The sequence below is a fragment of the Rhinatrema bivittatum genome, chromosome 3, assembly GCF_901001135.1.
Source record: "Rhinatrema bivittatum chromosome 3, aRhiBiv1.1, whole genome shotgun sequence".
NCBI lineage: Eukaryota > Metazoa > Chordata > Amphibia > Gymnophiona > Rhinatrematidae > Rhinatrema > Rhinatrema bivittatum.
Genome location: NC_042617.1, coordinates 189,321,969 through 190,475,401, shown reverse-complemented (window position 1 = coordinate 190,475,401; position 1,153,433 = coordinate 189,321,969). Strand labels below are relative to the sequence as shown.

Below are 1,153,433 nucleotides of genomic sequence, written 5' to 3'. Positions count from 1 at the left end.
CTTCCAAATTATCAGTAGAGAGACCTTCTGTTCCTCTGTATGCTTAGTAGATGGTTAAAAACACATTTTCCCAAGAGAGGCATCTTTTTATTTGGAAGTTTTGAATGATTTATAAAAAAATACCTCTTAAGAGTAGTGAGTGGAGCTTCTAACACAAACTTGGAAAAATTGTCAAATTTAGCAATCTATGACCTAGATTAATCAAATTGCTATAAATAAGCAAAAATAGCACTCGTGAGAAAAAAGGGGCGAGGTTAGGATAAGGTCATGGCTATAGCTAAATAACACATGTGACAACATTTTATCACCCGTGGCGAAATGTAATCACATGTGGCAAAATGTCAACACACGCGATGCAACGGTAGTGCATGCAGCGCTTCATCTTTGTGTCCCGCGTTGCATCATCGCGCAGCATGTTAGTTTTGCAGGTTATATATACAGCCTTCCTGCAGCTGAGGCTTTGAGGGGGTGTGAGGCATGTTTTAGAGGAGAGGAGGGTAAGTTGTTGTGGTGGTCATAGGAGTTTATAATAGCGAGTTCTGAGTGCATTGTCTTGTGCTTTTCTGTGCTTCCTTTTGTGAACCGTAACCTTTTATCTGTGCATGTGTGTGTGTGTGGGTGAAAGTTTGCGTTTGTGAAATTTGACCATTTGTCTTTTTTCTGTGAAGGAGTGGAGGAGGTGCTGTGTGGAGGAGGTGGTGAGTAAAGGAGTAGAGTAGGTGGTGAGTGGAGGAGGTGGTGAGTGGTGGAGATGGTGTGTGGAGGTGTGAAGGAGGTGGAGAGAATGGAGTGTGAGAGGCATGAGAAGAGGCAGGGAGGAGGGAGAAGAGGATGCAGGAGGATGAGGGCAGGAGTGTTAGGGGAAGGAGAAGTAGGAGTCGGAGTAGGGACAGCAGCAGAGAGAGGCAGCATGGAAGGGATAGGATGAGGCAGATGGGGGAAGGGGATAGGCAGGTAAGCATGGAGGGAGGAGTAAGCCAGGCTAGAGATAGGCAGAGGGTAAGGGAGTTTGCAAGGCAGGGCTTGGGGGGGGGGGGGCATTGGGGAGAAAGGGAGGAAGGAAGGGGAGAATTGAGTAGGATGAGGACAGGAAGGCCACCTCTCTGGAAGGGGAAATGGCACCCCCATCTGGCAGCCAGGCAGCAGGATGCCTTCGTCTCTGTGCCATTAAGTTCAGTGTCATGGAGAACAAAATGGTAATAGCAAGAGTCTGGGAAAACTATGCTATGCTGTTTGGCAATTGGGCAGCTAAAACATCAAATGCTGCCAAGGCCCAGATCTGGAGAAGCCTAGCCCAGAGCATCACCAGACATAATGGCATCCAAAGAAACGGGGAGCAGGTCGCTCATCGGTATCAAGATATAAAGGCGCAGCTTAAAGCCAAGGTGGCGGCCCAAAACAAGCACTGACGAATGATGGGAGGAGGAGCCCCTTGTCCCATAGTCATCACTGAAATGGAGAATCACCTAATCGAAAGGCTGGGACCGGATGTATTCGAGGGAATGGATGGGCAGCTGGACACCACAAGAGCTGCAGCCAGTAAGTTCATCTCACCTATGAAAGGACAGGCAGCAACAGGTGTACACATCATTTGGCATCAGATACTCACAATGCAAGAAGCAAAGTGCACCTCTGATGCCAAAGGAAAAAAGGGTACTTACTCCCATTGATACTTATGTGTTATGCTTTGTTTCCACAGCTCTCCCCCAACAACATACCGGTCCTAGCCAGGATGCCCCAGGAAAAAGCCAGGATGCCCCAGGGACCAGCCAGCAAGGGCCATGGGCCAGCCAGCCACCACCAGCTTATGAAAAGCCTTTTTTCACGGATGCAGAAATGCAGGTCAGTGCTGAGGAGGAGGAAGAGGAGGAGCAGCAGTAGCAGGAGCAGCCACAAGCAGCTGGGGCATTTGTTATGCTGGAACCTCTGGGTTCACTGAGCCAAGTAAATGTGTCCCTCAACCTATCCCGGTTAATGGAGGAGCATAGCTTGGAGTGGGTGCCTTCAGGATCAGGTGAAGGTAGAGCCAGCACACCACAGGGTCATCTAGAGCCACCACTAGTCAGCCACGAGGAGGAGGCCACAAGCCCACTAATGCCAATTTTGCAACCACAAAGCTCAGCACCACCAACACAGCCACCACCACCAGCACCTGTACCATCAGCATCCCCCCACCTGAACAGTCCAAACAGGAATAGCTAAACCAGCTGCAAAGGAGGCAAGTAGAACACAAGAAACACATACGGGCAGAGTTATTGGAGCCAAGGAGGACTGTAAACAGACAAAACCAGATTCTGCAACAGCAAACTGCAGCCTAAACCCACAATGTTACTACACTGACAGGAGCTATACACACCCTTACCATTGTGCTGACACAGATTTTTCAAAGGATGCCAGAGCCTCCATCTGAGTCCTCAGTGCCATCAATAGAATTGACACCACAGAGCAGTCCCCATGGTGGTAGATGGCCAAGGGCTAGGTCCCCCAAACTCAAGCCCCCACCAACAGGCTGGCCATGTCATGGCAAGGGGCCATGAAGTACATAGCCACGTGCCTCTAAGATCATACAACCACACGTATACGACAAGCCTGGCCTGGGTATGGCACAGAGTTCCTGTGCCAGCTAGATGGAAGAAGCTTGCTGGGTCCGTCCTCACTACAGAGTTCCTGTGCCGGCTAGATAGAAGAAGCCTGCTGGGCCTGTCCTCATTACAGAGTTCCTGTGCTGGCATGAAGAAGGTAGTTTCAACTGTGCTTCTTTTAGGTCTTACAGACTAACTGTACAGCCCTCCTCCATGCTCTACCTGTATTCCATCTTCCTTAAAGCGTTATCCTGTGTTTTTGCAGCTCCTGCATCTTCTCATCATGTCTCATCTCCTGCTCTGGATGCTGATATCTCCTCTCACCTCAACTCCTACTGATGCTTCTGTCTCCATGCTGCTGCATTTTCACCTGGGCCTCTTTTCTCCATGCTGCTGTGTCTTCACCTGGACCTCCTGTCTCAATGCTGCTGCTGCTGCACTCTTCTGTCCTGGGCCAGCTGCCTTTACTTGAACTTTGCAGCTATGGTCCTTAGGCTGTTTCCTTTGAGTGCAATCTTTCAGCATGGACTGTCTGGGGCCTTTGGCTTCAGAGCACATAGTAGTGCTGAATATAGCTGTTACGTTACAGCACTACTATAGCTTTAGGGGTGTCTCTTCCTCTTTCTATGTTCGTGGTAGTAATCATGATTGTGCATAAAGGATAACATGCAATGCCTGTATATGTCATGATGCCATTTCAATGTATTAATGTACAGATGTACACAGAATGTGTTGTTCAGGAAATGTTCAATGTTTTTTTAACTATTTGCTATCTAGTCCTTGCACAATGTGATTACCTAAGACATTATCTTTTAAAAATGTGCATTCGTTTATGACGAATTAGGCAATTTCAAAGAAATTGCCTAATTCGTCGTGGTTTGGGGGCCCCTCCCCCTGAAACAGATTTTCCCCGAACTCCGAGAAAAATTTGTTTTTTGGGTTTGTACAGGGGGAAGGGGCACATTTTATTTTTTTAAATAAAAAACCACCCCAAGCATTAAAATTTAGTTTAATACAGCCCTCCCCCCACCATCCCGATCCCTCCCCAAGACTTACTAACATACCTGGTGGTCCAGCGGGGTCCCATGAGCAATTTGTCCCTCTGTGCCCGGCATGCCAGCGGGCCTGCCTCGCTCAAAATGGCGCCGATAGCCTGTGACCTACTATGTCACAGGGGCTACCGGTGCCATTGGTCAGTCCCTGTCACATGGCCATCGGCACCATCTTGTGTTCCTACCATGTGACAGGAGCTGACCAATGGCACCGATAGCCCCTATGACATAGTATGGGCAAAGGCTATCTGCGCCATTTTTATTACTGGCAGCCGACAATGAGATCGCTCCCGGACCCCCGCTGGACCCCCAGGGACGTTTGGCAAGTCTTGGGGGGGTCAGGAAGGGAAGGGGAAGTGATAGGTGAGGCCTATTAGGCAGGAAGGAACCCGGAGGCAGAAGTGTGACCGCCGACCAGCTGACCTGCCTGCCCGAATCATCATCGGAAGGATCCAGTTTATTTTAAACTCTCCCTCTCTTCCCTATCTCCCTGCCTCTCTTTTCCCTACTTTCCCCTGCCCTAGCTGACTCACCTAATTGCTGTTTTCTCTCCTGTGTTTCTCTCGCTGCTAGATGCTGTCCCACGACGCCCTGAGGTAATCGGAATACCAGCTGCGCTCCTCCCCCTTGGTTGACGCTGCTGACGTCATCGACGTCAAAAAGCGCGCCAAGAGGGGGGATTTAAATTGCAGGAAGGAACCTGGAGGCAGAAGTGCAACCGCCAACCAGCTGACCCGCCTGCCTGAATCGTCATTGGAAGGCTCCTGTTTATTTTAAACTCTCCTTCCTTCCCTATCTCCCTGTCTCTCTTTTCCCTTCTCTCCCCTGCCCTAGCTGACTCACTTAATTGCTGTTTTCTCTCTCTCCTGTGTTTCTCTCACTGCTAGATGCTGTCCCAAGATGCCCCGAGGAAATCGGAAGACCAGCTGCGCTCCTCCCCCTTGGCTGACGCTGCTGATGTCATCGACATCAAAAAGAGCACCAAGAGGGGGATTTAAATTGCAGGATGGAACCCGGAGGCATCGCGTACTGGCATCACACACTGAAGGGGTGCAGCAAAGGGGCATGCCCCTTTGTATGCCGCTTTGTACACCCTAGAGAAACTGAGAACTGAGAACAATCATTACACGACAAAACCTACCAAATTGGAACATGGAAAAGGAAGGAGAAGTACCAACTAAACAACTAATCACTGTCTGCCTAAACAAAGGTAAATATGAAAAAAACTATTCAAAAAACAGAACTAGATATATAACAAAAGAATCAAAGAAAACATCCAAAAATAACTTTATACAGATAAAAAGGACCACTAAGCAAGAAACCTGTGAGGGACTCAGTTGGACCATTAGATGACCGAAGGGTTAAAGGGGCTCTTAGGGAAGATAAGGCCATTGCAGAAAGACTAAATTAATTCTTTGCTTCAGTGTTTACTAATGAGGATGTTGGGGAGATACCAGTTCTGGAGATGGTTTTCAGGGGTGATGGGTCAGACGAACTGAACAAAATCACTGTGAACCTGGAATATGTAGTAGGCCAGATTGATAAACTAAAGAGTAGCAAATCACCTGGACTGGATGCTATGCATCCTAGGGTACTGAAGGAACTAAAAAATGAAATTTCTGATCTATTAGTTAAAATTTGTAACCTATCATTAAAATCATCCATTGTACCTGAAGACTGGAGGGTGGCCAATGTAACCCCAATATTTAAAAAAGGCTCCAGGGGCGATCCGGGTAACTATAGACCAGTGAGCCTGAATTCAGTGCCAGGAAATATAGTGGAAACTATTCTCAAAATCAAAATCGTAGAGCATATAGAAAGACATGGTTTAATGGAACAAAAGGGAAGTCTTGCCTAACAAATCTGCTTCATTTTTTTGAAGGGGTTAATAAACATGTGGATAAAGGTGAACCGGTAGATGTAGTGTATTTGGATTTTCAGAAGGCATTTGACAAAGTCCCTCATGAGAGGCTTCTACGAAAACTAAAAGGTCATGGGATAGGAGGCGATGTCCTTTCGTGGATTACAAACTGGTTAAAAGACAGGAAACAGAGAGTAGGATTAAATGGTCAATTTTCTCAGTGGAAAATGGTAAACAGTGGAGTGCCTCAGGGATCTGTACTTGGACCGGTGCTTTTCAATATATATATATAAATGATATGGAAAGGAATATGATGAGTGAGGTTATCAAACTTGCGGATGATACAAAATTATTCAGAGTAGTTAAATCACAAGCAGACTGTGATACATTACAGGAGGACCTTGCAAGACTGGAAGATTGGGCATCCAAATGGCAGATAAAATTTAATGTGGACAAGTGCAAGGTGTTGCATATAGGGAAAAATAACCCTTGTTGTAGTTACACGATGTTAGGTTCCATATTAGGAGGTACCACCCAGGAAAAAGATCTAAGTATCATAGTGAATAATACTTTAAAATCGTCAGCTCAGTCTGCTGCAGAGTTCAAAAAAGCAAACAGAATGTTAGGAATTATTAGGAAGGGAATGGTTAATACAACGGAAAATGTCATAATGCCTGTATAATCGCTCCATGGTGAGACTGCACCTTGAATACTGTGTACAATTCTGGTCGCCGCATCTCAAAAAAGATATAGTTGTGATGGAGAAGGTACAGAGAAGGGCAACCAAAATGATAAAGGGGATGGAACAGTTCCCCTATGAGGAAAGGCTTAAGAGGTTAGGGCTGTTCAGCTTGGAGAAGAGACGGCTGAGGGGGGATATGATAGAGGTCTTTAAGATCATGAGAGGTCTTGAACGAGTAGATGTGACTCGGTTATTTTCACTTTTGAATAATAGAAGGACTAGGGGGCATTCCATGAAGTTAGCAAGTAGCACATTTAAGACTAATTGGAGAAAATTATTTTTCAATCAATGCACAATAAAGCTCTGGAATTTGTTGCCAGAGGATATGGTTAGTGCAATTAGTGTAGCTGGGTTCAAAAAAGGTTTGGATAAGTTCTTGGAGAAGTCCATTAACTGCTATCAATCAAATTGACTTAGAGAATAGCCACTGCTATTAATTGCATCAGTAGCATGGGATCTTCTTAGTGTTTGGGTAATTGCAGGTTCTTGTGGCCTGGTTTGGCCTCTGTTGGAAACAGGATGCTGGGCTTGATGGACCCTTGGTCTAACCCAGCATGGCAATTTCTTATGTTCTTATGTTCTTAACTCAAAAAACCCTGCCATAAACAACCTATTAATGTTAACTTTCCTCTTAGTAAATGCACAATCAGTAGCAAAAAAATTCCCAATCATCATGGATTTACTATATGACAATAAACCAAACTTTGTTGCAATAACTGAATCATGGTTAAAAAAAATCGGACGTAGTTCTAAAAAATCAAATAGCACATAGGAATTATGAGGTGCTTTCAGTCCCTAGAATAAATAAGTGTGGAGGCGGGCTCTTACTAATTATTGAGAAAGCTTTCAAATACAAACTAATCCCAATAACACCACTTCCAAATCATGAAATTGCCATTTTTAATACTAACAGCATACAAATATGCCTAATCTACTATCCACCTAGCCTACTAGAGTTAAATATCTCACCACTAAATGAGTTTCTTACAATACACTTAAACATCTCTAAACCTAGCATAGTGCTAGGAGACTAATCTACACATGGACGTCCAACCCTTATCAAATACATGCCAGATACTAATCAACACCATGACAGCATAAGGATTCTCATTAATAACTGACAAATCAACACACAAAGCTGGATACTCTCTTGATCTCACTTTCATCAATCACAACTGTTTAGAACATATTGCAACTGATTACACACAAATTCCATGGTCAGACCACTTCCTTATTCATTCCAACATCAAATTCCTCAAACCAGAAATCAAACAAAATCATAAACCTATAAAATTTAAGTACCGGCCACCTTTTAATACTGAAAAACTAAAAGACAAACTAGAGGAAAAACTAACAGATATTGACTACAAAGACTGCAAATCTGTTATGGAAACATGGTTAGACTCAACCAAAAAAATAGCTGATGAAATAAACCCCATCAAATCAATACATAACAAAGAAACAAATCAAAATAATCCCTGGCATAACGAAAAAGTAAAAGATACAAAAGAACTCTCAGGAAATTAGAAAAAAGGTGGAGAAAACACAAAACAACAGAAACCCTAACTAAATACAGAAAACATCAAGCCTTTTACAAACAACTAATCCTTAATGTTAAGAAAAAATACTACAGCAATAAAATAGAAAAATTTGCTAACACCCTAGAACCTTATTCTCTATACAATCAAATCTCACCAATGACAAACAAGATTCACCACAAAGTCTATCAGAATCAAAATGCAAAGAAATAGCCAAATTATTCAGTGACAAAATTGCAAACTTAAGAACCAAACTTCCAAACACCACCAAACAAGAAATTAAAATGCAAAAAAGAGACGTTAGCCAATGGTCTTCATTTATCGAAATATCAGAGCTGGAAGTAGAATCCATGCTAAAAAACCTAAACCCGGCCCCACACAATATTGACTCAATACCAACACTTGACATAAAAAAAACAGCCAACACAGTTTCCCCAACATTAGCTAAGATCATAAACCTATCCCTAGATGAAGGAACAATGCCAGATATACTAAAAGGAGGAATTATAAAACCAATCATAAAGAAAAAAAACAGTGACCCCCTGATCCTGAGTAACTACCACCCAGTCTCAAATCTTCCTTTAATAGCCAAATTAATAGAAAAAACTGTACAGAAACAGCTGACGGAACACCTAGACAATAATAACATACTGTATCCGTCACAACATGGATTTTACAAACACTACAGCACTGAGACACTACTCTCTAACAGATAACATTCTGAGAGGTTTTGATAGTGGTAAACATTAGGGATGTGAATCGTTTTTTGACGATTTAAAATATCGTCCGATATATTTTAAATCGTCAAAAAATCGTTAGGGCCACGATACAATACCAATTCCCCCGATTTATCGTTAAAAAATCGTAAATCGGGGGAAGGGGGAGGGCAGGAAAACCGGCACACTAAAACCCCCTAAAACCCACCCCCGACCCTTTAAATTAAATCCCCCACCCTCCCGAACCCCCCCCCCATGCTTTAAATTACCTGGGGATCCGGCAGTGGTCCAGAAAGGCGGCGGTCCGGAACGGCCCCCTCAATAGAATCGTGTTGTCTTCAGCCGGCGCCATTTTTCAAAATGGCCACCGCAAAATGGCGGCGGCCATAGACAAAAACGATTCGACGGAGGAGGTCGTTCCGGACCCCTGCTGGACTTTTGGCAAGTCTTGTGGGGGTCAGGAGGCCCCCCCCGCTGAACGACCTCCTGCACTCGATCTCCTGCCGGCGCCATTTTCCGTATGAAAACGATTCGCGGCAAGAAATCGCTCCCGGAACCCCGCTGGACTCCCAGGAAACTTTTGGCCAGCTTGGGGGGGCCTCCTGACCCCCACAAGACTTGCCAAAAGTCCAGCGGGGGTCCGGAACGACCTCCTCCGTCGAATCGTTTTTGTCTATGGCCGCCGCCATTTTGCGGCGGCCATTTTGAAAAATGGCGCCGGCTGAAGACAACACGATTCTATTGAGGGGACCGTTCCAGACCGCCGCCGTTCTGGACCACCGCCGGATCCCCAGGTAATTTAAAGCATTTTGGGGGGGGGGGTTCGGGAGGGTGGGGGATTTAATTTAAAGGGTCGGGGTGGGTTTTAGGGGGGTTTAGTGTGCCAGCTCACGATTTTAATGATTTTTCACGATAGTTTACACACCCAAACGGCAACAATACGATTCCCTCCCCCTCCCAGCCGAAATCGATCGTTAAGACGATCGAGGACACGATTCACATCTCTAGTAAACATTACATTCTATTAATGCTAGATTTATCATCAGCCTTCAACAAGGTAAACCTTAAAATACTACTAAAAAGACTAGAAGAAATTGGATTACACAGCAAAACAATAAACTGGTTCAATTCATATCTAAACAATAGGTTTTTCCAAGTTAAAATAAACAAAGTATTATCAGAAAAATTAAATCTCGAAACAGGAGTACCACAGAGATCAGTTCTATCTGCAACCCTCTTTAACATATACATGCTGTCCTTATGCCATCTGCTAGCAGGGCTGGGAATCATACATTACATTTATGCAGACGATATTCAACTAATTCTTCCAATCGATGACACAATAGAGAAAACATTAAACCTAGCTAACATGTACCTAGACATTATTAAGCAACTACTAAACTGAATGGAACTGGTGATTAACATTGAAAAAACAGAATTTCTACACTTAGAGCAGAAAAATATCGAAATCATTCAAACTCCAATAATACTCAAAAACAACCAGAAAATTGAACTAGCTGAAAAGGTACGGAACCTTGGAATAATAATGGACCCAGAAATCAATCTAAAACAGCACATATCTCTGAAAGTAAAAGAAGGCTAGGCAAAACTCATGATCCTCAGAAGGCTAAAACCACTACTAACACCAGATCATTTCAGAACAGTACTTCAGGCACTAGTCTTTTCCAGCACAGACTACTGCAATTAACTCTTACTAGGACTCCCAAATACAACATTAAGACCACTTCAAATACTACAAAACACAGCAGCCAGAATACTAACTAGAAAAAGAAGGAGGGACCATATAACTGAAACTCTAGTGGAATTACATTGGCTACCCATAGAACACAGAATAAAATACAAAGCCTTATGTACCATACATAAACTAATACATGATGAAAAAGCGGACTGGCTAAACACAGCATTATGAGTACATGTCCCACACAGAAACCTTCGATCTGCAAACAAAGCACTCTTAAGTCTTATCTATTCCTTCAGTTAGTTTATCCTTAACACGCAAATGTGCTTTCTCAGTAGCCGGACCTACTTTATGGAACTCCCTTCCAGACAATATGCGTTTGACATCAAATTGTAGAGAATTTAAAAAACTGCTAAAAACGTACCTATTCACGCGTGCATATAACTTACAATAATGTTTCTACATAATGTACTATATTCCCATCAACAAACATTGCAATGTATTTAATTCTTGTATGTTTTGTGTATGGTGTATTGTTTTTAATTATTTATTTATTTATTTATTTTTAATTTTTATATACCGGAATTCCTGTATACAATACAAATCAATCCGGTTTACAATAAACAATAAGTTACCCTGGTTGGGACGTTCCACCCTGGGCTTATTACAAGGAACATTGAAAAATAACCATAATAATTAACATTTGACATTAAACAGAACGTGTGTTCAACTTTTTACAAAGAACTTTAGTAGCGACAATCGGGCTACCAAACATTATACAAGAATACAGTTATATATTATATGATTTATGTTTGTTAAGATCGAATTGCGAATAAGAAGGTGTAAAATTAAGTGACTATGATGTTAGTGATACGCTGCAATGAAAGGATCTGAAAGTCAGGAGGAGGTGCTTAGTTACACTCAGGTAATTGGAAAGCTTGCCTGAAGAGCCAGGTTTTTAACCTTTTTTTGAACTCTGGTAGACTGGGTTCGAGGCATAGGTCTGGTGGGAGAGCATTCCATTGATGTGGTCCCGCAGATGAGAGTGCTCTTTTTCTTAGTGTTGATTTAACTGGAGCTGCGACTAATGTGCCTTTGTAGGCATTTCTGATGGGTCTGGAGGATAAATGTGGCCGAAGTGGAGTTAGTAGTGATTAGGGATGTGAATCGTTTTAGGACGATTAAAATTATCGTCCGATAATTTTAATATCGTCTTAAACCGTTATGGAACACAATACAATACAGATTCTAACGATTTATCGTTATAAATCGTTAGAATCGTGAGCCGGCACACTAAAACCCCCTAAAACCCACCCCCGACCCTTTAAATTAAATCCCCCACCCTCCCGAACCCCCCCCAAATAACTTAAATAACCTGCGGGTCCAGCGGCGGTCCGGAACGGCAGCGGTCCGGAACGGGCTCCTGCTCCTGCATCTTGTCGTCTTCGGCCGGCGCCATTTTCCAAAATGGCGCCGAAAAATGGCGGCGGCCATAGACGAAAAAGATTGGACGGCAGGAGGTCCTTCCGGACCCCCGCTGGACTTTTGGCAAGTCTCGTGGGGGTCAGGAGGCCCCCCACAAGCTGGCCAAAAGTTCCTGGAGGTCCAGCGGGGGTCAGGGAGCGATTTCCCGCCGCGAATCGTTTTCGTACGGAAAATGGCGCCGGCAGATCGACTGCAGGAGGTCGTTCAGCGAGGGTTCCGCCTCGCTGAACGACCTCCTGCAGTCGATCTCCTGCCGGCGCCATTTTCCGTACGAAAACGATTCGCGGCGGGAAATCGCTCCCTGACCCCCGCTGGACCTCCAGGAACTTTTGGCCAGCTTGTGGGGGGCCTCCTGACCCCCACGAGACTTGCCAAAAGTCCAGCGGGGGTCCGGAAGGACCTCCTGCCGTCCAATCTTTTTCGTCTATGGCCGCCGCCATTTTTCGGCGCCATTTTGGAAAATGGCGCCGGCCGAAGACAACAAGATGCAGGAGCAGGAGCCCGTTCCGGACCGCTGCCGTTCCGGACCGCCGCTGGACCCGCAGGTTATTTAAGTTATTTGGGGGTGGGGGATTTAATTTAAAGGGTCGGGGGTGGGTTTTAGGGGGTTTTAATGTGCCGGTTTTTCGATTTTTCGATTTTTTAACGATTTTTAACGATTTTTCACGATATTTTACCCCCCCAAACGGCAACAATACGATTCCCTCCCCCTCCCAGCCGAAATCGATCGTTAAGACGATCGAGGACACGATTCACATCCCTAGTAGTGATATAGGAGCGACATTATGGATTGCTTTATGAATAATGGTTAAGGTTTTATATAGGATTCTCTGTTTGATGGGTAGCCAGTGGAGACTGCTCAAGATGGGGGTGATATGGTCTCTTCTATTCGTGTTAGTTATGATTCTTGCTGCGGCATTTTGTACCATCTGTAGGGGTCTGATGCTATTGGAGGGGAGGCCAAGTAGGATTGAGTTGCAGTAATCGAGTTTAGAAAAAATAATGGATTGTAGGACGAGGCGAAAGTCATTGAAGTGAAGGAGTGGTTTTAGCTTTTTTAGGACTTGAAGTTTAAAGAAGCAGTCCTTGGTGGTTGTGGTTATGAATTTTTTTAGGTTAAGTTGGTTGTCAAACCATGCTCCTAGATTCCTGACGTCTGCAGAGAGATTCTTGTTTGAAGATGTGGATTGTGCAAGGCTAGGTGTAGATTGTGCCATGTTAGTTGTGTGGGTGTTTGGGTTATGTGAAATAAGAAGCATCTCTGTTTTGCTGGAGTTTAGGATCAGGTTCAGGTTGGAAAGTAGTTGTTTAATTGGTTGTAGACAGTTTTCCCAGAAGGTGAAGGCCTTTTGGATTGATTCTGTGATGGGGATGAGGATCTGGATGTCATCCGCATAGAGGTAATAAGTAAGCTTGAGTTGTGAAAGCAGATGGCAGAGGGGGAGGAGGTAAATGTTGAACAGGGTGGGAGAGAGGGATGAACCTTGTGGTACGCCTTGGTCTGATAGGATGGGGTCAGATTCCTTGTTGTTAATTCTGACCTTGTAAAACCTGTTTGATAGGAATGACTTGAACCAACTTAGGGCTGTGCCTTTTATTCCTATGTTTGATAGTTGGTCTAGGAGTTGTGAGTGATTTACCGTGTCGAACGCTGAGGATAAGTCTAACAGAACCAGTAAGAATGACTGTTTTTTCTCAAGGTTCAAAAGTATTGTGTCCGTGAGAGAAAGCAACAGGGACTCTGTGCTTAGTGATTTATGAAAACCGTATTGTGCAGGGGAAAGAATGTTGTGTTCCTCGAGATAATCGAAAAGTTGTTTATTTACAGCTTTTTCCATCAATTTGGAGATCAGTGGCAGGTTTGCAATGGGTCTGAAGTTAGATGGGTCCGTGGGTGAAGCAGTTGGTTTTTTCAGTAGTGGTTTGAGGATTGCTAGTTTTAGCTGGTTAGGAACTGTGCCTAGGGCTAAGGAGGTATTAATGATATCCGCAATGGGTTTTGCAACTGTGCTTCGGATGGCAGTGATCAAATTAGTAGGAAGTGGGTCTGAGGGATGTGCAGATGGTTTAATTTTTTTGAGTAAGTTTTCGATCTCCATGGCGGATGTGGGTTCGAATGACTCTAGTCTAGCATTCTGGGTGAGTTGATATGTGCTTGGAGGTGTTGGTAGAGTGTGATGGGTTGTAAGAGGGCGAGTAAGGTTGGAGATTTTTGTCTTAAAGTAGGTGGCTAATTCGTTGGCCTTGCTGAGTGCTTGTTGGTCTGGAATGGATGGGGGCGTTGGTTTGGTGAGGGATGCTACATAAGAGAATAAAGCTTTAGAGTCAAAGATGAAATTATGAATTCTTTTTGCGTAGAAGTCCTTTTTTGTTTTGTGAATGGCGTTTCTGTAGGTGTTAAGTGTAGCTTTGTAGTCCAGTCTAGAGGTGGGTGAGGGATTGTTTCTCCAGCTTTGTTCTTTGTTACGTAGTTTTTGTTTTAGGGCTTTGAGATCTGGGGTGAACCACGGTTTTCTGTTGTCTCTTGCTGGTTGGATTACTTTTGAGGAGGTTGGGCAGAGTTGATCTGCTATTTTGTTTGTGAGTTTGATCCATGAGGTGGTGGCTGTGTTGGCGTCTGAGAGGTCTAATTGTTTGAGATCTTTGGAGCATTGTTCGTTGAGTATGTCAAGTGGGCATGGTTTCCTGAAATGAATGGTGGTTTTGGAGATGTTTGGAGGAGTTGTGTTTTTCATTTTGAGGGTTGTATCGATGATCTGGTGATCTGACCAGGGGACTGGTGTGCAGGTGGGATTGGTATGGATGGAAAAGCTGTCGTTGATAAATATGAGGTCTAATGTATGACCTGCTTTGTGTGTGGGCCCGCTGATTATTTGTGAGAAACCAAGGTGACTAAGGGAGGTAAGGAAGGTTTCACAGTTAGAGGATTGAGGGATGGAGTCTACGTGGATGTTGAAGTCTCCCAGTATGATGGTTGGCTTGTCTGAATTGCAGTGTTTGGCTATCATTTCTATTAAAGGGGAGGGGTTAGCCTCTAGAGTTCCTGGTGTGGCGTAGATGAGGAATATTTGTAGATGTTGAGATTTGAATATGGAGCATTCCAGTTTTGAGGTGGAGTATGATTGTTGTAGGGTTATGCCCAGTTGTTTTTTTGCAGAAAGTAGAGTTCCTCCTCCTTTTTGTTTTCCCGGTCTACGTATTGAGAAGAGGTCGAAGTATTGAGTAGGTAGTTGATTTGTTAATGTTATGTCCGTGGGTTTTAACCAAGTTTCTGTTATTGCACATATGTCAGGGTTGTTGTCAATGAGGTAATCATTGAGTAGATGCATTTTTTTGGAGAGTGACTGTGCATTAAATAAGGTTAAAGTGAATAATGAGAGGCCTAGAAGTTGTGTTATGGGAGATGTCATGATGGAGATGAGTCTTTGTTGTCTGGGTATCTGAATGGGGTCTGGTAGATTATTGTTTCTGGGTTTTCTCTTGATTGTGGGGATATGGAGGCAGTGCATTTTTGTATGTTGATTAGCTGGTGTAATGACGTGGGGTAGGCCTGTAACAGGGTACGTTCTGGGTGTGAGGTCTTATCCTTGGAGAAGGGAGGTCTCTCTGGCTGCACTCGGGCTGCACGAAGGGGCTCACAAAGGGGCAGGCCCCTTTGTCGTGCTCCTTCGGCGCACGGCGCGCGGCGCCTGGCTGAAGACTTTTTAAATCCCCTCTGGGCTGGCTCCTATTGGAGGGCGGGCGGGGCTTCCAATCGTGGCGTTCTCGGCGCGTTTTTTGAATTTGGGCAGCTGTTTTGTAATCTGCCTTGCTGCTAAAGAAGCCGTGCTGTCGGCGCAGAGACTGCCTGGTGGGGAGTGTGTTTATTTCCTTACCTTCCCCCGGCGGGGCTCGGCGCCGAACGCGCAGGCTTTCCCCGATGGCAGCAGCAGCGTGGAATGTTTTATTTTTGTAAACCGCCTAGACGGATAGAATTCTACCCCACTGTGCGGTATATAAAACTTTAAAATAAATAAATAAATAAAATAAGACAGCGAGACTAACCCAAGTGAGATAAAGGGCTTTATCTTTAGCAGGCCCTTCACTATGGAACACAATGCCCCTAGAGATCAGATTACAAAGAGATTTCAAAACCTTTACAAAAAAGTTTAAAACATGGCTTTTTAAACAAGCTTTTTCCAAAGAGAATGGAGAATAGAAAATACACAGGAATAGGCAGAAGAGCGCCAGCACAGAGCACTATTCTCAAAATGAGCATGATAGTACTAATAACTCTATTTCACAACTAACATGGTAATAAAACACAGAGACTGTGAATTTTTACCTGTGATTAGTACCGTACTGGTACACATGATCAGGACCTACATCACTAATCAAGCGATTGTCTTTTCTGATATATTGTAACCGAATCTATTTGGCACCTGTTAGAATGTTCTAGTGTATGCATTCACCTACTTTAATTTATGTGCCTACATGTAAACCGTTGTGATGGTATATAACTTAGCGACGGAATAGAAAAGATTTTAAATAAATAAATAAAAACAAAGTGTCTTTCTATAAGGTTTTGCTGAATCTGGCTGCCATTCAGCGTGCCCTCCTGGGCTCCTGTAGGGAGACATGGGAGATCCTGGGGGAGAACAGGACATATGGCCTTGGTATTCCATGGCATATAGCCAGATTATGGAATATACAACAGAGCAACACAGTCTTTGCAACTTTGGGTGGGGCATACATTAAAGCTCCACCTGTCTTTCCAAACAGCAAAAATGACTTTTCAGAAGTCCAAAGGTGCATTCTATGACAAAGCGGGTAGCACATAAAGCCTCATTGTAACTCATCTCTGCTGGCGTGTTGGGAATGGCAATGGGGGTGAGAAGCCAGGGCCTTCAACCATACTCTGAATCTCCTACACTAATGACAGAACAAACATGAATCATAGCATTGTCACTTGCAGATGTGACTGCCAAACCACACCATCCAGTAAGAGTGTATAAGATAGCCTGTACCTTTGCTGAGCCTTAAAGGGTGATTGGCATGCTCTAAATGCCTTTCAAAATATTGTTGGCCACTATATGTGCTGGTTAGCTGTAGGTTAAAGAAGTTCATCTCTTCATGAGTAGTAAATCTGATGTGCCTCCCAACCCAATGAAGGCTACTGGTGTGTAGCTAGCTGCCAACGTTGCACAGATACATAAGAGGTGACACACCTGTGTTAGCAGCAAAAGTCGTACCTCATGCTGTGCATGCAAATGCAGCAGCTGTGCATTTTGTCCTCCATAGAAACCCATTAGTAAGCTTACACACAGGGAATATGACAACCCACCAACATGCACAAGATAATGATTGTGGAACTGGTGCATCAGAATGTACAGAACAATGTGCGACAATCTTCCAGATGCATCAGTAATGGCCCAGACATAGTGATGCTGTGCCGGCAGTGTGGATGGGTGCAGTTAGAGATTAACCAGTGACATTGTAAAACCTTTCAAAGGTAAGATAGGAATGGGGTCTTTTGGATAATGTAGACTTGCTAAGTGATTAGTGCTTCCTCAGTCAGCAACCTTTACGTCACATGCATTGTTTTCCCTGACTCATGTTGTCAGCCTGCAAAGCATGGGAACAAAAAGGCATGGCCTGAGCCAATGTCACCATACGTGAATACAAGGTACTTGACAGGCCACCGATCGTATCTTCCTCCACATCCATCCCCCATTTTGGTGTCATTATGCACATACACATAGGCAGACATGTAACTTAGAAAGAAAAGTGTGTCTTACCTACAAAGCCAGCCATCACCACAGAGGCCAGCCTCAAAATTGTTAAAGAGGCCTGATTGCCGAGTACCTGGCCACCATGTCCAGGATGCGCATTCCAGTGTCACAGACCACTTGGACGTTGATGGAGTGGAAGCGCTTTCTGTTGCGGTATGTCTCCTTCCTCTGATGGGGTAGAACGATGGCCACGTGAGTGCAGTCGATAGCTCTGACAACATTTGGAAAGTGTGCGAAGGCATAGAAACCTCTCTTCAAGTCCATCAACTCCTGATTGTTGTGAGGAAATTTGATGTAGCGATTAATGTGGTCAGTGACTGTTTTGATGACCTGGTCGAGACAGTGTGAGAAAGTGGTTTGGGACATCCTCCCATGATCCCTACTGTGGTTTGGAAGGAGCTGCTTGCCGTGAAATGGAGGGGGGCCAAGAGTTTGGTGAGGCTAAGTGACAGCATGGGACCTTTGGGTGACTGGATCCAGATCTCCTTGGAGGTCTTCATATAATTCCTGGATTGCTTGAAAGATGAGTTGATGCCTGCTAACCACAAAGTCCTCTGGCATGCCCAGCAAGGAGGTGTGTGGTGGAAATCTACGCTCCCTTTATTTCCAGCACTATGCCAGTCGCTCAAGCAGCTCCAGAGCTGGCAGTACCACAGTCTCCGCCTGCAGTGCTGGTACTTCAAAGAAATGTCTTGGAAGTGGCCTTGTCTGTTATTCATGTTGTTCTTCTTCAATGTGTTCTCATCTGTGGCATGCCTGGTGTGGCATCATGTATGCCTCTATAAGTACCCTTGACATAAATGAAATGGCTTTAGTAGAGTTGACCTGGTAAAAACAGGCATTTTTATTTGTCCAGGAAGGCATGATAGGTGTGTGTGATATGTTTGGAGTTTTTTTGCACATGATATGTGCTGTGATGATACTGCACTGCGTGATACCGGGTGCAATAATTATTTTCTTGCCCATAACACCAAGAAAAAAGGTGTAGTTATTTGCCGCGATAAAAATCCACGATAATGTGCAAAGGGATCGCAGGAAACGCTAACCAACCCTATTTTAAATTTATCCCACCCACACTCCACTCACTTTAATATTAATGAGAAATTTGCATACACAATTTGCGATACTCTCTTTATAACAGCCTATCGCAAATTGATGAATGACCCTGTTAGATTGTTTGAATTTAAGCATTTCTAATCTATGACCATTCATAAGTTACTTAATTGTAGTGTATCCCCTTAGATCAAGTCAATATTGCAGATTTACAATCCTCTCTGTGCCTTGTAAACTTCACAATGAGGATTTCTATACATTCTCTCTATCTACTTGGCCCATTTTTCTGAGACCAAGGAAAAAGTGCATTCTGTTGTAGGCCCCATCTTCTGGAACACTTCCTGTGTAATTACATACCTCAGCTTGTATACAGTCTTTTATAAAGCAATTAAAAACATGGTTTTTTTGTCATTAGATGCTCATTGGAAACTACACCGGATATTCATAGAATTTTCTAATGTCTTCAACTGGCTTAGTAATGAAGATCTGTGTAGAAGGAGCAGTTAAATTCTGTTTTTATGTTATTATTAATTATTGCTGTTTTTGTTGTTCTCTGTGATTTGTATTGGTTTAAAATCTTTTACATAAATAATAAATATGATGCATAATCATCACATTCTGAGTAACCATTGCTTACACTGTAGTAATCATCTCAGAATTTTTTTCCAGATCCCTCACTCTTTGATCAAGTTCTTCCATAGCTTTCTTTTACGAAGTCTGGAGCTTCAGCTGTTATGTCTCAGGAACATTATGAAATTGATCCTTCTAGTTTAACTAGCACCAGTACTTTTTTTTCTGGAAAAAAAAGCATCTGTACTAACATGCAGGGCCCCCCTTGGGTGAAGGGGGATCCCAGGGTACAACTACCCTGACCTTTGCCCCTTAAATTAGCCCTGCCCATACAACTGGCCACAGAGCCTATGAAATGACAGCACTGAAAATATTAAACTGGTCTTTAGAATACCAACACTACACCGAAGCAATGCTTGCACTCTCAATAATCGACATCCATACAAGTGCAAGAAATGAGTGAGTTCCTGGTATAGTTTTTCACTTATAAAGATTTTTATTGCGGCTAGGAACTCACTCATTTCTTGCACTTTAGAATACCAACACATCTTTTAATAGGAAAACAGAATAAACCAGATAGCAGTAGATTCCTATAGAGAACCTACCCACTAGCAGAGTGGAGGTGTAACGTAGTTATTAGAGCAGTGGCCTATGAACCAGGACATAAGAACATAAGAAATTGCCATGCTGGGTCAGACCAAGGGTCCATCAAGCCCAGCATCCTGTTTCCAACAGAGGCCAAAACCAGGCCACAAGAACCTGGCAATTACCCAAACAGTAAGAAGATCCCATGCTACTGATGCAATTAATAGCAGTGGCTATTCCCTAAGTAAAATTGATTAATAGCCATTAATGGACTTCTCCTCCAAGAACTTATCCAAACCTTTTTTGAACCCAGCTACACTAACTGCACTAAACACATCCTCTGGCAACAAATTCCAGAGCTTTATTGTGCGTTGAGTGAAAAATAATTTTCTCCGATTAGTCATAAATGTGCTACTTGCTAACTTTATGGAATGCCCCATGGTCCTATTATTCGAAAGTGAAAATAACGGAGTCACATCTACTCGTTCAAGACCTCTCATGATCTTAAAGACCTCTATCATATCCCCCCTCAGCCGTCTCTTCACCAAGCTGAACAGCCCTAATCTCTTCAGCTTTTCTTCATAAGGAAGCTGTTCCATCCCCTTTATCATTTTGGTTGCCCTTCTTTGTACCTTCTCCATCGCAACTATATCTTTTTTGAGATGCGGCAACCAGAATTGTACACAGTATTCAAGGTGTGGTCTCACCATGGAGCTATATAGAGGCATTATGACATTTTCCATTCTATTAACCATTCCCTTCCTAATAATTCCTAACATTCTATTTGCTTTTTTGACTGCTGCAGCACACTGAGCTGACGATTTTAAAGTATTATCCACTATGATGCCTAGATCTTTTTCCTGGGTGGTAGCTCCTAATATGGAACCTAACATCGTGTAACTACAGCAACGGTTATTTTTCCCTATATGCAACACCTTGCACTTGTCCACATTAAATTTCATCTGCCATTTGAATGCCCAATCTTCAAGTCTTGCAAGGTCCTGCTGCAACGTATCACAGTCTGCTTGTGATTTAACTACTCTGAATAATTTTGTATCATCTGCAAATTTGATAACCTCACTCGTCGTATTCCTTTCCAGATCATTTATATATATATTGAAAAGCACCGGTCCAAGTACAGATCCCTGAGGCACTCCACTGTTTACCCTTTTCCACTGAGAAAATTGACCATTTAATCCTACTCTCTGTTTCCTGTCTTTTAACCAGCTTGTAATCCACGAAAGGGCATCGCCTCCTATTCCATGACTTTTTAGTTTTCGTAGAAGCCTCTCATGAGGGACTTTGTCAAACGCCTTCTGAAAATCCAAATACACTACATCTACTGGTTCACCTTTATCCACATGTTTATTAACACCTTCAAAAAAATGAAGCAGATTTGTTGGGTAAATGCATGTTGACTATGTTCCATTAAATCATGTCTTTCTATATGCTTTACAATTTTGTTCTTGAGAATAGTTTCCACTATTTTTCCCGGCACTGAAGTCAGGCTCTCTGGTCTATAGTTACCCTCTCTCTCTCTCCAGCCTGCCCGGAAACATCGTTACCCGCGATAAACCTTTACCGGCCTCTAGCGCACAACGTACCGCAAAGGGTTGTAGCTATTGGCCGCGTTAGGAGCCGCGCTAACACTGCGGCTGTTTCGCCGCACATGATAACTCTTTCCTACTTTACATATGCTCCGCCCCAACTCCGCCCCCTGAATACAAAATTAAAAATTTGCATTCGCAAATCGCGTTAACGGCTGTTAGCGCGATTTGCGGAATTATCTCCTGCGGTAACTCCTTGGAAAATGACCCCCTTAGATTGTAAGCCCTCTGGGGATAATGAAATACCTACAGTACCTGAATGTAAACTGTGTTGTGAAAAGTGGAATATAATAAAATCTAAATAAATAAGCAGACTACCTTACTATGGAGACGGATGGACCCTCACCAAATACAAAATGTGACCACAAATTATAAACAGGATTGTGCAGACAAAAACTGAACTGCTAACCCTAATAATGCATGCAATGCAACACCAGGGAAAGAGAAACAGAAATTCATTTCCTCCTATATTGTTCAAAGATTTCAGAGATGCTGCACATTCCCATTCCCAAAGCTGACATATTTGAATCACAAAATTAAAAGGCCTTTTTCTTACCTTGTTGTTTATTTAAAATTATTTATATATCACTTTTTGTCTGGTCATTATGGACCCCTAACATAACACAACAATGACGGGGACTTGGCAGCCCCAACATAAGACCTCCCCCCCCAATACACAAAAGAACAAATGGTGGCTCTTTTTCCCCAGGGGTTCAGCATCAGTCCTTTTCTCTTCCCCGCTTTCTACTGCGCTCTCTAGCACTGGATCATTGCTCGTCTTCAGGGGCAGCACTCTAGCTCTTTTTCAGGGCAGCTGCAGAGAACCTTCAGGTCAATGAGAGGAGACAACTCACGGCAACAGCAGGGATAGCGTGCAGTTACAGCTCCACGCCTGTGTCCCTCTCATTCTGCAAGGGCTGGGTGATTGGCTGCTGCAGCATGTATCTCCTGCATTCTCTTGTGGGTCCACGGGAATTGGCTGGTAATGCTGGCATTCTTCTGTGAGCATGCAGAAGAGATGTTTGTGAAGAGACCACAGGGCAATTCAAGCAAATGGCAGAAAAGATACCAGCACTCAGTACCAGTATATATCGCATAAAAGAAAGCACCTGACTTGCACAGTCTAAATGGCTTCACCTGTGATGACTGACAGTCTCACTAAAGTTGCATCCAACTTCAATGGAGGGGGATACCACCAAGGCTACTGCCTTCCATTTCCAGGCCTGTTTGCAGCTGTACCTCCCTAGATTTGGAGGATTGCTGGGCGGTGGTGCATGATGGTTGTATATGCTGTATTTGTACCACTTGAAATCTATCTGTTGAGACATCCCCCCTATCAACAGCGACAGTTGCAGTACTTCAGCTGATTCAGGTCCACTTTGCACAGCTGCATTCTTCAACCCCAAGGGCCACAAGGTCATCTCTGGCATTCCACATGGGTCTTCCACTGGAGACTCCTGACACATGAGAAAATTCAATTGAAGGCTGTTTCTCTGATACAGGCATTGGAGATTCAAGGGAATAACTCCTCATCTTGTGCAGGTAAAAAATAAAATACTGTAGATAAAAGGAAGGAAAACCAGCATAAGAGCACACACAATGCGTCTGATCACGGAGCAGCCATCTTGATTCTCCTATATGTATTGTTCTGAAAAAAAAATCTTATTTCAAATTTGGGGGAAAAGTTTAATAGTTTAAGTTTTGACCCCAGATTGCTGATATGTGTGCTGCTCATTTTATGCAGGGAAGAAAACAAGAAGGCAGTACTTCTAATTTTACATTCTTCTCATGTCATTTAAATACACAACAGTTTGCATTCTTTTCACAATATTTGTGCAATCTTTATAACTTGCTATTTTGGTGAAAGATTAAGAGACTGTTTTGTTTTATGATATTTATATTCTATTTTTTATCTGTAGTTTTCCTGTGTGTATTTACTTAAACTAAATCAAGATCTCTACAGTTTAATTCTTTGTCTTTCACAGAAACATGACAGCAGAAAAATACCATACGGCTTATCTAGTCTGTTCATCCACACCAACTGCTCAGCTCCACAATCCCTACCACTCTTGTTTGGGTATCGAGATTTGTACATAAGAACCAATGTAGATGCCTCCTAAAATAAGGCAATTTTGTTTTTATTTTTTTAAAATATATTTTTGTTTTGTTTCTAATGTGCATTCTTCCTTCCCTACTCCCCTTGCTTGCATTCAAGTACATCCATTTTTTTTTTTTATGGATGTCTTTTTCTAAATAAAATATAAATACAGATGAAACAAACTTTGATGCCATCTGTATTTACAAACAGAAAACTGGGAACTAAACTACATTTCCATGCTTTGAAGAAGGCAGCTGTGTTTGAATAACTTTGTTTTGAACTCAAAGAAAATAAAAACTAATATTATTATTTAGGATAAAGCACAAAGAAAAGAGTCAGATTGATTGTGAAATTTAAAAACAACCAATGTGAAAAATGTTAACAAAAAACTGGTGGACAAGTATACATATTTTTGAAAGTCCAAGAAGAAAAAGCATTAACAGGAAGTAATTTAGGAACACTTGATTGGCTCTATGGTCTTTATCTGCCTGTCATATTCTAGGTTTCTAAACATATTAATTTTTGTTGTATGGAAGCATTCTTTTTCTGTTGACAAGCAGGCTGAAATAGGCAAGACATGTGGGTGATGTCATTTGATGGCACCAAAAGGACTTGTAGAGCTGTAGAGTTGTTAGATCTACTGAGCATGCGCAAGAATTCCCATACGGGTGTTGCTTCGTGAGATTCCTCAGTCATTTTTTGCCCAAGTACAAGCACAGGCATGGATTATATCTCTCCAGATATTTTTTCTCTAAACTCTTCAGATTTTGATTTTTTACTTCGCTGTTTACCTTTAGTTGCCGCACTGGCTCTGCAGTACCCACAACAGTTCTTTTCAGTGCTAGAAAATATATATATATATTTGATTCTCTTGCCTCCTCAACATATCTGGCAAAAAGAAATTTCCCATCAATGGTTTCAAAATTTGTATCTGCAGAAGGTAATGTCCCTCACGGATGGCCACAAGCTGTTTTATCAATGCCTAGGGCTGAACCATGATCAGACAAAATGCTATGCCTGTAAATGCATGTCCCCGTTCTCCCAGGGCTAGTAAATCAAGGAGTTGCATACATCTACAGAATCACAGCAAATCCTTTTTCCCATAGTGTAGCTTTGTCTGCCTTGGTGAGTAAGGAATTGAACAGGAGCTCCTCCAAAACTCCCCCATCAGCACAGGCCAAAGCCACAGAGTTAAGTAGAACAAGCAGCCCTGCATCGAAGACCAAGGGCCTTCACTCTCTGAATCCATCACAGCCATCATCAAAGAAGCATAAGTCCTCAAAGCGGGGTGTATTGGCAATATCGACGCACATAGCATCAGCATTGTTGATGCAGCAGGCATTAGCATCATCAGTACAAAGCGTGTTGGTGCACTTGATGTACAATGCATCAATGCATTTGTCACGTGATGCATTGGGACTTTCAATACCGGTGTACCGGTACATTAGATAGATGGTGCTCTGGTGCATTTGACGCACCACTCACCGGTACACTCATTGTATGATTTATTGAAGCCCTTGGTGCGTGAGGCCTGTGCTTTGTCGGTGCATCCCAGTTCATCAATGAACCATGCTCACAGTGTAATACACAATCCATTGATGCATAGGCAAGAGCACATGGAACCATCCTGATGCACCCAATGCACGCATCGAACAAACATTCTAGTTTCATGTTGACATCGTTGACATAGCTCAAGGGAGGCCCCTCAAAGTACTCAAAGAAGCATTCCATGGCAGCTACCAGGCATTTGACTCCATCAACCCACCAGACTTCTCTACTGCTGCAGTTGATGCATTGAGCCTTGGAGCAGATTCGTCATGCTGCTTTACCTACACAACTGTATGCCGGTCACCCTAGAACAAGTACAGAAGGGAATCTGTTACTACTGCTCCTTCCAATTCGAAGATCCCTCAATCCTTCACAATTACTGGTAGAGGGCTTCCATCTGGAGACACTGGATCTGGTATGCTTCATAATACTGCTCACCTCCAAAAGACTTTATTTATTTATTACAAAATTTATAAACTGGCTATCTAAAATTCTAGGCAGCTAACAGTTTTACATTCACAGTTAAATCATAAAAACATTAAGTAAATACAATAAATAACTTAGCTAAAAAAGTAAAGCAATACAAAAGTAAAAAATGAAACCAATTAAAATAATAAAATCATAAAACTATCAATAGTGAGCTGCAGTGGGAGGCAAGATGGCCACCAAGTGAAGCCGGAGTGAACGCCGAAGGGAGAGGCTTTTACCTTTCAATCCTTTTTCTTGCAAAATGCCTCATACCAAAAGAAAGGGGATACTTAGAGAGGTGAAAGAAGAATTGCCTTCCTTAGACCCCCGACAGCCTCAAATTGAAGGGTTCTTTCCAGGTGCCACTACATCCTCACCGGAATGCTTGGTCACTGGGAGTGCAACGTTGGAGCGTGAGCAGTCTCCCCTGACCTGTGACACCACCTTAAGCCCGGAGAGCTGAGAAGGTCAGCTCACCTGGGAAAGATCGTGTTACCTTCTGGAACCCCGGTGTTAGATCTGAGTGAAGGAGACATTGAAATCTGGGAGGAGAGCCGACAAGAGACCTGTGGGCTTGGAGAAGTGGGTGGACCAAGCCCAAAAAGAGTAATGGAAATCTTGACTCCGGAGTCCTCGCTGTGAGCTAGGAGGAAGGAGAGGTCATCGATACCAGAAGGTAAAAGAATTGTAAGCATTGAGGAGGAAGCGGGAGACGGCCATGTGAAAGCCTTAACTGCGGGTTTTACCATATCTACCCCGGAGAAAATAACACTAGAAGGGATTTGGGCAATCTTAAAGTCTATTGAATTGTCCATTAATACTTTGTCTGCAGTAAATATAGAAACCAGGAATCAAGCTATTTTGACAATAACCTTATTTCAAATTATGGAAAAAAGGTTATGTTAATATAAGAACATAAGAAATGCTATGCTGAGTCAAACCACCAGTCCGGGTCACAAGTATCCATCAGATCCCCAGTAATTGATCTATTTCTTGTATCTCGCTCCCAGGGATACGTGCTAGCTTTCCCAAGTCTATCTGGCTAATAATTGAACCCCTTTTGAACTCCACTACGTTAGTTGCCTTGACTACATCCTTCAGCAACAGATTCCAGAGTTTAATTGTGCACTGAGTGAAAAAATACTTCCTATGATTTGCTAGTTTTATAGCATGTCCCCTAGTCCTAGAGTAGTTTGAAAGGTTAAAGGAACATTCCATATTTACCCATTCTACCCCACTCATGATTTTATAAATTTCAATCATATCCCCTCTCAGTCATCTCTTTTCCAAGCTAAAGAGCCCTAATCTGTATAGCCTTTATTCATAAGGGAGCTTTTTCATCCCCTTTATCATTTTCATTGCCCTTCTCTGTATCTTATCTATGTCTGCTATATCTTTTTTTGAGATGGGGCAACCAGAACTGCACACAATACTTAAGGGTTTAGTTGCACTATGGATCTATACAAGGACATTATGATATTCTCAGTTTTATTATTTATTCCTTTCCAAACAATTCTTAACATTCTATTTGCATTTTTGACTGCTGCTGTACACTGAGCCAAAGATTTCAAGATATTGTCCACAAGGACTCCGAGGTCCTTTTCCTGGGAAGCGACTCCTAACATGGAACCCAGCATTGTGTACTTGTAGTTGCAATTATTTTTTCCTACCTGCATTACTTTGCACTTCTCAACATTAAATTGCTACTCACTTCTCTGCCAGCATTTATACAGACTGGGTAGCCAGTCCCTGCAGCTTGGAAGGATGTGCTGGGAACTGCTTGGATTACCCCTCCCTCACTCTCTACATTGTAACCAAGGACAAACAGGGAATAGATTTCCTGACATGCAAATTAAAAAGCTGCTTAACATGCAATGTCTATGCATGTGTTACATTCCTAAGAGGAAAGTCTGCTGCAGATGCTGTCACTCAAAATGTTGAGTTTGGCTTCTGCTTGGGACCATGATTTTCTTGTACAGTCCCACAGGTCTGAAATAAATTGGCACAATCAGTGCACCTGTCATCAGAGCTCTTACCTTTTCAAAGGCTTTGAAAATATGTTGGTTTCACACTGATTAGAGGGGACATTTTTTGTAAAGGCTTTTAAGGAATTGGTATTAAATTACAGTTATTGTTGTTGTTTTTAATGTATGTTTTGCTTATTGGGCATTGAATGAAATGTTTATATTTTTTATTGTAACCCACCATGAGCAACTTCATGAGGAAGCGATAAATACCAAAGCAAATAAATAAATAGAAAGTTGTATGTATAGGCCTTTATATTGACCAGCTCACCCTTATCTACATGCTTATTTAGAAAGAATTCTAATAGATTAGGAAGGCATGACTTTCCTTTGCTAAATCCAAGCTTGCCCTTTCTCATTAAGCCATGTTTATGCAATGCCCAGTATGCTTCCACCTTTTTGCCTGGTGCCAACGTCATGCTCACTCATCTGTTATTTTCTGAATCTCCTCAGAGCACTTTTAAAAAAATGTTTACTAATTAAATGATTGTCAAGTATATGTACTTGACCAAGAAATAATAAGCTAACCAGTGTGATAAATAAGTCCTAAAGAAAACAACAACAAAAGAAATCTAAAATGCATTTCACATTGTACAGTTAGCAGCATGCTCTCAAAATAGTGGGAAGCAAGTGAAACAACAATACCCTTATTCTAAAGAAAAGAGCAGAAGAAAATTTGAACCAGAGGCTGGTGACAAACTCACGGAAATCACTGTCGCTGATAAAAACAAAATTATACGAAGATCCCATTGTTTATATTATGAGGTCAATTTTCAAAGTTGTGCAGGCAGATGCAAAGTCTGTGGGGACTTTTATCTGGGAATTTTCCCCCAGTTCTCAGAGAGTATTTACATGCTTAAAATTGGGTTTTACACATGCAGATGCACTAAATCATTTAATTAGGCCTTTGAAAATTGCCTCAATATATGCCATTCAATTGTTCATAGGTTTTACACATGTAAGTGCACTTTACGCGTGCAAATGGCTTTTAAAATTGTTACAATAGTATGTTACATTGACACATGTATCTCTTTTTAAAATTGTCTCCTATATGAGCACATTTTCCATTTGAAAAGTGCCCTGGGAAATTTTTCCCACAAAAGTGTGCACCTGCTTGTTCTGTGGGAACTTTTTCCAGAGAAAATGCCTCACATGGTTTTGAAAATACAAAATTATCTGTTGTCGCCTTCCCTGGCCTATACCCCTGCTCGGGAATGCCTCCATGAATATGAAGGTGGGCAATTTCGAAATCATTCTTTTTCCCAGGTAAATAGCCATTTACACAGGCAAATGTTTTTTGAAAACTGCCCCCTCCCCCACCAACAAATAAGAGGGAACATAATCTATGTAAAGAAAAACTGTAAGCATAACCCACAGGATGATGTGTTTAAGAATTTCTCTAACTGTGATGGATCAAAAAATACAAAAAGAAAAAAATACATCATGAAATTTTACAATGCATTTAGCAGGAAATTTTAGAACGAAATTAGCATCCATAAGAAGAACCCTAGGCCTCATCGCCAATAGAGCCTTATGCATAGTCTGGATGAACCTACAAATGTCGGGGAAAATTCTGAGTTTCTGATTATAAAACAGAGTGCCTGTCCCTGTCAAGCTGCAGAACAAACGCTGCCAGTAAAGCAGCTCTTGAAACATTTGCCTCCTGTGATTGCTTGAGGGCAGCATTGAGATTTAAACTATCCACTCAGACTACAAGGTTCCACATTATCTCTTCTTCTAAGAGAAGATGGATAGTAGGCTCTTGCCCTGGAGGTATTGATTCAGGAGGGAATTTAAAAATTTCAGTCAAATATTTTTTTTTTCTATTTATTAAATTTTTATCATTGTTTACAATGAAATATTTAAGCATTTAAAGCAAATTCAATCAGAAAAAGGAACCAAAATATTACCACATATGTAATAATTTAGTCCACATCCAGAGGTGGGATAGAGAACAATTGCTGTGCTGGAGGTGGACCCGGAGAGTGCCTGCCGCCAGAGCACAGGAGGAGACAGAGGCTTGCAGGAGCTTCACCAATAGCAACCTGGGTTCCCTCAGGTTGAGCCCTTGATTACCCGGGCCTCCTGGTCTTAGGTGGGCCTCACAGGATCTCCTAGAGAGGAAGCACAGTGAAGTGCCCACCACGAACAAGGGTGTGCGGTCGATGTTCAGAACATAGGGGGTCATTTTCCAAGGAGTTACCGCAAAACAGCTGCAGTGTTAACATGGCCAATAGCTACACCTCTTTCATTTGCAGTATGTTGTGCACTAGAGGCCAGTAAAGGTTTATCACAGGGGAGAGAGAGAGAGAGAGAGAGAGAGAGAGAGAGAGAGAGAGAGAGAGAGAGAGAGAGAGAGAGAGAGAGAGAGAGAGAGAGAGACTTGCTATAGTGTCCCTTCCCTAGACAGGTATTTGTATCCCTATGAGAGGCCCACCTAGTAACTCGAGGTGGGGATTAGGTATTAGTGTAGGGGGTTGGGGGCCACTTTCACATTCAACATGAGACGTACGAACAGAACAGTGGTCTCTTGTGAAGATTTGATGGCCTTCGGAGTGAGGAAACTCACTCCAAGATGAGATTTGGGCAATGTTCTCTCCACCTAGCTTGTCTCTCTCTCTCTCTCTCATATACTGAAACAGGCTGTCCGGAAACATCGTGAACCGCGATATATTCTTGCAATGTAGCCCAAATTGGGTTAAGAGCGTGTTGCATAGCTGTTATCGCAATTTGCAATACAAATGCTTATTAGCATAAGGTAACACCCCTTTTTGGTATTGCATGCGATACCGTGCGATATTGGAAAATGAGGCCCATAGTGTCCAAAGGTCACAGGAGGCCAGAACAGGGAGTCTGAGTGTATAGCTAGGATCAAGGCCAGAGTATCAGTCTAGAATGGTCAGCCAAAGCAGGGGTTAGTACCTGTGGTTAATCTGGAGGTAGTCTGGTCAGGCAGAGGTCAAGTTCCAGGCAGCGATCAAGAGTAGTCAGAAGTCAGGCAGAGGTCGGTTCCAGGCAGCGATCAAGAGTAGTCAGTAGTCAGGCAGAGGTCGGTTCCAGGCAGTGATCAGGAGTAGTCGGAGAACAGGCAGAGTTCAGATCCAGGCAGCAATCAGAATAGTCAGGAGCAAGCAAAGGTCAGTACCGTGAGATTAGTCTGAAGGGTACTACCAGGGATGGAGAGACGAAGGAACAGGAGATGCTGGAATAGGAGATGCTGGAACAGGAGACACAGGAGAAGCTGGGACAGGAGATGCTGGAACAAGAGACACTGGAACAGGAGACACTGGAAGGCAAACTAGACACACTGGAGTATATGACCTGATTGCCAAGGCGAGGAAGTGGTATCTGACCATTACCTTAATAATTCCATCAATCAGGGTGCGCCGTGGAGCTGGGACCCACCCTTGGTGCTTTAAGAGGCTGGACGGTCCGTGAGTGCGTGCCTAGGGGCGGGGCCAATGCCACGGAGGTTGCTGAGCCCCGCCTTGAGGCATGGTGGGAGGTGGAAGGCCCGGTGGTCGCCACTGTGAGACGCCGAGGCCAAGCTGAGCTCTGTGCCACCAGTCCCTGGTTTTATTGGGTCTTCTGGGCTCCTCCCGATGATGTCAGCTCCTCGACGAGACAGGGCACGCCCCTCTCTCTCTCTTCCTCGGTGTCTTGGTGGCCTGCAGCAAAAACTCACTGGCAGCTTTCAGTAAGTCTTTCTGGGATCCTCACTGCTTACAGGGCTCTCTTTCCTCCCTGCCCTGTGCGGCACTGGTCTCTGGTTTTATCAAGTCTTCCGGGCTTCTCCCGATGACGTCAGCTCCTCGATGAGACAGGACACGCCCCTCTCCCTCTCTCCCTCTGCGTCTCGGTGTCCTGCAGCAAAAACTCACTGGCAGCTTTCAGTAAGTCTTTCTGGGATCCTCACTGCTTACAGGGTTCTCTTTCCTCCCTGCCCTGTGTGCTGCCGGTCCCTGGTTTTATTAGGTCTTCTGGGCTCCTCCCGAAGTCGTCAACTCCTTGACGAGACAAGACATGCCCCTCTCTCTCTCCCTTGGCATCACGGTGTCCTGCGGCAAAAACTCACTGGCAGCTTTCAGTAAGTCTTTCTGGGGTCCTCACTGCTTACAGGGTTCTTTTTCCTCCCTGCTCAGTGCACTGCCGGTCCTTGGTTTTATCGGGTCTTCTGGGCTCCTCCCAATGACGTCAGCTCCTCGATGAGACAGGACACGCTCCTCTCTCTCTCTCCCTCGGTGTCTCGGTGGCCTGCAGCAAAAACTCACTGGCAGCTTTCAGTAAGTCTTTCTGGGGTCCTCGCTGCTTACAGGGCTCTCTTTCCTCCCTCAGTCAAATGTTTTTTAAGCATATCTTGAGGTGCAACCAACAAAGTACGAGGAAAACGCACAAATCAAATGATAGTTTCTGGCGCATTTCTCCAATATCTCAATTTTAATTTTGCAGATTACAGGTTTTGTTTATTAGACCATCTTTGATCTCCTGCAGGGCTTTGATTTTTTTTCTCCCAGTCCTTTGTACAATTCTTATGCTCCCCAATGTTAAATCTTGCACTTTACAGGGTGAATTTTCCAAATGTTTCACTGCATAAAAATGTAAGTTCTGCATGTAAGTAGCATGTATGCGCAAAGGAGTAATTTTCAAAAGCCAGATGAATGCGTGTATATAAAAAAGAAGGGGCAGTTTGGGGGTCTGAAACAAGGTTCGGTAGTTCACATATATGTTAGGATTTTGTAAGTAGTATACACGCAGCCATTACCAAATTTATATGCAAGCTTTTATACCTGCTAATTGAGTTGTGGAAATGAAAATACTCTTGACTTTTGTCTGCGGTGTTTGGATGGGTGGTGGAGGTGAACTGGTGGAAGGGTCAGCAACCTGGTGCTAAAATGTATGTGCACAAGCATTTTCATAAATTGAGTATATGCATATCTCATAAAATACGCCCAGTTGTTGCAATTCTTTTGAGCATAAAATATGTGCATGTACTTTTATAAAATAAATATAGAAAGTATCAGGCTCCCTGTATTAAAACAACGTGCACATACTGAAATATACAGATGTACTTTTGGGCTGAGATGTGAGATGTTTTATAACCAATGCAGCTCCCGCCATACAGTTTATAAAATACAGACATACTTATACAAGTATATGCTAACTGAATGCACGCCATTGAAAATTACCCTCTAAATTTAGCAAGGGCCTTCTGAGAACAACACAACAGGTTTACAGTCTGAGATAGAGCAACTTCCATGCTTATCAACATGCACCAAATCTCCTGGAAGGTCACATTTGTTTGGGGGGTGGGGTGCCACTGGAGTTGGAGAGAGAGAGACAATTTTACAGATGAGACAAATTTTAACATCTCCATAGGTCTTTCTCCTTCAGAGGAACCAACCATTTGCTGCAAACTTGTCTCCTGATGAATGATTCCGACTGCTTCCAGTTTCTGCGGTCAGGCTATAAGCACACTGACTGCTGCACTGCTCAAATCCTGCAGCATAATGGCTATGACCTCTGTCTCTAGTAATGTGCCCAAGGGAGAAGCTGCAAAACCCACATCTGTCAGTGGGGTTAGGGGATCAATCCTCAGAGCTATAAAAGGCCTTAGGGAGTGCAAAGCCTGTCACTGCTGCTACCTCTTCTGACTGCGGCTCACTCATCTCAGACAGGCCAGATACCTCCACCTGCATAACAAAAGAATCCAGCAGGCCATTAGCCTGAGCTGTGTCTTCAGGTGGGTGAGCCCGAGTATGTGGCTTACTCTTCTGTAGGGTTGGCTAGACCCTCCTACAGAGAAACAGAAGGAAATTTCCAGCAGAGTGGGTCTAATCCCAAAAGGTTGGGTTAGTAGTCAGAGGTTTTCATGGGTAATGATTCAGATGGATTGAACCAAATCACGGTGAACCTAGAAGATATGGTAGGCCTGATTGACAAACTGAAGAGTAGTAAATCACCTAGACCAGATGGTATACACCCCAGAGTTCTGAAGGAACTAAAAAATGAAATTTCAGACTTATTAGTAAAAATTTGTAACCTATCATTAAAATCATACATTGTACCTGAAGACTGGAGGATAGCTAATGTAACCCCAATATTTAAAAAGGGCTCCAGGGGCAATCCAGGAAACTACAGACCGGTTAGCCTGACTTCAGTGCCAGGAACAATAGTGGAAAGTGTTCTAAACATCAAAATCACAGAACATATATAAAGACACGTTTTAATGGAACAAAGTCAGCATGGCTTTACCCAGGGCAAGTCTTGCCTCTCAAATCTGCTTCACTTTTTTGAAGGAGTTAATAAACATGTGGATAAAGGTGAACCGATAGATGTAGTATACTTGGATTTTCAGAAGGCGTTTGTCAAAGTTCCTCATGAAAGGCTTCTAGAAAAAGTAAAAAGTCATGGGATCGTTGGCAAAGTCCTTTCATGGATAACAAACTGGATAAAAGACAGGAAACAGAGAGTAGGATTAAATGGACATTTTTCTCAGTGGAAGGGAGTGGGCAGTGGAGTGCCTCAGGGATCTGTATTGGGACCCTTACGTTTCAATATATTTATAAATGATTTGGAAAGAAATATGACAAGTGAGGTAATCAAATTTGCAGATGATGCAAAATTGTTCAGAGCAGTTAAATCACAAGCAGATTGTGATAAATTGTAGGAAGACCTTGTGAGACTGGAAAATTGGGCATCAAAATGGCAGATGAAATTTAATGTGGATAAGTGCAAGGTGATGCATATAGGGAAAAATAATCAATGCTATAGTTACACAATGTTAGGTTCCATATTAGGTGCTCCCACCCAAGAAAGAGATCTAGGCGTCATAGTGGATAACACATTGAAATTGTCGGTTCCGTGTGCTGCAGCAGTCAAAAAAGCAAACAGAATGTTAGGAATTATTAGAAAGGGAATGGTGAATAAAACAGAAAATGTCATAATGCCTCTGTATCGCTCCATGGTGAGACCCCACCTTGAATACTGTGTACAATTCTGGTCGCCACATCTCAAAAAAGTTATAATTGCGATGGAGAAGGTACAGAGAAGGGCGACCAAAATGATATGGGGAATGGAACAGCTCCCCTATGAGGAAAGTCTAAAGAGGTTAGGACTTTTCAGCTTGGAGAAGAGACGGCTGAGGGGGAATTTGATAGAAGTGTTTAAAATCATGAGAGGTCTAGATGTGAATCGGTTATTTACTCTTTCAGATAATAGAAAGACTAGGGGGCATTCCACGAAGTTAGAATGTGACACATTTAAAACTAATCGGAGAAAGTTCTTTTTCTCTCAATGCACAATTAAACTCTGGAATTTGTTGCCAGGGGATGTGGTAAGTGCAGTTAGTGTAGCTGTGTTTCAAAAAGGATTGGATAAGTTCTTGGAGGAGAAGTCCATTACTTGCTGTTAATTAAGTTGACTTGGAAAATAGCCACTGCTATTACTAGCATCAGTAACATGGGATAGACTTAGTTTTTGGGTACTTGCCAGGTTCTTATGGCCTGGATTGGCCACTGTTGGAAACAGCATGCTGGGCTTGATGGACTCTTGGTCTGACCCAGTATGGCATGTTCTTATGTTCTTATGACTCAATGAGTCACTAGGGCAGGGGTGGCCAACTTCGGACCTCAAGAGCCACAAACAGGCCAGGTTTTCAGACTATCCACAATGAATATGCATGGGATAGTCATCATACAATGGAGGCAGTGCATGCAGATCTATCTCATGCATGTTCATTATAGATATCCTGAAATCCTGGCCTGTTTGTGGCTTTCGAGGACTAGAATTGGCCACCCCTGCACTAGGGGGAGTTGGAGATAGCTACCTCTCTTATGCTCCCTAGATGACAAGGGGACTGTGTTCTTCAGGATTCCAAGGAAGGAAAGAACATATGCCTTCCTCCTCAGTCAGGAGAAGAGTGGTCTCACCTGTTTTTAGGAGAAGAGAAGGGTCCCAGCCTTTACTATTCTACTCAGCTTGTTTCTGAAGCTGATTTTTGTATTTCTGAACTGTCTTTCTGCACTTTGTACTACATGAACTGCTTATTTTACCTTCAGCAAAACTAATTTTGTTTTGGAACACAACAGTTGGAGTGTGGATTGATTTTTGAAGTGAATGAGTGAAATCCTCTGGGTCTTAACAGTTTAGCCTGCTCCTCCGTTAGCAGAATTTGGTTTCCAGACATTGCACTGAGCTGGAACGTGCTCATTAGCCGCTGAAGTGTGGGCCCTTGTGAAAAGGGAGGGTTACACTTACCCTTCATTATGCTATCTCTATGGGGTAGGATGGAGCTGCAAGCCTCAGAGCAGATCCAATGTGCACAGAGCTCCCAACAGTGTATCTAATCAGTGTTGGCACCCAAGCATTTTTTTAAAACATTGTTTTTACATTGGCTACCTTCCAGTCCACAGGTACCATGACAAATTATAGTAATAAGTTAGAGTACCAGTAGCAGGTCTGTAATTTGATATTTGAACAGTGGACAAGGTAGCTTTTTTTTTACAAAAATCTTCTATCAAAGCAGTAATCGGAAAAGCTATTGTAGACTAAAGGCAGTTGCCTGTGTCTGATATGCTGGCCTTCTGCCTGTAAAATGTATTCCTGTATTTTTAAAGCAGAAAGTAATGCAGTCTGATAGCCATGCTGAAAGAGGGTTTGGTTTCAGGACGATCTTGACTGGATTAAATGAGTTGAATAGATAAGAAGTGTTCCTGTGAGCTTTCTTTCTTTCTAAGTAGAAAAGCAATGCTCTCCTACAGTCTGAGGTATGAAGCTTTTGTCCTGCTTCCAAAGCATGAGGTTTTCGAAAAAAACAAAAAAAACTGGAAGGATAATTTCCTGATGAATGTGGAATTGGGTAAAAACTTTCGGCAGGAATTTAGGGTGAGGTCCAAGCACTAGCCTATTCTTGATTATTTCTGCTAATGGAAGTTGCATTACTAGCGCTTGAAGTTCACTTAGGGGTCGATTTTAAGACCCGTGTGTGCGCGTATCCATGTACACGCGGTTCCTGGCACGTGCACATGGACGCGGTGATTTTAACACATACACGCGCATGTTATAAAATCGGCTATACACGCGTACATGTGTGCATGATTTTATATTGACGTGCACATATGGCAACTTGAGTGCGTATGTGGGGGGAATTTTATTAGCCATGGGCACCAACGCAATTACTTGTTTCCCCAGTTTGGCCCAGTAAAGGAGAGGACTTCCTAAACCCTTAGCTAACTTACCTTCCTTTTACCCTTTAGCCCCAAGCCTTAAAATCCTGCTGACTAGCCTAGTTTTTTTAGTTACACAACTTACACGCCATCCATAGCAGAAGCAAATTTACACAGTAGGGGATCCCAGCGCATGTTTGTACTCGTAAACATTTACACGCAGACTACATGGCACAGTTCTGGCTTGCTCGTGTCCCACCCATGCCCCCCTCCCCCACCCCAGACCACGCTCATGCTCCGCCCATTTTGGTGAAAAAAAATGTGCATGCATGACCCGAGAGATGCGCGCATACTGGCACGGGTTGTAAAATCCGCGTGGCCCACACCAGGCCAAGTCACGCATGTATCTCCCAGCTCTGCTGCGTGTAGGGCTTTTAAAATTGACCAGTTTCTGAATTTCTTCAATAGGACTTAATTTCCATTTTTGAAAGGATGCATTTTTGGCTTTAATAGTCTCTTTCACAGCACCATTTCAAAATGTTGGCAGTCTATTGGTCTTCTTTCAACTTTTTTGAATCATTGTATTTGGGGTTTCAAGAAGGTATTTTTAAACAATCAGTTCACCTCAAGTAGACTTTTAATCCCACAATTACTCCTATTAGTTTCTAATTTTCTCATTTTGCATGGTCTCCTTTCTAAATTCAGTGCTACTGCAGTAGTTTTATATTATTCTCCCAGCAGTGATAGGTCACTTCTCAGTCTACCCAGTTGTCCCTGCCCATTGTCATCACAGTCCCTGTTTAATTTCTTGCTATCTCCCTCCATTATCCTTAATGATATCTTCTGTATATGAAATCAAGCATCCTGAAAGTTTTTCAGTGCTATCCTCAGAAACTGACTCTTGGTTGTCTGAAGGGACCTCTGTATTTTTGTTCAGGCAAAACCCAGGCAGGGATATGAACCATGGTCAGTCATGGGATTTTAGGACAGGAGTCCTAATCCTCAGGCCAGCTGGAGATCAGAAGCAAGAAGAAATAGCAGAGAAGACTGCTTCAGGTAGCTCACAAGGTCACATTCCTAGATATAAAGGAAACATAATGGTAGAAACAGGCCATACCTCCTATCTAGCCTGCACATCCATACAAACTTCTCAGCAGCTCTACTATTCTTATCTCTCCCCCAAAGATCCCCTGTGATTGTTCCATGCTTTCTTGAATTCAGATACTGCCCTCCTCTCCACCACCTCCACTGGGAGATTGTTCTATGTATCCACCATTTTTAAAGAAATATTTCCTTAGAATATTCCTAAGCAGGGCATAGCTATGGGTGGGCCTCTTGGATCTGTACCCCCTTAGATTTGGCATAGGTTTCCTACTCTTAGTAGCAGGGTCATGTCACATCAAAGTTAGCCCTCAAAGGTGTAGCAGTTAGAGGCCAATGTGCTTTTAAGGAGGCTAACTTGAACAGGAAAACCACACTGCCCTTGGGCTAGTCCTATAAACATTTGAGGCCATCAACATTTTTCTGTTTACTTTTGGCAGGTAATTATTCCCCTTCTCAGCACCTTGAAAGTTCAGGAATGCCTGATCTGAGTGGAAACCTATTTACATAGTAGCATAGTAAATGATAGAAGAAAAAGACCCAAGTAGAACATCCAGTTTGCCCAGCAACCTTTATTTATTTATATATTTAATGATTTACTTATTTGTTTATTTTTTAATTTATTTTTATTATGTTTAGTATAGTAACTGTTGCTCTGTGCAATGCAACCAATGCATGTTATCCCTTCATTTCCATCTTTACTCCTAGGGATCCTCTGGGTTTATGCCAAGCTCTTTTGAATTCCATTACAATTCTATTATTAACTATCTCTACCAGGAGGGCATTCCATGCATCCACCACCCTTTCCATGAAGAAATATTTACTGATGTTGTTCCTGAGTCTACCCCCTTGGTGTTTCATATTAGGAACCCTAGTTTTACAGCTTTTCTTCCATTGGAAAAGGCTCGATTCCCATGCATCATTGATACTCTTCAAGTATTTGAATATTTGCATCATATCCCACCTGTCCCTTCTCTCCTTCAGGACATGCATCTTAAAAAGAGTAGAGAAATGATCAAAGCAGTCCAAAGTAAGGCAACCATAATGATACGAATGATAGGAAGAACCTAAGGGGTACATTTTAAAACATTGCGTGAGCGTGTCCATGTACGCACACTACCTGTCCCTTCTCTCTGAAAATTGGCCCGGCGCACGTAAAATCTGGGGGTTTACACACGTGGCCGGACCTTACGCGCGCCGGGCCAATTTTCAAAGGGCCCAGCCACGCACGTAAACCCCCAGGACACGTGCAAGTCCCGGGGTAAGTGAAAGGGGAGGTCCGAGGATGGGGTGGGGTGGGGCTAGAGGCACTCGGCACAGCTTCCATTTGCCGCTGTGCTGGGGGATTGCATTCCAGCACCATGCTCCTGCTCAGAAGCAGGAGCAAAAGGTAGGATAAAGAATTTGGGGGGATTTAGGATAGGGATAGGGATAGGGGGAGGGTAGGATAGGGGAAGAGGAAGGGAGGTTAGGCTAGGGGGTTGGGAAGTTCCCTCCCAGTCCGCTCCTTAATTGGAGCGGACTGGGAGGGAACTGGGGAAGGCCCCAATGCATCGCTGTGCAAATTTGCAAAATTATTCCCCCCTTTGCGCATGCATGTTACAAAATCACGCATCCATGTGTGCGCACCAGGTAGAGTGCGTACATGGACACGCTCACGCAATGTTTTAAAATGTACCCCTTAGGTTCTTCCTATCATTCGTATCATTTTGGTTGCCTTACTTTGGACTGCTTCAATCATTTCTCTACTGTTTTTAAGATACAGTCTCCAGAACTGAACACAGTACTCAAGATGAGGTCTCACCAGTGACAGGGGCAATATCATCTCCTTTTTCCTGCTGGTTATGGTTCTTTCGATTCAGCCCAGCATTCTTCTGGTCTTAGCCATCGCCTTATCACATTGCTTTGCCGCTTTCAGATCTTCCAATACTATTAACCCAAGGTCTCTTTCCCGGTCTGTGCACTTCAGTCTCTTGCCCCCCATCACTTATAGCTATTTTGGATTTCTGCCCTCCAGATGTATGACTTTGAACTTTTTGGAATTGAATTCCAGCTGCCAAACCTTTCACCATTCCTCAAGCTTTCTTAGATCACTTTTCATTCTCTCCACTCTTTTAGAAATGTCTACTCTGTTGCAGATCTTAGTGTCATCCGCAAAAAGACAAACTTTTCCTTCTAACTCTTCCTCCATCGCTCACAAAGATATTGAACTAAACCAGCTCTAGAACTGATCCTTGAGGTATTATCACTTTTCTCTCCTCAGAATAGGCTCCATTTACCACTGCTCTCTGTTGTCTGTCAGTCAACCAGTTTGTAATCCATTCTTCCACTTTGGAACCCATTCCCACGCTTCTCATTTTGTTCATGAGCCATCTATGTGGGACAGTATCAAAAGTGTAAATCACCTTTATGTGAATTCTCTCCCAATTTAAGATGTTTTACAGCTGATTGGAATGAGTGTTACATGTAAGAACCCTGATGACATACATAAAGAGACTCATGCAAAAATCCCCTCCCTATTATGTATCTAAAAATGTACATATATATAAAATAAAATTATAATAATATATAACCCAATCAATACTACTCCTTCTGGTTAGGAGAGGAAGCAGAGCTTAACATAAAGGATAGAGGCAATGTCTAGATTACTAGTTATCCTTAAATATATATTTTTATTTTCACAGCTCTTCAAAGATATCACTTTCTTTACTCATATTTACATTACTTCTGTTGTGCTGGAGGTGGATTCATGGGCTGAGGTGGGGTTGACGCAACCCGTAGGCAAGGCCTACAAGTCCCCACTGTCAGCAGGTGGAGTGAGCTGAAGCTAGAGGCCACTGGAGCTTCATCTATACCAGCCCACTTTCCCCTTGAGTTGAGCCTTTGGATTCTGGGGCCGGCACGACTTAGGTGGGCCTCGAGGTAGAACAACAAAGGCGAACAGTTCAGCTCAGAGACAGCAGCCAGCAGGCGGTGTAGTGTTATCCTGGACTGGTCTCAGTACAGAAACTCAAGCACCAAGGAACGAGGATTGACTGAAGGTGCTTGAGCAGAGAAAGGCCGAAGCCTTGAGAGTCCAAGTCCAGAGGATAGGGACAGAGGCATCACTATCAAACTCAACTGAGAGCTGGTGGGAAAGGAAAGGTGTAGCAAGTAATCGGAGAACTCTGGACACAAAGAGTCTATGGCGTAGTCATTCGTAGCAATGGACAGGGAACAGAGAAGGCAGGCATGGTCAGGCATAGCAGTGGTCAAGGCACGGAGAAGGCAGGCAAGGTCGGATGTAGCAGAGGTCAGGCTTGGAGAAGGCAGGCAAGGTCGGACGTAGCAGAGGTCGGCACCAGGTGATCAGTCAAATACAGACGAGACGAACGTAGACACAGGAATCTGGAAGACACTCAGGAACACAGAACGAGGAAGCATGGAGGCAACATGTACTCAAAACCACACAGGGAACCGAGGAGACCTGTTGCAAAAGCAAAGCTTTAGTCCTAGGCTTGAGCTTTTATATGCTGAAGGATCTGATGTCAGCATCTGGGTCCGCGGCCAGGTTCCCGCCACGGGCCCTTTAAAGGTTTTACTGATGCGTGCGCCTAGGGAGGGGCGCAGCGCTACTGGCGGCATATATCTGTGAACCACGCGTAGAGGACTGACGGATGGACGCATCCTGGCTGGAAGTCCTAGGATGTGGAGCAGGGCCGGAGGCGCTGGCCGGAGCCATAGGTCGGAACCGGCGGCCCACTGCCACAAGCGATGGGGAGCTGGAGCCTGGAAGTTGCTTGGAAAGGTGAGAGGGCCGCACCGCGGGGCTGCCGCGGGCGGCGAGCATAACACTTCTGCTACAAATTACTTTCAGATAAGTATCAGTAACCCTTTTCTTAAACCTTTTGTTAATCTTTTCCTATTACTCATATAATATAAACCTTTGAACGGATACTTTGTGTTAATTTGGATCTTGGTTCTTTTCTTTTAGGTATGTTCAACAATGTTTTCCTGGAGTCTTTTCTTTTATACTGATGTTTCACTCTGAAGGTAAGTATTCATTGTTTTCTCTCTTTATAATTTGAATCAATAAACAAGCTTGTTTATATAACCACTTAACTGTTTTATTGTTCTTCTATGTTTTCTTAAAGTCCTTTTTTCTTCTTTTAGGATTTGCAGCTAGAGTACATTTAATCTTCTTCTTTTTGTTCTTCAGACTTTACCTACTACCTAACTATAACAAAATAAAAAAAAGAAATTATCTACCTAATCGCGTTTAGTTCTTCCACCAGCTAAATGCATGCATGTAACCTAGGTGTACATGTTGCATCTAATTGTTTCTGTTTTCTAACTATATATAAAAAAAACAAATAATCATATTCAGCCTAGCTAGGCAAGTTTTTATTCTTTTTGCATTATATTGTGAGTAGTATTAAAGAGACTGTTTTCATAAACTCATATGTTCTTTTATAAGTGCTCTATTTTATTAGCAGGAATCTGTTGAATGTGTGCTAAAGAGGTACTTCTCACTAATATAGCTTATGTCTGTATGATTTACATTTTCTTCTTGTTTCTTCAGCAATTTCTCTTGAAATCCTCAAAGGATTTTTAATTAATTTTTTTAACAGTTCACGCACTCTTGCCTTTTTCCAGTTTGACGGCATATAATCACACTTCAATAACAATTTTTTTCTTATTCACAGTGTCGCTAATAAAAACTGCTTTCAATTTCACGTGGAACAGCTATTTTTTAAATTTATCTAAATTATTACTTATATCTGTTTACTCACATGCTCATTCTTCTAAAAGTTGCCAAATTACAACTTCTTATATTTATCTAAACAGAATGGATCAATGAACATAAGGAGCTCTCATGCAGCACTTCCTTCCTCAATGAGTTCTGCTCAGGTTCTGTGTGGTTACTGTAACTGTCACTGGGTTTCTAGAGATCTTTAGATTAATGCATAGTGATATCACAAGCACTATTTTATTTTTTTTAAATAAGCACTGATATCTCTTCACCCTTTTACTTGATGTATTTTCTTTCTACATTTCATTAATATAGAATTTCTTATAATTCTTTTCCTTATTGTCTTTATTTTCAATTGTGCTACACTTTTAAATTCATTTTATTACTTTTGTTATGGTACTGCCTGCGAGCCGCGGGCATGGGCAGTCCTCCACCTACCTTTCAGCTCAACGCGGCCACTGCCAACATCGTCCCTCGGCAGGCCGAGCCACGTCATTCTTGACTCCCCCTGGTCCTAGCATCGCTGCTGGGAGTCTCCACTTTGCGGCACGTTGCTGCTCCTGCTGCCTGCTTCATTCTTCGTGGCAAGGCTGCCGCCGCCGATGCCGCTGTCTGGGCCTACCACGCGGCAGGAATGCCGACGATGCAGTCTTTCTTCTTCCTGCTTCAGTATAAGCGTGGGCGCGTGCCTCTCTCTGGTATTTAAAAGGCCAGTAGCGGGAAAAGCCCCGTGGCCCCAACGAATGATGTCATCAACCTGTGCCACTTCAGCCCTATAAAAGGGCCTTGCTGCCATTCCTCAGGGCGTTCGGATTGGGTTTGCACAGTGTCTGTGATCTTCCTTCCGTTCCAGGTCTTCCGTGGTCTCCTGTGCCTTGATGGATCTTCGTTCCATGTTCTTCGTGTTCCTGAACTTCGTCTCCTTGATGTCCCTGGTCTTGTCCCTTGTCAGAGCTCCCTCATCGCCTGTCTTCTGTTCCTGATGTTCCAGATGTTCCATGTCCAGATGTCCTGATGTCCTGTGTCCTGTGTCCTGAGGTGCCATGTTTCTTGTTCCTGATGTCTGATGTTCCTGTCTTGACTCCGTCCATCTCATCTTCAGCTCTTTGTCCAGTTCCCAGGTGCCTCATCTGTCTACCTCTCTTGGCGTGCCATGTCGTGGTCCGTGACCAGCCCATAGGATGGCTGTGTAGGGCACCTCATGGTACAAGGCCTTCTTCTTGTCTGCAGTGCAAGCCTCTGGGAGACTTCTGTTTTTAAAGCCTTGTTCCTGAGTATCTTGTTCCCGGTCTATGGAGTTCCCTTGTGCCTGCATCCGTCCAAGCCTAAGAGTCTGCCAGAACCTGCTCCACTCCAGCGTGGTCTGCAACGAGCCACAGGCAGCTATGTAGGGCGTGCCCCGGTGCAGGCCTCTACTGAATATTCACCATGTTCCAGTCTCAAGTTCCACATCTTCACCTGGAGTCTGCTTCGCATTCAGCGTGGTCCGCGACCAGTCATGGGTGGCTGTGTAGGGCGCGCTGCGATGCAGTTCTCACCCAATACTTTTGCCTGCCTCTGAATCCTTGCCTGAAACTTCTGAGCAACTTGAATCCTTGTCCAAGTGTTCTGAATATCTTGAATCCTTGTCCAAGTCTTCTGAACATCCTGAGTCTTTATCCGAGAATCCAAGCCTTGTCTGCGTTTCCTGAGTCTCCAAGTCTTCGTCTGAATCCTCCGAGTATTCCGAGCCTTTGTCTGAATCCTCCGAGTATTCCAAGCCTTCGTCCGTGTCTTCATGTTCCTACCCTCAGCCTCTGTCTGGCCTCACGCACTTGTCGTTCCCAAGCGGCGGGTCCGAAAGGGCTTTCGAGTGGCTGGAGGGCTACTCGAGATCAGCATTGCATTTCTGGATCTCATTGGTGCGTGTAGGTCCAGTGGAGGGCTGAGCCTGCCTTGTTCCTGTTCCAGATAATCCTCGCCTTGTCTTCTCTCCAGCCTCACTCCTACTTAATCTATGCTAGTACCAGCTCACCTCTCATGGTGTGTCTTGGGGCTCCTCCCTGAGCCGTGCCACGGCCGAAGAGCTCACTTCCTACTTTAGATGGGACTGGACCTCCGAGCTCCTAACATGGCCACAAAAAAAAACCAAAAAAAACAGCTCCACAAAAACTTTGACTTTTAAAAATACTACTACACAGTAGAATGTGATTCGGCTGAACCTTTTGTTTCGGCCTTCGTTATTGGCCTCCCATAGGAAATTTTGTTTCCTGCGGTTCGGGCCGATATTTTTTCAGCTGTCCCAATCTGAAAAAAGAACCCCACCCCAACTCGTCAATCCCCCCCCCTCCTGACCCCCCCCCCCCCAAAAAATAATCTTGCCTAAAGTCCCTGGTGGTCCAGCAGGGTTCTCAGGAGTGATCTCCCCCTCTCAGGCCATCGGCTGCCAGTAAACAAAATGGCGCCAGTGGCCCTTTGCCCTTACCATGTGACAGGGGCTATCGGTGCCATTGGCTGGCCTCTGTCATATGGTAGGAGCAATGGCCGGCTGGCGTCATCTTAAAAAATGGCACGGGCCATCCATTGCTCCTACCATGTGACAGGGGCTGGCCAATGGCACCGATAGCCCCGTCACATGGTAAGGGCAAAGGGCCATCGGCTCCATTTGGTTAATGGCAGCCGACAGCCTGAGAGGGGGAGATCGCTCCTGGGACCCCTGCTGGACCACCAGGGACTTTAGGCAAGTTTTGGGGGGGGGTTGAGAGGGTGGGGGATTGTAATGAATTAAATCTGAAGGGTTGGGGTGGGTTTCGGTTGGTTTGTTTTGTGCCCTTTCTCCCCCCCCCCCCCGAAAACAATAAGAAAACCACACGAAATTTCATGAGTTTTCCTATCGTTTCGAGGGCCCCCCGAACCACGATAAAATAGGAAATATCATCTATATTTCCTATTTCATCGCAAACAAATGCACATCCATACTACACAGACCTAATCATCTGTAACTAGGGAAACCAATCTGATGTCACACCTAGCTATCACAATAGAATTCTGGTGTTAGGATTCGTGGGTTTTGTGGACCCTTGGCCCAAGGTGAGGGTTGATGCAACCTGCGGGGAGGAGCCCCACAGGTCTTCACCGTCAGGAGGTGAGGTCAGCTGCAGCAGGGGACACGGTAGTAGTGGTAGCGAGATAGAACATCCTGCGTTGCTACTATCTGATTGCAGGGGCTTAAAGAGAGAGTACTGTGAGGTGTCCCGACAAGTGGGGCAAGAGACACAGTTCGAAGGGGACACACAGTACTCAGGCAGAACTGGAGATGCAAGCACCAGAGCAGGAGTCTCCAACAGAGAAGCACTAGGCAGGCCCCTGAGGAGCAGGGGGCGCGAGACAAGAACGTCTGGAGAAATGCAGCAGAGACTGTCCCGAGGGGCGGGACAGCATAATGAGAGAGATAATGAAGGCTGACTCGAGGAGCTGGGAAGCCCGAGTCGAATCTCCGAAGTAGTGACGTATGCTGCCCCGAGGAACGGGGCTGTGCACGGTGGAATCTCTGGTAGAGAAACGTAGGCACTGCCCTGAGGAGCAGGGAGGTGCAGAGTACAGTCACTGGCGTAGAACGTAGGCACTGCCCCGAGGAGCGTGACAGCACAGAGTACAGTCACTGGCATAGGCACTGCCCCGAGGAGTGAGGAAGCGCGGAGTCGAGTCTCCAAAGCAGTAAGGTAGTTCGTGGGGAACCCAGAGGAGTGGGGAAGCCAGCAGACAGGACCTCTGGAAGGCGCAAGGGCTACCCTGAGGAGTGGGGAAGCCTGGAGACAAGGTTTCCAAATGGAGCGCGAGCAGGCTCCTGAGGAGCGGGAACCCGAGCCAGAGACCAGAGCCTCAGGTAGATCCAAGACAGGAACCACGGGTCCAAGGAGACAGGAGCAAGCACCAGTAGGCGAAGTAACTTGTTGCCAAATCGATCAGCATAGGCCAGGGACGCCCCTGAGGTTCCCACCATTGGACCTGGAGAGGAGAGCAGGGCAACGCATGACGTGAGTTGAATCGGTCGCGGCCGTCTGCGACTGACGGCCATAACATTTGGTAATCACCATAGCAATTCCAGTTCTGTTTTTTGTTTACTGGACTCTACCAGTGACTATAGGGGTGATTGGAATGACTCAGCTATTTAACTATATTTTATTCTTTTTATATTACTAGCAGAAAAATATGTTCTGTTAACTAGACTAATATTTCTTATGTTTTACTATTTTTCCCTTTTCATTCCAACCTCTTATCTGCCATAAATTACTCCTAAACCTACTTTTAATTTTAATTCAAATTTAGAATATTCTTTAATATTCTTCAAGTTCCTATTAGCCTTATTAAAATTATTTCTTTTAACTAATATAGATTTTTTTTAATTCTAAACCCTTTTAGTGTACTTCTTATTAACTATTTCCTATCTATACTTTTTTATAAACTCTATATAACTCTACCCTTTAAAAAGTATCTATCAAATCTTTAAACTATCAGCTGAATATTATTTTTATTTATTTTTAATATTTTCTACTTTTGCTTACTTTTATTCCTTTTTGAGATTTCTCCCCTAGGATAACCAGTACTCCGATGATGTCTTTGATGACTTCAGCAATGCAGTCTCAATGGTCTCTAATGTACTCCAGCAGCCATTGCTCCAAATGTCCGCTTAACTTTTTTTTTTTTTCTTCTTGTCTCCCCTAACAATGATGCCAACCTGCAAAAGAGAGAAAGCCACCGGCAGCGACAGCTGATTCTCCCTGCTCATTTCTTTTCTCAGCCTGATGTCTTTCTTTCTTTTTTTTCATAAAAATCCATGGCTCTTAGCAGTCACCACGGTCCCAACACCATCAGTGACAGCGACACTTGAAGGACACTCTGATGGTACTCCCTTCAACCTGGACTCCCTCTAGCCTTCGGGAATCACGGCTTCACTATCCCTATCAGGACTGTCTTCACTCTTGCAGAGCCATTATCGCAATCACTCAACAACCACAGGTCAGATGAGCATCCCATCGGTAACGCTCACCTAGCTCAACCTGAACAGTGATGGCCCTCTCCCCTGCAATGTTGGCATAATCGTGACACAACTCCTTTCATCCTTTTTCCTTTTATTAAAAAAAAAACTCAAAGCAGCGGCTTCCTGTGGTGAAACGGTCTCTCTCTCACCTCAGCGGCAGTTGTTTTCTGACCCAGCACTGCAAACAGACTCTTTCCACGACGGCAACAGGCATGATCAGCGCAAGCACGGCGCTTCTTTCTGACGGGGTCTCCCTCTCTAACAGTTCAATCCCCGCCAATCAAAATGGCGCAGGCCATCCAATGGACGGCCGGCGCCATCTTTACAAATGGCCCCGGCCGTCCAGTGCTCCTACCATGTGACAGGGGCCGGCCAATGGCACGGTTACCCTGTCACATGGTAAGGGCAAAGGGCCATCGGCGCCATTTTTATTAGTGGCAGCCGACGTCCTGAGAGCGGGAGATCGCTCCCAGGGCCCACTGGACCACCAGGTAATTTTAAAACATTTTTGGGGGGTCGGGAGGGTGGTGGAGGCTAAGGGAGCGGTTTTAAAGGGTCGGGGTAGGTTTTTAGGTTGTGTCCTAACTCCTGTTAGTGTGCACTAACCCGATTAACGAATTTTTCACGATAAATTGGTGGAATTTCTATTGTATCGCTCTAACGATTAATGATGATTTAAAAAAATATCGGATGATATTTTAAATCATCAAAAAATGATTCACATCCCTAGTGTTTGGCATTTGGCCCCAACTAATTAAATCTTGAAAAAGAGCTTGTAAGCTTCCTACTAGTAACAGCTTGAGGGTCTTATAAAAATGCGCTGTCAAGCCATCTGGCCCTGGTGATTTGAAATACTTAAGTTCTGATATTACTTCTCAATTTCCGAGGTCTGCAAAAGCTGATTAAGGCTCCCTAGTTGCTGTTTATTTAACCATGGTAACTTTATCTGTGCTAGGAATTTCCTACCTGCTTGCTTCCTTCCCAATCCTGTTTCCGCTGTATATAAATGTTTGTAAAAGGTTTTAAAAATCTTGCATATTTGTTTTGGAATATAAACTGAACCCCCCTTTGCCCTTTATTAAATTTGCTAAAAGTCATCCTCCTTTGTTACCATGTACAAATATTTTATGTTTTAAAGAGAAAAGACTGTGTGAATCCTATCCTATAGAACTTTCTGAATGTCTAATAACCTTTGCTCTGCCTCCCAGAAATTCTTTTTATCATATCTTTTTTTCCCTTCTGTAATTGCCTAGTGAGATCCATTATTTCTAAGTCTAACTCTTTCTTTTTCTTCCCCCCCTCATAACTACTTTGGACCTTTCTCTGTATAGAATTGGGTTTGTTTTAAGCTACAGAATACCGAATAATGTCACATTATGCTTGCTTACATCTTTATTAACATTTTTAAATTACATATCCAAAAATCCCCACCCAAGGTTATTAAAATGTGTTAACACAGAAAGTCCACAAATCTACTAAAAATGCTAACACAAAACCCAAACCTAACACAAAAGAAACCCGACTGGGACCCTAGTTTCAACGGCCCATTGCTGAGGGGAAAAACACTCACATACATGTTCCCCTATCCCTACCCTGCCTTATAAAAAAGATATTGCTGACTCATTTATGACTTTTTTCACAAACATTACACAATAGAAATAGAATGAATAGGCTGATTCACGCTAGTTTAGTTACACTGAATTCATGTATTTGTACTTGTGATGATTTAAGAAAAATCAATAGGACAATCAGAACTAGAATGCTAGGATAGCAATGGGGCAAAGCCAGGAGTACAAAAACATGTTTTGTCAACCTGGGGTGAGTTGGCAACCCAATATCCCCACCTTCTCGCACAATACAGTCCCTTCACTGGTCCTCAAACCTACCATTCCTTCCAATCGCCAGTGGTTATTACTAACTCCACCTTCAGCCCCAGTAGAGAATTAGGAGCCATCTGCACTTGCTTTCTAGCAACTGTCCTCCTACGCTCCCTGCTCTAGCTCTAGCCTTCTAGAGGGGAAAGAATCAACCCAGGCCACCAGCTTTCAGCTGGGCTGCCTGTTTCCAATCCTGCAGCAGCTGTTATCAATCTTACCAGGCCCGGCCAAATCATTCTGCCTTGTACTCCTCTCCTTTGGAAGGGGCCTGAGGCCACAAGGCAAATTGACCCATACATACAACTGCTGTCTCTTGCAGACTGGGAGGGTGGGTGGTGGGGAATCCAGGCTCAGGAAACTCTGTGGTTGCTCTTTTGTGACCCAGGGAAATCAGCATGGGCGGGGTTCTCTCTGGTTGGATGGGGCCACAACTATTGTTCCTGCAGGCCCCAGATGGATTGGATTGGTCTGCCATGCCCTGTACTCTGTCTCCTCTCCTCCTGCCTATGACTGCTCTCTCCTGTGGGGGAGAGGTGGGGAAATGCAATATAGATCATTGCTTTGGGGGGCAGTGCTGTTTCTTCTGATGTGGCTCTGCGTTGTGAGAGGAAGGGAAATCAGCTTGTTGTGCTCTTCTCTGTTTGAGCTTACCAACCAACTTGCTGCTCATTGCTCCTGTAGAGCCCAGTCTGCATGCTGCAGCTGGATCGGCAGCTGTCCATGGCATCTGCCGTACAATGCGTGTCTTTGGTTTGGATTGGCTGGCATGAATGTGGCTGCATGCAGCAAAATCAACTTCTTCAGAAGGCGACAGCGGCAGGTGCGCAGGGACAGGGAAATAGTTAGTGCGTCTCCTCTTCTAGGCTCTTCCTCTTGCCAACAGGGCTACTGTAGGGCCAGATAGAAAAGTGGACCAGACTCCTTCCCTGCCCCTGCGTACCTGCCGTTGCCGCCTTCTGAAGACGCTGATTTTGCAGCTCACAGACGTGATCCAGCTTGGAATGGCCTTACCTGATTAAAGGTCCCCTGGGTGCCCTGGGCTGTTGGGTAGGAGAGAAAGAGTGGGGTAGTCATGGCAAGTCTGGAGGCCGATGAGTCAGCAGAAAACTGGTACTTAGTACATTATCTGGTTTTCTGGTCTGCTGGCCACCTGTGTCCCTTTTAAAAAACTGCCCAGGCCAGCCAAATATTAGCTGGAATAGCTGGTTGGTTCCCTAATTGGCACCACTATTGTTAGTTTCAGTAGAGGAGACAAAAACTGCACCCACATACAGACTAAATTTCTCTCTTACCAGTTAGATTTGGTTCTCCTAGAACAGGTTTGGGGGCACGTTGTTAGGACCATGTAGCAAAGCTTGTCCAAGCTGTACCTGCTGTGTGGATAAATTCAAGACTATTTTTCTCCACTGCTGTGTATCTGGCATTGTTCATTCAAAAACAAATTCACTTGGGAAAAAATGGTTTAAAATTTAAATATTAAAAAAACAAACCAAAAAACATTTTTTAACTCAGCTGAGACTGACAACAACATCATTTGACTTCTACCTCCATGAAAAAGGGCAAAAAGCAAGAATGATTTTTTTCATGCTTATCTTGTCTCCTTCTTCTACTGCAACAATAATCAAATTTAATGTAATTCATACTATTTCAATATAATGTGTATGCTGTTCAGTATAGCATGCTATTCCACTATGTAGCAGGCTAGCAGCATTGCTGCAGAGATCTCATTATTGCTCAGTACAATCTTATATTCCTTCTTCTGCTTTAGGCATTTCATTTCTTATTTTATGCTGATTGTTACACTAGAGGGATAACTGCTTAGTGATTGACACATTGTTAGGGTCTGGCCGAGTGTAGGAAAGCTAAGTACAGTACAGAACACATTTCCCACAAAAGCGTTATATGTACAACACAAACAGTACTTTAAAATAGTCCGAGCTGCACAACAGCTTCAGTCCATGAATAAAGGCAAGGTCAGAAAACTCAGCCGAGTAATCGGTTCAAGTGAGGGAAGCAGGGCAGCGAGACTGGCTGCAGGACCAAGGCAGGGATGACAGAGTTCCAAGGCAAACTTAGGAGGCAGAGGAACAGAGGCTTGGGAAAACAGGAACAGAGCAAGAAGGCTGTCCGACAAGAACTGGCCAAACAGCAAGGGCTTCATTAGCATTTGGCACATGGGATCCCGTACCTCTAGTCCAAAGCTCCATGCCCCGAGTCTCAGCCATGGCACCAGTTAAAGTTTTTTGTTTTTTTTTTATTCTCCAATTTATGCTGTGCTGCTTTGGGAATCAAAGCTGCTTGTGCACCGCTGGGTCCCTGCTTCCTGCCAGTGGAAGATAAGAGGCTGCTCTGAGCAGGAGCCATGCAGCTGAAGGAAGCTTTTGCTATCAGTCGGGTCCAGTTGGGAAACGAGCCTGCTGCTCTGGCTGCATCCGTGCAGGGTCCAGGAATGAAACTGCTGCTGTGGGCTGGGCTATGCAGCTGAAGGAGGCTTATGTATTGGTCGGGTCATGCAGAGAATTAGGTTGTTGCTATTGGCCAGGCTGCTTGGCCAAAGCAGACCGCTGCTTTAGCTGGGCCAGTGCGGCTGAAGAAAGAAGGCTGCTATTGCTTGCACCATTGAAAAAAAAAGAGTATGTTGCTGCCTACATCCTGAACATTTTGGGGAGAGAGTAAGTGTGTGTGTGTGTGTGTGTGAGCATGTGAGTGAGAGCATATATGTGTGTGTGTGTGTGACAGCATGTGAGTGAGAGCGTGTATGTGTGTGAGCAAATGTGTGTGTGTGTATGTATGTATAAGAGAGAAAGAGTATATGTGTATGTGTGAGCATCTGAAAAAGTGTGTGTTTGTGTGTGTAAAGAGAGAGATGCTAAAGGCCTAAGGAGGTGGTTGCTTCTGCCTGTTTGGAGAAGAGAGCGAGAGTAAGCATGTGTATTTAAGAGAGCATATGTGTGTGTGTATGAGAGAGAGACACCACAGTATATGAGAGAGCATGTCTGTGCATGTGTTTGAGAAAGAGATTGTGTGTGTGAAAGAGTTTGTATGTGTGAGCATGTGAGAGTGTGTGTATGTGTGTGTGGGTGTGAGTGAGAGAGAGATGCCTGCTTGGGCCCAAGGACAGGGCTGCTTCTGTCTGCATATACATGGAAGAGAGAAAGAGGGAGGGAGAGAGAGAGCAAGCATGTGTATAAAGGAGAGCATGTAAATATGTGTGTGTGAGAGAGAGAGAGAGAGAGAAGGCATGTGTGTGTGTATGTGTAAACATGTGAGAAAGTGTGAGAGAGAGAGTAAAAGTGTGTTTGAGAAAGTAACATGTGAGAGAAAAGGCATGTCTGAGTGAGAGAGAGAGTGTGAGCATATGAAAGAGCATGTGTCTGAGTGAGCATGTGAGAGTGGGTACATGTGTATGTATTAGAGCATGTGACAAAAAGGTGTATGCATATATGTGTGTGTGAAAGGTGCTGCACAGACCCAAGGAAGAGTATACATTCAGGGAAGAGAAAAAGTGAGCATGTGTGATGTGAGAACATGAGTGAAAGAGCATATGTATGTGAACATGTGTGAGTAAGGGAGTGTGTTGTATAAGAGACAGAGAGAGAAGAAATTTTGTGAGCCCCTCACATACACACACACACACACACACATACAAATCCACACCAATATATGGGAACTAGAAATCAGAAGTTTTCAAGTGTGGAGACTGGGGGATTTTCTAATTATTATTCTAATAATTTTCTAATTATTGAGTGTTATTCGATGCATCTGCTGTTTTGAAATATTTTATTGGTGTTTGGGAAATTCATAAACATTTTTATGAGTTTTAAATTATTAGATATTCTTGGGAAACAGAAACAATATGGCTGCTTGACTGAGATGCTGACTTCTGCCGCTCCTATCCCACTGCTTTTTCTTTCTATTATTGCCTTCCTATGGCTCCTAAACACAAAAGAAAGGTAAGGGTCTACGCCCTGAGACCCCTTACCTTGAAGGAGAGCATATCATCATCTAGTTTGCGTCTCCTGCTCCTGGATTGCGCAGTGGAGATCCTGGTATGAGAGTCAATTGGGGAGCATTGATCTCTCCTAGGAACGAAGTTTCTCTCAGCCCCTTCCTGCAAGCTTCTCTGCTGGATCCTGGATGTGATTCCTCTCTGACGACCACTGAGGTGCAGAATGATGACAGTCTGCTGCCGGTGAAGGAGGGGGATGTCCAAGGCCGCGCATCTGCACTCCATCTGGGGGACGGCAAGACATGATTCCATCATTGGTTATTTCCATGTCTGTTTCTTCGGAGAATCTTGGGGCAGCTATGTTTTCTGCAGCTTCCGATCTTGGCTCTTTCTTGTCTCAACCAAGGATTGAATATTTTCCTCTTCCTAAGAAGCCAGCAGAGGTAACTTTGGATTTCCTATGGGAACTGATGTCCCAATTTGGCCAGGCCCTGGCTATATCTACTCATAAATTGGATACTTTTCTGGGGAAACTAGACCTCTTGGTGAGCTTGCATGATTTTAAGTTGGGTGACCATGAAAGTAAATTTTATTTACTGCAACAAGATTTGACAAAGATGACTACTATTCAGGCTTAATTAGTCCAAGAATGGAACATTATTTCTAGAAAGGTTGAGTTCCTAGAAAATTCTTCACGTTGTTTGAATCTCCGTTTTTTGAAATTTCCTAAAGTAATGGGTGAACTTCCAATTATGACTTTGCAGAGATATTTTATGGACATCTTGAAGATTTCACTTGTGTCACTCATCAGTGGCGGCAGGTTCGGGCTTCTGCTCTGCAGGGCGGCGTGGCAGACTATGTTGGCGGCAGCATGTGCCGACTTTCAGCGCGCCCAAGTTCTGCCCTCTCTGTGACGGGTCGGTGGAAAGACCAGAAGTTCCCACATCTGCACAGGAACTTCTGAGATTTAAACCCCTGAGCCCAGCACAGCATTGGCTCAGCTACAGGCTTGCTTGTACTGGTGCTCCCTCTGCGTTTCCTCTATTTCTTTGCTGATTGTGACCTTGGACTGCCTTGGATATTCTCTGCCTGCAACCTGCATGAACTCCGGATTGGATTTTGACCCTGTTGCCTGCTGCCTGCCCTGACTTGGACTGTATTCTGCTTTTCCTGCCTACTGCCGGCCTTGACCCCAGATTGGATTTTGACCTTATTGCCTGCTGCCTATTACGACCTCGGATTGGATTTGGACTGTGTTTGCCTGCTGCCTGTCGCAAGCTCGGATTGGATTTGGACTGGGTTTGCCTGCTGCCTGTCACGACCCCGATTGAGTTTGGACTTTGTTTACTTGCTACCTGTCATGACCCCGGATTGGCTTTGGACTTTCTCTGCCAGTTGTCAGCTGCTACCATGAGTTAAGGTAAGACTGTCGTCTACTAAGGGATTCACTAAACACACTTCATAACAGTTAGCTGAGGCCATGAATCCCATAGATCTGACAGCGCTACAAGCCATTTCCGGATTGGCTACACGAATCCAGCAGCAACAAGGGGCTTTGGATCAAGTCACTGGAGTTTTAGAAAGATTGGCTGCTCGAATGGATGCACTTTCCATTACCACCTCAGCACTTCCGACACCGTCTTACCCGATATGATTACCTTCACCACCTTGCTTCAACGGAGATCCTCAGCAGTGTCGAGGATTTATTAATCAGTGTCAAATGCATTTCTCGCTCCAGTCTTCATCATTTCCCATAGATAAAACTAAAGTCACCTTTCTATTATCCCTCTTAGAAGGACCCTTTTGGGAGAGAGATGATCCTCTTCTTAATAACTTGGAACATTTTCTAAAAGACTTTCGTCTGATTTTTGGTGAGTGGGCATTCAGCTTCGGAGACGGCAGATCTACTGCAGATTCGTCAAGGTTCCCAGTCTGTTGGGGAGTGTGCCATTCAATTCCGTACTCTGGCCGCTGAGCTTCGCTGGGGTGAGGACAGTCTGACTGCTATATTTTGACAAGGACTCTCTGAGACCATCAAGGATGAGTTGGCAGGCCGAGAGACTCCAGAAAACCTTGAGGAACTAATACGTCTAGCAGTTTGACTAGATCTACATTTCCAGGAAAGGGCTCATGAATGCACCACTCAAAGATGAACTTTTCGCTTGGCTCCTGACTTCCAACATCCTCTCACGATTCCAAAAGTGCCAGAACCACAAGCACTATCTGAGGAACCTATGCAGATCGACCATTGCCGATTAACACCAGAAGAGAGACAATGCCGAAGATTACTTAATCTTTGTCTCTATTGTGCAGGAGCAGGGCATTTTGTGAATAAGTGCCCGAATAAAGTGGGAAACACCCGGTCCTAGGGTTGGTGGGAGAGGCCTCCCTGGGTCCAGCCATGCCCTCTCCTCAAATTCTGATACCAGTATCTATAGTAAGCAAGGGGGTCACTATTCATCTCAGGCCTTTTTGGACTCCGGGGCCATAGGAAATTTTATTGAGGAGGATCTAGTACATTGATACCATATTCCCACAGTACCCTTGGAGAATCCACTTATTGTATTTTCAGTCTCGGGACAGCCATTGGGAGATAAGATCTCCCTGATTACTCTGCCCATTAAGATGATAACTGGTCTGTTACATCAAGAAACTACTCAATTAAATGTGCTTCCCTCTTCCGTGAACCAGGTAATACTCGGCTTACCCTGGCTAAGAAAATATCAACCCCAGATTGATTGGGGAACATTACAATTGGCCAGTTGGAGTACGGACTGTCGTCGGAACTGTTTCTTGAAAATTGTTCCAACCAGCTCCACTATTTCATGTTCCACTCTCATTCCATCCAGGTTACCATCCCAGTATACTAAATTCATTGACGTCTTCAGTAAGCAACAAGTTGAAATATTACCCCCACAACGTTCCTATGACTGCGAAATAGAATTACTCCCTGGTAAGATTCTTCCCAGAGGAAGGGTTTATGCTTTATCTGAACCAGAGTCTGAAGCCATGAATCAATACATTCAAGAAAATCCAACCAGAAGGTTAATTAGACCGTCATCTTCTCCTGCAGGCGTGGAATTTTTTTTTGTCAAGAAGAAGGACGGGGCTCTACGACCATGTATTCATATCAGAGGAATGAATGCCATTACTAAGAAAAATTGATACCTCACTTGGAACTTTTTGATCCACTGAAAGGAGCTCAAATTTTCACTAAATTAGATCTTAGGGGACCTACAATTTAATCCTCAAACAAGAAGGTGACAAGTGGAAGACCACTTTTAACACTCACGATGGACATTATAAATATCGAGTAATGCATTTGGGTTTATGTAATGCCCCAGCAGTGTTTCAAAACATGATCAATGAGAGTTTTCGGGACCTGTTATATTCTCATGTTATTGTATATCTTGATATCCAAATATAAAGAAGGAGCAATACTGCACTCCACAATTCGTAAACAAAATCCACTAAGGAGTGCAAGAAGACTCTAGGTCCAATAATTTCATTTTCAACATTGTTTATTTATAGTTTTAAAGTTCCAAGGAGCCACTCCTATTTTAAAGTAATGCACAAATAAATGACTGCTTCAGGGTCCCCCTTTGACACGGACCCCGTGTTTCGCCCGAAGGCTGCGTCGGGAGGGACAGTCTGTAATTTCAACAAAAGCTAAAAGAGAACGAGACATCAGTATTAAAAGTAATGGACCAATTTAAGGGGGACCCTGAAGCAGTCATTTATTTGTGCATTACTTTAAAATAGGAGTGGCTCCTTGGAACTTTAAAACTATAAATAAACAATGTTGAAAATGAAATTATTGGACCTAGAGTCTTCTTGCACTCCTTAGTGGATTTTGTTTACGAATTGTATATCTTGATGACATCCTAATTTTTTCCAGAACCGAGCAGCAACATCAGATCCATGTTAGACAAGTTCTTCAATGCCTCCGAGATAACAAGTTATATGCTAAATTAGAGAAATGTCTTTTTCATCAAAAAGAATTTGCCTTTCTTGGATATATTGGGGTAGATTTTTAAAGTTATGCGTGGGCGTAGATTTGTTCGTGCAACCCGGCGCGAACAAATCTACACCTAATTTTATAACATGCGCGCACTGCCATGCGCATGTTATAAAATCCAGGGTCGGCGCACGCAGGGGGATGCACAATTGTGCAACCTATGCTTGCCGAGCCGAGCAGCCTGCCTTCATTCCCTCAGAGGCCGCTCCGAAATCAGAGCGGCCTCGGAGGGAACTTTTTTTCCGGCCCCCCCACCTTCCCCTCCCTTCCCCTACCTAACCCACCCAGCCCTAACTAAATCCCCCTATCTTTGTTCAGAAATGCGCTAGCCCGGGGGCTGGTTCGGAGACCTCGGCAATGCCCCTGGAACGCACCCGGGCCAGCACCACACCCACGGCCCTGGCCCCTGAATGCCCACGAATGCTGCGCTGCCCCCAACATGCCCCCGAGCAAATCCCCGGGACTTACACGCTTCCCGGGGCCTGCACACAAGTCCCCTGTGCACATAAATACGGCTGGATTTACGAGTGCAGGGTGTGTCTCAAGATGGACTTTGTATGGATCCTGAGAAGCTTAAAGCTATTGTGGAGTGGCCTCAACCAATCGGGCTTAAGTCCTTGCAATGGTTTTTAGGCTTCTCCAACTATTACCGCCAATTTATTTCTGGATATTCTACACTGGTGGCTCCCTTGACTGCCTTAACTAGGAAGGGAGTGCCTACTCAGGATTGGCCTACTGAAGCCCTTCACACATTTCAACATTTAAAAGAAGAAGAATGTATAAAGGATCCTTGTCTGCAACGTTCTGATCCCACCAAGCCATTTTTTCAAGAAGTGGATGCTTCGGCTCTAGGCGTTGGAGTTATTTTGTTACAACCATCTGACTCAGGGAAACTCTGCACTTGTGCCTATTTTTCTAAGAAGTTTTCTCCTGCAGAAAAGAATTATGCTATTGGAGAACGAAAGTTATTAGCTATCAAGGCTGCACTTGAAGAGTGGCGTCATCTGTTAGAAGGGGCTAAATATACCATTAACATCTACACTGATCATAAAACCTGACTTACATATCACAGGCCCAAACTTTTTTTTAGTCGATTTAACTTCAAGGTTTACTTTGGCCTGCTGAGAAAAATTTGCGAGCTGATGCTCTCACTCAGAGCTTTGCACCTGACGATTCCCCTGAGCCTCCCTGTCATATCATCGATCCAGCTCAAATAATGTTGGCAGCTACCTTTACCATTCCACTTGGTGGTGCCAAAGCGCTTAAGACAAAGCGTTTTATGATGGGCTCATGATTCTCATTTTGCTGGACATCCTGGTATTTGCAGGACTAAGAATCTTATTTCCCACTTTTATTGGTGGCCACAATGGAAGTCAGACGTTAAGAGTTATGTGGAATCTTGTCCTACATGTGCCGCTCAAAATGTTCCTCAACAACAACCATCTGGACTCTTACACCCACTCTCCATTCCAGATAAACCATGGACCCACATAGCCACCGATTTTATCACCGAACTTCCTCTTTCCGAGGGAAATACGGTCATTTGGGTCAGGGTTGATTGATTCTCTAAAATGGCTCATTTCATACCCGCTCCAGGACTGCCATCTGCTACAGAATTAGCTTGACTTTTCCTACAACATATTTTTAGAAGTCATGGTTTGCTCTCTAGTATTGTCTCTGACAGAGGAGTTCAATTTATGGCTCGTTAATAGAAAAATGTCTGTAAAAAGCTTCAAATAGAACTAAACTTGTCTTCAGCCTATCACTCTCAATCGAATGGTTTGACTGAACGCACCAATCAGTCCCTCAAGACTTTCTTACATTGCTACGTGAACCAACAACAGGATGATTGGGCATCTCTGTTACCATGGGCTGAGATTTGTCACAATTATCATGTAACTCAGACTTCAGGATCGTCACCCTTCTTTCTAGTTTTTGGGAGACATCCTCGAGAGACATCCTTGGGGGAAGTCTGGAGATGTAGAGATTTTATTAACCAGTGTTGCATGCACTTTTCCCTGCAACCTAGCCATTTCCCACAGCTTATGGCAAGACCACCTATATCTTGTCATATCTGGACGGAAGAGCATTGACTTGGACTTATTTGCTGTGGGAGCGTGAGGATCCTATTCTACATGACCTTGAAGGATTCCGATGGCCTTGCCTGGTATACCACTGCAGGATCTTCATTGGTTCACCTGAAGCAAGGTACTAAACCTTTAGCTGACTTCGCTATCGAATTCAAGATACTGGCATCTGAATTACATTGGGACCCTAAATGCCTGAGGACCCTCTTCTTTAAAGGACTGAACTCTCGTCTGAAAGATGAGCTCACTGCTTGTGAAATACCTGAGACATTGGCTGAACTAGTGAAGTTGGCAACAAGAATTGATCGCCGACTTCGTGACAAAGTTCAAGAGACTAAGACTCCCAGAAGACCCTTTCAGGGTGAAGCTCGAGTTAAATCTACACCCAGGCCTGTTCCCTCGATCTAGTTGCTGGCAAAGAAGAAGCAATGCAATTAGGCTGCAGCCATCTGACATCAAAAGAGAGAAGAACACGGAAGAAACTGGGGCTGTGCATATATTGTGGACACGCTGGCCATGCTGTTCAAACATGCCCTATATGCCGGGAAACTGGCAGATCTAAGTCCTGCGGGAGGACTCTTCTTAGGTCTTACTGCACTTTCTCTTCCTGTATCCTTCATCTGCGGACCCTTAGAGTATCAGACTCTTGCCCTAGTGGACTCAGGGGCAGGAGGCAATTTCATTCTACAACTATTAATGGAGCACTAGCGGATTCCCACTACCACTTTGATGTCTCCGCTACTCCTATCTTCAATTTATGGAGAGCCCTTACCGGGCGAAGTAACCCAGATTACTGAACCAGTATGACTATGGACCTGTGCTCTCCATTCTGAAACTATCTCCTTTGTTTTAGAGAAGGCCATGCACCCTATAGTACTGGGATTACCGTGGCTGCAGCAGCATATGCCTCAATTCAATTGAGCTACACTGGAACTTTCACGTTGGGGTCCAGACTGCCATGGGAAATGCCTGATGGAGGGTGCTCCTATAACCTGCATGCCAACTACCCCAGTGATGCCAGGGTTGCCGCCTTAATATGCATCGTTTCAAGATGTCTTTTCTAAAGAAGCTGCAGACGTACTACCGCCTCACGGATCCTATGACTGCGCTATTAATCTAAAGCCTAACACTGAACCACCCAAGGGATGGGTTTACCCTCTCTCCATAGAAGAGAATAAAGCCATGTCCGAATATATTCAGGATAACCTCCAAAAAGGTTTCATAAGACCCTCCAAGTCTCCTGCTGGAGCAGACTTCTTCTTTGTGGGGAAGAAGGATGGAACGTTGCGTCCATGTATAGATTATAGAGGTCTCAACGAGATAACTGTGAAAGATTGTTACCCATTACTACTCATCTCAGAGCTATTTGACAGACTACAGGGAGCCAAGATATTCTCCAAGCTTGATCTTAAGGGAGCCTACAACTTACTTCGCATTTGCTCTGGCGATGAATGGAAGACGGCCTTCAATACCCGAGATGGTCACTTTGAATATTTAGTGATGACCTTTGGCCTGTGCAACGCCCCGGCTGTCTTCCGAAATTTAATGAATGACATTTTCCGGGACTCATCTATAAATGTGTCGTTATATACTTAGATGACATTTTGATATTCTCCCAAGACATGACCACTCATCTGGGGAATGTCAAAAGAGTGCTGCAAAGACTCCATGAGAATCATCTATACACCAAGTTGTCTAAGTGCGAATTTCACAAGGAATCAGTGCCTTTCTTGGGCTACATTGTTTCCAACCAAGGTTTCCAGATGGACCCACAGAAGATGGAGAGCATTAAGAATTGGGCACAACCCACTGGTCTAAAGGCTCTCAGACGTTTCTTAGGTTTCACCAACTATTCAGAACTTTCATCAAGAACTATTCCTCACTCACTGTTCCACTTACAGCTATGACGAAGTAAGGTGCCAATGTTGCTAATTGGTCTACGGAGGCAATAACTGCATTCCAGAAACTAAAAGACGCCTTATCGAGCAAGCCGTGTCTCTGGCTCCCGGATCCCACTAAGCCCTTCATCGTAGAGGTCGATGCATCAGACATCGGCGTAGGGGCCCTGCTAAGCAAGGCCACTGAATCCAAGGCCTTACACCCATGCTCATTCTTCTCCCGTCGCTTCTCACCAGCAGAGAAAAATTACAGAATAGGAGATAAAGAGCTCCTGGCTATAAAGATGGCATTCGAGGAGTGGTGCCCTTGGCTCAAAGGAGCTCAACATCAGGTCACAGTTTTTACAGACCATAAGAATCTGCAGTACCTCCACCACGCACAGCGTCTAAACCATAGGCAAGCAAGATGGTCTCTGTTTTTCAACAGATTCAACTTTGTTCTGAAATACCACCCTGGAGATAAGAACGTAAGAGCAGATGCCCTATCTCACTCATTCCTCTCCGAGGACATCCCAGAGGACCCACAACATATCATCGACCTGAAAAGAGTTATTTTGCCAGCTACTCACTCAGTACCTGCAGGTAAAACCATCGTACCCAAGAACCTCAGAAAAAAGCTGCTGGCATGGGCTCACGACTCCAAACTGGCTGGACACCCTGGTCAACGCAGAACTCTTTCTAAACTGCAAAAGATTTACTGGTGGCCCACCATGAAGGAAGACACATTCTCCTACGTTGCTTCCTGTGCTAATTGTGCCACACAGAAGATGCCACCCGGTCATCCTTGGGGCCTACTTCATCCCTTGCCAGTACCAGATGATCCATGGATACACATTGCTACAGACTTTGTGGTAGACTTACAACTCTCAGGAGGAAACAACACGATTTGGGTAACTGTAGATCGGTTCTCAAAGATGGCTCACTTCATGGCTCTCCCTGGCTTACCCACAGCCATGGAGCTTGCTAAGCTCTTCATAACTCACATCTTCCGCCTACATGGCATGCCTAAGCACATAGTCTCCGATCGAGGAGCCCAATTCACAGCTAAGTTCTGGAAGGCATTGTGCAAGAAGTTTTATATTTCTCTCGACTTCACCTCAGCATACCATTCACAGTCTAACAGGCAAACAGAGAAAATGAATAGGACACTCAAGCAGTTTATTCGTGCCTACGTGAACACTCGCCAGAATGATTGGGCTAAACTATTGCCCTGGACTGAATTCGCCATCAACTCTCATCCAGCAACATCCACTGGATCAACACCATTCAAAGTGGTTTACGGACGACTACCATTTCCACCACTGCCACTTCCACTGTCTGTGTCATCCCCGGCAGCTCAATCTATTGCCAAAGATATTCAACAACTTTGGACTCAGACCAAAGAGATGCTTCTTAAAGCAGGACTACGAGCTAAGAAAGGATACGATGCTCATCACTGAAAGGCTCCAGATTTCCAGCCTGATGACAAAGTCTGGCTATCCACTAAGCACTTAAGACTTAAACTATTTCAGCTCGCTTCACTCCACACTTCGTTGGACCCTTTCCCATTCTCCGACAATTAGGCAATCTCACTTATAGTCTGAAGCTACCACCAACATTGAAGATTCATAATGCATTCCACGCCTCACTATTGAAGCCATTGATCCTTAGAGTGTTCTCTAACAAGACACCTGAACCTACACCAATAGATGCAGAAGAAGACATTGAATACAAGGTAGACGCTATCCTTGATGTAAGAAAAAGAAGCAGAGTATGGGAATACCTCCTGTCATGGGAAGGTTATGGACCTGAAGATAACTCTTGGACACCTTTGGCTAATATACTGGATAGAGATGCTTCAAGACTTCCTCAGAATGCATCCTCAGAAACCAAGATCAGGTAGGAAGCCTGGAGGGTGCCCATTGAAGGGGGGTACTGTTGCATCCATCGGTGCTAGACGGCTTTGCCCCGTTTCCTCATCTTGTTCATAGCTCCTCCCACTTACCTTGGGAAAATGGCTACCGCCACGTCTACAAGCCGCCATCTCCGGCGTCCCTGGAATGGCTATGGTGCTGTCTCTCGCCATGCTTCTCCCAAGGACCTACTAGGGTGCGCGCACGCACACCACCCACATCTTTATTCCAGCATTGGCGCGAACCTCGGGGGCATCCCCCTCTACTGACATCACGCCATCCGGGTATATAGCCTGTACTGTTTTGCTAGCTCATTGAGTTAGCAAGGATTGGTCTCAGCCGGTCTAAGCTACTCTGCCGCTTCCGTTTTACCGCTGGAAGCTCTCTCTCTCTGCCCTTTGGGGTAATTGCTAACCTGGGTACCCGCTTCTTGGGGGCCCTCTGCTTTATTTCTGGTGCCTTACATGGATCAGGTACTCGCTCCTCAAGGGCCTGCTCTCCCTGCCTTGGTGCCTGTACCATCTACTTCAACCTGGTGGAATCGCATACTACAGCAGCCATCTAGTGAGTAATCTAACTCTCAGTCTATCTCATCCACAGTGCTGCCTTGCTGGGAAACCTACACCGGAATCCCCCCTACACTAACGGGGGTGAGAAGGGTCCCCTCTGCCGAGGGTCTTCAGACTGCTTCATCCAGACTACCTCACTACTGCCACCTCTGGTGGCATACTTCAAGCTGTATAATAAAAGAACTAATTCTGTGTTTGTGCATCCTGTGGCTCCTCCCCATGGGCGTGGTCATCTGCCACAGTACCCAAGAATCCACCCAAACACCGCTTAACCATAACACTCCTAGAGAGAAAGTTCAAGGGAGTGCCCACCACGAACAAGGGTGCACAATTGATGTCTAAACAGGGAAGTCCAGAGGTCGCAGGAGGCCAGAAGAAAGTGTCTGAGAGTATAGCGAGGATCAAGGCCAGAGTATCAGTCCAGAATGGTCAGCCAAAGCAAGGTCGGTAACAGTGGTCACTCCAGGCGTAGTCAGGTCAGGCAAAGGTCAAGTTCCAGGCGGTGATCAAGAGTAGTCGGATTTCAGGCAGAGGTCAGGTCAGGCAGTAATCAAGAGTAGTCAGAGAACAGGAAAAGGTCAATACTGTGAGATCAGTCCAAAGGGTACTACCAGAAATGGAGAGACGAAGGAACAGAAGACACTGGAACAGGAGACACAGGAGACGCAGGAACAGGAGACAAAGACATTGGAACGCAGGAAGGCAAACTAGAGACACCGGAGTGTATGACCCGATTGCCAAGGCACCATTCAGGGGAACGGGCCTGACCTTTTATGCAAGGGAGTTGTGATGTCATCGGAGGGTGCCGGGTTAGAGTTTCCGACGTTGGTGCCTTTAAGTATGACAACATCGGCCGCGCGCACACCTAGGGGCAGGGCCGAGGAGCAGGAGGACACGGAGCCCCTGCGGGAGCTCTGCTGTGAGGCCGGCGTAAGAGACGGTGAGCGGGGGAGCCGGGGATGCCGCACACTTGCTGCAGCGGTAGAGGGAGTGAGCCCGGAGCTGGTAGATGGACGGGAGAGGTGAGCAGGACTGGCTGCGGAGTGGATGCAGCCGGGAAGCACAACACCTGTTGAGTCATCTAGTTATAAGATTACAAGATTATAGATCAAAATCATAGAGCATATAGAAAGACATGTTTTAATGGAACACAGTCAACATGGATTTACCCAAGGGAAGTCTTGCCTAAAAAATCTGCTTCATTTTTTGAAGGGGTTAATAAACATGTGGATAAAGGTGAACTGGTAGATGAAGTGTATTTGGATTTTCAGAAGGCGTTTGACAAAGAAACTCATGAGAGCCTTCTAAGAAAACTAAAAAGTCATGGGATAGGAGGCGATGTCCTTTCGTGGATTACAAACTGGTTAAAAGATAGGAAACAGAGAGTAGGATTAAATGGTCAATTTTCTCAGTGGAAAAGGGTAAACAGTGGAGTGCCTCAGGGATCTGTACTAGGACTGGTGCTTTTCAATATATTTATAAATGATCTGGAAAGGAATACAACGAGTGAGGTTATCAAATTTATGATACAAAATTATTCAGAGTAGTTAAATCACAAGCAGATTGTGATACATTACAGTAGGACCTTGCAAGACTGGAAGATTGGGCATCCAAATGGCAGAAGAAATTTAATGTGGACAAGTGCAAGGTGTTGCACTTATGGAAAAATAACCCTTGCTGTAGTTACACGATGTTAGGTTCCATATTAGGAGCTACTACCCAGGAAAAAGATCTAGGCATCATAGTGGATAATACTTTGAAATCGTCTGCTCAGTGTGCTGCAGCAGTCAAAAAAGCAAACAGATTGTTAGGAATTATTAGGAAGGGAATGGTTAATAAAATGGAAAATGTCATAATGCCTCTGTATCGCTCCATGGTGAGACCACACCTTGAATACTGTGTACAATTCTGGTCGCTGCATCTCAAAAAAGATATAGTTGCGATGGAGAAGGTACAGAGAACGGCAACCAAAATGATAAAGGGGACAGAACAACTCCCCTATGAGGAAAGTCTGAAGAGGTTAGGACTGTTCAGCTTGGAGAAGAGACAGCTGAGGGGGGATATGATAGAGGTGTTTAAAATCATGAGAGTGCTCACTGCCAGTGAGCACGTAACCGTTTTATGCTACTCCTGTTAGTGAGTGCAGTTTGCATAAAGAAGACTGAAATTCATTTTCTAAAAAAAAAAAAAAAAATCATGAGAGGTCTTGAACGAGGAGATGTGAATCAGTTATTTAGGGGGCATTCCACGAAGTTAGCAAGTAGCACCTTTAAGACTAATCAGAGAAAATTCTTTTTCACTCAATGCACAATTAAGCTCTGGAATGTGTTGCCAGAGGATGTGGTTAGTGCAGTTAGTGTAGCTGGGTTTAAAAAAGGTTTGGATAAGTTCTTGGAGAAGTCCATTAACTGCTATTAATCAAGTTGTCTTAGAGAATGGCCTCTGCTATTACAGGCATTAGTAGAATGGAATCTTCTTGGTGTTTGGGTTCTTGCCAGGTTCTTGCGGCTTGGTTTGGCCTCTGTTGGAAACAGGATGCTGGGTTTGATGGACCCTTGGTCTGACCCAGCATGGCAATTTCTTATTTTCTTATATATCATGCCACTCTACTGGTTTCTTTTGTTACTGAAGGGGATTTAAGTAAGTTAATGTCTTTATATTTTCATAATCTTAATTCTAATTTCCTTGGGCAGCCCATTCATATTTTTCTTGATCTTTCAAATACTACTCAGGAGCGGAGAAGAGGTTTTCTTGTCTTGAGACAGGAGGTACTGGATATAGGTGCTACATTTATACTTGCTACCACTGTAATGTTACGCTTGGGCTGTGTTCTGGTGTAGTGAACACCACCCAGAAGGGTGGCTCCAGGTGGAGAGAGACAGGGAAGGCTGGAAACAGTGTCTGGGTCCAGGCTGGGTCAGGGCAGGCGGCAAGTAGCAGTGTCAAAGTCCAGGCTGGGTCAGGGCAGGCGGCAGATAACAGTGTCAGAGTCCAGGCTGGGTCAGGGTACCTAGTAGTAAGGCAAAGAGCCCGAAGGCCACACACACACGTACGGCAGAGCAGAGAGCCCGAGGGCCACACACACAGCAGGGCAGAGGGCCTGTAGGCCACACACACACACACACACACGGCAGGGCAGAGGGCCCGTAGGCTACACATGGACACAGGGCAGAGGGCCAGAAGACCGCACACACACACACACGGCAAGGCAGAGGGCCCGTAGGCCACACATAGACACACGGCAAGGGAGAGAGCCCGTAGGTCACATACGGACACAGGGCAGAGGGCCAGAAGGCCACACACACACACACGGCAGAGCAGAGGGCCCGTAGGCCATGCAGGGTAGAGGGCCCGAAGGTCTCACACACACACACAGGGCAGAGCAGAGGGCCCGTAGGCCACACAGGGTAGAGGGCCCGAAGGCCTCACACACACACACGGCAGAGCAGAGGGCCTGTAGGCCACACAGGGTAAGACAAGGCAAAGCAGGGTAGAAGGCCTGAAGGCACACACAGTGCAAGGCAAGGCAAAGCAAAGCAAGGTAGAAGGCCCAAAGGCACACACAAGGCAAGGCAAGGTAGAAGGTCCGAAGGCCACGCAAGGCAAAGCAAAGCAAAGCAGAAGGCCCAAAGGCCGCGCAAGGCAAGGCTAGGCAAAGCAAGGTCCAAGGACCACAAGCACAGCAAGCAAGGAAGGCTAGAGCAGGGAGCCCAGGCGAGCTCGATGCCGAAGCACCGAGGGAACTGTCAGGCAGGGTTATAAAGGGAAGCCCAGAACATAGAGTGAACAAGGGAGATGGACTGGGCCTGTCAGGAGAGCCAGCTCTAGAGGGACGCCTGGTGGTGAGGCGGTTGCACAGCAGCCATAGCCGTAACATGTAAATGTTGTGTTACTTATCATTCCACTAATTATATCTTCTTTTCTCTTCAACAGCTTAGATCTTTTATTGACACAAGGAAAGTTTTAACATCTTCTCCAGTGCAGGAGCATAATTCAATGCTATGGCTTTTTCTTTATAGTTACCTTATAATCTCCTTATTTTTCTTTGCTTCCCTTCTTTTTTTCTTATTTCATAATGGGTAACAATATATCTGGTGATTATATCTTGTTTCTGCATATTATTTCTTTATTATTTCCATTTAAAACTCTGTATTGTATTAGTGCTTTGATTTATAAATGCAAATAAATAAATATATATAAAAATTATTAGATAGTCTTTTTGTCAGCTGTTTTGAAATATTTTTTTTAATACTATGGTTTTACTATTTTGATGTTTTATATTTCTTGATTTTCTTGTTTGATAATGTTTCTGGTTTTCTATTGTTGCACTGCATATAGAGTCAGGCTTGTTGCAGTTTCCAGTCCATTTTATTCTTTACATATTTCTATTTATACTTTATGGTCTCTTTATTCTGTATTTGGTGAAGGTTTGACTGTGTTCTGCATGTGTGACTGAGGTGAGGCATTCTGCTAGCGTGTAGTTTCTTTATAGGGATCTATAAAAGCTTGTCTTGTTCTGTTTTCTTAAAAGGAGGTATATTGTTATTTTAGGGGCTGGTGTAATATTGGTAGTGATACCTTTTCATAGGTAGGTTTGTTTCCTTCTGAGTGCTGGCAATTAATGCTGTTTTGGTATGGTTTACTATATTGTAATTGCAATTCACTTTTTCTCAGAGGATTCATTGTTAATTTCTTTTCAGCATAAGACAGTACAATTTTAAAATGTCTTGAATACTGTAATCCAAAGACAGCATGTAAGTAGCTGTGTGCTGTACTATGCTTGAATCCCTCCAGCAGCTGTAAGACAAGATCATTGAAGGATATGGATGATTGATGCACTCTTATTAGTTTTAAATGTATTAGCTAGTAACTTCATAGTGTGTCCCCTAGTCTTTGCAATTTTCGAAAAAGTAAACAACTAGTTAATGTTTATGCGTTCCATTTCACTCATTATTTTATAGACCTCTATCATATCTCCCTTCAGCCGTCTCTTCTCCAAGCTGAAGGGTCCCAACCTCTTTAGCCTTTCTTCATAGAGAAATTGTTCCACTGGGAACAATTAGTAATGCACCCATAATACACATATATGCGTACAATAGAATTGAAATATGTGCAGATTATGCTTTGGCATTTCACGTTGATTCATGAGTGCTTCAGTCATCACTGATAGCCCTGTTGGTTCTATTGATCCATTGATAGATTGTTCATTGCCACTGTCCTTGGGATCTAAATAGGGTTAAGAGAGAGGATGCAAATTCAGGGGCAGCAGCAAATTTATGCTAATTTATGCAAATAATGGGAGGGTCAGGTACTGCTCCCCCCCCCATATCCAGATTCTCATGTCCATTCCTGGTCTATAGAAAAGTTAGGAGCCCTGGTGGGGAGAAAAAAGAGCTATGGACTTATGCCCCGGATCTGCAAAGCCAATGAGAATTGGCAAGGGTACAGCCATCCTAGTGCAGCATAGTGATTAGTGAGCATGAAAGAACTCATAATAACACAGTGAATGTTGGCAGATAAAGAACAAAAGGAACATTCTAGTCTGGTCATTTCATTTTGTGGACTTGGGAAAATATCCATCTGAATTTTCACATGCAACCTAGGACCAGCACTTAGATACTTGTACTGATGTATAACTAAGAACTTAACTATTCCCTTTGCACAAAAACTGCCTATTTACTGTAACCGCAATATGATCCCTTACCATAATGGACTTTGCCCAAACTGCTCCTTTACCTCTGACCACTTGTACCCTTGCATGCCCACTTTACAATACTTTGTACCTCCCTTCTAATTTCAACTATGTAAACCATTGTGATGGCAATTCCTGAATGATGGTATATAAAACTCGACAAATAAATAAATAAAATAAAAGTAACCCAAATTATGGCTACAAAATGCAAGGTTCCACATTAGGAGTTACCACTCAGGAAAAGGATCTAGGTATCATCATTGAAAATTTGAATCTTCTGCTCAGGGTACAGCATCAGCCAAGCAATCAAATTGAATGCTAGGGATTATTAAGAAAGGAATGGAGAATAAAACAGAGAATATCATACTGCCTCTATAATCACTCCATGATGCAACCTCATCTTGAGTATTGTGGTCACCACATCTCAAAAATGATATAAGAGAATTAGAGAAGGTACATAGAAGGGCAACTAGAATGATAAAGGGGATGGAATAATTCTCCTATGAAAAAAGGCTAAAGAGGTTAGGATTCTTCAGCTTGAAAAAGAAATGGCTGAAGGAGATATGATAGAGCTCTATAAAATGATGAGTAGAGTGAAGGGGGTAAACACAAATTGGTTGTTAAACTTTCAGAAAGTATAAAGACTAGAGGACACAATGAAGTTACTAGGTATTACATTTAAAACAAATAGAAGAAAATATTTTTCTCAATGCATAATTAAGATCTGGAGTTCATTACCAGAGGATGTGGTGAAAGCTATTAGTGTAGCTGCATTTAAAAAAGATTTGCACAAGTTTCTGTAGGAAAAGTCCATTAACCACTATTAAGGTAGAGTTGCAGAAATCCACTGCTTATTCTTGGAATAGGCAGCTTGGAATCTATCTACCCCTTGGGATCCTGCTAGGTAGTTGTAATCTGGATTGGCCACAATTAGAAAGAGGATACTGGGCTTGATGGACCTTTGGTTGACCCAGTATGGCAGGTCTTATGTTCTTATGTTCCCTCTCCTCACATCTTTTAACTGATCTTCCCACCCTTTTCCTACCACTCCATATTCTCCCAAAATCTGTTACAGTGATGGCATCCACCATCTCTGATAGTTGGCCCCTACCATGTAAAAATCTAGCCTCCTCATGCTCATTAAAGATTGCTTTTATCCATGCTCCCTCCATGTAGGTCCTCCACTCTTCCAGGAGACCCAATTCAATTATTCTACTGATGTACTTGAATGACTTCTAGGAAGCACAAGGAATTCCCAGTGCTAATACTGGGTTGAAAATGTTGCTTAGAGGCTGGGTCCCATCACTGAGATCCCAACCCAGGCTTAGACCTGATGCCGGGACCTGACCCGAGGCAGGGTCCCATTGCCAAAGCTTTGGCCCAATGCCAGGTCCTGTTGCTGAGGCTGGGTATCTTCATTGAGCCCCAGACCTAGGCCTGATACTGGGACCCATGCCTAGGCTGGGGCCTATTGCTGAGACTCAAACCTAGGCCCAATGCTAGGCCTAGGGCTGACTCTGGGGCCCAACCTGGGGCCTTGTATTATTGCCAAGGCCCAGGCCTAGACTTGGGTCTAACACTGGGGTCTGGCCCAAGGTCATGTCCTGTTGCCAAGGCCAGGTCCTATTGCCAAGGCCCAGAGGTCCAGCACCTACCATGTCTCTTGACATCTACTTTCTTGTTGGATCACTGAAAGATTATGCTGTCTGCTGGAAGGATGATCCATAGTCACACTACTGAAGCTACTTTCTCCTGAGTGGATGACTCCATATTGATGTACGGCTATACATTTCAAAGACTGTGCATCAAAATGTACAATCCACTCGGTAGGATGTCACCACTGTGGTATCATTGCAATGCGTCCTTACAGCAGATAGGAACATGAGAACATAAGAAGTTGCCATACTGGGTCAGACCAAGGGTCCATTAATCCCAGCATCCTGTTTCAGTCAGTGGCCAATCCAGTATACAAGTACCTGGCAAGTACCCAAACAGTAGATCCCATGCTACTAATGCCGGTAATAAGCAGTGGTATATTCCCAAAGTCAACTTTACTAATAGAAATTTATGGACTTCTCCTCCAGGAAATTGTCCAAAACATTTTTAAACCCAGCTAACCTAATTGCTTTAACCACATCCTCTGGCAATGAATTCCAGAGTCTAATTGTGCATTGAGGGAAAAGCATCTTGTGTAGAATTAGGCTTGGGCATCAGCTAAGGGGAAAAAAGACTCAGGCTGGACCCCAGCATCATGCCCAGACTTGGCAATGGGATCTTGTATTAAGCCTAGGTCTAGGCATAGGCCTGGGCCTTGGTAATAGGAGCCAGCCTCATGGGAAAGTCCTGGCATCAGACATGGGCTTAGACCTGGAGCTCAGCGACATGACCTAGCCTGAGGCTGGGTCACAGCATTGGGCCTCGGATTAGGCCTAGGCATTAGCCATTAGACCTGGCCTTGGGCCAGGCCACAGCTTCAGGCCTGATTAGATATGGGTCTTGGCATTTGGTTTAGGCCTGACCGAGGCATAGACCTTGGTGATTGGATCCAGCCTTGGCCCATGCTCTGGCATTAGGCCTGGGTCTCAGCAATGGGATACATCCTTGGGCTGGTCTTCATCATTAGGCTTAGGGTGTAGTGATGAGACCTGACCTCAGGGTGTACTCTGGACTTGGACCTGGGCCAAGCCCCAGTGTCAGGCCTAGACCTTGGTGATGGGACTTGGCCTCTGACCAGACCTGTGTCGGGCCTGGGCTTTGGTGACCTGGCCTGAGACTGCCCTGACACGCCTAGGCCTTGGCAATGCACGCCTAGGCCTGACACGGCTAGGCCTTGGCAATGCGATCTGGCCTTGAGCCATGCCCCAGCATTGAGCCTGGACCTAGTTTCTGGCCTCATTGATGGGACCTGACCTTGGACCCAGCTCAGTGATAAAGCAGGCCCTGCATCAGGCCTGGGCCTAAGCCAGGCCTTGGTGATGGGACCCATCTCCATCCTGCTTTATTTTTTACTGTAAATTCAATGCGGCATATTGTTTGCAACCCTCATTGACTTCAAAGTAAAACAAAACATAAATGGGAGAAATTAAAATTTGTTTTCATTTGAAATAAACCTAAAGATTAAAGAATCACTGTGACTTACAAAATGAATGAATGAACTGGAGTAGAGATGTGTATCGTGTGATCGATCATCTTAACGATCGATTTCGGCTGGGGGGGAGGGAATTGAATCGTCGCGGTTTTGTGTTTTTAAATATCATGTAAATCGTAAATCGGGGGAGGGCGGGAAAACTGGCACACTAAAACATCCCTAAAACCCACCCGACCCTTTAAAATAAATCCCCCACCCTCCCGAACCCCCCCAAAATGTCTTAAATTACATGGGGTCCAGTGGGGGGGTCCCGTTGTGATCTTCCACTCTCGGGCGTAGGGCGAATTGATAGAAAATGGCGCCGGTGCTACCTTTGCCCTGTCATATGACAGGGCAAAGGTAGCGCCGGCGCCATTTTGGTTCCTGTTCCCTGACGTCACGAGCGTAGGAGATCGCTCCCGGACCCCCGCTGGACCCCCAGGGACTTTTGGCCAGCTTGGGGGGGCCTCCTGACCCCCACAAGACTTGCCAAAAGTCCAGCGGGGGTCCGGGAACGACCTCCTGCACTCGAATCGTGTTGCCGTACGGCCGGCACCACTTTGCTGTACGGCAATATGGCCGGCGCCATTTTAAGCAAAATGGCGCCGGCCATATTGCCGTACAGCAAAATGGCGCCAGCCGTACGGCAACACGATTCGAGTGCAGGAGGTCGTTCCCGGACCCCCGATTTTCGATTTTTGACGATAAATCAGGGGAATTCCTATTAAATATCGCCTCTAACGATTTTTGACGATTTAAAATATATCGGACAATATTTTAAATCGTCAAAAAAAGATTCACATCCCTATCCAATACTGCACTCTTTACACCATGGGCTTTCAGACTTAGAAGCACTTCGACCTGGAGTTTATCCAGGCTAGCTCCTTTATGGCTCAACCCTTCTTTAAAAATTGGGGGACGGTCCCTTAACTGGCCTATTTGGCAACTTGCAGGTCTATGGCATCTTTCCTTTATTATACAAGATGGCATTTTACAATATTTTATGCCCTTACGGGAACGATTCCGTCTACCCAGTTACCAGTTCTACGCCTGGCTACAACTACGTAATGCCTTGCAACTTCCCACCACACAGAATCTAATCTCGAAGGAGACACCTTATGTCCTCTCAATGTATCAAGAACTATCAGTGCAGGGACACCTGGCTTCTCATTTATTTAAGCTAATTATATCGCTATCCCTCCACAAATCTATAGACTCACTACACTCCATCTGGGCCTCTGACCTTTATGAGTCCCCTTCTAAAAATCAATGGATCTATGTCTGGTCAGTCTCGGTTCATGTCTCCCTATCTTCTAGTTTAACACAGACCTCATTTTTCACCATGCATAGAGCCCTTTGGACTCCATGGAAGTTACACCGAGCTAGATTACTCCCAACTCATGCCTGTTGGTCCTGCTCCGCTGACAAGGCCAAGTTACAACATCTGCTTTTTTACTGTCCTCCTGTACAGCTCTTTTGGTGCCAAGTCTGGTCCACAATCTCCACCATTCTATGCCTTACTCAACCCATTTCTTACTCCTTGGTCATCCTTAAAGGAGCTAGCCCTTCTGTGGATCTCCCTAACCCCCAACATAAACTATTATATGTTTTGTTGACCGGTGCACAACAGGCTCTTGCCTAGTTTCCTTTGTATTTTCTTTATCTCACCCAATATACTTAAAACAGTATCGCATTTAACTGTTCTTTTAAGTTCAAGTTTGTCTGACTTTTGTACATCACTGCTGATCATCACATATGTTGTTCTACTGAAACAGTTGTAACCGCTGTTATTCTTTTTCCTATCTCAATAAAAAGATTTAAACACACACAAAAAAAACCAAAACGCAGCAGTGCCACTGCTTCTGTCTTTCTGGCATTGTGAGTGAGACCCCTGCAACAGAGAAGAACAGAAACAGTCCTTTACCAGTGCAAGGCAAGATGTTTTAAAGATATTTTTTAACTCTCAGGAAGCTTCTCAAAAACAGAATCTTCTCTGCCAACTACTAGAAAGGAAATGGAAAATTTGCTGCATATGCTCAGACTTTTCAGTGAGAGGACATCAGTGTCACTTGATCAGATGACAGCTATAGACTAGATAAAAAGATACTGCACCGTGATTTGTCTTCTGTTTGATCTCCTTGCCAACTTGTCCTACCTCAGCTCTGATAAGGCTGTAATATTACATAGGCAAAAGTTAGATGCTTTAGTTATCATTTGTTTTTTTTTTACTCAGCAGTACATAGCCATACACTTCAATGCAGCATATTTAATATGAAACAAAAGAATGGGACAAACATTTTTGTTTTTTTCTTGAGAACCCTCCATTTATTTCGGAAAGGGCCATGAATGAAACAAAAATAGGATCATATGTTATGTTTTACCTATTCATTTCAAAGAAATGCATATCCCTACTCATGAAATATAAATTAGGCAAAAGAACCAAATGTTGCGCCCGTCGGTCGCAGAGGGCTGGGACCTTTGCTGCTCACCTCCTTTCTTCCTACAGCTCTGAATCTGGGGAGGAAGGCTGCTTCCGCTTCCACACACCAACCCTCATGGCATTCCTGGGATGGCATGGTCACTCCCGGCAGCTATCTTACATCCGGGGTGACCTAGGGCACGTGCGCGCCCGCAACCTTCTTAAACACTTTATGGCAGAAACTTCGGGGGCATCCCCACAGGATGACATCATCCACCTACAATACTTAAGCTCAGCTGACTTTCCAAGCTACGAGTTAGCAAGGATTCCTATCCTGCTTAATTCCGGCATTCTGGGACTTTGCTTCGCTGTTCCTGTCTGGGTGATCTCGGTACCCAGGCTTATCCGCTCCTTGGAGAGCCATCTCTACCTGCCTCACTTCCTACCAGTGAGTCTCTTCACAGTTCCTCGGACGACCCTTCACCACTCCTGTTCCTGGTCTCCTCAGTGTCTACTCTACAACTTGCTACCTCATTTCTGAGTGAGTACTGGACCTGCTCTTCACCTTCCTCTGCCTTCATTGTGTGGATTCTCGGGATCTCCCATGCTGCAGACCACTACCGGAGATCGCCTGCACAAAGCTTCATCAAGAGAAGGTATTTCCCGGGTTACCCCATGCTGCGGGCCACTACTGGATCTATACTGCCTTGTGCAACTTCCAGCTTCAGCCTCCGGCTTACCCCACACTGCGGACCACTACCGGAAACAACCTGCACAAGTCTCTTGCAGAGGAAGTATTCCTCGGGTTACCCCGCGCTGTGGATCACTACCAAAGAGACTAGTTTGGACTGAGTCTATTAACCAGCTCCTCGGGTTATTCTTGCTGTATAATAAAGCTATTGCCTCTGGTGTCCATCACTGCTGAGAACCCGCCTGTTGTGGTGAGTCCCCACAGGGCTTCTCCCTGTGGGTGGAGTCAGCTCTTGCCATGACCCAAGGGCCCACTATCTAGTTCAACACACAGAACGTAACACCAAAATGTGTATGTTTATGTATGTGTGTTCCCTAAATTTATAAAAAACAAGATGGAAGTACCAACATTTGTGTATGTGTGTGCAATACAGTGTGTGTTTGTGTCTGCTTGTTCATTTGTGTGTCTCTCCCAAACATTTACATGTAACTTCCATGTTACATACATAACTTTCAGTTGATAGGAAAGCTATGCACATTTTCTGCATATGTACAACTGAAAAATGACTATCAAACATGGTCAGGGCCATCAGTCATTCAACAATATAAGTACTATGGATGTGCAATCATTTTTGCTGAATTGGAAAATTTCAAATAAATAGTCCAACTCAGCATGGGTAGGAGGACCTGAATCCCGAGATGGATTTTCCCCGAACTTTGGGGAAAATTCATTGTTTGGGTTAGCACGGGAGGGAGGGGCACATTTATTTTAAAAAAACAAACCAAACCTACCCCAACCTTTAATATTTAGTTAATTACAACCCCCCCACCCTCCCGGCCCCCCACCAAAACTTGCCTAAAGTCCCTGGTGGTCCAGCGGGGGTCCCGGGAGCGATCTCCCGCTCTCGGGCCGTCGGTTACCAATAAACAAAATGGTGCCAGTAGCCCTTTGCTAATACCATGTGACAGGGGCTACCGGTGCCATTGGTCGGCCCCTGTCACATGGTAGGAGCAAGGGCAGCCGTCACCATCTTAGAAAATGGCACGGGCCATTCATTGCTCCTTCCATGTGACAGGGGCTGACCAATGGCACCGATAGCCCCTGTCACATGGTAAGGGCAAAGGGCCACCGACGCCATTTTGTTTACTGGCAGCCGATGACCCGAGAGTGGGAGATCGCTCCCGGGACCCCCGCTGGACCACCAAGGACTTTAGGCAAGTTTTGGGGGAGGTTGTATTTAACTAAATTTGAAGGGTTGGGGGGGGGGGGTTCGGCGAAAATTGTAGAGAAAAAAAATGACTTGCTGGAAAAAGACGTTTTCCATAGGTTGCCCAACCCGTAGCCTAACCCATCATAAGAAAATGATGCACATCCCTAATAAGTACTGCAAAGATTGCCTAAAAATGGGAACAAAGTTCACTAAATATGCAATGTATTTCTTTCCCCTGTTTCAATTTTTTATTGAAACAGATATTCAGGAGAAAACAATTGTTTATTTAATATAGTAATAACTCTAGTTTCAAAAGAGCTTGTCTTTCAACACACAGTAGAATGCTAGAAACTCCTTTGCTTCAGAGCTTTTTTTTAATAATCTGAAAAATAATTGTGTCATAAACAACACCAGTAACTGCATATCTTATTTATTACTTGCCATTACTTGATATGGCATGATGTAATGAGTGCACCAAAAAAATTCAATTCCCTGTACTAAGGAGCTAATTAGCAACATAATAAATTAGAGCACATAGGTAGCTTTGCAGTTGCTGGCTTGAGAGCATGCTTAATGTCAAGAACTGTATCACTTGTTGTTCCCAGAGCACAAGGCTTCTTTATTGCGTGCACTCATGACCGTGTGTTCGGATGTTGCACCATGCCCTTAGCAAAGTAGTTTTAACAATTTCAATACATTGCAGGTGGCAATCAAGATGGGATCAGTCAAGCAGGCTGTGAAATGTTGCAGCTACCGTGGCTTGTACTTGAAATCCACCTTGTATGGCAGCATCAGCACCACCTGCTCCTTTACACCAGTTGGAATTCATGTGCCAAAACAAAATATTTAAAAAGCACTGGCAAATAAAATCCTGAGGGCTGGAGCTAGTTAAGATAGGATTTTCATTGCCATCCCTTTCCTCTTCTTTAGGTGTTATCAATTGAGTTTGGAGGGTCCAAAACTCAATGCACAGGGATACTGCTTACAGAGATATAACTTTTGGGGGGAAAAAAACCACAAAAAAACTATTTCTTCTCATTTGTATAATTTTTGTAACATAAGAACATAAGATCATAAGAACTTGCCATGCTGGGTCAGACCAAGGGTCCATCAAGCCCAGCATCCTGTTTCCAACAGAGGCCAAACCAGGCCACAAGAACCTGGCAATTACCCAAACACTAAGAGGATCCCATGCTACTGATGCAATTAATAGCAGTGGCTATTTCCTAAGTAAACTTGATTAATAGCTGTTAATGGACTTCTCTTCCAAGAACTTATTCAAACCTTTTTTGAACCCAGCTACACGAACTGCACTAACCACATCCTCTGGCAACAAATTCCAGAGTTTTATTGTGCGTTGAGTGAAAAAGAATTTTCTCCGATTAGTCTTAAAATGGATTGCTGTTTTTTTCCTGGAATTTCGCCCATTGTGCTGCTTTATTTTGACCCATTTTCATCATTTCCCAAAATCACATTTGTCTCCATTTCAAGAATCATCCCTGCTGTCTACCCAGTGCATTAATAATAGGTAGGGATGTGCAGAAGGAAAAAATTAGTTTTGTTTTGTATTTTTGTTTCGTGCAGACCCAAATTCATTTCATTAGTTTCATAGGGAAAAAAAACGCAATTCGTTTATTAGTTTCATTCATTTCTGTTTGGCATTAAAGTCATTGGGGGTAGTATTTGCAGCCTATTCTTGGCTGCAGAATTGGGGTTTTCTTATCAATTCAGATGAAACATCTGTGGAGCAATCATCAGAATGAGAAAAGAGCTCCAAGGTACTTAGACTGTGGCAAAGTGGCACCAAAATGACATGAAAATCCTAAGGCACTGTAAAGGGGCAAAGGGGTACCAGGAGTGGCAAGAGTGCTTTAACAGAGGTGCAAAGCAGCAGCGAGAGTGTCAAAAACACATCACAGCATCAAAAGAGAGCACCGATAACAGTTGCATGAACCCTCAGAGGCAGCACGAGAGGCAAAGTGGCAAGACAAGTGGCATCAACATCCTACAGCACAATGAAGGGGGAACATAGAAAGCAGAAAGAGTGTCAGAAAAAAACACAAGGCGCTGATAAAGGGACAAGCAGCAAAGAAAGACTAGCACCAACACACTGAGGAACCATCATAGTGGCAAGAACACCTCAAGGAGTAGAGTGAGTCGTCTGGTGTATGGCAGCAAGGCAGAGTGGCACAAAGTTGATAGGGGCAAGACAGGCTGGCAGAGCAGAGGTAGTTTGGTCCCTGAGGTTGTGATAGGGGCAAGACAGGCTGGCAGAGCTGAGGTAGTCAGGTCCCTGTGGTTTTGATAGGGGCAAGACAGGCTGGCAGAGCTGAGGTAGTCAGATCGCAGTGGTTTTGATAGGGGCAAGACAGGCTAGCAGAGCTGAGGTGGGGGGGGGGGGCGCTATTCACGGAGTGGGTAGAGATCGGCAGGGGCTGCGAGGGATCGTTGCGGGCCGAGAAGAAAATCTGGGGGATGGAAAGGGATGAGCAGGGGGTGGGGACACATGCGTACGTACGCCCGAGAAAATGGATTAGCGCCGGGTTTACATGCTCGCGCTGGATCGGCCAGGCTACGGAGCAGGACCGGATGGGGCAAGCGCGGGCTAAGCGCAAGACTCCAGCACAGGCGGCGTGCTTTACAGTATATTCCCGAACTCTCTCGCATCCGCTCGCTGACCCGTGGGGTGGTGGCCGGTGACCGCTCCGTATGCCTCCTTCCTCCTGCTGCCCTCGCCTCCCCGCCCGGGTGCTGCCTGGACCCTGCAGGAGGAGAGGTGAAAATCATAAGGGGGGAATGACAGAGGCCTACAAAATCACCAAAGGACTCACATGGGTAAATGTAAATTGCTTGAGGGACTGGAGGCCGCTCCGCGAGCAAGCGGCTCCTTTAAAAAAAAAACAACAAATCAGGGAAATCAAAAGGCTTCTAAGAAAGCACTGCAAACCAAATGAATGAAACTGATATGATAAGTTTCATTCGTGGGGGATCACCATGCGTGTCGCGGACCCCCCAAATCAAATGAATAGGAACGTATTTGTTGCAGATAACACATTTGTTGAAAACGAATACACATCCCCAATAATAGGCTCACTTTGATTAATAATTGTTGAAGAGTTTGCAATTTTTGCCAGTCACTTTCCATGTCAGGGGCAAGGTCCAGGGACTGGAACCCTGGTGACATATTTATATTTGTGGGAAGGAGCCATGTTGGGACACTGAACCCTTTAAAATGATGGTGGTCCTGTGCGTTTACAAGACCCCTGCCATGTTCATCTGTCTTGAGGATTTTTTTCAGGGAGGGGCAAAATATTGCAGAACCATTCCCTCTCCCCCCTCCCCATGATATCAAGTCCCTCCCACGATAAAATATTGCAGCTTAGTGAATCCAGGCCTAAGTTAGCCAATTAAGTCCTCCCTCCATATCCCTCTCACCACTTATCTGGTTAGCTACTTAGCTGGATAAGTATTTATCTAGCTAAGTGGCAGTTGCTGAATGGGACTGAATATTCAGATGCTACCATTTAGCCAGATAAATCTATACTTATTCGGCTAAATTGCACTGAATATCAGCCTCATAAGCTTATAGGAGATAGTAGCCAAATCACTAGTCCTGCATTTGCCCTCAACAATAAGCATCTGCAGTTTTAATATCCTTTAGATATGAGGAGAACAAAGAGGAGAATTTGTATGTGTTGGATCTCTTTGACAAATAACTTAGATCATACAAATTATAGCTAAAGATAACAGCACAGAAGACAAATGACTTAGCCTTAAAGTTTAATTCATATTTTATTACATAATCAATAATAATTTAAAGATGGAGCACTACTTTCATATTATTTTTATCAAGGATTCAAACAGATGGGGCTGGCATGCTGTACAGGCTGGAGGGGAAGAAAGAAAAGTGTGCAGCAAGAAACAAGGAATAACATAATTGTAAAAAAAAAAAAACAGTAAAGTGAGCTTTGTTCACAGATTGTAAAAGGATGTTAGATGCCATGTTGTGATTTTAGCCATTGGTTATGAAAAAGCAAGATGCAGTACCAATGTACAGTAGCCAAATGTATCTTTGAAAGGGGATAGTGGCCGTTAGGATTCGTGGGTTTCGTGGACCCTTGGTCCGAGGTGAGGGTTGATACCACCTGCGGGGAGGAACCCCACAGGTCCTCACCGACGGGAGGCGAGGTCAGCTGCAGCAAGAGATACAGTAGTGTGTAGAGAAACAGAACGCGTCACAGCCAGTGATCACAGGAGCTAGTAGAGAGAGTACTGTGGGGGATCCCGAGGAGCGGGGTAAGAGACACAGTTCGGAGGGAACCCACAGTATATAGGCAGAACTGGAGATGCAAGTACCAGAGCAGGAAGCTCTGAGAGAGAATCGCTAGGCAGGCCCCGAGGAGCGGGGAGTGTGAGACAGGAACTTCTGGAGGTACGCAGCAGAGGAAGTCCCGAGGGGCAGGACTGCGTAGTGAAGGAGGTTCTGGTGTGATGACGTAGGCTGTCCCATGGAATGGGGAAAGCCCAAGTCGGAAATCTGAAGTAGAGAAATGGAGGCACTACCCCGAGGAGTGAGGAAGCGCAGGCACAGTCACTGGTGTAGACACTGCCCCGAGGAACGAGGAAGCGCAGAGTCGAGTCTCTAAAGCAGTAAGGCAGTTCCGAGGGACAACCCCAAGGAGCAGGGAGGCCGGCAGGCAGGACCTCTGGAAGGTGCAGGGCTAGCCCAAGGAGCAGGCAAAGCCTGGAGACGAGGTCTCCAACTAGAGCGCAAGCAGGCCCCCGAGGAGTGAGTACCCGAGCCAGAGTCCTGTGTTGCAGGTAGATCCGATACAGGAACCACAGGTCCGAGGAGACAGGAGCACGTACAAGTAGCGAAGGAACCCATTGCCAAGTCAGCTAGCAAGGGGCGAAGGCGGTGCTTAAGAATCCCAACCTTGTGATGTTATCAGTTGGGGATGCCCTTGAGGTTCCCGCCATTGGGCCTTCAAAGGGAGGTCCGGTGGCGCGCGCGTGCCTAAGAAGGCCCGGAGTCAGCATGGGTGGTGGCAGCATCCCGACCACCATGAGGGGCCCTGAGGACCTGGAGGAATACGGCGGCAGCAGCTAGCCCCAGCTGTGAACATGCCCGGAGAGGAGAGCAGGGCAGCACATGACGTGAGCTGAATCGGTGGCATTGCAGAATAGTTGTTAGTAAAAGTTTGTCTTTTCGCGGATTGCATCAAGATCTACAATTCAGAGGACACACCTGACGGAGTTGATTTAATAAAAAGTGATTTAAGAAGAATTTAGGACTGGCCAAGTGCTTGGCAATTGTTTCAATTTTTTAAAAGTGTACATTCTAAAACATTTTAAAAGTGTACATTTTGGAGTGCAGAAATGATGGGGGCAGTGATTGACGAGATACTGATATACACCAAGCAGGAGAAAATCTCAAGGTGACCATTTTTGATGAGCTCAAATTAACAAAACAGTGTAACAAGCAATGGCCACAGCCAGGGAAATGCTAGGATGCATGAGGACAGGCACAACCAGTAGAAAAGAGGCAACGATAATGCCTTTGACTAGATCATTGGTGAGACTTGTTCTGCAGAATAGGCTTTAGCTCATTCTGACATGAAACAGGCTCAGGGGTTCTTGTCCACTGTAGAGGAGAATAATCTCCAGGGCTTTCATTTGGGGGGAAACATACACACGACTAATGCCTGTTGATATAAAAATTAAACATACACTGGATTGTTGTTCCCAAAAAACTTCTCCTTCAACTTAAATATTTACAACAGAGTATATAATTCATCTGCTCCTTTTTCGTAGAGGGCAGGTTTTTTTTGCCCTGAAGATACTACATAAGTAAGAAAATCCTTTCCTTTCTCCAACATAATCTCCACTGACTTCCAATCCTATCTGTTAAATTTCAATAAATTGTCTTCTGCCCACCTCAGGGGCCTCCTGACCCCACCAAGCTGGCCAAAAGTTCCGGTTGGGTCCAACGGGGGTCCCGGAGCGGAGGCGCGAAGAAACACGTGACGTCGGCTGCTCAAGAGTGCCCCCTTGCTGCATTTTCTTTTCACTAGGAGATGGTCAAAGTAGGAGTGTGGAGATTGCAGCAGTGCACATGATTTTTTTTTGTCACTGTCTTAACTGAGTGTCTGAGATAGTACAGCTGTGAGGGTAGCACAATGACAGACTGAAGAGAAGAGTCTTACTAGGCTGCCAGTCTTTTTTGTTTTGTTTAACTAATGGTTTGTTTCTGTATGGAAAAGGAGTCAGTCAGCACTGAGTGCACACAGCAGAGCACCCATATACTGTCTAAGTGTGTGTGTGTGATACATAGTTCTCCACATAGTAGAGAGGTACTATATCAATAAATTCCTTTATGAAATCCAAACCCCCAATAGGCAGTACACTTCAAATTCCATCATGTCATTGAGAGGAAAAGGAAGAGGAGGGAATGACAGCCTTGACATGGATAGAGGATTTGCTGAAGAGACAGTCCAGCAACTATAGAAAATGTAGTCCTGCCCCTAAATTGGAAAAATACTTTTTTAAACCACAGAATGGCAGGAGAGAAAGGCAGATCAAGGCAGATGCAATTAAAATTTGGAGAGCATGTGCCACCTGCTGCCTGTTCCTTTCTTACTTGTTCTGGACTAGAGGGAAAACATTAGTGAGCTATCTAAGCATGACATTAGCAAGGCAGGAACAGCAGAAGTGCAATCCCCAAAACCAGAAGCAAGCTCCTCTATGATTACAGCTTCTGAGGCAATGGAGGCAGCATTTTCATCAACTGATTCTGAGGAAGATATTTTCTGAATCAGAACTTGAAGAGCTAGTAGCTAAAGAAAATGTGGGTGGATTAGTCAATAGCATCTTAGTATCCAGTGCAGTGACGGTAGAGATAGATGATACTGATGGTATTGAGAGCAATACCCAGGAAGAGCAGGCAGAGCAAGTAGAGATCGTGAGTTATGCCCCTATCATTTTTCCTCAGGCTCCACCCTCAACCTCAACTCCAGTGCCAGCATTATCCCCTAATGATATACAGAAGATATTGTGGAAGACATCCCTGATCTGGAAGTACTTTAGAATGAGGAAGGACCTGTGTTTTCTTCAGTGTATTTACTGCAATAAGAACATTAGTTAAGGAAAGCAAATGGGGCATCTGACAAATGTTGGTATGCAGCTTCATTTTCAGAAGCAGCAATGGCTAGCATTGACAACAGGGGAGGATGGCAGTACTAGCCTGGGGATCCTGTCTGCCTGTAAAAGTAAAAGCCAGAGGAAAGGAGTTGAAAAGGGGAAGACTTTTTCCCAAGTTGATCCCATGGCCCCTTCCAGCAGAGAGGTGGCAGGCCTGTCATGCACCTAAAGTGGCAACCCATCATAGAGGAAATGGGATGGTGTTCCGTATCACTGTCCTGGGTCAAGAGGCAGGCAGCATCGAAAGTAGTAATGAAGAGCATCAGGGAAATGATTGCCTTGGATGATCAACTTCTGCAGGTAGCAGAAAACATGGGCTATATGCATCTGCCCCATGTGTTAGTCTCAATTACAAAATCCCCTCCAGAACTAATAGGCAGATTATCCCCACCCTGTACAACCAGTGCTGTATTCACATGAAGGCACAGCTGGCTAAAGCAGAAAGGAGTAACATACATTTTTCCAGCAATATCTGGACTAGTATGAATGCTACACATGATTACCTTTCCCTGATGGCACACTAGTGGGACTTGGCTGAGGCAGGGGCAGGCAGTAGCTCTATCAGGGACTGAACATTAGGTTGTAGGTGGGCTGTGCTGCACACCCAGGTGATGGATAGCTGCCATACCTTGTTCAATATTGTATTAGCTATAAGAAAGATGCTGCAGGGTTGGTACATAGACTGGAGAGGCAGGAGTCTTCAGGCAGTTTTCTTTGTGATAGTCAGTGGGAGGAAAATGCTAAAGGCAATAGAAGATGGGGGCTTGCTGTGTATCTGTTACTTTGCACATTTGCTACACCTGGCAGTGAGGAATTCCATTGGGCTGGGGTTCATGGACCATAGGAATCTATTCCTCAAGGACATGATCGTGACGTGCAGGAAAATAGCAGGGCATTTCAATCAAAACTGGAGGGTGGGCAACTTCTCTACAACAAGCAGGAAGAATTTGGATTGCCTCATAAGCAACTGATTCAAGATGTTGCCACGTGCTGGAACTCTGTTGCATTCATGCCTGCTCTCCGATCTCACTCTACCCTCTCTACTTGTGTGGTGACTCCCTCTGGGTCTGAGAAACAGCTGTTGCCATGGCGTCCTCTTGCCACGTCTCTCTGGAGCCTCTGGGCTGGCCTGAGGTTGCGGATCTGCCATGTTTCCTGATGATGTAAGGGTGTGCGCGCGCGCTCCAGACTTTGTACCAGCAAGGGCGCGAACCTCGGGGGTATCTCCCCGTAGTGACGTCATCCATTTCCACCGTAAAAGGTCTTTGTTTGCTAACCTCTAATGAGTTAGCAAAGAACTTCAACAGGACTTGCTTCGGTAGTCCATGATACTTGCAACAACGATCCGAGTCAGCTAGGGGAATCCTTCTCCACTGCTCGGTCTTTTCAAATGTACCAGGAGTACCCGCGCCACGGGGGTTCCGCTCTCTCTTTATTTATTTATTTTATTTAACATTTTTCTATACCGGCCTTCAAGGTTGAATACCCTATCAGGTCGGTTTACATCGAACAGGGGTAAATCAGTATAACATAACGTAACATAAGGAACAACTTTTTTTATAATTAGCGGAGACAAAGCAGAGAAGCCAAAAGTTACATAATAACAAGGACCTTGAACTTGGAAGCTGGTTCAGCTGGAAAAAGAGAAGCCTTGACGGGATCTGGTACTCGCTCCTCGAGGGCCTACGTCTCTGAATACTCAGAAGACTCCTCATTGCCTCGAAGCGATCGCAGACGTGAACACAGTGAATTCTATTGTGGATAGGAATCGGTACTCACTCCATGAGGGCCTACATTCCTATAGCTCTGAAGACTCTCTTCCGTCTAAGATGTTATCGCAGGTAACAGAGATTGAGAGTTCTATTGGCAAGATTGCAGATAGGAACCGATACTCGCTCCATGAGGGCCCATGTTCCTAGAATCCTTTACAGACTCTCTTCTACTCTAGAAGCCATTCCATATACAGCTATTGTGATTTCTTGTTACAGACTTTGTTAGGAACCAGTGCTCGCCTACAGCTCCTGTTCCTAAATATACTGAAGACTCTCTGTGGCATAGAGACCATTGCAGACATCTACTATTGTGAGTGTACCATCTTGTATCCAGTATACCCTGAGATTAATTCCAGTATCAGAAGGACTTCAGCCCTGCTAGACACATCGACTCACTACTGCCACCACTGGTGGTTCAACTTCCAGTCTAATAAAGATCTCTCTGTGTGGTGTCTATACTCCAGCCTAGTCAGTGGTTCCTCTCAGGATCCCCTCCTGGGGGTGCTGTCATCTGCCATTGGCCCAGGGAGTCACCAATTCTATTACAAGTGGTATTCCACAGACCGCCACTCTGTAGGAGCCAACCAGATATACTACTTTAGGGGTGATGCTGCTACTATGCCCACCTGCAATGCCCCAGATATACTACCTTATGGGTGATCTGCTATTATGCCCACTAGGGATGTGCTTCATTTTTTTCTGCCGGGTTGCATGATGGGTCATTTTTTTTTCTCGGCAATTTTCACAGAAAAAAAAACCCCCACCCCAACCCTTCAAATTTAGTTAATTACAACCCCCCACCCTGCTGATCCCCGAAAAAACTTGCCTAAAATCCCTGGTGGTCCAGAGGGGATCCCAGGAGCAATCTCCCACTCTTGGGCCATCGGCTGCCAGTAAAGAAAATGGTGCCGGTGTCCCTTTGCCCTTACCATGTGACAGGAGCTACCGGTGCCATTGGTCGGCCCCTGTCACATGGAAGGAGCAATGGATGGCCCGTGCCATTTTCTAAGATGGCGCCATTGTGCCCCTCCTCCCACACTAACCTGAACAACGAATTTTCCCCAAAGTTCGGGGAAAATCCATCTTGGGATTCGGGTCCTCCAACCCATGCTGAATTGAACTATTTCTTTGAAATTTTCCAATTTGGAAAAAATGATTGCACATCCCTAATGACCACCCACCATGCCCCTTATATACCACCTAAGGAGTGATATTGTCACTCTGCCTATTTGCAATGCCCAGAAATACCACCTTAGGGGTGATGCTTCCATTATGCTTATGTGCCATGCCCTGAAGTACCTCCTTAGAGGACATGTTATTACTATGCTTACTTGCCATACCTATGATGCACCAGCATGGAAACTTTGGTGCATCCATTCTGTTTGCTGTTTTGATTTTACCCTTAGTCTAGTTTTCCTATCCTACTTCTTTCTTTGTTATTCTGGGGTATTTTGTCCCCAGATTAAAAAAAAAAAACATGAAAAAAGAAAAATCTCCTCCCACCCCACCTCTTTTCTGGTTTGCTGTCTTGCTGGTTAGGCATATATAAGTCTTTGTACTCTTTGTGGTGGGTTATACCCTATGCCTTGGAGCTTTAGACACTTTTGACCTGTTTGCAATGGACCTCACTCTATGCCTTGGAATTTTAGATACCTTTGTGTGATTTGTGATGGACCACTCTGTGCTTTGATTTTATAAATCTTTGTGCTGTTTACGATGGACCATGCTTTATACCTTGGGGAATTTGATGAATTTGTTCAGTTTGTGATTTCCTGCACTGTATGCCTTGGGGATATTAATACATTTGTACTGTGTGCAATTGACCACACTTTATATCTTGGGGGTTTTGATGCCTTTATATTGTTTGTAATGGACTGCATTCTATATCTTAGATGATTTCACTATTTTGTGCTGTTTACAATTCCCCACATTATGTCTTGGGAACCAGCACTCACAGGCATGTATTAGCTCTACCATTATCACAGTTATCCAAGCTCTACCATTATCACAGTTATCCAAGAAACAGATGAAACCATACCTGATTTAATTGAGCCATTCACTGTACTGGCCATATGTATTTAACACATGCATATCTTCATGGCTCAAGCCTTAATGTTTGACAGAATCATACAATATTGGTAGGATCAACCAGGTAACCATGCCTCCAGCTGTCTTCAAGCTTTTTTTCAAATCTCCTTCCCTTTCAGTACTTGCTGACCCTTAGTCTTGTTCTGACCATCCATTGCTTTGCACATTTGCTACACCACTCCTTTGGCTTTTAATATTATTCTTCCTCCTGCCTTGGCCCTCAAGGTACAATTTGGGTGTTTTCAGCTACTCTTGCTGTTTTGCTCTGTTCCTACTATTTCAGTTTTTAATCACTAGCACCACTGCTGCTGCTGCCACTCAAGCAAATCTTGATACCTTAAAGTGCTTTCTCCTCTGCTCTAGCTGTCTTTGAGCTTCTTTCCAAATCCCCTTCCCCTACAGTACTTGCTGACTCTTAACCTTACTATGGCCATCCAGTGCTTTACACAGACCTTATCCACCTAGTTATTCTTAACTGTTTCATACTCTCTTGGAATTCCCTTCAAACTCCATTCCCTTATGGTTCTTATGATTATTGGCCTCATTCAATATTTAGTCTTCCATGGATTATACCATAGCAAAAGACAAGAGCTGCAGAACTGCAGCACCCAGAACCAGGACCATGCACTTCTATGATTACTGAGGTAATGGAGGCCGTATTTGCAAAAACTGATTTAGAAGAAGAATCATGTCCTGGATTCCCTGAATTACAGGATATTAAGCAGCTAGTGGCCAAAAACCATTTGATGCCTCTATTTGGTAGCATCTTAACCTACATCGAAGACCAGCTCTAAGTCTAAAAAGCCAACTATTTTACCTAATGATGCCTTACAGAAATGACATCAGGCCTCCTCCTGGGCTTTCCTCTGGCTTCTAGAGATGTGAATCGTGTCCTCGATCGTCTTAACGATCGATTTCGGCTGGGAGGGGGAGGGAATCGTATTGTTGCCGTTTGGGTGTGTAAACTATCGTGAAAAATCGTTAAAATCGTGAGCCGGCACACTAAACCCCCCTAAAACCCACCCCGACCCTTTAAATTAAATCCCCCACCCTCCCGAACCCCCCCCAAATGCTTTAAATTACCTGGGGATCCGGCGGTGGTCCAGAACGGCGGCGGTCCGGAATGGTCCCCTCAATAGAATCGTGTTGTCTTCAGCCGGCGCCATTTTTCAAAATGGCCGCCGCAAAATGGCGGCGGCCATAGACAAAAACGATTCGACGGAGGAGGTCGTTCCGGACCCCCACTGGACTTTGGCAAGTCTTGTGTGGGTCAGGAGGCCCCCCCAAGCTGGCCAAAAGTTTCCTGGGAGTCCAGCGGGGTTCCGGGAGCGATTTCTTGCCGCGAATCGTTTTCGTACGGAAAATGGCACCGACCATACGCGTATGGCCGGCGCCATTTTCCGTACGGAAAATGGCGCCGGCAGGAGATCGACTGCAGGAGGTCGTTCAGCGGGGGTTCCGGACCGCCGCTGAACGACCTCCTGCACTCGATCTCCTGCCGGCGCCATTTTCCGTACGAAAACGATTCGCGGCAAGAAATCGCTCCCGGAACCCCGCTGGACTCCCAGGAAACTTTTGGCCAGCTTGGGGGGGCCTCCTGACCCCCACAAGACTTGCCAAAAGTCCAGCGGGGGTCCGGAACGACCTCCTCCGTCGAATCGTTTTTGTCTATGGCCGCCGCCATTTTGCGGGTTTTAGGGGGTTTTAGTGTGCCGGTTTCCTGCCCTCCCCCTTCCCCCGATTTACGATTTTTTAACGATAAATCGGGGGAATTGGTATTGTATCGTGGCCCTAACGATTTTTTGACGATTTAAAATATATCGGACGATATTTTAAATCGTCAAAAAACGATTCACATCCCTACTGGCTTCTCCCTGCCTAGAGATTTCTACCAATTTGGTTGGATCCCTTTATACCTAATTGAAGCCTTGGAGTGTTCTTGCCACTTTGGGTGGCAGCTTTCCACTTCTCATGAAGCTTTTGGGTCTTCATGCTACTGTTTCAGCTGCTTTGAACCTATACAGCTGTTTTCTTCCTCCTTCAGATTTGGTCATCGCATCTCAAGAAAGATAAAGTTACACTGGAAAAAGTACAGAGAAGTGTGACCAAAATGATAAAGGGGAGAGAACAACTGCCTTATAAGGAAAGGCTAAAGATGTTAGGACTGTTCAAGCTAGAGAACAAATGGTTGAATAGGGATATGATAGAAGTCTATAAAATCATGAGTGGAATAGAACAGATAAATATATATCAGTTATTTACATTTTCAAAAAATACAAAAACTAGGAGACATTCCATGAAGTTACTAACACATTCAAAACAAATTGGAAAACTTTTTTTTCACTCAATGCACAATTAAGCTTTGGAATTCATTGCTAGAGGATGTGATTAAGGCAGTTGGCATAGTTGGGTTTTAAAAAAGTTTGGCATGTTCCTGATGGAGAAGCTAATAAACTGTTATTAACAAAATAGACTTAGGGAATAGCTATCACTTATCACTGCGTGATAGCAGCATAGGATCTATTTACTATTAGGGATCTTACCAGGTATTTGTGACCTGGATTGGCCACTATTAGAAATAGGTTACTAGGCTTGATGGATCTGCAGTCTGACCAGGTGTGGTAATTCTTATGTTCTTATTCTATGTTATTTTCATGGTGCCTTGTGCTGTTCATGCGACACTTGGGTACCACTTTGCTCCTCTTTTGCAGTCTTAGAGGGTTCGTGCCACTGTTGTTGGTGCCCTTTGTCCCACTAATGCAGCTTTGGGGTGATTTGGCCCCTCTTGCTGCTGTTTTGCCTTTAAAGACTCCTGCCACTGCTGATACTGCCACTGCTGATACTGTTTGCCCCATTGTGGATCCTTGGGTTCTTCATGCCACTATTTATGCCTTTTTGACATAGTTTTACTGTGTTGGCATGCTGTAACTCTTTTGTTGATATCTTCTCACTGTTTCTTTAGAAATAAGAGAAAACCAATTTGGGAGCCAGAATAGTTTGCATTGCTTCTTCTATTGACTATAATGGTAAACAAATGAATGAATAAAATGAATAAATGAAGTTTATTTGAAGAGAAACAAATGAATAACTATGGCCTATGAAATGAATGAACAAACTGAATTTAATTTTTTTGACTTTGCACATCTCTAGTACGATTAGGAAACACACACACACTAGGGATGTGAATCGTTTTCCATATCGTCTTAACGATAGAAATCGTGTGGCAGGGCAAGAAAATCGTCTTAGGCACGATTTTTTAGTTAAAAAAATCGTTAAAAATCGTTTTTTCCGATTAGTGCGCACTAACTCGAGTTAGTGCGCACTAACGGGAGTTAGTGCGCACTAACTGGGAGTTAGTGCGCACTAACTGAAAATGATACAATTTGACACTTTTCAGGTCAGTTAAGGTCAGTTTAGGAATGAATATGTATTCCTATTGGCTGCCCTCTTATTTATTCATGTTACCAAGTTTCCAACTGACAGTATATGGGGGATGGGAAATGGAAACAGTTGGTAGCTTGACAAAACAAGTAATGTGATCAGTCAATGTGACTAGAACTTGTGCCCTAACCCTGATACCAGGGGTATTGTGATCTTCCTGCACACAGTGCCCTATCCCTATTAATACCAGGAGTGTTGTGATCTTCCTGCACACAGTGCCCTATCCCTAATACCAGGGGTGTTGTGATCTTCCTGCACACAGTGCCCTATTCCTGATACTGGGGGTGTTGTGATCTTCCTGCACACAGTGCCCTATTCCTGATACCGGGGGTGTTGTGATCTTCTTGCACACATCCCGATATCAGGGATAGGGCACTGCGTGCAGGAAGATCACAACACTCCTGGTATTAATAGGGATAGGGCACTGCATGCAGGAAGATCACAACACTCCTGGTATTAATAGGGATAGGGCACTGCATGCAGGAAGATCACAACACCCCTGGTATCAGGGATAGGGCACTGTGTGCAGGAAGATCACAATACCCCGGAGGAGTGAGGGTCAGGCAGCTCCCCCCTGTCTGTGAAGCCAGCCTCTCACTAGTAATGCAGGGAGGGAGCTGTCTCAGACTTCACCATCCCCCCCCCCCCCCCCCCCTTACCCACACACCATTCACTAGCTGGGACATGGGGGAAGTCAGGAGTGAGGGTCAGGCAGCTCCCCCCTGTCTGTGAAGCCAGCCTCTCACTAGTAATGCAGGGAGGGAGCTGTCTCAGACTTCACCATCCACCCCCCCCCCCCTCACCCACACACCATTCACTAGCTGGGACATGGGGGAATTCAGGAGTGAGGGACAGGCAGCTCCCCCCTGTCTGTGAAGCCAGCCTCTCACTAGTAATGCAGGGAGGGAGCTGTCTCAGACTTCACCATCCTCCCCCCCCCCCTCACCCACACACCATTCACTAGCTGGGACATGGGGGAAGTCAGGAGTGAGGGTCAGGCAGCTCCCCCCTGTCTGTGAAGCCAGCCTCTCACTAGTAATGCAGGGAGGGAGCTGTCTCAGACTTCACCATCCTCCCCCCCCCCCTCACCCACACACCATTCACTAGCTGGGACATGGGGGAAGTCAGGAGTGAGGGTCAGGCAGCTCCCCCCTGTCTGCGAAGCCAGCCTCTCACTAGTAATGCAGGGAGGGAGCTGTCTCAGACTTCACCATCCTCCCCCCCCCCTCACCCACACACCATTCACTAGCTGGGACATGGTCGAAGTCAGGAGTGAGGGTCAGGCAGCTCCCCCCTGTCTGTGAAGCCAGCCTCTCACTAGTAATGCAGGGAGGGAGCTGTCTCAGACTTCACCATCCACCCCCCCCCCCTCACCCACACACCATTCACTAGCTGGGACATGGGGAAAGTCAGGAGTGAGGGACAGGCAGCTCCCCCCTGTCTGTGAAGCCAGCCTCTCACTAGTAATGCAGGGAGGGAGCTGTCTCAGACTTCACCATCCTCCCCCCCCCCCCCCTCACCCACACACCATTCACTAGCTGGGACATGGGGGAAGTCAGGAGTGAGGGTCAGGCAGCTCCCCCCTGTCTGCGAAGCCAGCCTCTCACTAGTAATGCAGGGAGGGAGCTGTCTCAGACTTCACCATCCTCCCCCCCCCCCTCACCCACACACCATTCACTAGCTGGGACATGGGGGAAGTCAGGAGTGAGGGTCAGGCAGCTCCCCCCTGTCTGTGAAGCCAGCCTCTCACTAGTAATGCAGGGAGGGAGCTGTCTCAGACTTCACCATCCTCCCCCCCCCCCCTTACCCACACACCATTCACTAGCTGGGACATGGGGGAAGTCAGGAGTGAGGGTCAGGCAGCTCCCCCCTGTCTGTGAAGCCAGCCTCTCACTAGTAATGCAGGGAGGGAGCTGTCTCAGACTTCACCATCCTCCCCCCCCCCCCCTCACCCACACACCATTCACTAGCTGGGACATGGGGGAAGTCAGGAGTGAGGGTCAGGCAGCTCCCCCCTGTCTGTGAAGCCAGCCTCTCACTAGTAATGCAGGGAGGGAGCTGTCTCAGACTTCACCATCCTCCCCCCCCCCTCACCCACACACCATTCACTAGCTGGGACATGGGGGAAGTCAGGAGTGAGGGTCAGGCAGCTCCCCCCTGTCTGTGAAGCCAGCCTCTCACTAGTAATGCAGGGAGGGAGCTGTCTCAGACTTCACCATCCTCCCCCCCCCCCTCACCCACACACCATTCACTAGCTGGGACATGGGGGAAGTCAGGAGTGAGGGTCAGGCAGCTCCCCCCTGTCTGTGAAGCCAGCCTCTCACTAGTAATGCAGGGAGGGAGCTGTCTCAGACTTCACCATCCTCCCCCCCCCCTCACCCACACACCATTCACTAGCTGGGACATGGGGGAAGTCAGGAGTGAGGGTCAGGCAGCTCCCCCCTGTCTGTGAAGCCAGCCTCTCACTAGTAATGCAGGGAGGGAGCTGTCTCAGACTTCACCATCCTCCCCCCCCCCCTCACCCACACACCATTCACTAGCTGGGACATGGGGGAAGTCAGGAGTGAGGGTCAGGCAGCTCCCCCCTGTCTGCGAAGCCAGCCTCTCACTAGTAATGCAGGGAGGGAGCTGTCTCAGACTTCACCATCCTCCCCCCCCCCTCACCCACACACCATTCACTAGCTGGGACATGGGGGAAGTCAGGAGTGAGGGTCAGGCAGCTCCCCCCTGTCTGTGAAGCCAGCCTCTCACTAGTAATGCAGGGAGGGAGCTGTCTCAGACTTCACCATCCTCCCCCCCCCCCTCACCCACACACCATTCACTAGCTGGGACATGGGGGAAGTCAGGAGTGAGGGTCAGGCAGCTCCCCCCTGTCTGTGAAGCCAGCCTCTCACTAGTAATGCAGGGAGGGAGCTGTCTCAGACTGGTATCAGGGTTAGGGCACTGTGTGCAGGAAGATCACAACACTCCTGGTATTAATAGGGATAGGGCACTGTAAGAGATGACTGTAGTAGATTGAATAAAGATCTGATGTTTCTGCTCTCCTCACACCAAACAAAAACAACACACAAGCAGAGAAGCCCTTCTTACAAAGCTGAGCTAGTGAGTTAAGTAGGAGGAAAAGTAAACATACTGGTGCCAGTGTGGCTACTTAAAAAATACACTTACCAACAATCAATTACATATATTTGAACTGTGTACAGTTCCAGCCAGGACCACCTTTCTAAAATGCACAGTGATTGGCAAATTCAACATGCACTAGCATGTCAGGTGCCTGCTAACAAAAATAATAAACAAACAAGTTCTAGTCACGTGAGTGCTGATCATTACATTACTTTTTTTGTCAAGCTTCCAACTGTTTCCATTTCACATCCCCCCAACCATATTGGTAACATCAATAGATAAGAGCACAGCCAGCCAATAGGAATACATACATACATATTCATTCCTAAGTGACCTTTACTGACCTGGGAAGTGTGAACACTTTGTTTCATTTTCTGTTGGTGTTCGTTAGTTTCCAGTTCCATTTCCCATCCCCCCAACCATCACCTCAGTGGTAACCTTGGTAATATCAATAGATAAGAGGGCAGCCAGCCAATAGGAACACATATTCATTCCTAACTGACCTTCAGTGACCTGGAAAGTGTTTATTTGTATCATTTTCAGTTAGTGCGCACTAAATCGAGTTAGTGCGCACTAACGGGGAGTTAGTGCGCACTAACTCGAGTTAGTGCGCACTAACACGATTTAACGATTTTTAACGATAAATCGTTAGAATTTCTATTGTATCGTGTTCTATAACGATTTAAGATGATATAAACATTATCGGACGATAATTTTAATCGTTGAAAAACGATTCACATCCCTAACACACACACACACACACACACACACACAGGCAGACAGAATGATACATAGAGGCAGATATTGAGTGACACTTAGCCAGATAAGTGGCCACCACTTAGCAGCTTAACTACTTCTCCAGCTAAACAGCCAGCTAAGTGGCAGGCATGGTGAGGATGTTCAGGGAAAGTGCTGAGTTAGCTGGATAACTTATCTGGCTAACTCTGGTAGGGCATAGACCTTTCCTAAAGTTAGCTGTCTAGATTTATCTGGCTAACTTTAGGATAGCATGTATATTATTCAGTGGTTCTCCCATGCTGAATATACAGACAAACTTATATACAGGATAAGTTATATATCTGAATATATAGGTCCATATTCGGCACAGTGGCTGAATATGGACCTCTCAGAAGCATATTAACAGCAAATGTCAGCAGAAAAAGACCCATGTGGTCCATCCAGTCTGCCAAGCAATTTTTTGTTTATTTTTTCCTATTATTAGGATAATTGTTGCTATGTGCATGTTACGCCAGTCAACTCTAAATGTCTACTTCCGAATTTATGCAGATGATATTCAGTTACTCGTCCCTTATAAAAATTCCTGGTCAGAAACCTTCTCTGTAATATCTTTGGTTCTTTCCACTATTAATACCTGGCTAGACCATAACCATTTAAAATTGAACCCCTCAAAAACTACCATTACTCATCTTTCTTCTATTTCCAATTCCACCATAGGCCCTCCTTCCCACTTAAATTTTAAGGGCATTTCTATTCCTATTAGTACTTCCACTATCAGCTTAGGTATTACAATTAATTCAGATCTTTCTATGGTCGATCACATTGCAAATATTACAAAAATATCCTTCTATAAATTACACCTATTGAAAAGAATCCGACCCTTTCTTTTTCTTAAAGATTATCGAACTGTCCTGCAGTCTTTGATTTTCTCGGGTATGGATTATTGTAATGCCCTACTTTTAGGTTTATCGGACTCTGCTTTATATCCTTTGCAACTAATTCAAAACTCTGCTGCTCGGCTGCTTGTTGGTACCTCACGTCGAAGCCATATCACTCCTGTTTTATCATCTCTCCATTGGTTGCCAATCAAATTCCGAATTCAGTTTAAAGTACTATCTATTATTCACTCGCTCATCTATAATACTTCATCTACCTGGTTATGTACTAATCTTCGCATATATAAACCCCCGAGACAACTCAGATCCCTTTCCAAAAACCTTTTAGATGTACCTACAGTCAAACTGGCTAAATACGATATAACTAGAAAAAGGGCTTTTTCTGTAGCCGGCCCTGTTTTATGGAATTCTCTTCCAGACTCTCTCCGCCTCATTTCCACAAAACAACAATTTAAAAAATCATTAAAAACTTATCTATTTCAGAAAGCTTACAGTTTATTCTCCAACTTGCAAAATTAACATTCATTCACATCTCCTTCACACATTATTTTATTTTAATAGTTTTAGTCATAAGATACAATATCATAGATTCAATCTACTTATTGTCTAATGATGCAGGGCATACATGTTTAGTGAATTATTTATTTAATGATAATTTTAATTTGTTTTTATTTTAGTTTATTATGTATGTTCAGTTGGATACCACTTTTTATTTCCATTTTTTCAGTTATTATGTATGTTTGGTTGTAAACCATTTTGATTAATTCTCTGAATTGTAAAGGCGGTATATAAACATTTTTAAATAAATAAATAAATAAATATGGGTTACACATGCAAACCTTGATCAAGAAGTATAAAGAATCCAAAAAAGAGGAACCCAGAGAAGAATACCTGGTTAAATTGAGGAGGCAAAGAAAGAAATCAGGAATGCAAAAAGTCAAAAAGTCAAATGGAAGGAAGGATTGCTAATCAGGTAAAAGGAGGAGACAACATATTTTTCAGATATTTCAAAGAAAGGAGGAAGGCCCAAAGTGATATAGTAAAATTAAAAGATGACAAAAAGTAACGCGTGGAGAGAGTTCGGAGTTCACTAAAGAAGACCCTGGAGAAGAATTGTTGCTGGCTGATAAGAATGTAGATGGGGGTGGAGAAGACAAAATTCTGTTTACAAAGGAGATTGTATGGGAAGAGCTAGGAAAACTGAAAGTGGACTAGGCTATGCAACCAGATGAGATATATCCCAGGATATTGAGGAAGTTCAGAGATGTGGTAGTGGTCCACTGAAAGACCTGTTCAATAGATCCATGGAAACGGGAGTGATGCCGCAGGATTGGAGAAGAGCAGTGGTGGTCCTGTTTCACAAGAGTGGGAGTAGAAAGGAGGTTGGAAACTACAGGCCAGTTAGCCTCACCTTAGTGGTAGGAAAACCAATGGAGACTCTGTTGAAGGAAAGGATAGTGAACTTTCTACAATTCGTTGGATTGCTCTATCCAAGGCTGCATGAATTCACCAGTGGAAGGTCCTGTCAGACAAATCTACTTGATTTTTTGATTGGGTGACTAGAGAATTGGATCGAGAAAGAACACTTGATGTGATTTACGTGGATTTCATCAAAGCTTTTGATATGGTCCAGCATAGCAGACTCATGAAAAAAATGAGAAGCTTTGGAGTGGGAGCCAAGAAAGTGACGTGGATTGCAAACTGGTTGACTGACAGGAGACAGCGTGTAATGGTAAAAGGAACGTACTGTCATGGTCCCTGTTTCCCTTGATAAGACTATAAAAATAATCAAATCAGAGAGTCCATCTCACAGCGGTCAAATCACTTCCCTTTATTCTATATATGTGTACACAGAGGCTTGCTGCCACAAAAGTTCAAGAAGCAATGCCTACCTTTGTACTTACAAATCATCTTATCTTTAAATACTCTTTCACACTTCTGCTTTTTTACATATAGGGCAAGGCATTGAGAATTATTTTATAAAATGATAGTTTCTATACTCTCTAATTCATTATTTAATTTGCTTTATATAGCTCTAGAAAAAAAGGAACTGTGTCAGTGCACTGATTGGCTGTCAAAAAGAAGAACTGCTGTACTTTGATCTTTAATATTCATTAATCACAGGTGCAGCTAAACTTATGCAATCCTAACGGTCTTTTAAGAAGTAAACAACTACTGGTTCTAACTGTTATACTCATACTTATTTCTATGTGCTTCCTTCATAGCCCTCTATCTCATGTCCAGCCTTTAGCATTTTCTGCATTATTTAATTATATAGAAGAAAGTGGAACAAAGCCTTATTTCTAACTGTGTAGTCCTGGCCACGTCAGCCTCAATGCATCAATGCAATTGGAATCTAGTTCCAACATTACTCTGAAGAAAGAATGGTATTAAGTGGAATGCCACAAGGATCAGTTTTGGGGCCGGTTCTCTTCAATATCTTTGTCATGGGTATTGCAGAGGAGATATAAGATAAAGTTTGTCTATTTACGGATGATACTAAGGTCTGCAACACAGTGGACATGCCTGAAAGAGTAGAGAGAATGAAAAGAGATTTAAGAGAGCTTGGAGATTGGTTGAGGATTTGGCAGCTGGAATTCAATACCAAGAAGTGCAGAGTCATGCATTTGGGGAGCGGTAATCTAAAAGAGCTGTGTGTGACTAGGTTGAAAGAATAATGTGCATGGACTGGGAGAGGGACCTTGAGGTGATGGTGACTGGCGATCTGAAGGTGGCAAAGCAATATGACAAGGCGATAGCTAAAGCCAGAAGAATGCTGAAATGCATAGATAGAGGAATAACCAGTAAGAAAAAGGAGTTGGTGATGCCCTTGTACAGTTCCTTGAGAATGCCTCACCTGGAGTACTCTGATCAGTAATGAAGCCTGTATCTCAAAAAGGATAGAGACAGGATGGAAGTAGTCCAAAGAAGGTTTACCAAAATGGTGAGGGGTCTGTATCAGAAGACTTATGAGGAGAGGCTGAAAGTTCTAAATATGTGCACCATGAAAGAGTGGCGGTGCAGGGGAGATATAATACAGACCTTCCGAAACCTCAAAGGTTTTAATGATGCATGAACTTCAAACCTTTTCCGTAAGAAAGGAAACAATAGAACTAGGGTTCACAAAATGAAACTCCAAGGGGGAAGACTCAAAAACTCTGGGATGAATCACGGTGTCAGTCCTGGGTTTGGGCTCCATCCTGCCTAGGCCGAGGCCCAGGCGTCGGGATCCAGCCTCCCAGTGGGTTGCAGTGGCAGGTCTGGGCCCAGGCTCCGGCCTAGGCCCAGGTGTCTTGACACAGCCTCTGTGCCAGGTCATGGCAGCGGGCTTGGGTCCAGGCTCCAGCCTAGACCCTGGCTGGAGCTTGGGACCCAGCCTCCAGGCTGGGTAGTGGTGTCAAGCCTGGGTTCAGGCACTGGCCTATATTGAGGTCCCAACATCAGGACCAAGCCTCAGGGTGTGGTTGTCGCATTGTGCCTGGGTCCAGGCCGAGGTCCTGGTATCAGGACCTGGACTCTGGGCCAGGTCATGGCGTCAGAACTGGGTCAGGGCTCCGGCCTTACTTCGGACCTGAATGCAGCTGAGGCATCAACCTTACCTAGGCTGAGGTCACGGTGACATACAGCACCCTTCTGCCTAGGCAAGGCCAAGGCTTTGGCCTGGACCTATGCCTCGCTGGCAGATCTCCACTGGATCAGGTAAGTGGGGGCTGGGGGGGGGGGGGGGCATTCTGACCCTGGAATTTGTGTGGGCAGGGGGTCCTAGGAGGTTTCTTTTCATTTTTTGGCCTTCTTTGTTTTTGTTTATTGTCTGCTTTTTTCTCATGAATGAAATGAATCAATCTACAAACTGAAATTCATGGGAACAAAACTTCCCAAAACCATTCCAAAAATGAAAACACATTTTTTTCTCTGCACATCCCTAAAAGTTAGTGCCCTTAGCAGAAGGAATGGGGGATTATTAACATTAACCAATTAGTCTTGATGCTTTTGACACAACTGCAATGCCACTCTCAGCTTTGATGGTGGGGAAGGATGAAGTAGTTTGGGATGTTGACAACAGCCAAAGCTGGTCCCCAAGTTTTATGATCTGAGTCCTGATACACTGGCATTAGGGAGAAAGCATGGGACTGCTTCTATGGCCAAGTCCAAAAGCAAAGCATGTTCAGGCAGCATTGCCTGAATTATCAGGAAGGCTCTCATTGCGTAAAAAATGTTGCTAGCAATAGTTTGTTAATGGTTTAGACAGTTGCTTATTTTGATTGTAAATATTACTATCCTTAACATATGGCATGTGGGTAATCTGCCTAGAGCAGCACTTACTACTCTTAACAGACTTACCACCCTTAACATAGGGGTAATCTGTATGGTGGAGCAGTTACTACACTTAACAGACACCATAAGAATCTTACTGGGCAGACTGGATGGGCCATTTGGTCTTTTTCTGCTGTCAATGCTATATTACTATATTGGTCTGTCCATCTCATTCTATATATTTTGTATATAAATTTCCCTAACAAAATTAAGTGTAATACAGGTACCAGCTGTTAAAATTCCAGTGTTTCAACAGTTTGCTCAAATAAACAATTGTGCATTATAATACATAGTTATAAATTCTGTAATAACATATAATTGTCTGTTTAAACAAACTACATGAATACTTTTCCAACATAACAATTTTTAACAACAGGTACTTTCCAGACAAAGTATTAAGCTCCACATATGTTTTTATTCTGATGCATAATTTTCTATTTGAAGAAATGCTTAGAAGTCAATTTTCAAATCAGACTAAATAAGGACTTAGTTGGCTAGTTCAAAGCCTTTGAAAATGGACTGAGCTGTAGGGAAGAAGACTAAGAAATAAACTCACAGGGCTAGATATTCAAAACATAGCCGGTTATCTAAGTTTGCCTGATAGGCTTATCTGGTAGGGATGTGCATTCATTTTCAATGAATGTGCAATCCGCAACGTATAAGTCCCTGCTTGTTTAATTCGTGGGTTTGCGAAATGCATTGCGATCCCCATGAATAAAACATTTTATATTACATTCATTCTTTTGGTTCGCAGTGATTTCTTAGCGGCCGTTTGAAATAGGAGAAGGCCATGTGGGAGTATCCATAGCAAAAACCAGCCCTTTCCTGTGAGTCATAAGTGACCTCACAGCCCTGTCATAGAGTGGGTCAGACAGGTTGGCAAGGAGACGAGAATGAAAACTATCAGAGCTAAGCATTTTACTAATGCAGCCAATCGCCGCTCTCACTCAGTGTTCTGTGATGCTGTTACTGATGACACTGTATTATTTATACCTTAAGCACGTGGCGTGCCACGCTCTTTCTTTTCGAGTGTTGTCCAGGGAGATGGCTTTACTCAGAGCTACTCTGAGTGTCTCAAATTTGTATTCAATTGCTAGCCACTTTGATAGAATTTTCCTTTGAAAAAGATATTTGTTCGTTTTTGCTGCAGTGCGAGCCAGGCTTTTTTTGATCGCACTTTTTTTTTATTGAACTCAGACTGTCTCTCTGTCTCTCCCACAGAGACAAGCTACTGCAGTGGCATTTTGCTGCTTATCTTACTCCCCTGGGGTATGTTGCTGCAGGCATAGGCAGGGTGTGGGTGGGAGATAGTGTGAGTTGGTATTTTCAAACAAGAAGCAGCATCACTAGGAATTGTGCTTGCTCAGGCTTGCACTCAAGTCTTTTCTAGGGTGTTACATTTTATTGTGCACACAGAGCAGTCTCAGTTGTAGTGTACATCAAGGCAATGCACTGCATCTGTCGGCAGTTTTCCAGACTCACATATATTGGTACAGCAGTGCTCTTTTAAGCCAAATCCCCAGTAGGCCTCTTTTGGAGTTAAAGGTTTGTTGTGTGCACATACAGCAGTCTCATTTGTAGTGTACATCAAGGCATTGCACCGTGCATCTGTGGGCAGTTTTCCAGACTCACATATATTGGTACAGTAGTGCTCTTTTTTTTTTTTTAATTCTTTATCATTTTAACCAATAAATTTACAAGAATACAATCTTGATTGGAAAAGTAAGTAGTACAGAAAAAGAAATGAGAAAATACATTTATAAGTATTAGAAATTCTCCTAATCCTCCTACATTACAGTCCACAATAATATAGGATCCAATTTAAATATTTCTTAAGGTGTTAATTTCCCACATTACTACCAGAAGTAAAAGTTTAAAAAAAAAAAAAGGCATTCTAATTCTTACATTCTAGGGTTCACACTGGATCATGGTATTAGTTGGCTTTCTAGCAGTTTATCAGACCAAATCTGTTTTATCACTTAAAAAAGATCATCAATTGAGAAGGAGAAAAGAATATAAATGAATTACCCTTGTAATTAATATGGCATTTACAAGAGTGTTTGAGGAATAAAGTTGCTCCTATTTGGAGTACCTTCACCTTTAAAAGTAAAAACTGTCTCCTTCTCCTCTGAGTTTGCTTAGAGAAGTCTGGGTAATCGCTTACATTTAGTGTCAGAAATTTCTCCAATCGATGCTTAAAGAATAGCCTAACCCAGTCTCTGACTCAAAAACAAAAGTGGTCAGTAAAGTGGCCCCCTGCACTAATTCACTATCTGATATTTCTAATATCATAGATACATTTAAATTAGAAGATAATACATCCATTGCCTGTGCCCCTTCTTTCATTGATTCTTGTTTTTTATATGCTGGAATATATTAGGCCTTAACTTTATTCCAGAATTCCTGACTCAGGAATTTTAAAAATCTCCAGCATATATCTCTTAAACATTTCTTTAGGTGGTACCGTGTTTCCCAGAAAATAAGACATCCCCCGAAAATAAGACCTAGTAGAGGTTTTGCAAAATTGCTAAATATAAGACCTCCCCCGAAAGTAAGCCATCCCTTGTAAATGGGTGGATTGACCTATCGGGGGATCAGGCTTCCCCCGGTGGGCCGGTCAATCCTGTGACGTGATTTTTTTTTATTTTTTTTTAAATAAAGTTTCCAAAGTATTAGGGGGCGACGCGAGCAGTGGTATCCCGAGGGGAGCCAATGCCCCCGGGCGCAAGGAGGCTCATGCGGCCGTTGAGCAGCAACATGCAGATCGGCAGGCAGTGGTGGAGATCACGTCACCACGGCCAGAAGAAAAAGATCGCATTGAAATGCGCTGATGCTCCTCCTCCTTCCTGCCTGTGCGGCCCCGGAAGTAAACGTTGCCGGGGCCGCGTGGGCAGAAGGAGGAAAAGCATCAGCGCGTGCAGAAGAGGAGGAGCCACCGCGGGCCGCTGCGAATCCCAAGTCACAGCGGCCCAAGAAGAGGAAGAGGCCCGGTAGCAGGGCCGGAGAAGAGGAAGAGGCCCGGTAGCAGGGCTGCCGTGGCCCGAGAAGTTCAGGGCCACTGCAGAGCCCATCCTGCGGCGACCCGCGAAGAGGAGGCCCAGAGGTGAGAGAGAGGCTGACGGTCTGTAGAGGGTGTGTGCGTGCGTGTATGAGATGAGTTGAGAGATTGTGTGTGGGAGTGAGGATCTGAATGTTTGCAGAGGCAGCATGTGAGAGCCTCTGTGTGTGTGAGAGAGACAGCGTGTGACGGTGAGAGCCTATGCTTGAGCAAGACAGCATGTGGGAGTGAGAGAGAGCCTGTGTGTGTGAGAGTCAGACAGCATGTGCCAGTGAGAGACTGTGTGTATGAATGATTGTATGAGAGACAGCATGTGACAGTGAGAGCCTGTGTGTGTGTGTGTGTGTGTGTGTGTGTGAATCAGACAGCATGTGCCAGTGAGACTGTGTGTATGAATAATTGTATGAGAGACAGCATGTGACAGTGAAAGCCTGTGTGTGTGTGTGAGAGAGAAATGCATGTGAGAATGAGAACCTGACTGTGTTTAAGGGAAGAAGATGGAGAGGAAAGAAATATGGAAGAAAAAAGGACAATATAAAAGGAATTGGCAAAAAAATAAGAAAGGGAAGGTGGAAAAAAAAAGCCTGTGACCAACCGGTTAGAAAACTAAGATCAGCCAGCAAAGGTAAAAAAAAAAAAATTACTTTTTAGTGATTGGCACATGTAATCTTTGGGAATGTGCAAGAATAGCACTTTCTCTATGCGGATCTCACAATGTACGAGATCAGCATGGAGAAAGTGGAAGCCCACGGGGCCTGCACAGAGGAGGCAGCAGAATGGGCTTTAGTGTCAGTAGCAGCAATTGGCACCTCCTCAATAGCTATGTGGCAGCAGTGACAGTGGCAGCAAGATTACTGACATCTGGGGATGGTGGCAGTCCCAGTCGGGGGACCCCTTCCAAGCAGTGTGCAGAGGTTCAAAAGCAGCAGAGTCAGCCCAAGCTGACTACCATGAATGCTGCACACTCTTACCTCTCTGACAGCACACTGGTGGGACATGGCTGAGGCAGGGGCAGCCAGCAGCTCTATTAGACATCCCCTGAAAATAAGGCCTAGTGCATCTTTGGTAGCAAAAATTAATATAAGACACTGTCTTATTTTCGGGGAAACAGGGTACATGAGGCAATTTTGGAAAATTAATAAAGCGAAGATTTCTCTTCCTATTTATATTTTCTAAATTTTCCATTTTAGTTTATAATAATTGTTTTTCTTTTACAACTGTATCCTGCACTAATTTCCAATTGTCCAGATCTTTTCTAATTTTATCCAGATCTTTTCATTCTTTATCCTTTATTTTCTCTATGCTAGACACTCTATCTTGAATAACATTAACTTTTTCTACTATAGGATTAACCTGAATTGCAATAGAATTTTGCAAGCAAACGATTGTATCCATTATTACATCAAGACTGACAATAATAGGTTTAACTATTTGTGGAACTGATATTTTAGATAGGTAGATATTTTCTTCCGTCTTTATTTGACTCGGCTGATCTCCAACATACAACAACTTCGATGCTTTAGCCAGTACTGCTCTTTTAAGCCAAATCCCCAGTAGACCTCTTTTGGAGTTAAAAGTTTGTTGTGTGCACATACAGAGGTCTCTGTTGTAGTGTACATCAAAGCATTGCACCATGCATCTGTGGGCAGTTTTCCAGACTCACATATATTGGTACAGAAATGTTCATTCATCAATAAAGAAATAATTCTTTTAATTGAAATCCCTAGTAGGCAGTGACATTAAATCCACGATGTCAGGGAAAGATAGACGAGTGATTGGGACTGGCAGACGAGGCACTTAAAAAGGCAGTGCCAGTCCCCCATTAAAGTTAAAAAGGAGCAGTTCCAATCTAAAATATCTGGAGGGGCAGGCAATTCCATCCGGAAAAAACTGAAATTTAAAGATGATGCACTGCCACCAAATGTTTCTTACCCTGTAGTTTTGTAGGTGAGGGAAAGGGAGGCTGAGTCTTACAAGACAAAAGGGCGAGACCCAAAAGCAGCAGTGCAACAGCAGACTTGACTTAGCACTGAAAATGAAGCACAGGCACTGTTTGCTTCTGATTCCGATGAAGAATCATCTTGTGTGGGATTCTCATAATCAGAAATGGAAAAAGTAATAGCTGAAGAAGGTTTAGGATGATTAGTTAGTTCTGTCTTAGCCTCCACTTCAGTCCTGCAGGGGAGAAATGAAACTGATGATGAGGAGGAGGAAGAGCAGTTAGTGCAGGCACAGAGTGTGACTGATGCCCCTGGCATTGCTTCTCGGGGTGCACCCACTACTTCAACTCCAGTGCCAGCATCCACCCCGAAGGCTATAGAAAAGGGATCATGAAATAAATCTGTGATCTGGAGCCCCTTTAAAGTGACAGAGGACCCACATTTTGCTCAGTGTAAATACTGTACCAGGGCTATTAGCAGAGGCAAGCAAATGGGACTTCTAATTAATTTTGGCATGATGCATCATATGCAGAAGCAAACCCAACAGTACTGCCATCTGGGGATGGTTGCAGTACCAGTCAGGGGACCCCTTTTTCCAGGCAGCGTAAAGTAGTTGAAAAGGAGAAGAGTCACCCTACACCCTCAGCCCCTTCTAGCAGTCAGGTGGCAGGCCAGCAGCCCTCTGCCATGTGTCAGAAGCAACAACCCATCATGGAGGAAATGGGGTGGTGTTCGGTAATGCTATTCCAGGGAAGGAGGCAGGCAGCCTCAAATGTTGTAACCAGGAGCATCAGGGAAATGATTGCCCTCGATGACCAGCCCTTGCAAGTAGAGAATGTGGGTTTCAAGCATTTGCTGAAGGTCTTAGTTCCAAATTACAAAGTCCCCTCCAGAACCACATTTAGCAGAAATGTCCTCCCCAGCCTGTACAACCAGTGTCGTATTCGCATCCAAGCGCTGCTAGCTAAGGCACAGGGGAGTGTGCATTTCACCTGCGATATCTGGACTCCCTGACAGCACACTGGTGGGACCTGGCTGAGGCAGGGGCAGGCAGCAGCTCTATTAATGAACAAGTATCAGGGTGGAGGTGGGCTTTACTGCACACTCACCTGAGGGACGAGGCCCATACCTCAGACAGATGCTGGCAGGCTGGCAGCTACACCAGCGAGACAGGAATCTTCAGGCAGGGTTCTTTGTCACTGACAATGGTGCAAACATGGTAAAGGCAATATGTGACGGGCACTTTCAGAACATCCGATGTTTTCCACACACACTGCACCTGGTAGTGAAGTCAGCTCTGGGGCTGGAGTCCAATCACCAAGAGAATGAATACCTGCATACGTTAATACACAAGTGCAGGAACAAAGCAGCGCACTTCCACAGAAGTGTGAAGGCGGGGCAGGTTCTCGACAAAAGCAGACTGATTTGGAGATGCCTCATTCAAGACACTGGCACCCGGTGGAATTCCACCTATATGATGCGGTAGAGGTTAGTGGAGCAGCAGACACCCCTTCATGAACTTTCTGCATCAATGGACACAGGTGTACAGAGTCTCCTATGGCATCATGATTGGTTAGTCATGAGTCAGCTGGTAAAAATCCTGCAGCCCTTCGAGGATGCCATGGAGGAGCTGAGTTCCAGAAGTGCCACCTTGGCTGACATCATCCCTATAGTTAATTTTCTGGAGGAACATTTGGAGGGCTTTAAACAGGAAGAAGGAATGACAGCAGAGGTGCTGCATTGTCTGGACTTTTTGCAGAAGCAGGTGTAAGAGAGATTAAGACCTTTAACAAAAGACCACACATACATGCTTGCCACAGTCTGTGATCCCCGTGTGAAAGGGAAACTGGCCCTACTGTCCTATTGTCTCACATTTGTGAAGGACCTGCTGTTAGTAAAAGTCCGTGAACTGGAGCGCCATAGGCAGAGACAGATTAGGCATGAAGCAGAGGAGGAAACAGCGGGCACTTCAGAGAGTACTGCTATCCCAAGCAGGAGCAGCACTCTGTCAGCGACACTTCAGTACGCCAAAGCCATGTTGCTCATAAACAAGCATCTGTTCTGGAATGGGCTAGAGCGAAAGCAGCTGGCAAGCAAAGGAGACACCAGTACAAATGTCAGTGACACGGTATATTACAGAGCCCATAGAGGACATGCAGACAGATCCACTGGCATATTGGGCACTAGGGATGTGAATTGTTTTTCTGATGACTGAAAATATCATACGATATTTTCAAACTCATCAAATATCAGGGGGTCCCCGAAAGCAATAGGAAAACCCCACAAAATTTTCGTGGGGTTCTCTTATCATTTTGGGGGGGGGGGGGGGAAGAAAGGGCACACAAAAACAACCCCCAAACCCATCCCAACCCTTTAAATTTAATTATTTAGAATCCCCCACCCTTCCAACTCCCCAAAATTTTTCTAAAGTACCTGGTGGTCCAGCAGGGGTCCCGGAAACAATCTCCCGCTCTTGGGCTGTTGGGTGCCACTAATCATAATGGTGCCGATGGCCCTTTGCCCTTACCATGTGACAGGGGCTATCGGTGCCATTGACCGGCCCCTGGCACATGGTAGGAGCAATGGATGGCCCGTACCATTTTTTAAGATGGTGCCGACTGTCCGAGAGCGGGAGATCGCTCTCGGGATCCCCGCTGGACCACCAGGTACTTTAGAAAAGTTTTGGGGGGGTCAGGATGGTGGGGTATTTTAAATAATTAAATTTAAAGTGTTGGGGTGGGGTTTTTTTTTTGGCTCGAGACAGCCGAAAAAAACCGCTCAGAACCGCGGGAACGAAGATTTCCCGCTGTGATTTTACGAACCTGATTCCGGAAACGAGTCTGGTACCGATTCACATCCCTATTGGGCACACAAGTCCACTGTCTGGCCATTAGAGATGTGAATCGTGTGATCGATCGTCTTAACGATCGATTTCGGCTGGGGGGGGAGGGAATCTTATCGTCGCGGTTTTATTATTTAAAATATCGTGTAAATCGTAAATCGGGGGAGGGTGGAAAAACCGGCACAGTAAAATATCCTTAAAACCCACCCCGACCCTTTAAAATAAATCCTCCACCCTCCCGAAGCCCCCCAAAATGCCTTAAATTACCTGGGGTCCAGAGGGAGGGTCCCGATGTGATCTTTTACTCTCGGGCCTCCACTGCGTTGTAGAAATGGTGCCGGCGCTACCTTTGCCCTGTCATATGACAGCAGGGAAAAGGTAGCGCCGGCGCCATTTTGGTTTTTTGTCCCCCGACGTCAGGAGCGTAGGAGATCGCTCCCAGACCCCCGCTGGACCCCCAGGGACTTTTGGACAGCTTGGGGGGGCCTCCTGACCCCCACAAGACTTGCCAAAAGTCCAGTGGGGGTCCGGGAACGACCTCCTAAACTCGAATCGTTTTGCCATACAGCAAAATGGCGCCGGCCATACGCGTATGTTAGTGGAACAGTGGGTTAGTGGAACAGAAAGGACGAATCGGGCAAGAATAAAGTATTAGACGTTGAGAGGGTGAGATGGCACTTTACAGTGCCTTAGGCTATTCATGCCTCTTTGGTGCCACTTTGCCACAGTCTAAGTACCTTGGAGCTCTTTTCTCGTTTTGATGATTGCTCCCCAGAAGTTTCATCAGAATTGATAAGAAAACCCCAATTCTGCAGCCAAAAATAGGCTACAAATACTACCCCCATTGACTTTAATGGCAAATGAAAACCAAATAAAAATAATCAATGAATTGGTTTTTCCCACTATGAAACTAATGCAATGAATTTAGGTCCTGGAAAAATGAAAAATGAATCAAAACAAAATTTTTCCTTCTGCACATCCCTATTATTTGGCTCACTTACAGTAAAATCTGCTCTCCCGGCACGCGCACAGGCCATTCTCCTGTGCAAGCAATTCTCTATTCAAATGAGGCCCGGCGGTAAAAACAGGCAAAAGGAGGCACTAGGGATACTAGCACGTCCCTGGCGCCTCCTTTTGGACCGGAGCGGCGGCTGTCAGCGGGTTTGACAGCCGATGCTCAATTTTGCCGGCATCAGTTCTCGAGCCCGCTGACAGCCATGGGCTCAGAAACCAGACACCGGCAAAATTCAGCGTCCGGTTTTCGACCCAACAGCCACGGGCCGACTTCACATTTTTTATTTTTATTTTTTACTTTTGGAAACTTTCGGGATCTCCGACTTAATATCGTCATGATATTAAGTCGGATGGTGCACAGAAAAGCAGTTTTTACTGCTTTTCTGTGCACTTTCCCGGTGCCCGAAGAAATTAGCACCTACTTTTGGGTAGGCGCTACAGGGATTGGTGCCACAGGGATCGGTGTTGGGACCGGTCCTGTTGAATATCTTTATGAGAGACATTGCGGATGGGATAGAAGGTAAGTCTTGTCTTTTTGCGGATGACACTAAGATCTGTAACAATCTCCAAAGGGACAGAGACAGGATGGAGACAGTACAGAGAAGGGCGACCAAAAAGGTGGAGGGTCTTCATCAAATGACTTATGAGGGGAGATTGAAGAATCTAAATCTGTACACCCTGGGGGAAAGTAGGAGCAGGGGTGATATGATACAGACTTTCAGATACTTGAAAGATTTTAATGATCCAAAGACAAGGACAAACCTTTTCCGTTGCAAAAAAATCAGCAGTACCAGGGGTCACGATTTAAAACTCCAGGGAGGAAGACTCAGAACCAATGTCAGGAAGTATTTCTTCACGGAGAGGGTGGTGGATGCCTGGAACAGCCTTCTGGAGGAAGTGGTGAAGACCAAAACTGTGAAGGATTTCAAAGAGACTTGAGATAAACACTGTGGATCCATAAAGTATAGAGGATGTGAATGAAGTGAAGAGGCATGGGGGCAGCTTGCGGGAATGACAGCTACTACCTGGAGATTAATATCCTAATTAAATAAACATACACACGGTTAATGCGACTCCAACATTGCTCTATGCTTCAACGGCAAGAGGAAATGGGGAAAAAAAAGGATTTGCATCCACAAAAAAAGCAGGGGAGTAGCTTGCTTGATACGGCAGTTACTACCCAAACCAAATTAGCCTGACACTTCACTTTTTATGATATCCAGCATAGTTCTCTACTTCAATGGCAGGGGAATGATGAAAAGATCTCTGCTTCAACGGCAGGGGGAATGATGAAAAGATGATTTATATTCAGACAACAACCAACAAGGACTGAGTTGCACAGGCTGGATAAACATGCGTGGGAGTAGCTTGCTATGACAGCGGTTACTACCCCTAAGCAATTAGATACTTCACTTAGCTGCAGCTCCAGCACTGACACTTCACTTAGATGCAGCTCCAGCACTGCTAACTACATCAATGGCGGGGGTGGAAGGGAAATAGATTGGTGGAAGGGGTGGAAGGGGTGGCGGGGTGGAAAGGAAATAGAACAAAAAGTCACTTACAAGGGACAAGAGAAAAAGATAATTATGGGAAAAAAATAAAAAAGTGAAAGCTTGCTGGGCAGACTGGATGGACCGTTTGGTTTTCTTCTACCATCATTTCTATGTTTCTATGTTTCTATACGTGCCTGCACAGATAAAGAACCACATCAGCTGAAAAAAAAAGAAAAAGAGAGAAACTTTTTTCCTGGGGCCCAACTGCAGATGCAGTTGTTGAATACAGCAGGCTAAAGGGACTAGCTCCTCCTGCAGAGATCAGTAGGAACTGGAAAGGCTAGGGTGTTTTTCCTTTCCCTGAAGCAAGGAGAGATATTTTTGTTTTTTGTGCTTTTGAACAGGGAAAGGGCCATCTGAAAAGAGAAGCCTCTATAGTAAGCTAAGCCAGAATGACGTAATTACTCCAGGCCCTCACAGATGGGCAACAAAAGTTACAAACTGTTGTACAGAACCAGTATTTCTAGCAGTAAGTGCTAGAGGAGCAGTTTACACAATTAGCACAAACTATACAAGCTACTACAGTACGACCTATGCTACTATCTTCCTTAGTATTTAAGGTGACTCCAGGGGAAAATCTAGACTACTTCTAATCAAAGTTGAATAGCCTGCTCTGCTGGAAGGATGTCCAGAGTCCTCATGGACCATGTACTTAGGAAACCTACTGACAGGCACCAGCCAGACTGCCTTCCAATCTGCACACCCTGATGGAAGGGCCTGCTACACAGAGGTTCAAGCTGCCATATTTGAGAGAGCTGGATACACCTCAGAAGCATACTGGCAACAGTTTTGATTAGGGAAGTCTTCAGCCTAGAAAGAATCCACAAAGCCTTCTCTATTGGCTAAAAGATATAGGCTGTAGATGGCTACAGTCTGAAGGAAAGACAGGCATGGAAGTAGCCAAAAATGATTCTACTGGAGTAGTTTTTGAATAGCTTGGATTGATGTATATGAACAGTGGGTATGCCAGCACCCAAAGATCATCCTAGAGACAGCTTTGAAAATTTTCCATCAAGCATAGTAAATGCCAGAGCACCCCCAGGTTGCCTGAGAGACCACTATCATTGGGACCAAGATCCCACAGTCAAGATTTTCTCACCATCTCAATCCCTTTTGCAGATCACAGTTATCTTAGACAATTACGCCTTATTTTATGATTTGATTTCTCAGAGACTTTACAACTTTATCAGTGTTATTATTCGAATCTGTTTTCCATGTTTCCCAAGTTCTATAACCTTGTTATATGTACCGCCTCTTGGCATAATTTTTATGTTTCAATGTAAACCGATGTGATCTGTATTTTAATACAGGAACACCGGTATATAAAAATCTAAAAATAAATAAATAAATAAATAAATAAATAAAAGCAAGACACCAGTCAAGTGATTCAGCTCCACTGCTCTGCTTCAGCTGTGGAGAAAGAGATCACTTTGCCTGCAACTGTCCTCAGTCAAGATGTGAACCTATAGATGGATCTAGGAGGACCCCTCATTCTTGCACCTTTATGGACAACCCCTGCTCAGGGTTCTCTACTTTTGTGATTCCAGTGGAACTGGATGGCTCTCCAATGCAAGCCCTAGTAGACTTGGGAAGCATAAAGACTCATCTGGAGGCAGCCTGTCAAGAGAGTACAAAATGACTATAAGAAAAGAGTGACATTTCATTTGCCTGTATACATGGTGACTAGCAACAAAACCTGACCAGCTAGGTCTTGCTGACAACCCTAGCTGGACAAGCCAGCATAGAAGTGGCAATAATTCCCAGACTCCCATCTGTCATTGTACTGGGATGCGATTATCCAGAGTTTGAGACTGGCTGAGGCCATCTTATAGCTAATGTGACTAGCTCAACTACAGTGAGGTGTGTTTCTCTGATGCCTTCCCATTAAAAGATCTGGACTTATAAGTCAAGGAATCTAAAGATGCTCAAACCATGATGGCAATGCTGGGTAAAAAGTGCTGTGGTTTCCAGCATTTAGTAGTGGCCATAGAGAAAGTCCCTGGGGTAGAGGCCTTTCTCCAAGCACTCCATGATTGCTTAGCTGTTCCTCCAGAGGGGAATGGGGGAGCAACCTGCATAGTTTTAGGAATACTCAGGAGAAGATGAGTCACTTAAACTTAGGATAAGCAGGAAGCTAGTCCCTGGATTCAAGGGCAGATGAAGTCAAGTATTGAGTAGCCAAAAGAAATTGAGAAGGTGATTCACTCCCCCAGGAGGTAACCCCGGTAGGAACAGGTACTCAGCCTGGGAAGGTCAAGTTGAAGGGGAGGGTATTTAAAGGGTTGTATATCAGAATCCCCATAAAAGACCAGGACCAGACACAGCCAAAAAGGGAATCCTGGGCCCAGAGCATTTCCCTCAGCAAGAGATTTAGTGAGCAGGCCCATGAGAAGCCTTGGGCAAGAAGAAGAAGCAGAGAATATGCTAAAACAGTCTACGTGTAACTGCAACTGTTTGATTTAAGCACTGCTGAGTTAAGCAGGTGTTTTTCTGCTTTTGCTTTTGTGTAAATAATAAAGATTTTTGTGGCCAAAGTCCAGACTGCTCTGTCCTCTGGCAAGCCAAGGACTGCTCCACGGTGTTACCACCATAAGAGGATGTAAGCAGAGTCATGTCTCAGAGGTGGCTTTTGGAGAAAAGGAGGCAGAGGAACTCAACGGAGTCATGCCTCGAGGTTGCATTTGTATAAAGGTAAAGAAGTCTAATAAACACCTGCTGAAGCACCCACAGGGGTCTGTGCTTGTACCTCTTCAGTTTAATATCCATATCTCAGATATTTCCCAAACTACATGTAAAAATTCATTTATGGCATGCTGTAGCTGTCAGTGACAGGCCTCAATGGTTACAGTTTGAAATGGCATGCTGTAGCTCTGTGGGGCCTCATTGTTTATGGTTAGAAAATGGCAAGCCATAGCTGTAAGTGACAGGCCTCAGTGGTTAGGGTTGGAACATGGCATGCTGTATCTTTAAGTGACAGGCCTCAGAAGTAATGGTTGAAATATGGCATGCCGTTGTCGGAAGTGACAGGTCTCAGTGATTAGGATTTTAAAATGGCATGCCCTAGCTGTAAGTGACAGGGCTTAATGGTAATAGTTAGAACATGTCATGCTGTAGCTGTAAGTGACAGGCCTCAGTGGTTAGAGTTTAAAAATGGCATGTGCCATAGCTGTAAGTGACAGGTCTCAGTTGTTAGGGTTTGAAAATGGCATGTCATAGCTCTAAGTGACAAGCCTCAGTTAGGGTTGGATTAAGAAAGGCCGATAAAAAATAAATTATTCTTAAGAGGTGGTATTTGGAGAAGTGGCAGATGATCTCAGTGGAGTCAAGCCCCACTGGTGTTTGGTAAACACCAGCAATGAGGCCTGATTCTACTCACCTCCCCTGATTGCTTTGCCTCAACAACTGTTTGGAGCAAAGCAGGCAGGGATTTTAGTAGAATCATGCTTCGGTGGTTGCATTTGGGGCAAAAGAGACAGACAAACTTAACAGAGCCATGGCTCGGTGATGTTTTTTGGGGAAATGGAAGCAGAGGAACTCAGCAGAGTCATGCCTCAGTGGTAATACAAGCATGTAGATGAACTCGGTGGAGTCATGACCAGGCATTTGTACTGTGATCGCCTCAGCAACCTTCCTTGCACACTTCAGAGTGAGTACCATCTGCTATTCAGCTCTACTGACCTGCTCTACTCTCAACACTCTCCTGTGATTCTTGGCATACCCAAAGCTGCGGGCCACTACCAGATCGATACAGGAAGTTCCATCAAAGGAGGGATTCTCCGGCATACCCCGCTCCATGGACGACTACCGGGGATATTATCATTGAGCTACCAATTCCACTGAACTGTGTCTCTCTCTTCCCACTTGGTGGGTTTCTCTACATTCCAGTACAGTAAAGTCTCTTGCTGTTTTGTTTATCTCAGCTAAGGCCACACCTATCGTGGTGAGTCCCCACAGGGCTCCTCCCTGTGGGTGGAGTCAGCTCTCACCCCGATCCAGGGTCTACAAACATATCAGATTATAATGTAAGTGTTACAGGGGGCTGTCCTCTGAAAATAAAACCTTTTCCGCCAATACTTTGGTTACTGTCAGTGTTAGATATTAAAGGATTCTTAATTGGCTTAGGCAGTTTTATGCTAACCCTAAAACCTTTATTAAAGTCAATGAGGGCTACTCTGATTTTTTATCAGTGGACAGAGGCACACATCAAGGTTGTCCTTTATCCCCTCTTCTTTTCACAATTTTTTTAGAGCCATTCGCCTCCAAGATATGTGTCAATCCCGACATTTCAGGCATTACGATGGAGCTTTTTCATCTAAATTATCTTTATTTGTGGACAAAGGTCTTTTTACACTTACCAATCTACTAGAGTCCCTGCCAGCTACGGTGCGGGAGATGGAATACTTTAGCTCTGTCTCTGGCTTTTGAATCAACTGGGATAATTCGGAGGTCCTGAACATTACAGTCCCAGAGATAGGGGTAGGGATTTTCAAGGGGAAATTCCCATTTAAATGGGCCAGTCACAAGATTAAATATCTAGGGGTTTTTTTATAGGCTATAAAGATCTTTTTTAAGTTAAATTTCCCCCCCCCCCCGTGCTCATGGCCCGGATATATAAAGATCTCGAAGAGTGAGATCGTTATCATATCTCTTGGCTGGGCAGGATAGCGACCATCAAAATGAATGTGTTGCCACACATCAGCTGTTCCAGACATTACCTGTTGGAATACCAATCGCTATGATGAAGGCTTGGCAGATGAGACTGATGAGGTTTATTTGGAAGGGTAAATCTCCCAGAGTAGCCAAGTGGGTATTATTTCTATCTAAACTGAGGGGTGAATTGGAGGTCCCTAATTTGACATGGTATTACATGGCCTCCCAGCTATGGGACAGAGTGGATTGGTACCGGTTGGTATTCAGCATGGAGATCACTCAACTGCTATCCCAACTATCACTATGCCTCAACCAAAGCAAGACCGAAATCCTACGCATCTCCAATGACTTCATCTCAGCCCCCACCAACTTCTTCACCTATACCAATGCAGAGGCACATCTCACACCATCTACAAGAAACCTAGGAGTAACTATAGACGACGAACTCAAACCCAAGCATCACATCTCTAACATTATCAAAGATGGATTCTTTAAACTGCAAACCCTAAAAAAGCTCAAACCCCTACTACACACACAAGATTTTCGGACAGTACTACAATCGATAATATTTGCTAAGTTGGATTACTGCAATGCCCTACTCCTTGGACTACCTGAAACCACAATCGACCTCTTCAAGTACTGCAAAACGCAGCTGCCAGGTCCATCACTAACTTAAAAAAATGCAACCACATCACACCCACACTAAAAGAACTCCACTGGCTGCCCATCGCCCAAAGGATACAATATAAAACCCTCACCCTCATACACAAAAAAATTAACAATGAGATGAACTGGCTAAACACCGCCATCCGCCCATACTCCCCCCATAGAAACCTCAGATCCACTGACACTGGCCTACTCATCGTTCCCAGCTCTAAAAATGCACACTTCTCCTCCACCCGAAAACGAGCCATATCTGTTGCCAGCCCCACCCTCTGGAACTCCCTCCCACCCCTTCTCAGGAACAAACCCTCCACCCAAGCATTCAAAAAACAACTCAAAACCTGGCTCGTCAGAAAAGCCTTCCCCCCTGATACATAACCCTTCTTGAATCCAACCGATCTCCTTTTTGATACCTTCCCACGTCTTAATTATTATGGTTTTTAACTAAAATGTTTCCTCTCGAGCCACATCCTAAACATTAATATCATTATCCCATGTATTTCTCATGAATGTATGATTTTTACCGACAATGTTCCTCACGATCTCCACCCTAAACATTATCATCTATTTATCATGTATCCTTCAAGTTACTGTGTTTTTAAGTTTTGTTATTCTTTTTTACTAATCAGTTATCAAATATCCCACCCTCAACCATTATGTAAGTTACCATGTTACAAGGTAAGTTAACTAGTTACCAAGTAAATTACCTAGTTACCATGTAAGTTACCATATTACAATGTAAGTTACCTAGTTACAATGTAAAATAAGCAGTTCCTGCCTTATTGGTTTCTTGTTTCATGTGAACCGATGTGATATCTCGATCGAATGTCGGTATATAAAAACAGTTAAATAAATAAATAAATAAATAGATTGTAATATTGGGGAATGTTTCCATTTCTTGCTTGATCTAGCAACCTAAAAGGCATGGAGACTCCTTCATGAGGTGTCTTCTTCCTTATCTTTAAAGATTTGGACTAGGTGGTGGTCCTTCTTTGTGGGGTCCAGGGACTATCATTACAGTATTCATTATTTTACAATGATCACTTTAAGCCAGGCTTGTCAGATTCAGCATTTAGATCATGGGAATTCCATGGTATCTCACATTGGGAACATATCTGGGGCTTTTCTAGATTCACTAAATTTTTGGATATACAATTTAAGTATGACCTCCCTGATACTGCAGTATTCCCTTATTTGCAGCTTTGTCATTTTGTGCTACAATCTAACCTGGGGATTCATCTGGCTCATGGTGTCTCCTATTTTGAATCATTACGTAAAAATGCAGATAAGAGTTTCAGGGGTTTTGTCTAAACTTTATTTGCTACTAAACTGGGGTTTATTGGTTAAACCCTCCCATATTAGAGCTTGGGATACTGATTTGGGATATGACTTATCTAAGGATACATAGCAGGTGATTTTTCAAGCTACAGGACATGGTTTGATTTCAGCCAATATTTTGGAAAATGGATACAAGGTCCACTTCCGATGGTATATGACACCTGAGTGTTTCCATAAGATTAACTCTTCCTTTCCTAAGGTGTGTTGGAAGGGTTGCTCTGGGCTGGGATCCTTTTTTCATTTATGGTGGGATTGCAAATTTCTTCAAGCTTTTTGGGAGGAGGTGATTAAATGGATAAGGGGTCTCTTTGATTCCGTTATAATTGTGCTCCATCAACATGCTTGACTTAATATTCCCATTTTTCAAGGGGATACTCCTATGAGATTGCTAGTATGTCAAATTTGTGTTGCAGCTAGATGTGAAATCGCCAAATGCTGGCAAGATATTGGGATCCCACATTTAGCTGATGATACAAAAAGGCTGGAACAAGTATATTGCATGAACAAGATTACTGCTGCCAAAACCAAATGTATGCACAAGTTTAACAGGTCTGTTCTCCCTATATCTGTTGGCGAACATCTATGGTGGAAACTTAATAACTAATTTTACATTTCTTCTTATGTTAGCTGGGATCTAGGCATTATTCTTTGGGAAATTTTCTTGTAGATGTGCTTATTGACCCATATCAGCAGGGTAGGAGGGTGGGAAGGGTAGTTGATGTGCTGTAGTTTTTCAGGTTCAGTATGTATCAGCAAATTACCAGATTTGTAGTAATCCCAAGCAGGGAGGGGTTGTAGAAGGGGTTTCTGCTGTTTATTTTTCTTAAAATCTACTTGATTTTGGAAGGTTGGCTATTAGGCAAGTTTGTTTGTATAGACATGTGTTTTGCTATATCAGAGTGGAATGAATGACATGTTATTAATGTCTAGTTTTGGAACTCTATTGCTTGTGATCCTGGTATGTGAACCTTAATAAAATTTCAATGAAAAAAAAAGATATTAAAGGATGAATGCTACAGTAATTATTGAAATATCAAGTGTACATTATAGGATAATGCAATACCATTCTGCAGACTTGCATTCATCTATAATTAAGAAATTGACAATCCAACTGATGAAAACATTGAATTTGTCACTGATTTTCTAACCAGTGAATGACTGACTACTTTTCAGTTCATGACAAGTACAAAGGTAGATGAGATAGTATCTACAGACATCAGTGGGAGCACCAGCCAAACAGCCCAATGACATGGACAAACAAGTTTGAATAAAGCATAGGAAGAGGAAAAAAGAGGTCACAGAAGGGAGAGCCATGGGAGAGATAGTTCAATCTCCACCCCATCTCCCCACCAGTGATGGATTTAGAATGTTGGTGCCCCTGTTGGTGCTGTTGGCCCTCTCACTCCCTTCCTCTCCCACCTCGATGTTGGATAATAGGGCGCATAAAGCCTAAGGCAAAGGCACCGACCCCTAGTTTCCTGTGGCAGCTGAGGGGTAGATTCCAAGGCAAAAATGAAAATATTCTGAAGAAAATTGGAAAACATTTCCATCTTTTATATTACATTATAAAAATAAAGATGTTTTACACTATAATAATTATTATTATTTATTTTATTTTTATTGAGTGAAGAAAAGTGATCTGAAGTGTCAGTAGAGGGAGAAAACCTCTGGTTGGGGAGGAAGATCAGGAATGGGATGAAGAGACAGGGGGAGGACTGTGAGAAGAAAATAGAACTAGGGATGGGAAAATGGCAAATGAAGGATGAGGGACGGGAGTAGAAAGGATTGGGGAATGAGTTCCAGAATCTGGGGAAAAGGGAGAGGTAGGAAAGAAGGGAGTTCTAGGATCTGGGGGAAAGAATCCAAATCCTTCTTCCCTTGATCTTGAATTGCTCTGGGAGGGGAGGAAAGGAGGGCGGTGACCCTACCATGCTCTGGTCCTGCTCCTCCTTTGCATCCTCTCTCTAATATCCTACCCAATATGACATATACTTGCACTTGACACCAATTTATTTTCTCTTTCACACACAAATGCAATCTCCTCTGACAGACAGACTGTTATGATTCCTGCCCGGGGAGTTTCCTCAGTGAGCAGGCCTCTCACCTCCGTCCTGTGCTGCTTCCTCGATGTGGCTGGACGCCGCCGATGTCAGGCCTTCATCGCAGCAGGAACTGCGGACTCTGCTTGCCTCTTGCGGCCCGAAGGTCGCCCATCAGACTCCTCTTCACCGCAGTAGGAGCTGCGGACTTCAGTGCCTTCTTCGCAGCGGAGCCACCGACATCCTTGCCGTCCCGCAGCCCGGAGGGGGCCTTCATCCTGGTGTCTTCCTGTGGCTGGAGCTGCTCTCCTCTGCTTGTTTTGGTGGCAGGGCGCTGCTATTCTTGCGTCGGGGCCTGCCTGCGCAGAGGCCCAGTTTCTCCTGCACTTCAGCATCCTTAGCAGCAGCATGGCCGCTCTCCAAGGTCCTGCCTCCAATCCTAAGGGGCGGGCCCGCATTACTTTTACCTTCTTAAAGGGGCAGCGTAGGTGGGGTCCTCCTGGCCCCACCAGAAATCAGCTCCACCTGGTTTCCTGTCTCAGCCCTATAAAAGGGCTTCTCCAGCACTTCTGCCTTGCCTTGCATTGGAGTTTCCCGCTCCTGGAAGTCTCATCTTCCAGCGCTCTGTCGGGTCTTCGTTTCTTGTTCTTCATTGGAACTCCATGTCCTGTCTCGCCTGAGTCTTCGTTGCTTCCTGAGTTTTTGTGGTTTCCTGATGTTCCATGTCTTCATGTTTCGAGGTTCCCAGTCCAGGCTTCCTGATGTTCCACTTCCTGATGTTCCAGACTCCTGACGTTCCTCTTCCTGATGTTCCGAGGTTCCATTCCTCCGCTTGTTCCGAGTCCTCTTGACCCTCCAGTTCCTTTGGTTCTCCAGATGACACCTTGTTGGGGTAAATCCGTCTCATTAGTTCCTGTTCTCGTCATTGGAGTTTCGCCTTCCTACGCTTGTCCCGCTCTCCGCGTGGTCCATGACCAGCCTCTTTAGGTTGTGTAGGGCACGCATTGGGACAGGGTGGTACTTTACCAGCCCATTGGGTCCGCCCGTGTTGGTGGGCTGTGTAGGGCACCCTGAGAGACAGTGCCAATGTCTGAACCTTCCAAGATTCTCGTCTCGTCCAGAGTCTTCCAAGTTCCTCGCCTCATCCAGAGTTTTCCAAGCTCCTTGTCCACATCCAGAGTCTTCTCGTCCACGTCTTGAGTCTTCTGTATCACAAGGCCTCCATCTGCCCTCATCCTCAGTCCGGCCTGCTGCTTATTGCCGATACTTAACAGCAGATCCGAAAGGGCTGGGAACAGTCGGAGGACTGTTCAATAACCAACATTGCATTGCTGGTCTTCCAGAAGCATGCAGACCCAGCAGAGGGTCAGACTTTGTCTTCACCCATGCTTGGACACGTCTTGCCAACCCTCAGTGCTGTCTTGGAGTCTTCTGGGGTCGTGCCGAGGCCCAAGGGCACACAATCCCCTCAAATGGGATTGCTCTCCTAGCGGTCCCAAACATAACACAGACATATGTCCACCAGCCAATCTCTCTCTCTCAGCTCCCAGCCTTTCTTCCCACTCTCCAATGATATCTACTCAGCCCCTCCTAGTCTCCCTAAAATGATCCCCTTTGCTGTTTCTTCTGCAGGCTTTCCTTGCATGCTGCCTGGAGGGATGAGAATGGATGAGGAAGCAGAGGGCTGTTCTCTGCTGAGTGAGATTCAGCACAAATGAAAGGCAGAAAATCTTCAGCCAACCTATTACTGCCCAGATTTCTGTTGCCCTAGGCACAGGTCTGCATGCCTATTAACAAATCCAGGCCCTCCTGCCTCCCCAGTGTAGCAGCCAGTTCCAAGGCTTAGAAAACAGGAACAAGAAGAATGAGAGATACAATGAGGAATGAAAGAACTATCTTTCTTCCCCTGGAGAGAGTGGACAAAGAGATGACCTGAGAAAGAGAGAGAGAGAATTTAGAAGGAAAGCAAGAGAGAGATAAGACCTGGCAAGTTCAGTGGTGGGAGAAGTGCACTGAGAGACCAAATGAGAGTGCCAAAAGACATAGTTGAAGGGCTACCTATCACATGTGCTGGCAGTGGTAGGATTTGTGATGTCGTAAAAGGCCAGTTCATATAAGAGTGACCAAAAGCTGGTCCATGCTTGAGGCACTAAATATACAAAGTGCCAAGGAAAAATTTACAAAAGTTTCTAAGAACATTTTATTGATTACATAAAGAATGAATACATTTCAAAAACATATAATATGTGTACACATACAGACATACATATTTAAAAACACAAATATCCAACTATAAGCCACAGTTTCACCAGAACACAAGCTGGCTTCTTCAGAGAACACAAACAGCAGAAATTAAAACAGCAACTAAAGTACACAAATAATAAAGGCTATATAGATACTATGTATAGTGTTCTAATAATGGTTGCTCACAGTTTGTAAAGGTTGGCTATGCAAATTTCAAAATGGAACAAATATTTCTTGGAAAAAGATCATACGGTTAAAGATCTTATAAAATTGTTTGAAAGAGCATAAATCTGCAAAATATTGAAAACATAGATAAAACCATTAACACACATATGATAATTTTTATATATATCATTAGATATGCTCACCGTAACACACTTAAACAACGACTAACAATCGCCGATATCACCAAAAATGCCAAAGAGAGCAACCTAAAAAGAGATAGTGATAAATAAAACTGACAAATTAAATAAACCTAAAACAATAATAATAAAAAAATAAAGCAAAATTTACCATAACCAAATAAAGTCCCAACGCCGGAACACTGGTACAAACCGACAGCCAAAAAATGCTGCGTATGTGTCTACCATTTCTGGAGGGATTTAAATGCAATAACCAATAGTGATGTCAATCTCAACAACCTGCTGTATTTTAAATAAACCAATAGCATCGTAATATGCTTGGTTGAAATTAGTTTGTTGAAATAAATAATCATTAATGTAGACTTTATGAAAAAGGAAAGTCTTTAGGTCCTTCTTGAAAGTTTTGATATTAGTTTGAGTTCTCAAATAAGGTGGTAAGGAGTTCCATTTTTTAGGACAGGCAATGGAGAAAGCTCTATTTCTTGTTGTTGAAAGATGAGCATCTTTGATGGGTGGAATTATTAGATGAGAAGTGTTGTTTGATCAAAGATTCCTGTTGTTATTCTGTGGAGTGATTTTTTAGCTTGTTTGTTTGTGGTGATCGGAGTGTATTAATTTGTGTATAATTGTCAAAATCTTATAATCAATTCGTGATTTAATAGGGAGCCAGTGTAGTGAAGATAATATTGGGGTAATGTGATCATTCTTTTTTTTTCCCAGTTAAAATTCTTGCTGCAGAGTTCTGAAGAATCTGTTAAGGCTTGATGTTGATATATGGAAGGCCAATCATAAGGGAATTACAGTAGTCAATGGTGGAGAAGATAATTAGTTGTAAAACTGTTCTGAAATCTACTAAATTTAGAAAAGGTTTTATCCGCCTTAGAATTAGGAGTTTGTGATAACCTTCTTTGATTTTGGTGGTAATGTGGTTATTGTAAGATAGGTTATTGTAAATTATTACTCCAAGGTTTCTGGCATGATTGACAGGGGATATTGGCTTAATTTGATTGTTAGTTGCGAATAATGGTGGTGGTAATACAATGGGGTTTTTGTTCATTATAAGTATTTCAGTTTTATCAATGTTGATTATGAGTTTTAATTTTGTAAGGAGTTGTTTGATTCAAGTAGTAAAGAAGTGTCTTTATATGTTTCAACAATGGAGTTTTTTATGGGAATTAAAAGTTGTATGTCATCCGCAAAAAGGTAGTGGGTGATTTGCAGATCATTTAATAGCTGGCAAATTGGTAAAAGGTATATGTTAAATAAAGTCGCAGATAACACTGAACCTTGAGGAACTCCAGTATTGAGGATAATATTTTTAGAGATGTTGTTATTAAATGAAACTTGGTAAGTTCTGTTGGAGAGATAAGATGAAAACCATTGTAGTGTAGTCTCAGCTAAACCAATTTCAGATAGTTGTTCTAGAAGAATTTGATGATTTACTGTATCAAATGCTGCAGAGAGGTCAAGGAGTACTAGTAGATATTGCTTTCCATTATCAAATCCTCTTAAACTAGTATCATTTAGAGTGAGAAGGAGAGTCTCAGTATTGAGGTTTTTTCTGAAACCATATTGGTTTGGGGATAGGAAGTTGTTAGTTTCCAGGTAATCATCGAGTTGAGAGTGAACAACTGTTTCTATGATTTTGGCAATAAAGGGTAGATTAGAAATAGGGTGATAATTTGATAGGTTATTTGGATCGATGTTATTCTTTTTTAATATGGGTTTGATAATTGCAGATTTGAGACAATTAGGATCATTTCCTTCAGTAAGTGATAAATTGAAGATCTTGGTGATTAAATTTGTTATAATAGGTTCAATAGTCTTGAGGCTTGTAATGTGGATGCTATCCAGAGGGTGGTTGGCAGGATTCATTTTCTTGATGATAGACTGGATCTGGATGGTGGAGGAGGTGTCAAAATGGGTCCATTTTGATTTTATTTTTGTGTTCAGACATATGGATTGGTGTTATTGATGAATTTGGATTGAATTAGGTTTAATATTTTATTACTAAAGAAATCAACAAAATCATCACTACTGTAGGGAGTACAAGTAGGTTTATGGGTAGTCTTTGTGAGGTATTGAACTATTGAGAAGAGCATTCTGGGATTATGATGAAATTTATTGATTTTTTTTTAGAAATATTCTTTTTTTGCGTTGTTGATGGAATATTTATATTGTGCTAGATGTGTTCAATATCTATTTAAAGTGACTGAGTTTTTGTTTCATTTCCATTCTCTTTCTTCTTTTCTAAGTATTCGTTTAGATGTTCTAATGGTATCATTATACCATGGATTGTTGTGCCTTGATGGTTTTATTGATTTGGATATGATTGGATTGATGTTATCAGCTACGTTTTTGGTGATCATTAACCAAGATGTTATGGCTTCATCAGAATTTGATAAATTAATATTAGTAAGTTTCATTTGGAGGATTTCTTGGAGGAGTTCAGTGTTGAATTGGGGGCGATAGGTAATTTTATTTTGTTGGATTTCAGGAGGATTAAGGATGGAGTTAGAAGTTAGGGATGTTTGGATTAGGTGATGATCAGACCAAGGTATTTCAGTAATGTTGGTTGAGATATTATGCCAGTCGTTATTATTGATGAAAATGAGGTCAATGGTATGACCTGCTTTGTTGGTTGGAGTATCAATTATTTATTTATTTATTTATTTATTTATTTCTTTTATATACCGACGTTCGATCGAGATATCACATCGGTTTCCAGATAACTCAAAGAATAGGGTAGTAACAGCCCTATTTTACATTATAACATTGTAATAAAAATAATAAATTGTAACATTGTAATAAATATAACAAATTATACAAATTATAACAGGAATAACAGGATTACGTTGAACATTTGATGTAGTATATAACATATGTACATAAATGACTTGTTGATGAGGATATATTAAGGTTAGGTTGGCAGGGAGGGTTGAAGGGGGGAATGGGGGGATAGGAGGGGGGAAGGTGGTGCAAGGGAGGGAAGATGGTGATGCGAGATGCTTGTGTAGGGGGGCGTGGTGTGTTGCAGTTGAATTTGGGTAGGTTACGTGTCAGGTGGGAATGCTTTTAGGAACAGCCATGTTTTGAGGTGTTTTTTGAAGACTTGCAATGAAGGTTCATTTCTGAGACAGGTGGGGAGGGAGTTCCATAAGGAGGGGCCCGCAATTGTTATGGCTCGTTTGCGGGTGACGTTGAGGTGTGCAGATTTGAGATTGGGTACGGCTAGGAGGCCAGTGTTGGTGGATCTGAGAGTTCTTTGAGTAGGGTAAGGTTGTATTCCGTTGTTTAGCCAGTTCATGTTGTTGTTGTTTATTTTTTTGTGCATGAGGGTGAGGGTTTTATACTGGATTCTTTGGGTAATGGGTAGCCAGTGGAGTTCTTTGAGAGTGGGTGTGATGTGTGAGGATGTTTTGTTGTTAGTGATGATTCTGGCGGCAGCGTTCTGTAGCACTTGGAGGGGTTTGATGTGAATTTCTGGTAGGCCAAGGAGGAGGGAGTTGCAGTAATCAAGTTTTGCGAAGATAATTGATTGAAGGACTGTTCGGAAATCGTGCTCTTGGAGAAGGGGTTTGAGTTTTTTTAGAGTCTGGAGTTTGAAGAATCCATCCTTGATTGTATTGGAGATGTGTCGTTTAAAGTTGAGATGGCTGTCGATTGTTACGCCTAGGTTTCTTGTGGACGGCGTGGGTGAGATTTGGGGCACTCCCGGGTTGGTTGAGCTTCCTGGGTGGTCGGAGGGGGTGCACTTGAGTGGAAGAGAGGGTCGGTCATCGTGGATGTGAATGATTTCTGTTTTGGCTTGGTTGAGGCATAGAGATAATTGAGATAGCAAGTGGGATAGATTTGAGCTGAGTTTGTTCCATTTTTCCATGGTTAGTTGAATGGACTTGTTTATGGGGAGTAATATTTGTATGTCGTCTGCATAGATGAAGTAGGTGAGGTTTGCCTCTGAAAGGTATTTGCATAGTGGGATGAGGTAAATGTTAAATAGGGTTGAGGATAGGGAAGAACATTGAGGGACTCCATGAGTGAGGGGCACTGAGAGGATTCAGATGAGTTTGTCTTGACGATGTAGGATCTGTTTGAGAGGTAGGAGTTGAACCATTTGATTGTGGTGTCTTGGAGACCAATTTCTTTAAGTCTAGTGAGGAGAGTTTGTGATTGATGGTGTCAAAGGCGGCGGATATATCAAGAAGTATCAGGAGGAAAGATTTGCCTTTGTCGCGTCCTCTAAGGATGGTATCAGTGAGAGAGAGGAGGAGGGTTTCAGTGCTGAAGAATTTTCTGAAACCATGTTGTGCGGGCTGTAGAACATTATAGGTTTCAAGGTGTTCTGTGAGTTGATTGTTGACTGTTTTTTCGATGATTTTTGCTAGGAATGGGAGGTTGGAGACTGGTCTGTAATTTGCTGGGTCGGATTTGTCGAGTTGAGGTTTTTTGATGATTGGTTTGATGATGGCGTTTTTGAGTTTTTCTGGGAAGATTCCTTGTTCTAGGGATAAGTTGATGATGTAGGTTATTGGTTTGACAATAATCTCTCTGATGAGTTTTAGGGTTTTGATGGGGATGGGGTCTAGAGGGTGTGATGCAGGGTTGGTTTTTCTGATGATAGGTTCGATTTCTGTGGAAGCAACGGGTGTGAATTGTGACCATGTGTGGATGGGAGGGGGGATGTCAACTGGGTCGTTGTAGTTTTGGGGAATTTTGGCGATGATGTTGTTAACTTTGTCCTTGAAGAATTGTGCTAGTTTTTCACTTGAGATGTTGCTGGAGTTTGGCTTATTGTCATTTTGGATGGGGTTGGTTAGGTCTTTGACATAGGCGAAGAGGGTCCTCGGGTTATATTGGTAATCATGAATTCTTGATGTGTAGAAATTGCGCTTTGCTGTGTTGAGGTCTGTTGTATAGTTATGTAGTAGTGTTCTGAATTTGTCTTTCAGGTTTGAGGTGGGGGTTCGTCTCCATTGTTTTTCAGTTTGTCTCAGTGTTTGCTTTGAGGTTTTCAGTTCTGGGGTGTACCATGGAGCTCTTTGCTTTGTAGATTGCTTGATTTCCTTCCTTATCGTGGGACATAATGTGTTGGCTATGTCTGTGTTGATGGTTATCCAGGAGTTTGTGGCTGAGTTGGCATCATTTAAGTTGATTGTTTTTAGTGCCTCAGGTAGCACTTCGGCGATGTCTTCACTGGAGCATGGTTTGGTGAATTCGATGATTCGGTTGTTTGTTTGTATTGGGTTGGATTGGATTTGAAGCTTGGCTTGGATGAGGCTGTGGTCGGACCATGGGGTGGGGGTTGTAGAGGGTGGTCCAGTTGCAGATATTTTGTTGTTTATGAATATTAAGTCCAGGGTATGGCCCGATTTTTGAGTGGGCGTGTTGATGATTTGGGTGAATCCAATGGCAGACATGGTGGAAAGGAGTAGTTCGCTTGTGGGGGAGGGAGGGTGGGTGTCGATATGGAGATTGAAGTCTCCTAGTATGATGGCTGGCTCTTGTAAGTTTATGTGGGTTGTGATGGATTCAATCAGGGGGGAAAGGTTATGTTGTAGGCAACCAGGTGGGGCATATAGGAGGAGTATTTGGAGATGTTTTGATTTGAATAGGTTGGTCTCGATAGGAGGTGGTAAGTTAAGGGAGTGGGAAGAGAATTTAAGTTTTTTGTGTGCTAGGAATAGTAGGCCACCTCCCTTTCTTTTGCTTCTGGGAATGGAGAAAATATTTGTTTAAGTGTAGTGAAGCAAGTGCATCAATGATGGTTTGGCAAGTTTTTGAAAGGTTGATTGATTCAAAGTGCAAGTTGAAATCTCCCAGGATGATGATTGGTTTGTTAAGCGAAATATTATTTATAATATATTCAATTATTGGTGAACAATTTTTGTCTAGAGATCCTGGAGGGGCAATAGACAAGGCAGATTTGAAGTTTAGTGGAATCAAAGAGTGATATTTCAAATGGTGTAGTTATGTTAGTTGGATGAAGAGTTAGCTAAAGATCTTTTTTGGATATTAACATTACCTTTTTTCCTTTTTCTAGGAATTGAGAATATGTTGTAATCTTGATTGTTTAATTGATTGATGAGTACCATGTCAGTGTTTTTAAGCCAGGTTTCTGTTATTGCAATGAAATCTAGTTTATAATCATTAATCAAGTCATTGAATAGAGGCATTTTTTAAACCATAGAGCGTGCGTTGACTAGTATAAATTAGGGATGTGAATCGTGTGCCCAATCGTTTTAATGATCGATTTTGGCTGGGGGGGGGGGGGGGGGGGGGGAAATCTGATCGGCATGGGTTTTTTTTGTAAAAAAATCGGTTTTTCGGTTAACTCCCGTTAGTGCGCACTCCAACTATGGAGTGTAAAGGTATGACTGTGAATAATATGAAAAAATGCTAGCATGCACTAACCAATTTTGTGTCTTCGTCATCATATTACATATCCAAAATATGAATGATACCTGAAAAATGATGAATATGGAAATAAATATGTGTAGGAGGACAGCTAAAAGTGAGAATATAATCAACAACAAAAAAATGATGAACAAAAAACTAATAATAATACAAAGTGTATCAGTGAATGAAATTTCGGCTTACTAATTATCAATTGAAGACGGTAATGCACACCCCCATACTCAATATAATAAAGTCTGTACAGAAAATAAATAAATAAATAAGAATAGTGCTTATAAATGAAAAACTGCTATAGTAAAATATCAAAAGACAATTAAATTTAGTAAGGGTAATATTATAAAAATTATAAATTTATTTGCCTATAACTACTAACTCGAAGGTGGCAATGTAGAAAACATAATACATAAAGAAACTGAGAACTAGTGAAAAATTAATAAAAAATGTATCGGTCAGTGAATGGTCGGAACAGCTTTACTGCTGATAATGATAGCGGGCACCCCAAACATTATACAGTATTGTCTGTACAGAAAATTAATTTACTTTGGTATTTAAAAACCGCTACAATTAAATTTCAAACAAATCTTGAAAAAATAGTCACTTAATGAATTATATGCCTATGCCCACTAGCACGCAAAGTGGCAATATAAAACGAAGGTGCTAACCATTATAATGGTCTCAACAAATGATGAAGCTAAAAAAATCGGGTACCAACGTACCTTGATAAATGATTAACCTACCAATAACTTATGTGACAAAAATTACTCACCCAAAGTTATGCTGCAAAAACTGCTCTGTAAATGATAGAATAAGTCTCTCTCGATTGCAAAAACGGAATAGTGCTGGCACCGGCTTTCCCTATTTGAAGGAAGTGAAAATCGCGCCAAAATAGCTGTCAATCAATGGAAGGAGCATGGCAAAGCAAAACTCTAGTGTAGCAAATAAATAAAGCTATTCAAACAAAAAAAGAAAGGGGAGCAAGAAATAGAAACCGTTTTCTTTGCAACAATTGCTGCGGTATGCATTGGCTAGCCAATTGGGAATAATTGACGATCCAATATAAACAAATATTAGTGTACAAAATGTTTAATAGTATTACTAAACCAAACATATATAAATGAAAATAATGAATAAGCTGCCTTGTATATGAATTAACGGAGATATATATTGCGACATTGCATCGGACTTACAAGCTACCGGCTCATTTCGATTGTTTTTCTTCTCAAGTGATATGTGTAATTCAGTGTCCATGTAATCTCATGTACATAGGTCAAACTAAGGCTTGGATTTTCTACAATAGCAGGCCTTAGTGAATTGTGCAGTACCGGGGGCGGGGGGTGGGCCTGCGAAAACCGGCAGAGATCGCACCACCGCGGGTCTATCGCTGTCGGCTTTTGCAAACCAATAGCGCCACCATGAAAGGTGGCGCTATTGGGTGTATTACTGGCGGCGATAAGGGGCCTTACCTTTTCGCCGTCAGCGATCTCTTCGCCGCGTCTGCCCCGGTGCCACCCCGACTCCTCCCCTTCTGGTGCCGACTCTGCCCCGATCTAGCTATTGCGTGCGAAAGCTATAGAAAATGACCCCCTAAGTGGTGTATATGTATTAGGATGCTCGAACATATGAGTTGCATCCTGCTTGTAGCCCTTTGGCAACTCTTGGCGCACCATGTGGAAGATCTTACATTTTTTGTAATTTATCAGGTTAAACTTCAGCATGGGGGGCAGAAGGAGCAGAAGTTAATTTATGAATGGAATACTACTGTGCCTAAAGGCTTAAACCTGGACATCGAATAGAATTCTTTTCTGTGAAAGTTTTAGACATGTGTTGATAGCGTATTTGTGATGCTATTGGTTTGTTTAAAATATGTCAGATTGTTGAGATTGACAACATCACTATTGGTTATTGCATTTAAATCCCTCCGGGAACGTTAGACGCATGTGAGCATTTTTTGGCTGTTGGTTTGTGCCGGTTTTCTGGCATTGGGACTTTATTTGGTTATGGTAAGTTTTGCTTTATTTTTTATTATTATTATTTTAGGTTTATTTAATTTTTCAGGTTTATCTATCATATCTCTTTTTAGGTTGCTCTCTTTGGCATTTTTGATGTGATATTGGCAACTGTGAATTGTTTAAGCATGTTACGGTAAGCACATCTAGATGTCTTAGAGTTTGATATATATAAAAATTGTCATATGTGTGTTAATGGTTTTATCTCATGTTTCAATATTTTGCAGATGTATGCACTTTGAATCAATTTTATAAGACCTTTGACTGTATGGTCTTTTTCCAAGTAATATTTGTTCCATCATGAAATTTGCATAGCCGACCTTTACAAGCTGACGCTGTGAGCAACCATTATTAGAGCTATATACGTAGGCTCTATGTAGCCTGTATTCTGTGTGTAAATGTTAGTTGCTGGTTTTATTTGATTTTGTTTGTGTCCCTGAAGAAGCCAGCCTGTGTTCTAGAGAAATGGCATTTGTGTTTTTAATATTCATGTCTGTATGTATACACATCATATGTTTTTTAAATTTATTCATTCCTTATGTATTCAATAAAATGTTCTTATAAACTTTAGTAAATTTTCTCTTGGCACTTTGAATACTTATCATTGTTGTTCAGTGCCTTGCCATTGTACCATGCTTGAGGTGCCCCATAACTAGGGGTGAGAGAGATGGAACTGAATTAGGATACTTGGAAAGAGAGAGAGAGAAAAAAAAAGACCCAGGGAAAAAATATTCCAGATATTTTTCTCTTTTCATTGCCCTGGATGTCCATACTTGGCATGAGGATTTTGTTTTGCTTATATGGGGCAGCCCAGAATAGCACTAGAAGCCGTCTTGATGTAGATTGCAAAGCAGCAACATCTCCAGCAGCAGGCACAACAGCAGCAGCAATTTTTACTTCGGTTAATACAGCAGCAGTAACAGGCCTGGTTATATTTGGAGAATCAGCAAAGGGCAATACAATAGCTGTTAAAACAACTGTTCCCAGCTGGGGTGGTGGAAACCGATGGAGGAGTAGGGCAGGAGGGTAAAGCAATCCAGGCTTACAATAAAGGGATATTATTGAAGGTGGGAACAGATGAGACCCCCAAAGGCTTCTTGGTAGCATGTAAATATGTGGCTGCAGAGGCAGAATGTAGGGATGTGCAGACCAAAAGTTTAAGTTCATAAGTCCATAAGTCGAAAGGGGGGGTCATTTGCGGTCAATATGGACATATGGAGAATTCCATAAGTTGAGTCTATGTCCATATGTGCAAATAAAAATTTAAACCCCTCACCCTCCTTAATCCCCCCCCCCCAAGACTTACCAAAACTCCCTGGTGGTCGAGCGGGGAGTCAGGACGCCATTTCTGAACTCCTTTGCGAGGAGCACGTGACGTCGGCGTCACGTCGGAGTGACGCGGCGTCACGTGATTCCCCCCGCGTTCGCTCCAGGACCCTCGTTGCACCCAAAAGGAACTTTTGGCCAGCTTGGGGGGGTGAGGCCCCCCCAAGCTGGCCAAAAGTTCCTTTTGGGTGCAAGGAGGGTCCCGGGCGAACGCGGGGGGAAACACGTGACGTCGGCGTCACGTCGGAGTGACGCGGCGTCAAGTGATTCCGGGACCCTCCGGGACCCTCCGGGACCCTCGTTTGACCCAAAAGGCCTCCTGACCCCCCCAAGCTGGCCAAAAGTTCCTTTTGGGTCAAACGAGGGTCCCGGAGCGAACGCGGGGGGAATCACGTGACGCCGCGTCACTCCGACGTGACGCCGACGTCACGTGCTCCTCGCAAAGGAGTTCAGAAATGGCGTCCTGACTCCCCGCACGACCACCAGGGAATTTTTGGTAAGTCTTGGGGGGGGGGATTAAGGAGGGTGAGGGGTTTAAATTTTTATTTAGGATCAACAATCGCGATTTCCAACGTATTCAACATAGCTATGTTGAATAAGTTGGAAATCCGATCGTTTTCGCCTCATCACTTTTTTAAGTTAAAAAAAAAAAAAGTTGCGTTTTACATTTAAGTTCAAAACGAATGCACACCCCTAGCAGAATGACTATACTGTCAATGGGCAGTTGGCCTAGCTCCCTTGTACAAGCTGCATACTGGTCCCTTTTGCTGGGGCAGTCTGAGACTATCAAATATAGAAAAAGCAATTTTAGACTAATTGGGAACTATCCCTGAGTCTTAGTGCTGATGATACTGGTTGGACTATGTACTTCCACTCAGGGGTACAGCCAAGAGCCTAGGACAAAAATTTAAGGTTACCTGTTCATGCAGGTTGTGATCTGATGAACACTCAGGAGTAGAAGTAAATTAATTAGTGATTTTTGAACAATTTCTGGACGTATTGCCACCAAAGCCCCAGGAATGGATAGGATTCCAGTTGGTAACCAACTAGTTATTGTCCAAATAGTTCTTAAACACAAAGCTAGCCACCTCTTACCAGGGTCCCATTGCAAAGGGCAGACCCTATCCCATGAAAGCAGGGCTGAGCTGGAAAGAATCAACAAGAGAGGAAAACTTTAAAAGATCTGTGTGCACACCCATATACACATGTATGTAACTACACAGAGATCTACCTCTGTATTTTATAACCTTCATATATCATAAATGCACGGGTAATAAAATACACGTAAATCTACCCTGCAATGTTGGTACACATGTAAAAGATATGTGCTAATATATATTCAAGTTAGCCGGATAAGTTTCAATTTATCCAGCTAATTTGCAGTTTTGCTGCTACTTAGCTAGATAAGTCTTAAACGTGCTACTTATCCATCTGGAGTGGATGAGTAGCCTAGTAGTTAGAGGCAAAGTCTATAAACCAGGGAAGCCAGGGTTCAAATTCCTCAAACACTCCTTATGAGCTGGGATAAGTCACTTTACCCTCCCTTCCCTAAAGTACAAAACTTAGATTGTGAACTCTCTGGGGACAGTGAAATACCTATAGTACCTGTTTGTAATCCACTTTGAAGTGGCTGAAAAGCAATATATTAAAAAATCTAAATTAAATAATTTAGATAGCCAGGGAAGTCTCAAATGGAGATACTTAATTGGATATTTTACTTAATTTTTATCCAGCTAAGTGTTACACACCTGCTCTGCATGTATATTATTACTTCTTACTTTAAAAATATACATGGGGAGATTTTACACATGGGATTTACATGCATTTATTCCCCGTAAGTCAGGTTTTACACTTGTAAATCGGCAGATTTTCCAACATGCATGTGTTAGTGAAAATACCAGTTTTACCAATTTGTCTACCAGTTTGCCTAGTCCATCTGTAGGTCATCCAGACCCTCCTGGCTCTTCAGTCTGAACTCCCTCTAGTTCATGCAGACTGCCCACCCAGTCAGTATTTCACATTAAAGACATTTGCTATCACGCCAGATAAAGAGAAAGTGTAAATACACATGAGTAAGCTGCCAAATCTACATGCATAAATTTCTTATAAAATAGCATCTTACGCACCTAGATGTTGGCTCTGTCCTTGGACCGCCCCTTTTTTACATTGTAAATGTACTCATGAATCCTTATGTGTATGTTTAAGGTCTATAAACTAGCATATGCGTAAATATATGCTATTTCTGCACATATATTCTAATTTTTACATGCAAACTTTTGAAAATTCACCTGTTATTGCACATAGGGTTGTCACCTGGCTAGCCTAGCTGGCTTTCTTGAAGGGAGGCCAGCAGCTGGCAGACCAAAAAACTGTTCAATGTAAGTACTAGTGTTCTGCCAGGATGCCCTGCTCCCTCTCTCCTGCCTAGCAGATTTTTAACTTGAAATTGTAAACTGTTCCAAGCCCAATCACTGCAAGGGCTGGAGCAGAATCAACTGAAGATGGCATGTGGGGATGGGAGGGAGTCTGCATATGTTCTTCTTTCAAGCTCGCCTCTCAGCAGGATGAGGCAGGGTCAAAGCAGGGCCTGGAAGGAGAGGGCATGGACAAACTATCTCCCATCCCCACATGCCATCAGCAAAGGACTGTAAGGAGGCAGGATCGCTTCCTTTTTTCTTTTTTTTTTTTTAAATTAACATTTTATTGTTATTCAAAGATTGGCAAAGGAACATTACCTTAATAAATTAACTGCTATTAAGAACAAGCAAGTGGGTAAACTTGAGAAATTGTGGCAGCCTTATTCCCAGTGGTTAGCAAAATCATGAACTCAATGTTTGTATTAGAGTTTATAGGTGCTCCTGGAAACTACAGTACATGGGGGTGGGGGTTGGAACTATATATAAAGTTGTGGTTCTCTCATAATTTGGACTTTGTGATCTCATAAGGCTTTGTGTTATCTACCTAAGTGGCCACCTACACGGGTTGGATGGTCTTGTGATCTTCTTGGTCCTATTTTCACTGTTCATTCACTTCCTTTTTTCTCCTGGTTATGCTTCTCCCTATGGATCTCAGCATCTCTTTAGCTCTAGCCACTGCCTTGTCACACGGGCTCACTCTCTATGTTTGGGGGGCTCTGGATGATATGTATATCATGGGACTCTGGGAGATATGGTTCATGTGCTTAAGGGGAGACATTATTGGTGATTCAATTATTAGAAATGTAGATAGCAGGGTGGCTGGTGGACGTGAGGACCGCCTGGTAACTTGCCTGCCTGGTGCGAAGGTGGCAGACTTCACGCGTCACCTAGATAGAATTATAGACAGTGCTGGGGAGGAGCCAGCTGTCGTGGTGCATGTGGGCACCAACGACATAGGAAAATGTGGGAGGGAGGTTCTGGAAGCCAAATTTAGGATTTTAGGTAGGAAGCTGAAATCCAGAACCTCCAGGGTGGCATTCTCTGAAATGCTCCCTGTTCCACGTGCAGGTCCCCAGAGGCAGGCAGAGCTCCAGAGTTTCAATGCGTGAATGAGATGATGGTGCAGGGAAGAGTGATTCAGCTTTGTAAGGATCTGGGGAAACTGGAGGGTGACTAATTTAACCCCAATATTTAAAAAGGGCTCCAGGGGTGATCCGGGAAACTACAGACCAGTTAGCCTGACTTCAGTGCCAGGAAAAATAGTGGAAAGTGTTCTAAATATCAAAATACAGAACATATAGAAAGACATGGTTTAATGGAACAAAGTCAGCATGGCTTTACCCACAGCAAGTCTTGCCTCACAAATCTGCATCACTTTCTTGAATGAGATAATAAATATGTAGATAAAGGTGATTCAGTAGATGTAGTGTATTTGGATTTTCAGAAGGCGTTTGACAAAGTTCCTCATGAGAGGCTTCTAGGAAAAGTAAAATGTCATGGGATAGGTTGCAATGTCCTTTCATGGATTACAAACTGGCTAAAAGACAGGAAACAGGGAGTAGGATTAAATGGACAATTTTCTCAGTGGAAGGGAGTGGGCAGTGGAGTGCCTCAGGGATCTGTATTGGGACCCGTACTTTTCAATATATTTATAAATGATCTGGAAAGAAATATGAGGAGTGAGGTAATTAAATTTGCAGATGATACAAAATTGTTCAGAGTAGTTAAATCACAAGCAGATTGTGGTAAATTGCAGGAAGACCTTGTGAGACTGGAAAATTGGGCACCAAAATGGCAGATGAAATTTAATGTGGATAAGTGCAAGGTGATGCATATAGGGAAAAATAACCCATGCTATAGTTACACAATGTTAGGGTCCATATTAGGAGCTACCAACCAAGAAAGAGATCTAGGCATCATAGTGGATAACACATTGAAATCATCGGTTCAGTGTGCTGTGGAAGACAAAAAAAGAAAACAGAATGTTGGCAATTATTAGAAAGGGAATGGTGAATAAAACGGAAAATGACATAATGCCTCTGTTTCGCTCCATGGTGAGACCACACCTTGAATACTGTGTACAATTCTGGTCACCGCATCTCAAAAAAGATATAGTTGCGATGGTGAAGGTATAGAGAAAGGCGACCAAAATGATAAAGGGAATGGAACAGCTCCCCCATGAGGAAAGACTAAAGAGGTTAGGACTTTTTAGCTTGGAGAAGAGATGGCTGAGGGGGGATATGATAGAGGTGTTTAAAATCATGAGAGGTCTAGAACGGGTTAATGTGAATTAGTTATTTACTCTTTCAGATAATAGAAAGACTAGGGGGCACGCCATGAAGTTAGCATGTGGCACATTTAAAACTAATCGGAGAAAATTGTTTTTCACTCAACACACAATGAAACTCTGGAATTTGTTGCCAGAGGATGTGATTAGTGCAGTTATTATAGCTGTGTTTAAAAAAGGATTGGATAAGTTCTTGGAGGAGAAGTCCATTATCTGCTATTAATTAAGTTGACTTAGAAAATAGCCACTGCTATTACTAGCAACAGTAACATTATTATGGTTTGTTAGTATGTGGACCTTGGACCGAGGTGCGAGGTGTCACCGCCCACAGGGAGGAGCCCTGTGAGCCTCACTGTTGGGAGGCGTGGTCCCAGCAGACATCAGAGACAGCTGTGGAATAGTGTATTAGATAGATAGAAGAACACAGCCCGCGGAGAGGGAGTGCAGGAGAAGTGGTGATGTCAGAGTAGAGGGGTATACCGAGAGAGAATACCTCAGAGAAGGAGATCTGGTTGTGGCCCGCAGGGCAGGGTATGCCGAGGAAGTTTCTTCGTAGTGATGATAGGTCGTGGCCTGCAGCGCAGGTACACTGAAGGAGTCTCTCAGTAGTGACAATATGGTAGCGACCTGTAACATAGGAAATACCCAGGTAGTCTCTCCGTAGTGATGGTATGGTAGTGGTCTGCAGCGCAGGGTACACCGAGGGAATTCCCCACAGAGATGGAGGTGTGAGGCACCGGAACGCAGAGATCGGTATTGGCCTGCAGCGCAGGGTATACCGGAGTAGCTCCTACTAGAGAGAATATGGTAGTGGCCCGAGGAGCAGGGTACACTGGATAGGATCCCACAAGAGTTGGTAGAGTAGATCCGTGGAGTTAGGTACTCACTGAAGGATAGTTTCAGGAAGGATCCCAAGGAGCGGGACAGGCAGCAGTCCAAGGCAGAAGGCCAGAGACAAGGAAGGGCCCCCAAGGAGCGGGTACCTGAGGAATCTCACGCCGAATGCAGGAACAGGAAGTCCATGAGCGAAAGCAGATTCAGCAAGAAGGGAACTCCTTGCTAACTCAACAGGTAGGGCCAGTCAGGTTTACAGCAGAGCTAAGACGTCATCAGGAGGGGACTTCAGTGAAAGAAAGTATTCGAGGAGGTGACATGAAGAAGAGTTTAAATTTCTGGGAACAAAATTGGATATTACTCCCCTGGGACTAAATGAAGAAATCAAATGGGCATCATTAATCTGATAAAACTACAAGGGGAATTCCCCACAGGTATCACAGTAAATAGCTGAATGAATCTAACTTAAGGTACGTTATTGGTCAAAAACGTGTTGACATATTTGAAATATCTCTCTATTGGTATAATACAAATCTGCTGACTAGTTTAAAAGGACAACAGTTAGCAGAGGAGGAAAAACAAAAAACACCATTCGCATCAAGTGAGAAGACTCGACAGCAAGGAGAAGAGATGAAAGAGTGACTCCCCTGATGAATAAAATCTTCTTTTCAAAACATGGCCATGTTGGGAGAAACCGAAAGCTAAGTGAATCGGGGACTTTTGAAGTGATTAAGAAACAGTAGTGGCATATGCCAAGCTGGTGCAGATTGCATTTAGATCTAAGTATTAACAGAGCTTTAAGCCGGGTTTCAAATTTCACTTGACACAAAAATTCACATAAGAAAAATCTAAAAAAGTTATTGAGGTTGGGAAGGAGGCAGGTTCATGATTACAATCAAAAATATTCTGTGTGCAAGGCCTCAGAGGCATGCAACAGATGGTGTATGAAACCTATCTCAATCCATATTTATAATTTATACTTAGTGGGGTGTTGTGGAGTTTTAGTATTCATTCATTTAGTATTCATTCAACTACACTCGGTTAGAAGAACTTGACACAACCTCATCCGCAGAGATCCAAGGAATACTAAGGAAAATGAAACCATCTTCTCATCCCTCGGATCACATCCCAGCCAAACTACTACTAGCAATTCCAGAATCCATCTCCAAAACCCTGGCAGACATCATAAATTGCTCCCTCACACAAGGATTCTACCCGGACAACCTCAAACTTGCCTCACTCAGACCCCTTCTCAAAAAACCAAATCTCGACCCAAACGATCCTAACAATTTTAGACCGATAGCTAACCTCCCATTCATAGCCAAGATAATGGAAAAATTGGTAAACTCACGACTCTCAAACCACATTGAAGACAACAACCTTCTATTTCCATCACAATACGGATTCCGTAAAACCTTAAGCACGGAAGCCCTCCTCATCTCTATGACTGACCACATCATCCTAGGATTAGACAAAGGACAAGCCTTCCTTCTGATACTACTCGACCTCTCGTCTGCATTTGACACGGTCAATCACTCCCTTCTCGTCAACCAATTATCAGCCATAGGTATCTCAGGCACTGCCCTATCATGGTTCAGAACCTTCCTCAGCAACAGAGGTTATAAGGTTAAGATTCATAATAAAGAATCCTCCATACACCCCGCATCAGTAGGAGTCCCTCAGGGCTCATCCCTGTCTCCTACCTTATTTAACATTTATCTATTACCCTTATGTAAACTTCTTACTGACCTCAATCTCAAACATTTTCTCTACGCTGACGATATCCAGGTCCTGATCCCCATCAAAGAGTCGCTCGCAAAAACACTGTTGCACTGGGAAGCATGCCTCCAAAATATCAAACAACTTCTTACAAGTCTCAACCTGATACTAAATTCATCAAAAACAGAACTTCTACTCATCACACCAGAAAACAGCTCCATCTCATACACCCATCCAACCGTACCAAACACCACACAAGTGAGAGATCTAGGAGTTCAAATTGACAATCACCTAAACCTGAAAGCTAACATCAACAAAACCACCAGAGACTGCTTTTATAAGCTCCAAGTGCTGAAAAGAATACGACCCCTCTTCCACACACATGATTTCAGAACAATCCTACAATCAATCATTTTCGCAAAGCTGGACTATTGTAACACCATCATGCTTGGTCTCCCTTCATCACACACCAAACCATTACAAATGGTCCAAAACGCCTCCGCCCGTATACTCACCAATACCAGGAGAAGAGAACACATAACACCTATCTTGATGGACCTCCATTGGCTGCCCATCCATTTCAGAATAATCTACAAGGCCATTCTCACCATTTTCAAAAACATCCATCAATTAGCCCCAATTGATCTTCATATCCCCCTCCGATTACACCATTCCACAAGACCGACAAGAGACGCTTACAAAGGATCACTTCAAGTACCTCCAGCCAAGACTACCAGACACATCACGCTCAGAGATCGGGCATTCTCCACAGCCGGTCCAACATTATGGAACTCTATTCCCCCGGATCTTAGAATGGAACCCAACATCTCAACATTCAAGAAAAGACTCAAGACGTGGCTGTTCACGCAGGCCTTTCCTAACTCCAATTCCATCTAACTTCCTTCTTTCAACACGCTCCGCTAGCATTAGCGTTAATAGCCACCTCTTACAATGTTATTTATACTTATATATAACTATCTGACTTTCATTTCCCTTCTCATTCCAAGTTATTGTTTTCCTTGTTATTTGTAACTGCTTTTCTGCACTATTGTTTAAATGGTAAAGTTTATTATAATTACACCCCTGTTTCTTGTGAACCAGCATGATGGGACCACCGTCTTGAATGTTGGTATATAAAAAAGTTAAATAAATAAATAAATAATAGTAGTTTATACATATTTTGCCTCACTACGGGCGGAGACAAGGGCTATCGGTGCCATTGGCCAGCCTCTGTCACATGGTAGGAGCAATGGATGGCCAGCGCCATCTTACAAAATGGCGCGGGCCATCCATTGCTCCTACCATGTGACAGGGGCCGAGCAATGGCACCGGTAGCCCCTGTCACATGGTAAGGGCAAAGGGCTACTGGCACCATTTTGATTACTGGCAGCCAATGGCCTGTGAGGGGGAGATCACTCCCGGGACCCCCGCTGGACCACCAGGGACTTTCGACAAGTCTTGGGGGGGGGGGGGTCCGGAGGGTGGGGGGTTGTAGTTAATTAAATTTGGGGTTGGGGTGGGTTTGGGTTTTTTTTTTTAATGTGCCCTTTCTCCCCCCCAAATAATGATAGGAAAACCACACAATATTTCATGGGTTTTCCTTTCATTTTGTCAACCCTCGAAGTGCAACAAAATAGGAAATATCTTTATTTCTTATTTCGTTGCAAACGAATTGCACATCCCTAATTTTTACACGCACTATGAATATACTGAAAACATCAGGTTGCAAAAAAATATTCAAGGATATCAGGTCCATTAATATGAAAGAAATACTCAACTAAGGGAAAACTAACCAGATGACCTGGTCTTGGTCCTTCTTCCAATTATCCAGAATTCCTGGTCCAATGGCGTGAGCCATAAAAGATGGTGCAAGATAACAGGTCTCAGACTGGGTGCCAGCGAAAGAAGCAAATCTACCATGTGAATGCACTTAGATCCTGAAAGAAGAGAAAGACTTTACTCTCGGCTCCTAATGAAGATAAAGTAGTGGTGGGCCCCTTGAGAGTGGCAAAGCAATGGGGATCAGAGAGGGGCTGACCAAGAACCAGAGGATGTAAATCAGGCAGTGAGTGAGACAGTTCTTAGTTTTTATTTCAGTGCAACCAGGAAGGCCCTTACTGATTGCCCATACCATACAGACACCTCCTGCAGAGAAGGTGCAGCAGTGATTCTGCTGAGTCTCAGACTCACCCCAGACCCTGCTGAATTTGAAAAGCAAAAAAGATCCTATTGTAGCAGGCACAGCAGGTGCAGATAAAGAGAGGATATATTTAGGGAAAAAGATGCTAGACAAGGTAAATGACAAATGAGCTGTACATCTTTTTGATAGTGAGGGTGATACTGCTGAATCTGATCATGGTGTTGACAATTCACATGTTGGGAAATTACAAATCAAGGTCATTAATGTAGTAGAGGACAAGAGAGGAGAAAATTTACAAGTAATGCCAGAGCAAAAAAAAGAGAAAACATTGCTCTGATTACTGGTGATTTTTCAACTCTTACCCAGTAACCTCAATGGATGCTTATATGATAGGGCTTTTGCAGCAGTGATTAAAAATGGGAAGCAAATCACTGCAATAACCCTGTATGACATTTTAATAGCATTCATTCTCCGTGGAGGATAGTGTTGCAAAAAAAAAAAAATAGTAATTGACTACACCTTCGTCACCATATGATAAGCAGGGCCTTTGATGGTTTATATTTGGAAAGCGTACTCTGTTCTTCATTTGCTCATCATGACAAATATTGTGGTAGCACTGACTGCAGTGATGAAGGCATGAAGCAGCAGTACTAGAGATAAAGAGGTTTCTTTGTAATATTCCTGTCCTCTTGTGCACGAGTGTCCTTGCTGTTGTGGAGCTAGCATCTTCTTCCTTTCATTCTTATATCTAGGCCATAGCTCCTTCTATCCTAAACAGAGATGTGTGTGTGTGGGGGGGGGACAGATTGCATAGGGATTTACTTCAGCAAATAGATATTTACTTAGGTAGATTGCCCTGATGGAAAATCCCCCACCCTCATAGTGGCTAGAAGTATATGTGGGCCTACACGTCACCTGTGCTTTTAGCCAAATTAAATGGAGGCAATCCAGGGATTTGTCTGGGGTCAGGTCAAGGGAATAAACAATGCACATAATTTTGGTTTTCACATATTCAGAGACTGTGTTTTACTCTTGACTGACTGCCCATGCAAACAACAAGAGCAAAAGTTACACCAGCAATTTACACGAGCATACCTCGCAGGGAAACTACCTGAATAGTTTTTCTTTGAAATTTTGTTACAGGGCAGATGTAAATTTTGTTACAGGGCAGATGTAAATGAAAGCACTTCTGTATCTTGCAATGATGTGGGAGATTCAAACTGGCACCCATAGAATTTACAGCCAGAGCAGATTGCTCTGGCTGTAAATTGGCCTCCTCAGAGCAGCTAAACATAAGTGCAGGATTTCACAGCATATGTACAATCCATTTAGCTGGGTGAGAAAGAAGCATTCCCGGGAATGTGTTTAGGTTGGGGTTGTAAAACAGCCTGCCTACATTTAGAATTTCAAACGTCCATGTGCTGTTTTACCCCCAGTCAGCCTCCCACACAAACAGCAGGCACAAACGTATGAAGGCCCATTTCACTTACTTACCTTTAGCTTGTAAGCAATTTCAAAAGAGAAACTACCTGGGCAGATTCCCTTTGAAAAATTGGTACAATGTGTGCATGTGCTAAAAAGTGCGCATGCATCTTGCAACAATATAGGCTATCCAAAATTGCACCATTAAGCTCTCTTTTCAAATTTGCTACCTGTTTCAGCTATACTACATCTGTTTTGCTAATGTAAATAGAATAGTTTTGTAGGTGGGGAAGGAAGAGGAGGTATAGATTGATGATTTGCCAAATCTTTTATTAGAGGTACAGTATTTTCCGGCGTATAAGACGACTGGGCGTATAAGACGACCCCCAACTTTTTCAGTTAAAATATAGAGTTTGGGATATACTCGCCGTATAAGACTACCCCTCTTCCAACGCATTCCAACATTTACAGCAGGAGGGAGTGACTCAAGGAGCGAAGGCGCGCTGCCCGATTGGCCGGTGCTGGGCAAAAGGGGCTTGCCGAAGCAAGGCCCTTTTGCCCAGCACTGGCCAATCAGGGAGCGAGGGAGCGGAGAATGAACTTTTTTTACAGCGTCCGGTGGGGGGGAGGGAGTGACTCGAGCGAAGGCACGCTGCCTTCCCTTGCAGAGCAGAACGAAACAAGGAGGGGTGGGGTGAGATGATCTGAAGCTGCTTGCTCCGTCCTCGTAGCACAGAGCTCAGCGCTCCACAAATGGCGCCCTACCCAGCGAGCTTTACACCGTCCTATACACCGGCAAATATTCGCCCTTTAAGACTACATCTGGCGTATAAGACGACCCCCGACTTTTGAGAAGATTTTCAGGGGTTAAAAAGTCGTCTTATACGCCGGAAAATACGGTAATCTTTGATAAATCAGGCTCAGACTGAGAAGAAAGGAGCTTAAGAACATAAGGACATAAGAAATGCCATGCTGGGTCAGAACAAGGGTCCATCAAGCCCAGCATCCTGTTTCCAACAGAGGCCAAACCAGGCCACAAGGACCTGGCAAGTACCCAAACACCAAGAAGATGCCATGCTACTGATGCCGGTAATAGCAGAGGCTATTCCCTAAGCCAACTTGATTAATATCAGTTAATGGGCTTCTCCTCCAAGAACTTATCCAAACCTTTTTTGAACCCAGTTATACTAACTGCACTAACCACATCCTCTGGTAACAAATTCCAGAGCTTAATTGTGCATTGAGTGAAAGAATTTTCTCTGATTAGTCTTAAATGTGCTACTTGCTCACTTCATGGAGTGCCCCCTAGTCCTTCTATTATCCGAAAGTGTAAATAACCAAATCACATCTACTCATTCAAGACCTCTCAGCTGTCTCTTCTCAAAGCTGAACAGCCCTAACCTCTTTAGCCTTTCCTCATAGGGGAGCTGTTCCATCCCCATTATCATTGTGGTTGCTCTTCTCTGCACCTTTTCCATTGCAACTATATCTTTTTTGAGATGCGGCAACCAGAATTGTACACAGTATTCAAGGTGCGGTCTCACCATGGAGTGATACAGAGGCATTAGGACATTTTCCATTTTGTTAACCATTCCCTTATAACATTCTCTTAGCTTTTTTATGATAAATCTGTTTTTATTTTTTTAAAAACATACAATAATGAACATTACAATATATATATCTGATTACATACAGCATATTTTTGTAAAACTCTTATGTTCATTTTTCTCTTCCTAGTCCATTTAACTCCCATCCCTTCTCTCAAAACCCAAAACCACCCCTACATTCTATTCTTCCCTCCAAAACCCAAAACCACCCCTCCATTATATTCCTCCCTCCCTCCCTCCCTGCACCAATGGAGTTCTTAAATAAAAATACATTAAAGATCTTAACAAATCCTTAATAAAGTATATTAAAAATCATCTGTTAAATATCTATACGATTAAGGAAAATACTTTTTGAGTCATGTGGTAATGTTAGTATAAAGGGTAGCCAAATTGCATTTATTGCTCTTCTAGTTCTAATTGGCAGAGTGGTATTGGTCAGAGTTTCCATGGTTAATAGATTTATTATAGAAGAATGCCAATATATTATAGAAGGATTTTCTGATGTTATCCAATTTGTCAATATAGCTTTACAAGCCAACAAAAAAACCTTTATAATCCAAAGAATCGAGCTCTTATTTCCTTTGAAAAATTTTGGAATAATTCCAAAAAGTGCCACTAAAGATGAAAAAGGAATTTTAAATCCCACAACCATATTAGCAAAACGGTAAACTTTCTTCCAAAAAATTTGAATTATTGGACAACTCCATAAAGAGTGACCCAAGTGCGCTGAAGCTCCTCCACATTTGATACATATATCTGAATTAGAAAAACCTGCTCTGTATGCTTGATGTTGAGATATGTGCATTCTATAGATGATTTTATATCGAGTCTCACGTAGAAGCATATTGCATGTAATTTTTCGTGTCATGACAAAAGCAGCCTTAAGCGCTGCAATAGATAATGACTGTTTACGTTCCGACTGCCATTTAAGTTGTACTTCTTCCAAAGACCAACTCTTTAATGAGTCCTCCAAATGTTTGTATAAATATGAAATGGAACGTTTCTGAGGATCATCTATATCAAAACAACTTGCAAGAAATTGCCACTTGGGATCCGTGAAAGTTGGTGAGCCTATTGATATCACATATTGACTAGCCTGAAGATATTGGAAATAATCAATAGGTCGGAGTTTATAAAGAATACGGAGTTCTGAAAAATTAAAAATAGATCCATTTATATTAAATATCTGTCCAACGCATCTGAATCTAGAACGATCCCAAAAACGGTAACGTGAAGTAGATGAATTTTTGGATAGCATTGGATTACCATAAAATGGAAGAAAAGGAGATATTTTGTCAGATAATGAATTCTTATTTAATAACCATTTCCAAGTTTTTCATAATGGTTGCAGTAGGAGATCTGATTTAATTGTGCTTGACAAGGAAGCATAAGGAACATGTAGAGCATAACGAAGTGATATCGGAGTAAGTAGTTGTGCTTCCAGGCAAATATCAGAAAAATACTGTGTGTTCATCAACCAATCTCCTATATGTCGCAAATTAATTGCATGGTTATAAAATTTCAAATCAGATAAACTCATTCCATCCATGGATAATGGTTTCATAAGATTAGATAATTTAATTCTTGGTTTTTTTCCTCTCCATATGAACTTAGTGACTACTCTCTGGTATTTAGCAATTGTCATTTGGGTGAGAAGTAGAGGTAGAACACTAAGTACATATATCCAGCGTGGTAATATTGTCATTTTTAATAGATGTATTCGTCCAAAAAGAGATAGTGGAAGTGAAATCCATGAACTTAGAAAAAGATCAGTTTTTTGTTGTAATGGTGATATATTCAAATCATATAAATTAGTAAGACACTTTGGAATCCATATACCTAAGTATTTGATTTTATCTACTGCCAATTTTAAAGGGAATTCTCCAATCCAAGGTATAGTAGTATTCGGTCCAATTACTATAGCTTCCGATTTGTCCAAATTTAAGCTAAAACCTGCATAAAGACCATATTCTGCTATAACTTGAAGAGCAACTGGAAGAGAATTTGTGGGGTTAGACAGATGTAGTAAAAGATCATCAGCAAATGCTGATAGTTTAAATACTATTGAACCCATTTTAATTCCTTTTATATTATGGTTTTCTTCCAGAATACGTAATAAGGGATCCAAGGATAAAATAAACAGGAAGGGAGATAATGGACAACCCTGTCTAGTGCCTCGAGATAATGTAAAATCTGATGATAATTCCCCATTTACCCAAATATTAGCTTGAGGGTTACTATATAAAGTTTTGAGAAAGGAGATAAAAGGACCCTGAAAACCATAGTGATGTAAGGTTTCAAATAAAAAGACCCAGTTCACTCGATCAAAAGCCTTCTCAGCATCAAAACTAACCAGAAGGGAATTTAAATGTAACTTTTCTGAGTAGGCTATAGATGCTAAAACTCTTCGTACATTTATAACTGCTTGTCTGCCTCTGACAAACCCCACTTGCGAAGGAGAAATAAGTTTAGCAATAAAAGTTGCAAGTCTGTCTGCCATTACCTTAGCCATTAATTTAAGATCACAGTTAAGGGGTGTCATTAGGTAGAGAGAACTGGGGGGAAGGGGAGTTTCTTGGGGGTACATTTTTTTTCTGCCATTTAGATGGGGGCAAGGTTTTAAAGGGGGATCTACATTTGCTACCAGACCCAGAGATTGGGGAGGGGGGAAGAGAAGGGAAAGACAGATTAGGACACTTGCTGCTTTTGAGTGTTGCAGGTTGGGATGGGCTTATAATGTATATTATCATGAATTATAATGTGTGTATGTTACTGCTGCTGGTGGTAGCGTATGTGTGTTACTGTTGCAATAATAGCAAACTGTTGTGCCCATTGGTCGCAGATGGTGGTGACCACTAATGTTCACCTCTTTTGTTTCTGCATTATCATCCTTTGGACAAATGGCGGCCTCCCAACCACTGCCGACCGGTCTGGAGTTCCCGGGAAGGCATGGGCACTGCCTACTGCCATCTTGTTCCAGGAATCACTTAGGCGCACGTGCATGGGCAACTCTTGTACACGTCATGGTGGGAACCTCGGGGGCATCCCCTCTGGATAACATCAATCACCTCCGGTACTTAAGCTAGCTGGCCCTTCAATTCAAAGAGTTAGCAAGGAGTTCTCTCTTGCTGAATTCCGCTCCTTGAACTTCCTGTTCCAGTTTCTACGTTGGTGTGAGACACTCTGTGTACCCGCTCCTCGGGGGTCCTATCTCGTCTCAGGTTATCCGCTCCTCTGAGGACCCTCGCCTTGGACTGCTATTGGTTCCGATCCCCAGAACCTCTCCTGGAACTACCTCCTGTGAGTACTTAATTCTATGGACTTCTACTGTCTAAGCCTCGTTCTGGGATTCGCTGCGGTGTACCCCGTGCCTCGGGCTACTACTGCTTCTTCCCTGAAGGAACCACTCCTGTACACCCTGCCTACAGGTTATTGCTGCACCTCGGATAGCTTTTCTCATTTCCATCTCTGAGGCTCATCCCCGGTGTACCCTGCTCCGCGGGCCACTACCGGATCGTCGTACCTGAGACATCATCATTGGGTATAGTACCCCCTGCTCTGAACTTTACTTTTCTGCACCTCCCACTCCGCAGGTCGTGCCTTTCTTTGCTATCAATAAAGTATTTCACAGCTGTGTCTGACATTGCTGAGACTGCGCCTACCGGCGGAGAGGCTCACAGGGCTCCTCCCTGTGGGCGGAGACACCTCTCACCTCAGCCCAGGGGTCCACACTAGTAGCAAACATAACACAAACATGGTATTAACTTGGGTTAATGCCCTTTAATAAATCCCTACTCATTCTGGCAAACTAACATACACTAAAATACTGTTTAGTAAATAGACCACTCAAAATGGTGTTTTGTCTCATTGATGAAAATATTTTAACAATCAGCTTTCATTTTAATGTATTATGTAGTTACAAATACTTGTATGTGCTCATTACTGGGGAAATCATAATAATCTTTAAGAAAAGGTCATTTCATTGTTTTTTCTTTGTCTTATAGTAGTCATAGTAGTCTAAACTAATGTTAGTGGGGCAATATTTTTGGCCTGTAGTTTCCTTCTCTCCTTTATTCTTCTAACTCAGTTGGAACCAGGGCTGGGAACTAGTGACATGCACCTTTATTCGCAAGTACTTGGGGTGTTTTATCACAATTTTATACTTCTATCACTCCTTTTTAAACCAGCTATCATGGTTATGCTCCTTGGCCAGGAGTCACACACCATGTGTACATGGCAGCGTACAATTGTGGTCCTAGTCTGCTGCTAGATCTCGTTGCTGAGTGATAGATGAGGCTTTTTTTCTCCCCAGGGTCTGTAAAAATTACCTCTGTAGAATCTCCATCTCTGGTTGGCCAGGCAAGCAGAGACCTGCTCCAGTGACCAAACTTTGATTTCTCAGCATTGGCAGCACACACCACTGCTACTGAGTCAGTGGGCTGGCATGGGCAAAATGGAATTGCAGAGACTTTAGAACATTTTTCATCTTAATAATTGAAAGGATAGGAGGTAAATAAGGATAAAAAAATTTATCTTTTTGTAATATAGAAGTTTCAGCTTGAAGTAATCTTCTATTTTTATCTTTTGCTCTAAAGTTCTGATTAAGGTGTATTTTCTGCACTCTCCTTGTCTATAAAAATTATATAACGTCTGCTTGTAATGGAAAAAAAAAATTGTGTTCAGTCATCAAAAGCATGATTTCTCCCAGAACACAGGAAGGGAATCTTCAGCTGTTAATGTACCTACTCTTACTTCACCCCCTGTTACTAATATCTTAAAACTCATACAGAAAAGAAAAAGAAGGAGCTTCCCTCTCAGAGACTCTTAGAAAGAGATTGGGTAGCCTGGATTTACAACTAGGTTCTCACATAAAGAGCTCTTCTTAAAAAAAAAAAACCCAGGTACTTTTGCATTGCACTAGTGATCATACATTTTATTGTCCGGTGAAACTGGTCATTTTGCTCAGTCAAAGTGTGCTTTTGTTCATGCATTGTGGATTCATGAAAACCAGAGTCTGTACTGAAGATGGATAATAAACAGACGGTCTTAACAATTCTGTATATCACATCTACAGAAAGCCAATATCAAGACAGTTTTCCCCATCCCAAATAGTTACCAGCTGTTCAGAAAACTAGGCCAACCTTCTTGATAGAATCAGTTTGCCTTGTTTTCAGGGTCATGAAGAAAATGGAAGTGGGACATCTAGTTCTATATTAGGAAATGCTTTTACTTTGCAATGATAAAAATCAGGACAGACAATTAAAATTCTGTCATTTTCTATACATCTGGGGATTGTAAGCAAGGGTATGACAGAGGAAGGCATGTATTCTCAAACTGAACTAGTTAGCAAATTATTTAAATTAGGAAGCTAAAATTTAAACTTAGAAATGATCGTGCAACTTCCCCTTTCGCAGGGGGTCACCTTCAGGCACAGCAGGGGTGGGCTATATCTGTCTGCAGCTCTAGGACCCAGGGGTCCTTCCACTGGGGAATAGCTAAGGCTATAGAGCCCAAGGGGAGACTCGCAAACCAAAAACAGATGTTGTTTGGGACACTTTATATGCATATCAAAATACATATCAAATTACAGAAAAATAAGAGACTACATGGGTTCTTAATATGGTAGATGTTTATAAATAAGGGCCATATTTACCAAGGCTATCGCAGGAACATTTAACATTTAACATTCTTTGAACAGATTGAAGAAATCTTTTTGTGTAGTAGATCAATTCCTGAAAGATGTGTTTTTTCAATTGTAAAGAAATACTAGTACAAATATTGGTGATTATTGTAAACCATGCACTTGAAACAGGCATACAACCAGATTCCTTATAAAAGACTAAGGTCCAACTTGTAATCAAACTATGCCTGTTCAATGATGCTCCAGTTATAGGCCAATATCAAATTTACCGACCTTAACTAAGATCATTAAAAGTTCAGTGCACCACCAACTAGGCACATTCTTGGAGCAAAATACCACAATATGTACTCACCAATGTGTTATTACAATCAGGCATAGTACAGAAATATCTAACCCCCATGCCCTTTCGGCATAATACGGTGACCCCCCCCCCCTTCCGCTACAATAGCTGAGGTGTGATATTGAAAATGGGGTTTCAGATGTTATTAGAGGAGTCACCATATGAAGGAAATCAAGAAGAGGAGGGTAGAAATGGAATTCTCTTTCCAACTGAGTCTCCCTTAAAATAGGAAAAATGGTCCAAAACACACCCAGCACGTCCCTCACGGGTAGAGGGGGAAGGCAGAACCCCAGATTACAAATGCAAAATTTAAACATAACCAGACTGAAAACCTTAAAGCATTCAAGATACTTCAAAATGGATTCATTTTACTTGCAAGCAAGAATTATCAATAAATAATATCTTAACAACAGAACAGGATAACAGATGTTTATATACATGCTAACTTATAAGAACTATTTTCTTATTCTTCTTAATTCCAGGAACTAACAGAACCAATCCTGAATATAAACCAACTATCAGATAAGTCCTCTATTAGTCCCCCTTCTTTAACAGTAGACAATTAAAGATGGAGCTTTAAACCAATAAGGGGTAGATTTTAAAAGAAGTGCACGCGCGCGGCCCACATGGGCGCGCGCACATGTACACCCAATCTTATAACATGCGTGCGCATGTTATAAAATCCAGGGTTGGCGCGCACAAGGGGGTGAACAATTGTGCACCTTGCGCGCGCTGAGCCAGCTGTGAGCCGCGCTGCCTTCCCCTGTTACCTACCCCCTACCCCACCTTCCCTTCCCCTACCTCCCTCGCCCTTTCCCCCCTACTTTTGATGACTTCTTTTTTTTATTTCAAAACTTACTTCAGCCCTGGGGCTGAAGTTGCGCGCACTGGCCGACTGCCGGCACGCGATCTCTGACACAGTGGCAAATGGCCACTGTGTCAGAGGCCTCTGGCCCCGCCTCCGCCCTTCCCCCACCCCGCCCCGGACTGCCCACGCCCCGCCCCATCCCTGCCCCTTTTTGCAAGCTGCTGTGTCAGAGGCCTCTGGCCCCATCCCTGGACCGCCTCACCCACGCCCCAGCCCCGGGCTGCCCCTTTTGTAAAGCCCCGGGACTTACAAGCATCCCGGGGCTTTACATGCGTTGCCGGGCCTTTTTAAAATTGGCCCGGCACGCTTAAGGCTGGTTACGCACGTAACCCTTTAAAAGTCCGGCCCTAAGTATAAACTCTTTTATAAACTCTTTTTTTTCTGATGTTGTTACTGGAACCAGGTGATGAATGATACTTTGAAAAGATTACTAGAAGACGTCTCTGGTAAGTATAAATTAGTCACTATTTGCATCTCTCTTTCTCTTGTTGTCTCTTTTTATTTTTTTCTGTCAGTGAGTGTCCTTTCTTTTTCTTTAAAACTCTCTGAAGGTATAAATGGCTGTTGGTCTAGCTAGACTTTCTGGTGGCCAAAGTGCCAGTGTACACTTCTCTGTGTACTTATGTGAATAATTTGAGTGCAACAAGCTGGTGTTAGGGTGCACTGGTTCTTTATCCTCTCACCAAGTCTGGGGTTCGATCATAGGGGGCATTGTTTGCGTTCACTGCTTGATTTGCTGAGTGGAACTGGTAGATTCTGTCTCCGGAACTCTTTTCACCAAAATGTGCTGATATTTTCCTATGCTGTACTTTAAATAAATGAAAAACAGGATTCCTGACTACTCTAACACGATAAAGTCTTCCGATCAGGGAAACTAAAGTGTATACTAAGTATTGTCTGGCTTAGTGTCAATACTAGCTATGGCTTCAAAAAATAATTGATAATTAAGTATTCCTATTTCTATTAAGTCAAAGAGGAAGGTTTTGGCATGTATTTTCTGACCCAAACACACAGAAGATTTCCTCTCACTCTGTATGTGTAAACTGTCTCAGTTTAAGGTTGTCACTAGAGTCTTAAAGTTGTAACCCATACAGATAAATCAAGTGCAACTTTGGATTGTGATGAGACCTTTATGTCCAGTCACTGCAAATTATCCTGCATTTTTTCCTTCTCCAGACATACAAGTTTTTAATCTAGAACACCTTTGATCCTCTTATACTGAAGCTGAATAAAAGACAGGGATCCCTATTTTCTTCTCTATGTTTTCTGTTTCTGTTTACTGTTGTGGTATTAATAAAGTCACTTTCACATAAATCCTCCTTTCTTGAATTTAAACTATCAGGTTTACTTAATTTGAACAATTTTTAGTACACATCCCAGCTTTAAGATTAGGAGTGCTTATTTAAAGAAGAGGTGAACTCTTCTGTTGCCTTCTCATACAGTTCATTTATTTTATCTGGGATTTTATTCACCAAATCAGTGGAAAAAACTGCATTGACATTGTCAACATACATGAAAGCAACACAACAAGAACTCTTTCATCTGAAACTAACTCTAAACACACAAAAAACTGAAATTGTGTGATTAAGGAGAAACTCTACTATAGTCAAACTGCCACCTCTAGACCTTGGTACATTTAACATCATACCCTCAGATCAAGTATGGGATTTAAGAATACAGATCGATGAGAACTTGACAATGAAAAAGCACATAAGCAAATTAATTAAATCAGGATACTCCAAGCTGAGAATATTGCATCAGTTGAAGCCTTTACTAACCTCACAAGAATTCTGCACTGTATTACAAACACTAATATTTTCAAACATAGACTACTGAAACTCCCTTTTACTAGGCCTACCTTCAGGCCTATTAAAACCTCTACAGTTAATACAAAATGCCTCAGCAAGACTTCTATTGGGGTAAAGAAATTTGAACACATCACCCCTCACTGATTATATTTCACTGGCTGCCAGTACAATTAAGAATTCATTATAAAATATTAACAATCATTTTTAATATCATCAATGACACAAACCCCTACTTAATAGGAGTGATAATTCAATCATACACACCTCAGCGTACACTAAGATCACAAAACAAATGACTATTAACTGTGCCTACAATGCGGAGTACACACCTAACACAAATTGAGCAAATGTTTTCCACAGTGGGTCCCAAGTTTTGGAATTCACTACCAAAGACATTACATTTGATAATAGAAAGAAAAAGTTTCAAGCATGAACTAAAGACATGGCTCTTCAAAAATGTATATGATTTATCTTAAATTATCAATATGCAGATAACTTCACAATAAAAAATGTAGGAAAATTGGTTCTTACCTGCTAATTTTAGTTCCTGTAGTACCACGGATCAGTCTGGGTTAAGCCTCCTGTCCAGCAGATGGAGATAGAGAAAAAAGTAAAGGGTATCCTATATTAGGACAGTGCTCACCCTGCATCCCTTCAGTATAAACGTTATCAAAGCAAGAAAGGTAAAGTTAACCAGAAGAAGATCAAGCAAGTAACAACCAACATGGAATTGGAACTATCAACACATGAAAAAATCGCTCTTACATATATATCCAGTTGAGAAAGACTTCCGGTGCCTTGAAACTCTGATAAGGAGTAACTGGATTGAAAATGCTGTGAAGAACCAAACAAACAAAAGAAAAAAACCTTCGCGCGAACAAATCAAAAAGAAACCACAGCCTGGACGGGAGTCTGGACTGATCCGTGGTACTACAGGAATGAAAATTAGCATGTAAGAACCAATTTTCCTTTCCCTGTTCGTACCCGGATCAGTCAAACAGTGGGATGTACCAAAGCTTCCCTAAAGAGGGTGGGACCAAGACAAACCGCTCGAAGCACTTGCCTGCCAAAGGAGCCAAACACTGGCGCCTGGATGTTGAGGCGATAATGATGAGCAAAAGTATGCAGAGACTTCCAAGTAGTCACCCTGCAGATTTCCTGAGGACAGACCGAATGACTCTCTGCCCAAGAAGTAGATTGTGCGCGCAGAGAATGGGCCTTCAAGCCTTCTGGAACTGACAGTCCATGAGAGATATAAGTTGATGCAATTGCCTCCTTCAGCCAGCGAGCAGTGGTAACCTTAGAGGCCTTGTTACCTCTATTTGGGCTGCTCCATAGGACAAAGAGATGAGAAACTCGTTAGTAACCTGTAAGTATTGGAGCAGAACTCTCTTTACATCCAGATGCCTGAGGTCACCCCCAAGCGTGCGAGCAATGTCTTCAGGAGAAAAGGCAGGAAGCTCCACTGACTGATGTGAAAGGAAGACACGACCTTTGGAAGAAAGGATGGCACGTTTTGAGGCAAACACCTGAGTCAGAAAAGCAGAGAAAGGGCTCCCGACAAGACAAGGCTTGGAGCTCGGACACCTTCCTGGCCGAGCAAATAGAGACCAAAAATACTGTCTTAAGAGTGAGGTCTTTCAGCGTGGCCCACCGGAGGGGTTCAAAAGGCGCATCGCAAAGGGCTCGAAGCAACAAATTGAGGCTCCAGGACGAACAAGTAGGCCGGACAGGCGGGTTTAAATGTTTGGCTCCTATAAGAAAGCGAATGACATCCGGATGGGATGCCACTGCGTAACCATCGAGATGCCCAAGGAGGGAACCGAGGGCCAAAACCTGCACCCGCAGAGAATTGAAAGACAAACCTTTAGAGAGACCAGACTTCAGGAAGGAAAGGATCTGAGACACCGGAGCACAGCGCCTCTGGACTCTGGACTCAGCACATGCATTCTCAAATACTCTCCATACCCAGACGTAAGCGAGAGAGGTAGAGGTCTTCCGTGCCCGCAAGAGGGTGGAGATAACTTCCTCATTATATCCTTTCTTTCTCAGGCGCTGCCGCTCAAAAGCCAGGCCGCTAGACAAAAGCGATCCGCCTGCTCTAAAAATACTGGTCCTTGGCGGAGCAGGTTGGGGAGGTGGCCGAGGCAAAGAGGACGTCTGTTGCGAGGTTCACCAGGTCCGCGAACCATGGTCTCAGAGGCCATTCCAGCGCTACGAGAATGACCAGCCCCTGGTGGAGTTCTATTCTTCTGAGTACCTTTTCCACCAGAAGCCAGGGTGGGAACACGTAGAGAAGAATGTCGTGAGGCCAGGGAAGAACCAAGGCATCCACCCCTTCCAAGCAGTGCTCTGGTCTGCGGCTGAAGAATCTGGGAGCCTTTGCGTTGTTCAGAGTAGCCATCAGGTCGAGGTGAGGAACTCCCCACTTGGGCACCAGAAGATTCATCGCCTCGTCGGACAACTCCCACTCTTCGGGGTCTAGATGTTGTCGGCTGAGGAAGTCCACTTATACATTCTCCTTCCCCACAATGTGGGAAGCTGCGAGACGACTCAGGTGTCTCTCCGCCCAGGAGAGCAGTTTGCTGGCCTCCAGACCCACCAGATGACTCCTGGTGCCACCCTGGCAATGGGAGAGGAGGAGGGGGGTCAGAAGCCAGGGGGTCAGAATTGGCATCTGGGGGGCCCACGGAGCTTAAATGAGGGGGGGGGGGGGGGAGTGAGAAAAAATGGGGTCCCTGCCCCCGTCATGCTCAGAATCTTCAGCGAGGTTTGGAGCCAAAATGGCTGCCGTTCCTGTGGTTTGCAGCATGTCTGCCAGGCCTGGAATGACCAGCTGATCTCTCTGGCACAGAGGAGCCTTCCCCTCCACTAAAGCATCGAGAACACACTCCCTCACGGGAGAGCCGTGAGACAGGCTCTCCACACGCGAGGCAAAAGGCCAATCGAGGCATAGAGGAGAGAGGGGGATGGGCAGATCTGCCACACGTGAGACGGCAAGAATCGCCGGTGCCTGGCTGAGAGCAGGGAAGAGAAGTTCAGCTACCCACTCTTTCTGCCGATGGAAGGTTTTTGTTTTAAACTTGTTGGTAAAGTTGAAGAAGCAGAGGAATGAACTTCTCTGCAGCAGACTCGAGGTATGCTTCATCTCTGGGTCTGCGCGAGGGAGGGACTGGACCACCAGTTTCACCCCAAGCCAGGCAGGTCACCGGGGAGGGTGCTAGGCTGAGGATCTCAAGGGGCAAAGCCCCCCTAAGCACCCAGTAAGAGTGAGGGGCAAATACTGTTAGTGTTAGTTCAGTTAGTATAGCTGGGTTCAAAAAAGGTTTGGATAAGTTCTTGGAGGAGAAGTCCATTAACGGCTATTAATTAAATTTACTTAGGGAATAGCCACTGCTATTAATTGCATCAGTGGCATGGGATCTTCTTAGTGTTTGGGTAATTGCCAAGTTCTTGTGGCCTGGTTTGGCCTCTGTTGGAAACAGGATGCTGGGCTTGATGGACCCTTGGTCTGACCCAGCATGGCAATTTCTTCTTCTTCTTACTGTTGCTCCCTACCAAAAATGAAAACTACGATTTTTTTTGTTTGAAAACTGAAAATAGAAATTAAGTACTTGCTTGATCCAAATAAGACAGAAAGAGGGAGAAATTTGACTTTCCCAAACAATTTAGCTGTCTAGAGGGGAGCCGCACGGTCTACCATCTGCATCTGCTGGAGATAGAGAAATACTGAAGGGATGCAGGGTGAGCACTGTCCTAATATAGGATACCCTTTAGTTTTTTTCTCTGTCTCAATCTGCTGGACAGGAGGCTTAACCCACTGTCTGGACTGATCCGGGTACGTTCAGGGAAACAGATATTATCAGTAGAATGAGCAAAAGTAATAAGCAATGTAAAGTGTATTATGACAACTTACTGACTAAAATGAGGTTATTAAAGTGGAACTTATGCATAACAAACTGCTGTCCAAGCCTTGAATTAACATGTATGTGATGTTGTGTGACCTAGAACATGTATTTGCTGTTGTGTAGACCAAGATTATGAACAGTGACATAGAATATAAATATTGCTTTTGTAAACTGTTGTGATCTTCTTTTCGAACAACCGTAAATAAAATGCCTAAATAAATAAAAAAATAAAATGTTATTGAGGTAATGACAATATCCCAGAAGAATATTCCTTCCAGGAAGTTAAAAGGTATTTTAGTCCCAAATAATGTTTATGGGATAAGGTACCACTGTAACTCATAGGTAAGAGACCAATGTTTTTCAAAAGTGATACCTCTCACACTTCCAAAAGTCTTTAGCCTTTCACACTTTTTCCTAACAAATGCCACGAAAACATTCTGCGGCCTTGGCTAAAATTTGTGTTTATCTGATCCTGTCCTGTCTCTTGCCTGGGCAAACTTCTTTAAATTTGCATTTAACCACTGCAAGTTTCACACACACTCAATCTTATATGTGCTTATACCTTCCCTCAGTGTCATTTTTTCCAGCAAAAATGGCACTTAACCAGACTCTGTGAAAGTGTAACTGCTTTCAGCTCCTTCTCTGACCTGTGCCCTTCCTCTCTCCAAAAGGTGGGGGCTGCTTTTGCAAAAATGAAAGTGAAATCTCAGCAGCTCTGCTCCTCCCTCTTAGCTGAAGGGAGGGGGGAAAGAGCTCTTGCAGCTGCCTGCACATCCTCCCCCTGCTGTAACATATTTAGAGAGAAATGAAAAAAGCACGCCACGTCCCAGCAATGCCTTTTCTTGCAGGCCCAGGACTCAGGTCAGTAAAAAAAAAAAAGCTTTACCACCTTACTTTCATATTGTAATCTCTGGTTACACATCGTTAATCTCGGTTTTAGAATTTCTTCCTCACTAGGTTGATACCAAAAAGGTGGTGATAGCGTTGTTTTTAGAAATCTCTCCAGCCTTCGATACAGTGAATCATGAGCTGTTGCTTTTCCAACTTGCTGAGCTAGGGATTGGTGGGCAAAGGCTCTCCTGGTCCTTTAAGAAGGTATACTCTCTGCCACACTATATATATATTTATCTCCTTTATGCAGAATATTGGATCAGATTGTACCATTTTGTAAGATTTATGCTAATGACATACAATTAATTTTTTCCCTTGGAAGTAGATTTAAAAGCCATGGTACAGAAAGTTGTTGATTGTTTAGAGAATATACAAACTTGGATGACCACTAGACTGAGGCTATGTTCATTTCCAAAACATTGGATGCTGATTCTTGCCTTGGAATAATATTTGATGGTATGCTGATCCTTTTTGCAGATAAAATATAATAATTGCTTTTTTTCGATGGAATCAGTTTTGACATATGTAGCACATCTAAACAAATTTTAAACTCAGTTTTTTATAATCTAGGGCTTTTATAACATTGCTAATTTTAGAACTATTGTAGAAGCATTTCTATGGACAACAGTTGACTACCATAATGCCCTCTCAATCAGTCTGCCTAAATATTGGTTACGGGAAATGCAGCAGCCCGCATGCTTTTGCAAGGTAAATTAAGAGACCATGTGACACCTTTACTACAAAAACTGCATTGCATATCGGTAAAGCAGAGAATTTTGCGGGGCTCTGCACTTTTCTTCTGCTCCTTTAAGCTTCTAGTTTAATTGAAACCAGGGATAGGATCTGGTGCCATAAGAACATAAGAACAAAAGAACATAAGAAATGCCATACTGGGTCAGACCAAGGGTCCATCAAGCCCAGTATCCTCTTTCCAACAGCGGCCAATCCAAATAACAAGTACCTGGCAAGTACCCAAACATTAAATAGATCCCAAGCTACTATTGCTAATTAATTACCATAACAGCAGTTTATGGATTTTTTTATCTAGGACCTTATCCAAACCTTTTTAAACCCAGTTACACTAACTGCTGTAACCACATTATCTGGCAGTGAATTCCAGAGCTTAACTATGCATTGAGTGAAAAAGAATTTTCTTCACTTTGTTTTAAATGATCCTCTTGCTAACTTCATGGAGTGCCCCCTGGTCCTTCTATTATCTGAGAGAGTAAATAACTGATTTACATTAACTTGTTCAAGTCCTTTCATGATTTTGTATACTCATATCATATCCCTCCTCAATTGACTCTTCTCCAAACTGAATAGCCTTAACTCCTTTAGCCTTTCCTCATAGGGCAGCCATTCCATGCCCCTTTATCATTTTGATCGCCTTTCTCTGCACTTTCTCCAGTGCAGCTATATCATTTTTGAGATGTGGTGGCCAGAATTGCTCACAGTATTCAAGGTGTGGTCTCACCATGGAGAGATACAGAGGCATTATGACATCCTCCATTTTATTTTCCATTCCTTTCCTAATAATTCCTAACATTCTGTTTGCTTTTTTGATTACCAAGCACACTGAGCCTACAATTTCAATGTATTATCCACTATGAAGCCTAGATCTCTTTCCTGGGTGATGACTCCCAAGATAGAACCTAACACTGTATAACTACATCAAGGGTTATTTTTCCCTATATGGATCACTTTGCACTTGTCCAAGCTAAATTTTCATCTGCCATTTGGAAATCCGATCTTCCAGTCTCACAAGGTCCTCCTGCAATTCATCACAATCCACTTGAGATTTAACTACTCTGCATAATTTTGTGCCATCCACAAATTTGATCTCCTCATTTATCATATCTCTTTCCAGATCATTTGTAAATATATTAAAAAGCACTGGTCCAAGTACAGATCCCCCAGGCACTCCACTGTTTACCTTTTTCCACTGTAAAAACTGAAATGTAATCCTATTCTCTGTTTCCTGTCTTTTAACCAGCTTGCAAACCACAAAAGGATATTGCCTCCTATCTCATGACTTTTTAGTTTTCTTAGAAGCCTCTCATGCGGGACTTTGTTGAACATCTTCTGAAAATCCAAATACACCACATCTACCAGTTCACCTTTGTCCACATGTTTATTCACTCCATCAAAGAAATGTAGGAGATTTGTGAGGCAAGACTTCCCTTGGGTAAATCCATGTTGGCAATGGCTGTGTCCCATCAAACCATGTCTATCTAAATGTTTTGTGATTTTATTCTTGAGAACAGTTTCCACGATTTTTCCCGGCACTGAAGTCAGGCTCACTGGTCTATAGTTTCCCAGACTACCCCTGGAGCCTTTTTTAAATAATGAGGTCACATTAGCCATCTTCCAATCTTAAGGTACATCGGATGATTTTAATGATAGGTTTCAATTTAATTGAAATAGGTCTGGTAAAGATTTCATGTTCTTCCAGTATCTTTGACACTTCTCAATTTGTTATCTTTTACAGTGGGTGTCTTTCTTCTTTTCCATTTCAGATGCCTTTTCAGGAGTGTCCTTTATTTCCAGGTCTTATTCTACCAGAACCCTCTGTAATCCATCTGCTCCTGGTCCTTCAGGCCCTTTATGAGAGTGGAGTTAAATCTCCTGAATTCTAGATAAGAAGGGAGATGACTTTAATTCTGGCCCTCCTGGAGTTGGAAGACTTCCCCCCTCAGTGCAAAAAGCTGAATTCTGATAGGGCAAACCCAAAGCCTATAGAAGGCTTGTCTGCGAACCAAAGTTCCACAGTTATTACACTGCATAATGCCCACGATATGTATCCCTTTATTTCATTATAAATTATTTTTTAAAGTTTATCTAACATATCCGTTTCAAAAGGCCCACATTTCATTTCTCAAATTAAGCACATGTATCTCTTAGAGTAAATGCTTAAATATGTTTCTGACCTTTCTCCTTTAAAAAGTCTGCATGAGAAAACCAGGAACTGCAGTGGGTATGTGTGGGGCAAGGATGTGGAGCTATATATTTTTCTTTTCCCTATTTTCCTTCTCTCTATATCTAGAGCACAGCCTAGCTCATGGCCTGGGATTTAATACAGAGAATTAGATTTTACGATTCAAACTGCCACTGGAACAAGACCAGTAGCAAACAAGCAGGTTTTCGCTCTTTTTTTCTTTGTTTTCCCCCTCTCCACAACTTGAGCACTGCCTTGTACAGAGGCAGAAGTAAACTATAGCTGATGGACTACTTCTAGCCCTCAGGACCCTTTCTTCCAGCCTATTCCTCTGGGGTCTCCTCTAGAGTACTCCTGGCCTAGCAATATCAGCACAGGGTCTCACCACTGCCGCTGCAGATGCCTCCTGGTTTGTCTGTGGCAGCTTGGCACTTTTGGATTCATCTTTCCGGCTGTCCTTTCCACTGCAATCTGAACTCACTGCTGGTGATTCCTTCCCGCAGTCACAACCTAGAACAGCTGATTGTCTGGGGTGCCAGCTACCATGACACTGTTCTCTCTCTCCTCTCAGCCACCTGAAACAGCTGATCCGGTGACCTGCTCCTCGGCCACACTAAATGCCGCAGGTCTCTGCTTTCCCCCTCCTATTAATAGATTCCACGTTGAAAATTTTAAAGGACCACATACAGGTTAAAAAATAATACATGAATAACTGAAGTGTGGGTATTGGGATGGGGGGGAGGGGGGAGGGGGGAGGTGCATGACTTATTTTTTGACAGTTGCCCTTGAAGGTATCCCTCCATTCTTCAGCTCCATTTTTTTCCTAATGGGAATTCCACCCCCAGCCCTGGGTCCAGGCAACAGCCACTAATGTAGGCCTCAGGTAAAAGAAAAAAAGTGCCTAAGGCTGGCCTAAGCACATGGCCTGAGTTTTATTGCCGGGAATAACAAACTTTTCAAAAAAAAAACCTCTTGGAACAAGCACCCAGAGACCCCTAACAAACAAGCAGGTTTTTTGTTTCTCTCTCTTTCTTCTCTGAGGCTTTCATCTGAAATAAAACCAGCTATTAATCACAGATATCGGCTATGACTTGCTTTAAGTGAATTATTGTTGTTATTAAAAGGTCACCTTAAAGGACTACTTTAAATGCATCAGCTCTTTCTTACAGGTTTCATAAGTTAATTAGGAATGCAGCCAATCAAACTGCAGGATTTTATTGTACCACTTAATACTGATTGAGCAGCATGCAGACTTTAATGAAATACTTGACTGAAAGTAAAAAAAAAAAAAAATGAAATTAGAATGTCATACCCCAAGGAGTTTTAGGGGAATAAAATCTATTCTCTCAAATAGGTTTAGTAGGCAGTTGTTTAATAAACTATTTAATTATCATGAAGCAATTCAGTAGACCAGGCATTTACTGCAAACATTCCAATTGAAAGACTCACCTGATTAGCCAAGCGGCACAATAACATTTCTAAGAGGATCAGAGTTCAACTTATGACATGAATGTCGCCGCTGCACTGAAAACTTCTCCCCAAACTCGTGAATGGGAATGAAAGATTGTGGGCTATAAGAACGAAGTTTTGTGAAAGCAAAGATTTTAGGAGGGGAGAGAGGGACAAGCTAGGGTAAGACAACATAATTGGACAAGCTAGGGACAAGCTAGGGTGAGACAACATAATTGCAGATTCAGGAAAAAAATGAGGAATTCTTTCATCAGAGGACACATTGGCAAGTATAATATTCTTCTTTTTTTTTTTGGTAATGAATGCTTTGGATTTGGGCAGAGAAAAATGCATTCTGGTAACAGATCTATTAATTTATGCCATTATAGTAGAGCTGCCAAGAGTCCCAGTTTCTGGAAAGAAATATTTTTCTTTGGCCCAAACGAGTTTTTGAATATGTTCCTCAATGCATTGTGGTATTTTCAGTCCTGTTTCTTCTGTTTTGAAAGCAGCACCACAGGTACAAAAACGTATCAGGATGTGGTGTCGGCACGCTTTGCTAGGGCTGCTGTCTCACCCAGCTCAACTCACACAGGCTGAGCTAGTCCTGCCTTTGTCCCATTGGATGTATGGACATTCAGCCCTACCTTTTTTTTTTTTTTTAGGGAAATCAGAACTGCATGCAATGGGGTACACACAGAACTCAATTACCAAGTCTGGGCTGACCTGGCTGAGCCGACAACACTACTTCTTAAGCAGGCTGGCTCTGCCAGTTTCTCAGTAGCAGCAGGACACTGCTTAAGGTCATATAAAAGCCAATGGCCAGGAACTAATGAGAGACAAGCAAATGATCAGAACTTTGGGTACCTAGGGGTGAATCTAAAAAGGTGTCACTCAAACAACATTTTAGAAATCTGAACTTAGCCCTACTCTGTGACGGGCAAGTTCCCGGATGCGAGTTGTGCCATAGTTTACTTATAATTGCTGTAAGCAAGAACCAAAATGCTGTCACTGGAGCATTCTTAAGAATAATGAGATTGATCAGTTACAGAGCAGACCCTAGTCACTGCACTGCCTGGTTCTCATGATTATCCAGCGATATCAGGCTATGGCAATATTATTAGCAGTATCCATTCAACTTCACAGTGTTCCTAAGCATCCACTTTAAAAACACATCTTTCAAATGAGCTCCTTCACACGAGAGGATAGTGTTCTGTTCTCAAATGCCTTTGTGGATTATTGTAGCTCTAACTTGTGAAATATTTTTCTGTGGTCTGCAGTTGGTTATCATCATTATGATTTCAGAAAAAGCTGCAGGGAATAGGTGATTGCTATCTGGTGGTATATTAGAATATTTAAATGAAAAAAAGGCAAATATTAAATAGCTACACTTCCAACGCAGCAAAGTACACTAAAAATGAGCATCCTTTCTTTTCCTTCCCCATGAGTGAGGAATTTTTACTTCACCTGTTGAGGTGAAGTAAAGTTTTAGCTTCTATTTACTTCTATGAGAAGCAAAAAGAAGTTAAAATCAGCCGTGCACAGGCTTGGATTCCCCAAGATAAGGACACCATGGATATGGTTCCCTAATATTGGGGCCCACAGACCCAGGAGTCCCTGACCCAGGCATCCTTGAGACCCAGGGCCCTGAGTCCAGGATCTCCCACACCATATAACCCCACCCCATCATGGAACCTAACCCTCTAAGCCTATCCATCTACTAACAACCCCCCCTCCCCCCCCCCAAACACCCTCACTTTGATTCCCCTATTCCCTGAGCCAACCCAACTCCAACTATAACTTAGCCCAACTAATCCCCCCCACTAAGGTGCCCCCCCCCAATTTAGGAAGGCTATAAGACTCTTCTACATTGACCTGTCCTGGAGCAGGGCTCCTTCTTGGTCCCTGCCAGCCATTTTTAAAATGGTACCAGTCCAGCTGAAGCCAGAAAAACAATGCGCTTTCTTTTTGACATATCAGGGTGGAGAATTTTCAGACAAGGCAATTTACAAGGATACAACACTTTTAACCTCTGTAAATCACTCAAACATTGGCCTGTTTTCCCCTTGCCTAATCCTCTTTTTGAAAAACCGGGACCACAATTCCAGAGTTGCATTGGAAGAATGACCACAACAGGATCAGCCTGCCTTTATTTGACAAGGAGCTCTAGAGCTATTCAGTTTTGGTGGTGCTATCATTTTTAACATCTGAGATTGAAGTAGGAGATTTATTTCCCACGTCTTTTTTCCAATAGTTTTTCTTGTCTCACGGTCACTTTGAGAGCTTTATTTGCTTTGTCTTAAGCTGTTGTCAGCTGTATCTTCATGCATCTATACGTAAATCCAGGGCCAGTTGTACATAACATTTTCCCCATAGACACAAAGGTCTGGATTTATTAAACATTTTCTCCCATTTTGTGTCTAAGGAAGGAGAAAAAAAACACAACTTTACTGAATCAGGCCCAAAATAGTACATCTAACCCAGAGTATGTGTATTTGATAAATACAACCACTCAGCTACAGCACCTGATGACTTATTACAGGCGATTCTTGGATTCCTTCATAATCTCTTTGTCAAAGTCCATATGTCAGTAGGTGGTGGTGGTGGTGGGGAAATATATTGGGGAGTTTCATAATTGCAATTAAAGGAATTCAGTGTAAGGAAAGCAGCATATTGCTAACCATCAAATTTACAAGGACTGGTCTGGATTTGGGTGAGTGGGCTTTGCTGGAAACTTGGCAACAGAGCGCAACTAATCATACTAACAAACTGCGGAAGTCATAGTAAATTAAAATGCCGTAAGATGTCTTTTACCCCTTTCTGCATCAACACCCTCTCTGCCCCAAACATCCCAGCCTGGACACATTTCTTTATACACTGTTTCACTGAACATTTTGCTACCATTCTGTACTTCATAGTAAAATCCTAAGGGGTTGACTCATTATTTTTTAATGTCATGAATGCAGCCTTGTAGAAAAAAAAGACAACTGTAGTGGGCTAATCTGCTTTCACAGAGTTGGGCCTTAAAGAGTATTTTGTCTTGCTAACCCTTTCCTAGTATTGGAATCCTTGTTACAGATTAGTAACTTTCACAACCTGCTGCTCCTTAAATTGAGAAATGTAAACTTTAAATCGAGTTTGAAATGCAGCATCACATCATCTAGAAGCAGTGGTTTGCAACCCAGTCTTTAGGACACACTCAGGCATTCTGGATTTTAGGATACAGACAATGAATATGCATAGGGTCCTTCGTTTTCAGTTTTTATTTTAGTTTTCCTGGCAATTTGTCAGTATTTATTTTAGCAAAAATGAGAGAAAATCAGTGGGGAAAAAGAGGACTCAGTTTCTTCCATTGATGTTTTTTTCCATTTTTGTTTGCTATAATAAACCCTGAGAAATTACCACACAAATAAAATTAAAAACTGAAAATGAAGGTCCCTCAATATGCACAACTCAGATTTATTCCACACTGGTCGTTAATGAAAAAGCCTGTGATCTTAATACAGGCTTTTTCATTAAGCTACATGAATAAATAACTCTCTGCAGACACAAATCAGAAAATACTCTCTTTTATTGGGGGAGGGGGTTAGGATCATAAACATCTTAAACCACATTTGCTTTCCTCTTCATCTGCCCTCCTTTGACTCATTTTCAGTCTTTGCCTGCGCCAGATTTAAATGAGCCAGCAGTGGATATAATAATGTTACAGTAAAAGGCAATTAACGACTGGAGATTCTACAAATTCAGTGACATTTATACCAGACAATGCCAATGTTTTCTTCACTCTGCTATAACTACTACCAACTCTTTTTCCTATAGTGCTAGTAGATGTGCACAGCACTGTATAGGTAAGATTTGTAAGCAAACAAGATTTATTAATAAGAATGCTTGTAGATTTCCCTCCAAAAGTTATATTTTTTTTATTGTTAATCTCACAATACACAATTTCTCAAATCTTGGGAACCATATATTTTTTTATAGCCAACATATCTTGCATGTTTTAATTAAGAAATTATAGGGGTTTTTTTTTAAAATCATAAAACGACATACTTATTTCAGTGATTCAACCAAAAAAGGAAATCAAGGCACCCTGAGTTGTCATGGAATAGTAAGGAGAGGGGTGCTGCACACATATATATACACACACTCTCTAACATAATGGTTCTCAACCTATTTTTTTGTCAGGACAGACAGGTGATGCTCATGTGAGATGAGTGACACACTGAACTCATAACCGTCACAGGTCAAAACTGAAACATATATTATGCAAAGTATGCATTCACAGGAACCCACTGACCCCCCTCCCCCCAAGTGCAGAGCAGTACGAGAATATTTCATCATGCAATTCATAAGAACATACGATTTGCCATATTGGATCAGACTGAAGGTCCATCAAACGCAGTATCTTGTTTCCAAAGTAGCAAATCTAGGTCACAAGTACCTGGCAGGATCCCAGAGGGTAGATATAGTCCATGTTGCTTATCACAAGGATAAGCAGTGATTTCTGCAACTACACCTTAATAATGAATTATGGATTTTAATGACAGTTTACAAATTACCAAGAGTAGGTCCACAATTTCATTTTTCAGTTCTTTCAGCACTGGGATGTATACCATCTGGTCCAGGTAGTTTTCTACTCTTTAGTTTGTTAATTTGATCCTCTATTACAATTTCCAGGCAAACTGAGATTTTTTTCAGTTCCTCTGAATCATCACATTTAAATATCATTTTTCTTACATCTTCCTTAGCAAAGCAAAAAATTAATGTACTCTCTCTGCTATGGCCTTGTCATCCCTAAGTGCCCCTTTTATTCCTTGATCATATGATCCAACTGACTTTCTCACAGGTTTTTTACTTCAAATGTATGTGAAAACAGTTTAATTATGAGTTTATGCTTCCATGGCAAGCTTCTTTTCAAATTAGCTCTTTGCCTTCCTTATTAATGCTTTGCAACAAAGTTGCCAGTGCTTATGCTGTTGTCTGTTTTCTTTATTTGGATCCTGTTTCAATTTCTTGAAAGATGTTCTTTTAGTTATCATAGCCTTTCTCACCTCACCTTTTAACCATGCTGGTAATCATTTAGCCTTCTATCTTATCAAATGCATGGAATACATCTGGACTGGGCTTCCAAGATGGTATTTTTAAACAAGGTCCATGTCTGATGTAAACTTTACCTTTCTGACTGCTCTTTTCAGTTTTTTCCTAACCATTTTCCTCATTTTATCATAATCACTCTTTTGAAAGTTAAATGTTGTCGCAGTAGATTTCTTTAGTATCCTCCCTCCATTTAGTCAAATTTGATCATGTTATGATTACTATTCTGTTAGTATCCTTCAAAAATATATCATTCCAAACCATGCACTTCTGAGCCACTGCTAGCTTTCCTCCATCATTTCGTATAAAAGCTGAACTATCTCCTTTTTATAGGGATAGGGGGCTACTGGTGCCATTGGTCAGCCCCTATCACATGGTAGGAGCAATGGATGGCTGGTGCCACCCCTGTCAGATGGTAGGAGCACAAGATGGCGCCGATGGCCATGTGACAGGGGCTGACCAATGGCACCGTTAGCCCCTATGACATAGTACGTCAAAGGCTATCAGCACCATTTTAAATACCAGCAGCCGAGGGTGTGAGTGCAGGAGATGGCTCCCGGACCCCCCGTTGGACCACCAGGGAGTTTTTGTAAGTCTTGGGGGGGGGGTCAGGAGGGTGGGGGGTTTGTTTAAATTGGCTCCTTTAGATGGCCGAATAATTCGGCGATTATTTGTTGTATTCGTGGGGAATTGTGATACATTTCGCTTCCCCACAAATACAACAAATATGGCCCTATACATTGCAGGTTCCCAATTCGTAGGGAACGAATGCATACCCCTACTCTGGACCTCTTCATGCATCTGGGTCCTGCACATGGAATGTGGAGTATTTTTGAGAATTCTAATCTGAAGGTTCTGGATTTCAACCTTCTGCCTAAAATCCTAAATTTGGCTTCCAGAACCTTCCTCCTGCGCTTTCCTATGTTGTCCCAACACAGCGGGTTCCTCCCCAGCACTATCTAAAATCCTATCTATGTGACACGAAGATCCACCACTTTCACACCAGGCAGTGATCCTCATGTCCACCAGCCACCCAGCTGTCTACATTCCTAATAATCACATCACCAACTACAACCATCATCCTAAACCTTCATTCCTGGGCACATGCCCCTGGAGACATATTCTTGGTGTGAGAGGATACTATTTTAGCTTGAGGGCAGGTCCTGTCTACCAGATTGCTTCCTGCTTCACCCAGGTGATGCTATCCTGGTGACCTTTCTCCTCCAAGGCAGCTGTGATGAGATAGCACTGTTCAGACAAGCAAGAACAGGTAAAATGTCAACAACACTTGGATGAGAAGAATACTTGCTAGGGTTAGAGGAAGCCCCACACCTGGAAAGTAAAACAAATGAGACAGTTGGCTACCACCTCCTAGAGTGACTCATTTTTTTTTCACTGATTTTTTTCTCATTTTTGTTTGCGATAAGAAACACTGAGAAATTGCCACAAAATAAAATAAAAACTGAAGGTCCCTCAATATGCACAACTGAAATTTATTCCACGCTGGTAGTTACACAGATCTTATTACACTTTTCATTAAGCTACATGAATAAATAACTCTGCAGAAAGGAATAACCAGTGGGGTCGAAGGAACTAATCTCCAGTGAGTGAGAGAGGAAGGACTACTGAAGTCTCCAGGGAAAGAGGAACAGTGAATGAGGGAGGGTGGGGACAGGAAGAGGAGGAGATGGAACTCCTTCCTGCAGAGAATCACTATGAAGAGGATTTAACCCAAACACTGAAGCAAGAATGTATAGAGGAGCCAATGGAAACTGAAGAGTGAAGCAAAGAGGAGAATCTTGGTCAAAAAAGGGAGAAAAGAAGCCTACAATAAGGTATAGCACATTGTTTGTGTGGATAGCTGTGAGTGATCTGTCTGTGAAAGACTAAAGAGAGGGAAAAGGTTGTAATGTCAGTCAAGCACTACCACAAAAGGGTGGATGCAAACAACCCATATCCAATTAGGAGTGGGTTATTTGTTGCATTGTTGTACTTGGGCTAAGTGAGCCTTGAACTAAAAAGAGAGAAAACTGTTTGGACAAAAGACTGCTTAACTGATTTCTTTTCTTTCAACTGTGCTCTGCTAAGTGAGCCTGGAAGCTAAAAGAGAGGAATATTGAGTTTATTTTTATTTTTTTCCTTTTCTCAGTTTATTGGTTCCATGCTTGAGCTAAGCCAACCTGAAATTAAAAGAGAAAGGAAAGCTGATTGCTGTGATTAGAGGCTGCTAAGTATTTTGTTCCGTTTTTTTTTTTCCTACTGTGCCCTGCTACCGATGAACTGAGAAACCACAGATTTAGAAAGAAAAGAGACACTGATTGATAACCCTGAATACTACTCTCAGAGGAGCAAGAAGATTCCAGAGGAGAGAGCGAGAGAAGTGATTTACACTCAGATCCCAGAAAACCCTCATCAGAGAGTGAAGGACACGACAGCAACATGGGAGCTGCCAGATTGGAGGTGGCACTGCTCTACTATGTTCCTGAAGGTCTCCTCTATATACCTCTCTGTCTCCCTTAGCTAATCCAGGTATTCCCACTCCAACCTTCAGAGATCAGGCTCATTCTCTGAAGGCTAGAAACTATTGGCACTATGGGGCTGATTTTCAAAGCCTTACGCAGATGGGGGGGGGGGGGGGGGGGGGAATTACGTGGCCGGGCCTATTTTATAAAGGCCTGGCGACGCGCGTAAAGCCCCAGGACACATCTAAGTTGGTTGGCCCAGGGGGTGGGGCGGTCCAGGGTCGGGGCGGGAATGGGGCCAGAGGCCTCCTGCACAGCGTCCATTTGCCGCTGTGTTGGAGGATCGCGTGCCGGCAGGCTGCCGGCGCGCCTAACCTGCGCCTGCCTCCAGGCAGACGCAAAAGGTGAAACAACAATTTGGGTGGGATTAGATTAGGGGGCAGAAAGACTAGAGGAAGGGGTGGGAAGGTCAAGCTAGGGGGTAGGGAATGGGGGAAGCCCGCGGGTACCTCTGCGCGAATGTTATAAAATTGGTCATACATATATGCACGCCGGGTAGCGTGTGCACATGTACGCCCGCATGTATTTTTGAAAACCTACCCCTTAGTGCACAAATGCAACCTTTCGCCATCTGGGAGATAATCATACATGTGGCACTCGCTGAAAAAGACTGGATAGCCTCCATGTTGTTGCTGGACCACTATTTGCATCTTCATTTTATTGATTTGTTATTGACTTTCTAAGCGAGTAGGGATGTGAAGCTAATCTAAAGTACTTTTCATCTATTGATTTATTTATATATTTGTCAGTGACCCTTAAAACACTATAATTAATGTACTTAAAATTAGTTACTTACCTGCCTTATCGACTCTTGTTTGAATTAAATTCCTTCTGTATCAAATCATTAGTAAATTTCTAGTATGGAGTTTTGATGTGTACACGTTCTGGTCCTCTTCTGCTGCAAGGGGTGCAGGGTCTCTGGAGGCTGGGGCTGTGGAGTCCGAAGCCTGAATAGCAAGTAGGGACCTCTGGAGTCCTCGCCTGGGGGCTGCTGGGTAAGGTATGCAGATGAGCCTTCCGGTCCTCTTCTGCTGCAATTGAAAAAAAAGATATTCTGAGTCTGGTGTCATCTCAGTAGTAGCAACAGAAAATCCCTCTGCTACCAGGCAGGAAACAAAACCCCAACTCACCACATGTGTAGCAAACTTGCAATTCTACCTTCCCACTAAACCACTGAGTATGCTCCAGGGGATTATATTGAAAATGCGGTATATAAACAATTTCAAATAAACAAATAAATAAATAAACATACCCTAGATGCCATACCCCCAAAAAGGTGAAGTTACATAAATGGGAGGAATTCTAAAATACAACCCCTCCTGCCACCATTATGCCTAGATAGAAAATCACTGGGAAATATTAATGACTGGTAGGGGTATGCAGAGATAAAAAATGTATTTTTGCTTTTCGGTTCATTTTTGGGAGGTTTTTTCCCCATGAATTTCGGTTTGTGGAATGTTTGATTAGTCTCATTCATATAAAAATAAAAATCAAACATTTATAAAACAAAAACAACCCAAAAAAAGAAAACAGGTCCTCCCAAGGCCTCCCATCTGGTCCCCACCACCCATTCCTTCCACACAGGAAAATGCCAAGGCTAGGAACCTCCCAGCCCCCACTTTCCAGGTCTAATGGGGATCCACCGGCGAGGCCCAGGCCGAAGCCTAGGCCTTGTATAGGCTGAGGTTGCGGTAGGTTTCTTCAAACTCAGCTTTGGCCTATGCAAGGCCAACGCTTTGGCCTAGGCTGGAGAAGAGGCCCGGATGGCACCATTTTGATGTACGGCATTGTGGGAAACCACATTAGTTTTTTGCATGGTTTAGGATATTAATGAACTGATTAGAATGCATTTCACACTATTAAGCTTATTATAATAAGTACAGTGCCTGCAGCAGAATAACATGAAGTATTTTAAATGAGGTCCTAAGTTTCATATTTTTCATGTTTGTCTGTCTTGAATAGATTGAAAATTGTACAGAGCAGGGTCTGTCTCTTATGTGTAATTGTACATCACTGTGCATGTCTAGTAGGGATGTGATTCGGCCGAACCTTTTGTTTTGGGCCTTCATTATCAGCCAGCCATGGGAAATTTAGTTTTCCCGCAGTTTGGGCCAATTTTTTTTCGGCCACCCGATTTTCGGGGTTAGTGCGCACTAATGGGGAAAATCTGCTTCGTTTTTCTGGGTGGCCGAACCAGGACAAATGCACATCCCTAATGTCTAGCACTATAGAAATATGAATTAGTAGTAGCAGTAGTAGTAAATATACTACTCCTATAATGTTACTTTGGAATGCAATATTTTTGGTTTTGTTGTAGACTGCTTTGGGTGGGCTATGTCTGGTACTGAAAGACAGTCTGGAAGAGGTCAATATTCAAAACTGTTTAGCTGATTAACTCAGAAGTTATCCATCTAAATGGCAAATTTTGGGATATTCAGCCACATATCCAGCTAAATTATAGCCAGATAAATCATTATTTAGCTATAATTTAGCCAGATAAAAAAGATAATTTCAGTTACAACTGGATAATTTAGCTGGATAACTTTAGACCTGCTGCAGAACAGGTCTTAACTTCTCTGGCCTTGTGTGACCAGATAACCTACCACTTAACTGGATATCATCAAAAGACATCTGGTTAAGTGGCAATCCTGTAAAAACAAAACCCTGCTTGATTCCCACCCCCACCACTACAAATAAAACTCCAGGCTGGCCAGGACCCCCCTCTCAATGACGGCATTTCGGCAAACAGTTGCCTGTATCAAGGGTACACAAAGCAGTGCTCTAAAATACAAAACAGGGAAAATATTCTCTAAAACTCATTCAGAAACAGAGGGCATTATAAAAGAACAGAAAGCATTATAAAAGAACATACCTCACAAGGTCTCAAAGCAAATACAAAATGGTAGTAGCAAAATACCAGTGTTAAATGCCAACGTCTCTGCATCATGCATCTGCATCATGCATCAAGGGAAAAACACTCTAATCTACTTATTTGTTCAAACTAGAAGAAAAAACTGTACAGAGCTGGTAAATTCATCTTTGCTCACACTGTAACAACAAATCAAAATGACCTCCATGGATACTCAAACTGGACTTCTCAAGCACAGCAAACTAGAGATCCTCCAAACTCTGTTCTGCTACCATACAATGCTCTACCAAAGGAACATGCAAGTAATCATGGGATAAATAGAGGGGATCTCTGAAGGAGTAATGAGAACTGGAAAGGATTAGATAAATTGGATGGATGGATAGACTAGATGGGCCATTGAGGACATGGACACAAATGCACTGTCATATTGGGTACACAAGACCACCATCTGGTCAGCCCTAGCCAAAGTGACTCAGCACTATCTTTCCTACCCACCAACAAGCATGCCCAGTGAAGTATCTTCTCAATGACAGAGGACAGGGGACATTGTAAGTCCTCGTCACTCAAAGCTGGCACCTCAGTTAATGGAAAAGCTGGTATTTTTGAAAGTCAGTTTGCCTTTGTTTGGGTTTCCAGATTTTCTGTGCAAGTGGCAAGATGAATGAAAATACCTTGAAGGCCTTGTGGCTACTCTGCCTATCTGCCATATCCCAAATGTAACATCTTTGGGGTCCTTCTGTTACCGCTCTGCTGGCCTGCCATACTCTGTATACCACCTTGGGGATATTGCTGCTGCCACCACTCTACTTTCTTGCCATGCCCCCCTTTACCACCCCAAGGGTTAATGCTCTGCCTGTCTGCCTGCCAATCTCCTTACACCACCAAAAGGGTATTATTATAACGGCTCTGCCTGCCTGCCATACCTCATACACCAAGACTGGAAGAGTGGGCATCCAAATGGCAGATGAAATTTAATGTGGACAAGTGCACAGTGTTGCAAATGCATATAGGGAAAAATAAACCTTGCTGTAGTTACACAATGTTAGGTTCCATATTAGAAGCTACCACCCAGGAAAAAGATCAAGGCATCATAGTGGATAATACTTTGAAATCGTCAGCTCAGTGTGCTGCAGCAGTCAAAAAAGCAAACAGAATGTTAGGAATTATTAGGAAGGGAATGGTTAATAAAATGTAAAATGTCATAATGCCTCTATATTGCTCCATGGTGAGACCGCACCTTGAATACTGTGTACAGTTCTGGTCACCGCATCTCAAAAAAGATATAATTGCGATGGAGAAGGTACAGAGAAGAGCAACCAAAATGATAAAGGGGATGGAACAGCTCCGCTATGAGGAAAGGCTGAAGAGGTTAGGGCTGTTCAGCTTGGAGAAGAGACAGCTGAAGGGGGATATGATATAGGTCTTTAAGATCATGAGAGGTCTTGAACGAGTAGATGTAACTAGGTTAATTACACTTTCGAATAATAGAAGGACTAGGGGCACTCCATAAAGTTAGCAAGTAGCACATTTAAGACTAATCGGAGAAAATTCTTTTTCACTCAATGCCAATAAAACTCTGGAATTAGTTGCCAGAGGATGTGGTTAGTGCAGTTAGTGTAGCTGGGTTCAAAAAAGGTTTGGATAAGTTCTTGGAGAAGAAGTCCATTAACTGCTATTAATCAAGTTTACTTAGGGAATAGCCACTGCTATTAATTGCATCAGTAGCATGGGATCTTCCTAGTTTTTGGGTAATTGCCAGGTTCTTGTGGCCTGGATTGGCTTCTGTTGGAAACAGGATGCTGGGCTTGATGGACCCTTGGTCTGACCCAGCATGGCATTTTCTTATGTTCTTATGTTCTTATTTCAAAACAGCAGATATATTACACTAAGCAATAATTAAAATAAATAAATATACCCAGGGAGTGTTTTTTATTTTCAATTGACCTGAGATTGTCATGGAGTAATGGAGAGGCTCCCATTCACACACACACACTCACAACCCAGGCAGGCTCCCATTCACTCACATATACACACATACACACGCACACCACAGGCAAGCTCCCATTTACATACACAAATTCAGGCAGTCTTCCTGATTCACACAAACACACACAACACAGGCATGCTTCCTCTTTTACACATACACACACAGAGTCATGCGTCCTCTTTTATACACACACACACATACACACACACATATAGAGATAAGCTGTTCCATGGCAGTCAGCAGCCTCTTCTCTTTTCAGTTGCTTGTGGATTGGGCTCCGCCAGCAGTCATGCAACCTCTGCTGTTCTGCCAACAATAGGTTGGGCTCCTCCAGTGGTGCCGTGGCCTCTTCTTTTTTTGAGCCGCCAGCTGGTTGGGTTTTGCCGGCAGTCCCATGGCTTCTCCCGCTGCCACTGCTCTCCCTGTGTATGCCACTCTATGGAAATGCACGATATGCACACTTGGTTGCCCCAGACCTTTAATCAATCTGGGCAAACAGAGTGTTTCTGATGGTATGGGCAACCACAAATCCTCAACAGGAAATGCTTGTTATTGCTGTGTAAAACTTATACCTCCTGACATGGGCCCATGTTTTGCTGCTTCAGGGAAACTATAAAACAAAAAGCACCTTTAGAAGCCAAATTCAAAAGTTATTAACACAATTACAAAGAAACAAATCTTTACCTGAACATAAACCTAAAAAAGACACCAAATAGGACTGCAAAATCTCAGACATCAACACTTCAATCTAACAGTCAAACAACAAAAAAATAACCAGAGACCAAAAAACAAAAAAAAGTATTACATTACCTTGAAGATACTTTTATAAAAATCTACAGAGATTCAGATGGCTTAGCCAACTCCAGATATTCACAGATGCCAACTGGCTAACTACTGAATCAAATATCTTTTTATATCAGGTCAGAACCCTGTTCACCAATCATAGAAATGCATCAAAACTGGAAGGGCTACCCACCAATCAAAACCACCTTAGGTAATGACTAACAACCAACAATTCCCAACAATATTCAAAAAATGTTCAAAAAATAATTCTTGCTTACACCCCTCCCCCAATCATATTTCAAATTTCAACCATTTGGAAAAACAGAATCCAAAGTATAAATCAATTATTGCTCCATCTTTAAAAGATGGAAGTTGAAATCACAACCACAAAGGTGGGGAACATCATATATAAAGGAAAAATAAAAAAAATCTACGGCAATTACTGTGTCTTAATTCAATGCATGACAATAGGAGCCTCTCTAGAACAGTTATTAATATTACTGCAGTGTTCAGTAAATTGCACCTTTAGTGTGAAAACAGTCCTGCCTACACACATTAAGTCACATGAGCATAAAACAACATAGATGACCCCTCTTGATAAACAAGTATTGGTGATCTCAGTACATATCTAGGTGAGGAAACAGGGAGGTTCATTTTCAAAAGCATTTAGATAGCTATCTCAGATGTTAGCTGGCTAAATTAATATTTGGGCACTAATCTGGCTAAATTCTAGCCGGTTAATAAGATAACAGGCTAGAATTTAGCCTGCTAAATTAGGGGCATTCCAGGGGCACAACTGAGAGGAGCTGAGTTAGCCGGCTGACTCAGATATTCAGAGTTAGCTGGATGACATAGCCAGCTAATAGGATCATGCATCAAAATGCGTTGTGTTAACGACATAGCGCATGTGAAAAGTATAGTATTGTGTGATGCAAATTTCTGAGGTGGATGGGATTGGGAGAAGAGTTTGGGTGGGTTTTAGTTAAATTAGGGGCCATACCATGCTGTGTGATTACATAGTTTTAATACTGGAAATAACTATAACTGTTTTCTGTAGTGTTAACCTGTGTGATATATCTGAAATGGCCATAATGCAATGTGTGATTAACTTTTGGAATGGAGAGAGAGACTGAAAGAGAGAGATTAGCCACAAGGCCTTTATAGTAGTTAAGTATTTATATCTCTATAGGTGGGCTACCTGATAGATCGAGGTGAGGTGTTAATAGTGGTATAGGGATTAGAGGCCTGTTTCACATGTAGAGTGAGATATACGAAGTTCGAACATCACAATACACCTTGGTGAAGATTAGATGTCATTTGGAGTGTGGAAACTCTCACAAAGATGAAAATTTGTACTATGTTCTCTCACCTTAGCTTGATGGTACCCTGTTATAGAGTCCAGCAAGTTAGAGTGAGAGAACATAGTAGAAATTTCATCTTTGTGAGACTTTCCTCACTCCAAATGATGTCTAATCTTCACCAAGGTGTACTATGCTGTTCGTACGTCTCACTCTACATGCGAAACATGCCCCTAAACTACCACTAACACCTCACCTCGACCTATCAAGTGGCCCTCCTATAGAGATATAAATACTTAACTACTATGACAGCTTTGTAGATAGTTTCTCTTTCTCTCTCTCTCTCTCTTTTTCTCTCTGTCAGATTCATGTGGTCAATTTTCATAATACATGCATTATCAAAATTTTTTGATAGGGTATGTCTGGTCGAGCCAAAAAGCTGTCCTAAAGTTAGGTGGCTGTAGTTAGCCAAATAAACTTTATAGTCAGCTTTTTAATATATTTATAAATGATCTGGAAAGGGGTACAACGAATGAAGTGATCAAATTTGCTGATGACACAAAATTATGCAGAGTCGTTAAATCTCAAGAGGATTGTGATAAATTGCAGGAGGACCTTACAAGACTGGAAGATTGGACTTATAAATGGCAGATGAAGTTTAATGTGGACAAGTGCAAAGTGATGCATATAGGGAAAAATAACCCTTGCTGTATTTACACAATATTAGGTTCTATCTTAGGAGTTACCACCCAGAAACGAGATCTGGGTGTCATAGTGGATAATACATTGAAATCGTCAGCCCAGTGTGCTATGGCGATCAAAAAAGCAAACAGAATGTAAGGAATTATTAGGAAGGGAATGGAAAATAAAATAGAGGATGTCATAATGCCTCTGTATTACTCCATGGTGTGACCATACCTTGAATACTGTGTGCAATTCTGGTTACCACATCTCAAAAAGGATATAGCTGCAGTGGAGAAAGTGCAGAGAAGGGCAACCAAAATGTTATGGGACATGGAATGGCTGCCCTATGAGGAAAGGCTAAAGAAGTTAGGTCTGTTCAGTTTGGTGAAGAAATGACTGAGGGAGGATATGATAGAATTCTAAAAAATCATGAAAGGACTTGAACAAGTCAATGTAAATTGGTTATTTACTCTCTCAGATAATAGAAGGACCAGGGGGCACTCCATGAAGTTAGCAAGAAGCTCATTTAAAACAAATAGAAAAAAATTATTTTTCACTCAGCGCATAGTTAAACTCTGGAATTTATTGCCAGGGGATATGGTTTCAGCAGTTACTGTTACTGGGTTTAGAAAAGGTTTGGATAAGTTCCTAGAGGTCAAATCCATAAACTGCTATTATGGTAATTAATAAGCAATAGTAGCTTGTGATCTATCTAAGGTTTAAATACTTGCCAGATACTTGTGACTTGGATTAGCCACTGTTGGAAATAGGATACTGGGCTTAATGGATCCTTGGTCTGACCCAGTATGGCATTTCTTATGTTATGGTCTTATGTTCTTATATTCTATAGTGTGGTTTCACTATTGAATATACCTCCAAATTTAGGGCTAGATTTTCCTATGTCGCAGGGCTCCTGAATTGCGTGCTAATGGGGGACGGGGGGGGGGCGGGCCTGCGAAAGCCGGCAGCGATTGCACCTCTGCGATGCGATCTCTGCCAGCTTTCGCACCCAATAGTGCCATCATAAAAGGTGGTGCTATTGGGCGCGAAATAGGCAGCGAAAGGGGTTCTTACCTTTTTGCTGTCTGCAACGCCTGCCCTGACTGCTCCTGTTCCAGTCCTGTTCCTCGCCGCCCCCATTTAGTGATCGCACGCGAAAAGGGACTTTTAACGTGTGATCGCTTTGGAAAATAACCCCCTTAGCTGGATAAGTTTTATCCGTCTAACTTTGGCCTGGATTTATCAAAATACACTAAATATTGCATGTGAGAGAGAGAGAGAGACTAGCCATAATGCCCTAACACTAGATAGGTATTTATATCTCTATGGGCGGCCCACCTAGTAACTCAAAGTGAGGTTTAGGTATTAGTGTAGGGGTTAGAGGCCATGTTGACATTCAATGTGAGACGTACGAACAGAACAGTGCTCTCTTGTGAAGATTTGATGTTACCCAGGTAGAGAGTCCATCAAGCTAGGTTGAGAGAACGTTGCACAAATATCATCTTTGAGTGAGTTTCCTCAAACCGCAGTAATGTGTTATAATCATTAGTCTTCCTATATATGTGTATAGAGGTTTCAAATTTCCCTAGAGAAAAAGAAACCCACAATTCTAAATAGGCAACTTATGACAAATGAGCAATATAAGAAAGCTGGAGGTTTAGTTTGTATGTATTCAAATAATAAAAAAGACCAAAAAAATCAACCTGCGAACCCCACCATATAAGAAAAGCATATAATAGAGCCAAACCACCACTCTCAACCAAAAAGTTGCATAAAGGATTTGGGATTCAACATTAGTCACATACAGGCACGCAATATCGGGGGCCATAGTGGCCTCCCATTGCTGTCTCTCTAACCTGCTAATAAAAATTCTGTTGAATATTTGAAATATTAAAAAATGTTTTGTTAAGGACAAATTGGCCAACTCTTTCAGAAAACTGGTGAGAACATGAAAGTGCAATAACCTTTTATCCAATGTCTCAAATTGAGGAATATTTGAATATAGTGATTTGATATCCATAGTAATCAGAGTGATTTCTTCTGAAATTACAGGTAACTAATCAAGAATTTTGATAAAATGAGATGAGTCTCAAATGTAGGATTTAGCTAGGGGGACAAAGTGCTGTAAAACATAGTCAACAAAAATCGATAAGAGTTTCTAAAACTGAACTGACTCCTGTCACAGCTGGTTGCCCAGAAGGATCTACCACTGACTTACGGATCTTAAGTAAAATGTAAAATATAGATGCCACTGGATGAGGCTCAAGAAGAAAAACATCTTATTTGTAATATACTTTTTTCCAAACCATAGAAAACCAACTCAGCTATAAGTTTAATTAAACCTTTGCTAGGGTCAGATGACAATTTCAAATAATAGGTAATTTCCAATAACTGATGATGAGCCTCTCCAACATATTTCTGATGATCCAAGACCACCACACAGTTTCTCTTATTGACCAGTTTTATGACAATACTTGGATTGGATGATAAAGACCAGACTGTGAACCGCTCAGATTTAGTGGTTTACATACTGTGACCAACTCAATGTACATTTAAAAGAACCCAAATTGCCCATAACAATGCAGTCATATGCCACAAATAAAGGATCAAAACCAAGGGCAGGGCAAGATGGTGACACTTAGCATGGCTATGTAAAGATGATCCTTTTCCTTTCCCTGTTTACCTTTATTCTGTTTTCCTTCTGAAATGCCTGCTAAGAGAAAAGGAAAATTGAGAGTTTTTCCCTTGATTCCCTCTACTTTGGACAATTAGAAACTCATCACCTCCTTTATGGCCATTGGAGCTACTGTTTTGGGGGAGAGGAAGTCTCCATTGTGAGCGGAGTTGAAGGAGCAGCGAGTTCACCAGGGGAAAAGATTTCCCTCAGCCTCCTCCATGTGCGTCCATTACCCGCTGAGAGAGAATCCCAGTATCACAAGTTGACCCTACTGGCCACTACTGGATGACTTCACATCCACGATGGAGGCAAATGGAGCTCATACTAGCACACCATTGGAGCAGAGTAGCTCTATAATATCCAAAGAGACAGAGGGCTCTTTGTCTATTGCATCATCAACAGATGGTATTGTGATAAAGTTTTCTTCGTTTGCTGGTTTCCCGATCTGTGCCTTCTTATTTGAATGAGTCACTCCTCTCTCCACCGAAGCCAGCTGTGGTAACTCTGGAGGCATTATGAGAGCTGACAGCATGTCTTGGCTTTTCCATTTAGGAGTGTTCAGCCAAAGTTTACTCTCTTGCCTCTAGTTTAGAGCCTGCAGTCAATAGACAATATATGAAGAATTGATTTCTGGGATCTAAATCAAAATCCAGTCTATAGAGGTAGACATTAAGGACAATAAATCTTTTGATGCAGTTATTGCTAAAGACTGAATATCTTTTTCCCATTGGTGATAAATGTAACATCTGGACTAAAGACTGAATATCTTTTTCCCATTGTGGGTAAATGTAACATCTGGACTTGCAAGAGACATAAAGTTCCTGGATGTAATAAATGACTGCTGCATGGAGCAATTGGTTAAGGAACTAACAAGAGGGAGCTAGTTTAGATTTAATTCTTAGTGGAATGCAGGATTTGGTGAGAGAGGTAATGGTGGTGGGGCCACTTGGCAATACTGATCATAACATGATCAAATTTAAACTAATAACTGGAAGGGGGACAATAAGTAAATCTACAGCTCTAACACTAAATTTTCAAAAGGGAAACTTTGTTAAAATGAGGAAAATAGAAAAAAACTGAAAGGTGCAGCTCAAAGGTTAAAAGGGTTCAACAGGCATGGGTATTGTTTAAAAATACACTCCTAGACATGCAGCCCAGGTGTATTGCACGCATTAAGAAAGGTGGAAGGAAGGCAAAACGATTACCAGCATGGTTAAAAGGTGAGGTGAAACAGGCTATTTAAGCCAAAAAAAAATCCTTCAAAAATTGGAAGAAGGATCCATCTGAAGAAAATAGGAAAAGGCATAAGCATTGTCAAGCTAAGTGTAAAACATTGATAAGACAGGCGAAGAGAGAATTCGAAATGAAGTTGGCCATAGAGGCAAAAACTCATAATAAAAACTTTTTAAAATCTTTCCAAAGCAAGAAACCTGTGAGGGAGTCGGTTGGACCATTAGATGACCAAGGGGTTAAAGGGGCTCTAAGGGAAGATGAGGCCATTGCAGAAAGACTAAATGAATTCTTTGCTTCCGTATTTACTAAAGAGGATGCTGGGGAGATACCAGTTCCAGAGATGGTTTTCAAGGGTGATGAGTGAGACAAACTGAACCATATCACTGTGAACCTGGAAGATGTAGTAGGCCAGATTGACAAACTAAAGAGTAGCAAGTCACTTGGACCGGATGGTATGCATCCTAGGGTACTGAAGGAACTAAAAAATGAAATTTCTGTTGCGATCCTGCCCACGAGGAGCGCGGGCAGGCTCTTACCTTCTCACAGCCAGTCGGGCTGCTGACGCTGCTGCTTGTCTTTCCCTGAATCAGCTGGGCCGTCCCCGCAGCTGTTGCCATGCGGCCGGCTCCTCTGCTCCTGTTTCTGCCTTCCCCCGATGTGCTGCTGCGATCCTGGGACATTCAGCCAGAGGGAGGCCGTCCCTCCCAGTGCCTGCTTCAGCCCGGGTCCTCCCGGCAGGGAGCCGTCCCTGCCGGTGCCTGCAGCCTCTCCAGCTCCCTGCAGCCAGCACTTCTCTCTTCAGCCTTGCAGCGTGGAGCAGTGCCTGCAGCCTGCTACAGCCCCCTGCTTCCCCTGCAGCCAGCCTTACCTCTCTCTGCTTCTTCCTGCTTCAGTCCTTGTGGCTGGGAGCTGCTCCAGCGACCTGCCTTCACCCAGCTCCAGTCCAGGGCTGCTCCGCGGCTTCCCTGGGCCTTCCACGTGGCTGAGGACGCCACCAGCTTCCAGCTCTTCTCTCCAGCTCCCTAGGGCGCGGGCGCGCGCCTCTCGTCTGTTCTTCAAGGGCCAGCCAGGTGTGGCCCCTGCTGGCTCCTCCCTGGGCGTTGTCCACCTCAGCTCTACAAAGGGATTCAACGTTCAGTCTGTCTTTGCCTTTGCAAGGAGTTGGTCACTCCTGAGATCCTCGTTCCAGGAGCTGCCTTGAGTTCCAGCCTTCTGCAAGGTCCAGTGTTTCATGTTTCCAGTTGTTCCAGTCCTTGTGTTTCCAGTTGTTCCAGTCCTGATGTCTTCAGTTGTTCCAGTCCTGTCGTTCGCCTGTTCCTGTTCCTGTTCCTGCCTTGAGGTCTGATTCCTAATCCGGTATCCATGGTCCAGCCCAGATATTACAAGCCTTGCACCTTGATCCTGAAACTCGCCTGAAAGCTAAGTACCTTGCTCTTGAATCTCTTGAAAGCTAGCACCTTGATCCTGTGTCCTCCAATGTCCTGGTACCTCGCGGCAAGCCACGCCGTGGTCTGTGACCAGCCCTCGGGGCGGGCTGATTAGGGCCATCTGTGATGCAAGTCATATACCTCGTTTCTAAGTCTCTGAGAAGTCCTTGTTCCTGACCCTGTTACCTGCCTTGGCTGCCGGTGTGCAGCAATCCTGCCTTGGCTGCCGGTGTGCAGCAAACCTGCTTCTTCCCTGTTGCCTTGATGTCAGTGCCTGATCCAGTTTCTAATCCAGTCCTAGATGTTCTGCCCTTCGTCTTCGTCTGGCTCCTGAGCCTTCTGGCCTGTTGGGTCCTGGAGTGGCCAACAGGTGGGATTCGTCCCTGTGCTTTGGAGCTTCCCTTCCTGCCAGCCGACGGGGCTTCAGATGTCAGTATCCCAGCATCGGAGTTCGCTTCGCCTGGATCTCTCCAGCATTCTCCTGTTCTCAGCGTGGTCTGTGACCTGCCCTCCAAGGCAGTGTTGGTGATGCGTGGGACAGGGTGGCCCTTGACTCAGTCCCAGGAGTGGTCTGAGCGGGGTGCCCTGAGGGACAGTGCCCATGTCTTCCTTCAGCCCTTGTTCCTGAGTCTACATCTGCACCTTCAGTACCTCGTTTCTGAACCTACCTCTGCATCTTCAGTACCTCGCCTTGAATCTACCTCTGCACCTTCAGTACCTCGTTTCTGAACCTACCTCAGTATCTTCAGTACCTCGCCTTTGAATCTACCTCTGCATCTTCAGTACTTCGCCTCTGAATCTACCTCTGCACCTTCAGTACCTTGCTTCTGAGTCTACGTTAGCACGCCCAGTATCTTGTCTCTGAGTCTTCATCTGCACTTCCAGTACCTTGCTTCTGAGTCTACGTCAGCATGTCCAGTACCTTGCTTCTGAGTCTACGTCAGCACGCCCAGTATCTTGTCTCTGAGTCTTCGTCTGCACTCCCAGTACACTGCTTCTGAGTCTACGTCTGCACTTCCAGTACCCTGCTTCTGAGTCTCGTCTGAATCTATGTTACAGTCTTCGCTGTCCTGGCCTCCATCCGGCCTGCCGCTTCGTGCCGTACCCTGCGGCAGGTCCGAAAGGGCTGGGAACGGTCGGAGGACTGTTCACAAGACCAACATTGCGTTGTTGGGTCTTCCGAAGTGTGCAGGTCCGGAGGAGGGCCTATCGCCTGGTCATCACTCCAGTCTTGCTTCCGTCCAACCCATGCTCGGGCATGCCACGCCTCCCGTGGCCCTCTTCGGAATCCTCTGGGGTCGAGCCGCGGCCCAAGGACACACATCTCTCAGGAAGTGGGATCACTCTCCTAGCGCTCCACAACAATTTCTGATCTATTAGATAAAATTTGTAACCTATCATTAAAATCATCCATTGTACCTGAGGACTAGAGAGTGGCCAATGTAACCCAATATTTAAAAAGGGCTACAGGGGCAATCTGGGAAACTATAGACCAATGATCCTGACTTCAATGCCAGGAAAAATAGTGGAAACTATTCTAAAGATCAAAATCATAGAGCATATAGAAAGACATGGTTTAATGGAACACAATCAATATGAATTTACCCAAGGGAAGTCTTGCCTAACAAATGTGCTTCTTTTTTATTTATTTATTTATTTATTTAAAAACGTTTCTATACCGTCGCTAAGTCATGTACCATCGCAACGGTTTACAAAATAGGCACAAAATAAGGTATATATAGGTAGTTTATCGTACATTCTAACAAGTGCCAATTAAGAACGGTTACAATAACATTAATAAAATCAAATTTTGGGTAGTGGTGGATTAGTCCGGGAAAGTTATTGAGATACTTTTATTTCGATTTACTTCTTAACTGTGTTATGTATTTATCATATCGAGATGTCATTTATTCTTAGCTGCGCTTTCCTGTATTGAAGGGGTCAATAAACATGTGGATAAAGGTGAACTGGTAGATGTAGTGTATTTGGATTTTCAGAAGGCATTTAACAAAGTCCCTCATGAGAGGCTTCTAAGAAAACTAAAATGTCATGGGATAGGACGTGATGTCCTTTCGTGGATTACAAACTGGTTAAAAGACAAGAAACAGAGTAGGATTAAATGGTCAATTTTTTCAGTGGAAAAGGGTAAACAGTGGAGTGCCTCATGAATCTATACTTGGACTGGTACTTTTCAATATATTTATAAATGATCTGGAAAGGAATACGACAAGTGAGGTTATCAAATTTGCGGATGATACAAAATTATTCAGAGTACTTAAATCACAAATGGATTGTGATATATTACAGGAGGACCTTGCGAGACTGGAAGATTGCTTATCCAAATGACAGATGAAATTTAATGTAGATAAGTGCAATGTGTTGCATAAAGGGAAAAATAACCCTTGCTGTAGTTACACTATGTTAGGTTCCATATTAGGAGCCACCACCCAAGAAAAAGATCTAGTCATCATAGTGGATAGTACTTTGAAAATGTTGGCTCAGTGTGCTGCAGCAGTCAAAAAAGCAAACAGAACTGCCATGGCAGAGGAAACATCCCTCAGCCCGGGGGTACCTAGAACTCCTAGCCCGCCGCAAGGACCTCCTAAAAGATCAGAGGGAGTATCTGGGAGTCCAGCTGACCCAGTTACCCCGCTGACTCTGCCGACCCAGAGAGACGGCGGTGACTCACAGGCCAACTCGGAGAGCCCAGAGCAGGGCTCCAAGGGTAGAGGAGCAGAGGATCAGTTGGAAAGGAGAACAGAAGCAGCAACAGGAGACTCCCTGGAGGTAGGAGTGATAATTCCAGATATAAGTGAGATGATGATGAATGTGTCTGGAAAAATTACTTTAACCGAGGTGTGGAAGTTACTCTTAGGCATGGACAAAACTATTAAATCTATATCTACAATGCTAAAAGAACAGGCTAATAAAGTACAAAATGTTGAAAACAAGACAAGTCATATGGAACAAGAAATTGAGAAAATTAAGGAGATTCAAGTTAACTTGATCAAGTCTGAAAATATACAATCAAATTAAATGGAAGTATTAGAGAATATAATTAGAAGACCAAATTTGAGATTTGTGAATTTTCCTAAATCTCGAATTATACCACCTAAAGAAATGCTTAAAAATTATTTTCTAAAGATTTTGAAGTTCCAAGAGACTGATATTCCATCTGTTTCAAGAGTATTTTATATACCATCGCCTAAAGAACAGAAGGGAAAAGAAAAAAAGGACAATGAGTTACAAGCAACAGGGGAAATATCGTCTTTGAATTTAACAGAGTTATTGGAAAAATCTACTGAAACCCCTATTACATCTAGAGCAACTCTAGTAGTGACGTTGTATTGAGACTTTTTTTTTCGTAATCTGGATCAACAATTTCATGGTCAGCAAGTTCGAGTTTTTCCTGACATTGTGAGAACAACTCAGGAAAAGAGAAAAAAATTTCTTCTAATGAGAAATGAAGTGGTAACTAGAGGGGCAAAGCTTAATTTACGTTTTCCCTGCAAATGCATACTTCTTTTTCAGAATAGTAAATATATCTTCACAGAACCATCACATCTACGGGAATATCTGGACACTCACTCTTAAGTTTTGTCTCCAGGAGAGGCTAGGTTATATAAAAATATGAAGATAGAAACGGGAGTATTATGTCAATGCTGATTTATGATATTGACTTTTCTTGCAATTTCTGCTTCTTAATATCTTGGATCTTCCCCTTTTGCCTATGATATTTGAAAGGGTAAAAGTATATTTAATTTCATGCATTTGTAGAATATCAGCAGTATAGCTATAATTTTGTTATCTTTCTTTTCCCCTTTCTGTATTTTCTGGAGACATTGAATAAATGTAAACATTGTTGAAAATTTAATAAAAAAAAAAGCAAACAGAATGCTAGGAATTATTAGAAAGGGAATGGTTAATAAAACGGAAAATATCATAATGCCTCTGTATCATTCCATGGTGAGACTGCACCTTGAATACTGTATACAATTCTGGTCACCGCATTTCAAAAAAGATATAGTTGCGATGGAGAAGATAAAGAGAAGAGCAACCAAAATGATAAAGGGAATGGAACAGCTCCCCTATGAGGAAAGGCTGAAGAGGTTAGGGCTGTTTAGCTTAGAGAAGAGACGGCTGAGGGGGGATATGATAGAGGTCTTTAAGAAACATAAGAAACATAAGAAAATGCCATACTGGGTCAGACCAAGGGTCCATCAAGCCCAGCATCCTGTTTCCAACAGTGGCCAATCCAGGCCATAAGAACCTGGCAAGCACCCAAAAACTAAGTCTATTCCATGTAACCATTGCTAATGGCAGTGGCTATTCTCTAAGTGAACTTAATAGCAGGTAATGGACTTCTCCTCCAAGAACTTATCCAATCCTTTTTTAAACACAGCTATACTAACTGCACGAACCACATTCTCTGGCAACAAATTCCAGAGTTTAATTGTGCGTTGAGTAAAAAAGAACTTTCTCCGATTAGTTTTAAATGTGCCCCATGCTAACTTCATGGAGTGTCCCCTAGTCTTTCTACTATCCGAAAGAGTAAATAACCGATTCACATCTACCCGTTCTAGACCTCTCATGATTTTAAACACCTCTATCATATCCCCCCTCAGTCGTCTCTTCTCCAAGCTGAAAAGTCCTAACCTCTTTAGTCTTTCCTCATAGGGGAGTTGTTCCATTCCCCTTATCATTTTGGTAGCCCTTCTCTGTACCTTCTCCATCGCAATTATATCTTTTTTGAGATGTGGCGACCAGAATTGTACACAGTATTCAAGGTGCGGTCTCACCATGGAGCGATACAGAGGCATTATGACATTTTCCCTTTTATTCATCATTCCTTTTCTAATAATTCCCAACATTCTGTTTGCTTTTTTGACTGCCGCAGCACACTGAACCGACGATTTCAATGTGTTATCCACTATGACGCCTAGATCTCTTTCTTGGGTTGTAGCACCTAATATGGAACCCAACATCGTGTAATTATAGCATGGGTTATTTTTCCCTATATGCATCACCTTGCACTTATCCACATTAAATTTCATCTGCCATTTGGATGCCCAATTTTCCAGTCTCACAAGGTCTTCCTGCAATTTATCACAATCTGCTTGTGATTTAACTACTCTGAACAATTTTGTGTCATCTGCAAATTTGATTATCTCACTCGTCGTATTTCTTTCCAGATCATTTATAAATATATTGAACAGTAAGGGTCCCAATTCAGATCCCTGAGGCACTCCACTGTCCACTCCCTTCCACTGAGAAAATTGCCCATTTAATCCTACTCTCTGTTTCCTGTCTTTTAGCCAGTTTGCAATCCACGAAAGGACATCACCACCTATCCCATGACTTTTTACTTTTCCTAGAAGCCTCTCATGAGGAACTTTGTCAAACGCCTTCTGAAAATCCAAGTATACTACATCTACCGGTTCACCTTTATCCACATGTTTATTAACTCCTTCAAAAAAGTGAAGCAGATTTGTGAGGCAAGACTTGCCCTGGGTAAAGCCATGCTGACTTTGTTCCATTAAACCATGTCTTTCTATATGTTCTGTGATTTTGATGTTTAGAACACTTTCCACTATTTTTCCTGGCACTGAAGTCAGGCTAACTGGTCTATAGTTTCCCGGATCGCCCCTGGAGCCCTTTTTAAATATTGGGGTTACATTTGCTATCCTCCAGTCTTCAGGTACAATGGATGATTTTAATGATAAGTTACAAATTTTTACTAATAGGTCTGAAATTTCATTTTTTAGTTCCTTCAGAACTCTGGGGTGTATACCATCCGGTCCAGGTGATTTACTACTCTTCAGTTTGTCAATCAGGCCTACCACATCTTCTAGGTTCACCGTGATTTGATTCAGTCCATCTGAATCATTACCTATGAAAACCTTCTCCATTACGGGTACCTCCCCAACATCCTCTTCAGTAAACACCGAAGCAAAGAAATCATTTAATCTTTCCGCGATGGCCTTATCTTCTCTAAGTGCCCCTTTAACCCCTCGATCATCTAACGGTTCATGAGAGGTCTTGAATGAGTAGATGTGAATCAGTTATTTACACTTTCGGATAATAGAAGGACCAGGGGACATTCCATGAAGTTAGCAAGTAGCACATTTAAGACTAATCAGAGAAAATTCTTTTTACTCAACACACAGTTAAGCTCTGGAATTTGTTGCCAGAGGATGTGGTTAGTGCAGTTAGTATAGCTGGGTTCAAAAAAGGTTGGGATAAGTTCTTGGAGGAGAAGGCTATTAACTGCTATTAATCAAGTTTACTTAGGTAATAGACACTGCTATTAATTGTATCAGTAGCATGGGATCTTCTTGGTATTTGGGTACTTGTGGCCTGGTTTGGCCTCTGTTGGAAACAGGATGCTGGGCTTGATGGACCCTTGGTCTGACCCAGCATGGCAATTTCTTATGTTCTTTTGTTCTTATTGAAGCTTTAGAAAACTGGAATAGATGGTTCAATCTGGGGTTTGTTAGTTTCTTCAAGATTTTGAGGGAGCTTCCAATTTTCACATTGAGGATATACTTTCGAGAAATTCTATCTATTCCTGATGACTAAATCCATTTTATCAATAAAACTTTTTTTCTTCCAACTTCTATTCGATCCATTCTTCCAAGTCCTGGTCAATAACTGGAAGGGGGACAAAAAATAAATCTACAATAAGTAAATTTGACTGCGTTGCTAGAAAATTCTGTATTGAAAATCATTGATCATGGAACATTATTAGTATCTTTTGTTGTTGAGCAGCATATCGGGAAAATTATTAATTCCCTCTTCCATGGTCAGGTGGTTAGGATTTTCCCTATTTCCCACTCTACACAAGTTAGGGATGGGGCTTTCATCACTTGAAGCAAGAAAATTAGCACTTGGTGTATCTTTTACCTTGTGTTATTCGTGTAAATGTAACGTAAAACTCCTTAATGTTGTTTTATTTTCTTTGTCCCTGAAAAATGAAGGGCTTATTTAGAGGCCAAGACATTACCTGCCAGCACCTAACAACCCAGTAGTATGCACATATATATTATATAGTAGCTCTTTAGTGTTAAAACCTTGTTTCTTATTTGTTTAATTTCATGTTTTTCTCTTTTGTTTTTCACTCCTTTTGTGAGATTTTGTATACCAAGGTGAGGTACTTGCATATTGTTATTGTTTTTTCCTCTTTTTTTATATACTTATGATATTTGCATATATTTAAGATCCATTGTTTCAATTGTATAGGTACTTTGTCTTGTATAAATGGAAAATTTATAAATAAAAAGAAAAAAAAAAGGTCTACAGGCATCCAAGTTTCAAGCCACCACTGAACACTGAAATTTACTCTCAGAAAACAGTAAAGTTTCAACAGTCTTCATAAAACGATGAAGACAAACCCATAATACAAACAAATCATACTGAGGAGTCAGTACAAAAGATAAACCTTTCTTAAAAATACTGATTTCAAAAGATGACAATCACTGATTAGATAAGTTTAAAACCACCCGTGATTGTCCTTTATCTATTAAACTAAACCATGAGGATTGATTTGAAATTAAATCTGACTGCACAAACGCACCAGACTACATGAACGGAATGGACCAATATTGTGATATTCCGATCTGCTGTGTTTGTGCAATGGCTCTCCTAAAAATCTTGAAGAAACAGATCGAGATTGTATATCATCACTGGATTAATTCTTTGAAGAAGAATCAAAAAACAATGTTTTTTTTAGCCAGGAAATGGCAAGACCGAGCTTGTCACAAACCACTAACATAATCACTTTCATCACACTTAAATTTCTTTAATTTCATCAGTTTAAGGTCCTGGTGAATAGATTCAATGGACTGAATCAATGCAGCTAATTTAACATCAAATTCCTCATGAACCATACTATTCTTCAAAGCTGACAACTGATGGTCATACGTACACTTTATGTATTTTTATAGACTTTTCTTCCAGGAACTTGTCCAAATGTCTTTTAAACTCCTCTATGCTAGTTGCCTCAATCACACCCTCTGGCAATAGATTGCACAATTTATAGGCTGAGTGAAAAAGTATACGATTTGTTTTAAATCTGCTGGTTGTTAGTTTCATGGAGTGTTCTTTTGTTTTAGTATTATTTGAAAGGATAAAATAACTGTCCTTTATTTACCTGTTCCATCCAACTCATGATTTTTTAAACTTCTGTCATGTCCCCTCTGGGCTGTCTCTTCTCCAACCTGAATCCGGTTAAGGTAAAAAAAAAAACCAAACACCTCTGGAGCCAGCAGGCCTGATCCCCCAGCCCACTATTATCCAAAATAATTAAAAAGCATCTCATAGCAAATCATCTGATACCCGCCATCTCTCCATCCCCCAAAAGAATTAAAAGAAGCTGCAAGGCCCCCCATATGAAAAATTTCAGACCAGTTCTGAGTCCCCTCCTATCCCTCATCCCACCCTTCCCTTCCCTTCTCTTCCCATCCCACCTATAACTCTTATCTCTACCCTCATCTCCACCTTCTTTCTCACCCCAAACTCCCTCAAATCCTAAAAGCTACTGAGAGTGTGGTACATTTGTACTGCTCCCAGCAGTGTCCAGCATTGCCCTAACAGCAAAGCTGGTAGTGTTCAGCCCAATGTTACTGCCAGGGTCTTAAAATGCAAGCTCTGGTTCTAATATACATCATCATCATCATTATCGTCAATTTTTATTTCTCAATCACTCTACCATCAATTACGCTAAATGTGATTTACAACTGAGGTTTCATAAAAGTCACCTCAGTCAATAAACATAGAGATCCATATTCAGCTCTATGGCTGGTCTAACTTATCCAATTAACTTAATTAGATAAGTAGTTCCACCTTGATCCTCCCACTAACTGCACACTTTTTATTCAGCAAAAACATAGGCCTAGATTTTCTTAAGACACCGCAGCGTCGTGAATCACGCAGTACAGGAGGGCGGGCCTGCGGTGCGATCGCTGCCAGCTTTCACACCCAATAGTGCCATCATAAAAGGCGGTGCTATTGAGCATGAAATAGGCGAAATAGGCAGCAAAAAGGCTCCTTACCTTTTCGCCGTCCATGCTGTCTTCAGGGCGTCCTCCCCGGTGCTGCCCCAACGCCTCCTGTTCCGGTCTTGACGCTGCCCCTTTTTAGTGATCGCATGCAAAAAGGGGTGTGCGAAGAGTCCCTTTTCGCGTGCCATCGCTTTGAAAAATGGCCCCCGTAGCCAGATCAGTAACTAATCTGGCTATCAAATGCCAAATGCATTTTGAATATGCTGCCCCATATTTTCAGACCCAAGAACTGTTACTTGTTTTCCCTTCATTCACAGTCCTCCGTGTCTTGCATTTTAAAGACAGATATTGACTAGCTTTGATTTAATCTTACAGGACTGAGCCCACATCTGATTAATAGGTTTTAGATCATCTGTACAGTCAATCCTGTCTCGGTCATCTGATGTTTGCTCTCTGTAGACGCAAACAACATGACCTTTACTGGAAATATCTCCTGCTGGAAGATATATGATCATTTTTTGTTTTAAGTGTTCCCCAATCAGATACACTTCATCTCCCCTCCAATCCCTTATTTTATTTATAAACTTCTAATATTCCACCTTTCCCTAGGCGGATAGATGGAATATCAATCAAGGTGGATTACAATAAAAATTATAATTAGGGCTTCTGATTTTCATTTCAAATTAAAAAAAAAAAGAGAAAGCATTTTGATGGGGAAATTGGGGTTTTTTTTGTTATAACTGAAAAGAAAATCAGAAAATAGACCTATCTTTCAGGTGCTTTGATGATGTCTACTGGCTGCTGCGAGCCAAGAAGAGGCACATGAGCAGCGACTGGATGATGTAATTGGAGTGGGCCAGTGGAGAGCCCAAGCCCTGCCAGTACAAGAAAAGGTAAAGTGGTGTTGTCACAGAAGGAGCGAGCTGGCAGGGATCCCAGGTCCAGCCTGCTAAAGGAGGAGCAGGTAAGAGGTATGCAAAGGGAAGGTAAGAGGAGAGGAGGTGGGAATGAAAGGAAGATGTGAAAGAGTCATTCAATGGGATGAAAGGAGAGCAATGGGGAGAGACCCCCTACAGTCACACACACATTCTGCCATGCCCATACCCTTCAGCCACATATACTACCCTTACTCTTACCTCACATCTCCCTCACCCACACACCCTAGCCCAAGAATAAGCATCTCTAGTACTACTGAATGCCTCAACCAGGTTTAGTTGTCAGGATATCCACCATGAATATGATTGAATATATTTGCATATAATGGAGGCTATGCATTCAAATATCTCATGCATATTCATGGTGGACATCCTGAAAACCAGAACTGAAAACTCCAGGACTGAAGTTATCTACCCCTGCCCTAGCCACTTTCACATATCATGCAACACAACATCTAACAAACAGAAGATACATTTCTTTATGCCTTATTAAATTTAATCCTTCTAAAAGTGCATCAAAAATTTTAATTTGTATCATGCAAAAAACATAGATAAACACCTATTTTTAGTACTCATGAAATGCACCTATATACACCTGGAAAATAAACCACTAAGCAATTTATAAACTCTTTGGTTCAGGAGCTTTAATTATAATTAAAAAAGCAATCACAATTACAGTTGCATCACACATTTGAATCAAAACATTGGAGCATTAAACATGGCAAGAGAGCAGATATGTAGATCTGGTCAAAGATATGAGGGAGGTTGTAGTAATCATCTAGTCATTTAGGTTGTAGTAGTATATATAGTAGATCATAACAAAGATCCATAAACTGACTTTGAGCACAACTTATAACTCCCTTAATATTTCACACAGAATATCAGTTTTGCATCTTATTCTTTTTTATTAGGGACTAGACCTAACAAAAACTATAGAGCAGTCATAAAGGAAAGAGACAACACAAATTGGGGTAGATTTTCAAAGGGGTACGCGCGTACCCCCCGAAAACCTACCCCAAACCCCCCTGCGCACACCGAGCCTATTTTGCATAGGCTCGGCGGCGAGCACAAGCCCCGGGACGCGCGTAAGTCCCGGGGCTTGCATGGAGGGGCGTGCCGCGAGTGACACGGTGTTTCGGGGACGGGCCCCGGGGGCGTGGCGCCAGCCCGGGGGCGTGGTCAAGGCCTCCGGACCAGCCCCCGGGTCGGGTGATGGTGCGCCAGCAGCCTGCTGGCGCATGCAGATTTACGCCTGCTTTCCGCAGGCGTAAATCTGCCAACAAAGGTAGGGGGGGAGTTTAGATAGGGCCGGGGGGGTGGGTTAGGTAGGGGAAGGGAGGGGAAGGTGAGGGGAGGCGGAAGGAAAGTTCCTTCCGAGGCCGCTCTGATTTCGGAGCGGCCTCGGAGGGAACAGGCAGTGCGCGCTGGGCTCGGCGCGCGCAGGTTGCACAAATGTGCACCCCCTTGCGCACGCCGATCCCGGATTTTATAAGATACGCGCGGCTACGCGCGTATCTTATAAAACCCAGCACACTTTTGTTCATGCCTGGTGCATGAACAAAAGTACGCCCCTGCATACATTTATAAAATCTACCCCATTATATCCTATAAGAAGACCTGGAGATCAGAAAAAGGTAGCAAATGTTGGGCCAGATTTTCAAAGAGTTACGCGCGTAACCGCTCCTGCGCACACCGAGACTATTTTGCATAGTCCCGGCAATGCGCACAAGCCCCGGGATGCACGTATGTCCTGGGGCTTTGTGAAAGGGGCGGGGGCAGGGCCTCTGGCACAGGCGCAACTTATTAAACAAAGGTTGGGGGGGTTAGATAGGGCTGGGGGGAGGATTAGGCAGGGGAAGGGAGGGGAAGGTGAGGGGGGGCGGAAGGAAAGTTCCCTCCAAGGCCGCTCCAATTTCGGAGCGGCCTCGGAGGGAACGGGAAAAGCCATCGGGGTTCCCCTATGACTCGGCACATGTAAGGTGCACTAGTGTGCAACCCCTTGTGTGCGCTGACCCTGGATTTTATAACAAGGGCGCGGCTGCGCGCGCATGTTATAAAATTGGGCATACATTTGTGCGCACTGGGTAGCGCGCACAAATGTACCCCGCATGTGTAGGTTTTAAAATCGGCCCGATATGAGCATTGAGGTTTTATCACTCAGTCCAGACTCCTATGTGTGCACATTCTAGCCTGGATTAGATGGATCAAATATCTAATACTGTAGACAGGTGCAGATCTACCAACCAAACAAGAAAAATTCTATTATTTTATCACTGATCCCATTCTTTAATCACTACTTCTTGGGGTTAATTTCTTATGAAATTAAAAAGTCATGGGATGAGGGAAGTTTTTCTATTGTGAACTGAGAATAGGTCTAAATGGTAAATTTTCCCAGTGGAGAATGGTGAATAGTGGAGTGCCCATGGATCTGTTCTGGGTCCGCTGCTTTTTAATATATTTATAAAAGACCTGAAAATGGGAACGAGTAAGGCAATCAAATTTGTCCATGACACCAAATTATTCAAAGTTGTTAAATCACTTGAGAACTTTGAGAAATTGCAAGAAGATCTTGCAAAACTGGGAGACTGGGCATGCAAATGGGAAATAAAATTTAATGTGGACAAGTGCAAAGTGATGCACTTAGGGAAAAGTAACCCAAATTATAGCCACAAAATGCAAGGTTCCACATTAGGAGTCACCACTCAGGAAAAAGATCTAGGTGTCATCACTGAAAATATGTTGATACCTTCTGCTCAGTGTGCAGCAGTAGCAGCAAAGAGAGCAAATAGAATGTTAGGGAGTATTAGGAAAGGAATAGAGAATAAAACATAGAATATCATAATGCCTTTGTATTGCTCCATGGTGCGACCTTATCTTGAATATTGTGTGCAATTCTGATTACCACATCGCAAAAAGGATATAGCAGAATTAGAAAAGGTACAGAGAAGAGCAACCAAAATGATAAAGGGGATAGAATGAGTCCCCTATGAGGAAAGGCTAAAGAGTGCTCTTTAGCTTGGATTGAAGTCGATAAAATAATGAATGAAGTGGAACAAGTAAAATTAATCAGTTGCTTACTCTTTCACAAAGTACAAAGACTAGGGGACACACAATGAAGTTATTAGGTGATGCACTTAAAACTAATAAGAGAAAATATTTTTTCCTCAATGCATACTTAAGCTCTGTAATTTGTTGCCAGAGGATGTGGTGAAAGATGCGTTTAAAAAAGGTTTGGACAAGTTCCTGGAGGAAAAGTCCATAAACCATTATTAAACTGGAGTTGCAAAAATCTTCTTATTCCTGGGATATGCAGCATGGTATCTATCTACCCCTTGGGATCCCGCCAGGTACATGTGACCTAGATTGGCCACTGTTGGAAACAGGATACTGGACTTGATGGACCTTTGGTCTGACCCAGCATGGCATTGGCAAGTCTTATGTTTTTATGAGTTATTTGCACTTCATTTCCCCAAGGATCACAGACTTACAGTATATTCTTATGCGTATTTGTCTTCTTGTGACATGTGACATTTAACAAGATAGATTTCAGTTCCAATTTATTTGAGATCAGAGCAATTGTTTTGAACCTGCTTGTTTTCTTATCAGCTCAGTTTTGATATAATAGAGATCCATTTACTACTCAGCATTAAAGCTAATGTGTGTTGAAATCATGCATTTAATTTGTTTAATATTACCACTGTGCACTAAAGCCTTAACATGGGCAGTAAACCCTTGCAAGCAAATGCATTAAAATAGTATATTTATGCTATTTTTACCGTGACCACATATGCAAATTATTATATTAACAAGATATTATTTCATTAGCTATTACCCTATGTTCCAAGGTGCGATAAATTGCTGCATTGCTACGGTAAATTTCACTTTACCTCAGGAGGTGTACACCAGACTTCACTTAACATGGGGAGGCAGTGTTCTGGACCTCCCCTACCACTGAAAGAAAAATGAACTGCCATAGTGGTAGGAGGGTAGGAGTAGGAGGAATAGCCCTCCATAGTGGTAGGAGGGTAGGAGTAGGAGGAATAGCCCTCCATAGTGGTAGGAGGGTAGGGTAGGAGGAATAGCCTAGTGGTTAGGGCAGTGGACTATGAACCAGGAGACCAAGGTTCAAGTCCCGCTGTCACTCCTTGTGACCTTGGGCAAGTCACTTTACCCTACATTGCCTCAGGTACAAAAACTTAATAGATAGTAAGCCCTCTGGGGATAGAGAAATACCTACAGTACCTGAATGTAAACTGGTGTGATATCTCAATTGAGATGAATGTCAATATATAAAATTAATAAATAAATAGTGGCCTTTATGTCAACGCCAGAGCCTGTACCAACACCTCCATTCTGTCCCCATTCTCAAAATATACCCTGGTTCTGGATCTGGGGTCCCCTAATGCTTCCCCCCTGCACTCTTTACCTCCTCGCTTCCAGTAGAAGAATTCTATCCTAACTTTTGCCAGCTTCAACACCATCTGCAAAAAATCATGCTGGTTGGTTCTGCTGTGCATTATAACCCTTGTGAGGTGGATTATAATTCACATTGGCGTTCACTCATCCTATTAAGCAGATGAAGATAGAGTTGGCAAAATGCAGGAAAGGATCCTCTTATCAGCAAAGGTGGGCGGAGAAATGTGATGGGCAGTTTCGGGGATTATTGGTTTGCTTCAGGGTGGGGGTGGGGGAGCACTTTGAGATGAAGGGTGGAGGGATAAGAGAGCACTTTGAGATGAAGGGAAGGAGGGGTGGGGTGCTTTAGAGGTGGGGAGGTGGAGGGGGTGGATCTGGCTTTGACATCAGAGGATTGGTAGGGACTGTATTTGATATTGGGGGCATTCTGGTGGTGGGGGCTTTTCCCCATGCTGTCTTATTATTCACTTTGGGCTAAGTTAATACCGGCAAAATGTCATCAAGCAATGATTTGTTGAATGTGGCAGCACTAAAATGGCCGTAGTCGCTTTAACCCAGACAGTTTAGTGCTCTGATTTCTGCATTTCTTTAGCTTGATACCAAGGGGTTTATCTCAGATGCTAAAATCAGCAAATAACTTCTGTTACCTGCTGATTTTAATGCATTTTAGTGCATAGACCCCTTAATGTTGGTTTTATACAATCCCCTTCATATTTAATTATTACAAATAGCTTATATTTTATATGCCACTATTGCTAACACAAGCAAAAGCTCCATCCATCAGTCTGAGAAATCTCACTGCCTGGAGACATGCCATCAAATAAAACACAATGTTGCTTTCCTTTAATATGATTTACAATCTTCAGAAAGGCACTTGCAACCTAGCTTTTAATAAAGCCTCTTAAAAAGCTCTTTGCTGCAACAAAACTGTCAGCTTCTTCAGCCATGACCTCCAAAATTAGTTGTACTTGCCATTAGCAATAGCTTGTAGAGAAAGAAAGAAAGCCACACAAAAAGCATAGCCTGAAAACAAGTTTCTTTGCATGTGAAATGTTCGTAATATATGTAATAATGCATCTTTTTGTTTGCTGCTACCCAGATATAGCATTTTCGCATTTCGCAGGTGATGTTCCAGTATTAATGAGCCCAAATGACAAATAATATGTCCTTGCTTTTTTTCACGTTTCTTCCAACATTTTATTCGCCCCCCCCCCCCCCCGCAGTAAAGGAAATGAATTGATTATTCATGCCTTCTTCTGATGCATCTCTAGCTTACTGTGTGAGACTGTTCAGTCTGCTGTTTAAGCCCATGTCGGTACACTAGAAGCATTGACACATGAGGAGTGAGAGAAAGCAACATGCCTCTTAAACAACGTGGGAGTTTGCAAGACCCCTCACATAGCAGGTTCCATTAGCGGTATCCAGTTGTCAGCACACCATTTCATACGTCAACTCTTTCTCAAAATGGAAACTGTTCTAATGTCCATCCAGGCAGTATGGATTCCATGGTCTCCTTGCATCCACAAAAATCGAGGTCAACAAACAAAAATGTAGGTGCTATCTTTTTACATTTTTACATTTTTACATTTGTTGCTAACTTTGAATTTCTATACTCCCTCTATCAGGTCAACACAAAATGTACTATTGAGGATGTTTACAGTTTGGAAACAAATATACCTCCATTGAAATGCAATATGTAGTTTACAAATTTATTGTTAGTCCAATAAGAAGGCATTGCCTACAACCTTTCTGTTGACCCTTAGTTCTATAGACTTAGCTAGGTATCAGTGATTTCATAGATGGGTGATTTAGATCCAACCATGACCTGTTAATGTTAGAAACATCCCTTCTGCACTGTGGGATATGATTGATGGATGACTGCTCTCGAGCTGCAGAACCTAATGGACATGTCTATGCTGAGGCAGGGAGTTCTTATCAAAATGAACTAGTCCAGGACCTAGTTTGATGGCCAAATCTTATTGTTAAATAAGTGGGGACTTTAATTGGACTGGACAATAAGCCACCTTGAAAATAGGGAAAATCTTATAAAGTTTCCAAAGAAGGTTCAAATGATGAAACTTTCCCTGGGCTAGGATCAGGGCTTCCCAAACCTGTTCTGGGAACCCCACAGCTGGTCAGATTTTCAGCATGAGATACATGTGTGTATACCGAGTCTCTAGTGTATGCACATTTATCTCATGCATATTCATTGTGGATATCCTGAAAACCCGGCTGGCTGTGGATTCTCCAGGACAGGTTTGAAAAGCCCTGGCTAAGACTATTCAAAGGCAGAAAAATATATTTAAAAGACTATATTTAAACTGTTCTTTCCATTGCTGGAACTGTGGCAGAAATGTTTCAAGCAAAGGTCCCAGATGAATAGCTGAGAAGGAAACAGCTTAACAATTCAATATAGAGCAAAGTTTCCTAAACCAGTTCTGGGACCCTTTAATCAGTTGGGTTTTCAAGGTATCCATGTGAAGAGGTACACAGGAGAAAACCCTAGATCAACTTAAAGGACCAGCTCCAGAAAACTGTCCTGGTCCACCTTAAACCTAATACAGTAGGAAATCCTGGTCCTGGTCAGAAGCCCTTGGGAAACAGGCCCAGGAAGGAACAGGAGGCCTAGGGGAGAAAAAGAGGCCTAGAGAAAGGGAACACTGCTGAACTGTAATACTACATTTGTGATATCGAACTGTGAAGAATAGCAGAGCTGCTTTTGTTTGTTTTCGTATCACTAATAAAGAAGTTTATGTACAATTTCTGCCAGAGTCCAGCCTGAAAGTGTCCTTTGGCTACGGCCATTCACAGTGCCACACATGGTGCCAATTTGGGGATTTCTGTGCTAAAGCCTTGCACACACAAAGAAACTAAGCCAAAAGAAGAAAAAAAAAGAGCACTATTTTTTTCTTCCGTTACTTTTTCCTTTATTGTGCCATGCTGCAGCGGCAGCTGAAAGTCTAATTTACAAACAGGCTAAGAAGGATAGCTTTGCCAGGAGTCAGGGACTTATAATTCTAGTGAGTCAGTGCCAAACAGGCAAGTTTTGTTTTATTTTTTCTGCACAGAAAAAGGGAGTTGTGTTTGAGTGTTCCAGATTAGAGTTGCCAACTTTTCCACAGACCAAGACTAGACACTTAGGACCAGGGGTGGGTGGGAGGAGAAGGGAGGAGGAGGTACCCTTCGTTTGCATAAATTTTAGAGCCTGCCAGTGAACTGCCTAAACGGTGTATCCTTCTATGCATTAAAATGCAATAATGAGCTGACAGTTCATCTTCTAGCCTCTCAGGGCAAAGAAGGCCCCCCCCCCCCTGTCACTCAGCTGCTTCCCATTTCTTATCTCGTGCATTATTAGTAATTGGTGAAGGGGCACAAATTTTCCCCTCTATTTCTTTCTCATACATGTACACATTCATTCTCTCACACACATGATCTCAGTGGGTCAGAAGCTTGCTGGGCAGTAAGGGGGGAAAAGAGAGGGGAGTCTGGGCTATCATGAGGGACAGACTACTGGCCGGGAGGCTAGGCCGCGGGAGCACTAATGCATCTCATCAGGGGGCTGGGATACAGGCATGGGCAGAGAGGGGGGAGGGGGTCACTGCAGCATGCTATATGTTTTTGTTTAACACCAGATAAATTCCAAATTGCTAAGGGACAAGTGGTGGGTCCAGAGTGAGACCCGAGAGAGGAAGGTAGAGCCTACAGAGTAACTTCCCAGACAACTGCAGCTGTTGGCTGGACTGAGTGTGACATCTTGTGACCCATTCTCTCCCTTCATACACCCCCCCCCCCCTCTGTATCTCAACCTTTTCATGCTCCACACCATGGGGCGGATTTTCAGAGCCCTGCTCGCCTAAATCCGCCTAAATCTGCCCGGATTTAGGCGAGCAGGGCCCTGCGCGCCGGTGCGCCTATGTTCAATAGGCCTACCGGCGCGCGCAGACCCCGGGACTCGCGTAAGTCCCGGGGTTTTCCGAGGGGGGCGTGTCGGGGAAGGGCCCGAGCCACGCGGCGTTTAGGGGGCGTGTCGGCAGCGTTTTGGGGGCAGTCCGGGGGCGTGGCCGCACCCTCCGGACCCACCCCCAGGTTGCGTCCCGGCGCGCTAGCGGCCCGCTGGCGCGCGGGGATTTACGCCTCCCGGAGGGAGGCGTAAATCCCCCGACAAAGGTAAGGAGGGGGTTTAGACAGGGCCGGGCGGGTGGGTTAGGTAGAGGAAGGGAGGGGAAGGTGAGGGGAGGGCGTTAGAGGATTCCCTCCGAGGCCGCTCCGATTTCGGAGCGGCCTCGGAGGGAACGGGGGTAGGCTGCGCGGCTCGGCACGCGGCGGCTATACAGAATCGATAGCCTTGCGCGCGCCGATCCTGGATTTTAGCGGATACGCGCGGCTACGCGCGTATCTACTAAAATACCGCGTACTTTTGCTGGCGCCTGATGCGCCAGCAAAAGTACGCCTATTCGCGCGGTCTGAAAATCTACCCCCATGTGTCTATCTCTCCTTTCCTCCTTTTTTGTCTCTGTCCCCTCTGTGTCTCACTCCTTTCCCTACCCTGTACCTTCATCTGTCTGTTTCTCCTCCTTTTTCTCTGTGTCTGTTTCTGTTTTGGCAGGCTCACTGCAGCCCTTCTCTTGGTTCCTGGCTCAGCACGTTGTGAGGGAGGGGGTGGGACCAAGAGGTCCATTGCTACAGAGCTTGGTGGAGCCACTGGGAACTGAGTGTGGCCTTCTCATCCTATGCCATCCAATCTCAGCATACAGTGAGAGAGGAGACAGGATCCAGAGAATCATTGCTGTGGAGATCTGCATAGCTACAGGGAGCTGAGGTTTGGGCTGTGCCCAACCTCCTATCCTTATGCCATTCAATCACAGCATGGAAAAGGAGACAGGAGCCAGGGATTTCTCTTCCTCTAAGAGGCAGTGGGAGAGAAGAGGAGCCACCTGCAAAACCAGACTTTTACTGTTTGGTCAGTACTTCTGATTGGACGCTGCACAGAATGCCTGAAAACATGGCTGTTTGGTCCAAACTTGGACAGTTGGTAAGCCTATTCCAGCCCTTCAGCTAAATTTTGTGGTACAGAATCAGTGGGCTAGTATGAAATGAGCCATTTAGGCCCTCACTGAAGAGCAGCAGAAATCTCGGGGGTCATCTGTACCCTGAAAGAACAAGATGACATTGCTGAGCAACCAGCATATGGTATTGACCCAGTTGGCACAAGCAATGCAAACCAAAATGATGCAGGCATGACCTCCATCTTTTGTTCTGTTTAAGATGAAGGCAGGGAAAGACCCAGATGTATTCTTAACATTTTTTTAAAGAACTGACCACTGGTGGATTGACCAGAAGTCAGCTGAACCATGTACCTAGCAAAGCTACTCCCCAGCAAGAGTCAAGTGGCCTTTCAAGCGGCCAGTCCCGATGGGAGAGGTAACTATTCCACGGTCAAAACCGCCATCTTGGAAAGAGTGTGTTGTACGGTGGAGACTTACTGGCAGCAGTTCCAAAGGAATACTCTACAGCCTGGGGAATCCCCAGCCTCTTTTATTGGCTAAAAGATAACAGATGGAAATGGCTCAGCCAGAGGTAAAGACAGGCCTTGAGACAGCCAATCAGATCATTCTGGAGCAGTTCTTGGATGAGACGAATCAACTAAGCAGAATTGGGTGTGTTGACACCCAGAGTTCACCCAGAAAGAAGAGTTAGAAGTAGATGTCTTCCATCAGTTCAGCTGAGGCCAGAAGAAGTACAGAGACTGGAAAGACAACCTGCACAGACTTTCTATTGTGGCAGTGAGAGTACCAGATAAGAACATAAGAAATGCCATACTGGGTCAGACCTAGCTTAATGTTACCCAGGTAGAGAGTCCATCAAGCAAGGTTGAGAGAATATTGTACAAATCTCATCTTTGTGTGAGTTTCCTCACTCTGAAGGTCATCAAATCTTCACAAGAGTATACTTTTCTGTTCGCACGTCTCACTCTGAATGTCAAAGGGGCACCTAACCCCTACACTACTACTTAAACCTCACCTTGAGTTACTAGGTGGGCCTCATATAGAGGTAGAAATACCTAAGTACTATAAGGGCCTTCTAGCTAGGTGCTCTCTCTTTCTCTCTCTCTCTCTCCCCCCCTCCCCCCCAATAGTTGTAGGTAGGAATTAAAACAATTGTGGTACTTACCGCAAAGTAATACCTATGTGAAGTGCACTTTGCAATAAATAGGCTATTACCATAAAACACACCCCTTTTTCTATCACATGCGATATTTACTGCATTTTGATAAAACTAGGCCTAAATGTTTTCTGATTTTATTCTTTATAACAGTTTTCACGATTTTTCCCTGCACTGAATTCAGGCTCATCAGTTTATAGTTTCCTGGATCATCCCTGGATCCCTTTTTAAATATAGGGTAACATTGGCCATCTTCCAGTCTTCAGGTACATCAGATAATTTTAATAATAGGTTACAAATTTTACTAATAGGTCTAAAATTTAATTTTTTTAGTTCTTTCAGAACCCTAGAGTGTATACCATCCAGTCCAGTGATTTACTACTCTTAAGTTTGCCAATCAGGCCTACCACATCTTCCAGGTTCACTGTGATTTGGTTCAGTTGATCTGAATCATCACCCATGAAAACCTTCTCCGGAATGGATATCTCTCCAATATCCTCTTCAGTAAACACTGAAGCAAAGAAATCATTTAATCTTTCAATGATGGCCTTATCTTCTCTAATTGCCCCTTTAACCCCTTGATCATCCAACAGTCCAACCGACTCCCTTGTAGGCTTTCTGCTTTGGACAAATTTTTAAAAGTTTTAATTGTGAGTTTTTGCCTCTATGATCAACTTTTTTTCAAATACTCTCTTAGCCTGTCTTATTAATGTCATACATTTATCCTGCCAATGCTTATGCTTTATCCTATTTTCTTCTGATGGATCCTTCTTCCAATTCTTGAATGAAGAGCTTTTGGCTAAAATAGCCTCTTTCACCTCACCTTTTAAGCATGCCGGTAATCATTTTGCCTTCTTTCCACCTTTCTTAATACATGGAATATATCTGATCTGTGCTTGTAGGATGGTATTTTTTAACAATGTCCACACCTGTTGCCCACATTTTACCTTTGTAGCTGTACCTTTCAGTTTTTTTCTAACTATTTTTCTCATTTTATCAAACTTTCACTTTTGAATGTTTAGCACTAGAGCCATGGATTTACATACTGTCCCTTTTCCAGTCATTAATACAAATTTGATCATATTATGATCACTATTGCCAAGCAGCTCCACCACCATTACTTCTCTCACCAAATCCTGCACTCCACTGAGAATTAGATCTAATATTGATCCTTCTCTCATCAGTTCCTGAACCAGTTGCTCCATAAAACTGTCTTTTATTCCATCCAGGAAGTTTATCTCTCCAGCATGCCCTGAGGTTTTACTTACCTAGTCAATATTGGACCCGAAGTATGATAACGCCATCTTCACGGATAAAAACATCCTCCTGAACAGTTTGATCTTTAAAGCGCGGCAGCACTACCGGCAAGTAAGGGAAGTACCGTCTCACATCTATTTTATAATATATAAAAAAATAAAAAAAATACAAAGGAAAACTCATTGGTTAATAATAAAAATAGGACTTGAATGGACCGATGATTAAATGTGACCCGATGCGGTTTAGATTCAGGCTTACTGCCTACAAACCGTGGGTGTTATGATGGTCCCACAGATATAAATAAATAATTGCACAAGAAAAGAAAAAGATTGTAATTTGCAACGTATTGGTTTTGAGATAGTGTGGTTCGTTGCACTTCGATAATTAACTGTTTATACTATAGTGGTAATTGAAATCTCCCATTATTACTGCACGACCAGTTTGGTTAGCATCCCTAATTTATGTCTACATTCCTAATAATCGAATCACCAACTATGATGGCTGACCTAAACCTTTCCTTCTGGGCAGTAGCCCTGGGAGACACATCCTTGGTGTGAGAGGACAATGTATTATCCAGAGAGAAGGTCCTTGCTACAGGATCATTTTCTGCTGCACCAGGTTGTTGCTTTCCAACCAGGAGGCCTTCCTCCTCTAAGGCACGTCATGGCTGCCATACTGGAGTTGGGATTTGGCTACTATGTTATTGAAGGTGTCATCTATATACCTCTGTGTCTACCTTGTTCCTCCAGGTCTGCCACTCTAGCTTCCAGAGATTGGAATCATTCTCTGAGAGACAGGAGGTCTTTGCTCTGAGGGCATGTTTACAACATCTCACTGGCAGGTAAAAAGATCATGACACTATTTCTACTTTTGAGGTAAAAAGATCATACATGTGACACTTGATGCAAAAGACTGGAGTGCCCTCATCTTGCTAGTGGACTGCTGCCTTCATCTTAATTTTGTTCAGTTTGTAGTTAAGTTTAGGTTGCTATGTCAATAGGAATGCATACAATTAGGGTTCTTTAAATGTATTAGTGTGTTCACTATTTATCTGGTAGTGGCGCATAGGGGGATGATTTAACTCTTGATAAGGCCTGGGGCAATCCTGAGTTTACGTTAAAAGACTGATTTTTTTTTTAATGTGAAAGTGTCACCTGCCTATAAATCAAAGGATGAGCTGGGGTGGGTGGGAGGGAGAGAAAGACAAACACACAAACTCCTAGATTTTGCCTGCATTCTGACTAGCTGTTTAATATTGCAAACATACAGGAGAAAAAACTGCATTCCAAAAAATCATCCACACGGCAAAAGGAGATGCAAAACAAGTACATAATCCAAAAGTGAAATAATATTTCTCAAGAAATCTTCTTTATTGCTTTGTCAGTGAAAAGCGGCTACTCCAAGAAACTCATCAAAGTGTAGAACAGTCGTCAACCAGGTTCCCCAACACGGACCTGTGTTTTGCCCAAAGCTGCATCGGGAGGGACTAGCAAAGTGTATATTTTCAACCACTGTGCATAAAATAGAAATTTTTCATGCGAGAAAGAATTACGGCATAGGAGACAAAGAACTCCTGGCCATCAAACTAGCCTTTGAAGAATGGCGCCAGGGGTTGGAGGGCACCCAACATCCCGTGATCGTTTATATGGATCACAAGAATCTAGAATGCCTGTGTCGTGCCCAGCGCCTCAACCCTCGACAAGCTCGGTGGTCCCTCTTTTTCAGCTGCTTCAACTTTCTCCTCCGCTACAGGCCAGCTTCCAAGAACATCCGGGCGGATGCCCTCTCTCGCACAGCGGAGAAGGACAACACCCCTAATCCACCTCAATATATCCCCAACCCGGCCAAAGTCCTTCTTGCGGCTTCTGAGCTGGCTCCCACAGACAAGACGGTGGTTCCCACTAGCGGGCGTAGGAAGGTCTTATTGTGGGCCCACGATTCACTGACCGCAGGTCATCCAGGAGTAACCCGGACCTTGGAATTATTGACCAATTTCTACTGGTGGCCTCAGGTCAAGAGGGATGTCCGTCTCTATGTCAGTTCTTGCCCTACCTGTGCCTGACAGAAGCCATTGCCTGGCCATCCCTGGGGTCTTCTTCAGCTGCTGCCCATTCCCACCGAACCCTGGACCGATCTGTCCACAGATTTCATTGTGGATCTACCTACCTTGGACGGGAAGACCATGTCTGGGTCACGGTTGATAGATTCTCAAAGATGGCCCATTTTGTGCCCCTCTCTAAGTTACCTACAGCACCAGAACTTGCAAGCCTCTTCGCTCAATATATCTTCTGCCTGCATGGGCTTCCTTTGCACATTGCCTCGGACCGAGGCCCCCAGTTCACGGCAAAATATTGGAGAGCCCTCTGCAGGAAATTCGGGGTTCGACTAGAGCTTACGACGACCTTTCACCCCCAAGATAACGGCCAAGCCGAGCGCATTAATCGAACTTTAAAGGCCTTCCTCCTTGCCTTTGTGGGGGACCTCCAGGAAGACTGGGTAACACTATTGCCCTGGGCAGAGTTCTCTTACAACTGCCACAGACACTCTAACACCAACTTGTCTCCCTTCCAGGTGGTCTATGGGAAGACCCTTAGACCTCCCTTGCCCCTGCCTTTGACGGTACCGTCTCCTGCAGCGCAACTTACAGCATGACAGTTGCGCGACCTTTGGGGTTCCACCCAAGAGAAACTCCACTTAGCGGTGGCTAAGGCGAAGAAGTATGCTGACAGGCTACGGCATCCGGTGCCTGTTTTTCTTAAGAACATAAGAACATGCCATGCTGGGTCAGACCAAGGGTCCATCAAGCCCAGCATCCTGTTTCCAACAGAGGCCAAAACCAGGCCACAAGAACCTGGCAATTACCCAAACACTAAGAAGATCCCATACTACTGATGCAATTAATAGCAGTGGCTATTCCTTAAGTAAAATTGATTAATAGCCATTAATGGACTTCTCCTCCAAGAACTTATCCAAACCTTTTTTGAACCCAGCTACACTAACTGCGCTAACCACATCCTCTGGCAACAAATTCCAGAGCTTTATTATGCTTTGAGTGAAAAAGAATTTTCTCCGATTAGTCTTAAATGTGCTACTTGCTAACTTCATGGAATGCCCCCTAGTCCTTCTATTATTCGAAAGTGAAAATAACCGAGTCACATCTACTCGTTCATGACCTCTCATGATCTTAAAGACCTCTATCATATCCCCCCTCAGCCGTCTCTTCTCCAAGCTGAACAGCCCTAACCTCTTCAGCCTTTCCTCATAGGGAAGCTGTTCCATCCCCTTTATCATTTTGGTTGCCCTTCTCTGTACCTTCTCCATCGCAACTATATCTTTTTTGAGATGCGGCGAGCAGAATTGTACACAGTTTTCAAGGTGTGGTCTCACCATGGAGCGATATAGAGGCATTATGACATTTTCTGTTCTATTAACCATTCCCTTCCTAATAATTCCTAACATTCTATTTGCTTTTTTGCCTGCTGCAGCACACTGAACTGACGATTTTATAGTATTATCCACTATGATGCCTAGATCTTTTTCCTGGGTGGTAGCTCCTAATATGGAACCTAACATCGTGTAACTACAGCAACGGTTATTTTTCCCTATATGCAACACCTTGCACTTGTCCACATTAAATTTCATCTGCCATTTGGATGCCCAATCTTCAAGTCTTGCTAGGTCCTCCTGCAATGTATCACAGTCTGCTTGTGATTTAACTACTCTGAATAATTTTGTATCATCTGCAAATTTGATAACCTCACTCGTTGTATTCCTTTCCAGATCATTTATATATATATTGAAAAGCACCGGTCCAAGTACAGATCCCTGAGGCACTCCACTGTTTACCCTTTTCCACTGAGAAAATTGACCATTTAATCCTACTCTCTGTTTCCTGTCTTTTAAGCAGCTTGTAATCCACGAAAGGACATCACCTCCTATCCCATGACTTTTTAGTTTTCGTAGAAGCCTCTCATGAGGGACTTTGTCAAACGCCTTCTGAAAATCCAAATACACTACATCTACCGGTTCACCTTTATCCACATGTTTATTAACCCTTTCAAAAAATGAAGCAATTTGTTAGGCAAGACTTCCCTTGGGTAAATCCATGTTGACTATGTTCCATTAAATCATGTCTTTCTATATGCTTTACAATTTTGTTCTTGAGAATAGTTTCCACTACTTTTCCCGGCACTGAAGTCAGGCTCACTGGTCTATAGTTACCCGGATCGCCCCTGGAGCCTTTTTTAAATATTGGGGATAAAGTGTGGTTGAGTACCAGAAACATCCAATTGCGGACTCCTTCCATGCACCTGGCCCCAGATATATTGGCCCGTTTGCTGTGGCCAAGCGAGTGGGTGCGGTATGCTACCGGCTATGAATACCGTCCACCCTGAGGATTCACAATGTCTTCCATGTGTCACTCCTCAAGCCGGTGGTTCTAACTAAATTTCACGATACATCTCCCACACCCGCCAACATGTCTGCTGACCAGGATGTCATCTATCAGGTGAAGGACATACTGGACGTACGGTTCCACCATCGCAGATGGGAGTACCTTCTCTCCTGGAAGGGTTTCGGCCCCGAGAAGAATTTATGGGAGCCGTCCTCTCACATCCTGGACAAGAACATGCTTCGCCAGTTCCACTTGGATCATCCAGCAAAGCCCAAGCCCCTCGGAAGGGGGCGTAGGAGGGGGGTACTGTTATGGTACCGGGCCGTGCCCCGGTCCCTCCACTCACCTTGGGGCCGGCCCGGCCCGCTATTGCTATGTCCTGGCTGGCAGGCCCGTTGAGGCCTCTCCCGCGGCGCTCCCTCCTCGAGGGAGACGCCGCCGATCCATCGCGGCTGGCCCCACCCCCTAGGCGCGCACACGCGCAGGGGCTACAGATTTAAAGGGGCCAGCGTGGGAAGACTCAGGACAGCCTCTTAGATGATGTCAGATGCTGCATGTGTATATAGGCCCTGAAGCCAAACCTTACCTTGCCTTGCAACGAGGTTCACTCCATGGAGGTTCGAGTTGCTGTTCCTGTATCCTCTTCCCCGGCTTCTTACTTGACTTCTGATTCCTGGCTTCTGATCTTGGCTCATCCACCAACTCCTGATCCAGCTTCCATCCTTTGGCTTTGACTTCGGCATCTTATTCCTAGCTTCTGACCTTGGTTTGTCCACCGTCTTCTGATCCAGCTTCCGTCTCGTGGCTTCTGTCTTCGACTTCCGACTTCTCAGCGTCCACCGGCACTCGTGCCACTCCCTCCAGGAGGTCTTGCCTAAGTCCCAGCGGCTCGGGTCCTCACGGGATCCTCTGCAGGCTTCCAAGGGTGAAGCTCCAGCTGATCTCCTGGCCTCAGCTTCCCTCTCCGGGACGCCCCTTCAGATCCTCGGTCGCAGAGGAACGCGCCTAAGTCCAAGAAGTCCGGGTCCTCACAGGCTCATCCCGGGGGAACCTTGGGCTTCCAGTGGTGAAGATTCTTCGAGTCCTTTCTCCTGTGCTGCCTCCCGGCCTTGATATCCACTGTGGGCCTTCCCACAGAACATCACCATCCATCCCAGCCGGCTCAAGGGTCCACGAAGCTAACATAAACATTGAAACATGATGATAGAAGAAGACCATATGACCTATCTAATCTGTCCAATTTATCTAGCCTTACAATTCCCATTATTCCCTCAGAGACCCCCTGCATTTATTCCATGCTTTCTTGAATTCAGATGCTATTTTTGTCTTTATCACCTCCATTGAAAGCTCATCCATGCATCTATTACTCTCTCAGTAAAGAAATATTTCATAAGATTACTCTTGGGTTTACCCCATTTCACCCTTATCCCACTTGTTCTAGAGCCTCCTTTCCATTGAAAGAGGCTACCCTTCTGTGCATGGAAACCTTTTATATATTTAAATATCTCTATCATATCTTCCTTATCTTGCCTTTCGTCTAGAGTATACATGTTTAGATCTTCCCATATGCTTCAGAATGAAGACCACTGATCATTTTAGTAGGTACCCTCTGTACTGACTCCACCTTTTGAAAGTTCAGTCTTCAGAATTATACACAGTATTCCAAATGAGATCTTACCATGGACCTAAACAGGGGCAATATCATCTCCCTTTTTCTGTTGACCATTTCTCTCCCTATGCAGCCAAGTATATTTCTGGCTTTTGTGGTCATTATATCTACCTGTTTGACCACCTTAAGATCATCAGATACAATCAGCCCCAGACCTCACTCTTCTTTCAAGTTTAAAAGAATTTCACCTCCAATATTGTTCCTGTCCCTTGTGTTTTTGCGTCTTAAATATATTACTCTGCATTTTTCAGCTTTTAATCTTAACTGCCTGTCTCTACACCATTCTTTGAGCTTCACTAGATCCCTTCTCATGTTTTCCACACATTCCTGGCTGTGCATACTGTTGCAGATATTGGTATCACTGGCAAAAAGGCAAACCTTTCCGACAATCTCTCTGCTATGTTGCTCACAAAAATGTTGAAAGAACCTATCCCAGGACTGATTCCTGAGGCACATCACTAGTAATACCCCCATCCTCAGAGGATACTCCGTTTACCACTACCCCTTGTCACCTCCCACTCAACCAGTTTTTAACCCAGTCACTCTTGGTTCCATACCTAACATGCTCAATTGATTTATAAGTCTCCTGTGTGGAACCGTGTCAAAGCAATGGACTGCCGGCACCATCTTGTGATCCTACCATGTGACAGAGGCCAACCAATGGCATCGGTAGCCCCTGTGACATAGTAAGGGCAAAGGCTATCGGTGCCATTTTGAATACCGGCAGCCGATGGCTCGAGTGCAGGAGAATGCTCCAGGACCCTCGCTGGACCACCAAGGAATTTTGGCAAGTCTTGGGGGGGTCAGGAGCATGGGGGGTTGTAGTTAATTAAATGTAAAGGGTTGGGATGGAGGTTTTTTTTAACTTTAATGGGAAATGAATACCATACGTAACTAATGGACAAATCAGGGTCCCCCGAAAACAGAAGCAACGGATTTGGGTCTCGACGAATACGAATACCGAATCGAACGTATCCGTCCCTGCTGCACATCCCTACTATCCTCTGTTTTAGCAGTGATTCCATTAATTGCTTACCACAGAGGTCAGACTGGCTGGCCCGTAGTTCCCAGCCATCTCCTTACTTCCACTTTTATGAATAGGAACCATATCCGTCCATCCCCAGTCCTCTGGAGCTACTTCTGACTCTAAAGAAGCATTGAAAAGGTCTGCCAATGGAGCTGCCAAGACTTCTCTAAGTTCCCTTAGTACCCTCAGATCTATCCCTTCTGACTGCATTGCCTTATTCACTTTAAATTTAGTTAGCTTCTCACGAACACACCTTTCTGAAAAATGATCAAGGTTTACTTCATGTTGAGTCTTGTGTTGATTTAATGTAGGCCTGCTACTGGTACTTCCACAATGAACATTGATCAGAAATATTTATTAAGCAGTTTTACTTTTTCCTCATCATCCTCTGCATATTCCTCCCCTTCACCTCTGATTCTCACTATGCTACTTTGCGCTTCCTTCTATCATTAATATATCTAAAAAAAATGTGTCCCTCTGTATTTGCTACTTTTTCTTCCATTTAAATGTGTGCATGTCTGACTACTTTCCCAGCTACTCTTAGCTTTTACAGATATTGTTGCCTGTCTTCCTCTTTTTGCAATCTCTTGTAGTTTATGAATGCTAACTTTTCTCCCTTACGTTTTCAGCTACTTCTTTTCAAAACCAGAGCAGTCTCTTTCTCCTCTTTTCTTTATTTATAAAAAAAGGTTAGTTGCTCTTAAAATATCTACTTTCAGTTTTGTCCACTGTCCCTTTACTTCCCCTAGATTTTCTCATCCAGCTAATGACTCCCCCATCCATTTTAACAAAGTTAGTTTATCTGAAGACTAGGATCCTTGCAACTGAATGAACCTTCATCTCCTGCACTTTAATATTCAACCACACCATCCAGTGACCATTTGATCCCAGATGCTCATCCATGCAATATCAGATATACTGTCCTCAGTGGTATGCACCAGGTCCAATATCGCTCTCTCTCTCTCATGTGAGCTCCTTTACCAGTTAACAGAACAGTTCTTCTTGCATAGAATCCAGAATCTCCCTGCCTCTAGAAGACACCACAGCTGGGATGTTCCAATCAACATACAGCAGATTGAAAGCCCCTAGCAATCGCACCTCCCCTTTCATAGAAATTTAGTGAATATCCTTCATTAAATCTCTATCCATTTCTTCTGTCTGTGATGGAGGTCTGTATATTCAACCACTGTAAATAGATGTTCCATTGTATCTTTCCAGATTAACTCAGTGCCTCCTTCTTACTTTGTAAGCCCTGCAGGTCTGTTGTTTTAATATTATTTTTTAGATACAGTGCCACACTATCTCCCTTCCTTCCTACCTGGTCCTTCCTAATATAATAAATTATGAGAGGAAAAAGACCTCCCTATTCTATTAATACAAACAGTTTTATAGCATCACTGGAAACTTGTATAGTTTTTGTTTTATCTATATTAACAAATGAGTTCTGGCTTTGATATTATTTTAGCATGACTGTAGCAGTCTTTATGACTTGAACACTGGTAATTTGTGCATAGCTTTACAACCAGTTTTTACAGCATCAGCTGTGGTCTACCCAGATAAGCTTTTGACTCAATGGTACTACTAAACATTATTGTCAGCCTTTTGAACTTTTGACATAGTGTGCTTTTTTGAATTATTTAAGCATATTTTGCTACCTTGAAGCTACAAAACTGTTTGTATTGATTGAATAGGGAGGTTATTTTGGATCAGCGATTGAGACCTTGGTGTTTTCTGAGATCTTTTTTCCTTCTATAATGTAACATATCAGGTGTTTAATACATTGATGGGACTTTTCTTCATGCAGTTTATATTTAATTTCACTATCTCTTGTTTCTTTGATAGGTATATTACTGCAGTGAATACACTTAGCAAAAAGAGGTTCATTGCTTACTTTGAAATGTCTCCATACCAAGAATGTCTTACACAATCTCTTCTCTGCATCTTAGGGGCTGATGCTAGCACTAGAGTTAAGGTTGAAAGTGGACCATAAGGAAAACGATCAGAAGCATCACTCATGCTATCTACCTGCTCTGCCTGCTGTTCCTAAGGTGCTCTCAACACCTTCTGTATCATTTCTCTCCCTCATCACCTCACTAAAAGCTAAAATGTTGCTGACTAGATCTCCCAAATTTTCTTCAGCTATTAGCTCTTCAATGGCATCTGGGATTCTGATTTAGGGAATCCCAAACAAGATTCTTCCTCAGAATCAGTTGTTTAAATATTGTCTCCATTACCTCAGAAGCAATAATCATGGAGGCATCTACTGCTGACTTTGGGTATTACATTCTGCTGCCTCTGTCCTTGTCCCTGTCCTGCTAACACCAGCCCCTGATGGATCTTTTACTTTTTGCCCTGCTTCAAAAGAAGAGGGAGAGAAACAGGTGATAGTGGCATATTCTCTGCTAATTTCATTTTCAACTGGCTTCAGCTTGCTTCCACTCTGGTCTTTTTTTTTTAGCTAAAAAAGTCTCCTTTAAATTTAGGGACAGATCTCCCTTTTTTTCTCACTGCTACTAATATTGCTTGAACTTCTTACAGACTGGGTTACTCTGCAGCAATATGTTATCCCCTACACCTGCCATTCTTTTCTCCTGCATTTTCCCACTGTGGCATAAAGAAATCTGAAGTGCGTACTGGGGGTTTTGATATTACAATAGAATTTATTGATACTGTATCAGTACTCACAGTAGCACTCTAGTACTGAATGAGTGTCACACACAATCAGTTTTCACAGTGAGTTCACGTCACTGCTTATCAAGCACTGCTAATTTGCTAACAGCTTGCTAGTGCCACAAAGTCTTTGTCTGTCTAGGGCTATCCCTCACAGTTTGTGCAAAAATGTCTCTCACTTACACTATATATGTGTGTGTATGTATGTGTACTGCTGACTGACTCCTTTTGAACACACAAAAAAACTATGGGCTGGATTTTCAAAGGTTATGCACATAAATACGGAGGATTTACACACATAACTGGCCTTACAAGCGCCGGGGCTATTTTCAAGGCTGTGCTTCTCTTTATTTCAGCCTGTCTGCAGATAAACTGAGTATGCTGCATCAGACATACACAAAATTCAGTCTTCACTGGCACTGGCACTGCTTCATTCTCCACTCCTATCCTACTCTGCCTCAAGTGAACATAGAAAGCAGTGCTACTGCCTCTGTCTGTCACATTGATTGAGAGACCACTGACTGCAGTGGAGATCAGAAAAAGACATTTGTCAATACCATTGCCTACTTTTTAAGCTTTTCTTTAACTCTCAGATTTCTGAAAAGAGATCCTTCTCTGCAAAATCCAACAGAGCAAATGGAGTTTCTTTGCACATGCTCAGACCTTAAAGTGAGAGGATATCAGAATCACTTGATCCAGATGGCAGCTATAGGCTAGACAAAAAGATGTTTCACTGTAATTTGTCCTTTGTCTTGTCTCCTTATCAACTCTTCTTATCTTGGCTCTGATGAGGCTACTATGTCTCTGTTAGGCACCCCGGCTCACAGGGAATTGGGCTGGGTCCCTTCACCTGTGCGGGCAGGAAGTCTGCTCCAGCGTCCTCCTCCATCGGTGCGTCCCAGCATGGTTTGCCACTGTTGCAGCCTGCTCACAGCACTCCCAATGCCACTGATGCCAGAGTGATCACTGGGCTAGATTTAAAGGGCCAATGGCAGGAAAGTTCCTCACAGCCCAGGATGATGACGTCAGGCAAGGCTGGTATAAATACCCTGCCTTGCCATTTCCTCCTCGCCTCAGCAACAGGTCCAGCTCCTGGTGAGTGGTCTATGAAGTTCTGTCCTAGATGGTTCTGCTCAAAGTTGCCTGGACTCTTCACCATGCCGGGTTTTAGCCTTGTCTTCTGTGCCTTGTCCTTATCTCATCTGACTCCCTGATGTGTCTTCATCAGCTCCACTGTCTTCAGCATCCATGTTCCAGTCCCTAACCATCTCTGCCTCCTGTCCAGCCTGCCGCCTTTGCCGTTACCCATCGGCAGGTCCGAAAGGGCTAGGAATGGTCGGAGGACCATTCAGAGACCAAACATTGCGTTGTTGGTCTCACTGAGGTATGCAGGTCGGCAGGGCTTGGTTTTGCTCTGTTCCCAGATGAGGTATGTCTCGTCACAAGCCCCCTAGCACTCCCTTTCATTGCAGCGCAACAGGTGGGGTATAAATTACAGTTGTGAACATGTTTGGTAGAATTTTTCAGATATGTAGCATTTTTTTTTTTAATTTAATTTTTATTGCATTTTAAGTTATTTACACAACATATCATTGTGATACATAACAATTATACAACAACTTTAGAGATCGACTGCAGAAGGTCGTTCAGCGAGGGTTCCGGACCCCCGCTGAACGACCTCCTGCAGTCGATCTCTTGCCGGCGCCATTTTCCGTATGGAAAACGATTTGCGGCAGGAGATCGCTCCCGGACCCCCGCTGGACCCCCAGGAACTTTTGGCCAGCTTGGGGGGGGCCTCCTGACCCCCACAAGACTTGCCAAAAGTCCAGCGGGGGTCCGGAACGACCTCCAGCGTCGAATCGTTTTGGTCTATGGCCACCGCCATTTTGCGGCGGTCATTTTGCAAAATGGCGCCGGCTGAAGACTACACGATTTAGTGTGCCGGTTTTCCTGCTCTCCCCCTTCCCCCGATTTAGCTACGGACCGCCGCTACGGAGGTAATTTAAGGCTACGGAGGTATTTAAGCTACGGACCGCCGCTACGGACCCCCAGGTAATTTAAGGCATTTGGGGGGGGGGGGGGTCGGGGGGGGGGGGGATTTAATTTAAAGGGTCGGGGTGGGTTTTAGGGGGTTTTAGTGTGCCGTGTTTTAGTGTGCCGCTGGACCCCCAGGTAATTTAAGGCATTTGGGGGGGGGGGGTTCGGGAGGGTGGGGGATTTAATTTAAAGGGTCGGGGGTGGGTTTTAGGGTGTTTTAGTGTGCCGGTTTTCCTGCCCTCCCCCTTCCCCCGATTTACGATTTTTTGACGATAAATCGGGGGAATTGGTATTGTATCGTGGCCCTAACGATTTTTGACGATTTAAAATATATCGGACGATATTTTAAATCGTCAAAAAACAATTCACATCCCTATTAATAAAGCTGCGACCAATTTTACCCCACATCTGGTCTCTATGGTACTTTGGAATTTATGAGTGTGTGCTGCTGTTGCTCCCACCCCCTTTTTAGCGACAAATGGTCATGGCTGCCCGAGTTTTCTTAAAATGCTACATATCTTACAAATTCTGCCAGGGGTATGTAAATTTATGAGCACAACTGTACGTGTGGACTATGTTCAGCTTTTTCTTCCTGTTTCTTCCTCACTCAACAATACCCTCACTGTTTAGCTGGCTGTCTTGCAATAAATAGGGATGTGCAGAGCAAAATTTTATGTTCATATTTTTTATGTCCGAAAGGGGGTCCCACTTGCGGCCAATATGGACATAAAAAAAATCCAATGAGTTGGGTATATGTACATATGTGCAAAAAAAAAATTTAAACCCCCTCACCCTCCTTAATCCCCCCCCCAGACTTACCACAACTCCCTGGTGATCGAGCGAGGAGTGAGGACGTCATTTCTGCAATCCTTGGCGAGAAGCATGTGACGTCGGTGGCACGTCGAGTGACGCGGCGTCACGTGATTCCCGGCGAGTTCGCGCCGGACGGCTCGTTCGGCCCAAAAAGAACTTTTGGCCAGCTTGGGGGGGCCTCCTGACCCCCTCAAGCTGGCCAAAAGTTCTTTTTGGGCCGAACGAGCCGTCCGGCGCAAACTTGCCGGGAATCACGTGGCGCCGCGTCACTCAGACGCGGCGTCACGTGATTCCCGGCAAGTTCGCGCCGGACGGCTCGTTCGGCCCAAAAAGAACTTTTGGCCAGCTTGGGGGGGCCTCCTGACCCCCCCAAGCTGGCCAAAAGTTCTTTTTGGGCCGAACGAGCCGTCCGGCGCGAACGAGCCGGGAATCACGTGACGCCGACGTCACGTGATTCCCGGCAAGTTCGCGCCGGACGGCTCGTTCGGCCCAAAAACAACTTTTGGCCAGCTTGGGGGGGCCTCCTGACCCCCTCAAGCTGGCCAAAAGTTCTTTTGGGCCGAACGAGCCGTCCGGCGTGAACTTGCCGGGAATCACGTGACGTCGCGTCTGAGTGACGCGGCGCCACGTGATTCCCGGCTCGTTCACGCCGGACGGCTCGTTCGGCCCAAAAAGAACTTTTGGCCAGCTTGGGGGGGCCTCCTGACCCCCCCAAGCTGGCCAAAAGTTCTTTTTGGGCCGAACGAGCCGTCCGGCGCGAACGAGCCGGGAATCACGTGACGCCGGCGTCACTCGACGTGCCGCCGACGTCACATGCTTCTCGCCAAGGATTGCAGAAATGGCGTCCTCACTCCTTGCTCCATCACCAGGGAGTTGTGGTAAGTCGGGGGGGGGGGGGGGTTAAGGAGGGGGAGGGGGTTTATATTTTTATTTTGGCTCAACAATCGCGATTTCCCACATATCGAACATATCTATGTTCGATATGTGGGAAATCCGATCGTTTATGTCGAATCAATTTTTTAAGTAAAAAAAAAATATGAGTTGCGTTTTACTAATGCGGTCAATCCGAATGCACACCCCTAGCAATAAACTTGCTGAATCATGGTAAGACTGAGATTATTTTGTTTGTTCGCTTTTCTCCTGCATATCTTCATGAGTTAGTGATAGCTTCTGTGGACTTTTGTAATGCCTTGTATTTAGATTTGCTTCAAACTAGCTTAAGGGCTCTTCAGTTAGTCCAGAGCTCTGCAGTCTGCATCGTTACTAGAACCCACATTTGAAAGCACATTATTCCAGTGTTGGCAGGACTCCAATGGCTTGCAGAGGTGTGGAGAGTGAAGTTTAACATTTTAATGATTGTTTTTAAAGCTATTAAAGGCCTTGTCTCTAGATGTTTTAAAAAATACATTGCCCTTCTCATACCTTAAGATCTTTCTTCTGCATCCTCATTGAGGTACTGTCCATAAAGCAGTCGAGACTAGAGGAGCCCAGGGAACAAATCTTTGGGGGTCAGAGGCCCATTATGGTGGAACTCTACCAGAAGAGCTTAAAACTGAAACTATTATGACAAAGTTTCATAAATTACTCAAGACATATCTTTTTGCTCATATTTTTTTAAATCTTAATGAAGACTCAATTGATGCCTTCTTTGTATGGTTGCGCTTAGCCAGGTTCAGGCACTTAACTTTCTTAATGTTTATAGTGGGGTAGATTTTATAAATCTGCGCCCGCGTGTACTTTTGTTCACGCACCAGGTGCAGAGTACGCGGGATTTTAATAGATATGCGTGTATCCGCACGTATCCATTAAAATCTGGGGTCGGCGTGCGCAAGGCTGCCCAAAATTGGCAGCCTGCATGCGCCGAGCTGCGCAGCCTGCCTCCATTCCCTTCCATCCCCCCCCCTGCACCTTCCCCTCCCTTCCCCCACCTAACCCACCCCCCCGGCCCTATCTAAACCCCCTCTACCTTTGTTGTACAAGTTACACCTGCCCGAAGCAGACGTAACTTGCGCGCGCCGGGCCAGCCACCGGCGCGCGATTCCCAGGCCCCAGAGCCGTTTCAGAGGCCTCGGCCACGCTCCAAAATGCCCCCGGGCCGGAACCACGCCCACGGCCCGCCCCCAAATGACACGCTGCGGCGACACGCCCCCTCCCAGGAAAGCCCCGGGACTTACGCGCGTCCTGGGGCTTGCACGCACCGCCAAGCCTACTCAACATAGGCTCGGCGTGCGCAGGGGGTACTTCGGCCAGGTTTTCAGGGGGTACGCGCGTATCTTATGCGCGTACCCCTTTGAAAATCTGGCCCATTGTCTTTTGTGATCTGGTGAGGAGGATGGGCTGAGTTGCGAGAGATAAGTGCTGTTTACATGTTTGGGTGTAGCGGCAATCAAAATTTTGAATGTATTTATTTTTGTGCTGTTTATGTGTCTTAAGTTGGTTGTAGCTGACTGTAATTATGTATTATTTTATTAGTTATATGTTTTATGAATTTGATATATGTTTTATTGTGACCCGCCTAGAAATGGCAATAGGCAGGAAATAAATCTTTTAAATAAATGAATAAATAAATAACCACATCAACAGATATTTTGCTTCACCCAAGGAGAAAGCAACCACATTCTGAAGCCAATACTGGAAAACTGCAGTGTGCTGTTTGGGAGAGACTCCACAAGAAAATCCCTGGCAGGAAAGGAACACCTTTGGAAAATAATAGCATCAGATATCAAAAGCCTTAAGGTCACCTCCAGGACAATAAAATACATACAACTTTGATATCAGAACAATAAAAGGGACATCTGAGAAAGAAGTACAAAGATCCATGGCCGTGGATGATGCTTCTTTTCTCTCCTCTGCTGTTGCTATTCCTCCTTCTATCTCAGAGTCTCTCTGACCTCCTGCTCTGTCTCTTATTTATCTCTCCTTTTTCACCCGCACCTCTTTCTGCTCATCTCCTTTCTCTCTTTTGTTCTATCCTCTATTCCATTCTTCAACCAACTCCTCCTGTTTCTGCAGCCATATCTCCTGCATCTTGAAACCCCCAATGGTTTGAGGTTGGTCCTAAATTTTAGGCTTTGGCGAATACATATTAAATAGTGCATGGAGGAGAACATGCCACGCTACTTATAGCACATTAACTAAAACCTAATTTGCATATGATGTTCCTTAATTCACATGCACATGCATGATAATTTTAGCTCATACATATTGTCTTCTGAGATCAATTGAGCATGCATGCTAGGACTTTGCTGTAGCTCCCCTGCACTAGTAGAAGAACCCTATCCACTTTAGCCAAGTTGCTCTTATCCATCTTCCTTTATTCCACCCTGCCACAGGGGTGGCATTTGTAAAAACATTTCCTTTTTAAGGTTCACAGTAGTTTCATACTTCTCCCTTTATGCTTTTCATTTAGAAAATGACTATCTGAACAGTGTATGTTCCTTGACTGTATTCAGGGCTGGTGAAGGGTATTAAGAACCCTAGGCGAATCTTCTGCCTTGCACCTGCCCCCCTCCCCCCTGTCGCCCCGCCCTGCCGGCTCGAGTCAAACTAGTATGACTGCAGCCGGTAGTCGGGTCGGGTGAGGATGGACGAGTCGCTCGTCGGTTGGCAGCAAGAGAGAAGAGACAGCTGCTGCCGTGACGGCGATAGTGGCAGCTCAGCAGCTGCCAGCAGGATATTTGAGTGACCAACGCTCAGCTCAGCTCAGTAGCTACTGGCAGGATATTTCAGTGACCGACACTGAAATATCCTGCCGGCAGGTGGTGAGTTGTCACTACTGCCGCGGCGGCAGTGCCTGTCTCTTCTCTCTTTCTGCTGCGGCTGCTGCCCCTGGGACCCTGGCACTCTTGCCCTCTGCCTAGTTCATCTAGTGCTTCCGCTGGCCCTGACTGTATTTAGATGTTACCATATTTATGGTAAGTTGTTTTATTCTTTCCATCCCTTGCAAACCCTGAACATATAATATGATTAAGGATTCTGATTTTAGATACTTATAAATTGTAAATTTAGGTGTTTATTTTCCATCTAATTAGGGATTCTTTGTCGATACCAAAAATCAATTTTTATCGATGTTTTCGCAGGACAGCTACTATTGGGTATCTTTTCTGATTGAATCAAATACATACATTTGTATAGCCGAGGGATCATTAGCATGGAAAAGGCACAAAAGCAAAGCTGAGGATCTAGGGTAGGCAAAAGAGGTGAGAGAGTTCTAGGGGAGGTAGTGTTTTTCTGGTGATTATCTAAAAAACATCTATTTTATTTTGATGCATTGGGGTGTTTTATAGGGGGTTTATCAGTTAAAACCTAAAATCAGAAGCCCTAAATATGACTGACAATTTCTGCTAAGTGAAGGCAACTCCCCTTCTTTCCAAGTAAGGCATTTCTTTGAATACTTTACATAGAAATACGTTTTCAATATCCCTGTAGTTATACTTCCCTCATCACTGTCCAGAATGCCTATCAAGTTTCTTTAATCTTTTCTGTTCTTAATGTCAGTGGAACAATGATTCAATGACAGTTACCTATCCACTATCTTCATACCTCACCTGTCTGTAACGGTCTAGAAAAGAAAACACTAGACGCGATTTATCTCTATGGTGATAGATATTCACTGATATCTGCTAAAATAAGTTAGCTAGACAAGACTTATCCAGTTAACTTGAAAAGGATATTCAGCAGCACAGCTTTGCTGCTGAATATCCCCATAAAAATCACTAGTTAGCCGGATAAGTCTCATCTGGCTAATTTTAGACCTGCTATTGAGCAGTTTGAATATTGCTATTTATCAAGCTAAGGGCGTCATTTATCAAAGGCTTTTCGTATGCGATAGAATGCAAATTAGGAGGAGGGAAGGAGTTGGGGCGGGGAGCGGCGGAGTTGGCGGTGTATTTGCTGCCGGCAATCATGTTACTAACATTATTATTCGCACCGAATAGCGCCACCTTCCACGGTGGCGCTATTCGGTGCGAAAGCCGGCAGCCGGCGCACCGCACAGGCCCGCCCCCTGACCCCGTTTTCACAGGATTCATCATTCTGTGAGGAATGATGAATCCAGACCTAAGTTAACCAGATAAATAGCTCCTACCCAAAGTAGATAAGTACTTATTCAGTTAAGTACTTATCTGGCTAAGTGCAGACTGCTGAATAGATCTGGATGTTCAGCTGCCACCACTTAGCCGGATAAGTCATTACTTATCCAGGGAGGAGGAATAGCCTAGTGGTTAGAGCAGTGGGCTATGAACCAGCTGTCACTCCTTGTGACCTTGGGTAAGTCACCTTACCCCCTATTGCCTCAGGTACAAACTTAGATTGTAAGCTCTCTGGGGATAGAGAAATACCTACAGTACCTGAATGTAAAGCAATGTGATATCTCAATTGAGATCAAATGTTGGTATATTAAATAAAAAAAAATAAAGTGGCAAAGAATATCATCCACATGCTTTTTTAAAATTTAATTCACATCTTTTCAGGTAAGTAGATATTTTAATCGTAGTCTTTAAATACATTGAAGGGGTTTAGGATAAGGATGGTGCTCAATTGCTTTCCTTCTCCATGGAAAAAAAAAAAATCAAGAAGCAGTGGACTTAATTTACAGCAGGGGAGATTTAGGTTTATTTGGATTTAGCTCATGCCTTTTTATTGGTAGTGGAAAGCAAGGTACACTCAGGTATAGTAGGTATTTCCCTGTCCCCGGGGTGTTTACAATCTAACATGCCGATTTACTACAGGTTTTCTCCCATTTTCTGTCCATGGGGAAAAATGCTTAGTAAATAGGGCCCTTAGATTGTACCTGAGGCAATAAAGCTGAAATGACTTGCCTAAGGTCAGAAGGATCATCAGTGGGATTTGAGACCTGGCTTCCCTGATTCTCAGTCAGCTGCTCTAATTATTAGGTTACTCCTTCATGTTATGAAAAGCTTTCATACTTTGAGGGTAGTCAAACACCGAAGCATGTTACCTAAGGGAGTTGTGAAATCACATTCATTGGGTTTTTGTTTTTAAAACAGGTTAGAAAACTCTTGCCTGAGATGATATAGGTATAGAGAATCCTACCTGGAGGTGGGTGGTAGACTAGATAATCTTTTGGGTATTTGACAAGATTCAAAAAATTAGTCTGGAGTTCTCAACCAGGTCACCTTTACCTGCCTCTCCCCCACTTTTTCCTTTACCATTCCCCTAGCCTCCACCATTCTCTCCTTTCCTGAAGTCCCCGTAGAGGAAATTCAGGGGACTTCAGGAAAACTCTTCCTCCAAACTCACTACTTCCTCCAAACTCACTACTTATTCCTTTGACCCTGTCCCCACCCAGTTCCTCAGTTCCATCCCCACTGAGGTCACCCCTTCCATCTGTCACATCTTCAATCTATCAGTCTCCACTACTATTGTTCCTGCTGCCTTCAAAGGCGCTGTAATTATACCACTCCTTAAAAAAACCCTCATTGGATCTTACCTGTCCTACTAATTATCATTCCCTCCCTTCTCTCTTTTGCCTCCAAACTACTTAACATGCTGTTCACTGCCACTGTCCGACTTTCTTACGTCTCAAGCCATTCTTGATCCACTCCAGTCTGGTTTTCTCACTCTATATTCAACTGAAACAGCACTTGACAAACTTTCCAATTATGGCTAAAGCCGAAGTTTTTTACTCTGTCCTTACTCTCCTTGATCTGTCTTCTGCTTTTAACACTGTTGGCCACCACCAACTCCTTGATACTCTGTCTTCTCTTGGATTTTGGGACTGTCCTGTCTTGGCTCTCTTCTTACCTCTCCACACTTTTTAACGTTTCCTCTGATGGTTTATTCTCTATTGACATTCTACTATCAATTTATGTGCCTCAAAGTTCTGCCCTGGGCCTCTTCTCTTCACACTATATGTTAATTCCCTTGGCTTTCAATATCTTTTTTATACTGATGATGCCCAGAACTACCTTTCTACACAAGAAGTTTCACCAGAAATCCAGTCCCGGATATTGGTCTGCTCGTCTGACATTGCTGCCAGGATGTCCTGCTGCCACCTTAAACTCAACATGGCCAAGACAGAGTTCCTTATCTTTTCTCCCAAGCCCAGCTCTCCTCTTCCTCCTTTCTCTATTTCTGTGGCTAACCCAGTCATAGTCCTGGCCCTCTCAGCCTGTAACCTAGAAATAATCTTCATTTCCTCTCTTTCCTTCTCTATGCATATCCAAATATATTGTTTCTTTCTCTATGATATTGCCAAAATCTGTTCCATCCTTTCTAAACACACTGCCAGAACTCTTAACTACTCTCTTATCTCCTTCTACTTAGATTATTGCAATCTGCTCCTCACAGGTCTACCGACAAGCCAACTCTCTCCACTGCAGTCTGTCCTAAATTCAGCTGTATGACTTATCTTTCACCAAAGTCGCTACACTCACATAACCCCTCTTTTGAATTCACTGCATTGGCTCCCCTATCTGCTCCCACATACAGCATACAGTTTCTCTTTTTCACCTACAAATCCCTTCACTCTGCAGTACCTCACTACCTCTCCTCTCTTATCTCTTTCTATACCACTCCTCGTTTACTCCGCTCATCGTACACTTCTATCTATGCCCTTCTCCTCTCGCCAATTCTCAACTCTGTTCTTTACACCTGACTGCGCTGTGTGCTTAGAATAGTTTTCCTAAACTCATGCCTCATGCTCTCTCTCTCACCTTGTTGAAATCCCATCTAAAGACCTACCTTTTTGAAGCTGCTTTTAAATCATAGGTCTGATTGTTTGCTTTTAGCCTCATTAACTAACTTTCTTTTCTTTTCTAACCATTATTTTGCTTTATGAAATGACCCAAGTCTTTTGTCTTGTATGTTTGCCTTATTAGATTGTAAGTTCTATTGAGAAGGGAGGGACTGTCTTTTTTGTGCGTTTGTACAGCGCTAAGTTTGTCGTGTAGTGCTATACAAATGTTTAGTAGTAGTGTAGGACCCTTCCAGCCCTATGATTCTAAGATATTTTGCATTTTTACATGAGATTTGAAAACCCTTTCCAATTTGTTAAGAAAACAAATTCCATATATCCAGTCCAGATGGCTGCATGCCATATACTGTACGAAAAACCTAAAGGAAAGAAATATCCAAAGAACCAACTTATGCTGCTAAACTGAAATAGTTTTATAAATATATGTTCATTTGTAACATGAAAGCAAATACTTTCTGCCACTGTCTTGTGTAAACAAAAGGAAAGCCATTTATAATAAATAGAAAATATTTATTATACAGAATTAAGATCATTTTGACAAAAGGCAATTGTAATCAAGCATTTAACAAGCCAGAATAATGAGGTCTTACAAGAAGCACAGTAATTTGTGTAATTACCGTACATACACTGAGGTGAGTCCCTGTCCTTTAGGTATGCTGTCCTCTACTGCACATAGATGTATGTTTCCAGTTTTTAATGATTGCAATCTAATTGCTAATACACCATATTTAATTTCAAGTCAACGCCTCCTCCTGGTATTAATAAAATAATATGCTTAGTGCTCAAGGTATTGATCAGGCAGGTTGAAAACCTGTGGAATCTTGAAAGGGTAGGTTGAAAAGATATTAGGCTTCTGACATAAGCACAACCAAATCAGTGAACAAAACTGAGTGAGCTATGCTTATGAGATACTAGTGGTAATCGACTGAAGCAAAAGGGAGAAAATGTGTCTTATTATGGAAATGCCAGTTATATATCAGATGTCATCATTTGTCTTGTTTTGCGCTGGTGTCCTTGCATGTACACATTCCAATCTCATCAACGATGCAATGCTTTGCACCTTATTGGAGGGAGGAACTGGAACTGTTGCAGTTTTAGTATTATATTTAAAAATGAAAAATGATTTCATGGTTGCAAATTATGCTTTGAAACCTCTACAAAACCCAATCTCATGCATACTTTTACCTGCAGTAGAAAGAGACATTCTGGTGGCAGAGATGTAGTGCAGAAATCTACAAAGACACACCTGCTCAGCAGCCTATGTAACTGTGCACTTAGATCTGTGGATGCACCAGGGACCCCTACAGATTTTCACAGCATGTATAGAAGTCCGCTTTGAAAACTGAGGCTAAAATCTGTGTGGGCTGTTTCAAAATTACCCTGTTTAGGTTGATCAAAATAGCAGCTTGGAGTATGGATTTGGTAAGGAGTGCAGCTGAAGTATAAGGTCTTGGATCTTATGTTATAGCATATTTGATGCTCTAAACTTGTTGAAGGATATTTTGTGGTGGTGGTGGTGGTAATGTGCTTACAATGTTTGCAGGAAAAAGGGAGGCATAAAAGCATCATAATTAATAACAATCTACAACTCGTTAGCACTAAATGCTTCTAGTGATAATGCAAAAAATATCACAGCAATGCTAAAATCTCTGCTGACAGGGAAGAGGTGGTATTTAGGATATTAAAGATTATACTATAAAATCACAAGTAGAAAAGGAAGTAGAAATCACCAGACATAAAAAAAATCAAGAATAGGAAATGAGGTATAGGTAAAATGCAAAACAAGTTAAGAAAAGATTATAGACAGACTGAAGGATAGCCAGTCAAGTTGACATGGTCTCTTATAAGACCTTCATACGTTGGACCTCACATTAAACACTGGAGAACAATTCTAGTCTTAAACATGAAATTTTACCATTTAGTGTAACTACAAATGGTATAAATACATTTTTTCCAGCCTTCACTCTGGTTTTAATATTATGTGCAATATTTCTAAAAAGTAATACCTGCTTACAGTCACAATACATTTCAAACACTGAATGTAACAAACTCTGCAGAACTTCATTGTCAGTAACATATTTTCACATTGTAGAATTTCTGCAAAGGAAATCTCTTTATTAGAAGGGCAAGAAAGACATCTGTTGTATCTTTAAATTTGCACACCTTACAAACATGATTGAACGATAAAATATCAATAGCATATTTGTAAGACAAATCTTCAGTGGCAGATGACATTATATTTCACATACACTGTTCAAACATACGCACACATTAAAAAAAAAAACCAAACAAGTCTCACTTTTGTTTCTACAGTAAATTCTGTGAAATTAACATTCTAGAATTGCCCTTTCTTTTAAGATATGCTTACTGTTCTATATATATATGAATACAACTATTTTTTTAAAGGTTGTTTGTTTCCAGTGGTAGCAGCAAGAAACTGTGTATGGTACCTTACAGGAGAAATATATATTAATATTATTAGAAAAGGCAGAGTTCTAGTAGCCGTGTTCTTATTGGAGAATACCAAAGTCTCTGTGTCATATTATTATTGAATGAACAGAAAAGGTGGAGTACATGAGACCACATTGTTCCCTTCTTCTGACGTCATGAAGACGAGACCTACCTGCTCTTGAAATCTCATGTACTACAACATCTATTTTGTTGGTCCTTTAAAAAGCAATTATAAACCCTTGGCACTTTTACACTATAGTCTTTGTGATGACAGTGCAATAATTGTGTTTAGAATTTTCTGCTTTCCTCCCCCTCCCAGAAATAATAAGTAAGAGGTAATAATGATCTGGCATGAGAAAGAAGCCAGTTATGTAGACCAATTGTCAGAGAGCCAAACAGAATGGTTACATGATATATATATAACTTTTCTTTTCGCATTTAATGGTGGCTTGTGTCTATACCTGATTCCATTTTCTGTATTGCACACATGCACCCATACGCAAACTAAGCACGCATAATACTCCCCACAGATTGCAATGTTCTTAATCTGCTTCCTTTGGCTCAGGACTCAGTTCCATTTAACCGGTGGCATCAGTTCACTTGATGACATTTTTTTCATAGTTATTTTCATAGCTTCCCAAGATTTTTTTCTGTTGTTTTTTTGTGTTGATTTTATATATAATATTCTGTTTAAAGAATGTTTATATTTTTTCTGTTGTTTTCTTGTATTGATTTTATATATAATATTCTGTTTAAAGAATGTTTATAATATGCAGTTATGTGCTTTGTTCAGATTTTCTTTTGATTTGGTGTACCAATAAAATGAAAATGACAAGAATGTGAACCCTCAGAAAGATGGGTGTTAACTTGTTAACACAGGATACATCTTGCCTTCCATATGTTTTTCCCTTTTTTGTATTTCCAGGCTTTCCAGTTTAAAATGGTCTGGGTCCATCATCAAACATCTTATGATTCTTGGCAACCTGCATTTTACAGGGTAGATGAACTTTGCTTATAGTCCCTCAGAATGACCGAGGCATAGGTAGCGCTTGGAGGTGTGCAGAGCATTGACTCTGACACTGGAGAACTTGGCACAGAACTTCCTGAAGCAATTGAATCTCGGAAAGGAGAGGGTGGGGTCAGGGCTGGTGAGTCCTCTAGAGTCAATTTGCTTGTTACCATCTCCTCCTCTGGATTTTCAGTGCTATCATACATATAATCTTGGATGAGGTTAAATTTCTCACTTTCTGCCTCCTCTGCTGAAGAGATTGGCTCCTCATTAAAAGCAGTCAGTTGGAGAGGAAGCATTTGTTGATGGAGCAGTGGAGGCTGGTATGAGGGCCTTACTCCATTCCCTGGCCCAGACATAGTGATTACTGAACTGAAGTCTGGGATACCAGTTGTCAGTCGATTGACCACACCATGCAACTGATCCATGATTGACCGCTGGGGTGGGAGGTTTTTGGGAAACTGGTCAGAAAAGTAGGCCTGGGCTTCTTCTATGGCCTGAGGTGGAGGAGTTGCAGTCACTCGCCTGTGCACCACCATGGAAGGGCTGGTGGCCTGCTTGAAACGCACTGGCTCACTCTCCTCCTCTTCCACCACATTGTACAAAGTCTTGGTGCTGCTGATGTCAGAAAAGGTCAAGCTCTTGCCTTGGCCCTGGTAGCTTTTGGTTAGGGGTTTGATAACTGCTGTTTGATTGGATCCTACTTCCTTGTGCTTCACGTGCAATGACAGTCTGTGCCACATATGTTGTCCCTTCTGTACTTGTCTTCCACCTGGTTCAGACCATGATACAGACTTTCCATTAGAACTATGAATAAAATAAAGATGGATTTATTTGAATATACAGCATGCATTATCATTTCTGTTCAAAGAAACATAAAATATGATGGCAAATAACCATTGCAAGACCCATCTAGAATGTCCTTTCTCCCGTCCTACTGTAGTGTCATAGATCCTAGATCAGATATGGCCAATTTCAGTCCTTGAGAGTCACAAACAGATCTGGTTTCAGGATACCTACAATGAATATGCATGATATAGATTTGCATGCACATTTTCCATTACATGCAAATCTATCTCATGCATATTCATGCTGGATATCCTGAAAAAACAGGCCTGTTTGTGGATCTTGAGGGCTGAATTTGGTTATCCTTGCCCTAGATGATCTTTGCTTCACCAGTACTTCCCTACTAATAATGATCCTTGGTATATGTCCAATATTTATTTTTTAATTCTGTTAATTGTCCTACCTGTCACCTTCATTAGGAGACTGTTCCATACATCCACTGCATCCACCACATTTTCTGTGAAGAAATATGTGTGTTACTCCTGAGTCTACTCTCTTTCCTATCATGACTACTTTGTCCTAGATCTTCCTTTCCACTGAAAATACTGTAACACTTTTATTCAAAATGCAATGCCATTGCCACTATCATTTACAAATACTATATCTCTATCTATAAGGGCTAATGAATATACTGTAGCTTTTTGATTAATAATGCAACTTTTCAAATTATTTCCTAATAACATTGCAAATCACTTGATATTTGAGTAGCAGAGAAAAGCGTCCAAAGCAAAAACTACCAGACCATGTAGCATCAGTATAATAATAATAAGCTGTAGAAACATGATGTAAAGCCATGTTGAGGAAGGCAAAATTGTTTACCTCCATACTAAAAACTCCAGTTGTAATCTTGGCTTGAAGTTTAGGTTTCCTCATTTTACCTTGAAGCAAGGCAGCTTTGCTTACTTTCCATCCGATTAAATATATAAGAACGGAGAAATGTTGTGTGTTAGACACTAATGCACATTCCACTGAACAACTTAATTAGTTTTATTAAAAGTGATTTTGGGCTGGATTTTCAAAGCAACTAACATGCATAAAACCCTGCTTTATGTGTGTAAAAGGCATTTTGAAAATCAATCAGGAACCAATGTGCGTAAAAGTACACCTATAACCTGGTTTGGCATGTATTTTTACACGCAGTGAGGAAAGGCATTCCAGGGGCATGAGGGATGGGCAGAATTGCGATTTTCATTCATCCTCTTTGAGTTTGAAAAGTATTGCATATAGATTACCCTGCACGAGATGTCCTGCTTGAAGACCAAGGCACTTTGTGTTAGATAATTTGTATGCTCGCTTAGTTAATTATCTGAAAACATTCATAGCAAACACATGCATGTAAATTATCTGTAAAAAGAATTGGGAAAAGTCTGAATGTACAGTGTATAGTTTTATAATAAAAATGCAGAAGTCCATACTGAGTGAGGTAGCAAATGGGAAATAACCTGGGTAAAGTTACTCAAGGATGCTTAGCAAAGATATTTAGCAAAACTTGCCTTGTCCACTGCTGAATATACCCTGCTTAGCAGTGTGGTTTTCCCAACCAGACTTAGGGCTAGATTTTCCTATGTCGCAGGGCTCCCTGAATCGTGCGCTAATGGGGGGGGCGGGGGAGCGAAGCAGGGGGTGGGCCTGCGAAAGCCGGCAGCGATCGCTGTGACCTCTGCGGTGCGATCGCTGCCAGCTTTCGCACCCAATAGCGCCATTACAAAAAGTGGTGCTATTGGGCGCAAAATAGGCAGCGAAAAGGGTTCTTACCTTTTCGCTGTCCGTGATGTCCTCGCGACGTCTGCCCTGGTGCCTCCCCGACCCCTCCTGTTCCAGTCTTGATGCCGCCCCCATTTAGTGATCGCACGTGAAAAGTCCCTTTTCGCGTGCATCACTTTGGAAAATAACCCCCTTAGCTCCCTAAACAATCCAGATGGTGCTGCATATTTTATTTATTTATTTATTTAACAGCTTTTAATATACCGGTGTTCGTGCGGGCACATCGCGCCGGTTTACAGTAAAACTTGTGAAAGGAGGAAAGTTACAAAAAACAGGGCGCGGGTGTGGGAGCAGGCTAGAAAATAAGGGGCGGGTGTGGGGGGGAGAGGAAAGGGGAGGAAGGGATAGCAGCTGTGAAAGTAGAGGAATGTAGCCATAGATATGGTGGAGGTATTTACAGGAGGAGGTAGTTACAGCAGAAGGGCTGCAGAGGTGTGATAACTAAGAGAGGGTTATACATAGTAACTTACTTATTATAATAATATATATTATAATAATAATAATAATTATTATTATTATATATTATTATTATTAAATAATAATATATAATAATTATATATATATATAATATATATAATAATAATATAATATTAGCACTACCCTGATTAATTTAGGCCACACCCTGGAATACGCTCAGCCTTCTTTCTTTTTACCTAGCTAAATTTTATCAAGAAACAAAGTTACACAGGTAAAATTTTGCTAGGGTGAAAACTAAGCACGTTAAATGAAAATTGTTTCATCCCTTATGATTCTTTATGATTTACATTTTTATTATAATTGGTTCTCTAACTTGAACATTTTGTGATTGTTACATGCATAACAATTCATCATGTCCAAAATGCTGATTACATAATTATCTCTTCTTCAGATTTTTACATTATGTGATCTATGCTATGCCACATGAAAATCAGCTGGTAACATGGGTTAACACGCTGGTTTTAACATGGACATCAGTGCCTGGTTTAATGCCCGATTTAGCGTAGGGAATATAGCCTTCAGTACATCGGGCATTAACAAGTACATCAGCTGGTTTCTATTGTGGCCAGAAATGCATATGCCCTACTGGCTAATACCATCCCCAATGTGTCTCTAACACTCACCTCCCAGGTCAGCAAAGATGGTTCCCCGAGGATCTATCCCTTCTATCTACTTCTTGAATCATCCAAGAAGTGTCCATCCTGTCTCCCACCCCCTTGAATTTTTGTCTGGGATTGGGAGGTAGGCCTGTCCCCCTCCAGTCCCAAAAACCTTACCCCCACCTATTCCATCCAAAGATCCTCCAGTGAAAATGAGAATAGGATAGGAGACAGCTTCAGTAAGTAAAATGGCACCAGCAGACCTGAGGTGTTCCTTTGCCCTGTATGGTATGCATGGGACAAAGGTGTGTGTGTATCAGATGAGGACAACCAGAATCATTTTGGTCTTCATCGTCAGTGAAGCAAGAGGGAATTGTTGTTTTTTCAGCCTTCATCTTTATTGGAGGATCTTTGATTGGTGTAGACAAGCGGGTGATTGGTCTTTGGGAAGTCTCCTTGGCTGACTGGTGAGTTAGCTCATGCCAACCAATGGGTTAGCACATATCATATAGCTTACCATCCTTTGTGGTAGTGCATATTAATTATTAGTGTGCTGCTTAGCATGCATTTGCATACTAATCAGTTCATGTTAATAATTTTTGTATGTCTGCATTAAATCTCCATTAAATGCAACCTAAACTGTGTCATATAACCACAAAGGTTTAATGTGCGCAAATATGTTTAGTATGCATTAAATGCTTGCATTAGCATTAACGCACTTAACTACATGAAAAGTTTGAATTAGCTACATCACAAACAGTGATAAAATGAAGAAATACATTAAAAGGTGAGTTTTAAAAGCCCTATGCGTGCCAAAGCAGGAGATACAAGTGTGTCTTGGGCAGTGCGCACCACTCGGATTTTAAGAAATGCCCAAGCACGCGCGTGTCTCCCAGTATGCGCACAAATCCAAAAGTTAAAAAGGGGCGGGCACTGGCATGCGCATAGACTGGGCAGAGCATGGGCAGGACATTCAGGGAAGGTCACTTGGAATCATGCGCACGTATTTACATGCACAAGCGGTGCGCCAGGGTCCACTACTGCGTAACTTTACTTCAGCTATGGATGGAGTGTAAGTTTTAAAATAAAAAAATCAGGGCTAGTCAGTGGGGTTTGCAGGGTAGGGGCTACTAGGGTAAAAGGGAAGCTATCTAGCTAGGGGGGGGTGAGGAAGTCCTATCCTTTACTAGAGAGAACTGGGAACAAACTGGGGAAATGGTGCATATGTCTAGTAAAGTCTCCCCACTTATGCGGTAGAGGCGGCATTTGCACGCACATGTACACATCCATATAAAATTGTGCACGTCTGCACGCACTGCTGATTTTATAACATACCAGTATATGTGCATATGGTATAAAATGGCCGCTTCCATGGTGCGAGCCGTCATACGCCCATGCACGTGCACCGGCATGGCTGTTTAAAAGTTACTGCCCCCGCTGTATAAAACTGTCCATTTTACTTTGATACTCATACGTAATGGAGTCCTGGTTCCACACCGTTTTAATAAGAAAAATGTGACTTAAATTAATGCAACATATAGGGAAACCCCTCCCCCAGATAATCAGGAAACAATATTCCTCTTATACTGAAATGAATAGTAGTTTCCAATATTCAATTGTTTTTTCTCTCTGTCAAAATAATGTTAATGAGATTGTAAATATTAAAAGAGATATTTAGCAACAGGTGCAATATACTGCAACGCCAGTCTAAAATTCTGCAAAATTAAAATTTGCTGCATTATGCACATGGATCAGATGGTAGTTATTAATGTTTCTTTGCTCTACTTATATCACTACAAATGAACTTGCTGGGCCATAGAGTCTTTTTTTCTCCAGAAAATTTAGCAAATAGTTTTATTTACCCATAGTTGTCAAGCATTTTCACAGTTCCTTTATTCAATACAGTGGAACTTGTCTAATCCAAATTCAATGTTTTAATTAAGAACAAATGACTGCTCCCTTCAATCCCTTTTGTATGTGCTGCTGTTTCCTTATTGAGCATTCCTTTATTTGCATGAACCATTAGTAACCTTGGTATCTAATTTTCACTGTACCCATGTCAACCAAACTGGAAATCAGGGGCTATCTTCTTATACGGTTTAGTATTTACTCAGTGGTATCCACAGAAACAAGATGCAATATTGAAACTTCAGTGCTTATCAGGATAATGTATATATTTGTCCATAAAATTCAAGGATTTCTGGTTATGATAACTTGCTTAATAGAACAGAAAATGTGTCAAAAAATATTGTGACAACTTTTTTTTTTTAGTGATCATGAGTTGCTATTGTAAGCTGTCATTTTTATGTCCTTTTAAAATGATCTACATTAGGTTACTTTCTTCTGCAGTACAAATTCAGATTCTTTTGGGTAGAAGACTGAGTTGAAAAGCTGGTGCATATCTAATAATCTGTTCTTTCCTTTTATGCAACATTTAGATTTAAATACAACATACATGAGCTGTAATTAAGGTTGTAAATGGCTCCATCTACAGAGATGCCCACAAATATCTCTTTTTTTTTTTTATCCACACCTGTAAGCCCTCCAATACCAATATATTTATTTCTGCTTGAGGTTGGTGCAAGTACAGGCCAGAGCATTGCTGCAGTCTCAAAGCTCCCATTACTTCCTATGAGAGCAATTTTCATAATTTTAAAACTCTTTTTCTGGCTGCAGAGAAGAAGGAAACACAGCTGCAACAACCAGTTTCTTTTACTCTATCACATAACAGCTTTAATAACTTTTGTACCAAATTTACATTATTTTAATATTCTGGATAGAGCTTTCTATGCAAAAGTCACTGTTAAAAAGGCACTATCGCTTTTGTTTCTGGCAGGAATTAAGCTGCTTGTCTTTTACATTTAATCTATAAAATACATAACATCAATCTTATCCTAATCATCATTTATTTGTCACAGTTTTCCAAGAGTTTAAAGCATATTACAGTAGGATAGGTTACAGATGCATTGTGAACATACCCATGGATAATATAATGCTATACATAATACATTGATGCATGATTGGATCATGGTATAGGTATCCCTGTCTGTAAATAGTACAGTAGTATGCAGGCTATAAATGAGGACTTGATGGAGTTCAGGATTGTTAGCTGGGGCAGAATGCTGCTTCAAAGAGCCAGATTTTCACCAGCTTTCTGAAGGATAGAAAGTCCAATGCAAGTCCAGTGTGGATTGGTAGAATATTCCAGAAGGTTGGGGTTGATCCTGCAATTGTTTTCGTCATGGTGTTGGTAAAGAACATTGATTTTTAGTACCACTAGTTGAGGTTGAGACAGTGAGCAGAAGAGAGCAAGATGGTATATAAGGAGTGAGACATCTGCTGAGGTAGGTTGGGGCCTGGCCTTTGAGGGATGTTGATATGATAGGAAATTGGAAGCCAGTGAAGGGTTCTCAGAATTGGTCTTCTCTACTTTCCCTGATTTCATATCTTTATTCCCTTTCCCTCGCACATTGTCACATCTCACACATGCACTGAAGACAGGATTTCCATGCATACACATCAATAATATTATACCAATGTCTCATGCACTGTTAAAGAATACTAGATAATTAAAGGAACCCCTGCATCCTCAGTCTTACAGTTAATACAAAAATCACTATCTAAATATACAACCATCCCACAAAAGGCTTTCTCAGGCAAATATACCTATAGCCATAAGTAGTACTAAAACATACATTCCAAGCTCAACAACAGTTTCACATTGAATCATACTGCTGTCTCAGTCTTAATGAAGACTACCAGCTACACTCACTGATTTGTTTATGCGTAAACTACAATGGACTTTTATGGGGGTAATTTTCAAAGTCATTTACTTTTGTAAAACCCAGTTTTATGCACATAAATGGCTGTTATAAAATTGTCCTGGGGCCGTGCATGCAAAAATGCTCATGTAACCCCGACCGCATGTGCACTGTTACACGCACTGAGGAGAGGCATTCCAGGGAGGGTGGGGGTGCATGGAGCTGGGAGCAAAGTTTGCCCTTACATGCATACTACTTAATTTTAAAAAGTATTCTCATAAATGTACCCACACAAGTTCTGCTCACCAAAGAGGAGGAGTAACGTTATGCACGTGAACACGTAAAGTCTACCTGAGTAGACTTTACTGCTAAGCAGGCTGCTTGAAAATTACCCTCTCTATGGATAGTTTTCAAAGATATTTCCACATGCAAATAGTGATTTACGGACTCCCTCGGTATAGCTACAGGTCTGTACTTTGCTCCACAGTGCAAATAGCACTTTCAGCCACATTGAGAGCAGGTGTTCTTGGGGTTGTGTCTAGTTTGGAGAAGGAAAATAATGCAAGTAGATTGCATTTTTCAACTCTACATGCATTATATCCCAAAGCAAATATATCCAGACAAAAAGCAAGTGCGAAGGCCTTTGGGTACTTTATGCCCATTACAAGTTTCAAAGTGAAAGCATGCATGTGCTTTCATTTGGAAAACTTACGCAAAGCCCATGGATGGGTAATACCCCCAGCCCATGCCCCAATGCGGAGAGTTTGCAAAGTGCCCCGTGCAAAACTAAACAAAACACAGCTGACACAAGAAGGTATTGCAGAATCATTTTATTATTCTCTGCAGGGGCAATGTAGAAGGGCTTTGACGTATCATCTGTCCACCTGTTTCTGAGTGGCACAGTGTGAGGCATGACTTCTGTTCTATTGCTTCATCTCTTCTCAGCATATGGATTTCACTGTATAGGTGAGAAAGGAAAAAATATAATTACTACAGAAAAAAAATCCCAGTAAACCTTCATAACAGTGGTTACAACATTGACATTGGCTACATCAAAACTTATAATGCAATCAGGTACGAATAGAATAAGAGGCAGAGAATGCCATAGGATAAGATTATTATATCTTTAGGAATTGAAAACATAATATTCTATTAACTCTTTCACTTGAAACATCAGAAATATAAAGTCCACAGAAAGCCACCCTTCTTACAAAAAATGCTACTACACAACAACTACAGAAAGGTAATAATGTGGGTAAAAACAAACAAACTATAAAAAAGAGAGCATATGACCACAATCCAGGTGACAAAACAAAGGAACATTCATTCTCATAACAAAAGTAGCACAGAGAAAACTTTAGCACTTATCTTCTCACACACGCCAGTCAAAAAAGACCTACAAAATGAAAACGAGGCTGCCTCCACATACCCACACAGGGATACAAGCAGTTGAGAAAGGGTTTTTAAAAAGTACAAAGAGGAAGGAATAGACATTTCACATTCATCCATCCTGACAAAAATCAATCAAGGAAAAATCCTTCAAGCTAAAATTTACAGAAAGAGTCAAACTGGATTTTATTCAGATTATACCATTTAAATGAACATATGAGGAGTCTTCCTAAAGGTGAGGCACATGCTAAGGCATGCAGCTCAATATAAAACCAATGCCATTAATCTTTGATCAGAATATTAGAAATCAGACTCAGAAAAATACCTGTAAATATAGTAAAATAGACTTTTTGAAAAAAAAAAAAAAGTTCTCAAAGTGCTATTAGCCTCTCAAAATAAAGTAAAAAGTACAAACCCTACCATGGACATATTTGGCCCAAAAAGTCACCTATTTCATGAAGAAACTAACAGTGTCCTTGCTTACATGATGCCATCTCAGTTGAGTCACAGCAAAAGAAACATTGTTCTCAAACAAATATAAATGTTTGTTAAAGCAGGAAAAACACCGAATCGGGTTGTGTCATTATACATATATTGCCTACAGATCAATTTTCCTAATCCCAAAGCAAAGTATGCGGCAACTGGTCATGGTTGTATCGCAGAAAAGAAGTGAGAATGATTTAGGATAGGTAAAAGACTGCAGGGAATTTGAGTAAAGCAGAACCACCTGGGAAGAGCAGAGCGAGGTGGATGCGTTTGTGAGCAAACACAAATAAGGACTCACCATGTCGATGCTCTACACCCCCGATTTCCCTTCCAAGAGCAAGATTTGTAATAGAGCACTCCATGATGAGCTCCCCAATTATTGTAAGACATAACCACAATGCAGAGGGAATTCTGTTATCTGAGACATGGTGCTGAATTCTGGCCACCTTGATATCACCCGTGACTTTGTATCCCCCTTGCTTGTATTTCAACTCATTTACCTATCTGATGGCCAATCTACTAATGCTGCTAGATCTCTGGAATTATTTCCAGAGCTACTATTTATGAGTGCTATTAGTAGCCCAGGCTTATTAAAAAAAAACCTGCTATTATACTGAACATGGTAATACAGGAATGAGTGAAACTAGCTTGTTTTTATGTCTGTGCTAAGAAAGAACTAAAAGTGAGGGCAGTGACTTTAAGCTGTATTCACAGACAGACAGACAGACTCCTAGGACATATGCATTTTGAGCATGGTAGAGGAAGAATGATCATTATCATGAGGAACTGTTTTTGAACAGATACCTAAAATAGACAAAACTTATCCAAGCAAATGAAATGAAACATAATATATTTTGTTAAAGAGAAAGTAGAGATCCCTCATTTTGACACACAAATGAAGTATTTGTGGGTTCGGAGGGTCCCTTGTAGTGAAAGTTTCTATTTGTATGTGTGAGAAGCTAACACCCTGCCCCCCCCCCCCCGCCCCCCCAAAAAACCTCTTCACTTTAATAGAGATGGAAAGCAGGACAAACGGTAGTGATCGGTATAATCAGGGATTCTTTATTGGTGTTAGCCCGACTCTGGGTGAGTTTCGCTCTCACAGGAGCTGCCTTAGGGGCATAACAATGTGAGAACTTCACAGCATATCAATTGGAATTGTGGTAAATTGACACAAAGTAGAAACAGTAGGGGTGTGCATTCATTTTGAACTTAAATGTAAAACGCAACTTTTTTTTTAACTTAAAAAAGTGATGAGGCGTAAACGATCGGATTTCCAACTTATTCAATATAGCTATGTTGAATACGTTGGAAATCGCGATTGTTGATCTAAATAAAAATTTAAACCCCTCACCCTCCTTAATCCCCCCCCCCCCAAGACTTACCAAAACTCCCCAAGCTGGCCAAAAGTGCCTTTTGGGCCCAACGAGGAGTCCGGGAGCGGACCCGCGGGGAATCACGTGACGCCGTGTCACTCCGACGTGGCGCCGACGTCATGTGATTCCCCTCGGGTTCGCTCCCGGACCCCTCGTTGGGCCCAAAAGGAACTTTTGGCCAGCTTGGGGGGGCCTCCTGACCCCCCCAAAGGAGTTCAGAAATGGCATCCTGACTCCCCGCTGGACCACCAGGGAGTTTTGGTAAGTCTTGGGGGGGGGGGGGGGGGATTAAGGCGGGTGAGGGGTTTAAATTTTTATTTGCACATATGGACATAGACTCAACTTATGGAATTCTCCATATGTCCATATTGACCGCAAATGACCCCCCCTTTCGACTTATGGACTTATGAACTTAAACTTTTGGTCTGCACATCCCTAAGAAACAGTATCTTGCCAGTTAGAATGCAGTTGGAGTTTTTTTTTAAAACAACGAATACCACTCCTATTAAGATGTATTTCTTTGTCACGTAGTAAGAGGAAAAGAGATTAGTGATATGGCAAGATACTGTTTCTACTTTGTGTCAACTTACCATCTCTATTAAAGTGAAGGGTTGTTTTTTTTTTTGGTTTTTTTTTTGGGGGGGGGGGGTGTTAGCTTCTCATACATACAGATAGAAAGAAATAAAGAATCCCTGATTATACCGATCACTACCGTTTGTCCTGCTTTCCAGCATTATTGATCAGCTTCCGATTTGTTTCTTGGGTCCTACCCTTTAATAGAGATATGCATTAATTTTAAACAAAATTGTCTAATTTGTCATGATTCGGGAACACCGAAATACAAAAGGAATTTTTATGAAATTTTGGAAAATTCGTATTTCGTGTTAGTGCACACTAACAAGATTTAATGTGCACTAACTAGGTTATAGGCTTTGGGCCGAATTTGAAAAAGGTTACATGCATAAATCTGGAGGATTTACGTGTGTAACCAGTCTTACGTACGCTGGGCCTATTTTAAAAAGGCCCGGCGACATGTAAAGTTCCAGGACGCATGTAAGTCTCAGGGGTTTACTAAAGGGGTGGTCCGGGGGTGGGGCCAGAGGCCTGCAACACAGCAGCCATTGCCGCTGTGTCGAAGAATTGCATGCTGGCAGCCTACCCGGAGGCAAGCACAAAAGGTAAAATATAAATTTTGGGGGGGTGGGAAGGTCAGGTTAGGGGGAATGGGGAAAGGCAGCGCAGCTAGGCGCACACAAGGTGCACAATTGTGCAACCCTTGCATGCGCCGACCCTGATTTTATAACTTGTGTGTGCCTGCAAGTTATAAAATCAGGTGTACATGTGCAAGCACTGGGTAGCGTGCACACATGTATGCCTGCAGGCAGATTTCCAAAGCCCTATGCACGTAAATCCAAGAAGAGTTATGCGCGTAGTGGGGTTTCGCGCGCCGGGCCTATTTTCAAAAGGCCTGGCAGCACGCGTAAAGCCCCGGAACACGTGTAAGTCCCGGGGCTTGAAAAAAGGGGTGGGCAATGGGTCCGAGCCTCCAGGCACAGTGGCCATTTGCTGCTGTGCCTGAGATTGCGGGCCGGCCATTGGTCGGCGTGAGCAACCTACGCCTGCCCGGAGGCAGGCACAACTTATTAAATAAAGGTTGGGGGGGGGGGGTTTAGGTAGGGCTGGGGGCCAGAAGGAAAGTTCCCTCCAAGGACGCTCCAATTTTGGAGCGGCCTTGGAGGGAACGGGGAAAGCCAGCAGGTCTCTCCAAGGGCTCAGCGTGTGCAAGGTGCACTATTGTGCATCCTCTTGCATGTGCCGACCCTGGATTTTATAACGCGCGCATGTTATAAAAACGGGCATATATTTGTGCACGTCAGGTTGCGCGCACAAATGTACGCCCGCACTTAGGTCTTAAAATACGGCCCTTAGTGCGCACTACCTGGTTTTCTAATTTCGGAGTTAGTGCACCCTAATAGGACTTAGGGAGCACTAACTGCTTGTTAGCATGCACTAACTAATGTTAGTGTGCACTAACAAAAAATGTTACCAATAAATTAAAAAAGTATCAATTGGGGAGTAGTTCATTAGCTAGAAGAATGGTTCTGCAGTCCCACTGATGTCTCCTTATTGTCTCTTTAGAAGAAAACAGCCAATGGGAATGAAGAATCAAACCTTTTAGCTAACGAACTGCCCCTCAATTGACACTTTTGAACTTATTATTAACATTTTTTGTTAGTGGGCACTAATTTTATTTAGTGTGCACTAACAACCAGTTAGTGCTCCCTAAGTCCTATTAGGGCACACTAACTCCAGAATTAGAAAACTAGGTAGTGCATACTAACATGGAGTTAGTGTGCACTAAAGGCCAGATTTTAATACGTACACGCGGGCATACATTTGTGCGTGCAACCTGGTGCGCACAAATGTACGCCTGATTTTATAACATGCGCGCGCAGCCCCATGTATGTTATAAAATCCAGGGTCAGCATGCACAAGGGGTGCACCTTGTGCTTGCCGAGCCCTTGGGGAGCCCTGCTGGCTTTCCCCGTTCCCTCCAAGGCTGCTCCGAAATCGGAGTGGCCTCTGAGGGAACTTTCCTTCTGCTCCCCCCACCTTCCCCTCCCTTCCCCTACCTAACCCGACCCCTAGCCCTACCTAAAACCACCTCTAACCTTTATTTTATAAGTTGTGCCTGCATGCGCCTGTGTGCTTAAATATTTATGTGCTAATTTGAAGTTGAAATCCAGAAAATCCATGCCCCGCCCAGACCATGCCCCACCGCTTTTTGGGACCTTTTCATTTGTCACAGTGGGAGATATGTGTAACTTTACTTCTGCTATGGAGGATATGTAAGTAATAAAATAAAGATAAATAGATAGATTGGAGTGGGTTTAAGGTTTAGGGCTAACAGGGGATAAGGGAGGCTTTTAAACTGGGGGGTGTTTGGAAGTCCTATCCTTTACCTGGGTGAACTGGGAAACTGGTGATGGCATCAGCATATGTGTTTTAAAATCTCTCCACTTACATGGTAGAAGCATTTGTGCACATAGGCACATGTCTGTTTAAAATTGGACGACATGTGTGCCCTTTATTTATTTATTTATTTATTTAAAGTCTCTTCTATACCGATAGCCGTTCGCACATCGCATCGGTTTACAAAAAACAGGAAATTTTGGGCGGAGCCGTTACATATAACCGATATATAACATATAACCTTTCATGGTTATTTTATAACATGCATGCATATATACCTGTATGTTATAAAATGACCGTATCACTGGGAGGGGGCCGATGAATGCGCGCACATGGTAGCCTGTGCACCTGTTTAAAAGTTATTGTCCCTCTGTATGACAGCATTTGGAACATGCCCGCCATCTCCTTTGCAAATGTGCATGATGTCATCAGGGCAGGATATGGGATGCTGATTCAGAAAGCGGAAAGGTGGAACATTTTGCAAAGCAATTTTCACTGGCATGATGGGTTTTACCCGTGTAATTTGGCTGTCTATAAAAGACCACCATAAATACTGTTAAAAGTTTGAATGTTGTTCTAAGACGTGTGTACTAGTAGCCAAATGGAGAAGAGGTATTCTTAGGGTTGCATTTATGTTGAGGGAAGTAAAGAACACATGTAGATTGCATTTTAAAGTCTATGGCATGAATTTCCAAAGGAGTTATATGCGTAAAATTAGCATATATCGTAGTAATTTTCAAAAGCCCCCTGTCATGCATAAATCCTTTTGAAAATTACCTCCTAAGCGTGCACTTTTCAAGTACAATTCTACCTGCAGAGAAAGCAGGTGCAAGTGATTATGCATGCTTTGTACCCATGGCAATTTTCAAAGAGAAAATACATGCACACTTTCACTTGAAATACAAAGCCTGCAAATAAAAAAGTACATGCAAGCAATGTCCCGATGCATACAGTTTGAAAATTGCCCCAATAACAGAAGTCAGTGAAATGAGGCTAATAATATATTCTACAGATGAGAACAGTGCAGGGCTTAAGGATAATCCTAGTAAATGTGCATGAAATAGATTTTCATACAGTTAAGGAAGTCTGCATGCAAATGTGTGCCATGCATATTGATTAGGGATATCCTGAAAATCTGACAAGTTAAGGGCCCTCAAGAACTGAAGGTATCCACCCCTGGCTTAAAGATTGAGTAAATTCCACGTGCACAACATGGATAAGATATGTAGCACACCTTCAGTCCTATGTTAGAACTAGAAACACAATTGTGTTTTATTTGTACAATGCCTCAAATATTCCTGTGGGTGATTATTTGCACACCTCCAAATCTGGCAGATTTAAGCCCATAGTGGTCATTCATTATTCAAAAGATATATGTGGTTACATTTGACTTTTTTCCACATAAATCTAATGGGTTAAAACTTCCCCACACCTTATCTGGCTAAAATAGGTCTACACAAAATCGCTGTGTGCAGAGATTTAGCCAGAGATAAAAGGGGTCAGGTGAGGGCATGCCCAGAGTGGGATTTTCAAACTTAGCCTGTCAGCACGATATTCAGCACTAAGGGGGTCATTTTTCAAAGCAATTGCACGCGAAAAGTCTTTTTTCACGTGCGATCACTAAAAAGGGGCAGCGTCAAGACCGAACAGGAGGAGTCAGGGCGGCACCGGGGTGGATGCTGCAGAGACAGCGTGGATGGCGAAAAGGTAAGGAGCCTTTTCACTTCCAATTTCTTGCCCAATAGCATCACTTTTTACGATGGCGCAATTGGGTTAGGAATCTAATTAAAGTTTTGCTGCAGTGCAAGTATTATTTCAGGTTTATTTATTTATTTTTTTCCAATTTTCCAGATTGAAAACATCGGGACAGTTTTTATTCATTGCTGATTTTACGGGTGGGATAGGGTGATTATATGCTTGACATTATATTTGCATTTTTATTTTGTGTATGGAAGGAGGGATCCTATGACTAATATACCGAAAGGGATATTGTGTTTTTGGACTGCTGCATATGTTGATTTATTGTAATCTACTCCAGGGTCTGAAGAAAAAGCGGATGATCAAATGTAATGGATAAATAAATATAGAACATATTTTACAATGCAGCAAAAGATTGGTAGATCCCCTGACCCTCCCTTTTCATATCTTCTATGCAACTAAAAATACACAATATGTTGTTAATCACAGGAGTTAACATGTGAGCTGTTTATCTCAGCGAAATCCAACTCAGTTGCTATTAAACTGATGAATGTGTCTTAACTCTGGAAAGCTTTTCTAAAAATATTTTGTGTTTCATCCAGTCAAATGGTATCACCTGCAATGTATCAGAGAATGCAATATGTTAATACAACAGCTATTTAGCACATTAGCCTATGCAGCTTGTAATTAGCATAACATAATGCTGGCTCTAAATATAAGTGCCGTCACATAAGGTGTAATTAAGCAATAGCCCCCATTGTTGAGTGCTCTGCTGAGCCTTCAGTTCAAGGCCCATAACTCAGATCACAGGCAATTATCTTGAGTTAGAGCTCAGAAGTAAAGAAAAAAGTGCCCTATATTTAATTTACAATAGAAACAGAAGATGTTGGCATTTGGGCCTGCCTACTGTGCTGCCACAGATCCGACTCGAGCTGTGTTCTTCTCCTTCTCTTCCCCTGTCACATAGCATCTGTCCCAAGCAGGGGACAATCAAGGCAATCTGCTGCCCGCGGCAAAGGATGAGATGGTGCCCTCCTGTCCCCTCCAAAATACAGCATAGGTCAAATCATTGAGAAGGCCAATGAGGGGAGAGGTGGTCCGCTTGAAGTCTGGCCCTTTTGTTAATTTGAAATGCTACAGAAGGGAGAAAGCAGGGATCAGACTTCCTAGAGGCGTGGCAGATAGTGATAGGAATGGAAACTTTAAAAGCGAGCAAACACGCATCCATATTCGTGCATATGTGGATGCGAAGACACATGCACTAGAATTTTATATCGTCTGTGCAAGTGCCTAACGTGCATTTGTGGGCTCCTAATTTTAAGACATTACCCAAGGAAACGATATTTGCATATTTTCCTTAGGACTGACCAGCTTTTAAATGCACGTGAGCACATTTCATAACATGCACATATAAAGCAAATTACCAGTTTTACCAATTAGTCCACCAGTTTGCACAGTCTCTCTCTAGGTCATCCAGTCCTTTCTCGTTCTTCAGTCTGCACTCCCCCCAGTTTACCCAGACACTTTACCCAATCAGTTTTTAGCTATGATGAGATTTTTTTCTGACTTACACCTGATAAAGAGCAGAAGTAAATACGCGAAGGTAACAGACTGAAGCGTATTGTGTTCGCAGGTTATAAAATCGGGATTTATGCACATAAATGTTAGCCCTGCCCGGGAATGCCCCTCGCCCGCCACAACTCTGCCCGTATTTTACATGAGTAAAGTTATTCAAGTACTGGTATTTAAAGCATGTATGTGCAAGGTTTATAAAATAGCAGTAGCACAAATAAGCTGCTTGTGCACACATCTGCAATTTTATATGTGCGCATTGCTTTTAAAATTCACATTAATATTTCTAGGAAGCTGACATCCCTGCCACACTCTTCCAGGAACCCTACACCTGCCTCCCACATTTCCCTAGTATTTGGCCCCTGGAGATGGGTGAATGATGGGGGGTCATGTGTGGTGGACTCCAGATCGGTGCAATGATATTAGGAGCCTAAACAAACTTTACTGCCTTGCATCCTCTTCCTCCCAACCCTCACCACACACAATTAAAAAACTTTTGCATTTATTATAACCCCTCTTAAGTTGTTGTCCATAATATAAAGGTCACTACTGCCTCAGGGCCAATATTATCATCCCAAACATTTCATTCTTAGTGCCATGTGCATATGTTGACCACTGGGACTCTGGGGGTTCAACCGGTGGAGAGGTGGACAAATCTCCAGAGCTTAAGGTCTACAAGGGAATCACTACATAATCTTTCCAATCTCACATGCTCCACTGGATCTTCTCACAATGGCACTCACACCTGTAGTTCACAGCAGTCTATCGTGAACTCAGAAGAAGCAGGCAGGATGCTTGAAGGGGTGTTCAAATAAAAAGATTTCTGTAACTTACAACTGGATCCAAAAGTAATTTTCTTATCTTATCTTATCTAATAAAATAGCAAATCACAAAAATATAAAATAAAAATCTTTTGATACAGATGGAATGAAATTTAAAGTGCATTAGTCTCTCTCTCTTTCTCTCTATCCAGCTCTGAGTCAATGTCCCTTCCTGATGACAGGAAAGTAGAAAAATCTCTTTTCCAAAACGTGGCTAGGAAAGTGATGGTAAAAAGTCTTCCTTCCATCCAAAATAAAGAAATGCTTCTCACAAAACTGTTCTTACTTCTTGGCAACTACAATCCACACCTTAACTGGATGCCAGGCAAAGTAGCACCCTATCCCGATCCCTCAGGAAGAGCTGATGGTCCCTCCTGAGCTAGGAGTAGGTCAAGAAAACATCCCAACTCTCTCAAAAATCAAAACTCTTTCTTCACTTATTTGCTTGCCCAAGGCAGTACCCTCCAGATCCATGAGGGCTTTAACAAGTCCATTGTCTTTTTATCCCAAATCTGCAGGCTATTGGACCTACTGAGATCCACCAGAAAAAAATACTCCTTCTCCTCCAAAACTGAAACTACAACCAACCACACATTGCACATACTCAACCCAGGTTATATAGGGAGAGCTTGACCAATTTTAGCATCCTAGATGGAAAAAAATATTAGGGTTGATCCAAAAAGTGCCAAGAACTCTCCCTATAGATGGAAAAGGGAAAAATTAGTAGTAAGGGAACGAAGTACACACTACATATAGAAAAAATCTTTGCTTTAGAAATTTCTAACCTTATATTGGAGGTAATTTTACACATTCTTTAAAAAAAAATGTTGGAAGTTGATGTTAATTTACATCCATACAAAAACTCCAGAGGATGTGGTTGGTGCAGTTAGTGTAGCTGGGTTCAAAAAAGGTTTGGATAAGTTCCTGGAGGAGAAGTCCATTAACTGCTATTAATCACATTTACTTAGGGAATAGCCACTAGAGATGTGAATCGTGTGATCGATCGTCTTAACGATCAATTTCGGCTGGGGGGGGGGGGGGGAGGGAATCTTATCGTCGCGGTTTTGTTTTTTAAAATATCGTGCAAATCGTAAATCGGGGGAGGGCGGGAAAACCGGCACACTAAAACATCCCTAAAACCCACCCCGACCCTTTAAAATAAATCCCCCACCCTCCCGAACCTCCCCAAAATGCCTTAAGTTACCTGGGGTCCAGAGGGAGGGTCCCGGTGTGATCTTTTACTCTCGGACCTCCGGTGCGTTGTAGAAATGGCGCCGGCGCTACGTTTGACCTGTCATATGACAGCAGGGCAAAGGTAGCGCCGGCGCCATTTTGTTTTTTGTCCCCCGACGTCAGGAGCGTAGGAGATCGCTCCCGGACCCCCGCTGGACCCCCAGGGACTTTTGGCCAGCTTGGGGGGGCCTCCTGACCCCCACAAGACTTGCCAAAAGTCCAGCGGGGGTCCGGGAATGACCTCCTAAACTCGAATTGTTTTGCCGTACAGCAAAATGGCGCCGACCGTACGGCATGGTCGGCGCCATTTTGCTGTACGGCAAAACGATTCGAGTTTAGGAGGTCGTTCCCGGACCCCCGCTGGACTTTTGGCAAGTCTTGTGGGGGTCAGGAAGCCCCCCCAAGCTGGCCAAAAGTCCCTGGGGGTCCAGCGGGGGTCCGGGAGCGATCTCCTGGACGCGTGACATCGGGAGCTAGGAATCAAAATGGCGCCAGCGCTACCTTTGCCCTGTCACATGATAAGGGCAAAGGGCCACTGGCGCCATTTCTCTTCACAGCAGCCGTGGGCAGATAGCGGGACATCGCGCCAGGACCCCAGGTCATTTAAAACATTTTGGGGGGGTTCGGGAGGGTGGGGGTTTGTTTTAAAGGTTCGGGGTGGGTGTTAGGGTTTTTTTGGTGTGCCGGTTTTCCCACCCCCTATTTAACGATACAATACAAATGCCCCTGACGATAAATGGTGGGCATTTGTTTTGTATCGTGCACTCTAACGATTTTGGACGATTTTAAAATTATCTGATGATAATTTTAATCGTTCAAAAACGATTCACATCCCTAATAGCCACTGCTATTAATTACATCAGTGGCATAGGATCTTCTTCATGTTTGGGTAATTGCCAGGTTCTTGTGGCCTGGTTTGGCCTCTGTTGGAAACAGGATGCTGGGCTTGATGGACCCTTGGTCTGACCCAGCATGGCAATTTCTTATGTTCTAAACTCCAGAGGAAGAAATTTGTAATAAAATCTTTTAAAGATATATCTGAAACAGGAAGCATGTGAGGGAGTCTGTTGGACCATTAGATAATTGAGGGCTTAAAGGGGGCCTTAGGGAAGATAATTAATTTTAGGGATGTGAATCGTTTTTTGACGATTTAAAATATCGTCCGATATATTTTAAATCGTCAAAAATCGTTAGGGCCACGATACAATACCAATTCCCCCGATTTATCGTCAAAAAAATTGTAAATCGGGGGAAGGGGGAGGGCAGGAAAACCGGCACACTAAAAACCCCTAAAACCCACCCCCGACCCTTTAAATTAAATCCCCCACCCCCCCAAATGCCTTAAATTACCCTGGGGTCCAGCGGCGGTCCATAGCTAAATCGGGGGAAGGGGGAGGGCAGGAAAACCGGCACACTAAATTCCCCTAAAACCCACCCCCGACCCTTTAAATTAAATCGGGGCAAGGGGGAGGGCAGGAAAACCGGCACACTAAATCCCCCTAAAACCCACCCCCGACCCTTTAAATTAAATCCCCCCCCAAATGCCTTAAAGTACCCTGGGGTCCAGCGGCGGTCCGAAATGGGCTCCTGCTGTTGAAGCGTGTTGTCTGCAGCCGGCGCCATTTTGCAAAATGGCCGCCGCAAAATGGCGGTGGCCATAGACCAACACGATTCGACCGCAGGAGGTCGCTTCCGGACCCCCGCTGGACTTTTGGCAAGTCTTGTGGGGGTCAGGAGGCCCCCCCAAGCTGGCCAAAAGTCTCTGGGGGTCCAGCGGGCGTCCGGGAGCGATCTCCTGCCACGAATCATTTTCCGTACGGAAAATGGCGCCGGCAGGAGATCGACTGCAGGAGGTCGTTCAGCGGAGGTCCGGAACCCTCGCTGAACGACCTCCTGCAGTGGATCTCCTGCCGGCGCCATTTTCCGTACGGAAAATGGCGCCGGCCATACGCGTATGGCTGGCGCCATTATCCGTACGGAAAACGATTCGCGGCAGGAGATCGCTCCCGGACACCCGCTGGACCCCCAGAGACTTTTGGCCAGCTTGGGGGGGCCTCCTGACCCCCACAAGACTTGCCAAAAGTCCAGCGGGGGTCCAGAAGCGACCTCCTGCGGTCGAATCGTGTTGGTCTATGGCCGCCGCCATTTTGCGGCGGCCATTTTGCAAAATGGTGCCGGCTGAAGACAACACGCTTCAACAGCAGGAGCCCGTTTCGGACCGCCGCTGGACCCCAGGGTACTTTAAGGCATTTGGGGGGGTTCGGGGGGAGGGGGGAGGGGGGGATTTAATTTAAAGGGTCGGGGGTGGGTTTTAGGGGGATTTAGTGTGCCGGTTTTCCTGCCCTCCCCTTCCCCCGATTTAGCTATGGACCGCCGCTGGATCCCAGGGTAATTTAAGGCATTTGGGGGTGGGGGATTTAATTTAAAGGGTCGGGGGTGGGTTTTAGGGGGTTTTAGTGTGCCGGTTCATGATTTTAATGATTTTCACGATATTCTAAACACCCAAACGGCAACGATACGATTCCCTCCCCCTCCCAGCCGAAATCGATCGTTAAGACGATCGAGGACACGATTCACATCTCTAATTAATTTAGTTTTTCTACAATGGTCTTATTTGTTTAGGTGTTTACAAATGAAGATGTTGGGGAGATACTCATTCCAGAGATGGATTTCAAGGGTGAAGATTCAAATGAACTGAAAAAATCCCGATGAACCTGGAAGATGTAGTAGGCCAGATTACAAACTGAAGAGTGTCAAATCGCCCGGACGAGATGACATACACCTCAGGATTTTGAAACAACTCGAAAAATGACATTTCAGATCTATTACTAGTAGTTTGTAACCTACTATTAAAATCATCCTTTGTACCTGAAAACTGGAAGGTGGCCAATTTATCTATGATATTTAAAAAATGCTCTGGGATAAACCAGGGAAACTATAGACCAGTGAGCCTGACTTCAGTGCTGGGAAAAATCTAAAGAGCAAAATCACAGAACATATAGATAGACATGGTTTAATGTTGACATCCCCCACTCTGCCCCCGATCACAGCCCCAACTCCTGCCTCTAGGGGCATGGACCACATGCCACCACTCCCCTGCCCCCCCAAATTTAAATAAAATAACCCCTCCACTCTTCCGACCCTATCAAGACTCATGGGAACCCCTGGTGGTCCAGCGGGGGCCCGGGAGTGATCTGCCACCCCTGGGCTGTCAGCTGCCACTAACCAAAATGGTGCGGGTGGCCTTTAGCCCCTACCATGTGACAGGGGCTATCAGTGCCATTGGCCATCCATTGCCCTACCACATGATATGGGCCAGCCAATGACACCGGTAGCTTCTGTCACATGGCAAGCACTAAAGGCCACCAGCACCATTTTGGTTAGTGGCAGCCAATGGCCTGAGAGTGGCAGATCTCTCCGGGCCCCCCCGCTGGACCAACAGGGGTTCCCATGAGTTTTGACTGGGTTGGGAGGGTGGCGCAAATGGGGGGGAAGGCAGGATGAGGTGGGACTGGGCAGAATTTGGAACAGGCACTTTTTGCTGCTTCAAAACTTTGCTGCCTCACCCTGACTCATTGACTCGCAAGCGATGGTGGCGCCCCCTAATGGTCAGTGTTCTAGGACCAGGCCTAGCTCACCTAGTGATTCCGCCAGCCCTGGCTGCATCTCAAAAAAGATATTGATGCACTGCAGAAGTTATAGAGAAGGGTGACCAATATGAAAAAGAGGATGTAACGGCTCCCCTATGAGGAAAGGCTAAAGAGGTTAGGGCTATTCAGCTTGGATAAGAGACGACTGAGGGGGGATATGTTGGTGGTCTATAAAATCATGAGGGGACTAAAACAGTTAAATGTGAATGGATTGTTTATTCTTTCAGATAATAAAGGACTAAGTTGCTCTCCATGAAGTTATCAAGTAGTACATTTAAAACAAATTGGAGAAAATTATTTTTCACTCAGCATACAATTAAGTTCTGGAATTCATTGCCAAAGGATGTGGTTAAGGCAATTAGCTTAGTTGGGTTTAAAAAAAATTTGGAGAAATATCTGGAAGAGAATTCCATAAATTGCTATTAGTCAAGTTGATTTAGTGAATAGCCACTGCTTATTACCAGCATTAGTAGCATGGGATATATGCAATGTTTGGTTACTTGCCAGGTACTTGTATCCTGGATTGGTCACTGTTAGAAACAGGATGCTGGGCTTGATGGACCCGCAGTCTGACCCAATATAGCAGCTTATGTTCTTATGCAGTATGATTTTTGAATGACATACAATGTAAATCAAACATTTCTACATACACATTTTAAAAGGGATTTACATGGGTATCTATCACTTCATGGGGGCCAAATAATAAGCCATGCTATGCCATCTGTGTGTTTTTACTTCAATTTTTGAGTGGAGTTTTTGATACTAACCTTACTCAGGTATGTAATATAGTGCCGAAAAAAACCCACATCAAGAAACACATGGATGGTTTAGTGTGGGGACATACAAATGCCATGTAAACAAGGAAATTAGATATTACTAGATAATATAGAGAGCCGCATTGGCAGGAAGATTTATTCACACCAGTTTTTTTAATCGTTTTTTAAAATGTCTGTTTCAGGGCAGGAGTAAAATTTAAAGCATATATCTGGTGGCCATTTTACTCCATTGCTGGCAAATCTGTGGCTGTGTGTAGGTGCTTCTATGTTGTAATGATGGATTATGTACACTTTTTTTTTTTTTTAATGCTTTGGTACATTTTGCAGGTCAGAAAGAATAAGAGCAGCAGAAACATTACAGTGAAGAAGAGAGAGGGAACAGGCTGAGAGAAGACAGTTTATAGATGAAGAGGAGAAGAGGTCCCGAGAGGAGCAAGCTGTCCTAGCTCAAGCCATTGACAGAAGGGCATGCAAGCAGTGGATAATATTCTGCCTGAGGACAGCACTATTGGGATTTCCGGAGACAGATGTGTTGCATACCTATAGATTGAGCTCCAGGGCAATTCTTCCTCTTTATGAAGAGATCAAGGATGATTATAGATCCTCTAACAGAGCATGGAAGTACTTGAACCTTGTATTTTCTTGCCCCGAGAGTGGGAGATTGCTCCCGGGACCCCCACTGGACCACCAGGGAATTTTGGCAAGTTTTTTTGGGGGGGGGGGTCAGGAGGGGGGGGGGGTTGCAATTAATTAAATTTGAAGGATTGGTGTGGTTTTGGGTTTTTTTTTAAATGTGCCCTTTCTCCCCCCCCCCCAAAAAACGATAAGAAAACCACACAAAATTTCATAGGTTTTCTTATCGTTTCGTCGCCCCCCGAACCACGACAAAATAGGAAATATTGTCTCGATTTCCTATTTTGTCGCAAACAAATGCACATGCCTAGTTCATAAGGATGGTACATTTTAAATTGGTGTGTGGGTGCACATGTGTGCACGTTTATTGGCCTGTGCCAGGGATGCTGCTATTTTAAAACATACGCATGTAAATGCGTGCAAGTTATAAAATCGCCTGACTGCGCACATGTGCTCAATTGTAAATGGGCATGTGCTTGTGCGTACAAATCCTGCTTCTACCACGTAAGTGGGGGGAATTTTAAAATACATGTGCACCAACATCATTGCCAATTTTCCCAGTTCACCCAGTTAAGGAATAGGACTTCCAACACCCCTACTTTAATAGCCTTTCTTCCCTCCTGTTAACCATGACCTTTAAAACCTCTCTGATCTGTGTAGATTTTTTTGTTTTATAAGTTACACGTCATCCATAGCAAAAGTAAAGTTAGGCGGCAATTTTAAGGTTAAATCCAGGAATGCTCATGCCACATCCAACCACTCTCACGCCCCACCCTTTTTTGGAAACTTTTTATTTGTATGTGCAGCGGGAGAAATGTATGAATCCAGGTGGCTTTTAAAATCTGCTCAGCATGCTCCAGCTCAACATATTCGTGCATCCCCAAATTTTAGATCGTATTGGGCTTTTAAAATTCACCTTTCAGAATCCATAGCAGCTTATGGAGTGGCAGAAGATGAAGTGCACTTTCTATGATATAGTTGGCATGCCGAATGTAATGGCTACAACTGATTGCACCCATGATGTTCTTCACACACACACATACAGGAGAGGAATGGCATACCATAGCAGGAAGCATTTCCACTCTCAGAACATACAAATTTCTGCAATGAGCAGAGGAAGATCCTCAGTGATGTCTCCAAGTTTGCTGAAAGCAGCCATGACTTCTTCATCCTCCCAATGTCGGCGCTGGCACAATTTCACTGAAGAGAAATATGGCGAAGGCTGGTTCCTTGGTAAGTTTGAAATGCAAATCAAAACAAAACGCATACTTAAAAAGTTGCAATATAAGGCCTCTGGGATGGGCACCAAAACTGGATTAGTGCATAATTTGAGGTATATGGTTCCACAAGTGCATAATATTCGGCTATAGAACGAGGCGGGTGTCAAAAGATCCAAAGGTTTAGCTAAAAAGTTTCAATATGAGCTCTCCTGGGTGGGTACCAAAGGCAGAGTAATATGCACTTTTTTGGTACATGGTGCCAAAGCAAATACTGTACTAATCTGCTACGCCAAAGGCTGGAAATTTGCTGAACAGTACTACACTTTGTTAATCAATAGTACTTACATTCCTTTTTTTTTTTTTTTTTATAGGAGATACTGTTACGGTTGCAAAGCATGGCTACTCACGTGCTTGACTGCGGCACATACAGCTGCAGAAATCTGTTACAATGAGGCACATGCAAAAGTTAGAGTGGTTACGCGAACAAATCTACGCTTGCGCGTATTTTTTAAGATCTGGCCCTTGGTGTTTTGAAAATCAGTTTCCACTGCCTTAACCACACTGGAGGTGCGCGTCAGAATTCGCTGGAGAAAGTCATGGATATTGTATTGGTGTGCTGCATGCTGTACAGTATCAACATCCAGCATGACATAAAACAAGATCCTTATTAATCAAAAAAACGGCCAATATGATGTAAATATTTTACCAAATGAACATCACATATAAATGGAAACATCTATTCTTCTTATTGTGAATGGAGACCTCATATACAATGTCGAGTGTTATTGTATTGTAACTCGACTATCAATTGTGTGGTTATTTAATGTAATCACCACTACAATAAAGTCACGGTGCCCGAGCATTTACAGGGGTAGATTTTATAAATGTACGCAAGCGCGTACTTTTATTCGCACACCAGGCACGAACAAAAGTACGCTGGATTTTATAAGATACGCGCATAGCCGCGCGTATCTTATAAAATCCGGGGTCGGCGCGCGCAACGGGGTGCACATTTGTGGAACTTGCGCGCGCTGAGCCCGGCACGCGCTGCCTGTTCCCTCCAAGACCGCTCCGAAATCAGAGCGGCCTCGGAGGGAACTTTCTTTCCACCCCCCCGCACCTTCCCCTCCCTTTCCCTATCTAACCCACCCCCCCGGCCCTATCTAAACCCTCCCCCCTACCTTTGTTGGCAGATTTACACCTGCTGAAAGCAGGTGTAAATCTGCGTGCGCCAATGGGCTGCTGGCGCGCCATCACCCAACCCGGGGGCTGGTCCGAAGGCCTCGACCATGCCCCCGGGCCGGTGCCACGCCCCCAGTCCCGCCCTGAACCGCCCCCTGACATGCCCCCGGACACGCCCCCTCCCCGCCCCTTTTACGAAGCCCCGAGACTTGCGCACGCCGGCGGCCTATGCAAATTAGGCGCTCGTAAATCCGGCCGGATTTACGTGCGCAGGGCTTTTAAAATCCGGCCCACATTGTATAATCATTGGTCTTCATACACAGACTTGTTGAATTTTTTTTCACTTTTTTTTTAAGACTTAACTTTTTATTGAAAATTGATCAGTGACAAAAGGAAGACACTTATTTCTTTTTGGTCTTTTCTCAGCAATTAAACACTCAAGGAATGGCCCAAGTGTCCTGCCCGACACGGCTCATGTTTTGTTGCTTCATCAGGGGCCTTGACTGCTTATTATAATTTTCTATAATGAAAGAGAAATTGCAATGCTCACTACATATATAAAAATACTAGAGATGAGCTTTGTTTTCTGGCTCGGGTTGGGTTTCGGTTCGGGCACTTCGTGGGAAAACTCGTTTTACCACAGATCATTTTTTGCCAAAAATGAAACTGGAACCCGAACCCGGAACCAGAAAAACGAATTTAAAAACAAAAAAAACACGAATCGGGAAAAGAAACACAAATCGGGGAAAAAAACCCCACCCCAACCCTTAAATTTTACTTTTTTACACCCCCCCCCACCATCCCGATCCATCCCCAAGACTTACAGGGGCTGACCAATGGCACTGGTAGCCCCTGTGACATCGTAAGGGTAAGGCTATCGGCGCCATTTTGAGTCATAGCAGGCCCGACAGCATGGAGGGAGAGATCACTTGCGGGACCCCGCTGGACCACCAGGGACTTTCAGTAAGTCTTGGGGAGGGATCGGGATGGTGGGGGGGGGGGGGGGGGTGTAAGAAAGTAAAATGTAAGGGTTGGGGTGGGGTTTTTTGGGTTTTTTTTTTAAATAAATAAAGTGCCCCTCCCCCTGCACTAACCCGAAAAATGAATTTTCCCTGAAGCTCAGGTCCCCCCGAACCACAACGAATTAGGCAATTTCGTAGAAATTGCCTAATTCACAATAAATGAATGCACATCTCTAAAAAATACTATAATTGTCAATCCTTCTAACATATGTTTAAATTCGCTCCAATATTTCTTGTCACCCATCTCAGTCGTGCTTCAGCATTTCCAACTGAGATCCTCCATTTTGTTTTACCGGGTTTTTAAACTTACTAAAGACTACTAGTAAGTTTAAAAACTCGGTAAAACAAAATGGAGGATCTCAGTTGAAAATGCTGAAGCATGATTGAGACGGGTGACAAGAAAAATTGGAGCGTATGTAAGCATATGTTAGAACAGGGGTGGGCAATTCCAGTCCTCGAGGGCCACAAACCTGTCGAGGTTTTAAGAGATCCTAATGAATATGCATGACATAGATGACAACTGAGGCAGAGTGCATGCAAATCTCTCTCATGCATATTCATTAGGGATATCCTGAAAACCAGACTGGTTTGTGGCCCTCGAGGACCGGAACTGCCCACCCCTGTGTAGAAGGATTGTTGATTATAGTATTCTTATATGAAAGTGAGCATTGCAATTTCTCTTTCATTATAGAAAGTTATAATATGCAGTCAACACCCCTGATGAAGCAACGAAACAGGAGCCATGTCGTGCAGGACACTCGGGCCACTCCTTGAACGTTTAATCGCTCAGAAAAGACCAAAAAGAAATGATAAGTGTCTTCCTTTTGTCACTGGTCAATTTTCGATAAAAAGTTAAAAGTGTTAAAAAAGTGAAAAAATTTTAAACAAGTCTGTGTATGGAGACCAATGATTATACAATGTAAAATGCAGTCTTGTACTGTGACTTTCTTATAGTGGTGATTACATTAAATAACCACACAATTGATAGCCGAGAGTAACAATACAACAACACTCGACATTATATATGAGGTCTCCATTCACAATAAGAAGAATAGATGTTTCCATTTATGTGTGATGTTCGTTTGGTAAAATAAAAAAATAAATCAAGATCCGGCACCAGAGCCAAAAAGCTCGCACCTGACACAGATGGAAGCAGCATAGCAAGGTGGAATGAAGTCTTTCACAAAGTCACTGCAGACTACTTTGGAGGTATGTTTTTTTTTTAATTTTATATTTTCAATTTTTGAAATTTACCAGGAAACAATCATCCTTACAGAAAAACAATGTCTCAAAGAAGAAGAAAAAAAATATTACAATTATCACTTAATTCTCATCATGCATATTATTAGACATTTAAATTATAAGAAAAAGATAATATAGCTATTAGGGGGTTGAAGGAACATTATTTTCATCAGTAAACAATATCTTACATCTATAATAATGATAACACGCCGATTTTGCTACATCCATATTTTCATAGCTCAAACTGGGCCTGTTGAGGGATCAGCGAGAGGATGCCCAGACAAGAACTCTTTTAATTGATCAGGCCCTTGAAATATATAGTTCATATTTTGATATCTGATGCATGTCTTGCATGGGTACTTCAAGGTATATCTTGCTCCCAATTTTTGAACATCAGGCCGCAAAAGTAAAAATCCTTTCTGCATGTCTGTGTTACTTTTATCACATCTGGAAATATCCAAACTGGGCTTCCATAAAAAGAGGCATGCCTATTTCGAAAAAATAGACACATTACATAATTGCGTTCAGTAAGAAATGTGAAAGACACCAACATGGGTTTCTTTTGATTGATTTCTTGTTCAGTGGACATTTCTAATATTTCAGTAAGATCCAATGATGGAATTTGTTCTTCTATCTGAGTACTTTGTTGTAAGTAAAATGCTTTTGTTACCACTGGTAGAGCCGAGGCAGGAATTTTCAAATTTTTCTTCATATATAATTTAAATAATTCCAGTGGGGAAATGGATTTAATTACTGGAAAATTCAGTATACATAAATTGTGGGCCCTTAGAGCATTCTCAATTGTTTCCAATCTTTTTGATGTAATTCAATCTGACTCAATTTATTTTGCTTAGCTTCTGCTAAGACCATTTTTCTTTCGAGATCTTGTACTTTATCAGAAAAGTTAATTATCAAGTTGTTATTTCTAACAGCCTGATTTTGAATTTCCACAGTCACTTTAGATAAACTTTTAATGGAGCCTTCTGTAGCGCTCAGCATTGTCCATATCCCTTCCAAAGATATTACATCAGGTCTGGCTGTTAAGGGACTCATGGAAAGAGCTCTGAGCAGTTCCACTCCCTCATTCTCAGCAGTTTCCCTGCTCATCCCCCTACCTTGTAGCACTGACAATCCGACTGCTTCTTGAACCAGTGGTGTAGATGCACCCATAGGGATTTCCATCTCTCCAGGATGTCCTTCCTCCCTCCGATGTTCCTCTCTACCTTCTCCCGGAGTCTCAACATGCTCATCTACGAAGTCGCCATTCCTGGCCAACACCATGGCCGCTCCAGTCTGCTCTGAGGCAGGGCAAGGTAGTATGGTGCTTCCGGGGTGAGTGGGCTTATACGGTGATCCGAGGCTCAGAGTTGTATCCAGGGTCAAGGGGGAAGGCACATGCTCCTTAGCCGTTCCCCCAGCGACTGAGCTATCTGGTTTTAAGGGTGTAGTGGGTGTAACTGCCGCGAAGAAACAGGGGATTGCTGGCTGTCGGGAGTCAGCTATGGGTGAGCTAGAAATCTCACCTCTTAGCTACCCCTTTCACTTTGTATGAAGCATAATTTTAAAAAGTATGAGAGATTCAGAAGAAAAATGGACAGCGATTCCTCCGGCGTCTTTAGCAGGACTATGCCTCGGCGGCCATCTTGCCCCCATTTGGAGGTATGTTTTTACACATAATGGGGGTGGGATGGAGTGATTGGGTGGAATGGGATTCAGACTCAACATTTTTCTTTTCTCAGATTGCTGACAACTCCTGAGGTGATGAATGCCAGAGGAATGTATCATTTTCCAAAATGTTCAAATTGTAAACATGCCTCCAACGACCAACACCACCCAACTCCTAACAACTGCCAGCACATGGCCCCCTTGCAGAAGAATAAAAGGCCCTTGCAGCCTTTTATTCTGCTGCAAGGGGGAGTGACCCATAGAATTTGATGGATATCTATGCACACCAATTACAACTCAGTTTGACCCAGGTCACTTTAAACAGCCAATAAGAAATGCTGCAGCATGTTTTTACATTAGTGCTGAATTTACCACCTGTCCTGCAGTTTCCTGCATTGGGGATTTAGCATGCATTTTTACACATTTTTTTGCTAACTTGGATTTTTAGCACTGGTTTCATTTGCATACCATTATTTTATTACATCCCGTGGGGCCGTGGGTTTTTACTGCTAATGCTTTCAAAAACTGTCGCAAAAAATAGTGCTGATATTGGCACAGGTTATATTAAATCAGCCCCAATGTTGTCTAGTGCAGTCACTTTTTGATTGGTCTGAATGCCCTGTAAATGCTTCCATGCAGTTTTATTTTCAAAGAACCAAACACCTTGTGTTGCAAAAATATAGTCAGTGAATACAGTTAAAAAGTCTTGTTACACAAAATATTTTGCACTCTGGAATATTAGCTTGCATTTCTACAGTTCACTCACATGTAGAAATGTGCATTGGAGGTGGATTGCAGTTGTAACCTCCTGGCGAGATACTACTGAATGTTTGTTTCTATAGCAACATTTTTAGGGCAAACTGCAGGAATGAACAGCTTTGAACTGGCATTGTCTAATCCCCCATAGCCCAATTCTGAAAGCTGAGTTTTGGGCTTTGTAAGACCTCCTACCTCCTATCAATTTAATTACTAGAGTCAGGTTATCCTTGTTCAAACCCACACATCTCTGCCTGCCATCTGCAGATTACAGAGGAGCCTAGTTGGGGCCACAGCTGTCACATACATTCATCTCAAAGTGGTGCCAACAAAGAGCAGTTTGGCTGCCTTTATTATCCTTACAATTGTTTATAAGTGCTGTGATTTTTCTCTGCCTAAGGTAGCACAGGGCTGGCCCTGATGTCCTAGAAATTCCCAGCACCAGTCCCCAGCGACAGCTCTGATGATATAGGTTCTAACTCTGTGGGCAGAGGGAGTGCTTGAGTACCTCCCAGTTTTGAGCACACTCCATGTCCAGGGAGAGATCATTTGTTATATGTTTAGCACCCCCAATTGTTCTGAAAAAGTTGGCTCCCGTGTCTGGTGATACAATGTATACTGGCTTTAAACCAAAAACAGAAAGTTGATTATGTTGTAAATAAATACAACATGAAATCGCCTCTGTTAAAAATTGAAAGGCTGATAAATGGCCTATCTGTAAGGGAGTAATTCCCTAAATAATTCAGGGAATTTAAATTGAAGTTACAGGCGTTTATGTCAGCGAAAAACACTGCACGGATCATCAAAAGCTTTGCAGAGCACTTGTACAGTTAAAACTTGGTTGATGTATCAAAAATCCAAGCAAGTGCACAGTTTATTATATTTCCTCTTTCAGGCACTTTAAAGCAGATTATATTATATTCAGGTACAGAAGGTATTTCCCTATCCGCAGAGGGGTCACAATCTACATTTTAGATGATGCAATGGGGGAGAGGAGGGTAATGTGACATGCCCAAGGTCACAGGATTTGAACCCTGGTTTCTCTGGTTCACAGCATGCTGCTGTAACCACTAGACGTTGACTTCCCAAACCTAACCTGGGGACTCCAAAGCCAGTCTGGTTTTCTAGATATCTATAATGAATATGCATGAGATAAATTTGCATAGACTGAGTCTCCATGATATGCACCTTTATGTCATGCATATTCATGGTGATATCCTCAAAACGTGGCTGGCTTTGGGATCCCCAGGACAGGTTTGGAAAGCCCTGCACTAGGCCAAGGGTGAGCAACTCCAATCCTGGAGTGCCACAAACAGGTCTGGTTTTTCAGGATATCCATCATGAATATGCATGAAATATATTCGCATACCATGAAGGCAAGTGCATGCAAATCTACCTCATGCATATTCATGGTGGATATCCTGAAAATCAGGCCTGTTTGTGGCAATCTAGGCCCAGAGTTGCCTTTCCCTACACTAACTCCTCCATCATGAGGCAATTTACATTCGCAAAAACATTATTCTCTATTCACTAAAAAGTGCGCAATCAAGCATGACTCAAAACACAGGCATTTATATGCCTGTGTTTTTGCACCACATTGGGAGCTTTCATTAGAGAAGGAAAACCATATTCTCCAGCTGTCCTTGTGATCCAGTTACTGCTACAGCTTCCAAAATCCGGTTGCTGCCACCTCTTTTTCTTCATGCTGCGGAGGTATTCTGGATCCCAGCAAGGAAGAGTTGCTTGAGGAGGCAGAGTGTCTGCTCTGACCCTTACACCAGAACAGGAATCTCTGCAGATTTGTCTGGAAAATATCCAGTAAAAGAAGATGTGCGTTTGCGGACTGTCCAACAAGTGGCAAGAAAACACTAATCCAAAAAACCAGACTCTCTCTCACTTTAGCAGGACATAATGGGCTTATCAACAAGGTGTGTGAACCTTACCTTTCCCACACACAAAAATAGATTTAAAGACATGTAAGTCTTACCAGAATTACCAGGAAAAGCCCCGAGGGCAAGTACTTCTCATTTAATATTGGTCCGGGTGGACCAGCTCTAGGAAGCTGAATGAACATTGGCTGGGGTTCACAGAGGGGCTGGCTGGTTAGGGGCTGATGCAATAATCTTCGCGGAAAGCGGGTGCTGACTTTTCAGCGCCCGCTTTCTTAATGCACGCATGGTGCCCGCAAGGGGGGCGCCTTGCAATATGTAAATTAGGGGTTCACGCGAGGAAGCAGGCGCTAGGGTCGCTTGCGCGACCTTAGCACTTCCTTGCTAACGCGACCCGCCGCAGCTGCCAGTTATGAAGACCGATGCCGGTAAACTCGGCCTCGGGTCTTCATAACTCGGCGGTCTGCTGAGTTATTTTATTTACTTTAAAAAAAGAAGTACAGAAAAGCAGTTTTTTCTGCCTTTCTGTACTTCTTTTCAATGTGCTCAGCTATTAACGCCTGCTCCAGGCACGCGTTAATATCTGAGCGATAAATGTGCGTCTGAGACGCACATTTATTTTTTTGCATTTGGAGTGAATGTGTAATAGCTTTATTCACATGTATTTGCATGTGATGACTGCTAACTCATTCACTCCATGTCAGAAGCGCGTTAAATAGGCGCTAATCCCCCTATGGCATTAGGGGTGGATTAGCGCCTATTTAACCCACATCTGACAGCAGGTTAAACAGTGCACTCAGCTGAGCCCACTGTATTGCATCGGCCCCTTAATCAGGCAATGACAATGATCACATGATGCCTGCATGCAAGATCAGCACATTACCAGCATTTAAAGGGCCCATTTTTTTGTTTGCCATTAAACTCAATGCAACCTAATTTGGAGTTTTCTCAGTTTGCATGGAACTTGTGGGAAGAAATCATCAGAAGGGGGAAAGAACTTCAAGCTACCTACAGTGTATGAATAGCCTAAGGCTTCATAAAGAGTCAAAGGGGTACCAGCATTGGCAGGAGTTGTCCAAGGCATCATCAGAGGAGCAAACAAGAACACCCAAAGGCTCTTCAAGGGTGCACCAGTGACAGTGACATGAACCCTTGAAGACATCATGAGAGACAAACTAGCACCAAAAGTGGTATCAGCATCCTAAGATACCATAAAGGGGAGCAAAGCAGAAAAGGTGGCAGTAAAACCCCCAAGGTACTGATAAAGGGGAAAAGGAGCACAAAATAGTAGCATCAAGATAACAAAACAACATGAGAGGTGCAAAGCTGCGTGTGTCCCCCCCCCCCCAGATTTGCAAGAACAACTCAAAGTATAAAGTCTGGGATACAACATAAGAACATAAGAATATGCTATACTGGGTCAGACCAAGGGTCCATCAAGCCCAGCATCCTGTTTCCAACAGTGGCCAATCCAGGCCATAAGAACCTGGCAAGTACCCAAAAACTAAGTCTATTCCATGTTACCATTGCTAGTAATAGCAGTGGCTATTTTCTAAGTCAACTTAATTAATAGCAGGTAATGGACTTCTTGTCCAAGAACTTATCCAAACCTTTTTTAAACACAGCTATACTAACTGCACTAACCACATCCTCTGGCAACAAATTCCAGAGTTTAATTGTGCGTTGAGTGAAAAAGAACTTTCTCCGATTAGTTTTAAATGTGCCACATGCTAACTTCATGGAGTGCCCCCTAGTCTTTCTATTATCCGAAAGAGTAAAAACTCGATTCACATCTACCCGTTCTAGACCTCACATGATTTTAAACACCTCTATCATATCCCCCCTCAGCCGTCTCTTCTCCAAGCTGAAAAGTTCTAACCTCTTTAGTCTTTCCTCATAGGGGAGCTGTTCCATTCCTTTTATCATTTTGGTAGCCCTTCTCTGTACCTTCTCCATTGCAATTATATCTTTTTTGAGATGCAGCAACCAGAATTGTACACAATATTCAAGGTGTGGTCTCACCATGGAGCGACACAGAGGCATTATGACATTTTTCATTTTATTCACCATTCCCTTTCTAATAATTCCCAACATTCGGTTTGCTTTTTTGACTGCCACAGCACACTGAACCGACGATTTCAATGTGTTACCACTATGTTATCCACTATGACATAGGCATAGTGGCAGAAAGAACTCCAACCCCCAAACTGTAGCATGAGGAATATAGCAGCAAGGCAGAGTGGCATAGGAGATGCCAGTCATTCTGTTGAATCAATATCAAAATGCTATCACCTCTTTAATATGAAAAAATATGTTTTAATTTTTTGATATTAGACCTCACTAATGATTAACTGCATTTCTTATAACATTCATGTATATATTTGTGTGACAAAAAAGGAAAAATATTTTTTTAGGATGGAGTGGAACGTTTCATATTTTCTTATGTTTCCAATACCAATCATGGAAATTCAACTTTTAATCAACGTTCCATCACCAGCCATTTTATATTTCTATTTTATGCATGCCAGAAATTATCAAAACCTAAAAAATATATCCACTTGTTCATTTGTTCACTGTTAAAAATAATAACACCATCTGATGAATAGTCTTCAAAAATTCATATGCTGCTTTTATTATATTCCCTGTTTGAATTTGGTCTAGCTGCTGTGTAGAATTTTGATTTTCTTGTGAAGGGCTTACTGAAGGAAAATGTTATCACATGCAGAAAATGTAGATGGTTTCTTATGAGCGTGGTTTAGTTTTTCTAGTACGTAATGATGGTTGCTTTATTTTGAAACCTTTTCCCATATTCCTTAGCTAAATTCTTGCTGTTCCAATTCCTGATCTTCTGGCTTTGCATGAGTTTTCTATTGCAAATATCACATTCAGGATTTCAAAATTGTTTCTCTTAAGAATCTTTTTTTTTCTTGTGCTTTTTCTTCATTCTAATTGAGTGCTTTTTTTGGACAAATCACCGCAGTATAAACAACTATCAAACACGGTGAGAAAACCAGGCTGGGATTATGGAAGGGTAGGAGAAAAAGAAGAGCTATAGAACAGGTATTATGGTAGTAGAAATCTGTATGCAAATGGCAACAAGTCTCCTATGGTGGAATAAGTGGCATGGCAGGAAAGCATGTGGCAGAAAGTCCCCTTTGGTGCAATACAGGGCATGGCAGGTAGGCATGTAGCAAGTCCCCTATGGTGGTATTATGGGTATTCCAAAATTAAATTGAGTAGAGTAAGGTCCCACACTCCATAAAAAATCAAAATAGCCAATGGAGTGAGGAGCAAATGAGAGTCCTTACATAATTCTGATGATTTATGGTATTTTATTCCAAAGGCAACTCCTCTTGTTTAAACACAATCCATTGACAATGTTTTCAAAAGTCTCAACACGGACCCTGTGTTTCGCCCAAATGCTGTGTCGGGAGGGACAATGGCATAAATTCCAAATGCTGAAATTAAAAGGCAACAACTGTTATAGAATAAGGACCAAACAAAAAAATGGGGATACCATAATTAGAAATCACGATAATCACATACCTTTAAATATGCAAAGTGTCAATATAGGAGGAGTGCAAACATGTCACCCCAATCCTTAAACATTTAAAGGTGCTGGAAAAAAGGCACCAAAAGTTAAGCCAATCTGCGGACAAAGAAGGATGTAATAGATAGCCAATCAGACCGGAGCTGCCATCTTGAAAGAAAGTGGACCTGAATGAGAACTATCATACAGACAGAAAATTACCACCACATCTACTGGCTCACCTTTATCTACATGTTTATTCACCCCTAAAAAAAATGTAGACAGGTGAGGCAAGACTCTTGTGCAAATCCATGCTGGCTTTGTCCAAATATGTCTATATGTTCTTTGATTTTATTCTTTATAATAGTTTCCATGTTTTTTTCTGCCACTGAAGTCAGGTTTATCAGTCTATAATTTCCCACATCACCTCTGGAGCCCATTTTAAATATCAGAATTACATTGGCTACCTTCCAGTCTTCAGGTAAAACAGATGATTTTAATGAACCCTGGGGTATATACCATCTGGTCCAGGTGACTTACTACTCTCCAGTTTGTCAATCTGGCCCACTACATCTTCCAGCTTCATTATGATTTGGTTCAGTTCATCTGAAATGTCACCCTTGAAAACAGTCTCTGGAATGGGTATCTCCCCAACATCCTCTTCCATAAACAAAGGAAAGAATGTATTTAGTCTTTCTGTAATGGCCTTATCTTCCTTAAGTGCCCCTTTAACCCCTTAATCATCTAACAATCCAACCGACTGGCTTGATGGCTTCCTGCTTTGGATATATTTACAAAGCTTTTATTATTATGAGTTTTTGCCTCTATGGCCAACTTCTTTTTAAATTCTTTTTTAGCAAGTCTTATCAATGACTTGACAATGCTTATGTTTTTCCTATTTTTTTTCTTTTTGAAGATAGATCTTTTGGCTAAAATAGCCTTTTTCACCTCACATTTTTACCATAGTGGCAATTGTTTGGCCTTCCTTCCATCTTTTTTGATGTGTGGAATACATCTGGACTGTGCTTCTAAAATGGCATTCTTTAACAATGTCTACAACCTATTATACAAGCTTAACCTTTGTAGCTGCACCTTTCAGTTTCTTTCTATTTTTCTCATTTTATCAAAGTTTCCCTTTTGAAAGTTTAGTGCTAGAGCCGTGGATCTACTTATTGTCACCCCTACCAGTCAGTAATTCAAATTTGATCATGTTATGATCACTATTGCCAAGCAGCTCCATCACCATTACTTCTCTCACCAAATCCTGCACACCACTAAGAATTAGATCTAAAATAGCTCTCTCTTTCATAGGTTCCTGAACCAACTGCTCCATAAAAATGTCATTTATTCCATCCAGGACCTTTATCTCTCTAGTATGCCCTGATGTTACATTTATCCAGTCAATATTGGGGAAATTGAAATTTTCCAATTTGTTAGCTTCCCTAGTTTCTCTTAGCATTTCATTGTCCATCTCATCATTTTGGCCAGATGAATGGTAGTATATTCCTATTGCTATACTCTTCCCTGACACACATGGGATTTCTACCCATAAAGATTCTATTGTGCATTTAGGAGTGGATTTTATAATTTTGCGCGAGCGCGAACAAAAGTACGCTGGATTTTATAAGATACGCGTGTAGCCACGCGTATCTTATAAAATCCGGGGTCGGCGCACGCAAGGGGGTGCACATTTGTGCAACCTGCGCGCGCCGAGCCCAGCGCGCGCTGCCTGTTCCCTCCGAGGCCGCTCCGATTTCAGATTTCGGAGCAGCCTTGGAGGGAACTTTCCTTCACCCTCCCCCCACCTAACCCACCCCCCCCGGCCCTATCTAAACCACCCCCTTTCCTTTGTTGGCAGATTTACGCCTGCTGAAAGCAGACGTAAATCTGCACGCGCCAGCGGGCTGCTGGTGCGCCATCACCTGACCCGGGGGCTGGTCCAGAGGCCTCGACCACGCCCCCGGGCCGGCGCCACACCCCCGGGCCCGCCCCCGAAACGCCACGTCATTCCCGGTACGTCCCCGACACGCCCCTTTTATGAAGCCCCGGGACTTACGCGCTTCCTGGGGCTCTGCGCATGCCGGCGGCCTATGCAAAATAGGCGCGCCGGCGCGCAGGGCATTTAAAATCCGGCCGTTAGTCTCTTGCAGGATCCTTATCTTGCTGGACTCTATGCCATACCAGACATAAAGCACACACACCCACCAACCTTGTTGATCCTCCCTATGATTGTGGTTTCATTTGTACTCTGGTATGGCACTATCCCATTGGTTGTCATCCTTCCACCATGTCTCTGATATGTTAAGTCTATCTCAACATTCACTGTTGTATATTCTAACTCTCCCATCTTCTTAGACTTCTGGCATTGCATATAGATTTTCAAAGTTCTTGGGTTTTTTTGTATTAACAGCCTGCTTTTCAGTTCACAAAGATAATTTAGAATTGTATAGCTCAGTTGATTCTTTACTTATAGGCTCAAGGAATACTTTAGCTTTTATTGGAACCTCTCTGTTGGGATGCCCTAATTTTCCTGCTTCATTGGTATCCTTCGAAGATGCCTCCTTCCAAAACATGTGCTGCTGAGCAACTGTCAGCTATCCCCCTTTGCTCTAATTTAAAAGCTGCTCTATCTCCTTTTTAAAGGTTAGTGCCAGCAGCTTGGTTAGTGCTATCATGCTTCTCCTTGCCCAAAAGGTTCACCATTTCCTTACAAAACTGAATCTCTCTTCTCGCAACATCATCTCATTCACGCGTTGAGACTCGAGCTCTGCCTGCCTCTGGGGAATTGCGCATGGAACAGGAAGTATTTCAGAGAAAGCTACCCTAGAGGTTCTGGATTTTAGCTTTCTAAGAGCTTACACTTGGTTTCTAGAATCTCCCTTCCACATTTTCCTATGTTGGTGCCCACATGTACCATGACAGCTGGCTCCTCCCCAGCAATGTCTAAAATCTTATCTAGATGATGTGTGAGGTCCATCGGAACATGCTAGAGAGATAAAGATCTGGGATGGAATAAATGACAGTTTTATGGAGCAATTGGTTCAGGAACAGACGAGAGAGGGAGCAATTTTAGATCTAATTCTCAGTGGAGCACAGGATTTGGTGAGATGTAATGGTGGTGGGGCCGTTTGGCAATAGTGATAATAATATGATCAAATTTGAATTAATGACTGGAAGGGGGATGGTAAGCAAATCCACGGCTCTAGTGCTAAACTTTCAAAAGGGAAACTTTGATAAAATGAGAAAAATAGAAAAAAAACTGAAAGGAGCAGCTACAAAGGTAAAGTGCAAGAGATGCGGACATTGTTAAAAAATGCCATCCTTGAAGCACAGTCCAAATGTATTCCACATATTAAGAAAGGTGGAAGGAAGGCAAAACGATTACCAGCATGGTCAAAAGGGGAGGTGAAAGAAGCTATTTTAGCCAAAAGATCTTCATTCAAAAATTGAAAGAAGGATCCAACAGAAGAAAATAGGTTAAAGCATAAGGTTTGGCAAGTTAAATGAAAGACATTGATAAGACAGTCTAAGAGAGAATTTGAAAAGAAGTTGGCTGTAGAGGCAAACACTTTTAAAAATATATCCAAATCAGAAAGCCTACGATGGAGTCAATTGGACAGTTAGATGATCGAGGAGTTAAAGGGGCGCTTAGAGAAGATAAGGCCATCGCTGAAAGATTAAACAATTTCTTTGAGTTGGTGTTTATTGAAAAGGATGTTGGGGAGATACCCGTTCTGGAGAAGGTTTTCATGGGTAATGATTCAGATGGACTGAACCAAATCACGGTGAACCTAGAAGATTTGGTAGGCCTGATTGAAAACTGAAGAGCAGTAAGTCACCTGGACTGGATGTATACACCCCAGGGTTCTGAAGGAACTAAAAAATGAAATTTCAGACCTATTAGTAAAAATATGTAACCTATCATTAAAATCATCCATTGTGCCTGAAGCTGGAGCGTGGCTAATGTAACCCCAATATTTAAAAAGGGCTCCAGGGGTGATCCGGGAAACTACAAACCAAACCAGTTAGCCTGACTTCAGTGCCAGGAAAAATAGTGGAAAGTGTTCTAATAAATATCAAAATCACAGAACATATAGAAAGACATGGTTTAATGGAACAAAGTCAGCATGGCTTTACCCAATGCAAGTCTTGCCTCACAAACCTGCTTCACTTTTTTAAAGGAGTTAATAAACATGTAGATAAAGATGAACCGGTAGATGTATTATACTTGGATTTTCAGAAGGCATTTGACAAAGTTCCTCATGAGAGGCTTCTAGGAAAAGTAAAAAGTCATGGGATAGGTGGTGATGTCCTTTCGTGGATTACAAACTGGCTAAAAGACAGGAAACAGAGAGTAGGATTACATGGACAATTTTCTCAGTGGAGGGAAGAGGGCACTGGAGTACCTCAGGGATCTGTACTTGGACCGGTGCTTTTCAATATATTTATAAATGATCTGGAAAGGAATATGACGAGTGAGGTAATCAAATTTGCAGATGACACAAAATTATTCAGAGTAGTTAAATCGCAAGCGGATTGTGATAAATTGCAGGAAGACCTTGTGAGACTAGAAAATTGGGCATCAAAATAAATGGCTGATAAAATTTAATGTGAATAAGTGCAAGGTGATGCATACAGGGTAAAATAACCCATGCTATAGTTACACAATGTTGGGTAGTAGCTTCTAATATGAAACCTAAGAAAGAGATCTAGGCATCATAAATGATAACACATTGAAATTGTCTGTTCTGTGTGCTGCGGCAGTCAAAAAGGCAAACAGAATGTTGGGAATTATTAGAAAGGGAATAGTGAATAAAATGAAAAATGTCATAATGCCTCTGTATTGCTCCATGGTGAGACCGCACCTTGAATACTGTGTATAGTTCTGGTTGCCGCATCTCAAAAAAGATATAGTTGTGATGGAGAAGGTACAGAGAAGGGTGACCAAAATGATAAAGGGGATGGAACAGCTCCCCTATTAGGAAAGACTAAAGAGGTTAGGACCGTTCAGCTTGGAGAAGAGACGGCTGAGGGGGAATATGATAGAGGTGTTTAAAATCATGAGATGTCTAGAACAGGTAAAAGTGAATTGGTTATTTACTCTTTCGGATAATAGAAGGAATAGGGTGCACTCCATGATGTTAGCATGTAGCACATTAAAACCAATCTGAGAAAGTTCTTTTTCACTCAACGCACAATTAAACTCTGGAATTTGTTGCCAGGGGATGTGGTTACTGCAGTTAGTGTAGCTGGGTTAAAAAAAGGATTGGATAAGTTCTTGAAGGAAATGTCTATTATGTGCTATTAATTAAGTTGACTTAGAAAATAGCCACTGCTATTATTAGCAACAGTAGCATGGGAAAGACTTAGTTTTTGGGTACTTGCCTGGTTCTTGTGGCCTGGATTGGCCACTGTTGGAAACAGGATGCTGGGCTTGATGGACCCTTGGTCTGACTCAGTATGGCATGTTTTTATTTTCTTATGTCTACCACCTTCACACCAGGCATGCATGCTACCAGGTGATCCTCATGTCTACCAGCCACCCAACAATCTACATTACTAATAATCGAATCACCAACTGTGATGGCTGACCTAACTCTTCCCTCCTGAGCAGTAGTCCTGAGAGACACATCTTCAATGTGAGAAGACATTGCATCACCTGGAGAGTAGGTCTTTGCTACAGGATCACTTTCTGATGCACCAGGAAGTGATCATATAGCAGGAGAAAGTGATCCTCCCAAAAAATATCTACAGAGGAAATGCACAGTACAACTCATGTTCAGTCTTCAAAGATCACTGGATCCAGAGAGCAGCGATAGGCTGGATCATTGTGATTTATCTATGTACTGTGGTCTCCTTGACAATAGTTCACAGCGTCATATATGTCTCACTGATAAGGGCTGTCTGTTAACTTGTTATATAGTTACAATTACTAATTGACACCTATTCTGCATTGATTTCTATGACCCATAGAAATGAATGAGAAACTAAACAAATTGGATAAATAGGATTTGTTTAATTCATGGGACCCTCTCCATTCATTTCAGGGATGCACAAAAGAAACAAATGGGGTTTCATTCATATGGGAATGACCATTTGTTTTAAACAAATGTGCATCCCTAGAAACGTTGGCCTATGCCTTGCCAGCTGTTCCTGTCTCTCCTCAGCTTGGTAAGGTAGTAGTAGCTTGTTTTCTGACTGTAATAAGCAGTAGTTTTGCATGTGTATGAATGCTGGGATTTTTCTTATTGATTCCTATGGAGATGAGGCAAATAGGTGCTTTAGAGAGTATGCAAATGACTGGTGTGGAGACCGAGGCGTGAACAGGTATTTTTGTCTTCTCTTTCAATTGTGCTAACATGGTGGTCCAAGTATGCTGAGGGTATTTTTTCCTGCCAATTTCATACAGACCTAGCATCACTCAAATGACTTTGTATATCAGAAAAGAAATCATCAAGTCCATGCATAGGGAAATGAGGAACCTAGTACATTTTAAGAGTAATTTGAAAAGTAATTCAATGGGAAAACAGTGCTTTATAGGTGGAAATGGGCTTTGAGAAAAATTACCCACTCTGTGGGTAAAAGAATCTGTATAGGGTGCACCACACATACACTTTTACCCTGCAGTAGAAGTAGGTGCTCCTGGGGGTGGGCTTTGTAATTATGTGTACACTTTTAATTTTTCAAAGCTGAGATATGGGTGCTAGCTATGTAGGTAATTTTATAAGTAGAAATACATGCAGACTTTCACTTATAAAATTAGTGCACAGTCCACAGCTAATAAATAGCCACAGACTGCACACTTATGTGGCCAGTCTTAAAATTACTACCTTTGTAGTTTGGATCAAGGTGAAATGTTTCATTCTATCATTAATTTTGCCCTAGTCACCCCTATTCAGCCTTCTGTGAATACGACTTATTTTTTATTCACTGGATGCCCTGAATAGCTATTCTCCTCACCATCCTTTCTGACTCACAAATGGTTGAATCACCCCCTATAGCATTTCCTTATGTTTATACTTCTTCTTCCCAGATGCTTGTATTAACTGCAGGTCAAAATCTACTGACAGCTTTGAGATAGTAAGAATGTTCAGCATAACCTTTTCTTGCTGTATCCTGCTTTTTTTTTTTTATGGTAGGGCCTGAACAGTATCAGTATAGTGCCTTTCACAGCTTTTTTTTTTTTTTTTTAAGAAACAATTTTTTTATGGGATCCCTCAATCACACTAACATACGGTGATTTCTATTTAGTACCAAATTACAGGTATATAAAATAGTTTAGGTGTACTTTCTTAGGGGTAATTTTCAAAGACACCTCCGTTTAATGCACGTAAGTGGCTGTTTGAAAACATCCTTGGTGGGGATGAATATAAAAGTATGCACAGAACATGTTTTTTTGTGCATGTTTTTCTGCGCATTCTAAATAGGAATTCTGAGTGGGCCAAATTAGCTAAGCTTGGTATTTCTGCATATGCTTTCCATTCTCTAAAGTATACATGTAAATTCTCATGTCCCTGCTCTGAAAATAGCCCTGGTCAGTATGAGCTTAAAAGTGCTGCAAAACATTTTAATTATGTGTGAGCACTGCATGATTTTATTGTAACTGCTGCAGCAATGCATTCTGAGCAAATAAACCCTGAGCATTTACAGCTGTCATTAGTACAAATAGTGCTACTGCAGATGCCTTATCCAAACAGTACTGTAGCAAGTCAGAAGTCCATATTCAAATGTTTCTATGGCTAAGTTTGGCACTTAGCTGAACAAACCTATGATTTAAAAATCCAAGCGCAGTGACCACCACTGATTTATCTGGGTAGGTTTTTAGCTGGATAACTACCTAGCTAAATTGGAGGTGATCCAGAGCAAGGCTAACATCCAGATAATGCTGATATTCATTGTTTTCTGGTTTGGCTGGATGTAATGTACACCAGTCTTAAAATTATCTGAATAAATGTATCCAAGTAAATTGGTTTTTGTTTTCAGTACAAGTTTTATTCTGTAACAGTACATGTCACAAGTTACAAAACTTCAGAACAGAATGAGCACAGCACATTGTAACCTACACATAATGGGCCAGATTTTAAAACTTATGTTCGAGCATAGATTTGTGCGTGCAACCCAGCGTGCACAAATCTACACCCAATTTTATAACATGCGCGTGCAGCCGCACCCATGTTATAAAATCCGGGGTCGGCGTGTGCAACGGGGTACGCACTTGTGCACCTTGCACGCGCCGAGCCCTAGGGGAGCCCCGATGGCTTTCCCTGTTCCCTCCGAGGCCGCTCCAAAATCGGAGTGGCCTTGGAGGGAACTTTCCTTCCGCCCCCCCCCCTTCCCCTACCTAACCCGCACCCCAGCCCTATCTAAACCGCCCTCACCTTTGTTCGTGAAATTGCGCCTGCCTCCGGGCAGGCGTAGGTTGCGCACACCGGCGATGGCCGGTCCGCGATCCCGGGCACAGCGGCAAATGGCCACTGTGCCTGGAGGCTCCAGCCCTGCCCCCGGACCAACCCGCCCACACCCCGCCTCCTTTTTCAAGCCGCGGGACATATGCGCTTCCCGGGGCTTGTGCGTTTCACCGAGCCTATGCAAAATAGGCTTGGCGCATGCAGGAGCAGATTTTCGGGGTTACGCGCATAATATACACATGTAACCCTTTGAAAATCCGCCCCAATAAGTCCGCTTAACAGTTGCAGCTATATATCTCTGAAAGCATCTTGAACTATTAAACTGTCATGTGCATATTACATAGTCTTTATAAAAGGGAAAACAAATATATAATCACCCCAGCTCCCCCCCATCCCCAACAGCCATCATTGCTACTACAGAAACACATCCCAGCATACACACACTTCCTCATACATTTATACACCCTCCCCTTACAACCAGAGTCCAAGAAGTAATACTCTATCTGCACAGCTCACCTAAATAACTCACCCATTCTACCAGGCCACAGAATATCCCAGTTCCATAAAACGTTTCTGTAGGTAATCATTCAATGTATGAAAAACGTTTTCCCACATTTTCACATACTCCATATGTATATTTTGTATCCATTCTTTCTACTTGTATTAAACTTGCCATCCTGTTTCTGCAAATACGTAGGCTGGGATGCTTATCTCCTACCATTCTATCAAAAGACACTGGGCTAGATTTTAAAACCTAAGCGCGGGCATAGATTTGTACGTGCAACCCGGCGAGCACAAATCTATGCCCAATTTTATAAAATGCGCACGCAGCCGCACGCATGCTATAAAATCCAGGGTCGGCACGCACAAGAGGATGCACAATTGTGCAACTTGTGTGCGCCGAGCCGTGCAGCCTTCCTCCGTTCCCTCCCTTCCCCTACCTAACCTGTGCCCCAGCCCTACCTAAACCCCCCCTTACCTTTAATTTTTAAGTTGCGCCTGCCTCCGGGCAGGCGTAGGTTGTGCACATCAGTGACAGCAGGCCCGTGAATCCCGGGCAAAGCGGCAAATGGCCGCTGTGCCTGGAGGCTCCGGCCCCGCCCACTCCCCACCCATTTTTTCAAGCCCCGGGACATACACGCGTCACCGAGCCTATGAAAAACCTCCCAGAAGTGTTTTCCCTTGAATAGGAAGAGGAACCTCAATGCACTTTCCAATTTCCTGCAAAACTTCTTCCAAAAAAAAAAAAAAATCAGCCTGAATAATCGACCTCTCAGAATTCTTTATATTACTTTTTGTAATGCTATCTAAAAGTTACTGGCCATAGACTCAGAAATGTTTTCTACTGGTTTCCTTTGGACAACTTTTGTAACAAGAAGAATGTTATCTTCTTGTAGACTGAACAAAAGTCTGCCATGACACAAATTTTACATTTTAGAATGTTCTAGATTCTAGTTTTAAAAGTCAAGATCTGACATCTATGAGTTTCTGCATTACATACATAGAAAAGTGTAATATAGGCTAGTTTGTATTCAGAAAGAAACAGACAATACTTCTCAGCTGACTCTCATTGAATGAGTAGAAACCCTTGAGGAAGACAATTGCTTTCTGTACTATTTCATTCACTTCCAAGCATTTCTATGGCATTAGCATATCTACTGTAAAGTTATTAATCAGATTCATAGCTGGTTATCAAATAGTTATAGAAAATTAATTATGAGAATATAAGAACATAAGTGATGTCATGCTGGATCAGACCAAAATTCATAAATCCTAGCATCCTGTCTTGAACACTGGCCACTCCAGGTCACAAAAACCTAGCAGAAACCAAAAAGTAGATTCTTGTCGCTGATTCTTAGGGATAAGCAGTGGCTTTCCAAAATCTGTCAATGGTTTATAGACTTTTTCTCTAGGAATTTGTCCAAATCCCTTTTAAACCCAGCTATGCTAGATACCTTCATGATGTCCTTTGGCAAAAAATTGTACACATTGATTGTGTGTTGAGTGGAAAAATACTTTCTCCAATTTGTTTTGAATTTGCTACCTCTTAGTTTCATTGCGTGTCCATTAGTCTTAATACCAGTGGTGAGAGGTGACATTTGAAGTAGAGGATTCTGTAAATGCCCTTCCCGGCATATTAATCACAGTCCTTTCCTCTCCACCCCTCGCCCCATCATTTTATCTGCTCCCTCATGCCCATCCCAAAGAGTGAGATTGAAAGCTAAAGAGTGAGATTTTTCTGTCAGTATGTTTGTGGCATAAATCTAGAAAGATTTGAGTATTGTGCTACCGTAAAAATGAAAGGAGCAACTCAAAAGTAATTTCATTTTAATTTTTTAATCCCACATGAACAATCCTAGGTCCTTTACTCCTCTCTTCCCAATATCATCCTAGGTCTTTCCCTTCCCCCAGCTCCATCATATGCTCTTTCCTCCCTTCTCCTCCTTGCCATAGTTGGTACTTTCCTAATGTAAACCTTTTCAGTAGGTGTCTTGTATATAAGGGTTTTCAGTAACCTGGAGCCAATTACTCTTCCTCTCTCTGTCTACAGATCCCAGGTGCCGGGGTCCCTTCCAGCAGGGAAGAGGACAAACCTTCAAGGCTCATTGGGGGAGGGGGGGGGGGAACAGTCTCGCCATCTCTTTCTCTCACAGATGCACTTTTAATTGTGAAGTCCTCGCATTAAGGTCGCCTTTAGTTCTTAAAGAAAAAGACATTGGACATGTCTGTAGAGGAGTTCCAACAAAAATATCTTCAAACTGATCAGCAACAAATCTCAAATTGATCTTCTCAAAAATTCAAATGTGCCTTTTGTCACAGTCCTGCACCTCTGAATGAGTGCCCTTCAGATTGCAAGCACTAGGAAAAAGACCCAAATTGCTCAGTGATAGACAGTGGGGCTCCTATTAGAGGACTAGGATCTCCTCTCTCTTCTTTGGCATTAAAGTGGACCTTTGGGTTAGAAAAGTCTAAAAAAATACAGCATAAATTAAAGTCCTCACTCTTTGTCACAGGCAGGAATGGTGGCCAAAGTTTCTTGCAACAAAACTGGAAAAAAAAATGCAACTCACTTTTCTGATGGTGAGTGTCCCTCCTTGTGGCGCAAGCAGGAAAAACACAGCTCTTTACTAGAGATGTGAATCGTGTGATCGATCGTCTTAACAATCGATTTCGGCTGGGAGGGGGAGGGAATCGGATCGTCGCAGTTTGGGTTTTTTAAATGTCGTGTAAATCATGTAAATCGAAAACCAGCACACTAAAACATCCCTAAAATCCACCCCGACCCTTTAAAATAAATCCCCCACCCTCCCGAACCCCCCCAAAATGCCTTAAATTACCTGGGGTCCAGAGGAAGGGTCCCGGTGTGATCTTTCACTCTCGGACCTCCGTGCGTTGTAGAAATGGCGCCGGCGCTACCTTTGACCTGTCATATGACAGGGCAAAGGTAGCGCCGGCGCCATTTTGTTTTTTTGTCCACCGATGGCAGGAGCGTAGGAGATCACTCCCGGACCCCCAGGGACTTTTGGCCAGCTTGGGGGGGCCTCCTGACCCCCACAAGACTTGCCAAAAGTCCAGCGGGGGTCCAGAACGATCTCCTACCGCGAATCGTTTTTCCGTACGGAAAATGGCGCTGGCCAACGCCATATGGCCGGCGCCATTTTCCATATGGAAAAATGATTCGACTGCAGGAGGTCGTTCCAGACCCCCGCTGGACCCCCAGGGACTTTTGGCCAGCTTGGGGGGCCTCCTGACCCGCACAAGACTTGCCAAAAGTCCAGCGGGGGTCCGGAATGACCTCCTGCAGTTGAATCGTGTTGCTGTATGGCCGGCGCCATTTTGCGGCGCCATTTTCCGTACGGAAAAACGATTCGCGGTAGGAGATCGTTCCGGACCCCCGCTGGACTTTTGGCAAGTCTTGTGGGGGTCAGGAGGCCCCCCCAAGCTGGCCAAAAGTCCCTGGGGGTCTGGGAGTGATCTCCTACGCTCCTGCTGTCGGGGGACAAAAAAAACAAAATGGCGCCGGCGCTACCTTTGACCTGTCATATGACAGGTCAAAGGTAGCGCCGGCGCCATTTCTACAACGCACGGAGGTCTGAGAGTGAAAGATCACACCGGGACCCTTCCTCTGGACCCCAGGTAATTTAAGGCATTTTGGGGGGGTTCGGGAGGGTGGGGGATTTATTTTAAAGGGTCGGGGTGGGTTTTAGGGTTGTTTTAGTGTGCCAGTTTTCCCGCCCTTCCCCTCCCCCTTTCCCCGATTTATGATTTTTTGACGATAAATCGGGGGAATTGTTATTGTATCGCGGCTCTAACAATTTTTGATGATTTAAAATATATCGGACGATATTTTAAATCGTCAAAAAACGATTCACATCCCTACTCTTTACCCTTCTCCAGACAGCAGGAAAAAATCCTCCCAGAGGCAGGACCAGGTTCTATACAAATCACAAAAAATAGACTCTCCAAAACTCTTCTCCAACTCCTGAGACAACCCCTGCCAGAACGGTTGGTTACCAGGCCAGGATATCTGCCTCTCCCCCCATTATCAGGCTGTGGGGCCCTGACGATGGGACTTACTCCAACATTCTCCTCCTTCATAAAACTCAATCAAGCCGTGCCTCACTGTAAAGGCGGGATGCCTGGCCTTGGCGTGGTATGATGGAGTCTGAGGACAAGTTAGTGGGTCCTGGGTAGGAGGATTGGAGTTATATGGCTCCTGTAGCTTTAAGAGGATAGAACACCTCAGACATTAGCATGCTCTGGTTCTAGCAGATTCCCCCTAGAAAAGGTGTTGTGGGACTTGTGCAGGAGCATGGAACCTAAAGGCTAACATAAGTCTACAGGGTATTGGAGACCTTCTTATAAACAAAAAGGCCTGGTCCTGCCTAACTAGACACTGGGCATGGACCTGTGATATAGCTTCCTTGTTCCCTTCAGTCCCTTCTTATTGCATCATTCTAGGCAGGTTTCCAGGAACTTCAAAAAATCTACAGATTTCCCAAAACATAAATCATACTGGTCACCTTTTATATGAGTCTATCACATAACTTTTCCTTTAACTCCTACTAGTTGACACCATAGCATTTAGGACTAGTTTCCATTATTTATTATTTAATTTAGAATTTTTTTATATACCGACGACCGTTTGCACATCGCATCGGTTTACAAGAAACTTGAAACTTTTCTGCAAAGCCTTTACAGGGAACAATAACTATGTATACAAGAAATAACAAACTAATAAAAATAACAGTAACAAATTACAAGGTTCAATGGTAATTTTACTGTATTGGTAATTATACCAGCAGTATCATAAATGTATTTAAATACTCAGCTTCTATTTGTTATAATACACAACTTTAGCCCTAATTAATCTCTGCACCAGCCATTAGACTTGCAATCAAAGGTCTTGCTTAGCTTCTAGGCCCTTGGTCTCACAGTACAAATCACACAATAAGAACATATGTAAACCTAGCATTTAAAATGCTTTTGAAATGGAATTGCTACAGCTACCCAGCCCAGATTAGCCTTCCTTAATACATACCCTGGGTTTAATTGTTTAGCTTCTGCACGAACACAGTTGCATTTTACACAGCATAACTGAGCTTCAATACAGACACAGCTTACTCGATTAATAAATTCAAGCATAACTTAGCTCAACAGTTGAAAAATTCATCTGGCTCAGGCTCCTCATTCTCTAAGAATTGCTCCATGGCAGACAGACTAGATTAGGCTAGGCTGCACTCCTTCCCTCCCCCATAATCGCGTGGGGTTGGCTCTTCCCTGAGCAGCTGTTCACTGGTGACATCATCCTCCAGACTGATCCTGGGAAATGTAGTTCCCTAGGAGAGGCTATCTTAACTTCTGACTAATCTGCTCTTGAAGAAATCCTACCTCAGAGCTTTATATTCTCTTTTGTGCAGAGACTCAATATAGAAATCATCACACACACTAATTTCTTTCTCTGCCTAATTTTATACAGGCTGGCTGACCAATTCAAGCAAGCCTTGTCAAGGATGGTCTGTCAACTTCTCTCTTCCAAAATCCTAACCCATGACTTGAGCTAGGGACAAACAACAGATAATGGGGACCTAGAGGGCCCCTACACTAACAACATATTTTACATGAAAAAGGACATTCAAAGTACAATCTTCTGAGGTAAAAATATTATTTGCACTGCTGTGCTGCCAACCAGAAAACACTGGCTGGAGTGGACTCTAAGGTCACGCTACCAGTAAGCCCTGGGAAATAGTACTAGTGAGGTTAGAAAGACAGATAATTAGGGGAGGAACCATTCATTAGCAGTCCCTCCACTTAAAGGTGCTGGGATGGACATCCCACTCAGAGATTTTATAGCAGAGCTCCGCCAAGAGCTCTAGGGCAGTTTAAGTACCTGATTCACTAAAGGGTAATTTTAAAAGCCCTGCGCGCGTGAAAACCAGGAGATATGCATTAGGCTGGGACCCGCGCACACCATGGGGATTTTCAAATGCTCGCAGCCACAGGTGTATCTCCTGATACACGCAGAAGAACGGGTGTCTGGGCAGGCCAGGCACCATTAAGCACTGTCCTGCCGAAGCGTGCGCTGGCAGCCGACCAGCCTGCGCAACCTGCTACTGCTCCAGAGAGCAGGTAAGTTATAAAACAAACAAAAAAAAAAGGTTAGGGGGATTTTAGGGGTTGGGGTTAGTAGGGGAAAAGGAAGGCAGGTTAGGTAGGGGGTTTGGAGCGGACTGGGAGGGACCTGGGATTAGGGCCTATTGTGTTGTAAAATTTCCCTCCTTTACACACGCGAGTCAGCACATGCGTGCAAGTAGCAGATTTAATAATATGCATGCATCAGCGTGCACATGCTCTAAAATTGGCGCCTCCATGTGCACATGCCGGAAACCATGCACAACTGGACACCCCTGCGTGTGGTTCTTAAAATTTACCTTTAAGGGTTTTTCCCACAGACACAAATGGGAGAAAAGCTTTAATGAATCTGGCCCTAAGTTTGCAGTTTAGGAGGAAAGTTGGAGATTTTGGCCTTAGTTATATTTTTGGCCTACCTGGAGGCCTTGGCTCCCTCCTGCCTGAGACCCATCAGAACAGGTCAAGGGCTCCACTGCTGTGCTCTTCTCCCAAGGTGCAGAGTGGTTGCCCCGGGAATATTTGGCTTTTGGACTTTTATGTGGTAAGAGCCTTGCTGGATACCAGGACTCAGGGAATGGGGAACTTTGAGTTTTGGATGCCCAGGAATTGAGGAAGACTGCCCTCAACGTGGTGACCCAGTGCAAGGGGTAAGTTAGGTGTTGTTTCTTTTTTGGAAAAATTGTTTTGAAGATCTGGGAGGAAGTGGTTTTCTACCCCTATTCCTACCCATCCATGGACCTGTGAGGCTGCAATTTCATCCAGAATCCTCAATGAGTGAAAGAAAAAAAAACCTGCTAATTGTGAGTAAGAACTTAATTATAATTTGGAGGACACCCATCCAGAGTCTTCAAGTCCCTTGGGAGAGAGAGAATTTGCTCTCTGTGCAGCTGCAGGTTTTTGGCCAGTTTTGAAGGGGTTTTTCCCAGCCATCAAAAGGCTGCCCTGCCCACTGGGACTACCACCCTCAAAACCCAGAAGGCTGGACAGTAGGGATGTGCATTCGTTTCATTCGTTTAATTCGTTTCATACGTTTCCCATTACATGTCAATTAGATGTGCATTCATTTCATATGTTTCATATGATGCTTATATGAAACGGATGAAACGAATGCACATCCCTACTGGACAGTGCCCTTGCCTATTCAAAAGACTCCTTCACAGATGGAGGACAGAGAATTGTAAAAAGAGCCAGGAAGTCTGTGGTACTGCAAACATATTTATTGTGCCATTATTCACTCAGGGGCGGATTTTCAGAGCCCTGCTCGCCTAAATCCGCCCAAAACCAGGCGGATTTAGGCGAGCAGGGCCCTGCGCGCCGGTGAGCCTATTTTACATAGGCCTACCGGCGCGCGCAGAGCCCCAGGACTCGCGTAAGTCCCGGGGTTCTCTGAGGGGGGCGTGTCGGGGGCGGGCCCGGTTGGCGCGGCATTTCGGGGGCGTGTCGGCAGCGTTTTGGGGGCGGGTACGGGGGCGTGGCTACGGCCCAGGGCGGTCCGGGGGCGTGGCCGCGCCCTCCGTACCCGCCCCCAGGTCACGGCCCGGCGCGCAGGAGGCCCGCTCGGCCGCGGGGATTTACTTCTCCCTCCGGGAGGCGTAAATCCCCTGAGAAAGGTAAGGGGGGGGTGTAGACAGGGCCGGGCGGGTGGGTTAGGTAGAGGAAGGGAGGGGAAGGTGAGGGGAGGGCGTTAGAGGATTCCCTCCAAGGCCGCTCCGATTTCGGAGTGGCCTTGGAGGGAACGGGGGTAGGCTGCGCGGCTCGGCGCGCGCCAGCTATACAAAATCGATAGCCTTGCGTCCGCCGATCCAGGTTTAGCAGATACGTGCGGCTCCGCGCGTATCTACTAAAATCCAGCGTACTTTTGTTTGCGCCTGGAGCGCAAACAAAAGTAGGCCTATTCGCGGAGTCTGAAAATCCGCCCCTCAGTGTTTATTATGTAAATAAAGACTAATTTTGGACACTCATCCAGTGATTCCAACATGTTTATTTGGGCACTCAGCACACAGTAAATAGAGATTACCCCTCTCCAAGGGATACCTATAAGGATATTAGCCATCCCTAAACTGGGACCCGAAAGGAACCTTCCCCCCAAGCCAAAGGTTGCATACTCTGGGGAAAAGGGGCAAAGAAAGGAGCTAGAACTTACAAATGAGTTTATGGTCCCCCCCCCCCCAACCCCCTCTTGCAGGACATGTATATCAGGGAGGGGATACAACTGCAAAAAAAATAAAAATAAAAAGACATTTGGAAACCATATAGTATAAGGCCTATTGTAATACATGTTGGGTATGAGCTTGGACCTCAGAAAGCCATGAATAAACTGAATTACAATTACAATATAGTAAAACTCTAATACCAAAACTGCAGCATTAACTACCAGCACTCAAACAGTATCAAAATGTCCTATGAAAAGGCAACATTGCAGATATTATACAAGGCAGTAATACATCAACATACCTCCTAATTGGAAAACAGTACAAGCCAGGCTGCTATTGATCCCAACCCAGAAAGCAGAACACCTCATGTCGATCACATATGAGGAGCATAGAGAGACCTTCATCAAATACAGAATAAATAGAACATAAAGTATAAACAGAAACATGCAGAGAGAAACTGAAACAGAAACTGCAAGAAGCCAGACTGTATGCAGTAGAACACTGTAAAAACAGAATCATCAACCTTCCTCATAAAACATCAATTATTATAAAAAGAATATATGTTTCAAGACTGTTGACAAATAAAACATCTAATAATTAAAAGCTCATAAAAGATTTTTCAAAAAACTTTCCATACCTCAGTAAAATATTTAAAAACAGCAGACACATCAAATAACACCCAGTAATCAAAACTAATAAGGACATAAAAAAATCCCCCTATTCTCCATGCTTGTGAAATTTTGATTTCCAGTCTCCCTGAGATTGTCAGAATGACTGGGAAGAGAAAGAGTTTAAAAACTTCTCTCTCTCTCTCTGTTTCACACATACATACATGCTCACATTCACATACACACATGTGCACGGGCAGTTTCTCTCACACACATACATGCACACTCATTCACAAACACACACACACACACACATATATAAATGTTCTCTCTCTCTCACACCAGGGTTGCTGTCACAGTATCATGCCTTCACTCCTTTTTTTCTTCAGCAGCAAGTGGCCAGACCAGGGACTTTCTCTCTTTCATGCCAGAGCTGCTCTCACTCCTTTTTTTCTTCATCTGCCAGCAAGATAGGGTCTGATGCCAGCCCTGCTGGGAGTGCTCTGTGCTCTCACTCCTTTGCTTTTTGGCCAAGAATGGCTGGGCTGGGGCCTTTCTCTCTGCTGCCAGGACAAAGAAATGGAAACTTTTTAAGCCATGGGTGGCCATGCCAGGGCCTTTCTCTCTTTCTCTTCTGCCAGACTTGCTCTGAGGAAGGATCACAGGAGAGCACAGTGGCAAGACACGGTAGAAACAGCCATTTCCTTGTTCCTCCTTGTTTGTCGGCCCTGCAACCTGTTTAAAACCTGCCAGGCTTGTACTTTATCTATGCTGATCTCGTGCATTGTGAGATCAGCATGGAGGAGCTGCCAGCCCCATGAGTTTGAATAGGCTGCTGGGCCAGCACACAAAGAGGAACAATGGAATCAGGCTCCCATTTCTTTACTCTCCTGAGTCCAGGTCATGCACTTACTGAAGTGTGGCATATGCACCTTAGAAGGAATATTGATTATTGGCTCCTGCTGAAAAGAAATAAAGCGCAAACCAAAATATAATCCAATCAATTAGTCAATAAATAAATTAGAGCAGGGGATTCAATGATTCGGCACCACTCCTTAGTAGTATTTGAAAGGATAAAAAAAAAATTCCCCTGTTTACATGTTCCAACCCACTCATGATTTTATAAATTTGCATTCGTTTGAAACAAATGTGTAAAATGCAACAAATGAAACAATTATCATTCCCTTTTGGAACCCTGAAATGAATGGGGTCTGTCCACGAATTTAAATCTGCCGAGGTTCTAACCCCTGGAATGCCTCTCACCTATGCATTTAAAAGTCCAGGCATACAGTTTATATGGAATAATTTTACACGCATATTGGTCATACAGTTTTCAAAAGAGCCATTTCCTGTATTCAGCAAGTGCGCTTATCTGAACATACTTGCTGAATATAAAACCCTAGTTGATAGGACAAAAAAAAAACGTTTATTTTTGTTGGGCATTCAGTCTTCTCTTAATTGCCCCCAAGAGTTGCTTAGTTTTTTGGCACAAGGTCATTTTTTCTGATGCCATTGCCCATACTGATATTAAATGTGAAGCATTTGCCAATATTTTCCAGCAGTACCATCTGTGCTCAGTATGGTCCCACTTTTGAGCTTGATGCACACTGTAACTTATGCAGTATAGCGCCAAATTTCAAAAGCATTGCTCACGCTATAAAAGTCCTATATATGTGAGTATGTGGGCCACGCGTGAGCAATTTGGATTTTGAAAACTGCTAATTATGTGCATATATGCACGTCGTGAGCTATAAATAGGGACATAAGAACATAAGAAATTGCCATGCTGGGTCAGACCAAGGGTCCACCAAGCCCAGCATCCTGTTTCCAACAGAGGCCAAACCAGGCCACAAGAACCTGGTTTGGCCCAAACACTAAGAAGATCCCATGCTACTGATGCAATTAATAGCAGTGGCTATTCCCTAAGTAAACTTGATTAATAGCCGTTAATGGACTTCTCCTCCAAGAACTTATCCAAACCTTTTTTGAACCCAGCTACACTAACTGCACTAACCACATCCTCTGGCAACAAATTCCAGAGCTTTATTGTGCATTGAGTGGAAAATAATTTTCTCTGATTAGTCTTAAATGTGCTACTTGCTAACTTCATGGAATGACCCCTAGTCCTTCTATTATTCGAAAGTGTAAATAACCGATTCACATCTACTCATTCAAGACCTCTCATGATCTTAAAGACCTCTATCATATCCCCCCTCAGCCGTCTCTTCTCCAAGCTGAACAGCCCTAACCTCTTCAGCCTTTCCTCATAGGGGAGCTGTTCCATCCCCTTTATCATTTTGGTTGCCCTTCTCTGTACCTTCTCTATCACAGCTATATCTTTTTTGAGATGCAGCGACCAGAATTGTACACAGTGTTCAAGGTGCGGTCTCACCATGGAGCGATGGAGAGGCATTATGATATTTTCCGTTTTTTTGACCATTCCCTTCCTAATAATTCCTAACATTGTTTTCTTTTTTGACTGCTGCAGCATACTGAGCTGACAGTTTTAAAGTATTATCCACTATGATGCCTAGATCTTTTTCCTGGGTGGTAGCTCCTAATATGGAACCTAACATCGTGTAACTATAGCAATGGTTATTTTTCCCTATATGCAACACCTTGCACTTGTCCACATTAAATTTCATCTGCCATTTGGATGCCCAATCTTCCAGTCTTGCAAGGTCCTCCTGTAATGTATCACAATCCGCTTGTGATTTAACTACTCTGAATAATTTTGTATCATCCACAAATTTGGTAACCTCACTCGTCGTATTCCTTTCCAGATCATTTATATATATATTGAAAGCACCAGTCCAAGTACAGATCCCTGAGGCACTCCACTATTTACCCTTTTCCACTGAGAAAATTGACCATTTAATCCTACTCTCTGTTTCCTGTCTTTTACCAGTTTGTAATCCACGAAAGGACATCGCCTCCTATCCCATGACTTTTTAGTTTTCTTAGAAGCCTCTCATGAGGGACTTTGTCAAACAGCTTCTGAAAATCCAAATACACTACATCTACCAGTTCACCTTTATCCACATGTTTATTAACCCCTTCAAAAAAATGAAGCAGATTTGTTAGGCAAGACTTCCCTTGGGTAAATCCATTTTGACTGTGCTCCATTATACCATGTCTTTCTATATGCTCTACGATTTTGAGCTTGAGAATAATTTCCGCTATTTTTCCCAGCATTGAAGTCAGGCTCACTGGTCTATAGTTACCCGGATTGCCCCTGGAGCCCTTTTTAAATATCAGGGTTACATTAGCCATCCTCCAGTCTTCAGGTACAATGGATGATTTTAATGATAGGTTACAAATTTTAACTAATAGATCAGAAATTTCATTTTTTAGTTCCTTCAGTACCCTAGGATGCATACCATCCGGTCCAGGTGATTTGCTACTCTTTAGTTTGTCAATCTGGCCTACTACATTTTCCAGGTTCACAGTGATTTCGTTCAGTTCATCTGACTCATCACCCCTGAAAACCATCTCCGGAACTGGTATCTCCCCAACATCCTCATTAGTAAACATGGAAGCAAAGAATTAATTTAGTCTTTCTGCAATGGCCTTATCTTCTCTAAGAGCCCCTTTAACCCCTCTGTCATCTAATGGTCCAACCGACTCCCTCACAGGTTTCTTGCTTTGGATATATTTTAAAAAGGTTTTATTATGAGTTTTTGTCTCTATGGCCAACTTCATTTCAAATTCTCTCTTCGCTTGTCTTATCAATGTTTTACAGAAAAGGGCCAGGGCGTGGGTGTTCCAGGACATGGCCAACAGATAGGGGCATACATCCGTATTTTAAAACCGGAAGCCACAGTGCTTGGCGGCTTGTTAGCCTGTATATTTACTGCAGCTCTTGATGAGGAGTAAATCTGCAGAAATTGTGTTTTAAGCCTAACACGATAGGGTAAGGGGTCCACTTCAATTGGGGGGAGTGCAGGATGAAGAACCAGAACGGAGTGGATGATCTTAAGACTGACTGGGTAAACTGGTAGACTAATAGGAAAAACTGGGAATGTCCTTCACACAAGCATGTTTTAAAATCAGCTTACCTACTTCCGTTAAAGCTGAAAAAGTCCTAAGGAAGATACATGAAATATGTTTGCATGAGTAATCGTTTAAAATTAGAAGCACAATTCCTACACAATAGGGTAGATTTTAAAAGGAGCACGCGCGGCCTACATGTGTGCGTGCTACCCGGCGCGCGCAGATAGACGCCCGATTTTATAACTTGCGTGGGCAGGCATGCGCAAGTTATAAAATCAGGGGTCGGTGCGCGCAAGGGGGTGCACAATTGTGCACCTTGAGTGCACCAAGCCACACTGCTTTCCCCCGTTCCCTTCCCCCTAACCTGACCTCCCCACCCCTTCCCCTAACCTTTTCCTCCCCTAGCCCTACTCTAACCCCCACCAAAACTTTTATCTTACCTTTTGCACCTGCCTCTGGGCAGGCGCAAGTTGCGCGCACCGGCATCCTGCTGGCATGCAATCCTCCAACACAGCAGCAATGGCAGCTCTGTTGGAGGCCTCTGGTCCCGCCCCCACCCCGCCCCTTTTTGAAAGCCCCAGAACTTACACACGTCCTGGGGCTTTACACGTATCACCGGGCCTTTTTAAAATGGGCCTGGTGCGCATAACCCTTTTAAAATCCGGCCCAATAGGTTTATTTTAAATCATACACACGCAAGTGCATGCATGATTTAAAATTCCAACATATGTCCACCTGTGCACCCATACGTGTTTATGGGCACACACACACTTGTTTTCAATTTAGTCTGCATCGATTTTCAAAGCGGACATAAGTCCCCTGTGAAAATTATCCCCATCAAATCTGCCCTGAAAACATTACACCAGCCATGTGGTACACACAAAAATTTCTGAAAAGTTATATTCATATGGTTTACTTTTACAAAGTATAAATCAAAACCCCTCCCCAACTCTGCCCCCACAAACATCTCTGCTCAGTGCAGGTAAACTCATGAGTAAACATGACATATGAGCATAAGTTTACTAGCATATCAGGCAGAGAATTTTGTGAAAGGCCACTTTTGTACATAAAACACTTTTTACCCACAGAAATCCATTTTACCTCCCCCCACCAAAAAAAAGAAAATGCATAATGTACTCAGGTATATTATAGGGATGTGCAGAGGGATGGCATACGTTGCATTCGTAATTCGTATTCGTGGGGGGGCAGATACATTGCATTCGGCAAGGGGGGCTCCCGAATGAACGCATGAACGCATGTTCATGCGTTCATTCTTATTCATTTCCCGGCTAAAATTGAATTAACTACAACCCCCCACCCTCCTGATGCGCCCCCCCCCCCAGACTTACCAAAACTCCCTGGTGGTCCAGCGGGGGGTCCGGGAGCCATCTCCTGCACTCACGCCGTTGGCTGCCGGTATTCAAAATGGCACCGATAGCCTTTGACCTTACTATGTCACAGGGGCTACTGGTGCTATTGGTCGGCCCCTGTGACATAGTGAGGGCAAAGGCTATCAGCGCCATTTTGATTACTGGTAGCTGATGGCCTGAGTGCAGGAGATCGCTCCCGGACCCCCACTGGATCACCAGGGAATTTTGGCAAGTCATAAGAAAATGCCATACTGGGTCAGACCAAGGGTCCATCAAGCCCAGCATCCTGTTTCCAACAGTGGCCAATCCAGTCTTGTAGGGGTCAGGAGGCGCCAGCCATCCATTGCTCCTACCATGTGTCAGGGGCCGACCAATGGCATTGGTAGCCCCTGTGACATAGTAAGGTCAAAGGCTATCGGCGCCATTTTGAGTACCGGCAGCCAACAGCCAACAGTTATTTTTTAACCCACATATTTTGACCTGCACGGAAGCAGCTGCAAAACATTCTCTGTAAGGTATGTTTGGTGATTTGAAAATGCAATCAGCACGTAGACTTTCACTTCCTGACCTAGTGCCTCAACCCTTTTTCTGCAATGGAATGCACATAGTTTTAATCACAGTAAGGTGGAGCTGCATTTTTACCTACGGGTTCCCAGATAACGTTAGACCTATTCTCAGGCACTTCTAGACTTAGCCTAATAATTTATCTGGCTAACTCCAAATATTGAAGTTAGCCAGATAATTTATTTGGATAGCTGAACCTTGCCCCTAACAGTCCCCCCAGCTTGTCCTAGGCTTATTCAACTAAATCTTAGCTGGATAATGAGTTATCTGGCTAAATTTTGGCCACGTAAGCAAGGGAAATATTCACAACATTGAATATTGATCTCAGATAGACTCAAGAATCTTGATTTATGTAAAAGACCTTGATTTAATGCCACTATGGTAATGCCCTCCAACTCTGACCTAACCTACCTCATTGTAATTTATCCTGCAGCAATGTACCTCATTGGAATATAACCCCACATACTGTAATTTAATAATTTAACACATTGCTTTGAAGTGGCAGACCAGCCATGAAAGTTGGAATAGAACTATTAAGATAAATTAAAATAAAATAGTTAATAGCTACCTTTTGACCCTATGAGTTGAAACCTCCTTTAGGTTATTGTGCCTGATACTGAGAAGCTATTATTATTTTAAAATTAAGCTCATGGTGAGCATTGTTTACCTATACCTGACCCTAGAACCAACAGCTTGGTGAGATGACACTTAACAAGGATATGCAATCTGAAAATTATCTGTACTATTTCTTATAAATAATTTAAAAAAACATGCATAAAAGACAGGCATGGGAATTGAGATATATTCATCTCTTAGATTACAAAGATATGAGACTTAAGCCTCTAACATCTTCTATTCTCAGTTCTACTGAGATGTTGTTACCTTAACACCCTCTTCACAAGAATTTTAACATCTCCAGTGACTAAGATTCTGCTAATTGTTTCTAATTGGTTTTAATCCAATTTCTTCTGGACACCTTCTGATAACCACCTTTTGTGAGAATTTCCACACTATTTTCTCAAAATTATAAAACTTCTTGGTTCAGCTGTATAGTCACATTTAAAGAAGACTGTGAATTCTTGAAAGTTCATATCATAATGTCTTTTTTGTTGTTTTTTTTAAATTGTATCATAACATACAAAATCTCTATAACATGAATGTGAAATGTCAAGAAATGATGCAGTTCTTACATAGACATTAATCCAGTATGCACAGGTTTTTGAATGACAGATGTTCACTTTACTACTTTTTATTATTCTTGGTCTATACTAATTTTATTTATCAGCTAGAAAAATATTGTTGTGTTTGTGGCATTGTGGACCCTTGGTCACTGTGGAGATAACTCCGCCCACAAGGAAGGGCCCCGTGGGGAACCACAGCAATAAGCCAAACTCAGATAGCAGACACAGAACTGGATAGAGGGCTTTATTGTACTGCTGTAGATAGATGGTGTAGAGCAGGAAGGTAAGGCACTGAGATCCACGAGGTGCCAATACGTTCAACAGGCTCAGATGTAGAATCTCACCCCGATGTTCACGATAGGTAGGAGCCCGCAGTGCGGGTAATGCTGCGGCTGGTGTGTGGAGTTGGAACACCACATCGTAGAGGTACTCACAGGAGTGTAGGTGTCTTCCTGGTGATGAGATGGTGGGACCGAAGGTCCGTGGTGCAGGATACATAGACCAGTAGGCCCTCGAGGAGGGCTTGATAGTCCGAGATCCTGAAATGAAGAACAGAGAGAAGATCCGCAAGGAGAGGTTGTCTAATTAGTAGAGACCCCAAAGGGAGTTGGAAGTGAGAGACCCCCGAGGAGCGGGTGTCTAGAGCTTCTAGAGGAGCGAGGCCCTTGGAGTGAAAGCAGCATCTAAGCGTGCAGCTTAGAGCAGTCAGAGTAGCTAAACTGAAGTCCTTGCAAACTCAAAGGTGGTAGCGAAGCGGAGGCTTGATATACCCGGAGGTATTGATGTCATGCGGTGGGGATGCCCCCACAATTCCCACCATGACATGTATTTGAGTGTAGGAGATGTGCGCGCATGCGCCCTAGAAGGCCACGGGAGTGAGCATGGCGGACTGGAATGCCCATGCCAAGCTAGAAACGCCGAGGCCCTCAGCACTCGGCACTGGAGGCAGCCATCTTTCCCAAGGAGGGAGAAAAGGGAAGAAAAGATGTAAGGCAGAGCGGTCACAGCCGTCTGCGACAGACGGACACAACAAATATATACCTTATTCCAAATCACCTGAAATTGTGAACTGTTATATAGCATGGTAGGGGTGTGCATTCGGATTGACCACATTAGTAAAACGCAACTCATATTTTTTTTTTACTTAAAAAATTGATTCGACATAAACGATCGGATTTCCCACATATCGAACATAGATATGTTCGATATGTGGGAAATCGCGATTGTTGAGCCAAAATAAAAATATAAACCCCCTCACCCTCCTTAATCCCCCCCCCCCCCGACTTACCACAACTCCCTGGTGATGGAGCGAGGAGTGAGGACGCCATTTCTGCAATCCTTGGCGAGAAGCATGTGACGTCGGCGGCACGTCGAGTGACGCCGGCGTCACGTGATTCCCGGCTCCTTCGCGCCGGACGGCTCGTTCGGCCCAAAAAGAACTTTTGGCCAGCTTGGGGGGGTCAGGAGGCCCCCCCAAGCTGGCCAAAAGTTCTTTTTGGGCCGAACGAGCCGTCCGGCGCGAACTTGCCGGGAATCACGTGGCGCCGCGTCACTCAGACGCGGCGTCACGTGATTCCCGGCAAGTTCGCACCGGACGGCTCGTTCGGCCCAAAAAGAACTTTTGGCCAGCTTGAGGGGGTCAGGAGGCCCCCCCAAGCTGGCCAAAAGTTCTTTTTGGGCCGAACGAGCCGTCCGGCGCGAACGAGCCAGGAATCACGTGACGCCGCGTCACTCGACGTGCCACCGACGTCACATGCTTCTCGCCAAGGATTGCAGAAATGACGTCCTCAGTCCTCGCTCGATCACCAGGGAGTTGTGGTAAGTCTGGGGGGGGGATTAAGGAGGGTGAGGGGGTTTAAATTTTTTTTTTGCACATATGTACATATACCCAACTCATTGGATTTTTTTTATGTCCATATTGGCCGCAAGTGGGACCCCCTTTCGGACATAAAAAATATGAACATAAAATTTTGCTCTGCACATCCCTATAGCATGGTCACATTTGTAGCTTGATTGTGTGTAAGGCTAAAAGAGATGTCCTTAAAATAATTAATAGGCACAGTTCACTAGATGTTGTCCCTCAGGTAATTCACAATGAAATAAATAAAGTAAAATGAATATAATAAATTAATGAGTATAGAGAATTTTATAAGTAAAAGTTTTTTTGGTATTTTTTAAAGAATTAAACAGGCAAATAAAAATAATAATATCCTGGTTCAAAATTTGTTATATTTCAACAGCCAAACAGATAATTCTGGAACCGTTCCCAATGAAAGAAGTCAGTAAAATATAATAAATAACACATTTTCAGATAAGTAACAATTTTTCTCTTTTACTCTGTTTTTATATTTTAAATAATGTATAATTTTGTATATTTTTTTAAACTGATCCTTTGTGTGCTTTATCTCTCAACAGTGACTCGAGAAGAATTCCTCCAAATGTTAAAGGACTCACTTTAAGTAAGAATTGTTAATATATAAATTCCAACTCTTTATGTTTCCTTTTCTTTCTTTCACTAACAGGTAAATTTTAAAAGCCCTATGTGCATCAAACCTGGGAGATGTGCAAGTACCTCAGGTTGGCGTGCATCACGCAGATTTTAAGAAGTGACCTAGTATGTGCATATCTTCTGGTACGAGCATAAATATGAAAGGCAAAAAAGGGGGTGGGGTGTGGGCAGGGGTGGGACACAGGCGATTCGGGTCTGTAACATGAAATATGCACATTTAAGTATTTATGTGCACAAGCGTGCGCTGGAGTCCCCTACTTTGTAACTTTATGTCTGCTATAGATGGTGAATAAGTAATGAAACAAAAAAAACAAAGTCTAGTTAGCGAGGTTTAAGGGTTGGGGCTTAGGGTAAAATGGAGGCATATTAACTAGGGGGGTTAGAAAGTCCTATCCTTTACCCTGGCGAACTGGGAACGGACTGGGAAAACTGGTAATCGCATTGGCATGTGTATCTAATTAAAATCCCCACACTTACATGGTAGAGCCAGCATGTGCATGCATATGTATGCATCCATATAAAATTGTGCGAACATATACGCACATACAGCTGATTTTATATCATGTATGTATATAAGCTTGCATGTTATAAAATGGCCGCATCCATTTGTGCAAGCCGGCATATGTAGGAACATGTTTTCCCACACAGCTGTTTGAAAGTTACTGGTTAATTGTCTTTAGTTTTCTTTTCTTTTAATAATTAATGTCTTTCTCTGTTGGTACACACTTAGGGGTAGATTTTAAAAAGCATTTACTCGAGCAAAACTGGTTTTTGCTCGAGTAAATACACTTTACTCAAGTAAGTGGGCTTTTCAAAATTGCTACAATATATGCCATTGAATTGTCCATAGGATTTACTCAAGTAAGTGCACTTTACTCGAGTAAATAGCTTTTGAAAATTGCTACGATAGTATGTCACATTTACATGCGTAACTCCTTTGAAAATGACCCCCTTAGCTTAATATCTCGTGAACCAGAAGCTTGGGGCGGAGCTAGCTTTTGTTGCTTGCTAGCATTTGATCCAAATACCAAGAATGAAGAGCAGCTTTAACTGAGAGGGTTCTATGCTAGGGTTTGCTATTTGTGTATGCATATTTGTAGATCTTCAACCTCTTCACTTCATAGTCTACGTTGCTAACTTTATATATTTAAAAAGAGAACTAACAACTCCCTTTTTCCACAACATTCTTCCATTGACAAATTGGTTACTTAGTGTAGTCCAGGTGACTTAGGGGGTCATTTATCAAAGTGCTATATGGCGTTTTCACCATGCGATAGGGTTTTATCGCAGTTGCGATGTTTTTCACACATGCCGTTTTGAGTTTCCTCACTCTGAAGGTCGTCAAATCTTCACAAGAAAGCACTGTTCTGTTCATACGTCTCAGTTTGAATGTCAAAGTGGCCCCTAACTCCTACACTAATACCTAAACCTCACCTCAAGTGACCTGGTGGGCCTCTCATAAAGATATAAATACTAATCTAGTGTGAGGGCAATATGGCTAGGTGTTCTCTCTCTCTCTCAGCTTAAACATGGTCCCCCCAGTGGTTGTATGTAGGAAATACGCAAGAATTTAAGTTGCATTATGTTGCATTGTTAGAAATACGTTTCACTGTAAGAAATAAGTATCTCCCCCCGCTTATTTCCTTTCCCTTATCTGTAAACCGATGTGACATCATTGATCTAATGTCGGTATATAAAAATGTAAAAATAAATAAATAAATAATTCTGGCACTTATCGCAAAGTGCAAAAACGTTATTGCAATTTGCACTAAGATAGCGCTTCGCACAGGTATTAGTGCAAATTGCAATAAACTGCCTATTACCATAAACACACCCCTTTTCCTACTGCATGCAATATTTAGTGCATTTTGATAAATCCAGGCCTTAGTGAACTAATAACTCCAATGAAATAAAATAAAGAATAATTAAATTCCCTGGATAAAAAAAACAGAGAGGGAGCTTTGGTGATTAAACTGTGTAATCTATAATGAATTGTAATCCAAATAGTGTTGAGATATTTTAAGTAATGGATATAATGTTTGTGTATTTGCACATTCATACATTCTAAAATTACTGTCTCTTAAATCTTGGCTTCTCACAATGAGCCTCATTTTCCAAGCCGCTCGCACACGATAAGGGACCTTTCACACGTGAAAAGTTCTTTATCGCGTGCGATACCAGGATGGGGGCGGAGTCGGGGCGGAGTCGGCCCTGGAAGAGGAGTCGGGGGCGTCACCGGGGCCGACTCTGCGCCGACGCCACGGACAGCAAAAAGGTAGGCGCCTTTTCGCTGCCTATTTCACTCCCAATAGCTATACCTCTTATGGTGGCGCTATTGGGTGCGAAACCGGCAGCAATTGCATCGCAACGGTGCGATCGCTGCAGGCTAGCGCAGGCCCGCCCCCCCGTTTCGGTCCCCCGCCCCTCATCTTCTAAAGTATCACAGGCCTGTGATATTTTAGAAAATGAGGCCCTTTATCTTCATTAAAATGATCAGCTTTTGGATTATATCAATCTGAAAGAGTAATGATTATCAGGCTGTTAATATATTCAATTTATTTATTTATTTATTTTTAATTTTTATAGACCGAAGTTCTTGTAGGAACTACAAATCAATCCAGTTTACATACAACTTTTAAATGCCCAAAAAGAGTAGGGGGCTTTACATAGAACAATTGAACAATAAAACAGGTAACAATAGAACAATAACAATAATGATGGAACAAATAGAATAATAATAATAATAATAATAATAATAATAGAATAATAATAATAATAATATAATAATAATATAATATATAATATATATAATAATAATATACATAATAATATATAATAATTATATATATAATATATAATATATATAATAATAATAATATATATAATAATAATATATAATATATAATATATAATAATAATAATAATAATATAATAATAATATATAATAATAATAATAATAATAATAATAGAATAATGATTCATCATTCTTTGCAGAATGATGAATCCAGCGAAAAAGGGTGTGGGGGCGAAAGGAGGGGCAGGCCTGTGAAAGGCCGCAGCAGTTCACATCACGGCAGTGTGATTTAGCCGGCCGCGGTGCAGCCGGCTGCAGCCTTTCACACAAATAGCGCCACCGTAAAAGGTGGTTCTATTCGCTGCGCTACTGCCGGTGATAATGTCCCTCACATTATTGCCTGCAGCGGTGCCGCGGCCGACTCCTCTCCCTCCCCTCCCCTCCCCGACTCCTCCCCTCCCCGACTCCTCCCCTCCAGCTTATTTGCATCCTTTCGCACTCGAAAAGGCCCTTTTGCATCCTAACGCACGCGATAAAAGTTTAGAAAATAACCCCCTTAGTTCTTCAAGTAAAGGTTATATATTATTCATTCACACTCATTCCTTTATGTTATCTAAACTAAACTGAGTGATTTGTACTTTAGCTAGGCCTCAAAGATTGGTTGTAGCTGTGCACCTCCAGTGTCTCTCAGTGCAGCATCAGCAGACAATGAATGAGTTCTAAACTGTCAGCTAACAATTTTCCAACTATAATGTCATTATTTTAGCAATCACAAAACTCACATCCACATGATCATGAGGAAATATCTACTTAAAAAATGGGAATCCATATCAGAGTAAACGTGCTCTTATTAATACAATTTACAGGCTCTTGTCCGCAATGGGCTACAACTAGCATCATAGATGAGCACTAGATTCACATCTTGTACTTCTTCCCACCGCTCCCCCCTTGTCAGCTGCTTTTACTATTATATTAGAGACATTCCGTAGATCTCTCTCAACTTTCTTCACCAAATAAATTATTATGCTCCTGTACTGGTCTCCGATGTAACACATCAATGTCATTCTGTACCAGTTTAGCAAAGGTATGTATCACAGAGTCCACATTGCTCAGTAGGCACCATTTCCAATGTGGAATTACCACAGACCCATCAGGAGCATCCCCAACCGTTTGAACATCAAAATATAACCTCAGCCGTAAATTTCTTTAAAACTTTTGAAAGAACTTCCATACTTCAAAATAATCAAAACAGACCGTGGGTACAAATTAAAGTCCCTTATTAAATACACTCACATGGTCCCCTATAAGGGATTTTGTGAAACGTTAATCACAGTTGATCTTTGCATGTCCGACCCCGAGACTGGGACCGTGTCCAATGCCGTTGGTATCTTTGGTTCCCTTGATTCTGCTGATCGATAACTTGGAATCTGACCCTCCGGTCCTGACGAGTGTCTAAAAAAGATGTTTGTTGTAAAATCACAGGACCAACTGGTTCATTAACTGCTGAATGGGGCAGATCATCACCTGATGAATCATCCGAGCTAGAATCAAGTCTTTTTTTGAATGTTCATTTGTTTAGATTGGGGATTCATCCAATAATATATGGAACCCTTTTTGTAATCTTGTTGATCCCTAATGAATTTTTTTCAATTTCTGTTGTTTAATATATTACGTGAAATTTTTAATAGTGCCTTGAAATTCTTTAAACCGGGCATCAAACACTTCCTCCGTATTTTGGATCTTAATCCGCTGTAATAACTCTTCCGTTTCCTTCTGCAAGTTTGTTGCTGTCAGTTTAGCCCGTTCAGTAACCAATAGAGATGTGAATCGTGTGCCAGATTGTCTTAACGATCAGATTCGGCTGGGGGGGGGGGGGGAAATCTGATCGTTAAGATATGTGAATTGGAATCGTTTCCGATTCCAATTCACATTGCTAATTTTTTTTTTTAGGGAGGCCCGCGCCGCTAAAAAAACAAAACCCACCCGACCCTTTAAATCGACCCCACCCTCCCGACCCCCCTAAAACCTTTTAAAATTACCTGGTGGTCCAGGGGGATTTCGGGGAGAGGAGAGATCCAGGGGGGCCTCGGGGAGAGATTTTCCGTTCCCAGGCATCAGCTGTTCTAAAAAAAAATGGCACCGATGCCCCTTTGCCCTTACCATGTGACAGGGTATCCCTGCCATTGGCCGGCCCCTGTCACATGGTAGGAGCACTGGATGGCCTGCGCCATCTTTAAAGATGGCGCCGGCCATGTTTACTCATCAGCCCCTATATTCGTGTTACTGCTCAATAAAGAAATCCAGTTTGGACATCTGGCTGCTAATCCTGTTTTGCTGCCCTCACGGCTTTGTTAGACAGCCTTCCTTGCTGTTTCTTCAGTCCTTCACGAAGAGCCATCAAGACACAGGAAGACCTCTGACGACCTGGACCCGAAGGAAGACCACAAACCACTGTTAAGACCAGATCTGAAGGCCCTGAGGGAAAGAAGCAGAGCCCTTTTATAGGACTGAACCAGGTGAGGGCAGATTACATCATCTGTTGGGGCGTGGGGCTTTTCCTGCCGCTGGCTCTTTAAATCTGTTGAAGATGCGGGCACCCATGCCAATGGAGAGTCCAGGGAAGAAGGACGTCGGCAGCTACTGCCGGGTCACAGAGAGGATGAGGACAGCGGCTCCATGCCACAAGGGAGGTCCCAGCGGCAGAGCACAGGCCATTAGGTGGAGGCAGTGGCGGCGGCAGATTCCTTCCGCAGAGGGAATCCCAGCAGCATCTCTCAGTCCGCGAGAGTGGAGGCAGCAGCATAAGAACATAAGAACATACCATATTGGGTCAGACCAAGGGTCCATCAAGCCCAGCATCCTGTTTCCAACAGTGGCCAATCCAGGCCATAAGAACCTGGCAAGTACCCAAAAACTAAGTCTATTCCATGTTACTGTTGCTAGTAATAGCAGTGGCTATTTTCTAAGTCAACTTAATTAATAGCAGGCAATGAACCTCTCCTCCAAGAACATATCCAATCCTTTTTTAAACCCAGCTATACTAACTGCACTAACCACATCTTCTGGCAACAAATTCCAGAGTTTAATTGTGAGTTGAGTAAAAAAGAACTTTCTCCGATTAGTTTTAAATGTGCCACATGCTAACTTCATGGAGCGCCCCCTAGTCTTTCTATTATCTGAAAGAGTAAATAACCGATTCACATCTACCCGTTCTAGACCTCTCATGATTTTAAACACCTCTATCATATCCCCCCTCAGCCATCTCTTCTCCAAGCTGAAAAGTCCTAACCTCTTTAGTCTTTCCTCATAGGGGAGCTATTCCATTCCCCTTATCGTTTTGGTAGCCCTTCTCTGTACCTTCTCCATCGTAATTATATCTTTTTTGAGATGCGGCGACCAGAATTGTACACAGTATTCAAGGTGCGGTCTCACCATGGAGCGATACAGAGGCATTATGACATTTTCCGTTTTATTCACCATTCCCTTTCTAATAATTCCCAACATTCTGTTTGCTTTTTTGACTGCCACAGCACACTGAACCGATGATTTCAATGTGTTAACCACTATGACGCCTAGATCTCTTTCTTGGGTGGTAGCTCCTAATATGGAATCTAACATCGTGCAACTACAGCATGGGTTATCTTTCCCTTTATGCATTACCTTGCACTTATCCACATTAAATCTCATCTGCCATTTTGATACCTAATACAAACAGTCTAACTTCAGTTAGTCAGCCAGCGTGACTCTCTGCTCTCTTGATTAACAAATGTTGGTACCTATTCAAACCAAATCACACTACCTCAAAACCTTTGCAAGGTGAGTAACTGAGCTGAAATTTTCAACCTTTTTACTTAGGTATACACTGCTCCTAGCTTATTTCTAGCTTCTGGCTACTTTTTGTGTTTTGTTTTGTTTTTTTAAATACAAGCACTCAGTTCTGCTTACTAGCTGCCTTACATACTTTTAAAAATAAACACACTACCTACTGCTTACTAGCTGCCTTATTGACTGACTAAAAATACAGTCTAACTTGTTTATTCGCTGCCTTACTGACTATTAAAAGCACAAACACACAAACACACTAAATATTTCCAAATAGTTAACTTTGCCCCAATACTTTTAAAAAAGACAATGTCCCAAGCAAAAACTTAATGATTCCTTTCAGCCACCAGCAAGGTGATCCTCTCATCTCAGTGCTTCCTGCTGCTCAAAGAGGACGTCTGCGGCAGCAACACTATGCCACGAAGAAGCGGATCCCGGAAGCAGCTAGGCCGCAAAGATGAAGACAACGGCAGCATGGTCTGGGATGGGAGCAGCGTGGCAGTCCAGGCCGCGCTGAGGCAGAGTCTTGTGGCGTTGGGTCACACAGCGGTGAGTGGAGGGCCTGCTTGAGGGATGGGGGTGGGAGTGGAGGGTGGGTTGCTTGAGGCCTACTAGCACTCCTATTAGAAGTTCCATTTTTCCAGACCGTGGCCTAAATACCCTCTTCTCTATAGAACAGATCCTGGACATTCTACATAGAGGCTCCCATACTAGGCATCTTTTACAACTTACTCTGCCAGATGTATAAGATGGAAGCTTACGCCTACAAAGATGCGGCCATATGTAGCTTGATATGTTTTGTTTGCATAGAACTGGTAGCACATCTCTGCAGCTGATTTTAGGGGACAAGGTTAGCAGTCAATTTTCCAAGCATCATGTGTCCTGCACACAACCTGTGCATTATGCACCTCTGTCTACTTGCTGGCTGCTCTAACACCATGTCAGCAGCTGTGTGACAACTGAGGAGTGATGCAGTTGTGTAGGATAGACCAACCCCACAGCCCAAGAGTAGACAGCTAGGAGGCCTGCTGTTGCTTAGGAGCAATTAGACATCCACAAACTGGCTGCCTCTCCTGTATTTACCTGGCATTTGGAACTGTATAATACCTATTAGCTAAGGCTGATATTTATTGAGTCCAGACCCAGGCCCGATGCCTTGACCCAACCCAGAGACAGGTTCCAATGCCATGGCCTTGGCCTAGGCTGGTGTCTGGATCCAGGCCCGACACTGTGACCCGACCCAAAGACTGGGTGTCAATGCTGGGGCCCCGGCCTAGAACCAGTCCCAACCCTGTGACCAGACCCGGAGGCTGGGTCCCTATGATGGGTCCCCAGTCTAGGCTGGGGCCGGGGTCCAGGCCTGATGCCACAACCAGAACCAGGTCTGGTTGGGGTGTCAAGACTGGAGACTAAGCTGAATTGTATATTTTATTCAATTGTTATTGTGATATTGTCTGGACAATGTGGTAAAGAAGAACGTCAACAAAATTAAATAAATAAATAAATAAATGAGGTCCCAGAGTTGGGACCCATCTCTGGTTTGGATTTCGGTGTCAGGTCTTGGACTGGGCCAAGGCCTGGCATTGGGACCCAGCCTCTGGGTCAGGTCATGGCATCAGACCGAGCCCTGGTATTGGTACCTGGCCTCTCAGTTGGGTTATGGTGTTGGGCCTGGGTCTGAGCTAATGTCCCCGCTTCGAGACCTGATCTCTGGGTCAAGTCGTGGCATTGGGCCTGGGTCTGGGCCGAGGCCCCAGCATCAGGGCACAGCCTTCGGGTCAGATCATGGCATTGTGACCCAGCCTCTGAGTCAGGTTGCAGCATCTCGGGTCTCAGCCTAGGCCAAGGACCCAGCATTGGGCCAAGGTTCGGGCCAAGGTTCCAGTGTTGGGACATGGCCTCCAGGCCAGGCTGCAGCATCCAGCCTGGGTCTGGGCTTCAGTTTAGACTTTGGCCCAGGCGTCAGGCTTAGGACTAGACCAAAGCCTCAGCTAATGCAAGTCCAAGGCTTCAAGTCTAGGACTAGGCCAAAGCCTCAAACTTGCATAGGTACAGGCCTTGGCCAATGCAAATCCGAGGCCTCAATTTAGTCCGAGCAAGTGGATCCCCACTGGACCAGGTAACTGGGGGCCGAGGGGGATCCTGGCCCCCGCATTTTTCCAGGAGGGTGGGAGGGAGGCCTAGTTTTCATTTTCTAGCTTTTTTTTTTTTATTGCTTGATTCATATTTTCACATGAATGAAACGAATTAAGCAATCCATGAACTGAAATTTGTGGAAGAAAAAGCCTCCCGAAAATGAAAACAATTTTTTTCCCCTGCACATCCCTAGTAATACACAAAAGTAAAGATCCTGTATATATATATATAGTGGGTCAGGGATTATATATTGTTACTCAAAGTGACCTCATACAACGTGCCCTGGAGGCTACAAGCTCAAAAAGCTTTCAGCAGTAGGGGCCTTTTTAATCATTGGTCACTGAGAGATATTTTGCAAGTGCTCCCTTGTCCGGAGCTAAACAAAGGTACACTTATCTTGTGAAATGTGTTGCGGACCCTCCAGTCCAAATTTTACTGGTAGTAGCCCACAAGTAAAGTCCGTGCACCAAATGGGAAACCAACTGGGTGAAGGAATCCAACGATGTCCGACACGTGGTGTTTCGGAGAAACCTCCTTCTTCAGGGAGTCGGATGTTATTCTTGCCAGTACAAGGACTGGAAATTTGAGACAAAAAGTGTATAACGAGTGACCCACATACTATTCTTTAGAAAGGTGACGCCAGTGTTCGAGGAAACTTACATTCATGAGAGGTTCTTATGTCGCTGAGACGAAACGTTTCAAAATTACGCTGCAATAAACAGGTGCACATAAGGAAAATGAACAGCCATATCAATAAAAGCATGTCATTGCATTACCTGAAACGTATGGGCACTCACTTGCGCGATGCTGATGAGCTATCTGCTGCCCCGCCGTGAACAGTCTGTCAGCAACAGCAATACAGAGAGGACGCTGAAATTTAAAGCTCCAAGGCCCGCCAAATTCTTGGACCAAATGATCGGAAGTGCCCATATATGAGTATCTACGTCATCCAATTGCCATCTTGGTTTATTCACATTGGGCCGTGTTAGAAGGCCGTGGATGGTCCAAATAAGGGCATATACGTCATCGGGCGCCATCTTGGTTTGTTCACATTGTCATTAGGCCATGTTAAAAGGCTTTAGATGGTCCAAATAAGAGCATGTACATCATCGGGCGCCATCTTGGTTTTTTCACATTGTCATCGGGCCATGTTGAAAAACTGTGGATGGTCCAAATACGGGCACATACATCATCGGGCACCATTTTTATTGTGCGCGCTTCCATCAAATGGCTCCTTGGGGCTGTAAGATGTACAAGTATGGGCATTTGCATCATCGGGCACCATCATGAATGTTTGCGTTATCTCCCAACCATTTCTCCGATGATGAAGTATCCAGATGGGGGCATGTATATAATAAGTGCCATAATAGATCTTCTGAATGGCCCCACATGGCATATCAGGCACATAATCTACATGTTTATGAAAGAGACAACAGAAAACTGTGTCATGCGGTCAATTGCTGACATTGCATAAAAATCTAAGTTGAACATAAAAAATGATAGTGCTATGAAAAATAAGGCAAACATCAGTGTAGATGGAGCCCAGATTAAATTAAAGAGAACCATTCAACTTTTTCGTTCAGGCCCGTGGGTTCTACTGACTGGAGACGATAAATCCACTGGTTTTCTTTAAGATTGAGTATAGATTGTCTATCACCGCCCCACCAAGATGGAGCGACTTGTTCAACGATAAGCCATTTAAGTTGTTCAAAGGTGTGCTGATGTGTTATGCAGTGTTGTACAATGAGGGTTTTTGGTCTGAGTTTTTGACTCTGCTTCTGTGTTCAACTAAGCGAACACAAATTTTCCGCTTGGTGCAACCAATGTAGATCTTGGAACTTGGGCATATTAGGCCGTACGCGATAAATTCTGAATTACAATCCACAGTTTGTTTGCGACAATTTTGACATGGCTTTTGGGGTCGTACCACTCTATCCCAATGATGGCTTGGGAACAAAAACTACAATTGCCACATGTGGTTTGTCCAGGAAGATCATGAGAGTATTCAGTGGGTTGTGCTGCTCGTACCACGTGTTGTTTGATATTAGTCCCTCGACTGAAAGCGAACATGGGTGGTGTTTGGAAAATCAAATGCAGACTTAGAACATGCCAATTGCGATGAATGGACTGTTTGATGTAATGAGTTAAGTCTGAATGTTCCAATATACATACCAGATTTGGAATTTGTTTTTTATTCCTATATTGTAGAAGTCCTTCACGGTTGGAATATTTAGCATGTTTGAAGGCACACTTAATTGATTGCTGAGGGTATCCTCTTTCAAGGAATCTATCACTTAGAACTTTGCTCTGTTGTAAAAAATTTTGTTCATCGGAGCAAATTCTACATATGCGAAAGAACTGCCCAACGGGAAGGCCTTCTTTGAACCGTCTGGGATGATGGCTTTCAAATCTAAGGAAGTTGTTCCTGTCTGTGGATTTCCTATAAAGTGAGGTGTGAAGGCCACTGGATTTTTTGGAAATCAGAATATCCAGAAAAAGTAAGTGATCTGTATCGTAAGATATAGTGAATTTCAGGTGTGAATGGGACGTATTGAGCCACGAATAAAATTGAAGCAGCTGGCTTTCAGTTCCTGTCCAGATGAAAAAAAACATCATCTATATATCTAGACCATTGTACAATGGATTTAAAAAACTCTGAGGGATATATAACTGTTTCTTTGAATTTGGAAACAAATAAGTTGGCAATATCTGGGGCAACTGGAGATCCCATAGCCACACCATGAATTTGTAGGAAATACTGTTGTTGATAGTCAAAGTAGTTATTAAATAAAACTAGTTCCATCAATGACATAAAAAATTCGGTGGGAATACGTTGAGGGCATACTCAATTTGATAGTACTTCCTTCGTGAAATCCAAGGCCTCCTCTTGAGGTATGTTTGTGTAAAGTGCTTCTACGTCGAGGCTGGCAAGTATAGCCTGTTCTGGTGTTTGAGAAATATCTGTCAATTTTTGTAGCATATGTGATTTATCCTGTATATAAGACTTAGATTGACATACGGTCGGTTGGAGAAAGTCATCTAGAGATTTGGCCAGTGGTTCCAAAAGAGACTCGTTAGCCGATACTATGGGTCGGCAGGGAGGCTGCTCTAAGGTTTTATGCACCTTGGGCACCCCATATATGACAGGAGTCCTGGGAAATTCTACATTTAGGAATCTCTGTTCTTTGGAAGTCAGAAAACCAGACGTTGAAGCAACTTGTAGCAGTTATTGGATTTGATTTTTTAAAGGGATGGTCGGGTCTTCAGAAAGCCTACGGTAAAACTTGCAATTATCTAATTGCCGATGAATTTCTTGTTGGTATGCTGTGTGGTCCATAATGACTGTTGCACCACCCTTATCTGCTGGTTTAATAATAATGTCTTTATTTGTGGATAAATATTTGAATGCTTGATTCTCGCCTTTGGATAAGTTGAAGAAAGTGCGGAGTTGATTTTTCTCAATTTTGCTGATGTCTTGTAATACCAAGGGCTGAAATGCTTTGATCTGCTGGTCAATGAGACCCAGTGGTAGCTATCGAGATTTAGGACGGACTATGGATATGTCTTGTGCGACATCTAATGTGGTGGAAAAATGTAGTTTGATCATCAGGGACCGGAAGAACCTATATAATGCAATCCTGCACGTGAAGGGATTATGCCTGTTGGTTGGAACAAATGATAACCCCCTATTTAAGACAGATTCTTCATCTGGGGTTAAAGTGTAGTGAGATAAATTGATTATGGATGATTGCTTTGGGACCTGGTAAACGGCTTGTGCCATTGTGTGTCCTCCTCTCGGGATTGAGTGTTTGTTGTTCCTTTGCCCCAAGACCATCCTGGTTTGGGGGGGTACCTGCGTTTGTCTAAAAAAGAATAGTATGTGGGTCACTCTTTATACACTTTGAGGTAGATTTTACAAATTTGCGCACACGCTTACTTTTGTTCACGCACCAGGCGCAAACAAGAGTGCGCAGGATTTTAATAGATACGCGCGTATCTCTCTCTTATCCTGTTTATCCTTTTCACATACCCCAGATGATACTTTTAATCCCAAGCACTTCTTATAACCCCGAGTGCAGGAGGTTGCTCCTGGACCCCCGCTGGACTATTGGCAAGTCTTGTGGTGGTCAGGAGGGTCCCCCAAGACTTGCCAAAAGTCCCTGGTGGTCCAGTGGGGGTCCGGGAGCAACCTCCTGCACTCGGACCGTCGGCTGCCAGTAATCAAAATGGTGCCGATAGCCTTTGCCCATACTATGTCAAAGGGGCTACCGGTGCCATTGGTCAGCCCCTGCCACATGGTAGGAGCACAAGATGGCGCCAATGGCCATGTGTCAGGGGCTGACCAATGGCACCGGTAGCCCCTGTGACATAGTATGGGCAAAGGCTATCGGTGCCATTTTGATCGAGGCAGGCCGGAAAGTCAGACGGCATGGAGGGAGAAATCCCTCGCGGGAACCCGCTGGACCACCAGGGATGTTAGTAAGTCTTGGGGAAGGATTGGGATGGTGGGGTGGGGGGGGGGGGTGTTGTATTACAGTGAATTTTAATGCTTGGGGTGTTTTTTTATTTAAAAAAAAAAAAATGTACCCCTCCCCCATACAAACCCAAAAAACTAATTTTCCTCGTAGTTCAGGGAAAATCAGTTTTGGGGTTCGGGGCCCCCAACCCACGACGAATTAGGCAATTTCGTTGAAATTACCTAATTCGTGATAAATGAACCACACCTCTAAAAATGAAATAGATTTGTGTGTGACACACTGACACTAGTGAGACTACAGTGATCCTTCCATGTGTAACATTGAACAACACACAGAGGGGCAGATTTTCAAAGGGATACACGCGTACCCCCCAAAAACCTGCTCTAAGCTCCCCCGTGTGCACCCCGGGACGCGCGTAAGTCCCAGGGATTTCCTGGGGGACATGTTGGCGGTGTGTCGGGGCGTGTCGCGGCGGCATGTCATCCGGGAGCAGGGCCGCGGGCAATGTTACGGCCTGGGGGCGTTTCAGGGGCGTGGCCGAGGCCTCCAAAACTGCTCCCGGGCCGGGGAATTGCGTGCTGGCCAGCTGGCCGGTGCACGCGAGTTACGCTTGCCTCAGGCAGGCGTAACTTTTCGAACAAAGGTAGGGGGGGGTTTAGATAGGGCTGGGGGGGTGGGTTAGGTAGGGGAAGGGAGGGGAAGGTGCGGGGGGGGGTGGAAGGAAAGTTCCCTCCGAGGCCGCTCCAATTTGGGAGCGGCCTCGGAGGGAACGGAGGCTGGCTGCGTGGTTTGGCGCGCTCAGGCTGCCGATTTTGCACAGCCTTGCGTGCGCTGACCCTGGAATTTAAAAGATACGCGTGGCTACGTGCGTATCTATTAAAATCCGGCGTACTCTTGTTTGCGCCGATCGCGCGAACAAAAGTACGCGTGGGCGTAGTTTTTAAAAATCTACCCCAGAGAGAATACACTATATTAGAACTATTTTAGTATTTTGCTCTGCTGACTAGCGCACTGCATGTGCACATACACACACTCACACACAGAAAAAGCAAAGAATGGAATAATGCTCTAATATGTGTGTAAGTAGTAACCCAGCCATGCACTAGTAATAAATATAGTAACAAAATAAATTAATCCACAAAGTATCTGGCTGTACTTTTGGTGATGACTGACACAGACTGCTCTCTTTCTGGATGCACTGACTCTTGTACACATACACACAGACCCAGACACAGAGAGTTAAAACAGCCTCTCTATCTTAGGTACTGTGGCACAGCTATTAGCGCTGCTACTCTAGTTCACACAGTAACAGCTTTAAAATTGAATAAAACACTACAAACACAGCCACTGCCAGATACTAGGCCTGCCTTCCCCAAAGGGAGAAGGACATGAAAAAGACAAACCTTCCTCTAGGTCAGTGGCAATGTCAGTGAGATGTTAAAAAAAAAAAAAGGTACAATCCTGTGCAAATTAACACAGTGTGACAGCAGCTAAAAGGATTAGAAAAGATGGACTATTTCTAATCTTGAACAAAAACACTATTGATACAGAAGACTGTAGTAAAATACAGAATTTCCACACAGAATTGTGCTCCTACCATGTGGCAGGGGCTCCTACCATGTGGCAGGGGCTGACCAATGGCACTATGCATCCTTAATGCATGAGAGATCAAAATGCAAGATGTAACAGTCTGGGAATATTATAAGAAGAATAGACAGAGTAGTGATTTGCTGATTTAGAAAAATGCTTCCCTCTGATATGTTCCCTTTCTTTGTTAGTCTGGTTTCCTTGACAACAGATCCCAATTCTTCTCAGGGTTGGTTGCTATGGAAACTCCCACATGACCTGTCCAGCCTCAGGCTCAATATTCCAATACAGCTAATGCTTTTCAATAGGGATGTGCAATTGTTTTTCCCGAATTAGGCAATTTCAATGAAATTTCCTAATTTGGAATGGTTCGGGAGAACCAAAAAATGATTTTTTCCGAAATTTCGGAAAAAATTCATTTTTGAGTTAGTGCGCGCTAACTCCCAATAGTGCGCACTAGTGCACACTAACTCCTGATAGTATGCACTAACCTGAAAATCGGGGCCCCCCCCCCCGAAAAAAAAGACCCTGAACCACGGGAAAAATGTAATTCCCGCGCGAAGCCAGACACGAAATTTTTACCCGAAGCACATCTCTACTTTTCAATGAGAAACATAAACAAATGAAATGAATGACATACATTTCATTCCTACGACTTATTCATTTTTGGGGGCATATGAACCAAACGAATACAGCATATTCATCACAGATTGTCAATTCATTTTAAATGAATGTACATCCCTAATCAGCACTGGGAATATGAGCCAAGGTAGCTTACAGAATCTGCAGCGAACCCAATCCCTCCTGAAGCAGGGCTTCCTGTTACCGCAAAATCCCATGCAAGGGCAGTGCCATTGCAGGGCCTGTGAGTGTGTGCTGGCTCACAGACCCCACACTAATTTCCACTACTAATGTTGCTGGTACCTAAAGAATGCTGCCATTTAAGCCACTTATGACTCCCCAATGAAGATTTTGTGACTCCATTTGGTGTCCCGCTCTACAGTTTGGAAAGCCATGAGCTAAGAAGTAAATTGTGACTACTCTCTGAAGTTTTGTGACCATTATAAGAAGGTCAATCATACCCTAATAATCTGAAGTTACATATAGATAGCTGTAAGGGTAGATGAGAGGAGGATAAAAATGACTGGACAGACCTGCATGGTTAGCTTCATGCATGCAATATGTGGATGAGAAAGTGATTGCAACAGGCTGTCCTGAAAGGGACTTTACTGGGGTGAAAATAGACCAAAGCATTTAAAAGCATACATATAAATGAAAATAAATATTAATATGTATAAAAATTTTAATATTATCACACTTTTAAAACTATGTACAATGAAAAGTCAAACTTGGGAAAGAGTGTGAAAAACTAAGGTGTTAACTATTTACAAAAAAAAAAAAAAAGACCCTGGAGAAGCCTCATGGCCAACAGCTGAAGAGCTGCTTAACCTTCTTGAGCATGTGTGAGTCACTCCATCACCTCCATCATCCTCTTAAAGTTGGCCTGCAGTCTGCAAAGTTCCTTTTCTATCATCTCCAGCACCATCCTAATGGCATTTAGAGTCCAGTCTCCAGGGCAAGAGTGGGGGCTCTTGCACGAGATGCCTCTGCAGCCAAGGGACACCACAGAGAATCAGAGTTAAGATCTCTAGAGACTTGCTCACTGACCTTGCCCAGCAATAGGCCGTGTCCTGAGATGGTGAGGTAAAAAAAGAAGGAGTCCAAACAGAGAAGGCAAGAGGAAATGGTGGTAGTGTTGGCCCGGGGCTTCCTAATTAGAGGGGGGGGGGGGGGGGGGGCGAGTGGCTGCTGTACCACTGCTGGGACCACCACTGGTGGTGATGGTGGTAGTTGCTGCAGGTTCCAGCAGGGGCACAGCTGCTGCAGCAGCAGAAGTAGCTGGAAGCTCTTCTTCCTCCTCCTCACAGTTGGTAGTATCTGTGAACAAAGCAAAAAGTGTTTGTACAGCCATCAGCTGTTATGCTCCAGTGTGTGATGTGGAACATCATGTAAACTGTTAGAGGTCACCTCATTTTGGGGAGAGGTGAAAGCCATAGTTAGTTTCTAGAAGTGGGACATTCATGTCATATTGTGGATGGCAAGGCAATAGATAGGTTCCATATGATGAGGAACCTTCTGTACATCTGTATTTTATAACATGGGACCTGATATTCAAAGCATGTTCAGCGCTCAATAGCCGGAGAAGTAGGACAATGTATATCTGGTTATATTCAGCAGCCGCTAGATAGCTGGATAAACTACTTATCCATCTATCTCTTTTCTGGTCAGTTTGTGGACAGGCCATGGGCAGATTAGGGCGGTGCTACTTGGCCAGATAATTTATATAGCTAACTGGTGATATTCAGCCTTAGCTAGATAACTTATTCAGCTAACTGCGGATATTCAGCGGCATAGCTGTGCCACTGAATATCCCTTGTAATTTAGCCAGATAAGTTATATCTGGCTAAGTTACATATCAGGGCAGATTTGAATTTTGGGCCCAAGGTGCCTAGCTAGTGATAGGAGCTTGGAGGTAAGCTCAGTGTGTGGGTGGTTTGTGTTGGGGTGTGTCCTTGATTAAAATCCATCAAGAACCAGGATGCAGCCCAAGTCTATGGGTCTTTGTTGAATCTGAGGAACACACATTTCCTGGTAAGAGTTTTAGGGGTAGGTTCTAACACCCTCTCTAGTACTATACTAGGCCTGTGAGTGCATTACAAGTAGTGCTTCATGACAGTGCTGCTTATGACCTAGGGAATAGGCAAGGATGAAGTTACAGTGCATGAAGGTTTCTGGAAGCTGTAGGCAGAGACAAGGTCATGTAGATTTGGAGGGCAATAGGCCAGTGATGGAACCAAGAAATAGAACAGACCTTGTTGACCTCTCCCTGATGGTCATTTAATGAATTTATATTTCTCCTCCTGCTGCCAAGCATGCAGGGTCGAGCCATTCTCCTTTCTTTCACCTCAGCTCCCAGGCTTTCTTCTTTAGGTCCTCAATCTATGAATAGCAATAGGAATAGAAAGCTGTAATTTCAATCAACTGCTTATGGGAGCTCCAGAATGGCATGTTTCCATTATTTCAACTGAAGGCTTGAGTCTGTTTCCTGGCTGCTTTCTTTCCCTTCATGCAACAATTAGTAGTGTCCTGCCATCAGGCCAGATTATTGACCAGAGCAAAGGCAACCTCAGAATAGCCAAGGTGCCCAGTTTCAGGAAGGAGATAACATGCCAGTGCAGGATTTTGGACAATCCCATTCTGAAACATAATTTCAAAGGGAAAAATCAGGGACTACTGATACAACACAGCTTTGGGGTGTAAGTTAACAAGTAGGACTGGCTTAATATTCTCCCTTCTAGAACAGGACCACAGGTCAGCTATGCAATAGGATCCAAAATAAAATAAACAAATATACCTCAGAGGATGTTGTTTCCCATACTTGGACTTTTACTAAACAGATGACCTTAATCTAAATTTGTCCCTATTTTTCCTAACTTTTTATTTAATTATCAGCATATAACATTAACAACACATACACATAGGTCATACCATTAATGTATTACGCAGCAATTTTGGCATTCGTATATGCCTATTGCTTCTTGCCCTACCACAAACCCACAAAGGACCCCTTGACCCCCACACACATAACCCTTCCTCATTCCAAAGGTCCCCCTATCTCCCACTCTCCAAAACGGTCCCCAAATGCCCTCTAATGCTACAGCCCTCAAACCCTATCCTAACACCCACTACCCCCATCTGAACCTTTCATTTCTCACCACCAGGGATGCCGGTCATGACATGCCTCTCGTGGTTAAATTAGGCTGGCATGCTGGAGCCATCTTGGAATAAGCTCACTCGGGAGTTACGTGTGCAAATATAACATACTATTGTAGCAATTTTCAAAAGCCCACTTACTTGAGAAAAGGGCATTTACTCGAGTAAAACCCAGTAATACTCAAGTAAATACCTTTTAAAATCAGACCCTAAGTTTGCATTCACACAGAAAAGCATGCACACATATGTTTGTGAATTTTTTAAAATGTACATGTGCATCAGTTCATTTATGGATAAACATTTGCACAAATAGCAAACGTATTCACATGTTTTCTCTAAAAGATATGCTTATTTTATAATCTGTGCACTTGTATGCACGCAGGTTGTAATTGTACTTGGAGTCATATACTCACGCATATGGGGGCCGCATGCAATCTTTTCAAAGTTATCCTCTAAGGGGCAGATTTTAAAATCCCTACATGCATAAATCCCGGAGGAGTTACGCGCGCCGGGTCTATTTTAGAAAGGCCTGGCACGCGCATAAAGGCCCGGGATGCGTGTAAGTCCCGGGGCTTTACAAAAGGGGCGGGGAGGGGATGGGCCGGGGATCATGCGCCGGCAGTTGGCCGGCACGTGCAACTTACTACAGCCCCAGGGCTTTTCTCCCATTTTGTATCTATGGGAAAAACCCTTAAGGGTAGTTTTTTTTAAAAATACGAGCATGCCTCCATGTGGGAGGATACACAATTTTATAACATGTGCGCGCCGGCGTGCGCATGTTATAAAATCTGGATTGGCGCGCACGCGCGGGGGGGGGGGGGGGGGGGGGGGGGGGGGGGATTTGGCCAGATTATGCGCAGCGACGAGATCGAACCTCCTCCAGTTCCCTCCCTGCCTTCCCTCCCTCCCTCTTCCCCTCTCATCCGCGACCATTTTCAATGCCCTACCTTTTGTAGGTTTTCCTTATTTCTGAACTTATGCCAGCTCCTGAGCTGGCATAAGTTGTGCGCGCTGGCAGGCGATCCTCCGGCACAACGGCAAATGGCCACTGTACCGGTGGCCTCCTGGTCCACCCTGACCGTCCCTCCCCGCCCCCAGAACGCCCCTTAATAGAGGCCTGGCTCTTGTGCATGTAACGGGGGTTACGAGCGTGGCCAGGCCTCTTCTAATATGCGCAGCATGCACAAGGCCTGGGCACGCCCATAACCCCCGTTTTTATACGCGCGGGGGAAGGGGGGGGCTTAAAATCAGGCCATTAGTGAATAAAGTACTTAGGTTGCTACTGTTAATTGGAAACAGGGAGCCTGAAACCAGTGTTAGGATAAAAACCTAAGGAATGTGCTTTCTGTGAGTACCGAGAACTGCTAAGACCTTAGGCTCAATTGCTGATCCTGCATAAACAAGCACTTACAGTTGTTTGATGTATATGTGGATCCTTTGTGAAATCCTTGCTAATTTCCTTTACAAGCAGTAGGAGAATAAGGATTAAAACTGTGAATACGTATAATTTAAGTCTGTATGACAGATAAGGACACAATCCCCACTGTGTTTGAGACTTTTAGGTTTAAAAGGTTTATTTTTGTTGACTTTATTTGAATAATAATGCTAAACTGCACATTAAAACATACCTGCTGTGGAAAAGCCTGCTTTTCTCTAATCCCTGACAGGGGCTATGTTATATTCATCTTGACAGATATGCAATTGCATTACGTCGAGCATGTTAGAGTAGTTCAATACATATCCTCTATTACATTAAGAGTAGTAAAACTCTTACAAACTAAAAAGCAATTTTTAAACTTGCAAAACAAGTCACTGGATGATATTCCAATCCTTCTGGAATTTTATAACTTAAATGATAAAAATCTGAGTTCATTTATGCCCCTTTCAATTCTCCATTGAGGCAAGACTGCAGGCATCACAGAGTAGAAGCAATGAAGAAAAGACCTGCAAAATCTCCCCTGTCTCAAACTCCAATTATTTCTTCCAATTCAGTGGAACCAGTTTATTATCTGAAAGATGTCCTTACTGCTGATGAAACATTGTTTAATGAGTTTTATGCTGAAAACCTGTAATTTGACATTATTGAAAAAAAAAAAACTGTTCAAATGGATTTAGGCTACTTGATGGACATTTGGAGCTCATCCCATATGTTAAAGATAGAATTATGAGCACATTAAAAATTCGGGACTAATTTTAACTTACATTTAAAATCTGTTCAAGAATATTAAAGAGCACCTTATTTTAGAGTGCTGTCTCCATAGTTCATACCATCTTCTTTACCGGAAATCTGTCCAACCAACAGATTTTGTTTGACTCCCAAGTGACTAATCATGCAAAATAACTTGGAGTGCATAAAAGAAGCAACAGCATCAAGTCTTAAAAAATGAACTATTGTCATTGTACAGAAACACAGAAATATATAATATGGTGGAAGAAAATGAATACGAGGCCTATCTAATCTGTTGTTTTCTATCTGCTACAATACATATCTCCTTCTGTTACGAGCGCGGTCATCTCGGGCGGGTGGTGAGCCCTTGGGCCACGGCAGGACCCCAGGAGGAGCCCAAGGCCACACCGTGGGAGGTGAGCTGAGCAGGCATGGTGAGCCAGGCAGGCAGGAACAGAAACAGGGAGTCCGGCCCTCAGCCGGACCTGCATGCCCATGGTAGCCAACACGGGGAAGTTGACTAGTGAACGGTCCTCCGACTGTTCCCGGCCCTTTCGGACCCGCCGCAGGGAACGGCAATGGGCAGCAGGCCGGACAGAGGCGAGGGCAGACAGAGTCCTTAAACTGAAGACATCAGACGGGGCAGAAGCAGGCTGAAGCAAGACGGAGACATCAGGGCAAGGGCTGAAGCGAGACACAGGAAAGGTCCAGGTGAGCAGGAACTCCGATGCTGGGATACTCACATCCGAAGCCCCCTCGGCTGGCAGAAGCTCAAGAGCCCGTGGGACGAATCCCTCCTGTTGGCCACTCCAGGGCCCAACAGGACAGAAGGCTCAGGAACCAGGTTAAGGCAGAGACAGGAAGACATCCGGGCAAGGGCTGAAGCAGACACTGGAGACAAGGCTGGACGGGAACATTGCACTGTCCATCAGGGCGCCCTACTCAGCCCACCCGTGGGACTGAGTCGCGGACCACCCTGTCCCAGACGCGCCCTACACAGCCCAGGAAGGCTGGTCGCGGACCACGCTGAGAAGGAGGGTGCGGGGAAAACCCAGGCGCACAGGAACTCCGATGCTGGGATACTCACATCCGAAGTCCTTACGGCTGGCAGAAACAGGGGCAGACATCAGGCAACGACACTGGACTAGGAACCATGGAAGACCTGGATCAGCACGGTTACAGCCAACTGTAAGGCCTGATCGAAGGCCAAAGACAAGCAGGAGTCGGAGTCACGGACCGGAGTCAAGGCAGGCTGAAGACAAGCAGGAGTCGGAGTCACGGACCGGAGTCAAGGCAGGCTGAAGACAAGCAGGAGTCGGAGTCACGGACCGGAGTCAAGGCAGGCTGAAGACAAGCAGGAGTCGGAGTCACGGACCGGAGTCAAGGCAGGCTGAAGACAAGCAGGAGTCGGAGTCACGGACCGGAGTCAAGGCAGGCTGAAGACAAGCAGGAGTCGGAGTCACGGACCGGAGTCAAGGCAGGCTGAAGACAAGCAGGAGTCGGAGTCACGGACCGGAGTCAAGGCAGGCTGAAGACAAGCAGGAGTCGGAGTCACGGACCGGAGTCAAGGCAGGCTGAAGACAAGCAGGAGTCGGAGTCACGGAGGACCTGGATCGGCAGGGTTACAGACTACTGTAGAGCCTGATCCAAAGGCAAAGACACAGTGAACAGAAAGTCCTTAAATACTGGAGGTAGAAGGCAACTCCCTGGGAGGAGCTTGCCAGGACCGCCCATCGCTGGTCCTATAACTAGGGTAGAGAGCTGCGGGCCAGCCCCTAGAGAAGGGCGTCGCCCAACAGGAAGTCCAAACACTGAGGCTGCAAGCCACCGGCATGCCTCAGGAGCAGCTAGGCCTCTCAGGCCCTGGAGCAAGTCCTGGAAGATGCGCAGGCGAGGCCCTGGCTTCAGAGCGGCCTCTGGAGGAAGGTAAGAGACCTCCTGCAGCGCAGCAGCAGGGGGGATCGCAACACCTGCCTGATCTCTGGCTTAGCACTCTCAGTTCCACTACTGTTTCATTCATTCTTAAATTCTGATAGTACTTTTGACCCACTGAGAGACTGTATCACACATTAGTTTTCTAGTTTTACTTTTATGTCCATCCATTTTCAGCCTTCTTGCATGATTCTTTACCCAGGGAGGCTAACTTTAAAATAGCTGTGCATGTCCCTATATATGCAAAAATCTACTCCTGTATTTTACAACCCTATGCATATATAATATGTACAGGTTATAAAATATGCACAAATGTACCCTGCAACATGCACACATGTAAAAAAAAATGAACACATACATATTACACTTATCATTATAAGTTCTGACTTGTCTGGTTAAGTAGCAGTTTTGTCGCTACTTAGTCAGTGAAATCTTGGTTAAGTCTGAAAAGTGCTACTTATATGGCTAAATAAGATAGACAGATAAGTCTTAAATAGTGCTACTTATCTAGATAAGAGTCACGCAATTACTATAACCACGTGTATTTACTTGTAGTTTTAAAAATATATGTGTGGAGATTTTACCTGCATAATTTACATTTATTTACCCCCAGTAAGTTGGATTGTATGTGTGTATATCAGGTGTTATCAATTAGTCTACCAATTCGCCTATTTCATCTCCAGGTCATTGAGACCCTCTTGACTCTTCAGCTTCAACTTCCCCCATTTCTTCCAGACCTCCCACCTAGTCATTATTTCACTTTTAAGGCATTTACAATCATTTACTCCAGAAGGAGCTCAGAGATGTTCTGGCGGGTCCACTGAAAGACTTGTTCAATAGATCCCTGGAAACGGGAATAGTGATGCATGACTGGAGAAGGACGGTAATGATCCCGCTTCACAAAAATGGTAGCAGAGAGGAGGCTGGAAACTATAGGCCGGTTAGCCTCACCTTGGTGTGGTAAAATTAATGGAGTCTCTGCTGAAGGAAAGGATAGTGAATTATCTACAAACGGGTGGGTTGCTGAACCTGAGGCAGCATGGATTCACCAGGGGAAGGTCCTGTCAGAAAAATCTGACTAAGTTGTTTGAATTGGGTGAATGGGATCAAGGAAGAGCACTTGAAGTGATTTACTTGGATTTTAGCAAAGCTTCTGATATAGTCTCACATAGGAGACTCGTGAATAAAATAAGACACTTGAAAATTGGTGCCAAGATGGTGGAATGGATTACAAACTGGTTGACTGACAGGAAACAGAGTGTAATGGTAAATGGAACCTACTCTGAAGAGAGAGAATGGTGTTAAGTGGAGTGCCACAAGGATTGGATTTGGGACCAGTTCTGATCAATATCTTTGGGTGCGATATTGTGGAAGAGATAGAAGTTAAATTTGTCTATTTGCGGTTTAGAGAGAATGAAAAATGATTTATGAAAGCTTGAAGAGTGGTTGAGGGTTTGGCATCTGGAATTCAATGCCAAGAAGTGAAGAGTCATGCATCTGGGGGTGCAGTAATCCAAAAGAGCTATATGTAAAGGGGGGGGGGGGGGGGAGGTGAAAGACTAATGTGCATGGACTGGGAGAGGGACCTTACAGTGATAGTATCTGGTGATCTGAAGGCAGTAAAACAGTGTGACAAGGCAATAGCTAAAGCCAGAAGAATGCTGGACTGCATAGAGAGAGGAATAACCAGTAAGATAAAAGGAGGTGATAATACTCTTGTATGGGTCCTTGGTGAGGCCTCACCTAGAGTACTGTGTTCAGTTCTGGAGACCGATTCTCAAAAAGGATAGAGACAGGATGGAGACCTGAGAAGAGTGACCAAAATGGTCTGTATTGGAAGACCTATGAAGAGAGACTGAAGGATCTAAATATGAATATTCTGAAAGAGAGGAGGTGCAGGGGAGATATGATACAGACCTTAGGATTTCTGAAAGGTTGTAATGATACAGATCTTCAAATATTTTCTATTGGAAAGCAAACAATAGAATTAGGGGTCACAAAGTGAAACTCCAAGAGGGGTTGACACAGAACCAACATCAATAAATATTTTTTTCTGGAGAGGGTGATGGATGCCTGGAATGCAGTATACACATTTAAAAAGGAATGGGATAAACACTGGGGATCCCTAAAGGCTGGAGGTGGAAATGAAGGAAAGGGTGCATGGAGCAACAGCTACTTCCCCTGACAGAATGCATAGGGATTACTACCCTTAACCAATCAACTTTCATGATTTTGATACAACTGCAATATCACTCTCTGCCTCAACAGCAGGGGGAGAAATAAGGAGAATGGGATTTAGACGACAGCCAATGCTGGGCCTTGACTTCTATGGTTTGGGATACTGATATGCGGACATTAGGGAAAAAGCGCAGGGCTGCTTCTATGGCTAAGTCAAAAAACAAAGCTCGTTCAAGCAGCATTGTCTGAATTATCAAGAAGGCTGCTCACCCTGTAAAAAAATGCTGTTAGCTGTAATTTTGTTATGGGTTTAACAGTGCTTAGTTTTAATTATTAATATTACTACCCTTAGCATGCACGGAGCAGCAGCTGCTACCCTTACCAGAAACATCGGGGCAACCTGCATGGAGTGGTAGATACTACCATAAAGTACTTGCTAGGAAGATTGAGTGGACCATTTTGTCTTTTTCTGCCGACGTTAACATGGGTAAACTGCTAAATCTACACATATAAATCTCTTACCTGTTTAAATGTTGGCCCACCTGGGAACACCTCTGGTCCACCGTTTTTTTAACACATGTAGATTTACTCGTGCACTCTTACTTACAAGTGTTTAGTGTAGGTTTCTAAAATAGCATATACTTGCTGATTTTTATATGTGAAACTTTTGAAAATTCAGCTGTTAATGTGCTGTCCCTTATGCTAGCTTTTGATCACAGACTACTAAAGGAATTGTCAGATCTCTGTAGTGGAAAAATTGAGGTTGCAGCTTTACTGATGTAGAGAATACAGGACAAAATTAAACTTTAGAACAAGCAAGATTATACCACAATTTTTAACAACAGGGAATGTGAACAGGATCCAAGCATGGGAGAATCTAGAGATCCAAGGGGAATGTGTGTATGTATGTGTATGTATGTGTGTGTGTGTGGTTGGGTGTGTGTGGGTGGGGGGGTGGGGGGGGGGGGAGAGACTGGCCCAGCTTGTGACACTATTACCATGAGGAAAAAAAAGCTAAGGTTAAGTTGCAGGTCATGCTTGATAATATTTATAGAAAACTATGTACTACCTATATGGAGTATCCGAGTAGTGCGAGTTGCTGGAACCAAACAAAAATAGAAGAAGCAGTGTTCTGCACAGTGAATTCCTGGCCATCCCAGAGCCGTCCTGTAGAACACAGTGCCCTTGTACAGTTAATTCTGTGACTTGTACTTTGAGAGACAGTGGGATTTTTGCTTCCATTGTAATATGCTTTCTAAAGAACTACAAGTCCCAGACTCATTTGTGCATATCGGTAGGGTGGGGGCAAAGCATCATATAAACAGGAAGGGGCATTGATTTCTGATTCACCTGGACAGTAAAAGCTGCCTGTGTTATTAGTAGGATTTATAGGCCTAAAAGAAAGCAATGGGTTAAATCTTGTGGTGTACATTGCACGGAGAAGAACTGAAACAGGGATAGGGAATAGTGCTTTTAAAAGAAAGGGAAGTGAAAGAAGCTAAATTCCACTTTTTCAAATAAAGATAAAACCTTTCTGCAGGCTGGCTCAGGCAATAAACTAACTAGGGAAGTAGATGAATAAAAGCAAGATGGAAATGATTTTAATATGAAGTCTGTGTCTGTGAAAACAAAAAATACGAAAAGCTGCCTGATGCATCCTGTGACTCCAGTCTCATGCTTTCAAAAATAGGTAGTATTACCATTATCACCATTACATTCAAAAGAAGGTTTACAAAAATTGGAGTGAGTAGGACTACACCATCTAATTCATGCTTTTTCAAAGATTCAGGCTTGTACCCTAAACTGATAGATTCTGTCAAAAAAATTGTTCTATCTGGTGTTCTGAAGTTGAAGAAAAGCAGAAGCTGGCAAAGTCAGTTCTAAAAGATGATAGTGGGCATATGTTTTCTCAATTTCTTCTCAAATGTAAGACTTTCAATGGAGAACAACTACTAAGAGACGGGCTTGTGTGGAGTCCTACCAGCAGGTGCTGTATTGCATTCCATTTCTGGAGACAAACACAATGCAGTATACTGGCAAAAAGGGAAGGGTATTCACCAAATCAGCATAAGCTATACAATAAACGTCCTAAACATGAAAAGAGCATAGAACATAAAATTTGCTACTACCAGTGGAAGGAATTATAGTAGTCTGACAGGTGGATATGGAATAGGCAGTGAAATTCAAAAATAAATATTTACAGAAGGAGAAATATTAGAACAACTATTGGATGTACCTTATGTATCTGTGCTACATTATATCGCCCTGTTTTCCAGCATCTTAAGTTTTTTGGGGGTTTTTTTTTGCATTTTGGGGGGTCCTCCCCTTGCTCTATCCCCACTTTTTTGTACACTTTGGCTCAGGGCTATAAATTTCCCAAGTTTCAGCTAAAATTTAAATCCCCTGTGCGCGGGGAAAAATGGGGTTATGCTCGCGGCCGGGCCTTGCGCACACTGGGGTAGATTTTAAAAGGTGCGTGTGGGAGTAGATTTGTTCGTGCAACATGGCGTGAACAAATCTACTCCCGATTTTATAACATACGTGCGCTGCCGTGCGCATGTTATAAAATACAAGGTCGGCGCGTGCAAGGCTGCGCAAAATCGGTAGCCTGCAAGCGCTGAGCCGCGCAGCCATCCTCCGTTCCCTCAGAGGCCGCTCCGATTTCAGAGCGGCCTCGGAGGGAACTTTCCTTACGGCCCCCCCACCTTCCCCTCCCTTCCCCTATCTAACGCACCCCCCAGCCCTAACTAACTCCCCCCCACCTTTATTTTACATATTACACCTGCCTCAGGCAGGCGTAACTTGTTCCGGTCCAGGGGCTGGTCCAGAGGCCATGGCCACGCCCCCGGAACGCCACTGGGCCAGAACCACAGCCACGGCACTGCCCCTGGAACGCCCCCGATGACGCACCGGCTGCGACACGCCCCCGATACGCCCCCCCAGGAAAACCCCAGGACTTACACATGTCCCAGGGCTCGGTGTGCGCAGGGGGTGGAAGAAGCAGCTTTTCAAGGGGTTACACACATATCTTATGCTCGTAACCCTTTGAAAGTCTGCCCCACTGCGTGCATTTTAGAAGAGGCCCGGCTGCGCATGTAACCCCTGTTACGTGCACAAGAGCCAGGCCTCTCTCAAGGGGCGGTCCCAGGGGCAGGGAGGGGTGGTCTGGGGGCGTGGAGGAACAATCCAGGGCGCGGGACGGAGCGGAGCTGGAGGCCCCCGGTACAGCGGCCATTTGCCACTGTGCTGAGAGATCGCGTGCCAGCAGGAGCTGACGTAAGTTCCGAAATAAAGAAATTAACAAAAGGTAGGGCCTTCAAAGGGGAAGAGGGAAGGAGGGTAAGTAGGGGGAGTAGGAAAGTTCTCCTCCCTGTCCGCTTCTTAATTGGAGTGGACTGGAAGGGAACTGGAGGAGGATCAATCTCGTTGCCGCATGTTATAAAATCACATGTCCATGTGCGCTCGCCAGGGAGGCGCGCGTGTTATTTTTTTTAAATCTACCCTTTTGTTACTAGGGTCATTGCTTCTCCCTAAGAGGATTGATCCAGAGGGATCTTTCTGCTTCCCTAGTTGATAATACCCAAGGAGGGTGGAGTGTTTTTGGAGAAAGGACTTTTTGGAAGAGATGGAAAATTGTTGACTTTCTGGATATTTTGGTAGGCATGTGCAATAGGAAAAAATTTGTTTCATTTTAAAATGTCTTTTGTGGGGACCCCAATTCATTTCTTTAGTTTCAAAATGAAAAAAAAAAAAAAGGATTTTAGTTTGATTTGTTTTCATCTGCCATTAAAGTCAATGGGGGAAGCATTACAGGTAATTTACAGCCTATATTGGGCTTCAGAATAGGGGTTTTCTAATCAATTGTCTTAAAACTTGTGGGAAGAAATCAACAGAAGGGAGAAAGAATTCCAAGGTAGAAAGACTGAGGAGAGTGGAAAGTGGCACCAAAAGTGGCATGAATAGCCTACGACTCCATAAAGGGGCAAAGGGGTTCCAGCATTGGCAGGATTTCACCAAGCCACTGTAAGAGGAGCAAAGAAGCAGAAAATGTGGGAAGAACACCCCAAACCTCCAAAAGAAGACACCAACATTTCATGTGGACAACTGGCACCAAAAGTGATATTAGGCATTAGAAGTCAGCAAGAAGGGGGACGAAGCAGAAAAGGAGGCAGTAAAACCTACAAGGCAGGCGCTGATAAAGGGGCCAAGCAGCACAAAGAGCGGCTGGAAGGCTCCAAAGCACCAGGAGAGGTGCAAAGCAGCTCCCTCAGACTGGCAAGGCGTTAGCCCTGGGGTACGACAGCAAGGCACAGTGGCAAAGTGAACTCCAAGGTGTAAGGCCTGGGCATGGAAGCAAGGCTGAGTGGCACAAAGACCCCCAAGGGTGGTGCAGGGTGGTGTTTAGGTTGTCTTGTAGAATGGGTTTACCAAATGTAAAGGTTATTTTTACAATTTGTACATCACATTGGTTTCTCTGATTGTGGGGTGGTTTTCCAGGAAAGTAGAGAGGGCTGCTTTATTTCGTGACCATTTCCCCACATTATTGAGCTCCCCTCAGCCTGTTGCATTTCCTGATTTTGAATGAAAGCTCTAGAGCAGAGCTTTCCAAACTGTCCGTCGCGACACGTTCGTGTGTCGCCTGCAGTGTGAAGGTGCGTCGCCCGGTCCACATAGCAGCAGGGACGGCAGAAGCAGGGAACTACAGCAGGAAGATCTGAGGGCCGTGGTGGAGCTTACCTCACCACGGCCTGAAGAAAAGGGTCACTTTCACTCCGCCTCCTTCCTGCCTGCGCAGCCCCGGAAGAAAAACATTGCTGGAGCCGCGTGGGCAGGAAGGAGGAGGAGCATCTTCCGTGTACAGAAGAAGAGCAGTGTTAATGGGCCGCCGCATATCCCACATCGCGGTGGCCTGAGAAGAAGAGGTAGTAGGGCCGCTGTGAGAACGAGAACCTGATTGTGTGTTTGAGGGAAGAAGACAGATGGGAGAAAAGAAATAAAAAACAAAAGACCATGTAAAAGGAATTGGCAATAAAACAAGAAAGGGAAGGAGAAAAAAAAAGCCTGTGACCAACCGATTAGAAAACTAAGATCAGACAGCAAAGGCAAAAAAAATTACTTTTTAGAGATTGGCATATGTTATCTTTGGGAATGTGCAAGAGTAGCACTTTCTCTATGCCGATCTCACAATGTAGGAGATCAGCATGGAGGAAGTGGAAGCCCACAAATATTTAATACCGCGGGGCCTGCACAGAGAAGGCAGAAGAACAGGCTTCAGTGCCAGTAGTAGCAATCAGCACCTCCCCAAATATCCACATGACAGCAGTGACAGCAGTAGCAGAGGATTGAGAGAGGCTCTGAGGTTGCTGGCAAAAGAAAGAGAGGAGGGTCTGCCTTCAGTGTGTGCATGCGTATGAATGGGTGCCTGCCTGAGGCTTTATCTGTGTATGAGAATGAATGGGTGCCTTCCTGGGGTCTGTCTGTGTGAGAATAGGTGCCTGTCTGTGTGTGGTGTATGTGTGTGTGAGAATAAATTGGTGCCTGCCTGCCTGTGGGTCTGTGTGTGTGTGTGTGTGTGTGTGTGTGTGTGTGTGAGAATGAGCTTGTGCATCCCTGGGGGGTGGGGAGGGAGCAGTGTGAGAATGAATGGGAGCTGCCTGGGGGGTCAGTGTGGGTGTAACATTATGTAATCCATAAAAATGTATGTATATATTTAAGGAAACATACATAAATTGTCAAAATATGTTTTGTTCGTTTAACCTTTAACCTCTGGTTTGCTAGTAGACTGAATTACTGTGTCGTGAAATTACGTTTGTCTAAAAAGTGTGTCACCAACATGAAAAGTTTGGAAAGCTCTGCTCTAGAGCTATTCTAAGTTTTATCTCATGCGTACATCAAAATGATTTCGCTTGGGCATCTTTAGTGAGGTGCTAAGTGTGATAATAACCAGACCTTACACCTTGAAGCCACTCTTTGTGCTGCTTGGCCCCTTTATAAGTGCCTGCCTTGGAGGTTTTACTGCCACCTTTTCTGCTTTGTTCCCCCTTCATGTTCACTTAGGATGCTTTCGGTGCCAGGTTGCCATTTGAGATGTCATTAAGAGTTGCTGGTAAGTGGTAACCTCTTTTGGAGCTTTGGGGTGTTCCTACCACACTTGTTCTCTTCTTGGATTTGCTATACTGGGACTATATTTTTTAGATTTTTGCTGGCACCTCCAGTACCAGTGTTAACCTGGCTAATTTTGGACACATTTACATTTACTTTATCTGCTCTGCCTTTCCTTATCCCTGACATGATTATTTTTATGTCACTGGGGTTGTGAAGAATACAACAATGATTTTTATATTTTGCATTGATATTGTAATGCCCACTGACTGTGCCGTTACTACACTGCTGTGTGAAGAACACAGAGAAACTGCTGCAGTGAGCGTCGCACTACTTCCCTAACACAGACAGGCTTCACAACACAGCCGGTTATGCGGCACTCTCTGTCCTGCCCTCACTGCTAACTTAAGACTATTGCCTATTGCCCATTGTGTGTCCGCTGCCAGGCAGACAGAGAATAAATGACTAACCTCAAGTGTACCTAAGGCGTCAGTCACCAGAAAGGAAAAACAGAACCGCAACTGAAAGTGAAGCAAGACAAATCTGCTAGGAGACACAGATATTGTGATGCAGCACTGCCTCACTGCCTTCCTACCTTGTGTGACTGAGTGACTACTTCTGGCACAGTGGGGTAGATTTTCAGAGCCCTGCTCGCCTAAATCCGCCCAAAACCGGGCGGATTTAGGCGAGCAGGGCCCTGCGCGCCGGGAAGCCTATTTTACATAGGCCTCCCGGCGCGCGCAGAGCCCCGGGACTCGCGTAAGTCCCGGGGTTCTCGGAGGGGGGCGTGTCGGGGGCGTGTCGGGGGGCGGGCCCGGTCGTCGCGGCGTTCCGGGGGCGTGTCGGCAGCGTTTTGGGGGCGGGTACGGGGCGTGGCTACGGCCCGGGGGCGTGGCCGCGCCCTCCGTACCCGCCCCCAGGTCGCGGCCCGGCGCGCAGCAGGCCCGCTGGCGCGCGGGGATTTACGTCTCCCTCCGGGAGGCGTAAATCCCCCGACAAAGGTAAGGGGGGGGTGTAGACAGGGCCGGGCGGGTGGGTTAGGTAGGGGAAGGGAGGGGAAGGTGAGGGGAGGGCAAAGGAAAGTTCCCTCCAAGGCCGCTCCGATTTCGGAGCGGCCTTGGAGGGAACGGGGGGAGGCAGCGCGGCTCGGCGCGCGCAGGCTATACAAAATCGATAGCCTTGCGCGCGCCGATCCAGGATTTTAGTGGATACGCGCGGCTGCGCGCGTATCTACTAAAATCCAGCGTACTTTTGTTTGCGCCTGGAGCGCAAACAAAAGTAGGCTGTTCGCGCTCGTCTGAAAATCTACCCCAGTGAGGATATAAAATATGCTGCAGGAAAAAAACTTTAGCAAGAACTTAATGCTATGCTTTCACACAGACAATGTCTTGAGAAGCAATGCAGAGTAAAACTCTGAAATGCTCAGTCTTCAAGATCAGCGTCAGTGTACTCAGTCTGTAGCGATAGGTCAGATTGGCAAATTGCTTCCTTGTGATACATCATTTCTCTCATCTCCTTGACGATATACTCATCCTCCACCTCTGCTAACTGCCTGCTCTCCACTGTATCAATTTCTAATTGTACACATACACCTGTTGCTTTCCTATGATTTCTATGAGTCTATTGAATATAATGGCTTATAGAAACAATTCTATTTAAAACAAATGAAATGAAAAAGATTCCTTTAATTCGTGGGGCCCCCTTCAATTTGTTTTGGGGCTCCACAAAAGAAACAAACTGGCCCCTATTGATTTCATTTTTCTATTTCATTTTAACTAATGTTCATACCTACATTTTGGCTCAGTTCCCGAGAAAAGGACAAACTCCCAGTATCATGAAGGGCTAAGGCCTAGAGCAGTGGTTCTCAACCCTGTCCTGGGGACCCCCCCAGCCAGTCGGGTTTTCATGATATCCACAATGAATATGAATGAGAGAAAATTTGCATACACTGCCTCCATAACATGCAAATTTTCTCTCAGGCATATTCATTGTGGATATCATGAAAACCCGACTGGCTGGGGGGGTCCCCAGGACAGGGTTGAGAACCACTGGCCTAGAGGTTTTCATCCCTTTGCACCTACATAGCAGCAGAGGAGAAGATCTGAGAATTTATTGCTGTTTTGGAAGAGATAAGAACATAAGAAGTTGCCATACTGAGTCAGACGAAGGGTCCATCAAGCCCAGTATTCTGTTTCAAACAGTGGCCAATCCAAGTTACAAGTATTTGACAAGTACCCAACATTAAATAGATCTTATGCTACTAATGCCAGTAATAGCAGTGGCTATTCCCTAAGTCAACTTGTTTAATAACATTTTATGGACTTCTCCTCCAGGAACTTGTCCAAACCTTATTTAAACCTAGCTATTTTAATTATACTAACCACATCCTCCGGCAATTAATTCCAGAGCTTAATTGTGTGTTGAGTGAAAACAATTTTCTTCAATTTGTTTTAAATGTGCTACTTGCTAACTTCACGGTGTGCCCCCTAATCCTTCTTTTACCTGAAAGAGTAAATAACTGATGTACTGTTACGTGCTCTAGTCCTCTTATTATTTTATAGATGTCTATCATATCCCCCCTCAGCCATCCCTTCTTCAAGCCGAACAACCCTAACTTCTTTAGCCTTTCCTCATAGGGGAGCCGTTCTATCCCCTTAATCATTTTGGCCGCCCTTCTCTATATCTTCTCCAGTACAACTATATCTTTTTTTAGATGCAGCCATTAGAATTACATCACAGTACTCAAGGTGCGGTCTCACTATGGAGCAATACAGAGGCATTATGACATTCTCCATACTATTCACCATTCTCTTCCTAATAATTCCTTTGTGAGAGATTGCTAGAATTACCTGATTGAAGAGTTTTTTGAACAAGGGGATTTTTTGCATCTCAGCCCTTGTTTTATCCTGGTTGCTGCAGAAGGTTAGCCTTCCTTATAGGGCAAAGACATTTTTTTAAATTGGACACACTCGTTCAGTTGGGAGATGAACAACTTAGAGAAGTACCATGGATAAAGTGACCATGGCCTTTGTGATTATGATTTTCTTAATGTTATTTCTAATTTTTGCCATACTGACCTAGATCTTAGCTTTCAAACTTCAAGTACATTTTCATTTGAATATCATCCTCTGATTCTGTGGTTTATTGCTGCCAGCATCCGCAGCAGATTTTCCACCTGTGCCTATCACTGACCAATGATAAGGAAGAATGGGGTGAGTGTGACTATTCATGACTGAATCCCTGACTGCCCCAGGAGCCCAGGATGTAGAACTCCACCCCCCCGCTGGATGAACTCCAGTGTCTCCAGGGGCTCTTGTGAGACGTGTGCAAGAAAAGGAGACATCTGGGACATAGAAAAACTGCCCGAAGAAATGTATGACCCCTTAAATTCTATGCACCCCACAAAAGAGAGTTACACATATCTTACTTCACGAGGTTTAGCATTCTAAGCAGTTAAAAATCTGATAGGTGACTCTCATAATGGCAATTTTCTTGGCAGATCAGACTACCCTCCCTCCTTTCCCTTTGGAATGAATGCTTACCATTCCAGAAAGTCTCAATTTTTAGCAAAAGGGGAGATGTGAAAGCCATCTTGCTGGCACCACTGAACTCTATCAAATGATGCTATCAGTTTTTTACTATAATTCTATGATAGCAGTGGAGCCTGCTGGAACACACTTATTTATATCAGCTCTATCCCTTACTAAGGACATTGAAATCCTTCTCTCGGGGCCAAAAGACACCAACCTGGGATGAACGGGGTCTGCCAAATAGGAAATAGTTGCAATACGTATAGAAATAATGTAAGATGCTATGACTGCCCAATTTACAATCAAAAACCCTCTGAGCTAATATCATTTCAAAGTAATTGACGGAAATGAAGCACCACATAGGTATAAATTTATCAAATTAAAATAGCTCATCAAACCTATATCCCAGAATTCTAAAATAGTTGGGGTGCACAGGGAGTAGTCAAAAGCAAATTCAAAATCAATCTTAGCTATTAAGGCTTTCACCCCATGCCCTCTTGTCAAATTCATGGACTGATTTAAAGAGGCATAGTGCTGAGCAAAGTTCAGGGTCCAAATGATCATTCACCAATGAATCTTCTGCATATGATATGTTGTGGATCATTTGGAATTTGGCTTTTTGCATTTTCCAGGAAGTTTCTCAGTGGGGATATTACCATGTAATTCAAAATGGGTCTATTAAATAGGTCCTCAATACTCTGTCTGCAACCCATTTTTCTTTTTTTTTTTTTTTTATTTTATTAGGTACTGTATTCCTATGGAGTATGGAAAACTTGAAACTTTTAACTGATCTTCTCTCAATTTGTCCTGAACATGGGATTCTGAAATGATAAAGCTTGAAAATATCTCAATGTCATCTTATTAGTGGAAAGCAAAGTACCAGAATGGATATCAAAGCCTCACGGTAGAATATAAATCAGAGCAAAAGTGTGATGAGTAGACTTAAAGCTGCAAATATATTCTTTTGATAATAGGTGCTGGTTGCAGAATCAACGTTCTTAATCCATTGTGAGCATTATAAACATTCCAACTTTATTATAATATTTATACATGCAGATAGCAATCTTCAAAAAATGGCAAGTCCACAAAACTTATTATCGAAAGTCCATATTAAATCTTTAGACTTTTTATAGCATAGTCCCCCAACTTGGCCATATTTTGCCATTTTGCACAGGTCTTTTAAAATCTTCCCCTTGGTGTAAGAAGCTACAGCTGATCATGACTAATTGCCATGCAAAGTTATAGTGGCTGAAGATTGATGGAGGTATCATTTATGATCTCACCCTATAGAATTCTCTGTTGCTAACTGGCACCTAAATTGCTCAACATAGTTGAGCTGAGTTTTATAAGTCCTTATGGGGGCAATAATCAAAAGTTTTTACAAGGACAAACACATGTTTATCCACATAAAAATATGGTTAGATGTATTTATTTATTTGAGAAGGCTTATATTCCGCCTATTGTGACTTATTAGCACTCTCCCATGAACACAGCTAAAAGTATGCATGCTGGATGACAGCATACTGTTAAATGTACCAGAAACAGGTGGCCCTGGGGATGGAGGCAGGAAAATACAGATAGGGATTGCACTTTGAAATCCCTGCATTTAATTTCAACATATACCTTTGCACCTGCTTCAAAGCAAGTGCAAAAGTATGTGGGTACAAATTACCAATTGCCTCCCGCTGGTAGGATTTTCAAAGGGAAACTCCATGGAAAGTTTCCCTTTGAAAATGTGCATGCAGCCCTGAGGGTGCAAAGTATTTTCTATAGAAATTTTATCTGCCAAAAACAGTAGGTGCCAAGGCCTATGGTTACTACTTTGTGCCCATGCAGATTCTCAAAAGAAAAGTATAAATGTAGGTACAAAGTACCCAAGGGGGTAGATTTTTAAAGGGGTACATGCGTAGAATACCCGCATACCTCCCGAAAACCTACCCCAAACCCCCCCTGCGCGCGCCGAGCCTATTTTGCATAGGCTCGTAAGTCCCAGGGCTTGCATGGAGAGGCGTGCCGGGGGCGTGGCGGTCGTGACGTGGCGTTTTGGGGGCGTGGCACAGGTGATGCAATGTTTTGGGGGCGGCGCCGCCGGCGTGGTTTCGGCCCAGGGGCATTCCGGGGGCATGGCCACGCCCTCCGGAACAGCCCCCGGGTCGAGTGATGGTGCGCCAGCAGCCCGCTGGCACACGCAGATTTACGTCTGCCTCTGGCAGGCGTAAATCCGGCGATAAAGGTGGGGGGGGGGGTGAAAGAAAGTTCCCTCCGAGGCCGCTCCGATTTCGGAGCGGCCTCGGAGGGAACGGAGGCAGGCTACGCGGCTCGGCGCGCACAGGCTGCCGATTTTGGACAGCCTTGCACACGCCAACCCCAGATTTTAATGGATACGCGTGGCTACGCGCGTATCTATTAAAATCCCGCTTACTCTTGTTCGCGCCTGGTGGGCGAACAAAAGTACGCGTGTGCGCAGATTTATAAAATCTGCCCCTGAGTATTTTTGCTTTAGACACAAAATGGACAATTTTCAAGCTGTCCACCTATGTGTCTAGACTATGGGGTAGATTTTATAATTTAGCGCGAACGCGTACTTTTGTTCGCGCACCACTCCGATTTCGGAGCGGCCTCGGAGGGAACAGAGGCAGGCTGCACGGCTCGGCGCGCACAGCCTGCTGATTTTGGGCAGCCTTGCACGCGCCGACCCCGGATTTTAATGGATACGAGCAGCTACGCGCGTATCTATTGAAATCCCGCGTACTCTTGCTCAAGCCTGGTGCGCGAACAAAAGTACGCGTTTGCGCTAAATTATAAAATCTACCCCATAGTCTAGACACATAGGTGGACAGCTTGAAAATTGTCTGTTTTGTGTCTAAAGCAAAAATACTCAGGGGCAGATTTTATAAATCTGCGCACACGCGTACTTTTGTTCGCGCACCAGGCGCGAACAAGAGTAAGTGGGATTTTAATAGATCTTTACGATGGCCGCCGCCATTATAAAACACGCGCTGGCCAGCGCCATCTTTATGATGGCCATTGTAAGGATGGCAGCGGCCATCTTTAAAGATGGCGCCGGCCATCCAGTGCTCCTACCATGTGACAGGGGCCGGCCAATGGCACGGATACCCTGTCACATGGTAAGGGCAAAGGGCCATCGGCGCCATCTTTATGAGTGGCAGCTGACGGCCCGAGAACGGGAGATCACTCCCGGGACCACCACTAGAGCACCAGGTAATTTAAAAATGTTTTGGGGGGATCGGGAGGGTGGGAGAAGCTAAGGGGTCATCTTTAAAGGGTCGGGTGGTTTTTTTAATCGGGCCATCAACGACATTTTTGAGTGGCAGCCAAAATGGCGCCGATGGCCCGAGAGCGGGAGATCGGTCCCTGCACCCCCACTGGACCACCAGGTACTCGTAAAAAGTTTTGGGAGGGTTCAGGGGGGTGGGGAAAGGTAAGGGGTACATTTTATAGGGTCGGGGTGGGTTTAGGAGTTGTTTTGGTGTGCCAGTTTTCCCGTCCTCCCCCCAAATAACTCCCGTTAGTGTCCACTAACGGGAGTAATGATTTTTCACGATAAATCGTGAAAATTTCTATTGTATCGAGCACTGTACCGATTTTTGATGATTTAAAAAAATATCGGACGATTTTTTTAAATCGTCAAAAAACGATTCACATCCCTACTGGCAACAGATTCCACAACTTAAGAACATAAGAAATTGCCATGCTAGGTCAGACCAAGGGTCCATCAAGCCCAGCATCATGTTTCCAACAGTGGCCAAACCAGGCTACAACTACCTGGCAAGAATTCAAATACTAAGTAGATCTCAAGCTACTGATTGCAGTAATAGCAGTGGCTATTCTCTAATGCCCAAATTTTAAGAGCCTTGTGTGCATAAAAATCAGAAGTTACGCGCGTGGCTGAGCCCTGCATATGCCGTGCGCATTTTGAAAATGGCTCGGCCATGCGCATAACCCCCGTTATGCACAGAAGTGCTGAGCCAAGTAAAAGGGCAGGCCAGGGGCATGGTCTGGGTGTGAAGGGGTGGGGTGGGGTGGGGTGGGGCAGGGATGGGCCAGGACAGCATCTTTAGATGCGTCCCGGGAAAGGGCGTGCTGACAGCCCGCTGGCGCACAGAAGAAACTTCTGCTCCGGAGGAGCAGTAAGTATTAAAATAAAAAATTTGGGGCTAGGTAGGGGTAGGTTAGGGGTTGGGGAGGAAAGGGGAAGAGGGAGGGTTACAGTTACAAAGTTCCCTCCTTCATTGAAATGGACTGGGAGGGAACTGGGAACCAGCCGATTGCGTCGCTGCGTATAGGTTGTAAAATCCCCCCCCCCCCCCCGCCCACACGAGTTGCAAGCTGCTTGCACAAGCGTGTGTGGATGTTATAATCTGGCACGCATGTGTGCATGGACATCGCATTTTACAGCATGCACGCGCCAACGCGCACAGTTTAAAAAATGATCACATCCATGAGCGCGCCAGGAACTGCAAGCGCACGAGGATGCACGTGCACACCTTTTAAAATCTACCCCCAAGTCAACTTGATTAATAGCAGTTAATGGACTTCTCCTCCAAGAACTTATCCAAACTTTTTTAAACCCAGCTACACTAACTGCACTAACCACATCCTCTGGCAACAAATTCCAGAGCTTAATTGTGCGTTGAATGAAAAGGACAGGTTATGAGACTATTTCTAAACATTTGGGGCTCCATCCATCCATCTTTTGTCAGGGAGTATGCAAGTGGAAAAAGTTGAAGACTTGCAGCAATTTAACCTAGGAATGGTCATCCTGCCAAGATCACCCCATGAGTAAATTGTAAAATCATCCATGAAATCACAATGAACCCCAGACTAACTTCTAAAGATCTGAAACTTTCTCTTGTTGCAGTTGATATGAGGTTCCTATATCAATCAGCAGAATGAGAATGGGAGGATAGCTTGGCAGAAAAACTGCTCTCTATAAAAAAAACATTGCTGCCCACCTCATGGTTACCCACAAGATTTCTGGAATAATATTCTCTGGACAGAAGAATAAAAAATGGAATTTTCAGTCATAATAACAAATGTTTTGTTTGGCAAAAACCAAACACTGCTCTCCAATATAAGAACCACATCCCGATGGGCAAGCATGGTAGTAGAGGCATCATAATATGTTTTGCTGCATTAGGACCTGGATAGCTTGCCATCATTAATGAAGCCAGGAATTCTGCTTTTTTATTGGAAAATTCTAGAGAAGAATGTCAGGCCACCCCTTTGTAAGCTGAAATTGAGAACTACAGAATGGCTAAAGAAAAGAGATTTTGGGGTAGATTTTCAAAGGGTTACACGCGTAAGATATGCGTGCAACCCCTGAAAACCTACCCCTGGCTCCCCCTGCGCACGCCAAGCCTATCTTGCATAGGCTCGGCGGTGCGCATAAGACCCGGGACGCGCGTAAGTCCTGGGGCTTCGAATAAGGAGCTGGCCGGGGGCGTGTTCGGGGGCATGGCGGCGGGCCATGGGCATGGCCGGAGGCGTGGTGGCGGTCCGGGGGCGGGGCCGAGTGCTTCGGCACAACAGCCTGTGCCAGGGCAGGGAGCCAGCGGCGCGCGCAAGTTACGCCTGCCAGGCGTAACTCCACGAAATAAGGTAGGGGGGGATTTGGTTAGGGCTGGGGGGGGGGGGTGGGTTAGATAGGGGAAAGGAGGGAAAGGTGGGGGGGACAAAAAAAATTACCTCCAAGGCCGCTCCGAACAGCAGCCTCAGAGAGAACGGAGGCAGGCTGCTCGGCTCGGCGCACATAGGTTGCACAATTGTGTACCCCCCCTGCGCGCGCCGACCCTGGATTTTATAACATGCGCAGGCATGTTATAAAATCGGGTGGAGATTTGTTCATGCCGGGTTGCGCGAACAAATCTGCGCCCTCTCGTACGTTTAAAGATTTGCCCCTTTGTGTTTTGGATTGGCCAAGTCAAAGTCCCATTCTAAACCCTATTGACATGTTGCGGCAAGACCTGACTAGAGCTGTTCATGCAAGGAAGCCCTCAAATGTCACCGAGCTGAAACAGTTCTTTATGGAAGAATGAGTCAAAATTCCTCAAGGATGATGTGAGAGACTGATCAATAGTTACACGAAATGCTTAGCTGAAGTTATGGCTGCTCTAGGAGTTGTCACCTGTTGCTGAATGAAGAGTTCACATCTTTTTCACACAAGGATAATTATTGTTGAATCTTTTTCTTTAATAAATAATCAAAATATACTTTGAATTATTTATTCAATGGGGCTATCTTTCTCTCTTATTGAGGTTTAGGTTAGAATCTAGTCTGCTTTGAGTATAAATTGTAGTTAAATACAGACCATCCTAGGAGGCTCACAAACATTTACTCTGCACTGTAGATGAAGCAGTTTATAAATCTCAATTAATAAATAAATTGTTCATGGTAAAATTAATGTTATTACCTTAGTAGTATGATGGACTATAACAATTATTATTAATACAAATTGTTTCTTGGTGACATTTAATAACCAAGAAAATGCTGTATATGTGCCATCCAATTCTGCATCTATGTCTGTACCTTTCAGCCAACATTTTTAGTACCTAATAGTTTATGTATTGAATATATGTTATTCTCCAGTAGAAACAGGAAACCCCATCAAAATATCTGAAGAATTTCCTGCACTAGAAGCCATTGGGAGATATGCTGCTTTTGTCCTTGAGAAGTAGAAACTTTTAAAAATCATAATACTGCTCTGCATGAAACTATATTACTAGGAAGCATGAAAAAATAGTGCTGTGATTAGAATATAATTTATTGAAAACACGTTGCATTCTTTCCTGGCTGACTGAACATTTATCATGTCCTTGAGGGACCCTGCTAAAACCTTCATGGCCATTCAGTCCTACACATCTTTGCATCAATGACTGACAAGGAATGTATCGTGTACATTGTACAGAAAGTCGTATAACTATGACTGTATAACTCTCAGTCCCATTATCAAAAGATAATGGTATACATATAGTGCTAGAGCTGTAAAAATTGATGCAAATTAAATATAGAGCTTTATTCAATATTAAGGTTTTTATTCAATTAAATTTATGATAAATTAGTGGTTTACCAGTTTCACATACAGTATATGCATGTGTTCATGGAGTTTGACCATTATAAATTGCTTTGTGTTGTTTGGAAAAGTAATTCATAAATAAAATGAAATGAAATTATACCTCAGAGGTATCAGCTCAAATTTTGACCTGCTCAAGAAATATAGTGTTAGGGCTTATGCAATAAACTTTAAAGTTCATGTTAAGTTCCTCTTGCACATGCCAAAAATAGTATGCTAGGCATATTAGTGATTCAGAAATGTATTAGCAAGAGTACGCTAAAATGAAATTCTCCACAAATGAAGGGAAGTAAAGTTCAAATAAAATTTTATGATTTTGATAGCATGTTCTGTATGCATGCTTTATACCAAGAACTTGCTAATGATCCAAAATTTAACACCTTCCTCGGACCAGGTGTTATCTTGCTAACTTGCTTGCTAGTGAGAGGGCTCAGCTAAATACAGAGTACCTGAAAAATGAAGGCCATGTACAGGAGATGAAACTGTAAAACCTGTAGGCCATTGAGGAAAAATACATTTAGCATTTCTCTTCACCAAAACAAAACACAGCCAACACACACTTTTTTTTTTTTTTAAATATTACATATATACACATATTCACATCACAAATATGTCTTCTCAAACAAAGCAGTTAAATATCACATAATATTTTCATGCATTGCTCCACATCTCACAGTGTACAAGGCACAGAGGCTTCACAGTGGTGTGTAAATGGACAGTCTCCAAGATATTTGCATGGTTGGTATAATCATGCCATAATTGGTCAATACAAGGTGTACCACAGACATTCTGAGGCTTCAATTTGGAAAGCAGCTTTCATGGGGTCCCAGCATCATCCCTTGGCTAGTTACAAAAGCAGAGGCCCATCTTCTTTGGGGATTACCTCAAGGTCAAGTGACTAGCTGGTGGACTCCTCATTCTTCCCCTAATATAAAATGATAGTTTTCACAGGGTGTCACCAGTACAGGCGACACATAGAGTTTGGGAAGAAAATGATAGAAAGATTGAAGGAGGTAACAGAGGAGATATACTTGACCACTTAAAAAATGAATGTGCCTTTATTTACACATCACAAAGGTTACTAGAAGACAAAGGTATTTGCTGTCATTGAGTTGTCAGTGCAACATTCAGAGGCTTCAGACTGAACAGCAGTCTGAGGCTCAGAATTTTCTACATTTACTATGCATCATTTTGATTAACATAGAAAAGCAGTATATTAAGAGAATATTAAAAAAATAAATAAATAAACAAACAAACGATGTGATCAAAATTTGTTTTAAGTGAAGAATTCTTTTCAATGGGCTTTGTGGCACTAGCAGACTGCATGTTCTAGCCATTGTGGTATCTACACTAGATGATGTTCATAGATAATGGAATGGTCAGATAATGGTGCCCCTCTGAGTCAAGTGGCCAAATTCTTCTTTCGATTGTCCCCTTCCTTTTTCTCCCCAACCATATCTTCTCACAGTGCTCTTCGAAGACCCTTATTTATACTGAAGACAAATGGTTATAAACACATCCTCATGTCAGTTTTCTGTTCTCTTGGAACCCTGTTCGTCTAGGAGACTGACAAATAACTACCATATGCTAAAAAGCTTTCTTGCATACCCTTTCAAAGCAAGCAGGAGGAGCCAAGAGGAAAAGAGAACTGAGCATGTTCATTTTTGCAAGATCACCCTATTTAGGCCTGGATTTTCTAAGGTTGCAGACCTTAGAGAATCCCGCGGTAACGGGGGCGAAGCAAGGGGCGGACCTGCGAAAGCCGGCAGCGATCGCACCACCGCGGTGTTATCGCTGTCGGTTTTCAGGTGTCCTACCTTTTCACCGTCAGCGAAGTCGTCGTGGAGTCTGCCCCGACGCCACCCAGACGCCTTCCCTTCCGGTGCAGACTCCGCCCCGACTTTAGAAAATGACCCCCTTAGCTTCTCATCAGTGAGTAACTTGGTCATGCTATTTAGCCAATGAATTTTCAGGTTCCTGTGCACAATTATAATGTAGCATATTATTAGAGACATTTTTAACTGTACTATGCTAAATCTTATTGCATCACTCTTTAAGTGGCATTTTAAATGCATGTTACATTTTTATTGACTTGTACATTACACTTTTTTTAGTGTGATTTTTATTATGAAATCTAAGTCACAATAGTACCTGCTCCCTATTCTGACTTTGTAAAAGCTAGTACTTGTAAAAAAAGGAATCAAAAATGGAATCTGACCTATTCAGTTCACCCAAACATCCTTTAAACATTACATTCCCAATTATTATTCATGTAGGTGTTGACTCAAATTGTCACTTGGTGGACACCAAAATCCAAAGGATTTTCTGGTTCAAAAAGGCCTACACTGAAGGTGACATTACTGACTAATGAATCCTGTTCTCTGTCTAATCCTACAATAAACTCAGAAAAAATCTTGAAAAAATATTATAGAAATGAATCAGAAGCTTTTAATTTCTGCTTTCATACAGTTAGAAAAATTCTAAATTTCTACATGTAAAAGCCAATGAGATAGGTGAAGGCAGCTGCATCAAACCCATTCATTTCCATGAAATAATGGACATGCAGTCAATTTGCAACCTTACTGTACATACCTGGATAAAAATTCAGCAAGCCAAAGAAGCAGTTGAGCTACTTACTTTGGGTTTGTTGAGGTGGGCTTCTTCCTCCTGAATATGCTTAGGAAAGTGTTAGACCTACAAGGTGTTTTGCCATCTCCGACGTGCATGCGTACCACATCTGAGGTAGTGAAAGCACTGCGGACATTCCTTTCAGGTTTGGCAATGATGATATACATCTTTGGGGTGAACATACATCCAAGAGCTACTGTTACACTGAGACTGACTGCAAAGCAAGTGGTGATGATCTTGTAATTGCTTCCAAAGTAAATAGGTACAAAAGCTAACCAGATGATGCAGGTGGTGTACATGGTAAAGGCAATATACTTAGCCTCATTAAAATTTGCTGGCACATTGCGGGTTTTGAAGGCATAATAGGTGCAGCTCATTATGAGCAGTCCATTGTAGCCCAATGGGGCCACCACGCCCAGGTTACTAGTGTTGCAGATCAAGTAGACCTCCTTGATGCTGGGATAAGAGAGATTGGGCACAGGGGGGTCCATGATGATCAAGGTGATCACAAGTGTCAGCTGCAGGCTAATCAGAATGAAAGCAATGACCACTTGGGCCCATGCACTCATGAAGCGAGGCTTGCGGGTACAGATCTTCTTTTTGCTCCCTGCAAGAATTCGAGCAATTCGGTTAGTTTTAGTAACCAAGGCAGAGTAACACATGGCAGAAGAAAGACCCACTAGGAGGCGTTGCATGTAGCAGGATGTGATGGTAGGTTTGGCTATCAAAGTGAAAGGGCAGATGTAACCCAAAAAGATGCCAGTGAGTATGATATAGCAAAGTTCCCGGCTGGAGGATTTGACCACAGGGGTATCTCTGTAGAGTGCAAAGATTAAGGTAACAAACATGGTGACCAAGATCCCAAGACAGGAGAAGACCACAGCCACAATAGACTCTATGTTGCTCCACTGGAGATATTTGACAGTGATGCGTTCACATCCTGTAATATACAATAAAATGACAGGATTACTGTAAAGATCTGCAGAGAGATACCATTCAAGTAGATAAAACATCAGTGAAAACAATGATGTAGTATTGAAGGAGGAAACGTAAATCTAAATGGTGCAGATATAAAGGGACACCATCCCTGAAAATTATGCCTGTTACTGGTATTTTTTCACTAATAAACATATACATGTCATTTATACGAATATACTTTTTAGTGCAGTGCACTGTATTATTAGTTTTCTTTCAAGCTTACAGAATCATTTATTTAAAAATTGTAATAAATTATAAAATAGTGTCACTAGGGATGAGTGACTCTCCTCTGAATTGGCTCAAAAGCTAGTTTATGTCATCAAATACTGAGTACAACTTGCTGGAATAATCTGAATCAATTTAAACCCAGTTCCAAAGTAATTCTATTTTACTGGGCCTTCTACAGTCATCTTGATTTAGGCAGAAAATGCATTGAAATGACTGGTGAACAGCAGACAAAAGTATTAAACACATCAAAGGGACAATTTTGAATATCCTTCATTGGGCCTGTTTTATTAAGGCTTTTCTCCCATTCTGTGTCTATGGGAAAAATGCTTAGTAAATGAGGCCCATTGTTTGTAATGTATGCAATCACTTTTAATTTGAAAACTTGCACTAATTTTTAAAGGGAAACTACTTGCCATGTTTCTTTTTTAAAATCAGCATTATGTTGTATACCAGAATTTGCTGTACAACATAGTAGTGCCAGCCTTGCATTAAATGGTGGCAATTTTGAAAAACCACAGCTATGGGGCAGGAGCAATTGGGGATTGATCCTGCTTCTGGAAGATCTGCTGATGGAGTAGGACTTGGGTTGAAGGGATGGGGGAAATTGATGGGGTCCTGGCGACCAGAGAAGTCCATTCATTTAAGTGGGCTCGGTAGGCATGAAGATGGACACTTTTCCTTTATTTTGTTTTTCTAGGGTTTCTTGCTTGTTTTGTTTATTTCATTTTGGATAGATGAAACAAAAAAAAAGCAAGGATTTTACTATTCTATGACAGGCCAAATAATTTAAAGGCACATAATTCTTTTGAAAATCCCAAATATGTGTTTAAGTGTAAAACTCTCCCCAAGCCCATGCCCAGGAATGTCTCCTCTCAGTCTAGATGAATTTATAAGTTAACATGACCCACGTGCATACATTTATCCAGAAATCAGGCTGGCAATTTGTAAAAGGCCCCTTTTTGCCCATAAAGCACTGTTTTACCTGCAGAAGCCCCTTTAAAACTGACCCTCACTCTGGGCTGGAAGGGTAGGGCACTTTAAAATTATCACTAAAAATGTACACAAACTAACCTACACAAAGCTACACATGCTCTTTGCAGTATATAACTAGTGTGGATTAATTTATGTGTATACTTTTTAAAATCCAAAGTACTTATGTAAATCCTACCACTACCATATCTCCATTCCTGGGAAGTCCTTTTCTTTGTATGCTAAAAAAATATGCGCAAATCTTAATGCACAATCCCCACCCGATTTAATAATAAGCCATTTAAGCATACAAACCTTTGTCTATATGTAAATGTAAATGGCTTCAAAAATTACCTCTTTAAGGGGGTCACTTATCAAAGTGCTATATGGCGTTTTTGCATACGTTAAGGCGTTTTCGCTTGCGAAAAACGCCATAATGCATGCGAAAAGCACCATAATGCATGGTGCAATGCAAATTAGGAAAAGGGGAAGAGTTTGGGGCAAGATTTCTGTCCAAGTGGGCTGGCTTCGCAATTTGCCATATTACACAGTTTTAATGCGGAAATTAACTATGCCTTTTTCATTTCTGTTAAGCTGTCTGATGTTTTCACAAATAGCATTTTCACTATTTTAAGCTGAGAGAGAGAGAGTGAAAGAGAGAGAGCCTAGCTATAAAGTCCTCATAGTAGTTAGATAGTAATACCTCTATATGAGGCCACCTAGTTACTCAAGGTGAGGTTTAGGTAAGAGTGGAGAGGTTAGGGGCCACTTTGACATTCAGAGTGAGACATACGAACAGAACAGTACACTCTTGTAAAGATTTGTTGAGGAAACTCACCCAAAGATGAGATTTGTACAATGTTCTCTCAACCTAGCTTGATGGACTCTCTACCTGGGTAACATCAAGCTAGGTTGAGAGAACATTGTACAAATCTCATCTTTGGGTGAGTTTCCTCATTCCAAAGCACATCAAAGTGTACTGTTCTGTTCGTACATTTCACTCTGAATGTCAAAGTGACCCCTAATCCCTACACTCCTACCTAAACCTCACCTCGAGTAACTAGGTTGGCCTCATGTAGAGGTATTACTACCTAACTACTACTACTGCTACTACTGTGCTCTCTTTCTCTCTCTTGTTGTAGGTAGGAACTGCAACAATTGTGGTACTTAGCACAAAGTGTGAAAAGATTATCGCACTCTGCAGTAATACCTTTGCATAGTGCACTTTGCAATAAATAGGCTATTACCATAAAACACACCCCTTTTCCTATTGCATGTGATATTTGGTGCATTTTAATAAATCCAGACCTTTGTTTGCTGTGTCCTTTTACTAATAAATTCACCTGTTGAATTTGAGAAATTTTGCTATTAACACAAAATAAGTGCCCAGCTTGGCCAATAGCTCTACTAGTTCTGCTCACTCTTAAAAATGGAAGCCAAACTGCTTTTATGCTGAAGGTGTTATATTCCATACCTGTCAGCTCTGCAGTAGGCCACGAACCCAGATCACAGGCCTTGCAGGTGAACTCATCTTGCACAAATTCATTCTCCTTGCAAGGTGTACAAATCCAACAGCAGCTCACCTCTCCTTTCCGTATCACCTGCAATGCCAAAAGTATACATGTAACAAATTGTTAGGCAATTCCAAATTCAGTGATAGATTTATTACCTATTAGGACACTAGTGGAGAATCTCTGGTCCTCAAGGGCCACACACTGATCTGATTTCAGGATATCTCTAATAAATCGGAAGAGAGAGAACTGCATGCAGTTTAGGCAATGTGCATGCAAATCGATCACATGCATTCTCATCAGGGATATTCTGAAAACTCACCATGTACAGCCCTCCAGGACCAGAGGTTCCTCATCCCTGCATTAGGGAATCAGCTTGGTCAATTTGTGATGACAAATGTTTTGGAAACCTTTATGTCCTAGCTTTGCCTTACAGTGGATACAGTTATTCCTTCATCCTATACATTACATTATTAATGACTGCTGTGTTAAACTTAACTTTTACCTTTTCCACATGGACCACTGCTCGCTGTTTACATTTAATCACTACTGAATTTTAAATTATGTATGTATATATATATTAGGGGTGTGCATTTGTTTGCAACGTATTGGCAATCCGCAACGTATATGCCATATTCGTTGTATTCGTGGGGGTCACGAAACGTATGGCAAACCCCCACGAATACAACGTATCACTAACAAATAAACCCCCACCCTCCTGACCCCCCCCCCCCCCCCCAAGACTTGCCAAAAGTCCCTGGTGGTCCAGCGGGGGTCCTCGAGCACCGATAGCCTTTGCCCTTACTATGTCACAGGTGCCGACCAATGGCACCGGTAGCTCCTGTGACATAGTAAGGGCAAAGGCTATCGGTGCCATTTTGAATACCGGCAGCCGACAGCCCGAGTGCAGGAGATCGCTCCAGGACTCCCGCTGGACCACCAGGGACTTTTGGCAAGTCTTGGGGGGTTCAGGAGGGTGGGGGGTTGTAGTAAATTAAATTTAAAGGGTTGGGATGGGGTTTTTTTTGGGAAACGAATACATATGTAACTAATAAATGGACCGGGGTCCCCCGAGAACGGATGCAACGGATTTGGGTCCCGACGAATATGAATACCGAATGGGATGAATCCGTCCCTGCTGCATTACCCTAATATATATATATATATATATATATATATATATATATATACGAATATGGGACCCAAATCCGTTGCATCTGTGCATGTCCTTCATGGACACTTACCCTAATATCTATCTATCTATCTATCTATCTATCTATCTATCTATCTATCTATATATATATATATATATTAGGGTAAGTGTCCATGAAAAAAAAAAAATAAAGGAATCAAAGACATTTCAACATATGTTTAAGTGAATTAATTCAACAAACCACAATTGTGTTTCTCGGTGTCATCTTCACTGAATCTGTTGTTGTCTACTCTTTTGACCTGTCTTCTACACTCTCTCCAAACCCTTTTCATTTCCATTTTATCTCATCTACAACATCCTCCTTACTCATTTGTTTCATTTTCTATTGGTCTTACCATGCTCTCTGCATTCAATTGTCTATTTTATGCTGCACCTTGGTTCTCATTTGATATTGAAAGGACAATTTTCAAAACCTTGTTGGCATGTTAATAGCAGCACATGCTAAAGAGGTTAGGACTGTTCAGCTTGGAGAAGAGATGGCTGAAGGGGATATGATAGAGGTGTTTAAAATCCTGAGAGGTCTAGAACAGGAAAATGTGAATCGGTTATTTACTCTTTTGGATAATAGAAGGACTAGGGGGCACTCCATGAAGTTAGCATGTGGCACATTTAAAACTAATCAGAGAAAGTTCTTTTCCACTCAACGCACAATTAAACTCTAGAATTTGTTGCCAGTGGATGTGGTTAGTGCAGTTAGTGTAGCTGTGTTTAAAAAAAGTTTGGATAAGTTCTTGGAGGAGAAGTCTATTACCTGCTATTAATCAAGTTGACTTATATACTTAGTTTTTAGGTACTTGCCAGGTATTTGTAGCTTGGATTGGCCGCTGTTGGAAACAGGATGCTGGGCTTGATGGACCCTTTGCGTGACCCAGTTTGGCATGTTCTTATGTTCTTATATACATCTGCTGTTTGAACACTGCCCTTCCTAAGAATATCTTGTTCTTCCACAAGAAAACTTACTCTTAGCTGTATTTAGAAGAGGTAAAAGTATGTGTTTAAATCTCAATCCCACAGGGGGAGGAGAGGAAGGATCCTGTTATGTTGGACAGTTTTGCGGGCTGAATCACTGTCTTTTGCCAGTGCCGATGCCTTGAGAGAGGTGGTGAGGCTCCCCCAGTCGGGCCCTAGTGATGTCATCCAGGAGCGCCGGAACAGCTTAAATTCCAGGGCCCTGCGGCGCACAGCCACCGGCACACAGCCAAAGCTGCATGCCAAAGGGGCACACCCCTGGGTGCAAAATGGGGAGGAAAAGGAAATCTAAAGCCTGGACCTCCTCTCCCTCCTGCATCAACAATACATGGACCTATGAATGACCACATTACTCGCGTTGGTGAGTCATCCAATAGAGACTGTATGGGTGAGAATTCACCCTCTGGAATATCTTTAAGTCCCGGTCCAACTCAGTCACCCCTTCAACCTGCTGTAGTGTCTTTTTCTGATGATTTGACTGTATTTAGGAATATATCTGACACTCCAGTGGTAGCCTCTCAATCCCATCAGGCTCTAGAGCTTGCTGGGGTAAGAAACCAGCCAAAGCCTAGTTCTTTGGCACTGTTGGCTTCGGGGGTTAACCCCTCATCTGTCCCTCCTCCTTCAATAATTCCTTCTATGAGTGGAATGGTTGAAGGAATTGAAGAGCCAGTTAATGTTACTCTTTTGGATGTCTGGAGATTGATCGCTAAGGTGGATACAAATTTATCCAGTTCTGTGTCCGAGATTCATATCTTCTCAAAAGAAATGAGAGAGCTAAAATGGAAGATCAAGATAATAGGATTAAAAGAGGTGAGCAAAACAAAAACAAATTAGAAAAATACAAAATAAAAAAAAACGCTGCTAATTGAAGAAGGAAACAGCAAGTGGAAGGGCACCGCTAAGCCCTCCCCGGAAGCCCCGATGCCTCCCCAGAGCCCTTTAAAGGGCTGAAAACGGCTGCAGGCGCTCCCTTTCCTTCGGCGGCGCCGCCCTGCACTGCCCCCTCAGTCCGGGTCGGCCCTCCCTGCGCGATCGGCGTCGGCCCATCGGGGCCAGGGGAGGTGGACCAGGGACAAGCCTCTCGCGAGGCCACAAGGTGAGCAAAAAAAAACAAATTAAAAAAAAAAAAAATTTTAAAAACGCTGCTAATTGAAGAAGGAAGCAGCAAGTGGAAGGGCACCGCTAAGCCCTCCCCGGAAGCCCCAACGCCTCCCCAGAGCCCTTTAAAGGGCTGAAAACAGCTGCAGGCATCTCGCGCCTAGCGTCACGCGCCTAAGGAGCGCGACAAAGGGGCCTGCCCCTTTGTGCGCCCCTTCGTGCGCACCAACACATAGAATAAGAATATACCCGCACCATCTTATGCCAATCCACCCTCTTCATTAATCCTACCGCCCTAAAGCAGTTTCTCCTCAAGCATTCCTTCAGCTCCTTCCAGAATTCAGCACCCAGCATCCAGCATTCATCCAGCCACTCCAGCATTTCATCCAGCCACTCCAGCATTCATCCAGCCACTCCAGAATTCATCCAGCCACTCCAGCATCCAGCATTCATCCAGCCACTCCAGAATCCAGCATTCATCCAGCCACTCCAGAATCCAGCATTCATCCAGCCACTCCAGCATTCATCCAACCACTCCAGAATCCAGCATTCATCCAGCCACTCCAGCATCCAGCATTCATCCAGCCACTCCAGAATCCAGCATTCATCCAGCCACTCCAGAATTCAGCATTCATCCAGACACTCCAGCATTCATCCAACCACTCCAGAATCCAGCATCCATCCAGCCACTCCAGCATCCAGCATTCATCCATCCACTCCAGCATCCAGCATTCATCCAGCCATTCCAGAATTCAGCATTCATCCAGACACTCCAGCATCCTCCACCCAACATTCAACATCATTCAACATTCAGCATCCAACCAGCCCCTCCAGAATCCAGCATCCACTTTCATCCAGCCCTCCAACATACAGCAGTCAGCCAACCTCTCCAGCAGTCAGCCAGCCTCTCCAGTTAATCAACATGATGCAAACCTTCCCCATCTCTATCATCCTGCACTCCTCCCTCAACAGAGTTAATTCACCCTTTCCCAAGATACAACGCTCTAAGAGATCCCTGATCCCCATCATGATCTCCCCTCTAACCCAATTCCTAGGCCTATCCTTAATCACAATAACCCTCCTCAACTCTCAATCTCTATCAAAAAAATCTCACTTGCTCAATGACTACCTACTGGACACCCAACCGGACCTGTGTGCTATAACTGAAACATGGTTAAAAAACACGGACACACCACTAATCAACCAATTACCAACACAACTTTACGACTTTTTCTCCATCCCTAGAACAAAAAAAAGAGGGGGAGGATTACTGCTAGCTGCCAAAAAAGAACTTAGACTAACCCAGCATGCAATTAAAACTTCAACTAAACTTGAAATCGGGCTATTCAAATCCAATCAACTCCAAATCTGCCTCATCTACGCCCCACCTGGGCTCCTTGACTCCGACCCATCGCCCCTCATAGAACTTATAGCCAAACACATCAATACCAACTCACCAGCGATCCTGCTAGGAGACTTCAACATTCATGTGGACTCCCCATCTCCCTCAGCCAACTGCGAAGCCCTCCTCTCATCCTTCATGGCCATGGGCTTCAAACAAATTATTAACAAACCCACGCACAAAGCAGGACACACACTAGATTTAATATTAACGAATGATCTGATCTCGACCACTGCTCTCCCTACCTGCACCCCCATCCCTTGGTCAGATCACTCAATTATAGAAAAGGAAATATCCATAAAGAATAAACCCACCAACAAAATCTCCAAATCCACGATCCAATTTAGAAAAACATTCTCCATGGAAACTCTCAGCAACACGCTCACCAAGGAACTAACTAATCTGGACCTCACAAATGTGGACACCGCCATGAACTCCTGGCTAACCATCACCCACACAGCAGCCGATAAAATATGCCCTTGGACATCCAAAAATATTAATCCTGCCTGCACTAACAAAAAACCCTGGTTCTCATCAGAATTAAGAACACTTAAACAAAACCTTCAACATAAAGAACAACAATGGCGGAAGAACCCCACTAATACTGCACGGGCCTCCTACAAAACCACTATGAGCTACTATAGGGCCACTATTCTGCGTACCAAAAGAGACTTCTTCGCCAAAAAAATACACGGCTTCATATTCGACCCAAAAACACTCTTCTCATATGTTGCCACACTCACCACCCCTATTCCTCTTATCATCCCGGAAGAAGAAGCACAAAACAAATCCACCGAGCTGGCAGTCTTCTTCGACAACAAAATAAAAAATCTTCTTATCCCGCTTACATCCTCCAACCCCATTCCAAACCTCATTCACAACTCCCAGCCTCCACCGGACCAAAACCACGCCCCATCGACACACAAACGGTCCCTAGAATCTTTTGATACCACATCATCCCTGGAAATAGAATCTATCATCAAGAAAATGAAGCCCTCATCGCACCCAATAGACCAAATTCCGACCAAACTCCTTCTTACAATTCCTAACATCATCGCCAAACCTTTGGCCGACATTATAAACTGTTCACTCACAAACGGAACAGTCCCAGATGCTTTGAAAACAGCCTCGCTGAAACCTTTACTAAAAAATCCCAACCTGGACCCATCTAATCCCACAAATTTTCGCCCTATCGCTAACTTGCCTTTCATAGCCAAGCTAATGAAAAACTGGTCAATACTAGACTAACAGACTACCTTGAATCCCACGACATCCTATATCCATCACAATACGGTTTCAGGAAACGCAGAAATACAGAAACTCTCCTACTCTCATTAACTGGCAACATCCTGTTGGGTCTCGACAAAGGTCAATCATACCTTCTAGCTCTGCTAGACATCTCGGCAGCGTTCGACACAGTGAACCACACAATCCTCATCGACCGTCTCATGGAAATAGGCATCTCAGGTGCTGCACTCCTCTGGTTAAAATCCTTTCTAAGCGACAGATACTACAAAGTAAAAATAACCAACAAAGAGTCGCACCCTATAGCTGCCAAACAAGGAATTCCCCAGGGTTCCTCGCTCTCGCCGACCCTATTCAATATATATCTGCTCTCCCTATGCCAACTCCTCGATAACCTCAACCTCACATACTTCATCTATGCGGACGACGTGCAGATCCTAATCCCCATCAAGGAACCCGTCTCCGACACGCTAAACTACTGGAATAGCTGCCTTCACGCCATCAACCTCCTTCTCACAAGTCTCTGCCTCGTTCTCAATACGTCCAAGACCGAACTGCTAATCATTTCCACTAATGATAACAACATACCAGCCATCAATACTAACATACCTCTAGTAAATCAAGTGAGAGACCTTGGAGCCTTCCTAGACTCCAGAATGAACTTTAAAAAATTCATCAACAACACCACCACCAAAGAAGGCTTTTACAAACTACAGGTATTAAAACAACTAAGACCCCTCCTTCACTTTCATGACTACCGTTCGGTCCTTCAAGCCATACTATTCTCAAAGATAGACTACTGTAATGCCCTGTTACTTGGTCTCCCGGCCTCTTCTACCAAACCTCTTCAAATGCTGCAAAACGCCGCAGCCAGGATCCTCACAAACTCCCGCCGCATGGACCACATCACCCCGATTCTAAAATTACTTCACTGGCTACCTATTCGCTACAGAATTCTCTTTAAGACACTTACTATTATCCACAAAACCTTATTTCAAGAATCCTCGCTCCAACTCGCCATACCCCTCAAACCACACTCCTCTGCAAGACCCACCAGATCTGCATATAGAGATTCCCTCCAAATTCCCCCCCCCAAAATCCGTTTTTCACAACTCTATTGAAAAATGGGCACTATCAATTGCTGGTCCGCATCACTGGAACTCCCTCCCGCCAGATCTCCGCCAGGAACATTGCCATATCACGTTCAGAAAAAAACTAAAAACCTGGCTGTTCGCCCAAGCATACCCCTGAAAAGCCTCAGGGTCACCCACACACAGTCTCTTACCCCTCGGATGCGCCCATTTCCGCAACCCAAAGGAACTGTTGTCCGACCAACTGCACTATTTTATAAATTGTTTAATTTCATATACACTATGTAAATTTGTACATAATTCTTATCCTGTAAGCACCCTCTCCTCCTTTTGCCCTTCTCTCCAGTTAGAATTTGTTTAACCTATCTTTTCTCTAACAGCCTAGTTCCACATTCCCTGTTATAATGTAACTTTTGTTTTTTGTTCGCTCTGTTTAACTGGTTCCCCCAAGTTTAATGTAAACCGGTACGATAAGACCTGGTCTTGAGCATCGGTATATTAAAAGGATTTAAATAAATAAATAAATAAATAAATAAAAGCGTAGAGGGTTTAATTTCTATAATTAATTCTCAGTTCGCGCCTTTGCAAGTTGCTTGCACATCCTTTATTAAGGATAACCTTATTCTTCATAATCAGATTGATGTGTTAGAAAATGAAATGAGATCATGTAATCTACGTTGTTTAAATTTTCCTATTTCTAGATTGCTCTCACATAGAGAATTATTTAAGAAGTATATTGTGAAATATTAGGTTTTGATAAAGATAAAGTTCCTGTTTTTTCTAAATTGTATTATCTTCCTAAAAATAAAGTGAATCCTGCTCAGGAAGAAGAAATGGATACCCTGATAAGTCCAGATATTTTTACCTTCCTAGAAGATTCACTAGATAATATTTGTACCAGAGCTCCTTTGTTGGTTTCCTTTTCATTAAAGCAAGACAAAGATCTTATTTATCACAAATATTTCCAATGTAAAGGCTTGGCTTTTTGTGGGCAAAAAATTCAGATCTTTCCAGATGTTTCCAAGGCTACTCAAGCCCATAGGAAACAATTTCTTTCTCTTAAACAAAGAGCTCTGGATATTGGTGCTAGTTTTATCCTCAGACTTCCATGTAAATGCTTAATAACTTATCAGAATAACAAATTTGTTTTTTTAGATCCTTTGCAACTAGAACATTTTCTAAATGACAAGACTTAGGATTTTTTTGTAAACCTTAGTATGGCTAGAAGGGTAAATGGTGGCAGATTAGCAATTAGTTGACTCACTTAAGGATCCAATTTGTGGGCTAGTAATCTGGAATTTATGGAAGTATGTTTTGAATGTAGTCCATGTATATGTAATATAATATTTTGTTTTCCTGGATTGTTTCACTGTAATAAATTATATAATCTAATAAATAATTAATTAAAAAATCCCAATCCCACCCCATGTCAACTCCTCGAAATGCCTATTTTGCACATAAAGCTGGGTTTTATATATATAAGTGCCTTTGAAAATTACCCACTTATGGGTGATTTTTAAAAGCCCTACATGCACCAAAACTGGGAGATATGCCAGTGTATCGGCTCAGTGCACGCCACGTGCATTTTAAGAGGCGCCTAGGTACGTGCTTATCTCCCGGTATGCAAGTAAAAACTTTTTTTTCAGAAAAAGGGTGGGGGTGGTAGGGGCATAGATGGAGAATGGGCATTCCAGGAAATATGAATGAAACCAGCACGTAAGCATTTACACACACCAGTGTGCACCAGGGTCCCTATCCGCATAACTTTACATCTACTATGGTCGGCATGTAAGTCATGAAACAAAAAACTAGGCTAGTCAATGAGGTTTTAAAGATCAGGGCTAATAGGGTAAAAGGGAGACAAGTTAGGAGGTTTAGGAAGTAGTCTGCTTTACTGGGATGAACTGGGAATGAACTGGGGAAACAGGTAATTGCGTTGGCGTGTGTATCTACTAAAATCCCCCCACTTATGAGACTGAGGCAGCATTTGCGTGGACATGCACGTGAAAATGTAAAATCATGCGCACATGTATGTGCATATAGCCAATTTTCTAACAGGTGCGCATATACGTGTGTATGTTATAAAATCGCCGTGTCCATGTGTGTGAGCCAGCAAACGCGTGCATGTCTCAAAATTCACCTTAAACTGTAATTTTTGGGGGCCCATTAAATTGAAAGATGAATGCTAGATGCCAGTTTAATGTGTTGTAGTGCCTCTCAGTTGGTCTCATGCGGGTAATTTTGTAACTGTCCATTAGATAAAAAGTCAGTGACCTGCAGGCTTTACAATTTTCAAAGGGAAAGCATGGAAATCCCTAAGGATACTTCAAAGTGTGTACCTGCTTTAAAGCAAAGACATCCTGCTGCAGATAAAATTGGAATTGCATCCAAACCTTTTAAGAAGCATCTTGAACTATATAGCAAAATGATAACCAAGTGTCACAAAACCAAATATTTTCTGAGGATTTCTTCTTTAATAAATGCAAATGGCAGGTTCTGTCCTTACTTTACGTGAACTAGCTCAGGACTTGTCTCAACAGATAATGTAAAAAGTGCTAAGATGTCCGGTGAGGGAGGAAGGGGAGGTATCTCCAGGTTGCTCTGCACTGATCATTTATAGTGCTATAGCTACTAGGGATGTGAATCGTGTCCTCGATCGTCTTAACGATCGATTTCGGCTGGGAGGGGGAGGGAATCGTATTGTTGCCGTTTGGGGGGGTAAAATATCGTGAAAAATCGTGAAAAATCGAAAAATCGAAAAATCGCAAAACCGGCACATTAAAACCCCCTAAAACCCACCCCCGACCCTTTAAATTAAATCCCCCACCCTCCCGAACCCCCCCCAAATGACTTAAATAACCTGCGGGTCCAGCGGCGGTCCGGAACGGCAGCGGTCCGGAACGGGCTCCTGCTCCTGAATCTTGTTGTCTTCAGCCGGCGCCATTTTCCAAAATGGCGCCGAAAAATGGCGGCGGCCATAGACGAACACGATTGGACGGCAGGAGGTCCTTCCGGACCCCCGCTGGACTTTTGGCAAGTCTCGTGGGGTCAGGAGGCCCCCCACAAGCTGGCCAAAAGTTCCTGGAGGTCCAGCGGGGGTCAGGGAGCGATTTCCCGCCGCGAATCGTTTCCATACGGAAAATGGCGCCGGCAGGAGATCGACTGCAGGAGGTCGTTCAGCGAGGGTTCCGGCGCCTCGCTGAACAACCTCCTGCAGTCGATCTCCTGCCGGCGCCATTTTCCGTACGAAAACGATTCGCGGCGGGAAATCGCTCCCTGACCCCCGCTGGACCTCCAGGAACTTTTGGCCAGCTTGTGGGGGGCCTCCTGACCCCCACGAGACTTGCCAAAAGTCCAGCGGGGGTCCGGAAGGACCTCCTGCCGTCCAATCGTGTTCGTCTATGGCCGCCGCCATTTTTCGGCGCCATTTTGGAAAATGGCGCCGGCTGAAGACAACAAGATTCAGGAGCAGGAGCCCGTTCCGGACCGCTGCCGTTCCAGACCGCCGCTGGACCCGCAGGTTATTTAAGTCATTTGGGGGGGGTTCGGGAGGGTGGGGGATTTAATTTAAAGGGTCGGGGGTGGGTTTTAGGGGGTTTTAGTGTGCCGGCTCACGATTCTAACGATTTATAACGATAAATCGTTAGAATCTCTATTGTATTGTGTTCCATAACGGTTTAAGACGATATTAAAATTATCGGACGATAATTTTAATCGTCCTAAAACGATTCACATCCCTAATAGCTACAAGAGTTGGACCAAAATAAATAATGATCCTGGATTGGCATTAGAAACCCTCCTTATAATATGAATATTTTCCATTGGCATGGTTTATTGAGCTAAAGTCTACAAAAATTTCTGGTCATTGTGCCTCTATTGCACAGAACCTTCCAGTAAACACTGATTCAGAAACTTGCTTTTGCTTTCAGCTTTTCTTTTTAAAAATAATGCTAACTAAGGATTGCAAAGTTTGGTTTTCTTTATTATTATTATTATTATTATTATTATTATTATTATTTTAGAATATCCATTGAAGGCTCACAACAATAGATAATCAAACTATTAATATATAACAATACTTATTCATGCTTTTCATTTTTATAACACAGTCACATATACAATGTTGTAGAGTAGTGATAAGTATTCAGGTAGCTACCTGAGGCAATGGGAGATACAGGAATTTGCCCAAGGTCACAAATAATGTCAGTGGAAGACGCGAGATTTGAGCTCTGGATTCCCTGGCTTTCAGATCATTGATCGAGACCAAACCACATTATTAAAATCTGAGCTATAGGGAGGGCATTTTTCAAAGGGATTTATGAGGATAAAAATGCATTTTATCCATGTCAATGAGCAATATGAAAATTGTTCCCTCCCAATGTGATTAAAAGTCCACAGGCTCTTCCACAATGTAGAATGCATAGACTTTTTGGCTGCAGTAAGAAGAGGAGTTCCCAGGGCATGTTTAGGCTGGGGGAGGAAAAGGACACACCCAGATGACCGTTTCCAAAATATGCGTGCACTTTCCCAGCCAAATTCTTTGCATACAAAGAAGCAGGTAGAAATGTCCACAAGGATTTTCCCTTTGAACACTGGTGCAAAAACCATGGGAAAGCACACACGAACGTTCTGCATATGTGGCCAGTTTGAAAATGGCCCTCACCCCCAAATATGAAACTGGTTTAGTGAGCAAAGAGGTAAAACATGGGTAAGTCTCTCCCTGTCCTAAGGAACCACAAACAAGTCTACTTTCAATGTATCCAAAATATTCAAATTAAATATGGTTCCAAGTCATATCTGCAAATAAAGGGCCCAAAATTGAAAGCTGAGATGATGGTGCATGGAAGAGGGATTCAGTTTTGTAAGGATAACATTTTGGGGAAAAAGGAGACTTTTCCGAAAGGATGGGCTCCACCTTAACCAGAATGGAACCAGGCTGCTGGTGCTAACTTTTAAAAAGGAGATAGAGCAGCTTTTAAACTAGAACAAGGGGGAAAGCCAACAGTCACTCAGCAGTGCATGGTTCAGAGTAATATATCTTTGAAGGATACCAATGAAACAGGAGACTTAGGGCATCCCAACAGAGAGGTTAAAATAAAAGCAAAAGTTGTCTATGTGCCTATGAGTAAAGAATCACTTGAGCTAAAGAATTCCAAATTATCCATATCAATTGAAAAGCAGGTTGTTAATGCAAACAAAAAATGCACTTTGAAATGTCTTTTTGCCAATGCCAGAAGTCTAAGAAGTAAGATGGGAGAGTTAGAATGTATAGCAGTGAAGGATGAGATAGACATAATTGGAATCTCAGAGACCCGGTGGAAGGAGGATAACCAATGGGACAGTGCTATATCTGGGTTCAAATTATATCACAATGATAGGGAGGATCAATTTGGTGGGGGTGTGGCACTTTATGTCCGGGAGGGTATAGAGTCCAACAGAATAAAGATAATGCAAAAGACTAAATGCTTAGTAGAATCTATATGGGTAGAAATCCAATGTGTGTTGGATAAGAGTACAGTGACAGGAGTATACTACCGTCCACCTGGCCAAAATGATCAGACAAATGATGAGATACTAAAATAAATCAGGGAAAATAACCAACTTAGCAGTGCCGTAATAATGGGAGATTTCAATTACCAAAAATCCACAGAAGCAAACCTTGCACGTAAGCAAGTACTCAGAGTCACTGGTGCAAGTAAAAGGATAAAGTCCTATTCAATAGTATAAGATGTTTTTTAATATACAGTTCACAATTCATTCAATACGGCAACTCCATTCAAGTGGCAATGAAGCATACTTTAAATGCTTCATTGCCACTTGAATGGAGTTGCCGTATTGAATGAATTGTGAACTGTATATTAAAAAACATCTTATACTATTGAATGGGACTTTATCCTTTTACTTGCACCAGTGACTCTGAGATTTCAGTTACCCCAATATTAACTGGGTAAATGTAACATCAGGACACAGAAACATAGAAATGATGGCAGAAAAGACCAAACGGCCCATCCAGTCTGCCCAACAAGCTCCCACACTTATTTTCCCATACTTATTTGTTTCATCAACCACCAAGTTCAGGGCCTTGTTGGTAACTGTTTGATTTGAATTTCCTGCCACCCCCTGCTGTTGATGCAGAGAGTAATGTTGGAGTTGCATCAAAGGTGAAGCATAAGGCTTAGGGGTAGATTTTCAGATGAGCGCGAACAGCCTACTTTTGTTTGCGCTCCAGGCGCAAACAAAAGTACGCTGGATTTTAGTAGATACGCGCGTAGTCGCGCGTATCGGCTAAAATCCTGGATCGGCGCGCGCAAGGCTATCGATTTCGTATAGCCTGCGCGCGCCGAGCCGCGCAGCCTACCCCCGTTCCCTCCTAGGCCGCTCCGAAATCGGAGCGGCCTAGGAGGGAACTTTCCTTTGCCCTCCCCTCACCTTCCCCTCCCTTCCCCTACCTAACCCACCCGCCCGGCCCTGTCTAAACCCCCATCCTACCTTTGTCGGGGGATTTACGCCTCCCAGAGGGAGGCATAAATCCCCGCGCGCCAGCGGGCCTCCTGCGCGCCGGGCCGCGACCTGGGGGCGGGTACGGAGGGCGCGGCCACGCCCCCGGGCCGTAGCCACGCCCCCGTACCCGCCCCCAAAACGCTGCCGACACGCCCCCGCAACGCCGCGCGCTCCGGCCCCGCCCCTGACACGCCCCCGACACGCCCACTCCGAAAACCCCGGGACTTACGCGAGTCCCGGGGTTCTGCGCGCGCCGGTGAGCCTATGTAAAATAGGCTCACCGGCGCGCAGGGCCCTGCTCGCGTAAATCCGCCCGGTTTTGGGCGGATTTACGCGAGCAGGGCTCTGAAAATCCGCCCCTTAATGTTTAAGGGTAGTAACCGCCGCAATAAGCAAGTTACCCCGAAGCTTGTTTACCCAGACTGCACAGATCAATGCCTTGGTGGATGTTGTCTGAATGTAATTCCTCTTATCCACATTTCCCCCTGCCGTTGAAGCAGAGAGCAATGTTGGAGTTGCATTAACCATGTGAAGGCTTATTGAGTAAGGGTAGTAATCACCAGGTAGTAGTCACCATTCCAGCAAGCCACCCCATGGCTCTTCTCTTCATTCCCATCCTCTAGCCTTTATGGATTCACAGGGGCGGATTTTCAGACTCCGCGAATAGGCCTACTTTTGTTTGCGCTCCAGGCGCAAACAAAAGTACGCTGGATTTTAGTAGATACGCGCGGAGCCGCGCGTATCTGCTAAAAACCTGGATCGGCGCGCGCAAGGCTATCGATTTTGTATAGCCAGCGCGCGCCGAGCCGCGCAGCCTACCCCCGTTCCCTCCAAGGCCGCTCCGAAATCAGAGCGGCCTTGGAGGGAATCCTCTAACGCCCTCCCCTCACCTTCCCCTCCCTTCCTCTACCTAACCCACCCGCCCGGCCCTGTCTACACCCCCCCCCCCTTACCTTTCTCCGGGGATTTATGCCTCCCGGAGGGAGAAGTAAATCCCCGCGCGCGAGCGGGCCTCCTGCGCGCCGGGCCGCGACCTGGGGGTGGGTACGGAGGGTGCGGCCACGCCTCCGGACCGCCCCGGGCCGTAGCCACGCCCCCGTACCCGCCCCCAAAACGCTGCCGACACGCCCCCGAAACGCCGCGACGACCGGGCCCGCCCCCGACACGCCCCCGACACGCCCCCCTCAGAGAACCCCGGGACTTACGCGAGTCCCGGGGCTCTGCGCGCGCCGGTAGGCCTATGTAAAATAGGCTCACCGGCGAGCAGGGCTCTGAAAATCCGCCCCACAGTGTTTACCCAGTGCCCCTTTGAAATCCTTCACAGTTTTACTCTTCACCACTTCCTCTGGAAGGGCATTCCAGGCATCCACCACTCTCTCCATGAAGAAATACTTTCTGACATTGGTTCTGAGCCTTCCTCCCTGGAGTTTCAAATCATGACCCCTAGTTCTACTGATTTTTTTCCAATGGAAAAGGTTTGTTGTTGACCATGGATCATTAAAACCATTCAAGACATGCTAGAGTCATAAAATTCCTGGATGGAATAAACGACTGCTTCATGGAGCAATTGATTCAGGAATCAACAAGACAGAGAGCTATTTTAGATTTAATTCTTAGTGAACTGTAAGATTTGGTGAGAGAGATAACAGTGATGGGACAACTTGTCAATAGTGATCATTACATGATCAAATTTGAACTAATGGCTGGAAGGGGGATAATATGTAATAGAGATGTGAATCGGAACCGGAATCGGTTTGGATTCCGGTTCAGATTCACATGTGGGTTTTTTCCCATCGGGCCCGTTCGCGTTTTGTTTATCGGCTGCCCAGCCGATAAACAAAAAACCCACCCCGACTCTTTAAAAGTAACCTCTTAGCTTCCCCCACCCTCCTGACCCCCCAAAAACCTTTTTACAGGTACCTGGTGGTCCAGTGGGGGTCCCGGGAGTGATCTCCCACTCTGGGCCGTCCTCCGGCTACCGGGCCGTCCTTTGCCCTTACCTTGTGACAGGGTATCTGTGCCATTGGCCGGATCCTGGCACATGGTAGGAGCACTGGATGGCCGGCGACATCTTGTGCTCCTACCATGTGACAGGGGCTGACCAATGGCACCGGTAGCCCCTGTGACATAGTAAGGGCAAGGCTATCGGCGCCATTTTAGTTCCTGGCATCCGATGGCACGAGTGCAGAAGATCACTCCCGGACCCCCGCTGGACCCCCAGGGACTTTTGGCCAGCTTGGGGGGGCCTCCTGACCCCCACAAGACTTGCCAAAAGTCCAGCGGGGGTCCGGGAGTGACCTCCTGCACTTGGGCCGTATTGCCAGTATTCAAAATGGCGCCGGCGCTACCTTTGCCCTCACTATGTGACATATGAGGGCAAAGGCTAGCGTCGGAGATCGCTCCCGGGACCCCCACTGGACCACCAGGTACCTGTAAAAAGGTTTTGGGGGGGGTCGGGAGGGTGGGGGAAGCTAAGGGGTTACTTTTAAAGGGTCGGGGTGGGTTTAGGGGTTATTTTTGTGTGCCGTTTTTCCCGCCCTCCCCCAAAACGATAAGGGAAGCCCCACGATCAATATCGTGGGGTTTTCCTATCGTTTTGGGAAAGCCCCCGATTTCTGACGATTTTGAAAATATCGACGATATTTTCAATCGTCCGAAGCCCGATTCACATCCCTAATATGTAAATCTACAGTTCTAACGCTATATTTTCAAAAGGGCAACTTTGATATAATGAAGAAAATAGTAAAAGCTGAAAGGTGCAGCTACCAAGGTTAAAGTGTACAACTGGCATGGACATTGTTCAAAAAGGCAATCTTAGAAGCGCAGTCTAGATGTATTCCACACTTTAAGAAAGGTGGGAGGAAGGCAAAACGATTACTGGCATGATTAAAAGGTGAGGTGAAAGAGGCTATTTTAGGCAAAAAAAAATCCTTCAAAAATTGGAAGAAGGATCCATCTGAAGAAAATAGGAAAAAGCATAAACATTGTCAAGTTAAGTGTAAAACATTGATAAGGCAGGCTAAGAGAGGTTTTGAAATTAAGTTGGCTGTAGAGGCAAAAACTCAGAATAAAAACTTTTAAAAATATATCCAAAGCAAGAAATCTGTGAGGGAGTTGGTTGGACTGTAAGATGACTGAGGGGTAAAAGGGGCTCTTAGGGAAGATAAGGCCATTGCAGAAAGACTAAATGAATTCTTTGCTTCTGTGTTTACTAATAAGGATGTTGGGGAGATACTGGTTCCAGAGATGGTTTTCAAGGGTGATGATTCAGATGAACTGAACCAAATCACTGTGAAACTGGAAGATGTAGGAGGCCAGATTGACAAACTAAAGAGTACCAAATCACCTGGACCAAATGGTATGCACCCCAGGGTTCTGAAGGAACTCAAAACTGAAATTTCAGATCTATTATTTAAAATTTGTAACCTATCATTAAAATCATCCATTGTTCCTAAAGACTGGAGGGTGGCCAATGTAACCCCGATATTTAAAAAGGGCTCCAGGGGTGATCCGGAAACTATGGACTAGTTAGCCTGACTTCAGTGGTGGGAAAAATAGTGGAAATTATTCTAAATATCAAAATCACAGAGCATATTGAAAGACATGGTTTAATGGAACACAGTCAGTATGGATTTACCCAAGGCAAGTCTTTCCTCACAAATCTTCATTTTTTTGAAGGGGTTACTAAACATGAAGATAAAGGTGAATCAGTAGATGTGGTGTATTTGGATTTTCAGAAGGCATCTGATGAATTCCCTCATGAGAGGCTTCTAAGAAATCCTAAGAAAAGATTCTAAGAAATTCTAAGAAAAGATCATGTTCCATCTGTTCTATGGTTCCATGTAAAGCCCCCTTTCTCAGTTGGGCAGTTCATCGTTTTTTGTAAACCGGAGTGATTTGTAATTCTCACAAGAACTTCTGTATATAAAAAAAAAAAATTAAAAATAAATAAAACTAAAAAGTCATGGGATAGGGGGTGGTGTCCTTTCATGGATTACAAACTAGTTAAAAGACAGGAAACAGAGAGTAGATTTAAATGGTCAATTTTCTCAATGGAAAAGTATAAACAGTTGAATGCCTTAGGGATCTGTAATTGGACCGGTGCTTTTCAATATATTTATAAATATATTGGAAAGGAATATAATAAGTGAAGTAATCAAATTTGCGGATGATACAAATTTATTCAGAACAGTTAAAACACAAGTGGATTGTGATAAATTGCTAGAGGACCTTGCAAGACTGGAAGACTGGGCATCCAAATGGCAGGTGAAATTAAATGTGGACAAGTGCAAGGTGATGCATATAGAGAAAAATAATCTGTGCTGTAGTAACACAATTTTAGGTTCCATATTAGGAGCTTCCACCCAGAAAAAAGATCTAAGCATCATTGTGGATAATACATTGAAATCATTGGCTTGGTGTGATGTGGCAGTCAAAAAAGCAAACAGAATGTTAGGAATTAATAGGAAGGGAATGATGAATAAAATGGAAAATGTCATAATGCATCTGTATCACTTCACAGTGAGACCGTACCTGGAGTATTGTGTATAATTCTAGTCGCCGCATCTCAAAAAAGATATAGTTGCGATGGAGAAGGTACAGAGAAGGGCAACCAAAATGAAAAGGGATGGAACAGCTTCCCTATGAGGAAAGGCTAAAGAGGTTAAGGCTGTTCAGCTTGGAGAAGAGACAGCTGAGGGGGGATATGATAGAGGCCTTTAAAATCATGAGAAGTTTAGAATGGGTATACGTGAATTGGTTATTTATTCTTTCAGATAATAGAAGGACTAGGGAGCACGCCATGAAGTTAGCAAGTAGCAAATTTAAACTAAACATAGAAAATTATTTTTCATTCAATGCACAATTAAGCTCTGGAATTTGTTGCCAGGGGATGTGGTTAATGCAGTTAGTGTAGCTGGGTTCAAAAAAGGTTTGGATAAGTTCTTGGAGGAGAAGTCCATTAACTGCTATGTATCAAGTAGACTTGGGGGTAGATTTTAAAAGGTGTGCACGTGCATCCACATGCGCGTGCAGCACCTGGGGCGTGCACACGGATGTGATCATTTTATAACATGTGCTAGTTGGTGCGTGCATGCTATAAAATGCGATGTCCATGCACACATGCATGCCAGCTTATAACATCCATGCATGCCTGTGCGGGCAGCTTGCAACTCGTGTGGGCGAGGCAGAAATTTTACAACCTACGTGCAGCGACACCATTGGCTGGTTCCCAGGTCCCTCCCAGTCCATTCCAATGAAGGAGCGGATTGGGAGGGAACTCCATAACCATAACCCTATACTTCCCCCTTCTTCCCCTTTCCTCCCCAAACCCTAACCTAACCCTACCTAGCCCTAAGTGTTTTATTTTAATTCTTACTGCTCCTTCGAAGCAGAAGTATTTTCCACCCACCTGGTGGGCTGTCAGCATGAACTTTCCCGGGACAGCATCTAAAGATGCTGTCCTGGCCTATCCCTGCCCCACCCTTCCCCAGCCCTTCCCACCCAGACCATGCCCCTGGCTTGCCCCTTTTACTTGGCTCTGCACTTCTGTGCATAACAGGGGTTATGCGCTTGGCTGGGCCCTTTCCAAAATGCGCGCGGCATACACAGGGCTCAGTCACACACATAACCTCTAATTTTTATGTGCACACGGCTCTTAAAATTTGGCTGTTAGAGAACAGCCACTGCTATTACTTCAATCAGTAGCATGAGATCTACTTAGTGTTTGAATTCTTGCCAGGAAGTTGTAGCCTGGATTGGCCACTTTTGGAAACAGGATGCTGGGCTCAAAGGAACCTTGGTCTGACCCAGTATGGCAATTTCTTATGTTCTTGTGTTCTTATGCCCATTGAAGTAACTTAGCCAGATAAGCTGAATATCTCCGTACAATCTGCTACTTATCTGGATAATTTAAATTTGGCTAAGTTAAACCTGCTCATTCGCAGTTATAACTTACCTGCATAGCTTATCCAGCTAAGGCTAAATATTGCTACTTAGCCAAGTTATCCAGCTAAGTAGCATTGCCCTCCCTCTATCAAGCCAGTTAAGAGACAGCCAGATAACTGACTTAATTAATTATCTAGTGGCCGGTGATATTCAGTAGCCTGCTAGATAGCCGGATAAGTCCTACTTAATAGGACTTATACAGCTATTGAGCACTGAACACGTTTTCAATATCGGGCCCAGCATATCTTATTAATAATTATTGTGGATATCCTAAAAACCAGATGTGTGAGCAAGCTCTTGCATAAGGATTGAAGTTGCCTGCTCATGAGAAAATATTTTTTTCTCAATGCATAATTAAGCTCTGGAATTTGTTGTCAGAGGATGTAGTGAAAGCTATTAAAGGTGAATTTTAAGACCTGCGTGTAGGAGCACATGTACGTGCGTTTGCCTGCTCATGTACATGGACACAACAATTTTATAACATGTGTTATGTGCAATGATGTAAAATCGACTATATGTGCGCAGAAGGTACAGAGAAGGGCTACCAAAATGATAAGGGGAATGGAACAACTCCCCTATGAGGAAAGACTAAAGAGGTTAGGACTTTTCAGCTTGGAGAAGAGACGACTGAGGGGAGATATGATAGAGATGTTTAAAATCATGTGAGATCTAGAACGGGTAGATGTGAATCGGTTATTTACTCTTTCGGATAGTAGAAAGATTATGGGGCACTCCAAGAAGTTAGCATGGGACACATTTAAAACTAATCGGAGAAAGTTCTTTTTTACTCAATGCACAATTAAACTCTGGAATTTGTTGCCAGAGGATGTGATTAGTGCAGTTAGTATAGCTGTGTTTAAAAAAGGATTGGATATGTTCTTGGAGGAGAAGTCCATTACCTGCTATTAAGTTCACTTAGAGAATAGCCACTGCCATTAGCAATGGTAACATGGAATAGACTTAGTTTTTGGGTACTTGCCAGGTTCTTATGGCCTGGATTGGCCACTGTTGGAAACAGGAAGCTGGGCTTGATGGACCCTTGGTCTGACCCAGTATGGCATTTTCTTATGTTCTTACTTTCTTAATTTTATAGTGACGCGCGCATGGGCGAAGAATTGCAGCCTCGATCGCGTAAGTGGGGGTGATTTTAGTAGATATGTGTAACCTTAATCTTTAATATCATCCACAATGATAACCCAGGACTAATTGGCATGAGGCTTCACACATATGCACCGCATCAAACACTTAGGTAAAAAAACAAAGGACTATTAACTGTGCCTTCATCCCAGAGCACACACCTAAAGTAAATAAGTGGTCATAAGGAGTAGTCAAAAGCTGCTTAGTTCTCACGTTACTTGGTATTGTTTTTGTTGTTGATATTGTTGCTTCTTCATTCAATTAGCATTTAAGTTAGATTATAGGAGTTATTAAACAGCCAGCCCTACTAACCCTTGCACCCATCCTCAGTCGAGAAGTAAAAGAACTGTGTGCCGTAATGTCTATATCTTATCAAATATGTTTCATGTCAAAGTACATGTAATACTATATTGTATCGTACCAATGTATGTGTTTTACCAAATTGTAACACCAATTTATGTAATGACCCAAAGATGAATGCTACTTTTGTAAACCGTTATGATCTTCACGAAACAACGGTATATAAAATAATTAATTAACTAATTATATAAATAAATTCACTCCCTTGCTAACTTTTATCCTAGTAGTCCTGACCCTTAAAATCCTGCTGAATAGCCTAATTATTTTTTGTTTCATGACTTACACACCATCCCGCGAGCAGGCCTCTTTACTCACCGCTACCACTGAGGCCTCTGATGCCGCTGTTGCTGCTACGGACGTCTTTCCTGAGTGACAAAGAGCTGCTCCTGACGTCGCCCTCCACGGTAGGAGGGCCGCCGCTGTTTCCTTCCACCTTCTGTGGCTAAGCGCCACTGCCTTGGTCTTCACGGCCTGGTGCTGCCCCGAGACGCCCTCATCTTCGCGGCTCCGAGCCACCACCACTGATTCCACCTCCGGCAGGGGAAGACATCACTGGGATGCCTTCAGGCAGCAAGAAGCTGCCGCTGCCTCCTATGTGGCCTGTGCACCACCGCCAGGATGCCTGCCTGCTTCTTTGTTCTTCGTGGCAGGGACGCTGCTGTCCATGGTCCTGCTTCTCCCTGGGCCCTCCTCTAGGTACTGGTGTGTGCCTCTTCAATCTTTAAAGGGCCAGTGGCGGAAAAAGCCTGTGGCCCCATTGGAAGTCCTCTTCACTCCACTTCCTGCTTCAGCCCTATAAAGGGCTCAGTTCCTATTCCTTGGGGCCTTCGGATCAGACTTCATGGTTGTCCATGTTCTTCTTTGCTGATCCAGGTCCTCCGTGGTCTTCATTAGTCTAGATGGCTTCGTTCTGTGTTCCTGGTCTCCTAGTTCTGATGTTCCTGGTCTTGTCCTTCGTCGGAGCTCCTTCGTTGCCTGTTCCATGTTCTGATGTTCCATGTCCTGATGTTCCGTGGTTCCGTTCCTGAGTCCTGCTCCAGATGTTCCATGTTCCTGATGACTTGGTCCTGATGCCTTCATCTTTGACTCTACAACCAGTTCCCAGTTTCCTGCATCCACCTTTCCTGGTGTGCCACCGTCGAGGTCCATGACCAGCCCATGGGGGGTGGTGTAGGGCGCTTCGTGGTACAAGGCCTTTTCTTGTCTGCAGCACAAGTCTCCAGAAGACCCTTGTTTTTAATGTTCCGAGTTCCAAGTTCCGAGTCTTGAATCCTGAGTCTTAAATCCTGAGTCTTGAATCCTGTCCCAGTCTTCGGAGTTCCTTGCCTGCTTCCGTCCATACCCAAGGCTCTTCCAGAACCTGCTCCGCTCCAGCGTGATCTGCGACCAGCCACAGGCGGCTGTGTAGGGTATGCCCCAGTGCAGGCCTCTATTGAATCCTTGACATGTTCCAGTCTCAAGTTCCACTACTTCGTCTGGAGTCTGCTTCACGCTCAGCGAGGTCCATGACCAGCCATGGGTGGCTGTGTAGGGCACACTGCGATGCAGTTCTCACCCAGTACATTCGCCTGAGTCCTGAAACCTTGCCTGAGACCTTCTGAGTAACCTGAATCCTTGTCCGAGTCTTCTGAGTAACCTGAATCCTTGTCCGAGTCCTTCCAAGTTCCAAGTCTTCGACTGAGTCTTCTGAGTAACCTGAGTCCTCGTCTGAGTCCTGCCAAGTTCCAAGTCTTCGTCTGAGATCTTCCATGTTCAAGTGTTCATCTTGTTCCTGGCCTCATCCTCCATCTGGCCTCACACACTCATCGTTCCCAAGCGGCGGGTCCAAAAGGGCTTTCCAGTGGCCGGAGGGCTACTCCTTAGACCAGCATTGCATTGCTGGGTCTCCTTGGTGCGTGTGGGTCCAGCAGAGGGCTGATCCTGCTTGGTGCCTGTTCTGAGTTCCTTGCTTTAGTTCCAGTCCTGCTTTGTTCCTGCTCCGCCTGTGCTTGCATGTGCTCACCTCCCACGGTGTGGCTCGGGGCTCCTCTCTGAGTTATGCCATGGTTCAGGGGCTCACGCTCTCCCATGAGCTAGTGGCCGCGCCCGTATCAGGACTTGTAGGTCGCAGTTGAAACACCCTGGCATACATTGGTGTGCATAAATACTTACGTGCTGGTTTCATTCATGTTTCATGGAATGCCTATGCCCCGCCCCTTTTATGAAAACAAATTTTCTTGCATATCGGGAGATACGCACGTACCCAGGCACTTCTTACAATTCAGGCGGCATTTGCTGGGCCAATAGCTCCCGGCTTAGGTGTTCGTAGGGCTTTTAAAATTCACCCATTAGCGCAGCTGTACTCAAAAATGGTTTAGACAATTTCCTCGAAGAAAAGTTGCAGAAAATATCCACTGCTTATTCTTGGGATAAGCAGTTTGGAATTTATCTACCCCTTGAGAAGCTGCCAGATACTTGTAACCTGGATTACCATTGTTAGAAACAGGATATTGGGCTTAATGGACCCTTGGTCTGACCCAGTATGGCATGTTCTTATGATTTACTATGTCACTTACTCTTCTGTTTTTCAATTCAAGAGTTGAAAAGCTAATCGTTGTGACCCCCCCAGTGGATATTCTAATATCCCAATAAAGAAAACTAATCCTTGCTATACAATGTTAGCACAATTTTTTTTAAAAAACACAACCCTACATAAAAAGTAGGTTTTTGACAACTGTGACTGAATGCTCTGTGATGCTCTCATAAATGTATTGTACTGCTGCATGATCACAGATTTAACTTGTGTGCCACCTGGGTATGATGGATGGTAAATTAGTAGCTGGCAATTGGTGCTGATATTTTGTAAATACAACTGAAATGTTGTTTCTGTTTACCTGCCTCCAGCAGTGCACATCTGGCATGACAGAGGTGCAAGATGTCTTCAGGTCTTCCCTTGTCGCTGTTCATGGAAGTAATGCTTCCAATCAGGCAAATCCTCCCACATACCTCTTTGAAGCTGATATATTTCAGTGCTACAGTAAGTGATTGAAAGCTAACTTTGTGTTACTGCCACTGCATAGATTTTGTATTTCTTTACAATATGACATATTAAGGAAGTATCATGCAACATATGTATTAGCTTTCCTAGGTTTTACACTACCTTGATATTTCAATTCTTTTAAATTAGAAAATATCTTTTAAAAGGAGCATATTGCCATATTTTTCTTTATTATTGTTAGATTTTTTTTTCATATAGTGCTAACAGTAAATGCAGTTCTGTACAAGGTAAACAAAGATTACTTAATACAAAGATATAATGAATGATTAACACAGGCCAGGTAAGGATATTATCTGTCCCATAGAATTTATAATCGAGTACCAGTAAACTGTTTACTTTCAGAAGTGGTAATGTGCAGCATATAATTTTTTTTGAAGGTGATCTCTGTCATAAGCATTGTACTGGGTTCGTGCTTGTTTGCTTATTTAGGGATTTGTACTGTGATTTTAACTACAGCATATTTCACATCACAAGGATGACCTAAAATAAAGCATAAGGCATGGCTGAAATTAAGAGTTGCAAAAAGTGAGGGAGCAGAATTTGGGGAGAAGATAGATTAGGATGAGGGCAAAGGGGAGCAATAGCTAAAAGATAGAGTATACAAGTGGTTACATATCATGCAGAGAGACAATTCTGAAGGGATTAACAGAAGGTTCTGATAGCCCTATATTATTTATTTATTTGTATTGATTTACTTTTTTATACCGACATTCAATTCAAAATATCACATCAGTTTACATTGAACAAAATTGTCATCAAATACTATTGAGGACAGAATACAGTAAAACAGTTCAAAAACATTAAGTATGAATCTTATCAAATTTCATAACCATAACCATCAAATTAAAAAACAACATAGATTAAAAGTAGACCTATATAAAACAATAACCTATTGTTCTAAAACAAATTGAAGTATCTAATGAAAAAAAAAAGGAAAAACTATAGAATAGGGATGCAATCTTTGATAAAAAGCCACGTTTTAAGGTTTTTTCTAAAGGAAGGTATAGAAGGGTCAGTTCTTAGCGGTGATGGTAGGGAGTTCCATAGAGTAGGACCAATTATAGAAGCAGCCCGGTTCATAGTCGCTGTTTTGTGAATTTTTTTGCTGGAGGGAATAGCGAGTAACCCTGTGTCTGTTGAACGTAGATTTCTAGTGGAAATACATTGATATAGGGGTTTTTGTAACCAAGAGGAGTAATCATTGTATAAAGCTTTATGAACAAGCTTAATGATCTTATACTGTGACCTAAAAGCAATGGGAAGCCAATGTAATTGGTTCAGGATTGGAGTAATATGTTCAAATTTTCTACCATTTGTTAAGAATCTAGCGGCAGCGTTTTGTAGCAGTTGAAAGGGTTTAACTGTGGTAGCTGATAAGCCTATTAAAATGGAGTTGCAATAGTCTAATTTTGCAAAAATTAAGGATTGTAGAACTGTTCTAAAGTCTGAGGGGTGCAGTAAAGGTTTCAGTTTTCTCAGAATTTGAAGTTTATAAAAACCTTCTTTAATTAGATTTTTAATGTGAATTTTAAAGTTAAGCTCTTTATCTAAGGTGATCCCAAGGTCCCGAACTGACGTGGATATTTTATATTTAAGGAATATTGAAGGATCCATGGGTGGTGGCAATAACCTTTTGGAGAGAAGAAGAAACTCTGTTTTGTTCTGATTGAGTGACAGTGCCAATTGAGATAAGATGTTGTTAATATCAAATAGATATAGTTCCCATTGGGACAACGTATTGTCGATGTTATCTTTAATAGGTAATAATATTTTAACATCATCCACATAAAGGACGTATGAGAGGCCTAATTTATTCAGATAGTGACATAATGGAAGCATGTAAATGTTGAAAAGGGTAGGTGAAAGGGATGAACCTTGAGGGACACCTTGTGGAAGAGGTGTGAGATCCGAAATATTGTCATTGTAAGATACCTTAAAGGAACGATTAGAAAGAAAAGACTGAAACCATTGCAGGACATTACCATTTATACCAATCTCTTCTAATCTATGGAGAAGTATCCTGTGGTTGACTGAGTCAAATGCAGCAGAGATGTCCAAGAGAATCAAGATAAAAGAGGTTATATTGTCAAAACCATGATGGATTGTATCAACTAGAGTAACTAGTAGTGATTCAGTGTTATGTCCTTTCTTGAAACCATGTTGGGCCAGTAGCAGAATGTTATTGTTTTCTAAGAATTCCGAAAGTTGTAAATTAACTATTTTTTCTATAATTTTAGTAAGGAAAGTTAAAATGGAAATGGGTCTGTAATTAGATAAAATTGATGGATCTAGATGTGGGTTTTTTAGAATTGGTTTAACAACTGCACATTTAAGTGAATTTGGAAGGAAACCTTGTACGAGAGAAAGGTTAACGATATCTGTGATGGGCCTGGCTAAACATTTATAGCTTTATTTTATATTTATATCTTTATATCTTTTAACAGCTAATATGTTTTAGTAATTTCTCTCTTATAAAATTTAGCTGTTTTATCTTTTATGACTGAATGTAATTTCCTCACTGCATATTTATTGAAATGTAAACCGTTGTGAAGGCTTGCTGAGACAACGGTATATAAATAATAATAAACCTTAAGCCTTAAACAGTTTGGAATTAGCTTTAGGGATTTTATAGGAATAGGATCAAGTGGGTGTGCCGCTGGGTTAATTTTATGGAGGATGGATTCCATTTCAGAGGGGGCAATGGTCTCCAAATGTGACAAAATAGGAGTAATAGAAGATGTGAGTAACGACAAATCAGAATTATAAGTAAAATTTATTGGAGCAAGCTTCGATATTTTGTCTTTAAGATAGCAAAATTCATGACATGATATTGAAGGTTTATCTCTTTGAGAGTCGTGATTAATAGGGAGAGTTAATTTGGACACATAATCAAAACGTTTTGGATTATATTGATATTTGTGAATTCTTTTTGAGTAGCAATTTCTTTTGGCTGTATTAATGTCAGTAGAATAGATGTAAAGTAGTTTTTTGTATCTATCATGTAGTTGACTTGTGGGATTTTTTTCTCCAAGCTTTCTCAGCATGTCTTAATAGATGTTTTTTATTTTTTAGATCAATATTTAACCATGGTATTTTATGTTTTGTTGAAGTTTTTATTTTTTTTAAAATGGTAGGGCAAATAATTGTAGCTGTTTCTGTGTTAATTTTAAGCCAGGAGTTCACTGCAGATAAGATATTTGAAGTGTTTAATTGTTTTAGGGCCTCTGGAAGGGTTTTTTCTAGGATATCGCTAGAACAAGATTTGATGAATTTAATGAGTTTAACATTATTGTGAATATGCAAATAAGAGCAGTCAACTTGTAATTTAGTATTAATTAATTTATGATCAGACCAGGGTATAGAGGTGGTAGAAGGGGGTGAGATGAGAGATATTTTGTTATTGATAAATATAAGATCTAAAATATGTCCTGATTTTTTAGTTGGGGATTTAACTAATTGTTTAAAGCCCATATCCTTTAGAGTGTTAAGGAAAAGTTCTGCTGAAGGTGATAGAGGAGATTTATCCATGTGAAGATTACAATTACCTAATATAATTGTAGGAAAATTGGAATTAATAGAAGAAGAAATTATTTCAATCAGTGCATCTGGAGTTTTATTAAGACAGCCTGGAGGAGCATAGACCAACAAAATTTGTAAAGCTTTACATTTAAATAGGCTTATTTCGATGAGTAATAAGGAGTTGATTGGGACCAACATACATTTTAATTTTTTAGCAGATAAAAACAAGAGACCATCACCCTTTTTCTTCGGTCTGGGAATGGAGAAAATATTATAAATATTAGTAGATAATTGATTAACAAGTGGGATATCTGATTTTTTTAACCAAGATTCTGTGAGGCACACGAGGTCTGGGCGTTGATCAGTTAGAAGGTCATTTAGAATGGGAATTTTTTTAGTTATGGAATGAATATTTAGAAGGAGGAGGGAGAGGACAGAGAAGCTGGCCACTTGCAAATTCTGAGAAATGGGAATGGGAATAAGTCTTCTGGGAAAGGTTTTTGAATATATATTATGTGGCACCTGTTTGGGGAAAAGCCACTGGTTGTATATTGGGTGACTAGAATTAACATTCGGATTGAGATAAGGAGATGCTCTGTGAAAGGGAAGACAGGGTATATTGTGTGGAAAGAATGAGGAAACAAACATATTATTATGCATTAGTTATAATGATATAATGATTAAATATTTCAATAGTGAGGTAATAGTGTGAGTATGAGAGATATAAACAAGCAACTATTAAATAAATTGTTAAATGTAACTAAACAATAATAAAAAATGAACAAAACAACTGAAACATTTAAACAAATATTAGATGACGATAAATTATTAAATCTTGCACTGCGAGTTGCACAAAGGGATGCACAAAGGGGTAAGCCTATACTACACACTGGATTTTTAAATACTGCCAAATAACATAAAATATTATAATATGCAATATATTATAAATCACTTTGAGCATCTAGTGCTTTAGACGAGAGAGAAATTGAAGTAAGTTAATAAATAAATGCTACAATTAACTATAGTAATTTCTTTTGAAGTTCTTTAAAAACAAGAAACCAATTGTTCTGCTTTCACTTTTTCTATGTATATTTGAGTAGTTACAATATTCATGATTTGTGCGTGTGGAGGGGGCTGGGAGGAGAGAAAAAAATGTGATATTTTATTATGTTGCTTTTGACTCGTTGGGTGACATGTACCCAGAAGATAATACCACCGATATTTCTAGTTGCGAGTAACATGGTTGGGAAGATGTTCTTAACAGTAAGGGTCTCCTTGTAAGGGAGCTGGACGCAATTTTATAGCTCAGGGGCAGAAAACAGTTTTTGTCCCATGCATGGTGAAGCCTGCAGCAACCCCAGTGTCTCTAGTTTCAATACCTATGTCTATTTGTGTGACTGAAACAATATCATTTAATAGACTTTCAATAACTGAAGAGAACAAAGAGAAAAGGAAAATTAAGTAGCCCGTTGGCCAGCTAGTAAACAACATTAAAGGAAATAACCAAGGAAGCTAGTTGTACATGAAAAGGTTTGCATACATTTGGAAATCAATTGTATTCAGCAAGAATATTTAGAGGTATGGGGTAGAAGCAAGAATATTCTGAAAACCTCCGTTCCCAGAGAGGAGAGGTGTTATTAAGTAGAGCGAGCCCAACAGAAACAGAAAAAGGAAGGAGAGACAGAAGAGAGAAGCACAGGCTGTAGCATTGCTGGAGGTCTGAGGATACAGGCTTATGCTCGAGTGTTGCTGGAGGTTTGGGGAGAAAGACCTGAGCTGGAGCATTAATTGCCAGTTTGAGGAGAGGATTTCTGGCAGGATGCATACAGCGGTGCTTGCCTATGTAGAGGTGTGAGGAAAGAGGACCAGGCTGGAGCATCATTGGTGGTGTGGGAAAAGATGCTGGATGGAAGCATTAGTAAGGAGGGAGGTGCAGGCTGGAGGTACTACAGTTGGAAGAAGAGGGAGATGCCCAATACAGGTAGAGGAGTGAAGTGCTGGCTTTCTGGGAGGGGGGGATATGGGAAGAGAGAAGGGGAGATGCAGGGGAGAAGAGGGCAAAAGAAAAGAGTAGATGCTTATGGGGAGCAGGGAGAAGATAGAAGGGGAGATGCTAGTGGGTAGGGAGAGAAGGGATCCTGGGGGAAGAAAGGGAAATACTGAGGAGGGAAGGAAATAGAAGAGGAGATGCTGGAAGTGGGGAGCACAGAAGAAGGAAGGAGAGATTTTGGAGAGAAGAAGAGAGATGCTGGGGGAGGTGAGAAGAAGAGAACAAAGCGAATATTCATGGGAAGGAGGGAAATAGAGAGAGGGAGACATAGGGTTAGGAGAGTAAAAAGAAAAGGAGGGATGCTGAGTGAGAGGGAGAGAAAGAAGGGGAGATGCTGAGAAAAGGAGAAAATATGAGAGAACAGGAGATGCTGAGATAGACACCAAATCAAATCAATAAAGTTAACTAAATCTTACATGGTCCTTTGTCTTGCACACACACAAAGCACCATGTAAGGTCTGTCAGAACCATTTTGAAAATAAAAGCTGACAGAGCAGGAGTAATTTATGCTTTTTCCTGTTCATCTTCATTTTTGCCACCTTTAGATGTGGTAGGCAAATAGGGATTACAAGGATGAGGGAGAGGGGCCAGTGAGTCAAATGAGATATAGCTGTCCCTTGATTTTGACTCAATGGGATGGTGTGGAGATCAGGGCAGCATGGCCCCTTCATTTTTCCCCATCCCAACCCAGGGAAAATGGAGCCTAGGAGCATGTTTGGGGGATGGGGCGGGGGTGGGAGGTGCTTGGCCATAGCTAAATTAGTGCAGGCTGGAGTTACCACAGCAGGTAGTAATGGCTTGATGAGCCATTATTAAAATAAACCAATTCTGAGTGAGTTTTAGTTATAACACATAGATGGTTGATTGATGAGCATCTTTTCCTACTATTCATGTTTTTCAAAATGTTTTAGCAAAAACAGCTACCTTATCCTGTCACCCTGTTTAAATCCTAACATATCACTTCTGTCATACTGTTAGACAAGAATCTATTACAACATGCCATATAATGCCACTGCCAAACCATTTAGTCAACCCCAATATATAAACTTGTATTTTCCCTTATTATGGATACAAAATAAAAATGGTAAAGTATATGTGTGTGTGTGTGTGTGTGTTTGTATGGTTGTATTATTGGGGATATGAGCCCACAATAGCAATTGAAAAGAAATTAGATCTGCAGATTAAGCCAATCTCCCTTTATACTAATACACAATAAAATAAACATCTTTTCGGAATTTCTCATTCAAAGAGACAGTTCCTCGTTCAACAAAATGGTCCTTCCCCAAGTAATGATCTTCCCCAGGGAAACTAGGAAAGACACTCCCTTGATTTCACCAGCAATTTAGCCTGAAATATACAGTGTAAACAGCTCTTCTATGAGGCTTTACAATTTTAGATTAAAGTGCAATTGAAAATATCTTTACCTGAATGAGTATTCTAGGGCATTAATTACTTGTACTGATTTCTCAGCTAGACAATTAATAGTTCTTACTTTCACTGTTGGTGCTCAGGTTTGTGTTATAACATGCAATCAAGAAGAAAGTCATGCACACCAATTGGGTCTCTGCAGGAATGAGGGTTGTAAGAAATTGGCATTATATGGAGCAGCAAAATTGCTATTCCATAAGAACTGTATAGGTTTGTTTGTTTTTTAGAGTGGCAAACAAAAAAAGCCTGAATATGTCAATATTAGAACTAGATAAAACAAGGTAGTGAAAATCAGCTGTATGTATATATTTTGTAGCACTTTTCAGCTTTTTATTTTTCTTTTTAACATATGCAGGGAAGAAAATGCTTTTTGGTTATGCTGCTTCGTGAAACAAGCAGTTAACTTGGTTATGGAACCAATGAGAAGGAGAACTATACTAGATTTACTGTAGTTCTCAGTGGAACTCAGGACCTGGTGCAAGAGATAAAGGTGGTAGATCCACTTGGCAACAGTGATCATAATGCAGTAAAATTTAACATAATCAGCATAGGGCAAATACAAAGGAAAACTACTGCAATAGCATTTGACCATAAAAACGGAAGGAGCAGCCGGTTGTTATCTTCCAATCATAGCTGATGGAAGCTGAATACCTGATTGCTCTGGGACTGGAGCTATGGAAGGAGGCATTTTTCCCCCACAATTGTCATCGGTAGTGGTTCCAGAGGACCCGGACTATCAGTCCTCAGGTTCTTCTGTTACAGGTGAGTTTTCTGCAGAAGTTTTCTTTGCTATTTCAACTAAACCACCAGTGGTTATCTTGTACTCATTGTGGGATTTAATGGTCAGCATGTCTACATCTTTTTCTCACTGCTTAAATAAAGCCAATACTCTTTCTTCAAGAGTTGATTCCCTTGCTCAGGATCAATAAAATATTCAGCATGAGCAGGCTGGCCGGATTCAATGGCTTGGAAAGGCTGTTAAAAAAATGGAATCAGTAAATGCTACAATCATTCAGGAAAGACTCGAGGGTTGGAGTATGTGGAAAATTGCCTAATTTTAATCTTAGATTTACCAACTTCCCCAAAGTTATGGGTGAACTTCTACAATTCCCTCTGAGAAAATATCTAATGGAAATATTGCATTTTATACCAGAGAATATTCCATCATTTAATAAGCTCTTTTTTCTTCCGTTTACATGAAGTCCTGGTTGGCAAGCTACTACTCAGGTACCATTAGAATTATCAAATTTGACTTATTTTCTGGAATTTTTTTTTTTGGAAATAATTGAGAGGACAAAACCTTTAGTTGTTTTTTTTTTCAGTGAGCATGACCTGAGTTTTCTTATGAAATATTACTTCGAAAATCTAAATGCTAGTTTCTTGGGACAGCCAGGTGGATTTATCCTGACCTGATTAGGGCAACACAAGAAAGAAGGAGAGGCTTCTTGGCTTTACGCCAAGAAATACAAGCTCTAGGAGCATCATTCTCATTAACATATCCTTGTAAATGGGTATTTAAACTGCGAGCTGAGAGTTTCATTTTTTTTTGTTCCAGAGCAGTTGAGGAGTTTTCTTGATATGAGGAAACAGGCTGTTCCATCATTCCCCCAATAAAAGAAGAGTAATCTATCTAGTATGGTATTGGAACAGCCAACGTCACAAGTGCAGGAGATCGCTCCCGGACCCCCGCTGGACCCCCAGGGACTTTTGGCCAGCTTGGGGGGGGCTCCTGACCCCCACAAGACTTGCCAAAAGTCCAGCGGGGGTCCGGGAGCGACCTCCTGCACGCGGGCCATATTGCCAATATTCAAAATGGCGCCGGCGCCATTTTGAATATTGGCAATACGGCCCGCGTGCAGGAGGTCGCTCCCGGACCCCCGCTGGACTTTTGGCAAGTCTTGTGGGGGTCAGGAGGCCCCCCTCAAGCTGGCCAAAAGTCCCTGGGGGTCCAGCGGGGGTCCGGGAGCGATCTCCTGCACTCATGATGTCGGGTGACCGGAACCAAAATGGCGCCGGCGCTACCTTTGCCCTGTCATATGGTAAGGGCAAAGGGCCACCGGCGCCATTTCTTTTAACGCAGCCATGGCCCGAGAGCGGGAGATCGTGCCGGGACCCCCTCACTGGACCCCAGGCAATTTAAAACATTTTGGGGGGCTTCGGGAGGGTGGGGGATTTATTTTAAAGGGTCGGGGTGGGTTTTAGGGTGCCGGTTTTCCCACCCTCTCCCGATTGATGATTTTTTACGATTTAAAAAAAACAAAAACCATGACAATCAATTTCCCTCCCCCACAGCCAAAATCGATCGTTAAGACGATCGATCACCCGATTCACATCTCTAATAACAACTACATTTGTTGCACAGACAAAAAACTGTGTGAGTTATTATTTGCTTTTCTTATCTCACATTATTTTATAAACATAGAAAGTACTTTGTAGAGAATATTAAAGATGTGTATACCTTGATTTGACCTTTTGAGCAAGGGTCACTGCACACTGATCGGACCATTCCACTCTTGTTCATTTGGATCTTGAAATCATCAATATTTAGAATCCCTTCATGCCATGTTCCAATGCGTACATAATCATATTGACTAGACTCTATGAACTGTAGGTTCATGATATCATATCTGAAAGCATAAACCAAAGACCGTTTATATTGGTAGCATTTAATGAGACTTAATGTATAATTTATTTAAAAAATAAATCATGTTGAGAAGATGATCACTATATCAAATAGAACCCCCAACTCCTTACCTTGCCATCTAGCACGTCTTATGACTTACCACAGAATGAGAGCACTCTACTAAACAATGACGAGTGCTCAACCCCAATCACTGTTGTCAGACATTATGACACCCTATTACTATTCCCTAAACCTAGGCAGAATGAGGGAAGAGGTTAAATTGAATAGATTAGCTTTTATTTGATGTTTGAAGATGTGGTACAACAATTAAAATACATATCATATGGATTCATTTATAGTCAACTAACTTAAAAGAGACCATTCTATAGTTTGCATATAGCACCTTTAGACAAGACGAGGGATGCAATAGGGTTTTGAGTGAAGCATTGTACATTTTTTCAAAAGTGGAACTTTTTCAGTTTGTAAATTTGTGATCCTAAGAAAAGATGGAAGTAAGGCATATGAGGTTTTATTAGGGATGTGCACTTGTTTAAAATTAATGCGGAAAAAGGAACAAATAAGGGCAATTTGTTTCATTTGGGGGCACTGAAACAAATTGAGGACTCCCCAAATGAAACAAACCTTATTTTTTGAATTCATTTTAAAAGACTGTATCAGGCCTAGGCCCGAGGACAGGGCCTCACCTAGGACATTGGCTGAAGCCCAAGGCAGAGGCCATGGCCGACACCCAAGCATTAATCTGGTGCCTTGGTCTAGGCCTAGGCCCAAGGCTCAAAGCAGGGGCCACAGCCTAGGCCTGAGCATGATGCCAGGGTCTTGGCCTAGACCTGGGCTGATGCTGAGGCCTCAGCTGAGACCCAAGACCTGCTGAAAAATCTCTTACCTGATCTGTTAGGTATCCATGGAAGTGGCCATGCTGGGTCCAGACACCTTGGCCTCTACTCAAGACCAAGGCCCAATGCCTGGGCTGTGGCCTAGGCTGGAGCCCAGGCCCAATGCTGTGGCCCTGCCTGGAGGCCAGGTCCTGACACTGGGGCCTCGGCTTAGGCCAGAGCTCTGGCTCAGGTCTCAAGCCATGGCACGGCTTAGAGGCTGGGTCCCAATGCTGGGACCCAAGCCTGGACCCAGGCTCAATAGCAGAGCCTGGCCTGGAATCCGGGTCCCAATGCATGGGCCTTGGTCTAGGGTCAGGCACATGCCCAGAGCCCAGGCCTTGGAGCAGCTCCGATAATGTCCTCCGGTGCATTCATTCCAGTGGATGGCATCATTTGAAGAAGAAAAGAAGAAAGAAGAGGATGTTGGCGCTGCTGCAAGGCCTGGGTCTGGCCCAAGCCCCAGCATCAGAAACTGGCATCAGGACTGTGGTGTTTGGCCTGAGCCCGGGCTCCAGACTAGGCCCTGGCATCAGGACCTGACCTTTGGGCTGGGCTATAGTGTTGGGCCTGGGTCTAGGTTCCGGCCTAGACCCTGGCATCAGGACCCAAACTCTGGGTTGGTACATAGTGTCAGGCCTGGGCCCAAGATTTGACCTAGGGCCAGGTGTCAGCCTTGCATAGGCTGAGGTCGAGGTTATAGTGATCTACTGCATCCTCAGCCTATTCAAGACCGAGGATTCGGCCAGGGTCTAGGCCTTGCTGGCGGATTCCCACTGGACCAGGTAAGGTGGGGCTGGGCGGATCCTGGCCCCGGCATTTTTCTAGGTGGGTGGGATGGAGGGATGGGAGGCTTTGGGAGTCCCTGTTTTTGTTTTTGTCCATTGTTTTTTAATGTTTATTTGTTTTTTCCAAACGAATGAATCAAATCAAACATTCCATGAACCAAATTTTGTGGGAAAAACTCTCCCAAAAAGATACCGAAAAACAAAAACATTTTTTCCCCTGAACACTCCTAGGTTTTATCATATGCTCAGATAATTTTGTGGTATATCAGTTGGCCTGACTATGTTCTTATAATTATGTATAAATGACATCCAGTGCTTTAAAAATGAGCTCTGGCCCATGTACGAGGAAAAAGAAAAGGTAACATATCCTGTGGTTAATCATTAGAGACTTAATTCATCCATGTCAATTTCAGCATCCATTTAGTAAGTAGTCTGGGTGATGCATCAAGACATAGAAGGGCTCTAACCTGCATTAAACAGCATATACTGAGCAATAAATGCTAGGGGTGTGAATCGTTTTTTGACGATTTAAAATATCGTCCGATATATTTTAAATCGTCAAAAATCGTTAGAGCCGCGATACAATAACAATTCCCCCGATTTATCGTTAAAAAAATCGTAAATCGGGGGAAGGGGGAGGGGAAGGAGGAGGGCGGGAAAACCTGCACATTAAAACAACCCTAAAACCCACCCAACCCTTTAAAATAAATCCCCCACCCTCCCGAACCCCCCCAAAATGCCTTAAATTACCTGGGGTCCAGAGGAAGGGTCCCGGTGTGATCTTTTACTCTCGGTCCTCCGTGCGTTGTAGAAATGGCGCCGGCGCTACCTTTGACCTGTGACAGGTCAAAGGTAGCACCGGCGCCATTTTGTTTTTTTGTCCCCCGACGTCAGGAGCATAGGAGATCGCTCCTGGACCCCCGCTGGACCCCCAGGGACTTTTGGCCAGCTTGGGGGGGCCTCCTGACCCCCACAAGACTTGCCAAAAGTCCAGCGGGGGTCCGGAACGATCTCCTACCGTGAATCGTTTTTCCGTACGCAAAATGGCGCCGGCCGTACGGCAACACGATTCGACTGCTGGAGGTCATTCCGGACCCCCGCTGGACTTTTGGCAAGTCTTGTGGGGGTCAGGAGGCCCCCCCAAGCTGGCCAAAAGTCCCTGGGGGTCCAGCGGGGGTCCGGGAGCGATCTCCTATGCTCCTGACGTGGGGGACAAAAAAACAAAATGGCGCCGGCGCTACCTTTGACCTGTCATATGACAGGTCAAAGGTAGCGCCGGTGCCATTTCTACAACGCACGGAGGTCCGAGAGTAAAAGATCACACCGGGACCCTTCCTCTGGACCCCAGGTAATTTAAGGTATTTTGGGGGGGGGTTCGGGAGGGTGGGGGATTTATTTTAAAGGGTCGGGGTGGGTTTTAGGGTTGTTTTAGTGTGCCAGTTTTCCCGCCCTCCCCCTTCCCCTCCCCCCCACTGGACCCCAGGTAATTTAAGGCATTTTGGGGGGGTTCGGGAGGGTGGGGGATTTATTTTAAAGGGTCGGGGTGGGTTTTAGGGATGTTTTAGTGTGCCGGTTTTCGATTTACACGATTTACACGATATTTAAAAAACCCAAACTGCGACAATCCGATTCCCTCCCCCTCCCAGCCGAAATCGATCGTTAAGACGATCGATCACACAATTCACATCTCTAATAAATGCTATTTATCATGCGATATTTACTATAGCGGCAATATCACATGATATACAGTATGTGATATTTTGCATTCCTTTGCACAGATTCCCTCCTCTATTACAATGAGCTGCTTTGCATGCAATTTACATGCATCAAGTCTATGCTAATAATTTATTGCGGCCGACTGAGAAAGTGGTCAGCCATGATAAATTAACACTTCCATTAAATTAAATGTAATGTTAGAATCCTGGGAAACCTAATGCAGGTTCCGAGACCCCTGCATTATATTACAAGGGCCATGCAAAATTCAACAAAAATGCCCAGCAAAAGAAGTTGAGAGCGGGTCAAGACTGAGCCCTTGCTCAACTCAGGGCCACAACACCCAAAAGTATTAAAAAAAAAGTTTTAACTTCACGCACATCGATGGACCCCTCCCCCGAACCTTGCAATCAATAAAGAGCGGACTCTAACACTGTCCTCATGAAAGAGTACCTCCCTTTCCAAAAAGGCCTGTCACTGGCACCAACCCCCCCCCCACCCCCACCCACCCCAACAGTGAATCAAAAATGTTAGTGTTATAGTGCTCCCTCTCCCTTCCCCAAATATATTTAAAAAAGCATTTGATGATCAGTGGAAACCTCTACCCCAACTCCACCCATCCCTACAACCCTGCAACCCTCTTCCCACATCCCTAAACCTCCAAAATTCAAAGGCGATCCCACAATGGGGCCTGGAATGCCCCCTAGCCCTGGGCCTGGTCAATAGGGATGTGAATCGTGTGCCCGATCGTCTTAACGATCGAAATCGTCTGGCAGGAGAAGAAAATCGTGTTTGGCACGATTTTTTAGTTAAAAAATTGGTTTTTCCGATTAGTGCGCACTAACCGGGAGTTAGTGCGCACTAACTATTGTTAGTGCGCACTAACAGAAAATGATACAATTTGACACTTTTCAGGTCAGTTAAGGTCAGTTTAGGAATGAATATGTATTCCTATTGGCTGCCCTCTTATTTATTCATGTTACCAAGGTTCCCACTGACAATATATGGGGGATGGGAAATGGAAACAGTTGGTAGCTTGACAAAAAAAGTAATGTGATCAGTTAATGTGACTAGAACTTGTGCCCTATCCCTGATACCGGGAGTGTTGTGATCTTCCTGCATGCAGTGCCATATCCCTGATACTGGGAGTGTTGTGATCTTCCTGCATGCAGTGCCCTATCCCTGATACCAGGGGTGTTGTGATCTTCCTGCATGCAGTGCCCTATCCCTAATACCAGGAGTGTTGTGATCTTCCTGCACACAGTGCCCTATCCCTGATACAGGGAGTGTTGTGATCTTTCTGCACACAGTGCCCTAACCCTGATACCGGGAGTGTTGTGATCTTCCTGTACACAGTGCCCTATCCCTGATACCAGGGGTGTTGTGATCTTCCTGCACACAGTGCCCTAACCCTGATACCGGGAGTGCTGTGATCTTCCTGCACACAGTGCCCTAACCCTGATACCGGGAGTGTTGTGATCTTCCTGCACACAGTGCCCTAACCCTAATACCGGGAGTGTTGTGATCTTCCTGCATGCAGTGCCCTAATCCTGATACCGGGGGTGTTGTGATCTTCCTGCACACAGTGCCCTATCCCTGATACCGGGAGTGTTGTGATCTTCCTGCATGCAGTGCCGTATCCCTGATACTGGGAGTGTTGTGATCTTCCTGCACTCAGTGCCATATCCCTGATACTGGGAGTGTTGTGATCTTCCTGCATGCAGTGTCCTATCCCTGATACCAGGGGTGTTGTTATCTTCCTGCACACAGTGCCATATCCCTAATACCAGGAATACATATTCATTCCTAAACTGACCTTAACTGACCTGAAAAGTGTCAATTTGTATCATTTTCTGTTAGTGCGCACTAACAATGGTTAGTGCACACTAACTCCCATTAGTGCGCACTAACCCGATTAACGATTTTTTAACGATAAATCGTTAGAATTCCTATTGTATCATGTTCTTTAACGAGTTAAGATGATTTTAAAATTATCGGACAATAATTTTAATCGTTGAAAAACGATTCACATCCCTACTGGTCAACACTATTTTGAAAAATGGTGCTGACCTGACTGGAACAAGGTCCGGGGATTGGAATTCACCATGTTACACCCACCCACTTTGTAGTTGAGTCCTCTGTGAAAGTAATATTTTATGTCCTCTTGATAAGCCTCATCAGTTATTTTACTTTCCAACATGGAAACAAAAGGACTTTCCAATGAAGGTGGCAGGGATTTAGGGAGATCCTAAATATTGTGACTCTAACATAAGGAACTATTCTTTGAGATTTCTGAACTTGCCAGCAGCTTCCCTCTCATCTGTAGGCCAAGATATCCCTCAGCTTAGTCCCTTTCTTCTTTTTCCCATTTTGACTACTGCGCAGAAAATACAGATTGCCTCTATGTGGCCTTCACTGCCTTTACCCATTTCTGTATGGTGAAATCAGTAAAGAGATAAGAGGAGAATTCCCACTATTTTTATGCTATTTTCCACTGTGATTTAGGTCTTTTGTAATTAAATCTTTCAATAAAATTAAGGAGCTATTTAAAGAAGATGACGAAGTGCTCTAAAACATTTTTTTTAAATAATTTGAAATAGTTTGAACAGATGTGAGGCAGTGCTGAGTTGCCAACGGTGATTAAAGAGCCACTTGCACTTGTGAAGGACACTTGGTGCTGAGAGTTGATTACATCGAGAAAATGTAATTTAAATAAAAACAGATTGATACATTGCCAGTATTTAGCACTGTAGTGTCGCACTGACTGGATGATGATCTTTTGTAGGACTTTTCCAGGTTATCATGGAAACAATCCCCAAGTGATTCAAAGAAAATAAATATAATGTATATTTTATACAAGTTGTATTGTTAATTAATTGATGTTTTCATTGTGGGTATACTTCTCTCTCAAAGAGTTTACTCACAATATGTAATTTCTGGCATTACGTTTTTGGCCAAGGAATCAGTTTTAGAGAACTGAACACTGGTGCACGTTTTTGGCCAAGGAATCAGTTTTAGAGAACTGAACACTGGTACATGATGGGGATGGAGACACTGATGTGCACTATTCTCCCTGAGATAGATTCCTGGCTCCTGCATTCATAGAAACAGGAGATGATGGCAGAATATGGCCATCATGTCTGACCAAATTGCTTCCTTTCAGGCCGATACAGTACAGTGCGCTCCAACACCTCAGCAATAGATTGACTCCTCCTGGAGAAGTGCTTTGCCTGTGTTCCTGCTTCCTGGTATCTGCTGTACATTGTTCCTATGTTTTTGTGTCCTGTTCGTGGCTCCCTGGCAGTCTGGTCATCTCCTGAGTTTGTGTCTTCGTGCTCAGTCTTCCCCTCTTCTGTTTTCAGCGTCTCTTCGTATCCCAGTGATTCCTCATTCTCCTTCCTTCTCCTCCTGGTTCCTTGTCTCCTTGGATTGGACTTCTGGCTTGACTTTGGACCAGACTTTGGCACTGATTGGATTGACCTTCTGGCTTGACCTTGGATTGGACCTTGACACTGTTTGACCCCGACTACTGCCTGTTCTCACTTCTGACCGAATGCTGCTTGCCCAGACCATTACCTGCACCTGACCCTGCTGTCTGTGGCTGGTCCTATCACTGCTCCTTCCTACGTGCTGGCCTGCAACAACTTCATCCTGATGGATCTTCATCTTCGCAGAGGCCCACACCTAAGACCAGCCAGCCCCGGCACCTATGGGCTCAACCTAAAGGAAAGTGGGCTGGTATTGGTGAAGCTCCAGTTGGGCCTCTGCTCCCGCCAGATCTGCCTGCCGATGGTGGGGACCTGCAGGGCTCCTTTCCTGTAGGTAGCGCCAACTCCGCCTTGGCCTAAGGATCCACATTTGCAACATTAGGATACTCCAGCCCCATGGGTCAGACATTCATTGCACACCATGGATGGATTACAAGTTCCAAGTTTCAGTAAAAAGGAACACTTCTACAGAGGGATACATAATTTAAACTTGTACTAAATTAAAAACAAGGAATCTGGATATATTTGCACAATTTATTTATACACTTTTTTGATTTTCCTCTAATCAATATCAGTAAATATTATTCTGAACACCCATCCAGTGAGTCCTGCCTGTTTTGCCAGGTACCTGTCCCAAAGAGCAAGAGTAATACACACAAACACAAGGTTTCCCTTGCTAGGGCCACAAAGGTGATCCTTCAACCCGACAGAAAGAATCCCCCCCAGGAGAAAGAAGAGTTGGGGGAAAAACAGAAGAGCTAGCTCACTGAACTTCACAATCTGGGTGAACAAATAAACGTGGGGGTAGCTTGCTTATTACGGCAGTTACTACCCCACGGCAGTTACTACCCCACGGCAGTTACTACCCCCGAACTGAAAACATCCAAACGAACGCTCAGACAAACCGAAAAACAATGGAGACGAACACCTACACCAAACCTGAAAGACAAATATAGAACACTTCTACACAAATATACAGCTGACCTCAACACAGCAAAGCGCAATTTCTACACATCCAGAATTCATGAATACCAATTCAACCCGAGGACCCTCTTCTCATACGTCAAAGAACTCACCAACCCAATCCAGAATGACACAATGCCAAACTCCAACAACATCTCCAGTGACAAACTAGCTCAATTCTTCAAGGACAAAGTCGACAACATCATTGCCAAGATTCCCCATTCCCACAACGACTCAACAAATATCCCTCCTCCCATCCACATTTGGACCCAATTCACTCCTGTTGCATCTACAGAAATTGAACCCTTCATCAAAAAAACCAAACCAGCATCCCACCCCGTAGACTCCATCCCCATCAAAACCCTAAAACTCATCAGAGAGATTATTGCCAAACCTATAACCCAAATCATCAACCTATCCCTCGAACAAGGAATCTTCCCAGACAAACTCAAAAACGCCATCATCAAACCAATCATAAAAAAACCGCAACTCGACAAATCTGATCCTGCAAACTACAGACCAGTCTCCAACCTCCCATTCCTAGCAAAAATCATCGAGAAAACTGTCAACAATCAACTCACAGACCACCTCGACGCCCACAATCTTCTCCATCCAACACAGCACGGCTTCAGAAAACTCTACAGCACAGAAACTCTCCTCCTCTCCCTCACCGACACCATCCTCAGAGGCCGAGACAGTGGCAAGACATTTCTACTGATCCTCCTCGATATATCAGCCGCATTTGACACCATCAACCACAGAACTCTCCTCACCAGACTTAAAGAGATCGGTCTGCAAGACACTACACTCAACTGGTTCAAATCATACCTCTCTAACAGATCCTTCATTGTCAAGACAAACTCTTCTGAATCCTCCCAAGTGCCCCTCACCCATGGCGTCCCTCAAGGTTCTTCACTATCCTCGACCCTCTTCAACATCTACCTCCTCCCACTATGCAAATACCTCTCTGATGCCAACCTCACCTACTTCGTTTATGCAGACGACATTCAAATTCTCCTCCCCATCACCAAATCCATTGAACTCACCATGGAAAGATGGAACAAACTCAGTTCAAATTTATCTCAACTGCTATCACAACTATCTCTCTGCCTCAACCAAGCCAAAACAGAAATCATTCACATCCAGGACGACCGTCCCGCTTCCCCCCTCGAGAGCACCCCCTCAAACAACACAGGAAGCGCAAACAACACTGGGATGCCAAACTTATCAAGAACCTCACTCACACCATCCACAAAAACCCTAGGAGTAACCATCGACAGCCAACTCAACTTTAAACGACACATCTCCAATATAATCAAAGATGGATTTTTCAAACTTCAAACACTTAAAAAACTCAAACCTCTCCTCCAACCGCATGATTTCCGAACAGTACTACAATCAATTATTTTCTCAAAACTCGACTACTGCAACTCCCTCCTCCTTGGACTTCCTGAAATCCACATCAAGCCCCTCCAAGTTCTACAAAACGCCACCGCCAGAATTATCACCAATCACAGAAAATCCTCCCACATCACACCCACTCTCAAAGACCTCCACTGGCTGCCCATCACACAAAGAATCCAGTATAAAACCCTCACCCTTCTTCACAAAAAAATAAACAACAACAGAATGGTCTGGCTAAACAACAACATCCAACCATATTTCACACAAAGAAATCTCAGATCCACCAACTCAGGTCTCCTCTCCATCCCAACTCTTAAAAATGCTCACCTCAATACAACACGCAAACGAGCCATTACAATAGCTGGCCCTACCCTCTGGAACTCCCTCCCCCCACAGCTCAGAAACGAACCCTCACCGCAAGTCTTTAAAAAACAGCTCAAAACATGGCTGTTCTTGAAAGCATTCCCTCCTGAACCCCAACATCCTATAATAAACGCTCTTGAAGCATTACCGCATAACTTCTACTCTGCATGAACGCATAACCCCTCCCCCCTTCTCTATCCTCCCTTTCCCTGTCCCCCACCCTTCTCGTAACCTCCCTTTTCCCTGTCCCCCACCCTACTCATAACCAAGTCATATTGTACATATTGTATATAGGCTATATGCCATTTCTATATACCCACATCTAATATTTAATTTTAATTTTATTCATATGTTACAATGTTCCTTATATTTATTGTTTAATCAACTGTTCTCTTGTTACAATGTAAAATAGGGCAGTTCCGGCTCTATTCAACCTGTTTTCTGGAAACCGATGTGATATCTCGATCGAATGTCGGTATACAAAAGAAATAAATAAAATAAATAATAAAAAATTAAGCCTGATACATCACTTTGAATGCATGCACAGCGTTCCTCTCTGCTTCTACGGCAGGGGGTAATGTGGAAAAGAGGATTAGCATTCAGACAACAACGAACAAGGACTGAACTTCATAATCTGGGTAAACAAATATGCGTGGGGGTAGCTTGCTTATTACGGCGGTTACTACCCTAAACCAATTAAGCCAGATACTTCACTTTGAAAGCATATACAGCATTAGTATCTGTTTCAACGGTAGGGGGAAGTGAGGAAAACAGGATTTACATTCAGACATCATCCAACAAGGTATCGATCTGTGCAATCTGGGTAAACAAACATCGGGTAACTTGCTTGATGCAGTGGTTACAACCCTTAACCATAAGCCTTATGCTCACCCGTGATGCAACTCCAACATTACTCTCTGCATCAATGACAGGAAATTTGAATCAAAAGTTACCAACAAGAGCCCTGAAGTTGGTGGTTGGTGAAACAGATAAGTATGGGAAAATAAGTGTGGAAGCTTGCTGGGCAGACTAGATGGGCTGATTGGACTTTTTCTGTCGTCATTTCTATGTTTCTTTGAAGAAATTCTTTTATGGCTCTGTGGAATCAGCACTGTTTCCCAAAAAAGGGTTACATTTAGGCGAGCAGGGCTCTGAAAATCCACCCCATATTTTGTATAATGCGCGCACACTTCTGTGGACAATATAAAATTCAAGCGCATGTGAGTTTGCACGCACATGCACGCGTATATGGACGTGCATGCTTGTTTTAAAATGACCATCATTGAACGTGATGGCAGTCTGCCTATCCACACTTCTTGCTCAGTTTTACAATCCCTTCCTCTCTCTTAGAGATCCCCTGTATTTGTCCCATGCTTTCTTGATTTCTTATACAGTCCTTGTCACCACTATCTCCATGGGGAGGCTGTTCCATGTATATACCACACTCTCTGTAAAGAAATATTTCCTTAGCACTATTTCCTTTCAAACTCATCCCATAAAACTTCATTCCAGAGCCTCATTTATGTTGAAAATGTCCTGCTTCCTCTGTGTTTATTCATTGGTGGTATTTAAATGTCTCTATCATATCCCCCCTTTCCCTCCTTTCCTCTCGGGCAGTGGTTCTCAACCTTTTTCTGTCGGGACACACCTGACAGATGGTTCTCACATGCATGACACACTGACCCATGATCGTCACGGGGCTAGATGTAAAAGTACAGTTTGCATCCACGGGAACCCCCCTGACCCACAATAATGGATGTAAAGCAGAATTATGACATTCCCCATACAATTCACCCTACAAAAAAGATATTCTGGTTCTGGTGTCATCTCAGTAACAGCAACTCAAACTCCTTCTACTTCCAGGCTCAATAGCCCTACTTATGAAAAGACAGCAGTTTACCACCAAGGCATATCCCCTCTTGAGAAAACACAACAAATAAGACTGATAAAACTCTTACATGCTAGTAAAATATCTCATCTCGGTAACAGACACAGAACCGACCTAACATACTCCCAGGATCTGTAGTAATGCACATAAACTAATCCGCACACAGTTACACCTGTATTATGGAATACACTCAAACAGGAGCAACCCTATTTATGAAAAGGCAACACTATAAATATTAAATCAGGTCCTAAAACCAATACACCTCTTATTAGGAAAACAGAACTAGCAAGCAGCTATAGATCCCCACACAGAAATAATTGTAAAACTATACTAATAAGCAGAATAAATGTTTCTAAACAGCTATGAACAGAATAACATCCAACAATTAAAAACTCATAAAAACTATTAAAAATTCTCCAAACACCAATAAAATATTTCAAAAAAAGCAGACACATCACATAATATTAAATAATTAAAATGTCAGTCAATCAAGAAAAATAAACTTAAAAAGCCACCTTTACTTACCCCCCTCCAGCAGCTCTCCTATTCCTCTTCCATGCAGGCCGTAGCACACAGCAGAAGCAGTAGAGGCTAAGCTCTATACTCATGGTCCTCTTCCTTAATGCCCATGTCTCTCACACACACACACCATACCAGTCATGCCCCCATGACCAATTTCTGTCTCTCACACACCAATCATCTCCCAAACAGTCTTTGACACACACACCAGTCACCTTCCTGAACAGTTTCTCTCATGCCATACACACACACAGGCTTCCCACTCCCGTGTTCTACTTACATATACGGGCTTCTCACTCTCATAATCACTTTCTCTGTCTCACACACACTCACCAGTCTCTCACTCCCATGCTTGTTCTCTCCACATGCACAGGCTTCTCATTCCCATAATCACTTTCTTTCTCTCACACACACAAACACACACCAGTCACCTGATCTCTCTCATGCATACACACACAGGCTTCCCACTTCCATGTTCTGTCTTACATATACAGGCTTCTCCCTCACATGCTGTGTCTCACACACACACAGGTTTCTCACTCCCATGCTCACTCTCTTCACATGCACAGGCTTCTCATTCCCATAATCACTTTCTCTCTGTTACACACACATACATACACACACACACCAGTCTCTCTTTCATTTCCATGCTCGCTCTCTACTGCACAGGCTTCTCATTTCCTGAATCACATTCTTGCTCTCATATTCACACACACCAGTCTCTTTCTCTCATACACACCGTCACCTTACCAACCAGTCTCTCGCTCTCATGCATGCACACACACACACAGGCTTCCCACTCCCATGCTCTGTCTCTCACATAATCAGGCTTCTCCCTCCCATGCTGTGTCTCACACACACCCAGATTTCTCACTCCCATGCTCACTCTCTTCACATGCACAGGCTTCTCATTCCCATAATCACTTTCTCAGTTACACACACACACCAGTCTCTCTCTCATTTCCATGCTCGCTCTCCATGTGCACAGGCTTCTCATTCCCTGAATCACATTCTTTCTCTTACATTCACACACACCAGTCTCTTTCTCTCACACACACACCGTCACCTTACCAACCAGTCTCTCTCTCTCTCATGCATGCACACACACACAGACTTCCCACTCCAATGCTCTCTCACATAATGAGGCTTCTCACTCCCATGCTTTCTTTCACACACATCCACCCCCCCCCCCCCAACAGCAGGCTTCTTACGCCCATGCTTTCTCACATACCCAGATTTCTCATTTCAATGCTTTTTCTCTCTCTCTCACACACACACACACATCAGTCACCTCCCTGACTAATGTCTCACACTCTCACATACACATCAGTCATCTCCTTGAGCAGTCACTTTCATTGTCTCTCACATATACACATACATCAGCTCTCTGACCAGTTTATCTCACTCACACACATGCTCTCACTCACACGCAGGCTGGCTGCTTCTTTCTCTCACTCACTTCCTCTTCCCCGCCCCTCCCCGAGCACAAATGGTAGCTGCAGCAGCCTCCTCCTCCAGCCCCCGCAAGCCAAGAAAGAAGAATCCCATCGGCCGCGGGAGGCTCATGCTGCTGACTACTTTCCCGATTACCGGCTGCTTCAATTGCTCGGGGGCCGATGCTGCAGCCGCCGCTGCTACTTTATCACGCGGCACGGCTCTTTCTTCTTCCCACGCACCGCGTATCACTTCCTGTTCCGGGTCATGGGGGGGCAGGCGCGGAAAGAAGAAAAGGCCCAGCCACAAGTGCCACAGCTTTTTGTTAGCACTGCTGCCGTTCCCACTGGGCTTGAACGTGTTGATAGCCCGGCGGCAACGGCAGCAGGGAAGAAAGAGCAGCGGGAGAGACCGGGAGCACGCGACACAGCAGCCGGTGCTTGGCGACACACTGGTGTGTCGCGGCACACCGGTTGAGAACCGCTGCTCTAGGGTATACATGTTTAGATTTTTAAGTCTATTCCCATATGCTAGGATAAGCAACAACAAATACCCACTTACCAGCCTACTTAGGCCCGCTCCTGTAAATTGACCCCATCATGACTAGCACTGGGCCTCATTTGTGTGCAAGTTGATACATTTGAAAAACAGAAATAAACTTAGGCCAGCACAGTACAAGGTGCTAATTTTAAAAATTGGGGGTAAAGTTCATTAATACTTTTTAATGCGGTTTTGCATGCACAGTTTTCTTTTCTATAGATTGCTTATCCTTCCTTAAGCTCTGGGACAAAAGATCTGAATTTTCAGAACTGGGCAAGAAACTGATTTGCAGACTTGTTGCAATATTTGTGTGGCAGACCCTCCCAGTCTGGCCACTAGATGCCACTATCCCTGTCCTTATAATATACTTAGAAAGAGAGCCATCCATACCCTTCATTCCCTCCCACCTGGAGGTTCTAATTGGATGACTCAGTGCTATTTAGCCCAGCCATTTTAAGACACCTTGGGATTCAATTAGAGAGAAGTCAGAGACCAAGATGCATTTTTTCCACACTCTGGTGAGGCCTCCCAGTCTCACCCCAAGGAGTTTCTTTTAGAAATGACACCTCCCAGTGCACTCCCTGCCTGAGGGTCCTTCTCCTATGTAACAGAGAGATAGATTTTAAATCTGATATCCCTTTGGGGCAAAGGGGCTCTTTTCAGGGGACCAAAGACCTGTAAGCCTACTCTAAACCCTAGGCAGGCAGCACCAGTGATGGATCCTGCTGCGAGAGACAGTGAGGGCAGAGAAGATATCCATTTTAACTTTTGAAAGTATGATTTGGCCTTTGAGTTAAGTGGGGTGGATTTGGATTCCCCTTCCCCACTGGGATGCCTGATTCCCTGATTTTTCCACAAGAGAAATCCCAGAAGTAACAGCTAAGGAAAAGTTAACAACTGAGTCAAAGGAAGAAAAAGCAAGAGGAGGAGACCCCTTCCTGATCTCTGCACATCATGGAACCAGGAAAGGCTGGGTGGTTAAGGGGAAGAAGAGGGGTAAAGGAAGGAATTTAAAATGCAAGTTTGACCCTTTCCATAGGAATCCCTTACAGCTGCTGGGAGAGCTTATGCATTTAAAATCACCATGGGATCCACCCAGATGTCTGTAACAGACATACTCAAACCTACTCAAACCTACTCAAAAGACATTCCTGTATCATCAATCAGATGTAATCTCGCACTTCTGAATTATGGTCTTTATTTTGCCTTAAACTAATCAATAAATTAATAACACCCAGTTCCTGGGCTTGTCTGTTCTTTTGTAGCATCTCCCTCCCAGGGATGCTACAGCTACAAAAACATACAAGGGATACACGAGCTGATGCAATACTGTGCGCTCTAGCACACAGGTTAACCATGGGTGGATGTGCATTTTGGATACGTGTCCATAACCCCTGATGCAATAAGGGGGTCAGCGCATCCAAAACGCGCATAGCTAAAAGCGCTCATCACATGTAAATGCCATCTTAGGAGTAGCTGGCTTGTTACGGCGGTTACTACCCCAAACCAAATAAGCCTGATACTTCACTTTCAATGCATATCCAGCGTAGCTTTCTGCTTCAACGGCAGGGGGGAACGAAGATAAGACGATTTATATTCAGACAACAACCAACAAGGACTGAATTACATAGTCTGGATAAACAAATAAGCATGGGTGTAGTTTGCTTGTTACAGCAGTTACTACCCCGAATCAATTAAGCCTGATACTTCACTTGGAATACATATCCAGCTCGGAAGGAGTCAGCTAGCCGGAGCAGTCCCAGAGGTTATAAATGTGATTGTGTGCCCTTGGGATTCAACACCCCAGGACAGGTAAGGGTTACATTTGTTTTACCCAACATTTAAATTAAACTTAAATTTGTCATCTAAACTTTTGGATGAACCTTTATTTATGCCCAAAATATGATCCATGTAAGGAATTTCAAAGTTATAATAGTAGTAGTAAGGTATGGATACAATGCATATCAGTATTCAGCAGTTACACATAAAGAAGAGGTACATTTTGTTAGAGTGAAAGTGAAATGAATAGCCTCTTTACCTTCCAGGTGAGTCTCCTTTTTCATCAAACCAAACTTCCTCTCCTGAAATTCCAATGAAAGAAGTCTTTATGAGGAACTCTAACAGCTTGCTTCCATCGATGGGTTTCATGGCATCACACAGGCCAACGTGTCCTGGGCACTCGGATAGATGCATATCATGCAGGCCATGGGCCATTGCATAAATAGCATTAATGACAAATCCCATTTTACTGTCCTGGACATAATTTTCTTCTAAGCTCTCATTACCTGTACCAAAAAAATATTGGCAAAATATATCTCTTAAAATGTATATACAGCATTTTTAGGGTATCACATGGTTCTATGGAGGTCAACATTCAGTCACTGGCAGTATTGCAAAGTTAGCTCAATAAACATATCTGGATATTTTTGGAGGGATATTCACTGGTGCAGCCATACTATTGAATCTAGCTGGCTATCTTAAAGCTAACTTCTTGACTACCTATGGCACAACCTGAGTTAGATAGAATTAAAGCATTTAACAAATTTGAAGGTTTTTACTAGGGATGTGAATCGTTTTTGAACGATTAAAATTATCGTGCCATTGGCTTTCCCCTTTGTGCTCCCCTTTGTGCTAACCTTTGTGCTCCTTCTAATATAATTGTATTTATGTTTTTGTTAATAATTTAACTTTTATTAATGTAGTTTAGCTTTTTGCTTTGTTTAAAATTATTTCATTATTGACGTTTAAATGTATTAGACTAAGGAATTTTACTTCCTGCTTATTCTGTTTCATTGTAAACCGGTTTGATATGCATTCTATGCAGGAAAATCGGTATATAAAAAAAAACCTAAAAATAAATAAATAAATAATAATAAATCTTTAAAGATGGCGCCGGCCATCTTTACTCATCAGCCCCTATTATACTATACTCTATAATAGGGGTTAATGAGTAAAGATGGCGCCTGCCATCCAGTGCTCCTACCATGTGACAGGGGCCGGCCAATGGCACGGATACCCTGTCACATGGTAAGGGCAAAGGGGCATCGGCGCCATTTTTTTTTAGAACAGCTGATGCCTGGGAACGGGAAATCTCTCCCCGAGGCCCACCTGGATCTCTCCTCTCCCCGAGGCCCCCCTGGATCTCTCCCCGAGGCCCCCCGAGGCCCCCCTGGACCACCAGGTAATTTTAAAAGGTTTTGGGGGGGTCGGGAGGGTGGGGTCGATTTAAAGGTTCAAGTGGGGTTTTTTTTTTTAGCGGCGCGGGCCTCCCTAAAAAAAAGTTAGCAATGTGAATTGGAATCGGAAACGATTCCAATTCACATATCTTAACGATCAGATTCCCCCCCCCCCCAGCCAAATCTGATCGTTAAGACGATCTGGCACACGATTCACATCTCTAGTTTTTACCAGGATGAAGTATAGGATATGAAGAATCAGATTTTTTTCTGTATAGTCTTATAAGACTTAGCTTTATTTTTTTGTGTGTTTCTATATGTTTACTTTTATAAGGCCTAAGCAAAACTCTACGAAGGGGAGAAAGATAGATATTGAAAAAGGTTTCTGATAAGGAAGAGCCTTGCGGAACGCTGGTAGTTATAGGATTCCAGTCAGAGATTGAATTTCCAATTCTTATTTGTTGGGTTCGGTCAGATAAGTAGGAAATTAGCCAGTTAATACCAGTGTTAGAAATACCTGTAAACACCCCTGGGCACAAATGTACTTCAAGCACTATCACATTGGTAGCCAGATGATCAGGCTTTAGAGATTTCTACTTTTAAAAGATGTTATAAAAATAGTTTGAACACCCAGAACACCCAGAGTATTTTCACTGTCAAAAAGTTAAAATTGAAAAATGAAATCAAAGGCACTTCTATAATCAAATTAATTATTTTAATTTGCTGGAAAATGGTTATTTTTTTCAAGTTCTTCACTTCTGGAAACAAGTTTAATTATTTAAAGAATTAACATTTCAATTGTTTCAAACTTTTCAATGAAAAATATTTTACTTCTAATATACAAAATTTTTTAATTTTATTCTCATGCTAATATTTTTTAACACAGTATTCTGCATAGAAACCAGTTCCTTTACAAGGATTACTGCTCACCAAGATACTATCAGATAAGTATTTTCCTTATAGTTTTTCTTAAGGAGAACAGGTGTTGCAATTTCAGCTTTAATCCAAGAAAATCTGATTCTTTGTGTTAACTTTCATCATTACTCTTCAGATGCGCGCAAGTTATAAAATCAGGGGTCAGCGCAGCAAGAGGGTGCACAATTGTGCACCTTGCGAGTGCCGAGCCGCACTGCCTTCCCCCGTTCCCTTCCAGGCCACTCTGAAATCCAAGCGGCCTGGAAGGGAACTTCCCTTCCCCTAACCTAACCTTCCCACCCCTTCCCCTTTAGTAAAGCTCTGGGACTTACATGCATCCTTGGGCTTTATGTGCATCGTCAGGCCTTTTTAAAATAGGCTCAGCATGCATAAACCCCCTCCCCCCCCCATGTGCATAAATCCTCTGGATTTACATGCGTAGGGCTTTTAAAATCTGGCCCATTGTGTATTCAATACTGCATTAACTTTAAGTATAGGTAGAGTCTACAATTTGAATTCTATGGGACTCTGTGAAATAGTTTTTCTGAGGTAGAATGAACTTCAGTTAAATAAATTCAGACTCAGATCACCAATTATTCACTTTTCCTCATATTCACTTAGCTATCAAAACTGATAAATACCGTGAATCAGCTATGAAATTAAATGTATTTTTACTAAAACTTACTTCTGTCAGCATTAAATTTATAAACATCACTTACACATACTTTCACACATTAACCCAGTGTTTTGGGTATTCTTCTATGTAAACTAGGCCTCTGTGACAAGAATCTGTGATCTGGTCTCACTCTTTCATCTCCAGCTCAGCACTGCCTGCAGTTTCAGAACGTGCTCAGTAAAAATCTTCAGCACAGATCCCTACTCCTCTAATGTCATTTTAAGAAATAGTACTTATCTACTTCAGGAAACCTACTTTTTCTCTAAAGAACCGCTTAAAAACCCCTTCGCTAAGGAAAACATCCTCAAAAAAATGTGTTTTAATAAGCTCAAAACATTCTCTTTAAGTAATTTATTTCTTAAATCATCCTATGCTTTGGCTTAACTTAGTATTGTTATGCAGACCTGATCACTTAACTGCTTTGTATAAACACTGAGATGGTCTAGCTTTGCTGTGGCATTGTCTAGGGGATGGCTTAGGGATTGTTTTTTGTCTTTCTCTGAGAGCTGAATGGATCTTATTCTTAATTACCTTTAACACTGCCCATTAAAATGATTAAGGAAAACTAGTTAAACAAAACCAATAAATACTCTACTCACACAGTTTCAAACCACACCAAATTCTCAGTTTAGCTTCCAAATAAATTCTACAAGTATCCTGTGTCTTTTCCTGATTTCATAATGATTTCATAATTATATTTATATTCTGAAAATTAAAATATTCTGAAAATTAAACGTTTTTCCCCAAACCAAAGATCAACACAGTGGGGTAGATTTTTTTAAAAAGCGCGTTCGCGTACTTTTGTTTGCGCAGCAGGCGCAAACAAAAGTACGCTGGATTTTATAAGATACGCGCGTAGCCACACATATCTTCTAAAATCCTGGATCAGCGTGCGCAAGGCTGCCGATTTTGGGCAGCCGGCGTGCGCTGAGCCGCGCAGCCTGTCTCCGTTCCCTCCGAGGCTGCTCCAAAATCGGAGCGGCCTCGGAAGGAACTCTCTTTCGCCCTCCCCTCACCTTCCCCTCCCTTCCTCTACCTAACCCACCCCCCCGGCCCTATCTAAACCCCCCCCCCCTTACCTTTGTCCGTAGATTTACGCCTGCGAGAAGCAGACGTAAATCTATGCGCGCCAGCGGAGTGCTGGCGCGCCGTGCTCCGACCCAGGGGCTGGTCCGAAGGCCTGGACCACGCCCCCGGGCCGGCACCACGCCCCTGGTCCCACCCCCAAAACGCCCCGCCCCACCCCCGAAGCGCTGCGTCATCAAGTCCCGCCCCCGACATGCCCCCTTCCAAAAACCCCGGGACCTATGCGCGTCCCGGGGTTCTGCGCGCGCCGGCGGCCTATGGAAAATAGGCGCGCCGGCGCGCAAGGCCCTGCTCACGTAAATCCGGGCGGATATACGCGAGCAGGGCTTTGAAAATCCGCCCGAGTATTTTTATAATCCCATCTTATGACCACTACCATCAACCCCACTTTCTGAGGTATTTTTATCACTTTTTAATCTCTGGGACCTCCTGGGGAAAATAGATGGAATAGCTCTCTTAAAATTCACTTTTGACCCCCTCATTCTAATTATGGTCATATTACTGTAATCCCTAAGCAAGACTATCACTGGCAAAGAAATTAACTTTACTAGATTTAAGAAGTTTATTAGACTTATTGGTGCTGGGTTTGCCAGAATGCTTCCTGGGTGCTGAAATTAAGGTGGAAACCTCTCCCCATGCCTTCCAATAAAAATGCTGTGTTTTTAAACCTTTAAAATTGCTAGTTTTATTTTTACTTTACTTTTAAAAATGTCAAAATCATCTTTGGGAACTTCTTAGGGCAGCCTCTCGTTGATTTCATTGCTGACATCAGTGAGGACCCCTGGGACTGTACTCACAATTTGCTGGGACTTTGCTTATAAGCTCGACACTGATTTCACAATATCGCAGTGGCAGTGTTCCCACAGCTGCCGCTAGGTCTGGGCCCCAGCCGCAGTCAGTGGTACTGATTTAAATTTTAAAAAATGATGTCACAACCATTTCCCAGCTGAGCAGGAGACTAGGAGCAGGATCCACAGCATGAACACCTGTTCAATCTTCTTCCGCTGAGCTTCTGCCTCTCCTTCATGCCACCGGGAGCTCCTCCTGCCACTATCAGACTGATCTTTGCATCGGGGAAATCCCCTGAGCAGCACTGACAGTGCTATCAGCTGCTCTCTCTCTCTGGGATTCTCCAGTACATAGCTGACCTCTCCTTGATCACAGCACCATGTCACTTTCATTTTCAATTGCGGTTATCAGCCGCTTGCAGCAGGAGGTTGCCTTTCCTCCCAGACTGCTATAAAATATTTTAAAAAACATTGTGGCACTCATCTATAGGCTCTTAAGCCTCAGCTTAAGAGCCTATAGATGGGGACCCCTCAATCTTTTTTTTTTTTTTTTTACTTTGGGCTACAACCCAAGCCACACCACTAGCCTACCAGACCACATGACATTGGGACTCAAGTCAAACCAGGACAGGGCAGATAATTATAACATATTTTTACCATTTTTTTTACCCTTATTTACATACCAAATGATTTCAAACATACTAAAAGGATTTCATGAGCAAGGGGATAGAAAGCAGCCAAAATATCCAAAAGAACTAGAACATATTCAGCATTGCTATTGAAAACCCAGGTGATGGTATCAAAAAACTAGAAAGAAGAGTCTCTGTGCTGTGAAGCTTTCTATAGCAAAATTGATGGTTATCAATAATTAAATGAAAATCAAGAAAATCAGAAAGCTGGGCCAGCACAGAACTTTTGATTATCTTAGCAAGAGTTGGAAGAAATTTGTCTGTAGTAAGCCAGGATGAGGGGGATCAGCAGATGGTTTTTTCAACTGGGGACATAAGGAGGCTTGTTCAAGGGAATTTGGAAATGTACCATAGAAAGATAGGTTGACAATATCTGCAATAAAATCACATAAATCATCCCACAAAAGCTTCATTACAGCCGTGGGACAGGGATTGAGAAGATAGGAAGAGGATTTCATCCTGGCTAAAATACAAGAAACATCATCTTTTTTCAAATGTCCATCACACATATATTATGGGTGGGGTGGGGGATTTTGTAACAGCCTACATAAATTTGTGGGCTGTTATATGCATGTGTTACTTCAGTTTTCAAAGCGATCTTGTGCACATAAAGTTCCCTGTGAAAATTACCCCAGCAAACTCCCCCTGCACAATTCCGCCAACTATTTGGTGTGGGAAGTTTTGCCCTAAAATGTAAGGGTATGCTTTTGAAAATGAAAAAAGTCTGTGTGTGAAAGAATACCCTGCCCAGACGCCACTCCCACCCTCCACGAACATCTATCCTGAATGTGGATAACAGGGTATGCATGCAGGATTCATGCACATACTTTTACCCACATATGAGGCAGGCAATTTTATAAAAGGACACTTCTGTGGCTACAACACTATTTTCCCCACAAATAAAGCCTTTTTAAAATTAACCTCACCTGGGCCAATTTTCATTATGAGAGCAGAGCTTTCAGGTAACTGGGCGATTTATACTAATGCTAATTTTCAAAGGGAAAGGTGCCCTAGCATTTCCCTTTGCAAATCAATACTGGTAGGGAACAGGGCTCTGTACTCCATGTGTACATATGTACTGGCTTTATTTTATTATTCATTCTTCTGTAAACCACTCAACAGATACCAGATCTGGCTAGAGTGTTGCACAGCAATAATATACCATATCCCGATGATTTTTTTGCTTCAGTGTTTACTGAAGAGGATGTTGGGGAGATAGCTGTATCAGAGAAGGTTTTCATGGGTGATGATTCAGATGGACTGAACCAAATCACGGTGAACCTATAAGATGTGGTAGGCCTGATTGACAAACTGAAGAGTAGTAAATCACCTGGACCAGATGGTATGCACCCCAGGGTTCTGAAGCAACTAAAAAATTAAATTTCAGATCTATTAGTTAAAATTTGTAACCTATCATTAAAATCATCTATTGTACCTGAAGACTGGAGGGTAGCCAATGTAACCCCAATATTTAAGAAGGGTTCCAGGAGTGATCTTGGAAATTATAGACCTGTGAACCTGACTTCAGTGCTGGGAAAAATAGTAGAATCTATTGTAAAGATAAAAAATCACAGAGCATATGGAAAGAAATAATGCTTCTATATGGCTCCATGGTGAGACTGCACCTTGAATACTTTGTACAATTCTGGTTGCCGCATCTCAAGAAAGATATAGTTGCGATGGAAAAGGTACAGAGAAGGGCAACCAAAATGACAAAGGGGATGGAACAGCTCCCCTATGAGGAAAGGCTGAAGAGGTTAGGGCTATTCAGCTTGGAGAAGAGACGGCTGAGGGGGAAATGATAGAGGTCTTTAATATCATGAGAGGTCTTGAACGAGTAGATGTGAATCGGTTATTTATTTACACTTTCAAATAATAGAAGGACTAGGGGGTATTCCATGAAGTTAGAAAGTAGCACATTTAAGACTAATCAGAGAAAAATTCTTTTTTACTCAATGCACAATAAAGCTCTGGAATTTGTTGCCAGAGGATGTGATTAGTGCAGTTAGTGTAGTTGGGTTCAAAAAAGGTTTGGATAAGTTCTTGGAGCAGAAGTCCATTAACTGCTAATAATCAAGTTTACTTAGGGAATAGCCACTGCTATTAATTGCATCATGGGATCTTCTTAATGTTTGGGTAATTGCCAGGTTCTTGTGGCCTGGTTTGGCCTCTGTTGGAAACAGGTTGCTGGGCTTGATGGACCCTTGGTCTGACCCAGCATGGCAATTTCTTATGTTCTTCTGTTCTTAAATGGTTTAATGGAACACAGTCAGCATGGATTTACCCATGGGAAGTCTTGTCTCACAAATCTGCTTCATCTTTTAGAGGGGTTAATAAACATTTGGATAAAGGTGAACCAGTAGATGTAGTGTATGTGGATTTTCAGAAGGTGTTTGGCAAAGTTCCTCATGAGAGACTTATAAGAAAACTAAAAAGTCATGGGATTGGAGGCGATGTCCTTTCGTGGCATACAAATTGGTTAAAAGACAGGAAACAGAGTAGGATTAAATCATCAATTTTCTCATTGGAAAAGAGTAAACAATGGAGTGCCTCAGGGATCTGTACTTGGAATGGTGCTTTTCAATATATTTATAAATTATCTGGAAAGGAATATGATGAGAGAGGTAATTAAATTTGCAAATGATACAAAATTATTCAGAGTAATTAAATCACAAGTGGATTGTGATAAATTGCAGGAGGACCTTGCGATACTATAAGATTGGGCATGCAAATGGCAGATGAAATTTAATATGGACAAGTGCAAGGTGATGCATATAGAGAAAAATAACCCATGCTGTAGTTACACGATGTTAGGTTCCATATTAAAAGCTTCCACTCAGGAAAAAGTCATAGAATATAATACATTGAAATCGTCGACTCAGTGTGCTGCGGCAGTTAAAAAAGCAAACAAAATGTTAGAAATTATTAGGGAGGGAATGGTGAATAAAACGGAAAATGTTATAATGCCTCTGTTTCGCTCCATGGTGAGACCACACCTTGAATACTGTGTATAATTCTGGTCGCCGCATCTCATAAAAGATAGTTGCACTAGAGAAGGTACAGAGAAGGGTGACCAAAATGATAAAGGGAATGGATACGCTACCTTATGAAGAAAGGCTAAAGAAGTTAGGGCTGTTCAGCTTGGAGAAGAGACGGCTGAAGAGGGATAAAATAGAGGTCTATACAATCATGAGAGGCCTAGAATGGTTAAATGTGAAGCGGTTATTTACTCTTTCGGGTAATAGAAGAACTAGGGGGCACTCTATGAAGTTAGCAAGTAGCATATTTAAAACTAATTTATTTATTTATTTATTTATTTATTAACTTTTATTTACCGACATTCGTGAAGCCCATCATGCCGGTTTACAATGAACTCAGGTGGAAAATACAGTATAACAGTAACAATATTAATAACAATAATAATAAATAACAATAACAGTTAACCATATGAGGGGAAGAGAAGGGGAAGGGGACAAGGCAGAAGGAAGATGAGGTAAAAAACAAATTAAATAAGAAAAGAGGGACAACTATGTACAGATAAAAAATATACAGGAGTCAATAACCTAAGAATAGATACCAGTAGCTTACGTACGGGTTTTATTAATTTAAGAGGGAAATAATGAAGAGTTGAATGACTGCAGTATTAACTAGGCGACGGAGAAACTTCTTTTTCACTCAACACACAGTTAAGCTCTGGAGTTTGTTGCCAGAGGATATGGTTAGTGCAGTTAGTGTAGCTGGGTTCCAAAAAGGTTTGGATAAGTTCTTGAAGGAGAAGTCCATTAACAGCTATTAATCAAGTTTACTTAGGGAATAGCCACTGCTATTAATTGCATCAGTAGCATGGGATCTTCTTAGTGTTTGGGTAATTGCCAGGTTCTTGTGGCCTGGTTTGGCTTCTGTTGGAAACAGGATGCTGGGCTTGATGGACCCTTGGGCTGACCCAGTATGGCAACTTCTTAGGTTCTTCCGCCACCCCAACTTAAACATGTCCCTATTTTCTTGTGGGTATATGTACCCATGCTGTGACTTACTTGCAGTGATGGGAGCGGGAGCAAGAGCAATTTTAGCAGCCCATTTTACATGTTTAATTGGATGTTTAGCTTCATAAAAAATTTGAAATGTGTATCCCTGTTGTTCTTTTCTAGTAAAACCCCATACCAGGAACTGGTTAAACTCTTCCTTCTGTAGTCCTGTACAGAATTCTTCTCAACCCTTGAAACTGCTACTTATTCGGTAGTCCTTGCATTTGCTGGCCCAATAAACAGGAATAAAGTTTAAGAACTCAAGTCACCAGGGTTGCAGCAGGAGTTTAAGCCTTCTTTGGGAGAATAGTGGCCTAATATCTACTGTCATAAAAAAACGATATTGGGCCAATATTTATGTCATTTCAAACCACTTAGAGGAAAGCTTTCAAACTGTGCACAGATGTTTATGTCAATTTTCAAAGGGAAAACTTTACTTTGGCAAATTGGGTTGGAAAAAGTGCACATCTGGACCTGTACCTGCTATTTGTGCATGTGTATTTTCCAGCAAAATTAGGCACATGCACATATATGTATGTATGTATATATGCATGCACCCTCCTCCAGCATTTGTGCATCCATTTCATATTGACTCTCACACACCTGACCTGCTTAGACCTTAACTACATTTGTGCACAATACTCCTGAAATCAGGCTCATCATTCGCAATTAAAGTTATATATATACATAACTTTGTGTGTAATTGCTAAGCCCTCCCTGACTCAGCCCCTAGGAGCATGTCCTCAATCTGTGCATAGAAGTACACGTGCACTGGGACTACAGATGCAATTTTATGCAGTGAGAGGATAGGCCATTTTCGAAGAATCACTTTTCAGATGTAAAATACATTTTTAAACATAGATATGCCTTTGAAAATTGCACTCTTAAGGAAGGGCCCAAAATAAGATTTGGGTACGCTGAAGACAGAGGCTCCCATGTTTTCCCATTATGAGATTCTTCTTTGTTTTCAGTCCTGACCCTTAAGACCCATTTGATCACTTAGATGCATTATTTTTCTTCACCCCCCAAGACCTCTACCAGTAACAAAATGTTCTTCTGCTCAGTCAAGGCCGGCGCAACCCACTGTGCGAGCCATGCACTTGCACAGGGCAGCAGCTCCAAGAACGCGGCAGCTTGGGAACACCAGCATACAAAATGGAGTGGAGACCATAGGGCTGCCTGGCAGAATCCACCCTGCCGGCAGCTGAAGTAGAGAAAAGGCTCCAGGCTGCCCATGGCATAGGAGACCCTAAGGAGGCTTAAGTGCTCAGATTTAGGCATTAAATTGGGTGGGGGTAACCCACCCCCCATCCGATCTGACATAGCAACATGTGGACCTCTTGCGCGAACCGGCGGTAGCAACAACAGCAGTAGCGTTTCAGTGAAGCATTTTTCTATTGTTGCAGGACTGGTCTCATGGTAGGAGATGCAAATCTTACTGCTCCTTTCGCGAGACCAGCAGGAGATGATGTCACTGAAACGCTGCTGCTGCTGCCGGCTTGTACAGGGGATCCATGTGTTGCTACATCGGATTGGAAAGAGTTTAAGATTACCCTTGCCCAATCTGATGCCAAATCTGAGCAGGCAAGCCTCCCTTAGGCTCTCTATGTCACAGGCAGCCCGGAGTCTTTGCCATACTAAGGCTGCTGGTGGGTTGGATTCTGCCAGGAGCCCTGTGGCCTCCGCTCTATTTTGACAAGTAGGAAGAACCTGGGAAGGGTGAAGAGATGGGGAGTGACTGGGTAAGAAGGCAGGAGAAGGAAGAAATTGGGGAAAGCATAGAAAAGGGTGAGAAGACGGGAGGAAAGAGCAGGGGAGGGAGAGGGCAAGAAGAGACTCTAGAGGAAGGAGAAGGGGAAAAGCTTAGGTAATAAGGAAAGAGAGAGAGAAGGGGGAAAATGATGATATAGTGGCTCACTAAGGGGTGAGAAGAAGGAGAAGAATCTCTAGAGAGACAGGGATGGGGAAGAACTGAGGTAGTGTGAGAAGAAGGAGAATATCTAGAGGGTGGAAGGGGGAAAGTGGGGAAAACAAGCAAATATAGTAAGGGAAAGGGGAAGAAGAGCTGAAGTAGTGAGATGTGGGTTGCCCATGACCCCCATCCTACCAGTAGCCAAAGTGGAGTGGAGACCACCTTGCAATCCTGACCTAATGAAAGCCAAAGTGAAGAGGTGGGCCAGGGCTGAAGGGGGAAAAAGTGGAAGTAAAGGTGAGGCCCATGTGTGTGAGGGAGCGTGTGTGTGTGTGTGTATCTATGTGTGTATAAGAACAGAGCATGTGTTTGTGTGTGAGTGAGTGTGAGACAGGAGGAGCATGTGAGAGAGGTAGTTCATATGTGTGGGGGGAGTAGGTGAGCAAGAGAGAGCATGTGTCAGTGTGTGAGCATATGTGTGAGAGGGAGCATGTATGTATGTATGTGTGTGTGTGCGTGCGTGCGTGCATGTGTGGAGGAGAAGGTATGAGTGCATGAGCGACAATAAGTGTGTGTGAATATACGAGAGAGAGGAGAAAGTTTGTGTGCCTTCCCTCATCCACTAATCCACACAATTTCAGGATGAGTGGAAATTGAAATTTCTCAGGTATGGAGAGTGGGAGGTTTTTAAAAAATCTTTATTAGTTTTAATTATTTGGTGTTATTTGATGTGTCTGCTCTTTTGAAATATTTTACTGGTATTTGGGAAACTAAAAAATCAATTTATGAGTTTTCAATTAATAGATTGTTATTCTTCTGTCTTGAAATATTTATTTTCGCTACTAATATGGTTTTTATATTGCTTTTACATTGTTGCACTGTATTCAGATTCTGGCTTGTTGTGGTTCCCAGTTCACTTTTTTTCTGAACATTTTTATTTATACTTTATGGCCTCTTTTTTTTCATTCTGTATTTGGTGTTCTGCACATGTGATCAGGATGAGGTATTCTGCTGGCGTGTAGTTTCTGTGTAGGGATCTATAGTAGCCCAGCTTGTTCTGTTTTCCTAAAAAGAGGTGTAGGACCTAGTGTAATATTTGCAGCATTACTTGTTAATACTTAACATTGTTATTGCTTGTGCTTGAATGCTGGTAGTTACTGCTGATCTGGTATAGGAGGTTTACTAAATTGTAATTGTTCAGTCATGGCTTTTTAAGAGTTGAGCTCATATCCCACATGTGTTACAATAGGCTTAATACCATATGGGTATTTTTTATGGGTTTTCTGGTTGGTGCTACAGCAGTGCATGTAAAAATATTATACAAGTTGCTGTGACATTTTTACCTCAAAAACTCAGAATGTTCTTTTTAATGTAAAATCAGTTATTATAAATGCAGAATTTTTAAGTGTGTGTGTAGAGGGCTGATGTGGAGGGGTTTAGGGGTTTTAAAGTTCTCTTAGAGCATCTAATATCCTCGCACTGGCCATGGGTTCCAAAGGAGGGGGGTGTGGACCTGGGTAGGGAGGAATATCAGATTTTAAAGTTTAGATTGCTGGAGAGAGATGAATGAACTGGGGGACACAGTGGTGGTGGTGGTGGGAGATGGGGGGGGACAGCACAATAACTATTTGCACAGGGCCACAACAAAGCTAGCACCGGCCCTATGCTCAGTGCAGAATGAAGTCCAAGCAGCTTCCCTTTAGGCCTTCCTAGCTCCCATCGTTTCCTGAGAAAGGAAACATATATTCCTCCCATGGAAAATCATAGCTCATGCCAACCATACTTCTTTTCTGTATCTGATTCCAGTGGTATGTTATAAAAGAATGTTTTAGGAAAGAGAGAAAAGGTTAAGTTAGACCCTAACGCACGCAATAGGATTTAAATTAGCTGAAGGGGAGAAGTTGGGGCGAGGAGGGGAGGAGTCGACCGCAGGACCGCTGCCAGCGAAATCGCACTACCACAGTGCGAACGGCTGTGGCCTTTCACAGGCCCATCCCCTCTTCGTCCCTACCCCCTTTTTCGCGGGATTCATCATTCCACGAGGAATGATGAATCCTACCCTATGTGAGTTGGATAAGTTAGCCCTGCTATTGAGCAGGATTAAAGTTAGCTGGATAAACTTATCTGGCTAACTACTAGTTATTTGGGTATATTCAGTGGTGTTGCTATGCCACTGAATATCCGGTACAAGTTAGCCAGATATTTTTTCCAGCTAAGTTAGGCCTGGATTCACATGGGACTTTTCGCATGCGATAACGGCTTATCGCGTGCAAAAAGCATTTGAAAATGACCCCCTTATTCAGTCAGATAGCGGCTGAATATGGACCTCTATAGCAAAATGATGGCTCAGCCAAAAATTACCATTTTCTGCCTTGTGAAAAGTATGTGTGCTCTTCCAAAGTATCATTAGCCAGACTACAAGGTGGTGTTGCCAGAGGTATGTTCTGATTGGGGGAGGAAAACAGCATGTGTGTATAGCTTTCTCACAAATATGCACGCTATATTCCCCCTCTCAGCCACCCAAACAAAAGAACAGATGCCAAGCATGAGTTGGCATTCAGTGTGCACACTTCATGCTAATTCTTGAAAAGGATGTACCAATGTACTTTTGCTTTGAAAATTAACATAAACTATGTGAATTTAAAGCAGCCTCATACTTTAGAAGGTTTTGGGTTATTTGATAATTGTCCCCATATTTAGGATTATTTTTTCCTATGTGCAGCACTTTGCACTCATCTGCATTAAATTTCATCTGCCATCTAGACGCCTCATTCCCGCATCTCACAAAATACTCCTACAATTCCTCACCATCTGCTAGTATTTTAACTACTTTCAATAATTTTGTGTCATCTGCAGATTTGATCAGCTCACTCTTTGTCCCCATTATAGATCATTAATGAATATGTTAAACAATACTGATCTCAGTTCAGATTCCTGAGATACTCAACTATTTTCTTCTCTCCTTCCACTGAGAAAACTTTCCTATCCATTAACAAGTTACCAATCTTTAATAAGCCATTGCCTCCTATCCCATGACTTTTTAATTTTCTCAGGAGTCTCTCATGAGACATTTTATCCAATGTCTTTTGAAAATGGAGGTTCAGTTTACCAACTGGCTTGCCTTTATCCATATTCTTATTTATATGTTCAAATAATTAAAAAAGATTACTAAGGCATGACTTTGCTAAATTCATGCTGGTACTCTATGTTAAGCCATATTTATCCAAATCTCCAGTAATTCTGTATCTTATCAATATCTTCCATCATTTTGCCTGGCACTAGCTCTTTTTAAAGAAATGATGTTACATAGCTACTCTCTAGTTCATAGCAGGATGGCAGATTATAGTGATAGAATATAGATTATCAGTGGCAAGTCTGTAGTTTCATATTTATGTTCCTTCAGAACTCTGGGCTGCATGCAATTAGGTCCTGATGATTTGATACTATTTAATTTGTCAGTCTTCTCTAGCACCTCAGTTTTTCTGAATCATCCATCACCTAGGAAGAATGGCACTGAAAACATAAAGTACATAATCTAGCAGTGATTTAAGACTCATCACTGTCCTTTGAATCACTGATTGGTGTAGTGGTTTGGAACTCTTTCTATAAATTGAGATTATTATGGCACCACAAACCATTTTTGTCCCAGAATACCTTGAGGACAGTGGTTCATGCTATAGTTATCTCAGCCATTGATTTATGTTATATTCTTTATCTTGGTGTACCTCAGTCAATAACAAAGGCATTACAATTGATCCAAGATGCTGTGGCATGCCTGATATCGGGATCCAACCAATATTCAGGATCATATTATGCCTACTCTTAAAAAACTTAATTTGCTCCCGATCTCGTGATGTATCAACTTCAAAACTACGGTATTGGTGTATAAAGCCATCAATAATTTAGCTCTACCATGTTTTAATTTGCTTCTTAAAATGCATTGTCCAACTCAGACTTTACATTCTTCATCACAAAATTTACAATCTATTCAATCAGATCACCAAGTTCATTTGGAAGAAACCAGAGAAAGTATCTTTTATGTAGCAGGTTCTTGTCTATGGAACTCACTATCAGAGGCAGTAAAAATTGCATCTACATTATTATCTTTTCATAAGATGCTTAAACTCATTTTTTTATTTTGCATTTTAGACTTAATTGTTTTTGCTGCTTAATATTCTGATACTCCTAAGTTTTAGATTGAGCAAGCATTTTATGATGTTTTTTTGAGCATGAGACAGCCCACTGCTTTGAACCACTCTTTGGGTATGTCTGAGTTATTGCTTTTAATGTTTTAATTGTTTGATTATGATTTATGTGATTGTCTTTTAGATTAGTTTTAGATATGTTATTATTTTTTTGTTTATTATATTTATGTTTTTTTAAATGATTATATACACTATTTGGTAATGTGCCTAGTATTGTAGGTAGGTGGGCTTAAATTTATAAATAAAATATGATACTTTTTAGTGGTTAGTTCCAAGTAACTTATTGCTTTCTAGAGACCTTCTATTGCAAGGAGTGAGGAATTTTCAGACCTCTAGGGCTACACACCAGTCAGATTTTCAGGTTATCCTACATGAATATACATGAAATAGATTTTCATACATTTGAGGCAATATATGTGCAAATCTGTCTTCTGATTCCTCATTAGGGATATCCTGAAAGCTTGACTGGTGTGTGGCTCTTGAGCACTGGAGAGTCCCAAACCATGGGCTTCTGCAAGCCTATTTTTTTTCTGTCTCTTCCTGCCATTTTACTTTACTGTTTTGGTCTGTTTTGATCAGATCCTGAACCATGCCTTCCTCTTTTGAAGGTAGAGAGTTTTTTTTCCCCTAAGGGAATTCATAGCAATCTGCTGCCTTTCTGAGGTCATTAATTATTAAGAAGTTACTGTATATTGTGTCAGAGCAGAGAAAAGCAGTCATTACTGTCACTGGTAGCAATATTATAGAATACCTTTATACTTAGCAGTACATTTATGCTATCAATGTTTTACACAGTTTTGCACATTTCTCTTCTCAACTGGAAGCTGCACCCATTCCTTTTAACCTTAGTAACTTTATTAATTTACTACATTAAAGTATTTAGTGACTTCAATGTTATTGTTTGCTATGCTTAATATCCATGTGCGCCTTCTCCAGTTGCATGCAAACTAACATTACCTGCAAATCAACAACTGAGCTGGCATAGAAATTTTCAACGTTTCCTGAGCTGGCATAGAAATTTTCAAAGTGTCTCTATATTGCTAAAATCCATTTTGTGAAAATCAGGTTCCATGTGTGCACATGCTGTAAGATTGTGTTTATAACTGCGTAGGTTTTTTTTTTTTTTTTTTTTTAAATACTATCAACTTTTATCCTTATAGATGCTGCTTTATGAAAATGAAACGTTCATCTTCAGTTATATTCTTCTTGTTCATAACATCATCAGACAATGGCCAGACTGACCTATGATGTCAACAGGAGACAAAAAGCTTGAACTGAATAATTCATTTTACTGCAATGCAGTTCAGGATGTCAAAGGGGATTTTATTTTGGAAAACAAGCCTATATGATGAAATCATACAGTATTAACACACATGGAATCCAAATCCCCATATTCACAGAGTGAGTTTTAAGCATAGAATAAAAAGACTTTGTAGGTATCACTGGGCTTGAGGCAAGTTGCACCTCTATCTTGGTTTTTTTATGTCTCTTGTTTGCTCCTCCTCAGTAACCACGCTTCCAGACTTTGAAGCAAGCACTGCCCCACTACCACAGGAACAATTATGAGCCATTACATAAGACAAAATGAAAACAAAATTTTGATCCTGCCTATACTGTTGGGGGCAATCCCTGTCTTCTGGATTGGCTAATCTGGGTGCTTTTCCCCAGTTCAGTTGGTTAATTTGTTTTATCATTTATTTATTCATTTCCCATCAAAGACAAAGGGGGAGGTAATGTGTCTTCTTTTGGCTCCAAAATTGGAGTTTTCTGTTCAGGTTTAGTGACATTTTCAGGCAGCTATCAGCTGCAAATGGAAAAGCACTCCAAGACACCAAGATTGTGACAAAGTGGCATCAAGAGTGGCAAAAACAGCCTAAGGCACTGGTACAGGGTAAAATAGCCCAGAGGCATAAAACCTCAAGTTACTGTGAGAGGAACAAAGAAGAACCAAGAATGGCAAGCACACCCTAAGGCTCCAAAAGAAGGGCAAAGGGCACCAACAACAATGAAGATCCTGAGAGAACATGAGAGGTGCAGCAGTGTGTAAAACAATGGGTTGGCATGGCAACACCAAAAGTCAGAAAGTACTGTAAGGGAAGTTGAAAAAATGTTTGAAGACAGCAGGAGCAGAAACAGAAACTGCCATGACCCAAATGTATCAAGAGAGGCTCAGGACAGCAGGAACACTGGCATATACAACCACAAACCATAGGTTACTCCTGGGGGAATTCTGTGCAAAAAAATTAAAAATTCTGCGCACAAAAGCTGAAAATTCTGTGCACAAAAACTGAAAATTCTGCAAACTTTATATTGGTCAAAATAATACAATTTACATGACAGTCTTTAAGTAATTACATTTTAAATTATTACAGAAAATAGTTATTACTTAAAGTTGCAGAATTTTAAATATTTTGAGCAGAATTTCCCTAGAAATTCACTGTAAGAGTGCCCTTTCACATACACACACCCTCATATAGGCTCCCTCACTCTCTCACACACACACATCCCCTCATACAGGGGCCTCTCTCTTGCATACACACTCACACAAGCTCCCTTTCTCTTTCACACATACATCCTCATACAGGCTTCCCATGTTTCTCTCTCATGCAGCCCTTCACACAGGCTCCCTCTCACACATACACAATTCCTTCACTCAGGCTAGCACCCTCACATACACACGATCCCTTTTTCATACACACAAGCTCCCAATCTCTCACACACATACACACCCCTTCACAATCTCCTCATATAGGCTCCCTCTCTGAAACCCACACTCAAGCATCCCACGCACTCCCCCTCTTACCAACCAAGCTGTCTCTCACCCTCCCCTACATCCCCTCTCCTCATATAGGCTCCCTCTCTGAAACCCATACTCAAGCATCCCCCCCACCCATCCTCTCTTACCTCCCATGCTCCCTCTCACACCCTCCTGCTCTCTCTCACCCTCCCTCCCCCCCCCCCTTACCAACCATGCTCTCTGTCACCCTCCCCTCTCTCACACACACATTCTCTCTCACCGGCATCCCCCCCATGCTCTCTCTCACACCCTCCTGCTCTCTCTCACCCTCCCCTCCCCGACACACATTCTCTCTCACCATCATGCCGTGGGACACGCTCTGTTCCCGGCCAAGATGAAGGCCAGGTGCGCCGTTCGTGGTGAAAAGGGAAAGCCCCGTGTGCCGCGAATGGCGCGCCGGGCCTTCATCTTCGCCACGAATGGAGCGTGTCCCGTGGCACATGGGGGCCTTCCCTTTTCGCCATGAACGGCACACCGGGCCTTCATCTTCGCCGCAAACAGAGCATGTGCCGTGGGACGCACTCCATTCACAGCATGCTGGGGTCTCCTCTGCTATTTTCTGCCCAGAATTTGGCAATTCTGTGCATGGGAGGAATTCTGCATTCCGCAGTAGCGCAGAATTCCCCCAGGAGTAATAGGTGAAAAGCAACACAGCAAAAAGAGTGTCATTAATACCCCAAGGCACATAATGAGAGGTGTAATAGCAAGCTACTGATTTTCAGTCTTACCATAAAGCACTGTCACCTAGTAGTGACATACAGACAAGATAATTATGTCTGATAGAAAAAGCAGAGTGGTACTATCAATACCTCCAAACATGGAGAGAGGGCTAAATCAGGAAGAAAAGTTTAATCAAAACCCCAAGGCACTAGAAGAACAGCAAATCAGCACTAACAGTGATATGAATACCACCTACTGGCATCATGAGAGGTGCAGTAAGTGTAGAAAGCATCAGATTGACATGGCAAGACCTAGTCAGTAAGTACTGTTAAGGAATTTGAAAAAAACAACAACTTAGAAACCAGCTGAAGTAGAGGCAGAAACACCTAAGACCCAACACACCAAGAGCGATTGTGTTCAACTGGCATACGGGCATTTTAAACCACAAACTATTTGTGCAGAACAATGCAGCAAGAAGAATGCAGCAATGCCCCAAAACTCTGTGAATGGGGTAACTTAATCCAAACAGAAGCATGAACATCACAAGGCACTCACAGAGGTGCAAAGGGCACCAACCATAGTAGCACTAGAAGGCACTTAAAGAGGGAAAAAGCAGCAACACTGGTATGACCATCCTAAGGTGTAGAATGAGGTGTAGGCCAAAGCAGAGTATCATCACAGTGCTTAGAATGCAGGATATAGAAAACAATCCAGTGGCATCAAAGCCCCAAGGCATCATGAGAGAAGCAAAAGGCAGCAACAACAATAGCATGAAGAGCCAAAGGCACTAAAAGAACAGAAATGCAGCACCAAAATGACAGGAATACCCCAATGCACTGAGAAGGAGAAAATGGTACCAGTAGTGGCAGGAGTTCTCCCAGGCACCATGAGATGTCCAAGAGCAGGGCAGGCAGTTAGAGAGGCAGAATAACACAATGTGCAGAACCAAGAAAAAGGAGGGATGGAAGGAGAAACTTTTAATTATGTTATTTCCATTTTTTGTTTTTGGGTTCAAAACACCTTAGTATAACCAAGAGAGAAATAGGGTGAGGCTCAAGAGTAGTAGAAGAAGAAAACACCAGGAATCAGGAAAGAGGCTGGGTGGGAGGAGCAGGGAGAACAATCATTTCCCAAATGCAGCATGTCACCACCTTTAATTTTGCCTGTCTCCTATTATAGTGCAGCCATGTGGTAAGAATATAAGAGCATTAGTAATATCATGCTGGGTCACACCAAGGTCAATCAAACCTAGCATCTTATCTCTGAGAGTGGCCATTCCAGTCACAAGTATCCAGCAGATTCCATAAAGTGATTTTGTGTTATTTACTCCCAGGGATAGGAAAAGCTTTCTTTAGTCTACCTGGCTAATAAGGATATATAGATTTTTCCTTCAAGAACTTGTACAATCTCTTAACACCCCCCACCCCTCCACCCCCAGTTGCCTTGATCATGTCCTCTGGCATCAGATTCCATTATTTCATTGTTCACTGAGTGAAAATGTATTTTCTCTTGTCTCCTTGTTTTAGCATTATTTGAAAGGATAAGACAACCCATCTGCTCCATGGTGGCTTGCCACACATGTGGGGCTGAGAGCTTCTTGCCTGTCAGTGTCATCTCCCTGGAGGAAGAGGCTTGGGGAAGGGGGTTAATTTTGGGAGACTGTTTTCCTCTTTTTTTCGGGCTTTCCTGCTGTTGCAGCTTCTACTGTTTTTTTGACTGGCAGAAAGAGTCCCCAGAATAGTGTGGGTGACCTCCCCTGAAGCCAATGCTAACAGGTATTTTCTTTTACATAGTACAGAATGCCACTGTTTGTAAAATGCCCCAGTATCTTTCCAAGAACTGACGGCCTTACAACAGTAAATTTACTCTGCAAAATGCAGGTTCTTCCTAGTTTTGAATTGCTTCCATACCCTGGACTTTTTTCCTGGACCTCTTCTCCATCTCTGCAAGCTTGGATACTGCTACTGGGACTGGGGTTGAGGGTGGACCAAGAGACAAACAGTCAGGACATCTTTTCTACTCTGCACCTCCTCCTCTTCCAGGGTGGAGCTCTTTGCTCCAACAGTATAGGGTAGAATGCAAGTAATTAAGCTCTCCAAGTTCTCCCAAACCACTAGAAATTCTAAATCCTCTGATACTGGGAAATCCTTACATGATTAATCTCACTCAATGCTTTCTTGCAGAAGCTGCTGCAGACATTTCTTAAGTGGAATCAGGGAAGAGCAATGTGTTGCTTTTGGCAGTTCTGCTTCTATTGCCAATGCTATTTCTGCAGATGCCACCTTCTCCTGCCCCTGTACCAGGGTAATCGAGTTAATAGTGAAAAAAGGCAGCAAATGCACTTCCAGCTTCAGCTTCTTCTTGTTTGATGCTGTGTCAGTGGTTTTCCCCTGCTATAAAAAAATCTCTTTAGACGATGGGGGAGTCCTGGTGTTCTCACTACTAAGGCTTTCAGGAGTATTTGGGTTTTCCCTAGTGGGTGCCTTTCTAGAAGGAGGCAAATATTTTCCTCTGTCTGTACCATTGTTGATGGTGGTATTAGAGCATTAGCCTCTTTATGCCATTGTCTGAGGCATGATGGAATTCTATTTGATGCAGTACCTGAGGCAAAGGATTTTTTTTTATAATATGTAGTGTTAGTGTACTTGTGATACTTACACAGACACTAGTGTGGAATCAAGGTCACACACACCCACACACAGAGACTGTAGTACATACTCTGTTCTTTTAAAGTGTGCTATACTGTTTTCTAAGTACTGCACTACCTAGTGAATGACTGGTACTATTTGAGAAAGAAACACCCTTACAATGGTCCGTATATAGAATATCTGACTGACTTATAGAGAAGCTCTTTCTCCCTCTCTTTTCTCTGCCTATCAAAGAGCTATGGCACCCCTACCATCAGGAGTTACACCTACTCCCCTGGGCACACACACCCTTCCAGGCTATTTAAAATTCACATAGCTCCCACACAGCCCACTTACACACATAAGTGGCCATTTTTTGCACACACAAGGTTTTTACAATCTACCTTAATGTGTTCAAAGACATTACCACTGCACTTAAAATAAATCCCTCTCTGTATGCAGTTCAGTAAAAAGTAGAAGTGCACAGCCTCCCAAATTTAGTTTGGTTTTTTTATGGGGGTGGGGTGGGGAGGGGGAAGGGGAAGGGGTTCCAGGTATCATTTTGTTTAATGTTTATTTCGTTTCTATTCCAATAAAAAAAGTGCCATGGCTGGGAACCAAATTGACTCCCACTTACCCCTTCTGTGGGCTTCTGTGCAGTAAAAGGGGCAAGATGGATGCCTATTCATCTCTTGACCCTTGGTCATTCCTTTCAAATTGTACCAATTGGCCCTGAGACCTGTTCCATACTGACATCAAAATGGTGCTGGTCTTAGAGCAGAGCCATTTTGTTGTATGGCTACACAACAAAAAGGTGCCAGATGACTCTGAGATTGGCACCATTTTGATGTCACTATGGTGCTGATATCAGGCAAATTGGTGCCATTTGAAAGGGAATAACCTGGGGCAGATGGCGAGTAGGTATCCCTCCTATGCCTTTTGCTGTACGGGACCCCCATGGACAAGGTAAGTGGAGGCCGGAGTAGTTCCCAGCCCCAGTATCTTTTTGAGAGGAGGATCAGAGGTGCCCTGGGCCTAGAGCCCTAGCACTGTTTCTTGGAGAGGGGGTTCTAGGCCCCAAGCTACTTTTTATTTGGAAGGGGCCACTAGCAACTTGTTTTGGAGTAGCACTAGGGAGACCCTAGGTCAGCCTTGGAGAAACCTCAGATTGGAACTGGAATGACTGCAGGCAATCCTCAGGTAGGTCCTGGTTTGGCCCCAGGGAGGCCTCAGGGATGCCCAGACCAGCTGTTTTTTGGAGCTGTTTTTGTAAAATGAAACAAAAATAAAACCAATGAAATTTCATTGGCTTTTCTTTCATTCCTTTTTGAACATGTAATGAAACAAAATAGGAAATGGTTCACTTTTCCTATTTTGTTTCATGTGAATGCACATCCCTAGTTAAAAATAAACTTCCCAGCACACGCAGAGAGACACAGGCACATTGTCTCAGACTCTTCCTTCTGCTTGTTTAGTGATACAGTACAATGTAACTCTAGATCACTGAGCAAAACATACAGAAAATAATTTTTAAAAACACAGTAATGCAGTAGAAGGAATTTTAAAACAATTATTAGGGTTGCATGTGTAAAAATAACATATACATGCCTAAATGACATGTATGCACATACAGTACATGCTATATTATAAATCTTGAAAGTATGTACGTACTTATAGTATCACATGCAAATATTAACAAGGAATAAAAGGGGAAGTCTCATGATATTTCATGGAAGATTTCAGAAGTTTGTGTACAAGTTGCTATTTTGTAAATGGTATACATAAATATATTACAGAATTTGTCTTCCTTGGATCTCCATGGATAGGGAAGGGGTGGAGCCCCCTTAAAGCTCTCTTCCTCTCTCTCATTCATGCGCTCTCTCATTGACATACACTCTCACGATCTCTCTCACTCACATACCTCTCTTCCTCAGGCAGGAGAGGTGTGGGCCCCCCCCCCTAAAAGCTCTCCTCTTCTCTTTCACTCATATAAATACTCCCCCTCTCTCTCATACTCATACATGATATTTCTCACTCACTTCTTCTGCCACTGATGCAGCCTTAGGGACCTCCCATCCTCTTTGGATGTCAGAGGGAAGAGCTTTGTTGGTGGCCACTGGCCTTCCTTTCTCTTCAGTCACCAGCAGGATGGACTGCACCCAGGGCCATCCTTTCTCTTCAGCCAATGTCATCAACAAAGGCCCAATATTATGCTGAAACGTGTGATAACAGGCCTGTGAGGATGTATCAGCTCCTGGCATTGGTGGGTCTAACACAATAGAGCACTAGCATGAGGAAGGTGAGCTACATTAGAGAGGGAGACAGGTTGCTTCAGGCTGAAGTTTGCCTACCCCATCTAGATTCAGTTTGGCATCACTGGATTCTGGCTTGCCTTGAGCAGGAAAAAAAAAAACAACCCTTCAATATTGCTTGCCCAATATATTGCAATGGGTCTAAAAATTGAATGCAAATGAGAACTTTTGTTATTTTTTGAGCATTGGTCATTTTGGATTTCCATGAACTGAAACAAACATCTCTCATTTGGATCAGATTCCTTATTTGTTTTAAATGAATGCACATTCTACAAGAGTCCTTCATTATTGCAGATTAGGGCTTCTTCCTTTCAGACATTCCTCTCCTCTAGGTTTCTCCTGGTTGGAGCAAGTCTCAGCCTCCTTGCTTTTCCTGTGCCTGATTGGTGGAATTGGAGCCCAATCTCTTTCTCTGCTAGAGTTCTGTCAAGGGACTCCTTTTGCCTGCTTCCAGGCCTTTTTATCCATTTGCCAAACATTATTCAGCATGCTTTGTCCCTTGGCTAGCCTTGTCCTTCAGGCTGTTTCTGTTTTCCCACTTGCTGGTATGTTCCCATGTAGGATACAAATACCCATCTAACAGGCCGATACAGTACAGTACGCTCCGACGGAGCGCACTGTTAACCTGCCCTTGGATGCACATTTTCCCTTACCCCTTGTTCAGTAAGGGGCGGAAAACGCATGTCCAACCAGCGGCACCTAATAGCGCCCTCAACATGCAAATGCCCTATTAGGTATGCCCGCGCGATACAGAAAGTAAAATGTGCAGCCAAGCCGCACATTTTACTTTAAGAAATTAGCGCCTAACCAAAGGTAGGCGCTAGTTTCTGATGGCACCGGGAAAGTGCACAGAAAAGCAGTAAAAACTGCTTTTCTGTGCACCCTCTGACTTAATATCATGGTGATATAATGGGGTAGATTTTCAAACAAGGCGCATTGGTGTACTTTTGTTGGTGCTCCAGGCGCAAACAAAAGTACGCGGGATTTTAGTAGATACGCGTGGAGCCGCGCGTATCTGCTAAAAACCTGGATCGGCGTGCGCAAGGCTATTGATTTTGTATAGCCGGCGCGCGCCGAGCCGTGCAGCCTACCCCCGTTCCCTCCAAGGCCGCTCCGAAATCGGAGCGGCCTTGGAGGGAATCCTCTAACGCCCTCCCCTCACCTTCCCCTCCCTTCCTCTACCTAACCCACCCGCCCGGCCCTGTCTACACCCCCCCTTACCTTTCTCCGGGGATTTACGCCTCCCGGAGGGAGAAGAAAATCCCCGCACGCCAGCGGGCCTGTTGCGCGCCGGGACGCGACCTGGGGGCGGGTACGGAGGGCGCGGCCACGCCCCCAGACCGCCCCGGACCGTAGCCATGCCCCCGTACCCGCCCCCAAAACGCTGCCGACACGCCCCCTAAACGCCGCGACGACCGGGCCCGCCCCGACACGCCCCCGACACGCCCCCCTCGGAGAACCCCGGGACTTACGCGAGTCCCGGGGCTCTGCGCGCGCCGGTAGGCCTATGTAAAATAGGCTCACCGGCGCGCAGGGCCCTGCTCGCCTAAATCCGCCCGGTTTTGGGCGGATTTAGGCGAGCAGGGCTCTGAAAATCCGCCCCTAAGTCGGAGGTCCCAAAGAGTAAAAAAAGTAAAAAAAAAAATTAAAAAAAAATTTCAAATGGGCCAGCGGCTGTCGGGCCGAAAACCGGACGCTCAATTTTGCTGGCGTCTGGTTTCCAAGCCCGTGGCTGTCAGTGGGCTCGAGAACCGATGCCAGCAAAATTGAGCGTCGGCTGTCAAACCCGCTGACAGCCGCCGCTCCGGGTCAAAAGGAGGCGCTAGGGACGCGCTAGTGTCCCTAGCACCTCCTTTTGCCCGTTTCTACCACACCACCTAATTTAAATACAGAATCGCATGCAAAGGCGAGTGGCCTGTGCGCGCGCCGGGAGAGCAGGCGTTCGTCCGCCTGCTCTCCCGGTCCGATAAAGAGTATTGGGTAGAACAGTGGAGCCTTTTAGCACAAGCCCTTTAACAACTTTGGAATTCCGAGTAAGAAGTATATGTAAATTAACCTAGTTGATGAAGCAACTGTAAATATAATCCATTATAGATATCCTGAAAACCAGACCCATTGGAAGTTCTCATGGACCAGATGTAGAAACTGCTATTTTAGAATATGGACATGATGGGGGCAATTTTCAAAGGTCTAGCTAGTTTGAAGGTCTATACATATTTTTGTACCCATGGACTACCCAGATAGTTTCTCTTTGAAAATTAGCTTTGGCAAAGTATAAAAGGACCCACAGACTTTGTAGTGATGGGTTGAGAAAGCAACAAGGAAGGCTATCTAATAAAGCCGTGGAGGCAACAAATTGAGGATTAGAAGCCAAGATGTCAAATTTTAATCCTTTATTGAAGACTTGGAATATTCAAAAGCGCTTTTGAATATTCCAAGTCTTCAATAATGGATTAAAATTTGACATCTTGGCTTCTAATCCTCATTTTGTTGCCCCCACAGACTTTGTTCCTGTTCTACTCGCTGGCAGAGTCCACATGGGAAAATACACATGAGGATTTGAAAATCAAATATCTGCATTTTATTTTCTCCCCTCCCTTCCTTCTACCTCAGCTAAATCTACCTGCTTTGTGAACCTCCATGGTTAGATTTGGCCATTTAAGGGAGCCGGGGATGGAGGTGGGTCTCAGGTACAATTTTCATCCTCCAGGATTTGCCTGGATAATTCTCTAGTAACCCTTTGAAACTTATCCTCAATATTGTAAAATGGCTTTTGAAAAGTCTGAATTGCTTTTCAGTTTTAAAGAGAATGAATAAATGAATAAGTACAGTTCTTAGAAGTCATACCCTTTCTTCTTCAAGTACTAGTATTAGATCTCACATCAAGTCTTTTATTATATCTTAAAAGTAATTGGCAATTGCACCTCAACAAAGTAGTCCTGCAATTGCTGGTGAACTATTACGAATGTTATAACAGATGCTGTATAAATTAACCATTTTAATGTGTACCATTCATATCAAAAATGGCCCAAGGCTAGAACATTTCAGAATTCACAAAATGCTCAGTTCTTTACTCGCAGCATTCTTTTTCTTTGATACAGGATTGGGAGAGTTTGATCACAGGAATGTGTCAGAAACAAGGATCAAAGAAAAGTCTTTTTTCTTTTGTTGCTTTTTTTATGGCAATTGCATTTTCTTATTTGTGAACACAAGGAAATGGGATTTAGATTCTATAAGCCCTCTGAGTATGGCTTTAATTGAAAGAATATTAGTCAAGTCAGTATTTTTTATAATGACTTTGGAGGATTAATGTGGCCCAAAATGTGTCCTGCACTGCCTGCAGATCTTTCTTACCTTTACTCTTTCTTCACTCTATTTACAATACTGTAGTGCTACTTTATCTGGCACAATTTCCTTTTATGCACTTTTAATTACAGGAAAAGATGCATACTGCTGACAGCTGATATGGATTTTTTTTTAAATTTGTATTTCAAAACAAAAATATATATCAAGCCAATCTTGAAATGCAGAAAACATAGGTATATAGGCAGAATTATTATATCACAAAAAAATTAACAAGTTAAATCTGATTGTGATAAACCAACAATGAAACCACAAATAAGGGGAGATCCAAAGATAAAACAAGGATTACTACCCTAAGGAAAATGTAAAAAGAAATCTCTATAGATGAGGAGAGTTCTTCAACAAACCCTGATAATAGAGATGAGAGCGAAACGTACCCAAAATCTCCCCAGTCATTATCTGTTAGTACCAACAGGTTCACCTTCTTGCTAGCTTTTAGAGTCCAACAGGAACCTCAGTTGTGAAGGTTCAAAGAAATATATAACATATCTTTCCTAGATTGAAAACACATTTACAAGAAAATCTAAACCATTTAGGGCCTCATTTTCTAAAGTATCGCAGGCCTGCGATACTTTAGGGAATGAGGGGCGGGGGAGCCGAAACGGGGGGCGGACCTGCACTAGCTGGCAGCGATCGCACTGTCGTGGTGCGATCGCTGCCGGTTTCGCACCCAATAGCGCCACCATAGGAGGTGTAGCTATTGGGAGCGAAATAGGACGCGAAAAGGGCCTTACCTTTTTGTCGTCCGCAGCGGCTTTGCGGAGTCGGCCCCGGTGACGCCCCGACTCCTCCTCTTCCGGGGCCGACTCCGCCCCCATTTTGGTATCGCACGCGAAAAGGGACATTTCGCGTGCGAAACGTTCCTTACCGCGTGCGATACATTTAGAAAATAAGGCCCTTAGTGCCCAAAGAAACAGTTATCCTGTGCATCTCTAGATATTTCTTCCTGTTTCTGGATAGCCATAAATTAGGAAATATCCAAACTGTCCAGGTCTAGGGCCGGTGCTAGCTTTTTTGCTGCCCTGAGAGCTGCCCCCACCCCCTATTCATTCTCTGTCCTGGGCCCTCCCCAAAAAAACACCCAGCTCCCTTCAGTGATACAAACTCTAAAAATTGACAACACTCCCCCCCCCCCCCCCCAAACCCATGGCTGGTGCAAGGGTATTAGCTGCCCTAGGTGAACCTTATCATCTTGTTCAACGACCCCCGCTCCATTACACACACACACAGAATTATGCATTTATATTATAAATGAAAAATATCAAAGTACAGTATACTGAGGTAAAAATATCACTTACATTATATTTACAAGAACTGCTGTGATTCCAACTAGAAATCCCTGCAAAAAAGACATTTGGAACTATTAGGCCTATTGTGACGTGTGTTGGGTGTGGGCTTGACCCTCTGAAAGCCCGAAAACACTAAAATACTTCCTATTAAAAGAATGCCTCACCTTAGTCACACCTGCAGAAAATAAACAGACGCTCATCAAAAACAGAAAAGAGCAGCCATAAAGTAGAAATACAAATGCACAGATAAAAACTGAACTGGAAGCTGCAAGAAGACAGACTTTCTATGCAGTGCAACACTAAACAATAAAATCAAGAAATAAAATAAATACTTTCTTTCTTTATTTATTTATTTATTTATTTATTTATTTAAGGGTTTTTTTATATACCGGGGCACGTTAAAAACATCACCCCGGTTCACAATGTAACATAACATAGCAACAGGCTTTATAATAATTTAGAGTAGGAAGAAACATTGAGACAACTAATTCAACTTGAGACCTGGTTACATATTCACATATTTTAACTATTCACAGGGTGACAGGGTATATAGGCGGTTAGATTAAGGTAGTAGGATGATGGGGAGGGTGAGAGGGGAGGAGGATGAGGGGAGGGTGGGAGGAAGGGGAATGGATGAGGGGTCATGGTTGTTAAGTTCAATAGGGCGTGTCAGTCGGGAGGGGCGTGAGGGTCGGGTGTGTATCTTTGGGAGTAGTCGGTTAGTCATAATCATAATATTAGAAACATACTAATGATATTATTTAAAAACTGATGAATAAAAGATCAAATAATTAAAAACTCATGCACAAGTATTTTTAAATGTCTCAAACATCAATAACATATTTCAAAATAGCAGACACAGTAAATAACACCTGAAAAATAAAACTAAAAAGGATTTTAAAAATTCATGCTTTCCATACTTGTGAACTTTTGATTTCCAGATGCCCTGAAATTGTCATGGATAATCAGGCAGAGAGTAACTGGGGTAGCTGTGTACATACATGCTCCCTCTCATAAACACATACATGCTCTCTCACTTTTATACACACAAACTCACATGCTTTTTCTCACTGTCCCACACACAAACTCACATGCTTTTTCTCACTCTCCCACACACAAGCATACATGCTCTCTCTCACTTCCCTTGAATTAGCAGGCAGAAGCAGAGTCTCCTTCTTCAGCCACCATGGCCAAGGGAATGACTTCTGGCCATGGGGCATTGGATTACTTCCTGCAGGGTGCGTTCCTTTTCCTCAGCAGTGTGGCCCTGCTGAAATCGATAGCGTGATCAGCGTTGCCTTAGTAAGTGGAAAAACAGCGCAGTGTCCTCGGGCCTTCTCTTTTTCTGCCACCAGTGGAATCAGATCGACCGGTGGCATCACGGACACTCTTCTTCCATCACCGGTGGGCTCGGGTCCACCAATGGCACCATGGGCCTCTTCTTCTTCCGCCATCAGCGGGATCGGGTCTTCCGGCGGCACCATGGATGCTCTTCTTCCACTGCCGGTGGGATCGGGTCCACCGGGTGTGCTGCCCCATGCAATTGCACACCTGGTGGCACCAGGCCTGCTCTGGTCATAGAATATTTGACACTAAAAAAGGGAGTAATACTGATTCTCTCTCCTTGGGAAAGTGGGGAATCTTGATCAGTTCACTAGTTTTTTCCAAAACAAGAGTTCAGCTATTTGTTCAACATTTCCCTCCGATGTTTTAATATCTTGTCCCAAATGCTACCTGGTTCATCTAGTAAATGGGAAACAGAGATTCTACAAACCTTAGAGACTATAAATATATCTTATTGTCCCTTAAACCCTTGTAATCCAGTGATACTGAAGACACTAAATCATGAGATCTGCGAGCCACCGGCTCACTTGGTGAATGCTTCCTTGTCATAAGGTGTTATCCCTTGTTAAAACAAGCCATGATAAGACCGATCTTCAAAGAAGCCAAACCTTGACAGTTCTGACTTTGTTAATTTTCACCTGGGCTCTTCAATATCACTGGTGGCTAAAGTGATTGAGTCTGTAGTTCTGACCCAACTGCAGGAATTCCTGGATCACAAGGAGATCCTTGATAGCTGTCAGTTTGGCTTTCAGCCTATATTTTGCATTGAATATCTTATGATCTCAAATATTGATATCATCCATTGTGGATTTGAAGCAGGCAAAACATTTTTGTTAATTTTACTTGATATAGCATCAGTTTTTGATACTTAATGATGACATATTGTTGGCCAGATTAGCAGCTATTGGTATCCCGGAAAAAGTTTTACAATGGTTTCAGTCATTTCTTTCTAATTGGCTTCATTGGGTGTAGTGTGGCCCTCATTATCTTCTTGTTACCCATTATCCGCCATTGTTCCTCATTGCTCTGCTTAGTCTGTGGCACTTTTAAACATTTTCATTAGCCCTATTTGCAAACTTTTGTCTGGTCTAGGTCTTTATTATTGGTTTTATACTAACAATATTCACGATTTTTTTCCCCATCACTTTAGCATATCAAAATGTATTTTCTTTCATAACAATTTATCTTTCTACAGTCAAACAATGGCTTACTGCTCATAAACTGGCACTAAATGTGTCTAAGACAGAGATCATTGTACTGTCTCAATCGGTGATTCCACCTTTGCCTTCTGGTGTTGAAAATTGTGAGATCCCAGGGGTCAAACAAGCGGGGAATTTGGGGGTCATATTTGACTCTGATTTATCTTTTTGTGCCTAAATCAGACAAGGGTTAGCACCAGTTTTGAGAGTCGCTGGGGAGATTTCAAGTCCATGTGTACAAGACCTTTAAGCAAACTATCAAATGGAAACTCCCCTCAGAGATTCCATTTGAAAATGTGCAAAATCTCCATGGTAAAGAACACACATGGATTTCAAGATGAAATCTCTGCTTGCATTTTCCCATTCTCACTTTTCCGAAACCCACTCTTGGGCTCATTCCTTTTCAGCATAGGCAAAAATATATGCACTGCAAATGAATGCACATACTTTCACCTGCATTGAGGGGGGCAATTTTCAAGTGACCCCCATCTAGCTGCATTAATCTGATTTGGCATGGCATGATTGTTTTGAAAATTGTCCCCTCTATCTGTAACATATATAGCAGAGCATGGTTTCTCAATGATCCCTCCTTCTCATTGTTGGGACAATGAGAAATCATATTCAAAAAGAAAGAAGAAGTGCATGCTGAGACATCCTTGAAATTCAGTGGCAGTGCTGCCTGCTGTCATGAGGGAGGTTTGAATTTGACTCTAAGCTCGTCTGCAGTTTATGGTGGCCTGAATGCATCCGGGGGAGAGGAAATCCCCAGCCATCATGTAACATCACCTAAGGTTCTGGAGGAAATCCTCTGCCAAGGACTTGCTGTGATTGGCTGAGCTTGACAAGAAGGGAAAGAAAGTTAAAAAAGTGAGAAAATCTCAAGATAGTTGAAAATGAATGTTTATTTATTTATTTATTTGTTATTTATTTGAAGAGTTTTATATACCGTTATTCGGAAAGCCATCATAACAGTTTACAAAGTGAATAAATTTTAACAAAGAGGTTTTGAGATATCATAACATGTAGTAATTACAATAATAATTTATGGTACTGTAGCCCCAGAAGCATGAGGAAAGTGCCAGTCAAGAAATAAAGTCATGGCTACAAACAGGGAAAATCAAAGAAGTATATTGTAATTATTAAAATTACTTCTCAAAATATTTAAAAGTGTTTTTACTATCGATTTGGAAAGCAGTGATAGTGAAATATCAATAGGATTGCTTAACCAATGTGTATTCATTTGAAATGAAACAGGAAATGTCAACAAAATTTCTTATTTTGTTTCATTATATTTTCAAAATGCTGATGTTTTGCCTTTTTCTTTTGTTTCATTTTGAAAAAAAGAAAGCTAAAAGCCTCCTCTATAGCTGATCCGGGGCTCCCTCCCCTCCCCCCCCCCCCCCCCCCCAAAAAAAACAAACCTGAAGGACCCAGGCTCCTCCAAACCCCCACAAACATTTTTCTGGGCCCTGGACCCTGCAGTTTCTCCCCTACCCTCAAGAAAAAGGGGCTGGGAACTGCTCCAGCTCTCATTTACTGATTTTGTGATAGTCCTATTAATAAAAGGGGCAGGAGGGATGCCCATTTGCTTACGTCTTCTCAGATATCCCTTTAAATATGTTACCAGCCATCTCTAAGACTGGTGCCATAGTAACCTCAAAATGGCGGTGTCTCAAGGCCAGTCAGTGCCATTTTGTTTTGCAACCATACAAACATGCATCCATACAACAAAATGGTGCCAGCTGACCTTGAGACCAGTGCTATTTTGAGGGCATTATGGTGCAAATCTCAGGGCTGGTATCATTTTGGTGCAAATCTCAGGACTGGTATCATTTTGAAACAACATCTGAGGAGCAGGAGGCAAGTGAGCATCCCTTCTGCCTCTTTCACTAATAGAACCTCCAGAAGGGGTAAGTTGGGGCTAGGGCGGTCCTTAGTCCCAGAAACATTTTTTGGGGGGGAGGGGGTGAGAGGGGGTTCAGAGGGGCCTGGGGAGGCCTGTTTCATTTTTATTGTTTGTTTTGATGCTTTGTTAATGCTTATTTTGATTTGGTAAACAACTTAAACCAAAATCTACAATTATTGAACTGAAACTAAAAGTCTGCTCCCACATATATATGAAACAAAATTATGTGGGTTGCATACCACTATTAACCAGAGGAATAGGTAATGAAGGTTAAATTTTGACCAAATTAAGTATATACACTTCAGAAAAAAGTTTGTGAACCCCCAGCATGATCTGTATTTTAAGACAATGTATTCTCAAAATATAATTAGATCCTAATATAAACCCTGATAAGAGAGAAAGATAACCACATTGAATAAATAATTTAGACAAAAAGGATACATTTTGATGATTTATTTAACAAAGAGTCCACAATAACTATCCTTGTGTGAAAAAATATGTGAACCCTTCATTCAGTAAATGGTGGCACCTCCATGAGTAGCAATAACATTTTCTGTTAACTATAGATCAGACTCTCACTAGTCCTTGAGGAATATTGGCTCATTCTTCCATACAGAACTGTTTTAACTCTGACATTTGAAGGCTTCCTTAAATGAACAGTTTACTTCAGGTCTTGCCACAAAATTTCAATAGGGTTTAGATCAGGACTTTGACTTGCCAATGCAAAACAAAAAATCTCTTCTTCTTCACCCATCTGTAGTAGATTTACTTGAATGTTTAGGGTCATTTTGCTGTATGACTCATTTTCAGCTCAGCCTCAGCTCATGGTCAGATGGCCTGAAATTCTCCTCAAGAATTTTCTGATATAAAGCAGAATTCATAGCTCTGTCAATGAAGTCAAGCCATCCAGATCCTGATGCAATAAAGCAGCCTTCTCCATGATACCTCCACCACCACGCGTGACAATCAGGATGAGTTTCTTACTTTGGAAGACAATATTTGGTTTTTGAGAACACATTTGTTATTGTGACCAAAAATTTGAATTTTTGACTTAACGGTCTAGAAAACATTCCAGAAGTTTTGTGGATCATTGAAATGCTCTTTGTTGAACCTGATGCAAACAGCAATGTTCTTTTTAGAGATCCGTGATTTTTTCCTAGCTATCCTCCTATGAACACCATTCCTATTCAGTTTTTTTCTTAATGGTTCTGCATAAACTCTTACATCAGCCACAGCAAGAAAAGACTGCATGTCTTACCTGTTAATCTAGGGTTATTTATGACTTTGTGAATGATTTTTCAGTTTGATCTTGGGTGATCTTGGCAGAATGATTGCTCCTGGGTAGAGTCACTGTAGTCATTAACATTTTCCATTTATAGACTACCAGGATACAGCTCCCAATGCTTAGAAATGGTTTTGTAGCCCAGTCCAGATAGTTGAGCATAAGCACCTCTTTTTTGTAGTTCCTCTAAAATTTCTTTTGATCATGACATGATAAGTTCCCAGTAATTTTTATGGTGACGACCAAACTGAAAACCTTTAGATATGACAGGATGCCCAAAATCAGTCATATAGATTTACCCTACAGGGTGGTTTATTGTTTACCCAATTATTTAAGCACTGGCTTGAAATTAACTGTTGTGTCCGTCGGTGCCCGACGCCCTCTCTCTGCCCTCCTTACCTCTCTGGTGTCTTCCTCTCCGTCCATGGGAAGTTTGGCTGCTGCGGCATCCTTCTGCTGCAAGTCCTCGGGCGTTCCCGGACCGGCTCGACGCTGCTATCTGCCATGTTCCTGGAGGCCTAGGGGCACGCGCGCAGCGTGGCCCCGACTGAAATACTGGCAAAGGCACGAACCTCAGGTGCGTCCCCCGAAGATGACGTCACCCACGACGGATACTTAAGGTGTCAGTATTTGCTAACACATCAAGTTAGCAAGGATTGACATTGGTCTCGCTTTGTCTTTCTAAGCAACTCTGCCTCCTCAGACTTACCAGAGGTACCTGCTCCTCGGGGGCCTCGCTCTCTCCTTTGTTTTTTCAGGTGACAGTCTGGAACAAGTACTCGCTTCTCGAGGGCCCTTGTTCCCAGACTTACTTCATATACTCTTCTGCCTGGAAGTTATCTTTACCAACTATATCAGCTCCATCAGTGAGTTACCATCGTTCTCTCTGAGCTTTCCCTGGAATCAGGTACTCGCTCCCCGAGGGCCTATATATTCCAGCTCCTGGGATTTATTGGGACATTGTGTGAATGTTATCATGTGCCACCGGCCCAAGGATCCACCCTCAACTATCCCAAACAATATCAGATTGTTAACTCCATCACGGAGATCCTGAACAGATTGCTAACTCCTATCTGATTGCTCCTCCCATCGGATAGCGGTTTCAGAACAGATTGCTAACTCCATGGATCCGGCACAACTCAGTGCTTTGCAGGCCATACCGGGCCTGGCCCAACGCATTGTGGAGCAGCAAGACGCTTTGGAGAAAATTACTTCAGCGTTTCATCAACTACACACACAGAAGGTTCAAGGCACAACCTCCAAACAAGAAGGTCAGTCATCGGAGGTAACTTTGAAGACTGCTGTACCATTGGCGGCTCCAATCCACTTTTCCGTTGTTGCATAAGAAAATACTAGTTTTAATTAAACAAGGGTATCAAAGTAAGAACGTGTTATTCTCATTATATTTGGGGTTCATCAACTTTTTTTCTTGGCTCTACACAATATGTGGCAGTGCTGCTTAACTAGAAAAATCCAGAGCTGAAGTTCATGATCCTGTTAAACACGACAGAAGCCGGTTTTGACTAGTTCACCTGTATACAAATATAATAGCATCAAGGCACCCAATTACCATGGGAAAAGATGAAAGAAAAATTCACAAATGGCAATTTAGGTAAATTGTCTAATAAGGGATCATAAAAACAAATAAATAAATAAGTAAATAAATAAATAAATAAATACATAAATAAATCGGATAGATAAATAAATAAATTATAAACAGCCAGAACAAAAATATATCATCTTAGCTGTCAGCACAGAGTGATTTATCCTATACTGTACTGTTTTGTTGCCATTTTGCAATAGCATCCTCCTTTCCAGGTTTTATCCTTATTCACTGTGACAGATTTCAGGTAATATTAGAGCACAAACAATAATTAGTTATACAACCAGGACTAGGTCCTTAATAAAGATGCATCCTTACTGCATAGCCACTGGGCTAGAAAAACTCTTTTGTAGGTGTATGTGTCACTTTTTTTCATGAGTAAATTCTGTCACATCTTATAATCACCAGTGAAGTATCAGTAATGTTATTACAGTAACATGTATTTAAGTTTGCTTAATTTCACTGAAAAGTTTCAGAACCTGAAGTTTTATAATTTAAGTAGTCTGTGCTCGATTCTCCCCACCCCAAAAAAATAAAAAACAACAACTGAAAAGGAGCCAAGAGATGGCAGACAAATTGAAGAACTGAGACCTGTAGAAAGAATAAAGTCCCCAACAACCAAAGCAGAAAAATGTTAGCCTCAGATTAGACATTGATTTATGTATTTTTTGAAAGGTTTAAATATTCTTCTGTAGCTTTTCATATATTATATGGGGTAGATTTTATAAATTTACGTGCGCATACTTTTGTTCGTGCACCAGGCACGAACAAAAGTACGCTGGATTTTATAAGATACGCTCGTAGCCACGCGTATCTTATAAAATCCGGGGTCAGCGTGCGCTGCCTGTTCCCTCCACCTCCCCTCACCTTCCCCTCCCTAACCGACCCCCCCAGCCCTATCTAACCCCCCCCCCCACCTTTGTTGGCAGATTTACGCCTGCCGAAAGCAGGTGTAAATCTGTGCGTGCCAGCGGGCTGCTGGCGCGCCATCACGCGACCCGGGGGCTGGTCCAGAGGCCTCGACCATGCCCCCGGGCTGGCGTCACGCCCCCGACACACCTCCCGCCTCACCCCGAAATTTGTGCCGCCCACCCGACACGCCCCGGACACGCCTCCAACACGCCCCGGCACGCCCCCTTTGCAAAGCCCCGGGACTTACACTCGTCCTGGGGCTTGTGCGCGCCGCTGAGCCTATGCAAAATAGGCTCAGCACGCGCAGGGGGGGTTTGGGGTAGGTTTTCGGGGGGTACGCACGTATCTTACGCGCGTACCCCTTTGAAAATCTACCCCTATGTGTAATAACTTACAAGTAGTTTAGCTCTACCCAACATAATCTGTGTTGTAGCTGTTGCAGGTACAGATCCCAGACTACCTCAGTACCTTGCTTTCCTCCATTGATCCCTCTAGGGATCCTCCGGATTTACGTACGTAACCTTTTTAAAATCCGGCCCATCATTTGGCATAAGATGCTCACATTGATTGACATGCAAAGTGTGCAGATCATGCCAAATCATCCATGTGTGTACCTCTTGATTTTGGTACATATGTGTTCTTCTTTGTTTCCACAGCTCTTGCCCAGGAGTCTGCAGGTCCCAGCCGTCCAGCCCCAGGGACCTTCAGTGAAGAGCCAGGGACCAGGCTTTTTCTGTGCCCCTTTGCTCAAGGATACTGAAAACTGTACAGTGAGGAGGAGGAGGAGAAGGAGCAGCAACAGCAGCCTTCTCCTCAGCACAGCTACATCCTGCAAGGCCTTGGTTCAACCAGCCTTCTGAATGTCAGTCTTATTTTTTCCAGCTTCATGGAGGAACCCAGCCTACAGTAGCATGCCATTGACCCAGCACAACCTTGCTCCAGCAGATCACATGGCCAGCATGAGGCAGCACACATGGAGCTACAGCTACCCACCAGCCCCCTCATACCACTTCTAGAGCCTCAACCCTCCACCTCACCTATGACCAGCACTGCTCCAGCCCCAGCTCCATCAGCACCACCGGCACTGACCGAGGCCTTGATGCATGAGTGGCTGGACCAGTTGGAAAGAAGCCATGGTGTCCATTTGCACCATATACGGGCAGAGCTAGGGTGCCTCAGGAGGGCAGTAAACAGACAGTCCCAGGCCATGCATGACCAGCGCCAGCCCACACACAACTATGCCAAAACATATCCTCACCAGCATCCTCAAACAGATTCTACAAAAATGCCAAAGCCTGCACCAGTGCCTTCCCCAGCATCCCAAGACTCCCAGTTCCCGGCCTGGCAAACGAATAAGGGGTAGGCCCCCCAAAGAAATTCCACCCCAAGTGGCAAGCTACAGCGTGGCAAAGGCAAACTCACCACTGAGGGCCTGTTATGCTGAGAAACAAGATTGTTGAACAAGCCTGGCCAGGCCTCTTGACAGAGTTCCTGTGCCAGCTAGATGGAAGAAGACTGCTAGGTCCATCCTCAATACAGAGTTCTTGTGTCGGCTAGATGGAAGAAGACTGCTGGCCTGTCCTCACTAGAGTTCCTGTGCCAGCCAGATGGAAGAAGACTGTTGGGCCTGTCTTCACTACAAAGTTTCTGTGCCAGCTAGATGGAAGAATTCTGCTGGGCCCATCCTCTCTACAGAGTTACTGTGCTGGCTAGGTGGAAGGCCTGCTGGGCACGTCCTTACTACAGAGTTCCTGCGCCGGTTAGCTGTACGGATGTTCTACTGTCAGCCATTGTGGTGTAGCTCTAAAGCCCTCCTCAATGCTCTGCCCATACTCATGCCTCCTTAATACGGTCTCCAGTCATGGTCCAGCTGCTGCCTCTTCTCATTATGTCTCATCTCCTGCTCCTGATCATGGTGTCTCTTATCTCTACTCATCTCATCCTGGTGCTGCCTCCTCCATGGTGCTGTCTCTCATCTCATCTCAGCTCAGGCTGCTGCTACTTCTTCCATGTTGCTGTGTCTCATCTCATCTCAGGCTGCTGCTACCTCCTCCATGATGCTGTGACTCATCTCATCTCAGCTCAGGCAGCTGCTACCTCCTCCTTGTTGCTGTATCTCATTTCATCTCATCTCATCTCAAGCCTTGCAGAATATGATTAACAAAGATGTTGACGTGCTTTCAATCTGTTGACATTTGTTGTGAAATAAAGTAGTCGCAGGTTTGAAAGAACACTTCCTGTTTGTCTGTTTATATTGTGTGCTTTTTCTCTTAAGAGTTCACTAGGGGAAAGGTTGGGGATCAACATGACCTTGCATTCTAGGGTGCCAGTGACCATTCCAAGTAGGCACTTTTCTGGCAGGCAAGACCATATGGCCTACAGCAAACAACCTAAAGCTGATTGTATGCTCCCAAGAAAAACAGCAAAAGCTGAACAGGAAGTTCCTTACTGTGGAGCTTCAGTATTGGCTCCAGTTGCTTCTCCAGAGAGCATACTCTTACCTAACTGTTGAATACATGGGCATGTATGTGAAATGGCTAGTAGCTAGCTAGTGAGCAACTCCATTCGCAGTCTGATGGAATAGGTGTAGAAATGTTTGGCTAGAGGTGCAGTAGCTGTGTCTTCACTTTGTTAGGACCAATGGGTTGACTTGCTATGCAAAAGCAATAGTGTACCTAATACAAATCAATGGCCTGTAACATTGTGAAGATATATCACCTCTGACCAAAGAATGGCCTTTCTCTCTTGCATTGAATGCTGTCATGACCTAAGTCTTCAGTCAGAGGTCTATGGGAAAATGACATAAAATCCAAGGTGGGATTTATCGCCACTGAGGCTAAATCTGCAGCTGTAGGTTTCCAGGACAGAGAGTTCATAGTGTACATGTGAAGCCTGTGTGGTGTTAAGGGCAAGTTACACTAATCTCTCCCCAAGACTTTATATTGGGAACCATACTTGGGTCCTCACTCCACCTAAAAGGCAATCTAGACAAAACCCTATTTATGCTCCTCACTAAACAAAATTTCTTCTATTTGCTGACTGCTCTAACAGCATGTCAGCAGCTGTGTGGCAACTGAGGAGGCGTGAGGGAGTTGTATAGGTTAGACAAACCCCACAGCCCAAGAGCAGACAGCTAGGAGGCCTGACATTGCTTGGGAGCAGGCAAACTTCCACAGACTGGCTACCTACCCTGTACTGGCCTGGCATGTGGATCTGTATAATACCTGTTAGCTAAGGTTGATAGTTAGTGGGACCTTTCCATGACCAGATAGCCAGTTAAATGGTGGTCACTGAATATCCAGTGGCTGTTGCTTAGCTGATTAAGTCTAACTTATTTATTTATTTATTTATAGGTTTTTATATACCGACAACCGTTTGCACATCATGTCGGTTTACAGATAACTTAAAAACTTTTTGGCAGTGTCATTACATAGAACTTTTTGGCAGTGCCATTACATAGAACAGTAAACGATGCATACAAGAGAAAAAACATGAACAAATGGAAACTGGGTAACTATTTACAGGGAACGACGGTTCCTCAACCAGGGGCGGAAGAGGGAAAAGTCGAAAGGAGCACATTATAAAGATAATACAAGGAGCACATTGTGAGGATAATACATCGAGAACACTGTAAACAGCTCATGAGGTCATCGGGGAGAAGGTTATTGTGAGAAAAAGTCAACAGGAGCACATTGTAAAGGGTGATACAGGGAATGCATTATACACAGCTTAGAGGGTCATCAGGAAGATGGTTGTTGGGGGAAGGGTAGGACGGTAAGAATAGCCAGGTTTTTAGCTTTTTTTTAAATTTGGGTGTAGATGTTTCAGAGCGCAGGTCTGGGGGCATAGAGTTCCAAAGGGTAGGGCCGGCCAGGGAGAAGGCTCTGTTCATAGTGGAAATAAGTTTCGTGGATTTGATAGAGGGGGTGCGGAGTGTCCCTTGGAGGGCAGTACGAGTTGGTCTAGTGGATGTGCGGATAAGCAGTGGGGGGTTGATCCAGTCCGTGTTTTCATTGATGATGCTTTTATGAATAAGGAAGAGAACTTTGAAAAGGAATCGAGACTGTATTGGTAGCCAGTGAAGATCAATAAGGGTGGGTGTGATATGATCACGTTTTCTGGAGTTAGTAAGGATACGTGCTGAGGCGTTCTGTAGGAGTTGCAATGGTTTAATGTGTGTAGCAGGGAGACCAAGGAAGAGTGCATTACAATAGTCTATTTTGGAAAAGATAATAGACTGTAGTACTGTGCGAAAGTCAGTGAAGAATAAGAGAGGCCGGAGTTTTTTGATAGTTTGGAGTTTGAAATAGCAGTCAGTAAGGATAGATTTAATGAAGGGTTTAAGAGAGAGCTGGTTGTCAATAAGGACGCCAAGGTTACGGGTGTGGGAGGGGAAGGGCATGGCGGAGTACGCAATGGGAATGGAGGGAGAGGAATGTTTGTTAGAGATGATGAGGAGTTCAGTTTTTTGTGGGTTAATGGCAAGGTGCATGTCAGTGAGTAGCTGGCTGATGGCGGTCAGGCATGAGTCCCACTTTTGAAGAGCAGTTTGGAGGGAGTCAGTAAAGGGGAAAAGGATTTGGACATCATCTGTGTAGATAAAGTGTTTGATGCCAAGATTAGTAAGGAGGGTGGTGAGGGGGAGCATATAAATGTTAAATAAAGTGGAGGAGAGAGAGGAGCCCTGGGGAACGCCTTGGTCCAGGCTGACTGGGTCAGATTCATTGTTGCCAATGGATACTGTATAATGGCGATCTTGTAAGTAGGATTTGATCCATGAGAAAGCAGTGCCGGAGATTCCTATGTTACTGAGCATGTTGATTAATGTGATGTGGTTAACAGTGTCAAAAGCGGCGGATATGTCTAACATGGCAAGGAGAAATGAGTTACCAGAGTCAAATCCTTTAACAATGGTGTCAGTCAGGGATAGAAGCAATTTTTCAGTACTTAGGTTTTTCCGGAAGCCATGTTGTGTGGGAGGAAGGATATTGTGTTGTTCTAGGTAGTCAGATAGTCGGGAGTTGACTAATTTTTCCAAGATTTTAGATAGGAATGGGAGGTTAGAGATAGGTCTGAAGTTAGCTAGAGTAGAAGGGTCAAGGCAGGGTTTTTTGAGTATAGGTTTCACCACTGCCTGTTTTAGGAGTTTAGGGACTGTACCTTGTTCCAAGGAGCAGTTGCAGATGGAAGAGAGGGGTTTGGCGATAGCTTTGGGAATAGATAGGAGAAGTTTAGTAGGAATGGTTTCAGAGGGGTGGGAGGAGGGTCTCATTTTTTTCAAGATGTTTTCAATTTCAAGGGAGGAGGATAAGTCAAAAGATGAGAGGGTGATGGTGAGGTTGAAAGAAGGCAGTTTCACTGTGTTTGGGTTGGCCGCAAAGCGTGCAGTGAGAGAGGACACTTTGGTTTGGAAGAAGTGTGCAAGATCATTGCAAAAGGTACTGTGCAAGATCATTGCAAAAGGTACAGAATTGCTGCTAAAAGATATTTTTCAATGATCTGCATCTGAATTTGTTTTTATAAAAAAAAAAAATAGGCTGTTTCAAGAATACTGGATGATCCACCTTTTTGCAGTAAAATCCATCTCTGATTATTGTTGGAAGGAATATAATTGAATTTCTGCATATTTCTTGGCTTTCTGCTGTTGCACAGGAGGTGGACCCTTGGGCCGAGTTGGGGTTGACACTACCCGAAGGAGGGATCCTATGGCTCCCCACCGTTGGCAGGTGGAGTGGGCTGACTGGAGACTGGCTGGAGCTTTGCCAATACCAGCCCTCGTTCCCCGTGGGGTTGAGCCTTTGGGTACCGGGGCTGGCTGAAGATAGGAGGGCCTCCATGTGTTGTCATTGAGGAGAAGAAGGAGAAGTCAGCCCAGGAGCAGCAACAGCAGAACTGAAGTGTCTGTACTGGACAAGGTGGAGTTCCGGAGACCTGGGCGCCTATATGTACGAGAGTCAGACAGGGGGGCACCCGAGCAAGAACAGGCCAAAGCCTGAAAGGCCAAGTCCATGACTATGACTGTAGAGGCATCATAGAGCAAGCTGAGTTCAGGGCAGGTGAAAATCAAGGAGCAGTGGCAAGACAAGGTTGAAGTCAAATCCAGAAGAGAAGTGCTGGCCTGGTCAGACGTAGCAGTGGTCTGGACTAGGAGATGATCAGTAGCGTGGTCGGACGTAGCAGAGGTCTGGACCAGGAGATAATCAGTAGCTTGGTCGGATGTAGCAGAGGTCTGGACTAGGAGATGATCAGTAACGTGGTTGGACATAGCAGTGGTCGGGTCCAGGAGATCAATCTGTAGAGAAGCTGGGAACACGAAGTACAGGAATGGAGAAGACAAAATAGGAACAGGTACTCGAAGGGAACTGGAACCAGGAACACGAAGGAATCACCAGGAGGCAACGAAGTACACGACCAGCGTGGAGGCCTGTTGCAAAGGTGACTAACAGGAGCTGAGCCCAAGGGCGCTTCGACGACATCACCATCTGGGACCGCGGCCAAATTCTCACAGTGGGCCCTTCAAAAGGAACAGAGATGCGCGTGCGCGTGCCTAGGCAGGGGCATGGTGTGGGATGACTGTGTCTCTCCATGAACCATGCAGAGAGGCCCGCTGCGGAGCACAGGAGTCCATCATGGAAACAGGAATGCCGGGGATGGCCCGAGGATGGAGACGGTGGCCCACAACCACAAGGGAAGAGGAGTAGATGCTGGAGTATGCTACAGAGGGTAAGAGGGCCTGGCCATGGGCCTTCCACGGCCGGCAATCGCAACAGTACCCCCCCTTATGGCCCCCTTGGAGGTATCAATTTGCCTGGATGGGCACGATGAAACTGGAGGAGGAGGTCTTTATCTAGGATGTTACGAGCTGGTTCCCACAAATTCTCTTCTGGGCCGTATCCCTCCCAGGAGAGGAGGTATTCCCACCAATGGCCCCTATGGCAGACATAAAGAACTTCATGGACCTTCTAAGTGGTGTCGGACTCCGTGACCAGCTGGAATGGTTCGGCAACCTTGCGTGAAGGCCAGGAAAGGATTACTGGCTTCAGAAGTGACACATGGAAAGTGTTGTGAATTCCAAGAGTTGGCGGCAGCCGAAGCTGGTAAGTGACAGGACCAACATGACAAATGACTGGAAAAGGCCTGATGTATATAGGTGCGAACCTTTGGGAAGGTATCTTAAGATGAATGTTTCGTGTACTTAACCAGACCTTTTGGCTGGGAAGAAACTCAGGAGCAGAGCATCGGTGAGTATCTGCGGACTTCTTGGCCCAGGTTGTGGCTTGGCATAAATGAAGGTTCGTCTGATTTCAGAGAGCCTTGAGGAAGGGCGCCATTCCTCAAAAGCTAATTTAATAGCAAGTAATTCTCGGTCTCCAATACTATAGTTTTGTTCTGCAGGAGAGAACTTGCAAGAAAAAAAAAGAACATGGAACCAGAGATCTGAAAGTTGAATATTGGCTCAGGACCGCCCCGGCCCTGATAGCAGAGGCATCCACTTCGACCAGGAAGGGGCGGTTTGGGTCTGGATGAGGAAGACATGGTCCTGCGAGGAAGGCCTCTTTGAAACATAGAAACATAGAAATGACGGCAGAAGAAGACCAAACGGCCCATCCAGTCTGCCCAGCAAGCCACGCAGTTCATCCATTTATTTATTTTTTTTTCCCACCCTTTTTCTCCCTCCCATCCATCACTATTGGCTTCCAGCACCCTCCAGCCCCAACTCCCTTCCACCTCTCCACCATGCATAGAGCAGCGCCGTATCCGCATCCCAGTGAACATCCAGCTCAATCAGGGGTAGCAACTGCCGCAACAAGCAGGCCACACCCCTGCCCCATACTCTTACCCACCCCTGCTTTGTTTGTTTGATTCTTGTTTTTGTTTTTTTGGAGATGGCAGCCCTCCGTGAAGGCGGAACACCAACCACTGGCCACTGGCATCCCGCTCCATGAATGCCTCTGTGGCTACTGCCGCTCCATGCAGTGTTTTGCTGCCTGAAGGTGGAACCCCGACTACTGGCCACTGGCATCCCACTCCGTGAATGCCTCTGTGGCTACTGCCGCTCCGTGCAGTGTTTTGCTGCCTGAAGGTGGAACACCGACTACTGGCCACTGGCATCCCGCTCCGTGAATGCCTCTGTGGCTACTGCCGCTCCGTGCAGTGTTTTGCTGCCTCCTCTTTATTTACGCCCACTAGACTTGATGGATCCACAGTGTTTATCCCACGCCCCTTTGAAGTCCTTCACAGTTTTAGACTTCACCACTTCCTCTGGAAGGGCATTCCAGGCATCCACCACCCTTTCCGTGAAGAAATACTTCCTGACATTGGTTCTTAGTCTTCCTCCCTGGAGCCTCAGCTCGTGACCACTGGTTCTGCTGATTTTTTCCAACGGAAAAGGTTTGTCGTTGTCTTTCGATCATTAAAGTTTTTTAAGTATCTGAAAGTCTGAATCATATCACCCCTGCTCCTCCTTTTCTCCAGGGTGTACATATTTAGATTATTCAATCTCTCCTCGTATGTCATCCGATGAAGATCCTCCACCTTCCTGGTCGCCCTTCTCTGTACCGCTTCTTTGTAGATACGGTCTCCAGAACTGAACACAGTACTCCAGGTGAGGCCTCACCAAGGACCTGTACAAGGGAATAATCACTTCCCTTTTCTTACTTGATATTCCTCTCTCTATGCAGCCCAGCATTCTTCTGGCGCCATTTGAGGCGCTGAAAGGCTGTAATGGCTTCAGGGGTACAATTGCGATTATATTGACCCTTACGGGTCATTGCGGTGAGGGGAGCCACCGACATGAAATGGTGGTAATAGGGATGTGAATCATGTGCCCGATCGTTTTAACGGTTGGGTTCGGCTGGAGGGAGAAAAAAATCTGTGAATCGGAATCGGTTCCGATTCCAATTCATATCGCTAATTTTTTTTAGTGAGGCCCAAGCCGATAAAAAAAAACAACCCACCCCGACCCTTTAAAATTGACCCCTTCGCTTCCCCCACCCTCCCGAACCCCCCCAAAACTTTTTACAAATACCTGGTGATCTAGCGGAAGTCTCTGGAGTGACCTCCCGTCCTTGGGCCATCGGCTGCGCTAATAAAAATGGCGCCGATGGCCCTTTGCCCATACCATGTGACAGGGTATCTGTGCCATTGGCCGGCCCCTGTCACATGGTAGGAGCACTGGATGGCCGGGGCCACTGTCATGGCCACTGGCCACGGCGGTCTGCGGCTGAGACCAAATACTCACCCGCGACGTTGGGTTGGTTTGGAGGCTCCTGCAGTAACAGGGGGCCTCCTCTGGCATTCTCCCCGCGGCCATGGCTGCTGCTAGGCTGGCCGCAGGGCCCTACTAGGCTGCTATGACTCCTCCCCCTTCCTGGCTGCCTTAGAGCAGCGTGCACGGCTAAAGATGGGATTTAAAGGGGCCACGACAGGAAGTGTCGTGGCTCCCTCCTGAGACTCCTCCCTCATGTTTAGGTATTTAAGGCAAGGTCTGAGGAGCAGACCTTGCCTTGGTATTGAGGCTCATGCCTGGTTTCCGGCTCCCATGTTCCTGGACTCGCTTGGTTCTTTGTCCCACTTCTGCTCCTCCTCCTCGTTGGATTGACTCTTTGGCTCCTGACCTTCGGACCGGCTGTGGTGAGTTCCTGGCATTGACTTCGAATTGGCTTTGGACCCTTCTCCTGTGTTGCTCCTGGACTGGCTTCGGACCTCTCTCCCGTCTGTTCCCCGGACTGGCTTTGGACCACTCTCTGGGCTTTGACCCTTGGACCGGCTTTGGATTCTCCTTTAACATCTACTCCCAGACTATCTATGACCAGCTGGAGGTTCCAGCCATCTGGAATCCATGACCTGCAGGAGGCGCCTGCGTCCAGATCTTCATTAGTCTTCAGGGAGTTCCTTAAGTCCCAGCGGCTGGATCCCTACAGGCTCCTCCTGGGGGGATCACAAGCTTCCAGGGTGAAGTCTTCTTTCAACACTCATTTCATTGAGCTTTGCTCTCCGACGGTAGAGACCTAACGGGTTCTCTGTCCATTTGGGTAGCACCAACTCTACCTCAGAACAGGGGTCCACCTCCTGTATTCGTAACAGAATACCAAGGCCATGGACCCGGCAGAGGCTTCCACTCGCCAGGCCATTCCTGGACTAGCCCAAAAGGTCATGGAGCAGCAACATATCCTTGAATCTATGGCATCTTCCCTGGAACGACTCAACACCCAGCTGGATTCTATGGCCGCGGCTCAGGCTGTTTCTGCACCTGTACCCGTACTACCAGGGATTCAGAGCAACACTCGGGCCATGATTCCGTTACCTATTCCTCCACGTTATGCGGGTGAGCCCAGGTTATGCCAAGGATTCCTTGATCAATGCAGTATGCATTTCCACCTTCAAGCTTCGTTGTTTCTGGGCGACCTTATAAAAACCACCTATATACTGTCTCTGTTAGAAGGCAAAGCCCTGGTCTGGGCTTCTCCTTTCTGGCTCCTGTCCAACCCAGTCTTACAAGACCTTCCTAAGTTTTTGGAATTATTTCAAGCAGTATTTGACGATCCAGGGAAACAAGTGGTCGCTGGCTCCAAGCTTCTACAACTTTGACAAGGACATCGGCCGCTGGCTGACTACACTATTGAATTTAGAACTCTTGCATCCGAACTCCACTGGGAAGAGAATTGTCTTCGGTCCATATATTTGGAGGGCCTGTCATCCCGAATAAAGGATGAGATGGCAGCCTGGGAGTTACCACCCTCATTGGACTCTATCGTGGACTTAGTGACTCATATTGATCGCCGGCTACAGGAAAGAGCACAAGAAGGATCAAGCATGAAAAGGCATTTGGTGGTAACTACCTCTTCTCGCTCATCTACTCCGGTCTCTTGAACTGCATCTTCCCCAGAAGGGACTATGGAGGAACCCATGCAATTGGGCCGGGGACCCCTCTCTCCAGAAGAGAGGCAAAGACGGTGCAAGGCAGGCCTCTGCCTATATTGTGGAGGAGCGGGCCATCTCATCGCTTAATGTCCTACTCGTCCGGGAAACTCCCAAGCTAAGGATCCATCGGGGGAGTAACCCTAGACATTGCTTCCCCAGCTCCCCCACTAACTCTGCATGTCACCCTGTGTTCTGGAGATCACTCATTCTCTACGCTGGCTTCAGTTGATTCTGGAGCCGGAGGAAACTTCATCCTGCAAGATGTAGTGGAACAACTGCACATTACCATTCGTCTGTGTCCTAAGCCATTAGTCATATCTTCCATTCACGGAGATCCCCTGCCGGGGAGAATAACCCATCATACAGTTCCTATGGAATGCTTCATAGCAACAGACCACACCGAAAATATCTCCTTCTATGTTATCCAAAGAGCCATTCATCCTATAGTTCTTGGTATTCCGTGGTTGCAACAGCATAATCCCCAGTTTGACTGGACATCTTTAAAACTTCTCCACTGGGGCCCAACATGCTTTGAGACCTGCATTAAATAATCCAATTCTTCCTGTAGTTTCCTTTGCACCTCTCACCTTGAGGGACTGCCATCACAGTACAGTCAGTTTGCGGATGTGTTTTCAAAAAAAGCTGTCTGCACATTGACTCCACACTGAGAATTTGACTGTAGCATCAATCTAACCCCCAGAGCTATTCCACCTCATGGTAGGATCTATCCTCTATCGGCTTTGGAGACCCATGCTATGTCTGAATATGTCCAAGACAATTTACAGAAGGGATTCATTAGACACTCGACTTCTCCAGCTGGGGCTGGCTTCTTCTTTGTCAGAAAGAAAGACGGGACCCTGTACCCGTGTATTGACTTCTGTGGACTGAATGCCCTTACTATCAAGGACCGATACCCATTACCATTAGTAGCTGAACTTTTTGACCGTTTACAGGGGGCCAAGGTGTTCTCGAAGTTGGATCTGTAGGGAGCCTATAATCTCATCAGAATTCGAGAGGGGGATGAGTGGAAGACAACTTTCAACACCAGAGATGGACATTACGAGTACCTTGTTATGCCTTTTGGCTTGACTAATCCTTCGGCAGTGTTTCAGCACTTCATTAATGAGATATTCCGAGACTTGCTTTATATTTGCGTGATAGTCTATCTGGATGACATTCTGATTTTTTCTGCTAACCTACAAGCACATCGACAACATGTTATTCTAGTTTTACAACGTCTAAGAGAGAATCATCTTTATGCTAAAATTGAAAAATGTATCTTCAAACAATAGTCTCTTCCGTTTCTGGGATATATCATCTCCAAATAGGGTTCTCAAAGGGATCCCTCCAAATTAAAATGCATTCAAGAATGTCCTCAACCTAATGGATTACATGCTCTTCAGCGATTCCTGGGTTTTGCCAACTACTATCGTAGTTTTATCCAGAATTTCTCAAAGTTAGCAGCACCCCTCATGGCTCTCACTCAAAAAGAAGCAAACATTAAGTCTTGGCCTGTAGAAGCTGAAGAGGCATTCTGAGCACTTAAAGACTTGTTCCTTAAAAAGCCTTGCCTTCGGCATCCGGATTCCAGACGCCCGTTTGTAGTCGAGGTGGACGCATCAGCTGAAGGAGTAGGAGCTGTCTTAAGCCAGAATGACACCACAGGAACTGCCCATCCTTGTTCTTATTTTTCCAGGAAGTTTCATTGGCAGAACATAATTACGCTATCGGTGACAAAGAGCTACTTGCTATAAAATTAGCATTTGAAGAATGGCGTCAATGGCTGGAGGGCGCTCAACATCGTATTACAGTCTACACGGACCATAAAAATCTTGTGTACCTCCAGCAAGCCCAGCGCTTGAACCCACGGCAAGCTCGGTTTTGCTCTTCAATTTTGATGCTCTTCAATTTTGAATTGTGATATCGACCAGCCAAAAAGAATATTAAGGCAGATGTTTATCCAGGTCCTTTTTATACTCTTCAATTTTGAATTGTGATATCGACCAGCCAAAAAGAATATTTTATGCTCTTCAATTTTGCTCTTCAATTTTGAATTGTGATATCGACCAGCCAAAAAGAATATTAAGGCAGATGCTTTATCCAGGTCCTGTTCTACAGAGGATATTGAGGAACCTATTCAACACATTATAGACCCAGCATGTATCACCCTTTCTGCAACATTTACCGTTCCATCTGGTAAAACCGTGATTCCTAAAAGACTGCATAATAAGATACTGGCTTGGGGGCACGACTCACAGTTTGCTGGGCACCCGGGAAGATCTTGGACACAAACACTCCTTCAACAATACTATTGGTGGCCTGAGAAGCGCAAGGATATTCGAGCTTATGTGGGCTCTTGCCCAACTTGTGCGCAACACAAGATCCCTGTTGGAAAAACCTAGGGACTTTTACAATCGTTACCCATACCCAAGAAACCATGGACACACATTTCCACTGATTTTATTGTGGATCTTCCGTCTTTAGAGGGTAACACCGTGATATGGGTAGTAGTGGATCGTTTTTCGAAAATGGCCCATTTTGTCCCGCTACCCTCCCTCCCGTCTGCTCCTCGCTTAGCTCAACTATTCATGATCCATTTCTTTCGTCTCCATAGTCTTCCCCAACACATTGCATCAGATCGAGGACATCAGTTTACAGCTCGTTACTGGCTTAATCTTTCTAAAAAGTTTAGCATTTCTCTGGACTACAGACTGTGTTTCATCCACAAGCAAATGGTCAGGCAGAACGTACTAATCACACCTTGAAACAATTTCTTCGGCTGTACGTCAATTCCCGTCAAGATGATTGGGCGACACTCCTATCATGGGCTGAGTTCTCCCATAATTCTCATGCTTGTACCTCCATGGGGGCATCCCTCTTCCAGATTGTGTTTGGACGGCAACCCAGGCCTCCATTGCCATTGCCTTTGGCAGTACCTTCACCTGCAGCTCAACTCACGGCGGTACAGTTGCGGCAGCTCTGGATTCAGACCCAACACATGCTCTGAAAAGCAGCCAATGCTGCCAAGACGTTTGCTGATAAGCATCGGCGACCTGCCTCACGATTCCGTCCAGGAGAGAGAGTGTGGCTTAGTACCAGATATATCCGGTTGAGAGTTCCTTCCATGTGCCTGGCACCATGTTATATTGAACCGTTTCTGGTGCTGCGACAGCTTGGTCCTGTGACCTACCAACTGCGGTTGCCAGCCACAAAGCATATCCATAACTCATTCCATAAGTCCCTTTTAAAGCCTCTGGATCTCTCTTGGCCTCATCAGAAGGTCCCCGACGTTCCTCAACCCAGGGCAGAAGAGGAAACTATATATCAAGTACATGAAGTACCAGATGTCCAAAAACGAGGCAACATAAGAGAATACCTCCTAGCATGGGAAGGATTTGGACCAGAGGAAAATTCTTGGGAGCCTGCTAAGAACATCCTGGATAAAACACTTCTCTAGAACTTTCACAATGAACATCCAGGTAAACCCAAGCCTTCTAGAGGGAGGCCTAAATGAGGAGGAACTGTTATGGCTGCCCTGGCCGCGGCAAGCAGCGACCAGAGCCGAATGTCATGGCCGCCAGCCGCAGCGGTCCGTGGCCAGGACCAAATACTTACCCACGGCGTCGGATTGGTTTGGAGGCTCCTGCAGGAGCAGGGGGCCTCCTCTGGCATTCTCCCCGTGGCCATGGCTGCTGCTAGGCCGGCCGCAGGACCCTACTAGGCTGCTATGACTCCTCCCCCTTCCTGGCTGCCTTAGAGCTGCGCGCATGGCTGAAGATAGGATTTAAAGGGGCCACGACAGGAAGAGTCGTGGCTCCCTCCTGAGACTCCTCCCTCATGTTTAGGTATTTAAGGCAAGGTCTGCTCCTCAGACCTTGCCTTGGTATTGAGGCTCATGCCTGGTTTCTGGTTCCTGTGTTCCTGGACTCGCTTGGTTCTTCGTCCCGCTTCTGCTCCTCCTCTTCATTGGATTGATTCTTTGGCTCCTGACCTTCAGACTGGCTGTGGTGAGTTCCTGTCGTTGAATTCGGATTGGCTTTGGACCCTTCTCCTATGTTGTTCCTGGAATGGCTTCGGATCTATCTCCCGTCTGTTTCCAGACTGGATTTGGACTGTTCTCTGGACTTCAACCATTGGACCGGCTTTGGATTCTCCTTCGACTTCTACTCCTGGACTATCTACAACCAGCTGGAGGCACCAGCCGTCTGGAATCCATGACCTGCAGGAGGCACCTGTGACCAGACCTTCATTAGTCTTCAGAGAGTTCCTTAAGTCCCAGCGGCTGGATCCCTACAGGCTCATCCTGGGGGGATCACGAGCTTCCAGGGTGAAGTCTTCTTTCAACACTCATCTCATCGAGCCTTGCCCTCCGATGGTAGAGACCTAACGAGTTCTCTGTCTGTTTGGGTAGCACCAACTCTACCTCGGAACAGGGGTCCAACTCCTGAATTCATAACAACGATATCACTCGGTATTGGAAATGCCGGTGACCGACTAAGAATCTGAAGTATTTTTGACGTGGAGGGGTTATTGCTATATGAGCATACACCTCCTGAAGATATAGAGAGCAGAGCCAATCTCCCTTTTGGAGGAGAGGGAACATGGAGCCCAAGGTTACCATCCTGAACTTCTCCTTGCCTAGATGTTTGTTTAGGGCATGAATATCCAATATAGGACAAATACCGCCTGACATTTTTAGAATTAGAAAATATCGGGAATAGAACCCTTTCACATGTTGCAGTCAGGGAACCAGTTCTATGGCATTGGACTGGAGGAGGGTTGAAAGTTCCTCCTTGAGAAGTGGAGAATGGCTGGTTAAACTCCACACGGGATGAGATGGAGAGTCCGATGTTAGCGTGAGGAAGTTTAGATGGTAACCTTGGGCAACCACAGAAAGGACCCATTGGTCCATTGTGATTGTGTGCCATATGTTTACAAAGTGGCACAAGTGGCCTCTTAGGAAATGTTGCTGGAGGTGGGGGTTGACTGTTGCTCTCTAGAAGGGAGTCAAAATCTCAATGCAGGACCCGTCTGCAGAGCTGGTTGGGTTTTTGGAGGCCTGTGCTGATGAGGTTGACCTTTCTGATAGGGCCTGGTCGGATGAGTCAGGGACGGAGGAGGGTAGTACCTACGTGTTTTATAGGTTAGCCTACTGGGATCCCTTCTGAAGTGCCTTTTGGTAGTGGATGAAAAGTCAGAGGGAACAGCAGATAGTTGGCGCAACGTCTCATGATGGTCTTTGAGTTGCGCAACTGTTTCTTGGATTTTCTCTCCAAATAAGTTGTCTCCTGTGCAGGGAAGGACTGCCAACCTATCTTGGACTTCTTGACACAAGTCCAAAGATTTTAACCATGCCGATCGTCTGGCACTTATGCCTGCTGCTGACACTCTGGAGGCAGTCTCAAATATTCATAGGCAGCTCTGACCTCATGCTTTCCAGCATCAAGGCCCTTCTGGAGGATGGAATTCAGCCTCTTTTGAACCTCCTCTGGCAGAGATTCGTAGAAATCTTGCACCTACTTCTAAACGTTTTGAGTACTGAGTCATGTATAGCTGGTAGGCTGCTATACATGCCATCAACATAGACTCCTGGAACACCCTACGTCCAAAGGCGGCCAAAGATTTCTGCTTATTGCCAGGAGGGGCAGAAGAATGAGGGTGGGACCTCTTTGCTTTCTTCTGAGCGGATTCAACCATTACAGAGTGGTGAGGGAGCTGGGTTTTCTGGAATCCTGGAGCTGTTTGAACTAGGTAGATAGCATCAGTTTTTCTGTTCACTGGTGGAACTGTTCCTGGGTGTTCCCAGGTATAATGCAACAGGTCAAGCAGATCTTCATGGATTGGAATTGCCATCACTTCCTTGGAAGCATACATGAATTGCAGAACTTCTAGTATCCTGTGTCTGGCATACTCTTCAGTTTTCAGCTTAAAAGGGATGGTTTCCAACATTTCCTTTATAAAGCTTGCAAATGAGAGGTCCTCTGGGGATGAAGGCTCTGATGGGATGTCCTCAGAATCCTGTGAGTCAGAGGAATAATCACTCCAGGGATCGTATGGCTGGTCTCCTGCACCCTGTGGTTCTTCTGATGGAGGGAGAAGCCCTAATCCAGCCGGATCAGGAGGTGGCACCTATGGAATTGGTGGAGGCACCGAAAAGGGTGGAGGCGGCACCAAGGCCAATGGAGACTCAGATGGTATCGGTACTTTCGATGGGTGTTGGGGTGGCAATATACCCGATGGCCCTGGAATCGGGTCCAGCATCGACAGGTCATAGTCTTCATCATCCGATGATAGAGGACTCGGGGTCGATGGCGGTGGAGGAATCAGTGGCCTCGGAGGCATTGCTGGTCCTGGAGGCATGGGCACCAATGGAAGTGCGCTGATCAGGGTGTCTAGTCTTTCCAGTAGCAGAGCCAGCATCATAGGCACCGGGTCAGGCCTCGGCATGGGAGTCGATGCCGGTGGTGACTGAAATCCTCTAAGCGCTTGGAGAACTGCCTCTTAAACCATCCAGTCCAATTCCTCCCGGAAGGCTGGTGTTGGTAACACAGCTTCCGGGGTTGGAGGCTCCCTAGGCATCGTCGGAGGGTCCACAGGAATATGTGGAGTCTTGGCTCCCAGCACCATTGCAGGTGGGGAACGCCTTTTGGTCCCGGGTTCAGAGGAGGATTAGGGCTTCTCTCCCCGGGACGTTTTGGTCGGTGGTTCCATCGATGTCGATGTCGATGTCTTGTCGGTGCCAGCATTGGAGGAAGTATCTCTTCAATGCCGGTGCTTTTCTTGGTGCTTGGCTCGGTCCTTCTCTGGTGCCAAGGATGAGGATGTCAATGCTTTTGAACGGGAAGATCCCGGTGTCTGGCGGTCACCGGTGTCTCAATGGTGCTGAGATGTCGATGGCAACGGGGTTGATGACGAAGATGGCTTTCAAGTCAGTGCACTCTTAGCTGGAGTAGACGGGGTCGAGTGCACTTAGATTTGAATAGATGTCCCATTTTTTCTAAGCGGGCCCGACAGCCTTTCGGAGTCATTTGGGCGCAACTGATACACAGTTGGATGTCATAGGAAGGCCCCAAGCATAAAATGCATACATCATGTGGGTCTGTAATTGACATAGTGCTAGGACACTCAGGGTACTTCCGAAAGCCAGTCGCCATTTTTTAAAAAATAAACGTGGCGAGCAGTCGGTGGTCATCGGGCACCAATGAGAGTACTGTCGAGTACCGACCACAAAGAACAAGGTAAAAACTTACCGATGCTAGTGGAGATCAACGGTCGATGGGGGGACCCTGGGATGGGGAAAACATTTTGAAAAGTTTTGAAAGTTCTGTGAGGAAAACGTTGTGAGGAAAATCTCACAGAGCTCCTGAGAACCGCGAGGCAACTACTGAGCGGAAAAAAAAGAGACTGAAGGGGGACCCCTGCTGGATGCAGGGTTGGTGACACTGGACATGCTCAGTGTGCCAGTCAAAGTTCTAGAAACTTTGACAAAAGTGTTTCATGATTGGGCTCCATCCTGATGATGTCACCCATATGTGAGGACTACCATCCTGCTTGTCCTGGGAGAATGCAAGTTGCACTGCCCTCACAAGCTACGATCTCGCCATCTACCAGCAACAAATCAGAAACCTCTCTCTTCCACCTATGAGGCTCCAGGATGAAGGACTTCACCAGCCAGACCCTCCTCCAGCCTACTCCATCCACAGTTGAGAATTACATGCTAGGGACGGTGTTTTCATCTAGTAATATAATCTGGATGCTCAGTTTTAATTTTATTTTTCTTGATTAAAATAGAATTTTACATTCATATCAATTAAGCATATGCAAGCCTATATTTAGAAAAAAAGGAATGATAGCATTCTGTTAAGATCGTTTGTAAACATTTCAATCAAAATATTCATGGGATAAAGCCTTGTCATTTTTGAGGTTCTAAACTCTGTGTTCTGACTAAGTGACAACAGTATTGAAATCACTACCATACAGAGATTAAATTGTAGGTTTTAGATGTGGGCATCAGTCAATAGTGCTTTGTAAAAATCGGTGACAGAGACTCAAAGCTTTAAATAGGACAGAAAAAAAAAGCCTGGAGTATCACTTGTTACCTGTCAGAAGGGAAAAAAAGATGCTGTTGTAGCTTCTTAATTAGAAAACAGATGCAGAGCCCTCACATTCTTCTACTTGTACTACAAATAATGAAAACAAATATAGCCTTTCCTATGTATAGCTGATTATATTAAAATGCAAATTTACCGGAGGAGAAGGAGTGAAGGAAAGCCCGTGGGAGTTTTGGAGACGCTGGATTTCATTGACTTTACCTGGAATATATATTTTCTGAAGCCGGAGAGGGTGAGAATTTGCCTTGCCCCGCCGGGCAGGATTATTTCCGCGTCTGACGTCATCCACTGGGGACTATAAAATCGTCCTGCCCATGGAGCTTAGTTGAGGAGAAGGAGTGAAGGAAAGCCCGTGGGAGTTTTGGAGACGCTGGATTTCATTGATTTTACCTGGAATATATATTTTCTGAAGCCGGAGAGGGTGAGAATTTGCCTTGCCCCGCCGGGCAGGATTATTTCCGCATCTGACGTCATCCACTGGGGACTATAAAATCGTCCTGCCCACGGAGCTTAGTTGAGGAGAAGGAGTGAAGGAAAGCCCGTGGGAGTTTTGGAGACGCTGGATTTCATTGATTTTACCTGGAATATATATTTTCTGAAGCCGGAGAGGGTGAGAATTTGCCTTGCCCCGCCGGGCAGGATTATTTCCGCGTCTGACGTCATCCACTGGGGACTATAAAATCGACCCGCCCACGGTGCGCAGTCGACGTTGGCGTGCGTCGCCCAAGCTGTGCGCGCCCCTTAGGCGCGCGCGGCTTTGTCCAGCTGGCTTTCTTCACCCCTCTCCGTACGTAAGTAAACTCAAGTTTTTTATTTAGTACTACCTTCTCCTCCACCTTTGAGGCAGTATCCTACAATTAACTGTATTGAAAGTGCTGGAAAATCCTCAATTGATACAATAGAATATTACAAATGCCACATACTAAGAGGAAAGGACGTCTAAGGGAGATGGCAACTGCAACTCCCTCGACACCCCCAACTCAAAGAAAAATTGAGAAATTATTCAGATTAGCCTCAGATAATACTCCCGAGAGAAGCGCTGCAAGCTATCCAGAGGAGCCCGGATTAGACCTGCCTGCTTCGCCAATATCACTAAGTCCGGGAGCTCCGGCAACCCCAACTCCACCTTGTCAGGATATGTTGCAAGCCAAGTCATCGCTTGCTAATACTCCTACTGGACTTTTGGAAGAATCTTCCAATATATCTCCAGTAGAGAGGGAAGAACCTTCCGTGAAGGTTGGATTGGATGGACAACCCAGTACACTTGAAGAAGTGATGAACTCTGGGTTGATAGACTCAGCTGCAATATCTCCCATGAAGAATTTACAGAAACCTTCTGTGATAACACTAGACTCGGTCTGGACTGCTATTGTTACACTAGAAAATGCTATTTCAAAATTAACTACCATTACTTTACAGATGAATCATCGTGTTGAGCTAAATGAGGAAAAAGTAAAGAAATATAATGAGAAATTGGTAGATGTTGAGCAAAAAATGTCTCAAATACAAAAGATACAAGTCAATTTAATACAGGGGGAAAAAGTACATAATAGGAATCAAGAAAGACTAGAAAATGAGATGAGGTATCTAAATTTAAGGGTTATAAATTTTCCATTGATTAGATTTTCATCCTTACAAGATCAGTTTAGGAAGTATATGTTAGAAATTTTACAAATACCACCTGAAGCCTCTCCTCCCATTTCTAAAATATACTTTATAAAATCAACAAATCAGTTGGAGGAACAGACATCTCCCTTAGATATTTCCCAGATAATAGAATCCTCTAGTGAAGAAGTGGTAGAAAGAAAAGGGACGGTTCTGGTTAAATTCGTATTTCCCTCTGATAGGGATAATGTTTTAAGACTGTTCTTTAGAAATAGATTAACAAAATTCCATGACCATCAGATTTGGATTTTCCCCGACATTACAAGAGCGACACAAATGAGACGAAAGCAATTTCTAGATATGAAAGCACTTGCTGAGCAAGTGGGTGCTCACTTGCAAATTAGATATCCATGCAAATGCTTAATAAATTATGAAAACAATAGATATATATATTTTGAGCCAGAAGATTTAAAATCGTTTCTAGAAGCAAAAAAGTTATTGGGAAATAAAGCAGAGTGAGACTTTAGTTGTCGATTTTGAATATTGAGAAGCTTACACTTTCATTTTCCTAGTATAAATATAAATTTCCTAAAGTAAGCTCCTTTTCTGAATAAGGGACATCTGTCTTAATTTCATAGTAACTAAGATATCTTGTCTAAGCATCAGATTGTTTTTCTTCTGTAAAGACTATAAGATTGATGATGAAAATTCTATAATATGGATATCTGTATTATTAATGACTGTATATGTCATAAATATATATAAATTAATAAAATATAAAAAAAACAAAATGCAAATTTACCAATATCTGTAGCTTAAGGAACATGAAAAAAACAATTAAATTGGGAGTTTTGGGTCCACATTAGAGATGTGAATCAGAACCAGTATCGGTTCTGATTCCAGTTCCGATTCACATCGTGAAATTTTTATCTTGCAGTCCGATCGGGTTTTTTTAATCAGCTGCGCCCGAGCCGATAACCAAAAAATACAGCTGACTCTTTAAAATGAGTTTGTTAGTATCCCCCCACCCTCCGGACCCCCCCCCAAAAAATTTTAAATACCTGGTGGTCCAGCAGGGGACCCGGGAGCATTCTCCCATGCTCGGGCCGTCGGCAGCCAGTAAACAAAATGGCGCTGATGGCCCTTTGCCCTTAGCATGTGACAGAGAATCCGTGCCATTGGCCGGTCCCTGTCACATGGTAGGAGCAATGGACGGCTGGCGCCATCTTTAAAAATGGCGCGGGCCATCCAGTACACCTACCATGTGACAGGGGCCGACCAATGGCACCGATAGCCCCTGTCACATGGTAAGAGCAAAGGGCCATCAGCACCATTTTGATTAGTGGCAGCCGACAGCCCGAGCGCGTGAGAATGCTCCCGGGAGCCCTGCTGGACCACCAGGTATTTAAAAATGTTTTGGGGGGAGTCCAGATGGTGGGGGGATACTAACAAACTCATTTTAAAGGGTCAGGTTGTGTTTTTAGGTTGTGTCATTTCTTCCCACCCCCCCATAATGATAAGAAAACCCACTAAATTAATCGTGGGGTTTCCTATCGCTATCGGGGACCCCCTGATATCTGACAATATTGAAAATATCGGACGATATTTTCAATCGTCAGATAAACGATTCACATCCCTAGTCCACATCATATAACATCTTATGGAAATCTCCAAAAAGAAGTACATGTTCACAATATGGCTTTCAACTTCATCTTCCTTCGGTCAAAAGATTTTGACATGTTAAATTGCAAACAATTGTTTTCGATGAGTGCATCTAAATTATGGAAAAATTTCCCTCTGTTTATCAGAGAGGAAACTGATTTGATGTGATTTCGTTGTAAGGTAAAAACATGACTGATGGTAACTGAGCTTATGAATTAAATTAGGGAGCAGCTTGTTTTAAATCCCTGGTGGGATTCTGTCCTGATTGGTTGGTAGGTTAACTATCTGGATGAAGAAATAAGGATGGCTGAATTGTATGTTTGATACATGTTTTCACATTTTATGTTATGTTTGGATTTTATTTTTGTTTTTAATTTCATTTTATTTAATTTCATTTAATTTTATTCCAGGGGGAAAATTTCATGAACCTGATTCACTGGAGATCCGACACTGTGGGGAAGCTTGGTCCCAATGCCTGGGCCATGGCTTAGACCAAGGCCTGGGTCCAGACCTGATGGTGATTTTATTGTAAAACCTGAAATTGATTAATACATTTTATAAATAAAATAAATCGAGCTTTATGGATCTGAATGAACTAATAGAAAATGGGACCCTCACATACTAGTATTAAAAAAATTGCTAACAAAAATAGTTTGCTGAAGAAACTGGCAATGACTTTTCTATTACTAGTCTACATATTTTACCTGATATATTAAGCATGTTTACTATAGACACAGGAGTGGTCATTTTAAAAGCTATTTCAGAAGGTAAAAAGAGTGCTTAAATTACCCACAGAAATGGTACCTTTAAAATCTGACTTCATTATATGCGAGATAAAATACATGCATAGGTCCTCTGTATGTACTTTTACCTGCAGTGTGAAGAAAGATAGACATAGAAATGTAATGTCCGAAAGGGACTATATACAATACAGCCTATTTAGTTTTGCACATCCACACCAGCTATACAATCCCTACCACTTTCTTAGAGATGCACTCTGCTTATCCCATGCTTTCTTGAATTCACATAGGGGCAGATTTTTAGAATTACGCCGGGGGGGTACATTTGTGTGCACTACAAGGCCTCACCAGCAGATCCCCATTGTTATAATTAGTGAGGCTTGGATGGACCCTTGGAAATCGGATCAGCCTAGGAGGGAATTTTTTTTTGTCCCCCCCCCACCTTTCCCTCCCTTCCCCTATCTAACCCACCTCCCAGCCCTACCTAAATCCCCCCTACCTTATTTTGTTGAGTTACGCCTGCCTCTGGCAGGCGTAACTTGACCGCACCGGCTATCTGCCGGCGCGGCAGGCTCCGACACAGGCCGCTGTGTCGGGGCACTCGGCCATGCCCCCAGACCGCCACCATGCCTCTGGACATGCCCCATACCACGGTCCCACCCACGGCCCCGTCCACGCCCGCCCATTTTTGCAAGCCCCTGTACGATGACCATAATAAAAAGGTGCTCATCCCTAGCTTCAATACTACGATTAATGTTGGTAGTAGCGATATTGTACATCCTTTATGAGAAGAGAAAAACCCTGGCACAGATATAGTATGGAGATCTTGTTCTCAAACCCACTTTAGCATTTGAAAGATGACATAATTTATAGGGATGTGCATTCATTTTAACCAAATCTGAAAAATGCAACAAATAAGGACCAATTCATTTCTTTTGAGGGGCCCCAAAACAAATTGAAGGGTCCACTGAATTAAATGAATCCTATTCATTTCAGTTAAAATCTCCCATTGGCCCTGAGCCTAGGCCCAAGGCCAGGGCCTCGCCTAAGACATAGGCTAAGGGCCAAAGCAGGGGCCGCAGCTTACACTCAAGCATGATGCTGGTGCCTTGGCCTCGGCCTATGCTCTAGACTGTGGCCTTGCCTAGGCAGAGGCCATGACCAAACTGAGCTATGGCCAATACCCAAGCATGACATTGGGGTCTCAGCCTAGACCCAGGTTTGTCTCTAGGTCTTCGGTTAAGACCAGAGAAAAGATCCAGGCTCCCCTGAAAAATTATTCCAGGGGGAAAATTTCATGAACCTGATCCACTGGAGATCCGACACTGTGGGGAGGCTTGGTCCCAATGCCTGGGCCTTGGCTTAGACCAAGGCCTGGGTCCAGACCTGATGGTGATGCCTGGTACAGAGCCTGGATCCCAAATCCTAGGCTTTGACTCAAGCCCAGGTTTGACACCAGGGCCCGGGCAGAGACTGGGTTCTGACACTGGGCCTCACCTAGACATGAGGCGCAGTCATGACACTTGGGCCTTGGCCCAAGCCCCAGCCTGACACTGGGACTTCAGCTTAGGCCAGAGCCTGAGCCCAGGCTGGTCAATGGGGGCCCAGGCTAGATGCTGGTGCCCAGCCGAAGGTCAGGTCTTGACACCTGGGCCATGCCATAGGCTAGAGGCTAGAGCCTGGACACAGGCCCCATGCTTGAGCCTGGCCTGGAGGCTGGTTCCCAATGCCTGGGTCTAAGCCTAGACCAAAGCCCTTGCCCAGGCCTGACAGTGAGGCCTGGCTTGGGGTCCAGGTTCTGTCATCTAGGCCTCAGCCGAGGCCCACTCTCAATGCTTTTTTCTTCAAATGACAGCTTCCGCTGGGGACACATGGAGCCTGGCCCAAGGCCCTGGCATAGGGACACGATTTCCAAACGGGGCCCCGGTGTTGTCTGGGCTTGGGCTTTGGAGTTGTTACCTGGCCAAGGCCCTTGTATCTGGCCAAGGCCCTGGTGTCGGGCCTAGGCTGAGACATCAGGGCTAGGCTTCCTAGCCTCGGCCTTGAGTAGAGCCTAAGCCAAGGTCACAGCAACCTACCATGGCCTTGGCCTTCTCAAGGCAAAGGCTTCGACCTGGGCCTAGGCCTAGGCCTCACCAGCAGATCCCCATTGTTATAATTAGTGAGGTTTGGATGGACCCTTGGACACTGTGGCAGCTGACCACGCCCACAGGGGGCAGTCCTGTGAGGGGCCACAGGTCAGGTTCAGCTGAGGACACACAAACAATGTTGTGTAGCCACCAGAGGTGGCAGTGATGAGTAGTTGAATTAGCCCAGCTGCGCTAGTATCCCTCAGGCGCTGGAACAGCGACTCCTCCGGTAGCAGTGCTGTAATGGAAAGAACTGAGAATAATGAGTAAAGTGGAATATGAACAAGCCCCAGTATGGAGAACCCCAGGATAGGAAGAGCAGGCCCTCGAGGAGCGAGTACCTGATCCCTGAGAGCTGAGTGGCTTGTAGGAGATGTACTCACACAGCGGTTCCACGTAGGAGATGACACCAGGGCTGGAACGGAGGCAGGCCCTCGAGGAGCGAGTACCTGGTTCCAGGGAAAGCTCTGAGGTGAAGATGGTAGTACTCACTGGTGTTGAAGATAGCGAATCCTTCCAGGCAGAAGAGAAGGTAGGAGTAGGCAGTGAGTCAGGGAACATGGGCCTTCGAGGAGCGAGTACCGGTTTCCTGATAGTGATCTGAAAAGCAAGTGAGGCCTCCAAGGAGCGGGTACCCCGTTAGCGTTAAGAGTCCAATGAAGATTGGAGGCAGAGTAGCTGGGTACAGAGAGCGAATCTCATCCGTAGACATTCCCTTGCTAACTCAAAGGCTAGCAAACCGTGTAGGCTTTAAATATACGGGCAGTGTGATGTCATCACAGGGGGACACCCCTGAGGTTCGTGCCAAGTAGGAAATAAGAGCAAGGGCCGCAAGGTGCGCGCGCCCTAAGGTACCAGCGGAGTATGGCGGGAGGCAACGCCCAAGCCGGTCCGGGGACGCCGGAGAGGACGGCAGACAGATGCCGCGGTAGCCAGACATCCATTAACAGCAAGAGGAGGAGCAACAGGAGAGAGGTAGGAGGAGTGCAGCCGTCGGGCAGGGACGGTTGCAACACCCATTGGACCAGTTAAGTAAAAGTCATGGGTGATCCTCGCTTGGCATTTTTTTTTGGGGGGAGGGGGAGGATAGGTGGTAAGGAAGGGAGGCCTTGGGATGCCCAGTTTCTTTTTTTTTCTTTTTAATGTTTGATTTGTTTTATTTAAAACATAAGAAACAAAATAAACATTAAACGAAACAAAATATGTAATGGGAAAACCTCCAAAAATGAAACAAAGGCAAAACACATTTTTTATCCCTAAGAACCACTAATAATTAAATGAAAAAACTAACAGGTGTTTGGCTGCACGTTTTCAACGCGCTATTTTTACCCCTTATACAGTAAGGGGTAATAGCGCGTCGAAAATGCGCGGCCAACCCCCCCGAAACTAAAAGCACCCGCAACATGCAAATGTATGTTGATGGGCCTATTAGTCATTCCCGTGCGATAACAGAAAGAAAATTGTGCAGCGAAGCCGCACATTTTACTTTCTGAAATTTCGGCCAGCACCGGGAAAGTGTACAGAAAAGCAGAAAAAACTGCTTTTCTATACACCCTCTGACTTACTATCATAGCGATAATAAGTCGGAGGGCCCAAAAATTAAAAAAAAATCAAAAATTAAAAAAAAAAAATTAAAAATCTGCCTGTGGCCCGTGGGTTGGAAGACGGACACTCAATTTTTCCGGCATCCGTTTTCCGAACCCGTGGCTGTCAGCGGGTTCGAGAACCGACGGCGATAAAATTGAGCGTTGGCTGTCAAACCGACTGACAACCGCCACTTCTGTCAAGAAGGAGGTGCTAGGGACGCGTTAGTGTCCCTAGCACCTCCTTTTACTGCGGGCCCTCATTTGCATGCAGGCCAATACTGAATCGCGCACCCAGGACACAGGCCTGTGCACATGTCTCCGGGGCTACCGGTGCCATTGGTTGGCCCCTGTCACATGGTAGGAGCAATGGATGGCTGGCGGCCATCTTGTGCTCCTATGTGACAGGGCCGGTAGCCAATGGCACTGGTAGCCCCTGTGCCATAGTAAGGGCAAAGGCTATTGGCGCCATTTTGATTACTGGCAGCTGACGGCCCGAGTGCAGGAGGTCGCTCCCGGACCCCTGCTGGATCACCCGGGACGTTTGGTAAGTCTTGGGGGGGTCAGGAGGGTGAGGGGTTTGTTTAAATTCGCTCCTTTAGTCAGCCGAATAATTCGGTGAAGATTCGTTGTATTCGTGGGGAATCGCGATACATTTTGATTCCCCACGAATACAACGAATATGGCCCTATATGTTGCGGATTACCAATACGTTGCAAACGAATGCACACCCTTAGCTATTCCTACATGTTATCTTGAATCGCAAAGTACTTGTGACTTGGATTGGCCACTACTGTACACAGGATGCTGGGCTTAATGGACCCTTGGTTTGACCCAATATGGTATGTCTTAAATTCAGATGTTCCTTTGTTCTTAGGTACAGTCCAGAGCCATCTGTAGACCCTGCCGCCAGCATATCATTCGGCCACATACAACACTTCTTGGATTGCCCGAGACAGATGTGGTGCGAAAATACCAGTTCAACTCTCAGCCAATTTTTACCCTTTATGAGGACTTGCACAATGACCTTGACCCTGTCTTCTATCACAACCATGCCGCACCTGGGTTGATGAAACTGCTGTGTGCTTTGCAGTTGTTTGTCACAGGAAGTTTCCAAAATGTGGTTGGAATCGCTGCAGGGATGGATCAGTCCTCAGTCTTACGGCACTTAGGACAAGTCTTGAGGATGATGATGATGAAGCGGTGAAGCAGTACATCTACTTGGCATGGGTATTTCAAGATAGCTGGGTATGACAGACTGCACTCATATTGCGTTGACCCCAAAGTGGGAACAAGCGATTTAATTCCGCAAACAAAAGCAATTCCATTCCATGAAATGGCCAGATTTTATGTGATGCACTCCTTCAAATCCTGAATGTAGTGTCAAGGTTTCCTGGGAGCTGCCATGATTCCTATATCCTTGCCCATTCGTAGTTTGCAACCCATTTCTCGCAGGGAAGACACGGTGATGGCTGGCTACTCGGTAAATAACATTTGCTATGGGCAGGAGTTATAGACAGCTAGGTGAGATGGAGGCATGCAGGGCACAGCATGAGAACATTGCCACATTCTTAAATAAGATGTATGTTGTGTACTTTTTATTTATGAAAGTATTTTTGGACCGTTGCATTGTTAGAGGAGTGAGGTATAAAATGAGTATATGTATATGCCATATGGAGTCATGTCTGTGTTTGGTGGTATCTTGCTAGTGTTTTTTTTATAGGTGATGGTGACTGTGGCTGTAAGTCATGGTTGTTTACTCCGCTCCTGTCCCCACGTACTGCAGACAAAAGATGGTATGACAAGGCACAGACCAGCACAAGAAATGTCATTGAGTGGACATTCAGTGTGCTGAAAAGGCAATTCAGATATTTGGACCGGTCTGGTGGTGCCCTGCAGTACAGGGCAGAAAAGGTCACAAGCATTGCTACGGCCTGTTGCATGCTCCATAACATTGCTTTGCACTTCAGGCTGGAAACGGAGGTTGCAGAACACTTGCCGCCAGATCCACCTTTAGAACCGGCAGCTAAGGTGGACAAAACAGCGAAAGGCTCCGAGGCTCGCCAAAGGATCATTGCTGATTATTTCTTGTGTAACTTATCTATGACACCAATAAACCCTCTCCACTTTTGAAGATACTGATCATATATGGAATCAACAAACTGCTTATGTGAAATATTTGTGTTTTTTTCTTATAGCAGTAAATTTATTGAATTTCATTAATGGAGTCTGTCCTATCCTGTGGATTTCTGTATCTGTGATTCCTATGTCCTTTACATCCTCGTAAGAGTGGGCATTGCTCGCACAAGTACCCACCAACTCCCATCTAGAGTGCGAAAATCTAAATCCTATTTTATGTTTTATTTCAGGAGCTGTAATCGGAGACTGAAGAATGGACCAGGAACCTAACATTTCTTTGCTGTGTTTTTTTCAATTTTTTCTAATTGCACCAATAACTGAATTGAACTTTGATAATAGACTCTGACCTCTGGATTAATGTGCCTGTGATCTATATCTCCATAACATCCTTGCAAGTGTGAGCATCCCTCGCTTAAGCTCCCACCAACTCCCATCACTGACATGTGTTCCCTTGTGCTATCACCAACTCCTATTGCTGGCATGCTCCCCCTCTTCCTCTGCAAATCCCATCACTGGCATGTGTCCTCTTAGCCTCTGATAAGCCCCCAGCATTGGCATTCCGCTCTTTGCAGCCTCTCACTTTTCATGATAACCTGTTGTGTGTGGTGAGACGCGTGATAAAACCTGTTACCCAAATGTTGGTACCAAATAATAAAATAAACAATTCAAATGATCAACTTTACCACCAAACAAACAACCAGAGATATAAACAATGCAATCTTAATTAATAAAATAATAAACAAGGTGCCCAAGTCCAGTGCCTTGTAGGAATGTCCAAGATTTGGGTGTGCGTGAACAAAGGCACTTAATGAATGTTCAAGTCCTGGATGTCTACAAGTTGTGGGAATTGGGCATCCATAAATACCTTGCAGCAACGTCTAGACCTTGGGTGTCTGTTTACGGCCCTTGTGATGGATACTTAAGTTCTGGGTGTCTGTTTAGGCCCGTGACACAGATAATGGACATCCAAGTAGGCGAGGTCTTCTGTGCATGATCTAGGACCGCACCTTGAACACTGTGTACAATTCTGGTCGCCGCATCTCAAAAAAGATATAGTTGCAATGGAGAAGGTACAGAGAAGGGCAACCAAAATGATAAAGGGAATGGAACAGCTCCCCTATGAGGAAAGACTAAAGAGGTTAGGACTTTTCAGCTTGGAGAAGAGACGACTGAGGGGGGATATGATAGAGGTGTTTAAAATCTTCAGAGGTCTAGAATGGGTTAATGTGAATCAGTTATTTACTCTTTCAGATAATAGAAAGACAAGGGGGCACTCCTTGAAGTTAGCATGTGGCACATTTAAAACTAATCGGAGAAAGTTCTTTTTCACTCAACGCACAATTAAGCTCTGGAATTTGTTGCCAGAGGATGTGGTTAGTGCAGTTAATTTAGCTGTGTTTAAAAAAGTATTGGATAAGTTCTTGGAAGAGAAGTCCATTACCTGCCTTACGAGTACACGTTCCACAAAGAAACCTCCGCTCAGCAAACAAAGCACTACTAACAATCCCTTCAGTAAAGTCAGCAAAATTAACCCAAGTGAGAGAAAGGGCTTTATCATTGGCTGGGCCCATACTATGGAACACGATGCCCCCCGAACTCAGATTACAGAATAATCTCAAAACTTTTAAGAAAAATCTAAAAACATGGCTCTTCAAAAAAAGCCTTCACTAAAGAGTGTGGAGGGTAGAGAATGAAAGTACAAGGTAATGCAGATGAGAATGAATTTACTCAATCCTACCTTTAAGAAGTAATATTTCAAAGCGATAGTAACTCAATAATATACCTGGACTTGACCAACATTACTCAAATAATGATTTTATTTATGAAATTGTAACCGAACTTTATTGGCACTTGTTAGAATGTAAGATATCCTACATTTCCTTACCTTAGTCTATGTGCCTATTTGTAAACCATTGCGATGGTACATAACTTAGCGACGGTATAGAAAAGTTTTAAAATAAATAAGTAAATAAATAAATAAATAAATAAATAATTAAGTTGACTTAGAAAATAGCCACTACTATTACTAGCAACGGTAACATGGAATAGAGTTAGTTTTTGGGTACTTGCCAGGTTCTTATGGCCTGGATTGGCCACTGTTGGAAACAGGATGCTGGGCTTGATGGACCTTTGGTCTGACCCAGTATGGCATGTTCTTATCTTCTTATGTTCTTAGGACATCCATCTGCTACAGCCACATCCATTTTGGGCAGGGCCTTAATACTAGAAAATCATGCCAAGAGGGCACCTACCAATTTTTCGGACGTCTGTCTCCTAGACAATTTGATTGTGATGGATGAGCTGCATTTTTATTTTTACCCTAGGCACTCGTGGGACCAGGAGTGGGCACATGAAGCCTGGCTAGAACCCAGGGTAAGATTTAATGCCCAGGTCTTCTTTCCAAGGGAGGTAAGTTGGGAGGAGGGAGGATAGGGTCCATTCTTCTTCAGTTTTTTCCTGATGGTTGATGCATGAACCCTCTGATCAACTACTAGGGATGTGAATCGTTTTTTGACGATTTAAAACAATCGTCAGATATATTTTAAATCGTCAAAAATCGTTAGAGCCGCGATACAATAGCAATTCCCCCGATTTATCGTCAAAAAATCGTAAATCGGGGGAGGGGGAGGGAGGGAAAACCGGCACACCAAAACAACCCTAAAACCCACCCCAACCCTTTAAAACAAATCCCCCACCCTCCCGAACCCCCCCAAAATGTTTTAAATTACCTGGGGTCCAGTGGGGGGGTCCCGGCGCGATCTCCCGCTCTCGGGCCACGGCTGCGTTAATAGAAATGGCGCCGGTGGCCCTTTGCCCTTACCATATGACAGGGCAAAGGTAGCGCCGGCACCATTTTGATTCCTGTCACTCGACGTCACGAGTGCAGGAGATCGCTCCTGGACCCCCGCTGGACCCCCAGAGACTTTTGGCCAGCTTGGGGGCCTCCTGACCCCCACAAGACTTGCCAAAAGTCCAGCGGGGATCCGGCAACGACCTCCTGCACTCGGGCCGTATTGCCAATATTCAAAATGGCGGGGGTTCGGGAGGGTGGGGGATTTGTTTTAAAGGGTCGGGGTGGGTTTTAGGGTTGTTCTGGTGTGCTGGTTTTCCCGCCCTCCCCCGATTTATGATTTTTTAACCAAAAAAAACATGACAATCAGATTTTCCTCCCCCCCAGCCAAAATCGATCATTAAGACGATCGATCACATGATTCACATCCCTATCAACTACTGTGAGAGAAACCTGCACATTTTTAGATGTTAGTCTGGAATAATTTATGGATGATTTTCTGGTTTGCTCTTGGGATGATCTTGACAGGATGACTGCTCCTAGTCAGAGTCATTGTTATGTTCACATTTTTCAATTTTAGACAGTCTCACAGTGGATAGATGGGAACTGAAGTGTCTAATAAGAAGATAATAAGAACATGAGAAATTACTATACTGGGTCAGACCAAGGGTCCATCAAGCCCAGCATCCTGTTTCCAACAGTGGCCAATCCAGGGTACAAGTACCTGGCAAGTACCCAAAAACTAAGTATATCCCACGCTACTGATGCTAGTAATAGCAGTGGCTATTTTTTAAGTCAACATGATTAATAGCAGGTAATGGACTTCTCCTCCAAGAACTTATCCAAACCTTTATTAAACCCAGCTACACTAACTGCACTAACCACATACCCTGGCAACAAATTCCAGAGTTTAATTGTGAGTTGAGTGAAAAAGAATTTTCTCCGATTAGTTTTAAATGTGCTTCATGCTAACTTCATGGAGTGCCCCCCTAGTCCTTCTATTATCCGAAAGAGTAAAAAAACGATTCATATTTACCCATTCTAGACCTCTGATGATTTTAAAGATCTCGATCATACCCCCCTGAGCCACCTCTTCTCCAAGCTTACCAGCCCTAACCTCTTTAGTCTTTCCTCACCAGGGAGCAGTTCCATCCCCTTTATCATTTTGGTCGCCTTTCTCTGTACCTTCTCCATTGCAACTATATCTTTTTTGAAAAGCGACGAACAGAAATGTACAGAGTATTCAAGGTGCGGTCTCACCTTGGAGTGATACAGAGGCATTATGTCATCTTCCATTTTATTCACCATTCCCTTCTGTTGCATTCCATTGCCCCGTGAGTTGCCCCATCGGACAGCTGCACTTATCCCCAGTCCTGCAAGGTGGGCGCCCAGTATCCCAGTCTGGGGACTGATGTTAGCACGCTGCGCTTCGTGCACGCTGAGGCCAGTGCAGTGCACAGATCCTCGTGTCGGGGCATCCCTTGTGCGGGTCGCTCTCGGCTTTCTCTGCCCTTCCCCCCGTTCGGCATGCGCGGGACAGCCTGGCCTCTTAAAGGGCCAACAGCAGGGGGATGGGACATGAAGTCCATGACCCTTACTGATGACCTCATCAAGTCTGGGACTCTTTAAAGCCAGGCCCTGCTTTCAATCAGGGCCTTGGCAACAGGTCCTGCTCATGAGAGTGCATTGTTGCTGCGTTCCAGTGTTCCTGATCCTTAGTTCCTGCCTGTTCCTGACCCTGAGTTCCGGCCTGCTCCTGATCCTGAGTTTCTGCCTGTTCCAGACCCTGAGTTCCTGCCTGTTACTGTACTTGTGGTTCTGCTTACCCCTATTCCTGGTACCCTGCTCCTCGGATTGTCTTCTTGGTCTCGATTTTGGCTTGGTATCTTGATTCTGCTTGTCTGCTACCCGTCTGACCCCTGACTTGTTTCCTGTTTCCTGAGTGTCCGCTGCCTGCCCTGATCTCTGGCCTGGTTCTTCGTGTTGCCTGTTCGCTGCCTGCCCCAACTTCTGGACTGTTCACGGTACCCTTGATCTCCGTCGGCATCGACCCGGACTCCCTGATGCTGCTTCTTCTTTTGGACTTAATCGCCAGGAGACCTGTGCCTAAGTCCTGCTGGCCCCCGCACCCAAGGGCTCAATCTGAGGGGGACGAGGGCTGGTATAGGTGAAGCTCCAGCTGGGTCTCCTTCTCTAGTACCGCCTACCAGTGATGAGGTCAACTGGAGGCCTTCCTCCGGTGGTGGGTCAAACCCTCGTCTCGGCTCAAGGGTGCACGCTGATAACACCTTCCTAATAATTCCTAATGTTCTGTTTGTTTTTTTGACTGCCACAGCACAATGAGCTGACGATTTCAAAATATTATCCACTATGACGCCTAGATCTCTTTCCTGGGTGGAAGCTCCTAATATGGAACCTAACATCGTGTAACTACAGCATGGGTTATTTTTCCCTATATGCAACACCTTGCACTTATCCACATTAAATTTCATCTGCCATTTGGATGCCCAATTTTCCAGTCTCACTAGGGCCTACTGCAATTTTTCACAATCCTCTTGTGATTTAAAAACGCTGAACAATTTTTTATCATCTGCAAATTTGATTACCTCACTCGTCGTATTCCTTTCCAGATCATTTATAAATATATTGAAAAGCACGGGTCCTAGTACAGATCCTTGAGGCACTCCACTGCCCACTACCTTCCACTGAGAAAATTGTCCGTTTAATCCTACTCTGTTTCCTGTCTTTTAACCAGTTTATAATCCACGAAAGGACATCGCCACCTATCCCATGACTTTTTACTTTTCTTAGAAGCCTCTCATGAGGAACTTTTTCAAATGCCTTCTGAAAATCCAAATACACTACATCCACCAGTTCACCTATCTATATAAATAAAAATGTTAAATAGTTTGTACGTCGTCGCTAATCTCACCAACCGCTTAACCGAATGCGTTCAAATTTGCACACAACATTCACTTCCCTTACGGGAAGGATCTTATACACTTACATTACATATAGGTCACACCTGTGACAGGTAATACAAGTTTAAAAATTGCTTACACAAAATAGCGACATCTGGTGGCCGTCAGCGCAAGCGCAACCTCTTACACCTTTCACACACACTCACACACCACACCGCACCCCCACACAGGGCTATTGTCTTTCATTCACACTCCCTCATAACACACAGAAATCCACACTCATCACACCACACACCCCCACGCCTGCCAATGTCACTTACTTCACCCACCCTCCCAAAACACACACCAAAACACGGATTCCTGGCTGCTACATTGGGAAGCCACGCATTTCCCCCCCCCCCTCCGAATTTAAATTAAAGTACCCTCTTCCACCCACCCACGCACTACACTCCGATCACACACTACACCTGAAACAAGTCCGTGCTTCTCCGCCGGCACCACAGGAACAGTCCGGGACACATCGCATTCAGTAGGGTCGTCGGATACCAGCAACCAAAATGGCCCCGGCGGACCTTGCCTTTACTATGCTATACGGAGACAACAATGACGTCGGTACACCATGTGACATAGTAAGGGCAAGAGCCCGTCGGCGCCATATCCTCAGCGGACATTTGCCCTTACTAGGTCACGAATCCTGACGCATCCCTTTCACCGGTGAAGTTTTGCAACATGGCAGCCGGCGGAACAAACCCTAGCACACACCCTCGCCACCGGCTGGCAGTTTACACAGGTAGCCGGGGAGGAGCACGGTAGGGGACCGTTCTTATTTTCCGCCGCGTGTTTTTCATGGGGGGGGGCACTCATTCTCCACGTCTCCCGAGAGGGGGGCTGTAGCGTGGGTTGCTCTATTTCGCCGGGTTGGGGGGGGGGGCCAGGAAGGTGTGCTTGCATATTTAAACTATTCTTTGCTGGTGCTGTTCATTTGGGGTAAAAAAAAAAAAAAAACCACACAAACTGTAACTTTACTGCTCTGTTCTGTTTTTTCAACTTTACCAGGCTCTGCCACAGCTGAACCGAATCGATTGCTTTCAAATTTGGACACAAGCTTCACCTCACATACGGCAAGGTTCTTCTACACTTACATTACATATATGTCACACCGGGGGCTGGTAAATAAGTTTTAATATTTGATTCCACAAAACAGCGACATCTGCTGGACGTAAGCGCACCTGTGCAAAGGTATTAAAATCTGCCCCATAGTTTTTTGTTCCTGCTGTTTCTGGTTTTCTTCTACTGTCAGTGAGCCGGCATTACCCCCACCTGGGCCTTCTCTGGCGTCTCCTCCAGATTTTACCGTGCGCTCCAATCCCGCTTGGAATTGAGAGGCAATTGCATCTTCGGCATTCGCCCCTGCCGTCAGCTCATCTCGGTCTCTGGAGGCCGCCGGGTTTGCCGGTGGAGCCCTGAAGATCGAGGATAGAGATGTTGATAAGTCCGGAGGGGAGGCGGATAGGTCTCCTGCTGCCTCCTCCTCCATGGATGCCACTTCCGACCTAACTCTCTGTACATGGGCATCCATAGGGCCCAATATGGGGGTTCCCGAGAGAACTGCGGGGTCAGTCCTCTCCTTCACCCGACGCTTCCGGGCTGTATGCGGCATTCAAAGGGTTAGTGATCGGACTAATCCAATACTCAGGAAAAAGAGATCGCCGAGACACCCACTAGTTGCTTGCTGGTGCCATCTTGGATCAAGATCTGTAGAACTACTTTTTATGGATCATCAAACTTTCCCAGCCCATGGCCCAATTGGCCTGCGAAGCAAGTGTGTGACAGGGGTCCAAGCCATCACTAATATTTCTCACATAATTTGGATATTTAGTAGCTGTAGGAAGGGTTTTTATATTTTTGATTCCTCCCTATGTGATAACCCCACCTTTCTGGGGGTATAGCATCTGGGGTACAGATTTCCCAGGAACATGCTCAGAACTTTAGTGAAAAGGAAGAGCTGAGAGAGGGTAGAGGGCTGGAGACAGATTTCCCCAGAATCTCAAGGAAGCAGTGGATTGAAGGTAGTAGTAGAAAGGAGGGTAAGTGATCCCTTCAGGATTTCCACTATCTTGCAGAAATTTAGATGCCCTCAGGAACTATAAATAAGAGAGAGGAGATTGGGCTTTCTACAGGGTCTCAAAGGACAATAGCTGAGTACCTTTTGGATAGGCCTTTGCTCATCACTTTTGCAATTTGATATTAAAAGACTTTTGGATAAAATACAGCTTGGACTTTGACTTGACCAGTTTGAAGGGAAGTGCTTACCTCCGGTATCCCAGAGGATTGGGGCAAGGATCTGGTGCATGAGTGATCTGAAGAAGCAAGGGTAAGAAGATTTTAATACAAGGACTCAAAGGGCTATACCCCATTGAGATAGTGTTTTTCCAGTTTGAAGAAAACTTAAAGCTTGGATCAATTTAAGTTGGATGTTTTTGTATGTAGGGACAGTTGTCCTGCAGTTTTGTGCTTGGAGATTTTCTTCTATTTGGTGATTGACTTTATGCTGGAACCCCATTCCAGTTTTTCCATATTGAAAGGAGAGCAGTTTTTTTCCATGGATAATCATGCAAGAGAAGTGAGAAGGGAAGTAACACCTAAGATGGACAAATTGATAATAATCTTCATCGCTATTACATTTTTTATGCTATTCTTGTATTGTAGCCTGGATTATCCTTTTTAAGTTACAGTGAAGATTATTTGATTTGAACACCATTCTTGGTCTCCAGAGAGTATTTTTCCTGAGTTTGTTAGCCTTTTTAGTGGTTGAACTATATTGCTAGATATTGCTATGAATTCATTTATATACCCTTCCTGCTGTTATTGCCTTCATTACTCCTTCTCTGGACTGTTTGGCCCCTTTTGGAGGCCCTCTACCCCCAATGTGAGCATTGAGAGTGAAGAGTGGATAGATATTCCAGGGGCCCCAGAAGATTATTCTTCCTCCCTGTCTGGACTAAACCTGGACCCATACCAGCTTTTAGTGATGGATAAAGCACCAAATGGGGAGACTGGTTACACAAGCTTCATTTTCATGTGATTTATTGCTGCTGCATGGTGGCAGTAAAGTCTTGAATGCTGGTGGGCTCTCCATCCCCACCAAAAAAAAAAGAAAAATTCTAGTGGCATGGCAGGAGTCACAAAGTTGACAGGGATACTATCCCTCACTAGTAAAAGAGAAAGTCCAATAACATGGTGTGGGCCACAATGTTGGCAGGGACCCCAGCCCCCACCAGCAGAAAAGGAAGCTCCAGCTGTGAGGGGAAGAAGTGGTGAGTGGAAGGGAAGATAATGTGAGAGGAGGAGAAATTAATATGAGTGAGGGGAAGAGGAGGCCATATTTGTGAGATGGGGAGGGCAGAAAGAGTAGGAGGTGGGAGAGGGAGAGTAAGAGAAGGAAGTATGAGGGTGGCAAGGGTAAGAGAGAGTATGTGCGTGAGGAGTAGATGTAAATGAAGTGTGAGTGAAGAGGGGGAAGGAAAGTGAGGAAAGAGTGGTTTGGAGAGGGAGAGGAAGGAGTGTAAGGGAAGCAAGAATGAGAGGAACGAAGTGTGAGCGGGAAGGGAAAAGGAGTAAGGGAATGAGGAAGGGAAGGGAGAGTGAGAAGTAAGAGTGAGAAGAAGGGAGTGAGAGTGAAAGTGAATAGGGTGGAAAAGGATTTGGAGGAAAAGAGAGGGAGTGGAGAAAATGGGTGAGAAAGGGGAAGGAAGACTAGAGAGTAAGACTCTATGGGGGATGTGAATGAGAAAGAATGCATCACTAACACACCATCCTTCCATTCAAATTCCCCCGCTCCCCTAGGAAGCAGATGCTGAGGAAGGGAGGAGGCAGGTCTTAGGGCTCCCAGGGAGGTTGTAGGGTTGCCAACTTCCTAAGAATATTTTTGCCAACACCCTATCTGCTGCACCTCTGTGTTAATTCTGACCCTTGTCTCTCTACCTTCACAGCTTTTCAAATCCCTGAAAGGGTCAGACTCCAAGGAGAAACGTCTTATACAATTCTCCACACACCGCTCTTCAAAATTCCAAGGGGTCCACCCCCCCCCTTGGCCCTTTCCGTAATTTGAAATGTTGCATATGGCCATTTGCTTAACAAATTTGGGGACCCTGATGTAAACCAGTCAACATTTTTTTTAAATCATATCTGTAATACGTGCCGTCCATGGCAGATCTGCGGCACAGCCCCCTCAATTTTCCACAAGGTATCCAGCCTCTAGTTCCTCCTCAGGCCTGCCACAGTCCCCAGCATTCCTGGTCCTGCTGCTACTGCTCATCCGGCCTCTCTGCGTAACCCGCGGAGAGACTCTACTACCCACGCCGCGCCCTTCCCTAGGCGCACGCGCATCACTGATCCTTAAGTAGGGACTGCAGCGGGAACCTGGCCGCGGCCCCGGATGATGACGTCAACCTAGTCATAGTATTTAAGCTCAGGCTCTGCTCCATAGCATTGCCTTTGCATCAGGTCTCCTCGTTGGTTGAGTACTCATTGCTACTAAGAAATTTGTCTCTACTCTGATCCTCATTTTTCCTGGTTTCTGTTTCTTTGTTCCTGCCCTACTTATGCTTCGGATTGACTACACAGACTGACTTTGCTTTGCCTGACTACGCTACAGCCTATCTCCAGACTCAGACCTGTGCTTCACCCGACCACGCCACAGCTTATCTCCAGCCCCAGACCTCTGCATGTCCGACCACGTATAGCCTATCTCCAGACCCTGACCTTTGCTTCAACCGACTACATTATTGACTATCTCCGTGATCAGACCTCAGCTTTGCTTGTCACAGCCTCTGGATTGCCACCAGCCCTGACTCAAGCCTGCCATTGGACGCCTCTTCTGCCTACTCCCTGGACATGGATTCATCAGGCTTTGGCCTACCTTTGCTTGAGCGCCCTCTGTCTGCCTTCGTTTCATTGGCGCCTGAGTTTCCAGGACATTATCCAGTCCAGAGTAGGACTGCACCATCCCTAATCTGCCGTCTCTGGTCTGAACCAACTTCTCTTGCCACTCTATATCGAGGCCCACCTAAGTCCTGCTGGCCCCAGCACCCAAAGGTTCAACCCGCGGGGAACGAGGGCTGGTATAGGTGAAGCTCCAGCGGCCTCTGCCTATCAGCCCACTCCACCTGCCGACGGTGGGGACCCGTAGGTTCTTGCCTACGGGTTGCGTCAACCCCACCTCGGCCTAAGGGTGCACCTCCAACGCAACAATGTCTAAGGTGAAAATAATGCAATACCTATTTCTCTGTTATGTATCTACCTCCAGATAACATGCTATAAATTGCTGAGGGAGATTTTATTGAAAGAAAGCAGCAGCAGTAATAGATTCTGTGTATTTGGATACCCCAGTTTCTAAAGAGGTGCTTTCAACAAGCAGGGTCTTATACTTGCTATTATCTATGCCCAAGGGGAAAGGGAATGAGGAACACAAAACCATCTTGGTCCAGCATTTTTATCAAGGCAAAACATTGTGAGCCTAATATGTTAGAAATCTTTGCAATATAATTTAAGACATTAGAAAGTACCCGAGAAAGGCAAACACCATTTACAGCATCTAATTAGAACTTTTCCATCTGATTTTCCAATTTGTTAGTCAACAAGCCTGCCAAAGTTTCTGTAATATTCAAGCCCTTTAATTAAGACAGTCGAGACAAAATTGATTGTTTAATCTAAATAAATGAAAAAGACAAAAATAAATCTATAAATACAATACAAATAAAGTAATTACAGAATATACAGGCAATAATAAAAATATAATCATATTTGATAGTAAACACAGACTTCTAAAACTATTCTGCAATTTTACAAAATAGTTTAAATTATTCCCAGGAGATCAATAACACAAATAGAGATCCAGCAGAATGAGAGTCCAAGGACAACTTAAGATACAGATTTTCCCCAAGTAGTTCCGAAATGTTTCTCAAGATATACTTCAGTAGATAATAGTATAGTTTTTCTCTTATTTTCTTACATTTCTCCTTTGCTTTTGTCCCAGCTCTTCTCTTGTCTCACTGCTGTATCTTCCTGATTGCATTCATGCTTTCTCAGGCTTATTCCCATGAAAAGTAAAGTTCTTTACTTTCTATAATCAGGCAACATGCTCCATCTTCCTTCTGACATTCTTCTGTGATATTCTTTATTATTTTTTTCAATGATACAATCATGAAAAGGATTTATACATATTGTATATCACATATATCCAATATTATCAAACAATATTAAAATAAAAATATCTTATTATGTGATACCAAACATAATTAGGGGAGAACATCTTCCAAAATTTTCAAAGGAAATCTGAAATCTAGTTATCCCTCAACTCTTAGAGGGTGTTTCAAGACTACAGACAACAATAATTGAGAAGGAGATTTTTTTTCTTTAATTTAAGGACCTTTTACCTCTAACACTCCCAAATTGGATTCCACTTTATCTAATAAGAAGGTCTCCAAATGAGATGGATCTGTAAACCTAAATTTTTTCCCCTTATAGTTCACTTAACATATACAGGGAAATTTCAAAAAGAATGTTCCACCCATAGCCACAACACGATGTTTTAATGACAAAAAAGCCCTTCTCCTGGCTTGGGTGGATCTAGCTACATCGGGAAAAATCTGGATTTTTTGTTCAGAAAAGGAGAGATCCTTATTAGGAAAAAATTTTCTAAACACTTTATCTTTGTCTTGCTCAGATAAAAAGGAAATGAAGAGAGTGGCTCTACTCACAATGGTATCAAGAGAGTCCTCCAAGAAGGTAGAAATACCTAAACTTGGGGGACTCTCCTGACCCTGGCTCGGAACCATTCCCTCCCTCTTCTTATTGAGATAGTATATTTTAGATAGGTTAGGAATTTCTTCATCTTTATACATCAGAAACTCTTTAAGAAATTTCTTAAATAATTCCATAGGTGAGAGTAACCGCGTTATAGGAAAGTTTACTATCCTTAAATTTTTTACACGTATAATATTTTCCATTCGCTCTAACTCTCTATGGATATTTAAGCTATCCCGCATAAAAGTGTTCTCTGATGAATGAACTAGCTGCAATTTAGTTTTTTGTTTTGTTTTTTTTTTGAAAATATGTTTATTAGCATTTTGCAATAATAACAGCATAAAACAGAACTCATACAGCAACTAGAACAACAGTGCAAAACAGGAATCCAGGTAACTAACCCAACAAATTTTTCCCCCCCCCCACCCCCCCCCCCCATTCCCCCCCATCCATCGCCGGCCCATGGGGCGCCCTAAGGGGCGATGCGGAGAACTATGCTTGCATCAAATACCAAGTAAGGGGAAAGCCCCCAGGCAAGATCCACCAGGGGACGTGGAGAAAGGCGTTACAGATCGGCTCCGACTCGATCATCTACAGTGGCCCTGCGCCAGGGGTCAGGTACTCGGCCAGTATGCGGTCCTAAATAAACAGTGAAGGCAGCCCAAACTTTTGAGGTAAGTACAAGCCTCTTTGGCGTAGCTGCTGTCAGCAGGGCATGTTCCATGGAACACAAGTTGATCAGGCGTTTGAACCACATTTCATAACTGGGAGAGCACGTCTGAAGCCAGGCAGCCAAAATTATCCTCTTCCCCACTAGACCAGCCTTAGCTACAAAAAGTTTCCGGGTAACGGAAAGCGACACCAAAGCCGGAGCATCTGACCCAAATAACCAAAGATGTGGGTGTAGGGGCAATTTGGTTTTTAAGATAGCGGAGCAGGTAGCACTCACCTGGCGCCAGAATCGGAGTACCACACTACAATCCCAAAAACAGTGAAAATACGAGGCAGGAGCCCCTGCGCATTTTGGGCATTGGGGAGAAGTTGCAATGTTCATTTGATGAGCCCGTTGGGGCGTGATATAACAGTGCCAAAGAAACTTGTACTGTGTCTCGCGCAGTATAATATTGTCCGACAGCGCAGCTAAATCCATGAAGCATTGTTTAAATTCGGAGAGGGTGAGGGAAAAAAGAGCCCACGGAGTCCACTTCGCATAGCAGGAATCTACAGCGTGCAGGGCGGCCATTTTAATGGATTCTTTATAGTAATAAGATATGGCCGGGGGACCCTTCCTTCCCACCTGAACAATGTCCCTGAGTCGGCGAACCGCCGGGGTGTCTGCGAGGAGGGCCTTCTTAGACTTAAGGAAGTGGAATACTTGATGGTACGCGTAGAGGTCGGTGTCGGGCAAAGAGAAACGTTGTTGGAGAGAGGCAAAGGAAAGGAGATCCCCAGTCACTCCCTCATAGAGGTCAAAAATGTAGGTGAGTCCCAGGCGGTTCCAGCGAACGAAAGAACTCCCTGTTTTCCCAGGGAGAAACAAGTCATGGCCCGCAATAGTGATGCATGAGGTGAGAGTACCCTGAATGCCTCCCAACTTGCAGAACAATTTCCAGGTTTCCCGACATGTAGTCAAGACCACCTGCGGTTTAAGGTGGGTGGGGAGCAGACGCGCCTCCAAGTGTAGGAGCGGATTTAACGAAGAGACGCCAAACCACTCTAGGAGGCAGGGATGTGGGGTAAAAGTCGCTGTGGCAAAGAGCCAGTCTTTAACATATCGTAACCCACAAGCAAGGTTGTACAGCGCCAAGTTCGGACAGCCTAAGCCCCCCTCCTCCCGGGGGCCCATGAGCATGGCCATTGGCAAGCGCGCCCTCCGGCCTCGCCACAAAAACTTGCGCAATGTCTGAATAAGTATAGCGTGGTCACGTTTTTTTATCCAAAGTGGAGCCATCTGAATGGTGTAAAGCCATTTGGGGAGGACAACCATTTTGAAAAGGTGTATACGCCCCACTAATGACAAAGGGAGGGAAGCCCACCCCCGCAGCGCGCCCGTGGTGTACTTCAGCAGCGGGGTTATATTAACGTTGTATAAGTTGTGCATCCGGACGGGGATCCGTATGCCAAGATATTTAAGGTGATCCGACACCCATCGAAGGGGAAAACCACCCACCCAGGCCGAACACAAGGTCCCGGTAATGTCTAAAGCCTCCGACTTATCATGATTGATCCGCAAGCCCGCAAACCGCCCGAAGACCCGCAGAATATCCAAAATCACAGGTAAAGAACGTTGAGGTTGTGTAACAAACATTAAAAGATCGTCTGCGAAAGCGGCTATTTTGAAAATAAACAAGAGAATTACACAAGAACTATCCAAGTTCAGCTCTGGAACTTCTTTGAAACCCCAAAGAATACCCCCAAAATACCACAAGGAATACCAAAAGAATTTGTCTAACCAACTCCAACTCCTTGGCAGTCCAAATCCCAATACCCACCCTTGACAGTCCAACGCCATTGTTTAGTGCCTCTACCCACCTTTAGGCTTTGTATATATTTGTATATAGTACTATTTGTATATAGTACTTTTTATGTAATCAACCCACATATTTATTTCCAAGTTATTTTCTTCCTGTTCCTTGTAAGACATTTACTTGTCACTGTTGTTATTGTTCAAATTGTAAACCAAATTGATCAGTAATTCTGTTACTGGAAAGTCGGTATAGAAAAGTTCTAAATAAAATAAATAAATAAATAAATAAATATGGCGGGGCCCACCAAATCCCTTCACCTGGGGACATGCAGCGAGCTTACGCAGTAAAGGATCAATCGATAGAATATACAGCAACGGGGAAAGAGGGCACCCCTGACGAACCCCCCGCCTAACGTCTACCGCGCCCGAAAGGCAGCCATTTGCTAAGATGTAGGAGGTTGGGTTATCGTATAGAAGCAAAATATAAAGAAGAAAATCCCCGCGGATGCCAAACCGCTGTAACACCGAAAACAAATAAGGCCACGCAACCCGGTCGAAGGCCTTCTCCGAGTCAAAGCCGATGGCCAGGGCAGGGATCTCCTGTGTTTGGCAGATAGTCATAGCGGTAAGTAATTTTATGATGTTGACCTGAGGTTTGCGTCCCCGGATAAATCCCGTCTGATGGGGCGAGATCAGATGAAAGAGAAAGATACCCAATCGGTTCGCCAAGACCTTGGCCAGGATTTTCTGGTCACAATTCAAGAGAGAGATCGGTCGGAAGGAAGAAGGGCTAGTCAGATCCAGGAGAAACCCTGGGTGGCAAGGCCATCAGTGAAATACCGCGTCAAGGGTGTACCTATGAAAGAGAGGAGAATCTTGTAGAAGTCATAGGAGAGCCCGTCGGGCCCTGGGGATTTCCCGGCTGCAGCGGCCAAAATAACTTGAGTTATCTCATAAGTCTGCAGGGGGCGATTCAAGAATTCACGCTGCAAAGCCGTCAGCGTAGGCAGGGGCAAGTCCTGAAAAAAGAGCTCCTCCTCCGCCTGTCCCTCCGGGGTGTCAGAAGCATATAGGGTAGCATAATACTGCCTGAAAACCTCACAAATTTCCGATTCGGTATGGGCCATTGCCCCCGAAGGGGTGATCAGAGTAGGGATGACCGATCTAGGTTTCTGAATCTTGACCAGGTTAGCGAGTAACCTACTGGGTTTGTTCCCAAACTGAAATAGTGTTTGCTGCCCCTTTTGAAGGTAATGTTTAGTTCGGAGGTCTAATAATGTATTCAGACGGCCCAATACCCCGTAAAATCCCGACCGGTTTACCGCCGTATTGTGTCGGTTTAACACTGTTTTCGCCTGATTCAGTTGGGTTTCAAGGTGAAGGATATCCTGATTTAATTGTTTTTTGCGGCTGTGAACATACGCTATGATTTCGCCCCGAAGCACCGCCTTCCCAGCCTCCCAGAAGAGTTGGGGTTGACCAACATGTTGCTGGTTATGGCGAGCATATTCCATCCATTTAGTTTTTAAGAAAGCTTGGAATCGGGTATCGTCCTTAAGATAAGGCGGGAACATCCAAAGGCGTGCCTGTGGCACAGACGAGTGAGAGGTAAGAGTGATGGACACCGGTGCATGATCTGAGATAGCTTGAGTTTCTATGGTCACAGTGGCGACTTGGAAAAACCGTTCTTGAGAGAGAAGAATGTAGTCAATACGCGCCATCGACCCGTGAGCCCTGGAGATATGAGTATAGTCGCGTTCGGTAGAGTGTAATGTACGCCAGACGTCGAGAAGCTGTAAGTGATGGCACAAGTAGGCGATCCCCTTCTGCCTCCTCCCCGGGGTGGACACTGGTGCTGGGTTTCTGTCTAAGGAGGGGTCATGTACACAGTTGAAGTCGCCCACTACATACAGCGTGCCCCGGGTATGTGTATGCAGTTTGTTACTCAAGTCCTCAAAGAATGCGTGAGTGTAGTCATTGAGAGCATAGGCATTGCAGATAGTAACAGGTGTCTGACTCCACAGGCCCTGCAAAATGATAAACCTGCCTTCCGGGTCAGTAATAGCATGGGAAACTACAAAGTTGCAAGACTTGTGAATAAGGATAGCCACCCCCGCCTTTCTGTGGACTGCGGGGGCGTAAACACAAGCGCCCACCCAGTCCCTGCGTAGTTTAGCGTTCTCAGTGTCATTAAGGTGTGTTTCCTGGATACAGGCGATGTCCGCCTGAAGCCGTCTAAGATAGGACAGTACCTTCTTTCGTTTTATTGGCGTCCCCAGGCCGTTGACATTCCAAGATATGAGTTTAACCATCTCTAATTATCCAAGAGAGTAAGGAATTATCAAGACATACATCGCAACCAGCGAGGGGACCTCCCAGCTGAGCCCCCCCCCCCCATGACACCACCCAAAGCTGATGTGTCGGCACCTCCCCCCGAAGCATGAAGATGACATGAACAGCAAGCATAGCAGCATCTGTGTAAAACCCAGCACCCCAATAAACAATAACCTCAACAGACAAGCGTAATCTGCACCCTCCCCCCTTCTCCCTTGCGTCCCCCTCACCCACCCCCTCCCTACCCCAAACCTCCCTGCAGCCTCCCACCCCACCCCCCCGCTACATCCATCCCCCCCCAAACTTCCCCCCCCCCACTCCCTCCCCCATTCCACCCACACATACACTTCAATCACAGTCTCTCACTATCTGCCAACTATCCCACCCCGATCCCCCAACTCCCCAAACTCAAACAACAAGTCCTCCAACAATACTCCTCGCTCCTGGCGAAGAGTCGGGCCCGTATAGGATGTAAGGGCACCCCGCCGCTCCAGTTGTTCCGTCCTCGGGTCCCATCCGCCCGCCCGTCCAGAGAAGCACTCTCCGACCGAGCCGCTCCGCGCTCGGGTCACAGCGCCCAGGGGCTCCAGGGGAGGCCGCCGGCATGGAATCTCCGACATCAACATCAAGATCGTTCACGTCCCCCTGGTGTCCTCGCCGACGCCATCAGGGCACGTACTCGTTGCAACTCACTCCGGCTGAGCCAGCAACGGTCCCACAAAAATGAGTCCATTAGAAATACGGTAAACACCGTCAAACCGTGAACTGCATCGTGTAAGCGTAGAAAAACAACAAAAAAACAAATAATGGAAGAACCACCACATTGAGAGAAGTCTCCCGCTTGCTTGACCCTCCGGCCTGAGGCCTGCGTTCCAGCTCCCTAGGAATCACTTGGGGAAGAGTGTCTGAGCTTCCTCCGGTGTATTGAATGAGTAAATCTTCCCATCCTTCCATACTTTTAAAAGAGCCGGGAATTGCAGAGCGAATTTGATATTCATGTCCACCAAGCGTGAACAAGTCGGGGAAAACTGGCGCCTCAATTGGGTCACCCGAGCCGAATAGTCCTGAGTGAGGCGAATCTTGTGATTTTTATATATCAGCTCCTTTTTCGCCCTAAAAGCCATTCAGACCTTTTGCTGATGCGCCACATTGAGCACCTTAGCGATGGCAATTCTAGGACGTTGGTCCGCATTCTTTTTGGGGCCGATCCTGTGGGCCCGCTCAATATGGAACAGGCCCTGAAGGTCCGGCAACCCCACTGCCGCTGGTAGCCATTCTTCAAGGAAGGGACCCAAGCCCTGTTCGTCAACCACTTCTGGGAGGCCCAGGAACCGCAAATTCGCCCGTCTCGACCGGTTTTCTAGGTCATCTAGTTTGTCTGTCAGTGCCTTTAGTTCCGCCTCGTGTTTCCGAATCGTCACCTGTGCCGCCGCCATTTCGTCCTCCGCGGCTGAGATCCGGCCTTCCGCCTGATCGATCCGCGGCCCCAGCTCCGACATTGCAGCGCTCACCTCCGCCAGCTTGGAGTGAATGCCGGCTAGTTTTTCATCCAGGGTGCCTGCAATCGTTTCCCCGCAGGAGCGCCACAGTAAGGGGGGTCGCCGGCTCCGAATCCGGGTCGCTGGGCGCCGCCGCCATTTTTGGGTCTCCCGGCTTGCTTCGATCTTTATCCTTTTTTGTGCTCCTGGAAGCCATAGGAAGCGGAGATTTCTGCATATATCGCACAATCGACATAAGCCAGAGGCTGTGGGCGCCAAAAGGTGGTGGTTCTAGCCAGATAGTACCGTTATTTCCTGTGGGTGAGCAGCGGGGTGGCCGGAGCTGGTGAGAAACACGTCCTCCTCAGCACATCACCCCACGTGACCTCCTGCAATTTAGTTTTTAAATCAGACATTTCTTTTTCCATATTCACCATCCTAAACCCTTGCTCATTAATTTTTTCAACATTTGCATTTATCACAGTAGACAATGATTTATTCATTAAGGTAATATTATTATCCAATTTAGAGATAATTTTCCACACATCTGATAACGTAACATTGTCTGGAGAAAAATCACCGACATTGCTATCTGAAAGAACTGGTATAGACTCAGGTAAAACAACACGCAAAGGTTTCTCAACTCCTTGGTTTCCAGCCTGTATTTCTAGGCTGGCCTCCAAGGGGTTAATTCCTACCAGTTCTGAAGCCATCTGTGAGGGTGAGCTCCTAGTTGGCTGTGGTGGTAAATTGGGTCCTTCTCCTGGGCTTATGGAAGCTAAAGATAGACTTCCTACCCCTTCCTCCACTGGGTCAGTTCTATGTCTTACGACATGCTGATCCATTGGGCCGGTGCTTGCTGATTGCACTGGTGATGAAGTCAAATTTCTTGCCTTCCTCTTCTTCCCCATCAGGCGTAAAAGATATCTGGCTTGAAATTATGTGGCCAAACTCCCAAACTCATCCGGATGAAGCTGGACAAAGCCGCGCGCGCTTAGGCGTCGTGCCGGCGGCGTCACAGTGCCGCACCACAGCTGATTTTAAGAAAGAGGACACGCCCCCTCCGACGTCAGGCACGCCCCCTCCGGCGTCGGGAACGGCGTCTGTTCACCCGCAGTTGTTGCAGTTCGGGGCTTTCCTAGCAGTCAGCATTAATGGAGCTGCAGATGGTAAAGGTAAAGTCCTTACTTTAGCGGTAGTCTCGGGGTAGCTCGGCCCACGGCCTGCTCCTTCTCCTCTCGCTCCCCGAGGGAATAGTACACCACAGCTGATTTTAAGAAAGAGGACACGCCCCCTCTGGCGTCAGGCACGCCCCCTCCGGCATCGGGAACGGTGTCTGTTCACCCGCAGTTGTTGTGGTTCAGGGCTTTACTAGCAGTCAGCATTAATGGAGCTGCAGATGGTAAAGGTAAAGTCCTTACTTTAGCGGTAGTCTCGGGGTAGCTTGGCCCACGGCCCGCTCCTTCTCCTCTCGCTCCCCGAGGGAATAGTACACCACAGCTGATTTTAAGAAAGAGGACACGCCCCCTCCGACGTCAGGCACGCCCCCTCCGGCGTCGGGAACGGCGTCTGTTCACCCGCAGTTGTTGCAGTTCGGGGCTTTCCTAGCAGTCAGCATTAATGGAGCTGCAGATGGTAAAGGTAAAGTCCTTACTTTAGCGGTAGTCTCGGGGTAGCTCGGCCCACGGCCCGCTCCTTCTCCTCTCGCTCCCCCTTCTGACATTCTTTGTATTTGACACCCCTCTCATTTTCTAATTGCAGTGATGGTCTTGGTGTAACTATTGATCCACTTCTTTCCTTCTGGTCTCACTACCTCAAGCTTCACAATTTCTGTAAAATCTGTTCCTGTCTCCCATTTGACTTTTGTCATCTTCTTCTGCATGCTGTCTTCTCCTCTATTCTTAATTACTGCAGCAGCCTCTGCCATCTTTTTCCTGAATCTAACATTTTCTCTCATTATTTAGTGGTGTTCATTATTCTAATTTTCACCCATGTATATAATTTTGTGATCCAGAGCAGCAGAATACAAAATGTTTATGCTTGTTAAAATTAGGACCCATCTATTTTATATAGATAATTAAAAAATATACTGTATATTCCCAAATCAATCATCTACCACCATCAGAAATATGTGCATTTTAATGAGCATAACAGCATGACCTAGTCAAAGTTGGATCTGGAATAACTAACTACACTTTTGCAGGTCATTAATATTTTCTTCTTTTTGAATATACTTTTTTTGAAGGCTATCATGCGATAATGCAGTTTTAATATGTTAATCATCAAATTTAACATTTAATGTGCATTATTGCTATTTAGTAAATAGGCCTCATAATTAGTATAATTTTCCATGAATTGTTGTGCAATCTTTGTATTTTTATAGATTATTTTATTCCAGGGTACCTTGCTGACATAAACTTTCTAGTCTACCTTGCTTTCAGTAAAAGCATGTTTTTTCCAGCTTACTGAATGGTATTATACTTGTTTTTCAAGTTTTGAAATGTAAAAATAAACTATTATCATTCTATGAATGTGCTCTATTTCTTAATGTGTAACTTCATTTTATAATTTGTACATGCAATTTGTTTCCTTAGCTTATTTTTCCCTGCACTGAAATTAATGGCTCTCTTCTGCATAGACTTAAACACATTTTATTTAATAGTAGCCAAGACATGAAATGTACCATTAAGTATGAAATAATAATAATAGATTGCCTTAGTTATATCCTCTAACAGATTGAAATTGAATCACTATGAAATCTGCTTTGAAGTGCCGAAAAGCAGAATATAAAATACATAAATAATTTAGAAAGGGGGTGGAGCAAATCTTCCCAATAAGGTGCTATGTAAATTCCTGAATGACCTGTAATTATAATATACTGTAAATATTTGCCTTTACTACCAAATGCATTAGTGTATGGAAATAAAAAAAAATCTATTCTGGTATGTTTGATGGGAAATGGACAAAAATGTCATACTAGAGCAGACCAAATGTCCATTGAGCCAAGCATCCTGCTTCTGACAATGGCCAGTCTGTGTCACTAAGAGGTATCCTTGTATTTTTTAACAACTGGATCTAAACTGTAGTAATAATATGACAGTTTTATTAAATACCACGAGGTATCCAGCAGAGTAGACCTATTCCTTGTTTCTCATGCCCAAGGACAGTGATGGCTTTCCCAAGTCTACCCTGCTAATAATTATTTATGGACTTTTTCTTCGGAAACTTATCCAAGCCTCTTTTAAACCCCATTATGCTAATCACCTTGACCATGTCCCCTGGCAACAGATTTCTCAACTTGATGGTGTGTTGAGTAAAAAAAATACTTTCTACTATTTATTTTAAATTGGCTGGCTTGTTAGTTTCATGGAATGCCCTATGTTTTTGGTATTATTTGATAGGGTAACTATGGGCCTCATTTTCCATGCCGCTCGCATGCGATAAGGGACCTTTCGCATGCGAAAAGTCCCTTATCACGTGCGATACCAGGATGGGGGTGGAGTCGGGGCGGAATCGGCCCCGGAAGAGGAGTCGGGGCGTCCCCGGGTCCGACTCTGCGCTGACGCCGCGGACAGCGAAAAGGTAAGTGCCTTTTCGCAGCAGCTTTTGCTCCCAATAGCTACACCTCCTATGGTGGCGCTATTGGGTGCGAAACCGGCAGCGATCGCAATGCGACGGTGCGATCGCTGCCGGCTAGCGCAGGCCCTCCCCCCGTTTCAGCCCCCCGCCCCTCATCTTCTAAAGTATCGCAGGCCTGCGATACTTTAGAAAATGAGGCCCTCTGTGTCCTTTATTTACCTGTTCCAGCCTATTCATGATTTTATAAACTTCCATCTTGTCCTCTCTCAGCTGTTTCTTTTCCAAGCTGAAGAGCCCTAGCTTGTGGAGCTTCTCTTCATAGGGGAACTGTTCCATCCCTTTTATTATTTCTATTGCCATTCTCTGCACCTTTTCTAGTTCTACTATGTCTTTTGTGAGAGGATACAACCAGAACTGCACACAGTGCTCAAGGTCCAGTCACACCATGGATCGATACAGATGCAATATATTTTCCATTTTATTCTACATTTCTTTTCAGATCATTCCTATAATTCTATTTGCTTTTTTGACTACTGCAGTACACACTGAGAATTCAGTGTATTGCCCACAAGGACTCCGAGGTCTTTTTTCTTGGTAAAACCCAGAAGCAGGTGCCTGTAGTTGGGATTATTATTCCCTAGGAGCATCACTGCACTTTTCTAAATTAAATTTAATCTGCCAATCAGATGCCCAGTCTCCTAGTCTTGCAGGGTCTTTCTGCAACTCCTCACAATCCCCTTCTGTTTGATAACTTTGAATAATGTGTGTCATCTGCAAATTTGTTTATTTCACTCAGGAATATGTTAAACAGCACATGTCACAATATAAAGATCCTTTTGGTACTCCACTAATGACCTTTCTCCACTTGGAAAACTGACCTGTTTCCTTTTAACCAGTTACCAGTCCACAGGAAACAACCTCCTAGCTCATGACTTTCTATTTATTTATTTATTTATTTAATAATTTCTAGACTGCCAATCACCATTTCTTGGCGGGTTTTAATTTCCATAGGAGTCACTCAAGGAGGACATTGTTAAATGACTTCTGAAAATCCAAATACACTACATCACCTGGCTTACTTTTATCTACATGTTTATGCCTTCCAAAAAATCTAATAGATTTGTAAGGCAAGACTTCCCTTTGATAAAAAAAACCTTTGCGAATTTGTCAGGGGGCGGAGTATATGCAAAGCTATCACGTGCGGCGAAACAGCCGCAGTGTTAGCGCTGCTGCTATCGCGGATAATAGCTACAACCCTGAGATTTGCGTTACAGGGCCGCTAAATGGTTATCGCGGTCCACGATAGCCTATTTCAGAGAGAGAGAGAGAGAGAGAGAGAGAGAGAGAGAGAGAGAGAGAGAGAGAGAGAGAGAGAGAGAGAGAGAGAGAGAACCTTACTATAGTGCCTATGCCCTAGACAGGTATTTGAATCCCTATGGGAGGGCCACCTACTAACTCGGGGTGGGGATTAGGCATGAGTGTCGGGGGTTGGGGGCCACTTTCGCATTCCACATGAAACGTACGGACAGAACAGTGGTCTCTAGTGCAGATTTGCTGGCCGTCGGAGTGAGGAAACTCACTCCAAGAAGAGATTTGGGCAACATTCTCTCCACCTAGCTTGTTGTTGCCCAGGTAGAGTGTCCATCAAGCTAGGTGGAGAGAACGTTGCCCAAACCACTTCTTGGAGTGAGCGTCCTCACTCCGACGGCCAACAAATCTGCACTAGAGACCACTGTTCTGTCCGTACGTCTCATGTGGAATGCGAAAGTGGCCCCCAACCCCGACACTCATGCCTAATCCGCACCCCGAGTTAGTAGGTGGCCCTCCCATAGGGATTCAAATACCTGTCTAGGGCATAGGCACTATAGTAAGGTTCTCTCTCTCTCTCTCTCTCTCTCTCTCTCTCTCTCTCTCTCTCTCTCTCTCTCTCTCTCTCTCTCTCTCTCTCTCTCAACAGGCTGTCCGAGACTATCGTGGCCCGTGATGATTACACCCCCTACTGTGTTACCAATGTGATATTGGAAAATGAGGCCCTTAGTAGGGAGTAACTGGGAGGCATTGAGGTAGCTGGCTAAGTTATCTGGATAACTCCAATATTCTTTATGCACATTTTGAGATTCCATACCGGAAACATATTTACTAGAGATGTGTAGGCAAAAAGTTTTCATTGCATACGCGATACGTATTTGTGGGGGGTCAATTCCGTTCTATGCGAACGTATGGCGAATAAGTTGTCGATCTGTAAATACGTTACTACTAAATTAACTACAACCCCCCACCCTCCTGACCCCCCCCAAGACTTACCAAAACTCCCTGGTGGTCCAGCGGGAAGTCAGGAAGCCATCCCTGCACTCGTTTGCGGTTTCCTCACAGCGCCGATAGCCTGTGTCACAGGGGCTGCCGGTGACGGCGATCGGCGCCATTTTGAGTATTGGCGGGATGGCAATTTTGAGTCTCAAAATGGCGGCGATCGGCGCCATTTTGAGTATTGGGATCGGACGGACGGCATGAAAGGAGGTCGCTCCCGGACCCCCGCTGGACTTTTGGCAAGTCTTGTGGGGGTCAGGAGGCCCCCCCAAGCTGGCCAAAAGTTCCAGTTGGGTCCAACGAGGGTCCCGGAGCGACCTCCTGCCACGTGACCTGTCACGTGGTAGGAGCACAAGATGGCGCCGGTGACCATGTGACAGGGGCTGACCAATGGCACTGGCAGCTCCTGTGACACAGGCTATCGGCGCTGTGAAGAAACCGCAAACGAGTGCAGGGATGGCTTCCTGACTCCCTGCTGGACCACCAGGGAGTTTTGGTAAGTCTTGGGGGGGTCAGGAGGGTGGGGGGTTTAAATGTTTATTTAGGAGGCCGAATACAACGGATATCTGTTGAATACGTGGGGAGTCGCGATGCGTTTCGCCTCCCCACATATTTTTCAGATTGCAAAAAATAAGTTGCGGATTACAAATACGTGGAAAACGGATGCACACCCCTAATATTTACTCAGGTCCTATATTTTGGACCATTCTAGCCTTAGGGGTAAACTTTAAGACCTGCATGCACATGTCCATGTGTCGCGGTTCCCGGCGCGCGCACATCAATGTGCCGATTTTATAACATGCGCGCATCACTGCCAGCACGCATAAAAAACAGGGGTTACACAGGTGGCCGGGCCCTTTGTAAAATGCGTGCGGCGCGCGAAGGGCCTGGCTGCATACATAACCCCCGGTTTTTACGCAAATGGTGCAGAATGCTGCAGCAAGGCTACTCACCAACTCAAACAAAAGAGCACACATCACACCAATTCTACACGGCCTTCACTGGCTTCCTATAAAATCCAGGATCACTTTCAAGACACTAATGATGATTCACAAGGACATTATGGGCATCGCCCACCTTCATCTAAACACACAACTCCGCCCTCACACATCACAAAGACCCATCAGATACAATTACAAAGGATCATTATATGCCCCTCCGGTCAAATCCCTATTAAGAAAACGAGCACTCTCTACAGCAGGGCCCACCCTCTGGAACTCATTACCTCCGGAACTTCGCCTAGAAACATGCCATCAAACCTTTAAGAAACACTTAAAAACATGGCTCTTCCGGCAAGCCTTCCCGGAATCGAAGTAACACTCAAACACCGGTCAACAGGAACTATACAAATCTCTTGAACTCCCCAAAACCCCACTGCGCATGATTACACCTTATATGGACAGTCCACAGGTTACGAAAGTCACCACTGTAGATCACTGTAGAGCACTGTAGATGCTCTAGCTCACCAGCTCGTGTTATGCTCAGATCTTACCATTCAACTTTGTACACTGCTACCTGATACATTCAATTAATTCACTATTTATTGTAGATATATTTTCTTACGGCTTTTAAAAACTGTTTGACAAGTTATTGATATTTATTTAATAGTCACGTTCTTATGTTCAGAATCTTTGTTTAATATCTACGTTCTCATGTTCTAAAAAACCCTGTTCTATGTAACGCCTTAACAGCGACTGTTTTGTTCTGTGGAATCCGACCTGATTCGATATGTGTATCGAGAATGTCGGTATAAAAAAATTCTAAATAAATAAATAAATAAATAAATAAATATTGACCTTTTAAAATCAGGCCTTTAATGTTTACATACATATAGCCAGGCCTGTTGCATGGTTCTTCATACTCCACAAAGCTATCTCCTCTCCATAAACAGATATTCCTGCTGCCTTCACTGCACAACTATCTTAATAGTGACCTAGGGTATTAGGGCCCTTCATGCAGGCTGCTTGTGCAGGTACACTTTTGGTGCAGGTACCATTGCATAATTTCTATGTACAGTAATGTCTATGTACAGACATCAGTAGGATAACATACTATTATGGAAGTCACTGTGACAGTTAAGAGTGCACACTCAACTTTTTCATCCTATTCCTTCCTATAGATTGAGGACCTAAAGAAGAAAGCTCGGTGGCTGTGCCTTTGTAAGAGGAGGTGTTTGGATTGGTTGTGGGCTCAGAGGGCAGGGACTGGAGGTAAGTTCTTCTCTAGCCATATACGTCCTGTTTCTATTAGCACACACACATGGGCCTACTGCTCTGCATGACCCTGCCTCTGCTTTCAGCTTACCAAAATCCTCATTCACACATATTTATATTGAGAATGCTCTCAGGGTCACAGGCAGGGCTGTCATAAGGTGGTCATTGAAAGGTAGCCCCTGGCCTAGCTGGGAAATCTTCAGGTTTTTCACAACCACTCAAACATTTCTTTACATGCAAATGATATGGGCCCTATCCAACACAATTGGATAGTAGAGATGTGGAGATCCAGACTGGCCAGCCTTTGCTGGCTGAGGGAAGTCTGCATCATCCTCTGTCTCTTGCAGCATCATCTGCTGGCCTGGCTGGAGAACCAGGCTCATCATCTGGAGCACCCACTCAGGCAAAAAGCCTGTTTTTCACCAGATGTTTGCACAGGCCTTGCAGGTGATGATGGAAGTGCTGAGGGCAGGAGTCTGGCTGAAGAATCCATGCGCCAAGCTGAGGTTCCTCTGCACCAGAGCCTGTTGCTGCTGGCCTTGGCTTGGCACATGGGAATTTTTCGGCATTGCCCCTGAATCTGCCATCTCTGGCCTCCCTACTGCCCTGGCCCCTTTTTCAGTTCTTATATATAGTTTTGGTCCCTAGTTTTTCTCATCCTTTAATATAAAAAAAAAATTGTACATAGTTTTTAAAAGAAATGTTTTATAAAATTGTGTTATATTTGCAAATTTGTGTTTGTGTCCTTTTTTTTGTAGGGCTTGATTAATAGTGTTTCACAGGTTGCCAGCAAGTATTCCTGCTTGTAAATACACATATTTTGCATGCAAAACTCCTTGCTGCATCGGCCTTTACTTTTGTCCACAGAGAATGTGTATTGAAGTACATGGAGAAAGGTGTGTTTAGCTGAACACTAGGGATGTGCATTCGTCCTGTTTCGGGAAACCTGAAAAAATGAACGTAATTTTTCCAAAATTTTGGAAAAATTCGTTTTTCAGGTTAGTGCGCACTAACCCAAAATTTTGGGTTCCCCAAAAAACAAAAAGCCCGAACCGCAGGAAAACGAAATTTCTCACGGCGGGCCGAAACCAAAGTCTGAACCAATAGATTCAGGCTTCGCACATCTCTACTGAACACACCTTTCTGCATAGACCAACAAGATGTAAATAAATATAGATCTTACTGACAGTTTTCCAATGTATCTAGCAAATCGCTTTCTTATCCCAAGTTGCCAAGGGATCCCATTTTTATAGATGGCACCGGCCGTCCATTACTCCTACCATGTGACAGGGGCCGGCCAATGGCACGGATACCCTGTCACATGCTAAGGGCAAAGGGCCATTGGCGCCATTTTATTTACTGGCAGCCAATGGTCCGAGAGCGGGAGATCGCTCCCGGGACCCTCGCTGGACCATCAGGTACTTTAAAAAAGTTGGGGGGGGGGGTCGGGAGGGGGGGATTAGAAAGAATTAAATTTAAAGGGTTGGGTTTTTTTTTTTTTCAACATGACACAGCCGATTAAAATGGGTAAAAACCGCGTGAATGAAGATTTCCCATGGTTTTTACCCGAACCCGATACCGGAAATGAGTCCGGTACTGATTCACATCCCTATCTAGTATAGCAGCTAGAGGTTCAGGTGGTGTGGGATTTTCCCCAGCTAGTTCCAATTGATACTGATTTGACATCACAAAGAGATGGGAGGGAAGAAGAAAAGACATGGGTGAAATCTAAAAACTGGCATGGATACTTATAACACAAAAAAATAAGTAGGAGTTACAAACCGCCTATATTAATGCCCATGAGGAGATGGAGAGATTAGACAAGTTCCCAAGGCTTTATCTTCCAGACCTTTTATGTTATTGTATTGTATCCTCAGTTCCCTGAACTACATTGTACTAGGTCAATAGCAGCTGCATGCACAAGTCCACTCCAGATATTGCCCAGATAGGAAGTCTTAGGGAGAACCCTGGATCAGGACTGCAAGGACACAGAGGAAATCATCTCAAGCAGGCACCTGTGATAATCAACTCACTCCTCCGCACTCCAAGGCAGTCAGGTGTTCATGTTATCCACAATGATTATGCTTAAGCTGGAAGGACCTCCCCTTGATAGCATAATAATTTTCAGGCATATCACTGTAGATGTCATTAACACTTGGTCCTAGGTGTCTCATGATGAGTGGGTGGAGAATACCACATAGAAACCATCAGCCAAATTGCTGTATGTAGGCTTAAATAATAGAAAATTTATGCCCACATGTGCACGTACATTTCAAATAGGGTGCATATGAACGCAATTTCAGCCTATCTGATACCATGTGTACATATATACACCTAAGTGATACAATGGCAGCTGTCATTATTACATAGACGTGTATATGAATGCATGGTATCAGATATGCTGAAAGCACATCACGTGGATCCTATTTAAAATGTATGTGCACATGTGAGCACAAATTCTGCTTCCATCACGTAACTGGATCAGAGAAGCAACAGTATCTCACTACTAATACATTTCCCCCTAACATAGAAGATTTAGAAAGACAGGGCAGATAAGGCCCAGCAGGACTGTGTAGGTGTGTGTGAGAAAAGCCCTCATTTTATCTTTCACAATAATAGCCGCCACCTGCGATAACGTCAGCTATCCTGCAATAAAACCTTTTTTCCCCTCTACTGCCAAAAGAAAGGTGTTATAATTTCCAAAGTTAAATCCTGCATTAGTGTGCATTAAATCTTTGCAACATGCCATAGGAGTCCCATATTTGCATAAAAAGCTAGCTTTTGCATTCTCATTATAATATTTGCAGACAAATGTGCAAAGGGATAAAGATTGTGTGTTTATCACACTTTAGACCCCTTTTATTCTGTAATGAGGCCCCTAAAGCGATTTTATGAATGAGCCAAAGAGCTGTCCTAGAGTTAGCTGGCTAACTTTAAGATAGACACCTATATTCTATGATGCGGCTGCACTACCGAATATACCACCAAAATTAGCCAGATAAGTTTATCCAGCCAACTTTGCTATCCAGGCAGTGACTGAATATGGACGTCTTTGTTTTTAAGAATAGCTTCAATTATTTTGCCTGGCACCAATGTCAGGCTTACCAATCTGTTGTTTCTAACTAGCATAGTGGATTTAAAAGAGGTTTGGCTAAGTTCTGGAGAAAAAATCTGTAAAATATTATTAGCCAGGTAGGATAGAGAGAAAGCCATTGCTATCACTGGGTGTGAGTAACGAGAAATGGATCTACTTTTAGGGATCTGCCAGTTACTTGTGACCTAGACTAGGTGCTATCGGAGACAGGATATTTAATGTATTTATTTATTTATTTGTTTGTTTGTTTATTTATTTATAAACTTTTTTTATACCAATATTCGTAGTGACATCATATCGGTTTACATTGTAACAACAGGGAGGAAATTACATTGAACAGGGAAGGGGCTACAAGGATATATAGGAACATTAAGCTTAACGAAGGAAAGGTAAGAAAAACTAAACAGCTAAACAACAACATCAATCAGCTAAATAATGAAAAGGCAAATAAATACTGAACTGTAATAACAACTGGAATCACAATCACCAGGAGGAATAATAGTAAATGTGATTACAATTGAAATCACAGATCAGACTCTAGGATATAGGACTTGAGAGATCTTGGTCTCACCTAGCATGACATTTCTTATGTTGATATATTCTTGGATCACCCCTGGAGTCCTTTTTAAAATTCAGCAGTACATTGAGCAGCCTCCAGTTTTCAGGTGTTGTTGGTTGTTTTAAATATTAGGTTACAGATCACTAGTAACAGGCTTGCAGTTTCATATTTGAGCCATTCCTGATGATTTTTTTACTCTTTAGTTTGTCTTTTTGATCTATTATATCTTCTATTATGGATGTGAATTCATTTTAAACCATAATGAATCAAAATGGAATCAAGCATATTAATTTTGGTTTCTTGGAAAACAGTGCCCCCAAAGATCATAAAAAAATTCATTTTCATTTGTTTTGAGATCCCATTAAAGTCCAAGGGCAAGCAAAACTGTTTTGTTTCTCCCCAAGGCAAGCCAGTAGCCAGTGATGTCACAATGATCCTAGACTGATGAGCCAGGATGGCAAGAGATAGGGAAGAAGCCAGGAAACAGGACCAAAGTCAAGCATTTTTTTAACCAGCCTATCCTAGCTGGCATCTGCATGGATTGACATTCATTTCCTCATTATTTTTCCAACCTAAAATTGAAAGAAACTATAGGCAGCAGGCACCATTTCATTTCACTTCTGAGTTGCAAAGTTCAGAGGGATTATGTGCTTCAGAAGCTCTCTGAATTGAAGAAAAATTTCAAAAACAGGGAGAAAAGGAAGCTGAAATGGGCACTAGCTTTTCTATTTCCTCTTGTTGAGTTTTTCGGTTGAGTTCAGGGATACACAGTTGCACTGTGGAGTATCAGTGAAAAAGCAGAAGGAAAAGTTTGAGATCTGTGTGTCTGTTCTGCAGTAGAGTTTAACTTTTTTCATTCTGCTGCAGAGTAGGCAGAGATTAGACAGACATTAGTGTGCAGACCGATTTGATTTATTTTAAGATCTGCAGTAGCACTGTCAGTGTGTCTGTTAGTCTGAAACACTCAGTGACTAGAGAAAAGAACAGTGTAAGTTTGGCTTCAGTTTTTATCTCTGCAAGTTTTTTATTGCAGTGCAAAAAGGAGTCAAGATTCTGTTTGCTTTTTTGACTACCACAGCACACTGAACCGATTATTTCAATGTGTTATCCCACTATGACGCCTAGATCTCTTTCTTGGGTAGTAGCACCTAATATGGAACCTAACATTGTGTAATTATAGCATGGGTTATTTTTCCCTATATGCATCACCTTGTACTTGTCCACATTAAATTTCATCTGCCATTTTGATGCCCAATTTTCCAGCCTCACAAGGTCTTCCTGCAATTTATCACAATCTGCTTGTGATTTAACTATTCTGAACAATTTTGTATCATCTGCAAATTTGATTACCTCACTTGTTGTATTTCTTTCCAGATCATATATAAATATATTGAAAAGTAAGGGTCCCAATACAGATCCCTGAGGCACTCCACTGCCCACACCCTTCCACTGAGAAAATTGTCCATTTAATCCTACTCTCTGTTTCCTGTCTTTTAGCCAGCTTGTAATCCACGAAAGGACATCGCCACCTATCCCATGACTTTTTCTTTTTCCTAGAAGCCTCTCATGTGGAACTTTGTCAAATGCCTTCTGAAAATCCAAGTACACTACATCTACAGGTTCACCTTTATCCTTCTATTATCCGAAACAGTAAATAACCGATTCACATTTACCCGTTCTAGACCTCTCATGATTTTAAAGATCTTTATCATATCCCCCCTCAGCCATCTCTTCTCTAAGCTGAACAGCCCTAACTTCTTTAGTCTTTCCTCATAGGGGAGCAGTTACATCCCCTTTATCATTTTGGTCGCCCTTCTTTGTACCTTCTCCATTGCAGCTATATTTTTCTTGAGATGTGGGGACCAGAATTGTACACAGTATTCAAGATGCAGTCTCACCATGGAGCGATACAGAGGAATTATGACATCCTCTGTTTTATGCACCTTTCCTAACATTCTGTTTGCTTTTTTGACTGCTACAGCACACTGTTCCAATGATTTCAAAGTATTATCCACTATGAAGCCTAGATCTCTTTCCTGGGAGGTAGCTCCTACTATGGAACGTTACATCGTGTAACTACAGCATGGGTTATTTTTCCCTATATGCATCAGCTTGCACTTATCCACATTAAATTTCATCTGCCATTGGGATGCCCAATTTTCCAGTCTCACAAGGTCCTCCTGCAATTTATCACAATCCCCTTGTGATTTAACTACTCTGAATAATTTTCTATCTTCTACTAGGTACTAGGCACCAGAACAGCGAGCCCTGTTTTTGGACAATAGAGTATATGCCTTTATGCACTATGGGATAGATTTTAATAGCGGCGCGCGAGCGACCATGTGCATGTGCTTCCCGGTGCGCACACATGAACGCACCAATTTTATAACATGCCCGCACATGTTATAAAATCGATGGGCTGCATGCACATGCTTGCTGGATTTTGTAATCCAGACGCGCAAGAAGGAGGATGATTTTTGCAAACTTCTCGCAGTGATGCATTTTGGCCTTCCCCAGTTCCCTCCCATTCCGCTCCAATTAAGGACTGGGAGAGAATTTCCCTACCCCATACCCTAACCTCCCTTTCTCTTCCCCTTCCCCTTTCATCCCCAACCCCTAAATCTAATTTTTTTTTTTTACCTTTGTTGCTCAACTTACTTCAGCTCGGGAGCTGAAGAGTTGCGTGCGCCAGCTGGCATGCAAGGGTCCAGGACAGCGAACAATGGTGATGTCCTGGCCTGCCGCCCTGCCCCACCTTTCCCCACCCTCTGGCCCGCCCCTTCCAAGAAGCCCGGCACTTGAGCGCGTACCGGCCTTTACGCGTGTGGCTGGGCCTCTTGGAAGATTCGTCCGGTGCGCATAAGGCCCTGCCACTCGCGTTAAGGCCAGAATTTACACGCGCCAGGCATTTAAAATCTGCCCATAAAGTTTCTGTCTACTATTTTACCTTTTTAATACTCTCCATAGTCTCCATACTGATATGTGTGCATGAGTACTGAGTATGAATAGTACACACTACATACATATTGTAAAAAGAAATATTCCTCACCCTAGTGACTGTGTGACTAATTAAATTGAATTCCGCCATGCCACAGGGAATGAGATCACATAGTAGACACTTAAGCACAAGTGAAAGCATGAAAAAGACAGAGAAAAAGCATTGCCTCCTTCAAGAAAGGCAGTAGCACTGCCACCTACTAGGGCAAAGCCAAGTTTTTCTTTCAGTAGCACTAATAGTGAGAAAAACACTAGGACTCTCCTGCCCAATCTCAAGAGAGATTTTTAAAGCAAAGGGTAACTACAGACACAGACAGGCAAGAAGAAGCTGAGACTCCAAGAGCATGTGCTGCTTGCTCCCACTGTTAGCTCTAATCCTATGGTGCAAGGGCAAGAGCAGTCAGAGTTAGTGAAGGGTGGCATTGGTAGTGTAGACACTGTAAAATGGTAACCTTGTATTGGTGGTATCCCTGACTTTAGCAGAACCAAAAAAGAAGAACCATCAAAAGATGGAGTACCCAAATCATTCACAAAATCAAAACAGCTTACATATTGCATTAAGGGACCATCATACTAAAGGATCAAATCTGATTAAAAAAAAAGCATTGTGACTTTGCCTGCTATAGCTTATAAATCACTTCAATCACAAAAACTTACAGCTACACTTTTTAATCAGGTGTCCAAAAAGTCCCCTTTTTACTGAGAAAAATGTTTTACAATCAAAATAATATTGGCCAGCCGGCACTTATCTTGAATAGGCACATATGCAAAAACATTGAAGTTTCTTTCAAAACAATAAAGACTGTCTTTAGTTCCATCAAGCTCGACACTGGCTGTGTTTTGTACTCTTCATCAGAGGCTTAAACTTGTGCAGTGTCTAACTTGGGGTTCTCAGCTGCCATGTTTGCCATCTCCTCAGCGGAGAAGAATTGACAGTAGGAACATAGTGGCAACAAGCAGCATAGAACCCTTCCCTGGTTGCTCCTGAGGAATGTCTACAGGAGCTCCTGCATGAAAATACTGATTGATAAGAATCACATGAGGGCTTCTCAGGCTCAGATGGTCTAGTCGCTCTGGAGAATTTGGAGAGTTTATCTCCTAATGTGCTATCCTGTCTAGTGAGCAGTAAGAGGAGACAGAGAGCGATACTGCGAAGACAAAGAAGTGGCAGTAGTGGAGAGCTTGAGAGATGAATCTGGCCTTTCGCCTCGCAGCCCACCCTTAATATCAGCCCCAGCAGCATCACTCAAGCCCACAGAGAGAGCATAGAACAGTTTCCCTATGAGGAAAGACTAAATAGATTATTAAGGCTCAGAGATGTGCTGGCGGGTCCGCTGTGTGACCTGTTCAATAGATCCCTAGAAACGGGAGTGGTGCCGAGTGATTGGAGAAGAGCGGTGGTGGTCCCGCTTCACAAGAGTGGGAACAGAGAAGAGGCTGGTAACTACAGACCGGTTAGCCTCACTTCGGTGGTGGGAAAAGTAATGGAGACACTGTTGAAAGAGAGAATAGTGAACTATCTACAGTCGGGAGAATTGCTGGACCAGAGGCAGCATGGATTCACCAGGGGAAGATCCTGTCAGACAAATCTAATTGACTTTTTTGACTGGGTAACCAAGGAATTGGATCAAGGAAGAGCACTCGATGTCATCTACTTGGATTTCAGCAAAGCTTTTGATACAGTCCCGCATAGGAGACTGGTGAATAAAATGAGAAGCTTAGGAGTGAGTGCCGAGGTGGTGCCTGGATTGCAAACTGGTTGACGGACAGATGACAATGTGTGATGGTAAATGGAACTCTCTCTGAAGAGAGAGCGGTTTTAAGTGGTGTACCACAAGGATCGGTGTTGGGACCGGTCCTGTTCAATACCTTTGTGAGCGACATTGCGGACGGGATAGGAGGTAAGGTTTGTCTTTTTGCGGATGACACTAAGATCTGCAACAGAGTGGACATGCTGGAAGGAGTGGAGAGAATGAGACGGGATTTAAGGAAGCTGGAAGAGTGGTCAAAGATATGGCAGCTGAGATTCAATGCCAAGAAGTGCAGAGTCATGCATATGGGGATTGGAAATCCGAATGAACTATATTCGATGGGGGGAGAAAGCCTGATGTGCACGGAGCAGGAGAGAGACCTTGGGGTGATGGTGCCTAATGATCTGAAGTCGATGAAACAATGTGACAAGGCAATAGCTAAAGCCAGAAGAATGCTGGGCTGCATAGAGAGAGGAATATCGAGTAAGAAAAGGGAAGTGATTATCCCCTTGTACAGGTCCTTGGTGAGGCCTCACCTGGAGTACTGTGTTCAGTTCTGGAGACAGTATCTCCAAAGAGACAAAGACAAGATGGAGGCGGTCCAGAAAAGGGCGACAAAAAAGGTGGAGGGTCTTCATCAAATGAATTATGAGGAGAGATTGAAGAATCTAAATATGTACATCCTGGAGGAAAGGAGGAGCAGAGGTGATATGATACAGACTTTCAGATACTTGAAAGGTTTTAATGATCCAAAGACAAAGACAAACATTTTCCGTCAGAAAAAAATCAACAGAACCAGAGGTTACGATTTGAAGCTCCAGGGAGGAAGACTAAGAATCAATGTCAGGAAGTATTTCTTCACGGAGAGGGTGGTGGATGCCTGGAATGCCCTTCCGGAGGAAGTGGTGAAGACCAGAACTGTGAAGGACTTCAAAGGGGCGTGGGATAAACACTGTGGATCCATAAAGTCTAGAGAACGTGAATGAAGAGTGGGTAGCTCGCGGAAATGATGGCTACCTGGAGATAATACCCTTATTCAATAAACATACACACGGTTAATGCAACTCCAACATTGCACTAAGCTTTATTGGCAAGAGGAAATGTGGAAAAAAGGATTTGCATTCACAAAAAAGCAGGGCGTAGCTTGCTTGTTACGGCGGTTACTACCCCAAACCAAATAAGCCTGATACTTCACTTTCAATGCATACCCAGCATAGCTCTCTGCTTCAACGGCAGGGGAGAAAGACCGCTACTCCACGCATATCCAGCATAGCTCTCTGCTTCAACGGCATTGGAGAAAGACCGATACTTCACGCATATCCAGCATAGCTCTCTGCTTCAACGGCAGGGGAGAAAGACCGATACTTCACGCATATCCAGCATAGCTCTCTGCTTCAACAACAGGGGAGAAAGACCGATACTTCACACATATCCAGCATAGCTCTCTGCTTCAACGGCAGGGGGAATGAAGAAAAGTGGATCTATATACAGACAACCAACAAGGACTGAATTACATAGTCTGGGTAAACAAATAAGCATTGGTGTAGCTTGCTTATTGTGGCGGTTACTACCCCTAATTAATTAAGCTAGATATTTCACTTAGATGCAGTTCCAACATTGCTCTCTACATTAATGGTGTGGGTGGAAGGGAAATAGAACCAAAAGGTTACTAAGAGCCAAGAGAAACAGATAAGTATGAGGAAAAAAAACCCCAAAAGTGTGAAACTTGCTGGGCAGACTGATGGGCCATTTGGTCTTCTTCTGCCATCATTTCTATGTTTCTATGTTTCTAAGGCTCTTCAGCCTAGAGAAGAAACAGCTGAGAAGAAATATGATAAAGGTCTATAAAATAATGAGTGGGGTGGAATGAGTAAACAGGGAATGGTTATTTACTCTTTCCAACAGGGGAACATGCCATGAAACTATTATCACATTTAGAACAAATTGGAAAATATTTTTTCACTCCACGCACAATTAAACTGTGGAATTTGTTGCCAGACGATGCGGTGAAAGCAGTTAGCATAGTTGGGTTGAAAAAGAGTACAGTGACGTTCCTGGAGGAAAAGTCCATAAATTGCTAATAGCCATGTAGACTTAAGAAAGCCACTGCTTATCCCTGGTTATAAGCAAGTACTGGACCTATTCTTTGGGATCCTACTTGTGATCTGTACTGGCCACTGTTAGAGACAGGATACTGGGCTCGATGAAACTTAGGTCTGACCCAGTTTGGTATTACTTATGTCTCTTTATGTCTCTTCTTAAACTTATGTATTACTTTATGTCTTTTCTTAAACAATAAAAACAATGCCAGTTTGTTTTCTTTCCATCAACTTCTCTGTGATCTCAGCCAACTTTCCTAACCTCTTTCTTTCTTTCCTGACCTTGTCAATTCAGCTCACCCTAAACATCAGACACAGAATCCTCATCTCTGCCACTGGCTGCTTGAGGCAACACAAAGTGATCAAAGAATGCAGAACAGACTTTTTTTTTTTAAGTCCCAGAAAATGATAAAAATGGAGAGACTTGTTTTATTTACAGAAAAAATGTAATAAAATAGAACAGTAGTGCTACTATCTATTCAAAAAGAGAACAGAGATTTCCATATGTTAGAAAAGCACCCACAAATTACAATGGAAGCTCAGGCATGGTCACGCTGCTGTCAAAGTTTTGCCAGCCTTGTGTAGTCATAAACGTTTTTAAATCTGAAGATTCAGGAAGGTGATTAAAAGACACACGTGCATTTGGGTAAAATTCATGTTTGTACAGTAGGCAGGTCTGTGGGTGGAGTAAAGGGTAACACTAGAGTCGAGTCTCCTCCTTCATGATCCAAATATCTTTTGGCTGTAACAAATATTGATAAATGTCTCCTGAACATCAATTTTTATCACAGGTGCAATCTGGGATATGTATGTACACACTCTTTACCCTCTAGAGGCCAAAATAAATCTGGGTGACTAGAACCCATGGAATGTACAGCAATAGCTGAATGTCAATATAGATTGTGAATTTAAACAATTGCTGTGTTGATTCTGAAAAAATGCAGAATTGTTTTGAAAGTTGCAATATCTTGTGGTAAGCAGACCATCTTAAAGTTTAATGCCAGTTTAATATAAGATACTGGATTTGATTTATTCAATGTTTCCCAAAGGCATGGAATGGAGGAACACCCTTCCCCCATCCCTGTCAAAAATAAAAATAAGATATACAAGATGTGTAGGTAAAGTTAATAAAAGCACGCATTGTGTAGTTTTATTCTAGCTTCTGTAATTTTAAATATATGAATTTACATTAAAAGGTAGATTATAAGAATCGTGTGGGCGCACATGTGCGCATTTTTGCCGGTGCTTGCACATGGATGCGCCATTTTTATAACCTGCTTGCTTGTTATAAAGTCCTCTACCCACATGCACGGGCATGCATGATTTTATGCTGACACATGCATGTACGCGCGAATGCCGTCTCACGCGTGTAAGTGGGGGGATTTTAGTAGATGCGCGTGGCAACTCATTAGGGCCTATTTCCCTATTCCCTCCCAGTTTGCCCCTGTAAAGGAGTGGACTTCCTAAACTTTCTACCTAACCTGCCTCTCTTTTACCCTACTAGCCCCGACCCTTAACACCCCACTGACTACCCTAAATGTTTTGTTTTACTTCTTACCCACAGTCCATAGCAGCAGCAGCTCACGTGGTCAGTGGATCTCGGCGCACGCTTGTGTGCAACTCTGACTTAATGGTGCTGTCCCGGTCCGCCCCTTTTTGCGAAATCCTTTTCAATGCGCATACCAGGTGATATGCGTGTAACTGCAGGCCTCTTGAAATCCACGCGTCCCACGTGCATCCCAGTCACGCGGATATCTCCCAAATTTGCAGCACACAGGGCTTTTAAAATGTGGCCTTTATTTTTTAATGCAAGTCAAAAAATTCTGTTTAGACTTTCATGAATTCTAACTTTATATATCAGGATAATGAGAAAATAATGCTTTAGAAGTTGATTACTTGTACTTACATTTTGCAAGGTAATTCTTTTTTGTACATATGTGGAAGTCTAAATTATACCTGCAAAATTAGCAATTATTCTACTGTCCTTAAGAAAATCCAGTTGCACTAGTCAATTTGTAGTACTGCAGTAACCTTTCAGCATTTTTTCCCTATACATCTTCTCTGTCTCTCTTCTTTTTGCTTATTTATGTCTTGATAAATGTCCTGTAAAGGCTGCCTGCTATCTACTTCCTAGCTCACCCAACGCTGCAAGCCTTTGTGTGCATAGGTAAACAGAATCTACCCTAGGAAAAGCTGCACTTGCTCTACCATATGTCAAGCTGTCAGCATGCACTGAGAATGTTACAACAAAGTCATTGGTCTCTCAAGCCAGATGGCTGGGGACTTTTCCCAACATTTTCGAGTTTCATACCTTAAAATAAGAAGCTTCATATAAAGATACCATGCTATCCAAAGAATATTACCATCTGGTATAAAAGAGTAAAAATAGCTCCTGTCCTTATAACTAAAGGGAATTTATGTTTAAAAAAAAACATAGAATAACTACTGCAAATACTTTTGCTGTTAATGCTGTAAACAGTATAAACTACATAATTTCCTTTTTTCTACAGGCCGAGAATAATTTAAAGTGTTAAATAGATTACAACCTGGTGGGATCACTGAGAGGAGAGGATCTCCTTGCTGGTGGCTGTAAAGAATCAGTAAGTACTGCTTTGAGAAATTTTTACTACTTAAAAGTATTGGGGAGAAGTAAACTATTGGGGTATATTATTTAGTATGTTCATGTATTTTGTTTTAAATAGGTAGTCAGAAAGGCAAGCAACAAACAGAAGTTTGTGTGTTTGTTTTTCCCAACCCTCCCATCCCTCTCTCACCCACCCCTAGCTCATCCTTTAATTCATAGGCAGGTGTCACTTTTACACACACACACAAAAAAAAAAATCAGCCTTTTAACTTAAACATGGAAATTCCTCACACCTTATCAAGAGTTTGATCATTCCCTTGTACGTCGATACGTCTTTGTAGAAAGTCTTAAGTAGAAAGCTGAAATCCAGAACTTCCAGGGTAGCATTCTCTGAAATGCTCCCTGTTCCACGTGCAGGTCCCCAGAAGCAGACAGGGCTCCAGAGTCTCAATGCGTGGATGAGACGATGGTGCAAGGAAGGATTCAGTTTTGTAAGGAACTGAAGAACCTTTTGGGGAAGAGGGAGTCTTTTCCAAAGGGATGGGTTGCAGCTTAACCAGGCTGGAACCAGGCTGCTAGCACTAACCTTTAAAAGGGAGATAGAGTAGTTTTTAAACTAGAATAAAGGGGAAAACTGACATTTACTTAGCAGCACATGGTTCAAAGGGAGGTATCTTCAAAGGATACTGATGAAGCATTAGAGTTAGGGCATCCCAACAGAGAGCTTCCAATAATAAGAAAAGAAGTCCAACTGCTTGTAATTAAAAACTCACCTAAGCTAAAAGATTCCATTTTATCCCTGTAAACGAAAAGCAGAATGTAAATACAAACAAAAAACACACTTTGAAATGTTTGTATGCTAATGCCAGAAGTCTAAGAAGTAAGATGGGAGAATTAGAGTGTATAGCAGTGAATAACATAGACTTACTTGGCATCTCAGAGATATGGTGGAAAGAGGATAACCAATGGGATAGTTCCATACTGGGGTACAAATTATATCACAATGACAGAGAGGAGAATCTTGGTGGTGGGGTGGTGCTTTATGTCCAGGATGGCATAGAGTCCAACAGGATAAAGATCCTGCATGAGACTAAATGCACAATTGAATCTTTATGGGTAGAAATCCCTTGTGTGTTGGGGAAGAGTAAAGTGATAAGAGTATACTACAATCCACCTGGTTAAAATGGTGAGACAGACAGTGAAATGCTGAGAGAAATTAGGGAAGCTAACCAAATTGGTAGTGCAGTAATAATGGGATATTTCAATTATCCCAGTATTGACTGGGTACGTGAAACACGGCATGCTAGAGAGATAAAGTTCCTAGATGAAATAAATGACAATTTTATGGAGCAATTGGTTCAGGAACCGATGAGAGAGGGATCAATTTAGATCTAATTCTCAATGGAGCACAGGATTTGGTGAGAGAGGTAACGGTGGTGGGGCAGCTTGGCAATAGTGATCATAATGGGGTAGATTTTAAATACTTGCGCGAACGCGTACTTTTGTTCGCGCACCAGGCGCGAACAAATGTACGCTGGATTTTATAAGATACGCGCGTAGCCGCACGTATCTTATAAAATCTGGGGTCGGCACGCGCAAGGGGGTGCACATTTGTGCAACCTGCGCGCGCCGAACCCAGCGCGCGCTGCCTGTTCCCTCTGAGGCCGCTCCGATTTTGGAGCGGCCTCGGAAGGAACTTTCCTTTGCCCCCCCCCCACCTTCCCCTCCCTTCCCCTACCTAACCCACCCCCCCCCGGCATTATCTAAACCCCCCCTTACCTTTGTCGGATGATAAAGGGGTTAAAGGGGCACTTAGAGAAGATAAGGACATCACAGAAAGATTAACCAATTTCTTTCCATCTATGTTTACTGAAGAGGATGTTGGAGAAATACCCTTTCCGGAGAAGGTTTTCATGGGTGATGATTCAGATGAATTGAACCAAATCACGGTGAACTTGGAAGATATGGTAGACCTGACTGACAAACAGAAGAGTAGTAAATCACCTGGACCAAATGGCATACCCCCCAGGGTTCTGAAAGAAGTAAAAAATGAAATTTCAGATCTATTTCAAGTAATTTCTAACCTATCATTAAAATTATCCGATGTACCTGAAGATTGTAAGATAGGCAATGTAACCTCTATATTTATAAAGGCATCCAGGGGTGATCCAGGAAACTATAGACTGGACAGCTTAACTTCAGTACCAGGAAAAATCATGGAAACTGTTATAAAAAATAAAATCACGAAACATTTCGATAGACATGGTTTGATGGGACATAGCCAATATGGATTTACACAAGGGAAATCTTGCCTCACAAATCTCATCCATTTTTTTGAAGGGGTGAATAAACATGTGGACAAAAGTGAACCGGTAGATGTGGTGTATTTGGATTTTCAGAAGGTGTTCAACAAAGTCTCGCATGAGAGACTTCTAAGAAAACTAAAAAGTCATAGGATAGGAGGCATGTCCTTTTGTGGATGCATGCTGGTCAAAAGACTGGAAAGAGAGAAAAGGATTAAATGGTCAGTTTTCACAGTGGAAAAAGGTAAACAGTGGAGTGTCTCAGGGATCTGTATTTGGACCAGTGCTTTTTAATATATTTATAAATGACCTGGAAAGGGGCACGATGAATTAGGTGATCAAATTTGTGGATGACACAAAGTTATGCAGAGTAGTTAAATCTCAAACAGATTGTGATGAATTGCAAGAGGACCTTGCAAGACTGGAAGATTGGGCTTCCAAATAGCAGAAGAAATTTAACATGGACAAAAGTGATGCATATAGGGAAAAATAACCCTTGCTGTAGTTACACAATGTTAGGGTCTATCTTAGGAGTTACTACCCAGGAAAGAGATCTAGGCATCATAGTGGATAATACATTAAAATCATTGGCTCAGTGTGCTATGGCAATCAAAAAAGCAAACAGAATTTTAGAAATTATTAGGAAGGGAATAGCAAATAAAACTGAGGATGTCCTAATACCTCTGTATCGCTCAATGGTGAGACCGCACCTTGAATAATGTGTGCAGTTCTGGTCACTGCATCTCAAAAAGGATATAGCTGCACTGGAGAAAGTGCAGAGAAGAGAAACCAGAATGATAAGGGGCATGGAACGGCTGCCCTATGAAGAAAGGCTAAAGAAGTTAGGGCTGTTCAGTTTGGAGACGAGACGACTGAGGGGGATATAACAGAAGTCTACATAATCATGAAAGGACTTGAACAAGTTAATGTAAATTGGTTATTTACTCTCTCAGATAATAGAAGGACCAGGGGGTAGGGGTGTGCATTCGTATTGAACATAAATGTAAAACGCTACTTTTTTTTTTTTTTAACTTAAAAAAGTGATGAGACATAAACGATCGGATTTCCAACTTATTCAACATAGCTATGTTGAATAAGTTGGAAATCGCGATTGTTGATCCAAAATAAAAATTTAAACCCCTCACCTTCCTTAATCCCCCCCCAAAGACTTACCACAACTCCCTGGTGATCCAGCGAGGAGTGAGGACGCCATTTCTGAAATCCTTTCCGAGGAGCACGTGACGTCGGCGCCACGTCGGAGTGACGCGGCGTCACGTGATTCCCCGCGGGTTCGCGCCGGAACGCTCGTTCGGCCCAAAAGGAACTTTTGGCAAGCTTGGGGGGGTCAGGAGGCCCCCCCAAGCTGGCCAAAAGTTCCTTTTGGGCCGAACGAGGGTGCCGGAGGGAACTCGCGGGGAATCACGTGACACCGCGTCACTCCGACGTGGCGCCAACGTCACGTGATTCCCCACGGGGGTCGCTTCTGGGATCCTCGTTCGGCCCAAAAGGAACTTTTGGCCAGCTTGGGGGTGTCAGGAGGCCCCCCCAAGCTGGCCAAAAGTTCCTTTTGGGCCGAACGAGGGTGCCGGAGGGAACTCGTGGGGAATCACGTGACGCCGCGTCACTCCGACGTGGCGCCGACGTCACGTGATTCCCCGCAGGGGTCGCTTCCGGGATCCTCGTTCGGCCCAAAAGGAACTTTTGGCCAGCTTGGGGGTGTCAGGAGGCCCCCCCCAGCTGGCCAAAAGTTCCTTTTGGGCCGAACGAGGATCCCGGAAGCGACCCCGCGGGGAATCACGTGACGCCGCGTCACTCCGACGTGACGCCGACGTCACGTGCTCCTTGCAAAGTTGGTCAGAAATGGCGTCCTGACCCCGCTGGACCACCAGGGAGTTGTGGTAAGTCTTGGGGGGGGGGGGGGGGTTAAGGAGGGTGAGGGGTTTAAATTTTTATTTGCACATATGGACATATACTCAACTCATTGAATTCTGTTTATGTCCATATTGACCGCAAATGGGACCCCCTTTGGACATATGGACATATGAACTTAAACTTTTGCTCTGCACATCCCTACCAGGGGGTACTCCATGAAGTTAGCAAGTGGTTCATTTAATACAAATCAAAGAAATGTTTTTTTCACTCAGCGCATAGATTTGCTCTGGAATTCATAGCCAGAGTATATGGTTACAGCACTTAGCATAACTGGGTTTTAAAAAGGTTTGGATAAGTTCCTAGAGAAAAAATCCATAAACTGCTATTACAGTAATTAATAAGCAATTAATAAGCTTGTGATCTATCTAATGTTTGGGTTCTTGCCAGGTACTTGTGACTTGGATTGGTCACTGTTGGAAACAGGATACTGGGCTTGATGGACCCTTGGTCTGACCCAGTATGGCATATCTTATGTTCTTATGAACATTATGAAGCAGAAGATGCTGCAATGCTTTGAGAACAGTCAATATGATGTCCGTGAACATACAGCACTCACAGAGAACAGCAGGACAAAGATAGTTTTTTTTTTTTGCAAGAATTCAGTGTATCAAATTCTGCATAAGCAAAGTCGGTGTATTTACAGTGCTTGCTTAATATTCTTCCAAATTTGTATACAGAAGAATAGAGAACATTGATTTAAAAAAACAAAACAAAACAGACTAAAGACCAATTAGCATAATGTCAGTGTTAGTTCAAGAGAGCTATGGAAATATTCTGTTTTAAAGGGCAAAGTATCATGCATTTTTTGTTAAGAGTGATACTTTCAATGAACCCTGTAATAAATGTCTGCGGGATACTGTAATTTTGGAAACTGTTTCTATTTGAAAAGTCATTCCTTTTGTTCTTCTTGTTTACCTTGGTTTGTGTAACTGACTGCAGTACTGTTTCATTAACAGGAACAGGGCTTCAGATGTCAGTGCCGGAATTTCATGGCTGTAATGGCATTGAAGCATGCATGTTGCCCCAGTATTGCAGTGCTATTTTAAAAGTGCAACTCCTGGGCAGGATGGATCCTTTTACTTGTCATCCAGGGGCACAAAGAAAGAAAATGTAGAGACAGACCCTTTCTGCATAACTCCCCTCAGTCTCTATTCAACTCTTTCTCCCTACCGGATAGCTTTAACTTGAGGCCACAAGTTCTAATTTGTGGGGATGAAAAATAGCTTTTATTCCCAGTTCCTTTTTGCGGTTAATATGCCCTGTTTCTGTCTTTAGTGCACAGCATCAATTATTATTACATTCTCACAGCAGAAGATTGGTCATTTCCACATTTCTTACTGATAGTTTGTTCAGATGAGTTAATAATATTTACACTTCTCTCATTTGCTCGACAGCAGCAATAAATAATAAACAGCAGATAAATATTTTATTTATTTATTTATTTTAAATTCCTATATACCGAGGTGATGTTTCGACTAACATCGGTATAGAAGACTCTTTAAATAAAATAAATAAATAAATATACCGACATTCCTGTAGGATGTACAGATCATAACCAGTTTACAGTACAACAGAACTGTCGCGAAGGAGCGATACATTGAAACATTGTTAAGCATTTGTAAAAAATTAGGATAATGGAGGCACAAATAACATGAAAATTAGGATAATTGAAGCATAAATAACATGAAACAATAACTCAAGGATATGCAAATACAGTCCATATGCCACTTAACATAATATATAGTCTATAGCTAATTAATAGTAAACTGATAATAATAAAATAAGTGATTTATAATAAATATATAAAGAGTAAATCTAGTAACCGCGCAAAGGTGCATTGCAATGGGGGGGAGAGAGGGGGGCTGGTAGAATAAACTTGTGACTCCACTTCTTGGTAAACTTTACAAAGCGAATTTTAAAAGCTGAACGCACGGCAGATCTGGGAGATATGCGCATGACTGGGATGCGCGCGGGCTGCATGGATTTTAAGAGGCCCGCAGTCATGCGCGTATCTCTTGGTACACACATTGGAAAGGATTTTGCAAAAAGGTGCAGGTCAGGGGCAGGATCTGGGCGGGGTGTGGGCAGGGCATGAGCGGGCCAGGGCAGAGCCATTAAATCAGAGTCGCGCACAAGCACGTGCTGGGATCCAGCGACTGCGTAAGTTGCTGCTGCTGCTATGGACTGCAGGTAAGTAGTAAAATAGAATCATTTAGGGTAGTCAGCGGGGTTTTAGGGGTCAGGGCTAGTAGGTTAAAAGGGAGGCAAGTTAGGTAGGGTGTTTAGGAAGTCTGCTCTTTTACAGGGGTGAACTGGGAGGGAGCAGGGAAATCATCCCAAATGCGTCACCGCATGCATCTACTAAAATCACCCCACTTACGCATGCGAGATGGAATTTGCACGCACATGCACACGTTGATATAAAATCATGCATGAATGTGCGCGTGGGTAATGGATTTTATAACAGGCATGCACATACGCACGATTGTTATAAAATCAGCGCATCCATGTGCGCGCACCGGCAAACGCACGCATGTGTGCCCGCACGTAACTCTAAAAATCTACCTTTATACTTCTAGTGGAAACTCTATATTTACACTAAATTCCTCCATGTATCCAATTCCTTAAACTCCTCCAATTAATCAGATTAAAGTCAGTTTAATCTTCAATTATTTACTTCCCAATTTACTTCTATTTGATTCTTCCCTCTGGAGGTGGTTAGAATATACACTCGGGGCTAGATTTTAAAAGCCCTGCGCGCGTAAATCCTGCCGTATTTACGAGCGCAGGGCACTCGTGCGCCGGCGCACCTATTTAGCATAGGCTGCCGGTGAGCGCAAAGCCCCGGGACGTGCATAAGTCCCGGGGCTTCGTAAAAGGGGCGGGAGGGGCGTGTCCAGGGGCATGTCGATAGTCCAGGGGCGTGTCCTGGGGGCGTGTCCTGGGGTGTGTTGACAGTCCGGGGACGTGTCCGGGGGCGTGTCTGGGGTCAGGGGGCAGTCCGGGGCGGGTCCGGGGTGTGGTGATGGTTCGGGGGCGGGCTGGGAGGGGCGGTCCCGAGTCCCCCGGCACTGCGGCCTGTGCCAGGGGATGCCGAGGCGGCACGCACAAGTTACGCCTGCTTCAAGCAGGCGTAACTTGCACAACAAAAGGTAGGGGGGATTTAGATAGGGCTGGGGGTGGGGTAGATAGGGGAAGGTGGGGGGACATGGAAGGAAAGTTCCCTCCGAGGCCGCTCCGATTTCGGCCTCGGAGGGAACAGAGGCAGGCTGCGTGGCTCGGCGAGCGCAGGCTGCCGATTTTGCGCAGCCTTGCGTGCACTGACCCCGGATTTTATAAGATATGTGCGGTAGGGATGTGCAGAGCAAAATTTTATGTTCATATTTTTTATGTCCGAAAGGGGGTCCCACTTGCGGCCAATATGGACATAAAAAAAATCCAATGAGTTGGGTATATGTACATATGTGCAAAAAAAAAAATTAAACCCCCTCACCCTCCTTAAGCCCCCCCCCAGACTTACCACAACTCCCTGGTGATCGAGTGAGGAGTGAGGACGTCATTTCTGCAATCCTTGGCGAGAAGCATGTGACGTCGGTGGCACGTCGAGTGACGCGGCGTCACGTGATTCCCGGCAAGTTCGCGCCGGACGGCTCGTTCGGCCCAAAAAGAACTTTTGGCCAGCTTGGGGGGGCCTCCTGACCCCCCCAAGCTGGCCAAAAGTTCTTTTTGGGCCGAACGAGCCGTCCGGCGCGAACTTGCCGGGAATCACGTGACGTTGGCGTCACGTGATTCCCGGCTTGTTCGCGCCGAACGAGCCGTCCGGCGCGAACTTGCCGGGAATCACGTGACGTCGCGTCTGAGTGACGCGGCGCCACGTGATTCCCGGCTCGTTCGCGCCGGACGGCTCGTTCGGCCCAAAAAGAACTTTTGGCCAGCTTGGGGGGGCCTCCTGACCCCCCCAAGCTGGCCAAAAGTTCTTTTTGGGCCGAACGAGCCGTCCGGCGCGAACTTGCCGGGAATCACGTGACGTTGGCGTCACGTGATTCCCGGCTTGTTCGCGCCGAACGAGCCGTCCGGCGCGAACTTGCCGGAATCACGTGACGTCGCGTCTGAGTGACGCGGCGCCACGTGATTCCCGGCTCGTTCGCGCCGGACGGCTCGTTCGGCCCAAAAAGAACTTTTGGCCAGCTTGGGGGGGTCAGGAGGCCCCCCCAAGCTGGCCAAAAGTTCTTTTTGGGCCGAACGAGCCGTCCGGCGCGAACGAGCCGGGAATCACGTGACGCCGGCGTCACTCGACGTGCCGCCGACGTCACATGCTTCTCGCCAAGGATTGCAGAAATGGCGTCCTCACTCCTCGCTCCATCACCAGGGAGTTGTGGTAAGTCGGGGGGGGGGGGGATTAAGGAGGGTGAGGGGGTTTATATTTTTATTTTGGCTCAACAATCGCGATTTCCCACATATCGAACATATCTATGTTCGATATGTGGGAAATCCGATCGTTTATGTCGAATCAATTTTTTAAGTAAAAAAAAAATATGAGTTGCGTTTTACTAATGCGGTCAATCCGAATGCACACCCCTAATGTGCGGTTACGCGCGCATCTTATAAAATCCAGCGTACTTTTTTAAGATCTACCTCTCAGTCCCAATACTGAATCAGAACTCAGTCCCTGATCTAATACTTTTTCCAGAAATGTTTTAAAAATACCTTTACCCCTTATGTAGTACCTGAAGGGTCCTTTACTCTTTCTCTCTCTCTCTCTCTCTCCCTCCATCATTGCAACTCTAAAGAGTGCCTGCTGGGCACTTCTCACTCTTTTTAGGTAACTCTTCCCTTCATAACACCACATTTCTTTTTACCTTTCTGTAGTATCTTGTTTGTTTCTCCTAGAAGTGCCCTTTGCTAGGCATGTGCATTAGTTTCAAACAAAAATGAACAATGAAAAAAACAGGGGCTAATTTGTTTCTTTCTGGGGACCTCAAAACAAATTAATTGGGTCCCTTGATTAAATGAATCCTATTTGTTTCATTCACTTGAAACAGAATGATTTCTATGAGCTATTAAAGTCAATGGACTCATTGAAATCATAGAAAGTAACAGGTGCATGCGTACAGTTGGAAATTGATTCAGTGTATAGCAGGCAGTCAGCAGAGAATGGGAGGATGGGCATGTTGTGCTGTCCCAGTGATCATGAAATAGGTTTTCAGATTCTACCTATTTATCTTTCCAAGCTAACACTAATACTCTTAGGGCCTGATTTTAAAAGCCCGGAGTGCGCAAATCCAGGGAGATACGCATGTGGCCGGGCCGTAAACACACCAAGCGCATTTTTTAAACAGCCCAGCCTTGTGCCTATCTCCCAGAATGTGCAAAAGTGCCGGGCTGCAAAAAAAGGGGCAGGCCAGGGGCGGGGTCTGGGTGGGACATGGGGCAGGGCAGGGGCCGGCTGGGGCAGTGCGTGCCGGCAGCCGCTGGCATGCGGATCTCACACCTGCTCCATGGAGCAGATAAATTCAGGGACAAAAAATATAAGGGTAGGTCGGTGGGGTTTAGAGGTTGAGGAAGAGAGGGAGGAAGGATAGGATTAGGGACTAGGAGGGGACTGAGGGGTGGATTTATCAAAATGCAGTAAGTACCGCATGCGATAGAAAAAGGGGTGTGTTTTATGCTAATATAGCATTTATTGCAATTTGTGCTAATTACCTGTGGGAAGAGCTAAGTTAGCGCAAATTGCGATACCATTTCAGATTCTGCAATAAGTGCCAGACCTGTTGTATTTCCTGCATTCAACCACTGGGGGACCATTTTTAATGATCCCAGACACATGAGAGAGAGAGAAAGAGAGAGAGAGAGAGAGAGAGAGAAAGAGAGAGAGCGCCTGGCCATAATGTCATGGCCCATAGGCAGGTATTTGTATCTTTATGGTAGGCCCACCTAGTAACTCGAGGTGGGGATTAGGTAAGAGTGTAGGGGGTTAGGGACCACTTTGACATTCTACGTGACACCTACGAACAGAACAGTGGTCTCTTGCGAAGATTTGATGGCCTTCGGAGTGAGGAAACTCACTCCAAGATGGATTCTCTACCTGGGTAACATCAAGCTAGCTTGAGAGAACATTGGAGTGAGTTTCCTCACTCCGAAGGCCATCAAATCTTCACAAGAGACCACTGTTCTGTTTGTAGGTGTCATGTAGAATGTCAAAGTGGTCCCTAACCCCCTACATTGTAACCTAAACCCCACCTCGAGTTACTAGGTGGGCCTACCATAGCGATACAAATACCTACCTATGGGCCATGACATTATGGCCAGGCACTCTCTCGCTCTCTCTCTCTCTCTCTCTCTCTCTCCCCCTCCCCCAAGACTCTGAACCTGTCAATTCAGCTGAAATCAGACTTACGGGAAACATTGCAAATGGCAATGAAACCTTATCGCACAGCCTAACACAATCCAAAGAGGTGTTGTTAAAATCGGCGTTATGGCTGTGCAATAGCTCTTCGCAGACAGGCTAACCCAGCCCACTCTCTGCCTTTAACTCCTCCTATTTTTGGAATTTGCATCGCACCATACGATATGGTGTGATCACAATTGGTAAGGGCCTATCGCATGTGTTAACGGGGCTTTTCGCATGCGATAAGCCCTTAACACATGCAAAAACGCCTTTTCGCATTTTGAAAAATGACCCCCCTGAGGTAGGCCTACTCGCATCGCTGCGCATTTTTTTACAAAATTCCCCCTGTGCGCTTGCGTGAGTGGAGCACCCGCACACATATGCACGTGCCGATCTAAAATCAGGTGCGCATATGTGTGCAGGTAGCGGATTTTATAACATGCCGGTGGTGACAATCTCATGTTATAAAATTGGCGCGACTTTAAAAATCCACTTTCCAGTTTTTACTTCAAATACCTAATAAAAATCCTTGCTAGAGCCTACATTTTACCTTACTTGATTTATATGGAACTGAACAAAATGATCACTGTCTGCTCAAAGTGTTCTTAGTTTCACTTTAACCTAAAAAATAATGACTTCATTTCATGCAACTGCCAGCTGCAACAGACTGGTTGAAAAAGTGCTGAAACATGATTAGTCCTCCTCCTTCCTTATTCTATCCCAGCTAGCTCTGCTGTCTGGCTTGAAGTAATAAAAACTGGATTACTTCCTTCCCCCATGGACTTTGATGGGACTGAACCTAATAAAATGAAAAGGATTCAGATTTTTCAGAGGCCTGTATCCATTTAGTTTAAATGACGCAAACCAAACCAAAAATCACCTCATTTGAATCAATGTTCACATTCAAATAATTGAAATACATATCCTAATACTGAATATGCATGAAGCAAATTTTCATAGACTAGATTTCCATTGTATGCAAAAGTAGTTCATGTGTATTCATTGCAGATGTTCTGAAAACCCACCTTGCTGTGGGGTCCCCAGAACAGGTTTAGAAACCTTGTGTATCACACAAATGAATTCTGCAATGCTGTGACTTCAAGGTAGGGCTATCAATTACAATAGAAATAGTTCATACATCACTTTGAAGAAAGACCAGGTCGCTAAGGAGGTAGATTTTGCATATTGAACTTGGTATTTATTCTCTTGACACGGGTTCTGTCAGGTAGGATATACTCAAAAGCAACACAAAGACGCATTGGATTCATGCTGTGCTTCATTTCCTTCAAAGTCAGCAGATAATTAGGGGCAATTTTCAAACAGAGTTACACGTGTAAATGTAACTACCATTGTAGCAATTTTCAAAAGCCATTTTCTTGTGTAAAGTGCACTTGCATGAATAAATCCTATGAACAATTGAGTGGCGTATATTGTAGTAATTTTCAAAAGCCCACTTAATTAAGTAAAGTGCATTTATTCGAGTAGATGCTTTTCAAAATCAGATTTGTGCTTCATATCTAGAAAGCCAATGTGTGCCAAATATTTTGCAAAAGTTAGAAGTTTTCTACCACAACTCATATGCAAATAAACCTAGTAGAAAATGTATGTGCAAAAAGTTTCCTACTGACAGCTTTGGAAAATGTATAATCACATCTCATTGAGATATGGCTTTCTTGTTTGTTAAAACAGGCCTGAGAAAGACTTTTTGCATGTATTTCAGTGCTGCAGACATAATTAATGAGCTGTTTTGCATGAATCTGTATTGTATTGAATTTGGAAGCCATTGACCTCAGGGGTTCCTCTAGGCTCTGCCTCGTCAGCTACCCTTTTCAGTATTCTATTTACATGTTGCCACTAAATAAGTTGATTATTTAATTTGGAAATCTGTTTCGCTTATACGCTGATGCAAATGAATTGTTTTCTATTAATTCCACATCACCTGTTATAAATTCCAAGATATTTGATTGTTTGAATGCAATTAGCTCATGGATGACTAACAGCAAGGTTGTACTTAATCTAAAGAAAAATGAAGCATTATTATTGAGTCTTACCGCCCGTGCTGCACACTTTAATAATTTCAAATTGGTTGATGCTGTAATTCCTATTTTATCCAAAGTAAAATATCTTGGTGTTATTTTACATTCACACTAGACTATGAAATCTCAGATTAAAGCAATGGCAAAAACTGTTCTCTATAAATTAAGATGTAAAAGCTTTCTTTCACCTGCCAATTTTTTTAACTTTTGTGCAGGCAATTGTTTTTCCCTACTTAGATTACTGTAATGCTGTATATTTAAGATTACCTGACACTTTACTTCATGCGCTTCAATTAATCCAGAATTCTGCTGCTAGGCTGATTACCAGTTGTTCTCATTTTGATCTTATCACACCAAGCTTGATTTCATTACATTTGTTACTTACCAACAGTTTGCAGAATTCAATTTCAGACAATTTCCTTAGGGGTCAATTTTAAAAGGTGCACGTGTGTGTCCATGTGCGCATGGTTCCCCGGAGCGCGCACATGAATGTGCTGATTTTATAACATGCGCGCGTCACCGCACGCATGTTATAAAATACAATATCCGCGCACACATGCGTGCCCAATTTTATAATTGGTGTACGCATGTGCAGGCAGCTGCCCCATTCGCGCACGCAGGGGGAGGAATTTTTCAATTACACGCGGAGACGCGATCGGCCTTTTTCCCAGTTCCCTAACTTTAACCCTATCCTTCCTCCCTCTTCTCCTCTCCTCCCTGACCCCTAAACCTACCCTACCTAACCAGAATTTTTTTGTTTTGATACTTTACTGCTCCATGCGCCAGCCGGCTGCAGAGTGCTTCCCCGGGATAGCATCTAATGGCGCTGTCCTGGCTCCCCTTCCGCCTAGACCACGTCCCTTTCAGCAGGCCCGATACTTGTGCATGTATCGGGGGTTAGGCGCGTGGCCGGGCCTGTACTAAAATGCGTGCAGCATGCACAAGGCCTGGCCATGCACGTAACTCAAACATTTCCTGATTGATAATATTTTTGATTTTGTTGTTTTATTATATTATGCTATTCATATTTTTGTTTTATAATGTATTGTGCTCTGCTGAGATCTATGTGGATTGGCAGGATAAAATGATGTAAAAAAAAACAAATGAAGACAATTTGCATAAATGTATGCAAGAGTAAACTTGCATGTGTAAGTTTACTACACACAAAGCCAAAAAAATTCAAAAAGCCCTCTTTATGCAAAGGGAAAATATTACAACTAAGCCCACCTTACACATCCAAGTTGTAATTTTTATACATAAAATAGACTTTGCAAAATCTGATGCATTTTAGTACATTGACCTTTAAGGTTTTGAGATGGAATGTACTGGAAATTTCATTGGATTTGCACTGAATTAGTTAGAAACATGACAGCAGAAGAAGACTATATGGCTCATCTAGTCAGCTTTACAATCCCTTTATTAAAGAATTAGTACTTATCCTGGATGTTCATCAGAAAAGGATCCCTTTAGCTACTGAAATTTAGACAGGTGAGAGATACTCCCTATTTTTATATGCTCCATCTTAACGTTCCCTATTTTGATTATAAACTGTGACAGTAATGTAATAGGAATTTAATTATAAAATTGATTTACTCCGCCTTGAGAGTAGCTTGGAAAAGGCAAAATATCAAATGCTGATAAATAAAAATAGATGTTTTATGTGAATAATTCAGTGCATTTTGAAGAACTAAAGTCATTTCAGAAATGTGAAAAGCGTTGTTCTAAGTAAGTTTTGAAGTTTTGAACCATTTAGGTTTTGAATGTAACAAAAAGGATAAACTAAACACCTATGATATATTAACTAGGGATGTGAATCGTTTTAGGACGATTAAAATTATCGTCCGATAATTTTAATATCGTCTTAAACCGTTATGGAACACAATACAATAGAGATTCTAACGATTTATCGTTATAAATCGTTAGAATCGTGAGCCGGCACACTAAAACCCGCTAAAACCCACCCCCGACCCTTTAAATTAAATCCCCCACCCTCCCGAACCCCCCCCAAATAACTTAAACATTTCCTTGCCAAATCCTACCTCCTTCAATCCCCCACCCAAATGACTTAAATTACCTGGGGGTCCGGAACGGCAGCGGTCCGGAACGGGCTCCTGCTACTGAATCTTGTTGTCTTCGGCCGGCGCCATTTTCCAAAATGGCGCCGAAAAATGGCGGCGGCCATAGACCAACAGGATTCGACGGCAGGAGGTCCTTCCGGACCCCCACTGGACTTTTGGCAAGTCTTGTGGGGGTCAGGAGGCCCCCCCCAAGCTGGCCAAAAGTTCCTGGAGGTCCAGCGGGGGTCAGGGAGCGATTTCCCGCCGCAAATCGTTTTCCGTACGGAAAATGGCGCCGGCAGGAGATCGACTGCAGGAGGTCGTTCAGCGAGGGTTCCGGCGCCTCGCTGAACGACCTCCTGCAGTCGATCTCCTGCCGGCGCCATTTTCCGTACGGAAAACGATTTGCGGCGGGAAATCGCTCCCTGACCCCCGCTGGACCTCCAGGAACTTTTGGCCAGCTTGGGGGGGGCCTCCTGACCCCCACAAGACTTGCCAAAAGTCCAGCGGGGGTCCGGAAGGACCTCCTGCCGTCGAATCCTGTTGGTCTATGGCCGCCGCCATTTTTCGGCGCCATTTTGGAAAATGGCGCCGGCCGAAGACAACAAGATTCAGTAGCAGGAGCCCGTTCCGGACCGCTGCCGTTCCGGACCGCCGCTGGACCACCAGGTAATTTAAGTCATTTGGGGGGGGGTTCGGGAGGGTGGGGGATTTAATTTAAAGGGTCGGGGGTGGGTTTTAGCGGGTTTTAACGATTTTAACGATATATCACGATATTTTACCCCCCCAAACGGCAACAATACGATTCCCTCCCCCTCCCAGCCGAAATCGATCGTTAAGACGATCGAGGACACGATTCACATCTCTAATATTAACACCCAAAAGGGTTAATTAGTGTGGGTTTTTGTAGTGGGGTGGATTTTAAAAGCCCTGCGCGCTGGCGCGCCTATTTTGCATAGGCCACCGGCACGCGCAGAGCCCCGGGACGCGCGTAAGTCCTGGGGTTTTTTTAAAGGGGCGGGAGGGGGCGTGTTGGGGGCATGGCAGAATGACGCGGCATTTCGTGGGCGTGACGCAGCATTTTGGGGCGGCGACGCAGGTGTGGTTTCGGTCCAGGGGCGTTCCGGGGGCATGGCCGCGGCCTCCGGACCAGCCCCGGGACTGGGGGCTGGTCCGGAGGCGATTTACGTCTGCTTTTCGCAGGCGTAAATTGTGGAATAAAGGTAAGGGGGGGGGTTTAGATAGGGCCGGGGGGGTGGGTTAGGTAGGGGAAGGGAGGGGAAGGTCGTGGGAGGGCGAAGGAAAGTTCCCTCCGAGACCGCTCCGAAATCGGAGCGGCCTCGGAGGGAACAGGCAGCATGCGCTGGGCTCGGCGCGCGCAGGTTGCACCCCCTTGCGCGCGCCGACCCCAGATTTTATAAGATAAGCGCGGCTACGCGCGTATCTTATAAAATCCAGCGTACATTTGTTTGCGCCTGGTGCGCGAACAAAAGTACGCGATCGCGCAATTTTTTAAAATCTACCCCAGTATGCATGGCAGAATTCGCACTGTGCCATAATTATTTTTGTGCTTAAGATGCTTTCTATTTACAACAGCATGGCACTTCAGTGGGCACAACGATGGCCCCTAGCATTGCCAATTTGTACGTAGTACGTTTTGAGGAACAATGTCTATATCCATCTCATTTTTTATTACCTTGACATCTTTTTTATATGGCTCTGGTCTGTGGATAGTCTGCAACAGTTCATTTCTTGGTTGAATTCTCAAGATGTGAAGAGATATCCTTTTTGAAAATATGGGTTTTTAAATAAGGTAACAGATTAGAAATATCTCTATACCGAAAACACTTTGAAAGGGATAATTATTAATTTGTTGTTTTACTCCAGCTTTCATCCAATTGGTCTAAGCAATAGCTTACCAGTGGGCCAATTCTTGAGGATATGGCGCATATGTTCCAGGAAAGCTGATTTCATTTTACATTCACATGAATTGAGCAAACGTCTAGAACAAGGCTATCCCTTTAAGATAATTAATAAAGCTAATAAAAGACCTTTACATGCAGAACAAGCTTGGCTTCTACTTGATAAAAACACCTTTACTGATTCATCTTTTGTGTGTGTGCTTCAGTACTCACACTTAACTAGTTTCATTACACACACTAACCATAAGCACTGGGAAGTACTGGCTATGTATCCAATTTTTGAGAAACCCCCGTTGTTTGCATACAAGAGAGGCAGAAACTTTAAGCATCTTGTTATACATTCCCTCTCATTGTCAGAACCACTTTCAGCATCTATCCCTGTTGTGGGTCATAAACCATGTGGCAAGTGTATTTTTTGTGACCAAACATTAACCGGATCACAATGGATTGATCTGGTTTTTAGAAGAACTGTTTATTTAAAGAGTAAATAAAATAAATGTTATTTATTTTTAGAGTGTCCCTGCAATAAATTTATGTCAGCCGCACTATGCGTCCCAAAAACACATGATTGACTGAACATAAGAGCCATCTTAATTCACAAAACATCCAGGCTCCTATTGTACCTCACTAGAGTACAATCATTGTTTTGAGGATTTGAAGTGGGGTATTTTAGAGCATATTTCCAATGATGTTAGGAAAAACAATTGTATGTCTTACCTCAACCTCAGAGAACAGTTCTGGATTTATTTTTTGGACACCATTACCCCTCGAGGACTCAATGCCGAGGTGGAATCGTATTCAATAATATAATATTGTATATATAAGTCTTCTTCTGGATCTTTGTTCTGTGGCTTCTGGTCTTACTATTGCTCAACTGAAGAGAGATGCCATGGTGTCCGTTTTAGATTGTTGTGTTCCGCGCCCGCGTCCATCCACGGGCGCAGCTCCCTACCTCTTCTTCATGACCGGGCCGCCGGCAGCAGCGTCGGGGCTGACTGCCCTGCGTCCGGGCCCGGTGCCCCTGCGTGTCGGCGCGGGCCTCTGGGCTAGCCGCCGGGTTCGGAGCCGTCCCTGCTCCTCCCTCGCGGCAGCTGCTGCTTTCCTCCGCGGTCCGGATCCAAGATGGCCACCGTCATCTTAGGCGCAAGGCCATGCCTCTTCACTAGAATTAAAGGGACCTCAGTTGATTCCTATCCGCAGGGCCAGAGGAAGTATAAAAGGAGACTTCCTCTGACCATTCCTTGACTTGGCAACTTCGTTGTTCGTCAGGTCTGCTTGCTTCGGTGAGTTCCAGTGTCTTGATTCCTTGTTCCTGTCTTGTCCTGGAGTTCCTAGTTCCTGACTTTGGATCGGCTAGCGGTGATTCCTGCTATTGACTTCAGATTGGCTAGCCGTGATTCCTGGTATTGACTTCGAATTGGCAGCGGTGATTCTCTGGTGTGTGACTTCGGACTGGCAAGTGGTGATCCCTCGGTGTGTGACCTCGGACTGGTAAGCGATGACCCTCTGGCACTTGACTTCGGACTCCTTCTTGACCATCGTCTCCAAGGGCCTGCCTAAGTACCAGCGGCCCGGGTCCCTACGGGCTCCTCCCGGGGGGACCACGGGCTTCCAGGGGTGAAGCTCCAGTCAGCCCTTGCACCAGCTTCTTGACCTCTCAAAGGTCCACCTAAGTCCCAGTGGTCCGGGTCCCTACGGGCTCCTCCTGGGGGGACCGCGGACTTCCAGTGGCGAAGACACACTTCCGCTCCTCGACGACACAACTCTTCATCCGCCTCCACAGCTGTCTCTGTCCACAGTGCCGAGGGTCAGCTGGTCACATCTTCTGTTCCTGCCTCGCCTCCCGACGGGAGAACCTACGGCTCTTTCTCCAAAGGTATACCATCCTCCCATCGGCCCAAGGGTTCACAAGCCTGAGCATAAAATAGATTAACATTTTTTCCTCTTGAAGAACTTGTCTTTGCGTTTCTTTTATTACACATAGCTAAACGTCAAGTGATTTTTTTGGGGTGTTTTTTCATTGCTGTATTTTCTTGTACATTGGGCACTTTTATTTACTTGTTATAATTTTAACAGCTTTTTACATTTTGCTGCAGTTACAGCTTGATACCTGACTGCTTAAGAGTTGACAACAGTGGTCACATCATAAGGAGATCCCCCTGATGCAGTACGACGAACACAGACCCATGTCAGGGAGTCTATATTTCCCTTGGACTAAATTAAATTTTAGATTCAAAATTTAAAAGAAAGCTAAAAAAATGTGTTTATTCTTGGCTGATGATTAAATATAAGGCAAACAAAGGTAAAATTGTACCAGAAGTGCCAATTATCTGTTAAGAGTGTCGTTCGCGGCAGACCTGTGACACAGCCCCCTCATATTTCCACAAGGATTCCAGCCTCTGGTTCCTCCTTGCTAGCAGTGGTGGGCTGCAAGTTCTGACCTCGGGTCTCCTCTGGTGCTTCTGGCTCTGCCACAGACCACAGCGTTCCAGGTCATGATGCTACTGCTTGTCGGGCCTCTCCCCATGGCCCACAGAGAGATGCCACTACCCGCGCTGCGCCCCTCCCTAGGCGTGTGCATCGCTGATCCTTATGTAGGGACCGCGGCAGGAACCTGGCCATGGCCCCGGATGATGACATCAACCTCTTCATAGTATTTAAGCTCAGGCTCCGCTCCATAGTGTTGCCTTTGCAACAGGTCTCCTCGCTGGTCGAGTACTCGTTGCTACTAGAGATTCGTCTCTACTCTACTCTACGTTCCTGATCCTCGTTGTTCCTGGTTCCTGTTTCCTTGTTCTTGCCCTGCTATGCTTCAGATTGATTACAGGAACCTTGACTTTGCTTTGCCTAACTACGCTGCTGCCTATCTCCAGACCCAGACCTCTGCTTTGCCTGACTATGCTACAGCCTATCTCCAGACCCAGACCTCTGCTTTGTCTGACCACATATTGCCTATCTCCAGACCCTGACCTTCACTTTGTCTGACTACGCTATTGACTTCTCCATCATCAGACTTCAGCTTCAATTGACTCGCTATTGACTATCTCTGTGATCAGTCCTCAGCATCGCTTGCCATAGCCCTTGGATTGCCGCTGGCCCCGACTCAAGCCTACCAATGGACGCCTCTTCTGCCTACTCCCTGGATGTGGACTTATTGGCTTTGGCCTACCTTTACACGAGCGCCCTCAGTCTGCCTTTGTTATATTGATGCCCAAGTTTCCAGAACCTTACCCAGTCCAGAGCAGGACTGCACCATCCCTCACCTGCTGTCTCTGGGCTGAACCAACTTCTCTTGCTATTCTATCTTGAGGCCCACCTAAGTCCTGCCGGCCCCGGCACCCAAAGGCTCAACCCGCGGGGAACGAGGGCTGGTATAGGTAAAGCTCCAGCGGCCTCTGTCTATCAGCCCACTCCACCTGCCGACGGTGGGAACCTGTAGGTCCTTACCTACGGGTTGCGTCAACCCCACCTCGGCCCAAGGGTCCACCTCCAATGCAACATTATGATTGATATTTAGAGCGTTTAATTTTCTGATTTAGGATGGTTACTGTGTAGCATTATATTTCTGTTCTTCCTGTAATGTACCCTTGCTATATGTTCTTTTGAAATTTATTTTAAAACCAATCAGAGGTATTAATTAATACTGAGGAGTGACACATATCATCTAATATTGTGTAGAAGTCATTTTGACCATTATACGTGAACACTTCTAGGACACAAGTTTCTGTCCAGTTTCACTTTGTTAGCAACATACTAACATTGTAGCATAGTAATATAGCAAATATTAGCAGATAAAGACAATAGTGGTCCATCCAGTCTTTCCAGCAAGATATTCAGGGTTGAACTGCTGCTCTGTTCAGGGTAGGGCAACAAGGCCACATTCAAGCTGTAAAACCAGGTGATGGCCAGACCTCTGTTGAGCATGTTATAAAATCGGGTGTACATTTGTGCGCGCCGGGTAGCTCACACAAATGTACCCCGCGAGCGTAAAATTTAAAATCAGCCCCTTTATATGTAAGAAGAGATAATAATACAAAAAATTAAAAGGATTTCTTACTTCTTGTGTTGAACTTGTAATAAATGTTGTATTATTTCATAGCAACCATCCTTTTACTTTTTTTTTTCTACACCTATTCTTAGCATTATTATAATTATTGCTGTTTTATTGTAGTTACGATGATTTCAGCCTTTCTGGAGATAGGATTCATGAAAGTTGCTTGGATATTGTTTTTGACATAAAGAGCTATTCCTCCCATTTTTTTTTTACCTCTCTGTCCTTCCTTAACAAGTTATAGCCCGGTATGGCCGTATCCCAATCATGAGAATCCGTGAACCATGTCTCTGTGACCGCAACAATGTCCAAGTCTGCCTCCACCATTAGGGCCTGCAGGACTGAGATTTTATTGCCCAAAATGTCCAAGCCACTGAGATTGGACGCTGAGTCTGGATAGAGCAGTGCTCCTGAAAAAGTGGATCCCAGTGAGTAGTTTGCTCTGTGTCCCAATCTATAGTGGCTTGATGAAGCCAAAGCCAGGGCAACCAGAGAATCACAAGGTTGACTGCCTCGGGAAGTATGTAGAAATCAATACACTCTTGATGAAGACCCATCTGTATGGTGATGGGCAAGGTAACCAAGGTCCAGGCACTGGGCAGAGGCTCGCCACAAACTGAGGAAATGTTGCGAGCCATAGTCAAGGTGGTGGTAGGCCAATTTAACTGATGAAATTGCCCTCTGCTCCAGAATCCAGTAAAGCCTCAGTTTGGATGGTGGTCTCCCCAAAGGTGAGGCATACAAGTACTACGGCTGTGGAGAGATAGCCAGGTGGCTCAGGATTGTCTCCCTGATCACGCCCCTGTTCTGAGGCTTTCTCAACTTCTCAGGACAAATGTTAGCAAAATGTTCCTACATGGCGCAGTAAAAGCAGAGGTTATGCTGTCTTTACTGCAGTTTCTCTTCTTCCGAAAGCCAAGACCTATTCACTAACTTTAGCTGGATAACTTGTCCCATCTGTTCAGCGGGATAAACGTTGCACTGAACATGCCAGCTAAAGTTATCTGGCTACATATAGCTGGATAGCTTAAAAACATAACTGGCTAAGTCTGAATATAGCTGGGTAGGATTTTCAGTTATCCGGCCTTGTGCTACTTAACTGAATATCTTTAAAAGATATCCGGCTAAGTAGTACTGTCTTCACCAATGAAAATAAAGAAAACGTTAAGCGGGTCTATTTCCTCTCTCTCCCCCCCAAAGCATAACACAAGGGCAATGTCAGGTTGTGTATACTAACCCCCCCCCCCCCCCAAAAAAAAAAAAAAAAAACCTTTTTGAAAACTAGCGAATCTGGGCCTCCAGATTGTATTTTAAGTTAAGAACAGGATCGGCCTGCCTTCCCTTCTTCCCCCCAGCTACCCAGAAGGAAGAATTCATTTGTTTTAAACTTCTTTAAAGAAATAGGAGGCTACCCTCAGGTTCCTTACTTGGAAGCACAGGGACGGTGACTTTAGAACAAGCCTGTGGATGCCCATTCAAGTGCATATTGGTGCGCAAGCAAACATATGCTGGTCCTCCAAATTTTAAGCTGTTACTCAAGCAAATGAACTTTGCATATCTTCCTTAGGGCTTTATCGGCTTTAACAAGCAGAGGTAAGCAGATTTTAAAACATGCTCGCATGAAGTACATTGCCAGTTTTCCCAGTTGGTCCACCAGTTTGCCCAGTCTATCTCACGGTCATCCAGACCCCTCTGATTCTTCAGCCTGCACTCCTCCCAGTTGATCCAGACACCTCACCCTATCGTGTTAGGCCTAAACAGCAACTTCTGCAGACTTACGCCTCATCAGGAGCAGCAGTAAATATACACGGCTAACAAGCCGCCACACACTGAGACTTCCGGATTTAAAATACGGATTTATGCACGTAACTGTTGGGCCCACCCTGGAACGCCACTAACATGCCCTAGCTCCACCCATTTGTTTGCTTGTGCATGTGTATATATGCCTGTAATTTCCAGCTTTTAAAATATGTGCTGATCGCATGTGGCCCAGATACTCGCCTTTTAGCATGAAGAATGCTTTTAAAATTGACCTCATATTATGAGAGCCAACTTTTCAAAATTATTGCAGGTGCTAAACTAAAAGGAATTCCCCTTTCTGGACATAGTGAAGGAGTTTGCTCAGTGTAGGGAATGTTCAAGCACTCATAGAGCTGGCACAAATGGCTATGGGGGAATGTAGTGCTAGACACAGCCCGATGGGTGATACCAGATTGTTGGTAGGTGTGATAAAACCAAGAGCAGAGAAGGTTCTGGGATCTCTTTTCTGCAGTGGGTCCGAAACTCAAGGTCAGAGTACCTCTAGGACTCAAAAGAGAGTTCCTGGTACAGCACGAAGGACTTCAGGTAGAAATCTCAGTGGATTCCTATAGAAGGGAATACCTTCCATACTCCTTGTTTCCCTGGAATTTACCCTCACCAGTGTGCTTTGAAGACGTGGAGAGACAAAAAGGAATAAAGCACATTCCAGAATGTCTGCAATAATAGAAGTTCTGTTGCCAAGGAGAATGGGCAGCAGGATCTTCTCCAGAGGTTCTATTACCAGTGCAACTAAAGAAGAGAGCCTAGCCTACAGGAATGGAAAAGAAATCATCTTGGTTCAGGGTGACATATCCTGTTCCATCAGAGATTTTTAGGAGAGGAGGAGAATCACAAGGAATAAACAGATTCTAAAAGTCTGAGACAGAATTCCTGGAGTAGTCTGAAGGGTTATTTGGAGTCAAGGGAGGCCTCTCCATGCTTGTGAATGTGAGCTATTATGTAATTCTTTGGCTTTATTTCATGGGTGTCACTGAATGTGTACTTTGTCAGCTCATTACTATTCATCAGATTTCTCAGTAAACTCTTAATTTTGGAACAATACAATCTGGTGTGGAGGTGTTTTAATTTTTAAGCCAAAGAAGAGGATCCCTAACCTTAAAGGCCCTCGAACAAGCCTTATCAGCTGACAGAGGAACCCCAGGGAGTTCCACAAGTTGCCTAATGATCAAGCAGTTCCCAGATGTGCTCTTCTGTCCAGTTCAGGTGTAGAAGGGGGGCTACAGAATTTGGCTAGGTTATAGAATAAAATACATTTTAATCACCTAAATAAATTACTGCTTTATTGCTTTTGAGTTTCTTCTGTGGTATATGATGCTGAAAAAACTGCATATGTTTGTGATTGCATGCCTGTTTAACATAAATCCATTTTCTTGTCAGCGTAAACCATTTATGGTATTTATATATTTGTACAACAACAACATATTTTGAATTTTTTTTTAGAAAAGACATCAAATGTGGAGCTTCACTAAAAGTTTTTGAAAGTGAAGACTCCACCACATGTCATCATTTGCCCAAAAGAGTCTTTTTTACATTTTTCTTTTTTCAAAGTGTCCCAAAAAGTATATAGTGTAGTGTAAACCTTTTAAAATAATTAAATTCACTTCACAACTTTACAAACACACATGTTGTTGCCTGAAATGTCAGTCAAGAGAATACTTAACTTCTCTGATGAAATGGCAAACATATTTAAACCCCCAAAAATTCAAGGTGTTATGGTTACGTGTGTTTTGGTGGATCCTTGGGTGCTGTGGAGATGCCCACGGGGAGGAGCCCCATGAGGAGCCACAGCACTGGGCTAGACCCGTACTACACAAAAACACAAAGTAGATCTTTATTAGACAGCTTGAAGAGAGCCACCAGGTGGCAGTAGTGAGGCAGTCCGAAGTTGCAGTCTCAGGGACCTCGGCAGAGGGAGCCCTTCTCTCCAAGATGACATCATGAGGTTCCGCAGCAGGTCTCCCAGCGAGGAGATACTGTGGATGAGATAGACTGAGAGTTAGAGTACTCACTAGGTGTTTTTGCTGTAGATATGTGATTCCACCTGGTCGTTGTAGAAGGTACAGGCACCAAAGCAGGGAGAGCAGGCCCTCGAGGAGCGAGTACCTGTTCCCTGTAAGGCACCTGAAATAAAGCAGAGGGCCCCCAAGGAGCGGGTACCCAGATTAGCAGTTACCCCGAAGGGCAGAGAGAGAGAGCTTCCTGCGGCAGCATGGAAGCGGCAGAATAGCGAAGACAAGAATGGATTTGAGTCCTTGCTAACTCGGGGAGCTAGCAAATTAGTGAAGGTAATATACCCGGATGGCATGACATCAGAATGAGGGAACGCCCTTGAGGTTCCCGCCAAGGGTGGTACAAAGATGTAGGTTGCGCGCATGTGCGCACCCTAGTAGGTACCTGGGAGGAGCAATGGCAGGAGGCTGCACCATAGCCATTCCGGGGATGCCAGAGAGGTCGGCTTGTAGACGTGGTGGTAGCCATCTTGCCCAGGTAAGCGGGAGGAGCCATAAATAAGGTGAGGCAAATGGGGCGAAGCCGTCGAGGACCAACGGACGCAACAGAAGGCAAGCAAGCCTCTTATTATTATCATATTTATATATTTATTAAATATATTTAGTTAGAGGCTAAATTATCTGGATAAACTTATCTCAATAATATAGGCAGGATATTTAGTGGCACGGCTGAGTCACTGAATATACCCAGATAAATATAAATTATCTGAACAACATCAGGCTTCCCCATGAAATGACCAGATTTATCTGAATAACTTAGCTAGATAACTCTAAATATCAGTGATATCCAGATAAGTTATCTGGAAAAGTCAGTTCCACCCCAGACTGCCCCCAATTTATTTGGATACGCTTTTATCCAGGTAAAAATGTAGCCAGATAAATTAGTGGAAATTTCCAATTTCTTGGTTTGTCTGGCTAAGTCCAAATGCCTCAACACCTATACACACACAGCTCTGAGCAATATACAGATCATTTAAACAATCAAAAGCCATTTAATGTTCAATATACATCAAAATAATATCAGACACCTATACAGATGTTCCGTTAACACACAGGCATAACTAACATTATTATCCCAAGATAGGTAATACGTACAGAGTTGAACATCAATTAACAAATAAAAAAGAATAAATAAAATAATAAAATTCAAACATTAACAACATAATGGTCATGTAAAATATATAAACTACTACTAATAATAATGATTTTTTTACCCTCCAATATCCTCCTTCTCCTCCTTTGAACTTACAGTTCAAGTCAGAACTGGGGCTGGGATCTGAATACATGACCAACCATGTGCAACTACCTGGGGATGGGGTTCTCCTATTTTATATTTCTTCCCAACTTAGTTCAATCATTGCAGCGACAAACCTTACAGAGCCCTACAACCTAAATCTAGCCATCAGGTGTCACCACTGTGCAATGACAATGATTTCCTCCCCTATTACCAAGGACTGTGAACATTGTATCTACAGAATCTGGCTAACCCATGGAGCAGAAGATCTGAGCCGAGAATTGAACCCAAGTCCTTCCTCATTGCCACTGAGCCACTGGGCTGACCCATGTACTAAATTTTTTAGTGCAGATACGAAAATTTATCCTCAAAATTGTGAAAATTATATTCATGTGCATGCTAGCCCAAAAGGTATAAGGCCTAAATGATATGTCCACCTGAGTGCTAAACAGCATATGACCTCTACAAAAAGCATGTTCATGCATTGAACATGCTCATATGATGGGGCTATGCCGGTCACTAAAATTTGCTCCCATATATATTTTTCAGCAATGGGTAGTAAGAGGGGGTTTTTGATATTCAGGATTATTCCCCTTGCCATAATCCAACTTTTTGAGGAAAAGTCTTCAGTGGAGTATAAAAATCCCCTGAAGCATGCTCAGTGTTTCAATAGGTTAGGAAGTAACAAGGGAAGAAGCTAGAGATCATATCCCTAGCTCTCAAGCAACTGAGATTTTAGGAAGGATCTGGGGTTTAGGATTTTTGAGTAGAGATTTTTGGATAGAGACTGATTCAGTTCAGATGAAAGGGTGTCCCCTCGGGATCCTGAAGGCTGAAATCAGAGATCTTTTTGCCCTAGAAAAACAAAGGAAGCATGGGTGAGAAGAAGTATTTTGGACTCTTGTATTAGAGACCTCAAGAGACTTGGACTTTTACTTGTTAAGGAAGGATAGAGAGGACAGAAAAGGTGGAGGAGAAAGTCAAAAACAATATCTAGGCAACTAAACTGCAAGGAATAGGGGGTAGAGAAGAAGCCTAATGGGCCATCCTAAAAAAAGAGGATGGTGCATCCATTTTTACTGAAGTGGTTTACAGGACTCTATCTCAAACTGAAGAACTAGACAAAGAGCTGATTAAGAATCAAGGGAGATGGGCCGATTGTTAGAGATTTTAATCTGACGGATGTAGAATGGAGGATCCCTTCTGGGGAATCTAGCCCCATCAACTTTATTGAGAATCCCTTCTGGGGATCAACTTTATTGAGGATCACTTCTGGGGAATCTAGCCCCATCAACTTTATTGAGAATTCGATCAGACCCCGGAAGGCCACTACCAGACACATAGTGAATTCACTAATACATTTAAAGGACGTTAGACACATTCCTACTCCCATAGCAACTTAAAACATAACTCGGAACTGAACAAAATTGAGATGAAGGCAGCAGTCCAGCAACAAGAGGGGGGCTTCCCAGTCTTTTGCATAGAGTGTCACATGTATGATTTTTTACCCACCGGTGAGAAGTTGTACATGTGCATGCGATGCAAAGAGCTCCTGGCTCTCAGAGAACGAGTCCGATTTCTGGAGGCTAGAGTGGCAGACCTGGAGGAGCTGAGGCAGACAGAGAGGTATATAGATGAGACCTTCAGGGACATAGTAGTCAAGTCCCAACTTCAAACTGGCAGCCCTGGTGCTGCCTTGGAGGAAGAAGGTCTCATGATGGGAGAGCACCAACCATGTGCTCTCCAGGTGATGCATTGTCCTTTCGCACTGAGGATATCTCCCCAAGGCCTACTGCCCAGGAGGGAAGGGTTAGGTCGGCTGTCATAGTTGGTGATTCGATTATTAGGAATGTAGATAGCTGGGTGGCTGGTGGGTGTGAGGATCGCCTGGTAACATGCCTACCTGGTGCGAAGATGGCGGACCTCACGCATCACCTAGATAGTATTTTAGACAGTGCTGGGGAGGAGCCGGCTGTCGTGGTACATGAGGGCACCAACGACATAGGAAAATGTGGGAGGGAGGTTCTGAAAACCAAATTTAGGCTCTTAGGTAGAAAGCTTAAATCCAGAACCTCCAGGGTAGCATTCTCTGAAATGCTCCCTGTTCCACGCACAGGTCACCAGAGGCAGGAAGAGCTCCGGAGTCTCAATGCATGGATGAGACGATGGTGCAAGGAAGAGGGATTCAGTTTTGTTAGGAACTGGGGAACCTTTTGGGGAAAGGGGAGTCTCTTCCGAAGGGATGGGTTCCACCTTAACCAGGGTGGAACCAGACTGCTGGCGCTAACCTTTAAAAAGGAGATAGAGCAGCTTTTAAACTAGAACAAAGGGGAAAGCCGACAGTCGCTCAGCAGCTCGTGGTTCGGAGAAAGGTGGAAATAAGGCAAAACGATTACGGGCATGGTTAAAAGGGGAGGTGAAAGAAGCTATTTTAGCCAAAATATCTTCATTCAAAAATTGGAAGAAGGATCCAACAGAAGAAAATAGGATAAAACATAAACGTTGGCAAGTTAAATGTAAGACATTGATAAGACAGGCTAAGAGAGAATTTGAAAAGAAGTTGGCTGTAGAAGCAAAAACACAGTTAAAAATTTTTTAAAATATATCTGAAGCAGGAAGCCTGTGAGGGAGTCAGTTGGACCTTTAGATGATCGAGGGGTTAAAGGGGCACTTAGAGAAGATAAGGCCATCGCAGAAAGATTAAATGATTTCTTTGCTTCGGTGTTTAGTGAAGAGGATGTTGGGGAGGTACCCGTAATGGAGAAGGTTTTCATGGGTAATGATTCAGATGGACTGAATCAAATCACGGTGAACCTAGAAGATGGGGTAGACCTGATTGACAAACTGAAGAGTAGTAAATCACCTGGACCGGATGGTATACACCCCAGAATTCTGAAGGAACTAAAAATGAAATTTCAGACCTATTAGGAAAAATTTGTAACCTATCATTAAAATCATCCATTGTACCTGAAGACTGGAGGATAGCAAATGTAACCCCGATATTTAAAAAGGGCTCCAGGGTGATCTGGGAAACTACAGACCGGTTAGCCTGACTTCAGTGCCAGGAAAAATAGTGGAAAGTGTTCTAAACATCAAAATCTCACGGAACATATAGAAAGACATGGTTTAATGGAACAAAGTCAGCATGGCTTTACCCAAGGCAAGTCTTGCCTTACAAATCTGCTTCACTTTTTTGAAGGAGTTAATAAACATGTGGATAAAGGTGAACCGGTAGATGTAGTATACTTGGATTTTCAGAAGACATTTGACAAAGTTCCTCATGAGAGGCTTCTAGGAAAAGTAAAAAGTCATGGGTTAGGTGGCGATGTCCTTTCGTGGATTGTAAACTGACTAAAAGACAGGAAACAGAGAGTAGGATTAAATGGATAATTTTCTCAGTGGAAGGGAGTGGACAGTGGAGTGCCTCAGGGATCTGTATTGGGACCCTTACTTTTCAATATATTTATAAATGATCTGGAAAGAAATACGACGAGTGAGATAATCAAATTTGCAGATGACACAAAATTGTTCAGAGTAGTTAAATCACAAGCAGATTGTGATAAATTGCAGGAAGACCTTGTGAGACTGGAAAATTGGGCATCCAAATGGCATATGCATGACTCTGCTCTGCACTTCTTAGCATTGAATCTCAGCTGCCATATCTTCGACCACTCTTCCAGCTTCCTTAAATCCCATCTCATTCTCTCCACTCCTTCCGGCGTGTCCACTCTGTTGGAAGTGGACAGGGGAGAAAGTCTGATATTTCACTTTCAATGCATATCAAGCATAACTCTCTGCTTCAATGGCAGGGGGAATGAAAAAAAGTGGATCTATATACAGACAACAACCAATAAGGACTGAATTACATAGTCTGGGTAAACAAATAAGCATGGGTGTAGCTTGCTTATTGCGGCGGTTACTATCCCTAACTAATTAAGGGCCTCATTTTCCAAAGCTATCGCAGGCTTGCGCTGTTAGCACAAGCCTGCGATAGCTAGCGAAAGTAGCGCAGGTCAGCGCTACTGAAATCGGGGCGGAGTCGGCCCCGGAAGAGGAGGAGTCGGGGTCGACTTCGCGAGGACAGCGCGCCAAGCGAAAAGGTAAGGCCCAATAACTACACCTTCTATGGTGTAGTTATTGGGCGCGATGCCGGCAGCGATCGCACCGTTGCGGTGCGATCGCTGCCGGACCGCCCCCCCCCCCCCCGCTTCGGCCCCCGCCCCCCCGTTAGCGCGATTTTCTAAAGTATCGCAGGCCTGTGATACTTTAGAAAATGAGGCCCTAAGCTAGATATTTCACTTAGATGCAGTTCCAACACTGCTCTCTGCATTAATGGTGGGGGTGGAAGGGAAATAGAACCAAAAGGTTACTAAGAGCCAAGAGAAACAGATAAGTACGAGAAAAAAAAAAAGTGCGAAGCTTGCTGGGCAGACTGGATGGGCCGTTTGGTCTTCTTCTGCTGTCATTTCTATGTTTCTATGTTTCTATGTTTGATAAGGTGTGCAGAATTTCTGAGTTTAAGTTAAAAGGCTGATTTTTTTTGTCATTTGTTTTTAGGTGTGAAAGTGACACCCTCCTATAAATTAAAGGATGAGCTAGGGGTGGATGGGAGAGGGGTGGGAGGGTTGGAAAACACAAACACACAAACATCTGTTTGTTGCCTGCCTTTCTGACTACCTATTTAAAACAAAACACATGAACAAACTAAATAATATACCCCAACAGTTTACTTCTCCCCAATACTTTTAAGTTTTAAAAATTTCGCCAAGCAATACTTATCGATTCTTTTCAGCCACCAACAAGGTGATCCTCTCAGTGCTCCCACTGGATTGTCAAAAGCTTGACTAGTACCCACTTTCTACCTCCTCCCTATTTCCCTAAGGTGGATTCAAACTCACAACACTTGTGCACAGAACACAAACACCTCACTGCCCAAGCCAAGCCACTAGCACACACCAAATCTGTGTGTGCTGTGGTTGCCTCCTTACTCTTTTCTGCTATTCCTGCCTTTCTTCTAGTTCAATGCTTCTCTACTCTCCTCCTCCAATCTCTTATTGTCTCTCCTCCTCTTCCTTCTGTCTTTTACTCATCTCTTTGGCCTCCTTCTCTCTCACTCTCTTTCTTCCATCTTTCTCTTGCACACTTGGAAACTCGGTTCTGAAGGAACTGCCAAGCCTCCAGGCCAACACTAGAAAACTCTGGGTGTGGCAGAGAAGTATCTGCATGGGACCCAGAAGAGGAAATCATCTGGGCCTGTGCAGGAGGAAGAGAGGAGGATAACTTACAAATAACTGTGCACAAGCCTATATACGTGTGTATACAGCCGCGTGTAGAACTACCCTAGATTTTATAATCTGTGCATATCATGTACGCACAGGTTATAAAATACACATAAAACTACCCTGCAACATTCTCGCAAATGTATAGATATGTGTGAATATAAAATTCACTTAGCTGGATAAGTCTCAAAAAATGCTACCTAGTTGGATATGTAGCTCTTTTTTTAGACTTATCTGGCTAAACGGAGATTGCTAAACACACTGCTACTTATCCGGATAAGTTGAAACTTATCTGGCTAATTGGTGCTGAACCATTAAATATGTATGCAATGCAATAAACATGCATCTTTTTACTTTCTATTTTAAAATTATACATGCAAAGATTGTACCTGTGTGTAAATCGGCAAAGTTTCTTACATGCATGCGTTGAGGAAATTAACCTGTTTTCTGATTCCTTCATCAGTTTTCCTAGTCCATCTCCAAGCCATTGAGACCCTCCTGGTTCTTCAGCCTGATCTCTCCCCTGCCAATTTACCCAGACCTTCTACCCAGCCAATAATACAGTCTAAACATATTTAATAGCATTTACGAAATATAATTAGCAGGTGTAAAAATATGCAAGTAAGTTGCCAAATCTACATGCATGTCTCTTTTAAAATGTCAACATATATGCGTAAATGTTGGCCCTATCTCTATACAATTTTTACCCAAATTATATTTGCATACAAACCCTTATTTACACAAATATGTTTGGTGTTTTTTAGTTAGTTTATTTTACTTGATAATACTGTTTTTCTTCTATTTAGGAACCAAAGCGATGTACAATAAATGGATTAAATACAATCTAAAATAAATTAAAGTTCAGCATAAAATAATAACATAATAAAATTCACATACAAATCTTTTTACATAATTTAAACCAAATAAAACATAAAGCAAACACACATACAGGGGTAGAATAAATAAGACAAGAACACAGGTGATCAGGCATATTAACAATAAAATCATAATAAAAATATCTTTGATTTCAATAAAATTCAATCATAATTACTCTAACAGTAAACCTACACATCTAAAGCTTTAAAATAGAAGATTTTTTAAACTTTTTCTATGGCCTGGATGCATTAAGTTGCAATGTCTTTTCACAAGAGGCGTCCCATTATCATGGGGGGAAGTGTATAGCCACGATAGTGGGTCACACCACCCCCAAAAAGTATTGCAACTATATCACCATGTTGTTTTGTTTTGCGACAAAACACTACAAAGCAAAACAATGTGGTTTTTCCCTTTACTGTACAATGGTGGCCCCAAACTCACAGCCGCCATTGCCTTCAAGGGCCAACCCAAAAGAAACATGGCAAAAATAGTAAGAAACAGTGTGGGGGGGGGGGGGGGTCAAATGTGACCCCTCTCCTCACCCCCACAGCCACCTTTTTTGGAGTCCTTGACATCCAAAGTTAAAAAAAAGTTCAGCTGTTCACACGACAATATTGCCCTCCCCCCCCAAAAAAAACCTGTCAACAAAGAATAGACTTTTAGCCCCCTCCTTCCTTTTAAATGTCAGTCCAATAGGTTCCCCCCTTCCTCCAACTCCCCCACCCTCCCAAATGAAAAATAAATCTTGGTTGGTGTATAGGGAATCCCTAACTCTCCCCCATTCCTCTTGACCTTCTCCAATCCAAGAAAGTCTTGTTGGGGTCTAATGGTTACCTTTCGCCCTCTGACCCCCCTACTGCATCTCATTACCTCAAAATAAGAGTATTATTCAACAGAAAGACTCAGGGCACCCCCTGGCCCTGGGTTTGGTTGGAACCATTTTCCAAAATGGCACCAACCTGACCTTGCCGGGAATCGGACCACAGCCACTAGCAGATTAAGGTCACACATGTGGAAAGCAGTTATGTTTTGGGAATTAAAACGTATTCTTTACCTTTGCAAATTCTTTTAAAGTTCCGGTTTTCATGGGGATGACCTGGAAGGCGACACTGGAACCGATGCTGCCAAAACTCTGAAAACCAGGGATTTCTGGTATTGGTGTTCAGACGTAGTTTTAAGAAATAGTTATTGAAGGACATGACTTCTGCAGACTGCAACTTGATGGTAATTCCCCCATTGGCTTCAGCCTCAAAACCTTCAATTACTTCATCTCTGTCTGCCCAGCCATCGCTGAAAAGAGACAAAGGAAAATAGGTTCAGAATTTCACACCAAAGCTATTTTGTGGCAAATTCTTTTGAAAGCTACTTTGATTATACTGAAAGCACATTGATTGCTATACTCCATGAGAAGGAAAGGAAATTCAGTTCCATTTGAAAGCAGGCTGCCTGTTTGTCACCTTTTAGCTATGATTTATCTGAACCATTAATGACTCAAATGTCAAGGTTTTGCACTATGTTTCTACTAAGACAAAAATAGTTATAATGCAAAACAAATAAAGAAAGCATCCTAAAGTGTCACACAAGTAAAAATAAATGAATTAAGCATATTTGTTATACAATAGGGATATGTTTTCTGTGTTTCAGCAAGGTTAACCTGGTATTGTTGCCTGATTCAGATTTTTTCAGAGGTTCATGCAATGTCATCAGTATATTATTTGCTTTTCACGGTGCTCCGGTTTAATGCCAGAGAGAAGCATTGCATATTTTGGATGATCTGTAATATACACTAGTAAGAAAGCTTCTGCAGTGATATCCTGTGATATTCTGTAAAAAATTATGAGAAAGGAAGCTTGGTCAGGTCTCAGCTGCTGCAAATTATATGGTACCATGCCTGCATGTGGCCTGCTTCATTCAACCTCATACTTGAGGCCGCCAGGGGTGGCGGAGTGGCAGTTTCGGGGCCTGGAGCCCACGTGAATTATTTCAAACTACACAGGGAGCAAATTGCCTGCTGCTGGATGTTAGAATTCCATGTGGGATATCAATTAAGAAGGAGAAGTTGGTCGGAGTTTAAACAGAGGGAGCATAATGGTCCTTTTTGCTTTGGTAGGCTAAGCAAGTGTAGGTCTGAGCATGTGCACTCCCACTGACGACTGATCACATGTATGCACTTTGCTAAGCCATTTGTGCAACTTGAGGGTTATTGCACTGGGAGACTGTGGTCTGGGTGTGATTGAGGGCTGTCACACCCTATGACAGTCCTAGCTGAGACAGCTAAAAATTATTATTTCTCTAACAATAGTGATATGGCCCAAAATTCTAACATAAACTATTTGATGCAGTTAATCTATTATATTTTGGTCATCAAAGGCATTGCCTGATGATTATTCAACTTTAAATTGCAATGATTTGGCTTTATACTTTTCTGAAAATATTGCCACTATCTGTAGAGAAGTAGCTCTAAATGTAGATATTTGATTTAAAGAATTTAGCTAGCTCTCTAGAATCTTGTAATATGGTTGACAAAAAGACTATAGAAAGAGTCCTCAGGGCAATGACTCCAACCATTTGTGGTCTAGTAGGGAAGTGCATTTGGTTGAAACAAAATGGGAAATTTTAACAAAATGTCCTGTTTTGTCTAAATGAAAGAAAAACAAATGAATTTCATTTGTTTTCCTTTATTTAAAAAATCAAGGCTAAACCTCACTGCCACTGCTTTAGTAGTATGGAATCTATTTAATGTTTGGGCACTTGCCATATACTTGTATCCTGGATTAGCCCACTGTTAGAGAGATAGGATGCTGGGTTTTATGGATCCTCAGTCTGACCCAGTATGGCAACTTCTTTATGTTCTTAAAAGCAACAAAAATAATTCACTCCCTGGGTCTTCCCTGTTGCTTCCCAATATTCCTGGATCCTCTTGCCCTGTAGTTCTTCATGGTGCAGCAGAGATCCCTGGTTGCTTCTGCCACTCATCTGCCATTTTTTTTAATTGGTGCTGACAGATAGAAGCTGGCTTCATTGTTAAATTTTAGCCATACAAAATGATGGCAGAGAGGCTCAGGCTGGAGCTATTTTGCACAGCAAAAGTTAACTAGTTCCTGGGAGTGACATTTTTGTTTTTTAGAAGCAGACTGGACTTTTTTTTAGCTTTGTATGGCTTTTCATTTTGTTTTGTTTTTTTATTTCATTTGATGTTTTTATTTTTTGTTTTAAAGAAATGAAGAGATGAAACAAAAATAGAAATGAAATAGAAATGAAAAACAAAAGATAATGAAAAAACTGTCTGTGACTTAGATCTTTGTCCATCATGGCTAATTAAATCTGCTAAAGATTTGTTAAACTAGTTACTCAGATAATAAATGCGTCATTGTCAAAAGGGAATCTGAGTGTTCAAAAGAAGCCATAATGTCATGTGTCGAAATCTTAAAAATATCTCCCTCAATATAGTGACACACACATTAAGCAAGCACCTCAAATACCATCAAAACCAAAAACTGAAAAGTGTAACAATTCATTCATTTAAAAAATTTCTAATCTGTAGAACATTGCATCAAAGTGATATACTTTAATTTGCTTTCTCTTATCATGCAATGGGCTGCAAGCAGAATCAAAATGCAGCACTAAGTCTCTCAATCATGTACCAGTTCTTTAAATTATTTTATAATACTGTCTGTTACCACTACCTCTCATTTAGTTTACACAACCCAATTTCCTATCAGAAGAAATCCAACAAAATGTATTTTTGTCTTATCTTCTAGCAACAAGCCAAGATAGTTGAGCATGCATTCAGTGATTCTATTCCCGGAAGATTAAGCATATCTAATTGAACCAGACACAGGCCCATGTTTTGGCAGGCTATCCTGCCTTCTTCAGGGATCAAATATATCTGTCTATTTACTCTTCAAATTTATAAACATAGCAACTAATAACTGGTAACATAGTAAATTACAATATACAAAGACCAAAATGGCCCATCCAGTCTGCCTAATTGAGATTTATTCTCTCTGGATAGATGCACATATACAGTTCTCAAATACAGCCCAATACCAACTCCCCCCTCAGGTCTTCCACAAGATCTCTGAATCCTCATATCTATCCCAAGCACAGCCAATTAGGGATGTGCAGAGCAAAATTTTATGTTCATATTTTTTATGTCCGAAAGGGGGTCCCACTTGCGGCCAATATGGACATAAAAAAAATCCAATGAGTTGGGTATATGTACATATGTGCAAAAAAAAAATTTAAACCCCCTCACCCTCCTTAATCCCCCCCCCCGACTTACCACAACTCCCTGGTGATCGAGCGAGGAGTGAGGACGTCATTTCTGCAATCCTTGGCGAGAAGCATGTGACGTCGGTGGCACGTCGAGTGACGCGGCGTCACGTGATTCCCGGCTCGTTCGCGCCGGACGGCTCGTTCGGCCCAAAAAGAACTTTGGCCAGCTTGGGGGGGCCTCCTGACCCCCTCAAGCTGGCCAAAAGTTCTTTTTGGGCCGAACGAGCCGTCCGGCGCGAACTTGCCGGGAATCACGTGACGTCGCGTCTGAGTGACGCGGCGCCACGTGATTCCCGGCTCGTTCGCGCCAGACGGCGCGTTCGGCCCAAAAAGAACTTTTGGCCAGCTTGAGGGGGTCAGGAGGCCCCCCCAAGCTGGCCAAAAGTTCTTTTTGGGCCGAACGAGCCGTCCGGCGCGAACGAGCCGGGAATCACGTGCCGCCGACGTCACATGCTTCTCGCCAAGGATTGCAGAAATGGCGTCCTCACTCCTCGCTCCATCACCAGGGAGTTGTGGTAAGTCGGGGGGGGGGATTAAGGAGGGTGAGGGGGTTTATATTTTTATTTTGGCTCAACAATCGTGATTTCCCACATATCGAACATATCTATGTTCGATATGTGGGAAATCCGATCGTTTATGTCGAATCAATTTTTTAAGTAAAAAAAAAATATGAGTTGCGTTTTACTAATGCGGTCAATCCGAATGCACACCCCTACAGCCAATCCCATCATGGTCATCACACTGTTGGGCTCCCCATTTTTCTTTGAGCCCTAAGGAAGTCATACCACTCTGATTCAGAATATAACTGTTTCTTTGTGCAAGCTATCCTCTTACAATGTAGAAAATTATAGACCAGTTTTAAATATTTATTTTTTAGGCAAGATCATTGAATAGATGGTAGCTACACAATTACAGTCTCTTTTGGAGAACGTAAACTGGTTGGATCCACTACAATCTGGCTTCAGACCAGGTTTTAGAACAGAGACTGTGCTTGACTCCCCTTATTGATGATCTTCACAAATAAAGGAAATGCCTTCTCTTTGAATATTTTTTGACTTCTCTATGGACTTTAATACTATTGACCATAACATTTTACTGGGAATGCTTGAGGTGTTAAGCACAGAAGGTAAGGCATTAAAATGATTTAACACTTTTTTTAAAATCCCAATGTGTGAAATGTGAAACCTGGCTACTGGTACTAACCTTAAACTAAATCAAGGAGAAGAGCTGACAGTTGCTCATGAGCATATAATTCAGAGAGAGGATACTGGCAAAACAGGAAAAATAAAATATCTTGATAGTGAGATTGTGGTAAAGACTGAAGTAGACCAGGTGAAATTAAAGAATGAGTAGACAAATATGAAGGATTCCAAATTACCTGAATCAACTGCTAATAAGCAGGTTGTAAAGAAAGTTAACAATAAAATACATGCTTTAAATTGTACAAACTACAAAGTTTATTATTAAAAAGTCAAAACAGTGAACATAAAAGATTGTAAATAAAACTGCATTACAACAGGCAGGAGTAAAGAAAATAAATTTTTCATTAACACTAACTGGTTTAACTGAATTTATTTGCAGTGCTCAGCTCTGCAAATAAGTTCAGTTTATGCAGTTAGTGTTACTATGGAATTTGTGTGCAATTCTGGTCAACCTATCTCAAAAAAGATATAGCAGAACTAGAAAAGTTACAGAAATGCGCAACAAAATTGATAGAGATAGAATACCTCCCTTACAAAAAAAAGATTATACTGGTTAGGTGCTTCAACTTGGAGAAGAGGCAATTGAGAGGGGATATGATAAAGTTTTGGAAAATTATGAGTGAGGTAGAATAGGTAAATAGAGAATGGTTATTTACCCTTTGAAATAGTACTAGGGCTAGAGGATACTCCACAAAAATAACAGGTAGCAGATTTAAAATTAGTTGGAGAAAGTATTTTTTCATTTAACACACAATCAGGCAATGGAATTTGTTGCCAGAGGATGGGTCAAGGCATGGGTTTGAATAGGTTCCTGGAGGAAAAGTCTGTAAGCTATTATTAGCCACATAGATTTGAGAAAGCCAGCACTTCTTCCTACTCTTCAGGATATTCCAGATAACTTGTGATGCAGATTGTCCACTGTTAGAGAGAGGATGCTGGGTTTAATGGACCTTTGGTCTGACTCAACATACTACATGTACCTTTTCTTCATGGTTACTTAGTTGTAAATTCCTATAAGTATCAGTACTTTGATTCTGTTTAACCCTTATTTGCAGCATTTGGAGAGATAATTAAAACATTTGGCTTGAAATGTCACATCTGTGATGATGATGTACAACTCTCCTTCCCTCTGCAGTCAGACTCTACTGAAGCTTGATTGAAACTACTGACCTGTTTGGTGGCTATTGGCCGGCCCACGATCCTGGGCACAGTGACAAATGGCCGCTGTGCCTGGAGGCTCCGGCCCCACCCCCGGACTGCTCCCCACCCCACCCCTTTTCAAGCCCCGGGACTTACATCCGTCCCGGGGCTTTACGCATGCCACCAAGCCTTTTGAAAATAGGCCCGGCATGCCTAATCCCCTTATGCGCGTAAATCCTCTCAGATTTACTTGCGTAGGGCTTTGAAAATCTGCCCCTTAATCTTAAAGTTAATTTTGGTCATCTTGCTCTCCCACATAAAATACAGGTTGGTATAATTTTGGATCAGAAATTAAATATAGAAGCCCAAATTACATTGGGCTTCTATATATTGCTGGGCAGACTAGATGGGCCATTTGGTCTTCTTCTGCCGTCATTTCTATGTTTCTATGTCATTTCATTTCTATGTTTCTACATTGGTTGCAAAGAGCACCATCTTTTAACTATACCAAATCTGTAGACTTTGACTTTTTATTCATGAAGCAAATGTTACGATTGGTGGCTCGTGGGATGGCCCCACGACCCTCTTCATTCACCCCCGATGTTGCCTGAGGTCTTCTGTGGCCGAGACACAATTTCATGCTAAAACTGTTATGGGAGTCTCTGTTTAGTGGACCCTTGGGCTGACCTCCTGGAGACTGGGAAAGGTGGTCAATGTCTCTAATGGATAGTAGGCCGGGAGGCAGATGTTCAGGCAGGACGTAGATGCTCTTCACCCTGAAAGCTGGTACTCCCTCAGGAGGAGCCCGTAGGAGCCCAACCGCTGGGACTTAGGTGGCTTCACCCTTGGAAGCCGAAGCCCCCCCCCAGGAGGAGCCCGTAGGGGCCCGGCCACTGGGACTTAGGCGGGTTGTGGATCAGGAAAGGTAACTGGAACCAGACTCGGACAGTAGCAATACTGTAACTAGGCTCGGGTTCTGGAACCAGGCAGGAACTGTAGCAAGACTCTGGTACTGAAACCAGGCAGGAACTGTAGCAGGACTTGGGTACTGGAACCAGGCAGGAACTGTAGCAGAACTCAGGTACTAGAACCAGGCAGGAACTGTAGCAAGACTTGGGTACTGGAACCAGGCAGGAACTGTAGCAAGACTTGGGTACTGGAACCAGGCAGGAACTGTAACTGACAAGCAGGAACCAGGCAGGCACTGTAGCTGACAAGCAGGAACCAAGCAGGCACTGTAGCTGGCAAGCAGGGACCAAACAGGCACTGTAGCAGGCAGGTACTGTAGCAAGCTAGCAGGAACCAAGCAGGTACTGTAGCAGGCAGGCAAGGACCAAGCAGGTACTGTAGCAGGCAGGCAGGAACCAGGCAGGTACTGTAGCAGGAACGGAGCGACGAAGCAAAGCGAGTCACTCCGGGGCATAGCGCAACAGGAAACTGGGAGGCTAACCTGTTGCAAGGCAAAGACTGGATGGCCGCGGCTGGCTTATCAAGGCTGCGGCGTCTGACGTCAGAAGTTGGGCGGAGTCACCACTGGCGGGAAACGGCCTAGAAAAGCGCCCAAGTGGCACGTGCGCCTAGGAGCTGGGCATCCATGGGAGACCTCGCAGCGACACAGCCCCAGCGGGGACGCCGCCAAACAGGCTGCAAACCAGGCCTCTGGAAGCGGGAGCAGGTCCGGGAGCCCGGAGGTAAGGGCCTGGCCGCGGTGCTCGCGGCCAGAACCGCAACAAAAACTGCTCCACACTGCACCCACACTGTCCTGCCACCACCTCTCCCTGCTTCATCTAGGTGCATATTCCCAATGTTCACAGTCTTAAAGGGCCCTTGGTGGGAAAGCAACCACAGCACATTATGATGACATCACTGGCATCTTCCTACTTAAGGCTCCTTCAGAGGAGCATCAGATGCCTCAGCACCAGGTCTTTTGCCTAAAGCAGTGCATGTTGCTCCTTTGTTCCTGGTTGTTCCTGTGTTCCTGCATAACTGTGTTTCAGCCCTGCCTTGCCCAGCTTCTCTCATACAGCCTTGCCTTGCCCAGCCTGCCACATCCAGCCTTGCCCTGCCCAGCTGTCTCGTCCAGTGTCTCTTATGTGTCTTCGTCCATCCTTGGCCTGATCTCCTGGACCTGACTTCTTGCTGTGGACCTGACCATGTTTGTCTGCCACCTGGACCTGACCACGATTGCTTGCCGTCTAGGCCTGACCTCTTGCATTGAACCTGACAATGCTTGCCTGCCGTCTGGACCCTTGGAACCCACCTAAGCCCTCCCAGCCTCCAGAACCCAAGGGTTCAACCTGCGGGGGAGGTGGCTGGTATAGGTGAAACTCTAGTGTCTCCCGCTCCAGGGCGTGTTTGCTAGCTGTCTACAACGGCCTCATACATTCGCCTACGAAGTTGCGTCAACTACACCACAGCAATAAGGGATCGCTTTCATGCTGCTCACTACAGTAAGCTTAGCAGCTGCCATTCATGCAACAATAACAGATTATTGCAATTGTCTATATAATGGATTGCCTTGCAAAAGCTGCAATGAATTCAAAATACAGCTGCTCACATATTTGAGAATGGGATCATTTTAGTCTGATTTTAAAGAACCTATACTTGCTACCAAAATATTACAGGGCTCAGTTTATAACACCAACACTTGTCATTTGTCATTTTATTCTCCTACTAAGGATTTAAGGTCATTAAAGAAGAAGATTTAGATGTGTATGTGTAACACCCCAAAACTACTACAACAATAGATGATGCTTTCAGCTATACTGAGGACTAGCAAGGTTTACAAGGATACCTTCTCTTCAAAAAGGGATTCTAAAGCAGGACTTCCCAAACATTTAGTCAAAGTTAGCCCATTTTAGCATTTGAAAATTCACATGAGGGGGCAGGGGGCAAGATGGCGGCGTGAGCAGGCACGGAAACGCTGAGCTCCGTTACTTGCATTTTTCAAGCAAATAGTAATGCCTGCAAAGCGGAAAGGAAAGCTCCGTGTCTTTCCTTCGGAACCGGAGATTTCCACAACACAGCGACTGATAACATCTTTTGTGCCTGCAAGGACATTCTTAACGGGGAGTGAAGTAACCGCTGTGAGAGCTAGTGAGGGAGCACAGCTCTCACCTGGTGAAGTTTCTTGGAGCCCCCCGGATCCTCGTCTGCCCGAGAATGCTTCGATCCCCAGCTTCTCTCAGGCAGCTGCGACACAGAGCCATGACGAGCCAAGCGCGACAGCAGCAGGAGGAGGTCAGAGGGCAGAGGACACCGAAGCTCTGTTACAGCCCTCAGAGAGCCCCGGAGTAGCAAGAGCAGGAGTCTCGACTTCTGTGCCTCCTGTGTCGACTCCTACACGGGAGAGGGAGACTGAGTGTCTGGAAGGAACCACGGCTGCCATTGGTGGGGAACTTCAACTGGCTGGAATATCTCCTGTGGTGAAAGTGGGGGAGTTTTTTCAGCTTCCCCGCTTTCAAATGCCCGACAAGCCAGAAAAGATCACACTGGAAGCGATATGGGACATTATGGCTGCATTAGTGAAGTCACTGGGCGAGTTTCAGGACAAATATGATATAGTTAATCACAAGTTGGAGGTGCATGACACACTAATAGAGGAAATCAAGCCTAAACTGAATATAGTGGAACCTGAATTAAAGAAAACCCAGGAATGTAATGCTAAGGTTGTGAAGGAGATTAACGTGGTTTCAAGGAGACTGGAACACCTTGAGAATCATTCAAGACATTTAAATCTGAGGTTTTTAAATTTTTCAAAGATTATTGGCGAACTCCCTTATATCACTTTAAAAAAATATTTCATGGAAAATCTGAAATTCCAGAAGGGTGAATGTCCCTCAGTGAATAAGTTATATTACCTACCTGTGTCATCTAGGAATAGGGATATATTACAAGGAAGTGAAAATAAGGGGAATTTAACCAGATTTTTGGAAGATTCATCAGCTGAATTCTATGAATGTGCAACTTTAATGGTCTCCTTAATAATAGATAATGATGTAGCAGAAACCATGAAAAGATATTTTAGAAATATTGAGTTACCCTTTAGAGGCCTTCAGATACGTGTTTTCCCTGATTTTGCTCCTGTCACACAAGACAGGAGATGAGTATTTCTTGCTTTAAGGCCACAAGTAGTAGCTCTGGGGTTTTCATTCGTATTAAAATATCCTTGTAAGTGTGTTGTATAGTCTCCAACTGAATGTTTCATTTTCTTTTACCCCGAGCAATTAAAATCCTTCCTAAATGCAAGGAGGATTATTATCCCCTCCGTTAATGAGCTATAGTGAGAGGATCATAAAGAATGAATGTCTTTATTTAACGTTAAGCCAATTCTAGCAATGTTACTAGTAAACTCCCTTTATATTCTGCCCCACTTCTCAAAATGTTCTTTAAGGGGGAATACAAAAATGGAGGATTTAAAGTTTGGATCTTGTATTTATAATGTATTTGAGTTATTGTATTCCTATTTTCTGTAAGTAAGAATTATCTTGCTGTAATGTTTGAAATGAAAAAAAGAAAAAAAAAAGAAAATTCACATGACCCCAGAAGATGACCAAAACAAATTAGCAGGGTGTGTTCCCCCTTAATCACACCACTCTCACCCTCTCTAAACTCTCAAGCCAATCCCCTTGCTCAACCTCCATCCTCCACAGAGGACCTGCTCTCTTAACCTTGACCCTTCTAGCTTATCCCATCTTACATCCCCCAGCTCCTCACCTCCCCAGCCAATTCCCTCTTTTATCCCTCCAGCCTATTCTGTCACCTCAACCCTTTCTTATAACTCCCAACTAATCCTCTGTCATTCCTCATTGTTGACTCATTCTCATCTCCATCCTCTCTCTCAATTCCAGTCTCACCTCCTCCTCTTCAACCCTTCTGTTGCCCCCTTCCAGTTAATATTTTGTCATTACCCTCTTTCACGCTCCACTTTAGTCATTTCCAGTCCAGCTGATCCAATCCTCATACACTTTCTGCAGCTGATTCCGTCCTCTAAATACCACCTTCTCCAAACACCCCTAGGCATGGGTCAATAGCAATATTTTCCTTTGGTCCCCAGGCCAAAGGTAGATAACAACTAGTGAGAAGAGAGTCATGCTAATGGCAGGGACAACATTTTTTCATTGGGATAGGTTCAATAGTGGATGTGGAGAGAGCAGCAGAGTCAATTTCCACTGCCCCATGTACACTCAGCCTTTTCCTGCCCTTGCTTCCCATCTTGGCTTGTCCCAAGACTGATGGCAATCAGCAATTGACAGCAGCCATTCGTAATGAAAATCAGTACGTGGGCCTATGAGTGAGTATAAGATCACAGACCCAGAGGCCCTGATCCTTCGTCACACAGGGCTTCCAGTTACCACAGAAACTCATGCAATTGTAGGGCCATTACAGGGGCCTGTGAGAGCATGCTGACGTCTACTACTACAGCTGCTGCTACTGGTGCCTGAAGAATATTGCTGTTTAAGGGGGTCCCAACCTGCAGTTTGGAGAGCTCTGTTCTAGAGTTAATTTGCTTAGTTGTATTGTTGCTGTTCTTAATAAATGCCAAAATCCACACCAATTATATTTTTCCAACTGACTGTATTTATTTGCAATATAGCATGGTGTTATAATACTGACATAAATCATTGTTATTAATTCCTTGTTACTCAGAACAGATGTCCATTCACTGTTTGATCCAAATTGTATAAAGTTTCACCTTGCCAATGCTAATCTTAATCTCTTAATCAATCTGCACAACATTCCAGATGTAACGTAGAAATATTCAAGACTTCCTAAAGATGGAGGATTCAGGCATATGCTTTTAGTTTTTAAAAAGTATGCACATAAACTCTCTTGACACAACTACACTCACTACATAGTGGGTGCAATTATGTGTGCACGGTTTTGCCAGGAAAAGTTTCAAGGCAACTTATATGTATAATTTCACTTTGAAAATTGGTATAACTTGGCTGCATAACATCCCGCAAATTTATATGGCCTCTTATAAAATTACCTCCACAGAGTGTAAATAATGTAGGGATGATAACTACTAATCTGAACAGGCAGACCAGACATCCAGTCAACCTAAAGGCCTTTACATAGGTTACATTCAAATGGACTTCAAATTTGGTGCAATTCAAGTATATTGATTATGTAGGATATCTGCTAATGTATTCTAATGCTTTTCTAGCATGAAGTTTTGGTATTGTATTCACTGTGTCTTGGTAATGTACTTGCAATAAGAGGAAACTATATTTTGTAGATAGATATGACAAAAATGAATAATTTCTTATGTAATAACCCTTTGGGTTCATTACCATTAGTGCCTTTAGTAACTCCATCAAGCTATGGAAAGAAAAGGACAGCTTGGTAATTAGGGGGAGGAACCATTCATTTACAGTCCTTCCCATTGAGGGTGCTGGAATGGCTGCCCCCTTGGGAAGTAATAGAAGCAGCTCTTTCCTGAGAGCTCGAGTGCAAATTTGATTTTGGAAGTTAGAAGAGGTGCTGGAGTTTTGCCTCAGTGGGTTGTTTGGGCCTGCCCTTGGACTCAAGTACCATCTCTGGTAAGGTTGGGGATCTGCCTTTCCAATCCACTAACTGTCTGGCTGGGTTTTATCCTGGTTTGTTTTGGGATTTTTGAAGAATTTTTCTTTGTAAGAAGACTATGAGTCTCCTGGGTGTTGCTTAAGGTGAGGACATGGGGAACCCTCTCCTTGAGGGCCCAGGATAGGGAAGACCTGCCCTGCTGTGACCTTGCAAGGAAGCAGATGAATGATGGTGACCCACTTCACTGTCTTCTGGTGTTAAGATCAGTTTTGGGATAAAGATATTTGGTTAGGCGACCTGGGAGGAAGAGTTGTTGCTGCCCTATTAGAGGAATTTTGAGAGCTGTGTGTTCTAGAGGATCGCTTTCCAACTTGAAGTTTGAGGAGGAAACAAAGTAAGTGAAATCAAGGACTGAGGAGAACTGTGAGTAGTACCAAACTGAGTTACATTTGACGACCTCACTTGGGGTCTTCACCCCTAAGAGAGAGAGAGTTGGGATTCTGTGCAAAGACTGTGTAATAGATTTTTTTGGCCAGCTGGAGGGCATTTTCCATCCCAACAAGGAAGCTGTTACCCATTTGGGAACCTCATTAATTCAAGCCCTGGATGGTGAGTGTTTCACTTGCCCTGGACCAAGATAAAAAGACCTTTGCACAGATAGAAATAGAGAGAAAGAAGTATAAAAGCCTCCTGTGGAAAAATAATTAATTTGAACTCTGCCATTTACCATTCAAAGAACATTTTCAATAAAGATTAATAATTTTGGACACTCAGAGTTCTCCTACATTCTTATTACCACTTACAGTATCCACATTATTGGTAAAAAAGTGTTCCTCTCTGAGAACATAAATAAAGTCACCCCTGTCATATCTGGGTCCTGAAAGGTTTTTTTCCCCCCTTTTCCCCAATCTACAAAGAATCCAGACCCAGGGGAAGGGGACAGTAACAGAGCTAACCAGGAATGGTTCCCTCCCCAAAGAGACTTTAAATCTTTGAATGGCCCCATCGGAGTGCAGTCCACACCTGGGGTTGGGGTTACACTTATACAGATAGAAATGGGGGGGGGGGTTCTATAACCCACCTGCATGAAATGATCTTAGGCACTGTTGACAAAACTAATAAAAAGATTATGCTAATTAAATTTGAACAGTCCAAGGCATCATGCAGTCATTAGGGAAATGGAACAGCTATATTTCTCAGGAAGGCTAAACCAATGCAGAATTTTAAACACTTGTAAAGGGGGGGGGGGGGGGTCTATTTTCTGCCCCTAGGAAAATGTTCTTGTCCCTTACAAACATGCAGTGTGTGAATTCAGCTGGCCTGAGTGTCCACAGTTTGATAGAAGTCTTACCAGACCTGCTAAGGGGGAGCACCATTACCCACTGGAAAAGGAGACGTGAGAGTATAGAATCCCTGCTCCCATGTGAATCTGGGGGCAGTAAGGAGAGGATTCTAAGGACTGGAGTCCTGTTGGAGTGAAGCTATCTCTTCACAGAGCAGCACCGGGTTTCTTTCTTCTTTCCCTTCACAGAAAAGGCTCAGAGAAGTTTGAAGGAAAGGATTCTAGAAGTGAGGTTCCTAGAAGGCCAGAAGCTGAAGAGAGTCCTGAAAGCTGGGGACGAGTATCCTAGGAGGTGTCAAAGGATACACAGCCTACCTTGGGAAGTCTGCCAGAGTGAAGCTGGGAGCCCTAGGGAGAAGAGGAGTTTCCTGGAGAGAGTGTGGGCAAGTGTACTAGGAAGTATCAGAGGAACGACTGCTTGCCGGGAAAAGTTTACCTAAGTCAAAGGTTAATTCAGCTAACATCAGCCTGATACACCAAAGCTGTAACGGCAGTGTATTCAAAGCGCATTCAGCACTCGATAGCTATATAGTAGGACTTATCCGGCTATCTAGCTTGCTGCTAAATATCCAGGCAGTGCTGGTGGAAGGGTGTCCAGCTGCCCTAGGTGGTGATGGCATTATGCAATCTCTCTCTCTTCCTCTCATTGCATATGACAAATGACCCCAGCTCCACAAAGAAATACATGCCCAAAAACAGAAAATGCCCTTCAGCTCTGTCCCTCATCCGTGCATTTCTCATCCCTTCCATCCTTTCAAAACTGCCGCCCTTACCGGTTACTCTGCCGCCCCGCTCACTTCCAGTGCCCTAGGCCCCCACCTAACCCACCTAATATTTCTGCCAGCCTTGATTCCGGGTATATTCAGCGGTTGCTAAATAGCCAGATCAGTCACTTATCCAGCTATCTTTGAGCTGTATAAAAAGTTTGCAGGAAGTGAGTGGATCAAGGCGGCGCTACTATTCGGTTAAGTTGATTGGATAAGTTAGACCAGCCACAGAGTTGGTCTAACTTAGCTGGATATAAGGTATCTGTATGAAGCAGCAATTTGTGCAAGGATATGCAGCAGCATAGCCATGCCACTGAATGAGCCTTGTAACTTAGCGGATATGTTATATCCAGCAACGTTACTTAGCCAGATACAGCTGAATATAGAGCTCTTGGGGCCTTGAAAGGAATAAACTTTTCGTCCCTATGCAGGTCATGGGGCCTATTGTGGTCCATGATCTGCGTTCCTCCCCGTGTCAGGACCAGAACATGATGGGGGCTGCACACGGTTTCAGCTGTGACTAAAAACCAAGAAAAACTAAAAATGTTGATTTTTTTTTAAACTAGTGTAGTTCTATAGAGATTTTTTAAACTATATCTGATTCAATAAATTCATTGACCCTAAAATTCATACTGTAAAAAATAATTATTTATTTAATGACCTTCTAGGTTTGGCTTCTGAATCAGTGATATCAGTCTTTGCATGTTCAACTGCATTTTGTGATTCTCTTCCAAGTCCCTGAGGCCCAGCACTGCTTGTATTTAATTTAAGTTCAAATATAACCTGGGCCATATTTAAATTTTAAAATGTATTTGCATCTCAGTAGATAAACAGACTGTTTTAGATTAGAAAAGATGCCTTGGTCAGGAAAAACAACTTGATATATACAAACCATATGTTAAGACAGTGATGACTGTACAGGTGTCTTAAAAGCTATTTCTGCCTTTACTATATATCACCTATATACAGCATCCATTTTAAATTCTAATTAACCTTATTTACCCTTTTCACGTTCTCTATCTCATGTTGCTTGTCATATGTTAATTACCACTGATAGTTGTGTGCAAATGAGAATTTGTGTTAACCAGCATCTAGTTTCTTACTTTATATATGTATTTATTTAAAATATTTGTTACCTGCTTTCCTATGATCAGGGTGGGGGTATAAAGCAACATACATAACAAACTGAACAAAACAAACATAGAAATAAAATTTCTTAAACAGCACTTGAGCCATATGCTGAGTATGCAAACTTTCTGACCTGTTAATTCATGGCAGGAGCAGGGAGGGAGGGTGCAAGGGGGCAATAATTTGCATTTTTGTGCAACATAATAAAATGTTACCCTTTTGGAATAAATTTATAGAAGGCCATATAAATTTGCAAGCTATTATGCACCCAGGCTACACCTATTTTGAAAGCGTACCGACTTTGAAAATTAGCCTTGCAAAACTGTGCACACGCAATTACACTTTCTATTTGATGTGCATAGTTTGAGATAATTTACATGCAGGATTTTTAAAATAAAAATGAATGTGTGTAAGCCTCCCAACCCTGCCCAGACTCCAGTCGTAGTACGCCTTCTCCCTTATATGCATTATATTATGCTTGCACAGGACCTGTTTTTTTAAAAAGCTATGCAAGGGTTACATGCCTAAAATCGCCATATACCATACTTGTATGCAAGCTCTGTATGCTTTTATACCTGCTAATTGAAGTGCAGAAGTGAAATTGCACTTGTCTTTTGTCTGCAGATTTTTGGTAGGAGGTCCGGATTAAGAGGTGGTGGTGGTGGGCGACAATGGTGTAAGGATGAAGTGCTGGAGGGTCTATGTGAAGTGGTGACAATACAAATGACTTGGTGGAGTTGTCAGCTAACTGTTGTGCACAAGTAAGTATTTTTCTAATTGGAGAATGCACATACATCTTTAAATACAGACCTTCACGTATAACTGAGCGTTATTATACATATATAAATATTACATGCATACCTTTTCTAATAGGTAGACAAATTATGCACCTCCCTGAATTACAAAAATACTTGCGTACTGACATATGCATGCATACATTTGGGCCAGATATATATATGGTATGTTATAAACTGGTCAGCTTCAGCTGCATAATTTATAAAATACCACAGTGACCTTAGACAATGCAGCTTGCAAGCATATGTGCTGATTTACCCACACTGTTGAAAATTACCCTCACAGTATGTGTGCAGATAATTTCTTGTGTGTATCGGCCACACATTCTTCTAAAGGTCCATTTCAACAGGCAAAGCACTACTTTACCCACAGAAATCGCTTTGAAAATGACCTTCATTATTGACCAAGCATGCTAATAATGTGGGTGAATTGATGGGTTACTGCTGTCAAACTGTAGACCTTCTCCTTGATATTAGGGTTTATAGTAAAACTGGAACTTGTAACTTGCAAACAAGCTCCTGGTAAGGCTAAGACGTCATCAACGTTAATTAGAAGCACTTACAAACCAGGTGAGACTGAGGAAGCCTTCGGATTGCCTGAGAGTTATTCCAGATAGTGTGATAAAATCTTTGCATGTACACCATACAGACATTGTTTTCGTCCATCACTGTCTCTCACATCCATACATCTTGGAATGAGAAAGTCTATAGATTAATGCAGCTGTCATGCAAAAAAAGAAGCACATGACAATCTTACTTTTGCAAGTCTACTCTGAAAGCCAACTGCCTGAGAAAAGAAGTAATTTAAAAATTCCTTCTCGGTTCATTTTCTCACTATTCTTTAGGCATGCTTGCTGGTTTCCAGTGTTTTTGTAAGACTTGGAAACCACTGTATATAGATTGCACGATTCCAATGCCACTGGGTCTTCTGAAATTTGAACTTCTGTTTTGTGATATTTCCAAACTGTACTGAACCCATAAGCGTCAATATCTGAAAACATGCACAAAGTTCAGCAGTTAAAAGATGCAAACCCACCAAACTTAATTTCTGCATATTTAAGTGAACCAATACCACAACCACATTACCTCAAACAAATCATTTCTGTCCCTGGGAAGCTCAGGTTCCTAATTTTTTTTCCAAGGAAAAATGGCATTTTTGGCTAAGCAAATCCCAAGAGAAAGATCATAAATGGCTGGAACAGATACAAAGGCAGAGGCTATACATTTTTTAAAATAAATAATAAAATAAGTACGCAGTATAATCTTTAGCTATTGGAGGCACTTGATCTTTGGCCTTCTGGCTGTGTATATATCTATAGACTGTATATTCTGCTATTCTTTATTCCCTATTTCCTCATCAGGCAGGAAGAGAATCTGCAATCCTTAACAAGAAACCATAATTGCAAGACAGAACAAGTACAGCGAAATGCATTGTAAAAAGGCTGGATTGTTCATCTTTTCCTCAGACTTAATCATGTGTCTTTTAGAAGGCAACAGCAACATAACCATGTAATCAGAGTACAATATTTTCCATTTTCAAGATTTTAATTTAGATATTATCACAGTGTAGCTAACACAGGCATGGAAACTTTCATACCGGTGTGCGGGCACACTTGTGCGCTCGTTCATCAGCCTGCGCCCAGGGACACAGATATTTTATAACATATGCATGTATATGAGCGCATGTTATACAATACCTGACCATGCGTACATGTGCACTCAGTTTTAAGTGGGCACGCACCTATGCGTGCAAATCCCGCTTCTTCTGCCTAAGTGGGGGAGTTTTAAAAGGGATGTGTGAGACACCATTTCCACTAAAACCAGTTCATTGCCAGTTAGCCCAGTTAAGGGATAGGTCTTCCAAACCCCGCTAGTTTAATAGCCTTCCTTCCCCCTGTAAGCCCTGACCTTTAAAACCCCGTTGATGTGCCTAGATTTTCTTTTGTTTTATCACTTGTACGTCATTCACAGCAGAAGTAAAGTTACGTGGCAGGGGACCCCAGCGCAGGCCAATGTGTGAAATATTTATGTGCAAATTTCAGGTTTAAATCCCAGAATGCCCATGCCCTGCCCAGACCACGCCTATGCCCTGCTGCGTTTTGAAAACTTTTCATTTGTGCACGCAGTGGAAGATACACACATATGCGGGCGGCTTTTAAAATCTGCTTGGTACACACCGGCCTGACATCCCCTGATTGAGGCACGCATCAGGCTTTTAAAATTTATCTTAAAGAGTGAGGCCACTGATGATCAGGGGCAGATTGCAGGATAACATCAGCCTTTTGGGATCTTTTTCAAAACCGGCCCATAAGGTATTTGTCTGACTCTCTTGTGCTTTTTCCTTGCAGCATGTGTTTCAGCAATTCTCAAAAGAACACCAAACTGACCTTTCACAGATTCATCATGTGACCTGGAGCCTGGCAGAATTAAGCCAAAAAAATCTCCAAAATAAAGTTCACATTTTTCCTTAATAACTAAATAGTAGAACACACTTTAGAGCAAGGGTGAGCAAACAGCTGTGTCCCCTCTTCCATCCATGCAATCTATTGCTATCTACCCGCAAGTCTGGTCACATCTTTCATAATTATATCTTGGATTTCTGTTATGATATTAAAGTCTCTTCTCAATCAGTCAGCTCTTGAACCAGTTGTCAAGTAATATGACAACCACACTGCCAGCTGGTGTCAGACACACACATAGGCTCTCACACAAACACCCACACACACTCTTTCAGATACTCATTTTGTGTCTGAGAGAGGGTGCGTATGGGTGTCTCTTGCTCTCTCTCTCTGACGCAGATGCTCACACACACACACTCCCGCTCTCAGTGTATGGGTTTGTCATAGAGAAAGTGTGTGTATGGGTGTCTTTCTGTGTCACAGAGAAAGTCACCCATACACACATTCTCTCTCTCTGACACACGCATTCCGTGCGTAGGTGTTAGCGGGCGCAAGGGACTGTGTGTGTGTGTGTGTGTGTGTGTGTGTGTAGGTAGGTGTCAGTGGGTGGAAGGAGAGTGTGTGTGTGTGTGACAGTGGGTACAAGGGAGCATGTTTGTAGGTGTCAGTGGGTGCAAGGGAACATGTGGGTATATATAGATGTAAATGGGCATAAGGGTCTGTGTGTGTGTGTAGATGTCATTGGATGTGAGGGGCGCATGTGTGTAGGTGTCAGGGGGTACGAGGGAGCATGTGTGTGTTTGTGTGTGTCAGCATGTGTGAGGGAGAAGAGAAAGTTTGTGTACTCTCTCACCTCCATTAATCTAGAGCAGTATACAAAGTGGGGGATTTTTTATTTCTTATTGTTTTTAATTATTGAGTGTTATCTGATGTGTCTTCTGTTTTAAAATATTTTGTTGTTTTTTGGGAAATTTTTAAGTTTTATATGTTTAATTATTGAATGCTCAGCTGTTTTGTAATATTTAGCCTTTTTATTTATATGGCTTTAATAATTGCTAACATATTTCTTGATTTAATTGTTTGACATTTTATGAGGAATGGTAATGTTTCTCTTTTTCCATATTGTACTGCATACATGATCTAGCTTGTTGCGGTTTCCAATTCAGTTTCCTGGATTCTAAAATTGTACAGCTCCACAGGAAATATTGAAAAGTGTTGAGAACCAGTGTGCAGACGCCAAGGAAGGGAGAAGCCTAATTTATTTCGCTTTACCTTCACTTCTTCTGACTAAGGATTCTCTGAGTTTATCTCTTGCTTTCTGATTCTGTATTTTATCTCCAAATCATCCGCTATTTCTACTTAGAGACATACAGGGTCTATATTCAGTAAGCCAGCGAGTAAAAAAGTTATCCAGATAACATTAACCAAATATCCAGTGGAACAAATCTCTTGTTGAATATACTTTTTTAAAGTTACCTTGGTAAATTTACCCAGGATAACTTTAAATCTAACTGACTATATTCTGATTATAGCCCCGCTCCTGCTTCTCCTGTAACCAGCCCCCTCAAGGCTCCAGACTTCTTGGGCCTAGTTCTTCAGGTCCTCAGTTATAGGACAATATGGGATGAGAGCAGATATGGAACATAAGCCCCATCCAGTGTTCTGCATTTTTTTTTTATGAACCTAGGCCTAAACCGCAGTAGCCGTGGGACATTCCCTACATTCTTAGCATCTGCAGATTGTGTGTGATTCTCTCCTGCTTTTTTTTGAACTCATATAGCATTTCTGAGTGAAGCCCTTCCCTTGGCAGCCCAATCCATACACCCACCACCCTTTCAGTTGTCATAGTTACATAAAGACATAGTAGATGGAAGCAGTAAAGGACTATCTTGCCCCTGCAGTTTAGGCAGGACTCCTGTCTCTATTGCTACGGATATCTCCTGGTTACATGCCAGAGTGCAAACACCTGCCAGAACATTCCTTATCCCAGACTGCCTTCTGTATAGTTCACCGTGTTGGATAGAAAAGCATCCAAGTTACCTATTCAGTTGCCATCAATACCCACCTTTCCAATGCCAACACAGTGCAGCTTCTCTATCTACTTCTCTGAAAACTCTTACCTCATGTGGGTAGGAGGCCCTGTGGTTAAAGGCCTTCCAGAGAGACAGCCAGGCTCTGAACATCCCCCTCTGGTTCTGCCTGACTCTTCACATAGGGAAGAACTCAGTCTCATTTGTAACAATCAGATGGAAGAGCCACTGCATGTCCTCATTGGTGAAGTTCAGCTTCCTGGCCTTTGGAACCATTTTGCTGAAGTCCCTGCACTTCCTGAAGTGGAAATACTACACAGAAAGTACACGCATAATTTTTTTCACGCAGAAAAATTATGCACGTAATTTTGAACATATATGCATACGTTTGGAGGTAGATACATGCATATTTTATAAACTGTGTGACTAGTGCCAGACAGTTTTATAAAATATATGTGCCAGCTTACACACACTATTAAAATGGACCCTCCCTATGAACATCTTCAGGTAAACTGATTGATCCTCTAGACCAAAGCAAAGGTTATTGGTCAATACTAAATCTTTTGATTTGATTTGTTAACAATGGAAACCATATTGTTATTTATAAAGTAGGGATGTTTGCCCTTTTGATTGCCAAAGAACATGAGGAATTATTTGGCAAGTAATTATTGTATCCAGTGTGATTTTAATTGGCACTGAACTATGCTGCATATCTGCTTTTAGTAATGTTTTATGACAAAAATGAAATACAGTTTGCACTATATCTGATCAAAGATTTTACCATTTTTCTCCCTAAGTTACCTTAATTCAAATTAATGCATTCAACGTTTGCAATCTGAAAAACATTCCTCACATGCAAGTGCCAGGGCTGCATGCAAACTCCAGGATCTTAATTTTTCATTACATCTCCACTATTAAAGTTTTTAGCTGGATTGTACAATAAAGTGCTATATAAAATTTTGACAAATGAAAGCATATTGGTTGTTGCCTTCTACGACCCACACACTTACAATCTACAATCTGTGTTGGCAGCAGTACTCTTTTAAAGCAGGGAACATGAAGTTAACATTAATGTTAGTTGTGTAAGCTCTACACTTATGTACAGGTCGACAGTGCTCTGTGTCCCCCTGCCGCCTATCATGTCATTGATTATATCTCCCCTGCCTCACACCACCCATCACCAAAAGCACACATTAAAGTGACAAGGACCAGAATCTTTGAAGAAAACATGCCTCTCAGTTTTATTAACCTACAAATATTATAAACATAATGCAATGTTTTGAAAATTCAATGCATATTAACATGCCTGCTATTTACTATAACGATGTATGGATTATGCTCCCTCTGACTGTTCTCTGTAGCTTCTCAGCCTCATTCTGGAACACCTCTTATTTATTTACCTAGCTCCTAGATGTTCATTAATATGCTGCAGGTGAGTCACATAGATAGTACATCCAAATTTTGAAATACAAATAAACGAATAACAAAATGAATGACGGCAATCACAGAAACTGTAATCCACAGACTCGTACAAAAATACATTATCTAAAATTTATCATAAGATCAACTGAAATATAAAAGCTTAACATAATCATTCAGAGACTCCTACTTTTTTATGTCCCACCATTTGATTTGATTTGATTCATTCTACACCAAAAACTTCCTGCAAATAATGGGGCCTTCAAAGTTTTCCTAAATAATAAATCATCTATTGCATGGAACGCTACTCAAAACATGTCCACAATTGTCGAGCCACACAACTAAAAGCCCTCTAAAACTCTGTAGATGAATCTCCTTTACAGATAGCTTTAACCAAAAAGACTCCTATTGAGGAGCATAACATCCACTTAGGGCAATACCAAGTCAAACAGACTCTGAGCTCACCAGCACCAGCCCTCTTCAGTGCTTTAAAATACATACATAAAAGCTTATAGCAAACTTTAAAAGTGGTTGGCAACCAGTGAAGACATTCAAGAATAGACAATATTTGCTCTTGTATCCTACACCCAACAAGTATGCAGATGGCTGCATTTTGCATCAACTGTAAATTCGGAATATATTTTATAGGCAGCCCTATGAAAAGCACATAGAAATATTCCAGGCTACTAACAATTTCTGCTTGAACAACTTGAATCAAATCAGCTTGACACAGCAAGAAGCAAAAATGCCGTATTTGCCTTAAATAGTAGATACAAGTTTGAACCACTAAACTAATCTGAGGCACCAGAGATCAGCCCTCATCTAACTGGACCCCAGGCTATGAACTTGTATATTTGGTGAAAGCACAATCCCATCTTGTAAAATAATTTCATGTAAATCCAAGGAACCAGGGCTACTCAGAGTCAAAAACTCTCTTTCACCCAGATTTATCTTCACTGTCTTATTTACCATCCAGATGTTAATGATGGACATATATTCAAATAGGGCTGCTAGGGACTCCATTTGTATTTTTCCCAAAGGCAAATAAAGTTGTTTTTCATTTGCATATAACTGGAACTTAATATTGTGGGATTGAATTAAGCCTTCTAATGAAATAAGATAAATGGTAAATAGTACAGTGGAAATCGTTGAACTCTATGGGATTCCCCAGGGACTGGGCGAGATACAGCTTTAACATCATTCAGAACAAAAGCTTGGCTTTTATTTTCTCAAAATGAAGGAAACCAATTTGATGCAAGGCTGGAGGCATCTATCTCCATCAATCAGTTGACCAATATGGAGTGGCTGAACATGTCAAATGAATCACCTAGATCTAAAAAATTTAAAAAAATCAAAATTATATCCCTTCTTTTTTTCCAAATCAATCAGGACATCATTGGATAATGAAGTAAGTATAGTCTTCATCTCCTCTCCAGCAATAAAGCCAGACTGGGAGGGATTGGGCAGGTCCCATGTTTCCAAATGTTCCTGGAGCTATGTTAGGACATCTCTTTCTATCAATTTTACTTATCATAGGAATATTAGACAGTGACACCCGTCTAAAATTAGAACGTTTAGTGGCAGCAGTATTTGACTTCTCCATTACCGAATGAATGTGCGATTGTTATCTCGTATCCCTTACCCAAACCAAAAGCCTAAGGGGGGTAAAGAAGTTGGGCGCAGTGCCATGGTAAGCTCTTCTCTTCTTTCCTCATATGAGTCAGGAGTCAGACCTATAGCACAGTAGAGCAGGACCTACTGCAGCAAATTAACCGCCGGGTCCCATGTTATTACTTGTAATCTTCCTGACCTATAAAAGCTGTGAAAAATTTGATCAATGAGAGACAAAATAAGATGCATTTGATTTTATTAATTTGGGCTAGTTGTAATGACCTGGTTACCCAATTACAGAGCAAGCATTCCCTAATCAGGGGAGCAGACTTTCCAAACTTTGTATGCGCTGTTAATTCAATATTATCACAGTGCGTCCCAGGCATTAAGTAAGGTAAGCAGTCACTTTATGCAACCTGCTCTATATCGGAGTCAAAAATTGAACTTTGTAACCATATTTGAAATGCATCAATACTACAGTAACTGGCCACTGCTGACAGAGTTAAAGTGATATATTTAATAAGGTCTAGACGTAGCTGGCATAAATCACTATGTCACGGATCTAGGCCAGCAGTGATTGGAGTTTTCAGAGGCAGAGCTGAATAGATTTTGCGTAATTAAGGCAGCTGAATCAGTTCTGCTCAACAGCAGTAATTTGCTTAGAATCAATCATGATTAAATATGGCCCTAAGAAATCAAACTTGCCAATACCATCCCCAGTTCTTCTTGTGCTACTGTCATGACATCATTCTACCACCTTGTGTTATAGTTAAAATGTTCTTTTTCCCCCTGTCATTATTATTCCTGTAGGAGCCCGATTTGTTGCTTCCACTTGAGCAAGCAATCCCGACTTGCCATGGTAAAGACTCCTCCCCCTTTTTGCTTTATGATGCTCTCCAATAGTGCTTGCACATCTTGATGCCACTTGATTTGGCATTCTTATTTTTTTTAAATGCATTTAATCACACTTGCCTTTTCTTTCATCCTTTTTCTTTATATGCACCTGCTGCTCCTCACTTTGCCTTTTTCTGTTCTCCCGTCTCGACTCTCCCCCAACCCCAAGTTCTTTTCCTCATTCTGACTGGTGTGTTTGTTTTACACCTGCTGATATACTACGGTGAGGCATTATTTTCCAACATTTTTTTCAGCTTCATTTTAGCAGCTTTATTTTTTCATTGTCTTATTGATACTTTTTCCATTTGCTCACTGTCCCTTTATTGATTTGTTTGTTTCAGCATTTTGGTTCACGGAATGACTGTCCCTAGGGAGGGTAGTTTTATAACTGTGTGCGTAGTGCTTTGGTAGGATGCTCAATCAAAATTGTCAACTCCTCCTTCTCAGAAGGCATGATGCTGACAATGCTGAAACAGGCTGCAGTATGTCCTGTACTAAAAAAGACCAACCTCATCCAGGATAAGCTAGAAAACTACTGTGCAGCCTCAAATTTCCCAATTCTGGAGAAAGTGGTCAAACAAGTTATATGCAACCAGGGGCGTAGCATCTATAGTGCACAGGTACCACCAACTTTGACAATACGCTGTCTGTTCTCTGGCTTCTCTCTCCCCTTTGGATTTTCATCCTTGGTTGCATGCATTTTCTTTTATGTAACCCCTTTGTCTAATCCTTCATTCCTTTGAATAGCACAGCCAATAAATTGTTGCCACCGCAGCACATACCCTATGTGGCAAGTGCTGATAGGTTGGCTATAGCAATGTGCATGCCAGCCGCACAGAGCATGTTTGCTTCCCTTGAGTTAGTGCTCGAGTGTGCTCTAGTGTGGCTGTGCTCCACTCCATAGTCAGCATATTGGTGTAGTAAACCCTCTGAGTCCCAGCCTTACCCTCTATCATTGAGGAGCCACGAGCCCGCATTGTTTGCTGTCCGCCGCTCCTCCAGCTGCCTGTTACTGGGCGCCTGCCTTGGACACATCACAGTGGTGGCTGTGCACTGAGGCAGTGGAGCCTCTCTCTCCCTCAACATCAGAAAGCTACCTCCTCCCCTCCCTGCTTGTTTGTTCTGCCTGCTCTGTCAGGCATGAGCCTCAGGACTCTCACCCATTCCCAAGGTTCAGTTGATTAAGCAATGTTGTTATGGCTGTTGAGAGAGGGAGAGAGAGAACACTGTAAGAGGTAGAATATGTCTCTATATATCTAGCAGTGTAAGAGGGTCAGTATCAACTCAGGGTGGGTTTGGGGGGGGGGGGTCTGCCTTGGGTACTACAGGGGCAATCTTGTCCTTTGTGCACAGGCCCTCCTGAGGCTATTGGACTGCGAAGAAGATGCAGGAGGCCCCTTGTGACCATGGGACACCCCCTTCCCCCTTAGATTTCATGAGAAGGAGAGGCTCAGGCAGCTGAGAGAGGGAGTGTGAGAGTATGTATGAGAGAAAGGGAGCTTGTGTGTTTGTGTGTGAACTGTGAGAGCATGTATGTTTGTGTATGAGAGAGAGGGAATGTGCATGTGTGTTAGAGTCTATGCGTTTGAGAGCCTGTATGTATGACAGGGAGCATTTGTGTGAGCATGTGTTCATGCGAGAGAGATGGAGCATGCGTTCTCAAAGAGGGAGCTAGGCCAAATGAGGATCTGCTGGTGGGCTTCCTGCACCTAGTCAATGAGGAAGAAGATGAGGTCCACCGGGAGGGAGGGGTGAGCCAAATGGTGTTTAATGTGACTGAGGTGGAAGGAAGGGGTATGAGGGAATTAAAGGGAATGAAAGAGGATGATAGTGAGGGAGGGGAAGGAGGAAGGGTGGGGTGAGTGACAGAGGGGAGAGAAGGGTTGAATGAGAAATTTGGAGTAGGTGACTGGGAGGGAGGTGAGAGTGAGGGAAAGGAGGTTGAATGACTAAAAGGGAAGGGGAGGGGTGAATGACTGATAAGTAAGTGAAAGGGGGGGGGAAAGGGGAGTGAGGAGAAAGTAGAAGGATGGGTGTGTGTGAATGATCATGTGTATATATGAGAGCGGGGAGAATATTTGTATGTTCCCTCTTCTTGTGCTCCCACCTCCTCTCCACTAATAAGGACAAGCACGGTGATTGGAAATAAAAAGTTCCCAGATATGGAGAGGGGAACATTTTTTTATTAGTTTTAATAATTGGGTGTTGTTTGCTATGTCTGCTGTTTTGAAATATTTTATTGATTTTTGGGAAATGTTTAAAGTTTGATTTATCCTTATTATTTATTAGATGTTCTATTCATCATCTTTTTTGACATTTTGTTTTTTTATTAATATGGTTTACTATTATATGATGGAATTATATTTCTTGATTTTTTGAGGAATGGTGATGTTTCTGATTTTGCATTATTGCACTGCATATAAGTTTTCAGGAGTGGAGAGAGACTGGGGAGGAAGACTGCTGGGACCTGGGAGGGTTGGAGAGTGAAATTGCTATTAATAGCTTGCTAGAGGGTTAGATATAATTGTGTTGGAGGATCTCAAAAATGTTTGGTCACATATCAGCAGCAAATTGTCTGGTGCACCACCAACCTCAGTAGTCACTCTATGCCCCTTTATGCAACAAATTAAATGAATGGCTGAAGAAAGCTGCCAGACCAGCTTCAGACCCACCCATAAATCAGATACAGCGCTTGAATCCCCACTAGATGATCTCCATGGGATGCATGACAAGCGTTTCGCCTCAGTACTGGTATCATTAGACTTTTCAATGGCATGAGACACAATTGATTATTTCGGAGACCAGCAGGCCTCCCCCCCCCCCCCCCTTCTTGCCCCAATATATAAAAATTAATGTAGCCATGGCCAAGCTCATCTCTCACTAGCAAAATTCTTCCTAATGTGGTATAAAAGCATAGTCTCTTATTTCCTCTCCCTCTCCTTAATTGTAAATGCTGATAATTGTGACAGCTACCATTTGGGCAATGATTGGTTCCTACTAGCCCTGATCCTTGCCAACAGACCTGGGATTAGATTATATGACCTTCTTCAGATATACTGTGTAGCCATGGGATCTCCTATGGCCCCCGATGTAGCCAATTTATTTGTCACTACTTTTGAGGAGTTACAAGTATATACGGTACTTCTAATTTTTATCAACATGAATATATATGGACCAGATACATCAATGATATTGTTTTCTTTTGGAAACACACTGAAGAAGAACTAACTAATTTTCATCGAAAGTTAATCCAATTAAATGGCTTCTCAAACTGTCTAAATAAAGAACTATTTGTGTTTGTGTATGTCCAGAGCTGTGCTCATACTGAAGCTAGGAAGGAGAAGCCTACATGACTATGTATGTTCCCAGGAAGGTGCTCCAGCACATTTAACAGCCACAGTTGAATCTGCTGATGCCTCTTTTTGCTGCAAGATGCAGGGCATCAGGCACTCATGACTTTTCTATGGCACACCTGATCAGGTCAGATGGCACACCAATATGTTGTGGCATACTGGTTGGGAAATCAGTTGTTTACCCAGTTAACAGCTTTCTATTCTGTTTCTGTGTTAGCTAATTGTTTTGCCAATCCTCTCTGCAAAACAGTGTCAAAATCATTACTGGAATCCAGATAAATAATAAATACTATAACTTCCTCATTCGTTACTTTTGTCATTGCAATAAAGAATGCAAAGTTCTCTGGCAGGATCTTCCCTTTGTAACATTTATTTTGCCATAAGAAAGTGCAGTAATTTTTAGAGATGAGGATTTAAATGGCACAGCTTGGTTTTGTTAGGTTTAGAATATTTACCATTAAAGAAAATGCAAATAGAAATGACAAAAGTGCACCTATTAAAAATATAGGTAGGAAAAGTATGCATGTTCAAAGCATTGAAATACTTGCTTTCAATGCATTGCATGTATTTGCACATAAGCATACATGGTAAAAATATGTGTATTTTGTAATATGCACATGGCTTATAAAATACTATGGTAAAACTATACATGGCCATATATGCGCATCTAAGGCGCTACACATAGTTGTTTGAAAGTTATTCTCCATGGGATGAGAAGAAAAATAGAATAAGCGTGTAAGTAAATAGCCTTTAGTGGGCCAGTTACTGGGAAGCAAGTAGGATATTAATGATATGTCTATTGTGGCTCCATTTGTATGCACTAAGGGGCAAATCTTTAAACTTACGCGAGGGTGCAGATTTGTTCGCGCGCATGTTATAAAATCCAGGGTCGGCGCGCGCAGGGGGGGTGCACAATTGTGCAACCTGCGTGTGCCGAGCCGAGCAGCCTGCCTCTGTTCCCTCCGAGGCCGCTCCGAAATCGAAGCGGCCTTAGAGGGAATTTTATTTTTTGTCCCCCACACCTTTCCCTCCCTTCCCCTATCTAACCCACCCCCAAGCCCTAACTAAATCTCCCCCCCACCTTATTTCGTGGAGTTATGCGCGCCGCCGGCTCCCTGCCCCGGCACAAGCCCCTGTGCCGGAGCACTCGGCCCTGTCCCTGGACCACCATCATGCCTCCAGCCCTGCCCACGGACCACCCACGGACCGCCACCACGACCCCAGACACGCCCCCGGACACGCCAACACGCCCCCGGACCGCCCCCGGTCAGCCCCTTATTCTAAGCCCTGGGACATATGCGCATCCCGGAACTTATGCGCGCTGCTGAGCCTATGCAAGATAGGCTCGGTGCGTGCAGGGGGAGCTTGGGGCAGGTTTTCGGGGGTTACGCGCATATCTTACGCACGTACCTCTTTGAAAATCTGCCCCTATATATTTTTTATTGATCTGTGCCAACTATTTTGCCAACCCCCTACATCTCCCCAAATATCCCATTTTGTTATTCTGCTGGGGGCAGAGTCGGGGCAGAGTCAGGGCAGCGAGGGGAGGAGTCGAGGCAGCGAGGGGGCGGACTCGGCAATGTCTTCGCTGGCGGCGATAAGGTTAGTAACCTTATCGTTGCCAGTAGCGCGCTGAATAGCACCACCTTTCATGCGAAAGCCAGCAGCGAAGAATGATGAATCCAGGCCTAAATGACTTATAGGGCATATTCAGCCTCTTATCTGCTTACATTATAGCTAGCTATGTTGTCCCGCTGAATATACTGGACAACTTAAGCAGCTAACAGTAGCCAGATAATATGTGCTCTAAATGGCCCACTGGATATTGGCCTGATAGTATACAAATTCAGGTCTTATTACTCATGAACATATAGTCCAAGGTAAAAGAATATCTAGGTTTTTGTAGAGTTTTGTGCTTCACTTCAACAAGCACATATACCTCTTACTTGAAGAACAAGACTTCGCATATCTCCTACCGGGTTCTACAGCATGGATCAACAGCCCTCAAATTACCAGAAACAAAATGTTGTTCTGAGTGATCCCTTTTGCAATCTCTGAGGATTAATCCAGTTCCCCAGAGGGTGGGAGTTACAGGTCTTACCCTCAGACTCCGTGAAACCAACCTAGCATGCTCTAACTTACCAGAACCACCCAGAGGCTCAAAAACAGTGCAACAATCCCAGCAGCCCTCCATTTCACGGCCTACCAGAGTATTTATTCCCTTACATAGTACACTTGTAAGCCTGCAGCTGTGGATTTTGAATAATCCTTTTTACTGAGTGGTGGTAAACTGCACATATATTCAAATAATAGCACTTGATGAAAATTTTCTTTTACTTCTTACTTGCCAGAAGAAATTAAGCACAAATCTAAGTTATTCAAAATCAGGACCATTATAACAGCCATGCCAAGGTTTACTTGCACATATTTCACCTTCTAGCACGTGTAGTTCATATATAATCATTGGTCAATTAATGTCTCACAAAATATTGCATTTCTCTTTATACTTTTTTGAATATTGCATATAAAAAGTGGAAATGTTCTCCCCTATTTTACCAGGAAGGAATGCCCAACATGATACTGTGTTTCAATGTGGCTACATCAGTGGCTTAAACTCAAAGTCCACTGCTGTGAAATTTCAAAGAAATACCGGGAGTCATGTTCAGTAGGCCATTTATTGGACAAGTTATCCAGCTAAAGTTAGCTGGATAAGTTGTCTTGTATATTCAATGGGTTAAATGTCCCACTGAATATACTAGCCTAAAGTTTCTGGTTACATGATATGTGCCTTGTATGGCAGGAAAACTAGCTACTTAACCAAATATTTTCAAAGATATCCAGTTAGGGGTAGATTTTAAAAGCTCTACGTGTACCACATCAGGGAGACATGTGCATCAGGGAGTGTGCATCTCTCGGGCTTGCGCATGTATTTTACTTTCAAACACTTTTTATTGAGTATGAAAAAGCATAAATACCAGCAATAGTGGTACAAGTACAAAACAAAAAATTGAACAGGCAACAACAGGCAGTTATACCAACAAAGTGTCAAATATAGCACTCGTTTTTCAATCCCATCACAATAGCCTCCCCCACCCACCTATTCCCCCCACCCCCCTCCCCCCATGGCCTACTGGTCCACATGAGATTCCGGTCTGGTTGGATGGCGAGCAATGCAGCATCCTCATCTTGCAAAGTCATGAATTGTTAAGAAACAAACTCCTGGGTCTGTGTGGTAATGCTGGAATATAAGGCTCCCATGTTTGCAAAACCTCCGACGCTGTTGACAAGAAGATTTAGCCATTTCTTTGTCCATCTGAAGTATTCCGTTAGGTGATTCCACCACATCCAATAAGAAGGAGGGTCAGAGGTCCTCCACTGGAGAAGTATGACCTTTTTCCCCACACACAGAGCCTTCCATAACAGCACCCTTGCCCCTTCCCTCTTACCTCTTACCAATAAGGCCGGAATAAGCCCAAACAACACCAGCTGTGGGGCAGGTTTCAGAGAAACATCCAATAGGTGCGATAAATATTGAAGAATGTGCTCCCAATACCTCTTGACCAAAGGACAGCCCCAGAACATGTGCAACAAGGTACCAACCTCCTTCACACATTTCCCACAGAGGTCTGACGCCGATATTTTATAATGAACCACTATATTAGGAGGAATGTAAGTGCGCCACAGAAATTTAAATTGTAATTCTCTAAAATACATATTAGTGGTTATCCCTGAGATGGTGCGGAAGCCCATTTTGATTTGTTCTATGGTTACCAGATTCTCTGCCTCTGTGCTCCATTGTGTTGCTAGTAAGGAAAATACACTCTCATTGCCATGGCTAGTTAATTTTTTATAGTAATGGGCCAAGTAAGGACTCTACTCCCTCTCCAATGCAAAAAATTCTTCCAAAGTCAAGAAATTTTGAGGATGCTTAGAAGGATCTGGTAGCGAGGCTATGTAATGTTACAACTGCAGATATGAAAATATGTGTGCCCTCGGTAAGTTATATTGGGCAGACAGGGAGTGAAAAGGTAAGAAATGGCCCTCGCCATCTAATACATGGCCTAAGTATATTATGCCCTTAGAGGTCCAAGCGTGGAACCCAGCGGTGTGGAAACCTGGGAAAAAATCAAAGTTACCCCTAATGGGAAGAAAATAAGCGCATTTCCCGGATATATTTTAAGAAGTGTCCGTGGATGCGCTTATCTTCCGGAATGCGCACAAAAGAAAAAGTCCAAAAAGAGGAAGGGTATGGGTGTCATAAAGGCGGAGCAGGGTTGGAAACCAGCACATATTTACATGCACAAGCACACACCGGGATCCCCTACTGTGTAATTTCACTTCTGGTATAGACGGGGGTGTAAGTTATAAAACAAAAAAAAACTAGTTTTAAGGCTTGGGGCAGGTTGGCTAAAAGAGATTAGTTATCTAGGGGTATTAGGAAGTCCTATCCTGTAAATGGGCAAAGTGGGAACGAACTGGTTTAACTGATAATTGAGTCGGTGCACGCGCATATTAAAATCCCCCCTAATTATGCGGTAGAAGTGGCACATGCGCGCATCCATATAAAATGGGATGCACATTTACGCGCGTCCAGCCGATGTTATAAAACGGCAGCGTCCATGGGCACGCACCAGCATATGGGGCGGATTTTCAGAGCCCTGCTCGCCTAAATCCGCCCAAAACCAGGCGGATTTAGGCGAGCAGGGCCCTGCGCGCCGGGAAGCCTATTTTACATAGGCCTACCGGTGCGCGCAGAGCCCCGGGACTCGCGTAAGTCCCGGGGTTCTCCGAGGGGGGCGTGTCAGGGGTGGGCCCGGTCGTTGCGGCGTTTCGGGGGCGTGTCGGCAGCGTTTTGGGGGCGGGTACGGGGGCGTGGCTACTGCCCGGGGCGGTTCGGGGGCGTGGCCGCACCCTCTGTACCCGCCCCCAGGTCACGGCCCGGCGCGCAAGAGGCCCGCTGGCGCGCGGGGATTTACGCCTCCCAGAGGGAGGCGTAAATCCCCCGACAAAGGTAAGGGGGGGGTTTAGACAGGGCCGGGCCGGTGGGTTAGGTAGGGGAAGGGAGGGGAAGGTGAGGGGAGGGCAAAGGAAAGTTCCCTCCGAGGCCGCTCCGATTTTGGAGCGGCCTCGGAGGGAACGGGGGTAGGCTGCGCGGCTCGGCGCGCGCCGGCTATACAAAATCCATAGCCTTGCGCGCGCCGATCCAGGTTTTTAGCAGATACGCGCGGCTCCGCGCGTATCTACTAAAATCCAGCGTACTTTTGTTTGCGCCTGGAGCACAAACAAAAGTAGGCTATTCGCACTCCTTTTAAAATCCGCCCCTATGTGCGTTCATGTACTCCCATGCGGCTGTTTTAAAGTTGCAGTCTATGGTTTTAAGTTATCTGGCTAAACGTAACTGGAAACTTTAGGCTAATATATTCAGTAGGACATTTATCCAGTGTGTAACTCATGTTTCCAGCACTGATTCTGACAGAGCTCTGGGAGCAAGTAAGGTTATACCTCGTTCCCAGAAGGGATTGAGAGGAATTGGGCGGGGAGGACGAGATATAGAGGAGGGGTCCGGGGTATGTAGAGGAGTGACCAGGTCTTCATCTACAGGTGGATGGGGGGCCTAGAAGGCAGACAATTTGATTTTTTTTTTTTTACTTCAGTAACAAGATTGGGGGTCCTAGACCATGAAGAGAATCTTTAGAGGATTTTGGGGTGTGGGAGGATGCATGGCCCGACAGGGCTTGATCAATAATTTGGAGAGGGCAAGCTAGAGAAACGGGCTGCAGACCCATTAACATATCTTTCTTTTTCATTTTGCATAGCGCAATTTAACCAGATATCTTTGAAGATATCGTTCAGTAGCTAATATCCAACTACACAGGGCCAGTTACCTTTAGGCCTGCTTTGGTCTAAAGCTAACTGGTTAACTTATCCGGCTATAATTTAGCTGGAATTTGCTGAATAGTCCAAAACGTGCCATTTAGATGGATAGCTTTACGTTACCTGTCTAAATGGCTTTGGAATATTGATCATATCACTTCCAAAGATCATTTCCGTGCACTGCTTCTAATGTTGTTCCAACTTCACAACCCGGCATCTATCATTTTACTTGCTTGTGGCAAGTAAGAAGTGAAAAAAGATTGACATCAAGTGCTATTATTGAATACATGTGTGGTTGCATCTGAGCTAAGTGACTTGATTTATTTTGGTAACCTGCATATATACAGGTCAATTCTTCATTGCATTTATGCACCTGTATTTGCAAGAAATATCCTAATCAGCCAGTCTAAATGACCAGTTCAATGATTTCTGGTGAATATCACTCAGATGTAAGCCCGCTGGGGACTGGGAAATACCTACTGTACCTGAATGTAACTCGTCATGTACTAACAATACAAATGTGCGAGTTAAATCCAAAATAAATAAAAATAAGCAAATAAAAATGTGGAACTTGTGTGGCAATTCAAATAGCATAAATCTACTTTCCGTACCAGCATTGTTTTAAAATAGGAAAGTATTATTGGTTTCTGGGTTATGGTTACTCCGAGGCTACATTTGAGCAGGGCAGGGGCTATAGTCCTGGTTGTACCCTCAATGTATGCCTGGAACTGAAGCTATCCTTTTTCTTTTATGGGAACTGGAATTCAGCCCTGTGTATGCATTGAGACGAAACCAGGTCTGTTTCAGTCTGTCCAGAAAAAATGTACTTGATAACCCTTATCTATATTAACTGTGACTTTGGGACCTATTTGTCAAACATCTTAAAATTGTGCACTAAGATGTGATTTTAATGAGTGCGAATTAGCAGCAAGCTAATGCACAATTCATTATGGGGCATAAACGTTTAGTGATCGTGTATTAAAAATGCTGCTAATGTAAGTGATTTCAATGCAAATATTTTACTACACATCCAGAGATAGTTAACCTTCTGTATTACAGGTGGTGGTTTTATTTTATTTATTAAAATTATTTAGAACACCTTCTCAATTAAAAATAATCAACCAGAGTGATGTACAGAATCAAATATAAAATACAGTAATATAATAGTGCAAACTTAAAAACAATATAACCAGAAGATTAAGCTACTACTGTTGCTATTCACAGCAGTTCTGACATAGCAATGCAGAAAGTAGCGACCAGGATTATGGGAGCAGGGTACCACGATCCCAGTTTATGACACAGATTTCAAAAAGTAATGGGAGGATGGGAGAATAAGGGTTGGGATTAGGGAAGGAGAGGGATTACGGAGGGAGGCACAGCATTGCTGCCTATACAGAAACAAGAAACGGGTGAGTTGGGCAGGGGGAGAGGCTGGCCCCAGACCCCTAGTTGTTTTAGTTTTAAAATTCTATCAGAGGGGGTTTGGAGGGAGAGGGAGGCATAGACTGGCAGGGCCCATGTTTTACTGATTGGGTGGGGGAGGGGGGAGGGGCTGTGAGTTGGACTGCTAGGCCCACGTGTTACTTTTTTTTTTTTAGTCAGCATGGCTACTTAACCAGCTATATACTTTTGAATATTGCTGATTGTCTAAAGTTATCCAGCCACATGAGGCCGGATAACTTTAAATCTAACCAGCAATATTCAAAATATAATGACATTCAGTGAGACAGTTGATTAAAATAAATATGTAAAATGCAACAGATAAGGCCATTTTTGGTTCATTCCAAATGAACAAACTGAATATAGCCTCCTAAATAAATATATGAAAATTCTTGGGTATTTTTATATTTGTTCATTAGCTGTACCCGGAGACGCGTTGCCGTGGCTCAGTCAGGTTTAATTTCATAATGCGCATTAGCTCTGCTCCAGCTGTCACAACTCCCTCCCCCACTTCCCCGGCAATGGACGGACTGGCTTGGCGACTCTTTTATCCTTTCCTCCTCCTGTGTGTAACTGTCCGGCAGTCCCTACTGCCTCCCCCCTTCCCCAGCGGCGGAGGAATGGGCTGAGCCGTTTCTTGGAGCGGCGACTCGTCTGCCCTTTTCTCCTCCCCTCTGTGATACGCAGCACGTAGCGCAGAGCTCTATGGTCCGCACATGCGTGGTAGAGCTGCTCTCTACTGCACATTTGCAGTCCGTCCAACAGATGGTGCTGTTTTTTTCCCAAAAAGCATGTTTTACCTGTCACAGGTGTGACATCTTTATAATATAGGTATATAAAAACACTCGCGAAATCGAATGCAAGGTTGTGTCAAAATTTCAAAGCAATCGGTGAAGGACTTTCGGAGATTTAAGATTTTGAACAAACGAACATTTACATTTTTATTTATATAGATTAAAAAAAAAACGGGGATCTGACAGGACCAGAACAAAACCAGGTGCTGTTGCTGTTATAGTTAGTGAGGTTTGGGTGGACCCTTGGACACTGTGGCAGCTGACCACGCCCACGGGGGGAAGTCCCGAGAGGGGCCACAGGTCAGGCTCAGCTCTGGACACACACACACACAAATAGTTCTTTATTTAGACAGTTTGAGAAACCACGAGAGGTGGCAATAGTGAGTAGAAGATGTAGCCCGGCTGAGCTAGTATTTCCCAGGATGCTGGAACAGCGATTCCTCCGGTAGCAGTGCTGTAGTGAGAGAACTGAGAAAGTGAGTACAATAGAACATTCACAGTCTCAAATATGGAGGAGCCCCGAGATAGGGAGAGCTGGCCCTCGAGGAGCGAGTACCAGATCCCTGGAAGCAGAGAGACTTGTTGGCAAAGTACTCACACAGCAGTTCCACGTAGGAGATGGCACTGGCACTGGAATGGGGGCAGGCCCTCGAGGAGCGAGTACCTGGTTCCAGGGAGACAGCTCTGAGGAGTGGATGATAGTGGCACTCACTGATGGTGTCTATAGCAAATTCTTCCAAGTAGAAGAGGAGATAGATGCAGGCAGCGGGTCAGGGAACATGGGCCCTTGAAGAGCGAGTACAGGTTACCTGATAGCGACCTGAAAGAAGCAAAGAGGCACCCGAGGAGCGGGTACCCCATTAGCAGAAAGAGTCCAATGGAAGTTGGAAGGCAGAGTAGCTGGGTACGGAGAGTGAATCCCATCTGTAAGATCACCCTTGCTAATTCAACGGCTAGCAATAAACTCTAGGCTTAAATATCCGGGCAGCGTGATGTCATCACAGGGGGACGCCCCTGAGGAATGCGCCAATGAGGAAATAAGAATGAGGGCTGCGCGGCGCGTGCGCCCTAAGGTACCTGAAGAACATGGCGGGAGGCAGCGTCCAAACCTTGATGTGGGTCTGGCTGGATATTCACCTATACCAATCCTTCCCCTGCAGGTTCAGCCCTTGGATTCTGGTGGCGACAGGTCTTAGATGGGCAGTCCAGGAGTGAGATTCCAAAGCCAAATGTAGATCAGGACAGGTGGCAGACAGTAGAGACAGACAAGAGGCCAGAGTTTGAGGCAGGTAGCAGAAACAGAGAACAGCCAGAGGTTGAGGCAGGTGGCAGACAGAGTAAGGTCAGGTCCAAAGCAAAGGGTCAGATCCAAGCAGCAATCAAGAAATATCTGAGTCCAAGCCAGGATCAGGATCCAGGGAAGTCAAGCCGAAGGGAAACAGTGAACAAAGAAAACAAGATGGAACAGGAACAAGGCATGGACAAGGCAAGGGAGAAACAAGGCAAAGAATAAGCAAGACAAGAAACAGGCAAGGCTGGAACAAACAAGTCAAGGGCAAAGCACATATGAGGAGCAACATGCGCTTGGACTGAAGTACACAAGGTGGCCTGCTGCTGAGGCGAAGTAAGGTAGTCTAGAGTGTCCTTATGTAGAGCTAAGTTGGGTCCTTTTACTAGCATGCAGTCGGGCATGTACATTAGAGATGTGAATCGGAACCGGAATTGGTTCGGATTCCGGTTCCGATTCACATGTGGGTTTTTTTCCATCGGGCCCCTTAGCTTCCCCCACCCTCCCGACCCCCCCCAAAAACTTTTTACAGGTACCTGGTGGTCCAGTGGGGGTTCCGGGAGCGATCTCTCACTCCGGGCCGTCCTCCCGCTCCCGGGTCGTCGGCTGCCACTAATCAAAATGGCGCTGATGGCCCTTTGCCCTTACCATGTGACAGGGTATCCGTGCCATTTGCCGGATCCTGTCACATGGTAGGAGCACAGGAGGGCTGGCGCCATCTTGTGCTCCTACCATGTGACAGGGGCTGACCAATGGCACCGGTAGCCCCTGTGACATAGTAAGGGCAAAGGTTATTGGCACCATTTTGAATACTGGCAGCCGACGGTCCGAGTGCAGGAGGTCGCTCCCGGACCCCCACTGGACTTTTGGCAAGTCTTGTGGGGGTCAGGAGAGTCCCCCAAGACTTGCCAAAAGCCCCTGGTGGTCCAGCAGGGGTCCGGGAGCAACCTCCTGCATGCAGACCGTCGGCTGCCAGTATTCAAAATGGCGCCAATAGCCTTTGCCCTTACTATGTCACAGGGGCTACCGGTGCCATTAGTCAGCCCCTGTCACATGGTAGGAGCACAATATGGCACCGGCCATCCAGTGCTCCTACCATGTGACAGGATCCGGCCAATGGCACGGATACCCTGTCACATGGTAAGGGCAAAGGGCCATCGGTGCCATTTTGATTAGTGGCAGCCGACGGCCGGAGAGCGGGAGATCGCTCCCTGCACCCCCACTGGACCACCAGGTAATTTTAAAATGGTTTTGGGGGGGTTCGGGAGGGTGGGGGAAGCAAAGAGGTCATTTTTAAAGGGTCGGTGGGGGGTTTTTTTTATCGGGCCATCGGCGCCATTTTTATTAGTGGCAGCCAAAATGGCGCCGATGGCCCGAGAGCAGGAGATCAGTCCCGGGGCTTCCACTGGACCACCAGGTACTCGTAAAAAGTTTTTGGGGGGGGGGGTTCGGGAGGGTGGGGGAAGGCAAGGGTTTCGTTTTAAAGGGTCAGGGTGGGTTTAGGGGTTGTTTTGGTGTGCCAGTTTTCCCACCCTCCCCCCAAATAACTCCCGTTAGTGGACACGAACCCATTAACGGTTTTTCACGATAAATCAGGGGAATTTCTATTGTATCGCGCACTCTAACAATTTTTTACAATTTAAAAAATATCGGACGATTTTTTTAAATCGTCAAAAAACGATTCACATCCCTAATGTACATGTCTAGGAGGGTGAGCCACCAGTGGAGTAGGTGGCAGTGTCCTGCCATGAGGCTTGGTTGCATCCTGCTATTGGAGAAGGAAATCAGCTGATTGGTGTTGGGGATGAGTATGGCAGGTCGTGGGGGCATTCACAAGCCGATAAACATGACACATTAAAATCATGTATGGTACCTGAAGAATGGAGGGTTTCCAACATAACACCAATTTTTATAAAGGATTCAAGGGGTGATCCAGGAGACATCATACAAACCAGTGAGTCTGACATCTGTGCCAGGCAAAATCTATCATAAAGAACAAAATTGCTGAACATATAGATAGGCATAATTTAAAGGGACAAAGCCAACATGGATTTAGCCAAGACATGTCTTGCCTCACCAATCTGCTACTTTTTTTGAGGGAATAAATAAACATGTGGGTAAAGGTGATACAGTTGATATAGTGTATCTGGATTTCCAGAAAGCATTTGACAAAGTCTCTCAGGAAATTAAAAAGTCATGGGATAGGGGGCAGTGTCTAACTGTGGATTGTGATCTGGTTAAAAGATAGAAAATAGAGAGTAGGGCTAAATGGTAATTTTATTCAATGGAGAAAGGTGAATAGTGGCATGCCCCAGGGATCTGCACTGGGACCACTACTTTTTAATATATTTATAAACGACCAGGAAATGAGGACAATAAGTGAGGTGATCAAATTTGATGATGATACAAAATTATTCAAAGTTGTTAAATCACAAGAGGATTGTGAGAATTTGCAAGAGGACTTTGCAAAACTGGGAGGCTAGGCATGCAAATGGAAAATTAAATTTAATGTGAACAACTGCAAAGTGATGCATTTAGATTAAAGAAGCGTACCATATTAGGAGTCACCATTCAGGAAAAGTGTCTAGGCATTACGTTGATAATACGTTGAAATCTTCTATTCAGAGTGCAAAAGCAGCCAAGAAAGCAAATAGAATGCTAGGAATTATTAAGAATAGAAATGGAGAATGAAACAGAGAATATTATAATGCTTCTGTATCGCTCCATGGTGCAACCCCATCTTGAATATTGTGTGCAGTTCTGGTCACCACATCTCAAAAAAGATATATCAGCATAAGAAAAGGACAATCAAAACGATAAAGGGGATGGAACGATTCCCCTATGAGGAAAGGCTATAGGACGCTTCAGCTTGGAGAAGAGATAGGTGAGGGGAGATATATTGGAGGTCTATAAAATAATTAGTGAAGTGGAATGAGTAAACATTAATTGATTGTTTACTCTTTCAAAGAGTACAAAGACTAGGGGACACACAATGAAGTTAATAGGTGATACATTTAAAACTAATAAAATATTTTTTACTCAATGCATAATTAAGTTCTGGAATTCATTGCCAGATATTGTGGTTAAAGCTATTAGTGTAGCTTAACATTTTAAAAAGGTTTGGACAATTGTTGGAAGAAAAGTTCAAAAACAATTATTAAGGTGGATGTTATGATTCTGCCTGTGGCTAGGCCACGGGCAGCTTCTCACCTTTTTCTTCCTCTCCTCCGCGGCCCGGAGGCCGCCGAGGCTTTCTCCACGTGACTGGAGCCGCCCTGCTGCAGCCCTTGCGGCCAGGAGGCCGTCAATGGCATCCCCACTCAGCCCGGAGGCCATGGACATTCCTGTTGCTGTTCGGCGGCAGGGAGCCGTCCACAGTCTTCCCGCAGCCCAGAGGCCATCCTTTTCTGTGCCTTCACGGCTGGAGCTACCGTTTGGTCCCTCCTCTGTGGCAGGAGGCTGCCCCCAATGTCAGGGCCTGGTTTTGGCCTGAACCGCTCCTGCTCTACTCCGCGGCAGGGACACCACTCTTCAGGGCCTCGGTGCAGGCCTTGCCGGAGTCTTCGTCTTGTCCCGAGACTGGAACCTGCTTTGTCATTTGCGTGGTCTGCAACCTGCCTTAACTGGTTGTGTAGGGCGCACGGCGTGGCAGTACCTTTCCAGCACTCTCCTCGATCCAGAACTTCGACTCCGTTCTTCAAGCAACCTGAGTCTCGTCTCAGTCCTTCAAGTATCCTGAGTCTTCGTCTCCGTTCTTCAAGCAACCTGAGTGTTGTCTCAGTCCTTCAAGTATCCTGAGTCTTCATCTCCGTTCTTCAAGCAACCTGAGTCTCATCTCAGTCCTTCGATTATCCTGAGACTTTGTCTCCGTTCTTCAAGCAACCTGAATCTCATCTCAGTCCTTCAAGTATCCTGAGTCTTCGTCTCCGTTCTTCAAGCAACCTAGTCTCGTCTCAGTCCTTCAAGTATCCTGAGTCATCGTCTGAACCTGTTTGTTCCAGCCCTCAGCCTCTGTCTGTCCTTTCGCATCTGCAGTTCCATACGGCAGGTCCAAAAGGGCTATCGATTGGCCGGAGGGCTACGCCAGAGACCAGCATTGCGTTGCTGGGTCTCTTTGATGCGTTCAGGTTTGGCAGAGGCCAGGGTTCTGCATCTCCTGCCTGTCCGCCGTGCTTGGGCACTCCTTGCCTGCCTCGGCGCTTCCCCGGAGCTCCTCTGCGGTCGCGTCATGGCTCAACGGTACACAATCTTTCCAGAAATGGGACCGCTTCCAGCATCCCCGTAACAGTGGACTTGGATAAATCACTACTTATCACTGGTATAATCAGCATGAAATCTGTCTACCAGCCAGGTACTTGTGACCTGGATTGGCCACTGTTGGAAATAGGATACTGGGCTTGATGAACCTATGGTCTGACTCAGTTTAGCAAGTCTTATGTTATGTTGTTACTGTATTTTCTTACAAAGCACCAAGCAATTTTTGTGAAGTAGTTCATTTTGAACAGCCCACAACTATGCAGGCAGCTGCATTTTGGACCACTTGTAGCATTGTTGATGTGTGTGCAAACCACACTATATTTAAGAACATAAGAACATAAGAAAATGCCATACTGGGTCAGACCAAGGGTCCATCAAGCCCAGCATCCTGTTTCCAACAGTGGCCAATCCAGGCCATAAGAACCTGGCAAGTACCCAAAAACTAAGTCTATTCCATGTAACCATTGCTAATGGCAGTGGCTATTCTCTAAGTGAACTTAATAGCAGGTAATGGACTTCTCCTCCAAGAACTTATCCAATCCTTTTTTAAACACAGCTATACTAACTGCACGAACCACATTCTCTGGCAACAAATTCCAGAGTTTAATTGTGCATTGAGTAAAAAAGAACTTTCTCCGATTAGTTTTAAATGTGCCCCATGCTAACTTCATGGAGTGTCCCCTAGTCCTTCTACTATCCGAAAGAGTAAATAACCGATTCACATCTACCCGTTCTAGACCTCTCATGATTTTAAACACCTCTATCATATCCCCCCTCAGTCGTCTCTTCTCCAAGCTGAAAAGTCCTAACCTCTTTAGTCTTTCCTCATAGGGGAGTTGTTCCATTCCCCTTATCATTTTGGTAGCCCTTCTCTGTACCTTCTCCATCGCAATTATATCTTTTTTGAGATGCGGCGACCAGAATTGTACACAGTATTCAAGGTGCGGTCTCACCATGGAGCGATACAGAGGCATTATGACATTTTCCGTTTTATTCATCATTCCTTTTCTAATAATTCCCAACATTCTGTTTGCTTTTTTGACTGCCGCAGCACACTGAACCGACGATTTCAATGTGTTATCCACTATGACACCTAGATCTCTTTCTTGGGTTGTAGCACCTAATATGGAACCCAACATCGTGTAATTATAGCATGGGTTATTTTTCCCTATATGCATCACCTTGCACTTATCCACATTAAATTTCATCTGCCATTTGGATGCCCAATTTTCCAGTCTCACAAGGTCTTCCTGCAATTTATCACAATCTGCTTGTGATTTAACTACTCTGCACAATTTTGTGTCATCTGCAAATTTGATTATCTCACTCGTCGTATTTCTTTCCAGATCATTTATAAATATATTGAACAGTAAGGGTCCCAATACAGATCCCTGAGGCACTCCACTGTCCACTCCCTTCCACTGAGAAAATTGCCCATTTAATCCTACTCTCTGTTTCCTGTCTTTTAGCCAGTTTGCAATCCACGAAAGGACATCGCCACCTATCCCATGACTTTTTACTTTTCCTAGAAGCCTCTCATGAGGAACTTTGTCAAACGCCTTCTGAAAATCCAAGTATACTATATCTACCGGTTCACCTTTATCCACATGTTTATTAACTCCTTCAAAAAAGTGAAGCAGATTTGTGAGGCAAGACTTGCCCTGGGTAAAGCCATGCTGACTTTGTTCCATTAAACCATGTCTTTCTATATGTTCTGTGATTTTGATGTTTAGAACACTTTCCACTATTTTTCCTGGCACTGAAGTCAGGCTAACTGGTCTGTAGTTTCCCGGATCGCCCCTGGAGCCCTTTTTAAATATTGGGGTTACATTTGCTATCCTCCAGTCTTCAGGTACAATGGATGATTTTAATGATAAGTTACAAATTTTTACTAATAGGTCTGAAATTTCATTTTTTAGTTCCTTCAGAACTCTGGGGTGTATACCATCCGGTCCAGGTGATTTACTACTCTTCAGTTTGTCAATCAGGCCTACCACATCTTCTAGGTTCACCGTGATTTGATTCAGTCCATCTGAATCATTACCCATGAAAACCTTCTCCATTACGGGTACCTCCCCAACATCCTCTTCAGTAAACACCGAAGCAAAGAAATCATTTAATCTTTCCGCGATGGCCTTATCTTCTCTAAGTGCCCCTTTAACCCCTCGATCATCTAACGGTCCAACTGACTCCCTCACAGGCTTTCTGCTTCGGATATATTTAAAAAAATTTTTACTGTGAGTTTTTGCCTCTACAGCCAACTTCTTTTCAAATTCTCTCTTAGCCTGTCTTATCAATGTCTTACATTTAACTTGCCAATGTTTATGCTTTATCCTATTTTCTTCTGTTGGATCCTTCTTCCAATTTTTGAATGAAGATCTTTTGGCTAAAATAGCTTCTTTCACCTCCCCTTTTAACCATGCCGGTAATCGTTTTGCCTTCTTTCCACCTTTCTTAATGTGTGGAATACATCTGGACTGTGCTTCTAGAATGGTATTTTTTAACAATGACCACGCCTCTTGGACATTTTTTACTTTTGTAGCTGCTCCTTTCAGTTTTTTTCTAACAATTTTTCTCATTTTATCAAAGTTTCCCTTTTGAAAGTTTAGCACGAGAGCCTTGGATTTGCACACTGTTCCTTTTCCAGTCATTAAATCAAATTTGATCATATTATGATCACTATTGCCAAGCGGCCCCACCACCGTTACCTCTCTCACCAAGTCCTGTGCTCCACTGAGAATTAGATCTAAAATTGCTCCCTCTCTTGTCGGTTCCTGAACCAATTGCTCCATAAAGCTATCATTTATTCCATCCAGGAACGTTATCTCTCTAGCGTGACCCGATGATACATTTACCCAGTCTATATTGGGGTAATTGAAGTCTCCCATTATTACTGCACTACCAATTTGGTTAGCTTCCCTAATTTCTCTTAGCATTTCACTGTCCATCTCACCATCTTGACCAGGTGGACGGTAGTATACCCCTATCACTGTAGTCTTCCCTGATACACAAGGGATTTCTACCCATAAAGATTCAATTTTGTATTTAGTCTCATGCAGGATGTTTATCCTGTTGGACTCTATGCCATCCCGGACATAAAGCGCCACACCTCCTCCCGACTGCTCCTCTCTGTCATTGCGATATAATTTGTACCCCGGTATAGCACTGTCCCATTGGTTATCCTCTTTCCACCATGTCTCTGAGATGCCAATTAAGTCTATGTCATCATTTACTGCTATACATTCTAATTCTCCCATCTTACTTCTTAGACTTCTGGCATTAGCATACAAACATTTCAAAGTTTGTTTTTTGATTGTATTTTTATTCTGCTTTTTAATTGATAGGGATAAGTTAGAATTTTTTAGCTCAGGTGAGTTTTTAGTTACAGGCACTTGGACTACTTTTCTAATTATTGGAACCTCACTGTCGGGATGCCCTAATTCTAATGCATCATTAGTATCCTTTAAAGATACATCTCTCCGAACCATGCGCTGCTGAGCGACTGTCGGCTTTCCCCTTTGTTCTAGTTTAAAAGCTGCTCTATCTCCTTTTTAAAGGTTAGCGCCAGCAGTCTGGTTCCACCCTGGTTAAGGTGGAGCCCATCCCTTCGGAAGAGACTCCCCCTTCCCCAAAAGGTTCCCCAGTTCCTAACAAAACTGAATCCCTCTTCCTTGCACCATCGTCTCATCCACGCATTGAGACTCCGGAGCTCTGCCTGCCTCTGGTGACCTGCGCGTGGAACAGGGAGCATTTCAGAGAATGCTACCCGGGAGGTTCTGGATTTAAGCTTTCTACCTAAGAGCCTAAATTTGGCTTCCAGAACCTCCCTCCCACATTTTCCTATGTCGTTGGTGCCCACGTGTACCACGACAGCCGGCTCCTCCCCAGCACTATCTAAAATCCTATCTAGGTGACGCGTGAGGTCCGCCACCTTCGCACCAGGTAGGCATGTTACCAGGCGATCCTCACGCCCACCCGCCACCCAGCTATCTACATTCCTAATAATCGAATCACCAACTATGACGGCCGACCTAACCCTTCCCTCCTGGGCAGTAGGCCTTGGGGAGATATCCTCAGTGCGAAAGGACAATGCATCACCTAGAGAGCAGGTCCTTGCTACAGGATCCTTTCCTGCTACATCTGGTTGGTGCTCTCCCATTATGAGACCTTCTTCCTCCAAGGCAGCACCAGGGCTGCCAGTCTGAAGTTGGGACTGGACTACTATGTCCCTGAAGGTCTCATCTATATACCTCTCTGTCTCCCTCAGCTCCTCCAGGTCTGCCACTCTAGCCTCCAGAGATCGGACTCGTTCTCTGAGAGCCAGGAGCTCTTTGCATCGCATGCACATGTACAACTTCTCACCGGTGGGTAAAAAATCATACATGTGACACTCGATGCAAAAGACTGGGAAGCCCCCCTCTTGCTGCTGGACTGCTGCCTTCCTCTCAATTTTGATCAGTTCCTAGTTAAGTTTTAGGTTGCTATGGGAGTAGGAATGTGTCTAAGTTCCTTTAAATGTATTAGTGAATTCACTATATGTCTGGTAGTGGCCTACTGGGGTCTGATCGAATTCTCAATAAAGTTTTTGTTGATGGGGTTTTTTTTTTTTGTGCAAGTGGCACCTGCCTATAAATTAAGGGATGAGCTTGGGGGGGGGGTGGGTTGGGAATTACAAACAGTCTAACTTTAGTTAGTCAGCCTGAGTGACTCACAGCTCCCTTGATTAACAAATGTTGTTCCCTATTCAAACCTAATCACACTACCTCAACACCTTTCCAAGGTGAGTAACTGAGCTGAACTATTCAACTTTTTTTACTTTGGTATATACTGCTTCTAGCTTATTTCTAGCTTCTGGCTACTTTTTTGTGGGGTTTTTTTTTGTGTTTTTTTTTTGTTTTTCAATACAATGCACTCAGTTATTTATTAAATAAAACACTTAGCTCTTTAAAAGTCTGGAGGACACTTTAATAGTCAGGCAGACTTTTAAAAAATAAACACACTACCTACTGCTACCTTATTGACTGACTAAATACAAACAGTCTAACTTGTTTATTTATTCACTGCCAACCTACTGCTACCTTATTAACTGACTAAAAATACAAACAGTCTAACTTGTGTATTCACTGCCTACCTACTGCTACCTTATTGACTGACTATTTAAAAATGCAAACAGTCTAACTTGTTTTATTCACTGACTGACTATTAAAGGCACAAACACACAAACACACTAAATAATATTCCCAAATAGTTAACTTTGCCCCAATACTTTTAAAAAAGTCAATGTCAATGTCCCAAGCAAAAACTTACTGATTCCTTTCAGCCACCAGCAAGGTGGCTGAAAGGTGAGCTGATTAGCATACCTAGCATTTTTGCAGCATATTTAAGCTGCAGTAATGTTGAAAAAAGTGTGTTAATGTTAACAAAATGTATTATTGTCATTTCAATGCATGTTACTAAAGTTTAACATGTGTTAATGCTTGCATTAGCACTAACACACTTAGCTAAATTGGCCCCTAAATCTCGATTTCCCAGCAAATGTAGTGAGTAGCCTGTATTTGCATTCCTAGGAAATCAAAGCATGAATAACACTTCTATCTTGCAAGCCTACTCATCATATAAACTATAAAGCATGTCCAATTTTCTTCAGAAATGAAAGATCTCTTGGGATGCTGTGGTGGTACACTAATATTTACTGAGAGAAAATCTTGATAGATGATGGCATCTGCTCTTTAGCATTCTGAGAAAATGAGCTGTGTTTTTGGGTGTTTGGTGCTTGATCAGTGACAGCGGAAAGAAACCCTATTTTTCTCATTGCTGAATCTTTTTCCTTCACATGTAAGGTCTGACTATTCATTTTCATTATCCTTTAGAGAACAATGACCACTGCACTTTCAGGTTATGCTGCACATTGTATCAGACTCTTTTTTTTATAGGCACGAACCTATTATTTTTGGATGTAATGCATGCTGAGTTTTTTCTCTTTTAGAGTAAAACTGTGTTTATAGAGCACATTAAGCTTATCGCTGAATGCAGAGCCCTTTTTGGAATGAAAAAATGATATATCATTCCATGATATAATTAAGTCAAGCCTTTAAATTAGTAGAATTTACCTCTTTTTTCTCTGCATGCATCTTTATTAAAGTGCAACAGGTTCCTTGTATGGAGAGGTGTACTTTGTACAGTTTTTGCAAATTTCTCTATACTTCCATGAGAAAATTCACCTAAAACGTATAGGTGATCCTATGGGTGTTTTTAATGTACTGACAGCAAAATTATGCTGAATTCTGTGGAATTCTCTCCTAAATTCCTCAGCATTATCATTAGTTGCTTTGCAATTGCAATATTATTCTATAGAATACTTTCTTTTTCACCAGATTTTTCCAGTTCATTTTATTTTGTTGCCATTATTATCTATAGCAAAAATTCTGCTCTTTGGAGAACTTGTAGGGTTCCTGTGAAATGTTTCACAACTCTTATATCTGTAAATTTTGCACATCTGTAATCTTCTAGCATCAAATCACTGCCTACAGAAAGGGATATTTAGAAATATGACTGCTCTCACAATATGTGCTAAATTAAAATTCATCTCTCCTTTGAAAGATTCAGTGTGCTAGGCCTGGCAAATACCTGAACTGAAATTCTATCCGCTAAACAAGATTATTTGTTAGAAGGGTAAGATACAGACTTTTAAATACGGGAAAGGTACTAATAATGCACAAGAATACAATCTTGTCTAAAAGACGTAGATCTAGAGGTCATGATATGATCAGCTGATTTGTAGTGGAAGTTCATTACCAGTACAAAGAACTCACCTTCAGCCTGTCAACAGTCCCAATGGTATTACAAAGTGCCTAGCAACGGTAGCAGTACAGCTTCATTGTCTGAGTGTCTGTGTTTTCCCATACCTACATGACTGGTTGGTAACAGGTTTATATCAGTTGGGGGTTCTGGAGTCCCTCAATAAGACCATTTGACTCTTTCAGTTTCTAGGGTTCTTGATCAATTTTGCTAAGCTGAAGCTCACCCCATCCAGTGGATTCAGTGCATAGGAGTACGGATAGACTCTGTATGAGTGTGGGTGTTTCTCCCAGCCAAAGGGTCAAAGTGCTAAAGGATTTAGAAACGACTCTCCTGCAGTGAGCCTGGACTCCAGCAAGAGCAATATTGGATGTCCTTGGTCATATGGTGGCTGCAGAGCATGTATTCCCCATAGCAAAGATTGAACATGAGAGGTCTACAACAGCTTCTCTGATACCAGTGGGATAAGCCACAACATCCATTATCTCGTTGCATATCAGTGGCGATGGAAATGATAGCATCTCTGCACTGGTGATTTAAACCATCAGTCCTGAAAGTAGGCTTTCCTCTGTGGACTCTGCCTCATCAAGTGACTTTTTCTACCAATACCTGAGTTGGGGTAGTGCACGGATATAAGTATTGCTTGATCTCAAGGGACATTGTTCTTAGTGGAGAGTCGTCTTCAGATTAGCCTCTTAGAACTTTGTACCATTTACTATGCATGAAAGGCTTTCTCTCACCTACTGTTAGGAAAGAGAATTTTATTCCAAACAGGAATCAAGTGGCCATATTTTACATAAACTTGCAAGGGGCACAGGCTCAGTTTCAATTTCTGCCAGGAGTCTGTCCAGATGTGGGCATGGGATCTCAGTAAATAACACATCTGCAAGTGACTTACCTTTCAGGAGCCTTACACAAATTGGCGGACTGGATCCTCCTCCTACCATGAGTAGTCCTTTGATCAATGAGTGGCAGTTAGTTTGTTCATCTGCTAAGATCAACCGACAATTGACTTATTTTCTTCAGAAAGCAACAGGAAAGTCGAAAGGTTTTCCCTCAAGCTTCCAAGCAGGTACATTTCAGATCCCAATGTTTTTTTGCTACACTGAGATGCACTTTGAAATCATGAGAAATTGAGCCTCATTGCTCTGGCATGCGAAGGCAGGTGTGGTTTCTATATCTCATCTGGTTATCTATACAACCTCTGATCCCACTGCAGAATTCTCTGACCCTCATCATGCAGGAGGGAGACAGACTCTGCCATCTAAATCTTTCCTCTGTAGCCTTCATGGCATGGATGTTGAGCACATAGTAGTTTCCTCTCTGCTCCTTCTGAAGAATGTGTAAGAAACCTTATGTAATCCTGACTAGGGTCACCAAGTAGTGTGCTAGAGATTTCTGGAGAGTTCCAGCTCTCCAGGGCCAGAAAGGAGTGTATGTCGAGGGTTCCTGCTTTCTTAGAGGTTATTTAAAGGACTTAGAGTTCTGCTACTGCAGAGCTCATGCAAACTGCAAGGCTTGTGTGTTTTAAACTCATCCTTCCTGTTAGGGGAAGGCAATTATAGGGGATATGAGAATTTGATGCTGGAGAAGAAAGAAATAATTGTGTAGATAAGATAGTAATAATAGGAGTTACATGCCCTTTAAAGGAGTTGGGGGGGGGTTGATGATTGAGGAAAGGTTATTTAAGATGCTTTTCTAGGTATCTAGTCGAGTTGTAACAGAGAAGTTGGAGAAGGACTTGGGAGTGTAAGGGTTCCTGAGGCAGAAGTGTCTGTTGCATTTTTTATAAAATGGAAAGAATTCCTACAGCCATCAAGAAGGAGGAACCCTAAAGTCAAAGGAAAGAAGTTTTTTTTTAAATTACATTACCCCAAAGGCTTTGGGGCTAACTTGGATTTTGTGTAATCCCCTCTTCAAAGAAAACTATTTGAAGAAGTAGGGCTTCTGCTGATCTTGCTTGAATTTTGGACTGTATCCTGTGACTTAGGTTTAAGATGTTTCCTGTGAAGAAGCGTTTTACATTTGGATTTATAATAAAGCTTTCTTAATTGGGACCAACAATTGTTGTGGACATTGGACTTTGTTATATTGGGTAAGTCTTCCCTTCGGCCTCCCAGAAACTGATCTGGTCCCCACTGGTGATCCTTGGAAGATCTTGGCTGTTCCCGGAGCTCCAGTAGTGCAAATAACCCCTTCTGCAGCCTCCAAAGGTGACTCTGAGGAAAAGGGGGTTACACTTAATTTTGGAAGAAGCCTTCAACTAGAAAATCCTATAGCTTCAAATGGAAAAGGTTTTCATCCTGGTATCAGGACAGCACTCTGGGCCCTTTCACCTGTAGCCCAAAGGACTTGCTCCAGTACATGTTTTCTCTTTCTTTGTCAGGACTTAGTACATCATCGGTGAAAGTGCACCATAGTGCCAATGCTGCATACCACCAGCAGATGGAAGAAGCACCATTTTCTAGTTTTCTCTTGTATCCAAATTTATGAAGGGATTGTGACATTCCAAACTTTCTATCTCTAAATCTCCTTTGCCTTGTAATCTTAATTTCATTTGCTCAGTTTATGAAGCCTCCATTTGAATCTCTGAAGTTGACTACTTTGAAGTTCCTCACATAGAAAGTATTGTTTCTAATAAACATCACATCTGCTCAAAGGGTCAGTGCATTGTAAACACTGTTCACTTAGGGGTAGATTTTTAAAAAATGCGCGTTCGCGTACTTTTGTTGGCGCACCAGTCGCAAACTGGTGCGCTGGATTTTAGTAGATACGTGCGTAGCCGCGCGTATCTTCTAAAATCCAGGATCGGCGCGCGCAAGGCTGCCGATTTTGGGCAGCCGGCGCGCGCCGAGCCGCGCAGCCTGCCTCCGTTCCCTCCGAGGCCGCTCCGAAATCAGAGCGGCCTCGGAGGGAACTCTCTTTCACCCTCCCCTCACCTTCCCCTCCCTTCCTCTACCTAACCCACCCCCCCGGCCCTATCTAAACCCCCCCCCCTATCTTTGTCCATGGATTTACGCCTCCCGGAGGGAGAAGTAAATCCACGCGCGCCAGCAGGCTGCTGGCGCGCCGAGACGCAACCCGGGGGCGGTTCCGGAGGGCGCGGCCACGCCCCCGGACTGCTCCGGGCCGAAACCACGCCCCGGGCCCGCCCCCGAAACGCCGCGTCCCACCCCCAAAACGCCGCGATCGGCCCCGCCCCCGACATGCCCCCGACAAAAAACCCCGGGACTTACGCGAGTCCCGGGGCTCTGCGCGCGCCGGCAGGCCTATGGAAAATAGGCGCGCCGGCGCGCAAGGCCCTGCTCGCATAAATCCGGGCGGATTTACGCGAGCAGGGCTTTTAAAATCCGCCCCTTATTCACCATACCTTCAATTCTTCCATAACAGGGTAGCCCTGAATACCCACCCTAAGTTTCTTCACATTAATCAAGCCATTAGTCTTCCTGAGGTTCATATTAAAAGGTTCATTTAAACAGATACCTAAAAGGTTATCTGTCAAAACAGGCATATTCAACCTCTTATCCATCTAAATTATAGCTAGATAAGTATTTATCCGGCTATAATTTAGCTGGATAAAAAATGGGCGTTCCAGGGAGGGGTCGAATTATTCGGCTAACTTAGCTGAATATTGCATATATCCGGCAAAGTTAGCTGGATAACTTTAGACCTGGTGCCAAGCAGGTCTAAAGTTATCCAGCCATGTATAGTCGAATAACGTTCAACTTAACTGGATATCTTTAAAAAGATATCCAGCGAAGCAGCACTGTCGAAACAAAAGAAAGCAAAAGAAATAAAAGGGCCAGTAGGCCAATCCTCTCCCTCCCCTACAAAACATCATACAAAGGACCTGTTGGGCCCATGTTCACCTCATCCTCCCCCAAACCTTTTAATCCTGCAGAAATCACGGCTATTGTACTCAGGCCCACTATTCCAGTTTTTGATAAATTGAAAGATTGGCCTGCCCCACCTCCCTCTCCTCCACCCACTTGACAGGATGATGTGGTGACGCCCCTCCCCCCCCCCCTCTCCAACCCTCCCCAAAGGTAGAACTGGAAGTATAAGCTTGAATGTAAACTTATGCTTCCAGCGCTGCTTCTGTCAGAACAGCACTGGAAGCAGCGGAAGCAGGGCAGTGGGCCCTTGCTGCGACAGGAAAATATAAGGTATCAGGGGTATGGGGAGGGTTGGAGGAAGGGTGGCTGGTGCCATTTATCATTCTTTAAAGTGGGAGGAAGGGAAGGAAGGTGGGGCAGGCTGATCTTTCAATTTAGCAAAAACGGGGATGGGGGACCGAGTACACTACCCACAATTTCAGCAGGATTAAAAGATTTGGGGGGGGGGGGGGTGAAGAGATCATGGCCTGACAGGCCTTTGTATGATGTTTGGTGAGGGAGGGTTCAGCTTACATGGAAGTGCCTGTGGGCTAAAGAAGCCATTCACTTATGGGTTTATTTATTTCCCTCACAGAAGGAAACTTTTTTCCCTGTCCAGTAAAGTGCACCATCTGAACCCGGTCCGTGACACCATCTGTTTGATCACATTTTCAAAAAACCTTTAAAGTAACCAGTAGAAAAAGTAAAGTTCAGAACTTGCTGTTGGTTATGTTTTATGTATCCTGCATTGAGTTTACTCTTCTGTTGAACATAAACCAGGTTAAATTCACTTGGTTTAAGTTCAACTGTAAAATGTTTTCATATCTCTTCAAGAGGACAAAATTAATTTGGGTGAATTGAGTCCCTAATTATTTTAATGTTTAAATAATTATTATTTGAAAGCTATGATATACTGCAATTGATGCACCTCACCCTTACTAATCATAAATATATGCCATACTCATTGAAACCACTTGTACAACATAACTGCACACTCAACACAACATGCAATACAATACCACCACAGCCGCAAAAGTGAAACAACACAGCTTGAAAGCATTCTACGAAATCTTTAAGTTTCACTTCTATGTTATATTGCAACATTTTGCATTCTTTTTTTATTTTGGTTTGACATTTTGAGTTGAATTGTTACTGTGCTGTGTGTGTAGTTGTATGTGCTGTTGAGTGTCAAAGTGGTTTCCTTTATCCTAGAGCTGCAGAGAATATAACTGTGCCTAATAAGGTACAGCAGGTATTTATGCATAAGGTACAGCAGGTATTTATGCTCTACTGACTTGGACTGGACTTGAGTCATTCCTCATGTGAGCTGCTGTCCTGGTGATTTAGCTGCTCTCTTGATTGCTTTCCACAGGTTTATTGATCATAAATTAAAGAGCTTCCATTGATACTGTCTGTTTTTGGCATCCCTGCATGGTAAGCTTTACATAACAAAGAAACCAGACAGCCACTGAGAAAATGTTACATTCAGTACTGTTCTACATTTAGCACTTGTATCAATCAGATCCTGGGCAGAGGGCTCATGGGTAGACCTGCAGCCAAGGACAGGCTCAATGACTTCCCAGGGTTTCGACGGAAGAGGAAAGAAATCTTTCTTTCAAGGCTCTTATGGGTTTTCCTCACCTTGGGCTGGTCTGTTCATCAGCCCATCCCAGATACAAAACACCACGGTAACCCCAGGACCTTTGTTCAAAAAGAAAAGTCCTTTACTGGCACTGATGGCAGGTAAAACAAAAATAGGGGCACAATTGCTAGTGCACCAAACAGCAACACAAAGTCCAAATCAGCACAAAAAATAAATCTGTTTCTTTCTGCTCCAATAACAACTGCCCTCCCAAAACAAGTCACCTCTTGGGACAGGAAGGAACCCCTGGGTCCTCCCTGTCATGGCTGTTCTCCTTTTTCCTCTCAGCAGCTTCACCATTTCCGGGGAGTTTCTGGCTGACTCCTCTTCAGCCAAGAACTCCATAGGACTCTTTCCTCAGACGGGTAGCTTCTCTTCTCAGTAAGCACTTCTCCAAAATATTTCTCAAAACAGATGAGGAATTACAAACACTTTTGCTTTCTGATAGCCTCTTCTCTTCAGGTTCCTTAAGATTCTCCCTGTTGAACCCCAGGACTCCTCTTCCTTTCTGGAAGTACTGGCTACCCTGATCTTCGGCCCCATACCTCTTCATTGGAAAGAAATTCTTCTTTTCCAGACACACATCAATTGTGAGAAGGTCCCAAACTATATACTTTCCTCGTGGAAGAAAATACGCCACTAATACCAGTCTATAGAGAGGTAACACCCTTAGATTGTGGTTTGCAGACTGACCACTTGATCACCAACTTTCTCACTTGAGTAGTGGGTAATAGTATCCCCTGTAATGTTGATCTTGTACTGCTTGATGACACCTCTTCTTTACAAAGTAGGGTTGGGGGGGTTTTTTTTTGGGGGGGGGGATTTTTTTTGCCAGGAAAGCTTCTTTATTGGGGAAGAAAATGATTCTGACAATGTGAAGAGACACTAATGTACTGTCTTTTGGATGTGGCGTAATCAACTGCATGTTTTGATGTAAATGGAGAATATGACAAGTCACTCCTCGTTCCAGAGAAGGAGTTCCTTCCTTGTGATTTGGAATAACTACATTCAGACTTTATCACCCCATGTTTGCAGGCTGATTCTCAACTACTAATTCCTATTCTTAGATAGTACAATAGTCCCAGTGATGGGTGCATGTGACAATATAATTAGGGATGGAAGGAGGGAAACCAGAAGTGGGGGAGTGGGATAGGGGAGAAAGAATGCCTGGAGATAGCTGGTTATCTTGGGATGTGGTAGGCTGTAGGTGGGTATAGAAGAAATGCACCCTATGTACATAGTTTACTGATTATTTCGTTATCGCTATTTAACTAGTCATGCTTAATCTCTGTAACCTCCGCTAAGTTCCTCTGCCCCTTCATGTTATCTGTTATCTTGTTTCAATGTAAACTGCCCACTGAGGCATCAGTTTTATTTCCTTGTAAACCGGTGTGATATGTATATTATACAGGAACATCGGTATATAAAAACTAAAAATAAATAAATAAATGTTTGTATTGCTACTTTTGTCTTTTTTGTACTGCTTGATGGATATGCTCATGTTCAGGCTCCATTGTATCATACTATTGTTCTTGTTGGGTTTATAAAAAAAACAAATATAAATAAATAAACAAATGACCAAAAATTAGAAATAAAAGCCTATAGAAAAGAAAAACCTAAACTGAAAGCCCGAGACGTTAGACTCTACATCTAGTGTAGCAATGGAGAAATAGTTTACAAATATATGGCCGTACAAGAAAATGGCATCAGGCAGCCCTGAGAAGCTGCCATTTTGATGTCACGCTATTGCGCTGGGCTGGATAGTGCCGTTCTGATGTCAAACAATGGTGCCATTTTTAGAGTCTTTACTTGCAAATGACCTCATAGCAGGAGGCGCGTGGGCATCCCTTCTGCCCCTCTGGAAACCTGTGAATGAGATAAATGAAGATTGGGATGGTTCCCAGACTCCAGTACCTTATGGGTGTGAAGGGAGGGGGGAAATTGTAGGTTTGCCCCTGGTGGGCCCTGGTTTGGCACCGGAGATAGTGAGTTGGCCAGGGGAGGCCTTCGAGAAGTATATGGTCTTCCCTGGCGTTTGCTTTTTTTTTTTTCAAAATGAAAATGCAGTAAACCAACAAAATTTAGTTGGCTTTTTTTCTGTTTCATTTTGAAACAGTTGTGAAATGACATAGGAAATGTCAGTGATATTTCCTATTTCATTTCAAACAAATGCACATCCCTATTGTCCATACAGTGAGTGGTACTGTGAGTGACACTACAGTTACAATATAAATAAATAAATTATTGTATACTATCCAAACCCCTAATAGCAGTGCACTTCAACAAATTCAGTCATGTCAGGAACAGGGAGAGGAGAGAATAGCAGGCTTCGCAGCTTTGGTAGAAGCAAAGAAAGTGGTGCAGATCCAGCCCAATCTTGTAGCAGTAATAAAATAGACACTAGCCGTGCTCCAAAACTGAAGAGACTTTTTTAGTCTTAGCACTGGGAGTGGATAGCACTGGGAACAAGGAGTGAGGTGATCAAATTTGCCAATGATAGATGATACAAAATTGTTCGAAGTTGTTAAATAAGAGAATTATGAGACATTCAATAGTACCTTGCAAAACTGGGAAACTGGGTATGCAAATAGCAAATGAAATTTAATGTGGACAAGTGCAAAGTGATGCAGTTAGGGCAGAGTAACCCAAAATATAGCTACATAATGCAAGGTTCCACATTAGGAGTCACCATTCAGGAAAAGGATCTAGGCGTCACCATTAATAATATGTTGAAATCTTCGATGCAGTACGCAGCAGCAGCCAAGAAAGCAAACAAAATGCTAGGCATTATTAAGAAAGGAATGGAGAATGAAACAGAATATCATAATGCCTCTGTATTGCTCCATGGTACAACCTCATGAGTGTTTTGTGGTGTTCTGGTCACCACATCTCAAAAACAATTTATCAGAATTAGAAAAGGTACAGAGAAGGGCAACAAAAATGATAAAGGGGGCACAACAATTCCCCTATGAGGAAAGGCTAAAGAGATTAGGACTCTTCAGCTTGGAGAAGCAATGGCTGAGAGAGATATGATATAAGTCTATAAAACAATGAGTGGATTAGAACAAGTAATCATGAATCAGTTGTTTACTCTTTCATAGAGTACAAAGACTAGAGGACAAATATTGAAGTTACTAAGGTGTACATTTAAATCTAATAAGCAAAAATACTTTTTTATTCAACACATAATTAAGCTCTGGAACTCATTGCCAGAGGATATGGTGAAAGCTGTTAGTGTAGCTGCATTTAAAAAAGGATTGGACAAGCTCCTGAAAGAAACATTCATAAACCATTAAGAAGGTGGAACTGCAGAAATCCACTGCTTATCCCTGGGATGAGAATCATGGAATCTATCTACCCTTTGGAATCCTGCCAGCTACTTGTGACCTGGATGGCCATTATTGGAAAAAGGATACTGGGCTTGATTGATTTTTGGTCTGAGCCAGTATGGCAATCTTATGTTCTTATGTTCAAGGCAGAAGCATTTGAAATTTGGAGAGCATGTGCCATGACCGCCTGTTCCTTCCACTCTTGTTTTGGAGCAGAGGGAAAAAGGTGAGAGAGACATCCAAGGCAGATAATAGCAGTGCAGGGGTATGAACCGGGGCAGCAGAAGTGCAATAGCCAATACCAGCTGCACACTTTTCTAAACTGATTACTACTTCTTAGACAATGAAGAATCTTGATTGGGATTCCCTGAATCACAAATTGAAAAGCTAGTAGCTGACAAAAATTTGGGAGGATCAATCAGTAGCATCTTAGCCTCCAATATGATGATGGGGAGAAACAGATGATGATACCAAGAGTAATAAGAGCAACCTCTAGTAAAAGCAGGTATAGAAACACAGAAACATAGAAATAACGGTAGAAAAGGACCAATGGTCCATCTAGTTTGCCCAGCAAGCTTCCCATGGTAGTTTCTGCTAGGGATGTGAATCGTTTTTTGACGATTTAAAATATCGTCCGATATATTTCCGTTTTCCGTACGGAAAATGGTGCCGGCCATACGCGTATGGCCGGCGCCATTTTCCGTACGGAAAACGATTCGCGGCAAGAAATCGCTTCCTGAACCCCGCTGGACTCCCAGGAACTTTTGGCCAGCTTGGGGGGGGCCTCCTGACCCCCACAAGACTTGCCAAAAGTCCAGCGGGGGTCCGGAATGACCTCCTGCGTCGAATCGTTTTTGTCTATGGCCGCCGCCATTTTGCGGCGGCCATTTTGCAAAATGGCGCCGGCTGAAGACAACAGGATTCAATTGAGGGGGCCGTTCCGGACCGCCGCCGTTCTGGACCACCGCTGGATCCCCAGGTAATTTAAAGCATTTGGGGGGGGGGGTTCGGGAGGGTGGGGGATTTAATTTAAAGGGTCGGGGTGGGTTTTAGGGGGTTTTGGTGTGTCGGCTCACGATTTTAACGATTTTCACGATAGTTTACACACCCAAACGGCAACAATATGATTCCCTCCCCCTCCCAGCCGAAATCGATCGTTAAGACGATCGAGGACACGATTCACATCTCTAGTTTCTGCCATGCCATGCAGGTTACCCCCATGTATCAGTCAGTTTTACTTGACGTGTTTTGCTTATGGACTTGGCCGTAGAAGCTGTCCTGTGTTTTTTCCTTAATGTCTGCACATCAGAAGCCCAGAATATAAAAATGTCAAGGCTCATGTTGGTTGTCTCTGAATCCAAATTTCTTTTTCCTTTTAGCCCCCACCCCCCTCCTTCAAAGCAGAAAGCAATGTTGTGTTGTGAATGTAGACCCTTGGACCAAGGGAGAGTTGGCACTACCTGCGGAGAGGAACCCTGCAGGTCCCCACCATCGGCAGGTGGAGCTGGCGTAAGCAGAAGCCCAACTGGAGCTTCGCCAATACCAGTCCATGTTCCCCTTAAGTTAAGCCCTCAGGTGCCAGGCCGGCTGGTTTTAAGTGGGGGCCTCTGTGATGATGGAAGTCCAGGTAGGTGGGAAGTACTGCAGGCCAGCACGCTGAGGGAGAGCAGCGGGAGGACAGGCCAGGGTCAAGTGGAGAGCAGCGCAGGTTGAGCACTAATAATGTCCGCATCCTGGCAGTGATTGGTGGCAGGTGGAGAAGAATCAAGGTCAGTGTCCAATCCAGGGTCAAAGCCAGAAGATCAGTCCACGTAGGATGACAAAAGGAGGAGGACGAGAACCACAGGACCATGAAGAGATGCTGGATATAGATGAGAGGAAGACAGTCCACAGACGAGGAGATCCAGGGACAACCAGATAACAGGAACCACAGATGGAAGACATGGACTCAGGAAACCACAGCAAAGGCAGGAGGTAGGAACCAAGAATGAAGGTAGGAAAGTAGGCAATACAGTACTCCAGGAGGAGTCGACCCATTGCCAAGGCATCTGTGGAGTGTAGGAGGGAGCCTTAAATTCCAGATACCCTCTGATATCATTGGTAGGTGCCCTTGCATAATTCCCACCACTGGCCCTTTAAGAGGAGGGCAGTCAGTACACGCATGCCCCTAGGGAAGTGGGGCCAAGCACAGCGGTATCCTACTGCGATTACTGTGTGCCAAGCAGTAGCACATCTTGCTGCAGTCATTCAAGGAAGGAGGCTGGTGCCGACCCCACGGAGGTAAGAGCAGTGGACCGCTGAGCGCAACATGATGTAGTTGTATAAAAATATTCAAGGCTTATTGGTTAAGGGTAGTAATTCCATGCCTTCTGTTAAGGGTAGTAACTGCTGCTCTGTGCTGGTTACCCCCATCAGTTCCGCAGACTGTAAAAGTCGACGTCCTAATTGGTTGCTGTCTAAATCCAATTCCTCTTTTCCTCTGCCGTTGAAGCAGAGAGCAATGTTAGAGTTGCATCAAACGTATCAAGGCTTCTTGATTACGGGTAGTAACCGCCGCACCATTAAGTTACCCCCATGCACGCTTTCTTCATTTCCTTTCGGACTTGGCCATAGAAGCAGTCCTGTGCTTTTTTCCCTTATGTCCGCATAATGGTATCCCACTTCATGGAAGTCAGGGCCCTCGATTATCATCTGAATCCAATTCCTCTTATCCCCCTGCTGCCTAAGTGGGGAGCAATGATGCAGTTAACTTAAAAGCATAAAGCATGTTGGTTAAGGGTAGTAATCTCCATGCCTTCTGTTAAGGTTAGTAATCGCCATACTAGCAAGTTACACCCCTGCAGGATTATCTCATTTCTGTCCTCTAATCTTTAGAGATCCACAGTATTCATGCCATGCCCCTTTGAATTCTTTAACTGTTTTCTTCTTCACTACCATCAAAGCTTAATGGTTAAGAATAGTAATATCCATGCCTTCTGTTAAAGGTAGTAACTGCTGTACCAGAAAATTACCCTCCTGCATGCTTATCTCATTTCCATCCTCTAGCCTTTAGAGATCCACAGTGTTTATTTCATCCTCCTTTTCAATTCTTTGACTGTTTTCTTCTTCACCACCTCCTCCAGAAGGGTATTCCAGGCCTCCACCACCCTCTCCATGAAGAAATATTTCCTGATGTTGGTTCTGAGTCGTCCCCTTGGACTGTCATTTTGTGACCCCTAGTTCAATTGTTTTCTTTCCAACGGAAAAGGTTTGAAGTCCATACATTATTGAAACCTTTTAGGTATCTGGAGGTCTGTACCATATCTCCCCTGCATCTTCTCTCTTTCAGATCCTTCAGCCTCTCCTCATAGGTCTTCCGATACAGACCCCACACCATTTTTGTCACCCTTCTCTGGACCACCTCCATCCTGTCTCTATCCTTCTTGAGATACGGGTTCCAGAACTGAACACAATACTCCAAGTGAGGCCTTACCAAGGACTTGAACAGGGCATCATCACCTCCTTTTTCTTAATGGTTATTCTTCTCTCTGTACAGCCCTACGTTCTTCTGGCTTTAGCTATCACCTTGTCACATTGCTTCACCATCACCCCAAGATCCCTCTCTTGGTCCGTGCACATCAGTCTTTCACCCTCCATCACATACAGCTCTTTGCATTACTTCATTCCAGATGCATGACTCTGCACTTCTTGAATTGAATCCCAGCTGCCTAATCTTCGACCACTCTTCCAGATTTCTTAAATCACTTTTCCTTCTCTCTACTGACTTCAGGCATGTCCATTCTGTTTCAGATCTTAGTATCATCTTCCAATAGACATACTTAGCCTTCTATCCCTTCCACAATGTCGCTCACAAAGATATTGAACAGAATCAGTCCAGGGCCAGCGCAACCCATTGTGCAAACCTTGCACTTGTACAGGATGGTAGCCTGGAGGGGGCAGCAATCTGAGGGCCGCGACCGAGTTGAATGAACTGCTGGTGCCATCACACCACGAAGAAGAGGAAGAGCCACAGGGCTGCAGTGGCAAAGAGGAAGGAGTACCAGGGCTGCAAAGCGGTTCACAACCCGCCACGCGGAAAAGATAAGGAGGAGCTGGAGGGCTGCACAGCGAAGAAGGGGAGTAGCCATAGGACCGGGCAATGGAGGAGTCATAGGGCCATGCAGTGAAGAAGAAGAGGAGGCATATGGCCACTCAGCTGTTCTCAACCTGCCACGCGGAAACGAGTTGCAGAGCTGTAAAGAAAAGATGAGGAGCTGCAGGATCATATGGTTCCCAACCTACTAGGTGGCCAGAAGGAAAATACAAGCCATGAGGAAGCTCTCAACCTGCCCCGTGGCAGAAGTGGAGGGCCGGGGCTGCTGGGAGAGACCTTGGTGTATGTATGAGCAGGAAGAAACCTGTGTGTGACTAAGCATCTGTGTGACTGAGCATGTATGTGTCTGTGGTTGTCTGAGCAGAAAAGGAGTGTATATGGGTGTCTGAGTGTTAGGAAGTGCTAGGAGAGCAGTTGCGCTTTCCAGAAGATTGTGTGTCCTTGGGCCATGGCTCGACCCCAGAGGAACTCCGAAGAGGTGCCGCGGCAGGCGAAGTGTGCGCGAGCATGGGCTGGACAGGAGCGAAGCTGGACTGAAGACAGATGACTGAAGAGACTGACCCTCCTCTGGACCTGCACGCTTCGGGAAGACCAGTAATGCAATGGTGGTCTTATGAACAGTCCTCCGACTGTTCCAAGCCCTTTCGGACCTGCCGCTGGGTAACGGCAAGAAGCCGCAGGCCGGATGGAGGCCAGGGCAGCGAAGACCAGAACATAGAGATTCAAACGAAGACTCAGGAATGAGGTACTTGGATGCACAGATGAAGACTCAGGAACAAGGTACTTGGATGCACAGACGAAGACTCAGGAACGAGGTACTTCAAGGTATTCAGAAGACTCAAGTAAGGTTCAAGATATTCAGGAGAGTCAAGCAAAGTACTGGGTTAAGATTGCAATGCAGCACGCCTACACAGCCCACCCACGGGGCTGGTCGCAGACCACGCTGAACTCGAAATAGCCTCTAGACGAGATGTGGAAAAATGAAAGGAACATGTCTCGGAAGCTGTAGAGGCCTGCACCGGGGCGCACCCTACACAGCCGCCAGTGGCTGGTCGCGGACCACCCTGGAACAGCACAGGTACTAGCAGAGTCTTTGGCATGGTCAGAGCAAGCACAAGGGACTCCATAGAATAGGGACAAGTATACTAGCAGAAGTCTCCCAGAGGCTTGTGCTGCAGAAGTGAGGAAGGCATTGCACCACTAGGCGCCCTACATAGTCCACCCATGGGACTGGTTGTGGACCACGACATGGCATGCCAGGAAGGGTGGCAACAAGGAACCAGGGGTTCAGGACAACTGGACTGGAACACGAACATCAGGAACAGGAGACGGACATCAGGACTAGATCACGGACATCAGGGACCGGAGACGGACACCAGGACTGGATCACGGACATCAGGAACAGGAAACAGACATCAGGCGTGGATCGTGGACATCAGGAACAGAAGGCGGACATCTAGACTGGACCATGGACATCAGAACGGATCACAGACTTCAGGACGAGTCGTGGAGCTCCAAAAGAAAACAGAGAACACAGGACCTTGAAGAAGAGCTGGAACAGAGAAGACTCCTGGAGCAAAGACAGGAACATCCAGGAGCATCTAACTCCTTGCGAAAGCCAAGCTGGAATGAACACTGGGCCCTTTTGTAGGGCTGAAGAGGACAACGCCCGGGGAGGAGCTAGCAGAGGGCCACATCTGAATGGCCCTTAAAATACAGAAGAGAGGCGTGGGCCCACGCCTAGGGAAATCCAGGAAGGGCAGGATCATTGGTGGTGTCCTTCCAGCCACGTGGAAGGCCCGAAGAAGGCCGGCTGAAGACCCCAGGAGCAGCAACAAGCACCGGCAGGAGCAGGCAAGGTAAAGATGGCCTCCCTGCCATCTAAGGACCCCGGCAGCGCGAGGACAGAGGCAGGAGCGGCTCCAGCCATGTCAGGGAGAGCAGGAGCGGCAGCGGCAGTCCCAGCCGTGAGGGAAGGCTCTCAGCGCTGACTTAGCCCTGCCGCACAGGGCAGAAGACTGCCATGGCCTCTGGACTGCGGAGCAGGACGTCGGCAGCGGACTGCCGTGGACAGCTGAGCAGAGAGAAAGACATCAGCAGCCCGACTACCTGTGAAGGTAGGGGACCTGCTCGCTCTCCTCGCGGGCAGGTTCACAACACTGAGCATGTGTGTGTGAAAGGAGGCATGTGTGTGCGTGTGAGAGAGGGAGCACTGAGACAGATGCAAACTCTAGGGATGATGGAATAAGAGGTCTAAATAGTAGTAAGCATTTTTTGAGCAGTAAATTCTTCAGTTTATATCAGGAAAGGTTGAGGTATTGAAGCATAGGGTGTTCTCTTCATGTGTGTGTCTGAGCATGTGTATGCATTTGTGAGCATGTGTGTGTGTCTAAGAATGTATATGTGAGAAAAAGAGGGATCTTGTGTGTGTGTGTGTGTCTGTGTGTGTAAGTGTATGTAAGAGGGAACAGTCATGTGTGTGAACATGAATATGTAGGAGGTAGCATCTGTGTGCATGTGTATGAGAATGTGTGTGAGAGAAGAAGCATGTGCATGTGAGCATGTGTATGTAAAAGGGAACATGTGTATGTATGAGGGAGAGAACATATGTATTTATATGTATGTATAGATATATATATCTATGAGAGAGAAAAAAAAGTGTATGCATCCTTTGCTCACTAAGGCACGACAATCTCAGTGACTAGAAATCAAAAGCTTCTGGGTATGGAGAGCATGAATTATTTTATCTTTATTAGTTTTAATTTATGGATGCTGTTTTTGATGTGTCTGCTGTTTTGCAATATTTTATTGGTGTTTGAGAAATTTGAAACAAACTGTTTATGAGTTTTTAATTAATGGATCTTCCATTTACCAGCTGTTTTGAAATATTCTTTTTATAAATACATTTGATTAATGTATTTATTTTATTTCTTGCTTTTATTGTTTAATGTCTGAGAATTGGTGATGGTTTCTGTTTTTCCATTCTTGCACAGCATAGAGTCTGACTTGTTCCGGATTTCCTATTCAGTTTTTGCCTTCATATTTCTATTTATGGTTTCTTATTCCTGTATTTGGAGAAGGTCTGCCTGTGTTTTGCATGTGTGATTGAGGAGGGATATTCTGCTAGCTTATAGAAATCTATAGCAGCTTGATTTCTTCTATTTTCCTAACAGGAGATGCATTGGAGTTTTAGGGCCTGGTGTAGGGTTGTTCATTTTTTTAAGTGCTACCAGTTAGTGCTGCTTTATTGTGGAAGGTTTATTATACTTTAATTGTAATTTACTCATGGCTTTCTGAGGTAGCCTTAATGCCATATGGGTTCCAAGTGGTGTTTTTTTGTAGATTTTTCAGGTTGGTACCAAAGAAGTGTGTGCAAATACTTATATTTTTTTTTTTACCTCAGAAGACTGTACGTTGAATATACTTTTTCATGTAAAATCTATTATAAATGCATAATTTTTAACTCTGTATGTGGAGAGAGCAGGAGGAAGGGGTGCACGGGTATAAGATTTGCCTAGGGTACCCAATACTCTTGCACCAACAATGGGTTCCAGGGGAGGGATGAAGTCCGGGAGGGTAGAGGGGTGACAGTGTTTAAAGTTTAGGTTGCTGAAAGGAGCTGGGCTTTTTTTTTTTTGGCAGGCCTGAGACAAAGACTGAATGAAGTGTGGTGGTAGGGGGCTGGGCAGCACAGTAATTGTTCGCACAGGGCAGCAAAAAAGCTAGAATCGGCCTTGAACTGGTCCCAAAACTGATCCCTGTGGCATTCTGCTTAACACGGCTCTCTCTTCAGAGTAGGTTCCATTTACCCTTACACGCTGTCTCCTATCAGTTAACCAGTTTGTAATCCTTGCCATCACCTTGGTGTTAGCATTTCCAGCTGCGACTGCCCGCGGTTTGTCCCCGCTCACCTTCGGCGTAAAGCCAGGAGCGCCGTTGGCGCCGCGGCCGGAAGACATCCCCAGGGAAGGCCCAAACCACCTCCGGGTTGAGCACGGCCTCGTCGGCGCTGGGCGCACGCTCCCCAGTCTTCTCTCATCGGCGTCGGGCCACGCAGCTCTCTTCCGGTTTCTAGCAGGCCGGCCCTCCCCTAGGCCCGTGGCCACACCTCCTGTCTACTCTTAAAGGGCAATGATGACTAAATTAGCTTCAGCTGCATAATTGAGGTGAAAGACCTGGGAGAATATAGGGAGGCTTCCTCTTCCTGTCCTTTGAATTGGTAACGAGTCTGCTCTCTTTTGGGAGTCTGCTGATATCTCCAGTTCTCTTGTTCCTGCTTCGGGACGACCTTCTGGTGTTTGACTTCAGATTGGCTATCAATGATTCTCTGGTGTATGACTTCAGACTGGTGACCGGTGACCCTCTGGCTTTGGATCTTGGACTGGCGGTAGGTGAACTTCGGATCCTGATCCCGGACTGGACTTCGACGAGTCTTCCATCCTCAAGGGCCCACCTAAGTCCCAGCGGTCCGGGTCCCTACGGGCTCCTCCCGGGGGGACCGCGGACTTCCAGTAGTGAAGATCCAACTGGCCTTTGCTTCTGTCCCGCGAGACCTCTACCTCTCAAAGGTTCACCTAAGTCCCAGCGGTCCGGATCCATATGGGCTTCTCCTGGGGGGACCACGGGCTTCCAGGGGTGAAGATCCAACTAGTTCCTACTTCACTCCAGCCTTGCCATTCGACGGGGAAACCTGAGAAGCCGTCTCCTCTGGTAGTATCAACTCCTCCTCGGACTAAGGGTTCACATCTTCTCAACCTTTGTAACACTTGGCACTCACTCCCAAGTTTCTCATTTTATTCACAAGCCTCTTATGCAGTTCGTGTCAAAAGCTTTGCTGAAATCCAAGTAGATAATATCGAGCCTCGATCTAATTCTCAATTCACCCAATCAAAAAAATCAATCAGATTTGTTTAACAGGATCTTTCCCTGGTGAATCCATGCTGCCTGGAGTCCAGCAACCCACCCTCAGTTTCACCAGGTATCCTTCCCTGTGTTCCTCTTTTTGGAATCCTTTATACTTGTTGAGCGCTGTTTTGTTTTGTTGTTTTTTTTTGGGGGGGGGGGGGATGTCTTTATTTTTCCAGTCCTTTGAGAACCAGATTGGTTTCTTTTTCTTCTTACTTTTGTTTACTCTTCTAACATATAGATTTGTTGCTTTTGTAATAGCTCCTTTCAGTTTGGCCCATTGTTGTTCCACCTCACCCACTTTCTCCCAGTCTTCCAGGGGAAGCTCTAGGAACATTCCCATTTTGACAAAGTCTGTATTTCTGAAATTCAAAACTCGGGTCTTTGTGTGTCTTTCTATATCCTGTTTGCGATATCAAACCATCTGATGGTTACTGGTGCCCAGGTGGGCACCAACTCAGACATTTGAGACAGTATCCTCATTTGTGAGTACCAGGTCAATTATCACACCCTTCCTTGTGGGTTCCGTTACCATTTGTTTGAGCAGAGTCCTTTGAAGGGCATCCACTATCTCTCTAGTTCTTGTAGATCCCACTCTAATCCACATCTGGCAGATTAAAATCTCCAACTAGCAGTACTTCTCCCTTCTTTCCCACCTTTTGGATGTCTTCAACCAGATCTCTGACCAGTTCTTCTGTTTGAGTTGGAGGCCCGTAGACCACACTGATGAAACGAACAAAAATCAGCTGAAGAAGGCAGAAAAGATGTCCAAGAAGAAAAGTTGGAAAGCTATGAGTACAAATGCCTGTAGTCTGGGCAATAAAATCCCAGATGAAATAGAAGCACCATCTTCTTTTTTTTAAAACAGCCCATAATGCTTATTCCCTACCCCATGTCCCTTGCATTTCAGATGCTTGGATATTGTTTCTCGTGTAAATACTATAAATGAAAGAATCCAAACCAGTGCCTTTTCTTTAAAATGTTTTATCGCAGGGTCAAATTAAATACACTTTTTTTTAAATTTACAGTCCCAGTGCCGGCAAGAAAAATCATCCAAATCCCTGAAGAAGGAGTGTTCTCCGAAACACCGCAGTGTCGGATATCGTCAGATTAATTTCATCAAACCTGGCTCTTTACCTTCATGTGGACTGCACCCAGGAAAATTTGGACTGGAGGGCATCTCAACACACTTAACAAGATAAGTGTTTTTTGTGATAACTTCATCAGTTGAAGTATCTTTCAAATACTGTTTAGCTTCCATCAGGAGCACTTGTTAAAATTTTCTCAGTGACCAATGATTAAAAAGGCCTAACGCTCCCTAGAGCTCCTTGAGCCTGTAGCTTTCTGGGCATGTTATATGAGATCACCTTGAGAAAAACGCATTGTTGACCCGTATATATACTCAGCAGGATCTTATCTTTGGATATTGTTTCTGACATAAAGAGCTACTCCTCACCTTTTCTGTACTCTCTGTCCTTCCTAAACAAGTTATAGCCAGGCAGGATGGACTGTAGGAAAATATTAGTCCGGGTGATTTACATTATGTGACCTGGAACACATATGCCTCTACTGTCATACTTGAGCTAAACAATCTCCAGCACCAAGGATGCTTGCCCCTTCTCCAATTTCACATTTACCTTCATCCGATCCTCAAATTCCTGCTTTAATCCCCCAAACCCACACCCCAGCTTTTTTTTTTTTTGCAGGTAACCTTAACTTACCTACAGGCCACAACTGCTACATTCAGCTGCTGGGTTCTGTAGCACTTTGTTGTCCTGGTGATAGTGGGAGAGCTGCAATGTGATGGTCCCAGCCAGTCCCTCTCTACTTCATAGCTTTTTTTTTTTTTAACTTTACTGGAATCACTGAGGCCAAAAAGAACTCAGTTTCTTGTTCGAGGGCAGTGCTGTTTTCAGTCACAGTGCTGCCTGCCAGTGCTTGCACAAGGCGCAAACAAGAGTACGCAGGATTTTAATAGATACGCGCGTAGCCGCACGTATCCATTAAAATCCGGGGTCGGCGCGCACAAGGCTGCCCAAAATCAGCAGCCTGCATGCACTGAGCCGTGCAGCCTGCCTCCGTTCCCTCCGAGGCCGCTCCGAAATCAGAGTGGCCTCAGAGGGAACTTTCCTTCCGCCTCCCCCCATCCCCCCAGCCCTATCTAAACCCCTCCCCACCTCTTGTTGTACAAGTTACGCCTGCCCGAAGCAGGCGTAACTTGCGCATGCCGGCCGCCGGTGTGCGATTCCCAGGCCCAGGAGCCATTTCGGAGGCCTCGGCCGTGGCCCCACCCCCAAATGACGCGCCGTCGTGACATGCCCCCCCCCCCGACACGCCCCCCCCCCCAGGAAAGCCCCGGGACTTGCGCGCGCCGCCGAGCCTACTCAAGATAGGCTCGGCGTGCGCAGGGGGTACTTCGGCCAGGTTTTCGGGTGGTACGTGCGTATCTTACGCGCGTATCCCTTTGAAAATCTGGCTCTTAGAGTCTTCAGGTCTGGGATTTTATTGCCCAGGCTACAGGCATTTGTACTCATAGCTTTCCAACTTCTCTTCTTGGACATCTTTTCTGTCCTATTCAGCTGATTTTTGTTAATTTCTTCACCCACTTCTTGGAGATATTGGGGGTGACATTTCAATTTTTTTTTTGCCACCCCCCACCCCCACCCCCTAGTTTAAATGCCTTATGGTATATGATTTGAATTTTTCACTTAGGATCTTTTTTCCTGCCACAGACAGATATACTGAGAAGCCAACTTCTGCATTTGTGCTGTTTTGTACTGTAAATTTATACAAGATTCCTGCAGTGGACAAATACAGTAGACTTCCTGTTTGCTGAGATGTTAATCGGTTTACAGACTGTGCTCTGAGCTATTGTGCCTAAGCTAATGTCTGTAGCTGCACCACTAGCTACTGTGAAGGAATTAACATTAATTGAATGGTCATCTTCTTTCTCAGGTTGCTCTTATATATATATATATAGCCCCTGAAGCAGCCCACATTGTATGGGCGAAACCGGGCCTGAGTCGGGCACTGGTTTTTACCTTTAATTAAAGTATTTCCTGACACCGATCTAATTTTGTTTTGGTTACAGACAGATAGATATAAGCCTTCTTTGACATAGAGCCTTTTATTGTTCCATACACGGCTCCAGCCCCCAATATATTAAAAACTTTCTTCCTTACACCAGGGTTTGAGCCCTGCATTGAAATTATTTATACGACGTATCCTATCCTTCCCCTTTCCATGAACAGGTAAGACTTCTGAAAAGGCAGTAGTCTTTATCATGTGCCTAATCTGTTTGCCAGTGCAAGTAGAAAGCATAAGTGATCCCCCTAGCATTTTCCCCTCAGAATCCACCCTCAACCTCTACTCCAGTACAAGCATCAGCCCCCAAAGATGAAGAGAAATGGTGGACAACATCCCTGTTCTGGAGGCATTGAGGGAGGACCCACGTTTTGACCCGTTTATTCACTGCAGTAAAGATATCAAGGGAAGAACGTGGGGCATCAGACAAATGCCGATATGCAGCATTACAGGGAGAAGCATGCCCGCTAGCATTGGCATCGGGGGAGGGTAGCAGTACTAGACCGGGGAGTGGACCCACTTCTGCCAGTCAAAGTAAAAGCCAGAGGAAAAGAGGTGAAAAGGGGGAAGACTCTTCCCCAAATTGTTCCCACCCATGGCCCCTTCCAGCAGTCAGGTGGCAGATCAACAGTCCCCTGCCATGTGCCTGCAGTGGTAATCCGTAGCGCTGTCCCAGGGCAAGATGTAGCAGCATCTAAGGTTCCTCCTTTAGGGAAATTCTTGCCCTTGATGACCAGTCCCTGCAAGTAGTGGAGAATGTGGGCTTTAAGTGTCTGTAGCAGGTGTAAGATCCCAATCACAAAGTCCCCTCCAGAAGTACATTTAGTAGGAAAGTCCCCCCCGGACATCCAGTTGTTTCTATGTCTCTTATGTTTCTATGTAGTGCTGTAGTCACATACAGGCACAGATGGCTAAGGCAGAGATGATTGACATGTATTTCACTAGCAGGGGTGCCCAGGGGTAAAAATGTTGTTTTGTTTTCTAATTTCATTATTGGGGTCTATTTGCCCACAAATTTCATTTTGCTTAATGTTTGTTTTGTTTTCTTTAGTTTACAAAACAAAATAAACATTAAAAACGAAACACTCCAAAAACACAATAAAAAAATAAATGGGGGTCTCCTGAGACCATCGGTCCCCATCATCCATCCCTCCCATCCTCAAAAATGGCATGGCTAGAATCCTCCATGGCTCCCACTTACCTAGTCGGGAGGGTGGGTGAAATCCTCTGACGAGCCCTAGATGCAGACTGAAGCCTCTTGCATAGACCTAGGCCCTAAGCAAAACCCAGGCTTCAAGGCCTTGTCCTAACATAGAGAGGGCAAATAAAATTAAAATAAATACCTTCCCAATTGTTGCTGAGGCCAAGGGAGCCTGTGGAGCTTCTGGCAGCCAGAGAAAGCCCAGAAGTGCTGCGATGATTTTTTAAAAATAAAATGCAGCTCAGAGCAGCTGGTGCCACACTGCAGCAGTAGCGCTGGGAATGCTGCCACTGCCAGCGTAAGCCAGCAGACAGTGTCAGGACTGTAATCAAATCCTTGGCATGATTACAGTGCAGGCCAAGTGGTTCTCACAGACTTGGGACAGTGATGTCAGTGAGAGGCTACCTACACAGTGCCTGTAGGAAAACTAAAGTTTAAAAAATAATAAAACCTGTCAGAAACTGGGGTTTGGTGGTAGTGGTTACCAAGTGAGATCATATAAATCAGATTTAACCCTTGGTTTGGGGTTAAAATGTGTATTATGTAAGTTAAAAATATAATTAACTGTAAAAATGTTAAAATAGCTTATATTGTCATGAAAAAAAAAACAGGACTACTGTTACATTTATTTAGAAGCTAACCTGACAGTTTGGTGTGATTTTGAATTGTGCAAGTGGAGTTTTCTTATTGGTTTCATTTTCTAGCTCTTAGATAGAAAAAAAAAGACTCTTTGCCATTCCATTGACAATGCCATGGTAACGCCATAGTAACGCTAGCCCACCCCAGGGGCTATGCAAGGCAGCTGGGGTGATTAGGTCTGCATAATAACACCAAGCTGAGGCAAAGCACAGAAAGATTTAAGAAGTAATAGGGTCAATTTTAAAAGGAGCACGGGGCTGTCCATGTGCGTGCGATTCCCGGCGCACGCACATGGATGCGCAGATTTTATAGCATGCGCATGCTATAAAATCTGCGGTGTTTACACGCGTGGCTGGGCCCATTTTAAAATGTACATGGCGAGCATACCCGGCGAGCCTGGCCACACATGTAAACCCCGCTTTTTATGCACCCGGGCCATGGAAAATTGACCCGAATATGCCTTAAAAGAATGTTTTGAACATACTTACAATTCTTTTGAAAGCTGTGTTCCTTAGTCAAGGTGTTTTAAAAAGATTTCTTGGTAGATAAGAAGGTTTGTTAAAGTAGATGAGAACTATTTCTTGACGCGACTTCAGAGAAGTAAGGATCTCTTTGGAGGATTTTTTCAAAATGCACATGGAGACTGCCGAGGGAGTTGGCTGGAGCCTAAGGCAGGCAGATTTGTGTGCCAGAGACTGAGAGAGAGGTGTGTGCCTGGAGGCTGCAGAGAGAGCTGCTGTGCTGGAAATCTGAGGTAGGGCTGTGTGTTGAAGTCTAAGGCAGAGAAAGCCTGTGCAGTCTGAGAGAGGGCTCTGTGCTATAGGCTGCCAGCAGAGCTGTGTGTGAAAATGGTGCTTATTGTAATTCTAATTCTTTTCTGAGGTACGAAATTAGTTAAAATTTAGGATAACTTCTATATCTGGTCTGCAGTATTTTTACCAGCTTTGATAGTTAAGTGGATGTGAGAAAAATGGATGGTTGAGGGTCTGATTCTGAGCTGATTTAATTGAAATACATACTACCTCAGAAAAAAACATTTTCCATTAAGTCCTGTAGACTTCAGATTGTATGCACTCCACCTATTGATAAAGGTGCTGCAGTGCTTAATCACAGGACCTGTAAATAAAGGTGCATCTATGTTGTTTTCTTAGAGGAAAAACATCTTGGACATAACTTGCAATATAGAAGTCCTACAACTTGTTCCTGTCTTTATAGGCAAATAAGTGTGGCATATGAGAGAGAGAGAGTGATAGAATATGTTCTTTACTCTGTGAGTTTTCTCAAAGCCAGCATCCTTAGACAAGGTTGAAAGAATTATTTTTTTTATTTCTATTAGCAAGAACTCCAGTGTCATTTTTATACACACACGCTAGCAACATTATAGACTGCGGAAGATTGGTGGTGTGAGGCAGTCAGTCTTTATTATTCATTTGGTTGAGATAGCGTAGAAGGTGAATCACTGTTTTCTGAGACTTCGTGGTCAAGAATGGTAGATCAGGTCCAGTCTGGCCATCAAGCAGCATAAGCTATTGCTTGATTACATGCCACCAAAGCGTTACATCATTCCTGGGTCAGCGCTCTCTACCCGGAGTTCACATGTAGTGCTCTCAAAATGTATTACCCGGAAATCAAAGATAAGTACACACCAATGAACTCTGACACAATTTTGGTAAATTGCACTAGTGCAACACACATGGACATACAAGAGGTCAAAGCCATTGAGTTAAAAAAGGTTAAAGATAAACGTTGTTAATACTTATCTGGAGATTTCCAGAATTGCCTAAAGAGCTTGTAATAACAAGTTAACACAAAGAATCAGCTTTCTTGAATTAAAGTTGAAATTCAACATTTGGTCTCATTAAGAAGTAACTAATTGAGAAAATACTTATCTGATAGTATCTTGGTAAGAAGTAAATCTTGTACAGGAGCCAGTTTCTATTCCAAACTGTGTTAAGAATTAGAGTGAGTCACATATGAAAAATTGTTTTTTGTGCATCAGAAGTAAATTATTTCTCATTGAAATTATTGACATTTATTGAAAGGTTTATTTGTTCAATAATTACACTTGTTTTCTAGAGGTTAAGAACCTAGAAAATTATCAATTTGCCAGCAAAATAAAATCCTTTAATTTAATTATAAAAGTGCCTCTGAAATCATTTTTCTGTTTTGATTTATTTTCTGGTTATGACACTCTGGGTATGCAGATCTCCATATCATCTTGAAAAGCAGAAACCCCAATAGCCTTACCATCTGGCTACCCACATGACAGTACCTAAGATACTTTGGTGCCCAAGGGTATTTACAGTGACACCAATGCCTTGCTCTCAGTCAAGACCCAGCTCGATGCTGGGGCCCGACCTGAAGGCTAGGTCCTGACTTCTGGGCCTCCGCCTACGCCAAGGCCTGACACGAAGACTGGGTCCCAATGCCTCGGCTGGGCCCAACACCAGGGCCTGGTTCGAAGACCAAGTCTGGATGTAGGAGCCTGGTCCATAGACCAGGTCTCAATGCCTCAGCCTTGGCCCTCACCTAGGCTCAACACCAGGACCCAGCCTAAAGGCCAGGTCCCGAAGCCTGGGCCTTGGCTCGGACCCAGGTCAAATGTTGGCACCTGTCCAGGATGCTGTGTCCCAATGTCTAGGCTTCAGCCTAGGCCAAGACCCGACATCGGGTGTGGTCCAGAGGCCAGGTCACAACGCTGGGGCTTTGACCACAGCCGTGGGCCAGACACAAATCACGAGGTCGGAACCCAAAATGTTATCCTCTTCTTTCTTCTTTCTGGGGACCCTCCAGAGTTAATTAACTCTAGTGCCTCCCTCTTCAGTGGCGGCCTCCACTGAGGAGGGAGGAACTGGAGTTAATTCTGCTGCATCCCCAGCAGACATATCACTGTAAAGAAGAAAGAAGAGGATGACACGCTCTCTCACACACACACAATCCCTCTTATTCACATACACATACAAACAGGTACTGCTTGTGGCCTGCTGAGACTCTGCGTCTCTCAGCCAGGAGCAAGATGGGCCCTGCTCATGGCCCACTGAGTCTCTGATGCTTGCGGCCCACTGAGTCTCTAGTCTTCTCAGCCATGAGTGGGATGGGCTCCACTCGTGGCCCTACATGACTGCTCTTTGCAGGCCCCCAAAGGCTGGCACCCTAGGCGATCACCTAGTTCACCTATTGGGACATGCTGGCCATGCCCTGGCATCGGGACCTGGCCTCTGAACTGTCCCCAGAGCTGGCCCCAGTATCAGGCTGAGACTCAGGCATCGGGACCCAGCCTCTGGGTTGAGCCTCGGCATCAGGCCTTGAGACTTGGTTCCCTACAGGGCCATGGCACTGTGCCTGAGCTGGGAACTTGGCCTAGGCCTTGGCCTAGTCATCGGGACCAGCTTCTTGGTTGTTGGGCCTCGGTATCGGGCCTATGTCAGGCCAAGGCCCAGGTGTTAGGACCCTTCTCCAAACTAATCTCTATTTTTGGGCCTGGGCCCGGGCCTTGGTCTAGGTCGAGATCTAGGTGTCAGGATCTGGCCTTCGGTCTGGGAGGGACATTAGATCTGGTAAGTGGAAGCCAGAAAGTTTCCCTGCTCTGGCAAAAGTTTGGGCTGCTCAGGTCTCAATCTAGGCTGTGGCATCAAGCATGAGCCTAGGCAGAGACCCAGGTGTCACACTCAATTGTAACAAGCACCCCCTGCATTGGGCCGCGGCCTATGCCTAGGTGAGAACCCTGCATCATGTCTAGGCTGTATTATTCCCTAGGCGATGCCCTATCCTCGGGCCTGGGCTTAGGGCCAATGGATGACTTTTCTTTTTTTTGCGGTTCACAAAACAAAGCATAAAAAAACGGTGACATTTCATCAGATTTTCAATTGTTTTTATTTTGAGAATGAAATAGATAATTTCATTGTTATTTTTTATTTGGTCTCTCCCAAATGCACATCTCTATTCACTAGCAATACCTGGATCACTATGAATGTAATACATGCTTATCTAACCCTGCCAGTACACAAGTGGGGCCTGGCTGCAGTAAAAGCAGGCAGTAGTTTTAATGGGAATGGAGCATAATGGTGCAGGTGGGCTTTGCTGCATACCCAGCTGATGGATAGCTGACATGCATCATGCAATATTCTATTAGCCACAAGAATGATGGTGGAAGTTTGGAAGCTAGATCGGAGAGGCAGAAGTCTTCAGCCAGGTTTCTTTGTGACAGACAGTGGTGCAAATATGTTAAAGGCAATAGAAGATGGGGGCTTGCAAGGTATCTGTTGCAATGCACACTTGCTTCATTTTATAGTGAGGGATGCTCTGGGGTTGGGGCCTAAGGACTACAGCATCTATTCCTGAAGGACCTTATAGAGAGGTGCAGGAAAACAGCAGGGCAATTCCATCAAAGAAAGAAGGGAGGGCAGTTTCTCTGTGAGAAGCAAAAATAATTCAGGATGTCTGATTCAAAATGTTAGCTCCTGCTGGAGTCCCAACTATATGATGCTGCAGAGATTAGTGAAGCAGCAGACAGCCCTTCATAATCTGTCTTTGGAAACATAGATAGGTGTGGATTGTCCGCAGGGCATCATGATTGGGTAGTGATGAGGCAGTTGATGGAAATCCTAAAGCCCTTCAAGGATGACACAGAGGATCTGAGTTCCAGAAGTGCCACCCTATGCAGGGTCATCCCTATAGTAAATATTCTGGAGGAAAAGTTAGAGGGCGTCCATGAACAAGATGGAATAGAAGCAGAGGTGTTGCAGTTTCTGGACTCCTTGCAGAGTAGGTGCAAGAGAGACTGAAACCTCTGACAGAAAACAATACCTACATGCTTGTTACACTTTGTGATCCATGGATGAAAGAGAATCTCACACTCCAGTCTCAGCATCTCACATTCATGAAGGAAATGCTGGCAGCTAGGGTAGGTGAACAGGAGCACCAGATGCAGAGGCACAGTGTAGAACAGAAAAGAGTGGCTACCTTAGAGAATAGTGCAAGTGGGAGCAGCCCTCTGTCAGCTACCAGTTCCTCCCCCACCTCAATATGCCAAAACCACATTGCTTGCAAAGAGTCATCTCTCCTTACAAAGGCTATAAATATAGCAGCTGGCAAGAAAGACCCTCGGCTACCCCAGCAAAGGCAACCTTAATAGAAATTACTGTGACATGCTAACTCATACCTCCCATCAAGGACAAGAACACAGAAGTGCTGGCATACAAGTCAGCAGTTTAGACAGAACCAGACAAGGTGATTCAGTGCTATTTTTCCTGCTCACCAACCAGCATGCCCAGTGAATATGTCTGCTCAATGGCAGAAGACATTGTAAGCCCTCATCGGTCAAGGTTAGTGCCAGAATTGATGGGAAAAATTGCCGTTTGAAAATCAATCTTTTTGCTTTGGATAACAGAATTTACATGTGAGTGGCATGAATACTGAAAGCACTTTGAAGGTCTTGCTGCTGCTATGCCTACTTGCCATGCCCCTGATATTCCACTCTAGGGGTCTTGTTTGCTACCTCTCTGTCTTCCTGACATACCCCAGATGTACCACCTTAGGGGTCTTGCTACTGCTCTGCCTATCTGCAATGCCACATAACTACCCCCTTAGAGGTCTTATTGCTGATCTGCCTACCTGCCATGCCCCCAATATTCCACCGTAGGGGGTCTTACTTCTATTCTTCCTACCTATCATTCCCAAGATATGCCACCTTAGGGGGTTACGTTTTACTACTTTGTCTACCTGCCATGCCCCATATATATCTCCTTAGGGGTCTTATTGCTACTCTGCCTATTTGCTATGCCCCAGATATACCATCTTAGAGGTCTTAATGCTATTCTGACTACCTGCCTTGCCTCTGATATAAAACCTTGGGAACCATGCTGTTAATAGAGATGTGAATCGTGTCCTCGATCGTCTTAACGATCGATTTCGGCTGGGAGGGGGAGGGAATCGTATTGTTGCCATTTGTGTGTGTAAAGTATCGTCATAATCGTTAAAATCGTGAGCCGGCACACTAAAACCCCCTAAAACCCACCCCCGACCCTTTAAATTAAATCCCCCACCCTCCCGAACCCCCCCCCCCCCAAATGCATTAAATTACCTGGGAGTCCTCCGTAGCGGCGGTCCGTGGCTAAATCGGGGGAAGGGGGAGAGCACGAAAACCGGCACACTAGATCGTGAGGTCTTCAGCCGGCGCCATTTTTCAAAATGGCCACCGCAAAATGGCGGCGGCCATAGACGAAAACGATTCGACGCAAGAGGTCGTTCCGGACCCCCGCTGGACTTTTGGCAAGTCTTGTGGGGGTCAGGAGGCCCCCCCAAGCTGGCCAAAAGTTCCTGGGGGTCCAGCGGGGGTCAAGGAGCGATTTCCTGCCGCGAATCGTTTTCCGTACGGAAAATGGTGCCGGCAGGAGATCGACTGCAGGAGGTCGTTCAGCGAGGTCCGGAACCCTCGCGAGATTTCCGGACCTCGCTGAACGACCTCCTGCAGTCGATCTCCTGCCGGCGCCATTTTCCGTATGGAAAACGATTCGCGGCAGGAAATCGCTCCTTGACCCCCGCTGGACCCCCAGGAACTTTTGGCCAGCTTGGGGGGGCCTCCTGACCCCCACAAGACTTGCCAAAAGTCCAGCGGGGGTCCGGAACGACCTCTTGCGTCGAATCGTTTTCGTCTATGGCCGCCGCCATTTTGCGGCGGCCATTTTGAAAAATGGCGCCGGCTGAAGACCTCACGATCTAGTGTGCCGGTTTTCGTGCTCTCCCCCTTCCCCCGATTTAGCCACGGACCGCCGCTACGGAGGACTCCCAGGTAATTTAATGCATTTGGGGGGGGGGTTCGGGAGGGTGGGGGATTTAATTTAAAGGGTCGGGGGTGGGTTTTAGGGGGTTTTAGTGTGCCGCTTTTCCTGCCCTCCCCCTTCCCCCGATTTATGATTTTTTGACGATAAATCGGGGGAATTGGTATTGTATCGTGGCCCTAACGATTTTTGACGATTTTAAATATATCGGACGATATTTTAAATTGTCAAAAAACGATTCACATCCCTAGCTGTTAATATGCCTACCTACCTAAGCTGAACCAGCATGGAAGTTTTGGTGCATCCATGTTGTATGCTGTTTGGATCTCAACCTAGTCCTCCCAACCAATTTATTTGTTGGTTATACTGGAGTGTTTTGTCTCCTCTGTTATGGTTTTCTGACTTATTCTCAAGTCCTATCTAGGCCTTTATGCTATTTGTGGTTCACCATACTCCATGCCTTGATAGTTTAAATATATTTTGCTATTTGCAACTTTCCACATTCATGCCTTGGGAGTTTAATTATGTTTGTGCTGTTTGCAATAGACCACACTTCATGCCTTGGAGATTTAGACTCCTTTGTGCAGTATGTGATTCACCATATTCCATACCATTGGAGATTTAGATAACTTTGTGCTGTTTGTGATGTATTCATACATATCTTGGGGGTGTAGACACCTTTTTGCTGCTTGTGATTCACTGTATAAAATGCTTTGGAGATTTAGACACCTTTATGTCGATTGCAATGGACCACATTGCAAACCTTGAGGATTTAGACATCTATGTACTGTTTTCAATGGACTGCACATCATGCCTTTGTGATTTAGACACTTTTGTGATTTATCATACTCTACACCTTGGGGGCCTTTAATACCTTTGTGCTGTTTGGGATTCCCCCCACTGAATTCCTTGAATGTGTTGCTGCCTTTGTAATGTTTGTGATTTCCAGCACTGTATGCCTTGAGGGCTTTGATGCCTTTATGCTGTTTGCAATTTCCTGTACTGTGTCTTGTGGGTCAGTGCTCTTCAACATGTATTAGCACTATAATCAATTGCTACAGTTATATATGTAACATATGGAACCATAATTGATTTAATGAACCATTTGCAGTTTTATTGCATTGGCTATATGTATATAACATAGGATCGTCTCGATCTTTACAGTTTGACAGAAGCATATGCTAATCTATGGGTAGGATCTACCGCATAACTCTTAATGAGAAATACATCCCCCATTCCAGCTGTCTTTGAGCTTCTGCTCAAATCCTCTTCCCATATGGCATTTGCTGACTCGTTATCTTGCCCTGGCCATCTGTTGCTTTGCATGCCTGTTGCATCACTCCTTGGACTTTTGATACCATTCTTCCTGCTCCTCAGCCCTCAAGGTATACCTTGGGAATTTTGCAGCTATTCTTCTCACTGTGCTTCTCTGCTTCTACTGTTTCAGTTTTTAATAATCACCAGTGCCACTACTTTTCTGCTGCTCCAAGCCAGTTTTGGCTATCTATGAGGCATCTTACAAATCTCCTTCTATGGTACTTGTTGACTCTTGCTCTTGCCTTGGCTATTTAGTGCTTTAAACAGGCCTTACCCATCCATTTATCTTTTACAGTTTCATGCTCTCTTGGATATCCCTTTATACTGCATTCCTTTACAATTCTTGCAATTATTGGTCTCATTCGGTATTTAGTCTTCAATGGATTATGCCACATCAAAAGGCAAGGACTGCATAAGTGTAGTACCTAGAACCACCAGAACCATGCTCTTCCATGATTGCTGCTTCTGAGGTAATGAAGGCAGTATTTGTAAATACTGATTCAGAAGAAGAATCATGTCTTGATTCCCTGAATCACAGGATATTAAACACTACTGGCTAAAGAGCATTTGATGCCTCTAGTCAGTAGCATCATAGCCTTCAGTAAGACAAACTCCAAGTCTCAACAGCCAATTCCTATGAAAAAGACATTGTTTCCTTCAGGGATTTCCTCTGGCTTCTACCTGCCTAGGGATTTCTACCAATTTGGTTGGTACCCTTTGCTCCTCATTTGGAACCTTGCTACTCTAGGCGCCTGCTTTATACCTCTCATGTTCCTTTGGGGTCTTCATGTCACTCACTAGATTTTACCCTCTATCACTGTCTTGGGGGGTTTTCTGCCTCTTTTGATGCTTTGTTCCCTCTTCATGGTATTAAACTATTCATAGCACTAACAGAGAGGCTAAAGTACCAAAATGTTTACAAACAAGATAAATCACTGTGGGTCATGATTTTTTTGTATCATTTGATAGACCTCATACATGGGCATAAATGTCAATGCTGGTAGCATGAACCTATTTACACCAGTGGTATAATCATAGGCCATTAAATAAATGTTTTATGCTCAGTGAAATCAAAGTCCAGTTGTGACAAAGAGCTATGACTTCCTGCCTGTCATACAAAATAGGGACAGAAGTGTCTTGCCAATGGAGAAGTGAATTCTATTTTTTGAGAGAAGTTTGTTCCTGTTGAGTTTAGAGGAAATGTTGCTACCAGTTCTTGCCTATGAGAAGGAGAAAGACTTTAGTTTTATAGTTTTGGGGACTCTCTAAGCAGAAGTCCAAGAGTTTTTATCAGAAGAAGAGACAGGAGATCCCAGCCCACACTAGGAGCCCAGTTTCCACCATCTGGAGGGCAGGGTGATTTTTCCTGGTGTTTCCACTGAAAAGGAAACTGACTCAGCAATGCAGATCTGAAGCCATCAAGATTTTTTGGATTTTTTTTTTTTTTTTGTGAACATTGAAGATTTTGGCTAACTCGATTAAAGATACTATTGTTTGTAGTACATTTTTGTTGCAACACCCCACCAGATTGTCCTGTGTGAAAGACAGAGAAACAGTAGAGAAATCGAAATACTGAGAGTTGGTCCTCACCCCTGTGGAAGGAACCCTGGCAACCCAGGCCAAGTGGACTATGTTGGGAAGAAAGTGTGACCCTGCATTTCAGGAGGTCCCCAAAAAGGAGGTTACATTAGTATTCTGTAAACTAACAAAGAACACTTAATTATATCACTCTCCTTTTAACCAGTCCCAGTCCCCTAAAGGGAGCAGTGTTTGCCAAGAAGACAGGTATAGTCTAGACAATAATGCAGCACTGGCTCTCAGCGAAAGGACCCCCACTATGATAAAAAATAAAAAAAAGATTTTCCAGGTTCTTCAAAAGAGCAGCAGCTATAATACCCTATCATAAAGAAAAAGTTGATATACCTATTTTGCCATTCATACAAACATTTGCTGTCCTATGATTTTCCATTTGCATTTCCTCTGTAACTAAGAAATGAAAGCTTTCAAAGAAGTGCTTTAAGTTACCATTTGTCTTTGCTGCAGAGCACAAAAGAATTGAAACTGAATAAATATGCCAAAGTCATTGAATTACACAGTCATCAGGTACATGTCCAGATTTCATACGGGTAATTTTGTAATTACCTGCATTTGTGTAAAATTTGCATGCAGGCATAGTTTTGTCTAGGAAAAATATACCGTACTCATACTTAATGCAAAATTATGGGGTAGCTTTTAAAAGCCCTGCACGCATAAATACTGCTGGATTTACGCGTGCAGGGCACTTGCGCGCCGGCGCGCCTATTTTGCATAGGCTGCCGGCGCGCGCAAAGCCCCGGGACGCGCGTAAGTCCCGGGGCTTTGCTTGGGGGGCGGGGCATTCGGGGGCATGTCCGGGAGCATGGCAGCGGTCCGTGGGAGGAGCCAAGTGCTCCGGCACAGTGGCCTGTGCCAGGGCAGGGAGCCGGTGATGCGCACAAGATACGCCTGCCAGAGGCAGGTGTAACTCAACGAAATAAGGAAGGGGAGGGGGATTTAGTTAGGGCTGGGGGGTGGGTTAGATAGGGGAAGGGAGGGAAAGGTAGGGGGGACAAAAAAAAGTTCCCTATGAGGGAGGGAGGGGAGGGGGATTTAGTTAGGGGTGGGGGGTGGGTTAGATAGGGGAAGGGAGGGAAAGGGAGGGAAAGGTGGGGGGGACAAAAAAAAAAGTTCCCTACGAGGCCGCTCCAATTTCGGAGCGGCCTCGGAGGGAATGGAGGCAGGCTGCGTGGCTCAGCATGCACAGGCTGCCGATTTTGCGCAGCCTTGTGCACGCCGACCCCGGATTTTAAAAGATACGCGTGGCTACGCGCGTATCTTTTAAAATACGGCATACTTTTGTTTGCGCCGGTTGAGCGAACAAAAGTACACGCCCGCGTACTTTTTTAAAAATCTGCCCCTATGTGTGTAAGTATAAACCCCTCCCCCTGCCCCGGGAATACCTCTGTCACTGTGCATAAATGTACACCCATACAAACCCCACATACATACTGTTACCTGCATACTGGGCAGGCAATTTTATAATAGTCCATTTCTGTGAGTAAAAGAACTGTCTTACCTAGAGAAAGGGTTTTCAGAATTACCATCCCCATATATGCTGTGAAAATACAGAGGTTGTAATCAAAATAATAGCTTAAGGTTTGATCATTTTTCCAGGGAAACTACTAGCTGAGGTTTCAAACCAGCATCAGCACTGATACCTAAGGCAGGGAGTTAATGGCACAATCAACTAAAAGCCTGACAAAAGATCCAGGCTTTCACCTACTTCCTGAAGTAAAGGTAATTCTGGGTTAGCTCTCCTGGGAAAGAGAGTTCCAGGGGGCAGAAGTTGCTCCTATAAAGGATCACTGATAAGGGCAGATTGCAGGAAAATATTAGCCCAAGGCATTTTTTTCCAAAGCCAGCCCATGGGGAATCTGTCAAATGCCCTTGTGCACTTTCCCTGCAGCATGCGATTCAACAGTTCCCAAAAGCTTGCCAAACTGACCCTTCAGAAGTACATAATGTGAACTGGAGCCTGGCAAAATTGAGCCAAAAAATCTGCAACATAAATTTCACATTTTTCCTAAATAATTAAGTAGTAGAGCACATCCTAGACCAGGGGTGAGCAAACAGAGCTGCAGGCACCTTTCTTCCTTGGAATCAGTTGCCCTCTACTCCCAAGATTGGTTATATCTTAGAGATAGATAGATAGATAGATAGATAGATAGATAGGTGGATCTTAGATTCCTGATCTGGTATTAAAGTCTCTTGCCAACCAATCAGCTCTTGATCCAGTTGCCAAGTAATGTGACAACTGACAACCACATTGTGTGTGTGTGTGTGTGCCTTTCTGTGTCAGAGAGAATGAAACTCACACACATTCTTTCTGATACACACATTCCATCAGAGCGCTGCTGCTTATATGCTCGCATAATAAGTGCCCCTGCTCCGGTATTGCCTCATCATTATATAAAACGTTTGTGGTTGTTGCCAGCCCTTGTCCAGGCAGAAGCAACACTCTCTCTTTTCCATTCTCATCCCCACCCCTTCTTGGCCCTCCCACTTCAGGAAACTCACTAGTTCCACTGCCAGCTGGACCCTTGTAGCGCTGCCGCACGTATGTTATAAAATCCAGGGTCGGCGCACGCAGGGGGGTGCACAATTGTGGAACCTGCACATGCCGAGCCGAGCAGCCTGCCTCCGTTCCCTCCGCCCCCCGCTCCTTCCCCTCCTTTCCCCTATCTAACCTGACCCCAGCCCTAACTAACCCCCCCCCCCCCCCGACCTTTATTGAAAAAGTTACGCCTGCCGGCTCTCCATCCCCCAGCCCGGTGGCTGTTCTGAAGGCCTCGGTCCCGCCCCCGGAATGTCCCCGGGCCGGCGCCCTGCCAACGGCCCCACCCCGGAACACCCATTTTTTTCAAGCCCCGGGACTTACGCGTGTCCCGGGGCTTGCGCATGCCGCCGTGCCTATGCAAGATAGGCTCAGCGCGTGCAGGGGGAAGCAGGGGTAGGTTTTCGGGGGTTGCGTGCGTATCTTACGCGCGAAACCCTTTGAAAATCTACCCCACTGTTTTTCCTCCCATTCATTCATTTTGGATCTGTTCATTTCCATGCTTCTCTTTTTCAGCCTGTGTATATTTTCTGTTTAAAAATGTCAGTGTTTATATTTTGGATATTATCTGCATTGAAATCTGTAGAATGTTAATCGAGTTACATTGCTGTGAGTAAAGTCTGATAATTAAGACTAGGGATGTTCAGAAGCAAACTTTTCAGGTTATTCATTTGTTTGATAGGTCACCAAAATTTGCTTGGTTCATTTTAAACCACAAAAAAAAAAAATGTGTTCATTAGTTCCATTTGTTCATTCTTTTCCCTTTAAAGTCAATGAGAGAAGCAAAGTAGCCTATTTTGGGCTCCAAATTGGTGTTTTCTAATACATTGAAATGAAATTTGTGGGTAGACAGAGACACCATCAAAAGGGGGAAGAGAACTCCAAGGCACCAAGACTGTTTCAAAGCGGCATCAAAAGTGGCATATATGGCCCAAGACACTGTGAAGGGGAAAAATGGTATCAGCTGTGGCAGGAGTTTTTCAAGACACTAGGAGAGGATCAAAGTAGCAGCAAGAATGGCACGAACATCCTAAAGCATCATGAAGGAGGAAAGAAGCAGCAAAGGTAGCAGGAAAACCACAAGGCACTGGTAGTCGGTCAAAGAAACACAAAGAGTGGCATGAACACCCAAAAGCACCATGAGAGTTGCAAAGCAGCCACCCAGAATGGCAAAAATGTTAGTAAAGGGCACCAAACAATTGGCGCAAAGCCCTAGGCAGGGAAAAGTCAGAGGAATTCTCTGCAGGAGGCTTGTACTGGTCTCAATATGCAAAGCGGCCCTCAGATTGGGCAAAAAAACTAATCAAAACATCTTGAAGCCAGAAGATGAGGAGCTCACTATCCCCGAGCAAGGAGAAGCCAGCAGAAATCTCTGCAGGAGCCCTGTAGCACTCTTGATATGCACATTGGACCTCAGAACTGCAGGTAAGGGGAATGGAACAGCTCCCCTATGAGGAAAAACTAAAGAGGTTAGGACTTTTCAGCTTGGAGAAGAGACGGCTGAGGGGGGATATTAGGGATGTGCAGACAAAAAGTTTATGTTCATAAGTCCATAAGTCGAAAGGGGGGGGTCAATTTCGGTCAATATGGACATATGGAGAATTCCATAAGTTGAGGCTATGTCCATACGTGCACCGGTTCCCTAAATAAAAATTTAAACCCCTCACCCTCCTTAATCCCCCCCCCAAGACTTACCAAAACTCCCTGGTGGTCCAGCGGGGAGTCAGGAAGCCATTCCTGTATTCATTTGCGAGGAGCACGTGACGTCCGCGTCACTCCGACGTGACGCCGACGTCACGTGGTCCACTGCGGTTCCGCTCCCGGACCCCTCGTTGGACCCAAACGGAACTTTTGGCCAGCTTGGGGAGTTTTGGTAAGTCTTGGGGGTGATTAAGGAGGGTGAGGGGTTTAAATTTTTATTTAGGATCAACGATCGCGATTTCCAACTTATTCAACATAGCTATGTTGAATAAGTTGGAAATCGCGATCGTTTTCGCCTCATCACTTTTTTAAGTTAAAAAAAAAAAATAAGTTGCATTTTACATATGCGGTCAAAACGAATGCAGATCCCTAGGGGATATGATAGAGGTGTTTAAAATCATGAGAGGTCTAGAACGGGTAGATGTGAATCGGTTATTTACTCTTTCCCTTGGAGGGAATCCTCTAACGCCCTCCCCTCACCTTCCCCTCCCTTCCTCTACCTAACCCACCCGCCCGGCCCTGTCTACACCCCCCCCTTACCTTTCTCCGGGGGTTTACGCCTCCCGGAGGGAGAAGTAAATCCCCGTGCGCGAGCGGGCCTCCTGCGCGCCGGGCCGCGACCTGGAGGCGGGTATGGAGGGCGCGGCCACGCCCCCAGACCGCCCCGGGCCGTAGCCACGCCCCCGTACCCGCCCCCAAAACGCTGCCGACATGCCCCCGAAACGCCGCGACGACCGGGCCCGCCCCCAACACGCCCCCCTCGGAGAACCCCGGGACTTACGCGAGTCCCGGGGCTCTGAGCGTGCCGGTAGACCTATGTAAAATAGGCTCACCGGCACGCAAGGCCCTGCTCGCCTAAATCCGCCCGGTTTTGGGCGGATTTAGGCGAGCAGGGCTCTGAAAATCCGCCCCAGAGTGTGGTTTTCTGACTACTGTGGGACCTGAGAAATCATATGGGGTGGATTTGTGAGATAAAAAAGGGCATCTCAGGCTGGTAGAGAGTAGGTGCAGTAGCACTGTCTATCCCCATTTAATCACAAATTTGCAAACTAATGCTTCTCTATTTTATAGTGGGACCCAGTGGGTTTCCTGTGTGCCAGTTTCCCCTTCCCGTCACACCAGTTACACTTTATTACATGAGGGAGGAGCTACATTTATGTTTGTGATCAGTCCCTGGACTAAAACACAAACTCACTGTATCATGTGGTTTTCTCCATGGCCTCAGTGACCTTGGTGGAGGCTGTGGCGCCCATATCACATGCCCTTCCCAGCTTCCTTCAGGAGAGTGATTCTGTGGAAACCAGGCCTAGCAACACTTCAAAGTACTATCTGTCTATCACTTTTGTGTACACTTTACAATTTACATCATAATATCAATTGCAAATAGTCGTTGCAAATGGGTTGTTCGTAGGGCGACATAAAAAATAGAGTGAGATGCTGCTTTTTCTCTCTCGTCCTTACATGTTTCAGAGACAGAGGTGAAGCTGACATCCTCATGTTTATTTCTTTCATATCTGAGTTTATCAACTGCTTTACCAAAACAGTGCTCAAAAAGTATTATATCACATACGTCATAAAAATGACAGATTGAAATAAATTTAACTTCGAAAAAAGAAAACACAAATAGATCACTAACTTAATAAATGCTCTTGTGGAAAACTCCCCTTTTGAAAATTCCCCTGGACCCTTAGCAGGAAAAAGGGGCTGCACTGGGGCCTCATTGGGGCCAGAAATATGGGTAGTGATTTCATTTTTAAATCCCTGTTCTTGCTTTCTCCTGCTTGTCCCCAAATATTTTGCCATGAAAAGCTTTTATTTATTTTTTAATTTACTGCTGTATTTATAACAAAGCCTGAGATACTCAATAAAGAATCAGACAGACTGGCTAGATTAATCCCTATAGATCCAGGATATCAATCATTTATCCCAATATAGAGATGTATTAGTCTTGCCGCTAATAAACATGTAAGCTTCTTCACTGTTTTTGGTATTTTAAACAAGCAAATAACAAGGACCTCTCAAAATAATAGGCTCTCAAAGTAGCAAAATGGTAAAGTGATAAACTCTCGGAATGATAAAATCCAAAAATATGCAAATGCTATAATCCAAAATATATCCGCCCCAAAATTATAGTCCCAACAGCCAATCTTTTGGCCAGCACAGCCTTCATCATAGGATCACATTAACCGTACATCTAGATTTTTCTGTAACGAAACATATCAGGACAAATGGCTCTCATCCTTTACAAGCAGTCTCATTGTAATGCTGGCACTGTATCTTTGGAAACAGATGGGGCTGTAAATCCATAGAGAAATTTTTGTAAGACAGCTATTTAATCTCTTTATTATAACTTGTGTCTTCGGTCCTATTGATACATATAGCTGTATGTCACCTGCATACATTTGGAACTTTATCTCCCTCAGACCTAATCAAATCTCTCCAACGGTCTAATACAGAGCTTAAAAAGGATAGGTGAGAAGATGGAACCCTAGGGAACACCACGGGATAGTTGCTATTAGGGGTGTGCATTCGTTTTGAACTTAAATGGAAAACGCAACTTATTTTTTTTTTAACTTAAAAAAATGATGAGGCGTAAACGATCGGATTTCCAACTTATTCAACATAGCTATGTTGAATACGTTGGAAATCGCGATTGTTGATCTAAATAAAAATTTAAACCCCTCACCCTCCTTAATCCCCCCCCCCCCAAGACTTACCAAAACTCCCCAAGCTGGCCACAAGTTCCGTGAGGGTCCAGGAGCGGACGCGTGGGGAATCACGTGACATCGGCGTCACTCCGACGTGACGCCGACGTCACGTGGTCCATCGCGGTTCCGCTCCCAGACCCCTCGTTGGACCCAAACGGCACTTTTGGCCAGCTTGGAGGGGCCTCCTGACCCCCCCAAGCTGGCCAAAAGTGCCTTTTGGGCCCAACGAGGGGTCCCGGAGCGAACCCGAGGGGAATCACGTGACGTCGGCGTGACGCGGCGTCACGTGATTCCCCTCCTGACCCCTCCCAAGCTGGCCAAAAGTGCCTTTTGGGCCCAACGAGGGGTCCCGGAGCAAACCCGAGGGGAATCACGTGATGCCGCGTCACGCCGACGTCACGTGCTCCTTGCAAAGGAGTTCAGGAATGGTGTCCTGACCCCGCTGGACCACCAGGGAGTTTTGGTAAGTCTTGGGGGGGGGCGGGATTAAGGCGGGTGAGGGGTTTAAATTTTTATTTGCACATATGGACATAGACTCAACTTATGGAATTCTCCATATGTCCATATTGACCGCAAATGGGACCCCCTTTCGACTTATGGACTTATGAACTTAAACTTTTGGTCTGCACATCCCTAGTTGCTATGGAGAAGACACACAACCTTTGTGATTTGATAGAAAGGAGTAAAACTATTTCAATGCCATGTCCTCAACACCATAGAACCTTAGATGACATAATAATATCCCTTGGTCTATGGTGTTAAAAGCAGTTGTTAGGCCCAATGAAATTATAACTGAATCCAAGTTTTTATCTAAAGACTGGTGAAGATCATCAAACAATGCTAGCAGAGTTCTTCCTGTGCCGATATTTATTTATTTATTTAAACTACTTATATTCTGCAAAATCACATGCAGGTGCACGCATGTTATAAAATCGGGGGTCAGCGCGTGCAAGGGGGTGCACATTAGTGCAACTAGCGTGCGCTGATGCCCACTGTGCTGGGAGCCTCTGACCCCTCCCCGTCCCCTGGACCACCCTGCCCCCTCCCCGCCCCTTTTCCGAAGCCCCAGGACTTACTCGCAACCCGGGTCTTTATGCGCGTGGCCAGGCCTTTTTAAAATAGGCCCGGCGCACATAGGGGCAGATTTTCAAAGGGATACGCACGTAACCCCCGAAAAACTGCCCCAACCTGCCCCTGCGCGTGCCGAGTCTATCTTGCATAGGCTCGGCGGCGCGCACAAGCTCCAGGATGCGCGTATGTCCTGGGGCTTCAAAAAAGGGGCAGGAAAGGGCGGGTCCAGGGGTGAGGCAGGGTCCGGGGGCGGTCCGGGGGTGGTCCAGGGGCAGGAACCAAGCCTCCTTCGTTGTGGCCATGCTGGGGAATGGCTCGCTGGCATCCGGCCGGCGTGCACAAATTACGCCTGCCAAGAAGCAGGCGTAACTTCTGCAAGAAAGGTCAGTATGGGGGTTTAGGTAGGGTTGGGGTGCGGGTGAGGTAGGGGAAGGTGGGGGGTGGCGGAAGGAAAGTTCCCTCCGAGGCCGCTCCGATTTCGGAGCGGCCTCGGAGGGAACTCGGAAAGCCATTGGGTCTCCCTTAGGGCTCAGCGCGTGCAAGGTGCCCAAGTGTGCACCCCTTGCGCGCGCTGACCCCGGATTTCATAACATGCGTGCATGTTATAAAATTGAGCGTAGATTTGTTCGCGCCGTGTTACGCGAACAAATCTATGCCTGCGTGTATCTTTTAAGATCTGGCCCATAGGCTTTTGAAAATCCAGGCCATAATGTTTAAAAATCACATCCATACATAAAGAGAAACCTAACAAAATTAAAGAGGATAAACTTCTATGCACGGGCCTGCACCCTCAGTTTCTGCTACTGTATCATCGCTACTTACCCCATTCACTTGAGTAAACAACATAGTTTTTATTTGTTTATGAAACAAGAAGTAAACCTGCTCTTGATGCACATTAAATGTTAATGTATTCCAAGGTAACAGAACAGCCATGGAAAATGCCCTCATTCTAACAACTTGTGGATGACTATCTTGTAGTGATGACACCTGCATCAACATTTGCGAGGAAGAGTGAAGATGATATGGAAGGGGGGGGGGGACTGTAACTTTTAAACAGCCACTCGGGCCCACATGTATGCGCATATGCTGGCTCGCATCATTGTACGTGGCCATTTTATAACATATGCACGTATATGCGCATGGTACAAAAAAGGCTATAGACGCATACATGTGCACACAATTTTATATGGATGCCCAAACGTGCACGTAAATGCTAGCTCTACAGCGAAAGTGGGTGGGATTTTAGTAGACACACATGCTGACGTAATTACCAGTTTCCCCAGTTCATTCTCAATTCACCCATGTAAAAAATAAGACTTCCTAACTCGCCCTAGTTAACTAGCCTACCTTTTACCCTGCTATCCCCAATGCTTAAAACCCCGCTAACCTCTTTAGTTTTTTTTGTTTCAGGACTTAAACGCCATCCATAGCAGAAGTAAAGTTATGTGGTAGGGGATCCTGTTGCACCCTTTTGCACGTAATCCATGCAGATTTCATTGAGAAATCTAGGAACGCCCATGTCCTGCCCAGATCATGCCCATACCCTGACCCTTTTTTTGCCAAAAAAACCTTTGCGCATACCAGCAGATACGTGCATATACACGCACTTTTAAAAATTCACACGGCACGCACTGACCTGACTTTTGTCCATATCTCCTGATTTTGATGCACATAGGGCTTTTAAAATTCACCATTACAAACAAACATCCACATTTTGAAAGTGCTGCGTGTGCTAAAAATAGGGGATTCACGTGTGATTGGGCCATGAGTGTGCTGAGCGCATTTTTAAAATGGCCCGGCCATGCTCATATCTTTCTGATACACGCAGAAGTGCCGGCCTGTCTCAGAGGGGCAGGTCAGAGGGCATGGTCGGGGCGGGGAGGTGTGGGGTGGGGGCCGGCGGGGACAGCGGACATTAGGCCTGTCCTGGGGAAGCACGCGCCAGCAATTGGCCAGTGCGCGTAACTTACTTCTGCTCCAAAGGAGCAGGTAAGTTATAAAACAAAAAAAAAATCTAATAGGTAGGAGTTAGGGGTCGGGGAGGAGAGGGGTAAAAGTAGGAAGGGTAGTTAGATGGATAAGGAAGATCCCTCCCAGTCTGCTCCTTAATTGGAGCGAACTGGGAGGGAACTGGAAAATCCCTACTCCCATTGTCACATGTTGTTTTGTAAAATCCCCTCCCCATTGCGCCTGGAAGAGGCCACCCACCCACACATGCATGCGTGGACATTAAAATCCAGCACATATGTGCATGTGGGAATCATATTTTATAACATGTACGAGCCAACGCACGCATATTATAAAATATAAACTAGCAGTGTCCACGTGTGCGTGCCAGGAACCGCGTGCACATGGACGCACGCGCACGGGGTTTAAAATTGACACTTTAGTTGCTAATCCATGAGATTACGTTGTGAATGGCTTTATAGTTTTAAAGAAAATAGTTTAAACTGAATTATCTGTGCAACCGGCAACCAGTACAGTGCCTTCATTTGGATGAAAACTTGATAGGTGGTAATCAAATATATCATTAGTATCTAGGAATAACTATAGCGGTCGAGAGAGAGCACATTGTTGGTGCAAGACAGCGGTGGAGGCTATCACCCTCTCCAGTATAGGGACAATCAACTGTAGGATGGCAAGGGTATTTGCTGCAATTTAGTAAAAATCAGGGACATTCATACGCTAACCTGCGGAGATTTTGGCAAATGTGGGCTTATGCACAAAAATACATGGAATCCCTGAAATTTGGAGATCTTCACACAGTTTTGTACACAAAGACTCATTTGCTAAAGTTTGCGCAGGTCTTGACCATTCCAATAATAAAACGTTGCACGTAATCTACTACATGCAAAATGTACTTAAATTAATGAACGTTATAATGCAAGATCATGCAAAGCAGCTCATTTATTTTTAATTCAGCCAAACCAGTGTGCAAAAAAGTCTTTTTGGGCCAGTTTTTGAAAAAATGTAACAACTCATCAATTTTTTATCACCCTCCCCGTAGGAAAATTTTACATGCAGTTTTATAATAGAGCTCATCTGCATCCATAGAAAAATTGCACAGATCATAAACCCATAGGAAATCCCCACATTGACCTCCACGTTTCTGATTTTGTACTAAGCGTAAGAGTTGTGAAAATGTCAAAATTGCAGCCATAAGAAATAATGGGAGTTGTGTGTCTATTGTGGCACTCTAACCCGAATTTGTGCCATTCTCAAGCAGGAGTAAATACATTTGGGTTTGAGGGCTGTCAGAGATGAATAAAAGGCACATATGTATATGAATGATGTTAGTAGGTATGTCTGTGATACGAGGGGAAGGGGGAAGAATTTATAGTGATGCTTCCTTCTGTGTGCATCAAATTTCTTTTTTTAGGCAATTCTAAATTTCTTTCCTTTCCTTGACAAATATCTTTGAATGTTGGCTTTAGATAGTTTTAAAGGCTGCATTTAATTTTTTTATTGCCAATTTTGATTTTCCCTCCCAGAGTCTTATGAAAAAAATTCTATGGTTATTGATTATGGATGTGATTCTGACCACCTTCTTGCCAGAAGCACATGATTACCATATTAAGAGGGTAATTTTCCAAGGCATCTCTGTCCATTAAAACCCGGTTTTTTGCACATAAGTGGTTCTTTGAAAATAGCCCAGTAGGTATGCACGGAACATGTTTTCAGGTGTACGTTTATGTGCATACTAAGAAGGAGCTCTGGGTGGGGGACAAAGTTAGGGTTAGACTAGGTTTTACACACATACTTTTGAGTTTTGTACATACGTGTGTACATTTACATGCATACGAGCAGGTTTTAACTTTGCGCGTGCATTCTGTGTGGCTTCTGTGCACGCTCGCAAATTTTCAAACTGATTTTATGTGCATACATTTGTTTGGAAAATTCTGGCTAATGTTTACGGGTAAAATGTACCCACAGACTTTAGCACAGGTGGGCTGTTTGAAAATTCCCCTCTGAATATATAGATATATTTCACAAGGATGTGCATTTGTAGGGCTTAGATCTTTAGCCATTAGATCACTGTCTTTTTTTTTTTATTTACTGGTGCTTTTATTTTGTGTTTATTCTTTGATCTTTGGCATCATACTTTGATTAATTCTGTAACTTAAGAAAAATATTTGGAACATAATTGCTGAGATTACTCATTTTGTTGAGAATTTTTTGACCTTCCCATTTGCCCCTGCATACTGAGACACTTCCCTTTGCCCTTGCTGTTTGAGCCAAGTATGCTTTAGTTTGGTTATTGCCATGGTTATTGCCACCTCTGCTGGTAAACTGTTCTAGATAGCCACTACCTTCCCAATAAAGTATTTTATTTTCCTCTCTGTCTCCCATTTTCCAACTTCATATTCTGACCCTTGAGCTTCTTCCTCTAAGGAAAATGCTGCTGCTTTCCTTGTCATATTTTAATGTTTCTTCTGTATCCCACTCTCCCTTCTTTGTGCTATAAGCTTGATAATGCAAGGAATAACCATTAGTATCAAACATATACACCCTGAATGTATGTGTAAATTTCTCATTTTTTCTCAATGAAGTCTATTTACCAAGAAGCCGATACTGAGCGCTAGTTGATCGGTCATGTTTGGATGTGTTTTGGGAGCATGGCTAATATTTATCCAGCTAGCACTAATATTCAGCCTTAGCCAGATAAACTTAACTGGGTAGGTCTGGTCAGGGAAATTTTTTCCTTAGGTTATCTTTAGCTGGGTATATTCAGCAGCAGACTTATTCAGCTAAGTGCTGTTGCATAACCAGGCAAAGTTACCAGCCCACTGAATATCGACCTCAAACAATGCTTATGGAGATAGAGGCCTTTTTATTAAAAACATTAGGAGGTAACTTTCAAAGGAGCTATGCACACACAATTAGCATGACACGTGCTTTATTTTTTTTAATAAACATCGAAAGTATGTCTGTAATTTCAGTTTTATGTGCACACTTACTGGTCAAAAAAGGGGAGGTATAGGGCGTTCTGGAGTGGGGCTAGGAGAAACGCACTTACCGTAGGATTTTTCATTCTGCTATAAATATAGTGGAATGAAGAGCCATGGCTAGAAAAGGGGTGGGGGGGGGGGGTGATAATGCTCACCCCGCAACATTGTGGCGGTGCATTTTCGCTCACCACGGTTGTGGCCGCAGCGCACACGTGTAAAACATTATCGCCCGCAGCGCAACTGGCCCCCAAACTTTTTAAGCCCGCCCAAACCCTGCCCAACCCCCCTCTTTCCCTTATTTAAATTATATCGCAGCAATGCAGTTGTAATCACATGCAATAACACACGCGATAACATCCCATCGCGTTTTGACAAATGACCCTGTATAATTGCTATCTTATAGGAGACTTATGCAAACACAATAGGCAAATTTAATGCACAATTTTATACCTGCTAATTATCTAACACAATTGATATCAGACTCGTCTGCTGTCTGCTATTGGTTGGATGGCAGGTCCGGGTGAACCGGGAGGAGGTCAGGGTGAAGAACTAGGAGGGTCTCGATGACCTGGAGAAGCACTGGGTGTACTGGTGGAGGTAACAGCAAACTGGTGATTTCACTTACATGGGAATGTTTTAAAATATACTGACTTCCACATATAAATCCGGGTTTTACATGAGCAAGTTATGTTTTTTTTAACACATAAAATATACACATGCATGGTTTTTTTTTTGTTTTTTTCAACTCATTATTTACGCACTTTATAAGTTTATACATACACAAGCAAACCACAAAGAAATGCATAATAGTAAAAGATAACCTATATAGAGATCCACAAACCAGAGAAAGGGAGACTAAGAAAAATAAAAGAACATTAGAAATACAACTTTGACCAAAAGAGCACTAATTACTGTATCTATATCGTCAACGACATTACTCTGGAATTGCTGATGATGGTAATATCACAATCTTATTATCTAACAGAACTTTCAACTGTGCAGGTTCAAAAAAAGTGTAACATTGATCCTGAAGTTTAACACAATTTGCGGGATATCTCAAATAAAAAGTCCCCACCCCCCAAGTTAAACCTGCTCTCTGGGCGGAAGGAAACCTTTCTTCCTAACGAGTTGGCTTACAAATGTCTGGAAATACCCAACATTTTTGACTCAAATAAAAAATTCCTGTTACAGAAAAAAGCTGCATAACAAGATTCTTATCAGCCTCAGATGCACAAGTAACTAATAATGTATATCTGAATATCTAGAGTTTAAAAAAAAAACAAAAAAAAATCTGTGAGATTAAGAATATCTGTTTCCCACAGAAGAGAATCCTCTTCACCATAATCTTCTCTCCTCTTAAAAAGTAAATAAAAATCCTTTACAGAAGAGGGAAGCATGTCCACATATACCAAGACCTTCTTTTAGATATTTCTGGAAAAGATCTAATGGAGAACGCAAGGTAGAACATGGAAAATTAAGTATTCGCAAATTCAATAAACAAGATCTTATAGGTTTCCAATTCCTATGAATTACTGCAAACTCTTTAGCCACTACTGCTTTAAGTTGAGAACTGTGAGACTCAATAGTCTTAAATCTTTCTTTGAGATCAATAGAAGTAGTTTATAGTACAGTCACCTGTCCCTTTACCAGTCGCACAGCGGAAGACATATCTAGAAGTCTAATATTCACAGTTCTCTCCAAAAACATAATAGCCTTCCAAACATCTTCCAGTGTGATAATTGCTGGTCTCTCCAAATTGGACCTCCAAGGGAGTGCAAGCTGAGATAAGTTAGAACCTCTCTCTGAAGAAGATGAAGCCACAAAATCAGCCCCCATTTCAGAAGTCAATTCGGACAGCATTATTCTTCCTATCTGATGATAGTGTACAGATTTTATGTATGTTTCTTTCCCTTTTGTACATCACCTAGTATATAGGCCAGGGATGGCAAATTCCAGTCCTTGAGGGCCACAAACAGGCCAGGTTTTCAGGATATCCACAATGAATATGCATGAGAAAGATCTGCATGAACTGCCTCCATTGGATGCAAATCTTTCTCATGCGTTATCATTGTGGATATCCTGAAAACCTGGCCTGTTTGCGGCCCTCAAGGACTGGAGATCGCCATCCCTGGTATAGGCGATTAACAAATTTAAATAAAGATAAAGATGATAGTGGATGAGGCTGCCATGGGGCTTAAAGATACTGCATGCGCTCGCAGAACAGCTGCTGAAGCCACAGCTGAATCCACAGCGAGCAAACGTCCTGCCAATGGCTGGCCTTAAGTTCCAAAAAACGAGGCAAAGTGGTTTGAGATGAAGCAGATGCTGGACAGGATGACCGAAGCTAACCCCCATCTTGTCACAATTATTGATGAGTTCAGTACAGCAGCTCAATGGTAAAAAAAAAAACAAAACCTCCGGCAATCTAGAAGAAAAATAAGCACTAGAGGATACGGCCCTAGGCACAAGGCTTTGAAGTGCCTATGGCGGCGCACCACTGGGCACCTATCTCTGTGAAGCTTCTTCCCCTTGCATCACCACAGTAGCCAGAGGGTCAGACAGATGTCCCAAGGAGGACTGGAGCATGGTGGTAGGCATTCTTCCCCCCAATAGCCACTGGGCACCTCTTTTTGTAGACCCGTAGCTCCTCCCCCTTGCATCAGCATGGCAGCTGGAAGGTCAGGCAGATGCCCTGTGGAGGACTGGAGCATGCTGGTAGGCCTTTTTCCTGTTGCGCACATATGTTTATAAAATATGTAGAAAAGATAAGCTCTTTCAAAGCATTGCAGGTATTCGTGGATAAGCAAGCATGCGCGTGCATGTTGGGGAGTAGACATACCTGATATATGCAAGTTATAAAATATTGCAGTAGATCTCCATGCAGCCATATACATGCGTATCTGGGGCCACGTGGATTTTTCTGAAAGTTATCCTCTAAAGGATCTATGTACTGAGAATTTTTCCTGGTTTCATGGGGAAAAATGTTTATTGATGAGCCCTAGACGTTCATAATGCCTGTGTTCCTTGACTTAAAACCCATGCTTGGACTGCTGGTTAAAAGTTGATTTTTTTCTTGTTCAGTCATTACATAGTGAAAATGCATTCTTTCAGGTGATGATTTCAGGTCCAGTGTCCATCTTTAAACAAATAATCCTAAGCTAAGCATTTTATTGCAGTGGATTTCTTATCACATTTGCAACGTTAGTGGAACTAGAAAACAGCTGTATTCTCACAGCTCTGCTATTAACTATTTTAAATTACCCATAGCTCAAGAATGCTTACTTCATTTCATTAAACAAAACCATTGGATCCACAACAAACTTGTTAAATGAAAAACTATTAACTGGATATTGACTTTATGTCAAAGCTTTCCTTCTCTCTCTCTCAATAAATGAATGACTACCAGGAAAAGCATTTATTAGAATAATTTATGGTTCTTTATGAATAATATATCACAGAAGAATTGTAATATTTACAGAGACCTAACCTGCAGATTGTGTGCTTGATATTACATGCAGCTCAGGAAGAAAATGGATGGGTCTCAAGTGCATGCCATTACTGTCAGTTGATGAATAATAAAATTGCTTGGGCATGTACTCCACTCAATGTAGTGCTCATCAAGCTCAACCTTATTCCTAAGCTATGCTCTGTACTCATTCATCATGGCTAGGATAATTAGAAAATGATAAAACTTTTTCTCCACCAAAAATAATATTTTTGCTGCTAGGCCACTTTTTCTCAATAATTTTTAGTGAACAAACATCCTATTTTGCTGACAACCTAGTTTCAGTAATGAAAATCTTAGGAGCATGGTATCTCTAAATACATATGGACACATTCCATCACATTGCACCTATGTGGAATTAACTCTGCCGTAAACTCAAATATTAAATATAGACAAAAATCAAATAAATTACATTTTTTTCTTGAAAACCAGAAATGTAAAAAGCATCAAGCATAGGTGGAATAGAAGTAGTTTTGATTTTTTTTTTTTTTTAGGCTCATCAGCAAGTAGGCCACATTGAGACAACTAAGTATATGAGACGAGGGGAAAACAATAGGTTAGAAATTCGATAAAGGAGAAGAAAAAGGAACATTAGCAAAGCTGAAGTAGGGCATAGAAAATATAACTGCAGTAGAAAAAATAGTGGAGAATGTTGCTCTGTTATTTATTCATTTATTTGAATTATATTACGCTTTTCTTTCTGAGTTATACAGATCTTCCTGAAGAAGTGAAAATAAACAAGTATACAAAAACTTGTAAAAATGTAATATAAACTTTGGGGTCAATATTCAAAAGATTTATCCAGATAAAACTCGATTTTAGCCAGTTAATGCTACCCAGTTAAAATTATGGTCCCTCTAAACAGTTACATTTGTGCAATTAAGATCACAAGTCATGCAAATTTAGCCAAGTAAAAATAAAGTCCAAATTATAGGCATTTTTGGAGCATTCTTTCAAATTTAGGGGGTAATGCTTGAAGAGAAAACTGTGAAGAAATATGATAAATTGATATAAAACCAAAATGGAACAAGTAAATAGAGACCAGTTAATTACCCTTTCAAACAGTGCCATAAAACTAACTAGTAGCAGATTTAAAACAGATGTATGAAAGTTAATTTTCAGTCAACTCACTCACTACTAAGTTGTGGAATCTGTTGCTAGAGGATGTGGTCAAAGCTAGTTTTCTAGCTGGGTTTAAACAAGTTTTAGACAAGTTCCTGGAGGGCAAGTCCATTAATAACTTTTAATCAGGTAGACTTGAGGTTCATCACCTCTTATTTCTGGAAGTGGACAACATGGACTAGATTTCCACATTAGAATCTGTGGGATACTGCAGATTAGGGATGTGAATCGTGTCCTCGATCGTCTTAACGATCGATTTCGGCTGGGAGGGGGAGGGAATCGTATTGTTGCCGTTTGGGGGGGTAAAATATCGTGAAAAATCGTGAAAAATCAAAAAATCGAAAAACCGGCACATTAAAACCCCCTAAAACCCACCCCCGACCCTTTAAATTAAATCCCCCACCCTCCCGAACCCCCCCCAAATAACTTAAATAACCTGCGGGTCCAGCGGCGGTCCGGAACGGCAGCGGTCCGGAACGGGCTCCTGCTCCTGAATCTTGTCGTCTTCAGCCGGCGCCATTTTCCAAAATGGCGCCGAAAAATGGCGGCGGCCATAGACGAAAAAGATTGGATGGCAGGAGGTCCTTCCGGACCCCCGCTGGACTTTTGGCAAGTCTCGTGGGGGTCAGGAGGCCCCCCACAAGCTGGCCAAAAGTTCCTGGAGGTCCAGCGGGGGTCAGGGAGCGATTTCCCGCCGCGAATCGTTTTCGTACGGAAAATGGCGCCGGCAGGAGATCGACTGCAGGAGGTCGTTCAGCGAGGCGCCGGAACCCTCGCTGAACGACCTCCTGCAGTCGATCTCCTGCCGGCGCCATTTTCCGTACGGAAAATGGCGCCGGCCATACGCGTATGGCCGGCGCCATTTTCCGTACGAAAACGATTCGCGGCGGGAAATCGCTCCCTGACCCCCGCTGGACCTCCAGGAACTTTTGGCCAGCTTGTGGGGGGCCTCCTGACCCCCACGAGACTTGCCAAAAGTCCAGCGGGGGTCCGGAAGGACCTCCTGCCGTCCAATCTTTTTCGTCTATGGCCGCCGCCATTTTTCGGCGCCATTTTGGAAAATGGCGCCGGCTGAAGACGACAAGATTCAGGAGCAGGAGCCCGTTCCGGACCGCTGCCGTTCCGGACCGCCGCTGGACCCGCAGGTTATTTAAGTTATTGGGGGGGGGGGTTCGGGAGGGTGGGGGATTTAATTTAAAGGGTCGGGGTGGGTTTTAGGGGTTTTAGTGTGCCGGCTCACGATTCTAACGATTTATAACGATAAATCGTTAGAATCTGTATTGTATTGTGTTCCATAACGGTTTAAGACGATATTAAAATTATCGGACGATAATTTTAATCGTCCTAAAACGATTCACATCCCTAGCAGATTAATGACTGTTGGAGACAGGATACTAGGTTTGATGGATTATAGCACTGCTTATGTTCTTATGGTTAATCTATCCAAATACCACAACAGGCACTCTGATTCTTCAATCTGAAGAACTATTTGGGCATCTATTGCTTCTTTGGGGTCAATAACTTATTTAGTTCAAATACAGAGCTCTGAAAGCTTTAAGGCTCTCCTAGATTGAGTCATTGTGCAGTTGTTGCTCCAATTTTTCAGGGTGCTTATTGACAGAGGATGATTGAATGACATTGTTATTGTACATTACTTCCTGGCATCAATGGGGTGGGTCTTCCAGAATATGGCTGAGGCACCATATGATACAAGTCTTTCTTCTCCTTGCAAACTGGATATCATGGGGTCAGTATGGATTGGTCATTTGCAGCCAGCCACCAGGATGAAAGCAATGCCTGCTTACTCTGATTCATATCTTTCTAAGGCAGCTGTGGAATGCCCCAGCAGTAGGGTGACCATATAACTGCATGTCAAGGGGGACAAACCAATCCAGTCCTGCTTTTACTCCATTGCATTCATAGAAATGTAGTTCTGATTTCTCTATTGAGTTCCATAAGAAAAGCAGAACTATGTCTCAAACAACTGCACTGGTTGTTTTAAAGTTTACCTTTGCATGTAGAGTGACCAAGTAGCTCCTTTTCAAGAGGAAAGAAAGAGAACCAGTTCCTGGTTTACCCCAATGCATGAAATGAGACATAGTTCCCCAGGAAAACCAACTGAAGATTGAAGAACAAGAGTAGAAGATCCCAAACAGATCTCCACACAACACCAAGGCCTGGATTCACTATTCTCGCAGAGAATAGTGAATCGCGCGATACCGGGGAGCGGGGGGCAGGCCTGCGAAAGACGGCAGCCATCGCACCACTGCGGTGCACTGGCTGCCGGCTTTCACACTGAAAAACTACACCATAAAAGGTGTAGTTATTCGGTGCGAAACTGGTGGCGATAAGGGTCCTTACCTTTTGCCACCAGCGATGTCTCTGCAGCGTTGGCCCCGATGCCGCCCAGACTCCTTCTCTTCCGGGGCCGACTCCGCCCCGATCACCCTATCGCATGCAAAAAGTCCCTTTTAGTGTGCAAAGGCTATTAAAATGACTCCCCCCCCCCCCCCAAGTGACCAGGACAGGCTGGGTGTCCGAGGAGAAGGATTTTTGAAGTAAGATTGGGGACCTCTCCACTAGGATTCCAGGACAGCCACTGGGAGAGTTTCTGCAATAACTATCACCTTGGGCTCTACCCAGATGCCTGAGTAGATGCCTGAGTAAAAGGACATCTACCTACCTGAACTACACTTGTACCATCAGTCAGATGTAACTTTAAAATTATTGACAAATGGATGTAAATTTATAATTACCAATCATAAACTTTTATTTAACTCCCAGAGCCTGGACCTGTCTGAGTTATTACAACCTCTCACCACATGGGAAGCACAAATAATCAATACACACACTGAGAGTAGTATGACATTGGGCCACAAGCAAGAGCTTACCCCTATAAAAAGAATCATCTCCCAAGGATTGAGAGTCAAGCACAGGATGAAATTGCTCACCGGAGCAGCCCCTGAAGATACAAATTTTTGCGTGCCCTGAAGGAAGTTACTACTTCCAAATAAGGGGTTACATATGCTTGCTAAAATGTTTAACATGCACACTACATCATTTAATGTGTGAAGCACTACATTTTTTTTTAGCAAATATACTAAAAACTGGCCACAGTAACATGTATGCTATTAATGTGCACACAAACCCCAAAAGTTTCGAGTCTCTATGCTATATCCACTTGATTGCTAAATAGCATATAGATGCTACACAAATTAGTGCATACATGCTAAACTGAGCATGCATAATCTTTTTTTTCCTTCATGGTTCAGTCTCTTTCCTGCAAACCTGTAGAAAAATACATTTGGCACTTGAGGCTGGTTGTTAATGTTGAGCACAGATATTGGTGAGCATCTGGATCCCAGGAGAGGTGGTGAAATAAAATAAGTGACTTCCAAGACAGGGGAAACAAGACCAAAAATACGTTTCCTGAGACGTCTGCCAAGATATTGTAAAGGAAGGAGAAGAGGAAACAAATGTAGAGGAATTAGAGCAGGAGGACAAAGGTTTTGTCCTAGAGACTGTGCCACATATACACAGGATGACCAACCCATATCCATCCTGGAGAGTTTGCAAGTAGCCGAAGAACTGATATCAGTTCTTATAAAACCCTCACCATCCTTCACAATGCACTCTACAAAAACAAGTCCACTTGGCTCAAGACAATGCCCCACTTCCATGCATCTAAGTGCCCTGTGAGATCCGCCCTTGTTGGCACTCTTCACACCCCACCCCTCAAAATTGCATGCCTTACCACGACCAGAGAAAGAGCCTTTACCATTGCGGACTTAACCCTATGGAATTCACTCCCCACCCATCTATGTCTTGAACCTTCCTTGCACACTTTCAAAACAGGTATCAAGACATGGCTTTTCAGGCAGGCCTGCCCCGCTGCCAATCAAACCTAGACCTTTCTACCCTACCCCTCATAATTCTACCTCTCAGAATTTGTCCGCCCCCTTTTTCTTATGCTCTATGATTATGATTTCCCTCAACTGCCTATGTGTTATATGTTAGGGATGTGCAGAGGGACGCCATACATTGCATTCGTGATTCGGATTCGTTGGGGAGCAGATACGTTGCATTCGGCCGTATGGCGCCCCGATGCGTTAATATGGCGATTTCTATGTCACAGGGGCTACTGGTGCCATTGGTCAGCCCCTGTCACATGGTCATCGGTGCCATCTTGTGCTCCTACCATGTGACAGGGGCTGACCAATGGCACCGGTAGCCCCTGTGACATAGTATGGGCAAAGGCTATCGGCGCCATTTTGAGCACTGGCATCGGACGGCCGGAGTGCAGGAAGTCGCTCCGGGACCCCCGTTGGTCCCCCAGGGACTTTTGGCCAGTTTGGGGGGCCTCCTGACCCCCACAAGACTTGCCAAAAGTCCAGCGGGGGTCCAGGAGTGACCTCCTGCACGCCGGCCATCCGTTGCCAGTACTCAAAATGGCGCCAATCGCCTTTGCCCTCACTATGTCACAGGTACCGACAGTCGGCCCCTGTGACATAGTGAGGGCAAAGGCGATCTGCTGCCAGTATTCAAAATAGTGCCGATCACCTTGGCCCCATCCCAGAATGCCCACACCCTGCCCACACCATGACCAACCACGCCCCATTTTTCTTCCGATGCAAGATGTGCACACATCAGCACTTGTGCATTCATCTGCCCACTTTATAAAATAAGGTGGGCACACATTAGTGCTAGATGTGTGCCCATCTTCCAATTTTGGCATGCATCCAGCTTTTAAAATTTAACTCTGTATGAGTAAGTCCTACGTTACCTTCGTACATAAAATATATGCATGTATATTTTTAAAATAGGTAGGAAAGGTCTATGCGTTCAGTGCTTTGATATATGTGATTTCAATGCATTGCCAGAGGATGTGGTTAGTGCAGTTAGTATAGCTGTGTTTAAAAAAGGATTGGATAAGTTCTTGGAGGAGAAGTCCATTACCTGCTATTAAGTTCACTTAGAGAATAGCCACTGCCATTAGCAATGGTTACATGGAATAGACTTAGTTTTTGGGTACTTGCCAAGTTCTTGTGGCCTGGATTGGCCACTGTTGGAAACAGGATGCTGGGCTTGATGGACCCTTGGTCTGACCCAGTATGGCATTTTCTTATGTTCTTATGTTCTTATGTGTTATCCACTATGACACCTAGATCTCTTTCTTGGGTTGTAGCACCTAATATGGAACCCAACATTGTGTAATTATAGCATGGGTTATTTTTCCCTATATGCATCACCTTGCACTTATCCACATTAAATTTCATCTGCCATTTGGATGCCCAATTTTCCAGTCTCACAAGGTCTTCCTGCAATTTATCACAATCTGCTTGTGATTTAACTACTCTGAACAATTTTGTGTCAACTGCAAATTTGATTATCTCACTCGTCGTATTTCTTTCCAGATCATTTATAAATATATTGAACAGTAAGGGTCCCAATACAGATCCCTGAGGCACTCCACTGTCCACTCCCTTCCACTGAGAAAATTGCCCATTTAATCCTACTCTCTGTTTCCTGTCTTTTAGCCAGTTTGCAATCCACGAAAGGACATCGCCACCTATCCCATGACTTTTTACTTTTCCTCGAAGCCTCTCATAAGGAACTTTGTCAAACGCCTTCTGAAAATCCAAGTATACTATATCTACCGGTTCACCTTTATCCACATGTTTATTAACTCCTTCAAAAAAGTGAAGCAGATTTGTGAGGCAAGACTTGCCCTGGGTAAAGCCATGCTGACTTTGTTCCATTAAACCATGTCTTTCTATATGTTCTGTGATTTTGATGTTTAGAACACTTTCCACTATTTTTCCTGGCACTGAAGTCAGGCTAACCGGTCTGTAGTTTCCCGGATCGCCCCTGGAGCCCTTTTTAAATATTGGGGTTACATTTGCTATCCTCCAGTCTTCAGGTACAATGGATGACTTTAATGATAAGTTACAAATTTTTACTAATAGGTCTGAAATTTCATTTTTTAGTTCCTTCAGAACTCTGGGGTGTATACCATCCGGTCCAGGTGATTTACTACTCTTCAGTTTGTCAATCAGGCCTACCACATCTTCTAGGTTCACCGTGATTTGATTCAGTCCATCTGAATCATTACCCATGAAAACCTTCTCCATTATGGGTACCTCCCCAACATCCTCTTCAGTAAACACCGATGGCCTTATCTTCTCTAAGTGCCCCTTTAACCCCTCGATCATCTAACGGTCCAACTGACTCCCTCACAGGCTTTCTGCTTCGGATATATTTTAAAAAGTTTTTACTGTGAGTTTTTGCCTCTACAGCCAACTTCTTTTCAAATTCTCTCTTAGCCTGTCTTATCAATGTCTTACATTTAACTTGCCAATGTTTATGCTTTATCCTATTTTCTTCTGTTGGATCCTTCTTCCAATTTTTGAATGAAGATCTTTTGGCTAAAATAGCTTCTTTCACCTCCCCTTTTAACCATGCCGGTAATCGTTTTGCCTTCTTTCCACCTTTCTTAATGTGTGGAATACATCCGGACTGTGCTTCTAGAATGGTATTTTTTAACAATGACCATGCCTCTTGGACATTTTTTACTTTTGTAGCTGCTCCTTTCAGTTTTTTTCTAACAATTTTTCTCATTTTATCAAAGTTTCCCTTTTGAAAGTTTAGCACGAGAGTCTTGGATTTGCACACTGTTCCTTTTCCAGTCATTAAATCAAATTTGATCATATTATGATCACTATTGCCAAGTGGCCCCACCACCGTTACCTCTCTCACCAAGTCCTGTGCTCCACTGAGAATTAGATCTCAAATTGCTCCCTCTCTCGTCGGTTCCTGAACCAATTGCTCCATAAAGCTATCATTTATTCCATCCAGGAACGTTATCTCTCTAGTGTGACCCAATGATAGATTTACCCAGTCTATATTGGGGTAATTGAAGTCTCCCATTATTACTGCACTACCAATTTGGTTAGCTTCCCTAATTTCTCTTAGCATTTCACTGTCCATCTCACCATCTTGACCAGGTGGACGGTAGTATACCCCTATCACTGTAGTCTTCCCTGACACACAAGGGATTTCTACCCATAAATATTCAATTTTGTATTTAGTCTCATGCAGGATGGTTATCCTGTTGGACTCTATGCCATCCCGGACATAAAGCGCCACACATCCTCCCGACTGCTCCTCTCTGTCATTGCGATATAATTTGTACCCTGGAATAGCACTGTCCCATTGGTTATCCTCTTTCCACCATGTCTCTGAGATGCCAATTAAGACTATGTCATCATTTACTGCTATACATTCTAATTCTCCCATCTTACTTCTTAGACTTCTGGCATTAGCATACAAACATTTCAAAGTTTGTTTTTTGTTTGTATTTTTATTCTGTTTTTTAATTGATAGGGATAAGTTAGAATTTTTTAGCTCAGGTGAGTTTTTAGTTACAGGCACTTGGACTACTTTTCTAATTATTGGAACCTCACTGTCGGGATGCCCTAATTCTAATGCATCATTAGTATCCTTTAAAGATACCTCTCTCCGAACCATGCGCTGCCGAGCGACTGTCGGCTTTCCCCTTTGTTCTGGTTTAAAAGCTGCTCTATCTCCTTTTTAAAGGTTAGCGCCAGCAGTCTGGTTCCACCCTGGTTAAGGTGGAGCCCATCCCTTTGGAAGAGACTCCCCCTTCCCCAAAAGGTTCCCCAGTTCCTAACGAAACTGAATCCCTCTTCCTTGCACCATCGTCTCATCCACGCATTGAGACTCCGGAGCTCTGCCTGCCTCTGGTGACCTGCGCGTGGAACAGGGAGCATTTCAGAGAATGCTACCCTGGAGGTTCTGGATTTAATCTTTCTACCTAAGAGCCTAAATTTGGCTTCCAGAACCTCCCTCCCACATTTTCCTATGTCGTTGGTGCCCACGTGTACCATGACAGCCGGCTCCTCCCCAGCACTGTCTAAAATCCTATCTTGGTGACGCGTGAGGTCCGCCACCTTCGCACCAGGTAGGCATGTTACCAGGCGATCCTCACGCCCACCAGCCACCCAGCTATCTACATTCCTAATAATCGAATCACCAACTATGACGGCCGACCTAACCCTTCCCTCCTGGGCAGTAGGCCTTGGGGAGATATCCTCAGTGCGAAAGGACAATGCATCACCTAGAGAGCAGGTCCTTGCTACAGGATCCTTTCCTGCTACACCTGGTTGGTGCTCTCCCATTATGAGACCTTCTTCCTCCAAGGCAGCACCAGGGCTGCCAGTCTTCCTAAATCCATTGGTCCCTCACTTGCTTTCTGAATAAAGTATCCTGTAGAAGATTTCAAAGTATCAAGAAATTATATTCACCAATGATGCCAGCAAAACCTATTCTATGAAATGAGAAGCTATTCTTAAGTAAAGGTCATGGCCCATTGTTTTTGGAAATGAATGTCATTTTTCTCAGTATTGGAAAATGATTCCTTTCACATTATCTAATACTTTTTCATAATGACATTCTTAGGATTGCCAACTGGCTCCAAATTTTCAGGACAGGTTGATCCAGTCCTGGTTTTACTCCCATGCATGCAGATACTTATAGTCTTGACTTTCATAGGGAATACAATAGGAAAATCAGAATAAGTCCCAGCATGCAATGGGGTAAAACCAGGACTGGATCAATCTATCTTGAAAATCTGGAGCCAGTTGGTAACCCTGGACATACTTGATAGTAGTAAAGTCAGTACATTACACCTGGTTGTAGCATGCTTGGATCCACTTGGGGCTCCTCAGCCCCTTCCGAAGATGGTCTTGGCTCTCTCAGGGCAGACAGAGACACCAGGAAGCAGTCACACTGGACCAAAAACATTTGATCAGTCTACTTTATTTCTGAGTTTTCAAAGTATTTACTGTAATTGGGTGAAACTGTCCTCATGGACAAAGTTACCATCACTTGATTTTACTATTGTAATGTCTGAAATGAAAAGAGACTTAACCACTTTGTTCATGTTCTGCCAAACTGATTCATGGGGCAGGCAAACTTAAGATGGCTCATGTTGCCTGCAGACCTGTGGGTATTTGCACTTGTAGGTAAAATTTGAGTCAGCAGGGGAATGTGGGTGGAAAGCAAAGGAAGCAGGAACAAAGTATGCACATTTCCTCCCCAAACTTAATACTGCCTACTTTTAAGAGGGCAAGTTTCAAACTGCATTTTTATACAGATAAATATCTGTTTACCCACATAAATGTATCTGTTTACCCATATAAATGCCTTCTAAATTACTGAGCACAACAATATGCTGCAATATGTGAATCCTAAGATTCCTACATTATATTCATAATAGTAAAGATTTATAAGCCTGAATTTTAAAAGCGCTGCGCATAGTAAAATCAGGGATTACGTGTGCGGCCGGGCCTTGCGCGTGCTGTGCATTTTAGAACGGGCCCAGCCACATGAGTAACCCCTGATAAGCGCAGAAGTGCTGGGCCTGCTAAAAGGGGTGGGCTGGGAGGCATGGTCTGGGTGGGGAGGGGCAGGGCGGGAGCGGTCTGGGACAGCGACATTAGACGCTGACCTGGGGAAGCGTGCACCAGCAGCCGACCGGCGTTCAGTTTGCTTCTGCTCCAGAGGCGCAGTAAGTATTAAAAATAAAATTGGGGATAGATAGGTATAGTTTAGGGGTCAGGGAGGAGAGGGGAAGAGGGAGAAAGGATAGGGTTAGGGTTAGGGAAGTTTCCTCCCAGTCCTTAATTGGAGTGGACTGGGAGGGAACTGGGAAAAAGGCTGATCACATCGCCGCACACCCGCCCACACATGTGCACACTGATTATAAAATCAGGCGTACATGTGTGTGTGGATTCATGTGGCAATGCGCACATGTTATAAAATCGGCTCATACATTTTAAAGTCGACCCCATATTGGATAGATCTGAATAAAATCTATCAATTTGTTTGTGATATGAATCTATTGGTTTATTTTTTGGGATACCAGGAAAGCACTTTTTATTATGTTTGCATACCCTACTTTTTAATATTTCCTTTCCTGAATTCACATTTTTTTTAGCTGCTTGCGCTATATTCATATTTAACCTGGATCAATGCCATGGCTGTGTAAAGTAAAAAATGATCATAAGGAAATATAATGAATGAATACCCATCAAATGTGTACAATAGGCAAGGGGATATCCTTGCCTGTGGCTTTTATAATCACTATCAAATTATAAATGAGGAAAATAGACATAGTTAATCCAAAATGTAGAAGGTGGGGGTGAGCACCTCTTTGAAGAGATGTAACTTCAAACAGGAATTAAATGTGAAGAGAACAAAGCCTGGTATATTACAAGGTAAAGGAGCATCCATAGGTTCAAGAAATAAAGGCAAATATATTTGAAGTGTGAATGAGTTGATAGCTCAGATAAGACAGCGAGGACAGAGGCTTATTTCTTACAACGAGTCCTGGAGGAAATGTAGTAATAAAAGAAAACTGTGATATATTAAGAGTTGTGAAGGAACTTAAAGGAGAAGCTTCAATTTAATGTGTGTATGGAGGGGAGATGTGGAAAAAAGCTACAGACTAAGAGGAAGGAAAGAAGGCACTAGAGAAGTCAGTGGAGAAGTAGGAGAAAAAAGACAAAAATAATGATGACCAGGATATTGAAGGATGCAGAGAAGGTGGATGGTGTCACAGGTAGAGAAGAGTTCAAGAAGCATGAAAGAGGAGAAAAAATCTGAAGCTGTAGCTATACAAATTATTGCATGATTTGGTACAACTATACCAGTGGAGTGTTCAAAACAGGAGTCATACGACCACCTCTTTCACATCTCTTGTATCTAATCTCAGAGCCGTGTTCAAATAACTGATCTCTATATTGGTCCTAAGCATGCTTAAATTCTGTTAATGATGGCCTACTTCAGCAACACACTGGTAGGTTATTCCAGATTTGTTTGTCTTTCTCTTTAGTTCTCTTATAAGTCCCATACTTAATACCCAGGCCCAATCCCATGTCTTACTACCAAGATTTATAATAAACAAAATAGTCACCAGAACTGTGAGGTTTTTTTTCCAAATCATCTGGCCACCATTCACTTATTGATGTTAGAGGTGTAACCGTGGCCACTCTGTGCAGGTTACCCTATCCTTCTTCGAAGCATGATGCAGCCATACCACTATTCTTTGCCAATGGACTTGTGTTCTCCCATATTTGTCTTCTCAAGTTCCCTATGACTTTTATCTGCTACCTTCTACACGTTAGTGCTCCTGCCATTGCACTATACATGTTTAAATTCTACCATGGTTTTAGTTACCACTACCTTTGCCAGTAAGTTTTTCCAGGCATCTATCATGCTGTTAGTAAAAATGCATTTTTCATCTTTCCTCTGAATCTTCTTCCAGGCAACTTCATAGCATGACCTTTTCCTTGAAATTCCTTTTCTATGGACAAAAAAATTGCGCTTGCCATGTTAGTCTACTTGAATATATAGAAATAAGGGTCAACAAACAAGCTGTAGGTGGTATCTTTTTATTAAATTAACTTAATACATCTGTGACTAGTTTTCAAGCACTAGTCACAGATGTATTGAGAAAGGGTTTTGTTTTGTTTTTTTTTTAAAGGTTTTTTTGTTTTTTGAGGGGGGGTTTAGATCTTCTACCATTTTAGTAGCCATTTTCCCCATATCACCATATCGTTCACCATTGATCTGTAATTTTGTATAATTAGTTCCAACCAGTTTTTGTTAATTGCTAAACCTTTGTTACACTGTATACTTAGTTCCAAACAGTTCTTGTTAAATGTAAAATAGTACGACCCCGTCATACTATTCCAAATGTTGATATGTGAACCGATGTGATGTACGCCAACGAATGTCGGTATATAAAAGCAAATAAATAAATAAATAAATAAATAAAATATCCTTATGATGTTATGGCTTTCAGAATTGAAAATTCAAGATAGGGTCTCAGTACCTCCTTTTTCCTGCAGATGAAACCTCTACTGAGTTAACACACTGAAGCAACTGAGCCTACTGTTCGCTTTTACTTTATTACATTGACTACCTCCTTTGCGGTCATCCAGGAAAATTCCTCTTAGATCTCTTTGAAGTTTCACAGTTTCCAGTAATTGCCTTTCTTCTCAGTCTACTTAAACTACTTTTAGGTCACTCAGAATATTGTTCTGTAGTACAGGCCATGATTATGCCTGCTATCAATTACTGTATATCTTTGTATCTTGGCCTACCAGTAACTGCCTTGGGTGCATTACAAATATTGCAAAACTCTGCAGCACAACTCATCTTCAGCTTGGGCAGGAAAACCCATATCATTCCTGTCCTGATGGACCTTCACTGGCTCTCAGTTACTTGGTGTGTCCAGTACAAAGTCACTTTACCTGTACATAAAGGGGCGGATTTTAAAAGCCCTGCCCGCGTAAATCCGGGCGGATTTACGCGAGCAGGGCCTTGCGCGCCGGTGCGCCTATGTTCCATAGGCCTACCGGTGTGCGCAGAGCCCCGGGACTCGCGTAAGTCCCGGGGTTTTTCGAGGGGGCGTGTCGGGGCGTGTCGGATCGGCGCGGTGTTTTGGGGGCGGGACGCGGCATTTCGGGGGCGGGCCCGGGGGCATGGTTTCAGCCCGGGGTGGTCCGGGGGCGTGGCCGCGCCCTCCGGAACCGCCCCCAGGTCGCGTCTCGGTGCGCTAGCGGCCCGCTGGCGCACAGGGATTTACTTCTCCCTCCGGGAGGCGTAAATCCCCCGACAAAGGTAGGGGGGGGTCTAGATAGGGCCGGGGGGGTGGGTTAGATAGAGGAAGGGAGGGGAAGGTGAGGGGAGGGCGAACGCGAGTTCTCTCCGAGGCCGCTCCGATTTCGGAGCGGCCTTGGAGGGAACGGCGGCAGGCTGCGCAGCTCGGCGCACGCCGGCTACACGACATCGGCAGCCTTGCGCGCGCCGATCCTGGATTTTAGCTGATACGCGCGGCTACGCGCATATCTACTAAAATAAAGCATACTTTTGTTTGCGCCTGGTGCGCCAACAAAAGTACGCGAAGGCGCACTTTCTTAAAATCTACCCCAAATTGCTTGGGAGTGATTCAACATCATGGGCTAACTTGACGCTATATGGGGCGGATTTTAAAAGCCCTGCTCGTGTAAATCCGCCCGGATTTACGCGAGCAGGGCCTTGCGCGCCGGTGCGCCTATGTTCCATAGGCCTACCGGCACACGCAGAGCCCCGGGACTCGCGTAAGTCCCGGGGTTTTTCGAGGGGGGCGTGTCGGGGGCGTGTTGGATCGGTGCGGTGTTTTGGGGGCGGGACGCAGCGTTTCGTGGGCGGGCCCGGGGGCGTGGTTTCGGCCCGGGGCGGTCCGGGGGCATGGCCGTGCCCTCCTGAACCGCCCCCAGGTCGCGTCTCGGCGTGCTAGCGGCCCGCTGGCACGCGGGGATTTACTTCTCCCTCCGGGAGGCGTAAATCCCCCGACAAAGGTAGGGGGGGGGTCTAGATAGGGCCAGGGGGTGGGTTAGATAGAGGAAGGGAGGGGAAGGTGAGGGGAGGGCGAAAGCGAGTTCCTTGGAGGGAACGGCGGCAGGCTGCGCGGCTTGGCGCGCGCCGGCTACACGACATCGGCAGCCTTGTGCGCGCCGATCCTGGATTTTAGCTGATACGCGCGGCTACGCGCGTATCAGCTAAACTTTTGTTTGCGCCTGGTGCGCCAACAAAAGTACGCGAAGGCGCACTTTCTTAAAATCTACCCCTATATATGTAATCCTGACTATTAATGTCCTCACAAAGAGTTTTATTAGACATTCCATCTGTCCAGTTGGCTGAAACCCATAAGCAAGCCTTTTCAGTTGTTGGATCATGTGGCTACATGGAGAATTGTGGCTTAGGAAAACAGCCAAGGGAAATAAGGAGGCAGATTCTGGCTGTTCCTTAAGTGCAGTTTATTGACAGTGAGAATGCAAGGGCAGGCAGGTCTTGTATCTGTTTGCCATGGGTAATGTGGGTGCCAGGCTCACCTCGGGTGGCTCATAAGGAGTGGGGGGTGGGGAGAGGCTGGAGATTGGAGTTTCTGACAGTTAGAGTAGAGTCCAGTACATTGTAGATTAAGGAAGTGTTGATTGGCTGGGGGTCGTTATGGAGGTAGTGAATGGGGGAGGAGTTTGGCTTGGGGGTTTGGACATCAGCAGACTGAATCTTCACTTGCCTTCTATCGTCCATGCAGCTGCATTGTTGTGTCTTCGAGGCGAGTCTTTTTGGCTTCAGTGGGGATCTTCCATGGATTCAGAGGTGGCAGTGATGGTGAGTGAGAGCGAGTTTGATTCGGAGAGTGTGTGGGAATGTTCGGCGGTGGAGGGCACTCGCCCTGCTGATTTGGCCGGTCAGCCTGAGCCCTCAGCAGTAGTGGGAGCCATGTTAATGAGTGCATCTGGCACTGGGGCAGTGTTTGAGGAGGAGCGGGTAGGGCTTCGGGTAGTGTCGGCCTGGTACGAAACTCTGTGGATCATGCGTTCCTCAAGGGAACAGGCGTCCATTTGGCAATGGGGGTGGAGCATTCGTACTCCAGGTGTAATCCGGGAGACAGGGGTGGGCATATTCACAATTGAGGTCGTGGCTCTTCCGTGCTGGTCAGGGGAGAGAGGCATTTTCAGCAGGCTTTAGCAGGTGGGGGCAGAGCTTCCTGCATGTTCTGCCGGTGCCCTGCCTTCTCGTGCGGCTAAGAGGGCTGAGCTCGGGTCTTCTGCCCATTGGGTTTGTTTAGTGGCAATGCCGCTCATGGTGACTGAGGCATTACTGTGGGAGGTGGGGAGGGCTGCCAGGCTCTTCTGCTTTTGCAAGTTCATCTGCTGGACTAGTTACAGGGTGGTCAGATATAATGGAGCTCTGTGGGGGTTGGAGGCACAGTGTCTGAAGTTGGGGGCAATAGTTTTGCTTGGGCATTGCTAGAGGGCACTGTAGCAGCTAACAGAGATAGTATTGACCCTTCCTTTCTTCTCAGTGGGTATTCATGGGCCTGGGGGATGGGAGTATTGGGTCAAGAGGGTAATTTGCACAGGTCTTGGGGAGACTCTGCTCAGCAATTCCCTATGGGTATAGAAAGTCTTGCCCTGGATGGGAGCTGGATTTCAGGGAGGTTTCTCTCCTTCCATCATGGGAAACTGGGGTGGAGTTCCGGAATATAGGCCTTCAGGTTGGCATATGAGGAGCATGGAGTCTGGTGGGCTGCAGCCTGGAGGATTGGATAGAGGGGGTTGGCATCTGACTCCTGGGTATTTTTTGGGGGGTGGAGTTTCATCTTCCGGAATGCACTAGGTTGATGTTGGAGGTAGTATGGCTTCATCCTCTGGTCCTGCCACTTCAGCTGTGTTTCTCCCCTCACAGGAATCTGTCTCTTGGGGGATGGTTGATGGTCCTGTTACTTCATGTCAGGAGAAATGGTGTGATGATCCAATTGCAGCTGAAGTGAACTCTTCTCATCCTCTGGCCCAAGCTGTTGGAAGTTCCAAGCCTGCTGCTTTGCAAAATGGTGAGTGTGCAGTTGTGTTTTCTTCAGGGGCAGCTGAGGTTTTAACTCCGTCTGGCCTGGTTGCTAATATGGTGAGTTCTGTGGAGGGTGTTTCAGGAGTAGAGGAGCCTATTGCTGTATGGATAAATCTCTCAATTCTCCTAGGGCTAAGGGCTGGGATAAGTCCAAACGCAGTAAGAAGAGTTCATCTGATTCATCATCTACCTCTCCTTCTTCCTCCTCTTCTGACTCGGCTTCACGATCAAAATCTCCAGTGGGTTCTGGGGCATCTGATAAGCAAGAGGACATTGGTCAGCCACTGTCACATGGCCATCGGCGCCATCTTGTGCTCCTGTCATGTGACTGGAGCTGACCAATGGCGCTGAAAGCCTCTGTGACATAGTATGGACTTCCCCCCATGGGCGTGGTCAAAAGCCACAGTGTCTAAGAATCCACCCAAAACCTTACAAACACTAACACTTATAAGGCCAAATGTTCTTTAATGAGGTCAATTTTACAATGGATACCTCTGAATGTGTCTGTAACAACACCCCCCTAACCCCAATCCACCTCCCAAAAACTCACTCCAACTCAAAATGCCCCCTTACAACAGTCCATATATAGAGTATCTGATTGAGTCTTATAAAGAGTCTCTCTCTCTTTCTCTCTCTCTCTCTCTCAGCAAGGAGCAGTGGTACATGTGCCAGCTGAGGAAAATTAGAAGTTATTCACATCAGTGCTAACTCTGGAATACCCATGTCCTACCCTTTTTCCAGTGCACATACATCAATGTATGTGTGCCCTTCCCAGATATTTAAAATTCATGTAAGCGCCTGCTCAGGCCACTTAAATGGCTGTTATTGCATGTGCAAGGTTTTTAAAATCTATCTTTTAGTCCCAAACTATTCAGATAATGTGGTAGAATAGCTGAATCTGCCTATGTGGATTTTCAACAAGCTAAAAGTTTATGCATGTTAGGTATGTACATTCATTTTAAAACAAATGGGAACCCAAACCAAATCAAGTTTTTTTTAATTTTTGGTTCATTTTACCCGAAAACACAATGGGGCAGGTCTTTAAACCTGCACGCGGGCGTAGATTTGTTTGTGCAACCCAGCGCGAACAAATCTACGCCCAGTTTTATAACATGCGTGCTGCAGCGCACGCATGTTATAAAATCCAGGGTTGGCGTGTGCAAGGGAATGCACAATTGTGCAACTTGCGCCCCCCCCCACACCTTCCCCTCCCTTCCCCTATCTAACCCGCCCCCCCCAGCTCTATCTAAAACCCCCTCCTTACCTTTAGCGGGAAAGTTACACCTCCTCTGGGCAGGTGTAACTTGCATGCGCCGGCTTGCTGACGGCGTGCCATCCCCCGGCACGGCAGCTGTTCCGGAAGCCTTGGTCCCGCCCTCGGAATGCCCCCGGGCTGGTGCCCTGCCCACGGCCCCGTCCCCAGAACGCCCCTTTTTTGAAGCCCCGGGACATACACGCGTCCCGGGGCTTGCGTGCACCGCCGAGCCTATGCAAGATATGCTTGGCGCACGCAGGGGCAGCTTTTTGGAGGTTATGCGCGTATGTTACGCGCATAACCCTTTCAAAATCTGCCCCAATGTGCAATCTCCTGAAGAATGCTGAACATTTTCTAATTCATTCATTTGGGAAAATAGTGTGTACTACTTCTGAATAATGTGCACAATTTGCAAATAGGGGAAGACCCTAGCTCAGCACAGGGCACCTTTGACATGGCCAAGCTCAACCCTTTGGCTGATCAGGAGTTCCTTCTCATTTAAAAAAAAGATGCAGATTTTGGGGAGGGAGAGGGATTCAGCCAATCTGGTGGCAGCATAAAACAAGAGGCTTTAGCAGGCAGAGCAAAGGAATTGCCTGCCAAGACTTACTGCAGTGTCTCTAGTTGTTTTTTGTCTGTTTTTCCTCCTTTTTGTGTTGGCATCTGTCTGTTTATATTTTGGTTAGTTCAGGTGCTGTGAACTGATGGCAGCAATTTCCTTTTGGGTCCATTCAGATTTATGGATATTTTTTTCTTCAGCAGTGGGTTTATTTTGGCGGGCAATCTTTTGTATTTTTGGCAGTGCCCTGGTGACTTTTCTACATGCAACTCTTTGTTTCTGGTTTGTTTCAGGACAGTTTGGGTTTCTGACTGCGGGTTTAGTATTAAGAGGTTCTCCTTGCATTGAGCTGGATTCTCTGAGGATTCTCTGAGGCGGGTGGCTGAGGCAGTTATAATGCTATTTGGGTTGGTGTGAGTTAATAATGTTTCAGTTTAAATGATTTCATTTATAGTATAAGCAATTAAATGAGTATTAAATAAACTAAAGATTGTCTGATGAATTGTGAAAGGTTCAGATTAATTTAAGTTTTCTATTTTGGAAAGGTAAGGGGCTTTCTTGAAAAATAATTGGATTTTAGTTTGGAATGTATTGCTCTGGTTATGTTACTGAGTTGCAGTTATTAATGTTTTGATTTCCTTTAGGTTAGGAGATCTGTCTTTCTTGCTGATGGCTCGTAAGAAAGGCAAGAAGCCAGCTTCTGTGGTGAGGCCATTGGACAAAAGGTCTGTAAGTGATCATGCTTCTGGTAAAAAAAAAAAAAGGTTAAAAAAAGTCACCTTTATTGAGTAAAATTCACTGGAAGTCATTTCTTTTCCTCAGGCACATAGTCCTAGAAGACTTAATACTTCTAGGAGTAGGAGTGGGGGTGAGTATTTCTGTCCTTGGCAGTACAAAGTACAGACAGACAACTACTCCTTCTGATTCTTCTAATTCTGTGATTCATGGGAGACTTCAGTCAGCGGAAGGTTCCAGAAAGCTTCAGATTTCTCATGAAGTGGGATTTTCATGGCAGAACTGTTCTGAAACCAAGAAAAGGTTTCTTCAGACAGAGCTTTAAATAAAAGTATATCTGACAGTCAATATTCTTCAGGTTTGGACAATTCTTTTGACATGGATGTGGAAAAACGTTGGGGGCTAAGTGGGCTAAAAAGAAAAACGTATCTAAATCTTTAAAAAATAAAAAGATTTTGAGAAATCTTAGGCACATTCTAAGGCATATGGATGAAGAAAAGTACAAGCACAGGAGTACTTATGTTGGGCCTGCTGGGGCTTGTGGTTCTTCTGAATTACAGGGATTCTTCTTGCTCTTCTTCATCAGATTCTAAATCTGAGCCTGCTAGAGAAGTCGGTTCTTCATTGGCATCAGTTGTAAGAAAGGAGTTTTTGTTGACACTACAACGTCTGGCCTTAGGTTAGGGGTATTTTTATGAGGACAATACTCTTAGGGGTAGATTTTCAAACCGCGCGAATTGGCGTACTTTTGCTGGCGCATCAGGCGCAAGCAAAAGTACGCGGGATTTTAGTAGATACGCGCGTAGCCGCTAAAATCCTGGATCGGCGCGCGCAAGGCTATCGATTCTGTATAGCCGGTGCACGCCGAGCCGCACAGCCTACTCCCGTTCCCTCCGAGGCCGCTCCGAAATCGGAGCGGCCTCGGAGGGAACTTTCTTTTGCCCTCCCCTCACCTTCCCCTCCCTTCCCCTACCTAACCCACCCGCCCGGCCCTGTCTAAACCCCCCCCTTACCTTTGTCAGGGGATTTACGCCTCCCAGAGGGAGACGTAAATCCCCGCGCGCCAGCGGGCCGCTAGTGCGCCGGGACGCGACCTGGGGGCGGGTACGGAGGGCGCGGCCACGCCCCCGGGCCCGCCACCAAAACGCTGCCGACATGCCCCCAAAACGCCGCGCCGACCGGGCCCGCCCCCGACACGCCCCCCTCGCCAAACCCCGGGTCTGCGCACGCCGGTAGGCCTATTGAACATAGGCGCACCGGCGCGCAGGGCCCTGCTCGCCTAAATCCGCCCGGATTTAGGCGGATTTAGGCGAGCAGGGCTCTGAAAATCCGCCCCTTAGTGTTCTTGCTCCTTTGGATGCTCATGTCCCTTAGAAATTGAGACATAAGATCCTGTGGGGCAAATATATTGATATATTTTCTTTACTAGCAAAGAATCAAGATCATATTTCTGAAAACTTAAAGGAGATGATGGTAAAGATGACTGTAATAAGTAAAAGCAGAAGGTGCCTAAATCATTAGACTTTTCACATGGCTTTTCACATTTTAGCTTGGATATTAGGGGAAGCAAAACCTGAACTTTACCCAAGTTTCTTTGTTATCCTGATTTCATTATTTGGACTCATAGAACTTATGGCAGATAGGCCTGATTTGATTATGTAGAGCAGGTTCCCAAAGGATTGGCAAAATATAAATCTAGAAATCCACATTCAAAAGTATTTAGTCAGTTAACTCATTAGTTAGCCGTCTAAATTAATATTTAAGCAATTATCCAACTAAATTCTAGTCAACTAATAAGATAACAAGCTAACATTTAGTCAGCTAAGTTAGGGGCGTTGCAGGGAAGTAACTGGGAGGAATTCAGTTAGCCGGTTAAGTTAGCCGGCTAACTTTAATATTCAGAGTTAGCTGCATAACTTAAGCCGGCTAAGTCTGGTCAGGCCAAAGAACTATCCTAAAGTTAGACAGCTATAGTTAGCCAGCTAACTTTAAGATAGCTGGCTACGTTCAATAATGTGGTTTCACTCTTGAATATACCTCCAAAGTTAGCCAGATAAGTTTATCCAGCTAACAGGGTCATTCTTTATTCTGCGATGTGCCAGTATTATGTGCGGTACAGCCTTATTGCACGCGATAAGGTCCTACCGCACGTGATACTGGCTGTATCGGGGAGGAATTGTTCTAATTAGGGGAAGGGGAGGCGTGTGGGTGGGGTTTAGGTGGAGTTATCTCCCGGCAGCGCTGCAGGCGATAACGTTTTTCACATTATCGTCGGCAGCACTGCTGAAAATAATTACACTTTTTCCCATGGTGCTATGGGGGCGATAGTGTGCGGCGTGGCTGCACCATGGCAGGCGAAACTGCACCACCACGATGCAGCCAGCTGCCCACTATCGCCCCCCGCTCCTTTTTTTTCGCACCTCATCATTCTGCTATAAATATAAATATAGCAGACTGAGAAGGCTGTAATTGCAGAATGATGAATCTAGGGGTTACTTTGCTAGCCAGATTGTGTCTGAATATGGACTTCCTAATGCTTGGGATTTTCAGGATGTAGATAATTGGCTATCTGAAATGATGCCTCTCAAACCCTCGTCTTTTCTAACAGTATCACAGCCAGGTTTTGTCAGAAACCACTGAGATTCTGCATGAAATTCTTCCCAACCAACCTTGTCATTTAGTGAGAGAGGTTCCCAGGCCACATCCTTCCCAGCATTTGCCATAGACGGTAGTATCAACAATGCCTACTTCTATTTTAATGCTGGACAATGTATTCAAACAGCATGTCATTTTTAGCATAGATATTCCATGTGTGAGGGAGGTCATCCAGCAATTCAATGTCAATCTCAATCTGCTGGATTGACTCCCAGAGGACTGAGAGTTAAAGCTGCCCTCCCCCTTAATGTCCCAGTCTTCAAAGCCCAAACTCCAATTAATTTAGAAGGTTTGGGACAGCAGTTAGTTTCCTGCCCTACGACAAGTGATGTTTCCTTTCTTTGGGATGGTTTTAAAGATGCTTTTAAGATTCCTTACATAGGTCTTTCTTTTATGCATAAACTAGGAATGCTAAATCAATTGTTTTGAGGAGGGTTACACAGTGGTAGATTTACCAGTAAGCAGAATACCTCAGTGGAACAGTTGCCCTGCTGTGTGAGTCAATTGTTTTAAACCATCTACTGTGGCATCCCACCATCCTGTGGAATGATGAGGAAGACAGCTATCCATAAGACTAAAGGCAGCTACGGGTATATTTATTTATTTCCTATTTTTCTATACCGGCTTTCATGACAGGGATCACATCAAACCAGTTTACATTTAACAGGGTGTGCAATATACAGAGAATTTGAGCAACTATAACAAGTGCATGGTTAACGGAAATGCAGTTACAATAAAACAGGGAAGTACAACTGGGAGCAGAAGTAGAAAGGAAGATTGAGTGACAGCAAAATTATTTACAGATTAACTGACAGCAAAATTATTTACAGAGATGCAAAATTGATTCCATTGTGGAAGAATATATATCGTGAATGAGATTGATGACATAGTGTTGGTGTTGGTGAGTGCTTTCTATTTAAACTCATTGCTAACAAAGTGTTTGGGATGGAGTGTTTGTGATGACGGTAACAGGGATCAGTCGAGGTCTGGATTGGTTTTTTTAAAAGCCAAGTTTTCAGCCTTTACCTGAAAGTCAGTAAGCATGGTTCCTGTCGCATGTCGGCTGGGATGGAGTTCCATAAAGTTGGTCCTGCTGTTGAGAGCACTCTTTCCTTGAGGGATTTATGTTGAAAAGTTTTTGCGTGAGGAACATGGAGTGATTCTTTATAACACTCCCTAATGGGTCTGATGGAGGTGTGTTTTCTGAAGGGAATATGTAAGTTGAGTGGGGCGTGTTGATGGATGACTTTGTACATAGTGGTGATGGCCTTGTACATGATTCTGTAGTGAATTGGTAACCAATGAAGGGCTTTGAGGATTGGGGAGATGTGGTCAAATCTCTTGGAGTTAGTCAGAATTCTGGCGGCTGTATTCTGCACCATCTGTAGAGGTTTAGTGTGGGATGCAGGGAGACCAAGTAGAATAGAATTACAATAATCTAGTTTGGAGAAGATTATTGCTTGTAGAATTGCTCTGAAGTCCTGGGAGTGGAAGAGAGGCTTAATTCTTTTCAGTATATGTAATTTGTGGAAGCAATCCTTAGTAGTTTGATTGATGAATGGTTTTAGGTTGAGACGGTTGTCGAAGTTTGAAGGTTGGCTGGTCGGTTTGAGGAGATGTTATTGTTTTCCGGGGATATAAGCAGGTATTCCGTTTTTGAAGCATTGAGAATTAAGTTTAGACTGTTGAGGAGGTGTTGAGGAGGTGTTTAGACTGTTGAGGAGGTGTTTGATCTCAATTAGGCAGCTGTCCCAGAATTGTAATGTTTTAGTAATGGATTCCTTTACAGGGATCACGATCTGAACATCGCCTGCGAATAGGAAGTGTTTCAGGTTCAGTTTTGTTAGCAGTTGGCAGAGTGGGAGCAGGTAAACATTAAAAAGGGTGGGTGAGAGGGAAGATCCCTGTGGAACCCCTAGCGAGGCTGGATAGTAGTGAGATTCTTTGGTATGAATTTTGACCTTGAATCCTCTGTTCTCTAGGAAGGTTTTAAACCAGGTTAGAGCTGTGCCGGTGACTCCGATGTTTGCCAGCTGATTTAGAAGGATGTGATGGTTGACTGTATCGAATGCCGCCGAAAGGTCAAGGAGGATTAATAGATAAGCGTGACCTTTATCGTTGCCGGCGAGGAGGAAGTCTGTAAGAGAGAGTAGTAGCGTTTCAGTGCTTAATGCTTTGCGAAATCCATATTGATTAGGGGACAGAATTTGGTAATCCTCAATGTAATTCGATAATTGTGTGTTTACTAATTTTTCCATGACTTTTGCTATGAACGGGAGGTTGAAAATGGGACGGAAATTGTTGGGATCGCTTGTATTTAGGTTAGGTTTTTTTAGGAGTGGTTTGATTGAGGCCATTTTAAGGTCATCTGGGTAGATATCCTGGGAAAAGGAACAATTTATAATGTCGGCTAGAGCTTTTGATATTGTATCCGGGATTAGTAAGAGCATTTTAGAAGGGATTTGATCAAAAGGGTGTGATGACGGTTTCATTTTCTTCAGAACCAATTGTATATCAGAGATGGTGATGGGTTCAAAGGAGTTGAGAGAGATGTCTTTGTTTGGGTGTAGATATGTTGTGATAGAGGATGCGTAAGAGTTTGGTGTCAGCTGTTGGAGTAGGTCGGTAATATTTTTGCTGAAGTAGAGAGCCAGCTCGTCTGCTTTTTTCTGGGCTAGGTCAGCTGGAATGACTGGGGTGATGGTTTTTGTGAGACTGGAAACGTAGGTGAACAGAGCTTTAGAGTCGAAAATGAGGTGATGGATCTTGTGGGCATAATAGTCCCTTTTGGTTTTCACGGTGATGCTCTTGTAAAAGTGGAGGGAGTGCTTGTATTCAGCTAGGGAGGTCAGTGATGGGGCTTTACACCATTTCCTTTCTTTCTGTTGTAGTAGGTGTTTGAGTTTTCGCAATTCCTCGTTGAACCAGGGTTGCCTTTTGGGCGCATTGTGTTTGAGATTTTTTGTTGTCAGGGGACATAGAATATTTGCAACTGATTCTGTTATTTTGGCCCATGATTGGAGGGCTGAGTTTGGAGTGGATACGTCAATGAGAGAAAGATCAGGGGCTAGAAGATTGGTGAGGTGTTCTGAGGAGCATGTTTTCCTGAAGAGAAATGATGGTGGGGAGTAGTGATTGTAGCCCGGTTGTAGCAGTGAGAAGGAGGTGGAGATTAAAGTGTGGTCTGACCATGGGACTTTTTTGCACTCTGGGTGCTCTGAGTGTGAGATGCCCGGGTTTGTAAAGATAAGATCCAGCGTATGACCCGCTTTGTGGGTATATATATGCTTTGTGGGTATATATATGCTGCTACAATTATACTTTCTTGATTTATCAATACCAGATCCATCGTAAGTACCCTTTAAGTGGACTCTTCCATCAGTTGGCTAAGGAACACCCCTTGTGGAGTACCCAGTACTTCTCCACTTCTATCTGATATTGCAGTGGATATGTTCCATTTCACATCCAGAAAATTGAAGTCACCTACAACTAGGACCTCCCCTTTGTATGCCATCCTGGTGCTCCTTTTATCATGGCTAAATCCACTTCCTTTTCCTGTGCTGAAGGTATGTATAATATTCCTGTATATATAGAAATCCGCATTTTTATTACTGGGCATGCTACACCAATTCAGTCTCTTCCTGCTCTTCTTTTATTTAAGTGACTACTTTTATGCTTCTAATATAAAGAGCTACTCCTCCCCCTCCCCCTTTTCTCTACTCTTAGCATTCCAGTCTTGAGTTCCATTAAACTAAGACTTTGTGATTTGCAACACTGCAATATGATAGATGACAGCAAAGAAAGATTTATTGGCTCATCCAGTCCACCCTTCTGTTTCTGCTGCAAGAATATATTCCAGCTGTTTGCCAGATAAGCTTTGCCACTTCTTACCCAAATCAATTTTTGTTTTCTTGCAACTATATCCAAATATGTCTCAGTGATGGTAGCCTCTGGGTCTGTGATTTTGTTACAAGTCTTGGAGTATTTGCACACATCACTCTCCAAAATGATGCTTTGTCACCCTCTTTCTCTCTACTTCCTTTTGTTTTCTTCTTTATTTCAATAACTATTTTGACTGTTATCTCTTCTATACTTTTGCTTGCTGTCTCTTGTATGTTGTCTGATTTATTTTAGGCTTTACCCCTTCAAGGATTGCCTTGTTTATCTCATCTGTTTTTGTTTGTGATGGAGAACAATTTCTGCCTCCTCCTTGTTTAGTTTAAATGCTGGTTAAGATTTGAAATAATGGCTAAGGACCAAAGTACCATTTATGGACTGATGTAAATCATCCCATTTGAAAAGATGCCTAATCTCCCAGGCACATCTCTACTGACCAATGAACCCAAAATAGTCTTCCCTGTACTAATATTTCAATTATGAATCAAAGTTAGTGTGAAGACAATTTCTTCAAATCCTCTGTTCAAGGAAGGTAGCATTGCTGGAAAAAGAAATCACAGATTCCACTATCTGTCCAACACCTCACTCCAGCAACTCCTTAAACTGCTTATGAATTCTAACTAGCTCATCATTTGCCAGATCATTTGTAACTAGGTATACAATTTGATCCAGTTCACCTCCCTTTCTACTTTTCTAACTAATCTCTGAACTTTCTGCTCATTGTTACAAGCTGAGGCACTCGGCAGGATGATAACTTCCCGTAGTTATTTCCAAAATCTATGCCCCTCATTATGGAATTCCCTATCAGTTTTTGTTTGTTTTTCCTTGGGTGCCTTTTTTGTCTCTTGTAAGGTCCTTCTATAGTGGATGCCCTAATCAACCTTAGTCCCTGTGTTACATTTGCCAGCTCACAGGCTGCCCCCTCGAGCTAGCTCATTCATCTTTCATTGCTGGGCCAGAGAATGCTGCTGCTGCTGGGCCACGTAGCAGGATGCCACCAATGGGATTCTTCATGGCCTGCTGCCACCACTCCAACTCCCCCCCCCCCCCCAGCATATCCTTAGGCATGTGCACACAGGATTCAGCCCTCCTTAAAGAGCCAATGGAGGGAAAGCCCCAGTGGCACCTACCGATAACGTCAGATCTTTACCCTATAAAGGGCCTCCATAGGCATTCACACAACCCTCAGCAATGGATCAACTACCTCCAGGTAGTGTGAGTTGCTGCTTTGGATCAATGACTTCAGCCCTGCCTTGCCTTCATCATCAGCCTCGTCCAGCCTTCTATGTCTTCATTCCTGCCTTGCCATCATCTTCAACCTCGTCCAGCCTTCTGTTTCTTCAACCTTGCCTTGCCTTTGTCAAGCCTTCTGTCTCTTCAGTCTTGCCTTGCTCCCTTGGACTCACCCTTGCTACTGATTTTAGTCTGTGACCTGACCATCCTTGCTTGGTGCCTGCCTCAACCACAGCTTGACTACTGAACCTTTCCTAGCCTTCACCACTCACCTAAGATCTGCCGGCTTCCAGAACCCAAAAACTGAACCCGCAGGGAAAGGGGCTGGTATAGGCAAACCTTCCGCAAGTCTCTGCACTGTCTTCCACCAGTTGGCAGAGAAGACCTACCTTGCCTTCCTGATGTTGGCGACAACCTCACTCTATCACAAAGGACCACAACTCTAAAACCCTGTTTTAGGTGCCCCAGAGATGCTGGAGCTTCTGCATCACAAATACATGATTACTGTATATTTTTGTAGATGTGGCAGACACTTAAATTTTGAGAACTTCTGGGTGTGAAAGTTTCTTGATTTCTACTTGGAGGTTTCTTAAGAGATAATGGTATTAGACATCTTGATGCTGTGGGAGTGCATCATTATAGTCATCGCCTTTTGAAATTACCTATAAAGGGTTGTATTTTTGACTATTTGATTTGTAAACAAAGATTTGGATTTAAGAGAGGAAAAGGACTGATGGAGATGGTTACTGACATTACAGTGTAACAACAGGAGATATATTGAAGTTAAATGTCATGTGATGGTATTCAGCCACAGATAGAAATGTTTGTATCTCATGGTGAATATGATGTGGAAAAATTGGAACAATATGTGGTATTGTGGAAAAGTATTTGGTGTAGATTAACTAATAGGAATGTAATATGTGAGAAGTATATTGTGTGATCTATGGTGTGTCTCCTGTAAATGGTAATGAGGAGAAAATTCACAACAGAAAGTGTTGAAAGCCATATAAACCTGTGATCAAGGAGTTGGCAGGAGTTGGAGATCCATGGAAGGCACAAAAGGATAGTAGTGCCTGGAGTCCGTCTTCTTAAGGAGAAGACTCTGCAGGGGCTTTCCCCTTCAAGAGGAAAAGCCCAAGGCTGAAGGATTGTTTCTTTCCAAGGGGAAACTATTTGGGATAAGGATTTGGCCCCGAAGGTTAAGGGAGAGATTGGGGCTCCACCTTCGAAGGATAGCCTAGGAAGTGCAGTCTGGAAGATCTAATGATAGAATGACCGAGCATTCCTCGCTTATGGCCCCAAGGAGAGTTCCTGTGACATACAGGGATGAATGATATTGAGTAGCTCTAATATTAGATGTACCTAAGAGAGAAGTAGTGATATTACTGGTTTTTAAAAGAGCCTTGAGAGAAATGAAATGTAATTGATTTCATTAAACATGAAAGAGGGGAAATGTTTTTTGTATTTTCCCTAATAACTTCATTGGAGAAAGTTTTGTTATTGTTTTTACTGTTGCTAATGATGTTACAAATATGCTGTAGGAACCTGTTATGAACTGGCTCCTGTGGAAGGAGGAGTTAGCAATCTGATATGCTCATCTCCTGTAGAGGGAGTAGTTAACAAACTGTTAAGGTATAGACTACAGAGTAGCAATCTGCTATGAATCTGTAGCTGAAGACTCCTGATGGGAAGAAGTAGCCATCTGTTACCAGCAGAGTGCTTGGAGAGGACACTCGGCTGTAGAGGAATGTAGATAGGTGGATCCTTGGGCCGATGGCAGATGACTGCGCCCCCAGGAGGATATCCTGAGAGGGACCACCGGCTAGGCTTGAGTATGGAGACAGGCACAGATAGTTCTTTTATTAGACAGGATAGTAGAACCACCAGAGGTGGCAGTAGTGAGCTGATATGTCTGGCAGGGCTGAAGTCCCTCAGGAACTGGAACAGTGATCCTAGGGTGGCTGAGCTGTAGAGAAACTATAGATAGTGAGTAGACAGGGTATGCTGTGTTCATAGCCAGAACTGGATGACAAAACTCACATAAGGTCTTAAGGAAGCTCAGTAGCTGGAAAGGGTTAGGCCCTCGAGGAGCGAGTACCTGGTTCCAGGGAAAGCTCTGAGAGAGCATTGGTAACTCACAAATGTCTGTATCTGCAATAGCTTCCAGGCAGTAGGGAATCTTCAGAATGTCCAGGAACATGGGCCCTTGAGGAGGGAGTACCGGTTCCTATCTGCAATCTGAAATAAAGAAAAGAGAGCGAGGCCCCCAAGGAGCGGGTACCCCTGGTAAGTCCGAGGAGGAAGAGTAGCTTGGGAGAAAAGCTGAAGCAATCCCCAGCAATTCCCTTGCTAACTCGATACATTAGCGAATACTGAGACCTTTTATATTGGAAGCGGATGACGTCATCCCAGGGGGATGCCCCCAAGGTTCACGCCCTTGCTGGTACATCAATCGGAGCGCGCGCACGCGCCCTATGTCATCAGGCAACATGGTGGATCCGCAGCATCATGCCAGTCCGGGGACGCCAGAGGGAGGGTGCAAGAAGACGCCACTGCAGCTAACCATCCATCAGACCCAGAGGGAGTTGCCACAGAGGTAAAGAGGGCGGAGTGAGGGCATCGAGCAGCGACGGTCGCAACACTGGTTTTGACTTTGGATTGGACTTCTGGCTTGACCTCAGATTGGACCTCGATGATACTTGACCTCTGCCTGCCTCTGAACACCACTTGCTTACCGTTCCTGATCAAACTCAGCCTGCCCAGCCTGAACCACGACACTGAGTGAACTCCGCCCACCTTTGACCACAACATGAACCTGTCTCCATTGCCTTTCACCTGCCTGGCCACTGCTCAAACAGACTCCACTTCTCCTCTGTGCTGGCCTGAAATATCTCCTACACGACTGATCTTCACCTCCACAGAAACCCACGCCTAAGTCCAGCTGGCCCCGGCACCTGAGGGCTCAACCTAAGGGAAATGAAGACTGGTACTGGTGAAGCTCCAGTTGGTCTTGTACTCTAGCCAGCTTCGTCTGCCAATGGTGGGGACCTGCAGGGCTCCTCCCTGCAAATTGCACCAACTCCACCTCGGCCTAAGGGTCCACTTCCGCAACAGCACTCTTCTGTTTTATGTGCCCTATCCAAGGTGGTGGTGGGGGGGGGGGGGAGCCTACATAAACAATGAAAAACTGGTAGGCGTCTACAATCAAACTTCACATTCTCCCTGAGCCTGCTTTTGGAGGTTTTCTGTGCCCGTAGCACTGGATAGAGTGGTCTCTAAATTGTTTTATTAAAAACTTGTAGCTCAGTCCTAAATCTAGTAATTTCTATCTTAAAGCCAGACAACTGAGCCAAATGGGAAAAATTCAAAGCCTTCATAAAGCTTGTCTGAATGCAGCAAACTCATAGACATTGCACTCTACTAATCTCTTCATCCTTCACTTACTTGTCAATTATACCCTCAGTAGCAGTAAATTCAGAGTAGTCTTTGGTGACAGTCAGTTACTCCTCATTGGAAAGAGCCAGAAAATTTTGGAGGTTCAATAAAAGTCAGAGCAGAAATGGTTCTGGGTTTTCACTTCTGAAGAATACCAGATATCAAGATTGGAGTCACTAGGGCTACAAGAGAAAGAATAGAAGAGTGTAAGCAGGAATTTTATTAAGACTACTATCGAGGTGAAAGCTATCCCAGGTCTCTTGCTCTTTATTAGAGTCACCAAAATCTGTCTAATTATAAAGAAGTAGAAATACATACAGGTGCAGTTCGAACTCAAGGGAGTATGTTTCTGCAACTGAAAGGCTCTGTACCCAGGAGAGTTACAGCAGAGAGGACTTCTACCACAGTGAAATGCATGAGAAATTTTCCATGGAGAACCACTGAAATGAGAGGATTGTCATTCTGGTGCAGGGACTCTGCCCTGTGTTTTTAGAGGAGTAAAAATGAGAAATCATCTTTGTTTTAAATCCTAAGAGAGGGTCCCAAGTCCTAAGTGCCTTGAAGCAAGTATCTCCTGCTCTCTCTCCCCTGTTGGAGAAAACCCTGGGAGCCCCATGGGTTGTTTGATGGCCCACCAGCTCCCACATGTATCCTTTTGTCCAGGTCTAGTGCAGAAGAGGGGATTATATACCTCAACATACCAAAATACTGTTTTGGCTAAATAAGTGGGCACACTAGAAGTTCCTGCCACCAGATCAGGAAACAGTCACTATATAAGAAGAGGAAACAGGGTGGGCCATCTGTTGGAATGGGATGGATGCATATTTACAAAACTTCAGCTGCAAGCTGCAAGATATTGAACTGACAAAGCAAGGAAATGACCCTAAATCTAATTAATTCCTCTTCAAACTTCATCAGCAATAGGAGTTCAAACTCCTTCAAGGAAACAAGAGAGAATTCAGCTCAGTCTTTCTATTTATGTTCAGTGTTTTCAATGCATTTATTGAGGCTTCATGGGATGAATGCCAAATTCTGAGCTTGTCATTTAAAAGAGGAAGTAGTGCTGTCTTGAGGGGAGCAAGGGAATAGGAGGGCACGTACCGAAGTCTCTCAGTTACTCTAAAACCATAATGGCAAAGGGAAATGCCATAGAGCACACAGCCACAGATAAGCTTGAAATTCCATGGTATCCTAGGTCTCTGACAATAGTTTGACAACAAAATAGGGGCCAGCTAGTTTCCAATTCGGATCTTCACAAATTAACTAACTGTGAACAATGCCACAAATCATGTCTGGAATAGTTATAATAAAAACCAACTTTATTTATGGATTCACCTTAAAACGTTTTTTATTTTTTGTAATTTTATTTATTGTTTTTTTAGAGACAGAAACCTCAGCACTGGTAAAACAGGTTAATTAACCAAGTTTATTTGAAAACCAGTATTTTCAATCACGGGTTTCTATTTGTCTCTCTATTTTAGAAATTTCAATTAAAATTTTCAATTCCTGTTGCAGTGTGTCGTGAAGAACTACCACATTGTACTACTTTAATGGTAGAAAACATATGATTTTCATTGCTAAAAAGAGGCAATGAATTTTCACTGGTGCGGCAAACCGCTAACCAACTTCTTATAGGATTTCTCAGCAGCAGAGAATTTTTAAGCCGCTGACCCGCACACTGCTTATAGGAATTTGGTCCAGAAACAATTTGTTAGTTTGAAGCCCATCATTGCTTATTTTATCAAAGGGACAAAATTATTTCTTAAGTTCTTTGTCCTGAAAATAGTTGCACTTATCTTTTAGACTCGTGGCCGTTTTCTTTTTATGCCTGAAGCGAGTCTGTGCCAAAAGTCCCCGCCAACGTTAACGTTTCGCTTAACGCTTCCTCAGGGCGAGTTGGAACTATCTGTGAACAAACGCTTGCGGGCTTCTTACTCTTCTCTGCCCAGTGACTTGCAAACAGGCCATCAGTCAAGAACAAGGAAGCTACTCGTGTGCCTAAATAGCCTTGTCTGGGAGCTGTATAGGACCCCTGTTTTAACCATCTAGTTTGATTATACAAGTGTCTCAGGGATCTGTACTTGGACCAGTGCTTTTTAATATATTTATAAATGATATGGAAATGAGTATGATGAGTAAGGTGATCACATTTGCGGATGTCACAAAATTGTGCAGAGTAGTTAAATCTCAAGCAGATTGTGATAAATTACAGGATGACCTTGCGAGACTGGAAGATTGGGCTTCCAAATGGCAGATGAAATTTAATGTGGACAAATGCAAGGTGATGCATATGCAAGGTGATGCATAGAGAAAAATAACCCTTGCTGTAGTTACACAATGTTAGGTTCTATCTTAGGAGTTACCACCCAGGAAAGAGATCTAGGTGTCATACATTGAAATCGTCAGCTCAGTGTGCTGTGGCGATCAAAAAAGTAAACAATGTTAGGAATTATTAGGAAGGGAATGACAAATAAAACAATGGATGTCATAATCCCTCTGTATCGCTCCATCATGAGACCACATCTTGAATAATATGTGCAATTCTGGTAACCTCATCTCAAAAAAGATATAGATGCACTGGAGAAAGTGCAGAGAAGGGCAACCAAAATAAGGGGAATGGAATGGCTGCCCTATGAGGAAAGGCTAAAGAAGTTAGAGATGTTCAGTTTGGAGAAGAGACAACTGAGGGGGGATATGATAGAGGTCTACAAAATCATGAATGTTAATATAAATTTTTATTTTCTCCCTCAGATAATAGGACCAGGGAGCACTCCATGAAGTTGGCAATCTCCTTACTAATCTCAACCTAGCTCTTAACACCAATAAAACAGAACTCATGATTATTGCACCCCAACACAATAATATCAATCCTTCACCCTCCAACACTCTCCCTTCCACCATCGCATTTTCTCAACACGTACGGGACTTAGGTGTCACGCTTGACACACAACTTAATCTAAAAAAATGTATCAACTCCACAATAAAAGACTGCTACTTCAAAATCCACCTCAACGTCTTCCGCTCAGTACTACAATCTATCATTCTTTCTAAAATTGACCACTCCAGCGCCATCCTCCTAGGCCTCCCCATAAACACCATCACTCCCCTCCAAATTCTTCAAAATGCCGCCGCACGCATTCTAACAGGTACCTGCAAAAAAGAGCATACTACCCCAATTCTCAAACAACTTCACTGGCTCCCAGTCTCCTCCCGGATCAAATTTAAGACACTCTCCCTCATACACAAATCCCTTCACAACCTAAATATGCTCTGGTTTAACGACTCCTTACAGTTTCGCACCACCACCAGACCCACCAGATCGCATTACCATGCAACACTACACACACCTTCACCTAAACCTCACCTTCACTAAAGAACACACACCATCTATTGCAGGACCTGCTTTATGGAACACCATGCCAACTGACTTACGCCAAGAACACTATCCAAAAAAATTGTAAACAAAAACTTAAAACTTGGCTGTTCAAGCAGGCCTTTACCTGACTCGTCTAACAACCTCACACTTGCTTTCCCTTTCAAATCATCCCCTACAGCTCTCCATACTTCCTTGGCCAGCCTTATCAATCCTTTAATATTTCTTCTCTCATTTTGTTTTTCTCTGTTTTAATATTTCATCTTTTGTCTCCATCTTATGCTCTCTATTCTATATTTTCCTTGTAACACTCAAATCATTATTTAATTCGCTTCTCCACTGCATTACCTATACCAATATACCTTTCTTCTTTTGTCTCCATCTAATGCTCTCCATTCCATATTTTCCTTTGTAACACTCAAATCATTATTTAGGGGGGTCATTTTCCAAAGCGATCGCACGCGAAAAGGGACTTTTCGCATGCAAAAAGTCCCTTTTCGCGTGCGATCACTAAATGGGAGCGGAGTCGGGGCGGCATCAAGACCAGAACAGGAGGAGTTGGAGCAGAACCGGGGTGGACACTGCGAAGACATCGCAGACAGCGAAAAGGTAAGAACCCTTTTCGCTGCCAATTTCGTGCCCAATAGCACCACCTTTTATGATGGCGCTATCGGGTGCGAAAGCCACAGAGGTGCGATCGCTGCCGGCTTTCGCAGACTCACCCCCACTTTGCCCCCCCCCCCCACCCGCCTTACCGCGCGATTCAAAGAGCCCGGCGGTATTAGAGAATCCAGGCCTTAATTTGCTTCTCTACTGCATCACCTATACCAATATACCTTCTTGATCACTCAAATCCTATAACTCGGTCCCATGTTTATCTTTTGCAATACCATTACCTCTGTACCATGCTGATCATTCAATAACTATTCCTATGTACCTTCTTGATATATTGCAATACTGTTTCTTCTGTTCCATGTTGATCACACTCTAAATAGCTTTTACTCCTGTTCAGATTCTAATGCAATTTATTGTAAATATTTTGAAACCCACTCCTCTCGTATCTTTGTTCAATTCTCTTTATTTAATGCATAACTCTCAATACTTTAATTCGACCTCCACTCTACCACTTCCATTCCTTTACATCTGTTCGTTTTGTTTTATGTTTGATATAGCCTTTCCCCCTATCCTGGTCCGAATTCAATTTTATTGTAAAGCCTGTTGCGCTGCTGTTTCTGATTGACATAGCCTTCCCCAATCCTGGTTTGAATTCAATTTTTATTGTAAAGTCTGCTGTGCTGCTGTTTATGTTACATGGAAACCGATGTGATGTTCCCAATGAATGTCGGTCTATAAAAAACATTAAATAAAAAAATAAAATTTAAAACAAATCGAAGAAAAATTCTTTTTCATTCAGTGCATAGTTAAGCTTGGTTATGGCAGTTAGTGTAACTGGGTTTAAAAAAAGTTTGGATAAGTTCCTAGAGGGAAAAATCTATAAACTGCTATTAATTAATAAGCAATAGTAGCTTGAGATTTATTTCTTTGGATACTTGCCAGGTACTTGTGACTTGGATTTGCCACTATTGGAAACAGGATACTGGGCTTGATGGACCCTTGGTCTGACCCGGAATATCTTATGTTTTTATGTTCTAAGATACCATGTTATATAAATGAGAAAGATTTTGTAGAAAAGCCTTACTTCCTGAATTAGGGGAGTGTATACAAGACAATTTGAAGTGGGGAAGGTAGGCATCAATATAAAGTATAATAAATTTTAAGCAGATTCTAGTATCCAAAGATACTTTAAAATATCCAAATATACCAGCCAAGGCTGGAGCTGGAGCTCTTCTTGGGATATAGAAGGCAAGTAAGCATTAATTAGCTTGCTACTTTAAACTCAATACAATTTCAAAACTGAGCCAGTATGCTTGAAATTGATGTGCTATTATCCGTAGGGATGCCAGTATCTGTAGCAATCCAGAATGCTCTGATTTTTAGAAACTCCACCATGGCTTTCTCCCTTTCTGTATTTATGGGGTGAAAAGTTTCAAAAGATTTGTCCAGCTAACTTTTAGAATTAGCTAGACAAAAGCCAAAATTTGAGTATTTCCCTCTTCCAAAAGAATACTTTTTGTGTGCACAATGAGTTGTATTATCCAGATATATAGAGGCAGCACTGGGACCATTCCAGGATCAGGGTTTATCTTTAGCCAGTGTGTGCACATATTGAGTGCTGTCTGGCTACAATTAAGTGCGTAAGTCTGGTCAGAAAAATATTTGTCTCAAAATTATGCAGGTAACTTTATCCAGGTATATTCAGTGGTAGATGGCAGACTTATGTGGGTAAGTCCTGATGAATACCCAGATAAAGTTATGCTCAATAACTTTAGCTGGATAACTTGCACCCTCATTGGCTCTTTGAATGTTCAGCACTCAGAGGCTCATGTATTAATCTGAGGGATATCTTGCAGGGGGTAATCAATTTCTTTAAAAATTTCGCAATGTATGCAAATGAGCCCTATAGCAAAATTTAATTTGAAATTGCCAGTAAAAATGTTGCAGAAAAAGAAAACTATGCCTTATTCACATAAAATTATCTTTATTTTGGAAAAACTGATCTATAATGCCAAAATAGTGCACATTATTGTGAATATTGTGCACTATGTCAGGATTTAGCACATGTAGTGCCATTCTGTGGATGTGAGGGGGACGTAAATTACTGATCTACCCTGACCTGCTATTCAGACTTTAACCCCAATCAGGCCGATACAGTACAGTGTGCTGCGGTGGAGCGCACTGTTAGCCCGCATTTGGATGCGCGTTTTCAACGTGCTAGCTTTACCCCTTATTCAGTAAGGGGAAATAGCATGTCGAAAACGCGCGTCCAACCCCCTTGAAACTAATAGCGCCCGCAACACGCAAATGCATGTTGATGGCCCTAATAGTTATTCCCGTGCGATACAGAAAGTAAAATGTGCAGCCAAGCCGCACATTTTACTTTCAGAAATTAGCGCCTACCCAAAGGTAGGCGTTAATTTCTGCCGGCACCGAGAAACTGCTCAGAAAAGCAGTATAAATTGCTTTTCTCTGCACCCTCCGACTTAATATCATGGCTATATTAAGTCTGAGGCCCCAAAAGTAAAAAAAAAGTAAAAATTTAAAAAAAAATTAAAAATATGCCTGCGGCCCGCAGGTTGGAAGACAGACGCTCAATTATGCGCGCGCCGGGAGAGCGGGCGCTCGTCAGCTCTCCCGCGCGTTTTTCTGAATCGGCCTGTATATCAGCTAACTGATTACATTTATTTATTTATATATTTATAGGCTGCATGCACCCAGAGATGTGCTAAGTGGGGCAGTCCGCCCCAGGAGGCAACAAGGGGAGGGATGCCATTGCTGCCTGTAGGAAGGTTCTGTGGCGGCATGGAACAGTGATGAGGTGGAGGAAACCCGACCACCAAAGCAAGGAGTTGTATTGCAGAGGCCAGTGTTGCCACTGGCATTTCCTGGAACCGGTGCGGTGGCAAAAGACTAGGCCCTGAGGTGCCGCCAGCGGCCGAAGAAGGAAGAGACTGGCCCTGTGAGAGTAAGTGCCAGTGTATGAGGGGGAAGTGTGGGTGTGTATGTATGTGAGGGTGGGTGTGTGTGTTATTGAGGGTGTGTCTGTATATGTGTGTGTGTGTGTGTGTGTGTGTATGAGGGGTGTGTGTGGATGAGAGTGTGTGGGGGGGTGTTTATATGTGTGGGGGTGTGTGGATGAGGTTTATGGGTGTGTGGCTGAGGGTATGCATTTGTGTGTGTGTATGAGGAAGTATGTGTATGTGTGTGTATGTGTGTGTGTGTGTGGGTGCATGCGTGCCCCCAGTCTACAACAATCTTAGGATGACAGATATGGAGAGTGGGAAATTTTTAAAATCCTTATTGGGTGTTATTTGATGTGTCTGCTGTTTTGAAATGTTTTATCTATGTTTAGGAAATTTTAAAATTATTTATTGGGGGAGAAGGTGCCAAAGAAGTATCTACCCCAGGTGCCAAATACTCTACGTACGCCTCTGCATGCACCGAGCCTTTAAGTGGCCTTTAAAAAACAAATATGCATAATAAAAACATGCATAATAAAATACAAATAAACAATACAATAACAGACCAATGTCAGTCCCTGAACATGCCTAAAACACATCATATAGAGACTTGCAGGTAAGTTTCCTCATAATATTTACCAGGCCAGGAAGTGAATAATAAATCCCACCAAACATAAAGCAGTACAATAGGATCACCACCACATGCAAAGACCTACGACTTCATTCATAGTTTAAGCCCTCCCCTCCCTTGTGGCATGACTACCCTCCCTTTTTCGAAAGTTGAATGTGATAAACTATTGTTCAGATGTTTCCAGTTAGAAGTCACTAGGTGTTTATAAGGGGGGTAGCTAAGAGGAATACCCTCCTTCCTTTTGGGGCACCTTACCAGGACTACGGGGGAATAAAACCCACCTAAACAGTCCCTCAGGGGTAAAGGGAAAGACAGAGTTTTTTTAGATGAAAAATGAGATGAAATCACTGTATTTAATAGCTCTTCTAAATTCAATTTATTACTAATAAATTATAAAGTAACTCTCATAAAAATGCAATGTAAACTAATAACAATCAGACCAAGTCATTCATCAAAATGCATTAGGTCCCGAACACCTATATAACAGCACTAACTCGTGTGATAAATAGCGCAATGCACCTTAGTGTGTAAATTTAATATTTAGTTTGCAAATGGAAAAATAACTACACCTTTTAACTTTGTGTTACTAAGGAAAAAAGATTTTTATCACACAACCACAGCCATTTTTGAGAGAGAAAGAGAGAGAGAGAGTGCACTTTAATAGGCTGAATAGGACTCTTTATACATCTAGCAATGTAGATGGGCACATTCAACTCAGGGTAGGTTTAAGGGGGGGGGGCGGTGCTGTTACATACATAGTCAGAGGAATTAACTGCAAATTGGATATTCTATCATTTGAATCAATGAAAGCTATAACAAGAGGAGTTGATTTGTACAATGCAGATTCAAATGAAAGAATATCCAATTTGCAGTTAATTCCTCTGACTGTGTATGTAACAGCAGTCCGCCACCAAACTCACCCTGAGTTGAATGTGCCCAAGGATGAGCAGTAAGTAGAAAAAAAAAAATGTTTAGGTAGCTAGGTAGGGGTTAGAGGTCGGGGTGGAGAGGGAAAGGGAAGGAAAGGTAGGCGGGGGGGGCGGTAAGAAATTTGGAGCGGACTGGGAGGGAACTGGGGAAGGCCCGATTGCGTCGCCGCATCTAATTATTCGAAAATTTGGCCCCCTCTGCGCACACCGCCTTGCACATGCAGATTTTAAAATCCGGCGCACGTGTGCGTGCGGCCATGAGATTTTAGAAGATGCGCACGCTGGCGTGCGCATGTTATGACATCAGCGCATCCATGTGCACGCTTCAGGAACCGCGCACCCATGGACTCCCGCGCGTTTCTTTTAAAATCTACCTCTACGGGTTTTTCACTGTTCTTTCTCCTCTAGAAAGTATGCTATCACTTTTGAAGGCCTTTGAGTGGAGCTCCAAGGTAGTGCTTCTGCTCTCTTCACGTTCAGCATCTGTTTCTGACCAAATTCTAAACTGTCTCTTGCGTTTTTGGCTTCTCTGTATCCCTGCTCAATGTTCTCATCAGGTCTTATTTTTCCTAATACTGAATGGCCTACCCTTGCTGAACACTTGGCAGCCCTTCTAAGTCATTGGGTCCATCCTGCAGGTTCTAGGGGAATTTCTGTGATCTTTTCTCTCTTAGAGCAGTGATTAATAACTGAAATCACACCTGTACTTTGACCCATTCTAGTGGTGCTGCGCTTACTGCTTCACCGGTTGCTAGGGAAGCCTTATTTACTAGGTGATATCAGAATTTCCTAGGTCGCCATGGCAATCCTAAATTTTCTTGGATTACTGGGAGCGTTTCACTAAACTTTAGGGGTAAATGGACACTATAATCCATTTGAAAATACTAGTTATCTCCTATTTCAGCCTTCAAAAAGGGGTTTTTCCCCATCAGCAAAAATACTATCCCAGTTTCTCTTTATTTTCTTGTCACTAAAAGCCTTAAAAAGGGTCCAAAGGCACTTAGTGAAGTCATTTTTACTTTTCATTCAAAAACTGTCATTCTGGCAATTTTTCTGGAGGCTGGAGTCCTTAGTTTCCTGGCTAGCGACTATTATCAAAATTTCCAGGTTCCTGGTTGTTTTTTCTTGGGGGGGGGGGGGGGGGGGGGTTTAGCCCCTGAAATTGGCAGGGCTCCCACTGGGGCAAATTTGTTTTTTTAAATTTCCTTTGAGCTGAGGAGTTGGTGTTGGTCAAGTGGCCAGGTTCCTCTTACCTGGCTATCACCTTTATTTTCTTTTATTTTACTTAGTTTACCCTATTGTTTATCTATTTAGTAGCCCCCCCCCCCTTTGAGTCACGGGTATCCTGCTGACAAAATCAGTGAGATCAGCAAGCCTGGTTTGGCTTCCCCAAGGCCCTGATTCCATCTGTTTTTAAAATAGACCACGTTGGCGCGATGCTTCAGGCACTCACCTGAACACAGGTCCCGGCAGGCAGAGGCCACAGTAACTGCTCTGGTGTGGGTGGAGGAGGGCAGAAAAAGCATAAGCAGTGGTAGCAGAAAGCAGGAGGGACTGGACTCAGCAGTGCTCTGGCACCACTCTGCTCAACTGGGTCCCTCCTTCACAGGTCCCTTCTCTCTTGCGGCAGACCTGGCTTCCCTCTCATCGTGGCTATCTCTATGCCTTCTCCGTTTGCTTGGACCTCTTCCCAGCTGCATCAGAGTCGTGACTCGACTCTGCCTCGCCTGGTGCTCCTTGCAGGGGCTGCAGCCCACCTCTATGACCTCTGGCCTCCCCCTACAATCACCCGCCGGCTCTCAATCGACATCAGGCCTCACTTATCTGCCCCAGCCTCTCCAGCACCAGCCGTTGAACCCAGGTATTTTTATTTATTTATAATAGTGTACTCCTATTACAATAGGAATGTTTGCTTGAACAGAAAAGCTTTTAGCAGGCCCTTAAAGGTCTTAGAACAGGACACAAGCTGTATCTCCTGGGGCAGCAAGTCCCAAAGAATTAGAATGGCATCTAAGAATGCTCATTCCCTTGTGACTGATAGTTGAGCTTGATGCATAGAAGTAACATCCAAAAGTCCCCTCTGAGAGGATCATAACGTCTTCGTATAATTGTAGATATGGAGTATCAGATTAATCCAAGAAAGATAATCTAGTGAAATGACGATTGTTTAATGGGGAAAGTATTTTTTGGGGGGATTTGAGATGAATGAACGGGTTCTGCAGTGCCTGCCATTTAAAAGCACAGGTACCTTGGTCTATTTGTTGAAATTAGTAGGCAGTGCCAACATTTGCTGCAGACCTGCATTCACAAGGTTAATCTTCAGGCTGAGAGTGATGTAATGAAGAACAGAGGACATGCTCAGTCTTTGCATTCCCTGCTAACCTGCCTTGAATCAATCACAATTGGTAGTAGGCCTAAGAGTCAATGGAACCTGCATTTGCTGTTTGTGTCTTCCCTCTGTCCCAGAGAAAGAGAGAGCTGCAGGAGCTAGCTTAGGAATGAGATAGATCTCAGAGAGAGAGAGAGAGAGAGAGAGCTTTTGAATTCAGAGCAAGTTTCCCAGTTGGAAAAGGAGCAGCAGTTCCTCAGCTACCCAGAAAGAAGATTCTGTGCATCAAAGTGAGCGAGAGAGAGAGACCAGAGATTTCAGCAGATCTCACATATGGGGAGTGATAAGTGGTGAATGTGGGGCCTTTGTTATTTCCTTTGGACTGAAAGTAAAACTGCTAGATAAACTCACAGCCTATTGAGGGGGGAGGGGGGTGGAGGGTGTCTACTAACAGTTACTTCGAAAGCACAAACCTTGCATTTCCCCCTGATGTTCTACCAAGATTTATTTCAGTCAATTATCCATTATCTACCATAAGGATATTTACCTCCAAAGGGCCCCCCAAGGCACATACTGTGCCTTTTTTTTCTGGCTGTGCACAATCCATATTCTAAACAAGTGTTATTTTCCCTGTTTTGGAGATTAAAGTCTTCCTAGAACCTACTAATTTACCTTCTCAGAAGAGATAAAAGTTTCACATCATAAACTGTTCTGGGTAAAGAAAATGGACTGTGGGTATTCATTTACTGTTATTAAAAATGATTGACTTTCTGAAACAAAGCAAGAAGCAAGGGAAAGAATATCCTTTTTAATCCTCCTTTTACGTGTTTGGTTCTATTTTTAATTTCCTCATCACTTGGGACAATTTTAAGTGGACAATTGGTTTGCCATATTCTGGGGACCTGTGTGAAATATTCTAAAAGCTTGCTGATACTAATCTAATCGGAGAAAGTTCTTTTTTACTCAGTGCACAATTAAACTCTGGAATTTGTTGCCAGAGGATGTGGTTAGTGCAGTTAGTATAGCTGTGTTTAAAAAAGGATTGGATAAGTTCTTGGAGGAGAAGTCCATTACCTGCTATTAATTAAGTTGACTTAGAAAATAGCCACTGCTATTACTAGCAACAGTAACATGAAATAGACTTAGTTTTTGGGTACTTGCCAGGTTCTTATGACCTGGATTGGCCACTGTTGGAAACAGGATGCTGGGCTTGATGGACCCTTGGTCTGACCCAGTATGGCATGTTCTTATGTTCTTATATCCTGGGCATGTTTCTTTTCTACTAATTTTTATTTCCTTATAAGTAAAACATGAACAAAATTGATCTGTTTTTTTGTATGTGGAAATTTATAGTGTGTTTAAATAGCAGAACAAGGGCTTTTTTTGAGCAATCCAAAAGAAGTAAACCTGCACTTAAACCCCCTCTTCCTCATTTACTGTCACTGGGGATCTGAGTAGTCATTTTTTCTTCTATAGTTTTGTCCCTTCCTTTGGCACTGGTATTTGTAATAGTCAGAGGGGCGGTCACATGTTTGGGTTTTTTTCTGAGGGATAGTATATAAGCCTTATTTTCTCTAAATGTCACTTTTAACAATGTTGGCCATTTTGAAGAGAAAGTGGTTTACCAAACTCAAGCATTCCAGAAGGATCAATCCTGGAGCAGATACATCAATGATGTTTTCTTTGTGTGGTTAGGAACTGAATATGAATTATTTGTTTTCATCAATAGCTAAATTCACAGGATTCTAATTTGCATTTTACAATGAATTATCACTGACAAAGAAATTTCATTTCTAGACATATTAATTATTAAAGAAGTGACCATTATTATTATGACTCTATAGCAGGAACCAGTAGAATGAAATAACTTGCTACATTTTAAAAGCTTTCAGCCTAGGGCTATTAATTGAAATTTAATTTAAAAAATGATTTTAATCTGCACTATCTAGTGTACAAGCCAGGATACAGCCATACATAATAAAACCATTTTCCTTGACACAACCAATACATCACAATCACAGATACCAAACACTAATAACAGCAACACAAAGTCATCTGTCTCTTCTATCTTACTGACCTCGGATAGTGCTGTTGTACAGTATTCTTGCTTATAATAGAATGTCTTCACTTGCATTCTAAAAGTTAGGTGACACTTAATTATCCTGATATCATTGGGCAGGCTATTCCTTAAAAGCAGCCCTGCAACAAAGAATGTTAACTATCTAGTGTCCGCTAAGCACGCCTGTCGGACTGAGGTACATTAAGCAAATTCCAGTCTACTGATCTCAATGTCCTAGGGTGCTTATCGATCTTCAGTAATGAACTTAACACATATGGATGTCTTATCACTTAAGGCACAATGGATCAATGTTACTATTTTAAACTCGATTCTCCAAAATAGGGTAACCAATGCAATGATTATAAAACCGGGGTAATATGCTCATGAAATGTAGTCTACGGATCTCAGAGACCCATTCTTGCTGCTGCATTCTGTATTGCAAGCAGGCATTTCAGGACAACAGCTGGCATACCAACATAAAGTGAATTACAGTGATCTAGTTTTGAAAGTAGCTGGGCCTGAAGGTCATTACAGAAGTCATTACTGGACAAAAGTGGTTTTAGACCTCACAATATCCATAATTTAAAGAAGGTGCTTGTTGCTATTGCTTTTATTTGTTGTTTCAATGACAAATTAACCCACTAATTAGAGGATTGAACTACACAGAATGACTTGACATTGGTTGGCAGAATAACACGAGAAATCAAAATATTTAAGTAAAGTTAAGGGGGAGCTTAATTAGTAATACCATAGTATATATACTTCAAGTAATTTATTTTTAGTTCGTCTAATCTTTAGTAGCTAAGGTAAAAAGATTCATGATAGAATACACAATTGAAGAAAAACATTTTATAAAAAAAGGGTTTTGGAAAATTGTGTTTAACTGCACTTATTAGTGACCTTAGACAAATACGGGCAAAATTAACCCTAACCAAAATTATAAGAAATAGTAGGTCAAAGGTAAACAGATTAAGATAATAGATTAGGATAAATTATTAGTCATCAGTTGGAGAAAAGTACTTCTTGGTACCAGGAAGAGGAAGGATAGCAAGTGATTTAGGTCATTTTTTTGCTTTCTGCAAATAGAATTAATTAAGTATATTTCTTCTGAGCTTGATTGGTAGCATCACATTTATAATTGTTCAGGTTTTCTTTTATATCCTCAGCAACAAGACTCTACAAAAGGAACAACACAAAACTACATACCTCATAGATTTATAAATATATTTTGCGGTCTATAAAAACAAGATGACACTTCATTCTTCCAAGCATTAAATTAAGCAAGCAAACAAGATCACAAACAGGATTTTTGAGTGTAGCGGAAGATGTTAGATTCCATAGGCTAGCTAAGTTTACTTGCAGGACAATAGAGGAAAAGGCAGTCACTTTGGTGGGTCTTTATCATTCCTTTTAATAGGTACCAGAAGTTCCCAACAACTGAAGGACGGCCAGGAAACATCATATCACCAAAGCTTTCACTGCTGTTACCTCTTCTACTGCTGTCCAGACAGATGTCCTAATCCACAGTGAAGAACTGGTTCAGTGTGAAAGATATCTGCAGTTTGACAAACTCAGGAAACAGATGATGGAACTCAGAGAAAAGGTGTTGAAACTGAGAGGTTTCTGGGAGAATGAGGACTACATCTGTGAAATGCTTATTGAGGAATCAAAGATGGAAAACTCAAGCAGAAGGGAAGATGAAATTGGAGCACAAGATCACAGCTGGACCCAGATTACTACAGATTCTAGACCCTATACCATGAATCTGATTTCTCTTGAGCTGAAGAACCAGTATTCAGCACTGGACATGGAGGAGGAGAAACCATCCCAGGGTGAGAAGGAACCAGAACATGCAAAACCTAAAGCTATGGCAGCATGAATTTTACAAGAGGTATATCTTGTTAGATGAATTTGATCAATTTCTTTGATTGGATGATCAGAGAATTGGATCAAGAGAGAGCATGCTGTACTTAAATTTCAGCAAAACCTTTGACATAGGTCCACATAAGTAACTTATAAATAAATTGTGTCCTTGGCATGGGACCTAGAATGAGTGACTGGGAGGTGACAAACGGTAGCTGTAAATAAAGTTTATTCTAAGGAGGAGGACATTACCAGTGGTGTATCTCAGGGAATGATCCTGGGACCAGTTCATTTCCATATTTTCATAAGCGACTTAATGGAAAGATAGTCAGGGAAAGGTTTGTCTTTTTTGCCAATGATACCAAAATCAGTAACAATGTAGACAGCCAGAAAGGTGCAGAAAACATGAGAAAGGAACTAATGAAGCTCGAGGAATGTTCTAGAGTCTAACAGCTAAGATTTAATTCTAAAAGATACAGAGTAATGCATTTAGGCTGCAAAAATCCAAGGGAGAGGCACAATAGTAGAGGTGAAATTCTTCTAAGTATGAAAGAAAAGTGGGATCTGGTGATCTTAAGGTAGTCAAACAGGTGGATAAAGTGAGAGCAAAGGCCAGAAAGATGCTTGGATGCATAGGGAAAGGAATGATCAGCAGAAAAAGGGAGGTGATATTGCCCCTGTATAGGTCCCTGGTGAGACCTCATTTGGAATACTGTGTTCAGTTCTGGAAACTGCACCTTCAAATGGATATAAACCAGTTGGATTTGGTCCAGAGAGTAGCTACTAAAATGGTCAATGGTCTGGAGGAAAGGCGAGATGGAAAGAAATGATAGAGATACTTAAATATCTCAAATGTTTCCAAGCAAAGGAAGTGAGCCTCTTTCAGCAGAAAGGAGGCTCTGGGTTATGGAATGAGGGGAGATGAGGGTGAATGGGGATAGACTCAGGAGTAATCTTAGAAAAATATTTCTTTACAGAGAGAGTAGTAGATGAACATAGAACAAACCTATGTTGGCAGGTTTCAAACAACAGTCTAAGGACTTGGCTAATGTGTTTTTAGCACATGGTTACCCGAAGAAAGTATTAAAAGAAGCCAATCAAAGAGCTTGTTTTTTTAGATTGTCCTTTACTGTTGAAATACCATGCACCATTAGCAACAAAGCAAATGATGTGTATTGAAGTTTACCAATATAGGACACAAGAAAACACTGGAATGTTATAACTATGCATCCCATATACAAGTCTTTACCCTGGAGGGGCACTGACATTAGAGATCATGTGATACAGGCAGCTCTACCAATAACATCTACAATACAATTTATGTCACCCGGACATTATTCATGTGGCAAGTATGATGTGTACTTTGTCAGGCATGTCATGGACTCATTCCAATATGGGCTACAAGATTATAAGAAAACATCACACGGATTGTACTTCTCTAAATGTCATTTATGTGTCACAGTGCAATTGCCTACAGGTCTATATGGGACTGTCTAACTCTGCTATTCGTAAATGTGTCATTGAACACTGTATGTGTGTTAATACTGGCAAAATACAGGCATCAATAGTTCAACTTATGTGGCTAAGTGGCACTGAATATCACCTTCTCTATGTTTACAAAAGTTAGCTTAGAGGTTGCACCAATCTGAGAAACAGAAAATGATAGCAGATAAGGATTGCAGGGACCAGTCAATGTGCCCAAACTACTTCCTGCTACATATCACAGAGCTCACTTAATCAATAAATATCCTGTATGTGGGATTTTAGGCCAGTCTCCACGTGGAATCTTGTAATGCAAACCTGCTTCATTACAATATGCATTAATCTCATTATCCCCTTTTTAATATGCAGAGTTCCTTTACTTTTGGTTTTGTGCAATAATCACTTTTGACACATTTTCTCAAATATATATACTTTTTATTATTGGCTGTTTTTCCAAATGCTGATTGCCTAGTGCTATGGTGAGCAGCCCAGTGTTTTTTGGGCCTGCTATAGTGAGTGAGAATTATATAATATCTATGGTTTATCTTTGGAATTTGGTTTATTGAACATTAATTTGATATCAATTAGAATTAAGAAGTGTGAGTTGGAACAATCACATTTGATAACTTGCCCTTTAGGGCTGACTCTTCCTTGGTAAATATAAACTCCAGGATTGTATATTGTGATTATGGATGACTTCTCTAGCAAATCTCTATGTTAGCTTGTTAAGAGTATTTCACTACTCACCTCACCCGTTTCTGGAGCATCTTGTTGTGCCTTTTTACTGACACTTGCCAAAAGTAAGACAGAAGATTTTGAATAATTAAGAACAGAGTCTATTTGGAAAAGGTTTTGAAATGTATGGAAAGTGCCTCAGGATTGCATTCATATGTTTCCCCCTCTTTTAAGGGATCACAATTCCAAGCCCTGCTGAGCACAGGTACACTCACTGCAGCATTGGGGACACGGGTTCTGTGATGGGGGACTAGCTAAATCAGTAGGGACCTAAAGAGGATCTCTCTCAAAAAATAAACAGTTCATACCAAAAGCTATGTTGCAAACAAAGATATTTTACTGATCAAAAATAAACTCAAAGATTAAAAAAATTAAAAGCAGGAAACATTTCTATAAATGACAAAATTACAAAAAGCAAATGTGTTTTTTTATATTTCTTAATTTCAAAAACACTGGACTCCCTTAATATTCTCAATAAGGCCTTTGACTCTTCAGACCCCCAAAGAATTGTAGATCATCCTCGACTTGTTCCCCCAGGTGGCCGGCTTGACAAGAACAATGCTCTCCCTGATGTTTACAGATTGGATCTTCCTGAGATAGCGCTTAGACTCTTGCAGTAGAGGCCACCCCTTTCCATATAAATCCAGTGGAGCCACAGGCAGATGACAGCCCTTTAGCTGCCTCTTCCTAGCTACCCCTCCCTTTAGGATTCATGGGTCCCCTTTTTATAGTTTTAAACTGATAAGTAGTTTGGGAGATGGACCAGCATGACAATCCTGGGTGACCACTAGGGATGTGCAGAGCAAAATTTTATGTTCATATTTTTTATGTCCGAAAGGGGGTCCCACTTGCGGCCAATATGGACATAAAAAAAATCCAATGAGTTGGGTATATGTACATATGTGCAAAAAAAAAAATTAAACCCCCTCACCCTCCTTAATCCCCCCCCCCAGACTTACCACAACTCCCTGGTGATCGAGCGAGGAGTGAGGACGTCATTTCTGCAATCCTTGGCGAGAAGCATGTGACGTCGGTGGCACGTCGAGTGACGCGGCGTCACGTGATTCCCGGCTCGTTCGCGCCTGACGGCTCGTTCGGCCCAAAAAGAACTTTTGGCCAGCTTGGGGGGGCCTCCTGACCCCCCAAGCTGGCCAAAAGTTCTTTTTGGGCCGAACGAGCCGTCCGGCGCGAACGAGCCGGGAATCACGTGGCGCCGCGTCACTCAGACGCGACGTCACGTGATTCCCGGCAAGTTCGCGCCGGACGGCTCGTTCGGCCCAAAAAGAACTTTTGGCCAGCTTGGGGGGGCCTCCTGACCCCCTCAAGCTGGCCAAAAGTTCTTTTGGGCCGAACGAGCCGTCCGGCGCGAACTTGCCGGGAATCACGTGACGTCGGCGTCACGTGATTCCCGGCTTGTTCGCGCCGAACGAGCCGTCCGGCGCGAACTTGCCGGGAATCACGTGACGTCGCGTCTGAGTGACGCGGCGCCACGTGATTCCCGGCTCGTTCGCGCCGGACGGCTCGTTCGGCCCAAAAAGAACTTTTGGCCAGCTTGAGGGGGTCAGGAGGCCCCCCCAAGCTGGCCAAAAGTTCTTTTTGGGCCGAACGAGCCGTCCGGCGCGAACAAGCCGGGAATCACGTGACGCCGGCGTCACTCGACGTGCCGCCGACGTCACATGCTTCTCACCAAGGATTGCAGAAATGGCGTCCTCACTCCTCGCTCCATCACCAGGGAGTTGTGGTAAGTCGGGGGGGGGGGGATTAAGGGGGGTGAGGGGGTTTATATTTTTATTTTGGCTCAACAATCGCGATTTCCCACATATCGAACATATCTATGTTCGATATGTGGGAAATCCGATCGTTTATGTCGAATCAATTTTTTAAGTAAAAAAAAAATATGAGTTGCGTTTTACTAATGCGGTCAATCCGAATGCACACCCCTAGTGACCACACTCCATTTGGAACTTTCCTTACTGGAAAATTCCTCACTTAAAATTATAGTTGAGCCTAGTCAAACCTACAATATAAACAACTCAGGACCTTTTGCCCAACTTTGTCATTTTGGTCAACATAAGCTTAAATTATATATGCAGATTGGATTTTCAGCTTTTGTTTCAACCATGTTTCCAAAACCCTCAACCACTCTCTTATCACCATACGCTTAGACTACATGCTACTTGCTCTCTGCTGGCCTCCTACTGAACCATCTTTCTCCACTGCATTCTATTCAGAATTCAGCTGCATGACTTATCTTTTTTCAGCATCACTAGAACTTTGTAACCTCTCTTCTGCAGCGCCTCATTACCTATCTTCTTTTCTCTGTCCCTCCACCCTCTCTTGCAAACTGCTCTCATCCAGCAGAATGCTCTTATCTGTGCCCTTCTCCTCCACTATTAACTCCGACTCCCCGCTTTCCACCTGGTTGTGTCATATGCCTGAAACAACTTCCTGAGTCCATCTGGACTGCTCCCCTTCTGGTAGTATTCAAATCCAGTTTAAAAACTCACTCTTTTGAAACTGTTTTTAAATCCTAAGACTTCCCTGTAATATAGTTCTTATAGATTCTTGTTTATCATGTATGTTTGTGCTGACCAGATCGAAAGCTCCATGGAGCAGGAACTGTCTCTTATGTGTGTCTGTACAGTGCTGCATGTGACTAGTATCACTTTAAAAATGATAAATAGTAGTAGTAGTCATTGTTTTCAATTCTGTACCCAAATACTGCTTGTGATGATAGAGTTTCCGACTTGTAAGCCAACTAGCCTAAGGTTCTTCATCAACCTAAAAATTGGGAATTAAATGGCATTTATGCTACCTGTCCCTTTAGTACTGTGTTTATAAAGGCCAATAAAAACTCCAGGGAAAAAGTAGATACAATTGCCAACTTCCGCCAAATTGTCTCGTATGAGAGTTCACAACAAATGGAATTTAAAGAAAAGCAATACGCTTAGGAAAAGGGAAATAGTGGATTCCTGTCAAGCCAACATAATAACATACAACAAGACTGGAGCTCTGTGGCAATCTCTACTTATACTGCAGCTTTTATTACTGAGACTTATTATAAATCAGCCCCTGCATCTCTAACCTACCTTCAAAGGTACTATAAAACTGTCACAACAGCTAAAAACTATTCTGATTAGCTGACACAAAGCCATTGACAGAATGTTAAATTCCTTAAAAAAAAATGTTGGAGGGTGGGAGGTAGCTCTCCCTTTAAATATGTTATAATGGAGCTTTTTCCTACTTATTTAGATATTTAGAAAAAAAGTAACAGATTATGAGGGGATTAAGGATTAAAAATGGATGAAGAGAACAATTTCAAAGCCATTTACACAGGTAGAAAGCATTTTATCTGCACAGATCCAATGTCTCAAAATTGCCATCCCTCAATGCGGTTAAAAGTACGTGGCCACTTTTAGATGCCCGTAGAGGAGGCATTTCTGGGGGCATGCTTAGGTCAGGGGAGGACGACAATATGTGTGGATCCGTTTTTCAAATCCACATGTGTTATTTCAACAAACAAAATATCCACACACACACAAAAAAAGCAGCTGTAAGGTACCTTGTACTCATAACAAGTTTCAAAGCAAAATCATGTGCATACTTTCCCTTTAAAAAGTGCTGTAAAGTTTGTAGATAGAAAAGTACCCATGGACTTTGTCCCAGAACGGAGAGTTTGAAAATGTCCCCATAAGAAGGTATGTTTGTAACAGCCCACATATTTTAGGTAGCAAATACACACATATGCCACTGCTCACCATCTCATTCTGATTGCTACATAGACTTCTTGCATGACCTCTAGGCAAGTTAACCCTATAAGTAGAAATGTTCAGTGTTTTTACAGGAAATTAATTTCTACCTGCAGAATCAGTGATTGGAGAAAAATAAGTTAACATAATCTTTCAGTCATTTTTGGTAAACTGGGGGGGGGGGGGGGGGGGACTGGCAAAACCAAATATGTCCCACTTAAAATAAAGGATTTGGATTATGAACAGGATAGGAATATTCCACATCCCCAGGGAAAGCTTACCTTGTATTTAAACTCACTTTAATAGAACTGTAATATAGAAGATGTTTAGGTCAGGTATACCCATCTAAAATGAATATTCAACCTTTCTCTGATGGCCAAAAAAAGCAACATATTCAGCAAAGCAGAAGGTCCTTAGATATGAAGATCAGAGAATATAGCCTGAGATTAAATAGATTCTGTGGTATTATGTCAGAAGAGACCTTCATTTTCAGTTTTTATTTCACATTTGATAGAGGTGTTTAAAATCATGAGAGGTCTAGAACGGGTAGATGTGAATCGGTTATTTACTCTTTCGGATAGTAGAAAGACTAGGGGGCACTCCATGAAGTTAGCATGGGGCACATTTAAAACTAATCGGAGAAAGTTCTTTTTTACTCAACGCACAATTAAACTCTGGAATTTGTTGCCAGCGAATGTGGTTAGTGCAGTTAGCATAGCTGTGTTTAAAAAAGGATTGGATAAGTTCTTGGAGGAGAAGTCCATTACCTGCTATTAAGTTCACTTAGAGAATAGCCACTGCCATTAGCAATGGTTACATGGAATAGACTTAGTTTTTGGGTACTTGCCAGATTCTTATGGCCTGGATTGGCCACTGTTGGAAACAGGATGCTGGGCTCGATGGACCCTTGGTCTGACCCAGTATGGCATTTTCTTATGTTCTTATGTTCTTATTTCCCAGGAATTAATCTGTTTTTTATTAAAGCAAGCAAAAATAGGCGAAAAGCAATGGAAATAAATGGTTCTTTTTTTTTTTCCACTGATTTTCCTCATTTTTGGTTGCTACAAAAAACACTGATAAGTTCCTGGGGAAAATAAAATATAAACTAAAGCAAAGGTTACTATGTGTCAAGAAAGAGCAGACTAAATTAGCCTTGCAGTCATCTCCCGTCTTTCTATGAAAACTAAGATTAGAAGATCTTTGACTCAGAAATTCAGCAATGACCTCTTTGCTTTTTATGCTCCATTTTTTATGCACCTGGTGAAGAGCTGACCATTTAACAAAATTGTGCCATTTGGTATATAGCCCTAGCCTGTGTTCTTATGACACTCCAATAATTTGTTCCATCATGGCCCACTAGAAGTAAACTCCCATAATGAACTTTTGACTACCTTAGGCCTGGATTTTCTAAGATCGCAGGCCTTTATGAATCATGCGGTACCGGGGGGCGGGCGAAGCGGGGGCGGGCCTGCTATCGTTGCCAACTTTCGCACCCAATAGCACCACCGTGAAAGGCAGCGCTATTGGGCGCGCTGCTGGCAGCGATAAGGTGTCCTACCTTTTTGCTGTCAGCCAAGTGGTCGCGGAGTCTGTCCCGAGGCCGCGCCGACTCCTCCTCTTCCGGTGCAGACTCCGCCCCAACTTAGCTATCGCATGTGAAAAGGGACTTTTCGCGTGCGATCCCTTTGGAAAATGACCCCCTTAGTTGGCAGAAAAGGGTGAGAGATACTAAACTAGGGAGTTACAGTAAATTTTACATTTCTGTAATAAAATTCCTCATCATCTACACTAGAAAATGTCTTTTCCATAATGCAGGATACCTGGGTGCATTCTTTCAAGAAAACTGAAAAAATCTGTATGCATTGTTTGGGTGGATTTCTAGGAAGCATTTCTCAGTATTAAAGCTTTTCTAAAACATATTAAGTAAAGTGACTGAGGAGGAAGAGCATTTGCTGACATTTAATATTCCCATAGATAAGTTGGGAAACAAGAATTGAGACCACTTGTCTTGGGGCTCACTATTTTTAGGGTAAAAGGCAATATTTTGCAAATGCTATGGCCTGCCATTCTTGAAATGGGAAAGGGAAGTTTAAAGGAAGTCCAGATAAATCTACTTTGGAATGAAAGGGGAGAATGGTGCATTCAGTTGCATTTTCACGATGAACCAAATTCAAGAAGTTTTCTGATTCCTTAGACCATGTTTTTATTAAGCTTATTCATATTCTAGTAATCAGTTTGGAAACAGTAATGGGCATCATTTAAAAAGTTACAAAGTTATTTTCTTATTAATTCTGTATTAATAAGGTGATGCCTATGTCTATGACCATACAACTATGTTTGCTTTTCTCTTGCTGAATGTTCATCTCAACCATATAAAATTGTGCGCACATGTACATGCATACAGCCTATTTTATCCCATACGCTCATATACAAATGTATGTTATAAAAAACAGCCGTGTCCTTTGGCACAAGGCGGTATATGTGCTTACATGTGCGCCCGCACGCTGATATCAAAGTTATAGTCTTAAGGCCGGATTTTAAAACCCCGGCGCGCGTAAATCCTGGGGTTTACGTGCGTGGCCGGGCCTTACGAGCACCGGGCCAATTTTCAAACAGGCCTGACCATGTGCATAAACCTCGGGAAGTGTGTAAGTGCCGGGGGCAGTCCAGAGGGCAGGACTAGAGGCGCCCGGTATAGCAGCCATTTGCTGCTGTGTCGGCGGACACGAAACTTATTACTGCTCCTTTGCAGGAGCAAATCGTGAGTTAAAAAAAATGGGGGGGGGGGGGGCTAAGATAAGGATAGGGGGAGGATAGGATAGGAGAAGGGGAAGGGAGGTTAGGGTAGGGGGTTGGGAAGTTCCCTCCCAGTCCGCTCCTTAATTGGAGTGGACTGGGAGGGAACTGCGGAAGGTCCTGATGTGTCGCCTTGCGAATTTGCTAAATTATAAACCCCTTTGCGTGCGTTGACCTGGAATTTTATAACATGTGCGTGCCAGCGTGCGCATGTTATAAAATCGTGTTTCCATGTGTGCGCGCCGTGTAGCGCGCGCCCATGGACACGTTCATGTACTTTATGAAAATCTACCCCTTAATATAGATCCATAGTTTTAAAAAAAGGAATTGATTATAGGCTACATATTATTCATAAAACAGTGCACTAGAGCCTTTACAGACCTTGCTCACAGAAGATTTGAACTCCAGAAAGAGAGCAAATCTTCAGGAAGTCTGATTAAAATAGTGTTATTATGTGATGTTTACAGCTGAGGAAATATAGACTGATTGATCCTGCATGATTTGGTGACACTTAAATGGGGAAATGTAACCTACTAAGCTATGTTACCTTTGACCTAGAGTACTTCCAGTTAAAAATTGCAGGCAATCTGCAATCTCCTCAGAATAAAATGCACTGGTTGCCATGGCAACTCCCTACAGCTCCAGTGAAGTCTACTGACTCAGCTGTGGTTTGCTAGGGTAGCCTGCAGGGCATTATAGGGTGTGTGTGTGTGGGGGGGGGGGGGGGGGGGGGGTGCTGAAAATTGACAGCAGTTTTAAAAAGCTAGAACTGTACCACCAATATGATAATTCTTAGATTACTTTTGCCTCTATATCAAATTCTTTGTTATAAAACTACTGTTAGTAAAAGTAAATAGGCTTGATAGGTAAACTGGTTCAAACTAAATCAAGATCTCAAAAATTCACTTTAAAATAACAGTGATATTTATTAAGCCAGATTTGAGCTGACACTCTAGGTGACTGAAAGTTTCTGTGTCCATGTGCTAATTCATTCAATCACCTTTTCCCCCCATCATTGCCACTTTGGGAGCTATTTGGTAGCCAATGCACAATGAGGTTATAGTTTCTGTCCAGTTTCCAAGTGAAATTAATTTGCATTGCTAGAAAGCACTATACCCTTTTGAACAGTCCCAGCAGAGAAGCAAAGGGTTGGTTGAGCATGGAAACTGGATAACTCTGTCACCTGGGGCACTGATCATTCCAGAACAGGGTGGTGTCGTGTAAGGTAAGCCAGTTCGCACTGCCCATTCTGTACCTATTCTGGAGATAAATGAGACTTCACATTCTAGGGATGATAGTCTTGCACTTCTCATGAGAAGTACATTTATTATAAAAAAAAATGTTTTTAATACAAATAAATAAAAGTCATCGCTTGATAAGAATTTTTTTGAATATGGAAGAACGGAGACTTTTCCAATTTAAGGCCAGCTTTAAGGCAAATGTCACAATTTGACATCGTGATGTAGTGCTCCTGTTTTGGCCTCTTTTTACCTGTGCAAAACCAGGCTAGATGGAGGGAGCGAGCTCTGTGGGCGGGATCCTACTGGGCTAGGACAGTCCTGAGGGCGGGACCAGTTGGGGCAGGATAAATTTGTGAGCCCAGCTAGCATCAGGAGGCCCCATGTCTCCAGGAGCAGCACCTCCTGACCTTCTCTAAGTAGTATTGTGAGTACTGAAGGCACACTGTCCTGAGGGAAGGCAGTTGGCTAATCTGGATGTAAACTGAAACTTCAAGAATACTGCAAAGGTAGGCAGTGATTGTCAGCATTTGTTTGTATGAATAAAAGTTAATATTGCATTAGAAAAGGCTGGAGTCAGCATAATTTACTATGCCAGCCCAGAAGATTTGCTCGGCCATCCTCCCAGACATATTTTGGGGAAGATTTTGAGTAAGCCTCTTATTGATGACAGATGAGGATACTTTGTACCTACCTATGCATATGTAAGTGGACTTTCAAAAACATACCACTCAGGTACTTTCTGTTTGAAAATCTTCCTAAAAGTTATTCAGATAATTTTGAGCAACATACATAAGTTAGCTGGTAAATACATGCATAATTTACATCAGTTTTCAAAGCGAAAATAAGCACGAAAATTCACTTTTAAATGTATCCCCCCAAAGCTATCAACATAGACTTGCACCTGCTAATTTGTGTGCAAAAAAGCTTTAGGGACATTTTCTGCACATAAGTTAACACTGACCTAACCTCACCCACCAGAGCACGTCCTCTCAGTCCAGGCAAATTAATGCGCATATAGGGCCGGATTTTCGAAAGATTTACACGCGTAACCGGTCATACGTGTGCCAGGCCTATTTTCAAAAGGCCCGGCAACGTATGTAAAGCCCCGGGATGCATATAAGTCCCGGGGCTTGCAAAAATGGGCGGGGTGGGGTAGTCCAGGGGCAGGGCAGGGGCGTGGCCAGAGGCCTTCCCACGGGCGCTGTGCCAGGGATCGCATGCTGGCAGTCGACCGGTGCGCACAACTTACTTCAGAAAAAGGTAGGGGGGAAAGGGCGGGGGAGGTAGGGGAAGGGAAAGGAAGGTGGGGTGGGGGTAGGGAATGGGGGAAGGCAGTGTGGCTCGGCGCGGGCCTCGGCGCACACAAGGTGCACAATTGTGCAACCTCTTGCGCGCGTCGGCCCCCGATTTTATAACACGCGTGCGCCTGCGTGTGCATGTTATAAAATCGGGCGTACATGTGTGGAAACCGGGTAGCGCGCGCACATGTACGCCCGTGTGTACCTCTTAAAATCTACCCCATAGGATTCCTCATGTCAGTTTACTTGCACATTGGGCAGTTTCTGTGGATAAAGCACTGTTTTAACCATGTAAATACCTTTAAAAATGACTGTCTCTGTACATACTTTATATCTGCAAACACTTACACCAGGTATTTCTCCCCAACAACTTACGTATATGGCAAAAACTCCGGACATAGAGTGGAAAATCCAATATACGCATTGCAGTTTTAGCCCTTCACTTTAGTTTATAAATGGAATAGTGCAGTAAATAAGGCATTAACTTCCAGTATTCTTGGTTACATAAAAAGAAGAATAGCATGTAGCAATTAAGTTGTTAAAGTGATTTTGTATGCTGAACAGTCTTGGCGCCCTCTCTTATCAGAAGTATAGTAGAGCTGGGAAAAAAATGTACAGCAAAAAAAAAAAAAAAACCTAAACTGGAGAAATGGATCATTTATCATGTGAGGAAAGACTAGAAAAGAGTTTGAACATTGTTTTCACTTGGTAATATGGGCCATATTTTGAATCCACATACAAAAGGAAATTAAAATTGATTTTAAGGAAGAACTATTTACTATTAGGGTGATTAGGCCAAAGGAATCTTTTATCCCTATCACTGGACATTTGTATGAGAAAATTGGATGAGTTCACGGTGCAATTCAGCAGCTGACTAGATGGCAAGTAACGTACCGAACCTAGTGGAAAAAAGGGAGTTTTTATTTTTCAGACCCTTAAATTATGCAACTGTGTAGCTATACTCATATAGCGATACAATCTGCTGCTATTCCCCTGAAAGACAGTACATTGCATAAAGAGGGAAAGGGGGTTGGATTATCTATTCAGATCTTCTTTAAAGCCCAGCAAGGGTACTAGGACTCCAGCTCCTGGTAATCCTTCTGTGCACTATCAGCCTTCATTCACAGGTTGCTGGAATTTTTAACCCTGTTTATGTCTTTCCTCTTCAGTCTGGTCATGCAGTTGGCTGAGAGGCAGGGTTACAACTCTCTCGTGAGCCAGATATATAGTAGTTAGCAGATGTCACTGCTAAGCTCATCTAGGACTCCCTTTCCTAAGGCTGTGACTGAATCTGCCTTCACAGCGGTCCCATTCCCTAACCAGCCTGAGGAGACAGAGCTGGGTCCAGGATTAAAACCAGGCACCCTGTTTGGCTGCAGATAGTGCTGCTTGGTGAGCCGGCTGACCTGCAATCTAACAAACTAGTTGCCTGAACACCCACAGGTTTTGTATTGTGTATTTTTTAATACAGAACATTTAATATTTTTCTTTAAATTGTGTTAAGAGGGCTGGATGAGAATGCAAAAATATCTGTAATGCATTAAGGAGATAATTTTCAAATAGTTATATGGGGGTTGCACACATAAAATTAGCATATATACGTGTAAGTAGCGTGTGCAGGTGTATATGCTATTTTATAAACTTCCAGAGTATGTGGATACTTGCAGAGTTTTGCGTAAATGTGAGCATGAAAAAATAAGGGATGATACGCGGAATTCCAAGGTGGGGTTCAGAAGTAAGTGCGCAGGTTATTATTTTGTAAACGGGGTGTGCTCAAACTTTATTGAACCAGTCTGAATGCTTTTACATCTGCTAATTGACTTGTGCAATTGAAATCACACTTGCTTGCTGGCTGCAGATTTTGGGTGGGAGGTCTGAGTGAACTGATAAAGGTTACACGTGAACTGCTGGAAGGTCTAGATGAAGTAGGGAAGGTCAGGGTGAACTGGTGAAGGTATCAGTGAATTGGTGATTCCAAGTATGTGCACAAGTAAGTATTTTCATAGGCAGAGTATGCACCTAACTTTATAAAATTCCTGCCTTTGTGCTTATTTATATGTTATTACCCTCCCATTTTTATATTTATTATATTATATTTATAAATTTAATGTACAGATTTTTATAAAATGGGTGAAGTATGCGTTTTCCTGCATTATAAATTTGCATGTTTACTGAAACATATGTGCAGACTTTTGAGGCAGAAATACGTGGTTCTTTACAAACTGTGTGGCTCCACCCACGTAGTATAGATAATATTAGCACAAATCTCCGTGTGCCGGCATTTGCTGCCTTGCACATATTTTTAAAATGTGGACTCTAAGAAAGTTGGAACGCATGCTGAAGTTTAGGATCGTGATTGGTGACACTATTCTGATTAAAGTTAAATTTATGCAGATCAGCAGTAGGAATTTTACCATCTGAGTCAAACTGGACAGGCCACAAATAAGTACAAGTAAATCTAAGTCATTCGTGACAACTTAAATCATCTTCTTCAGTATCCACCTAGTCTGAATATTTTTAACCCATCTCATATGTGAGTATTAGCCTGTATGCACTCATGTTCAAAGTATTCCAAAATTAATATTGTCTTTGGAATTTTTTTCAAATACACTGAATCTAGAAATATTCATCAAGATTTAAACCAACCTAAGGCCTGGATTCATCATTCCTCGCAGAATGATGAATCCTGCGAAAACAGGGGGCGGGCCGTGAAAGGTGGTACTCTTCGGCGCGCTATTGCCAACGATAATGTTAGTAACATTATCGCTGGCAGTGAAGACACCGCCGACTCCACCCCCTTCCCTCCCCGACTCCTCCCCTCCCCCTAATTTGCATTCTATCTCATACGAAAAGCCTTTGATAAATGACCCTCTGTCCCTTGGACCGCACCTCCCTGCCCCCCAGATCTCCCCTTTTCTTTGGCCCGGCTCTTGTGCGCATAACGAAGGGGTTACACACGCGGCCAGGCCCCTTTTAAAATATGCGCATAACCCCCATTTTTTACGTGCGCCGGACATTTAAAATTGGGTCATAAAGGGATTAGCGCCTCTACAACACTCATCCAACACTCATCTACAACACTCATACAACGCAGAGTGAAACTAATAGTGCTCATCACATGCAAATGCATGTGAATGAGTCTATTAGCTATTCACTCCCAATGAAAAACAATGTGCGTCTAGGACGCACATTTTAGCGATCAGAAATTAATGCCTGCTCGGAGCACGCCTTAATTGCTGAGTGTCCCTAAAACTAGTACAGGAAGGCAGAAAACAATGCTTTTCTGTACTGCCTCCTACTTAATATCATTCGGATATTAAGTAGGAGGAGCAACTCTTTAAAAAAATAATTAAAAAAAAAAGTTTTAAAAAAGCGCCGGCAGATGCAGGAAGCAGACGCTCAGTTGACAAGCGTCCAGTTCCTGAACCCCTGGCACATCCCCGGGTTAGGGAAACACTGATCAATTCAGCGTTCATTTTCCGAACCTGACTGCCTGCACTGTAAGGAGTGAATAAATCAATATTAAAGTGTTGGGCACTTAATATTAATTTATTCACTCCTTCACTTATTGCCCATTGGTCCATTTTCACTGACATTTGTCAGTGAAAGGATCAATCCCCTTTTAGGACAGCCTTCTGAAAGGTGATTGGTTATTTTACTTACATGTGACAGTGAAGGGACCAATGGGCAATAAGTGAAGGAGTGAATAAATTAATATGAAGTGCCCGATACTTTAATATTGATTTATACACTCCTTAGGTGTTGGGAGTCCAGGTTCGGAGAATGGATGCTATATATATCAGCATCCTAACATGTGCATGTGCGCTGGTTAGGAAAACAGACGCTGATAAATTCAGCATCCATTTTCATAACTGGCAGACAGCTGCCGACAGCAGACCTCTCTTGGGCGCATGCTGTCAAGGAGGCACTAGGGGTGCGCAATTGCCCCTACCTTCTCGACAGCATGAGCCATAATTTAAATATTGCATTGTGCCCCCAGGAGAGGTGCCTGGGGGCACATTAGGAAAGCAGGCGCTGAACACTCAGTGCCTGCTTTCAGCGCAACATTTTTGCATCAGCCCCATAGTTGCATAGTCCAGGGGTACTTTTGCCAGGCATACCTTCTAGGTAATTATCAAGGAGGAACATAGAAACATAGAAACATAGAAATGACGGCAGAAGAAGACCAAATGGCCCATCCAGTCTGCCCAGCAAGCTTCACACATTTTTCTCTCATACTTATCTGTTTCTCTTAGCTCTTGGTTCTATTTCCCTTCCACCCCCACCATTAATGTAGAGAGCAGTGATGGAGCTGCATCCAAGTGAAATATCTAGCTTGATTAGTTAGGGGTAGTAGGGGTAGTAACCGCCGCAATAAGCAAGCTACACCCATGCTTATTTGTTTTACCCAGACTATGTTATACAGCCCTTATTGGTTGTTTTTTTTCTCCCCTGCCATTGAAGCAGGGAGCTATGCTGGATATGCGTGAAGTATCAGTTTTTTTTCTCCCCTGCCGTTGAAGCAGAGAGCTATGCTGGATATGCGTGAAGTATCAGTTTTTCTTCTCCCCTGCCATTGAAGCAGAGAGCTACCCATGTAGCCAGCAGAAAGTACAAGCACTGCAAACCTCCGTGTTCTTTACAGCTGCTGTTTGTGCAGGAGGATGAGGGCAGTGTAACAGTGCACATACTTTTGGGAAATCCCACATATACACAGGGTCTGACCTCCCTTCCAGACCTAACCCTCCCTCCCCATAAGGAGACACCTCTTTTTAACCCAGCTAAAAGCATGTGTACTCTGCATGCTGCGTAGGAGGAGAAAAAATGGTTAGACAGGCCAATCTACCAAGGTGAATGGTTTTGACAATTTCCATGTAGCTACGGACAACTTAGAGTTAGTAGAAACTGATGGAATTCATGCTGTGGCTAACCCGGGATAGCACGCTTGCTCAATATTTTGATTCTCCTGAAGGCTTTCTCTGATAGCCTGTAATGATTTTGTTATTACAAGTATGACAGACTGGTATCACAGATTTCTCAAGGAGCAAGCAATGCATTCTTTCTTCCCTTCTTCTAGACCTTTGTTAAAAAATATTAGAAGTAGATAGTAAATGAGAATCCCGAATTACCTTTTTTTCAATGCTTTCAAAGTCTAGCAATGATGCGGGTGGGCTTTGAAAGAATGCATTCCTTGTCAGCGTCTTATGGTTAGCATGCGCTCAGTTTTAACGAGCTCTGCCTTCTTTCCTAGGTCTGGCTTAACCCTGCATCTTCTTTATTTGTTCATTAATTAACTGCACTGTAAAGCAGAGAGGTTGATTGCTTGCCGGCATTCGATCCACACCATGGCATGCAGTGCTTCACACTTCAGTACTAGCACACACCGTATGTACGAGCCGATGGTGGGTAACCCTGGAAACAAGGCAAATACTAGTACAGTAAAACCTGCCTCCCCCATGCTAACATCCCTGTGAGCCAGGAAGACCTGCGCTGTTTCTTTTTCATTTTTTCTGTTCAGATCTGAATATGAACATAGCAGCCCACCCAGCTGTAAATGCAGGTTGCTTGGCAACTACTTTAAAGAGTGCTATTTCCTCTTACTGAGACAAGCTGTTATTTCATTCCTCTTTTTAAAGAGAGAAAGAAAGAGAACAAGTGAAAAGCAAAATGAAATACTGTAATTACACTAAATAGTGGTGTACATGGCCCATAGTTAGGAGAACGTTTCTGTCCTGAAGGATCCTCATTAGGACATTTTTTTTCAAATTCAGATTTCCTCCGTTTCCTGAAACATCTCCATTGAGCTCCTGCTAGTCTTTGTTGCCACAGAAATTCAGTGTACGCTGCAGGGATCTTTCCCTGGTCTTACTGAATACATTGTTCGGGATGGGTTCTGTGAGGTTCTGTCAGAACCCAATTTTTAAAATATTATTTTGAAAAGGTGGGTGAGAGATGCCTCTCCAGATTTAGTATTCAGACATAACACTGGTCTACAACCAAAATGCTTCCAAAATGAATGTGATCAAACTTCACTAAATCTAGGTTACTGAGAATGAAGATGATGCTTAAAATTGTTGATTGGCTTTAGTTTTCAAAATATGGTACTGGTCGGTACATACAACCTTTACTTGGGAATTGCAGAAGAAAAGGGAGTTAAGAATGGAAAGGATTTCAAATTAAACCAGAAATGACTAATATACTGCGTATTAAGGGGTAGATTTTAAGAGGCGCGCGAACAGCCTACTTTTGCTTGCGCATCAGACTCAAGCAAAAGTACGCTGGATTTTAGTAGATACGCGCGGAGCCGCGCGTATCCACTAAAATCCGGGATCGGCGCGCGCAAGGCTATCGATTTTGTATAGCCTGCGCGCGCCGAGCCGCGCTGCCTCCCCCCGTTCCCTCCAAGGCCGCTCCGAAATCGGAGCGGCCTCGGAGGGAACTTTCCTTTGCCCTCCCCTCACCTTACCCTCCCTTCCCCTACCTAACCCACCCACCCGGCCCTGTCTACACCCCCCCCTTACCGTTGTCGGGGGATTTACGCCTCCCGGAGGGAGACGTAAATCCCCGCGCGCCAGCGGGCCTGCTGCGCGCCGGGCCGCGACCTGGGGGCGGGTACGGAGGGCGCGGCCACGCCCCCGGGCCGTAGCCACGCCCCGTACCCGCCCCCAAAACGCGGCCGACACGCCCCCGAAACGCCGCGTCGACCGGGCCCGCCCCCCCGACACGCCCCCCGACACGCCCCCCTCCGAAAACCCCGGAACGTACGCGAGTCCCGGGGATCTGCGCGCGCCGGGAGGCCTATGTAAAATAGGCTTCCCGGCGCGCAGGGCCCTGCTCGCCTAAATCCGCCCGGTTTTGGGCGGATTTAGGCGAGCAGGGCTCTGAAAATCTACCCCTAATTGTATTAGTAGCATGGAATCCTCTTGGTGTTTGCCAGGATCTTGTGGCTTGGATTGGCCACTGTTGGAAACAGGATGCTGGGCTTGATGGACCCTTGGTCTGTCCGAGCATGGCAATTTCTTATTTTCTTATGCTCTTATTGTCTGAATCTATTAATGAATCTATGACTGGGTTTGGACAGTACTTGCTTTTTGGGTACAACAATGAATATCAAGGCCATGAACAAAACTAAAGCAGCCTTCAAGTACATTGATGGTAAATTTCCAAGGTTAAGTAAAGCTAAGATAAAGGAAGGTGTATTTGTTGGCTCTCAGATTCATGAATTTCTTTGAGATGATGCATTTAACCATAGATTGCATGGCAAGGAAAAGACAGCATGGAAAACCTTCCAGTTAGTGATAAAAGGTTTTCTCAGAAACAACAAGGCAGACAACTACAAGGAGTTGGTGGAAAACCTCTTCAAGGCATGCAAAAGTTTTGGCTGCAACATATCACAAAAGATACATGTTTTGCACTCTCATCTACATTTTTTTCCACCAAACTGCAGAGCAGTGAGCATTGAGCATGGTGAGCAATTTCACCAGGACAAAATGGTATCAGGGCAAATGGAACCCATCAATGCTTGCAGACCTTTGCTGGACAGTGACAAGAACATAGGAACATAAGAAATGCCATACTGGGTCAGACCAAGGGTCCATCAATCCCAGGATCCTGTTTCCAACAGTGGCCAATCCAAGTCACAAGTACCTGGCAAGAACCCAAACATTAGATAGATCACAAGCTACTATTGCTTTTTAATTACCACAATAGCAGTTTTTGGATTGAACCTCTAGAAACTTATCCAAACCTTTTTTAAACCCAGTAACACTAAATGCTGAAACCACATCCCCTGGCAATGAATTCCAGAGTTTAACTATACGCTGAGTGAAAAAGAATTTTCTTTGATTTGTTTTAAATGAGTTTCTTGCTAACATCATGGAGTGCCCCTGGTCCTTCTATTATATGAGAGAGTAAATAACTGATTTACATTAACTTGTTCAAGTCCTTTCATGATTTTGTAGACTTCTATCATATCCCACTTAAGTCATCTCTTCTTCAAACTGAACGTGTTGTGGAGCACTAGGAGAGCGATCCCACTCCTGGGTGATGTGTGTCCTTGGGCCACGGCTCGACCCCAGAGGACTCTGAAAAAGTGCCGTGGGAGGCGTGGCATGCCCGAGCATGGGCTGGACGGGAGCAGGGCTGGAGTGACATGGAAGACAGGCCCTCCTCCGGACCTGCACGCTTCGGAAGACCCAACAACGCAATGTTGGTCTTGTGAACAGTCCTCCGACCGTTCCCAGCCCTTTCGGACCTGCCGCAGGGTACAGCACGAAGCGGCAGGCCGGATGGAGGCCAGGACAGCGATGACTGGAACATGGATTCAGACGAGACTCAGGAACGACGTAGACTCAGGCATAGACGTGGACTCAGGACGAGGTGCAGGATCCATAGACGTGGACTCAGGCAAAGACGTGGACTCAGGAATGAGGTGTAGGATCCATAGACGTGGACTCAGGCATAGATGCAGGATCCTTAGACGTGGACTCAGGCAAAGACGTGGACTCAGGAATGAGGTGTAGGATGCATAGACGTGGACTCAGGCAAAGACGTGGACTCAGGACTGGATGCACAGAGGTAGAATCAGGAACGAGGGCTGAAGGTAGACATGGGCACCGTCCCTCAGGGCGCCCTACTCAGACCACCCGCGGGACTGAGTCACGGACCACTCTGTCCCCATGCGCGCCCTACTCAGCCCTGGAAGGCTGGTCGCAGACCACGCAGAGAGCGGGAGAGCACAGGAAAGAGGAAGCAGGTTCGCTGCACTCCTGGCAGCACAAGGCAAGGATACGCTGCACTCCTGGCAGCACAAGGCAGGTTAAAGCATCAGGATCAGGAACAAGGATTAAGACAGACCTCAGTGCTGGAACAAGGACATCTGGAACAGCAGGAACAACAGGACTGGAACACGGATACTGGAACAGGAGACACACTTCAGGGCTGGAACATGGACATCTGAAACAGCAGGAACATCAGGACTGGAACACAAGTACTGAATCAAAAGACAGACCTTGGGACTGGAACGGCAAGCAGACATCAGGACTGGACGAGGAGCTCCGACAGGTAACAAGCAACACAGGACCTTGCAGAAGTGCTGGAACACGGACGACTTCCTGGAGCGAAGGATCTCAGGAGTGACCAACTCCTTGCGAAGGCAAAGACAGACTGAAAGCTGAGCCCTTTAGTAGGGCTGAGGTGGACAACGCCCAGGGAGGGGTCAGCAGGGGGCCACACCTGGCTGGCCCTTTAAGAGGAGCAGAGAGGCGCACGCTCGCGCCCTAGGAGGCTGGAGAGAAGAGCTGGAAGCTGGTGGCGTCCTCAGCCACGTGGAAGGCCCAGGGAAGCAGTGGAGCAGCCCTGGGCTGGAGCTGGGTGAAGGCAGGTCAGTGGAGCAGCTCCCAGCTGCAAGGACAGAAGCAGAGAGAGAGGTAAGACTGGCTGCAGAGGAAGCGGGGGAAGGGCTGACTGCAAGAACGGCTCTATGCCGTGAAGACAGCCCCAGGAGGAGAGGTAAGACTGCAGGCAGAGTGGAAAGCTGTAGCAAGCTGCAGGCACTGCTCCACGCTGCAAGGCTGAAGAGAGAAGTGCTGGCTGCAGGGAACTGTGAGAGAGAACAGAGAGCTGCAGGCACCGGCCGGGACGGCTCCCTGCCAGGCAAGGACCCGGGCTGAAGCAGGCACTGGGAGAGACGGTCTTGCTGCTGGCTAAAGGTCCCGGGATCGCAGCAGCACGTCGGGGAAAGGCAGGAACAGTAGCAGAGAAGCAGACCGCATGGCTGTGAAGGTAAGAGCCTGCCCACGCTCCTTGCGGGCAGGATCACAACAGAACGGCCCTAACTTCTTTAGCCTTTCCTCATAGGGCAGCCGTTCCATGCCACATATCATTTTGGTCTCCCTTCTCTGCACTTTCTCCGGTGCAGTTATATCCTTTTTTGAGATGTGGTGACCAGAATTGCACACAAGCGATACAGAGGCATCATGACATCCTCTGTTTTATTTCCCATTCCCTTCCTAATAATTCTTAACATTGTTTGCTTTTTTGATCACAATAGCACACTGGGCCAACGATTTCAATGTATTATCCACTATGACACCTAGATCTCTATCCTGGGTGGTAACTCCTAAGATAGAACCTAACACTGTGTAACTATAGCAAGGGTTATTTTTCCCTATATGCATCACTTTGCACTTCTTCCATTTCATGAATACAAGAGACAAGCCAAGAAGAGCCAAGTAGCTACTGAATAAGGACTAAACTATGTACATATATATGCATAATGGGGCCGATATTCAGCCACAGAGTGGCTAGTTAAGTTAGCCAGATATACCTACCTGTCTAACTTAACAGGATATTCAGCTAACTTTCGGACAGTCCTACGGTGCAATCAGAGCTGGCCAAATAAGGCTGCTAATTCCACTTCTCCCGGAAATGCTTCCTGCCTGCCCCCAATTTATGCGGTTACATTCTAGCCACATACGGCGATGAATATCATCCCTTTGTCATTTAGACAGATAACTTTTCAGTTATCCATCTAAATGCCCTTTGAATATCAGTCTCAATAGTTTTGGGTCTTTTGTTTCATAGTAAATTTTATTTCTATAATTCTTTTGCTGATTTAATTTTTAAAGTGTTACATAAACTGTACAGGTGAAATATTATGCAACCATAAATACACAAAAAGACCTACGTTTAGAATTTATGATTAAAACTCTACAATTTACACACTATCTAAGCAATAGACATAGATATAAATATAAAAACTTTAATATCATGGAAACAGTAGCAGTCAGCTGGTTTAATTGTCATATCTGAATTCGGCACATCAACATCAATAATAAATGGCACATTTTATCACTGAAGCAGATGATTTCTAAAAATTTGTATAGCAGCAGATAAAAACTAGCAGATTAAAAGTGTATTGGTAACAAGCTAGGAGACAAGTAAAAAGAGAACATTTTTCAGAGGGGCAAAATAACTGACACCAGTTTTTTTATTTTTGCCAGGAGAGATGAAGCTAGTTTTCAGTACATAATTGAACTGAAAATTTATATTAAGATTCCACCTGATTGCTTAACATACAAAACTACTCTCCTAAAAGAACCTTGTGACCAGATGAAGGTATTTTTGAACAATTTCTTCTTATTCAAAATTTACAGTAATCACAGTCATGGATAGTTGCAGATGTCCAGAAGAAGATGTTCTAACATGAAAATATGGCGTATTCCCATAGAAAATTATCTACAGAAATGCTGAAAGATATATATTAGAGGCTAATCTTTAATGTTCTGTATTTTTAAAGGAGAAAATATTTGCTTTGAAGTTTATGTTAAGCATGGCACACCATCATCCAAAACCTAGTGTAGTAACACCCCCACAGACACAGACACAGACACACACACACACACACATACACACTCATTCTTACCCTTTCCTCTGTCTAGGGCTCCTAAGTATGATGAGGTAATTATGATTTTGATTTCAGAGCCCAGGAATCATTATTCCAACCCATTTAGCTGGATAGCTCACAAGATATCTGGCCGAATGGCGAGTTTTGAATATCCCTTTTGCTTATCCAGTTAAAAGTTAGTCAGATAAGTCATTAGCCCTTAGCTGGTTCACGTCATTTCTATATAACAGAAGCTTCAAAGTTAAAATCAATGATAAAGAATCGCCTTTGACCAGATCCTCACTTGGTGTTCCCCAAGGATCCTCGTTATCACCCACACTCTTTAACATTTACCTCCTCCCCCTCTGCCAGCTTGTAACAGACCTCAACCTAATTCATTACCTGTATGCAGATGACGTGCAGATTCTGATTCCTATAACAGAATCCATCGCAAAATCTCTCATGCACTGGAACAAATGCCTAGAATCAATCACCAGTCTTCTCAACAGTCTTAATCTGGTACTTAATGCATCCAAGACCGAACTCCTCCTCATCTCCCCCAACCAAGACAACTCACTCCCTCAGACAATCCACAATATCCAACTCACACATACCCATGTGAGAGACCTCGGAGTCCTACTCGATAATCGCCTAAACCTCAAGAACATGATCAACACCACAACCAAAGACTGTTTCTATAGACTCCAGGTTCTAAAAAGGCTCAAACCTTTACTATTCTTCCACGACTTTAGGACAGTTCTGCAAGCGGTGCTATTTTCCAAAATAGATTATTGCAGTGCTCTACTCATGGGTCTACCCAACTCCTCCACCAAGCCACTACAGTTGATACAGAATACCGCGGCAAGACTCCTAACCAGCACCAAACGTGGAGAACACATCTCACCCATACTCCATAACTTACATTGGCTTCCAGTGAACTTCAGAATCCTCCACAAATCGCTCACCATAATCCACAAATCAATTTATAATCACCTTCATCTGGACCTGGAATACCCTCTCAAACTCCATACCTCCAATCGACCAACAAGAGAACTATACAAAGGAACCCTACAAGCACCGTCTTCCAAAGCAACACGCCTCATCTCGACCAAAGACCGATCCTTCTCTACAGCAGGCCCAGCTGCCTGGAACAACATACCTCCAGACCTTAGGCTGGAACCCTGCCTCCTAACATTCAGGAAAAAGCTGAAGACATGGCTTTTCCGCCAAGCATTCTCAGATCCCCTGGATACACACTAGACGACCGAACATCATCTTGTACTATGAATCTTGAACTATGAATCACTATACCCCCTCCAGCACTTAATAAGACCCTTTATCATATTGTTTACACTTCTGGTTTACTGCGTTCCTATGCCTTTTCCTTCCAACAGTATATAGCTCCAAGTTTACCAACCTTGTTAAATGTAACTTTATTCTTCCAGTTTTTTACTATTATTTACTATTTTTACTGTTTTTTGTTACTATTACCCTGTTCGATGTAAACCGGTCTGATATGGTCTTCCAACCATGAAGATCGGTATAGAAAAGTGTTAAATAAATAAATAAATTATCTGGCTAAGATTTAGCCAAATTAAAAAGGGATGTCTTAGGGACATTCCAGGGAGGGGATGAGTTAGTCAAATAATCTATATAGCTAACTCCGATATTTGGAGTTAGCCAAATAAGTTATTCAGCTATCCCTGGATGTGCCTGAGAGCAGGTCTGAAGTTATCCGGGAATATATTAGGGTTAGGGTTGGGGTAGGGAGGTGGATGGGGGAGAGAGGTGGCCTTGGAGGCCATATTTTGGTATACATTTTCCAGGATTGGGAAGGGGTTTGGTAGAGGGAGGCTGCAGACTCAGCTTAGCCTGATAGAGCTCAGCATTAGGGGCTCAGATGGGCACAGTGATAGGGCCATTAGGCCTCCACCTTTTTTTTTTAAACTACTACCCAGCACTGGCTCCATTCTTTTGAATCTAGCCGGTTAAGGCTAAAGTTATCCAGCCACAAAGTTAGGTTTAAAGTTGTGCGGATACAGTTAGCTGTATAACTTTAATCATGGATATTCAGTGAGATGTTTATCTCACTGAATATCCAAGATAAATTGTTGGTCTATCTGTAGCTGAATAACTTGTTCGCCAGCTTACCAAATATTGACCTCATGGACTATAAGGATTCTTTTGGATAAGACAAATGTGAAAAATATAGTCTACAGTGGCAGTATCCAAAGTATCTTAAGTCAGAATCCTCCAGTAGAGCATTACATCAAGATGATGATATACCTGTTTACAACTGTCTCTAAGGTTATTATTTACTAAGCTACAATACTGCACTGTGCGTGGTAAACATGGTATCACAGGCTAAATTGAAATAATGCTTAGAGTTTACAATTATCACAGACTGTCCCATAATTGTATTTCCAGGTCCTTAAATAAAGTACAATGCAGGTATGTTAATGAGCTACATAACATGTAAATGCATACAAAGAAGCTCCTTGGCATGCTGAGAAGTAGCACAGCATGAGAAAAAAAACTTTGCATGCTGTGCTACTCTGGGAAAGTTTATTCTACCTCAGGCAGTGTAGCTAACTTTACCCTGGAAGGATAGCCAGTTTAAGATGTCTGGCAATGCTCCCAGAGTGATTTTTTAAAGGAGCCACAAGGCCCTGTAAAATGACCACTACCCCAGCCTGTAGTGGTCTTTGGGGATTAGGTACAGTCCCTGACCTCTGCCCATCCATAACACATACTGTAAATATCCATTAAAGTTGCCCAAATTAAGCCCTGCCACTGGTCTTAGTCCACCCCCTTTTTAAACACGTAATCTCCCCTCCTTTGATATGCACCTACCCCCTCCAAACTCTTCCCCAGCTTACCCCATATGTGCAAGGGGATTTCAGGAGATAGAAATAATCCCCACTCCCTCCTACCCTGGAAGCATCATCTTTCAAAATGGCATCAGCTGATCAAAGATTCTTCTTTGCCAGTCATGTATAGAGCAAAGGGGAACTTCAAGTCAGCTGGTGCCATCCACAAGGGAGGTGTTACTTTTATTGAAAGGGGGCAGACCTTTAAGGCCAGGAACAACTTTAATATTTGTGTCTATAAGGAAAGTTTAGGGATTGTACCTCTTCTCTACAAACCACAAGGGGCTTTCAGCATAAGAATAGGGTGCATTTTATAGATTCTTGCTACCCCTTAAAGATGGTTGTCCTGAGATAGCGGCTAACATCTCATGATGTTTCAGCCAGGACCGTGTGAAGTTTTCAGTCACAGCAATGCAAGATTTATTAAACTGCAGTACTGGAGCAAAGTTTTTATCTGTGATAAAATGGTACTTTAAAAGAGGTTTTACCATAGTTCAGTAAATAGGCCAATAGGAATTGATTTTCATAGGAATTGATAATGCCACACTGTCCCCTTATATCAGGGCTTCCCAAGCCTGTCCTGGGGACCCCACAGCCAGTCGGGTGTTCAGGATATCCACAATGAATATGCACGAGATAAATTTGCATATACAGAGTCTCCATTGTACACAAATGTATCTCGTGCATATTCATTGTGGATATCCTGAAAACCCGACTGGCTGTGGGGTCCCCAGGACAGCTTTGGGAAGCCCTGCCTTACAAGAAGGTACACAGAAGCTAAGGCAAGTAATCTTAATTTAATAGGCATAAGAACGCATGTGAAAGCCCTTGAAAGAATATTAAGGAATGACATTCATAGGCAGCTATCTATAGAATGCATGAAAAGGGAGGTGACTTCACATAGAGGAGACCAGAGCACAGAGAATATTCTGGAAGAGAATACAGTAGGGATGACACCTCAAAAATCCTTCAAAAATTGGAAGAAGGATCCATCTGAACAAAATAGGATAAAGCATAAGCATTGTCAAGTTAAGTGTAAAACAATGATAAGACAAGCGAAGAGAGAATTTGAAATAACGTTGGCCATAGAGGCAAAAACTCATAATAAAAACTTTTTAAAATATATCCAAAGCAAGAAACCTGTGAGGAAGTCGGTTGGACCATTAATGACCAAGGGGTTAAAGGAGCTGTTAGGGAAGATAAGACCATTGCAGAAAGACTTAATTAATTCTCTGCTTCCATGTTTACTATTGAGGATGTTGGGGAGATACAAGTTCCGGAGATGGTTTTCAAGGGTGATGAGTCAGACAAACTGAACCAAATCACTGTGAACCTGGAAGATGTAGTAGGCCAGATTGACAAACTAAAGAGTAGCAAATCACCTGGACCAGATGGTATGGATCCCAGGGTACTGAAGGAACTCAAAAATGAAATTTCTGGTCTATTAGCTAAAATTTGTAACCTATCATTAAAATCCTCCATTGTACCTGAAGACTGGAGGGTGGCCAATATAACCCCAATATTTAAAAAGGGATCCAGAGGCGATCGGGGAAACTATAGACCAGTAAGCCTGACATCAGTGCTGGGAAAAATAGTGGAAACTATTCTAAAGATCAAAATCATAGAGCAAATAGAAAGACATGGTTTAATGGAACACAGTCAACATGGATTTACCCAAGGGAAGTCTTGCCTAACAAATCTGCTTCATTTTTTTGAAGAGGTTAATAAATATGTGGATAAAGGTCAACCGGTAGATATAGTGTATTTGGATTTTCAGAAAGCGTTTGACAAAGTCCCTGATGAGAGGCTTCTAAGAAAACTAAAAAGTCATGGGATAGGTAGCGATGTCTTTTCATGCATTAGAAACTGGTTAAAAGACAGGAAACAGAGAGTAGGATTAAATGATCAATTTTCTCAGTAGAAAAGGGTAAACAGTGGAGTGACTCAGGGATCTGTACTTGGACCGGTGCTTTTCAATATATTTATAAATGATCTGGAAAGGAATATGAAGAGTGAGGTTATCAAATTTGCGGATGATACAAAATTATTCAGAGTAGTTAAATCACAAGCAGATTGTGATACATTATAGGAAGACCTTGCGAGACTGGAAGATTGGGCATCCAAATGGCAGATGAAATTTAATGTGGACAAGTGTAAGGTGTTGCATATAGGGAAAAATAACCCTTGCTGTAGTTATACGATGTTAGGTCCCATATTAGGAGTTACCACCCAGGAAAAAGAGCTAGGCATCATAGTGGATAATACTTTGAAATCGCCGGCTCAGTGTGTTGCAGCAGTCAAAAAAGCAAACAGAATGTTAGGAATTATTAGGAAGGGAATGGTTAATAAAATGGAAAATGTCATAATGCCTCTGTATCGCTCCATGGTGAGACTGCACCTTGAATACTGTGTACAATTCTGGTCGCCGCATTTCAAAAAAGATATAGTTGTGATGGAAAAGTTACAGAGAAGGACAACAATGATAAAGGGAATGGAAGAGCTCCCCTATGAGGAAAGGCTGAAGGGGTTAGGCTGTTCATCTTAGAGAGGAGACGGCTGAGGGGGGATATGATAGAGCTCTTTAAAATCATGAGAGGTCTTGAACGAGTAGATGTGAATCGGTTATTTACACTTTCGGATAATAGAAGGACTAGGGGGCAGTCCATGAAGTTAGCAAGTAGCACATTTAAGATTAATCAGGGAAAATTCTTTTTCACTCAACACACAATTAAGCTCTGGAATTTGTTGCCAGAGGATGTGGCTAGTGCAGTTAGTGTAGCTTGGTTCAAAAAAGGTTTGATAAACTCTTGGAGGAGAAGTCCATTAACTGCTATTAATCAAGTTGACTTAAGGAATAGCCAATGCTATTAATTACATCAGTAGCATGGGATCTTCTTGGTGTTTGGATAATTGCCAGGTTCTTGTGGCCTGGTTTGGCCTCTGTTGGAAATAGGATGCTGGGCTTGATGGACCCTTGGTCTGACCCAGCAGGGCAATTTCTTATGTTCTTATGTTCTCACCCAGTTTAACAAAACCAAGTTGTTCAAGTTCTGGTTTTGCCCCATGGCATGCATGGAGCCTTAATTTCTGATGACCTTATGAAAGGGAACACTATATTTCCATTCAAGCATTGGGGCAAAATCTGAAATGAATAAGCCTGTTTGGGTTGATCTGGGTGAGGTGGCATCTCTAGAGTGTGGAAAGAAGAGAAATAATGAGATAGAGAACTTAACATTCTTTCATTTTACCACTTAGGGGCTTATTCAATAAAACTCACGCTGCTTTGTCTCCACTGCGCCAATTGAGGATGAATGCATTTACTGTATTTACTCCAGGTATGTCATCAGCGGGTAGAAAGCTTGAGACAATGACTTCTGCTCTGAGTGAGGCTTGTGTTTCTTTCAATCCAGACACTTGACTTCCTCCAGGATTGGGGCATTCAATAGAACTATTTGGAGAGGGAAGGGTACTGGAGAATGTTTCCCATTCCACTCTGATTGTTGGGGTTAGCTCTATTGTTGATGAGGGCCCTTTGAACAGTTGCTGCTGGAGAAGCCCAGAGAAGCCGATTGAATATCTTTTAGTCCCACCCTTTGTCAATCACCTCTTATCACATTGTGGATGGCAATTAAAAGTTTGGAATCTTTTCTTAATGGTCAAAATGGATTAGACTCTATTGGCTATGGATATCTTGTGGTTGCAAATGGGTTCCCATTCTGTAACTATTCAAGGTCATGGACAGAAAATTATAGAGCTTGAAAATAATTACTCCATACTAAAAAGTTCTAATATTGCTTTCATTAAGGATAATGAGTTCTTGCATCGCAGATTGGAAAACATATAAAATTATTCTTGGAGACTAAATTTACATTTCTTGAATTTCCCAAGAGTATCCCAGGTTATATGCTAAGGAAAATTTATACAGATTTGTTGAAAGTTTAACCTGGTTTGATTCCTCCTATTATGAAGGGTTTTTTTTTTTAATCTTTCAGCGAGAGGAAGTGAGGAACTAATGAAGATGATTCAGAAAAACCTGTAGTTGCTTGGGACACCTTAGATTTAACTACTTCAAGACTCCCAGAGCAAGGTATCAACAAGGGCTACTTTGCTGGTTACCATTGCTCTGGAACCTGATAAAATATGGACTTTAAAGTTACTTTTTCAATTAAAAGATAATTTTCTGGGTCAAAAATTAGCCATTTTTCCTGATGTAACAAAGCAGCAAAACTGTAAATTATTTCTTTTGCAAAAGGAAAAGGTGTTATCCTTAGGACTAATTTCTTGCAAGTACAGATTAAATTAGAAAATGATTAATATGTGTGTTTTGACCAGGAATACCTTGAAATATGCCTGTGAAATAAAGCTGTATAGTAGGGGTGTTTGGAGGGGTAGGAAGTCTTATTTGTAAGATAGTAGACCACTGTTTCTTTTCTTTTTTATATTCTTTTCTTCTTTTTTGGCCCCCGATGTGGCCTATGTCTTAGGAATTATGAACATTTTTTCCCTTACTTTTTCTCTCCAGTGAAATTTTCTTGAATATTTTTCCTGTTTCTGAAGTTGCCTATTTAATAAAAGTATTGGAAATTCAAATAAATTATAAAATTTAAAAAAAAGCCTTCAAGAATATGGTCATGCCATTATTGTACACAGAAAACAAAAAATGTATGGCTAAGATGTAAGTGTGCTACCTACTGAATGTAATCTAAATATTATGATCATGCTAAACTGAGCATGCTCAGTTCTCTTTTCTTCTTAGCTCCTCCTGCTTGTTTCCAAAGGGTATATGTGTGCAGGAAGATCACAACACTCCTGGTATTAATAGGGATAGGGCACTGTGTGCAGGAAGATCACAACACCCCTGGTATCAGGGTTAGGGCACTGTGTGCAGGAAGATCACAACACTCCTGGTATTAATAGGGATAGGGCACTGTGTGCAGGAAGATCACAACACTCCTGGTATTAATAGGGATAGGGCACTGTGTGCAGGAAGATGACAACACCCCTGGTATTAATAGGGATAGGGCACTGTGTGCAGGAAGATCACAACACTCCTGGTATTAATAGGGATAAAGCACTGTGTGCAGGAAGATCACAACACCCCTGGTATCAGGGTTAGGGCACAAGTTCTAGTCACATTGACTGATCACATTACTTTTTTTGTCAAGCTACCAACTGTTTCCATTTCCCATCCCCCATATATTGTCAGTGGGAACCTTGGTAACATGAATAAATAAGAGGGCAGCCAATAGGAATACATATTCATTCCTAAACTGACCTTAACTGACCTGAAAAGTGTCAAATTCTATCATTTTCTGTTAGTGCGCACTAACTCCCGTTAGTGCGCACTAATCGGAAAAAACGATTTTTTAACTAAAAAATTGTGCCAAACACGATTTTCTTCTCCTGCTAGACGATTTCAGTTGTTAAGACGATAGAGCACATGATTCACATCTCTACTGATTAGTGACCTTGAAGAAATTGGTTAACAAAAAAAAATTATCTCTAAACTTGGGTAAGACTGAGATTTTATATTTAGCTAGATTCCCTTCTGACAGATTACCAAAATCTCTATCAATTGAGAGAATTCAGATCCCGATAACCAATCAGGTCTGCAACCTTGTAGTTATTATGGATTCCTCCCTATATCTCTACCCTTATATTAATAATTTTGTTAAAGGTACTTTCTTCAAGTTCACATGATACGTAGACTTTGGCCATACTTAAAACACAATGATCAGAAAACCATAGTTCATTCCCTAGTAGTGTCATCCCTTGATTATTGTAATGCCTATATTTTGGCCTGCCACAAACTACATTGCATGCATTACAATATATCCAAAATTCTGCTGCCTGGGTAGTGTCTGGGACCAAGCCTGGATTTGTCAATAGGCACACTAGATCTGTGCCTAGGGAAGCAGAAATCTGAGGGGCAGCAGGTTGGCTGAAGATTTGCTTCCTTTCAGTTGTGCTGAATCTCACTCAGCAGAGAACAGCCCTCCTCTAGGCAGCATGCAGGAACAGGAGAGCCTGCGTCAGATACAGCAAAGGGGGATCATTTTAGGCAGTCTAGGAGAGGCTGAGTAAAGATAATTGAAGGGTGGGAAGAAATGCTGTGGGCTGAGAGAGAGATTGACTGGGGGACATATGTCTGTATATGAGAGAGAGGAGATTATGTTTGTGTGGGTGAGAGAGAAGAGATTGGTGCCAACAACTAAGATAACTATGTTAACTAAGATAACTATGTTAACAAGCTACGAATTTTTCAACACCATGTTAAACATCGAAAATTTGTAAACCATTGTGAAGGCGAAATTGAACGACGGTATATAAAACTCGATAAATAAATAAATAAAGTACAGGGAGGAGACCTCTGGGATGGAGAGAAAGATCAGAGTGAGGAGAATAGGGGAGGAGTTTGAGAAGAAAAGAAGATAAGGGATGGGGAGGATGAGAGATGAGAGATGAGGAAGAGAGGAGGAGGCTCTTGGATTGAGGAAAGGGAGGAGGGAGTAGAAAGGACTTGGGAGTGGGATCTTGGCTGAAGATTTAAATTGCAGTGGGTGGGGAGAGGAGGAGGGAGGTGTCCCTACCATGCTTTGGGTCTGCTCATGCAAGGATGGGCAGATCTTGGATTATTTTGCCCAGATCCTAGAATCTCCCTTCCTTCCTACGTTTCCCTTTTCCCCAGATCCTGGATCCCACTCCCAAGCCCTTTCTACTCCCTCCTCCCTTTCCTCAATCCATGAGCCTCCTCCTCTCCTCCTCTCTTCCTCATCTCCCATCCTCCCCATCCCTTATCTTCTTTTCTTCTCAAACTCCTCCCCCATTATCCTCACTCTGATCTTTCTCTCCATCCCAGAGGTCTCCTCCCTGTACTTTATTTTATTTATTTATCAAATTTTATATACCGTCATTCGGTTTCGCCATCACAATGGTTTACAAAGTTTCGATGTTTAACATGGTGTTAAAAAATTCGTAGCTTGTTAACATAGTTATCTTAGTTGTTGTAGACATATTTTAGTTGTAGATTGTAATTAACATAGTTTGTTTGTAAATTGTATAGGTTAAGTTACTTGCTTTAGATTGGTTCTGCATGTTTATGTGGGCGGGTAGGAGGGGAAGTTGTAGCATAGAGCCATAAGGTGTTTTGGTAGGCTTTGATGAACATCCAAGTACTAACACTTGAGATCACTTTTCTTCACCATAAATTATAATTATAGTGTAAAATAACTTTATATTTATAATGTAATATAAAAGATGGAAATGTTTGCCAATTTTCTTCAGGATATTTTTATTTTTGCCATGGAATCTACCCTTGAGCTTCCACAGTTAACTAGGGATCAGTGCCTTTGCCTTAGGCTTTGTCAGGCCGATATAGTACAGTGCGCTCCGGCGGATAGCACTGTTAACCCGCCTTTGGATGCGCGTTTTCGACGCGCTAGCTTTACCCCTTATTCAGTAAGGGGTAATAGCGCGTTGAAAATGCATGTCCAACCCCCCCCCCCCCGAAACTAATAGTGCCCACAACATGCAAATGCATGTCGATTGCCTATTAGTTATTCCCGCGCGATTTACTAAGTAAAATGTGCAGCCAAGCCACACATTTTACTTTCAGAAATTTGTGCCTACCCAAAGGTAGGTGTTAATTTCTGCCGGCACCGGGAAAGTGAACAGAAAAGCAGTAAAAAATAATTTAAAAAAAAAAATTTTTAATCGGCCCACGGCTTGCGGTTTTGAAAACTGGACACTCAATTTTGCTGGCGTCCGGTTTATGAACCCGTGGCTGTCAGCGGGTTTGAGAACCGACACCGGCAAAATTGAGCGTCGGCTGTCAGCGAGTTTGACAAACTGGCTGACAGCCACCACTCCTGTCAAAAAAGAGGCGCTAGGGTCATGCTAGTGTCCCTAGCGCCTCTTTTTACCGCGGGCCCCTCATTTTAAATTCTGAATCGCGCGCACAGGAGAGTGGCCCGCTCTCCTGCGACTTTTACTGAAATGGCCTATGTGCTCTCTTGTCCAACAGGGGAGTGGGAGGGGAAGGGGGTGAGAGGGGTGATAGCACCAACAGTGCTTAGAGGTGCCAAAATCCTAAATCTGTCACTGTTGGAGACATCTATCCATCAGCATATTTCCCCAGTTTTGGTAAAATATTACTAGCTATTCACAGAATGGTGGCTAAAATTTAAAATCCTTCTATTAGATTTTAAAGGTTTTAATAGATTGGCTTCTCCCAGTTTTAATGCAGCATTAAAACTATATCAGCCATCTCGACCATTAAGATGCCTCATGCAAACTTAACTTTTATAACTTTTTTTTTTGTTTTTTTATAATTACCCTCATTTTATCATAGTTTACCTTTTTAAAGTTAAATGCTACTGCGGTGATTATGTTAAATTTGATTGAGTTATGATCACTCTTATTAAGCAACCCTACCGCTATTACCCCTGGCACCAGGTCTTGCATTTCATTGAGGACTAGATCTTGAATGAAGTAGTGGCCTACTGGTTAGAACAGGAAGCTGAGAACCAGGAGCTACCACTACAACTGTATTACTGATCCAGCACCTATTCTAATTGTGTTTCATGCATAGGGACTTTATGGAACAACATTGTTGACTGGAATAGCATGAAAGCTGACCTTTAAGTACATGTGGAATTCATTGCTATTGTGTAGTAATGAAGAAAATGTTGGGTGGTTGAGGCAGGTTAGTATGTTTTATAGTATGCTTATTGTATGCTTATTGTATCATATCTAAATGCATCCCCTAGTGAGAGTAGGGAGTAGGATTTATTTAGTTATTAAGAGGGTATTTTTTTATGAAGCATTTATGAATTTATTTAAATTATTAAATTTGAATATGTATTGTTTGATTTTGAATTGCATTTATGGTGTTCTGTGAATTGTATTTATGATTTTATTTATTTATTTTAAATTTTTATATACCGGAATTCCTGTATGCAATACAAATCAGTCCGGTTTACAAGTAACGAAAGAGGTTGCCCTGGTCTGGGAAGTTAGACCTGGGTTTTTTTACATAGAACATGGAACAATAACAATAAACCATTGAACATTATTACAAATAACATAGAGTGTAACAATAGCGTTTAACAGATTTAACCTTTTTTACAAGGAACTTTAGTAGCGAATATGGTCTGCAGTAGACGGTTATATAAAGGTGAATAATGACTGTTAGAATTGTGAATAAGCAATTACGGTATGAAAATTAAGTGGCAAGGTGTTGGTGATACCCTGCAATGGTTGGATCTGAAAGTCAGGAGGAGGTGCCTATTGGAAAGCTTGCCTGAAGAGCCAGGTTTTTAACCTTTTTTTGAACTCTAGTAGATTGGATTCGAGTCGAAGGTCTGGTGGGAGCGCATTCCATTGGTGTGGTCCCGCAGTGGAGAGTGCTCTTTTTCTTAGTGTTGATTTGGCAGGAGCTGCGGCTAATGTGCCTTTGTAGGCGCTACTGATGGGTCTGGAAGATAAGTGTGGACGAAGTTGGGTTTGTAGAGATATAGGTGCGACGTTATGAATTGCTTTATGAATGATGGTTAATGTTTTATATAGGATTCTCTGTTTGATGGGTAGCCAGTGGAGGTTGCTCAAGATGGGGGTAATATGGTCTCTTCTCTTCGTGTTAGTTAGGATTCTGGCTGCGGCATTTTGTACTATCTGTAGGGGTTTGATGCTGTTGGAGGGGAGGCCAAGTAAGATTGAGTTGCAGTAATCAAGTTTCGAAAAAATAATGGATTGAAGTACGAGGCGAAAGTCATTGAAGTGAAGGAGTGGCTTTAGTTTCTTTAGGACCTGTAGTTTAAAGAAGCAGTCCCTGGTGGTTGTGTTTATGAATTTTTTTAGGTTAAGTTGATTGTCCAGCCATGCTCCTAGATTCCTGACGTCAGCAGAGAGCTCAATGTTTAAAGATGTGGTTTGTGTCAGGTTAGGTGTGTGGGTGTTCGGGTTGTGTGAAATCAGTAGCAACTCTGTTTTGCTGGAGTTTAGAATCAGGTTCAGGCTGGAGAGTACTTGTTTAATTGGTTGAAGACAATTCTCCCAGTAGGCGAAGGTTTTTTGAATAGATTCTGTGATAGGGATGAGGATCTGGATGTCGTCTGCATAGAGGTAATGAGTAAGTTTAAGCTGTGATAGCAGATGGCAGAGGGGGAGGAGGTAGACGTTGAACAGGGTGGGAGAGAGGGAAGAACCTTGAGGTACACCTTGGTCTGATAGGATGGGGTTAGAATCCTTGTTATTAATTCTGACCTGGTAAAACCTGTTTGATAGGAATGATTTGAACCAACTGAGAGCTGTGCCTTTAATTCCTATGTTTGATAGTTGTTCCAAGAGTTGTGAGTGATTTACCGTGTCGAACGCTGAGGATAGGTCTAGTAGGACCAGTAAGAATGATTGTTTTTTCTCCAGGTTCAAAAGTAAATTATCAGTGAGAGAAAGCAAAAGAGACTCTGTGCTTAGTGATTTTCGAAAACCATATTGTGCAGGGGAGAGAATGTTGTATTCCTCGAGATAATCGAAAAGTTGTTTGTTTACGGCTTTTTCCATCAATTTGGAGATCAGGGGCAGGTTTGCAATGGGTCTGAAGTTAGCTGGGTCCGTTAGTGATGCATTTGGTTTTTTCAGTAGGGGTTTGATGATTGCAAGTTTTAGTTGGTTAGGAACTGTGCCCATGGCCAAAGAGGTGTTGATGATTTCTGCAATAGGTTTTGCGACGGTGCTAGGGATGGCAGTGAGCAGATTGGTAGGGAGTGGGTCCGATGGATGTGCAGATGGTTTAATTTTTTTAAGTAAATTTTCAATCTCCATGGCGGATGTGGGCTCGAATGACTTTAGTCTAGAATTCAGAGTGGGTTGGTATGAGCTATGAGGTATTGGTAGAGTTTGATGGGTTGTGAGGGAGCTAGTGAGGTTTGAGATTTTTGTTTTGAAGTAGGTGGCTAATTCGTTGGCCTTGCTGAGCGCTAGTTGGTCTGGAATGGATGGTGGTGTCGGTTTGGTGAGAGATGATACGTAAGAGAATAACGCTTTAGAGTCGAAGATGAAGTTATGAATTCTTTTTGCATAGAAGTCCTTTTTTGTTTTGTGTATGGCGTTTCTGTAGGTGTTGAGTGTGGCTTTGTAGTCCAGTCTGGATGTGGGTGTAGGGTTGATTCTCCAGCTTTGTTCTTTGTTTCGTAATTTTTGTTTTAGGGCTTTGAGTTCCGGGGTGAACCATGGTTTTCTGTTGTCTCGTGCCGATTGGATTACTTTTGAGGAGGTTGGACAGAGTTGATCCGCTATTTTGTTCGTGAGTTTGATCCATGAGGTGGTGGCTGTGTTGGCGTCTGAGAGGTCTATTTGTTTGAGATCTTTGGAGCAGTGTTCTGAGAGTAACTCCAGAGAGCATGGTTTCCTGAAATGAATGGTGGTTTTGGAGATGTTTGGAGGTGGTGAGTTTTTCATTTTGAGGGTTGTGTCTATGATCTGATGGTCTGACCAGGGGATTGGTGTGCAGGTGGGATTGGTATGGATGGACCAGCTATCGTTGATAAATATGAGGTCTAATGTATGACCTGCTTTGTGGGTGGGCCCGCTGATTATTTGTGAGAATCCAAGATGACTGAGGGAGGAAAGGAAGGTTTCGCAGTTAGTAGATTGAGGGATGGAGTCCACGTGAATGTTGAAGTCTCCCAGTATGATGGTTGGTTTGTCTGAGTTTAGGTGTTTGGCTATTATCTCTATTAGAGGGGAGGGGTTAGCCTCTAGAGTTCCTGGTGTGGCGTAGATGAGGAAAATTTGTAGATGTTGAGATTTGAATATGGGGCATTCAAGATTTGAAGTGGCGTAAGATAGTTGTAGGGTTATGCCCAGTTGTTTTTTTGCAGCAAGTAGAATTCCTCCTCCTTTCTTTTTCGGTCTGGGTATTGAGAACAGGTCGAAGGATTGTGTAGGTAATTGGTTGGTTAATGATATGTCCGTGGGTTTTAACCAAGTTTCTGTTATTGCACATATGTCAGGGTTGTTGTCAATGAGGTAATCATTGAGAAGGTGCATTTTTTTGGAAAGTGACTGTGCATTGAATAAGGTTAAAGTGAATAATGAGAGGCCTAGAAGTTGTGTAATGGGAGATGTCATGATGTTGATGAGTCTTTGTTGTCTGGGTGTCTGAATGGGGTCTGGTGGAGAGTTATTTCTGGGTTTTCTCTTGAGTATGGGGATGGAGTGGCAGTGTGTCATTGTATGCTGATTTGCTAGTGTTATAACAGGAAGGTATGATATTGTGTTTAAATTGTATTTGATTAATCTGTTTGAAAACAGCTTTAGATTTTCCCACTAGGTTCAATAAGGTGGGATAAAAGTCCAAATAGAAATAGATGCAAGGCAGAGTTCATATCTCATTTCTCCCACTGATACTTTTTGTGACTTGGGCAAGTCATTTCACACTCCATTGCCTCAGGTATAAAGTTACAGGTATAAAGTTACATTGTGAGCCCTCTTGGGAAGGGAACTGCCTACTATACCTGACTGTAATTGACCTCGAGCTTTTGGATTTTCACTGACAAGTAATTAAATTAAAAAATTAAAAATTAAAGTAGTTGCCCCTTCCTCTTTAAGCTTCCTAGCATGTCTTGACATTTGCCTAATCAATATTGGAGTAACTCAAATCTCCCATTATTACTGTGTTGCTAATATTGATTTTTTTTTCTAATTTATGTTATCACATCACTATCTGCTTCTTCCTCGTGGCCAGGTAGATAGTACTATATATCCACTGCTATAATCTTTCAGGTCGATATTCCATGCTACTTAGCCAGATCAGTGGGTACCACTTAGCCAAATAACTTGTGGATGGGATGTGGGCGGTACAGGGAGGAGCTACTTATCTGGTTAACTTAGCCAGATAAGTGCAGATATTTGGACTAATATGATTAAGTTAATTGGATAAATTAGACCTGCTTAATAACAGGTCTAAAGTTAGCTGGATATGACTTATCTGGTTAACTAGCAATTTTTACGGGGTTATTCAGCAGCTTAGCTGTGCTGCTATATATCCCGTGTGAGTTAGCCAGATAAGTCTTATCTGGCTAACTCGCTTTCCTGGAAATTTTTGAATATTGACCTCATTATTATTATTATTATTGAGGTAGATATTCAAAGGTAAAACATCCATGTAAATTAGCTGGATAAGGCTTATCTGGCTAACTTACATGGGATATTCAGAAGCACGGCCATGCTGATTAATATCTTCATAGAAATCGCCATTTAGCTGGATAAGTCTTCTCTGGCTAAATTCAGATATAGCAGGTCTAACGTATCTGGTTAGAATATCTGGTTAGAATATCAGCACCTATCCAGCTAAGTAAACTGGATAAGTAGTGCCCTCCTGTTACACTCATATCCCATCCACCAGATATCTGGCTAACTACTTAGCCGGATAAGTACTTTTAAAGACAATGAAGTCTCCACTAGGTGTCCCTTGGGTATACAGCAGCAAGGGGCATTCCATTTGACACAGCACCTCTCCTAGAGGATCTCTGGATTGGAAAGTCCTTTAGGCACAAAGGGGTGATAGGCCAGGGTCTAGTGTGGCAGCTTATATTTGATTCTGAAGGAGAAGGCGCTGTTCTTATGTTCTTACCTATGGCATTGGTGTGTGCCTGTTGGAAAATGTCCCCGACTTACGCAGTAGACCCACATTGAAAACTGTGCGCACATGTACAAGCATTCAGCATATTTTATAACATACGCGCATATATGCGCGTATGTTATAAAATGGCTGCGTCCTTTGGCGCGAGCTGGCATACAGGCATACCTGTGTGCCCACACGACAGTTACCATCTTAGGATAACAGTAGCATCCACAGAAAAAGGGTTACATACTTATCCAAGTAAGTGGTTACTGCTGATCACAGCAGAATATTCAGCAGCCACCACATAGCTGGATAAGCCACTACTTATCCAGCTAAGTAGCGCTGTATATTGACCTCATTATTATTATTTCTTCCATTTTATACTGTACCATGTTACATGAACTCAGTCACAGAACACATAATAAGAGATTCTTCCCCATCACATGTGAAGTTTCAATCCATATCTATCATTTGTTGTAAAGACACATATTGCTAATGCAGTAAAACATTTAGGGTGAATTTTCTTTTCCGTACAAAAGTTCACCATGTTCATTCTCTTTATTGGGAAAGGACAGCTGCACCCCTTAATCTATTCCTGATGTGTGAGAAAAAAATCCAGCAGCATCATACTACAGTAACAGCCCGATCCAGTAAAGTCCGTGGGAGAGCGGACTAACGCCTGCTCTCCCGGCGCGCGCACCGGCCCCTCGCCGGTGCGCGCGATCCAGTATTTAAATTAGGCGACGCGGTGCAAACGAGGAAAAGGAGGCGCTAGGGACACTAGCGCGTCCCTAGCGCCTCCTTTTGGCCTGGAGCGGCGGCTGTCAGCGGGTTTGACAGCCGACGCTCAATTTTGCCGGCGTCGGTTCTCGAGCCCGCTGACAGCCACGGGCTCGGAAACCGGACGCCGGCAAAATTGAGCGTCCGGTTTTCGGCCCGACAGCCGCAGGCCGAATTCAAAATTTTTTTTTTTTTTTTTTACTTTTTTTTACTTTTGGGGACCTCCGACTTAATATCGCTATGATATTAAGTCGGAGGGTGCACAGAAAAGCAGTTTTTACTGCTTTTCTGTGCACGTCCCTGGCGCCGGAAGAAATTAGCGCTGACCTTTGGGCGGCGCTAATTTCTTAGAGTAAAATGTGCGGCTTGGCTGCACATTTTACTTACTGGATCGCTCGGGAATACCTAATAGGGCCATCAACATGCATTTGCATGTTGAGGGCGCTATTAGGTGCCGCGGGTGGGCCGCGTGTTTTCCTCCCCTTACTGAATAAGGGGTAAGGGAAAACACGCGTCCAGAGCAGGGTGACAGTGCGCTCCGACGGAGCACACTTTACTGGATCGACCTGTAAGTTGTGTACACTACACACACACACACAATATTTACATGATCAAAATGCAACTAAATGTAAGGTGGAACAGTGACATATGATGCTTCCAAGGTTTACCCTGTAATGGTCCAATTGAAATGCACTAGGAAAAATCGGGGATTTTGGAAATGTTAATTTTAGCTGTTAATTCACTGAAAAAGAATACAAAGGGACTCACTGCACCTAAAACTGAATTGAAATTTTAGTGGAAAAATATGTTATTTATTCAGGGGCAGATTTGAAAACATACGCGCAGGCGTACATTTGTGCGCGCAACCCAGTACGTACGAATGTATGCCCGATTTTATAACATGCATGCGCAGCCACGAGCATGTTATAAAATCAGGGGTCGGCGCACGCAAGGGGGTGCACACTAGTGCAAATTGCACACGCCGAGCCCTCGGGGAGTCCTGCTGGCTTTCCCCGTTCCCTCCCCCCACCTTCCCCTCCCTGTCCCGCCCCCCAGCCCTAAAGAAACCCTCCCCCCGTATCTTTGTTTTGGAAGTTATGCCTGCCAGAGGCAGGAGTAACTTGTGCGCACCGGCCGACTGCCAGCACGCAATCCCCCTGTGCCGGAGTCCTCGGCAACGCCTCCCGGAATGCCCCCGGACCACCCCGCCATGCCCCTGGACCGTCTGCCCTGCCCCCGTCCTGCCCCCCTGCTCGCCCATTCAGAAAAGCTCCGGGACATACGAGTGTCCTGGGGCTTTACGCGTGTCGCCGGGCCTTTTGAAAATAGGCCTGGCGCGCGTAGGGCTTTTAAAATCTGCCCCTCAGAGCGCAAAGAAAACAAAAAATATTTTAAGGTACCAGCCTTCTGCTTTGATCTTTATTTCATTTTTGAGGAGGAATACATGTTTTTATTCTTAAAATCTTCTAAACACTCTTCATACTTAGCCATGGCCCCCATAGCTGTGAATCTGAATTAAAGTGCTTTGCTTGATACTTATCAGAACTCCAGACAGATGCCCTACCGAAAGAAGCAAAGTATGAATATAGCATGAGAAAAAGTAGAGTGGACTCAAGAAGTAGACTCTTTTATTCTAAAGTAGAGAAATGTAAAAAATAAAACTGGTTTTAACAAAAAGGAAGAGCAATCTGGGAATAAGTTCAAAAGAGGAAGCATTGAATGTGAGACGTAGGAAGGATGGCACACTGAAAAACTTAGGAGAGTGCTGGCATTTTACTATCGCAATTGCCTGAAAATGCTTGCAGATTCAGTCTATACTATGAAATGGCACTGCCTACAAATAACATTTTGATGCTTTTCAGTTTATCTTCTGACAGATACCATGGAAACCTTAGATAATTATCCAGGGAGGCTGCCCAGCCATCCCTTCCCCATTCCAATACTTTAAAGCTGGCTATGCAGCCAGTTCTTCCCTTAAAGCATCTCTCTTCCCTCAGGACCTCCCCTTTCATTAAAAGATTAATTAAAAGGGGTCTCGGAGAGCACCTGCCAGCTTTTGTTTTGCTGAAAGGAAATTACAGAAAAAAATTTATTTCGATGCTTCCCCGTCATGTGCTAGTGCTACCAGCTCTTTACCAAGTGCTTGAACCAGCTCTGCTCTATTCAAATAAATACTCTGGTTTCAGAAAATAACTCAAAAGGGAATCCCAAGAGCTGCCTGCACCAGATCAGTTTCCAATATGATTATCAGTTGGCTCCAATTTTTTTTATTTTTTGGGGGGGTAAACTGAAATCAGTCCTAATTTTGCCCCATTGCACGCAAGGAAATGTAGCCCCTCTTTTCTTATGAAAATCGGTACTACGACCACAGATATGCAATGGAGTAAAACCGAGATTAGGTCAGCCTCATCAGATTGACTGGGATGATGTAGCAACTAGCAAGCAACCCTATGGTAACCCCAGCAAACTGTAAAAATATAAAAGGTTCTTAAAAAAAATACAACTGCTCCCACCCCAAAGAAAAAAACAAAAAAACAATTCTGTATTTGGAATCATTGTGGAAGTAGTAAAAATAAAATCCACTTCTTTCCATCTCCAGGTCCACCACTGTTCTCTTTAACGTTTCTAGGAAAATGGGTGCCAGTGAGAAGAATTCTACCCATAAAGTAGATGCAAAGTACTGTGACTGATACTTAAGATTGCAACCCAAGCAAATAAAATAATTCTGTTGAAAAATATGGTATCCAAATTATTTTGCTGTGTTGTTCCTCTGGTATTTGCTGAGCACTATACATATCCTAAACTACTTTTCTTTCTGTAAAATATATATCAATGCATATTTTTAGTTTAAGTGGCATCTTTTAGAATAGTCACTTTTTTAAGTGTGGAGGAAGGAGGATTCATTTTGCAAATCACAAGGTATTTTCAGTACTCCCACTCTCCAATTATCCTTCTCAGAATTGTTGGAAGACCAATTTATTCCAATAAGTTCTCAAGATCCACAGTGCATGATGCAAGAGATTATAACTGAGGGGCAGTTTTGTTGAAGATCATTCCATATCAATGATTTCTTAATTAGGAAATAGGTGGTATTTTATCTTAGTTTCTAAATTATGTCATATTGTGAGCTAGTCAGCTTGCATGGCCTAGTTCCCTTTCAAGTTATGACCCTTTTGCTTGTGCATCTGTCACTCTGGCTGAGCTTTCATTGTCCAATGCCATGTTCAGTCTGCTTCTTCTGGGTCATTCTGACCTCCTTCCTGACTATTTTCCTTGGCCCCAGGGCTCTGTCTCTTCCCATTCAAACACTTAACCTGTACGTCCATCTTGGCTTTTTAGCAACTAAAGGAAATATGTATTTATTTATTTATTATTTTTATATACCGACATTCGATCTCAATTGAGATATCACACCGGTTTACATTCAGGTACTGTAGGTATTTTTCTATCCCCAGAGGGCTTACAATCTAAGGGGCGGATTTTAAAAGGAGCGCGAATAGCCTACTTTTGTTTGCGCTCCAGGCGCAAACAAAACTACGCTGGATTTTAGTAGATACGCGCGGAGCCGCGCGTATCTGCTAAAAACCTGGATCGGCGCGCGCAAGGCTATGGATTTTGTATAGCCAGTGCGCGCCGAGCCGCACAGCCTACCCCCGTTCCCTCCGAGGCCGCTCCGAAATCGGAGCGGCCTCGGAGGGAACTTTCCTTTGCCCTCCCCTCACCTTCCCCTCCCTTCCCCTACCTAACCCACCCGCCCGGCCCTGTCTAAACCCCCCCCTTACCTTTGTCGGGGGATTTACGCCTCCCGGAGGGAGGCGTAAATCCCCGCGCGCCAGCGGGCCTCTTGTGCGCCGGGCCGCGACCTGGGGGCGGGTACGGAGGGCGCGGCCACGCCCCCGGACCGCCCCGGGCTGTAGCCACGCCCCCGTACCCGCCCCCAAACGCTGCCGACACGCCCCCGAAACGCCGTGACGACCGGGCCCGCCCCCGACACGCCCCCAACACGCCCCCCTCGGAGAACCCCGGGACTTACGCGAGTCCCTGGGCTCTGCGCGCGCCGGTAGGCCTATGTAAAATAGGCTTCCCGGCGCGCAGGGCCCTGCTCGCCTAAATCCGCCCGGTTTTGGGTGGATTTAGGCGAGCAGGGCTCTGAAAATCCGCCCCTAAGTGTGTACCTGAGGCAATAGAGGGTAAAGTGACTTGCCCAAGGTCACAAGGAGCATGAGCAGGACTTGCACCCTGGTCTCCTGGTTCATAGTCCACTGCTCTAACCAATATATCTCTAGATGTTATTGGTATCATTCTGTTTGTCTTTTCTGAGTAAACTTGATAGCATAATGTGACAGCTTGGTGTCAAACTCTGCTAAAGGTTCATAATAGTCATGGTCTATAGCAGGGTTTCTCGGCCTTTTTTATTCTGTGGCACACTTTCACGTTTGTTCAACCCTTGCGGCACACCTAACCAAATTTGGCATGATGTTCACCCTTTCTTTCTCCTCCCCAACCCTTCTATTGGCAGGAGGAGGGTGGCACTTTTTACTTGTCTGACTCATTCTACCAGCTTTAATAAGACATCTGAATGTGCTGAACCACAGCCCCACAAATTTAAATATCAGATTGAAGCTTGCAGAGAAGGCTCACACAGGTAATAACAGCAGCTCTTCTCCTGTCCATGTCAAAGAGGGAGGGTGAGATTGCCAGAATTCTGAATCTGGGACACTTGTTCCCTGCACTGCTAGTAGTGAGTAAGCAGCTCACTTGGTGGGAGTGAGAAAGTCTGATGGACTATCCCCATGGAAAATTGTATTAATCTCATAAGAAATTGCCATACAGGGCCAGACCAAGGGTCCAACAAGCCCAGCATCCTGTTTCCAACAGTGGCCAATCTAGAAACATAGAAACATAGAAATGACGGCAGAAGAAGACCAAACGGCCCATCCAGTCTGCCCAGCAAGCTTTCGCACTTCTGTTACTCTTGCCCTTTATAACCTTTTGGTTCTATTTCCTTTCCACCCCCGCCATTACTGTAGAGAGCAGTGTTGGAACTGCATCTAAGTTAAATATCTATGCTTATTTGTTTACCCAGACTATGTAATTTGGACCTTGTTGGCTAGTATCTGTATATGGATCCACTTTACTTCATTCCCTCCTGCCATTGCAGCAGAGAGCAATGCTGGATATACGTGAAGTATCAGTCTTTCTCCCCTGCCGTTGAATCAGAGAACTATGCTGGATATGTGTGAAATATCAGTCTTTTTCTCCTGTGGTTGAAGCAGAGAGCTATGCTGGATATGCATTAAAAGTGAAGTATCAGGCTTATTTGGTTTGGGATAGTAACCACTGTAACAAGCAAGCTACTCTTCACTTATTTTGTGAATACAAATCCTTTTTTCCACATTTCCTCTTGCCGTTGTAGCTCAGAGCAATGTTGGAGTTGCATTAACCGTGTGTATGTTTATTGAATAAGGGTATTGTCTCCGGGTAGTAGCTGTCATTCCCGCAAGCCACCCTCTCTTCCTTCGCATCCTCTAGACTTTATGGATCCACAGTGTTTATTCCACGCCCCTTTGAAGTCCTTCACAGTTCTGGTCTTCACCACTTCCACTGGAAGGGCATTCCAGGGATCCACCACCCTCTCCGTGAAGAAATACTTCCTGACATTGGTTCTGAGTCTTCCTCCCTGGAGTTTTAAATCATGACCTCTGGGTCTGCTGATTCTTTTCCAACGGAAAAGGTTTGTCATTATCTTTGGATCGTTAAAACCTTTCAAGTATCTGAAAGTCTGTATCATATCACCTCTGCTCCTCCTTTCCTTCAGGGTGTACATGTTTAGATTCTTCAAGTAGCTGGCAAGGACCCAAAAACTAAGTCTATCCCACGCTACTGATGCTAGTAATAGCAGTAGCTATTTTCTAAGTCAACTTGATTAATAGCAGGTAATGGACTTCTCCTCCAAGAACTTATCCATACCTTTATTAAACCCAGCTACACTAACTGCATGAACCACATCCCCTAGCAACAAATTCCAGAGTTTAATTGTGCGATGAATGAAAAAGAATTTTCTCCGATTAGTTTTAAATGTGCTACATGCTAACTTCATGGAGTGCCCCCTAGTCCTATTATCCAAAAGAGTAAATAACCGATTCACATTTTCCTGTTCTAGACCTCTCATGATTTTAAAGACCTCTATCATATCCCCCCTCAGCTGTCTCTTCTCCAAGCTGAACAGCCCTAACCTCTTTAGCCTTTCCTCATAGGGGTGCTGTTCCATTCCCTTTATCATTTTGGTCACCCTTCTCTGCACCTTCTCCATCACAACTATATCTTTCTTGAGATGTGGTGACCAGAAATGTATACAGTATTCAAGGTGTGGTCTCACCATGGAACGAAATAGAGGCATTATGACATCCTCCGTTTTATTCACCATTCCCTTCCTAATATTTCTTCTCTCAAAATATACCTAAAAGCATATTCTTTTAGGTTTTATTCCCATAAAATGTTTTTAACCCAGTACAAAAGCCACCATGCTGGTGGATATAACCTGCATTCAAGAGAATTAATTAATTACCAGAAAAACTACAGTAACTGAATGTAATCCACTTTGAAGTGCTGAAAAGTGGAATATAAATAAAAGAAAGAAAAGAAAGGAAAAAAAGAAAAAGTCAAATTAGCCAACAAACTCCATGTATTCCCAACAGCTAAATTCTATATAGGAGACATGCCTGTTTCAGTGAAATGTCCCAGGATATTTTATACTAATGAGTTATTATTATCTCTATGAGGCAAAATGGTTTTAACCTTTGGTGTCTCTGGCTTGCTTTTTTTGCTCAATGTGTGTTTTTTTCTCATTCATTGGCCTTCTTTCACTCCCTTTTTCAGTTTTCCTCTTCTCTGGTGTCTTTTTTCCTTCTTTTCTGTCTCTTTCCTTCAGAGTGAATATTTTAATACCTTATCTTCCTTTAATCTTTCTGCTTTCCTTTCCTCATAACTCCTACTCTCTCTCCTCCATTCCTCATTCCTTTTCTCCTCCATTCCCCTACCCCAAAACTAAGGTCTTCTCTCTCTCACTTACCTCATCCTCTGCTCTCTCCTTTTCCAGTCTTCTTTCTCTCTCTTCCCCCCATCATAGGTCCTTCTCCCTCTCTGAAAATCCAATACTCAGTCCTCTCTACCTGTCCCCTATCCAGTAGTCTTTCTCCTACTTCCATCCCTGGATCTCTCCCCCTATTCGAGGCTCCCCTGAATATTTTAGTTAGCAGATAACTTATCTGGCTAACTCAATTCCTGCCCAATCCACCCATTCCCTGCCCCTGAGTTATTCAGCTAAAAGCTTAACTGGATAAGTTACTTGTCCTGCTAAGTGGCACCCACTGACCATAGTCAGATATGCAATAGTACCACTTACTGGATACGCTAGACTTATCTGGCTAAGAATTTTGGGGAATATCAGGCTCTTTGACTTTAGTTGGGTATATTAAGCGGAATACATATCTGGTTATGTTCCATTGAATATTAGGGATGTGCAGGGGGAAATTTTTCATTTTTGTTATTAGGTTTGTTTTTGGGAGGTTTTTTCCCCCACAAATTTTGGTTCATGAAATGCTTGATTCATTTAATTCATGTAAAAAAAACAAATCAAGCAATTAAAAAAAACAAAAAACAAAGATGGCCTCCCAGAAAAATGCTGGTGCCAGGATCTCTCCGGCCCCTACTTATCTGGTCTGGTGGGGATCTGCCAGAAAGTACTAGGCCAAAGACTTGGAATTCTGTAGGCCGAGGTCATGGTAAATTGCTGCTGCCTTGGCCTGCTCAAGGCCAAGGCTTCAGCCTATGCAGGAGCCCAAACCCAGGCCTGATCCCACAACTCAACCCGCAGGTCGGGTCCTGATGCCAGGACCTCAGCTTAGACCAGAGCCTGAGCCCAGGCCCAACGCCATGGCTGATGCAGAGGCTGATTCCTAATAACAGGGCCTTGACCCAGACATAGGCCTGATGCTGCGACCCAACCCAGAGGCCAGGTCTCAACACTTGGGCCTTGATCTAGACCAGAGTATGAGCCCAGACCCGATGCCATGACCCAACCCGGAGGCTGGATCCTGCTACCTGGGCCTCAGTCTAGTCCCAGGCCCAATGCTGTTACCTGACCCAGAAGCTGGATCTTGAAGCCTTGGCCTCTGCCTAGGCTGGAGCTGAAGCCCAGGCCCAACATCACGATATGACCCAGATGCTGGATCCTGTTGCCGGGGCCTCTGCCCAGATCCAGGCCTGATGCCACAACCCAACCCGAAGGCATGATCCCGATGCCTGGGCCTAGGCCCGGACCCAGGCCCAATGCCAGGGCCTTGGCCCAGGGTCAGGCCCAGGTCTGGGAGCTCCTCCCTGAATCCTCTTCTATCTTTGGCTCTTCAACTCCAAATGATGGCGTCCGCTGGGGTCACACCAGAGTTAATTAACTCCGGTGCCTTCAACCTAGCAGACAGCACCATTTTGATATATAGCAATGCCGTACAATGCCATATATCAAAATAGTGCCATCCACTGGGATGAATGTGTCGGAGTTAATTAATTCCGCTGCAACCCCAGCGAATGCTGTCATTTGACATTGAAGAGCCGAAGAAAGAAGAGAATCCTAAGAGGAGCTCCCAGACTTGGACACCAAGGCCTGAGACTTAACTTTGGCCGAGGCCCAGCTGTCAGGACCCAGCCTCCTGGTCAAGGCTTGGGTTCAGGTCTAGGCTGTGGTGTAAGGACCCAGTCTCCAGGTCAGGTCATAGCATTGGGCCTGGGTCTGGGCCAAGGCCCTAGTGCTGGGACCTGGTCTTCAGGTCAGGTTGCAGTGTTGGGCCTGGGCTTGGCTGCAATCTAGGCAGAAGCCCAGGCATCAGGAGCTAGCCTCTGGGTTGAGTTGAGGTGTTAGGACTGGGTCCGGGCCAAGGCGCCGGTGACATGACCCAGCCTCCAGGTCAGGTTGTGGTATTAGGCCTGGGCTCAGGCTCTGGCCTTGGCTGAGGCCACGGTGTCAGGTCCTGGCCTTTGTCAGATACCCGATGGATCAAGTACGTTTTTTTTTTTACTTTCAGGGGTCTCAGACGAGGCCCTGGCATTGTCCTGTGCCTCCACTGAGACCAGGGCATCAAGCTCAGGCATAGGCTGTGGCCCCTGCTTTGGGTCTTGGCCTAGGCCCTAGGATAGGGCTAGGCCAAGGTACCAGCATCATGCTCGGGCATAGGCCATGCCTCCTGCTTTGGGCCTTAGCCTATGCCCTAGGTGAGGCTATGGCTTTGGGCATAGGACTAGGCCTGATGCATTAGTTTAAAATGAAATAAAAGAATAAGGCATGTTTCATTCATGGGCCCCTGATTCAGTTTGTGGCCCCCCTCACCGAATTAATCAAATGAGCCTTATTTGTCGCATTTTGCACTTTCATTTTAAATGAATGCACATCCCTATTTAATCTCCAAGTAACGTCGTCTTGCTAACATTACCTGAATAAGTTTACTTCTCCTTGGCATTTTCAGTGTGGACCTCATGGTAACTACTGAGGCATTCTCAAATATATTTACTAGAAAAAATATTTTACTTCCAGCATCCAGACATAACTCAATGAATTTAAAACAAAGAATTTAACAGTTATTGGTGTAGTTGGGTAGTCCCCAATATTCTGTCAGAGCTTCAATAGCCAAGGTGACAGTTGCTGTTGCAAAGAGAATCCATAATGGCTGGAAGATGCCTTGTTGCCAAGCCCATCACCACTGCTGATCTGTCCTATGCCTGTGCTTCTAGGATCCTTGGTGACGCTAGTTGCCCTACCTAGGATGCTTCCATCCAAGTACTGATCACGATTTGAGAGGAATTTGGCATTTACATTCCAGTCAATAATCGTCAGACTATAGATAATATCCATTGTGAAAAATGTCACTTGGTGAAATCCCTCAGAAAGCATATGGGAGCATCTGGGAGCATTTTTCTTTTGTGAAATCAAAACATGATGTTGGGGTTTGTGTTTCTCATATTTTTGTTACTAAACATTTTTATTCAAGCTTTTCACTTGAAAAATAGGGAAGGGGTGGGATAGGGAGGGGTGTCAATACTTGATGCTGCTCCAGGCATTAATAGCTTATACCTTAGTTACTTCTAGAAGTATAAAGTCCTCCCCCATCTCAGCTTTGCCTCCCACTATATGATATCCCTACATAAAGCATTAAATTCATTGTGGCATACTTTTAAAATTTCTAACATCCAATTAAACTATTTTTAAATTGTATACCTGGTTTCTTTAGCTAGTTTATTCATTTGGGGATAGGAGCTTACTGTCCTTTTTACCCCTTCTTAAGAACATAAGAACATAAGAAAATGCCATACTGGGTCAGACCAAGGGTCCATCAAGCCCAGCATCCTGTTTCCAACAGTGGCCAATCCAAGCCATAAGAACCTGGCAAGTACCCAAAAACTAAGTCTATTCCATGTAACCATTGCTAATGGCAGTGGCTATTCTCTAAGTGAACTTAATAGCAGGTAATGGACTTCTCCTCCAAGAACTTATCCAATCCTTTTTTAAACACAGCTATACTAACTGCACTAACCACATCCTCTGGCAACAAATTCCAGAGTTTAATTGTGCGTTGAGTAAAAAAGAACTTTCTCCGATTAGTTTTAAATGTGCCCCATGCTAACTTCATGGAGTGCCCCCTAGTCTTTCTACTATCCGAAAGAGTAAATAACCAATTCACATCTACCCGTTCTAGACCTCTCATGATTTTAAACACCTCTATCATATCCCCCCTCAGTCGTCTCTTCTCCAAGCTGAAAAGTCCTAACCTCTTTAGTCTTTCCTCATAGGGGAGTTGTTCCATTCCCCTTATCATTTTGGTAACCTTCTTCTGTACCTTCTCCATCGCAATTATATCTTTTTTGAGATGCGGCGACCAGAATTGTACACAATATTTAAGGTGCGGTCTCACCATGGAGCAATACAGAGGCATTATGACATTTTCCGTTTTATTCACCATTCCCTTTCTAATAATTCCCAACATTCTGTTTGCTTTTTTGACTGCCGCAGCACACTGTACTGACGATTTCAATGTGTTATCCACTATGACACCTAGATCTCTTTCTTGGGTTGTAGCACCTAATATGGAACCCAACATTGTGTAATTATAGCATGGGTTATTTTTCCCTATATGCATCACCTTGCACTTATCCACATTAAATTTCATCTGCCATTTGGATGCCCAATTTTCCAGTCTCACTAGGTCTTCCTGCAATTTATCACAATCTGCTTGTGATTTAACTACTCTGAACAATTTTGTGTCATCTGCAAATTTGATTATCTCACTCGTCCTATTTCTTTCCAGATCATTTATAAATATATTGAAAAGTAAGGGTCCCAATACAGATCCCTGAGGCACTCCACTGCCCACGCCCTTCCACTGAGAAAATTGCCCATTTAATCCTACTCTCTGTTTCCTGTCTTTTAGCCAGTTTGCAATCCACGAAAGGACATCGCCACCTATCCCATGACTTTTTACTTTTCCTAGAAGCCTCTCATGAGGAACTTTGTCAAATACCTTCTGAAAATCCAAGTATACTATATCTACCGGTTCACCTTTATCCACATGTTTATTAACTCCTTCAAAAAACTGAAGCAGATTTGTGAGGCAAGACTTGTCCTGGGTAAAGCCATGCTGACTTTGTTCCATTAAACCATGAGTTTCTATATGTTCTGTGATTTTGATGTTTAGAACACTTTCCACTATTTTTCCTGGCATTTTCTTAGGATATACATTTTGGGGCAGATTTTCAAAAGGTTACACGTGCTGGGCCTATTTTCAAAAGGCCCGGCGATGCATGTAAAGCCCCGGGAGGCGTGTAAGTTCCCGGGCTTGCAAAAAGGAACAGGGAGGGGGCGGGGCGAGGTCAGAGGCTCCCAGCGCAGCGGCCATTTGCCGCTATGCTGGGGATTGCATGCCAGCAGTTGGCTGGCGCGTGCAGCTTACTTCAGCCCCAGGGCTGAAGTAAGTTTTAAAGCAAAAGAAAAAAGAAGAAAAAGGTAGGGGGGAAAGGGTGGGGGAGGTAGAGAAAGGGAAGGGAAGGTGGGGTGGGGGGAGGGAATGGGGGAAGGCAGCGCGGCTCGGCACGCGCAAGGATAACAATTGTGCACCCCCTTGCGCACGTCGACCCCCGATTTTATAACATGCGCGCGCCTGCTATAAAATCGCGTGTCCATGTGCGCGCCGGGTAGCGCGTGCAGATGGACGCGCGCGCGTATCTATTAAAATCTACCCCTTAATGAAAATGTGTGACCATTCACACTGCAACATATTATTTCACTTCCGCTAACAGGCTTTTGATTTGTGTTAGCTCCATCATGAATTACAGCAGGAAAATAAAAGCAGGGGGACTGAGTACACCTTTCACGCAGAAAACAGCCAAACTACTCTTTCTTTTTCTTTTTCTTCTAAAGAGTATAATCTTGCATGCTCAAGGGAAGTCATGTTGGCAGTTTGCCATTAGCTGAAAGGGGCTCCCTGCAGCATAGTGCTGGAAGGCCCTACAAGTAAGCACACATGCAGTCATGAATCAACAGACTGGACATGTTTGGTAAAGCCACCCCAGATGTTAACAGTAAATACAAATTAATGCCAGGAATTTGCAGTGAACAATTAGAGAGATGTCACTGGAGAAGTACCTGCCCGTGGAGAGATGTTTGTAGAAGCTAAAATTAACTTTTTGTTAAAAGATTTAATTAAACAACAATTTCACCCAAATTAATTCATCTGATGCTCCTTTGCATCCAAGGAGATCATTTGGCATAGCTTTGGAGCACTTTGCTCATGACAGATGACTACTATTATTCTCATGCTGATACAGTGAAGGCTGCTAATGCAGAGAGGCAAAAGGTGCAGATAGGTTTGCTTCAAGCATTGAGACATAGGTCCTTTTCAGCTCCATTACAGATATAGTGCTTGGGAATCCATATGCAGCAACAGATCTGTTCTCAAGTTAAAGGCAATCTGTTGAAACGGGTGCTATGCACTCTCATATCTCACACAGAAATAGAGGGAGAATCTGTTAATTGCTGTTAGATTTATAAATCCCAGCCCCCCTCAGGGCTTGAGCTACTGTTTATCTTGCCTAATTTAACATAAAAAAGTGATATGTACTATAACTCATATGCATGTTGAGGCACAGTAAAAATTATTCCAAGAAAGGGCATACTGTTAGAATAGTCAGTGGTATGCACCACAAAACTGGTGTTGTGTCACAACTGCCACTAGCTACTGTAGCCAAACCGACCAGAAAAGTGTGACATTTGTCTGTGCATTTTCAAAATCTGGGATGTGTTGAAAAACACATAGACCTTAATCAAAATGTGGTTGAATGTATTTTTCTTGAGTGCTGCATCAAAATACATTGAAAAACATCATTAAAATAAATATTATTAATGATATAAGGTTATACAGGCCTCAATAGTTGCAATGCAATATGGAAAAACATAGAGCATAGTACATTATGTGGCCTATGCACTAAAACCCATTTTGTGTGTATGGTTATTACAAATTTTACATGCATAACTTAAATACCACTTAATGGACAAATCACCAAATGTTAGTATTTCTGTACATAAAAATCCTCCATAGTTATTAACACTATCAGCAGGCATGCTATTGCTAACCCATAAAACAGTAGTTTCCATGCAGCAATTATGCCTGTGTTCTAAATAGTTTATACACAGAGCATGTACAGTCCTCTTTTCTTCATTGCTTAACCCTCTTGCTGCAAACCTGTATAAAAGAAAAAAGCCTGGCACATGGGGCTGGTTGTCAGTATGAAGGACAAAAGTAGGACTGCCAATGAGAAGAGGAAAAAAGAGGCTTCCAGGAGAGGAAAATGTTATCAAAAACACTCATCACTATCTGCCAAGGAGGAGAAGGACTTGCATCAGAATGTGCCATGGGCAATCCCTGCACATCCATCCCATTGACACCAGGAAGGGAAATCTACTAGTCCTGAGTCAGAAGAAGAACAGCATCAAGTCACCACCCTCCATGAGCTCCCTGTAGTGTTGGGACAGCAATGGCACATTGTCAGCTGTTCATGGTTAATCCTTAGAATGTCTGTAGTGGTCTTACAGATGGACCAATCACAGCAATAACATCAATGGCCATTGCCATGTACCAGCAATGCAAGTGCAGGCAACTGCCAACAACACCTTGTTCCCCATCCCATAATATTTATTGATTTACGTTTTATTGTTCTATTCGCCGTTTATTGTTTAATGTTATGCTGTACTCTTTAGTTCAATACTCTGTTTTATTGTTTAATGTATCGCCTTACTTGCGAAAGTTTTGTTCTATGTAAACCGACCTGATTCGATTATGTATATCGAGAAGGTCGGTATATAAAAACTCTAAATAAATAAATAAATCCCCCAAGCTACTCCACCCCACTTTCCTTGGTATCCATGTTGTCCACGTCATCCAGGATTGGCCATTTCAAAGGGCTATAAACCAGAGGCAGAAAGATGGAGAAGGGCTTTCAGTCTCAGAAGGAGAAATGGCTGCCTCATGACCATTCTTCAGACTTCTCACTTGACTTCTGTGAGGGTTTCCTGGCTCTACTGCTGCAGTCTTGTCTCTGCTGCAACACCTGTATTTCAGACTATTCGCACCATCTGAAGCCTTGTGGGACACAAAACACATTCAATACATTGTTTCAGCACAAACATGATGTTCAATTAAAACTTGTTCTATGGGCCTTTATTTGCAATACTGACATTGTGACTCCTACAATGTAGAGCATACAACAATGTTTGAAAACCAATTGTCATCAGTGAATATTTAGTTTTAAAAAAAAAAACATTTTCTTCCAGCCTATTCACCACGAGGTCATATGGATGCCCACGTACTTCGGGGTGTTGTGCTGCAAATGGAAGATCCATTAGGAGCTGTTGGAAATGAAGAGTTGCCTTCAGCCTCTCCAGGATCAGTCGTGACCCTCAGCCCAAAGGCTCAGATGCTGCTTCTGGACTCTGCTGGTGGTAGGAACCTTGCTATGTGGCTTGGAGAGTCACGTAGAGCAGGAAACATGGAGAGCAGTATTGCTGCCACGACAACTGCACCAACTGCTGGTGAAGATATCATCGTGGCCCAGGGAGTTGTGCTGACTCAGCTGGAACATCCCGGCGATTTAACGAATGTTATGGCTGACCAACGTGTTCCTGCGATTCAAGATTTTCACAGGAACTTTAAAATGGAGATGCCTAATGGACTTTAATTTACCTTAGAGTCCATTTAGGAAGCCATAGAAGGTCTGGGTAAGGCTATTACTTCTCAAATCTCTCCTTTAATTGCCCACAACAATGCTATGGATATTAGGGATGTGAATCGTTTTAGGACGATTAAAATTATCGTCCGATAATTTTAATATCGTCTTAAACCGTTATGGAACACAATACAATAGAGATTCTAACGATTTATCGTTATAAATCGTTAGAATCGTGAGCCGGCACACTAAAACCCCCTAAAACCCACCCCGACTCTTTAAATTAAATCTCCCACCCTCCCGAACCCCCCCCAAATGACTTAAATAACCTGGGGGTCCAGCGGCGGTCCGGAACGGCAGCGGTCCGGAACGGGCTCCTGCTACTGAATCTTGTTGTCTTCAGCCGGCGCCATTTTCCAAAATGGCGCCGAAAAATGGCGGCGGCCATAGACGAACACGATTGGACGGCAGGAGGTCCTTCCGGACCCCCGCTGGACTTTTGGCAAGTCTTGTGGGGGTCAGGAGGCCCCCCCCAAGCTGGCCAAAAGTTCCTGGAGGTCCAGCGGGGGTCAGGGAGCGATTTCCCGCCGCGAATCGTTTTCCGTACGGAAAATGGCGCCGGCAGGAGATCGACTGCAGGAGGTCGTTCAGCGAGGCCCCGGAACCCTCGCTGAACGACCTCCTGCAGTCGATCTCCTGCCGGCGCCATTTTCCATATGGAAAACGATTCGCGGCGGGAAATCGCTCCCTGACCCCCGCTGGACCTCCAGGAACTTTTGGCCAGCTTGGGGGGGGCCTCCTGACCCCCACAAGACTTGCCAAAAGTCCAGCGGGGGTCCGGAAGGACCTCCTGCCGTCCAATCGTGTTCGTCTATGGCCGCCGCCATTTTTCGGCGCCATTTTGGAAAATGGCGCCGGCTGAAGACAACAAGATTCAGTAGCAGGAGCCCGTTCCGGACCGCTGCCGTTCTGGACCGCCGCTGGACCCCCAGGTTATTTAAGTCATTTGGGGGGGGTTTGGGAGGGTGGGAGATTTAATTTAAAGGGTCGGGGGTGGGTTTTAGGGGGTTTTAATGTGCCGGTTTTGCGATTTTACGATTTTTCGATTTTTCACGATTTTTCACGATATTTTACCCCCCCAAACGGCAACAATACGATTCCCTCCCCCTCCCAGCCGAAATCGATCGTTAAGACGATCGAGGACACGATTCACATCTCTAATGGATATACGTATTACTGCATTAGAAAACCCTAAAACTGATACGGCTAAACAAGTTACTCAAACTCAGGCCAACTTCTCTGAAATTAAGGCTCTGCAGTACAGTCTGGTTAAGACAATACTTTTCTGTCTAATAAAGTGGAATATTTGGAACATTTTTTGAGGCGTAGGAACCTACGCTTCACAAATTTTCTTCAAGTTGCTATGGTATCTGCCAAAGAAATGTTCAGAAGATATATGTTGGATGTTTTTAAGATTCCTGAGGCTGCACTTCCACTCATAACTTGGAATTATCTCCCACCTTCAAAGAGTGGAAATAATAAATCCCTAGGACTTTATCTTGTATCGGACAACTCTTTGGATGTCACTGCTATTTTGGAGGTAAACAAAAAAAGGGGATAGATCTCATCCTTAAAAATGTGCTGCTTCAGGGGCTACCATATAAAGAACGAATAGAGAACCACGTTTATAAAACATATATGTATGAGATCCTACATAAAAATATAAATAATAAAACTTGAAATGATAATAACATATAGAGACACAATTTAAAAAAATTAAAAACAACAACATTAATAAATATTCGTTCTTTATATGTTTATATCTTGTAGCCCCTGAAGCAGCCCATTTTATGTGGTGTAACTCGGCCGGAGTCAGACGATTATTGAGCAACTTGCTTTTATAATAATAAAGATTTTTTAAGGACTTGAGATCTATCCCCTTTTTTGTTTACCTCATGGCTTTGATAGATCATCTTCCTCATTGTTTTCTGGGTCCACTGCTATTTTGGATACTTCTCATATTGCTGCTTTGTCCAAACCTGCTATATTGACGGATCCCGTCGATGTTAGAGCCCGATAGTGATTGGCTTCTCAAAATGTATTTCAGACACCATAGCCTTTAATTATGTTTTTTCCTGATGAAGCCAAATTAACTCAAAGGAAATATAAGCAGTTTATTTTGTTAAGACCTCGGGTCCTACAACTTTGTGCACAGTTTTTTCTTAAGATTCCATACAAATCCTGTGTTAAGAATAATGGTACTATGTATGTATTATATGTGCCCAGTCATCTTTCTTTTGTTCTTGCTGATAAATTTGTATTTTCAGATCCTCCTACTATTGTATCTGATGTGCCAATGGGATTTTGACCTAGGTTTTTATTAGCTATCCTCAGAGTTAGCTGCTGTGCCTTTCTATTTGTTTAATATTCATTTTTTTCTATTGGATTATGTTCTTGGATTTCCTTAAATTATGCACTTGATCTGAGAGTTGATATATAATTATACCTATTATTTATATGTGCTTTGCCTTTCTCTCTGTATCAACTTTGTTTACTTTTTCAAGTTTATCTAGGGATACGTATTTTTGAAAATGTATAAATAAAAAGTAAAAAAAACCCAAGAAACATTTTCTTTTCTTAATAAATGTGACTTTTTTTTTTGGACATGCTCAAGTACGTGTCTGTACTTTATGGCTTCCTCAACTCTGTCTTGCTACCAAAATGATAAGGGGAATGGAACAACTCCCCTATGAGGAAAGACTAAAGAGGTTAGGACTTTTCAGCTTGGAGAAGAGACGGCTGAGGGGGGATATGATAGAGGTGTTTAAAATCATGAGAGGTCTAGAACGGGTAGATGTGAATCGGTTATTTACTCTTTCGGATAGTAGAAAGCCTAGGGGGCACTCCATGAAGTTAGCATGGGGCACATTTAAAACTAATCGGAGAAAGTTCTTTTTTACTCAACGCACAATTAAACTCTGGAATTTGTTGCCAGAGAATGTGGTTCGTGCAGTTAGTATAGCTGGGTTTAAAAAAGGATTGGATAAGTTCTTGGAGGAGAAGTCCATTACCTGCTATTAAGTTCACTTAGAGAATAGCCACTGCCATTAGCAATGGTAACATGGAATAGACTTAGTTTTTGGGTACTTGCCAGGTTCTTATGGCCTGGATTGGCCACTGTTGGAAACAGGATGCTGGGCTTGATGGACCCTTGGTCTGACCCAGTATGGCATTTTCTTATGTTCTCGTCCATCAGTCTCCCCTGTCCTCTAGTCCATCCCTTCTATTGCAGCTCCTGTTCTAACTGCCCCACCTCCTCCATTTGTAGCACCCAATGCATCCTGTAAGCTGAACCCTTTCAAAAGGATGCACACTAAAAAGTTAACATTTGGTCTGAGGTAGGTGTTACATTTTAGGCTTTAGCAAGTGCACAGAATGCGAAGAAGAGCATATCATAATATTTCCCATGTGCCTATTAAAATCTAGTTTGCATATGATACGCCTTCCTTTACATGTGAGTACATGCTATTTTTAGTGTCTTTTGACCTTGATTTTTAGTGCATGATAGGGGTAGCACCTCAGTACATAGCATGTTAATTTCTCTGTATGCTCCTGTGTAATATTGATATACACTTGAGCACCAGGTAACGTAAACCTTATAAAAGCCCAGATGTATTTGGGAAAGATGCAAAAAAATGCTAAGAATCTTTATGAGACGTGAAAGGATGATGTGAATGTGCACTGAAATTTGACATTGCCTTAGAATTGACTATTAGGTCTCAGAACTCTGAAGACAAACTCCCAAATGGCTGTTATTTTGAGAAGCCAAACCCACACTCAACCTGTCATTTCCAGGGCTACCAACTGTCTTTCCATGCTACTTGGCCCTGTTCTGGGCCTTTTTGCCAAGTTTCTACTCCACACTCGCATTTCTTCAATCTATGCCAGTGCTCCTTTGCCTCTCCTATACTTCCTTGTTTCTACTCCTCCTCCCCCTCCTTTCTAAAGCACTACTAGACATTTCCAGCACTGTACAGATACACATAAGATACAGTCCCTACTTTATGGAGCTCACAATCTCTTCCAAACATTGCAGGCAAGACAAAAGGAGACTTCAGGAAATGTATTTATAACAGAAAATATATTTAAAATCAGCAAAGCTGCAAGAACCAAAGTTAAAGGTTTAACTGCAGCCTCAAAAAAGGTGAGTTTTAAGGCAAACTATGAAAAGGGAGCAAACACACCTGCTCAAGAAGGTTATTCCAGTAAGAATTATTCCGCTAAAGGCCCATCCGCTCAAAACTTCACTTAGTAAAAGAGCTCTTTCCACCGCTGGACCTAAACTCTGGAACTCTCTCCCTCCTGACCTGAGATTGGAACAATCGACTCCCACCTTTAAAAAGAGACTCAAGACTTGGTTGTTTAATCAAGCATTCTCCTAATCCCAATAACTATTCTGAACTTTTCAATATTCGACCTCAGGCCCGACTCTGTCAATTCCGAACATATATTCTCCTATATTATATTGTATTTAAATTGTACTTTCCTTGCTCCGTTGAAGTTATTTATTGCTCTCATTAAGTTATTTTATTTATTTCCAAGTTAAATCTTCCCTGTTCTCTGTAAGACATTATTCTACATTCTGTCAATTTTATTGTTACAATGTAAACCGAATTGATTAGCAACTTTGTTGCTAGAACTTCGGTATATAAAACTGTTAAATAAATAAATAAATAAATAAATAAATAAATAAGAGGATGCAGCAAGGTGGGAAGTGCCGTGTCAAGAGCTGGCAATAGAGAAAAAGGGCACAGATAATAGCAGCTTGCCCAATGGGAAAAAGTTGTTAGAAAGGATGGAGAAGGAGATTAAAGGGGAGAGGAATTGAGGAGCTACAGAATGCAGATACTTGTAGGTGAGTAGAAGTTTGAACTGTATGCGAAAGTGGTTGGGGAGTCAATGTAGTGACTTTAACAGAGTGATTATAAGGACATAACACTGGAGGAAGATAAGACTGACAGTTGAATTTTGAATAGATTTTTGTGGAGATAGCTGGTTCAGTGGGAGACCTGTGAAATGCAGGTAGCTGTAGTCCAAGAAAAAGAGGGGTTAAGGGTTTTGACAGTGGGTTCAGAAAACAAGACATTGTTTTTGGTGATGGTGTAGAGAATGAAATGGTACACTTTAGCATTGTTTTGGATGTATACAGAGAGAGGAGTCAAAGGCTTCTTCTGTTTAACATTTCTATAGCATAGAAGACGTATGCAGCATTATTTAGACACATACAATAGAGACAGTCCCTGCTTCATGGATCTTACAATCTAGTTGAGACAAACAGGCATGACAAATAAGTTTTAGCAATCACTTATATATTATAATAAAAACATGTTTCATATGAGAGATCAAGATCAGGAAGAGTTAGAGGTTTAGGATTTAAAAGTAGTCGCAAAAAGATAGTTCTTTAAGCAAGCTTTGAACATGTCCAGAAATTTATTTTATTTATTTTTATATACCGACATTTGATCTGACATATCACATCAGTTTACAGTAAATAAATGGAGCTAATAAGACAGTGCAATCTTATTATTTGTTACAGTATAACGTAGATGGAGCAAGATGGTCCAACTGGGGAAGGCCGCACCCAGTGCCTGCAAGACTGCAGGCTGAGGAGACTTCAAGGATGACAGCGTTATCCACAGACAGAAAAAGTGAGAAAGATAAATTCTATTTTGGCCATGTTATGTTTAAGGTGACAATTGGAGAGGTAGAAGGTGATATTGGACAAGCTCATTTAGATTTAGGACTGGATTCTGGGTGAAAGTTCTGGTGTAAAGAGATAAATCTGGGCGTCATCAGCATAAAAATGCTACTAAAATTCATGCGAGGAAATTGCTTAGTTCTTCTCTCTCTCTTTCTCACTCTCTCTATATATAAATATCATTTATACCCAATGTACCTATTTCCTTATTCCTAACTAATGTACCCACTTCTTTTCTATTCACTTGCAATCTACATAATGTCTCTGTACCATATCCGTATGTATCCATTATTTATTTACTCAATGACACTTGACTTCCTTGTAATCTACCTTGGGCCTATCTTTAGGAAAAAGCAAAATATCAAATGGCTATAAAAATAGCACCAAGGGAATGAGTATAGAAAAAGAAAAAATGACCCAGGATGGAGCCCTGGGGCACACTGACTGATAGAGAAGGAGGATCCACCAAAAAATCTACTGTAAGTATGTGTGAAGAAATAATAAGGAGAACCAAGATAGAATTAAGTCCTGAAATCCAGGTGAGGACAGAGTGGTAAAGAATAGATGGTGATCAGGATGAAGATCACAGAAAGGCCTCTGGCCTTGGCTGAAAAGGGAACAATTTTCATACTATCTGCATAAGCTTCAAAGCCTACTGGTACTTTTGAAACCAATGCAAAAATAAAACATTCACACACATTTATTTTAAAAATTGCCCTCAAAATCAGGCACCTGCAGAGATTTGCACCTGCCTTTCCTGCAGATTTTTTTTATCCCCATTAAAACTACATGCAGAGCTATGAAAATGCATGTATTTATTTTTTCATTATTTTATGCTTGACCAATGGCAAAGCAGTCAAGACAGGGTATGATGTTAAACAACAACGTTTTACCCATGGAAATATTTTATTAGAAAATCTCCCACCTTTTGTGCCCATAAAAGTACATGCACAGGGCCTCTATGCACATATATTTGCCCTTGTGAGGAGGGGCCATTCCTGGGGGCGGGATTGGGGAGCAGTTTGTGCTTACATGGAATCGTTTCAATTTTCAAAAAGTCTGCCCAGACGTTTTCTCCAAGAAACTACCCATAAAAATTAGCAGGTGTAAAATGACTGTGGACAGCTTTTCCGGCATTTGCAAAAGGAGAGAGTGCATGTATTTTCTCTGTGAGTAAAATCTCTCCTGCACATTTTGTGCCAATGTGGGTAGTTTTAAAATTGCCCCCTAAAATGTTTACTTTTACCCATGGAAATGGTTTTGAAAATTACCTTCCTTAAGAAATAAAATGTAAGACCTGTGCGCATACGCACTTGTGCGCGCGCTTGCCATTGCCCGTACATGGATGTGCTGATTTTTTTTTTTTTAGCTACTTACGCGCTGAGTTCATGGTGCAGTTCTGGCTGGTCATGTGATGCCCACACCCCACCCCGCCCATGTCATGACTTCACTTCAGATGATGCCCATGCCCTGCCCCTTTTTTGGAAAACTTTTTTTTATGTGCCTACCAGGAGATATACTTGTACCCGCATGGTTTTTAAACTCCATGCCCAGTCAGGTGCCTATATCCCAGCTTTGGCAAGTGTAGGGCTTTCAAAATCGACCAGTAAGCATAGATTAATAGAATATAGTGCATAAGAAAAAAAAGGCATTCAACAGCCTAATAAAAATCATTATAAAAACAATAATAATTGTTAAGGTCCCGGTCGCGACCCGGCCCTTACCTCCTTGGTCCCGTTCCGTCTCCAAGAGCCTGCGGCCTGTTTCACGGCATCCCCAAGGGGGGCACGCCGCCGAGAGACCCTTCCTGGACGCCGTCTCCTTAGGCACGCGCACGCGCAGGAGCCGCGCTTATGAAGGCCTTTTCCCGCCACTGAAGGCTCCGCCTTACCCCTGACGTCAGACACTGCGGCCTATGTAAGGCCGCCGCGGAGCCCAGAACTTTGTCTTGCAATGGGGTTCCTTGCAGTTCCCAGTTGCTCCGAGCCCCAGAGCGTGCTATTGCGTTAGCAGCTCCATTCCTGCCTAAGACTTGCTACACTTCTGTGTCCAAGTCCTGTCTTTGCTTTTGCTTGGTTCCAGTAACCTGTCCTGCTTCAGTTCCAGCTTGGTTCCAGTATCTGTCCTGCTTCAGTGCTTGCCTGGTTCCAGTAACTGGTCCTGCCTCAGTTCCAGCTTGGTTCCAGTACCTGTCCTGCTTCAGTTCCAGCTTGGTTCCAGTACCTGTCCTGCTTCAGTTCCTGCTTTGTTCTAGTAACCTGTCCTGCTTCAGTTCCAGTTTGGATCCAGTACCTGTTCTGCTTCTGTTCCTGCCTGATTCCGGATCCCTGCCCGCCTGCTTCAGCTCCAGCTTCCGTGATCTCCTAAGTCCCAGCGGCCGGGCTCCTACGGGCTCCTCCCGGGGGAGCTCTGGCTTCCAGGGTGAACCTCCTAAGTCCCAAGCGGCTGGGCTCCTACAGGCTCCTCCCGGGGGAGTACCAGCTTCCTGGGTGAAGCTTACCGTCCATCGCCTGCCTGGTATCGGCCTCCCGGCCTGCCCTCAAGCAGAGACTATAGTCCATCTCTCTCCAGTCTCCCATAGGCCGGCCCAAGGGTCCACTAAAACAGCTTATCCACAACAGATTGCAAGGCCATGGACTCGGCCGAGGTACCAGGACCCCAGGATCTTCCTGGGTTGGCTCTGCAGCTACAACAGCAACAGCAATACCTGGATGTCCTGGCCAGTTCCGCTGGGCAGCTGGCCGCCCGAATGGATGCCAGCGAAACTTGTCCTTCGGCTGCTGTGGATGCAGCTTCACCTGTGACTCAGCTGCCGGCACCCGCTTGCTACGCTGGAGATAATAGGACCTGCCAAGGGTTCCTAAACCAGTGTTTTGTACGCTTCTCCCTGTTGCCTCGACAGTTCCCCATGGACTCCATTAAAGTAGCGTACATCCTCTCCTTGCTTGATGGGAAGGCCCTGGTGTGGGCCTCTCCCCTTTGGGAGCGTAATGACTCCTCCCTGGAGGACTTGCAGCAGTTTGTCTCCAACTTTCGTCAAGCCTTTGATGAACCGGCCCACCAGGCCTTGGCTACCTCTGAGTTGCTACAGCTTCGCCAAGGATCCCATTCACTGGCGGACTACACAATGGACTTTAGAATTCTTGCTCAGGAAGTAGGCTAGGAAGACGGCAGCCTCTAGGCTATCTTCTTGGAAGGATTGACTGGGCGCATCAAAGACGAAATCACCGCCCGTGATCTCCCGTAAGATCTTAATGCGCTCATCGACATGGCTGCTCGGATCGACCGCCGCCTGCAACAGCGAGCCCGAGAGGTACGCACAACAAGGCACAATCCTGCCCATGGTTCTTCACATCTGCCGCCTCTTCTGAGGCCTACCCGTCCTGATCTTCCCGCCTCTGAACCTATGCAGTTGGGACGTGCCCCGCTCTCCACAGAGGAGAGACAACGTCGCCGCTCAATGGGCCTGTGCCTGTATTGTGGGCAGAAAGGCCACTTTCTGGCATACTGCCAGGAGCGTGCGGAAAACTCCAGAACCTAGGAGGTTGGGAGGAGCTCCTCCTAGGTTGTGCTACAGCTCCTCAAAGCACTATACCTATTACCTTTGAATTTCCTGGAGGGTCTTTGGAAACCTTCGCCTTCCTGGATTCCGGAGCCGGGGGTAATTTTATCCAGCAAGACTTGGTCTCTCAGCTGCGGATCCCGACGCAGAAATGAGAGGTTCCGCTTCGAATTACCTCCATTCAGGGAACGCTCCTTCCAGGTCATATTGTGACATCCACGGCGCCCATCACTGTCCGCACCTGGGCGATCCACTCGAAGGAGATAACCTTTCTGGTCCTAGAAAAGGCTGTCCACCCTGTGGTGCTAGGGCTGCCATGGCTCCAGAAACACTCGCCTATAATCCAGTGGGATACTCTGCAGATCACCAAGTGGAGTCCCTATTGCCTCACTCACTGTATGAAGGTACCCAAGCCTCCAGCACTCCTGCTTCTGCACTCTGCCCTGGGACCTCCAGCTCCTTATGAGGACTTTACCGACGTCTTCTCGAAGACTAAAGCAGAGATTCTCCCGCAGCACCGTCCGTACGACTGCTATTGACTTGCTGCCTGGAACCATGCTTCCTTGAGGTAGGGTGTATTCCCTTGTCCTTGCCCGAGACTTGGGCAATGTCCAAGTATATTACAAAGAACCTGGTGAAAGGGTTCATTCGCCCGTCAAAATCGTCCGCCGGGGCGGGCTTCTTTTTTGTTAGCAAGAAAGATGGCTCCCTGAGGCCCTGTATCGACTACTGAGAACTCAATGCGATTCCGAAGCAGGACCGCTACCCACTCCCACTAATCCCAGAGCTACTTGATAGGATCCAAGGTGCAAGAGTCTTCACCAAACTGGACCTACGCGGGGCCTACAATTTGGTTAGAATCCGCCCCGGAGACGAATGGAAGACCGCGTTTAACACCAGGGATGGGCATTACGAGTATCTCATATTGTTTGTCTGTCTGTCTCTCCACCCCTTTTCTGCCTCCTTATTCTTCCCGGCTTCCTAAAATTCACACATGGCCCACATAAGTGTATATAGGGCTGGTTTTGCACAAGCAATGCTTTAAAAATTTACCTGTTAGTATATAATTTTCTTTCTAGACTGAACCCTGCCCTGACACTGCCTCCACTGCAATGCAGGTAAAAAGTGTGCCTGTTGAGGAAATACGCCCATACTTTTACCCACATGCAGGGCGATTTATATGGGTAAAATGCTTTTTATATATTAGGGTCCTTTGTGGCAAGTAGAAGATGATGCATGGGTAATTTGTCAACTTTTTTTTTCATTTCTTTTAATATCTCTGTCCTTAGTGCCTCTTGCTTTCAATCATTTTCATGCAATATATATTTTCAGTGCAAGTAATAAATAAATCAGTTCCTCTGCATTGCTGTCCTTGAAGTCATGTAAAGGATCCAACTAATTTGTATAGTGGCTGCTACAGGGTGAGCTTGTCTGATCATCTTGGGTGAAGGGTGGGGGGGGGGGGGGACAGTGCTGCCCCCACCACTCTCTGGTGCTCTTGGGTCATTAACAAAAGCAACAGGATAAGAAGAGGACCCAATGGTCAAGCAGTGGCAGATGTAAAAAGAGAGAGAAAAGCCCAAATGTTTTTGACCATTTTGTGTCTACACTGTGGATACATGCTGTAATAAGGAAAGATATTTTGGGACCTCACTGTATACAGTGTGAGCCATTCTAGCTTTTACCATGAGCTTAATCTGCCCCACCTGCAAGGGTAGGATGCACCAAGCCAGTGGTCTCCAGCTCCTGAGTTCGGAGGCCACAACAGTTGAAATATTCAAGATAACCAATATATATGCAGATTAAGCTGGTTAATATGCAAATATGTTTCATATTCTGAAAACTAGATCTGTTGGCAGCCCACAAGGTCTGGAGTTGGAGATCCCTGTGCTAAGCTGCACCTTGACAGGTAAGAACGTCAGGTTTTCCTAATTAATCTAAAATCAAAAGCTAGTATGGCTCCAAAGCAAAAAAGATTTTAAAGCAGAAGGTCGCTCTTTTTCCTTTTCTTTATATTGTGAGCTGTCAGATCCCTTATTTTTCATCACTTGGAAACAGAAGTCTGCAGAAATGGGCTCATCTTAAGATAGGGTATTAATGAGGGTAAGCTTCAAAAATGTATTGGTATATTGTGTGTGATAATTATTCTCCCCCTTCACATGGAGTTTAAAAATATCTATTTATTTAGCCATTTTATATACCGTCATTCCAAGTGAAGATCACAACGGTTTACATCATGACATAAATATAATAGATATCCAATTATATTCACACGATGAGTTCTTATATCATACATTTTAGAGAAGGACACGTACGCTGACTAAGGCGGTCAGGGGAGGGGAGATATAAGGGGTGAGGCAGCAGGGATTAGGTAGCACTTTTTGCAAAAGGTGCTGAGGGATATAAGGGGGGGGGGGGGATTGAGAGAGGGTGTTTCAGATACTTTTATATGAGCTGGGTTGGAAAGAGAGTGGTAATGAGGCCTAGATAGGTTCATCATGAGTTTGTTAGTGTAGGAGCGAGAGATGATTTCAGAGAGAGGTTAAGTAAGATTGTAGGCATTTTGAAAGAACCACATTTTGAAGTCACGTCTGAATTTTTTGGTTTCAGTGGTCAGGCATAGAGTCTCAGGAAGAGAGTTCCAAAGTGTGGGGCGTGCAATGGAGAACATACAGTCTCTTATTTTTTGTCAGATGTATACTCTGTAATGATGGCACAGCTAGTAACCCTTTATTATGAGATCTAAGTGATCTCTGTGGCTTGTATGGTTGTAGTGCCACCCCTACCAGGCCAGTATTGTCAGAATGGAGGGAGGAATGTATTAATGTTAAGACTGTGTAACGGATTCGGGCTTGTATCGGTAGCCAGTACAGAGCGAACAGAGATTGTGAGATGAGATCGAATTTCCTGGATCCTGTTAGAAGTCTCACTGCAGCATTTTGTAGTAGTTGTAGTTTTTTTTTTTTGTTTTTTTTTATAAGACTTTTAGGTGCTCTGAGTAGAAGAGAACTGCAGTAGTCTATGCTTGAAAAAATAAGGGTTTGTAGTACTGTACTGAAGTCTACATGAGTCAGCAATGGTTTCAGTCTATGTAGTAATCGCAGTTTAGAATAGCCTGATTTGATTATTTTGTTTATGTAGTTTTCCATAGTTAGGTTCTTGTCAATCTTTACTCCTAGATCCCATTCTTGGTCTGAAGGTGTAATATTGAAGTTACCTACATCAAGTGCCTGCAGAGTCTTTACTGAAGGATTTCTTCTTGATGGAATGATTTCAATTTTTTTGTGTTCAGAGATAGTTTGAGATTGGATAGTTCATGTTGAATAGCCCTCATGTATGATGCCATCGTCCTTTCTGTATTTTCAACAGTGTGTATGGTATGTAGAACTGAATGACATTGGCATATAGATAGAAGGTGATTCCTAGATCAGACAGTAATTTACATAGTGGAAGCATGTCGATGTTGAATAGAGTTGCGGAAAGTGCTGAACCCTGGGGGAAACCAGCGTTGATCGGGAAGGTGTTGGAAATATGGTTGCCTAGTTTGACTTGGAATGTTCTTTTTGATAAGAAAGAGGAGAACCACTTCATTACATCTCCATCAATTCCGATTTTTCTCAGCTGATGGCATAGAAGTGTATGGCCCACAGTGACAAAGGCAGCCAAGAGGTCAATTAGCATGAGGATATAAGATTCGTTGTTGTTAAATCCCCATGATATGGTGTCCATTAAGGATACGAGTAACGTCTCGGTAGAGCAATTTTTTCTAAATCCAAATTGGTTTGGATGTAAAATATTGTGGTTATCTACATAGTCTTCTAGTTGTGTTAATATGGCTTTTTAAAGAATTTTGGATAGAAAGGGCAAATCGGATATAGGTCTATAGTTTTCCCAGGTGTCAATAGAGCAGATTTTATTTTTTAGGATAGGTTTTATCACTATACAAGGAACATCCTCCTTCATATCCCTCCCATCCCCCAATTTCCAGTTTAGTTCCTAGCAAAGGAAAAAGGCAGACAAGTGTTCTGCTATAACATATAAGGCATGCAAATAGATTTTTCCTCTTACATAGACCTGGACTGTCTTTTTCTGTTGGGAAGAACAATGAACTCAGGTGATTAAATCTTAAGCCACTTAGCTCAGGAGTTATTTTAAAATTCTGCACACAGCAAAAAGAAAAAAAATTGATAATCCCAATTATACTCCTTTTATGCTTCCTTTACAGGAGGAAAAGCTGGGGAAATTCTTTCCAAGATGAAACCCTGAGCCTTTGTCTCACAAGGCTCACAGGACACCACTGTACAGTTCAGAGCTGCTCGTGTGTTATAGCTGCTGTGGCCTCAGAAAGCTTTTATAAATTACAGCTCATTGAGTCTGATGTGAAAAAGTATAAATTGGCCATTTCCCTGTAATTCGGATCTCTAATACCCATTCTCCTCCCACATTCACATCAAAATAGTAAGACAAACACATTTTGCTTTTGTCTACCTCTGTGACACCCTGATCCAAATTTAGAAACTGAAAACAAAAAAATGTAGCAAAATTCTTAATATTATAGCATGCTTGTTGGAAAATGATTATCCTTTTGGTATTGTTTCATAGGGTTTAAACTGCCTGTTGTGATTTTATTTGGTTTCCCACTAGCATGGATTTTTCACTGCATGACCAAGACTGCCTTTGCACAGCAAGCTGAGAAGAAAAAAAAAAAAAAAACATTCACAAAACTGCTACCTCTGTAATTCTTGTAACACACCTCCTACTTGGAGTGAACTGAGGTTTCTGATTTCTGGTTATAATTTTCTGCAGCTTTTTATTTATTTATTAGTACTTATTTTCACCATTACTTTTTCAGATTTTAACTACCATCTATAAGCAGTTTTATTTTGTTAGAAGGCAATTTTCAAAGGCCTTTTCCTGGAGAAGGAGTAATTGGTCTGTCTGAAAATTGCCCCTGGATTCCATAACACATGCACTTTTATGTTAGATTGCCAGGAGACATTCCTGGCAGGCATGTTTAAGTCAGGGGAATAAAAGGGTGCATGCACATATGATTTTCAAACATATACACACTATTAATTCCCCCCTCTTGATAAATAGTAGGTCCAACAATTATCAAAAGTGTGTGTGTATATATATATTGCATATACTCAAAACTGCCCCTTAATTAGACAAACACTTTCTATATCTAAAAGGCAGTGGTATTTATGAGTGGTAGTCAAGGGTTGTAAACAGGCTGGATTTTCAAGATAACCCTGATGAATATGCATGAGAGAGCATTTCAATTGAAGTAGTATACCTGCAATTCTATCTCATGCATACTCATTGGGAATACCCTGAAAACTCAATCCATCTGTGGCCCTCAAGGACCATCAAGGAATACTACTGGTATAAACCATAGATGTGGGTGAATCAGAACATTTGAAGGGAGGAATGATTCAGAACTGAATAAAGGTGTCTGCCCTGACTGAAAGAGATAAACACAAGCTAAGCTGAAGTAATTAGCAGGCAATTCTGACAACTCTCCAACCTTTTACTGGCAAAATGTCAAGAGGGGGCATTGAACTGCAAAAGTACAGGCATATTTTTAAACCTACATAAACCAAATCAATTTTCAAACACTGAGGGGTCGATTTTAAAAGGAGCGTGCGTGCGTCTATGTGCGCGCAGTTCCTGGCGCGCACGCAAAGACACGCTGATTTTATAACATGGCTACGTTGGCACGTGCATGTTATAAAATATGGGTCCTGTGCGCACATGGGCGACGGATTTTAAAGTCTGCGCGCATGTGAGGGCAGGTCGCCTGCTCCGTGCGTGGAGGGGGGGGGATATTAGAAAAATAGGCGCAGCAACACAATCGGGCCTCCCCCAGTTCCCTCCCAATCCACTTCAATTAAGGAGCGGACTGGGAGGGAACTTTCTTATCCCCACCCCTACCATTCCTACCTCTTCCCCTATCCTCCCTGAACCCTAACCTAACCCTACCTAACCCTAATTTTTTTTATTTTAATACTTACTGCTCACCAGGAGCAGAAGTAATCTCTGGGTGTCGGCCAGGACAGTGGCTAATGACGCTGTCCCAGCCCACCCCCCACCTGCCCAGATCATGACCATGGTCTGCCCCTTTGCAGTGCCCGGCACTTCGGCGCATAATGAGGGTTACGCGTGTGGCTGGGCCTGTTCTAAAATGCATGCGGTGCCCACAAGGCCCAGCCATACGCATAACTCCTGTTTTTTACACTCGCGGCCCTTTTAAAATCGGGCCATGAGGGGGTAATTTTCAAAAGGATTTATGCGCATAAAAGTAGCATATTTTATAGCAATTTTCAAAAGCCCATTGGGTACCTGATGCAATGGAGGATGAAGTTACATGCCCAAGGTCACAAGAAACAGCAATACGATTTAAATGCTGGTTTTGCTGGTTTATAGCTTGTTCCTTTTACCGTTAGGCTACTCCTCCACTCTAAGAGAGTGGATATCTAAGTGGACATCTGAATGGCAGGTGAAATTTAATGTGGAAACATGCAAAGTGATGCACATATGGAAAAATAATCCTAATTACAGATACACTATGCTGGGTTCTGCATTGGGAATCACCACCCAGGAAAAGGACTTAGCAAGCCTTGTGTACCCTATATGCAGCAGAGGTAAAATAATAATTTAAAAAAAACAAACCAAATATAATGTTAGGAATGATCCAAAAAAGAATGGGAATAAAACTGAAAATATCATATTGTCTTTATGTGTGTAGTTCTGGTCACCCCATCTCAAAAAGACAGAACAGAAATATAAAACTAGAAAAGCTGCAGAGGATGATGACAAAAATGATAAAGAGCATGAAACGGCTCCACCAATGATGAATGGCTACACAAGTTAAGGCTTTTCAGCATGGAAAAGAGACAACTGATAGGGGACATGGTAGAATTTTTAGAAAATAATGAGTAAGGTTGATGGGTAAATAAAGGGCAGTTATTTACCCTTTCAAATAATACTACAAGGGGAGACTCCATAAAACTATCTACTAACCAATTTAAAAACAAATTGGAGAAAGTATTTTTTCACTCAGTGCACAATCAAGCTATGGAATCTGATTCCAGAAGATGTAGTCAAAGTGACTAGCATAGCAGTATTTAAGAGAGGTTTGGACAAGTTCCTGAAGAAAAGTCAATAGCCAGGTAGACTAGAAAGCTTTTGCTATCCCTGGGAATGAGAATCAAGAAATAAATCTACTTTGTTGTACACCTGATACTTGGGACTTGGACTAGCCACTGTCAAAGGTGGGATGCTATACTTGATGGACCTTGGTCTAACACAGCATGGCATTTCTTATGTCCTTATGAATGGATGTTCTCATCTCGGTAGTCAGAGATTTGGTGGGATAACAGTTGATAGAGATAACCCCAATGATTTTGGAGGGCCCCCTGAAAACCCCACATGTGCAGATGAGTCAGAGGAACTATATGTACTAGTACAGTCATGTGTTTTAGAAGAACTAGGAACAACTTTGCTGATACTCAGTCCTGCTACAGAAAACACCAACTAGACCCATCTGCACTGCAGTTCTTTTGATAGGGAGACAACATTTTCTTATGGTGCAAGTCTATCCAGGCTTCTATGAACTAAATTCTCTTGTACAGAACATGGTTGGACTTGGAAAAGTTGGCCTGGAAACCCAGGCACTAAAGAAGATGGATGGTGATTGTGAGGGACTCCAGAACTCCGATATGAACATGGAACCATCACCAACAAATTGTCCAACTATGGGAATACGCAGTGAATACCAATGAGGCAATGCCACCTCTGCTGCAAGGCATTTCAAGAACACCCTTGGAGCCATTGAGAGGCCAAAGAGAAGAACCTTGTATTTGTAGTGCACATTCTTCACCACAAACTTGAGGTACTTTTGATGAGCTGGGTAAACAGGAATGTGCATATAAGCATCCTTTACATCCAATCTCTCAGTTTAATAAAAGGAAAAATAATCTGGAGGGCGTTGTTCTTGATTTCTCCTGAGCAAACAACTTGTTCAGTTTCCACAAGTCTATTATTTGCCTCAATCTCCCTGACTTCTTGGGGATTAGAAAATACTGAGAAGAGAATCCCTGGCCATACTCCTGTTAAGGAACAACTCAATCACATTCTGAAGATAGAGTAACTATTTCCAGCTGCAGCAAAAGACTGAAATCGTATGGGTCAGAGGAGGGTGAGAAAAACACAATCGATAGCCATACTCCACAATTTTCCAGACTTACTGGTCCTTGATGACACTAAACCATTTCTAAAGAAGGGATTGGACCCTTCTCCCCACCAGAGGAGGTAGGAATGTGGACCTCAAAGAAATGAAAAACTAGTCTTAAATTTAGGCTGCAACTTCTGCTCGGCCTTTGGCTGATGCCTTTCCCTCTGCAGATCTCTAGCAAGCAGTACTACTGCTGAAGAGTAGGAGGAACTCAATGTCATTGAAAAGGTGGAAGGAAAGTCTTTGGAAGAATGGATGCTTGCAGCAGAAGTACTACCATCAAGCTGGGGCCTACTGGCCCCCTTCTGCCACTGACAATGACTGCAGGTTATATTGATGCTCGTTAATCAAAGCCATCTCTTTCAGCTTATCATCAAACAAATTGTCCCCTGTACAAGGTTCATCTGCCAGATGGTTGTGCATGTCTTCATAAATGCCATTCACACTTAATTATGTGAGACTTCAATCCCCTATGGAAGTGGCTGAAGCCCTGACAACAGTATCAAAAGCTTCATATGCTGAGTAGATAAATGCTTCTTTATGTCCTCCACTGCTTGATGGAAGTCCGCCTGTGCTAGATCTGATGTTTCCATCAAAGGTTTCAGCTTTTGAATGTATTCGTGCAAATACTGTTCCATGTTCAGTTGATGAACTACGATTCAAGTATTAAGCATAGTTTCCTGCAAGGCATTTTTTCCAAATGTATCCAACATGTTAGGATCCTTCTCAGGAGGCATGTTAGAGTGATCATGAGTGCTCTTTGCATGCTTTAGTCCTCAGGGCCAGTGCTTCTATTATGCAAGCTAGGTGTTTGCTTAGAGCTCAAAACTTTTGAGGGGAGCAAAATTCCACCACCACAAGGCCCAGAGTGGTGCTGTGCAAGGGCCAATACTACTAAAAAGAGGAGTGCTATGCTGGAGCAACTGCTACCAGTAGGATATAGCACTGTGCTGGAGCTGCTGCCAGTTTATTAAGTTGGGGAGGAGGGAGAACATGACCAAAACACCTAGGTCTTCAAATATTCTTGCATTGGCCCTGTCAATGCTGATTCTTCACTACAGAATGATTCAGTAGCTGAACATCCCCAAAACCTGTGGATGCCTTCACCCTAAACTTTAAGTCAAGCTTTAAGGCCACTGGAAGACATGATGTCAGTATCTGCCACCTCCTCATCTGTAGGTCCTTGAAGATGCTATGTAGTACAACAGATATAGAGTCTTTGGAGGTTGATGAAAATAAAGAAGCCAGACAACATCAGCTCTCAGGTCTTCCTTCTTTCTGACACTGCTTGACAGTTTCTTTGCCAGCTTATTCAAGAAACATGAATAGCAGAGATCTTCTGAAGGAGAGATATGCTGGGGCAAGCCCCACAAGTGGGTCTGAATTGATCCGCATTGAATCTTCCTTCTCCCCAAATATAGGGACATGCTGAGCCATGACCACAATGAGGAGAGTGATCAAGGGGGAGATCTCCTAGTCTGAAGGAGAAACCTCTGGAAGGAATTGAGAAGGGCTGATCCCACTTCTTCAGCTTCTGATCCATGAAAAGGGACTCTACCATTGGATGGGGCGAATGATCCTGAAGTGGGTGTTATAGTGAGTGGGATTTAGGGATGCCCTTTTGGGAGCAGCGCAGGACATCAAGGCAGGACTTGCATCTGTCTTCTGCCTAGCCAGTACACTCCACCTCAGGTTGAACCTTTGGGTTCTGGGGGCCAGTAGGACTTAGCTGGAACAGTTAAGGCTGGACTGGAGACTTTGGTGAGGATAGACTGAAGGCTGAAGAAAAGGCAGATTGGAGACCAGGATTGAATGCCAAGGAGTAAAGGGCTGGAGGCAAGGGCTGAATATGAAGGCAGGATGAAGCTAGGATGGAACAAGATAATATTCAGACAAGACAAGGACTGGACAAGACAGATATCGCAGAAGGCCTGAAGGCCACAGGTCTTAGGCAAGGCAGGAAGGCCCATAGGCCACAGAGCAAGCCTGAGATTAAGAAGGCCCTAAGGCCAGAGGGCAAGAGTGAGAGCAAGATGACCTTAAGGCTACAAGGCAGGATAGTCTATAGGCCACAGAGCAAGGAACAAAGGCCAGGACAAAGACCACGGAGTAACTCAATGAACCAGCGAGGAGGTTCTGGTAAGGCAAGTCTAAATAGAGCTGGGGGTGGGTGTGGTGCAGGCAGAAAAGAGGAGCCTGGAAAGTTCTGGAAGTCAAGCCTGCTAAGGATTAATGGAGAGAAGGATACACCACAGGCTGATTCAGGTTGGTCACTGAGGAACTGGTTGTGATGGTTGAAAGCAGAATTTGTCTTTTTGCTTCTTTGTGCTGGTTTTGTCTTTTGCTTCTTTGTGTCATAGCAGGAGACAGTAAGGAAGAATGAGGCTGCATAGCAGACAACATCCTAACAGCTTGCTTGATACTGAAAGGGGCAACTCTACCACTTCAGGGAGGAGACTACTCCCATATCTGGGAGCCCCTGGAGTGAAGTGAGAATCTCTGGGGAGCTTTGATCAGCCCTACTATATGGGAAACATTCCTCCATCTTGGACAGGAGAGGTTCCAATCTCCGTCTCTGATCTTCAGGATTTCAGGAGGCAAAGAAATTCTTCATTAGCTGTGACAGTTGGGCTCTGTGTTGTGATTCTGCCCTCATGGGCAGACTCTTACCTTCTCTCTGCCTGCCCTGCGCCATGAAGGCCGCAGTCCCCTGTCTTCCTTTTGGCTGGAGCCGCTCCTCAGTCTGCCCTCTGCGGCTTGAGAGCTGCCAACAATGCTGGGCCTGTTCCTCGGCCCCGCCCTGCTCTTCGGCGTTAGCAGCAGCATCGCCACTGGCCATGGTCCTGCACAACTTCCTGATTCCTGTTCCTAAGTGCAGGCCACGCCTCTTCACAAGATTTAAAGGGCCCACGGCCGGCTATGCCCCGGGCCCCACCTGATGACTGTTTCCTGTCTCAGCCCTATATAAGGGCTTCTCCTGCACTCCTGTGTTGCCTTGCATTGGAGTTACTTGTCTCTGGAAGTCTCGTCTTCCAGTGCTCTTTCAGGTCTTCGTTCTTCATTGGAGCTCCATGTCTTGTCTGCTTCCTGTGCTCGTGGCTTCCTGATGTTCCATATCTTCATATCCTAAGGTTCCTAGTCCAGGCTTCCTGATGTTCCACTTCCTGATGTTTCTGAGGTTCCCCCCTCCTTCGCTCATTTCGAGTCCTCCTAACCTTCCAGCTTCTCTGGTTCTTCAGATGACACCTTGCCTCGTCATTGGAGTCTCATCTCAGCTGGATTCCCTTCCTGCACTTCCGAGTCCTCTTGACTCTCCAGCTCCTGTGGTTCTCCTGCACTACCGAGTCCTCTTGACCCTCCAGCTCCTGTGGTTCTCCAGATGACACCTTGCCTCGTCATTGGAGTTTCATCTCAGCTGTGCTAGTCCCGTTCTCCGCATGGTCCATGACCAGCCTCTTCAGGTTGTGTAGGGCACGCTACAGGGATAGGGTGGTCCATGACCAGCCTATTGGGTCTGCCCGTGTCGGTGGGCTGTGTAGGGTGCCCTGAGAGACAGTGCCAATGTCTGAACCTTCCAAGCTTCTCGTCTCATCCACGGTCTTCCAAGTTCCTGATCCACATCCAGAGTCTTCTCGTCCATGTCTTGAGTCTTCTGTGTCACAAGGCCTCCGTCTGCCCTCATCCACAGTCCGGCCTGCTGCTTCTTGCCAATACTCAGTGGCAGGTCTGAAAGGGCTGGGAATGGTCGGAGGACTGTTCACTAACCAACATTGCGTTGTTGGTCTTCCAGAAGCATGCAGGTCCAGCAGAGGGTTAGACTTTGTCTTCATCATGCTGGGACACGCCTCGCCAACCCTCTGTGCTGTCTTGGATTCTTCTGGGATCATGCCGAGGCCCAAGAGCACACAATCCCCTCAAGATGGGATCACTGTCCTAGCGGTCCTGAAACATAACACTCTATGCTGGAGTTGGAGGACAGACATTCTTTTCAGAGATACAGATCAGTTCATCCTTACTAAGGAATTCTGATGCCAGTAGCACTGACTGGGAGCTTGGATCAACAACTATAGTGATACAAGTGGCCAGCTCTGAGGTACTCTGTGTCAGATGCATCAATATTTCTCATTACCAAGAGCCAGATCTGACCAATAGTATCGGTCACATTTCTGCACCATAACCAGACTCCTATACTTAGGCACTGAGGTGCTCCACCTGCAGCAAGGACAAAGTCTTAGCAGGCCATGCTGAAGAGTTACTTTCATCGAAGTGATAGAAGGTGCCATGGATTGCACTATGTCTGGACAGAATAGGTGGCTCAGTGTCATGGGGTATCTTCTGCACCATAAATGATGATAGCACTCAGGTTTGAAGACAGTTATACTACAGTGAATTCCTATACCAAGGGTGAAGACTTCTTTGCTACTGAGATGGCCCCTAGAAGGAATCCCTCATGCCTTTTTGGCATACTACTTTGCTCCACAGCTTGAACCTGAATCCTCTGTGCTATGTTCAATCCTGGACCCGTGATGGATCCAGAAAACGTTGCCAAGGAAGGGAGCCTTCCCAAATTTGTGGGATAAGGAGGGAGATGCCTCACATGACTTCCTGTGCCAGGATTCTGATGAAGTCTTTCTCTGGAATGAGGAATGACTCTGCTGCCCTACCTCTTCATGCTATGGAGCTGGGTTTCTACCTAGCAGCACCTTCTCTAGGGCCTCCATTTTTTAGACTGAGTGCTACTATGCCTGCCAGGATATCCTACCATAACTGTAGCAAATGGAGGAATCATGATCCTGTCCCAGGCAGTGAAAGCAGACTGAAGGAGAGTCATAAGAACATAAGAACATAAGAAAATGCCATACTGGGTCAGACCAAGGGTCCATCAAGCCCAGCATCCTGTTTCCAACAGTGGCCAATCCAGGCCATAAGAACATGGCAAGTACCCAAAAACTAAGTCTATTCCATGTAACCATTGCTAATGGCAGTGGCTATTCTCTAAGTGAACTTAATAGCAGGTAATGGACTTCTCCTCCAAGAACTTATCCAATCCTTTTTTAAACACAGCTATACTAACTGCACGAACCACATTCTCTGGCAACAAATTCCAGAGTTTAATTGTGCGTTGAGTAAAAAAGAACTTTCTCCGATTAGTTTTAAATGTGCCCCATGCTAACTTCATGGAGTGTCCCCTAGTCCTTCTACTATCCGAAAGAGTAAATAACCGATTCACATCTACCCGTTCTAGACCTCTCATGATTTTAAACACCTCTATCATATCCCCCCTCAGTCGTCTCTTCTCCAAGCTGAAAAGTCCTAACCTCTTTAGTCTTTCCTCATAGGGGAGTTGTTCCATTCCCCTTATCATTTTGGTAGCCCTTCTCTGTACCTTCTCCATCGCAATTATATCTTTTTTGAGATGCGGCGACCAGAATTGTACACAGTATTCAAGGTGCGGTCTCACCATGGAGTGATACAGAGGCATTATGACATTTTCCGTTTTATTCATCATTCCTTTTCTAATAATTCCCAACATTCTGTTTGCTTTTTGACTGCCGCAGCACACTGAACCGACGATTTCAATGTGTTATCCACTATGACACCTAGATCTCTTTCTTGGGTTGTAGCACCTAATATGGAACCCAACATCGTGTAATTATAGCATGGGTTATTTTTCCCTATATGCATCACCTTGCACTTATCCACATTAAATTTCATCTGCCATTTGGATGCCCAATTTTCCAGTCTCACAAGGTCTTCCTGCAATTTATCACAATCTGCTTGTGATTTAACTACTCTGCACAATTTTGTGTCATCTGCAAATTTGATTATCTCACTCGTCGTATTTCTTTCCAGATCATTTATAAATATATTGAACAGTAAGGGTCCCAACACAGAACCCTGAGGTACTCCACTGTCCACTCCCTTCCACTGAGAAAATTGCCCATTTAATCCTACTCTCTGTTTCCTGTCTTTTAGCCAGTTTGCAATCCACGAAAGGACATCGCCACCTATCCCATGACTTTTTACTTTTCCTAGAAGCCTCTCATGAGGAACTTTGTCAAACGCCTTCTGAAAATCCAAGTATACTATATCTACCGGTTCACCTTTATCCACATGTTTATTAACTCCTTCAAAAAAGTGAAGCAGATTTGTGAGGCAAGACTTGCCCTGGGTAAAGCCATGCTGACTTTGTTCCATTAAACCATGTATTTCTATATGTTCTGTGATTTTGATGTTTATAACACTTTCCACTATTTTTCCTGGCACTGAAGTCAGGCTAACCGGTCTGTAGTTTCCCGGATCGCCCCTGGAGCCCTTTTTAAATATTGGGGTTACATTTGCTATCCTCCAGTCTTCAGGTACAATGGATGATTTTAATGATAAGTTACAAATTTTTACTAATAGGTCTGAAATTTCATTTTTTAGTTCCTTCAGAACTCTGGGGTGTATACCATCCGGTCCAGGTGATTTACTACTCTTCAGTTTGTCAATCAGGCCTACCACATCTTCTAGGTTCACCGTGATTTGATTCAGTCCATCTGAATCATTACCCATGAAAACCTTCTCCATTACGGGTACCTCCCCAACATCCTCTTCAGTAAACACCGAAGCAAAGAAATCATTTAATCTTTCCGCGATGGCCTTATCTTCTCTAAGTGCCCCTTTAACCCCTCGATCATCTAACGGTCCAACTGACTCCCTCACAGGCTTTCTGCTTCGGATATATTTAAAAAAGTTTTTACTGTGAGTTTTTGCCTCTACAGCCAACTTCTTTTCAAATTCTCTCTTAGCCTGTCTTATCAATGTCTTACATTTAACTTGCCAATGTTTATGCTTTATCCTATTTTCTTCTGTTGGATCCTTCTTCCAATTTTTGAATGAAGATCTTTTGGCTAAAATAGCTTCTTTCACCTCCCCTTTTAACCATACCGGTAATCGTTTTGCCTTCTTTCCACCTTTCTTAATGTGTGGAATACATCTGGACTGTGCTTCTAGAATGGTATTTTTTAACAATGACCACGCCTCTTGGACATTTTTTACTTTTGTAGCTGCTCCTTTCAGTTTTTTTCTAACAATTTTTCTCATTTTATCAAAGTTTCCCTTTTGAAAGTTTAGCACGAGAGCCTTGGATTTGCACACTGTTCCTTTTCCAGTCATTAAATCAAATTTGATCATATTATGATCACTATTGCCAAGTGGCCCCACCACCGTTACCTCTCTCACCAAGTCCTGTGCTCCACTGAGAATTAGATCTAAAATTGCTCCCTCTCTCGTCGGTTCCTGAACCAATTGCTCCATAAAGCTATCATTTATTCCATCCAGGAACGTTATCTCTCTAGCGTGACCCGATGATACATTTACCCAGTCTATATTGGGGTAATTGAAGTCTCCCATTATTACTGCACTACCAATTTGGTTAGCTTCCCTAATTTCTCTTAGCATTTCACTGTCCATCTCACCATCTTGACCAGGTGGACGGTAGTATACCCCTATCACTGTAGTCTTCCCTGATACACAAGGGATTTCTACCCATAAAGATTCAATTTTGTATTTAGTCTCATGCAGGATGTTTATCCTGTTGGACTCTATGCCATCCCGGACATAAAGCGCCACACCTCCTCCCGACTGCTCCTCTCTGTCATTGCGATATAATTTGTACCCCGGTATAGCACTGTCCCATTGGTTATCCTCTTTCCACCATGTCTCTGAGATGCCAATTAAGTCTATGTCATCATTTACTGCTATACATTCTAGTTCTCCCATCTTACTTCTTAGACTTCTGGCATTAGCATACAAACATTTCAAAGTTTGTTTTTTGATTGTATTTTTATTCTGCTTTTTAATTGATAGGGATAAGTTACAATTTTTTAGCTCAGGTGAGTTTTTAGTTACAGGCACTTGGACTACTTTTCTAATTATTGGAACCTCACTGTCGGGAAGCCCTAATTCTAATGCATCATTAGTATCCTTTAAAGATACATCTCTCCGAACCATGCACTGCTGAGCGACTGTCGGCTTTCCCCTTTGTTCTAGTTTAAAAGCTGCTCTATCTCCTTTTAAAGGTTTGCGCCAGCAGTCTGGTTCCACCCTGGTTAAGGTGGAGCCCATCCCTTCGGAAGAGACTCCCCCTTCCCCAAAAGGTTCCCCAGTTCCTAACAAAACTGAATCCCTCTTCCTTGCACCATCATCTCATCCACGCATTGAGACTCCGGAGCTCTGCCTGCCTCTGGTGACCTGCGCGTGGAACAGGGAGCATTTCAGAGAATGCTACCCTGGAGGTTCTGGATTTAATCTTTCTACCTAAGAGCCTAAATTTGGCTTCCAGAACCTCCCTCCCACATTTTCCTATGTCGTTGGTGCCCACGTGTACCACGACAGCCGGCTCCTCCCCAGCACTGTCTAAAATCCTATCTAGGTGACGCGTGAGGTCCGCCACCTTCGCACCAGGTAGGCATGTTACCAGGCGATCCTCACGCCCACCCGCCACCCAGCTATCTACATTCCTAATAATCGAATCACCAACTATGACGGCCGACCTAACCCTTCCCTCCTGGGCAGTAGGCCTTGGGGAGATATCCTCAGTGCGAAAGGACAATGCATCACCTAGAGAGCAGGTCCTTGCTACAGGATCCTTTCCTGCTACATCTGGTTGGTGCTCTCCCATTATGAGACCTTCTTCCTCCAAGGCAGCACCAGGGCTGCCAGTCTGAAGTTGGGACTGGACTACTATGTCCCTGAAGGTCTCATCTATATACCTCTCTGTCTCCCTCAGCTCCTCCAGGTCTGCCACTCTAGCCTCCAGAGATCGGACTCGTTCTCTGAGAGCCAGGAGCTCTTTGCATCGCATGCACATGTACAACTTCTCACCGGTGGGTAAAAAATCATACATGTGACACTCGATGCAAAAGACTGGGAAGCCCCCCTCTTGCTGCTGGACTGCTGCCTTCATCTCAATTTTGATCAGTTCCTAGTTAAGTTTTAGGTTGCTATGGGAGTAGGAATGTGTCTAATGGATAGTCTAATGGATAGGGATGTGAATCGTTTTTCAACGATTAAAATTATCGTCCGATAATGTTTATATCGTCTTAAATCGTTATAGAACACGATACAATAGAAATTCTAACGATTTATCGTTAAAAATCGTTAAATCGTGTTAGTGCGCACTAACTCGAGTTAGTGCGCACTAACTCCCCGTTAGTGCGCACTAACTCGATTTAGTGCGCACTAACTGAAAATGATACAAATAAACACTTTCCAGGTCACTGAAGGTCAGTTAGGAATGAATATGTGTTCCTATTGGCTGGCTGCCCTCTTATCTATTGATATTACCAAGGTTACCACTGAGGTGATGGTTGGGGGGATGGGAAATGGAACTGGAAACTAACGAACACCAACAGAAAATGAAACAAAGTGTTCACACTTCCCAGGTCAGTAAAGGTCACTTAGGAATGAATATGTATGTATGTATTCCTATTGGCTGGCTGTGCTCTTATCTATTGATGTTACCAATATGGTTGGGGGGATGTGAAATGGAAACAGTTGGAAGCTTGACAAAAAAAGTAATGTAATGATCAGCACTCACGTGACTAGAACTTGTTTGTTTATTATTTTTGTTAGCAGGCACCTGAAATGCTAGTGCATGTTGAATTTGCCAATCACTGTGCATTTTAGAAAGGTGGTCCTGGCTGGAACTGTACACAGTTCAAATATATGTAATTGATTGTTGGTAAGTGTATTTTTTAAGTAGCCACACTGGCACCAGTATGTTTACTTTTCCTCCTACTTAACTCACTAGCTCAGCTTTGTAAGAAGGGCTTCTCTGCTTGTGTGTTGTTTTTGTTTGGTGTGAGGAGAGCAGAAACATCAGATCTTTATTCAATCTACTACAGTCATCTCTTACAGTGCCCTATCCCTATTAATACCAGGAGTGTTGTGATCTTCCTGCACACAGTGCCCTAACCCTGATACCAGTCTGAGACAGCTCCCTCCCTGCATTACTAGTGAGAGGCTGGCTTCACAGACAGGGGGGAGCTGCCTGACCCTCACTCCTGACTTCCCCCATGTCCCAGCTAGTGAATGGTGTGTGGGTGAGGGGGGGGGGGGAGGATGGTGAAGTCTGAGACAGCTCCCTCCCTGCATTACTAGTGAGAGGCTGGCTTCACAGACAGGGGGGGAGCTGCCTGACCCTCACTCCTGACTTCCCCCATGTCCCAGCTAGTGGATGGTGTGTGGGTGAGGGGGGGGGGAGGATGGTGAAGTCTGAGACAGCTCCCTCCCTGCATTACTAGTGAGAGGCTGGCTTCACAGACAGGGGGGAGCTGCCTGACCCTCACTCCTGACTTCCCCCATGTCCCAGCTAGTGAATGGTGTGTGGGTGAGGGGGGGGGGGAGGATGGTGAAGTCTGAGACAGCTCCCTCCCTGCATTACTAGTGAGAGGCTGGCTTCACAGACAGGGGGGAGCTGCCTGACCCTCACTCCTGACTTCCCCCATGTCCCAGCTAGTGAATGGTGTGTGGGTGAGGGGGGGGGGTGGATGGTGAAGTCTGAGACAGCTCCCTCCCTGCATTACTAGTGAGAGGCTGGCTTCACAGACAGGGGGGAGCTGCCTGACCCTCACTCCTGACTTCCCCCATGTCCCAGCTAGTGAATGGTGTGTGGGTGAGGGGGAGGGGGAGGATGGTGAAGTCTGAGACAGCTCCCTCCCTGCATTACTAGTGAGAGGCTGGCTTCACAGACAGGGGGGAGCTGCCTGACCCTCACTCCTGACTTCCCCCATGTCCCAGCTAGTGAATGGTGTGTGGGTGAGGGGGGGGGGAGGATGGTGAAGTCTGAGACAGCTCCCTCCCTGCATTACTAGTGAGAGGCTGGCTTCACAGACAGGGGGGAGCTGCCTGACCCTCACTCCTGACTTCCCCCATGTCCCAGCTAGTGAATGGTGTGTGGGTGAGGGGGGGGGGAGGATGGTGAAGTCTGAGACAGCTCCCTCCCTGCATTACTAGTGAGAGGCTGGCTTCACAGACAGGGGGGAGCTGCCTGACCCTCACTCCTGACTTCCCCCCATGTCCCAGCTAGTGAATGGTGTGTGGGTGAGGGGGGGGGGGGGGGGGGGGGAGGATGGTGAAGTCTGAGACAGCTCCCTCCCTGCATTACTAGTGAGAGGCTGGCTTCACAGACAGGGGGGAGCTGCCTGACCCTCACTCCTGACTTCCCCCATGTCCCAGCTAGTGAATGGTGTGTGGGTGAGGGGGGGGGGTGGATGGTGAAGTCTGAGACAGCTCCCTCCCTGCATTACTAGTGAGAGGCTGGCTTCACAGACAGGGGGGAGCTGCCTGACCCTCACTCCTGACTTCCCCCATGTCCCAGCTAGTGAATGGTGTGTGGGTGAGGGGGGGGGGGGAGGATGGTGAAGTCTGAGACAGCTCCCTCCCTGCATTACTAGTGAGAGGCTGGCTTCACAGACAGGGGGGAGCTGCCTGACCCTCACTCCTGACTTCCCCCATGTCCCAGCTAGTGAATGGTGTGTGGGTGAGGGGGGGGGGAGGATGGTGAAGTCTGAGACAGCTCCCTCCCTGCATTACTAGTGAGAGGCTGGCTTCACAGACAGGGGGGAGCTGCCTGACCCTCACTCCTGACTTCCCCCATGTCCCAGCTAGTGAATGGTGTGTGGGTGAGGGGGGGGGGAGGATGGTGAAGTCTGAGACAGCTCCCTCCCTGCATTACTAGTGAGAGGCTGGCTTCACAGACAGGGGGGAGCTGCCTGACCCTCACTCCTCCGGGGTATTGTGATCTTCCTGCACACAGTGCCCTATCCCTGATACCAGGGGTGTTGTGATCTTCCTGCATGCAGTGCCCTATCCCTATTAATACCAGGAGTGTTGTGATCTTCCTGCATGCAGTGCCCTATCCCTATTAATACCGGGAGTGTTGTGATCTTCCTGCATGCAGTGCCCTATCCCTGATACCGGGATGTGTGCAAGAAGATCACAACACCCCCGGTATCAGGAATAGGGCACTGCGTGCAGGAAGATCACAACACCCCCAGTATCAGGAATAGGGCACTGTGTGCAGGAAGATCACAACACCCCTGGTATTAGGGATAGGGCACTGTGTGCAGGAAGATCACAACACTCCTGGTATTAATAGGGATAGGGCACTGTGTGCAGGAAGATCACAATACCCCTGGTATCAGGGTTAGGGCACAAGTTCTAGTCACATTGACTGATCACATTACTTGTTTTGTCAAGCTACCAACTGTTTCCATTTCCCATCCCCCATATACTGTCAGTAGGAAACTTGGTAACATGAATAAATAAGAGGGCAGCCAATAGGAATACATATTCATTCCTAAACTGACCTTAACTGACCTGAAAAGTGTCAAATTGTATCATTTTCAGTTAGTGCGCACTAACTCCCAGTTAGTGCGCACTAACTCCCGTTAGTGCGCACTAACTCGAGTTAGTGCGCACTAATCGGAAAAAACGATTTTTAACGATTTTTTAACTAAAAAATCGTGCCTAAGACGATTTTCTTGCCCTGCCACACGATTTCTATCGTTAAGACGATATGGAAAACGATTCACATCCCTACTAATGGATAGTGTCTAATGGATAGTCTCTAACTGTGGTCTTCTCATTACGTTTCTCTGTAATCTTCTGCTTTTCTTTTTTCTTTTTTTTTTTTAACTGAAGACTTCAGAGGCGGAGGCAGAAAAAAATTGCAATGAGGCAGAAAAATTGTCTAAACCAAAACAAAAGGTATAATAGAAGTGAGAGACGGAACATATCCATGCAGATGAAGAAAGACTGAGGGGCTCATAAGGCAGCGTGCGCCGTGCGGATCTCCCGCACATGCTCAGGAAGTCTTTTTCAGAGCTCTGAGTGCTGGTCCATGTCAGCATGGTCAGATGACATCACCCACCTGCTATGGCTAATTCATGACTGCTTTTTGATTGAAACTCAAATTTTCAAAAATGGTGTTACACTTTCTGGATCCCTTTTGAGTAAACTTAGCAACATATCAAGACACAGGGAGACATGTTAGCTTCTTGGGATTCAAGTATAGCATATTCTAAAACCACACTATTGAACACCAGCCAGAAAAATTGTTACAATTCTCACGTGTTACTGCTCTGTATTTACTGCAGCATTTTCTCAGTGGATTTGTCTAGCTGTCTTTAACACATTTTGCTTAATATCTGCCTGTGCTTTCAAAAGAGGTTGCCATAGACACAAGATGGCAAAAATCATTTTAAAAGAGTGCTTCAAATAATCTTTATCACTTAGGAGCATACTGGTGGTTAAGTATTTGACCAAGAAATGCACTTGCCTTGTCTATTTGTACATTTGATTTTGCAAAATGTACAATTTTGTATATAAAGCTGTCTGAATTTCAGACATGAGCATTTATCAAGATATAAGTGTGCAATGGCCTATATTAGAACCCAGTGGCTTGCAGTGACATTCTAAGCAGGGGATTCAGTAAATGCACAACATCCCCACTCCCACCCTCACATAATCACATTCTTTACTCTCTCCCTCCCCCCATACTCTGTCATAATTGCCTAAATTTCCTCTCCTCCCCTTCCTGATATAATCGCCTAAATGTCCCTATCCCCACCACCATCATTCCCACCCCTTCATCCCAAAGAGTGATATTTAACATCCCAATAAGTGAAACTGAAAGCCAAACTGTGACATTTTTCTACTGCTGTGTCTGTGGAGTAAATCTAGAAAGATTTAGTATTATACGGTTTTGCAAATGAAAGAAGCAACCCAAATGATATTTAGCTTTCTTTAATTTAATTTCTATTGTAATTTGTAATCCCACATTAAAAAAATTCTAGGTCTCTTCCTCCCCTCTTCCCAACATCATCCTAGGTCTTCCCCTTGCCCCAGCTCCTTCTGCGCCCTTTTCTAATAACAGATTTAACATGAAAAATGACCTTCAAAGTAGAGTCTTCTGAGGCAAAAATATCACTTACAACATGTATATTATATTTACATGCACTGCTATGCTGTCAACCAGAAAATCTTGCAAAAGTGTCAAAAAAGATACTTAGAATCCATATGATATTATTGTAATATGAGTTGTGTGTGGGCTTGGCCCTCAGAAAGCCATGAGTAAACTGAATTATAATATAGTAAGACTCACACCAAAACAGCACTAACTGCCTATGAAAAAGCAACACTGCAAATATTACACCAGGCTTTAAATCAACAATACACTTCCTTTTTGGAAAACAGAACAAGCCAGGCTACTGTAGAACCCTCTACAGAAACTAGAAGCTAGCAGAATACTTCACCTTGGTCATGCAAAACACAGACCCCTCACTAAATACAGAATAGAGATAACATAAACACACACACACACACTGTCTAACATGTCAATTCTCATACAAATGCACACTCTCAGGCTCACAGGCGGGCTCCCTCACATACACGCGCTCTCTGGCAGGCTCACATATGCTCACTGCTCTAGAACACAAATCGCCCTTGTACTAGGAGATGCAAATTGGAAAACAGAACAAGATGACTGCTACTGATTCTGACACAGAACCTGCCTGCTAGCAGAATATCTCAAATCGATCCCACGTTGCAAGACACAGACAGACCCTCATTAAATACCGAACTGATCACATATTAGAAACAGAAATCGTGAGGCAAAAGCTGAACTGGAAAACCCAAAAAGCCAGAATTTGCCAGAGGGGTAAAACCAGAGAAATAAAAAGAAATGCATTTTCCTGTAACGTAGACAACAGAAATATTCAGAGTTGTACATTTCCCATAAACGACAGAAAAGGAAATGTCTTCCCACTTCTCGTAGAGAAAAAAAAACCCAACAGCAGTTGCAGCTCATCCCTTCCCAACCCTCCCAGTCTCCAACAGTCGTCCCTAACACCCCCCCTTCCCTCCCAGTCCCCAAACGTCAAGTCCCTCACCCCCTCACCCACCTCTCCCTTCCTAGTCTCCAGCAGTTGATTCCCTCACCTCCTTCTCTTTCCAGTCCCCAGCAAGTTCCTCACCCCATCTCCCCTCCCAATCCCCCAGACGTCAGTCACTTTCAAGCTGAGAGTCAGAATGCTGGTTAAGAAGAGGAGAGGGTGAGCCTCAGTCTCTGTTCCCTCCCCGAGTCCCCTGCAGTATTTCTGAACTAGGAACCAAACCCCTCCCCTCCCCAAATCCTAAACTCAGCAGACACCATGATGGTCACTAACCTTCTGAAGTTCAGACTCACACATACGGAATCCTAACAGAGAGCAACTACTGGTGCCTCTTGCCTGCCTGCCTCACTTCACTCACAGGCACAGTAGCCTCTTCCCCCTCTGACTCCACATGGGTATAGGCATTGCAACTTTCTTAAGGTCCGGCACTCCCAGGTCCCAATGTGTCTGCTGCAGCTTTTTGCATGGGTAGAAGGCAGGACCTTGTTTCAAGTTGAAGCAAAGTTCCTGCCTTCTACCCCTTGCTGTGTTGTTTCTTCCTGTAATGATCTGACTGACTGCAAATGATAACAGACCTGGGCTACACCTCCCTCCATGATTGACCCCACCACAATGAGGCAGCACCTCTGCTCCTTCTTATTGGCCATATTGCTGCTGTAATCAGGGTCCAAAGCTGCTGCAGGCTGTATTTGCTATTGACCAATGGCCATGCAGGAACTGATAGCCCGCCCGATGATACATTTTTAAAAAGTAGCTTAGGGCAGGGGATTCACTGAATACCTTGAAGGCTCCGACTAAACGCCACTGTTAAAACCCAGAACTATTCAAGCAGTTGTTTTTCTCACTTTTGCATACACAGCCTGCATATAAAATTCTTCCACTTTCCCACTAAAAGCAGTATGCACTAATGTCCTTCTCAGAAGTAATTTCTCATATATGGCAATGAATACTTTAGTCCCTGGTTTTCCTCGGTAAATCAATTCTGGTCTCTTTTCAGTGGAATTATAAACACAGGGTGATAAATTAACTACCTGAAAGCAGAGACTGTTGCCTCAGAAGCCAAAGTTTCACCTCTATAAAATATTCTGAACGCTCATTAAGGATCGGTTCATGCTTACCAATTTCCATACAGCATCCATCACTTTCTGATGACCTAGATAGAAGAGCAAAGACATTTGAAAAGTCATTGAATCTCATATTTATATGAGGTCAATGTATAGCTATGGGCTGCCCAGGTACATTAGCTAGATAACTTAAACTGAATATTCTATGTCACATCCATACCGATAAATATACCCAGTTAAAATTAAGTTATCTAGATAAGGTTAACCAGATAACTATAGGACTGGTCTGTGGCATGACCTGACTTACTCATATAACTTACCCGAATAATGCTGAATATTGGTGGTTTCTGGCTAAGTTATCCAGATAAGTTAGCCCTATCACAGAATGCCTCCAATTTATTCTGGTAAGATTTATCCGGCTAAAAGCTTACCAGGATAAATCTGCAACATTCTATGTAGCAGGATTTTTAAACCTTGCTGTTTATCTGGCTGTGCCAAACTTAGACATGGACTTATATCTATCTATCTATCTGTATCTTTGCATTTCTTCTTATTAGGCTGAGTCAAAAAAATCTAAAAGGAATTTGGTGCCCTCAAAGAAGCAATTTCATTTTAGTGGAAATTACTTAGGGGTACCTTTTCAGAAAGGAGCCCATCTTAATTCTAGCTGGCTAGGTTGTGAGTGAAAGTCTACCTAAGTTAACTCAGTCAGCTATAACATAGATGGCTCAATTTAAAATGAGCACCTTACTGAAACTGTATTTAGCCACAAATCCAATCTTTTAAAAAACACTGCCCTTCTCCCTCCGTATCTCTAATAGAGATGTGAATCGTGTCCTCGATCGTCTTAACGATCGATTTCGGCTGGGAGGGGGAGGGAATCGTATTGTTGCCGTTTGGATGTGTAAACTATCGTGAAAAATCGTTAAAATCGTGAGCCAGCACACTAAACCCCCCTAAAAACCCACCCCGACCCTTTAAATTAAATCCCCCACCCTCCTGAACCCCCCCCAAATGCTTTAAATTACCTGGGGATCTGGCGGTGGTCCAGAACGGCGGTGGTCCGGAACGGTCCCCTCAATAGAATCGTGTTGTCTTCAGCCGGCGCCATTTTTCAAAATGGCCGCCGCAAAATGGCGGCGGCCATAGACAAAAACGATTCGATGGAGGAGGTCGTTCCGGACCCCCGCTGGACTTTTGGCAAGTCTTGTGGGGGTCAGGAGGCCCCCCCAAGCTGGCCAAAAGATTCCTGGGAGTCCAGCGGGGTTCCGGGAGCGATTTCTTGCCGCGAATCGTTTTCGTACGGAAAATGGCGCCGGCAGGAGATCGACTGCAGGAGGTCGTTCAGCGGGGGTTCTGGACCGCCGCTGAACGACCTCCTGCACTCGATCTCCTGCCAGCGCCATTTTCCGTACGAAAACGATTCGCGGCAAGAAATCGCTCCCGGAACCCCGCTGGACTCCCAGAAAACTTTTGGCCAGCTTGGGGGGGCCTCCTGACCACCACAAGACTTGCCAAAAGTCCAGCGGGGGTCCGGAACGACCTCCTCCGTCGAATCGTTTTTGTCTATGGCCGCCGCCATTTTGCGGTGGCCATTTTGAAAAATGGCGCCGGCTGAAGACAACACGATTCTATTGAGGGGGCCGTTCCGGACCGCCGCCGTTCTGGACCACCGCCGGATCCCCAGGTAATTTAAAGCATTGGGGGGGGGGGGGTTCGGGAGGTTGGGGGATTTAATTTAAAGGGTCGGGGGTGGGTTTTAGGGGGTTTTAGTGTGCCGGTTTTCCTGCCCTCCCCCTTCCCCTGATTTACGATTTTTTAACGATAAATCGGGGGAATTGGTATTGTATCGTGGCCCTAACGATTTTTTGACGATTTAAAATATATCGGACGATATTTTAAATCGTCAAAAAACGATTTACATCCCATTCTCTAATGGCCACTCCTCATACCCACGGCACATACTTGATCAGAGATAAACCCCTTATACCTTAGATCCCCTTTCTTCTCACCCATAGTACACAACTAGACAGAGAATCCCTCCCCATTCCTGTGATCCATCATTCTTGACCCCCAATCAGAATTCCAGTGGCCTCCTGGAATTCTTCTTCCCACCAACTATCCATCTAGAATCTGTACTTATGATTATGCTGGGTCCCCATCTTCACTGGTAAGAGGAAGAGATCCTTCTGTCTTTACTGCTGCTCACTGCTTAATAACACCACCCATTGGTGAAAGTAAGTGGCAGTGTTGGCAGGATAGACACCCTCTAAAATCATAAGCACATATTTTGAAGGTGTAGTGGGTATGAGGGGAATTTCGGGTGACATTGGGGTTTGAGCCAGAGATTGAGAAGGAGAATCAGAAGCATGGGGTCCCTCTGATCAACCGGCGGTAGGAGGGAGGAAGGATCAGAGGAATGAGGGGTTTCTCTGATCAACTGGGGCTGCCAGAGTTGGGAAGGAATATGATTTCTAGTCCTAAGTACAGGCATAGCCAGCTAGATTTAAGCCAGCTATCCCTGTGCCTTTGTTTCATCAGTAAAGTTAGCTGGCTAGGAATAAATGTAGTGTTTGCTGGCTAACTTTCTTCCACCTCTCTTACCTCTCCCCCTGGACTGCCCTAAATTTGAGTGGCTAAATTAGGTTCCTAGTGAAACTGGGGGGGGGGGGGGGGAATAAATTTAGCTGCTCAGTTCTGGTGCATTTTCAAAGGTTTTGATCTAGCTTCCTAAATCTCTAGGTAGGTGGCTAACTCCTTGGTTTGAAAATGTTACTTTTACCTTGATATCTTTAGGCACTCTTAAAATATAGAGGAAGTTTGTTAAAGATCTGACTTTTATCTGAAAGCAAACATGAAAAGGTTTGCTTCAGTTAGTTCTATTTTTATTTTTTCAATAAATCCTTTTGATTATTATTATTGAAATACTGAGGCATCTATATGTCACAATAACTTACACACAGAACTGAAAGCTTAAAATGCTTGACTTGTAAGTGGCATGTTTTATGCTGCTATATTTTAAGCTCTATCAGTAAAAGAAAACAAAATTTTATAGTAAACAAATTGATGCTCTGTTAGACACAAATATCAGAGTGTGTACAGAAGAAAGGCACCTCAAAAAATGAATCAGGATGAGCAAAAATTGAAAAATTCACTGGCACAAAAACGTGCCACTGGCTGTTCTAGAGTGTATGACATGTGGAGCAAAAACTGAAGGGGGTTGGGGGCTAAAATTTTTAGGGATCAAAAGTCATCATAAATAAAGAAATGTCATAGATTTTCATCCTGTTGGGCTCATGTACATGGATTGTCCAAGCATTTAAAACCTTCGCTGGTGTAAAAACGTGCCAGCGGTTATTCTAATTAAACCCCTGCATGAAGCTAGTACTAAACATTTGCCCACTACAGATCCTACAGAACGCAGCTGCAAGAATCCTCACTGGATCCAAAAAGCATGACCACATCACTCCAATACTTATCTCACTACGCTGGCTACCAATAAGATTCAGAATTGAATACAAAGTACTATCCATCCTCCATAAAATTATATATGAAAAACAAGAAAATTGGCTAAGCTCATCTATAAAACGACATACCCTAAATAGAAACCTCAGATCAGCAAACAAGGGACTTCTAAAAACACCTCCTACGCATTCCAAGCAACTCACCTCAACCCAAAAGAGAACAATTTCTCTAGGTAGCCCAAAACTCTGGAACTCCCTACCAACAGAACTCAAGAAAACCTAAAAACATTCAAAAAAAGAGCTAAAAACATGGTTGTTCAACAAAGCATACCAACTCACCCAATGAACAACACAACAACTTCACCCTCCACTTCAACCTGAAGATTAAATGAATATATGAACTTATCCCAATTATGGACTATAACTATGAAGTTAAACGTAAACCAGAACAGTAATTAACTAACATTTGATTCCCTTATGTTTAACAACAGTTTAAACTTTTTTGAAACTCTGTTTATCCCTCAACATGTAACCTTCATATTTGTAAACCATTATGATGGATTTATAATGATGAATTTGAATGATGGTATATAAAATCTAATAAATAAATAAATAAATACCAATCCATTAGTGCAACCGTAAAATAAAGCAAAAAGAGAAGGAAAAGGACTAACAAAATATCTAAGCAAAAATATAACCATGTAGTCTCACTAACCAAAATAGTCTCACTAATCAAGTGCCGGCACATGATTCCCTAGCATGTCTGCTGTGCCGGAGGCCTCGGGCCTGCCCCACCCTACCACACCCCCGCCCCTTTCACAAAGCCCCGGGACATACGCGCGTCCCGGGGCTTGCGCGCGTCGCCAGGCCTATGCAAAATAGGCTCAGCACGTGCAGGAGCGGTTACACATGTAAATCCTGAAGTTTTACGTGCATAACCCTTTGAAAATCTGGCCCACTGTGAACAGTTACATGCTGGGGTATTTCAAAATGTTGAAGTTTATGGCTTTGTAATTCTGGTAGCAGCTTGTTCCTTAATGTTTGATGTTGTATTATGCATTAGGCTGTGGTCATTTTTCATTGAGCATAAAGTTTCTTTTGTTGAAATAACTGCCTGATAGTGTATCTATTCATGCACACAATCGAAAGGAAGAAGAATCCTGTGTTTCTTTTACAACTGCACATGTTGAGCAGGATAAAATTTAAAGCACTCTACCTTGTCTTCAAATCCTTGAATAAACAGGCCCCTGAACACTTCTCTCAACTTCTTTCCCCTTACATCCCCTCAAGGGAAATCCGATTTACCGAAATGGCACTTCTTTCCCTTCATTGCCTGACCAGCGCCAGCTTGTGCTGCACGAGAGTCCGTGCTTTCAGCTATTACCCACCATAAATTTGGAACAATGTACTACTTACCCTGCGCCTAGAGCCATGTTACCTTAACTCCAGGAGAAAAAGCTAAGGCATGACTTTTCAGCCAGGCCTATCCCTAAGACCCACATCTTCAGCCCAACTTCCTGAACTCTTGATGAGGGGCTGTGTTATACACAGCAGGGACATAACAGGGTCTTAAAACTATTCACAAATAGGTTTTCTTATGTTGGATGCCAATGCTATGTTAATTGCAAGTTCTCATTCAACTGTAAGCTGTTCTATTGCTTCTGTTCATTTACATTTATTGTATTCTACTTTGAGACCAACTTTGGAAAAAGGAAGAATATCAAATGTTCATAAATAAATAATAAAGAGACATCAGGAGGATGACTGTCTATCTCAGCAGAATGCATTTTGTTTGATAAGGCAATAGCCACTAATAAATCTGCTTAATAGATAAGTCTATGATTTCCAAAACTGCTCAAAATAGTATGGTTGATGTATTTAATCTACTTGCATATGCAGAAATAAAATTAAATTAAAGGATGTAGGTGACATCTTCTTATTGGACTAAATGAATACATTTCTGACTCAAGATATACACTCCCTTCATCATGTCAAAACAAACTGACAATTTTTCATTTCATTATGATCAGGCCAATATTAAAAAATGCCTAGAATGGCTAACTTATCCAGTTAAAGTTAGCCAGAGAAGTTATCCTTGAAATTCAGTGGGATAAAGTCCTGTTGAATATCTCCAAATAAAAATCCCTTTTGAATATAGCTGGATAAGTCTAAAGTAACCCAGAAACATATTTCTAGATAACTTTAGACCTATTCCTGGGTCTGGCTAGAATTAGCTAAAAAACATATTCGGTGAAATCCTAATATCAGTTAGATAAATTTCCAGGCTAACTTGTTTTCACACTTGAACACCTCTAAAATGCCCATTACTTAGTTGGTGGCTGCAATTAACATGGAGCCAAGCTTGGCCTATTCACCACCCAGTCACGACTTGATGGCAGGGGGCAGGGAACAGGGGAAGGGGTTTGGAGAAAGAGTTGTGCATGACTCTTATGGGTCAGGGCTATGGCCAAAATGAATGGACACTACTGGTTGGCAGAGAGACCTTCGGCGGCATGTTCCAAAGTTTGAATTTGCAGTCTTTAAAAGTAGGAGGCCTATTGGGATTTTCCTTTCTCCCGGTTCATCAGACACAAGGCAACCCTCCCTCCCTCTCTTTTATTTCTGGTATGTTATATACTGAATTCTAATTATGTTGCACTTTGTGGGCGGGAGACCAGATTTGCTCATTTCTGCATGGACACTGCTTAAGTTGGAAGTTAACCCTCTGATCTTGGGATTGGAGGATGCTACTGTCATGCTGGGGGTCTGCACATAGGATTGGTTGCCAATGGTTGGTCATCAGCAGCTAATTTTCAGGGAGCCTTCCCTGCTGGGTCAGAGTAAAGGAAGATCTCAACTGATGGTAGAGGTGTTCTCTATAAGGAGCCAGAGACCCAGGTGGGTTATAGGTAGCTCCCACTGGGATGTGGGGGGTGGCCAATCAGGCTTCAGGGTAAGGGTCATATATTACACAATAAAGCTGAGGCTTGATTTACCCAAATAATTGTTATCAGTGTTTTATAGCAAGATTGTGAGAGGAGTGATACGTGTGGATGGGCCGAATGGTCTTAGCTACTCATGTTATTAGAGTTCTGAAAAATACAGAAAACATAACGAAAGGAAGATTAAACAGGTCTGGATTTAGACATAGGCAATACAGACAACTAAGACAACAGAAAACTAAGACAATACAGAAACAAGACAAAATAGACAATTTCGTTGCCATTATCTATTTTGTTTAAAATTAATGCACATTCCTATTTGCAATAGACACAATACCAGCCCTTTTCCATCTCTATACACAGCATTGATATTTCCCATATCTCTAGTAGCAAAACTCACACAGACAGGAAAGTGGTTTCTTTTACTGATAGTTGATCTTAATGACTGAAGAATATTCACAGCTTCTTTTCAGAGATAAATAACATCAATAAATAAAGGACAGCAGAAAGATTAATAAACTTGTGACCTTATACTTGTAGCATAGTTTCTTAATTCCTTTGGAAGCACAGTTCTTAAGCCTCAGATCTCTTTCTCTTCCAAGTTACTTAGATTTCTCTGATTACTCATATTTATTTTTTTTATTTATTAAAATATCTATTATCTACCTATAGCAGAACTGTGCAAGATAGATATTAATCAGACTGAAGTTAGTTCAATCCTCTTTTTAATTCTCAATTTGATCTCTCGGCTGTCTCCCCACTATGGAGTGGTTAGAATAAAGTCCCAATTCCCATACCTTTCCTAAAGTCTTCTTCTTTTTTTTTTTTTTTTTTATTTAATGAATTTTCAAAACTACATACAAGAAAATTTCTTGTCATATGTAATCACAGAGCTTGTATACAATTATTCATAGTTACATAATTAGTACATATAATTCTAAAGTAAAATGATCATATTCTTATACAAGATCTGCTTCAAACTAAAGTAAATTTAAGTGAACCTTTAGATGTCATGAGCATTATACTATTGGGAAAAGAAACATACTATTAGAAATAGGTGCAATATACCTCCCCCCCCCCCCCCCCCCTTATCTAAACAGCTGGTGTTTTATCTACGAGAAAACTTTTTAGATGATCTGGATCTGTGAAGCTTCCCCATTCATATTTAACAAAACATCTACAACGATATTTAAGTAGAAAAAACCCACCCTTATCTACTACTTGTTTTCTTAAAGCCAAAAAATGTTTCCTTCAAAGTTGGGTATTCCTTACTAAGTCTGGGAAGATCCATATCTTCTGTCCATAAAACAATTTCAAATCTGTTTCGAAAAAAGAATCTCATTACATTATCCTTATCTGAAATAAAAGCAAATTGGACTAATAATGTCCCTCTATTCTTTACTTCATATTCCTCTTGGGAATTCTGCAAGAAGTCAGAAATGTTGATAGAATTTTCAGGAGGTTTTTGTTCTGTTCTTTGGGGCTCCTCATCTAATTGAGGGATTTGAGGTTGTTCTTGATCTTTCTTTTTCTTGGTTCCTTCGTAAAAAGCTCTTACAATTACTGGTAAACATTTTTCTGGAATGTTTAATATTTGCATTATATAATTTTTAAATAATTCAACAAGATTCAACTGCTTTATTATTGGAAAATTAATAGCTCTTATATTCAGTGCTCTTATTGAATTTTCTAAATTTTCAAACTTTCTATGAAATTTTCCTTCTATTTTAACCTGATGATGTTGAATCTTTTTGACCTATATAAGGTGATTATTTATCTCACTTATTTTCCTTTGCTGGTCTTCTATCTTTTCAATATTTTTCTTTTGAGAATTATTGGTTTCCATTATAACATCAATTCAATTTGTAATTGAAGCATTTAATTTAGCAATATAGTTCCAAAGTGATTCAAGTGTGATATTAGCAGGATTCAACGTCACAGATTTAATAGCCTTAGCTTTCATTAATATTTCAATGTCCTGTTGATTATTCAAAGTTGATTTAGCAATCGGTGGTGTACTAATGTCCTTAGGGATCATAGTAGAACCTCCCAAATCTTCCAGCACAGATATTTCCTGAGTTTCTTGAGTATGCAATGTTATTGGTGTTATTCCTTCAATTTTCCTTTGATCTAAATCCACGATTTCCAGATCTCTTAAAGCTTCTCTTGATTTTCCTGGCCCTTCAGGTGGGGAAACCCCAACTATGCCAGGTGGAGGAGGTGTTTCCGGCACCCCTGGGCTTAATGAGGTTTTTTCGACCATAAGAAGAGGATTTTGCTCTAAACCCTCATCTAATGAGGTCAGCTCTACAGGGGATTCCTGGGGGGTACCCAACCACTCGGTTACACTTCTCTGACCCGGCTCAATATTCGCATTTCCAAGGGAAGGCTTCAATTTGGCCTTCCTTTTGGTGTGCAGCATTGTATCTGAGGCAATTAAATAGAAAAAGTAAACTGCCGAGAAAATTAGAAGTGTAGGAGGGAGTTTGCACCAAAACAGAAAGGCTTCACTTAATGGAGGTTTCGAGTTGGAGAGAGTCCATAAAGAAAACTTTATTAGCCTACCTGAGGAGAGGTCTTGGAAATCATTAATGAGGCTGAAAGTAGTGAGAAGTCCAAAAGAAATGTCCACACGAATTCAAGCGGAATCCAGGCGAAGCCAGGCAAAGACTGACATAGACGTGCACCCCTTAGGCGCGTGCGGCTTTGGCGGCGCACCAGTGTCAGCTGCACACCACAAGCAGGCCGATTTTAAGGGCCTACTTCCAGGTCCTGCCCCTTGACATCGACATTGCTGGGCTGGTCTCCATTGGGGTCAGAGGCTAATCTCACCCCCGGTATAGACAGCTATAGCCAGGAAAAACCTCTCTCCTCTCCTCTTTGCCTCAAATGTACAGCCAAGGTAAGACCAATTTTAAGGGCCTTCTGGGTCCCTCCCCTTGGCTTCGACGTCGCTGTGGCTGGTCTCCGTCGGGGTCAGAGGCTCGTCTCACCCCGGTTTAGACAGCTGTAGTCAAGAAAAACCTCTCTCCTCTCCTCTCTGCCTCGAAAATACAGCCAAGATAAGGTCGATTTTAAGGGCCTACTTCCGGGTCCCACCCCTTGGCGTCAACGTCGATGCGGCTGGTCTCCATTGGGGTCAGAGGCTAATCTCACCCCCGGAATAGACAGCAGTAACCAGGAAAAACCTCTCTCCTCTCCTCTCTGCCTCGAAAGTACAGCCAAAGCAAGGCCGATTTTAAGGGCCTACTTCCGGGTCCCGCCCCTTGGCATTGACATCCCTGCTATGGTCTCTGTCGGGGTCAGAGGCTCATCTCACCCCCGGTTTAGACAGCTGTAGCCAGGAAAAACCTCTCCTCTCCTCTCTGCCTTGAAAGTGCAGCCAAGGTAAGGCTGATTTTAAGGGCCTACATCCGGGTCCCGCCCCTTGGCATCGACATCCCTGCTATGGTCTCTGTCGGGATCAGAGGCTCATCTCACCCCCGGTTTAGACAGCTGTAGCCAGGAAAAACCTCTCCTCTCTGCCTTGAAAGTACAGCCAAGGTAAGGCCGATTTTAAAGGCCTACTTCTGGGTCCTGCCCCTTGGCGTCGACATCCCTGCTATGGTCTACGGCGGGGTCAGAGGCTCGTCTCACCCCCGGTGTAGACAGCTGTTAGCCAGGAAAAACCTCTCTCCTCTCCTCTCTGCCTCCTCCTAAAGTCTTCTTAATGACGTTAGATCTCCTTAGGAAGTACCAGTGGGCTCTTTTCTCAGAAGCAAAACCCATCTTGACTCCACAGCAACAATGTTCCCAAATACTTTCAGTTTTGTCCCTCTCTTGCCATTGGCAGGGATCCTTTTATCACAGATGAATTCCTCCACATTCAGATTCTTTCAGAAGGAAAGACGCCACTTCCATTGAAATGAAAATTGATTCCCTGGTTCCAAGGGCACTCAGCTCCAGGTGACACAAAAATAGTCTTTTACCAAAAAGGGGAAAAACAAATCAGAGAAAAGAAGGGTGGAAAAAAGAAGGGTGGAAAAACTTACTATTGATAATACATAAAGTGTATCTCAGTTTCTCCTATGAGAACCTCTACAAAAATTCTGCTTATGAGATAATGCTCTGTCATAGAAGACTCTGAGTTTATGCTTTGTTAATATTCCCCCAGGCTTGATGGACAATAATTGTTCTCCTTTTTTTGAGCAACTGTTGAACTCTAAATTTAATTTAAAATGATATAATTGTTCGAGGTGAATTTAACTTATTAGTTAAACTACTGTTACACCCTACCTGTGACATCTTTTTGGATATTATGCATAGCTTAGGATGGGATCAAGTAGTATATGACTCAACGCAGAGATGTGGAAATTCTCTCTGGTGTTTATTAATCTCATGCTGACAGGTGAGAGTGGACCCCTTGACCGAGGGGGAGTTGGCGCTACCTGAAAGGGTGAACCCCCGCAGGTCCCCCACCATCAGGAGGCGAGGCCGAGCTGGTGCAGGGGCCGGCTGGAGCTACGCCAATACCAACCCCATTCCTCGCGGGTTGAGCCTTTGGGTGCCAGGGCCGGCTGGTCTTAGGTGGGCCCCTGTGAAGACGGCTGGATAACTTCTGGGAGAATTGCCGATAGTCCAAGGTTGGAAGCCAGAGGATCGCCAACATCCAGTCCAAGTTCAGAAGCCAGAGGGCCACCGATAGCCAGTCCAGGGTCAGAAGCCAGAGAATCACTGAGAGCCTGTCCGAGGTCGAAGCCAGAAGATCCATCTGCAGGAATCAATGGATGGGAGCAGGACCAGGAACAGGATTTGGGAGTCAGGAACAGGACTCGGAAGGCAGGAACAGGACTCGGAAGGCAGGAACAGGAACCAGAGCACCAACGAAGCACAGAGGACTCCACCAAAGCAAGCAGACTCTTTGCCAAGTCAGAAAGTATCCGGGGAAGCCTCATTAAATAGGCAGTAAGGCCTGACATCAGCTAGGGGCCGGGCCTGGTTTTCCCGCTGCTGCCCCTTTAAGAGGCGGGACCTCGGCGCACGTGTGAGCTAAGGGAGTCCCGGAGGAGCCAGAGCCGGCGGCGGCCGAGCTCCACGCGGGTGCAGGAAGGCCCGGGGAGTGATGGTAGTGGCCTGCTGCCGCGGTGCAGCACCCTTTGGAGGCTTGAGCAAGCGGACCACAGGTTAGACAAGGCGCCCGTGGCACGTTAGTGCCAGTGGCACTAACAATTAATGACAGAGTTGGGACTGCAAATATGTTTGATTTGAGTTTGAAACCGGTGCCATGGTCTGACTACTTCCTAATTGAATTGTCTATCCAGCTTGAAGAAAAACCAAAGATACCCAGTAATGAAAACAAACAGAGTTAACTTAGAGGTGGGCTTGATCCAGATGTTTTTAATAATATCTTAGCACAGTCCTTAGACATTACTCAGACCTCAGAAAGTGAGTCTGTAGTTAGCTATTGGAATACCAAACTAGCATTCTTGATTCAATCGCATCTTTAAAAGCCACTAAAATTAAGTATAGAAACCCATAATGATGGATGACATCTGAAGTAAGGATGATGAGACAATAACTGTGACAATGTGAAAGGAAGTGGCATAAGAATCAGTCTGCTTGTAATAGGGATGAGTATAGAATGATGCTTGACAAATACTGTCGGAGACCTGAAGAAACTAAGAAATGCTATTACTCATCTCTGATCCAGTCGATGGTAATATTCCCAAGATTCTATTTACTATTGTCAAAAACCAGCCCTGACACTACCATGGAAGCTGTACATGATTCCAAGTTAATTGACAGTAATGTGTTCCTGCAATTTGGTGCTCTAAAATTAGCAAACATTTTTGCATCTTTTGCTAATCCTTCCCATTTTAGTAACATCATTGCAACTGCCACTGAGAAAAAATGGGTTATGTTTTACGCTGCCTCTACTTTGGAAATATCTAATATTATTTCAGCCATCAATAATTCTTCCTGTCCGTTTGACTGCTGTAAAGTTACTAATATGAAGCTTCAACAGCAAGAGGAAATGTGGAAAATGTGGAAAAATGTGGAAAAATGGATTTACACTCACAAAGAGGGGAGTAGCTGGCTTGTTACGGCGGTTACTACCCCAAACCAAATAAGCCTGATACTTCACCTTCAATGCATATACAGCATAGTTCTCTGCTTCAACGGCAGGGGAGAAGAAAAAAGGGTTCACACTCACAAAGCGGGGAGTAGCTGGCTTGTTACGGCGGTTACTACCCCAAACCAAATGTGTCTGATACTTCACTTTCGATGCATATCCAGCATGGCTCTCTGCTTCAACGGCATGGGAGAAGACTGATACATCACGCATTTCCAGCATAGCTCACTGCTTCAACAGCAGGGGAGAAGAAAAACAACCAATAAGGACTGTATAACATAGTCTGGGTAAAACAAATAAGCATGGGTGTAGCTTGCTTATTGCGGTGGTTACTACCCCTACTACCCCTAACTAATCAAGCTAGATATTTCAATGGTGGGGGTGGAAGGGAAATAGAACCAAGAGCTAAGAGAAACAGATAAGTATGAGAGAAAAAATGTGTGAAGCTTGCTGGGCAGACTGGATGGGCCGTTTGGTCTTCTTCTGCCGTCATTTCTATGTTTCTATGTTTCTATGAAATTGGCCATCAAGAACATTTCTTCTTTTGTTGTCCATTTGGTCATTTTATCACTAAAAGAAAGCCATATCCCTGATGCTCTGAAAAGAGTTGCCGTTCTCTCTCTTTTAAAAGAACCTGGGCTTGACCAAAGTGAAGTGACAAATTATTGGCAAATTTCTTATCTTCTGTTCCTGGCTAAGATTCTTGAGTTTGTTTTAAAACAAAGAATTTATGGACGCCAGTGAGGTTTTATATCACTTCCTATTTAGTTTTTTCAGATCTTGAAATACTGAGCTGTTGCTACATCACTGACTAATGTTCTCAGACGAGAACTGGATACCGGCTGCCACTATGTATTTCTTATGCTGGATATTATTACAACATTTGACATGGAGGACCATAAAATTTTACAACAGATTTGAGATATGGGCATTGCTGGCTCTGTGTTGAACTGGTTCAAGCCTTATGTTTCAAATAGGCAACAATGAACACATATTAATGGGTTATGTTCTGACTGGTCCCCATGCACTCTAGAGTCCCACTGGGATCAGCATTGCCTGCTTTGCTTTTTAACATCTATCTGGCGCCTCTATGCAACCTATTGGCCAGCCTCTCTGAGGGCTTCAGAGCATATGCTGATGACATTCAGTTTTATATGCCAATGAGAAAACTCCTGGGCTGAAACAACAATGTCTATTAATAAATACATGTCTGCAATTAAGTGGAAGGCTCTCTGAGAATAGACTCGCCCTGAATTTAGCTAAGACAGAATTGTTGGCATTAAGCTATCATGAATCTGTTCCCTTACCTATGACCATGCTGACTGATAGCCAGGAACTCAAAATAGTTCCTTATGCAAAAGTGTTGGTGTTATTATTGATTCAAAGCTTTCTTTCACTGATCAAGTAAAAGCTGTTATCAAAATGGGTTTTTATAAGCTATGACTTCTTTGTGTTATTAAACCACTTTTAAGTCCTAATGATTTTAGAGTTGCTATCCAGTTTTTTATTTTACTGATCCATGATTACTGCAATGTACTATATTTAGGTTTGTCCATTGTTGTAATCAATGCCATGAAGCTCCTACAGAAGACTGTTGCTTCTTGGTTGATTTCAGGCTGGTCATTATGAGTCACCTGTTCTAGTTGGCCTCCATTGGCTACCTGTGCATGCTGGAATTAAATATAAATTGCAGCATCAGTACATAAACTGCTTTCTCAGAACCCACCACCTGGATGTGACATGTTAATAAAATGATATGATCCTAATAGAGCTTTACACTCTTCCCAGAAGGTACTGCTAGAAATACTGAGCATCTATCAGGCACATCTGAAGTTACCCAGAACTGTGCTTTTTCAGTCGCAGTACTCTGTGTTGTGGAGCGCTAGGAGAGTGGTCCCACTTACCAAGAGGTGTGTGTTCTTGGACCACGGCTCGACCCCAGAGGAACTCCAAAGAGGTGCTGCGGTAGGCAAGGCATGCCCGAGCATGGGCTGGACGGGAGCGAGGCTGGACTGAAGACTAGAGATACTGACCCTCCTCCGGACCTGCACGCTTCGGAAGACCAACAACGCAATGATGGTCTTATGAACAGTCCTCCGACAGTTCCAAGCACTTTCGGACCTGCTACAGGGTTCGGCAAGAAGCGGCAGGCCGGATGGAGGCCAGGGCAGCGAAGACCGGAACATAGAGATTCAGATGAGATTCAGGGACGAGGTACTTGGATGCACAGATGTAGACTTCAGGAACGAGGTACTAGGATGCACAGACATAGACTCAGGAATAGACATAGACTTCAAGAACGAGGTACAATGCTTTCAGAAGACTCATGAACGAGGTACAAGGCTTGAATCATGAAGCGCCCTACTCAGCCTGCCCGTGGGGCTGGTCGCGGACCATGACATGGCTTGCCGCAAGGTACCAGGCTTTCAGAAGACTCAGGAACGAGGTGCAAGGCTTGCATCATGAAGCACCCTACTCAGCCCGCCCGTGGGGCTGGTCGCGGACCACGACATGGCTTGCCGCAGGGTACCAGGCTTTCAGAAGACTCAGGAACAAGGTACTTGGCTTTCAGAAGATTCAGAAACGAGGTACTAGGCTGGCATCATGAAGCGCCCTACTCAGCCCGCCCGTGGGGCTGGTCACGGACCACGACATGGCTTGCCAGGACAACTGAAGAGGAACACAGACAACAGGATCAGGGAAAACAACTTCTGGGCTGGAACACGGATACTGGATCAGGAGACAGACCTTAGACTTGGAACACGAACAACAGTCGGATATCTGGACTGGAACGTAGCTTACAGGAACAGCAGGTGGACATCTGGACAAGACGAGGAGCTCCAACAAAAAACAGGAAACACAGGACTGTGAAGAAGTGCTGGAACAAGGACGACTCCTGGAGCAAAGGACAGCAGGATCCCAGGAGTGACCAACTCCTTGTGAAGGCAAAGCTGGAATGGACGCTGAGCCCTTTTGTAGGGCTGAAGAGGACAGCAGAGGGCCACACCTGGCTGGTCCTTGAAAAGCGGGAGAGAGGCACGCGCCCGCGCCTAAGAAGAACTGGGAGAAGAGACAGCTGGAAGCTGGTGGCATCCTCAGCTACGTGGAAGACCGAGGAAGCAAGACAGGAGCGGGGCAGCCCTGCCCTGAAGCTGGACGAAGGGCAGGCTGCTGGAGGGGCTTCCAGCCACGAAGAAGACAGACCAGGAAGAGAAGGAAGGCTGCAGGTTGAGCAGGCAGCTGTAGAAGATGCAGGCACCGGCAGGGACAGCCTCCAATGGCACCGGTAGCCCCTGTGACATAGTAAGGGCAAAGGCTATCAGCGCCATTTTGAATACTGGCAGCCGACGGTCCGAGTGCAGGAGGTCGCTCCCGGACCCCCGCTGGACATTTGGCAAGTCTTGTGGGGGTCAGGAGGGTCCCCCAAGACTTGCCAAAAGCCCCTGGTGGTCCAGCGGGGGTCCGGGAGCAATCTCCTGCACTCGGGCCATCGCCTGCCAGTAATCAAAATGGCGCTGATAGCCTTTGCCCTTACTATGTCACAGGGGCTACCGGTGCCATTGGTCAGCCCCTGTCACATGGTAGGAACACAAGATGGTGCCAGCCATCCAGTGCTCCTACCATGTGACAGGGTCCGGCCAATGGCACGGATACCCTGTCACATGGTAAGGGCAAAGGGCCATCGGCACCATTTTGATTAGTGGCAGCCGACGGCCCTGGTGCAGGAGGACGGCCTGGAGTGGAAGATCGCTCCCGGGACCCCCACTGGACCACCAGGTACCTGTAAAAAATTTTGGGGGCATCGGGAGGGTAGGGGAAGCTAAGGGGTTAGTTTTAAAGGGTTGGGGTGGGTTTAGGGGTTATTTTTGTGTGCCGTTTTTCCCGCCCTCCGCCTATATGTAAAAAATCACCGAAGCTAATGATTTCTGAATTATCCCTAATAATTGAAAAGCAGGTTGTTAATACAAACAAAAAAGACACTTTGAAATGTCTGTATGCCAATGCCAGAAGTCTAAGAAATAAGATGGGAGAGTTAGAGTATATAGCAGCAAATGATGAGATTGACATAATTGCATTCACAGAGGCTAGGTGGAAGGAGGATAACCAATGGGACAGTGCTATATCAGGGTACAAATTATATCGCAATGATAGGGAGGATCAACTTGGTGGGAGTGTGGCACTTTATGTCTGGGAGGGTATAGAGTCCAACAGGATAAAGATCATACAAGAGACTAAATGCTCAGTAGAATCTATATGGGTAGAAATCCCATGTGCGTTGGGTAAGAGTATAGTGATAGGAGTATACTACCATCCACCTGGACAAAATGGTCAGGCAGATGAAGAAATGCTAAGAGAAATCAGGGAAGCTAACCAATTTGGCAGTGCAATAATAATGAAAGATTTCAATTGTCCCAATATTGGCTGAGTAAATATAGCATCAGGACTTGCTAGAGACATAAAGGTCCTGGATGTAATAAATGACTGCTTCATGGAGCAATTGTTTCAGGAACCAACAAGAGAGGGAGCCATTTTAGCTTTAATTCTTAGTGGAATGCAGGATTTGGTAGGAGAGGTAACAGTTGTGGGGCCATTTGGCAACAGTGATAATAACATGATCAAATTTAAACTAATAACTGGAAGGGGGACAATAAGTAAATCTGCAGCTCTAACACTAAACTTTCAAAAGGGAAACTTTGATAAAATGAGGAAAATTGAAAAAAACTGAAAGGTGCAGCTGCAAAGGTTAAAGGTTTTCAATAGGCATGGACATCGTTTAAAAATACAATCCTAGAGGCATAGTCGATATGTATTCCACACATTAAGAAAGGTGGAATGAAAGCAAAACAATTACCGTCATGGTTAAAATGTGAGGTGAAAGAGGCTATTTTAGCCCAAAAAAATCCATCAAAAATTGGAAGAGGATCCATCTAAAGAAAATAGGATAAAACATAAGCATTGTCAAGTTAAGTGTAAAACATTGATAAGACAGGCGAAGAGAGAATTTGAAATGAAGTTGGCCATAGAGGCAAAAACTCATAATAAAAACTTTTTAAAATATATCCGAAGCAAGAAACCTATGAGGGAGTCAGTTGGACCATTAGATGACCGAGGGGCTCTTAGGGAAGATAAGGCCATTGCAGAAAGACTAAATGAATTCTTTACTTCCGTGTTTACTAATGAGGATGTTGGGGAGATACCAGTTCCAGAGATGGTTTTCAGGGGTGATGAGTCAGAAGAACTGAACAAAATCTCTGTGAATCTGGAAGATGTAGTAGGCCAGATTGACAAACTAAAGAGTAGCAAATCTGGACTGGATGGTATGCATCCTAGGGTACTGAAGGAACTAAAAAAATGAAATTTCTGATCTATTAGTTAAAATTTGTAAGCTATCATTAAAATCATCCATTGTACCTGAAGACTGGAGGGTGGCCAATGTAACCCCAATATTTAAAAAAGGCTCCAGGGGCAAATCAGGTAACTATAGACCAGTGAGCCTGACTTCAGTGCTGGGAAAAATAGTGGAAACTATTCTCAATATCAAAATCGTAGAGCATATAGAAAGACATGGTTTAAAGTGTGTATGCAATGAAATAAGATGCTTGCTTTGGGGAACACCAGCTCTGGAAAGTTTTGTAACTGTTGGCATTGATGCAAATCCCATGGGTATCTTTTATCCAAGGTTTTTGCACCAATGTGGGCAGTTACAAAATTACACAGCGTTAGTATTCCTTGTACTCTATTACCAGCCCAAGTCCCTATTTGTTGCAGCTCCAGTGCTGGGACAGTGTGGTGGACACCACCTCCAGAGTGCACAGGATGGCATGATGAAGCTAGGGCAGTCTGGTGAGGCTGGAACAAGGTAAGCAATGCTAGAACTCAGGAGCAATGTGCAAACAAGGCCGGAGCTCAGGAACAGTGTGTAGGCAAAGCTGGAACTCAGGAACAAAGTGCTGGTAAGGCTGGAACTCAAGAACAGAATGAAGGTAAGAGTGGAAATGGAACATGGGAACAGACTGGATCCTTGTGCAGGTAAGAGTGAACCGGAATTCAGGAACAGAGAGAAGCTGTGACTAAATGAGATAGGACAAGACAGGACAAGATAAAGACAACAAAGAGCATGGATCAAGAAAGCCCGAAGGCAGCAGAAACAAAAGAGGATCCGAGGGGCAAGACAGGAGAGGCCTAGAGACAGGGAGAGGCCAAGAGAGGCCACAGGGCTAGGCCAGGCCTAGTAAGGCCAGAGGTCAGAGATGGCCTACATAGACCACAGAGCAAGTGAAGGGCCAGGAGCTATAAGGCTACAAAGCAAAGCTAGACTGGGAACAGAAGACTGATAGGCCACAAGGTAAGACAAGGCAAGGCTGTGGTCAGAAGGCCTAAGGCCACAAGGCAGGACAAGGCAAACCTGAGATCAGAAGTCCGAAAGGCCATGAAGCAAAACAAATAAAGGCCTGAGAAGACCACGAAGCAGAAGTGGCTAGAGCAAGGAGTCAAATGAAACTCGATGCCGATGCATTGAGGCAAAAAACAGACTGGGTTAAGTAGTGCTGGAGACTGGGTGTAGTGCAGGTGAAAAAAAGGAGCTTGGTCAGATGGGAGAGAGCTTGTGGCGGTCCCCTGGTAGAGCGGATGCTGTAGGACTGGCTGAAGCATGAGACCAGGGACATCCCAGAGTGTACAGTTCAAAGAAGAGCTTGCTGGGATCCCCTGGTGGAGGAGAGGCTGCACAGCAGCCAGAACTGTAACACTATTATAAGCATGAGATGAGTGAATATAGATTATATTTTATATTATTTATTTAATTGTAGTGTTTTTCAAATATCTGAAAAGTACTATTAATTTAAATGTGTGATTGCTGTCACAAGATCTGACCAGACTCTGGTGCTGAATGGTATTGAAACATGATTTATTAAGCCTCTCAATTTATTGGACATTCTTGTTTGATTTAATTATGAGTATTCATGAAAGATCTGTAAATGGTTGCATAGCTAAATGTTGAAGCCTTGACAACGGGCACGTCTGCTCACATTTTATTATTTGTGATACATCAACCAATTTTTCTGTATGGCTTGCTGAAAAAATTGGAGCCTTAGAAAGTAAGATTAACTAATTATACTCTATAGAGTACTTTTAATTCAAAAAAATATTTCCAGTAAGAACAAGAATCCCAGATATATAAACTGTGCATCAGTTTCCAAAACCTTTCCACCACAATCCCTTTATGATGCCTATAGCCACATTATTTTTATATCTACATAGTAGTATTTGGGAATAAGGCAGTCCCTGTAACCAGTGGCACACCTAAAGTATTCGGCATCGGGGTGGATACATCCTTTGGCAATGATTCACTTCTCTGCCCCTCCTCCCCCTGCCCAGTGATCTCCAGTTCCCCTCTCCCTCACACAGGCTCTTTTTCTTGCACACACCCCTGCACAAAGCTCCCTCCATTTCTCTCTCTCATACATGCACACCCCTTCACACAGCTCCCTCTCTCACACACAAACATGTACCCTCACTCCCATACACACACACACACACACACACAGACACATTCTCTAACACACACATAGACGCAAAGTCCTGTCAAGAAAGTCCAGTGCAAACTAGTACAAGGACAGCCATCCTCTTGGCAAAAGAACAGAGTGAACTATTGTTCAGAAATCATTGTAAGTCATAAGAACATAAGAACATAAGAAATTGCTGTTATTAAAGCTCTGTTGTTAAAGCTGGAAATTAGCAATCTGTTATTAACGGAGTTGCTGGATATAGCAATCTGTTATTATTTAGAATAGTTGTGGGTGGATCTTTGGACCAGTGGCAGGTGACCACGCCCTCAAGGGAAATCCAGAGAGGGACCTCTGGTCAGGCTTAGTGTAGGAGACAGACACACACTAGCAGATGCAGGAAATAGACTGGTGCTGGTCTATTTCCTGCATCTGCGGTGGGGAGGGTGGAGGGGTGGTGCTGAGGCTCTTCCTCCTGCTTCAGGCCGTGACTGCATGACCTTTTCTTCCTCCCACCCTTGCAGACCCACAACTTCCTCTTCCGGGCCCTGGATGGTAGGAAGAACAAAAGGCTATGCAGTTGCTGGCTCCATACCCGTGGCGCTCTAGGCAGCCGCCCAGTGCTCCCATCGCTCGCGGCCCGAAGGCTTCCCTCTTCCTCTAGCATGAGTGGAATGGGCTCTGCTTGCAGCCGCCGACCTCCCGGCTGTCACCCAGGGTGGACAAGGACTGGCTAAACATGTATCAAACTTTCAAAGTGAACGAAGATATCATTTTTAACTGTCTTTATTGATCTCATCATTCTGAACAGAAGTCCATACCAAAAACTCTAAACTCTAAGATGCCCATATTCAGTAAGCCGGCGAGAGGAAAATTTACCTGGCTAAAATTAGCTGGGTAACGTGTCCCAGATATTTGGTGGGATAAACATTTTGCTGAATATACTTGCCTAAAGTAATCCAACCACATGTAGCCCAACAAGAACAAAAAAATCATAATCTTTGTTTGAATATAACCAGTTAGGTTTTTGAATCATCCAGTCTTGTGTGCTCGGATAACTTTCAGGTTAATGATATCCGGTTAAGTAGCATTGTAACATTTAAAAAGAATGATATAAGGCGGACCTGAAGTCCAATTCCTTCCCTCCATCAAATTTCATAAAAGGCCCTGCCGGGCTATGCACTTCCCACCCACCAAAGCCTTTATAAATGTGGTAGAAATGATGCAGGGAGGGCCTCCCAACTCCCTTCCCTGGTTCAGTTTTAAAATCGAAATCGGGCTGTTCCCTCCACCCTTCACCCAGCTGCAATCCCTAAGTCCCAGCTCCAGCCCCTCAGCTCCCCGCCCCTTTCAACCCTAAAAACCCCAAGCCAGAAGTGAACTATGCATTCACCTACTCCTGGCGCTTCCTTTTCACTGTACGGTGCTACTTAGCTGGATATTTTTTAAGATATCCAGTTAAACAGCAAGTTGTCCAGCCACACAAAGCCAGATAACTTTAGATCTGCTCTAAATTGCGCAGCTAAAGTTAGCCAAACAACTTAGTCCCAACCTGGGACGCCCCGGGATGCCCTGTTTTCATCTGGATAAATTGTAGCCTGATAATGATTTATCTAACTATAATATAGGAAAATAAGTGACCCAATATTCAAAAAGTTGCCATTTAGCCAGATAACATGAGTACTTTAGCTTTGAATCTAGATCTCTAAACTATTGAAAAATTGCATCAAGATAAAGTTGCAGCTGAGGTACTTACATCAAAACAGCTACAAGACAGAAAAAAAAATTACTTTTAGTCACACCTTAAGGATATCGATTAGCTGGTATGCCTAAAACAAGTGTAAGCTGACGTACAAGGAAGTGCAGCTTCACATTTTTCATGAAATACATCTGAAACAGATTTTTAATTTTCTTTCAAAATCTATTTTAAATGACAAGCTTCTGCTCCTGTTACAAATCCACTCGCAAAGCCCTGTCAAGAAAGTCCAGGGCAAACTAGTACAAGGACAGCCATCCTCTTGGCAAAGGAACAGAGTGAACTATTGTTTAGAAATCATTTTAAGTCCACTTTAGACCCCTTTATGTAGTTGCATATTGATGAGATATCAATACTCTGTTATTCAAAAAAGAATGTATTGACGAATCAGGTTGACTGATTTGTCCTTTTTCAGTTTAAATAGTTTTGATACACATGTAATATGCAACCACACCTAAACTCTGAATCGGGTCATGTGACAATATTACTTTAGTCTAAAAAGATATTTTAGGTGACAACCCTCATATGGTTTTAAAACCTTGCTTGTCAGTGTAAAAAAACATAATGTAAATGAAGCATAGAGATTCTGATTATCACTGACTGCCACATTTTTCAGTCTTACTCGGGGAGACAAATACTTGAATATTTGAACGGCGCTTATGAGACGTTGAGACGCTATTACAACTCCCTAGCCCCTGACGCAGACGCAACAACGCCAAAACACTGCCAGTGTCGGGCGGGTATGTGTGTTAAGAAGCATGGTTTTGGAGAACAACCATAGCAAGCAGACAAGACAGCGAGCAAGATAAGTTTCAGGATAGTCCAACAAAGAGCTGCTAAGGAACCAGAAATTTAAGATGCACATCAGGAGGGTTGTTATTTTAAGACAAGTATTCCTAGAACGTTTTTTGAATGAATGAAAATTTGCACATGAACACTAAAAGGATTTCATCTGCATAGGAAAACAAAAAAGAAAAAATTAGAGCAAAGCGGTACTTGTCCTTTTTTTGAGTCTTAACCCAAAAAAAACGGTTATTACCCATTTAAATAGTACTGGACACCAGATTTTGGCAGAAATATTGTCTCACTATATGTCTTGGATTTATATTATTCATAGAGGGATTTATCACAGAGGCTTGTTTTTTTTATAATGATAAAGAATGCCATATATCGAGGTAGTCGGTAGTGTTATTGTTCTGTTGATCAAATACAGCTAGATAAACTGATGCCAAGGAGCTAACATGATCCCCAAATAATATATCTGAACATGTCATGGAGCCCCTGGAGATGTAGAATTCACCTGACATATACATTCTTTCCCTCCATTTTCACCTCCTCTCCCCCCCCCCCCCCCCCCCTCCCCTGCACTACTGTCAGTAAGTTTGAGCACATTCCAGTAATTATGCAGTGTCCTTCACTGTGGCACTATTAGCTAGCAACTAGGAAGTCCCGAAAAGTTATTCCACCTCTCTGTTGCTGGGGACTCTGCACATGGATTCTATAGTACTCAATTGGCTTCTCAACTCCTGAGAAGTCCTTGATCCCAGTACAAGCTATATCAAAAGGCTAACTGCAACTCCATCACAATATTTCATGGTGTGGCTAATGTAGTATAAAGCTAATTGGTATGCTGTACATTGTTGCAGTCTGTGGTTTCATAGTGATATACCACAAAATGCTTTGTTGCTCAATACACTGAATTGCAAATTTCAGGCTTGCTCCTTGACTACAGGTTTCTTTGCTCTCACTTCTGCATCTTTACTAAATTATAATAACAAACAATAGTACCTGCTATTATACATGTTTAATACATTTTTACAAAGCCTAGTTGAGATAAAATGTGCATACTAGTTTTGAATTGCATATTATTATGTATAGCATACTACATTACTTTGTCATCAGGTATTTCAGGAAACATACAGCTCGACAGCAGCAAGAAGACATTTGCATTCTAAACATTGAAGATTATGGCATGTATAAACTTGCAAACTGTTGGCATGACAACCAGAAATATACACAGTGCTTAAGAAAAGATGACAATATGGGATATCAGAAAATTGAGTGCATTTTATAACCTTTGCTGCTCTTTTCAAGTACTAAATCATACGATCTTGATCATACCATATAATTTGCCTTTGCAAAAATAGTTTCAATATCTACATATAGATTATACGAGTATTTTTTTGACATCTCAAAGTGACCATCATTTACCTCGGGTGGTTCATCAAATATGAATTTAACATACCTGATATTAGACTTGAAGGTTTATAATCATCAGTCACTTGTTTGAGGTGTATTTTTTGTTATTTACCGTACTTTTTTTGTTGGTATTTGTATGTAAATCAACAGTCACTTAGCTCTGAGGTACTGTGACACTGCAGCGTTTCAGAAAAATATTCCTTCATCAGGGATTGACACCTCAAACGTGCTTGCTACGGTATTGTGCGATTGTCTTTGCTATAGACTGTATAGTGATTTTTTCATGAGATGCCTGCAGTACTTATAGCCTTCTCTTACTTCACTATTATCCGCAGCCTCCACATAACATTAATTTCTTTTCTTCTCCTTGCACGTCAAATGAGTTCTAGTGTCTTAAATCGACACTGCAGCGTTTCGAAAAAATATTCCTTCATCAGGGATTGACACCTCGAACTTGCTGGCTATTGTGCGATTGTCTTTGCTATAGACTGTACAGTGATTCTGCAAAACAATATCACAAACATCGTACTATTTTTGAGATAAAACTCTAATGTTGACGATTCCACTTTTCAATATATTGCCCACTTACTTTTCATGAGATGCCTGTGGTGCTTATAGCCTTCTCTTACTTCACTTCACAGTATCTAATCCGAATGCCGTTTCTCACCTCTTTTTAAAAGACACAAAAACCCGCAAAAATCAGATGCCGGAATTGACATCACCGATGTCATGATCGCCGCCATCTTTAAATGGCCCTACTGCAATTCCATGCCTGTCAACCTTTTACTTCTTATGTTTAAACAGTGCTTCATATTAAAGTGAATCATTCTATTTTCTCATTCAGTCCCAGTGGCTCAACAGTGTTGAGCCAATGAATCTACGATGCTCTTTTCAAGTAAGTACACTAAACATATATTTTTTAAGTAATACTACCAATTAAACTATACCAACGAATGGCAATGAGCAGTATTGTGTAAAATCAGTCTGTTCCAATCAGTCAAATGTATTGTGAGCACACTGTATTGTCAAGGTTAGAGTTCTGCTTGTTTTTATGTGTGAAGACTCCTACAGAGCCTCTACCATTTGACATTTTTAATGTGATGAAACAGAACTGATGCTGGTATTAAAAGATGAGATGTAAGATTATAAAATGCATTGTCAAAAATGCTAATTCATTTTCTTCTCAGCAGAGGCCCGATGTTGAAGTATAATTTGTAAAATGACAGGAAATCAGTCTTACAAACATTAATTACTACAATTTACTACCATTCAGGTCTTGCCAGATTAGTTCCAAGTGCTGGCAGTTCCTAGCGAAGCTTTTGCTCTGTCTAGGATATGTTGTTGTGGAAAGGTTAGAGCTTGTGGAAAGGTGCTGGCTTAACAGCACCGAAAACTGAACCCCTAAATTTCTCCGCAGTCAGGGAAATGGCAGTGCAAGCTTCCTCATGATTCCCTAACAAGGAGCCTTAGCACCTCACTAGAGGCACTACTGCTAGGGGGTGAGAGGGAAATTCAGGGACCATGCCTGTGCAATCTTTGGCCTCTTTGCTGAAACTGCTAACAATGGTGCCAATTAGTGCCAGTCATGATGTGAATACCTTTCCCTTGGATGTTGGATTGAATCCACCAATTCCTTTCCCCATACAGCACTGAATGCCTTGCAGAAGGTATTGACTTTTCAACACTACCATTCTGAGCTAGCGTGAAGGAGTAACCTGATAGATTAATGCGTTAAGAACCGGGAAAGCCAGAGTTTAAACACTGTATCTCTCACTGAAACTTATTTTGTTTATTTATTTATTTAAAACATTTATAGCCCGCCCTTTCTACGTTGACGGCAGGTAACACTATCACATTCACAGATTTTATTTTTAAAATGGCGAAAAAGTCACATAAAATAAAAATTGCATAACGGCGAGTAGTCAATCATACACCTGGATTTAGACATTAAAAGCAAGTTTAAATTAAAAAAAGTCTTTAAAGCCTTCTTAAAAAACCTAGGATCTTTTAGGTTTCTCGGTTCATTTGGCAACGAATTCCAAAAGGTTGGACCTGCTATTGAAAATGCTCTTTCTCTAGTTTCATTCAGATGCACGATTTTAGGGGAGGAGATATCCAGAATATTCTGATTTGATGATCAGAGGGCATGTTTGTTCATCCTCCATTGCCTCAGGTACAAATAGGGAGTCTAATTTCCACGCCTATTCACAGTATAGCCAGCATAGATATGTGGAGATTAATGCTAGAAGTTTATAAACTGTGTAGCAGGAACTGCAGAATTTATATAATACTGAGGTCAATATACAGCGCCACCTAGCAAATATTCAGCAACTTATCCAGCTAAGTGATGAGGACTGAAATTCCGGCCATGCTCAGTGACTGCCACTTAACCTGATAACTACTTATTGGGCTACATGATGAGCAGGTCGGAAGTGTCACAGAGAGAAGCTACTTACCTGGCTAACAGGGTCATTCTTTATTCTGCGATGGGCCATTGTCATGTGGGGTAGGGCCCTGAAGTATGTGATAAATGCCGCATCACGGCGATGCCATGCAAATTAGGGGAAGGGGAAGAGTGTGGGCGGCATTTGGGCAGAGTTATGGCCTGGCAGCGCTGCCGGCGATAATGTTTTATACATTATCGCCGGCAGCACAGTGGGAAATAGCATCACCTTTTCCCACGTGGCCAATGCGCCCTTGCAATTCAGCAAATTTTGCGCCAGCCTGGGGCTGGTGTAAAGGTCTACTGTGCGCCAAGAGCACATTGTCAAAAAACAAAATTCTTGCTTTTTGTGATCCCTCCTTCTAGTATCATTGCAATACGAAGTAGGAGGGACCACAGAAAGCAGAATCAGTTAAAAAAAATATTTGGGGAAAAAAACCCAATTTCTGGGTGCCTAATATGTTGCGGTCTCCACCGCTTCCCCTTCTTTAGCTCTGAACAGTGCTCACCTCTGCTGCTGGAATCGCCGCGTTCCGCATGCCAGGGACGCCTACGGCTCTGCCGGTTCCACGTAGCGGCTGCCATTGCTTGCCCGTCTCCCCGCTGCCTCGTGCGCGCATGAGGATGCCCACTTTGGGCGCACAGCTCCCGGAAGTCTGGCCCCGCCTGTGCTAATGACGCCACGCCCTAAGCCTGATATAACCGGCGTCCGGACGCCTTCTCTTTGCCTTGCAACGAGGTTCACTACTGCCTAGTAGTTCTGAGTTGCGCTTCGTATGTTCCTCGTTCCTGACTTGACCTTTGGATTGCCTTTGACTTCGCTTCAGCCTTCCGCCTGCCTCCGACCTTGGTCCGTTCCTGACTTCGCTTCAGCCTGCTGCCTGCCTCCGACCTTGGTCCGCTCCTGACTTCGCTTCAGCCTGCCGCCTGCCTCTGACCTTGGTCCATTCCCGACTCCGCTACAGCCTGCTTCAGTTCACAGCCAGCTACAGACTCCATTCCAGTCTACAGCCTGCTCCAATCCACAGCCAGCTACAGACTCCATTCCAGGCTACCGCCTGCTCCAGTTCACAGCCAGCTACAGACTCCGTTCCAGTCTACAGCCTGTTCCAGTCCACAGTCTGCTATCGAGTCTACCTCAGCCTTCAGCCTGTTCCCTGTCCAGTATTCTACAAACCCTGCCTCACGGTCTGGCTTACTACAGGTATCGTTGCCGCCCGCTGTCCTGTCATCAGCTGGCCCTCGGCCTGCACTGCCGGCCTACAGACTATCTTTCACTCTTTGGACTTTTCTTACTACACTCCCTGCCCAGGCTTTATCTGCTATTTGACTTTGAGCTGATATCCCAAATCCCAAGGTTCCAGGACCCTACGGGCTCCTCCTGGGGGGCTCCTGGTTCCCGGGTGAACACCGCCAGCCTGTGGCTCCGCCTCCCGGCCTACCCTGTCACCCTGGGTAGACCGGCCCAAGGGTCCACTATCCTGCCTGCAGCACCCAACTGCAACAGTTTGCAAGGCCATGGACTCGGCGGAGACTCCAAGCCTACAGGCCATTCCGGGGATGGCTCAACGTCTCCAGCAACAACAACACTGCATTGACTCTCTCGCTGCCACGGTGGAACAGTTGGTCTCTCGCCTTGAGGTTTCCACTCGGCAGTTGCCTCCTGCACCTGCCTCTACTTTAAGTACTCAGCTGCCCACGCCTACCCGGTACGCCGGGGACAGCAAGACATGTCGTGGTTTTCTGAACCAGTGTCAAGTGCGCTTCACCTTGCTGCCATCCCAATTTCCCTCAGATGCAGCCAAGGTAGCCTTCATCTTCTCCTTGCTGGATGGCAAGGCCCTCGACTGGGCTTCACCCTTGTGGGAACGTTCCGACCCTCTGCTACAGAACCTACAAGACTTCCTCCTTAACTTCCGCCTGGCCTTTGATGACCCAGCACGCCGATCCACCGCGGCCTCGGAGCTCCTACACCTTCGACAAGGGACACGCCCGGTGTCTGACTATATTATAGACTTCCAAACCCTGGCCATGGAACTCACTTGGCAGGATGATTGCCTTAAGGGGATTTTCCTCGAGGGCTTGGCAGGCCGAATCAAAGATGAACTGGCAGGTCGGGAGCTTCCTGAGGATTTAAATGATCTAATGGGCATTGCTGGTAGAATGGATCGCCGTCTCCAGCAGCGGGATAGAGAGACTCGCTTGAGTCACAGAGCCTCACCACACCTGTCTGCCTCCGCCAGAACACCGGCTCCCAAGGTTCTTCCTTCTGCTATGCCTACTGGAGAACCTATGCAACTGGGCAGGTCTCCACTCACCCCGGAAGAAAGGAGGAGACGGCGCTCTCTAGGCCTCTGCCTCTATTGTGGGGGCAAAGGACATTTTCTTTCTTCATGCCCAGAGCGTCCAGGAAACGCTCATGCCTAGGTTACACTGAGGAGCTACACCTAGGCGCTACTGGATCAGCTCCTCTCTGCACGCTACCAGTAACCCTCCCAAGTCCCAAGGTTCCAGGACCCTACGGGCTCCTCCTGGGGGGCTCCTGGTTCCCGGGTGAACACCGCCAGCCTGTGGCTCCGCCTCCCGGCCTACCCTGTCACCCTGGGTAGACCGGCCCAAGGGTCCACTATCCTGCCTGCAGCACCCAACTGCAACATAATATATACCTACAACAGTCCAGGCCATGTATATTGTGGGTATATGTTATGCCGGTAGCAGGAGAAAATGGACGCTCAAATTGAGTGTTCATTTCCTAACCTGCACTGACAGCCAACTTTCCTAGGTGCCTGATACTGAGGAGGTGCTAGGGACGCAGAATTTCCTCTGTCACCTCCTTTTTACTATGGCAGCTAATTTTAATATTAAATCGGGTGCCCAGGAGTGGTTGATTGTCATGCATTAGGAGAGCAGGCGCTCAGTCATGAGTGACTGTTTTACGCACGCTGATACTGCATTGACCTGACAGTATTGCTTAAAGAAACTACAGGAATTTGGGCTGATAGGTAGCTCCCCTCTCCCTGTTACAACCCACAGCGTTCCCCACATAGCCCTCCCTTCCCTTAACTTGAAGTCTGCAAGCTTCAAGGTCACAAGCATATACATACTGAGTAAAAAATGGAGACAGGACTTAATTAAAGTATAAGACGCCCACCTTGCGAGCGGAAGTAGGCAGTAGTCGGGGCAGGCGGAAGACAAGTAGTGTTGAGGTCCAAGCCAGAGTCAAGCCAGAAATCCAATCTAATTCGATGCCAGAAGTCGGGTCCAAAGTCAAAGCTAGGAATCCAATCTGAGGAGATGAGGAATGAAGAGGAGGAAGGCAGACCACAGGAGAAAGACGAAACACTGAAGATAGACAATAGAAAGACTGACCACAAAAACAGGAGCTCAGGAGACAACCAGACTGCCAAGGAACCAGGAACAGGACACAGGAATAATACACAACAGAAATCAGGAACTAGAATGTGGAGACAAAGCACTACTCCATGAAGATTTGACCCATTGCCAAGGTGTAGGCTGCAGGGAAATGTTGCCTTAAATACTGGAAGAGTCTGATGCTATCAAAGGATGCCGCAGGGATTTTCACACTGCAGACCCTTTAAATGTCTGCAACTCAGGCACGCACGTACCTAGAGAGTCCCTCCAGTGTGTCATAGTGGTGACAGATTTGTGTTATCCCTGCTGAGCTGGGCTGCTATGTCTTTGCCGTGGAGGCTGGCTGCAGTGTTGGGAAGCTGTGCGTCTGAGTCTGGGCTGGAGGTAAGAGCGGCAGTCCATGAAATGGGCCCGAAGACCACAAACTGCAACACCCTAAATAGTTTTTTGTTCCTTGCCCTTCAGAAATCAGGAGGATTTGTGGTAAACTCAAGCCTACAATCAGTCAAAAAATATCAATAGAGTGGCTCAGAATAAGCATCACGGTGCTACTGAAACCTGGGAAAGCACTTAGAGGAATCTAGCTTGTTCAAATCAATATATTTCTTGAACAAACATTATGAAATATTGGCAAAAATATTTGTTAAATGACTGAAGTCTATATTACCACTTAGAATGTAGGCAGACCAAACTGATTTAGATAGACATGATTTAATGGGACACAGTCAGCATGGATTTACTAAAGGGAAGTCTTAATTCACAAATCTGCTACATTTTTTAATGAAGTGAATAAATGTGGATAAAGATGAATGGTAGATGTGGTGTATTTGGATTTTCAGAAGGCATTTGATAAAGTACCCCATGAGAGGCTGCTAAGAAAACTAAAAAGTCATGGGATAGGTAGTGATGTCCTTTTGTGGATTGCAAACTGATTAAAAGACAGGAAGCTGAGAATAGGATTAAATGGTCAATTTTCACAGTGGAAAAAGGTAAACAGTGGAGTGCCTCAGGGATTTGAACTTGGACCAGTGCTTTTTACTATATTTATAAATGATCTGGAAAGGGGTACGACTAGTGAGGTGATCAAATTTGTAGATAACACAAAATTATTTAGAGTTGTTAAATCTCAAGCGGATTGTGATAAATTGCAAGAGGACCTTGCGACACTGGAAGATTGGGCAGATAAATATAATGTGGACAAGTGCAAGGTGTTGCATATAGGGAAAAATAACCCATGCTGTAGTTACCCAATGTTCGGTTCCATTCTAGGAGTTACCACCCAGGAAAAAGATCTGGGCATCATAGTTGATATTACATTGAAATTGTCAGTTCAGTGTACTGTGGCAGTAAAAAAAAACAAAAACAAATAGAAGGTTAGGAATTATTAGGAAGGAATTGGCAAATAAAACAGAAGATATCATAATGCCTCTGTATCGCTTCATGGTTAGATTGCACCTTGAATACTGTGTGCGATTCTGGTTGCCGCATCTCAAAAAGATATAGTTGCATTGGAGAAAGTACAGAGAAAGGCAACCAAAATGATAAAGGGCATGGAATGGATCCCCTATGAGGAAAGGCTTGGAGAAGAGACGGTTAAGGGGGTTATGAAAGAGGTTTATAAACTCATGAAAGGACTTGAACAGATAAATGTGAAACATTTATTTACTCTTTTGGATAATACAAAAGCTAGGGGGCACTCAATGAAGTTAGCAAGCAACACATTTAAAACAAATTGGAGAAAATTCTTTTTCACTCAATGCACAATTAAGCTCTGGAACTTGTTGTCAGATAATGTGGTTAAGGCAGTTAGGGCCTCATTTTCTAAAGTATCGCAAGCCTGCGATACTTTAGGAGATGAGGGGCGGGGGGCCGAAACGAGGGGCAGTCCTGCGCTCAAAAAATATTTTAATTCTATGCCTTTGACATCTCAAATGAATGAAGACAGAGAAGGGATGTGCTTTCGTATTCAAATGAAAAAAGAAACACAACAAAATGAACTGTTTCGTTCAAAAATGGAAAAAAAAAAAACTGCTAGCAAATTTTCATTTTATTTCATTTTGGTTTTGGTTTAAGAATGCACTATTTGTTAATAGTGTGAACTAAATTAGGAATAAAATGAAAATAATTAAATACTACTAAAAATGATCCTTAAAAACCCAGAAATATTTCAAAACATAACACACATCAAATAACACCCAATAATTAAAACTACTAAGGATAAAAACAATCTTCTGCTCTCCATACCTAGAAACTTTAGATTTCCAGTCACCCTGAGATCATTGTGGATTATTGGGAGTGTGAGGGCACACAAACTATCTCCTCTTTCTCTCATATATATACACACACACTTTCATTCTCTCATATATACTTATGCCTACACATACTCATGCACTCTCTCTCACGTGCTCACACAAGTTCCTTCTCACACACATACAAACACATTCATAGTCACACATGCTCCCTCTCAAGTGTTAATGCATACAGATACATGCTCCCTCTCACACACACACACGTGCTACCTCTCTTACACAGATGCTCATAGACACTGACACAAGTGCTCTCTCTGTCACACACATACACATGCACGCACACATACATGAGCTCTCACTCTCTCACATACAGGCTCATACACATGTGAACTCACTCACACACACACACACACATGCACAGAAACAGAGATAGACAGAGACCCACACACATGGGCTTCACCCTCTTCTTCTGTTGGCTTCCCGGCAGTCCTATGTCTGCCTCTTTACTTCGGCCTCCATCAGGTCAGGATCTACAAAGTGTCCTTCACTCCACTTTGGCCGCCGGAGAAATTGAGTCCTCTGGCTGGCTTGCAACTTCTGATCCACTTCAGCCACCAGCAGGATGGGGTGCACTAGGCTACCCCGGCTTGTTCTCTACTTCAGCCACTGGCGGGATGGAGTTTGCTGGGTAACCCACAGCTTCGGCTCCACTTTGGCTGGCAGTGGGATGGGGTCCTTCAGGTGGTCCAAGGTCTCCTTTCCACTTAGGGGTCTGCCAGGCAGCTCTGTAGCCTCCGGCCCACTTTGGCTGATGGCGACCCCAGGCTTCCACCCTCTGCAAGCTGCCACCCCATTCAAGCGTACAACTCGTATAGTGGGTTACACTAGCCCTGCTTCTATGCAAATAAAGTAGGTAGCAAAATAGTATGTAATGTTTTCTATGGATTTTATGGCAAAAAGATTCACTATACCTCATGGAAGAATTTTTTATTTTGCAAAATGGAGTTTGCAGTCCCTTTTATGCATGAATTTTAGCTCTGTATTCATAAGAATGAGATGCTTTGTATAATTGTTCATCACAATCACTCATTAACTATGAGTTTGTCTTAAATTTTGCAAACGTTAAACCATGCGAAAAATAGTTATTTGAGAAGACAATAGCTCAATTTTGAACTCTAAGGGGCTAATTTTATAACAGCCTGCATAAGAAAGACAGCAAATACATGTATACATTGCACCAGTTTTCAAAGTGGATTTACAAGCATAATAGTGCTTTGAAAATTATCCTATCATATTTACCTGCACAAACTTATACCTGCAATTTGGTATGTGTAAAAATCTGAGATAATTTTTGTACATTCATTTAAATTTTAAAAAGTATACATGTAACTGTAAACCCTCCCTAATTTTGCCACCAGGAACATTTCTACTATGGATGTGAAGCCCCAATAATTGTGTTGCGGTTTGTTTTTCATTTGGTCGGATATTTTTAATTTTTTGGTTATTTTAATGTGGGGTTTTTTTTAGTTCAGTTTGTTTCCCTAACTGAAAAAAGCATTAACTCACCCCATCAAAATTTTTTTTTATAATTTTTATAGTTTTCAATTTTATATTCTACCTTTCATGAAACTTCAAAATGGCCCTGAGGCCTCCCACACCTTCCTGCCATTCAACAGAGCCTAGGCCTGCTCAGGCCCCTCTGTCCTCCGTTCTGCCCTGTAAATCTATGTTTGGGACCTGGGCCTACCCAGTTGGGCCTCATTAATCAAATCAAGGACCTCCCTGGGCCCCTCTGATAGCCCCTGAAGTATGTTCTTGAGCAAAGTCCTTCCCAATTCCCACTTATCCCATCCATTGGGGTGGGTCTCCAGAAACAGGGTGGAAGCAATGGCTATTACTCTTGCCCCTACTGAGACTGGAAAACAGCGCTGAAGTAAAGTCACTTTGGCACCTGTCTCAGTGAGACCAGCAACATTATGTTGTTTGGCCATACAAATCTATAATGGCATCAGCTGCATCTGAGACAGGCATTAAAGTGACTTCATTGTGGCTCTCCTCCTGGACGTCTGTGCCATTTTTAAAGGACTTGGTGGTGACAGGAGTGAACAGATATCACTCCTGCCCCTTTCTTGAAGAATCCCTAACAGAAGGCATCTCCGGCCCTGGTAGATAATTCAGAGGCTATCAGAGGGGCCCAGGTAGTTCCCAGCTCAGCAAGGCTTAGTTTTGTGGGATGGAAGGGAAGTCAGAGGGGCCCAAGAATGTTCCACCTGAGTTCAGCCTGGGTCCCAAGTGTTTGCTGAGGGGCGGGAGCATGGCGGAAGCCCTCGGAAAGGCCAGTTCTATTGGAAACAAAAATAAAAATACCAGACAATGAGGTACTTATTCAGAGGCATATAGCTGGATAACTCACTAGCTATAGGGTAATTGAGCTTTTGGTCACTTTTCCAGCTAAATTTTAGCTGGATAAAATAGGGTTATTCTGGGGGCATTTTGGGGAGGAGTTGTGTTAACCAGACTCCGATATTTAGAGTTAGCCAGATAACTTATCCAGCTAAGTCTGGTCATGCTGTAGAGCTGTCCTAAAATTAGTCAGATAGAGTTATCCAGCTAACTTTAAGATAGCCGGCTAGGTTCAATAGTGTGGCTGCACTATTGAATATATCTCCAAAGTTAGCTGGATGAGTTTATCTGGCTAATTCTGCTATCTGGCCTGTGACTGAATATGGAGCTCAATATGGTTTCCAAGCTGCTATACTTCTGGAAAGTCACTGAACAATGTTCTTATTGAATCATAATTTTAATCTCAGAAAGATGGCATTTGATTAACAGCCGAATACATCTCGTTTCTAAAGTCAAGGTGAGATTTTACCCTAGGATTTGAAACATCTGTCTGCTGCAACAATTAGCAGGGTCTGAGACTCCACTTCACAATTCTGTTTTCTTTATAGACCCTGGTGAGTTCAGTTTTCACACAGAGGTCATCAAATTTTAATGACCATATAGAGAGATTTATCACCCCTGATAAACCAAGAATCTAAAATGTCCCAGTTGAGCAAAAGCAACATTAATATACACCGCAGTATCTTGTGTTTAGTTTATTTAGAATACCATAATTATGTAGTCATTATGAAGCTCTAAATTGTTTCATATGTTATACAAATAGGTTTGAATAAAAAATAATACCTGTATATCATTTTTTACTTACAAAAAGGACTTGATGTGAGCCTGTAAAGGATAGCCAATCAGCTGCATACATTGAGTTTTGTGTATTGCATGTATTCAATATTCAACACATTTCAATTCAACCCTCCCCCCCCCCCCCCCGCACACATACACACATTTTCTTCAAATGTGTTAATGCTATATCATATTTGCTTCCCCTTTCACTTGAGTAGAGATCTTATAGAACAGTGAAAGCTACACTGTCAAATCTGAGGACAAAGACACATAAGTAGTAATATGTGGCCTAGATTAATCAAAGCATCCTGAGAGAATTCCATGTCAGATTTAGGAGGCAACAGAGCACTAGCAGTGTTTCTATTCTTGCCTTTCTTAGCATTACCTGAAAATCTTTTCAGTAACAGAGATATGGATGTCTACAACTCACCAGAGGTTTCATGTTGCACTTGCAATTTTTTTTTTTTTAACAGAATGGGTTTGATTCACCCCCTCCTGAGATTTGGGCTTTCAGTAGACGAACAATAAAATACAGTGTTTTAGCAAATATAAACTATCATAAAAAGAGATATTCAGAACCTGTTTGGTATGTTTTTTTTTTTTAATACTCTAAACATTATTTGAAAGTGCTAAAAAAAAAAAAAGATATGCAGTGCAAAGGTAGCAGTGCCTGCCTATGCTCCCAATTATCAGGCTCCTCTCCCCTCCCAAAGGATTATTCACCCATCTAGATAGAAACATGGCTTTAATTGCCACTTCTGGACTGCTACCTTGCATATTTTACTCCTGCACAGAGCAGGGCTAAATTCAGGCTGCTTCTGTTTTACCTGCATAGCTCCCATGATTTCCTAAGGGAGGGAAAAATGCCTTTTCTCTTTTCTTTACCACTATGAGAAATCATGAGAGCCAGCCCTTGCCACGCTAATTCCTTTCACTCAAACAGATTCCACCAAAATTGAATTGGAAAGATGTCTCAGGCAAGAGTTGTGAAAAGTCCCATTCCTGTGCAATATATCACTGCTCTTAGAGAGATACATTGCAGCAGTTGCCTTTTGAAGAACTGCTTCAATAATCCCTACCTATTTGGCAAGCATCCCAACACACTCTCTAACCACACATGCCTGAACGCACCCACCACATCATTACCACCACTCTCCTCCTCAGCATTCACATATCCACACATTCACTGTCATATATCTTGACTGTTGGAGCCTACACTGGCATTATACTCATACAAGCCGTTAAGCCCGTTAAAACGGGCTACATCCCTCTGTCTCTCACCTCCCCCTCTTTCTCTCTCCCCTCACTCTTCACCACCCCCTCCCTCACCCACTCCTCCCCACCCTCCCTCTCCTATCACTCAGTCCCTCCCTCCCACTCAGTCTCACTCACTCCCTCCCCCCTCTCTCCCTCCCTCTCACTCACTCAGTCCCACTCACTCTCACTCAGTCCCCCCTCCCTCCGTCCTCTCCCTCAGTCCCTCCCCCTCACTCAATCCCTCCCTCCCACTCAGTCACTCCCTCCCCCTCCCTCTCACTCACTCAGTCCCACTCACTCTCCCTCAGTCCCACTCCCTCCCTCTCTCTCCCAGTCCCACTCCCTCCCTCAGTCCCCCCTCTCCCTCTCACTCAGTCCCACTCCCTCCCTCTCACTCAATCCCTCCCCCTCACTCAATCCCTCCCCCTCACTCAATCCCTCCCTCCCACTCAGTCCGTCCCTCCCTCTCTCTTCTCCCTCCCTCGCTACCGCCCGCTACCGCCGTCGTCGCCCGCTACCGCCGTCGCCACCGCCGCCGCTCGCTACCGCCGTCGCTCGCTACCGCCGTCGCCGCCCGCTGCCGGTACCGCCGCTGCTGCCACTGGACGCCGCCATTTTTTTTTCTTTCTGAAACTGCCTCAGAGCGACGTGCTCGCCCGCACATGCGCGGTAGAGCTGGTCTCTACTGCGCATTTGCGGGCCGTCGGTCACAGGCCATTTATAAGGTAGCTGCCAGTACTCTGACCCAACAGTCACACCAAGTGTGATGGAGAGGTCAATTTTACCTCCCGCTGAGCTGAAGAAAACCCCTCCATACGTCAATAGCAGAAGAAAACCCCCAGAGCAAGACAAAATGGAGGAGGGAGAAACTACAACCCCCACATGTCTTGGCAACTGGGAAGCCAAAAGGGGATCTGGGGTTGGGACCTCGGAGAGAGATGGGTTGGTCTAGGTCTCACCCTACACAGGCGGGGTAATAAAAGGGAGACGAAAGTCTGCTTTCTTCCCTTAGAGAGGCCACAGAGGAAGACCTGGAGAGATTTCCTGAAGTAGAGACTACATGAATTCCACACTATGAAAGAAAGGGACAACATTTCTCTTATGAAAAGGCTTCTATCAAAGTAAAATAGCTGAGTCACATGCGTCACACACGGCAAGTGAATAATTATAAAACCATTACATTTACAAACCAGCCATAGTTGCCAAATGAGCCTGCAGTGTTGGGAGAGGGACACTGAATCGTTAAAGAAGTTCTTCAGTATGAAAGTGATTGGCAAAGGGAACATGGGAAAGTAATTAACCCTGCCACATGGGAGGAAGGGCAGCACTGCTCAGGCTGGGCATGGATACCCAAGAGACTATTTCAAAGAACTGTGATAGGATGCAACTGTTACAGTGAGAAAAGAGATACAAAGCCCAGGACTGTGTTAAAAGGCTATTGGGCTCATGTCGAAATAGTGAGGTGGGGCTGCCACTTGAGGATTTCATTGTGGACATATGAGGATGGACTGCAAAGACTGCAATTGTTTTCCTCCTTAGACATACAAAATATTTGTATTAGGACACTGCAGATCTAACTGAGGCAGATAATTTTCAGTTGTGTTCTAAAGATATGGGACCCGGCCAAAGTCTACAGAACTTCACCAGTTTACACTCCTGGATAACTTTAAACCTGCTCGAGGTGCATGTGCAGCGAAAACCTGCATGGAACACGAATGAGTGTCGTCTGACAACAGCTTCTGTGACACTTATGAAGTGCCTGAGTCAGATATACTTCTTGCACTTGCTGCTTGGCACTTAGTCTGAAAGTTTTCCTCCTTTTGCCTCTTTCATTGTGTTTAAGGGTTCAAGTGGGTTGTGCTTTGGATTGGTGCACACCATGCTGAATATTTTTCTGTTGCGCTTTGATATAACAACCTCTTTTCTTGTGTGTACTATTGACTGTACTGTTAATGAGCTTGATCGGTCTAAGGTGGGGTCCTGACAGGGATCCTGGGGTTGGTCTGTTTTCTTTCTTCTCTTATGTTCTTTTTTTGCTGCCCTATAACTGTATGTGGCCTCTTTTGAGTGTTCCCTCCTTACATTCCTGGACTTTTGAGATGCACTTATTGGATAAAGGGGTGTTGGTGGGAAGGGTGGTTTTATGGGGTTTCACGGTTGGCTTTTCCAGATCTTGTGTCTTAGGACATAGTTGGGAGTGGTTTTGGGTCTGTTAGGGAGGAAAGTGGGAGGTTTTGTTTTCTTGCTGGGAAATGGATCCCGATTTATGTCCCATCCGAAGGGCAATGGATTGGTAGTGGTAGGATTGGGGGTTAGCTTCCAGTTGAGGGTCACATTAACTAACTTGTTGGATAGACTTGGTTGGGTTTTAGTTTGGTTTCTGTGGGTGTTTAGGATAGGTAGGTGGGTTATATTATGGCATTTTCTTTTTCCGTTCTCTGGTCTGAATCTCAGTTCTGTAGTTTACATAGATCTCTATGCACAAGTTTACATGCTCTTGTACTATGATTTTTGGATCCATGGCGGTACTGTGCTGTGAAGTTATGGGGTTTTTCCTCCTCTTATTGGCTATTTGCATTATTTTTCTAGAGCTTCATTATGATTGATCATGTTACTTTTGTCTCCATGAATGTTAGGGGGATGTCTTCCCCAATTAAAAGGAAAAGGATCCTGCAATTTGCACGTAGGAATAAGACCCAAATACTCCTTTTGCAGGAGACACACTTGACACTTGTCACCGCAAGAGCATGAAAAGTTAAAAACAGGGTGGGTTGGAGCTGTATATTACCCCACCTACACTTCCTGTAGTCAGGACATTTGCATTTTAATAGATAAATGCTTACCTCCTGAAGGAGGTAATGGATCATCACCTGTGAACAGGAAATGTTAATTTTTACTCTCTTGTCATATTTTATGGGTTATATTTAATCACTGATCCATTGACCATCACTCATCCATATACTTAAAAAAAAAGTTTTTTATAACTCTTTATTTAAATATTTTTTAGGCATAACAAATTATACCAACATTATACAAGATTCTTTGGCATTCCATGTGTCTTAAGACGTTAGTTGGGAGTGGTTTTCGGTCTGTTAGGGAGGAAAGTGGGGGGCATGAAAATACTCAATACCAACACTAAAACAAGGAGTACTGTGACGGTTACAAAGCATGACCCCACTGCTGTTTACAATATTCCACATATGGCCCCCATATGCTCTGAAACTTAGAATAAGCATTCTTTTGATCAAAATGTAAATGTTCAATATCAGCAATGACCTGGATTTGGGCATGCCAATAGTCTAGGTTTAGACTGGCTTTCCAAAATTTAGCAATTGTGAATCGAGCAGCTAACAGCAGCTGTCCAAACAACACCCTGCTCTTCACAGTAAATCCATCTATCCAGGAGTCTGAGACTAGGCCCGATAAAAACGGGATAGCCTAAAATATCAGACACAACCTGAATAAACTGAGACCAGAAAAACTGAACAGTTTGTCAGCCCCACCACATGTGTCGTAAGGTGCCAATCTCCCCACATCTCCTCCAACACAAATTACAGGCATCAGGGTATAATTTTGTGTAAAATAAGAGCATCTGGTATATTTGGTGTAGCAGCCTAAACATTAGGGCAATCCTTTTTGCGCAACAATTTGATGTGCAGAGGTCCAAATATCCTTCCAATCCCTACTGGTTAAAGCCATATCCAAATTAGCATTCTAATTTTCAATAAGACTTGAAGAGATCACAGTACCAAATTTACTGCACAAAATACCATGATAAACAAGAGCAATACCTTGCTGCCTCATCTTAGATCACCATTCTTACTGCAAATTGTATATCTATATAAATAAAAATGTAAATGTTCATTTGTTCAAAATCTTAAATCTCCGAAAGTTCTTCACTGATTGCTTTGAAATTTTGACACAACGTTGCATTCGATTTCGCACGTGTTCTTATATACCTATATTATATAGATGTCACACCTGTGACAGGTAAAAACATGCTTTTTTGGAAAACAGCGCCATCTTTGGACATAAAAGCAACACCCGCTATCTGCAATATAAATGGGCTCTGATTGAAGGACCGCAAATGCGCAGTAGAGAGCAGCTCTACCGCGCATGTGCGGACCATAGAGCTCTGCGCTACGTGCTGGGTGTCACAGAGGGGAGGAGAAAAGGGCAGACGAGTCGCCGCTCCGAGAAACGGCTCAGCCTGTTCTTCCGCCGCTGGGGAAGGAGGAAGGGAGTAGGGACTGCCAGACACTTACGCATAGGAGGAGAAAAGGGTAAAAGAGTCGCCGAGCCAGTCCGTCCACCGCCAGGGAAGGAGGGGAGGGAGTTGGGATGGCCGGAGCAGAGCTAATGCGCATTGTGAAATTAAACCAGACTAAGCCACAGCAACGCGCTCCGAGAAACGGCTCAGCCCGTTCCTCCACCGCTGCGGAAGCGGGGAGGTAGTAGGGACTGCCGGACAGTTACGCACAGGAGGAGGAAAGGGTAAAAGAGTCGCCAAGCCAGTCCGTCCACCGCGGGGGAAGGGGGGGGAGGGAGTTGGGATGGCCGGAGCAGAGGTACTGTGCATTGTGAAATTAAACCAGACTGAGCCATGGCAATGCATGGCTGGGTACAGCTAGTAAGCAATATTAATGAATATTGAATGCTTCGGCCTTGATTTAGTTATTCTAAGTGCATTCGATTTTTTGACTCCGTATGCTGTCTAGTCTTTTACTAAATCTGATCAGATCTAAATTAAATTGCGATGATATCAAAATAAAAATATGATGAATTACATTTAAAGGAAAACTTTTGTGCTCAAAATTCAAGGCTGTGCATTGTGCAAAGTGCCTGATAGTGTCAGAGCAAAGCATATCCTGAACTTTGAAAAGATTCTTTGATAATTCATTTAGTGCTGCAGCAACAATGCATTTATGTTATCATATGCCACTTTGCTGTGAAAAGCAGATAGGGTGAAGAAGAGAGACAACGAGCCCCAGATGTTCAAAACACACTGTATAGAAATTATCCAGCTAAATGGTAGCCGCTAAATATCCAGCTACACTCAGCGGCTGCTTCTTAGCTGGATAAGTAGCAATATTCATACTTATCCAATTAACAGACCGATACAGTACGGTGCGCTCGGCCATCACCATGGAATTTGTACTGGAGGCAATTAAAAGGAGTTGTTGGGAACAAGGAAGGACTGCCAGCAACTTGTCGTCTGTCCAGCTTCTTGGTATTGAACTTCAGTCCTGCATGCTGACTCTGGTCCTGACCTGCTTGCTTCTGACCTTATTTGCCTATGACTGGACCAGCCTTACCTGCCTTGCTTCAGGGACTGGAACTATTGGTTCACTATCGCCAAAATCAAAGCTGACCTTATTTTAATTATTTTAAATAACTTGAAGTAAATACCTAGTCCTGCATCTGACCCATTTGTCGGTCTGTTCTACAGGAATTCATGCATATACCAACCATGCAGGGGGACATGACATTATCACTTTTAAACATCTTAAATCTGGATGCATTTAGCTCCTTTTAATGATATTCCAAAAAATGTGATTACTTATGCAAACTTTATTCCTTCAGCAGAATATTCAAGTCATGTATAACCAGCTTTGGACCAATTCTGTGTAAACATATACATCAATAGGTCATTCTCTATAGCTTTTTACTCATCGGTATTTCAAATATAGCATTTCCAGTTAGCATTAGGTCGGAGAAGGGTGCAACCTTTCGCTAAAGAAGCAGTCAACATTGATCATCACACAAATTATGCATTTAGCAGGACAGAATTGTAATCTTGGCTTTCATACAATTCTAAATCCTGCCAAATCAAAACCAGTAAGACACACAGAAAGAGGATAAGGATAGACAGATGGAGAGATAGATAACTGATAATATCATCAAAGAGCAATTAAGGCAATTATTTCCTGTTTTAGTTTTTTGTTTTTCATGTTTATTTTTTTTAAATTGGACTTTGTTATTAATATATAAATTTAAAAAACTACTGTCCATGTACTATTGTAAACCATCTAGCATTTTAGATAGGTGAGCTACAACTTCTTAAATAAACAAATAGGGGCAGATTTTCAAAGGGTTACGTGCATAAGATACGCATGTAACCCCCAAAATGCTGCCCCTGAGCGCGCCAATCCTATCTTGCACAGGCTCGGCGGCACGCGCAAGCCCCGGGATGGGCGTATATCCCAGGGCTTGCAAAAAAAGGGGCGGGGCGTGGGTGGCCCGGGGCAGTCCGGAGGCAGGGTGGGGCGTGGCCTGAGCCTCCAGGCACAGCGGCCATTTGCCGCTGTGCCCGGGATCGCGGGCTGGCCATCGGCCGGCGCGTGTACGGTACGCCTGCCGGGAGGTAAGGGGGGTTCTAGGTAGGGCTGGGGGGGCGGGTTAGGTAGGGGAAGGGAGGGGAAGGTGCGGGGGGGGGGTGGAAGGAAAGTTCCCTCCGAAATCAGAGCGGCCTTGGAGGGAATGGAAGCAGGCTGCGTGGCTCGGTGCGGGCAAATTGCACAATTGTGCACCCCCTTGCGCACGCCGACCCTGGATTTTATAACATGCTCCCCACAAATTGAAAAAAAATATTTTGGGAATACAAGTGATATAGACACTCCCCTTTCAGCTTTGCAACCAAACTACCCTCCAAGGTTTATTTAATCTCATGCTTTCTTGACTTTTATTGCTCTCCCACAGTCTACCACCCTGAATAGATTTGCTCCTGCTGAAGACAAGAGGAATACCTCTTTTTTTTCTGCATAGCTCCCATTACCTTTTGTGAGAACATTAATCAAATTACGTATCTCCTGAAATATCTTCTTACAATTATCAGCAACCTTTACAAAAAAGAGAAGTAGCTTGTTCTGTTTTTTTTTCACTTGGACTACATAAGATGAATGACTAGATAAGGTGAATATGTATTTAAGCTGTAAGAGTGCATCTACTCTTTCATGAGCATTACAAGGGATGTCAAGCTTTCTATAGCAGAATCTTTAGACTCAAGCCAGGTTGATAGAAGAGACAGAGCCTGATCAGCAGGGAACTGACCATTTCTCACTTATACGATAAGTTTGGTGAATGCTGACCTCCCATATCATGAACCTTCACAACTTTTCTATTGCAGTGAAAGTGATAACAACTCTGCATTATCTGCTACTGGTTCCTTCCAAGGAGTGGCAGGGGACACCGTACCCAGCAGAAATATATTGCATATCAAGTGTGGCAAAGCTAGGAAGCCTTAATGCAGGGTTTCCCCAAACAGGGGGTTGGGACCCCAAATGGGGTCACAAAACATTTAGCTGTGGTCTCAAGTGCCTCAAGGGGCAGAACTCTTCAGGCACCAGCAGCAGCAGCAGCAGCATTGGTGGTGACAGGCAGCATGGGGCCTTTGAGCCAGTACACACTCACAGGCCCTGCTGTTGCATGAGTTTCTATGGTAACAGGAAGCCCTATAATGAGGAGAGATCAGGACCACTGCAGGATCTGTGAGTTTGAGACTGACCTTCATTACTAATGCTGCTGCCACTTCCAGTCGGGTTTGGGACCAGCCATGAGGGGCAGGATGGGCTGAATGTACACAAGGAGACTGCCACTGCTCCACTCTCCTCACTCACTCACCACTGAACCTACCCAAGAGCAAAATTTTGCCCCTGTTAAGTTGCCTGCCCTCTCTCCCGACCAGTTATAATCCACTTTTGGCCCAGAGTCACAAGGAAAATATTGCTGCTGACCCTGACTAGAGGGGTGTTTAGAAGGAAGGGATCAGATGCAGTAGGGATTTAAGAGTTGGATCAGCTGGAGAGGGATTGGTTCTGGAAGGTAAGGGGGAATGACAGAAGTTCAACTGAGGTATGTAAGAGAGGACCTGAGATGAATGAGAATCACTTGGGAAGGATGTGTTAGAAGGGTTGGAGGAGAGAAGAAGTAACTGAAGCTGGAAGGTGAGAGAGAGGGGGATGGGCAATGGAGTGAGAGGGAGATGATGGCAGAGGGTGCTATAGAGGTAAGAAGGAAGATATGACTGAGGATCAATTAGGGGTTATTAAAATGTCTGGGAGATTGTTGGAGGTTTGACTAATTGCTGGCCACAATTAGCCAACCTCAGTTAATGAAAGAACTCTCAGGTAAAAGAAAGGCTGCAAATGCTGTTATTTTTAGAGAGTCCTTTCTAGATGTCTCTGGGAACTAAAAGTTATTATTTTTTCCAAAGGCTATGCAGATACTAAAAATGCTTATGTGCTGAAACCATGAGAACTGTTAGCCCAAGGTCAGACCAGAAACTTGGGAGTAACAGGGGGGGGGGCAGCAGTAAACACCAGACAGTATCAAGCAGATGTGCTGAACGGTGATAAAAACAGTAGGAGGGAGGGGGACTCTGCTCCTGCTTTTTGCAAGTTAGGATAAAAGTAAGCAGAGCTGTGAGAACAGCAGTGTCGCCTGTTACTTATTTCAGACATTCCGGAGCGGAACGGATTTTTCTTTGGCCCTTTTCATCTGTTGTTAGGAATGTAAGATTTGCTATCTTTATATGTTTCTTTAATTACCTTTCTAATTATTATTATTTGCTTGCAATCACATTTCTCTAGTGCTTGCTGTTTATGATTTGTGTTATTATCCTCTTACTTAGTAAGAGCTTAAATAAACTTTCCATCTAATACCTGGATCCTAGTGTACTGACTCAATGTATGTTTGCATGTTTGTTGGTGTATCAGAGAAGCCCCGAGGTAGCTCCCTCTTTCCTGAGAATTAGTCCCGAAGTAGGCCTCGGTATATTCTCTCTGTGTGTGTGGCCAGAACCCAGAACAGAGATGAGATAGGATCAGCTGGGATGATACAAAAACGGTTGCATAGGGTGAGATAAGATGAGCTGGGAAGGTAAGAGGAGTTGAGGGATGTAGGAGGCACTCAGCTAGAGAGGCAGAGGGTGCGAGACGGGGTCCTCTGGAGGGGATAGAGGTTGAGAGAAAGGATCAAGAGTGGAGTGATTGTTGGGAGGGGGACCGCACCCCTGCTAGTTTATTTTCATCCTCTGGGGTCATGTGAATTTTCAAATGTAAAATGGGGTCCCATTGGCTAAAAGTTTGGGAAGCCCTGCCCTAATGTAATTCAAGATATTGTAAACCATTTGGTTTCTTGTTTGATTACAACCAGTATATTAAAGAATAATGGCTACCACCATCAGTCAGTTCTCTGTCTTCAGAAGTGTGTACTCCCTTCTTGATTGCATGCTTGCCTCGATGCCTGACTGTATCCAGTGCCCCTATACTGAGTAGGTGAGGAGAGAAATTTGAAAGGACTTCTATGAAACAGCTCATTTAGGGGATTTTAGTCAGATAGGTTGAGTTTCTCCAAAGAAGACATGTACTGGAATGTAGGCGTTTTCAAGTCTAAACATTTGGCAAAGCGTACTTTTTTACTCAATACTTCAAGTCTTTCATCTTTGTAACTTTTTCACCTCGGCAGCCAATAAACTTTGCTATAAATCTTTAAAATCCACATATCTTAAATTAGCTTACTTCCTGGGTGTCCAATGTGTTTAATTACTTTTACTTGCTTCCTATCTTCCTGAAGCTTATGTTTCTACTCTCATGGTTATATTGTATAGATCAGCTATTTAAACTGCCAGAGTAGGCTAGTCGCCTTAAAGTAACTCATGTGTACAAGCTCCCTGAAACTCTGCTGAACATCCACATGCCTGCACTGGAAGAGCCTTGATACCCAAAACCCTGGATGTTGAAGATTGTACAAAGACTGTGCTTGGTCACCACTCTGTCTGCCTATGACAAAAAGAACATTTCAACCCCAGCTACACAAGCTTGCAAGCTGTTAACTATTTTCTAAAGGAAATGTGAACCCTTGCGTTTACTTTAAAAAAGGAACTTTTGTTTCGTCTACATAACTGAACATTTTCATTTTTCCTTTTTTCTTTACCCATTTCAGTTGCCTGATGCTTATTTGTGCAATGGTGGATACTGATTGATTATCTATTGCAATCAAGTTGGAGTCTGGGATCACCGCATCCAGATGAACTTGTTGAGTATAACTGAAGTTTTTACTTTACAGTGTTAGAAATAATTCTTTCCACCATACTATAGGGTGGGAACACAGAGGCCCAGAGTTTGCATTCCAGGTGCTGCCGTTTCCCTTAAGAAGTGGGGCTGACTAGGGATGTGAATCGTTTTAGGACGATTAAAATTATCGTCCGATAATTTTAATATCGTCTTAAACAGTTATGGAACACAATACAATAGAGATTCTAACGATTTATCATTATAAATCGTTAGAATCGTGAGCCGGCACACTAAAACCCCCTAAAACCCACCCCCGACCCTTTAAATTAAATCCCCCACCCTCCCGAACCCCCCCCAATGACTTAAATAACCTGCGGGTCCAGCGGCGGTCCGGAACGGGCTCCTGCTACTGAATCTTGTTGTCTTCAGCCGGCGCCATTTTCCAAAATGGCGCCGAAAAATGGCGGCGGCCATAGACGAACACGATTGGACGGCAGGAGGTCCTTCCGGACCCCCGCTGGACTTTTGGCAAGTCTTGTGGGGGTCAGGAGGCCCCCCCCAAGCTGGCCAAAAGTTCCTGGAGGTCCAGCGGGGGTCAGGGAGCGATTTCCCGCCGCGAATCGTTTTCGTACGGAAAATGGCGCCGGCAGGAGATCGACTGCAGGAGGTCGTTCAGCGAGGGTTCCGGCGCCTCGCTGAACGACCTCCTGCAGTCGATCTCCTGCCGGCGCCATTTTCCATACGGAAAATGGCGCCGGCAGGAGATCGACTGCAGGAGGTCGAAAACGATTTGCGGCGGGAAATCGCTCCCTGACCCCCGCTGGACCTCCAGGAACTTTTGGCCAGCTTGGGGGGGGCCTCCTGACCCCCACAAGACTTGCCAAAAGTCCAGCGGGGGTCCGGAAGGACCTCCTGCCGTCCAATCGTGTTCGTCTATGGCCGCCGCCATTTTTCAGCGCCATTTTGGAAAATGGCGCCGGCTGAAGACAACAAGATTCAGTAGCAGGAGCCCGTTCCGGACCGCTGCCGTTCCGGACCGCCGCTGGACCCGCAGGTTATTTAAGTCATTTGGGGGGGGGTTCGGGAGGGTGGGGGATTTAATTTAAAGGGTCGGGGGTGGGTTTTAGGGGGTTTTAATGTGCCGGTTTTGCGATTTTACGTTTTTTTGATTTTTCACGATTTTTCACGATTTTTCACGATATTTTACCCCCCCAAACGGCAACAATATGATTCCCACCCCCTCCCAGCCGAAATCGATCGTTAAGACGATCGAGGACACGATTCACATCCCTAGGGCTGACCCAGCTCCAAAAACTACAGCTTTCTCCCCTAACCGTAAAGAATCTACTGTTTCATATCAAGAGTGTGGAGAGCAACATAAATAATTTTTTAAAATAATTTTTGTACACTACACACCCAGAGGGCTGTTATATACTGTATATAGAGCTCTTCATTTTTATTTTATTTTTCCCAGAAATTTATCAGTGTTTATTGCAACAAGAGCAAAAATAGGAGAGATCAGTGGGAAATATCATTTCTGTTCTTGTTATAACAGCCCTATAAATTCCTGGGAAATAAATAAAATAAAAGCTGAACATGAAGGTCCCTATATATATATATATATATATATATATATATATATATATATATATATATATATATAGACAAAGGCAGTGCAAAGGCTCCATTTGTTACAGTGCCCGCAACAGATACACTACGCTAAGGTTGAGGAACTCCTTGTTAGCAAAGATAAAGCTTGCCTATCAGAAGTCAAATAACAGAACAATTTGAGATTACTAGGTGTGAGTGGAAATAAGGTCCACTACAGAAAAAAAAGGGTTACAAAGTGAAAATATCCCTATGTTCTACCCCCCCAAAAAATCTAATTTACCTACCCTGTTTATATATCAACAATCACCACTAATATGCTATGACAATTATTAGCTTGTGACAGATGAGATTGGCTGGGGTTTTTTGATGCTCGCTGATTAAATCAAAGTACTCTGTATGAATATATGTGTGCTCAGGAGCCTGGTGATGATGTTCTATTGGGTAAGTGCTGGAAGCAACGAATACTTAAGTGATACTAGTGAAGCCTTCATAGCCTCTGGAATTTCATGGGGTGCCACTTTGTCAACCCCTGGTTGATCTGGATGCTATTCTGCTAACTCTATTCCTCTATCTCTCGTATTCTTCAGAAAAGTGATACAACCATGCCTCATGCTCCACCAGGTTCTTTACAGGGCACAACTTTGGGTTACTGGACTACACAGAAGACTTTCTACTTTTTGCTCCTACCAAAATCACCAAGCTCTTTTTTGATGTTGAGTAGCGCCAATGAAGTGATAAGTAGTAGTAGTAGTAGTCGTAGTAGTAGTAGTAGTAGTAGTAGTAGTTCTGTGCTACATGTGCAACATTTGTGTCAGGCACCAGTTTCCCTGACCAGAATAAGTATCTATGGGGGCACAAGAGAGAGATAAACTAAAAACTCAGGATAGTAAAGAGTCTGACCTTAAAGCAGTATCACAGATAACTCACATAATATGCCAGTACTTCACCTAAGAGCTATAAGAACATAAGAAATTACCATGCTGGGTCAGACCAAGGGGCCATCAAGCCCAGCATCCTGTTTCCAACACAGGCCAAACCAGGCCACAAGAACCTAGCAATTACCCAAACACTAAGAAGATCCCATGCTACTGATGCAATTAATAGCAGTGGCTATTACCTAAGTAAACTTGATTAATAGCAGTTAATGGACAGGCTCACTGGTCTATAGTTTCCCATATCACCCCTTGAGCCCTTTTTAAATATTGGGGATACATTGGCCACCCTCCAGTCCTCAGGTTCAATGGATGATTTTAATGATAGGTTACAAATTTTAACTAATAGATCAGAAATTTCATTTTTTGAGTTCCTTCAGTACCCTAGGATACATACCATCTGGCCCAGGTGATTTGCTACTCTTTAGTTTGTTAATCTGGCCTACTACATCTTCCAGGTTCATCACCCCTGAAAACCATCTCTGGAACTGGTATCTCCCCCACATCCTCATTATTAAACACAGAAGCAAAGAATTCAGTCTTTCTGCAATGGCCTTATCTTCCCTAAGAGTCACTTTAACCCCTTCGTCATCTAACAGTCCAACAGACTCCCTCACAAGTTTCTTGCTTCGGATATATTTTAAAAAGTTTTTATTATGAGTTTTTGCCTCCTCAGCCAACTTCATTTCAAATTTTCTCTTCGCCTGTCTTATCAATGTTTTACACTTAACTTGACAATGCTTATGTTTTATCCTATTTTCTTTAGATGGATCCTTCTTCCAATTTTTGAAGGATTTTTTTTGGCTAAAATAGCCTCTTCCACCTCACCTTTTAACCATGCCGGTAATCGTTTTGCCTTTCTTCCACCTTTCTTAATGTGTGGAATTCACCTGGACTGCGCCTCTAGGGTTGTATTTTTAAACAATGTCCATGCCTGTTGAACACTTTAAACATTTGCAGTTGCACTTTTCAGTTTTTTTTCTAACTATTTTCCTCATTTTATCAAAGTTTCCCTTTTGAAAATGTAGTATTAGAGCTGTAGATTTACTTATTGTCCCCCTTCCAGTTATTAGTTTAAATTTCATCATGTTATGATCACTATTGCCAAGTGGCCCCTCCACCATTACCATGGCCCCTCCACAGTGATACCATGGCTTAGTGGAAAAGAATGGGAGCTAGATGCTAACTGTGTCTTTGCTCATGGCCTTATGTGACTGTGTTTCTTTTCCTATTCTGCAGGTGCTGTTCTGTTAAAGGCACCATGAGTCAAGCAGGTTGGGTAGCCATATAGCTGTATGCCTAGGAGGACAAGCTGATCTACTCCGGGATTTCCCTCTTTGCTAACAGGGAGATGTAATCCTTTTCTTAGGGAGTTCAATAGCTAAATCAAAACTATTTCTCCCTCATGCAGTGGAATTAAATCAGTACTGGTTCAGCTTGCATTGTTAGACATGGACTTTAATGATCACCATTTTATACTGTCCAAAACCTCTGATGCTATTTTGACCTATTTTAAACTTATCTAAGCTGTCTGGCCATCCTAGAACTGGGTAAGTGGAGTGCATCTTCTTCAAAATAAATGAAAGATACGCTTGTTCATCTGAATAATCAGTGCTTTGTCATAATGGGCAAGAAAGCAGTTCATCAAATAATAAGAGTTTAGACATAGAAAAAGTTTTATATTCTGGAGTGAAACATATGTACAATACAAGACTTTAGTTTATCATGCTTTGAACCTTAAGTGGAAATATTTTGGGACTATAACAAAGCATTATCTATACATTTATGGTTGATGCCTTTGCTCCTATTATTTCCCATTGAGATGGGCTGCATAAATGGTTCAGAATATATATAAATGATGTTCACTTAGGGGTAGATTTTCAAAACGTATGTGTGAGCGTCCATGTGCGCGCGCTACCCAGCACTCGCACATAGGCGCACATGTTATAAAATTTCAGGTTGGCGCGCGCAAGGGGGGGTATAATTTTGGAAATACACATGGCGACGCATCAGGGCCTTCCCCAGTTCCCTCCCAATCCGCTCCAATTAAGGAGCGGACTGGGAGGGAACTTCCCAACCCCCTACCCTAACCTCCCTTCCCCTTCCCCTATCCTGCCCTCCCCCTATCCCTATCCTAACTACCCCAATTTTTTTGTTTTACCTCTTGCTCCTGCAAAGGAGCAGGAGCAAGTTGCGCGTGCCGGCACCCTGCCAGCGCGTGATCCCCTGGCACAGTGGCAAATGGCCGCTGTGCCGAGCGCCTCTAGCCCCGCCCTGCCACACTCCACCCCTCAGAGCGCCCCCTTTTAAAGCCCCGGCACACGCATCCCGGGGTTTATGTGCATGGCTGGGCCCGTTTGAAAATTGGCTCGGTGCGCGGAAGTCCCAGCCATGCGCGTAAACCCCAGGTTTTATGCGTGCTGGGGTTTTAAAATCTACTCCTTAGGTTATAAGCCCTGGACTTTCAAGAGTTCAGGGTTCATACATACTAGTATTTGAGATAATTTGTGAAGTAAATCTGCTATTTTGTAATTAGTTTGTTTTGATATGTTGCTATATTTATGAATAATAGATTATGTATGTTTTTATGATATGTTTTTATAATCCACTTTATTTTAAACTATGGAAATGTGGAATATCAAATAGAATGAATAAATAAATAAAATGAAATTGGGCAAACATTTTTGGCTTCTTGCTAATTTATGGAAATGCAGAATATCAAGTGGAATTAATGAATATAAATAATGTGGGCAAGCATTTTTGGCTTCTTGCCTTTAGATTGTGCTAACACCCTCTTAAGCATATCCTATGTGCTTCTTCTGCCCAATTCCAGATGCTGCTGACATCAACAGAGCAACTTTGTATGCCTAAAAGGGAACAATGAGCCCATTATATAGTATAATAAGGTAGATAATGCACTCAATGTCTCAAAGAGGAGTTTACATAACTCCCTCATTAGAAACTCATTATTGGACTATTCAAGCAGTTTGGGCTGCCAAGGAACCACTTTTAAAACCCAAGATAGTACAGAACATATTTGATGAACTCACTTCTGACCTTCCATGAATTCAAACTCTACTCACTAACTCCTGAAAGAACATTCTAGACTTCAAGGCCTCAAACCAATATTTAAATGGCACTGCTGACACTCTGACGCTAATGTTAAAGCCCATGTTTAGGATCAGAGTATTAGCGGTGCCGCTGAAGCTGGCTCTATCATTTTCTCCAGCCATGCTTTGTAACTGTTCCATAAATGTGGTAAGGTAATTGTTAGCTTAATTTTAATAAATATGCACACAGCAATATTTGCAATTCTTTATGGAATGATTCTGGTTGCTGGTGAGCATGTTTTGTTAGCCAGCTTTTAAAAAGAGAAGTATTTTAACATGAATATGAGAATTTGTGCTTTTTAAGTGAGCCTGTTTTGGATAGTGTAAGGTCTATGACATGTTGTTACATGTTTTAGTGCTGTGACAAGATCTGTCTTGCACCCTGTCCTGGACCACTGCCAGATTTCCAGAAACATCACACAGCCAAGTAGTTACAGCAAAAATCTGCATTTATTTACTCATAGTGCCTGTTTCTTCACAAGCAATGAAAGTTCCATTCCATGAACTGGAGATCTTTCAAAAATGTACAAAAGTTTTCTCTTACAGAGATTAACTTGAGCTCTTTGCAGGAACCCTCCTCTGTCCTGCTAGGCAACTGCAGTCCTCGAGTGCCACAAACAGGTCTGGTTTTCAGGTATCCCCAATGAATGTGCATGAGAATTATTTGCATACACTAGCGGCAGTGCATGCAAATAGACCTCATGAATATTCATTGTGAATAACCTGAAAATCAGACCTATTTGTAGCACTCCAGAACTGGAGTTGCCGAACTCTGTGCCAGGCTACAAAAGTAGCCTACTGGCTACAGAAGGTAGATATCCTTATTAGCCAACTCAGCCAATCTGACTATACAGAAATTTCCCAAGTAGGTTGTAGCCCTCAGCTTATCCGAGCCACATCCATTCTGGTGGCTGCCTCTCCCTGCAACCTTCTAACCCCTGAGGTTTCTGTGCTAGTGAACTTCTGTTTCCCCTAAATAAGCTTTTGGTTGGCTCCAGTAATTACTACTACTTCTTCCTAATATCAGTCCTGGATTCCTCACCTGTTCTAGGCTACGCTTTCTCAGAATTACCACTAAGAGAAGCCTCCTGCCTGCCTTACTTTTTACTTTCTTAGCTTTGAGCTGACCTGTCTCTTTTCCCATGGCGGCCTCCACAGCTCCAGCTGAGCAGTTTCTCCACATCCTCAGGCTGCCTCTGTTTGTGTGAGGTGCTCCCCTCATCACAGGTATTTATAAAAGAAGCACTTTGTCCTTGAAAAATTAAAAAATCCTTCCTTCAAGGACTTCACAGAAAAGTTATGCTTAGTGCATGTATTTTTTTTTTTTTTGGTTCTGCCTTAGTAATTTTTTAAATATAAGAGCTGAATTCCAAACTTCAGTTTCTGAATAATTTGAACAAGAAAGCATTGTTTGTATTAACACTTTCATTTAAAAAATACATATGCATAAGGACCTATGTATAAATAGGTGTTGGTGTCAAAACCGGTGCTAAACTTGTGCTAACCTGGGTTCTAGCTAGCCTCATACCCTAAGGGGCGGATTTTAAAAGGCGCGCGAATAGCCTACTTTTGTTTGCGCTCCAGGCGCAAACAAAAGTACGCTGGATTTTAGTAGATACGCGCGGAGCCGCGCGTATCTGCTAAAAACCTGGATCGGCGCGCGCAAGGCTATGGATTTTGTATAGCCGGCGCGCACCGAGCTGCGCAGCCTACCCCCGTTCCCTCCAAGGCCGCTCCGAAATCGGAGCGGCCTCGGAGGGAACTTTCCTTTGCCCTCCCCTCACCTTCCCCTCCCTTCCCCTACCTAACCCACCCGCCCGGCCCTGTCTAAACCCCCCCCCTTACCTTTGTCGGGGGATTTACGCCTCCCAGAGGAAGGCATAAATCCCCGCGCGCCAGCGAGCCTCCTGCGCGCCGGGCCGCGACCTGGGGGCGGGTACGGAGGGCGCGGCCACGCCCCCGGACCGCCCCGGGCCGTAGCCACGCCCCCGTACCCGCCCCCAAAACGCTGCCGACACGCCCCCGAAACGCCGCGATGACCGGGCCCGCCCCCCCGACATGCCCCCGACACGCCCCCCTCGGAGAACCCCGGGACTTACGTGAGTCCCGGGGCTCTGCGCGCGCCGGGAGGCCTATGTAAAATAGGCTTCCCGGCGCGCAGGGCCCTGCTCGCGTAAATCCGCCCGGTTTTGGGCGGATTTACGCGAGCAGGGCTCTGAAAATCCGCCCCTAAGCATGCTAACAAGCAACGTCATGTGTGTCTTCATTCCTGTCAGTTCCCATGCATGCCCACGACCTACATGAAAAAAATTGCAAATGATTTAATTAGGTATTTAGTTAAAATTGGATGTACTATCCAGTGCTAATAATTATGAAGATGAATGTGAATGAGTTAATGCTGAAAAGTTAACTAGCCCTCAGGATGGCAGGGGTGGGGTAGGGTAGAAAACATCTCATTCCCGCTGGCAAAGATTTCAAAGAACGCTTAGAGGGCGAGTTGTGTTTGAGGAGGGGTGGAGGGGAGGTAGGTTCAGGGGCCCCAGAGGCCTGAATCGTGTTTTGAGTGTTGAGTGGGTGGGATTTGATTTCTTTACAGCCCAGAAACTATACCTTCTGATCCCCCAAGGTAGCATGCAGTCTAAAAAGCAAATGTTAAAAGCCCTGCCCGTGCCAAAACTGGGAGATAAGTGCACAAATTGGGCCGGTGCGCACCGAGAACATTTTAAAAGCAGGCCGAGGACGTGCAGAAGTCAAACGTTTCCAAAAAGTGTTGGGGGGTGTGTGTGTGTGTGGTCTGAGCAGGGCATGGGCGCGTCCGGGCCAGCCAAGAGACGTGCACATAAATACTTACATGTCCTGGCGTCTGCCGGGGATCCTCTGCCGCATAAATGTACTTCTGCTATGGATGCGGTGTAAGTGGTAAAACAAAACAATCTAGACTAGTCACTGGGGTTTGAAGGGTCGGGGCTAGAAGGGGGAAGGGAGCTATGAAACTAGGGGAATTTGGAATCCTATCCCTTAACCGGGCAAACTGGGAACAAACTGGGAAAACTAGCTAGGTCTGTGGCATGCATGCCTTGCAGAATTCCTCCACTTACGCGGTAAAAGTGGCATTTGGGCGCAATGCGCTCATCCATTTAAAATTGCATGCACATGTACGCGTGTCCAGACTATTTTATAACATACACACATATAGATGAGTATGTTGTAAAATGGACATATCTCTGGGTGTGGGTCAATGAAATACTGCACTTGTGCACCTGTTTAAAAGTTACCATCTTATCCTTTACAGGACAATTTTCAAAGCCCATGTAATCTGGTAAAAAGCAATTTACCCTGGTAAATTAGTTGTCTGACAGCTGCCCTCCATCTGACCAGCTGAAAGTACATGTGGGGTTACAGAGATGAGATACTGTCAGATGGACTGAGGGAAGGCATTCCTGGGTAAGAAAGGTATTTAGGGTGGGTTTGTAAAACAATGTACTTAGATGGGATTTTCTAAACTATATCAGCTGTTTTCCCAGCAAAAACCTTCCCACAGAAAGACAATTTTCAGTGGAAAAATATGTGCACAATTTTCCTTTGAAAATCGGTCACAAGATCTGTGGGAAGAAAGTACCCATGAACTTTGCATATACGCAGGCTGTTTAAAAATTGCCCCCTTAGTACATAGCGCGCTAACTTCTGTGCATGCTAAATGGTCCTAGTGTGGACCCCAACCTTTAATACATACGCCACTTAGTGGCAGCTAATCTGATTTAAGCCCTTTTCTCTTTCTTTCTCTCTGACTTCCTGCTATGTGTATGTATACTGGATGACAGATGATACAGGGCATGTACTAATCTGAAGGTGTGATCGTAGACAGTAAGAGTACTGATCGGCTGCTGTAGCTGTTGCTATTCTTTCTGTACATCCAATTCTGGGCAGCGAGTCAAGAAACAAAATCACTTCATTGGTCACTGGAGGATGCGATTTAGATACTTTTCGTTTTGTTTTAGCAGTTTTTGGGGGTCTGGAAATTTCTTCCTCTTTCTTTGGACTACCAACTCAGTTGAAATTGGGACTGGGATCCAGTGCCCTGACCCTTCATTCACAACTACCTCAATGGTTTTTTCTCCCCCCTGTTTTGTATCCCCTCCCAACTCAGATATCCCAGTAAAAGCTCTCAGCTAGGGGCCATGCACCAGAACTCCACAGTCATTAAATCCAGCCACTAAGTGCCATCACTCATAGGCGAAGGGGACGTTTTCTTCCCACGAGTTATAGATGCTGCCTCTGCAGCATTCCCAGCCCTGACTATATCCTGGGGAGCAGAGAACCTGACCTGGAAGTCCAACCCAGGTCTTCCATGGGGCCGATCCCACTTAAATACTGTTTCACTAGTCTGTATGTCTACATGCCAAATGTCAATATTCAGGCCCATGGCTATAACTTTTGCTTTTGCAGAGGTTGCACACACAATTCTAGGTGGTAGCAACATCTTATTTGCATACAAAGAAATCCTGGGTGAAGTCGTTCACATCAGGCTGAGAATGGAACACTCAACGCAAGTTGCATGCATTTGTGTGTACATATGAATGAGACTTCCACTGGTCTCCCACCTAAACTCACCTCTCTCCCTTTTGCTGAGTTTCTTTTAAAATATAGTAACATAGTAAATGAAGGTAGAAAAAAAGACACACATGGCCGATTCAGTCTGTCTAGCAAGATTGTTCAGGGTTGCAACTGCTGCTCTGTGCAGATTACCCCCCATGCCTTCAGTTTAGATTTGTAACTGCAGTTCTGTGCAGGTTACCTCAGTGCTTCATTTTCATCCTAGGGATCTTCTATGTTTACCCCATAGCTTCCTGAATTCTGGTACTGTTATTTTTCTCCACCACCTCCGCTGGGAGGGCATTCAAACTTTTAGAACTTCAATCTATATCAAAAGAGTTTTGCTTTTTTTTTTTTGTAAATTGAGCTTCTTTTTATTTTTAGGTTTCTTTAATTGCCACGTACAGTTCTTTTAAGCACACTGCATGTGCTAACCCGCCCAATAAATTAACACACACACACAGTAGTGGAATGAGCTGTTCTCACTTCGACACAAGCTTGATATCACCTTTACTGAGGCCGCATGCTATTAGCACCCAATGAGAACATCATATTCATGTCACACATCATCTTCATGTGTTGATGATCAGTGAGCATTCATTTCTCTGGTGCTGGAAACTGTCTTTTTTGGAGTGTGTGTAAGTGTTGCAGGATTACCAACTACCTACTGAATTTTAGATCACACCAAGAAGTCATTTGCCTGCAGACAGAGAGTAACAGTTCAATTTCAGTCATTAGCATATGCTCACAAGGACACAAAAAACTGCTGTCTGCTGCAGCTACAAAACCCTTTGAATATCTTTGTAGGACTACATTTCTTTTGCTTAGTTATTCCATGCCAAGCTTCTTGCTTTTGTTACTAGTATAAGGTTAGGTATGCCTACATTGAAATGAGAAGAACTATTTGTTTAATTAGTGATCCCTCAGTGGCAAGTCTTTTCTTAGGAGAGCTAGCCTTGGGCCTTTAACATACACTGGACACTATCTAGCAGTATCCAGTCTATCATAAGTCATTGTTATTATAAGCTGAAATGTATTTTATTTATCTCAGGTAGTGGCATATTTAGAGCAAATGGCACCTCCCTTCCCCAGATGATGGCTCCTCTCACACTCCCCCTCCCCCCATCCTCTTTTAAGCCACGGCGGGATGGGATCCACTGTGGCCATGCAGAGAAAACTCTGCTGTTGCAAAGGGCAGTAGTGAAGTGCAGTCTAATAGTTGGCAAGCATGAGAAGACAGTGCGTGCCCAACCATGTGCTCCGGCCATGGGAAAACAATTGTTCTGCCTGCATTGAATCTCCACTGCCGGCAGGCAAGAGGGGAGAAAAGGATCCTGGACTGGAGATGGGGACAGGTGAAAGCAAAGCCAGAAGGGAAGGAGCTGCATTAATGTACAAATGGTCAAATGAGGCCTGCTGCTATCAAGCCTTTAGTACGTCATTGCTGCGAGATATGATGAATTCATGATACTGCATCGCTGCTAGCAGTTCTCAGGCATGGCACAACATCTCTGAGCTTATGGCACACTGGGCGACCACCCAGCTTGCCCATCACAAAGACCAGCTCAGATCTCAGGAGGTTTTACTTCGTTATTTTTTCCATCATATTTTCAGATAGAAGATCCAAATGTTCTGAAGTATTTTAGCAAGTCAGTATAAGGAGCCATTTTGTTGGGAACAGCATTGCAGCCAATAAAATTACTCTGTACTTGATTAGATATTCTTAGAATAATATCTTAGAATAACACAATAGGTTTGAAACATATGTAAACATAGAATATCACCTACTCCTTTTTCCCTTTTAGAAAGGCAATTCCATTTCATATTTATATTTACATTTTATTGGATTTATGAATCACCTAACTCAATGAAGGTCTAGGCGATGAACATAAAAATACGTATATAATAAATAACAAAACTAATATAATTAAAAGGCTAATAAAGTTAAATAAGTAAATACAAGCTAAAATAAACACATTATAAGATAAACAGAGTAATAATAAAACAAGATAAAAATCTATAAAAACATAAATTAAAAGTAACACATTTTAAACAAAAATGTTTTAAGGAGAGCTTTGCAGGTTTTAACTGAATCACACTGACAAATCTCAGAATGAAGAGAATTCCAGAATTCTAGGCCAGCTACAGAGAAAGAGCATTCATGTGTGCAACTCTAGGAGATGGAACATCTAAATAAAATTTTAAAATTGTATTTGCCTATGGGCAGGAGTCATCATTGAGTAATTTGTAAATGATCATGCCAAGTTTAAATTTGACTTTTTTAGAAATAGACAACCAGTGTAGTTCAATCAGAATGGGAGTTATATGATCAGAATGCTTCAAGCATGAGATAAGGTGTGCTGCTGAATGTAACAATAACTGAATAGGGCATAAAGTGGAAAAGGGAAGACCAATGTAGAGGCTATTGCAATAATCAACAATAGGAAATAGGAAACCTGCAGAAAAGTATGATATTCCGGTGGATGTTGAAGTTTTTTAAGGCCAGAAAGAACTAATAGTCTGTAAAAACCTTGTTTATAGACCTGCTTGACTTGCGGTTTAAAAGATAAAGAACTGTCTAATAAGACGCCAAGGCTATTAACTTTGTTTTTTATTTGAAACATAGAATTATTAAGATGTATGTTAGTTTCTTTGGTTGTGGAATATGACTAGACAAAGCAAGAAATTCAGACTTGGACATGTTTAAAGTCAATTTATGTTTTAGCCATGAATTGATCATTGAAAAACAAATGCTCAAATGATCTAGTGTGTCATTCCAGAAAGAACAGATGTGAATGATGAACTGAATGTCATCAGTGTAAAGTTTATAGGAATCAGTAAGATTCGCCAAGAGTTTACAGATCCATGCTAGGTAGAATTGATCCCTGAGGGACACCAGTTTTTATAGCAGAAAGAGATGAAATTTCATTGTGAACTTTAAATTGTTGTGACCGGTTAGAGAGGTACGAGCAAAACCATTCCAAAACTGTTCCAGACAGGCCACATTCCCGAAGACGGAAAAGGAGAATGTTGTGATTTATAGTATGAAATGCTGAAGAGATGTCAAGGGAAACAAAAAGAAATTGGTGACAAGCATCTATACCCCTTCTGATAGTGTCTCTAAGGGAGAGAAGGAGGAGTTCGGTATTTAAGGCTCGTCGAAAACCAAATTGATGCGGATTGAGTAAGTCAAACTTTTCAACATGGTCAGATAATTGAGACAGCAGTGAAACTTCAATAATTTTTTTAAAGAATGGTAGAGCAGAAATAGGTCTGTAGTTACCTGAGTCAGAAGGGTCAAGGTTGGATTTTTTAAGGAGAGGACGAACAATGGACTTCATTCAAAGATAAGTTTATTAAGCGCGCAAAAACTGGAGATAAGGTTTCTTTAGCAGCCTTAAATAGTGCTGAGGAGCAAAGGGCTTGAGGGCAGAGGCTGGTATTGGATTTAGAAATGAAATTGCTGACTTTGATAAAAGAAACAGAATTGAAAGTGTCCCAGGTAGATACTAATGGGACAGGATCACTAAGAAACCAGTCAGGAACATTGAGGAAGTTCAAGAAAAGTATCTTGATTTTTAAATTGAAGTGCATAAGGAAGGATTCAGCAGAAAGCCTTTCATGTGGAGAAAGCTTTGGGGGGTTTGGAATTAGTGAACCTTTTAGTTATGGCAAACACACATTTAAAACTAATCGGAGAAAGTTCTTTTTCTCTCAACGCACAATTAAACTCTGGAATTTGTTGCCAGAGGATGTGGTTAGTGCAGTTAGTATAGCTGTGTTTAAAAAAGGATTGAATAAGTTCTTGGAGGAGAAGTCCATTACCTGCTATTAATTAAGTTGTCTTAGAAAATAGCCACTGCTATTACGAGCAACGGTAACATGGAATAGACTTAGTTTTTGGGTACTTGCCAGGTTCTTATGGCCTGGATTGGCCACTGTTGGAAACAGGATGCTGGGCTTGATGGACTCTTGGTCTGACCCAGTATGGCATGTTCTTATGTTCAATCATTTTTATTAAATTTGAATGGTAGCTTTTTTGGCTTCTAAGACCAAGGTTTGGTAAGTTTTAAGAGTTGTCCTAAAAACTTGGGCCAATTCTAAGGACATACTCTTTCACCACTTGTGTTCAGACTTCCTGAGGGTTTGGCATGCAGTTTTAATAGAGGAAGTAATCCATGGCTGAGATTTGACATGACAAGAAGTTGCTAACTTCAAGGGAGCTAAATTGTTGAGAATGAACTCTCATAGATGATCCTATTTTGAGATGGAATTGGTGATATTATGAAATGATATCCAGGAGCTTGCAGATGAAACAGCGATCGAAAACAAGGTACTATCAATTTTTCCATGCTTGGATGGGTTATGAGAGACTTGAGAACAATCTGACACAGGCTTTGGGGTACAAAAACAGAAATTGATACGAGAATGGTCAGACCAAGTGACCTGATTGACTGTTAATGATGCAATGCTAGACTGTTGGAGAGAGTTGTTAACAAAAACAAGATCAAGCATGTGACCTAATCTGTGAGTGGGGCCTGAAATGATTTGGCGCCAACCAAGTGAATCCATGATGTCTAAAAATAGAGAACAATGTGATGGCAGAAGCTCAACATCAATATGTAAATTGAAATCACCAAGAATAGTCATATTGTTTAGATCAGTCTTGGAGAGCATCAATTGTTCAAGGAGATAAATCATTAGCTAATAATTTAGGGGGAGAGTAAACTAAACAGACTGAGAAGCAACTTACAGAAATGATACGCATTTCAAGATGGGAGTCATGGGATAAAGTTTCCAATTTAACATCATATTTAACTTTCATTTCAAAGTCTCTAGTACCATAATGTTATTATATCCTGAAAGAAAGGTCATATCAGATTTAGCTAGTATATCCACCCTTCTTCGGGGGTCACCTTCAGATTCTACTGAGAACTAGGCAACTCATTGCAGACTGGAAAAATGCACAGATTCATTCTCTGGGAAGTAGGATTGATCTGTGGGGTCCAGGAGGTCTACTTCAAAGATTGTGTTCCAAAACAGAAGAAAAGTTAACTGAGAAAATAAACAGTCCAACAGACAGAATCATACTACAGTCCAAGGAAATCAAATCGTAAAATAGACTGCAGTATCTTTCAGAACATCCACAAATGGCATATGCAGACACAGGTCTTTTGTAGCTTACGATCCATTTCACATTACTAGGATCCAAGAAATCCCATCTAGGGATGTGCAAACATTTTTTTTTCGTTGGTGTTTTGTTTTCAGGTCTGGGCTGAGCCATTTCGGTCCACTCCCTGAACCCGAAAACCTTTTTCATTTCTATTTCAGGAAAAACCTGAAAAAACAAAAAAAAACCCCACCCTAACCTTTCAAATTATTTAACTATAATCCCTCCACCATCCCGATGCCCCCCCCGAAGAGTTACCAAAAGTCCCTGGTGGTCCAGCGGGGGGTCCTTGGAGCGATCTCCCGCTCTCGGACTGTCGGCTGCCAGTAATCAAAATGGCGCTGGTGGCCCTTTGCCCTTACCATGAGACAGGGGATACCGGGCTATCCATTCCTCCTACCATGTGACAGGGGCCGACCAATGGCACCGGTAGCCCCATCACATGGTAAGGGCAAAATGCCACCAGCGCCATTTTGATTACTGGCAGCCGACGGCCCGAGAAGGGGAGATTGCTCCTGGGACCTCTGCTGGACCTCCAGGGACTTTCGGCAAGTCTTGGGAGGGGGGGGGGGGGGGGTCGGGCAAGTCTTGGGGGATTGGGTTGGTGGGGGTTTGTAATTAATTAAATTTGAAGGGTCGGGGTGGGTTGGGTTTTTTTTTTTAATGTGCCCTTTCTCCCCCCCCAAAAAATGATAGTAAAACCACACAAAATTTTGTGGGTTTTCCTTTCGATTTGTCAGGCCCCCGAAATGCAACGAAATAGGAAATATCGTCTTTATTTCCTCTTTCGTTGCAAACGAATGCACATCCCTAATCCCATCAAGGCTTTTAATCTCTTCAGCCCCACACAGGAAAATCTGCAGAATCCCCTTGTTCTATGCTCAGTTACTCATCTCTTAGTTGACTTGACAAGGACAAATCCATCCAGTGCTTTCTGATGATAAGATCTTCTTGAGTTGGCCCTTGCAAATTGCAAAACAGATCCCTTCTCTTCCACAGATCACACTGGAACCCCAAGACAAGCTACATCTCCTTGCTGTCCTCCCTGACCCCTAGCAAAAAACATACACAAACTAACCCCAAGCCCTCATGGCTCCAGGCTACAACTCCCCCTAGTACCTCATGGACAGGCCTAGATTTGTCAATAGGCACACTAGGCCTGTGCCTAGGGCAGCAGAAATCTAGGGGGCAGCAGGCTGGCTGAAGATTTGCTGCATTTCAGTTGTGCTGAATCTCACTCAGCAGAGAACAGCCCTCTATTTCCTGATCCAGTCCCTCCAATCCAGGCAGCAAGCAAGCAACAGGAGAGTTTGCAGTAGATACAACAAAGGAGGATCATGTTAGGGAGACTAGGAGGGGTTGAGTAGAGATCATTGGAAGGTGGGAAGAAATGCTGGGAGCTGAGAGATTGACTGGGGGACATATGTTTGTGTACGAGAGAGAGTATTGTGTTTGTGTGGGTGAGAGAGAAGAGATTGGTGCCAAGTGCATGTGTATGTCAAGGTGGGTAGGATATTAGAGAGGGGATTCAAGGAGGAGCAGGACCAGAGCATGGTAGGGACACCTCCCTCCTCCCCTCCCCACCCACTGCAATTCAAATCCTTCCTCCCTTGATCTTGACTCTTTCCCCCAGATCCTAGAACCTCCCTTACTTCCTATGTTTCCCTTTTCCCCAGATCCTGGATCCCACTCCCCAGCACTTTCTACCTCCTTCCTTTCCTCAATCCAAGAGTCGCCTCCTCTCTTCCTCATCTCCCATCCTCCCCATCCCTTATCGTCTTTCCTTCTCACACTCCTTCCATATTCTCCCCATCCCGGAGGTCTCCTCCCTGTACTGACACTTGAGATCACTTTTCTTCACTCAATAGAAATTAAATAAATTATACTAACAATTATAGTATAAAACATCTGTATTTTTATAATGTAATATAAAAGAAGGAGATGTTTTCCAATTTTCTTCTGAATATTTTCATTTTGCCATGGAATCTACCCCTGAGCTGCCACAGGAAACTGGGGGCTGTGCCTTTGCATTAGGCTTTCTGCGCCTTGTTGTCCGACATCAGAGTGGGAGGGGAAGGAGGTGAGAGGGATGATATCTCATACCTAATTCAAACTGCCCATTCCCTTTAGTAGAAAGAACCATCTTATCCTGACCCTCCCTCTACAAGCTGAAACACTTTGAATCTTCTATTGCTGCGAATTCTTAATTTTACTAGTTTGTACTCTCTAATGACTCCAGACAGGAATCACATGAGTACAGCATGAACAGATGTTATCTTTTCTTAAGTATATTATAGAGGCTGTTACAAATTCAGTACATTGTATAAAATACTGCAAATGTATAATAGCATAAAGCAGTATGTTGGAACTTGGATAAAGGTAGCTGGATAACGTGTAAGTGTTTTAGAAGTTATTTAAATTAATTAAAACATCATAAATTAGTTAGAATATTCAAAATACCTGCTTGATTGTTTCTGGGCTCTATTGCTTGCACTTTGTAGCTTTTTTCGGTCTCCTTTTTTTTTCTCCCAACATATTTTGTTTCAAATGGAGTTTAGCCTAGTGGTTCAAGTAGTAGGTGATGCCCCAACAAAGCCAGGGTTCAAACCCTATGTCTCCTACTAATACTCCTTGGCTCAGTTCCTTCACTCTTTGTTATCTCAGGTATAACTTAGACTGTAAGTGCTCTTAGGCCTCGGGCCTAACAATTATACCTGAATTTGTAACTTACTTTCAACTTGGTTCTAGAAAGACAAATATTGAAAGTGTCTTATAATGTCAGGTTGAAGTTACTAAAAATAATCTCCAGAATTCATGATTTAGTTGTCTCTGTTATATTCAACATTTGGGTGCATCAGTAGGAAGTTTGCATAGGATTCAAAAGTGAATTTATTTAGCAATATCCTGATTTACTTGGTTTCATGGTGGTTGAATTCAGTAAACAGCTGAAGTTTCCAAACCGTGAAAGAGCAACATTTTCTAAGGAATTGAATGAAAGTTAGAATATAAAAGGAGGATTCTAGTGACCTTGTTTATTGTAACTGCCAACTGAACTATCTTGAAACTGTTGTGTCCGTCAGTGCTAGACTGCTTCGCCCCGTTTGCCTCACCTTGTTTACAGCTCCTCCCACTTCCCTTGGGAAAATGGCTACCACCGCGTCTACAAGCCATCCTCTCCGGCATCCCCGGAACAGCTATGGTGCTGCCTCCTGCTATGCTCCTCCCAAGGGCCTACTAGGGTGCGCGCGCACACGCTACCCATGTCTTTATTCCAGCATTGGCGAGAACCTCGGGGGCATTCCCCTCTACTGACGTCACGTCATCCGGGTATATAGCCTGTACTAAGTTGCTAGCTCGTTGAGTTAGCAAAGTATTGGTTTCGGCCAGTCTAAGCTACTCTGCCACTTCCATGCTGCCGCTGGAAGCTCTCTCTCTGCCCTTCGGGGTATTGCTAACCTGGGTACCTGCTCCTCGGGGGCCTGCTCTCCCTGCCTTGGTGCCTGTACCATCTTCTTCAAGCTGGTGGAATCGCATACCTACAGCAACCATCTAGGGGGTAATCTAACTCTCAGTCTATCTCATCCACAGTACTGCCTTGATGGGAAACCTATACTGGAATCCCCCTATACCAATGGGGTGAGAAGGGTCCCCTCTGCAGAGGCTCCTGAGACTGCTACATCCAGACTGCCTCACTACTGCCACCTCTGGTGGTATACTTCAAGCTGTATAAATAAAGAACTAACTCTGTGTTTGTGTGTCCTGCGTTTAGCCCAGTACTGTGGTGCCTCACAGGGCTCCTCCCCGTGGGCGTGGTCATCTGCCACAGTACCCAGGAATCCATCCAAACACCGCTTAACCATAACAGAAACATTTGTGTGCTAATAGCAACCAAGGATTAGAAAACAGGAAAATATACAATGCTCAAAATTTTAGATGTTCCTTTGGAGAAGATTTATGATAATTATTTTGAAAGTGACTTTGTTGATTCCTTTTTATTCTTATAGATATCAGCCTACCCTCTGTATTTTCAGCCTCTGCTTGCCAAACAGCAAGAGTTATTTGGGTTTTCCTGAATTGCAACTGTCATAAAGGAGGCAATTTTAAAAACTATCGGCCAAATTTTAAAACCCCCGTGTGCGCAAAAAACGGGGGTTACGTGCGTGGCCGGGCCTTGCGTGCACTGCGCGTATCTTCAAAATGGCCCTGCCACGTGCTTAATTCTCATTACGCACTGAAGTGCTGGGCCCAGTTAAAGGGGTGGTCTGGGGGGGTGGGGAGTGGCGGGGCTGGAGGCAGCCGGTACAGCGGCCATTTGCCACTGTACCAGGGAAAGGTCAGAAGGCGTGCACAAGTTGCTACTGCTCTGTTGGATCACTAAGCAACAAAATAAAAAAATCGACAGGTAGGAGAAAGGGTTTAGAAGGTGGGGAGGAGAGGAGGAGGAGAAGGGAGGTTAGGGTAGGTGGGAGGGAATTGAGGAAGGCTGGGAGGAATTTGCAAAACTGTATCCCCCCTTCCGCGCACGGATTACAAAATCCAGCACGCATGTGTGCACGGCCAGTGTGCGTATTTTAAAAAATCGGCGCTCGTGTGCGAGCTGGGTAGCGTGCGCACATGGACGTGTGCGCGCGCGCCTATTAAAATCTACCCCTATGTGAGCAGTTGGAAAGTCAGGAGGCACTTTTATCCATGGAATTTTCACCTGGACCCAAAAGGGAATGCTCATGTATGCTTCCCCAGTAAAAATTGCCTGGGGAAAAAAGTTCCCATCGAGATACGCACCTGCTTTTTCTAAGAATATTTCTTCCCTATGTTTTATGGGAGAAAATATGAACAAATGATTTGCTTTTCCTTCCTTCCATGGAAAATAATGAAAGTCATGCTGGGCTGCCTCCTGTTCTTTAATTCTTTTATACTCCATTCACATGGAATGTGAAAATGTGTCAGGACAGAGATTTCACAAAAGGCATCATTTCAGCAACCTTTTTCACTGGCTTTAAAGCGACAATATTGATTGCTGCAACAGACATTTTAGCAGTCATCATTTTAATAGCACTTTGGCAGATCTTACCTACTACACAACTGGTTTAACCCACTTACTAGACCACACGAGCTCAGGCCTTTCATTCATAACTATTATGCACATCCTCTATCACTATATATATATATATATATCTATATATTACATGTACCCATACTGTGCCCATGCAAATATATATGCAATAAAACCTCTGCACTCATATCCATTAATTATATTCACATATCACTAAATTTATCAGAAAAGACACAGGAAACAAAATTTAACCAAACTAACCAACTTAAAGTATTTTAAATTAATTTTGCTAATTGCTTTTTCTGGGGAGACAGAAGATATTAATTCTTTTCTTCATGCCATATTTGACAAAGTCAATATGAAAACTGGGCAAATCAGTGGTACCTCCATAACAGTTCAAAAATAATTAAACCACGTGGTATGTGAAAAAAATCATATATTTATACGAATAAATATTTTTGCCTAAGACAACCCTCATCACGTATAAATATATGATTTTTTTTTCACATACCACGTGGTTTAATTATTTTTTAACTATATTGGACAAAGTGTCTGAAAATGCATATTTATTTTTGCATTTTGCTGCAATATAGGGATGTGAGTAAGGCTTCCTTTCATACAGATTAGCTCCTCTGTGTAGCTGATGTGTGTGTGTGTGGGGGGGGGGGGGGGGGCAAGGTTCCAGGGTGCTGCTGGAGTGAAACATATAAAGGCAGAGCCCCCCTGTATGAGGTGAGGATTACTGGAGATACTGTGTGTTGAGCCCAGCAAGACAGAAATGGGGTCCTTCTGTGGTACAGATGAAACCTCATTCCCACGCTGTGCTGTGTTGATGTGTTTAATGCTGCTGTGAACTGTAGATTCAAATCCTTCTTTTTTCATGACACTCCTTGCGATGTCAGACAAATCATTTTGCCTCCCTTTGGCTTTGGGTTCTCATTTAGGGCCTTGGTTAGGCAAATTGTAGAATTACTGCATCGCACAGACACATTTTCAGCATTATTTGTTTTTAACACATATGTTATATCAGCTCAGGTTGTAATGTACACCATTGCGGTCACTGCATGGGGGGCAGGGGGTGAGTGAGAAGAGAATGAGAGAGAGATTCTGTATAGAGTCAATGTGACATGCTCTCTCTGTATATACACCACTGTAAGAGGGTGCACGTTCAACTCAGGGTACTCAGGTTTCGGGGGGTGCTTTTACATACACAATCAGAGGAATTAACTGCAAATTAGATATGACTGATGAATTTCTATCATTTGAATCAATGAAAGGTACCAGCAAGAGGAGTTGATTTGTACAGTGCAGTAGAGAATGAAAGTGTACCCCGATAGTGGTATATAAATAAATATATATATATATATATCATGTCACATTTTCTCTCTCCTCTCTCTTGTGATAACAATATTTTCTCTGATAACGCATAGAAAAAAAGTGTAGTTAAATCATGCGTTATTCTATCGCATTCCGAGCAAAAAACTAAAACTAAACTAAAATATATAAACAGCATATATCTTAAATCTGAAAGAAAAGGTTATTATCATCATAAAAGAATAGAGATGTGAATCAGAACCGGAATCGGTTCGGATTCCAGTTCCGATTCACGTGGTTTTTTTTTCATCAGGCCCGATCGCGGTTTTGTTTATTGGCTGCGCCCGAGCCGATAAACAAAAAACCCACCCCGACCCTTTAAAACTAATACCTTAGCTTCCCCCACCCTCCCAACCCCCCAAAAAACTTTTTACAGGTACCTGGTGGTCCAGTGGGGGTCCCTGGAGCGATCTCCCGCTCCCGGGCCGTCGGCTGCCACTAATCACAAGATGGCGCGGGCCATCCAGTGCTCCTACCATGTGACAGGGTCCGGCCAATGGCACGGATACCCTGTCACATGATAAGGGCAAAGGGCCGACGGTGATGACTTTATTATAAAATTATTCTATAATACGTTACTGACAATTGTACATTTATTAGTGAGAGTTTAAGTCTATCTGCAGCCTGTGAAACAATTGAGACCTATTGCCTTTTAAAGTGGCTCTCTGGGGAAAAATATAACAGAAACAGAATGCAGAGTTTTAGTTGTCTTTTCTAGCAGTTAATGACATCGGGAATAGGAAAGCATTATCCAACAATGGTAGTTCCTAGAACAATTATATTAACTTCTAAATGCATTTTTCATACAATGTAATAACTGATGGTATCTAAAAGTGATTGTTGACCAGTTAATTGAACATCTGTAGCAAGGCAGATATTTTATGTCAACTAAGTGACTTATCTTCAAAGTCCTGCTTTAACATAATTAGCTAATTTAACCTCTTGGTGTAATTATATTTTTTTGAAATGGACAACATTCCGCATGTAGTTGTCATTGCCACATCTCTTCTCTAAGTAATTGTCCCATCTCTAAAATGTGTATGTGGCAGGGTACTACTATGGTACAGGTCCCTGCCCCCATGAGCATGTTTTTGCGTGAGACTTGGGCATGGACAATGAGTGCTATTGGACTGCTACACTGGCTCCCTGACACATATTGGAAGAGACGCACTCACAATCTGTAGCTGTCCACTGCTACCAGAAAGGAAAAATAATAAAGAAAACCAGAAGAAGCTGTCTGTAGGTGCTATCAGACTTACTTCACTGCAGCAGTTGTACTTTTTCAGAACCATATGCTTTAGGGGGTAAGACTTAAGGAGCAGGAAGCTTCCCCTTCACTTCCTGAGACTGACATAACCTAGGAGGGTCCATGTTTTGAGTCAGCGAATAGGAGTTCAGCAGAGATCCAGGAAGTAAATCAAGGGGAGCCCAGCCAATGGAAAGGCAGATGAGGAAAAAAAACACTCATTGTGTTTTCTTTTTTCCCCATGGTTTTTGTGTGTGCCCTTAGCCAAAGACAAGGTTCACAGAAAAGCAAGGAAGGACAGTGTCCCATGGAAAGAATCCAGAGAGAGAGAGAGTACAGTCTGAGGCCAGAGAAGCTTGCTGGTTTATAGAGAACTGGAGAACTAAGAAAAGAGAAAACAGGTAAACACAGAGCTGGAGAGGAAGACTCAGAGAAGGAACAGCGTTTACATAGCAGTGTCAGAGAGCAGTTTCAGGCTGCTGGGAGGATTTTTCACAGCACCCAGGAGCCCCGAGGGTTCAGAAAAAGGTTGCCAAGGTCTCTGGATGCAGGAGCTGTGTGTCTGAGCCATTCTCCAAAGGACAGAGCCGAGATAATTACCCATAAATTCAAATATTAACTTTCTCAGGAGCAATACACACAGTGGGTTTCTCTTTTTGTCTGTGAGCCTGCATTAAAACATCTATACAGCCACAGTAACTGTCAGCTTGGCTCATCAGCTAAGTTTCCAGAGACACACTGCTGGTTGTCCCAGACTGATGGACATGGCCTGACTACAGGAATAGTGGGGTCCCAGCCTACCTGGGCAAGTTGAGTATTTAGGGAACTGGTGTTTATTCCATGAGGGAATTCAACCTATACTGAAATACAGCAGCATTAAAGATGATGGTTTATCAACATCTTGCACCAAAGTGCACGGGCTCCAACTTTTATACAGATATATATACACGTACGTTTTTTCTTTTTGGGTGTGCACACTTACTGGACTAGAAACGGTGACTGGGAATGGTATAATGCTGTTATGGGTAAGTGTGTAAACTTACTCTAAGGGTTTTGGGGTATAAATTGGTATCCATCAAAAGGTATAGCCCAAGCAAGCATTTACTTTCTTGCTGTTAAAGATCTATATTGTATAATGCCATTGCTAACCTAGCATATCTTAAGTACCACGCCATTTCTGGATAAATTATACATAACTTCATTTTATTATTTTTGCTCCTTCATTAGAATATGTTTGCCTCTATTCCTGCCTTATAAGTGCTGTATCTATTGGGCCGGATTTTAAAAGGGTTACGCGCATAAGGTATGCGCGTAACCCTTCTAAAATGGCCCTGCGCGCGCCGAGCCTATATTGCATAGACTTCCGGCACGCGCAAAGCCCCGGGACACGCATAAGTCCCGGGGTGGGCGTGACGCGGTTGGCGCGTCATCTGGGGGCGGTGCCGCGGGCGTGATTTCGGCCCGGGGGTGTTCCAGGGGCATGGCCGCAGCTCCGGACCAGCCCCCAGACCAGAACATGGCGCGCGGCAGCAGGCCCGGCGCACGCAAAGTTATGCCTGCCTCTAGCAGGCGTAACTTGTGCGACAGAGGTAGGGGGGTTAGATAGGGCCGGGGGGGTGAGTTAGGGAGGGGAAGGTGGGGGGAGGCGGAGGGAACGGGCAGCATGCGCAGGGCTCGGCGCGAGTAAGTTGCACAAATGTGCACGCCCTTGCGCGCGCCAACCCCAGATTTTATAAGATACGCGTGGCTACTCGCGTATCTTATAAAATCCGGCGTACTTTTGTTCGCGCCTAGTGCACGAACAAAAGTACGCGCGCGAGCTGTTTTTTAAAATGTACCCCATTGTGTTATTCCAAGTTGATAGTGTTTGCCGTGGAGTGATCCTTTTCTTTGCTGTATCCCGTTCCCAGGTCTGGGGCGTAAATCACAGGGTCCCAGAGAAAAGAGTATCAGGGCAATAGAGTTATCTGTCCCAGAGACGCTAACATAACCCACAACCCCCCACTCTGTCCCCTCATATCCTGGGTGTAAGTGAGGGCTATTCTTGTGCAGACCTCTCCCTTGGCACTAAGTAAACATACATGGAGAGGGGTGTTACACATATTTATAGTGATGGACCTTTATTTTTTGCTGCCTTTTGCCCTGGTGTCATCCCATTGATGCTTTTTAGTCTGTGCTTGTTAAAAAAGAATATCATCAATATTTCATAATGATTTTTTTCTTTCTTTTATAATTTGAGAAATGAATTTGTGTGACTAAAATAATGTCACAGAAAACAAATCGGAAGCCGATTCAAAATGCTGATAAGCGAAGGGAAACAAGCTGATCGGTAAAAAGCAGCCTTTATTAGATTAAGCCCAACTCTGGCCGAGTTTCGCTCACATAGGAGCTGCCTCAGGCAGCCTGTTAAGGGCAAAAAAGATATACATCTCTCTTAATATTCAATTAATATACACACACATACAAACATAGATAAGTGTAAACAAATCAGATCAATAAAAACACAAAATGTTCGGTTTATAATTTTTTTTGCTTTTTGCCGATCAGCTTGTTTCCCTTCGCTAAAATAATGCCACGACAGATGCATTACTTCAGTTTCCTTAAGCATAAACAAATATTGCGACCCTTTTCTGGGAGTGAAAATAAATAAACTACAAAAATGTGGGCAAGCCAGATGGGCTTAATTGTTGTTATCTACAGCCATATCCTAATACAGTAGGAGGAATAGGGTTGGGATGTTGCAGTATTGCAGACAAAATAGCCTTCACTCCCTCAAGTGCAAAGACAAGGGAAGAGGGGAATAAGACCAACGAAAGGGCATAGAAAGAAAGCATTGCTTAGTGATACTGCAGACCATGGGGTAATTGCTGCCAGCAGGCTACTGCCTCGCAGAACTAAACCGGGCTGGAGCCAGTAGGTTGGGAATGACTAGGTTCTGTCCAGAAAGGCTATGAGATCCTGGGAAGTCAAATGTTTGGGGAACAGTCTCACTAGTTTAGGTAGCTCTTTGGATTGTTGCAGGATTTTGTGGGGGGGACATGGGTGGGAGCAGGAAGGGGCATGGGTATTGGATTAAGTATGGGATCTTGTATGATCATCCATCCAGGATGGTAGAAAAACAACGAGGAACAAAAACTCACTTGGGTAAGCAGTGATATCCTACAGGCAGTCATGTATTAGCAGATGTAATGTATCTTTGCAGTGTGGAGTTGTGACAGGAATGGCAGACTAGAGACAGGCCAACTGGTCTTTTTCTGCCATCATCTACTATGCTGTTACAGTATGGATGCAGTTCACTCAGTGGAATAAGGAACACCAGATACAATCATACCACTGCTTATAATCTTCAGAAGATCTCTCTCTGTACTGTGAATGGCAACAAAAAAGTAAAACAAAAGAGAGAGATTTATAACTAATAATGTGTTCTAAAAAAAACAACCATAATCAATGAATAATTGATGGATTTTCAGCTGTTCTTGAGAAAAAAAAATTGAATGCAATAACCAGTAACTAGAGGAAACAATAACAACCAGAGAAATTTACAAAGAAAAATAAATGAATGAATTATTCATGAGCTCGCTTGGATTTTCTGCTGCTTGTCTCTGCAGATGCAGCTGTAATGGGAAGCGTCACGGCAGATCCTGCATCCACTTTGCTGGAAAAATACCTGGGTTTTCCTCCCATGGGTTTCTTTCTCTTATGGAGCTTTCTGTTTCTGGTAGAAAAATTCCTTCCAGCACTTGAGAATTTGCTGTTGAAGTCTAGGCAGGCCCTGTTTTAAAACAAAACTTTTTTTTTTTTTTTTTTTTTAATTTGCCTATCTCTTAATGGAAGCAGGGGGAGATGCTCAGATCAAAAACAAGGTAGGAATAGGAGGAAGAAGCCAAATCTATCTGGAGAATCCCATCAATGTAAACAGTAATTACCTGAACTCTGCCATCAGTTGCCTGTCTAAATGTCTGCTCGCCCTCTTAAGTGGATTGACTGTTGATGGCACAAAACCTTAATTCAACCATCATTTTTCACTGTCAGACCTCAAATGTAATTGATAATGGTGCATCAATGTCAGGTCTTCAAAAGATCAATGGAGGCTAAAGTCTGAACTCAGCCTCGAAATTCAAGCTGATGCCTGCAAAAGCACAGGCACTGATGAGCACTCTATCATTTACAAAATTCTTTTCGCTCAAAGTTATATCGCTTAAGCAAGCATTACAGCAAAAAGGTGCTTTTCTGATCATTGTACTTATTGAACAGTTGTGAGCCTGATATTGAAAAGTTACCTGGACCAACGCTGAGATTTAAACTTCCTATCCTACCGACTGACAAAATTTTACCTAAGTGACTTTTTTTTTATCTGGGTAAAATTTTTAGCTGGATACATTTAGGCCATTCCACCCATTCCAGGGGCATTTCCTAAATGTATCCCAGTAATGCTGATATTTGGAGGTATTCAGACAAATTTAGCTCATAGGTCTGGTCAGGGAAATCACTGTCCTCAGGTTACCTTGGTAACTTAACTTTGGTAACTTTAGATGGGTATTTTCAACTGCAGACGTGCCGGGTAAGTCCTGATGAACAGCCCAGCCAAAGTTACCTCGGTATGTTTACACAGGTAACATCTTGCTCTACAAACTGATCAATGTGGACATTTTATTTTACTAAATTGTGCTGATTTCTGAAAAAGAAAATGTAGATCCTAGTAAGTACATCAGTGGAATGATCCATGTCCCAAAATATTATGGTAGATCAATATTTATTTTTTGTATGTTATATAGTTTTTGTTTGGCTCAGAATTTTCTCCTGATTTCTTTGTGCTTCCAGCTCAATTGGAATGATTTTCTCATTCACTGCCACTTTTCCACTATCACTTGAGCCACTGAACTGACTGATAGCAGGATCAATTTAACATGATTTCAATACATATAATAGGAAAATGTGCTGGTTATTAATGCAGCGTTATGAAGACTCCCAAAAAATACTGAGTAGTACATAGCTTTTCCTTTCAAGTTTATCTGTAGTTAAAAGAAGATATTTATTTAAAAATGTTTCTATTCCACCTATAGCAATAACCTTCGTGCTAGTCAGATTACAAGAAAATGTATGCTAGGCTGTTGTCTCTGAAACCAATCAAATGATGTTTAGAATGATTCCAGTGACTTTAGAGTTACTGCACTCTTGATGATAGACAAACTGTGCTGCATTGCTTCACTGAACCTCTTTTACTTTTATCATAATTTTGCTTTTCTCAGCTTGTTTTGGATTCAGTAGTCCTTCTTCCTTTGGAGAATCTATGCCTGAGTCTGCTGAGGCAGCATCCGCTTTGGAGCTTATTTCTTGGCATTTTGGAGTTTCATGCATTTTTTTTCTTATCTTGTCTATTGCTGGAATATAAACATATAGGCATGGACCTGGGTTTCCAGCAGCCGTTCCAAAATAGGTTCCATGACAAGGGGTGAAAAAGTCTGTATAAGAGGTTTTAAGATTCTGTATCAATCTCTGGCACATTTACATACATTTGCGTGTAGCTATGTTCTTATTTAATATGCAATATTTCATTTAGAAAGTCAAGTTGAAACATTTTCTTTAAAATAAGTTTTCCAACATTGATGTACATGTCAGACCAATTCATTTTGCTGTATTCAGGGTTTCTTACTTTATCCTGTTTTCCTTTACTTTTCATTTTTTCTCCCTTCCTGCATACATTCTTGTCTTCTCTCCTCCCAAATCCTCTTCTAACATAGCAAATGCCATACTGGGTCAGACTAAAGGTCCATCCCGTCTAGCATCTTATCTCTAACAGTGTCCAGTCCAGGGCACAAGTACCTGATAGGTCCAGTCCTTATTTTTCATAACAAGGGATAAACACGGCTAATAGTGTTTTTCCCCAGGAACTTGACTAAACCCATTTTAAACCCAGCTAATTGCTTTCACCACATCCTGTGGCAACAAATTCTAGTTTACTTGTGTGCTGAGTAAAAAAATACTTTCTCCGATTTGTTTTAAATGTGCTACCTATTAATTTCATGGTGTGTCCCCTTAGCCTTAGTACTATTGGAAAAGGTGAATAACCACTCCCTGTTTACTTGTTCCACCCATGATTTTAAAAAACCTCTATCATATCTCTTTCAGCCACCTCTTTTCCAGGCTGAAGAGCCCCAACCTATTTAGCCTTTCCTTATAGGGGAGCAGTTCCATCCTCTTCATCATTTTAGTCATCCTTCTCTGTATCTTTTTTAGTTCTACTGTATCTTTATTCAGATGGAGTGAGCAGAACTGCACACAATACTCAAATTGTAGTCACACCATGGATTGATACAGAGGCATTATGATATCTTCCATTTTATTTTCCCTTCCTTTCCTTGTAATACTTAAGCCTGTAGCTCAAATGGTAAAGCGTGAGATGTTTTTAATCTCTGGCTCATGGGTTCAAATCCCATGTTGGGAGAGAAAGTTTTGTGGGGGTAGCTTGCTTATTACAGTGGTTACTACCCTAAACCAATTAAGCCTGATATATCACTTTGAATACATATACATTGTTGCTCTCTGCTTCTACGGCAGGGGGAAAAGTGGAAAACAGGATTTATATTCAGGCAACAACCAACAAGGACAGAACTTCACAATCTGGGTAAACAATCATGGGGGTAGCTGCTTATTATGGTGGTTAATACCCTAAACCAGTGGTCTCCAACCCTGTCCTGGGGGCCCACCAGCCAGCCAGGTTTTCAGGATATCCACAATGAATATGCATGAGAGAAAATTTGCATGTTATGGAGGCAGTGCATGCAAATTTTCTCTCATGCATATTCATTGTGGATATCTTGAAAACCCGACTGGCTGGTGGGCCCCCAGGACAGGGTTGGGGACCACTTCCCTAAACCAATTAAGCCTGATACATCACTTTGAAAGCATATACATTATTGCTATCTACTTCAATGGTAGAGGGAAGTGAGGAAAACTGGATTTACATTCAGACATCATCCAACAAGGCATCGATCTGTGCAATCTGGGTAAACAAGCATCGGGGTAACTTGCTTGATGCTGCGGTTACAACCCTTAACCATAAGCCTTATGCTCACCTTTGTTGCTACTCCAACATTATTTATTTATTTGTAGCTTTTATATACCGACATTCGTTAAGTAACATCACGTCGTTTAGTCACATTCATTTAGTAACATTAGTAATTCATTTTAGTAATTCGTTTTTAGTAACATTAGTAATTCGTTTGGTAACATTAGTAATCACATTCGTTTAGTAACATTACTCTTTGCATCAATGACAGGGGATGGCAGGAAATTTGAATCAAACAGTTACCAACAAGAGCCCTGAAGTTGGTGGTTGGTGAAACAGATAAGTATGGGAAAATAAGTGTGGAAGCTTGCTGAGCAGACTGGAAGGGCCGATTGGTCTTTTTCTGCCGTCATTTCTATGTTTCTATCGCCATGATATTAAGTCGGAGGGTGCACAGAAAAGCAGTTTTTACTGCTTTTCTGTACACTTTCCCGGTGCCATCAGAAATTAATGTCTACCTTTGGGTAGACGCTAATTTCTGAAAGTAAAATGTGCGGCTTGGCTGCACATTTTACTTAGTGAATCGCGCGGGAATAACTAATAGGACCATCAACATGCATTTGCATGTTGCGGGTGCTATTAATTTCGGGAGGAGTTGGATGCGCGTTTTCGACGCGCTATTACCCCTTACTGAATAAGGGTAAAGCTAGTGCATCGAAAACGCGTGTCCAAACACAGGTTAACAGTGCGCTCCACCGCTTTCTATTTTGGTTTTTGACTGCTGATGCACACTGAGCCGATGATTTGAAAGTATTGTCCACAGTGACTTCAAGATCCTTTTCCTGGGTGGTGATATCTAATACGGAATCCAGCATCATGTAACTATAATTTGGATTATTCTTTCCTATATGCATCACTTTGCATTGTCCTCATTAAATTCCATCTACCATTTAGATGCTCAATCTTCTAGTCTCGCAAGGCCCTCCAGTCCCCAGAATTGCTTGTGATTTAAGTACGCCTTCCCCTCCTGTCTTTTCCTTCCTCACTTCAGCCTCCCTCACCTCAGGTACAAATGTATTGAGGACCTGATTTACTAATCTTTTCCCCCATTCTCTGTCTATGGGGAAAAAGCAACCAGTAAACCACTGGGGATAGAGAAATATCTACAATACTTGAAATGTAATCTGCTTTGAAAGGCAGAATATAAATTAAAAAAAAAATACTCAACCCTTCACCCTGCATTCCTTTTTCATTTGCAGATCTGGTTGTTTTATCTTTTCTACCCAATGCAAAGGTACAGTTAGTCCTTACTGTGTAAGCTGCTGATGCTGTTTTGCTCAGCATAAGTTTATCATTTCCTAGATAAAACAATGCTTAAAGTGGTGATCTGCAAAATCATTTGTTCAATACATGCCTATATGTGTCCTGCTGAGTCTACAGCTTCCTTGGTCTGTCTTGTTTAATCTTCCTTGAGGCAGAAGTGCTTTATTTAGAGATGTTTTCTGTATGGATATTTCTTGTGCTGACCTGTAAGAATGGGTAATGTTGTCTAATATGAAAGTCACGTTTTGCCAGAACTTTGTGTGTGTCTGAAGACATCTGTGCTTGTATTCAAGAACTGTAATTGCCATTTTATAATCCGCTCTTATACCACAGTACTGTAAATATCCCATACTAATATAGGAAAAGTTAATATGAAGCTGTTCTGATTATATTTAAAAGGCATATCATTTATTTATTATTTATTAAAATTCAAAAGCTAACTTTGAATGCATTCACAACTCGAGCATAATGGCGTTTCAGCGTTCTATTTCCGGTTTGATGCGAGTTTGTTATTTAAAGGTCCCTTCTGTCAATCCTTGTGATGACATCACTTAATACATTCTAACAGACTGACAGTATGAAGGTCATAATCATTTAATATATGATGTTCGGAGGGACATATACAATAAATCCAATATACCAAAAGAGGGATTTTTTGGTATATTGGATTTATTGATTACAGAGTTACCAATGGTCCAAGATTGTACAAAGAGTGGTCTACATGGTTAGGAGAGAGAAGAATAAAAACTACAGGTACTGAAAAAAAATCAATACAAATCAAAGAACTTAAATTCCATATAGAATATTAGAAACAAAAGAGAAGTTAAATTATTGAAACTCTTTCTGGTCCACTGGAATGATCAAGGCTTAGAGGGCTACTCCACATATATAACCAGTCTCCTTGCACACAAAAGGAGAATGTAGATAGGCATTTCAGTCTTAAATGTATAGAACCAATTGTTTAAGAACTAAGCAACCCAAAAGAGAGAGAAAATATTGTGGCTTCCTTCAGCCAAATAAATGTCTGCTTACAGGCCTTTTCAAACAGTCCAGTAGGAGCAGCGCAACTCCATTAGCGTCCAGTGCTTCATTTATTTATTTAGTCAATTTTTTATACCGACATTCAAGTTCATTTCACGTCGGTTTACAATGAGAAAATTTGCAATAACACCATTACGCATATTCATTAACAAAATTATCGCAAGTTGCACTATTAGCCAAAATTGGGGGGGGAGAGAGAGAGAGAAAACCTTACCATAGTGCCTCCTCCCTAGACAGGTATTTGTATCCCTATGGGAGGCCCACCTAGTAACTCGAGGGTTAAGTATTAGTGTAGGGGGTTAGGGGCCACTTTCACATTCAATGTGAGACATACGAACAGAACAGTGGTCTCTTGTGAAGATTTGATGACCTACGGAGTGAGGAAACTCACTCCAAGATGAGATTTGTGCAATGTTCTCTCCACCTAGCTTGATGGACACTCTAGCTGGGCAACAACAAGCTAGGTGGAGAGAACATTGCACAAATCTCATCTTGGAGTGAGTTTCCTCACTCCGAAGCCCAGCAAATCTTCACAAGAGACCACTGTTCTGTTCGTACGTCTCACGTTGAATGTGAAAGTGGCCCCTAACCCCCTACACTAATACTTAACCCTTGAGTTACTAGGTGGGCCTCCCGTAGGGATACAAATACCTGTCTAGGGTGGAGGCACTATAGCAAGGCGCTCTCTCTCTCTCTCTCTTTCTCTCTTTCTCTCTCTCTCCCCCCAAAACAGGCCTATCGTGAACCGCGATAAACCTTTACCGACAAAATTAAAAATTTGCATTCGCAAATCGCGTTAACGGCTGTTAGCGCGATTTGCGGAATTATCACCCGCGGTAACTCCTTGGAAAATGACCCCCTAAGTCTTCACTAAAACATATTAAAATATCATTCTAATCAATAATTCTTAATTTAATTAAAATCATATTAAAAATACTACTTAGATTACATAACTCCTATAAAAATAAAGTAAAATCACATCTAAAAGAAATAAAATTAATAAAATCATCTAAAATATGTAATCGTTAATAAACTTAGATAAGTAGCTGTTCAAAACAGGGAGTCTAAGTTTGGATGTTAGTTAGCTTGATTAAACGCCTGCTCGAATAGCCAGGTTTTTATCTGTTCAATTCCCTTTATTCTTGTGGTTTGCAAAAGGGTTTCCTTGTTGCACCAAAGTCCCTCACAGAGGGCTGGTAGTGCCATGCCATCCTTCCCTTTGGCTGGGGTCTTTAACCTGGCCAAACAAATTACCTATCCCTAAAGGCCTCATTTTTCCCATAGACACAAAATGGAAGAAAAGCCTTAGTAAATCAGGCCTTAAGTTAGTAAGTCTGTGGTTGCTTTTCAGGTTCTCTTCCTGGACTTCTTAAAATGGATCTATCCCTCCAATCACCCTACTCTTTACACTTTAAAAAAAGGGGTAGCTGATTCTGGTTCTTAAGAGCCTGAAACAGGCCTGGTTTTTGTCATATGCACAATGAATATGCATGAAATAGATCTGCATACAGTGGGGGCAGTGCATGTAAATCTCTCTCATGCATATTCAATATGGATATCCTGAAAACCAGGCCTGTTTGTGGCTCTTGCGGACAGGAGTTGGCCATCCCTGCTTTAAAAAATCGAATAGAGAGATAAAAGTTTTAACAACTGCATAACTAAAACCAATATTCGGGTACATAACTGATTCTAATGTCCACGTTGGAGCTACTCCTGCCTGAGGCAGGGCTCCCAAAGTGTTCCAAATGAGGCATGTTTATTTTTGGTGAACCAGTTAAGAGAAGCAAGTCCATGGAGAGAGTTTAAAGCAGAAGTGTCTACTCCGGTTCTCAAGAGCCAACAGGTCTGATTTTCAGGATATCCACAATGAATATGTATGAGATAGATCTGCATATAATGGAGGCAGTGCATGCAAATATATCTTATGCATATTCATTGTGGATATCCTGAAAACAAGGCCTATTTCTGGGCTCTTGGGGACTGGAGTTGGCCACCCTGGGTTTAGGACATTGATGGTATGTCTATGATGGCTACTTCTCCTAAATAGAATGCATGGGCTTTTCAAGGCTTTGGCAGTTTTTCTTTTAGCTGAAATATCTTTTTGTACAACAGTTGAAATTCAGGAAAAAAATATTCATAGAGTGGCCTCTTTCCATGCAGATTGAATTTTGGTGAGTCAAGTTTATGGTAATTATTTTACATGAAGGAAATATATTTCTTCCAAAGCATTTCTGCAAACGCTACCTCTCTCTTTCAGAGACGGTGATAGCTCAGTGGGGACAACTGGTGACCATTAAATGGTGGAGACAGAATAGTGTGCGCGAGACAGGAAGAAGAAGAACATGTGGTTCAATTGTTTTCAAAAGATCTGAAAGCTCCTCAAGAAATACATTGTGAGTCCAATCAAAAAGATATCACCTTATTTTTTATTTTTGTTAATCTTTATTTCCAAACAAACTTGTCAGACAGCGATTTTCAAAGTTTTCATTAATTTCCTTGCATGCTTAGACATTTTCAAGTTCCTTCATTGCCCTTTGGAAGTATATCTGTACTCTGAATGGTTTGACTTGTGCATTCCAAAGCAGAAGAATAGTTTGTTACTGAAATTATGTAACATGCATCTGATGAATGGCAATCTCCTAAAAGCTTTTTAAACTATGGTTTGATCCTGAACAAATATGCTAAAGCTATTCCAAAAACGTTCTTTGCTGCCACTAAATATTTCTTCATTGTTCACCTTGTAAACTTCTTCTTTTGTGTGGCTACCTAGCTGAAGAAACTTGAAATTATCTAGTGTAAGTTTCATGCTCCATTTTGTAACTGAATCTCTGGGTTACGGGGTGACTATCTACTAATAAAGGGATTGTACTGAAAGAATCAGCTTCAGAAGAGACGTTTCTCTTAATACTGATTTGTCAGATGTCCTGAATTTTACCCAGGAAGTCATGAAGAGGAGGCTATTTATTTATTATTCATGTTTAAAAGATTCCAAACATCTGAAGATAGCTATCATAATGAACTTGTCTAATATTTATTATGATGCCATGAATGCTGAATTCATGCAGATTGCACATCTGTTTCCATAGGTGTTTGATTGTAAACTGGAAAGAGTTAATGGAGACAGAGAACCAAATGTTACCTTTTATTTGATTTAAGTGGCCATTAACTGATGAGAAATTACTTTGAAATCTCCCCAGAAGTGCGAGTGTGCATAATAAGCCTATGAATAGAACTTAGCTTCATTACAATCAGTACTATTCTGACTATGAAAATTAAGTGCCATAATATATTCATAATGCTGGAACATAGCATATCAAGCAGGAAACTGACCAAAAGGTTTAAAGGATGTAAGGGGGGGAGGGGGGCATTTGAAAATCTAATTTTTGAAGATCAGAAGCAAATGGCTGAATAGAAAGTGTTTTGATGACTTACACTGTCACAACTTTACTGCAGACCTCACTGCTTGTAGCGCTTCATTACCATAACCAAATATATCTTAGAAATAAGTGACAAAAAGAAAACAAAACAAGAAACACATGAACCAGCTATAGAAGTTATTTAAATATTTTTCCTGCACACTAACCCTCTTCAGCTGTTTGTTCAATGTGGGTGCAATTCACCCTCAAATCATATTAGCCATCACAGGTCACATCTAAATATATATTTTGTTTTTGCTGCATGGCAAATATCATAAAAAGATACATCTATTCCATCAAATGCAAGAGGTAGAGACATCTCAGACAATCGGTTAATGCCACCCATGGCCATGCCTACAAACGCCTACTTGCCCAGATGTGCACCTTTTTAATCTGATTCCTAGATCCCTTGGACATTAATATATTTATTTACTCCTGCTCCATCTGATATAAATTCAGACCTGGATGCCATTATAGCCTCACAGATCCCATTACCACCTATGTGGTTAACATTGACACTTTCATACATTTTTATGGTTAAAGAAAATAAATAAGAAACCTTGCTAAATGGGTCTCTAGGGGAGACTAGAGTAGTGCTTCAGGGAAGCAGAAGCATGGTCAGTGTGTACTTTCTACCCAGTTCCACAAACTAACATCACAAGAGTAACTTTCCAGATCAAAAAAGTGATAATCATGGTCATGCATCCTGCAATTTAGTTGATAATATATGATGTTATTCAGAGCAGAGGCCAGGTTAGAAACCAATCTATTAGGCATTTTATGTGTTCTCCCTAAGATCTCAAGGGCCTTAACCTACCTTTTAAATATAGGATGTGATTATGCTTATTCATTACAAGCAAATAACTTAGACCATAAATTCTTAATAATTCCCAGTTATAGATGATTCAAACCCGGTAGCTACTTCCTCATATATATATGTATGTTTAACTCAAAATAAAATTAGTTAATAGAAAACCAACAAGTATAATATCTTTATAAGGCCACTAAAGTCCCTTTCTTAAGGAATGTCCAAATTTCCTCCTTCTTAACCATTCTGATCATTATGAATCTAAAAAGAACATGGGATTCTTGCAGTGAGCCTTATCAGAACCTCATGCAGGCATCACATTGATACATGGAGACAACAGTTTTCAAAGCCATTTACATAGAAACATAGAAACATAGAAATGACGGCAGAAGAAGACCAAGTGGCCCATCCAGTCTGCCCAGCAAGTTTCACACTTTTTTTTTCTTTCTTCTCATACTTATCTGTTACTCTTGGCTCTTAGTAACCTTTTGGTTCTATTTCCCTTCCACCCCCACCATTAATGTAGAGAGCAGTGATGGAACTCCATCTAAGTGAAATATCTAGCTTAGGGGGTCATTTATCAAAACGCGATAAGGCGTTTTCGCATGCGTTAAGGGCTAATCGCATGCGAAAAGCCCCACTAACGCATGCGATAGGCCCTTACCGCATGCAAAAAAGTGTTTACCGCATGCGATTGCACCGTTTCGTATGGTGTGATGCAAATTCTAAAATAGGAGGAGTTAGGGGTGGATTAGCCTGTCTGTGATGAGCTATTGCACAGCCATAACACTGATTTTAACAACACCTCTTTGGATTGTGTTAGGCTGTCATGACATAAGGTTTCATTGCAATTTGTGATGTCTCCTCTAAGTCTGATTTCAGCTGAATTGACAGGTTCAAAGCCTGGAGAGAGAGAGAGAGAGAGAGAGAGAGAGAGAGAGAGAGAGAGAGGGAGAGGAGAGAGAGAGAGAGAGAGAGAGAGAGAGGGAGAGAGAGAGAGAGAGAGAGAGAGAGAGAGAGAGAGAGACTGGCCATAATGTCATGGCCCATAGGTAGGTATTTGTATCCCTATGGTAGGCCCACCTAGTAACTCGAGGTGGGGTTTAGGTAACAGTGTAGGGGGTTAGGGGCCACTTTGACATTCTATGTGACACCTACGAACAGAACAGTGGTCTCTTGTCAAGATTTGCTAGCCTTCGGAGTGAGGAAACTCTCTCCAAGATGAGATTTGGGCAAGGTTCTCTCAACCTAGCTTGATGGATTCTCTACCTGGGTAACATCAAGTTAGCTTGAGAGAACCTTGCCTATCAAATCTTCACAAGAGCGCAAATTGCAATAAATGCTATATTAGCATAAAACATGCCCCTTTTGCTATCGCATGCGGTACTTACCACATTTTGATAAATCCAGGGCTTAATTAGTTAGGGGTAGTAACCGCCGCAATAAGTAAGCTACACCCATGCTTATTTGTTTACCTAAACTTTGTAATTAAGTCCTTGTTGGTTGTTGTCTGTATATAGATCCACTTTACTTCATTCCCCTTGCCGTTGAAGCAGAGTTATGCTGGATATGCATTGAAAGTGAAGTATCAGACTTTCTCCCCTGCCGTTGAAGCAGAGAGCTATGCTGGATATGCGTGAAGTATCAGACTTTCATTAATGAAATATACCTAGGTCTTCTGATTCTAGGTGTTAGGTGCAAATGTTTTTGACAATTAAGTGCATTTGGTGGGTACTAAAAAGAGAAGTTTACCAGTGTTTTAGTGGCATGAACTGCAAATGTTGGCACATTTTTGGGTGAATTCAATTTATTAAGATGTAAATCAATGTTTCTTAAACTTTTTAGAAGGGGCACTGGAGTGGGGTGGGCATGTATTGCTGGTGTGTCTGTGGGAGCTCCCTCCATTTCCACATTATACTACCCTTCCTGTTCCCCTTCTCTCTTTTCTCCCACTTCTTGGGCCAGCAGGGCTTGGACTCCTCGCCAGCCTGCTCCTGCAGGATGAGTAGAATACAAGGTTCATGCTGAAATACATCCAGTTAATCATGGTGATTCCTGTCCTTTTGGGTTAAGAGGTATTTGTGTAGGATTCAGGACCCTTTACATTTTTTCATGCCACGCCTACTTTTCTTTAAAATTGCATGCTTGGAGCAAGTCACAAGTGGTGACTTGTTACATCTGGAATGAAGTAACAGTTACATGATAGCAGCAACAGCAGAATCTCGCAGCATCTTTTAAATGTCATATATGGTAAAGATCTGAGTATTAAGTCCATGAAATATAGAATGAAGGGTCATGCAAAGAGGTAGAAACCCGTTTGTGGTGGAGGAAAAGCTAACAACAGTGGTAGCAACTGAAAAATGGAGACGGAAGAAAATTCTGAGGCAATATTGGAAAGAGATTAAGTAGGTATATGAAACAACCAATTATTTTATGAATGCATTGATTGCACTTACCTAGTGCTATTAACAACTTAATAATTAAAGGGCAACTACTACACAAGAGAGTAAAAATCAAATCATGCAGGATTCACACCATTTGCATTGTTTTCGAAAGTCAAGGAAAAATTGAAACTTGATTAGAAAAAGCTGAAAGAGAAAGAAATAGGTGTGTTGAGCAACTAGAAAGAATAGGAGCAGTAAGATTTCCAACGGGTAATTTGTTCCAAATTGAGAAGGGCAAGAAGTAAAAAAAAAAAATTGAAAAAGCACTAAACACATGAAAGGCAAGAAGGAAGTGGGATGGTGAACAAGAAAGGCAATGTATGACACTGAAACTTCTCACCAATACTTTGTAAGACAACACGGCAGCTCACATAAACTTTAAGTACTGCTGTTAATGTATAAAACACGTGTGTTTGCGTCACCACTGAAGAATGGTCTCCAACTAGATTGTTCCAGTGTGAACTAGAAAATATGGAGTGAACGCTTGTATAAAAATGAGATGAACTGTAGATGTCAATAAATAGCAATCGATAAAGCATGAACTGGATTTATACAGAATTAATAATCAAAAATATTCAAAATAAGTCTGAAAACATGGCTTTTCAAACAGGCCTTTTACAAAGAGAACAGAGAAAGTAAGAGAACAGAGAAAGTAAGTAAGGAAAAGCTGGCATTACAAATCAGCACCAAACGACTAGTTACACTTGTTGTGGTCGTGGACCCTTGGGCCGGTTGGAACAGAGGATGGAGTGCTGTAGAGGTCCACAGCAAGTGTCCCAACCGGGAGGCGGTTCGGGGAACTCAGAGCAAGCTGAGACACTGGACTAAGGTGGAGTCCTATGCGACCAAGGACTTGGTAACCAGAAGAAAAGCTAAAGAGGTTAGGACTCTTCAGCTTGGTGAAGAGATGGCTGAGGGGATATTTGATAGCGTTCTATAAAATAATGAGTGGCATGGAATGGAATGAGTAAACATTAATCAGTTACTTACTCTTTCAAAAAGTACAAAGACCATGGGACACACAATGAAGTTACTAGCTAATACATTTGAAACTAATAAGGAAAATATTTTTTTACTCAATACATAATTAAGCACTGGAATTTGTTGCCAGAGGATGTGGAGAAAGCTATTAGTGTTAGTGTAGCTGTTTTTAAAAAAGGTATGGAGAAATTCCTGGAGGAAAAGTCAATTGACCATTATTAAGGTGGAATTGCAGAAATCCACTGTTTATCTCTGGGATAAGTAGCTTGGAATCTATCTACCCCTTGGGATCCTGCCAGGTACTTGTGACCTAGATTGGCCACTGTTAGAGACAGGATTACTGGGCATGATGGACCTTTGAACTGAGCCAGTATGGTAAGTTGTATGTTCTTATGCTTTTTGCTACCACTACTGCCTTCCAACTCTCCATCCGCTACCTCCCTGTCCTGCCTCCTCCTGTCCTTGACTATGCCACCTTACCATACCCAAATAGCCTCCCTTTGTCTTGTGATTACCACCAGCATTGCATTGTTTATAGTGAATGGTGTCATTGGCAGGATGGGTAGGAGTTGAGAACTGAGAAAGAGATGAGTAGCCAGCAGCTGTGTGGGCACAACAGAGAAGGAAAGAAGTAGTAGGGTTGATGGAAGGGAGGCACCAGCTTTATTGAGCAGGGAGTGCATAGGGGTTTGTTTGTTTGTTTGTTTGTTTGTTTGTTATTGGACCTGTAATAAGACCAGTTGTGTGCCAGCTTTGCCTGCAGAAAGGGATGAGTAAACTGACAATATATTGCATTACATTGATTTTTTTTTTGCCAACCAATCTGCCAGCCATTGGCTCAAAGCCCTAGATTTTTTTTCTTTTCAAGTTGCTGAAAGGAGCTTCTTTCTCTCTCTCTCTCTCTTAGACACACACACACACACACACACACACACACACCTGTCAATTCATTCCATTGAAAAAAATGGTAAGTGCTGCTGAGGGGGATATTGAGTTGTGGGGAGGGGCACAAACTTAAGACTGAGAGGAGCTGGAGGGGGGGAACTGAGATGGAGAAAGGTTACTACGGGTGATGGTTAAGATTTAGAAGCAGGAGCATTGAGGGAAGAGTGGATCAAGTAGGGGAGGGAAGAAAGGAATGAGCCCTTTTGAAGGCAGGTATAACTCAGTGCTGGAACTTAGGGGGTACAAGGGGGGGCAGCTACCCTGGGTATCAGGCCCAATGAGGCAGGGGTGGCTCAAGGCAATCTGCTGCCTGAGGCGAGGGATGAGATGGCAACCCCCCCCAGCCCACCCGCCCCAAAGGCAAAGCACAGGTCAAATCATCGAGAGGGTCATGGGGGGCACAGAGTCTGGCTCTTCCGGTGATTGGAAATGCTACAGAAGGGGGAAAGGAAGGGTCAGAATTCCCAAAGAAATGGTAGACAGGGTATCACTGCTGATATTTCTTGGAAGCTGGCAACCCTGCTACACTCCCAAGAACACTACAACCTGCCTCCCACATTTCCACAGCATTTGCCTGCTGGAGAAGTGGGGAAGGAGTGAAGAGTGGGGGAGGGCGGTGTGTGGCACACTTTCTCCAGGTCGGTGCAAGGATATCAGGCGCACTAGGCAAACTTTACACACTAGTCCTCACCACACACAATTAAAATGTGTGCATTTATAATAACAGATTGGACATGGAAAAAGATATTCATAGTCTTCCAAGGTAAAAATGTCACAGCAATATGTATGTTATTTTTACATGCATTGCATTGGTGCCAGCCAGAAAACTCTGCAAAAAAAACATTTGTTTTTAGGCCTATTGTAAAATACATTTGATTTGGGCTTAGCCTTCAGAAAGCCATGAGTAAATTGAATAACAATGATAATATAGTAAACATATTATGTATTTTATATTTACATTATAATCTGCTTAGTACAATATGTTTCCAATAAGTGGCCTAGAAATATTTTAAATAAATAAACCTCCCTTACCAAAACAGCAATAGATGCTAGCACTCAAGCAGTAACAACCCTACCTTTGAAAAGGCAATACTACAAATATGATACCAGCTTTAAAAACACCAATACATCTCCTATTAGGAAAACAAAATAAGCCAGGCTGCTGTATCCTTACACAAACTACATGCCAGCAGAATACGTCCCTTTGATCACAAGTGTAGAACACAGATGGATCGATACCAATTACAGAATAAAATATAAACAGAAATGTACAGACAAAAACTGAACTAGAAACTGGATGAAGCCAGACCTGTATGCAGTGCAACAATGGAAAAACAGAAACACCATCATTCCTCAAAAAACAATAATAAACCAAGAAATATAACATAAATCATAATAGTAAAACTATACTAATAGAATACATATTTCAAAATGGCTGATGAACAAGACAACAAAAAAATGTTTTAAATGTTCTCAAAAAACAATAAAATATTTCAAAACAAGACGCATCAAATAACATTCATCAGTTAAATCTAATAAGAATAAAAAAAAATTCCCCACTCTCCATACCTGATATATTTTGATTCCCAGTCACCCTAAAATTGTTGTGGATGAGGGGGAAGGGCATACAAACATTATCCTCTCTCACGATGTGATATTCCCAATGAACGTCGGTATATAAAACCGTTAAATAAATGTCCATTCTCTCTTACACATACACTGTCACATACACACCCACAACCTCTCTCTCTCACAGATACTGACAGTCTCAGGCTCTAAAACCCTCTCCCCCCCCCCCCCCCACAAGCTCTTACTCCCCAGATTCTCTCTCATACACACACACATGCTCTCACTCTCACATACACACATAGACCCAGGCAAGCTCACATTCATTCTCACACTGCTCCCCCCACCCCCCAGGCATGCACACATTCATTCTCACACATACACACACACAGACTCCAGTCAGGCATCAATTCATTCTCAAACACACATACAGACCCCTAGGCAGTCACAAAGTCATTCTCACACACACACATCCCCAGGCAGGCACCAATTCATTTTCACACATACACACACACACACACCTAGGCAGGCACTAATTCATTTTCTGTCACACACACATACATAGACCCCCCCCCCAGGCACGCACTTATTTTTACACACACACACACAAACAGGAAGGCACCCATTCATTCACATACATCCTCCAGGCAGACTCCCATTCATACGCATGCACACATTGAAGGCAGACAACCCCCCCCCCTTCTCTTTTGCCAGCAACCTCGGAGCCTTTCTCACTTTTCTTCTACCACTGTCACTGCTGCTGCGTGGCTATTGGGAAGGCGCCAATCGCTGCTACTGGTACTGAAACCGGTTCTGCTGCCTCCTCTGTGCAGGCCCCATGGTGTTAAAAATGTGCGCGCTTCCAGCTCCTTCATGCTGATCTCGTACATTGTGAGATCCGCATAGAGAAAGTGCTACTCTTGCACATTCCCAAAGATAACATATGCCAATCGCTAAAAATTCAAAAATTATTATTATTCTTTTTTTACCTTTGCTGTCTGTTTTCTAATTGATTTGTCATAGACTTTTTTTTTCCATCTTCCCTTTCTTGGTCTTTTGCCAATTCCTTTTACCGGGTCTCTTTTTTTCTGTTTCTTTTCTCTCCACTTTTTCTTCCCTTCTTCCCTCAAACACACTCTCTGGCTCGCTTTCTCACATATACACACATTCACACAAGCACAGGCTCTCACACTCATATGTTGTCTCACTCTCACACACACAGGCTCTCACTCTCACATGCTGTCTCACCGAACATAGAGGCTCTCACTCTCACACACAGCCTCTTAACTCAATCTCTCAACTCACTCTCATATACACACACACACACACTCTACAGGGCCTTAGCCTCTCTCACACCTCTGACCTCCTCTTTGCGGGTCGCCGCAGGATGGGCTTCGCAGCGGCCCTGATCTTCTCAGGCTGCCGCGAGGTAGGATCCGCAGCGGCCCTACTATCAGCTTCTCCTTCTCAGGCCGCCGCAAAATGGGATCCTCTTCTGCATGCTGCGGATGCTCCTCCTCCTTCCTGCCCATGCGGCTCCGGCAACATTTTTTTCCAGGGTTGCGCAGGCAGGAGGGAGGAGGAGGAGCATCTGGTGACTTTTTCTTTTGGCCCCATGGCCCCACTGATCTTCCTGCTGTGTGCTGCCCCCCACCTTATGCCACTAAGGCAGTGTGAGGCAGATGCCACAGCAGCATTCTGAATAGGATTTTTTGCCGCCTCAAAATCATCAGCATGGTTACTTTTACCTATGGGAAGTAAGGGACCTTTGCATGAGAACATAGAGCTCTACCCTGATTACTAGTTAGTGCACCAATTCTCAGGAAGTAGAGAACAGCTCTCTGCTTCCCGCTTCAGCTTCTCCTCTGAGGGGCTGATGCAATACAGTTCGCTCAGCTGAGCGCACTGTATAACCCGACGCGGGTTAAATAGGTGCTAGTCCACCCCCTAATGCAATAGGGGGATTAGCGCCTATTTAATGCGCATCCGACACAGAGTGAATGGGATAGCCCTCATCACATGAAAATGCATGTGAATGAGACTATTACTCATTCACTCCAAATGCAAAAAATAAATGTGCGTCTCAGAAGCACATTTATCGCTCAGCTATTAACGCCTGCCTGGAGCTGAGCGCATTGAAAAGAAGTACAGAAAAGCAGAAAAAAATTGCTTTTCTGTCTTTTAAAAGTTAAAAAAAAAAAAAAGCAAAACTCAGCTGGCCACATTGAAGACCAACGCCGATACGCTCGTCGTCGGTTTTCATAACCAGCAGAACGCCGGTAACCGCCTCCTTGCTAATGCGACCCCCTAATTACAATATAGCATGGCGCCCCCTTGCGGGCGCCATGCACATTAAGAAAGCGGGCACTGACTTTTCAGCGCCCACTTTCCGCGCTTCTCCTCTTGTTTACCTTCCCCCTTCTGTCTGCAGGGAACAGGAATGGGGGGGGGGGGGGGAGCGGTTGAGGGTGAAATTGGAATGGACAGCAAAGCAAAGGTGAATTCAATTTTTATCTTCATATTTTATTTCTAACATGGATTGGCATGTAGCTTCAGTGTAGCAATCTGAAGCAGTTCAGCTTCTTCTACTTCCCAACAAGAGGTATATTGGTATTTTAGGGCTTGTTGGAGTATTTGCAGTGGTTCCTTTCCAGGGTTCTTGTTTTCTTTATAGGTTCTGAGTAACTTTTTTTTTTTTTTGCAAGATTTTGTGTTACTCTACAAAGTGCCTGGTAATAAAAAAATATCTTGGATATTAGTGAAGTAATAACCTAATTTCAATATTTTTTCTATGTTGAGTAGTAAGGGAAAAACATCCTATTTCAGCCCAGCCAGTTATTTCAGATATTACCTTCAGCTAATGTAATATGAATTGCTTTTAATTAATAGACTGAAAAAAAAAACAACCTGACACATACAATTTCTGCAGAGGGGAATTAGCCTAAAAAGCATCAGCTGTGTTGGAACACAGGGGATGACAATAAATAAATATATATATATATATATATATATATATACAAAACAAAGTTTAATATTTATAAGTATGTTTAAGTATCAAAATATCAAGAGAAAGCCTATGGGCCTAAAGTTAATTGGGAGAGAGGGAGGAGCGCAAGGCTGAAGGTTCCCAAACCTGTCCGAGGGACCCCCAACCAGTCAGGAAATCCACAACCAATTCACTTGAGTTCAAGAGGATCAGACTCGGCACTACTTCAGGGTCTGTGAACACATGCTGTCTCACAGGTACTGTTCTGATTTAATTCAAGTTTCTACAACTATTGCCACTGCACAAAGATCTACGGCATTGTAGCTTGAGAAGAGTAGGAGGGAGGAGAAAGAGAGAGGATAGGGGAGAGGCCTGCTGCTGGCAGGAAATTGGAGGCAAGAGATTGGAGCTGTTGCTGCTTTGGGCAGGGAGTTCAGGAGAGAGGAGGCTCCTGTAACTGAGCAGGTGATTGGAAGAGAGAGTGAGGCCATTGAGGGGAAGGGGGGAAGGGTATGTGGGAGGGGGAGAGTGAATGTGTGTGTGTGTGGAGGAAGAGTGTGTATGTGTGTGTGTGTAGTAGGGGGAGAGGGAGTGCGGGGGGAGGGGAGAGAGAGAGTATATGTGTGTGGGGGAGTTTGTACACACAACAACAAACACTACCATGCTTCCCCCACCCCCACCAATCCATGACATCTTCAGGGCATCTGGAAATCAAATGTTTCCAGATATGGAGAGGGGGGGGGGTATCCTTATTTTAATTATTGGGTGCTGGGCTCGTTGGATTTTAGTTCTCACTCAGCAGGGCATACTTTGTGTTCTTATATAACTGATAATTTATTCAAAGAGTGATAAAATTCTGGAACATTTTGCCAGCAGAAATAGATGCGGCTACAACACAAAATCAATTCAAAACAAAATTGCACAAGTTTTAAGAGGAACAGGATTCTGGGCATGGGAATATGGCTATATGGTAGGAAAAAGTACTAAACCAGCGATTCTGAGTGGATTGTCAAAATGGGGCTGAAAAGGGCTCATTTTCCTGTGCGTGTTGCAGAACTGGCAACAGATGCACAATGCTTGTTCACCCTCCCCTGGATTACCATGCAGAAGAATCTGTTAGGAAACCAGAAGGAGGCTGAACTTGATGAATCTCTTTGTCTGCTTTTAACCTTACCAGTTATATAACTAGGTAACATTCTACTTCTGCTAAACAGAGAAAGAAAACTAAGGCTTCAGAATAAAAACTCAATTCACTGTCAGTATGAAGGAGGAGGATCTAATTAATTGGCTCATTACACATTATATCAGGGTTCCCAAGCCTGTCCTGGTAACCACACAGCCAGTCACATTTCAAGATATATATATATTTTTTTTTATTTTAAAAAGCTTGTATACCACACTCTACCAAAGAGTGCCTGAGGTGGTTTACATAATAAAAAATTTTTATAGTTGAGGAATTCAAATAGCATAATATAAGGACAAACAGGAGACTGGGAAACAACATTTTACAGGGATGTTCTTAAACTCGGATCTCATCAGAGATGAAGAGAATCTTGACGCAAATTGTCCAGGCACCATACTGAGGTAGTCCTTCAGTGTAACACCTGTTTAAAAAAATAATAATTTAGGGCTTTTCTAAACTTCTTCACATCAGAGATGTGCCATAAAGAGTCCCAGCAACATGGCCCTGCCAGAGAAAAGGCCCGGCTTCCTGTTATATTCAGTCTCGCCATTTTAGGAGTAAGAATTTCCAGCAGGTTCTTGTTCGATGACCGTAAATTGTCTGGTTGGTTTGTAGATCCTAAAAGCAGTACTTAACCAAATGGATGTATCATTGTGTAACAATTAAAAAATCAACATTAATACTTTATACTGAATTTGATATGCTACAGGAAGCCAGTTAAAGGAAATTACTAATGGGGTAATATGGTCTCTAGAGTGAGTACCAACTAAGAGGCGTGCAGCATGAGTTCTGAATTATTTGCAGTGGGTAAATTGTGCAGGCAGGGAGACCAAGCTATAGGGAGTTGCAGCAATCCAGGTAATTTAGTATTAATGTCTGTAGAAGAAGACGAAAATCATGTTTCAAGAAGGGGGTTTTAGTCATTTTAATTAATGCCAACTTATAGAAAGATGATTTGATGATAGTGGAGATATGATATTGCATGGAGAGGATTGAATCAATCATAATGCCTGTTTCTTGCTCTCTGGGTGATTGGAATGCAATGTCCTAGGAAGTCAAGGCAGTAGGGACAGTATAGGAAGGGGATTTGGTACCTGAGAGAAACATGATATCCACAGTGAACATGCATGAGATATATGTGCATGCCTTGGAGACTCCCAGATATGCAAATTTATCTCATACATATATTCATTGTGGGTTGCTTAAAAAGTCAACTGAGTATGGGGTCCCTGGGATAGGTCAGGGAAGCCTTGTATTATATGCTTGAGTGAGTGTCCAAATAGCTCTAAGATGCGCTTAGGTTTAAAAGAGTCCTGCTTTTCATCACCTACCTAAAAAGATCACTCATAAATCAGTGCTATTTCTCACGCCAGCTACTGTCGCATCTTAAATAAGTATGCCTTAATTTGAAAGCAGTGCAGCCCAGTTAGAGTAAGAAGGAGTTTCAATGGTCGTGTTAGCAACAAGGGATTTTGTTAGGATGGCGTAGGTGAGTGAAGCAAAATGTTTCTGCTAAGACTGCATGAATATCAAACCTAATATTGACTTGTGTAAGAATCACTAATAGTCAGAAAACCAGAAATGGCATAGACAGCTTTGTCACAGGAACATCAAAATCATTTGAAAGTATGAGTTATTATCCAAAGCTATGGCAGTCCAGCACTTTGAGGACAGAGTGATTCTGTATTTTCAATAATGGAACACTCGCATGGAATATCTATAGCAAATGTCATTTCATTTATAAGGCAATAGCAAGGTTGTTGTGACCTTCAATGGCAAGAATTGATGTTCTGCATTTATGATGGCCCCTAGCAAGTATGAATCTTCGTATGTCTTTACCGCAGCAGTGTTTTCGTGCCTTCCACTCTCTCCATTTTCAGTGCATATTTCATGCTGTAAAATGAAAGTCAAATTGTGTAGGAGAAATACTGCTCCAATTAAAAAGATTGATTTCTTAACTGCTTGAAATATCACTGATCATATGCCTTTTAGAAAATGCATGAAATTAATAAAGAAAGATTATATCATGTCTTATAAAGATGTTTGTCCCCCAGGATAATTATAATAAGAAACAAATGAAAACTTCGATATTCTATACTTCCTATATTTACCATCTTTCATCAGCTTCAGTAAGACTAACAGTCTAAAGCATGGGAATAGAAACCAGAGCTCTGACTGCTGAATTATTTGGAATTAGACTTTCCATGACAGAAAAGCTGAAAAATATATTGTGCAGCCAAAACATGTGAAATTTAAAGTTCAAGGCTTTGTGGAAATTTATATGATATTGAAAACAAATGTCCTTACATTGTTTATATACTAAGGGGTAGATTTTAAAAGGTGCGCGTGTCCACGTGCGCGCACTTCCCGGCGCACACACTTGTACGTGCCGATTTTATAACATGCACGCACATGCGCAATTTTATAATCCGCGCGCATATGTGTGGGCGGCGTGCACAGGGGGCCTCATTTTATAAAAGTATGCGCAGTGACGAGATTGGGCCTCTCCCAGTTCCCTCCCGGTCCGCTCCAATTAAGGAACGGACTGGGAGGGAACTTTCCAACCCACCTAACTGACCTTCCTCCCTCTTCCCCTCTCCTCCCCGCCTTCTATCCCAGCTAACCCCAATTTTTTTCATTTACCTTATGCTCCCTTCAGGAGCAGTAGCAACTTGTGCGCGCCGGCAGGCTGCTGGCGCGCACTTCCCCGACACAGCGGCAAATGGCCGCTGTACTGACCGCCCCTTTCTCTGGGCCCAGTAGTTCGGCGTGTAACAGGGGTTATGCGCGTGGCCGGGCCCCTTTGAAAATACGTGCGGCATGCGCAAGGCCCAACCACGCATGTAACCCCTGTTGTTTACGCACGGGGTCTATTTAAAATTCGCCCGTAAATGAGGATAACTTTTAAACATGTGTGTGCGGCCACACATATGCATGCATTTGGCTCTGTTAGGGCTTGATAAAATATTTTAGAGCTGCGTGAAGCAATCAACACAGGTTTTAAAATGTGTTTACCTCCACCCCCATAGCATGTGTGGTATTACACATATATTTGGGAAATTTAGAACACTAGTACTTTTCCATGCATGTGCATGCACACTTCTGGGTTTGCTTGGGAGGACTCGTTCCAAAATTCCCCAATCCCCAACAAGACAGCCTAATTTCACCATCAGGGACATGACCAAGCTGGTCTCCATGATGGTGATGGATGAGGGGCTCCTGTCTGTCCCCATCCCCCAAACCGGGAACTGGGCCAGAATGATGGACACTGTGGGAGACCTGGTTGGGCCTCTGCAGAGAATTTAATTGTGCAGTCTCCTGTCCCCAAACTAAATACCTTGAGGGAAAAAGGTAGATGAATGAGGGTGTAGGATGGAGGTGGGGGTTTGGGGGTGAGGGGGAGGGTGTTGGCCAGAATCCAAACTGCATATATTGATGTCAGACAGGACAGCAAAGAAGACACTGTAACAGTGGATCATGATTAACTGGCATGAATGGAAACATGCCCTTGAGGAGGTCACATGCAACATTGAACTATGAACATATTATTCCTACTTCTTTTCTGTAGAGATTGAGGACCTCAAGAGGAAGGTCTGGGATCTGCATTGCCTGGAGATGGACTGGTTGCAGCAGCTGCGTGCCAGGCAGGAGAAGGCCAATGCTAAGTTCCCTAAACTCCCTTCAGGGATATGTAATCATAGTCTTTTTTTTTGCTGCTTCATCATAGGCTCCACTATTGCCCTGCCAGTCACCAATACCCTGTCATAGTAAAAGCTGGACATATTCCTCATACACTTAAAGCTTCTTCCTTTACAGATGTCCATCCAGCAGTGTGGTGGACACAGCACAGCACAACCCCTAGGTCATGGCCTATCATGTGATGAAGTACTACTTGTAATCCACTCACAGGCCAAGTTCAGAAGTAAGTAGGATGTTAAAACTTGTTCCAAATATTGTTTGCGGAGATTTATTATTCTTTTTCTAAAAGGATCCTTTGCCTTGTGGCTGCATCATGGCCATTAATCGGTTGGAAACCAAGGCACACTCCAACACATACTACCAAGCCATTGGGATTACCTTAGAGCCGTTATGACTTGGTAGGCACCATGCTATAAAGGATAGTGAATGTTGAATTTCACTATCGTTTAATTAGTCATCCTTCGGTTTTATTTCCATAAGTGTTGTCACCATGCTATAAAGGACACCGCTACAGAAGCCAACATTTCTCAGGGAGCCTATAAATGGCCTTGCAATTGCCTATAGCAGATGGGTCTCTAATAGGATCATATCCCATTACCAACTGATGGCTTGCCACACACATTTTTATCTGTTCACAGACACCACCAACTATGATGAGGAGGAGGAGGAATAGCTAGAGGAGAAGGAAGCAATGGACCCAGCCCCTCCTGCTGGCCAGCAGCCAGAACTACCCTAGCTAGCAGCCTTCCCTTTCTGTCCCCATCCCTGGAGGGCCTCCACCCCTTTTTCGCAAGGACCTAAGGATGTAGGCCCTGATGGTGGTTAAGCCAATCCTGGGAGAGGGAGTGAGCCTCTCACCAGGCATCCTTCCCTTGAATCTGTCCAGCACTCGATGGCTTCAGAAGCTATCTCTGTGGCTGTAGCTGTGGCTCCAAGCCCAGAGGCTCAGGATCTTGTGGCTACGGTGGCAATTGTCTGGGTGATGGGGGGAAGATGTCCACAAGATATGTGCAGATCTCAGGAAGCTGGTGGATATGATTTCAGTGGCTCATGGAGGCAAAAGAGGGCTACACGGCCACTCCCGAGCTGGTGGGCATAAGGCAATCACCACATCCCCCATCCTCCTAGGCCTATCAGGACCAGTCCTCCTATGGTTCCTGGTACCTTTAATTTATGAATATAGTTATGTCCCTAATTATTACTATCCCTACCCCATTTTTTTCAAATTGTTTGTAAAAATTCTAAAGTTTTTATTTGTATTTAAAAGTTAGTTAATTGTTTAACTTTTGAGTGTGACTTCTCCTTTTGCATGCTAAGTACCATTTCATCCCTGAGTTACTTTCACCACAGTTTACAGCACTCACGCTCATACCCACACACTGGCCTACATGTAGCTAGCAAGATAGATGCCAGATGTCCTTTTGAAAGTGTTTATTACAGTGGAGACGTATAAAAATGCCTGACTCTGGCCGAGTTTAGCCACTGCTCAAGTGGCTGCCTCAGGGGCTTGCTTGTTCAAGATTCGAACATCAAACGTTTTTTATACCTCAGTCTGCTTAGAAATGACGCACCCCCAGTAAGTGCGTGCCATTTTGTGCCTTATTTAGATGTACTGTCTCCACTCTTATCAAAATAAATTTAAATCTGTGGGTCCTACATGTAGCTAAGCATGCAGTTTTTTTCCTCTGTTCTCCCTTCTACGTTTACAGCTCCTATTTAATTGGGTCACCTTTCTGTACCAAGCTCCCCTAAATGTCCTTGCTGTAATGGGAAAAATACATCCTCTAAGTGCCAGAGATCTTTATCTTTATTGTGCATTTATGAATCACCTACTGCTGAAGCGCTAAGTAATGTACAGTCGAACATACATAATTAAATAGATTAAAATGTGTGTGTGGCCCCTGCAACAAATGATGGTATAACCTATAGAGGGAAATGTCTGCTTCACTACTACTAACATCACGCAATGGGGAGACAAGGAGCTGACACTTAGTGGCCCTTTCACTAAGAGGAACACTTCCATCATAGAAGACATGTCATATAGATTTGCAGGTAGGAGCTCTTTTCTACAGAAGCTGTCTGAACAAGTTCAAATCCTCCACCTCTACATCCCAAAAGCTGGTTATGTCAATGCAAGTAGTAGGGCACAAAATCAGTCTTACCCTGTAATGAAGGCCAACTTTAGAGTTCAGTAAAAAAATGCTACACTAAATGTAACCAGAAACCGAGCTTTCTCAGTGGTAGGACCTACGCTCTGGAACGCTTTGCCGAACCCCCTAAGGCAAATACCAAGCGCAAAGGAGTTTAAAAAAGCACTGAAAACTCATTTATTCCAATTAGCTTTTAAAAGATATGGAAACTCCTTAGCCTGGAGTAACCAATATCAGACGGGCACCGTTTATTTAGCGCCTTTTAATGTTTTAAGTTATTTACTCTCAAATGATTTTCTGATCTTTGAATTTTTTATAAAATAGTCACCAACTTTCTTTCTTATACCATTATAAATTATATTATTGATAATTACTCCCATTGTATTTTTATTCTTACCTTATTGTATTCTTGTTTTATCTTTGTTTTATTTTTGGTTTATTTATTTATTATTATTTTATTATACTCCTATCTTAAGCTATTATTGTAAACCGCTGTGAACAGTAATATTATTTGTAAAACGGTATAGAAATGTGTTAAATAAATAATAAATAAACAAACAGGTGGCTGAACTAACTACAGGTCCAATCCTCTTTTTTTTTCTGCTTACACTGGCTTTTCTCCCAGCTAACTATCATAAGGGTCTCGGCTTCCAGCTGGAAATCCCTTCATTGCAGTGCCAACACTAACATCGACTGGAAGCCCCACATGCCAATGGACCTCAACGTTCCCAGTACAAAAGTTCCCTCGGACTAGGTCTTATACCAGATATAAGGAGAATTTGAAGGCTTTCTCATCAAAGATCCCAGCTGTGAGGAGGGACTCCTAAATGTAACCATTACTTCATCCCTTCACCCACCTGTATATAGGGTAGCTACAGCAAGGAGGCCATCTAGAAACAAACAACCAGGTGTGACGCAAAGATCCACACTCCTTAGCAGGTTCCTTTGCGGGACACTGGGGATTAATAGTAATTTCTCAACTTTTAAAAAGCATATTGGATTTGGGAGGAAATCCTGTCCTTAATGGAAGAGTAAAGTAAAGAACTGAAGCTGTGTTTTTACAGAAATTGAATGCATCTCTGAAGGTACCTGTCTAGGGATTATAATATGGTCAGGTCCAGAGATGTATTCTTATATAAATTGAAATAGTGCAGGATAAATATGAAGTATAATGTAAACATTAAGGGGTAGATTTTAAGACCTGCGGGCATACATGTTCGTACGCTACCTGGTGCGCACACATGTACGCCTGATTTTATAACATGCGCGCGCACAAGGGGATGCACAATTGTGCACCTTGCGTTGCCGAGCCTGTGCCGAGCTGCGCTGCCTTCCCCCGTTCCCTAACCCCCACCCCACCTTCCCTTCCCCTACCTCCCCCGTCCTTTCCCCCCTACCTTTTTATTCCTTTTTTCTTTTATTTCCAAACTTGCTTCATCCCTGGGGCTGAAGTAAGTTGCGCCGACTGCCGGTGCATGATCCCCGGCACAGCAGCATTACAGTAATTTAAAATGTTGTTTCTCATAATGTGTTATGTAATTTAATCATTTCCCAGTTCTTCATTTCCTTGTTCTCTGTAAGACACACGTGTTATGTCATCCCAAAGTTATATGTAAACCGAAGTGATTAGTAACATTGTTACCAGAACCTCGGTATATAAAAAAATGTTAAATAAATAAATAAATAAATATAAAAATGAACAGGTTTGTAATGTATAGGTGATAGATATTTATTTATTTATTTATTTAACAGTTTTTTATACCGACCTTCATAGTAATAACCATATCGGATCGGTTTACATTAACAAGGGTATAACTGGAGTAACAATTCAAGTAAAAGAAAGATAACAATGGGTAGGAATCAGTCAAAGTTACAATCAACAGGGAAAGAGAACTTGGAAGCTTGCAACAAGCTGGAAAGAAGATAAGGCAGGAAATAAATATAAAGTGTTACCATAGAGCGTACGGGTTAAAAGCTTAAAAGGTGCTTTAACCTGGAAGTGTCAGAGTCCATTGTTCGTGAGTATAAATGCCAGACCGGGTTAGAGTGAAGGACAACTAGTGATTGTCTGGTGGATCGGCGAAGGCTTGGTGAAAGAGCCAGGTTTTAAGTCTTTTTTCTGAAAGTTAAAAGGCATGGCTCTTGGAAGATACTCAATTCTGGTGTGTACCCTAAGGCTCATCAATGTCATCAGTTTTGTTTAATAGATTTCTTCAACTTTTAGGACAAATGTTGACTGTGTTAGCTGTATCTTACTGTATTTACTTAGATGACATAAAATGTATTATCCCTTATGCTGTTAATGGTGGTCCACCGATAGAAAAATGATCAAGTTGTTTAAAGACAATTAATTCTTAGATGGCTTAGAACAAATTGATATTGAAATTAAACAAGACTATAATGCTTTGGGTGTCACAATCACTCCCTCTTACAAATATTATTGGACAGGTGTCTGGGGATATCAGTGTTAAACTATCAATAGAAGCACAAAATTTGGGTCTAGTGATGGATCCAAGATTAATGCTGAAGTCCCATATAAGTATGGTGGCCAGATCTGCTTTTTATAAACTTAAAACGATTAAAGGCGGAAAGGCAATAAAATTACCCTAGTAAGCTGTTATTCATCTTGGCTCTGTCAAAAATCCTTCAAGCTCTTGAATACTAGAGCTTAGTTCCAAGAACTCAAAATAATTAAAGAAATACTGTCATCACTATTTTAAAGCTTGCAAAATGTTTATGTCTTCATTTCATGGACATGTTCAGCAAGCCACTCTTTGATAGTGAAATATATTTTATGAATGAAATCATTGTTTCCTAAAGTAGACGTACTGTCAACTCAGACTGCAATTATGTGCATTGTGGGAGGCAATAGAAGGAGAACTATGCAATCAATTCAATTACTATTCATTTTTCAAGATTGTTGTATTTCTTTATACAATCTCGTTAGCATGGATGGACTAATTTTCTTTGCCAGTGTTGTCATCAGTGGCGTATATATATGAGTCTTATATATGCTATGACCATTTAAAATGAATAATATTGCATATTAAGCATTAATGCTTTAGCGTGCATGTTAAACTGGTCTCCCTACATATTTGCCAGTATGCAATAAAATTAATACATCCCTCTATGCAAATTAGGTTTTGTGGGCATCAGCAAAATTGCATGGTATGCTCCATGCTGTGTTTCCTCATGTGCAGATTAAGTCCAAAATATAATACCTGCTTTGCAACCAGTATTAAACTGTTTGAGTGCACGCTGCCTTGAAAAATCCCCTATGCTAACAGATCCATTCACTTTGGGCAGATTCTCATTGGACATTTCATTCCTCCCCCTCTAGACCCAGGTTAAAGGTTCTCAGTGGTTCTGTTCCTTCCACACAAGCCCCAAACCCCTCCCTCCTTCCCCCAGACACAATACACATATCAATGTTGGCTCAAAATCATCAAAAGTAGAATCATTCCTCACACATATAACACTAATAATGAAGGGGGCTTGCAGGCCCCCCAACATCACATGCAATCTCTCCCTTCCATACACACACACGCACACACGCACATACAACACTCAGGATGATGGGAGTTTGGTGGCCCTCCTCAACATCATAACACCCCTGGCACAGTAGCACAAGAGTTTTATCAGCACATTTTTTAAGTCACAAAGAGTGGGGTGTAAGGGAAACTTGCTCTCTCCTTGTCTCCTGACAGATCTTTGTTCAGCATCATTGGAAGAGGTAGAAAGTAGACAGAGAGGGGTCCAAAGTCCTTTCATGGTGGGCAGGGTTCGATGCCACTTGTTCTTAATGATGGGTAGAGGTTGTGATGTTGAAGCCACTGAGCCTCCAGTAGCTTGAATATTATTTGTAGGAGGGTTATTGGTTATGGGTGGGGTGGATGAATTGGGCCTACTGAACCCCTTGAACTTGCATAGGGGAAAGGGAGAATTTTGAGGGGAGGTATAGGACTTAATCTTGGTTTCAGGGGTAAGGGATTAAATCCCCAGTGCTGACCAGCCCAAAATAAAAGGATACCAAGGGGTCAAAATAAAAGGATACCAAAGGGTCAATTTGGAGTTAGGTATCTAAATCAGCTCCTTAGAAAACTGACTAATTTAGGGGGTTAATTTCACTAGGCTCATAAATTTAGGTGACTAAAATGTAGGTGACAATGGAGACAAAGTAGGGGTAAGGAAAAAAGCTGCACTGAAAATCAATGTTAAATGTTTAACTTAGACTACTAAATCTAGGAAAAAGCACAGCAAGTCTAAATTTAGGCCCTAACAGGTAAATTGTAAAAAGAGCACACATGCACCCATAAACACGCGTATTGGAAAGTGAGTAGAGATGTGCTTAATGTTATATCGTGCATATAACATTATATATCGTTATATGCACGATATATGCATATATCGCGCATATGCACGTTATATAATGTTATATCGTGCATATGCGCGGCAGGGATATTTTAAAAGTACATTTAAAATATCCCTGCCGCGCATATGTGTGGAACCTTCATGTGCATATTTAAAAACCTTGCTCCTTATCAGGACCAGCCAAAAATTTAAAACTCCTTTGACTGAAAATGTCCCTTAATTTTAGGTCCCTAAGTGAAGTGCTGATCATTTTTTTTTTAATCGTTTAATCCCTACATTTTATGGTTAGTGAGCATCCAAATGTGTGTGCATCATGGGGACTTTTTTTGTAGATATGAGCTAAAATTAAGTTCATTTACTATGTCCTATTTTAGCAAATACTTTAAATTTTTAGCTCATACCTGCAAAAAAAAATTTGCTATTGCGGGTTTTAGTGCATAGTCCCCTACCTCTCTCATGTCCAAATTAGCAGAGTAGCAAAATTTTGCTTCTATAAATGAAGCATCACATATTTTGATTTAGCTCATACCTTTTCATTGGTAGCTCAAGGTGAATCACATTCAAGTACAGTATATCTCTCTGTGCTCAGAGGGCTTACAGTCTTTAAGACAATAGAGCAGTGGTCCCCAAACCTGTCCTGGACGGCCACCAGCCAGTCGGGTTTTTGGGATATCCTCAATGAATATGCATGAGAGAAAATTTACATGTTATGGAGGCAGTGCATGCACATTTTCTCTCATGCATATTCATTGAGGATATCCCAAAAACCCGACTGGCTGGTGGCCCTCCAGGACAGGTTTGGGGACCCCTGCAATAGAGGATGACATGACTTGTCCAAGGACGGAAGGAGCATCAGTGGAATTTGAACCCTAGCTTCCCTTGATATTCACATTCTGCTCTAATGACTGGCTTCATGTTGGCAGCAATATGAAATATAGAAAAATATATAAAGGGCCTAATATCATAAAATTTTCTGACAAGACAAAAGTAGGAGGTACATATGGCCCTGAATGGGAGAACTTATTTTGAAAAAGGACTGTACATATCTTTGTTCCTTTTTCATTGCTGCATTTGGTTTCATCTGGGAAATTAAGGGGGCAATTTTCAAACTCTCTATACCGGGGCAAAGGCCACGTGTTTCGATTTACCAGCAGGCTTTGCACAGATTCTTAAAATGAAAATCCGTCTCTATTTTTGCTTTGAATCTTGTCGCAGGTCCACAGGGTGCATTGGTCACTTGCACCAGTTTTCTGGAAAGTACATGCAGAGGTTGGAAAATACCTATCAGAAGATCGACATGCCAAACTTCTAGCTGCACTGAGGACAGGACATTTTCAAACAGCCTATTCACATAGGCAAAATGCTTTTACTTGCATAAATCACTTTTTTAAATTGACCTTTGAGTTAGCACAGCCATGCCAGTCCAGGATTTCACTGTCAATGAACACTGGCAGAAGAAGCAACTGCTTGCTTTCTCCATGGTAACAAACATATATTTTATCCAATTTTTCAACAAGCAAGCACAGAAATGAAAAAAAAGAAATTGTCCAAGAAATGGATTTGGTATTATAAGTATTTCATTTTCTAGCAATCTTGATTATGGTACAGTTGTAATTTAATTTGTTACACCTAGAAAGCTTGTTTCAATAATGTTTGAAGACAAACCAGAAAAACAAAACAAAATGAATCTCTGGTTGAGATCATCATGATCACAATCCATGAATCAAAAACTTCCTCATGAATTGATATTGCACTCAGGTGAAGTATAAGTAACAACTCTATCCTCCTGCATTTTATTCTCCACATATCTAATTTAAATAAATTAAAAAGGCCTATGGTCCAAACTTAAATGCACAAAAGTTGCCAGAAAATTATTAATGAATCATTGTCTAATCAGAACTCACAAATACGATCCATGATCAGAAATTCATGAATTGTGAGTTATGAATGGTATGGTAGAATCATAAAAATACAATTTAAAAATCACCATAACTCATTGGAAATAGTGTAGTGAATCATAATCTGAAAATTACAAAATTGAAATCGAGCACTCTTGAATGATGATTCACTGTGCACTTGAAATAAGATCTACAGGAAGTTGATGATATCACTTTAAATACCTATTTCACAGCAAAATTATATTATATACAAAATGATATCTTGGTAGGCTTTAAAAAGGTTTTACTTTATAAGTCATCTGAAAGATCTTTAAACTATTATTGATTAAAATATTTGAAAAGATTTAAAGGATCATTGTTTCTGACATTTCTTAATTTGAAAGGGACTTTTGATATGATAAACCACTCTAAATTATGTTCTAAATTGGAAAGATTTGGGATGGATTTAAGATTACTACTGGATTGGTTCTTGTAAAAACATCCACTGTGCATAACAGGGCTCATATACATTCTATGTAGCATGAGGAGATGATACATACATTTTGAGTTAATGAAGGAATAAGATAAGGTACTAAGTGGCAGCTTCCCATTTCAGTTTAAATATTAGATTTTCCTAATTATATTGTGGGGACTTGCCTTATGTTACCCAATGGAAACAAGACATACGCATATTGTTGAGCCAAGATAATTAGTATTTGGTCAGATATTATGAAAACATATATGCTGACAATAGCAGCATATAACCCATAGCATACATTCTTCCAAAAATCCCTAGTAATGTAATCAGTAATGGAAAGGCAAAGCATTCAGATTATATTTTAGCTTAAATAACTGAGTATATAAATGCAAAACCTCACAAATTAATAGTTGTATGAGAATGATCAGAGAGAGAGAGGATATATACAGAAGGCACTTTCACTCCTTTCACCACCTATAAAGAGAGGTCTCATGGGAGAATTGTTGACACATTGGGCACTGTGGTCGACAAGGGTCGGATTTACGCCTCCGGGAGGTGTAAATCCGTGGATAAAGGTAAGGGGGGGGGTTAGATAGGGCCAGGGGGGGGGGGTTAAGTAGGGGAAGGGAGGGGAAGGAGAGGGGAGGGCGAAAGAAACTTCCCTCCGAGGCCGCTCCGATTTCGGAGCGGCCTCGGAGGGAACGGAGACAGGCTGTGCCCAAAATCAGCAGCCTTGCGCGCGCCGATCCAGGATTTTAGAAGATAAAATCCAGCGTACTTTTGTTTGCGCCTGCTCCGCCTGCTGCGCAAACAAAAGTACGCGAACACGCTTTTTTTAAAAATCTACCCCTTTGTTATTATGTTAATATGCTACTACTGTATATGCTGGTGATTCTGTATTATTCTCAAGACCAGACATTGGCTTACAAACTCTACTTAACTGATTATTATAAGCAAACGAATTAGGTTCTCAACATAGCCATAACTGGATTTTTTACTTTTGGTAAAATGATTATTTATTTATCAAGTTTTTATACACAATCATTCGGTTTACAAGTTTTGATGGATAAATAAGCGTTAACGGGTTAGTAGAAGCATTATAATACAGATTTCAATTAGAGAATTAGTAAGGTTAAATTTGTAATTTCCATGGTTGCAAGAAGTTACATAGAAAAGGATAGGTATAACGGTTAACAGATTGGGAGGATAAGACATATAGAGGTCCAGAGTCATAATATATTGTGAGAAGGATTTGTAAATGTCATTGGGTGTTTTGGTAGGCTTTGGTGAACATCCAGGTTTTCAGTTCTTTCTTGAAGATTTTTAAGTTTTGATGTGTTCTTAGTTCAATTGGGAGTGTGTTCCAGAGTTTGGGGCTTCCAAGGGATATGGCTCTTTCACAAGTTGAAATTAGTTGTTTGGATTGAACAGGTGGAAATTTCAAGAGGCCTTTGTTGGTTGTGTGGAGGTTTTGATGTGGTGAGTGGAGTTTTATCGTTGTACTTAACCAGTCAGTTTGTTTTTCATGTATTACTTTGTGTAGTATGGTCAGTAATTTGAAATCTATTCGGAATTCTATTGGGAGCCAATGTAGTGATATAAGAATTGGAGTTATATGTTCATGTTTTTTTGTTCCTGTGAAGATTCTGGCGGCTGTATTTTGTAGGATTTGGAGTGGGCGAATGGTGGTGAGGGGTAAGCCGAATAATAGGGAGTTGCAGTAGTCCAGGTTGGAGAAAATGAGTACATGTAGGACTGTTCTGAAGTTGTCTGGAATTAGGAAAGGTTTTAGTCGTCTTAGTGTTTAGTAATTTGTGGTATCCCACCTTAATTTTAATAGTGATGTGGTTCTTGAAGGATAGTTCACTGTCAATGATGACCCCTAAGTTGCGAGCATGAGTGATAGGGGAAATTGCTGCCTTTTGGTTCACTATGTTGAGCGGTGGTGGGGGAGATAGGTTGTTTTTACTATCCAGGATAATTATTTCTGTCTTTTCGATGTGTATTATGAGTTTCATGTTGGTTAGTAGTTGCTTTATTTTGGTGAGATACGTGGCTGTTTTTTTTTATAGGTTTCTTCCAATGTATTATGAATTGGGATTAGTATTTGGATATTGTCCACAAATATGAAGTGGGTAAGCCCAGATCAGCTAGAAAGTGACATTTCGGAAGAAGGTAAATATTAAAGAGTGTCGCGGATAGTGCTGAGCCTTGGGGAACTCTGGTGTTTAGGTTTATTTTCTTCGAGAGGGTATTGTTGATTATAACCTGGTAGCTTCTGTGTGATAGGACAAAAACCATTGTAGAGTTTTCCCAGTTGATCCTATTTCAGTCAGACGGTCAATAAGGATTGTGTGGTTTACAGTATCAAATGCGGCTGATAGGTCTAGGAGGATTAGTAGGTAGCTTTGGCCATTGTCAAAGCCTCTGAGCACAGTGTCGTTTAATGATAGGAGTAGTGTTTCTGTGCTCAGGTATTTCCTGAAACCAAATTGCATAGGGAAAAGGATGTTGTTCCTTTCTAGGTGGTCGGTGAGTTGGGAGTGTACGATTTTCTTCAATGATTTTGGCAATGAATGGTAGGTTAGATATGGGTCGGTAGTTTAGTGGGTTGTCTGGGTCTAGGTTGTTCTTTTTCAAGATGGGTTTGATAATTGCTGATTTTAAGCAGTCAGGGTAGTTTCCTTCTGCGAGGGATAAGTTAACAATGTCTGTTATCATTTTGGTTATTGATGTTTCGATGGCTTTGATCATCGGTATAGGTATGCTGTTGATAGGGTGATTTGCTGGGTTCATTTTTTTGATGATAGATTGTATTTCCAATGATGAGGCTGCATCAGAGTTGGACCAGCTTGGTGTTTGTTTAGTTAAAAGCTTTGAGAAATTGTTAAAACCACCACTGAGATAAGCAAGAGATACAATTACTTGGAAATCATATTCTTGTCTGAGTATTGTTGTGTCCATTTGTCTCAGACGGCTTCGACCTCTGTGCCTCACCTTTCTTCCTTCTCTCTCCCTCAAGCCTTGGAAGATGGCTGCTGCTGCATCTTCATGCCACTCTCCCTGGTGTTCCCGGAACGGCAACAGCGAAGATGTTCGCCATGATTTTCCTGAGGGCCTCCTAGGGTGCACACGCCACCCATGTCTTTATCCACGTCATGGCGGGAACCTCGGGGGTGTCCCCTCTGAGTGACATCATCACATCCTGGTATTTAGCCTGCCTTCATTTGCTAAAAACGATTTTAGCAAGGATTACATAGAAACATAGAAACATAGAAATGACAGCAGAAGAAGACCGAATGGCCCATCCAGTCTGCCCAGCAAGCTCCACACATCTCTTCTCTCATACTTATCTGTTTCTCTTAGCTCTTTGTTCTATTCCCCTTCCACCCCCACCATTAATGTAGAGAGCAGTGATGGAGCTGCATCCAAATGAAATATCTAGCTTGATTAGTTAGGGGTAGTAGGGGTAGTAACCGCCGCAATAAGCAAGCTACACCCATGCTTATTGTTTTACCTAGACTATGTTGTACAGCCCTTGTTGGTTGTTTTTTCTTCTCCCCTGCAGTTGAAGCAGGGAGCTATGCTGGATATGCGTGAAGTATCAGTTTTTTTTTTCTCCCCTGCCGTTGAAGCAGAGAGCCATGCTGGATATGCATTGAAAGTGAAGTATCAGGCACATTTGGTTTGGGGTAGTAACCGCCATAACAGCCAGCACTCCTTGCTTTGTGATTGTGAATCCTTTTTTTTCTTCACCCCTGTCGTTGAAGCTATGCAGGATATGCGTGAAGCATCAGTTTTTTTTTGTTTTTTTTTCCCTGCTGTTGAAGCAGAGAGCTATGCTGGAAATGCGTGATGTATCAGTCTTTCTCCCATGCCGTTGAAGCAGAGAGCCATGCTGGATATGCATGGAAAGTGAAGTATCAGGCACATTTGGTTTGGGGTAGTAACCGCTGTAACAAGCCAGCTACTCCCTCCGCTTTGTGAGTGCGAACCCTTTTTTTTCTTCTTCCCTTGCCGTTGAAGCAGAGAGCTCTGCTGGATGTGTGAAGTATCAGTTATTCTTCTCCCCTGTCGTTGAAGCAGAGAGCTATGCTGTATATGCATTGAAAGTGAAGTATCAGGCATATTTGGTTTGGGGTAGTAACCGCCGTAACAAGCCAGCTACTCCCCTCTTTGTGAGTGCAAATCCTTTTTTCCATTTCCTCTTGCGTTGAAGCTTAGAGCGATGTTGGAGTCACAGTAAGCATGTGTATGTTTTATTGACTAAGGGTATTGTGTCCAGGCAGTAGCCATCATTCTGGCGAGTCACCCACTCTTCATTGGCGGCCTCTTGACTTTTTGGGTCCACAGCGTTTATCCCACGCCCCTTTGAAGTCTTTCAATTGGAATTGGAATGCCTCTGGTCTAAGCTGCTCTGCCGCTTCCTTGCTGCCACAGGAAGTCCTCTCTCTGGGGTAATTCATCGCTAACCTGGGTACCTGCTCCTCGGGGGGCCCTTAGGCTCTCTTACAGGTACCTAGCTGGGATATCGGGTACTCGTTCCTCGAGGGCCTGCTCTTCTTACTCTGGTGCCTTATTGATCTACTTCTGCCTGCCAGGATCATCATCACAGCTATCTACTTCAGTGAGTAAACTAACCTTGTCAGTCTGTCTCACCTTCAACTTCACAGCGCTCGGAGTCTGCATCCAGGACTTTTCCTCTACCACCTTGCGCTACCTACCATCTACTCGAGTGTGGACTGGTCTCCTCTGCTGAGGACTCTTGGACTACTTCTACTGGGTTACCTCACTGCTGGCCGCTCCCTGGGCAGTACCACCAAGCTGTATAATAAATACAAATTCTCAGTGTCTGCGTGCATAGAGTCTAGCCTAGTACTGCGATTCCTCATGGGGCTCCTCCCCGTGGAGTGGCCATCACTGCAGTACCCAAGAATCCACTCCAACACCTCAAAACCAAAACAAGTATAACTGAGTTACTCTATACTCATTCATTTGAGATAAATATTTGAAAAGATAAACAAATTGCAATGTGGCATTTTTTCACTCAGCCAAAAATTAAGCTCTGGAACTCATTACAGGAGGATAGGTAAAGGCAGTTGGCATTGTTGGGTTTAAAAAAGGTTTGGACAAGTTCTTGGAGGAAAAGTCTATAACCATTATTAACCAGGTAGACTTGGGGAAAGCCACTATTGACCCCTGGGTGTTAGCAGCAATGCAATCTACCATCTTTTGGGATCCTGCCAGGTACTTGCAACTTAAATTGGCCACTGGCCTTGGTGGACCAAGTATGGTAATTCTTATGCTCTTTGTGATTCCATGGTAGACAAAACCATAACTGAGTTCCAGTCATAATTAAGATTGTTATAGTTAACGTATTTTCTCAATTAATCGATAAAGTCAAAATTGGGATTAAATCAAGACATAGTTCCTAGACTGGATAAATTCTTGCTTTTTGTCACATTCCAAGCCCTATTCTCTCAGTATTCCTAAAGCCAAGACCACATCATATCATCTATTTCTATATGGAAAGCATTCCCTGTGTGGTAGTCAGTTTGCTTCTGCTATAAGATCCAGTATTGCACTTCTTATGATGTACTGCACCCTAATACAAATGGACAGGGTTCCAGGTACAGTTCTATAGGCTGAAGACAAGATTCATGCAAAGTTCACAAGCTGCAAAAATGCTGACATTAGCAAAAGAACAGTGATCAACAATGTCTGATTACTGTGAGTGGTGTGCAGACTTGGAAGGCCATTCTCTTGGTCTCTCCCAAAATAACTGGAGATGTTGCTTCATCAGTAAAAACACAACTAATCACACCAACTCCTGTTCAGAAAGTTATGGGTGGTTTTGTCCAACATGACCAATGATTAACAGGGGATGAAAATTATCCGTGATTGACAGAGACATGCTGCCAGAAAGGTGTAAGAAATGAGAAAAAGATAAAAGAACTCTGGAGTCATCATTATCATCAAGCAAACTTGGGTGCAGACAGATCATTTGACCTCTCTGCTATCCAATCTACTGGAAACAGTTTTGGTCAAACTGCCAGAGTAAGTCCTGTTGAATTACTCTAGTAAAGATAATTAACAGAATCACATTTCCAGTTTACTAATCATCTCAAACATCCCAAGTGGATGCTAATAACTATCTTTCTATTAAAAATATATGCTATAATCGGTATTTTATTTGTAGTAATTATAATTTAAAAATTAGTTTATTTGAGTGATTTTCTGCTCTCCAATAATTATTTGAACATAAGAAATTGCCATGCTGGGTCAGACCAAGGGTCCATCAAGCCCAGCATCCTGTTTCCAACAGAAGCCAAACCAGGCCACAAGAACCTGGCAATTACCCAAACACCAAGAAAATCCCATGCTACTGATGCAATTAATAGCAGTGACTATTCCCTAAGTCAACTTGATTAATAGCAGTTAATGGGCTTCTCCTCCAAGAACTTATCCAAACCTTTTTTGAACCCAGCTACACTAACTGCACTAACCACATCCTCTGGCAACAAATTCCAGAGCTTTATTGTGCGTTGAGTGAAAAATAATTTTCTCCAATTAGTCTTAAATGTGTTACTTGCTAACTTCATGGAATGCCCCTTAGTCCTTCTATTATCTGAAAGTGTAAATAACGGAGTCACATCTACTCGTTCAAGACCTCTCATGATTTTAAAGATCTCTATCATATCCCCCTTCAGCCATCTCTTCTCCAAGCTGAACAACAGCTCTAACCTTTTCAGCCTTTCCTCATAGGGAGCTGTTCTATCCCGTTTATCATTTTGGTTGCCCTTCTCTGTTCCTTCTCCATTGCAACTATATCTTTTTTGAGATGCGGCGACCAGAATTGTTCACCGTATTGAAGGTGCGGTCTCACCATGGAGCAATACAGAAGCATTATGACATCTTCCGTTTTATTAACCATTCCCTTCCTAATAATTTCTAACATTGTTTGCTTTTTTGACTGCTGCAGCACACTGAGCCAATGATTTCAAAGTATTATCCACTATGATCCTAGATCTTTTCCCTGGGTGGTAGCTCCTAATATGGAACCTACCTTATTTTTTGGTATTTTTACCATTCTAATTAAAATTCCTCAAATTGATAACACCTATTGGATAAGACTTACATAATTATCAACAGAAAGATTGTCCAAATCCAATGTGTTTTGGATTTGGAACAGGAAAACTAGTCGTCTTTCTATTTGAAGCATATTAAATTGGTCTTGTTTAATATTGGATTTGGAGAGATATAATAGGGATAGTAAGGATTTTTTCTCCAGCAAAAACTCTGAGTGGAAATAAATGACGGTTTATATACCATGGTGATGCAGGATGATATCATGATAGTAATAGCTTCTAAGATCTTTCCATATTTAAATAATTTAAACATGATTTTAGTATAAATAGTTTTATGGTGATTCATCATTAGGGTCCTATCATTTTTCACAGTTATGAAAAATTTCAAAAAGATATGAAATCCAGTCTTCACAGTGACATCAGGTCTGTGTGCAGATGTTATTTTATGGTGAAGACCAAAGAGGGGTTATGCGCCCCGCCCGCGGCCGCCCACGCACAGGACCGCTCACCTGCATAGTTCCTCAGTTGGTCCCGGGATGACCTCTCTCGCGGTAGTTGCTAGGCCCCGGCGTCCCGCGGCAGCAATCACCGGGCCTCACGCCGAGGTTCGGCGTCTCCTACCATGCTAGCCACGCCCCTACCCGCACATGCGCGGACCGCCCGGACACTTGTAGGGCCGAAGGCGGGTCTTGGTTCCGCGGCGCGCCCTGATTGATCTAACAATATAAGGAAGTTCCTGTCTCCACTTCCTTGCCATGGCAATCGGGTCGGCTTGTATGCTAGATTGTTTCTGTTCTTGTTCCTAGTCTTGTTCCAGGATCCTTCTGTTCCAGTTCCGTTCCTGACTTGTTCCTGTATCCACATTCCTGAGTCCTGCCTGTTCCTGTGTCCGTTTGTCTGTCTACCCAGGTAGTACCCTTGGACTGACTTTCTGGTACTGACCTCAGCTTGCTCCTGCCTGCCTGCCGCCTGTCTATGACCTCAGCTTGCTCCTGACCTGCCTGCCGCCTGTCTATGACCTAAGGCTTGCTCCTGATCTGCCTGCCTGTCTGCTGCCTGCCTCAAGACCTCAGCCTGCTCCAGACCTGCTCACCTGACTGCCACCTGCCTCAAGACCTCTGCTTGCCTCTGACTTCGGCTGACCTCCGGTATCTGACCCTTGCTTCGTTGACCACTCCTCGGACTGACTTATTGACATTGACCTTTCACCTGCCTGACCTCATCTCCAGATTCTGGCTCTGTTCCTTGCCTTGTCATCACCAACTCTGTTCTGGTTCTCCCTGCTCCAGCTTGAACCCAACCTCACTCCTTCTGTGTCTGTGGGCACACTGGACTTCCATTCTCCCAGGAGACCCTGTGAGGCCCACCTAAGTCCAAGCGGCCCGGGTCCTCCCAGGGGGGACCTCGGGCTTCCAGTGGTGAAGCTTTTCCTAGCCTCTGCCTCCTTCAGTGCTCTGCCCCATGGGGCAGTTACCTGCTGTTCCCTTTCAGGAGCCATTCCATCCCTGCCCCAGGACAAGGGTTCACCCCCGAGCACAATAAGAGGTGCATATAGCTAGGCAAGGGAGGCTGCCAAGCAATGAGTGCACCTTGCAAGTGTCTTTCCTCCCTCACAAGAGGTCTCCTTTGGGCCTGACTGAACCAGCAAATTCCCCACCATAAAAGCCAGAACTCAACACATCCCCTGGACTTGGGAGAAAAAGGAACTGCTCACCTTGCTCTTCTGTTATCCATGCATTGGATAAAGGGTCACCACCTCCTAGTCATCACTACTGCTTCCAATTGAGCTTGAATGACAGAGTCTTTTTCTTTTGCTGCTGTGGTTTGGCACAGTGTGGGACTTTCTTTTCTGTAACTGATGCTGAGGCCTAGCTCTGCAAGGCCTGGCTCTCCCTCTCATGCTTCATCTTCTGTGTAGCAGGGAAATGAACAGAGCCAAGAACAGAAGATTGCTGAGCATTACATGCTTTTCATGGGCTTCAGGTGTGTGCCACAGGCTGCAAGTGACCCATCAGTAAGCAGTCGCAGCATCCTTTCTCCTGCAGCCAGGACCAGAGGGGAAGAATAATGGTTCAGAATAGTGGGGAGAAGTGTGTTAAGGCAGGCTGGCAGTGCTCTTCTGAAACTGAAGATTTAAATAGCTAAAACCATGAAAATCAATTTTCAAAATGTGGTGACTATGATTTTTTTCAAAAAAGGAACATGGATTAAGCAAGGCTTTATTCATCATCCTAAAAATCAGATTTCATCTTATGAGAACTTTTGGGCAGATGGCCAATGACCCCTTATATTGAGCACAGCACCTATCCTACAGGCTGATACAGTACAGTGCGCTCCGACGGAGCGCACTGTTAGCCTGCTATTGGACGCGTGTTTTCCCTTACCCCTTATTCAGTAAGGGGCGGAAAACACGCATCCAACCCGCGGCACCTAATAGCCGCGGGTTGGATCTAGAGGCCCTAATAGGGCCATCAACATGCAAATGCATGTTGATGGCCCTATTAGGTATGCATGCGGGATACAGAAAGTAAAATGTGCGGCCAAGCCGCACATTTTACTTTCAGAAATTAGCACCGACCCAAGGGTAGGCGCTAATTTCTTCCAGCACCGGGACAGTAAAAACTGCTTTTCTGTGCACCCTCCGACTTAATATCATGGCGATATTAAGTCGGAGGTCCCGAAGAGTAAAAAAAGTTTTAAAAAAAACAACAAACTTTGAATTCGGCCCGCGGCTGTCGGGCCGAAAACCAGGCGCTCAATTTTGCCGGCATCCGGTTTCCGAGCCCGTGGCTATCAGCGGGCTCAAGAACCGACGCCGGCAAAATTGAGCGTCGGCTGTCAAACCCGCTGACAGCCGCCGCTCCGGGCTAAAAGGAGGCGCTAGGGACGCGCTAGTGTCCCTAGCGCCTCCTTTTGCCCGATTCTACCGCATCACCTCATTTGCATACTGTATCGCGCGCACCGGCAAGTGGCCGGTGCGCGCGCCGGGAGAGCGGGCATTCGTCCGTTCTCCCGCGTTTTTACTGAATCGGCCTGCATGTGACTCTGGGTCACTGAAACAGTGTTAAATTATTTATTGAATGTAAATTGTATGAACATCTTTCAATAAAATGATTAATTCACCTGACCAATGGTAAAACCTGAGTTGTACATAGTATGCGATTTTAATTTGGGGTATAGATTTTTTTCTTGTATTAGGAAATATATGTGGTGGGGATTGATGGGGGAGTGAAGGGTGATTTGATTTTTGTATTGAACACCAGCTAGAGGTTTTCATATTTGGTGGCATTTCAAACAGAATAAATGAATACAGTCTTTTTTGTATCTTTTGATTTAGCTTGTGAATAGTGAAAAGCACACTTTTATTTCCATGTGCATAAGTGGGCTTTTGAAAATTAGCCAGGGTTATGCGCTCTAGAAAGAGGCATCCTGGGGGGAGGGAGGGTGCAGAGTTGAGGCTGAGAAACCATTAATTTTCGATTTTCAGTATTATGCATGTAAATCTGCATACACACATCTGCAGCTGCTAAGTGGAAGAGGTAAATGAGTGCATGCATGCTGCCAGGGTTCCACGCATGCCTGCTCATTTTGGAGTAGATTTTCAAACATGTGCGCGTGGTTTCCTGGTGCGTGCACATGGATGTGCCGACTTTATAACATGCGCACGCTGGTGCACACATGTTATAAAATTGGGGGGGGGGCGCACGCATGTGTGAGCGGCACACTCAAGGGGGAATCACCATTTGCAATTTCCGCGCAGTGACACAATCGGGCCTTCCCCAGTTCCCTCCTGGTCCGCTCAAATTAAGGAGCGGACTGGGAGGAAACTTCCCTACCCTTCTACCTAAACTCCCTCCCTCTTCCCCACCCCATAAACCCTACTGAGCTATCTATTTTTTTTTTTTTGTTTCGCAACTTACTTCAGGACCAGAGCTGAAGTAAGTTGCGCGCAATGGCCGGCTGCTGGCGCGCGAGTCATCGGGATAGCGTACAATGGCGCTGTGCTGGCCCCTCCTCGCCCCCCCCCTTTGAAGATGTCTGGCACTTGTGCGCGTTCCGGGGTTTACGCACTTGGCCGGGCCCCTTTGAAAATGTGCACGGCACGTGCAAGGCCTGACCACGCGTGTTTACCCCAGGATTTATGTGCGCAGGCCTTTTAAAATCCGCCCCTTTTTGCGCATAAGTCCACTATGAAAATTCAGACTAAAGCCTGCGTGTACTTTCTACACACAGACTTTAGCCCAATGCAGGCTGTTGTAACATTATCCTCTTAATCTTTTTTGATTCTCAAAGACATTATAATTTTGGAATTTATATGGTTCCCTAAGCCAGAGCATTTTACATGCACACCATGCCCCTTACTCATTCGAAGTGAGATATTATTTGGAGATGTGTGTGTCCAGCTTTTAAAATACACCTCTAAGTGGGTACCTTAGGTTATGGAAGATAAAAGCATCTATGTGCTAATGTGGATTATTAAACCAATATCCATGAAGACATTGAATGCACTAAAGGGCATAAAGCCTGTAGTGCAGTGGTATTCATTCCCTGCCCTCAAGGGCCACCAAGAGGTCGTTTTCAGAATATCCCTCATGAATATGCATGAGATAGATTTGTATGCACCTGCCTCCATTAATTTTCTGAAAACCTGACCTGTTGGCAGCCTTGGAGGGAGTGAATACCCTGCTTTAGTGCATCAGGCATTGAAAGCAGCTTTTAGCACTAGCTAATATTAAAACTTAACTGCACCTCCCACAGGTTATCAATGCCAATTCAAGTCCTGATGGTGGTCTCATCTCCCCCCCCCCCTCCATGACCCACCTGAATTCAACCTCAAGGGACCTCAGAGCCTCAATCCTTCCCCTTTTCTTGCCCTTGTAGAGTCCAATAACAATCCTCATACCCCAAGCCCTCTTTGCCTCCCGTTATGGTTTGTTAGTGTGTGGACCCTGGGCCAAGGTGAGAGGTGTCACTGCCCACAGGGAGGAGCCCTGTGAGCCTCACCGTCTGGAGGCGTGGTCCCAGCAGACGTCAGAAACAGCTGTGGAATAGAGTCTTTATTAGATAGATAGAAGAACACAGCCCGTGGAGCGGGAGTGCAGGAGAAGTGGTGATGTCAGAGTAGAGGGGTATACCCAGAGGGAATACCTCAGAGAAGGAGATCCGGTAGTGTCCCGCAAGGCGGGGTACGCTGAGGAAGTCTCTTCATAGCGATGATAGGTCGTGACCTGCAGTGCAGGTACACCGAAGGAGTCTCTTCGTAGTGATGGTATGGTAGTGGCCTGCAGTGCAGGGTACAACGAGGGAATTCCCCACAGAGATGGAGGTGCGAGGCACTGGAACGCGGAGAGCGGTAGTGGCCTGCAGCGCAGGGTACACCGGAGTAGCTCCTACTAGAGAGAATGAGGTAGTGGCCCGAGGAATGGGGTACACCGGAGAGGATCCCACAAGAATAGGTAGAGTAGATCCGTGGAGTTAGATACTCACTGAAGGGTAGTTCCAGGAAGGGTCCCGAGGAGCGGGACAGGCAGCAGTCCAAGGCAGAAGGCCCTCCGAGGAGCGGATAGCCAGAGACGAGGAAGGGCCCCTGAGCAGCCGGGTACCCAAGGCGTCTCATGCCGAATGCAAGAACAAGAAGTCCGTGAGCGAGAGAGGATTCAGCAACGAGGGAACTCCTTGCTAACTCGTCGATAGGCAGGGCCAGGCAGGTTAAGTACAGCAGAGTGAAGACGTCATCAGGAGGGGACTCCCCCGAGGTTCCCGCCATGGCGTGTACAAGAGTGGCCCTTGCGCGCGTGCCTATGTGATTCCTGGGGCAAGATGGTGGTCGGCAGCGCCCACGCTGTCCCAGGAATGCCAGGCAGGTCAGCAATCGCTGGCAGAGGTCGCCGTTCTCCCCAATATTGACAAGGCAGCAAAGAAAGAGGTGAGCATGAGTGGTCGCAGCCGTCTGTGACCGACGGGTGTAACACCTCCCTCACTAAAGTTCAACATCTAGAGGCTTTATTGTTTAATCTCTCCCTACCCCCATCTTCTGCCAGGTGAACACCCCTCCCCTGCTGCCTCACCTACCCCTTCTGATACCCTCCTGCCCCTCTGGTGCTAAATGCCAAATGGTACTAGCTGACTTCTCCTGTCATTATGCCCTATAAGATGCAGCATGGGTCTAGGGAGACACCTCTAAGCCATCCATGCTATTGCCATAATATCAAGGGAATGTTCTTATATGCTTTAACAAAAAGCATGCAGTCTGTCTTGAAAACATTAGGTCTTAATAAAAAGGAGATTTTTTTGCCCCATATTCAGTGCCTATGGAAAAAAAATTCTTTATGGAATTTAGTTCCCTTGTATTCTTGCTCTTGTTGCTCTTTTCTTTGATCTTTTTCTAGGTTGTCAACTTTATTTTTTGTTTTGTTTTGCTCCTTCATGTCATCACATATCCACATGTTTGACAGGTAGGTCAAACACAGATATGTTTCCAACATTTCCCTCTGCTCCGCCATGCAAGACTGGCATGCCAAATTGCCAGAGAGCAAATGGTTGGCTTAAATTTTTGAAGGTTAAATAGCAAGCAGTTTGTTTTGGGTTTTGCTTTTTTTCTGGGCATTTTTAGCAATGACGGAGGAACATGAAATCATCTGGGCAGGAAAACAAGAGACCGACATTGGGAATACTGATGCTTACTTATCTTTTCTATCTAGTATCATTTTTATTTTAATAGGATTGTATAAAATCCATCATTTCAGTCAGGCAGTTTTTTACTACACAAATCTTTGCTGTAGAATCAAACTCTCATGCTTAACATTTTAAATAACTTTGGTGCCTAGGCAATAGAACTTGCACTAGAAATACTTTTAGTGCGCGCGTGGTAAAAATGTTATGCGTACACTAAGACATCACTTAGCAGGCAATGCAATACATGTTTACCTGTATGAGCTCTAAAGCCCTCATAATTGTAAAAGGGTATTACTGTTCATATGTTCGAAATCATCACCTGTGCTAAACTGGCCCCAAAGTGAAAGTGCCAGATCTCTTAGGAGATTTCAGTTCTCCCCAGGCATTCCCTGCTAGTTACCCACCTACTCCCACCACACAAGAAGGGGCTTGGAAGCATTAATTCCGCTCCCCCACAAAACCAAACATCGAGTGACCTTGATGCCGCAATCTCATCACATGGTGTCCTCCTCCCTGTCTCCTCTCCCACCTTAACAGGGTCCTCTCTTCCTCCCATCCCTTCTGCTGAAGGCTAAGCTCAGTCAGGGCAGGAATGAACACGCCTCCCTTCCTACTTTGCCTTCGACACATGTGCATTTGGGGAGGGGCGGGGAATCAGCACCATAAAACCCTTTCATTGTGTGTGTGTGTGGTGGAAGAGGGGCATCAGGGCATGCTGGCCCTGTCATCTTTCTGCTTAAGTGCAGGGAAAAAAAATTCATTTTCATTTTTCGGGACGATTTTTCCCATGAGTTTTGGTTCGTGGATTGCTTGATTCGTTTCATTCATGTGAAAAAATGAGAATCAAGCAATAAAAAAAAAATGGCCACAAAAAGAAAATGAGTCCTCCCTTCTATCCTCCCAGAAAATTGCTGTGACCAAGATCCTCCCTGGACCACACTTGCCAGGTCTGGTGGAGATCCATTGGCTTGGACTAGGCCGAAGCCTCAGACTTGCATTGGCTGAGGCTCTAGGGGCCGATGATTCGTAGATCCCTGTAGCTTCAGCCTATACAAGACTGAGGCATAGGTCTAGTCCTAGACCCAACACTTGGGCCTCAGCCGGACCCGGACCCAGGCCACAATCCATGGTCAATCCCAAAGGCCGAGTCCCAGCACCGGAAGCTCAGCCAGACCCAGGCCTGATGCCGCAAACTGACCCAGAGGCTATCTCCTGATACCAGGACCTCGACTCAGAGCCAGGCCCAACACCATAACCCAACCTGGAGGCTGGGTACTGACACCGGGGCCTTGGCCTAGGCAGGATCCGGTCCCAGGCCCAATGCCATGACCTCACCCCGAGGTCAGGTCCCGATGCCAGGACCTAGGCTCGGATCCAGGAGTGATGCAGGAGCTTCGGCCCAGGGTCAGGACCAGACCTCGGAGCCCAGGCCTGGAAGCTCCTCTTTATGCATCCTCTTCTTTCTTCTTCCTGAAGCACAATGAAGGAATCCACTGGGTTCGTGCTAGAATTAATTAACCCGAACCTCTGGGTCGGGTCTCATCATTGGGCCTAGGTTTAGGCCGAGGCCCCAGCATTGGGACCTGGCCTCCAGATCAGGTCACAAGATTGGGCCTGGGCCCGGGCCTCTGAGGCCCTGGTGTCAGGACCCAATCTTCGGTTTGGGGTCATGGCATCAGGCCTGGGTCCCTGAGGTCCTAGCATCGGGACCCGGCCTCCAGGTTTAAAACGAAAGACATGGGGCCTCCTGAATGAAACAAATTAGCCTTATTTGTCACATTTTACACATCCTTACTGAGATGTGAAAAAGGATTGGACATGCCAGCCCTCTTCATCTTTGTGCCGGGGAGGTAGGTAAAATGAAATCCAAAGTCAAAGGGCTAATTAGCATGCAGGAAAAAACAACTGTGGAGAAGAGGATGCTGTCGGGCTCTTTCTGCTGCTGGGAGTTCATTTCCCCAGGAGCTATACAGGACTATAAGGCAGGATGCAGGGCAGGGCTAGGGCCAGTCTTCCACCTAACCAGCCCCCTCCCCCATAGGTTGAGCCCTTGTGTTCTGGGGACAGTATGTCTCTGCAGCGGCAGTACATAAGAACATAAGAAATTGCCATGCTGGGTCAGACCAAGGGTCCATCAAGCTCAGCATCCTGTTTCCAACAGAGGCTAAACCAGGCCACAAGAACCTGGCAATTACCCAAACACTAAGAAGATCCCATGCTACTGATGCAATTAATAGCAGTGGCTATTCCCTAAATAAACTTGATTAATAGCCATTAATGGACTTCTCCTTCAAGAACTTATCCAAACCTTTTTTGAACCCAGCTACACTAACTGCACTAACCACATCCTCTGGCAACAAATTCCAGAGCTTTATTGTGCGTTGAGTGAAAAAGAATTTTCTCAGATTAGTCATAAATGTACTACTTACTAACTTCATGGAATGTCCCCTAGTCCTTCTATTATTCGAAAGTGTAAATAACAGAGTCACATCTACTCGTTCAAGACCTCTCATGATCTTAAAGACCTCTATCATATCCCCCCTCAGCCATCTCTTCTCCAAGCTGAACAGCCCCAACCTCTTCAGCCTTTCCTCATAGGGGAGCTGTTCCATCCCCTTTATCATTTTGGTTGCCCTTCTCTGTACCTTCTCCATTGCAACTATATCTTTTTTGAGATGCGGCAACCAGAATTGTACACAGTATTCAAGGTGCGGTCTCACCATGGAGCAAAATAGAGGCATTATGACATTTTCCATTTTATTAACCATTCCCTTCCTAAATTCCTAACATTCTGTTTGTTTTTTTGACTGCTGCAGCACACTGAGCCAACGATTTTAAAGTATTATCCACTATGATGCCTAGATCTTTTTCCTGGGTGGTAGCTCCTAATATGGAACCTAACATCGTGTAACTACAGCAAGAGTTATTTTTCCCTATATGCAACACCTTGCAGTTGTCCACATTAAGTTTCATCTGCCATTTGGATGCCCAATCTTCCAGTCTTGCAAGGTCCTCCTGTAATGAATCACAGTCCGCTTGTGATTTAACTACTCTGAATAATTTTGTATCATCCGCAAATTTGATAACATCACTCATCGTATTCCTTTCCAGATCATTTATATATATATATTGAAAAGCACTGGTCCAAGTACAGATGCCTGAGGCACTCCACTGTTTACCCTTTTCCACTGAGAAAATTGTCCATTTAATCCTACTCTCTGTTTCCTGTCTTTTAACCAGTTTGTAATCCACGAAAGGACATCGCCTCCTATCCCATGACTTTTTATTTTTCGTAGAAGCTTCTCATGAGGGACTTTGTCAAACGCCTTCTGAAAATCCAAATACACTACATCTACTGGTTCACCTTTATCCACATGTTTATTAACCCCTTCAAAAAAATGAAGATTTGTTAGGCAAGACTTCCCTTGGGTAAATCCATGTTGACTGTGTTCCTTTAAATCATGTCTTTCTATATGCTCTATGATTTTCATCTTGAGAATAGTTTCCACTATTTTTCCCAGCACTGAAGTCAGGCTCACTGGTCTATAGTTATCCGGATCACCCCTGGAGCCTTTTTTAAATATTGGGGTTATATTGGCCACCCTCCAGTCTTCAGGTACATCATGGTGAGTCTGTCCTATGGAACAAGACAGGAGCAAGACTTGGACATGGAGTGCAGGCAAGGCTTAAACACTGTACAAGGAGTGGGGCTGAAAGAGACAGAAACAAGGCGAGGTAGTGTGCACAGTCAGGGAATAATACAAGCAAGCTAGGAACACAGCAGGAGCTATGGACAGAATACTGGAGCAGACAGGGTGCTGGACTGGACGCTGGAACAGACAAGACTGGCAGGGAATGACAAGACAAAGTCAAAACCAGACAAGGCAGACTAGGGCAGGACTTAAACAAGGCAGACAAGGGTAACATAAAACAAATAACATAGAAGCCCGAAGGGAACAAGGCTGAAGGCTGATAGGCCACTAGGCAAGAGGCTCAAAGGCCCCTATGCAAGGCAAGATAAGGCATAACATAGTCCACAGAGTGAGATACTAGGAGCAAGAAGGCCCATTGGCCTCAAGCCAAGGCAAGGAACAAGGCCCAAAGGCAGCAAGGCAAGGATCAAGAAGGCCTGGAGGCCACAAAGCATAAGACAGGGAAACAGTCACCAGGTCAGAGAGCCAACAATGACTCCATAGGAAGGCAATGGGAAACAGACAAGGCTGTGTTTCATAGGGCTGGAGGTTGGATGTGGTACAGGTAGTGAGGATGAGCTTGGCAAAACTAGAAGCTATGCTCATTGAGGTAACCTGGTGGAGAAGAGGCTGTATTTTGGGCTGAGTCAGGAGGCCATTGAAGAGATAACATGGATAGTTCTGAGCAGAGCTCACTGGAGGCCTCTGCTGATAAGGAGGTATATTAATTACAGGAGGCAGCAGGGTAGGATGAGGCTGCATAGCAGGCAAAATCCTGACAGATGCCACTTTATTTACCATGCACAAACTCACACCTCTTTTACATCTGTCATTCCTTCAGTTACATGCATGGAGGACAGCTATAAGGACAATATATGACTTCAAGAAAGCATGGCACAATCACAGAGGATCTCTGAGGGATTGTAAGTATTGTAGAGCTGAGCAGTTGTGTGGATGGGCAAACTAGATAAACCGTGTGGTCTTTTTCTGCAAAATGTTTCTATGTTTCTTTGGTTCTGTATGTCTATGAAATGCTAATTTTAGCTCATATATATCATGCTATTTTTTAGTAAATGCTAAATGGTCTTAGCATGCATGTTAAACCTTATTAAATAGACCCCGAAATGGTCTGCCAGATAAAAACTAAAAAATGGAAAAAGAGTAGAACGAGACCTATAAGTGTATTTCATGTTTGGTGGTTTTTCATTTTTAATAAAGACAGGGAAAAAGTAGCCAGGTATTGTCATTCTCCTCACATGAGCAGCACACTATACTTGTCAGAAAAAGAAGCCTTGGCATGCTTCTCTAATCCAATAACTTGATAGGATAATGACTCCCGGGGCTTTTACACAAAACCATTTCACAGATTTGGACTAGAAAGAATGTCATTGAATCTTTGTGAAATATGATATTCTTTTTCAAAGCAAACTCCCTAAATTTATCAAGAAGACAAGTGCGTCAACGTGTAATACAATGTAGTAGCAACGGAGGCTGGTTTCCAATTTTTTGACAGGGCTATTGAGGTATTACCAAAAGTCCTTGTTTCATGTGGAAACAATTATGAGAGAGAGGACACTCATTTCTCTATATATGTTTTTGTCAGCTTTGCCACTCATACAGTTGTAAAAACCATGATTTGAATTTTCAAAGGTATGAGAAAGGGCTTTAATGCAGTGTTAGATAGGGCTCTGTGAATTGGTTCATGTAAAAGACAAATAAAACAGCAACATGCATAAACTGGCAAATTTACATATGCCCTGTCCAAACAATGAGAAAATACTAGAATGTAATAATATCTATTTAATATTAGTAAACCCAATACATTAAGAAATTGTATATATAGTACAAAAAATTCACTCTAACTATACAATAAAAAACTATCTAACTCACATACACACCCATGCACCTTATTAAAATATAACATTGTGACATATAGGCATCATTTTTGGGAAAAGTCTGTATAAGTCCATGTTTTTCTACTTCCAATTTTTCATATGTATACTCAAACAAAATTCTTCTATAAGATAATTCAATAAACTGCCACTATGGTGTATTCCTCATGTATTCAAACCATATATTTCAATCAAAGACTCTTCTATGATGTGATCCGATGAAATACTTTTAAAACACTCATCCCTCTTCTATAATATATTCCAATGTTGTTCTTCTGTCCAATCATCCGACAATTCCTTGATTCGCCCGTTATCATACAGGCTTCTTCGGGGACATATCTAACCCAATGCCACTACAATATAAATAAATCACATTACCCTAATAACCTCCATTCACAACTACAAATAATTCAAGCAACTTCATTTATATACTGTATTTATACTAACCTTCCAATCTCTTATTTCCTAAACCGGATCCATTGCCCTAGGGTAATGTGATTTATTTATATTGTAGTGGCATTGGGTTAGATACGTCCCTGAAGAAGCCTGTATGATAATGGGCGAAACAAGGAATTCTTTGTTGGATGATTGGACAGGAAAACAACGTTGGAATATATTATAGAAGAGGGATGAGTGTTTTAAAAGTATTTCATCAGATCACATCATAGAAGAGTCTTTTCTTGAAATATACAGTTTGAATACATGAGGAATACACCATAGAGGCACTTTATTGAATTATCTTATAGAAGAATTTCATTTGAGTATACATATGAAAAATTGGAAGTAGAAAAACAGTGTATACAAACTGGACTTATACAGACTTTTCCAAAAAGTATGCCTGTATGTCACATTGTTATATTTTAATAGCTTGTATGGGTGTGCGTGTGAGTTAGATAGTTTTTGATTGTATAGTTAGAGTGAATTTTTTGTACCATGTATACAATTTCTTAATGTATTGTGTTTAGGAATATTAAATAGATATTATTACATTCTAGTATTTTCTCATTGTTTGAACAGGGTATTGATATTCAGAGAAAATATAAACATTACCTTCAGTGTTATTACTACAAATTGACATATGCAGCAGAATAATTTGCAGTGCATCACATTAATGCTCATTGCTAATGCTGTAACAGAAAAAACTGACACATAGTAAATCACTACGTAGTTTGCTTTTCTGCATTGGTTCTCACATATTTAAACAAAAGTGTCTTTGGCATGCAGTATTTAGCTCCTCTTGGAGGGGTGGGACCAGGGTTTGGTTGAAAAGCATTGTGTCTCTATTTTTTTTCTTGTTCAATTATTGTCAGTAACTAATTAATCATTACATGTGCTGAAATCATAGCCCATTTCAGATTTCATAAATGGGAAAGGGGCAGGGCTGGATTTAAGATTCTGGCGCCCATAAGCAGAGAACCAGGAGTTAGAGAGTTTGTCCCTAGAAATCAGACACCAGCAAGTTTTTGGGCGCCTTCAGAATTTGGCACCCAAGGCAACTGCCTATGTTATCTATTCCTAACTTCGGCCCTGGAGAGGGGGCAGCTATCATGCAGTGACAGAGAAGACCCATTTAATTCAGATTTTGAAAATAAGCCTGAAGCATGCAATGTTGCTTTCCCAATAGTAAACTTGTAGAAAGGTGCCTGTAATTATTACTTAACGTATCTTTACTCTGCTAAAAGTCACATTATATTTTTATTCTACATGTATTTCTGTGCCATAACTCGCATGGCATATCTGCTGAAGTCTCTGATTTGTATTTCTTCTTCAAAACAATATATATAGTTACACGATGTTAGGTTCCATATTAGGAACTACCACCCAGGAAAGAGATGTAGGCATCATAGTGGATAATACATTGAAATCGTCGGCTCAGTGTGCTGCAGCAGTCAAAAAAGCAAACAGAATGGTAGGAATTATTAGGATGGGAATGGTGAATAAAACGGAAAATGTCATAATGCCTCGATATCGCTCCATGGTGAGACTGCACCTTGAATACTGTGTACAATTCTGGTCGCCGCATCTCAAAAAAGATATAGTTGCGATGGAGAAGGTACAGAGAAGGGCAACCAAAATGTAAAGAGGCTGGAACAGCTCCCCTATAAGAAAAGACTAAAGAGGTTAGGACTGTTCACCTTGGAGAAGAGACGGCTGAGCAGGGATATGATAGAGGTGTTTAAAATCATGAGAAGTCTAGAACAGGTAAATGTGAATCAGTTACCGTATTTACTCTTTCGGATAATAGAAGGACTAGGGGGCACTCTATGAAGTTAGCATGCAGCACATTTAAAACTAATCGGAGAAAGTTCTTTTTCACTCAACACACAATTAAACTCTGGAATTTGTTGCCAGGAGATGTGGTTAGTGCAATTAGTGTAGCTGGGTTTAAAAAAGTTTTGCATAAGTTCTTGGAGGAGAAGTCCATTACCTGCTATTAATCAAGTTGACTTAGAAAATAGCCACTGCTGTTACTAGCATCAGTAGCATGGGATATTCTTAGTTTTTGGCTACTTGCCAGGTACTTGTAGCCTGGATTGGCCACTGTTAGAAACAGGATGCTGGACTTGATGGACCCTTGGTCTGACCCAGTATGACATGTCCTTATAGTCTTATGTTCTAATGATCTTTTTACAAAATTCCCCACAGCTTGTAAGCTATTTTACTTTATTTGTTTTGTTTTTATGTTTTGAATTACTTTTGATTTTAGGAATGTTGGTATATACCCTGTCCTGAACTTTGGAGGGTGCAAGTAACAAATATTTTAAATAAATACTCAGGTAATATACTGTATGTGCACACTGCATGTTTATATGTAAGTTTACCTGGACTGAGCAAAGGCATTCCTGGGGCAGAATCAGCAAGGGTTTGGGACTTATGTGCGCACATTTGGATTTTAAAAAAGCATGCATATACATTTTCCTGAAAATTGTCCTTGCACATAATAGCCCATGTAATTTTATGCAGGTAAATTGGGTGGGATAATTTTCTAATGTACAAAGGTTTATAATTTCACTTTGAAAACTGGTATAACTTATGGGCGTAATATAGGTAGGCTGTTATAAAATTACCCCCATAATGCCCAGCAGAATAAATCATATTCTGGTATATAGGGCAGTCTTATCCATAACAATATGGACTATAAAGGAGTCATGTCCATGTCACATTTGTTACTATGGACCCATTATTCAAGATTGCTGTTATATCTGTTTTTTGCTTTTTATAGTTTTTTTTCTATTTCTTATAAAAATCACCCACAATTGGGTCTAAAATATATGGACAAGTGGGTGATTTTTATAATAAGAGACTGGTGGGATTTTTAAGTTTGGGGTGTCAATTGGGTGAATTAGATTTAGGACCACACAGATTAATTCAGAAGAACAGTTCATCGCTGTTAGAAAATTGGTGATATGGATTGGACAGTAATGCTCTAGTAACCAAGGAGTTGTGAAGACGAGGGCTAGTCAGCTTGAGTAGCCCTCAGTGATTGGTGAAGTCTACCATCAGGTCATCTGTTTAAATAGAGACACAATGCTTTTCAGCCCTTCGCTGTCATTTGCAGATAAGAACTAGTGAAGCTGAATAACTGCACGGAAGGAAAAATGATGTCACTGAGACAATAATTCCTGGAACGGCAAGGAAAAACAGCTGTGTCAGATAAATGAGTTTAATGGCTGGGCATTGTGGGCATTTGGAGACAGAAGGATCAACTTTTAAATCCCAGTGGATTTTTGACTGTTAGCGTTCACTAAAGGTGAGTTTCAGTAAAGCCAACTATCCCAGCCATAAACTGAGTATACTGTGATACCTTGTGCAGGAGTCCCCAGTCTATGGCCCAAGTAACAATGGGAGAAGAAGCTTGATCTGGCCCTTAACAGCAAAGACAGAAGAAGCTTTATCTGGAGCACAGCAGCAACTACAGAAGAAACTTGTTCTGGCCTGCAGTGGGAGCACATTCTGCCCCTATGCCAGCTCGGAAACTTGAAGTCAGAAGTGTAAGTGGCAGCACATCAGAGGTGCATGGGCGGTGCAAGGCCACCATTGATTGGCTGCACTATGCAGTGCTGGTGTTAGTGCTGCTTGTGCAGGTGGAGCCACTTGGGCTAAAGACAGGGAGAGATGCTGCAGTACAGCATTTGGGAGTTTTTGGCCACTGTAGGGGGTAGTACAGACAGAGAGAGGAAGGAATCAGCAGTATCTTCTGGGGGCTGCCAGGGAAAGCCACCCAAGGGTGATGGCTCATGGAGCTCTCAACCGTGCTTTCATCTTTTAGGCGATGTAAGGAGTGGGCATGGATATCATCCCCTAAAGAAAAAGGCTTTGGAAGCGCAGAGTGTTGAAATCCTCATCTCTCCAAGGCTTAGGGGTTCCAGAGGGAGTGTTTTGCTCATATCACAAATCTGGCATTTTGCAAGGCATGAGTGAGGGAAGGAGGAGGAGGAGGAGCAAGAGTGCATCTGGGGAGGAAATGAGAGAAGGTGCACCATACATACACACACAAAAGAACCCCATCCCACCATCCATCCACCTCTTACTCCCCTAATCAGAAAGAAATTGTAAAAAAGGAGGGGGGGGGGGGTTACTGGGGAGGGAGAGTTGCCAACTTTGAAGAAATCTAGAAATATTATTACTGACACTATCTGCCATACCCATACAGTCCTAGGAACCTTGCACCCTTTCTCTCCTCTTCCCTAACATTTCAAATCACCGAAAGTGCCAGACATGTTATCCCCTTCAAACCCTTCTCAAACCACTCGGAGGGATTTCCTCCCTTCCTGCCCCCTTCCTCCTCTGCTCAGCAAATTTTGAGAAGGATCTTTCCCCACCTCCCTGGCCCTCTCAGTGATTTGAAATGCCCTATGTGGCCCTTCGCTTAAAAAGTTTGGGGACCCCTGGTCTACTGTATTGGCTTTAAGTGCATAGAAAAGCTTTTTAAAAAAAAAAAAAAAAAAAAGTAATAGAGATGTTTTTGAACAATGGGGTCATGGTTGTGCATGGCATTGGGTCCTTGGCTGAATATTTTGTTGCAGATATGAGCGGCCAGTATACCACAATGTTGTACATTTTATTGGGCGCTATATGAATTATAAAAGTTGGGGTGACAGTGTGTTGTATTTCTTCTTACCATATTAATCACTGATCAGTGAAAACAGATTTATCGTCCTAACGATGGCATCGTTAGTGGCTGATCTTTGATGTCATGAGCAAGAAGAATAAAAGTTTGACCTGCATGATTCATTTCCTGAGTGATCCATTTTCACAAATCAATTAATAATATATTAAAACAGGGAATTCTAACTAAAGACTTTGGAAAAGATCCACCCTGAAATTCACAGTATAGACATCCATAAATAAATCCCCAGCTACTGTATGCTAGGGTGTCACTTTCCTGTTGATCTCCCCCCACACTGTCAGTTTTTCTCCCTCAGTCCTACTGCAATGAACCCAATGAGTCTGAGGAATAACTGTCAAAGAGGCTTCTGGGGGTTAAAGTAGTGCTTTACCCATAGAAACAGCTCTTTAGAAAACTGCATGGCTGATACGAGTGTAAAATCAGGCACTTACAAATTGTACGCATTTACTTTTGCACCCATAAAGAGAGGCCTTCCAGGGGCTTGAGTGCATACTTTTTGATTTTTAAAAATATGTGTATAAATTCTGTTGGTGAAACTATATGCATCAATTTTTCTGGGATACTTTTCAAAGCTGACTTAAGCGCGCAAGTCCGCTTCGAAAATTGGTATAACTTATGTGCAGATTTGTTGGCTAACTTATGTGCCATATTACAAAAATTAGCCCCTGAAACTACAAATGAGGGCTGGAATTTCAAAGCTCTACGCGTGTAAATCGCCATATGTGCGCCGGGCCTATTTTATAAAGGCCCGGTGACGCACGTAAAGCCCTGGTACGCATCTAAATCCTGGGGGCTTGCAAAAAGGGGTGGTCTGGGGGTGGGGCGGGGCCAGAGGCCTCTGACACATTTGCTGCTGTGTTGAAGGATCGCGTGCCGGCGCGCGCAACCTGCGCCTGCCTCCAGGCAGGCGCAAAAGGTTTGATAAAAAAATTTGGGGGGGGTTAGAGTAGTGCTGGGGGGGAAAGGTTAGGGGAAGGGGTGAGAAGCTTAGGGGGAAGAGAATGAGGGAAGCCCGCGGGCACACAAAAGTTATAAAATCGTTGGTACATGTGTACGCACCGGGTAGCAGGCGCACATGTACACCCACGTGCAGGTCTTAAAATCTACCCCTGAAATTGTAAAGGTAAAAGAAGCCTCATGTGGTCTTGAACCAGTGTCTGCCCTGCCAGGGGTGGTTCATGGTAATCTGCTGCCTGAGGTGAGGAACAAGATGGTGCCCCCCCCCCAAAGTAAGGCACAGGTCAAATCGGCAATAGTGCAAGGGAGGAGGAGTCCCCCTTGAAGTCTAGGTCTTTTGGTGATTTGAAATACTGGGGAAAAGGGGAGGCGGTGGTCAGGGTTCCCAGGGACAGTGGCAGCGATAATATTTCTAGGAAGCTGACAATAAATCTTGTCACTCTCCCAGCAACTCTATCAGCTCCCTCCCACCCTTCCACAGCATTTTCCCCCCTGAGAAAGTGGGAGATGGGTGAAAGGTCTGTGTGTGATGCACTCACTCCAGGCCAGGGCATGGATTTTGGGTGCCCTGGGTGAACTTTACAGCCTCGTGTGCATCCCCCCCCTCCCCCCAGCCCTTCTCATGCACAATTAACAATTGTACATTTATAATAACAGATTTTACATGAAAAAAAGCATTCAAAGTACAGTCTGAGGGAAAAATATCCCTTAGACCATGTATATTAGTGCCAACCAGAAAAGCCTGCATAAAAGTTGAAATGTACTCACAGCCCATATGGCATTAGGCCTATTATAGCCCATGTTAGGTGTGTGCTTTGTCCCTCTGAAAGCCATGAGTAAACTGAATTACAATTATAATATAGTAAATCTCCCATACCAAATCAGCACTAACTTCCAGTACTCAAACATTAACAACCCTACCTAATGAAAAAGCAACACGGCAAATATTACTCCAGCCCTAAAACACCAATATACCTCCTATTAAGAAAACAGAACAAGCTAGGCTGTTACAGATCCCTACACAGAAGCTACTCACTAGCAGAATATCTCATCTCAGTCGCACATGCAGAATACAGATACATCATCACGAAATACAGGTAAAAGAGACCATAAATAGAAATGTGCAAACAAAAACTGAACTGCAAACCGCAACAAACCCTACTTTGTATACAGTACAATAATGGAAAAAACAGAAACATCACCATTCCTCACAAAATTTCAAACAATACAATCAAGAAATGTAAAACATCAGTCATAATAGTAATAAGGCATACTAAGAAAAACATTTCAAAATAGCTGACAAATACAACATTCAATTAACGTGTATAAAATTTTTTTTAAAGTTCTCAAAAATCAATACAATATTTCAAAAGAGCAGACCCATTGAACCCAGTAATTATAACTAAAAGATTTTAAAAGATACTCTGATTTCCATACCTGGAAGCTTTTGATTTCCAGCCACCTTGAGATTATCGTGGTTTAGTGGGGGGTGAGTGAGGCTACACAAAAACTGTGTCCTCTCTCTCTCTCTCATATATACACACTAACACACACATGTTCATTCTCACACACACAGGCTCACTGCTAACACAAACACACACACACTCACACACACACTCTTCTCCCACTCCAGAATGCACAAGCTGTGCTAACCGCAATCTTCAGCAGCCAACAGGAATACTCTTTCATCTCGGGGTGCTGGCCAATGCTGCGCCTGTTCCTGTCTTCTCACCGCACAGGCCAATGCTGCTCCTGCTATTTCTGGCCCACAGCGATTGCGCCTTCTCCTTCCCATGCAAGCCCACACGGGAAGAAAGAACAAAGATTTGCAATCGTCACAGTCCTGCCACAATTGTGCCGCTACCCAAACTCTGGCGCTCTAGACAGCTGCCTAGCCCAACTAGTTTTCTGGCCTTGCACTCTTTCCCACTCCAAATCACACCCCCATAGGTTCTTGCTCCATCTCACCCTTTTCCTTTCTTCCCTCTCACTCACTCAACTCCACCATCTCACTCACACAACTCCCTTCCCTTTCCTCTCCTTTCTCACCCCTTCCCTCTCTCTCATTCACCCCCTTCTATGGGCCGTGATATACCCCTTACTGGCAGATGTGAATGTGAATCTAGAGTGGTGCTCTGGATTGGATCATTCCTTGAATAATATAGCTTAAGTAAGGCAAAGCCTTACAATAAAATACTCACAAAAGTTGGACTTTGGAGAATAAATTTACATATATATAATTTCAAATCTGATTATGTACATAAATCTTTATAATGCCCTTAAAAATCACCCTCTGGAATACTTATCTTTTATAAAATTGTGTATAGTGAACTTATATGCATATTTTTTGACAGCTCAAAAACCATATTTAACACTTAGAGCCAAATTATATGCATAACTCTTTGTTTCATGCATCTAAGATCAAATTAAACTGCTAAAACATTGACCATAACTTGACATGCCTAGTGTATACTTTGAAAGAAATTATTACAGAAGAATGAACCTTGTTTTTCAGATCTTTTTTCTCTAAACTCATATTTTGAATCTTAAAGTTAATCCACACATGACAATGCCAAAGAATAATGCAGCATACCGAAAAGCTATAATGATATTGTGGATTTATTTTCATATCTCCACAGATAATCAGTTTAACATGGCTAAAATTTCCCTAAACTGATGGCAAGTGACTATCACAGAGACTGGCAAAGCCTTTGGTTTTATTCCTGGGCATGAAACACTGGTGGTGATCATTTTTGTCATATCAATTTGTAAATGAGTGAGATAGAATATAATGCCTGTGACAGGTAATGTTCCATTGTAACATGGCAGGATGTGAATCGTTCTGTCAGAATTTATAAAACAAAATCATTTCTTTCTACACACGTGCTATTGCTCTGATAAGTGGCTCCTCTTTTTTTTTTGGTGGCATATTTTTAGCACATCAGATATCCTCTCAAATTGTGCCTCTGGAAATATCACGAAGGGTCAAAACCACAAGTAATTCACTACTTTCTGGGTCCCAGAAAAAAATGGCTTTTCATTTTCACATTTCCTCTTGACTGTTTCAAATGAGTTGCTATTTCATTTACTTTTTGCACTCCCTCCCGCAAACAAGATGGCATATCTATTTTCTTATGTCATAGGTCATCCACTGCAGCACATACAATCTCACACACATGGGGCAGATTTTAATCGGAGCAGCCTCGGAGGGAACTTTCTTTCCGGCACCCCCCACTTTCCCTTTCCTTGCCCTAACTAATTTCCCCCCCCACACACACCTTTATTTCAAAAGTTACGTGCGCCAGCGCGCCATGTTCCGGTCTGGGGGCTGACCAGGAGGCCGCGGCCACGCCCCCGGAATGCCCCTGGGCCGGAACCACGCCCGTGGCCCCGCCCCCGGAACGCCCACGATGACGTGCTGGCCGTATCACGCCCCTGACATGCCCCCCAGGAGGAAGGGGCAGCTATACGGGGGTTACGCGCGTACCCCTTTGAAAATCTGCCCCACAGACTTTACCTTGACTACTTTCCCTATACAATGAAGACCACTGTAGCACTCTATCATCTTACAAAAAGCAGAATAGAAGGTTAATAATGCCCCTAAATACTATGGCATAGATTACTCTGCCTAGTAGAAGTACTCTGTGGGGCAGATTTTAAACATATGCACAGGCGTAGATTTGTTCGCACAACCCAGCACAAACAAATCTACGCGTGCTGCCGCGCACATGTTATGAAATCCAGGGTCGGCGCGCGCAGGGGGGTGCACAATTGTGCAACCTGCGCACGCTGAGCCGCCTGCCTCCGTTCCCTCCGAGGCCGCTCAGAAATCGGAGCGGCCTCGGAGGGAACTTTTTTCTGGCCCCCCCCCCCCCACCTTCCCCTCCCTTCACCTACCTAACCCAACCCCCAGCCCTAACTAAATCCCCCTTCCTTTGTTGAGAAAGTTACGCCTGCCCGAGGCAGGTGTAACTTGTGCGCGCTGGCTGGCCAGGCCTCGACATAGGCCGCTGTGTCGGGACACTCAGCCACGCCCAGGACACACCCCCGGACCGCCCATTTTTCGAAGCCCCAGGGCATACGCGCGTCCCGGGGCTTGCGCGTGCCGCTGAGCCTATGTAAGATAGGCTCGGCGCGCGCAGGGGCAGGCGGGGTAGGTTTTCGGGGGTTGTGCACGTATCTTATGCGCGCAACCCTTTGAAAGTCTACCCCTGTGGGTTGGTCATTTTCAACCATCCTTACCAGTTACAAATATTACTCAAGTAATGTGATTTCTGAGCGAGGATGGGAGTCCTAAATTCAATCCTGATTCTTAGGTCTACTGTACACTTGCCTAATGTGTTTCAGGCTGCAACCCAGCATACCATTAGTACAGAGAGGAACTGAATAGTCCCGCACTATGTAATAAGTGTAGAGAACTTGTCAAAATGAGAACCATGATTTTTTTTTCCAGTCACATACCCCAGTATTTGGACCTGTACATAAATATTAACCAAACTGACTGTGAGAGAGGAAAAAACTTTCCTCCGTGAAGACTGCTAGAAACTCCAAGGCCTGCATATTTCACAGACCTCATGGCTGGTACCTTGTGCTTAATCCTGCAAATTCATCAGACTCAGTTTACAATATCAAATAGTACTTAAAGAAGGCTGCTAACTAAGGGGCAGGGCATTTAAGGTTTTTTTTACCTTGCAAGTTAAAATAGACATTAGCATACTAGTCACCAAGGATCCAGTGTACTAAAGTGCAGGATAATGCACTAACACACATTAAATCCATATTATCACATGCTAAACCTCTGTGAATTTGGTTTTAATGCACGTTAATGTACATGTGCATTCACATATTAAACAGAGTAATAAGCTGTGATACATGCAAATTAATGCTAAGCAGCTCATTAATATTAAAGTAGGGTTAGCACAAATCAAGTTAGGCAATGCAAAAACTTATCTACACCTCAATAAGGAGGTTTAAAGTGTCTAGGGAATCTGGGAGGAGTGCAGGCTATTAAACCAGGGGGGGTTGAAGGACCTGGCTCAACACTGGGTGAACTGCTGGATGAATTGGTGCAACTGGTCATGGTGTGGACACGCGCCAGTTTCTAATTCCCTGACTTACATGGAAGAAACCGGTCGTCCATATTCAAACGCCATTTAGACGGATAACATAATAGTTATCCATCTAAATGGCTTACCCAGCTATATTTAGCCCTTACCTAGTTAAATTCTAGCTGGGTAACTAGTTATCTGCCTAGAAGTTAGCTGGATAAGAAGCAGGTATTCTGTGAGCAGGCAAGAGGTGTTCTGAGAGGAGGGGCAGACTTAGCGCTTAACTTATGCACCTACCTCTAGTCAGGCTGTGGTTCTGACATAACCGGCTAACTTTAAGATAGTCAGGTGTGTTCAGACTTGTGACTATGCTGCTGAATATACCCTGCTGGTTAGCCAGATGTGTTTATCCAGCTAACTAGCCAAGCTGCACAGAGGCTGTAAATGTCCCTCCCCCCATTTATGTGGCTGGATGTGTACACTTAAATTTGTGTGCACATGCGCATGGCAGGCCTATTTTATAACATGTGTGCATATCTGTGAGTAAGTCATACAATGGCCTCATATCTGGGCGTGCACCCACATGCTGGTTAGAAAATGACCATCATAATGTATTTGGATACACTATTTACGTAATGTCTTTTCATTTATTAGATTTTAAAATTTACAAGATAAACTATAACAGGAAATACATAAAACATGAAAACAAGTATCTAGGTAGTTTAAAAGAAAAAATAATTCTATTCTCCATACTTCCACTAATTCCATTAATCAGAAAAAAAAAAAAAAGAACAACTAATCACAGATCCAGTATAGGCTTCTTAGTCCACCAATGTGAGCAGAGGAAAAGATGGAATAAAAAGAAATAAGAAAAGCCCACTACAAACCGAAGTAAGCAAAGACTGCTAACAGATAATACCTTCTATTCAACTCATCCTTTTTCATTGGTAACTAAAAGTGAGATACATTCATGTGCAGTTATTTCTCTGTTCCCAGAAGATTTACAGTCTCAGGGCCTGATATACTAAGGGTTTTTTTCCCATTCTGTGTCAATGGGGGGGAAAAAGCTTAATAAATCAGGCCATAAGGTAATAGAGGATGAAATAACTTGTCCCAGGAGTGTCAGCAGCATTTGAACCCTGGCTTCCCTGGTGCTCAGCCTACTGCTCTAATTACTTGGTTATTCCTCTATGGTTACCGTATATTGTTTAACACAACTCTCCACAAGCATTCAAGACAGTGTTGTTGGACATGACAAAGGCCTCTGAGATGTGTATGTAACGGACTCTTGCCTTGGTAGGTCTTTATCCCCATAAGTGGCCTTGTGGGGAATTCTCTTGCTACAAAAAATATTTATTTTATTAAAACCTCTGGGTTATCGTCTCTGCTGGGTGCTGCTATTGTTATAGTCATATGCTGCAGTCCAACAATGCACACTGGAATGAAGTCCAAAGAGGCCTTCGATATTCATGCATCAATAAATATTATAATAGTCCATAGAAAGCCAGAGAGTAAACGAGGTTTGTTTTTCTTACATTTAATCCTTCTGAACAGCCTTTAAACAGTTTTCACACTTATCACTTAATCTTTTGGGCATTTATCTTGCATGAATTAATGTTGCATAATATCATACCTAATATTTGTCAGCATAAAGTCCATAGTGCTCACTCATATCTTGCTGAAGTTGGATTCTTCAAAGTAGAAAGTCTAATCAATTGCGTATGCTGTTGACCTCCTCAGAAGTGAGACTTTGCTCTACTAAGGAACTAGTGCAATTTAAACAATTCACAATTTTTGATCATATTGGAAGAAAACTACTGTACTTAAAACAGCGTCACAAACACTCTTCTTTACTCTATAGAACTAGAGCATGCACAGATGCACATTTCACTGGGCTAAACCAATAATACTCTCAGCCCAGGATGGTTGCACTATACCACTGTAAAAGTAACTAAGGTAGCATGTATGCACTGGTATGCCCACAGAGATTCACAAACTCTCTGCATTACATAACATCAACAAAGCTTCATTTTCACCTGCAGTAGACTTGCTGATAAGAAACTGCTTTGAAATCTTCAGCACTAATGCATCTAGATGACATGAGAAACCACTATGTCATACAAGAAACATGGTGTTTAATTAACAGTAATATGTTTGGATACTTTTATTAACTCTGACTTTTCAAGGGTTACTGCCACAGAATAGTCACTCAAATGTATGTATCATAAGCTGAACGTGTCGATCTGCACTGCTTCTCTTTCAGGAATGAAAAAAATAAATTGTAAACCTACCAGGTGTCATTATCCATGTAGGCATGAGAATCTGATTGGCCTTTCATACCTCCTGACCTTTGAAATCAATTCACTGCCTACTGATAAGGACTGAGAAGGTCAAGTGAAGGCACATGGCATTTTACACATATCAGTCTGCCTCTGGAAATAAATGAGTATATTCCTTTCTTAAATCTATTTCAAAATTAAAAGAGAAAAGAAGTTACTCCGAACTTCCCAAATTGTATTAAAAAACAAAAAACCATCAGCCAAAATGAAATGACACAAAACTGCAGCAAACTGTGGATATTTTTTCTCCGTTATGTGGGGATAGTTATGATCCAGCACATTTCTTTCCCTCTGCCTTCCCTTCTATCCTTGGGCTGTCATCACCTGAAGATACTATTGACCTGACCCAATCAGACAGAGTTGAAATAAATCATAGAAACATAAAAGACGATGGCAGATAAGGGACCAGAGGCCCCCTTCTAGTCTGCCAAAATTACATCCTGTTAAGCATCTCAGGCTTTCCTCCACGTCTTAGTGGCTTGAGGCCCTCTGTTCCAACCTTCCTTAAATACTGCTCTTGTTATGGACACTACTGCTTCATCCGATCAGATGTAAAGATGTCAGGAGGGGCAAAAAGATTAAGGTATTTTGTACTGTTAGGCTATGGTTAAAAGAAGTGGTGTGTAAACGTCCACAACTTCCATCAAACATGCAAAAGATTTTTGAAGGTTCATCAAATCAGTTTAACAAACCTTTATGAAGCACATTTTTTTCAAATCTACTTTGGATTTAAAAACAATTTCTAAAGTGGGTTTCATAGAATTGGCTTTTCTGAATTTTTCAAAATTTCTTAAAATTTTGAATTTTAAAAACCTTTCCTCAAGGTCCGCTGGGAAAAACCAGATGGAAATTTTAACATTCCATCAAATGAACTGTTTGTTAATAGCTAACTCAATAAAAGCACTCATATTGTTATTGCTTATGTTCTTCAGTTATAAAGAATATTCTTTAAGAATGCTATACAAATCTCATTTTCAGGGAGAGGTGAAATAAATAAGCAAACATACATGAATATCGAAGCCTGTATGAGTTTACCACAACAACAAAATAAATTGCACCTTTGCAAAGAAGAAAAAGAATGATCTATGCAGATTTGTATGGCTGACATTAAGCTCTTTATGTAATTAGATGAGATCTCATATAAATCATTCAGGGCCTGATTTACTAAGACTTTTCCCATTTTGTGTCTCTGGGGGAAAAAGCTAACGCATGCATTAACGCCATAAAACATGCGTTATTGTTCATAATGCATGGCGTGGATACAAACCTTTTAGAAGGTTGAATCAGGGAGGATTTAGTTAAATGAGGGGTATTATCGTGCCAGCGATAGCATAACACATGCTATTGCATGGTTTTAACACCGGAAATAACTGCACCTTTTTTCCTGGTATTAGGCTGTGTGATATGGCCGTAATGCAATTCTTGATAAATTTCTGGAATTGCATTTTGGCCATTTCTGGGCTTGGGGAAGGAGAGGATGGAAGTGGAGTGGAGTAGATAGAGAGAAAGCCTCTGGGGAGGGCCTCATTGTATGCACCTATTTATGGGGGTCATTTTCCAAGGTGTTATCGCGGGAGATAAATTCGCAAATCGCACTAACAGCCGTTAACGGAGTTGGGGCGGAGCATATGTAAAGTTATCGTGTGCCAGCAAATGTATAAGTATATTATATGTATTGTATCCATTTGCCTGTTATAATTAAGAAAAGTAAAATAAAGAATTGAAAAAAAAAAAAGTTATCGTGTGCCACGAAACAGCCGCAGTGTTAGTGCGGCTAATAGCTACAACACGTTCATTACCGGTCAGTAAAGGGTTATCTTAGTCCACAACAATTCCAAACGGCTCATGTCAGGAGAGAGAGAGAGAGAGAGAGAGAGAGAGAGAGAGAGAGAGAGAGAGAGAGAGAGAGAGAGAGAGAGAGAGAGAGAGAGAGAGAGAGAGAGACATGCTATAGTGCCTATGCCCTAGACAGGTATTTGTATCCCTATGGGAGGGCCACCTAGTAACTCGAGGTGGGGATTAGGTATGAGTGTAGGGGGTTGGGGGCTACTTTCACATTCAACATGAGACCTACGGAAAGAACAGTGGTCTCTAGTGAAGATTTGCTGGCCGTCGGAGTGAGGAAACTCACTCCAAGAAGAGATTTGGGCAACATTCTCTCAATGTTGCCCAAATCTCTTCTTGGAATGAGTTTCCTCACTCCGACGGCCAGCAAATCTTCACTAGAGACCACTGTTCTTTCCGTACGTCTCATGTTGAATGTGAAAGTGGCCCCCAACCCCCTACGCTCATACCTAATCCCCACCTTGAGTTACTAGGTGGCCCTCCCATAGGGATACAAATACCTGTCTAGGGCATAGGCACTATAGCATGTCTCTCTCTCTCTCTCTCTCTCTCTCTCTCTCTCTCTCTCTCTCTCTCTCTCTCTCAGAATTGTTGTGGACCACAATAATCCTGGCTGGACACTTTTGTGTACTGCGAAGATTCATTGGTTGTTTTATCGTGGTGCACGATGTTTTTGCGAATCCATTTCCGCAAATGGCAAAAACAGCGCGTGACGCGATGTTTCCCTGCTGCACGAAAAATGCCTTATTTGCATAGGACACGCCCCCTCATGCGTTACCACTGCGATATTGGAAAATGAGGCCCTATATCTCTAAAGGAGGTCCATCTAACAAGTCAAGGTGAGGTGTTAGTGGTAGTTTAGGTTTTAGAGGCCAGTTTTGCTTGTAAAGTGATACGAACAAACAGCACAGTACACCTTGGTGAAGATTTGACGTCATTTGGAGTGAGGAAAGTCTCCCAGAGATGAAATTTTGTACTATGTTATCTCACTTTAACATAAGAACATAAGAAAATGCCATACTGGGTCAGACCAAGGGTCCATCAAGCCCAGCATCCTGTTTCCAACAGTGGCCAATCCAGGCCATAAGAACCTGGCAAGTACCCAAAAACTAAGTCTATTCCATGTAACCATTGCTAATGGCAGTGGCTATTCTCTAAGTGAACTTAATAGCAGGTATTGGACTTCTCCTCCAAGAACTTATCCAATCCTTTTTTAAACACAGCTATATTAACTGCAATAACCACATCCTCTGGCAACAAATTCCAGAGTTTAATTGTGCGTTGAGTAAAAAAGAACTTTCTCCGATTAGTTTTAAATGTGCCCCATGCTAACTTCATGGAGTGCCCCCTAGTCTTTTTTTAGCTTGATGGTACCCTGTTATAGAGTCCATCAAGCTACGGTGAGAGAACATAGTAGAAATTTAATCTTTTTTGAGACTTTCCTCACTCCAAATGACATCAAATCTTCAACAAGGTGAACTATGCTCTTCATACATCCCATTCTAAATGTGAAACTGGCCCCTAAACCTGAAACCACCACCACCTCACCATGACCTATTAGATGGTCCACTTATAGAGATACAAATACTTAACTACTATGAGGGCCTTGTAGAAAGGTTCTCTCTCTCCTTTTGTTATCTTATTCTGAACATGGGCTGCAGTTCCACTTTGTTTCAAAGCTTGCATATCTGTAGCTCTTTGCTAAAGTTAAGCAGCCAGAAATTCACCCATCAGTAAAATTCTGTACACACACACAGCCCCAAAAAATATTTGGATGCATTGAAATACAATCCTATTCACCTTCCTGGTCGTATCTCTATAAAATATTCTGCAACTGGTAGCTACTGTATTTTTCTTTTAAGGCAGTAAGTGTCCCACAGTGGTGTACAATACATGTAAGGCATGATTCATTAAGCTTTTTCTAGTAAACACAGAATAAGAGAAAAGCCTTAGTGAGTCAGTTCCTTAGTGGCCAACGTGAGTTTGATTAGCTAACTATAACATAGTACTAACATGAGTCTCCTTTGCTTCTTAGCTGTGAAATTCAATGTAATGAATAGTTGGATCATTATGTTAAAATTAGGGTATTCAACTTCTTTCCTCAAGGACCAGAAACAGGCTGGAATTTTCAGGATATCCACAAGCACATTGTATATTAGAAGAGTCTTAACTTGCATATTTTGATTACCCTGAAAACCAGACCTATTTGTGGACTTTGAGATCAGTTTGGTACTCCTATGTTTAAACCTCTGCTCTTTTAAGTCATATCTGATTACAATATGCCACATATCAAATTCCTTCAGAAAATAGAACCAAAATTCACAGAACTCACTGGAATAAAATAAATGGTACCCCATATGCCCCATGCTAATGGTGTTATGAAGACCATAATGGTATAAACAGTCTCCGCCTCTGCTTTTTAGGATAATAAAATGCTAACAAACCCAACTTAACACATTTACAGGACAGCATTGAAAGACAGTACAGGGCTTTCAATTTAATAAAAATTGGTGGTTCATCATAACAATAGCATGACAAAATGGATCTGATTCAAAATTAAGGCAATTTCAACAGAACAGATTTTTAGATCTTGTTGCTTCCAGTAAAAACTATTGCACTTTATTTTTCCTTCTGTTCTTCCTTTTGCACTGCTTAATATGATATCTCCTTCGTTTTAGGTATATCTATTTTGACTCTTTATTACAATAATACTTGTACATTTTTTAAGTTTGAAAGCATAATTACCCATTTAAAAACTATAAAATAATGGTACTAGATCCATGATCACTGATTAACTGAATCGTATGCAAAATCCATTTCTATTACTTACCTTCCAATCAGCAGAAATTCCCCAGCTACTCTAAGACGCCTCATTGCCATGAGGATCCCTCTTACTGTCATCCCTTCACAGAAACAAATGACCACCCTAGCCTTTGGCAATCTCTCCCGAAGCTTCCTCAGCAGCCGATCAAAACTCTTCTCTCCTGCATTGCTGTAGATTTTATCAGTGTGGGCTATGCACAAGCCTGCTTGGGCAGCCAGTTCCTTGAAGGCTTCCATTCCACTTTCTCCATAATTTCCTAATCCAAGAAAAAATAAAAGCACAATAGATAATTAAGTAATGAGAACAGTTTTATTTTTTAATGTTTTATTCATAATGCATTTTTTAACAAATCTTCAAGAAAATCTTGAGATGAAAATTTCAATTTAGCATAAATAAATAATCAAATTACATCAAAGAAAAATAACACTTTCCCAGTCAAATATTATTTGACAAGTCCAATTCAAAATCCAATAAAAAAAATGCCCAACTATTTTCAGGAAATATACCCAAGTAGAGACTAAATCAAATAAGCCTTAAGAGAGAGAAATGCAAACTTAGGGGGTCATTTTTCAAAGCGATCGTACGTGAAAAGGGACTTTTCGCATGCGATCATTAAAAAGGGGCGGCATTAAGACTGGAACAGGAGGAGTCGGGGCGACACCAGGTGGACGCCGCGAAGACAGCGTGGACGGGGAAAAGGTAAAGAGCCTTTCCGCTGCCTATTTCACGCCCAACAGCACCACCTTTTATGATGGTGCTATTGGGTGTGAAAGCCGGCCCGCCCCCGCCTCACCCCCCCCTCCCGCCCTCCTGTATTGAGCTATTCATGACACAGCGGTAGGTTAGAAAATCTAGGCCTTAATAATGTTGGAGGCAAAGGGGCCAGGGCTATCCCTATCATATTGCTCAAAAAGGCTTAATTGTCCAAGCTCTAGGAATATATATGAGACATTTTTTTATTTAATAATTTCCAGTTGGAATACTTGGGGTCTCAATAGGGAACATTTTCACCTTTTCTATGTAGCCTTGGCTACATTTGGAAAATCCCTCATCCGACAGAAACTGTTCTTCCCAGTGTTTAAAAAATAATCTAAGCAACCTGTAACAATCAAACATGACAACAGTCTCTCATCATTGTGGCTTTCTTGGTAATTTGTAACAGTTACTTTAATTAAAAAAGCTTTTCACATATTCTGTAGCTGAATATAGACTTTTCCCTTTGTTGATTTTCTGGTGTTCTATTAGTTCTCTCATCCTACTGACAACTTTCCCATATTTAGAACAAAAGGTCTCTCTTGTGCACATTTTCTGTTGGGCCTGCATTTCTTCCTTTTGGCTTAGGGTTTTGCTATAGTCTGTATATGTATATTGTCTGTCATCAGTATGAGAATTCCCAAAGGCTGGTGCCCTGCTGATGAGGCCACAGAATGATTTAAAATGAGGTAGCCTCAGACAAGCTGTTAGCCGGGACATGGCCATACCCCCCAAGAGTCCAGATTGGTCCATGGGAAGCTTAAAAGTGGTTGCTGGGAAAAGCTCAGTATTTAGTTAGCTAGATGGATGGAGTATGACAGGTAGGCAAAGTGTCAGAAAGACCCCCCAAAGTAGTACATCTGTGGCATAGTAGGTAGCAGAATGTCAGAAAGATTCCTAAGGTGTTCATTCTGGGATTTAGCAGCTAGACAGAGTGGCAACTCTTGTTATCAGTTAGATCCTGCCTGCACCAGTTTACTCAGCATAGCCATAGTCTTGACTGGGCGATAGGCTTGACTGGGAAGCGAAAATGAAAATTCTCATTTCATTTGTGGGCACGTTCCATTTGTTTCGGGGTCAATGAAATGAAACAAAAAATGTGTTGCTTTTTACCCATTTGTTTAGAGCCAATGCACATCTCTAATTCAGAAAACCTGAGAGAGAGGATAATTTATTAAAACTTAGATAAGTTATCAAGGATATTCAGCAGGATAATCATTCTACTGAATATACATGAATAACATTATCTGGCTACTTTTATCCAGATAACTTTAAACCCTATCAATTACTATTTTTCATTTTACTTTTTATATTCTTATTAGTTAACCTATATCTATTGTTTTTGCCCCTTCTCCTTTTGCCTTGTTCACTGTCGGGCGGATTTTAAATGCCCTGCTCGCGTAAATCCACCCGGATTTACGCGAGCAGGGCCCTCGCACGCCGGTGCGCCTATTTTGCATAGGCCGCCTGCGTGCGCAGAGCCCCAGGACGCGTGTAAGTCCCGGGGTTTTTTTAAGGGGGCGTGTCGGGGGCGTGTCGGGGGCGTGTTGGGGGCATGGCCGAATGATGCGGCATTTCGGGGGCGGGCCCGGGGCGTGGCACCGGCCCAGGGGCGTGGTCAAGGCCTCTGGATCAGCCCCCGGGTCGGATGACGGCACGCCAGCAGTCCGCTGGCGCGTGTAGATTTACGTCTCCTTCTAGCAGGCGTAAATTGAGGGACAAAGGTAAGGGGGGGTTTAGATAGGGCCGGGGGGGTGGGTTAGGTAGGGGAAGGGAGGGGAAGGTGAGGGGAGGGCGAAAGAAAGTTCCCTCTGAGGCTGCTTTGATTTCGGAGCAGCCTCGGAGGGAACGGAGGCAGGTTGCGCGGCTTGGCGCGCGCAGGCTGCCCAAAATCGGCAGCCTTGCGCGCGCCGATCCAGGATTTTATAAGATACGCGCGGCTATGCGCGTATCTTATAAAATCCAGCGTACGTTTGTTTGCGCCTGCTGCACGAACAAAAGTACGCGATTGCGCTCTTTTTTAAAATCTACCCCTGTATTTCTCTTAGTTCCTTGTAAATTGATATGATGTACCCTCGAATGTCGGTATAAAAAAGTTGTTGAATAAAATAAATAAAATAAAATGTTTGAATGTATCCAGTTAGGTTTAAAGTTATGTAGGTACATGTACCTGGATATCTTATCGGATCATTCTTCATGGGAATAAATATTTATGTTTTAGCTGTTTTTTTAAAACTGATTGGAACAAACAATTAGCTGAAGCTGCTCAGGAAGTGAGTTCCAGAAAATAGGTCCAGCAATTGAAAAAGCATGATCATGGGTCTCCCCAAACTATGTGTAAAGCATGGAAAAAACCTCCAACAAGTCTTTATTAGCGAAGCATAATGACCTGCCAGGATGATATATCTGAAACATGAAATTCAGAACAAGAGCATTGCGAATATTGTGCAGCTTGTGAATTAATGTTGCAATTTTTAATTTTTTTTCTCCACTGGATGGGAAGCCAATGGGAGTGACTGTAAAACTGATATAATATATTGTCGAAGGCCAATACCAGTTAGTAAGCATGCAGCTGAATTTTGGTCAATCCACAGAGGTTCAAGAGAACTTCTGGGTAAGCCTAAATATAATGTATTACAATAACCCAGACTGTAAATAATCAGAGTCTGAAGAATGGAATGAAAATTGTCAACTGCCAAAAATGGGGAAACTGCTTACAATCTGACAGCAGGAGTGTTTCTCCGATATCTAAAGTTTTAAACTAAAGCCTAGATAAGGAATAGGATTTATTTAAGTACTGAAGATTATATCTTCCAAGAAGTCATAAGTGTGGTTACACCGCATCGATGTTATAAGAAATTCAATAAGTTGGTTTGTTCACTTAACAAAAGAGAATAATAACATGGATGACTACATATCACCAGATGTTTGATATTTTTAACTAGACGAAGGTGGGATAAAGTATATCTGTATTTTATTAAGACGCCCCTGAAGCAGCCCTTTTATAAAAGGGCGAAACTCAGGCCTTGAGTCGGGCAAATTCTTAATAAATATTTTAAAGGACATTCGGTGTTATCCCTTTTTTTGTTTCCATAACACTATATGTTAAAGATTCCATAGAGAATAAATGATGTAAGAAATTGTACTCTGAAATTTGTACCAATATCCACTTGACGATGATGATGAAACATTGTGAAATGCTAACAGGTACAAAGTTAGATTGTAAGCTATCTAGACATAAAGAACTACCTACAGTCCCTGAATGTAATTCAGTTTGAAGTGTTATGAAAGGCAGAATATAAATAAAAATATATTTTCATTCTTATTATAATCAACCAGAAATTAGGAAAGCTATTATAGGATGAGAATTTTCAAATACCTTAATATTGAAAGGTGAATATCTCATCAGGCCATGTCAGGGCAGTTAAGTGTCTAGATGCTATAAATAACTGCTTTCTAGAGGAAATGAACCTAGAACCAATGAGAAGGGATGTGTGTTGGGAGGGTACTTTAGATCTAACTGGAATGTGGGATCTAGTGCAAGGGGTAACGGTGAGGAAATTGCTTGGCAATCATTATAATACAATCAAATTTGAGATAATCACTGGAGAAAAAATAATAAATAAATGTACTGCAATAATACAACTTTTATTTATTTTTATTTATTTCTTACATTTCTTAATCACCCCATTCCAGGGACTCAAGGTGATATACAACATAAATTGTTCTAACAATGTTAATATATATTTTTTAAGATTTTGATTTTATCATAATTACAAACAAAACTAAAACAGAATAAAACATCCAGAAAAAAAAATAAAATAAAAATCTCGTTCAGAGTAAATTCGAGAGCCTAAGTCCATAACAAGAGAAGGATTTCTTTTCCATATCAGCCAATTTCAATTTAGATGGAATATCCAGTAAGACTTTAAAAGAGGAATATAATTGTCTCCCAGGGGAATATAGATTTAGACTTGATCTTAAATAATCAGGACTTAGATCACGCAAACCTTTAAAAATCAAAAATAATTTTAAATTCTAATTGAAACTTAACAAGGAACCATTGTAAAGACCAGTACAAGGGTAATAAATTAAAATATTTCAATTTCAATAACAATCAGACTGCGGTATTTGATTTAGCTAAAGATGGGAAAGTTATCGGGTAAATTTTCAAACAATGACTTGGGGGGTACATATGTAAAAATAGCATAAATGCACATAAGTGCCATGTACACATTTATACTATGGTTACTACCCCAAACCAAATAATGCCTGATACTTCACTTTCACTGCATGTCCAACATAGCTCACTGCTTCAACGGCAGGGAGGAATGAAGAAAAGATGATTTATATTCAGACAACAACCAACAAGGACTGAATTACATAGTCTGGATAAGCAAATAAGCATGGGTGTAGCTTGCTTGTTACGGTGGTTACTACCCCGAATCAAATAAGCATGATACTTCACTTGGAATACACATCCAGTGCAGCTCACTGCTTCAACGGCAGGGGAGAATGAAGTAAAGTGGAATTATACTCAGACAACCAACAAGGACTGAATTGCACAGGCTGGGTAAACAAATAAGCGTGGGAGTAGCTTGCTTATTTCGGCAGTTACTATCCCTAACCAATTAAGCTAGATACTTCACTTAGATGCAGCTCCAGCACTACTCTCTACAGCAATGGTGGGGGTGGAAGTGAAATAGAAACAAAAAGTTACTAAGGGCCAAGAGTAACAGATAAGTATGAGAAAAAATAAGTGTGAAAGCTTGCTGGGCAGACTGGATGGGCCATTTGGTATTCTGCCGTCATTTCTATGTTTCTATGTATGTTTCTATGTATAAACTTCATGAGTACATGCATACCCTCAGTATCACACATAAATTATAAAAGAGGGGTTGTCTGTGGAGGTCCAGGGCAGTGTTCATAAGAATATATGCAAGTTGCTATTTTGAAAGAGGTATAGATGCGTACATTATCAAACTTGTCAACACTTTTGTGACTGCTAATTGAGTCGCACAATTGAAATTGGACTTGTCTTTTGTCTGCAGTTATTAGGTGGGCAAACTAGTGAGGGTTCGAGGTGAAGTACTAGAGGGTCTAGGTGAACTGGTGGAGGAATTGGTGAACTGGTGACTCCATATATGTGTGTAACTAAGTATTTTCAGAACAGTGTACATGCATAATTTAAAATATAAAGGCCTCTGCATTTATTTCTGGGTTATTATGTGAAAATTGTTACAATTATTTCACATATAAAATACACATGCACATTTTTTTTAAAAAGGTAGACAGCATATGTGTTGTTGCATTACATATATATGTGCGTACTACAACATATGTGCATACTTTCAGGTCAGAAATACATGATATTTTAGAAACTGTGCTGCTCCTACCACATAGTTTATAAACTACAAGCATAAATCTCCATGTGTCCACATATGCATGCAAGTAGTATACTGCAGACAGTTTTGAAAGTTGAGCTGTAATAGTTTTAAAAAGGAGACTATGATAAGATGAGACAACCAGTTAGAAGGAAACTAAAAGGAAGGAGCAGTTATAAGTATTAAAAGCTTCTATGAGACATGGAGACTATTTAAAAACACTACCATAAAAGTCCAAATAAGATGTATTTCACAAATTAATAAAGGTCAAAAGAAGAAAAGGCATCTGCCAAAATAGCTAAATGGTGCTGTGAAAGAGGCTATCAAAGACAAAAAGGCATAAAAAATAGAAAGCAGCACCTAAATGATGAAATAAGAAGGCATATAAACACTGCCAAATTAGATGTAAAATTTTAATAAAGCAGGCCAAAAAAAGAATTTGAGAAGAGACTTTCCAAAGAAGCAAAAGCTAATAATAAAGGGGCAGATTTTAAAAGGTACGCGCAAAGGGGTAGATTTTTTTAAAAAGCGCGTTCGCGTACTTTTGTTTGCGCACAAGGCGCAAACAAAAGTACGCTGGATTTTATAAGATACGCGCGTAGCCGCGCGTATCTTCTAAAATCCTGGATCAGCGTGCGCAAGGCTGCCGATTTTGGGCAGCCGGCGCGCGCCGAGCCGCGCAGCCTATAAACCGTTCCTTCCGAGGCCGCTCCAAAATCGGAGCGGCCTCGGAGGGAACTTTCTTTCGCCCTCCCCTCACCTTCCCCTCCCTTCCCCTACCTAACCCACCCCCCCGGCCCTAGCTAAACCCCCCCACTACCTTTATCCACGGATTTACGCCTCCCGGAGGGAGACGTAAATCCCCGCGCACCAGCGGGCTGCTGGCGCGCCGAGACTCGACCCGTGGCGGTTCCGGAGGGCGCAGCCACGCCCCCGAAACGCCCTGGGCCTAAACCACGCCCCCGGTCCCGGCCCCGAAACGCTGCGCCCTGCCCCCAAAACGCCGCATCATCTGGTCCCGCCCCCTCGACACGCCCCCAACACGCCCCCTTCCAAAAAACCCGGGACCTACGCGCGTCCCGGGGCTCTGCGCGTGCCGGCGGCCTATGGAAAATAGGCGCGCCGGCGTGCAAGGCCCTGCTCACGTAAATCCGCCCGGATTTACGCGAGCAGGGCTTTTAAAATCCGCCCGAAAGTGTACATTTGTGTGCTCTACCCAGCACGCACAATTGTACGCCCGATTTCATAACATGTGCGCGTCCCGAGGCTTTATGAGTGACTCCAGGCCTTTTGAAAATAGGCCTGGCACGCGTAGGGCTTTTAAAATCTGCCTCATAAGTTTTTTCAAGAATTTTAAATACAAGAACCTGTGAAGGAGTTAGTTGCACTGTTAGATGATCAGGTTAAAAGGAACACTCAGAGGATAAGGCTATAACAGAAAAACAGAGACAGCAACTTTTAAACAGGCTCAAGAGTGCACATTTGCACGCATTCATCGGCCTGCACCCAGGAATGCAACCACTTTATAACATAAGCACATATATATCTGCATCTTATAAAACAGCCTGAACGTGCACACATGTGCGTGCAATTTTAAGTGAACGTGCACCTATGCGTGCAAATGCTACTTCTATTGCATAAGTGGGGGATTTTAAAAGACACGCACGCTGACGCCAATATCAATTTTACCAGTTTGTTTCCAGTTTGCCCATGTAAGGAATAGGACTTCCAAACCCCCCTGGTTTAATAGCCTCTCTTCTCCCCTGTCAGCCCCAACCCATAAAACCCCGCTGATGTGTTTATTTTTAATTTTATTTTGTTTTTTGACTTACACACCATCCATAGCAGAAGTAAAGATATGCAGAGGGGACCTTGGTATGCAGCTATGTGTACAAGTATTTATAGGCAATTTTCAAGGTAAAATCCAGGAACACCCGTGCCCTGCCCAGACCACGCCCATGCCCCACCCATTTTTGGAACTTTTCATTTGTGCGAATGGCAAGAGATACATACATTCACGGGCGGCTTTTAAAATACATTCGGCACACATTGGCCTGACTTGTGTACATACCTCCCAGTTTTGGCACATGCTGGGCTTTTAAAATTCAGCTTTAAATGGATTCACTATATTGGTCTTTACTGAGAAAGATGTTGGGGAGATACTCATGCCTAACCATTCTTTGTAGGTGATGATTCAGATGAACTGAATCAAGTCAGTGAGAATCTGGAAGAGGTACTAGAGCAAATTGACAGACTAAATATTAACAAATCATCGAGATCTGATATTCACCCTAGCACTTTAAAGGAACCTATCATTCAAATTTGTCTCTATTCTTATAGCAAATGAAGATCTCCAAGGGAGACCAAAGTAACTACAGACTGACAAGCATGATATTGATGCTGGATAAAATGGTTGAAGCTATTGTTAAGAGCAAAATTACTGGTCATATAGATTAAAATGGTTTAATGAGGAAGAGTCACCATGGATTTAGCAAAGGGAGGTCATACCTTACTAACCGATTCAAAATATTTTCCATGCCCCTATGTTAATAACATCTCTTCCCTCCTTCCTCTTTTCCTTTTTATATTCATTTTTACGTCATAACAATGTATTATCTTATATCCGCTGTAACTATACTTTTCTGTTGACTCCCCTATTGTTCCCTCATAACAATGTATTATCTTATATCCGCTGTAATTATACTTTTCCATTGACTCCCCCTCCTCCAAGTTGCTGTTCTCCCTGGCCCATGTATTTTGCATTATGTTATATGTAAACCGATATGATGTAGCTACGAATACGGGTATATAAAATCTGTTAAATAAATAAAATAAATAAATAAATAAATTCTTTGAAGGTTTGAATAAGCATGAGGATAAAAGAAGGCAATCAGCATATTAAATTTGGATTTTCAGAATGCATTTTGATAGAGTCCCTTATGAGAGACTCCTCAGAAAATTAAAAAAAAGTCATGAAGAGGAGGTGATGTCTTGCTGTGCATAGGCAAACTGGTTAAAAGATAGGAAGCAAAGAGTAGGACTAAATGGTCAGTTTTCCCAGTGGAGAAAGGTAACTAATGTTGTGTCCCATGGAACTTTACTGGAACCAATGTTGTTTTTCATTAATGATATGAAAAAGGGAACAACAAGCAAAATGATCACATTTAAAGATAACAAAAAAAATATTCAAAGTAGTTAAAACACCAGCAGATTGAGAGGAACTGCAAAAGGACCTTGTAAGACTGGGAAACTGGGAGTCTAAATGGCAGATGAAATTTACTTATTTATGTAGACGTTTTATATATCATCATTCCATGAGAAGATCAGAACAGTTTACAAAGTGGCATCCATAATTATAACTCAACCAACAAACAAATAGAGCCATTTTCCAACTCACGTTATGGAGTTTTCGCATGCAAAAAGCACCATAACGCATGGTTCGATGCTAATTTTTAAAAGAGGAGGGATTGGGCGGCGTGGGGGCGGGAATTTTGTGAAAGTGGGCTGGCATCGCGAAGTCATAACGCATGATATTGCACAGTTTTAACACTGAAAATAACTACACCTTTTTCATTAGCATTAAGCTGTGTGATATGCCCATAACGCAAATTGTGATTTTTTCGCAAATTCTGTTGTGGGCATTTCTAAGCTGGGGAAGAGCATGAGATGTGGGAGGGGATTTGGGGAAGGGCCTGAGATATAGGGGGAGAGGGAAAGAGAGAGAAAGAGAGATCCTCTGGGGTGGCACCATAGTAAGCAGCTATTTATGCTACTATAGGAGGCCCACCTAGCAACTAGAGATGACGTTTAGGTAGTAGTGTATAGGGATGTGAATTGTGTGCTCGATCGTTTTAACGATCGGGTTCGGCTGGGGGGAGAAAAAAATCTGATCGGCATGATTTTTTGGTAAAAAAATTGTTTTTCTGAATAGTGCGCACTAACGCGAGCTAGTGCGCACTATTAAAAATTGTTAGTGGTTTAAAAGTAACATTTGAGGAAATGTTCATTAGCTAGAGGTACGCACTAAGCCGCGCATGCTTGGTGCTGTCCCCCGTGGCCATTTTGCTACAAGATATAGCATGCAGTAGCCAGAAACAGAAAAAAAGTGCCAGCAGGCTGCAGCAATACCAGTGCCAGCAGTAGCCACTAGCCAGTAGCCAGTCTAGCCTCAGCCTGCTCTTTAAATTTAACCACTGTAAATATAATAAATTAATAATAAAGTTTTTTGTTTAGTTTTTCTATAGTATGTTAATGTTTTGAAGCTCAGGTTGCAAGTTTCTTTAATAAATGTTTTGTTTCACTAAAGTAGCATATAGAAAAGTACTTAATTTCATTTTATGTAAAGTTTATTTAGTTTAATACACAAAGTACTTCATTTTATTTTATTCTACTCTAGTGAAAAAAAAGTTTAGTTTAACACAGGAACTGCAAACTTGAGCACAGTGAATGGGGGGGGGGAAGAGGGATGTGAAGGGGGAGACAACCCCTGCATTCAGCAGCTCTGATTTTCTGGAAAGATCTGTCCTTCAGAGACCAGGGAGAGGGACTGCTTGGCCCTTCACCTCCCCCTTTCCCTTCCCTTTGTCAAGCTACCAACCATTTCCATTTCCGATCCCCCATATATTAAACTATCACCTCAGTGGGAACCTTGGTAACATCAATAAATAAGAGGGCAGCCAATAGGAATACATATTCATTCCTAACTGACCTGAAAAGTGTCAAATTGTATCATTTTCTGTTAGTGCGCACTAACAATGGGTAGTGCGCGCTAACTTCCTGTTAGCGCGCACTAACTCCCGTTAGTGCGCACTAAGGGCCAGATTTTAAATGCCCTGCGCACGTAAATCCGGCCGTATTTACGCACGCAGAGCCCTCGTGTGCCGGCGCGCCTATTTTGCATAGGTCGCTGGTGCGCGCAGAGCCCCGGGATGCGCGTAAGTCCCGGGGCTTTGTAAAAGGGGCGTGTCGGGGGCGTGTTGGGGGCATGTCCTAAAATGATGCGGCGTTTCGGGGGCGTGACGCGGCGTTGCAGGGGCGGGCCTGGGGGCGTGGCGCAGGCCCGGGGGCGTAGTTGAGGCCTCCGGACCAGCCCCCGAGTCGGGTGATGGAGCGCCAGCAACCCGCAGGCGCGCGCAGATTTACATCTGCTTTTAGCAGGCGTAAATCGTGCAACAAAGGTAAGGGGGGGTTTAGATAGGGCCGGGGGGGGGGTGGGTTAGGTAGGGGAAGGGAGGGGAAGGTGGGGGGAGGGCGAAGGAAAGTTCCCTCTGAGGCCGCTCCGAAATCGGAGCGGCCTCGGAGGAAACAGGCAGTGCGCGCTGGGCTCGGCGAGCGCAGGTTGCACAAATGTGCACCCCCTTGCGCGCACCGACCCCAGATTTTATAAGATACACGCGTATCTTATAAAATCCAGCGTACTTTTGTTCGCGCCTGGTGCGCGAACAAAAGTACGCGCTTGCGCAAAATTATAAAATCTACCCCTAAGACGATTATTGATTTTTTAGAATAAATCGGGGGAATTTCTATTGTTTCGCACTCTTTAACGATTAATGACGATATTAAAAATATCGGACAATATTTTTAATCGTTAAAAACAATTCACATCCCTGGTAGTGTAGGGGTTAGGGGCCACTTTGACATGCAGAGTGAGACGTACGAACAGAGCAGTGCACTCTTGTGAAGATTTGATGTCTTTCAGAGTGAGGAAACTGACACAACAATGAGATTTGTACAGTGTTCTCACAACCTAGCTTGATGTTACCCAGGTAGAGAGTGTGAAAAGTTAATGCACTTTGCGGTAATACCTATGCGAAGTTGTAAGATAATGCACATTGCGATAAATAGGCTATTACCATAAAACATACCCCTCTTCCTATCGCATGCAATATTTTGATAAATCTAGCCCAAAGATTGGTTACAGAGGAGGTATTCATAGTCAGGCATTGTTATCTATCAAGAGAAATTTAATAGTATTAAAATTGATCAGGTACATGAGGCTAACAGTACGGATAATTACAAAGTGATAGATTTCTCATCTTAGTGAGTTGTTTTGTGAAACTTCCATTTTTCTTTATGATTCAATTATTATTTTGTCCTTCTTGTTTTTGTGGTTCTGAATATTCTGATGTTTTTATGTTAGATTATATGCGTTTTTGAATAGCCAAGTTTTTAGTTAACGTTTAAATCTCTTTCTGTCTGGTAAAATACGTAACACCTCAGGCAGGGAATTCCAGAGCTTTGGACCTGCTGTTGAAAACACTTGAACTCTTATTTGCATCAGATGTGTGCAATGTATTGTGGGAATAGACAATAGTTCTTTATTTTGAGATTTTAGTGTTCATTGAGAGTTGTAAGGTTGTAGTGTCACTCCTAATAAGCCGGTGTTATTGGAGTGAATGATGCTGAATATTATCATTAATTCTTTATAGTAGATTCGGATTGTACTGGTAACCAATGTAGTGATATCAGCGAGGGTGTAATGTGATCATATATCCTAGATCTTGAAAATAGTCTTACTGCAGGATTGTGTAATAGTTGTAGTGGTTTTAAGTGACTTGCTGGAATCCTGGTAGTAAGGCATTACAGTAGTCCAGGTTTGAGAAGATGAGTTTGCAATACAGTAGAGAAGTCTGCAAAAGTTAATAATGGTTTCAGCTGATGTAGTATGCATAACTTGGTGTAACCTGTCTTAATTTACTAATGTGCCTTTTCATTGTGAGGTTCTCATCTAGCTGAACACTTAAATCACGTACTTGATTTGAGGGATTCATTTGAAAATTACCCAGGTAAAGGGCAGGTGGCTTGACTGAGTTTATATTCAGCCAAATGATTTCAGTCTTTTTAGGGTTTAATGTCAGTGTAAGTTGTGATAGTTCATGTTGTATTGCTTTCATATAGGTTAAGAGTATGAAAGCTGTGTTTCCAAATGATCTGGAGAGTAGGATGTAAAACTGTAAGTCATCAGCATACAAGAAGAAAGTTATTCCTAGATTCATCAGTAACTTACACAGTGGGGGCATGTAAATATTGAATAGTATTGCTGAAAGGGCTGAGCCTTGAGGGCCTCCTGTATCACATTGGAGAGTGATCACAACAACAAAAAGGAACAGCTACCTCTCCAATTGATCACAACCAAATACAAGGAAAGAGGAGACAAACTAGAATCTCTAACTCCACAAAACACTTCAACACAATCTCATCAAATGACAATATCATAGATCTTAAGCTCTATAATGCTTTAATCTGCAGCCTCTCGCCACGCAATGGGCCGCAGGAAAGTGTCAGATATATGGTTGCCCAGTTTGATTTGGCATGTTCTGTTAGATAAAAATGAAGTGAACCATCTGAGAACCATGTCGTCGATCCCTTTGTTTCTCATCTGAAGGCATAGCAGGTTATTGTCCATAGTGTCAATTAGCACAAGGCAATAAGATTCATTTGCATCAAGCCCTCGTAAAACCAAGTCCGTTAATGAGAAGAGTAATGTTTCAATTGAGTGATGTTTCCTAAATCCAAATTGATTTTGATTATCCAGGTGATTTACAAGTTGGAACAACACTGTTTTCACATGAACTTTGGCTAGAAACGGAAGGTTGGATATTGGACAATAGCTGTCCCAATCATCAGTTCTACCAGTCTTATTATTTTAGGATCAGCTTTATCACCACTTGTTTTAAGCTATGTGGTATAATTCCTTTTGATAGTGAATGATTAGTTAAGGTTGTGATTCTCAGAGTGATAACTTGGTGTATTTGTTTAAAGTAACTGGCTGGTATTGGGTCACATGGGTGAGCAACAGTTTTAACTTTGCAATGATTTCACAGATTTCCAGTTTTGAAACTCTGTCGAGTATGGACCTCTTAACTATGTCTTTTCAGTCTTCAGATGTTTTTGTTGGCGAACAGATAGTGAATTGTTTTTTCAACTTAATGATTTTGTCTATGAGTGTAGTGGCATAATCATTGCAAGAGGCCTTTGGGAAGTTGTATGATGTCGGGTTTAATTAAATATTTAACACTCTTAAAGAGCAGTTTGGAATTAAATATAACCCTGTAAATTTGTTTAGCATAGTAATCTTTTTTTGCTTTATTGGTTAGTGTATGGTATAATGTGAGGAAGGATTTATATTTTTCAAGAGATTCTGCAGATGGGCATTTCCACCATTGTTTCTCTAATTTTCTAAGTTTCTGTTTAGTTCTTCTTAATTCATCATTGTATCAGGGCTTTTTATGTTTGGAGTTATTCCTTTCTTTGTAAATAGTTTTTTTCTGGACAGGACTGGGGATTTCAGCTAAGTCATTGACTATCTTATCCCAGGAATCAAATGCCAATGTGGAATTGGTTTGATTTAGCTCATGGAGCTTATTTTCTATTGCTTCAGCAAGTACTTCCATTTCTATATTTTTCCCGAAGGTAAAAGTATCTTATCTATCCTAGTATGGGTTTGGTTGGTGAAGACTATATCCACTTTTATTAATTGGTGATCAGACCAGGGCAAAATCATGTGTGAGGTATTGATTAGTCAATTACTTGTATTTGCAAATATTAGGTCTAGAGTGTGACCCACTTTATGAGTGGCTTTCAAGATGAATTGTGACTATCCCAGGGCTTCCATTGCTTCTAAAAACATTTCACAGGCTAATTTTCTCGGTGTTTTGTCTACATGGAGGTTGAAGGCTCTTATAATTAGAGTACATTCTGGTGATGGGAAAACCTTAGCGAATAATTCAATCAGAGGTGAGCAATCTTTTTTGTCATGGTGACAATGGATCAGTCCTAAGTTTATTTGGGGAGATTTTTTTTTTTTTTTTTTTTTTAATTTACACTTTATTAATTTTTTCAAAAGTATTCATAATATCATACTTCCAGGAAAATGAAATACGGATAAACATAATAGTAACAACTTTCTCATTACAACTCAAAATTTTTTCATCATCTATACATTTATGTTACCTCAAGAGAACAAAGAGTAATTGGGGCCAAGACTAAGAAAACTTGGGGGAGAAAATCATAATACCTTACTTAAGGATAATTGGCTTTAACGTTTATCAGGTGGTGTATTACTTTACTGACTGTCAATATTCCCTACTATGGGGCGGCCACATTTCTCACATTCAAAAAAGATTTAAGTTGTTCGACAGCTGTAAATATAAAGTTTTCGCCTTTACCTTTAATGAAACACCTGCAAGGGTATTTCAAAAGAAACGTGTAACCTAAGGCCAAAACTTGTGGTCTTAGTTTAATAAATTCCTGCCTTCTTAACTGGGTGGGCCTAGAAAAATCAGGGAAGATCTTTACCGATTGACCATAGAAATTTTCTGCAATGTTTTGAAAGTATGCTCGCATTACAATACTGATATCCCTTTCTGTTACAAAGGATACCAGTAAAGTACCTCTGCCTATGATTTCAATAGCAGAACTTTCTATAAATTGCGTCAAATTTTCTAACAAGCCCAATTGGTTTCCTAAGATTCTCCCTTCTATCTTAGTAAGGAAATAAGCTTTATTAACTAAAGGCAATTTACATTCTTCAAGTTTTAAATTTTCAAGAAAAAACTTTTTTAAAGTGCTTTGGACATCCTCCCCCAAAGCACGCGGGAAATTTAAAAATCTCAAGTTCAAATGTCTGGTGTAATTTTCCAATGATTCCAGTCTCTTGGACTGATTCCCAATATCTTTAATCAGCTTAACATTCACAGTTTGAACTTGAGCAGTTGTTTTCTCGATCTCTGTGAGCTTTTTTCCTACTTCTTTATGATGACCCTCCACTTTAAGAGTCAGGGATTGCATTTCAGCTTCCACTTTTCTATATCTACAGTCTGCTTCTTTCACAAACTGCCCAATGCCGGCCATTAATTCCCAAAGTAGGTCCAGAGTCACCGTGGGTGGTTTGGGGGGAATAATCAACTCACCCCTCTCCTGTTCCATCGATGATCCTGGGCTGACCCCCATCTGGACTTCCAGCAACCTCTTTCCTTCCTCTCTTGGGGTTATTGGAGACAAAAAGGGCTCCGGATCTTCCATACCCGGTGTCCCTGCTGTTCCTAGCAGGCTTGAGGAGATTCTTGAGGGCAGTGCTGCTCCTCCTTCTCGGCGTCCTCCATCCGGGGACCGAGTGATGTCATCAGAAGTCGCTGCTTGCTGGAAGTCTGCCCGTGCCTCGGGCGCCGGTGGGGGTCGGCAGTCCGGGGGACTGAGAGTAACTTCCTCAGGAAGCGCTGGAGCTCCCTCTCCTGACGCTTCAGCGAGGACATCGTCGCCCGTTTTCACCACCATTGCAGCAGTGAAGTTTGTAATCCGCTTCTGGTTTAAAGGTAGGGGCGTTTCGGGGGGAAAAACACGAACCTTTCCCTTCCTCTTCGCCGGCATCTTAATGGTAATAGAAACACTTCTCAGGAGCAGCTAACCTCACGACCGCTCACGCCGCCATCTTGGCCCCCTATTTGGGGAGATTTTAAGATTGCAACTTCATAGGGTGGGTTCATTTCTACCTTGTAGGGTATTAGCTTGAGTTCTTTTTTACTGATTATTAATAATCCTCCACCTTTTTGTTTGGCTCTTGGAAAGTGAAATATATCATAGTTAGCATTCACAATTTGGTTTAGGAACACTTTATATTTATCAGTCAGCCAGGTTTCAGATATGCCAAAAATAGAGGGGTTTAAATCCTAGATTGTTAATTAGAGGGATTTTTTTTTTTTTTGCTAGAGATTGAGTGTTTAGTAGGAGCAGAGTAAACACGAAGCAGGAAGAGAGTGAGGAAGAGTTGTTACTCATCGTGGGAAGATAAGCGTTGTATTCCTTTTTTGTTTCTTTTTTAACATTTTCTTTCTTAGTTCACCATGTAGGCTCTGTCCAAGTATGGGTTCAAAAAAGCTTATTTGATCCCTGATTAAAATAGCTGCAGCCAAGAGATTAGTATATTATGGTATATGCATCTTGGGCTTGCACTTCAGGTACACACAAAGGGGCAAGCTCCTTCATGCACGCGCCAAGGGCAGAGAACCCTTGGCGATGGTCCTCTGGCGATGGCTTCTCCTTCCTCTCTTCGGAGGGGGATGGAGCATCTCAGCAATGGTTGCTCTGCCAGTGCCTCCCACTCCAGGGGGGGGAGCTGGTGTTGGGGGCTCACTTGGGTCAGTGCAGGTCATGCTATCCCAGTGGCATTACTGCTGCGCTTACGATCCCTCAGCAGTGGGCGGGATCTAGGCAGTCCTTGGGTGGGCATAGGTTCTCTGGAGCTGGCTTTTCCTTCCTTTCTCGGGAGGGGGAGGGAGCGTCTCTACAATGGTTGCTCTGCCGTGCCTTGATGTCTCTCTGCTCCCACTCTAGGGGGAGAGAGCCGGTGTTGGGGGCTCGGCTGGGTCAATGCCAGTCATGCTGTCCCAGCGGTGTTGCCACCGTGCTTATGATACCTCGGTGGTGGGTACGTGCCAAGTGATGCACAAAGGGAAAAAATAATCCAAACTAGAGGTACTGTAGGTATAGGTTCAGTATTTGGAGTAACCACCCAAGAAAGGGATCCTGGAGTTACTGCAAACAATGGGGGTAATTTTCAAAGGAGTTACGTGCATAAATGTAACTACTATTGTAGCAATTTTCAAAAGCCATTTACTCACGTAAAGTGCACTTATGTGAATAAATCCTATGGACGATTCAATGGCATATATTGTAGCAATTTTCAAAAGCCCACTTACTCGAGTAAAGTGCATTTACATGCATAAAACCCAGTTTTACGCATGTAAATGCTTTTTAAAATCAGACCCAATATGTTGAAATCTTCAGCTCAGTATGTGGCATTGTTTAAAAAAAAAATAGAAAGTTAGGAATCATTGAAAAAGGAATGGAGAATAAAACTATGAATACCTTTATGCCTTTCTATAGCAATATGGTATGACTGTACCTAGAGTATCATGTGCACTTCTCATCTCATCTATTTCCACTGCATCTCAAGAAAGATACAGCGGAAATAGAAAAGATGTAGAGAAGGGCAGCTAACATGGTAAAGGGGATGGAAATGCTTCCTTATGAAGAAAGACTAAACAGGTTAGGGCTCTTCAGCTTAGAGAAGAGGTGACTAAGAGAGGATATAATAGAGATTTATAAAATCATCAGTATGGAAGAAAAGGTAAATAGGAAACTATTATTTTCCCTTTCAAATAGTACTAGGACTAGGGAACACACCATGAAACTAGCAGATAGCAGATTTAAAACATATTGGGGAAAGTATTCTTTCATTCAATGCACAATTAAGCAATGGAATTTGTTGCTGGAGGATGTGGTCAAGGTTTATATTGTAAAGAACCATAGGTTTCCTTACTAGAAATGTTGAAGCAAAATTCTGGGGAAATCCAGAGAGATTAGAGAGTTGAGGCTGGGACAGGGATTCCCCCATGTGGGAGAAATAGATGGTGTGTTCTGACTTTATATAAATCCTTTTCATCATTTCAAAGCATGGATTTTTGAGTTAGATTTCTTGAGTTCACTTTCCAAACAACAGCATGTTTGTTATTTTTCCTGGTTAGGACTCCGAGCTTTCTCTGAATGCAGACTAGGATGAGTAAGGAGACAAAGTGCCTTATCCCTGCATTTTTGTACATGACTTTGTCAAGAACCTTGTAGTTAATTGAGAAGGAAGTTTCTTTTCCACCCTTCCTGCCTCTTATTTAGTTTCCCCTTTGAGTGAACGTTTGTCTTTTTATGTTTCTGAGGACACAAGGGCCTGGGGACTCAGAGCTGGGGTAGTTGAAGAGGTGTCATTAGACCTGGGATGAAGAGGTGTCATCGGTTAAGAATAGACTCACATTCATTCTCAGAAAGGAGGAATTTGAGAAGTATGATTTGAGATCCTGTGCTATGGATGCAGGTGAGGGTCATCTCGGAAGAGTGAGAATTCAGGTGCCCCATTGATGCTACAGAATGAGAAGTGAGGAATAGAGAAGACCACATGAGAAGTATGAGTACTAGGACTTTCTTTTATGCTGGAAGTAAATTGGGATACATTTTCTCCCCATTCCCATCAGAACATTGGGAGATTCAATTGTAAACTGAGAAGAGATGGGGCTAAATTACCCAAGGAATTGGTTGACGTAATTGGATGACTTTTACTGGAATAGAGAAAAACGCAACACATTTAAAATCTCATTTTGTAACAATTAATTGGTTATTTTTTTTTTCAGTTTGAGCTATTAAGATGCTTCAATTCACTTTCACAAACTATCAGTACAACTGAATTGGAAACCATACTGTTTCCAGCATGATTATTGCTGCTACTGTTCTCAAGAGACCATTAGTGCTCTTTACAGAGAACTAACTGGCTGGTTGGGAGTAAGCATATTAAAAGGGCCATAAAGTTAAGCTTTCCCCCCATAGGGTATCCTGGATTCTCAAGAGTGGAAAGTTAGCGTGAGTAGAACTGTGTAACTAGGGTCCAAAATTTGAGATGTAAGCCTTGGGGTGCAGTATCTAGGTTTTCCCCTCCAGGAGTTATATTATAGCTGAGTTAGAGATTGAACAACTTACTTGAGTGAAATGCCATAAAAAAATTATTATCCAGATGGACTTGGGGAACGCCATAGTTATATCTAAAGTGAACAATAAGATACTGGCTCTATTCTTTTAGATCTGCCATGTACTTTCAAATGACCAGCACTATCCACTGTTGGATACAGAATGCTGGGTTTCATGGACCTTTGGTTTCACCATGAATGGAATATCTTATATTTGTATGTTCTTATAATAACTTAGCATGGAGCAAAATATTTATAAGCTCACAGAACACCACTGTTCATTGAGACTTGGGCATCTGTCATCCCACACTCCTTGAACAAGCAATTCATATAGCCAGCACCTCTCAACACATGCCATAGGGCTATCTCAGGCCAGCAGCATTTTTTCCTTCTCCCTATTTCCTATGGCTCCATTATCCTTCCTCTACCTGATTCTCACCCTCCCCAATCTAATTCTGCACTGCAAACCACTGTCTCTGCCTTATCTACTGCTCTTGAGCTTCAAAATATTCTCGCATCCAGCCTTCTCCTCTCTCCCTGAAAGTATTATTATGCTTATCACCTGTCATTGACCCTCTGCCTCTCTGTATTCTCTTCCTCCTCCTCCTTTCATCTGGAAACATGAATCCCAATCCTGGCTCTCCAAGGTGGTTGTCATCCCATCTGTGCTTCAAGCTATAACCCCTCCAGCTTTATCCCTTTCCCATCCTTCCTGCCTCGTCTTTCCCTTTCTCATGTTCCCTGTGGAATGCCTGGTCTATTTCCAGTAAGCTTGCTTTCATTCATGACCTCTTTAGCTCTCATTCCCTCCATTTTCTTTCTTTGATTGTGATTTGGCTTTCCCATGTTGATCCTGCTTCTGATGTTTCTCTCTGACATGGAAGTCATTATTTATTTATTCAGTTAATTTAATTTTTTATTTAAATAATGTATAACCTGCATAAATTCAAACTTTAGTGTATATATTTATTTTATTTATTTAAATATTTCTAAACCGCTTCTCAACAATTCTAAATGGCTTACAGCTTTACATTCACAATATTCAAATTTACTACATCTGTGGCTAGAACATAGTTATAGACATGACAAACTAAAGGGAATATTAGTAGTAGTAGTGCATCAAAACATTCATAAAATCATACCCATTAGATATCTAATGGCAATGACTGGTTTAAAATGATTCTTTTAAAGAACATAGTAAAACTAAAATAAGCACAGTACATACTCAAATGTCAAACACCATTTCTAAAAAAGAATGCTTTAAGCTATTTCTTAAGATTTTGCACATGTAATCATTTGCACATTTTCTAGAAAAGAGTTCCATAAAATGGGTCCTGCTACTGAAAAAGCGCTTTCCCGTGTCGCAGAAGGATGAGCCAGACAAGGGAAGGGGGGACATCCGAAAAGGACACAATTAGCAGACCTCAATAACCTCGGTGGATTCTAAATATGTATAATGGTGCAAATCCATAGCGAGACAGAAATGCCCAACAGCTTGTGAATCCACATGACTGCTTTAAATGTTATTTTCCACTATATCAGGAGCCAGTGGAGGGAATACAGAACAGGTGTTAAGTGGCCTCTCGCATTAGAGCCAGCAATGATACAAGAGGTAGAATTCTGCACAGTCTGCAGGGCTTGTAGCACATTTGCTAGCAACCCTAAATAAGCAGATTCAGAATAATCAAGACATGCTAACACTAAACCTTGTATTTCTCTCACACGCTGCTCTCTGTAAGTCGTGGTGGCAGAGTTGGGCTGCTCTCCTCCTCTTGCAGATTTCAACTCCTTCTTCCATATCAAGCCCACGCCATCTGTCTTTTTACTCTGGTTAATTGTCATCTATTGTGAGTCCCCCTCTTCCTTCTTTGCTGACTTTGATTACCGGCTTTCCCTCTTTCTAGAACCATTTTTGACCGCACTCACCAGTATGGCCTCTTACTTAACCTTGCCTTTTCTTCTAATTGCACTTTCCCTGAAATCTCCACCTCTGTTCGTCCTCTTTCAGACCATCATCTGATAACTTTCACGTTTAACCACCCGCGTCCACAGTATTATTCAATTGCCACCATCGCCCTTAGGAATATTCAGGCTATGGAACCCTGCATCATTTCCAGTTCTGTCATCTCTCTTCTCCTCTACATTCTTGTCATAATCTCTTGATGAGGGAGCGTCTTCTTATAAAACTATACTGTTCTCTGCTTTGGCCACTCTTGCTTCACCCCTTACCCATGCAGTAAGGCATGCCAAACGCCTACCTCCAGTGTTCATGTCCTACATTACTGCATCTGCTCTGCAGAGCATTTGTGGCGGAAATCCTGTTGTTATGCTGCTGTCATTCATTTCAAATGTTCACATCCTTTTGGTCAGCTATTATACGTGCTAAGCAAAATTTGTATATCCTCCTGACAAACATTCTTGCCTCTAACCCCTGCCACCTCTTTACCACACTTACCTCCCTCCTTAAACTTCCTTAGCTGTCTTCTTCCATAAAATGACTACAAGATAAATTGGGAATTCTCCACCAGACCACCTCCTCTGCCCTCACTTTGTTCACCTTCCTCTTCCTTTGGCTGCTGCCACATTTTTCTTCCTTTTCTGAAATCACGAAGGAGGAAATTGCCCTTCTTCTCTCCTTCTCCAAACTAACTACTTGTTCCTCTGACCCCATTCCCACATAGCTCCGCAGTTATATCTCCCTTGCAATCATCCCCTCCATCTGTCACATCCTCCTAAATTTTGGTTCCTAATGAAACTAGGAGCCTAAATTTAGGGACTCAGCAAATTTTCAACAGGGCCAATATAGGAGCCTAAACTCTTTGAAAACTGGCTCCTCAGTTTGGCCTGTGCATGTCCATTGCCTGATCTCTGATCTTTATCCATTATCTGGTCAATTTTAAAAGCCTTAAGCGCGCCAAAATCGGGAGACACATGCGTGTCTCGGACCCACGCATGCCGCACAAAACCCACGCGGGTAAGCGCGTATCTCCCGCTACGCGCATAAAAAAGGTTTTCACCAAAAAAGGGGGTGGGGCATTGGCTTGGTCTGGGTGGGGGAATGGGCAAAGACATGGGTGGCCCAGAACTGCACCATGAGGTCCGCACATAAGTGTTTACGCACACAGGCGCGTGCCGGGGTCCCCTACCACGTAACTTTACTTCTGCTATGGATGACGTATAAGTCGTGTAACAAAAAAAATTAGGCTAGTCAGTGGGGTTTCAAAGCTCAGGGCTAATAGGGTAAAAGAAGGGCAAGTTAGCTAGGGGGTCTAGGAAGTCCTTTACTGGGCTGAAGTGGGAACAAACTGGGGAAACAGACAAATGCGTCAGCGCGCCTATCTACTAAAATCCCCCCACGTACGCGCTCGGGTAGTCATATGTGCACAGATGCACGCATCAGTATGAAATCGCACACGCATGTACGCGTGTATAGCTGATTTTATAACACGCGCGCATATACATGCATATAAGCACATATGTTATACAATCGCCGTGTCCATGTGCGCGCGCCGGCAAACGCACGATCATGTGTGCCTGCACGCGGATCTTAAATTTTACCTCTAAGTTCTTTACTTTTGTACCCCTTCTTGATACTTGGAAGTGCTATATAAATAAAATATGCCACAAAATAATGGTAACCCTCTGCTTCTATGCAGGAAAATAAAGAGAAACATGCACAAATGGAACAATTTCAATTGTTCACTATAAATAAAATTGCTCTCAGAACCCAGCATTCTGATATATGCTTCAAAATTCAAAGGTTGCCCTCAAGAATTATAAACTGAGCTAAATCTATGCTGGGCAGAGCTGAATATCCCTCAAGCTGAATTGTATGCAGGTTTAGTTCAGGTTTCAGTAACAGTAAGCTATCGGATGAGAAATAAGCTAAAGGACAACCTAATCATATTCCTTTTTAATGAGGAAATGAACTATAATACAAATTTAGCAAAAACAGGTGCTACTTTGAACACAGACATTGGACTAGCAATGATTTTGCACTTAGGTTAGAATAGGCTACAATACTGATTCTGTATGCCCTGTTTTCCTGCTGCATGTGGAAACTTTATTTTATTGGGCTGACATTATAAAATGTACGTCTGTTGAGTTTTTCTCTTTACAGTCCATGATGTACTACCAATTTCCTATCAAGGGGATTTTGCCAGCTCTGTGAGACATTTTGATTTCATAAAATTTACCAAGAGGCTGCGGAGAACCTCCTCCAGTAAATCACAGTTTATAATTATTCATGAAACATAAAAACAAGCATATTTAATAAAGAATTAAAAATTAAAAGACAAAAACATCAGTGCTAACAAGCTGTTTGAGATAAATTAGTTTAGCACTAAAGCAAAATTAAGATGTCTCTTTTTCTGTTTTTATTAACCAGGTCAGCCATGACTTAAAGCACACTGAGAGCAGTCGGATGAGGCATGGTCAGGTGGCAAGCTCCTTGGAGAGTGTACCAGCAGGATACAGGTGGGTTGTATTGTACACGCAGGTGATGGTCAAGGGCCAAACCTTGGCCCATAGTTTAGCTGCAAGAGAAGGTATGATGGCGGCTGGCTGTTAGGTAGAAAAAAAAAAATGACCATTCTTGGTTCTATGGCTACAGATGGGGGTGGGAACATGATCAGGGCAATGAGGAACGGTAACTACCAGATGTGTTGCTTTGCACACCTGTTGCATTTGACAATAATGTTCTTCCTGGGTTTGCTCCCCCAAGGAAGGCAGCAGCAGCTTTGTACTGCGGGCACTGATAGGTGCAGGAAAATAGCAGGGTATTTTAACTAGAGGGTAAAAGCATGAGCAGCAGTTCTGTGAGAAGCAGGAAGCCATTGAGACCCCTGTGCACCAGTTTATTAAGAATATACAGGCCGATGCAATACCATGCGCTGAGGCTAGCGCACATGATAATGTGGAGCCCGCTGCATATCAAGGGAGTAGAAAGCATTTCTGTTCCTGTAATGACTCTCTATATTGCCTAGCAGTCTGAATGCAATATGAGTGCAATCAATTGCTTCCAAGGCAGAAGGGGAATTAGCTTTATATCTCAAGCTGTGCTATTGGTGCTGGGTTAACCAGTGGTTGGACACATGTTTTGGACATGCGTCCATAACCTCATATGCAATAAGGGGATTAGTGCATCCAAAACGTGCGTCCAAACCAGCAGGTAGATAATAGCTCTTATCACATGTAAATGCCTTGTTGATGAGGTCATTAGCTAGTCCTCCCTTATGTAAAAAAACAAATGTGTCCTGATGCGCACATTTTGACTCTCAAAAATTAACGCCAGCCCCGAAGCTGTCATTAAGTCTTGAAGAGCTCCAAAAGTTAACAGAAAAGCAGAAAATACTGTTTTTCTCTGGTACCTCCGACTTAATATCGTGGCGATATGAAGTTGGAGGAACTGAGAAAACGATAACATAAAAAAAAAATTGAAAAAAAATGTCTTTCCGGCAGTCAGGTTAGGAAAACAGACGCTCAATTAACAGCGTCCGTTTTGCTAACCGCGCATAGCCACTTCTCCTGGGCGCCCGATGGCGAGGAGTTGCTAGGGATGCACAATTTCCCCTAGCACTTCCGTTTTAAGGCAGCAGCTCATTTGTCTAGTGCATGGTGTGCCCGGAAGAAGTGGATGGGCGTGCATGAGGGAAGTGGGCGCTCAATCGTGAGCGCCCATTTTTCGCACGATGATATTGCAAAATGCCAGCTATCTAAAGATGTTGATGTGGAAAATGTTATCTGTTAGGCCAGCTGTTTGTGCAGAACAATCTTGTTGGGAAGTTTAAGTTTAATAAAATGTGATTATACCCCCATTTAATGCCCTCAACAGGTACTATATGGCTAAATATTTTCGCCTGTTGCACCATGCCTGCATCCCCTCCTCCTTTCTGTCCTGGCAACTTTATCTGCACAAAAGGTTTGTGCAGACAAAGATGCCCTCGGAAAGGGGGCATATTTTTAAAGCACGAGATTTATGTGGGTAAAAGCTGATTTAACCTGCATAAATCTTTTAAATATGGGACCTCAGAGAGGACAATTTTTTAAAAATACTGTTTTCATTTTGGCAATTAATCGTATTACCATATATTCTAAAGCATCATTATTTACAAACACTTATTTCTTATTGTATACCATTTTTACTATTATCTAGAATGCTTTAAGTTTTCAGTTCTGGGTACTCTAGGCATGCAACATTTTTCTGGATTATGGTGAAGCACAATTTAGATATTATTGTTCCATTATGAGTGGGGGAAAAAAACAGTAATCAGGCCATAATTTCAAAGGTTTGGTCTAAATTTCCTCAAAAAATTTCCATGCACTCACTAGCAGGTATAATTGTGTGCCTGTAAATCTGGTGGGATAATTTTCAAAGTGAATTTACAATGCACTTTGAAAATTGGCATAACTTATATATGTATTTTGCCAGCAAATTTATGTAGACTGTTACAAAATCACCTCTTGATTACTGTTGTGGATGTGGACATGTAGGTCAAGGGGGAGTTGGCACTACCTGCAGAGAGGAGCGCTGTGGTCCCCACCATCAGTAGACAGAGCTGGCAGAAGCAGAGGCCCAACTGGAGCTTCACCAATACCAGCCTACGTTCTCCTTAGGTTGAGCACTTGGGTGCTGGGGCTGGCTGGTCTTAGCTGCAGGCCTCTGAGGAGGTGAAGATCCGTCTGGATGAAGACATTGCAGGTCCGCTCAGAGAAGGAAGCAGCATCATGAAAGTAGCGGTCAGGACAGGCTGTGGTCAACAGGGTCTCATTCAGGCTGCAGTCAGAGGCAGGCAGTGTTCTCGCAGAGATGCGGTTCAGGTAGTAGTCTGGGCTGGAGGTATTTGGCCAGAAGCAGAAGCAGGCAGTGGTCAGGAGCAGGCAGAGGTCAAACAGCATTGAGGTCCAATGTGAGGTCAAGCCAGAGGTCCAATCCAAGTCAATGCCAGAAGTCTGGTCCGAGGTCAAGTCAGAAGTCCAATCCGAAGAGACGAGGAACGAGGAGGAGGAAGGAGAACGAGGGACCATTGGGCAAGACAAAATGCTGAAGACAGAGAAAGGAAAGACTGACCACAAAGACAACAAACTCAGGAGAGAACCAGATTGCCAAGGAACCAAGAACAGGACACAGGAATGACACACAGCGGAAAGCAGGAATCAAAAACATAGGCAAAGCACTTCTCCAAGAGGAGTCAACCTGTTGCTGAGGCAAGGATTGACTACTGAGGTGGCCTCTTATAGGTCTCTATCAGTGACATCATCTTTGTGCGCCTTTGGTGTTTTCCCGCTGTGGGCCCTTTAAGAGGGATGCTGTCAGCGCGCTTGAACTGCAAGGAGATGCCTGAGGCAGGAGTAGCATCGGCGTTGACGCCAGAGCAGGGGCCTGCCGTACGACGAAAGGAACTCAGCCCGGCAGCAGAGAAAGTAGGCTAAGTGCGACGATGTACCACACATACATGGGGAGGCATCCCCCGGTGGCGGAGGTAGGTATCCCAGGTCCGGGGCTGGAGGTAAGAGCGGCAGTCCACGGGACGGGCCCACGGACTGCCAATCACAACGCTTACTCAAATCTTTTTGAATAACTGTTTAATTGAGCTAATTTTTAATCATTTAAGAAATTCATCATTTTGGGGCCTGTGCAACAAAATGTGCACTAAAACGATATTGAATAAGCAGATTTACACTAAAACATTTTAGCATGCGAGTTGGTAAAAAATTAACACAGACTAAAATTTCTCTTAATGAAGGATGCAATAAAATGCAGCTTGTCTACATTAAAACAATTCCCCCAGGAATGTGTTCACACTGTTTGTATGTACATAAACCCAAAATTGAAATTGCTAAATAGTGTGAGGATAATACGCAACACTGGGAAAGCTAAATTGCATATACACACTAAACTAAGCATGCTCAGTTCTCCTTCTCTCCTGGCTCCAGCTTCTAGTTTAATAACTGGATCAAAGTAAAGCTGGCACATAGGGTTGCTTGTCAGAAATGAGGGGAGAAGTGGAAGAGCTACTGGGACCCAGATGAAGAGGTAAAAGGAGAACAGAAGGGTCCAGGATAGGACAAATCAGTCCTGAATATCATGCTTTTACCCATCTGTCTTTAGTGTCAGTAAGGGTCTTGAAAGAGCAATGTGAAAAAGGATTCTGGAAGTAGCTGACCTAGGCAAGAATTTGGCTGCCCTGAATCAGTCGAGCACTATCAGTTGACCCTTTCCTTTGCAAAGCACCCTGTCATGTAAGAACATAAGAACATAAGAAATTGCCATTCTGGGTCAGACCAAGGGTCCATCAAGCCCAGCATCCTGTTTCCAACAGAGGCCAAACCAGGCCACAAGAACATGGCAATTACCCAAACACTAAGAAGACCCCATGCTACTGATGCAATTAATAGCAGTGGTTATTCCCTAAGTAAACTTGATTAATAGCCGTTAATGAACTTCTCCTCCAAGAACTTATCCAAACCTTTTAGGAACCCAGCTACACTAACTGCACTAACCACATCCTCTGGCAACAAATTCCAGAGCTTTATTGTGCGTTGAGTGAAAAAGATTTTTCTCCTATTAGTCTTAAATGTGTTTCTTGCTAACTTCATGGAATGCCCCCTAGTCCTCCTATTATTCGAAAGTGTAAATAACTGATTCACATCTACTCGTTCAAGACCTCTCATTATCTTAAAGACCTCTATCATATCCCCCCTCAGCCGTCTCTTCTCCAAGCTGAACAGCCCTAACCTCCTCAGCCTTTCCTCATAGGGGAGCTGTTCCATCTCCTTTATCATTTTGGTTGCCCTTTTCTGTACCTTCTCCATCGCAACTATATCTTTTCTGAGATGCGGCGACCAGAACTGTACACAGCATTCAAGGTGCGGTCTCACCATGGAGCGATATAGAGGCATTATGACATTTTCCGTTTTATTAACCATTCCCTTTTTAATAATTCCCAAAATTCTGTTTCCTTTTTTGACTGCTGCAGCACACTGAGCCGACGATTTTAAAGTATTATCCACTATGATGTCTAGATCTTTTTCCTGGGTGGTAGCTCCTAATATGAAACCTAACATCGTGTAACTTCAGCAAGGGTTATTTTTCCCTATATGCAACACCTTGCACTTGTCCACATTAAATTTCATCTGCCATTTGGATGCCCAAACCTCCAGTCTCGCAAGGTCCTCCTGAAATGTATCATAATCTGCTTGTGATTTAACTACTCTGAATAATTTTTATCATCCGCAAATTTGATAACCTCACTCATCGTATTCCTTTCCAGATCATTTATATATATATTGAAAAGCACTCCACTGTATACCCTTTTCCACTGAGAAAGTTGACCACTCAATCCTACTCTCTGTGTCCTGTCTTTTAACAGGTTTGAATCCACAAAAGGACATCACCACCTATCCCATGACTTTTTAGTTTTCTTAGAAGCCTCTCATGAGGGACTTTGTCAAACGCCTTCTGAAAATCTAAATATACTTCATCTACCGGTTCACCTTTATCCACATGTTTATTAACCCCTTCAAAAAAATGAAGCAGATTTGTTAGGCAAGACTTTCCTTGGGTAAATCTATGTTGACTGTGTTCCATTAAATCATGTCTTTCTATATGCTCTACGATTTTGATCTTGAGAACAATTTCCATTATTTTTCCCGGCACTGAAGTCAGGCTCACTGGTGTATAGTTACCCGGATCGCCCCTGGAGCCTTTTTTAAATATTGGGGTTACATTGGCCACCCTCCAGTCTTCAGGTACAATGGATGATTTTAATGATAGGTTACAAATTTTAACTAATAGATCAGAAATTTCATTTTTTAGTTCCTTCAGTACCCTAGGATGCATACCATCTGGCCCGGTGATTTGCTACTCTTTAGTTTGTCAATCTGGCCTACTACATCTTCCAGGTTCACAGTGATTTCGTTCAGTTCGTCTGACTCATCACCCCTGAAAACCATCTCCGGAACTGGTATCTCCCCAACATCCTCATTAGTAAATACGGAAGCAAAGAATTCATTTAGTCTTTCTGCAATGGCCTTATCTTCCCTAAGAGCTTCTTTAACCCCTCGGTCATCTAATGGTCCAACCGACTCCCTCACAGGTTTCTTGCTTCGGATATATTTTAAAAAGTTTTTATTATGAGTTTTTGCCTCTATGGCCAACTTCATTTCAAATTCTCTTTTCACCGGTCTTATCAGTGTTTTACACTTAACTTGACAATGCTTATGTTTTATCCTATTTTCTTCAGTTGGATCCTTCTTCCAATTTTTGAAGGATTTTTTTTGGCTAAAATAGCCTCTTTCACCTCACCTTTTAACCATGATGGTAATCATTTTGCCTTCCTTCCACCTTTCTTAATGTGTGGAATACATATGGACTGCGCCTCTAGGATTGTATTTTTAAACAATGTCCAAGCCTGTTGAACACTTTTAACCTTTGCAGCTGCACCTTTCAGTTTTTTTCTAACTATTTTCCTCATTTTATTAAAGTTTCCCTTTTGAAAGTTTAGTGTTAGAGCTGCAGATTTACTTATTGTCCCCCTTCCAGTTATTAGTTTTGATTTGATCATGTTATGATCACTGTTGTCAAGTGGCCCCACCACCGTTACCTCTCTCACCAAATCCTATGTTCCACTAAGAATTAAATCTAAAATAGCTCCCTCTCTTGTTGGTTCCTGGACCAATTGCTCCATGAAGCAATCATTTATTACATCCAGGAACTTTATGTCTCTAGCAAGTCCTGTTATATTTACCCAGTCAATATTGGGGTAATTGAAATCTGGCAAAATCTGAAGCAAAATGTCCTGCACATCAATCAATATCCACAACAACAGCGTGCAAGAATTGGTTAGCAAAGTCCACCAAGGTTTATAAAGGTGTTTAATGAAAGAGTTTTTTTACATCTCATAAATGGCAACTCCGTATAATTTCAAAGCAAACAGTCGAAGTCCCCCGACACGGTCCCGTGTTTCGCGGGTGGCTGCATCGGGAGGGACCAAATTCAATATTATCTTATGTGTACATCATGGAGCGCTCCATGATGTACACATAAGATGATATTGAATTTGGTCCCTCCCGATGCAGCCACCCGCGAAACACGGGACCGTGTCGGAGGACTTCGACTGTTTGCTTTGAAATTATATGGAGTTGCCATTTATGAGATGTAAAAAAACTCTTTCATTAAACACCTTTATAAACCTTGGTGGACTTTGCTAACCAATTCTTGCACGCTGTTGTTGTGGGTAATTGAAATCTCCCATTATTATTGCACTACCAGATTGGTTGCTTCCCTGATTTCTCTTAGCATTTCATCATCTGTCTGACCATTTTGTCCAGGTGGACGGTAGTATACTCCTATCACTATACTCTCCCAGCACATATGGGATTTCTACCCATATAGATTCTACTGAACATTTAGTCACTTGTATGATTTTATCCTGTTGGACTCTATACCCTCCTGGACATAAAGTGCCACACCCCCACCAAGTTGATCCTCCCTATCATTGCGATATAATTTGTACCCTGATATAGTACTGTCCCATTGGTTATCTTCCTTCCATCAAGTCTCTGTGATGCCAATTATGTCAGTCTCATCATTTGCTGCTATATACTCTAACTCTCCCATCTTACTTCTTAGACTTCTGGCATTGGCATACAGACATTTTAAAGTGTGTTTTTTGTTTGTATTAACAACCTGCTTTTCAGTTGTTTGGGATAATTCGGAAATAATTAGCTTTGGTGATTTTTTACATATGGGCATATGGACGATGTTTGCTTTTATTGGAACCTCTCTGTTGGGATGCCCTAACTCTCCTGTTTCATTAATATCCTTCAAGGATAGATTTCTCCAAACCATGCACTGCTGAGTGACTGTCGGCTTTCCCCCTTGTTTTAGTTTAAAAGCTGCTCTATCTCCTTTTTGAAAGTTAGTGCCAGCAGCTTGGTTCCACTCTGGTTAAGGTGGAGCCTATCCTTTCTGAAAAGTCTCCCCTTTCCCCAAAAGTTTCCCCAGTTCCTTACAAAGCTGAATCCCTCTTCCCTGCACCATTGTCTCATCCACGCATTGAAACTCTGGAGCTCTGCCTGTCTCTGGGCCCTGCACGTGGAACAGGAAGCATTTCAGAGAATGCCACCCTGGAGGTTCTGGATTTCAGCTTCCTACCTAAAATCCTAAATTTGGCTTCCAGAACCTCTCTCCCACATTTTCCTATGTCGTTGGTGCCCACATGTACCACGACAGCCGGCTCCTCCCCAGCACTGTCTATAATCCTATCTAGGTGACGCGTGAGGTCTGCCACCTTCACACCAGGCAGGCAAGTTACCAGGCGGTCCTCACATCCACCAGCCACCCTGCTATCTACATTTCTAATAATCGAATCACCAACTATGAAGGCCGGCCTAACCCTTCCCTCCTGGGCAGTAGCCCTGGGAGACTTGTCCTCAGTACGAGAGGACAATACATCACCTGGAGAGCAGGTCCTTGCTATAGATCATTTCCTGCTACACCAGGGTGATGTTCTCCTACTGGGAGACCTTTCTGATCCAAGGCAGCACTGGGGCTGCCAGTCTGGATTTGGGACTTGAATACTATGTCCCTGAAGGTCTCATCAATGTACCTCTGTGTCTCCCTCAGCTCCTCCAAGTCTGCTATTCTAGCCTCCAGAGATCGGACTCATTCCCTGAGAGCCAGGAGCTCTTTGCACCGAGTGCACACATACAATCTCTCACCGGCGGGTAAAAAATCATACATGTGACACTCAATGCAAAATACTGGAAAGCCCCCCTCTTGCTGCTGGGCTGCTGCCTTCATCTTAGTTTTATTGATTTCCTAGTTAAGTTTAGGATACTAAGGGAGTTGGAATGAGAGTACTTTAAATTTACAGGTGAATTTACTAATTAATCAGCTAGTGTCCTACAAGAGGATGATTAAACGTTCAATAAGGGCTGGTACAATAGTATGATTTAGATAAGACCGTGATTGATTTTTAATGAGAAAGTGTCTTGTGCCTAAAAATCAAGGGTTGAGTGGGCCCTGAAGTAGGTGGATGTGGATGACCCAGTCTGCTAGTGTCTAAAAGCTGAAAGATAAGAACTCTGAATTCAATCTAAAACAAATGATGTGCTCAAAGAATCTTTCAAGGCCTAGACCTCTGTTCAGCCTCAAAATAATCTTTTGAGGCCAAGACTACTCTTTGACTTCAAGTCTCAGAATGCCTACCATGGTCCTTGGCTGCACTAACATGCCAAGAACAGCAAAGATCATTCTCATCTAATAACCTTTTGCTTGGAAATACATTTGAGTTTTGTAATTAAATGCAGATATATTTTTGAAGTGCTCAAGTATATGTTAGTGTCTCTCCTCTACCAGCATTCATGACTTATAGAATTCAAAATTTCATTCAGGCCAGTGATGTTATGTTAAGCACTTGTGAATTATTTATAAATTATAATAACCTTACAAAATATTTGGATCTTAGAGCATTCCTAGGCTCATTATTCAGTTTTACATCTGTTGCATTTTTCAGTTAATCTTTTCCTTTATATATTTTCATGTATATTTTGATATTGACGTTCAATATCAAAAACTATTATATAGAAATACCAAAAAGCAAATGAAAAAAAATATATAAGATCCTTTGAGACTATGTACAGTACGCATATTAAGATAGGGAAAAAAGCCAGATCATAATTTACCACCAACCGTTAGCAAGCAACCTTATAAGGCTATCCCATCAAGTGCCAACAGGCAAAAAAACCCTTAATGTCAATCAAGTAAAGTCTCATATGTTGCCAACCAAATCCTAGTATGCAAAAAAAACTTTTATAGAGAAAGAGGAAACAATGGACAATGCAATTAGGGAGACGTATTTCAAAGATGCTTTGTTAGAACTCGGTGTGGGGTATTAAGAATGCAATAAATGCTGTTTGAATCAGAAACTTAAAAGTGCTTAGCTGCAGACCAGAGTAGTGGAACCATATAAATCAGCCAAACTAAAGATCCTTGTTTTGCCAACAAAAAGTGCCTTCCTCAGGGAAGTAAAGAATTCAACACTGGCTTTTGAGAAACGAAGCACATATATGTTTTAGTCCATCCTTTGAAGATCCAGAGTTGTTTTAAAGGAGTTAGATCGCCATGTCAAGCTACCACATCTCTGCTGTCCTAGGGAATTTCCATGGGTGGCTGTGCTACAGCTGGGACTGGGGCTGTGGCTGGGAGAGATAGCTGAGCTAGAGCATAGGAAGGGAAGGCAGGCTTCACTAAACCTGGTGTTACGCTCGCCGCCCGCGGTAGCCCCACAGTGCGGCCCTCTTACCTCTCTACACAAGCTTCAGGCTCCAGCTCCTCATCACTGGCGGCGGTGGGCCGCCAGTCCTGACCTCGGTCTTCCGCCAGCACCTCCAGCCTTCTCCGCTTCCCGGGACCTTCAGCCAGGATGCCTCCATCCGTCGGGCCTCTCCGCAGGGTTCGCGGATAGATGCCGCCGGCAACGCCACGCCCCTCCCTAGGCACGCGCACCTGTGAAACATTTGAAGGGCCCGCAGCGGGAACCTGGCTGCAGACCCGGATGTTGACGTCAGTTCCCTCAACATATAAAAGCTCAGGCAGAGCTCCTCAGCGTTGCCTTTGCAACAAGCGCCTTGGTCTCCTGTTCCGGTTTCCGAGTTCTAGTTGCCTTGCACTTGTCTTGTTCCTGTGATTCCTGGTTCCTATTCCTTGTGTTCGTCTCGTCTGTCTACTGAATCGACTATCTGGTTCTGACCTCTGCTACGCCTGACCATGCCTGCCTTCTCCATGCCTTGACCATTGCTATGTCTGACCACACCTGCCTTCTCCGTGTCTTGACCATTGCTACGAATGACTGCGCCTCAGACTTTCTTCAGTCCAGAGTTCCATGTTGCTTCCTACACCTTCCAAGTGCCACCAGCTTCCATTCAAGCTTGACAGTGACGCCTCTGTCCCTATCCTCTAGACACGAACTATTAAGGCTTCGGCCTTCCTTTACTCAGGCACCTTCAGTTCCTTCTTGTCCCTTGGTGCTTGAGTTCCTGTTCCACATCCCGTCCAGGATAGGACCACACCACCTGCTGGCTGCTGTCTCTGGGCTGAACAATCTTCTACCTGTACTTAACCTTGAGGCCCACCTAAGTCCTGCTGGCCCCAGCACCCGAAGACTCATCCCAAGGGGAATGTGGGCTGGTATAGGTGAGGCTCCAGTGGCCTCTAGCTTCAGCCCGCTTCGCCTGCTGATGATGGGGACCCATAGGCCCTCGCCTATGAGTTGCATCAACCCCACCTCAGCCCAAGGATCCACCTCCTACGCAACACCTGGGACTATGGGGGAGGGGGGAGGGAAGCCTGTAATGGGGCTAAGTAGGCTGTATTGGGGCTCAGAGCAGGAGAATAGACTGTGCTGGGGCTTGGGAGAAGGGCAATTCAAAGGTACCTCTGGGGAATTTCCACAGGTGTCAGTTAGCAAAATTATAATTATTCTACAATCTCTACTGCCCCTCTGCATGCGGCCGATGCTCCTCCTCCTTCCTAACCGCGTGGCTTCAGCAACGTTTTGCTTCTGGGGCTGCGCAGGCAGGAAGGAGGAAGGGCACCTGGATGTGACTCTTTCTTCAGGCCATGGTGGGGTGAGCTGCACCATGGCCCCGCCGATCAAAGTGATACACCTCCCTGCCCCCTCACTCAGTACGAAACTACTTCCTACTCTTTCTGCCATCGGTGGTCCCAATCCATCAGCAGCAGAAAAAGCGAAAATCTTCCACCGCTGGTGGGATCAGATCCACTGGCAGCAATACAGACTTCTCACTGTTCCCAATGCCACCCCACCGGGAGTGCTGCCCCATGCAATTGCATGGTTTACACAGCCAGTGGCACTGGGCCTGAGTGTATTCAGAAAGAAAGGGATGGATTTTTGCTGACGTTAAATAGACAAAAACAGAGGTAGATGCCAACAAAGATTTCAGAAAATTGTGAGGGGAGCAGTGGAAATAAAAACCAATAAAATCTAATTGAAATTTAATTATTATAACACTAAAAATATCAACATAGTGGACATAAAATATTATAAATAATAATAAAAAATGACAAAAATGACAAACTTAAATCTGGTTATTTATAAAAACTAAACATTTAAAAATTCCAACCCAACTATTTGCCCCAATGTGAGTTAAAGAGGAGAAAAAAAAGTTCAAATGATGAAGTGTATACAGAAAGCTACTACATTTTTGTTGCTAAGCATAATAATCAGTCAAACAACCTCCATATGTAATAGTCTGCATTGAGATTTTCATCTCTGTTCTTATGGAAGCTAAGTTTTCAGAGGACTAATTTATTAACTTTGCCATTGGTTTTAAAAGTGTTTAAAGTTTTGTTGCACTATCACAACATTTTTTGGACTATTTCATTAGAGGTTTTTTGACTGATTATTATGCTTATCAACAAAAGTGTAGTAGCTTTTTGTACGCACTTCATAATTTGAACTCTTTTTTCCCTTCCCTTTTATCCACACTAGGGCAATCAAATAGTTGGGTTGGGAGTTTTAGATGTGATAGTTTTGGACTTTTAACTTAATTTTTGGCATTATTTATGGTAAAAAAAAAACCAAAAAACATAGCCATGTCTCTGCAGATCTGCTTACATCAGGGTAAACCTTAGTTATATTTTTTTAAAAATATAACAATGGTATTTCAGCCAGGGAGTGGTCTCTCTCATGTCAAATTCTCAAAGTCATATTATTTCAACCAATTTAGATGCGGTGCAGGAGAAAGGGGGCTTAGAAATTAGAAATCTCAAACATTAAACAACGGGTTACAATAGTAGAAGATAAAGTTAAACAGGTTCAGGATAAAGAAGAATTATTTGTTCGAGATTTTTCAATTGTGCATAGTGAAATGGAAAGTATTGAGAACGCTATGAGAAAGCAGAATTGGCACCTTCTGAACTTTCCTAGAGTGTCCTCAGTATGGGGCGGATTTTCAGAGCCCTGCTCGCCGGTAAGCCTATTTTACATAGGCCTACCGGCGCGCGCAGAGCCCTGGGACTCGCGTAAGTCCCGAGGTTCTCCGAGGGGGGCGTGTCGGGGGGCGGGCCCGGTCGTCGCGGCGTTTAGGGGGCGTGTCGGCAGCGTTTTGGGGGCGGGTATGGGGGCGTGGCTATGGCCCGGGCGGTCCGGGGGTGTGGCCGCGCCCTCCGTACCCGCCCCCAGGTCGCGTCCCGGCGCGCGGGGATTTACGCCTCCCAGAGGGAGGCGTAAATCCCCCGACAAAGGTAAGGGGGGGGCTTAGACAGGGCCGGGTGGGTGGGTTAGGTAGAGGAAGGGAGGGGAAGGTGAGGGGAGGGCAAAAGGAAGTTCCCTCCGAGGCCGCTCCGATTTCGGAGCAGCCTTGGAGGGAACGGGAGTAGGCTGCGCGGCTCGGCGCGCGCCGGCTATACAAAATCAATAGCCTTGCGCGCGCCGATCCAGGTTTTTAGCAGATACGCGCGGCTCCGCGCGTATCTACTAAAATCCAGCTTACTTTTGCTTGCGCCTGATGCGCCAGCAAAAGTAGGCCAATTCGCGCTATTTGAAAATCTACCCCTATCTGTTTAAAGACGTCTCCTTTGTCCTAAATGCCTCTTTCTAAGGTTTTGGGGGGGGGGGGGGTTTGTTTTGTTTTTTTTAATCTTTCTCCCTTTAATAAAGAAGAGGTGGAGGGGCAAGGTCAAGATTTAACAGCCTTCTTGGAGAAATCAAATACAGAGCAGGCAGTTTCATCAACTGATTATTACATGTGCTTCAGAACCTGATAAAGATTGCCTCCTTGTGAAGTTTTTCAAGGTCAAAGATTCATTGGTTTTGAAGCATGAAATCAGAATCTTTCCAAATGTGTGCAAAACTATCCAGAAAGTAGGAAGCAGTTCTTCCTATTAAAACAAAGGGTCCTACAATTGATGGGAAGGGTGACTTTTCTTGCAGTTTCCTTGCAAATGCCTGATCAAGTATCAGGGTAGTAGATGATATACCTTTTTTGAGCCCTCCCAACTTGTGGCATTTCTTAGTAATAAGTCTCTTGATATCCCATCTGCAGTACCCAGCTTGGGGGTTTTCATTTAAGTATTAGATTAATATGTTATTTCTTCTTTCTTATAAGGACTGTCAGTTACTATAAAACTTTTAAATATATTTTTTTAAAAATCCAATTAAGATAACAAATAGAATAATATAATCAAGACTGCTCAAAATTTGAAAAGGTACTAATCAAACAGTGCATAGGATTTTCTTTATCCCCATGTATTGTTATGGAGATCCACCAATATTTTGTTGTAGTTGATGGTCCAAAAGACTTTCGGGCATAGCTTCAGCTGTCAGTTCACTTAGGAAGAATCCGCAGGTATGTATATTTATCTGAGGCCTGAACACCTATAGAAATGTCCCACAAGGACTCTTTCTACACAAATGGGCTCCAGTGCCAATATAATGTAGCTTCTATTCTGACACAAAGACAGAGTTCTGGGAATAAGAGCTTTGCTATACAATGTGAAATCATAACTTTGGTCAGGTGAAAAGAGGCAGAAAAATAGAAAAAGGGGCATTCTTATCTTTTTGTTGGCCAATCAGAGAGGGCGGCATGGGGAAGGCCAGTCAGTAGAACCATGATATGTCAATTTTAAAAGTTTGCTTGCAGGGGTTTGAGGGGGTAAGGGCCTCAATTTTCAGTCATAGTGTGGGAGTTGGGGAACTGAGGACCACAGGCCCATATGGCACTGTCTTTTAAAGTACACTATCGCCACGTTTGAATATAGCTGGTTAAGCTATGTTATGAATTTAATTTCAGCAGATTCATTGACAGTGTTTCTAGTTCCAGCAGAGGGTGTGTCTTCCTCTTCTAGAGTGTTCTCTGTACCATCCAAACTGGCTGTTGTAACCCTCGATGTTCTATGGGACCTGAGGGCTAACTTATTCCAATTGGTGAATGAGCATTCACCCAAGGTTAAGAATGTTCTGTTACTGTTATAGTAGAGAGATGGTGGACCCTTGGGCCGGGCTGCCAGGAGGGTTCCTATAGCAGACCGGGAGGCGGAGTCTAGTGACCAGCAGTTGGCTTCACCCGGGACCCGGGATCCCCCCAGGAGGAGCCTGTAGGGATTCGGTCCCTTGGGACTTATGGGCCGGAGAAGGACTGCAAGCAAGAGACGTCAGAAGCAGGCCCAGGGTGAAGGCAGGCGACAAGCAAGCAGTGTCCAGAAGCAGACCGGGGTCTGGGCAGGCAGCTAACAAGCAGAGTTCAGAGGCAGACCAGGGTCGAGATAGGCAGCTAGCAAACAATGTTCAGAGGCAGACCAGGATCGAGGCGGGCAGCTAGCAAGCAGAGTTCAGAAGCAGACCGGGATCAAGGCAGGCAGCTAGCAAGCAGAGTTCAGAAACAGACCGGGATCGAGGCAGGCAGCTAGCAAGCAGAGTTCAGAAGCAGACTGGGATCGAGGCAGGCAGCTAGCAAGCAGTGTTCAGAAGCAGACTGGGATCGAGAACCAGGAAGACAATTGATGAAGGTTACTGAAGCAGGAACTGGAACGGCACAGGAGACCCAGGAACCAGAAACCAGCAGTGAGCAGGGTCAGGAAGGCAACTAGAATTCAAAGAACCTTGTTGCAAGGCGCCTTCTCGGAGTCTGGGCGCCCGTTAAATGCAGGCCTGGCGTCAGACGTCAGCCAGGAGGCGGTCCCTCACTTCCGGGTGCTGGACGCGCGCGAGGCAAAGGAGGAGGGCAGAGCTTCTGTCAGCCTGGATGGCGTTCTCCACGTGGAGACGCCGCGGCCATGCGGCCCACCGGCCCGGGACTTCAGCGTCTCTCCTCACGGACCGGAGCAGAGGTAAGCGGACCCGACCCCGATCATGGGGGAGGCGGTCAGGGCCGCAACATGTTCCCCATAGGTTAAATTGTGTATCTCATGATCAACAGATGTTATCTGAACATTCTGGGACTCTTCAAACTTTGGGGAAAGAAATTAAAGAAGGCTGAGCAGTGAATGCTACGATCATCCAAGAGCAAGATTTTCTAAATAGAATAATGGAAAATGTGGAAAATAGCCTTAAACATTTAAATTTAAAGCTAATTAATTTTCCCAAAGTAATGGGTTAACTGGAAATTTTAAGACTGTGAAGATCAAATTCCTCCCCTTAACAAAGGTTACTTTTTCCTCTATAAATCCCATTCTAGTTTGTCAACTATGCCTCAATCTGCTGTGGATATTGAGAACTTATCTGCATTTCTGGAGTCATCAGCACTGAAATTATTGAAAGATCAACTTTAATTGTGTCCTTCTTATGTGAACAAGATTTAACTTTAGTAATGAAAAATTATTTTTCTAATATTAATGTTCCATTTTTTGTTGCGTTAGTTAGAATTTATCCTGAGTTGGCTAAGGCCAGGATAGGAGGAAGGGTTTTCCAATTTTGGGCCTCATTTTCCACGCCGCTCGCACGCGATACCAGGATGGGGGCAGAGTCGGGGAGGAGTCGGGGCGTCACCGGGGCCGACTCTGCGCCGACGCCGCAGACAGCGAAAAGGTAAGTGCCTTTTCGCGTCAGCTTTTGTTCCCAATAGCTATACCTCCTATGTGGCGCTATTGGGTGCGAAACCGGCAGTGATTGCACCGCGACGGTGCCGGTTTGCAGGCTCTCCCCCCCCCCCCCCCCCCCCGTTTCGGCCCCCCGCCCCTCATCTTCTAAAGGATCGCAGGCCTGCGATACTTTAGAAAATGAGGCCCTATGAGACAAGAGGTGCAGGTTATGTATTAGTGCCTATTTTTTCTTATGATATCCTTGTAAATGTTTGATTAAGCTAAATGCTGATACTTATATTTTCTTTTTTTTAAACTCTCTTTTTTGAGTCACCAAAGGTAGAAGTCGTCTTGCTTGAAAGCAATAAACAATAACAGAACAGTAAAAGAAACACTGCATCATACAACTGGAACTCGATTTAGCTTTTCAAAATTCCCCCTCCCCCCCAGTCAATAGTAGCAACCCCTGACATACTCTCATACCCCATACACTCATCACTAATTGGTCACGCAATAACCAACACCCAGGTACACCTCCCATAGCCATGCACTTCGCCTCTAAATTGCAGCCTGCACTTTAGTCCGCAATGTAAAATATTCTCTCAAAGAGGAAAAGGATTTGGAGTGTGATGGATCCTTTTTCTTGAGGGTTTCCATCTGCACAGTCTGCTTCATTAACTACCACCATTGACCAAATGTTGGCAGCTCTTCTAATTTTCAGCATAGCAGTATAGTTTTATTTAGCCAGCATAAGAGCCACAGCAGTGAAATCCTGCCCCCATTCCCCACCAGAGGATGCTGGTGTTTTTTTCCCAAATACACAGGTAAAGTAAACCCCAGGTCAGGAAACTTCACTCCCAAGGATTTTTTCAATTAATCCAGTGACCTTACTCCAAAAATGTTACAACCTTTGGAAGCCAGTAAACATATGGCAAAGACTACCAGGAAGCATCTTGTATTTCAGACATAATTCAAAGTCCCAAAGATTCTTTTTAGCATCCAATACCCTAGAAATATATGCTCTATGAATTATCTTAAATTACACCTCCCTCATATTAGCCAAAAGGAAATGGTGGTATATTTTAACGAAAGCTTAAATCATAATCTCATTTGGGATTGTAATCCCTAGATCTTCACTCCATTGCACCGCAAAGCGTTCTATGTTAGGAGTAGGCAAGTTGGACGTCAGCTGCCTTGACCAAATTGCAATTTTGTTCAACTTAGGAATTGTTTCTAAAAAGCTTTCTTCCTCATCCGTAGGTACTATATAAGAAATATCCCTGGCTTGCATGCTGAAACATTAATGCCAAACCTGCAATTATGCCAAAAAATGCGTTCTCGGTATATTCTATGTGTCATGCACCTGCTCAAATAAAAGTAGACACTTACAGGGTCATTCATCAAATTGTGTTAGGGCGTATCGCGAGCATTACGGCAATAAAAGCCTGTCTGGGCAGTACTTGGGAAATTACCCTAGCACCCGCGATAATGCCATAATGCATGTGATAAATATTGCATCGCGAAATGCATCTGCGAATTTGAAAAATGTATTCAAGTGGGAGGAGTTTGGGGGAAGTAAATGGAAATGAGGGCTGTTTAACCTTGAGCGCGATACCATAACGCATGCTATCATGGGATTTAACGACACCTTTTTTTCCTGTCACTATGCCTGCAATGGCTGTGCATTATGGCCAAAACGGAATTTGCTATATTTAATACAAATCCTTTTTGGGAGGGGAGAGAGAGAGATAAAGAGAGCGATAGAGAGAGAGAGCACCTCTGTGGAGGTCCCACTGATTTGTGAACTTTTAATATGTTAAGAGGGGGCATTATGGACTTGGGGTGAGTTTTTTTGGGGTGGGTGGGTTCTGGAGGACAGTTTAACATGCTCGGTCATATGTACAAACAGCACAAGCTAGGTAGAGAGAACATGGTACAAATCTACTCTTCTTTCACCTTTCATCACTCCAAATCACATTCAATCTTCACTGATTTGTACATATGACCGTGCATGTAAAATTGCCCCCCAGAACCCACACCACCCCCACAAACCTCACCCCGCGTTACTAGTGCACCCTCTTACAGTGGTATAAATAGTTAACTATTTTATAAGCCTTTACAGAGGTGTTCTCTCCCTCTCTCTCTCTCTCCCCCTCTCTTTCTCTCTCCTGAAAATGCAATAAAAGCCTGTCTGGGCAGTACCTGGAAAATTACCTTAACAACACCCCTTCTTTTTCATCAGTGCTATTCTTGCTATTTTTATAGCAAAATGGTGAGTCTAGGTCTTAGATTCCCCATCAACCAACTGAGCAAGGTTGTGAAGACCCTGCCTGGTCCACCCCTGGAAGACAGAGCTGCTCAATACTTATATTTTCTTTGTTCAGAACAACTAAGGAGTTTCTGGACACTGAATATGAGAATGTTTCCTCAGGAAACAAGGGGGGATTAGTCTGTCACCTTTTCAACAATTTATAATTGTAAATGTGATTACTTTGTTTTCTTCTTTGTTTTTCTTGCTCCTTCCTTACACTTTGGGTTGGATTTACTAATACCTCCGGGCTCTTTGAATCCCACAATAACAGGGGGTGGTCCTGCGCTAGCCGGCAGTGATCGCACCTCCATCATGGTGCGATCACTGCCAGCATTGCGCCGAATAACTACACCATAAAAGGTGTAGTTATTTGGCGCGAAACTGGCAACGAAAACGCAGCGTACCTTTCACTGTCGGCGAAGTCTTCACGGCGTCAGCCCCGGTGCCGACCCGACTCCTCCTCTTCCTGGGCTGACGCCACCCCGACTCCTCCCCGATCTTGGTATCGCACACAATAAGGGACGTTTCGCATGCGAAATGTCCCTTATCACGTGCGATCTGCTTGGAAAATGACCCCCTTTGTTTGGACTAATTTATTGAGATAATTTGTTTCCTAGTCATTATGTCCTTGTTTAGATGTGCTTTTGTTATCTCTCATAATGTTTCTGTGCAAAGATATTCTTTGCATTTATTTTGAAAAATTGATAAATAAATTGAGAAAAAAAATTGTTTGAATTTCCTAAGGGGACTCATCAAAATTGCCCAGTCCACTATGATACTTGATGGCTATAGAACACTTGGTGGAAATCATACTGGCATCAGTAGCTTGGGATATACTTAGTTTTTGGGTACTTGCCAGGTACTTGTAGCCTGGATTGGCCACTGTTGGAAACAGGATGCTGGGCTTGATGGATCCTTGGTCTGACCCAATATGGCAATTTCTTATGTTCTTAAAGGGTTACAACTATAGGTAATGTTAATAGGCCAAAGTTGGGATGCACAACATTAAAGTGCATATTTTTCAGCTGACGGTGCTTTCTCAAGACAGCTTGGGCCCAATATTCAAAGTGCATACAGCGCTATTTAGCCAGATAAACAAGACCTATGTGGCTAAGTAGCGGCTGCTGAATATGCGCCTATGATCAGTGGCCACCGCTTAGCTGTATAAGTCCCATATACAGCTAAAAGTTACAAACACAAAAAGTAGGTGTGTAGTGGGCGGATTGGAGGTAGAGTGAGTTATCTGTATTTGTAGTTAGCTGAATAAGCTTACGTCTAAGTTTAGAGACCCCCCATAGAGCAAGTCTAAATTTAGACGGGTAGACTTATCTGGCTAAGGGGTAGATTTTAAAAGGAGCACGCACGTCCTACATGTGCGCACACTACTCGGCACGCGCAAGGGGGTGCACAATTGTGTACCTTGTGTGCGCACTTCTTTCCCTGTTCCCTTCCTCCTAACCTGACCTTCCCACCCCTTCCCCTAACCTTTCCCTCCCTTAGCTCTACTCTAACCCCTCCCCAAAAAAAAATTTTTTATTTTACCTTTTACGCCTGCCTCTGGGCAGGCGCAAGTTGTGCGCGCCGGTAACCTGCCGGCACGCGATCCTCCAACACAGCAGCAATGGCTGCTCTGTCGAAGGCCTCTGGCCCGCCCCGGATCACCCTGCTCCGGCCTACGCTCCACCCCTTTTGTAAAGCCCCGGGACTTACACATATCCCAGGGCTTTACACGCGTTGCAGGGCCTTTTAAAAATAGGCCTGGCACACGTAACCCTTTTAAAATTTGGCCGTAAGCGCACACATATACAAGTATATTCAGCGGCTTTGCCATGCTGCTGAATATACATTGTAACTTAGCTGGTTTAGTCATATCCGGCTCACCCCATCATTCATCAAAATGCGTTATGGCGTTAATTAATTAATTAATTTTATTTTAAATTATTTATATACCATCTAGTAATAAAATATTGATCAAAAAGGTATACAATATGCATAAACAAACAAATTAAAAGCATGAAGAAAGGTAGAAACATAAAATTATATTAAAATTAAAACCAAAAACATTATAAAAATAATGATAAAAATTATCTAACTTTAAAAGAGCAAGATAAAGAAAGAAAAGACAGTTCAAATAGGATAGGGAATACGTAATGAAGAATGCTGTGTGTAATGTAGTTAGGAGAGATTTGTATCTGGGGTGACAAATGCTTTTGAGAAGAGAGAGGTTTTTAGTGATTTCTTAAATTCTTTTGAATTTGAGATTTGACGAAGGGGTGTAGGTAATGAGTTCCATAGTTGTGGGCCTGCTACTGAGAATGCTCTTTTTCTTGTGATATTTAGGCGTGCTAAACATATCGATGGAATGTCTAGTAAGTTTTTGTTCAAAGATCTTAAATGTCTAGATGGTTTGTAGATCCAAAGGATGGTGCAAAGCCAAATTGAGGATGGGTTATGTAGTAAAGAGTGCACAATGGACAGAATTTTATATAGAATTCTAAATGTAATGGGCAGCCAATGCAGAGTATATAATGTGGGAGAGATGTAGTTTTTGATAGATGAACCAGTTAGAATACGGGCAGCTGAATTTTGAATCAGTTGTAAAGGTTTGATTGCCAAGTCGGGTAGTCCCAGGTAAAGGCCGTTACAATAGTCTAGTCCTGAGAAAATTAAGGATTGAAGGACAGAATAGAAATCCTGGTAGAATAGAAGTGGACACAAGCATTTTAAGAGATGTAATTTATAAAAGGAAATTTTATAACCCGTGTGCTGAGATAGTGATAAGTCAGAGTTGAGTAAAACTCCTAAGTTTCGGGCTTTAGTGAGTATTGGTATGGAAATACCATTTAAAAGAAAGTGTGAAGGAGGACCATTGGAAGGGTTAGTGATTGAGCTGAGGAATAGAATTTCAGTTTTGTTGGGATTTAATTTTAAGCGGCTGTGGGATAGCCACCTATCAATGGTATTTATATATAAGGTTACAGTGGATAGAGTTTCAGTCCTTGAAGATTTATACGGTACAAAAAATTGTATGTCTCTGCGTATATCTTAAATTGGACATTCAAAGCTGAGAGTATTTAACATAATAAGCTCAACATAAGCTCAACATAAGCTCAACAGACTAAATGAACAAATTCAGTAATTGCTAATTCTTCCATGTTCATTCTCCAGTTTTTTTCTGTCCTTTATTTCCTGGCTACTCTAGCCTCCAAGTTCATTTTCCCTGTTATTTGTATCTGCGCTTCAGCCTTCTTGTTATACAGTTTTTTACTAAGTTAACCCCTAAGTTTGATGTAAACCGGCCTGATATGACGCCTGTCATGAAGTTCGGTATAGAAAAATGTTAAATAAATAAATAAATAAATAAAATAAATAATGGAATTAGATAAATGCTAAGGGCCGGATTTTCAAAAGGGTTAGGTGCGTAAATGGTCCTGCGCGCACCGGGCCTATTTTAAAAAGGCCTGGTGGTGCGCGTAAAGCCCCAGGATGCATGTAAGTCCCAGGGCTTGAAAAAAGGGGTGGAGAATGGGCGGGGTGATCTGGGGCGGAGCGGGGCCAGAGGCCTCCAACAGAGCGGCCATTACTGCTCTGTTGGAGGATTAGGTGCTGGCAGACTGCCGGCAGGCGCAAAAGGAAAGATAAGCATTTGGGTGGGTTAGAATAGGGCTGGGGGGGGGAAGGTTAGGGGAAGGGTTGGGAAGGTCAGGTTAGGAGGAAGGGAACGGAGGAAGGCAGAGTGGCTCGGCGCGCGCAAGGTGCACAATTGTGCACCCCCTTGCTTGCGCCGACCCCGGATTTTATAACATGTGTGCGCCTGTGCACGCATGTTATAAAATCAGGCATATATGTATGTGCACCGGGTAGTGCGCGCACATATAGGCCATGCGCGCTTCTTTTAAAATCTACCCCTAAATGCACACGATAATGCGTTAACGAGTGTGTTAACGCCATAACACATGCAAAAAGTATGGTAATGATTGGCGTGAAAGCAAAGATTTGTGGGGGTGGGATTGGGGAGGAGTTTGGGCAGGAGTTAGTTAAATTAGGGCCAATATTGCACCGTGCGATAGCATAACACATGCTATTGCATGGTTTTAATGCCAGAAATAACTACACCTTTTTTCCTGGTGTTAGGCTGTGTGATATGCCTGAAATAGCCATAATGCAATTTGTGATAAATTTTTGGAATTGCATTTTGGCCATTTCTGGGCTTGGGGAGAGGGAAGAGAGAGGGAGAGCAGTGGAGTAGAGAGAGAGAGTGAGCCTCTGGGGAGGGTCTCACTGTATGTACCTATTTATATCTCTATAGGAGGGCCACCTAATAGGTCGAGGTGAGGTGTAGGTGGTTTAGAGTTTAGGGGCCAGTTTCGCATGTAAAGTGAGACAGGAGTGCTGTCCATACGTCTCACTCTACATGCGAAATTGGCCCCTAAACCCTAAACCACCAACACCTCACCTTGACCTATTAGGTGGGCCTCCTATAGAAATATAAATACTTCCCTACTATGAGGGCCTTGTAGATTCTCTCTCTCTCTCTCTCTCTCTCTCTCAAGAAGTAAGTTACCACATGGTCCATACAACATGCTTCTTTTTGTTATCAATGTATTATTTTTTTGGATGAATCTAGGATTAAGTTACTTAACCAGCCAGCACTGAATATTGGGCCCCTTATGTTTTGTTCAGTTGAAGGTGCAAGCCTCAGAGAGATTACACTGGAAATTTAACTCCTCCTTTGTTCTGAGAAGGAGTAAACTCAAATTTCTGGTGACCAAAGTCAATCTATTATTGATCCCAGTGTGGGAGAAGCAGATACTACCACTTGGAAAGAGCAATAGAATATCATGGCCACCAGAAATATGAGTTAACTTTTACTCCACCTCAAGCCAAGGAGTTAACAAAACATAGGAGGTAAGTGCTTGAAGTTGGAAGGAGTGTGACTAAAATGGCCTTTCATGCAAGATTGACATTGGGCATTCCAACTTGGGCACAATCTCATATGCAAGGCAATTTGGGCAAGGCATACCAAGTGAAATCAAAAGCTAAGCTCTCTGGAATGGACAATTACAGCCATTAAGGATGCACAGCACCAAAGTGCATACGGTTTGGCTATATATATTTTTTAGGCATAACATTGTGCATAGTTGCCACCCCCTTACCTAACTCTGCCGTAGAAATGCCTAGAAAAATGCATGGGTAAAGTATGTGAGTTGTTGACTTTTGCATATATTTTCACCTGTGTAAAAAGTGAATAATCAAACAGCCCATTTTTCTGGGTAAAACAGAAATGTCTTTCATTATTGCTCTCCCCATTGAAATAAATTATCTGGAAAGGAAATTCAAGATAATGCAAAGCAATCTCTATTCTGAATATGATTTTTTTTTCAGATTTTAAGAAACTTGAACTTTAAAACAAATCCCATGTCAACTTATTTTAAGATCGTATCTTCAGGAAAATATTTTCCTACAATAAGACTTTAAAACTTGGCAAAATATTATTTTTGCAGTGTATTATTTGTCTGCAGCGAGCATCTGCAATGGCCCTGCCTCCTTTTCCCCTCCCTTCCCTTCTCTCCTTCCCCTACCCCCCCCCCCTCCTCCACACACAAAAATAATGTTGATCCAGAAGACATGACTTCAGGAGGATGTCAAGAGAAAAATGTGGACAGTGCAACTGACTCATAACTAGGAATCTACCAAGAACAACAAGGAGACACATTTTTATTAGTTAGCTAGCTATTCAAAGGGGTTACGACATGCCTACAGGAGGAATCTTGCTGTTGTGTGCTTAATTAAAGTATTAGCCTACAAAAGCAAAACATTTTAAGCTGTGTTTACAGCTGCTACATTGCACAACATTTTAGGTTTATTTTGTTAACATTAACACTTTGAATGAACTTAAATGCAAAACTGAGTTGTTCAGTTTGAGTATGAGGTCATAATCCCAGCAGAAACCCCACTCCACCCATAGCGTTTCTATTTTAGACAGGAAGCCCATAGAGGTGGAGGTGGGAAATGTGACCATGTGCGGCCTCTGTGTCACTGTACGCAGATGGAGTGATGCTGCCAGTGCTGGTTATGGATAGCAGCTGGACCCAGGGGCCACCCTGTAGCATTCGAAAAGAACAAGAATGGGGTGGCAGTAGAATGACAAGGAGACAGACAGACACACAGAGGGGCAGTGGAAGGAGGAGGAAGGGAGAAATTAAGCAGGACAGCAGGGGTGGAGGCCCAATTCAGGCATTTTTTTTTGCCATCCCCTATAGCTTGTCCCATTAAGCAGCCAGCTCCCAGTGCTACTTAGTACATCACGCTAGCCTTGGGACTAATACTGTTGCTAGATTATCTTTCCCAAGTAATTTTGTTTCCTGTCTCTTACACAAAAACTCCTTTTGTCATTCATTTTTTCAGTAATGTATTTATAGAGACTTTTAGAGTTGTTTTTGTCATATCTATATGTGAGGATCCTGTCACTAACTTAAAGTAAATCTATGCTTTCACAAAGGGAACTGTACAGTCTAGGGCTCCCCTCTGCATTATACAGCATGCATTGCATACCTGCAGGGAAGGGAGTCTATTGGGACCTTGAGAAGTCTAGAAATTTCTCTAGGAGAGTGGAAGAGAGAGGAGCTGTTCTGTTCTCCTAGTGGAAGGATCCCTGAAGAATCCAGAAGCTCTTTGGGGATAAAACACAACCCTATAACACCCCTACCTACCCTTTTTCTAGGCAAGACCTTTCCACAATCTGCAGTCCTAGGCTCTAAAATGGGCAGTTGCAGAAGCTGCAGGCATTTCAGTGGACAAAATTCACCAATACTTGGATTACCCTTCCATGGGATCTGTGAGTAGAATCCACTTGGGATCTGATATTCTTGATTAACCTGTGATCATGCCCCTATAGAAAGGGAATAAAAATGTTCCTATTTGGGGGATGAGGGGGTGATCAGACAGTAGCACATTTCTGGTTTCAGCCACTGGACTGAAAACTTTTCTGCCCAAAAAATTGTTGCACATGTCCTGGTGCCAGAAATCCAAAATTTGAATTAACCCCATTAAGAAGTCTGTCCTCTAGCACAGAGGAGTAGTTGGAGAGGGGTAGAAAACCTGGTCAACTCAACCAGTCATCTTCACTATGAATAGACTGCTTTGATCTCTGCAACAGTTTTACCTTCCATATCCTTAAGAACCCTAAACTCTGTGTAGAGCACCATTTGTATAAATGAGGCAAAGAGAAATGTGTTTCCCCAACATCTTTTTGTTCAATTGAGGATAAAGAATCCATGTACCTTTGCTTTGGATTCAAACCAATCACCAATAGCTATAATATTTATTTCATTGGTTTTATCTGATTACTCTCATCCATAAGAACATACATAAGAACATAAGAAAATGCCATACTGGGTCAGACCAAGGGTCCATCAAGCCCAGCATCCTGTTTCCAACAGTGGCCAATCCAGGCCATAAGAACCTGGCAAGTACCCAAAAACCAAGTCCACTCCATGTAACCATTGCTAATGGCAGTGGCTATTCTCCAAGTGAACTTAATAGCAGGTAATGGACTTCTCCTCCAAGAACTTATCCAATTCTTTTTTAAACACAGCTATACTAACTGCACTAACCACATTCGCTGGCAACAAATTCCAGAGTTTAATTGTGCGTTGAGTAAAAAAGAACTTTCTCCGATTAGTTTTAAATGTGCCCCATGCTAACTTCATGGAGTGCCCTCTAGTCTTTCTACTATCCGAAAGAGTAAATAACCGATTCACATCTACCCGTTCTAGACCTCTCATGATTTTAAACACCTCTATCATATCCCCCCTCAGTCGTCTCTTCTCCAAGCTGAAAAGTCCTAACCTTTTTAGTCTTTCCTCATAGGGGAGTTGTTCCATTCCCCTTATTTTGGTAGCCCTTCTCTGTACCTTCTCCATCGCAATTATATATTTTTTGAGATGCGGCGACCAGAATTGTACACAGTATTCAAGGTGCGGTCTCACCATGGAGCGATACAGAGGCATTATGACATTTTCCGTTTTATTCACCATTCCTTTTCTAATAATTCCCAACATTCTGTTTGCTTTTTTGACTGCCGCAGCACACTGCACCGACGATTTCAGTGTGTTATCCACTATGACACCTAGATCTCTTTCTTGGGTTGTAGCACCTAATATGGAACCCAACATTGTGTAATTATAGCACGGGTTATTTTTCCCTATATGCATCACCTTGCACTTATCCACATTAAATTTCATCTGCCATTTGGATGCCCAATTTTCCAGTCTCACAAGGTCTTCCTGCAATTTATCACAATCTGCTTGTGATTTAACTACTCTGAACAATTTTGTGTCATCTGCAAATTTGATTATCTCACTCGTCGTATTTCTTTCCAAATCATTTATAAATATATTGAACAGTAAGGGTCCCAATACAGATCCCTGAGGCACTCCACTGTCCACTCCCTTCCACTGAGAAAATTGCCCATTTAATCCTACTCTCTGTTTCCTGTCTTTTAGCCAGTTTGCAATCCACGAAAGGACATCGCCACCTATCCCATGACTTTTTACTTTTCCTAGAAGCCTCTCATGAGGAACTTTGTCAAACGCCTTCTGAAAATCCAAGTATACTATATCTACCGGTTCACCCTTATCCACATGTTTATTAACTCCTTCAAAAAAGTGAAGCAGATTTGTGAGGCAAGACTTGCCCTGGGTAAAGCCATTCTTATATGCTGCATCTGGCCTTTGCACTTTCATTATTTTAGTTTCTCCTGTAACCAATATATATCTTTTCTTGATGTAGTGATTGAGTGACATGGAAAATCCCCCATCATTCTGTCTCAGCATGGTTGCTTTCCCCTTCCTATTATTTAAACATAGTCTAACTGTGCTATTTCTTTGCTGACCTGATGAAGGTAGCAGAGTTCTCAAAAGTAAGGATGTGTAGAGGCAAAATCTTTGTTTTGGTTTGTTCATTCATTTGATTTGTAATAAATGAAAAACAATTTTTTATTTATTCATTCTATTCATTTTTCATTTCATATTGAAGTCAATAGGAGAAGAAATTTTTAGACCCAATTGAATTCACTGTAAAACAAAAAATGGGCCAGATCAGGAGCCTGGCCTAAGGACTCAGATCTGAAGTATTCTTGGAACCGAGGTCTAGACCTCGGGCCATCCACAGCTTGAAGCCAGGACCCATTGACAAGGCCTAGGACTAGACCTGATGCTGGAGCCTGGCCTGAGGTCGGATCTGATTGTTAAGGCCTGAGCATAGACCTAGGCCTGATCCTAGATCCCATCACTGAGACCCAGGCCTAGGACCAGGCCAAATTCTAGGACCCAGGAAAGGCTAAATCCCATCACTGAGGATTAAGCCTGATACCAGGGACCAGCAGAGGCCAGGTCACATCACCAAGACTTAGGCCTGGACCCAGGCCCAATGTTGAGGCTGGGTTCCATTGCTAAGGCCAAGACCTATGCCTGACATAGTGGCCCAAACTATAAGAACATAAGAACATAAGAAAATGCCATACTGGGTCAGACCAAGGGTCCATCAAGCCCAGCATCCTGTTTCCAACAGTGGCCAATCCAGGCCATAAGAACCTGGCAAGTACCCAAAAACTAAGTCTATTCCATGTTACCATTGCTAATGGCAGTGGCTATTCTCTAGGTGAACTTAATAGCAGGTAATGGACTTCTCCTCCAAGAACTTATCCAATCCTTTTTTAAACACAGCTATACTAACTGCACTAACCACATCCTCTGGCAACAAATTCCAGAGTTTAATTGTGCGTTGAGTAAAAAAGAACTTTCTCCGATTAGTTTTAAATGTGCTCCATGCTAACTTCATGGAGTGCCCCCTAGTCTTTCTACTATCCGAAAGAGTAAATAACCGATTCACATCTACCCGTTCTAGACCTCTCATGATTTTAAACACTTCTATCATATCCCTCCTCAGTCGTCTCTTCTCCAAGCTGAAAAGTCCTAACCTCTTTAGTCTTTCCTCATAGGGGAGTTGTTCCATTCCCCTTATCATTTTGGTAGCCCTTCTCTGTACCTTCTCCATCGCAATTATATCTTTTTTTGAGATGCGGCGACCAGAATTGTACACAGTATTTCAAGGTGCGTCTCACCATGGAGCGATACAGAGGCATTATGACATTTTCCGTTTTATTCACCATTCCCTTTCTAATAATTCCCAACATTCTGTTTGCTTTTTTGACTGCCGCAGCACACTGTACCGACGATTTCAATGTGTTATCTACTATGACACGTAGATCTCTTTCTTGGGTTGTAGCACCTAATATGGAACCCAACATTGTGTAATTATAGCATGGGTTATTTTTCCCTATATGCATCACCTTGCACTTATCCACATTAAATTTCATCTGCCATTTGGCAATTAGACTTGCCTGATGCTGAGTCCTAGGCCCAACACTGGATCCCATTGCTGAGGCTCAGCCCTGATGCCAGGGCCCAGCTTGAGGCTGGATCCTGTCACTGAGGCCAAAGACCCAGGCTCAACACAGGGGCCCAAACCAAGGCTAAGTCTTGTCACTGAATCTCAGGCTTAGACCCAGGCCCAACACCATGGCCTGGCAGAGACCAAGGCCCAGACCCAGGACCTAGGTCTAGGCTCCCAGGCAGAGATCTCATGATGTTCTCTTCCATCCGACATGTACTTCAAATGAGAAAATCCTTTGGAAGGACATGCTACAGTATCATCACTGAAGAGCCTTCTTTCTTTGTGGATAGCAACAGCGGCGGATTCCCGAAGAAGACCGGCCCAGGGATTCACCGCCCAAGCCGGGCCCCGGACACATCACGTGGTCTGCCGAGCGCGGCTCCGTCATGGCCGCGCATGGCAGACCACGTGACTGGAGCGACCGGCCCACCGGGGGATGCCCGATCCCCCAATAGGCCAATCCGCCCCTGGATAGCAACATTCTGATGTTTAGCTGTTAAAATGTGCAGCCATATATAAATATAGCACCATCCACTATGGAGGAAGGTGTTGCAGTGACATTATTCGCAGCTGTCCTTCCAACAGGTGGTGTCATTTGAAGGGGACGTCAGACAGAAGAGGATGCCATGAGGTCTGGGCTTGAGCCTAGGCTGTGGCTCGGTCTCGGCAATGGCATCGGGTCTAGATCTGGGCCCCAGAGATGAGATTCAGCCTTGGCTGTGCCCCGGTGTCGTGCCAGGGCATAGGGGAAGGGCCCCAATCTTGTCTGGAATTTGGCTTCAGGTGTGGGCCTAGGCCTAGCCATTAGCAATGGGACCCGGCTTTGGACTGTGCCCTAGCATTGAGGCTAGACCCAGATCTCTGTGAAGGGACCCGGTGTCAGATTTAGGCCTTGTCAATGGGACCTGGTCTCTGCATCAGGCCTAGTCCTGCCAGAGGCACTTTTTTTTTTTATTAAATGTGCAAAAACATAAATACCCCAAAATTTTCAGATATTTTCATCAGAGGCTATTTTTTTGGTTCATTTCATTCAGAATGAACTGAAAATTATCTCATTCTCGGCATTTTGCCTCATTCATTTGAAATGAATTGACATAAGAACATAAGATATGCCATACTGGGGCAGACCATCAAGCCAAGTATACTGTTTCCAACAGTGGCCAATCCAAGTCACATGTACCTGGCATGTACCCAAACATTAGATAGATCACAAGCTACTATTGCTTATTAATTACCATCATAGCAGTTTATGGATTTATCCTCTAGGAACTTATCTAAGCCTTTTTGAAACCCAATTATACTAACTGCTGTAACCACATCGTCTGGCAATGAATTCCAGAGCTTAACTATGCGCTGAGTAGAAAATAATTTTCTTTGATTTGTTTTAAATGAGCTACTTGCTAACTTCATGGAGTGCCCCCTGGTCCTTCTATTATCTGAGAGTAAATAACCGATTTACATTAACTTGTCCAATTCCTTTCATGATTTTGTAGACTTCTATCATATCCCCCTTCAGTCTTCTCTTCTTCAAACTGAACAGCCCTAGCTTCTTTAACCTTTCCTCATAGGGCAGCCATTCCATGCCCCTTTTCTTGGCCCTTCTCTGTACTTTCTTCAGTGCAGCTACATCCTACATCCCTACTCAAAAGCTAATCAGAGATGTATTGAGTTAGTTTAATAAAAATTATCATCTACTGCTTATTTGTTGACATTCTTTTTTACATGTTCAAGTGGACTAACACAGAAACCATAATACTTTGCTGTCATGTCAAGTAATTTTAATGCATTCTTCTCTGTAATGGTAAGTGGTGTACAGCTGACACCACTACTTTTCTTATTTTTCCTTATTTCTCCTCCAATATCCTCCTTTAAGGTACAATAAAGTCCTCATTCCTTATCATTTCCTTATGCATTCAGTCTTTTCTTTGCAATTTGCTATAATTATGTTCTAGTCATGAGACAGTTCCCACCAAATCTCGGTGATCTCAATAATGTCATATCTGTTCCTGGCTGCTAGTGATTCTCTTGCTCTAGTATTCGTGCTTTTTTGATATTTGTATATAATGTTCCTATTAAAAACTGTTCTTTACACTCTAACTTGTTAATGTAGTGTTACAAATGGTAAATCTGAAAAACACAACTACTGTATTTATCGAAGTCTACTGGAATCTTGAAGAATTCATCATATTAGTCCTTCCATCTACTGACCATGTTCTATTTATGACACTGCGGCCTGTTTGGGAACAGACCAACCTTATAGTTAATAGACAAATCTTGTATGCAGGAAATAAACATTCCCATCAATAATAACTAAAAACCAGCTGAGAAAACAGTGAATTCTTGTTATACCAGACAGGCAAAAAGTACTGAGTCTGTCTTAACTTTGAAGCATGAGAAAGTTGAATATAAAATGTTGAGTAAACATAAGCAAAAAGGGAATAATGGCTGTCAATAAAAATGATTCACATATAATGTGCAAGGAATGTATGCTGGTAATTTTCAATTCAGTAAATCTTTGTCATGACTTTTGTTTTTTAGCTTACAAGTTTCCTTCTATTACTTGGCCTTCCAGCTCACTTGGAACTGACCTCTACTTAGCTATACAAGCATGACCCGTCAGGTACAACTACTAGGCGAGTTTGCCCATTTAATAAACTAAGACTGCCATCCATATTCCTCATCTAACACAGTCATAGCAGTGACAGTCCTTGTCCAATTTTTCTTAAACTTGGTACATGCGCATTATGAGTCTTGCCGCTAGCTGTCACCACTGTATGATAGCCGAGACTCCTTCCCTCCAGGTGCTTTGATTGATACTATAGCTTACCAGAAGCAAAGACACCTCCCAATCACAGTGCCTGAGATTTCAGTGGGGTGAACATTTGTTGTTCAGCTTGTTAGTTCCCTACTACTTCTAGGATCCTATATAAAAGGGAGACCCGTCTCCCCCACAATTTCACTCTTTAAGGCTGTACTTCAAATATTAATGCGATAATCCACACAGCCAATATGCATCGTGAAGACTGGGAGGAGGAGCTAAGACAGAAATGGTACAAGAAATACAAATCCAAGTGGATGGGGATAACTATTAAAACTATTTGACTAGACAACAGTAAAATTATTGTTAGAAATAACACAATGAAATCACAAATTAAAAATCAATCTTTGCTATATTCTTTCGGGAACATTGCCTGCTCTGACTGTAAGAAATTGAGCCTGTTTTTCAAGGTAAATGGGCTTAAACTACAACATAAGGTTAACACAATATGTTTTTAACTATTTATAACATCTGGATATGTGGCCACAAGATTTTCAAATTTCAGGCTTTTGTATGGAATTCTTAAAATGTATCCAGACAATCTCCTTTAAATATTGACCTCTAGGCAATTTTTGTTAATAGTTTTTTCTTCTTTTCCAGCTAATTCTCCCCAGAATGAAAAAGTATATCATGGCAAATATAATTTGCCTATGCCCATATCTTTCTTTCCAGCCTGGGCTAGCTGAAGGAGCAGAAGTTGAGCTCTGGAATGTAATACGGGTCTTGCACACTAAAAGATACATCACTGCCAGCCACTGGATTGGTCCTCTAGTCTTTCTGTATCACTGATCACATAATTAGTTTGCCTACATCATTGATCACATGACTGGGCTGTATTGCTGTTCACATCACCACTGCTGTGTGATGTCATGTCAATTATGGTTTCATGGGGTAAGCTGGGCCAAGCACAGCCAGAGCCTGCAAAGTAGTTTGGGACATTGTTCCTAATATTGCACCTCCCAGAACTAACTGGGGATTCTTATGGGCTTGTTTGCATAATAACAGCTATAACAACTTTCATAATATTTACTTTTAATGCCAGGAGTGCACTGCTAATTGCCATACCTATTTTTGAAGTATATGGTTTCAGGACACATAGCTGCTCTTCAGGGTCAGGTAAAATGGTAGGAAATCTGCTTAACAATTTAGATGTAAAATGTGTAATCAATACAGCGAGATAATAGTACTTCCTATGTATCCTTTCAAAAATATTGCATAATTCATAGCTTCTACTGTTTTCTTTAAAAACACCATATTTTAACTTTTTAAAGAACAGTACTTTACTAATGGTGCCTTTATGGGACTTAGAGGGGGTCTCTTGGAGTACTGATGACAGTTGGATTGCATTCAAGCTATGTGCTTATGGCTTCTTGATATCATTTAAATCACATAATAGCCCTAAATTGCCTATTGTTAGGCTTGTCCATTGCCCAGTCACAGTAAAGAAGACAGGGCTTCTTTCAACATGATGAGGACAGTATTCTGTCAGGATCAGAAGTTCATTCATCTTGACACATTTATGAAAGTTACCTTGACAGTTAGTGCTATGGAAACCAAATGTTTGCTGAATTAACATGAGCAATCTTGTGCTTTTGCTTAGCGATGTATAGGCTCTCAGTGAACCATTGCATCTGCCTGTATTGTGCACTGCATGTGAATTATAACTAAAGGGTGGATTTTAAAAGCGATCCAGCCAGCTAACTATGGAGTTTTCTGGCTAGATCCCCAGGGGGTGAAATTTTTCTCACTTTGAAAGGCTCAATCTGTTCACCTAGTGAAATTAGGTTGCTACATTTAACTGCTCAAAAAGTGAATGTTTTTTGAAGCAAAGTTTGGTCAAGGGCAGAATGTAGCCAGTTAGTGATGTAGTGTTAGACGGATAATGTTATGAAACTGACGGTGGACCCTTAGTCCGACGTAGAGTAGATGTTACTTAAAGGAGAATAAACTCTCTTAGGTCCCTACCGTCGGAAGGCAAGGCCAGGTAATCCAACTTTGAACAGTTACTTCGCCACGGGAAGCCCACGGTCCCCCCCAGGAGGAGCCTGTAGGGACCCGAGCCGCTTGGACTTAGGATACTTCCTGAAGACTGAAGATGGATCCAGATGCAAGAAGCATATATAGAACAGTTACTTCGCCACTGGAAGCTCACGGTCCCCCCAGGAGGAGTCCGTAGGGACCCGAGTCACTTGCACTTAGGAGACTTCCTGAAGACTGAAGATAGGTCTGGATGCAGGCGCCTCCTGCAGGTCATGGGGTCCAGGCTGCTGGCGCCTCCATCAGGTCGTAATGCAATCCAGAAGTCAAAGCCAAGGAAAGGTTGGAAGCCAGCCCAGTGGTCGAAGCCGAGAAAAGGGTCAGAAGCCGGTCCAGTGGTCGAAGCCAGGAGAAGGGTCGAAAGCCGGTCCAGTGATCAAAGCCAGAAGAGTCCGTCCAACAATAGGAGAAGCAGGAACTAGGACCAGAAGGTCAACACCACGGAACACAAGAAGCGGAGACCAGGAACAGGAAACGGGAACTCAGGAACAACACCAACCAGGAGCCAGAATACCAAGGCAAGGTCTGAGGGGCAGACCTTGCATCTGCCCCTCAGACCTTGCCCCTCTAAGAAGGCAGCTCAGGGGGAGGAGTCAGCAGCAGAGAATGTCGGCAGGGACGCGGCCAGGCCTCAGCAGTGGCCATGGCCACGTGTCGAGCGTCGGAGCTGTCTGCCTGCTCCCGCGGGCGCCCTGGGAGCGTCCCGATGCCGTGGGTGAGTGGCTGGCCCCGATTGCGGCGGTCCACAACTGGCGGCCATAACAGATAAATTATTTTTAACTTTATTTTTATTAACTTAAGAATAATACATTCAAGACAAACATCTTAATTAGGAAACATAACATCTATTCTGTCTAGGTAACTAAGTACAAACAAGAAATATAATAAGAAAAAAGAAACATAACAGATCCACTGTACTTTAGATTGTCTTAAGGCAAGAATAATAGATCTTACAAGAAGAAAAGCCCAAAATCTACACTAAGGCCAAACAGTTGTATGTGACAACATCCAAATTACCAGGAACAGACTTATTCTGTAAGAAACTTTCTAACTAAATGTGTTCATAAAAAATGTAATTAACTCATTGAAACCTAATAATGCAATAGCCAGCTAAGGTAAATTTAAGCAACTAAATGCTAGTGGACAAATAGGAAACCTAAATCTATCTGGCTAAATTTTAGCCAACTAGATTTTTAAGTACATTTTTGGCTGCAACTAAAAAGCAAGGTTGAAGCTAAAAATCAGCCTTGGATAATTTTAGCTGGCTAATAATAGGCATTTAACAGTCAGCTAAAAATTGACAAATGAGCATGTATGTTATATTTTAAATCTGTAGATGATCATCTATGTAACCCCCACATCACAGGGCACATAAAATGATTAGAGGTTCTGTCCCTGTATGATGGAGATCAGCCTCTCAAATGTATTTAGTCGGTTCAGAAATTGGGCCATGCAGATGGTGAAGTGGATCCTTTTAGGAGTAGCCGGGTAGACTACATTCCCTTAACTGGTAAGGGAGTACATTAAAGTTCTTCCTTCTATGAACCTGGACCCTATATATTTTTATTTGCACTGGCATAAATAAAGTATCACGAAAACAGAGTCACATCATTCTCAGGTATACCATAAATCTTATATTTATTTCTGGATTTTACAACCATCCACTATATACATTCTAGTATAAGGTAAAACATTCAGTACTGCATACTGGGATAAACATGGGATAAACAGTCAGAATGCATATACTACTAAAACCTACATGGTAACCCAAAGTTTGGAATACCCTCCTCCCAGTTTACACTTGAACAGAATTTTGAACTTTTCAAATCCTCCATTATTCCATTTTTTCTCTCTCACTACTTTGGGACTCGGAGCTCACCCCTCCGGTCCCTCACACCTGACCCCAAGATCTACACATAACCTCATGACCTTGGGATCCTCTCTTACTTCATCCTGGACCTCTCTATCAGACAATATGCAGAATTCCCCAATCTCCTCCAGTTCTCCTTGGAGTTCCCCTCATCTCAGGAAATCCCTTCATCTTCTCCAGGCTTTTTCTTCCTCAGGGGGAGGAATCACTAGTTCTCCATTCCTCAACCTCAGAACTTTTCATCTGGGGGGGGGGGGGGGAAGCTGCTGCAGGGTCCACTCTCTACTAGAGGAGTCTCCAGGCCACATCAGCCCACAGGCTTGCTACTCCAGGACAATTTCATCCCTCTCTTCCCCAGCTCCATCCTAGAAAGGGAAACTGTTGCCAATTTGACTCAGAATTTATACCTCCCAGGACACCTCCTAACCAGTCAAAACCTCCCATAACTTAAGGAGACATATAATCAACCAAAACACTAGCATTCATATGCATTTACACATACCAATTACCATAACCCAGTTAACCAGTATCACACCAGGTGCCATCCAGTGGTCACTCTGAAGTAGAGCAGGTTCAGTCATTCAAACATTTTTCATTAACACTTCAAACAATGGAAATTCATGGGTCTCCCCCACCCAAAAAATCTTGTACTACTAGAATAGAAAGGAATACAAATTTGGGTGTGTGTCCCCTGCCCCCCCCCCCCCCCCCCCCCAGATTTAGAAGGAGCTTATGTTTTACCCAGCTAAACAACACAATTGTTGAAATAATGAATCATATCCATCACAATCAGTCTTTTAAAACAAGAGCAAGACAAGACACTGAAGACAGATGAAGACTGACCTTGAAGACAAGAACTCAGAAGGCAATTCAGACTGCCAAGGAACCAGGAACAGGACATAGTGGAAGCAGGAACCAGAAAGAAAGGAACAGAACCAGGAATCAGGAATGCAGAGGCAAAACACTTCTCCAATGTAGTCACCCTATTGCTGAGGCATTGGAGGGGTGTCCAGGAAGGCCTTATATCCAATAGAAGCTGTGATATCATCAGGAGGTGCCTCTGCTGGATTCTAGCCACTGGCCCTTTCAATGGGAGGCAATTGGTGCGCCCACACCCTAGTGGGAGCAGGACCACGGACTGCGGCATCTTGCCACGTGAGCCATGCAATGTGCTGCCGGGCAATGGCGTGGCCTGCTGCTGCGTTAAGGAAAGGAGGCAGGTGTCAAGCATCCCTGGGCCTCTTGGGAGAGAGGTAAGAGCAGTGGTGCGTGGGGGTGGAACTGCGGACCGCTGACTGAAATACCAGGTAGGGAAGAAAAGGGTTCTAGGTATACCCAGGGTTACAACTAATTCTGATGGTGGATTTCTCCTCCTCTAGGCTTAAAGTGATGAATCCTGCAATAGGAGGAAGGATGGGAACTGGAAATAGAAATTTTATAGTTGCCACCGGCCCCTACCTACCATCTTTCTTGCAGCCATTAATAACGCCTAAAATTGGCTATTAACAGGTATTAATGGGCAATTTTTACACGCTTTAATAAAAAGGTCCCTAAATTTAAAAAAAAAATTGTGCAATTTGTTTTTTGAAAAAAAAAACTTTCCCTCTTGCAAAGAATGGGCAATTCTGTTAGTTTTTTTAAAGTTTGAATTACCTCTTATAGGATCCTGAGGTGGTCTTCAGTAGAAAATCTGAACATTCCCAGAGTTTAGGGAGCATCTTTGTGATCCTACACTGTTGTAAATTATTGTCTGTAATACCAAAAAAATTATATTATTGAATTAATGTATTGCCCTCTGGGGCTTCATTAAAAAAATCCATTTAGAGGTAATTGAGACTACTGCCTCATTGTTCCTTAAAGGGGAAAATATATTGATTGACTTTAATATACATATAGATAATCAAACTCCAAAACCGGCCATTGATTTTTTTGGATGCCTTGTCTGCACTGAACTTCTCTCAGTTCATTATCTGGTCTAATACATGAAGACAAACATATGTTTATTGTTTGCTTCTGATAGTATTCATTTAACCCATAGTTCTATTGACTCCATAATCTTGAGCAGGTCGGATGGACTGATTATTCCCTTATAGACTTTAGATATATCCTCCCCCAACCCCTCAATATCCTCCCTTAAGAAACATTGATCAAAAGTCCTACAGGGTGTTGTGTTCCGCGGCCATGGTAGGCCACGACCACGGCCGCCTACCTTGTCCGCAACAGCGAACCGCCGCGGGAGTCCCGGGGGAAGGCTCTGACTCAAGGCCTGTCGCTCTGGCACGGGTCCCTGTGCTGCTCGCCGCAGGGGGAGCCGTCCCTGCTCCTCCCTCACGGCGTCCAGCAGCGTTTTCCTCTGTGGAAGAAATCCAAGATGGCCGCCACCATCTTTAGGCGTGAGGCCGCGCCTCCTTGACAGATTTAAAGGGACCTGATCCCTTTAACTAGCTTCAGCTGTTCCCTATCTGCCAGAGCAGGGGAAGTATAAAGGGCGACTTCCTCTGCTTATTCCTTGACTTGGCAACTTTCATGGTTAGTCAGGTCTGCTTGCTTCAGTGAGTTCTTGTGCTTTGGATCCTTGTTCCTGTTTCGTCTTTGTGTTCCTGGTTCCTGACTTCGGATTGGCTAGCGGTGATTCTCTGGTGTGTGACTTCGGACTGGCAAGTGGTGATCCCTCGTTGTGTGACCTCGGACTGGTAAGCGACGACCCTCTGGCACTTGACCTCGGACCTCTTCTTGACCATTGTCTCCAAGGGCCCGGGTCCCTACGGGCTCCTCCCGGGGGGACCGCGGGCTTCCAGGGGTGAAGCTCCAGTCAGCCCTTGCACCGAACTTCTTGACCTCTCAAAGGTCCACCTAAGTCCCAGTGATCCGGGGTCCTACGGGCTCCTCCTGGGGGGACCGCGGACTTCCAGTGGCAAAGGCACACTTCCTTTCTTCGACGTCACGACTCATCTGCCTCCACAGTTTCCTCAGTCTCCAGTGCCGAGGGTCAGCTGGTCACGTCTTCTGCTCTGCCTCGCCACCCAACGGGAGAACCTACGGATCTTCTCCTAAGGTATACCATCCTCCCATCGGCCCAAGGGTTCACAAGCCTGAGCATAACACAGGGGCCCAGTAAATTTAGAATTATTTGAATCATATTGAGTACAAAGGCAAGATTCTCTTGACTAGACTAATAATTCTACTCTACAGAATACCTTTTCAATTTCTCTTCAGTGTGCCTGAATATAGTAGCCCTACTTAAGAATACAAAAAAGTGCTTAAGATCTTCTTGAGTCCCTGGTTTTTAGGGAATTAATAGAACTAAAGCAACAAATGTGTCACAATAAGCAAGCTAGATGAAAGATCCAGGAATGGAGTTATTTAAATCCTCATGCATGCATATCATGTAGCTTTTGAAAGGGCACATAAATTATATTATTTTGGATGTCTCCATTGATTGCTTAATAGATCCCCAGGAGGTGTTGAGAATCTTAACACAATTGACTGATAAACCCTCTAATACTGAGGCTATAACAGTACTTGACCCTAATGTACTCACCTAATATTTGGTTGACAAAGTCCCCAGGTTATGCTTGAAAACAAGGACCATCATCAGTAGAATAGGTCCCTTATTTGGTCAATTGAGACCAGATGGAATTATTTTTATTTGTTACCCCAAAGAAGTCTCCCATCTTTGGGTAAACTAAAGATCCCAGCTGGCTCCCTAGATGACTGCGTATTTTGGGCTATCTCTAGCTTGGATCACCTATTTATAAATGTTTTCACTGATTTTATTAACATGTCTTTAACTGAAGATACCAATCCTGGTTCCTTCAAGGCCTGATCAGTTGGCCCAGTGTTTAAAAAGCCTTCTTTCCTTGTTTCTGACCCCTCCAATTTCCGACCAATTTCTAATTTTCTTTCGTTCAGTAAACTATTGGAGAAATATGTCTTAGAATCATAGAACCATGAAGGCAGAAAAAGACCATATGGCCCATCTGTCCAATTAATTTAGTATTATAATTCTCAACACTTCCTTAGAGATCCCCTGTATTTATCCCATGCTTTCTTGAATTCAGATACTGTTTTTGTCTCCACAACTTCCACTGGGAGGCTATTTCTTGCATCCACCACTGTCTCTGTATAGAAATATTTCCTAAGATTAATCCTAAATCTACTCCCTTTCAACCTCATTGTACGACTTCTTGTTCTGGAGCCTCTTTTCTGTTGAAAGAGGCTTACCTCCTGTGCATGGAAACTTTTGCGATATTTGAATGTCTCTATTATATCTCCCCTATCTCACCTTTCCTCTAGGATATACATGTTTAAAACAAATCAAAGAAATTCTTTTTCACTCAGCACATAGTTAAGCTCTGGAATTCATTGCCAGAGGATGTGGTTATAGCAGTTAGTGTAAATGGGTTTAAAAAAGGTTTAGATAAGTTCCTAGAGGAAAAATCCATAAACTGCTATTATGGAAATTAAAAAGCAATAGTAGCTTGTGAGTTATCTAATGTTTGGGTACTTGCCATGTACTTGTGACTTGGATTGGCCACTGTTGGAAACAGGATACTGGACTTGATGGACCCTTGGTCTGGCCCAGTATGGCATATCTTATGTTCTTATTTATATCTATTAAGTCTTTCCCCATATGCTTTAGAATAAAGACCTCTGACCATTTTAGTAGCCACTCTCTGGATCAACTCCATCCTGTTTATTTGGTTTGATGGTGCAGTCTTCAGAATTGTACACAGTATTCCAAGTGAGGTCTCACTAGGGACCGATACAGAGGCAATATCATCTTCCTTTTTCTGATGACCATTCCTCTCCCTAGACAGCCAAGCATCTTTCTGGCTTTTATCGTCACTTTGGCCAACCTAATATCATCAGAAAAAATTACCCCCAGATTCCGCTCTTCCTTTGTGCTTAGAGGCATTTTGCCTCCAATACTGTACCTGTTATGCCCGTCGGTCACTGTTGCTCACCTCCTTCTTTCCAGCTTTGACTCCGTTGGGAAGACTTGCGGTCTCCGCCAGCTATCTCCAGCCTGCCTACCATTCCCGGACCTTCCTGGACGCCGCGGACGCTGCCGACCAGCATCTTGCCCTTGGAATCCCCTAGGCGCGCGCGTGCACGGGTCAGTCATAAGCACGTCATGGTGGGAACCTCGGGGACGTCCCCTCTGGATGACATCATCCTTCCAGGACATTTAAGCCGGCTGGCCCTGTCTACCTATGACTTGGCAACGAGTTCCCTCATTGCTGAATCGACTTCGCTCACTACAGACATCCTGTTCCAGTTCTTGCTACTTTGGCATGAGATGCTCTGAGTACCCGCTCCTCGGGGGCCCTTCCTCATCTCTAGCTATCTGCTCCTCGGAGGGCCTTTTGCCTTGGACTACTGCTTACCCCATTCCCTGGGCTTCTCCTGGAACCTTCGCTACTGTGAGTACCTCCACTGTTTGGACCATTACTGTACCATCTCTAATGTGGAGTCTTCATCGGTGTACCCCGCACTGCGGGCCACTTCTGTGTCATCTCTTAGTGAGGAACCCTCATCGGTGTACCCCACGCTGTGGACCATTACCATGTCATCTCTAAGTGAGAATCCCTCATCTGTGTACCCGCGCTACAGACCACATCTCTGTGTACCCCGCGCTACAGACCACTACCGAATCATCTCTTCTAAGGACCCTCACTGATGTGCCCTGCTCCACGGACCACTACTGTATCATCTCTACTAAGGAGCCTCATCGGTGTACCCCACTCCGTGGACCATTGCCGTATCTTCACTACAGAGGTATTCCCCTTGGGTATACCCCATTGCACAGACTCTGTGTCTTTCTCTTGCACTCCCCGCTTCACAGACAGTGCCTCTCTATCTCTCTAATAAAGAATCTATTCCCACAGCTGTTGTCTGACGTCCGCTGAGACCTCACCTCCCGACGGTGAGGCTCACAGGGCTCCTCCCTGTGGGCGGTACCATCTCTCACCTCGGCCCAGGGCCCACATACCTACAAATCCTAACAGTACCTTTCCCTTGGGCTTTTATGTCCTAAATGTATTACTCTGCATGTTTTAGAATTAAATCCTAGCTGCCAGTAGGGATGTGAATCATGTGCCCTATCGTATTAACGATTGAAATCGTCTAGCAGGAGAAGAAAATCGTGTTTGGCACGATTTTTTAGTTAAAAAATTGTTTTTTCTGATTAGTGCGCACTAACAGAAAATGATACAATTTGACACTTTTCAGTGTCAGTTAAGGTCAGTTTAGGAATGAATATGTATTCCTATTGGCTGCCCTCTTATTTATTCATGTTACCAAGGTTCCCACTGACAATATATGGGGGATGGGAAATGGAAACAGTTGGTAGCTTGACAAAACAAGTAATGTGATCAGTCAATGTGACTAGAACTTGTGCCCTAACCCTGATACCAGGGGTGTTGTGATCACACAGTGTCCTGCAGGAAGATCACAATACCCCTGGTATTAGGGATAGGGCACTGTGTGCAGGAAGATCACAACACACCCCGGAGGAGTGAGGGTCAGGCAGCTCCCCCCTGTCTGTGAAGCCAGCCTCTCACTAGTAATGCAGGGAGGGAGCTGTCTCAGCCTTCACCATCCTCCCCCCCCCCCCCCCCCCCCCCCTCACCCACACACCATTCACTGGCTGGGACATGGGGGAGGGGAGGAGTGAGGGTCAGGCAGATCCCCCCTGTCTGTGAAGCCAGCCTCTCACTAGTAATGCAGGGAAGGAGCTGTTTCAGCCTCACCATCCTCCCCCCCCCTCACCCACACACCATTCACTGGCTGGGACATGGGGGAGGGGAGGAGTGAGGGTCAGGCAGCTCCCCCCCTGTCTTTGAAGCCAGCCTCTCACTAGTAATGCAGGCGGGATAGGGCACTGCATGCAGGAAGATCACAACACCCCTGGTATCAGGGTTAGGGCACTGTGTGCAGGAAGATCACAACACCCCTGGTATCAGGGATAGGGCACTGTGTGCAGGAAGATCACAACACCCCGGAGGAGTGAGGGTCAGGCAGCTCCCCCCTGTCTGTGAAGCCAGCCTCTCACTAGTAATGCAGGGAGGGAGCTGTATCAGACTTCACCATCCCCCCCCCCCTCACCCACACAACCATTCACTGGCTGGGACATGGGGGAAGTCAGGAGTGAGGGTCAGGCAGCTCCCCCTGTCTGTGAAGCCAGCCTCTCACTAGTAATGCAGGCGGGATAGGGCACTGCATGCAGGAAGATCACAACACCCCTGGTATCAGGGTTAGGGCACTGTGTGCAGGAAGATCACAACACCCCTGGTATCAGGGTTAGGGCACTGTGTGCAGGAAGATCACAACACTCCTGGTATTAATAGGGATAGGGCACTGTGCGCAGGAAGATCACAACACCCCTGGTGTCAGGGTTAGGGCACTGTGTGCAGGAAGATCACAACACCCCTGGTATCAGGGTTAGGGCACTGTGTGCAGGAAGATCACAACACTCCTGGTATTAATAGGGATAGGGCACTGTGTGCAGGAAGATCACAACACCCCTGGTGTCAGGGTTAGGGCACTGTGTGCAGGAAGATCACAACACCCCTGGTGTCAGGGATAGGGCACTGAGTGCAGGAAGATCACAACACCCCTGGTATCAGGAATAGGGCACAAGTTCTAGTCATATTGACTGATCACATTACTTTTTTTGTCAACTACCAAACAGTTTCCATTTCCCATCCCCCCAACCATCACCTCAGTTGGAACCTTGGTAACATCAATAGATAAGAGGGCAGCCAGCCAATAGGAATTAGGGATGTGAATCGTTTTAGGACGATTAAAATTATCGTCCGATAATTTTAATATCGTCCATAACCGTTATGGAACACAATACAATAGAGATTCTAACGATTTATCGTTATAAATCGTTAGAATCGTGAGCCGGCACACTAAAACCCCCTAAAACCCACCCCCGACCCTTTAAATTAAATCCCCCACCCTCCCGAACCCCCCCCAAATGAGTTAAATAACCTGCGGGTCCAGCGGCGGTCCGGAACGGCAGCGGTCCGGAACGGGCTCCTGCTCCTGAATCTTGTTGTCTTCAGCCGGCGCCATTTTCCAAAATGGCGCCGAAAAATGGCGGCGGCCATAGACGAACACGATTGGACGGCAGGAGGTCCTTCCGGACCCCCGCTGGACTTTTGGCAAGTCTCGTGGGCGTCAGGAGGCCCCCCACAAGCTGGCCAAAAGTTCCTGGAGGTCCAGCGGGGGTCAGGGAGCGATTTCCCGCCGCGAATCGTTTTCGTACGGAAAATGGCGCCGGCAGGAGATCGACTGCAGGAGGTCGTTCAGCGAGGCGCCGGAACCCTCGCTGAACGACCTCCTGCAGTCGATCTCCTGCCGGCGCCATTTTCATATGTGAATCGTGTCCTCGATCGTCTTAACGATCGATTTCGGCTGGGAGGGGAGGGAATCGTATTGTTGCCGTTTGGGGGGGTAAAATATCGTGAAAAATCGTGAAAAATCTAAAAATCGCAAACCGGCACAATTAAAACCCCCTAAAACCCACCCCCGACCCTTTAATTAAATCCCCCACCCTCCCGAACCCCCCCAAAATGAGGTTAAATAACCTGCGGGTCCAGATTTTTAGATTTTTCACGATTTTTCACGATATTTTACCCCCCCAAACGGCAACAATACGATTCCCTCCCCCTCCCAGCCGAAATCGATCGTTAAGACGATCGAGGACACGATTCACATCCCTAATAGGAATACATATTCATTCCTAACTGACCTTTACTGACCTGGAAAGTGTCAATAATTTGTATCATTTTCTGTTAGTGTTCCTGAGTTTCCATTTCCATTTCCCATCCCCCCAACCATCACCTCAGTGGGAACCTTGGTAACATCAATAGATAAGAGGGCAGCCAGCCAATAGGAATACATATTCATTCCTAACTGACCTTTACTGACCTGGAAAGTGTCAATTTGTATCATTTTCTGTTAGTGCGCACTAACTCCCGTTAGTGCGCACTAACACGATTTAACGATTTTTAACGATAAATCGTTAGAATTTCTATTGTATTGTGTTCTATAACGATTTAAGATGATATTAAAATTATTGGACGATAATTTTAATCGTTGAAAAACGATTCACATCCCTAGCTGCCAGACCTTAGACCATTTCCCGGGCTTTGCTAGATCCCTCCTTATGTTTTCCACACCTTCCTGGCTGTCCACTCTGTTACAGATTTTGGTATCATTGGCAAAAAGGCAAACCTTTCCTGACAATCCTTCTGTTATACTGCTCACAAAAATATTGAAAAGAACTGGTCCATGGACCGATCCCTGAGACACACCACTACTAACAGCCCCCTCCTCAGAGAAAACTCCACTTACTATACCCTTTATCATCTCCCACTTAGCCAGATTCTAACCCAGTCAGTCACTCTTGGATCCATAACAAAAATGCACAATTTATTTATATGTCTTCCCTGTGTCAAAAGCCTTGCTGAAATCCAAATACACTACAACTAGTGCTCTCCCTTGATCCAATTCTCTGGTCACCCAGTCAAAGAAATTGATCAGATTCATCTGACAAGATTTAACACTGCCTTTGATCTTGCAATCCATTGGATTCCAAAAGTTGTCCTAATATTGTTCCCCTGTTTTAATTCAATTACAGGATTTTCTTGATGAATACAAACTTTTTGACACTTTCCAAAATAGCTTAAAGTGTCATTACACAGTAACATTATTAGTATCTCTTCAGTTTTGAGAAAGGAAATACAGTGATCTGTCCGCAGCATTCAATACAATTTCAAATTTATTTATTTATTTGCTGTCAGCCCAATTCATAATCATGGCTGTTTACAAAAATAAGCATGCATATGGGGGTAGATTTTAAAAGAAACATGCGCAGTCTACATGTGCGCGCACTACCCGGCACATGTACGCAGGTGCGCGCATGTTATAAAATCAGGAGTCAGCATGCGCAAGGGGGTGCACAATTATGCACCTTGAGCACTCCGAGCCGTGCTGCCTTCCCCCATTCCCTCCCTCCTCATGGAAAGCCATGAACTGAGAAGCACCTGAGGGGTCTGCTTTCTCAGTGATGCTATTTAATATTTATCTCCAACTTCTATTGGTATTAGCTATGGAATCTATGCTGATCATTTGCAGTTATTCATATCAATTAGTCCTGACCTAGCTTGCTCTTTAAATTGACTAGTCATGTGCATCAATGCAATTAACTAAATTGTGTTGAATATGTAAAAAATAGAAATATGCTGGCTCGGTCATATCTTGCCCAGTCCATCACAAACTGTGTTGCATCTTGATACTGCAATAATTCCTTTTTCTGAATCTGTATAATCTTGTAATGATATTTGATTCAAAATTATCTATGTGAACACAGATTAACTCAGTGTTAAAGACTTCTTCTTAGAAATTAAAAATAATCTGTCAAATCAAATTTCTGGATGGTAAGAATGATTTTAGACCATTGTTTTGTCACTGGTCTTGGGAGCAACTGATTATTAGAATGCTCTTTATGTTGGCAGCCCTAAGAAATTGATAAATGCTTTACAGATTTTGCAAAATACCACAGCCCGTCTAATTACAGCGAGACATCTTAAAGGTCCCAAAATACCTGTAAAATAAAAGAACTTCATTGGCTACCAGTTAGCTATAGATCAAATTTTAAAGTGCTCTCCATGCTTTTTAAAGCACTACAGGGTGAAGGACCCAACTATCTATCGGAGAAAATCATAAGATATATTCCTTTGTTCTTTGAAATCTCAGGAAAAGTATTTGTTACTCCTATTGTAAAATTGATTCATCTTCAAGCCTCATGATAATGTATGTTTTCCATAATTGGTCCCACTCTGTGGAACTCTACCTAAAACTGTATGGGCATTGTCCAGCTAAAAGATATTAAGAAAATAAATGAAGGCATATTTTTTCATTTCAGTATTTGACCAATGGCTGGATTGTAATAATTGTAAAACAGATTTTTTTTCTCTATAATCTGTGCCATTTTAAAATTGTTTGTTTTATGATGAAACCCACTTAGAATGAAATTTGTTGTAAAATGTGGGATATACATTTTTAAATAAATAAGTAACGGTTAATTTCCTATGGAAAGGAAGAGCTCAGAAACGTTTACAGCTGCTAATTCAAGTGTATAGCTGCTTTCTTTCTCTTCCCTCTGCCATTTGCAGTTATTTGAGAAGGAAACCTCTAACAAATTGTTAACACATCTCTTTGTAAGTCTCCTTTTTATGATTTTCTTTGCTGTGAGTCCCTAACTACACCCACACTCTCCTCCTCTTCAAAATATGGCAGCATTGTTCCTTGGTCTGAGAGGTAGCTGAGAAATAACCAAATCATGTTGACCTGGGAGTTGGGTGACACACAGAAAACTGAGGGGGGCCACAATGCCACCTAATGACCACCTATTATTTTTCAGAGACACTGATATCCCCCTGTATACACATTGCTACCTTCAGCATCCTATTTTGTGCGTCAGCCCCAGAAATGATTATGCTCAAGCCATAAAGCTACTGTTTGCAATGAATAGAAAACTGCAGTCATTTGCTTCAGATCTTCTTTCCAGCTGTTTATAGTCTCGGCAGAAAAAGGAACTATATTGCTTCATTAAAAGAGAGTTGATGTTTTGGATAAATACCTAATTACTTTTCTATCGACTCAACATTCCAAAGGGATTGATGTTTAACTTCTTTACAGGTGTCTTCTGTGTTTCGTTAGACTGGTAAAGATATACTGGAGGCTCTCTTTATAGAATTACCAAAGAATAGGAGTGCTCTTGCCCATTATCAGCATCATGAAGTTATTTTTAAGCAGAAATGGTCTGAAAAATCATGACCCTAAGCTCCACCTGATACCTGGCAATATAGCTGGGCACCTGTGCTGTTTTCAGGGATCTTATTATTGAGATCAGCAAGTGCAGTCCAGGAAACCCCACCCGGGAATAAAAATGAAATTTGGCTTTAGAATTGTGAACCCCAGATCAATATTTTGTCATCCTTTCTCTATTTGTGAGCTCCTAATATTTTCCACTGGTGATGCACATTTCATTGTACCACAAAATGCAGTAGTACAAACAGCAAAAAGAAACCTGATATTTTGACTATTTGCAATAGAAATATTGAGCTCTTGTGTGCTGTATATTTGGTTTCAAGGTCAGCTTATTATTGAACAAGATTATAGACATAAAGCAAATAAATGCCCTTGTTCTCTAGCAGGTTTTGAATTATGCCAACTGAAGGGGGGCCCTTTCAGGTGAAGGACCTTATTTTTGGGGGGAATTCATGACTGAATAGAATTTAGAAATCTACAGCTGAAGAACAAGAACATAAGAAATGCCATGCTAGGTCAGAGCAAGGTTCATCAAGCCCAGCATATTATCTCCAACAGTGGCCAGTCCGGGTTGCAAATACCCGGAAAATTCCAAATAGTGGATCTATCTCCAAAGTCCTGTTACTCACTCTCAGGGATAGCATTAGCTTTATTTAGTCTACCTGGGTAATAATGCTTTATGGACTTTTCCCTCCAGGAACTTGCTCAAACCTATTTTAAATCCCACTATGCTCGTCGCCTTGACCGCATCCTCTGGCAACAGTGAAAAAGTAATTTCTATGATTTGTTTTAAATCTGTTGATTATTAGTTTCATAAAGCATCCCCTTGTTTTAGTATTATTCGAGAGGGTAAATAAGAGTCCTTTATTTACCTCTTAGTACACCCCTCTCTTGATTTTATAAATGGCTATCATGTCCCATCTCAGCTGTCTCTTGTCTAAGCTGAGAGCCTAGCCTGAGTAGCCTCTCATCACAGAGGAATTGTTCCATCCTCTCTATCATTTTTGTCGTCCTCCTCTGCACCTTTTCTAGTTCTGCTATGTCTTTTTTTTTTTTTTTGAGATGAGGTAACCAGAACTGCACACAATAGTCAAGGTGCAAATGCACCATGGCTTGATACAGAAGCAATATGATATTTTCTGTTTTATTCTCCATTCCTTTTTTGATTATTTCTATCATTTTATTTTGTAGTTTTGATCACTGCTACTGACTGAGCTAAGGATTTCAATGAATTATCCATAAGAACTCCATGGGCTTTTTCCTGGGTAGTGACTCCCTAATACAGAACCCAGCACTGAGTACCTGTAGTTGGGATTATTTTTCCTTATGTGTACAGCACTTTGCACTTTTCCACATTCAATTTTATCTACCAATCAGATGCCCAGTCTCCTAGTCTCACAAGGTCCTTCTGCAGTTTCTCTCAATCCACTGCTGTTTTAACAATTTTGAATAATGTTGTGTCATCTGCAAATATGATCACCTCACTTATTGCTCCATTTCCACAAATTAATATGTTAAACAGCACAGATTACAGTGCTGATCCATGTGATATTCCACTAATGACCTTTCTCCATTTGGAAAAGTGACCATTTAGTTCTACCCATAATAAGGCAATGCCTCCTATCTCATGACTTTTTAATTTCCTGAGAAATCTCTCTAGGGGAGCTTTGTCAAATGCCTTTTGAAAATCCAAATATACTATATCAACTGGCTCTCCTTATCTACATTTTTGTTACCACTTTCAAACAAATCTAAAAGATTGGTAGTGCAATGTTTGCTAAAACCTTGTTAACTCTTCCCCATTAAGCCATAGCTATCTATATGGCCAGTGATTTTGTTTTGAAGAATAACTTCTACTATTTTGAATGGCATCGATAGGCTCACTGATCTACAGTTTTCCAGATCACCCTTGGAGCCCTTTTAAAATCAGCATTATATAGACCACTCTCCAGTCTTCAGGTATTGTGACTGTTTTAAATGATAGGTTACAAATTTCTAATAACAGGTTTACAATTTTATGTTTCAATTCTTTTAGAACTCTGAGGTGGATGCCATCTGGTCCTAGTGATTTGTTACTCTTTAATATGTCAATTTGATCTATCACATCCTCCATGTTGCAAGTGCAGAGGCGCGGTCACTTCTCAAGGAGGATTGTGAGCCCTTGGGCCATGGGACAGCTCAGGAAGGCGCCCCAAGATGCACACCATGGGAGGTGAGGTGAGAGAGTACCAGCATGGGCAGATCAGGAACCAGACTGGACTGAAGACAAGGCAAGGCACAACTGGAACAGGAGCAAGGCAGGCTCAGCCCTCCACTGGACCTACACACCCCAATGAGACCCAGTAACACAATGCTGGTCTTGAGAGTAGCCCTCCGGCCACTCGATAGCCCTTCCAGACCCACCGCTTGGGAACGACAAATGCGTGAGGCCAGATGGAGGCTGAGGGCAGGAACAAGAAAACTCAGACAAAGACTCAGTATATTCAAAAGACTCAGACGTAGACTCAGGTTACTCAGAGGACTCAGACGTAGACTTGGATACTTGGAGGACTTCAGACATAGACTAAGATACTCAAAGGACTCAGACAAGGATTCAGGTTGCTCAAAAGATTCAGACAAGGATTCAGGTTACTAGGAGGTTTCAGGCGAGGATTCAGGAGGAAGTACTGAGTACTGCATGGCTGGTTGCGGACCACACCAAAGGCAAAGCAGACTCCAGATAAAGCAGTGGAATTTGAAGCAAGGACATGACGAAGATTCAGGAGAGGCCTGCACCGGGGCGCGCCCTACACAGCCGCCAGTGGCTGGAAGTGGACCACGCTGAAGCGGAGCAGGTTCTGGCAGAGACTTAGGCATGGGCGGAAGCAGACACAAGTAACACTGAAGACTGATTTTTAGGATTTCACAATTCTCATTGTGAGAATTCGGAGATGACCATGGCAATACCTCTGTGGGAGAGCTCTTTACAGGTCCAGACCACTATATCAGTCACCTTTGATCAGGATACTAAAAGATAAATTTGAAACTATTCAGAAATGTGATAAATTTGAAGTTAAAATGATTAGACACTTTACAAATGGGAAGAATGTATTCAGTAGAGATCTGGCGTTTATTTTAAACTCACTATTAGCCATAACATTCCAGGTCCTGTTATATTCTGATCACTATAACACATGAAACACCCACCCCATCTTCTCTTTCCCACCTCAGCAATTTCCGGGATGCATTTTAGGCTTTGTTTGTATTTTTTAGCAACTTCATCTTTTGCTCATTCTGTTTTCAGACTTGAGGAAGGAAGCATCAATCCCTGAAAGCTAATCAAGAAATGTATTATTTTTTTTTTTTTTATTTAAAAAGTATTTATATACCGTTTTTTAAAAAAGAAATTTTATCAAAAACGGTTCACAGATTTAAAACCAAAAATAAAATAATCAAAATAAAATGGAATTTTTAAACTTTACATAAAAATTGGTAATAACTAGACAGAATGCTAGTATATAAGGTTATTAAAAATATAAAAAGTTTGGAACCATGGGCTTATTGTTTTGGGGGAAAAGGGGAAAAAGGGGGGGAAGGGGAACGGGAGGAGGAAGGGGAAGTGGGAGAAATAGAGCGTAAAAATTATATGAGATAAAGGGAAGAAGGGAGAAGGGTATGATAGGTTAGTCCCGTAAAAAGGTATCACTTTATTTTTCATTTTTTCGTTAACCTTTATTTCCACGCATTCATCGTGGCTTGCAATTCAAAAATGGAAGCTCTGTCTGAAAATATCCAACTTCTTCGACCGCAACTGATACAGTTCTAAAAAAAAATCAGCCCATACGTATTGTTCTGACCCAATGAACTATTCTAGCTATAGATTCAACCTATGAAGCTGAATTAAAAATAGCTATTAATGCATGATAACAGCTGATTATAACATGGGCAGTTTTCCCCATAAAACGCCACTTTAAATTCCCTGGTGTTTTGAGGGAAATAATGCTAACGCATTACCGCTACTGGTAATATGGTGTTACCAGTGCCAGCTATTGCATGACCTGGGGTAAAGGACCACATGAGGTCTACTAGTACCATTTGGTTTGGTGGAGTCAGTGGAGCAGGAGTGCTGTCTTGTACCCATGAACATATATATTGTTGTTAATAGACTAGGTGGGGAGTGTGGGTGGTCTTAACCTAAGGGGAGAAAAAGAAAAGGGAAGAGCGAATTCAGGTGGCTGGGTTGGACTTTGCTTCAATGCCTTGAGGAGTGAGGGAGGTGTCAGGCAGCCCAGAGAAATCTTGCTTCATTGACTGGGGAAGGAACTGGGAAGTGTATGTGTGTGGTTGGGGGGGGGGGGGGGGGATCAGATGGCCTGAGGAGCCTTTCTTCAGTATCTGGAATCAGAGTTGGGAGGGCCCACAGCAATATACATACTTTTCATAATAATCTCACTTCTTGATTCAGGTCCCAACTGACGGCCGAATTTTAAATTGGCGACATGCGCAAATATCATCACTTAGGCGCATGGCCGGGCCTTTCACGCGCCATGCACATTTTCAAAAGGACTCAGCCATGTGCATAAGTGACGATATGCACACAAATGCCGGGCCCTGAAAAAGGGACAGGCCGGGGGGGGGGGCGTGGGCAGGGCGGGACGGAGGTCGGCCTGGACAGCGACCTTTAGCTGCTGTCCCAGAGAAGCGTGCACCAGCAGTCAGCCAGCACGCGCAAACTACTTCTGCTCCAGGGGAGCAGTAACTAGTGAAACTAAAACATTGTAAGTTTCTAGGACGGGTTAAGGGGATGGGGAGGAGAGGGGAAGAGGGAGGGGGTTTAGGTAGGGGGGTAAGGAAGTTCCCTCACCGCCTGCTCCTTAATTGGAGCGGACTGGGACGGAACGGGGGAAGGCCCGATTTGGTTGCCTTCTACTAAAATCCCCCCACCTGCGCCGCTTCCCACACACGTGCGCATGGATTTTAAAATCTGGCGCGCGTGTGCATGTTATAAAATCCATGCGTCCATGTGCGCACACTGGGAACCGCGCGCACATGGATGCGCACGTGCACCTTTTAAAATCTGCCCCTTAGTTTTTCGTATATTTGGTTCTACATGATTTATTTCAGACCATGGCTGTGTGGGTAGGAGAATATGAAACATTTTTTGTTCCAAGTTAGAAATTTGTTTCAAAACAAAAAATAATCTGTGTTACTAGCTATTTTATCTATTTTATAATTCAAATGTTTGTTGTGGATTTGCATAAATAATAGTTATTCTGTGAAGTTTGTATGTTAATTGTAGTGCTCAAATTACCAGCACTATTGGGAATAACTTTTAAAAAGATTAATGTGTAAAAAAAACAAGTTTATGTGTATAGATGATTTCTGAAAATTATCGGAGATTGTGCAGTACAAAACATGCGCGTAACTTAATTATGCACATTCTTTTACCCACACTTGGGGTAGGTGCTTTGGAGGGGCGACTTGGAAAGGGAAAGTATTTATGTTCATACGTTCAGTTTTCAAACGTATGCCTGTGTAATCTCCTACTTTGGTGTTAGGGCTGAATTTGTGCAGGGGCCACACTCAGTCCCAGGGCTAAGTCGCAGCTCTCATGTACCGGTCCTTTTAACCCCGGGGCATGGATTCTCCCAATGGGGGGAGGCTTAACCTCCTGGGCTCAAGGAGTGCAGGGGAATGGGGACCCCCTTTCTGTCTTTTCCCTCTCTCACAGGCCTCTACCCAATCTTAGGGTGGGGTCAAAGGGGCTCACTGTCCATGGAAAAACAGGCAGGACAACCAAATGGCTTTCAAACAAAACTTTATTGCAACAAAAATAAACTTGACAGTCCAGTTCATTAAGCAAAGCCCATAGATCTTCATAGGGTTAAGCAAAAGAGTAAAACTTACTAGTAAGGGATCGGAGTATCCCTTACACCTGTAAATTTACACACAGAAAGTTACAGCTGCTTGGGAACAGGCATAACCTCCTGCCCATATGTCCACATGTGTACTGGAAAAACCCAGGAATTTTCAAAGATAGGGATGTACAGACTCAGTATTTTCACTTCAATTCCTTTTTTCATTTCTGGGTTTGTTTTTATTTGGGAATCAGTTTATTTTTAATGTTTATTATGGTTCAGTTCATCTGCCAAACATTTTAAAAAAGAAGGTAGGGCAAGGCTTCCATGGGCTGCTGCTCCGCTGCCGTAAGGTCCAGAAGTCTCCTGAGGGCCTTCTCAGGCCCCCTCTTGACCTCCACAGCTCTGCCAATAAGCCGGGGCTTCCCTGGACTGACCTCTTCCCCACCTCACCCCCGTAAATTGTAAATTTGGGGACTTCCCTAGCCACCACTTAGCTCTTTTGTGGGGGTCTTCAGCAAAGAAAGGGGAAGAAATGACCCCCCCCCCCCCAGTTGCTCCTCTCTTACCAGCAGCTCTGGCCCAACCTAAAATTGGTATCAATTTTTTACATCAAAAAATGGTTCCGGTCTCAGGACTATTTTGTTGCATGGCTGACATCATTTTTTAAAGGATACCAATGGGTAGGAGTGACCGGGGTCGCTCCTGCCCCTTTCTTCATTGAAGGCCCCCATGGAAGGAGCAGGGTCTGAGGAGGTGAGGGAGATGGGTTAGAGGGATGCAAGGTGGCCCTGCTTGGGCGTGGTTCAGCCAAGCCAGGTAGGCCCCTATCCAAACTTAGGGTGGGGTCAAAGGGGCTCAGAAAGACCTAGGAGACCCTGGAAACTGAGGTAGGAGTAGGGGTGGGGGCTCGGGTAGGCCCCTTTTTATTTTTTATATTTTTTTGTTTTCGGGGGGGGGGGGGAGTGTGGAATGAACTGAAAATTTTTAGGTAAGCCTATTAATTGGTTTGTTCCTTTTGGCATGATCCAAAAATAGATTTGTTCCAAAAAAAATGCATTAATTTAAAATGACCTGGATGTCTTTCCCTCAGGGAGATTACAAGTAGAAAACTGCTGAATTTAAGTGGTTAATTCAGCTTTATCTGGCATACAATTAATTCCTTTCTCTGCAGAACATATCCTCTATCCGACCCTGAAAATTTGCACTGGGTCCTTATATTTTATGGTCCCAAAATATGCCCTAGCTTTCAGGAAATTGCCTGTTTTAAAAGTAGATTACTACAGATTTTTCTCTGGTTTCCTGCTTACTGCTATTACTTTAAATTATTACAATTGTTATATATTTTATTGTATATATACTTTTTAGGGGGAGAGGAGAAAATATGTAACATGCACGAATGAGTGTGTTAACTTGCATGTGGTGGGGTGAGGAGGGAAGGGGTAAGGTGGCAGCAGCAGTGTGCCAGCCTCTTCTCCCTCTAGCAATGCCTCTGGTTGTACATATTGGGCTGTTACTATTGGACCTGGGGAATTTTCTGGTAGGATGGAGTTGTGATCAGAAGATATCTGCAAAGGCCATGAGTATGGGATGCAGATGATTTCTACCTTTAACTTAGAAGCAATAAAGGATTTATGATGCCATTTGTACGGTTGCATCCGTCGCTGCTCGATGCCCTCACTCAGCCCTCTTTACCTCTGTGGCGACTCCCTCTGGGTCTGATGGACGGCTGGCTGCCGCGGCATCTCCATGCCGTCTCCCTCTGGCGTCCCCGGACCGGCTCGACGTTGCAGATCCGCCATGTTGCCTGATGACCAAGGGCGCGCGCGCGCTCTGATTGAAGTGCCAGCAAGAGCGCGAACCTCAGGGGCGTCCCCCTGAGATGACGTCATCCGCTTCCAATATTTAAAGGACTCTAAATCACTATCTAATCGAGTTAGCAAGGGGATTGCTTTGGCTTTACTCCCAAGCTACTCTGCCTCCTCGGACTTACCAGAGGTACCCGCTCCTCGGGGGCCTCGCTCTTTTCTTTACTTTCAGATTACAGATAGGAACCGGTACTCGCTCCTCGAGGGCCCATGTTCCTGAACATTCTGAAGATTCTCTACTGCCTGGAAGCTATCGTTGCTACAAACAATTGTGAGTTACCATCGCTCTCTCAGAGCTTTCCCTGGAACCAGGTATTCGCTCCTTGAGGGCTTAAACCTTTCCAGCTCCTGAGCTTCCTTGAGACCTTATGTGAGTTTTGTCATCTAGTTCTGTTCATGAACCTTGTCTACTCTACCTACTCACTTTCTACAGTTTCTCAACAGCTCAGCCATCCTGGATCTCGGTTCCAGTGCCTGAAGGACTACAGCCCTGCCGGGCATATCAGCTCACTACTGCCACCTCTGGTGGTTTCGAAAACCTGTTTAATAAAAGAACTAATGTGTGTCTGTCTCCATACTCAAGCCTAGGCGGTGATCCCTCTCGGGATATCCTCCCGGGGGCGTGGTCATCTGCCACCGGCCCAGGGATTCACTACTATCTCAGATTCATAACAGTTTGCTAACTACCAGCATAGCAGAATATAACAGAATCTGAGACACTACAAGATAGCTGACTCTTCCCTCTTAGGAGCCATTCATTCAGATTGCTCCTCCCATCTACGCCCAGCTTTCTTAACAGATATAACAGATTGCTACTCCTCACGGAGCTTTCACTACAGATTGCTAACTCTGCAGTCTAACTAACAGCAGATTTATTACAGATTGCTAACTCCTATCTGATTGCTCCTCCCATCAGATAGCGGTCCTTAACTTGTACCTCTTGCAAAACAAAACTGTAGCATTATGAAACTTTTTCAAAAGACAAAATACTGTGATGTGCTGCTGCCACTCGAATTATCAAATTGAAATGCATCCAAACTCAAATCTAGATTTGTCCTTGGTTGCTAATAGTGGCAAACAAAAGTATCACCAACAAATGGAAAATTCATTTCCACCCGTATTACAACAATTGTATAATGAGCTTCAACTGGTAGCCCTATTAGGGAAACAAATACAGTATATGTACATCAAAATGAGGAAGATAATTATGAAGCTATTTGGAGTAGAATTGCATGACTCATTGAGAGAAATGGTAAGTTCATTCATGACTTAGTTGATATATTTATGTATTTAAAATATTTGTTGCCTGTACTTCCTAAAAGTTCAGGGTCAGGTACAAAATCACTGACTTAGATGCATGTCTTTATATAATAAATCAGTAAGCCGAGATTGATCATCAAAATTAAACTTCAAATTTCTTAATTAGGAAGATTTTTTTTTAATAAAGAAAGTGTGTGACTCTCCCCACTTACACATCAAGGCTTATAGTATTTCCAGTTAATCTTGTTTGACACATGCCATAATGTAATGTTTATTACTAGGGTACTGTTAATCTTTATGACAGAGTTTGCTCTAGAGGTTATAAATGCCTATAGAAAAGATCTGAAAACATATTAGGCTACTTAATGATCTTTGAAAATCCACTTCCCTTTTTTGTTGTATGTAGCTGCCTGTATAACCTCAGCCGTAGATCCATAACTGCAAACATTTGAAAATTTAGCTTATGGTTCATCTAGTTTTAGTGGGTTTATATCAACTAAGTAAAAGGGATATTTTTACAATGTATCATATCTTCTTCAAATTTCATCTTCTTTTTTTTTAATGTGTGTTCTAAAATGAGATAAAATGTGTGTAGTGTGTCTAAGCTGGCAAGAGAACGCCTCCCCATTTTACACAATGTAGGTGCTCTGTCCTGCACACTTTTCAGGTACTTGAGCTTAACAGGGGAGGGAGGATTTTATTAAGTTTTGAATAACATGACACATAGATGCCAATATTCAGAAAAGCAGATAATGGGTGATTTGGCCGTCTAAAATTAGCTGGATAAATTATCAGGGCTATTCAGCGGGATTAACGTCCCACTGAATGTACTTGAATAAAGTTATCCTCCGGGCTACATTTCCTAGATAACTTTCAAACCTAACCGGCTGTGTTAAAATATGTGTCCTCCCTTCCTCCTGCTTATGGTCAGCACCCCCCCCCCTCCCCCAACGTCAACGCCAGATGCAACCCACCCACCCTACCTGGCACCCTAAAATCCCCAGACGGCCAGCAGTGCAGAGGAATCATAGCGCCCCTGCTGGCATCCAACATTGCTTTGACAGTGTTACGGTTGGTATCCAGCACTGCTGTCAGATAACACTCTGACAGCAACACTGGATACTGCAGGGAGCACTGTGATCCTACTGCACTCCCTGCAGTCTGAAAGTTTTGAGGGTTCCAGATGGGGTGAGAGGGTTGTGGCTGGGGACTGCAGGGAGCCAGGAGACCACATTTATTTTCTGAATTCCGGGGAGGTGGGAAATCAAGGGAGCTCCTTGGGCTAATATGCCCACAGTGTTTTTAGGATCTTTTGGGTGGACTGAGGTCGGAAGAGGGGATTGAGTGCTTGGTCTGACATTAATTTCAGTTTGTTAGTGGGGGATTGGGCCGGTAGGCCTGTAAACCATTTTTTAAGCTTTACTTTTCTTTTTGCCACTTAACCAGCAATATTTTGAATGTTGCCAGTTAAGGTAAACGTATCCAAGTACATGTTTTCATTTCATTTCATTTATTAAGATTTATTAATCGCTTAACACAAAATGGTCTAAGTGGTTTACAATAAAATGACACTCATAATAAAAACATAAATATAAAAAAATATCCAAACAAAACATATAAAAACAAAATACATATAATAAATAGACAAACAAGAGGTTATAAGCTGCAAAAATCAAATGGAAGCCAACAATAGGAAGTCTAGCAGTCAGCCAGCAAGAGTCTCATGGAGCTACTTGACGTATACACTGGGTAAATTTGGTATATCAGTCCAAATAATGGACAGAATTAAAATATTTTATAATAATCCCAAGACTGCAATTCTAGAAAATGGTTTGATAACAGAGGAATTTCCTTCGGAATTTCCTTTGGTCTTCGGAGTCAAGGGTCCAAGTGTAGGTCAGGTTCCGAATAACATCAGATAATCGGAGTGCAGGAGATATCCTCCATGGAGGAACAGGATACAAACCAGAGAGCCAAGAAGCCAAGGCAAGGTCTGTGGAGCGTGGTGCAAAATTGGCAGGAGCCACGGGAGAGGAGGAGGGTGGATGCATGCGGATGCATGTAACGGGGGCATCTACCTGCCACTGTGCGAGCCCCGACGGTCATCCCGGCACCATAAACGCAGGTGAGGGGGCTGGCCGCAGCCAGCCGCGGCCGGGGTGCCTAACAATAACTCTGTATTTTGAGAATACCAGATAAAAATTTTCATAAGGAAAAATATGTTAACCTTTTCCTTAAAAATGTCATCTAATAGCTAGGAAATGCATATTGTGCAAATGGCTAGATCAGCACCTAATCGAACAATGTGGAGAATACAACTACATCAGATGATGATGATAATGGAATGTTTGTCTGGACAAGATGGTAAACCACAAAGCTGGAAGAACTTTCTGTAAATATAGCAATCCTGTATTAATACTCTACCAAATAAAACTCACAATATGATTTTTAATAGTTATCCAATGAAAAATAAAATTAGTTACATTTTTTATTTAAATCATTAATAGTGAGTTTATATTTAAATAAATAGACTGTACGTTCTAAATTCTTATCTATGGTATGTTGTGCATCCCAACTGCGCTAGTGCCACTACTGGGCCTGCTCACCTCGGGCTCCCCACTGCAGGTCCCGGCCCGTCCTCCCTGGCTGCAGCTGCCAGTCCCCGGCATCCCCAACGCCGATTCCGAGTGCCTACTTTCTCCACTGCTCAGGCCTCTCGATGGAACTCCCGCAGGGGCTCGGCATCTTCTGTGTCCTCGGCTCCGCCTCTAGGCATGCACGCGGCTGGAACTTCCCCCTTTAAAGGGCCCAGGGCAGGGACCTCGGCCAGGGCATCCCCCAATGAAGTCACCTGAGCCCGGTATAAAGGCCGGGCTCAGTGTCAGTTTCCTTGCCTCGGCAACAGGTCGACACCCCCGAGTGTGTGAGTTGTCTTCCGCTTCCATTCCTGTTCCTACGTTCCTGTCCTTGCTCCGAGTCCGTTCCAGCGTTCCTGAGTTCCTTTCCTGTTTTACCGTGTCCATTCCTACCTGTGTCTCTCCAGTGTCCAGCTTGCATATCCGGTACTGATCTCTGCCTTGGACCTGACCACACTCTGCTTGACTTCCTGGAATTTGACCCACATTTCGGACTTGACTACGCTTGGCTCGCTCTTCTGGACCTTTACCTACACCTGGCTGACCATCCTTTGGACTGATTCCCGGTATTGATCTCTGCCTGCCTTGACCTCGCATGGACTGATTTCTGGGACTGACCCTTGCTTTGGCCGACCTTCCTCAGACAGATATCCTGGCACTGACCCTTGCGTTCCTTTCAGACACTCCCTTGCTACTCCTGAGACTTCCAACCCATGGAGCCCCCGGCCCATTATTGGAGTAGCTCCCGCGGCCTCTGTCTCTTGTGCTCCGCCTCCTGGCTACAGACGCCCTCTGGGTTCCCAGAGGGTTGTTCCCATCCTGCACCAGGTCAAGGGTCCATCTCCAATGCCACATAATAATGATTAGCATTTACATTATTAAGAATTGACAAAAAAAAAAAGAAATCTGAGATATGCTACCCTTTTATTTCTTTTTTGAGAATAATTATGGAAATTTATTAGCTTTTATGGCTCTTATATTAATACTTATTTTACTATTTTTTGAAATATAATTTCAAAAAGAAGGGAGGAAATAATATTTTAGTTAGGATTAATTGCATAACTGCTATTAATTTTCTTTTTCTAATTGTTATTGGAGTAAATATTATTACTGTATGTTATATTTATCATCTGCTCACTGCAATTTATAACAGTTGATTTTATATTTAAATACTAATAAAAATGATTATATATAAAAGGGAAAGACAGAGAAAAAAAGACATGAATAATAGAGAGTGACACATCCACTTTATAAAGTACCTAATGAAGGGGAAAGAATGGAAAACTTTAGAAATTTAGGAAGGTTTGGGAAGATGCAAATTACAGAGTAAAGGAAAAGGGAGGGTTATAGTAAGAGAAAGCTAATAAGAAAAATACAGAAAAGAAATAATTATCAATTAAATTCTTGTTAAAACAAATGGGTCTGAATGATGACAGCAGCCATATGAGTTAGAATTACTATAATATATTCATATTTGAGGCCTCCTAGCACTGTGTCCAACTTATGTTTAATTTCTGCTTGAATCAGTCCTAGAAGACAAGCCAAAAACATTCAGCAAAACCACAACCTGAGGAACAACAAGGAACCAGTCCCATTGTGGCCCGGACAAACTCTCACCATCCAAGCCATACCTAACCCATTCAGCTCAATCATGGCCAAAGAACAAAACTCAAACACTACTCTGCCAAAAAGAAACTGACCCCCTTTTCTACCATGACCAAGACAACTCACCACCATCCAACTACACCCAACCTAATCAATACAATCACAGTCAAAGGATAATATTCAAGCTCCACCCCACCACCACCAAAACCAGTTAAACCCAAAGAGAGAGATTTTCAAAGATGTACCAATTTTATAACTCACGTGTCACCACGTGCATGTTATAAAATCCGATACCCGCATGCACATGTATGCCCGATTTTGTATCGGCATGTGCATGCGGGTTCCAACTCGCACGCACAACTGGGGATTTTATTTTAAAAATGTGCAGAGATGCATTCGGGCCAACCCCAGTTCCCTATCTCCCTACCTATCCTTCCTCCCTTTTCCCCTCTCCTTCCCGAACCCTAAACCTACCCTAACTATCCTATTTTGTGTTGTTATAGAACTTACCCGCTCAATGGAGCAGAAGTGGTGCTGTCCCGGCTGGTCCCTGCTCTGCCCAGATCCTGCCCCCAGTCTGCCCCTTTTGCTTTGAGCCAGTCTTTGGCGCATACACAGAGATATGCACATGGCCAGGGCCCTTTAAAAATCCCTGTGGCACGCACAAGGCCCACCCACATGTGTATCTCTTTGTTTTTCCATGCAACAGTGTTTGAAAATGTATGAAAGTGAACAGAGCACACCTAAGAGCAATCCAAACAGAACAGAACATGGAAAAAAAATCTGAAAAATCAGATCAGTAGTGAACAAGACCCTACTTATTCACAATATCTTAATTGTAAAATCTCTAGATCTAGTGTTCATAGTAGAAACCTGCTAATTGAGAATGAAGGTCATATTGTAACATAACTCACCCCAAAAGTATATAAAACTTTGCAGTCAGCCCAGAATAGGCAAAAGGAATGGGAGAGTAGCAATCGTCCATATAGACAAAGCACCAGTTTTAAAAATAGGAACAACACTGCCCATAGACTGGGAAGGTCTCTGCATAAAACCGGGGCAAGGCTAGTACACCATCCACCAGTGTTACTAAACAAAATTAATAAAGATTTTATTGAACTAGTGAACACCTAATTTATTTGCTACTTGCCTTCAACTCCAAGGGAGTGAACAGTTTCCTCCACAAACTTGAAACAAACACAGGGATCTGGTCAAACCACTCAATGATCACTTTTAATCTCAACATATGGTCAGCAAAAAAAGGAAACAGCAAAAGCAAACCTCCATGGCAGAGAATAGAAACAAAAGCAGAGCCCTAAGGGGAAAGCAAAGTCTCAGTCAAGGCAAGAAGATGCAGGGAATGAGAGATAAAGAGGTCATGAAGAAAAGGCAAGCTTACAGAAAACAGAGCAGACATTCCAGAGGAAAAATGAGAAAAGGAGAGAAGCAGCAGGAAGGAGGAGGAAGGGTGATAGGAAGAAGTATATTGAGGGTGTGATAGTTGCTTTGGAGGACCCGAAATGCAACTGATGTACCCAACTGAAAAGAGTAGGGGGAGGAAGAGTATAGAGAAAAGCAAAGGTGCAATGACTGTGATGAGCAGAAAATGCTCTCAGGGAGAAAGGGAAAGGCTTGATATGAGTTAGCTGAACAGCAATAGAAAGGGCAGAAGACAGAAAGGCTAGGGAGGGTGAAAAAGAAGAGTGTGGACCTGATGCTTGCAATGGTTACCAGTGCAGAAAAAAGATTGGAGAGAGTAAGAATTAGAAAATAGAGAAGCCAAGGAAGTAGGAGAAAGGGAAGAAATGCTGCTGGCCTGAGGTAATCCTATGGCATGCGTTGGGAAATACTGGCTTTATAGTGTTTCAAAGTTGACTTTTTATCTTGAACGTTTTATTGAATTATGTATTATTAAATGGATTTATTACATATTGTTGTCTGCAAAGTTTATCATTGTCTTTTATCTTAAAGTTCTGTTTAAAAGGTCTAAAGAAATGTTTCTTCAAATATCCCCTGTATGTGAGCATTCAGCAGGAAAAGTGCCAATATGCTAGTCCAGCTTTGCAAGTTTTGCTAGTCACTGTATGTGTACTGTATATCCATAAGACAATTAGATGACACAGTTAAAGATATGAAAGACCTCTGTGCTACATGCTAAATAATCTACTTCTTTGACATAATAAAGAAAAAAGTGTGTTTGTCATCATTTGCCAAATTATATCCACTTAGTCACATTTTATTATACATGTCAACTGAGCCAGTGTATAAACTGTCAAAAAGAGTTAATGGGAATTTACTGTTGCAGTTTTAATGGGGCATAACTTAGCAATGACAGTTTAATTTCCTTTTATCTTCTCCTAAGCTAATGATGGAATTAAAGGATTCTCAATACTAATGCTCACTTCTGGTAAGAAGCATTTGATAAAGAAAAATAGAATTATGATGGCAGAAAAAGTCTGTATGGCCCATCCAGTCCGCCCATCCATCCAATTAATTTAGCATTATAATTCCCATCATTTCTTTAGAGATTCCCTGTATTTATCCCATGTTTTCTTATTTTATTTATTTGAAATACTTCTAGACCACTTATCAGCAATTCTAAGTGGTTTACAGTTTTACATTCAAATTATGCAAAACACTAGCTCTATAGATAAAACCTATTAGCAGACAAGATATTGGATCAAAAGTAACAACATATAGCATATAAAATATAAAGTATCACCCCTCTTGAAATACAATGATGGCCTTATAGTAATGTTACCTTATTGTGCCTAATCTTCTGAACATTATCATCATATTCATCTGCCATTCAATTTAAAAGCCAAAACACTGAAAAATTAAAAGAATAGCAAATAAAACCAATTAGATGATGGATAGAATTGAACATAAAGTAAAATAATATCCCACACATGTGATTTACTATGAATTCTTTAATTCAGATGCTATATTTGTCTCCACCATGTCCACTGGGAGGCTGTTCCACACATCCACCACCCTCTCTGTAAAGAGATATTTCCTAAGATTACTAGTGAGTCTACCCCCTTTCAACATCATCACATGACCCCTTGTTCTATTTATTTATTTGAATGCTTTTATATACCAATGTTTGGTACAAGCCTTCACTCCAGTTTACAGGTATAACAACGGTTTACACGTAAAAACAATGGTTTACATTAATAACTATATTAGAATGGTATAATAACTATAACAGTCATTTTTTTTTACAATGTTAACAGTAATATAATGTTTAACATTGAATATATTGATTGTGTAAGGCAAGATAACATTTTCTAGAGATAATAGGATATAGTGATGATGTTGTCTGACAGGATAATTATGGTATTTCTCTAGAGTTGATTTGAATGTCATGAAAACATGACAGTTTAAATAGGGGGGGTAAATGTATGGGGGTATGGATGGGGGAGATTAATTAGTGTGCTTTCATGGCTAAGTGAGAGCGTATGTAGAGAGAATTTCTTAACTCCTATGTGCCCTAGGGGCCTCAAAAGTAACTGCTATATACATATTATAAATGAGAGGATAAGGAGGCTGAGGTGATGATTAAGATGGTGTTGTTTAACCTATGCCATCTTTGTAGGTTTGTTGAAATAACCAAGTTTTGAGTAGTTTTTTAAATAGTTTTGTGTTGTTTTGAAATCTTAGGTTTTTTGGTAAGGTATTCCACAGACCTGGACCGGCTATCGAGACCGCTCTTTCTCTTACTGTAGTAAGATTGGCAGACATGACTGAGGGGATAGCTAGCAGGGCTTTATTTGTTGATCTTGTGTTACTCTGTGGATTATGTTTTTGTATTATAGTATTTAGGCAATCGACTTCGTTGTTATGTATTGATTTGTGTATGATGGATAGCATTTTGTACTCTATTCGCTTTTCAACGGGTAACCAGTGCAGTTCTTTTAGTACAGGGGTGATGGTTTCTTTTTTTTTGTGGCCGGTAAGCATTCTAGCTGTGGCATTCTGTAATATTTGAAGTGGACGTGTGGTTGTTTTGGGCAGGCCTAACAGTAGCGAATTGCAGTAATCAAAGCTTGTGAAAATCAGGGATTGTAGTATGGTTCTAAATTCGGGTTGGTTTAGGAGAGAATTCATAGTTTGTTGAAACCCTCTTTGATTTTCATTGCTATGTGTTTTTTGAAGTTCAGTTCTGGATCAAGCCATATACCAAGATCTTTCACATTTTCTTTTAGCTTGATGATGGTGTTGTCAATTTGAATAGTGTTATTAGGGTGGTCTACTGAGCTTTTTCTTTTGAGTAGTATACATTCTGTCTTATCCATGTTAAGTCAGAGTTTCATTTGATTTAGGAGATTTTTTATGTTATTGAGATATGTGGCTGCGAGTTTAAGTACATTCTCTAAAGTGTTTGTTACTGGGATGATTAATTGGATGTCATCGGCATACATAAAGTATGTGATGCCGAGACTCGAGAGTAGTTGATATAATGGGAGGAGGTATATGTTAAACAATGTGGCTGATAGGGCAGATCCTTGTGGAACTCCGGTTTCAAGTGGAATAGCCTCTGAGATGGTGTTGTTAATATTTACCTGAAATGATCTGATCTGTTGAGGAGGAAAGAGGTGAACCAATTTAATGTTTTACCGGTTAGTCCAATTTCAGATAACCTGCATATTAGGTTTTTATGTTCGACAATGTCAAAGGCGGCGGATAAATCTAGTAGAATGAGGATGTATCACTGGCCATTGTCGAAACCTCTTATGATTGTGTTTGATAAGTTGAGGAGTAAGGTTTCTGTGCTGTGGTGTTTTTGGAATCAGTGCTGCATTGGGTATAGAATGTTGTTCATTTCTAGATGTTCATTTAGTTGTTTAAGGGCTGCTTTTTCAGTTAGTTTAGCGAGAAAGGATAAGTTTGAAATGGTGCGGTAGTTGTTGAGCTCAGCAGGTTGGAGGTTCTTTTTTTTTTTTAATAATGGGTTTAATTGTGGCCATTTTTAATCTGTCTGGTAGTTCTCCTTCTTCTAGTGACTTATTGATGATTGTCGTGATGATTGGGGTAATGGTTTGTGATATTTCTTTTAAGGTTCGTATCGGTATTTTATTGAGTTCATGGCAGGCAGGGTTTAGGGTTTTAATTAGGTTCTCAGTTTCAGTGGTTGATACAGGTTCAATTTATTTATTTTATTTATTTATTTAAGGCTTTTATATACCGACTTTCTTGATACAAATCAAATCAACTCGGTTTACATCGAACTAGGCAGTAAATATAACCAACCAAACAACAAGAGACAGTTTGAAGGAGTATAAAGTTACATTATAACAAGGGTGCCTTAACTGGGAGTAGGAAACAAGAGAGGGGGAACGAAGATAAAGTGCAATATACAAGATACAAGAGAATATGTGAGGGGCAAGGAGCCGTCACTGTAATGGCTTTGATGATCAGCTGTATATTTTGGCTTGGAGTTTTGTCTATATTCTCTGTAAATTTGCTGATTTTGTGTTTGAAGAAAATTGCTAGATCTTGGCCTAGGTTTTTGTTTGCGAGTGTGTTGGTGTTGCTGTCTGAGATTACGTTTTTCACTATATTGAATAGAGTTTTGGATTATTTGAGAAATTTTGGATTTTTTTGCTGTAGTATTCTCATTTGGTTTTGTTTATCATGTTTTTATAGTATGCTAGGTGTGTGTGGTATCTTGCTAGTGCTAGTGGGCATTTGTTTTTGCGCCAGTCTTTCTTTTCTTCTTAGGGTAGATTTGGTATCTCTTAGTTGTTTATTAAACCTGGGTTAACATTGTTTTTTTTGTTATCGATCCGTTTTGTTCTTTCTGGGTTTATAGTATTGGCAATTTCTGTTGTTATTTGAAGCCATGATTGGGAGGCATTGTTTATATTTGATAGATCTATGTTCATTAATTGCTTTTCGAGTTCTTGTTGTAATAGATCTAGAGGAAATGGAGGTCAGTATTTGAAAGCGTAGGACTTGTTTTTTCTGACTTGTTTGAGTCAGTTAAAATCTTGCAGTGTAGGAGATAATGGTTGGACCATGGGACTGGTGAGCAGGATACAGTGGGGTTTGAAAAGAAGTTATCATTTGTGAAAATTAGGTCTAGTGTGTGGCCTGCTTTATGTGTTGGGTTGTTAACAAGTTGTTTGAAGCTGAGGATGGATAATGCGTCTATCAGGGTTTGGCAGGAGTGTGATAATGGGATTTCATCGGTATGGAGATTAAAATCTCCAAGAATAATTGTGGGTTATTTGTGGTTGATGTTTGATATGAAGAATTCTATTAGAGGGGAGATGTCATTGTCTAGTAGTTGGGGGGGGGGGGGGGGCAGTAAACCAGGCATATCTGGAGTTTGTCTGAGTCGAAGAGGGCTACCTCATATTGTTGTGGGAGTGAGTGAGGGATTAATTTCATGGCAAAATGTTTTTTAATAATTAGCAATAATCCACCTCCTCTACGTGTTTTTCTCGGTATGGAGAATAAATCATATGAGCTATTGGCTAACTGCTTTGTTATTACGTGGTCGTTTTTTTAAAATCATGTTTCAGTCACTGCGTTGAAGTCTGGGTTTTGATCTAGTAGAATGTCTGAGATTAACATAAATTTTTTTGTGAGTGCTTGTGCGTTTATGAGGAGGAAAGCTAAGCTTATCATGTTTTTTAGCAAGTCATTGATGTGTATCTTTACCAGGTTTTGGTGTCTCTCGAATGGGTTGTTTGTAGTTGCGGTATTCATCTTTAGTAGGTTGATTAGAGGTAGGTTGAAGGTTACAGGTCTCTAGGATGATGGTCTGCTTGTGATGAAAGGATTGGTGTCAAAGGTGCGACTCAAAGGGGCGCTCTAAGGGGCATACCCCTTAGGTTGCGCTCCTTCGGTGTGCGACGTCTGGCGCACAGCGCCCAAGACTGGTGCCTGGACTTTAAGGCCCTTTTAGTTGCACTCAATCACATCAATCCTGCGCCCAGTCGCTGGTAGGTGGAGGGTGCGATCGAGGGAGGGCCTATGGGAGTCATCGCAAGCACACTTGCGAAGGGGGGGGCTCTTACCCCGACTGGGTGGGGCCGATCGCGCAAGCCCTTGCAGCCGATGGGACTTCCGGAGGGAAGAAGGTGCCCGGGACTGGTGCCTGGGCTTTAAGGCCCTTTTAGTCGCACTCAATGACGTCAATCCTGCACCCGGTCGCTAGTAGGTGGAGGGTTCGATCACAGGAGAGCCTGCAGGAGTCGGAGGCATTCTTGCAATGGGGGGGCTCTTCCCCCGACTGGGTGGCGGTTCTAGAGCCTCCTGTTGGGGGAGTGACCCTTGAACCAAGGAGGAGTTGGCGCTGCCTGTGGGAGAGACCCCCACAGGCCTCCTCCTTCGGTAGGCGAGGTCAAACAGGAAGCAGAGGCCAGCTGGAGCTTCACCAATACCAGCCCTCATTCCCAGCAGGTTACGTCCTTGGGTACCGGGGCCGGCTGGACTTAGGTGGGCCTCTGCGTGGATGTTCCCATGAGGAAAGGGCCAGGCGATACTACTGAAAGTCAGGTCCAGGCCAAAGGTCAGAGGCAGGTGGCAATACTCGAAGCCAGGCCCAGGCAGAAGGTCAGAAGCCGAAGGTCCATCTGGGGTCAGGAGCAATGGAAGGTGGGAATGGAGAGAGGCAGGAAGGCTGGAATATGGGAAGGCAGGAACACTGGAATGCTGAAGAACAGGAACACTGGGTCACAGCTCTAGGACAACAGTATAGAGGAGAACGAAGGGTCTTGTTGCCAAGGCAAGCTCTGATTGCCTACAGGAAACCTTAGATCTCAAGCAAGGGGGGTTCTTGAGGTACCTTCACTAGAAGCAGCATGCTTATCTGTAACAAGAGATTGTGCCTTTTCTGTGGTTTTGCTTGCGATGTGGAACTCAATACCAGAAGCATTAAGATTGATGGAATGGACAAAAACTTTTAAAGCACTCCTAAACTTTTTCATTTGGACTAGCTTTTGGATAATTGACAGTGCACAGAACCTTACTGAAAATTAAGCAGTTTTGATAATGTCTGTGATAATGCTGTTTTTCCACCAAAATTATTTATTGTAATTGTAAAATGTTTTAGTTTGGATTATTGTGATTATTATTATACATTATATTGTACATCACCTAGGGCCAAGGCATAGGCGATTAACAAATTTTAATAAATACAAATACTATACATCTTGTTACAGATGTTGATATTATCAGCAAAAAAGACAAATCTTTCATGACAAGCTATGTTGCTTACAAAAGTTTTGAAAAGAGCTGGTCCAAAGACCGATCCCTGAGGCACACTTCTAATAACATCCTCCTCTTCAAAGAAAACTATATTTATCACTACTCTTTGTCACCTCCCTCTCAACCAGTTTCTAGGTTCCATACCACAGGTGCTCAATTTATTTGTATCTCATCCAGCAAACTAAAATATTGAACAAAATAAGTGCTCTAGTCTATTTAGTTTAGCAGTTCTTGTACACCAGCTCAAATATTGTCTAATGACATTTAGGGAATAAATGTCACCTGGTTAAAATGAAATCTCTAAGAAAATGCCTCACTTACGTGCCAGTTTGCCCAGTTCATGTTTGTGTGTATACAGCAACAGTTCCCAAGTTCTGTTCCCAAGACTCAACCAGGTGTGGTTTCCAAAATTACCAATATTAACAAAATAACCTCGTTTTTGGATCAAATATATTCAAATGAATATTCATATTAGATATTTTGAAAACCAGACCTGGTTGAAGATCTTGAAGACTGTCTCTGGGAACCTCTTGCTTGAGGGGTAGGATTAAGATAGCTATTTTCCTCCTTATTTTTAGGCCTTGGTTATCACTCAAAGGAAATTCTTTGTTTCTTCTTTTTTTTTTTTTTTCTCCTTCATATTTCCAGTATCATGTCCTTAGGGTTTGGTTTGTTTTTATAATCTCCTAAATTATGCTTGACTCCATTTCAGATAGTGCTTCTGCTATGCTTCAAGGAATATAATATAGTATGCAACTGTTGGTCATTTTAAAAGATATTTTAGCTTCTGCTTTCTATTATAAAATGGGTTCTATAAATTTAATGTATCCTCCCACCCTAATACCATCCATCCAATCAACAGGGACTGGGACACAGAAGAGGTACTCTGCAGAGCCCTTCTGATTACCTGATAATTGTTTTTTGTCTCTTCTTACATTTTTTTTAGATTTAGACGTGTTTGGTAGGGGGGTCTGTTTATCTATAGTTTATGTATCCATTCTTACAGGTTAAAGTGCTAGAGGATATATGTTCCACTGAGATGCCGGTCACAGTTTCCTTTTTTCTCAGACCAACAGTGGAGAGGCCAGGAACCTCTTCTGTATCAGAGTTACTAAGCTTACAGGGTGACCTAGTGGTTACAGGGAGGGAGGGGGATCAAGGGTGCAACACTGGTAGATCATTTTTAGCAAGGCATTTTTCTTCTGTTATAACAAATGTAGAATGGTTATATGGATTTGTCTGACTGTAAGTGTGCAATTTTGCTGCTCTATATGATTCCATGCATTCATAGTTGCTATGTCTGTTTCATGCATGTATGTGAGACCAAATGCGTTGTTGCACAGTGAAAGAGTCTCCATTAGTGTGCCATCCATGCTACATCTACTGTATACAGTGGCACATTTTGATCATTTGCTGAATATTTATTGTGCTTTATGTAATGGCGGGTGAAGTTTTCTTTATGCCATTTGGCAATGAGCACACACACCTGTTCTCTTAAATATAAATAGATTTTCTATTCCCCTTTGCTATACTTTCAAATTTATTTGGGTAGTGATACTTAAGAACATAAGAACATGCCATAATGGGTCCATCAAGCCCAGCATCCTGTTTCCAACAGTGGCCAACCCAGGCCAAAAGAAACTGGCAAGTACCCAAAAACTAAGTCTATTCCATGTTACCATTGCTAATGGCAGTGGCTATTCTCTAAGTGAACTTAATAGCAGGTAATAGACTTCTCCTCCAAGAACTTATCCAATCCTTTTTTAAACACCGCTATACTAAATGCACTAACCACATCCTCTGGCAACAAATTCCAGAGTTTAATTGTGCGTTGAGTGAAAAAGAACTTTCTCCAGTTAGTTTTAAATGTGCCACATGCTAACTTCATGGAGTGCCCCCTAGTCTTTCTATTATCTGAAAGAGTAAATAACCGATTCACATCTACCTGTTCTAGACTTCTCATGATTTTAAACACCTCTGTCATATCCCCCTCAGCCGGCTCTTCTCCAAGCTGAAAAGTCCTAACCTCTTTAGTCTTTCCTCATAGGGGAGCTGTTCCATTCCCCTTAACATTATGGTCGCCCTTCTCTGTACCTTCTCCAATGCAACAATATCTTTTTTGTGATGCAGCGACCAGAATTGAACACAGTATTCAAGGTGCGGTCTCACCATGGAGCGATACAGAGGCATTATGATATTTTCCGTTTTATTCACCATTCCCTTTCTAATAATTCAGAACATTCTGTTTGCTTTTTTGACTGCCGCAGCACACTGCACTGACGATTTCAATGTGTTATCCACTATGACGCCTAGATCTCTTTCTTGGGTGGTAGCACCTAATATGGAACCTAACATTGTGTAACTATAGCATGGGTAATTTTTCCTTATATGTATCACCTTGCACTTATCCACATTAAATTTCATCTGCCATTTCGATACCCAATTTTCCAGTCTCACAAGGTCTTCCTGAAATTTATCACAATCTGCTTGTGTTTAACTACTCTGAACAATTTTGTATCATCTGCAAATTTGATTACCTCACTTGTCGTATTTCTTTCCAGATCATTTATAAATATATTGAAAAGTAAGAGTCCCAATACAGATCCCTGAGGCACTCCACTGCCCACTCCCTTCCACTGAGAAAATTGTCCATTTAATCCTACTCTCTGTTTCCTGTCTTTTAGCCAGTTTGTAATCCACGAAAGGACATCGCCACCTATCCCATGACTTTTTACTTTTCTTAGAAGCCTCTCATGAGGAACTTTGTCAAACGCCTTCTGAAAATCCAAGTACACTACATCTACCGGTTCACCTTTATCCAAATGTTTATTAACTCCTTCAAAAAAGTGAAACAGATTTGTGAGGCAAGACTTGCCTTGGGTAAAGCCATGCTAACTCTGTTCCATGTCTTTCTATATGTTCTGTGATTTTAATATTTAGAACACTTTCCACTATTTTTCCTGGCACTGAAGTCAGGCTAACCAGTCTGTAGTTTCCCGGATCACCCCTGAACCCTTTTTAAATATTGGGGTTACATTAGCTATCCTCCAGTCTTCAGGTACAATGGATGATTTTAATGATAGGTTACACATTTTTACTAATAGGTCTGAAATTTCATTTTTTAGTTCCTTCAGAACTCTGGGGTGTATACCATCCGGTCCAGGTGATTTACCTCTCTTCAGTTTGTCAATCAGGCCTACCACATCTTCTAGGTTCACTGTGATTTGATTCAGTCCATCTGAATTATTACCCATGAAAACCTTCTCCAGTACGGGTACCTCTCCAACATCCTCTTCAGTAAACACCGAAGCAAAAAAATCATTTAATCTTTCCGTGATGGTATTATCTTCTCTAAGTGCCCCTTTAACCCCTCGATCATCTAACAGTCCAACTGACTCCCACACAGGCTTTCTGCTTCAGATATATTTAAAAATGTTTTTACTGTGAGTTTTTGCCTCTATGGCCAACTTCTTTTCAAATTTTCTCTTAGCCTGTCTTATCAATGTCTTACATTTAACTTGCCAACGCACATGCATTATCCTATTTTCTTCTGTTGGATCCTTCTTCCAATTTTTGAATGAAGATCTTTTGGCTAAAATAGCTTCTTTCACCTCCCCTTTTAACCATGCTGGTAATCGTTTTGCCTTCTTTCCACCTTTCTTAATGTGTGGAATACATCTGGACTGTGCTTCTAGGATGGTATTTTTAAACAATGAGCATTCCTCTTGCACACTTTTTACCTTTGTAGCTGCTCCTTTCAGTTTTTTTTCTAACTATTTTTCTCATTTTATAAAAGTTTCCCTTTTGATAGTTTAGCACGAGAGCTGTGGATTTGCTTACTGTCCCCCTTCCAGTCATTAATTCAAATTTGATCATATTATGATCACTATTGCCAAGCGGCCCCACCACTGTTACCTCTCTCACCAAATCGTGTGCTCCACTGAGAATTAGATCTAAAATTGCTCCCTCTCTTGTCAGTTCCTGAACCAATTGCTCCATAAAAATATCATTTATTCCATCCAAGAACTTTATATCTCTAGCATGTACCAATGATACATTTGCCCAGTCAATATTGGGGTAATTGAAATCTCCCAGTATTACTGCACGACCAATTTGGTTAGCTTCTCTAATTTCTCTTAGCATTTCACTGTCCGTCTCACCATCTTGACCAGATGGACGGTAGTATACTCCTATCACTATAGTCTTCCCCGACACACAAGGGATTTCTAGCTATAAAGATTCATTTGTGCATTTATTCTCATACAGGATGTTTATCCTGTTGGACTCTATGCCATCCCAGACATAAAGTGCCACACCGCCTCCCGGGTGCTCCTCTCTGTCATTGCGATATAATTTGTACCCCAGTATAGCACTGTCCCATTGGTTGTCCTCCTTCCACCATGTCTCTGAGATGCCAATTAAGTCTATGTCATCATTCACTGCTATACATTCTAATTCTCCCATCTTACTTCTTGGACTCCTGGCATTAGCATACAAACATTTCAAAGTTTGTTTTTTGTTTGTATTTTCATTCTGCTTTTTAATTGATAGGGATAAGAGAATGTTTTAGCTCAGGTGAGTTTTTTAGTTACAGGCACTTGGACTACTTTTCTTATTATTGGAACCTCACTGTCAGGATGCTCTAATTCTAATGCATCATTAGTATCCTTTGAAGATACCTCTCTCTGAACCATGCGCTGCTGAGCGACTGTCAGCTTTCCCCTTTTTCTAGTTTAAAAGCTGTTCTATCTCCCTTTTAAAGGTTAGCACCAGCAGTCTGGTTCCACCCTGGTTAAGGTGGATCCCATCCCTTCGGAAGGGACTCCCCCTTCCCCAAAAGGTTCCCCAATTCCTTACAAAACTGACTCCCTCTTCCTTGCACCATCGTCTCCTCCACACATTGAGACTCCGGAGCTCTGCCTGCCTCTGGGGACCTGCGCGTGGAGCAGGGAGCATTTCAGAGAATGCTACCCTGGAAGTTCTGGATTTAAGCTTTCTACCTAAGAGCCTAAATTTGGCTTCCAGAACCTCCCTCCCACATTTTCCTATGTCGTTGGTGCCCACATGTACCACTACAGCCGGCTCCTCCCCAGCACTGTCCGAAATCCTATCTAGGTGACGTGTGACGTGTGCCACCTTCACACCAGTTAGGTATGTTACCAGGCAATCCTCACGCCCACCAGCCACCCAGCTGTCTACATTCCTAATAATCGAATCACCAACTATGATGGCCGACCTAACCCTTCCCTCCTGGGCAGTAGGCCTTGGGGAGATATCCTCGGTGCGAAAGGACAATGCACCACCTTGCTACAGGATCCTTTCCTGCTGCACCAGGTTGATGCTCTCCAATCATGATACCTTCTTCCTCCAAGGCAGCACCAGGGCTGCCAGTCTGAAGTTGGGACTTGACTACTATGACCCTGAAGATCTCATCTATATACCTCCCTGTCTGCCTCAGCTCCTCCAGGTCTGCCACTCTAGCCTCCAGAGATCGGACTCGTTCTCTGACAGCCAGGATCTCTTTGCATCGCATGCACATGTACAATTTCTCACCGGCGGGTAAAAAATCATACATGTGACACTCGATGCAAAAGACTTTTATTTTTTTCTGCTACTGTTTCCTGCCTTGACTACTCCTATTGTCTGTTTAAGATATCCGTAGTGTAGTTTTAAAAAGAGTTTAAACATTTGTTAACATTTTTTTTCTCTTCTTTTTCAGCCCCGCACAGCATGCTGCTCTCATCACGGCCCAAGCAGCAATCAGTTGAAGAGACCAAGGGTTTACCAACCACCCTCAGCAGCAGAAGGGATGGGGTCCCAGCCATGCCTCACCAATCACTCAGTCTGTTAGAAAATGGCTGAGTATAGTTTTATTTTTATTCTTTTTCTGTCATGTAAATAAGTTTGATTATTGTCAAATTTCTAGTGCATGGTATCACTGTATAAACTGTTTTGTGTTGTGCTGTGAATGTAATAGAAGATCTGAGTATGTATTTTGTACTGGAGGTGTTGTGTATGAGGGAGGGGTGTACATGAAATATTGTCTGTTATGCTGTATACTAAAATATCACTGCAATATAATTACATGGTATTATATAGCATTTTGTACAATCATGCTTGGCTAATGTAGTTAAGCAGTATTACAGTACTGTATGTATTCTAATAGCCTTACAACCCTGGGATACAGAGTCTCCTGGATAGGGACTGTATGTATAAAATGATAAGGAGATTATGTGTAAAAGGATTGCATGCATGCAGATAGTGCGTAGCATGCAACTGTGAATATGTTAAATATGATTGAACGCATATGACAGACAGAGGGAGTAATGATGTGAATGTAAGGATAAAGGAGTTTAGACTGGAATAAGGGAGACTGTGTGCATGTTGTACATGATATTCTAGTCATTGAGGTATACCAAAGCAGTTTTTGAAAGGCAAGGACTGCCATACTCAGTGGGAAAAGCAGGATTAGCAGCTTTAGGATATGAAGGAGAAGGTTGACCATATTTTTCTGAGACGACCTATATGGTCTTGACAGCTCACATGCGCGCATGTTATAAAATTGGGGGTTGGCGTGTGCAAGGGTGTGCACGATTGTGCCAACGCCAGCAGCCTTCACCAGTTCCCTCCCAGGCCGTTCTGTTCCCTGCCAGGCCTGCGAAGGAACTTCCTTTCCCCCTACTCTATCCTACCCCCCCCCCCCCCCCCCCCGACCTCTATCCTACCTTTTGCGCCTGCCGGCAACCTGCCAGCACACAATCCTCTGACATAGTGGCAAATGGCCGCTGTGCCAGAGACCTCTGGCCCCGCCCCAGACCTCCCACCCCTTTTTCGAAGCCCCGGGACTTAGACATGTCCCGGGGCTTTACACGCGTCGCTGGACCTTTGTAAAATAGGCCCGGCATGCGTAACCCCCCCCATGCACGAAAGGGTTTGAAAATCCAAGGTAGATTATGTGCGTACAATATGTATGCAGCGTTCACTTCTATGTGATCTCTTCGAAAATTACCCTCTCTGTGCAAAGACCTAGGGAGGATAATTTTATAACCACCTGCATACAGCTGAAGTCTGTGCATAGAAAATAAATGCAAACTTCAGCCCCAATTTTCAGAGCAGACATGCATGTGTAAGTCCACTTTGAAACTTAGTGGGACTGCGCGTACCTTAGCGTGCCATACACACACATTTACTCCTGCTAAACAGAAGGCGTAAATGTCCATGGGAACATTTGCATGCATACTTTCCAAAATCGAAAGTATGTGTGTAAATGACTTACTCCAAATCCGTCCCCAGGAATTGCTTCTTTGCAGTAAGCTTAGGTATGTGTGAAAACAATTCTGCACTTTCTTTTATGTGTGCCACCTCTAGGGTAATTTTTGAAAAGCCATTTTATGCATGTAAATGCTTTTGAAAATAAGAACATAAGAAATTGCCATGCTGGGTAAGACCAAGGGTCCATCAAGCCCAGCATCCTGTTTCCAACAGAGGCCAAACCAGATCACAAGAACCTGGCAAGTACCCAAACACTAAGAAGATCCCATGATACTGATGCCAGTAATAGCAGAGGCCATTCCCTAAGTCAACTTGATTAATAGCAGTTAATGGACTTATCCAAACCTTTTTTAAACCCAGTTACATTAACTGCACTAACCACATCCTCTGGCAACAAACTCAGAGCTTAATTGTGCGTTGAGTGAAAAAGAATTTTCACCGATTAGTCTTAAATGTGCTACTTACTAACTTCATGGAATGCCTACTCATTCAAGACCTCTATCATACCCCCCCCCCCCCCCCCCCCCCAGCCATCTCTTCTCCAAGCTGAACAGCCCTAACCCTTTCCTCATAGGAGAGCTGTTCCATCCCCTTTATCATTTTGGTTGCCCTTCTCTGTACCTTCTCCATCGCAACTATATCTTTTTTGAGATGCGGCAACCAGAATTGTACACAGTATTCAAGGTGCAGTCTCACCATGGAGTGATACAGAGGCATTATGACATTCTCCCTTTTATTAACCATTCCCTTCTTAATAATTCCTAACATTCTGTTTGCTTTTTTGACTGCTGCAGCACACTGAGCTGACTATTTCAAACTGTAATGCCTAGATCTTTTTCCTGGGTGGTAGCTCCTAATATGGAACCTAACATCGTGTAACTACAGCAAGGGTTATTTTTTCCTATATGCAACACCTTGCATTTGTCCACATTAAATTTCATCTGCCATTTGGATGCCCAATCTTCCAGTTTCGCAAGATCCTCCTGCAATGTATCACAATCCACATGTGATTTAACTACTCTGAATAATTTTGTGTCATCCGCAAATTTGATAATTTCACTCGCTGAATTCCTTTCCGGATCATTTATAAATATATTGAAAAACATTGGTCCAAGTACAGATCCCTGAGGCACTCCACTGTTTAACCTTTTCCACTGAGAAAATTGACCATTTAATCCTATTTTCTGCTTCCTGTCTTTTAACCAGTTTGTAATCCAAGAAAGGACATCACTTCCTATCCCATGACCTTTTACTTTTCTTAGAAGTCTCTCATGAGGGACTTTGTCAAACACCTTCTGAAAATCCAAATATACTACATCTACTGGTTCACCTTTAAACACATGTTTATTAACCCTTTCTAAAAAATGAAGCAGATTTGTGAGGCAATTGTTGCTTTGGAGGTGGATCTTTGGGCCGAGGTGGGGTTGACACAACCCGTAGGTAAGGACCTATGGGTCCGCACTGTCGGCAGGTGGAGTGGGCTGATAGACAGAGGCCGCTGGAGCTTCACCTATACCAGCCCTCATTCCCCGCAGGTTGAGCCTTTGGGTGCTGGGGCCGGCAGGACTTAGGTGGGCCTCTGTGTATAGCCTAAGTATGAGTTGGTTCAGCCCAGAGACAGCAGGTGAGAGATGGTACAGTTTTACTCTGGAGTGGGTAATGTCCTGGAAACTCAGGCGCCAATGGAACGGAGGCAGACAGAGGGTGCTCGAGCAAAAGCAGGCCGAAGCCTGAAGAAACCAAGTCCAGGGAGTAAGCTGGAGAGGCATCCAAGGGAAAGCTTGAGTCAGGGCTAGCGGCAATCCGAAGGCAGTGGCAAGCAAGGCTGAGGTCTGATCATGGAGATAGTCAAGAGCATAGTCAGGTGAAGCAGAGGTCTGGGTCTGGAGATAGGCAGTAGCGTGGTCAGGTGAAGTGGAGGTCCGGGCTTGGAGAGAGTCAATGGCAAAGTCAAAGTCCGTATAGTCAATCCGAAGAATGAATCAAGGTAGGAACGATGAGACAGGCACCAGGAACAACGAGGAACAGGAACGCAGGGAAGAGACGAATCTCTAGGAGGCAATGAGTACTCAACAGCGAGGAGACCTGTTGCAAAAGCAATGCTAGTGAGCAGAGCCTGAGCTTAAATACTGTAGTTACGTTGACATCATCACCCGGGGCCGTGGCTAGGTTCTCGCTGCGGTCCCTACTTAAGGATCAATGGTGCGCGTGTGCCTAGGGAGGGTCGCAGCACGAGTAGCAGCGTCTCTCCACGGGCCACGTGGAGAGGCCCGGCGACAAGCGGTAGCAGGACCGGGAACGCCGGGGACTGTGGCAGGGCCAGAGGCACCGGGGGAGGCCCAAGGATGGAATTGACACCCCACCACCACCAGCGAGGAGGAATCAGAAGCTGGAGTCACTGTAGAAAGGTGAGGGGGCCATGCTGCGGGTCTGCCACGGACGGCACGCATAACAGCAAGGCTTCCCTTGGGTAAATCCATGTTGACTGAGTTCCATTAAACCATGTCTTTCTATATGCTCTACGATTTTGATCTTGAGAATCGTTTCCACTATTTTTCCCAGCACTGAAGTCAGGCTCACTGGTCTATAGTTTCCCAGATTGCCCTTGGAGCCCTTTTTAAATATTGGTGTTATATTGGCCACCCTCCAGTCTTCAGGTACAATGGATGATTTTAATGATAGGTTACAAATTTTAACTAATAGATCTGAAATTTCATTTTTTAGTTCCTTCAGAACCCTAGGATGCATACCATCCAATCCAGGTGATTTGCTAGTCACAGTGATTTGGTTCGTCATCACCCTTGAAAACCATCTCCAGAACTGGTATCTCCCCAACATCCTCATTAGTAAATACAGAAGCAAAGAATTAATTTAATCTTTCTGCAATGGCCTTATCTCCCTAAGAGCTCCTTTAACCCCTCGGTTATCTATCGGTACAACCATCTCCCTCACAGGTTTCTTGCTTCGGATATATTTTTTAAAGTTTTATTTTGAGTTTTTGCCTCTACAGCCAACTTCATTTCAAATTCTCTTTGCCTGTCTTATTAATGATTATCAGAATCAGGTATCTAATCAGAAGTTGTTGCTTAATGCTAGAGACATATGTAATTGTAGACCATGATCAGCAAAATGATTTGTGCGTCATTCAGATCTAGGTTGGGTGACTTGACTGAAGCTGAGAGTTTAATGGAGTCCAAACTTGGTTTTTTCCCTTGGTTTTGATATTTTTTCATAAGACGTTACTGAATCTGACAAGAGCTGAATATGTTATTACAATCCAGCATGAACGTCAGTAATCACCCGAGACAAATGGATGTGATAACAGCACTGTGTTTTCAAGAACTGCATCTGTTCCAGATTGCACAAGTAGCTGCATATTTATATATTTACTTCAGCAGGGAGACAGCCAAGTTTGACATTCAGACTTAAAATTTGGTTAAGCTCAGAAATTTATTTGCAAACATTGCTAATGACATAATATTTTTTTGTGACTGCCTTTAACAAACAATCAGATAAAAATAATGACAGGAGAGCTCTCCTTCCTGCATTAACGATTCACAGGCAGACTCACGCAGCCATAATTGACAAATCCCATGATGCCCCTTGGATTGATTTAGTCACTCATGTCCAGCATAGACTGGTCGATAATTCTTTGATGGAAGATAAACATCTTTTCTCTTCTAAACATTTTTTAACACTTTTCAACTTGTTAGAAATAAACTAATCAGTAATTTGCAAATCCTAACAATATGTAAGTCAGCCTTCTAATAGCTATATTAGTCCTAGGGAAAACAGGGTATTTTAAAAACTGCACATACCAGGGCAGCTTCTCTCTTTAAAACAGAGGAATATTTTTTTTAAAGTTTTAAGAAATCAACATCATATATTTAATCAATTTTAAAACATAACTGGTAGCCAATACATGTCTAACACAGGCATTGTATGATCCTACAACCTCAACTTCAACAAAATAAGAGTTGCTGCTATATTCTGAACCAATTGCAGATGACTTATCTTGTTTTTCTTATGAAGCCCAGGCATCGCAGTAGTTAAGACAACTGATCACCATGGCCTGGATAACATTTTCTAGTTTATCTTTCACAAGATCTAAGATCTTGAATAAGATGTAACTGATCAAAGCTCTTTTCTTACTTCTGACTTCACAAGAAGAGCTTCTCCAGCAAAAGATATTGCTAGGATGGATAAATTCAATGACACTTTCCTCACTCACAACACCTCGGTCTTTTGAGGGTTCAAAAGAAGTATATTCCTGGTTACTGACCTGTGACAAACCTGATTTGACAATTTATTCAATTGAGAGTCACACATGGACCCTACTCCTCCAAAAATCTGTATGTTATCAGCATAGTTCAGATGGTCCAACCCAGCACTGTGCATTATTGCTCCTGAAGGTTACTGCACATACAAAGATTGAACAATAAAGGGGAAAACTTGATCTCTGAGAGATGTCCCATTTAAGTTCCCTAAAAAATAACTGGTATACAATACACAAAGATACTTCTGAGCCAACAATTTTTATTTTATTTATTTATTTTATATACCGTCATTCCAGAATAAGATCACAACGGTTTACAAAATCAGCTTTCGGTTACTGGTTTAACAACCCCATTCTGTCTCAATGTTCATATTCTGGGTCAATATAACAGTATATACATTTTCTAGGTCATGTTAATACATAATCTATTTTGTCTTGAAAGCAAATCTGTATTCAGAGTCGGTACATCAACATTAAGCACAAGGTAATTAGGGTGCTTTGATGTAGAATTATAACCTGTGTTTCCATTTCATTATCTTTCTTGTTATACTTAGTGTACATTTAACATCGCTCAATACTTATTGCTCAATCTGTTAGCATAGGCTAGGGTTCTGACAGTGATGTTATCAGCATATTGGAGTTCACATGCATTTCTAAAGAGCCATGTTTTCAGTTCTCTTTTGAAACTCTTTGTTTCTGTTATCTGGCATAGAGACTCAGGAAGAGAGTTCCATAGTTTAGAGCCTGCTATGGAAAAAATTTTGTCTCTTATTTGTGTTAGGTGTGTGTTTCGAGTTGTGGGCACCTTTAGAAGTCCTTTGTTTTGTGATGTTAGGGCGCTCTGCGGGTTGTATGGTTGAAGAGTAATTCCTATTAAGCATGGTTAATGTTGATAATATGAAAAATTATAGTTAATACTTTATAATGAATTCTGGATTGTACAGGAAGCCAGTGCAGTGCTATCAGTGAGAGGGTGATGTGATCAAATTTCCTTGTTCCTAGTAAGAGTCTGGCTGAGGCATTTTGTAGTAACTTTAGTAGTTTTAGTAGTCCTGAGGGTAGGCCTACTAATAGGGAGATGCAGTAATCTATGTCTGAAAATATTAATGATTGTAAGACAGTGCAGAAGTCTTGTTAGCAATGGTTTCAGCCGGTGTAGTATTCTCAGCTTGGAGTATCCTGATTTAATTAGTTTGCTTATATGCATTTTCATTGACATTCTCATCAATCTGTATTCCTAGGTCTCCTACTTGATTTGTGAGTATAATGTTAAAATTTCCTAGGTCTAAGTTTGGCAGTTTGATTATCATGGAATTTCTCCTTAACCACATAATTTCATTTTTTTTGTGTGTGTTTAGAGTTAGCTTCAGTTGAGAGAGTTTTTGTTGTATTGCCTTCATGTTTTTTCAAAAGATTTGTTGAATGGTATGTAGAATTCAATATCATCTGCATATAGGAAGAAATGAATTCCTAGTTCCACTAGCAATGTACATAGAAATAGCATATATATGTTGAATACTGTAGCAGAGAGTGCTGACCCCTGTATCAATTGGGAAGGTGTCAGATAAATGATTGTCTAATTTGACTTGGAATGATCTATCTGCTACCTGAGATCGCGTCCTCAAGTATGACTCAAACTATTTCAGCACAATATCTCCTTCATCAAGGACCATGCGATGCTGATTAAAATCCTTTTGTTGATGGTGTCAGAGGTTGTTGACAAATCAGGGAGTCTATTCTTAGAGATCACAGAGATCCCTTCTTCAGATGTCATCTAAAAAAAGGACCTATGGAACCTGTAGAAGGAAGTGACATTATCTTGAAAGTTCATTTTTTAATAATTTTTATGAAGGAGGAGGGGAAGCTACTAATGGGCAGAGATGGCAAGAAAGGAAGGAGCTGGAAAAACAGTTTGCCAGAACAGAAGGATAGATGGTGATAAATGGTATTGGCATGCCCCTTTACGTTTCATGCCTGAGGTTATTATATGCTCTTGAGCTTTTCCTCTACTTAGCTCCTCCCACTGTTTTTGACTCAAATAAATTGAAGTGCTGCTGTTGTATTTTAAAACTATCCAGATGTTTGTGAAGCATAAAAAATGAGGGATGTCAGTAAGTCCAGAGACTTTAAAAACATCAGTGCCTCCTACTTGCTAGAAAATGCAAACCTTAATATGTGTAACCGCTTTTTGGTGGGTAAACTGTATGCTAAGGGTCCATAAAAGTATTTATATCTTGGGGCTAATTCCTCAGTCTCTTTTCCTTTTTTCTGGTCCCAAGGGCTGGGTTCTTTCTGTTGGAGGGAAGGATAACCTTCAAGGCCCAGGGCAGAGACAACCTCCCTTGTGTGTGTGTTACCACAGCTCTTTGGGACAAGTATCCAGTTACATCCAGGTTCTTCAGCCATGTAGGAGTACAAATTTTTAGTGTCTCTACCTCAGTGTGGGGTCTTGAGATTTCTTTGTCCTTCATGGGGTGGATTAAACAAGGGTCTCAAAGTGACCTGTGTCCCCTAGGTGTGTATGGCCCTTTTACCCACAATACCTGAGATCCATAAGTACTCCTGATCTCAAACCTGTTGATGTCTCGTGTGCCAGGTGCAGAAACTCCTTTGGGGGTCTCTAGATGACCTTTTCTTTCTCCCTTTAATTCCTCTTCAAATTGAAAAGATGTAGCCCTCTAGGAGGAAAGTCTGAATATTGAAAGCAGTTCTTAAAGCTTCCAGCTCTGGGTAAGGAAGGGAGAAAGAAAATATGCCTTTCATCTACAATTGGAAAAAAACTCAAACTAGGTTAAAATTCTTCTCTCTTCCCTTGACTGGGCACTGAAACCTTCTCTTGGTCTGGGTAAAGAGATACACAATCCCTCCTGACCACTCTGAGCAAGGGATTCAGCCTTCCAGGAATGGTATAGGTCAAAACTGTAAAAATCTAATTTTATATTTATTTTAATTTTTATTTTAAGGATTTTCTATTATCTATTATTTTTCATTTGTTTGTCTACTTTTTACTTTATGCAGTAATTTGTCAGTTATTTTTCTCTACATAAGAGGAGACAAAATTTGAGGAACTGGAATTTATTGATATATGCAAATATCTGTGATGTTTATAATTGCTTACATTCTAGTGGCAATTTTATGAAACATTAATTTTTAATATAGTATATATTTTAGATTGGATATATTTTAAATGAATATGATTGCATTAAATATTATTTGGGATTCATTTTAAATGTTTACTACATTAGAACTTTTCCCTTATTTAGTTTTAATTAATTTATGCTTGTTGTGGAATTTTCATAAGTTTACATCACAGTTGTGCATTTTGGCATCAAATGACTATTAGATTGATTTTGCTGTCATGTATGAATATCCTTCTCTTCAAACAAGTAGAAATCTCCCCCTTATGCGTCATCTCTTCATCTTGTGGAGTGTTTCTGGGACTGTAGGTTCTATCTTCAACAGTCACAGTATGACACTTTTCCATGATATCTTCATTGCATTCCTCAAGATTTCATCTACATTAAAATAAGGATTTTTCACTGCAGATTTTACATGTTGTAAACATTCCCCTTAAGCAAGCATTTGTGCCGAAACATGGCGATACTGAGACTTTAGTTTTAGGCTTGAACCAGTTCTTCTTATTTGGTTTTACTCATCTATACATGTATTCATTCTGCAACTTCATTAATTCTCTTCTCTGTCCCTACATCCGTCCTTGTGAACTCCGTTCTTCCAGCAAGTTGCTCTTATCTGTGCCTTTCTCCTCTACTGCCCACTCCTGACTGCGTGTTTTCCAACTTCCTATACCATATGCTTGGAATAATCTTCCCGAGTCAGTATGTCATGCTCTCTCTGACTGTATTCAAATCCAGTCTAAAAACTCATCACTTAACTACAATAAAGGCACTTCCTATAGGCTCGATTGTCATGCATACTTATAAGCTCTATGGAGCAAGGACTGTCTCTTATGTGTATCTGTACAGTACTATGTGTCTAGTAGCACATTAGAAATGATAAATAGGAGCAGCAGAAGTTTTATTTGTGTAAACATTTGTGACATTTGGGAGGGGTTTGGATTCATTTTTATTTGTTGTAAGGTTTATAAATAGTTTTTCTTTTGCTTTTTAAATGTTATTAAATCTTTTATGAAAGTTGGTTCTAACCAATTCTTAAATATAATTAAGTTTTTGGAATTTTTACATCTTGTGCTATTTCCTTTTCAAGTTCCACCATCTGTTGCTTTAAAAAATATTTTAGCTATCATTTCTACAATCTATGGCCTGGATTTATCAAAATGCACTAAATATTGCATGTGATAGGAAAAGGGGTGTGCTTTATGGTAAGAGGCAGTTTATATATAAGAGAGAGTCAGGGGGGTGGGCATCCCCTCCGGCATGCGCCATGTTAAGGGGGGCCCTCCCCGCAGGCGCTTGTCAGTAGAGATGTGAATCGGAACTGGTATTGATTCAGATTCCGGTTCTGATTCACATCGTGAAATTTTTATCTTGCAGTCCGATCGAGTTTTTTTATCGGCTGCGCCCAAGCCGATAACCAAAAAATACAGCCGACTCTTTAAATTGAGTTTGTTAGTATCCCCCCACCCTCCGGACCCCCCCAAAAAAATTTTAAATACCTGGTGGTCCAGCAGGGGTCCCGGGAGCATTCTACCGCGCGCGGGCCGTCGGCTGCCAGTAAACAAAATGGTGCTGATGGCCCTTTGCCCTTAGCATGTGACAGGGTATCCGTGCGATTGGCCGGTCCCTGTCAACATGGTAGGAGCAATGGATGGCTGGCACCATCTTTAAAAATGGCACGGGCCATCCAGTGCACCTACCATGTGACAGGGGCAGACCAATGGCACCGATAGCCCCTGTCACATGGTAAGAGCAAAGGGCCATCGGCACCATTTTGATTAGTGGCAACCGACAGCCCAAGCATGGGAGAATGCTCCCGGGACCCCCGCTGGACCACCAGGTATTTAAAAAATTATAGGGGGGGTCCGGAGGGTGGGGGAAGGGATACTAACAAACTCATTTTAAAGGGTCAGGTTGTGTTTTTAGGTTGTATCCTTTCTTCCCGCCCCCCCCCCCCCCAATAACGATAAGAAAACCCACTAAATTATTCATGGGTTTTCCTATCGCTATCAGGGACCCCCCTGATATCTGATGATATTGAAAATATCGGATGATATTTTCAATCGGCAGATAAACGATTCACATCCCTACTTGTCGGTCCTGTTTTTCAGAAGTTTGTGTGCATAGTGCATAGTTGCATGCACAGAAAACATTTTGTGGGTATACACTGTGTACACAAATTGCAATTTTTGTGCACAATTACCAATGTAAGCACAACATGAATGGTACACACAAACATCTGAAAATAAGAAAATATGAAAGAAATAAAAAACACAATGAAATAAAAATAAAATCACCATTTAAATGAACTGAAACAAAAATCTTTTGGCTTGTATATTCCTACTGACAACCTTTGCAAAACAAAAGATAAGGAACTGCAAGTGTATATTCTGGGAAAATACTGCATGCATCTGGACTCATAAACAGCAGGGTAGAGGAGGGAGACCCTTAACCATATCCATCACTTCCATGAGTAAAGGTCAAAAATCATCCTTGGATCAGAATAGGTCAAAGATCTCTTGGGTGAACTGAGACATATCCACTGCCCCCACTGCAGAGAAAGCAAATGAAAATATTTGCTTTACCTACACACCACCACATCCACAGGACAGGGTACTTCAACCTAACACCAAAAGGGTTGAGTGCAGAGTGGGGCCATCAGACACATAGGCTACAGGAAAGTAGGCAGAAGAGGAACCCTTCTGGACCAAGGCTCTATACAGAAAGCCCCTTGCTCCAACTCCATATTTGAAGGGCCTCCTGCACTATTTCTGAAACCTCAGGTCAGTTGCCTCGCTGCCTCTCCATGAGCATAAGATCCTCTAGGGATAATAAATGAGCTTCCTATGCTGGCTAGCTGCCCAAAATTCAGGAAAAAAACAGTAACCCGCCTTACTATGTCTATATAATTGTGATAGCAACTGCTTAATCTGCTCTTACCACAAGGGGCTGTGAAATCAGGATTCAAATCCCACTGCTGCTCCTTGCAACCTTGGGCAAGTCACTTTACTTTCTGTTGCCTCAGGGACAAACTTAGATTATGAGCCCTCTGGGGACAGAGAAATAACTACAGTAGCTGAATGTAATCTGCTTGAAATACCTGAAAAAGCAGAATAAATATATATTCTTGTAAGAGATCATACATGCTTTTCCTGAATTTTGATGGGTAATCCTTATAACAAATAGAAAAAAGAAAAAAACAGTAACCTACCTTAATATGTCAATATAATTGTGGTATCAGCAGTTTGTACCTGAGGCAACAGAGGGTAAAGTGATTTGCCCAAGATTACAAGGAGCAGCAGTGGAATTTGAATCCTGATTTACTGCTCTCTGCTCTAAATAGTAGACTCTTCCTCTACTCTAGCTTTCACAGGATTTGTATCCTGGCTTTCTTGGGTCAAAGCCTGCTGGTCTAACCATTAGGCTACTCCTTCATATAGAAATAATCTGTTCTAGTTTAGATGGGAGCAAAACTGCAGAAAGCCAGAAAAAATATAGACGTACTAAATAGGACAAGTTATCAGGGTCAAATGGAGCGAATCAACCTGCAAGCCTGGCACAAGATGAGGGAAAAAGTTTTTAAAATGTGGGAAGCTTCTAGGACCACAGGTACTTTCTACCAATTGACTTGCAAGCTAATTTTGAAAGGGAAACTCCCCAGGGAGTTTCTCTTTGAAAATTCAGAACAAATAGGGACTGTGGATACTTTTATACTTGCATACTTTACATTTGCTTTAAATGATGTATAAAGAATTCATGGCAAAATATACACAGGCATTTGTTTCCTAATAATAAGTTTTCCTCCTCCTCCTCACTTCTTGATAGTTTATTTTGGAGGCAAATAATCAAAAGCTTTATGTTTATCTGCATAAAAGAGCAATTTGATTATTGTCACTCCCCCATAGGTAGGTAAAATAATGTTTACCGTTTCATAGCCACGAGGAGTTTCCTTTTGAAAATGAGCTTGCCGAGCTTTGGGTATAAAACACTGGTGGGATTGCATGCACCACAAGGAAGATGAAAATTGCTCTTCCTCAGACTCCTTATGAAAAGCTTTTTATACTGCCATGCTGTCTCATTATTTTTCATTCAATTTTATTTCATGTTCTCCAAATATTTTTTAAACAAATACCACTAAATGCTTTCACATAGGAGGGAATGTTCAGGATGTCAATGTTTGTAAAATTATATTCCTAGCAAAATCTATTTTTTTAGACTGTATGCACTATCCCAAACTTTGATGGTATGTAACATCTTTTGACTGTAGGAAGGTAAAGGTCGATTTTGTCATAAGGACATAACGTAAGATGTGCCATGTTGGATCAAACTAAGGGTTCCTCCAGTCCAGCTTCCCATCTCTGATGACAGAGGCTAATCTGGGTCACTAGGAAGTATCTAGCAAATCCCAAAGAGTAGATCCAGTTCCTTGTTGCTTACTCCCAGGCACAAGTGGTGGCTTTCCCAAGTCTACCTGGCTAATTGTTTATGGACTCTTCCTCTACGAACTTGTTCAAACTCCTTTTAAACTCAGTTAAGACAGATGTCTTCATCACATTCTCCAGCAACAAATGCCATAGCTTGATTGACCTACTCAGCGATCCTGTGGCTTAGTAGGCCATCCTCTAAAATGATCTACCTAAAACCACCAAATAACTGACTCAGTGAATGAATGAATGAATGAATGAATGAATGAATGAATGAGTGAAACAGTAAAAATCTTGAAAAGTCTAAGACTATTAATGCTATCGCATTTAAAATGTCAAAATAATTGTATAATGGCCTTAGACACGGATTTGTGACACGGTTCTGCAAACAATGAATCGTGTAAGCTTACAAGTCATTTACTGTAGAGTACAAAGACTTTTCCACCTGGTTTTAGTCTCCTGGAATTTTTCTGTATTAGCATCCTGAAACATTTGATACAGCAAGTCACTAATATCTGCATCTGCTGCTTTGTTTTGGACAGGGACATGGCATTGTAAGGTCTTAATATCAGTTTCACGCCCTCCAGTGGTGAGGGCCAGGGAGCACACTGCTGGCAAATATTACACAGAACGCTCAGAGTCAACGCGTGATCTCTTGACTTGTGCATTATTCCACTCCCATGAAAGTCACACTTTAGAAACTGACTCATTTTCATTAAGGGATAAGTTTAATAAAGATTGACAAGCATAAACCCCGGTTTTTGTGTTTAAATTGGCTTTTTAAAATTATCCAAGGATTGTGTGGGAAAAAGTACATATGTAACTGGATTACATGTGCACGTTTCCCTACATTTGTGGTAGGCATTCCAGGGGATGGAATTGGGGCAGGATGAGCATTTAAGTGCATACTTTTGATTTTCAAAGGCGCCACTCATCCAGATAAGTCAAAATTTAGACAGATACATTTGTGCAAATGATATACCTGAATATTTGTACTTTGAATTTTAAGGGGATACGTGAATAGATTATACTCATATTTCCGATGTTCATATTTTTCATGTTTATTTATATACCGTCACTCTGAAATTAACAATTATGAAGGTTTACAATAAAAACACTATTTAGAACATAAAAATCAAATCTATCATTCAAAAACAAAATAAATCACATTTCAGAACCATCTATACAATAAAATATATCGCCAGTATTTGTGACCTAGCCTTTGAGTTTTTTTTAATCGGCGTATGCTCATCTTTAAACTGCTTTCTGTGTGTGCAAGTCAGCCAGCATTGTGTTCCACAGTTTTGGGCCAGTGATCGAAAATGCTCTTTCTCTGACTTTGCTCAGTAAATGCATCTGAAGTAATTCGTGTTACTTAGATGGATTTCCTGCCCTCTCTCCCCCCCCCCCCAAACACCATTAAGTTAGCTTTTTACACACGTAAGTCAGGGGATTTTATAACATGCACATGTAATAAAATTGCCAGTTTTACCAATTAGTCTACCAGTTCACCCAGTCCATCTGCAGCTCGTGAAGTCCCCCCCCCCCTCCCATTTCACCCAGACCCCCTTTGCAGCCATGTTTTTACTTTTGAGATGTTTACGAACACTTATACCAAATACTGTGCAGGAGTAAAAATACTCGAGTACAAGATATGCGCGCATCACTTTGGTATAAAGGTTATAAAATAGCCACTTATGTGCATAACTGTTGGCCCCTCCCTGGAACACCCCATCTCGTCCCTTTCTTACACTCGCAAGTTTTCTTGAGGTCCCCGATTTACGCACGCATGTTGCGGTTAGTAAAATAGCTACTTTGCGCACAGGCGTGCTATTTCTTACTTGTGTATCTTTTGAAAATTCACCTTTTAATTGGGGACATCTGTGAATCGTCAAAGCCGACTTATGTGCGGGTCGCTGCAATTTACCTTCTCTATACAAATCAAAGCTACAGTCTAGCAAATAAATGATACGCTCAAAATTTTCAACATCCAAGAAAGCGGAAAAGCAACATCAAAACAGAAACATTGAAATTACAGACATAAATCCAAACCATTCACAGCAAGGCATTAACATTTAAATTTGGTAAACAAAGAGAAAATAAGAAATCTAATAGTATTAAATTACAGAATTAATAAACTGCTGGGGTGTATAGAATTGCGTGGCAGGCTTTCAATACTCTGAAGGTAATTTTCAGTGGCTCGCAGAGGGATGAAGTCTGTAGGTAATTAGTACCTGAAGACTTTAGTCTGAATTTTCAAAACAGACATACTCACATAAGTTCACTTTAAAAATTCATGGATTCTGCTAGGTAATTATGGGGCATACACACAGAAGTTGCACCTGCTGAGGAGTTACAACAGCTCAGGCCCTGTTTGCCTTCCTTCCCTTCCAACTCCTGTTCCCACCTGGTGGCTTTCCCCTTCCTGTCCCTGGCTGCTGTATCTGGGATTGACTATGGCTATGACTGTGGTAGATCCGCTGTTACCCCAGTCTGTGGCAGCACAGAAGCATACCGGTGATTGGGGCTGGGCAAGCTGACACGCTGCTGCCTCTCAGCCATGCATGACCTAATTGTAATCCACGCTTATCTTGCTCCTTGCTCCTATCACGAAGGAACAGCCAGGACATTAATGATTAGTGATGCTGTGACTCCATTCAAAACATGGCTGCCAATGATTAATTATGCTAAGGCTCCTGGAGACAACCGTACCATGGCTGCTTCAGGTGTGTCACTGCACATGTGACTGTACTATGCTTCAGAACACATAAATCTAAGAGCCAGTGAAAGAAGCAATAGGATTTTTCAAGTGAGCCTAGGCTTTTTTTTTTGGTAAGAAGACAGAGAGAAACAGAGAAGGGCAGAAAAGGATGGCTCTGTGTCAGCTAAAATAGATCTGCCAATCTCTGCAGGGATCCTGGAAGTATGTCTCCTATGTAGATTGGACAGTTAAGATACAACAGACAGCATAAGATGAGCTGCAGAAGGAATTGCTGAGTGCCTGCTGTGGTCTGCTTGGAGCTGCTGCTTTGATTACTGCATTTCTGGACAGAAGAGCTGATATAAAGGCTCCTTGCATGAAGATTATAAAGCTATCCAGTAATCTTAAACAGCATGAGTACTCTTCTTACACACACAAAGGGGGATAGACTGGGCATCAGGTGCTGTGCTGATTTCTGAGATGCTATTTAAACTATTGTAGCATTCACCACTACTTAAAAGATAGTTATTCATCTGCATCACCTGTAAACCTGTGGATTACAGTAAATCTAGTTCTGTGTGAAGGCCAGGGGAACAATTGTATTTGTTTGTGCATGAGTAAAAATGGGCCCAGTGAATAGTGTGTGATTTACCCTCATGGGATATAGTGAAATCACTGATAATGTAAAGATATATTAAGTCTTGGTACTAGTGAATACAAAGATATACAATATCCATGATTGATTATTCTAAGTGCAGAATGTTACTGTCTGTACTGATTATTGATGTTTGCACTTGTATGTGTGTTTAACCTTTTTATGCACAGCTTCTAATGTAGTCCTGGTTTATTTATATATTTACTTAAACAATCTTGTATTACACTTCCAATTTTCAGAGATTACAATTTATACACTCATAAAATAGCAAATATAAAACTCACACTGTAAAAATCAAAATCATTAAACAGAGCAATCAATGATCACAATAAAAATATAAAACATCAACTAAAAGCTTTAGTAAAAAAAAAATAATAAGGCCTTCACCATTTTTCTAAAAGTGCTTGGATCCCTCTCCCCACGCAACTCTGCTGGGCAAGCATTCCATAAACTAGGACCTATATTCAAGTTCCTGGGAGCCTGTAATTTGAAGTAGCCAGAATTGATAGCAAATTTGTGCCCATAGACCTTAAATTACATGTTCATAGAATTGTAGCCTTCTGGCCAAAGAACAAGAATAATTTCTATATAGGAGTTAATGCATCATGACCATTATTTTAAATTTTGTTCTACATGCAATAGGCAGTCAGTGAGGGTAGAAGAAAACAGGGACAATGTGATCAGTCAGCCGTGTATCTGACAACAATCTAGCAGTGGCATTTTGCATGAGTTGTAATATCTGTAACTGTTTTTTTTTGTGGTAGACCTACATATAAACTATTGCAGTATTCAAGTTGCCCACCTGAAAGTATGCAATACCAATCACAAAAATAAAATCACTAGGTAGCAGAGCCTTTAATGGACATATCATCTTTAATTAATCAAATGCTGCCTTAATTAACTTCTTAAAATGTGTTACAAACAACAGATTACCTGCTTCAAACAAATATTCAGATGTATGATATCAATTGATATCCCAGTAAAGTGCGGTGGAGGAAATTTCATTCCAACCCATAATAATGTGGTCTTTGATATATTCAAAGCAAGCCCTCTGCTACGTAAGCAAATCCTCATTTTCTGCATACATTCCAGAAAATAAGCCTCTCGGAAAGAGCCATCCGGACTACAGGAAATTAAAAAAACTGTATATCATTGTCATAGATATAATATAATAAACCCAAAGACTGAATACCAGTTATAAGTGGAGATAAGTAAATGTTGAACAATACTGATCCACAAGGTACCCCATTCTCCATCGTCCTCCAACTTGAATATACATCCCCCAATTGTACACCTTGCTTCCTATCTTGAAGAAATGATCTAAACCATACTACCACTATTGCCCCCAAACCAATATGTTGGAGGCAAGCCAACAGCATAGGATAATTTACAGTGTCAAAACATTGGATGGATCAAGCTGAATTAATATATCAGATCTCCCCTGTTCTAAATTCACAATTAAGGCATCTAGTAATGATGACAACAGAGTTTCAGTGCTATGGGCTTTCTGAAAACCATATTGTTGAGCATCAAGGATTCCATTTATTTTCTCTCTCACACACATGCCCAATAACACATTCATTCTCTCACACACTCCCTCTCTCTAACATACACAGGCTGCCTCTCCCTCACCTTCACAGATTCATTATGTGTGTATATATGTGTGAGCGTGCCTATGAGAGCCTATATGTGACACATAGGTTCTCACAGGCACACAAACACACAAGCTCTCACACAGACACTTTCATAAGCATACAGATTCTCACACAGATACACACAGAAGCTTTCATACAGACACACACTTAGGCTCTTACACAGTCACAGACACACACACACACACAGGTTCTCACACAGACTCACACATGCACATATAAACAGGCTCTCACATGCTCAGGCTCTCACTCGTTCACACATACATACAAGCTCACACACATACATGATCTCCCTTTATCATCATGAGCTCCACCATGGCCCCGCGGGCCTGCTGCTATCTTCAGGCTGTGGCGCTGTGGGCCTCCTGCTATCTTTGGGCCATACGGTCCACCTTTCCAAACCATACCCATGACTGACATAGCTACTTCAGTGTCCCTTCCACAGAAAGAACCCATACAACTAGGCCGATGCCGCCTTTCTCCCAAGGAGAAGACCCAACACAGACAATTAGGCCTATGTTTATATTGTGCTGCTCGAGATCAAATCCTAGCTCACTGTCCTTAAAAGATGAGGAGTGCCCAATGCCCCGAATCAGTGGAATGAGTGACCCTTGAACTTACATCATCATCATCCCAGTTCACCTTATCAGTCACCATTAAACAGTCTCAGGTTTGTCTTGCCACCCAGACCCTAGTGGATTCCAGGGGAGAATTTCATATAACAAGACCTGATTGAGCAATTCCAAATCCCTACTGTTCCTCCACATCCATCCCTGGAAATCTTGCTGCCTTTGGAGACCCCTTCCTCAAGGGGTGACCCAGTCCCCAGTACCCCTCAAGTTGTACATTGGGTCCTCACACACCAAGCTCATCAGTTTCCACATGCTATCCAGAGCCATGGGCCTGGTTATCTTAGACTTAGCATGGGTGCAGAAACACCAGCTACAGTTTGACTGGTCCACGTCTGAACTTATTCACTGGGGATTTGGATGTACCTGATCTTATATGGCACCCGAAGACTTGTCCCACCCAATAGTCATGGCCACCACCCTTCCGATACCTCCAACTCCCTATTCAGAGTCCAGAAGGACACAGACCTCTCTATGACGTCTCCAGGAAGATACACTTAAAATAGTCTTTGGACAATTAAAAAAACAGTTGGGACAAGAAAAATCTAAACATAAAAATTTGGAAAAGAAACACAATCTTACCAAGAAAAAACTTGAGTCCCTTGTAGCTGAGAAAGACAGAGACACAAATTCTGTATTTCCTAATATCGACAGGAAGATATGAGGAATTCTACACTTCCATCTAGTTCTCTCAGTCTAGATTCTGAGAAGGAGGTAAAGGCCTTCACCCCCTGGGAGACAGACTGTCTCCGGCAAGGCAATCCAGAAGAGCCTATCCTTTCCCTTGTGACTCTGCTTCTGTTCCAGGAATTGCATAAACCAGGTGAGAAAACCAATCATTTGGTTGTTAAAGCTACCTCTTGAGCCAAGAAACCTGTAAGGATCTGAAGGTTTCTTCATGGCCAGTACCCCCACAAACTTAAGGCCTCTGGAGGGGGACTTAAGAGGGGGTTACTGTTTCGATCAGTGGTCCGTGGAAGGCTGCTCTCACCTCTATCCCAGTCCAGTGAGGTAAGTCTCCTTTTGACACTGCTGCACTTACCTACAGCCCTGAGCGTGAAACAACACTGATGCCAGGGAAGGCCTCCTAATGGACATGCAGGAGGCTGCCGTCTTCGGTCTGACTCTGATGCCACTGCCTCCCCGGGCCTCTCCTAAGGCGCATGGTAGAGGACATCATGAGCTCTCATCACTCAAGGATGGCTGCAGAGTTGAAGGAACAGCTAGTCTTTTTGAAAATCAATCTGCCTATGCTGGGCTTTCCAGAATTTACATGCAAGTGTCAAGATGACTGAAAGCTCTGCCTATCTGCCATGCCTCATATATACTACCTTCGGCATCTTGCTACCATTCTACTTACCTGTTATGCCACAGATGTACCACATTAGAATTCTTGGTACTACTCTGCCTACCTGCAATGCCCCAGATATATCACATTAGGGATCTTGCTATCACTCTGCCTACCTGTCATGCCTATAATATACTACTTTGGGGGTCATGCTATAAATACGTGTGACAGTTGAGTCCTTTGAACTATGGCATGGTTAATTCAACCTAGCAGACAAACCCACCAGGCCCACACCATCAAAAGGTGAACATGCTTGGGGACTGGGTCTGGTTTTCGCCTGTACCAAATACTTTTCCCTCAGATTGAGCCCTTGAGTTTGGGGGCCGACATAACTTAGGTGAAGTCCCACTGAGCAAAGGAAGCCTAGAAACAGGCCAATGGTCAGGTCAGGCAGTGTGCAAGCAACATTGTGATCCAGGCAGATGTCGGGGATGGCGACAGAGACAATTCCAATCAGGGATCAGGGCAGACAGCATTCAGGCAGAATTGGATAACAGGCAGAAGTCAAGAATGGGAGATCAGTCTGAGAGAGAACATGGGTCAAGGCAAGGGGAAGGAGCAGAAAGGAATGACGCAAGGGGCAGGGGAAGGGACAGCAAAAGGGAAAAAGAAGGACATGAGGAGGCACAGCAAGAAGGAGTTGTGAACTGAGGCAGGGGTAGGTACAGGAACTGGAGGTATGAACAGAAGAACAGGCAGAGACATAAGGCTCTGAGCTTTTGTCTCATTGATGCTTAAGTGGGGCCAGCTTGTGATGTCAATGCAAGGTACCACAGAGTTTTCCATGCCACAAGCTCTTTAAGGTTCGGCGAGCCAAAGGAGCACTCAGGAGATAGAGGAAGCATGGCAGTGTTGGTGGTTAGCGCAGACTGACCACACCATGGCATCCATAATCAGCCCAATGATAGAATATGATTTCCTTCCATCCCTGCCATCCTATCAGCATAGGAGTTTTGGTGCCTCTGTTTAGCTCTCAATTAAGCTCTCCTACTCTGCTTCTTTGTTGGTTATGCTGGAGTATTTTGTCCCCCGAAAAAAAATTTGAGAAAAGAAAAAAATCTAGTTTCTCCTCCCATCTCACATATTGTCTAGTTTATTTATTTATTTATTTTTTGTTTTTATATACCACGGTTCCTGTATGAGATACAGATCACCTCGGTTTACAGTAAACAGTAAACTTCGCACAAAGGCAGTACATGGAACAGTGGAAAAAATTAGTATAAACAAACTGAAAACTAGTACAAATGGAGCAACTGGTGTAACTGGTGCAACTAATACAGTGGCATATTAGAACTGGAACAAAAAGTATATAAACAACTGGGAACCAAGCTGGGAGCAGGCATAAGGGTAGGATGTAATAAACAGTTCTTTATGTAATGAATAGTTCTTTATTTTGTTCTATCACTCTACAATCCAAGCCTAATTCTCCCACCTTGCTTCTTTGTTGGTTATACTGGGGTGCTTTGTCCCCAGAAAAAAAACTGACAAATACAGGTTTTTTCTCCTATCCCACCTCTTTTCTGGTTTTCAGTCTTGCTGTGAAAATTTATATAGGGGTTTGTGCTCTTTGCAATTTACCACATTCTATGCTTTGGGGGTTTAGATGCCTTTGTGCTGTTTTTGAATCTTTGCATTGTATGCCTTGGTTGCTTTGATGACTTTGTGCTGTCTGTCATTTTTCACGCTATGTCTTGGGGGTTCAGTGCCCATTGGCATGTACTAACTCTACAATCACCACAGTTATACAAGTAACAGATGGAACCATAACTGATTTAATGAGCCATTCACGGTTTTCCTGTTCTGGCCATGTATATATAAGTACATGGTTCAATCTTTACAGTTTGACAGAAGCATATGCTACTGGTAGGATCAACTACATTGACCTAATGAAACAAGCATTCCCCTTATTCAGGCTGTCTTCATGGTTCTTTTCAAATCCTCTTCCCCTAAGGTACTAGCCAACTCTTGTTCTTGCCCTGGTCATCTGTTGCTTTGTACGCTTGCTGTACCACTCCTTGGGCTTTTCATACTACTTCAGATACCACTTTAGCTATCTTGCTTTTGGCTTTTGAGGCCGCATTCTTTCCCCTTCCACCTCAGTCCTTGAGGTATACCTTAAAGGGTTTTTAGCTACTTATCCTGTTACAATTCTCTGTTCCTACCATTTCAGTTTTTAATTATAGCCAGTGCAACTGCCTCTGCTGCCACTCCAAGCCAGTCTTCATACCTTAGGGTACTTCCTCCACTGCTCCAGCTGGCTTCTTGGTGCTTTCCAAGTCCCTTTCACCTATAGTGCTTGTTGACTCTTGGACTTGCCCTGCCCATACATTGCTTTACACAGGCCTTACTGTGTCATGGTCTCCTGTACATTTTCTTCAAACTCCTTCCCCTTACAATGCTTGCAATTATTATTCTCATCCAGTATTTAGCCTTCAATGGATTATACCACAGCAAACGACAAGGACTGCAGAAGTGCAGCACCCAGAACCAAGACCATGCTCCTCTATGATTAGTGCTTCTGAGCTAATGGAGGCAGTGTTTGCAATAACTGATTCAGAAGAAGAATCATGCCCTGGATATCCTGAATCACAGCTATTGGGAAAAGAGCACTTGGTGCTTCTAGTCAGTAGCATCTTAGCCTCCAAAGAAAACCAACTTCAAGCTCAAACAGCCATCTCCTTCACCTAATAATGCCATAAGGAAATTACATCAGGCCTCCTCCAGGGATTTCCTCTGGCTTTTCCCTTCCTAGAGCTTTCTACCAATTTGGTTGGTGAACTTTGCTCCTCTTTTGGAGTTTCTTGGTGTTCTTGCCACTCTGACTGGATGTTTTGCACCTCTCATGATTCTTTTGGATCTTCATGCCACTCTTTCCATTGCCTTGACCCTTTCTCACTGAGGCTTTATGCCTCTTTTGATGCTTTGTTCCTTCTTCATAATGTCATGAACTTGGTGCCACATTGCCCCTCTTGTACAGCCTTGGAAGGTTTGTGTCAGTGTTTTTGGTGCCATTTGCCCACTTTTCCAACCTTGAGATAATCTGGCCATGCTTCCTTCTGTTCTGCTCCTTTGATGGTGTTTTATTTATTTATTTATTTATTTATTTAACAGCTTTTTTTATACCGACATTAAAGTACACATCATATTGGTTTACATTTCAACTAGGAAGGAGGAAAGTTACAATAAACAGGGAGGGTTTTGTATAACTCCTGAAACTGCTAATTCCATTTTGCCCCCTTGCAAATCCTTGGGCTCTTCATGCCACTTTTGGTGCCATGTTGACATTGTCTTGATACATTGGCATGCCTTCACCATTCTGAATATGTCTACCCACCAGTTTCATTAGAAATGAATAGAAAATCCCAATTTGGAAGCCAAAATAGTCTGCATTACTTCTCCCATTGTCTATAATGGTAAACAAAAGAACAAATAAAATGAACAAATTTTGTTTTTATTTGAAGCAAACCTAACAAATGACTGTGACCTACAAAACAAATGAACTAACCAGCTAATGGCCGCTCACTCCTTTCTTCCTACCTGCTAAGTGTTAGGAAAACTGTAATCTATAATGTGAATTCACTCTATCTCATATACTTGTGATGTGCAAAATACCCTCATATGACCATAAAAACTTTACACTGGATGTAACCAATAATAAAAAAAGAATGTTGTTTTTGTTAACTACATACAATGAAAACTAGAGATATAAAAAGGGGATGGGAGAGAAGAAGCCACAGAAAAACCTATACAACAGCTAATGACAGCCACAATGTCCCAGGATTGGGCAATTTTCATGAAGGACTTGAGACTTTGTGATTAAGTACAACTTTTAGGTTGAGGCCTATGAATCCTACTTGCTCACTAAGCAGTTACTGTACCAACTCACAGCTGGTCTTGCCTTTGAGGAGATGGTCACACATCTGCTGAGGATCATACAATCTGTTTTTGAACAGAAGTTATCTACTCTAGAAAGTCATTGAGGATCCATTCCTCAGCGACCAGGCCTCTCATGTCTACCTGCATACCCTGCAACTTCTGAAGGATCTGCTTCTGAGAGCTGCTCATGTGCTGATCACTTAGCAAGTGTGACGCATGTTAAGGGGGTGGAGGTTCTCCTATGTTACATCCAAACTAAAAATAATGGGAGGGCTTTCCTTAACACTGTCCTGTGGCAAAATAGAAGGAGGACTGTGGGGATATTTACAGGAAGACAGGATTTAAAACCAAGGGGGAAGGAAAGAAATAGAGAAGGGAAAAACATCCAGCATTAGTGGTGCCTGAGGACCCCAAAGCAGCAGGTTCAGGGATTGCAGAGGAGACATCCATGGCAGGTGGTGCAATGAGGGCAAGGAGGAGGAAGTCCAATGGCATGCTCCTCTGTGGGCAGTTGTCTCCAAGTTGATGGTGTCTTTTTGAATAGAAAGATGTGCCTTTTAAGTTATAAAGTTGCACTGAGACATAGATGGCATTATCTAGGCTCAGAAAGCAATCTGGAGAGCCTGTTGTAAATCTTGGCAGACAAGAACACTGGGTAGTGAAAATCTCTCTAGTAATATGTGTGCTTCTCCCTAAACAACTCTTCTGTGATTTGGCAGAAGAAGATACGGTAGCTAATATATATAGCATGCTGTTTGCTGTCTGCAAGGTTGCCATACTATTTTACTGTCCTGACCAGAGACTTCAAATCACCTTTTTGCTTTTGGTTCCCTTTTTACCTGCAGTAAGAGAGAGAGCATGTGCAAAGAATGTATGAGAAGTGTGCAGGCTGTGAGCATCCATCCAAAGAAAAGAGAGGAATGCAGCAGAAAGTAAAAGCCTAGGGAAGCAAGAGGAGAGCTGTGAGAGAGATTTGTGCAGCAGAAAGAAGCAGTAGATAGTTCAGGAAAAGAGAGTCCATGGGCAGTGTTGAAGATCAGCTACATTTTCAGAAAAGGATGGACCAAGATATCTTCACTGCATTGATGAGGTGAATGCCTTCAGCAGCATGGCTAGTTTTTAGGTCTGGTTTAGGGGTGGGGGGGAAGGGAGTTGGTGACAGAGAACAAAGCACATTCCCAGAAGTCAACTACTATCTAAATTGTAGGGATAGTACTTATAGGCTGTCAGAGTTAAAGCAGTATCTGTAGTTTTAGCTTCAGTAGGCTGCAGAAAAGCACAGAGATTCTAGAACTACCCTTCTCCCAATGTCGGAGCTCCTCAGTCTTCTTTTTTAAGTCCTTAAACTTGCAGGGAAAGATAACCGAGTGATTGGAGGAGAATACGCCAGGAAGCAGATATCTCAATCAGGTGCTTCTGCCTCCTGGCAGATAAAAGCAGCTGGTCCTCCCTGGAAAACCAGGACTTCCTTGCATTTGATGGAGCAATCTTTTGTCATGTGCTCTTCATATGCAAAGAAACTGGAAACTGAGCGTGCATGACGTGTGCACATAATAAATCCAGTCACAGAAAGTATGCATGCACACACATATCCATAAAATGCATATATTTGTGGGCAGAGAGAGTTGGATTTTCAGAACAGCTCAGCTCACATTACAGCTGTTTGAAAATTTTAGATTTAGTTCAGGCACCTCACAGTTAGAATTACTGAAAATTGACCTTTTTATTCCTAAAAAGTCCGCAAGAGAAGGAAAATATGGATTTTTTTAAAAGAATTTTCAAAACGTATATACAATTATTTTTATTTTCAGAAAGTTAAAAGTACTTACAAATGTGGATGCAAAGCATGTTTTCACTTTAAACTTAAATTTAACTGAGCTCTTGTTTGCAGACAAAAATGAGCCAGAGGTGGAAGAGTAACAGACATGAGATATTCCCCCAGTGTGCTTAGAATTGTTTTCCTAAAGAAAACCAGCAAATTATGTGCTTGGTGCAGAAGGGAACCTTAAATAAGAAAGTAATCCTTGTTTACATAATGAAAAAGCAAAAAACACAGAAAGAAAACATGGTATAAAATTCAAAAATAAGATGAATCAATCACAGTGAGGACAACTCAACAATCATTTACAAATCCATTACATATGCTGTTGCAGGATTTGAAGTGGGCATGTATTAAAGCAGATTATATGATCTTTGTAAAAACAAGACTAATGAAACTAGGCTGTAACCCCCATCCCCAGGTGTGGACTGGTATCCGATAGGGTCATAAAAGTATTTGATTTTATTCTCCAGGGCTGGAACCTTCCCAGGCTAGCTTGAACACTGACTCTTATTTCCAGGGCTTGGATCCTTTGTCGAGTAGAGGGGAGATTACTCCCAAGGCCCCGAGTGCTATGGGTAATACCTCTTGTTCCTGTTTTCATCCCTGGGAGATGGATACTTGTATGTTCCACTGCGTGCTGCTTGTGCCGAATAAAGTCACTGGAGCCACTGTGTTAGTATCCAAAAAAAAATCTTTTACTGTTGAAAAGGTGTGAAGAATAGAACATCAAATTAATCCACAGCATCACAAAGTCTTCTATCTTACCAATTTTTTCCTCAACCTGTACAGGATTGTCTGATGCTGGAGCCAGGGGATCTTCTACCCTCCGAGGCTTGAAAAAAAAATAGAGTCCCCAGGTGGGAAGGGTGTCCTTTGGATGGGCAGAATACCCCTTCCAGCAGGCAAAGATACAAAGATAAATTATCTCTCCCCCCAGGGGTTTGGAAGTACCTGATGGGTGTCTTCAAGAATGTTAGACTCTGCCTTTGCTTGCAGTTAGTTGATTTCCCATACTCTTTGTTCTTTGACAGTTCTTTTATCTTCTGGTTTTGATCCCTGATAGGAGGGATCCACTGAAGAAGGGCTCTCTGTGCTTCAGCCAGGAAGGAAGGGAGCAAGAACATCCTCCTGGATTTTGAAAATAAATTTTCCAAAAAACAGAGAATAACACCGGAGGGTATCCTTGTCTGAGGTCGCCACCACTTCAGGGGTAGGTCTTCCCTAACCTGCATAGCCCTAGGTTTCTCATTCCCTGGGCCCAGGTGGTGTACAGGCTCCCTCAAGACTCCTCCCACTAAAAATAAAAACTTCCAAAAAATGTACCCAGAGGGAAAATCCAAACCAGCCAGGGAGTGGACTGGAAAGGAAAACTCCTCCCGACCCTAGAAGCAGGGCTTGCCTCTCTCCTCTGACTGGGCCTGTAAAACAACAAAAGATAAGTGCCTATCTACCTCTGATCTCTTTGCAACCCTTAAGGGACTGCCTCTCAAGCTCTAAGCAGAACATTGCTTTATATGCTCACCAAGGGGGACGGCCATTTTGGATCCCACAGAGGGGAGGGGCTGTACTTGAATGGAACCTCCTCCATACACCATCCTGCACTAAGCTAACTAACAGCTAAGTACCCAGGACTTACTAGCAGCATGACAGTAGTGTCCACTACAAATGTATAGATGTGGTGAAATAGGGCATTACCCTCAGCAGGAGAGAGAATGTGAAGAGGTGAGGAAGGGGTTACCCATCGCCAGGAGAGATGTGAAACCCAATGACAGAATCCCCCCCCCCCCCCCGTCTCCTTAGGGGAAGACAGCAAGACCGGGATGAATGGGTCCCACTTTCCAGGGTTACAAATCAAGAGTGGAATATTGAATGGGGTAGAAAGGGTGGAGCTATATATTACAACAGAGGGACACCCAGGGTTACTATGGAGAGAAGAGTGACAGATAAGGAGGGGAATAGGCAGGAAGAGGAGGAGGAGGACATGGAATTCCTTCCTCCAGAACTGGAGAAGAATTTCTTTGAGGAACCTGTGGACACAGAAGAAGCTATTAGAGGAGACAGAGAGAGAGAGAGCAAATACGGAGTTTTTCTAGGAAAAGTAGGTATAGTACAAACGAAGAGGATTGTAGATTATTTTTTGCCGGGTGGGGGTGGCTGAGACTGAGCTTGCTATAATTGAATAATTCTAGCGGCTCAGACACAAGAGGGAGGTGACAAACACACAACTTTATTCTAGAGAGGGTTGTGAGTTGTTATAAGCAAAAGGAATCTGCCTCTTTAGGTTTCGAATAAAAGTTCTAAACTGTGTATGTTGGCCTCTTTGGACTGAAACATTTAGGCCTGGGGGAAAAATAGGCCAGAGGAGTGCTATTTACCTGTGGTGAGAAAGCTGCTCTATTTTGTGTTTTGAAACTTATAAGCTGTGAGAATGAACCAGGCCTGAAGTCTGAAGCTCTATCGATTTAGGCTGAGACAAAGAGAAACACAAAAATGTTAACTTTCAAACCAGTGCGCAAGCACACTTTGGCGTGAGTGCATTGGTGCACGCACAGATATGTTATAACGTGCACACACCTATGGGCACATGTTATAAAATAGCCTGGCTGCTCACACATGTGCGCCCAATTTTAAGCGGACACGTGCTTAGGTGCGCAAATCCCGATTCTACCACATAAGTCAGGGTATTTTACAATAGGCATGCATCCTCGCCGTTGCCAGTTTCACCAGTTCATCCACCAGATCACCCAGCTAAGAACTACGTCATCCAAACCCCCCTTGGTTTTAGCCTGCTCTCCCCCCAGTTACCCCAGATCCTTGAAACCCGGCAGAAATGTCTAATCTCTTTTCTTTTTTTTAAGTTACACCTCCTCCGTAGCAGAAGTAAAAGTTACACAAAAGTGGACCTGGGCGTGCGCCGGGGTGCACACGTATTTACGCGCACATCTCGGCCAAGCCTCGAAAGGCCCGCGCCCCCATTCAGAACACACTCGGAGCACACACACCTGTGCACGGCGGGAGAATCGCGCACATCTGGGCGACTTTTAAAAATTCGGTCGGCGCATGCGAGTCTGACTTGTGTGCACAGCCTCCCAATTTTGGCGCGCACAGGACTTTTAAAATTCACCTTAAACTGTTCTATGCTCTTATTTGCACAGAGGAAAACCAGATTTATAGAAAACGTCCTGAGAGAGCTCCACAGACTTACTCCTTGATGCTGGAAATAATGAAGTAAAGGAGAACTAAGCATTTTTTGTATTCTGGCCATCTACTGTGATAAGTGACTTTCAGCGACTTGCATGACAATGGAATACTGGTGAAAACTGCCCGGAGTTGCTAGAGTTGTCTGGTCCATAACTGCTATAAATTTTTAAAACGAATAACAGTTGCAACATTAAATATTGTTTTATTTTGTTAAATAATTAACAGAAACCATACACCCAATTAGGGAACCTCTGTATAAATTACATTGATAGTAATTAGACATCTCTCATTACCCAACTGTAGAGAGTGCTAAATAACGATTGTTACAGAGGAAGATTGAAAAGCACCATTTCCAGTACAGATCCCTGGGGCACTGCACTATTTACCGTCCTCCATTGAGAGGAATGACCAGTTAGACTTACTCTCTGTTCCCTGTCTTTTAACCAGTTCACAATCCTCAACAGTGGTGTAGCCAGAGGTGGGCCTCCGTGGGCCAAGGTCCACCCACTTAAAGCTCAGTCTCACTCAGTCGGGACTGCCTAACAACAGAAAAAGAAACCTGCAGGATGGCTGCTGTGGTTCCCATTCCACAGCGGCCAACCGTGAGAGCCGCCACAGACTCCATCTTGCACCAGCTGAAGAAAGAGGTCTGGCAATACCTGTAGAAGATGCTTTGTGTGTATGTGTGTGTGAATGGGAGCCTATGTGTGAATGTGTGTGTTTGGAGGAGTTTGTGTCTGTATGTGTGTGTCAGGGGAGCCTGTGTGTGTGTGTGTATGTGCCTGCTTGTGACTATGTGTGGGACCTGAGAGACAGGGCTTTGCAGACAGAATATATTAGCAAAAAGTATCCAGCATTGTTCAAAACCAAAGAAAAGTAGAAAAGATATTTTTTAATGTATTAACAAATTAAGAAAATAGCCTGTGTGTTTGTGATGGTGTGTGTGTGGGGGGGGGGGGGGATGTGGGACACAAGGTTTTGCAGACAGAGCAAATTGTCTTTGCACAGTGCACCTTCCACTATTCAGGGCACCTCCTGGTGGCAATAGACAGACATGACAGTGTGACTGACGCATGCCTTTTATACATATATACATTTTTCTGAGTCTTTCCTACCTTGTCCTGGAGACCCCATCACCAGTCAGGTTTCCAAGATGTCCACAATCAATATGCATGAAACAAGTTTGTATATGTTGAAAATTCAGTTTATGATCATTTATTTCATACACATTGATTGTGGGTATCCTTAAAACCCAACTGGGTGTGGGATACTCAGATCAATTTTGGGAAGCCCTGATTTATCTATTTTCTCTGGGGAGTTCTATTCATATCGTAGTGTAACAGCTGGGGAGATGTGCATTTGTTTGACATGAAATTAAAAATGCCTCAGGACTAGATCGTCAAACATTTAATTGAAAATGTAGAATATTTTAAAGAACCATTTGATAAAATATTTCTATATTTAAGTCTACCACATACTATTTACTACTTTGACATAACTGTAGAAAAGGAAGGCAATATATACATTTGTTTAAAAAACAGATGTGCAGCAAGGTCTGAGAACTGCATATGGAGAGAGAGTTGTTCTGTCTTTATTTATTATTTTTTATTTATGAAATTTCAAAGAGAATTTTAAACAGGAGAATTTCCCTGAAGAGGAAACAGTCATCATGGTTAAATACAAAGAATGAAAATGCAAATTATTATAAGATCAAAATACAGCTGATCCAAAAATCAAGCCCCATAAAGGGGAGAATCAAGAAAATTAATTAAAATCAATAATAATCTAATTTGAAACGCAGACTACATATCAACCCTGTCTCAACCACTCTCCACCAACCTCACACTATTCCCACTACCAAATCTCTTTGAAGTTACAAAGATTGAAAAAAGCACAAAAGAAGCCTCTTGATATTTGATTAAACATTTAACAGGAAATTATTTTTAAAAAAGAGATTGCCTCCATTTCTGTCACATGTTGCTATAACCCCAAAAAGGCTTTATGCTTCTCTTGAGTAGGGATGTGCAGACCAAAAAAATATGTTTCGGTTCATTCATTCGTTTCATTGGGACCCGTATTCATTTTATTCGTTTCAAAACAAAAAAACAGTTTTTTTATTCTTTTCTTCAGTTTCATTCGTTTTCCATTAAAACATAAGTGAGAATTATTATAGTCTATAATAAGCTCTAGAATAGTGAATTTCATATCAATTGTAATGAAACTTGGGAGAAGAAATCATCAAAAGGGGGAAAGAATAACACGGTACTTAAGAAAAAGGCAAAGTGGCATAAAAAAAGTGGCATAAAGTAGCCTAAGGCTTGCAAAGGGGTATGAGGCTTATGGGATTGGCATGAGTTCTCTAATGCAATGTAAGTGAAGCAAAGAAGCAGTAATAAGAGGAACAACATCTCAAGGTTTAGGAAGAGGATGGCTGCCTAGCAATAGTGTCATGAACAGCTGGTGGCATCACAAGAGGCAATGTAGCACCAAAAGTGGCATCAGGACCCTAAGGCAACATGAAGGAGGAATGTGTTACGCATGCCGGCCGCAGCAGACCTGTGGCCCGGCCCCTTCGTCTTTCTTAGATGAATCCAGTGCCTGGTTCCTCATCCCTGGCAGTGGTGGGCCGCTGGCTGCATCCTCAGGCTGTCCCCGGTGCCTCAGTTTCAGCGTCGGGCCTCTCCACGTGGCCCACGGAGAGACACCACCGTCCAGCGCCGCACCCCCCCTAGGCGCATGCGCGCTCATCACGGATCCTTATGAAGGGCCTGCGGCGGGAACCTGGCTGTGGTCCTGGATGATGACATCACCTGAGCTCCTGTACTTAAGGCCGGGCTCGGCTCCCTATGATCGCCTTTGCAACAGGTCTCCACGTTGGTTGCGTACTCGATACCTCCTGGTGATTCTCCTGCGTTCCTGATCCTTGCCTGTTCCCCTTCATTCCTGCGTTCCTGATTCCTAACCTTTCCTCAGATTGCTTTCTCGAACACGACCTCTGCATTGCCTGACCACATCTTTGACTCTCTCCAAGCCCTGACCTCTGCATTGCCTGACTACGCCTATGCATATATGGCAGCATCTTAGAAGTGCTTATGTACATAAATAGTTATTTAAACTGTGCATGCACAGGGGTTGTGTACACAAGGAAAATGGCTGCCATGTTCACAAATTGTACGTTCGAAGAACAACGTGCTGTTGTCCGATTTTTATGGGCTAAGGGCTTAGTGGCAAAAGACATTCATAAAGAAATGTATCCAGTATATGGAGAGAAATGTCTCTCGCATAAAGCAATTTATAACTGGACCGATAAATTTGCACAAGGACTTGCCAATGTGAACGATGAAACCAGACCTGGTCGACCTGTAGAGATTGCGACAGAGGCAACTGTGAAGCAGGTTGAAGAGATGGTTCGCGCTAACCGGAGGGTAACAATTGACGAAGTTGCCAAAGAAATTGGGTGTTCTCACGGATTAGCATATTCCTTAGTGCACGATGCATTGAACTTTCGCAAAGTCTGTGCAAGATGGGTTCCCAAACAGCTGACCGAAGACAATAAGAACAACCGGATGGGTGTCTGTTTGGAAAATCTCTGCCGTTATGCAAATGAAGGTGAATCAATGATGGCACGTATTGTTACTGGTGACGAGTCGTGGGTGCACCACTATCAACCAGAAGCGAAACGCGATTCCATGTAGTGGAAGCATCCACTATCACAGACACCGAGAAAGTTCAAGCTTGTGTCTTCTGCAGGAAAGGTGATGTTGACTGTGTTTTGGGACCGAGATGGGATACTCTTAACCAGTTTTCAGAAGCATGGTGAATCTGTTAATTCAGCTTCCTACTGTGCTACTCTATTAAAGCTTAAAGGAGCTATTCGTAGAAAATGCCCAGATCTGAAAAAAAGAGGAGTGCTGATTCTTCACGATAATGCCAGACCACATACTTCGAATGAGACTCGTCAGACAATTGCGAACCAGCACTGGGAAGTTCTTGAACATCCACCATACAGTCTGGATTTGGCACCCAGTGATTTTTACTTGTTTGGCAAACTGAAAAGCCATCTCGGTGGTAAACATTTCACCAGCGATGAAGAAGTGGAACAAGAGGTGAAGCACTGGTTACGATGCCAGCCAAAAGACTTTTACGCAGAAGGTTTTGACGGACTTTTCAAACGCTGGGATAAATGTTTGCGGCGATTACGTTGAAAAGTAGTTGGTTTTTCCAGAAAAACTGTTTGTGACTATATTCTGTATATTTCACAATAAATAATTCATCTTTTGCATTTAAATAAATTTCATGAATATTAATCCCTTCTATGTTTGTGACTTACTTACTGACTTACCCTCATATTATGTAAAATACATTTATCAGAGCTAAGGGCAGCATTTATATTCATTATGTTGCGGTCTCTACCGCTTCCCTCCGCTTAGGGCTCAAACCTGCCTACCTCCGCCTTAGGAATCACCGCACTCCGCCCGCTCTGGACCCCGGGGGCTTCTCTCACTCCACTTGGCGGCCGCTATTACGTGCCTGCTTCTTGTCAGTCTCGCGCGCGCGTGCGCGAGGACGCCCGTCTTGAGCGCTTAACTCCCGGAAGCCCCCCGATATAACCGGCGCTCAAACTCTCTCTCATCGCCTTGCAACGAGGTTCACAACTCCATAGTGTTCTTAGTTGCGTTCCTGGTGATCTCCACGTTTCCTGCTTTTGACTCCGGTCTGCTTCCGACTCCGCTTCAGCCTGCTGCCTGCTTTTGACTCCGGTTTGCCTCTGACTCCGCTTCAGCCTGCTGCCTGCCTCTGACTCCGGTTTGCCTCTGACTCCGCTTCAGCCTGCAGCTTGCTTCAGCTTCCGGTTTGCTACAGACTCCGCTGCCGCCTGCTGCCCTGTCTTCAGCCGGCCCTCGGCCCTGTACAGCTGGTCCCCTGCTTCCCGGGTACCTTGGACTTCCTCTCCCCCCTGTTTGCTCTGGTCCCGGTCTAGCCCATCTCAGTCCCTGGACTTTCTGCCTGTATTTCCAAGTCCCGAGGTCCCAGTGCCCTACGGGCTCCTCCCGGGGGGCTCCTGGTTCCCGGGTGAACACCTCCTGCCTGTGGCTCCGCCCCCTGGCCTACCCTGTCACCCTAGGTAGGCCGGCCTAAGGGTCCACTATCTCGCCAGCAGTGTCCAACTGCAACACATTAAAGCAGAAATAGTATTCTGTTACTCTTCAAAAGTCTGCCCAAATTTAGACAAATGCTTGTCTTGTGAAACAAACTTATCTGAGGATTCTTAGGAAAATGTACACAGCTGAGAGACACATCCAGTCAACAAAGTTTCCATCCATGAAGTCAAAGTCCATTTTCCACCCAAAGAAATATTTTGAGTAAATCTGGGGGGCAGGATCAAGTGAAAACTTCACTGGTTCAGGAGATGCCAGCATAGTCAAGGAAACTACAAGGAGATTTGCTTCTCCCTTTACTGGAGCATTACGTCCTACTACTGCATCCAAAGTGTCCTCCACTGTCACCAAAATATCTCCCAAATAACCTAGGAGGGAAGCCACAATACTTGCTCCACTTTCAGCTCCTTGAACATCCCGCTGTGATGACCAATCCTCCACATCATCAACCTGTGCCATTGTTCCACTAGAACACTTGCTGGCCACCGTCCTTGGTGGAAGAGGAGGGAAGGAAATCTTCTACCGGAGCTCAGCAAAGCCTCAGGGGAGGCCAACACCACTTTTACATTTCCCTCTTATTTCCTTTCCTTGGATCCAAAAAAAAAAAAAAAAAAAGAGTAGAAGAAACAATAGCAGGCAAAGATGTATCCTGGAAAGACTTCTGCTTATTTTTCTGTTTCACCATAGCTACTGAATAAGGAAATATCTAATCCTCCCAGAACTCCAGAGCACAATATACTACCTGCTTGCCACCTTAGCTCCTCCCCCTCAGACTGTTCCCTCTTGTTATTTATTTATATTTTGTATTGCTACTTGGATCAATTTATAAATATTACATATTGTAACTACAGTTATGATATTTTAAAGTGACCCGCCCCACATAGCGGCCCAATGTACATCCACACAAATTTCAAACAAAATATAATAATAAACTTAACCCAGTCCTGTTCCTAAAAAGGACATTGAAACATTATTTCTGGATCTAATACCAGAAACCTCAATTTTACTCAACCATTTTTAACTCTAAAATTAAAGCATTTCTTATGCATTCTATATTGTACATCCAGACTCCTGTCCATCTTCACTTCCAACTCCTAGGATATCTTTAAAACAAGGCATAATTTGTAAAATCGACCAATGTTTCTTTAAAATTTTTGTAATTTGAAACGACATATGAGTAAAAGTGATTGGGCAGACAATGCGATCATTGCTTTTTTTATCTTTTGATTGTAACAAATCATTTCTATTTTGTTTGGTGGCTTTATTAAAACCTTCTAAAATATATTTCTTAGGATAAGATTTGGACAAAAATCTATCTGACATTTCTATAGCTCTTTCACGGAAAGTTCTCTCATCACCACACAGACGTTTCAATCTTAAAAATTGGGAATACGGCAAATTGCGTTGCAAAGATTTATTATGATAACTTTCATAATGTAGTAATTTATTAGTATCTGTTGGTTTTCTAAAAATGTCTGTTTAAAAAAGATTTAGTTTGATTGACGCGTCTTTTCGCGCAGTTTTTTGGCGTTTTAAATCCCCAGGACTGAGTCTATCTCTTTCTTTCCGACTGCATCGAGAAACGAGCAGTGCTGCTATGAGACTTGCTGTAATTTCACAACTGGGTGAGTCAAGTTGATATGTTTGTTGACCGACGTGAGGTGCCCTATACAATTAGAATAAATAGTATTGTTTGTGAGTAAATGTGCTTACATTTGAAGCCAGCGAGCGATCGCTGATAAGCTTAGGTTGCCGCTACGAGATATGCTGCGGTTCAATAAAGGGAAGGGTTATATTCATAGGTTCTGATCCATGATGTGAGGTACTTTAAACAGCGTGAGCTAACGGAAGCAGTTTCCTCCCGCCCCTTTTCGAAAGCCCCGGGACTTATGCGCATCCCGGGGCTTTATGCGCGCCGGCGGCCTATGCAAAATGGGCGCGCCGGCACACGCAGGCCTTTTAAAATCCGCCCCTGTGAACGTATGTGTCCATACTGTATGTCAGCTAGTGAAGACTGACAAATTCAGTTTGTTCCCTATTTTTCAATGTTTCAGTGAGATAATACCACAATCAAACTAGGAGAGACCATACAGTCTTGTGTGTTAATTATGTTTCAGTTATTTTACATATTTTTAATATTTAGCAATGAAGGTCTTTTAAATGGTCTTACTCTGTAAAGTTTGTTTGTTTGTAAAGGCTATAGTATAGCACTGACCGATGCTATTACAAGTGCTGTATATTTATATTCAAATTATTATTTTTCACAGTATGATTGACATGCGACCTTAACATATTGACCACAGCTATATTTTCACTGACACTTCTGTTCAGAGGTAATTCATTATCCTCCATTTCATATTTTTTATTTATTTTTTATGCTTTGACCTATTTTATATAATATATCAACATTCATAGTTATTTATCTTTTACATCTTCCAGACCATATGATGCGTCCTTACACACTCCATCTGCGCTAATATGAATTTTATTTGATGTAACACAGGTAATGTCCATATACAAACTGACACGCTTTTTGTTTTCACTTTTTATGTTACCATTATTTATGTCTTATGTCATGTGTTTTATAATTTGTTTATTTATTAGTATTTATGTATTTATTTATGTGTTTTAGCCCCTGATGCAGCCCCTTTGAGAGAGGGCAAAACTCGGCCTGAGTCGGGCGTTTTAAAGATTTTATTTTTCCAATAAAAGTTTGAAATTTGGACATATTGGCTTCTAATCCTTATCTTACTGCCTCCACAGCTTTGTTAGATAGCCTTCCTTGCTGCTTTCTTTATCCTCAGCAATGCACAACTGCAGTATTCTGTTGCTCGAATGTTAATGATATCAGCTGGTTTTCTTTTTTCACTGGTTACTGGAATATTATCTGTGGGTAGGGCGAGCAGACTTTTCAAACCCACAGCTGAAAGCAGGAAAAGAGAACAGCAAAAAAACCACATCTATTTAAACTCGAGATTGATCCCTCTGATTAACTTCTGGAGTTAGTCAGTAATGTGTTAACCATATCAATGAGTTAACTTTAGGATTTTATTTTTTGATTTGATTGTTTTTGATATTATTTGTGTTTTTGTTTTGTATGCAAATTGTACCCTGGCGCCAAACTATGGAGGAGTGGGTAATAAATTACAATAAATAAAACAAGCAATACTTTTTGAGATGGCTGCAGGTGAGACTAAGCTGCAGTATAGTTTCATTACTGCCAATGGGCAGCCATTCTGTGTGGTTGAGATGAAGACTTTCCAGTTTAGCTGAGTCTTATGAATACTGTGGCTGCCTGTGCTGATAGGTAAAGTTAGTGTTTATTTAACCTCTGGTGGGAGTCAGGTGTTTAATTTATATTCTTCTTATTTTGGTTTCAAAGGCCACATGTTGTCCCAGTAAATAGCTTGTAAATAAGATTCCACATTAATATACATGCTGATACAAAAGGTTGCGCCCAGCCTAGCGCACGGGTTTACTCCCAGTTGGGTGCACATTTTGTGTGCGCAACAGTAGCGTCCATTGCAGTAAGGAGATTAGCGTGCCTAAAACGCACGCCTTAACAAACGCATGCAGGATAGCGCCCATTGCATTTAAATTCCATGTAAATGAAGATATTAGCTATTACCACTTGAGGCAGGAAAGCACACACAAAGGCTGGGCGCCCAATGCACAATTTTTTACAATGGAAAACGAACTCCAACTCTGAAGGTGGCGTAAAGTTTACACACAGTCAAGAGCTCATGAGAAACATAAAAAAATGTGGCTCTCTGTATTGTGATTTGCCCTTTGTAGAGTAGGGTGGTTTAGAAAGAAGTGCATAAGAATGAGTTATTTGGGTTAAAACAAAAAATTAAAAAATGTATATAGGGATTAGTGGCATAGAGCATGATGATTAGCAAAAGGACACCTTAAAAAATCCTGAGTTATGACTTTCCTTTTGCAGATTTCCATAATTTCATGTAAACAATGTACTTTTATTAGGAACCCACAATTTAGACGTCCATGTTCCTGATTCAATAAACTTTTGAGCATCAGAAATACACATTTCTCCTTAGTGCAACCTTTTTGCATGCCACTTCAATTTCTTTCTCATTAGAATATTGCATCGGGTGCACAGGGGATGTGAATGCACATGCTTTAGGGAAATGGGCACTCAACATGAGCGCCTGTTTTTTGTGCGCATTTTATTGCCATCGGCCTGGCTGGTAGAGTAATTTTTGAAGTGCTTTTATTGCCTTCAGCGACTTAAAAAGGAGGACCTAGCAGGGAGAGCCTCCCTTATCATCTGACGCCTCCCTTTTCACAATATATATAGAGGCCAATATTCAGTAGGCCATATAATGGACAAGTTAACTGGCTAAGGTTAGCTGGATAACTTTCCCTGAATATTCACTGGGATACATGTCCCACTGAATATCCACGATTAAACTTATCCGACTAACCTTGGATCACCCCTGGAGCCCTTTTTAAAGATCCGGATTACATTTCCTACCCTCCAGTCTTCAGGCATGGCAGATGATTTCAATGATAGGTTACAAATTACCAGTAAAAGATCTGTAATTTCATTTTCAGAATTCTGGGGTGTATACCATCTGCTCCTGGTGATTTGCTACTTTAATTTGCAAATCTGCATTATTACATCTTCCAGCTTCACAGTAATTTGCATCAATTCTTCTGAATCATCACCATTGAAAATAATTTCCGGCACAGGTATCTCTCCAACACCTCTTCAGTAAACACTGAAGCAAAGAATTCATTTAGTTTTTCTGCAAAGGCCTTATCTTTCCTAAGTGTTCCTTTAACCTTTTGATCATCTAACGGTCCAACAGACTCCCTCACAGAATTCCTGCTTTGGATATATTTAAAAGCATTTTTATAATGAAGTTTTGCCTCTAAGGCTAGCTTTTTTCAAATTCCCTTTTAGCTCTTCTTAGCAATGTTTGATATCTAACTTGCCAATGCTTATGCTTTCTCCTAATTTCTTCAGATGTAACCTTTTTACAATTGTTGAAAAAAGTTCTTTTGGCTAAAATAGCCTCATTCACCTCACCCTTTAACCATGCTGGCAGACTTTTAACATTCCTTCCTGTTTTTAATGCATGGAATTCATCTGGACTAGACTTTTAAGATGATATTTTTAAACAATGACCATGCCTAATCCTTATCCTTTGTAATTTCAGTGTTTTCTATTTTCCTCATTTTATCAAAGTCTCTCTTAATATCCTCCCAGCCATTAAGTCAAATTTTCTGAGTGGCTCCACCACCAAATCCTGTGCTCCTCTAAGAATTAGGTCTAAAATAGATCCCCCTTTCATCAGTTCCCGGACCAACTGCTCCATGTAGCAGTCACTTATTTCATCTAGAAACTTTACCTCCCTAGCATAGCCTGATGTTAAACTTATCCAGTCAATATTGGGGTAATTGAAATCTCCCATTTATTACTGTTCTGCCAAATTTATTAGCTTCCCTAATCTGTTAGCATTTCATCGTCCGTCTGTTCATCCTGGCAAAGTACCTCAAATGTGCAGCAAGATCTGACTATTGAAAAACAACCATGTACATGGATTGTCTCTCTCACTTTGTTTAGTTTTGATTTAATGTTCACTAAAACACATAGAGACCAATTTTTTAACATAGTCTGCATGTAATTAGAGAGAATGTATGAATACTTACGTGGCATACATTCAAACATTTATGCCTGCTTGGGAGCAGGTGCAAATGCTTACATGTACATTTGCATGCATACTTTTGATTTTAGAAAGTACACATATACAATGTTTCCCCACGCTAACTCCGCCTCTGGAAACACCTCTTGCAAGTTTATCCAAAAGCATCCATGAAATTGCTTCCGTGCCTAGTTTTACATGTACAACCCCCACGGTAATTTTCAGAAGGCATATATGTGTGTAAAATGGTGTTTTTCAAGCATACACGCACTAAATCAAAATAGTGTGCACTTAATGGTATTCACTGTGTACTAAATAGGAGTTAGTGCACATTAAATCAAAGTGAAATGAAAAAACATGACATGAATAAAATCAATTAAAAAAAATGAAAAAGATTTTGGCTGCACACCCTTACAAAGTATCTCCAGTTTCAATACTAGTGATATTACAAAGCGTAGACAGTGCTCAATATGACTATACATACTGTATATTTACTATGCACATTCTGTGATAGTGCTTGCATCTTTTGCCTCTGGGAAAAGTATGCATGTATTCTTTGTCCATCATTACTGATGGGCCTTTACACTAGAAAAAAAAAAAAATATATATATATATATATATATATATATATATATGTGTGTGTGTGTGCGCACATAGGAGTGAGGTTTCAAAGGAGTTATGTGCATACAAGTAGAATATATTGTAGTAATTTTCAAAAGCCCATTTACACATGTAAAACCTTTTGAAAATTCAGTCCTGTGGAGTGAATTTTCCAAGGAGTTACAAGCATAAAAGTGGCAATTTTCAAACACCCATTTATGCACGTAAATCCTTTAAAAAATTACTTCCTTAGGGTAAGAGCTCAAAAAAAAAGGATAGGCAAAAAAGTCAAGCATAGGCATAAATTCACTGCTCCAACCTTCCCCAACCTGGGGACTCAAGGCTTACATTGAGCGTGTGTGTACTTTTTTCCAGAGGTGAAAAGTATGCATGCTGTTAAAGAATACGTGTGGTTTTCACAGCAAGTAAAAGTAGACAAGCTGTTATATAGCATGTATACTTTTTTCTGAAGAGAGACCAGCCAAATTACTTTCCAAAGTGCACTTTACGTGCATTCTCACATTCGCACCTGTTGGAAATGCGTCAATGGCAAAACTGAGTCAAATTGTATTTTTCCTTTAAGTCCTAACTGACTAAGGTATTTTCTCTGTTCTGTGTCTTTGGAGAAAAGGTTAATAAATAATGTTCTTAATAAGGATTCTGAAGGGACAGTTTTGAGTGGCTATGTAGCAGGGACTCTGAGGAACCAGAATCAAGCATCAAATGGTCCAAAGAGTTAGTGCAAATTTACATTTTTGAATGTGACAGAGTAACAACATACAGATGATGCAAGCAGAAGGACTAGGGGGCACTCCATGAAGTTAGCAAGTAGCACATTTAAAATTAATTGGAGAAAATTCTTTTTCACTCAACTCACAATTAAGCTCTGAAATTTATTGCCAGAGGATGTGGTTAGTGCAGTTAGGGCCGGATTTTAATACCTACGCATGGGCGTAGATTTGTGTGCGCAACTCGGCATGCACAAATCTACGCCCAGTTTTATAACCAGCTGGCATAGAAGCCTTGATGAGTGGTATTACTGCCGACAAATTTCAAAATTGTGCTAATTCAACCCGTTTTTGTGTCCCAATATATGTGCACATATTTTTCTGTGTAATTCGCTCCATGACAAACTGCTGACACTGAGGACACTGTCCCGGGGTTTGCGCGCGTTGCCGGGCCTATGCAAAATAGGCTTGGCGCACGTAGGACTTTTAAAATCTGCACCTTGTGCATGCCGAGCCCTAGGGGAGCCCCGATGGCTTTCCCAGTTCCCTCCTTGGAGGGAACTTTTTTTTCGGTCCCCCCCACCTTCCCCTCCCTTCCCCTATCTAACCCCCCCCCCAGCCCTATCTAAATCCCCCCCTACATTATTTTATTTCTTATGCCTGCTTGAGGCAGGCATATCTTGCGTGCGCCAGCCAGCTGCTAGCGTGCGAACCTCCAGCACGGCCGCAATGAAGGAGGCCTCGGGACCGCCCCAGACCGCCGCCATGCCCCCGGACCGCCCCCTGACCCCCAGACCACCCCCGGACCGCCACCACACCCCCGGACCCACCCCTTCCCCCCCTTTTTTGAAGCCCTGGGACATACGCGTGTCCTGGGGCTTGCGCACGCCGCCAAGCCTATGCAAAATAGACTCGGCACGCGCAGGGGCAGATTTTCTTGGGTTACGCGTGTAAGATAGCTGGGTTTAAAAAAAGTTTGGATAAGTTCTTGGAGAAGTCCATTAACTGCTATTAATCAAGTTGACTTAGGGGCAGATTTTTAAAAAGTACGCTCAACCGGCGCAAACAAAATGACGCCGGATTTTAAAAGATATGCGTGTAGCTGCGCGTATCTTTTAAAATCCGGGGTTGGTAGGTGCAAGGCTGCGCAAAATCGGCAGCCTGCGCGCACCAAGCCGCGCAGCCTGCCTCCGTTCCCTCCAAGGCCGCTCCGAAATTGGAGCGGCCTCGGAGGGAACTTTCTTTCCGGCGCCCCCCACTTTCCCTTTCCTTTCCCTAACTAACCTGCCCCCCAGCCCTAACTAATTCCCCCTCCACCTTTATTTCAAAAGTTATGCCTGCCAGAGACAGGCGTAACTTGCACGCGCCGGTGCGCCATGTTCCAGTCCGGGGGCTGGTCCGGAGGCCGCGTCCACGCCCCCGGAACGTCCCTGGGCCGGAACCACGCCCACGGCTCCGCCCCTGGAATGCCCCCAATGACGCGCCGGCCGCAACACGCCCCCCTGACACGCCCCCAACACGTCCCCCCAGGAAAGTCCCGGGACTTGCGCGCGCCGCCAAGCCTATGCAACATAGGCTCGGTGCACACAGGGGGTGGAAGGAGCAGTTTTTGGGGGATTACGCGTGTACCCCTTTGAAAATCTGCCCCTTAGCGAATAGCCACTGCTATTACTAGCATCAGTAGCATGGGATCTGCTTAGTGTTTGGATACTTGCCAGGTACTTGTAGCCTGGATTGACCACTGTTGGAAATAGGATGCTAGGCTTGATGGACCCTTGGTCTGACCCAGTATGGCAATTTCTTATGTTCTTCTGTTCTTAAATTATAGGGAAAGAAATAGAGAAGATACATAGATATAGATATATATGCAACAATAGTTACATTCTGAACAGCATTTCAAACTGTCTGTAACTGTATTGAATCCTAATTTATACTTACATTTTGGAAGTTTCAATCATTATTTTCTAAAATTTGGCACACATCAGTTTCTATCCCTGTCACTTTGCCAAATTTGCCAAATTTCATTCAGTAGTTTTCAAGAATGCTGAGCATTCAATATGTTGTCTTTGTCATTTTCAGATGTCTTCTTGCTCTTATCTAGCTCTCACAATTCCTAGGGAATTTAAAAAGTGAAAAATACATACTATTTGTAGTGCCCCTGGGCTTGAAACCACATAATTAGCTTGTTGCCACATAATTGACAACCTGCCATGAAATCAACATTCCTGAAGTTTTCCCAACCTCTTAATTAAATGTTTGCCTTCAGTCTCATCTCTCTTTCTGCTCCTGCTCCAGCCCCTCACCTCACAAGCAGCCTGCAGGGAATCCTCTCCTTCTGTTGTTCTTATCTCGCTTTCCTTCCGCCTGTCATGAAGTGCATAAGAAGGAGGTGGGGGTGAAGTTGGAGTGGATGGAGAAAGCAGTCAGAATGTTTGATCCGTCAAAGATCTCTTTAAATCCTTCTCAAACCAAAGATGATTTTGATGTAATTCCCGGATGAAGTGATGTTCCTTTAGAAGAATTTCTTCTTTGTACAAAGGTTCCTGCACTTGAATATGTGGCCAACCATAAACTTACTACAAAAGCTTGGATGTGTTTTCTTTGTAAGTCTGCAACTGCTGGAATGCCACCGCTGGCATAGAAGCCTTGATGAGTGGTATTGCTGCCGACAAGATTCAAAATTGTGCTAATTCAACCCCTTTTTGTGTCCCAATATATGTGCACATATTTTTCTGTGTAATTCGCTCCATGACAAACTGCTGACACTGAGGACACTTTCAGCATACATGAGCTCATATACTGTACTTGGAAAGACAAGGACTTTCTCAAGAAAAAGGATAATGGCACTGTATTTCAATTCAAAACAAAAGGAGCATTTTACAGTTAAAAGTTTGTAACAGGTCTTAACTTGATATATTGTTGAGTTTTGTACTTGGTAAAATTTGTATTTGCACATAACTTAAAAACAAACAATGTGAATGGTTTTCAATAAAACAAAAAAATTGATTTTTTTTCTATGGTCGGAGGTGTGAATCTCTATGCAGAATCATTCAAATTTGCCACAGAATTGTCAGAGAATTTTGAAAAATCTGCCTCAGACTTTAACACTTGCCGCAGAATCTTGAAAAATCTGCTACAGGAAACTGAGGGCTCTGACTGTTTGCAAACTTCTGCATCTTTGTTTTTGAACTCCTATGTTCTGTAACCTTTGCAAAATTCTGATTTAAAATTTATGGTCTGCAATTGTGCAGGAAAAATCTCTTAATATGTATAGCATTCAGTCCTGTTCTGCCATTATCTCCCAGTGAGATTATGTATGTACAACATGATGTTCATATGGTGATCAAAACACATGTATGTGTTTCCACATCAATATGGTGTTACATATTCATGCAATATTAATATGGAAATAGATACTGGAGTCTTTTTTCATTGTATCTCTGTGGGGACTGTGAAGTGATGTCGATATGATAATCATCACACATCAATATGCAGCCAAATGCCCAAAAGTCCCAGCACAGCTGCGTTCTGTCTCCATATATGAGCACTTTTCCCTTGATACTGAGCTGAAGAATAATTGTCAGGCTTTTTGCTGCCTGCATGCATTTTTGTGTTTGATTTCAAAGACTGTCGTTCAGGTTTTGTCGCTGGACTGTTTTTATTGTTGAGCTGAATATTGCTTAAACTGAATCTTGTTCATTTTGGTTCACTCCCTCTTGGTTGCATACTTTATTTTTCTCTTCATAACCTGTCTTTCCCAGACTTTTATGGCTGAACTATTTCTCTTTTGGGCATTATAGTGATGCAGGTTCTCTCCGATTGTAGGAGTGTACCGTCTGAGGAGGGGATTTGCTACACGTTTTCTATGTACTTCATTTTGCTATAAACATTGTTTTGATTGACTTAGAGTTATTTTCCTTTATGGTTAGTTGTCCCTCCCGTTTGAATCTATAAGTATCAGTGATTTAGTTTACACAGGTACAGTAGCTATAGGCTGTTTCAGAGATTACCCAGATGTTCTATGATGATACTTTTTAATTACAATGAGCCAGATATTCAAAACTGCCCTTAGCTGGCTGTGTGGGGCCTCTGAATATCTGGCTATGGTCAGGCGGTGCTGCTTAGCCAGAAAAGCTTTTAGCTGGATAAATCAGGGCAGGGAATGGGCAGATTGGGGAGGAGTAGAGTTGGCCAGATAAATTAACCAGCTAATTCAATATTCTGAGTTAGCTGGCTGATTTATATGGCCAGCTCTGGTCAGGCCAAAGGACTGTCCTAAAATGAGCCGGTTATACATAACCAACCAACTTTAAGATAGCCAGGTATATTTTTTATTTTTATTTATTTAAAAAGTTTTTATATACCGACATACACTGTGAGTATCACATCGGTTTACATTAAAACATGAACTGTAGCTTATAAATGCTTTACAGAGAACTCTTGATATATGCGAGTAATATGAGCTATTTATAAATGCGACAAAAAACATGAACTTAACTTACTTAAAGTGAGTAACATGAACTGTTTATACTTACGAAGAAATGCGAGCTTGACTCTTTATATAGAACTCTTGATTTAGCTTAAAGCTCTTTACATAGGACTCTATACAAGGGGCTCTTTATAAGTGTGGATCATTATAAGGAGGCAAGTTAGGTAACTAAGAGCAAGGATGAAAGAGTTTATGAGTTTCAGAAACAGCTAATTGATATTTGAGTAACTGGAAATTAAATTACAGAGAGATTAACTGGTAAATTTGGTAGCAGGGGGTGGAGGGAAGTACAGGGTAAAAGAGACAGAAGGCTGGGGGTGGGGGAGGGCTAATTGCAAGAATTTGATGGAGAAGGAAGGGGTGGGCAAAATACAAGATAAGGCCTGTGTAGGTATATGCCTGTTTAAATAGCCAGGTTTTTAATTTCTGCTTAAATTTTTTGGGGCAGAGTTCCTGGCGTAGGCTAGCTGGCATAGAATTCCAAAGTGCAGGGCCGGCTATGGACAGTGATCGAGCTTTTGTGGATGCAAGGTTGTAGAGTTTGGGAGAGGGGGTGTGTAGGGTTGCCAGGTATTGAGTTCTGGTTGGTCTTGATGATGTGTGGAATATTAATGACTCCTTGAACCAATTCATGTCAGGGTTATGAAGGGCTTTGTGAATAATGGAGAGAGTTTTGTATTGAATACAGTTTACAATGGGGAGCCAGTGTAAATCCTTGAGGACGGGTGATATGTGTTCATGTTTTTGTGTGTTACAGGCCGATTCAGTAAAATCAGCGGGAGAGCAGGCAAACGCCCGCTCTCCCGGCGCGCGCACAGGCTACTCGCCTGTGCATGCGATACAGTATTTTATTTATTTATTTTTAACTTTTCTATACCGATGCTCCTGTACAGGATACATATCGCACCGGTTTACATGGAACTGAAAACTGTCGCCGGGAGGTGTATACAATGAAACATAGGAACAAAGAACGTTTGGGGAGATAAAACAGTGTGGGGAAATGTAACATAGGAACAAGGAACGTGCGGGGAAATAAGACAGATATGTGAAAACTTTAGCAATATAAGAGAATACACTATCATATAATGTGGTAGATATAACATAATATTAAAATGAGTACGTTTAATAATAAGAATGGGAAAAGAGGCCTAAGCCTCGGGGAAACAAGCTGGTAGGGGGGAAAAGGGAGAGAGTTATGGGAGAAAACCACAATGAGCAATGGGACATTTAGCATTGGCAGGATTCAAGGGGGAGAGAGATCAAGGGCGAAGGGATTATCTGTCCGAAGAGGCCTGACTGAAGAGCCAGGTTTTGTAGGATTATCTGTCTGAAAAGGCCTGACTGAAGAGCCAGGTTTTCAGTTTCTTTTTGAAGACCAAAGGGCAGGGTTCTTGGCGGAGGTCTGGTGAGAGCGAGTTCCAGAGTGGAGGCCCAGCTGTGGAGAGGGTGCGCTTCCTTAAAGAGGTTTTAGCAGGTGGGGTATATAGCATGTCTTTGTATGCTCTTCTAGTGGGTCTGTTTACGGTGTGTGGCCTTATTTGGAAGGTTAGATTGAGGGGGGAGATATTATGTAAAGCCTTGTGGATCATCATGAGGGCTTTAAAGAGGATCCTGGATTTGATGGGTAACCAGTGCAAGTTTTGAACGATGGGAGTGATATGTTCTCTTCTGTTGGCATTAGTGAGGATCCTGGCTGTGGCGTTCATGAGCATCTGAAGAGGTTTGATTGAGTTTGCGGGTAGTCCCAGCAGGAGGGAGTTGCAGTAATCCACTTTGGACAAGACGATGGACTGTAACACCAAACGGAAGTCACGGAGGAGTAGTAGTGGTTTTAGTTTTTTTAGTACCTGCAATTTGCAGAAACATTCTTTCGTTGTGTTGTTTATGAATTTTTTTAGGTTAAGTTGATTGTCGAGCAGAACCCCCAGGTCTCTCACATATGATGAATGGTTAATTGTATTTTTGGCTAGTTGTGAAAGGCTTGAGGAGTTGAGAATAGTGTTGTTGTTGTCCTGAGTTATTAGTAGGATCTCAGTTTTGTTAGTATTTAGGACGAGATTGAGGCTAGTGGGAAGCTGATTGCTTGAAGGCAGCTGTTCCAATGGGACCAGGTTTTGTGAAGAGATTTGGTAATAGGGATGAGGATCTGGATGTCGTCTGCATAAAGGAAGTAGGTTAGTTTTAGGTTAGAAAGTAACTGGCATAGCGGGAGGAGGTAGATGTTAAATAGAGTGGGTGAGAGAGATGATCCTTGGGGAACTCCTGTGTTTGCTCTGACTGGGTGTGATTCTTTGTTGTTGATCCTCACCTTGTAAGATCTATTTTCGAGGAAGGATTTGAACCAGTTGAATGCAGATCCTTTGATGCCAACGTCTGCCAGTCGCTGAAGTAAGACAGTATGGTTCACGGTGTCAAAAGCTGTGGACAAATCCAACAGCGCTAGTAGGTAAGGTTGACCTTTTTCCAAGTTTAGGAGGATGGTGTCTGAGAGCGTAGATAGTAAACATTCCGTGTTTAGTGCCTTGCGGAAACCAAATTGCGTTGGAGCGAGAATGTCATTCTCCTCTAGGTATTCTGATAGTTGTTTGTTTACAACTTTTTCCATGAGCTTGGCTACCATTGGCAGGTTCGCTATGGGGCGGAAGTTGGCTGGGTCAGATGGAGAAAGATTTGTTTTTTTTAAAAGAGGTTTGAGTATTGCCAGCTTGAGTTGATCTGGTACAAGACCCTGAGCTAGGGAGCAATTTATGACATCTGCTAGTGGCTTGTAGAGATGTGCAGGCAAAAAGTTTTCGTTGCGTACGCGATACGTATTCGTGGGGGGTCAATTCCGTTCTATGCGAACGTATGGCGAATTCAATAAGTTGTCGATCTGTAAATACGTTACTACTAAATTAACTACAACCCCCCACCCTCCTGCCCCCCCCCCCCCAAGACTTACCAAAACTCCCTGGTGGTCCAGCGGGAAGTCAGGAAGCCATCCCTGGCTTCCTGACTCCCCGCTGGACCACCTGACAGGGGCTGCCGGTGCCATTGGTCAGCCCCTGTCACATGGTCACTGGCGCCATCTTGTGCTCCTACCACGTGACAGGTCAAGTGGCAGGAGGTCGCTCTGGGACCCTCGTTGGACCCAACCGGAACTTTTGGCCAGCTTGGGGGGGCCTCCTGACCCCCACAAGACTTGCCAAAAGTCCAGCGGGGGTCTGGGAGCGACCTCCTTTCACGCCGTCCGTCCAATCCCAATACTCAAAATGGCGCCGATCGCCGCCATTTTGAGACTCTAAATCGCCGTCCCGCCAATACTCAAAATGGCGCCGATCGCCTTTGGCGATTTTGAGTCTCAACATGTCGGCGATCGGCGCCATTTTGAGTATTGGGATTGGACGGACGGCGTGAAAGGAGGTCACTCCCGGACCCCCGCTGGACTTTTGGCAAGTCTTATGGGGGTCAGGAGGCCCCCCCCCCCAAGCTGGCCAAAAGTTCTGGTTGGGTCCAACGAGGGTCCCGGAGCGACCTCCTGCCACATGACCTACCTGTCACGTGGTAGGAGCACAAGATGGTGCCGGTGACCATGTGACAGGGGCTGACCAATGGCACCAGCAGCCCCTGTGACACAGGCTATCGGCGCCGTGAGGAAACTGCAAATGAGTGCAGGGATGGCTTCCTGACTCCCCGCTGGACTACCAGGGAGTTTTGGTAAGTCTTGGGGGGGTCAGGAGGGTGAGTATTTAGGAGGCCGAATACAACGGATATCTGTTGAATACGTGGGGAGTCGCGATGTGTTTCGCCTCCCCAAATATTTTTCAGATTGCAAAAAATAAGTTGCGGATTACAAATATGTGGAAAACGGATGCACACCCCTAGTGGCTTGGCAATGATGTTTGGGATGGAACGAAGCAGGTTGGATGGAATGTGGTCTGCTGGGTGCGAGGAGGGTTTAGTTTTCTTGAGGATGTTTTCTATTTCTAGCGAAGAAGTTGATTCGAAGGAGACTAGAGATGAGTTTCGTTGATGGTTTGTGGGGAGAGTAGAGGGGGATGGTGGAAAGGGCGTCGTGAGGGGCGAGATGAGACTGGAGATTTTTTTCTCAAAATAGTCGGCCAATTCATTGGCTTTACTGGAGGCTTGGTCGTCTGGAATGAGAGGTGTGGACGGTTTGGTGAGGGCTGAAACGTAGGAGAACAATGCTCTGGAATCGAAAATGACGTGATGAATTTTTCTAGAGAAGAATTCTTTCTTTGTTCTGTTGATGATGTTCCTGTAAGCATTTAAGCAGGATTTGTAGGTGGCTAGGGTGGTTGTGGAGGGGTTTTTACGCCAGCTATATTCTTTTTTTCTGAGGTTCTGTTTGGTGGACTTCAGTTCCGGTGTAAACCAAGGTTTCCTGTTGTCCCTCTCAGGATGAAGAGTTTTGGTGATCTTTGGGCAGGTTCGTTCAGCTACCTTGCTGGTGATGTTGATCCAAGACCCGGTCGCACTGTTGGCGTCAGACAGGTCGAGTTGGTCTAGTTCACTGGAGAGCTGTGTGCTTAGGAGTTCAGTTGAACAAGGTTTCCTGAAAGTTACCGTGGTTGTAGGGGCTGCCTGATGTGGGTGTTCCTTAATTGCTAAAGCCGTGGAGATGACTTGGTGGTCCGACCATGGGACTGGTGAGCAAGTAGGGTTAGAAGCTAGTGAGATGCCCTCATTAATAAAGATGAGGTCTAAAGTGTGGCCCGCATTGTGGGTAGGGTTATTGACAATTTGTCTGAATCCCATATGGCTTAATGTGGTGAGTAGTGTCTCAGTGTTCGCAGAGAGTGGCGAGGCATCCACGTGAAGGTTGAAGTCGCCCAATAGGATGGCTGGTTTGTCTGTGTTGAAGTGTTTTGCGATGATTTCTATGCCAGGAGACGGGTCTGATTCAAGAAATCCTGGCGGAGCGTAGACTAAGCCGACTTGGAGGAATTTTGATTTGAAGAGGGCAAATTCAATTTTCGATGTGGCATATGAGAGATGAAGGGTTAGGCCTAGCCCTTTTTTTTGCTGCTAGAAGCAGACCTCCTCCTCTTTTTTTGGGCCTAGGAATTGATAGGAGGTCGTAGGTTTGGATGGGGGAGCTAATTTATTAACACTGTGTCGGAGGGTTTCAGCCAGGTTTCTGTTATGGCACAGATGTCTGGTTTAGATTCTGAAAGGAGGTCATTGAGAATGTGAGTTTTTTTTTGGTGATGGATTGGGCGTTGAAAAGCGTAAGTGAGAAAAGAGCGAGGCCGAGCAGTTGTGTGAGTGGTGAAATCATGATAGGAATGATCCTCTGTTGGCAGCTGGAGGGTCGAGCGATTGCTTTGGGTGGTCTAGCCAGTTGATTGTAGATTATGGGTATGGTGAAGGTGCGCATCCTAGAGGAGGGAATGGGGATGCTTGGGCAGCAGGGAGTTGGTGAGAAGAAAGGGCGGAGTTGGTAATGTTCGAATGGAGGTCGAAGGGGGCCCAGAATGGCTCGGGCTGATCTTAAGTGTTCAGGCTCCAAGAGGCCTGGCCAGATGTTGACTTCTGATGGAGTGTGAGTTAGGTGCTGTATGGAAACTCCGGATGAATGCTTGCAGGAAGCAAAATGAGTATTTAAATGAGGCCTGGCGGTAGAAACAGGCAAAAGGAGGCACTAGGGACATTAGCGCGTCCCTAGCGCCTCCTTTTTGACAGGCGCGGCGGCTGTCAGCGGGTTTGACAGCCGACGCTCAATTTTGCCGGCGTCAGTTCTCGAGCCTGCTGACAGCCACAGGCTCAGAAACCGGATGCCGGCAAAATTGAGCATCCGGTTTTCAACCCGACAGCCGCCAGCCGACTTCCAATTTTTTTTTTTTTTTTTTAACTTTTTTTACTCTTCGGGACCTCCGACTTAATATCCCCATGATATTATTGGCGGAAGAAATTAGCGCCTACCTTTGGGTAGGCGCTAATTTCTGAAAGTAAAATGTGCAGCTTGGCTGCACATTTTACTTTCTGAATCGCGCGTGAATACCTAATAGGGCCATCAACATGCATTTGCATGTTGAGGGCACTATTAGGTTCGGCGGTTTGGATGTGCGTTTTCCGCCCCTTACTGAATAAAGGGTAAGGGAAAACGCACGTCCAATGGCAGGTTAACAGTGCACTCCGTTGGAGCGCACTGTACTGTATCGGCCTGTTAGTGAGGATGCGGGCGGTAGCATTTTGTAGGATTTGGAGTGGGTGCATAGTATTTTTGGGGAGACCTAGGAGGAGGGAGTTGCAATAGTTGATTTTCGAAAAGATGGTTGCTTGTAGTACTGTTCGAAAATCAGTAAGATGAAGGAGGAGTTTTAATTTTTTTAAGATATATAATTTGAAGAAGCACTCTTTAATAGTGGAATTGATGAATTTTTTGAAGTTTATATGATTGTCCAGTGTGACATCAAGGTCTCTAACATGTTGAGTGAACGAGATAGATGTGGGGGGGCGCGTGGTGTGGGGAGAAGTCAGTGCTGTTTTGTGGCGTGATGAGCATAAGTTCTGTTTTAGCAGTGTTAAGGGCAAGATGGATGTTGGATAGAAGATGGTTAATTGCGATAAGGGTGAATTCCCAAGTGTTGATGGCCTGAGGTAATGAGTTGTTAATTGGTATGAGTATCTGCACGTCATCTGCATATATAAAGTGTGGAAGTCCAAGTTCAGAGAGTAAGTTGCAGAGGGGCAGTAGATAAATGTTGAATAGGGTGGATGATAGGGAGGAGCCTTGCGGAACACCCTGGTTAAGGGGGATTGCTTTGGATTCATGATTTCCAATTTTGATTTTGTATTACCTGTTGCTAAGATATGATGTAATCCAGCTGAGGGCAACTCAGTGGCATGACTGTACTTCTGAATATACAGCACACGGTGGCTGAATATGGACCTCTATTAATTAAATTAAGGTGCTAGCTCATTGGCCAGAGCTCTAATTTTGTTGGTTTTTACATTTTGTGAGTTTTAGATGTTGCACTTGGACCTCATACATTGAAATATTTGTCATTTATCCTTTATGGATTCATCCTTTATGGGATTTATATTTTTACATTTTAAATGTTATTTTCCAAATCATTTATGCATATAAAACATAGTTTATGTAGATTAAATGCTTTTAGAAAATCAGCTTTGGCCAGTGTTTATAAACGTACATGCATAATTTGATTGCCTATATAGTTTCACTTGTAACTCACAAGAGACACCGTGGGAAGCAGAGCTGTGGCAGGGAAAGGATTTATGGGCAGACTTTTGATTTTAAAAAGCGTAAGCATAAATCTATACATATGGTTATCCCTGGTCAGGACAGGAGCAAGTGTAACTTCATGCACATAGGACGGCATGCTTACTGGGATCAATCACAAATTATAAAAGTGGGCTTAGGTTCAAAAATCTGCTTTGAACTTTTGTATCCACAGGCTTTTGCCCTATCCAGATTTTTTGAAAATTGCCCTTTCTATGAGCAAGATCACTTTTTATTTTCATTCATTCACAGTTAATGTAATGTAAGCAGGAGACAAAGCAGGCAGGTTGCGACCGTCTGTTGCTAAAAGGTGGAGGGGAAGCAACAGCAGTGCACACTCACGTATTCAAAATATCACAGAGAACAGATATGGAGTAAAATTGGCCACAGCTTTATTCATAACAATAACAGATAGACAACCACAACTATGAACCTGAGCCATAACGTAGATAAAGCTGTCAGAACACCCCCTCCCCCTTTAGTGCAGACAGCATGACACCTCCGGCCCCGGGGCCCACCATAACTAAGGAAGGCCCTGCCTTTCGGGAGGTAGTCATCGTCACGGCATTCTGGCCATCCGCCTCATCCAAGCAAGGTGTCTGCCCAAGCGAAAAGTGAGGGCATCCAGTCTGCCAACGCTGTGGGACCAGTGGGCTCTGGCAACACACAGCCCCATCATGCTGAAGTACGTATACCGCCTGCTATGCACTGCCTACAACTGCAAGCCCCTCCTGGCTTGGTGGGGGTGTCCGGTCTGCTGCCGCTCTGGGGCCAGCAGGATCTGGTGACAGACAGACCCATCACACCAAAGTAGAGTATACCATATGCAGTACATTGCCTCCAAATACGACCGCCCCTCCCAGCTCAGGTACCCCATACCGCTGCGACAAGAAAACAAACATAACCAACTCTTACTAACAGCAAGTCTAACTAGCCAGTACCATATTATTAAATGGGTGGGCGGGTTTTGCAGTGAAGGTAGCAGTGCAGGGAGCAGTTGCAGAAAGGTACATGGTTAAAAGGTGAGGTGAAAGGGGCTATTTTAGCCAAAACAAATCCTTCAAAAATTGGAAGAAGGAACCATGTGAAGAAAATAGGATAAAACATAAGCATTGCCAAGTTAAGTGTAAAACATTGATAAGACAGGCGAAGAGAGAATTTGAAATGAAGTTGGCCATAGAGGCAAAAATTCTTAATAAACCTTTTTTAAATATATCCGAAGCAAGAAACCTGTGAGGGAGTCGGTTGGACCATTAGATGACCGAGGGATTAAGGGGCTCTTAGGGAAGATAAGGCCATTGCAGAAAGACTAAATGAATTCTTTGCTTCTGTGTTTACTAATGAGGATGTTGGGGAGATACCTGTTCCAGAGATGGTTTTCAGGGGTGATGAGTCAAACAAACTGAACAAAATCACTGTGAACTTGCAAGATGTAGTAGGCCATATTGACAAACTAAAGAGTAGCAAATCACCTCAGGTGATTTGCTACTCTTTAGTTTGTCTGGTATGCATCCTAGGGTACTGAAGGAACTCCAAAATGAAATTTCTGATCTATTAGTTAAAATTTGTAACCTATAATTAAAATCATCCATTGTACCTGAAGACTGGAGGGTGGCCAATGTAACCCCAATATTTTAAAAAGGCTTCAGGGGCGATCCAGGTAACTATAGACCAGTGAGCCTGACTTCAGTGCCGGGAAAAATAGTGGAATCTATTCTCAAGAGAGCATATAGAAAGACATAGTTTAATGGAACACAGTCAACATGCATTTACCCAAGGGAAGTCTTGCCTAACAAATCTGCTTCATTTTTTTGAAGGGGTTAAAAACATGTGGATAAAGGTGAACCGGTAGATGTAGTGTAGTGTAGATGTGGTGCTGCGCCTTAACCCAGGCAGGCCGCAACCATCTGTTGCTGAAGGGTGGGGGGGGGGGGGGGGGGAGTGACAGCAGCACACACTCACATATTCAAATTATCATAGATACCAGATATGGAGTAAAATTGGCCATAGCTTTATTCATAGCAACAGTAGATATACAACCACAACTATGTACCCGAGCCATAACATAGATAAAGCTGTCAGAATGCCCTCTTTTAATGCAGGCAGCACAACATCTCTGGCCCCGGGGCCTACCACAACCAAGCAAGGCCCTGCCTTCCAGGAGGTAGTCATCATCATGGCATTCCAGCCACCTGCCTCAACCAAGCAATGTGACTGTCCAAGCGAAGAGTGGGGGCACCCAGTCTGCCAATGCTGTGGGACCAGTGGGTGCTGGCAACAGACAGCCCCATTGCACCGGAGTAGGGTATACCACCTGCTGTGCACTGCCTCCAACTGGTGACCCTGTCCTGGCTCAGTAAGAGCGTCTGGATTGCCTCTGCTCCGGTGCCAGCGGACCCTGGCATCAAACAGCCCCATCACACTTAAGAAGGGTATACCACATGCTGTGCACCCCCCCTACCAGCTCAGGTATCCCCGCCACAGGGCCCAGATAGTTGTATGGCTTATCGGGGACCCTCTCCACACAAACTGCACATGTGCAATGCAAAATCAGAAGTCCAGTAAAGAAAAGCAATGAGTAGATATCTATGTGGTAACACCACCACAGACCTGAGCCCAAGGTTGTAAGATCTGCAGAATAGAAGCTGGATATGCCAGGCAGAGGACAGGGGGTGCATTTTGGAAAAACTGAAATATGGTGATCCATCTGCCATGCTTCTTGCATTGCTTCTCCTCCCATGCTTGCCGATCCAGCCCAAGAAACCAGAGCAAAAGTCAGATTAACCATAACTAGTATCGTCCATAGGAATGAATATAGATGAGACTCATACTGGCCTTCGAGGATCTGTTAATTGATTCACCAAATGAAATTGAAATTGTCTGTCTGCTCTTTTTGGGTGGGAAGCCTGGGGGAACTGGTGAAGGGTTCAGAGTGAAGTATTAGAGGGTCTAGGTAAACTGGAGAACTAGGTGAAATGGCGGAAGTAGAAACAAACTGATTATTTCAATTATCTGTGTATTTTTAAAACACTATAGACCCATAATTTATTAAATACCTGCCTCCACGTATGACTTGGGGTTATTACACAGACATGTTATATTTTTTGCACTTAAAATATATGCATGTATGTATGTGTATAAAATATTTAGAGACAGAATGCATTTTCATGTATTAGAAATATTCGTGCATATTGAAACATGCACATCTTCTTTCGGAGACAATCTATGTAGTATTTTCCAAACTGTGTAGCTCCCCCTACATAGTTTTAAAAACATCAGCCTTAACCTCTGAGCGTACCTGTTCTCATCAAGGCATGAGCAACACGCGGTGAGTAGGGAAAAACAAAAAACCACCATCGAGGGCAGAACCACTTTGCCAATTAAACAAGATGAGTAATTCCATATGCCAGCATCTGTATCAGCGAACATGGAAAGATTGACATGCACGCTGGAAATTGAGAAATGGTGACATGCCCACAGGACTACAGGTTCCTCTAAAACAGTGGTTCCCAGCCCTGACCTGGGGATCTCCCAGCCAGTCAGGATTTCAGGATATCCACAATGAATATGCATGAGAGAAAATGTGCATGTAATGGAGGCAGTGCATGCAAATTTTCTCTCATGCATATTCATTGTGGATATCCTGAAAACCCGACTGGCTGGGGGGTCCCCAGGACAGGGTTGGGAACCACTGCTCTAAAACTTGCATACCTGCACTAGGGACTAGACCAGAGATGGGTACAAATCATGCATAAATTCACCTGCCAGAAGGAATTAACCACAAGACAGCACCAATGTTACGCCAGCTATTAATGACTTCTTGTTGAACAATCGATGAATTGTCCTGCCTTGAAATTAGCAGATATTAGCTGAGATAACAGGTCCTGGAAAAAAGCAACTGGGGGCCACCTACCGAGGTATGCTATATGTACCATTCTCTAATAAGTAGAATGCTATTGGCAGAGACACCTGGCAGGCTAGCTCTCCACCGTCATCATCCATAAGAACACCTGTGCAATACTAAAGCTCTGGTATACACCAATCTTCTTCAAAGATGTGATAAACAATGTAACCAGTCAACTCCAGGGCACAGCAACAAGAATCATATGGGCACCTGCAAATACAATGCCGATACAATAAATAAGTTTCAGACCAAAAGCTGCCAGTAATTTCAGAACATCGTCAATGTATTGGGATCCACGATGTGTGTGCCACCTACCAAGGGGGAAATCACTGATGTTGATTAGTACTTGGATGCCATAAGTGACCCACTAAAGGAAGAGAAAAAGAAGTGACTGGTTCCTGGATGCCACAAATAATCTGTTAAAGAAAGAAAAGATGGTATTCAAGATGCTGATGTGCCAATGCTGGAGGTGTAGCCACCAGAACTACCAGACTCAGAAGTCCAATAGTGATTGGACATTAACTGAGAGAACTGAGACAATAAGTAAAAATTGTTAAAGGAAAAGCAGATGTTTTAACCTGCGAAATACTGTTGCAGCGGAATGGCCTGCCTTATGCCCTCCTAGGAGGAAAAATATTGGGATCAACACAGGAACGAGACAAGTGCCACTGGATGAACAAATGCCCAGTTTGTCAACTGCTGGTGTTTGCTCCTAGGGATAAAGCTGACCTATAAGCCATATTGTTGCTGTCGCCTCCGCTACAATACCAGCACATCTCAAATGTGTAAGGAATGGAAGGGCATAGTTACCCAAATCACCCGCAGCACCAGAGGCAAGTCCTCTCAAATAATGCTGCTGGGATGTCAAAAAAGGATGTGTGGTAGGAAAATTAATGATGTCACGCAGGAAACATGCGAAGGCCTGGGCGCCATAAAATGGCTTGCTAAGAAAAGAGAAAAGTTGCCACACAGAAAAATGCTGTTATTCAAGTGATGGCAGCATGGCCCTTAGTACCAACCCACCCTGATGTCTGATAGCGATCGGTCACTAGTTGAGCAAACTGAGACAATTAGCAAAACATAGTTCAAGAAACTGTGGGGCAGATTTTCAAAGGGTTTATGCACGTAACCCCCAAAAAGCTGCCCCTGCATGTGCCGAGCCTATCATGCATAGGCTTGGCGGCGCGCGCAAGCCCCGGGACACATGTATGTCCCGGGGCTTTCAAAAATGGGCGGGCCAGGGGTGCGGCGGTGGTTCGGGGGCAGGCCGGGGGGGTGGTCTGGGGTGGGGCCGAATCCTCCAGCACAGCGGCCTGTGCCGGGGGATGGTGAGCCGGCACGCGCAAGTTACGCCTGCCTTGGGCAGGCGTAACTTTTTCAACAAAGGTAGGGGGGGATTTAGTTAGGGCTGGGGGGTGGGTTAGATAGGGGAAGGGAGGGGAAGGTGGGGGGGGGGGGCCAGAGAAAAAGTTCCCTTCAAGGCCGCTCCGATTTCGGAGCGGCCTTGGAGGGAACGGGGAAAGCCATCGGGGCTCCCCTCGGCTCCCCTCGGGCTTGGCGCGTGCAAGGTGCACATATGTGTACCCCCTTGCACACGCCGACCCCGGATTTGTTTACATGCGCGTGGTAGCGTGCGCATGTTATAAAATCGAGCGTAGATTTGTTCGCGCCGGGTTGCGCGAACAAATCTACGCCCACGCATAAGTTTAAAAATCTGGCCCTGTAAGTGTAACATGAGCCATTTTGTTGAAATTGAGTGACAGGTGTCATCTGTTGGTTGCCTTGTGAAATCAAGCAATGATTGCTTTTGCTGTCCTCTGCTACCCATATACATGCCCAACTGGGCATGCCTGAGCCTGCAAGAACTTAAATAGACAGACATGCAGGTAGAATGGCTCCAAAATGCCTACATCATCTGATAATAAGTGGGCTGTGGATGCAATATAAAATAGGAATAGAATTAAATGTATTTTAAAATAACTGCATGCAAAATGCTGGAAGTCTGTGAATAAGACTGGATTTGTACACATTACATCATAAAGACTGCAGAGGAGGCATTAATAAGGACATTAGCTAGCATGACAGTGTATCAACAAATGATTGCCTCTATGGCCCCACATGTTCATCTGCAAGTTTGTAGCAAAATCCAAATCCAAAGCAAAGAATTTTCAAGCAACTTTGTCTGAGTTATCAAGAAGACTACTCTCCCCCAAGTTGTTGCTAGCAGTAATTTAAGTGTTTGAAAGCTGTTTGATTTTAAATGTAAATATTTCTACCCTTAGCATAAAGCTTGGGGCTAACCCACATGGACTGGCAGTTACTACTCTTAACAGAAAATGTGGAGGTAATCTGCATGGAGTGGCAGTTACTTTTCTCAACAGAAAGATGGGGGTATCCTGCATAGAGCAGACTGGATGGACCATTTGGTCTTTTTCTGCTATCATTACTATTAGTACTCTGACCCAGGCTGAAATGCACCCACATTAAGCACTCAGTAACCTGAGCCTCGACCCATGGAGTGTGAAAAAAAATGCAAGGCAGACTGCCCTATCCATTGATAGTGGGTGCACACTCAGTACTGCCTCATAGTCTCAGATATACTGTACCTCTACATTGGATCTTGCAGTCCAAATACCCTACCCCGCTCCATGAAATATCGAGACACAGTCCTGGCACCCCTGCAGGGTCGCAGTCCATTGAGACCCATGCACGGCTTCAGTCCCTGCTCTTCCCTAGGGCCAAGGCTCAGTAATCACCAGCTACCCCTAAACAATTGAGAGGGGGAATCACCGAGGGCTTGGAGAACTGCTGCCTGCAAAGGGTTTGAGGGGGCAATGTGTGACCAGCATCTGTTTATGTGCAGAAGCGGATGCTCAAGCTGTTGTTGTTCTTTTCTACATGTAAGGCAGCTGAGCCCATGTAATATGGGGATGGCCCAAAGGGCCTGACCTGGTCAGCCCTCATGGTGCCCCCACTTACATCTCCGACAAAGCCAGGGAAGCAGAGATGTGGGAAAGGCTATCCCTGCGGTGTTCCCCTCCCTCTATGTGTATAGATATATAGATAGATATTTGGAACACAGGACCTGATAGCAATGAAGATCAATAGCACTCCCGGCAGGCTGACCCTCAACTGAATCAAAACTTCCTCTATATATTCGCCATGTGAGATACTGAATAAAGATGGCTCCCACTGCTGGCCTTCCATGTGACAACACATGAATAATATCACAGGCTTCAACAACCCAAAACAAAATCACGTTCTTCACCCCGAGGCCGCTGTCCTCTAAAGCAGCACTTGCCCTTGCTCCTACCAGATGCTAGGGTCTGAGAGGGAGGCTCGTATCCATGTAATGCACCTCTTCAGATATTGAACAGACCAACATCAGTACAGGGAGAAGGGGGTAGAGCAAGGCCACACTGGAAGGTGGAGCCATAGCCTGTCCCACGCCTCTGGCACCACCTGGCTTAGAGCCACTGTAACAATCCAGCAGGACCATCTGCATGTTCACAGATGCAAGATCTCACTATCCTCCATTGTTAAACCCAGTGGTGGAGGGGAGGACAGCTGTCTGCAAGAAGGCTACATTATCATCATGTAACCTAAGCCGCAACCCATGGAGTGCGAAAAAAATGCAAGGAAGACTGCCCTATCCGTTGATAGCAGGTGTGACTGTACATTGCCTTATGGTCTCAAATATACTGTACCTCTACATTGGATCTTGCAGTCACATGAAATATCTGCTATTTAGTTGACTTAGAAAATAGCCACTGCTATTACTAGCAACAGAGGCATAGAAACATAGAGGCATAGAATAGACTTAGTTTTTGGGTACTTGCCAGGTTCTTATGGCCTGGATTGGCCACTGTTGGAAACAGGATGCAGGGCTTGATGGACCCTTGGTCTGACCCAGTATGGCATATTCTTATGTTCTTAACTGCATCACAGACCAATGTCTGTGATGCAGTCGCACGATGATAGCCTGGAAGGCCAGGCTATCATCGTGCGACTGCATCACGGCTCGACAGTGCCTCCCTACCCATCCCCACAGTAGTGCACCACCTAGCCATGGCATCTACCACCTTCATTAATTCTGATCGCTGCTCAAGTGCCAAAGCCATCCACACAGACTCACTTAATGCAGATCCCATGCAATCTCTGCTGGGTTTCTCTCTCTCTCTTTTTTTGCTCGCCTGCAAGGCATGCTGCCTCTACATAGATCCACACACAAGAACCAAGCAAAGGGGACTGACATGCTGCTCTCTTGATCCCAGAATCCCAAGAATGCCCAGGTCCGGGCCTGCACCTACCTCCTCCTTATCACCAGCATCTGTACCCAAAGCTAACTATAACACTGCCATGGAAGAAGAGAATATTCTGGAGGTGGCTCTAGAGTAGGGACCTACATCAGCCTGCATCAGCCCAAAGCTATCTATAACACTGCCATGAAAGAAGAGAATATTCTGGAGGTGGCTCTAGAGTAGGGAGGCCTGCACCAATCAGAGGAAATCTGGCCCTACCCCAATGGAGAACAGCAAGCATTTTCAGCAGGGATGAGAAGGCAAGAGGCCTTCATAAAGAATGTGAGGAAGCAAAGGTAGGCTACAAAGAGGGAGGGTAGGCCCATGAAAACAGAGGATACAAAAAAATATGCCACAAGAAGAAGATAGTGGGTAGGCTGGCCCACATGTATATCATGTTTGGCCAGACCCACCCCCAGCCCTTCCTGCTTACCCGCACCTGCATCCACATTCTTCCCACCTCTGTCCACCTGAGACCCTCCTCTTGATATCCAGTGGCTGAGCATCACCCCAGTTGTGACCTCCTTATCCATAAGGGGGATGAGTTGGCTCCTTTAACACTGATTAGGAAGAAAAATACTATTTAGTGAAATTTAAAATCTTAAATTTAAGTTATGTAGAGACACTTTGGTCTCCACCAGATGGCCCTCAGTCCTTATCTTAGTTAACAGCTAGGAGGAACATTCCATTCCCTAAGGTATCAGCACCTGAGGTTTGCCTAGGTGGTTGATTCCTTGTCTGATAAGGGAGAGTGAGTCTAGCAGTAAGGAGGGCAGAGTGATTTTTATTTCAATGAAGGAGGAAGTGTTTTTGTGTGCTCTCAGAATTAGGCCCCAACCTAACACAGCAAAGGAGAGACACAGCCCTGTCAGTGCTTTCTACTAAAGGTATAGTTGCGATGGAGAAGGTACAGAGAAGGGCGACCAAAATGATAAAGGGAATAGAATAGCTCCCCTATGAGGAAAGGCTGAAGAGGTTAGGACTTTTCAGCTTGGAGAAGAGACGGCTGAGGGGGGATACGATAGAGGTGTTTAAAATCATGAGAGGTCTAGAGCAGGTAGATGTGAATCGGTTATTTACTCTTTCGGATAATAGAATGACTAGGGGGCACTCCATGAAGTTAGTATGTGGCACATTTAAAACAAATTGGAGAAAGTTCTTTTTCACTCAACGCACAATTAAACTCTGGAATTTGTTGCCAGAGGATGTGGTTAATGCAGTTGGTGTAGCTGTGTTTAAAAAAGGATTGGATAAGTTCTTGGAGGAGAAGTCCATTACCTGCTATTAATTAAGTTGACTTAGAAAATAGCCACTGCTATTACTAGCAACGGTAACATGGAATAGACTTAGTTTTTGGGTACTTGCCAGGTTCTTATGGCCTGGATTGGCCACTGTTGGAAACAGGATGCTGGGCTTGATGGTTTGACCCAGTATGGCTTGTTCTTATGTTCTTGGAAAGAAGGAGGATCAGAGAAAAGAGTTTTATATATTTTAATACATTGAGATATTTTTGGGACTGCTCAGACCTGCATTTTCCAGAAGTCAGAAATCCCTCTCAGAAATGCAGGAGGAATCTACCTACCTTTTCCATCCAGATAAGAGGGGTTTGCAGAGACCACCACAAGAGTTTTGTATTGATTTAACTTGCACCATCTCTCTTGGGAAGGAAGTGTTTTCCTGCCCCCTTCCTTGCCCAGGACTGGAAGTTTATATCCGCTTCCAGAATTGACCTTTTCCCCATTAAGGTCCCATAATAACTGAATTTGGAGAAGAAGAAAGAGGAACATACAGAGACCCTTAATTGGAGTCCTCATCCAGGGATGCAGGATCATAGGCTAGAATTCAGGACACCTACACAGGAGAAGAACTGTAAATACCTTGTACACTAAAGTTTCTTTGAAACCTGGATGTAAATGGACTTTACTTTTTCTATTCATCTTGATTGCATTATTACAATTCCCAGTAAAATATTATTTGAACAGCCAGCCTGTGAGTCAAGCTTGGTCTGTTCAGGTACCTGCACCCCAGAGCTATGGTAACAAACACACATGGGAGAACATTAATGGCTGGGCCAAGGTTAACCTTCACCCCCCACAGAAAGGACCTACCCCTTGGGATCAGAAGAGCTGAGGAAAAGGCAGAGTAGCTAGCCATGGTGTATACATTATTTTATGTGCTCTGGGAAACAGAGACATTCCTGGAAAAAGGGTTGCATATGCATCAATTTCAATAACATCAATGTAACATCAAGTTTTAAGCATTCCATTCAAGTCAGAAAATGAGATTTTTCAAGCACCCATAAAAGGAGAAAAGCAACTGTCTATGAGCAAGAATTTCACAGAGGAAAAAAAGCTTGGCAAAGCTTGACAGTACAAATCTATCTGAATAAAGCATGCTATAGATTCACAGTTGTACATCCTGTCTTTCATTCTTTCAAAACATTTTAAGAGCTGATTTTTCTTCGGTTTCCCAGTGATAGAACTCATGTGTTTGACAAACAGTTCTGACTTAACAAGGTTGACAGGAAGAAGAATAAATTAGTACCAAGCAGTAGGTTGGAAAGGAAAAAGAAAAGCAGACTGTGAGAAACTGCAGAAAGACTTTGTCAGAGTAGAAAAGAGGACATCAAGATGGCAGATGAAATTTAACATGGACAAGTGCTAAGGTTTGCAAAATAATCCAAACCATAGGTACACAATGCTGGTTCTATATTTGGAGTGATTCAGGAAAAGGATCTTGGAGTCTTTGCAGATATGGTAGAAAGAGGATAACCAATGGGATAGTGCTATACCAGGGTACAAATTATATCACAATGATAGATAGGAGCATCTTGGTGGCGGAATTGTGCTTTATATCCATGATGGCATAGAGTCCAACAGGATAAAGATCCTGCATGAAGCTAAATGCACAATCAAAATTTTATGGGTAGAAATTCCTTGTGTTGGGGAAAGTATAGTGATAGGAGTATGCTACCATCCACCTGGCCAAGATGGTGAGACAGACAGTGAAATGCTAAAAGAAATTATGAAAGCTAACCAAATTAGTAGAGCAGTAGTAATGGGAGATTTCAATTACCCCACTATTGATTGGGTAAGTGAAAATTCAGGACATGATAGAGAGATAAAGTTCCTGGATGGAATAAATGACAGTTTTATGGAGCAATTGGTTCAGGAACCGAATAGAGAACAATTTTAGATCTAGTTCTCAATGAGAGAGGTAATGGTGGTATGGCCACTTGGCAATAGTGATCATATGAATTAAAGGGAAGGCTCTAGCACTAAACTTTCAAAAGGGAAACTTTGAGAAAATGAGAAAAATGGTTTAAGAAAACCTGAAAGGTGCAGCTACAAAGGTAAAAGTTGTGCAACAGGCATGGGCATTGTTAAAAAATACCATCCCAGAAGTACAGTCCAGAAGTATTCCATGCATTAAGAAAGGTGGAAGGAAGGTCAAACAATTACCAGCATGGCTAAAAAGTGGGGTGAAAGAGGCTATTTTAGTGAAAAGATCTTCTTTCAAAAACTGGAAGATGGATCCACCAGAAGAAAATAGGATTAAGCATAAGCATTGGCAAGTTAAATGTAAGACATTGATAAGACAGGCTAAAAGAGAATTTGAGAGGAAGTTGGTCATAGAGGCAAAAATTCACAATAAAAACTTTTAAAAATATATCCAAAGCAGAAAGTCTGCGAGGAAATTGGTTGAAGCGTTAGATGATCTATGGGTTAAAGCAGAGCTTTCCAAAGTGTGTGTCGGGACACATTAGTGTGTCGCCTGTAGTGTGGAGGTGTGTCGCCCGGTCCACAGGGCCGGCGGAAGCAGGGAACTATAGCAGGAAGATCAGCGGGCAGTGGTGGAGCTTACATCACCACGGCCCAAAGAAAAGGGTCATGTTCACTCCTCCTCCTTCCTGCCTGTGCAGCCCTGGAAGAAAAACGTTGCCGGAGCCGCGTGGGCAGGAAGGAGGAGGAGCATCTGCTGCGTACAGAAGAAGAGTAGCATTAATGGGCCGTTGCGGATCCCACGTCGCGACGGCCCGAGAAGAGGAGGAAACCCGATAGCAGGGCCGCTGCGGATCCCACGTCGCGGCAGCCCGAGAAGAGGAGGAAACCCGATAGCAGGGCCGCTGCAGATCCCATGTCACGGCCAGGGAAGATCAGGGTCTCTGAAGAGCCCATCCTTCGGCAACCCGTGCAGAGGGACAGCATGTGCCAGTGAGAGCCTGTGCTTGAGCAAGAGAGCATGTAGGAGTGAGAGAGCCTGTGTGTGTGAGAGTGAGACAGCATGTGCACAAGAGAGACAGTATGTATGAGAGAGAGGCATGTGAGAGTGAGAGCTGTGGATGTGTGAGATTGCATGTGAGTGAGAGCCTGTGTGTGTGAGAATGTGTGAGATAGCGTGTGAGAATGAGAACCTGATTGTGTGTTTGAGGGAAGACAGATGGAGAGAAAAGAAATAGAAAAAAAGACCCTGTAAAAGGAATTGGCAAAAAAACAAGAAAGGAAAGGTGGAAAAAAAAGCCTGTGACCAACCGATTAGAAAACTAAGATCAGACAGCAAAGGTAAAAAAAAAAAATTACTTTTTAGTGATTGGCACATGTAATCTTTGGGAATGTGCAAGAGTAGCACTTTCTCTATGCCGATCTCACAATGTACGAGATCAGCATGGAGGAAGTGGAAGCCTGCAAATATTTATTATGAGATAGGTTGTGTTGTGAAACATTTTATTTATGTATATATTTAAGGAAACATACATAAATTGTTGAAATACATTTTGTTCGTTTAACCTTTAACTTCTGGTTTGCTGGTAGACTGAATTACTGTGTCACGAAATTATGTTTGTCTAAAAAGTGTGTCACCAACATGAAAAGTTTGGAAAGCTCTGGGTTAAAGGGATACTTAGGGGAAGATAAGGTCATCATAGAAAGATTAAACAGTTTCTTTGCTTTGGTGTTTACTGAAGAGAATGTTGGGGAGATACCCGTTCTGGAGACAGTTTTCAAGGTTAATGTTTCAGATGAACTGAACCAAATCACAGTGAACTTGGAAGATGTGGTAGACCATGCAAAGTAGTAAATCACCTGGACCAGAAGGTATACACCAGACACCCCAGGGTTCTGAAAGAACTAAAAAATGAAATTTCAGACCTATTTCAATTAATTTGTAACCTATCATTACAAGCATGTGTTGTACCTGAGGATTGGAAGATAACCAGTGTAACCGCAATATTTAAAAAGGGCTCCAGGGGTGATCCAGAAAACTAAAGATGGGTGAGCTTGACTTCAGTGCTGGGAAAATTCATGGAAACTGTTAGAAAGAATAAAATCACAAAACATTTAGATAGACATGGTTTAATGGGACACAGCCAACATGGATTTACCCAAGGGAAGTCTTGCCTCACAAATCTCCTACATTTTTTTGAAGGGGTGAATAAACATGTGGACAAAGGTGAACTAGTAGATGTGATGTATTTGGATTAACTTATATGGCTAACTCTGGTCAGGCCATAGGGCTGTCCTAAATTTAGCTGGTTAGACATAACCAACTAACTTTAAGATAGCTGGGTATATTCAGCGATGCCACTGCAACACTGAATATATTTTGCTAGTTAGTAGCTAGCAAGCCACACAGTGGCTGAAAATGGACCCCAAGAAGTGCAGTTTCCATTGGCTTGGTGGCTTATTCCCAGCTTTGATTAATTCAAGGCAATCCAGCAGGGAACCAAAAGGCTGAACATGTTCTCTGTCTTCCAGGGCTTCACGTTCAACCTGAATATTAACCCTGTAATTTCAGGGCTGCAGCAATCTTGGCACATCCTACTAATTTCAACAGACAAAACACAGTACCTGTATTTGCAAAAATTAAATGATCTCAAGTCCAAAAATGTTTCCATTGAACAATCATCACTTAACTACTTAACTGTTCATATAGAAAAGCACTCTGCAGGAGTTAAAGTCCAGATAGAGATCAATACCCCCTCTGACATACTACTAGCCTTAACCACATTTTTTTGGCAGCAGGTTCTGTAGCATAATTGTAAATCGACTGCAAACAATACTTTTTTTAATTTTATTTTAAATATGATACCTGTTATTTCAGGAAGTGTCCTAGTACTATTTGATGGGGTAAATAACTATTCTCTATTAACCTGTTCAATACCACACATAATTTTGTAAGCCTTTATCATATCCCCTCTAAATCATTTCTTCTCCAAGCTGAAGAGCCCTAACCTGTTTAGCCTTTCTTCATAAAGGAGATGTTCCCATATTTTAATCATCTTTGTTGCCTTTCTACATACATTTTCTCATTTTTGCTATATTGTTTTTGAGATGTGATGACCAAAATTGCACACAAAATCTCAATGTGTGGCTGCACCATGTATTGATACAGATACATTATTATATTCCCAGTTTTTTTCTATCCCTTTCAGAATAATTCCTAGCATTCTATTTGCTTTTTTGACTGCCACTATACATTGAGCTGATTTCAACATGTTGTCCACAATGGCCTGAAGGTTCTTTTCCTGGATGGTAACTCTTAATATAGAATCCAGCATTATGTATACATAGAATTATTTTTCCCTTTGTGCTTCATTTGTTCACATAAGTTTCATCTTCCTTTTAGAAGCCAAGTTCTATTCCTCATGCAATTCCTTATGCTCACCTCCTGTTTTAACTACTTTGAATAATTTTCTTATCTGCAAATTTGATTTTCCCTTTTTCTAGATCATTTATGAATGTTAAACACAGGTCCCAGTACAGATCCCTGAGGCAATTCACTAAGGACTGTGCATTCATTTTGAATTAATGCAATTTTTGTAACAACAAATTCTGCTTTCTGAAAGAATAAAAAATAGACTTACCCCAAATTATCAAAATACCTTTTGGATATTTTTGGTTTGTTTGCCAAAAATTAAAAATATATGATAATGCTTCACAAGAGTGGGAGCAGAGAGGCCTGCTTCACAAGAGTGGGAGCAGAGAGGAGGCTGGAAACTACAGGCTGGTTAGCCTCACCTGGGTGGTGGGAAAGGTAATGGAGTTGCTGCTGAAAGAAAGAATAGTGAACTATCTAAAGTCGGAAGAATTGCTGGACCAGAGGCAGCATGGATTCACCAGGGAAAGGTCCTGTCAGACAAATCTGATTCACATTTTTGATTGGGTGACTAGGGAATTAGATTGAGGAAGAGCACTCAATGTCATCTACTTGGATTTCAGCAAAGCTTTTGATACGGTCCCACACAGGAGACTTGTGAATAAAGTGAGACGCTTAAGAGTGGGTGCCAAGATGGTGGCCTGGATTGCAAACTGGTTGACGGACAGAAGACAATGTGTGATGGTAAATGGAACTTACTCTGAAGAGAGAGCGGTGTTAATCGGAATGCCACAAGGATCGGTGTTGGGACGGGTCCTGTTCAATATCTTTGTGAGCGACATTGCAGACAGGATAAGGTGTCTTTTTGCAGATGATACCAAGATCTACAACAGAGTGGACACGCCGGAAGGAGTGGAGAGAATGAGACATGACTTAAGGAAGCTGGAAGAGTGGTCGAAGATATGGTAGCTGAGATTCAATGCCAAGAAGTGCAGAGTCATGCATATGGGGAATGGAAATCCGAAAGAATTATATTTGATGGGAGGTGAAGGACTGATGTGCATGGAGCAGGAGAGAGACCTTGGGGTGATAGTGTCTAACGATCTGAAGTCAGTGAAACAATGTGACAAGGCGATAGCTAAATCCAGAAGAATGCTGGGCTGCATAGAGAGAGAAATATCTAGTAAGAGAAAGGAAGTGATGATCCCCTTGTACAGGGCCTTGGTGAAGCCCCACCTGGAGTACTATGTTCAGTTCTGGAGACCATATCGCCAAAGGGACAGAGACAGGATGGAGGTGGTCCAGAGAAGGGCGACCAAAAAAGTGGATGGTCTTCATAAAATGACTTACGAGGAGAGATTAAAGAACCTAAATATGTATACCCTGGAGGAGAGGAGGAGCAGAGGCGATATGATACAGACTTTCAGATACTTGAAAGGATTTAATGATTCATGGTCAACAACAAACCTTTTACAATGATAAAAAATCAGTAGAACTAGGGGTCATGATTTGAAGCTCCAGGGAGGAAGACTCAGAACCAATGTCAGGAAGTATTTCTTCACAGAGAGGGTGGTGGATGCCTGGAATGCCCTTCCGGAGGAAGTGGTGAAGACTAAAACTGTGAAAGATTTCAAAGCGGCATGGGATAAACACTGTGGATCCATAAAGGCTAGAGGATGGGAATGAAGAGTAGAGCCATGGGGGTGGCTTGCTGGAATGTTAACTACTACCTGGTGATTACTACCCTTACTCAAAAAAATTCATTTGCACAGTTAATGCAACCCCAACATTGCTCTCTGCTTCAACGGCAAAGGGAAATGTGGAACAGTGGATTTGCGTTCAGATAACAACCAAACAGGACTGAACTTCACAATCTGGGTAAACAAATAAACATGGGAGTAGCTTGCTTATTATGGCGGTTACTACCCTAAACCAATTAAGCCTGATACAACACTTTGAATGCATACATAGCGTTGCTTTCTGCTTCTACCGCAGGGGGTAATGTGGAAAAGAGGATTAGCATTCAGACAACAACCAACAAGAACTGAACTTCATAAACTGGGTAAACAAATAAGCGCCGGGGGTAGCTTGCTTATTACGGCTGTTACTACCCTAAACCAATTAAGCCTGATACATTACTTTGAAAGCATATACAGCATTGCTATCTGCTTCAATGGTAGGGGGAAGTGAGGAAAACAGGATTTACATTCAGACATCATCCAACAAGGCATCGATCTGTGCAGTCTGGGTAAACAAGCATCGGGGTAACTTGCTTGATGCGGCGGTTACAACCCTTAACCATAAGCCTTATGCTCACCTTTGATGCAATTCAAACATTACTCTCTGCATCAATGATAGGGGATGGCAAGAAATTTGAATCAAACAGTTACCAACAAAGGCCCTGAAGTTGGTGGTTGGTGAAACAGATAGGTATGGGAAAATAAGTGTGGAAGCTTGCTGGGCAGACTAGATGGGCCGATTGGTCTTTTTGTGCCATCATTTCTATGTTTCCATGTCTCTATGGGCCTCCCTGAGGCCCCCCACCAACACTGACTTAGGTCCTAGGGTCTCCCCAGTCCCTCCACTGTCTTCTAACCTTCCTCTAACAGCCAGACAAGGACCAGAGCCTCCCCTCTATGATGAATAGTGAAGGAGGATGGGAGAACTAGACCGAGATCCTAGAGTAGTACAAGAAAAGAAGAAGGTGCACTACTAAACCACCAGGAAAAGGGTAGGTGGTAAAAGAAAGATGCATTTATTTTCTTTTTTAGCATTTTTTCTTTTAGGGACTAAACAACCCTGTATAACCAATATAGAGGCAGAGTGAGAGAGCTAGACTGAAATCCTTGACCTGTACTAGAAAACAATAAGAGACAGAATTAGGAGAGAGTCAGGGCATGAGGAATGGCAGGTCAGTGTTACAATAGTGACAAGAAAAATACCTGTCAAGAACATACCCACAGCAAGGTGTTTAGGGCAGTACTATGGACAGGGGCATTAGTTCTCCGTAGCTGTACAATCAGCCTTCCTGCCAATCACATAGTCATTCCAAGAAACCTAACAGAGGGAGGTTTATTTTAACTTTTCTACCAACTGTGGCATCAGCCATGAATGAATTGGACTCACATTGCCCCCTGCTTTGAGATTACCTATTCACTAGGCACATTGGATGCTGGGTAGGACAGAAAATGCTAGGCCACCTTGGCAAGGTCTGGTCAGACCATGGCCTTGTATGCCCAACAATACACCTATGGATCTGTGGCCTCATCCTCTAGGGCAGTGATTTTCAACCTTTTTTGAGCCACGGCACACTTTTTACACTTAAAAAATCCCGGGGCACACCACCAACCAAAATGGCACAAAATGACACTAAAACAGTACATATTATACATATGTTTAAAAATATAGATTCTAAATGTATCTATACTCATTCAGTGTGAAACCTGGGCCTGTTTCGATGAACACAAAAGGGATATCCTGGCAGGAATGGTGGAAAGACACACACGAAGCTCTTCCTCAACAGTTCTCAGTCTCTCCCTGTTTTTAGTTTTTATGGCAGTCAAGCTTGAGAAGCCCAGCTCACATAGATATGTGGTTGAAAATGGGAGCAATGTCAAAATAGCTTTGTTGGCCAGAATGGGGAACTCCTTGGCAACAGATAACCAAAAACTGTCTAAAGGAAGATCAGCAAACTTTAGCTTTAAACCGCGATCTTGCTTCAGTTCAATGAGTTCCTCTTGCTCCTTTAAAGTCATGTCCTTTCCAGCAACGGATAATGAACTGTATGGGTCCCTAACCCAGTCAAGGCATTCTGTGAAGGCTGAAGAGAAATAAAACGACAATTTCTCCTCAAGAGTTTTCAAATGTCTGCCAATCACCTCGCACATTGCAGCAGTGTTGCCATCATGCAGTTTCTCGGTGAGCGGGAACATCTGAAGGTTGCCACCCTGAACATGTTGTTGCCAGAGCTGCACCTTTAAACGGAATCCGTTCATTTTATCAGTGCTTGTAAGCAGGTTTTCATTTCGGCCTTGCATCCGTGTGTTCAGTTCATTCAGATATTGAAATATATCAGCCAGGTATGCCAGCTTTGTACACCACTCATCACTTGCAAGCAGCTTTGAAAAATCAGACCTCTCGTTTGTCAGAAATATTTTAAGTTCCTCTCGCAACTCATACACACGGGCCAGCACTTTGCCGCGTGACAGCCACCGGACCTCCGTGTGGAGCAATAAGATTTTATGTTCCGCTTCCATTTCTGTACACAAAGACGCAAATAAGCGACATCGCAAAGGTCGCATCTTCACAAAGTTCACTATGCGCACAACATCATCCAACACAGGAACTAGATCTGCTGGTAAGGTCTTTGCAACGAGGGCCTCACGGTGCAAGAAACAGTGGGTAACAAGAACATCTGGGTTTCTTTCTTTAACCCTACTTACAAAGCCTTTGATGCGCCCGACCATGGCTGCGGCTCCATCAGTGCAGACACCTGTGCAGTTTTCCCATGTAAGCCCACTTTTATCAAGATATTCCGATGTGACCTGGAATATTACCTCTCCTGTTGATTTTTCTGGCAGTGCCTTGCAAAATAGGAAGTTTTCTCTAATGGCTTCTCCATCCACAAAACGCACATTGGCCAACAGCTGACAATGTCCACTGATATCCGTCGACTCATCAAGTTGCAAGGCAAATTTCTTACTGATGCGCACCTTTTCCAAAACAACTGTTTCAATGTCAGCAGACATGTCATCAATCCGTCTGGAAATTGTGTTATCAGAGAGAGAGGCACTTTAGCTATCTCTTTGGCTGCGTCAGGGCCAAGCATCTCATTTACAATAGCTTTACAAGCTGGTAGTATTAATGTTTCTGCCACAGTGTGAGACTTTTTTGATTTAGCTATGAGTTCAGCAACAAGGTAGCTAGCTTTGAGGGCTCTCTCATTTACCTGTGTGCTTTTTCTCAAAAAAGTTGCTTCTTTCTCATTGTTTGTACGTAAGCGTACAAAATACTCCATCGGCTTGTTTTGAACGGAAGAGTGTTTCGTTTGGAGATGGCGTTTAAGCTTGCTTGGCACCATGGCGCTATTGGATAGCTTCTCACCACACACCAAGCACAGTGGTGTTGGTGCTGTCGCATCCCCAGTGAAAGTAAATCCAAATGAAAGATAGCTTTCACTGTATTGCCTTGAGCTCACCGTCTTGTCTTTTTTCTTTTGTCGACCTCTCATACTAGGGCCTTCATCTAGGTCAGAATTGTGTCCAGGGTCCTGTTCGGCATTTGCCTTTTCCATTCTCAAATACTTCTCCATCACTGCTGAGATAGTGTGCGCAGCCACACACTAAAATAGAAGAGTATTACATTATCTGCCACACTTAAAGGACCTCTGCCAAGCATATACTGCAATATAAAGGGGTACAATGAGAAATACTATGGTCATGAGGCCAGAGTACAAGTACCAGCTCGGTGATGTCATTAAGTCGCGCGAGCGTTCAAAGCTCGCGCATGTGTTATTGTACACGGCTCCTACACTGTAGGAAGCGTGACTGCGCATCGTAGGGCAGGGGTCAGGAACCTTTTTGGCTGAGAGAGCCATAAACGCCACATATTTTAAAATGTAATTCCATGAGAGCCATATAATATGTTTAAAACTAAATATAAGTAAATGTGTGCATTTTATGTAAGATCACACTTTTAAAGTACAATAAGTCTCTGAAAATATTACACCAGGCCTTAAGACACCAATACATCTCCTATTAGGAAAACGGACCAAGTCAGGCTGCTATAGAGTCCTACACAGAAACTACACGCCAGCAGAAAACCTCACCTGAATCACGTGCTGTCCCTCACCTAACATAGAATAAAGAGACCAAAACGCATAACAAGAAGCATACAGAAAAAAATGAATTGGAAACTGCAACAAGCCAGAGTCTCTGTATGCAGTGTAACAAAGGAAAAAAGAAACATCACCCATCCTTATAAAACAAATCAAGAAATATAAAATCATCAGCAGTAAAACTGTACTAACAAAAAGAACATATTTCGAAACAGCTAATGAGTGGAATATCCAATAAATAAAAACACATATAAAACATTTCCAGATACCAACAAAATATTTCAAAATAGCAGACACAAAGACCCAGTAATGAAAAATAATAAGGATACAAAAATTTTTTTGCTCTGCATACCTGGGAACGTTTGATATCCAGGTGTCCTGAGATTGTTCTGAATTAGCAGGAGGTGGGGTGGTTTGCTTGGAACTTTCTCCTCTCTCAGTCACATACCAGCGCTCTCTCTCACACTGGCTCTCAATGACACACCTATACACACATGCTCTCAGTACTCACATATACACATGTTTTTTCTCACTCACTTATATAGGCTCTTAATTACACATTTACACACATGCTGTCTATCTTTTCACGCTTACACACACACACAGGCTTTCAATCACATAAATACATGCTGTCTTTTTCTCTCACACACAGACTCTCATTCACATGCTTACAAACATGTCCTCTCTTTCTCTCATTTACACAAAGGCTCTCAATCACATACTCACATGCTCCATCACCTAAACCAGCTCTCAATCACACACAGACACACATGGTCTCTCTCTCTCATTTAAACACAGGCTCTCAATCACATACTCACATGCTCCATCACCTAAACCAGCTCTCAGTCACACACAGACACACATGGTCTCTCTCTCTCATTTAAACACAGGCTCTCAATCACATACTCACATGCTCCATCACCTAAACCAGCTCTCAATCACACACAGACACACATGATCTCTCTCTTACTTATACACACAGGCTCTTAATCATACATACACATGATTTCTCTCACACACAAAGGATCTCAATCATACACACATACTCTTTCACACAAACAGGTTTTCAATCACAAACTTACACATACAGGTTCCCAATGGTAAACTTACATTCATGCTCTCTCTCTCTCTCACAGGCAGGCTCTCAATCACAGACATACTCTCTTTCACATGTACAGGCTCTTAATCATTCACATACATGCAATCTCTCACTCTCACACACACACACACACACACACACAGAGGCCCCCCCGCGGCCCGGAAGAGGAAGTGAAGAGTATCGGGTGCCTGCGCGGCAAGAAGAGGCCACGCTAGTGCGCTCGGCATCGGCCCGAAGAAAAGAAGACTGCAGCGCGGCTCGGAGGAAAATGAAGAGGTTCAACCGCGGCCGATGGGACTCCGCCTCCGCGAGGGCTGTAAGTAAGAGGTGAGCGTTGGGAGGAGGCTGCTGCTGCTGCTCGCGAGTTCCCGGGGTGGGGGAGAGAGAGAGTGAATGAGCGAGTTCACTCTCTCTCTCCCCCACCCCGGAAACTCGCGAGCAGCAGCAGCAGCCTTCTCCCAACGCTCACCTCTTCATTTTCAGCCCTCGCGGAGGCGGAGTCCCATTCGCCGCGGTTGAACCTCTTCATTTTCCTCCGAGCCGCGCTGCAGTCTTCTTTTCTTCGGGCCGATGCCGAGCGCACTAGCGTGGCCTCTTCTTGCCGCGCAGGCACCCGATACTCTTCACTTCCTCTTCCGGGCCAGGAGGGGGGGCGAAGAGAGCACGCCGGTGCCGCTGACTCCAGCTGTCCTGCCGCGTTCCGCCCGGGCTGACAGCATTTTAAGCCCGGGCGGAGGAGGACCGGGGAGCAGCTGGGTCAGTGGGAAAGTGTGGCGACTGTCTGCGAGCCAGATGCAGCCCTCAAAAGAGCCATGGGTTCCCGACCCCTGTCGTAGGGGAACAAAACACAGGGGGCACTATAGTTTGGGGAACTTTCCCCGCGGCACACCCGACCATGTGTCGCGGCACACTAGTGTACCGCGGCACACTGGTTGAAAATCACTGCTCTAGGGGATATGTTAGATAGCATGTGACTGATATTTGTGCTGACATCTCCTTTGCTGAGGAGGATAACCTTCTCTTCTGACAACTGCTGCAACTATGGTGTTTTAAAAGAGAACATTCTAATGGCCACAATAGGGATAAAGGTAGGGTTGGAAGGGCTAGCTGACAGGGTGCTGCTCTGGCTGACACTACTCTGAGGTGCCCACTCTTTCTCTACTGAGTCCCCACTATCCCCCTTGTACTCTTGTTCCTACACAACAACATATCCTTACATTGAATAAGAGAGCTGGACTGGAGGGTTGTCATGTATTTAGTTGCAGTGAGATAGATTTTTGCCTGATTCTCTTTGAGGCAAAAGAGGTCCCATCCCAGAGACCTGAAGACCTGTGAGCCCTTCTACATCTTAGATGGGGCAATCACCAGTGACAGATAATTCTGCATGAGATTTTTGATGGCCAAGGTGTATCCTGACTTTTTTTAAGAAGAGACTCCTGCTTAAACCTTGCTCCCTTTGAAGAAGGCTCCCCCCTGAGAAAAAGAACAAGGGATAAAGACCTGTGAGCCTTAATCTACAACCTAGATGTGGTACGCACCAGTGATAGTTAAAGCAGCAGCCACCGAGAGGTTTTCAGAGAACAAGTATTTGGATATTGTTTTGTGGGAAGGTTTTTGATTCACCTTCTTCCATAGGGCTCCAGGGCCTGGTTCCCATATTTTAAAGAATTTTCCTGCAAGAGAAGTCACCAGTTCTAACATTGAGGAGAAAGACCAAGATTCTGGGAGTTCTCATTCAGATCTCTACTACATGGGACAAGGACAGGCTAGGAAATCGCGAATAAACTGGACTCAGGTAGGACATTTCTGTGTTTGAGGGGACCCCTCCAATAGGATTCCCATTTGGGCTGCTGGAAAAGCTTTGTGCATTTTAAAATCACCATGAGAAGCTTTGCCCAGAAAGATAAAGGACACCTACCCAAAAGAGAAAAAAACACCTTTGGACATCAGACAGCTGTAATTTCATCTTTATACTGAATTGGACTTTGATTTAATTATTACAGAATCAGTAAACATTTAATTTAACCTTCAGTGTCTTATCCTGCCTGGTTTGTCCCAGCATGTCACACCCTGGGGTGCAGCAGCTAACACCACACAAAGAGAAACACACTATTACCTGGGCCATAAGCAAGGGCTTCCCACCACAAAAAGAATCCACTCTTGGGACAGAGAGTAAAATTATGGGAGAAGTACTAGCTGGAGCAGCCCCTAAGATTAAATAAGTTTGTGTGCCCTTGGGACTTAAAACCCCCACTAAGGGTTACAAATGAATACTTTGTATCCACAGAATCCTACCCCCCACCCTTCCCCCACCTCTACTCCCACACACGCACACCTTCAAGGGGGTAGAGTAGGATATTTCCCTGTACACCTCACCATTACAAAAACAATTCTGGTGTTTTCTAAGTAACAGAAACACAAACTCCCTCCTCTGCTAGGCACATTGTGAAATACAAAATCCTGAAAAAAAAAACCCCACTCAGCATATGTAGCAAATCTGCCATAATGCAGCAGCACTAACTCACAAGACTCCAAAAGCAACAACCCTACCTATGAAAAGGCAAACCATAGGTGAGAGAATGGGGTAGGCCACCTGGGCCCTTGCCCATCCAATGTTTCTTCTTCTCCCCGAAGTGTTCACTGCTGGTTCAACTTTGCGCGGCTGTCTGCATGCTCATGCTTTTCTCACAAGGCATACAGATCAATGCAAGATTTTGTGTGCAAGAGAGCTGCCTAGTGTCTGGCAAAAAGTGAAGACTTTGGGGTCAGAAAGAGATATTTCATATAATGGGGAATGCTGCTGGAGATGTGGATTCCTAGGCTTTTGGCTGGCTGGAGATGGAAGGAAAGGTCCAAGGTTGAGGAGGGGAGGGAGGGAGAGAGAGAGAGAAGGAAATGTCTGAAGCGGAGAATAGAGTGAAGAAAGAGTCCAGGGAGGAAAGAGAGGGACGGAGGGAAAGAAGGAAGGAAGGGTCTGAGGTTGGAGAGGGAAGGGGGTGGAGGAGGGATAGAAAGAAGGAGGGGAGGGTCCAATGCTGGGGAGGGAAGGAAGGGTCTGTTTTTGGAGAGGGAAGGGGGTGGGGGTGGGGGAGGGATAGAAGGAAGGAGCGGAGGGTCCAATGCTGGGGAGGGAAGGAAGGGTCTGAGGTTGGAAAGGGAAGGGGTGGGGGAGGGAGGGAAGGAAGGGTCTGAGGCTGGAGCTGACTGTGGAGGAGGTTATAAGCTAGAGACTGGCTGGGAAGGGTTGGGAGGGGGAGGCAGGGACTGGCTGGGGAGGGGGAGGCTGGATGGCTGTAAGAGTGGGTGAAGGCCAGTTGCCAGTTGTATTTATTTATAGATTGACGGCATAGAAAAGAGACACATAAATAAATAAAGTGAAGCTGCTGGATTTTGGAGGGGGTCAGGACTGTAGGCTGGCTGGCTAGCTGGGGGGGGGTATTAGCAAGCAGGACTTGGGGATAGCTGACTAGAGAATTAGCTGGCTGGTTGATGGGGAGGAAAGTGATGGGGACAGGCTGACTGGGGGGCAAGGTGGGGCAGGGAGTATAGTTGATTGGGAGGATTGACTGATGGGGGCAGGCTTGCAAGCTGGTGGGTACAGGGGGAGGGGCTGTGTGTGTCTGAGAGAGCATGCAGTATTAGGGGTGAGAGAGAAAGAGAGGCTAGAGATGGACTGGGGATGTGAAAGGGAGCAGGACTAGAATAGGGGTAGGGACAAGTCTCCCTCATCCCCATCCCAGATTCTTCCTTTTCCATCTGACCTCCCTCTACTCTTTTCTGCCCTCCCAGTTCCCAGTTTCTGTCAGCTATTCTGTACTTGGTGAACATTTGTCTGTTCTGCAAGTGTGACTAAGCTGATGTATTCTGCTAGGTGTAAGGATCTTTAGCAGTCTTGTTCATTGTGTTTTACCAACAGGAGGTGTATTGGTGTTTTAGGGCCCTGTGTAATATTTGCAGTGTTGCAACCTTTGTAAAATGGGGAAGTACCTGAAGGAGGTGCCATCAGGGTGGGAGGAAGGGGGAGAATTGGAAGTACAGTGAGCTAAACGAAAAGGAGCTATAATAAGAACAACAAATCTTTATGTCAGAAAAGTGAATAAAAGTAAAAAGAAAAATACCAGTATGGTTCTCCAAAAAGGTGACCGAAAAGTAAGGGCAAAAAGAATAGCATTCAAAAAGTACAATTGATCTCAAAAAGAGGAAGATTGGAAAGAACATGTGGCAAAGCTAAAAGACATGGGAAAATAAATCAGAACATCAAAAACTAAAATGGAAGAAAAGAAAGGTAAAGAGGTAACACCAGGAGACAAGACTTTTTCAGGTGTGTCAGAGACTCTGACCCTTACAGGCTTTTTCAAGGAGAATCTGGTAAAAGATACCGGTAGAATACAAATACTGTTTCACACAATCAGTTACCGAATTATAAAAGTGCATTAGGATATATTTTTATGCAAAGTTTGGGCTTAGTGGATATCTGGTCTTCTTTAAGCCTAATCAAATACTATAGCGATGATTATGATTCTTTCAGCTCACTGGAGAACAGCTAACCTTTGACCTGCAGACACCTTTTAAATAAAAAAATCTTCCTAAGGTTTACATTCCATTGGTATGAGTAAGAAAAAATATTCAGCCTATACAGATTGTCCTTATTTACATATATGAATAAATCAGAGGTTCTATCTAGTGGAAATTAAATGCAAATGAGCAAAAGCTATCTCACCAAGGACCACTGAAGTCTGAACACAAAATTATTATATTCATCTTTTAGTCTGATGAATAGTTAATTATTATAATAGCACATACTAATTTATTCCTCAGTCTTACGGGTGGATTTGCAGCTAATAGCCAGAAGTAAACAGAAAAGCTCCTTGCAGGAATTAACATTCTATATTAATGTTTGGGGAGATATTGTTTTCTTCTATAGATTGTAGAGTGTCCTGAAAGGACTAATTTAATGACATTTTTCATTACAAGCTCTGTTTTTCAAAAAAATGTTAATAATGTCACTGCCGTAACTTTGTATATGCAGTAACATCAGATGCATGGTTTTCACTGCTGCAATATCATATTGAAACATATTTTTAAAAAGGACAGACCTTTCTGTGTGGGAATGGGAGCATACCACCAGTCATTTCTTCTTACTCCTTTATACTTCCAGTTCGGTCAAAACAGGGGCTAGAATTTAGGGCCATGAACTTTCGTTTGCATCTACCCAGGTTATTTTTACCTCCCCTATTTTATAGCCTCACTTAGAGCAGCCATTGCAGCTATGCTACTTGGGCCGGGGTAACACACCTTGCAGTCTCTAGTGCAGGTAACTGTGGTTCCTGAGTCTGGTTACCAGGTGCCACTAAGGAGAGATAGCCGAGACCTCCCTCCCCTCAGAGGCTTTAAATGCTGCCCCTGCAGCATCCCCAGCCTCAGCTGGCCCAAGGAACAGAGAATGTTAGCCTGGAAATTAAACTCAGATCCCATACATGGCACTGCCACGGAGGCACTGGGCCAGCCCATGGATTGGCTGCGGTAGTCTGTGCCCATAACTCTGAAGGAGTGACAGAGTTAGCTGAATTAAAAGAGTTAAATAGGCTAAGATGGAGAAAAATGAATTCTGAAGGTCAACCCTCCAGTAAATGTAAGCAATTTGTCTTGTTACTAAGTTGCCCTTCCCATCCCCCTAGTCCAGGGGTCGGGAACCCATGGCTCGCGAGCCAGATATGGCTCTTTTGAGGGCTGCATCTGGCTCGCAGACACGTGTCGCCATACTTCGCGGTTCCCCGCTGACCCAGCTGCTCCCCGGTCCTCCGCCGCCCGGGCTTAAAATGCTGTCAGCCCGGGCGGAACGCGGCAGGACAGCTGGAGTCAGCGGCACCGGCGTGCTCTCTTCTCCTCCCCCCCCCCCCCCCCCGCGGCCCGGAAGAGGAAGTGGAGAGCATCGGGTGCCTGCGCGGGAAGAAGAGACCACACTAGCGTGGTCTCTTCTTCCGCGCAGGCACCCGATGCTCACCACTTCCTCTTCCGGGCCGCGGGGGGGAGGAGAAGAGAGCACGCCGACTGGAGTCATCCGGGTGCCTGCGCGGGAGTCATCGGGTGTCAGCCGGGTGCCAGCGCTGGAGTCATCGGGTGCCTGCGCGGGAAGAAGACTGCAGCGCGGCTCGGAGGAAAATGAAAATCTTCAACCGCGGCCGATGGGACTCCGCCTTCGCCTCCGCGAGGGCTGAAAATGAAGGAGGTTAGCGTTGGGAGGTGGCTGCTGCTGCCGCGAGTTCCCGGGGGAGGGGGAGAGAGAGAGTGAATGAGCGAGCAAGCATGTGTCTGTGAGATCCTGTGTGTGTATGTGTGTGAGTGAGATTGCATGTATGTGAATGATTGAGAGCCTGTATATGTGAAAGAGAGTATGTCTGTGATTGAGATCCTGCCTGTGAGAGAGAGAGCATGAATGTAAGTTTACCATTGGGAACCTGTATGTGTAAGTTTGTAATTGAAAACCTGTTTGTTTGAAAGAGTATGTGTGTATGATTGAGATCCTTTGTGTGTGAGAGAGATCATGTGTATGTATGATTAAGAGCCTGTGTGTATAAGTAAGAGAGAGATCATGTGTGTCTGTGTCTGATTGAGAGCTGGTTTAGGTGATGGAGCATGTGAGTATGTGATTGAGAGCCTGTGTTTAAATGAGAGAGAGAGACCATGTGTGTCTGTGTGATTGAGAGCTGATTTAGGTGAGGGAGCATGTGAGTATGTGATTGAGAGCCTGTGTTTAAATGAGAGAGAGAGACCATGTGTGTCTGTGTGTGATTGAGAGCTGATTTAGGTGAGGGAGCATGTGAGTATGTGATTGAGAGCCTGTGTGTAAATGAGAGAAAGAGAGGACATGTTTGTAAGCATGTGAATGAGAGTCTGTGTGTGAGAGAAAAAGACAGCATGTATTTATGTGATTGAAAGCCTGTGTGTGTGTAAGCGTGAAAAGATAGACAGCATGTGTGTAAATGTGTAATTAAGAGCCTATATAAGTGAGAGAGAAAAAACATTTGTATATGTGAGTGACTGAGAGCATGTGTGTATAGGTGTGTCATTGAGAGCCAGTGTGAGAGAGAGCGCTGGTATGTGACTGAGAGAGGAGAAAGTTCCAAGCAAACCACCCCACCTCCTGCTAATTCAGAACAATCTCAGGACACCTGGATATCAAACGTTCCCAGGTATGCAGAGCAAAAAAATTTTTGTATCCTTATTATTTTTCATTACTGGATCTTTGTGTCTGCTATTTTGAAATATTTTGTTGGTATCTGGAAATGTTTTATATGAGTTTTTAATTATTGGATATTCCACTCATCAGCTGTTTCGAAATATGTTCTTTTTGTTAGTACAGTTTTACTGCTGATGATTTTATATTTCTTGATTTGTTTTATAAGGATGTGTGATGTTTCTTTTTTCCTTTGTTACACTGCATACAGAGACTCTGGCTTGTTGCAGTTTCCAATTCAGTTTTTGTCTGCATGCTTCTTGTTATGCGTTTTGGTCTCTTTATTCTATGTTAGGTGAGGGACAGCACGTGATTCAGGTGAGGTTTTCTGCTGGCGTGTAGTTTCTGTGTAGGACTCTATAGCAGCCTGACTTGGTCCGTTTTCCTAATAGGAGATGTATTGGTGTCTTAAGGCCTGGTGTAATATTTTCAGAGACTTATTGTACTTTAAAAGTGTGATCTTACATAAAATGCACACATTTACTTGTATTTAGTTTTAAACATATTGTATGGCTCTCATGGAATTACATTTTAAAATATGTGGCGTTTATGGCTCTCTCAGCCAAAAAGGTTCCTGACCCCTGCCCTAGTCCCTGGTTACAGTGACATTTCTGTGAATGCACTGGGCAACAAATTTTCACAAAAGTCATGTTACGGAAATGAAATTAGTCAATTCTTATACATTTCCATGTGCTAAACACGAATGTGACTGTGAAAATGCAAAATTGGCTCTAGTTTTTTTGTACTATGCAATAATATAATTACATCTTGAATTGTGTGCCAATAGTAGGAGACCTACGGTTAATACCGTTTGAAAAACGAAGTCATAGACTACGTCTTAGATTTCTTTGCTTGTCTCTTGTACACCTGTTCGGGAGCATCTCTGCGGAGTGTCCAGCAGTAGTCAGCCAGCATGAATATTTCAAATGCTCACCCTTTCTGACTGGGCTTCATACAGTACACTGCTGACGTCAGCTTACTCAGCAGCAGCATAGCAGTACAACTGCATTGCATCAGAAAATGATGTAATAAACTCTGGATGATGTGTGCATGATGGTATTATGCAATATGATGCAACATTACATCATTCTAGGCTTATTTTCAGATATTGTTTTCATCTCATTTTCTATTTCACCCCAGAATCCCTATATCTCAGAATATGGCCACTAAGCATGTAAATAGGTTCTAGGAAGACCACATCCCGTGCCAGCAGACGTACATAGCCACTCTAGAAAATTATGCAAAAAAAGCTCAAATGTCTGTAAGTTTGATACAATAGTCACACAATCAGTTCAATTCATCTACAGCACATGAAGACCAAATTAGTTGCTTGCCATATTATATTCCAATCATATGTGTCAAGATCTATTTGCAATTCACTGTCCATTTGTTTATTAAATTTATGACTTTTTCCTGACTCTGGTATGAGTCTTATATACATTTATAAATCATTGAAAATGCTTTACATTGTATGTCAGATATACTAAGTGGTCTGTCAAGATTTCTTGGGTCTTGTGGATGCCACCTCCAGTCCTAAGACTTTCCAAAGCAGATTATCTGTAGATAGAGATAATGTATATCATTTGTGATTCCGTATTCATCCCTTAACTGACAAGACAGGATTATATGCCATTCCTTACAATTCTGCCACACAAATCTCAATCTGCACTATTGTCATTTCCATATATCCATGACAAAAAGTACAATAAAACAACTTCAGATTCTTTGAAAAGGGAGATAAAGAAGACAGTCATTTTCAACAAATGAAAAAATGTACAGACTGCTCTCCAAGGTGCATGGATCGGAATAATGTGTCTTTGAAGGATTCTAACAAAATAGGGAAATTAGAGCATCTCAGTAGCAAGGTTGCAATAAATGCTAAAGTGGACCAGGTGCCTTTAAGTAAAGAACAGACAGAATGGAAAGCTACCAAATTACCAATGTCAACTGATAAGCAGATTGTTAATACTAACAAAAAACGTACTTTGGAAATGTCTGTATACACATGCTAGAAGTCTAAAAAATAAGATGGGAGAGCTGAATAAAAAGGTAGATATAATTGGCATCTCAGAGATATGGTGGAAGGAGGATAATCAATAGAACACTGTTACACCAGGATACAAATTATATCAAAATGATAGGCTGGATCAAATTGATGGAGGATTGGCACTATATATTAAAGAGAGCATTGAGTGAAACAGGATAACATTTCTGCAAGAAACAAAATGCAGTATATTGAATCTTTATGTATTAAAATTCTAGGTGAAAAGAAATAAAAATGCAGTGGAGCTCTATTGCTGTCCACTGGGCCAGAATGAACAAACAGGCAATGAAATGCTAAAAGAATTTAGGGAAGCTAACAAAATCAGCAGCACAGTAATAATGGGTGATTTCAATTACCCCAGAGTTGACTGGGTGAATGTCACGTCAGGATATGCTAAGGAGGTGACATTCCTAGATGAAATAAATGTCTGCCTCATAGAACAGCTGGTACAAGAACCAAGAGGGAGAACTATTTTTTACCTAGGTTTTGTTGTGAGAGGTAACAGTGTTGGAGATACTTGGTAATACTAATCACAACATGGGAGCACTGAGAGGAGAGGATCATCTTGCTGGTGGCTGGAAAGAATCAGTAAGTACTACTTGGAGAAATGTTTAAAACTTAAAAGTATTGGGGAAAACTAAACTATTGGGGTATATTATTTAGTGTGTTTATGTGTTTTATTTTAATAGGTAATCAGAAAGTCAGGCAACAAACAGAAGTTTGTGTGTATGTATTTTCCAACCCTCCCACCCACCCCTAGCTCATCCTTTAATTAATAGGCAGGTGTCACTTTCACACTTTAAAAAAAAAAAAAAATCAGCCTTTTAACTTAAACTCAGAAATTCCCCATACCTTATCAAAAGTTTGATCATTCCCTTGTAAGTTACTACCAGATATATTGTAAATACCCTAATACATTTAAAGGACCCTAGTGGTACGCAATTCTACACTCATAGCAACCTAAAACTTAACTAGGAACTGAACAAATTTAAGATGAAGGCAGCAGTCCAGTAGCAAGAGGGGAGGCCTTCCAGTCTTTTGCACTGAGTGTCACATGTATGATTTTTTACCTGCCAGTGAGAAGTTGTATGTGTGCATACCGTCCACCTCGCCAAAATAATGAGACAGACAGTGAAATGCTAAGAGAAATTAAGAAAGCTAACCAAACTGGTAGTGCAGTAATAATGGGAGCTTTCAATTACCCACATAAACAGGTGCAGGAAAGACGATAAGGTCCCATTCAAAATTTCACCATGTATTTATTATATATCCAAAAAGATCACAGTGCGTTCAAAACGGCAACTCCTTCAAGTAAACAAAAAGGTTTTTTATAAATCTGTCCCCCGACACGGTCCGTGTTTCGTGTTAACTGCATCAGGAGGGACCACAAAAGTATAATCTAAAATAAAATAAATTAAATAAATCAGGAATGGAAACAAATGGGCTGCAAACAAATATAACATAGCTATTACATACCTCAGAAGTGGTTTCACAGGAGCGCAAGCGCCTTATCAAATTGACAGCCATTTAAAGGGGAAAAAAGGCGCGAAAGGAAAACCCTCTCGCGAGATGCTAGAACAGCGAATGCGCACAGCAACACACATGTAGAATTAATGGGTATTTAAAAGAATTGGTACCATTCTATCTCCTTGTTAAGGCCGTTCGGAAGGACCGTATCAAGCGTAAAAATCCAGCGCTGCTCCCTCCGACCGACACTGATTGTACTACCAGAGGAGTGATCTATGTGGTGCAATGTCCTTGTTCTTTATTATACGTGGGCAAAACCTCGCGTATGATCAAGACAAGGATCATTGAGCACTGCAGTAATATCAGATTATTGAGGATGGATGAGCCCCTGGTATCACACTGGTCCCAGGTGGGTCATTCTATCGATGCTCTCTCCTTCCTGGTCCTGGAGGTGGTCGCCCGTCCTTCACGGGGGGGTGATTTCTCCGGGATACTCGGTCGGAGGGAGCAGCGCTGGATTTTTACGCTTGATACGGTCCTTCCGAACGGCCTTAACAAGGAGATAGAATGGTACCAATTCTTTTAAATACCCATTAATTCTACATGTGTGTTGCTGTGCGCATTCGCTGTTCTAGCATCTCGCGAGAGGGTTTTCCTTTCGCGCCTTTTTTCCCCTTTAAATGGCTGTCAATTTGATAAGGCGCTTGCGCTCCTGTGAAACCACTTCTGAGGTATGTAATAGCTATGTTATATTTGTTTGCAGCCCATTTGTTTCCATTCCTGATTTATTTAATTTATTTTATTTTAGATTATACTTTTGTGGTCCCTCCTGATGCAGTTAACACGAAACACGGACCGTGTCGGGGGACAGATTTATAAAAAACCTTTTTGTTTACTTGAAGGAGTTGCCGTTTTGAACGCACTGTGATCTTTTTGGATATATAATAAATACATGGTGAAATTTTGAATGGGACCTTATCGTCTTTCCTGCACCTGTTTATGTGGATACTTGCTTATGTGCAAGGTTGCTTCTGTTGTTTTTGGATATTAGCTTTCAATTACCCCAATATTGACTGGGTAAGTGAAATATCAGGGCATGCTAGAGAGATAAAGTTCCTGGATGGAATAAAAGACAGTTTTATGGAGCAATTGGTTCAGGAATTAATGCGAGAGGGAGCAATTTTAGATCTAATTTTCAGTGGAGCACAGGATTTGGTGAGAGAGGTAACGGTGGTGGGGCCACTTGGCAATAGAGATCATAATATGATGAAATTTGAATTAATGACTGGAAGGGGGATATTATGTAAATCCACGGTTCTAGCGCTAAACTGTCAAAAGGGAAACTTTGATAAAATGAGAAAAATAGAAAAAAAAACCTGAAAGGTACAGCTACAAAGGTAAAATGTGTGCAACAAGTGTGGACATTGTTAAAAAAAAAAAAAAAATACCATCCTAGAAGAACAGACCAGATGTATTCAATAGAAACTGCATTATGAAAGGTGGAAGGAAGGCAAAACAATTACCAGCATGGTTAAAAGGTGAAGTGAAAGAGGGTATTTTAGCTAAAAGATCTTCATTCAAAAATTGGAAGAAAATAGAATAAAGCATAAACATTGGCAAGTTAAATGTATGACACTGATAAGACAGGCTAAGAGAAAATTTGAAAAGAAGATGGCCATAGAGGCTAAAACTCACGATAAAAACTTTAAAAAATATATCTGAAGCAGAAAGCCTGCAAAAGAGTCAGTTGGACCGATGGATGATCAAGGGGTTAAAGGGGCACTTAGAGAAGATAAGGCCATCACGGAAAGATTAAACAATTTCTTTGCTTCAGCATTTACTGAAGAGGATGTTGGAGAAATACCCCGTTTCAGAGAAGGTTTTCATAGGTGATGATTCTGATCATCTGAACCAAATCACAGTTAACCTGGAAGATGTGGTAGGCCTGATTGACAAACTGAAGAGTATTAAATCATCTGGACTGAAAGGTATACAGCACAGGGTTCTGAAAGAACTTAAAAATGAAATTTCAGAACTATTAGTAAAAATGTGTGACCTATCATTAAAATCATCCATTGTACCTGAAGACTGGAAGATGGCCAATGGAAACCCTATATTAAAAAAGGGATCCAGGGGTGATCCGGGAAACTATAGACTGGTGAGCCTGACTTCAGTGCCGGGAAAAATCATGGAAACTGTTATAAAGAATAAAATCACAAAACATTTTGATAGACATAGTTTAATGGGACAGTGTCAGCATAGATTTACCCAAGGGAAGTCTTGCCTTACAAATCTTCTACATTTTTTTGAAGGGGTAAATAAACGTGGAAAAAGGTGAACAGGTAGATGTGGTGTATTTGGATTTCCAGAAGGTGTCCAACAAAGTTCCACATGAGAGGCTTGTAAGAAAACTAAAAAATCATGGGATGGGAGGTGATGTCCTTTTGTGGATTGCAAGTTGGTTAAAAGACAGGAAACAGAGAGTATGATTAAATGTCAGTTTTTACACTGGAAAAAGTTAAACAGTGGAGTTCCTCGGGGATCTGTACTTGGACTGGTGCTTTTTAATATATTTATAAATGATCTGGAAAGGGCACGACGAGTGAGGTAATCAAATTTGCGGATGACACAAAATTATACAGAGTAGTTAAATTTCAAGTGGATTGTGATGAATTGCAGGAGGACTGGAAGATTCGGCTTCCAAATGGCAGATGAAGTTTAACGTGGATAAGTGCAAAATGATGTATATAGGGAAAAATAACCCTTGCTGTAGTTATACAATGTTAGGTTCTATCTTAGGAGTTACCACCCAGGAGAGAAATCTAGGCATCATAGTGGATAGTATATTGAAATCGGCAGCCATGTGTGCTATGCCGATCAAAAAAGCAAACAGAATGTTAGGAATTATTAAGAAGGAAATGGAAAATAAAACTGAGGATGTCAAAATGCCTCTGTATCACTCCATGGTAAGACTGCACCTTGAATACTGTGTGCAATTCTGGTCACAGCATCTCAAAAAGGATGTAGCTGCACTGGATAAAGTGCATAGAAGGATGACCAAAATGATATGAGGCATGGAACGGCTGCCATATGAGGAAAGGCTAAAGACGTTAGGGCTGTTCAGTTTGGAGAAGAGAGGACTGAGGGGGGATACGATAGAATTCTACAAAATCATGAAAGGACTTAAACAAGTTAATGTAAATCGTTTATTTACTCTCTCAGGTAATAGAAGGACCAGGGGGCACTCCATGAAGTTAGCAAGTAGCTCATTTAAAACAAATTGAAGAAACTTCTTTTTCACTCAGCGCATAGTTAAACCCTGGAATTCATTGCCGGAGGATGTGATTTCAGCAGTTAGTGTTACTGAGCTTAAACAAGGTTTGGATAAGTTCCTAGAGGTTAAATCCATAAAATGCTATTATGGTAATTAATAAGCAATAGTAGCTTGTTGTTATGAACTGGTATGTTAGTGGACACTGGATCATGGGGAGAGCTGACTCCACCCACAGGGAGGAGCCCTGTGGGGACTCACCATGATAGGCAAAGCCTCAGTTGAGACGGACTCAATAGCAAGAGACTTTTATACTGGAAATGTAGAGGAATCCCACCAAGTGGGAAGAGAGACACAGTCCAGAGTAAAAGGTAGCTAAATGGTGATATCCCCGGTAGTGGCCCGCGGGGCAGGGTACGCCGGGGAATGCCTCCTCTGATGGAACTTCTCTAGTAGATCCGGTAGTGGCCCGCAGTGCGGGGTGCGCCAAGAATCACAGGAGGGTGCTTGAGAGTAGTGCAGGAAGTCCGCAGAGCTGAAGGAATGATGGTACTCACTCTGAAGTGTGCAATGAAGGTTGCTGAGGTGATCATGGTAGTGGCCCGAGGCATGGGGTACACCAGAGATTCCATCAGCAGAAAGAAGTAGAGAAGCGTACTCACAAATGGAAGTCCCAGGATAGCTCCGAGGGAGTGGGTCAGCAGAATCACAACAGGAAGGCCCTCCGAGGAGCGGATAGCTAGGAGTGAGAAGAGCCCCCAATGAGCGGGTACTCAGAGTGCCAGAGACCCAAAGGGAAGCTGAACAGGAAGTCCAAATGTAGCGTGGTATTAGGTAGGAAGGAAATCCTTGCTAACTCACTGGAGAGGAAGCAGAGAAGGATTTAAATAGCCCGCCTTGCGGTCTATTTCATGAGGAGGGCTGACCCAGGTTTCCCGTCCTGGGCTCTTTAAATCTTCCCCCATCGGTGCACACATGTGCTATGGAGCATTAGGGGGTGGAGCTTGAAGGCGGCTGCAGCGATCCTGTCGAGGAGCAAGGTCTTCTGCCTGCGAGGCAGACCAGAAGGAGCAGCGACGTGATCCGAGCGTTTCCCTTCGCTCCAGAGCAGAGCTGGGGCAGGCTGGAAGGAGAGGTGGCATGGACGGCCATGTCCTTCGTGGCCGACCGGTGTAACACTTGTGATCTAATGTTGGGTACTTGCCAAGTTGCCAGGTACTTGTGACTTGGATTGGCCACTGTTGGAAACAGGATACTGTGCTTGATGGACCCTTGGTCTGACCCAGTGTGGCATTTTTTATGTTCTTATCAAATTTAACTTAATAACTGGAGGAAGGACACTAAAGAAATCTACTGCAACTGTATTTAACTTTTAAAAGGGTGCCTATGATAAAATGAGGAAAATTGTTAGGAAAAAGTGAAAAGAGCTGCTGCAAAGTTTGAGAGTTTACATCAGGCATAGACCTTGTTTAAAAATACCATATTGGAAACATATGTTTTACACGCATTATAAAAGGAGAAAGAAAGCCTAAACGGCTACCGGCATGATTAAAAGATGAGGTGAGAGAAGCTATAATAGCTAAAAGAACATCTTTTGGGAAATGAGGCAAAGGGATCCAAATGAAGAAAATAAGAAAGGGCATAAGCACTTACAAACTGGATGCAAAGCATTGATAAGGAAGGCAAAGAGAGAATTTGAAAATAAACTTGCTGAGGAAGCAAAACTCATATTAAAAACTTTTTCAAGTACATTTGAAGTAAACAAAACTGCAACAGAATCAATTGGACTATTAGATGATCAAGGAATCAAAGGGATACTCAGGAATGACAAGGCAATAGCAGAGAGACTAAATGAATTATTTGCTTCAGTTTTTATGGAGGAAGATGTAAGAGAGATACCCTTGCCAGTAATGATGTTCAAAGAAGATGATTCAGAAAAACTGAAACAAATTTCAGTATATCTGGAAGATGTAATGGGGAAACTGACAAATTAAAAAGTAGCAAATCACCTGGACAAGATGGTATACATCCCCGAGTGCTGAAAGAACTGAAAAATGAAATTGCAGATCTGGTATTAATAATTTGTAAGCTATCATTAAAATCATCTATGGTACCTGAAGGCTGGAGTGTTGCCAATGTATTTATTTATTTAAATTATTTTTTAATATACAGATGCTCAAGACAAAGTCTTATCGTACCGGTTTACAGTGTAACCAGGGGAAACCAATAACCAGAAGAAAGAAAGTTACAATGAACAGGGATTACAATACAGGACATCAGGCATAGATGTAACACCAATCTTTAAAAAGGGATCCAGGGGTGAACCAAAAACTACAGACCAGTGAGTCTGACATTTGTCCCAGGCAAAATGGTAGAAACTATCATAAACAACACAAGATAAAGTGAGAAATAAAGGGACTGGCATGGTGGCTGAGGCGACATCCGGAAGTGAGACAAACTTAATGACATTGTCTGAGGAAATGATCACACAGATCTCAAAGAACATGACTGCCGTGATAGACAAATCCAAATTATGCTACAAGTAGCCATAGAAGACATTAAAGAGGGTCTGGGATGGCATTTAAGGTGATTATAAGTGGCAGAATTAACAATTTCTTCTCAAGAGGACACTACTTTAGAGTTTGAGGGGCAACTTGTCAATCTACAGGCACTAAATAAGGACACACAAGACTGACTGCAAGAGTTGAGGACCAAGAAAATCGACAATGAAGAAACAATCTTCAAATAATTGGTCTCCCTGAGTCAGTAAAGGATGCCGAATTGCTTAAAATCATAGAAAATTTTCTACCAGAACAACTTGGAATAATTGAGACAGGGTCCAGGCTGAAGTGCGAGCGGGTGATAAAATAGGCCAGAAAACCAACAAAAACAACCGACCATGGCCAGTAATGGCAAGAATCCTAAATTGGAGCCACGAAACACAACTTCTCAAAGTGTATCAGCATGCTGAGGCACTGAAAAGTGAGAGACAAAAAAATCCTGCTGTTTAACAACTACTCAGCAAAGGTGGCAGTGCAGAGGCGCAAAATGGCAGCTTTTTGCATGGAGCTATATGAAAAAAAAAGATTTCCATGTGCGCTGCTGTCTTCTGTGAAAATAAAGGTACAATTTCAAGGGAAAACACTGTTCCTTAACACTAAGGGCCTGATTTTAAAAAGCATTTACTCGAGTAAAAACCAGGTTTACTGGAGTAAATTCACTTTACTTGAGTAAGTGGGTTCTTGAAAATTGCTACAATATATGCCATTGACTTGTCTATAGGATTTACTCACATAAGTGCACTTTACTTGAGTAAATGCCTTTTGAAAATTGCTACAATAGTAGCTACATTTACGCATGTAACTCCTTTTGAAAATTACCCCCAAAGCGTGAAGCCCAGGACTTTGTGGCAGCAATACCGGGCTCTGCGATCTAAACCTGCTGGAGAGGAGCAGCGGCCAGTGAGGTTCAGTCGTACATGATATGCAGAAATGTGACGATTTAGTATGGTGATTGAACAGGCCTAGCTAAAATGAAGATATTTCAAAGTCTGAGTCACTCGGAAAGGAGAACACGTAAGCAGCTCCAAACACCGGGCCTGTACAATGGTGAATCGTCAGAAGGTTCCTTACAGGTTATGTTTTTCATGTTGTATGAGGACAATTTAAATAAGTCAGAGTAGAATGATAATTCCTACACTGTTAATGGAGGTGGATGCTGACACTGAAATGTTTTATTATGCAAATTATGTAAGCATTCAGTACATATGGTTGGGGGTGAGAAAAATTGGGGATGCCAGGAAATATGGAATCATATATTTTTTGAATTATGCCAAGGAGACTGTCAGGGCACATCCTTATGCTAGCAATGGGCAGTGGGATGATGGACAGCAATGGGGGGATCCAGGGGGGGCTTCAGATGGGGGTCTTGGTGGGATGTATGGATCATATGTATGAGTGTGAGTGTGTCTGGGGTCACTGCAGAAATGATGGCCGGGAGGCACCCATGTTTTTCTGTATTTCAACAAATGCTGCTGCTGCTGCCAGTTCCGTGGGGGAGACACACTTGAACAACAAGGTAAGGATTAATATCGAAACTCTAAATGTGGATGGAATCTGCTCGCCGATAAAGCAAAAAAAAAAAAAAAAAAATTTTGTTGGATTTATTTAAAAGAATGAAATCTCATAGAGTTTTTCTCCAGGAAAAACACCTTATGGAGGCTGACCACAGGAAATTAATGCAGGACTGGATCGGGCAATGCTACTAATCTTCCTTTATCTGCCATCAAAGAGGGGCTGCAATTTTAATCCACAGACAGCTCCCCTTCAGTTTGGAAAAGCAGATTCAAGATGAGGAAGGCAGATATCTTATTTTTCTGGGCTCACTGGTCAAAATTAGCTATCTGTAATATATATGCACTTTCTTTCAAGGTATAGAGATAAGACTGCTGGGCTATTCTGATTACCCAATTATTGTAGGGGGGAGAATTTAATGTGATGGCGAGTAGAGCAATAGACTGGAAACCTGCAAAGGATAGGAAGCGTAATGAAACATCCATGGGGGTTAACGTTGTATGTGAGGATCTAGACATGCTGGATATATGTCAGGTTCTCCACCCAGCTGAGGCAGACAACACGTTCTAGTCCGAGCTGCAAAATAAATATTCCAGAGTCAATTCTGTTCTTCTGTCTAGAAATCTGTTTACCATTCAAATTTTAGACCATGCTCCTGTCAAATGGGGGATGGACAGGGGGGAATCTAAAACAAAGACAGAATGAGACCTGAATTGTACTTAGCTGACAACTTCCCTAAATATTGACAAGAGGCTTGGAAGGAATACCTGGTGCAATACAAAACGACCTTCCAAAAACATTTCCAGCACTTCTCTGGGAAGCAGGAACAGCAGTAATGAGGGGCTATGTAATAGTATATACAGCTAAACCAAACAAAATCAGGGCTGCAGAGGTTATGAGTCTGACAAAATTATTACAGGAGACTCAAAATAAGCATAAAGCTGATTTATCAGGGGAAGTAAACAGCAGCAAATCCAAATTAAGAACCTGTTGAACAATCTTTTATATCAGAAAGCTACAAATTCCTTGAGATTTTCCAATATAAACTATAGAAATATAGAAATAGGGTGAGCAAGATGCTGGCCAATCTAGTAAAAAAAAAATTAAAAAAAAATATATATATATATATATATATATATATATTCATCATCACAAATATAAAAGATAAGCAGGGTCAATTACATACTGACTCAGAAAAGATAGCAGAGAATTGTATACATTATTATGAAACTGTATATAGAGCCCAGAATTTAGATGATGAGCATTGGAGAGGGAAAAAAAAAACTCCATAGCTCAATGGGGCTCACTGTGTAAGCAAAAGCTATCTGACTCTGGTCTTGCATCATTAGCTAGTTCCTGGAGTACAACCCTGCATACTATAGTACAAATTCCTACTATCGGTGGCGTAGTGAGGGGGAGGACCAGGGGTGCCAAGGCCCCCGGGTACCAGGCTGAAGGGGGGCCACCAAGGGGCAGGGGATCCAATCCTGCCTAAAGAAGAAAAGGCTCTACAGCTGCCAAGAGTGCCTATCCTGCCCAGCAGCAGAAGAAGAAGAGACCCGCAGCCATTGGAGAAGCCCATCCTGCCACGTGGCTGAAGAGAGGCTGCATTGGTGGCCAGGTCGCACGGCAGAAGAGACGCAGCATCAGCGGCCAGGCTGCATGGCTGAAGAGAGGCTGCATCGGGAGCCGGGCCACGCGGCTGAAAAGAGGAGCAACAGCAAATGGCCTGTTTGGTCAAGGATAAGAGCTGTGTTTGCTCAGAAGGAAAATAGTGGAGGCCTCCTGCTGCACGGAAGTCCAAGAAGAAAGCTGCTGCTGCTGCTACCTGCACCTAGAAGGGAGAGAAAAGAAAGAGTATATGCGTGTGATCATGTATGAGTGTATTGTGTATGTGAGAGCATATGGGGAGAGAGAGCATGTATGTGTGTGAGCATATTTATTTATTTATTTATTTATTTAATAACTTTTATATACCGGCATTAGATAGGCACATCATGCCGGTTTACATATTAACAAAAGCGAGGAAACTACATTATAATAGGGAGTGGGAGGGGATATAACAAACTGAAAAAGGCAAGAAATACAGAGTTGTGAACTAGTTAAATAAGTCAAAAATCAACAACAAGTGCAAAAAATGCAACAACGGCAACTGGTAAAAACTTAACTCTAACCGAAGAGGCATAATCTTTATAAAGTGCGGTGAGGAGATCGGGATACAATGGCGGAATTGGGTTCACAGGGGAGGAAGGATTAGTCAGGGTAGGCTTGATGGAATAGCCAGGTCTTCAGTTTAGATCTAAACTTGATTGTGGGAAAGGGAAAGCAAGTGTGTGTGTGTGTGTGTGTCTGCATGCAAAAGCATAAGAGGGAGTATGTATGTGAGAGAGCATGTGGGGAAGAGAGAGCATGTGGGGGAGAAAGCATGTGTGTGTGAGAACTTGTGGGAAGAGAGAGCATTTGTGTATATATGAGAGCATGTGGGGGAGAGAGAAGGCATGACTGTGTGAGAGCATGTAGAGGAGAGGGCATGTGTGTGTGTGTATGAGAGAATTTTTGGGAAAGAGTGAGGATGTAAGAGAGAGAGCATGTGGGGGAGAGAGAAGGCATGACTGTGTGAGAGCATGTAGAGGAGAGAGCATGTGTGTGCGTGTATGAGAGAATTTTTGGGAAAGAGTGAGGATGTAAGGGAAAGAGAGCATGTGGGGGAGAGAATGAGTGTGTGTATAAATAAGTGTGAGTAAGCGCGTGTGCTTGTGTTGGAGAGTGTGTATGTGAGAGAGAGGGGAAAACTTGTGTATCGCAGTCACCGCATCCCCCACTAATCCATGACAAGCTCAGACTGAAAATCAAAAGTTCCCAGATATGAACAGCGGGAGATTTTTTATCCTTATTTTTAATTATTCAGTGGTGTTTGGTGTGTCTGCTGTTTTGAACTATTTTATTGGTGTTTGGGAAAGCGTTCAAAATTTGTACAAGTCTTTAATTATTGGATAGTCTATTCATCAGCTTTTTTGAAATGATTGTAATTATTATGATTTTACCCTTTTGATTAATGATTTATATATCTTGATTTTATTGTTTGATGTTTCATGAGGAATGGTGATATTTCTATTTTGACATTGCTGCACTGCATACAGAGTCTGACGTGTTGCAATTTACAGTTCCATTTTTGTCTGCACATTTCTATTTATACTTTATGATATCTTTATTCTGTATTTGGCGAGGGTCTGTGTTCTGCATATGTGACTGAGATGAAGCATTCTGTTAGCATATCATTTCTGTGTAAGGATTTGTAGTAGCTTGACCTGTTCTGTTTTCCTGATAGGAGCTGTGTTGCTGTTTTAGTCTGGTGTAATATCTGTAGTGTTCCTTTTCTCAGGTAGGATTGTTGCTGTTTTAGTGTTGCCAGATAGTACTGTGTTGATATGGGAGGACTATGCCCATACCCTACATGTTACAATAGGCCTAATGCCATATGAGTTCCAAGTTGCAGAGTTTTCTAGTTGACACCACAGCAGTACATCACAACAATGTGTATATTATTTTTACCTCAATGTCATTTTTCATGTAAAATCTGTTATAAATGCATAATTTTAAATTGTGTATGGGGAGGTGGGGGGGATTAGCCAGGCTGTAAGATTTGATAGGGCTCCCAATACCCTTGCACTGTCCCTGCCACGGCCGCCAGCGGAGCCCATCCTGCCTGGCAGCATAGGTGGAGGAGGCCCGCAGCCACTGGAGGAGCCCATTCTGCCAAGTGGCAGAGGTGGGAGCCATCCCACCCAGCAGCAGAGGTAGAGAAGGCCCATGGCCCAACTGAAGGAGAGGGACTGGAGCCAGAGCCCACGTGTGTGTGAGTGTGTCTGTGTGTGTATGAGTGTGTCTGTGTGTGTATGAGTGTGTCTGTGTGTCTATGAGTGTGTGTGTGTGTGTGTGTGTCTGTGTGTGTGTGTGTGTGTGTGTGTGTGTGTGAAGGGAGAGGGAGTGGAGCCAGCATGTGTATGTGTGTGGAAGAAAGGGAGAGGAAATAGAAGGACTAGGGGGCATTCCATGAAGTTAGCAAGTAGCACATTTAAGACTAACCGGAGAAAATTCTTTTTCACTCAATATACAGTCAAGCACTGGAATTTGTTAGTATAGTTAGTGTAGCTGGGTTTAAAAAAGGTTTGGATAAGTTCATGGAGGAGAAGTCAATTAACTGCTATTAATCAAGTTGTCTTAGAGAATAGCCACTGCTATTACTGACATTAGTAACATTGGATCTACTCAATGTTTGGGTTCTTGCCAGGTACTTTAGCCTGGATTGGCAACTGTTGGAAACAGGATGCTGGGCATGATGGACCCTTGGTCTGACCCAGTATGGCAATTTCTTATGTTCTTATGTTCTTAACCAGCATGTGTGTGTGGGGGTGTATGTGTGTAAGAGAGGGAGAGGAGCCAGCACGTGTGTGTGTGTGTGTATAAGAGAGGGAGTGGAACCAGCATGCATGTGCCTGTGAGAGAGTAAGCCAGTGTGGAGCCATTCAGTTTGTGTGAGTCTGTGACAGTGTGACAGTGTGAGTGTTTGTGTGTTTCTACGTGAGCATGAGGATGAATGTTTGTGCATATGAGGAAGGAGAAAGTTTGTGCACCTCCCTTCCCTTCCCACTAATCCATGACAATCTCAGGTTGCCTGGAAGTCATAAGTTCCCAGCTATGGAGAGTAAGTGAATTTTTTTTAATCCTTATTGATTTTAATTAAACTGGTGTTATTTGATGTGTATGGTATTTTGAAATATTAATTCTTTTTATTAGTATGGTTTCACTATTTTTATTTCTTGATTTTATTGTTTGATGTTTTCTGAGGAGTGATGATGCTTTTGTTTTTCCATTTGTGCACTACATATGGAGTCTGACTTGTGGTTTCCAGTTCACTTTATGACTGCACTTTTCCATTTATACTTTATGACACTTTATTCTATGGATGGTGAGGGTGTATCTGAGTTCTGCATGTGTGATTGAGATTAAATATTCTGCTAATGTGTCGTTTCAATGTAGGGATCTGTAGAAGTTTGGCTTGTTCTGTTTTCCTTATAAGATATTTATTGGTGTTTTAGAGCCTGGTGTAATGTTTGCAGGGTCACGTGTTCATAAGGTTGTAACTGTTTGAGTGCTGGCAGTTAGTGAGTTAGTGCTATTTTGGAATGTAAGGTTTATTATATTGTAATTGTAATTTAGGCCGGTAATGGGGGGGGGGGGGGGGGTCCTGCGATAGCCGGCAGCAATCGCTGCCGGCTTTCGCACCAAATAACTACACCATAAAAGGTGTAGCTATTCGGCGCGAAATTGGCGGCGATAAGGAATCTTACCTTTTGCTGCCAGCGATGTGTCCGCAGCATTGGCCCCGGTGCCACCCCAACTTCTCCTCTTCCAGGGCCAACTCTGCCCCGAGCTAGCTATCGCACGCAAAAAGGGACTTTTTGCATGCGATAGCGTTAGAGAATGACCCCCTAAGTTTATTCATTTATGGCTTTCTGAGGACCAAGCCCACACCCAACATGCATTACAATAGGCCTAATATTATATGTGTTCCAAGTGTCTTTTTAGCTTTTATGCAGGGTTTTCTGGTTGATATTTTTATTTCAGAAGACTGTACTTTGAATGTCCTTTTTCATGTAAAATATTTTATTATAAATGCATAATTTGAAATTGTGTGTGGAGAGGGCTGTGTTGTGGGGAAGGCTGGGCATAAAGCTGTAAGATTCACTTAGGATGCCTAATACCCTTGCATTGACCCTGATTAGAAAAAGAATACAAATAAAATGTAAAAAAAAAAAATATATATATATATACAGAATTAGGAAGGGCCGCGCTATAATTGTTCGCATAGGGCTGCAAAAACGTTAGCACTGGCACTGCCCAGAGGTACCCTGTGGTGACATGCTGGCTGAGTTCCTACCCTTCTCCAGTGAAAAGAGACCCCACACAGTGGTGCTGTTATGGCCGCTGGCCACGGCGGTCCGCGGCCAGGACCGAGTGTCATGGCCGCCGGTCGCAGAGGTCTGCGACCGGGGCAAAAGCTTACCCGCGGGGTCGGGCTGCCTTCAAGGCTCCTGCAGGCACAGGCAGCCTTCTCCAGCACTCCCTTTGTGGCCGTTGCCGCCGCTGAGGCCCGGCCGCATGCCTGACTCCTCCCCCCCTCCGGGTCTGATTAGAGCCGTGCGCGGCTGCTGGCTAAATTTAAAGGGGCCATGACAGGAAATTGTCGTGGTTCCTCCCTAGGACTCCTCCCTTCAGTTTTGTATATAAGGCAAGGTCTGCTTCTCAGACCTTGCCTTGGTATTGAGGCTTCTTGTTTGGCTGGTTCTTGAGCTCCGTGTTCCTGGTTCCTGTTCTTCATCCTGCTTCTGCTCTCCTCCCTTTTGGATTGACTTTTGGATTGACTTCTGGACCGGCTTCTGACCATTCTCCTGGCTTGGACCTTGGACCTGCTTCTGACCATGATTCACCTAAGTCCAAGCAGTCTGGGTTCCTATGGGCTCCTCCTGGGGGGACCAAGGACTTCCAGTGGCGAAGCATCAGCTCAACTTCTGCTGCACCCGGCCTTGCCTTCCGATGGTAGGGACCTACGAGGGTTCACTCTCTCCTATGTAGCACTAACCCTTCCTCGGACTAAGGGTCCACTTCCAGGATCAGAACAGGTGCCATGTGGTGATACACGGACAGGTAATGGTGGGGGAGAAAGGGGGGGCATGGGGGAGACAACACAAATGCATTGGCCTCCAGGTGCCAGAGACCCTCGCTATGCCTCTACCTACTATACAGTGGTATTGTTAATACAGTTTTCATGAAGTTAAAGCTTAAAGAAATGGTGTACCAATTGCTGCACCTTTCATGCACTGATGATGTGAAATGATATCATATGAAAATGGTCAATACGCCGTTGTGTGGCAGATGTAAGAAGGAACATGGAACACTTCTGCATAAGCTATTGCAATGCTCCTTGGTACGTCTATTCTGGGACAAATTAATCTTGGTATTACACCAATGCACAGGGACACAATTAACGATGGTCGAAGAGCCAGTGTATGTTTAGAATTTCATTGAAAAGAGAGATGGCTTGGATGGAATAGAAATATTTCTGTACCTTGCGCTGCTGGTAGCATGTAAAGACCACATGCATTGGTGGATTGAACCTTCTGCACCTGACCTTAACCTATGGAAAAACATGATGATAGATGATATGCAAAAGGAGTGGATGGATATAAAAATAAATAAGAGAAAGTGGCCCCCTGGCTTATACACAAGCTTGGCAGCTTTTCTACAAAATATTGCCAGCTGAGCTGCAGCAAGGCCTCATGGAGTTGGGCTATTCTACAGATTGGGTAAATTCAAGCCAGAAACCCCACAGGTGTGAACAATCTCGTATGATACTATAATGGATCAAAAATAGTGCTTACTATATACCACCCCCCCCCCCCCTTAATTAATAAGGACTTGGATATCTTGCGTCGATGTTGGGATTTGTAAAGACCAAGCAGTGACAATGGATGGAAGGGAGGGCGTGTGTATATATATGTACATGGGAGAGGGGAGGAAATTTGGCAGGGAGATGGAGAGGGGAGGCGGGTATGGTGGAGAAACAAGTTTTTGGAAGGAGTTAGGAGGGCAGCCCTTGCTGGTGTCAGGGGGGTAGCTCTCCAACCACTCCATAAGCCATTTTTGATTACAGGCAGTGATGTGGACTCCTGTGTGATGAGGCAGCAAGAAGCACCACCACAGGCGGAAGTGCCAAAGAGGGACCTGAGGAGGCTTCACCTATACTAATTGTTGTTCCCTCAGATTGAACCCTTGCTGTGGACCCACAGCAGGACTTAGGCAGATCCCAAGGCACAATCAGAATCCAGTAACCAGTCTGGGGTCAAGGCAGGCAGCAGGCAAGCAAAATCCAGTAACTAGTTCAGGGTTGAGGCAAGCAGCAAGCAATCAGAATCCAATAACTAATTTGGATGCAAGGCAGACAGCAGGCAAGCAGAATCCAGTAAGCCATCCAGTGTCAAGGCAAGCAACAAGCAAGCAGAATACAGAACAGTCCAAGATCAAGACAGATAGTAAAGGGGCAGGCACCACATTCAGAATCAGACACACAACAAGCAAGGTAGGAGCATAGAACAGACCAAGGAACCTGTTGCCAAGGCAAGAAGGCCACTTTCAAGCAGGCTAAGTAGTCTTGAGCATGTGACATATTCATTGGAGTGACTACCTGACTCTCTTGCCAGTGTGTGCAGAATCATACACACAGATGTGCATGCATGCCCTATGTGTCTCTTTGCTGGGTCCTAGTAATGCACATGTCAGAGTGTGCAATGGCGGCTCCTTGCTGCGCAGTGAGTGTCCGACACTGAGGAGTCTGGGAAGGTGGCTGAATTCTAACCGAAGGATGAGGATTGGTGTAAAAGAAGTGGGCTCAAGAGAGGGGGGGGCATACATATGAAAATCATGGGTGACAGGTTGTTTTCATCTTTATGCATGTACTTGGTTTATACATTGGTTTACGATTTATGAGAGGAGAAGAGAACAATTGTAATGTATTGTAATAAATGTTCACCTTGCAGAATAAAAAGTATTAAAAAAAAAAAGAAAGAAAATAGAGAGTAGGGCTAAATTGTAAATGTACTCAATGGAGAAAGGAGAATAGTGGAATGCCCCAGGGGTCTATCCTGGGACCACTGCTTTTTAACATTTATAAATTATCTGGAAATGGGAACAATAAGTGAAGTAATCAAATTTGCCAATGACAAAAATGTATTCAAAATTATTAAATCACAAGAAGATTGTGAGAAATTACAAGAGGACCTTGCAAAACTGGAAGACTGGGCATGCAAATGGCCAATGAAATGTAATGTGGACAAATGCAAAGTGGTGCACTTAGAGAACAGTAATCTAAATTATAGCTACAGAATCCAAGGTTCCACATTGGGAGTCATCACCCAGTAAAAGGATCTAGATGTCATCATTGATAATACATTGAAATCTTCTGCTCAGTGTGCAGCAGCAGGAGCCAAGAAAGCAAATAGAATGCTAGGGATTATTAGGAAAGGAATGGAGAATAAAACAGATACCATCATAATGCATCTGTATTGATCCATGGTGTGATCTCTTCTTGAGTACTGTGTGCAGTTCTAGTCATCACATCTCAAAAAAGATATAGCAAAATTAGAAAGGTACAGAGAAGGGCAACTAAAATAATAGAGGCGATAGAACGAATATGAGGAAAGGCTAAAGCAGTTAGGACTTTTCAGCTGAGGGGAGTTGTGATAGTAACATAGTAACAATGGCAGAAAAAGACCAAATGGTCCATCCAGTCTGCCCAGCAAGCTTCCCATGGCAGTAAATGCCGCTCCGTGCAGGTTTACTCCATGTTTATGTTTAAGGGTAGTAACTGCTGCTCTGCGCAGTTACCCCCAAGCCCACTACCCCCATGCATTTTTTCATTCTTTCCCATCCTCCAGATGCATGACTCTGCACTTCCTGGATTTTAAAGATGGCGCCGGCCATCCAGTGCTCCCTCCATGTGACAGGGGCTGGCCAATGGCACGGATACCCTGTCACATGGTAAGGGCAAAGGGCCATTGGCGCCATTTTGATTAGTGGCAGCCGACAGCCTGAGAGCGGGAGATCGCTCCCGGGACCCCCACTGGACCACCAGGTACCTGTAAAATGTTTTTGGGGGGGTTGGGAGGGTGGGGAAAGCAAAGGGATTAGTTTTAAAGGGTCGGGTGGGTTTAGGGGTTATTTTTGTGTGCCGTTTTTCCCGCCCTCCCCCAAAACGATAAGAGAACCCCCCACAATCAATATCGTGGGGTTTTCCTATCCCTAATATTGAGTGCTCTTCCCTGATCTAGTCACCCAATTAAAGAAATCAATCAGATTGGTCTGACAGGACCTTCCCCTGGTGAAACCATGCTGTCTCGGGTCCAGCAATCCTCCTGACTGTAGATAATTCACTTACCTTTCCTTCAGCAGAGTCTCCATTAATTTTCCCACCACCGAGGTGATGCTAACCAGCCTGTAGTTTCCAGCTTCTTCTCTGCTCCCACTCTTGTGTAGCAGGACCACCACCGCTCTTCTCCAGTCACTTGGCACCACACCCTTATCCAGGGATCTATTGGTCATACAGCGAACCTGCCAGCACACCTCTGAACTCCATAAGTATTCTGGGATGAACCTCATCAGGCCCCATGGCTTTGTCCACTTTCAGTTTTCTTAGCTCTTCCCATATATTCTCTTCCATAAATGGAGTTTCGACTACTCCACCTCCTTCTACAGTTATGTTAACAAGTGATGGTACTTCTCCAGGGTCTTCCTTAGTGAACACTGAACTGAAGTGTTTGTTTAGTATTTCTTCCATGTCTTCATCTCTCTCCACCCATTGATCCTTATCACCTTTCAATTTCACGTACCACTATGGACCTTTCTCCTATCTCTGATGTATCTTCCTAAGGGGATGTTGAATAAGTAGATGACCCACTGTTTCCCGTGGTCTACTCGCATCCTAATCCTAATGTACATGGCGGCACAGCAGGAAACATCGATGGATTAGGATGCGAGTGGACCACGGGAAACAGTGGATCATCTACTTGTTCAACATCCCCTGAAGGAGGACAGTGAGTCTAAAACATGGCCATGTAGGGAGGAAAGTATACTGTTTCGTTGTTGGACTCATTTAAATGCACTGAAAGATTTATTTACATCAATGAAAAGTTTTACTCTCTTCTAACTGCTTTTAATTCACTTTGATTATAAGGAATGTTTCAGAGCACTGCAGAAAAAGAAAAAAAATAATATAAACACAAAAAATTCATATGGACTGATGGCGGTAGTTAATGATTACATACACAGCAGATACATTGCCATTGTGTAATGTACTAGTATGAAACTATCGCCTCCTTCCTTAAATATTTATAACTTGTGGAAATATTTTCATAAGTTTATGATTTTGAGCGGGTGAAATATACATGCAGCGATGGTGTGCGAGCCGAGAAAGTCTGTTTAAATGTTTGGAGTTGTGGTGAGTGATTTCTTTGTAGATTTGGAAGTGTTCATTTAATCACCCAGTCGTGGTTTATTGATTTTTGGTGTTTTACAGACATAGAGAACCTTTTCTATTCCAAAAATTGCCCCAGCCTCCAATATATCCAAAACTTTGTTCCTTGCACCAAGTTTTGAGCCATGTATTAAATTTATGTATTTGCTTAGTCCCTCTTTCCCCTTTCCAAGAACAGGTGAGACTTCTGAAAAGGCAATAGTCTTTGCCATGTGACCAGTCTGCTTCGCCAGAGACTGAAAGACTCTCTGAACCACTTGAATGCTGTTCCTCTCGAAAAGAGTTCCTAGATTGGTGCCTCTGATAATTGAGTCTCCTAGCACAATGAGCTTGGTCTGATGGTTAGTGCTTGGATTTTGGAATTTTTGCGTGCAGTGGGTTTCTTCCTTCTTGCCAAATGCCTCTTCAATCTCCCTCACTTTAGCTTATTCATTATGTAGTACAGAGAAGGCATTTTGTATGTGTGTATAGAGGTTTATAAAATAATGAGTAGAGTGGAACGAGTAAATGTAAATTGGTTGTTTGGTCTTTCAAAAAGTACAAAGAATGGGGGATATTCAATGAAGTTACTAGATGATACATTTAAGACAAATAAGAGAAAATATTTTTTTACCTAATACATAATTAAGCTCTGGAATTCGTTGCCAGCAAATGTGGTGAGAGCTATTAGTGTAGCTGCATTTAAAAAAAAGGTTTGGACAAGTTCCTAGAGGAAATGTCCATAAACCATTATTAAGGTAAAGTTATAGAAATCCACTTCTTATCCTTGGGATAAGCAGCTTGGAATCTGTCTACCCCATAGGATCCTGCCAGGTACTTGTGACCTGGATTGGCTACTGTGGGAAACAGGACACTGGGCTTAATGGACCTTTGGTCTGACCCAGTATAGCAAATGTTATGTTCTTATGTGCCATAACAGGGTTTATAAAATTTTGCAATCAGTAATGAGAGATACCAGATAAAGTTAATAGAAGTCATAGATTTATGCTTTCTGACTGAGCCACTCCAACTGCACCCATTAAATCAGAAAACAAACTTTAACCATTAATTACTTCAGACATTACAAACATGTTACCCAATAGTAAATGGGTTGTTTGTTTTTTTTTGTTTGAACTCAGTTTCCTCCTGCTTCTTTATTCAATCAAAGCCAGGGCTGGAATATGGCACCAGAAGCCTTCATTTACCACTAGCTGAGGATCCCCCCCTATTTTATATCTCCACCCAACTTATGCTGAGTTCAGTCATTGCAATGATAAGCCTGAGTCAGGGACCTTGCACCAGGGCTCCTTCTGAAATCCTGCAGTCATGGGCCCTGACTCCAGCCACTGGGTGTCACCCTTAAGCAATGACTTTGGCCCTCTCCCCCTGGGAGCTTTGAGTGCTGCCTCCATAGCAGCCTGCCAGCACGCGATCTTGCGACACAGCGGCAATGGCCACTCTGTCTGAGGCCTCTGGCCCCTCCCCTACCCCCATCCCCACCCCACCCCTGGACCTCCCCTTTTGTAAAGCCCCGGGACTTATACGCGTCCCAGGGCTTTATGCGCGTCGCCGGACCTTTATAAATTAGGCCCAGTGCACGTAACCTTTTTAAAATCCAGCCCCAAGTGAATCAGGCCCTAAGTTAGCCGGATAAGTAACTTTACCTCAACATGCCCATTTTCTGCCCACCACTTAATCAGACAGGGCCAGATTTTAGTACCTACGTGCGGGCGTAGATTTGTGCGCACAACCCGGCGTGCACAAATCTACCCCCGATTTTATAACATGCACGTGCAGCCGTGCGCATGTTATAAAATCCAGGGTCGTTGCGCGCAAGGGGGTACACACTTGTGCACCTTGCGTGCGCCAAGCCCTCCGGGAGCCCCGATGGCTTTCCCTGTTCCCTCCAAGGCCCCCCCCCCCACCTTCCCCTCCCCTACCTAACCCGACCCCAGCCCTACCTAAACCCCCCCTAACCTTTATTTTGGAAGTTGTGCCTGCCTCTGGGCAGACGTAGATTGCGCGCGCCAGTCAAGTGCCGGAGCGCAATCCTCCGGCATGGTCGCTGTGCTGGAGGCCTTGGTCCTTCCCCACCCCACCCCTTTCACAAAGCCCCGGGACAAATATGCAAAATAGGCTTGGCATGCGTAAATCCAGCTGGGCTTTTAAAATCTGCCCCACAATTCTTATCCAGAAAATTGGCAACCACTAAACCTGGCCAGATATTCAGCTGCAGCCACTTAGCCCGATAAGTTCCTACTTTTATCAGGCTAAACGGCACTGAATATTGACCCCAAATAAATAAGTCTGAAGACTCTCCTGAGAACACTCAAGAAGCCACCCCCTTTTTGACAAGTTCAGTTTGTCTGCCTTGTGAACTTAGACACTTAAATTTAGCCAGTTTGGTGTGGAAAAATGTTTAAAATTAGAGGCTTAACTGACTAACTCGCAAAGTTAGTAGTTAAACCTTTTAAATCTATTTCTAAAGCCAAGCTAAAGGGATCTTTGAGGATGAGGAAATATCACATGCAAATTAGGCATTTAAGGTATGCATGGGAAATACTGTGATATGTTCTTCACTGTGCATTATTTAGCATGCACTTCCTAAACCTAAAATTTAACACGTTCCTCAGACCAAGTGTTACCTTTTGCATGCATGCTGTTAGAAAGGATCAGCTAACAGGATAAATTGGGTTTTAGTAATGAAGGCAATGGGGCTGTTAGAGCAGGAGATATGAAAAGTGTAGCGCAGAGGACAGAGAAGAAACAAGATGAACGTGAGAGAGAGAGAGAGCGAAGGCAACCAGAAAGGAGAGAGACCAACAGATGCTAGAGCACTTCCAAAATCTTCCACATTTATTTTGACAAGAGTATATATTTTCAAACCAAAGGTTCACCACTGACAACTGCTTTTTCAAACATTGTTGCACACTGCACAGCATATAAAGCACAATATTGCAAATAAAAGCCCATCCCACAAATTCCAATCAAATGCCATGATTGTGTTGAAATCATACACTACATGTGTTCTGTGTCCTGTATGTTCTCAAAAGGTGTGAACAGTCTGCAAGACAGTAGTTGTAGCAGAGACTAGGTTGCAGCAGTTGAGCTATAAGTCTCTCACAGAAGGCAATGAGAGGGAATTCAGAGGGATGAGACAGCCTCTTCTCACTCAAATCTGGATGTCTCTCTTCAGCCATTCTACGTCTCGTCAGTGGCCCCCTGAGATAGTGGTTCTTGTATGGTGTAGACTGTAGAGTGAACACCATGGAGACAGGGGAGCAGCTTCAGCTGAACTTGCTTTGTTGGCATATGGCATGCTGCAGGCATTCTGAGGCTTCAGCATGAACAGCTGTCAACAGGTGTTTACTCCCCCAGCAACATAGGGTGCTAGTAAAGGAGTGAGGGTCAGATGCTGATGTCCTTCACACTCAGGGGCTTGCAGGTTTCCCACCTTGGAATCAATGGGATGGATATTCTGGGATTGACTGGGGCACCCTTCTGATGTCAGTCCTTTTTCTCGGCAGACATTTCGGGCACATGCTTTAGGCCTGGAATTCTCTGTCCTGGAAGTCGCTTCTCCGGCCCAGATGTTCTTCTTCCTCTGCTCTCAGCACTGACAACTACTCCCATGTGCCAGGATGACTTATACAGGTTTTTAGCAAGGTGGCTGAACTATGAGGAAAAGAGAACTATGAGTGCTCATTTTTCTTTGTCCATGCTATTTTTGGTATGGTCGGATGCTATTTAGCATGCAGGTGTTATTAGGGCATAGAAGCTGTAGTTTTATGGGTTAGCATGCTCTCCAATAGTTTTCACACACTATTGAGGCTATATTTTTGTATGTTCTTAAATTTAATGTATCACCTTTTAAGTGGTATTTTAGTGTGCTTGTTAAATATTTAATGACCTACACACTAAAACTTTCTTAGTATGTGTTTTAGTGCATAGTCCCTTTTATAAGGAAAAACCTTTTAGCACATCTGGCCCGTGGTGCTGTGTAAGATTGACAAAAGAAATAGCAAAAAATAAAGGCAAGGATGCAAAGAAGTATGAAAATTTAGAACAAGGAAATATAACAGGAACAAAACTGCTCATGAAAAAAAAACAGTTTACAAAATGTAGGAAATGCAATTAATAAAATGAAAATATCAAAATGCATGAGAAAATAGTGAAAACTAATGTCCAAAATAATAATAGTAAAAAAAAAAAAAGTCCAGACACTATCTAAGATCTGGAAAATCTCAGTTAAAAGACCAAGGCAATGAATGGAGAAGGGCATAGATAAGAATGACTTGCCTGATGAGCAGAATGCATGAGGAGGGGTGAAGAGAGAGATAAGAGAGGAGAGGTAGTGAGGAGCTACAGAGTGAAGGCTCTTGTAGGTGAGTAAGAAGAGCCTGAACTTTATGCAGAAACAGGAAGCCATTGTAGTAATTTGAGAAGAGAGGTTATATGGATGTAGCGATTTTCGCAAAACATAAGTTGAGCAACTGAATTTTGGATAGATTGTAGTAGACAGAGATGGTTTACTGGAAGGCCTGTGAGAAGCAGGTTGCAGTAGTCTAAGCGGAAGGTGATGAGGGAATGGATAAGAGTTTTGGTAGTGTGTTCAGAAAGGAAGGGATGAATTTTGAAGATGTTACAGGGAAGGAAAGAGAGGAGTTAAAGATTACCTCAAGGTTACAGGCTGAGTTGACTGGGAGGATTACAATGTTATCCACAAAAATAAAGAGAAGAGGGGAAGTGGGCTTGGTTGAAGGGGGGGGGGGGAGAAATAAGGAGCTCTGTCTTGACCAGATTGAGTTTAAAGTTGTGGTGGGATTTCAAGGCAGCAATGTCAAATAAACAGGCTGAGATTTGAAACTGGATTCCTGATGAAATTTCTGATGTAGAGAGGAAACCTGGGTGTCATCAACATAAAGATGACATGGAAGCCATGAGAAAAGATTAGAATACCAAGGGAATTAGTATACAGAGAGAACAGAAGAGGACCTGGGACAGAGCCCTGAGGCACACCAATTGACAGTGGGATGGCAGTAGAGGAGGATCCACTAGAGAACACCCAAAAAGTGTGATGGGAGAGGTAAGAAAAGAACCAAGACAGGAAGGAGCCCCAAAATCCAAGTGAGGACAGAATGTTGAGAAGTAGATGGTGAGCAACAGAGTCAAAAGCAGCAAATAGGTCAAGGAGGATAAGGATTGAGAAAAGACATTTGGTTCTGACAATAAACAGATCACTGGAAACATTGGCAAGGGCTGTTTCTGTTAAATGTAGAGGGCAAAAATCAGACTGAGTGGATCAAGAAAGAATTGAGAAGAAAAAAAGTCAAGACAGTGGCAGTGAACAGCATATTCAAGCAGTTTGGAAGCAAAAGGGAGGGAGGAAGGAGATGGGATGATAATTAGCAGGGCAGGTAAAGTACAATGAGGGTTTTTGGAGGAGTGGTTTGATCATAACATATTTTAAGGCAGCAGTAACTGTAGCAATGGAAAGTGATAGATTGAGGATGTGTCAGATGGAAGGAATGACTGCAGAGGAAATAGACCTGAGGAGCTGGGTGGGAAAGGTTCAGAGGAACAAGTGGTGAGTTTGGAGGAGGGGAGGAGAGAAGATGATCAGTTTCCTCCATTATAATTTCAGAACAGGAAGAGAGGGTGGTAGAGGGCCAGGAAAGGGTAGAAATGGGGAAACAAAGTTAGCGGTGACTTGGTTGAGAACTCAAAACTAATTTAGTGATCCTTGTCATAGAAGTAGTCAGCCATAGTCCGAGCTGAGAGTGAATGAGGTGGAGCATGAGGGATGAAAGAAGTTTGAGGAGAGAATTGAGGTGGCAAAGAAATGATGAGAGTTGGATGAAAGAGAGTTTGTCAGATGGTCTCAGTATTCTTGCTTGACAACTGCAATAGCAGACTGGAAGGAGGTCAGCATGAACTTGAAATCTATGAAGTTGACGTGGGCACAGGATTTTAGCCAGAGATATTTTGCAGAGTGAACACAGAAATGTAGAAAGTTAATTCTAGGGGCAAGTCTACCCTAAGTTTTGTTGCACTTTATAGGATGGGTCGGGGGAGGGGCATGAGTGTCTAAAGCAAAGGATAGTGTTGTAAGAAGAAACTGCCTCATCACCTGACTCAGCTAATGTAGTGGAGGAGAAGAGAGATGAAACTGGAGAAGATATAAGGGTCAACAGCCTAGTGATTCCTGAAGATGTTGATGGTGACTGATGAGGCTGTGGAGGAATGTAGGTTAGTGAGAAAGTTATCAGATTATGGTCTGAGAGGGGAAAAACTGAGGTGAAGTCTAAGAAACAGCAGTTGAAGGAAAGGACTAGGCCAAGGTAGTGGCCATGCATGTGAGTAGGGGCAGTAGAGGAGAGTTGGAGATCAAATGAGCAGGTTAAAGCAAAGAGTTTTGAGGCAAATGAATCATCAACATGGAGGTTAAAGTCTTCAGAAATAAGGGAGGGGGAAATGATTCAAGGAAGAAGAAAAGTCGGGAATCATAGACAGTGAGAAAGGAGGCGGGGAATTTATCAGGAACTCGATATTTGTCAGCTCCCCGGAGAGGTAGTGGGGTGAATAGAGGGATGGAGTGGGTTTCAAAAGAAGAAAAAGAGTGGGATTGAGGTAGAAGAGAAGATTGAAATCTTCAGAGGGGGAAGAGCAGCAGCCCAATACCACCAATGTGGCATACTGTGCAAGGTGTATGGGAGAAAAGATTGCTTCAATTGCTGCATTCTGTCATGGAGGCTGAGTCCTCAGGGAAAAGCCAATTCTCAGTCAAGGCAAGAATAAAAAGAAGGTTTAAGAGTTAAAGAGTCATGAATGTAGGCATGTGGGAATTCCACAGGAAGTATGAGAAAGGAAGAGAAGAGGGAGATGGAATAGGGATAAGACTGGAGGGGTAATGGATTGGTATGCACAGATGGGGTGAAAGTTGCCTTGGAGGCCCAGAATTGGGATTGATATCCCGAGCTGAGTATAGGAAGAGGAGCAGGAGAAAAGAGAAATAGAAATGTGACAACAATGATGAGGATTAGCTGCTGTCAGGGAGAGTGAAGATGGCTAGATTAGACAAAGAAAACTTTGAAGCTCAAGAGCAGTGGACAGGGCAGAAGACAGAATGGCACATTAAGTAAAGAATGTAGAAAATGGGGACAGTGGACTTGGTGTTAGTAGTGGTTTGCAGAAAGAAATAAGATTGGGGAGGATTATCATCAGGAAAATTCAATGTGAGAGGAGCCATCGTAAATAAAAAGAGGGAAAAATCTACTGACTTGAGGTAATCCTATGTGTGTACCTCCTGGCCAGCTGGAGGAAGCCTGAGGGGTGGAATGTCTTCTAAGGCAACGGGAGGAAGTATACAGATGGGCTACAATTTCCCCAGTTCCTTGCCAGCTGTTCAGGGAGCATAGGGAGGGAGTAGCTCTGTCCAGAGATAGGTACTGGGGAGGTTGCAGGCCATCTGCATACTTCTCCCAGCTACCTTGGCGGTCAACTCCAGAAGTCACCACAACCCAACTTGAGACTGAGATGCTCCCACCCTGAGCAGCTGGCCAGGTACTGGAGAGGTTGCAGCTGAAGTCACACGTCTTTTGCCTGAGTTTTTGAGTGGGAGGTTTGGAAGAATTGATGAGGGTTCAGAATGAAGTCCTAGAGGGACTAGGTGAACTGGTGAAGGTATTAGCAAACTGATGATTCCAAATATGTGCACAAGGAAGTAATTTTATAAGCGGAGTATGCACATACTTTCTAAAATACCTACTTCCACATATAAGTGACACTTGTCACATGAATATATTACCAATAGTACACATGGAAAATATGTGCATATTCTTTTATGAAATAGTGGGGAAATTATGGCCCGGATTTTAAAAGCTCATAGGAGGGCTAAAGCATACCGGGCCTATTTTAAAAAGGCCCGGCCATGCGTGAAGGCTCAGGGCTTCGAAAAAGGGGCAGGGGCGGGGCAGGGTCAGAGGCTCCCAGCACAGCAGCCATTTGCCGCTGTGCCGGGGGATCGCATGCCGGCAGGTTGCCGGTGCGCGCAACCTGCGCCTGCTATGAGGCAGGCACAAAAGGTAAGATAAAGGTCGGGGGGGTTTAGGATAGAGCTAGGGGGCAGAAAGTTTAGGGGAAGGGATAGGAAGGTTAAATTAGGGGGTTGGGAAGTTCCCTCCCAGGCCGCTCCGAAATCAGAGCGGCCTGGGAGGGAACGGGGGAAGGCCGCGGGTGTCTGTACGTGCAAGTTGCACTAATGTGCACCCCCCTTGCACGCGCCAACCCCCGATTTTATAACATGTGTGCACCAGCGCACGCGTGTTATAAAATCGGGCATCCATGTGTGCGCGCCGGGTAGCGCACGCACATGGATGCCCGCGCGTACCTTTTAAAATCTACCCTTATGTTTTTCCCAGCATTACGAACATGTGCATGCACTGAAATGTATGTGCACACTTTTGGAGTAGAGATGTATGCTTTTTTATAATCTGGGCAATTCCTGCCACACAGTTATAAAATACTGCAGTAACTTTACATGCAGCAACTTATGTGCTTATATGTTGAATTACACAGACTGATCACAATTGGGCTCATACTTTTTATTATTATTATTTTTTATATTCAAATTTTATTAGAGACCAAACAATGTCCAAAAAACAGGCAAACCAGTAGTAACAGCAAACAAGAATTATACAATCATACGTTGTCAATAGACGCCCATAAGCAGAACAGGGTTATGGTGTTCCATAAAATTTGGAATTCATATTTGGCTTGGAGAAATCAATGAATGGGCTCATACTTTTTAAAACCAAAAGGTATGCACATAAGTGAAAACTCCAAACCAGCACCACCCTCTGGAACACCTCCCCATAGTCCAAGTAATATATGCATAAATATGATTAAAAAATAGAATAAAATGATGTACAAGCATAAGTTTACCCACATGTCAGGTGGGTAATTTTATAAAACCCCATTTCTGCATGTTAAAAACTGTGTTTTAAACACAGACATTTGAAAATTGCTCCTACAATAACTTTGTTAATGTTTTTTTTTTTTTATCAGTTAATATGAACCAGTATTTATTATACTAATTATATTTATAATATCTAGAGCTTTGTTAAAGGACATAGCATTGGGTAATAAGCATTATAGATGGCCTACAACATAGTTATACGGTTACACATTTTCAGTCTTAGAATCCAACTTTGAACTAAGAAAACCTGTTCAGTGTTTGACAAAAAAGCACAGTTCAAACCTAAATCTATTTACAAATGTCAAAGCTCTGCACTCTACCCACTAGGCTGTACTATCAGTCATCTCACGACTTTTGTGCCTTCACAATAAAATGAACCATATTGCATTACAGTATACTGAAACTCCTCTATAGAGCAGGTAAAAGACTCACAGTACCACATTAAAGTAAAAGAACAGTTTCTGGCTGGTCACCATTTTTAGAAAAATATCAACATATGAGCATTAATCATGGTGTCACACCTACCTAAGCGCTGATTCTTTTTGCATAAAACTGGGTCACTGTTGTTTGTTTGTTTTGGTTTTGTTGGGTTTTTTTTTGCTACAGAACAAAACCTGATGTTTGATTTTCAAACTCTGTTTTGGAACAGTTTATAGACAGCTAAGGAAGGTAATGATAGATGGAGCATTTAAGGCAAATCTCAGAGTAATTGATGAGGTCAGAGATAAGAGTGGCTCTCTTCATCTATATAAGTTCTCTATAATATTAGCTGCTACATATCGTTTGGAATATATATTAAAACAAAATGCTCAAATGAGAAAACATATTTTATTGAAACAGATCTTTTTTTTTTCTGAAAGCCATGATAGGCTGTGACTCCAAAAAGGCAATTGCTTGATGCGCCATAATTTATTCACAGAATTAATCATCTCTGGGCCATATTCAATAAAAATTGTTTATTTTTACAGATGGACATAGAATGGGAAAAATTCATTTTGAAGAAGAACCCCCTGGGGTGCTGCAACAGGCAAGATCGTTTTGCTTCCTTTTACTTTGCATCCCAGTCAGCAGATGTGAGTCAAATCTATTATTCGAAAAATTGTAAATTACATAACAGCTAGTTAGTTATTCCTTTATGTAAATTATATTTTTCAAGGATTATAACATAGTACTGACTTTTTCCATGAATGACATAAAAGTCATTTGTTTGGAACAGTCACCAGACATATTTGTTCTGAGTTACAGAAGGTATCAATCCCCAGATTACTGCAGGTTGTGGAGTCAGTATGTTTGTTTTGGACACACATCTAAAAGTGTCCAAAGCAGCAAAAAAATGTCAGTCGAGTTATGGTTAAATACAGTAAACTTTTTTTTTCTAAAAGCTCAGATATGCCACTTGATAAAGGTTGGGTATGGTAATAGATTTTGCCAAATTTTCTTATATTTGTAACATGAAATTGCCTGTCAGCATCATCTCTTCCTTGTTTTGTTTTTTTTTTGTTTGTTTGTTTTTTAACTAGAGCACTTATATTGATCAAAACAAAGAATCTGTGGTCCATTTATCAAATGTTTGCAATCCATACTTAATCATGCCAAAAATAGCAAATATAGGAAGGAACACACACCGCAAATCACTATTTTTAACAGCAGTGGTAGTGTAGGGACAAGCCAGCCACTGTAAAAGGATTGTGCATCTGAACTAAACTCTGCAGGCCTAAGCAACCAAGATGGAAATCAAGCCAAATGGAAGCCACTGCAGCTTTAATGCCTGAGAGAACTGTACTGAGGAGAAGAAGCTACTATGGTTCTTCTTATCGAGCCATCTGTCTTCACCTTACAATTTTGCTGGTACTGCTGGACACAAACTTGCTGAGACTGTTGCCTTGACAAACTTTGTATTCAGTAATAAGACTCAGCATTGTTCAACAGATAACTTCTGACTCACACTATCATCTTCGTGATATGCATATTCGTATCAGCTAAGAAGAAGTCATATTGGAAGCCCACCAGTCCTATGTCAATGGATTTTGCTAACATCCAATCAATATCAGCTTTTGGATCCTATGAATATGCGTATGTCTGAAGTCCTGATTAAGAAAAAGACTTTGGATTTACAGATTCAGGACCACACACAGCACTGTTCGCTGCCATTCACGCAAACTTCCTACCCGTGAACTTTGCACCCGAGACCTTTTACAAAGCTTAAGCCTGAGCTTTGAGACTGAGCTCCCAGTTCAGCCCAGCCCTACTCCATTGATTGTGGCACACTTGCCAATCTCATCCTGGCCTAAGCCCTGGAAAACCAAGCTAATCTTTGCTCCATCCCCTGTCTACATAGCTTACAGAGGTGTGTGTACATTCTGGGTCTGCCCCGCTGAGACGGTGGTTCTAACCGGTTGTTTGCCTACCAGAGATCCAGCTGGCTACCCTCCATGCTAAGACAGGACCTCGATTCTCCAGAAGGACAGCCCGACTGCAGCAGAAAGTGGGAGGGCCTGAGACCATCTTCATTACTTTTTTCATACACTCCTGGACAGCGTAAGATTAAATTACTAAGTGGGGTAGTTTAACTGGCAATGCATTTGAGATGTGCAAATTGGCTTTGAGCCATACGCAAGAGCTTTCATAACCTGTGTAACAAGAGTGATTTGATCTAGTAAACCACAAACAAATATTTACCATGTACAAAATCATTGTATATTTTATGCTACTACAGTAAACTCAGGGTCAGCAACTTTCAAAGCGACGCACGGATGCAGATTGTGCGCATGCCCAGGGATGCGGCGATTATATAAAATGTGCGCACATTTGCACACATGTTATAAAATACACTGGATGCATGCACCTGTGTAAACAATTTTAAAGAGGAACACGCCTAGGCATGTAAGTCCTGGTTCTAAAACATAAGTCAGGGTATTTTATAACGGGCGCGTGGCCACACCACTGCCGGTTTCCCCAGTTTCCCCACTGTTGAGCTACGTCCTCCAAACCCCCCTAGTTTATTAATAGGCTGCACTCCCCCTAGTTACCCCTTTAAACCCTTCCAAAATGGCTGTTTGTTTGTTTTTTAAATTACAATTCCTCCATATTAGAAGGAAAGATCCATGGCAGAGGACCTGGGCGCACGACCAAGCACGTTAGTAAGAACATAAGAACATGCCATACTGGGTCAGACCAAGGGTCCATCAAGCCCAGCATCCTGTTTCCAAAAGTGGCCAATCCAGGCCATAAGAACCTGGCAAGTACCCAAAAACTAAGTCTATTCCATGTTACCGTTGCTAGTAAAAGCAGTGGCTATTTTCTAAGTCAACTTAATTAATAGCAGGAAATGGACTTCTCGTCCAAGAACTTATCCAATCCTTTTTTAAACACAGCTATACTAACTGAACTAACCACGTCCATGTATTTACACACACACCTCTTGGTCACGCCTGGAAAGTCAATGCCCCATCCAAATCCTGCCTCAATTGAGATGCGCGTGCTGTGGGAGATAAGTGTGCAGCCGGGCAGCTTTTAAAATTCGGTCGGCGTGCGTAAGCGCCAACGTGTGCGCGCATTCCCCCAATTGAGGCGCGCCCCGGGCTTTTAAAATCTACTTCTGAGTGGGTAATTTTCAAAAGGATTTCCATGCTTGAAACTGGGTTTTATGTACATAAATGCATTTTACATGCGCAAGCTGACTTTTCAGAATTACTCCCTAATTATCCACTTCAAGAAAGGTGCAGGCATTCTGCTCTCTTTGCACAAACCTGCACCTTATTTTATCTGATTTAAATGTCAGATAACCATGTAAGACTAATTATCCCTTATAGTAGATTTGCTGCAGTCTACTCACAAAGTCATTGCACTCCTAAGATCTGATTCAAAGGTTATTCTCATGAAAATAGAATGTGAGAAAACCCTTTCATAAATCAGGTCATTTTTATTTGCTGGCATAAACACTAATTTGGTTTTTTACAGTGCTTTTTTCAGGAAAGAAAGGTGCCAGTTCTAAGATGCAGGTCCATCTTTTTTTTTTGGGGGGGGGGTTGGGAGAACATCAGGGCAACCATCCAGGGCCCTGCTCAGCTCCCTGCAACTGGCTGCAGGGTTCAGTCACAGCATAATCCCTCCCCACTTCCCATCCTCCCTCCTGTGGGTAGCACGCCTAAGAGAGCAGTGCTTTGACCTGCTGGTGCATCTTCTGCCGTCGTCATGGCATGGGGAAAGCACAAGTGAGGAAGGAGGTTTATAAGCGAGAGCAGCACAACTGGTACTTTTCTCAGATTTAGATTCCAGAAACTTTATCATGACAACATTAGTACACATGTTGCCAATGTAATAAATCAAGTAGCTGACATGAGAAAAAAATGTATTTGTAATTAAAATGACATGGTACAGAATGGTTAATAGTGTGAACTATTAACAGGTTTTGGTGCTGCTCTGTATGATCCCTGGTCATGGCATATAGAGCTGGTGCCCCAACTATATTGGCCAGTGTCCTGCAAGAACAACACTCTGCTTTCTTTCCCATCCAGCCCCGCCCCTCCCCTCCCCTCCCAGGCAGCAGCCTAGAGAGATCAGAAGTGGAGGGGTGAAACTGGAGTAGATAGAACAGAACAGAAAAGAGTGACTCTGTTTCCCAATTCAGCCCCTCCCCTCCTGCCATTTCTCAAGGGCTGATGCAGAGGGAAAAATAAAGTGCCAGTACTAAGTACCGTCTAGTACAGGCAGAAAAAAAAAGCCCTGGTTTTATAAAATAATATAACAACCTACAATTCAACAGCATAGCAAATTATACTCAAGGTAATGCATAAGCCCTAGATCTTTTTTACAGTAAATTTTTAATTCTAATGTTTTTTGTATTTTTAATTTGAAGACCATATTCAGTGGCACAGTGAACAGGAAGTTCCCCTGGTAAACTTACCTAAGAAACTGTATTCAGTAGAAAACAAGTCCAGCTCAATATACCTGCTTGGGTTTAAAATTATTCAGGTGCATTTACCCAGATCATTTCTGATCTGCTCTCCACCATGACCCAATATATAGGGTCATTCATCAAGCCGTGTTAGGGCCTTATGGCACAATAAATGGGGTCTAACGCGCGATAGACGCGCGAGGTTTATCATGTCACGTGTTAGCATGTAAATATGGTAATGTGTATGCAAAAGATAGAAAATGATGCAAATGAGGGACCCCTACCACATTTCATGGTAAAATAATGCAGAATAATGTGGTCTTTAACATGGGAAATAACATCTTTTTTTTTTTTTGCAGTAGAGGGGAAAAAGGTTTTATCGCACCATAGCAGCCGTTATTGCAGATCAAGCTATTATCATGCACGATAAAAAGAGACCTTCTCTCAAACATACCTACCTACACAGCCCTGCTACTCCAATAAAAAAAGCTTTTCTTACTGCCCTCTCTTCCTAAAACTACAATGTTAAGGGGAAGGGTACTAGTAGTGGGATACTGGTTGCTTTGGGCTGCTCAACAACAAGAACAACGACTATAACAGGCAAGAGAAGTTCAAATGCCGCCTAGGGAAGTACCCGCACCAGAACCAGAATCTCAAGCCCTGATGGTGGAGCGCCCTGACCCACAGGAGGGGTTGCCATGCAGGTGGCTCAGTGAGTGCTTCTTTCATCCATCAACCACATTGCTGGGGATGCCAGAGGAACATGTGGCTACAAGGTATCGCCTCAGCTTTCAGGCTATCATGGAATTATATTTTTATTTATTCATTTATTTGTTGGCTTTTTTTATACCAACATTCGTGGGTACATCATGCCGGTTTACATTGTAACTGTTAAACAAGTGGAGAAAATACAAATAACAGGATGGGGGAGCGGGAGCAGCGAAGAAGTGAGGAGAGAGAGCAAAGGCAAGAAAGATAGGTAGAAGGAGGGAAACTGGTAGGAACAGAACTGCAAACTGTAAAAAGTATAATATATATACATGAAATAATAAATATACATGTTATAAGGGAAAATCGATATATGTACATGATATATTGATGGATACATGAGAAACATGAGAGTACATGAAAGGATTCATGGATAAATGGAACATATTATATAAGTAAATATACAAGATAGATTTAAAAATATACATATTGTTGAGTGGGGCTAAGCATGGAAGCGTAAATGACTGGAGCAAACAACTGGGGATTAGGGGGTCAAGAGAAATGGACAAAGGGAGGGTCGAGGAAAAACGGACAAAGGGAGGAGATTACTATATACATTGTGAGATAGAAAGGGGAGAGGAGTCCTGGAGGGGGGTGTCATAGTAACAGTGGTCTGAGCTATGTTTGGTCCACATCTGGATAGGCCATTTTAAAGAGCCATGTCTTGATTCCTTTTTTAAATATGCGCAGACAAGGTTCTAAGCGGAGTTCATTGGGCAAGGTATTCCAAAGGGAGGGACCAGCAATGGAGAAGGCTCTTTCTCTCGTGAAAGTGAGGTGTGCAGTTTTGAGGGTGGGAGTGTAGAGGGTTCCTGCAAGACTGGATCTGGATGGACGGACTGGAGGAGCGGAAATGTGGCGCATTCTCAAACCAGGTGTGATTATTGTTGTATAGTAGGTTGTGGAGAATGGTGAGGGTTTTGTATCTTATGCGGGAAGAGATGGGTAACCAATGAAGGTCCTTTAGGATAGGGGTGATGTGGTCGGCTTTGCAAGTATTTGTAAGAATTCTAGCCATGGCATTTTGCAACATTTGCAGGGGTTTGATCATAGAAAAGGGAAGGCCCAGAAGTAAAGAGTTGCAGTAATCCAGTTTGGATAGTATAGTGGTCTGTAGGACTGTGCGGAAGTCTTGGTAATGTAGGAGAGGTTTAAGTTTTTTGAGGATGTGGAGTTTGTAAAAGCCTGCTTTTATGGTGTTGTTTATATGATGTTTGAAATTTAGCTATTGGTCAAGAGAGACACTGAGATCTCTCACATTGAGAGTGGGTGCATCTATGTGAGGGGAAGAGTTGCTTAGTGTTGTAAGCGTGCAAAGTGTGGGATTGGAGATGGTAAGGATTTCCGTTTTTGTTGCATTTAGGGCGAGATGAAGGTTGGAGAGAAGTGTATTGATAGAGGCAAGACATGATTCCCAGAATTGTAGGGTTTTGGGGAGGGATTCTTGGATAGGGATGAGGATTTGAATGTCGTCAGCATACAGGAAAAACTTTAGGCTGAGGTTGGAGAGAAGGTGGCAGAGGGGTAACAGGTAGATATTGAACAGTGTTGAGGAGAGGGAAGAGCCCTGAGGGACGCCCTGGGTTAGGGGAATGTGTGAGGATTCACAGTTAGCTATTTTTACGGAATAGTCTCTGTTGTTGAGGTAGGACGAGAACCATTGAAGTGCTGTGCCTGAAATACCTATTTCAGAAAGGCGAGTGAGGAGGATTTTATGGTTGACGGTGTCAAAGGCCGCCGAGATGTCAAGGAGGGCAAGGATATAAGATTGACCATGGTCCATGTCCTTGAGTATGATGTCAGAGAGTGTGATAAGGTGGCTTTCGGTGTTGCGAGCTTTGCAAAAGTCAAACTGAGAGGGCATCTGGATCTGGATCCTGCCACAGAAAAATCCCGCACTATACCAGGCCTCACCAATCTAATCTGCACCCTGCATTTTATGGCATCTGGCTCTTTCCAAACAAGTCGGGGTCATGGGGGGAATGTCCCAAATGTCTTTTTTTCCCGCTGTCTGGGTCAGGTCATAACAGCTGTATGTGGCCGCATTAATTGTTACATATGATTCCCTCATGAAAGGCAGGACTTGCTGGACTTGAAGAGAGATTTTATGCCATTTCCAACTTTCCTATTGACTGCACTCACGTAGCCATCATCCCACCCTATGTCAGGGAGGAGATCTATAGCAACAGAAAGCTCTTCCATTCCATCAACATGCAAGTGGTCTGTGACGCTTGACTGCACATCCTCGACGTGGTCGCTAGGTACCTGAGAGCTGTGCATGATTCCTTTATTCTTAGGCAATCTGGCCTGTTTGAAAATTTTGAAGACAGCCTCTACAGTGACGGTTGGCTCATGAGTAAGAGCGCTGCTTCTTTCTGTAGTTTTTCTCCAGTTATATGTTTACAGCAAATGCTTCTGACATGGGGGGTGGGACTGCAGGGATGTGACTGCATTGGTTACATGACAAGTGGCTTGCACAGTTAGGTCTGCAAGCCATAGTGCCTGGGCCCAGGTTTCTCTCTCCATGCTGTAGAAGTCTACTAATGTTGCATGCCCAAACAATGCACTTGCCACAAAGCTCTGTGTGTGAACGAACACCACAGACTTTCAACTTGTTAACTTTAAGCAAATGACTGTTCAAATCCTCCCTCTTGGAGTGTTTAAATGTCACTTGTCAACCAAAACCTTTTTGTGTCCACAATGCAGGAACTCCCAGGTCAGGTGTGCATGTGCACTGTTAGTACTCTGTCAGCCAGGATGTCAGCCACAGTTTGTCTTGACAATCACAGAGGTACACAGGTTCAATTGAAGCTGGGGGCTGTAAATTTTGCCCAATCTTAGTCACTGTTGGGCCGATACAGTACAGTGCGCTCTGGCGGAGCGCACTGTTAACCCGCATTTGGACGCATGTTTTCAACGTGCTAGCTTTACCCCTTATTCAGTAAGGGGTAATAGCGCGCCGAAAATGCATGTCCAACCCCCCCCCCCCCCAAAACTAATAGTGCCCGCAACATACAAATGCATGTTGATGGCCCTAGTAGTTATGCCCGCGTAATTCCAAAAGTAAAATGTGCAGCCAAGCCGCACATTTTACGTTCAGAAATTAGCGCCTACCCAAAGGTAGACGTTAATTTCTGCCAGCACAGGGAAAGTGCACAGAAAAGCAGTAAAAACTGCTTTTCTGTGCACCCTCCAACTTAATATCATGGCGATATTAAGTCGGAGATCCCGAAAGTTAAAAAAAAGTAAAAAAAAATAAAATAAAATTTGAAATCGGCCTGCGGCTCACGGGTTGAAAACCGGATACTCAATTTTGCCGGCGTCCTGTTTCTGAACCCGTGGCTGTCAGTGGGTTTGAGAACCGATGCGGGCAAAATTGAGCATCGGCTGTCAAACCCGCTGACAGCTGCCGCTCCTGTCAAAAAAAAGGCGCTAGGGACACGCTAGTGTCTCTAGCACCTCTATTTACTGTGGGCCCTAATTTAAATAAATTAATTTACTGAATCGCGCACTCTCCCACGATTTTTACTGTATTGGCCTGTGTGTCATGTCAGACAAATGTGTATCTCTGGAGGACACACTGCAGAACAGCCAGGGACATGCACAACCATACCACAAGACTGATGTGTTTGCAATGACATGTGTGGCAGCTGTGATGTACAGTTTCAGTGTTAGAGGAGTGCTAGAAATGGATAGTGATAGCTTGCTTGTGAGTGACATGGACACATTGTGTAGGAACCCCAGATGCTCTTTTCCATTAAGGAAGATCTGACACAGAATAAGCAAGTGCTATAGAGTACATATAGTGTCACAGTAAAAGGTGGTGTGGACATTGGGTTTGGAAATAGCCTTTTAGAGCTCATGTCAAGCTAGAGCTTATCTTCTAATGTGTAATAGCATGCTGTGGGTTGGCAGTGATATCACAAAGTCACAGTGGTGTGAGTGATGCAGCTATTCTATCTTTGCCGCAGGATATTCAGCTTATGGTTGCAGGACCTGGTTTCTCACACCCGTCGCTCTTCCGAACACTCCAGTGGAGATGAGGTACAACAAGGCCTTATGTTCTACCTGCTGTGTTACAGAATGCGCCTTCAGAGTTCTCAAAAGTAGATTTCACTGTTTGGACTAAATGGGGGGAGGTTTAATGTATGCCTCACCAAGAATCACTGAAATAGAGCTGCTCTGCTATGTATTCCATAATCTGGCTCTATGGTATGGTATCCCAGTAGACGTCATTCTAGATCTACCTGAATATCCCCCATGTCCCCCTGCAGAAGCCAGGGCTAATTACGTTGTCCTGCTTTATGTAGGTACATAGAAAATCTGCAGAGTAGCTTGTTCTGTTTGCTAGGAGCAGTTACAGTCCTTATTCTATCTGTGGCTACTCTTAAAGCACATAGGCTGAGGGCTCCAGAGGAGACAAGCTAGTAGAATGGTCATTTTCCAAGTAGAGTCCTAACCTTTCAGGTCTTTTCAGGTTTGAGGCCTTTGCTTGTCCACATGGCTGCCATGACTTGTGGCCAGCATAATAGAGTTGCTGTCCTATTGGATGTGTGTCCTGAGGTCCTGTGATGTTAGAGCAGGTGTGCTGACAGACTATCATGCATCAACTTTGAACATAGCATTAAGGCTAAAGAAGATGTTAGCAGCTGGTGACCTCATGAGCCCAGAACCAACAACAAGCCTCTTTCTGAAGCCTGCCACTGTGCAAAATGTATAGGCCAACTGTTCCCAGACGTATCATCTGATAGGCATGATGTCTTCTCCACTTTCAGTGTTATGTAGAAAGACAAGCATTTTTGGGGTACCTGAGGCCTGGAGGGGCCTATATATATAACAAGGACAAATCAGTGAGAATATATGCTCCTAACAGATTTATATCAGGCTGCCAGGTGTAGACAATCTTCTGTGGAAAGTAATGACTCTGACTATCTCATTAGCAGGTAGGGACATGTTTGGCACAGACCTCATTGATGGTTGATGATGAACAGGCCAGGAACAGAAAATTTGGGCCTCAGTAGGTAACCAAAGTGCTGGATATAGTCTGTAATCAACAATGTTCTAACCAGTGTTTGTGTGTGTATGTGTCTGGGTGAATGCATGCTGTGTTAGCCTCTGTCTATATCTGTGTCTGGGGGTGATGTGAGGCTCGTAGTTATCTTCCTTAGCACCAGTGCATACACCAGAGCAGGCACTGTGTGGGCACCCAATTAGCACACACACTGGCTTTTGACACAAGCAATCCTGTGCTTCCACTCTTTACGATGGATGCTATAGTTACGTTAATGTGTAGGTGGGGAGAAAATGGCCTCACGCATTGTAACCAAACATTCCACCTGGGCCTGATACTGTTTCTTCATTCAGTGGAGAGGGGTGTGTGAAAATTGTCAGCATCAGAGCTAAGATATGCTGTGCTACTTTGTCAGATCAGTAGATGCCTGCCTGTAGGGTACACCTCCCCCCCACAGCACTTGAGGGTCTCCCACCCAGTACCTGGAGTGGGCCTATTTGTATTGGTATTGGGGGGGTGCCTGGTTGGAAAAACTTCAGCTGCCAGAGAGGCTGTGTTGTTTGTTTGGGTTTTGTTTTTTTTTTTGGGGGGGGGAGATTTAGATGATGTAAACTGATTGGGGGATGCAGGGGAAGGGGAAGGGAAAATTGTGCTGTCATGCCACATACTTTCATGTTCATCAGGGTTGAGGGAGGGGTCTGGGCCAGTGGATTGATGATAACTGGATGCAGGGGGTGGCAGGAGGCCTCCTGGACCCCTTTTTGATGTTCTCTTTTTCTACACAGAGGCCTACTTACCAACTTATCTGTAGAAGATATCTTGGTAGCTAGACAGTGAGCCTTCTACACAAGGCCCCATCACTTGAGGCTTACTCTGCGATATGTTCACACTAGCAGGTTAGACCTATGGAGAATCTTCTGCTTTATGTAACTGCATACATTTTGGGTGCATAAATTAGGTAGCACTTTTTCCTGCTGATTATAGGGAACAGGTTCTGCTGTTAACTGTGCCACATCACTAGTCCACTACCCAGTCCTAAGGATTATGCACCTCTGTCTACTTGCAGCCTGCTGGAAGACTGTGTCATCCCAGAAAGTGGCCTCTAGGAAAAGCTCATAGAGGCTGCTGTGTGACAACTGCAGATAAGTCATGGAATGGGGAGGATAGAGATTCCCTAATGCCCAAGAGCAGACAATGATGAGGCCTGCTGTTGCTTGGGACCAGACAGACTTCAACAGACTGGCTCCCACTCCTGCACTGTCTTGGGTTGTTGATCTGTACATACCTGATAGCTAAGGCTGATCTCACACAGAGCTCAGCCTTAGCTAATAGGTATATACAAACTTTCACCAGCTTGTTCCCAGTTCCCCAGGCTAGAGATAGAATTTCCAAACACCCTAGTATTTTTTGTCTTCCTTTCCTTGGTTAGTCACAACCTATAATAGTCCGCTGACTAGTCAAGATTTTATACTTTTATGCCCTACATGCCATCTATAGAAGTAGTTAAATTATGAGATAGGGGACCCCGGCACACACCTGTGCACTTAAATATATACGTGCACATCTATTGGCCTCCCCTACAAGTCCATTTACTGCCACTTTTTAGATACTTTTCACATGTGCACATAGTGGGAAATACCTGCATGCTCGGGAGGCTGTTAAAATCCATTCTGCACGTATCGGCCCAACTTGTGCGCACTGCTCCTGGTTTGAGCACGTGACGTGCTATTGTGCTGCACACCGTGATAATGGGAAACCGTATAAGGTACACACGTTGGGTGATATTTAACCACCCTCTCAACAATAGTGTAGACAACACATAACTATAAGAGAGGTTACAAATCTTTATTAACAAAATTCTCACCAAATCACATTAAAAGTGTGTCTTAAAACTCACTCACACATTCGCTCATAATTAAAATTAAGCACAACAGTGGTGGTACAGGTTCAAGACAGATTTTCAAAATTCAACAGAACACGTGTGTATGCAATCCCTGTGGTTTAATGGCCCACTTACAACCCTATAAATGTTATATTCAACAATCTATCAAGAAAATATCACTCTTCCTTCACCACTCTATTTTATTATAACTTCTATACTGTTGTATTGGTGAGTGAGTGAGTTTTAAGACACACTTTTAATGTGAATTGGTGAGAATTTTGTTAATAAAGATTTGTGACCTCTCTTATAGCTATGTGTTGTTCACACTGTGATAAGCCATTCCACGATAAAAAAAAATTATCGCAGGCTATGAATTTTAGCTACATGAAGCAGGATCAAAAAATTTGCATAACCACTCCCAATTTTATCTCGACCTGTAATGAGCCATATTCCCACAATAAATATAGCAATTTAATGAATTTAGGCCATAGTCAGACAAAACAATGTGTGACAAACATTAATTAAAAGCTTCAGTGAATAAATAGGTTTTCAATGCCTTTCGAAACATCATATTACCAGTAATAACATGAAGCTCATTCAGTATAGTATTTCACAATTCAAGACCCAAGACAGAAAAGACTTTATAGTGAGTGCCAGTTAGCCTAACAGATGTATGAGATGGAAGAATTAACAAATGATCAGTACCAGAATGCAAGTGAGCTGGTACATAAGGAATTATATATTTCTTTAAATAAAAGGAATCAGCATGCAGAGATTTATCTACCAAATACAGTATCTTGAACGTCATCCTCTGCTTTATTGGAAGCCAGTGCAATTTTACTAAATAAGGAGAATTAAATCACTTATTTTAAGTCAAAAATTAATCTGACCTTAGCATTTTGAGTAAACTGTAAGATATGCATAAGGAATTTGGGTAATCCTCCATATAATGAAATACAGTAATCCAAGTGGGCACAAACTATGGTTTGAATGACTAATATAAATTCAGGCAAGGGAAGATTCTGCTTTAAGGGATGCAATAATCACAGTTTAAAAAATGGGACCAAAAACACCTTCTTCACGTGTGCCATTAAAGTTAACTTCAAATACAACTGCACCCCTAAATGTCTAGTCTCTGCACATAATTGTAACTGATTATTGCCTGGAGAGAATAACCTTAAATCAAGAGGCATAGACAAAAACACCAACTACAAAATCATGGTTTTTACAACATTCAAGGTCAAATTATTATTCCTGAACCTACACGTTCCTTACAGTCTTTAAAAGTAACCTCAGGAAATTCCCCAGCCATATCACTTAGCAAATAAAATTGCACATCATCAGCATAGACTCTACAAATTACAGACAAGGCAGATAATTCTAAGACTAGTGGCAGCAAAAATATATTTTAAAGTACTGCTGATAAGGCAGACCCCTAAAGGACTCTGCAATTATTAGAATATCACCTATAACAATCAGTTTTAACCCAGACCTGCTGAGATCTCCCATGTAAAAAAGAACAGAACCATTTCAAAACAGATTCTCTAATCCCAATATCTAACAATCTTCTCAATAATTTAGCATGCAGAATAGTATTGAATGCTGGTTTAACATCTAACTGGACTAAAATACCACTCTACTTATATTCTAAATTACATCGACTATCATCTAACAGGGATGCTAACGGTGTCTCTGTACCTCTCCGTTTCTGAAATACATACTGATCATTATGCAAGATATCATAAATATCTAAAAAATCATTCATTTGTTCTAACATGCATGTTTCTAAAATTGTTGCAATGGTACATAAATTAGAGATTGGGCAGTAATTAGTCAAAATATCTGAAGAGATAGATGAGTCTTTCATCACTGGCCTAATAACAGCTCTCTTCATGATATCCACTATCCAGAAGAGATCTAAATTGCAAAGAGAGATTAATGAACTGTAACAAGAAATTTTCAAATAATGGAATCCTATTCTTAATTAATAAAAATGGGCAGGGATCAAGATGAACATTAGAAATATTTAATCAAGGTAATACTTTTACCAAAGACACACTAGATACTGGTAAAAAAAAATCTGACCACCTGTAATCCACATCACAATCAGTAATGTAATCTCTAATAACATGGAAAATACAAGGTAAAAAAAAAACAACCAAAAAAAAAATACTGAAATCAATTTTAAATGCAACTTTAGCTACCATATTCAATATAAAAAAAGAAGATTGCGAGATTTCCCCTTTAAGAAAATCTTCACAGTATTTTACTTGACCTAAAATGTGTAATAGCAATAAAAGCAATAGATAATGCATTTTGAAGTCACACAATCAGAAGAATATCATGCAAACTACTAAAAATCTATTAAGTCCAACAGGACACTCATGGGGAGTTCAATTATTTTACATAGTGTGGATTATCTGCAGAATCCCACAAAAATGTACTAATCTTTAATGGTCTAAACTCAAGATGAAGTATTCTCATCGCATAGCATTTTGCTCAAAAGAATACTGAATGCAGGCTTATGCTGTATTATGCCACCAGCCACTTTTACAACCATGAACGTTATAGTTCCATATTTGTCTGAGAGGCTATAAACCTTTAGGGGTAGATGTTCAAAGATAACAGTTAAGTAAGCAAACCGGATAAGATTTATCCAGCTGACTTACAAGGGATATTCAGAAGCATGGCTTTGCTGCTGAATATCCCCAAATAAGTCGCTAGTTTGATGAATAAATCTTATCTGGCTATCTTTAGGCCTGCTATATTATGGGTAGCCAGAACCTATTCATCTCCCAGCACCCACCCTCTCACAATCAATAACAAACAAGGCAATCAATAACAAACAAAGGCTTAGGCAATAAGTGGGGATCAAACAGGCCGCAGCTTTATTATACAACAATCAGGTGTCTGAGCCAGGAATTTACATAAGCCTCACTTTGCACCTGCCAGTAAGGTGCACAGATCCAGGCCATCCCAACCTTGAACCATTAGCATTCGAAATACACCCATGACCCCCACCATCATCCAGCAAGGGGTCGTGACTACCAGCTCTTACCACTCTCAAGCAAGGAGCCTCCCGCAGGACAACTGTCCCGCCATAATTCCGACCTGACACCTGTCGGGTCATTTCACTGTTAAGCACCACATTGCATCTCTATCAGCTTGGGCAACGCGCCACAGACACAGGATGAACCCATCCTGTGACCACCCTCTTGTAGGGCCTGGCGGTCCCAGGTGGTCGGTGCTGTGGACGGCATGGCTCTCCTTTCTGATACCGGGTGGCTTGGCCTGGGGTGGCCTGATCTCGCTGAGCTCCCACTCCCTAACATCTCCCGCACGCCTCTAGACTCACCGGGAACATTGTAGTTTGCTTCGCACGCCTCACCTGGTGCCACTGTAGCCTCCTCAGACTCCATGTCTTGCTAGGGATGCCTCACTGCCATGTGGGACTTGTTGTGGGTGCCTTGCTGCCATGTGGGAGATAGCACAACAGATCACTGGGCTTCAGGCAGTATTTTTTCTTAATTGTTTATTGCGAAAACTGCCCCTTCCTACTCAATCCGATCAGTAACCCTCTCTTTCAGAGAGGTTACAATCCACTGACCTGATGTGGCTGCCGGCTCCCAACCCTAGGGCCCGCGAAGCTAATCGTGATTTTTTTTTTTTTTTATTTCTGCGTCCGGGGACCAGAATCGCGGTGGCAATTTTTTTTTTTTTAATATAATCACGGCCAGCCTGAATCACGGCGGCAGGGGACCCTAAACGTGTTCAGGGAGAGTAGGCAGGCAAAGAGGAAGCTGCTGAGCTTCCTGGGTAACCAAATCCGCTGGGATCCAGCCAACTGGCTCCCTGATACCAAGGGAACCAATGGGTTCCCAGCCTGACCCCCTGAGGATTGGATTTGTCCTCGGGGACGGCGGCCAATGGGCGAGCACACCGGCGCAGGCAAGCACACGTGGCAGCCCACCCACCCTCCCCCCGGGTGCCAGCGCGGATTGAGCCTGGCACCCACATTACGCCCGGGTACCCCTATACCTTATCGGGGTGCCCTTCTCTTGAGCAGGTAAAGCTTATCCAATTTTCTTAACCAGATAAAAGGGTCATTTATCAACTCGCATTAAGGCGATACCGCATGCGAAAAATGCCTTAACACATGCGAAAAGCACCATAACACATGGTGTGAAGCATGTTTTTAAAAGGGGAGGGTTTGGGGAGGAGTCAGGGGCAGGAATTTTGTAAAAGTGGGCTGGCTTTGCGAAGCCATAATGCATGATATTGCACAGTTTTAACGCTGAAAATAATTACACCTTTTTCAATAGCGTTAAACTGTGCAATATTTATTTATTTATTTATTTAAAAACTTTGCTATACTGTCGCTAAGTTATATACCATTGCAACAGTTTACAAATAGGCACATAGACTAAGGTATGTAATGTAGGTTATCGTACATTCTAACAGGTGCCAATAAAGTTCGGTTACAATTTCATAAATAAAATCAATATTTGAGCACGGTTGGTCTAGTCCAGGTATATTATTGAGTTACTATCTCTTTGAGATATTACTTCTTAAATGTAGGATTGAATAAAATCATTCTCATCTGCGTTTCCATGTCCTTACATTCTCTACCCTCCAGACTCTTTAGTGAAGGCTTTTTTAAAGAGCCATGTTTTTAAATTTTTCTTAAACGTTTTGAGATTATTCTGTAATCTGAGTTCAGGGGGCATCATTGCCCATAATGCAATCAACCTAGTTTGATGTTACCCAGATAGAGAGTCCATTAAGCTAGGTTGAGAGAACATTGTACAAATCTCATCATTGTGTGAGTTTCCTCACTCCGAAAGACATCAAATCTTCACAAGAGTGCACTGTTCTATTCGTATGCCTCACTTATTGTAAAAGTGGTCCCTAACTCCTACTTTACTACCTAAACCTCAACTCAAGTTACTAGATGGATCTCCTACAGTTGCATAAATATCTAAATACTACAAGGACTTTGTAGATAGTCTCTCTCTCATGTAGGAATTAGTACAAAAATTTAATGTGGTAATACCTATGCTAAGATAACACACATTGCAATAAATAGGCTATTACCATAAAATATGCCCCTTTTCCTATTGCATGTGATATTTACTGCATTTTGATAAATCTAGGCTTAAGTTTGAATATTGCTACCTGTCCAGCTGGATAAGTAACTCTTCCTCAGAAAGCCCATATTCTGCCCACAATTTATCCGGCTAAGTGGCAGCTGCTGAACAGGACTGGATATTCAGCTGCCATCACTTAGCCAGATAAATCCATACTTATTCTACTAATTAGTGCTGAACATCGGACTCATCATGTTAACACTAACAAGAGATCCCTTATTTAGAATGAGATTCCATATCACCATGTTTAAAACAATATAGTTACATCTAGTACTGTATGTGGTTAACCAGATTCCGCCTATAGTAAATTTTAGAGATGTGAATCGTGTCCTCGATCGTCTTAACGATCGATTTCGGCTGGGAGGGGGAGGGAATCGTATTGTTGCCGTTTGGGGGGGGGTAAAATATCGTGATAAATCGTTTAAAATCGTTAAAACCCGCTAAAATCGTTAAAACCCGCTAAAACCCACCCCCGACCCTTTAAATTAAAATCCCTCACCCTCCCGAACCCCCCCCCCCAAATAACTTAAATTACCTGGTGGTCCAGCGGCGGTCCGGAACGGCAGCGGTCCGGAACGGGCTCCTGCTATTGAATCTTGTTGTCTTCAGCCGGCGCCATTTTCCAAAATGGCGCCGAAAAATGGCGGCGGCCATAGACCAACAGGATTCGACGGCAGGAGGTCCTTCCGGACCCCCGCTGGACTTTTGGCAAGTCTTGTGGGGGTCAGGAGGCCCCCCCCCAAGCTGGCCAAAAGTTCCTGGAGGTCCAGCGGGGGTCAGGGAGCGATTTCCCGCCGCAAATCGTTTTCCGTACGGAAAATGGCGCCGGCAGGAGATCGACTGCAGGAGGTCGTTCAGCGAGGGTTCCGGCGCCTCGCTGAACGACCTCCTGCAGTCGATCTCCTGCCGGCGCCATTTTCCGTACGGAAAACGATTCGCGGCGGGAAATCGATCCCTGACCCCCGCTGGACCTCCAGGAACTTTTGGCCAGCTTGGGGGGGGCCTCCTGACCCCCACAAGACTTGCCAAAAGTCCAGCAGGGGTCCGGAAGGACCTCCTGCCGTCGAATCCTGTTGGTCTATGGCCGCCGCCATTTTTCAGCGCCATTTTGGAAAATGGCGCCGGCTGAAGACAACAAGATTCAATAGCAGGAGCCCGTTCCGGACCGCTGCCGTTCCGGACCGCCGCTGGACCACCAGGTAATTTAAGTTATTTGGGGGGGGGGGGGGGTCGGGGGGGGGGGGGATTTAATTTAAAGGGTCGGGGGTGGGTTTTAGCGGGTTTTAGTGTGCCGGCTCACGATTCTAACGATTTATAACGATAAATCGTTAGAATCTCTATTGTATTGTGTTTCATAACGGTTTAAGACGATATTAAAATTATCGGACGATAATTTTAATCGTCGTAAAACGATTCACATCCCTAGTAAATTTCATATTTTAATCTTGGAGACAAGTATGCAGTTTAGATAACCAGTCAAACAAAGCCTTAATTGGCAAATGAAAATGCGTTCATCCATCCAACAAACTTCATAAGCTTAACTTATACAGAAAAGTCCTTCTGTAGTGCAAACATTTTCAGTACTATTACATTTGATTTTGACTTGCATATGCTTCAAATACTGAATATTATTTAAGGAACAGAGTCAGAATATAAGTAAGAGTACTCTATATACAGAGCTCTCACAGACATTTTAAAACAAACGCTCTCTCTGCTCTTGTATTCCTTTCTGTACATATAATAATAAAAAAAAAACCACTGATATAAATTTATTATATCTTTTTTTGTTTATTTATCTACCAATAATATATATGAACTTAAGCATTGCATCACATGATTACACACCTATATTATTGTACTATTGCATTGACACCATTATTGCAGAAAAATGGTGATTTCAGTAAAAAACAAAAATAGCTGTGAATTTTCCCTTTCTATATTGTTTTGGGTTTTTATTTTGCTTTTTTGGTTTTGGGGGGTTTTTTGTTTTTTTTCTTTGCTTTTTTTTTTACTGATATCAACAATGTTTTTCTGCAATAATGCAATAGTGCAATAATATAGGTGCATAATCACAAGAACATAAGAACATAAGAAATTGCCATGCTGGGTCAGACCAAAGGTCCATCAAACCCAGCATCCTGTTTCCAACAGAGGCCAAACCAGGCCACAAGAACCTGGCAATTTTCCAAACAACAAGAAGATCCCATGCTACTGATGCAATTAATAGCAGTGGCTATTCCCTAAGTAAACTTGATTAATAGCAGTTAATGGACTTCTCCAAGAACTTATCTAAACCTTTTTTGAACCCAGCTACACTAACTGCACTAACCACATCCTCTGGCAGCAAATTTCAGAGCTTAATTGTGCGTTGAGTGAAAAAGAATTTTCTTCGATTAGTCTTAAATGTGCTACTTGCTAACTTGATGGAATGCCCCCTAGTCCTTATTTATCCAAAAATGTAAATAACCGATTCACATCTACTCATTCAAGACCTCTCATGATCTTAAAGACCTCTATCATATCCCTCCTCAGCCGTCTCTTCTCCAAGCTGAACAGCCCTTCAGCCTTTCCTCATAGGGGAGCTGTTCCATCCCCTAATATGAGTGCAGTGCTTAGGTTAATATATTTTATTGGCAGATAAAAAAGAAAAAGAAAAAAAATAAATTTATGTTAGTGTGGGTTTTTTTTGAGTATTATTGGATAATTACACTGGAGAATTGATTGTTTACTGGTGATTTATCAATCTTACTGTACATATTACAACTAACTCTGACAAATTAAACAGAAGCAATATGAATAGACAGTGAAATCTTATATACACAAGATCAGATATAACAATGTTTGCACAGAAGACTGTACCTATTACAGTCCTTGGAGTGATTTACTTTATACAAATGTATATTACTTCAGAGTCCTGAACTACATAAGCTAGGAATCCTTTCCCATGAAAATCCATCAAAAGGAATAAGAATGTTAATAAAAGGTATTATAACTATTCATGCATTTTTATCTAAAGTACAGAAATATTACTGTCAATGCAAAACAATAATATAATAGGAAATTAGTGAGAGAAATCAATTTAGATAGAGCACCAGTAGGATTATGGTGTATTAACAAGATTTTACTATTATAAGGCTTATTCGCTAAGGCAGGATTATTCACCAATACTAGTCCTCAAGAGTCACAAACAGGTCTGGTTTTCATGACATCCATAATAAATTTGCATAATACAGATTTTCATACAATAGATTTGCATGTACTGCCTCCATCTCATGCATATTCATTGTGGATATCCTGAAAATCAGACCTGTTGTGGCTCTTGAGGACCAAAGTTGGCCACCCCAGCGCTAAGAGATCCATATTCAGTAGCATGGGGAGAAGGAATTTATCTAGGTAACTTTATCGAAGTAACTTTAGGTGAGAAATTCAGAGGGGCTTACCTGGGTAAGTCTGATGCTGAATTATACTTTCCTAAAGTTACTCAGGTAAAGATTCCTGAGTAACTTTAAGTCAGTGTTTTCTCTGATCTCAATGTCAGTGCTACCTGGCTAAACTGAAACCTTTCCCCTGGAACACCCTACCCCCTACCCCCTGCCCCCCTCCCCTCCCTCTTTGTACTAGAGTAACATTTCACCAGTGAAAGGGGGTTTACAGTTACAGGTTTTCATCCAGGTATCTGGACAAACCCTTTTGAATGTGCACCTCTAAGCCTTTTTTCCATTCTATGTCTATGGAAAAAAGACTTTGATATTGTGAATGAAGCTCTAAACATAAAATAAGACATCCTCCTTTTCCTCCAGAAAGGAAATTTCAAAATTAAGATTCATGCAAATAATACCCAAAATGCTTTCAAGAGAAACTAAATTGTGAGATTTGAAAGAAATGTCCAGTACACTGTACAGAAGGATAGTCAACCAAGTCATAAAGCATCCAATGTAAGACATTTGTGCATACAAATATATAACTTTTGAAATTTGTACAGAGCTTCAATATGTTTGTAATTATTATAGGCAGAGCATGGCTACTGGATGTGGTCATAAATAATGCCCTGCCCTCCCCTCCACAAACAAAAATCAGTCGCCTTGAAAATTAGGAGGTCAATATTCAAAGCACATTTAGTGCTATTTAGCTGGATAAGCAGGACTTATGCGGCTAAGTAGCAGCCGCTGAATATGCACAAACGCTACAAATGCTACAGCTAGGATTCTAACAAAATAAAAAAAAAAGGGACCACATCACTCCAATTTTAATGAATCTCCACTGGCTCCCTATAAAATATAGAATTTTCTACAAAACTTGTTCAATCATCCACAAATCCATCTACAAAACCTCCCCTCTTGACCTCAGGATCCCTTTACAGTTGTATTCATCTTCCCGTCCGTTGAGAGCTGCCCAAAAAGGCTCTCTAAAAACACCTCCAATTAAATCATTTTCAAATAAAAGAGCCTTCTCCACAGTCGGCCCGAATCATTGGAACTCTCTCCCTTCAGACCTTAGACTTGAACAATGCCCAATTACTTTCAAAAAAAGACTCAAGACTTGGCTCTTCACCCTAGCCTACGCCTAATTCGGACTTAATCCTTCCTACCCACCCTGATTCAAATTATTATGTTTTCACTGCCAAACAACCTTAGATTTAATCACATATTACTCTAGTAACTTTTAATCGACTGTTACATGTTTGACTACCAATCTTATATTGATTTTGTTATTTAAGGGTTCAATATCATAATGAGTTTAAATGAGTAACATCCCAGTTCTTCATTTCCTTGTTCTCTGTAAGACTCACTTTCAGTCATTTCAATAGTTGTCTGTAAACCAAAGTGCTTAGTGATTTTGTCTCTAGAACTTCGGTATATAAAAAATGTTAAATAAATAAATAAATAAGACATACAAGGCCCTTATACAGCTAAAATGTACACCCAAAGAAAGTGGGCGTGCTTTGGGCATATCAGGGACAGAGCAAGTCAGATGTATAACTTATACACCTAACTACTGAAATTCGAAGTTATGGATATAAGTGTACATCTAAGTTTAAACACCCTATACAGCAGCTCTAAGCTTAGACTTATCTGGCAAAGTGCGCACATTTATATGTATATTCAGCAGCTTCACTGGGCCACTGACTATATATCACAACTTAGATAAGTTATATCTGGCTACCTTCAAAATGTGTTATGGCGTTAACATCATAACGCATGCGATAATAGTACTATCGCATGGCGCAAATGCAAATTTTTGGAAGAGGCAGGATTAATGAAAATGAGGAGCAATATCGCACTGTGTGATAGCATAACACAGTTTTAACTATAACTTTTTTCCTGGGGTTAAGCCTGAAATGACCATAATGCAATTTGTGAGAGTGAGAGAGAGAGAGAGAGAGAGAGAGAGAGAGTGAGAGAGAGAGAGAGACTATTTATAAGCCCTCATAGTATTCAACTACTTATATCTGTATCGGAGGGTCAGCTAATAGCTTGAGGTGAGGTGTTGGTGATGGTTTAGGGTTTAGCGGCCAATTTTACATGCAGAGTGAGACATACGAACAGCACAGTACACCTCGGTGAAGATTTGAAGTCATTTGGAGTGAGGATAGACTCACAAAGATGTGATTTCTACTATGTTGATGGTACCCTGTTATAGAGTCCATCAAGCTATGGTGAGAGAACATTGTAGAAATATTTATTTATTTATTTTATTTAATGGCTTTTATATACCGACGAACGTTGGGAACATCTCATCGGTTCACAGAGAACAAAAATTCAGCAACAGGCTTTACAATTATTGCATGATTATATGAGGAACAGTTAAACCATTAGTATTTACATATAACAAGTTAGTTTTTACAAGTAACAAATAACTAAGGAGGTTACGTAATTAAGGTTAGCTGAACTTGGAGGAGCAGAAAATTCTGAGAATTGGGAGGGATATCTACATTTATAGGAGGTAAAAATACACGAATTTGAGATTATAATGTCCTTATATACACTTATAATGTCCTTATAAACGCTTAGAGGATTGCATGTGGGAAAAGGGATAGTGTTAAGTATAAGTGGAGTAAATGGAAAGAATGGGGAGGTGTGGTAGAGGAGGAAGAAGGTATGGAATTGGAGAGGGAGTGCGGGTGGTTGGGTGTAGGTTAGGTGTATGAGTGCTTGAAGAACCAGGTCTTGAGGTTTTGCCTGAATATTTTTGGGTAGGCTTCTTGGCGGAGGGAGGTAGGTAGTTTATTCCAGAGGAAAGGACCTGCTAGGGAGAGGGCCCTTTCGTTTGTGGTGCGGAGCTTATTAAGCTTGGGTGAGGGGGTATGTAGTGTGGCCAGGTATTGTTTTCTAGTGGGTCTATTATTGTTGTGAAAGGAGAAATGTTCTTTGTACCAATGCATGTTCTGGTTGTGAAGAGATTTGTGTATAAGAGTGAGGGCTTTGAAGGTAATTCTGGATGCTACGGGTAACCAATGCAGGTGTTTGAGTACCGGGGTTATGTGATCATTTTTGTGGGTGTTGGTGAGTATCTGGGCAGCTGCATTTTGGAGGAGTTGCAATGGCTGTATGGTGCTTTTAGTCAAGCCTAGGAGCAAGGAGTTGCAGTAATCTATTTTCGATAATACGAGGGCTTGTAGTATGGTACGGAAGTCGCTGAGATGTAATAGGGGTTTGAGTCTTTTTAGGGGGTGCAATTTGAAGAAGCAGTCTTTGAGGGTGTTATTGATGAATTTTTTGCAGTTGAGGTGACTGTCAAGGGATACGCCGAGGCTTCGTACATGAGTAGGGAAGGTAATGTTGGTGGAGGGATCATTGTTATGTGTGAGTGGTGGGGTCATAAGAAGAGTGGGGGAGATGTTGGGCGGTGATATGAGGATGAGTTCCGTTTTAGCAGCGTTTAGGGCGAGAAAGTTGTTGGATAGAAGGCTGCTGATCTCAGAGAGGGCGGATTTCCAGATTTCAATGGCTTTGTGTATTGAGTCTTTAACCGGAATAAGTATCTGCACATCATCAGCATATATGAAGTGCAGAAGGCCAAGTTTAGCAAGGAGATGGCAGAGGGGGAGGAGATATATATTGAAAAGTGTAGAGGAAAGAGATGAGCCTTGTGGTACTCCTTGAGTAAGGGTGTGTGGTTTGGAGGTGGAGTTTCCAATTTGTACGCTAAATTGTCTTTCAGCCAGGTATGAGTGGAACCATTGTAGAGCCGAGCCTGAGATACCAATACAAATATCATCTTTCTGAGATTTTTCTCACTCCAAATGATGTCAAATCTTCACCAAGGTGTACTGTGTAGTTCATAAGTCTCACTCTGCATGTAAAACTGGCCCCTAAATCACCACCACCACCTCACCTCGAGCTATTAGCTTGCCCTCCTATACAGATATAAATAGTTGAATACTATAAGGGCTTTATAAAGAACATAAGAACATGCCATACTGGGTCAGACCAAGGGTCCATCATGCTCAGCATCCTGTTTCTAACAGTGGCCAATCCAGGCCATAAGAACCTGGCAAGTACCCCAAAACTAAGGGCTGGATTTTCTAATTTCGTGGTGCTCCCTGAATTTGGCAGTAGCAGAGGGCGGGCCTGCAAAAGCCAGCAGCAATTGCACCACCATGACTGCCACTTCCATCCTGACACTGCCCCAACTCCTCCTCTTCCGGTGCTGACTCCACCCCTTTTTGGCTATCACATGCGAAAAGTCCCTTTTCACGTGCGATACGGTAGGAAAATGACCCCCTAATTCAATCTTAAATAGATATTCTCTCTCTCTCTCAATATAAGTATTGTGGGGTGCAAAAATTTTACAGTGAAGTAATAGTAAAAATTACCCTGCACACACCCCTTTCTCTTACCATGGGCAATATTATAGCATTTTGATGAATCTAGGAGTAAGCTACTTAAACGGCCAGCTTTGAATATTAGTATTTCTGAAGGCAATCCTTCAGTTTTTGTGAGTCTAACTCTGGATATAACACAGTATCAAAATCTTCCCTTATCAAATAGAGCCAGGCAAGCATCTGATATGTCAATATCATTCTTTTAGAGCAGTGGCATCCATGTCTTGAAAACTGTAATACTGTATCAGCAAAAATGACTCCAAGAATTGCAGTAATTACAGGAGATTATTTATTCTTAGCCTATCTAGCCTAAGACATTAATTTAACTTATTTATAACCTACTTGAATTACATTAGGCATCTCAGTGGGTACAGCATATAATAAACAATAACAATCATAAATAATACAATAAAAATTGCATAAATCATAAATATACAGAAATCAAGATAATATAAAGCAATAGACTACATGAATCTCATACATCCAGGACAAGGCCTAAATCGAAGATTAAATTGCTAAGATAAAAAAAAAAAGATTTTACTTTTTTGTGAAACCCTAAATAATCTTGTGTTTCTCTAATCTCTTGTGGGAGATTGTTCCACAGAGATAAATCAATGCATCAAAAGGCAAGCTGATGAGTGCACTTTAAATCGGCATTGCATAAAGAGTGAGTTGGATAAAAGTGGAGCAAAGAGCTCTTTCTGGACAACAGGCACAGAAACGAGCATGAAGATAACCTTCCCATTCTTGATGAATAGACTTAAAAACTAAACATAGTATTTTAAAATGAATGCAAAACGTGATAGGAAGCCAGTGAAGTTATTTCAATATAGGAGACATACAGTATGTTATATCAGAAACCACCTGAGCTGCTGCATATTGAACCAATTATAAACAGTATATATACTGTAGTTGTCAGGAATTCATATCATTAGGCTATTACAATAGTTTACATATAAATTCCAGGACCTGAAGAAGAGTAATAAGCTGAGTCTTATATAAGGAAGGCTTAGCTTGCATAATCAAATGTAAATACATACAGGTAAATTTTCAAAGGAGTCATACGCGTAAATGTAACATAAGATTGTAGCAATTTTTAAAAGCCATTAATGCATGTAAAGTGCATTTACATGGGTAAATCCTATGAGCAATTCAATGGCATATATTGTAGCAATTTTCAAAAGCCCAGATACATGGGTATTGTGTATTTACACATATAAAACCCTGTTTTACATGTGCAAATGTTTTTGAAAATCAGGCCCATAATGCAGGTCTTTCAGATATCTTAGATCTGATGGCCATAGATGGTCTGCAGTGTAGGACTACTCCAAGATCTTTGACTGGAATTCTAATATTTTCTCCCACTATTAAAAGGTTAAAATTTGTGATTTACTGTATAATTGTATATGAAGCTTTTTTTTTTTTTTTTTTAAAGCAAACTATTGACTTTCTTTTCAGCTGTGACAGGACCTGTTTTAAATTATTTATAAATTTTACCAAATAACTTGGTAGGTCATTAATGTGTGCTTTGAATACTTTCTAAACTACAGTGTTTTCACTGTCAAAGACGTGGGTTACTCCAACTCATTTTTGTACTTATGACTCCCACTTAAAATGAATGTTAAATATTGAGATCATCATATTACATTTTTTACTTCTATAAGCATTAGATAAGCTGAAAAACTTTGGAATGTACACAGGTTTAGGCTTGGCCATAAAGCAATTCAATATATACATACATGTTTTTTTTTTTAGATACCCTAAACCCTGACTTCATGTGATGCAATCAAGAATGAATCTAGTAATCTACTGTTTGCTTACAACTCAAACTTTAGTGGCATGACCTTCAAGACAATATATAGCATCAAGGTAAGGCAATTATATTGCTATGTGCTCTTTCTGAAGAGGATAATACAAGTAATTCTAGCTACTATATGACATTGGAGATTATTTATTATAAACACTGTGCCATCTGTTATGTACTGTAAGTTTCACACTTAAGATGCTTTTCATTTCCAATTAGCTAATAAAACTGGTGTGTGATGTGTGGTAGGTTTAGGAGTGGTTATTGCTTGCATAGTTTAGCCAAATGACTATAAATTATTTGGTCAAGCTGCTATTTTAAACAAAAGAAGTCCAAGTTATGGTGGACTATTTTCAAAAGATTTGAAATGAATAGGCTTCATCGGAAATGTTTTACATGCCACTTGCTCTGTACATTTCATGGCTCCGTTTTCACAGTACTCATTATTAAACTGGCAACCATGTATTTGAGAAACTAAGGATTAAATTAGCACATTCTGTTTTCAGGCTTATTTCCTAATGTTATATTATACTACTTTGAGACTTCGATTTCTGACTATCATTGCCTTTTAATTAGAAATGCTTCACCCAACTAATGAGATGTATGATAAGGATTTATCTTTGTATGTGGCATAAGAGGTTTGGGGAAGGCTCTAAACATTATAGGCAAGTGCATTTCCATTATATTATTTATAATAAAAACAAATTCTGTAATTACAGGAAAATAAGAGGTACCCTCAACTATAGGTTGTGGAAAACACACCAACTACTTTATTTACTCTAAGCTCCCATATTCAGAAAGAGATTACAAAAATATAAATAGATTATGAATATAAAAGAAATTGCATGAATTTTACAACACCATCTACAGCAATAACATGAACAAGCAGTAATAAATACGTATGTGCTGGCATTCTTGGAAGAAATACTTTTCAGGTTAGAACCTGATTCATGCAATATTGCCTTTTTTAAAATCCCATTTGCTAACCACCTACTTTTTAAGAGCCTGTTGTCAATGGACTGCCATAACTACAATGTTAATAATCATTTTGCCCTTTCTAGTTGCTATTACTTATTTGCAGCTGTACTATGGCAATGATTTCAGCAGAGTCTATCAACAATGAAGCCTCCTCAACAAGAATAGCATGTGTTGCACTGAGCACCAACATGAAGTAACTAAGATAACTAAAGACAAAAGGAAAGACATGCCTACTTTGTTCCGTATAAACCTGTTAAAATAATATATTCCATTGATACTTACCTTCAGTATGGACTGCTGATACATATGTCCAGTTATAACGTTTAACTATATCTAACATGGCTCTGGCCTGAAGAATGTCAGATGGGACAACCCTTAAGAAGTATTTATATAAGGTTTTGTCACTCAGGTCAATACTCGTTGCAGAGTAAGCAATCTGAGGTATATCAAAGAGCTGCAGCAGATTCTGGACTTGGATAGCCACAGAGCTAGAGCCTGGTCCAATGACACCGGCAATGGGCTTCTTTATTCTGGCATGGGTAGGTATGTTATCCAAACACCGGTTGGTAGCATCTTTATCATCTCTCATTGAAATGAGGGAATCTCTTATAAACTCAATGCTCTGTTCCAAAGCTACAGATGAGTGCCAGCAGGAGTCTCTGATTTCAGTGCCCAAGGTGATGTTAGGTAGCAGGGTCTGATCTGCATTGATTTTATCCAAAGTGTGAAACATGGCTTCCACTCTCTGGATGCCGTACTGCTCCCTCACTTCTCCACATTTTCTCTCAGGGACTTTTTCAGCTGGTGGTTGATGATGGACAGAGAAGAGGGCCCCTATGATAATGTCTCCATCCATTCGGGCTACTGATCTGGGAGATGAAGCCATTGACAACATGCCAGTTCCATGCAAGACATCAGTCTCAATAAAGATGATTGGGAAAAAAAACATTGCTATCCATAGCATTTTGTAATAGCATGCCTTCCAGTCCCAATAGATGAGTGCTGAAGAGTACTGCCTGCACATTGCAAGAGTGCCTACAAGAGACAAGAAAGCCTTCAGTCACTTCTTATGCAGATCCAGCTTTCCCACTTTGGCAGTCTTAGAGTGCAGTCATGAAGAAGAAATTATCACTCTTGTGAAATGATAGTCTATTGACAGAAAAAAGAAATGAAATGTAATTATTAGAGAAAACTATGTCAGAGCTCTGATCATTTTCATGCTAATTCATTTCTAAGCCCTCTATTCTGTTTTATGACTGTCAACATCAGTTTGCATCACAAAGGAATGTCATATGTAAGCTGAAGGGAAAGATAAAGAGAAACAACACTGTATCATTATCCTCAATTTATGTTAAACATATGTAAAATATGGTTCCCTTCCTTTGGGCAAGGTAAAGTTTACTGCATCATAAATCAGTGCTACTTAATTGGTTAAAAATGAAGGGTTTACAAGTTTATTTTAAGTTTTGTTGATGAATTACATTTTAGAAAGATGCATAATTACACTGGAATAGTTAATTGCATATGAAATAGAAACTACCTGTCTTTACAAAAATTAGTACCATTATGTTAAAGAGCATATTACTTAAAAAAAAGAAAGCAGTGGTATCTTTCATAATAAAATATAATAAAATCAAACAAATAAATTACTTTAAAGCTCTAAACCTCCCCCTATCCCCCAACTCACAGCACAGGTTACATGAACTTTTCCCATTTTCCATATAGGGGAGTAAGAAACAAACCATCATGAGGCAAATATTCAAGCCAGAATGATATATATTTGTTTCTAAGGCAACCAGGCAAAGTACAGCTTAGCTTTTATGGCATGCCTAGCTTTTCATACATACTTTTGTTTGCGAGATGTAAATAGTGGAGTTAGGCAGACCTTTCAGAGCTGTTATTTAAAAAAAAAAAAAAATACAAAATCAATAAGAATTATTTTTAAAAAAAATCAATTAGTGCTCCCTCCCCACCTCAACCACCATCCCTGTCTTCCTTGCTGATTGAAGCTGGACTCCAGTGCTGCTGTTTCCCTGTATGTGGTTGCTGAGCTGGACCTTGCTGCAGGTAGGAGTCAGCACCATGGACAGCATGACCAGGAGCCAAACCCACCCCTAACCTTGTTAAATTTAGCAGGACAGAGAGAACTCAGCCCGCTACTCCTCAAACTTCAGTTCAGTCTCTCCTGGTTTCCAAATCTCCTCCCCACACCCACTCATACAACCCACACACAGGATCCACAGCTATCTGTCTCTTGTACACACATACTCTATGAGCTGATTCCCTTCTGTGGGTCTTCAGTTGCATTACAAACCTTTTTATTTTCTTCTTTTTTGTAAGGTGGCTGGTGGCTTCTGGTTCAATGCTCCCAGAGGATTCCCCCAGATAAGTAAATCAAGAGAAGGTGGAAAAGAGATGATCCCGAGAGATTTGCCGGTTCCAACCTTTCTCCTTTTTGTTTAGGATATTAGCTCAAAACTAATAAGAAAACTAAACCTGGAGTACGTGTGCTGAGCCCGAGAGAATTGCTGGTCTGCAGGGCTAGCTACTTCTCGATGCATTTGGAGGATTAATCTTGAGATGTGCCTGAATCAGTAAGACAGTTTGCTTCTGCCTAAGTCATAGCAGTCATTGGCACCTCTTCTGTTAACGTAAGCTTTAGCACTCATATACTTAGATGCAAGATACTGGGTTGTACACTAGTGCCCTCTTTCTTCAATACTGTTTAACCGCAGGAAATAAAACCAGACTGCTGAAGACTCATTCATTATCACATATGATGTAGATTTCTCCTTTTTTTTTTTTTTGCATATATAACTTATTGCCTGTTTCTTGAGCCATTCCCCAGTTTTCTAAAAATATAAACATTTCATACTATAACGCCTGATGGAATATGCACCTATGGAAATATTAATGCAAACATGTAACCCTTCTGGAAGTTTTTAAAATGAAACCCTTATGTCTTGGGCAAAATAAGGATAACCTAACTGTAAGGAAATGAGGAGTCACATTTTTCAAGTTATCATCCTACTTGAATATTTTTGCAATTATGTATCTCCAGTTAATGTGGACTGGGCAGCAGCAGCAGCAATTCAAATGTCCTACAAAAGGTGTCCCTTGTTATAGCTTATGAAACTGATAACGAGATCACTTTCCTGCAGTGATCTCTACAGATGGTGAATTACAGAAATTATTTGGCCTACTTTTATTTTTCTAAGAAAAGAAAACTTAACAGTGCTTCATCCTGAATGGTCGGATATTGCATTATGTTACAGGCTCTTAGATTAAATGCTTTGTTTCCAGTGCCATTGTTAGTACTTTTTGTTTACAGGGCTGGATATTTTGCTACATTAAGCATGTTTTTCCCTCTGGGATTTCAGAAAAGCATTTCAGTTATTCAAACCCAAATGTTGCATATAAGCGCAGTTACTATGATGCTTGATAGGTTGCCCTCTCAGTTCTAGTTTTCTTTTGTAAACGTAGTGTTAGAAACTAGAGATGTGAATCGTGTCCTCGATCGTCTTAACGATCGATTTCGGCTGGGAGGGGGAGGGAATCGTATTGTTGCCATTTGGGTGTGTAAACTATCGTGAAAAATTGTTAAAATCGTGAGCCGGCACACTAAACCCCCCTAAAACCCACCCCGACCCTTTAAATTAAATCCCCCACCCTCCCGAACCCCCCCCCCCCAAATGCTTTAAATTACCTGGGGATCCGGCGGTGGTCCAGAACGGCGGCGGTCCGGAACGGCCCCCTCAATAGAATCGTGTTGTCTTCAGCCGGCGCCATTTTTCAAAATGGCCGCCGCAAAATGGCGGCGGCCATAGACAAAAACGATTTGACGCAGGTCGTTCCGGACCCCCGCTGGACTTTTGGCAAGTCTTGTGGGGGTCAGGAGGCCCCCCCAAGCTGGCCAAAATTTTCCTGGGAGTCCAGCGGGGTTCCGGGAGCAATTTCTTGCCGCGAATCGTTTTTGTATGGAAAATGGCGCCGGCAGGAGATCGACTGCAGGAGGTCGTTCAGCGGGGGTTCCGGACCGCCGCTGAACGACCTCCTATAGTCGATCTCCTGCCGGCGCCATTTTCCATACGAAAACGATTCGCGGCAAGAAATCGCTCCCGGAACCCCGCTGGACTCCCAGGAAAATTTTGGCCAGCTTGGGGGGGCCTCCTGACCCCCACAAGACTTGCCAAAAGTCCAGCAGGGCTCCGGAACGACCTCCTGCGTCGAATCGTTTTTGTCTATGGCCGCCGCCATTTTGCAGTGGCCATTTTGAAAAATGGCACCGGCTGAAGACAACACGATTCTATTGAGGGGGCCGTTCCGGACTGCCGCCGTTCTGGACCACCGCCGGATCCCCAGGTAATTTAAAGCATTGGGGGGGGGGATTTAATTTAAAGGGTCGGGGGTGGGTTTTAGGGGGTTTTAGTGTGCCGGTTTTCCTGCCCTCCCCCTTCCCCCGATTTACGATTTTTTAACGATAAATCGGGGGAATTGGTATTGTATCGTGGCCCTAACGATTTTTTGACGATTTAAAATATATCGGACGATATTTTAAATCGTCAAAAAACGATTCACATCCCTATGAAACCTCTCTTTCATGTAATTTTGATTTATGATGCTATGATAACAAATCAGTGACAAACAAAGCCACAGATGAATGCAGATAGCAATAATTTTACAAATAAAGGGCCGAATTTTAAAAGCCCTACACGTGTAGGGGGGGGGGGGGTTACACATGCCGGGCCTGTTTTAAAAAGGCCCGGCGATGCACGTAAGTCCCGGGGCTTTACTAAAGGGGCAGTCCAGGGGTGGGGTGGTCCAAGGGCGGGGTGGACCCAAAGGCCCCCGACACAGCGGCCATTGCCATGGCCGCTGTGTTGGTGGATCGCATGCTGGCAGGCTGCCGGTGTGTGCAACTTTCACCTGCCCAGAGGCAGGCGCAAAAGGTAAGATAAAAGTCAAGGGGGGTTAGAGTAGGGCTGGGGGGGGGAAAGGTTAGGGGAAGGGATGGGAAGGTCAGGCTAGGGGAAAGGAAACGGGGGAAGGCAGCGTGGCTCGGCGCGCACAAGGTGCACAATTGTGCACCCCCTTGTGCGCACCGACCCCAGATTTTATAACATATGCGCATGTCCATGTGCACACGCCCGGTAGCGCGCGCACATGGACGCACTTGCGCAGCTTTTAAAATCTACCCCAAAATGAGTGGTAGCAATTTCAAAAATGTACGAAATGGAGAGGAAGAGAGAGACTCAGCCTGAAGTGGGGCTACAGGAGGAAAAGTGTTGTCCCCAAGGAAATAAAAAAAAAAAGAAAAGCTGCAAGTATCAAAAATACTGCAAGTATCAAAGACAGAGAAGAAAAGAGTTCTGGGGAAGAGTGGAGGCAGCCAGGCACAATCTGTTTTGGTGGCACAACCTACACAGTGATGCAACATTTATGTGTTTATTTCAATTTTCTGCTTTACCATGAGGGCCAAAAAAGGTACAAAACATTTAAAATAAAATTACAGATCTTATACAAAGTACTCAACACAATATATTATAAGGCTAAAACCCATAAAGCAGGCCATATAAAGCTCAACAAAATGATATACCCAATACTGGCCACCAATAAAACAAAATAAGTAATAACATTGAAAATAAATAAATGATCACCATGATCTCCCCCCCCCCCCCCCCCTCCTCCATGCTGACCATCCATTTGGATGCTTGGACATCATGGGAAATAGGGAACTCTTACTGCCCCCAACTCCATTGGAAGCAATCTGGCCCCATCCCCCCTTCCCAAATTAAAGTGTTATGCCCATCGGTCGCAGACGACTATGACCACGCTTACTTACATCCTGCACCATTCTCCAGCCCTCCCTGGGTCTGCTCGCGGCACAGGCCAATCTCTACCACCGCATTCCCCAGGGCTCCTCGTGGCGGCCGAGATGCCACCGCCCGCTATGTCGTCTCTGGGCCTTCCTAAGCGCGTGCGAGCATTACCGGGCCCTTCTTTGAAGCCTCTTCAGCAGCAACCTCGGGGGCGTCCCTGTTTGATGATGTGATTGGATCAAGGTACTTAAGCTCCACCTTTGCCCTCAGCTAGCCGACTTGGCAACAAGTTCTGTACGTCTCTACTAGCTCCTGTTCTGTGTTCCTGTGGCTACGCTATTGGACTCCATTGGACTTTGGACTCTGACTGGTACCCCGCTCCTCGGGGCCAGTGGGCGCTCTTATGGAGACCTCATCTCCTGGCCTTCCCCACTCCTCAGACTGGCCTTGCGGTTCCTGAAGTCCTACTCTGCAAGACGCCCCGCTCTTCGGGGTTGCCCCCTGGAACACCTTTACCACTCAGGAGTTTACTCTAGCACTTCCCCGCTCCTCGGGGTTGTGCCTACGTGCTGTGTTGGACTGTCTGCGCTTCCCCACTCCTCAGGGCTGCGTCCTACTTTTCAAGAGACTCTCAGCACTGTCCCGTTCCTCAGGACAGTGTCCTTATGCTTTACTGTGACTGTCCCCGCTCCTAGGAGGTCGCGCTTACATGCTACTAGTCTACCAGCACTTCCCCACTCCTCGGGGCTATGCTTCTCTATCATTCTGAGACTATCTGTACTCCCCACTCCTCGAGGTTTCACCTACGTCATCATCGGAGACCGGACTCGGACTTCCCTGCTCTGCGGGTTAGCCTGCGTCACTACAGCTGCTCCTCCCTCACTCCGCAGTTCTGCCCCTTGGGGGTGACTCTCCAGTATACCTCCTGCACACCAGTCTCAAGCCTTCCCACTCTATGGCCTCCCTGGCACCTTCCCCCTCGGGAGTCTCAGTCAAGGTATTATCTTCAGCCTGCTTGTCTATTGGGGAATTCCCCCTGACTCTTCGGGACCTCTCCACAGTCTCAACCAGAGCTCTCTGTCATGCCTGACCTCGCCTCCCGATGGTGTGGGCCTGTGGGGCTCCTCCCCACAGGTGGTAACAACTCATACCTCGGGCCAAGGGGCCACAAACCCACAAACCATAACATAAGGTATACTGGGCTCTACAAGGAGAACCTAAAAATGGGAGGGGGCGGCTCCCCTCAGCCTAGGCATCATCTACAGAGATGGAGCGAGAGGAAGGGTCTGACACCAGGCACATGTTGATTGCTGCATGGTATGGCCTACCACCCCTCACCCTTTTCCACCTGCACCATAGCGCCTTAGCCATGTAGTGACTTCTCAGATGGTTATGCCATGGGTATCAACATCAGTTGGATGGCCCTGTGACAGCATTGGCCAGCTGCTGAGAACAAGGAGTGGGGTATGCAAGGGGATAAAAGGAAGAGGATCCTTTTCCTCCTCCTCTTTTGACTCCCTGAATACAACTCATATCTGTGAGCTGTGTATGTTTAGCTTAAAGTGACAGGATTCTGATGTTACTGAGATTTCCTTAATGGCAAATTAAGCAGAAAGGCCTTGGTAACTGATTTAGAATACACTAAGGGGTAGATTTTAAAAAGCATTTACTCGAGCAAAACTGGTTTTTGCTCGAGTAAATACACTTTACTCAAGTAAGTGGGCTTTTCAAAATTGCTACAATATATGCCATTGAATTGTCCATAGGATTTACTCAAGTAAGTGCACTTTACTCGAGTAAATAGCTTTTGAAAATTGCTACGATAGTATGTCACATTTACATGCGTAACTCCTTTGAAAATGACCCCCTAAGCTTTTCCTTATTGAAAGGAAGAGATAAATATTGTAATGGGTTTGTTCTGTTTTGTCTTTCAAAAAACAAACAGAACAAACCCATTACAATATTTATCTCTATCTTTCAGTAAGGAAAAGCTTAGTGTATTCTAAATCAGTGGTTTGCAATTGGTTAAAAATGAAAGGCTAGCAAATTTATGTAATGTTTCATAATATATTAAATCACAAAATGATAATTCCACTGGACTAGTTGCATAAAAATGTGAAAGTAGCTATCTTAAGAAAAATTAGTGCCATCATTTTAAATGAATGTATCTTTAAGAAATCAATCATCCCTTTCAAAATAAAATATATAAAACCAACCAAAGAAATATACTTGGGGAGGGCAATTTTCAAAGCTTTTACTGCAGTGTTTTAGAAAATTGCTCACCCTATATGCAGGTAAAAGCATGCCTGCGGTGCAGTATGCACAGACTTTTACCTAGTCTTGGTGGAGACACTGGGAGTGGAATAAGAATAGGGACTGAAACTATACATGTACTTTTTGCATTTTCAAAAGTATGTGCATTTTAGTTAGAAAAATCTACCCATACAAAAAAGAGATGCCAATGTGTGAATGTTTTTCATATGTAATTTTCAGTGTGAAAGTATATAAGTAATTTTCCTTTCAGAAATGGTGTAAACTCTGTGAGTAATAAATACCTGTGGAATTTGCAGATATCTGAGCACTTTGAAAGATGCCATCTAACACTCTAACTACAACAATGCTAACATGAACCATTTTCCATTTGCCAATAGGGGAGTGAGAGTGGGGTGCAGATGAGAAAAAAAAAATCTTTAGGAGACAAATATTCAAGCCAAAATGATATATATTTGTTTCTAAGGCAACCAGGCAAAGTACATCTTAGCTTTTATGGCAAACCTATTTTTCACACACTTATGATGAAGATGAGTAAATATTTGAGTTAAATGGATATATTTTTAAGAGGCTGACCTTTTTGAACTATTATTTTTTTTAAAAAGCAATAAAAAATAAAAAATAATTTAATTGATTAACAACTCCTCCCACCCACCATCCCATGTCTTCCTTAATTTTGGATAATTGACCCTACTGCAGTCTCTGTATGTGGCTGCTGAGCTGGACCTCACTGCAAGGTAGAGTCAGCACCATGGACAGCGTGACAAGAGAAACAGCTCTAACCTCTTTAAATAGCTGGAAGTGTCAACTCACAGCCCACCACACCCATCTCTCCTAATTTCCAAATCTCCACCACACCCCCACTCACAAAGCCTTCTGTCTCTTCCACATACATATATACTATTAGCTGATTTCCTTCTATGGGTCTTATGCATTTTAAAATGTTTTATTTACTAATTTTTATACGGATACTGGTGGCTTCTGGTTAAATTTTCCCCAGAGTATTTTCCCCAGATCAGTAAATCAAGGGAAGGCGGAAGAGAGATGATCCAAAAAGAATTCTGTCCTTCCCCCTTCTTGTTTAGGATGATATAAGCTCACAACTAATAAGGAATCTAAATCTGGAGAAGGTCTGCTGAGCCTGAGAGTGTTGTAGGTCTACAGCAGGGGTCCTCAAACTCCATTATTAAGGACCAAAACCCGGACAAATTTTCAGACTTGCCACAATGAATATGTATTAAATGTATTTGCCTGCACTGCCTCCATTATAGGCTAACAGAGCTCATGCATACCCATTGTGGAAATCCTGAAAACCAAACTAGGTTGCGGCCCTTGAGGATCAAGTTTGGGGGCTCCTGGTATACAGGGTTAGTTACATCTTGATATACTTGGAGGATTAATTTTGAGATGTACCCAAATCAGAGAGCCAGTTTGTGTCTTGCTAAATCAAATAAGTCACTCTCACCTCTTCTGTTAACATAAGTTTTAGCCCTCATATACTTAGATGTAAGGAATTGGGTTGTACATTAGTGCCCTCTTTCTTCAATAATATTTAATCACAAGGATTAGTATGACTTTTTCTTCTTTTGTATATATAACATTGCTTGTATCTTGAGCCATTTCCCAGCAACAGAAACATTTTATGCTATACTTATTTAAAAATGTATACCAGCTTGATCCACAGTCCAACGTAAACATGTAACCCTTCTGAAAGTTTTTAAAATGCAATCCATATTTCTTGGGAAAAACAAGGATAACAACTGTATAGAAACGAGGAGTTTCATTTTTCAAGTGTGCACCATCCTACTCAAAGATTATTTTTGTAATTGGATATCTCCAGTTAATGTGGCCTGGGCAACAGCAGCAGCAATTCAAATGTCCTACAAAAGGTGTCCCTTGTTATAGCTTATGAAACTGATAACGAGATCAGTTTCCTGCAGGGATCTCTACATATAGGGGCGGATTTTCAGAGCCCTGCTCACGTAAATCCGCCCAAAACCGGGCGGATTTACGCGAGCAGGGCCCTGCGCGCCGGGAAGCCTATTTTACATAGGCCTCCCGGCGCGCGCAGAGCCCCGGGACTCGCGTAAGTCCCGGGGTTCTCCGAGGGGGGCGTGTCGGGGGGGGCGGGCCCGGTCGTCGCGGCGTTTCGGGGGCGTGTCGGCAGCGTTTTGGGGGCGGGTACGGGGGCATGGTTACGGCCCGGGGGCGTGGCCACGCCCTCCGTACCCGCCCCCAGGTCGCGGCCCTGCGCGCAGGAGGCCCGCTGGCGCGCGGGGATTTACGCCTCCCTCCGGGAGGCGTAAATCCCCCGACAAAGGTAAGGGGGGGGGTTAGACAGGGCCGGGCGGGTGGGTTAGGTAGGGGAAGGGAGGGGAGGGGAAGGTGAGGGAAGAGCAAAGGAAAGTTCCCTCCGAGGCCGCTCCGATTTTGGAGCGGCCTTGGAGGGAACGGGGGTAGGCTGCGCGGCTCG

At 43.3% G+C, this 1,153,433-nt stretch overlaps 1 protein-coding gene across 1 annotated transcript; it reads right to left on the bottom strand.

Moving 5' to 3' along the window:
* Positions 1-228,242: 228,242 nt before the first annotated feature.
* On the bottom strand, positions 228,243-1,144,013 carry GRM1 (glutamate metabotropic receptor 1). The gene is made up of 8 exons (XM_029594037.1): positions 1,143,153-1,144,013; positions 902,853-903,102; positions 528,363-528,598; positions 389,800-390,046; positions 373,604-373,772; positions 340,110-340,236; positions 336,470-337,400; positions 228,243-229,068 (listed from the first exon to the last, which is right to left on the bottom strand). The coding sequence occupies exons 1-8, from the start codon at positions 1,143,892-1,143,894 to the stop codon at positions 228,243-228,245; spliced, it is 3,528 nt and encodes a 1,175-aa protein (XP_029449897.1). The 5' UTR covers positions 1,143,895-1,144,013.
* Between the last annotated feature and the right edge of the window lie 9,420 nt (positions 1,144,014-1,153,433).

Coding starts and splice junctions, on each gene's coding strand:
- GRM1 (XM_029594037.1), bottom strand. CDS start 1,143,894: ATGTGCAGGCAGTACTCTTCAGCACTCATCTATTGGGACTGGAAGGCA. Junction 373,773..389,799: donor AAAGGAGACTCACCTGGAAG/GTAAAGAGGCTA, acceptor TTATGCTTTCAG/ATATGATATCATGAACCTAC. Junction 340,237..373,603: donor GCTCAAAAGGTCAAATCAAG/GTATACACATCT, acceptor TTGGCATTGCAG/GTGATACGGAAAGGAGAGGT.